Source organism: Dermochelys coriacea, chromosome 3 (assembly GCF_009764565.3).
Source record: "Dermochelys coriacea isolate rDerCor1 chromosome 3, rDerCor1.pri.v4, whole genome shotgun sequence".
NCBI lineage: Eukaryota > Metazoa > Chordata > Testudines > Dermochelyidae > Dermochelys > Dermochelys coriacea.
This window is the reverse complement of record NC_050070.1, coordinates 127,350,870-128,504,302: the sequence shown is the minus strand read 5'-3', so window position 1 is coordinate 128,504,302 and position 1,153,433 is coordinate 127,350,870. Positions and strand designations below refer to the sequence as shown.

General features: G+C 42.3%; 10 protein-coding genes, 4 long non-coding RNA genes and 1 pseudogene across 49 annotated transcripts in view; 8 read left to right on the top strand and 7 right to left on the bottom strand.

The window, feature by feature from the left end:
- Positions 1 to 155,701: 155,701 nt before the first annotated feature.
- LOC119852546 lies at positions 155,702 to 161,274 on the bottom strand. 2 transcript variants are annotated; one of them, XR_005291717.2, is made up of 3 exons: positions 159,867 to 161,274; positions 157,060 to 157,284; positions 155,702 to 156,759 (listed from the first exon to the last, which is right to left on the bottom strand). It is a non-coding gene; the product is annotated as an uncharacterized LOC119852546 (long non-coding RNA). The 2 variants fall into 2 exon arrangements; XR_006280061.1 differs by lacking the exon at positions 157,060 to 157,284.
- LOC122459400 lies at positions 157,085 to 174,968 on the top strand. Its single transcript, XR_006280062.1, has 2 exons — positions 157,085 to 157,164; positions 174,677 to 174,968. It is a non-coding gene; the product is annotated as an uncharacterized LOC122459400 (long non-coding RNA).
- A 4,439-nt stretch (positions 174,969 to 179,407) lies between these two features.
- On the top strand, positions 179,408 to 216,209 carry UNC93A (unc-93 homolog A). 5 transcript variants are annotated; one of them, XM_038393808.2, is made up of 9 exons: positions 179,410 to 179,701; positions 185,222 to 185,427; positions 187,912 to 188,093; positions 188,808 to 189,037; positions 198,047 to 198,178; positions 201,878 to 202,095; positions 207,154 to 207,289; positions 209,153 to 209,284; positions 215,701 to 216,209. In XM_038393808.2, the coding sequence occupies exons 2-9, from the start codon at positions 185,341 to 185,343 to the stop codon at positions 215,964 to 215,966; spliced, it is 1,383 nt and encodes a 460-aa protein (XP_038249736.1). In that variant the 5' UTR covers positions 179,410 to 179,701; positions 185,222 to 185,340; the 3' UTR covers positions 215,967 to 216,209. The 5 variants fall into 5 exon arrangements, with proteins under 5 accessions (XP_038249740.1, XP_038249736.1, XP_038249735.1 ...); XM_038393807.2 differs by having other exon boundaries at positions 179,410 to 180,066; XM_043511303.1 differs by having other exon boundaries at positions 179,410 to 180,066; positions 184,988 to 185,427.
- On the top strand, positions 209,258 to 227,457 carry TTLL2 (tubulin tyrosine ligase like 2). Of its 7 annotated transcripts, none has more exons than XM_043511300.1 (3): positions 209,258 to 209,284; positions 220,100 to 220,195; positions 225,534 to 227,457. In XM_043511300.1, the coding sequence occupies exon 3, from the start codon at positions 225,551 to 225,553 to the stop codon at positions 227,198 to 227,200; it is 1,650 nt and encodes a 549-aa protein (XP_043367235.1). In that variant the 5' UTR covers positions 209,258 to 209,284; positions 220,100 to 220,195; positions 225,534 to 225,550; the 3' UTR covers positions 227,201 to 227,457. The 7 variants fall into 7 exon arrangements, with proteins under 7 accessions (XP_043367235.1, XP_043367232.1, XP_043367236.1 ...); XM_043511301.1 differs by lacking the exon at positions 209,258 to 209,284 and adding an exon at positions 220,398 to 220,478 and having other exon boundaries at positions 220,187 to 220,216; positions 225,533 to 227,457; XM_043511302.1 differs by lacking the exons at positions 209,258 to 209,284; positions 220,100 to 220,195 and adding exons at positions 222,671 to 223,188; positions 224,410 to 224,576.
- Positions 227,458 to 230,895: 3,438 nt separating this feature from the next.
- Positions 230,896 to 297,550, bottom strand: LOC119853859 (centromere protein J-like). Of its 6 annotated transcripts, none has more exons than XM_043511292.1 (21): positions 297,018 to 297,550; positions 287,898 to 288,505; positions 284,224 to 284,311; positions 272,050 to 272,295; positions 270,911 to 271,006; positions 269,447 to 269,588; positions 265,567 to 265,666; positions 258,588 to 260,034; positions 255,746 to 255,872; positions 251,680 to 251,845; positions 246,222 to 246,437; positions 244,929 to 245,075; positions 241,217 to 241,375; positions 240,765 to 240,879; positions 240,359 to 240,465; positions 239,905 to 240,060; positions 237,587 to 237,691; positions 235,349 to 235,489; positions 234,513 to 234,597; positions 234,054 to 234,174; positions 230,896 to 232,438 (listed from the first exon to the last, which is right to left on the bottom strand). In XM_043511292.1, exons 2-21 carry the CDS (start codon positions 288,333 to 288,335, stop codon positions 232,249 to 232,251), a joined length of 4,392 nt encoding a protein of 1,463 aa, XP_043367227.1. In that variant the 5' UTR covers positions 288,336 to 288,505; positions 297,018 to 297,550; the 3' UTR covers positions 230,896 to 232,248. The 6 variants fall into 6 exon arrangements, with proteins under 6 accessions (XP_043367227.1, XP_043367226.1, XP_043367225.1 ...); XM_043511291.1 differs by lacking the exon at positions 297,018 to 297,550 and adding an exon at positions 296,599 to 296,766 and having other exon boundaries at positions 255,746 to 255,878; positions 258,585 to 260,034; XM_043511290.1 differs by lacking the exon at positions 297,018 to 297,550 and adding an exon at positions 296,557 to 296,748 and having other exon boundaries at positions 255,746 to 255,878; positions 258,585 to 260,034.
- On the top strand, positions 278,521 to 280,344 carry GPR31 (G protein-coupled receptor 31). Its single transcript, XM_038397393.2, has one exon. It carries the CDS (start codon positions 278,548 to 278,550, stop codon positions 279,514 to 279,516), a length of 969 nt encoding a protein of 322 aa, XP_038253321.1. The 5' UTR covers positions 278,521 to 278,547; the 3' UTR covers positions 279,517 to 280,344.
- Positions 297,551 to 319,222: 21,672 nt separating the features above from the next.
- LOC119853565 (monocarboxylate transporter 10-like) lies at positions 319,223 to 357,263 on the bottom strand. Of its 7 annotated transcripts, none has more exons than XM_038396778.1 (9): positions 357,131 to 357,263; positions 356,599 to 356,742; positions 346,325 to 346,587; positions 343,672 to 343,887; positions 340,387 to 340,596; positions 334,661 to 334,812; positions 333,227 to 333,389; positions 320,472 to 320,675; positions 319,223 to 319,419 (listed from the first exon to the last, which is right to left on the bottom strand). In XM_038396778.1, exons 3-9 carry the CDS (start codon positions 346,569 to 346,571, stop codon positions 319,364 to 319,366), a joined length of 1,248 nt encoding a protein of 415 aa, XP_038252706.1. In that variant the 5' UTR covers positions 346,572 to 346,587; positions 356,599 to 356,742; positions 357,131 to 357,263; the 3' UTR covers positions 319,223 to 319,363. The 7 variants fall into 7 exon arrangements, with proteins under 7 accessions (XP_038252706.1, XP_038252707.1, XP_038252699.1 ...); XM_038396779.1 differs by having other exon boundaries at positions 320,472 to 320,558; XM_038396771.2 differs by lacking the exon at positions 319,223 to 319,419 and adding an exon at positions 319,521 to 320,127.
- A 6,399-nt stretch (positions 357,264 to 363,662) lies between these two features.
- Positions 363,663 to 375,870, bottom strand: CCR6 (C-C motif chemokine receptor 6). 3 transcript variants are annotated; one of them, XM_038396444.2, is made up of 4 exons: positions 375,740 to 375,846; positions 371,525 to 371,620; positions 369,008 to 369,082; positions 363,663 to 367,848 (listed from the first exon to the last, which is right to left on the bottom strand). In XM_038396444.2, the coding sequence occupies exons 3-4, from the start codon at positions 369,014 to 369,016 to the stop codon at positions 366,763 to 366,765; spliced, it is 1,095 nt and encodes a 364-aa protein (XP_038252372.1). In that variant the 5' UTR covers positions 369,017 to 369,082; positions 371,525 to 371,620; positions 375,740 to 375,846; the 3' UTR covers positions 363,663 to 366,762. The 3 variants fall into 3 exon arrangements, with proteins under 3 accessions (XP_038252372.1, XP_043367224.1, XP_038252373.1); XM_043511289.1 differs by having other exon boundaries at positions 371,531 to 371,620; XM_038396445.2 differs by lacking the exon at positions 371,525 to 371,620 and having other exon boundaries at positions 375,740 to 375,870.
- Positions 375,871 to 412,128: 36,258 nt separating this feature from the next.
- On the bottom strand, positions 412,129 to 467,452 carry CEP43 (centrosomal protein 43). Of its 4 annotated transcripts, none has more exons than XR_005291807.2 (14): positions 466,941 to 467,251; positions 457,718 to 457,771; positions 454,348 to 454,402; positions 453,539 to 453,627; positions 450,589 to 450,723; positions 446,758 to 446,838; positions 430,520 to 430,579; positions 426,035 to 426,255; positions 419,472 to 419,584; positions 419,102 to 419,170; positions 415,871 to 415,910; positions 415,120 to 415,213; positions 413,774 to 414,199; positions 412,129 to 412,520 (listed from the first exon to the last, which is right to left on the bottom strand). XR_005291807.2 is itself a non-coding variant. In XM_043511286.1 (14 exons), the coding sequence occupies exons 2-14, from the start codon at positions 464,411 to 464,413 to the stop codon at positions 414,125 to 414,127; spliced, it is 1,092 nt and encodes a 363-aa protein (XP_043367221.1). In that variant the 5' UTR covers positions 464,414 to 464,503; positions 466,941 to 467,251; the 3' UTR covers positions 413,143 to 414,124. The 4 variants fall into 4 exon arrangements, 3 of the variants coding, with proteins under 3 accessions (XP_043367221.1, XP_038250311.1, XP_038250312.1); XM_043511286.1 differs by lacking the exon at positions 412,129 to 412,520 and adding an exon at positions 464,408 to 464,503 and having other exon boundaries at positions 413,143 to 414,199; XM_038394383.2 differs by lacking the exon at positions 412,129 to 412,520 and having other exon boundaries at positions 413,143 to 414,199.
- A 10,854-nt stretch (positions 467,453 to 478,306) lies between these two features.
- LOC119852982 lies at positions 478,307 to 481,367 on the bottom strand (annotated as a pseudogene).
- A 20,503-nt stretch (positions 481,368 to 501,870) lies between these two features.
- RNASET2 (ribonuclease T2) lies at positions 501,871 to 584,646 on the top strand. 3 transcript variants are annotated; one of them, XM_043511288.1, is made up of 10 exons: positions 501,871 to 502,036; positions 510,974 to 511,078; positions 513,707 to 513,773; positions 525,180 to 525,235; positions 527,722 to 527,779; positions 528,802 to 528,872; positions 535,103 to 535,216; positions 537,463 to 537,508; positions 537,698 to 537,797; positions 584,004 to 584,646. In XM_043511288.1, exons 2-10 carry the CDS (start codon positions 510,978 to 510,980, stop codon positions 584,075 to 584,077), a joined length of 687 nt encoding a protein of 228 aa, XP_043367223.1. In that variant the 5' UTR covers positions 501,871 to 502,036; positions 510,974 to 510,977; the 3' UTR covers positions 584,078 to 584,646. The 3 variants fall into 3 exon arrangements, with proteins under 3 accessions (XP_043367223.1, XP_038250315.1, XP_043367222.1); XM_038394387.2 differs by lacking the exon at positions 584,004 to 584,646 and adding an exon at positions 543,436 to 543,972 and having other exon boundaries at positions 501,872 to 502,036; positions 537,723 to 537,797; XM_043511287.1 differs by lacking the exons at positions 501,871 to 502,036; positions 584,004 to 584,646 and adding exons at positions 509,669 to 509,779; positions 543,436 to 543,972 and having other exon boundaries at positions 537,723 to 537,797.
- A 13,432-nt stretch (positions 584,647 to 598,078) lies between these two features.
- On the top strand, positions 598,079 to 1,081,085 carry RPS6KA2 (ribosomal protein S6 kinase A2). Of its 4 annotated transcripts, none has more exons than XM_038396537.2 (23): positions 598,079 to 598,141; positions 601,833 to 601,917; positions 609,529 to 609,573; positions 909,798 to 909,914; positions 916,040 to 916,121; positions 944,606 to 944,686; positions 946,590 to 946,669; positions 950,444 to 950,550; positions 964,133 to 964,170; positions 965,049 to 965,191; positions 978,520 to 978,590; positions 979,583 to 979,671; positions 1,011,631 to 1,011,695; positions 1,028,977 to 1,029,079; positions 1,036,365 to 1,036,495; positions 1,039,165 to 1,039,290; positions 1,057,078 to 1,057,167; positions 1,061,190 to 1,061,348; positions 1,062,620 to 1,062,781; positions 1,072,884 to 1,072,960; positions 1,075,240 to 1,075,357; positions 1,078,347 to 1,078,484; positions 1,078,879 to 1,081,085. In XM_038396537.2, exons 2-23 carry the CDS (start codon positions 601,855 to 601,857, stop codon positions 1,079,002 to 1,079,004), a joined length of 2,211 nt encoding a protein of 736 aa, XP_038252465.1. In that variant the 5' UTR covers positions 598,079 to 598,141; positions 601,833 to 601,854; the 3' UTR covers positions 1,079,005 to 1,081,085. The 4 variants fall into 4 exon arrangements, 3 of the variants coding, with proteins under 3 accessions (XP_038252465.1, XP_038252467.1, XP_038252470.1); XR_006280060.1 differs by lacking the exon at positions 598,079 to 598,141 and having other exon boundaries at positions 601,639 to 601,917; positions 1,078,879 to 1,079,583; positions 1,080,739 to 1,081,085; XM_038396539.2 differs by lacking the exons at positions 598,079 to 598,141; positions 601,833 to 601,917; positions 609,529 to 609,573 and adding an exon at positions 821,437 to 821,845.
- Positions 1,081,086 to 1,089,068: 7,983 nt separating this feature from the next.
- Positions 1,089,069 to 1,099,694, bottom strand: LOC119852774. 3 transcript variants are annotated; one of them, XR_005291818.2, is made up of 4 exons: positions 1,099,144 to 1,099,694; positions 1,096,987 to 1,097,297; positions 1,093,667 to 1,093,823; positions 1,089,069 to 1,089,230 (listed from the first exon to the last, which is right to left on the bottom strand). It is a non-coding gene; the product is annotated as an uncharacterized LOC119852774 (long non-coding RNA). The 3 variants fall into 3 exon arrangements; XR_005291817.2 differs by lacking the exon at positions 1,089,069 to 1,089,230 and having other exon boundaries at positions 1,092,721 to 1,093,823; positions 1,099,144 to 1,099,692; XR_005291819.2 differs by lacking the exons at positions 1,089,069 to 1,089,230; positions 1,099,144 to 1,099,694 and adding an exon at positions 1,097,593 to 1,099,134 and having other exon boundaries at positions 1,092,721 to 1,093,823.
- Positions 1,099,695 to 1,099,798: 104 nt separating this feature from the next.
- Positions 1,099,799 to 1,118,627, top strand: MPC1 (mitochondrial pyruvate carrier 1). Its single transcript, XM_038394477.2, has 5 exons — positions 1,099,799 to 1,100,021; positions 1,106,968 to 1,106,971; positions 1,110,553 to 1,110,649; positions 1,116,646 to 1,116,778; positions 1,117,287 to 1,118,627. The coding sequence occupies exons 1-5, from the start codon at positions 1,099,951 to 1,099,953 to the stop codon at positions 1,117,303 to 1,117,305; spliced, it is 324 nt and encodes a 107-aa protein (XP_038250405.1). The 5' UTR covers positions 1,099,799 to 1,099,950; the 3' UTR covers positions 1,117,306 to 1,118,627.
- Positions 1,118,628 to 1,139,668: 21,041 nt separating this feature from the next.
- The window catches only part of LOC122459399, a 13,840-nt gene continuing 75 nt past the window's right edge, over positions 1,139,669 to 1,153,433 (top strand). The window contains exons 1-3 of one of the 2 annotated variants that reach the window (XR_006280059.1): positions 1,139,669 to 1,140,091; positions 1,148,826 to 1,149,209; positions 1,149,715 to 1,150,450. This is a non-coding gene — a long non-coding RNA (uncharacterized LOC122459399). Of the gene's footprint in view, positions 1,140,092 to 1,148,825; positions 1,149,210 to 1,149,714; positions 1,150,451 to 1,153,433 lie in introns of those variants that run through there. The other variant, XR_006280058.1, reaches the window with a different exon arrangement.

The following is a 1,153,433-nucleotide window of genomic DNA, read 5'->3' as shown; positions in this document are numbered from 1 at the left end:
TGAGGAAGCGTTGTTCTAAGTCAGCCATAAAAATGTTGGCATACTGTGGGGCCATGCGGGTACCCATCGCAGTGCCGCTGATTTGAAGGTATACGTTGTCCCCAAATGTGAAATAGTTATGGGTGAGGACAAAGTCACAAAGTTCAGCCACCAGATTAGCCGTGACATTATCGGGGATACTGTTCCTGACGGCTTGTAGCCCACCTTTGTGTGGAATGTTGGTGTAGAGGGCTTCTACATCCATAGTGGCCAGGATGGTGTTTTTAGGAAGATCACCAATGGATTGTAGTTTCCTGAGGAAGTCAGTGGTGTCTCGAAGATAGCTGGGAGTGCTGGTAACGTAGGGCCTGAGGAGGGAGTCTACATAGCCAGACAATCCTGCTGTCAGGGTGCCAATGCCTGAGATGATGGGGCGCCCAGGATTTCCAGGTTTATGGATCTTGGGTAGCAGATAGAATACCCCTGGACCAGTCCACACAAGAGATCCACTTCCTGGACACTACGGTGCTAATAAGCGATGGTCACATAAACACCACCCTATATCGAAACCTACTGACCGCTATTCCTACCTACATGCCTCTAGCTTTCATCCAGATCATACCACTCGATCCATTGTCTACAGCCAAGCTCTACGATATAACCGCATTTGCTCCAACCCCTCAGACAGAGACAAACACCTACAAGATCTCTATCATGCATTCCTACAACTACAATACCCACCTGCTGAAGTGAAGAAACAGATTGACAGAGCCAGAAGAGTACCCAGAAGTCACCTACTACAGGACAGGCCCAACAAAGAAAAGAACAGAACGCCACTAGCCATCACCTTCAGCCCCCAACTAAAACCTCTCCAACGCATCATCAAGGATCTACAACCTATCCTGAAGGACAACCCATCACTCTCACAGATCTTGGGAGACAGGCCAGTCCTTGCTTACAGACAGCCCCCCAATCTGAAGCAAATACTCACCAGCAACCACACACCACACAACAGAACCACCAACCCAGGAACCTATCCTTGCAACAAAGCCCGTTGCCAACTCTGTCCACATATCTATTCAGGGGACACCATCATAGGGCCTAATCACATCAGCCACGCTATCAGAGGCTCGTTCACCTGCGCATCTACCAATGTGATATATGCTATCATGTGCCAGCAATGCCCCCTGCCATGTACATTGGTCAAACTGGACAGTCTCTACGTAAAAGAATGAATGGACACAAATCAGACGTCAAGAATTATAACATTCAAAAACCAGTTGGAGAACACTTCAATCTCTCTGGTCATTCGATTACAGACCTAAGAGTGGCTATCCTTCAACAAAAAAGCTTCAAAAACAGACTCCAAGGAGAGACTGCTGAATTGGAATTAATTTGCAAACTGGATACAATTAATTTAGGCTTGAATAGAGACTAGGAATGGATGAGTCATTACACAAAGTAAAACTATTTCCCCATGTTATTTCTCCCCCCCACCCTACCCCGCACTGTTCCTCATATATTCTTGTTAACTGCTGGAATTAGCCTACCTTGCTTGTCACCATGAAAGGTTTTCCTCCTTTCCCCCCCTGCTGCTGGTGATGGCTTATCTTAAGTGATCACTCTCCTTACAGGTTTCAGAGTAGCAGCCGTGTTAGTCTGTATTCGCAAAAAGAAAAGGAGTACTTGTGGCACCTTAGAGACTAACAAATTTATTAGAGCATAAGCTTTCGTGAGCTACAGCTCACTTCATCGGATGCATCCGATGAAGTGAGCTGTAGCTCACGAAAGCTTATGCTCTAATAAATTTGTTAGTCTCTAAGGTGCCACAAGTACTCCTACTCTCCTTACAGTGTGTATGATAAACCCATTGTTTCATGTTCTCTGTGGGTGTATATCAATCTCACCTCTGTTTTTTCCACCAAATGCATTCGATGAAGTGAGCTGTAGCTCATGAAAGCTTATGCTCTAATAAATTTGTTAGTCTCTAAGGTGCCACAAGTACTCCTTTTCTTTTGAGAAAAGATGGGTGAGCTGTGTATAAATTGACCCACATCCTCTGTAAGCTTTCCTCTGCGTAGCACTCTTTTCACATCACGTCTCTCTAGGGCTGCCACAGCCTTTTTATTCAGCTTCCCAAGTCTTTCCCCATTTCAGCTTGGATATTGACCTTTATCTTCTCTGGATTTCAAAGCTGCCCTTGACCTTCCAGACCTTCTGTCCAGCCTCCCAAGAATTTCCCCCACCCTCTCCCTCACTTCTGTCTTTTTCGCTATCTGTGGCTATGTTAAGAGTTACTGTCACTGACTCGCTAAAACAACTGGATGCAGTGTTTTTGCCGTGTCGGCCTCAGGATATTAGAGAAACAAGGTGGATGAGGTCATATCTTTTACTGGTGTTTTATTTTATTAATACCAGAAGTTAGTCCAATAAAATTTATTGCCTCACCTACCTTGTCCCACTAAAATAGTGACACTGAGCTTCAAGGAGCCAGAGAGCCAATTCAACATCAAATAGAGTCTCTGGTGAACCAGAAAATCATCATATTGAGACTAGAGTTGGGTGAAACATTCAGTTGTAACTTTTTTTTTTTTTTGCAAAAAATACAGTTAGAAACACATAAAAGTTTCATAAACTTGTGTGAGTTTTGCTGAATTGTTCATGTAAAAACGTTTGTTTTTGAAAATGTTCAGAAGTTTTCCTTTGACTTTTTTGAAATGTAACATTTTGATTTTTCAGTTCATAACAACTTTGTTTAGTAATTTCCTTCAATTTCCTTACAAAAACCCCAAACTCTAAACACTCAAAATCAAAATGAAACATTTTGTTCAACTCAAAACTTTTTTTTTTAAGCTTTTTGGTTCCCTGAAAATATAAAAATAAAAATAAAATTGGGATCGATCCCAAATTAGTTGTTTTTTTTAATTATTTTTCACAACTGCCAGTGTATCAAAAAAAGTTATTCACACAGCCCTGGTAGTGACATACTTCTGCCATGTTTGTCATGGTTGTGTAGTGATAATGCGTCATCTCAACCCCATGCTGTCAAATAGTAACCTAACATACTGATGATCAGCCCATCACATAAGGACACTGACTTCTGGCTCTGTCTCCATTTTACTCTCATCTTTTTTTTTTTTTTTCCAATTCTTCTTCCTGCCTGGGAAGCTGGGGAAGGATTCTGGTGATTCCAGCCAATTTCCTTACTGCCTCGCGGGTGTGGAAGAATGGGAGGGGTGCCTCTGGGCTCCGTATTTGGCTTGCTCAAGACTAGGACTAGCCTTTACGCCCTAATGCTGTCGACCTTGCTCAGGCAATACTCCTCACTGAAATCAAGCAGAGTGTTGCATGAGTACAGAGTGCAGGATCAGACTTTGAAGTATCTCTTTTTAATCTTGTCAATTACTTTGCGGCTGTGACATGTCTAAATGTGTTTTCTCGATTCCAAATTCTCCTCGCTCCTTGAATTTCCGTCAGGTTAAGACTGATTTGTGATGTATTCTTGCTTTCATGTATTGGAGTTTGGTTTAGACCAAGCAAGCTCTAACCTTTCATGTCGATATGTCCAAGTAATTTATTTCTGTATTGCCTTGACCCCACAATTCTCAAGGTATTTTATGTTCCCTTGTGGTGAAGGCTCCCTCCTTCCCGCTGTACTTCAAACAGTGTGAAAAAGAAATGGAATGGTACAAATGTATATCATGTTGGAAAAAGAGCACTAAGCAGAAGAAATGTTTTCTCCTTGCTCCTTAGAAAGCTTCAAATCCAAAACAGCTTTGGAAAAGATGACACAAAAGTGTCATTTAAAAATTAAATGTGTCTTTGAGCGGTCCTGCTTAGTTAAAAGGCTACAAAATAGGAAAAGGTAAGTGAAGATTAACACTTTGTGGCTTGATATTTAGAAGTGCTGAGCACCCACAAATCCCATTAACTTCAATGGAAGAAGCAGATAGTTAGCTCCTTTGAAAACATCAGGCCATTGGTATCCAGAGGCTCCAGATTGTAGGGGCAGAAGCCTCTGAAGCTGAGACTGCTGCAGTGATGGGCTGGTGATAAAGTATAGCCCAGCAGGGGCTGCACACTCCACAGAACACCCCTGGATTCAGAACTATGCAGAGGAGACACCCCCCCACACACACACACAGACTGGGGGCACTTTGACCAGGTGGTTCCTCCCCTCCAGGGGTATATCTACACTGCATTGTAAACCCAGGTCTGTGGTCTTGTGGACTCGGTGTTTCCAATCCAGTGTTTGAACATCTACACTGCATTGTAAATCTGGGTTTACAGTTGTTGTCCCAGATCTCACAGCCATTGTAATGTGTCCATACTGCACTACAGAGCCCTGACTCGGGTCTGCCACTTGAGCTGCATCCCCAAAGCAAAATGACAGAGCTTGGACCTGAGTCACAGTGGGAAACATAGCCCACCTCGCTAGGAGGGTCCTAGGAGCTGAGTCCTGAGAGGTTGCTGACCCAAGTCAGACTGATCTGTGTGTGGATGAAAGTGGGACTTGGGTTCAAACCTGAGTCAGAGCCCAGGCTTATTGTGCAGTGTAGGCATACCCTATATGGGAGAAAACTGCAGAGGAACCAGCCAGGAACTCCAGCTGGTAGGGACAGAAGCAGCCAAAAACAAAGACCTTTGGAGAAGTTTGTTGACTGGACTCTCTCTGCCTTGTGCTGACTGGATGTTTGCTCCAACCATCCCTACTCCCCACCCCCAGGGTTTTTTCTACATGGGGACACTCCAGAAAGTGAAATTGAATTAACTGCAGGGGTGAATTAAAAGTGAATTAGTTAAACTGCATTAAACCTGTGTGGATACTCTCATTCAGGATTACAGTGGCCTTAATTCAGGGTATCTTAATTCAAACTTTAGAAGTCTCTTCACCTCACATCTATCTGTCTTACCCTCTTCTCCCTGGCACTGTCCTCCTCACCCCCACTCTCTGTCCTGTACCTTTCCATTTAGCGGACCTCTCCTAAGTAAACCCAACTGCCTCCCCCACAAAATTGTGGAACTAACATGACATTTGCCACCATCATATTACTCACTCGGCTTGTGTATTACACCCCTTCCCCCACCCTATGTCTGTCTGGTCTATTTAAATTGTAAACTCATTGAGGCAGGGACTGTCAGATACTCTGTGTTTGTAGAGTGCTTAGCACAATAGGGCCCCATTCTTGATTGGTCTTTAGGCACAACTGTAAACAAACATGTTAAATAATATTACATTTAAAAAAGTAGTTGCTGGTTTAGTATTTATAAATTCAAGGTCAAAGATTGCTTTGGATGTGTGGATACAGCTTCCCCTGGGTCCAATGGGCTGACACTATGACCTTAACCCATAATGAGTAGTCCAGTTAAAATCAGTGCAGGGTCAGGCCCTTTGCAGTCACCTTTAATATGAGCTCAGTCCCCACAACATGAAGGGCCAGACTGTGGCTTTTTTCCTCTCTGGAAGGCTGGGGTGGAACCACAGTAACCAGTGGAGATGCTCAGAGGAAGTATTCTGTACATACAAGGCAGAGTGTTGTGGAGGAGCAGCTGCACAGAGTGTCTTCCTGATACAGGTTGATGAAATATATAATGTGTGCTCCTTGCAGTTTCTGCTGCCAAAAGCTAGCAGGTGTGCTAGAGCGTACCTGGCTCCCCTCCCCCTCCCCCCTCCCCCCACGTAATTACAACTGTATAGACCTTGGAGTACAGCCGAGAGTTTTAGCTTCTGCTTTCCATACTCAGACAGCACAGCTGTTAGCATCTGTGGGGGATGTAACTCCCTAAACCCACTTTCAGCATTGTGCACCCACAGGATTTAGTTCTAAATTTCAGAGAAGTCATGGATGGTTCACACTCGCAATCAAGATCAGTATCCAAGGGGCCAGATTCTGCTCTCGCTTGCATTGGCATAAATCAGGTATCGCTTCACGGAAGTGGCGTTGACATGGGTGCAAAATCAGCATGAGAAAAATCAGACCCAGAATTGAAGATTCATTATTTGCTCTAATTCAGTATCTCCCACTCCCTGCCTGCAATGGTCATTGAACAAACAATGACGTGTTGGGAACGAACCTGGCTCTTAAGAACACACATGGATTTCTAGGATTTTCTTTCAGACAGAACAGCAGGTTTCATTCTGTAGAGCCACAGACATGCTACTATAGTCGGCTTTGTGCAGTGCAGGGTTTTCAGCATTTTGTGGTTAACCACAAGTGACATTTAAGATTGAGAATCCTCTTTAAATTCCTGCATTGGTCTCTCTCTTTATGTCACTGTACCTGACAATTAAATATGCAAGGGCGAAAAAAGCTGAGTTCCTCCCCTTCCACTGTGGAGTAGGATTTTAGGCCAAATTCACCCCCACTGGGAAAGGGAGGTGCAAATCATAGCTCCCAGAGGCAGCCTCGTCCCTTTTGCCCTAGGAGGGAGTCAACCTTTGGGTGGAACAACAAGCAGCATTTTCACAGCCACCTTCTTTTCAAACAGAATGATTCAAACCATAGGACTATTTACAAGCCAACGGGGAAGTGGTGTAATTTAGCTGACCAGTATGATGCACCAGTCCCCCATTAATATTTGTGAGGAAGGGCCATCTTGTTACACACTGTAGCCAGATGGCTAGGCCAGGAGAAAGAAGAAAATACTTAGAAGATATTTTTTTAAAATCTGTTTAAATTTTTTAGGTTGTCTTAAGATTTCTGAGCATGACAGGATTGACTGGACCTTCCTGGTTTTGTCTCTTGTGACCTTGGGGGCCTTTAAAGCTTGACACCCTCCATTTGGTCCATCAGTTTCAGTTCCAATTCATTTCCAATACTTGCAGCAATGCCACTGAGTCCCATAACTGTATTTTTATAGCCATATAAGAATAGTTCTGTTTATAAGGAATGACATGGAGTTTCTCCAAGATATATCTTTGCTGATACCTTCAGATTTTCTGGCCCATTGCCCAGCATCTCATGCAGTCATTTCCTTTAGCACAAGGCAAGTATAAACACCACCACATCAGGATGATGGCATTTTTACACTCATTTTGCGTTGGTGTAAGAGACTGTCCAAGATACAGGGAAGTGGAGGATGAGGCTCCCAGTATGCTTGTCACTAGAGCACACATGGCTGCCAAAGCTTCCATGTGTCATGTGACCCTTACACTGCTTGAGACCTAGTTGTTTAACACTATCTCCAAAGAATCAAGAAAGACAAGCACACACTCCAAAAGAAATATTTGTTTTGGACATTTGATAAGAAGAGATCATGTATACTATGTCAAGTGCTGGTAGCAGCTGGTATTTCTGGTTGAGAATCATGTGTGGGCTCCATTCTGGTGCCTGCTGAATCTGCCACCCCAGCAGTTCCTGTCACCTAGGTACACTGCGCAGAAATTTTGTTTTGCTGTAGAATCAAACACAATTACCATACCCCTGCCTTTGCTGTTTTTGAACCAGTTAAGGAGTCGATCACAGTTCAAAGAACCAGAGCCCTGCTGCTGTGGGGAAAGAGATGAACTGCCCAAGCAGCAAAGGGCAGAGGCAGGAGGTCTGTCAGGGGCAGAGGAAGGCACAATGCTTTTATTGATGCTCAGTAACGGCTACTGACACAAGTGTGCCCTATGGTATATACACAGGGACCTGGGGTTTTCCTTCAGCTTTCTCTGCAGTACTGGACAAGAGTCAATTTCTTGCAATTGCAGGTAGGGACAGACACAGGTGGACCTTAGTCTTTTCTCCATATCAGACATTCCCTTTTCCAGTATTATTGGTATCTTCCCCCTACCCATTGCTATAGGTCCAGTAGTGGATTAATGCCCAATGGTGTGTCACTAAGATGAGAGTTCTGCCACTTTAGGGGCAACTAGATCATTTCCTGTTGAGAGCACATTGCACCTCTGGAACATGCACAAACACGGAGTAGCAGCGACAGGGGAAGGTCTCAGTGGCAGTAGAGGGATATGGAGAAGGAAGAGGAGGAAAACTATTCTACACCTGTGGGCAACTATGGGGCGGGAGGAGGGGTGTGTGTGGAATTCAAGAGCCTGCATTCCATATGACTGTCTCTTCTTCCGATAGCCATCTCCATTTCTGCCCTGCCCTGTGAGTGGTTACCTTTCAGATTAAGTCCTGGTGTCCAGCTCTCATCTAACATGGCAGAGTAAGAATGCTGTGCGAGAGAGCTCTGAGTTAGAGTTGGAGGAAAGAAGTAGAATTGGAGAGGAGAAGGCTAGAGATCTAGGAGGGTGGAGTAGTAGGTAGGAATAACTGGAAGGAGAGAAAAGTTTGTTCAGGAGACCCAGCCAAGAGGGACCCCAAAGTACTTGTGCCTCTGTGCCCCATTTAGACACCATTGCACAGAGACTTGAATAGAAAGGGAAGGGAGGCTTGTGACTGTAGCTACTACTAAGATCCCTACTTCCCCAGCTTTTGAGCCATCAACCAAAACCCAATAATAGAAACACAATGCTGACTTATTCCTGCTGCTAGCATATCCAGTCACCAGGGAACTATTCAGAAAAAGAACACATCTTGCACATGACGTACAGCATGGTATTAGTGGCAACCTGAGTCAGGTGCAGCTAATGTTGCTGTTTGATGAGTCAATGAGCAATGTGTGCTTTTTACTTTGGCTTTTGTTAATCTACATAATGAGACCTATTAAGTCATCAAGCCCTTCTCCCTCCAGAATGGTTCCCCAAACTATATCTGCTAGTTTTAAGAGTCCTATGCAATGTGTGTGTGGAAGGGTGTCTACCACAGCCCTTGGGAGCCGTTCCTCACTCTAATACATTATGCCTCACCATCAAGAAGCTTTGGGATGATAATCAGACCCAAGTGTTCCTTTTTCCTAAATTCAGCCCGTTATTCTTTATTCCACTTCATTGTCCCACCTTGCTTTTCCACTCTTCCACCAGCACACCTCACCACTTCTTGGGGCTCCTTTTCCCCACAGGATACAAGTAGAGTTCCATTGCCTTCCACAGGAGTTATTCATATCCTGAAATTTGAGAATCAGGCCTGTGGCAGAGCATGGGATCTCTTACTACACTGCCTTCCCCTTGCTTTTACACTCAATGTACAAACCAAACACAGTAGCTGTTAATTTCTTCCTCAGAGCTCATTGCCCTGGTTTCTGCGCTGCACATACATACATATGTCCTTTCCTCTGCTGAGAGGCACACAACTTCCTTTTAAGATGTTGAGCCTAATTATGCTCAGCTACACCTAATTAGCTCCCAGATAGTAGTGCCTGCCTGAGCTGACTCTGAACCTTGCCTGAGAAAGACTCCCCCGACCCACACCAAAAAAAAAAGAGTCGATGTGGCTCTACAGGACCTGATCTAAAGGGTATCACTTAAGTGGGGAAGGGTGCAGTGAGGCAGCAATGTCCCCACCAGGGGGCATGAAAGGATCTGTGTGCCCTGTCATTAGGCCTTTCGTGTTATACACCTTCCAATATGTTTTCTTTTATGTTCTCCCCACACCCCCCTCAATCTTCTTGCCAAATTAGAGAGATTTAGCTCTTCTAACCCTGTCCTCATAAACTTCCTCCCAGGCCCTGCTCAGTTTTATTGCTTTTCTCTGCATTTCCTTCAGTCTGTCAATCTCTTTCCGCTAATGGGATACCCAGAACTCATCTTGGTAGGGCAGTGTGTCCCTCTGCAGTGTCCCCACTCTTCATCAGCTGACAGCCGTATCCCCCCGAGAAGGTAGAAGTGTCACATTTCCATTCCATTGTTCATTTCAGAAAGCCAGCTGAACAGAACTGATGGCTACCTGCGCCTTTTGAAGGCTCCCCAAGGAGTTGGAAGATACATGCCACCCAAGGGATTGCAACTTCAGGCTTGCCTTCCCTGCCTCACTGGACCAACTTAAATAGCTGTATGTCAGGAAGGTAATGGAAGCGTGAAATTTCACATTTTTATGTAAGATGCCTCTTTTTCCAACTGCATGATATTGGCAAGCATAAGAACATTGCACATCAGCAGAAAAGAAAGTGGAATTCACTGGGGCACACGCCCATGACTGCAGACCAGAGTGTACTTCTTAATGAAAGTTTTAGTCCAGCTTTGCTGTTTCAAAGGGCCAAATCCTGCAGAACTTTCTCAATTCTTGGCTCTTGCTCAGGCAAAACTCCCAGTAAAGCCATCAGGGAATTTGCCTGAATAAAAATGGAGCTCTTCAAGATCTGGCCCAAAACAATTCAAAGGTTCATTCTGGAATTAAGCCTGGTTTCTTCATTTTAGTTAACATGCACAATAAAAAGAATTTGAAGCGAACGCTACTTGAGAATAAACTAACTTGAAATACTGCAAGCAGTCCCTTTGGAGCCTTCTGTAATATTTTTTTCTTTTCTATACATACAGTGCCTATGAAACAACCTGGAGGCTGAACTCCATTTAAGCAAAGTACAGTGATGATAACATTAAGTGAAGCCACTCTAGTCTTTCCGCTGCTCAGATTGCCTGGCTGATGTCCTGCAACCCTTACTTTGAGGACCCACCTCTGTGTGAGAAGGCAGCTCAATCCCTATGCCCATTCAGTTGGCTTCTCTGCCGTGGCTGCCAGCAAGGGTGTGATTTAGTGCTAATTTCAGTATTCATTAGCAGAACTGCTCTCCATTAGCCGCTGTACATTGCACGTTGCCTTCTCTGTATTTCTAATGCTTTCTAGGTGTCAGCTTGGAAACAACCAACTGCAACCAAAGGTTGCAGGATTGAGACCTGTGATACCAAGCAGCCACCGCAGAGGTGACAGTGCCAACATCTGATGGAATTGAGCTGGTGACCTAGAGGTAAAAGATGACCCCATCTGAGCCATTAATTCAGTTGACCTCACTCCTTATATCTAACTGGGCACATTACACATAGAACTTTGCTTATTTCAGTTCATTCAGTCCTTAAACATTTTGAGAGTGACCCTAGAAATATAAATTTGCTTTGTTGGGTGTGGTGCTATGATGTATTAAGAGGAATGTCATATGTAAGTCATGGGAGGTAATTGCCCCGTTCTACTCGGCACTGGTGAGGCCTCAGCTGGAATAGTGTGTCCAGTTCTGGGTGCCACACTTTAGGAAAGATGCGGACAAATTGGAGAGAGCCCAGAGGAAAGCAAGAAAAATTATAAAAGGTTTAGGATACCTGACGTATGAGGAAAGGTTAAAAAACTGAGCCTGTTTAGTCTTGAAAAAAGAAGACTGAAGGGAGACCTGATAAGAGTCTTTAAATATGTTAAAGGATGTTGTAAGAAAGATGGTGATCAGTTGTTCTCCATGTCCACTGAAGGCAATCTGCAGCAAGGGAGATTTAGGTTAGATATTAGGAAAAACTTTCAGAGTAGCAGCAGTGTTAGTCTGTATTCGCAAAAAGAAAAGGAGTACTTTTCTTTTTGCGAATCCGATGAAGTGAGCTATAGCTCACGAAAGCTTATGCTCAAATAAATTTGTTAGTCTCTAAGGTGCCACAAGTACTCCTTTTCTTTTTAGGAAAAACTTTCTAACTGTATGGGAAGTTAAAATCTGGAGTAGGCTTTCAAAGGAGATTGTGGAATCCCCATCACTGGAAGTTTTTAAGAACAGGTTGGACAAGCACCTGTCAGGGATGGTATAGGTTTACTTGGTCCTGCCACAGCACTGAGGGACTGGACTTGATGACTTCTCAAGGTCCTTCCAGTCATATGTTTCTATGACTCTATGTTTTTATAAATATCCTGGTTTGGACATTGTTTGGGTGGAATATCCTAAGAAATTAGTTAGCTACTTGTAATTATGACATGCTATATACATTTATAAATGTTGTTAATCTCATTAGCAAACTTTGAAGTATGCTCAAAATATATAGGAGCAGGATTAAAATGAGGCAGATGCAACTTCAAATGCTTCATTGCCATACTTAATAGCTGGAGTCCATTAAAAGTGTATTAGTAAAAATATTGGAGATCCATGAAAATATGCTTTACTCTGTTTTGTTGAAAAGCAAAGGACCAAAACGATTGTAAACTACATTTACTATACTTAGGTCTACCTGAATTTCTCAGTCTACTAAATAAACAAAGGGGCCAGATTCATCCTTGATGTAATGGAATGACACCAGGGTGAGTTTGACCTTAGGGGACTGAATTTTTAAATCTACAATTGAACGCAAATTTTCATCCATTCTATAGACTAGTTGCAAGTCTGCCTAATCTGCGCACTGGCCACTAAAGTGAGTGGCAAAAAATTCAGCATTAATCTAATTAGAGAGGCAATGACAATCTGTTTAGTTACATTGCTTTAGAGGGAAGTAAATTTCATGGCACATCCCCAGAAGATGCCATATATAAGTAACTAAAAACACCATTGGCTGGGTCTTCAGCTACACAACCAATTCTTTGATACCTTCTCCTTCCTTTTCCTTCACCCAGCCCCCCAAAATGCCGAAGTTAGAGATAGGCCCAAGCAAAACCCAAGTTTGGATCCCAGACATAGAATTGAATTTCATCAATGATCTATTTGTTTTTAGGATTTTGATTGGGCCTAATTCCATTTGAAATCTTTTACTTAACATGAAGCGTGTTGCATGTGATTTACCTTTCTTAAAGAATATGCATTTTCGTATCTAAACAGATTGAAATGAGTGTCCATCGAATGAATAGAGAACCCAGTGCATTAGCCTGAAAGCCTTTGCGCTGTGTAATCTTAGTTCTAAATATAAGCTAAAACCTCAAAAATGCAATGCTCCTGCATTGTCAGCAGAGAACGGAGTGGCAGCGCAGACGCTTCTCATTATACTCCTTTGGCTTGATTGTCCCCATGTGTATGCTAAAGTGTATATGTGTAAAACACATGAAGAAAGGTATACTTGAAAAGAGCCATGCACTGAGTGTGGTGTTGTACCTCAAAAATGTATAATAAAGGTGGTGAAATAATTATGCAATGCAGAATGTAGATTTGCAGGTAGACCATATATGGTCAACGGGCAGGCCCTAAAGCGGGCTGGACTACACACAGATAGAAGGAGATGTGGTAAACAAACAAAAGTGGGCCCAGTCTTACAACTCTTACTCTCATGAGAAATTATTATTAGAATCTTCCAGGTGAGTAAGGGCTATTCGGGTGTTTAAGAGTTGCAGGATCAGGCCATATGGCACCAAGCGGTCATGGCAGAGACAAGTAGCACCACACAGTGGTCAGCAGGGAGAAGTGGAAAAGCAGAACCTGAACCACAGCATGGAAAGTGAAAGCAAGGAAGGAGAAATAGCAATGCCAAATAACAGAAGGGAAATGTTTGTAAGCTTTGATGAATGCAACGAAGATGAGAGTCTAGCCAAAGTGCATCCTAGCTCCTTCATGGAATAGACTCTCTGTAATGGCCACTTTTAGACCTGACAACTCCTTCACCTCCACTGACAGGAGCAATGATGTCACTGCGTCTACCACACCTGTCCCAAGTAATGTTAGATAACATATAAAAATGCCTGTGACTGGTCTAAATTAGCGTTCCCAACCTTGCTACCTGTGGTGGAACTGCACTGCTGCTAATGCAAAGCTGAGAGAATTCTCCAGGACCTGCACCCATGATGTGAAAGTTTGCATTTTTTTATGTGAAGTCTTCAGAGCATAAAAAAATAATGTGTACGCTTGTAGATCTCCAGTTTAGCTGGGAAAAGGACTAGCACTGAAATTCCTCTATCAGTGCTTATGAGCACCGATTGACTGAATGCAAAGGGAATCCTGTGCATTTTCTCAGGAGACTACATCATTCAGTGCAATTAAAATACTCTCATTTCATATGTTTGTGACAGTGATGAAGATGGTTCTGTTGGCACAGGAGTCATTATTTTCAGTTCTCTCAGGTGATCTACATGGAAAATGACAAGCTCACTATACATATATCTGCTATATCCAGGTTAAGAATCTGTGGAACCATTTTTATACAAAGCCTAGATCAATGGTTCTCAAAGCTGGTCTGCCGCTTGTTCAGGGAAAGCCCCTCGCGGGCCGGACTGGTTTGTTTACCTGCCGTGTACGCAGGTTCAGCCAATCGCGTCTCCCACTGGCTGCGGTTCGCTACTCCAGGCCAATGGGGGCTGCGGGAAGCGGCGCGTGCAAAGCGGTGGACTGGCTTTGAGAACCACTGGCCTAGATGATCTCCTGCATCCACAATTTCTGGAAGTACTAATACCTCCATACTTTTGGTATGGAATTCACTTGGACTCCAGGCATGCTAGTTGTCTCAGTTCTCCCAAACCCCTTATTTCTTGATAGCACGCCTTCCTTGTTTTCCAGTATGAGTGCTGATGCACTGCTAATAGCAATGGTTTAAGTGCTAGCGTAGAGAGGGCTCAACTGTTTTTAACCACTGTATCATCAGAGTCTGATTTTCATTACATGTCAGTAAATATGTCTGAGCCTTCTCTACACTAGCACTCACATGGTACATCTGCACCTTTGCTGGAAATCGGGAATAACATATTCTTAGGTAGATAAGGCTTGTGTGTGCAGCTGCTGTGCACAGCGGGGAAGCTCACCCTATGTCCAAGACTGAGAGGCAACATGGGCACCTCTTTTGATCACTTTGCACAGCATGGCAAGTAAGCTGATGCTTTCTCTTCTTACTGTGAACTGCAGAGCACAGGGGATATGTTGCTTTCCACAGAAAGTGCTGGCTAATTCCATCCACACAGAGCTCTTTGTTTCAGAAGAAAGCAAGAGTATAAGGGTATGTTTACACTGGCAAGTTTCTGCACCACAAGTTATAGCACTTTTATTAAAAAGCTGGAATTAAACTGCTGTTGTGTGTCCACACTGTGCTCCTTGTGACACTGGAGCGCATTCATATTAGCAGCTCTTGCAACGGCAAAGACAGCAGTGCATTGTGGTAGCTATCCCACTGTGCAACTGGCCACAGGGTGCTTTGGGAAGGGTTTGCAGTGCCTCATGGGGCAGGTTTCCCAGTCCCATTGTTCCATGGGAATCCTACTACATTGCCAGCTGCTTTTCAACTGAAGTGAAGTGTGTGTGTGTATGGAGGGGGGGAGAGAGAGTGTGTCAGCATGCTGCCTTGTAAGTTCAGACAGTGGCAGGAAGCAACCAGTCCTGAGGTAGAGGGAGGGGAGAACCACGACATCAACCCCAACCTCCCTCCCTGGGCTCTCTGCACAGCAACCTCTCTCTCCCTCTCTCACACACACAGACACCTGCCTCTGCATTCAAAAACACAAGCATTCCACATTAATGGTTTGCTTTGTGTCCTGGAGCAGATCAGCACAGCACCCAAGGGCTGTCAGAAAGGGTGCTTTGAAAGAGGAGTGCATGTCCCCAGGGCAGCCGAGTTCAAAACAATGAGCAGAGAGGTCACTTGAGGCTTTATGGGGCAGCCCCAGAGGCCAATTACAGCGCAGAAAGCAATGAAGTGTCTACACTGGCAATAGAGCGCTCTAGCCTCTGCACAAATACCTTTACGACTCTTGTCGAGGTGGGGTTTTTTGCAGCGCTGCAACTAAGGAGTTTCTGCGCACAAAGTGAGTTGGCAGTGTGTACACGTCTGCAGTTTGAGCACAAAATGCTGCTTTACTGCGCAGAAACTTGCCACTGTAGACAAACCCTAGTCCATGTCCCTCACTACACCTAGTTCTGTCTGTTCAGTGAAGGCAGAAATGCCCTTTAACAGACAATACTTTGCAGTCTTCTATCTGACCCACTGCCTTCTTTACATATGCCCAATATTTGACCTGAAGATCATACCTCCCTGCAACTCAATTTGTGCATTTGTAAAATGGCTATAATATTAATACCAACCTACCTAGCAAGGGTGCTGGGGAGGCTTATTTAGTTACTTATTTAGTTACTTACTTATTTGTAAAGTAAACTGAGAGCCTCAGATGAAAGGTGCCAAATGTAAATATAAAGTATTATAATGATGGTGATTAGGCATCTAGAGCTGAAATTCCAACAGGGATGGCTGTAATTTTGAGGAGGAATTTTTAGGGGACCTTTATCTTCTGAAGCAAGGGGAAATTAGGCCTGACTCCTCCCACCCAGAAAGACCATTGTGAAGAAAAACATTTGTGCATGATTTGCAGGACCTCTGTGCTACTGTGCCAACACATGGCAGTTTTCTGTAACAAGGAATTTAGTCACAGAATACCTTTACAGGGATGCATCCGATGAAGTGAGCTGTAGCTCACGAAAGCTTATGCTCAAATAAATTTGTTAGTCTCTAAGGTGCCACAAGTACTCCTTTTCTTTTTTACAGGGAAGCAAACCTCCAGAGCACCAGCAAATGTGCTGTGTGGAGCATGGTTCTCCATAAATAACAGCTACAATGTAAGATGAAGGTCAAATGTGAGAGACTTCTCAGTGAAAATGTCAGCTCTGAGTAGGAGACACACATTGTTCTTTAGCCTGCCTCCCCCCACCCCATGCTGTGATCTGCTGAGGGAGGCGAGGGGGGACACTGAAAAATTAACAGTTTTTAACTAGATTGCTCAGCTGGCTGGTAATGGGCCATTGTGCCTTTCACCTCTTGTTTGCTGACTTGATTGCAGCTTAGAATGGTGGTGACCAAACGCTGTGGCCATCTGTTGTCTGTTAGGAGGCCTTGGTGAAAGGAGTCTGGTGCTGTCACCCTTTTTACCCGTGGACAAGCATCCACCTTGTGACAGGGAGGTCATAGGGTTCAGTAGCTAGAGCATGTGAATGGGGGACCAGGGAGCTGGGGTTGTAAGCCCAGCCCTCACGCTAACTGACTCTGTGATCTTGGACAAGTCACTTAGGTTTTCTGTGCTTGAATCTCCCAATCTGCTTCATGGGGCGAGTAATACTCATCGCATCTACCTCACAGGAGTTTAAACCAATAGGAGTGGATTGCAGCATTAAGCTCTAGCCCCTCTTTGGAGGAGGGGTGCAGCCATGCCAGTGGGAGGTCCAAGAATAATGCCTGCTAGAACTCAGGGGGACATCTGTGCCTGGATAGCTCTGATGCATCCAATGAAGTGAGCTGTAGCTCATGAAAGCTTATGCTCAAATGAATTTGTTAGTCTCTAAGGTGCCACAAGTACTCCTTTTCTTTTTGGATAGCTCTGTTGGCTGCTATGGAGGGTCAGTGGGGTCAGGGCCCCACCCCTTCATTCCTTCTTCTGATAGCCTTTTCAGAGGCTAGTGACAACAGCAGCACCATACCTAGATCAGTCCATCTGAAAAGGCGGGGAAGGGCTGGCAGCGTCTACTTGTAACTTTTCCTCCTTTCCCACCCACACAGGGACAGGTAAAATCTAGCCTTTACTGTTGCCCTGAAGCATTTGAGACCCTTTGATAGAAGGTGCTGTTCTTTTGGTAGCCTCAGCACAGAGACCAAGGACTGAAGCCTGAACTACCCTCTCATCACTAAAGAAAGTCACTTTAGTATAGGGTTTCAGAGTAGCAGCCGTGTTAGTCTGTATTCGCAAAATACAGCTCACTGTAGCTCACGAAAGCTTATGCTCTAATAAATTTGTTAGTCTCTAAGGTGCCACAAGTACTCCTTTTCTTTTTTAGTATAGGGTGTGAGGGTTATGACAGGAAGGCAGTGTGGGGAAGCTTGCATTACAAGCTGGGTAAGTGCACTTACTTCTGTGGTTAAATCACAGACTACACTCCCTGGAGCTGCCAATATGGAAATTTACATCAAAGTGAGTGAGTGTATGTATGTGTATATATATAACTAAATTAATGAAATAGGGGAATGAGAGATGGGCTACCATGGTCTGGAAAAGGTCAGGTGTTATTGTGAATGCCTGAGTTACAGTATCTTTGAATGATCATCTCATATGAGGCTGTTCCTATAACTACTGCTTAGGATAGTATTTCTAGAAATGACCAATTCAAATTCACAAATGGCTATAAATTCCCTTAAAGCAACATCTGTTTATACAGGGATTAATTTAATTTGACATTCTAACTTTAGCCAGGTCGAACTGGTCAAATTGCAAAACCATTTGCTTCATGTCTCTAACCCTCAAAATGTCTGTCACAAGTCTGCAAATACATTTGGTACAACAAAGAGAGAGCAGTAAATCTGTGGGCAGCCAGAATGACTAGGTAATTCAATGTATGCACTAAGAAAAGGAGTACTTGTGGCACCTTAGAGACTAACAAATTTATTTGAGCATAAGCTTTTGTGAGCTACAGCTCGATGAAATGAGCTGTAGCTCACGAAAGCTTATGCTCAAATAAATTTGTTAGTCTCTAAGGTGCCACAAGTACTCCTTTTTTTTTTTTGCGAATACAGACTAACACGGCTGCTACTCTGAAACCTGTTGTAATGTATGCACTGTAGTTGTAGCATGTCATGTAGCCACCAGAAGCTTGTTTCTCTCACCACCTGAAGTTAGTCTAATAAAAGATAGGAGTACTTGTGGCACCTTAAAGACTAACAAATTTATTAGAGATAAGCTTTTGTGGGCTACAGCCCACTTCATTGGATGCATAGAATGGAACATATAGTAAGAAGATATATATATACACATACAGAGAAGGTGGACGTTGCCATACAAACTGTAAGAGGCTAATTAATTAAGCTGAGCTATTATCAGCAGGAGAAAAAAACTTTTGTAGTGATAATCAAGATGGCCCATTTAGACAGTTGACAAGAAGGTGTGAGGATACTTAAGATAGGGAAATAGATTCAATATGTGTAATGATCCAGTCACTCCCAGTCTCTATTCAAACCCAAGTTAATGGTATCTAATTTGCATATTAATTCAAGCTCAGCAGTTTCTCTTTGGAGTCTGTTTTTGAAGCTTTTCTGTTGCAAAATGCTTAAATCTTTTACTGAGTGGCCAGAGAGGTTGAAGTGTTCTTCTACCGGTTTTTGAATGTTATGATTCCTGATGTCAGATTTGTATCCATTTATTCTTTTGCGTAGAGACTGTCTGGTTTGGCCAATGTACATGGCAGAGGGGCATTGCTGGCACATGATGGCATATATGGGCTCAACGGGTAGTGATCAATGGCTCTATGTCTAGTTGGCAGCCAGTATCAAGTGGAGTGCTCCAAGGGTTGATCCTCGGGCCGGTTTTGTTCGATATCTTCATAAATGAGCTGGAGGATGGTGTGGATTCCACCCTCAGCAAGTTTGCAGATGACACTAAACTGGGAGGAGAGGTAGATACGCTGGAGGGTAGGGATACAGAGGGACCTAGCAAATTAGAGGATTGGGCCAAGAAGGCCAATGACATTTTGGGATGTATAAGTAGGAGCATTGCCAGCAGATCGAGGGACGTGATCATTCCCCTCTATTGGACATTGGTGAGGCCTCATCTGGAGTACTGTGTCCAGTTTTAGGCCCCACACTACAACAAGGATGTAGAAAAATTGGAAAACGTCCAGCAGAGGGCAACAAAAATGATTAGGGGACTGGAACACATGACTTATGAGGAGAGGCTGAGGGAACTGGGATTGTTTAGTCTGCAGAAGAGAAGAATGAGTGGGGGATTTGATAGCTGCTTTCAACTACCTGAAAGGGGGTTCCAAAGAGGATGGAGCTAGACTGTTCTCAGTGGTAACAGATGACAGAACAAGGAGTAATGGTCTCAAGTTGCAGTGGGGGAGGTTTAGGTTGGATATTAGGAAAAACTTTTTCACTAGGAGGGTGGTGAAACACTGGAATGTGTTACCTAGGGAGGTGGTGGAATCTCCTTCCTTAGAAGTTTTTAAGGTCAGGCTTGACAAAGCCCTGGCTGGGATGATTTAGTTGGGGATTGGTCCTGCTTTGAGCAGGGGGTTGGACTAAATGACCTCCTGAGGTCCCTTCCAACCCTGATATTCTATGATATCACTTTGGTAGATGTGCAGGTGAACGAGCAGGTGAAGATACCATTAACTTGGGTTTGAATAGAGACTGGGAGTGGCTGGGTCATTACACATACTGAATCTATTTGCCTGTGTTAAGTATCCTCACACCTTCTTGTCAACTGTCTAAATGGGCCATCTTGATTATCACTACAAAAGTTTTTTTCCTCCTGCTGATAATAGCTCAGCTTAATCAATTAGCCTCTTACAGTTTGTATGGCAACTTCCACCTTCTCTGTATATATATATATATCTTCTTACTATATGTTCCATTCTATGCATCCGATGAAGTGGGCTGTATCCCACGAAAGCTTATGCTCAAATAAATTTGTTAGTCTCTAAGGTGCCACAAGTACTCCTGTTCTTTTTGCAGATACAGACTAACACGGTTGCTACTCTGAAACCTAATAAAAGATAGAAAGACAAGATGGGTGAGTTGCTAAGTAATTCAGTCTCAGTTAATCTATAGGGAATACAGTTGAGGAGCACCTGCTGTGGGTTTTCCCTTACTGGGCAATTGCATTCTGCCAACACTGTTTCAGGAGTTAATCTGAAAATTACATGATATTAATGAGCTCAGGTTGAGTAAATTTAATTAAATGACAAGAAGCACATGGAAGGGTGTGCCTTAGTTTCAGTCAAAGGTGGAACATTTTTAAGTACCATTTACATCAAGGGAAACACCCACTTTTGAAATCACTGATGCCAGTAACACATGCTTTGTATTTAACTCACTCAGTAAAATGGGAAGCCCGTCTATAGAACACAGAGTTTCTAATTTGCTTTCTGCCAGGGTGATGATTAATGCAGTTTCAACACACCCCATCAGCCAATTATGACAGACAGTAACCCATGTAATAGGAATCTCTGGCTACATCCTTGTTACTTGGATTTACTGTTCAGACCAGTTAGGCCATAAATTACTTTCTCCCTGGGAAAAGAATGAACATCTAAGGCTAATAAGTAGCGACTCAATCTTTTAATTTTCATATATGTCCAGCTAAATTACCAGGGCACTCTGTACCTTCTCTTAACCTTACACAGCCACTTGATCATCTGTGCAATTAAAAGTAACTGCTTTGACCTATAGGCCTCTCTTCTCTTGGAGAACTCTCAATTGTTGGGGGAAAATCTTAAAGTAGATATTCAAGCATACAGATAAAATCAGGGGAGATGCTTTGGACTCAATATCTACCCTTATAAAATAAAAAGTACTAGAACAATCTAGAGTAATGGCTCCAAAACACTACTGATAAAGTGTTTGGGCTATTAGTAGAGAACACAATAGTTGTGTATTTTTTTTATTAGACAAGATGAGACTTATTATTTTAGCTTCTGGTAAGACAATCAGTGGAAGATTATAATGAAGTAGTTGGGTTTTTTGTTTTGTTTTTAATACACCCCAGAAAACCGCTGAGGCGGTGGGACTCAGAGCCCAGGCTCTAGCCCAAACAGGAACATCTACACTGCTGTTTTTGTCCTATAGTGCAAGCCTGAGTGAGTTAACCCAGGCTCTGAGATTTGCTGCTACAGGGTTTTTTTCTCTCTCTCTCATTATAGAGGTACCCTTAGTGTCAGATGAACTGAGGGAATTCTAGGTACAGTAACTCCTCGTTTAACGTTGTAGTTATGTTCCTGAAAAATGCGACTTTAAGTGAAACAATGTTAAGCGAATCCAATTTCCCCATAAGAATTAATGTAAATGGGGGGTTAGGTTCCAGGGCAATTTTTTTTGCCAGACAAAAGACTATATATATATATATATATATATATATATATATACAGACACATACACACACACATATACACAGTATAAGTTTTAAACAAACAATTTAATTCTGTACACAGCAATGATGATTGTGAAGCTCGGTTGAGGTGGTGGAGTCAGAGGGTGGAAGGGGGTGGGATATTTCCCAAAGGATGCCTTACTGCTCAATGATGAACTAGCATGGGCTGAGCCCTCAAGGGTTAACACATTGCTGCTAATGTAGCCTCACACTCTACAAGGCAGCACAAATGGAGGGAGGGGAGACAGCATGGCAGACAGAGACACAGACACACACCCTGCGTGTGTGAGAGAGATGCGCATTGGCCCTTTAAGTAGGCTAACCCCGCTCTAAGTACACTGCCTTTTAAAGTAGATCAGCAAGTTGAGACAGCAGCTGCTGCCAGCAAGCTCCCTCCGTCCTGAACCCTGTTGTGTGTCCCCTGCCGCTCTATGGAGATGGGGTGAGCAGGGGACACCCTGACATTAGCGCCCCCTCACCCCCTGAACAGCAAGCAGGAGGCTCGGGGAGCAGCTCCAAGGCAGAGGGCAAGAGCAGCACATGGCAGTGGGGGGAGGGACAGCTGAAGTGCCAGCAATTGATAGCTTGCTGGGCGGCTGCCCCACAGGGAACTTAGGGGAGTGGGGAGCTGATAGGGGGGCTGCTGGTCCACCCTGGTTCCAAGCCGTCACCAGCTAGCTGCAATGGGCTGCTCTTTCTTAAAGCAGTGGACAAAGCAGGTGTCTGACAAACAATGTTATAAGGGAGCATTGCGCAACTTTAATGAGCATGTTCCCTAATTGATCAGCAACAAAACAACGTTAACCAGGACGACTTTAAGTGAGGAGTTACTGTACCCGTGAGAGCATGGACAGCTCAGAGAATCATCTTCATGTTTTCTCTACTTGCCCATTGCTGCTTAGGCTTTGGATCTAGATTAACACTTATGCTCATTGAAAAGACTAAAATGGACTTTTCCCTTTGGATCCAGTATATTTAGAGTTATGTGCTTCACAGACACATCTGAGTTATATGCTTACAAAGGATTGCCAGATTGGATCGGAATAATAGTCCATCTAATCCAAACTCCTTTCTCCCAGCTGCTTCAATGGGAAATGCAAGAATCTCTGCAGTTGGCATGTATGGAATAATTATTCCTACAAGTGGACAGTATGCAAAGATATTTAATGAAATCATTTTTCTTTGCAGCAAAGCATGGCTCTATGGCTTTTGCAGGATGGAGTCCCTTCCTGTTATACTGTACTGTTACAATCTCTTGAAATGGCAGAGTAAAAAATACGTTGTGTGCTCCCTAACTGCAGTAAAAAGAGTTTTAAAAAAGCCAGAAAAAACTGTGGCAGTTCCAAGGCTACACTCTTCATATAACAATCCCAGACAGGGTGAATTCCTAGATGAAGCGCTTAGTTGCCTGGTGGTAGTACCTGTCATTGTTTCCTTTGCCCTGGTGAACATCAAAGATGTCTGGTGCACATCAAAGGAAGTGACACCCATATGATACACTTGACAACCCATTAAAATGCCATGTAATTCCACATCAAAGAACTTTTATGGAAGTAGCGTTATCAGAAGCAAGAAGATCCATAAGGCACTGGAAAAAGGAAAGACTATATTATAAATAGGAAGGAATGTTTTTTCTTCCTGCATTCATCTTTTTTGCTACCTTAGAGAACATCCAGAGATATTTAAGAAGATATCAGACCCATACTTGACTTGAAATTTGATTAATATAACATCTAAATATTATATATGTTATAAACATTATAAATGTTATATATTTATTATAAATACTTATAGTTCCACAGAGGGTTTTTATTTGATTCACCTTTGTATCAATATTGTTTTATATTTATATGTACATGTCTTTGAGAAGGTACAGTTTCATATGCTAACAAATCAATATATATATATATTGTTGTCCAAACATCTAGTTGTGGCCCATGTTTACACAATTGGTGGGGGCTTAAAACATGCAATCACACATGTGAGAGCAGTGACATTTTTGAAAATAGTATGCACTTTGTAGGAATCTGTTCACCAGGTATGAAGAACCCCTTGTGTAGCTGCCTCATCCTCTTCTAAAGGACTTCCAAATAATTGTGAGCCCGGTCATCAGGTGTGGTGCTGAAGAGATTAGGTATGTAATTACCTGTTGAAGTTTAGCCTATTTATTTAAACAAGTTTCAAAAGCCTCTTGAACTTGAAAGAAGCGCAGTTTCATATTTTCTCCAGCAATAATGGCACTCAGGAGGAATGCTGATAAATTAATTTGCTTAAGAGGTAGCTAACTGTTTAAATAATGCCCCATAAAACTTGTTTGCTGCTCTATAAACTTCTTGAAAAAGAAAACCCAGCTTGATGTTTACCTTTGACCTTGACACAGTGAGCCCTTTGTAAGCAGTTTTTTAGCACAAAGCAAAGCCCAATCCATCTTCTGTCAGCAAAGGATACAGTGAAGAACTGACTCCTTCATTCCTTAAGCACCCCAAACTCCCGTTGATCGCGGTGGGAATATTCAGAATGCAGGATAGGGCCCTAAGCAAGCTTGTTTTACTTTCCTTCATTCACAGTCCAGACCCGTTTGTTCATTTCAACACAAACAGCAGGAAAATAGCAACAGATCTCCCTGTGTGGGTCAGCTTTAGTCAATCAAATAACAGCTCCTCAGCACACCTGTCACGTACACAGGGCATTTGTTATTCCAGTTAACCCCCAAAGTCCCACCAAACATGTTGTTTCATTGCATTTGTGGTAGGATGGATGGGACAGTCTAAAATTGATTCTGAAGTTCCTAGGCTCTGAATGGTCCCTAGCTATAAGGAAATGTATAATAATTACTACTATTGCATGGGTATGAATCATATTTGATACTCTAATTAGAGTCTGTGTAATGAAACCTGCCATCAGGCAAAATTCACCAAGCAGGTAACATACAAAAGCCAGTAGGAGAACACTTCAATCTCCCTGGACATTCAATAACAGATTTAAAAGTAGCCATCCTTCAACAAAAAAACTTCAAAAACAGACTTCAAAGAAAAACTGCAGAGCTACAATTCATTTGCAAATTTAATACCATCAATTTGGGCTTGTATAGGGACTGGGAGTGGCTGGCTCACTACAAAGGCAATTTCCTCTCTCTTGGTATTGACACCTCCTCATCAATTATTAGGAGTGGACAACATCCACCCTGACTGAATTGGCCTTCAACATTGGTTCTCCACTTGTAAGGTAACTCCCTTCTCTTCATGTACCAGTACATATTTATGCCTGTGTATCTGTAATTTTCATTCCATGCATCTGAAGAAGTGGGTTTTTTACCCACCTAAGCTTATGCCCGAATAAATCTGTTACTCTTTAAGGTGCCACCAGACTCGTCATTGTTTTTTAGTTTGGGTTTTGCAGTTTCTTTGGTCCTGGGACTGAAAGCTAGATTCATGGATTGTGAACTCACAAGAACTGAAACCTGGATTAAAATAACCCCATTGTTTGGTACATTTCTGAAACTGAACTCTTCATCTTGAGGGCATTAAAGAAATCAACATCTTGTTCTCCAGGAGCAAAAAATCCATAGAACTACCCCATCTACAACCCCAGATTTATCAGTCATTTCATATGTTAATAAAAAGACAATTTTAAAAATAAAGATTCAGAGCATTTTGTTTTTAAACATATTAGGCCTTCATCCTGAAGAGTTATGCATATTCACACTGTGAGTAGTTCCATTGATTTCAGTGGGGCTACTCATATAAAATACATACATAAGTCTTTGCAGGATCGGGGCCCTAGAGAGATGGGCAGCTCTGAAAGCAGGGTGACAAGGAGTGCTAAATCTTCTCAGAAAAGTGATATTGACAAAGTTTCTCCCCCAGCCCCAGGTATTAAACAGTAACTAACAAAAATAACTTTTCTATTTATGTGCTTGTGTGAAAGGGGTCGCCAACACAAAAAGTTTGAGAACCACTGGGCTAAAACAAATGTAATCTCAGCAATTTGGCAATTCTTGGATGTGATCCTTGGTACTCAGTGGAAAGTATTTTCCCACTAGCACAGGCTTGCCAGTTTTCATGTAAGGCATTGTCTCTTTGATCTCTAACTCCACCTGGGCTTAATTGGATCAAGAACATACAATTGCACACACTTTTAGGGGTCCTGTTGGACCCTAGGTTAAAATGGACTATTATTAAAGTGTTCTGGGATCCACCTGGGCTGTAGTCACATTGAGGCAGGTTAACTTATTGAAAACCTTTTCATGTCCTTCCCTTGTGTAGGAAGATAGCCATCGCTGCATCCAACTGACTTTAAATAAGTTGCAGCCATAGCAGCTGGATGTGGAATTTAGGAATGAGAAAGAGCAACCATGTGTGAAAGTCTGAGACAAGTGTTGAAAAAAAGCCCCCCCCCCCATGGAATAGGAGTGGTATAAGCTATAAAATAGCTTTTTTCGTGGCTTGGAAAATATTTCAAGTAGTATGTATTATTTTTTCTGGGGAAGCAGCATGGATCTAGACCCTTTGCATAAGCTCTGGACATTTTGTAGAGCAGATTTCCTAACACTCTCAAAACTGCAGTGCTGGACTATAACCCATTCTCACAGAACATGTTTCATTTGGTCACACTGCAGTTACATCAACCTCATTATCAGCCAGTACTTGTACCTCATCTTACATTCTTGCTGTACCTTACCAAGGGCCAAATCCTGAGATCCTTATGCAGACTAAACTCCCCCTGAAGTGAGATTAACTCCAGAAGCTCTGCAGATGAATATAATCATTGGCTCCAATTCAGCCTATGTTTAAGATGAATTCTGGTGGCATAAACTCAGTTGAAGGTCCCCAGTGGCAGAAAGACTGCTGCAGGGCATTTCTAGCCACTTTCCAACATTGCAACTTTCTTCCTAACCAGTATGGACACTGCAGGAGGACAGCACAGTATTTAAAGTCGGCAATGTTTGGCAGGAAACCTGTAGCCAAATTGTGAAGGAGACCAAAGCCCTGAGGTAAGTGGGAAAGCGGGATACCGGGAGGAAGCACAGGCAGGAATGTCTGTGAGGGGAGGGCTCCTGCCTCATACTGGGAATGAGGGGCGATCAACAGGTTATCTCAAGTGCTTATATACAAATGCACAAAGCCTTGGAAACAAGCAGGGAGAACTGGAGGTCCTGGTGATGTCAAGGAATTATGACGTGATTGGAATAACAGAGACTTGGTGGGATAACTCACATGACTGGAGTACAGTCATGGATGGTTATAAACTGTTCAGGAAGGACAGGCAGGGCAGAAAAGGTGGGGGAGTAGCACTGTATGTAAGGGAGCAGTATGACTGTTCAGAGCTCCGGTACGAAACTGTGGAAAAACCTGAGTGTCTCTGGATTAAGTTTAGAAGTGTGTGCAACAAGAGTGATGTCATGGTGGGAGTCTGCTATAGACCACCGGACCAGGGGGATGAGGTGGATGAGGCTTTCTTCCGGCAACTCACGGAAGCTACTAGATCGCATGCCCTGATTCTCATGGGTGACTTTAATTTTCCTGATATCTGCTGGGAGAGCAATACAGCGGTGCATAGACAATCCAGGAAGTTTTTGGAAAGCGTAGGGGACAATTTCCTGGTGCAAGTGCTAGGGGAGCCAACTAGGGGGAGCGCTTTTCTTGACCTGCTGCTCACAAACCGGGTAGAATTAGTGGGGGAAGCAAAAGTGGATGGGAATCTGGGAGGCAGTGACCATGAGTTGGTTGAGTTCAGGATCCTGACGCAGGGAAGAAAGGTAAGCAGCAGGATACGGACCCTGGACTTCAGGAAAGCAGACTTTGACTCCCTCAGGGAACAGATGGCCAGGATCCCCTGGGGGACTAACATGAAAGGGAAGGGAGTCCAGGAGAGCTGGCTGTATTTCAAGGAATCCCTGTTGAGGTTACAGGGACAAACCATCCCGATGAGTCGAAAGAATAGTAAATATGGCAGGCGACCAGCTTGGCTTAATGGTGAAATCCTAGCGGATCTTAAACATAAAAAAGAAGCTTACAAGAAGTGGAAGGTTGGACATATGACCAGGGAAGAGTATAAAAATATTGCTCGGGCATGTAGGAAAGATATCAGGAGGGCCAAATCGCACCTGGAGCTGCAGCTAGCAAGAGATGTCAAGAGTAACAAGAAGGGTTTCTTCAGGTATGTTGGCAACAAGAAGAAAGCCAAGGAAAGTGTGGGCCCCTTACTGAATGAGGGAGGCAAGCTAGTGACAGAGGATGTGGAAAAAGCTAATGTACTCAATGCTTTTTTTGCCTCTGTTTTCACTAACAAGGTCAGCTCCCAGACTGCTGTGCTGGGCATCACAAAATGGGGAAGAGATGGCCAGCCCTCTGTAGAGATAGAGGTGGTTAGGGACTATTTAGAAAAGCTGGACGTGCACAAGTCCATGGGGCCGGATGAATTGCATCCGAGAGTGCTGAAGGAATTGGCGGCTGTGATTGCAGAGCCCTTGGCCATTATCTTTGAAAACTCGTGGCGAACGGGGGAAGTCCCGGATGACTGGAAAAAGGCTAATGTAGTGCCCATCTTTAAAAAAGGGAAGAAGGAGGATCCTGGGAACTACAGGCCGGTCAGCCTCACCTCAGTCCCTGGAAAAATCATGGAGCAGGTCCTCAAAGAATCAATCCTGAAGCACTTAGAGGAGAGGAAAGTGATCAGGAACAGTCAGCATGGATTCACCAAGGGAAGGTCATGCCTGACTAATCTAATCGCCTTTTATGATGAGATTACTGGTTCTGTGGATGAAGGGAAAGCAGTGGATGTATTGTTTCTTGACTTTAGCAAAGCTTTTGACACGGTCTCCCACAGCATTCTTGTCAGCAAGTTAAGGAAGTATGGGCTGGATGAATGCACTATAAGGTGGGTAGAAAGCTGGCTAGATTGTCGGGCTCAACGGGTAGTGATCAATGGCTCCATGTCTAGTTGGCAGCCGGTGTCAAGTGGAGTGCCCCAGGGGTCGGTCCTGGGGCCCGTTTTGTTCAATATCTTCATAAATGATCTGGAGGATGGTGTGGATTGCACTCTCAGCAAATTTGCGGATGATACTAAACTGGGAGGAGTGGTAGATACGCTGGAGGGGAGGGATAGGATACAGAAGGACCTAGACAAATTGGAGGATTGGGCCAAAAGAAATCTAATGAGGTTCAATAAGGATAAGTGCAGGGTCCTGCACTTAGGATGGAAGAATCCAATGCACCGCTACAGACTAGGGACCGAATGGCTCGGCAGCAGTTCTGCGGAAAAGGACCTAGGGGTGACAGTGGACGAGAAGCTGGATATGAGTCAGCAGTGTGCCCTTGTTGCCAAGAAGGCCAATGGCATTTTGGGATGTATAAGTAGGGGCATAGCGAGCAGATCGAGGGACGTGATCGTTCCCCTCTATTCGACACTGGTGAGGCCTCATCTGGAGTACTGTGTCCAGTTTTGGGCCCCACACTACAGGAAGGATGTGGATAAATTGGAAAGAGTACAACGAAGGGCAACGAAAATGATTAGGGGTCTAGAGCACATGACTTATGAGGAGAGGCTGAGGGAGCTGGGATTGTTTAGTCTGCAGAAGAGAAGAATGAGGGGGGATTTGATAGCTGCTTTCAACTACCTGAAAGGGGGTTTCAAAGAGGATGGCTCTAGACTGTTCTCAATGGTAGCAGATGACAGAACGAGGAGTAATGGTCTCAAGTTGCAATGGGGGAGGTTTAGATTGGATATTAGGAAAAACTTTTTCACTAAGAGGGTGGTGAAACACTGGAATGCGTTACCTAGGGAGGTGGTAGAATCTCCTTCCTTAGAGGTTTTTAAGGTCAGGCTTGACAAAGCCCTGGCTGGGATGATTTAACTGGGACTTGGTCCTGCTTTGAGCAGGGGGTTGGACTAGATGACCTTCTGGGGTCCCTTCCAACCCTGATATTCTATGATTCTATGATTCTATGTGGTCTAGGCCTTACAACGAAGGACTGCAAGTCAGGATTCAAATTTAATTTCCCACTCTGCCACCAGCTCTCTCCATGGCCTTAACTTCTGTGAGCTTCAGTTTTAAATCTGTAAAATGGGGACATTAATATGGAGGGGGCTTATTTAATTAATGTTTGCAAAATACTCTACAATAACGGTCAGTGCAGACGTGCAAATTATTATATTTCTTATTGATATTTTGCATTTCAAAGGTTTCCAGTATTCTGAGCTATTGCCACATTTTAATCTTTACAACATTTTAAGTGTGAGGGAGATACACTATTTTAATTTTAAAAATCAGATCTATTGGTTGAATAAAATAAACCCTTCAGAGGAGGCCTGAGCTTGTGAGTGTAAGCGGGGGAACAGTCCCGCTATTGGGGGAACTTTCCTGGCTTCTGCACTACCCCAGTGAAATGGGCTAGCGAAAGAATCCAAGTCCTCACTCCCACTTCCTTTATCCAGTGGCCTCCCTGCCCTTGAGGGCTCCCCTTCCACTGTCTGTCAGAGTCCTTATAACCGCAACAAGGCTGGGCCCAGGATTCCAGGGGGACTTGACTCCCAACCCTGCTGTGGTCACCTAGGACAGGGGCTAGGGTGTCCCCACTCTGGGGTACTCTCTCTGCACTGGGCACTTCTCTGACCCATTGACCATTACATACAAGTTAAAGCAAATGCAAGTTATTTAATCAACAATTAATTTTAAAAAGAATAAGGGAAAATGGGAAAGGTTAAAGGAAACACATCAGCCTGCTCTGTGGCAGGGAACATCACAAGCAGTGTCTCTGGAATGTCAGGGCAGTTCACAGTCTGTTCCTTGTAAGCCCCTGACTGTGCTGCAGGGATGCTGTGGGTTGGACACTCGCTCTGGTGGTGGCCACACGCTCTCAGGCTCTAAGTGGTAGGACCCAGTGTCGCCCCCGCCCTGTTGGGGTTACGATCCAAGCCTGGCCTGCAGAAACTCTTAGCTGAGGCATCTCCCTGTGCTGGTCCTGCTGCCCAGAGTCCCTCTCGGTCTCCCCAGCTGCTCACCGCACCCAGCTCCAGACTGCTCCAGCCCCAGCTGCACCACTTTGTCTGCTGCTGCTCTGCCTCCAGCTCTCTGGGCTGCTTCTTTGGCCCCTCTGCCTGTGGTTGCTGCAGCTCTGCTCCCAGGACAGGACTGTTATGCAGGCTGCTTCTGTGACTCTGCTCCCAGCACTGACCTGCTTCGTGGGCTGCTTTTCTGGCACCTCTGGCTCTGGTTGCTGCAGCTCTGCTCCCAGGGCAAGTCTGCTCTCTCTGGGCTGTGCCTCTGGCTTTGGGGCTGCAGCTCTGCTCCCAGGACAGGGTCTGCTCTCTGGATCTGGCACAGCTCTGCTCCCCAGCTCAGCTTGCACCCCTGCTTTCTCCTTGGCTTGGCCCCACTCTGTCTGACCCAGGCAATTCCAGCTCACAGGGAGTACAGGACCTCCCTGGCCTCCTGACTCCCTAATTAGCCTGCCCGCCCTGTCATTCAGGCTGACCTGGAGCATTGGCCTCTCCCCATTGTTCCTGAGGACTGGCAGTCTCAGGGTCCTGATTCCCCATCAACCCTTCCCCTTTTAGTACTGGGAGTTAGCAACTAAAACACCCCCATGGAATGTTAGTAAGGGGGCAACTGTCCCCTTACATGAGCATGCAAAAATGACAGTGGGCATTTGAACTTGTCTCTCTATATTTGGGGATTTTTTTTCTTTTCTTTTTTAAATGGGATGAGAAAGCAAGGTTTAAGATTCCACCTCACGCATTTTCAGATTCTAGGGAGATTTTGCTCCAAACAGTAATTGTTTGGCTTGCTGCTACATGGGTCAGGTGTGAGGTGACCCTGTTAGTCTGGATTCCTGCTGTGCAAACTTTAAATCCCATTCGTAGGAATGTTTAGCTTGCTACAGAGCTGACTTGTATTTGAGTATAAATCGCTGTATGAAATGACAAAATAGAAGACACTAAAAAAACCAGCATGCTGCTATTTGCTAACTTGCTATTTTAATTTTATGTTGGGTGGGATTTTCTTCACTAGTCTTCTCCCGTTGTCTCCTTCTCTTCCTGCATTCCCCTTCTCATTCTGTTTAGGACTTTTTATCTCACATTCCTAATTTGATAAGATCCTTAGGCCTTATCTAATTCCCACTTATGTGAATGGAAAGACTCCCATGGAATCAGAGGAGTTCAGATCATGCTCTTTCTCCTCTCCTTCCCACTAATCACAACTACATGGGGTGTTGTTTCTCATTCCTTAACTATGCAATAGACATTGCAAAAAAGTCCTGGATTGTGAATGGAGGAACAAGTCACATGACAATGACCACTACTGAATAGAGAGGAACTTCTTTTCAAGTAAATGACCTCATCACAATTGAACAGAACAACAGAGCACTACTCCAGATGCAGGGGAAGGGTGTTGCCTGGTGATATGTAAAGCCCATTATAATAATCTACTGTGGCAAACATGTTTCAGAGCAGCAGCCGTGTTAGTCTGTATTTGCAAAAAGAAAAGGAGTACTTGTGGCACCTTTTGTTAGTCTCTAAGATGCCACAAGTACTCCTTTTCTTTTTGCGGCAAACATATAACACATACATTTTGTCTAAGGTGAAAATAAACTTTTAGAGATTGGAGCCCATTTAGATCCAGTTTCCATGGCAAGAAGAAGGAAGTTTCTTTAATAACTTGTTGGGTTTAATTAGGAAAATACTTTCTCATACAATATTCCCGCTGTGCAATACTTGAGTTTAGCTTGAGAAAGGATTGAGTAATACCTGAACCAAGGACTTCCCGATTTGGGGTCCAACTACCTCAGGACATCTACAAATGTAACAGGCACCTTCAAACCTAGGATGGGAAATGTTGCAGAGTATGATCCCAGAACATGCCACCCTGTGTTGTGACACTGCAGTCACCTTGCCCCAGTTCCCCTCTTGGTTCTCCAGTTAGCTCACACACAGCCAGGAGTTTTTGTAAACGTAACATTCTTCCTCTGAACATCTAATTGATCAGTTTCTCACAAAAGAAACATGCAGTTCCTTTGGCCCTTCCAGGCTCAGTCCCTTCCTTCCTCAGAGCTTCCTCTCTTGGCTTTTCAGTTCCTCTGAGCAGGGGAGCTCTGCCAGTCCAACTCCAGCCCTGGGCCTCTCTGGAGAGACTTTCCCCTAAATCTCTTCTTTGCCCCTGGTCCCTAGGCTCAAACTCACTCTGCCATTGGGGCAGGGTCTCCTCAACCCTCCTTCTTTAGGCTGTGATTGAATGCTGGCAGGCTTCTCCAATCCACCATCATTCTCCTCACATTCTGTCACACCAATTCAATTTACTCATGACATGCTGAGATTGAATTTGTACTACATTTACCTTCTTAACTCCCTCCTTTTATGTTGCTAGTTTAAGGACACGTGACTCAGGCACCTCCTTCGGCTCGGTCAAGCGATCCTTTCCTGAACTACCTGTTCTTAAAGGGCCATGCTTTGGACAGGGTTAGCTAGCTCTGAGCCCACTGCCCTTAAAAGGGAAGGGTCACCTCTTACAAGGAAATTCAGTAGGATGTAATTGAGCTGTTGTTTTTAAGAGGGAGAGTAAGATAAATAATGTCACTCTTTCTCCACACATCTAAGGCAATATCCAAACCCTGCTGCTTCTTCCTTCTCAACATTTCCAAGATCCATCATTTTCTTTCCATCTGCACTGCCAGATTTCTTGTTCCAGGTCCTCATTTTATCCCACCTTAATTACTGCAACATCATCCTCTCTGGTCCCCCAAACACACTCTGTCCAACTTCAATCCATATACAATGCAGCCACTAAACGCATCTTCCTTGCCAGCCTACGTTATCATGCAACTTTCCTCTCAAATCCTTCCACTGGCTCTTCATTCGATGTCACATTGAATTTAAGCTTCTTGTCACCATTACAGCTGGTCAACATTTCTCAAAGTTCACAATTTCGATGATACTTCCCTGGATGGAAAAAATGGTTGAAATTTTTGCAGAGGTTATGTCCCATTTTTCAACTGGCTGTAGTCACCCCTTTCAAAGCTCTTTGTAAATCTGCCAATCTCTACTTATCCTCCATTGGAAAGCATTGTGTTGCCCACCAGTGCTCCCATCTTTTTCTGCCCATTTGTCAATCTCTCACACAATCTCTTTCATGCCTACATCCAGATAGCGTCCTGTGTACAACCTCCTTGCGCTCACCTGCAAAGCTCCTACCCTGTCCACATTTAAGTCCCTCTTAGAGACTCCCTTCTGCCATGTCACAGTGAATCATGCTGACTTGTACAGAAGACAAACTGGTCCAGTCTGTATCCTGATTTATCCCCATTCAATCTTACTCAAGTCAAAAGCAGACCGTGGCACATGATAACAGGTATTATCGTTTATTAATGTCATTTATTCGCTGCATGCTGACATTGTCCTTAGCACTGCCTATAACAAGGAGGAAGACACCATCCCTGTTTCGAAAAGATCATCATTTACATAGGGTCTGATTTTCGGAGAACCCACAACTTTAGTTGAATTCAATGGGAGGTGCAGGTGCTCAGCACTTCTGAAAATCTGGCTTAGAAGGTACTGAGTTATATCTTGTGATATACATCACATATTATAATATGTAACATAGATGATATGTGGGGAACTCACAGGTCAGAAATGTAGAGAGAAAGCTGTGTGAGGGTATTTGTTCTTAGGTTGTTACCAGCCTCAGTGGCAAGGGCTAGGCGGGAGTTGATTGCCAGGAGACACATTTTCACTTGCACCCTTCTTTATTACAAATGAATAAATGCATTGAGGGTATCTGCTGCTGCATCACAGTAGGGCATGTATGTTTTGCTAATTAATACTTTCCTCCTGGGAGTGCAATAAGAAAATCCTGAAGTAGACTTTGGTTCCCACTATAAATGGCTTATGGAAACATCCCAGGCTCACTGGGTAGTAATACCAGGGCTACCACTTTGTCATAGGACATCCTGTGTTTGCAGCTGTTAAAATTACTAGTGGATAGATCAATTTCTCTTTCCTGGCACTGTTGTAGCTGATGGATGGGTAAGTGTTTTCAGGAGTCATGAGCTGGTGAAGGGTATGGTTCACTGACTGCCTAAGTCACTTTGAAGCTCTGGCACATCTCCAGATGTCACACACTTCAGTTACAATAATTGGATCACTGTGACAGTTCAGTGCAAGAGGTTGAATCTGTGCAGTCTGTCTCTGTTCTGAAAATTCATCCTTTTGAAAGCTGCTTCCTTCGGTAACACACTTCTTTGCCTCTCAGCATTGCTGCTGCTACTGCCTTTAGCTTACCTCCTGGGAAGGTGAGGCTGAGGAGGTCAAGTTTGTGCAGGGCCATTGCATTCAGGAAATGTCTCCGTTCTTCCACTGAGAAAATCTACATTTCTTTGAAGATAATGGAACTCTCTGAAGTGTTTTTTTTTTTTAACCTTGAGGAAAAGGGAGATGTATTTTTCATATTAATATCAATGAAATAATTAAAATGCACAAAACCATTAGGATTCCTATCCAGCTTTAGCTTGTGTCTTCATTACTCATCTGCTTGCAGATTTCCTTCTAGGCATCCAACAATTGCATAGCCCACATTATGAGTAAAAAGCCCTTTAAGACAAATCTAAGGCTTGTATTGCTTGTGTTCGGCAGAAACGTTGCACAAGCTTTCTTTTCAACTTTTTCAGCAGGAAGCATATCCATTGCTTAGCCAGTTCCACAGGGAAGAGGGCTAGTGAATAATTCATTAAACCACTCCTTTCCTTTCCACTGACACAATCATTCACAAGAGACAAAATCTTCCCTTACCTGACTGCAAGTTTCCTTTTGTCCTGCAAAGTTTAAATCAGCTCTGATCAGAAAGGTTTGTATCTAAGCTTATGGAAGAGACATTCAGGATTGACAGACATACTGATGACTGGCAAGCTTGTCTTTAACACCCGCAGTTGATGCGGCTGATGTGTGATCATTCTACTCAAATGTTAGGAAAACTGGCACTGTGCCCACTCACAGCTGGGTATGCTACCCCCTACCAGGACAAATGTTTAATAATAATGCAAGCACCATCTGTTCCATAGAAAGACCCTTGTCTGTGGCAGCATTCAGACACTGATGTTCTTAACATGTGATTACACATGTTGACATTTACACAAGAAAATAAATGGCATTGCCTATTGTAAACAGAGGGGGAGATGAAGAAAACTGGATTGCAAGTGCTCGCTGGGAAGAAATAGTGTTTAGAGCAGAGGACTAATGGTCAGGATTCCTGGATTCTGTTCCCCACTCTGCCAGTAACTTGCTGTGTAACCCTGGGCAAATCCTATGCCTCAGTTTACCAGTTAACCTCTCTGTGCATCAGTTTACTTATCTATAAAATATCACCTACCTACCTCACAGGTATTGTGGGAATTAACTTCTGCAAATCACTTTGAGATCCTGGGGTGAAAAGGTGCATGATAAGTATATTTTGCAATGGCAAACCTTTTAAGAAAATATGGAGTGACCACATGTATGTGGATAGATGTACAACCAGAATACACTTAAAACCACCTGTCCCACCACAGAGGGGTACCTGCACTAGGCCAAACACAATGGAGTCAAGGTGAGAGCATCCAAAAGTCAGCCTATTTACTTACCCTAAAAATGAGCAAACAGCTATCCTAGCTGACTTCTTTCCCCCACAATGCACTTGAAATTCTTCCAGGACCAGCACAGAAGAATTTGAGACTTCATCTGTTTTGGGCCTGAGCCTACTCCTATTGAAATGAATGCCAAAACTCCCATTGACTTCAATGGACACAAGTCCAGGTCCTTTGCTCGTTTCTGCATTTGGGAGTGTCCATTCGTTCATTGTCAACCATGATTTGACTGTGTGGGCTAGTATAGATAAGTAACAAAAAGAGAGAAAATGAGTCATGCTTGCTCATTACCATTGTCAGTGACTCGGTGGATAGATAGAACAATGAACATGTTCTAAGCATCATGGTTGAGATCCTGGGGACATCAAGTTGTTGCGTTCTTGGCATAATTTCAGTTCTACTCCGAGGAAGTCAACCAGGAAACCATAGTTCACAGATGGGTGTAGAAGGGTCTGGGCCTTCATGCTTTGTGATGCAATGAACTTCAGGCAAGGTAATTAGGGTTTCTGTAGGAAAACTGATTTGTATTTGCAGTTGAGCTGCAGAAGCCAACAGAAAATGGAAATTTTGCAGCTGGAGCCATATAATTCTGATTTATGGATTTATTACTCCAAGAAAAGCAGTGCAGTTACATCAAGGATTCATCTGGCCAATGGGCAAATTGTTCTTTCAGTTACACAAGTGCAACTCCAAGTGGGGTTCATAGGTGTAACAGAACAGAATTTGGTCCAGATTGACTTCACATGGATGTAAATGAGGCAGATTTTGGCTCAGTAGTGCCCTTATATTTCCTTCCCTGGGAATAAAACAGCAAAAGCCCCATGAAGATGGGCCATGAGGCCATGCAGAGGGAAAACGCTACACAGCTATGTGGAATATTCCTCTTCTCTAGATAGCTGCTAACTTTCCCTCTTACAGACATTCCATGCCACTTGGAAATAATTGGAGTGGCCAAGGAGCAATGGAAAGGAGTGAAGGAAAAGCTCTTTCTCCTTTGTGGGGATGCCTACAAAAAACTTGGCAATGGTTATGCAGCAGCTGTGTTGAGATCACTGCCTATCTTGTTGACCGGTATTGTCTCATTGTTCCCTTGTGCTTCGCTGTCTGTCTGTCTGTATCCCCTTGTGTCTCTTGTCTTTTACTTACATGGCAAGCTTTTTGGGCAGGGACCATCTTTATGTTCTGTTTGTACAGCACCTAGCGCGCAGTGAGGTCCTGGTTCATGACTGGGGCTTCTAAGCACTATGGTTATACAAATAAATATTGTGAACGAGATCAAATGGATGAGATATCTGTTAATGGACCAATTTCTCTTGGTGGAAGAGACAAGCTTTGGACCTGCACAAAGCTCTTCTGCAGGTCATCTCATCCACCTTGTCTTTCAAATATCCTGGGACCAACACAACTACAACTACACTGTAAACAATATTCTGAGCAGCGTTCTCCACACTGTATGGGGCCAAAGTTCTGTATAAAAATAGAGAATTAACTTGCTGCAATTCCATGCTCATACTTAAGAGCCTTGTACCTCTGGTCAATAGTTAACATAAGTCCTTGATAGCCAGAATATAGCCTAGGGACCAAATGTGGCTCATTTGATTCTACAGTGTGGCTTGTGGCTTGGTCAGGATAGAGCATTGCATGCTGAGACCTAACGTTTCTGTGGATCACATCTCTACAGCAAAGACTAAGTCAACTGCAATCTGCTCCATTTTATGCAAACCAGGTGCAACCCTGAGGGTCTTGGTGAGTTGCCAATGAGGCCCTTGGCTTGACAAAGTTTGGGCATCCCTGACTGAGTGTTAATTGACTGCTGTTTGTGACTGGCTTGCTGCCAGCGTCGGAATGACTGTGGCGTCTTTGAAGCTGAAATATTGTTTTTATAAAATAATCATCTCAATTCTTTCTAGTGCCTTGCAACAGTTACATCTGTGCTGCTCTGTCTGTAGCAACTGCACATGAAGATGACCTTCTACAAAACTTAATGCAGTATTATAAATACAGTATATGTGACATTCAGGCTGCCTGTTCCAATCTCGAGGTGGGAGGCAGTGCTAAATAGCAGCTATTTCAGCAGTAACACTAACTTATGGCTTAACCCACTCATTTTCATAGACATATGCATTAAGTTGCTCTTGCACTTCTGGAACAGGCTATATAAACCTGCACAGCCCTAAATGCTTCATTGTTGCATCTTGTGTAGATAATAATATTTCCATCCAAGGATGTTTACGAGCTTTGTAGATATTCAGTCTCGCCACAGTCCTGTAGGGCAGATGTGTTATTATGTCCATTTTACAGATGAGGAAATGGAAGCAGTAAGTGAGGCCAACATTTTCAATCCTTAGTGCCTCCAGCTAGGTATGGAAATCTGTACTCAAGTGACTAATCATAGGCACCTATGTTTAAAAATTTTGGCTTAAATGACTCTGTAACCCAAGGTCACACAGGAAGACTGGGGCACAGCTGGGCATAGAACTCAGAGCTACTGACACTAAGCCCTACGCCTTCACCCCAAGACCATCCTTCCATATTTGAGAATGGCTTCAGGGAGGAAGCATGTCTGGTAGCTAGAGCACAAGGCTTAGGGCTTGTCTGTATGGTGGTGTAGTGGGCGGCAAGCTGGGGTGTGAATTACAGAGCACTATGGAGCTTTTAGTCTGTGGTAGTAGGGTCCCTGCAGCCACTTAGTGTGCAGCAGACTAGAGTGCTGTTGATTTACACCCCAGCTGGCCATGCAATAAATCGCTGTGTAGAGTCAGGAGGTAGGAGCCCCCGATTCTCCTGCCACAAGATGCAAAGAACTAGCTTTGCCTTCGATGGGAGTTATTTGTGTAACCCTCCTGCCAAGTGTCATTAGCTAGGTTCAGATGATGTCTAGAGATTCTGTTTAAAATATATACAAAGATTGGCTAATGCCACTGCTTAAAACCTTAGCCATTCCCAGGTTTTAGAAACTTGAGATGTAACCGCACTCATCACTCTTCTAGGTGTCTCTTCCCCCTTCCCTACCACTCTGGCGTCCTTGGGAATAGAAAACCACAAACATTTTTTGTTGTTTGGGAAAGAACACAATCATATATTTCCTTAAAAATCATATTAGCAAAACCCAGACAATATATCAGGTGTATGACTGACTTCCTGGTCTTAGTTATTAATTGCCCATTTTTTGTCTTTAGCCCAGAATTGTTACACATGACGTAAATCCCATTCATCTCTTGCTCCTGAATTCATTAGACTCAGGAGTTGTCATCATAGTATCGGAGCACTGCATAATGTCCTTGTGAAGCAGGGAAGTACTTTTACTTGCATTTGAGGGATGGGGAATGGCGGAACCGGGGGCCTAATGACTTGACCAAGGACACATAGGAAATCTGTAGCAGAACAGTGAATTGAACCAGATCTGCAAATGCCTAGGCAACTGTCCTAACCACCCGAACATCCCAACCAACCCCAGCTGGGTCTGGGTTCAGGGAAATGAGCTCCAATAAAACTACCACTGCACAGTATGGGTCCTATCAAATCAGCTTCGCTGCTACCAGGCGGAGCAAATTCAACTCGCCCAGATCAGCTGCTACCAGGTCTTTTCCTGCAAAACCAGCTCTGCTGCTTCCAAATCCAGTCCTGTGAAATAAACTCCATGCAGAGTCCAGGATTTTTTTTGCTGGGAATTTGGAGCAAAACCCCTTGCAGAATTTCTGCTCACAGACAGAATCGCCTGATCATCTTGTTGAATTTTGGCTCACTACCCACTCAGAGTCCACTCTCAGGTCACCCTGAGATGACAATCTCCTTCGGGCTAGATCTTCATAATTTCTCCCCTTTTCATAAATATATTTCAAGGCACCAATTAATGCCAGTTCCATAAGCAAAACACAAACGCCAAACAGGACAACATAAAAGTACACTGGGACAAAATTACGAACGATGTAAATCAAGCCTGCCAAAGTTATTATTATTAGTGGTAAAGTGAGGTCCCGTTGCATTGGGTGCTACATAAACACAGAAAAGAGGCAATTCTTGCTCTGGAGTGCCAGCTTTCCTTCTTTTTTTCTGTAGGCAGCTGCTTTCTCAGTAAGACTCTATTTGGGTCAAAATGTTACCTAGTTGCTTAAATAATAAAATATAGCTATATCTGCTCCACTTCAGCTGATGACATTCCAGAACAAGGAAGGTCTTCTGGTAAAGACACTGGATTGGGACTTGAGAAATGTGAGTGCAATTCATGGTTTGATCATATGCTTCCTGTGTGACCTCTGGCAAATCATTTAACCTCTGTGCATTAGTTCATCTGTAAAATGCGGGAAACGACGCTTCCTTTTCTATTTTTTATCTATTAGATGGATCGGTTTTAGGGGCAGGAACGGTCTCTGACTATATGAATGTCAACTACGTAGCATAATGGGAAGTCCCAATTTTGGGAGGAGGGACTAGGTGTTACTGCACTGTAAATATTTACAAATAATACTTTGTAAAATAAAGGTGTTTTATCTTTTATTTCTTTGTATATTTAGAGAGCAACAATAAAACAGTACCAAGCTAAAACTATACCAACAATACAGTTGGTGCTTTTGCAAGAGCTACGGTTAAGGTTGCCCATGCTTTTTCATGATAATCATCCCCCCCCCCCCCCGCAATTGCTCATAACTTTGTGAACTTTTCACATTTCAAGCTGAAACTTTTCAAATCTAATCTTTGTCTACGTGTGAATATATTTTTGGAAATTTCCGCAAAATTAATTCAGCCATTTCTGAAAATGAGGAGAGTTTTACAAACAACTTACATTCCTTATTCTTACCACATATCAAAAACTACATACACCTCATAGGTCTACCTTAACAAAGGTCTGATGGGTGTTACGAAGACAAAATCATCATTCTAGGTTGGAGCAGTGGTTCATTAAAGCCATTATCCTGCTGCATGGATAATGCAGAAATGTTTCAGTGTACAGAACAAGAATCTTGACAGTAGTAATTTAAGAACACGGAGTGAACTTCCACAGCAATATAGTTAGCAATATCTCCCAACAGCTTCCATGGCTCTGCTAAATGCAATTTCATCCAAATGGCTCTACGATTCAGACATCACACCTTATACCAACATATATTGTTCTGTGGCTCATGCTGCCCTTAATGAGAACATATGCTACAATGCTTCAGAATGAGCCAGCAACCACTTAAAAGGGAGATTTATATCTTTTGCCTTGAAGGAGATTTAACACCTTGAGTGCTTGAGATAGGTTACTGCTCCTACATGCATCCGATGAAGTGAGCTGTAGCTCACGAAAGCTTATGCTCTAATAAATTTGTTAGTCTCTAAGGTGCCACAAGTACTCCTTTTCTTTTTGCTCCTACACTATTGCCCAAAATTACCAAGACACTCTGGTTTTCAGTGTCACTTAATGCAATTGTATAGTGTGTAAAGCCAGCCATCATTTATCAAAGGGTTTTTATATTTAATAATTGTCATAGTTTGCTGTATACAGCTGCAGTATGTGCAATATGGCTGTTTGGCAGCATTGTAGTGACTAGTGCAGGTTGGGGAGTTTTCAACAAAATGGTTCTTGACAGAAAATGGGATTTTTTGGGAGGTCAAGGATGGTTGTCAGGGAGAATGCACTAGGGTTGCCTTCTGGAGAGAGCTGGAATAGGCTGAAATCAGGAGACTGGACAGAGTTCTTTGGAGGATAAGAAGAGGTGATGGGGATTGGAGGAGAAGGAGGATGGAGCAGAAGATAGTGAGGAAGGGGTAGATAAAAATCAATGAAAATCTCATCCCCACTCCTAGATAATTTCAGTTTCTATGCAACTTTACTACATTTTAAGTTGGCCCTTATGGTTACATGAATATAAAGATCTGAACTAAATAATAGACACTTTTCAATTTATCCAAAGCATTAACACAGAAAGGCCAGAAATTAAATATAAAGGCCAGATATAAAACCAGTGGTGGTCTAGCTATTCATATGTTGCCTTTTCTTATCTGGACTTACATTCTGTCATGTTTAGTTTTTCCATGTCTTGTAATATTATGCACAATGCCTCTAAGGACCAATACCTAATAACTTAGGATGTGCTCCTCAGTATAATTATCTTTTTACCATGATCATAAAAATCTATAGTCTGATAAAACATTAGGCTAATAATTTGAAAAATTATGAAACATTATTAGGTTATAAAATGTAATAATTTTACTGTAAGGTAGTTGTAAGTCTATGTTACACTAAATTAAATGATAAAATATATGTAATATACATTCAAATCCTTTCTTTAAAATCACTTTTCCCACCAGGTTTGCCACCTCTTACCCTCTATTGCAACACTACTCACCTTTTCATAAATTCCACCTCACCCCTTCCACAAACATCTCACTAAAAAGCAACAGTGCAGCCAGCCTTCATATATCTCTCTCACTGCACCCCACAAGACAATGAGAACCTCATTTTTGGCTACTGTTTTACAGGTTTCAGAGTAGCAGCCGTGTTAGTCTGTATTCGCAAAAAGAAAAGGAGTACCCGTGGCACCTTAGAGACTAACAAATTTATTAGAGCATAAGCTTTCGTGAGCTACAGCTCACTTCTTTATTGGTTGTCCATTCACTATGACTTTGATCTACAATGATACTGTAAACTCTTCAACTTCGAGAGCTTGGGCTAAATTCTGCTGTCACACCTGTGCAATTCTACTAACTGGGATTGAGGTTGCAAAGGCATAACAGGGAGCAGAATTTCTCCTCTTATCCCCCTGCCACTCATACCTGTATGATAAAGGGCCAATCCTGTAAAATCCTGAATGCTTCCTAAGAGGTGCTGAGTGCCTTCAACTAACTTCAACAGGAGTTGCAGGGACTTGTCACTTCTCAGGAGGTGCTTAGTACCATCTAGCATCAAGCCTGTATAGATCAGAAGAACACAGCTGTGTCTCTTACTGAAAAACATACCCCAAAGAGATAGCATGAGGATTATTTTTGGGGCCTGGGATGTGAGACTTCAATTTAATTTGAGTGAGGGCCAAGATTATTTAGCAAGCTTGTCATATGTCTGAGCAAGATTAAGGCAGTCAGTCAGGGGTAGCTAATGTGTAGCAGTCATTTGACTTTTGTAAAAAGAAAAGGAGGACTTGTGGCACCTTAGAGACTAACAAATTTATTTGAGCATAAGCTTTCGTGAGCTACAGCTCACTTCATCGGATGCATTTGTAATGTCATTGCTTATGTTGCTCAGAGCTTGTGCAATTCTTTAGAACATACACGCAGAGAGACTAACTGCTGTCGAGCTTTTTGCTATATTTAGAAACCAAATGTTACAATTCTTCTCTTAAGAAGAAAAATTTGCCTGGATGGGTAAAATGCCATTATTATGCATTATTTAGAATACTGACAGTCTGGAGTCTCATGCAGAGAGAGCCTCCCCCAAAATAAACCAATACTGTCAAGGGAGTATTTGCAGATTGCCATTTCCCCTTGCGCTATCGCTTTGGATAGGAGCTGCCTGCAGCCTGGGGCTACTGGTTCTGTCTTCTGACTCAGTGTGCTGGGAATACCCTCTGCATCTGCCAGGCTTACTTGGCCTGCAGAACTCTCCGATCTGTCAAAAAGATAAGGCAAAGGAAACTGCTGTTTTCAATGGCTTATTTATTGTAACAACAGGAATGGCAGAGCCAACTACTGTTGGCTACAGCTGTGGAGGGAGATGAGAAAAAACACTGACGAGGCAGAGTTTATGGGGCAAAAGCACCAGAGGAGTCAGAACGAAGGGCCTACTTACACTGCAAGTATATAGTTGTGGCAGGGGACTTGGTTAAAATATTGCAGCCTAAGGACCAGTTATGACATGGCTCCATTCATGACCAAGGCGTTAGCAGTTAAGGTAGCATCAAAATAAAATTATGTTATGATGGGGTCATGAGTCAACAGTGTTGTAACTAGGTCCCCTGCTATGGTGATAAGTATTGTGTAGATGGGCATGGAGAGAGGCTGCTGTGAAGTCTGGGGGTGCATGGGATCCAGCATTCTGATTTGTGTCCATTTCTAAGCTAAACACCACAAAGTTAAACCCACCCATTTCCAATGTGATCCTCCTAGAGCTGGGTTTACAAAACATAAGTCAGGGACTAAACTAAGCCATAATTTAGTCTGAATTTAATAAGTATATGGCTTAATTTCTCATTTTAACTGTTTTTTAATCATTGTTTGCGCCATCATTACGTAAACATCACTAATCATTTACTGCTGCACTGGATCAGGTACAGGGATTTATTTTCTCAAAGTATACAAGTCCCACTTTAACGCCAACACAATTATTATCAAACCAGCTAAATAAGGGGATGTAAACCATTGCCTGTCCCATTGCACAGGCAGCAGGAACTGGGGGGGCAAAGATAAACAGTTACAATTTTTTACATTGCACAGAAATGTACTAAAGCAAGATAATATAAATAGTCTACCGGGTAGTGCTTGCATTGTGGAAATAAAGGGAGAAAAGCTCAGTGAAAAATGTATTTTGTTTTCATTCAAATTCATTAATTTTTTTTCTGGTTGCTGTTAAAAAAAAAACAAACAAACAAACAACCCAAATGTTCCCAAACCATTTTTATTGTTGTTTTCAGTAGTCAAAAGCTGAAAAAGTTTCAGTTTTCAATGTATACACAAAAATACCAAAAAAAAACCCAAACTTTTTTTCATAATCTCATTTTTCTTTGACAAATGTGACTAGCTCTAAACGTGAGGTGTGATCTCCATCCTATATGCCTTCCCCCTACATTTTCTTGAAAAAGGTGTGAGTACAGCGTACCTGAATACTCTACCAGCCCTGTCACCATCTGAATACTGCTCCCCAGCCTTCCCCTCTCAGAACTAGCCAGAGGCATTTCATGTTTTACTTTGCTGACTCCCCTTTCCAGAACATACTGGGCCACATCCTCAGCTGGTCTAAACTGGTCATTGACATCAGTGGAGATATGCCAATTTACACCAGTTGAAAATCTGGCCCACTGGATCTGATTTGGTGTCATTAGGAAAAGGATCAGTGCAAAACCCTGGATCCAAACACCCTCCAACTTTGTGGAAACTGAAAACTGGATCTGAACTTCACAGCTGGACCATCCCTCTTTTGTAACAGAATGAATGAAAACCCTGAATCCAGTTATCCTCGCCCTTCAAAAGTCAGGAATATCCGGATCTCCATCCAGATTTGTATCTGAACTATGTACCTCAGGCCTATTTCTAGTAAATATACACTGTATGACTCACAAGGAAGCAGGCTAGAGTACTGATGCAGACACATTCACCTACACAATAGTTTTATAAGAGACAGTTAGTTCACATCTTGTCCCCTAGCCAATAAGGCTGAGATCTGGAGGAAAAACAACTAAGTTTCTCAGCTTCTTATTTTATTTAAGATTTTTTTTTGGCGCATGGAATACTCAGTCATGATCAACTAACTCTGGCAACATCACAATAATAGTCCTTCCCAGTCTGCCTTTCCTCTGCCTTTTCCCCTTTTGGGGATATGAGTTTGCCATATATGGGATCTTTGTCAGGGTCAGTGTCTAATATCTAAGGGCCATGTCTTGCAAGATACTGAGTGCCCTCAATTCACGTTAAGTCTAAAACACTCCTCACTTTTCAGGGTCTTGTTATTAACTGTCCCATCCATGTTATGGTATCTTTGTATTAATTCTTTACTGGGATCAGCTGGATTCTGATGTTGTGGCCTCTTTGTCTCGTATTCTAAAAGCCCTGGGCATCTGTCACTTGCTGCCTTATACCGAATCAAAATTCTAAAGCCTTTCTTGTTTCTTGGGAATGTGATCAAACCTCTTTGCTGCCTGGATTTTCAAATGAATCTTCTTTCCATTTTCTCAAGTTGACCTGCCATGTTTTTACCTTGGCCTCATCAGCCAGCCTTGCAAATTTATCTAGTTGTGAATGCAGAGGTTCCAGCAGATCTAGGAGAGCTGACTCTTCTGCAGGGTTCATCTGAGGAAGGGTATGCTGGGTGCATGAAATGATGTCCTCTATGCCTCTTGTACTCCTGATGCTTGCAGCCCTGAAGTGCGATTTCTCTCTTTATTTTTGCTCTCACTGGGCATTTTAAGTCTCTTATCCCTTCAGGTTTCTGAAGCCCTTGAAGAGAAATTCACTACCTTTCTTTACTTTTAGAAGCATCCTGTTGTTTTTGATGCTGCACCAGCTCAGGAGCTTGCATCAGGCAGATAGGGCCATTGCTAACAACCTCTGATGCTCCCCAAAGCATGAACTATTTTTAAGGTATCACCTCTTTATGTTGCCTCACTGTTTTTTAACTCTGCTTTCCCCCCATAGAACATCTGTCGGAGCAGATCTCTCTGCCCACATTAAAGCTACTGTTCAGCTGTAAAAATATAATGGAGGTGATTCCATGTGGCTCCTTTTGGAGGCACAGGCCAGAACTCACAGCCCATAGGGAGGGAAGATAAAGGTGGCTTCCCACATTTCCCATGTCCAGGCTGCTGTAGGGCCTGAAATGCTGCACAGCACAACGTTAGATGCTCAGCAGTTCACAGGACCTGGCCCTTAATGATCTCTTTAGTTACACAACTGGGCACAAGCAATAGCAGAATGACATGTTATCTTTACCAGAATGACCTTATTTATTTGTTACGCTGCTTAATCTCTGATGCAGGAATCTCTTACTCTAACTAGGACAGCTAGGTTAACCAGGTTTCAGAGTAGCAGCTGTGTTAGTCTGTATCTGCAAAAAGAAAAGGAGTACTTGTGGCACCTTAGAGACTAACGAATTTATTTGAGCATAAGCTTTCATGAGCTACAGCTCACTTCATCGCATGCATTCGATGAAGTGTTAGTCTCTAAGGTGCCACAAGTACTCCTTTTCTTTCTAGGTTAACCAGGAATTCCCCTTTCTCTAACCAGGGCCTCCTTTTCCAAGGTGCAACTGTCCCCACCGTAGGTTTAAAAAAAAAATCATTGTCACTGAACAATTTAATAGCATTTGCATTTAAAAGTCTTTATTTAAAACTCATATTTAATTAAAAAGCGGCCAGTAACATTTTAAATAATATTGCCATTTTAGGTAGTAAAGGATCCTTGCCTCGAAGCCAGTATCACATTTACATTCCTAACTTCTGCTTGGTAGCTATACTGTAGCAGGATGATGCATTGCCCCTAGACTCAAACCAACATCCCTGATAAGTCGCTCTACACATGATCAGGGCACTTATCTGCACCACTGAGCTGTCTGGTCTTTCTTTCATCCTTCTCGTCAGTTGCTCTTTGGAATTATTTCTTATTCCAGAATCTTCTCTCCCTCCCTCTCGCTCTGCTTTCCTTTGCATACATATCCCTTTTCTGTTGCTTAACTCTGCCTGCTCCTTGTTACTCTCCACTTCCTGGGAATGTCAGTGCTCCCACTCCTCTTTCTTCCCTTGGCTCTTTTATCCCAGCAGCTTCAAGCAGAAGAACGGGACCGAACGAAGGTGATCGGAAGGAAAGGTGTGGTATACCAGGATCTATATGGGTGTGGAGAATAAGCTGACAGCACCAGGGGATAAGCAGTATGACAGAAAGGTGGAAGCTATGTTCCAAAAGCAGGAAAACCTGACATTTCTTTTCAACTCTGTGCCAGGTGGGGAAGATGTATAAATGTCACCCATGCAGCTCATCAGTGCCAAGAGTGTAGCAAACAGAACTTCCATTCCTCCCACTAAGCGTACAAGCAGCCTACAAATGTCATCACTGGCTGTCCGTTCTAGTTTATGGACAAGCGTCCTGTGGTCTGTTTTGAACCTGAATCTCCCTCCTGGTGTGTTGGGGAAGGAGGTTGCATGGTTCCCAGGCCAGTGACTGGACTTTCCCTTCTTGTGAGCAAGTAGTTGAGGAAGAGACCGTATTATTAGTGCAGATTAATAATTTGACAATTGAATGGAAATCTATTGAGCTGGCTAGTGTATGTGCATGCACGAGTGTGCAAATGGCCAGACCATTGCCTGCTGTGCATTGGAATCAGGACTGCAGATCCTGTCTCATAGGTCATACACTGGGCATAGCTAATGACTCAGCTCCGCTGGTCACCTATGCTTTAGCTCAAGTGGTAATATAAAGAAGATCTGAGTTCTGTCTTTTCTATCACTGGGAAATTCTGATAATAGGTGGCCATGGGCCTGTTATAGTATCTTAACCCAGCATATCACCATGAATTAAAACATATTCATAATGATGCCAATATGCCTGATGCAAGGAACCTGTCTGTCCTTGTGTTTCAGTAGCAGTCATTGAACTTTTCAAAGACCTTGGGTAAAAGAATTAATGATGAGGGAGGCAGAAATCTTTGAAATTAAGCATCAGTAATGGGGAGACAGAGAATGGGTAGCTTGGCAGCTAATGGCATGTCCTGGAGCAAGGGGGGAAGGAACTGGAGTTTAAAATCCCTATTCTCATTTAAAGCAAGAGGACTAGGAAAAAGTAGAAAACAGCTGAGAAAAAGTCAAAAGATTTTACAAGGATTGGGAGCTGTGACTTCTGGCCATGGAGTCCTATGTCCATAAGCCTGAAATATGAGAGATGCTTTTCCTTATTGTTGCCTTAGCTTGTATAGCTAAAATATATTATGGTAGCACCTCTGAATCCTAATCAAGGATCAGGGCTCCTTGGAGTTAGGGACAATTCTATTCTGTTCTGTATAGGTTTTTATACTGTGCTCATCACAGTAGTATCTGAGTGCATTCCAGTCATACATTAAATAACATGACTACACATCTGTCATGTACTGTTTGTTCTCTCCCCCTCTCCTCAAAGGGAGAAGCATGTGTAGCAAAGTATCTTGGTTTGGTAGGGTGTATCTTTTTTTTTTTTTAAATACAATACAAACATACTTATCAAATAACAAAGAAGAGAGTCCCTGAGCCAGAGAACTCACAATCTCAATAGCAGACAGTATGCAACAGGTGGATTAAAGAGACAAATAGGTGGGGGTTGGGAGACTGAAGTAACAATAAAGCGGAATTTATCAGAAAAGCAGAAGTCTCAGCTACCACTATTGTGGGTTGTGGCTGTTTAATTTGTTTTTCATTATCTCATAACTTCTGTGTGTCACAGTGAAGGAGATGTGTGAGCCTCTTGGATGAGATCATTCCTCCAAATGAATGAAACTCAGAACCCTATTGCATTGTTCACTGTGATGACAATCTCTGTTTGTTCCCTGAGATACGCAGTTTGCACTGGTGTTACTGAGAGCAAAATTTGGCCACTTTATATTACAGATACCACATAAGAGCATTTCCCTCTTCCCTTTTCTAGAAAATAGGATGACCCCTTTCCAGGTGATAGCTATGGCTGGAAACCGCAGTGAAAGGAATATCCAGGTGACAGTCATTGTATTGAGATTTTTTTTTCACTATTTCAGAGAGACTGTAGGTGTAATTAGAAATCTTTTTGCTATTTACTCTAAGGGTAGTATGGTTATATTTAATTAAAGTGCTGTTTCCATATTTGACTCCCATTATGAGCCATAACCATCCCCTGCAAAGGGATCAGAAGAAAGTCCAGTGAAGTGCATGAGAAAGTTTCTCCTAAGTGTCCTGTACAGCTGGGTAGTTAATAGGGAGACCGTGGTCCAAATCTGAACCGCCGGATGCTTTTGAACAGACCCCAAATTCTTTTTATTTAGTTATTATAATAATAATTTTCTTTTGTTATTATTTTCTCTGGAGTCTGGACCTTGGCTATACCTTGACCAAGAAATCTGTACCTTGACAAAATATAATTGATTATCCCTGATCTACAGGATGAAACACATCACAATGAAAGCAGGAACTTTTTTTTCCTCTGAGCTATGCTGGATGATACAGCCAACCTGAGCTTCACTTGAATCCCCTCCACCCTCCCACCCAAAAGATGTGTGCATGGAGGGAGCTGTGCAAGGAGCAGCTGTGGTCTAGTGGAGGGAGCATGGGGATGGCAACCAGGACACCTGCCTTCTATTCCTGACAGATTGAATGTGAGCAACTCATTTAACCTCTCTGTGCCTAAGTTAACACCTCTGTAAAATAGAGATAATACTTCCCTCATGTTTGGTGATAGTTTAGGATGCAAAATAGCTATATAACTTCAACGACTGGGCCCAGTCACACTCATAGACTCATAGACTTTAAGGTCAGAAGGAACCATCATGATCATCTAGTCTGACCTCCTGTACAACACAGGCCACAGAATCTCACCCACCCACTCCTGTAATAAACCCCAAACTTATGTCTGAGCTATTGAAGTCCTCAAATCATGGTTTAAAGACTTCAAGGTGCAGAGAATCCTCCAGCAAGTGACCTGTGCCCCATGCTGCAGAGGAAGGTGAAAAACCTTTGGGACTGGGAGTAACCTGAATATTGCTGTGGTCATTTTATGTGAGGGACCAGCAGTCTAAAAAGGCAGGCCTATCAGTGACAAGACAGATTGGGTACCCAAGGGGACTGTTTGTGACTCCGTGTCAAGGCTGTTAGTGTCTGAGGAGTTTACACTTGATAACTGGTTGGTGAAACCTAAGGATAGAGCTTACCATCAATTTGGGATTTTTGCCGTTTCCTACAGTTTGCCCTGAGGCCCTTGCCAGGGCCTCTGCCAATCTGCCCTGGAGGAAAATTCCTTCCCGACCCCAAATATGGTGATCAGGTAAACCCTGAGTATGTGGGCAAGACTCACTAGCTAGTCACCCACAAAAGAATTTTCTGTAGTAACTCAGATCCCACCCCATCTAACATCCCATCATAGGCCATTGGGCAAATTTACCACTAATAGTCAAAGATCAATTAATTGCCAAAATTTAGGCTATCCCATCGTACCATCCCCTCCATAAACTTATCACGCTTAGTCTTTCATCCAGATATGTCTTTTGCCCCCACTGCTCCCCTTGGAAGGCTGTTCCAGACTTCACTCCTCTGATGGTTAGAAACCTTTGTCTAATTTCAAATCTAAACTTCCTGATGGCCAGTTTATATCCATTTGTTCTTGTGTACTGAGCTTAAATAATTCCTCTCCCTCCCTGGTATTTATCCCTCTGATATATTTATAGAGAGCAATCATATCTCCCCTCAGCCTTCTTTTGGTTAGGCTAAACAAGCCAAGCTCTTTGAGTCTCCTTTCATAAAACAGGTTTTCCATTCCTTGGATCATCCTAGTAGCCCTTCTCCGTACCTCTTCCAGTTTGAATTCATCCTTCTTAAACATGGGAGACCAGAACTGCACACAGTATTCCAGACGAAGTCTCACCAGTGCCCTGTATAATGGTACTAACACCTCCTTATCTCTATTGGAAATACCTTGCCTGATGCATCCCAAGACTGCATTAGCTTTTTTCACGGCCATTTCACATTGGCGGCTCATACTCATCCTGTGTTCAACCAATACTCCTGGGGTCCTTCTCCTCCTCTGTTACTTCCAACTGATGAATCCCCATCTTATAACAAAAAATCTTGTTATTAATCCCTAAATGCATGACCTTGCACTTTTCACGATTAAATTTCATCCTATTACTATTACTCCAGTTTACAAGGTCATCCAGATCTTCCAGTATGATATCCCAGTCCTTCTCTGTATTGGCAATACCTCCCAGCTTTGTAAAAAGAAAAGGCATACTTGTGGCACCTTAGAGACTAACAAATTTATTTGAGCATAAGCTTTCGTGAGCTACAGCTTACTTCATCGGATGCATTCAGTGGAAAATACAGTGGGGAGATTTACATACACACACAGAGAACATGAAACAATGGGTATTACCAGCTTTGTGTCATCTGCAAACTTTATTAACACATTCCCACTTTTTGTGCCAAGGTCAGTAATGAAAAGATTAAATAAGATTGGTCCCCAAACCAATCCCTGGGGCACTCCGCTTGTAACCTCCCTCCATCCTGACAGTTCATCTTTCAGTATGACCCATTGTAGTCTCTCCTTTAACCAGTTCCTTATCCACCTTTCAATTTTCATATTGATCCCCATCTTTTCCAATTTAATTAATAATTCCCCATGTGGAACCGTATCAAATGCCTTACTGAAATCGAGGTAAATTAGATCCACTGTGTTTCCTTTGTCTAAAATATCTGTTACCTTCTCAAAGAAGGAGATCAGGTTGGTTTGACATGATCTATCTTTTGTAAAACCATGTTGTATTTTGTTCCAATTACTATTGACCTCAATGTCCTTAACTGCTTTCTCCTTCAAATTTTTTTCTAAGACCTTGCATACTACAGATGTCAAAACAACAGGCCTGTAGTTACTCGGATCACTTTTTTTCCCTTTCTTAAAGATAGGAACTATGTTAGCAATTCTCCAGTCATACGGTACAACCCCTGAGTTTCCAGATTCATTAAAAATTCTTGCTAATGGGCTTTCAATTTCATGTGCCAGTTTCTTTAATATTCTTGGATGAAGATTATCTGGGCCCCCCGATTTAGTCCAATTAAACTGTTCGAATTTGGCTTCTACCTTGGATGTGGTAATATCTACCTCCATATCGTCATTCCCATTTGTCATCCTGCCATTATCCCTAAGCTCCTCATTAAAGACTGAGGCAAAGTATTTTGTTTAGATATTGGGCCATGCCTAGATTATCCTTAACCTCCACTCCATCCTCAGTGTTTAGCGGTCTCACTTTTTTCTATGTTTTCTTCCTATTTATATGGCTACAGAACCTTTTACTATTGGTTTTAATTCCCTTTGCAAGGTCCAACTCTACATGACTTTTGGCCTTTCTCACTTTATCCCTACATGTTCTGACCTCAATAAGGTAGCTTTCCTTGCTGATCCCTCCTATCGTCCACTCCTTGTAGGCTTTCTGCTTTTTTTTAATCACCTCTCTGAAATGCTTGCTCATCCAGCTTGGTCTACAACTCCTGCCTATGATTTTTTTCCCCTTTTTTGGGATGCAGGCTTCTGATAATACCTGCAGCTTTGACTTGAAGTAATTCCAGGCCTCCTCTGCCTTTAGATCCACAAGTTCTTCAGTCCAATCCACTTCCTTAACTAATTTCCTTAATTTTTTAAAGGTAGCCTTTTTGAAATAAAAAACCCTAGTCACAGATATATTTTTGTTTATCCTTCCATTTAGTTTGAACTGAATTAGCTCATGATCACTTGAACCAAGGTTGTCCCCTACAACCATTTCTTTTATGGGGTCCTCACTACTCACCAAAACCAAATCTAAAATGGCATTCCCTCTTGTTGGTTCAGCAACTACTTGGTGAAGAGAAAAGGAGTACTTGTGGCACCTTAGAGACTAAGAGACTTAGAGATTAGTCTCTAAGGTGCCACAAGTACTCCTTTTCTTTTTGCGAATACAGACTAACACAATTGCTACTTTGATACTTGGTGAAGGAATCCATCAGCTATCGCATCCAGGAAAATCTGACCACTTGTCCTCCAGGCTATATCTGGGAAGTTACACACAAGTGCTGAGCACCCTTAGTTCCACTGCAATCAGTAGGACTTGAGAGTGCTCAGAGCTTGATCCTATTGCAATAGTGTAAGATGGCAGTCTATGAGAGTTGGAAAAGAAACTGCATTAGGTTCTCTTCCTTTGAAGCTGTGATCACTGCAGAAGGGAAGAGCTACTGGATGAGGTTGTCCAAGAGCTTGATATGGTATGGCAGCTTGTATGTAATTACATTGTTCTATTCAGCAGGATGCATTATTCTCTATTTATCACCTGTTGTTCACATTCTTTGAGGAAAACCAATAATTTAGTTAATTAATTTTAATTAAATTTTAATTTAAAACCAGTAATTTAGTTCTTTTGAGCAATTCTTATTCTGACTGGAGTTTCACACGATGGAATAATCAGTTACCATTTTAACATTTGGATATTTTGAATGTATGCATATCTACAGCTTCTTTCAATAGGGCAGAAAAAAAGACAGTATGTGTGTGTATACTATAATAGCAATATGTAATACCGGTGCTGCTATCCATAATTCCATCCCAATTTAACCTGGCAATAGAAACAATGGCTTTTTAGAGGAACACCGCTTCATGCTTATCACAAAGGGCTGTAATACCATATAGATGTTAACTGTGTGTGTGTTGCAATACCATATAGATGTTAACCGAGTGTGCTGCAATATCACATAGTTAAATTTGTGTGTGGGTGTATGCATGTGTGTGTGTGTGTGGGTGTATGCATGTGTGTGTGTGTGTGGGCGTGGGAGAGAGAGAGAGAGAGAGAAATGGGAGCCAGGCAGATCATATAGTATAATAGTAATACTTAGCATTTGTATAGCACTTTTCATCCATAGATCTCAAAGTGCTTTTCAGAGGTTGGTAAGTATTATTAGCCCAGTATGACAAAGCATAGATGTTAAAGCAAAATCTGTCTAGCAGACAGATAGTATAGCACAGTATAATATAGATGGTAAACCAATGACCCAGAATCTAGTCAACTAAAATCTTAATCCCCTTTAAATAGATTCACAGACATCTTTTCATCGCAAACATTTGATCCAGTGAGATGCTGTGTACTGTTGTGCTGTATTTATAGACCAACATGACAAAGGTTTGCAACGTTTTTGCTTAAATAATGCCATTTTCTCCTGTTAATTTGTCAACACATTGTGGTCTTTGAAAAAAAGAACATCAGATCTGTATCAAAACAGTCATATAATAAACAAAGGGCCATGTACAGAAAGTTCGAGTCAGCAGATACCCTGATTAGTAAGGGTACTTTCACTCTGAATAAGCCAGGAGTAATGATCATCCATAAAGAAGAGGTTTTTTTCTCCCCCATGTCCAAACCTTGGGGAGGTTATGGTAGGACAGCAATGAGAAGTCGAATGGTCTGTTCTGTGAGCTCTCTCTGGAGGGTTGTCTGTAGTTCTTTTTGCTCTTAACAAACTGGTCTGACCAGTGATTAATATTAAAGGCCTGATTTTTCAGAGGTGCTGTGCACCCACAGCTCCCATTATAATACTTCCTTGGGGAATGCAGGTGCTGAACATCTCTGAAAGTCAGGCCAAAAAGCCCTGGGGATCAGTGTGTTGGAGTTAGGATTGGGGATTTGCAGCCGCAAATGGTTGAAATAAACTACCTTTTTCATTCCAACAGGCAACTCTGTTGGCTGGCGTTAAGAAATTATAAATCATTTATATTAAGGAGCCTTGTCAATGTAGGAACTGAAACAGTGGCCACATCCATACTAGAAACACTTTACTGGTATGCTATATCGGCAAAGCTGCACTTTGTACCAGTACAGTAAAGTCTCCCCTTCCCCTGAGAGAAATAAGCTATACCTGTAAATGCGCAGTTTTGTCTGTATAGCTGCGTCTGCACTAGGGACTTCTGCTGGCACAGCTGTGTTGATCAGGGATGACATCTCTTCATATCCCTAACCAACACAGCTCTGTTGACCGAAGTCTGTAGTGTAGACCTGGCGTGTGACTGCTCAGCATTGATGTGCGTGATTATAGATGAGTGACCTGCTTTGTATTGGATGGGTTGTATTGAAGTACTGTGATGCTGAAGTAAGACTATGTTGGATAGCCCTCTGTGACGATGGCAAAAATCAGATGGGAATCTCATGAGACCACCCCACTGAACAAAATATAACAAACAAACGTACCTAGGAACTTCAATATTTCTCATAGCAAGGGTACTGTATGCAACACTGGATAGAGGCATGAGTTCAATTTTTACTGTAATACCACCTCAAATGTGATCGCAGAGTTCAGTTAAACTTGTTAACTATCTCTAGAGTCTCACTGATATACAAAGAGAACTTAATTTGTGTGAGGAAACATAAAACACACATTCTCAATGTCTGGGAGAAATATGAGCAAAAATAACACTGAAATAGGCCTATGGGAGATAGTGGACAGCAAATGAGACATGAGTGTACCATGCCATATAGCTGCAGAAAGGGTCATTTTAACCTACATAAGCAAAAGCCTCATTTTTGTGGAAAAGGAGGAAGCAGCCCCTCTCTCTACAGCTCTGGTGCAGCTGCCCCTGGAATATGTTGCATTCTGGGCACCATGTGGCAACTGGAGAAAGTTCAGACAAAAACAACAGACAGGCCAGGGACTAGAGTGGTTAACTGTGCCCTGATTCAGTCAGGTGCTTAAGTTTGTGCCTAATTTTAAGCATAGGAGTAGACCCTTTGATTTTAATTGGGCTATAGTTGCTCCAAGTCAGGCACTTGCTTAAGTGCCTTGCTGAATCAGTGACCTAATAAGGGAGAATAAAAGAGCTAAGTACATACACTAAGTGAGGGACATAAATATTTTAAGTATGAACACTGATTTAGAAGAGAGATTTAATGTGATACCTGAGGTTTAAGTTGGAGCAAAGAGAAGGAGAAAGAAAGGGAAAATGTAGGCAGTGTAGCAAGAACTCCCTGGCTTTTGATTCTTGGCCAAGAGTGAGCAGGGTCTTTAGCTGTCTCCATTTTCCGTTGCCCACAAAAAGCATCCGAAACGGGCATAATTTTCAGCCGGCAGGCAATGAACACTTTCTGAATATCAGGCTCTTTTAAGGTTGAACATCCAAGTTGTGATGGTGCCCCGCATAAGGCTTTATGGAAATATGCTTATGAATATATATGACATAATTGGAATATGTTCTATGCTACATATGCCATGTGACATATCTATGTAAAGGTTATGATCTACTGAATCTAGCAATCCTATTTGTATGCATGTATCATTTTTGTATTCGAAATTATGAATATTGGCCGTGTACTGGCTTGATTTCTTAATAACCATAGTAGGGCATTTGGTCAGTTCCTGGAGAAAGGAATTTGCAAAGTTAAGTGCCCAGTGAAGAAGCACTTAAGGAACAATGCATCTTGGAATGCTCCAATCCACATAAGAAGTCGTCCTGGAGACATTCAAGACACCATGTGGGCAATGACTTTTGCCTGTAAAAACTGTGAGTCATGCATGGACATGTGACTTGCCTAGGTGACTTCAGAACTCCATCTTGGAGCTGGACTTTGCATAGGAGAGAGGAGGGGGTCTCCACCCACAAGAGAAAGTCTATTTAAGCCTGTGGGAGATCCCTCCATTTTGTCTTCAGCTGGCTAAGGAGACAGCCTCTCCACCCCCAAGGATATCTGAAAGAAACTTGAACAAAAGACAGAAACTACAGGGGGTGCGACGGATTGCTGGACCAGGACTAGAAGGAGATTAGTCTGTAAAAGAAAGCTTACTGGAACTGGTGAGGTTTTGTCTGATTTCAGTTTTATTAGACATAGACTTGCGGGTTTTATTTTATTTTGCTTGGTAATTCACTTTGTTCTGTCTGTTACTACTTGGAACCACTTAAATCCTACTTTCTGTATTTAATAAAATAACTTTTTACTTATTAATTAACCCAGAGTATGTATTAATACTTGGAGGGGGGGGGAACAGCTGTGCATATCTATCAGTGTTATAGAGGGTGAAGAATTTATGAATTTACCGTGTATAAGCTTTATACAAAGTAAAAACGATTTATTCAGGGTTTGGACCCCATTGGGAGTTGGGCATCTGAATGTTAAAAACAAGCACACTTCTGTGAGCTGCTTTCAGTTAAGCCTACAGCTGTTAGGGGTCATGGTTCAGATACTGGGTCTTAGTTTGCAGCAGGCTAGCGGGTCTGGCTCAAACCAGGCAGGGTGCTGAAGTCCTAAGCTGACTGGGCAGGACAGCAGGGGCAGAAGTAGACTTGGCACATCAGGTGGCAGCTCCCAGGGGGTTTCTGTGATCCAACCCATCACACAAGTCACTAGTGACTTTTAGAAATCTTGGCCCTTAACTATGCATTGGTAATGTTGTATTAAGATACTATTTATGTGTTTATTTTCTATTTTTATAGATGATTTTATTTCTTTAGGAAAAAGGGGGACTATTGAAAAAAGAAAGTCCTCAGTTCTATCTGAAAGAGGCAATCAGTCAACAGAGGCCAACTGGTGGCCATCTTTGTCATTCGTAACTAACGCTTATAGACAGCTTAAAAGGGACCAAATCCTGTAGTTTTTGCACAGGAAGTATTCCCACTGAGTGAAATTCTGCCCCCACTGAAGTCAATGGGAGTTTTGCCTGAGAAAGGACTGCAGAATTTGGCCCAGGAGAAAGAATTTTCAACTTAAAGAAACTTCTCACTAAATGTTTAACTGAATTAGTCTATCTACAGCTTTTATTACTTATTAGTTGGCTTACTGCAATCAGTCAGTGGGGGAAATGGTGATCTCAACTTCGGAACCCAGCTGTCTGTGGCTGAACGGCTATTGGAACACGTGCAAATGAGAAAGGTGACTACCATGGAAGTTCTACAGTATCAGGAAAGTGTTACTTGCGTTTTACAAAACAAAACAAAACCAGAGCCCAATCCTCAAGAAATTGCGAGTATGCTCATATACAACCCCAATTCTCTTGTCACTGCTGCTGCTACACACACATTATATTTGGCAGGCCCTTACTGAGAGGCTTGAAAGATGCACTTCTGCCATCCTAGCAGTGATATGGGGACTGAAGGAAGGCATTTGGTCTGAGTGTGGGCTTACTAAGGAGTGACATTATCTTAAACACCAAGCACTATTTTTTTTTATTTTTTTAAAAAGCATACATCCCGGTTAGTCTCTGAAGGACACTTGGAGTACTTGCTGTCCTTCCCTGGCAGCCAGCCATTAGAAATAAACCAGGGAGACATTTAAGAGCAGCAGAATAGTACTTTTTGCACCCTCAAAGAATGTCGATAACCAGAGTGCGTGTAACAGAAGAGGTGCCTTGAAAATGTATTATTTAGCTTCAGAGTCAGGGATTAATGTGTCTCCAAAACACTGTCTGTTCCCTGCTTCCTTTCAAAACTCCCCTTCCCTTGATCTCCTGTGGGTTAGTCTCCTTTCGCCAATTGCAACATCCTCACTCTCCAACAATCAGAAAGAACTGCTGACATTCTGGCAAGCCGTGCACAAACTGTATTGTTTGCCCAACTCCTTTCATCCTATTCTCACTCTCCCATGTCACAGTCAGGGCCAGCCTCAGAAACCAGCCCGGGGCTTTTGGGTTATAGAATAAGTCCTCCAGGAAGTGTAGAGATGCCACACTTCCTGTACACTCTTCACTTAATCTTTGGTTTCCCTGGGACACTTCTGCTGGGGCAGAAATAAATGAGCTCAGGATAGGGCAGTTGTAGGCTGCAGCTATATAGAGTAGTAGGAAGTTTATCTCATTTCTGTACATAGTTCCTGTTCATAATAAAGGCTTTATCCTGATTCCACTCTGCTTGTCATTAAGCTCCTACGGTTGTGGCCTGGTGCTTTTGAGGTTCTGCCTCCGACTGGAGCAGCCAGACTAAAGGAGGAAAACATCTCACCTCCAAACATGACAGCAAAGTGAGAGGTGGAAGAGACTGGTGGTCACTATCAGTAGCTAATGTTTGTACTAGGGGTGAACCTATGAAGTTTTGCTAACTTCATGGCCTCTTCACAAAACTAGCTTGAGTCACAAACCTTTTTTCCTCTTTTAATGTAAACCCACATTGCTCCTGCTCCCATTGCCAAGGGGGCTAAGTCAATTAAAATATGCTTCTTGTTAAAAGGAAGACAGTGCCAGGTATTAGGGATAGAACATACCCCGTAGAGGCAGGCACATGCTACATATTTCATCTGATTTTTTTTTCCACCCATCTTTTTGGCTCCATTTTCCCAGTCCCCCTGTATTTATTTTTCTCACAGCTCCATTTTTCATGCAATTTCTTCATGGGATTTCTTCTCTTTTCTTGAAGTCTCACCTACGTGCAGTGTGTTCAGGTCTAATCTTTGAACTCAAAATGTTCAAGTGGGTTTGAACCTAGGCCAAGTGGGTTGCCGCTCTCTTTGGATATGTGAAGCCTTATATAAACACTAAGTATTTATTAGATTCCTCTCTGGGGGGAAGGGTTTCCCTGAAATGGTGCAACCCTAGTTGATTGTTTGACTGCCCGTAATCCTGCATGCCTCTGTTCTAGTCACGACTCCGCTGTGCTGTGTGTCCTCCTGTTTCTACTGAAGAATCACAAGTCTTTTCTTTGTGTTAGACTTGGAGCAGGAACACCCAAAGGAAGGACTGGATTTGGACCAAGTCCAAAGGGTCCCTATCATCTCAAAATTACCAGGGTAGTTTTTCAGTGAGTACCAGCTAAAACTAAACCACTTAAGCACCTAAGAACGAAGTTTGTGCTCAGAGGCAGCAGACCCATAGCTCCCACGGAGGCCAATGTCTCTTTGAGGTTAGATTGTGGCCCTCAAATTTATGTTAATTTTTTCCAATGCCTTTCTGGTTTTGGCTATGAGAGTATTTGTAAGGTACTTTAAGGAATTTGGAGCTTATTTAAAAGGTTAAAACCTAGCTGAAAAACATTTTATAGAGTTTTGAATTTCTGGATAGTGGAATTTACTGTACATGAGATTTGAAATAATGAATTGAGCATATTTAAGTGATGAATAATAAATAAATTTGGAATCCATGGTCAGATCCTCATCTGGTGTGAATCAGACATGCCAAACCCACGAAAAAACACACAAATTGGGCTTGTTTTGGGCTTAATTGGTGTGTGAGTTGCTTGTTGGCTAGTTTTTGGCTTGTAGCTTGGTTTTTCTTTTTTTTGATCAGCTCCTGGCAAGCAAGGGCCGGGGGGCAGGCAAGCGGCAAGATGGGGAGAGAGTCAGGAGGGGCCACCACAGACTGCACACTGGGGGGATCTAGTCACATAGAGTTTTGGGATTCTTAGGGATTGGCTTGTTTTGCAATGGGATTAGCTTGATTTTTGGCTTATTGTGAAAGTCGGGGGTGCTTATTTACCACGTGAAAGTTGGCAAACATGGTGTGAATCAGCGTAGCTCTAAGGGAATCAAGAAAGCTATGCCAAGTTACAACAGTCCTATAATGACAGGTTTCAGAGTAGCAGCCATGTTAGTCTGTATTCGCAAAAAGAAAAGGAGTACTTGTGGCACCTTAGAAACTAACAAATTAATCTGAGCATAAGCTTTCGTGAGCTACAGCTCACGCATCCGATGAAGTGAGCTGTAGCTCACAAAAGCTTATGCTCAAATAAATTTTTTAGTCTCTAAGGTGCCACAAGTCCTCCTTTTTTCTTTTTGCAAACAGTCCTATAGTTTTCTAACCCACGGGCGTGTCTAAAAGGACTTTTTTTTTTATACTCCATTTCAGCATGCAGGTTTAGAAGATTTATTTTTCACTTATCTCATCCCATCAGCCAAGGTTCATTTATAAATACAGCCCCAAGTCTGGTGAGCTGTTTAGATTAATTAATGTACCTGGCTGTTTGTTTGTATTTCAATGCTGATTTCCCGTAAAAAGAGCTCCAAGAAAAATGTGTTCAATTACATGAAGAAAAGCATGAAGAAAATGTGGTGTTTTTATTGGCTTATTTCATTAGATTCTGTACACTAGGGATATTTTATTCGGTTCTCCAATCACAGCACGTTTCCTGGCCTCACCATTCTACAAAAGAAATATATTTTACCTCAGCAGTTTTCTACATCTTGATCTGCCCCAACTCTCTCCATTTCTTGTTGGGATTTTGTAGTAGGCACAGATGGGCCTGATTCTTATTTACACCAAGGCCTCTTTACACTCTCAGAACAGTATAAAGGGGCCTTAGTGAAAATGAGAATCAGGCTTAAATGTGTGGCAAAGGGATAACTGAAGGTTCAGGGATTTAGAACAGAACAGTAACAGAGATTCGGGCTCCAGTGGCGTCAATGAAAGTTGTGTCACTGACTTCAGTGGGAGAATGACTGAGCCCAGAGCTTTTTACCTCTGAGGGTAGTCTACACTGGAGCTGGAAGGTGTGAGTACCAACCCCAGGAGACATCCCTGAACTAGTTCTGATTGAGCTAGATCACTACAAATAGAAATGTAGCTGTGGCAGCACAAGGGGCAAGAGGAGTTAGCTGCCCCAAGTACAATCCCTCTGAAACAGTAGGTGCATATTTGGGGTAGCTAGGCCCTCCCACTCCTGGCACTGCCACGGGTTTGAGCAGAACTAACGCAGGTATGTAATGCAATTACAACCTCCAGCTACAGTACAGACATACCCTAAATCACTGGTTTGAATCTGGCCTGGTTGGCAGTGGCCCAAAATTGTTACTAGATGACAACCCTTTGGGAATCTAGGTAAAATTGAGTTGGATGACTCTGGAGTTGGTCCAGTTTCTAGTGGACAGGGGTCACAGAATGATTATTACAATTGGCGACTGGTATTCTTGTTGGCATGAGCAGCAGAAATGCTAAGATCTCCACTGATGGGAAAGACCTCCAAGGATAAATAAATAAATGTATCTATAAGTAAGTAAATGAGACCAATGAAGTTGTATAGAAATTGAATAGGAATCTATAGCAATCAGTCTAAGAACCATTGTAGAATTTAATAGAGAATTATAATTTTTCTATAGGGGTTTGAACCATCCTATAGAAGAGAGAGGTCTCCATTAAATTCTATAGGATGGCTCAGAAACCAGAAAATAGCAAGTGTATAATTTTCTACTGAATTTTATAGGACTTTTCGAAAGGGGCTGAATGAACATGGAGACTGAAGTGCCCTCTAATTCCTGAGGGTGTCTGAGTTACAATGCCATGAGGAGGCTTTCACCACTGCTGTTGCAGTTGTACCTGTTCTGTGGATAAAAAAGAGAAGTTCTCTCTGGGCACCAGTTGCAAGTTTTACCTATACTCGGGAAATCTGTATGAAAAGCAGTTGCACATCTAGCCCATTAGTTCAGCAATAATACAGGCCTGGGGTTTGAGTCAGATGTTTAGTCCCTTGTTCCAAGCAGGTTTGGGAGTGTTATGCTCGCAGGCAGGTCTGGCTCCAGTCTAGCTCCTCTAAGTCTAAGAGCACCTCCTCTTCCAGGTCTGGCTCCACTTAACTTCTTGGAGAAAGCCTATTCAGTGCCTTTCCTCCCCACAGGAAATATGGCTCTTTTCTTAGAGAGCCTTTTACTAGAGCTGGGCAGGAAACTGTTTTCCCCTCCTGTAAGAATTTTTGAGATTTCAAAAATCTCCTCCTCCTTCATCAGGATGAAAAGTTGAAATCACAAAACATTTTCCAAATCAACCCCCCCAAAAAAAAATTAGCATTGGTTCAATCTAAATATTTCACTTTGGTAATTCTGAAATGACTTGTTTCAATTTTTTTTAACATAGTTTACTATCAATTAACTACAATTTCTAAACAAAGATATTTTAACCTGAAAAAATGCTACTTTTTGTTTTGAAAGTGTAAAAATGGGATGTTTTGATGTTTTTTTTCCCCAAAGACTTTTCGAAATGGAAATTGTCTGAAACTGACCCTTTCTTGGGTCAACTTTCTTGCACAGTTTCAATAATAAGAACATTTATAAATCACACACAGACAAACCTGGTTTTGTTGAGAAACAGAATATAGACAATTCTAAAGGAAGTGTGTCTGGCGCTCATCTCAGCAGCCCGTTAAGTTGTCTGGGGAGTGTGCAATAATGCTAATACTGACGTATCTGGTCAACACACAATCATAAATCACATGGCAACAAAGACAGTGCTAAGGACTTGAACATTTAAACAAAGTCAGGCAAAGGGGTTTAAAGCTTCTTATAAAACAAACAATCAAGCACGTGATTGCCATGCCACCCACTGAGAGAGTCATGTGACAGCCAAAGGTAGGGCTGTTTGCAGCCCTTCCATCAGATTAAGAAAACAGCTGAACTGGCTTGTGCTCTACCCTTTAAGATGAACTGCTCTGTCAGGCCTTGCTTACAGTTTTGCAAGACCTTGGGATACAGGCTGTTGGGACCATAGTGGTAATGTGCAGCAGGCAGCCTGGATTTACAAACACAGGTCTACCCCTTCTTTCCCATACAAACCGATGCGGGTTAACCAATGTGCACTTAGTACACTTGCACAGGGCTCCTATTGCAGGGGGCCCCCCGACCACCAGATCTGTGGGTGGTTTTGCAACAGGCCAAACCTGAGTAGCGCTGTGACCCCACACACTCCAGGTCACAGTGCCACTTGCTCACATTTGGCCTGCGTCGTGTGAGTACAGGACAGGTGATGGGAGCAAGTGGAGCGGTTGGGCAGCCAGGACCAGGAGGAGCCCTCCTAGCCCAGGATGGGAGTGGAGCACTGAGCCTGGCAGGGTGGAGGGTGGAGTGAGCAGGTTGCTGGTGAGAGGCCAGGAAGGTTCCTGGGGGCACTGGGTGAAGGACTGGGGGTGAGTGGGGTGCATTGGAGGGCTCCAGGATGAGGGGTTATTGGCGAGTGGGGGATTAGAGGGAGGTGGAGGGAGTTGTAGGGAGAATGGGAGATGTTGGAGGTGATGAGTTTGGGGGCGGGCCAGGATGTTGGGGGCTGTGGTGAGCGGAAGGTATGTCAGGACTCCTAGGATGCATGTGGGGGCTGATGGAGGGTTGTTGGAGTATATGTGGAGTGGGAGGACCATTCAGGGGAGGGGTCTGTGTGTGGGGTGGGCAGAGAGGGGCACTCAGGGCTCTATGGATGAGGTGGGAGTGCTTTGCTGAGCAGCCTCTGTCCATGCCATGCTGGGCTGGCAGCAGCTGGGGCAGAGCTAGAGCAGGTTTGCAGCGTGGCTCAGGTTTGGCCTGGCCGCCCCGCTATCATGTCGGGGGTGAGACTGGGTGGGTAAGGACAGCTGGACCAAATGTGCGTGACGGTGGTGGGGGCAATTTCCATAGTGCACAGGGCCCCAAAATTCTTTAACCCCACCCTGCATACAAAGTTTTTACAGTCCATTGACAGCTGTAGATTTGCTCTTGATTTACACCAGTGGGAGAGGAGAATCAAGCCCATATTCTCCAGAATGGAGCATTTGAAAGGGGGGGCTAATGCTAATCCCTGCTCTCTCGTTAGCTGGAATGTCAGTATGTTGAGTCTTATAACACAGAGCTCTGTTAAAGGGTAGGAGTGTTTGCAATTAAGGGATATTTCTTAGAAACAGTTTTGAGGGGTTTGCATGTAAGGATGATGGACGCCGTGGAGGGCTTGAAGATAAAACTTATGCAAGTTAAAACCAAACGGTTTGTGAGGACCGTCGGGTTCCCCACACTGCAGTGACTGACACACACGCAGTCTCAGGGTCACACAGTTGCTGAACAAAGAATGGACCCATTATGGCAAAGAAGCACATGAGCATTAGTCATTAATTACACCTCACAGGTGTTGCAGCAGCACAATCAAGCAGGGGAAGGGAGAGCATGTGATGGGGAGGGAGAAGAGGGATAGAGTCATTCCTGTTGCTCTGTTAGCACCAGCCTCAGAACCCCCTTAGTTTCCTTCTGCCACTCTCATCTTTGGCCCTAACGATCCCTTACCTTGCCCAATGTGTAGTTATTAACCCCTTGCGCAAACCGAGTGTAAAATGCTACTCTTCTTTTTTGGTAGCACACTCCATGGACAGGTTGCACAGGTGTATGCATCTGCACAAGGTACTCCACTCTTTGTGCTGCCTTTCACATTACCCCTGGTGCTTGGAATGAGCATGTAAACCACACTGCACCAGGCCCTCAGCCACATCTTACTCAAATCCCTCCTAAAGACTCACTTCTTCATAAGACCACCAAAACCTAGCCTACACCACTCCAATGTCCTCCCTACTCACAATATTACATAACTGAGGTAACTCACAAGATTACATAACTGGGGGTGGGATGATGGTGGGAGAAAGAAAATCACATTTCAAACCATCATTGTTATTTATTATTGTTAATTATTTGTGTTACCATAGCTCCTCGGAGTCTCAGTCCTGGACCAGGACCCCACACAGTGCTAGGTGCTGTACAAAACGGAACAAAAAGACTATCCCTGCCCAAAGCACATACAATCTAACATGAGGCTCTTATCATCTAGTGCATGTCATCTGGTCCTTTCTGGGTCTGCCTTTTACGTTGTCAGTTTCTTGTGCTGCAGACTGCCTTTTGGTATGTGTTGTACAGCATTAAACATGCTGTTGATGCGTAACAAAGAAATAATACAAATTAACAGTAAATACATTCAATTATTACATTTTAAAATAGTGCCAAAGTCTGGTAGGGACTAGTTGCCTAATGTGTTTTATGGTTGCCTCCCATAGCATAATCTCAAAAGACAATCCAAATAAATACAGATCAAACCTAAGGATGCACTGCTGCCTCCAGAAATGCAGGTATCATTCATACCGAAGTTCTGCAGTGATAGTGCATGGCTTTTTTTCAGCAAACTCTGCAAGAAGCCATCTTCCATACTGACATGCCAGGACTTCATGGAAAGGAAGGTGAATGAGGCTAACAATGGGGTTTTCTGACTATGTGAAGCTATTTATTTTGTACAGGTTCAGACGTTGACCTGAAGTATGAGATATTCTTGACCACTTTGGGTCACATTGTACCCTCTAGTTCTGTGGGAGGAGGTTACAGGGATCCAGCAGGTCCCAACTCAGGCTACAGGGGGCAGGGAAGGGAGATTACTACCTCTGCAACATTATTTTCTCCCTCTGGTAACCCCACAGAAGCCCCTCTGCACAGACTTGCGATCCATAAATGGGAGGAATGCAAGGAAGACTGAAGAGGGCTTTACTCTCTTGCCATGTCCTCCCTTTCCCCCAAACCCATGGATCTTTTATAGTTAAGTTAAATGAATACAGAGAGGATCAGCATTATCACCATTCCCCTTCCACAAACTAGACTTCACCCTGTTAGGGAGGATTCTTAGGTCAGTAGATGGTGAGGGTGACATGGATTCTAAGGGGAGCTGGTAGGGACCAGGACCAATGCAAAGGTACAAGGTGTCCATGCAGATTACTCTGTGTTCATGGCTACCACAAGATCTACTAGTTTATGGGCTAGGTTGGAACCCCTGGTCCATAGGGGGCAGGAGGGAATTGTATCCTACATTATCCAACAAAAGTATTCCAAATTCTCAGAGTTTCCTCAACCCTATGTGAGAGAGATCTACCATTTAGTAAAACTTCATCTTCCTCTTGAAATCCTTCGGCAATGAGTGCTACAAATCTGTTTTTTTAATTCAGTGGACAACATTATTAATAATAATTCATTCATCTCCAATGAATTTCAACCCAACCTCCATATTCTGTTCTTAGTTGAAAAAAAAAAATGACATATACTAGTGTCAGTCATGTTTTTTTTCAGATCAATTGTGTCTGACACCTGGAACAATCGCAGACATTGCCTCAATGTGAGAGCCTTTCAGATGAGACCTTAAATACTTTGGCATTGTTTATATGTACAGATATTAGTGCTCTTTTGGTTCTTGTACCTTTTGGCCAAAATCTCCTTTCTGTTGTGCAGCATGCTATGTATTTGCTGGTTGCTGTTCTTCACCCAAGAGCAGGCTGCATTTCACTGATACTGTCTAATGTGAAGTACTTAGGGATTTTTTTGGGATGAAAGGTACTATATAACTGTGTCATTAAACATAAACCTAGTATAAATGTTTTTGATTGCATGCTTCTTAGGGTAAGGACAATCACTTACTTACTATATATTTGTATAAATTTGTTACTCTCTAAGGTGCCACAAGTACTCCTTTTCTTTTTGCGAATACAGACTAACACGGCTGCTACTCTGAAACCTATATATTTGTATAGTGCCTAGCACAACGGGACCCTGATGTAGTCTGTGCCTCGAGGCATTACCATAAAACAAACAAATAAAATACTACTACAAAGACAGGCTTTATAATATTATTGTTGCTTTACACGACATTAGCTCTAAAACCTGTTACCACATATATTCACACAGGGCCTGAGCAATTAGGTTAGCCTCTGAAACCAGGCTATTGCACTGGAGGGGAGAAAACCTCACTTTAGCCCACTATACCATCTCTCCCTTAGCTTATGCAATGAAGCCTATAACGGCATTTAATCTGAGGATTGTTTGTGATTCAAGATACCTGTTCTTCTTCCAAACTGATCACCATACATTGATGAGCATCTTAGCACTTCTTTCTGAATGAAAGAAAAGGAGTACTTGTGGCACCTTAGAAACTAACAAATTTATTTGAGCATAAGCTTTCATGAGCTACAGCTCACTTCATCGGATGCATTCGGTGGAAAATACAGTGGGGAGATTTATATACAAACACAGAGAACAGGAAACAATGGGTTTTATCATACACACCATAAGGAGAGTGATCACTTAAGATGAGCTATTACCAGCAGTGCCAGGAATTACATCATAGCAGCAACCAGAGTAACACAGCTGTTATTTCTGGAACTTCTGGGCCCAATTCCCTACACTTTTATAGTGTACTTGAATTCTATGGAGTTACTTCTGATTTACACCACAGTCTGTACACGAGAACAAAATTAGGCTCACTGAGACTGGGGAGAGTTGTGAGGAGGGTGATTCTTCTAGGACCAACGAACAAACCCAATTTTGTGATGGCACTTCTTATTTTCTGTAAAAAGAAAAGGAGTACCCGTGGCACCTTAGAGACTAACAAATTTATTAGAGCATAAGCTTTCGTGAGCTACAGCTCACTTCATCGGATGAGCTGTAGCTCACGAAAGCTTATGCTCTAATAAATTTGTTAGTCTCTAAGGTGCCACGGGTACTCCTTTTCTTTTTGCGAATACAGACTAACACGGCTGCTACTCTGAAACCTTATTTTCTGTGGATTTTGGAAGCAGCATGAGTGTGTTGTGTATACCCAAACTACCTGTGTTTGCAGTTGGCACTGGGCTCATTCTGTCATTCCCCATCATGATAAAAGTTCCTCCCTGTTTAAATTATTTAATATTTTCATCAGCCCTTAATGAAACATTTTCTCCTTTCTCCAGAACATTAAGTGGGGCTCGGCTGTTAGAATCAGGCAGCTGTATTTTCTCCAACAGGCAGTGTTCTGGGAGGGAGGATGCGGGGAGAGAAAGCTAGGTTTGGGTGGACTACACTTGGTCCCCCTTTTCCCTTTAAATTTCAATATTTCTTTAGAAATTTGAAACAGGAGATGCTGGTGTTGTTCTGAGCCATGTTTAGAGTAAATGGCACAGAATTAATGTACATGGCCACACACTCTCAAAGAAACTGCGAAACCACCTGATCAGCATCCTCTACAGCAAACAGGGAAAGATTAAGAATAAGCTCTCAAAACTGGATACTCTCATAAAGAAACAACCTTCCACACAAACTTCCTCATGGCTGGACTTTACAAAAACTAGACGAGCCATTTACAACACACACTTTGCTTCTCTACAAAAGAAAAAGGATACTAAACTATCTAAACTACTATGTACTATGTAGTTTATCTACTACTACATGCCACAAGGGGCCACAACAGTGGTTCCCGTAACCCACCCAGCAATATTGTTAATCTATCCAACTATACTCTTAACCCAACAAAAGAATCTGTCCTATCTCGTGGCCTCTCCTTTTACCCCTCCACCCCCACGAACATGATACAGTTCTGTGGTGACCTAGAATCCTATTTTTGACGTCTCCGACTCAAGGAATATTTCCAACACACCTCTGACCAACATATTAACCCACAGAGACCTTCCTACCAACACTACAAAAAGAAGGATTCTGGGTGGACTCCTCCTGAAGGTCGAAACAGCAGACTGGACTTCTACATAGAGTGCTTCCGCCGACGTGCACGGGCTGAAATTGTGGAAAAGCAGCATCACTTGCCCCATAACCTCAGCCATGCAGAACACAATGCCATCCACAGCCTCAGAAACAACTCTGACATCATAATCAAAAAGGCTGACAAAGGAGGTGCTGTCGTCATCATGAATAGGTCGGAATATGAACAAGAGGCTACTAGGCAGCTCTAAAACAAGTCATTTCTACAAGCCATTACCCTCTGATCCCACTGAGGGTTACCAAAAGAAACTACAGCATTTGCTCAACAAACTCCCTGAAAAAGCACAAGAACAAATCCGCACAGACACACCCCTGGAACCCCGACCTGGGGTATTCTATCTGCTACCCAAGATCCATAAACCTGGAAATCCTGGACGCCCCATCATCTCAGGCATTGGCACCCTGACAGCAGGATTGTCTGGCCATGTAGACTCCCTCCTCAGGCCCTATGTTACCAGCACTCCAAGCTATCTTCGAGACACCACTGACTTCCTCAGGAAACTACAATCCGTCAGTGATCTTCCTAAAAACACCATCCTAGCTACTATGGATGTAGAAGCCCTCTACACCAACATTCCACACAAAGATGGACTACAAGCTATCAGGAACAGTATCCCCGATAATGTCATGGCAAATCTGGTGGCTGAACTTTGTGACTTTGTCCTCACCCATAACTATTTCACATTTGGGGACAATGTATACCTTCAAATCAGCGGCACTGCGATGGGCACCCCCATGCCCCACATGCCCCACAGTATGCCAACATTTTTATGGCTGACTTAGAACAATGCTTCCTCAGCTCTCGTCCCCTAATGCCCCTACTCTACTTGCGCTACATTGATGACATCTTCATTATCTGGACCCATGGAAAAGAAGCCCTTGAGGAATTCCACCATGATTTCAACAATTTCCATCCCATCATCAACCTCAGCCTGGACCAGTCCACACAAGAGATCCACTTCCTGGACATTACGGTTCTAATAAGCGATGGTCACATAAACACCACCCTATATCGGAAACCTACTGACCGCTATTCCTACCTACATGCCTCTAGCTTTCATCCAGATCACACCACACGATCCATTGTCTACAGTCAAGCTCTAAGATATAACCGCATTTGGTCCAACCCCTCAGACAGAGACAAACACCTACAAGATCTCTATCATGCATTCCTACAACTACAATACCCATCTGCTGAAGTGAAGAAACAGATTGACAGAGCCAGAAGAGTACCCAGAAGTCACCTACTACAGGACAGGCCCAGCAAAGAAAATAACAGAACGCCATTAGCCATCACCTTCAGCCCCCAACTAAAACCTCTCCAATGCATCATCAAGGATCTACAACCTATCCTGAAGGATGACCCATCACTCTCACAGATCTTGGGAGACAGGCCAGTCCTTGCTTACAGACAGCCCCCCAGCCTGAAGCAAATACTCACCAGCAACTACACACCACACAACAGAACCACTAACCCAGGAACCTATCCTTAAAAAAAAGCCCGTTGCCAACTCTGTCCACGTATCTATTCAGGGGACACCATCATAGGGCCTAATCACATCAGCCACACTATCAGAGGCTCGTTCACCTGCGCATCTACCAATGTGATATATGCCATCATGTGCCAGCAATGGCCCTCTGCCATGTACATTGGTCAAACTGGACAGTCTCTACGTAAAAGAATAAATGGACACAAATCAGACATCAAGAATTATAACATTCAAAAACCAGTTGGAGAACACTTCAGTCTCTCAGGTCACTCAATTACAGACCTGAGGGAGGCTATCCTTCAACAAAAAAACGTCCAAAATCAGCCTCCAGCGAGAGACTGATGAATTGGAATTAATTTGCAAACTGGATACAATTAACTTAGGCTCGAATAGAGACTGGGAGTGGATGAGTCATTACACAAAGTAAAACTATTTCCCCATGTTATTTATCCCCCCCACCCCGCACTGTTCCTCTGATATTCTTGTTAACTGCTGGAATTAGCCTACCTGCTTGTCACCATGAAAGGTTTTCCTCCTTCCCCCCCCTTCCCCGCTGATGATGGCTCATCTTAAGTGATCACTCTCCTTACAGTGTGTATGATAAAACCCATTGTTTCATGTTCTCTGTGTGTGTATATAAATCTCCCCACTGTATTTTCCACCGAATGCATCCGATGACGTGAGCTGTAGCTCACGAAAGCTTATGCTCAAATAAATTTGTTAGTCTCTAAGGTGCCACAAGTACTCCTTTTCTTTTTGCGAATACAGACTAACACAGCTGGTACTCTGAAACATGGCCTGTTACACTCTGAAACCGGAATGCTAAAACATCCTCAAAAGATGTTGTGGGAGAAAGCTGACATTTGAGCAAGTTACTGATCTTTTCGAAGGAAAGCTTCAAAGCTGTGGTGACTCTTTGAAAAAAAAAGAGAAGAGAAATGCTAGACTGTTACAAGTGACCCACTTAAAAAAATCTGACATAGATTTTCTGCATTTGCAAGATACACTTCCAGCCTTGTGCTGTTCACACAGGACCACAGAAACTAGTCACAACAGAGAACATCAGCCACAGCTGTTCAGATTGCTGCTTGAATACTGCCAAGCTTCAGCCGATTTGCCTGTAATTCTATTCAGATGTTCAGAACCTGCCTCACTGCTTTTCAAAGAAAGATTTTTTTAACCACATGCTGCCATGCACTGGGTTATCACTCATCACATCATATGAGCAATGACTGCACTGCATTAGAGAGTGATGGTGACAGACGTTAATGGGGGCATTAACAAGATCATTAATGCATGCTAGCTTTGACACTTCTTTCCCTTCCCCCACCCTGCACCTACACATCCAGTCAATAGCTTACAGTGACATGGCCAAAGTGAAATCACATGAGAAAGAGTAAACAGTCAGGGTGTCTCCCCATCATAGATAATGTTGCAAAATCTGTTGCTGTATTAATGACCGACATTATATCCTCTTTATATACTGGGGAGAGACGATATTCAATTACTCGCGTGTGGTAAACATTCTTTTAGTGTGTCAGTTCTTTCCTTATAAGGCAGTACCTGCATAATGCATGGAAGGATATGAGACAATATCATACAGTACTATTCTGTTACATAGGACTGTCATGTCTTCAGTACCAGAACACACACCCCTCAGTTTCTATACTGAGGAGGCCTAGCTTAAGGAATTTCCTTAAAGCCATTGGGCCAGTTTCATCCTTGGAGTAACTGTGTTGCACTCAATGGAGTTGTGCCAGGAGTGAATCTGGCCTGTTTTCTGAACAGGTTTCAGAGTAGCAGCCGTGTTAGTCTGTATCTGCAAAAAGAACAGGGGGACTTGTGGCACCTTAGGGACTAACCAATTTATCTGAGCATAAGCTTTCGTGGGCTATGCTCAAATAAATGTGTTAGTTTCTAAGATGCCACAAGTCCTCCTGTTCTTTTTGTTTTCTGCACAGTTACATTGTCATGGTGTACTCAGCAGGAGACTGGAGTTCAGTTTATTTTAATAGACACTGCATGACAGAACTTGCCATCCCATGTCTATAGTGATAAAATGCATAATATAATATCTCATAAGATAATTAATTTCCTTTATTGTATCTTTATGACAGTCCATAAGGCTCTACATCAACAGCGTACATAATGTAATGAAGCAACTAGCACAGTAGGTGGTCTGCTGCAGAACTAAAATACATTCAGAACTAGGCTGAGCAGAGGTACCCAGATTCTGCCAATGCTGGTAGGGATGGTCTGGGTCAGTGTGCCCGCAATTTTTGATCTAATATTCCGGTAGCAGTTTAAACCTGTACCTGGAGTGGAAGCGTTGGAGACACCTCTTACTCCCTCATTATAGTGAAAGCTGCCAGACATTCTCCTTGTTCTGCAACAGCAGTGAGCTGGCACATGTGGGATTTTAGCAGCACTGCTCACCGACTGCAACAAAACAAGGAGGCAAAGTCCACATTCTTTCTTCTTCAAACATTACTGTGCTGGTGCCAAAAGAGTTTCACCTATTTTAACAAAAATGGAGCCTAAATAAAAGGAAGGGGATAGCCAAATGAAAGAAACAACAACAACATTTCCCTTCCCAGAAAACTCTGCTGCCCATGGATAAAGGGCCAGAGAATTTTGAAATGGGCAAAATTGTCATTCAACATATCTGTGAAGATGTTTATCTCAACATTGCTTTGCTCTCCGATATTCCTTCCTTAGCTGATGAAATGCTAAATGTTATACCATGATGATATTTGTTGCATTAAAATAGTTATATCAGTCAATGTTTCAAAACAGGCAAGACTGGAAACTGGTGCAAGACTCTTTAATGAAGGGATTCTTAACTGCACGCGTGTCCTCTGATTTACTGATGAATGAGGGGTCTCCCTCTTCTTCCTCAGCTGACATACCAGAATAATGGTACAGTATGGTGCAACTGGAAGTCTCCACTCAGGAGAACTGCAGAATCAGATTGCCACCATGGAAGGTCAACATTTCAGTCCAGTGACACAGGTGCATGGGAGAAATAGACAAAAAAATTCCCCACAGCTGTGCTAAGTTAATAGATTTTAAGGCTAGGAAGGCCTGTTAGATCATTATGTCTAACCTCTGTTATAACACAGGCTATCAGATTTCACCCCATCACTCCTGTATTCAGCCCAATAACTCATGTTTGGCTAATGCATATCTTCCAGAAAGGCATCCAGTCTTGATGCGAAAACTTCCAGAGACCAAGAATCCATCCCTTTCCATGGTAGTTTATTCTAATGGTTAACCTCCCTCACTGTGCCTTATTTCTCATTTGAATTAGTCTGGCTTTTAATTTCCAGACATTGGTTCTTGTTGTGCTTTTCCCTGCTAAGTTAATGAGCCCTTTAGTACCCTATATTTTCTCCCTGTGAAGGTATTAAATGTTGTAATCAAGTCACCTCTCAGTCTTCTTTTTGATAAGCGGAAAACATTCAACTCCTGGAGTCTCTCACTGCAAGGCGTTTTCTCTAACCCCTGAACTATTTGTGTGGCTTTTTTCAGCACCCGCTCCAATTTTTCAACCCTTTTAAAAATGTGGATGCCAGAATTGGCCAGAGTATTCCAGTATTGATCTCACTGATGTTGTGTACAGAAATAAAATCACCTCCCTTCTCCAAATCCTATCTATACTTCCAAGTATCGCACAAGCCCTTTTTGCCACAGCAACACAGTGGGAGCTCATGTTCAGCCCATTGTCCACTAGGATTCCTAAATCCTTTGCAGAGTCACGGCAATGCAGGATACAATCTCCTGGCTCGATACAATTGCCTGGCTACAGCTTGGACACGTGATTCTTCTCCCTTCTGATCATCAGGATCTACAATATTAACATAAAATAGTGTAAAATACAAACCCCAGCCTGCTAGGTGCCATGTGCTAATTGTTCTGGGCCTCTCAAGAGAAGCCAGGTTGAATCTTATGTCAGGTTTCAGAGTAGCAGCCGTGTTTAGTCTGTATTCTCAAAAAGAAAAGGAGGACTTGTGGCACCTTAAAGACTAACAAATTTATTTGAGCATAAGCTTTCATGAGCTACATTCCACTGAATGCATCCGATGAAGTGAGCTGTAGCTCATGAAAGCTCACGCTCAAATAAATTTGTTAGCCTCTAAGGTGCCATGAATCTTATGTGTAGTTTCTCATCTTTGGGCTGGCACAGTCTAGGAGAGCTGAAGGGATCACATTAAGACCTCTAGGGATTAAATGGAAAAAATGCCTCATATGCTCCCTAATATTTTACCTATTTACCCATTAGAAAATGTAAAAAAGTGTGCTCTGTCTGCGGTGCCTTTCCGTAACTAATTTCCATGCTAACATGAAATTGGACCATGCCTCCCATTCCAAGAAATAAATTAACCACAGAACTAATAATAAATGAGGCCTCTCCAGAATAGTCAATCAACCCCTCCACTCCTTATCCCCCCAGCAACAAGTGTATGGGAAACTAACTGGGTTTTGCAGTGTACCTGATGGATGGGAAAACTGAGGCTAATTTGGACAAATGGGGAAAGCAATTTTCAAAGCAAAGGGTAAAATTAGATAAAATGATTATTTTGCCATTGAAAATATGTCAGAAAGTTAATTTCTTTTGAGTCAGATTCTGCTTTCTGATACACCAGAGTAACCTTGAACTAACTCCATTGGGGTCACTCCAGATTGACACTGGTGGAAACTAGAGCAGAATTTGGCCCTTTGACTTTTTGGAATTATTATTTGTATGACTGTAGAACCTAAGGCCTCACGAAGGATTGGAATCTCATTGTACTAGGCTCTCTTGTTGGTGCACATGTTAGCACCTAGAAGAATTACCCTCCTCACAACTCTCCCCAGTCTCAGTGAGCCTAATTCTGTTCTCATGTACAGACTGTGGTGTAAATCAGAAGTAACTCCATAGAATTCAAGTACACTATAAAGGTGTAGGGAATTGGGCCCAGAAGTTCCAGAAACAACAGCTGTGTTACTCTGGTTGCTGCTATGATGTAATTCCAGGCACTGCTGGTAATAGCTCATCTTAAGTGATCACTCTCCTTACAGTGTGTATGATAAAACCCATTGTTTCCTGTTCTCTGTGTTTGTATATAAATCTCCCCACTGTATTTTCCACCGAATGCATCCGATGAAGTGAGCTGTAGCTCATGAAAGCTTATGCTCAAATAAATTTGTTAGTCTCTAAGGTGCCACAAGTACTCCTTTTCTTTCATTCAGAAAGAAGTGCTAAGATGCTCATCAATGTATGGTGATCAGTTTGGAAGAGGAACAGGTATTTTGAATCACAAACAATCCTCAGACTAAATGCCGTTATAGGCTTCATTGCATAAGCTAAGGGAGAGATGGTACAGTGGGCTAAAGTGAGGTTTTCTCCCCTCCAGTGCAATAGCCTGGTTTCAGAGGCTAACCTAATTGCCCAGGCCCTATGTGAATATATGTGGTAACAGGTTTTAGAGCTAATGTCATGTAAAGCAACATTAATATTATAAAGCCTGTCTTTGTAGTATTATTTTATTTGTTTTGTTTTATGGTAATGCCTCGAGGCACAGACTACATCAGGGTCCCATGTGCTAGGCACTATACAAACATATAGTAAGTAAATCATTGTCCTTACCCTAAGAAGCATGCAATTGGCACCATCACTGCACGTGTTCCTAGAGGCCGTGCCCTTCTCAGGTCCAAGAAGCCCCCTTGTCTCCCCTGTGGTGGGTGCCGGGGTGGGGGGACGCTACCATCATGTGTGCACCTTCTCCCTCCTCCAGCAGCGGCTGCACTGCTGCCTCAGCCAGCTGCCAGCCCCATTCCCTTTTGAAGCCAGCAGCTGCCAGCGAGGGAGCACAGCGCAGAGTGGCAGGGCAGCCGCCCACCGCCCAGCATGCGGACAGGGACCCTCTGGGGGAGATGTGCAGGGTGGCAGGTGGGGCCGAAGGAGAGACCTGGCCCCGAACATTGGTGGAACTGGGCCCCCGGGCCCTAAATTTGCTGGAGCATGGGCATCACGGGCCCATATAACATGCTGCCTCTACATGATAGAACCCCCTGTTATTAAGGTTGCCTGAAATTTCCTATTTCAGACCCTGTTTTTCAGTTACTTATAAAACTTAGCCAATCTATAGGCATTTGGGCTATCATTTCCCATACTGGTGGTCTGTCTCAAGTTGCATTAATTACTATATTATTTTAATTTCAGTGAAAACAGTTCAGCTGTTTCCAAGAAAGAGACTAAGGAAAACAATCAAATATTACTTTTTCCACAGGAGCCCTGCCTCATTCAGTGCACAGCATCTAGGGTTGTATCAGAGTTGTATCGTAAAGGAGGCTTTACCCCTGCTTTCTATAGGACCCCCAACTCATCGGTTGCAGTAGTGGGAAGGTGTGTAGTGAATGCAGGACTGCAGGAAGAGACAGGATGGTCTTGTTGCTAAGGCGGTTGAAAGTTGCCCTAGAAATTGGATTCTATCCCTGCCTCTCCCACAGAGTTTGTCTGTGATGCTGGGCAAGTCACTTAAACCAAACTGGTCACTAGTTGCATGTTCCTTATTTTCTAGGTGCCTGTTTTGAGACCCTGGGATCTGATTTTTAGAAGTGCTGAGCACTCACAGCTGCAACTGAAGTCAATGAGAGCTGTGCTTTGAACATATAAAGTCCTATCTAATGTTAAGTACACTGAAAAATCAGGTCCTAAGCATCTCGGCCATCCAAAATTAGTGGTTCTTTTGACCTTAATCTCTTTGTGCCTCAGCTCCCCACCTGTAAAATGGGTATAATACTACCTCATCTCACAGGGGTACAGTGAAAAGCCCATGAGAAAATTAATAGTTATGTCATCTAGGCAGGGTTTGAATAGTGTGCAGTAAATAAGCTCTAGGGTCACACATTGAACAATGAGGAAAAAAGAAACTATTGAACAGCTGCTCAGTAAGTGAGTATCATCCATTCTGTGCACTGAATGAGGCCAGGGTCCTGTAGGAAAAAACAATATGTGACCATGTGTTTAAAGTCTGTATTATAATGCATAAGCAGAAGGGGGCTGAATTAAGGTTGCCTTAATTCTGACATTTCCTAATTTTGGAGTGCTTGACTTTGCAACCTTAAAAATGTTCTGTTCATGTAGTAGTTTTTGTGTGTAATATAAATATATAATAAGTGACAGTCTCTGCCTCAAAAAGATTAGAGTCAGGAGGGACGCATTGTCCCTAGGAAAGAGGTTATTCTCAAGCCAAAAAAATAAAGTGGCAAATTTGAGCTAATCAAATTAAATCAAATCAAATCCCCCTCTAATTTTCAGTCCTTTCCTCTTGTTGGAAATATTTTATACACCTCTACTTCTGATTGAACCGATATCAAAGCTAGTGCAAATTTCTTGGCACAGCCTGTTTTTGCAAGAATTTCAGACCAAAGTAATTTGGATACATTTTGGATAAGCAGCCAAATTTGGGTAGGTGCTTATTCAAACCAAATTGCTAATCTTTTAGAAATTCACTCATTCCCATTAATCCTGTATCCTGGTCATAGAATTTCTGGTAACTTTTGAGATAGCAGTGCCATATTTTGGTTATAAGTAGAAGACTAATTCTGCACGACCTGGAACTAACAGGTTAATTGAGGATTTTGAACATGTAATTCATGTGAAATATTTATTTCCTCTAACTCCTTGGTGTTTAATTACTTTACAAATACCTGATTTGTACAAAATGAATTACAGTAGAAGACCATCATTGACAAAAAATGTACTGATAGAAACTGAGGATTGTTGCTTATGCAGAATCAGGGCCACAGAGCAGGCCATCATAGGCCACAGTGACTACAGTTAGGAGACCAACCCTATTTTGGGAGATTGTAAAGGAGAATCTCAGCTTTTATTTGTTAAAACACTGAGGGCCAGATTTGCAGCTGGTGTTTATCAGAATAGCTCCATTGTCTTCAATGGAGTTATGGCAATTCACACCAGCTGAAGATCTGATCCTAAGTGTCTATATCTTTTTTCCTTTCAGAGATAGGCTTGAAAATGTAAATTCATGCCCATTGGTGCAAACTGATCCCTAGTTTGTCATTCTTCTCTGGACTCTCTCCAACTTATCAGCATCCTTCTTGAACTGTGGATACCAGAACTAGATACAGTATTTCAGCAGTGGTCACACCAGTGCCAAATACAGAGGTAAAAGTACCTCTTCACCCCTACTTGAGATTACCCTTGCATCCCAGGATCATATTGTATCTTTTGGTCACAGCATCACACTGGAAAGTCATGTTCAGTTAATTATCCACCATGACCCCCAAATGTTTTTCAGTCACTGCTTCTCAAAATAAAGTTCCCCATTCTGTAAGTACAGGCTACAATCTTTGTTCCAAGATGTAAACATTTACATTTAGCCATATTAAAACATATTATTTGCTTGTGCCTAGCCTACCAAGTGATCCAGATTGCTCTGAATCAGTGACGGATCCTCTTCAATATTTGCCACTCCCTCAATTTTTATGTAAACTGCAAGCTTTATCAGGGACAATTTTATATTCTCATTTATAAAAATGTTAAATACCGTGGGGCCAAGAACTGATTCCTCTGGGACCCCAATAGAAATACACCCTCTTGATGATGATTCCCCATTTACAATTACATTTTGAGACCTATCAGCTAGCCAGTTTTTAATCAATTTAGAGTGTGCAATGTTAATTTTGTATCTTTCTAGTTTTTTAATCAAAATGTTATGTGGTACCAACACTTTACAGAAGTGTAAGTATATTATGTCAACACTATTACCTTTATTAACCAAATTTATAATCTCATAAAAATATCAAGTTAGTTTGACAAAATGAAAGCTAATGTAATCAAATGCATTTATATATTGGCTTCCATACAAAGTTCAATCTCTAATATACTTTACAAAGAGATGGAGAGAGAGTGAGTACTGTAAGGTTGGGATGACAAAGCACTAACGTTCAGAAATTCACCATCAAGAGGGAAACGTGCCAGATGTCCTGCAGTATTTAGCGTTAACAGGGTGTCATATTAATTACACTTTAAGGCACCTTCTCATGCTTCGGTACTACAAAATGTGTTGTCTTTCCTCTTTAAGCTGCCTCTCCCTGAATTCATTGCTTTGGGTCTCAACCTGAAATCATTGTATAATAGCTTTGGGTGTGTGAATAGTTTGTGGACAGATTGAGTTTTTCAGTCTTTGCAGGCCCATGGAATTACAGATTCACTGCTGGTTCCTAGCAGAGATAAAGGGCAAGTTGTGCCTATACAGCTTCTAAATTGTCTCACTCCAAAGTTCTTCAAGGTATAGAAATTAATTACTAAGAATAGTGTTTTAATTACACGCTCATACTATTTGTAACAATTACAATGCGTGCCCAAAGAGGAAATAGCTATCTGCATGCATCTGTTCCTGATAGTTTAGGAAATGGTTCTTTGTACTAAAATAGATGTGTGAACTTAACAAGCTGATCAAGAGAATAGAAAACATACTATAATAGCAACAATAATCTTAGACCATATATATTGGTATGTTAAGTTCACACATCTCTCTCTCTCTCTCTCTATAGATATATATATTCTGTACCCCGCCACATACTAAATTTCTACTCCACTCAAAACATGGTATGTACAATGTTTCTGGTCTGTGCCAGAGTCAGGAGACTAGGAGTGTGTCTGGATTAGGACTAAGAGAACCCAGAGAAATTCAGGTGTGGATCTAAGTTCTGCTTTTGTCCAAAATTCTGCAAAATATCAGAATTTACAGAATCTGAACGTAAACATTTCAGAATTTGGTGAGAAAGTTAAGTGTTAAAAGTAACACAGCTAAAAATATACTACTACATCTTTGAGAAGCTACTGTTTATGTGAATTATTGATCAAGAGTGCTCAATAACTTTTAATGTAGGCCCTCTCTCCCCACAGAGCCACTCCTACCTCCCTTACATCTAGAGTGGAATTAACCATTTGGTTCCTAAACTGTGTTATACTGGGGAACCCTATTTTTCCAGGACATTTTTTTTCTCCTCTCTGTATCAGACATTGGTCAGGACCATACAACAATCTGACTGAAAACAAACAAAAGGGGGAGCCATGATTTGAAGATAAATGTCCAAGGAAGCAGAGAGAGAAAGTCAGAGACAGATTGTACCTGGGAGACCTTTAGGAGTGTAGAGAGAGGTTGACGAGGCATCCTTGGAGAAGGGTGCTAAAAAGAGATAGCCAAGGTAACAGCACATTGCTGAAGGATTTAACACTAGGGGATCAAGGCAGCAAAATTTACTGTTGTAAATCTAGGATTTGTTAAAACCCATATTCATCAATTTGTTGCCATGAGATGTACCATGATTGGATTTTAACACATTTGCATAACAGCCCAAATAGTTTCCCGGGATGATCAATATTTTTACAAAACTTTTAAAAGTTTAGTAGCACTTTTTTGGGGGTGGGGGGAAGATACTGTCCTAAAGTGACTTTAAATCTCTAAATTGATTTAGGTTCTTCCATTGCTACTTGAAAAGTCAGCTATACATCCTGCCAGCAGCAATTAGATTAGCACACCAGAAAAATCAATTGGAGAACTAAATTGAGAACCTAGCACAGCCTTGTCTAGAGTAAGGAGTGGATGAATAGACTAGTCTGTACCAGCTCACAGTCAAATGAGAAATAACCAGAGGCTTTTGCCAACCATTTTCTGTGAAGGATTTTTAGTCTCTGATTGCTGCAATGAATGAGGACACAGTATCTCCAACAATGACTGCACTAGTCACGAGAGACAACCACTTGTGTGCAAACATAGCCAGGCAAGGATTTGAACATCCTTTGCCACCTCCTGTCTATGCCAGAAATAGTTGTTTGTCAGTGATGGGGGGAAATGAATGGAGTGTGTGACAGAGAAGGTATTACAAGGAACCCAACAGGGCAGGAAGATGTTACAACAAAGAAAACATCTGGGGTGAAATCTGGTCCCACTGAAGTCAGTGACAAAACTCCTATTGACTTCTCTGGGCCAAGATTTTGCCCATGGAGAAGAATCCACAGGAATAGGATGGGAAATGCCTTAATGTGGAAGAGCTGGAGTGACTGTCTAAAGCTATGGGAGAATTTCAGATGGGTGTCTTAACTGCATGTAATTGATCGAAATGGATTGTTCAGTATGTTGTATTTTACTATTATAAGGGCACTGTGAAGGTATTTACCATAATTAAAAGAAGTCATCGTTATTTACCCATAGTGTTTTTATAATAACCCCTTGGAAACTTGAAATAAATTCTATTTCTTTTGTTGCAGTCTTCTATATTACTTTGTTATTGTAGGGCTGTGTGCATGTGATTTCAATAACTCATTTTAATTTTATGAATTATTTTAAATCAGTAGATTTAGAAATTCAGAATTCTGATTTTAGTGCAAAATCCTGTTCCCTGGGTGCAGCCTGAATGAGTAACTTCTATAGGAGGCTTGGTGGCTGGAATCCTCTTCCTCGAAGGCACAAAACAGCTGTGCAGCAGGTGCAGAGAGATTATTTTCTTCATCTAAACTAGCCAAATCAAAACAGATGGGGAGTTGAAGGGTGTCATGGTGATGAGGCTAGCTGCACCTCTGCCCTTTTTCTGGTCCCTGTGAATGCATCTGCCTCAAGGATTTGTCCTCTTGCTTATGTGGGGGTGGAATCTTGCTGACTAGGATCCAAATCCACTGCCCTATCTAAACCAAGCACTTAATGCCCTCCAGGTTCAGCTGGGTTTTGGAGCTCTCCCAAGAAGACCAGGCTACAGCCATTAAAGCCACCTGTTCTGGCATTGTCTCTTAACAATCCTTAAAGTGTAAGCTGTTTGGCAACTACTAGAAAGATCCTCCCACCCCCATCCCATGCCTGTGGCACATAACAGTCTAGTCTCCTGTGGGCTGTTGTACTTTGATCTAATTTTGATTGTTGGGTTTACTGTTTGGGTGCTGGGTGGCATTGGTGGCCTGTGATTTATCCCAGATTAGATGAACTGGTGTTCCCTCCAGGCCTGAAACTCTATGACTCTGTACGTCAGGGAATGATTCTACATTGGCATGTCATTTACTTTCAATGGGACTTGTGTTCACAAATCACTTAGGCAATTTTGAGAATCCCACCTATTATTCCTAGCAACCCCTTGCACTGTGCTAAACAATCCCTCTCTCTCTCTCTCTCTCTCTCTCTCTGGGGTGCTTGACTCTCCTCTCACTTATAGCAGTGTAAATCAGGAAGAAATTTACTTATGTCAGTGATGTTATACCAACACGAAAGGCAAATCAGGCCTATAAATTTCCATAGCTTATGTCCCTCCCAATTTTGCATAGTCGTTGATTAGCCCAGCCTTATCTGGGACTAAATTTTGCTGTAGGGTTACACAAATGCATCTCCCCGTTATTTCAACTGACAGCAGCATTTGGTCCATTTAGTTCTGATGACCCTGACAGAGGGTCTGACTATCATTAATAGTAAGCCACTTTCCACCTCTCTGGCACTGCAAAGACCCCTTAAAGTAGGAGTAAATTATATTTGTATCCACTTTAAAAATCCCTTTACATTTCTAGAATGGTGGAAAGTGGCCATAGTGTAAGTGACATTCAGGGTCAGTCCTTGTGTTATCTACTGGGCAAATATCTCTAGTTCAAGGAATTACAATTATTGAGTGAACCCAAAAAGAATTTGTTTGAGAAAGTTATGAGCAACTGAGAAAGGTCAGGTTATAATGGGAATGTAAGTTTATATTTAACTATCTGTGCTTAAATGTTACTATATGTAACACGTTAAAAATGTTTCTATATGACATAATACAAATGTGAAATGAGGTCCTACCTGGACCTACCAAGTTTTGATAATACCCCATCTCTCTATTGAGAGAACAGCTGAATTAAGGTGATAGGCATGATCAGTCACATATAAAATATCTACACATTTTCTTTAAAAATTTTACTGCAGCACTTTCCAGATTTTAACTAGTAATTCTGCAATTAAACCTGGATAATTCCTTTTAATAGGTTTCAGAGTAGCAGCCATGTTAGTCTGTATTCGCAAAAAGAAAAGGAGTACTTGTGGCACCTTAGAGACTAACAAATTTCTTAGAGCATAAGCTTTCGTGAGCTACAGCTCACTTCATCGGATGCATTTGTGAGCTGTAGCTCACGAAAGCTTATGCTCTAATAAATTTGTTAGTCTCTAAGGTGCCACAAGTACTCCTTTTCCTTTTTCCTTTTAATAGGTTATTTTGAATCCTTGCAGCATATATTCAGCTCTGGTGACCTGGTGACCACTGATTGAGCAACACATTTGTAAAATTAGATTGTATATAAATCTACTTTTCTGTACCTGAGGCTTTCCAGATGCTGTAAAAATCTTATTGCGTCCATAAAATGTATCCCAAAGGAACTGGTGCAAAGCCTGATGTGATAAAATGCATATATCTCAATATACGTATTCATTAGGTTGTTCAGAACATCACCCAGTATCAATCACTGGTGTGGACATGTTTAGTGGCTGTCTGAAATATTAACTTGGACCAGATAGTGATTTTACAAGCAAGTGAATATCAGGCAGCTTCATTGGACATTTAATTTACTGAACAATGCAGTGGATTGAAAAACTGAAAAGAGAGAGGGAGAGCAATTCCTGTAAGAAAACAATTATTGGAGCTTCAATAATTGCATGCAAAAGCTCAGTAAATACAGCTAGAAAGGAGCTTCTGAAGTTGAATCTTATGTTGCTCATTTGTTATTTTGTTTGCTAATTGATGTAAATAGAGATTGTGAAAAGAACATGCTTCCTGTAGGCCAGTGGCTCAACCTTTCCAGTCTACTGTACCCCTTCAGGAGTCTGATTTGTCTTGTGTACCCCAAGTTTCACCTCACTTAAAAACTACTTGCTTACAGAATCAGACATAAAAATACAAAGTGTTCCAGCACTCTATTACTGAAAAATTGCTGACTTTCTCATTTTTACTGTGTAATAATAAAATAAATAAATTGGAATATAAATATTGTACTTACATTTCAGTGTATAGTAAATAGAGCAGTATAAACAAGTCATTGTCTGTATGAAATTTTACTTTGTACTTACTTTGCTAGTGCTTTTTATGTAGCCTGTTGTAAAACTAGGCAAATATCTAGATGAGTTGATGTACCCCCTGCATGACCTCAGCATGCCCCCAGGGATAGCATACCCCGGTTGAGAACCACTGCTGTAGGGGGTTCTATGGTTCAAAACTAGTTTAGGAAAAATAAGAATGTACTCCATGCTTGTCAACCAGTTTCTAGAATCAACTCAAAAATCAGCCTTTGGTTTTTTGCTTCTGGTTTCTGGCTTGCCCAAGAAGGAGAAGTGCTGAAATACTGTGGGGAGAGGGGAAAGGGGAGGCTATACTTTTCAGGTATTCTTTCTATGACTGAATACTGAAGCATCAGAAATCTCAACCAGACATGCTGTCCTCAAAGATTTCCATTCCAATTTTAGGGTCTTCAAGAGGCCTAGTGAATATTCAGATTTGCAGTGCAGCTAAACTAAACCCAATGGCCAAGTGTTTTGCAATTCACCCATTGTTATTTAATGACAAGTTGTATCAGGGTTATTAGCTTGGGTGTCTGCTGCTACACCTGGCTGGTTCTAAGCAAAGCTGGTTTCAAGAATTAAGCACTGCTGTGAACTCCTTATGTGAGGTGTCCCCATATTGTTCAAAGTCCTAGGGAAGAGAATGGTGACAAAGTAAGTGTATTGAACTAAATTCATATGTGGCTACCCCCCATATCTGTGTCCAAGTGCCCTACAAAAGATGAAGGAATTTATCTTTCCAACACCCCATGAGGTCGGGATTATTATCCGCATTTTAGATGCAGGGAGCAGAGGCATGGACGAAGTTGCTTACCCAAGATTACATAGGAAACCTGTCGCGGACTCAGGAATTCAACACAGGTCTCCTGACTCCCAGTCCACTACCTCAACCACCAGTATTCCCCCACCCTAAGCAGAGAGGGAATTAAGCAAAAAAATTTGGTTTTGGATCACGATCCAAAGTTGTTTTCGGTGCGAGCATTCGGACCCAGGGTTTTGATATAGGCCCATTTCTAAATACAAAATTGTGTTCTGTTTTAGGCTGATTAAAAACAACACAAGTGATGAGAGCAGCGGAAACCTCAAGGGATGGAGAAAGGGGAGTGTTGAGGAGGAAGGTGACTGAAGACACCAGCATTTCTACGGCCTCCCCACCCCCTCACACACATACCTTCCAGGTTATTCTAAAAGTGTGAAAGAAAAGCAGGGGCTCTAGGAGAAAACACATAGACTAGTAGTAAACAACTTTTGATGCTGATGACCAGTTATCAATAAAAAAGGTGGTGTTTTTCATTAATCCTTTGAAAGATGCCCAAACAAATGTAGGAAAAAATATTACTCGCTTCCCACTGCATTCTGGGAAGGATTCAGATTTATTTTCCTGCTGTGATGGTGGCAATGGTGGGGAAATTAATTCTGTATCATCCCTTTGCTTTTTCAAAACAGAACAGGGATAGAAAATTGCTCCCCTTTTTTAAATTAAAAAACACAACAATAACAAGAGTAGGAGGCTGGAGTGAGCTAAGCATCCTTGGCTGACAAGGATTTAATTAGTTGCTGAGCTGAAACGAGGACCTCACACAGTCCGGCCCTTGGAAAGAATTCTGTGGGGGATGTCTATCCATTCCAGCTAAGTATGTGCAGTTCTAGTCTAGTCTGATGAGCCACGAGAGAAATCAGAAATTTCTCATCCCATCCACAGACTGAGGGTGTGCACAGGGCCATAGGGAGTAGCAGTACAGAGAGAAGGCCTTTGGAAACAGGATGAATTTAAAACTTCTTGGTTAATTTCTGCTCTGTGACATGAAGGCCTCTTCCAATTAATTTTCATTGAATTTGTCCCACCTTGCTTAAGTCAGAAATGTGATTATAAGATGATTGAACACCATGGTTGAGCAGATGCAGAGAGAAGGTCTCTCCTTTCCCAGCTTTTCTCCATTCACACATAAATATTCAGGCTGCAGAGAAATCCATTGTGTGGGCTGCAGAAATCAGTTGCAGCTGTTAATGGCCATTGTTTAAGGAGTATCTTGACACTTCTCTGGGGTTGAGAATTCCCTTTCAGGAGCCTTTCATGGTAGTTTTTCCTCTGTGTTTGTTGCAGTCCTGAGCCCCCTTTATAAACCATATACAAACATGAAATCTGACTATACAGATATTTGGAAGGTAGTTTGGACTATGGGGGGAAGCAGAGAATGTTGGGTTGGAATGGTTTTGATTTATTTCTTGTCTGTTACTTTCTCCCCCTTCCTTTGCAGAGCAAGAACTAGAGCAAGATAAACCTGAAGCTGAGAGGAATAGCTATCTAACTTGTTTATAAAGGAGCACATATGTGTGGAGGACAGCTCCTCTCCATGGGCTGGGGTTCACAGCACCTGACACAAAGGGGAAGAATCATCTATGAGGGCCACTCTCACAGAGTTTCTCCTGAAAGAGAAGAGGGTGTGTGTGGGGGGGAGAGGGGGGGAGGCGTTTACTTCCTCAACCTGTGCCATGGAATGAGCCTGGTCTTTAGGGCCCTGAAGCAGGCTAAGCCATCCGTTGGAGGCCTTGTGTCTCCATATTGGCTCTATGCTCCTGGCAGCTTCCACTAGCAGAAACTCCTCTGACCATGGCTGATTCCCAAGGCTTCTGTACAGAGGGATACGTATCTTGGAGGGGGCTCAATGAGATTGTGACAATGTACATTTCCACCCAGCCCAGGGCTACCCACCACTCATCCATCCCCCATCAGTTCAAGTCCTGTAGCCCTTCTTCTTACTCTTCACAGATTCCGACTCCATGGAGCACCCTCACAAAGTGACAGCACCACACACGTGGCTGACCCTGTCACCCACTGTCCCATTCCACTTGTGCATCTTTGCAGATGGGGAAATTATGCTTCCTCATATTTCTAGCTGCCTTCCTGTTCTGGCAAGGTAACTTCTCTTTTGTAGTTACCCTCAATATGTCTGTCAAGGACACATTTGTTCTGAAACTTTAAAAGGCAAGTGGCTTTTTGGTTCAGAGGGGTTTTTTTCCTTCTTTTTCTTTTCATGAATTAATCTCCAATACAGACAGACTTTCCCATTGTGTGTGTGTGTCCCAGTGCCATTGCAAATTATTGCTTTTTAGGCTATGTTTGTTTTTCAATTTGTGCTGCCACATATCAATCCTGACAGAAGAAGCTTTTGTACAAATAAATAACTTTTTTCCCCCAAAGCCCAGGATTAATTGTAAAATAATACACATTTGAGACATATGGTGTGTGGCGTGTAAAGCATCTCACATATAGAATAGAAAATGCCAAGTCCTTCAAACTGCTTCCCTTTCTAAAAGAGCTGAGGAAATTAGGGTGGTAATGAGCATAGGGTCTTGATTTTCCCTTCCACTGTGTCAGCCCTCTATCTTCCCACATAGAAACCTCACATGCATGCATTGTATAGTTACTCCCAGATATACCCAGTGATTATGAAGATCACTCCCTGGAATACACTGACACTGAAAGGACATATTTGGGCATTTCTTTCCCCTCTCTCCTTTCCTCCCTCTCTTCTGTCTAAAGAGGTCTCTCCTCCCACTCCCCAACAAAAGCATTAAAGAGTCATTCCTCATAGACTCCCTTTGACAGCAACCCTGGGTGGGCGTAAATTAAGTGATTACACTGCTAGAGAAGTCTCCTGAGGAGGGGATTAAGGCAGCTTTGAGATCCAGGCAAGGTCAGGAAAAGGTGGCCACGTGTGAACTAAAAACGCAAGCTGCCCTTTCAAATGCCTAGAATTATCAGTCAAGCAGCACCTACATTTCATGGCAGCATGCGCTTGTTCTCAGCCACTATTCAGGGAAAGGCAAGGACATTTTCCTCCTCTTTGTCCAATTTTACCCCTCTGAAGTCTGCAGTTCACGATATATCAATGACCAACAGGGTAAAATCACTACAATCCCATATATTATTACTGTATGCACCTACATGCAGCAGCATTAGAGATGAACCCCAGGTTTGAATGCTCATACAGGATCAAATCCATAGACTAATGGATAGGCCAGATCATTTGGATCTAAACTTTCCAACTTAGAGCTCTCTCTATAAGCAGCCTGAGCAAGACCCAGAATTCAAACAACCTCTTGGGGGAGCATTCAGATTTGGATCCAGTTTCACATCTGATTGTTACCATTCCCCTCCCTAATTAGTATCTTTGGCCCGGATCCACAAAGGCATTTAAGTCCCATTTTTAGGCTTTATTGTGATCCACAAAACTCTCACTTGGCAGCTGCCTAACCCTGTAGGTGCCTAAACTCACTTGACGCCTATGTTTTCAGTAAAAATTCCCTAAGTGCCTCTGTTTCTGATCCCTGCTAGGAGTCCGGATGCCTGTCTCTGACTTAACCCCCACTGCAATCCACACACTGGGAGAAGACGGGCATTCCTCCACCTAACCTGCTCATGGGGATTGATCTGGTCGGTTTTCTCAGGGGCCACCTAGATGTGCACAAAACAGCTGTGGTGGGAGGGGAGGAAAGGAGAAGGAAGGGAACGATGACTGTAGAGTCACTGGTGCTCTTTCTCTGGTCCAATTAATATTTAATTATTTAATTAAAGTGGAACAACTTCAATAGGGGAGATTGAGGGAATCCAACATGAGAATATCCTATAGTCCAGTGTACTCACCTGAGAGGTGGTAGATCTCTATTCTAAACCCTTCTCATCAGGCAGAAAGTAGACTTGAACCAGAGGTCTCCTGCATCCCAGATGAGTAGCTTAACCACTGGGCTAAAGGTTATAAGGGAGGTGCGCCTCCTTGGCTGTTTTATGTAGATCTAAACTGTCTCTGCACAAGCCTACCTGTTCAGGCCCCACAGAGTGCTCATCTTCCCCAGGATCTGTGGATTGCAAGCAAGATAGGTGTCTCTTTGCAGCCCAGATTTAGGCACTTATCTTCATAAGAGGGGTGATTATTTGGGTACATCCCTCTCATTGGCATCTCCCATTGGCTAGTGTAGGTAGCTCCTCCTTCCAGGGCTGGCTTTCTGGATCCCATTCTAAGGCATCTCTCTCTCTCCATTCCTTGCATAGGGAGCTTAACTCATAGACTTTAAGGCCAGAAGGGATCATCATGATCATCTAGTCTGACCTTCTGAACATTGCAGGCCACAGAACTCACCTACCCACTCTTGTAATAGACCCCTAACCTCTGGCTGAGTTACTGACATCCTCAAATTATGGTTTAAAGACTTCAAGTTACAGAGAATCCACCATTTATATTCATTTTAAACCTGCAAGTTATTCGTACTTCATGCTGCAGAAGAAGGCAAATCCCCGCCCCCGCCCCCCCCCCCACAGTCTCTGCCTCTCTGACCCGGGGAAAATTCCTTCCCAACCCCAAATATGGCAATCAGTTGGACTCTGAGCTTTCTGGCATGACCTGACAGCTAGACACCTGGGAAAGAATCCTCTGTAGTAACTCAGAGCTCTCCCCATATCATGTCCCATCACTGGCCATTGGGGATATCTGCTGCTAGCAGTTGCAGATTAGCTACATGCCATTGCAGGCAGTCCCATCATACCATTCCCTCCATAAACTTGTCAAGCTCAGTCTTGAAGCCAGTTAGGTTTTTTGCTTCCACTGGTCCCCTTGGAAGGACTGTTCCAGAACTTCACCCCTCTGATGGTTAGAAACCTTCCTCTAATTTCAAGCCTAAACTTGTTAATGGCCAGTTTATATCCATTTGTTCTTGTATCAACTTTAGCATTAACTTAAATAACTCCTCTCCCTCCCTGGTATTTATACCTCTGATGTATTTAGAGAGAACAATCTTATCTCCCCTCAGCCTTCATCTAGTTAGGCTAAACAAATCTTTGAGTCTCTTCTCATAAGTTAGGTGTTCCATTCCTCGGATCACCCTAGTAGCCCTTCTGTGCACCTGTGTGAGTTTGAATTCATCTTTCTTAAACATGGGAGACCAGAACTGCACACAGTATTCCAGATGAAGTCTCACCAGTGCCTTGGATAATAGTACTAACTCTAACTTGTCTCTACTGGAAATACCTCACCCGATGCATCCTAGCACTACATTAGCCTTTTTTACAGCCACATCACATTGACGATTCATAGTCATCCTGTGATCAACCAATACACCCAGGTCTTTCTCCTCTGTTGCTTCCAACTGGTAAGTCCCCAGCTTATAGCAAAAATTTGTGTTGCTAGTCCCTAAGTGCACGACTTTGCACTTTGCACTATTAAATTTCATCCCATTTCTATTACTCCAGATTTCAAGGTCATCCAGATCTTCTTGTAGGATATTCCAGTCATCTTCCATATTGGCAATACCTCCTAACTTTGTGTCATCCACAAATTTTATTAGCATACTCCCACTTTTTGTGTCAAGGTCATTAATAAAAACATTAAACAAGAATGGTCCAAGACTGATCCCTGAGGAACTCCACCAGTAACCTCCCTCCAGCCTGAGAGTTCACCTTTCCTCATGACCCATTTTAGTTTCTCCTGTAACCAGTTCCTTCTCCACCTTTCAGTTCTCATATTAATCCCCATCTTCTTCAATGTAACTAATAATTTCCCATGTGGAACTCTATCAAATGCCTTACTGACATCCAACTGCATTTCCTTTGTCTAAAAAAATCAGTTATCTTCTCAAAAAAGGCCAGATTGGTCTGGCAGAATCTATCTTTTGTAACATCATGTTGTATTTTATCCCAAATACAGTTTACCGCCATCTCCTTAACTACTTTCTCTTTCAAAGTTTGTTCCAAGACCTTGCATGCAATTGAGATCAAATTAACAGGCTTGTAGTTTCCCCAGTCCCATTTTCCCCCTTTCTTCAATTAGCTACTATTTTAGCAATTCTCCAGACACAGGGTACAACCTCCCCAAGTTTATAGATTCATTCGAAATTCTTGCTACTGGGATTTCAATTTCATATGCCAGTGCCTTTAATATTCTTGGATGGAGATTATCTGGGTCCTTTAATTTAGTCCCATGAAGCTGTTTGAGTTTGACTTCAACCTTGTTGATCATGTCATTGTTCCTGTCATTTTCTAGGTGATTTTCAGCGTCGTAACGCCTAAGTCCCCTTGTGGATGCTGTGCTTTCAATTTATTTCCCTCATGTTTCAGTACAGGGAGAAAGGTGACAGAGATCCTGGTAGCTTCAATGCATTCAAGTTTATTACAGATGCAATAAACATTCACCATATTTTGCAGAGGTGTCTTATAAAGTGCAGCTATTTGACACAGGCACATAAAGGAACATGGGTAATAGGGAAAGTAGGGATTCAGGCACTGTGAGTTTTATTCCTGGTCTGTTAATGACTTCTTGTGCATCTTGGACAAGTTACTTAACATCTCTGGGCTAATCCTGACTGCCTTGTACCTGGTGTAGTCACTTACATAGGCACTAGCGTTAAAAAAACCCACAACCATTCTGACTTGATACCATTTTACATCCACTTTGTGCTGGTGTAAGTGACAACACATTGGAAAATCAGGTCCAGCCATTCTGATTTAATGGTGTTTTGACCTCAATTCACACAAATGTAAATGGCTACACGAATTGCAATATATAGGTGTATAGAGCCTTCTGTGCTTCATTTTGAGGAAAGCACAGATCGAGGGAAGAGATTATTCCCCTCTATTTGGCACCGGTGAGGCCACATCTGGAGTACTGCATTCAATTTTGGGGCCCCCACTACAGAAAGGACAAATTGGAGAGGTCAGTGGAGGGCAACAAAAATGATCAGGGGGCTGGGGCACATGACTTACAAGGAGGGGCTGAGAGAACTGGGCTTATTTAGTCTGCAGAAGAGAAGAGTGAGGGGGGATTTGATAGCAGCCTTCAACTACCTGAAGGGGGGTTCCAAAGAGGATGGAACTAGGCTGTTCTTAGTGGTGGCAGATGACAGAATAAGGAGCAATGGTCTCAAGTTGCAGTGGGGGAGGTCTAGGTTGGATATTAGGAAACACTAGGAGGGTGGTGAGGAACTGGAATGGGGAGGTGGTGGAATCTCCATCCTTAGAGGTTTTTAAGGCTCGGCTTGACAAAGCCCTGGCTGGGATGATTTAGATAGTGTTGGTCCTGCCTTGAGCAGGGGGTTGGACAAGATCAGTGGTTCCCAAACTTAAAATCCCCTGAACCCCTTTCATTAAAATGTGAAATCTCATGAACCCCCTCCTAAAAATGAATATTTCTAGGGATTTAAGTTTAAGTCTCCTCAGTGTGATGCTAACAACCAACAAACTAGAAAATGAGAAGATTAACTCGCTTTTTTTTCACTGAAGCAAAACAGCATTCCAGAGAAAATGACTTAGTATCGAATTACTGAGGCACCTTAACGCTGCTACATTGACTACAACATGGTTCTGGCTGGTTTGGCATGCGAACACCTTTTCTTCTGCCACCAGGGCCAACCCTAGGGGGTGCCCTGTGAAGGAAAAATTAGCCTGGACCAACCCCCATGTACAGCGTGGCCCCCCGCTCACTCTGCCCCTTATGCCACTCAATTTCCTGTCTGCCAAGGACAGGGGTCCAAGCTGCCACCTGCGCACCTGAGGTCCCAGCTGCCTCCTTGCCAGCCCCTGCTGACTGCTGGGGCTTGGGCTGCCGGCCCCAACTGCCCGGCGCCACTCTCCATGGGGCTTGGGCTGCCAGCCCAACTGCCATGGGCTCAGGCTGCTGGCCCCTCCGCTGACTGGGGCTCAGCTGCACATTCCACGGGGCTCGGGCTGTGTACTCTGCAACCAGGGCCCACCTGCTGCCTCCCATGCCTGGGGTCCTCTGGCTGTCATTAAGGACATTTTTCTGGCAACCCCCCTGTAACATTGTGCGAACCCCTAGGGGTTCGCGGACCCCAGTTTGGGAACCACTGCACTAGATGACCTCCTGAGGTCTCTTCCAACCCTAATCTTCTATGATTCTAGGATTTTCCTCATTGGTTAAAAAGAAAGGAAATGCTACCTATCCTTATCTTCTTGTTTTACCAGGACATTATCAGTGTAGAAGTTAACCCTTTATGAACAGCATTTTCTTCCTACTCAAAATAGAATTAACTAGGATTATACTAGATTAATATATGAGCACTCAGATCCAACTGCACAACTCAAACGTACTTTGTACCCTTCTCCATGTTAATTAAAAAAAAAGAGAGAGAGAAGTTAATTTCATAAAAGAAAAGCATAGCTCCGGGAATTAGTAAGGGGTAGGCAATTGACTCTAAACAGAAAATAAAATTTGTAAAAAGGGGATGGGTGGGAAAGAGTTGTCTTATCTATGACATCTTGAATTGGTTCTGATCTTCTAGGTGAAAGACTTTTTTTTTAATTTAAAAAAACAGGTAATTCTGCTTATTCCAGTGAAGTGAAGATGTATTATTTTCACTTGTGGGTTATCACCTATCATTTTACAGCTGGTCTCAGGTGAAATTTGTAAGGCTCTTGTGCCAAAACAATTCACTCTCTCCTTGACCATAAATAGGAGTAATTTATGTCTTTAGCAGAAGTTGAAGCAGACCTAGTCTTTACTAAAAGAGAAAAGAAGTACTTGTGGCACCTTAGAGACTAACAAATTTATTTGAGCATAAGCTTTCGTGAGCTACAGCTCACTTCATTGGATGCTGTAGCTCACAAAAGCTTATGCTCAAATAAATTTTTCTAGGGTGCTACAAGTCCTTCTCTTTTTTTTGTGTGAATACAAATTAACATGGCTGCTACTCTGAAACTAGTCTTTACTGTCACTAAAGTGTCTGTAGAAAATCATATTCCCTATAGGGGAATTGTTTAAAAAAAACCCATCATACTGAAGCCCATAAAATTAACAGTGTAAATATAAATTCTGAAGAAAGATTTTTCTTCTACTACTCAACTGTATAGAAATTACATATGCAGTATAAACTAGGGATGTGTGTTAGACCCTGGGGCTTCAGCTGCCTAGGTCTGATCCATATTTAAATCTGAACAATCCAAAGTTCAGGGGTGTTTGAAACCGTATTTTGGTTTGAACCTAGCTCAAAATATTTTCCGCAGAATCTGGAATCACTCACATCATCTCTTATGCTGGAATGGTTAGCACAGGCCTCCTCAAATTTATCCACCTAAAGGTAGCATTTAGTTGCACCTTGTAGTCCATGTGTGCTTTCAGGATGTAGCTGAATTTTACTGCCTGCACCATCTGACACTTGGCGTCACATGTCCATCTTTCTAGGTGCTTCTAAGCTGCTTTTTATCCCTTCCAGAAAGGCTGCCTCTGTCTACCTTTCCTGTAGTAATACACTGGCTGTTTGTATATAAGCAAGCCATATTACCCTATAGTGCCTGGTCACAGAGAAGATCAGAGACTTACTACTAGTGTGTGCTTTACGATTTCTCCTTCAGTTTACCTGGTAGAGATCCACAGCTTTTTGGAGCTGAAGGCTCAGGGTTTCAGTTTCAGTCCCAGTTTCCTCTGTACATGTGTAATTTGCATAATAATTTCATCTGTCTGCATCACATGGTTATGCCATTGACTGTAACCATGTAGTCATGTTCCAAATATCTAGCATGACAACCTGGCCAAGCTAGGACAGGTGAAAAAAATAGCAACTCCTATTCATCTTTGTGAAACAGTGCCACACCTTTTGAATAACTTGTATGGCGACACTGTTTCTTTTGCCATCAGCAGATTACCTTCCATTGTGGGACATCAGTTTATTATCATAGTTCCAGATCTTCATGTGATGGGTTTGGGAGGTGCTATAGCTGCATGATCTCTTTCTATTGTTGCTACATTTAACAAAACGATAAGGCTGTATTTGCTCCTAAGCTAATTTAGGGGGGAAGTTATTGTCAGCTGTGATCTAGGGTACATTTAATGAGCGCAAGTCTCATGCATTATTCTGTGTAACTGGGGAGAAAAGCACCAAACAATGGTCAGTAGCCAAGGAGCTTTGAAAAAGTGCTGTTGTCTCTATGTCCTTGTAAGAGTGAGGGATTCGCCCCTGCAGCACCTCCTGCTGGTGTCCTGAGAATTAGCTCTACTTCCAGCCTTGGAGCGCCCCCTGCAGGCCAGTGTCCTGCTTATGCCGGGCCCCCATGTCCCTCCCGGATCCGGTGCCCCTTGTACACCGGGATGCTGCCCTCTGATAGTAACCCCTCACTTGCAGGGTCTCCCCACCCCCTATCCCCACCTCGCCTCAGTCTTTGGCTACTGCCCAGTTACTATCTAGCCCCCTTCACTGGGGCTGACTGCAGTATATAAGCCACTCATCACAGACAAGAGGGGTTTGGACCGGCTGCCTCTGCCTACCCGCAGGCTGCCCCCTGCAACCCCAGTACCTAACTGGCCTTTGACTAGGCCGCAGCCTAGGGGGTTTCTATGCCCGAGCTCCCCAGCTCCCTTGGCCTTCCCCCAGCCCTGCTCCACTCTAGGCACTTGGTTAGGCTCCCCAGCAGCCAGGCCCTTCTCTCTCTACAGGCAGAGAGAGTCTGTTTGGACTCCTGGCTCGCAGCCTCTTATAGGGGCCAGCTGGGCCTGACTGGGGTGTGGCCCCAGCTGTTGCTGCCTTCCCCAATCAGCCCAGGCTTCTTGTCCCCAGCCACAGCCCTCTCTGGGGCTGTTCTAAGCCCCTCAGAGCAGGAGCGGGTGTCTACCTTGCTACAGTCCCTTATACAGGTGATACAAGGATAAACCTTACAGGGAGATCGAGAAAATAAGGCTGAAATAGGTGACTTGCCCAAGGTCACAAATTTAGTCTGGGGCAGAGCTGACACTAGAATGCAGAGCCCCAATCCCTAGTGCCGTGGTCTGGATACACTGGGTCACATTCTGCTCTCAGTTACACCAGGGTAAATCTCGAATAACTTCACTGCCATCTGCTTTGCATTGTGTTGGCCTCCATGACCAACATAGATTTTTTAATGAGGTTTTCCACTAGTAGTAGGTTCCTGTAAGCTTCCTGGATGTACATGTACTGTCAGATATTGACTCTGGGACAAAAAAAACAAAACAAACAAACAAACAAAAAAAAAAAACTGTTGCAAGCCAAGCCCTCACTTACTACAGGCTGTTCCACCCAGGCAGGCCTAGGGTGTCATCTTTATTTTATGCCCTGGTAGTGGAGTATGTTGGTGCTGATTTTCAGATAGAGAGTTGAATCATTATGATGGGGAAGTGAGCTATTGAGTCTTTATTGGCAGTGTTAGAAGTATGCTATATAAAAAACTCACTGATAGCTTTGCCATTCGTGAGTAATGTAGCCATCCTTAACTCATGCTAAGAAAGCTATTGTACAACATCATCACCTAACGCATGTATAAAAATTCTAACAATGTCTGGATCTGTACTTCTCCAAAGTTCCAGGAAAGAGGCTGAATGTGGTACTCATATTGAGGCCCATCTCTGGTACATACAAATTATGCCCCCACAGCAATTCTTTCCTTCCTAACCCATTCCACCTGTGCAGTTCCATATCCTAATTCACTCCCACCAATATCTGCACCATTCATTTTACTGAGATTTCCCTCCCACGTGCACCTGCAAATCCCTTGGATCGCCTCTCCCAATTGTCTCCATGCCTTTCAATTGCTTTCTTTTACTTACCATGACTTTTAAAGAGCTTCCCGTCTAGCCTCACCATAGGCAGAGAATCCACCAGCAAGACTCTCCTGCTCTGTCAGCATTCTGTGAAGTAACAATTCAATTGACTCAGGGCCAGAAACCATTGTGAGCCCAGCCCTTGCTTGTGTGCTTCCACCCACACAGTCATTGCTGCTGTTTCATGCTTTGCTATGAGTTGCCTTAGTGTTGATCATCAAAAAATACACCAGGCCCTCATTTAATATCTATTCTTATCTGATCTAGATGACGTTGGACTGTGCAGATATAGGTCTCTTTTTGTCATCCCCTCGGAATTAGATTCTATTCATGCCAATGAAAAAGATGGTTAGCTACATGAGCCACTGACAACAGTGGGGATATGATTAGGATACACCTGGCTTTGACACCCCTTTTTCTTGGGCCCTCACAGTATGTGGATCCTCAGTCCACCACTAGGAGACTCTCTCCTCCTTTAGCAATCCATCAGGTAGCTCTCCTTCAGCCAACTCTCCTTCAGTGGCTCCTTTTTTCTGTGCAGTCTCCCCCAGACATGGGGGATGCAGCCCATTTGACTGTAAGCCGAGGTGCCACACTTTTAGCACACTACCAGCAGGACAGACTCAAAGTGGCAGTATCCATTCAAAGACAGTCAACCCTTTTGGTAGCAGAATTTCCTCCATTCTGTCCCAGCAGCACATTCTTCCTTCTTGTTCTTCCCTCCCATTTCCCATTCTCCATTGACAGGGGTTCCCATGAGTTCATGCATTTTCACAGGCTGCATTAGCTGGTTGAACATATGGCCAAGCAAGGTTGGGTGGACACCAATTGAATATATCCTCCTATGCCAAATAATTAATACAACCACCATCACCCTTTTTACAAGAAAGACTAATACACTAAACTGCTTTATTTTATGGGGAAGGAGAGAGGAACTTTGTTCCTCTTCCTTGTGGGAACTGAGGTACTGTAAGTTTAAATTCAGAAAAATGAATGCAGGCACAAATACCTTAGAAGTATTATTAATACATACTTATTATACAAATACATGGCAAGAGGACATGAGGAAGGACTTGGGTGTGTTTGCCGGCAACTCTATAAAAATAAAACAAAATTATCATTGTTTGACAATGTTCCTGTTAGTGACAGGTGAACTTATGAAGCAAAGGTTCGGATAAACATGAAAAGGTTTATCTCAAAAGTCTACAAAACTCTGATGGAAGATTCTTGATGTCTGACTTTCTTAACAAAATTTCAGGCACTTCTTGCTTCCAGCTGTGTTGCAAACAGGAAATACCATCACCACGTAAAGAAAGGAAAAAGCAATGAAACAAAACTTTTTTGAGACACTAGAGAAGCTTAAGAGTCTGGTTTTTGGATGAATGCTTAGACCAGTCTCCTGAAGTTGCCCATTCATATCTAGTTTCTATAGACATCACAATTACACAACACCATCAGCAAGTTCCAATACTCCCATAGCACAGCGTTAATTCTCTTTTTCATGGAGCACACAGTTATAAATCCCTTCCCTCTACTTAAACAAGCCTGTATATCTACCGAGTTGAGAATGGCCCTGTAGAATAGCTGAAGGACTCCTAACACACAGCACTCCCATGGGAAATAATTGTTCACATTTACACTTTCTAGATGCTTTACACAAAGATTAACTAGTTGATCTTTTCAACACTTTTGGAAAGCAAGTAGATATTATGAACCCTGTTTACAGATTTGAGGAAGAATCAAAGTTATTTACTCAAGACCGTCGAGCTAGGGTATGAATCCTGTAATCAGTCCACTAAGGTGCACCTTTCACATAGCCGCATGTTACTTTTCTCCCAACTACATATCATTTTGAAATATTCATCATTATGGACAAAAAAAAATTGTACTCCATACATCTGTGGTCCAAAATGACCAGAGCAGCTGTCAGGGCCCTCTGGACTCTGCATATCACCAATGCTTCATTACTGATCTGGACACTGAATGAAATCAGGTTTCAGAGTAGCAACCGTGTTAGTCTGTATTCGCAAAAAGAAAAGCAGTACTTGTGGCACCTTAGAGACTAACAAATTTATTAGAGCATAAGCTTTCGTGAGCTACAGCTCACTTCATCGGATGCATTAGTCTCTAAGGTGCCACAAGTACTGCTTTTCTTTTTGTGAATGAAATCAGTCATCCTAAGAAAGACACATTTTCAAACTGCATCTGTTTGCCTAGAAGGAAAAAAAACTATGAATTATTCTGTGTACTCATTCTTCTGAAAACACAGCTCCTGTCAGCTTATATTATATGTAAGTTACAAGCCAAACTTAGACCCACAGATTTTAAAAGAGAACAAAACCCCATGAAGTCTATAGAACGTTAGCAGAATGGAACCCAAAATACTAAGCAATCTAGCTAGGGGGAAAACAACGCTTGTCCTCAAGAGTTGCGTTCTACAGGAACAAGAAAGAAAATATAGATAACTTACAATGCTAAATGAAAGCAACACAATCCCCAATGCAGAAAGCAAAGAGCATATTAGAGTAAATCTCAAAGGAAAAATAGCAGATGTCAGTCAAGAAGTCACAGAAGTATGACAAGTATGACAACAATTAGCATTTTCCCCACTTGTCACCATTCTTCACATATACTTGGTTTCTTTTAGAGTAGCAGCCGTGTTAGTCTGTATTCGCAAAAAGAAAAGGAGTACTTGTGGCACCTTAGAGACTAACAAATTTATTTGAGCATAAGCTTTCGTGAGCTACAGCTCACTTCATCGGATGCATCGGTTTCTCTGATTGCATCTACGTTGAAAACGTTCGGCATTTCTAGCACCAGTGCAGCTCCACCACTAACAAAGGTAGGAGTGCTAGCACAGGAAAACCATACAACATAGCTCATCTAACCATGTTCAGAACAGATCTCGACAATGATAGTATAAAGTTGCCTGCAGCCAGTCTACACTAACAATCCCATTGTTGCTAGCACTGGTTTTAGGACAAATGCCTAATTTTCTGGGGACTGGACTCTCCAATCCATTCTGCCACTTTGAGCTGACCAGGTGGCACAGAATGGGTGGATTTTGGCTGTAGCTGGCCAGAGCAGAATTCCCTTTCATACAATCATAGAATATCAGGGTTGGAAGGGACCTCAGGAGGTCATCTAGTCCAACCCCCTGCTCAAAGCAGGACCAATCCCCAACTAAATCATCCCAGCCAGGGATTTGTCAATCCTGACCTTAAAAACCTTTCCAACATAGGAACTTTCCACTGGCATAACTGGTGCCGGGTCCTGTGCCAGCTGCCCCTCCTCCCCATATCATAGGGAGAAAGAGGGGCATATGGTTTAGCAGACTCCCCTACATCTATCCTTAACCTGTATAAGGTCCCGTAGAGGCCTTTCACCAGTGGCACAAGTTAGAGCAGCTAGGGGTGTGCTCTAAAGTTTTGCCAGGCTTGGTTGGCACAGGATCAAGGGCTGCAATCTCTCCTTGTGGCCACCACTCTCCTCTTTTCCTGAGCTCCCCTTGGATGCAGTTATCCTCACCACTGAGGCCTCACCACAGACAATGTCATTCTTGCCTAAAACCAAAGTATGTTGGGCATAAAGTTCTAAGCATCTTGAATGGTCACTAAAAGACTGGCTATTTTATTTCCACTCCTTTGCTTTGCTGGTTGGAATCAGACATACCCAGACCTTTGGGCCTTTGCCACCATTTAGTGGCTGACCTAGAAAGTAGATAAGCACCTTTATGCGACTCCCAACTAATGGGAACACATGTTAGCACAAAATGCAGAGACTTGTGGTTCTGGAGAGGAAGGGTCACAAGTTTTTTTTCACATGCTACAAGTAAGCAATTTAACTGGTGACCATGGCATCTGTGTTTGTTATACAACTAAATAAAATGTGAATTCCATGCGCACCGATGTCATTTGTGTCTTCAGATTGAACCACCATCACTGTTAGCTAAGGGAGTGAAATTGGGTTCTAATCAGGTTTAGATAAGTGCTCTTGAAAATTTTACCCTCTAACTGAATTTCAGTGGAACGTAGCTGGCTCTGTGCCGGTTGCTTTTGAAAATGGGACAAAGGTACTTTTGAACGTTTTACCAAGAATGATTTTCTTCAGCTTTGAAAAACAGACTCAGCAGCTCTACATGCAAGTTTTAAAAAAAGCAACAGTTGTTGTCTTTCTTCACTGAAGAACGATTTGAGTAGAAGGATTATGTAGCTGGGGCTACCTAGATTGAAAGGGCAGAGACTTTGTTTTCATACAAATCCCCAACATACAACATTTCCTTGTTTCCTCAGACTGGCATTTCAAAGGTTAACAGTCACGCTTAAACTCTTCGATGACCCAGTGTAGCCAACCACGGAGCTTGCTTCTCTTTCCCTTCTCCCACCCCATCTCAAAAGGAAAGGATGGATATTTACTTGTTTAATATTTGATGCAGCCTCTCTAAAGAAGTTTCAGCCCAATAGCAATACAAGCCTTAAGCACAGAACAACACTGCAATGTTTGGACTATTTCGCCTGACCAATTAATCTTATTTTGCAAGAGGTTGGGCAGTTTCGGCAGGGTGTTGAGCATCATCAAGTCCCACTGAAGCCCAGGGGAACAGAGGATATTCAGCACCTTGCAGGAAACGCTGAGCAGCTTTCAAGATTAGATCCTAACATAGTACAAAAAAAATGGATGATCGAAGGTAACTATTCTTGGTAATCAGTATCCCACGAAAGTGCTGAGAGTATCAAATCCAAGTGCTGCATTCACAGCAGTTGATCTATTTTACAAGAGTTCCCCCCTCCTCCCTCATTGTATTATGGACTTTTCTCTTTTAGGATAGAAGGCACCGTAGACATGTACAGTATTTTCCAGGGATGTCTGGAGTTGTTGATTCAGCATGGAAGGGATGGGTGGTAATGCGTCAGGAAGCTGTCTGGCAGACGCGTGTATAGACCTTTGTTTTGTAATTTAGACAAGCTGCCTGGTGGGTCTGCCATATGTAGCAGTCTCCCAGTCAGCCCAGAATGTGATGTGTTAATGTCAGACACTGACTTGTTCTTTGCTTTCACCAAAAGCAAGAATGCTCTGGACAGGCCAGAGCCCTTTCAAGGAAATTTTCCACTCCTCCAGTTCTTTTCTCAGCTGTGCTTTGGCCTACCATACAGCCGCTAGAAGCCTCAGAGGAGAATAGAACTGTTCTTTATCAAACTCAAGTCTTCTCTTCTCCCTAGATTTGTTAGAAATATTTGGAATATTACAGGCTTTTCCACATTCAAAGTACTGAAGGTTTTCTTTCTAGCACCAATGCTTCCATTGTAATAAACAAGCCAGCTGATGACATATATACACTCTGCTAAAGAATCAGAACCCACATGCCATTTGTATATGTTAAATTAATGTTTGATTTACTAGTAACCATTTGAAAAGAAATAGAACACACTATGACAGGTTTCAGAGTAGCAGCCATGTTAGTCTGTATTCGCAAAAAGAAAAGGAGTACTCGTGGCACCTTAGCTTATGCTCAGATAAATTTGTTAGTCTCTAAGGTGCCACAAGAATACACTATATATTTGCCTAAGCCAGCACATACATCTCATAACAGGTGCTGTAACCTTTATGCAGCATACACACAATACAGAACCTAGTTTATATTTCTTCATCTGTCTCACCCAGCATTGTACAACAGTTAACTTTCATGATGATTAAAATCTTTTTTCTCCCCAATAAAGCATTCCAGATTAAAATTGGCAGGGAAACCCCCTTTCTCCCAAACCTACAAATCAAAACAACCTCAGTGGTCTTAAATTTGTGCTGTTCTAAATTGATTAAGATCTCATGGGTTTGAATCAGTTTTTCAGGACTCGCGACACAGATCTGTGCTCCCTCAGATCTGTCTGCTATAAAATGTATCATTATTATTTGTATTGCAGCATCACCCCAGTCAAGGGTCAGGGCCTCAATTTGTTAGACACCGTACACACATAACAAAAAGACGTTCCCTGCCCCAGAGAACTTACAGCCTTTGCATACTGGAGGGTGAAATGGATCACCTCTGATCAATCTTTCAGAAAGGTCCCCAGAAAACAGACTTCATAGCTGTCTCAAACCCTGCCCGAATGGCAGATCTAGCCCATTTCTATAGAACAGGAGAAAGTACGTTGAGCAGAAGTGTGTGTGTATGTATGTGTGGGGATGGTTACACAAATTTCATAAGAGCAATTCTATGGCGGGTGAGATTTGATTTATTCTTTGGCCTTGTGTACAGTACAGGATACTAGTGTGTTTAAACATGCATGTGAACAACCAAGTTAGATGTTACAGTGTTGACTGCAAGTTAATGGTGAGGGTAGACCAGGCCAAATCATGTTCAGCATCATGTTAATTAATTGTAATCAAAGCCTATTGGAACCAAGGTTTATTCCTAATTGGCTGACCTGATGATGACTGTTATGGGGTCTACACTGACGATGTATGGCTTCCTACGTTACATGACCCTTCCCCAGAAGGAATGATTCACAAGAGGATGTATGGTAGGAGAATGGACTGGCCTTATTTACTCTTTGCAATTTCCACTCTCGGAAGTGGTTCTGTTGGCAGTGCGCTTTATCAGTGGAGATGCTGTCAGAGGCTGTGAGACTTTATTAAAATGCCAGAGTGATCATTATTTTTACTACTTCTTCAAAGACCTCTTTACAATAAAACCTTGTGAAGTTTTCCCCTTTTGAAGATCTTTCCTGTCAGGAGGTTCACATCCAATGTCCTCTCAAACCACAAAACCCTTTCCCCATGACACAACGTTAGGCTGCATAGATTCCATGTGACAAACATGTGGCATATTGCAGAACTATGAGTCAAATGGATGCATTGGAAGAGAGGAGAAATGCAGTGATGGGGGTAAGAGATCTACTTTTCTCTCATTTGTTTCTTGGGGGTGGAGGTGGGAACTCCCTGTAAACATTCGCAAAGCTACCTCATTATCCTCCTTCAAATCCCTCCTTAAAACTCTCCTTTGACATGCTGCCTAAAAAAAAACAACTTGACAATGGTTAGGCTGCTGGTGTGCCAACCATGCTGACCAAAATTATCTCATTATTCCCTCGCACGTCCCTGTCTATCTGTATCCATCTCTTGTCTCTTATCTTCTTCTTCAATTGTAAGCTCTTTGGGGGCAGGGACAATCTTTTGTTCTTTTTTTTGTACAGCACCTAGCACAATGGGTCCTGGTCCTCGACTGGGGCTCATAGGCCCTATGGTAATACAATTAATTAATACAGTACAATCCACAGATCAATCAGATGCTCCCAATTTGGTTTTAACTCATAGAATCATAGAAATGTAGGACTGGAAGGGACCTTGAGAGGTCATCTAGTCCTGTCTCTGCACTAAATCAGGACTAAGTATTATCTATACCATCCCTGACAGGTGTTTGTCTAACCTGTTCTTAAAAGCCTCCAGTGATGAAGATTCTACAGCATCCTTAAGTAATTTGTTCCAGTGCTTAACAACCCTGACAGTTAGGCAGTTTTTCCTAATGCCCAACCTAAACCTCCCTTGCTGCAATTTAAGCCCTTTTCTTCTTGTCCAGTCCTCAGTGATTAAGGAGAACAATTTATCACCCTCCTCTTTATAACATTTCTCCAGTTTGTCAAGAACATTTTGAATTCTAACCCTGAACTCCAAAGTGCTGGCAAACTGAGTATTGTCCACAAACTTTATAACCATACTATCCATGCCAATATCCAAATCATTTATGAAGATATTAAATAGAACTGGATCCATGACAGATTCCTGTGGGAATACACTTGATATGCCTTCCAGCTTGTGAACCATTAATAAATGCTCTTTGAATATTATTTTCCAATCAGATGTGCACTTGTCTAGGCTATTTTCCCTAGTTTGCTTATGAGAAGGTCATATGAGACACTATCGAAAGCCCTATTAGAGTTGAGATATTTCACCTCTACTACTTCTCCCCACCCACAACACTTGTTACCCTGTCATCAAGGATGTTAAATTGGATTGACATGATTTGTTCTTGACAAAGCCCTGTTCACTGTTACATCTCACCTTATTTTCTAGGCAGGTGCTTGCAAATTGATTATTTGCTCCGATATCTTTCCAGGTACTGAAGTTAAGCTTACTGGTCTATAGTTCCCTGGGTTATACTTATTTCCCTTTTAATAGATAGGTACTATATTTGCCCCTCTCCAGTCCTCTGGGATTTTTCCTGTCCTCCTCAAGTTCTCAAAGATAATCGGTAACGGCTCAGAGCTCTCTTCAACCAGTTCTCCTTAAGTACTCTAGGACGGATTATATCAGGCACTGTGCCTTGAAGATATCTAATTTGTCTAGTTGTCTAGAAGATATCCAACTTGTTTTTTCCCTGTTTAAGTCCAAGATCCTACCCCATTTACACTGATGTTCACTATATTAGTCATCCGATCACTGCTAACCTTTTTGGTGAAAACTGGGGGAAAAACAAACAAACAAACAAAACATTAACACTGGCCATTGCTGCGTTTTCTGTTATTGTCTTTTCCTCCTCATTGAGTAATGGGCCTACTCTGTCCTTGGTTTTTCTCTTGCTTATGTATTTGTAAAATATTTTCTTGTTACCCTTTATGTCCCTAATTAGTTTAATCTCATTTTGTATGTTGGCCTTTCTAATTTTGTCCCTACATGCTTGTGTTGGTTTTTTATATTCATCCTTCATAATCTGACAAGTTTCTATTTTTAAATGACTCTGTTTTGAGTTTCAGGTTGTTTAACATCTCCTGGCTAAGCTGGGGTGGCCTCTTACCATACTTCCTATCTTTCCTGCATATTGGGATAGTTTGCTCTTGTGCCCTTAATAATGTCTCTTTAAAAAACTGCCAACTCTCCTGGACTCTTTTTTTTCCTCTTAGGCTTGATTCCCATAGGATTCCACAGACCAATTCTCGGAGTTTGCTAAAGTCTGACTTCTTGAAGTCCATTGTCTTTATTCTTCTGTTTTCCCTCCTACCATTGTGTAGTCATGAATGCTATCATTTCATGATCACATGATCACCAAGTTGCTTCCCACCTTCAAATCTCAACCAGTTCCTCCCGGTTTGTCAGAATCAAATCTAGAATAGTCTCCCCCTTATCTGCTTTTCCATCTTCTGTAATAAAAAAAAGTTTTCTCCAATGCATTCCAAGAACTTGTTGGATAATCCGTGCCCTGCTGTAATTTTCCCAATAGATGTCTGGGTAGTTGAAATCCCCGCCCCGCCCCACCCCACCAAGTCTTGTGCTTTGGATGAGTTTGTTAGATGTTTCAAAAAAAGCCTGATCCAACTCTCCTTCCTGGTTTGGTGGTCTATAGTAAACCCCGCACCATGACATCACCTCTCCCCACCCCCCCTTTTATTCAACCCCTTTTATTCTTACCCAGAGACTTTGGTACTTGGAAGGATATTGGAGAAAATATTCAAAGTTAAGCTGACTGGTCTATAATTCCCTGGGTTGTACTTATTTCCCTTTTTATAGATAGGTACTATATTTGCCCTTTTCTAGTCCTCTGGACTGCCTCCCACTTCTACCTTGACTTCAGTACAAGTGTATATATTTTTGATATACCAGGTAACACCTCCTCCCTTTTTCCCTGCCTGTCCTTCCTGAACAAACCATACCCTTCTTTACCAATATTTGCAGTCATGTGAATTATCCCACCAATCAGTGATGCCAGTTATGTCATAATTCACTAGTATTTCTAGTTCTTCCTGTTTCTTCCCTATAGTTCTTGTATTAGTATACAGACATCTAAGATGTTCATTAGCCTTCCCTTCTATATTCCCCATTGTCTCTTCTTTGTCCTTGCTATGATTACACATGTTCCCCCCAGATTCTGACCCTTCACCCTGGTCTCCAGGTTCTGGACTTACCTCTGGGCTTTTGTCTCCTGTCCCTGTTGAACCTAGTTTAAAGCCCACCTCACTATTTTAGCAGTCTGAATCCAAAGATAGTGTTCCCCTTCCCTGATAGGTGGTCCCCATCTCTGCTCAACAGCATCCCATGGTCGAGGAAGCTAAAGCCCTTCTGGCAACACTTAGGATGCGCAGCCATGGAGTCACCTCCAGGATGGGTTTGTCTCTGCCTGGCCCCTTACCCTTCACTGGACGTGTAGACATTACAATTCACCATTGTATTACACCTTGTATAGTCACTTACATCAGTACAAAATGAATATAGAGTAGGCATAAAATGCTCCCTGCATTTTGTTGCCAGTAAAGATGGTTTAGCAACAAAACCTGATTCCAAACACCTCCAAAGTTCAAGAAAGATCAAATTCAGACTTCACAGTTGGCCCATATTTCAATAGTGAGACAAACAAATGTGCCAGCTCCATACAGCCCTGAAGTCTGAGGCATCTTGGATCCAGATCTGAGCCCAAATTCTGCTGCTTAGTGGGGTGTGTGTGTGTGTGTGTGTATCTGTAAGCCAATCGTTATGTTATTTTTATTGGGTGTTAGCTATAGATTTATGACGCTAACTATGCATTTTGGTTTCCAAATTTATCTGGAGTAGACATTTACAGTACATTTTATATGGCAACATTTAAAGATATATCCAACGCTATTCTGGGAAAAAGTCCTTAAGACTGACTCTAGCTGGCTGTGCTAGTGTGTAGAATGGTAAACAGAGAAGGAGAGAGAAAAGGGAACACCATCACTCAACAGACTCAGACTGCAAACTGAGATCAACAGCAAGGGCATGCAAGGTTGGTCAGATTTGCACACAGCAGGAGGTGCTGCTGCTGATGTCAGTAAGAATTAGGATAGGGACTTCAGCCAAGGGACAGAAAGATACCATAGATATTAAACACAAAATAGATAGTATAAACAAAGCCTCAAGGAAAACACTCAGAGAAGTAGATTTTTCAGTTACTCAGTGCAAAGGCAATGCACTGGGGCAGGGGTGGGAGGGGGGGAGAATGTGGGTCACATGCCAGATTTCTGTCTTCCCTTTAGTACAGAGTTTCTCAAAGTGTTTGAAAACCAACACCTCCTGCCAGAAGCCAGCTGATTGGAAGCTGGTGGGAGCCACCTGCCGCTCTCAGGCCCCTGGCTCTTCATGCTGTGGGAGCCAGGGTGCTGGCTGGCTGCCTGGCAGCCCTCCTTGCCAGGCTGCCTCTGCTCGGCCAGATGCTCTCCAGCTGGGTGGGCAGTACAGCTCTGAACTGCACCCCTGATGTGCTCTTGCTTCTCTACCCAAGAAGCCCAGCTGCCATGAGCTGCTCCCCGAGGCGCTTGCTCACCACTGCCCTGGCACTCCTGGCTCTGCTGCTGCTCCTCACGAAGGAAATGCATTTCAAGTTAAGAACTTTCAATTCTTGAGCTAAAATTAATTCTTTAAGCAAAAAATATTTGCAAGTGATTTATACTGTGGAAAGTTACAGTATTGAAACTGGAAAATCTATTTCACAGTGAAAAATAATTGTCTATTTAAACAGAAATAATTATTTCAGTGTTATAATGAAAGCCATAGATGCTTACAGTCATTAATATGTCTTGATCAAACATAAATGTCTTGATTTTTCAGCTCAAATGACCCGTGATGAGCTATTAATGTGAAGTTCTATAATGAGAATTGAGCTTCTCCTCAAGGTAATTGCTATTTCTTGTTTAATTGCTGAATGTAAGGTCATACAAGCCACCTCATAATCAGAAGTGGTCATGTGCCCCGTTCCCACATTTAAATTGTGCTCCCTCCCACTATCGAGAGTTAACCGTTGCCTCTGATTCAGTGTAAAGATGGAGGGACACCATTGACTTCAAACAAGTTACTCCAAATTTACACCAGTGTAGCTAAGAATAGAATTTGGCCCTTTGCTTCCACTCTCCCAGTTGATGCACTAGGATTTGGATTGACATTTCCTGTTAAGAGTAAAAGGAGCCACCCCAAAAAATTACCCTCATCTACACATCAGTAGGAGACTGAGAGCCCCTTGTCAACTAACAAAGTGTGCCATATACAAAATAAATGTAGCATGCTAATTATTCTACAATTGTCATTGACTTTTGTGTTGGTTTTGCACATTCCGTAACTAGGAAAGCTAATTTACTAATTTTTATAGTGTCAACAATGTTAAAGCCTAAAGTGGCTATTCAGATCTATGTCCAAATGACATATTTGTCAATTCTGCAGGCAGATTCTACAGCATTCAAAGCTGGTTGTAACCTGGATGCTGTTTATTTCAGGCAATGTACAAATTTGTCTCCATAAACTGTATCCAAAAGGGAGCTCTCTGGGTTACTGTAGGTGATAGAATTGTAAGCTTAGTGAATGATCATGGAAATCTGATGGGTTATTTATAAGGACCTCCAGTATAAATATTGATGAGCAACCTGCTCATCAAATTTGGCCAGCATAGACACACTGCACCTGTGAACCAGAAATGTAAGAAGCTTAGCCAACAATTAAGTTCTTTGTATAATGAAAGGCAGTCTTTGGGACCTGCAAAGTCTGAAGTCCTGGTTCCCTGATAAGTATAAGTGCCAAGGAGGGATGTAAAAGCTCAGCGTTCTCTCCTTTTGCTCATTTATAAGTTTATTTCCAGCCCGTTTCCTGACAAAAACAGTTTACATTTGCAAGGCTGATTGCTAGGCTTGATTCCCTCTGCCCCCCCAAATAAGTCATGGATTTTGGATGGTTTTCACCTACAGCCAGCTAGGGATGGTCTTTGGAGTCTAAAAACCACAGGTTTCAGAGTAGCAGCCGTGTTGTTCTGTGTTCGCAAAAAGAAAAGGAGTACTTGTGGCACCTTAGAGACTAACAAATTTATTTGAGCATAAGCTTTCGTGAGCTACAGCTCACTTCATCAGATAGCTATTTCACATTTGGGGACAATGTATTCCTTCGGGTCAGCGGCACTGCTGTGGGTGCTCGCATGGCGCCACGGTATGCCAGCATTTTTGTGGCTGGCTCGGAGCAGCGCTTCCTTGGCTCTCGTCCCCTGGTGCCCCTACTCTACTTGTGCTGCATTGATGACATCTTCATCCTCTGGACCCATGGGAGGGAAGCCCTTGAGGAATTCCACATCAGCCTCGGCCTGGACTGGTCCACACAGGAGATCCACTTCCTGGACACTGCGGTGCTAATGGGCGATGGTCATATGGACACCACCCTATACTGGAAACCTACTGACCGCTGTGCCTACCTACATGCCTCCAGCTCTCACCCAGACCACACCACATGATCCATTGTCTACAGCCAAGCTCTACGATATAACCGCATTTGCTCCAACCCCTCAGACAGAGACAAACACCTACAAGATCTCTATCATGCATTCCTACAACTACAATACCCACCTGCTGAAGTGAAGAAACAGATTGACAGAGCCAGAAGAGTACCCAGAAGTCACCTACTACAGGACAGGCCCAACAAAGCAAAGAACAGAACGCCACTAGCCATCACCTTCAGCCCCCAACTAAAACCTTTCCAACGCATCATCAAGGATCTACAACCTATCCTGAAGGACAACCCATCACTCTCACAGATCTTGGGAGACAGGCCAGTCCTTGCTTACAGACAGCCCCCCAATCTGAAGCAAATACTCACCAGCAACCACACACCACACAACAGAACCACCAACCCAGGAACCTATCTTTGCAACAAAGCCCGTTGCCAACTCTGTCCACATATCTATTCAGGGGACACCATCATAGGGCCTAATCACATCAGCCACACTATCAGAGGCTTGTTCACCTGCGCATCTACCAATGTGATATATGCCATCATGTGCCAGCAATGCCCCTCTGCCATGTACATTGGTCAAACTGGACAGTCTCTACGTAAAAGAATGAATGGACACAAATCAGACGTCAAGAATTATAACATTCAAAAACCAGTTGGAGAACACTTCAATCTCTCTGGTCACTCGATTACAGACATAAAAATGGCAATACTTCAACAAAAAACCTTCAAAAACAGACTCCAAGGAGAGACTGCTGAATTGGAATTAATTTGCAAACTGGATACAATTAACTGAGGCTTGAATAGAGACTGGGAATGGATGGTTCATTACACAAAGTAAAACTATTTCCCCATGTTTAGCCCCCTCTACCCCCCACTGTTTCTCAGACTTTTTGTCAACTGCTGGAAATGGCCCACCTTGATTATCACTACAAAAGGTCCTCCTTCCCCCCACCCCCCGCTCTCCTGCTGGTAATAGCTCACCTTAAGTGATCACTCTCCTTACAGTGTGTATGGTAACACCCATTGTTTCATGTTCTCTATGTATATAAATCTCCCCACTGTATTTTCCACTGAATGCATCCGATGAAGTGAGCTGTAGCTCACGAAAGCTTATACTCAAATAAATTTGTTAGTCTCTAAGGTGCCACAAGTACTCCTTTTCTTTTTGCCTCACAGGTAGGTGTTTGTAAAAACCATTCGTAGCTGCAGTTTGCTAGCACGAAATGAAGAACTCTGGAGCAAAATGTTGTGCATGCTTTTTATGTTTATACATGTAGTAATTATCTATATTCAGAAGGGACTGTAAATCCTAGATTTCGATGCCAGACCCAATCTTGCACTCCGTAATCCCATTGATGGAAATCAATGGAAGATTGTTCTGAGTAGGGCTTGCAGGATTTTAAGAAGAGAGTAGCTTTACATCCCCAAGAGCCTGATTCTATTCTCTGTTGTACCAAGTTCTACTAAAAGTAACTACAGTGAAGTTGATGGAATTACACTGATATTAGCAAGAGGTGAACAGCTTAATTGTGGAGGCCCAATTGTCTAGGAAGAAATACTGGTTTAAAATGTAATACTAGAGCTTGCTGGAAAAAATCCAATGAAAAAATATTTCATTGGTATTTGCCTGGTCATCAAAACTGAAATGTTCGGCAGAGACGGTTTGAGTTGCATGAAGTTCTGATGGAACCCAGGGCAGGGATTTGATAGAACTCTGCATATCAGGCAGGTTTGGAAATCTGCCTGGCTCCAGTCTGGTCCATTTGCTGGACTGCCTTAGAATCTGGGACGCCAGGGCTTCCAGAGACCAGAGCTCTGGGGGCAGCCAGCCAGATGGACTGCCCTGGAACTGGGGCTCCCTTCCCTTTTGCAGGGAATTTCAAAAATTTTGGAATCGGAACAAAACCAATTCTTGACATATCGAAATCCTTTTCAAAGCTGTTACCTCTCTCCACATGGCTCTATTTAATACACATTACAGACTCAGTTTTCATCTGTGTTGTATCCAGTGCAGTCATTTACCCCTGTGTAATGTGTGTATAAGGTGCTACCCGGTCAGGTGTCTCAAATTCCTTAGCTATAATTTCTCTCCCTAAAAGCGCTCAGTCAGGCTGGGTTTACGAGCCGAGGGATATAAAAATATCTACTGTCCTGGCTACATTTGTTTTAAAATTCAAAACTATTATTAAAATTATCCCCCCTCCTTCCTCACCATATCTGTGGCATGTAACTAAACAAACAGATATTGGGGGCTATGACTTCTTATTGGTATGAATTTGGGATTGTCTGCTTGATACTAATGTGGTTATCCCAAACACATGCCAATTAAACATCTGTCTTTCCCACACACAGACTATTTTTTCTTCCTCCTTTGCCCTCCTCATGTTCCCTCACCACAAGTTTATTCTCATACTTGGGCCCATAGTGCCCTACTTGTAAGCTGTACCTGTGTTTTCTCTATGGGGCACCTTTTTGTTACTGATTCAGCAGAGGATGTTGAGGATCTACCATTTACATTGTCTTTTTGGTAGGGCACAGAGGATTTCATATACCAGCTATGTGATAGTCCGCTGGAATGTTACCCATTGGAACAAGGTACCAAGGGTTGTGGTAGATTTTCCATCACTGGCCATTTTAAAATCAAGATTAGATGTTTTTCTGAGAGGCTCTAATTCAAACAGGAATTATTTCAGAGAAGTTCCAAGCCTGTGCTATGCAGGAGGCCATAGTAGATGATCACAGAGATGCCTTTTGGATTTAGATGCATAGATTTTATTCCTAATTGCATTACTTGAATAAACCTCTTTTGTAAAGCTTCACTAAGCTGTTATGTTCAGTTTTACTCAAAAACTTAGATATGGTCTACACTACAGAGGTAGACTGATGCAAGACAGCTTCTATCGATCTAACTACAGAAGTGTCTACACTTAAATTTTGCTCCCACCAATGTAACCGCCCTGCTTCACCAGTTTAAGAACCACCTCCACGAGTGGCAGGTTGACACAGTGTCAGTATAGGAACTATGTTGCTGACATTGACTGCTACTGACTTGCAGGAGCCATTCCATAATGCCTTACACCGACAGTACAATTGATTCAAGTGCTCCTGGTGAGGAAACGCGCTGCCGACACAAGGAGCAAAACAATGTAATTACTGCGGTGGCTGTATGCCGACATAAGTTAGGTCAACATAATTTTGTAGGGTAGACATGGCCTCATTCCCTGAAGTGAAGGCGTTGGCTTATCACAACAAAGACAACTCTTCTGGGTCTCATTGCATTAGACCTGCTAGCTAGAGCTAAGAACTAAAATCCCAAACAGTTTAATACGTTGAGGCTGGCATTGCCACATTCTGAAAGGCTAACCATTTTGTAACTTTATTACTGAGAGATTTTCTCTCTTCCTTACAACTTAATTCTGAGGACCTTTCCATAAAAACCTGACAGGTTTCAGAGTAGCAGCCGTGTTAGTCTGTATCCGCAAAAAGAAAAGGAGTACTTGTGGCACTTTAGAGACTAACAAATTTATTTGAGCATAAGCTTTCGTAGTGAGCTGTAGCTCACGAAAGCTTATGCTCAAATAAATTTGTTAGTCTCTAAGGTACCACAAGTACTCCTTTTCTTTTTATAAAAATCTGATTAAGTGTAGAGAGCAAGTGGCAGTGGTTTTAGCCCTAAAGATGAGACTGTCAAAAGACTTAATAGTGGTTTTAATCTTTTTTATCTGCCCTAGAAATCAAAGGAAGAAAGTCATTTACCAAAAAATACATGTGGAAGGCCTACAGTCTGTATATTTTAGATCAGCTTAGTCTCACTGATCCTTGTTTTTTTTTTTCTGATTATAAATTCAATTCTCCACTTGTTCTCCCTTGTCTGACATTTTCTATTGAGAAGTATAATATTTACCTTTATATGTCAGAGCAATCTCAGAAAAATATTTGTAAGACTCTATCCAAATAAACACAAGACCAGTGGGATCAAAACCTCAAACCTGAAGTACCAGCCAATACCATTACAACTAAAGTAATAAACTCCATTAGCTGTCAGTAAGTAGCAGACACTTATCTTTGCTAGGATTGGCCACTGGAGAGACCAAGACTTTGTCTTCACTGGAGAAAAAAAGAAGTGTATTTTTTTTTTAACCGTGGAATAATTAACATGCAGTAATTATCATGCTGTGAAATCCTAGTGGAGACAAAGCACCTATAGTTTTTACCATGAGATTGCTAATTGAGGTCAACGCTCAGTCCACTTCCACCCATGGTTGACCTCTCCCAGTTTACATTATGGTAATACTACAATCAGTTCCCTTTATGCACTAGGATTTTACCGTAGGATAGATAACAAGGGAGTTATCCTGCAGTGAAAACATAGGTCTTGTCGTCACTGACAAAAAGGTAAGTAAAAAAATGACAATAGCATAGAAAATTTGAGCTAAATTCTGCCTTATAACACTGATACCATCTCTCTGATTTCACCTCACAGACACGGATTGGTTTACATGGGTTGCAGACTCCAAGCAGAGTTTTGCCCATTATCTGTAGATTTTGTTCCAGTGCTGTACTCCCTTCTTTATTCACCCCATGTTTACCAACTGCCAGAGCAGAGTTCTCCTGGTACCCTAGATATATGCAGTAAAATTCTAGTTTCCCATGTCTAGGGCGTAGGATATTGTCCCATGGTTTCATGATGCTACTACATAAATGGCAAGGCAAAGGCAAACTGTTTATTTTCAAAAATAGTGTGGAAGACCTTTCAGAATCAGCAATCTGTTGCATGGATTTCATCCCTCTTATGCCAAATTTCAGAGTAGCCGTTGCATTCTGATTTGCTTGGGGAACAAAGCTAGTGTGTGCTTTAGCCAACCAAAGCCGAGAATTACTGGGTTTTTTAAATCCAGAATCTTGCATTATTATGAACAAACAGGTTTCTGAATGGCTGAGTTAGAAGCTGGTTTTAAATACATATACCACTTAATTTTACAAGTCAGCTAATAAAAAATAGCTGATTGTCTGGGACAGACTCCTGTTGCTATAATGCAGTACTTATTCAAGTGGTTACTTATGTAAGTGAGATTCAGTCAAACCCTAAGGGAGCAGCCTCTGTTTCCTTGCAACTCTGGCAGTGGAATCTCTCTACAGAGAAAGTTGCTTGTAAAGAGCAAAACAGCTTCCCTGCATACACTCCCCTCCCCAGTCTACTTTTTATTCCTTCTGCGGTCCCACTCTCCCTCCTCCCTCTGCACACACAGCTAACTCCCAGATCAGAAGCAGCTCTCCACTAAAGACAGGAAACAATTCATTTATCTTGAACCTCAACACCACACTAATCTGAAACATGCTGGAATCATTCTTCTTTGAAATAGTTTCTAGCCCATTAGCTGTAGTTATGGAGCATGGAGTCGTGCTACTTGTGTTACAACACAGGGATCCAGAGCTGGAAATGAGGATCATTGTCTCAAACCAACAGCAGAGAGGTAGGACAAAAGATTCTCTCAGTCAGCCTGCAACCGCCTGTCCTAGGGGGAGCATAGAAGTACAGAGTATACCTTCTTCTTGAAACCCTTACACATTTCAGCAGGCAGTTGGCTGGCTTTGAAATTCACAGCGGTGAAGGAATACCGAATCCCTTCCAATCTCCACCATGCCAGAAATTCCCCTGGAAGCTTAAGATTTCACGTCAGATGAGAAGTTTCACATCCAAAACATTTTTTTAAAATGGAATGATAAATACAAGGAACTCAGGTAGAGTGAGAGTGGGTTCAGTGCAACTCCTTTAGTGAAGTAGATTCGAAAGGTCCCGCATTTTTTCAGCATATTGTGATGCCAATGAGCCTATTCTTTAACTGAAAGGATTGTTTTGGTTTGTTTTTGTAAGGGAGAGAAATGAGTTCATAATCAAAGGGCATGATTATACATTGATATCAGTCTGGGCCATTCCAGTCCATCCTAATACTCTACATTTTGAAAGTAACTTTCTTTCTTCATGAGAGGTCATGGGTGAGAGAGAGAATAGTCACGTCTTGAAAATAAGAAGTAGAGAAAGTTAGTGACTTGTGTCTGACAGAAATTCCTTCCGCAACATGGAGAGACTCCTTAGAATTTTCCCATGACACACCACAAAAGATGGCCGGGGAAAACAAAGTGAGGTGCTGGAGCTCAGAATATTCCTTTGTCCTTGAGAATCCTGGCCTGGCTGAATCTCACAGGCTGGTGCATGCATAATTTGGGGCAGCTAATTAAATGTTCTTGCCAAAATAAAGGGGGTTGAAAGGGGTGGGGGAAAGATACAAAGTTGGCTTTAATTAAAACCATGTGATTGTCTTTAATATTTACATAACATGCTGTCATAATTGCCCCTGATTGGAGACTTAAGACTGGGAGGAGGAAATGGCATGCTGGAATTTCCCAGCTGTGAAAACCAAACACAAGCCCCTTCAACCAAACTGAACCAAAAAGCCACAGCAGAGGATATGCATTTGAGCAATTTTAAACCCAAGAGTTACGAGCTGGGCTCAGATCAGCATATTTGGTATCATGCATTAATAGGCTTTCAACAAACTGTAACACTCATGCAGGTGGTCATATGAGCACCATTATTCTGGTTTATGGCTGCACACTTCATTGGTGCAGACAGGTTGCACAATATCAGATGGCAGTGGGATGAGGGGGGCTGTTAAGTAAAGCGTGTCTTGTTTGGTGCTGGTTTCCTGCCTCTCAGATTTGAGAGTCAGCAACTTGTTATACCAATAAAATAAAAACCAGCAGGATCTTATTAAAGGGGAAAAGGCAAAATGCCACATTTATTGTGAATACAGAAAGAATCATAGTAAGCAGTTAGTTATAGCTATAACATTCCATTCAATTTCATATTTATTCACACATTCATTCACACACACACACACACACACACACACACAGGTTCTGCAAGGTTGTTATCATAGTTACCAGCCTTAGAGTTGCTCATGCCAAGCCACTGGCCAGGTGGCCTGGACATGAGGAGGGAGCAGGGCCTTGTCAGATGCTCATCTGGAAGTTGGTTTGCAGAATCAAACCCCAAAGTTCTCACTTTCTAGAGTCCATTTTTATAGGAATTTCTTCCTATGCCAGTCTATGGGAATTGCTTCATCATGCTGTTGATGAATCAATCAGCAGATGGCACATTCCTGATGGCTCCGTGCTGCCAGATGTTATCTTGTTCTTTGATTCTCCCATTCTTGAGGCTGTTGGGTGGATTCCAGTTGGCCCTCCGGGGTCCTCTGGTTATTTCCACTTGACGCCTTCTTCAGCCGATGGACGCTGGATTCTTAGGCTGGCACCTCCCTGATCATTCAGTTATTATCCACACCAAGCATCCATCCACATACATCCTCTATCTCTATTTTAATCACAATTGTTAACAAAGCGAGATGAATACAACAAAAGGGCGGGGAATCTCTGGGGGCTGTTTCTGTTGTTACAGAGTATTGCTTTGAGTCTTTCTCTGTGTGAGTAGTTGTTGTTACAAAGAATTGCTTTGAGAACAGACTCTGTCTTAGAAATGTACTAACACAATTAGCAGCCTGCAAGTTTCACACATAGAGGGAGAGAAACAGTACCAAAAACCAAGAGACCTCTTAATTAGTAATACCCTGGAATTTAAACTATGGGGAATCAAACTCATTTGTGATTTTAATACAGAACTTCTTTAATATGATCCAACAAACTAACTGCTAGAGAAGGAAGAGAGTCTGATAAGAGTCTACATAAAAGAAAGCGCAATACTTTCTTTTGGTCTTCATTGTACTAATGTAATGTTAATCATGATTAGCTTTTTAGATGCAGATTGAATGTATAATTTTGTAGGAATTTAATATGGCTGTAACTTAATACATAACAGGAAACAGATGGGCCCTGTACCTGAACCCTCTGAAAATTGACATCTAGATCCAAATATTGCAGTGCAGAACCATCTCTATAAAAGGCCTTAACCTAAACCCAAGCATGCTTGAACTTAATCACTTGTGGAGATAGCTATAAAACTGATGCCGTGTGTTTGTGTGTGTGTGTGGGGGGGTACTTTTAAATTTAAAGACAGAAACCATTTTGTTTCTCTCACTCAGAGAGCCTGTTATGGAGGAGAGACAATCACTGTATTCTCCCTCAGGGAAACTTTATTTTGTTATCTCATTGTTAACCTTGATCTACAAAAATGTATAAAGTTGCTCTTTGTGTATAACAGGTTTCAGAGTAGCAGCCGTGTTAGTCTGTATTCGCAAAAAGAAAAGGAGTACTTTTCTGCGAATAAAGACTAACACGGCTGCTACTCTGCAACCTGTCATTAAGCAAGGCACTGAATTTAGCCGTATAGAGTGGAAATCTGTCAACTTCATGAAATTTTTTTAATTTGTTAGTCTCTAAGGTGCCACAAGTACTCCTTTTCTCTTTGTGTATGGAAAGACCTGAGAATTGTGGTGATCTGGAACTATTAGAACAAAAATAAAATTTCCATGAGAGAACGCCCAGTGTGTGTTTGTGCAACCCACACTGTGTACGGCTGCAGCATCTCTGATGAAAATATGGCAACTGTCTCTACATGCATTCAAAGTTCTTGGAAATTTAAAGATGCAGTATTCAGAAAACAAAGGCATACTGTTTCATAGCTACTTACAACATGGGCTTATAGCTAATGAGAACCAAGTACAAAAAGAAACGCAATTGTATTGCTCTGTGAAACATTCTCTAGGCTCATATAATGAGAAATTGTTAAATTTCTATCCTTTTCCTTGCAAAGATAGCCTTAAAAATGCAAGCTAACGTACTACTAGGATTGAAAGTTTGGCAGTGATTTTTCCTAAAAGTCATGGAATAATTGCTAATTCTCACACTTACAATTCCTACAGCCCAGCTTTAAGGATCTTGAAAACCAAGGTCATAAGTCCTTTCTATTTTTTGAGAGGACCCCAGATCATTTCACAGCCATTGAGTGTAATTCCACACAACTTGCCATCAGTAGCACCAGGGCCACTGAATGTTCTCTCCTAGCCAGTTCCTTCCAAATGAGCTGGCTCTGCTTAGCAGCCAGCACAACCTCTGACCACAAGAAGATGCACCTGAGTAGTATGAGACACCACGTGGACTAGCCATGGAGTGAAAAGGGAACTCCTGGATTATAATTACAGCTCCACCTCCAGCTCTCTTTGTAACCTTATTCAAGACACTTAGGCAGTGATCATCAGGCATATCTATTAATTCAGGATCCATAGGGGTGCTGAACACCTACATTGACTTCAATTGGAATGATGGGTGCTCAGCATCTGTGAACATCAGGCCCAAAGGCTCAGATGGAAGTTAGGAGCCTAAATACTTCTGTGGTTCTCGGCATAATTGTCAGACCTTGAGCACTCAAAGACCAAAATTTATGGACACAGGAAACTGTTGCCCTTAACTTCACTGCCTTAGTTTTTCCTAATATAAAATGGAGATAATTGTAGTCTTCTTGATGGATGGGTGATTTGATTACTGGTTAATCTCTCAGACTGCATTTGTTCAAGATTCGGTCTTCCGAGGGCTACAGCACCACTTGCCCCCAGCACGTGGGCCAGGCAATACAATGGTACTTCCCTACCTCACAGGGATGCTACAGCCATTAGTGTGTGTAAAGTGCTAAGAGTCACTGGAACACTCACACAAAACCCTCCAGTGGCTGAGGGCTTAGTGGCCCTCACATTCTCTTATACATTGATGCCATTGCAAGCAGCTGGTCTCCATTTCTCCTGAACAGCTGAGAGGGACCAGAAGGTTTGTTGTTTTAGTGCTCCAGACATAATGCTAATTGCCTATATGTTATATCTAGCTTCACATGTTTTGTTAGTGAGCATACTGAGAGCAATGCTCTGTAACATAGGGGGCCAGGCAAGACGCTCTGCATGGTGGGTTGTCTGTCGGGAGCCCCTGGCAGAGTGGCCACAGAGTGGATGGCAATGGGGATGGACCAGAGTAGTGGTGTTACAAATTCTGCTGATCTCATGGCTCACATGCAATGGATGCAGAAGAGCTACAGCTTCTATTCTGACTCAGTGTTGGACTAGTGGCCACAATGGGGCAGTATGTACTGCAGCCCTACATCCTCTACGCCCATTTTATTGATTAATACCACTCAGCATCAAGGTTATGACTGTGAAATGCTGCTGTTCACTTGCCATCTTTGCACAAGCAAACTTCAGAACATTTCAGTGATGAACTTAGTTTCTGTCCCTTCCATCAGAGAGAAACTAGTGACCTGATGAATCTACAAATACATTTGGAAATGCAATTTGGTATTGTTGTGTCATTTGATCATTTCACAGCAACAACAACAAGAAGAAACTACTCTGCCACAGTCAGGTCCCAAATAACCACGTTTGCCAGCTGTACACAAATACAGTAGATTTAGTTGCATACGCATTGCTGCTCAGACTAGTTTCTGGCTGCTTCCAAAAGATAACCTGGTAGGGTGCTCACAATGTTCTAACAAACTCTTTAAAGGGATACTACCTCATTGCTATATACTACATACGCCTCTCCCCTTAATGTAAAAAGAACAAAGTCACAACTGCATTACTATCATTAAATATCAACATGCTACAAATTAAGTCTGAGAAGTAGTTTACAACCTCTCTCCGGATAACATTTCGTAAGCATCGCAACAACAGCTAGAACAGTGTTTGTACTTTTTGATATTGCTGTACCAGCAACATCTTCCTGCTCTATATTGGTAAGGTAATTTGTGGTATACTACTCTGTTCCTATTGGTACATCACAAGTGCCAAATATTCCGTTTTAGTACTCGAAAGAATCGACCTCAATGAGAGAAATCCATCTGTCTGACCTCACTCTCTTGGTTAAGGAAATCATCTGCACAAGAAACTACATTTCAGTGCCATCAGTGAGCTCACAACAGAAAAGTCAAGAAGCCTATATTCAATCCCATAAAAATCACTGAATAAAGAGGCATGACGTATGTCCAACCTTGGACATAGCTTAAACTCTGCTTCCAACTCATTGTTGAACCTTGGGCTCACAACATATGTGGCCTCTCAGACTCTGGGCTTGTCCATACAAACACTTAGTTCACAGCAAACTGGGGTGTAAATCTACCCTGCACTAGCCAACTGCACGCTAATCATCAATGTGGACCTTGCTGCTGTGCAGTGAAAGTTCCCTAGTGCACTTTGCTCTACTCCAGCACCACTGTAGCACACTGGGGAATTTACAGTACAAAGCAGCGGAATCCACACAGACAGCTAGAGTGGAGCAGGCTAATGCTGGGTAGATTTACCCTACAGCTTGCCATGAATAAGTGCTTGTATAGACAAGCCCTTACTTTACCCATTTACAAAATGGATATATTAGAATGAGAAAACAGAATGGATACACACTAGACTGAAAGTTATGAGACCTGGGTTCCCTTCCCATTCCTTCCATTGATTCCCTACTAAACTGCAAAGTCTCTTAACCTCTGTGCCTCAGTTTCCCCCTCCCCCAGACCTGTAAGAATGGGGAGAAACAATGCCTACTAACCTTTGTAAAGCATTTGGAGAAATACATAGGCAAGTCACTATCCAACTGCAAAGCTATTTCTTTTTTAATACTTAACAAAGGAATGTTCTAAGGGTTAATATTGGAAAGGGACTCCGTCATGGTAGGTGTAAATTATTATTTCTGTGAAGTTGATTTTTGTCAGAGTAAAGGCATCTGAATGTTTGTCTTTGACAGGAGAAAGCAAAAATGTGACCAGTTCAATAGCACTGTTGTGGAAAATTCAGACAACCTTCAGACAGGAGAGTGCTCCCCACAGCAATATCAATCTTATAGTTTACGGTTGTAAACAACTAGACAAAAAGCTATTTAGAATATAATAGGCTCTCAAACATATGTTTTGAATGTCATGCATTTCTAAACACAGCTTCAATACCTTGCTTTTCTGGACATTTCAGTCATGGACTAGGTGTTAAACGGGTCATAATGTATTGTAACTGCTCCAGATTAACAAATCATATTAGCAAATAGCTTGGGTAGCACAGAGCTAGAATATTTTCTGCATTCCTCCCATCCCCTTCATGCATTTCTACTAGGGTTACCCTTACTGGCCCGGTCAGTTTTTCTATGGATTTGCCAGTTACCATAAAAATAAATTAATTTGCTGGGGTTTCTTTTACATGGGTCTAAAGATTTGCATTATCACCACAATACACTGGGATATATAATGTTAAATGATTCTGGGCCAGCTAAAGATGCTGCAGTGTTCCCACTGCTGCAGTTTAAGCAATAACTAGGGCCCTACCAAATTCACAGCCATGAAAAACATGCCACGGACAATGAAATCTGGTTTCCACCCATGAAATCTGTATAGTATAAGGTAAAAGCATACAAAAGACCAGATTTCACGGGGGAGACCAGCGTTTCTCAAATTGGGGGTCCTGACCCAAATGGGCAATGCGGGGGGGTCACAAGGTTATTTTAGTGGGGGTTACCGTATTGCCATCCTTACTTCTGCCCTGCTGCTGGTGGGACACTGCCTTCAAAGCTGGGCGGCCAGAGAACGGCAGCTGTTGGCTGGGCACCCAACTCTGAAGGCAGTGCCTCGCCAGCAGCAGCGCAGAAGTAAGGCTGGCAATACCATACCAGGCCATCCTTACTTTTGCACTGCTGCTGGAGGTGGCTCTGCCTTCAGAGCTGGGCTCCCGGCCAGCAGCCGCCACTCTCCAGCTGCACAGCTCTGAAAGCAGCACTGCCACTGCAGCTGCACAGAAGTAAAGGTAGCAGTACTGCAACCCCCCCTACAATAACCTTGTGACCTCCCCACAACTCCTTTTTAGGTCAGGACCCCTACAATTACAACACCATGAAATTTCAGTTTTAAATAGCTGAAATCATGAAATTTACAATTTTTAAAATCCTATGGCCATGAAATTGACCAAGATGGACCATGAATGTGTGTGAGAGAGGGTTTGAGTCACATGAGAGTGAGCAGACATGCTATGTTATCAATCTTATCTATGTGTGTTATCTCTCTAGATCAGGGGTTGGCAACCTATGGCACGAGTGCCAAAGACGGCACGCAAGCCAATTTTTAATGGCACACTTCTGCCTGCCGGACCCTTGCAGACAGCAGCATGCTATTAAAAATCCTGCCTAACCCGCTCTTTTCTGCCCCCCACCCACTGCTCCCTCCTTGCGGGGCAGACAAGCTTCCCCCTCCCCCGGCCTTTTCCCCCAGCATGCTGGGTTCCTGCCCCTCCTTCTCTCCCTCCCTGCAGCCGATCAGCTGACAGCCATTGCTAGGGAGGGGGAGAGGGAAAAGCGGAGCCGCAGCATGCTCTGTGGTCCGTGGACCTTGGGGAAGGGGGTGGTATCAGGGCGTATCCCCTCCAGCCCCCTGCCCTGAGCCACTCCACCCCTGCACCCCCTCATGCACCTCCAGTCCCGTGCCCTGACCCCTGCACTCCCCACACACCCCAGCCCTGACTCCGACCACTGCACCCCCCCACACCCCACCCCTGACTCCGGCACCCCCCCACATACCCAGCCCTGACTCCGGCACCCCCCCCACATACCCAGCCCCCCCAAACCCCATGCCCTGACTCTTGCACCCCCCACCTCCCCACCCCACCCTGAGCACCAAACAGGAGCTCCTGCACACACACACACCCCCCCCACACACATTCCCACCTGCACCCCTCACACCAAATGGGAGCTGCCCAGGTAAGCACTCCATACCCAAACCTCCTGCCCCAACCCTGAGCCCCCTCCCTCATTCTAGCTCCTGGCCAGACCCTGCACCCCAACCCCCAGCCTGCTCCTTCACCTCCAGCCCTGTTCTCAGCACACTCCCACCACTCAATGCAGAGAGAGGAAGAGAATGGCTAGAACCAGGGAGAAGGTAGGTACCCACTCTATGTGGACAGGGCCGGGACCCCAGACTGGCAGTGGGCTGAGCGGGGCCGGCAGCCGGGACCCTGGCTGGCAGGAGCCAGTGGACAGAATCCCAGACTGGCAGCAGGCTGAGCGGACAGGTGGTGTAAGATCAGCATTTTAATTTAATTTTAAATGAAGCTTCTTAAACATTTTGAAAACCTTGTTTACATATGACAATAGTTTAGTTATATAATATATAGACTTATAGCGAGAGACCTTCTAAAAAACGTTAAAATGTATTACTGGCACGTGAAACCTTAAATTAAAGTGAATAAATGAAGACTCAGCACACCACTTCTAAAAGGTGTAGATAATGCTCTGGATAACTGTAAGTGGCTGTTGAAGCGGGGGGAGGAGGTTCAGAGTTGGCTTGTAGTTGGGGGATTGAGTTGAGGTGGGCTTGTGTGTGGCGGGCGTGCTGGTTTTTTGCATTTCAAAGGTGGTAACCCCCTAGTTTCTACAATGAGAGTAGAATAGAACCTCAAGTTACGAAAACTTCTGGAATGGAGGTTGTTCATAACTCTGAAATGTTTGTAACTCGGAATAAAACGTTATGGTTGTTTTCAAAAGCTTACAACTGAACATTGACTTAATACAGCTTTGTAACTATACTATACAGAAGAAAAATGCTGCTTTTAACCATCTTAACCAGCTACCCCAGGAAACTACATGAACCTTAAGAGCCCCCAAACAGTCATAGGCCAGAACTGCTCACACCTGGACTCTGTAGGCAAGAAATAGGTAGAATGCTTTCCTTCCCATTTTAACAAGCACACCTCCTCTCTTTAAAGGTCTAGTCATTGATCTTCCACTGGTGTAGTCATAGCTCCATTGACTTCAATGGATTTATGACAGTTTACAGCAGATGAGATTTGGCTTCCCATCTTTAATGAGGCCCAGCTGTCAGCCTCTTCCTCCAGGACTAACAAGCTGTACTAGTTTTTCAGGGTGTGGTAGGTACTTTCCTCCCTCTAAGGAATCTGATTACCCTCAACCTCCATTTGCTATGGCCAATGAGTATAGGCCCTCTAAGACATGCAGCAAAGACCATATTTTAGAGACTAATTAAGATTCTAAAATTGACAGGAGCCCTGTTCACAGACGTTATGTAACACGAGTCCCTTGCTCGCTCTGGGATGCCTGAAGTATGGAGCTGCATTCTGTTCTGTACTTGCACATTTTAATACCATCTCTTCTCCACCTGCATTCTCTAAAATGCCTCCAAAGATTCATTGTCTTATCCTCTCAGCTTTGAACTGGACATGGGCAACAAAGCCTACATTTTATTAAACTGATTTGCACAGGCATATAAAGTCAAGCTTAATCCCTGTGTTTTGTGTTACATAATGAAACCTATCACAGCAGGCTTTCAGTTATTAAGCTTTTTCGTGTTACTCAATTTTTTTGTTTATTGCTGAATTCCTCCCCAAGGAATTTTTGTTTTTGGTTATGTGGCAATAGTGAAACTCATTTTAATTCATTTGCTTTTGCATACCATGCCCCAGCACTTATGGATGTGAGTAGCTTTGCATATGAGAGTAGTCCCATTGACTTCTCAAATAAGTAAAGTTACTTGTGAATGAAAGTCTTTGCAGTACCAGGGCCCATGCTTTTAACAACCATTGTATACTGTTCTTAAATATTTTGGGTCTGCTCCTGGGTAATGCCACTGAAATCAATGGATTTACACCAATGTGAAGGTGGTGTCAGGATTAGAATCAAGTCTACTGACTGGAGTAAATAATTAACAAAGCTATTTCTCCAACTAGCCTAAGAAATATGACCCTTTGTAGGTTAGTAGTAGTATCTGTTTTTATTAGTTTTGAAAAGTAATGTCTAATATAGAAGTTCCCTCTTCCTGGTGATAAACAGCTTCAAGGCTTTCTCCTCCCCCCCTTTTCTCCCAATCCTTGCTGTCTCTAGTTATAATATATTTTTCACTTCTACAGTGTCTTTCATCTGAAGATCTCAAATTACTTTCCAAACCTTAATTCATTCATCTTCACATCATCCCTTTGACATAGGTGTTTATTAATATACCCATGTTATGGGTGGGCAAATTCAGACAGAGTGAAATTGAGCCGTTTGCCCAAAGTTACAAAGCAAGTCAGCAGAAGGATAAGAATGGATTCCTATGGGAAGCCATTGGAAACACTCCTGCTCAATGAGGATTCCCCATTTACAGTTAAATTTTGAGACCCATCAGCTAGCCAGTTTTCAATCCATTTAATATGTACCATGATAATTTTATATCATTCTAGTTTTTTAATCAAAATGTCATGCTCAGTACCTCTGAAGATCAGATCCAAATTGGCTGCTACCCATTTCTGCAGTAGCTTATCCACTCTAATGAGGCTCACAGTACTTTCATGGCTGCATCCATTCTTTTCCTTTTTACTGAATGCTGTTCTGAATTAAAATAATCTATCCCCCAATCCACCCACTCCAGCCCCCCTTTTTCTTATTTTCCTCCTAAATGCTACAGAAATTGCTTTCCTGGGACTCAAAAACTAATTTATGCAAATTGTTACAGTGCATTACCACTGCCGTGGTGCCACAACATTGGTGAGATGGTTAATTATCAGGATAATGCAATTTGTCTGCTCTCAATACCCTTGTGCTGCTCGTAAAAGGAAACAAACGAAGCAGCATCAGTGAGACCAAAAAAAAAAAAAAGATACTTCAGTATCTATTAATAACATCCATAAAGGAAATAAAAGATTAAAGGCCATTCCCAGTACAAATGGCATGCAGCTTTATGCAGCACAAAAGCTGAGGAGGGACTTGGACCTTAGTGGCACACCTGGCCTTGTCATTCATGAGGACATAAATCCAAAGGTCCTTTCTTAATTGTTATTTAATTACTTTTACCTCAGTAGGAATTTCAGAGAAGAAAGAACCGAGTAAAGCTGAGGACCTGTGATGAGAGATTGGACTTGGATTCAGAAGACATATTTTCTTCTCAGCTTTGCCACTGACCTGCTGTTTGACGTTGGTCAAGTCATATAAATTCTCTGTGCCTCAATTTCCCTATCCATAAAATGGGGATAACTATGATTATTCATGGTTGTGTTGGGAAAAGCGACAGTAAAATTGATATCAGCTTACTCAACCTTTATGCTCTGTGGGTGTCTTCAAGTTATATCTGCTTACCTTCATAACAGAAGCAAGAGTGTCTTCTGTTAGGGCCAATACAGCTATAGGAGAGCAAGCTGGGAACTGTTTTGGCTCTCACATGAACAGATTTGTCAGCTAAGTCCTGCCAGCAGTTCTTTACTACTGGTGATTCTGTAAGATGCAGAAAGAACCAGCTTGACTTTCAGATCCCAGGCTGCATCTGCAGAGCTGCAGCTCTGAAGAAAACAACTTTTGCTAACTGAATAAACTTGATGAGAAGCCCATGAGAGAATAATAATGAGGGGGGATAGCACACAGTGAGCCTGATCCCATACTCACAGGGACCGATCACGGAACTCCTCCTTATGCAGCGGGAGCAGGAACAGACCGGATACCATTTTCCAGTCACTTTCCTGACTGCATCTGAGGCTTAAACTGGATTAACTGCCCCTTATGCTTGTGCATCACTAACCAGATAATTGCCCTTGGCTGGCTGAACATTTTTAAGTGCTTGTTTTTCCGCTAGAAAAACCTCTCTCGCCCTTCAATCAAGCGCAGTTATCTCAACCTCCATTTCTAATTGTTGATTTTCCACGCATGCACATGTGCACAAAATTCCCTTGGGGGTTTTCTGCCACTATCAGTAGATACTTTATTAGCAGAATCCACTGAAGCTATTGGAGCTGGCAGCCATCTTTCATCTGTGGCTGGCAGGTATTAAACCACCGTGTATGGGGATGCCCTGAGTGGCTAGTGGCATGAAGGGGAGGAGGGAGAGAGAGACCTAGAAATACACATGTGAATAGCAGTTGTGTGTCTTGAATTAGAGCCGAAACCCCACAGATGCCCAGCTGGAAGAGCCCATATGGAGCCTCTGAGGCCAGGAGCAATGGAGACGCAATATATTTCCTAGACGTCTTCCCATTTTAATTGCTGAAGTAGTCTTTTTTCTTTATCTCAACAGGAGCTGCAATAGGAGAACAGAGATACATATCTTGGCTGCTCTTCTATTGTAAAACCATCCTGATAAGGGCAGTGGGAAATTAAAATCAGCTGCCAGACACTTTACACAACTCTCGGCTTCAGGCCAATCAAGAACAAACAAAAGAGGCAACAGGAACACATTCCCTATTCCCAGTTTTCAGAGTAGCAGCCGTGTTAGTATGTATTCGCAAAAAGAAAAGGAGTAATAGATTTCCACTCCGTACAGCTAAATTCAGTGCCTTGCATGTCTCTGAGTCAGACCAGTTCCAGGCATGTGCCATTACTGCAGACGGTACACTGAAAACAGTCCGGTGGGATGAATAGAGCCACTATAGATTTTAAAAGAAAATCTATTGTTGGGGTTGGTCTGTCCCCTCTGTTTAAGGGGCGAAGACATGTTGGCTTTGTAGAGCACTATAAGTGGGGCAGGGAGGGCAGCAGAGACCTCAAATGCAGGAGACAAGCTTTATACAGGATAAAAGAAAAAATACTTCTGTTCCATTACCCTTGAAAAATGATTTAGAACCTCCCTCCCCTAGCTTTTATTGAATCTAAATTATAGCAGGGTTTTCATCATCTGTGTCATCTCTGCCTTTTCTTTAGCAGGCTTGATTAAATAAATCATCATTGGACAGCTTTTTCCCCACTCAAAAAAAAAGGCAATTTGGACAGGTTTTTTCCTGTTTTTCTTTTGCAAAATGGTGCAAACGAGGCATTTGGGATGTAATTGTAGCATTTATCCTACCGCTTCTTCACTGGGTAATGCTGCAGGGATGTGTACATATATGAACAGGATGCTTTTCAAAACTTTTTTGGGATCTAACTATCGGAGAGTACAAATCTGTAACATATTTGTCCATCCACTTCTGGTGGCCATGATGGGACAGACGTAGCTCAGGACGGATTGGCAAAAATGGAATCACACCAGTTTTGCATCTGCAGGATTCTGGGGCTTCCAGGGACCGGTTCAGGGGGCTCCTCAAACACGTCTGAGGTGCAATGGTCTGTGAGAAACCATCAGTTAGGTCAGAACAGCTGCAGTGCAGAGCAGAGTAGAAAAATCCTCTTCTCCCCCAATACTCTCCCTGCTTTCCCCATCCTTACACCAAGTGTGGATTCTCTCTCCTGGGGGTAGATCAGCTGCTTGTCAGCCCACTCAAGCTGCAGAAGCAGCATAAGAGAGTCAGAACAAAACCCCAAACTGGGGCCTAGAAATCAGCCTCCTGTGATTTCAAGCACGTTTTCAAACCCTACACTTTGACCAAACCACAGGCCTCTGGTGACCTCTTTTCTTCTCTGTGACCTTGGCTTCCAGGTTTCTTCCTCCCAGTAACCCCCTTATCTCCCTGAAACTTCCATTTTCCTTCCACCCAGGACACTACTTGCAAGGACCCCCTATCTTTGATCCCATGGAGGCAGCTTTCTTCTCTGATACATCTGCTACTCTCTCAGTCAGGCCAGCTTCTCCTTCTTGCTTCCAAGTGATTTAAAGAAAATGGGCCTAACCAGGAGAATTTGGATATCAGTTCAAATTCTGAACCCTTCCCATGTTCTGGGGTTTTGGATCTGAGGAGTTGGTTCAGCTCATTATGGAGATAAGGCCAGACACTACATTTTGATCCAGACCTACATTCAGATTTTAAGCCCCACCCAAAATGCCAGGATATTCAGACTTACAGTTTTGGTTTGGGCCCATGTCTAATTTACATCTTGCAGCTCAAAAGCATTCCCTCACCTGAAGAGCTCCTAAGGAAGCTGAAATAGAGACTCCCAAATTCTTGTGCATGGAGCACTTGCTGGTGATCTACAGAATTTGCATTTACATAGTGATGGAGTTTGTTGTTTTTTCCCCCTGTACAGCTGCTTCTACAGGTGCCCAAGTTCCTCACTGCAAAAATGCTGTAAAAGCTGCTAGGGGCTGTTGCTACAAGAAGAGGAAGAGAAAAAACAGGAACTTCCTGGAAAGTCTGGAACCACCAGGTTCCGGGGGAGCAGGGAACAGTGCAGCTAGGCAGGATGTTCAGAGGAGTGAGAGGGGTCGGGAGAGGAGAAGAGATTCAGATGTCTGGCCGAAGGAAATCAAGTGGTAGGGATTTACAAGCAAGGAAAAAGAAGCATGTGCAGGGAGAGAGGAGGAGGAGATGGGAACCGGGCCTGACTAAGGGGGGGGAAAGAGGAAGGGTGGCGGGTACAGAGAAAATAGGGTGGGACAATGGGCCAATCCTCAGAGGTATTTAGGCACCAAACTCCCATTGAAATCAATGGGAATTAGGTGCCTAAATACTTTTGAGGATTTGAGATAATATGATTAACTTTCTGAAAGAAAAACACTTAGGCACCGATTTTAAGTGACGAATGATTTTGGTTGCCTCAATTTCTGGGCAACCGACTCGAGATACCTTAAAGAAACCAGATTTTCAAAAGTGCTGAGCACTTCCCTTCTGAAAATCCAGGTCCCTTTAAAGGTGTCTCAGGCTGGGCACTAAAAATGGAGGCACCCAGAATCGCTAGTCACTTTTGAAAGTCTGGGCCTCATTGTATTAAAAGAGTTATCATGCATAAATACTGCCCTCACTCCTTCTGCCTGGGAGCAACAGCTCATGTTGCCACTGAAAATGGGAAGGCAGGGGAGTCCACAAGACAGGCTCTCAAACCGGGGGCACTGTTATGAAAGAGCTTCATCACACCTGAAAAAAAGATCCTGTGTAATACCTGGGCAAGAGGCTGGTGCAGAGCTGTGAGCATTTCCAGAGATGGGCCTTCCCCAGTGGGATCAGCAAATGTAGGGAGGTGTCATGAGGCTTCTGGGATGGGAAGAAGGAAGACTGAAATCTCAGCTGTTTGTAAGAAGGGAGTATAGAACAAAGCCACAGACAAGGAAAGTGGCTGAAGAGTCATAGTGGGGGGCTATGAGCCAACACAGCCTGGACAAAAATCCAGATCCCAGGTTCTATGGCACCTCTGTAATATCCATAATTTTTCATGGATGATGTTAAGACACAGGACAATTCAAATATTTAAGCTTTCTAGCTGTAGCTCACGAAAGCTTATGCTCAAATCAATTTGTTAGTCTCTAAGGTGCCACAAGTCATCCTTTTCTTTTAGCTAGAGTAGTTTTCCCCTCATTTAATATGACTTCTTTTGCTACCCAAGTGCATATTTTATCTCTCTCCACCCCTGCCTGCCCGAGCTTCCAAGTGCTGATTTAAATGCAACTCTTCAGAATCGGCTCATTAATGTTAAACTCCATGTCTCCATTTCCCTTGGCAAAATAATCTAACTACTGGTATCCTTTGTTCTGCCACTGCAGAGATGATTCCTGCATCCTTGAAAGACAGGGAGAGAAAGCTAAAAGAAAAGTTAACAAGCAATCGGGAATGTAGGTTATTACAAACAAACAGAAACTGGAGGGCTGTAATGAGATACAAATTGAAAATGAGACAAAGCATTGCCATGCTATCCTTCTACACACAGAGACAACATCATTCACCTTGACTAATGAGTGCTGTGGAACAAAAATGGGCAAAGAGGGGGACTTGGCTGCACTGAATAATATTCTAATGCAAGTTGAACTAATAGGTAAATTTCATCTGGTGATGAATGAACATGTTTGGAGAAAGAGGACACAGGAGAAAGAGCCCGTGATTATGTCATGAGGGGGAAATGCATTTATTGAAGGGGATACAGGCAAGGTATGTAAAAAAAAAAATTTAATCATTTTTTCCACTCACTGTGTTTATAATGAATCACCTCTTGGAATCTTGAGACTGAAATCTGTTTTCCTAAGGAATCCCTGTAGCACCCCGGGGCAAGCACCCCGGTCTGGAAAGAAAGGGGTTAATACCAGCTCTGGGAAAGGACTGCCCCGAGGAGCCAATCAGGTGAAGGCAGGTAGCAGCCAGCCAGGCCTGGTAGGGCTGGTATAAAAAGGGCTGTGAGCTAGAAGGCAGGCAGTCTCACTCCAGCCTTGGGGTGGGAAGGACTGGGCTGCCTGGGAGCACAGGGTACCTTCATCGGGTCTGGGGCTGGGAGCTCAGGCCTGGTGACCTCCCAGGTTGAGGCCTGACAGGAAGGCGTAAAGAGGTCCTGGGGCTGCAGGGAAAGGCAACAGGTCCAACACTCTAGCCAATGATGAGTAGCCACTTCAGACTGCAGTTTGCCCCTGAGGGACGGGGCTAGATGAAGACCGGTAGCGGGTCACTGAGGCGAGGTGGGCTCAGTGGAGTGGGGTTCCCTGCGTGAGGGGCAGCACCCCAAGGTAAGGGACACTGGTCTGGGAGGGATGTGGGTCCTATACGTGGTGGAAGTAAAGGGACTGCAGAGGGGTAGGTAAGGGCAGGAAGAAACTGGCCAGAGGAGGGCGCGCCTGAGCTGAATAAGCTAATTCCCAGACTGACCAACAGGAGGTGCTGTGCCGGTGAGTCAGCATCTTGCTACAATCCCCTTCCCCCACTTTGTGTTGTATGACTGAACTCACATTGAAGATTTTAATGATGTATCAATATTTTGTAATTAGTACTAAAAGGGAATACTTTTTCCACACAAAATACAATTAGCTGGTGGAACTCATGGCCACTAGATATCACTGAGGCCAAGAGGTTTGGTCACTTCTGCATATTCCTCTGATTACTATTAATAGAATAGTAAATATTTTACAAGTAAACAAGAGTTTTGGAAGGAATATAAACCCTTATGCTTCAGAGTAGTAGTAGAGTTTCTTGTACTTTCTTTTGAAGCACCTAGTGCTGGTCACTGTTGGATACAGGATACTGGACTAGATGGACATTGGTCTCATGCCGTGTGATTATTCCTAGGTTCCTGCTTGTATACTACCAAGAGGTGCATCTAGAGCACCTAGAATTCCAGAATCTCAAAGTGCTCTACAGGCACTAAGGGTATGTCTACACTGCAATTAAAAACCTGCAGCTGGCTTGTGCCAACTGACTCACCTTGCAGGGTCCTAGAGCTTGGGCTCCAGCCCAGGGCTGTCTCTAGCCATTCTGGGGTCCTATGCAACACCCCCTCCTGTGGGGGGGGCCTGTGTGGGGCCCCAGTCCTCGGAGGGGAGGGGTGGGGCTGGCTTGGGGGGCAGGAGGGAACCACCCCCCAGCACTCACCAGCAGCATGGCTGGGGCCGGGTCACTGCACTTCCTGCCGCCGGTGAGTGCAGGCCTCAGGGGAAGGGGCAGAGCAGGGTGGGGGCTTTGGGGAAGGGGTGGAGCAGGGGCGGGGAGAGGGTAGAGCGGGGGTTGGAGCAGCACGCAGTTGCATAGGCACCAAATTTCCTGGTGCCCTACGCAGCTGCGTACTTTGCCTATGGGTAGGGATGGCCCTGCTCCAGCCCAATACGAACACCTACACTGCAATTAAACTGCCCCTTAAAGCCCCAGACACCAGAGCGATGCTAAGGAGTAGCCAAACTGGGGGGAAGCTCCCTGAGCTTAAGGTTCACTTGGACAGTTTGGAAGGACAAGGTGGAGGGAGGAGAATGGCTAGAAGACAGTAGGAATGATTTCAAGATCCAGAATGAATTCCTAACTACATTTAAACTAAAACAGGTTTCTCCTCATTTATACTGTCAGGCCATTAGTGGGCTTTAAGGCATGTTTATCAGTCTGAGGTAATGCGAAAAGAGGACCCTTTTAATTCTTCTGGCCCTCTCCATGAGGTACTGATGTTTCCTTCCCCCTCCTACTTCCATCTCTGTAGCCATCAGCACATTCCCTCAGACTAGAAGAGAAATGTCCCCAAACCCCACAGCTGCACTGTCTGGGATATGCTATAAGGATGCTCCTGGTGGCTTCAGGAAGTCCCTTGCTAAAATTCTCTCACCCCATTGAAGGCAAGGAGTTGAGGTGATTTCCCACAGCAGGATGGGCCCCTCTCAGGGAAATACCCACAGAAGTCAAACCTCAGGGAAGAGTTTGCTGGGATTGCTAAGAGTGGGGGCAGAGTTTTTGCTTCCCTGCAGAACAGGCAGCAGAAATTGCCAGAGGTTTACCACAAGCACCCAAGTAGGCCGAGTAGCACATGCACAATGCCTTGCAGCTGTTCCCTCCCATGGCCCATGCATGCACCTCTGGGGTCCCTGGATGTGTAGGACTCCAATAGCTTGCCATAATGAATGTTGCTCAGACTGGCTGGTAATTGTAAAGAATCCCTTTGTGGTTTTAGGGTTAAATACAATAATAATATTGACAAATCCAATGTCAAAACTAGGGTTATCATTGGTGGCGGCGGGGTGGTAGTAGGGGTGCAAGTGTCCCATACAGACATCTGCACTTTTATGTGGGCAGCCTCCTGAAAATGCTGTCCAGTCAGAAAAAAAAATTAAACTAATGGCTTTCTAACATCTAACTCACAGCCAGCTTGCAAGGAAAAGGTTTTCAAATGGCCATCAAACAAAGGAGCAGCCTGAGCCCTTTCTGCTGCCAAAGTCCCTCCACCTCATGTGGTATAGAAATCTTGTTTACAAAGTTGGAGTGTGACTAAAGCAGCATTCCAGCATGGTCATAGTCAGTGCCACTGATGATGCATACCAGCTCTTTACGCATTAGAAATGCGCCTTAATTGTAGTTTGTTAGCTCCTTGAAGTTACAAACTTCTACAGAAAGTCATTAACTTTGACATGAAACCTAGGTGAAAAACCCCACCCAGTTTTTATTCTGATAGTAGGATTTTACTATTACTTGATTTCACCTTTTAAGAAAAACACCTCAAATTAAACAAAATATAAAATCTGAAACTCAGGCTGGCCCACCTTTGTTCCATTTCATCTGAATCTGAAATGTTCTTTGGCAGCTCCTCTGCTAACTGGTATTCAAAAGCAAGATACAATAGTGTGACAAGTTCAGTTTTAATAACCTAAAATTCTACAGGCACATATTTCAGCCAGCCAGAGCCATACATAGTCACACCTTTGTGAGTGACAAGAGGTTAGAGGGAGGTCGATGTCGATTTTGTGCTCTGATAGCGCAATGTAATATAAATGACCAGCTAGGTAATATGTTGTCAGACATTTGCAGACCCTAACCACTTTGTAACTGCATGTGGGTTCATGTTGTGTACAGATACTGCAGTGATATCACCAAAATACAGGCCAGATTACCCGTTAGAGAATAGATTTCAATTGAAATCCCTGTTTACACACCACTGGGACACAGAACTACCTACAATGGAAATTTAGGTTTTCCTAAATACCACTATCTACTTGCACTCACCCAAGTGATGTAACTTGCACAGACTAGTCAGACTGATACCAGTGCTTCTGACTCTGGCCCTCTGACCCCTGTGCTATACTGCTCTTGTTTTGTTGAGCTTGAGCCAATGCCTAGTGAACTCAATGGGTCTTTCCATTGGGGGGTCTGGATTGGACCCAAAATACAGTGAATGCTCAAAGTACAAAACAATAGGATCACAAAAGAAAAAATATTTCTTGAAAAAAATATTTGAATGAGAAATACTACCCGGAATTCCCCTAACCCTATGACCATCATAGAATCAGAACAGTGTAGGGCTAGAAGGGACCTTGAGAAGTATAGGCACAGAGTTTCTAATATGCCTGGGGATGCTCCGCCCAGGCCCTGTCCCCACTCCACCCCTTCCCCAATGCCTCACCCGCCTCTTCCCTACCCAGTTCTGCCAAGCATGCTGCACCCTCCCTCCTCCCCCACCCCAATGCCTCCAGATGCCACAAAACAGCTGATCCACGGCAGGCAGTAGGTGCTGGGAGGGAGGGGGAGGCACTGATCAGCAGGCAGGATCCACTGGGGGGAGGGAGAGGCATTGATAAAGGGGCTGCCAGTGGGCAATAAGCACCCGCCATTTTTTACCCATGGGTGCTCCAGAGGTCATCAAGTCCAGTCCCTTGTGCTCTGGCAGGACCAAGTAAACCTAGACCAATCAGAGCAACAGAATCTGTCCATCACCAGAAAGCTTTGCAGTGTAATACCCTAGCATCTCCTGGTCTCAGTCTTGGGGCTGCTCCAGAATTTATTCTTACCCACATGATACTGGACAACTCAGTCAGGAACTTATTCAACAGTAGAGGAAAGCAGAGACTCACGTCTGACTGCATGCACCCTGTAGTACTAGTTTATATCATTTTTAGGTAGAAAGTGGCTCCTGCTTGTTTCATAGCCATTAACAAACAAACAAACAAACACATGGCTTGTGACTCTTGGGGAAAGAGCATCAAAAGAATAAATAGGATTCCATTTTCCAAGTACATTTTTCTCAGCCCAGCAAGAACAATAAAGGTCTATCTGCGTAACTTTCCTTGAAAGCTGTGAGCCATGGAATAAGGCCACTCCAGCGGGAGCACTCTTTCACTGCTCTGCTGTGTGACCTCGAGCAAAGCACTGCACCTCTCTCTACCTCTTTCCCCCTCCATCTGTTACATGAGGATACTTACCTGCCTTTGTAAAGCACTTTGAAAGCGAAGGATGAAAAGTGATATATAAAAAGTATAAATAAATACACTTAAAAAAAATCAACATGAACAGAAGAAAAAGAGCCAGTACAGAGTGTAGTCATGATGAATAAAGTTATACAATAAAAAGTAACCTGTACCAAAAAAAAAAAGTAGGATTACAACCTGCTATTGTTCCCAGAATGTAACTGGCTCTGTAACACTGTACAAAGTCCGCTACAATTTGTTATTTCCCTGTGCCTAGGTTCCAGAGGATAATGTAACAACCATTTCCTCTGCACAAATTCCTTAGCCGAAATAAACTCAGAACAAATACAAGTAAATAAACATTTGTCTGCTGGTCTCCTCTGTTACGATCACTATTTATTATTTGTATGGCTGTTTAACCTACAAAGTTCTAGGTGTTTTCCAAGCAGAGAGGAAGATAGTGCTCTTGCCAAAGAGATCAAAGTCTCAGGTCCTGCTGGCCCAATACCCATCAAAGCCAATGGGTAGGGCCTGATCCTTAAATAGACAAGGCAGAAAAACAATAGGGGCCTGATGCAAAGCCTCAATGAAGTCAATGGAAACACTCCCACTGATTACAAAAGGCTTTGACTTAGGCCCTGTATGAATAACAAAGCAACAAAGTGTAAAGGAGGTTGGTATGTATTGTGTTTGTTTTTTTCCTTTACAGGACCTACATCCCCAATCACTACACATCTGGCCATCAAGCCCCTCCCTCAGCCATATTCCTACTCTTTTCTTTCATCCAGATTACTCTCCCATGCCAAAGCACCAGCCTACCCATGACTCCCCTGTAATATTCCCCAAGACATTGAATCCCCCAGCCTTTCCCAAGCCTCCCTGTCAAGCAGTCCACAGAAATGAGGAGCCCCCAGAATGGCGAAAGGTGTACTCTCTCCCATTTCTTCCACACCACTGTAACTGCTCCAACCGCTGCCAGAAAATCTCTGGCCTCCACAGAGATGGATGATGAGATTTCCTGCCCCATGTAGGTGTCTCCTTTTAATTTTTTGTCCAAACATTGGGTTTGCAGCCCAGGTTTATGACAACTTGGTATTCAGCCATAGATCTGAAACATTTTACAAAGGTGGCTAAAACTTTATTGTCTCCATTTTACAGAAGGAGAAGAATTTAGATCTTTTAAATCCCAGGCCAGTTCCTTAACTGCAAGACCAGACCATCCTTCCTCTCTTCACAGCCCTTATTGGGTTAGAACCTGACTAACGCAGAAACTGCTCCACTCTTCATGATTCTCACCTATCACACAGCTACAGTGTTCAGGAATATAGGAGATTACTATGTTTAGGGAGAAACTCTAATGGCAGGGTGTTTTCTCACCTTCCCAGTTGCAGGACCATGGTAAGAGAGTTCCCTTCCAGCAGATCCCGGAAGATCCCAGATCCCACTATCTTTGGAAAATAATGTAGGTGCTCTCTCTCTCTCAAATTTCCAGAAGATGCCAAATAATAGCAATGAAAAGAAACCACAAATTCATCCTTGGTGCCTCATAAATTCAACAGGGAAAGTAGTCTGTCAGACTGATTGTTTTTTGCAACTTTGGTTGTGCTGGTTGGCCAGGAGAGGTCCATGTGCTAGATTAGATAAAATACATAGACTTTCAGGGCAAGGAGTGTCCATATTTTGGAGAAAGGATGGTTTTGTGTTTAAGGCACTTGACTACAACTCAAGATCTCTTTGTTTCAAATCCCAGCTCAGCCAGAGGCTTCCTGTATGACCTCAGCAACTCATTTAATTCCTGAATCTCTAAAATGGGTGTGATACGAGGGTATGGGGGAAGAGGGCAGTGTTAGGCTAAATCAATACATGCTCAAAAGGAGATTAGAATCCACACTGTTCCTATTGGGATCCAGGAAGTGGGCAGGCGGAAGCCCGCCCTCTGCTAAAGGGTCCCCTCCCAGCCTAAGGGGGGATCCACAGAACCTGGAAGCCAAGTGATTTCAGGGGAAAACTAATAAAACAACAGGAACAGGAGTGTGGTCAAAGGGTCAAACAAAGGGAACCCGATGGGGACACTGAGCAGAGAACCCCGGACAGTGCCCACTGCTCCTTGAAGGCATCAAGAGAGTCAGTGGGCGCTTCCCAGAGGAATTCTGCCCAGATGTGTTAACGGACAGAGGATTGGAAATAGGCCCCACAATCACAGGAGTCTCCATCAGCCAACCTCCTCTCCCTGGTTTTATAGATGGCCATTTTAGCCAGGGCCAGGAGGAGGTTGACCAGGAGGTCCCGTGGTTTTGTGGGGCCATGGATAGGGAGTGCATAGATAAGGAGGTGACGGGAAAAGTGTAGCCAGAAACTTAACAAAATATTTGTGAGAAGCCGAAATAGGGGATGCAACCTGGCGCACTCCAAGTAAATGTGTGCCAGGGTCTCCCTCACGCCACAGAAGGGGCAAGTGTCTGGGCTATATAAATAGACACATTGTGGGTTGGATCCTGGTCTCTCTTCTGGCAGTGCAAAGGGACCATGAAGTTGTCTGGGCAATTGGGAATTTCCCTGGTGTGGGGAAACTCCTAGATGGCATTAGTAAGGAGAAGGTGTCACCACCTCTTGGCCCTCTTGCACAGGGTACATGCCAGGGTGCCATGGGGCACGGCCACTGCATGCTACACTCCAGCCATCCTAAACAGCAGAATGGCCCCTGGGAGACTGATCCAAACGAGCAGGAAGCGAGACTGCTCAGTGTTATGATAGAAACCGAACTGACCACCTTTGCCCACCCCAACCTCAGGTTTACTGCACAGAAGTCTGGGATAGCTGAGGATCTGGCCCCCTGTACCTTAGTCAATGCTGAGCACCATGTTGCTGCTTAACAAATATAAAACAATAATAATAGACAAAGTATCTATCATAACTGTTCGCTGCTCCAATGTAAGAGTTGAGTGAAAGGAAACTTGTTCCAGAACAAACAATGTAATCTTTTATTTCAGGAATTACTGTTCTATGACTCATTATATGTCAGATCACACAGACTAGAGCCACTTGTATAGCCCAGTAAGTGTTATTGATACTCATGCTAATGTAATTAATGTACACTACCTGTATATCTCTTTTAAAAAAACAACAGCATAACTGTGTGTGTGTGTGTGTGTGTGTGTGTGTGTGTGTGTGTGTGTATATACACCTGCGCCAGGATTTCAAGGGATTATGTACCAGCTGCTTCAGCGTGTGACATATGATGCTGAGAAAATGATAACAAAACTAGTAACATGAAGGGCAGAACTTCTGACTGGGAGCTATCTCAAGGGACTGAAGAATCCAAGAAATTCCAGGTTTTTCTAAAGCACTTTGAACGCTTGGAGCTCTGTAAACAAAACGGTGGCTTGGAAAAGGCACTCCCTTTGTTAGCATAAAATTAGTGCAATCTTGATGGCAGGTGCCCGAATGACAGGCTTAAAGACCCAAGTCCTCTCTTTACACAGCAACACTGCAAACCTCAGTACAGTCCCTTGCCAAACTACTTGACCCTTGCCCTGAAGGAAATTATAGGTGTGAACTATCGTGCAGTCTCCAAGCCTGTTTGCTGGAGCATGAACAAAGCAGCTTTACTAGTTGTAATGTGGGTTTCTGTTAAATAAATAGGATTGTCCATTAGGAACTGTACTGAAACCCCCAACTCATTTCAGATATGGATCTAACGGTCTTTGATTTTTCTATAGCACGTATCAACTTGGCATCTGGATAACCACCATATCCTGCTATATCCTCTCTCAGCCTGGACACACTGGAACCTGTGACCTGGATCACATTTTGAACCAATGTGCAAAATGTTCCCTATCCTGCTAGTAATTTTCTTAGCCATCAGGAACGTTAATAACAAATTATTCTGTCATAGTCACATTTATTTACTGATCTCATTAAACCAACTAAAGCAGTGCAGATTAAATGTCGTTTCCAGGCACGTGGTGGGTAGGGTCCCAGAGCTGGGTTACAATGGCCTCCCACCAAATATAGTCACTAAAAACTGATAAAATAATCTTAATATACAAGTGAATTTCCTTAGCATAAACCTACATATTGTTCAATAACAGAATGGATTTCTTTTTTTAAAAAAAGTAAAACTTATTTTCTTTTTAGTATCACTGGGAATCCTGTTCATGTTCATTTGTTCTTTACTGGCAGATCTTCAGCTGATTTAAATCAGCATAGCTCCACTGAAGTCAGTCCATAGACCTATGCCAATGTACACAAGCTGAAGATACAGCCCTTATTTTCCATCACTTTTGGATGGTAGTGTATCAGAGGATATGAATCCACATTCAGAAAGATATTGCTAAAATATCTTTCCCAGAGCAAAACTTTAGCTATCTATACATGCTCTTCATAAAGTCACTTTGGCTCAAGGGGTAAATCCATCTGATTTTGGCCAAATGATTATGGTGATGTGAGGTGATAAAGAATGCCAAACAGCAAATCTAATTAAGTAGGGGTGTAATATGTATAATTTGTGCAAAGTTGTGGCTGAGCAGCTATAAATTATATCACCATATTCAATTACAGGAAACAATATTTCCTGTGCCAAACAACCTTTCAAGTCTGCAAAGAGATTTCCCCATTTCATATGTACATTTTTAATCACTGCTTCAATTTTTCACTTGAAAGAAAAGAATAGAATCAACACACAACAGGAAGGTCAAAAAGTTCTTACATTCTAGAATTCTAAAAGCATCTTAGTTTGAGAACTTTGGGTTCATAACAACAGATACACACACAGTATATAAACAAAAAGTCTTAAAGGGACAGATATCTGACACACGAGATCCTTCACACCTTCATTCTGTGGTGCATCTATAGCAGAAACTAATGGTATGAGATACAAACACACCACATGGAGGGGGCTGTGAGCAGGGATGGGGGAAGAGGTGTGCCAAATCCTGATCTGGGGTATCTAAGCATCCAGGGGCCAATTCTGGAGTGTCCAAGGGTCAATATATTGCATCAGGCTACCCAGTCACCTGGCACTGAGAGGACACTATTTGCTGACATGAAAGCCCCTATTATCTGCCTAGCTTTATTACATGGGATGACCCTGTTTGGAATCCACTTCCCTCAACTCAAACAAAGCTACAGTTCCCATTTTGTCTCTTTGCAGTTACTTGGCATCCAAGGTGGTAAAAGTGGTAAGAAGCCAATGGCCAAGGAGTTAGAGCAAAGAGCTTGAGAGCTTGGAAGTCCTGGTCCTGATTCTCCTCCGACTTGCACTGTGTTTGCAGCACTGTAGCCCCACTGAGTTAAATGGTGTTACTCTGAAACAGTGTAACAGCAGAGGGGAATTGGGACCTCTGAGTTTAAACTCCAGATGAGTCACTGACCGATTGGCATTGTCTTCACTAGATTTATTTTCCTAAAACTTCCCACCATTGCAGCTCCACCAGCAGTAGTGTAGAAAAGGCACTGACCTGCTGCTGGTGTTTTAACCACTGTTAAAGTAGCCTAGATGAAACAATAGTTAAAATGCTGGTGGCTGGTCTTCACTTGGGCTTCCATCACTGCTAATACTGGAGAAGTATTAAATCCACTGCTCTTGGATCACTGGGATTCCACTTCACACCTGCAAACACTGAAGAAAACTGCTGCTAATGCACCACCAAGGCTTAAAGAGAGTGTCCAGGGAATGAAAGGGGCAGCAGAGGCACAAGCGAACTAGCAAGGGAGTGAGCTACAGTGGTCAGCTTCATCATATTTTCATCAGAGTCAAAGCTGTAATAATGAACAGTCTGGAGATACAGCGAGACTGCGATAATCCACGCCCATAGATGTACCTACATGACTGGCTCTTTGAAGGAATGAAGTGTTGATCTTATAGCCTGGGCCAAAGGCACAGCTGATTTGCTAATCTGAAGATTTTCTATAAATCTGTACAGCTTGCCCTTTTCTACAAAGGAGTGAATTATGGAAAAATAAACTATGGAGCAGATTCTCTCTTGGCTGCACCCGATGTTCAGCACAGCTGAGGAGGGAGCCCCTTTATCCTGGGACTACTCTGTACTGGAAAGCTCTTCTAAATTGTGCCAGCTTCTCATGGCCCAAAGGGACTGTTATAGCTGTAGCAGGTTCACCAGAGCAGACAATGGTTCTTCTTTTTCAAGGTTGAGGTCAATTTTCCCCAGCAATCTGGGGAAGTTCACTCTACCAGTGCTTATTTGCTTTACTTCTTCAGTTTCTAGGGCTGTCAGTCTGGCACCCTTCATTAGCACCAACCTTATTCTCATACTCAAAGAAATTAAAAGAAAATAGTAGCAATAAATTTGTGTGTTATGTAAATAAAGCGGTCTTTAGTTAACAAAGCCAAATTTCAATTATTGTCAGTGACAGATTATAACCTGAAGTTTAACAGCAGGAAAATGATCACTTAGCAATTGTTACATATTCCTCTTGCCAGGTGTAGTTGGGAGCAGCAGGGACTGGGATCAAACAGCTATGGATTCCTCCTAAAATTCACAAATACCACTGGCTCAAACCCTGAGGTAGAATTTCTGGGATCACTAAATACCTTCTTTGGGCATTCTTACTAGGCAAAATTTCCTCACTTCCAAGTACTGAGTCTGTGTATGAAACAAGAAAAACTTCATTTTTCCAAATGTATATGAAGGATAGGTAAAATACTGTACCATAGTAACTTTTGCAGTAGGCTGCTAACCCAATTCCCCACTCACCAGTAGGAACACCAAATAGGCAAACATCCATTTACCACATCACTTCCCCCTTCTACATCTGGTAACCCTAACTCACAGTTTGGAGTCAGTGGGTAGCATAGTCCAAGAGTTTTGAAGTACATTCAGACAGGCCTCTGTCCAGTTCCTTGGAAAGCACTGCTGGGTCCTATCCTCAGGCCCCAATACCTAACTCAGCTACAGTAACTACAGCTTTATTTAGCAGCTGGTCAGGAAGAACCTCACTAGAACTCACTCAGTTCTATTACTGTAATTTGCAGCATCAGCAGATAGTCCTTCCCATAACACACAAGCCTCAGTACAGAAGAAGACAGTACCATATAACCTTCATCATAGTCCTTAATATATCATAGAAACCTTTTTCTTTGCTATTACTTCAGTTCCAGTACCCAACGAGTTCTGAGTTTGTGTACAGTTATGGTGACTGTGACTGTCATTGGAGGAATTCTGGGTAGAACACTTATGCAAATGAAGCTCTCTCTCTGTAGCAATAATTCTTCCCGTTAGCCAACAGATGGTGCCAGAAAGCTCCTTACCTTCTAAAGTTTCAGACCACAGGATTCACATTAGTTTAGCTAAAAGAAAAGGAGTACTTGTGGCACCTTAGAGACTAACAAATTTATTAGAGCATAAGCTTTCGTGAGCTACAGCTCACTTCATCAGATGCATCTGATGAAGTGAGCTGTAGCTCACGAAAGCTTATGCTCTAATAAATTTGTTAGTCTCTAAGGTGCCACAAGTACTCCTTTTCTTTTTGCGAATACAGACTAACACGGCTGCTACTATGAAACCTGTCATTAATTTAGCTGCAGCCTTTTATTAGGGTGCAGACTCCTTTTAGTCAAGTGACATAGGCCCAGATCCAGAAAGGTATTTAGATGCCTCAGCCCCAGATGTAGATACCTAAGTCCCAGTTTTATGAAGCACTGTGATCCAAGAAGACCCTGCTTGGTTGTCACCTAATCCCTAGTGCCTAAACTCACTTGGAATTTAAAATTCCCTTGTAAAAGTTCCCCAGCCACTTAAATTTCTGCTTGCAGGCATGCACATTGCTGCTTCCCTCTAGATGTCCAGACATCTTTCTGATGCCTAAGCCCCAGCAAGATCCAAGGGAGCTAAGCACTCGTGTGCCTTTCTTGTCCATTCCAGACGGGGTGGTGCCACTGCACCCCTTATAACTTGTTGCCTCATGGTCAGAACACTCACCCAGGCTGGGGGAGATGTGGGTGGGTTCAATTCCACCTGCTGCCTGAGGCGAGAAAGGATTTGAACAGGGATCTCCCATCAGGATGCCCTAACCATGGGGCTATGAGATATTCTGATGTGGGGCTCTCTCTCAATCTCTAAAGTTGAGGCTGTTTCACTATGTAAATACTTAGTCACTGGGCCAGAGAGAGAGAGAGAATCACTGTACCTCCTGACCCAGGGTCCAGTCTCCCTGCTCTAATGACTCTAATTATTTATCCAGAGTAGAATGCCTTCAACAGGAGAGAGTAAGGGAGACTGTGATGATTCCTAGGGGTACCCAGGACTGTGAGACACCTCACTACCACCTGCCCTTAGCATGAAGAAACCTTGACTGTGTCTGCTGGGGGTCAGCTCCCCAACTCCACCAGCATGGACAACACATGCACTCACCTCTGTACTTACACAGGCCCTGATGTCCCTCTACAGGTTGGCCATAGGCACACTCCAACCATTGAGCCCTCTAAGCATCTCCCTAGAGTGTCCAGCCCCTGATCCACTGGACACTCACAGTAGTCACAGATTTGCTGCTTCCAAAGGTACAGAACACCCTAGCTTATCAGTTTCACCCCAGATCACAGATCCGCTTAACATGCAGCACTTAGAGGTGTGTATAGTGAACTAAATGTTTATTTAACAAAGCGGGGAGATCTAAGTGACAGCAAGTTGAGGTATTGGAAACAAACAGTTACATATAAAATGAAATCCTAATATGATTCTAGAGCCTAGACTTAGTTAACTAGATACTCTCATGTCTCGTAGAGTAATGCTCACCCAAAATCCTTCCAGCCAGTGACCCTCCTTTCATAAGACAAACACGCTGTTAGCTTGTCTCCTTGGTGAAGGATACCATGTGGTTCTTTGTATTTTCTGATATACCTTTGGGTTTTATCATAAACAGGACATCCCCCTGTAGACTGCTGTTTCCTGTAGATTTTCTCTCTTGTAGATTTTGCAACCTTTCAACTGGTATCTGGCTCATTATGCACATAAGCATCCCAGACTTTAAGAACATATTTTTTACTTTAGATACATAATTCCTTAAATATTATCAATACATACATTTCACAATGATTATGATGACCAATTGGCTCATGGTTCTTGGTAGAGACCTCACATACTAGCCTTTGGAGAACTATTATGCATATATCTGACCCAGGGGATCCATGTAAATCCCTACACATCCCTTGTGTCTCTGCCAGTTGACACTGATAGGTCCCTGGGTCACAAACCCCACATCAGAATATCTCATAGCTCAGTGGTTAGGGTTCTCTCCTGATTGAGGAAGGCACTTAGCTCATGGTTGCAAGAAACAGTTTAGGCACCTAAGCTGTCTGACTCCCAGAGAGGGCTCCAGACTGGGGATCAGAAGCAGAGATAGGGGCCTTTCTCCAGCCCAGAGTTAGGTGCCTAAATCTGTGAAGGGGTGGGGCCTAGGACACACCCCTCTCACTGGCATCTCCCAGTAGCTAGTTTAGGCAGTTCCCTGCCTAGTTTGCTGGCGTTTGGGGCTCCCATTCGTAGGTGCCTTTCTCTCCCCATTCATTGTATAGGAAACCGAGGCACCTAATTCAATTTTGTGAATCCTGCTAATGTTCCAGTGATTTCCTAGGTTGCAATACATAAGTCCCTTTGTGGATCCAAGCCATTGTGCTTTAGAAGCACTGAGTAGGTATACTGACCTTTTGGAGTCATGGTGAAAAGCATGAGAGCAGAATCAGGCACTAATGATAAAATGTTCAAAGTTGAGTTCCAAATTAGAGACTTAATAAAACTGGCCTCTGGTGCTGAGCACCCACAGTCCCCTGGGAGTCAGTAGAAGCTGCCGGTGCTCCACAGACAACTAATTTGCAGGGACAGTGAATAGCGGAAGCTCCTACTGACTTTTCCATCTACCAGCATTTTTCAGGCATTTATGACTCTGGTGTCTGAGCACTCTGGGTCCCAATCTCACTCATCTTTCTTCCACACCATTTCAAGACTACATCTTTATTCTGCCCCTTCATCTAAACTCTCATTCAGGTTCTCAACATATCCCATCTTAACTACTATCACTTCTTTGCCACTGTACTCCCTGACATCCACACTGACCTCCTTGTGCATACAAAAAACAGCTGCTCAGATCTTCATCCTTGCCTGTTGTTTTGACCATTTCATCTCTTTCTCTGAAACCCTCAGCTGGTTCCCTCTTTCTCCACCAACCTTCTTGTCCTGGTCTTCAAAGTTCTGCAAGGCTTTCCCCCTCTCTACTTTACTTACCTCATTCCCCCCCTCCTCCAGCCCATCAAATGGTGTTGCTCTTGATATCCAGTTTGTTCACTTCTCCCATCATCATCTCCATGTTGTCTTTCACACTGCTTCCTAGGCATAGATATCCTTCCTTAGCTGTCTCTGAGGGACTTACTTCTGATGGTGTGTCTACAAGAAACTAGCCAACTAATAATGACTAGATAGAGGAACACTTCGGAATCCTATATAAAATGTCTGTATGTTTTATCTGTTCCCACACCTAACTCCATTTCTTTTCTTCATAGAACATAGGCTTTTGGACTGTGCATTTCCATGTCTGTCCAGCATTTAGCACACTGTGGATGTTGTAATTAATAATAACAGACATAGTTCTCTAATGTGAACACCTGTAGTAAATGTGTAGAAAGTAGTTGCCATGTTGATTTTTCAGTAACGATATATATTGTCGAGTTTGCCAAAGCGGTAAAGCTTTGGAGAACGGTATAATAATGGAAACCAGAATTGTGGCCAATGCACATACCTTAAGCCAGACATGTACATCCATAACTGAGCACTAATGTAAATAAGTGACCTGATTTTCAGAGGCGTCAGTGGGCATTTGTGGCTGCTCAGCAACTGTGAAAATAAACCAGGCCAATTTTATTTACGTTCCTAACACCCAAGTTTGAAAATGTCAGCCTATGATTCATGATTTAAAGAGAGAGAGAGAGAGAGAGAGATTAAACTGTGTGTGGTGGACTTGCAGGGAGTTTAGCACAAATTGGACTGTTTCCATGCCAGACAGTTGACCAATGTAGGATTTCATCATATCATACAATTGCTTTACAATGATTTTCTCTGTACAGAGCATTGGCACTGTCCTTTTCAGTCCATTTGGAGTGTGGAAGGTTAATGGGAGGTTTCCATAAGGTATCCAGATGGCTGAGGCTGGCTCTGAGATACACGGAGGGTTTAAAGAAACTTTTGACCAATAATGAAAAACAGAAGCCATGAGTGGTGTTGGTTTCCAAGTTACTCATTTTCCTGTGAAATCCTTGACTGACACTCAAGCTGTTTGGGGAGTTGGATTTGTAACAACCTGCTGCCATTAGCGCTACGCTGTTGCTCTAAGGCTGTGAGAAGTCAGGTGCGTCAGCCATTAGCTATAGATGTACATTACAAGGTTATATAGCAGTTGTCCTGAAAACTGGGACGAGCTCATTCTTGTGGGCGAGTTAAAGAACTGAGAGTTAACAAATCAAATACTCTTGAAGGCCAGCACTTGTCCCTGAGCATTACCTTTGTACTAGTAGCTAAGGATTCTCTTGTATTCATAGCCTGTCTAGCTTTTTTTTTTTCCAAACCCACATGCTAGTTTCTAACTCACGCTCTTTCCTTTGAACTTAGCTGTTCTTTATTTAAGGCTCCCCTCCCCTCCTGGGACTCAGTAAAGATTTTTACATCCACTAGGTTATTTTACAGCAGGTTTAACTCATTTTCCAAGTATGGCTTCAAGCACTTGGCCCAAAGAATTAACTCTAAGGGCCAGATCCTTAGCTGGCATAAAGCTCCATAAAGACCTTTAAAGGAAAAGGGTCCATAAAAAGGCTACAAAGTGAGAACTCTTCCGAAGGGGAGAGGAGAGTCCAGAGAGTGAAGTTCTGTGCAGCTACAGGACTCTTTTCCTGATGACTCTGCCATTTATCCTGTCAGAAACAGTCCCATGGCTCTGGCTGATGGAGTCAACTCTGAAATTAAGCCTCTTGCTGAACAAAGGAGTAATTGACAATAACTGATCTCTCAGGCTGTGAGCATGCACAGTGTTAGTTGGGGTTCTCCAGCCACAGTTCAGAAACTTCAAACCGTCCTCTCCCCATTTAGATTTCATTAGTCTTGTCTTCAAATGGCACTCTTGGAGTCAACCCTTGGGAAGCTGCAGGCATCCTTCTGAGCATTTGGCTGGTTGGCAGTCTGCAAAATGCCATCATACAATTTTAATTTCTGAGGGCCAATATATGTTAGCACCTAACAAGGCCTCTGAGTAATATGCTGGCTGGATAATGTGCAGCTTGCTGTACCTGTAGCGTTGGTGGTCACATGAAACCAAATTGTTCCCTCCCACAAATGGATGATACACAGAGATCATGAACCTGAGGATTACCTTCATATCTTGCCCTCCTGGGGATGGCTTGGGTGGCACCTTCTCTTAGAACCAGGGGAACTCATGGAAAGGAGACATGGAGGATTGGAATCCAGTACGATGTCACACAGAATGCAGCTACACTGCACCATCACAAAAAGCCAAACAAAGCCCAAAACAACCCTTTCCCCTCTCACCACCCTTCCAAAGTATGCTCAGGCATGGAGATTTATTTACACTCCTTCAGACTGCCCTAGTTCAGGTGGTGATACCCAGGGGGGATGGAGATGGGAATTCTGTGGACCATGGTTCCTTCATCTTTTCTCCCACCTCTGCCCCTCAAGCCGCACAGAGCCCCAACCCTGCAGAGATTCAGAGGAGAGGGTACCACGGGGTATGAGGTAGAATTTTGTTTACTGGCAGGTCTATCTTGGATATTCTGGCTATACTGAAGTGGGTAGGGGGCGGTGAGGGGGAGAGGGAGCAGAAGCCAGGGAGTGTGTACAAATTTCCAATGCCTCGCTACCTCTCTGAACTATGATAGGTAATTCTGGTGAGGGAGTCAAACCGTAAAATGAGTTGCTACCCTCTTTCCAAATAACAGGTACAGAGCCTACTTTGGGCTGAAGTGACAATGGATTTGCTGGAATAACTAGTGCAGTACAAAGAAAAGGAGTACTTGTGGTACCTTAGAGACTAACAAATTTATTAGAGCATAAGCTTTCGTGAGCTACAGCTCACTTCATCGGATGCCTACAGTGAAAAATATAGTGGGGAGATTTTATATACACAGGAGAACATGAAACAATGGGTGTTACCATACAGACTATAATAAGAGTGATCACTTAAGGTGAGCTATTACCAGCAGGAGCGTGGGGGTGAGGGTGGGGATGGATGACCTTTTGTAGTGATAATCAAGGTGGGCCATTTCCAGCAGTTGACAAGAACAGTAGGGGGGCAAATAAACAAGGGGAAATAGTTTTACTTTGTGTAATGACCATCCACTCCCAGTCCTTATTCAAGCGTAAGTTAATTATATCCAGTTTGCAAATTAATTCCAATTCAGCAGTCTCTCACTGGAGTCTGGTTTTGTAGCTTTTTTGTTGAAGAATTGCCACTTTTAGGTCTGTAATCAAGTGACCAAAGAGATTGAACTGTTCTCTGACTGGTTTTTGACCGTTATAATTCTTGATGTCTGATTTGCATCCATTTATTGTATACATTGGCCAAACTGGACACTCTCTATGTAAAAGAATAAATGGACACAAATCAGTTGTCAAGAATTGTAACATTCAAAAACCAGTTGGAGAACACTTCAATCTCTTTGGTCACTCGATTACAGACCTAAAAAGTGGCAATTCTTCAACAAAAAAACTTCAAAAACAGAGTCCAACGAGAGACTGCTGAATTGGAATTAATTTGCAAACTGGATACAATTAACTTAGGCTTGAATAAAGACTGGAAGTGGATGGGTCATTACACAAAGTAAAACTATTTCCCCTTGTTTATTTCCCCTCCTACTGTTCTTCAACTGCTGGAAATGGCCCACCTTGATTATCACCTCAAAAGATTCCAATCCTTCCTCGCCCCCCCCCCTTCTCCTGCTGGTAATAGCTCACCTTTCCTGAACACTCTTGTTACAGTCAGTATGGTAACACCCATTGGTTCATGTTCTCTGTGTATATAAATCTCCCCACTATATTTTCCACTGTATGCATCCAATGAAGTGAGCTGTAGCTCATGAAAGCTTATGTTCTAATAAATTTGTTAGTCTCTAAGGTGCCACAAGTACTCCTTTTCTTTATACTTTACTTTGGACACAAAAAGAGAGCTCAGGTTAGGAAAATCTGGTCCTAAAACTCTATCCCTTAAGGACTCCAGCAATAGACATATTTTCAAACCAACCTTTGCTACAGCATTAAATTAAAAAAACCCACACAACTAAAAAACTCCCCATGGGCTGCATTCTGATACCCTTATGCATATTGAGTATCACCTTACTCCTTGAGCAGTCCCATTGAAATCACACTATCTTACATCTAAGCAAATTCATGTATGCACCCTATGTGCTGTCACTGCACACATGCAGGAATTTGGAACACATAGCAAGCTGTGGGAGTGAGTTGAATTTTTTTATTAAACTCTGCAAAATAAATAATAATACTAATTTTAAAATGTTCACAGCTACAATCCTTAAGGTGAGTTCCATGATATGGGACATTTGTTGAGTCACATTGATTTGAAGCCCTACCACAACATTGACAGTGTTCCTCAGAATCCATTATAAATTCTCCTTATTACCCTTATTACAATGCTTATCTCAAAGAACAGCCCTATATGAAGGGAGTTCTATACCCTAAAAGTAATAGAGCTTTCTGGACATTTGCCCCTCCCAGTTCGATATTTGTGTTTAGTGCTGCCTGCAGTACACCCGACTGGGTGTTGAGAGGTATGCCAGAAAGCCTCTGAATATGTGAACATTATCAGCTGAGACAGCACCATGAAATGCTGCACAATAAGTGCCTGTATCTAGCTGTCCTGCTAAAGCTCTATCTCTCTTTCTGTTTCTGGCTGAGTCTCTCTCTCACTTGTTTGCAGTCATTTACCTTTCAAGCTGATTTTGCATATCCTCCGCACTGCCCCCCCGGATATTTTGGAATATACGGCTGATTACAGGCAGCTGTAATTGGTCATGAATGGCAATGTGCTCTGGAGAAGAGGAAATACAGTATCTGTCACTCATCTATACTCCAGGCAAATTCTCTGCTTCAAGAGAAAAGATCGCCTTTAAAAAACAGGGGGAAATAAAATTAAAGAGGAAGAGTCAGAAGACATTTTGAATGAAGTCAACTGGCTTTAAAAAACAGCAAACTTCTCACCTACAAGGAGATAACAGGCTGAGAAACTAGTTATTCCAGATGTACTGTATATCCCTGCGCACACATGAAATACCACACAGAAATGTACAGTGCACTTCAGTTCCTATCTGCCTGGGCCTGCTTCTGATAAACATACAATAAATAGCACCTTACTTCCCATCGACTTAGGTGGCTGCTTCCTGTGGAGGAAGGTGCCGCTCAAGGTGAGTAAAGGGTATCAGAATCTGGGAGAAGTCTTTTTGCATTCGACGCAACTGTTTCTCTGTGCTATGATTTCCATCTCCTCGTTTTCTGGTGTCCATCATGTTGATTCATTTAAATCTCACAATGTAGCTTTAAAAGGTTATGAGTTACATGCACAATCAATGGGCCAAGTCTCCATTCAGCTTCTATTGTTGCTCATGCCCATGGCTGTCAGTCCCCTATAGCAATGACTCCTATCACACTGCAGCTATGATTCAGACATATCATCCCTCATGCCTTTCAGTCTTCCGTATGATAGTTCAGATGACACACACCTCCCAGAATTCTATACAGAAGCAGGTCACACTCTCAACCTGTCACTATGTTGGATCGTATTAAAGAAGTTCTTTATTAAAATCACAAATGAGTTTGATTCCCCATAAAGAAAAGGAGTACTTGTGGCACCTAAGAGACTAACAAATTTATTTGAGCATAAGGTTTGTGAGCTACAGGTCACTTCATCGGATGCATTTGGTGGAAAATACAGTGGGGAGATTTATATACACACACAGAGAACATGAAACAATGGGTTTTATCATACACACTGTAAGGAGAGTGATCACTTAAGATGAGCCATCACCAGCAGCAGGGGGGGAAAGGAGGAAAACCTTTCATGGTGACAAGCAAGATAGGCTATTTCCAGCAGTTAACAAGATCAAGGATCTACAACCTATCCTGAAGGACGACCCATCACTCTCACAGATCTTGGGAGACAGGCCAGTCCTTGCTTACAGACAGCCCCCCAATCTGAAGCAAATACTCACCAGCAACCACACAACAGAACCACTAACCCAGGAACCTATCCTTGCAACAAAGCCCGTTGCCAACTCTGTCCACAAATTTATTCAGGGGACACCATCGTAGGGCCTAATCACATCAGCCACGCTATCAGAGGCTTGTTCACCTGCGCATCTACCAATGTGATATATGCCATCATGTGCCAGCAATGCCCCTCTGCCATGTTCATTGGTCAAACTGGACAGTCTCTACGTAAAAGAATAAATGGACACAAATCAGACATCAAGAATTATAACATTCAAAAACCAGTCGGAGAACACTTCAATCTCTCCGGTCACTCGATTACAGACCTGAGGGTGGCTATCCTTCAACAAAAAACCTTCAAAAACAGACTCCAACGAGAGACTGCTGAATTGGAATTAATTTGCAAACTGGATACAATTAACTTAGGCTTGAATAGAGACTGGGAATAGATGAGTCATTACACAAAGTAAAACTATTTCCCCATGTTATTTCTCCTCCCCACCTCACCCTGCACTGTTCCTCAGATGTTCTTGTTAACTGCCGGAAATAGCCTACCTTGCTTGTCACCATGAAAGGTTTTCCTCCTTTCCCCCCATGCTGCTGGTGATGCTCATCTTAAGTGATCACTCTCCTTACAGTGTGTATGATAAAACCCATTGTTTCATGTTCTCTGTGTGTGTATATAAATCTCCCCACTGTATTTTCCACCAAATGCATCCAATGAAGTGAGCTGTAGCTCACGAAAGCTTATGCTCAAATAAATTTGTTAGTCTCTAAGATGCTACAAGTACTCCTTTTCTTTTTGCGAATACAGACTAACAGGGCGGCTACTCTGATTCTCCATAGTTTAAATTCCAGGGTATTACTAATTAAGAGGTCTCTTGGTTTTTGGTACTGTTTCTCTCCCTCTATGTGTGAAACTTGCAAGCTGCTAATTGTTAGTACATTTCTAAGACAGAGTCTGTTCTCAAAGCAATTCTTTGTAACAACAACTACTCACACAGAGAGAGACTCAAAGTAATACTCTGTAACAACAGAAACAGCCCCCAGAGATTCCCCGCCCTTTTGTTGTATTCATCTCGCTTTGTTAACAATTGTGATTAAAATAGAGATAGAGGATGTATGTGGATGGATGCTTGGTGTGGATAATAACTGAATGATCAGGGAGGTGCCAGCCTAAGAATCCAGCGTCCATCGGCTGAAGAAGGCGTCAAGTGGAAAGAACCAGAGGACCCCCGGAGGGCAGACTGGAATCCACCCAACAGCCTCAAGAATGGGAGAACCAAAGAACAAGATAGAATCTGGCAGCACGAAGCCGTCAGGAATGTGCCATCAGCAACAGCATGATGAAGCAATTCCCATAGACTGGCATTGGAAGAAATTCCTATAAAAATGGACCCTAGAAAGTGAGAACTTTGGGGTCTGATTCTGGAAACCAACTTCCAGAAGCATCAGATGAGCATCTGACAAGGCCCTGCTTCCTCCTCATGTCCAGGCCACCTGACCAGTGGCTAGGCATGAGCAACTCTAAGGCTGGTAACTATAATAACAACCTTGCAGAATCCGTGTGTGTGTGTGTGTGTGTGTGAATAAATATGAAATTGAATGGAATGTTATAGCTATAACTCACTGCTTACTATGATTCTCTCTGTATTCACAATAAATGTGGCATTTTGCCTTTCCCCCTTTAATAAGATCCTGCTGCTTTTTATTTTATTGGTATAACAACTATGTTTATTTGTGCAGCATTTAGTATTGTTATTAATAAAGGGCAATTATGGTTAAATGCATCATTCTGCTCCCTCACCTAGGCTAGTGTAAAACTCAAATAAACCAAGGAATTATTCCAGATTTCCATTGATGTAACAAAAATCAAAATCTGGCCCAGAAGCTCTATGTTAGAAACAACACTTCCTCACTCAGCAGATTGTGTGTACACCAACTTTTCTGACAATAATATATTTTATTCCAATCCTGATAGCTTTATAGAGCCCAACAGAGAGAGACTGAACTGGATTTTTCTGATTCATGCACCTTACAATGCCTTCTATCAGCTTCTTCATAATTAACAGAATTGTTAAAATTTCTGCAACAGGAACTTAGCAACTAGTGGCATGAAAGCAAGAAAGACTCCACCTGGACTTTTAGATCCGAGGTGGAGTTTGTGGGGCTGGCAGTTAGAAATAGGCCATTTTTTTACTTGTAGCCAGAGCAAAATTGTTATTGAGCCACTAGCCATGGTAACCCACAATGCCATTTGTAAAGCCAGGTCATGAAATATAATTGCATTTTTATCATCATTCTTGTGTTCAGGACTTTACAGAACATAAGGGAAGATCTGGTCCCTGCTTCCAGAAGCTTGCACATCCTCAGAGAGACAATTCAGTTCAAACACACAGCACTTCAATCCTGATTAAATCCCCTTTGCATCACTCTAGCAACATGGAAGGAATTTAAAGCATCCACAGACATCCACAGTTCAGATATATTGTGATATGGGGAAGGAGGCAGAGCCAGTGAGTGTGTGATGCACTCCAGCAGCTCTGGGCCACCACTAGGGGACTATTGCAGTTGGCATAGTTTAGAGCAGCCCCACAGATGCTCTTACTTGCAACCAGTTTGGCTCCCAGGAAGGAAAGAGAAATGAAGGTGGCTGACCTTTGCCTTCCTCTTCGGCTGTGCTGACTGTAAATTTACAGATGATGGTCTAAACTCAAAGGAATGCAGATACTTTCTCTTTTAGATTCTGAATCCGTATTTCTGTGATTCATGTTGCAACAGGGGATGGTCTAATGCAGCTGCAGTTGTGGGTGGGCTGGTAGCGTTTCAATGGAAGATTGGCTCTGCAACATAAGCAGAACAGGTAGTTGCCCAGGGCAGCAAAACATTAGGAACAGCAAAGTGACAGTTTGTTGAGTGAGTAACTGCAGGTCCAGAAAGCCTGGATGTTTTCCAACAGAGCAGCAGACCTCAGTGCTGGCTGCTGTATCTCCATGCATCCCTGTTCAGACCAAAGGAACAATGCTGATCATTAGTGATCACAGAAGAGACAAGAACAATAAATATGGGGAAGGGTCTGATTCACTGTCCTTTATAATGTTTAAGGCAGTGCTAGGGTAACAGAAGCATCAACAACATAGAGAGCTAATCTTATTTTTTCAGCTGCTTAAAAATTAGATCACCCTTCTCCTCCAGCCCCATCATACTCCTTTCTTCCAAATAGCTGCACATATAAGCCTTGGGTGCTATTTAAATAAAGTTACTTTATTTCAGAGAGGTTTCCAAACCTCAAAGTTCAGACCTGGATTTGGATCCAAACTTCTCCTGAGTTCAGATGCAGTTCATTCCGCTCATTAGAGATAGAAGACAAGCAGGGGATTCTGATGTAAACTTTCCCAAAGTTCAGGTATGTTTAGAACTGGATTATTTTATTTAGGCCCATCTCCACTTTATAATGTTGCTGGTGGTTCAGTAGGTGGCACTCTTCCTTCTGAGTCACTGGTCCAGCATAGAGCTAGAGATTAGGCTACAGAAAGTGATGTCTTTGAGATGAGAAACAAAAATCAAGGACTGGACAATTAAGAAGGGGTGTTTTAAAGTCTAGGCGAAACTCCAATTTAGCTAACGTAGACGTCCTCTCTGCAGTTCCAAATGGACAGGGTAACCCTGACTTCGTCAAAGCAATTTTGTATTTTTTTGGGGGGAGTGGGCTGTATTAAAAAAATGCTTGTCAAAGCCTTATCCAGGGTCCATTGAAGTCAGTGAAAAGACTCCAATTGACTTCAAAGGGCATTGGATTAGGGCCAGACTCCTCTTCTCCTGGTAGGAGAGGAGAATCAGGCCCTGAGAGTTTACCTATCTGGCCCAAAAGCAGTGAGATATGTGTAATATTGTAGGGGCGCCTCCTCTGCAGTCCCAGACAGGTCTTTGTAACAAAGCAACTGCCTCCAGAGAATCCGCTGCAGAGCTCAATGCATGTTAAGAAATCATTTTAAGAGATTTTTTTTTCAAGTAACCATAAAATCTTCTTATCTGCACAGAGAGGTTTCCAAGACAGAGTGCATGCTCCTTGTTACAATCTACCACAGGAGTTAGTGGCGTAAGGGATGCTGTGTCCTTTGGTGCTACAATTTGGAGTGGCAACTGCTATCTGTATTTACAAAAAGAAAAGGAGTACTTGTGGCACCTTAGAGACTAACAAATTTATTAGAGCATAAGCTTTCGTGAGCTACAGCTCACTTCATCGGATGCATCCGATGAAGTGAGCTGTAGCTCACGAAAGCTTATGCTCTAATAAATTTGTTAGTCTCTAAGGTGCCACAAGTACTCCTTTTCTTTTTGCGAATACAGACTAACACGGCTGCTACTCTGATATCTGTATTTAGTGAGCCTCATTCTCCCCCACCATGCATCTTGTGTATTCATTTGCATTGGTGCAAAGTGGGTGTAAAATGCTGTCAGAGCAGAATAGTAGCATTTTACCCAACTTTGGACAGGGGTAAATAACTACACCAGGTGCAAGACTAGAGAATCAGGCCTCCAGTATTTATTCATGGAGATATATGAATAAATTGTCTGCAAAGTAAAATCCTTCAGAAAAAGAATATCAGTGTAATTGGCTTCTGAGTTTGATTTATGTACTGATGCCCTGTGAATTGCGATGGTACTCAAATCAATTGCTGATTTGAAAGGGGTTTTACTGATTATATAACAGTGGAGGAACAGACAACAAAGACTGGGCATGTTGCTCCCAAGGGCAGACATGCTGAATAGAATTCTGTTTATGGTAGAAAAGCTTTGTCAAATAAGGAAGATTGTGCATCATTTCCTAGAGGTGGTTAGACTCTGCATTTGTATAACCTCCTTGGAAATTCATTCTGCAGCTAGATCCCCTCAACTGGGAATACTTTGTCCCCAATTCCTCTGGCATTTGGCAATCCAACCAGCTCCATGCATTCTTAGAGGTGCCTCAAGCTGAGGTTTGGGGCACACTAATGGGAACAGAGTGGTTAATCAATTGCCATGATCCCTTACATATCTGTACCATGGATAAAGACTTTAAGTCTCAAAGGCTGACAAGGCTGCTTCTTTCCTAGCATCAGATTAACTAAGTAAAAACCAAACCAAGTAAATTTAGTGAAATCTGCTTTCTGAAGAGGTCAGCAATTCATATCCTCTTGGGGTACCCTACCAAAGTCTTTCTGTCACTCACCCGTCTAATTTTAGTTGCTTGGATTTTGTGGCTGCGCTAGTGATGCTTCCTGGCTCTGAATACTGCTTAGCCTGCCTCGGGTCTTAGATTTACACTGGAAAGAGACCAGCAAAAATAATTTGCAACTTGCTTCAGAGCCAATAAACACAGTTGGCAGTGTTTTGCTGTGCCACTCTGGTTTTAAAAACACAGATGGTCTTCCCTTTATTCCTTGGATTATTTTTTTATTATGATTATTTCAGAAATATCCAAGAATGTCAGCTAACTTCTCTCAAACTGATACTTCAATGACATCTGGTGGTCTGGTCAATAAATTGTTTTCAGATGCTCTGAACAATCATAGTGGGGAATTGTCTTTTCAAGGGTAGGGTGTATTTCCATTGCAAAAAACCTTTTATTGCTTGTAGGTGCTTTATTGATTGACGTTTTCATTAAACCCAACATAAAAAATGTGTTAGATTTTACTTTGAGCAGCAGCGTCATAAAGTATATGAGTCAGCACTTGGCTTCCCTCCACCACTATGGACATATGGGGAAACAGATGTCACCCCATAAAACTGCCAAAGTAATTCATCTCTGTCACCAAGGGGAGTAAGCGGGTTACTTGGGATAGTTGCTGAGTGGTTTCCCATTAGAATTACTGACTTGTTCTGCTGTACCAGGGCAGTCAAGGCTTTAAGGCTATTGTGGACAAAAATTCTGAGTAGTATTACTGAAGGACTCCCAAACTGGCTCTGATGTTGATATATCCTGGAGTAGAATCCAGATCAGCATTCTGATTGTTACTGGAGTGCAGACCTTTTCCCAATTTCTTCTAACATAAAATACAATAAATGTACAACTTTCCTGTTAATAATCTTAGCTACAATAATAATAATTTTAAAAAACAGTCTAACCTGCGTGTGTGTGCTTCAGACTCTGAGTTGTAAGCCTGGCCAGTGAACTGTTGCAGATACCAGCTCAAGAAAGAGAATCAAATGCTGATGAATATACATATTACATACATAAAAGTAATCAGGTTTAAAGCAAAAGCCCAGACTAGGTTAGGCATTAAAGAATAAAAACATTTCATATTTACTGTAAGTGGAAGAATAATGGTTACTGCTGGGAGAGAGAAATGAAATACATTGGAAAACATGTAGTAAGTGCTGAGTCACTTTCCAAAAACAAAGTTATGCATGAGTGAGATGCATCTGTTAACACGGTAAATGAAAATAAGGAATGCTACATTGGGCTTCTGCGTTCAGATAACTGTTGACATATAACTGGAGATACTGATAAAATATAATTAAGGAAGGTTCAGAACAGACACAGGAAAACAGACAAATGCAATTTCCAGAGGAAAATGTAATAAAAATAAAAAAGAATACACAAGCCACCTAGAGAAAAATAATAACTGTTACTGTCTTTACCAACTGTCCTTGCTCTCAAGGGGCAGTTCCTGTTAGCAGCTTTAAACCCATGCTGCAAAGTGTGGAGTATGAGACCAATGCAAAGGTTAATTTGTAAGGCCAGCCATTTTCAGGAGTTGCGAGAGAACAGTGTGCTGCCCTCAGCCAAAGAGTAGTTTTTCAGTGAAGTTGTCCTTATACGTTAGTTTGCATTTCACTGGTTGAGTTCACTTAATATCTTGCTGCCAGTGTTGTGAGGGTACTTTCTGGAATAAACCATCACTGGTGCAAGTGAGAGCAGAACCTAGCTGAAGGAGCAAGGCATTGGAAAACCTGTAGAGTTCTCTATTACTTGTTCTGCTTCATCCCTCCACTTTCCTGCCCAGTTTTGAGAGGTCAAGAGGTCCTTTGAAATGTTGTGTTTGACTAATTGACCACATAACTTTATGTTCAACTTCCTCAATTGTTTAGATATGGGCAGGAGGGGAGATTGACTCTGGTTAACTGGAACATGATGTCTTAAACAGGGAAGCTTCCCAAACGGCTACCTTTAGAGAGACAAGTAGCTTGGAAGTGTCAGACTGGGCTAGCAGCTCTTGAATAACATGGCTTTTGAGACAGAGCATTACAAGGAAAGGTCTGTATAGCACACACACACACACACACACACGTTTCTTTCATATCACCACAGGGTTGTTTTTCTGTTTTGGTTTGGTTTTTGGGGGGGAAAGTGTGTTTATTTTTTAAGCTGTAAAAAGCAGACAAACAATGATGGGGTGTCTTTTTTTCTAACTCCATGATATTTGGTGTTTTTTTTAAGGTTCCAGTTCCTGGAATCTCATGACTATGTGAGCAAAAGCTTTTGTGAGCTACAGCTCATTTCATCGGATGCATTCAGTGGAGAATACAGTGGGGAGATTTATATACACAGAGAATATGAAACAATCGGTGTTACCATACACACTGTAACCAGAGTGATCAGGCTAGGTGAGCTATTACCAGCAGGAAAGCGCAGGGCGGGGGGGGATGACAATCTTTTGTAGTGATAATCAAGGTGGGCCATTTCCAGCAGTTGACAAGAATGTCTGAGGAACAATGGGGGGGGGGTATAAAAATGGGGAAATAGTTTTACTTTGTGTAATGACTCATCCACTCCCAGTCTTTATTCAAGCCTAAGTCAATTGTATCCAGTATGCAAATTAATTCCAATTCAGCAGTCTCTCGTTGGAGTCTGTTTTTGAAGCTTTTTTGTTGAAGGATAGCCACTCTTAGGTCTGTAATCAAGTGACCGGAGAGATTGAAGTGTTCTCCGACTGGTTTTTGAATGTTATAATTCTTGACATCTGATTTGTGTCCATTCATTCTTTTACATAGAGACTGTCCAGTTTGGCCAATGTACATGGCAGAAGGGCATTGCTGGTACATTGATCGCTTAAACACCACCCTATACCGGAAATCTACTGACTGCCTACCTACATGCCTCCAGCTTTCACCCAGATCACACCACACGATCCATTGTCTACAGCCAAGCTCTATGATACAACTGCATTTGCTTCAACCCCTCAGACAGAGACAAACACCCACAAGATCTCTATCAAACATTCTTACAACTACAATAGCCACCTGCTGAGCTGAAGAAACAGATTGACAGAGCCAGAAGAGTACCCAGAAGTTACCTACTACAGGACAGGCCCAACAAAGAAATAACAGAACGCCACTAGCCATCACCTTCAGCCCCCAACTAAAACCTCTCCAACGCATCATCAAGGATCTACAACCTATCCTGAAGGACGACCCATCACTCTCACAGATCTTGGGAGACAGGCCAGTCCTTGCTTACAGACAGCCCCCCGATCTGAAGCAAATACTCACCAGTAACCACACACCACACAACAGAACCACTGACCCAGGAACCTATCCTTGCAACAAAGCCCATTGCCAACTCTGTCCACATATCTATTCAGGGGACACCATCATAGGGCCGAATCACATCAGCCACACTATCAGAGGCTCGTTCACCTGCACATCTACCAATGTGATATATGCCATCATGTGCCAGCAATGCCCCTCTGCCATGTACATTGGTCAAACTGGACACTCTCTACATAAAAGAATAAATGAACACAAATCAGACGTCAAGAATTATAACATTCAAAAACCAGTTGGAGAGTACTTCAATCTCTTTGGTCACTCGATTACAGACCTAAAAGTGGCAATTCTTCAACAAAAAACCTTCAAAAACAGACTCCAGCGAGAGACTGCTGAATTGGAATTAATTTGCAAACTGGATACAATTGACTTAGGCTTGAATAAAGACTGGGAGTGGATGGGTCATTACACGAAGTAAAACTATTTCCCCATGTTTATTCCCCCCCCCCATTGTTCCTCAGACGTTCTTGTCAACTGCTGGAAATGGTCTACCTTGATTATCACTACAAAAGGCCCCTCCACCCCCGCTCTCCTGCTGGTGATAGCTCACCTTTCCTGATCACTCTTGTTACAGTCTGTATGGTAACACCCATTGTTTCATGTTCTCTGTGTATATAAATCTCCCCACTGTATTTTCCACTGAATGCATCCGATGAAGTGAGCTGGAGCTCACGAAAGTTTATGCTCAAATAAATTTGTTAGTCTCTAAGGTGCCACAAATACTCCTTTTCTTTTTATGGCTACAGACTAACACGGCTGATACTCTGAAACATGACTATGTGAGAAACTCTGCTTTCATTGTAAAAAACAAAGTTTCTAGACCTCATAATTGTGAAGAAAAAGTGAACCACAAAGTTTCAAAAGACAGAAGGTAAATAAACCCCAGCAATTATTAATGTTAAAAAAAAAATCTCCTTGCTCTGACACAGACTTCTTGTGTGACCTTGGGCAAGTCTCTTAGCTTCTCTGTGCCTCAGTTTCCCATCTACCTCACAGGGGGGTTGTGACAATAAATATAGGGAGATTGTGAAGTGCTTTGAGATCTATGAATGAAAAATGCTATACAAGAGCTAGGTGTGACTATTATTATTTATTAAACCCAATCTCATTATTTTTGAATGTTTAGGATTGGTAATACTGTCCGTGTTTTCATGAAGGTGGGTCAAAGCAGCTAAAATGCTCGAAGATAGCTTTTGTCAGCCAGGGAATGAAACCGCACAAATCTTTGTTCATTCTGATCGATTGTTAGAATGGTGCCACCATCTCAGCCAATATTACCATGAACATCTCTGCACTAAACATCCATTAAACCCAAATGGTTTGATTTTTATTTGCATCCAAGGCAAGATAATTTATTATAAAGAATATATTTTTACATGGGCAGCTCAAATCCATTTCTGTGCAAGAAGAAAATAAGTCTACCAGAAAATTTAAAACCTTCAGGTGTGAGATAAACAGGACGGAGCTAAGATTCCTTAGGGAAAAAAACAACAAAGCAACCCAACAGTTAATTACCTTTTAGCGGGAGACTTCAATTTCAAGTAGGCAAAGAAAGCTGGAAATAAGAAGTTGTCTGCTTAAGATTTCTAAGTATCCAGCCTTATGAAAGTCAAGAACAAGTTCCATACACTATCTGGTGAAGATTATGCCTGACTAGGCACAGAGTGTGTAAACAAGAACAGCATTGGATTATATATAGTGCCTTTCAAACTCTGGGAGTCTTAAAAGCATTGTAGGTAGTATCACTTCCCAAATGAGCTGCATTTCGTGGATCAGACCTATCCTAAGAAAGGACATGAGTTGTGAGAGGTTCCAACTTGCACACACCCCAGCAGGATACATTAAGTATGTGGAGCCTACCTGACCTTTCCTATCATATTCCATTGTGAGAGTGGGCAAATCACAATCTCTTTTTGCCTCAGTTTAACGTGAATAAAATGGGGATAATATTTCTTTTCTCCTATCCTTTGTCTGCCTTGTATATTTAGATTGTAAATTCTTCAGAGCAGATAACATCTCTTACAATGTGTTTGTTCAGAGTTCAGAGTAGCAGCCGTGTTAGTTTGTATTCGCATCCGATGAAGTGAGCTGTAGCTCACGAAAGCTTATGCTCTAATAAATTTGTTAGTCTCTAAGGTGCCACAAGTACTCCTTTTCTTTTTGTTCAGAGTCTATCTCAACAGGACCTTGATCTTGGCTAGGGCACCTAACTGCTACCATAACACCCATAAGAAATAGTAATATAGGCTAAAAAGAATGCATATGTCAAAGGATTGTGGGCTCCACTGATGGCACCACAGGCTGAAACCCCATTAAGCAGGGCAATTGGGCATATGAACAGACTGGGGTTTGACATGAGGGGAATTGCACAGTTTCAATCCTTCCTCCAGGCTCAACTTGTTCAACCTATTTTAGTCAACCTTGCTCTGTGCCCTAGAGTCCATCCCAAAGAGGGGGCAGAGGAGACAGTGGTCCTCCTTTCTCCTTCCTCACAGACCTGCAGAGGTACATTGCAGGAAGCAGGCAGCACCATCCCAAAGGCTGTTGCTCACACATTCTCTCTGAGACACTATCCCTCCCAGAGCTTCCCCAGGGGCAGGGCAGCTCCCCAGTGCATGCAACGCAGGCCTGTGGTTAAATACCACAATCTATGCCTACATGAATTACTCCCTCCTTCACAGAACCTTACAGGAGAGTTTAATCTCCTGGACAGCTCCACCATGAGCAGTTAAGTCTCCTTTATCTTTAACTAACACACATACTGCAAGAGCGGGGGATCATTTACACTGTAAGTAATTCTGGATTGGCTATGACTGCAATTAATGGAAAGGGGGAAAGGCTCTGAAAAAAACAGTAACCCTTTGGACTTACAATTATGCAATCCCACTGACTACATTTGGCTTCTAGGAGATGTAAATCAGACAGAAAAATTGGAGTACCTATTAATATAGTATGGGCCTGATCCTCAGCTGGTGTCAATCAGCCTTGCCCCATTGACTTCATTGAAACTGTACTAATTGACACCTGGGGGGATCTGCCCTGTATAGGAAAATAATCCTGAACTTTCCCACTCACAACAGTAAACTTGCCACATCCGTTAAGACTCGCTCAGTCCAGCCAGCAATACAGCTTCTCCCCGATTACTATTAATGGGAGTTAGGAACATGCATCAAGTAGAAAATGCAACCTACTGTGTTCAGTGACCTTCATCTCATTTAATCAGAGTACTAACTCACTGGCTCTACCAGACACTGCCTTGCACAGTTTCCCTTGATGCTTGTGTGTGTTATAGGTAATTCATAACAACACATGACAGGGTGTGCATTGGAGTCTCAAGCACTAGAGATGTATTACACGACATAACGCAATGCGTGACCTGGAGTGCTTGAATGCATTTACTTGTGCAGTGAGGAGACAATTTGTATTCCAGTTCCCTGCAATCTAGCCTGAAACGTCTGCTTGATGGGAGATTTAGGTCAAGGAAAAAAATATATGGATTTATGTGTGTTTCAATTATTTCTAAAGCATTGCTGAAGTACTTTGAGTTACTAATAGATGTAATGGTGATGTAATGCATAATCTCCATTAGCACTGTGAACAATTAGGCAAGTAGGTGATGTTAGAGGATTCTGTTGCCTTGTCTTACATTTTTTTTTTTAAAAAAGGTATTTTCAGTGTTCCATGGTGACTTTCCCATTAAACAGACGGATTCAAATTCTGGCCAGACGCACACAAATACAATCTGCTTTTAGCTGACAGGGTTGCAGGGGGACTATTCTTGTCATAAATAAATGATTTCCTGCCTGCCTCACTGACAAACTAATGCTACCCAGGTAATTTCTGCACATCATTAGAGGAGGTAGAACAACAGTTCTGAATAATGGTCCCATTTCTCTAGCACAAGATCCCCCTTTTTTCCCAGACCTGAGTTATGCCCATGAAACTTGGAGTAATAATATTGTACCAATACATAGCACCTTTCATGTAATGTATCTACTTATAGCACCTCTGAAATGCAGCCACCTCTGGGTGGGAAACCAGCAGACAGTCAACTGTGGATTTGTGGGGAGGAATAGATGATTCTTTGGTCAAAGTCATGGAGTAAACGCCTGCTCTTGTCAAAAGTATCTCGGAATCTTTCATGTCCATAAAGGACTGACAGGTTTTTAAGGGTTCACCTGAAAGCCCTGGACACAGTAAGACGTGTGGTACTGACCAGAGCTCACTGAAAAAATCTGAATTTTGATTTTTTGATGAAAAAAGGGAAGATTTTTTTCACAATACATTTTCCCATTTTTTCCATTTGTTCTAGTATTGACTTTTATCATCTGACAGGCGTTAACACCATTGGATTCCTGACCCAGGTCAGATGACTGGAGCCAAGAAATAAACTCATTCTGTCTTTCCAGCACTCGTGTGTGTCAGAAGTATGTTATATCACCCTGTCAGGATCTGAGCCTGTTGTTCTAGGGAACCTAGGTATTCCAAATCTCCCTCTGATACTACAAAGTCAGGTTCTTCCAGTGGGCTGTCAACTCTCCTTTCCAGCACAGGGGATCATTTACCAAAAAAGAAATTGTTCCACACACATTTTCACCTTTATCTTTCTGACATACAGTTTTCCGCTTCCCATCTATATCCCGCTGTTGAAGAGACAAAAAGATTTTTAAAACTTCCAAAACTGTTATTCTCTGTTTTGTGCTTTCATCTGACAGCTCATTCCTCACCACTAAAATCTGTTCTTTGAAACTAGGCAAAGTGATATTTTGTGTGACTGAGTAAACAAATTCCAACCCTTGCTGCTGACCTCGCAATAGCCTAGTCAGTGGCCAATCAGATCACTGGATTTATATGGTCCATTTTATAAATGGAGTTGCTGTATTAAAGGATAAGCGTAAGAAGTGTTATTTTAGCTCCAAATATGGAACACTGAGACACAATAATCACCTGTTACCTTGAGCCATCTTTCGAAGTTTCATGGAACCATATGGATCATCATACTGTTTTTCAAAAAGAAAAGGAGTACTTGTGGCACCTTAGAGACTAACAAATTTATTAGAGCATAAGCTTTCGTGAGCTACAGCTCACTAAAGAAAAGGAGTACTTGTGGCACCTTAGAGACTAACAAATTTATTAGAGCATAAGCTTTCGTGAGCTACAGCTCACTTCATCCGATGACGTGAGCTGTAGCTCACGAAAGCTTATGCTCTAATAAATTTGTTAGTCTCTAAGGTGCCACAAGTACTCCTTTTCTTTTTGCGAATACAGACTAACACGGCTGCTACTCTGAAACCTGTCATACTGTTTTTGTAGCTCCTAAGTAACATCTGGCTTTCATTTTCCTTAGCCCTCTTCTGATGCCCTTCTAAATCTAAGGCTTCTGAGTCTTCGGAAGGCAGCTTTTACATTTTATATGCTTCATGACACTAAATAGATTTTCACAGAAAGTTTTTAGAGAAAAGGACAAGGTCATATGGGCCAGAGATCTCTTTGATAATTTGCCTTGCCTAGTTTTTACTTAAACTGACCCAGATGCTGAATGAACAGATTTCCAGGTTCCAGTTTGCTTCCATACTTTGCTGACAAGTTCACTAACCCTGCTATTTGTTATGTTCAGTTTCTATGTTTATCAGCTCTTCACTCAAAGTTTATGAAAAAGATGTTCTGATGAGGGGGATTAAAAAGAAGTAAAAATCCTGGGCCAGATTATCTATAGTATTATGCCAGTATTATGCTGGTGTGACTCCTCAAGAATCACCTGTGTAAAACTGATGGAACTTAGATGAGAATCTGGCTTTCAGAATAAGTAGGGAAGAGCTACTTCTGACAAAGGATAATTAATGGAATAAATTACCAGGGACATGATTGAAGCAAAGAGCCTAAATGAGTTCAAGAAATACCTAGATCTTTTCTGAAGGAAGGAATCTGTGAGGATAGAGAAAAAGACTTACAACTAAAAATGAATAAATAAATAATAATTAAAAAGGGCTACCATGCTAAATGGCATTTTGTATTCCTAAAATCCCTTTACGTTGGACCTTCTTGTAAATACATTAAAGTGACCCACTGGAAAATTACCCTTGCTCCAACTTTTTGTAATGCAAAGATTTTTTTGGGAAAAAATACTAGAAATGGGCCTGAATCAAACCCCAGATACTAATTTGACATCTGGATCTGAATCCAGAATTTGTCAAAGAATTGGATATTCAGATCGAGTGTTTAGATTCAGCCCATTAAATAAGTACAAGCTGTGAACTCAGATCTGAGGTCCAGATCAAGATTTGGGGTCATAATGAGGGTTTTAATATAAGTTCATCTCTAAAGCATACTCACTCAATTGTTTTTCAACATTTTCAAGCTGGATTTCGGAAAACAAGCACTAATCTCTCTATGATAACATCTCTTGCTTTGTAAAATGTCATATTGTGACAGAGTAGTCTATATATATTGTCACTTTACAAGCCTCTCCATGTCACACAGCCAGTCCATGATTGGAAACCTTGGTAGTCTATGCCCAGAAAAAAAATCACAATAATAGGGTCTCCTGGGTTAGGACTGAGGTTTGTTAGCAGAGCTGTATGGAGGACGCTTCCATAACGTCCACTATCATTTGGCTCAAACTAAGTGCTATCACTCCCTCAGATACATGAACATTATAATTCATTCCATTCTAAATAATACCATGCCCCTACCCATTTATCTTACATTTTTATAATAAACCAAGCCCTGTGCAATCTAAGTATTGCACAAAATTAAAGAGCACATATGCCCCCAATTTGATATATTTATTTACGCAGGGAACCACCTTCCTTCAAAAATAATCACATTGACTTGATTGCTACACTACATGAGCAAGAGTAGCAGAATCTGACCCAGGGTGTTTTCCTTTTTGTTCCTCTAGTGCAGAGAAGCATGAGTTAGTCCGCATAGGATATTTTAAGAGCATTGACAAATACGTTTACAAAACACTTTGAAACAAATGGAGGTTAGCAATAATGAATTATTTCTGTCCCACAGGGTTATTGTCTTTATTCTCAGGTCTGCAGCAAATATACAGATACTGCAGTTTGATTTTTCTTTACTTCCTCAAAGATCTACAGATTTTCAGTAGTCTCTAAATTGTTCGAGTCAATTTTACAGCCAGAAACCATTTTACGTATTGATTGTCATCTATCGAGTACAAGCAACTCCACATTGGACTTTCTGCAGGTGACATTCCAAGAGGAGACAATAATGACTCACATTTACAAGAAGGAAATGAGAGAAAGCTACAATCACAGTATTTCTAACCCATTAGGAATGTAGTCTCTAATACCCCCAGCTCTTAGATCAGATTTTCAGAAGAGCTCTGCTCCAATTTAAACACCAAAATCAGATAGATGTCTTTGTCCATTTTTAAACCATAAATTAAATGATCTTTTCCTATTGCAATCCATTGCCCCAAGTTGAAATCTGTTTCTCGGTCTTAGGATATATGTGTACTGCCAAAAAACTTATCTTAATAAAAGTCAATCTCCACAGGAATGTTGTACCTAAAATTTGAACTTTTAAAAAATGGAAAAGAATTGAAAACAAAAATAGTTAAAGCTCAGGATTAAGGCCCTGATTCAGCAAAGCACTTAAATATGTGTTTAACTTAAATACATGCTTAAATCCCATTGATTTCAATCCCAAACACGGGGTATTTCATACCCTCTGAGTTCAATCCTGAGCTCCATTCCAGGTTCTTTGTGCTGCTCCAACAGCAGTGCAAAGGGGCAAGAAAGTCAGTGGTTCTTCCCAAATGGGGATTCTCCTGGTGTGGGGGCATCCTTGGGTGGCACAGAGCTGGTATCTAGTCTACTCCTTTCCAGGTCCCAGCACCCATTGCAGAGGGACATTCTGAGTGTGTGGCCTGAGGATACTGCCCTCCAGCAATCCCCAGTTGGTAGAGCAATCCCTTTTTGCATCGCCAGATAGAAATTGTTTAAAGCAGCCTGAGTTGAGCTTTGAGACCCGGATTGGTGGATCTCCCCACACCTACCAGCTGGCCCTGGCATTTACAGAACATGTGGATTTAGGCTTCTGTATGCAAATGAGGAGACACTCAGCTGGTGAGTCTGCATGCATACTGAGCAGTTCCCTTTCAAATCCTCTTTTCAGTTAATGCTGTGGGTTTTTTCTCCTTCAGGTTCCATAGAAGATACGCTCTGTTCCGCTTATGATTAAATTATACATGCTTTTAAACAGAGGGAGGAAGAACTAAAATCCAAGCCACTTTAGGTTAACATAGCCATATAAAATAATTACATCAGATTTATATCACAAAGTTGTATCACAAATATCACATATATCAGTTACATTATCCCTAAACCAAAGCAAAACTTCTCTAGCAAGATTATATGTGATATCTAGCCACAGTGAGTGATGTACATTAGACCCCAGCTTCCACAATAATTCTTCTGCAGCTTGTCCATTTCATCATGTGGCCATCAAGTATAGAGCAATTGAATCCCTTGCCCCTTTATTTAAAATGTGGAGCCATTTTCCTCTCTAGTGACTGGTTCATATAAGAGATTAGCGAGCCTGCTACTAAGTGCTTTAGATCAAGCAGTTGAGGGTCATATTTTAGCATTGCAGGTTCTGGTTTCAACCCTCAGTGTTCAAACATTCTGGAAATTATCAGAACTATTGCTAGAGAAATTTTTAACTAATCTATTGAAATCACATCATGATTTTTCTTGCTGGGAAATATGACCACTTTAAATCTGAAGGGCGAAGAGAATCATGCTTGTATGAAGTGTAAACAATGCTAGTGACTGAAAGAAAGTGTCTCATGCCCACATGGGTTGGCCCACACCCTCTTTCCTCTAATATGTGGGCAGAATTCCTATTGAAGGCCTTGGTTTATAAGAAGCAGCATTGCAAAAGAATGGCCAAAAAAGAAAAATGTTACATACTTGTGGTCTCTGCTTTGGAGATCACTGCCACAAAGTTACTTGTGTTGAAATTATGGATGACTTCATCTACTGTATAGACTTAGCCTCCCAACATTTTGAACTGCTGCTGTTCTCATATCCATCCACTTAATGCTGAATAATGGCACAGAGCTATTTTGACAACTTCAGTACACATGTCAGAAGCTATGTTTATAAGCAAATTATATCATTTTTGAAAATTCATATCAAAATTTCTTCTTAAAGTAGCCACAACCAAATGTAGCTCTGCTCTGGCTCACTGACTTTAGAGAATCCAGTAAACACCTCTCTTTTACCAAATAGTGGCTGTCAAGGTTAATGAAAGTGGTTTAAGTGGGAACTGGCTGCTATTTCGTGGTTTCCCTCATGCTGCTGTGAGAGTCTTTCCTAGCTGGTTCATGGACTGTTCCCTCCAGAAGTGCTTGGAGGGTCTCTAAACATGTGTCTCTGACACTGCCCCACCACTCGTCCAATGGGGCCTTAATGCTGCTCCAACAATGTTTAGAGTACCATAGGCATTTGTCAGCGTAGCAGTCTACTCACTGCAAGATGAGAAAGGAGGCTCTGAGTCAGTTTAAATTCAGGCTATTTATCCAAGTCCTTTCGTTGTCTGTTAGTCTCTGAAGAACCCAGTTTGAACTATATTATATGCAAGCCTCTCCCATGGTACTTCTCCAGAGGTGTTACATCCTGAATGAATTTGCCTAATCATCCCCCACTGTTCTTAATTCCTGGAGGGCTGTGATTACCATGCTCCATGGAATTACATGCAATCCCAGGCCTACGATGACACATAACCTTAATACAGTAAATTCTCCCAAAGAGAGTGCATAAAATTGCCATATCTGTCACAGCCCAAGCTTCCAGAAACACGACACAGTGTTAAAACATGTATACATGGGGTGTTTCAGAGGTGTCATTGAATGAATGAGGGACTGGGAATGGAATGTAGAGTGTTTCATCTTTTAAAGGTTTCAGAGTAGCAGCCGTGTTAGTCTGTATTCCAAAGATGGACTACGAGCCGTCAGGAACAGTATCCCCGATACTGTCACGGCTAACCTGGTGGCTGAACTTTGTGACTTTGTCCTGACCCATAACTATTTCACATTTGGTGACAATGTATACCTTCAAATCAGCGGCACTGCGATGGGTACCCGCATGGCCCCACAGTATGCCAACATTTTTATGGCTGACTTAGAACAACGCTTCCTCAGCTCTCGTCCCCTAATGCCTCTACTCTACTTGCGCTACATTGATGACATCTTCATCATCTGGACCCATAGAAAAGAAGCTCTTGAGGAATTCCACCATGATTTCAACAATTTCCATCCCACCATCAACCTCAGCCTGGACCAGTCCACACAAGAGATCCACTTCCTGGACACTACGGTGCTAATAAGCGATGGTCACATAACCACCACCCTATATCGGAAACCTACTGACCGCTATTCCTACCTACATGCCTCTAGCTTTCATCCAGATCATACCACTCGATCCATTGTCTACAGCCAAGCGCTACGATATAACCGCATTTGCTCCAACCCCTCAGACAGAGACAAACACCTACAAGATCTCTATCATGCATTCCTACAACTACAATACCCACCTGCTGAAGTGAAGAAACAGATTGACAGAGCCAGAAGAGTACCCAGAAGTCACCTACTACAGGACAGGCCCAACAAAGAAAACAACAGAACGCCACTAGCCATCACCTTCAGCCCCCAACTAAAACCTCTCCAACGCATCATCAAGGATCTACAACCTATCCTGAAGGACGACCCATCACTCTCACAGATCTTGGGAGACAGGCCAGTCCTTGCTTACAGACAGCCCCCCAATCTGAAGCAAATACTCACCAGCAACCACACACCACACAACAGAACCACTAACCCAGGAACCTATCCTTGCAACAAAGCCCGTTGCTAACTCTGTCCACATATCTATTCAGGGGATACCATCATAGGGCCTAATCACATCAGCCACACTATCAGAGTCTCGTTCACCTTCGCATCTACCAATGTGATATATGCCATCATGTGCCAGCAATGCCCCTCTGCCATGTACATTGGCCACACTGGACAGTCTCTACGTAAAAGAATGAATGGACATAAATCAGACATCAAGAATTATAACATTCAAAAACCAGTTGGAGAACACTTCAATCTCTCTGGTCACTCGATCACAGATCTTAGAGTGGCTATACTTCAACAAAAAAGCTTCAAAAACAGACTCCAACGAGAGACTGCTGAATTGGAATTAATTTGCAAACTGGATACAATTAACTTAGGCTTGAATAGAGACTGGGAATGGATGAGTCATTACACAAAGTAAAACTATTTCCCCATGGTATTTCTCCCTCCCACCCCACCCCCCACTGTTCCTCTGATATTCTTGTTAACTGCTGGAATTAGCCTACCTTGCTTGTCACCATGAAAGGTTTTCCTCCTTCCCCCCCCCCCCCCCCCCCCCCCCCCGCTGCTGCTGGTGATGGCTTATCTTAAGTGATCACTCTCCTTACAGTGTGTATGATAAACCCATTGTTTCATGTTCTCTGTGTGTGTGTATATAAATCTCTCCTCTGTTTTTTCCACCAAATGCATCCGATGAAGTGAGCTGTAGCTCACGAAAGCTTATGCTCTAATAAATTTGTTAGTCTCTAAGGTGCCACCGGTACTCCTTTTCATCTTTTAAAAACTCAGTTTATTAGGCTGAGGGTTAGTGAAAATCATTACCATCCTGAAATTATTTGGTGATTTATGTGAGGTTTGTGGTAAGCCTTAGACCCTTTCTGACTAGACAAGTGACTATGTCACACATACACAAAAGACCACCACAATTGACATCAATTACTTACCACTATTTCCTGACATTGCAATGCAATGGTCTAGGTAAAGCGAGCTAAAGTCTTGCTTGGGTTTCCTACTGACAAACTCACCATTACAACTGGCAGACACCAACAGGCATGGAGAACTAATTACCCATTAACCCTCAAGTTGGGTTATCCAGGGTCAGTGCACATGCTCTTTTACCTGGGTATGAAAATTGGGATGTACTTGTATGTCCCCTGGGTCCATTACTTGAGTTTAAGCCCTTAGAATGCTTCCTAATCGCCAAATGTATACCACCTGGAAACAGTATTCTGAGAGCTGGAAATAAGACTGCAAAGGGTACGTGCCCAACGGCAGCAGGAAAGCTCAGCAGTTGAGAAACTGGTCTCCAGTCACCCAGTACTGTTTCCTGGAGGTGGGTAAACTGCATTGCAGTGTTTTGACCATTCATAAGAACTAGATATGCAAGAAAGAATCAATGTTAAAATTGATCTCAAGATTATGCTTTCTTTGGGAAATAAGGATTGCTATTATTTGTCATGATTAGCAAGGGATGAGGTTATGTGGGGGTGACTTCACAAATATTATTTTGTTTTACTAGCTCAGGGCATACACCAGGAACTGACATGACTACGGGAAGGTTTCAAACAGAGAAGGAACAGGAAACAGTTTTGCAATTCTAATAAGCACACTGGGACTGTTTGCTTTTAGATCTGGGTAAGATTAGAACTACACACTTGTGCTAAATCTGTCCCTGACAGAATCAAATGAGCTTTCCTTATTGAGCAGCTGAAGATTGTTGTGAAAATGCTGAAGGCACAAGCACAGAGTCAGAAATCTAAGTGAATCTCTTTGTATTGTCTGCCTAATAAATGAACATTCAACTTTAAAAACAAACAAACAAAAAACATGTTTGCCAGCCTCACAGCACAGGGCGGAAATCAGGACTGATTCAGATGAACAGGCTGTAAATTGCTGCCACTGCAGTGACAGACTCCAGTGACTGCTTTTGAGAGGTCCCTCATCAATATTGAAATTGCAATTCACAGCAAGCCTCCTGAAAGGTAATTCAATTAAACAAATGGCAAAGGGTTAAAGTCTGATTAGCTTGTGAACATAGCAGGTGTGTGTGTGGACCAGCAAGGAACTTCCTCCCATTATGCAGCATGTGTAAGGCCAGCCACCACTACAGTCCCTGCACTTAGGTGCTTTGCACCTTGCAGTTTTTTATGCCTTTGCAAGATGGGTATAATGATTTTGTTGAACTCTTCCATGGGGGAAAAAAAAGAAAAACAAAACTTTTTTTTGACCAGCTCTAATCATCACTCTTTTTTTCTGCAATGTACAATTTACCCTACAGGAGACCTTTCATTGCACCTCAGGCATACACCAAACTTTTTTTTTTTTTTTGCTGTTTTTGTTTCACCAGTTTGCATTCTAAGAGCCTTATTCTGCAACCCTCTCTCACATTCAGTAGTACCTGCTCCCACTGAACTCAGTGGGCCTGTTCACATGAGCAACTGCTACAGAGCATAAACTAGGCTTGTAGCCGGAGGGTCGGAATATTGATTGCCTCGCACTTTGCATAGTCATTTACACCCGTCAAAGCGGGTATGAAATGCTTCCCGAGTAGCACGCCCTTTGAACTGGTGTAAATGATCACACTAGGTACAAGGCAGTAGAGAATCAGAACCAAAAGCTCTTAACAGGTTTCAGAGTAGCAGCCGTGTTAGTTTGTATCCGCAAAAAGAAAAGGAGGACTTGTGGCACCTTGGAGACTAACAAATTTATTAGAGCATAAGCTTTCGTGGGCTACAGCTCACTTCATCAGATGCATAGAATGGAACATATAGTAAGATATATAGAGATAGATATATATATACATACAGATAAGTTGGAAGTTACCATACAAACTGTGAGAGGCTAATTAGTTAAGATGAGCTATTATCAGGAACTCATCACCAAGAACACTGGGAGACCAAGAGGTTTCTGCACTTTACAGTAGTGGTTGTTGGCCTTTTCCATCCCATGAGCCCAATACAAAATGTTTCAGGCTCCCCCCGCTCCTATATAGCTATAAAGACAGGTATGGGAAGAGTTGTGGCCTGTTTGTGGCTCTTCTGGGGATCACAAAATCCAGTTTGAAAACCTGTGTGTTATAGCATCTTTTGTAAAAAAGAAAAGGAGTACTTGTGGCACCTTAGAGACTAACAAATTTATTTGAGCATAAGCTTTCATGAGCTACAGCTCACTTCATTTGTGTTGTTTGGTAATGGGCATTGCTGACATGGGTATATGCCTGGCAAACTATCTATGGCATTTATGTGATCCCCCATCACTGTTGTGTCTGAGTGCCTCACAATTTTTAAACCTGTGAAGTAGAGACATTCCCATTTTACAGAGAGGGAACTCAGTCACAGATAGGCAAAGCAACTTGCCCTCAGGTGCACTGGAATTCTGTGATGTAGTAGTGAATTGAACTCAGAGGTACTAAGCTAGGACCTTAACGGCTGGACCATACTTCCTGTCCAACTGGAATCGGCAAGATGTTGCAAGTTTAGGGGCAGCATGGAAGGTGGCTTAGAGATGACTGCAGGAGGAGTAGTCGGGCTGGTTTCATTAGCACAGAGAGGGGAGGAGCGGTAAGAAATGATGGCAGAGATGTAGGCATGGTGTAGTCGTACATGGCCCTGCAGATAAGAGAAGAAAATTAAACTTCAAAGCGAAGATGACAGGATGCCACTAGAGGGATTGAAGAGGAGGTAAGTCATGAGTGCACCAAGAAAAGGAGTACTTGTGGCACCTTAGAGACTAACAAATTTATTAGAGCATAAGCTTTCGTGAGCTACAGCTCACTTCATGAGATGCATTTGGTGGAAAAAACAGAGGGGAGATTGATATACACACACAGAGAACATGAAACAATGGGTTTATCATACACACTGTAAGGAGAGTGATCACTTAAGATAAGCCATCACCAGCAGCAGGGGGAGAAAGGAGGAAAACCTTTCATGGTGACAAGCAAGATAGGCTATTTCCAGCAGTTAACAAGAATATCTGAGGAACAGTGGGGGGTGGGGTGGAGGGGAGAAATAACATGGGGAAATAGTTTTACTTTGTGTAATGACTCATCCATTCCCAGTCTCTATTCAAGCCTAAGTTAATTGTATCCAGTTTGCAAATTAATTCCAATTCAGCAGTCTCTCATTGGAGTCTGTTTTTGAAGCTTTTTTGTTGAAGGATAGCCACTCTTAGGTCTGTAATCAAGTGACCAGAGAGATTGAAGTGTTCTCCAACTGGTTTTTGAATGTTATAATTCTTGATGTCTGATTTGTGTCCATTCATTCTTTTACGTAGAGACTGTCCAGTTTGGCCAATGTACATGGCAGAGGGGCACATGATGGCATATATCACATTGGTAGATGCGCAGGTGAACGAGCCTCTGATAGTGTGGCTGATGTGTCACGATAATGTCACGGCTAACCTGGTGGCTGAACTTTGTGACTTTGTCCTGACCCATAACTATTTCACATTTGGGGACAATGTATACCTTCAAATCAGTGGCACTGCGATGGGTACCCGCATGGCCCCACAGTATGCCAACATTTTTATGGCTGACTTAGAACAACGCTTCCTCAGCTCTCGTCCCCTAATGCCCCTACTCTACTTGCGCTACATTGATGACATCTTCATCATCTGGACCTATGGAAAAGAAGCCCTTGAGGAATTCCACCAGGATTTCAACAATTTCCATCCCACCATCAACCTCAGCCTGGACCAGTCCACACAAGAGATCCACTTCCTGGACACTACGGTGCTAATAAGCGATGGTCACATAAACACCACCCTATATCAGAAACCTACTGACCGCTATTCCTACCTACATGCATCTAGCTTTCATCCAGATCATACCACACGATCCATTGTCTACAGCCAAGCTCTACGATATAACCGCATTTGCTCCAACCCCTCAGACAGAGACAAACACCTACAAGATCTCTATCATGCATTCCTACAACTACAATACCCACCTGCTGAAGTGAAGAAACAGATTGACAGAGCCAGAAGAGTACCCAGAAGTCACCTACTACAGGACAGGCCCAACAAAGAAATAACAGAACGCCACTAGCCATCACCTTCAGCCCCCAACTAAAACCTCTCCAACGCATCATCAAGGATCTACAACCTATCCTGAAGGACGACCCATCACTCTCACAGATCTTGGGAGACAGGCCAGTCCTTGCTTACAGACAGCCCCCCAATCTGAAGCAAATACTCACCAGCAACCACACAACAGAACCACTAACCCAGGAACCTATCCTTGCAACAAAGCCCATTGCCAACTCTGTCCACATATCTATTCAGGGGACACCATCAGAGGGCCTAATCACATCAGCCACGCTATCAGAGGCTCGTTCACCTGCGCATCTACCAATGTGATATATGCCATCATGTGCCAGCAATGCCCCTCTGCCATGTACATTGGCCAAACTGGACAGTCTCTACGTAAAAGAATGAATGGACACAAATCAGACGTCAAGAATTGTAACATTCAAAAACCAGTTGGAGAACACTTCAATCTCTCTGGTCACTCGATTACAGACCTAAGAGTGAAAAGAAAAGGAGTACTACTAGCTCACGATAGCTTATGCTCTAATAAATTTGTTAGTCTCTAAGGTGCCACAAATACTCCTTTTCTTTTTGCGAATACAGACTAACACGGCTGCTACTCTGAGACCTAAGAGTGGCTATCCTTCAACAAAAAAGCTTCAAAAACAGACTCCAATGAGAGACTGCTGAATTGGAATTAATTTGCAAACTGGATACAATTAACTTAGGCTTGAATAGAGACTGGGAATGGATGAGTCATTACACAAAGTAAAACTATTTCCCCATGTTATTTCTCCCCCCCACCCCACTCCCCACTGTTCCTCAGATATTCTTGTTAACTGCTGGAAATAGCCTACCTTGCTTGTCACCATGAAAGGTTTTCCTCTTTCCCTCCCCCACCCCCCGCTGCTAGTTATGGCTTATCTTAAGTGATCACTCTCCTTACAGTGTGTATGATAAACCCATTGTTTCATGTTCTCTGTGTGTGTATATCAATCTCCCCTCTGTTTTTTCCACCAAATGCATCTCATGAAGTGAGCTGTAGCTCACGAAAGCTTATGCTCTAATAAATTTGTTAGTCTCTAAGGTGCCACAAGTACTCTTTTTCTTTTTGTGAATACAGACTAACACGGCTGCTACTCTGAATGCTACTCTGCTACTCTGTCATGAGTGCACCAGTAATTTTGAGGCATGATCATAGGAGATGTTAACAAGCAGTTGAGTGAACTTCCTGAGCTGCCAACAAGTGGCGACCGAGTTTTGCAGAGCAGCCGTGTTACAAGCCTCTGTTGTTCACAGACAGAATCTGCCTGCCCCTTTCGTTAGAAAGGGTCCATATCACAACAGGGGCATGTGCTTTTTCTTAGCAGTGCTCAGTCCTGCTGAGTCAGAGTCACTTTGTATGCAGCCAAGCACAAGCCAGTAAAACGGACTTTAATCAAGTTGTTCTGAGCCATGCAAAAAAGCAGAGGTAAATGCAGATGTGAACTGCTTAGAGGCAGGATATTTTCAGAAGGTAAGACAAGGATGGGCTGAAGCAGAGGAGAGCTACTGCAGGTAGAGAAGTGAATGCAATACGCATACTAGAGAAACCAACGACTTTTTGTGTGGGGAGCTCCCAGCTGAGTTAATGTCCTACTGGATCTGTGACACAAAGCTTAAGTCTGGCACCCTGACTGAGCAAGCAGGAAATGCTTCTTTGTCCTGGCAATTTGGGATTCAGGGGAGGAGCCCCACTGTGCTGAGAGCACCTTGCCCCAAGCCAGTCGCAGCCTCTACTACAGGACCAGCACAGGTTACCTGAACAACTAGACTCAGCAGAGGTGGCAGCTGCTGTAAGTCTCCTGCAAGTAAGGACCACAGAGCCCCACAGGTGTGCAGGTAAGAAGCCACAACTGAGACTCCCATCTGCATTCACTCTGCTCTCTTTCTAGCTGGGCACCTCTCCCCACCCTAGCTGCAGAGAAGGGGAAGTTTCTCTTCTTCCCACCTTAGGGGATAGGTAAAGGGAGCAGAGGAGTGTGGACAGTGTGGGAGGGGAGGCGGAGGGGGACTGTGGCGAGGACAAGGCGGAACGTCAAGGAATGAAGAAAGAGGAGCGTGGCAGGATGTGCAAGGGGTTTGCAGGAGGGGATCCTGAGAGGGAGAAACTGGGTTGGGGACGTGGGGAAGAGGAGCTGGGGAGGAGAAAGCAGAGAGATGAAGGATGAAGACAAGGAGGGCTGGAGAGATGGGACTGGGGAGAAGCAGAGCAAGGAGGGATGATAGGATACATCAAGGGGTAAAGAAAAGCAAGCAGGTGTCACAGAAAGAAGGTAAAAAGAAAAGGAGTACTTGTGGCACCTTAGAGACTAACAAATTTATTAGAGCATAAGCTTTCGTGAGCTACAGCTCACTTCATCGGATGCATTCCGAAAGAAGGTAGAAAAGGGGACATCACAGGATAAGATTTAGACATACCTGGGGCAGAGGGATACTGGATGTGGCAAAGAGGCTGTAGACACCTTGGAAGAGTGAACAGAAGTAGGATATCTGTAGGTAGGCTGCGGAGAGGAGAATGGGTGGTGTTTGAAGGGACAGGATGTAGAGACTGGATTTGTGGGTAGACGAGAGAGGGATGGAAAGCTGGGTAGAGGCCAGGGAGATGTTTAGAGCTTTAGGTGGAGATAGGAGAGAACTAATACTGCTGGGAGCTTTGGGCACAGTGTGGCTCCTGGTTCTGTGAGTGTCTTTGTCCTCCCTTGACTTTGTTGACAGAATTACTCTACTGATTGGGAGCTGTCTGCTAGGCCTGATTGATTCCGAGGAGAAAACAGCCTTTGCTAGTTGGGTTATTCCACTTAGCCACCCCTCAGCATTTAATAGGTTGTATTCTCCATGGCCACCAGCAGTATGCAGCTGCCCACCTGCATGACAGGTCATCTTTAGTCCTGCTTATCAGTCACATCTGAGTGAGGAGGGAACTGACAGTTGAGGGAGGCTGGAGTCAGTACTAACCTGAACTCCTGCAAATTTGGGAAAGGAGAAGCTACATACCTGCTAGGAAATGGGCAGGTTCTACCTCCCCTACCTCCACCCACAGAGAAAGTGGAGACCCCCCAAAAAGCCCATTCCTTAAAACCAAGAAGCAGGTATGATCCTTCTTGGAGGTGGCCAGCTATTGCATGGGATTCCTGATACATTTCGCCACACTTGCTTGAGCTTAAAAAACAGTGAGGCACCACAGTATTCAGAGTAGCAGCCGTGTTAGTCTGTATTCGCAAAAAGAAAAGGAGTACTTGTGGCACCTTAGAGACTAACAAATGTATTACAGCATAAGCTTTCTAGCTCATTTCATCGGATGCATTTGGTGGAAAAAACAGAGGAGAGATTTATATACACACACAGAGAACATGAAACAATGGGTTTATCATACACACTGTAAGGAGAGTGATCACTTAAGATAAGCCATCACCAGCAGCAGGGGGGGGAAAGGAGGAAAACCTTTCATGGTGACAAGCAAGGTAGGCTAATTCCAGCAGTTAACAAGAATATCAGAGGAACAGTGGGGGGTGGGGTGGGGGGGAGAAATACCATGGGGAAATAGTTTTACTTTGTGTAATGACTCATCCATTCCCAGTCTCTATTCAAGCCTAGGTTAATTGTATCCAGTTTGCAAATTAATTCCAATTCAGCAGTCTCTCGTTGGAGTCTGTTTTTGAAGCTTTTTTGTTGAAGGATAGCCACTCTTAGTATGTGTGTGAGGCAGAACCATGCAACCAGGCTTTCACAGTGATAAAAGAACATATTTTTTAAACAGCCTGGGCTGAGCAGCCTGGATATTAACTGGACGCTTACTTTACTGAGCAGATTAATTGGATATTGAATTGGGGGCTGTATGATTCCAGAAATTTCAGGGTGAAGACCACAATATATTATACTGGAGATGTAGACACCTTCCCATTGGGGTGGGGACTGGGAAAGATATTTAAGGAGAGAGTGGTTGCTTTAAGACAGTACTTGGTTGGGAACCCTTTTATTTTGGTTACAGGCCATGCTGCCCTGTGCTGTTTACATACTCTGAAAGAGTCTAATCTCCAGATCATCCATTAGTACCTGAGGCTCCAGCCTAATGTTTTCCATGTACCACACCGACCTGGGAGGCAGCATGGGAAGGGTTAACTTCCTTTCTCAGGTCACTAATACTGGCGCAACCTTTAGAGAGTGAATCACATATGACATTTGGAGAGGATGAGTATGTGGGGGTGGTTCTGGCCTTTCACAGAGAAGAACCTTTTCTGGTCTGACAGCACCCTACCCCCAACTTAGTCGCTGGAAAGAAACCCCAGTATCCATGCCTCTAATATAATGAGGCCAGCATGGGTTATACAAGGGGAGTTTGTTAGACAAGTGGGCCTTGTTAACTTGCCAATATGGGGCATGTAACTTGCTGACTTTGCCTGTGAGGGAAGCCCACAAGAAAGGGCTCTAACCCAAGTAACTTGGAAGGGGGTCTCCTTACACAGTGAGCTATTTAAGGTTTTTTTTAAAAAAAAATTGCTGCTGTTAAAGACAATCCTGGGCCTGCATTCTAGTCCATCGGTGACACTCCAGCTGTGCAAAGGCTGCAAAAAATCCAGTGTCTCCAGATGGCATGAAAAGTTGGCATAGCTACCTTCTGTCACTCCACCCCCTGCTATAGCCTGATTCCAGGGTTGGGAACATTCTGGGGGGAAAGCGTGGCCAGATGACTTGTGATGCTCTGGCAACCCCCAGTAAGTGGTCAGCCCCTTGGGGGCCAGTAGCAGCCAAGGATAGTTTAGAGCAGCTCTTGGGCTGCTGTAACCTATGCTGGTGCCAGAAGCCAGGAGTGGATCACTCAATGACTGCCTGTTCTGCTCATTTCCTCTGAAGTGCCTGGTATTGGTCACTGTTGGAAAACAGGACAGATAGCTGGACCATTGGTCTGACCCAGTATGGCTGTTCTTATGTTCTTATGGCCCAGGATCTGGGAGCCACAAAATGGTACTCATCCCTCCTTCAGCTGCATCCATTGGCTAGTGGGCATAGCCAGAGATCAAAGCCAATAAAGTAACAGCCAGCCTGTGGCCTGAGATAGAGGGGTCTAGGGTGGGTCTTCTGTTTTTGTTGGGTTTGTTCAATGAAAGCCTAAAATGAACAGATACCCCAGTAAAAGATGGATGGCTAGAGGGAGGGGTGAACACTTGAAAAAAAAAAAAAAGTCAGCCAGAAGGTCTGTTGTGATTTAAGAGAAGCCAGGGCTCAGTTATAGTCACCTCAGAGAACAAATGTTCTTGACTGTGGGATGGAGTCATTAATTTAATTGGTCCATTCCATTTCCAGTTTCAGTGATCCCTCCATGTGAGAGCTTTTAGCTAGGAGTGTGTCGATCCCCTGCTTGAGACCTGAGATTGCACACATGTTCGGCTTAGATCTTGAGACTCACTTAATCTTAGGTAAGCTGACAGAAGGAATGAAAGGGGTGTCGGGTTGATACACAGCAGGCTCACTGGAGACAGTCACAGCTTGGTACAAAATGAAGAGCATCTCAACCTTATCAGATTTCGTTGGTAAAGAGTCTGCACATTCCTTTGGAGAGAGGAAAGCAGATAAGCCAAAGGTCTGGACAGGGACATACAGCAGGCCAAAATGTCTCTCAGATCAATCAAAAAAAACAAAAAGCCCAAAAACGCTTTCCAGGAACAGGTGTTGCTGGTGGGAAAGACTGTGTGTTGGCTGTCAACTGACAATCTATCCAACTGTGCCTTTAAAAAAAGAGTGTCATGTTAAAAACTATTTTGAAAAAGCTTCCCTTTCTAAATGACTACCAACACAGTGAAGTATGACAAAACAAAGGATTTTGAAAATGTAAAGTGCCTCTCACTGTTGCATGTGTGCACTGTTTATTCTTGCATCAGTGTGGGAAGTGAAGTGTTTCAATTTTGTTTAAAGTCAGTATCACTGTCATGTTCTTATGCATTAGTTCAGTTCAGCACTGGTTTGGGTTACAACCACTACAGGAGAAGGCTGGGTATGTATCAATATTTGCGCCTCCAAAACAAAGGCTGGGTTGAGGCTCAGCTGAAAATTAGACTCTATGTATGTGTGCCAAGTGTGATAGTCCTTAACATAAAGAGACAGTATTTTACTGTCTACTTAGAAAGTCTTGCATTTATTTATAAATATCCTATTCTCAAAGGGATATTAATAACTTCTTCACTCTCACTTGGGGTTGGAAGAATATTTTTCTTCTGCATTTACTTGAATTATAAAACAAGAACTAAAAATATCAGAAAATGGATGTTCCTCAAAAACAGGAGCTAGCGTTGACTTCTTGATATATTAAAATATATTCTGCCACAAGTCCTCCTTTTCTTTTTGCTAACTAACAAGACTGCTACTCTGAAACCAGCCTTTTTCTTGTTTTCTTTGTTTTGGTCTTGTTTGAATGTGTGTATGGGAAGCAACACTGTACCATCTAGTAGCTGGTAAACTGATTCCCAGCTGTGTATTCCCAAATTCCACTGGGTTTCGCTGGGGGTAGGGTATCTTCCATTAGACAAACAGATAATTCCCTTGCTTTTGTGTGCTGTATCTATGTCAAGATTGTGAAACCCTCTAAGTAACAGTCTCACATTACCCAGTCACATAAACAGTCTGGTTTGTTTGTCTGGTTTGCAACCTTAGTTAAGGAACAGACCTGATATAGATTTCCAAGCAACCTTTTCGTCTTTGCCCTTTAAGGTTTAGCGGTAATTGTATTCCAGCCATGCACTTAACTATCTGCATTCTTCTGTTCCAGGAACAGGAGGAAGCCACATACTATACAGATGAAATATGAAATTTTGCCTCATTCTTACAAGCGATTTGTGAACTTGAATATAAAGTACAGAGATCTAATGCACGCTGATAAGTCCTAATTATTATTGCTTCACAGCAACTGAATGAGTAACAGGTTCATAAGGAGTTTTCAGTATCAGAGAAAGTAAAGTTCACTGGCTGACACACAACTGGCTAACAATTCTTTCTACTATAGATGCAGTGAGAAGTTGATCCTTACCAACAAGCAGATCCTGTTTTTCCCTTCCTAAGGACCAGCTGGGCCACTTTGATCAACACCTTTAACTGTCAGGCCTTTATCTTCTTTGAACCAACATGGAAAGCAATCTTAAGAATGTCCTTGTCATTTCTTTTGGATTTTTACTTCTATTTACTGCTTATGGAGGGCTTCAGAGTCTGCAGGTAAATGTAACTAGTTTCATTAGTTGCTATGATATCCGTTCCTATAGTTGCATCAGTCCAGTCAAGGGGTGTGAAACATAATCTTTTCTTGGTATCTTTGAAGAAAAACATGATTTTCTAGTGTGGGCTGAGATATGGCCTGGCAAAAGATGATGTGTTTTACTCAAGTTCCAGAGCTTCTGTTAAGAATTTTATACCTGGAATGCAATGAAAGGGCTCAGAAATAGAGGGGATTTTTAGGAGTAGACATAGTTCTAGAAATGCCTAGATCTGTAAAAAAATGCCTAAGACGTAGGTTGGCCATGAAAAGGTGACGCAGTATCTTGTCTGCAGACTTGTGCAATGCCAAAAGCAGGATGCACCCTTCCTGCCATACGATCTTAAACTGTGATCTTTTCAGATCTCAATAAAATTTTGGAATAAAAGGCTGTCTCAAAAAACCTAGAATGCTGCAGCTAGGGATGTTGGTAATTCAGGAAATGGTTCTCTTCCTTCTGTGGCCCCCTCTTGATGAAGAAAAAAGGTGCATTTTTCAATCATGTAAACATAACATGATTGGAAAGTCCTGGTAAATATGCAGTCTAATACATCTGAAGCCTGGTTAACTGCTTGCATAGCACTAGCAGGAACCCTTAAAGAATTTCTTTTTAATCTCATGATGTTCAAACCGATCTCATGATTTTTTGTGTTCTTACTAATAATATTTAAATGCTTGGAGCTGGCAATACTTTAGATATGGATTTTTAAATAAGAATCCCCCTCTGATCTGCAAGCCAAATTTGCATGTCTATTGAACAATGAGTTCCTTACAGCTGCACAAAGGCAGCCATGGAAGGGAAGTGGCAGAAGCTAATATGGCTTCAGGCAGCATTACTCCCATTGGGATTTCCAAACAGCTCTCAGAGCCAACCAGGGATTATGGGCAGCTGGTCTTCAGCTCTACCTCTGCGGCCTGAACCCTGCAGAGCCAGTTCCCCATGGAACACTGGTGGAGAAGCTGCTGGAGGCTCAGGTGAAGGATGAGATGAGGCCATGGAGATGGTACCCTGCACCCAGTCCCCCAGATCTGAAAGATCTTAACTAGAGCCGATCAAAAAAATGGCAACACACTAGTTTTATGTCAAAATGCAATTTCCTCTAAATCAAAACTTTTTGCAGAAAAGCATTGATTTCAACAATGTTTTACAGTGGGAAAAAGCTGAAACCAATCATTTTGACTCTCATTTCAACTTTGTATTATAGTTTAATATTAAAAATATAAAAGTTAAAACAAATCCAAATGAGAAAGTAGAAACAACACATTTTTACCTTATTTGAAATGACACATTTCGATGCACCCAAATCAAACCTTTTAGGAATTTTTGTTGTGTGGGAAACTTCAAAATTTTGAATTTTCATTCAGATTGGGAACTTCTTTTGTGTAGGTGTGTGAAATGTCAGAATTTCCCATGAAATGGAAATTCCACTTGCTGACCAGCTCTAATTTTAACCCCTTGTGTTCATGGAAGTGGAGAGCATGATCTGACCCGAGGTTCTTATTTATTAAAATGACTATAGCACGTAGGAGCCCTCATCATGGACCAGGACCCCATTGGTTTAGGTGCTGTGTTTAGCTAGTAAACAGGAAGCACATTTTTGCACTCTACTAATTACTCTATATTCATCCAAGAACTGTAGCCAGCCACTGAAAAGCACCCATCGCTAGAGTGGAGGACAGCAGACAACCAAGTTACCCACCATGCAATGTGTCATAATAATGATGGGTAGGGAGGAATAATTTTGGCCGAGGACCCTGGTAACTGCATGCTCCTACAAAAAAAGTGCCCTGGGGCTTACATGGGCACACACAACTTCAATTTTTAAGGTATCTGTTGAAATAACCTTCCCACACAGGGTAAACTGCATGGAACTCAGATCTACCTAGGAAGGGCCAACTAGACCGTGCTGGAATTTGAACCTTTGGGTCTGAGATGTCTAAGAAGTTTTCAGACCTTGTGCTTAAAGTACTAAGGCATTGCCTCAGGCAAAAATCCCTTTGGGATTATGAATCAAGAGACTTTCTTTTCAAAGTAAACAAGAAAGAAAGAGAGAGAAGGAAAACAGATTTTCCTTAAGTCTCATTGGTCTAAAAACCAAACTGTGTTGGTTGCAAACCAAAATCCTGGATCTGAACCCCACTCTGCATCCCAAATGTTTAGATAATTCACAATCCAAACCTGAATCTGCATCAGAATTTTGAAAGTGGTCCCTATCTTTGATGGCTTAAACCAAAATCCTGGAACTTGGATGGGTAGGGGATGTTAAAATACAGAGCCAACTTCTGGCTTCATCCTATCTCTGGCCAAAGCCAGTTTTGAGTATCCCCTTCCCCACTCTCCCTTTTCCATCCTTACACTTGTGGTTTTGGAAGCACTGATATTTCAGCTACCATATGTTCCCTTCTCACATGGTAAATTCTGGGTCAACTTGTTTTTGTCTCCATAGAGCAGTCTCCACTCTGAAGAAGGTCTTGGCGTTGCCTCACTAAGTGTTATCTATGCAGCTCTTATCCTCTCTTCCATGTTTCTCCCTCCAATCCTCATTAAGAAGCTGGGCTGCAAGTGGACCATTGCAGGCTCCATGTGCTGCTACATCGCATACTCCTTGGGCAACTTCTATGCCAGCTGGTACTGATGGCCTTTTATACTGTTCTGCCAGAGTTGAACTAGTGAAACCCCATTCATTACCTCTGGGTTAGATATGTAGAGGGGCAATTTTTTCTCCTTGGAGGGTTATCAGTGTTTGGAATTTCCTGCCCCCAATGGTACTCCCAGATCCAAGCAAATGAACAACTACTTGGGCTGAGTCGTCCCTTTGATAGGGCAAATTGAGGCGACTGCCCTGTGCCTTGCACTTTGCGGGGCCCCGCACTTCGATAAAATTGTGAGGAAACAATCTTGTCCAATGCTTCTGGGTGCTGGGGTATTGTGGAACTGGGCAGCCCCTGCGAGACCCTTTTTCAAGCTGCAGTGTCCTTCATGCCAAAGCCAGTTCCACTCTTCATTGGGTAGGGGACGTGAGGCTAGAGGGGAAGGTTACTTGTTTTGTCCCCCTCCACCTCCCTTTACATCCATCCAGGGTAGGCACAGTCTAGTCCTTAGATTACAGAAGGAAAGGGTAGGAGTGGGGTCGAGGCCTCGAGCGGAAGAGGGAGGGCAAAGAGCTAGCCTCTCCAAATGGGGGTGCACAAACTGCCCATGGTTTGGGTGTATTGTGATGTCTGTTATGCATCTGAGACTCTGGAAATAATTTGGCTTATGTATTTTATTTATGGAATGCAGTGTTCAGTGATAGATGGACAAACGGATAAAATCTATGCTAAATAAAGTATTCTTTGGCAGGTATACGCTAATCCCTACCTCCATAATCCTGGGATTTGGGGGAGCTCCTCTCTGGTCTGCTAAATGCACCTATCTCACAATAGCTGGCAATTTGTATGCCCAAAAGGCAGGGAAAATTGGAAGAGATGTCATCAATCAGTATTTTGGGCTCTTCTTTCTCATATTCCAGTCTTCTGGAGTCTGGGGAAATCTTATTTCATCTTTGATATTTGGCCAAACTATCACCACAGGTAATATATTATATGTATATATATATGTATATTTAAAGATCTAAAGTATAATATTTCTTTCTTGCACCCTTCCATCATGCCATGTTTCTGAAATAAAAGATTTATTGCTTTAAAGTTTATTTTTTAAAAACTTGGTTAAAAAAATCAGGCAGAATAATGCAGAAGCAATTTCATGGATGTTTTGAAGTGAAAAGTCAAATGTGTTTTACATTTTTAAAAATTCAAGTTTAATCACTGATGATAATTGAACTGATTTTGAGGTTACTTAGATTTAGTGCTTAATCCAGTTGCCAGAGAGAGGCAGAACTCTCTACTGGCTAGAATATGGGATTGGAAGCCAGGACTCCTGTGTTCTAATCCACACTCTCTGATAGTGAATTGCCATATAGTTTGGACAAGTCAGTTAACTTCTCTGCCTCCGTTTCCCATTTATAAAATGGGGATAACAAGAGCTAACAAGGATGTTGTATTTGGTCAATGTCTTGAAGATGGGAAGTATTATAATGTATCATTATTACATTCATCTTGCTGCTTCATTCAAAGGTCAGGATATAATGGAAATGAGAGATTCTTGAGTGGAAAGAAGTTACAGACATCACTGGATCAAGCAGGAAAAACCTTTTAAAGGAGGTTTTTGTCTCCAGGAGTTCAGAGTTCAACTAGAAATTGGGTTTAACCTTATATATTCAGGAAGCTCACATCACGTTTTATTAACAGTGTAAGTCTAAAAATATTGTCCAATCTGTTGCACCCTGTTTTATGCCAGCGCAGCTTTTGAAGTCAGTGAAGTTATCCTGGGTCAGACTTGTATAACAGAGTGGAGAATTTGGTCCCCTGGGTAAGAATCTCTACTCCAGTCCTTTGCCCCTGAGCAAGGTGGATATAACACACCACCATATCAGAATAATGAGTGGAAGCATAAGGTGCAAGGCAATGGATAATCAGGTGCATTCTCGCTAGTATTGAACTGTATTGTGGCTCACAGAGATATAGCAGATCCACTTTGAGGAGGTTCCCTCACTCTTACATTTGGTTTCAGAGTAGCAGCCGTGTTAGTCTGTATTCGCAAAAAGAAAAGGAGTACTTGTGGCACCTTAGAGACTAACAAATTTATTAGAGCATAAGCTTTTAATGAAGTGAGCTGTAGCTCACGAAAGCTTATGCTCTAATAAATTTGTTAGTCTCTAAGGTGCCACAAGTACTCCTTTTCTTCTTACATTTGGGTTTACATGTCTCCCTTAAAATGCTGGGGCCATCTCTGTGGGCCTCTGCTTTTATTTCATTGATTGGTTCCTTTTGATTTTAGTGACTGCTGCACTTGTGAAAGGGGCTGACTTAGCAGCTCTCAAGTCTGAAGCTTTATTTATCTAAACAGTGACAACATGGGCAGAGCCAGTGTAAGCTTTCCCCCATTGCCTCACCACTGAGCCTCAGCCTTCATGTGGAGGGACCTTCTATGAAGGCAAGACTAAACTCCAGGCTCCAGCTCATTCAGTTCTTAGCCTCTCTTTGGACACCTCCAACAAGGGGCGTGCTCATGTATTTTTCAGCACCAACAATAGATTCATAGATTCATAGATACTAAGGTCAGAAGGGACCATTCTGATCATCTAGTCCGACCTCCTGCACAGCGCAGGCCACAGAATCTCATCCACCCACTCCTACAAAAAACGTCACCTATGTCTGAGCTATTGAAGTCCATAAATCATGGTTTAAAGACTTCAAGGAGCAGAGAAGCCTCCCTCAAGTCAACCATGCCCCATGCTACAGAGGAAAGCGAAAAACCTCCAGGGCCTCTCCAATCTGCCCTGGAGGAAAATTCCTTCCCGACCCCAAATATGGCGATCAGCTAAACCCTGAGCATATGGGCAAGATTCACCAGCCAGATACCCAGGAAAGAATTTTCTGTAGTAACTCAGATCCCATCCATCTAATATCCCATCTCAGGGGATTAGTCCTATTTACCCTGAATATTTAAAGATCAATTACTTACCAAAATCCCATTATCCCATCATACCATCTCCTCCATAAACTTATCGAGTAGAATCTTATCATCATATCTCCCCTCAACCTTCTTTTAGTTAGGCTAAACAAGCCAAGCTCCTTGAGTCTCCTTTCATAAGACAAGTTTTCCATTCCTCGGATCATCCTAGTAGCCCTTCTCTGTACCTGCTCCAGTTTGAATTCATCCTTTTTAAACATGGGAGACCAGAAGTGCACACAGTATTCTAGGTGAGGTCTCACCAGTGCCTTGTATAATGGTACTAAAACCTCCTTATCCCTACTGAAAATGCCTCTCCTGATGCATCCCAAAACCGCATTAGCTTTTTTTCACAGCCATATCACATTGGCAGCTCATAGTCATCCTATGATTAACCAATACTCCAAGGTCCTTCTCCTCTTCTGTTACTTCTAATTGATGCGTCCCCAACTTATAACTAAAATTCTTGTTATTAATCCCTAAATGAATAACCTTACATTTCTCACTATTAAATTTCATCCTATTACTATTACTCCAGTTTACAAGGTCATCTAGATCCTCCTGTATAATATTCCGATCCTTCTCTGAATTGGCAATACCTCACAGCTTTGTATCATCTGCAAACTTTATTAGCACACTCCCACTTTTTGTGCCAAGGTTAGTAATAAAAAGATTAAATAAGATTGGTCCCAAAACCGATCCCTGAAGAACTCCACTGGTAACCTCCCTCCAACCTGACAGTTCGCCTTTCAGTAGGACCCGTTGCAGTCTCCCCTTTAACCAATTCCTTATCCACCTTTTGATGTTCATATTGATCCCCATCTTCTCCAATTTAACTAATAATTCCCCATATGGCACGGTATCAAATGCCTTACTGAAATCTAGGTAAATTAGATCCACTGCATTTCCTTTATCTAAAAAATCTGTTACTTTTTCAAAAAAGGAGATTAGGTTGGTTTGGCACGATCTACCTTTTGTAAAACCATGTTGTATTTTGTCCCATTTACCATTGACTTCAATGTCCTTAACTAATTTCTCCTTCAAAATTTTTTCCAGGACCTTGCATACGACTGATGTCAAACTAACTGGCCTGTAGTTACCCGGATCACTTTTTTTCCTTTCTTAAAAATAGGAACTATATTAGCAATTCTCCAATCATTCGGTACTACTCCTGAGTTTACAGATTCATTAAAAATTCTTGCTAATGGGCTTGCAATTTCAGGTGCCAATTCCTTTAATATTCTTGGATGAAGATTATCTGGGCCCCCCGATTTAGTCCCATTAAGCTGTTTCAGTTTTGCTTCTACCTCAGATATGGTAATATCTACCTCCATATCCTCATTCCCATTTGTCATGCTACCATTATCCCTAAGATCCTCTTTAGCCTTATTAAAGACTGAGGCAAAGTATTTGTTTAGATATTGGGCCATGCCTAGATTATCTTTAACCTCCACTCCATCCTCAGTGTTTAGCGGCCCCACTTCTTCTTTCTTTGTTTTCTTCTTATTTATATGGCTATAGAATCTTTTACTATTGGTTTTAATTCCCTTTGCAAGGTCCAACTCTACTTGACTTTTAGCCTGTCTCACTTTATCCCTACATGTTCTGACCTCAATTAGGTAGCTTTCCTTGCTGATCTCTCCCATCTTCCACTCCCTGTATGCTTTCTGCTTCTTCTTAATCACCTCTCTAAGATGCTTGCTCATCCAGCTTGGTCTACAACTCCTGCCTAGGAATTTTTTCCCCTTTCTTGGGATACAAGCTTCTGATAGCTTCTGCAGCTTTGATTTAAAGTAATCCCAGGCCTCCTCTACCTTTAGATCCATAAGTTCTTCAGTCCAATCCCCTTCCCTAACTAATTTCCTTAATTTTTGAAAGTCAGCCCTTTTGAAATCAAAAACTCTAGTTGCAGATTTATTTTTGTTAATCCTTCCATTTAGTTTGAACTGAATTAGCTCATGATCACTTGAGCCAAGATTGTCCCCTACAACCATTTCTTCTATCAGGTCCTCGCTACTCACCAAAATTAAATCTAAAATGGCATCCACGCTAGTTGGTTCAGCAACTACTTGATGAAGGAATCCATCAGCTATCGCATCTAGGAAAATCTGAGCCCTATTATAATTACTAGCACTGGTCCTCCAGTCTATATCTGGGAAGTTAAAGTCTCCCATGATCACGCAGTTTCCATTAGTATTTACTTTATTAAAGACATTAAAAAGGGCTTTATCCATATCCAAATTAGATCCTGGAGGTCTATAGCACACCCCAAGCACTATCGTAGGAGAGGCTTTACTAGTTATCTTCCCCAATGTAATTTTTGCCCAGACGGACTCTGTCTTATCCATTGCATCGCTTCTTATTTCTTTACATTCTACCTCATCATTGATATACAATGCTACTCCACCACCTTTACCTTTGTTTCTGTCTTTCCTAAACAGCACATACCCTTCAATACCTCTAGTCCAGTCATGACTACTATTTCACCATGTTTCTGTTATCCCTATAATATCTGGTTTCACTTCCTGCACCAGAAGATCTAGTTCCTCCATTTTGTTACCTAGGCTCCTCGCACTGGTGTACAAACATCTTAATTTTTGCTGTTTGGCCTCGCTCACATTTTGTACCCTATTAGGCACAGTCATTCTACAGCCAGTATAACCTATTAGACTATTATCCACACTGCCCTCACTCCTTATATACATTCTCCTACCCACGGCTGTATCCTTTCTTACTTCGTCTTCTTCCCTCTCAATGCTAAAATCTAGCGTGGAGATTTCCTGGACATCTCCCAACCATCTCCCCCTAATTCCTAGTTTAAAGCTCTCTTTATCAGTTGTGCCAGCCTCAATCCTAGAAGTCTATTTCCTTCCCTACTCAGATGAAGTCCATCCCGAGAGAACTGTCCTCTGTCTGTGAATGTCTCCCAGTGGCCATACATCCCAAAGCCCTCCTTATAGCACCACTGCCTAAGCCATCTGTTGACAGTCATAATCTTGTCACACCTTTGTTGCCTTTCTCTAGGAACAGGAAGGATCCCACTAAAGATCACCTGAGCCTCAATTTCCTTAAGCATCTTCCCCAGCCTAGCATAGTCTCCCTTAATACTTTCCAGCGAGAATCTAGCCGTATTATTTGTTCCCACATGAAGGATAATTAGGGGATTCTTTCCCGCTCCCTTTAGGATCCTTTTCAACCTCAGGTCTACATCCCGTATCTTAGCACCCAGAAAACAGCACACCCTTCTATTCTCTGGATCAGCTCTAGTTACAGGCCTGTCTATTCTTCTCAATAAAGAGTCCCCTATCACATAGACCTGCCTTTTCCTGGTAACGGTGCTATTTTCCAGTCTCTCCCCTGTTCCCTCTGGCTGCAAGTTCTTTCCATTCCTATTTTCCCTTATAATCCTCTTCAACCCATCCTGTATCCTCCTGGGGCTCATATTTGGTGTAGTCTCCCTTGACTCTTCTGCTTTTCCTATAGGACTAGCCTCTCTTCTCTTCTTCCTTACCCTTCCACCTTCAACAAGTACCTGCTGAGCCCCTTCTTCATTTTCCAACTCTGCAAACCTGTTCCTAAGCTCTATTTCTCCTTCACTAGCCCGTCTTTTCCTCTGCCTGATTCTTTTAGTCACATGCTTCCACTGACCACTTTCCTCACCCAGTCTCCCCTCAAAATTCCCCAGCCCTGCTTCCATCTGTGAGTCTGAGCTTTTCCCTTCAGATACCTCATATCTTTGCTCCATCATCTGCTCATACCCCTTCCTAATCTCAACAAGACTTTCCACCTGCATCTCCAAACCTCGGATCTTTTCCTCCATCAGCTCTATCAGATGGCATTTCAATGTTCATTTTTGTTGTAGCAAGATGGAAAAAAAATAAAATATGCTCATTTGGAATAAAACCTTTACAAAATGCAGACCTGCTTCCCACACTCACACTTATAAACTCGGCCAAACCCAGCACAATAGCTAGCCATCCCCATGAAGGCAGGACGTCCCTGATTTTAATAGGAGACCTTGTAAGAATGAGATGCTCCCAAAATATCTAGGGGCTGGCATGACATACTGCTTGGCTGCATCACGAGGGAACAACACAGGAGATAAAGTTGTAAAGGCAATAGCCACATATAAAATGCAACATTCATTTTCCTCTCCCCTTCCTACTAGCACCACTTTGGGCTTGATTTTCAGAGGTGCTGAGCACCTATTGACCCCAGTTAGAGCTGTGGGTCCTCTGCATTGCTGGAAACCAGGCCTCGTACTACTTAAGTGCCCTGTGTCACCATCAGGATATTGCATGTGAGAAGAAAAAGCACCAGGTTTGCTTTACATAGTTGAAAACTTAATCAAGTTCTAGATTTATTTTTCACTCCCAAGCCTCAGGACGGCTCTACATTATACTTTGCTCCCCAGGGGCCTTTGCAGCAGCTGAGAATAGCCAGAGTGCAGTGTCAGGCCGTGATGTAAAACTGATGAAGCAGCTCTCTGTCATCTAGAGAATCCTTTTATACCAGGGTTATTCCCCAGGGGTCATTTACACTCTATTTAAGCTTCCAGTATGACACAAAGACTGGGACAAAATGAAGAGTTCACCCTTGTTTATTTAACACACTTCCAGAATAGGTTTCAGAGTAGCAGCCGTGTTAGTCTGTATTCACAAAAAGCAAAGGAGTACTTGTGGCACCTTAGAGACTAACAAATTTATTAGAGCATAAGCTTTCGTGAGCTGTAAAGTGAGAAATGAGCTGTAGCTCACGAAAGCTTATGCTCTAATAAATTTGTTAGTCTCTAAGGTGCCACAAGTATTCCTTTTCTTTTTACTTCCAGAATACAATCGCTTTCCTGAAGTTCCACTGGTCCAAAGCTATGCAAATGTGGCCACTGGCCACAGCAAGGCGATGACTTTATCCACCTTGTTAATTTTTACCTCAGGGCATGTCTACACTGCTGCCTAAGTCCATATAAATTACGACACCGAAGGATGTGAAAAAGCCCCCCCCACCCCGCGAGCAACACAAGTTTTGTACTCTCCACACCAGCGCTATGTTGGCCAGAGACGCTCTCCTGCTGACATAGCTTCTGCTTCTTGCATCGGTGCAGCTGCGCCAATGTAGCGCTGTAGTGTAGACTTGCCCTCACTGTAAACTTAAATTGTGTATGTGGTCAATAAACAGCTTGTGCACGTGGCTGTTGATTAGACTAAAAGCTGTGATGAAAACAAACCAACTGCAATTAATGTTTAAAATAACCATACAATACACCTAACTAAGTAAGGAATCAACCTTTATTCCCACTTATTCAAGAACTGACATGCTTTGCAATGAAAGCTGGTGAATTAGTTTTAAAGCTCTTTCTTTTACTCCTGGTAGGCCCTGGCCTATTCAGGTTCACAATTCTGATGACTATTTTGCATTCATACAATGAGTAACGAGTACAGGACGGAATTAGCATGGTGTGATCATGCTACAGAGGATATCTGTGTGTGTGTGGGGGGGGATATTGTTGTATGCTCTGCATAGGATTTAAGGATTAAACAAAGCAAAGCCATGTGGAGTTGCTTTAGTTTCAAATATATTCGCAAATAACAATGAAACCAGGAAGAACTGGTTCTTTGCAGGGATGGATTATGGCTAAATGTCACCTAGATCAATCAAAAATGAGTGTCTCAGAACTGTCCTCCCAGACAGAGTGCTACTGGAATGTGAAATTCCATTAGGGAGCAGAGCAAAGAAGGCTGCTGCTCAGAAAAACACAACAACCAGGGCCTGTGTTTCCTCTTCTGAAGTATTAGGAGCAAGCAGAAATGTTAGATCATTCTTTAATATTATTTTTTCAGTGTCATTCATCCAGTAGGATCCCAAAGTTTTTTTTGTTTTTTTTACAAACTAATTAATAAATACTTTGATCTTTTTCATCCATAGATGTCAAAGTACTCTATAATGAATGGTAAGCATCATTAGCTCCATTTTACCAATTGGAAAACTAAGAGAAGTGACTAAATCAAGGTTACATAGCTAGTGAGCTTCACTGGTGGGACCAGAACTCAAGTAGCCTGTGTTCTAGTTTGGTAACCTTGTCCACTGTCCTCCCTACTACAACAAACATGAATAGAAACTAACCCACAATGGATCCCAACTGAAGAATTCCGATCTAGATCTGGATTTTGTACACTCTCAAGTTAGGGATATTCCAAACAAGGGGTTTTGGTTTGACCTAGGAGAACAAATTAGGCCCATTTGAAAAATCTGAGATCCAGATACTTATTTGAACTTCAAACACTCACAAAGTGAGGATGAGCTCAGATCTGTGATTACTGATTTAGGACCATTTCTACAGATAACTACTTATTTAGTACGCTAACTGGAGCTCCTGTTGCACTGAAATGCACACTAGGAGGTGGGAGGACCAGTTTGGATAAACTAAGAACCTTACCTATCCAACCTATCACCCAGAACTTGCACTGATTTTTTGTTGTTGTTGTTGTTGTTGAGGTTCAGGAAAGCTCATTTAACTTGTATTTCATTTTCATGGATGTGCTAAAGTGCAATATCTCAAGGAAAGCCATTCCTGTGGTTTCTGTGACTCAGATGGAAATCTCCTAGGGAAGGGACTTCTTCAGATTTCCAGCCCAGTTTTGCAGACCCAAGTAATTCAAATGAGGCTTCAATCAAAAATAAAAAAAACCTTTTTGAGTGCTGAACTGAACCATCAACCTTTTTAAGTTTACTCAGGGTGACTTCAGGCCTTGGAAAGCATACCCCTCCCCCACAGGGCTTACTGATAAAGAGTGGTGTGAACCAAAGCCCCAGCTAAGAACAGTTCCAAACTTTGGAGCATCACAACTCAGGATTCAAACTCTGTAGCTGGTCCCTTCTTTATAAATGGCTAAACTAGAATACTGCTGAATTTTGGGGAAGTTTGGATCTATGATCAACCTTTGTTACTTGGATCCATTTCTACTTATTACCTTGAACTGTGCTTATCTGACCTCCCTCATGTTCTGCCTTTGTTTTCATTGTTACTGAAGTAGTGGAAGTCTCAGCAGAAGACCTGATGTGCTGTGGAGCATATAACTGCATGGCAAATGCTACAGCTAACACCACTACATCGAGTGGGCCAACCAAGACCTTAATCTATACCCTGTTGGGTATCTACACTGGTACGTGCTTTCAGCGGTCTCACCAAACATCACTTACAGGGAAATTAGATGCAAATGAAATCAAAGATGATCTTGTAGAGTATGTTTCCAGTGTCCTCCAATTTGAGCTGACAAAAAGGAAAGCCCTTTTCTCCTGAGCTGCAACCAGTTCCCTTCTGAGAAGCCCTAGCTGCTTTGTGCAACTCTGTATTTCTTTAGTCTTTAAAGGAGCAGGACACCCTTTATATTTACATTTCTACTTAGAATGAAAATTACAATTAAGGTAGAGTTTAGACATTTAGGCAGACACAATCCTCTCCTGCTTGAACCAGTCTTTACTTCAGCTAAGGAAAGCCCCATACAATATGGCTTTCTTCAACCAATGTCCAAAAGAAAGGTCTAAAATGTGGCTCACTTCAGACAACCCCCACAGAGGAATCTCCAGCCTCTTCCTAAAGATCCTGTCATAAACTGTGTAGTGGATGGTCTGGTATAGTGGCTGGAGCAGCAGCAGTCAAACCTAGTGATTGGGCTGGGGACAGGAGCAGAATCAAGAATAGGTTGAAACAAGGCTAAAGCAGAAACGGGACAAATACAGGCTGGGACTGGGACTGGGACTGGGACTGGGACTGTAACAGAACAAGAGCAAGCAGAGGCTGGTGCAGGAGCAGTCTGTAAGGGCCACCAAGCAGCAGGTGATACTCCTGGAGGGGTAGCAATGTTGAGCAGACTGAAGTAGCTGCTCTCAGTGGGACCCTGTATCCCTGGATTTGGGATCACCTGGTGAGACTTGCACCTGTGGATTGGCTGAGCCCTGGTTGAGTGACATGGAAGCTCTGAGAGTTCACTGGCCTGTCTTCTGCAGGAGGTCAGAGTACTTCAATAATACAAATAAATAATAGTAAATAATGGTTCCTTTTGGAAAATCTATTAAAACTCTAGTGTAGACAGGGCAAGTTGTATCTTTAACACATTTTAGCTGGTTGAAGTGAATCCTAGGAGAGGACCTATAAAATACACTTTGTCCTGTCTACGCTAGGGTTTTGAAATAGTTAAAACATGTTAACTAACACTTTAAATAAATCCTTTTAACATAGTCTAGATACACCTCAGCTGTGCTTAGAGGACATAATTCCTTATAGCTGGTCCAGCCCCACAATATTCAGGGATAGGCATAAATGATTCTTCCTCTAGGCAGAGAATTAACAGCTTCCATTCTACCCTCTGGAATAGACCCCACTGCAGCACCACTATGATACCAATATATTGGTACCGTATGTACGACCCCTCTTGCACTCCTGCACTGGATGGAGTATGTGAAAGCTGCTCATAGGTTCCTTCCACTGGCCACGCTAGTGGAGTAGAGTTGGGCCCAGAGCTAGTACAGTTGTCCAGTGACTATTTTATCTGTCTACATGTGGTCAAAAGCCCATTATAAGGAATAAAGAGTGTATTACAGTCTGCCCACCTTAGTGTGGCTGGGTTTTGCCAGTGCAGTGTTTTCCTAGATCTGAAGACAGGATCTAGCTGCTGACAAGGGGAAAAGGATAACGCAGCACAACATCCTCTGTTCTGAGGTAACACATGAACAGAGTTAGGTATCTCTTTTCACATCCTCTTTTCTCCTCAATGTGCACTTGTAAATTAGAACTAATGCAGCCAATGAAACAACTTTAATTGGAATCCAGTGCTCAAGACAAAGAACACTCATGTCACTCAGCGACATTTTACAGCAGTGAGTAAAGCTTATAATGCAGCTGACTGAAAACTGGGTAGATAAAATCTTCCCTTCTGGTTAAAGGGGAGAGGTTTTTGACAGCCACATATATCACCTTTCACCTTTTGACATGGTTTTATGTTTTCTACCGATATATGCAATCTCTGTGTGAAGATACAACACTAAATGTGTAATACACCAATGGAAGGGAGTGTGTCATCTGGCAAAACACCTCAAATCTGCCATGCTTAATTAATGGGAAAAAGGAGGAAGTAAAAATCCCCCTTGCACATCCTCCACCTCATCTGGAGTACATTGGAGCTGCTACCTTTCTGCAGAGTGTGGGTTTGGGTTGAGATGTGCTGCCCTAAGCTTTGCTCATACAAAATGAAAGTAACCCTGCCTTCCACTGACCTCACTCCAACAGTCTCAATTTCTTTTTCACTCCTAATAAGAGATGTTACTTTCCTATCTTGAGGGAAACCAAATATCTGAATATTTCATTCATAGACATTTTTTAAATGTCTCCTCAGTTTTGTGGATGACTATATACTTGGCAATTCTTGGCTGGAGAGGAGGATAAATAGCTAGGCTATCTTGTAAGTTTTTTGGGTTATTTTGAAAACCAGAGTGTGGACTTCTCTGTTTATATCTATAAGCCTCACAACTGTTAATCTCCTGTAATTATTCTCAGTTCACTATAGGAATTTGTAGACTATTCATCCTGCAAGCTTCCCTTCATTTTCCTTGCACTCCTCACTTCCCTGTAATAAGTCCATAACACTGCTATAAACCCTAACAGAATAAAAAATAACTCACATCACTAATGGCTACACTCCAGCAGTAACAGAACATGTGTAATCACTTTATGAGAACATTAATATTAACACTGTCTTAAGGAGACATACCTAAGAAGCAAGTTTAATGTTTTTGTGCAATTTATTGTAAGTCTGCCCCTGCATTGGGAGGCGATATGAAAAGCACAAAGCATCTGGCTCTGAGTTAATGGACAGGCAGATGCACACATACAACTACAGTGTCACAGTGATGAATGGATGTGCAACATGTAAAACATGCAGTGGGCCTGATTCTCCTCTCACTTTATAACTCCATTTACTTCAATTAAGTGATGCCTGATTTACACCAGTGTAGCAAAAAGATAATCAGGACCTGAGTTTTTAATTAAGGAAACGATCACCCGTTGCTGCTTCAGACCTCTTGGCCCAAAATTCTGTTCTAATTTATACTAATGCAGCCCTATTGACTTCAGTGGAATGACACTACAGTGACAGGAGAAGTTGATCCTATACATATATGATCATCTTTGCTGACTATCAGTGTGTGCCGTTATTTGTCATTTTTATATTAGGTATACAGCCACATAGTTGATCTATCAAGCTATACACAGTTGCCTCCTAGCATTTTTCACATCCCATACATTTATTACTGTTCTAGGCAAGTCAGCTACCAGCACTGTTTTGAGATGACAATCAAAAAGGAATCTGTAGTGGGATCCAGGAAAATAAAAGTTAAAATTCTATCTGTAGCCTGATATTTATTTTTTCAAGTATTTTGGGCAAGACTATTACTAACCATGAATATCTTGGCATTGAAGGTGGATGTTCCCTAGTTGAGCTAGGAACTGTTGATAGTTGCAAAGGGAACTCTTTCATGCCAGTCTCCCTACAACCTCTGACATGACTTGGAAGAGTGAGAGATTGTTCTGATGTAATGGTGCAGCTGACTTTGCGGCTGTCATAACATGTATGTCACACCTCAGCATAGGGAATTTTGTGAGGTGCACAGCGGCATACAGCAGTCTGGAACTTAGATCAGGCATTTTTAATTAGACATAATGGCCCCTAGGCTGTATTTAAACCAGTCTTTCAGCCACCAAAACATGTGACCCAGAACTAAGCACTAAATCTGAATAATAATAAACCAACTGTCTGTCATTCTCTTGGTTTCCCTCCTGGTTTCATGCATTTGTTTTGTTTTTGCAGGTAGTGGTGTGATAGCTGTGTTGCTGATTGCTCTATTTCTGGATCAAATCAAAGCCAACCAAGCAGAGAGCGAGACAGAAAAGATGCAGACACAGTCCTTTTGGTCCACATTCTTAGCAACTTTCCAGCATCTTAAAGATAAGCGACAGTGTCTCCTAATCCCTTTGACAATGTACAGTGGATTTGAACAGGCATTCCTTGCTGGTGACTATACAAAGGTCGGACTGTAATGTTCCTAGTTATGCCCGATCTTTCTATAATTTACCTCTGCTTAATACCATTTCCTCTACTAGATAATTACTCAGAGTAAAATGATGTATATTCAATGGCAGGGGACAGTCTTGGCAAGACTAAATTATTGCCTAATACTATTTGAATTAACTCCGACTGAGCTGTTTAAATACAAGAAGCTGGCAGTAACCAAATCAAAGCAAAAAAAATCTGGGAAGTTTGAGTTTGCAGCAAAAGGTTTTTTAAAAATTTCCTTAGAATTAGGTATAATATTTGTATTTGTTCGGTAATGAATCAAAATATTATTGATAATTAAAATGTCATTGACTTCTTTTTAAACATTGCATGGACATTTTGGTTCCATTTTTGTTTAAGACTATTAAACTATTAGTTGTATTAAGTTGTCTAAAATTATATCAAACATTTCTTTTCCATGTCTATAAATCAATGGCAGTTTTAAAAAGCAGAAGTCAGGAGGCAGCATAAGATTGGAACAAAAATTAGAAACTTCTAACATGAGATTTGCAAATACAGGACACTGAGCAATTGCTGATTAGCTCATCCTGAGTTCTGGAACAGGTCCAAAAATATCGCTAGTTCAAATACAAGTTTTTTCTTCTTTAACACTATGATGCCATCTTGTCATTCTTCAGGCTTCCTTTTTTCTTGGCACATGCTTTTCACATTTTTGTCATAGTCACTAGTTCAGTAAGTTTCAGACAACTCCAGACCTTCTCAGGATATACCATGCCACCCTTACTTCTAAGCTGCTGCTGGCATCAGCACTGCCTTCAGAGCTGGGTGCCCAGCCAGCAGCCACCGCTCTCCAGCCACTCAGCTCTAAAGGCAGAGTGGAGGCTGCTGGCCAGCCGCCCAGCTCTGAGGGCAGTGTTACCATCAGCAGCAGAGCAGAAGTAAGGGTGGCATGGGTTGGTATTTCCTATATACTTAAATGACTCTGTTTGAATCAATGCCTTACTGTTTTTAATATTTAGTGAGAGTTGCATGTTGATTTTTTTATCGGTACATGTACTTGTGTGGCAGGCGGGGGGCATAAACTGCTAGACACAAAGAAGGAGGGCATGAGCAAACACATTTGAGAACCACTGGTATAGGGAGCTTAAGTTAGGGCTGTGAAGTTAAGTTGAATCCTGTTGAATCCGACTGAGTGGCTTGATGGCTGATCTGTAAGCTGGCTGACTACAAAACATTATCTAGCTGCTTGCACATGTTCAAAACCAGACAGCCTGAAGTGATAAGGAAGAGTCAGAACCTCACATGCATTCTCAAAAAACAGCACAGAACAGACTTATGCCTCAGCTGTACATTCAGAAAGTCTTCAAGGAATCTGAAATAGGGAAGGAGCTGAAAATCTTCTTAGATTGCTCATTTGAAACTTTAGCTTTCAGGCACCATGCACAACCAGAGAGGGAGGATGCACCCATTACTAATCTTGAATGGATCAAGTGACATCCCATAACCATTTAGGAGAATGCTTTTATAGATAAGATCCATTCCCTTTCTGGGGGTACACCATGCTCTTTTATGGAGATTAGAGTTCAAATCCCAATCCCAGTCAAGGAAGGGTAGAGAGTTCTTTGTGCCACTATGTAGCAAGAAAGTCTAGTGACCTGATGATCTAGTGGTTAGCTCATGGCCTTACAGTTTCTACTGGTCTAGTCATCCTGGCTGTGGACTCTGCTATAGACCACCAGACCAGGAGGATGAGGTGGACGAGGCTTTCTTCTGACAACTAACAGAAGTTACTAGATCACAGGGCCTGGTTCTCATGAGGGACTTCAATCACCCTGATATCTGCTGGGAGAGCAATACAGCAGTGCACTTTTGGAAAGTGTATGGGAAAATTTCCTGGTGCAAGTGGTGGTGGAACCAACTAGGGGCAGAGTTTTTCTTGACCTGCTGCTCATAAACCGGGAAGAATTAGTAGGGGAAGTAAAAGTAGATGGGAACCTGGGAGGCAGTGACCATGAGATGGTTGAGTTCAGGATCCTGACACAAGGAAGACAGGAGAGCAGCAGAATATGAACCCTGGACTTCAGAAAAGCAGACTTTGACTCCCTCAGGGAACTGATGGGCAGGATCCCTGGGAGAATAACATGAGGGGGAAAGAAGTCCAGGAGAGCTGGCTGTATTTTAAAGAATCCTTATTGTGGTTGCAGGAACAAACCATCCCGATGTGTAGAAAGAATAGTAAATATGGCAGGCGACCAGCTTTGCTTAACAGTGAAATCCTTGCTGATCTTAAACACAAAAAAGCAGCTTACAAGAAATGGAAGATTGGACAAATGACAGGAAGGAGTATAAAAATATTGCTCAGGAATGCAGGAGTGAAATCAGGAAGGCCAAATCACACTTGGAGTTACTCTTAACATACTTTGCTAGCTGTAACAAGAAGGGTTTCTATCGGTATGTTAGCAACAGGAAGAAGATCAAGGAAAGTGTGGACCCCTTACTGAATGAGGGAGGCAACCTAGTGACAGACTATGTGGAAAAAACTAATGTACTCAATGCTTTTTTTTGCCTCTGTCTTCACGAACAAGATCAGCTCCCAGGCTACTGCACTGGGCAGCACAGAATGGGGAGGAGATGACCAGCCCGCTATGGAGATAGAAGTGGTTCAGGACTATTTAGAAAAGCTGGACATGCACAAGTCCATGGGGCCGGATGCACTGCATCCGAGGGTGCTAAAGGAGTTGGCTGATGTGATTGCAGAGCCATTGGCCATTATCTTTGAAAACTCATGGCGATCGGGGGAGATCTTGGATGACTGGAAAAAGGCTAATGTAGTGCCCATCTTTAAAAAAGGAAAGGAGGAGGATCCGCGGAACTACAGACCAGTCAGCCTGACCTCTGTCCCTGGAAAAATCATGGAGCAGGTCCTCAAGGAATCAATTCTGAAGCACTAATAGGAGAGGAAAGTGATGAGGAACAATCAGCATGGATTCACCAAGGGCAAGTCATGTCTGACTAACCTAAGTGCCTTTTATGATGAGATAACTGGCTCTGTGGATGAAGGGAAAACAGTGGACGTGTTACCTTGACTTTAGCAAAGCTGTTGATATGGTGTCCCACAGTATTCTTCCCAGCAAGTTAAAGAAGTAAGGGCTGGATGAATGGACTATAAGGTGGATAAAAAGCTGGCTAGATCATCGGGCTCAACGGGTAGTGATCAATGGCTCCATGTCTAGTTGGCAGCCGGTATCAAGCGGAGTGCATAAGGGTCGGTCCTGGGGCCGGTTTTGTTCAGTATCTTCATTAATGATCTGGAGGATGGCATGGACTGCACCCTCAGCAAGTTTGCAGATTACACTAAACAGGGAGGAGTGGTAGATACTCTGGAGGGTAGGGATAGGATACAGAGAGACCTCGACAAATTAGAGGATTGGGCCAAAAGAAATCTGATGAAGTTCAACAAGGACAAGTGCAGAGTCCTGCACTTAGGACGGAAGAATTCCATGCACCGCTACAGACTAGGGACCGAGTGGCTAGGCCACAGTTCTGCAGAAAAGGACCTAGGGGTTCCGGTGGATGAGAAGCTGGATATGAGTCAACAGTGTGCCCTTGTTGCCAAGAAGGCTAACGGAATTTTGGGCTGTATAAGTAGGAGCATTGCCAGCAGATCGAAGGACATCATCATTCCCCTCTATTTGGCATTGGTGAGGCCTCATCTGGAGTTCTGTGTCCAGTTTTGGGCCCCAAATTACAAGAAGGATGTGGAAAAATTGGAAAGAGTCCAGCAGAGGGCAACAAAAATGATTAGGGGGCTGGAGCACATGATTTATGAGGAGAGGCTGAGGGAACTGGAATTACTTAGTCTGCGGAAGAGAAGAATGAGGGGGGATTTGATAGCTGCTTTCAACTACCTGAAAGGGGGTTCCAAAGAGAATGGATCTAGACTGTTCTCAGTGGTGACAGATAACAGAACAAGGAATAATGGTCTCAAGTTGCAGTGTGGGAGGTTTAGGTTGGTATTAGAAAAATAATTTTCACTAGGAGAATGGTGAAGCACTGGAATGGTTTACCTTGGAAGGTGGTGGAATCTCCTTCCTTAGAAGTTTTTATGGTCAGTCTTGAGAAAGCTCTGGCTGGGATGATTTAGTTGGTGTTGGTCCTGCTTTGAGCAGGGGACCTCCTGAGGTCCCTTCTAACCCTGATATTCTGTGATTCTATGATTCAATCACCCCATCATGCTCCAATTGCTCCCCCCAAAACTCAGTCACTACAAAGGAGGGAGGGCAAGGTAGGGGGACCTGGGCCCACCCACTCCATCAGGTACTAACACAGAGCACTAGGGGTTCTCTCAAAGTTTCCAGCCCAATTACTGAGCTACTCCAAATTATGTTACCCCAGGTCACTTCCTACCAGTCTGGAGTTCCTCCATTTGGAACAGGGTCACTGGCTTAGCAGACTTTCCTCAGTCTCTCAGTGTCCTGTTCAGTCAGTCAATCTCTCACACTTGCGGCTTTTAACTCCCAAGGAGGGAGGGGGAGCCTAAGTCCCTGCTGCTAGCGCAGCCTTCACAAAGCTGTTGTCGTTCCTTGAACAGCTCTCAGTATCAATCTTGCTTACTGGTGCCAGCTCATTCCCCCCTTTCCCTGGGCTACCAGTGCCCTTTTAAACTGTTCCTCCCCTGGGAACATGCTTTGCAACTGTTGAGGGGCAGCACCAGTACTGTCTACTCCCTGCTATGGTTCAGCATGGGGCCTGTAGACTCCATCACACACTACCATGGGGGCTGATCTGAAGGGGAAATAGGGCTCCAAATGCAGCCCCTGTTCCTTTAAAAGAAATGCTGTGGCTGTGGTGCAGGTCTCACTGGGAACTGGGATGGGAATGTTGCTGGAGGCCAGGTACAGCAGCATTCCAGAGACTTAATAGTGGAGATGCAGAACTGTGCTTTATTGATCATGTCTTCACTGTATGAATATTCACCATCTCCGAGAATCAGACCCTCTGACTTTAGCCACAAAGACGAGTCGTAGTCTGTGAATAATAATGCCGTGTGTCTGTTCTCTTCTCTTTAGTCATATGTGACCTGTGCCCTGGGGATACATTTTATTGGTTATGTGATGATCTCCTTTTCAGCTACAAATTCGCTCTGCTCTCTGTTCTTTGGAAAGATTTCCCAGTTTACTGGCAGAAAAGCCCTATTTGCATTAGGTATGTAAAGACTGCTTGGAGGACCAATTATCTCATCTGGTAAGACAAATCCTGTGCTCCCTTTCCACAGCATGGCGCAGGGGGAATCATGCTATAGGTTACTAGTTAGGAGGAGATATACCTGGAGGCAAACTCTTCATTCATTAGAAGAGCTGGGGAAGAGAGAAATTGCAATTAAGCTACATATTCAAGTTTCTCCATTGTTGATAGGCTCAGCTCACCCTGGTTTTGGTGATACTATATACTCAGGCTGAGCTGTTAGTTCTTTGGAACTAATGTGACTGATGCCAGATTGTCTCTCATTATTGGGCCAAATCCTGATCCTGTTGAAGTCCATTGCAGTATTGCTATTCAACGAGATCTGAATTTACCAATAGCTCTGTCAGGACCAAACTCCTTGCCTACTTTTGCTTAAAATCCACAGTGAGTAATGAGCTAACATATTAGCTTGGTCCTTGGGGGAAATGTGAACTTGGGGCTACTGGCAGTCAGTCTAATAACTGCAGGATATGTTTTGAACTTTAGTCCTGTGTCCTAATTGCCACGTGTTTTGTAGGGCAGAAAAAATGAAAATAAAAGCAAGAGAGAGAACTATCTCAGTGCGCCAGTTTAGAATAAATGAAGTGCTGCATATGGACAAGAAGTGTGTAGGGTACTATGAGAAGAGACGAGACTTATGGGATGGATATATTTTAAGGGCTCCTTTCAGTGGACATTGAAAAAAGGCTGTCCCAATAAATAATTTACCAGGGCAGAAAAATATCAAGGAAAGTGTTTCATTTGCAGCTCAGTATCTGAAAATGAGATTTCTGTGCCATTTGAAGAAAGTTTATTACAATGAGTTGTCCTGAATTTCATAGCATGGTTCCCTTTATTAATAGAAACTGCATTGCTTGATTCCATGTGCATTGCCCTAGAAATTTTCCCGAAGCTAGCTTTAAAGCTAAAGACAAGAGATTCAGAGTTCTTAATCTTCTAGAAACTTTGCAGGTTCTAGTTGTTCAGTTTTCCCATACATATTTTTACTCTTTGTGTATTCCTCCCTCTTGATGACTCATTTTATCTTAATGAAAACAAAGAAATTACAGTCTTTATAAGGGTCTGATTCAAAGCCACTGTCCGTCCACCCACCCCTCTTTCCACTGTGCTTTGAATCAGGACCTTGGAGTGTGAGATCAAAATGCAGTGATTCACTAACATTCTCCATCTAAGCAGAAAGATAAAATGTCAGCCGCCGCTTCAACAGGCAACCTAGATGATCTTAATGGTCCCTTAAAAAACCAAAAATCTATCTCTAAAGGACAGTATATGGAAAACAGAATGAAACATCCTTTCAGTTATCTACCAGTAGACACCTACATCACATTAGGATTGAAAATCTTCTGGGGTCCCCTATGTCTACTCAGTGGTACATTGGCTTGGCTATTCCCGTTGGTAGGTCTTAACCTCTGGGTTAATATCTCCATTAGCTCAGAATTCCTCTCTATTTAGGACATGGCCTGGGATGACTATATAAAAACATAGTTTCGATGAAGTGAGCTGTAGCTCACGAAAGCTTATGCTCTAATAAATTTGTTAGTCTCTAAGGTGCCACAAGTACTCCTTTTCTTTATATAAAAACAGGCTCTTACCAATGTTTCATTGTACAGTATTAACTGATAACCAAGAGAGTATTGCAGTGTCTTTATGTTACTTTAAACTGATGAGTACAAATGATGGAACCTTCCTGGTTCACTGACGTTATTTAATTCAATAGCGTTTGAAGAAATCTTGCAGTAGACTCTGAAACACTGTATATCTAATATGAAATTTCCAGTTTATAACAGTAATTTTGTTTTCTCCTTCTCTCTCCTAAACATACAGCTGCAATTACAAACCTTGCCTGTATAATAGCGCTATTGCTGTGGAAACCTCACCCAAACCAACTTGCTGTCTTCTTCATATTCTCTGCTCTTTGGGGCCTAGCTGATGCCATCTGGCAGACAGAAACCAATGGTAAGTCCCAGCAACAGCTAACTGAACCTCACTGAGACATAGTATTCTGTATGTTTTTATTTATATGCAGTCTGTTTTACTCTACATGGGCATAAAACATGGTGATGGGTTTAAGATGGGCTTCAGGAAATATGCTTACCCTCCTTTCAGTCAGAAAAATGAGAACAAATGCTCAGGAAGAAGAAACTAATTTAAATGCTTATTAGCCTGGCTTTAGCCAAGGTGGAGGGAGGGGACATCCTTCAACAAGGTAATGGATGATCAAAATAAATCTTTGAAATGCTCACCAAATTCCAAAAGGAAAGTCAAAATTCAGAGGTAATTAACTTAATAACCAGGTTGAAATATAGAGCTGTCATTGTAGACATGGCCTGCATATATACTGACATCTGAGATAAACAGTTGATGCAAATGTTCTCAAAACTCTAAATATCAATATATTTCGATACTTCACTCTGCTGAGAATAAAGGAGGTTCTTCTTTTTAGAGATGGGGGGCACACACAATCTAAAGATTAAAAACAGGACAAATCAAGAAAGAGTCATGCACTCTGGTGGCCTGCGGGACTGCCTTTGAACATGTAAAGTCTGACAACCACCAACCTTAGCCTTCCTAACTGAATATCCCAACCTGTGCTGGTAAGATTTTCCATGGCCTGCCACAAGCAAGACACAGTTTAAGTGCTGTAACGAGGCACACCCCCTTTCATGAGCACCCCCTTGGCCGAGTGCATGTGCCAGTGCCTACACTCTCTCTCAGGGCTAGTCTACACTGCAGCAGCGCTTTAACATGGCTTGTGTAGTCGCGGCTTGTGTAACTTGGCTTGTGTAGTCAAGAGCTCTCCCAGCGCTCTACAAAACCCACCTCCACAAGGGGCATAGCAACTGGTGCTGGGAGCCTGGCTCCCAGTGCTGGGGGACTGTCTACACTGGCACTTTACTGCGGGGAAACTTGCTGTGCTTGGGGGATGGGAGTGTTTTTTCACACCCCTGAGCAAGAAAGTTGCAGCGCTGTAAAGTGCCAGTGTAGACAAGCCCTTAGTTTGTTCCTGCTCCAGGATAGTGCACCAGGGCTCCCTTCCTGGTGACAATGTCTTCGCCCTCTTCTTGGGCCTTCTGGCTGCAGCTGTCCAGCTGGGCCACTATAATTCAGTTGCCTCTCTAGGGTGCTGCAATGTCCAGGCTGCTTCCCCCCAGTGGCTAATGGAGGGGACCTGAGCCCACCTAATACTCCAGGTCACAGCCCAGGGACCCTGTAGATAACAGCCCATCTGCTGTATCCCTTTATCTATGTTGCAGGGCTTTTCTAATTCCTCTGGGCCACTTCCCTGAGCCCCCACCATCTTCACCCTTACCTCAGGGCCTTGTCCTAATGGAGTCCCAGCAACCAGCTCAGAGTTCCTTCTCTCGCTCCCTGGTTTCTATCCACACTGCCCTGTCCAGGGTTCTGTAGGTCAGTCAGTCCATCTGCCAGCCAGCCAGCCACACTCTTACAGCTCCAGCAAGGAATTGAACTTCCTCTGGCCCTGCAGGTCTTCTTATACTAGGCTGCTAGTCCTGATTGTTGGTGTCCCACACAGCTGCCCTAGGCAGCATGGAGGACCCTTTCCACTGCCCTTTTCTGGGGTGGGGTGGGGTGTGACAGGGCCTTAGAGGGTCTGGTATACCCCATCACAAGTGCTCTCCTATCTTATCATGTGTTTCTTTTGTCTCCATTTCTTAATTTTTTTCAACTGCAACTATAATTCAGATCTAGCTATTAACATAGTGTTACAGGTGCTGGCTGACCCTCCCAAGCGTGACATGGGGGAGTATGACATGGCTGGCCTACCAGGTTCTATGTCAGATTGTGTAGCTGGGCCTCCCTTCCCCTGTAGTACTTCAGCTTCCCTCTGGTTGGTTGGGTAGTTTGGATGAGTTGACTCTCTGGCGAAATAAATGCTTTACCCTTTCACGATTCCAAATAGGCCAAAGGAAACAAAACACAGTTCCTTTGCCCTACTCAGGCTATAATCCTCTTCCCAAGATCCAAAGTCTTCTTCTTAGATACAGGGGAGTGAAAGGTGGGGCTTCCTCTCACCCACTCTGGAACCCCCTCCCCCCCGGGGAGCCCTAAATAAGAGCAGGTGCACACAGCAGGCTACACGCCCACACCTCTTCTCTCATGCCAGGCCACATTTTTCTTCTGCATCCAACACAAGCCTAAATTACCACCTCTCATATCCAGGTTCACACCTGCTGAGTTAAGGTTGATATCAATAGTTATTTGCCCTCCCTGGTTTAAACAGTTCATTCATCTCCTGCCTTGAACAATATGTTGATCCATGGGGGTCCTGCCTCTAAAGCTCGCCTTTCCCAGGCTTCTTCCCCAGCTTTCTTAAGCAGGTCTTAAGCAGCATGCAGCAGGTCTTGTTTCATCCCCAAGCTCTCCTTTTACTGAGGAACAGGTCCTGTCTTTTATCCTGCTTCCCTCTTTCCCAGCAAGCCTTGCACGCCGCGACTTGCTCCTTCTGGATAGCAAGAAGGGTTGGGGGTTGGACTAGATGACCTTCTGGGGTCCCTTCCAACCCTGATATTCTATGATTCTATGATTCTATGATTCTATGATAGCACATCCTTCAGAATGCCTGGCCCTAAAGGGGCCATGACCCAACAACAGGAGGCTTGAGCTGCATCTCCCTTAAAAGTGGCTGCACGTCCTTACAGAAGAGAGAAAGAAATAAACAAGGAGGGAAGTGCCCACGGTCATAGAAGGAGGTTGAGGAAGGATGGCAGTTCCTAACCACAGAGTAGTCACTGACAACAGATGGTGCTTCATATTGGTGTAAAATGAGCGACTGTGGCTAATGAGCCTTGTAGTGCAGCAGCATGGTTCCCCACTGTTATGTACTGTCTCCTAGTACAGGTGCCACCTTCTTTCCTAACTTCCTGGAAGGTCATCAACCAAGTTCACATTTTGTGTTTCACCAGGAAGCACAATAAGTGTTCTTTATGCATGTACAAACTGCCTATATCTTTTCTTATTATTATCTTTAGCTATGCAGCAGGACAAAATAATATCACAACAGCACAATAATTTGCATCTTCACACGGTCACATGGCATCACTGATGATAACATTACCCCTTCATGGAGAGATGCAATGTTATTACATCATAATGCTGCGTCACACCATGGGATCTCCAGTATTATATGAATCTGTTCAGGAGTCCTATATTGGCCAGATTCTCCTCTCACCTACATCAGTTTTGCACAGGTGTAACACCACTGCCTTCACTAGAATGACTCCTGATTTACAGCAGTCTGAGTCGAGATTCATGCCTTTTACAATAATAGTTTAAAGGACAAATCTTGCATTTCTTACTCTGGCAAACCCGCATTGAAGTCCATTGGGATCTTAGATTAAAGGCTGAGTAAAAACTGAGTAAGACTACCAGGTTGTGCTGCACAATTAGGGCTTATGAGATCATCAGAGATTTACTTTGACCTTGTATGGATATGTACTCTAATACGGATCAAGGGTTCCCCCTATAGGATATTAATTAGAACTGAATGAATCCTTTCACCGATATCCTTATATATATATATATTTAATATTTTTGAGTGGCTGGGTGGTTATGTGTGTCCCTAGTTATTTTGAATGGAACCTGTTCCATTTTAGAGTGTGCAGTACCCTCTTATCTAAACTGAACACAGCTGCCACAGTCCTTCCTGCTAATAATTGCAGTTAAACAATTGTGTAGCACAGGATAACCAAGTAGAGGGTAGCAAAATAAAATTCTTTCCAGCCTCGCATGCCTCTTTAGAAATGATATGAATCAGTCTGGAACGCTGATAGAACTTGAGCTCACACTATTTTCAGCAGCCCCAGTTTGTGCCCATTCCTAGTTGTAAACAGGGGGAAAGGAGTTAAGGGAAATACTTGAAAAATGAAGTTGGGGCTTATGCTTCTAAAAGCAAGGGGCTGTTCCTGCCCGCTGGAATCAGGCATCGCACCAAGGAAGCACAGTGCTGCTGGGGCACCTCAGACCTGACCTGCCAATTTGTGCCAAACTGTGTGCAACAGTTTTATGCTATGGACAACCATTTGTTAGGGCCTGGGATGAGACACCAGACTCATGTTCCTGTGTGACTTGTGCCCAGCTCCTAGCACATGTTCAACTGAGAAGTTAGAGTTATAGGTCCAGATTTACAAAGGGACATAGTCCCAGACCCTCAGACCTATTCAGGCAGCTCACATCCATTAATCTCTCACAGTTAGGTGCCTAATTACCTTTAAGGATCTAGCCTTAGGCATTGTCATGCTGAGTGTTGCAACACTTAACTTTTAGGCACCTAGAAAATCATTGGAATCCATAAATTCTGGGTTAGGCATTGTCAAGATTCCTTCCCCACTCTGAACTCTAGGGTACAGATGTGGGGACCTGCATGAAAAACCCCCAAGCTTATTTTTACCAGCTTAGGTTAAAACTTCCCCAAGTTACCTTTTGCCCTTGGACTTTATTGCTGCCACCACCAAGCATCTAACAAATATATAACAGGGAAAGAGCCCGCTTGGAAACGTCTTTTCCCCCCAAATCCTCCCAAACCCTACAGCCCCTTTCCTGGGGAAGGCTTGATAAAAATCCTCACCAATTTGCATAGGTGATCACAGACCCAAACCCTTGGATCTTAAAAACAATGAAAAAGCAATCAGGTTCTTAAAAGAAGAATTTTAATTGAAGTAAAAGAATCACCTCTGTAAAATCAGGATGGTAAATACCTTACAGGGTAATCAGATTCAAAACATAGAGAATCCCTCTAGGCAAAACTTTAAGTTACAAAAAAAGACAAAAACAGGAATATACATTCCATTCAGCACAACTTATTTTATCAGCCATTTAAACAAAACAGAATCTAACGCATATCTAACCAGATTGCTTATTAACTCTTTACAGGAGTTCTGACCTGTATTCCTGCTCTGGTCCTGGCAAAAGCAACACACAGACAGACAGACAGACTCCTTTGTTTCCCCCTCCCTCCAGCTTTGAAAGTATCTTGTCTCCTCATTGGTCATTTTGGTCAGGTGCCAGCGAGGTTATCTTAGCTTCTTAACCCTTTACAGGTGAAAGGGTTTTTCCTCTGGCCAGGAGGGATTCAAAGGTGTTTACCCTTCCCTTTATATTTATGATAGGCATCTAGGCTCCCTATACAATGAAAAGGGAGAGATAGGTACCTGAGAATGGGATCCACAAAAGCCAGCATGCTAGGAGGGGCCTACACTAGCCAATGGAAGATGCCAATGAGAGGATTGTGTCCTAAATCCTGCCCCTCTGATGGAGTTAGGCACCTAGCTCTCTTGCAACAAAACTCACAAACCCCTCCTGAAAAACAAGAAAAAACCCTCCTAAAATCCAAACTTTTTATACTCAGAAATACTATTATATTAGCAAATATTGTTTATACTAATTCTCACTTCCTTAATTCAAGAATCTGATAATTTTTACCCCTTTTCAGAATTAATTACAAAGTATTGTAGCAAGGTCCCTTGTTACTAAAACATCATGACTTTTACAAAATGTAGTTCAGGGCATTTATTTGTATCCTATGAAGGACTATCAGATCATTAATACTAACCTACACTGATCCAGGTTAATGAACTATACATTTGGTGATGCACTAGTCTTGATTTCTTACCACCCTTGTTCGCTTACTCATTAATTTGTAAAATCCAGTAAGTGTCCCCTTGCAATTGGCATGAATTAGCAAGGTTCAACAGCCCAGATGATGAGATTATCCCCTTTGGGAAGTTAAACATCTCTCTCAGCTCACCCTGAATTTTTGAGAGCAACTTCAGCAGGAAGAGATTTTTGTGACTCTAACACAAGCCAGAAATGCAAATTTACACTGAATGTTCTAACACCCATCAAGACAAAACTGCCCTCTTTGTTGTATGAGACTCTATGGACTGGGCTCAGCCCACCTCATTGATCTTACACTGAAACACTATAGGCCATATAAGTACATAGATCAAGCTTCTCATTCTACTCCTCATCCTATCTCCTCACTGCATCTAGCACTGTCCTCCTCTCCCTTCTTATGTTCTCATCACTTTATGTAAGAGCCTTCTGCTTCATGGCTCTTGGTGTCTAGAATAAACTTCCTGCCACCTCATTTCAAACTTCAGCAGAAAATATCCTTTCTTCCTTTCCTATAGCTGTCTCCCCCAACCCTCTGCTACGATATATTCACCAAGTTACCTATATTATTTAACTTCTTATAACACTATGGGATACAGTTTGCATGACAGAGAAGACTAAATTACAAGCTTGTATTTTCCTGTGATTTGAACACAGGGAAGGAAATATAGCTCATGTTGTAGGAAATATAGAATGTGTTCAGACTTACCATCACAAAGATCATCTCTTTTTCTTTGCAGCACTCTATGGAGTTTTATTTGAGAAGCACAAAGAGGCAGCCTTTGCTAATTATCGACTCTGGGAGTCACTGGGATTTGTCATCGCCTTTGGATACAGCACCTTCTTACATGTTTACATCAAACTGTACATCGTAATGGCTGTGCTGGTCGTGGCCATAGCAATGTATGGGACAGCTGAATACCTAGAAGCAAAGGACTTGCCTGGAAAACCTACCACTGTGAAGGAGGAAATAACAGGATCTGTAGTCCAGCAAACACGTCTTTAAACCCAACAGGATCAGAGCAGTAGAAACAAAGAATTCTGGGCAGCTTAGCACAACTGATTTCTTTAAGGGAGATTCAAAGTGTTCAATCAGATTTTAGAAGAATATAAAGGAACTGTTTTCTTGGTCAGTCTAATATAAAGAAATAGGAATAAATCTCCTTTCATACCTCTGTTTTTTAAAAGGTTATCTGACTGTCATTTCACTCAAACTCTTACTAATAATGAACAATTATTTTTTTAAAAATTGTATTGGATTTTTTTTACAAATAACATTTTATTAAACATGATAAAAGACCTTTTATTAATGTAGGATAGTTTTTGTACCTAAGTATTAGATAGGATACAAAAGGTTATGATCCAGTGGTGCAAAATGAATGAGCTACACCCTTCAGTTCCCACTGACATCAATGGGCATAGAGCATGCTCAGCCTTTTTCAAGGGTCACTCATCACCTCATGCGTGTGGACCCCTATTTATAACTACCTCATCATAACAACATTGACTCCCATGAACACAAACCTAAATTATTGCAGTTCCTCCCCACCTAGTTTTAATGCAAGGCTGCTCCATTGCTTGTAGCTTGTGCAGAACGCAGCACTGTGTGCCTAAGAGTATCTGTGATCATATTATTCTCATCCTCTATTTGATTTTTTTTTTTTTTTTTTACACTTGCTGTGTGTAACCACAGAGAACTTGTAGTTGGCCTGGTTGGTCTTTAAAACCTTAATGGTGTAGGCCCTGGCTCTACAATATTTAAGAATTCTATCTGAGCTGTCTTCATGTATATTTGCATTCCGCAATATCTACTCCATTATGTCTTAGGACAGCAGACAATTGTGTCTGTGCCACTGTGGTTCTTGCATCCTGGTACTCATGCCTTCTTATTGTTCCTTTCTTCACTTCCTCCCTTGCCACTTTAAAACAACCCCCACTCAAAATGTTGGTCCTCAACATTTCTAAAAAAACATAATCACAGTCACCTTGTCCCTCCTGCTAAGTACCATGCAGGGTTTCCCCAACCCCATTTAATTTTTGTTTGGAATTTTATTACATTGTTGGGATTATTTTGTGCTATCATTAAATTATTGAACAGTGTCCCCAGCACCTTGGCAGGTGGGTACTGTCCAAAATCAATGATTATTATTAGTAGTGTAACAGCAGAAATAATCCTTTTTGTAAAGCAAACAAAATGTAAGAGAAGAAAAATTGAAGACAATGACTGCCAATCATCAGGATTAGCACCACACCTGGAAACAAATGCCATTATAAGATAAACTGTGTAATGCCATGAAAGCTAACATTTGAGATTAATAGGTTCAATTATTAACTGCACCATGAGAGTGAGGCATTAATGAAATAAAAACAAATGTGGATGTAACAGGAAGATAGAATGAAATAATCAGATTAATGTGGGAACTCCCCCTCCCCCCGAAGTATTCCTTTTTACAATTTTTTTCTCACACCACTTTCCTTCCTCAAATAGTATGTTCTAGTAACAGGATTCCTGTCCAGATTTCACCCATATTCTGTCTAGCGTTCCATATTATACCTTTATTTACCTTCTAGTTTATAATTAAGTATAATTCATTATGTCTAGCAAAAAACCAACAAACAAACAAACAAAAACAGGTGAGCTCCTTTACAGCTCTGCCTCCCTGATGGATCTGTCAATTCTGAAAAAAGGCTTGTAATTAATCGTTATATTTGTGACTAAACTATTATAGCAGTGGAATCCTCAGGAATGTTCACCATACATTCAGTGATTACAGATGGACTTTCAATAACATCTAGTTTACCTCCTGACTCCTTTACCGTTCTGTTGCATATTCTTAACACGTGTTGCTTCCCCAGAATACAGAATCTTTATTTCATCTTCAACTTGCCCTTTACGTATCAAACACACTCACTGCAAATACACAGGTGCTAACACATACCCCATTTTGCATGCACAGAGCTTGCATGCTGTCTTAGTGTCCTTCAGCCCAATGTCCATTTGTGTGCATGCAACTTTGCATCTGCTGATACAGCAGGTTTTTTCTATCACCATACTATCAAATACTTTCAGTTACCTCCTCTCCTTCCTTCCAAAACTATTTGGATATTTTTCATGCTGTGGACATGTCAAGCAATGACACCACAATGGCCTGCCACAGACACCATAGATTACAACTGAAGCTACAATGAATGAAGCAGTCAGTAAGCAACAGGATGCTGCTGGTACCAGGGAATCTCAGCACAGGCGAGGCAGAGTCAGAACTGGAAGGATGGTCTTGTGGGTCAGGCACTGGACTGGAGATTTGTGTTTAGTTAGTGGCTCTGTCACAGACTTCCAGTGTGACACAGGCAAGTCACATAATATCTCGGTGCCTCAGCTCCACCTCTGTAAAATGGGGATAATTACATCTCTCCCTCACAGGGGTATTGCGAGAATAAGTTCAGATAGTATGGAAATGGGAGCCATAAACATACCCAGCCTGACAGTTAATTTGAGAAGCCTTAGTCAGGGCAGAGTGAGGTGAAGCATACGATAGCTTCATATGCAAATAACACGGCTGAGCTGTCTGGCAGAGGCAACTATCAGACTTGATCTATGCAGCCTGAACTTTTCAATTAGGCCATAGATGAGCAAACCCCATAAGTGAGTTAGAACTGTGGTGATTTAATATAAAGTTAATAAACTGAGCCTGTGCTGTAGAATGACTCAAGACATCAAAATATTGGTAGGGGGCTGAGCCAGGGAGGCCTCTGTGCTCCAGCGGGAAAACAAAGTGACGGTTGGTGTCACTGTGGCATGAAGCTTCTGGCCTTCCAGAGGAACATTCCACAGCCTTGCTTTGGTTGACCGGGTAGTAAGCAGGCGAATCATGTTTGGATGGAATGAACTGAACCAGAGGCAGGACTCACTTGGAATCACCATCCCCTCTCAACTCACGCTTGGCTGATGGCCAATCTATTATAATGCCACCAGCAACAACTGTGTTCACCCCAGTAGGCTTCTATCACTGACTCCACCTGTATGAGGTTAATGAATGCCCATTCTGGTCGCATGCTAAGCAATCCCAATATGTACAAGCTGCAGGCTTGAAGGAACTGGAAAGATAACCACTAGTCACCTGGACAGCAAACCGTCTATAAGCAGACTGCCACTAAATGCTGTGCATGATAAATGTTTATACCAGACAAATATTATGCAGGGTCACAGCTTTGCAAGGTGTTGAGCATGCCCTGCAAGTTGCTGAGTGCCTCCAGACAGATGCTGAGTTCCCTCAGTTCCCAGGCTGTGGCTGAGGAGACACTGAAATGGGGAGCAAGGGAGCAGAACTGAATTAGTTGGAGGAGGGAAGCAGAGAATAGATGATGGGGACAAGGGAAGTTACCAGTTTTTCTCCCTCTGGGACCTGGTCTCACACTTTGTGATCCTGTTTTCCCAGTTCGGCATAGCTGAGACAGAAGTTTGATATGGAGTTGGGGCAGTGATGAGAGCCCTGGCCCAAGCAGCAGTCGTCACCGGGAGCTGGGGTTGGAGAGGGAGGAGAGGAGACAGAAGGTGGGGCATCCTACTTTACCAGCTGACTTTCTAAATTAAACTGAATATCATTAATATTAATCATTGTCTACATACATCCAGTGACTGCAGTGAGAGTCCTACACATAAAAACCAAAGCCCATCACAGCGCCGCATGAAACCACAGAGGAGAATGAATTAAAAGCAACATAAACTAAAGTTTGATATTACTAAGCCAAGGCTTTCATTGACTCCTGTGGAGTTTTGCCTGAGCAAGGCTGGCTGGCTGGCTTTGGGTCATGGAGATTAAAGAAGAGAAAGAGGAACCTATAGGCTGATGACAGAAGTTGAAAGGACTCAATAAAGCACTTTGCCTACTTCCATGATGCTGTCACTCTTTGCCTTTGTGTATAGGATTGCTACTTTGTGTTGCTAGGCAACAATACTTCAACCCTCTTGGCCGGCCCTTGGAGACATCCAGGCAAGAAAAACCAATCAGACAGCTGTAGCTGCTGAATCAGGCGGCCTGCAAATCCCACTTTGGCGTTTGCAAGCATAAAGAAGGGGTTTCCTTCTGTTCGTATTTGAAAATTCAAGTGCATGTTGATGTTTTCTGATTCTCTATCTAGAGCCTGGAGTGTCCCAGCCAGCATGCATCGTTGATTAGGACAATTACCATACAGAGAATGCACCTGTCCAGAAGTGTAGATGTACCAGCGGGAGAGGTATGTGAACATTTTGAATTGATGAGTACAGTCGTGTATGTGTTAAGCACTTTCTAGTCCTTGGCCTTTCTTGTGAAAGAGGGAATTTATCCTGGGGGTGGGGGAAATCCTGTGAAAAGGATTTCATTCCCAGCTGATGATGGAGGACATACAACAGGAGTTGAGAGCATAAGGATTAGAAGCCTTCTTTGTTTCATACCAGATTCATAGAGATGTCATGATTCGTAAGATGCGGAATTCAACTGCATTTCAACTGGCAGAGTAAGAAAAGGGAGGGGTTTTTTTTGTAAGTCTCTCTCTGCTATCATCCTTATGCCAATACATAAATATTTAGTATGCACCTGTCCAATACATCTTTTGTCCATTGTACAATGGCTTTTACAATATTAATTCCAACATAATGCAGCTATTGCTAGATTTGATGCCACAAAAACTCTTTTGTTCAAAAAAATCAGTTTTCTGAGCTAGCTTGGATGCATCTTTGGAAGATATGCTTTAGTCAAACACAAGTTATTGGGATCAATATGGGGTAACAGGGTCAAATTTGATAGCCTATGATATACAGGATGTCAGACTACTAGATGATCTGATGGTCCCTTATGGTCTTGAAATCTATTAGCCAGGAGAGCTGGGTGAATAATGGATTTTTTGATTCATTGGCAATTTCAAAAAGGGTTAAAAATTAATTTTGGGTCTCATCAAAATAAAAAAAATAATAAAAATATTGGACAAATTGAGAAGTAAAAAGAAAAAAAATTGTTTGGGTCAAATGAAACATTTCATTTTGACCAAACCAAAACATGTTATTTCAATTTTGACCATTTTAAAATGTTTTAGAATTTTAAAAATAAAATTAAAGAAATTTTTGAAACAAATCATTTGCATACAGCATACATTATTTGTTATGGCAACACTGCAGCACAAGTATTTTTTTATTTAAAATACAAGGAAATACATTAGCCTCTCAGATACAACTGTGTGAAAACTGTGGGCAGCTGTTAACTTTGAATGGAAACTACTACAAGTGCACTATGCAACAATGATTGCAAGTAGATGGAGCTTAAAATTATTATGTTTTCATAATTTGCAAAAGAAAATTGGGCAACTCAGGCAAATTCATCTGAATGAAAGGACATTTGTATAGTGATTCACACTTCCATAGGAAAAAAAGTAGTCAAATTTGTGTTCATGCATTTAGATGATCACTTGATGATAGTTCTCCTCCAGTTGTGCTTAAATTGTGTTCCTTATATCTGAAATCTTTTTATTGTTTTTGCACTCCATATACACTAGGTACTGAGTTTCCAAGGAATTTGGTGTTGATATTTAAGTTTAGGCTTGCAAAGCACTTGTCTTTCCAGTCAACTTCCCTCTGAGTGTAAATGGCAAGAAAGGTCTTCCATTGACACAACCTGACATGAGCAAGCCACTGTCAACAGCTTTATTGTTTAGGTAGTATTAGCAGCCAGTAATGAGTAATTTATAATGTGTTAGTTAAGACTCTATTGTGGCAGCATTTACTGTACTCAGTAGTCATATAATACAGTTCCTTTCAATGAAGGGTTGCTAGTAGCACGAATGATCAGTGCATAACACACACACACAACTTACTGCAACATTTAAACTATGACTCAGATGTCAAGCTTGGTCAATTTAGTTAAATGTTATTTGGAATTTAGTATTCCTTGTCAGGGGAGCTGAGTCAGAGCCTAGAAAATTTGCAGCACAAATGTTTCTTTCCAGGGCTTTTAAAATGGATGATTAATAGGTATCTACAAAGGCAATTTTATAAGAGAGAATGGAACTTTGGGGAAGAAGAGGGAGGCAAGGACATGTACTTACATCACTGGAGGCTGCCATGGCAATGTGTGTTCTGCCTCAGCAATGTCCACCACGCTCCTGGAACCTTAAAGAGAATAGAAAATAGTCATTGGTGGGCTGCTTTTCCACATACCCAAGTAAATCTACTTACATCACTAGGGTGCTTTAGTACCCACATGGTTCCCCTCAATCCCATCTCCCAAGAGCAGTACATCCCCTGAGGACTCTGCCTTATGTGTGGGAGAGAGATGGGGAGGAGGAATTCCTGAGTTACCTGAAGAGGCTCAGAGGGGTGTCCTCAATCCAAACCTGGACCTGGCTGACTTCCATCTCTGGCTCAAACACAAGAGAGAAGGAAGTTATAAGTTCAGCTGCAAAACAACAGAAAAATATTCATTTATTTATTAACTACTTTGTTTTACTATAAATAGTGTTGAGTAATGGATTAGAAATCATGAAATGAAGAAATTCAGCCCTAGTTCATGGGTCCTCAATAGTCTCTGCTCCCGCTGGACAGTGATTCTCCTTGTCCTCTTTCAACAGAGATCACACCATTCTTCACCTTCCTGCCACTTCCCCCAAGTCCCTCCCGCATATACACAGCCATTTCCCTACCACCTATAGGTGTTGCCATAGGAGAAACCTGGCCTTCCCTCTATGCAGGGTCCAGCCCTTGGGCCCTCCCATGATGCACCTGTCTGACTCAAAGCAGTGAAGTGCTACTTCACTGCTTTCCAGGGCCACTTCCTATGATGTCTGTCTCTTGCCAGGTCCTTCTTCTCAGCCTCTTGCCATCAATCCTCTGCTGAAACCCTCCTGGGTTTTGTTCCCAGTTCCCTGTCAGGGGCACCACCTCCAGTCTCGGTTCAGATGCCTGGTCACTGGATAGCACCACTGCTGTTCCCAGATCTCTCCCAGCCACTGCCCTGCCTGTCAGCTTTCTTCCTTGACTGAACACAATAATCTGCCTTTTAACCTGGCTCCTTCTTTCCGGCAGGCCTGGCTTCAGTCCCACAGTCTGGGCGGCAAGTCAAACCTAGATGGGAGCCGGTCCTGAGTTCTTCCTAAAGTCCTAACTTGTCCCGTGCACATGGCTCATGATTCATGCACCACTGCAGATAGTACCAGACCATTCATACCTGTTTCAAGTTGCAACAATGAAATTCTCTAAGGTAGACAAGGGTTAAAGCTCACTAAAGAAAGATACTTAGTGTGTTGAGCTGACAGTGCCAGTTGACAACAGCACAAGGCTCAGGTAACCAATACATATACATCAGACAAGAATGTCACTGAATGCTGGAGTAGGGTGGGAAATGGTTTTCCCATCCTGCAAGAATTTTTTGAGGTTTTGAAATTTTTTCCCATCCTGAATCAGGACAAAAAGTCAAAATCTTGAATATTTTGGTCAACTGAAAAATTTGAAAAAAATTTCAAATCAGGTCAATTGAAACATTTCATTTCAACCGTGCCTTTTCTTTTCAATTGAAAAAAATAGAACTTTTCAATTTAGATTTTTTTGTTCAAAAATATTTCAAAAAAGGAAATTTATCAAGCCAACCATTTTCGGTGAAAAGTTTCAGTTTTGACAAATTGCCATTTCCCCATAAATATTCTATCACAGGAAAGGAGGGGTGAGGGAATGCTGTGAGGTGTACACACATCCTATGTTTCTATGGAGATTTAGAATGTATGGCATTTACATTCTGGGGATTGTTTCAAAAGTTGGGAGTTTAAGCCTTAGGAGGAGAGATTCTTAACCTTAAAAAATATACCAAGATGTCAGTCTGAAAACAGGTTGAGCAAAGGATTGACCACTGTATCGCTGATGTGCATGTCTTGGGAAATATCAGACCAGTGCAGATACTAAGGCTTTGTCTACGTTGACAAGTGAACGATAAAACTTTTGTCATTCAGAGGTGTTAAAAAACCACACACACTGAAAGACAAAAGTTTTGTTGAAGAAAAGCGCCGGTGTGAACAGTACTTTGTTGGCAGGAGTGCTTTCCTGCCGACAAAGCTACCGCCACTCTTTGGGGGTGGAAGTTTTTTGTCGGTAGGAGAGAGCTCTCCTGCCAACAAACAGCGGCTACGCGGCGCACCTTTTAGTGGCACAGCTGTAGCGGCACGGCTATGTCGCTAAAAGCGGCATAGCGTAGACAAAGCCTAACAGCTGTGATTAGGAAAAATCCTTTCTTCTTTTATTTTATAGTGTTGTTACATTCCAAAGGTAAAATTTAATGTCCGTCCCTGGAGACCCCATCCTGGGGGATTTCAGAGTGTGGAGTGGTAAAATAGGTAAGTTCATGCTGATCTTCAGGGCATGGATTTTAATGGCAGAGATGATGCCTTGTGGAACTATTCTCCGCCTAACTGCAGTCTTGCCCCCTTTCTAGACATAGAGGAACTTCTGCAGCAGGTTTTGGGGAAGGGCAGAGCACTGACACAGAAGCAGCAATACCCCCTAAAGCAGATATCCACTGGGATTTTGTGTCCTCCACAGACAGCAGGGGCAACAGAGCCTTCAAGTTGTACCCCATTTCTTTAGATTTAGAATTAATTGGTATGTGTGAGTGTGGTGGGAGGGTGGGCAGGGGGTGTCTTATTTAAAAGTTAATAATTCTGTGTTAAAGCTGCTACTTTCCCCAGGAAAACTAGAAGAATTAAAATGCATTTCCAACTCAAAGGAGCTGACATGCACCATCTGCAGTACATATTCTGAAATGGTACATCATTTAGAGATTACATTAATTCCTATCAAAGATTATTTACAAACCCCAGGAAGCATTAACTCCTCTGCCAGAGGGAAATGGAGAGAAGGAATAGTGTATGGAGCTCTCCAGGAAGGAGGAAAAGTTTCACTGGTAACAGCAAAGTATTAGGTAGACCAGCCAGGTGATCTCAGCCAGGCTGAGATCCAAAGCCCACTGAAGCCAATGGAGTCTTTCCAGTGACTTCACTGGGCTTTGGATCAGGTCCTAAGATCTTGTTTACAGTGGGGTTTTTCTCAGACAAGGATTAGATAACATGGTGGTAAAATGTCTGATCCTTGTCTAAATGGCAACTGTTGGGAATTATGGATCATAAATTACTAGTGTAAACAAGGTCTAATAGGGGAAGTTATTATCATTGGACTGAACAAAGGCATTGTAAAATAATAGATATCTGTGAATTACAAAAGCATCAGACTACTGCACAAACCCAATACTGCTAAGATTAGCCAAGTTAAATTAAACTGCAAAGCAAAAGAAAATATATGGACATTCAATTTTATAGAGACAGCCATGTTTCATGCTGCCTTAAAGTTTTCTGAAACGAAAATCATTGTACATAAGGCTCATACAATTGCTCCTTCAGCAGTAAATAAAGCTCTGGACTCCATTTTTCATTTGCTCATTCATGGTAGAAAGAACCATGGGAAAGAGAGGCTTTGGGTGTGCCAAGATATCTATGATGCATTTCAGCTCAATTCATGACAACCCTTTATTTATTTATTTTCCTCCTGATCATTCTTTTTCAGAAAATAAGGCCCACTCAATGGCATATGACCATGATGCAGAAGACATCCTGAAGCCTCTGGTCTTCCGCCTCCATGAGAGCATTCCTGAAGCAGTCCGTGAGGTCTTACTGGAATGTGGTTGGAGTGAATTTGATGAACAAGAGCAAGATGAAGCAGACTGGAATCTGTGTTGGCAGAACTCCCCTTTCCGTATGACTGACCACCGTAGCATTAAACCATGGCAGAGGCTCAATCACTATCCAGAAACAGTCAGGATCACAAGGAAAGACTATCTGGCAAGGCATCTGAAACGCATGAAGGGAATTTATGGACCGTCTCTTTATGAGTTTAGTCCAATGGCATTCATCATGCCTAACGACTATGTCAAGTTTATAGCAGAATACACTAAGGAGAGACAGTCACAGGGCAGAAAGCCAAGCTACTGGATTTGCAAGCCTGTGGGTCTATCTCGTGGAAGGGGCATACTCATCTTCCAGGACATTAAAGACTTTGTATATGATTGCATGGTCATTGTGCAGAAGTACATTAGTAACCCTTTGCTTATTTCTGGGTACAAATGGGATCTCCGCCTCTATGTCTGTGTCACCAGTTTTTGCCCCCTTACCATTTACACTTATGAAGAAGGGCTAGTGAGGTTTGCCACTGAAAAGTTTGACCTTGGTTCTCTGGACAACATCTATGCCCATCTGACAAACACCAGCATCAATAAATCTGGCGCCTCATACAAAAAAAATAAAGAAGGGATCGGCCGTGGCTGCAAATGGACGTTCAGCAAATTCCGTTCTTACCTACGCAGCCATGAGGTGGACGACCTGCTTCTGTGGCGGAGAATACACAACATTGTAATGCTGACCCTGCTCGCTATAACCCCTTCTGTTCCACGGACGTCCAATTGCTTTGAGCTCTTCGGGTTCGACATTCTGATCGATGACACATTCAAACCATGGCTTTTAGAGATAAACTACAGCCCAGCCTTGCGCCTAGACTGTTCCATCGACAGAACAGTGAAAAAAAGACTTCTCCATGACATCATTGAATTGCTAAATTATAAGCAAACTGACGCCTTGAGAGAAAACAAAGGGGCTGGTACTAAAGCTTCCTATGCTGGTAGAACACACATCCCCTTGACGACACAGGGTGAAAATGCAACAGATGATGCTCTCGATTTCCTTGCTTCTAGGCAAGAAAGTGAATGCACTGCCACTTCTGCAGTGCAGTCTCTCTTGGAGGTTACAGGAGGTACGTTTAAGAAGGAGGCCATAGAGATGGGAAAAATGGCCAGAACACATCCAAGGAAAACACTAACCTCACAGCTCCGGGAAAGGATGAACAGGCCGAAAACATCTTCGGAATCAAAGGCAGTGTCTAAAAGTAAACAGTTGCCCGGAGCTAGACACTCTGTACATGCATCTGTCCAAGTCACCCATTGGTTGCCTACTACTGAGTTATGTAACTACACATTAACTATTCCTCCATATTTTCTCTCCTCTAAAGACAAAAGGCCCTTCCCTCGAGTAGGTGATTTTGTCCTTATATTTCCTTTCAATGATGCTGCGCTTGAAGCCTCCAGAAATGAAATAGATGTAAAAAGCATCATACAAGAAATACACAAGTTAATGAACAAACAGTTGCTCCCAGGACAGCAGAAAGTAAAGAAGATTATTTAACTTTCAGATAACTTAGTAGATGTTAGGATATAAGCTGCCACACAATGAAAGAGGAAGACAATAACCAGATATGAATGGTGCTGGGCTATTGACCCATCTTAGCTGGTGGTTTAGTTTGAAGATGGTGGGTATGTGCGGAAGTCATCTCAGAAATAGGGATCTTGTAAAACCACACACAATTTGAAAATGTCTCTTGTAATTTAACAATGACCCTGGGAAATTATTTTTTTAAATAAAAGACTGAATTGCATAATTAATTTATACAGTATTCTTCTGCCTCTGAAATAGTCTCAAAATGAAAATATAAAATTGCATATTCTTTCAAAAGCTTTAACAACGTCAATCTTTGCTTTTGTTTATGAGTCATTTATTAATTCCTACCCTTCATCGCCAAAAGCTTTTCTTTTCCTGCCTGGGAGGCTTTATAACTGTAAAATGCATCCGATGAAGTGAGCTGTAGCTCACGAAAGCTTATGCTCTAATAAATTTGTTAGTCTCTAAGGTGCCACAAGTACTCCTTTTCTTTTTGCGAATACAGACTAACACGGCTGCTACTCTGAAACCTGTAAAATGTTGGTTAGTTTACCCCTTGCAGCAGGCAACTTGGATATCCATGTCCCATGGTTTACAGTGTTATTAATGGTCATAAAACTATCAAGTCTCTTTAAGAATTCAGTACATGATCTCATACACTGAGCTTGTGGGCAGTCACTGCTGCAACCTGACGACATGCTGCGTGAAGAAATACAATCCAAATAGAATTACATTCATTTGATTGAAAACTGGGTTTCTGTAGAAATTCTTATGAAATGTAATTTCAAAAATATGCTAATGCATCCGATGAAGTGAGCTGTAGCTCACGAAAGTTTATGCTCTAATAAATTCGTTAGTCTCTAAGGTGCCACAAGTACTCCTTTTCTTTTTTCAAAAATATCCTACATGCTGTTCCAGACTGGTTTTCAAACCCACTTCTCAAACATTAAACAAAGAGTCCCCTACAGTCTTTGTGAGATAGAAAATATTATAATTATGTCTCCCACAGCAACAGAGGAATTTAATATTGGAACTGCGATGAGACCTCCAAGTGTTATTTTTGAATCACCAGATAAAATCTCTCCCACCGACACAATACATTATCTGCTTGCTGGGGCCTTACTAATGTTACTCAGTTACTCAGCTTATGTTATGCCATAATTATGGGGCCTTACATCAGACTGCTGGTGTAACACTTTTTGCACAATAAACTGAGTAGGGAGAAACCCCACCACCACCACTGAATTGAAATATTTGTTTGACTCCCTGTCCAAACCATCTGAGCTCCTCGTGCATCTCTACTGCCACCAACAGTCCGTCTGGCAGTAACTGCATCTGCTATGGTCTACATAAGTACATTCTCATTTTGTTCCAAATATGAGCAAAATTCTAATTGCCATGGGCTTAGTCTGATGCCAGAAAATCTGTGGGTAACAAAGAATTGAGGTGTTGCAACTGTATTCTATCTCCCTGCAAAGTCACCCCTTACAGCTTCTATAATAAGAAACACAGAGGGATGTTTTGGGGCTGGCATGGTCTATGTGTTTAGGGTGGGTAAGACTCTGATCCTGCAGAAAAGAGTATGCAGCCACTCATATATAGATTATCTGTGTTCTTAGAAGGAATCATCTGTGGCTGGGAAAGGCCATTGTCAGTCAGAATACACGGCAGAGGGGTTTTGCAGCATGAAGGATTAGAGAAGAGAGGGGTGTGAGGAAGAGGTAGGGAGCTGTCTTTTTGTATTAAGAATAACCAGATCAGGGATCATTTTTACTATGTTTTTATTTCCATTGAAGGTGTTCTGGTTACGGCATGAGCTACATAGCTCTTGTGATTTATGCCATCACCTTCTCCCTCTCTCTGAGAGCAAACTAGTCTTGTGCTATTTGTTTTGATGGTTCTTTTGCTTTTATACTATTCAGCATCTTCTGAGATTCGCTTTCTAGCATGCCAGGTCAGACAAGACAACAAAATTACCATTAAATACTCGTTACTAATATCACCCCAAATGGTTATACTATGGGCAAGTGCAGCTGCAAAGGGTTCTACTAGCTAGGCTCTGGTTTGCCACTACCCCAGGCAGTATGGTGCCAGGCTCCTGGGGGAGCTAGCAAAATGATTTGGGCTGTGGTATCATTAACATGCACAGGACATGCAGCTCGAAATCTCATTTTCATCAGAGCCAGATGGTGCAGTGTCCACTTTACTAGTGCCTAGCCAGGACAGAGACTTAGAGCGAGTTGCCTGAGACTCAATCTAGACGAGACATAGGTGATACTAGTGGGTTGGAACCTAGGGGATACAACAGAAATAGTTCCTGGCCCTGTGCCTGAAAGATATTTTGCTGATCTTTTCTCCAAGATGTTTGCAATTTGGGGGTGCTACTGGTGAAGCTGTTGGTCCAGAGAACCTTTTTTACCTGCATATGGTAAGTAGTCCTTAAATTATGGGGAAAAATAGGGAGTGGCTTTAATGTAAACAGTAGTGAGAAGTAAGGGGGGGTCATAAGACTGAAGTGAGGTAACCATTAAAAGTAGTATATGGGGACCTGCCCTTCCCTCCCCAGCCCTGCCATAATTCAAGCACAGCTGGTAAGACATTTGTGACATTTTACTTTGGATCAAGAGCCTGCCAAGGAAATCCATACTTTTGTGACTTTTAGTTGGGATTCCTGCAATGCATTTTGCATCTACATGAACCTATACATGAAGGCCATGTGGAAGTTTTAGTAGTGGACAAGGCAACTATATAACTATTAGATGGGTATTACTCACAGGAAATATTTTACACCAGTTCTTTGATGACTTTACTGTTCTCACTTTTACTTCTGGGTTCAATTCAAGCTCCCGACTTTGATCTGTAAAGCCCTACAGTACATAGTTTAAATTAGAGCCTGGTTACTTGAGAAGTTAGTTGCCTCTCCTCCTGTACCACAGTGTAAATGTATTTATTTCACTAACAGAGTGTACTATCACCCTAGGCACATTTAAATAAGAACAATCATATAAACAGTACAATGCCTCCAGCATCTAATAGTAGCCAACACAAACAATCCCAAACAACACCCTCAGAGAAAGCCTCGGTAAACAGACCTTACAATGTGCCCTGAAAGGCAACTGATTCAGGCTATCAGACCTCTCCACTGGGAATGCTCTGCAATGCTTCTTATTTGGGCCTGCCCAGCCCTGATTGGCTGCTCCTCGCAGCCCTTCTCTGATTGGCTGCCTCCTGCACAACCTCCCTAGGACTCTATTAACCCCTTAGAGCCCAGTGTGGGGCAGGCACCCCATCACAGGATTAAAATTAATGGTGTAAACAAGAAGATTTCTAGATACTTAATCATGATTTAAGAGTAAAAGCGACAAACAAAAACCACCAAACATTTCCTGAATACCTGTAAATGAGCACAAACCAGCTGCTTCATTGACGATCAGTAAACTTTTTTAAAAACAGGATGCCTAGGAATTAACTTGATGTTTCTCCTTGGCAGATGCAAACACGATGTCTATTTTTTCCTAACCTGACTGAATGCAGTTTTCAATGACAGCTTTGCTGCGATGGTTATTTGGGACAAACCATGTAGCCTTGTTTCAGCCTTTATGTAGCAGCAAGAAGTATTACCCTGTAACAAAGGACATGGAATAGAATGGTCTCTTTTAAAGATCTTTTTGGACTTCTTTAATAAACTGCCTTTCACAAACTATGCAGAAATAGATTAAAGATTACAATAGTGAAAAGCACACCATTTTAAATAGTTTATTTTATACATAGGGAGTAAAAGGAATAAAAATACAACTATGTTATCACACCTGAATTACATTAAAATGTATTCATCATCAAATGCTTAGAAAAGAGTAATTACATTTATACACACTGTAGTTTGTGATCAATATTAATGGGAAATAACTAGTTTCATACACTTTCTGTCTAGTCAGACTACATCTTCCAGACTGCAAAGTAATTTGCTTGTATTCTGAGCTGCAAGAAACAAAACAGAAAAATGAACAATTGCATAATCTTGCAATTATTTTATACTTGCATGTGAGGAAAGAATAAAGGTAGATTGCTAGGAGAGTCTGCAGGAGTTTACACATGTATTTGTAAAATTAAAGACATCGGTCCAGATCTTCATGGAGTGTAAATCAACATGTCTCTATTGAAGACTGAAGAGCTGGACCTGGTCTTTAGATTTTTACTTAATAAACTGCATTCTCGTTAATGATTTTGTTTAAGGCAGCATGTCTGAGTGGATCTATCATGCTGAATAATAAAAACAATATTTTTTATATTTATATGGTGTCTTTCCAAAGGATCTCAAAGTGCCCTACAGCTGTGGGGCATACATACAACACCACTGAAGTGCAGCCATTTCTGGGGTAGACAGAGGAGCCAACTAGCACCCGAGTAAGGGGAAGGGAAATTTTGGGCAAAGTCATTAGGCAAACACTTGGTGGGAAGGAAAGTACCATGGGTTGGTTAATATCTATTCAGGGCAGACATGAGTGCAGTTTTAGAAGCCTCGTTCAAGAAACACCCACCCAGAAAGCTGTAGTTTAACTAAAATTCAGTGAATGCAAGTAAAATTCAATCCTAGATATCTACTTGGAATGTGAACTTATGGTCCACGGGAATCTAGGCATATCATATCATATGCTTAGTCTCTAGTCCATCCCCTTCTTCCTTACACCTGGTGTGAAGAAATAAAATGTTCTCCACACAGCAATTTCTGTTTTTTCTTGAGATGCATGGCATTCATTTATGATTTTAGAAAACACAACTCATTATGAGCCTGATCCTTAATTGACTTTGAGAGAAGTTGTGGGTGCTCAGAGCCACACACAGTCAGGCCCTAATCCTTTCAAGGAACAGAAAGGCAGGCAAAGGGACTAGGAAGAAAACAAATCAGACTTGTGCACTTCCAGGGGATACATATCTACACTGTAAAATAATAACCAATCTCAACTAGAAACTGGCTTGAACGACCTACATACAACATTGCGTCTAGAGCAGATGAATCACTTCTTATTGAGGATGATGTTGCCCTCTTCGTCTTTGATTCGAACCCGGCCAGAGGAATACTTTGTTTCCTGTTGGCCACTGGAATACACAGTCTTTATAGTGCCATCGGGGTACTCCCTCCTCTTGAACTGTGATGTGTGAATTTCCTTCTGCCCATTACTGAACATCACCATTTTATCACCATTCCTGAAAAAAAAAAAGACAATTGATAAAGTATTCAGCCATGTACAAAAGCCCAGATTCCCAATGGGTGTATAGTATATCCTGACCAGGAGCGGTGGAAGCTCCCTAAAATTGGGGGGGCCACTGTCACCCAAACCGTGGCCCTGCCCCTCCGTGCCACCTCTCCTCCCCCGAGGCCCTTCCCCCATGCCACCCCTTCTCCCAGAGCCTCCATCCTCGCACCACCCCTTCCCCAAGACCCTGCTCCTGCACCGCCTCTTCCCACCAAGACACCCTCAACCACACTCGCTCCTCTCCACCCCCTCCCCCTGTCACTTGCTCTTACGGTTGGTAAAAAGTGATAGGGCCATGACCCCTTGGTCCCCCCGTTCTGGTGTCCCTGATCCTGACAGACTCCAGCAATGGAAAATACACCATGTGGAGACTGCTACAGTATAATAGATAGCTGCAGAAACCAATGCTGAGGGCCAGGGCTGCCTCCAAAGTGGCTAGCACTCGACAGGGAAGGGGCATGGATATATTCAATCAACTCACTCCAAGAGCTGCTTCTAACAGTGGGGCTTTGATGGAGTCCCAGCCATAACTTAAAACTGCTCCCTGCAGGTGAAAGCTACGAGGGAGGTGAAGCTGCAATTATGCTGCCTGAAATGAATCTTTCCTATGGTAGATGGGCCCAGGATGGTGCAAGGACACATAAATGACATCTCCTTGTGTCCACAGGGGTGAAAGTAGCCCTAATGTTATATACACTTCTGCAGGAGTTGGACAGGGTGCACAGAAATGCATCACTGAGATTAAATGTTCTCGTGAATATATCTGATTTGCAGCAGTGGGACTGGAATATAACACATCAGATGAAAGCTTTCCCCTCCAAGTTTCAGCACAGCTCTGATCTTCAACCACCCAAATGTAACAGCGTTTACAGAAAGACTGCAGTTCTCACAATGTGGTCTTCATCACAGAGATGCATCAGTACATAAAATTAACTCAAATAGTAATGAACTACATAATCTGCACTTACAGTGCACGCTTCATCCAAGGATCTTAAAGCACTTTACAAACAGTGGTTCTCACAATACCCCTGTGAAGTATGCGGTGATAAGTATTATTATTACTCATTTTTCGCTGAGGCACAGGGCTCAGTGACTTGCCCAAGGAGAGAGAGTCGGCAACAGAGGTAAGTATAGAAGCCAGGAGTCCAGATCTTCAGTTCCCTACTCTATGCACTAATCCAGTGCACCTGACCCTCTGGTGCCTTCCTCCTTGCGTAACAAGTCATTACAGCTGAACAAAATGAGTATAAAGTGCTACTAAATCAAATCACACCCACTGTATCCAGCTGCAAATGACTACACAAGATGCAAGGCAGTGAAGAATCATCCCCAATGCCTCATTCTGGTAAAAACTTTCCTCCAGTCATACTCCAAATCCTTTCTCTTTTCAATTCTTCTGAAACCTCCGAACAAACCAGTATGTACTGAAAACAAAACAACCCTCTCGTTTGTAAAAATGAGCCTTGTAAGACACAAACTAAAGCTTTAACCTTCTGCCCTCCCACCAGGAGAGCCGGTATAGATCTGCTCAGTGCCCCAGCCATGTCACCTCACAGGATACTTACTTTTCTACTTTTACTACTGTGCCATCTGGAAAAACCGTTTCCTCAAGCCCATCATCATAGAAGCGTTTCACTGCCTGATCTGGGAACACAATTTCTTTGGTGCCATCTGGATGGTGTTTTTCTGTAGAAAACAATATTTTTAAAGTCTATTTAGAAACTCCGTCATGTTGGTTTATATGAAACTACAGCATGTTCTTTCACAAGACATGGGGGTGAGGAACGGACTTTATAGATGATAACCTACTAAAAATTGTAAAGAATTAATAATAAGCATCTAAATAGTGCTTTTACACCTGTAGATCTCAAAGCAAATATCAATTATCCACATTTTATAAATGAGTAATCCAAGGGACAGAGAGATGAAGTGCAAAATCCCAGTCTCCCAGAGTTAGAGTCAGGCAATTTTTTATAAGAAGATACTCCTGCAAAAGTAGTTCAAAGTTATGAGCTACCACATACCTATCTGATTGTTAGGGAACTGCAGTAGCTCCAAGCCATTTGGATAAGTGGTATGGGTTGTCTGTGCATCTGCATAATAATAAATCTGCAAAGACAGTGAAGAGTTTGTATTTTGTTTCTAACATTTTAATAATGGGATACAGTTATAACATTGTTTTAAAAAAATCTCTCATAGAAAAATGATTTTGAATTAACTTAAGGTATTTGGATTACAAGTAATTATATTTATATTTCAACTCTCCTCTTTCCCTCACATATAGGATGTGTCCAGATTTTGCTGCTTTCTCCTCTATGACATACAAATAATCAATGCAGTTGCTAAAGTTATCTTCCTTGCCCACTGGATCCTTCCTCTTGCTCCCCCTTGCACACTTAATGAAGCGTAACATTCTCAACCTATCTTCAAGAACCTCCTCAACTCCACCCCAGCTGACATTACATTATTATTTCCTATTTGAAGGAAATAGTGCTACACCTAGAGGAAAGGACCCAATTGCATTGGCACCCTACAAATGTATAATAAAGAGACACTCCCTGCCCCAAGGAGCCATGTCTCACACTTTGCTTTGTGTCATGGTTTCCATTTCCACCTGCTCCACCAAAGATGCCAGCATCAGTGCTCCATTTGTTCCATCTTCTACTGCTATCTTGGCTTCTTTTCACTCTTCCACTTGTCTGTGGGGTAGACTCTCTAGCCCAGGTCACCAAGCCACCCTGCTTCTCTTTCAAACCTCTACTAAAGACTACAAGATGTAGGACCTTGTAGTACTAGTCAATCTGCATAAAATATTGACATGCTTTTTTTAAACAAAAAGAAAAGACAAGTGTTTACACACCACTCTCTGATCCGGCATGATCTTCTTTACATCTCCATTGAAAAAAGTAACCACTGTCATCCTTTTATCTGCACTGATCTCTTTCTTGGTACCATTGCGGAAAATAATGATTCGACGGCCATCAGTAAGCACCTCTTCTACCTTTAAACACACAAAATACACCTCACAAGAGAAACAAAAATGGGCCAAACACCCCTCTCAGCTACACCAGTGCATCCTCAGTGCAGTCAGTAATGTTGCAGTGGTGTAACTGAAATGAGAGTTTGCTGCTAAATATTTCATTAACACAGGAACTTCAGGCTATGCCACAGCCCTTCAAAGCTTATTTCTATAGCATGGGTAAGTAATGCCTTCATCACTTGTGTGCCAAGAGAGACCTAAATATTATTTACCTCTCCCCCTCGCCGCCAAATGCGGGTTTTGGCAGGCTAGCCAGATTGCTATTTCCTCTCATTCAGTCCAAGTTTCAGAGCGCTGGCAAGTACTGTATTTCAATGAAAGAAGACAATTCTGCAGCTACTCAGTTGGAGTGAGCTAAGGCTCCCGATTAAGACAATCTAGTTAGTCTGCATATATGTCCACACAAGTCAGAGCAAACTGAGTTCCCCACCCAAGAAACCTAGGATCTGGGTGGAGGGGACCAAAATGATCTGATTTGATAAGCTGGCATATGATGGTGACATATGCAGATGGCAATTTTACTTCCAGACAATGTGACCCCATTAGAAGCACTTAGCTCTATGGAAGATAAATTTGCTGCATGCAGAGAGCCCCTGGGATATCACCCAAGACCACTTGACAAGCAGGCAGTGAACACATCACCAGTGTACTCTTCTGCAGCTGATGCGTTTGTCAGATGAGACCTGCGGTCTAGCAGAACTCTAATTAACCCAAGCAGACTGTGCTGGAGTCACTAGGGCAGCTACTTCTGGTCATCAGGTTGCATTGATTTACATACCACAATCCATTTAGTGAAATCCCAGTGGAGGAGGCAGTCAGAAGAGTTGTGCCTTAACTCTACCATATGGTGCCAGTGTCATAAGCCATTCCTCATGGGAAAGGAAAGTCATGAACAGGAGAGAGGAGGAATACAACAAATTTTGCGGGGAGGAAGAGAGGAAAGTAGGGCTTCCCAAAACAGGCATTGTAATGGATACTTGGGACAATATTTTTATTTAAATGCAATTGTATTCAAAGATGCCTGGGTAATAACTGAAAATTGTTATGAAGAACACTTTAACAAGAAGTATTGTTATTAAAAGGTCCAAGTGCATTAGGGTGGGTGTTAATGTCTTGCTCCACCTTTAATGCTATAACATCTCTCTATCCCATTTCTCTAGCACTCCCCGCCCCCCACAAAAAACAAGCCCAGAACAACTCTTGATTTTATGAGCTGAAAGAAGTGGTGAAAATGCCTAATCTTTTAATGATTGTTTTCCTTTCCAAATGCAGAATTACAGGTCCTGCATTTGCTACTTCTGTGAGAAGGAACTGTGACAGGTATAGGCTGCCAGAGCCCATCTTAATAATAACTGTGAAGAGTTGGTGGTCTCTGGCCAGTCCCCACCAGCCAGGCAGTATCTACATCACAGAAACTCCCATTAAAATAACTGGCATTAATTGACACCCTCATTGGTAGCATTTGCAGAGAGGCCTAGGACTGAATGGACATGAGGAATGAACTAATGCCTTAAGCCCTGGTCTGTGCCAGAAAACTGACCCATAGCTGACAATGGGTCTCCCCTAAATTAGTGTTGAAAACAGTTTAATAGGACAAGACTGTTTGTAGCAATGTTACACAAGAGTTGGCGGGAGCCTAGCTGCAAGTCTCAACCACACTTCCTGTAATGGCATTGGAAAAAGGGCTGCCCAATCTATGCAAGCAGTTAAACACCACTTTAAAGGTAGCACTTTTTCATCAGTAGATGGTAGCTGTCATTATCTCCAGTTTACAAATGGGGTAACTGAAGCAGACAGGATAAGTGACTTGCCAAAGGTCACATGGTGAATCAGTGGTTGAGCTGGGAACAAAATCCAGGTGTCTGGATTTCGAGCCTGTTAGTTAATCAAATTTCCTATAACATATGGTGTGATCTTTACATTTTTGCTTTCCTGTGAAAAAGGAAAACTTCGCTTACAAAACATTCTCTAGAGCCTGTGTAATGGTAATTCATAGCCATATCAGGGATCCTATTTGTCACCTCTTTTCTACCCTTAAATCTGTGTAAGGTCCCTTACCTTACCATCTGCATACTCTATTTTTTCTTGTACCTCCTCATCACTCTTTTTGCTTTCTTCATATAGTGAAGATCTTCTGGATAATGTTGATTTTGGAGGAGAATTCTATGGGAACATTACAGTCCCTGTTATATTGTTACATGAACATAGAGTTTTGCTAATATTTTTGCTAATCTCAATCAACTCTGCCAAAACTATGGTAATCAGGAGAGCATTACTATGGGAGACAAGCATGGCACAGTAGGGTGAGACACAAGGCCCTGTTCCCATTTACATGGAGGCCCCTTCAGGCTGCTCTGGCAGCATAAAATGGCCTTAAGTTATATTTACACCCACGGTGTAAAGTGCCCTCAGTGTAAGTGAGAATCAGGCCCACAGTGTCCAGACCCATCCTGAACCAATATTAGCTACAGTCAGGAAGTGTGCATGCTTTTTTTTGGAGGCAGAAATCCAATGGAACAAAAAGTCTTTCTCCTGGCAGGGTAGTAACCCATTCAGGTGAGCAACACAAGAGGGAAACAGTCAACTGCAGACAGTTTAGAGAGTGAGCTAGCACCCAAAATCACCGAGCCTCTCAGTTCCAGCTGGCAAGGGGGGCACAAGAATATCCTGACCTGGTGTGTTCTGGTTCACCAAAGAATGTCACATGAGGTCTTAAATGAAAGCGAGGGTCACATTGGCCATTGATACTTCTGTGAAATGGATGTAGAGATACTACATAAGGAGTTACATATCTATGCTAAAAATATGTTCTTAGATTCTGTATTACAGCAGAGGTGGAGAAACAGGTTTCCTGTCAGAAAAAAAGATATTTATTCACCTGTTTCTCTGTTGCACGTAAATTAAGCATCATAAGCTAACACAATGGAGGCACATTTACATATGAAGTCAACAGGGAGACATGAAATCAACAGAAAAGAGCACACAGGAAAAGCAAGTGATGGGTTATCCCATCTCAGAGTATAGATAATGAACTTTGAGGATATAGGTAGAAGGCAAAAAGTAGCAACCTGTACCTAGGAAGTAAACAGGTAGTGTGTTTACATTCATGAAAACGGGACCTTAACGAGCCTTGGCTGAAGACGTTGAAAAAGGCTTTGGGTGAGATAAACTAGATAGGAGGTTAACCTAATAGTTAAGTTTAGTCTCTAGAAAGCATGTCATGATTTTGTTTTATATATCACCCTTTTGTTCCATTATCCTTACCCACTATCTCTTGAACCTTTGATAATAAACTTCTTGTTCTCACTATACATAAAACTCAGTGATGAGGTATTAAACAAGGTGCTGATTCTGAGTTGAATCATACAAGTTGGTGTGTACACTGTTCCCCTGGGGACTGCAGCCCTGATATTTTTGAGAGTGTTCAGTGGAGAAGGGGCTGGCTGCTACAGGGCAAATACTTGAAAGGGATTCAGGGACTGGGGTGCACCTACTGTTAAGCTGAAGGCAAGGAAGGGCTGGCACAACTCAGAGGAGAGGGCTTGGGTGACTAACAGGCTGGAGGTAACAGGTTGCTGATACCCAGTTAAGCACAGGGAAGTCTCCCTCTTACTGGAGGCGGGGTGAGGGGTAACAAGGTGACCCACAATCCTGGGGACCCCGAGAATTGTCAGAGCATTCCAGAAGCTGTGCACCTCTCTGCAGCTCCTTAGCATTGCCTCTGCCCTCCCTGCCAAGATAAGGGCCTCCCTCACCTTTTGTATTATTCATGCTTCCTCGGTGGCATTTTCACCAGTGGTTCCCCTTCTCTCTGAATTTAATTGTCTTCCATTCCCATTTCTTCCAAATCCAGATTTCCTAACTGTGGTCCAGAACACTTTGGGGTTTTCTCTGCTACCTGCCAATGTATGCCAAGATACCTTCAAAGGGCCAGAGTGTTGCTTTTGGAGCAAAGCCTTCTGCGGCACATTAGCAATGTCAGGCAATGACAGAAAACACGTACCCTGAGGAGCTCTGAAGATAGCTGTGGCAACAAAACCGTAGGTAAAAAATATTTAGTTTTGCTTAAGCTTTGCACTGCAGCTATGAGCAGTCCCAAGTCTTGCAGGGAGAACAATCCCACTTCCTACCCCCACAAGGTCATATGCATTTTCATCAGGCAACAGAAGGCAAGGCCTGAATTAATATTAACCCATGAAAGAAATGTTATATAGTCTAGTGATTAGGAAAGGAGATTGAAATGGAGAGTTCTGTTTTCCCAGGTGTATTTTATTTTGCTTGGATTGATGATACAACATTTCAGCACACGGTTGCATGGCTGGAGCTATGGGTGTCGAAGATCAGTATGTGAGCCAGTACCTATAATTAGCTCAAACCTTTGCTTCAGCATCCAGTAAAGCATAAAAACCTTCTGCTGATGTTTTGCTGCCACTTGGGATTATGCTGTTTCTCCTGGAGAGTGTCACAGAGGCTGTTTGATCCCAAGGTTTAAGTGATTTTTCAGTCCTTTTAAGGCACAGATTCTCTTTCTCCTGTGTCAAGATGAAAATATTAAATTGCAACATAAACCTCCTTAAGACAAATTGTTATAAAGGGCTATTTTCACAGAGGAACATACCATGGGATTTGTAAGATGTCACTGTATTGTTTTAAGTACAATGAGCACCAACAGATGGGAGGAAAAATGAAGCAGACTGAATATTTGGCCCCATGAAGACACTGTTAATTTTGCCAATGACTTAAATGGGACTAGGATTTAGCTCGGTGCCTGTGAAAGCTGATGTATAAATCTTGCTGGATGATTAAATATTTCTATATGTATAAATATACCTGTGTTTCCTCATTGTTACTGCAGGATGCAGAGCTACAAACATCATCGCTCTGGTTGCGAAAGAGGACTGTGTCCTCTGAACTACCTGAGGTGGATGAGAATCTGCCTACAGGGTGTGGAAAGAAAAACAGATTCAAAAGGTCAGTGCAGGCCTAGGAAAGTGCCAAGTCATACAACTGCCATGGTGTTGTTTCAGAGTCCATTTAAAATATACTAACTTTCAGATTCATGCAACACATTGCTTATTGCCACAATAATATCATTCTCGTTGACAGCAACCCTTGGTGCTGCCTCCTCCTGAAGCAAAAGAAAGAAGCTGTACACTCACCTGCAGACCATTGCTGACAGGTGGAAAGTTCCCACAAATCATAGCCATAAAAATGTAGGGCTTGCAGGAAATCTTACCTTTTATGTAAGAAGATGAGTTGGTTTCCTTAGACACAGTCAAGTGTGAGACGGGAAGTACAGGTGACTTCCTGCCATAGGTTCTTTGTTCATTATGAGATGATTGATGCATAACCTAAAACAAAATGAAGAGTTTTAGACAAATATACAGTCCTACCATCTCTGTAACTTGGCAATTCTCAGTGTATGAATGGTCATGTGTGAACTCCTGGGCTGTCAAGAAATGAAGCTTGTACCATAAATAACTGATATGGTATCTACAATTTGTTTCTATTCAACTGTCTACCTCTCCCCCAACATAAGCGTATTGCTTGTCATCTTAGACTGTAAACTCTTTGGGGCAGCACATGTCATAATAGATCCATGATCCCAACCAGCGCCTCTGAGCAATATCATAATATAAACAGTAAATAATCATAACAATCAGAATAGTTGCACTATTAACTAGTTACCTTCTCTGGCTCAAATGGTGTTAATCTTCCTTGATGGGATGTTCTCCTGCCAGTGGGTGTTGTACTTCTGCTATGAAAGTGATTAGATGGTGTCTTTTCTCTCGGTTCCCTGGTTACTGATTTCAAAGACTCAGTCCTTTGCACTGTACTCTTCATTGCCTGAAATGCATTCAATATTTTTGCATTAAATATACACTGTCATGTTAAAAAATCACACTGAAGTCATTCTGTAAAAGTTGCAAAAATAATTTGCTTATTTCAAAAATGTTAGGTTTCTTTTTTAGTTTACTTTTCACTATTTTTGCTGTTTGTTTACTTTTCACATTTCTCTCTCTGCTTGGAAAATGGAAGTGGACAAGCCACTTTCACTTTTGTTTCTAAGCAGTTTCATTTTCTGGTTCTTGTAAAGCTGGAACAATCCTGTGAAAGGTTGCAATCGCAACAGCAGGATGTTCACACATTAAGCACTTATAGATTCATAGGGTGAAATCTGGCCCTACTGAAGTTAATGGCAAAACTCTCATTGACATTACTGGGGCTAAGATTTAACTCACAGTTTTTAAGACCAGATGGAACCATAACAATTGCCTTGGGTAAAATTTTTCAAAAGCCCTTATGTGACTTTGGAGCCGAAGCCTCATTTTCAAAAATGGCATAGGCATCCAGGAGCTAAAGTCCCACTGACTTTCAGTGTGACTCAGAAGCAGTGCTAGCCCATTGGAGGCCCTAAGCAGGAATATTTTGCCCACCCCAACACATAATAAAAAGCGAATGGGGGCACTCTTGAGCTGCTCGGGCCCTAAACAATTGCTTAGTCTGCTTATGCCTAGCACCAGCTCTGATGTGACTTGGTCTCTTTTGAAAAGGGGATTTAGAATTCCAAGTCTCTTAGGTGCTTCTGAAAATTGAATCCCAAGTCTGACCCCATACGTAACAGAGACCATAGAATTTCACCCACTAATTCCTGCATCAGCTCATAGCTTCTAGTTGAATTAGAGCATATTGTTTAGAAAGACAACTAGTCTTGAGGACAAATATCCAATCTAGGCCACCCCGTTCAAAAGTGGGGAAATGACAAGCTGATAGTTCACACACAATATAAATGCTGCCCCTTTGTGTCTGTGCACATTACACAATACTGTTGTTATTCACCTGATCACATTTTACTTCACAAATAATATAATATACAATTTTAGTACTTGTGGCACCTTAGAGACTAACAAATTTATTAGAGCATAAGCTTTCGTGAGCTACAGCTCACTTCATCGGATGCATTTGGTGGAAAAAACAGAGGAGAGATTTATATACACACACACAGAGAACATGAAACAATGGGTTTATCATACACACTGTAAGGAGATTTCAGAGTAGCAGCCGTGTTAGTCTGTATTCGCAAAAAGAAAAGGAGTACTTGTGGCACCTTAGAGACTAACAAATTTATTAGAGCATAAGCTTTCGTGAGCTACAGCTCACTTCATCGGATGCATTTGGTGGAAAAAACAGAGGAGAGATTTATATACACACACACAGAGAACATGAAACAATGGGTTTATCATACACACTGTAAGGAGATTTCAGAGTAGCAGCCGTGTTAGTCTGTATTCGCAAAAAGAAAAGGAGTACTTGTGGCACCTTAGAGACTAACAAATTTATTAGAGCATAAGCTTTCGTGAGCTACAGCTCACTTCATCGGATGCATTTGGTGGAAAAAACAGAGGAGAGATTTATATACACACACACAGAGAACATGAAACAATGGGTTTATCATACACACTGTAAGGAGAGTGAGCACTTAAGATAAGCCATCACCAACAGCGGGGGGGAGGGGGGGGAGGAAAACCTTTCATGGTGACAAGCAGGTAGGCTAATTCCAGCAGTTAACAAGAATATCAGAGGAACAGTGGGGGGTGGGGTGGGGGGGGGAGAAATACCATGGGGAAATAGTTTTACTTTGTGTAATGACTCATCCATTCCCAGTCTCTATTCAAGCCTAAGTTAATTGTATCCAGTTTGCAAATTAATTCCAATTCAGCAGTCTCTCCTTGGAGTCTGTTTTTGAAGCTTTTTTGTTGAAGGATAGCCACTCTTAGGTCTGTGATCGAGTGACCGGAGAGATTGAAGTGTTCTCCAACTGGTTTTTGAATGTTATAATTCTTGACATCTGATTTGTGTCCATTCATTCTTTTACGTAGAGACTGTCCAGTTTGGCCAATGTACATGGCAGAGGGGCATTGCTGGCACATGACGGCATATATCACATTGGTAGATGCGCAGGTGAACGAGCCTCTGATAGTGTGGCTGATGTGATTAGGCCCTATGATGGTATCCCCTGAATAGATATGTGGACAGAGTTGGCAACGGGCTTTGTTGCAAGGATAGGTTCCTGGGTTAGTGGTTCTGTTGTGTGGTGTGTGGTTGCTGGTGAGTATTTGCTTCAGATTGGGGGGCTGTCTGTAAGCAAGGACTGGTCTATCTCCCAAGATCTGAGAGAGCGATGGCTCGTCCTTCAGGATAGGTTGTAGATCCTTGATGAGTGGCTATACTTCAACAAAAAAGCTTCAGAAACAGACTCCAACGAGAGACTGCTGAATTGGAATTAATTTGCAAACTGGATACAATTAACTTAGGCTTGAATAGAGACTGGGAATGGATGAGTCATTACACAAAGTATGGTATTTCTCCCCCCCACCCCACCCCCCACTGTTCCTCTGATATTCTTGTTAACTGCTGGAATTAGCCTACCTGCTTGTCACCGTGAAAGGTTTCCCTGGATGTTAGAACGTATTTGTGTCATGAGATCATTAACTGCAGAGACAGGAGGAATCTCAGTTCATCTGACTGACAAGGCACAGATTTAGACTAGGTATAAAAAAAAAAGGCAGGGGAAGGATTATTATTGGGATATTCAAATGGAGACAAAACAAAAAGTTACAACTTGAAGCCAGGAGGAGGAAAATTCTAACTAGATATTTAGGAAAAAGTTCTTAAAAGTGAGACGCGTCAGACAATGGTGTAATCCAGCCACAGAAGAGCAGTCAAAGGGCTATCGAGACCAGTGCTGCACTCGTTACGGTCAAATGGGAGTTTTGCCATTGATTTGACTGGAAGTAGGATTAAGTCTGATGTGCACTAAAGAGAAATTGGGTTTCACACTTGGGGCCAAATTCTGTGTGGTCTCTTTTGTAATTATGCAAGGCCTGAAACAGTGAAAATACTGGATTTCAGCTTTGCAGAGATAAGGCTGCAGAGAGCCCATGAAAGGAGACTTCACAGCCTCCCGTGTGCCGTGGTGCAATTCTCTAGTGTCTCTCTCTCGTCAGGGCCAAAGAGTCAGGGAGGGTTTGGGGAAGGGGAAGCTGGAAGAGTGGGTGGGGCAAGACTACTAGATCCTCACACTGTGCAAATTCAAGGGCCAAAACCATGCATTGGGGCAGGGGCACAGTACGCTGTGATAACTACAAATAGGCAATTCAGTTATGCTTAAAATAGGAGACAGATGATTGTCTCACACCAGTATGGAGTTAGGAAGAGTGCAAGGAAAAAACTTTACTACTGAGTCACAACACGGGGCTATGTAGAAAAGGTGACCCCACATATCTGGACACTTTGATTTACATACATTTTGGTTCCAGAAATCATTCTCTAAAATAAGTCTCATGTTAAACTGTGGAAATGTGCCTGTTTGCAATAAGGACCCGAGTTTTATCCATACTTTCATATTCACATCTCTGGGGGAGTGTTTCTCCACTGGCGTTTTCCTCCCCATCGGAGTGGTGCTGCGACTCTTATGGCTACCTTGCAATGGCCTTTCTTCTAGCTTAGCCAGAGATGATGTCCCTCTCAAAATAGCTTCTGAAACCTAATGGAGAATTTATAATAAACAAAGCATTGGTTTATCCGTCACATCTAACAGAACCAGTCACTTCATCTTGTATCTGGTGAAAAAACTGAAACCAAACCTTCACATTTTCTGAGGTAACAAGGCAATATGACATAAATACATAAGTAGCGACTATTCAGTCAGCTAGACCACAGGAGGGTGGGCAGGAGCAGGTGGCACCCGTTTCCCCCCAAGCAAAGAGATCAATACAGCATGGAAATCCCTCACTAGGTGCCTGGAGTTGGAAAACTTAATGGCTCTGATAGGAGATAAAACAGAATTACCCTAAGTTTATACACAAAGGACTAGATCCCCCATCTGGTCAAGTTATGCTCCTCTGAGCCTGGGGCTAGCCAGGGACAGGATGGTCCCCAGCATAAGTTACAACAGCCTCAGGGTCATGTCCCATATACAGTGCCCTTATGCCATCTGAGGATTCTCCAGCCCAGAGGGAATCTTCAGAGGCTGAAAGCCCAGGCTTTATGGCTCTTTTGCACCACCAGAGCAGGCCAACACAGATGGAGTGGGGGCCAGAATCTAGAGCAAAATGTCGAGTGTATTTTGCCTTCCCTAGCTTTTGTTTTGCTTGGGATTATTATACAGTTTTGTTCTGTACTGGTGTCCTTTATGATGCATACAGCACAGCTGGAATCATCTTTGTGTGTGACCTTCACTATGCATAAGAAGAAGGGTCATCAGAAGTAACAGGCAGATTTCAGTCAAGTTAAAAATCAAAATTAAATTTGAATATGGGATTACATTTTCTGAAGTAGCCTAAGGGAGTTAGGGGCTTAATTTTCATTAATGCTATATTAAAATTACATTAAAATGTATAAAGATTATTTACCATTTCCCTTACTTTATCAAGTGAAATTGGTGGTTCCAGGCACCTTGTAAAGAAGAATATAGTTACTGTCATTTACAAAGGGAAGGATAGCCCAGTGGTTAGAGTAGTAGCCTAGGACTGGTTATTTCCCTGAGAATAATTGGCTAAGAGGGAGAGAGAGTATGTACATGCACTCCTGAATCTGAAGAAATCTTAAAGCTTTGAATTGCTCTGACATTGGTATACCAGACACTTCCACTGCTCAGACAACCACCCACAGACAACAGATCCTTCAGTACCGGGGTTTGCGATTTTCTGCTTATGAAATCCACAGCTCCAGATTTCTTTTCTGCTTCCAGCCTCTGATGCTCTGAAACTCTGAGCTCATCTCGAAGCTCCAGGTTCTGTTTGGTCAGCATCTCAATCTGATTTTTTAGCTTCCCGTGGGTAGCATGCCAGCGGGACTCATTTCTCCTGAACTCCTCCTGGAGCCTTGCAATCTGCTGTTTTAACATCTGTTATTAGAGAAGGCATATAACATTAGTGCACTATTCCAGATGAGGAAAGCGCATCTCATGCATTTGGAAAGATGCATGAAATCTGTTGTTTTGCTTAAATCTTTATTGAAACTTTTCATTATGACATAAACACACACAAAACAAAATCACACAAGATCTACCAAAATACACAGCAATAAATAAAACAAACAACAACAAAAAATCCATGCTGCAGAAGAGCCAGAGAAAAGGAGCCTAAGAAAAAGGAGTAGCTATTAGCCCCTACAGTATTTAAGGTATACTGACAAGCATCTACAGCAGTGAGATATTCAGCCAACAAGGGGTGATTTTAGAAATGCTGAACACCCACTATAAATGAAGTCAGTTGAAGTTGAAGGTGATCAATACATTTCAAAATCAGGCCCTAACATTCCAACCATCAAGGAGCATCTCACTGTGTTTACATTAAAAAAAAAAAGATTTTCTTTAAGTGGCTTGGACTGATGGAACAATCTGACTGATTCAGGTTCTGACCCTAATGAGTCTAGAACATCCACAACTCTTGCTCACGTCAATGACAACTCAAGCCTGGATGTCTTTCTAAAATACGTGCTGAGCTCAAACAGAAGTTATGGGCTTGATGTAGAGATTAGTAGATGAGATGAGGTTCTTGGGCCTGTGTTATGCAGGAGGTCAGCCTAAATGATCATAATGGTCCCTCCTGATCTTAAAATAAAAATCTATGAATCTATGGATATTGACCAAGCCATTTTAGAAATACATTTAAGTGTATGTCTCCTTAGACACGCCCTGCCCCTTTATTAACCCTACACCTTTAAATGTAAAGGAGTGGATGAGCAAAGATCTCGAGCCTTTCCTTTGCTCAGGGAGAACTACACCTAAGGCTTAATTGTAATCTGTCATTCTGACAAATAGGGAGGAACTGGCTGAGAATTTGAAAGTGATCACGAAATGATAGAGTTCATGATTCTAAGGAATGGTAGGAGGGAGAACAGCAAAATAAAGATAACGGATTTCAAGAAGGCAGACTTTAGCAAAATCAGGGAGTTCATAGGTAAGATCCCAAGGGTAGCAAGTCTAAGGGGAAAAACAATAGAAGACAGTTGGCAGTTTTTCAAAGAGACATTATTAAGGGCACAAGAGAAAACTATCCCACTGAGTAGGAAAGATAGGAAGTACGGCAATAGATCACCCTGGCTTAACCAGGAGATCTTCAATGTTCTTAAAATAAATAAAGAGCCCTACAAAAATTGGAAACTAGGTCAAATTACAAATGATGAATATAAACAAATAACACAAGTATGTAGTGACAAAATTAGAAAGGCCAAAGCACAAAACAAGATCAAACTAGCTGGAGACATAACGGGTAATAAGAAAATATTCTACAAATACACTAGAAGGAAGAGGAAGACCAAGGACAGGGTAGGCCTGTTACTCAATTCGGGGTGGGGGGGGAATAACAACAGAAAATATGGAAATGGCAGAGGTGCTTAATGACTTATTTGTTTCGGTTTTCACCAAGAAGGTTGGTGGTAATTGGACGTCTAACATAGTGAATGCCAGTGAAAATGAGATAGGATCAGAAGAGGCTAAAATAGGGAAAGAACAAGTTAAAAATTACTTGGACAAATTAGATGTCCTCAAGTCACCAGGGCCTAATGAAATGCATCGTAAAATTCTCAAGGAGCTGACTGAGGAGATATCTGAGCCATTAGTGATTATTTTTGAAAAGTCATGGAAGACGGGAGAGATTCCAGAAGAATGGAAAAGGGCAAATATAGTGCCAATCTATAAAAAGGGAAATAAGAACAACCCAGGGACTTACAGACCAGTCATCTTAACTTCTGTACTCAGAAAGATAATGGAGAAAATAATTAAGCAATCAATTTGCAAACATCTAGAAGATAATAAGGTGGTAAGTAACGATCAGCATGGATCTGTAAAAAACAAATGATGCCAAACCAACCTGATATCTTTCTTTGACAGGGTAACAAGCCTTGTGGATGGGGAGAAGTGATAAACATGGTATATCTTGACTTTAGTAAAGCTTTTGATACTGTCTCGCATGACCCTCTCATAAACAAACTAGGGAAATGCAACTTAGATGGAGCTACTATAAGGTGGATGCAAAACTTGTTGGAAAACTGTTCCCAAAGAGTAGTTATCAGTGGCTCATAGTCATGCTGGAAGGGCATAATGAGTGGGGACCCACAGGGATCAGTTCTGGGTCCGGTTATGTTCAATATCTTCATCAATGATTTAGATAACCCCTCATTCTCCTCCTCCTACACCTGTCCCCCACCAGGGTAGCAGTGACAGCCCGGGGCTCCTGGGGCTATTTAAAGGGCCCGGGGCTCCTCTGCTTCTACTGCCCCTTCTTTTAATTAGCCGCTGGACCTCTGGGGAAGCAGCGGGGCTCCAGCGGCTATTTATAGGACCGGGGCGGCAGAGGCAGCTGGAGCCCCGGCCCTTTAAATAGCCCCTGGAGCCCCCGCTACCCCAGGGCTCTGGGGCTATTTAAAGGGCCTACAGCTCCCCTATTTCTACTGCCACGGTCCTTTAAATAGCCCCTGGAGCAGCGGTGGCAGGGCTCCGGTGGCTATTTAAAGGACCAGGGCGGTAGAAGCAGGGGAGCTCCGGGCCCTTTAAATAGCTGCCAGAGCTCCGCAGCCACTACCCCAGGGCTCCGGCAACGGGGCTCTGGAGGCAATTTAAAGGGCCTGGGGCTCCAGCCACCGCTGGGAGCCCCAGGCCCTTTAAATTGCTCCCTGGGGAAACCAGTATGGTGCACTGGCTCTTGTTGGTATGCTGTACCGGAGCGTTATAGTGGGGGGTTATAGTGGACCACTATAATCTGGGGGTTATAGTGGACCACAAACTAAACATGAGTCAACAGTGTAACACTGTTGCAAAAAAAGCAAACATCGTTCTGGGATGTATTAGCAGGAGTGTTGTAAGCAAGACAAGAGAAGTAATTCTTCCGCTCTACTCCATGCTGATTAGGCCTCAACTGGCGTATTGTGTCCAGTTCTGGGCGCCACATTTCAGGAAGGATGTGGACAAATTGGAGAGAATCCACAGAAGAGCAACAAAAATGATTAAAGGTCTAGAAAACATGACCTATGAGGGAAGATTGAAAAAAATGGGTTTGTTTAGTCTGGAAAAGAGAAGACTGAGAGGGGACATGATAACAGTTTTCAAGTATGTAAAAGGTTGTTACAAGGAGGAGGAAGAAAAATTGTTCTTCTTATCCCCTGAGGATAGGACAAGAAGCAATGGGCTTAAAGTGCACCAAGGGAGGTTTAAGCTGGACATTAGGAAAAACTTCCCAACTGTCAGGGTGCTTAAGAACTGGAATAAATTGCCTAGAGAGGTTGTGGAGTCTCCATCATTGGAGAGTTTTAAGAGCAAGTGAGACAAACACCTGTCAGGGATGGTCTAGATAATACTTAGCCCTGCCACGAGTGCAGAGGATTGGACTAGATGACCTCTCGAGGTCCCTTCCAGTTCTATGATCGTATGATTTTTGCTTGCACTAAGTGGTTTTGCATTCATTCTTTGTGTATTTCCAGACAAATTGAACTGTATATTTTAAATCCTTGACCCTTTAGAACAAAACCCTACAAACCCCAACCCCCAATACTAGCAAAGGCAATGAGGAAAAGCAGAAGTTTTCCCATCCTCCCTCTCCTGTCTCTTCATCCTCTGCCTCCTTTCTTCCTTCAAGCACATAATTCTTTCTTCTTCTGCAACTTCACCATGAATAGCGCATTGTTGGGTAGTGAAATTGTGATTTACCGCTTAATCTGCCAAATATGGGACACGTCTCCAAAGTGAGGTGGACATAAGAAAGCTATTTATTTATATATTTATGCACCAACCATTATGGCACTGGGGCTCTTGATATACATTAACAGGCTTGATCCTGCACAAGGGCAGGTGTGTATTGTTGCTTGTATAAAAGCAGAAGGTGAAAAGCGATGAGCAGGCAAAGACAGCAGGGGTACCTGATCTTGCAAGAATGAGTGATGTTGTGAGCCCGCTACATTACTAATGTAAGGCATTTGACTTAATCTTGCATGCAATGTTGTTGTGGCTGTGTTGGTCCCAGGATAGTGGCAAGATGAGATGGGTGAGGTAATATCTTTTATAGAGAAGTTGGACAATCTTGAGAAGTTGGTCCAATAAAAAATATTACCTCAACCACCTTGTGTCTTTTAATCCTGCATGACTTTGTATTTAAAAAGATAGCACTATATAAAATCAATGTAGCCCCTATTAAATGGATTAAAAACTGATTAATTGATAGATCTCAAAAATTAATTGTAAATGGGGAATCATCATCCAGTGAGGTGTTTGTAGTGAATTCCCAGTGGAATTTGTTCTTGGCCCAGTGCTATTCAATATTTTTACAAAAGCACTGCTGGTAAAATGTACAGATGACACCAAAATTGGTGGCGTGGTAAATAATTATAGGAACAGGTCAGTTATAGAGAGTGATTTTAGCAAGCTGAACTCATTTGAACAACATGTATTTTAACTGAGCCAAATGCAAAATCATGCGTTTAGGAACAAAGAATGTAGGTCATACTTCCAAGATAATAGACTGTATCCTGGAATGAACTGGCAAAGAAAAGGATTTGGTAGATAACCAATTAAACATTAGATCCCAGTGCAGTGCTGTAGTTAAAAGGGAAAACGTGATTCTTGAATGTATAAGCAGGGAAATATCAAGTAGGAATAGGCAGCTGGTATTACCTCTGTGTATGGGATTGATGAGACCATTACTGAAATGCTGTGTCATTTCTGGAGTCCACATTTCAAAAAGGATATTGAAAAATTGAAAAGGATTCAGAAAAGATCCCCAAGAATGATTTGAGGTCTGGAAATCATGTTTTATTGGGAGAGACTTAACTCAGTCTAGTTAGTATATCTAAGAGGAGTTTAAGAGGTGAATTGATTATGGTCTACAAATACTTACGTAGGGAAGTGATTTCTAAATCAAGCAGAAAAAGGCATAATGCTATCCAATAGCTGGAAACAGAAGCTAGACAAATTCAGACTGGAAATAAGTTGTAGATTTTTAACAGTGAGGGTAATTCACCAGTGGAACAATTTATCTCAAAGCATGGTGGATTCTCCATGACTTGAGCAGCAATTCTCATATCCATTCTAGGATGGACTACAAACTGATCTGTAAAATCACATTTTCTTTTTCCCTTCTTTATACACTGCTTACTTGTATTTCTTCTGATTTTACTTCCTCCCTAGTGACTCTAGTTGCTGTTGAGTACTTCTTAAATTCAACCTTTTCTTTCTGCGGTGTGTGAATGTGGTCTCTCTTATATTCTTCTAAGCGATTAAGTTCTTGAGCCTTGCTGGTCTCAAGCTGATCCATTCGTGTTCTGTTCAAAAGGTAAAGTGGGGATTATGAAGCTGATGTAAAGAATGTAAGTTGAATCCGATCTTTGGATGTGTATCCAGGATTCCCAGATTTAGGGCTTGATTTTCAGAGGTCTCGAGCATTCACAGCAGACACTGAAGTCAAGGGGAGCTATAGGTACTCAGCACCTCTGAAAAAATCAGGTCCTTAATCACTGAGAGTCTCAGGTGCGCACAGTTTCAGCTGTAGCCCTCTATGCAGCATGAGGTCACGCTGTGCAGAAGACATCAGACAGAATCATCCTACAGGTCAGATCTGGCCCATGGGCGACCAGTTGGACCATGTTTTTTAATTCTGGGCCATGCAATGCATGCGCTGCATACTTAGACGGCACACCATTGATTGCAACCTGGAGAAGTTGTGCTTGAGGAGAGAGAGGGCACAGGTGGCTTCTTCCTCACACATACCCATGCAGGGTGCACGGCTGGAGACTGAGCTTCCGGAAGCCCTAGCTGCCCCAGAGTGAGAATGGCCATAGACCTTATGTGCCAGTTAGTGGACAGGGAGCTGTTGGGAATGCTTGCTACAGGTATGGCAAGCTCAAGTGCCCAATGTACAATCTTAGCACCTAGGAGACATTTTGCTATTCCAATCCTGAAGCCTCTAGATGCTAGCACTGGGACAGGGCATGGTTTTCCCCCACTGGAGCTCCAGGCTGTAAGTCGTTAACTGAGCCCAGAATGTAGCATATTTGTATGAACTGAAATCAGTGTTTGGCCCAAATGCTGACCCCATTTTTGGAATATATTATTATATCATTTGTTAGCCTCATAGGCAGGCACATGAGGCAACAGTGATGTGGTTAAGAGCATTCACCTCTCTAGCTGGGCCTGTCACTGCAGAGTGTTCTCTAATGAACAAAATGGAAACTAACACTGACGTTAAGAGACGCACAGGCCCCCTCCTCCTGCTGCCCGAAGGAAGGTGCCACTGCAGGAGAGATCTTTACGGTTGAGTCATTTGGGTTTAGTTCATTGGTTCTTTTTTTAAAAAATGAGCCCTTACAGTATTCTGGGTTCATGAACATTAAAAGTAATACATCTCCTCTGTAACCAATTAACACCTCACCCCAACATCTAGTAGGAGTAATAAATACAACACCCCTGCTTATGCCCATCCTATCCCTGCCCCTTGTGAGAACAGAAGTGTTACCCAGAAAATCAACAAAGTTGGACCACAACAGGAAGCAGTTTCTAAAGTGGAGGGTTCTTTCACTGCAAATTGCCCTACTTTCTTGGCTAGACCAGGAAGCAATTAGTTCCAGCACCTCAACTGATTTCATCTGCTGCAGAATCATCCAAAGAGATCAGAGATGTTTCAGTTAAGGTTGACCTAACCAGTTAGAGGCCTTATACGATAGATTAAAACCAAAGCCTTGAATTGCACATGGAAATGAATTGGCAGCCAGTGCACATCACAGATGTAAAGTGCTCCCTGTAGAATACACTGCCTACAAAGCAGACCTCCATGTTTCATGCAAACTGAAGTTCTCACAAGGTCTTCAGCTGTAGCCCCATGTAAAGCACATTGCAATGAACCCATTGTGAACTGATAAAGACCCTGGTGTTGGAAGCAAAATCCTCAGCCAGGAGAAAACCTCCAAGCTAAACGGAGGGGAAAAGCACCCATGATTGCTGTTGCTACCTGGACATCCAGAAGCTGCTGTAGATCCAACAAGAACTGCAGGTTATATGTCACAAACGGCAGGCAAACTCCCCAGAAATAATCTTCACCAAATCTCCTTACGGCTTCCCACAGCCAACAGCAATTACCTCAGTTCTGTCTGGGTGGAGTCTCAGCCTACTAGCTCTCATCTCTGCCCCAGTCTCCGTTAGGCACTGTGTACATCTCAAATTCTAAACTCAGAGAATTTTCACCCTCCAGTCTGCACTTCTCATGCTTGCAGAGGCCTAAGGTAAAAAATGTGTTTGGAAACCAGAGAATGGACAGAAGCCTGGACAGGTCCAGGCATGCCAGCTGACTCTCTCAACAGGGCTCTTATTGCTTCCACCAGGCAAAAAAGTCAACATGGTATAACTGAAGAGCTATATCACTGTGGTTACCAGCCAGGGCTCCTGATGTGCTCACTAGTTTAAAAATACAGAGCCAGATCCTGAGCTAGTGTAAATCATTGTGAGATCATTGACATCAGTGGAGCTAAGCAAGTTTACCCCAGCTGAGGATCTGGCCCACAAACTGGGAAGAAGAAATGAAAAGGTCTACACTACACAGAATGCCATCTATGGATTTTTAGATAAACATCTTTGTGAAAATGGTAGAGGCAACTACAACTAACTCCACAAAAACGCTATCAACAACACTCTTTTTAGGGCCAACACTATTATTAGATGCCAAAGCACTATACTCAGTAAGACAAACCCACCTGAGGGCACTATCTATCTACCGAAGCAGAGTACAGTGCTGTCTGGGAAAGTATTGCATTAACTCTGCATGAGAAACATCACTTAGCAGCCGAAGTTAACACCAGTACATAACTTTGGAAAAACTGCAGCCTAATTTCTTTTACTGCTTTTTTAGATGTTAAACATAAACAGCCCAAATCCACAAGCTCTCACACACAGAACTCCTATTGCAGTCCATTGGAGATCAACCTGCAGGATGCTTTGGGGATCATACCCAGAAAAAGATCTTTAATGAAGCAATTTTTAATAAATGCAAAGTATTTTGAGCAAGGATAGCTAAGGAAAAATATAGCACACTGTAATTCTGAAAGGACCTGATCCTAAGCTTTGAAATCAATGGGAGTGAACATATAAAAGTGTAAACTTTTGGTTTGGTTTGGGGGCGCGTTCAGTTTGCAACATGTATTCAATTTTTTTTAAAGGAATACAAAAAAAAAACTACATCAAGAAATTACTCTTACTTTACATAAGAAAAAAAATATTCTCATACCGAGTAAGAAATAGAAAGAACACAGTAATATCAAAAAAAGGAGTTTGTATTACAATAGATATATGCAAAAAAAAAAAAGGAGTACTTGTGGCACCTTAGAGACTAACAAATTTATTTGAGCATAAGCTTTCATGAGCTACATCTCACTTTATTGAATGCATATAGATATACGGTAAGTGTAGGTTCTAACAGATTTCAGACTTCTTAAAAAAAATTCACACTGGGTTTGAATTTAACCATGCTACGATTTTATTACAGCCACGGCAATGGCTACAGGGTGCCTACAGTTGAGATGGTGCCCTTATTCCAAACCCCTGTTTTCAAACATAATTTTCTTCAAAATATTACATTTTGGACTGAAATTTTTCCTGCTTTATCTCAACCAAGTAGAAAATGGTTTGAATTATGCAAACAAACATTTTACAGCTAAGCAATTTTACAGCTGCTTTACTGAACTTTGATTATTTACAAATCAGCTCTTTTGAAACTTTAAGCTTGGCACATCCATAGTTACAAATACATCCTTTGCCTGGTTTGGATAACTACCACAATATAAAGGTGGGTAAATCTAAATGTGACATAGGGATGATAACTAGGTTGGGCCTGATCTTCTGAGATGGGGAGTGCCCCCAGCTCACAGTGACTTCACTGTGACTTCAGGATGCTCAGCAACTTGTACAGAGTATTCAGCATTTCACAAGATCCAAACCCTAAAACTCGTCATCTGGCCATAGGTTTCAAATCTGTGTGCCCTCTCGTTAGTCAGCTACATCCATATTGGGACACCCACATAAATGGCCTGATTTTCAGAGCACCCACAGATCCCACTGAAATGAGGCCACTTATGTAGGATTTAACAACCTAGCTTTCAGAATCCAAGGCTGAAAATATTGGCCGTAGTACATGGTGAGCTAGATTCGTTCTGCATGCCATGGGATGGTTTACTTACCTGAGCAAATGCCTTGCTTTCTCTTGTTCTTCTTTCATCCTCACTAGAAGAGAGGTTTCTCCATGATATACACTGACCTGCTTTTCCAATTCCTCTAACTTGTCAATAAGCCTTCTCTGAGCTGATTCTATGAAGACAATCATGTTAGTACATATAACTTACTGTGTGTTCATGAAAATAGTCCACGTATTTAACTAAGTAGAATTGCACAGACCAGGAAAATGTAAATTTCTCTGCTATATCCACCATTAGACATTAATATCTTGGGGCCCAATCCTGAAACTATTCACTATACAGCATAATGCTTACTAGTGCAAATCAAGCACTACACCTGGCAGTAAGTGTGATGGATTGGGGGCTCTCTCTGGGCCAAGGTATAAATTCTATTTTGGTTTTTGTTAATGTCACGCTGTATTTCAACCTCCATTTTGAATGTAACTTTTGAAGTGGCTTTGAGCATCCATTTTGAAGCAGGAACTTGGCAGCTAGTGAAGAGTCTGTGTCTGAGGAGGTGTGATAGAGCAATCAAGGGCCATCAACACTGAATGACTCTACTCCAGTGGAACAATTAATTTTTATTAATTATTTGTATTACTGTAGTTTCTCTACCAGCAGGATCACTGACATTGAACGATTCTCTGCCCAGACATTCCTTGTATAACAAATACTTTCACTAAGACTGTGTTTCTTTGTTTTCCTGCCATGTTGTCCCCGAAGTGTGTACCTAGAAAAACCACAGCTCCTATATCCAAGAATGGAACCAAGTGGGGGAATGTGTATAAGCAACAAGGAGCTCAGGCACTAGTTCCTGGGTCTAGGCAATCAGACTGTGAGGTCCCACTGCCAAAGAAGAGGGTTAGACATAGGATCTGCAACTGGGAATGTGCCTGAGCTATCCACTCCTCAAATCCAGATCCCGGGAGTGTATTAGTATGTGGGATTCAGTGATTGGCTCCAATCACAATGGACTAAAGTCCATCCAGAGAGTGGGACTGGACCAGGTTGTGATGGAAGGACCAGGCTCTTGGTTACTGTAAATCCAGTTGGAATTCACCCCAGGTAAGTAAAAGGTGCTGCACCAAAATTTTTCTAATTCAGAACAGAGGAGCCTCTCAGAACTTTCACCTGGACAGCAAACTGACCCAGAGGGGAAAGGAGACTGAACATGGCAGAAGCACAGTAATAAATAAACAGATAATTAACTTCCACTCAGAAAATAAATAACTAAATTGCATGGCCATGTGGTATTTTTATAATTTTAGGAATTGCAGCCCTCAGCTTCCAAGGGTCCAATGAACCAGAAACCACAGGGCAGGCTCTTTTTCTGCCACTGGAGTTCCAAGTATTGTCCTTATCGCTCAAATGGAAATAGAAAAATCCCTCCTGAAAACCCACTTCCTCTGCAAGACTCTCCCCACATTAAGAAGAAATGTAAGAGGATCAAATAAAATATAAGATTAAATCGAGTTTGTAAGGTAACTCTCCCCTCTGCTTCTTCCAGTGCATCCTGCTTTTTCTTGTGGGGTGAATGTCTCCTATAGTGTAAACTCTTCAGGGCAGAGGCTGTCTTAATGTCTGTGTCTTGCATAGTGCCAAACACATTTGCCTGTGCTTAATAGCAACACGAATTAATTACAAAATGAGAGATGCAATGTTGGCATCTGAGCACATGACCAGGAACCAGGATACAACAGGCCATAACTTCACTGATGATTCACCAGGGATGAATTTGACCCCCCCCCCGACCGCTTTAATCCCAGATCTCACACCATCGGCCATTCTGGCCTTGCATATGTCACTTAAACTCTCTCTCTCTCAGTTTCTCCATCCCTAAAATCGCAGCAACTCAACTTTGGTGCCAACTCTGAGTGCGGTGAGGATGAATTAACAATTTGTAAAGTGCTGTGAAGATGTGAAGTGTTATGCAGGCTAAGCAACCACACCTACCCACCCACACCGAAACAATATTAAATTATATTCAATTAATAGTGGGTGGGCTCAGTCCAGCTCCTAGTGCACAGTTGCTCTCGTCATGAAACCAGTTACAAATGGCACTGATAGACATCCTTGTTGGCAGTCTCTGCAAAGAGGCCAAGACTAGAATAGGCATATAGACTGAACCATCTCCTCAGCCCCAGTGAGAGCCTGTTTTTTCTAGGTCAGGGCTGAGGAATGTTGGCATGGTGGTTGGCATAGCATGGAATGGGACATGCACTAATAGAACATGTGGTGCAAGTACGGAGATAAGGTTTGGTACGCCGTACCTGTAAGATATTTATAGCCGGTACTCTGTACCGGAAAGACACAGGAGCAGAACATGGAACTGCTGGGTGGCCCGACACCCACAGCTCCTCCGGCGTGGCTGTACCACCTCCATCCTCACCCCCAGCCCTTCCACGCAGCTGAATCTCCTTTCTGGGGTCTGTACAGCAGCCCTGCCAGAGGACAGGGCTGGGGGCAGTACAGCCGTGCTGGAGGAGTTGCCAGGTGGCCCCACATTCTGCTCCTTTCACCTGTGGTTCTGGAGTTCAGAAGTCTCTGATGCAGCGGGAAGAGGACAGAGGCCCGCTCCCCAAGGTAATGTGGATTGGATCATGGGGAGGGGAGAGCGCCGGGAGAGCGCAGGGCCCTGGACTGGGGTGGGTCAGGGAGGAGTCACGTGGGGGGTCACGGGCCCCCCCTTTAGCTGGTGCGCCCCCTTTGTGTCCCTCCCATGAGTGCAGCGTACAGGTAAGAGATGAACTCTACTTGCACCCCTTGTGTAGAATCATTATAAACCAAGAAAAATTCAACTGCTACTGACATCGGGACAGAAGTTTTGCTTAGCCCTTACTTAGCGTACCCAGAACCGGTTTTCTTTGCGTCTTCTCCTCTGCAAAGGTGTCTTTAATTTTGAATGCAGGGAACAGGCTGGTCACCAGATCACATGTTGAGGGTGATGACTGCAGATCTACATTTTTAACATCCCCAATATTACTCTCACTCCTTGTCTCAGGCTCTCTTCCACCTCTCACAGATCTTGGGGGCCGAAAGGGAGACTTTCGAAGAGAAGAACAAGACTTGTTTCCTTTCAATCTGGCAACCCCGTTACCAGACTCACTGCTGCTTGTGCTGAGGGAGAGATCCTGCTTGCCTTTTATCTCTTGAGCACCCAGTTTCTTTGGAGGTGGCTTGGTGTGCTTTTTCAGGGCCAGCTCTTCTGCGTCACTGGGCTCATCACTAGCATAATCAGCATCAGAGAGATCCAAATTTTTGTCTGTGCGACCTACTTTCTGAGGCACTTGCGTTGTCGGAGTCCGAGAGCAGTAAGATTTGGGGTCATCCTCACTGTCAGTAGATGTGCAGCCTGACCCACTGGACAAAGGTTGAGCATTCCACTTGTTGGCAGCACTTCTACTGCTTTGCCACTCTTGCTGGTGGCTGACAGATGTGATGTTCTTTTTCCTGTCCATGCCTTGAGTTGATTTGTGGGTAACTTTCATTATTCTGTCATTAATCATCTTAAACCCAGTGGTGGGTCCTCTTTGGCTCTCTGCTCTTTTGCTCACAGTGTAATCTTCATTGTGGCAACTGCTAATTCCTTTCACACCTGGTGTGAATTTGAGACCTGTGCTCCAATCCATCTGCTTGGTTTTGCTTCCTTCAAAATTCTGAAGCTTAGAAGCTTCTTGAAGGATTTCCAATGGCTTTTTTGCTATCTGAGTTAGATTGCCCTTCACACGCTGACCCAAAATATCTAGGTCCTTTTGAACTGTAGACTCCATGGAACGTTTGTCTGCTTTGTCTGAATGTCCTAGAGAATCAGTACTTTGAGCTTTATTTTTCTCACCTATTTGTAGCTTCATTTCAGTAATTTGTTCCTGACACTGCTGCGGGAGTTCAGCCCAGTTCATCTGCTGTGGTACAACAGGATCCTCCTTTGCACACTCTTCTTCACCACCTCCTTCTCCTCTTTCGTCTTGGCATTGCTCAGGATCTCTTGCCTTACTGTCAACCTGAGCCTTTATTTCATTCATGGAGATAGTGCAATTTGTATTCTTTTCATTAGAGACCAACAACGTGGGGCTGCTGACCCATCGGTGTAAACTATTTAAATGTTTCCCCAGCTGTAAGTTTCCTGCATCCTGTTGGCGAGGCAAAGAGAAGAGATTCTGGCAATCAAAACTAACTCTTCTGGGATGTTTGGCTTGTTCTTTCACAAGGTTTTCTTTATTTTTTTCAAGCCTTGCAATGCCTTCTCCACATTTCAGGAAAGATTTCTGAGGGGTCATTTTAGCCTCACAGAAGTTCTGCAAATACCAAAAATTATGTTTAAATTATGAGACATTCTTCAAAAATGGAGAGAGAAATCAGATCCCATTAGGCAGAAGCCATAATAATAAGAACAGTTTCTTTGTTGTATGCCACATTTTTCTATTTTCCTTTATATCAAAACTTTTTAAAAACACACTATGTTAGTTTTCTAGCATTTATACTGCTCAAGTCACACAGCGCAAAATAAATTCTCACAAGGAGGAATATTATACTGAGATAATGTTCAGACAGTGTTATTTTAGTTAATCATGTTTTAGAAAATCTAAAAAAACCCTTCCAGAGTGTTTGGTTAACATAGGTTAAAACTCACTTCTGAAATGCCCAGATATTCTTTGTTAATTCAGTCCTTGTGCACAGCTATCTTAGAATTTTTATTTCCATGTGATCGAAGTGTTTTCCTATTTCTGCTTTCATAACAGTGAAATAGTTTCAATATCTCAGATGAAAAGTATAAAAAATGTTCAAAAGTCATTCAGTGACCACTTTGTGGCAAAGGCCCTGCATTTCTTTTCTTTTTTTTAAATAAAAATTACAGACAGATATATAAATTAATCTGCAAAAATCTGACTTCATGATTTTGTGCTCTCTGCAACAGGTTATGACATCAAAGCTAGCACAGAATCATGGCCTCTTTTTCTAAGATCAGGTATATGGACAAACTAACAAACTGCCAACAGAATCTGACCCACAGTCACTGCACTAAAGAGTTTAGTGATGACATCAGATATTGCCAATAACCTCAGATTCTGGCAAGCAAATTATTCTCACTGTTTCTCATAGTTTAACAACTGCAAGGAAATATATTTTTAGTCTGCGCTTAAATCTGAAACCTGCTCAGATTATTCACAAAAGCAGTCCATTGATTTAGTCCATGTTCTGTTAGGGCAACATGCATCCCTGTGCAGATGGACAGGACCTGGCCTTTCTGTATCACTTAAGTCCCACTAAAACCCTATTTTGAGGCCTCTGGTGGTGCTTAGGCCAAGTGATGGCCCTTTTGCACTGGGGGGAAGAGAACCTTAAACAGGATTTTGTGCTGTATTTTTTTAAAGCTTTATGGTTTACTTGTAAAGCACATATTGAATTACTATACTCTGGGGAAAACAGAAATACAGAGAGATAATGGGTGGAATTTTCAAAAGTGCCTAAATCACTTATGAGCACAGGTACCACTGAAGGTCAATGGGACTTGTGTTCCTAAGTAATTTTGGAACTTTTGAAAATCCCTCTCAACGTGCACAGAATTTAAAGACAGGAAACAAATAAAGGATGTGATAGAAGGCAGAATGATAGACAAATGTAATGAATATAACTGAGCATTGCATAGCAAATAATTCACTACTTCATTTTATTATTACATTTCCATGTAGAAAGAAATACTAAGATTTCCCAGAATTTCAGATTAAAGTGAACCACGGATGCCTGCTATTGTGCTGATGTGATCTGGCAAAAGCCTCCCAAAAATCCTGATCGGAGTTAGAACTCTCCTTTTTTTAATTTCAGGCCAGTGAAGTTTATTAACGTAAACACCTTTGATTTTATGTCACATGGACAGCACTACACGAAATAGTGAAAAGGTTTATGGTAATAAGTAATTTGAGTTCTGTAAATCCAGATAATCTTTAAAAAAAAAGTTTTCTTAAGTTACTTGTATTTTTATAGTAGTACCTGAATTGATTGCTGTATATTGTATCACCTTGAAGTTTCAAAATGTTATACATTCTATTCTGGTTTAGTGATATCGAGTACAATGTTCTGGTTTGTGGTGATAATTTTGTCAATTTTGCAGTGTTTACCGATAGATAGATTAATGGATAATATTTAAGAAGAGAAAATTGTTGTTTTAATAATCTGTTTATAAAGATAATTTTCCTTGAATTATATTAAAGTTGACCTTTTTCTGAAATCTCACACACCCAGGGATGAACTCCTGGCAAGTGGTCTCAGATTTTTTCTTCACTTGAGTTTTAATTGTATTTATTTGAACTGGAAAACCTAGCTGTAAACAATAGGTCAGCACTTGACAGTTTGCATAGTTGAAAGTTACCAGGCTCAGGAGCCTTCTGATTAGGTCAGGAATTTGGGGTGGGGAGGGATATTTGTTGAAACCAAAACTTTTTCACGGGAAGTGGTTGGATTCAATGCATTTTTCAATTAAAAAAATTTTTTTTTTAAAAAAAGATGTTTCTATTTTGAAAATAAAATATTTCTTGTTTTCTGGTTCAAAACAATTTTTGCATAGAAATTTATGCTAATTAAAGTAAAAAAATAAAAAATAAAATAAAAATGGTCAAAATCGAAATGACAGGTTTTGATTGACCCAAATAGAATTTGGGGTTTTTTTTGGATTTTCAATTCATAAACATTTTTGAGAGTCCAACTTTTTGTCCTGATTCAGACTTGGGAAAAAATGTTGTAATCTTGAAAACTGTCATGGGACAGAAGAATCATTTCCTGCCCAGCTCTTCTTCTGATGCTTAACCAACCTGTGAGAGATTTATAAGAACCTTCTAGATTCTGTGTTATGCTTATCACTAAACTAAGATAGTTTATTCTTTCTGTTTACCTCATGTCACATCTGTTCCAATGTGCATGTGTACCCCATTATTGTTCAGATATCTGAATTGAACAAGAACTACACGACACCATAAAAACTTTAAAACCCAAAACATGTCCTTTAATCTCTAAAAAGGCCAAATACCCTCCATGCCACAGAAGACCCAAAGCTTAACAGAAACAACACGTTATGATGGGAAGCAAAAAGCAGACAGCAGAAGCCTCCACATCCCTGTGTGCTGAGGAAGCAAGACTAGGGTTGTTTGTGGGTAGACAGCAGAATGGTGGCATGGACAATAGATCTTCAGACTGCACTGATCCACTGGACCACAAAACTGTGTGTGTACAGAGGGAAAGGGATGCTGTACAGTAAGCTTCAGCTGCTACTAGGGCCCATACATTGTACCAGCAGCTATGGCCTGGGTGCAAAGGTGACAGACCCATCTCCAGCTCAGAGGAGGGAGGAATTCATCCTCCTTTACCTGTGCTTTGCACCCCAAGAGAGACGTGCGAGGTCCAGCGGACTGAGTCTTGGATTAAGAGCCAGAAACTTCTGCGTTCTGGCTGTGATATTGATTCCCGCAGTGACCTTGGGCGGCCGCTTGCCTTCTCTATCCGATTGTCCTAATTTGTAAAACACTTAACTCACAAGAGTATTATAGGGATCAATTAATATTTTAAAAGTTATCTGGGGGTGGAAACTACCACACAAAAGCTAGAGAAACAAGGCAAGTGAAGTAATATTCTTTACTGGACCAACTTCTATTGGTGAGAGACACAAGCTTTTGAGCTACCTGAAAAAGAGCTCCATGTAGCCCAAAAGCTTGTCTCTTTCATCAACAGAAGTTGGTCCAATAAAAGATATTACCTCATCCACCTTGTCTCTCTAATACCCTGGGACTGACACGGCTACAACTACACTGCAAATGTAAAAGCTAAATATTTTTATTTTTAGGAATCCTCAGTGCCTGCAGGGAAGTCTATTCACGTCATTCCTATGAGTGGGCGTGTCATGTGGTTCCAGACAGGATATGGCCCTAAGCGTTCTATTATTCAGAAAGAGCACGTGGCTCCACCGAGTGCAAAGATTCACATACAGTAATATAAACAAAGGGTTCAATAAGAAACGTAACTGGGCCACCAGAAGCCTAGTCTACGGTACTGACTTTGGGTGACTGAGCAAATGAATCACAACTAGCCCCCAGAGAGGATATGAGAACTACCAGCAGCAGCTACAGGGCTGCTCCTTTAGCTCAAGTGGTAGAGGCCCATGGGTTCGGAGCTAAAAGAAAGGGGTCTGGTTCAGGCTCCATAGATCTGTGTGTTTTCTGTAACAAGTTTTTCCTATGTCCACACTTTTTAATCATATCATGGTAGGCCAACAGTCTCAAACTTGAATGCCTAAAGTTAAAGCAGTTAAATCCATAATGAGGCACCTGTGTTAGTAGTCTGATTTCAGTTGCTGAGACCTTGGGCTTCTGACTGACTTTGGATTTTTCAGCATCTCTGAAAATCAGCCACTAATTTAGGTGCCTATATATGGATTTAAGTGCCTAATTTTAGGCACCCAGGTTGGAAAATTTTGGCCCTAATTTCTACTACTATTTAACATTTTATTCAGGAGCACCTACATACTAGCTATCCCTTATGCAAATATAAGTACTAAATGACCCGCCACAACTTATTTCCTTCTGTGTTATCACTAGTGGTACTAAATATGATACTGGAAAAAAGAACATGAGATAAAGATGAGATAAGTTTGCCTGCAGCTAAGGCAAGTATGACTGTTTTGTGTAATATCATATAGAAAGGAAGATAATGTTTGAGTTTGTGCGTTTCTTTGTTGGTGGACAAAGAGGAAACAGGAATCTATTGCTCTGGGTTTCCAAATGTTTGATACTGAATTGTATGTCTTCCAGGTCAGTAAATATAGCAAGGTGGCAGCGCTGGTAGACAGGATTGAAGATAAAATACAGGTCTCAGACCCCCCAATTTCAAGTGAACAAAAGCCACTGCTACATTTGACACTAAGGGCCAGATTTTCAAGAGTGCTCAGCACCCAGTAGCTCCCATTGTGACACTCATCCAGTGTGCTGAGCGCTGTTGAAAATCTGTATCTGTCCACATTGTACCCTTGCTCTTAATCTCAGCAGAAAGGACTTAATGAGCCTTGGAAAATGATACATCCTCTCACCCCCATTCCCACATAGCCCATCCAGATCAGGTTTGGAGTACAACGTCAATAAGGCATGTTAGAAGTCTGGACCGTTAGTGTCCAAGATATACCTGTTCTGTGAATTATTTGAAGATCTGTCTTCAGGGCAGCCAGATCAGAACATATCACCAGGATTAAGGGTTTGATGCTGCCCAAGGTGCTGAGCACTCTGGCCCCAGTTCAGCAAAGCACTTAAGCACATGCTGATCTTTAAGCATGTGAGCAATCTCACTGAATAAGCAAGTGGGATTACTCATGTGCTTAATTTGCAGGATTGGGACCAGCATGCTCAACACCAGGCAGAATGAAGCACTAAATTCACATTAGAAAAGACAAAAAGAAGAGGGACTTGATTATCAAACACCGACAGTTTTAGGATAGGGAATGGTGACTAATGGAATAACAGAGTCATCCTGAGATGTAATTTAGTTTAAATAAACTGGAGGAAGCTAGAATATAGGCCATTAAGTACCTAGATGAGAAGGATACTGTGAACACTGAACAGTTCACAAAATGTCAGCAATATCATAGGCAAACAGCATTTCACAGTGCATTTATGGGGACACAGCTTTAATTTGTGGAAGCTAGTCTAGGCCTCTCTAGCATTATTAACAGTTGAGGGGAGAAATTCACCCTTGTGCAAAGAACCAGAACAAGTCCCATGTACCACTTAAACCCATAGGGACTTGTAGAAACAAGCTGAACAGTTTCATCAATACAGCCAATAATACAGTACCTGCTGGTGGTTGTCTGTTATTTGAGAATCTACTTTAAGTTGTTCTTCAACAAATTCTTCAAAAGTCTTCTGTCTTACACCAATTCCTGGTCTGATTGGTCTAGGCAAAGAATAAGATGGCATCAAATGTAATAACTTCCCAGCTATTTTCTTTATAATTATAGTACAGCTGACCTCTAGTTCCAATTTCAAAGGTAATCTGCATTTTTGAAAAAGGGGAAGTGGCCGAGCAATGAATCAAACATAACCTGGCACCTATTAGGGCCAAAACATAGGAACCCATGCTTAGTGCATGGAGCCAGGGCCAAAAGCCAGGATCCAGAGCCAAGGGTTAGATCTAGAATGAAGAAAGGGAGCAGGACAGGGCTGGAGTAAGGTCTGTCATAATAGTCAACCAGTGATCCACCTACTAGCAGAGACAGCTTCCTGGAACTCTTAAATAGTGATCCTCTTGGACCAAGCAGAGGTCACAGGGATACTGCTAATTGAGGCTTCCATGGATGGCACTTCCTGTGATGCATAGTCTCCCAGGTTTACAGTGCACTGATCATGGCTCTACCATAGCTGCCAGAGAGTGGCAGGGCAGCATTGGTCAACTGGAGCCCTACAGACCTGGGTTCTGGATCCTTACAGGCTCCACCTTTCACCTTGAAAATATCCTGTGTGAGCCTGAATATATGTTTTGCAGACAGACAGACAGCAATTTCTTCTAAAACACTGGGAAATAGAAAATGCCTAAAGGAAAAATAAATTTGAAAAGCTGGACTATTTTCCAACCCTGCACAGCCTGCTCATTCCAGGCTCTTGTCCCAGACCCACACCAGCTCCAGCAGAGAATAATGCAGTGAGAGGGAGAAGTCTGCAATATTTGGTGAAAAAAGCGACATATCACAGCATGCCCTTACTTTGGCAAAGGAGAGAAAGAATGTCTGTAATGCATTGGAAGGCCAAATGGAAGTCTCTGAATAATAGACCAGGGTAGTGAAGCAGAGGTAAACCTTTCAGAAGTTTATTGGGGATGTATCTACAAGCTTACTTAAAAGGTCTCTGAAGTCTCAAGGAAAGCAAATCTTGAAAACATCATAAGATGTGAAAATACAAGCGTGCTGAGGACACATATGGAAATGTTCTTAATTTGCTTTAGAAAAGCATCTCAGTATTTATCATTACTTCCTCCTTCCGGGTGGATGATCCTTGCTTGCTGATGACATTATTGCCTGATCTGGAGCTCTCTGAAGCTCAACAAAGAGTAAAATTATGGCTATAATTGTAGCTAATGCTCAAGAGACGTCTTGAGGCACCAGGTGATTTTTTTATGCCTGGGCTTAATCACTTGAGGAAACTAAGGGCTGCATTTTCAAAGGGCCTCAAACTAGCCTTCACTTGTTCGCAAGAAACTCTGCACTTGCAGACACCATTTCAAGCACTAATTCTCATGTGTGAAAGTTGATACATTCTAATGCAGGAATGGGTTTTGCACTTGTACGTGCTACCACCTGTGCGTGCAAATGCTCGAGAAGTGTGTGTGCAGGTGTTTATATATGCAAAAATGGAGGGTGCTTTTGCAAAAATTATCCCTAGTCTTCTTGTCCACAGGGGTCAGCCTTCTTCTTTCTTGTTTTCTGCTGCCCTGCTGCTTTTTAAACTATGCATAGTTGCTAATATTTAAAAGTTGTTTCTGGAATAATTAGGGTTGCCCCAGGGAAGGAGTGAGTGAGTGAAAGAAAGTGTGTGTGAGAAGTATGTATGTATGTAGTGTGCATCTCAGAGTTGCCAATATTAGTGTTTTTTCTTAAAGCTTCAGCTCCAGGAGTCCTCTGATTTTGTGAGAATCTCTGCTTTCATTTTAAAAAAACCCCAGTTTTCTAGCCCTCAAGGCTGCGGAGAAGAGCAGGAAGATTTGAATCTGAAATTCAGAAGGCAAATAAAAGAACCCCAAAATTATCATTTTAAAAGTCTCAATCTGGGGTGTGCGAGACTGACTCATTATTATTTTTAAACACTTGTGGTTGGCAATCCTGAATCTTGGGAAATTCTAGGTTATTTTAATAGGAATGTCTTCCTGTGACAAGGTGTAAGGGTGCTTTGACATGAAAGGGGTTATCTGGCTCCTCACTATCACATGGCTGATCTAGGCAAGATTATGCAAGAAAAGAAGAAGTTACTACAAAGGAGGCTGTTGTAGGGGGAAGGGTGCATCCTCTTCCCTTTCTCTTTAGTTAGATAAAATCTTATCTAGGCAAAACCCATGTGTAACTGTCTTTTAGATGGCATTAACTACGGTCTTAGCTGTCCTTTTTGGGGAGGAAAAGAGAAAAAGTTAGTTGAGATGATCTTGAGCAGTTATTGTAGTTGAAGTCTGGTCCAGTTTCCTTTAAGGCAAAACCAGGCAAACGCACATGAAAGGCGTGAGAAAGCAACAGTAAAGATAGGAAATGCAGCTTCTGCCTGTGAGGCTGATTTTCACTTACAATCTTGCTGCTAGAGGAAACACAGGTGCAGTGCAGTCTGATCAGCCACTCGAACACCCGGCAAACTTTTACCAGCATCAGGCTGTTTAAGGGATTGCTTTTAGCTGCCCTTCCAGTCACAGGATCACAGCAGTGTAGCAAAAGGTGGAGCTGTCCTGGCTGGCCAGTCTTATTAGGTAGAAGGCAAAAGGAGAGAGATAGGAAAGAGGAGAAATGGAGGTGGGGGGGGAGAAAGTAAGACATTTGGGAGGGGTTGACAGAAGGTTCACATCCCAAGTGTTGGTCAGGATGTAGCCAAAGCCAGTGGAAGTGGCAATGCCATCTGGTTCCCTCTCTTTAACTGGGGCTGGCAAGGATGCCTGTGCGGATGAGAATGACAAAGGCCCAGCAGTGTCGTGGTGGGCCCCGGGATCCCTAAACCTGACAGGGCGGCCACCCCGATGGTAGAGCTTGCTTCTTGCAGTCCATGCATCCCGTTGTTCCTTTCAGTGCTGCTCAGATGGGCAATATCAGACCATGGATGGCAATGAACATTAACCAATGAAAACACATGTTGGTGATTTCAACTGCAAACATTTCCTTCCATTTCTAGAATCATTCAGCTCAGTGATGCCAGCCAGTGATTTTAGCAGGAGCTTTAAAGACCCTTTATCCCAGTTCTTTTAATGTAAACAGTCCAGTTTGTACCAGTCTTGGTCTCCATCTTTTACTTTTACAATTTGTTGTATATAACATGCTGAACTGGACTTTGGTTACCTGGGCAACTTAGAATATAGAGCTCTGTACAACAGTCCTCTCCCCTCCCAGCTGCCTTAAACTGAAAAGGCCTGGGTGGGGGAAGGGGGGTATTAACCAGTAGTTTGAGCTGATCTATTCTGGTGTGTTTGGAAACCCATCTCTGGACTTCATTTTCTTTCTCTGGCTGGTTAGCCTGCATATCCACTTACACCGGTGTGCTCAGGGCATCTCGCCCCCTCCCACCATACCTCCTCCATTTGGCTTTTTTTCCTAGGACGTGATTGAATGTTGTCATCGGTGTTTCTGCTCTGGAGCTGGCAGTCCTATAAAGGAGCCATGGATCTGTCCCAACTTTGCCCATGCACACAAACTAATCTCATAATAGGGAAAGGAGCTTTGTCTGTGATACCCATTGATATGCTAGCATTTGCAATTTACTGTATGCAGAGGTACAGGAACAATTTTTATAGTGGGGGTGCTGAGAGCCATTGAACCAAACTGTAAACCCTGCATATAGAAACTACTTCAAGCCAGGGGGTGTGGCAGTATCCCCAGCACCCCTAGTTACAGCACCTAGGACTGTATGTGTATAAAAGTGAGGAAAAGTAGTGACTGTTCACCAACAGCTTTATTTGTATCATTGTGCATGACAAACTAAACCCTTTCCTCACCTGTCTTCCAGGTTTCTAGTCCTTGCATCCATCCTTATGCCAAAAGGGGAAAGGGGAATCTGTTCATCAGTTTGCTCTCCCTCTTCTTCCTTAATGGCAGGCAAAGTATTCGGACAAGCCTCTTCCTTTAGTGGGCTTTCATCTAAACAGCAGTAAGGAGGGACATAAGAAGGAAGCCTTGACATTTTTCAAGTTTTCTATAACTTCTAAGATTTTTTTAATGTTTGAAAATGCTTCCTGGAATATTTTAAACTTAACTAGATGGAAGAATGAGACTCACAAAAGACCATAAGAATAATCCCTAAATCTAATGATTACAAAGAAGAAAAGTGAAAATGAATTGATTTATGCCCGTTCAATGTACAAAACTGAAATTAACTGAAATTTGGTTAGTCAGTGTCTAGCAGTCTATCCAGCATTGTTATCTGCAGGTTAGAATTAAACCTGCTCAAGTGTGTGCATTTATGTCACCTCCTAGTGGCTAGCCTACTAAATGGACACAAGAAGAGCTGCATGTAGTTTTCATAATAGGAGGTTTTGTCACAAAAATGTGCCAGTCCCCCACACTCTCCAAACTGAACCAACCGGCAAGACTCCCTACAACTGGTAGGTTGTCACTTTGATAAAAACCTAATTCTAGTGTCAACCAATGGAGAATTACTTCTTTAGTTCAAATCACAGAATTCTGTGGTCTGGGAGCAGAAGAGCCTATGTTTGATCCTTCATGTTTCACACACATGACATGGCTGGCAACTCGTGTCCACTCTTTACAGCACAAATACAGCAAGTGCTACTGAAACCCTGTGGAGACATCTTGATTTTCTTCTCCAACAGACATCCCAACCCCCCAGGCCAAGCCAAGCTACTCCTGCTTTGTGCAGGGGAGAGTATTTTGCTCCTAGAGAAAAAGCATCTGCAAGTGTTTAATGGAGGTTAAGAACTAGTTTAATTTCGCTTGAATGACTTAATGTAGGTGATTTACCAAGAATGCAGGGAGATGTAAGTTACTCCTCCTTGTGATCAGCTGTAGTTTAGTTTATGGCTGGCTCTCCAGAGGAAGTAAATAGAGCAGTGCTAATATATGCCAGATGGAGATACAGCCCAAAGAGTTTAAGTGGCATGTTCAAGGTCCCACAGCAAGTTAAGTAGCAGAACTGGAACAAGAACCAAGCTCTCCTGGCTTCCAAGCCTGCGCCAAATGCACTGGGCCATGCGGTCTCCATTGCCTTACTACAGTGCCTGCCTAACTTTACAAACAGCGCCAAGATGAGTACTCTAATATAAGGGTTGCTCTATCTCTAGCTCTACAATTTTCAAAAGTAAGAGGAAAAACAATATGCATAATGCGCAGTGTACTAGAGAAAGAAAATACCCTTCATAAACCCTCCCAAAATACACTTAGCGTGTTTAGTCTTTCTCTTACAGCAATTCAATATATTGCTCAGATCTGTTCCTGTAATTCACCTTTGCTGGATGTGATTTCCTCTTCTTGATCAACCTGTCTGGAAAGTTTTTTTGTGGGGCTTCCATCACTTCGAGATAATGGCTTGATCTCTTTCCCTATAGTCAGAGAAACACCTTTTTTTTTTTTTTAGTTTATATACATTTTGATACTTTTTGTTAGTTTTCAACTCTAGGGCCTACCAAAACATACCCATCGTAATTTCCACTAGGCCCCAGTTCAGTGAAGTACTTAAACATATGCCTAATCAGTCGTGTTTAAAGTCAGGCACCGGCTTACATACCCTGCTGAATGGGTCCCTTGGTGTCTCCCACTGTAACAGGAAACCATACCATTGTGCTGTAGCTGGTCTTGATATAAAGTAAACTTAAAGGAAGCTAGGACAAAAATCTGATTTATATTTTCTTCCCTTGTCATTTAATTGCCTTCACCCTTTGCACTTTTTTCATCCCCTCCATAATAAATTCTCCCTGCTTTACCCTAGTTTCTCATTTCTTTTTCTTGCTATCACTTTCTTTGACCACTTTGGTTTTGCTTCCTTCTCATTCCTCAACATTTTCTCATAAAGCAGTTTGTCAACTACCAGTCTGTGGACTGGCACCAGTCACTGAGATTTCCCTGACACAGTTTAGGAAGGCTGCAAGCCAGTCCCTGTTATCAAAAGGTTGAGAAATACTGTTAGAGAGGATGAGTACAGTACAGTGTGATACTGAAAAAAAGCCAGACCAGAGCTTCCATCCCTGTCCTTTTAAGGCAGGACCATGTGCCTCTGTGAAGACAGAGATTGCTAACACAGAGACTTCCTCCTCGGCTAAGCAGACGCATCTATCGCCTTTGGAAGCCATATCACTCAGTTCCTTCTTACCATCTCTCTCCTGGAAACCACCATGTTCCCTACTCTGTAACTCAACTTTTTTATTTTAATCTAACATTTACTTTCTGTTCCCCCCACATCAACAAGCCTCTGATTACTTGTTTAGCACTTGAAATAGCATGGCCACCATCTCAAACTAGTGGGGAAATGAGTTTCAAACTTTATTTTAAAACAAAAAAATCCATCAAAAATCATATGGATTTTAGCTTTCATGATTTGCACAATGTCCTTGGGTGCAGATTTCCAGTGCCTTGGTTAATTCCCCACCTGGACTTGGAGGTTGCGGGCGCTCCCCTAAGGTTTCTGAGCAGCTACTGTTGGGTGAGGACACTGGGGAATGTTTCTGAAGGGAAGTCTGCGTTATTGATGGACTGGTTTGTAAATATCCGTTGTTCTGGACTGGTGAAGAGTTTTCCAAAGGGAGCTGGACAGGAAATAAAGTGGCAGGAAATCTTGGAAGTGTTGGCACCATGGCAACGAGCTGGGAAGGGGTGCCAGGATAGACTGAAAAGCCTGTGATAACAAACAAAGGAGAAAAGTCAGTCTGGACAGCAATCCAGTTCTGACCCAGAATACTCCTGCTAAACAGGCACTGTACTAAAATACTCATTTTTTCATGTTTACTGGTGTTTTCATGTTCAGCCAAAATGCTAAAATATTGAAACTTCTTATAAGATTTATTTTTAATGTTTAAACCAGGCCTACCACAACCAACAGTTACATGCCCATAATTATGAAACATAGATCAAAGCATAACTCAGCAGACACACTGTTATTTAAAGGGTCCTCACAAAGTACCCCCAAGCAAAGAAAATCAGGTGCCCTCCATCCCTTCTAGGCCAGCTCATCAAGCAAAAACATGACTAAACAGAAAAGCCTTGCGATGGCTCCCAAAGGGGAACTAAGGCATTCTCAGTGCAGTGCTGGAAGTGAGGGGGCCTTCCCAAAGAGCACCGAGACACCAGAAATACAGAGTAGGGACCGTCAGTACGAGCACTTCTAGTGTCAGGGTAGAACACCTGGAGAGAAGAGGTTTCTAGACCTTATAGATATAACTTTAATACTGCTCTGAAATATTTAATTTTGAAGGAACTATGCCTCCTAATGAGATACATCAAATAATAAATTAAATCTATTCCATACTGGCTAGCAGCTCCAACTAGATGACCAGGCCAATCTCATCTTTCCTCGCTGAATACTGGACTTGAACCCAAGGTTCTGAATTGTTAGGAGGTTTTACCTGCAATGCTGTCCTCTGTCACCAGGGAATATAGCTCTGACTACTAGACAGATTCCCCCTGCCAGGAACCTAGCTCCCTGTTCTTTGCCTCTCTGATTGCACAGCAGGGAAACAAAGGAGCAACAGCTGACAAGGGAGGCAGAGAAAGCAAGCAAGCAGAGGCACCGGGTCACACCTGACCTGTTTTGTAAATCTCTTGAAGATTTAAAATTCATGCCCAGTATGAAGACAGCATATGACAGGCCATCACTAGGGGGATGCGGGGCCCGGGCTGGAAGTGACGAATCCATCACTTCCAGGACCAACTGCGCCAGCCAATAGCTCTGGCCCGTGGGTCCCCCGCAAAGCATGAGGCCTGGGGCAGTCGCCCCGATTTGCTGTACCCATGGGATGGCTCTGACTGCAGAATTAGGGTTGCCAACCTTCTAACAGCACAAAACCAAAGACCCATACCCTGCCCCCTTCCCCACCCCTGCCCTGAGGCCCCGACTCTGCCCTGCCCCTTCTCTGAGGCCCCATCCTCACTTGCTCCATCCCCCCCTCTCTGTTGCTTGCTCTCCCCCACACTCATCACTTTCACCAGGCTGGGGCAGGGGGTTGGGGTGCGGGAGGGGGGTGCGGACTCCAGCTGGGGGAGCGGGCTCTGGTGTGGAGCCAGGGATGAGGGGTTTGGGGTATGGGAGAGGACTCCAGGATGGGGCAGGGGGTTGGGGGGTATGGGCTCTGGGCTGGGAGTGTGGACTCCAGGTGAGGCTAGAAATGAGGGGTTCAGGGTGTCAGAGATGGCTCCAGGCTGTGGCACAGGGTTGGGGTGCGGGAGGGGGTGAGGGGTTTGGGGTCCCAGCGGCGCTTACCACGGCTCCCAAGAAGCAGCTGCCAGGTCCCTGAAGTCCCTAGATGCATGGGTGGCCAGGGAGGCTCCATGCGCTGCCCTTGCATCTGCAACTGCTGCCCCCGCAGCTCCCGTTTGTCGCGGTTCCTGGCCAATGGGAACTCCTGAGCTGGCACTGGGGAAGGGAGCCTCACACAGAGCCCCCCTGGCCACCCATGAGTCTAGGAGCTGCAAGGACCTGGTGGCCACTTCTAGGACCCACGCGGAGCTAGGGCAGACAGGGCGCATGCCTTAGCCCTGGGCCTCCACTGCGCCACAGACTAGACTTTTAGTGGTCCAGTCAGCAATGTCAACTGGAGCCACCAGGGTCCCTTTTTGACCACGTTTTCTGGTCAAAAACCAGATGCCTTGGAAATCTATGCAGAATGTAGCTGGTCTATAGGGTAAAAGGCCTGTCGTGCTGTCCCAATTGTGTCATTTTATACTAACTCATCAATGGAATCATTCAGAAGATCAATAATTGGTCATGAAACTGAAAATAAAAATGTATTTTAGTATAGAGATAATATATAACATTATGTTAGCTAAGGAGAGGGGTTAAGGAGCTTCATCTTACAGGCAATGGCTAGAACTGCCTGTTACCCTCAGAGTCTGGTCCTGCCCCATCTGATTCAGCACACTAGTAATCCCCCTGGACTAAATTGCATTTCACATACAATATAAAACCAAGTTCCAACCACCCTGAGATTTTTGTCTCACATACACTGATTTCCATATGGAAAATGTTCTTAACAGATGGCTTTGCCTGGCCACATAGACAGTTGCATGCTCTTTGCTCATAGCGCGCTCTGAAAGTAATGACTTAGAATCATAGAAGATTAGGGTTGGAAGAGACCTCAGGAAGTCATCTAGTCTCCCCCCTGCTCAAAGCAGGACAAACACCAACTAAATCATCCCAGCCAGGGATTTGTCAAGCCTGACCTTAAAAACCTCTTATGGATGGAGATTCCACCACCTCCCTAGGTAACCCATTCCAGTGCTTCAACACCCTCTTAGCGAAATCGTGTTTCCTAATATCCAACCTAGACCTCGCCCACTGCAACTTGAGACCATTGTTCCTTGCTCTGCCATCTGCCACCAGTGAAAATAGCCTAGCTCCATCCTCTTTGGAACCCCCCTTCAGGTCGTTGAAGGCTGCTATCAAATCCCCCCTCACTCTTCTCTTCTGCAGACTAAACAAGCCCAGTTCCCTCAGCCTCTCCTCATAAATCATGTGCCCCAACCCCCTGATCATTTTTGTTGCCCTCCGCTGGACTCTCTCCAATTTGTCCACATCCTTTCTGTACTGGGGGACCCAAAACTGGGTGCAATACTCCAGGTCTGGCCTCACCAGTGCCAAATAGAAGGGAATAATCACTTCCCTCAATCTGCTGGCAATGCTCCTACTAATGCAGTCCAATATTCCGTTAGCCTTCTTGGCAACAAGGGCACACTGCTGACTCATATCCATCTTTTCATTCACTGTAATCCCCAGGTCCTTTTCTGCAGAACTGCTACTTAGCCCGTCGGTCCCCAGCCTGTAGCGGTGCATGGGATTCTTCTGTCCTAAGTGCAGGACTCTACACTTGTCCTTGTTGAAACTCATCAGATTTCTTTTCGCCCAATCCTCCAAGCTGAGCAATTCTAGGTCACTCTGGACTGTATCCCTACCCTCCAGTGTATCTACCTCTCCTCCCAGCTTAGTGTCATCCGCAAACTTGCTGAGGGTGCAATCTATCCCATTGTCCAGATCATTAATAAAGATGTTGAACGAAACCAGCCACTGGACTGATCCCTGGGGCACTCTGATGCTGGCTGCCAACTAGACATTGAGCCGTTGATTACTACCCATTGAGCCTGACAATCTAGCCAGCTTTCTGTCCACCTTATAGTCCATTCATCCAATCCATACTTCTTTAACTTGCTTGCAAGAATACTGAGGACTTGCCTTCCTCTTAGACAGATATAGTGCATCTTTCTCTAAACTGTAACTTTGCAGATTCATTCTCTCTTCTCTGTCAATACCGAAACCTCAGCTAGCTGCCTAACTGCAGCCACTGGCACTTAGAATCATAGAAGACTAGGGTTGGAAGAGACCTCAGGAGGTCATCTAGTCCAACCCTCTGCTCAAAGCAGGACCAGCCCCAACTAAATTCTTCCTCTCCTCACCCATCTGTCTCTTCTATCCTGTCAAGCACCCTCAAACCATCCCTGACAGCTCCACTTAATTCCTGTGCACACTCCCAGCTTGGAGCCTTCTTCTTCAACTCTTGGAGCAGACTCTCGGAAGAGGGACACTGCTCACCTACAGCACCTCAAGTGGGTATTGTGAGGCATGGAGACAGATTCTGCCCCACAAAGCAGCCCTTTTAACTGCAACAGCAACAGCATGAAAAGTCTGCAATACCCCTCTAAGAAGTTACCCCAGCACAGGGCCAAGAGCCCTTTACCCTCACACACAGTCTCTGGCGAAGGACATGGCTAGGAGCAGATAAGGAAGGGGGATGGCTAGAGGACATTGTGCTCCAATTACTCTAGACTGCAGCAAAGCCCACAGCCTAGGCCACTTTGGGGCTGCTCTAACTTGTACCTGGGGCTGCACCAGCCTCTGGAGCACCCCAGAATTAGGGAAGACACCTCAGCATCTCCCCACCTGTTCCACATTTTCCAGGAACTCACAGCTTTTCCCTTGGATTTCTGGGTGGCTCCTGGATTCCTAGATAGGAGCTCGCCAATCATAGACTCCTACTGCACACAGCAGGGGGAAAGAGAGCAGCTGGCATTTGGCTCATTCTCTCCCTCTGAAGCACCAATCAAGTGTGCTTCCCACTACTACCCTCTGAAGGGCTTGGAGAAAGCAGTCCGTCCTGTGGAGAAAGCTGAGCAATTCTAGGAGGAGAAGCATAGCTTTCAACTTTCCCTGGGGGTGCTCAACCCCCACTCAGTCCTAGGCCCCAACCTGACTCCACCCCTTCCCTCAAGCCTGCACTCCACCTCTTCCCACCCCAGGCCCTGCCCCCACCCCACCCTGTCCCCAACCTCCCAACCCCGTCCCATATCTTCCCACCCCTGCTCCGCCCCTGCCCTGCCTCTTCCCACCCAGTCCCACCCCTCTCCTGAGCAAGTCCCATTCCTGCTCCTCCCTATCCCTCCCAGCACCTCTTGCACGCCGCAGAACAGCTGATCCTCTGCGGGCAGGAGGCGCTGGGAGGGAAAGGGAGGAGTTTATTGGCGGGGCTGCTGGAGGGCAGGAGGCTCTGAGGGAGGGGAGGTTGGCCCTGGAGTTCCCACAGAGTCAGCGCCTATAAGGAGAAGGGTACTGAAGAAAAAAACAAAACAGATAGTAAAAAGAAAAGGAGTACTTGTGGCACCTTAGAGACTAACAAATTTATTTGAGCAAAAGCTTTTGTGAGCTTCATCGGATACATTCAGTGGAAAATACAGTGGGGAGATGATTTCTGGAAGAGTGGATTGATTTAAATCAAGTGGTAAATCATCTCCCCACTGTATTTTCCACTGAATGCATCCGATGAAGTTAGCTGTAGCTCACGAAAGCTTATGCTCAAATAAATTTGTTAGTCTCTAAGGTGCCACAAGTACTCCTTTTCTTTTTGTAAATAGAGACTAACACAGCTGCTACTCTGAAAACAGATAGTGTGTGTATACACACTGAGAAAGCAAAGGGTCAGAGAGAGAGAGAGAGAGAGAGAGGTGTCATTTGGGTTTTTTTTAAAAAAATGTTCAATGACTTTCAGTTCCAGAAACTGGAGTCATTTTAAGCACACTGGGGAAGAAATCATGGCACATTATGTTACTGCATTTCCAGTATATTCTCTGGGAACGGCAGTATAATTAGTGTCACTTAATCCAGTGACAATGACTCATTAGTAATGAGACTTGAAGTACTGTTGATCAGACACACAGAAATGTGCCATCCCCCTTTTTTTTTAGCTGCATAGAAGTGGTAGACATTAAAATGGAATTCTCTCTCTTATTGGGATACTGATTTTCTCAATAAGTCACCGTCTTTTCTTTTCCCTAAAAAGGATGGCAACATAATAGTGACATGTGTGTACCATGGCAGGCTAAATAACACAACATTTTTCTGGGGTTTTACATCTATAAAGCATAAATAGAGCCAGATCATTCAAGGGGCTGAGCATCCTCAACTCACATTGTTTCACTGGGAGTTGAGTGCTCAGTGCTTCACAGGAGGTGCAGGTTCAGGCCAAGATTTCATGTTCAGGAAACTATTCTATGTGTGGTTTCGTGTACACACATCTACGTGTATGTATAAATATACACACATACGTAGTACACAGTACATTTTACTGGTTTCGGAGTAGCAGCTGTGTTAGTCTGTATTCGTAAAAAGAAAAGGAGTACTTGTGGCACCTTAGAGACTAAAATTTATTTGAGCATAAGCTTTCGTGAGCTACAGCTCACTTCATCGGATGCATTTGGTGGAAAACATTTTACTGATGCTTAATAGTGGTTTGCTTTTGACCTCCTGATGTTGATGGTATACTTCCTTCTCTGAGAAATGCAGAAGTAATTACAGTATCAGGAGGAAAAGAAACCCTTTTTTTGGGAGGGGGGCGTGCTTTGAAGTGTATCATTATCCTTTTCAGTCCTTTTGAGAAGCCAGCAGAAAATGACACGTTCTAACTGCTCTGTTTACAATGAGTCTGTGGAAATAGCCATGAACATCCTACTAATTTTGGAATTTGGGCTGGGACTCACAAGCAATGCTATTGCTCTGTGGACATTCTACTTCCATTTGAAAATTTGGAAGCCGCATGCCGTCTACTTGCTCAACCTGGTTATTGCAGACATCTTGCTGAACATTTGCCTGCCGTTTCGACTATTGCTTGCTCTCAGGTTTAGCATTCTAGAGACATGGGATTATAGAGGGCTATTCTGCTCGGTAATACTCTTCATGCTGTCTCTTGCCCAAGCTGTCTCCATCGCATTCCTCACCGCTGTAGCTCTGGATCGCTATTTCCGGGTGGTCCACCCTAACAATAAAACCAGCTTTCTCACAGCCAGGAATGCTAGAGTCATTGCTTGCTTGGTATGGATTTTAGCAATCGGATTGACTGTTGAGATCCTGGTTGCTCCTCTACCCAAAACCTTCACTGAGTGCCGCAGTTTCAGCCTACAAGGAGAGACCAACTTCTACAGCATCTGGCATGTCATCGTATTCTTTTTGGAGTTTCTCGTTCCCTTTGGCCTCATTTTGTTTTGCACAGTTGGCATCATCAGGAAGCTGAAGAAGAGCCCCCGGGATTTGAGCAGTCAACCTAAGCTGCAGAAAGCCATGTTGTTAGTGATTGCAGTGGTGGTGGTGTTCGGAGTTTGCTTCCTGCCCAGTGTGTTGGGCAGAGTTCTTGTGTATATTCTCCAAAACTTTGAAAGCTGTGCAGCTTTTCATTTTGCTGTGAATGTATTTGATGTTACTATCTGCTGGACCTATCTCAACAGTGCTATGGACCCCATCGTGTACTGCATCTCAAGCCCGACTTTTCGAAGTTCCTATAGAAAGATCTTGAATTCTCTAAGGGTGAGAAGAAATGAAGTGGAACCCCAGAGCTTAGACATTTCCAAAGATTCTGAAAGTTGAAGCAATTGGAAAGATTCTGATAATCTCTAATGTATATGCCAGGTTGGAAAGGAAACTCCCACCCCCCCCATTACCATGTCTTATCCTGCAAATGAAGGGTCTGTCAGAACTCAGCCCTTCTAACCCCTTTCATTACATTGGGCTGGAATTCTAGTTAAACAAGTCAAAAACCTAGATGTAATGTTAGCTGATGTATATCAGTGTAGCTCCATTGACTTAAGTGGAGATATGCCAATTTATGCCAGCAGAGGATCTGACTATTTTTTTTTTTAGTAAAACTCCTGTTGACTCCAGTGGGAGTAGGGGATGCCATCTTAAATCAGTTTAAAATTATGATATATACAGAAGCCAAATAGATTCTCCAAGACTTAAAATTATTTTTTTATGCTTAGCTGTACCTAATGTAAAGATTAACATTTTAAAAATGAAGCTTTACAAGCAGTTGTTCCTTATATGTTGACTGAAACTTGAATTTAGATTATAAATAATTCTGTCCAAACTAGCCATGTTCTATTCCTTCATGTACATGTGAGGCACTATTGTTTTATTTTTATAGAGATAGAGCAAGGGTGGGCAAACAATGGCCCACGGGCCAGATCCAGCCCACAAGCCATTTTAAGCCAGCCCTCAAGCTGGGGAGCGGGGTCTGGGGCTTGCCCCACTCTGGTGGTCCAGCCAGGGCGCTGGGTCAGGGGCCGCACCATGTGGCTTAGCCAAGCTCCGGCGCTCCAGCTGGAGTGCAGGGTCGGGGGCCATACCACACGGCTCCTGGAAGCAGCCGCATGGCCCCGCTCCAGCTCCTACGTGCTCCAATTGGAGCTGCAGGGGCAGTGCCTGAGGATGGGGCAGCACGCCTATGCATAGGAGCTGGAGAAGGTACATGCCACTGCTTCCGGGAGCCACTTGAGGTAAGCGCCGCTCAGAGCCTGCACCCCGAACCTCTCCCCATGCCCAACCTCCTGCCCCAGCCCTGATTCCCCTCCTGCCCTCCGAACCCCTAGGTCCCAGCCCGGAGCATCCTCCTGCACTCCAACTCTTCATTTCCAGCCCCACCCCAGAGCCTGCAACCCCTCCCACACCCCAACTCCAATTTTGTGAACATTCATGGCCTGCCATACAATTTCTATTCCCCAATGTGGCCCACAAGCCAAAAAGTTTGCCCACCCCTTGGATAGAGGGACTTAATTGTCTTTTGTCAAGAATGTTTCCTATACATAGTACAGCAGGAGTGGGGGAAGTGAAACTACAAAAGATTTACACCTTTGATTGCAAAATGCTACCTCTGTGAACCCATGAAGCTTTGCAATTCACTCATTCTATCATCTGGTGGAACAAAATCTTGGGTCTAGTGAGAAATGCAGAGGTGTGGACAATATTATACCAAGAATCATTATGAATTGCATGTATTATTTCTTAACGGTCTAATTTTTAAATCAAGTTTTTATTTCTTTACCAATCATTATTTCTGCATTATAGAAATATAAAAAGATAGCAGCATGAAGGTCCATTTAACACCCAGTTCCCTACAATCACAGAAGATGGACCATGCAAGAGACACCCACAACATCCTTGAGGATCATCAATTGCTGCTGAATGTCCTAACCAAGACCTATGCAGTGTAGTTGTAGCTGTTTCAGTCCCAGGATATTTGAGAGACAAGGTGGGTGAGGTAATATCTTTTATTGGACCATTCAAGAGCTCTGCTGAGTCTATGATTTTTAGTGATTAGCAGAGTTATGACCCTGGATGTATGGGTTATTACAAGTCTATAATCCACTAACCCCCTTTTTGTCCTATGACTGCAAAGGTGTTAACAGGCCACTCTACCTTGAATGGTCTTTTAGAATATGAGCTAGCTACTTATGCTAACCACTCTGTTCCACTTGTATTGAGCTGTAACGCTCTCAGTATCTTTCCCAGAGCTGAAGAAGAGCTCTGTGTGGATTGAAAGCTTGTCTCTCTCACCAACAGAAGTTGGTCTGTAGCGAGGCAATGACTCACTGGCATGGCGCCTCCTGCTGGTCGGCCAGGGAATTAGCTCTTCACCAGCACTGGAGTGTCCTCTGCAGGCCGGTGTCTCACCTGCCACTGGTCCGGTGTCCTTCCCAGACCCCCGGTGCCTTTTTCCCTGGGGTTCTGCCCCAGCAGGACCCCCACTCTGGGTCTCCCCTCCCAGGGAACCCCCAACCCTCTAGACCCACCTTGCCTCAGTGGCTACTGCCAGTCATCAGCTAGCCCCCGTTCACTGGGGCAGACTGCAGTGTAATGGCCACTCATCATTGGCAAGGGGGTAGGACCTGCTGCCTTTGCCTATCCTCAGGCTGCCCCTCTGCAGCCCCAGTGCCTCTGGAGGCCTTCACCAAGGCCTGCAACCTGGGGATTTATCAGGCTGGAGCTCCTCAGCTCCCTTTGCCCTTCCCCAGCAGTACTCTGCTCAGGCACCCTGTTCCCAGGCAGCTAGCCCTCCCCACTCCAGGTCTAAAGTGGGACTTCTTTAGCGCCTGGCCCCCAGCCCTCTTATAGGGCCAGCTGGGCCCTGATTGAGCTGGCCTTAGCTGTGGTCAGCAACTCAGTCAGCTTCCCCCAGCTGTTCTTAATCCTTTTCCCTGCTGAAGTCCTCTCCAGGGCTGCTTTTAACCCCTTTTCTGCAGGAGTGGGGCACCCACCCCATTACATGGTCCAATAAAAGATATTCTCACCCTACCCAAGACCTGCCAGTCTGAGTCATGGCATGCAGCTTGTCCATTGGAATCCAGGTTTCCCTCCATCCCTTACACACACACACACACACACACACACACACACACAAATAGTGTGAAAAACCAGTTCTGAGCTATACAAGAGTTAAAAAGTATTAAATGTTGAGTTATATTTCCCCCCTCCATGCACAGAGAGTTTTACAAAACCCTTTTACAATCAAACTCTATCATCATAAGTATGGACTAGTATATTTATAACATTGCCCTGGACAGACAGCCAGAACTCAGGGATTTAAAGAGTCAAAACTTGCTTGTTCCAGCACTTCCCCACTACCAAAACCACCCTCCCACACCACATTGCAGTCTGAAGCTAGTCCCGTAATTTTACACCCTGACACCCCTACTCAAACACACATCATGGTAACCCACAAATGCAAGAAAAATTCTGTACTTCTTCATACTATACTATATATGAGGGACACAAATGGAACATGATTTTCTTTACAATGACTCCATGGCCTGTGTTTTTTGCGAAGAGAAGGAGGTAGGGGAAGATGGAAGGATAGGCATGCCTGGTGTTGGAAACAGTCTGTGTCACTAAAAGCATGGAGAAATCATTTAACAACCATTTAACCACATAAAATATGATCTTATTACCAAAATTAGTGAAATTTGCATTGTAAGTGCTCGTTGAACAGTTTAAACCTACTTGTGAGCTCTGCCATCCTAAGCATTTTGCCAGACCTATTCAGATTTTGTTTATGTAAAAGTACTGGACCAAATTCCAATCTCATTTGCACCAGTGTAATTCCAGTGTAACTCCACTGCTTCCAAAAGACTTCCTACTGTCACTGAGCTTGTCAGGCACTGAGGATGCTAAACTGAAACTGTAGAGAATTGTGATAGAAGACGTTTTCTAAGGGATGCAGGTGATCCATGATTACAACATTGCAGGAATCATGCTTCATGGGTTCTTGATGAACTAGAGTTTAGCCTAGCATATGTGATGGCATGTTCTGGAGCTGCAGACCACCAGCAGTAGAAGGTCTGTCCTCAAGGCATCTCAGCAGCACAAGATACTTGCAATTCCCAAATTGGGTAATGTAGCCCAGAAAGTGGAGAGGGGAGGCCAGGATGCCAGAGCAATGTGCAGATGTACATACCACAGGCAACATCTGCCAGTGGGGCACTGTGAAGCCCTGTCCAAAAGGAAAAAAACTGTTCCCCCTGGTGAAACACCTCCAGGAGGGCACCAATTCAAAGAGCCTCTGGCTTTTCCATGCCTCGTTCTCTACTTCCCCCTGCTTGCACTCATGCAGAGGGCCCCTGCAAAACCAGATTCTGTGCAGTGGGTGGAGATCCCAGCTGGTCCCTCACATTGCATTGTGCAACCACACCCATTCCAAAATTGGGGGCGGGGGGAGGGAAATCCCTGCAGAGGGTGGATTCTCCTTTTCTTATTTGCTATGCTGATTGCATTTTCTGGTACTGCTACCATTAATGGAGGAAGTTGTTCCGGAAGTTATATTGTGTTGTGGGGAAGAGAGTGAGTTACCAGCACGGAAAGTCTATTTCTAGAAGCCCTGTCTGCTGAATTCCTTCCCTTCCCCTTCTCATCTAGTTTTTATAAAGCAAGAAAGATGATATTTTAGGTTTTAGCAGTGCCTCCCACTACACTAAAATTTATTACAACACAAATGAATTTTAATCTAGACTTTAGTCGACACATGTACATGAATGTCTGTTAGTATTAAACAGAAATGCACTTTTACACATGAAATGTCTGTAGGAAATACTTAAGAGTCAAAGAAAAGTTTTCTGGAGTTATCATTTTTGTGGTGTGAATAAAATATTTTAGTACAACTCTCAGATGAAGAGCCTTCTACCTCCTCCAACCAACCCCACATCATAGCTTGAATTTATTTTGGGAACTACAGTATTTTATTGTAGGAATGTGAACAGCTGCCATTTACAGTACTGAGTTCTTAGGAGGAAATCCTGGTAGTACCTGGGTTATAGTAGGTGATGATTTTCTGTTGTTCAGTTACCAGCCTTTGCAGCTGCTCCATCTGTTCCATCATCACCTGCCCTGGGCTCTGTAAATAGTACCAACAAAATGAATTAAAATATACTCACCTCTCCCTTTTAACAGGAAGGAATCTTTCTTTTTGGAGTTTAGTTTTGAGGTTTGTTTGTTTTTAAAAGGTGATTCCATTGTTTTATTCCAATAAAAAAAGTGTATTTGTATTTAAACATTCTTTTGCAGAAATAACACTCAAAGAAAACAGCAGTGGGCTAAATTAGAGCCTTGCAGTGGGATTGGGATCCCATGGGTCCTGCAGGACCCGCCGCCGTAATAGTGGGAGCGGATAAACTGTACTTTATTGCAGGAGAGATTAGGTGGGCAAAAAAAAGCAACAACCAAAAAAAAAAAAAAGACTGCGGTAATTTGTAGGAAAACACTAAATCTCTCATCAGTTTGTCATAAATAAAATTTCAGCAATATAAAGCAAGTTTTCCTTTTTTTTAAATAAAGCTTTTAATTCTTAAATTTAAATGGGGGATAGAAAGAGATTTTATGTCCATTATTAGGAGTTAAAGTATTTTTACATGGTTTAAGTAAGACTTTTTTTATTCTTTGAATGGTAAAAATTTTGTCTGAATTCCGCATATATATATAAGTATAAATAGTGTGTGTATATATATATACTGACCATTTTATTTTTAGTGGCAAGGGGAAATCTGTCTTTCCTGCGGGATTTGTGGGATCTAAGGGTTTTGCGGGTGGGAGTGGGATAAAAATGCAAGAAACCATGCGGGATCCAGTGGGAGTTGGTATTGCGGGGCAGGACGGGAGCAGGATTTTCAAAATAGTCCAGTACAAGGCTCTATGCTAGGGCATGAGAATCAGGAAGTGAAACTGACAATTTTTTCACTGTCCAACTTGAGTGAAATTCTGAATGTAAATTAACCACATAAATGATGAAAAGTAGAGTTTTCAAATTCTTTCACATGCAATAGTCTATGATACTGTTAGTAACATATATGGAAAAAAATTAAACACAATTTTAATCCTGACAGTATTTCCACTCACTTTCCCAATCTTTGATGTCTTATGGCAGTTTTTACAGTCAAACCACACATACTTAAAAAAATATTCAAGAGTGAATTATTTCACAGTGTTATTCAGTATTATTGCTGGTAGGAAAATGCACACATTTTGGAAAAAAAAATGAAATTTTTCCTGAACAATTTTTCTTTGAAAATTTGAAAAATTTAGACCACTCTATAAGCCAGTCAAAAAACAGTAAAACATATCTGCAAAACAATTTCCTTGAAATTTCAAGTGTTTTAAACATTTCACCCAGCCCTATTAGAATAAGCTATATCAGTAGAGTGAAATACATTTGCTGGCAGATTTGTGAGCTGCTATGTTAATAATTCATGACCTGATTTGCAGAGGTGCTGAGCACATACAACTCTCACAAAAGCCAACAGGATTTGCAGGTGTCTCCATAAACGTGGGTTCTATTTTCGGCTCTGCCGCTGTCCTGCTGAGTGACACTGGCCAAGTCACTTCACTTCTCTGTCCCATTTGCCCTTCTGAGCTGGTCAGGGCAGAGACTGTCTCTTACTACATATATGCATAATGCTTTGCACAATTAGGCTGTGATTTCACTTAGGGCATCTAAGTGCCACTGAAATATAGATAAATAAATAAATAGCCATGTTCCACTCTTTCCACATGCTGAAAATGCCTTACCTGCTTGGCACTCTGTGAATTTGGGCTGGGTGGGGGTCATAGAAGAAGAGAGAGGATGGGTAGAAAGGAGAGATTTAAGAGTGCCCCTAAAATTTCAGGACTTACGGCACTCTACAGCTGTTAATGCCACAGTCATAGGCAACTCAAGCATTAAAGTATTATGGAATAGAACAGGTCAGGCACTATCCTTCTATCCCCAACTCAAGCGGGTTAGCTACCTACCTCCATAGAACTCCTGATCCAGAGAAACAGAGACCCAAATCTGCCCCAAATTAAAATGCTGCTACTAAACTTCCCACTGCTCCTTCTAGTCAGTCTATCCTTCTTTCTCTCTCCTTCACTCGTGCACTCCCCATTCACCTTATTTGTTTCCTTCCCATCTCTCCCCTTCTGCTTTTTGGCTGTTCCCCCCACTGGCCTGCTTCCTCTATCCTCTCTGTTGATCAAAACTTCCAGCCCCTAGCAGTGCAGGAATGAGTTAACCCTTGCGGGGCGGAGAGGGAATAGCTCATAACCTAGCAGAGAAAAAGCAACATTCTAGTCTTTGTGCATATCCTCCCTCCATTACTCCGCCCCTGCAATTTGTCTTCCTTGCCTTTCATCTTTGCTTAGGCTGCAAACTCTTTGGGGGTAGGGGCCATGTCTTCTTTATGTTCTGTGAAGGCCTATCTCATTCAGGAATTAAACAAACAGTAATAATGTGACTATATTATTTCTGCATCTTGTACTTCTCTAGCAGCCTCCCTGAGAGCATTATCTTCATTCTCCTGCTGCCCCTTCTGGTCTCACTGGGGAAGCACTATACACAGAAGCCACTTAAACATGTTCTTTCTCTGTAGGAGTCTCTAGCAAAAGCATTTCAAAAAGACAGAGGCAAGCTCCTAAAGGAAAATCTAGGATCTCCAAAATCTATGCCAGATTTTAACTGCCTGACAATAAACTGAAGATAAGTTTACACCTCACAGAAAATGTTGCAGACCCTCTACACGGCAACCTAATCTTAAATAACTAAGCCCCAGCAAACTCCATTCGCCTGCTAGACATGATCTTCAAGTAGGGCCTTGTCTACACTAGCACTTTTACCAACATTGGTCTATTACCAGGCATCTCCCTGGGGTAGCAGTAGTAAAATAAAGTCTGTGCCTCGTCAACACTACTGCTTCTGCCATTGCTATCTCTAGTGGCGCTGCACAACGATGGGAAAAGTGCTGAAGATTTCCAGTGTAGACGAACCCTACATTTCAGATAAGCTGTTGCCTATTATAGCTGTTGCCTATTATAGGTCCATAGTGCAGTTTTATTTGGTAGTTAGAAACCCAGTGCAGCAGGCTGCTTTGGTGCAGGAGACAGTACAGAGCTACTCTTGTCCAGCTGTCTGTCTGCCCCTAAAAGAAGAAAAAAGAGAAAAGGGACAGTCAAAAGGGAAGAGGAGGAGGAAAAGGACACAAAAGTTGAGAAAAGAAAAAGAAAAGGGAAAAGGCATAGGAAGAAGACAGACAATAGTGATCACAGAAAAAAAATCCCCAACTTTGGTTTCCCATGTCATTCTCACACACATGATGATGTGCTACCAAAGTCTGGCATTCTTCCTAAAGGAGGGAAATGGAGAGGAATAAACATCAAAACGACAGGAACAAGGGGTGAACAAACTGATTTGTTCTTGGAAAAAGGAATTTGTTACTACAAATTATCATAACAAGCAGCATTTTATTTCCTTGAGGGCTTTAAAACAGCTTAATCAGACACAGGGTCACACTCCACATCTTGGCATTGCCACTAAAGCCTCTCCGTTGCAGACACAAAAGTTAGCAGACCTGTTCCTTCTTAGGGCAATGCATTAGACGTTATTTGTGCAGTCTTCAAAAACCAGGCGTGCTCTTACTCCACTGAAATGCAATGAACGCTTAAAGCAAACTCACCTGTTCCATGTTTCTGTAGCGTAGGGGTTCCTGACTTATCTGAGGAGCAGGAGCAGCAGCAGAGAAAGGACTGAGTGTTTCCGAGTCATTACTTTTACTGGCCTGGACAATTCCAGTCTGAGTTACGCTGGATGCCAACAAATGAGGAAAAAGAGCAGAGTTGGCCAAATAATTGAATTGCTTTGCATCCTGAAAAGCTTGGCCATGAAACCTGTTATCTGATGAGCTGCCATTACTGCCCATCATACTGCTTTCTGCTGAGTAGCAGAAGGGTATAAACTGTTCATTGAATGAGCCATTTGTGCTGTTTATCTGGCCCAGGGGCAAAAAGGACATGGCCTTCCCGGCGATTTTGCTAGGAGATGGCACCAGTCTTGCTGGATCATTGGCAGTCCACTCAGCCATATGGTCTTCATCTTTGAGAGTATCTGCTTCCATATCCCGCTTTCTGAACTCCACCCTATAGACAGACAGTGAATGCAGTTGAAAATAAGCATGCAGTGCTAAAGCGATGGCCCGAGTGGATACTACCAAGTGCCTCCATTTTTTTTTTTAATCCCAGAGCTTTTTTTTCAGGCTGAAGGCAAAGGATCTTCCATCCATAATAACTGTCAAAAAATAATATTATGCAGTCAGGAAACACACAATAAAACAAGAAACAAAATCCCACATTTCTACCACTTGGGAGTGTCCTGCCTGCCAACTGCTCACTATTAAATTCCAAAGCGTCACACAGATGGGAAGCAGATATAAAAGTATGCTGCAAAAAATATACTTTTCAGCACCAAAAACATCCTTCAGAAGTGAGCTGACTTGTCCCTTAGCTTCACCGTAAGCCTTTAGGATCAGAGAAATCTGCTTTGTGGCCAACCACCACAGAAGAAACATGGAGAACAGAAGATGATTATGCAGAGAGTGCACTACTGAAAAACTGTCTGACAGGTTTAGGTAGCTCAGAAGAAAGCTTAGTTATAAAAGGAAGGGGAAAATACACTCATGACTTGCAGCCCATTCTCTTTGACTCAGGTGATTAAGAAGATTAGGGCATCTGAAAGCTGTGGGACAAAAAAAAGCACATTTCCCTGTTTTAAAATTTCTTAACCTCTCAGTCCTCCTCTCTGAGAGAATGGCTGGCTGCTCCATTTTCTACATAGGTGATTTTAAAAATTATTTAATCAGTTGAACTTAGTGGGGTCTTCCAGGTATATTTTAATTTGATTCATAGGCAGTTTCTCTTCCTTCTATGAAATGCAATATAGGCTCTTCAATAGATTAAGCTTTGAGATAATTAATGACTTTTTCTCCCCACTTCAATTTAAGTGGTTTGAATATGATATACAGACCCATTTTATCTTGATCATTTATTATTATTAGTTAACCACTGAAGATGTGCATGGTGCTGGTACAATACCTAAAATACAGTCTCTGTTTCTAACAGCTTGCAATTGGTGTCTCACTGCTGTTTGCATTACATGTGTAATTTTATTCATGTGAGTAGCCCCATTGAGTTCAATGGGACATGTAATTTGAGTAAAGTTGAGTAAAGTCTAAGTGCTTGCAGGTTAGAGAAGACTGGGAGAAGACAAGATGTCCTGGGAAATAAAAGGTGGGAATAATGAACAATTTGAAAAAAATTAAACTAAGATATTAATCAGTCAAAGTTTAACACCTTCTTCCTTGTTTGAAATGCAGGCTTCCAGTTTCAGAAGGTGTCTGGAATACAAAAATTTAAATTACAATAGAAACTCAAAAATCTTAGTCCCATAACATTTCATATATCAGTATGTTATGTGAACGTACAGGTGTATCACAGATAGTGCATACCATTTGCTAGTGCTAGCCTTTCATCTCCGGAGAGCTGGGTTCCAATCCTGGATAAGACCAGAAGTAAATGTGAGTTTGGTGATCTTATCTTAGTGCCTAGAGCACAAGCGTTTACACTGCATGACTGGCAATTTCTATTTAAATACAGCATGGCAGGGTGGCTTGTGCAGAGTCTGTCGGCACCTCCTCTGAGTGCACACACATAATTCCAGTTCATGTTTCTGAAAGTCAGTTGCTCTCCAAGGGAGGCAACTTCAGTTACTAGAGTCATTTAAAAATCAGGTTGAAAGGTTATGTTGGTTAAAAGATATGTATAGTGAATATCCGGCTAAGAATCCAGAAGCCAACACTGCATAATGAAGAGACAGGAGAAGAAGACAGCCAAGACAGAAATAAAACCTGATTATTAAAATTATCTGGCAGGCATGAAAGTGAAAACATTAGCATAGTAAATAATATTTTATCTTAATTTTCAAGCAAAGTAGACTTCTCTTTTTGAATAATTGCAAGAATATAATATACAGCATTCAACTACTAAATCTGCATATTGTATGTTAAAAGACTAGCACTAACAAACTTTATAAATTAGAATCCATTAAAATCTATTAGTTATGAGCCCAAGAGAAGGTACATTTTGTAGATTTCGTTGTACTACTTTTACTTTGAGTGTGGTTTTATCGTAAGGGTTTTCTTTTAATATCCCCTCCTGGCCTCCGTTAAGCTTTCCTTGTGAGCTAGTGCAGTTGACAAGCATGGAGTTGTAGTAATAAAATTACTGTACATGCCAAACACCAAACTATTCATCACTCTGATGTGATTAGTGATTTGGGCTGCTGAGAATGAAGCAAAATGAATATTTTCAGACACTTTGGACATGACATTACGTGCTGTTGCTTCCACTCAGTCTGCCAGATTTTATCATGCATAGCATGTGCTTAATTCTTTGAATGCCATATATTAATCTCATTCAAGGCCCCAGCCAATTCTATTGGCTGTAACTGATTAGCAATGGAAGAGCCTTGCATCAGCATTGACCTTCTCTCTTCTTCCTCTCCTGAGAGCCTCAGTGTTCGGAGAATTCATGATCGCTGATCCAGTGTTTCCAGATCCACTTATTATGATTAGCATCACTTGCCCTGCTCTGCGGTGATCCGGATGCCAAAGTCAGAGTGAGGATAAGAGTATCAGTTATAGTAGGCTTAGCAGAATTTTTTTTTTTTATAATTTTGACCAATAATATTGATTTTTATGGTTAAATATTTTATTCTATTTTTATCTATTTAAATAGTCACAGTTGCACAAAATTATGGGTTTTAAGCTAATTTTTATCTATTTAAATTTTCATTGTTGTGGGAAGTTATGGAGGAGTCAGAGGATATGGGAAGGTCAGACAATAATTTTTAATGAAGTAGATGTTGAGATTCAAAAACTTGCACTTTATAATGGTTAAACACTAATTGTCAACATCATGTGTGTAAATATACAAAGTAAATATCTTTACGTCAAACCCTAATAAGTTCTCAAGCAGCTTTTTTCTTATTTTTCCCATCTGTATTTTTGATTATTGCCAATGGAAATGTTTTTTCAACAGTGTGTGTGTATTATGAAATCGATGTTTACTGACATTTGCCCAATAAAAATCTAATCCTTCCAAGTCTAGTTATAAGACGGGGGTGAACTTGCCTGAAGATATGCAGGGCTGGTATACACTAAAAGTTAGTTTGACTCAGCTCAGGGATGTGAAAAATACACCCCCCTGAGCAACGTAGTTAAGCCGATCTAAACCCTGGAGTAGACAATGCTAGGTCAACGGAAAAATTCGTGCGGATGTAGATTAACTACAGCAATTGGAGAACCCCTCCTGGCCGCATAGGTAGTGTCTACACTGAAGTGCTACAGCAGCACAGCTGCAGCAGTCAACTACAAAACCCTCAGCTACAAACGCGCTGACTGGAGGAGATATCCACTATCAGCAGGCTCTTAATTAAAAAGCTTAAGTAACAACAAGAAGACTCACATTTGCCTCTTTAGAAATCCAAGACCAATAAGATAGATGTCTGTCAATGCGGGGGTTTTCTATAGTACCCATCACTGTATTATCTAGGTCAGGAGTAGGCAACCTATGGCATGTGTGCCAAAGGCGGCACGCAAGCTGATTTTCAGTGGCACTCTGCTGCCAGCCTGGGGTTCCATCTGCCAGCCCCCTGCCAGCCGGGGTCCCGGCCACCAGCCCCACTCAGCCCACTGCCGGCCTGGATGGACTGCATCCGGGACCCCGGCTGGCAGAGGCTGGCGGCCGGAACCCCAGACCGGCAGCAGGCTGTACCACTCAGCCCGCCGCCGGTCTGGGGTTCCAGCCGTTGGTCCCGCTCAACTCATTGCTGGTCTGGGGTTCATGCTGCCAGCCCCTTGCCAGCCGGGGTCCCAGCCGCCGGCCCTGCTTCACCCGCTGTTGGCCTGCGGACATTGGAAAACTCAGCAAGGAAAAGAAAAGGGCAAGGATCATACTAAACTGATATGATCTGCATTTTAATTTAAATGAAGCTTCTTAAACATTTTAAAAACCTTATTTACTTTACATTCAACAATAGTTTAGTTATATAATTTAGACTTATAGAGAGAGACCTTCTAAAAATGTTAAAATGTACTGGCACGTGAAACATTAAATTACAGCGAATAAATGAAGACTTGGCACACCACTTCTGAAAGGTTGCTGATCTCTGATCTAGGTGCTCCCCAGGTAAATTAAATGTGCCTGGTGAAATAATCTGCTCTTCTCCTTTCTCTCAAATAAAAAAGCATTGTTTGGGGAATGATATCGGTGGGGCTGGTAGCACCACCGGTTACTAAGTTAGCCTGATATTTCCATTATAAGCAACTGAAAACAGGTTCTTATAATGTTGCCAAACTTGAAATGTTTGGGTTGAAATGTCCCATGCTGGATGTCTGCTTCTGCTTGAATATTTTTGGAAATGCTCAGCCAAAACAGTTCAGTCATTTCTGAGAATGAGACTAGGAAATAATCTATTGTTTTCCCCATGTTAAAACATTTTTGACAACCTTTTCTTTGAAAAGCGTTGGTCTGTCCAAGCTTTGAAGTGGGGGCTTGAAATTTGGCAGGGAGGTGGCCTCTGTGTCAGAGATGCATCTTTTGCTATTCCTGTGAAAATCCACCCAAATTTGGCCAAGTTATAAGCCTTTGAAAACTCTCAGTTTGCACATGCTCAGTAGAGACTTCTTAGACTTAGAAGTTAAAATCTCCAACACGTCTGTAAGCAGTGAGCATGCTCTATCCCCTCACAGCTCGTAGTGCTGACCAGACCGTGCATGCACCATTCTCACAGGGCAACTGAGCATGTTCCAGCCCCTCACTGTTCTTATATTAGACCAGACTACACATGCACCATCCCCACAGAACGAGCATGCTCCCTCCATAGTAGGGATACAGGGACTAGTGTGCAACTGGGCACCAGAACAGAGAGCAAAAGCTTGTCTCTCCTGTGTTCCCAATTACCCCCCTGTTGGCATCCAGGAAGCCTACACGGGTACTTGAACACAGAGGGGACAAGAGCCAGAGTTTGGAATTTGGAGGAGGAGGCTGAGAGGAGAAGATTGGGGCAAGAAGCTGGTGAAGGCAGACACAGATTGGATGAGAAGCCTGGGGAGGGATACTGGGACCCAATGGGGAAAGGACACAGGAGAACTAGAGTAGCAGCCGTGTTAGTCTGTATTCGCAAAAAGAAAAGGAGTACCGGTGGCACCTTAGAGACTAACAAATTTATTAGAGCATAAGCTTTCGTGAAGTGAGCTGTAGCTCACAAAAGCTTATGCTCTAATAAATTTGTTAGTCTCTAAGGTGCCACCGGTACTCCTTTTCTTTTAGGAGAACTAGAGAGGATGACTGGAAACCAGGGGAAGAGAGAGACAGATTGGGGCATAGGGAAGAAACTGGGACTGGCTGAGCAAGGAAACTGGAGACAAGGAACCAGGAGTAGTGGTAGTGGGACTGGGAATGGCTGGGCAAGACGAGAAAAGTACCTGCTGGGAGACTGGGACTGAAAGGGGATAAAATATGGTCAGCACTAGGAGCTGTGAAGGGATAGAGCATGCTCACTGCTCACGGACGTGTTGGACAGTTTAACTTCTAAATCTAACCTCCCACCCAAATATGTCAATCTGGCACCTCCAGCACCCACATAGTTGCGGGTCCGCAAGTTTTTTCCTTTTTCTAGTCTTACGTCTCAGGACTATCAGTATCCCCTTTCAGTCTCAGAGCTAAAGGCCCTTCCCTTCAGTTGAGTGGGAGGGGGCCAGCGAACCTAGGCCACAAGTAACAGTGAGGGACAACAAATGAAAATGTAGCGGAGGATACTAAGAGTAGGATAAGCAATCTGAGGAGCAGAGACTGGAAATAGGACAAAGAGCCAGGGTGGGCAAGAGACAGGACTGAGGCAGGGATAGGGTGGAGGGCTTGAGATAGAAGGGGTCCAGTGTGGGCAATAATGGACAGAAGAATCTGTGTCCACTAGAGAACACACCCTTACAGAGCTTAGAATGGAACTGAAGATTTCTGAGTCTCACCATTCGTCTGTTGCCTGCCAGTATCTTGAAACACACTGGCAAAGTGATCCATTCTCCTCTAGTGCTGCTCTAACTAGAGGATGACAACATACTACTTCTACCAGTTACTCCATTACCTCAAGTGACAGAGGTCTGTGTGGTGGATCTCAAGGTTCCAGTGCTGCTGACCCATGTGGTGGTCAATATAATGCCAGATTAGGAATTTATGGTTTTTTCAGTTTGCTTTTTTAAAAAACTAAGAAATTATACCCCCCCTCAAATGTGAAAAAAACATTATTAAGTTGCAAAAACTAGTAAATGCCAGGTTCCTTGTGAAATCTTAATTTGGACCCCTTGTGTGTATGCGTTATAATACAGCCTTTATCCATCCAAGTGATCATCATATACTATTTTTCCGACAGGACCCCGTCTCATTCAGTACACAAGCTAGATGGTGCTCTGGAGGTGAATCAGTGTTGTGTAGTGGAGGAGGCTGTTGTCTGTAGAACATTGCTTCACTTGTTGCAGAAGTGGGAAGGTGTGTACCTAATATAGTTCTGGGAGATGGCGAGCCTAAACCCACTCAGCACTAAAGGCCCTCTCCTCAGTTGAGGGGGAGAGGGCCAGCAAACCTAGGCCACAAGTAACAGTGAAGGACAACAAATGAAAAACCAAGGGATGGGAGTGAAGGTCATAGGGTGAAAATCAGGTAACCAGAAGGGGACATGAAGCAAATAACCCCCGACAGCGCCCACTGCTCCTCAAAGGCATCTAAGGAGTCACTGGATACTGCCCAGAGGAACTCTACTCAGAGGCATGACCGAACAAAAGAACAGAAATAGGCCCTGCAGTTGCCTTGCACCACTCTCATCCAGCTTCCTCCTCTTGGTGTGATGGATGGCTACTGGTCTGGCTCAGACTACAACCCCCTCGCCTAGCACTTTGCCTAGAATGACTCTCAAAAATAATAATATAATTCTGCTTGGATACCAGTGGAGTAGAGAGATGATATACCCATGTGAGTACAGGTCCCTCTGTGTTCAGATACACCTGAAGTGTCAAGAACTTGGTAACAAATTTCTTTACAGTATTTTTTAAATAATTAAAACAACAGATTAAAACTGTAATCAGAATTTTAAATCAGTTTCTTGATTTCCAGTCCCAGGAAAAGCAATGCTCGTTAAAATGTAGGGCAATATGTTGCCTTCCCCCCCCCCCCGTAAGAAAACAACAAAATCTTTGCAGTCAAAAAAATTTTTTTCTTGCTTCTCTTCTAGGTTTACTGGGATATATATATTTTCAGAAAATAGTTACTTATGTAAACTAATTGAGAGAAAGTTCCTGATACACCATTTCTCTATGGACTAGTTATGCTTTGATATGAAAATTAGGGATTGCAGAGATGGGGGGCATTTATGCCCAATCCTACAATTAGCTCCATGTGGGTGGACACCTACTGAAGTAAATGGGACTCTGTACATACAAGGAGCCTACTACATGGACTTGATTGCAGGCTCGGGATTGTAGCAGATGCTTCCTTAACTGCCTTTATGGATTTTAAATTAGCAATTGTTTTCTGTACATTGTTTATTTATTTATTTCATCGAACTCCTGTTGTGCAGTATGTTTGTTTCAATGGTCCGCTGATTTTATAGGAATGAATATGTTTATTTCAGCAAAGGAATGTCTGACCAGGTAGTCTCATTAAATTGCCCATCACCAGCCTGGCTGCTCTGCCTGAGAGCTCCTATGCAGAGTTGGTGGAACTCACTGCTGTAAATTAATCTGAGAGCAAACATTCATGTACAAAAAATATTTCCAGCCCTGGGGCCCAATCCTGTAATCCCTTACTGATGGATATTATTGTTTACACTGGGAGCAGTCCCACTGAAGTCAATAGAGCTGACATCAGTGGACTTGGGCCCCTTCTTCTGTATGTTTTGAAATGGAGCAAACCCCTTTCCGCAAGTGGCAGCAAGGAAGGATTCCCCTGCAGCTCTGGCTCACCCCACCTCACCCATCGAGCTCTTGATGCTAATGAGAAGGGGTGATCCCAGCAGGTTGCATGCGTCCCCGGGGGAATTTAGGTGGGGGCATGACCCCCTCCCTCCCCGAAATGGGGCCGGGCAGCAGAGAATAGAGCTCCCCATTCAACGCACTTGGACTTTGCTCCTCTTCTTGTGTTCAGAGCAAAGCGTGGGGTGGGGGCCAGATGGGGTCATGTGCCCCCCTCATTTCTGCCAGGGTTAATATCCACGGGAGACACCTGCCTCACCCCAGAGTAGAGGCTGGGGGCGGGCTGCTGTATGAGACTCACCCCAACTTCTCCCCTCCTCACAGACCCCTGGGCTCAGCGAAACCGCGGCAGCGCTTCCCCTGGGCAGGCAGGGCACTTAGCCGTGGGGGGCCGGGCTCCCTCGCCAGGCGGCAGGGCTCGCACCTGCTCTGGGCAGCATCCACAGTGCCTCTCCCCCCCCCCCGCCCCCCACGCTGGCTCCTGCCCCCTCCCCCCGCACCAGCTGGCTCTAGTCCTCAGTGCCTAGCCCCGAGCCAGCCCAGCGGCCCCTCCCCCCGGGCCCCAGCGGGCTCTAAGCCTTCACTCCCAGCGTCTACAGCTCCTCCCCCGCCGGGGCTGGGCTCTCCACGTTGCGCACCAGCCCCTCCCGGCCTGCCCGCCCCCAGGGAGCCGCCCGGCAGCAGCCGCCGCTCGTCTCCCCCAGGCACTGCCTTCCTTACCTGCCCTGAGCAAGCCCGGGCCCTGGCTGCCGCAGCCTTCCCCTGGGGCCCTAAAGCCCGACGAGTCTCCTGCGGCCACGGCGGGAGCTTCCAAGCTTGCGGGCGCGGTGGGCTGTAAGCCTCAGCAGTGGCTCTTTGAGAGCAGCCTCCATCTGCTACTACACGGTGTCGTAAACCGGGCCCTCAGCAGCCGCTCCAGCACCCACACCTCCCGCGGCTCTGTCGGGAGGACGCTGCATTGGACAGCCAGCCCCGCGCCACTGAGCCCGTCCCGCTCCCTGCAGTCCCGGGTCCCCGCGGGGAGCGGCCAAGCCCTGCAGCAGCCCGGCGCCGTCGAGCTGCGGCGGTAGCTACAGCAACTGTAAACAGCAAGGGCGGCCCCAGGCAAGGGAAGCGGCGTCCCGTCTCTCTGTCCCTGCCTCCCGTGGCCCTTCAGTGAGAGCCCGCCCTGGGGCAGGAGCTCGCCCGCCGGGCGGGAGCGGAGGAGCTGCCCAGGGGAGCACCCCAGCAGCCGCCTCCAGTGACGAGAGGCGCCTCGCCCACCGGCCCCACGTGTCTCCAGAGGCGCTGCCCAGAGCCCCTGGGGGAGGCTGCACAGCGCAGGGCACCGCTCCCCGCTGGCGGCACCAGGCGAACACCGAGGCGGAGCATCTCGCTGCCCTTGGTAACAGCTCTTCAGCCCTGCAGCCTCCCCACCCGAGTGAGTGAGTGGAGTGGGCTGCGGGACAGGGGATGCTGCACGTGGGTACGCGGTGCTAGATGCAGTTTGACAGGCTAACCCCCGAAGGCCGGTCTGCTCAGGGCGCACATTGAAGATCCATGGAAATACTCCTAAGGGGCAGGGGGCCTGGTGTCAGCTACATTTTCCCTTCTTGTCGTGCACTGTGAGCTTTATGAACCACTTTGAACCAGAGTTCCTGATGATTAAGGATACCATTTCGTCATGGCCAGGCATGGACTCCCTGACTTTACCAGACCTCTGTGATGTTTTCAGCTTCAGCTGTCAGCCACTGGAGCCAGGTCCCACTCCCCACACTGCGGCCTGTTGCGCTGGCTTGTTAGAAGTCAGAGCACACAGAGAAGCACTTCTCTGGCATGCATGGGGCAGGGAGTGATGGAGGAGGGGCAGTGACAGGCGACTTATCTAGTCCCTTCCTGTGATCCACTGGGGGGTGGGGACTCACTCTTTGAGAATTACTACTCTATAGCATGTTTACCTAAAATAATGATGTCATTCGCAGTGTGCGTCTACTTACACACAAACACGGGTTGCCACCTCTCTGGCTTTTACCCGGACACTCTTCTTTTTGGCTTCTGTGTCAGGCACGTAGGGTTGCCAGGTGTCCCGTTTTTAACTGGAAAGTCTAGTTGAAAAGGGGACCTGGCAGTGTCCAGTACTGACCGGACTCCAAAAGCCAGGGGCCCAGGGAGGAAAAGTGAGGAACAACGGGAAAGGGAAGATCAACAAATGAGGAAAAATCATTATGAGACAAGTGGGGGTTGTGAATAGGGAACAGGGGTAAGTTGTACCCAGTTTTGTCCCTAAAATGAAGGGAATGCATATTTCTTTTGTAGTTTTCTGATCTTAGGCGGGCAGTTGATTTCTCCTGCATTGTTTCTAAAACACAAAGATACTAGAATCTTGTCTGTAAGCAAAAGGAGCCACTATTGTGATCGGAAAAAAATTCTCTCCTATGTGCACTCTCCCCACTATACTTATCTTTCTGTGTGCCTTGCTGCTTACCTGTCTCTTCCCCCTTGCCTACTGTCATTTCCTCATGTCCATTTGCATTACCTTGCTTATTACTCTTCCCATTTCATTTGTCTGAGATGCTGATCAGTCACATTGAAACAACTCAGCTTGAGGCAGCAGAAACTACACTGGAGGAGAAAATGCTATTTCATTTGGATTACACAAAGCTTCTCTCTAACAAAGAATGCTAAATTCAGTTTAGTAGACTCGAGAGGAGCAGGAAAAGAATGCAAAAGCAGATCACAGATAAGAACATCCTACTAAAAGCGAAACAGGGGTCCCGACCCACAAAGGTACTTGAACACCTAAACCCATGACTTAGGCACCACTGCACTCCACAAATCTGCTGAAACTTGTAGGTGCCTAAACTCATGCAGTGCCTACATTTTCAGTTTAAGAGTTCCCTCAGCACTTAAGTTTCTGCCTCTGGGCAGGAGAAACGGAATGTCAGTAAATGAAGATAAAGAGAAAAAGTCATCATGAGACAAGTGGGGTCTGTGAATGGGGAACAAATGAGGTGTACCCAATTCTGTCCCAAAAATGGAGAATATGTAGGGAATGCATATTTGTTTTATAGTTTTCCCATCTTAAGGCAGTAGATTTCTCCTGCATTATTCCTAAAACACTCTGATACTGGATTCTTGTAGATTCCACCACTGCAGGATCACTGCAGAGATAGGTGCACAAATTCAGGCTGTGGGAAGGCATCTATCTCTGCGAGGGCAGCAGGATTTAGGATACAGACCTCTCCTGGACATCTCCCATTGGCTAGTTTAGGCAGCTCCCGACCTCATAGTGGCTTTTTCAGATTGCATTCTAAGGCACCCTTCTCTCTGCAGTCATTGTATAGGGGGCCTAGGCACATAAAAAATGGTTACCTTTCTTTCTGTAATTTGTTCTTCAAGGTGTATTATATATGTCCATTCCACTGTAGATGCATGCACACCTCATGCAGTTGTTGAAGAACTCTTTCTCTCAGCAGTACCATCAGGGCCAGCTTGAGTGCCCTCTGTCGCCACATATCACTGCATGCCAGGTTAAGAGGGCAGAGGTACCCCTGACCCCTCTCAGTTCCTTCTTGCCCGATAGACTCCAATAGAGAAGATAAGGAGGGAGGGTCATGGAACTGACACATGCAAAAAACTCGAAGAACAACAATTACAGAAAGGTAGGTAACCGTTTTTTCTTCAAGTGATTGCACATGTCCATTCCACTGTAGTGATGCATAAACAGATTAATATGGAGGTGGGCTCGGAGTCCACCTGAACAGTGATTGAAGAAAAATCTGTTGAAAAGTGGCATAATTCCTGAACTGTTGGGAAATGGTATAATAAGCAGTAAAATTGTGAACTGATGATCAGGTTCCTGCCTTACAAATGTCTTGAAAAGGAGAACTTGTGCTCAGAAAGCCGCTGACGCCACTTGTGCTCTAGTCGAATGTGCCAGTACTGTTGGGAGTGGCATGACATTAGCTAATTGGTAGCAAAACCGAATGCAAGAGCAAATCTAGGAGGAAATCCTCTGCGTGAAAAACGGTTTGCCCTTCATTCTGTCTGCAGTTGTGGCAAATAACTGCACTGAGGATCAAAATAGTCTGGTGTGATCCAAATAGAAGGTCAATACCCGCCTCACATACAACAAATACAGCCTTTGATTATCTGTGTGCGTAAGTCTTTTGGAAGACCATTGGCAAATACATTGCTTGGGTCACATGGAAATTGGAAACCACCTTTGTCAAGAATTTTAGGTGAGGGCATAGGTAAACTTTAACCTTATGGAAAACCATGTAAGGAGGTTCTGAGACCAAGGCTCTCAGTTTGCCCAATCTCCTTGCTAAGGTTATTGCAATGATAAAGAAAATGGAATAAGGAGCAAATCACAAGAGGTTCAAAGGGAGCCCCCATTAACTTCATTAGCATGAGGCTGAGATTCCATGGGGGAACAGGTTGTTGAACCGGAGGGTATAATTGTTGCATCCCTTTTAGAAATCTGATTGTTTTTTTCCACCTTTATAACTATCTATTACATCCAATGGAGGGTGGATTGCTGACATAGCTGCCAAATGTACTTTACTTGAACTAACTGTTAGAACCTGCAGATCTGGAACCTTGGGAGTGCTAGGCCACTCACGCCTCACATCACCCCAGAAGTCTTAGGCTGGGCTCCCATGAGAGGACCCTGTGAAGCTGGGCTCAGCAGAAAGTAGCGCCCAGCAGGACCTGAGTGGTAGCCCCTCACAGCCCACTGATTGGCCAGTATCAGTATTTAAACCAGGAAGCCATGAAAGGGAGCTGTCTGAGCAACAACAACACAGACTGCCTGCCTGTCTTTGCTCCAGATCCTGCTTGTGATAGACTCTAGTTTGTCCTCAACTTCGCTATTTGATTGTTGTCTGTAACCTGATGCCTGACCCCAATCTCCTGGTAACCTGACACTGCATGCCTTCTGATTCCAGGTCTGTCCACTGGCCTGTTTTGGTCTGATCGCCTATGTCCCAGTCATGACACTGTCACGCCTTGATGTTTTAGGTGCAATAGATAAGATCTGCTGAGACCAGATATAAAAGTGTTACTATTTGGCAAGGTAAGTATACCTAGTTGAAGGCTTTCTGCTATTCAGAAGCAACTCCTGAATGTTTTTCAAGTAAGACATTTCAAGCTGAAGGCCGAGCCCCACCACGGGGGGGATGATGTCTGAGCCCTGCTGCCCGGGGATGAAGCATGTAACTTAGCTTTGCGGGGCCCCCCTATGGAGTGGGGCCCCAGGCTACTGCCCTATTTGCTACCCCCTAATGCTGGTCCTGCACTTGCAACCCCCCAAAACCCATCTTGTGACCCAGGTTGAGAAACACTGGTCTAGACTATGTCAATAGGGGGCATACTCCGATGCTAGCCATTCTTGAAGCCTCCTTAGGTGGAGCCTGGCATGTTCCACCACATAAGTATATGCTGCTATGTGTCACAGAAGTCTGAAGTAAGTGTACACTGTAGCAAGGGGATGTTGTTTTAGGAGCAATACTCGGACTTGCAGCGTTTGGAATTATGACTGGGACAGAAAAGCTTTGGCTTATGAAGATCCAGGAATACTCCAATAAACTCTGTTCTTTGCAAAGGTTTTAGAATTGATTTGTCTCAATTGAGTAATAACCTCAGTGCACTGCAGGTGGACTGAATGATGGCCACATTTGACAGAACTTGAGACTGAGACTGGCCCATTACTAGCCAGTCATCTAGATAGGGAAAGCGGGATTAAGCGGTATTTAATCTCCTTAAATACGCAGCTGCTGGTACCATGCATTTCATGAAAATGTGAGGGGGCTACTGACAGCCCAAATGGAAGTACTATGAATGGATAATATGTTCCATGCACTATGAATCTCAGGAATTTGCAGTGGTCTGGATGGATCGCTATATGGGAGTAAGTGTCCAGTAAGTCGAGGGCAGCATACCAGTTACCCTGTTCTGGGGAAGTAATGCTGGAAGCTAGAGTAACCATGCGGACCTTTATTTTTTTCAGATACTTGTTTAACTCTCTTAGATTTAAAATAGGTCTGAGATGGCCTTCTGCTTTGGGAATACGAAATAGTGGGAACTAAAATATTTCCCTCTGAGGAACAGAGGACCTTCTCCTATTGCTCCCACTAGGAGAGATTGGATCTCCTGCTGAGGAATGGTCTTGTGAGAGTGGTCCCCAAAGAGGGATGGGGAAGTGTTTAGAAAAGCTGGACATGCACAAGTCCATGGGTCTGGATTTAATGCATCCGAGGGTGCTGAGGGAGTTGCCTGATGTGACTGGGGCAGAGCTCTTCTTGACCTGCTGTTCACAAACTGGGAAGAATTAGTAGGGGAAGTAAAAGTGGATGGGAACCTGGGAGGCAGTGACCATGAGATGGTCAAGTTCAGGATCCTGACACAGGGAAGAAAGGAGAGCAACAGAATACGAACTCTGGACTTCAGAAAAGCAGACTTTGACTCCCTCAGGGAACTGATGGGCAGGATCCCCTGGGAGAATAACATGAGGGGGAAAGAAGTCCAGGAGAGCTGGCTGTATTTTAAAGAATCCTTATTGAGGTTACAGGAACAAAAACATCCTGATGTGTAGAAAGAATAGTAAATATGGCAGGCAACCAGCTTGGCTTAACAGTGAAATCCTTGCTGATTTTAAACAGAAAAAAGAAGCTTACAAGAAGTGGAAGATTGAACAAATGACCAGGGAGGAGTATAAAAATATTGTTCAGGCACGCAGGAGTGAAATCAGGAAGGCCAAATCACACCTGAAGCTGCAGCTAGCAAGAGATGTTAAGAGTATCAAGAAGGGTTTCTTCAGGTATGTTAGCAACAAGAAGAAAGTCAAGGAACATGTGGGTCCCTTACTGAATGAGGGAGGCAACCTAGTGACAGAGGATGTGAAAAAAGCTAATGTATTCAGTGCTTTTTTGGCCTCTGTCTTCACAAACAAGGTCAATTCCCAGACTACTGCACTGGGCAGCACAGCATGGGGAGGAGGTGACCAGCCCTCTGTGGAGAAAGTGGTTCGGGACTATTTAGAAAAGCTGGACGAGCATAAGTCCACGGGGCCGGATGCGCTGCATCTGAGACTGCTAAAGGAGGTGACGGATGAGATTGCAGAGCCATTGGCCATTATCTTTGAAAACTCATGGCAATTGGGGGAAGTCCCGGACGACTGGAAAAAGGCTAATGTAGTGCACATCTTTAAAAAAGGAAAGGAGGAGGATCCTGAGAACTACAAGCCAGTCAGCCTCACCTCAGCCCCTGGAAAAATCATGGAGTAGGTCCTCAAGGAATCAATTCTGAAGCACTTAGAGGAGAGGAAAGTGATCAGGAACAGTCAGCATGGATTCACCAAGGGCAAGTCATGCCTGACTAATCTAATTGCCTTCTATGACGAGATAACTGGCTCTGTGGATGAGGGGAAAGCAGTGGACATGTTGTTCCTTGACTTTAGCAAGCTTTTGACACAGTCTCCCACAGTATTCTTGCCAGCAAGTTAAAGAAGTATGGAGTGGATGAATGGACTATAAAGTGGATAGAAAGTTAGTTAGATTGTCGGGCTCAACGGGTAGTGATCAATGGCTCCATGTCTAGTTGGCAGACGGTATCAAGTGGGTCGGTCCTCGGGCCGGTTTTGTTCAATATCTTAATAAATGATCTGGAGGATGGTGTGGATTGCACCCTCAGCAAGTTTGCAGATGACACTAAACTGGGAGGACAGGTAGATAAGCTGGAGGGTAGCGATAGGATACAGAGGCACCTAGACAAATTAGAGGACTGGGCTAAAAGAAATCTGATGAGGTTCAACAAGGACAAGTGCAGAGTCCTGCACTTAGGACGGAAGAAGCCCATGCACCGCTACAGACTAGGGACCAAATGGCTAGGCAGCAGTTCTGCAGAAAAGGACCTAGGGGTTCCGGTGGATGAGAAGCTGGATATGAGTCAACAGTGTGCCGTTGTTGCCAAGAAGGCCAATGACATTTTGGACTGTATAAGTAGGGGCATTGCCAGCAGATTGAGGGACGTGATCGTTCCCCTATTTTCGACATTGGTGAGGCCTCACCTGGAGTACTGTGTTCAGTTTTGGGCCCCACACTACAACAAGGATGTGGAAAAATTGGAAAACATCCAGCGGAGGGCAACAAAAATGATTAGGGGACTGGAACACATGACTTATGAGGAGAGGCTGAGGGAACTGGGATTGTTTAGTCTGCGGAAGAGAAGAATGAGGGGAGCTCTAATAGCTGCTTTCAACTACCTGAAAGGGGGTTCCAAAGAGGATGGATCTAGACTGTTCTCAGTGGTAGCAGATGACAGAACAAGGACTAATGGTCTCAAGTTGCAGTAGGGGAGGTTTAGGTTGAATATTAGGAAAAACTTTTTCACTAGGAGGGTGGTGAAACACTGGTATGAGTTACTTAGGGAGGTGGTGGAATCTCCTTCCTTAGAAGTTTTTAAGGTCAGGCTTGACAAAGCCCTGGCTGGGATGATTTAGTTGGGGATTGGTCCTGCTTTGAGTAGGGGGTTGGACTAGATGACCTCCTGAGGTCCCTTCGAACCCTGATATTCTATGATTATGATTGCAGAGCCACTGGCCATTATCTTTGAAAACTCATGGCGATTGGGGGAGGTCCTGGATGACTGGAAAAAGGCAAATATAGTGTCCAGCTTTAAAAAAGGAAAGAAGGAACCTCACCTCAGACCCTGGAAAAATCATGGAGCAGGTCCCCAAGGAATCCATTTTTAAGCACTTGGAGGAGAGGAAGGTGATCAGGAACAGTCAACATGGATTCACCAAGGGCAAGTCATGCCTGACCAACCTGATTGCCTTCTATGATGAGATAACTAGCTCTGTGGATATGGGGAAAGCAGTGGATGTGATATGCCTTGACTTTAGCTAAGCTTTTAATACGGTCTCCCACAGTATTCTTGCCAGCAAGTTAAAAAAGTATAGAGTAGATGAATGGACTATAAGGTGGATAGAAAGCTGGCTAGATTGTCGGGCTCAACGGCTAGTGATCAATGGCTCCATGTCTAGTTGGCAACCAGTATGAAGCGGAGTGCCCCAGGGGTCTGTCCTGTGGCTGGTTTTGTTCAACATCTTCATTAATGATATGGATGATGGGATGGATTGCACCCTTAGCAAGTTTGTGGATGACACTAAGCTGGGAGGAAAGGCAGATACTCTGGAGGGTAGGGATAGGGTCCGGAGTGACCTAGACAAATTGGAGAATTGGGACAAAAGAAATCTGATGAGGTTCAACAAGGGCAAGTGCAGAGTCCTGCACTTAGGACAGAAGAATCCCATGCACTGCTACAGGCTGGAGACCGACTGGCTAAGTGGCAGTTCTGCAGAAAAGGACCTGGGATTACAGTGGACGAGAAGCTGGATATGATTCAACTGTGTTCCCTTGTTGCCAAGAAAGCTAACAGCATATTGAGCTGCATTAGTAGGAGCATTACCAGCAGATCGAGGGAAGTGATTATTCCCCTCTATTTGGCACTGGTGAGGCCACATCTGGAGTATTGCTTCCAGTTTTGGGGCCCCACTACAGAAAGGATGTGGACAAATTGGAGAGGGTCCACCGGAGGGCAATGAAAATGATTAGGGGCTAGGGCATATGACTTATGAGGAGAGGCTGAGGGAACTTCGTTAATTTAGTCTGCAGAAGAGAAGAGTCAAGGGGGATTTGATAGCAGCCTTCAACTATCTGAAGTGGGGGTCCAAAGAGGATGGAACTAGGCTGTTCTCACTGGTGGCAGATTACAGAACAAGGACCAATAGTCTCAAGTTGCAGTGCGAGAGGTTTAGGTTGGCTATTAGGATAAGCTATTTCACTAAGAGGGTGGTGAAACACTGGAATGGGTTACCTACGGAGGTGGTGGAATCTCCATCCTTAGAGGTTTTTAAGGCCTGGTTTGACAAAGCCTTGGCTGGGATGATTTAGTTGGTGTTGGTCCTGCTTTGAGCAGGGGAGTGGGCTAGATGATCTCCTGAGGTCTCTTCCAACCCTAATCGTGTGGTATGATCTGGATGAAACCTACTGACCGCTATTCCTACCTCCATGCCTCTAGCTTTCATCCAGATCATACCACACGATCCATTGTCTACAGCCAAGCTCTACAATATAACCGCATTTGCTCCAACCCCTCAGACAGAGACAAACACCTACAAGATCTCTATCATGCATTCCTACAACTACAATACCCACCTGCTGAAGTGAATAAACAGATTGACAGAGCCAGAAGAGTACCCAGAAGTCACCTACTACAGGACAGGCCCAACAAAGAAAACAGAACGCCACTAGCCATCACCTTCAGCCCCCAACTAAAACCTCTCCAACGCATCATCAAGGATCTACAACCTATCCTGAAGGACGACCCATCACTCTCACAGATCTTGGGAGACAGGCCAGTCCTTGATTACAGACAGCCCCCCAATCTGAAGCAAATACTCACCAGCAACCACACACCACACAACAGAACCACCAACCCAGGAACCTATCCTTGCAACAAAGCCCGTTGCCAACTCTGTCCACATATCTATTCAGGGGACACCATCATAGGGCCTAATCACATCAGCCACACTATCAGAGGCTCGTTCATCTGCGCATCTACCAATGTGATATATGCCATCATGTGCCAGCAATGCCCCTCTGCCATGTACATTGGCCAAACTGGACAGTCTCTACGTAAAAGAATGAATGGACACAAATCAGACGTCAAGAATTATAACATTCAAAAACCAGTTGGAGAACACTTCAATCTCTCTGGTCACTCGATTACAGACCTAAGAGTGGCTATCCTTCAACAAAAAAGCTTCAAAAACAGACTCCAACGAGAAACTGCTGAATTGGAATTAATTTGCAAACTGGATACAATTAATTTAGGCTTGAATAGAGACTGGGAATGGATGAGTCATTACACAAACTAAAACTATTTCCCCATGTTATTTCTCCCCCCCACCCCACTCCACCCCCCACTGTTCCTCAGATATTCTTGTTAACTGCTGGAATTAGCCTACCTTGCTTGTCACCATGAAAGGTTTTCCTCCTTTCCCCCCCCTGCTGCTGGTGATGGCTTATCTTAAGTGATCACTGTCCTTACAGTGTGTATGATAAACCCATTGTTTCATGTTCTCTGTGTGTGTATATCAATCTCCCCTCTGTTTTTTCCACCAAATGCATCCGATGAAGTGAGCTGTAGCTCACGAAAGCTTATGCTCTAATAAGTTTGTTAGTCTCTAAGGTGCCACAAGTACTCCTTTTCTTTTTATAAAGTTATAGTGACTTAGGAGGGCCATTTATATGGTGGTGGTAGACCCCATGGTTGTGCAGACCATTGCCCCTGGTAATGTGCCCACAGTTGGGACTGTTGAGACATCCATGGACTCCAGAGCTTACATGAAGGATAAGCTTCCCATCTGGTATGGGACACAAAAGACCCCTCTTCGGAATCTGATGATGAGACTGAGTTCTGTGACAACAGTGGAGTAAAACCTGTGTGGACAGGAGACAGATAAGCCAAACGTGGAGATTACGGTACCAGGGATATTAACGATGGCTTGCCCCTGGAATGTCCCAATCTCCTAGGCACCAGAAGTTGCATTGGTACCACATGCTCCTGCAGGTCTGATGTAGGAATTACAGTTGCCAGTACTGGCTGAAACCCTTCCTGCACCACCAGGGACACTGGTACAAAGAGGACAAGTAGATCTCTGGCAGCAGCGTAAGCTTCTGGCATTGTTGGTACTGGAACTGGTTCCTGGGTTTGACTAATAGAAACTTCAGGGGTTAGCATCAATGGACCTTGCACAGGTTCTAGAGTTAATGAACTCCCTTTTGTGGCAGAGGATCACTCTGGAGAACGCTTTCCCTCAGAGTCCCTTGCAGGGTCCTTATTTTAGCAGGCCTCGGTACCAAAGGTACGGTATTGTGTCTTTGACAAATTGTGTCTACTACAGTACCAGGAATACCAAAGCTGGAGTCAAAGACATTTTGAGAGGCACACTCTGCACTGATTGTGCCCCACTCAGAGTATGCTCTGAACCTGAAAGATCTGATGCAGTGCCATCTCCATAAGAAGACACTTAAGCCTTACTGCTCTCTTTTTTTTTTTTTAACATGGCTTGAACCCTCTACAAATGTGACATTTGTCACTGATGTGGGACTCTCCCAAACATTTTTGGAAGCTGGAGTCTGGATCACAGACCGTTAAAGATCTGGCACACAACTGGCAGGACCTGAACCCCAGAAAGCAAGGCACAGTTCTGATCCTCATCCCAAAAAGTCAAATTTGGTCCAAAATGGACCTAAAAACTAAAAACTTAACACTAAGTATATACTATATCTGACTAACTAAGTACTAAACAAGAAACAGATTATATATAAAGAGTGAGGAAAATAAACTTGCAATAGCAAGAGCAGAAGCACTCCAACAACTGTCATTGGTGGTAAGAAGGAACAGAGGGAAGTTGGGAGTGGCCTTGTCTTCTTATACTGGTATGCACTGATGCACAGTGACAGAGGGTGCTCAAGCCACCCTGAGGGATAATGCTGAGGGAAAACATTCTCTGACAACTATGCATGAAGCATGCACACCTCTATAATGGAATCATAGAATATCAGGGTTGGAAGGGACCTCAGGAGGTCATCTAGTCCAACCACCTGCAGAACCAATCCCCAATTTTTGCCCCAGATCCCTAAATGGCCCCCTGAAGGATTGAACTCACAACCCTGGGTTTAGCAGGCCAATGCTCAAACCACTGAGCTATCCCTCTCCCCCCGAGCTTTTCTTTCCTTCCTCCCCCTCCCCTTTCCCCCCGGAATGGACATGTGCAATCACTCAAAGAAGAATGCAGGCTTTGTGGATCACATTGATGTTCCTATTATTTTCTGGGCAACTAAAAGTTAGGTGCTGTGACACTGAGCATTGTGATGCCTCAGTGCCTTTGTGGATCTGGGCCAAGATCCTTTAAAAATAATAAAGATTCTGTTGGAAGTCTGAACATATCCTGTGATTTTTATGACAGGTTTCAGAGTAGCAGCCGTGTTAGTCTGTATTCGCAAAAAGAAAAGGAGTACTTGTGGCACCTTAGAGACTAACAAATTTATTAGAGCATAAGCTTTCGTGAAGTGAGCTGTAGCTCACGAAAGCTTATGCTCTAATAAATTTGTTAGTCTCTAAGGTGCCACAAGTACTCCTTTTCTTTTTGTGATTTTTATGAAGCTTTAATTTTATACATGCTACATTTCTCCTGCTGCTTCCTTCATACCTGATCTCCAAACTCCAAGTCTTCAGATCATTAATAGACCTTGCTTTTGGCTTATCTGATGGTTCTTGCATTCTCAACATCCATGAGTCTACTTAATGAGACTATTGGCAGCCCTCTCCTCCCTTGAAGTAGCTGTGATATTCAGGAAAAGGTCTCTGGCTACCAACCTCCCTCAATCAACTGCAGAAAATCTTTAGGTCACAGACAGCCTGCACAACCTTTTTACTTTGGATATGTTTTGTGAACTTATGTATGATTCCCTGCCTTGCTCCTATCTCCTGAAGCTGCTTCCTGAACAGAACTGGTGCCCCCATAAATTCTGGTGTCTAGATGTTGCATTGTGGCAGCTATGCCTCAGTTTCCCTCTTGGGTTTTTGGCCTATTACAGCTATAGGAATAACCTCCAACCAAGACACATTCAAGAATCTGACTCCTTCTGGAGTCACAGAGTCCTTTAACACATCCAACAAAAATATAAAGACAACTAAATCTTCAGCCCCAATAGGGCACACCTTGCCACCCCTCTTCCTCACAGGCAAGCTTCAGATATAATGCAATGTCCTCACACTTCTGTACCTCACTCCAGCCCAAAGGCTAGGGCTGGCACAGTTCTCTACCTTCTAGGATCTCAAGCAGGCCATCATCCTTCAACAGCTCCTGATCTGTCCTCATGCTACAGGCTCACCTGAGGAGACTGTCTGCTTCTCTCCCCTCCTAGCCTTCTATCACTCCCTTTCCCAGAAAGAGGACACTCACTACATTCTCTCCCTGGTCTCTGTCCCCAAAGGAGCTTTCCTGTAAGTCCTTTCCCTTCACGTGACCACACCCTCCCCAGATGCAATCAGTGAGGTTCCAAGTACTCTCAGGCACTTTATGGTGCCTATGCGGGATTTACACCCCATCGCAGTTCCCCATTAATTTTCATAAGCAACAGAGATGACAGCATTATCTAGAGGTTACAGGCCAAGGGTATGTCTTCGTTTTGAGCTGGGGGTGTGATTCGAAGTGTGGCTGTACCCTCAGAGACAGGACTCCTGGGTTTAAGTCCCATTCCTAATATGATCTCAGTTTGGTCTAGTCACAAACTGAGGTACAGAGAAGATATCTATCTGTAAAGCGAATAAAATCATATAATCTATCACTAGAGATATCATGAGATTTAGTAAACTGTTAGAAGAGTGTTTTCAGATCCTTGGATGAAAGACTATGGGCTAGATCCTTAGCTTGTATAAATTGATCCTTAGCTTCACATACTTCAGTCGAACACTTGTGGATCTGGCCCACTGTGTTAGTGAAAAGTATTATCATCTTCAAAAGAACAGCTAAGCAGTCCATCCATTCCCCCACACCAAAGGAGCTTATCAGAACTAAAATAAGTAATAAGTTGCTAACAAAATTAAATATATTTAGTGTTTGTTTAAAAACATGTAACATATTAAAAATGTTCTAATCCCACTACGGTTTATATTTTAAAATACTTAAATATTACAATTTTACATATAATATTAAACAAACTGATCTGAGATATGAATTATGAAACAGAAGTATAATTAAAACAAGAATGATCTAATAAATGTTAGTCAATTCTCCATCAACTTAGAATATAGCATAACAGAGTAAATTTTTACTGACATGTTGAATAGCTTTACCTAAATTTAAGACCCACTGTTTTCATGCCACTGATTTAACTACTGCTGGTGATACTTGGATCACTTTTGTTCATCATCATGTAGGTCTTCATCTTTGTGTTGCTCAGCATCTACGAAAGCCACATATGCTGCTTTTTTTTAACCTGAAGCATCACCTTCTTCAAAAGGTATTTCTTCTACCTTTGCTATGCCTTCATCATGTAAGTCCTCATCTTCACGATGTTCAACATCTACAAAAGTCACATGTGTTTCTTTTTTTGAACCTGAAGTCTCATCTTTTTCAAGGGTTACTTCTATCTTTGCTGTGCCTTCATCACATAGGTCTTCATCTTCATGATGTTCAACATCTACAAAAGTCACACGTGTTTCTTTTTTTGAACCTGAAGCCTCACCTTCCTCAAGGGGTATTTCTTCTACCTTTGCTGTGTCATCACTTAGGTCTTCATCTTCACGATGTTCAACATTTACAAAAGTCACATGTGTTTCTTTTTTTGTACCTGAAGTCTCCCCTTTTTCAAGAGGCACTACTTCTACCTTTGCTGTGCCTTCATCAAGTAGGTCTTTATCTTCATGTTGTTCAACATCTATGAAAACCACACATGCTGCTTTTTTGGAATCTGAAACCTCATCTTCTTCAAAAGGTACTTCTTCTACCTTCGTTGTGCCTTCATCATGTAGCTCTTCATCTTCACATTGTTCAACATCTACAAAAACCACGTATGCTTCTTTTTTTGAATCTGAAGCCTCACCTTCTTCAAGAAGCACTTGTTCTATCGTTGCTGTGCTTTCTATTGGAGATGCTACAGTAGTATTCTCAATTTTAGGTAAGTCTGCTCTGGAAGTCCAAACAGAACTGTACTTTGTATATGAATCATTTAGACTCTAAGAAAATACATTAAAAATGAAAACATAAATATGGGCATGATACATTTAAATATCTAAATTATATCAGAAGTTCTAACAAAATGGGATGTTCGTAGATCAAATAGGTTTTAAGACCAGAAGGGACTATTACGATCATCTAGTCTGACCTGTATAACACAGTCAAATAGACTTCTACCCAGTAATTCCTACACTGAGCCTATAACTTCTGATTAAACTAGAACATACATTTTAAAAGGACATCCAATTTTGATTTAAAGACTTCAAGGTGATGGAGAATTCATCATATCCCTTGGTAACTGTTTCCAATGGTTAATGGTGCTGTTAAAAATTTACATCTTATTTCTAGTTTGAATTTATCTAGCTTCATCTTCTAGCCACTGGATCTTGTTATGGCTCTCCCTGCCAAATTAATGAGCCTTCTGGTATGCAATATTTTGTCTCTGTGTAGATACTTATGGACTGTGGTCAAATAATCTTTTAACAGTCTCTTTTAATAAACTAAATAGAATAATCTTTATATCTCTCACTGTAAGGCAGGATTTCCAGGCCTCAACTCATTCTGGTAGCTACTTTCTCCAACCCTCTCCAATTCTTCAATAAAACCCTAAGTTGCAGGAACTATACATAGAAGCAACTAACTATACATTTTTAGAATATCTATTTCCACTTTATCTTGAACTGGGCTCTGATAAATGGCTCATCCAGATAAGGATAGAAATGGATCTCTTCCCACCATAGGGCTGCTACTAATACCACAAGGACTTTCATAAATAATCTAAGCCTGGACTTTTTCAGGAATCTGTTCAAGTGTTTCATATCAAGTATTGCTCACAGTTGTCCTGAACTTTTGAGATCAGAAACAGTACGGCGCATAGCCCTAGTGCTCTCTCTTAATGAGGGAGTACTTCCAGTGAATAAATTAGATCCCTACAGATTCCAAACTGGAGTATGTGGGCCCAACTCTCAAGTCTGTTCAAGCTACAGTCAGTGCAGGACTGTATGGGGGCAAAGGTTGCTTTATGCCACCTTTATGATCCTACAACTGTTGGATTTTCAGGGGGGCAATATGACTCCTAGCATACATTTAGGAAAGTTGCAGGGCTGCTCTAGTTTATGCTTGGCTGCAATGCTATCAAGAGGTCATTGCGGCAGCTAGAAATTAGCAGGGCTCCTACTACACATCCATCCTCCTGACTTGTCCCTGACACGTGCCTTATGCCAGAGGTTGTGACACAGGATAGCACAGGACAGACTATGCCAGAACCATGGAGCTCAAGGATTCCTCTTATGCTGGAAGAATTGTCTTCTGGCCACTTTTAAGTATGCCTTGCAATTCCAGAGCAGCACAAGGTAGACTTCAAGCTAGACTGTGGAACCTTCACGTATGTCAAGGAGCATTTACTTACACACAAAGTCCCATTAACTTCAGTGAGATTACTTGTGTGAGTAAAGCTCATTAGCATAAGGGCTAAACAAAATAAGCCTTGGCGGAGCCATGATCTGCCCTGTTATTCTTCTTTACCACTTATACTTATTTTCTGGCCAATTTACCATACATTTAACTACCATTTTATGTTTCTGTGTCACTTCTTAATTTGATCATATTATATCTTAACTTAAATATCTGCCTTCGAAACTCTCATTTTATACAGTAAATCAAAGGTTCTCCACCTTTTTTCTCTCATGAACACTTTTCTACCCTTCCATGCTGCTTGGAGGAACAAAAGACTCAAGAGATGAAAAAGAAATGTCTATGCAAGATGGTTCCCTTTTGTACATTTACTAGGGTATTGGCCTGTGTTGCTTTAGATGTGCAAAGTGATAGGAATTCTATCAACTGCATTGGAAGAGTGTTCTACAACATGGGCAGTGTATGACTCCAGTATTTGGGGAGACTGGGAGTGGGTGCCGGAAGCTCTCTACAAGTGTGTGTGGGAGGGGAGGGGAGGGGGGCACCAGTGCCCAGACCATGGCCCTGCCCCCTGCTTCATCCTGAGGCCCACCCCAGCTCAGCCTCTTTCCCCGCAAGGTCCCATCCATGCTCCACCCCACTCTGCCCCAGGCCCCATTGGGCCCCCTCCCCCGAGATCATCCCCCGCATCCGCTCCTCCCTGCCCTGACGCCCCCTGCCCGCTGTTCATGCCTCTTTACTTCCTCCTTCTGAGGACCACCTGCTCATCACTAGCGTCTCTCCATCCCCTCCCATGAGGACCCTCCCTCCTGTTGCTCCTTGGCGAGGGGGCCTCGGAGGACAGGACGGAGAGGTGCAAGCGGTGGGCAGGAGGGATCCTTGGAGGGGAAGAGGCAGAGCAGGGGTGGGAAGAAGAGTAGCATGGGTAGGGCCATGGAGTAAGAGGATGAGCAGGAGGGGGCCTTGGGGTGGAGCACAGGCAGGGCTCCAGCCTGGGCGCCCTTTCCGTTGCAGTGCTCCAAAGGCGGTGGACCAGCGTGCCTCCAGGAGAGGTGCGCCGCATCCTGTTTGGGGAGGCTTAGTCTCCCCTGGCCTCTTATACCTGCCGCCCATGTTCTACAACCTACTACATCTTCCTGTCAAAAGTTTCTTCTAACATTCGGCCTAAATTTTCCCTTCCAGTTTCATCCAATTGCTCCTAGCTAAAATACCTACTTTTATGTTGCTAAGATAAATAGCACCTCTCCCTTCTTAGCATTTATACCTTTCATAAGTTTACAGACTTTTATCATGTCTCATCTCCTTCCAGTTGTTGCTTAGTCAAGCAACATAGATGCAACTCTTTTAATCCTTTCTCGCAAGAAAATCCTCCCATGAATTCTGATACTCTTTTCTGATTTCACTCCATTTATCAATATCTTTCCGGTGCTAATTGCTCATTCAAAGGTTGGAGGGCTTAAGGAGCTTCTTCCCACTTACATCCTGCACAAAGGCCCAACAAAATTGCAGTTATTGGACTCCCTTGAGCTCAAGGACTGCTCTTGGCTAGCTGTGTTGTCTGTAAAAGGTAAACAGAAGGGAGGGAGAAGGCAGGGATATGAGTCCACTAGCTGTGCTTCCCACGAGCACTGACAGGATTGTGCCTGGTATAGGTATAATAGCTTCAGGAGCTCCTTCAGGTGGAGGGCAGCTTCATACCACCCCAAAGGTAGGGCACTACTTATACATCACGAAGAGATGGGAAGAGCATCTTCGGATGCAGGCTGGCTAACCTAGTGAGGAGGCCTGTAAACTAGGTTCACTGAGGGAAGGAGACCAAAGCCCTGAGGTAAGTGGGGAAGTTGGATACCGGGAGGAAGCACGAGCAGGAGAGCGCGAGATGGGAGGGCTCCTGCCTCATACTGAGAAAGCCGGATGATCAGCAAGTTATCTCAAGTGCCTATACACAAATTCAAGAAGCCTGGGAAACAAGCAGGGAGAACTGGAAGTCCTGGCACAGTCAAGGAATTATGATGTGATTGGAATAACAGAGACTTGGTGGGATAACTCACATGACTAGAGTACTGTCATGGATGGATATAAACTGTTCAGGAAGGAAAGGCAGGGCAGAAAGGTGGGGGTGTTGCATTGTATGTAAGAAAGCAGTATGACTGCTCAGAGCTCTGCAGAAAAACCTGCAGAAACTGCAGAAAAACCTGAGAGTCTCTGGATTAAGTTTAGAAGTGTGAGCAACAAGGTGATGTCGTGGTGGGACTCTGCTATAGACCACCGAACCAGGAGGATGAGGTGGACGGGGTTTTCTTCTGGCAACTAATGGAAGTTACTAGATCGCAGGCCCTGGTTCTCATGGGAGATTTCAATCACCCTGATATCTGCTGGGAGAGCAATACAGCGGTGCACAGACAATCCAGGAAGATTTTGGTAAGTGTAGGGGACAATTTACTGGTGCAAGTGCTGGAGGAACCAACTAGGGGCAGAGTTCTACTTGACCTGCTGCCCATAAACCGGGAAGAATTAGTAGGGGAAGTAAAAGTGGATGGGAACCTGGGAGGCAGTGACCATGAGATGGTTGACTTCAGGATCCTGACACAAGGAAGACAGGAGAGCAGCAGAACATGGACCCTGGACTTCAGAAAAGCAGACTTTGACTCCCTCAGGGAACTGATGGGCAGGATCCCCTGGGAGAATAACATGAGGGGGAAAGAAGTCCAGGAGAGCTGGCTGTATTTTAAAGAATCCTTATTGAGGTTACAGGAACAAACCATCCTGATGTGTAGAAAGAATAGTAAATATGGCAGGCAACCAGCTTGGCTGAACAGTGAAATCCTTGCTGATCTTAAACACAAAAAAGAAGCTTACAAGAATGGAAGATTGGACAAATGACAAGAAGGAATATAAAAATATTGCTCAGGCATGCAGGAGTGAAATCAGGAATCCCAAATCACACCTGGAGTTGCAGCTAGCAAGAGATGTTAGGAGTAACAAAAAGCGTTTCTTCAGGTATGTTAGCAACAAGAAAATTAAGGAAAGGGTGGGCGCCTTACTGAAGGAGGGAGGCAACCTAGTGACAGAGGATGTGGAAAAAGCTAATGTACTCAAAGCTTTTTTTACCTCTGTCTTCACAAACAAGATCAGCTCCCAGACTACTACACTGGGCAGCACAGCATGAGGAGGAGGTGAGCAGCCCTCTGTGGAGAAAGAAGTGGTTCGGGACTATTTAGAAAAGCTGGATGAGCACAAGTCCATGGGGCCGGATGCACTGCATCCGAGACTGCTAAAGAAGTTGGCGGATGTGATTGCAGAGCCATTGGCCATTATCTTTGAAAACTCATGGCAATTGGAGAGGTCCTGAATGACTGAAAAAAGGCTAATGTAGTGCCCATCTTTAAAAAAAGGGAAGGAGGAGGATCCGGGGAACTACAGGCCAGTCAGCCTGACCTGGAAAAATCATGGAGCAGGTCCTCAAGGAATCATCTCTGAAGCACTTTGAAGAGAGGAAAGTGATCAGGAACAGTCAACATGGATTCACCAAGGGCAAGTCATGCCTGACTAATCTAATTGCCTTCTATGACGAGATAACTGGCTCTGTGGATGAGGCAAAGCAGTGACGTCTTATTCCTTGACTTTAGCAAAGCTTTTGACACGGTCTCCCACAGTATTCTTGCCAACAAGTTAAAGAAGTATGCGCTGGATGAATGGACTAAAAAGTGGATAGAAAGCTTCTAGATCGTTGGGCTCAACGGATAGTGATCAATGGCTCCATGTCTAGTTGGCAGCTAGTATCAAGTGGAGTGCCCCAAGGGTCAGTCCTGGGGCTGGTTTTGTTCAATATCTTCATTAATGACCTGGAGAATGGCATGGATTGCACCCTCAGCAAGTTTGCAGATGACACTAAACTGGTAGGAGTGGTAGATACACTGGAGGGTAGGGATAGGATACAGAGGGACCTCGACAAATTAGAGGATTGGGCCAAAAAAAAAATCTGAGGAGGTTCAACAAGGACAAGTGCAAAGTCCTGCACTTAGGATGGAAGAATTCCATGCATCGCTACAGACCAGGGACCAAATGGCTAGGCAGCATTTCTGCAGAAAAGGACCTAGGGGTTACAGTGGATGAGAAGCTGGATATGAGTCATCAGTGTGCCGTTGTGGGGGGAGCACCCCATGGCTGGGCTCTGGGGGTAAAGGATGCAAGTGTCTGGGCTGGAAGGCACCCTGCAACTGGGCTCTGGGGGGGTATGGAGTGCAATTGTCTGGGTTGGGTGTCTGGCCCTCTGGCTGGACTCTGGGGGGTGGGTGTCTGGCCCTCTGGCTGGGCTCTGAGGGGGAGAGGAAGGGGACAGAGAAAAGGGATTGTCGTAGGAGTTTCTTTAACTGTCTACTCCTAGGGGAATTTGTTTGTGTCTGTATTGTTGCTGACAGGGATTTTGAAATAAATTACCAAAATAATTGAAACTGGCATGATTATATAATGTTATTTTGACAAACAAAATATGCACAATTTTAAAATGTTTGGTGCAGAATTCCCCCACGAGTAATATATAGCTGCTTTAGCGTCATGTAAAATTTAGAAATCCAGTTCCTACATGCTTAGAATAAAGAAGTTTTAGCATAGAAAGACCATTTTAGCATGGCTGCATTCAATCTTTTGTTTACCTGCATTGAATGAAGTGGTGACCCCCAAGGTATTATACTGTTTGTTACCTCACAAACAGAAGCATGAATAATGTTTTTCTTCTGTTGTACTGCTGTACTTTTAAGCCGTGGAATGAAAGCGAGAATACCTGCTGCTCCAACAGAGCAAAGTCCAGGCACTACAAATCCAATGTTGTAACTTCCTAAGAAGTCATATATCCAGCCTGTAACAAATAATATTCCAATTGCATGTAATCATATTCTCTCTGCATCAAAGCACAACTTTATCTCCACATTGTTCTTTATTATCCTATAATATTATGAGTGCCTTAGAAAACATAGAAAAGCCAATAAGCTAAATAAATTAAACTCCTTTTGAAACCCTTTATTTTATTCAATCCAATACCTTTAGACACATTATGTACTCAAGTGTGAGAGAGCATTTTCAATTTATGTAGTATATATGGAATCACCAAGCTTTATGGAGGAACAACCCACATCTCTTAGAAAGGTTCCATGGTGGGTCCAGTAGTCAGGTGATGCAGATCCTGGTGGACTGAAAGCCCATTACATCAAGATTTGTGTCTATGGCGCATGTGAGAAGTAGAATTGGGTGAATTTTTTTATTAATAGTGTATTTGCTGAAAAATGCAGTTTCAGGTCGACAAACTATTTGTGAACTCATGTTGAGTTTCGACTTAACTAAAAAAGTCAAAACGTTTTGGTGATGACAAATGAAACATTTTGTTTAGTCCTAAAAAATTTGTTTTGCTTTTCAGGCAGTTTGACAAAGAAAAAGACGCACAAAATAGCCAGAGGATGAGGTGCTGCCTCCTTTGTAAGCTTTAATGAACTGGTTAGAACACTCACCTAGGATGCTGGAGATCCAGATTCAATTCCCTACTCTACCTGATGTGGGGAAGGGATTTGAACTTTGGTCTCCTACATGTTTGGTCTCCCCTCCTGACCAGGAGGTTTAGGCTGCAGTTCCCCTACAATCCACTGTGATTGTCCCAAGCAGGTCTAACTAATATCTAGCTCTGCTTTTTACTTTCTCTCCAAGGACAACAACAGTGATTTACCAGGAATAAAACTGCTCTTTCAAAGCATAGTACATTTATTTAAGGACAAAAGCATACAGAGAAAACATATAAAACAATAAAAAGGTCTTAATCTAAACGCACACTAAAGGTATCAGAAGTCACCAATTTTTTGCATGGTGGACAGGTTCAGGTCTTCCAACTTCCCAGCAGGGTGGGATCCCCACTTGGACCAAAAGTCAGGTCTGTTTGTTGAATAAAAAAAAAAGACCCTGAGTCTATTTAAATTCAGTCTTTAAACCCTAAAACCTTAGGCTATGTCTGCACTACAGCCTATGTTGGCAAAATGTATGTCGCTCAGGGGTATGAACATTCTCCACGCCAAGTGACATAAGTTACACTGACATAAGCATTCGTATGCACAGGGCTATGTTGGTGGGAGAGCTTCTCCTGCTGACATTGCTTATGCCACTTGTGGAGGTGAGTTTTTTATGCTGACTGGAAAGCTCTCTCCTGTTGGCATAGAGCATCTTCACCAGACATGCAGCAGTGGCACAGCTGTATCGGTACAGCTGTGCCACTGCAGTGCTGTACATATAGTCATGCCCTTAGTCTCTCAGCCTCCTGAAAACAGGTAAAACATACTGTCTCTATCCCCGGGGGCCCAAGCCATAAAGAAGGGCATTTATATAACTGGCTTTGGGATTTTGCATTAATCACCCGATAGTGATTCCAGATTCCACAGTGAACATCCCCAGTCAGTTAAGAACAAACAAATACATAAAGCTTATTGATACAAAGATGTCTGAATATTCCAATGAACCCCTCTCGTCTCACTCGTCTCCATATCATGGTCTTTGGAGTTTTCAGGCTTTCAAGAGCTGGCTCATATATACAGGTAATATTCATAAAATTAAACATAATGGTCTCCAGATAGCTCTGTTTTTGTGTATCTGTCACAGTCACAACAGAAAAAAGAACAGAAAAATCATTCATCTTGAGAGAGGAAAAGTATGTATGGCAGCATCAGCTTGAAGGAGAGGAGGTTTAAAATTTCTCTTCCTACCATTCATTTCTCCAATTTCATCCCTTGGCCTATGGGGAGGAGGCTGTCTCAAGAACTATAGACAGTGAAAATCACTAAAAGGACACTTTAATATGGCTAGCAATGCTATTAATAGATATAGGGCTAAACATTGTTCTTCATATGGATAAAACATTTAAATACCAGCATATGCAAAGCATCATTATTTAGGAACACATTCAAATATAACTTTCTCTGTATTAGATAACTCACCTGCAAATGGTGGACCAAAACAACTAATTGTGTGGACAGCCATCATAAATCCCCAGGCCACAGGCATTTTCTCTGCTCCCATCAAGTCTAGAGTTAGAACAGGTAAAAGAACATAGTTTCCTGCATCAAAAAATCCCAACAGCGAGCCAAAAGCAACTAGGGAGGGGAAAGTTGTGCATAGAGGAATTGTCAAGTACAACAGCCCTGGAAAACAAAACAAAACAAAAACGTTACAGTGATTTTGGTAGGGCACTTGCTCAGACTTCTTATGGATGAAACACCTGTGTTGAATGGAACCAGATGAAGGCCATGTTTTCTATAAGTAGTTAGTTGTGTGGTCTATCTGACGTAATCGGATTATGGATTGACTTGGATTTCTTGCTAATATTAAATTCTCACATAGCAGCATATATAAGTAATATTTTTTTTACCATCTCCAGTTGGCTAGGAGACTCCATACCATCCTGGCAAATGCTGATCTAGCCTTGGTTATACATGCCTTAGTTACCGCTCTACTAGACAACAGTGCAATATACCTGGGCATGAAGTCATCAGTGCTTAGGAAATTTTTACAGCAAGGAATGTTGCACCATGTCTTCTCAGCAACACAGGCCATCACAAGCAGATCACACCTGTCCTTTAGTCTCTACATTGGCTTACCATAAAATATAAAATCAAGTTCAAGGTCTAGTCCTTACTTTACTTTCAAGGCACTCAATGGCCTGGGCCCAGAATATCTAAAAGATCACCCACAGCTTTGACACTGCTCCATACCTCTGGCCCAACAGAACTTTCCACCATAATGGTGAAGCTCATCTGTGCGGGGGAACTTTCTCGGGGGCTGGTCCAAGACTGTGGAATGAACTCCCACAGGAAGTAAGGCCTATCACAAACCTCACCATCTTCCCACTTCAAGTACAAGAGGTGCTTCTGTGATCTTGCCTTTTACAACATAAATACAGAACATGGACAAACACAAAAATAAACCCATACCACAACAAAACGCTCCACTATACACACAATTCTCCCCATGGCAAGAGAATGAAAGAAAGAACAAACCACATGTAGCAGATGTAAGTCATGTCACTCAATGCACTACTGGAAGAGGCTCATATACTATAGCGATGAAGGCAGTAAACAAACCTGTATAATTTAATGTTCAGATTGGTGGTGGTTGTAGTTGAGCAACCTCAACTATTATACAATGTAGGATTTTTTGTGTTAGAACATGAACCATATTTTGATATGTATGGTTTGCTTTATTTATTCAGTTGTGAGTTGTAATGTGGTGGTAAGTTTGTTTGCTCTTATTAAATAGCTTGAATAAACATATTTCTCTGTATCGCTATATACTATCTATAAGAAAAGTAGATTTGAACTAGTATAGCGCTTATATTACTTATTTGAACTTAAAAGCTTTGCTAGTCTTTCTTTAATGATCTATTTGATAACTGTGGCAAAGTTACTTGCTAGTCGGAGCATCCCCTTATGGCTAGATGTGACATTGAAGGAATTTTCTCCACCGTAGTTCTGCAGACCAGCCATCCAAGCCTGCTAGTGGTCCGATTTGCCTTGTGAGTTGGCCCTCTGGCCAAGTCATTCTTGAGACATGCCCCTTGCAAGGTAATTCAGAGTCCAGGTGATAAGACAGGAAAAACCTAAAGTCTAGTAGCCTCAATGCCAGGGCCTCAGCCCCCATGTGGGATGTGTAATTCCTGATCTCTTTCAATCTGGAAGCCTGCCCTTCTCCTCTTGATCTAGGGGAGAGATAGGGGAATACAGGCCTATCCTCTTCTCTGGGTGTCAGGAATCGGGGTCTGCAGTTGATCCTGAGACCAGCTAGCTGCCGCACAGCTGAACACCTTGATCGAACAAATCACCAGATTGACTGAGAAGCGTCACCAGACCTGCTCTGAAGCCCAGCAGCAGCACGAAGCGATTAGCTGCTCAATGCTTCTGCCGCAGCTGCAATCATTCCTGCGAAAGCCTTGTTCCCAAGCCTTGGTCCAGCCCAGCTTCTGCCTTGCTCCTGCTGCCCTGCTCCAGTCCATGCCAGCCTTCCTCCTGTGCTTGGTTCCTGACTCCAGCTCTGACCTTCAGCACTGTTCCTGGTCTCTGAGTCCAGCTCCAATCACTAGGCCTGACCACCGCAGCTCTGACTACTAGGCCTGATCAACCATGCTCTTGTCTGTGACACAGATTTCCAGCCCAAGAACTATGTTTAGGTGGCTAAGGATTGTTCCTTCAATTCCCCCTCTGCTTCCATGCTCTGTTTCTACCTTTCCCTGCTTGTCAGTGTCTTCCCCAGGCCTGTGAATGCTGCAATTCCCACCATGGAATTGTGGCTCCTTACCGCTTTTTTCCAGCTGGCTAAAGTGAGGGGCTTCTGCCCAACCTCTCCAGCAGTAACTGGGCTATATTCCAAAGAGTTTTGGTCCCCCTCCCCCAGTATTCCTCCTGGAGCTGGAACTGTGGTTCAGGCAGTCCCATGGTCACCCTTCTCGAGGCAGGAATTCTCCAGGTCTCCTTCGTGCAACTGGACTTCTGACTTGAGCCACCTATAGGACTCAGTTGACTGCTCTTTCAACTGGCTCCTTTCCCCCAATTAGTCCCCAGGTTCAGCAGAGTCAGTAAGCCAGTTTCTTCTTTTTCGTCTCCGCCTAGCAGCTAGTGGGGAGAAAACTGTCCACCTCCCAGGGTTCAGCCTTTCTGAACTTGGCTTCTTCATTTCAAAGTTCCTCCTCCATGACTGGCATGCCTCGCAGATGCAGCAGGATAGAGCTGCCTGAGGCCACAGCTGCTCCTTAACCTCTCCCTGCCTGGTATAGCGTTTGTACCCCATGTGACATACACAGATAAAGAGTATGTGGGGAATGGTCTGCCTTGCTTGAGCGCTTAATTTGTGATGGAGTAGAATTTAAACAGACCTAGGTGCTCTAAAAAAAAAAAAAAAGGTGGGCTGAACAATTAAACATGGTATACCGGTGATCTTTAAAGAACAAAGACAAATATTCCATAGTGCTAGAGAACTTTCATGTATTTGCACACTCATAATTCATATTAAAGATCTGACATTCTAGTCTTTTCTTTTCAATTTTAATACCAAAATTATTGATATAAATATTGGTAGTACTAGCATTGTTGATCATCCTTAATTTACTTTGACTTTCCAAAGTGGCCAGATTAAGCAAGTGCTCTTCTTATGAAGATTTCCTTCTAATAATTTTCTTTTATATAAAGAAATTGTATTTTTATATAAAAATTGTGTATTGTATTTTTATACAAAAAGTGCTTGAGGGACCTGACTTTGGAAACTGTTTAAAAAGATTATAATGAAGCTATTTTAATTCATCCACTTTATGCTCACTTTTCCCATGGCCAGATGACCAGTACTGCAAAAACCTGGAGAAATTACAGGCTCAAAACTGGAGTAGAATATTAGATTGCTTCAGACACAGGATTATATTTCCACAAATTTGTCATAAATGATCTCCCATAGAGGGCAATTGTGCACTACTCTGAGCGAGCAAAACAGGATGTATGAAAAAAGCAAACCAAAGTACCTTAGAAAAAAGGGTAACCAGGAAAATAGCCTCTCACTTAAGAAACTTAAGATCACAATGACTGAGTGGATCAAAAGCAGCTTTTATAATCTTATCTGGACTATATTGTCTCATGACAGATGAGGCTTTTAAATGTGAAGATTCAAACCAGACAGACAATTAGGGGCTGCAGACACACTGTCTAACCTAAAATTGACTTAGAGAGACAAGATGGGTGAAATATTGTCTTTTATTGGACCAGGTTCAGTTGGTGGGAGAGAAGGTTTCAAGCTACACAGAGCTTGTCTCTTTCATCAACAGAAGTTCATCCAATAAAAGATACTACCTCACCCACCTTGTCTCTCTAATATCCTGAGACCAACACGGCTATAACAACACTGCATAAAGCTGACTAAGGCACTTAGAAGCCTAAGTCTCATTGAAAAGCTACAGGACACAGAGTCCTAGGGTATGTCTACACTACAAAATTAGGTCGAATTTATAGAAGTCAGTTTTGTAGAAAGCATTTTTATACAGTCCCCACACAAATGCTCTAAGTACATGTAGTTGGCGGACTGTGTCCACAGTACCGAGACAACCGTCGACTTCTGGAGCTTTGCACTGTAGGTAGCTATCCCACAGTTCCCGCAGTCTCCACCCCCCATTTGAATTCTGGGTAGAAATCCCAGTGCCTGATGGGGCTAAAACATTGTTGCAGGTGGTTCTGGGTACATATCAGGCCCCCGTTCCCTCCCTCCCTCTATAAAAGCAAGGGCAATCGTTTTGCACCTTTTTTCTTGAGTTACCTGTGCAGACGCCATACCACGGCAAGCACGGAGGCCACTCAGCTAACAGTCACCGTATGTCCCCTGGGTGCTGGCGGACGTGGTACTGCATTGCTACGCAGCAGCAGTTTATTGCCTTTTGGCAGCAAACAGTGCAGTATGACTGGTAGCCGTTGTCGACATAGTCCTGGGTGCTCTTTTAACCGGGCACCCGAGCAAACATGGGAGTGACTCAGCCAGTTTCCCTTGTTTCGTCTCATCGCAATTGAGTCCTACCGGCAGTAGACTGTCTTTTAATCTGCAGCTAGCAGAAGATGATGGCCAGTAGTCATACTGCACTGTCTTCTGCCGAGCACCCAGGAGGTGACGATGGCTAGCGGTTGAATTGCACAGTCTGCTGCCAGCAAGATGTATAAAGATAGATGAAGTGGCTCAAAACAAGAAATAGACCAGATTTGTTTTGTATTCATTTTCTCCTCCCTCCGTGAAATCACCAGCCTGCTAAACCTAGTTTTGAGTTCTATCCTTGAGGCGGCCATTCAGTTTCTTGCAAAGCCACCCCTTTTGTTGATTTTAATTCCCTGTAAGCCAACCCTGTAAGCCATGTTGTCAGCCCGCCCCTCCCTCCATCAGGGCAACAGCAGACAATCGTTCCGCGCCTTTTTTCTGTGCAGACGCCATACTACGGCAAGCATGGAGCCCGCTCAGATCACTTTGGCAATTAGGAGCACATTAAACACCACACTCATTACCCAGCAATATATGCGGCACATGAACTTGGCAAAGCGAAAGCAGGTGAGTAGGCGACGTCAGCACGGTTACGAGAGTGATGAGGACATGGACACAGACTTCTCTCAAAGCACGTGCCCTGGCAATGTGGGCATCATGGTGCTAATGGGGCAGGCTCATGTGGTGGAACGCCAATTCTGGGCCCGGGAAACAAGCACCGACTGGTGGGACCACATAGTATTGCAGGTCTGGGACGATTCCCAGTGGCTGTGAAACTTTCGCATGCATAAGGGCACTTTCATGGAACGTTGTGACTTGCTTTCCCCTGCCCTGAGGCGCAATAATACCAAGATAAGAGCAGCCCTCACAGTTGAGAAGCGAGTAGCAATAGCCCTGTGGAAGCTTGCAATGCCAGACAACTACCGGTCAGTCGGGAATCAATTTGGAGTGGGCAAATCTACTGTGGGGGCTGCTGTGATGCAAGTAGCCAATGCAATCAAAGATCTGCTGATATTAAGGGTAGTGACCCTGGGAAATGTGCAGGTCATAGTGGATGGCTTTGCCGCAATGGGATTCCCTAACTGTGGTGGGGCCATAGACGGAACCCATATCCAGCACTGGAGCACCAAGCCAGCGAGTACATAAACCGCAAGGGGTACTTCTCAATAGTGCTGCAAGCACTGGAGGAGCACAAGGGACGTTTCACCAACATCAACGTGGGATGGCCGGGAAAGGTACATGACGCTTGCATCTTCAGGAATTCTGGTCTGTTTCAAAAGCTGCAGGAAGGGACTTTATTCCCAGACCAGAAAATAACCGTTGGGGATGTTGAAATGCCTATAGCTATCCTTGGGGACCCAGCCTACCCCTTATGAAGCCATACATAGGCAGCCTGGAGAGTAGTCAGGAGCTGTTCAACTACAGGCTGAGCAAGTGCAGAATGGTGCTAGAATGTGCATTTGGACATTTAAAAGCACGCTGGCGCAGTTTATTGACTCGGTTAGACCTCAGCGAAACCAACATTCCCACTGTTATTACTGCTTGCTGTGCACTCCACAATATCTGTGAGAGTAAGGGGGAGACATTTATGGCGGGGTGGAAGGTTGAGGCAAATGGCCTAGCTGCTAGTTACGCATAGCCAGACACCAGGGCGGTTAGAAGAGCACAGGAGGGTGCGGTGTGGATTAGAGAAGCTTTGAAAAACCAGTTCCACAACTGGCCAGGCTACAGGGTGAAAGTTCTGTTTGTTCCTCCTTGACAAAACCCCCCGCGCCTTGGTTCACTCTACTTCTCTGTAAGCTAACCACCCTCCTCCCCTCCCTTCAGTCACTGTTTGCAGAGGTAACGAAGTCATCGTTGCTTCACATTCATGCATTCTTTATTAACTCATCACACAAATAGGGAGATAATCATCAAGGTAGCCCAGGAGGAGGGGTGGAGGAGGGAAGGACAAGGCCACACAGCACTTTAAAACTTTAAAACTTATTGAATGCCAGCCTTCTGTTACTTGGGCAATCCTCTGGGGTGGAGTGGCTGGATGGCCAGAGGACCCCCCCACCGCGTTCTTAGGCGTCTAGGTGAGGCGGCTATGGAACTTGGGGAGGAGGGCGATTGGTAACATTGGGGCTGTAGCAGCGGTCCGTATTCCTACTGTCTTTCCTGCAGCTCAACCATACGTTGGAGCATATTAGTTTGATCCTCCAGCAGCCTCAGCATTGAATCCTCTCATCACGCTGCCACCACCTTTCAGCTTCAGCCCTCTCTTCAGCCCGCGACCTCTCCTCCCAGTCATTTTGTGCTTTCCTGCACTCTGACATTGTCTGCCTCCATGCATTCATCTGTGCTCTGTCAGTGTGGGAGGATAGCATGAGTTCAGAGAACATTTCATCACAAATGCAGTTTTTTCGCCTTCTAATCTTTGCTAACCTCGGGGAAGGAGAAGATCCTGTGATCCTTGAAACACATGCAGCTGGTGGAGAAAAAAAAAGGGACAGGGGTATTTGAAAAGACATTTTATAGAACAATGGGTACACTCTTTCACAGTAAACCTTGCTGTTAACATTACATACATAGCACATGTGCTTTCATTACAAGGTTGCATTTTGCCTCCCCCCACCACATGGCTAACAGCAGGGAACATTTCTGTTCAGCCATAGGCAAACAGCCCAGGAGGAACAGGCACCTCTGAATGTCCCCTTAAGAAAAGCACCCTATTTCAACCAGGTGACCATGAATATCACCACTCTCCTGAGGATAATACAGAGAGATAAAGAACGGATGTTGTTTAAACGCCAGCAAACATACACTGCAATGCTTTGTTCTATAACAATTCCCGAGTACGTGCTACTAGCCTGGAGTGGTAAAGTGTCCTACCACGGTGGACGGAATAAGGCTGCCCTCCCCAGAAACCTTTTGCAAAGGTTTTGGGAGTATATCCAGGAGAGCCACGAAAGCAAGGGCAAATTAAATCATTAAACATGCTGGCTTTTAAACCTTGTATGGTATTTTAAAAAGGTACACTAACCAGAGGTCCCTTCTCCGCCTGGTGGATCCAGGAGGCAGCCTTGGGTGGGTTCGGGGGGTACTGGCTCCAGGTCCAGGGTGAGAAACAGTTCCTAGCCGTCGGGAAAACCGGTTTCTCCGCTTGTTTGCTGTGAGCTCTCTACAACCTCCTCCTCATCCCCAAAACCTGCTTCCGTGTTGCCTCCATCTCCATTGAAGGAGTCAAACAACACGGCTGGGGTAGTGGTGGCTGAACCCCTAAAATGGCATGCAGCTCATCATAGAAGCGGCATGTTTGGGGCTCTGACCTGGAGCGGCTGTTGGCCTCTGGTTTTCTGTAGGCTTGCCTCAGCTCCTTAAGTTTCACGCAGCACTGCTTTGGGTCCCTGTTATGGCCTCTGTCCTTCATGCCCTGGGAGATTGTCACAAACGTTTTGGCATTTCGAAAACTGGAACGTAGTTCCGATAGCATGGATTCCTCTCCCATATAGCGATCAGATCCCATACTGCCCGTTTGATCTATGTTGGAGCTCTTTTGCGATTCTGGGATTCCATCATGGTCACCTCTGCTGATGAGCTGCATGGTCACCTGTAGCTTGCCACACTGGCCAAACAGGAAATTGAAATTCAAAAGTTCGTGGGCCTTTTCCTGTCTACTTGGTCAGTGCATCTGAATTGAGAGTGCTGTTCAGAGCGGTCACAATGGAGCACTCTGGGATAGCTCCTGGAGGCCAATACCATCTAATTGCGTCCACAGTACCCTAAATTCGACCCAGCAAAACCGATTTCAGCACTAATCCCCTTGTCGGGGGTGGAGTAAGGAAATCGATTTTAAGAGCCCTTTAAGTAAAAAAAAAAAAAAGGGCATCGTCATGTGGACGGGTGCAGGGTTACATCCATTTAACGCTGCTAAATTCGACCTCAAAGCCTAGTGTAGACCAGGGCCTAAATTACTTACTCAAATTACTTTTGAACATTTTACCCTGAATTCCTTTAGTGTGTAATCCCTCTGCATGGGTTTCCCATTCCAGACTGGATGCACCTGTGTCACTATGATTTGGACTGGAGGCATCTAGGAATCGATCTCTAAATAAAGATTGTGCCGGAATGCCACCAGGTCAGAGAGACTCTGAAGTTGTCTGTTATCTGAAGCAATGTGAGTCCCTGGGATGCTTGCTTTCACTGAGGTCATTGAAGTTGTCTCTTATGACCATATACCTGGCTACTTCTGAATATGTTTGCAGCCATCAGATTCAATGTTCACAGTATTGTCCTAGCTGTCACCTGTTGCCTTTTGCTTAATATTTCTGCTAATCCGGTGATGTCTTGGATACTGTCTGGGCAGGAATGCTTGAGCTGAGTCTAACAGGGCTTCTAGGTACTCCAATCATCTACTGGAGACAAGGTGGGACTTAATTTATCATAAACACTAGGGTATCCAATATCCCTGTTGTGTTGGCTTTTTGAATGCTCAGGAGTGTCCTTGATAACCTAATTGTCTAAGTGGGGCAACACAGGCACCCTCAGTTTGTGCAGATACGTTACAACTGTGATGGGTTCGGTCACAGAGATCCCCTTAGGACTGTCACCTGATGTGCTGAAATTACCTCTGAGCCCATTTCCCCTGCCAGCTTGGGACTTCCAGAATCCTGTCTTGTTGAGCCAGACATGCTAGCCTGCTGCAACATAGACCCAGGGTCTGGTCCATGCCCCCAAAGCTGCAGACTTAACTGAAAACAGCTCAGCAGGTTGTCTCCAGCACCCAGACACCGAGCTCCCAATGGGATCCAAACCCCAAATAAATCCGTTTTACTCTGTATAAAGCTAACAAGGTAAATGCATAAATTTGCCCCCTATATCACTGATAGGGAGATATGCACAGCTGTTTGCTCCCCCAGGTATTAATCACTTACTCTGGGGTTATTAATAAATAAAAGTGATTTTATTAAGTATAAAAACTAGGATTTAAGTGATTTCAAGTAACAACAGCCAGAACAAAGCAAGTCACAAAGCAAAATAAAATACATAAGTCTAAGCCTAATACATTAAGAAACTAATCACAGGTAATATCTCACTCTCAAAGATGATCCAGTAAGAGTCTTTCACAGACTAGACTCCTTCCTAGTCTGGGCCCAATCCTTTCCCTTGTACAGTCTTTATTAGATCCACCGGACATCTCAGGTGATAAGCAGGGGTTTTCTCATGACCGGCAGCCCCGTTTGTGCTGCTCCACCCCCTTTTATAGCTTTGGCACAAGGCGGGAATCTTTTGTCTGTGCTTGTCCCCACCCCATCAATGGAAAAGTACAAGGATTAAGAGGGATTCCAGAATCATGTGACATGGTCACATGTCACTGTAAAACCCCTAATCTCCATTCTTCCTGGGTTGGCATACACAGGAAAGTTTGCAGGTAAATAAACCATTTAAAACCTATTGTCCTAGTCAGTGGGAGCTATCAAGAGTCTAAACCACCATTAATGGCCCACACTTTGCATAAATTACAATAGGACCTCAGAGTTATACTTCATATGTTTAGCTTCAGATACAAGAATGATACATGCATACAAATAGGAGGAATATATTCAGTAGGTTATAACCTTTGTTATGATACCTTACAAGAGACCTTTTGCATAAAGCATATTCCAGTTACATCATATTCACGCTTATAAGCATATTTCCATAAAAAATATGGAGTGCAATGTCACAACAACTACTGCCAACATTTTGTGAAAATGTGGTGTCAGTGCTATTCCAAAAAGCTAAACATTAGTAACGCTTTTCCCCTACAACAAAAGAGACTTCAGGTGCTTGTAAGGTATCCCTATGTCCACATAAGTATTCATAATGTCCAGATCTCATGGCAAGTTGCCTCTCTCTAGAAATGATATAATTGTTCCTAAGATGACCGTGTTGCATTTTTCTTTTACCTAATACTGGTTTAGGTTCTGAAGAACCAGAGTGGGCTGGAGCTCTCATGCCTTTTTGACCATCAGAAAATTATCTGTTATCAAAACTCTTTCCTCTTTAGCACGTTGACATAGGCTTGATGGCTCTCTTTTGAAGAGGAAATGGATATCCTGGAGTATTTATTTCTTACAATAAGGTGCCCAAAAGCACTTACGAGGGTGGGAGTAAGGACAGGCAATCTAGAACAGGGTGGGCAAACGTTTTGGCCTAAGGCCCACATCTGCGTATGGAAATTGTATGGCGGGCCATGAATGCTCACAAAATTGGGGGTTGGGGTATGGGAGGGCTCCAGCTGGGGGTGTGGGCTCTGGGGTGGGACTAGGGATGAGGGGTTGGGGATGCAGGAGGGTGCTCCAGGCTGGGATGGAAGGTTCAGAGGGCAGGAGGGGGATCAGGGCTGGAACAGGGGTTTGGGGCATGGGAGGGAGTCAAGGTGGCAGGCTCCGAGTGGCGCTTACCTCAAGCAGCTCCCAGAAACAGCAGCACGCCCCCCCTCCAGCTCCTATGTGGAGACGCGGCCAGGCAGTTCTGCATGCTGCCTTGTCCGGAGGTGCCGCCCCTGCAGCTCCCTTTGGCTGCGGTTCCTGGCCAACGGGAGCTGCGGGGGGCAGTGCTTGGGGTGGGGGCAGCGTGCGGAGCCCACTGGCTGTCCCTATGCATAGGAGCCAGAGCGGGAACATGCCACTGCTTCTGGGAGCCGTGCGGAGTGTAACAAGACCCCGACCCCACTCCCTGGCTGGACTGCCAGAGCAGGGCAAGCTCCACACCCTACTTCCCAATGGGAGCTCAAGGGCCGGATTAAAACATCTGGAGGGCCGGATGTGGCCCCCAGGCCATAGTTTGCCGACCTCCCATCTAGAAGATTTTCTGAGAATCTGATTTTGTCACTTTACCAATCAATACTCAGCCTTTGGTTACCTCAAACAGTTATCAGGGATAGCTCACAGTCTGCCTCTAACAGGGAGGTCCTGGCAGGGATTGAAAATAATCAGTTGGCTATACGCTCTGGAATCTTTCAAAGAAAGCCTTTGGGTTTTAGAATTTGCTGAAAGGACCCATTGAACCCTCCCAGAATTCCTTTTAAAAGGCTGCTTACCTGGATATTATGCAGCGGTCAGGATTTGGCCCTTAACTTGCCTTTTTTTTTTTTTTTTTTTTAAAAGAAACATGACTGAGATGGCATAGAGTGCAGTTTTCTGTTATGTGCGTATGTGTGTAAAGCAGTTGTGAAGTAAACTGCATTAAATCAGTACTTGACAAACCATTTTAATGTCAAAATGTATTTTTCATAAAATCTGATCACATCAAAAGTATTTTAATTCTCTGCATTTCCAAGCAACCATTACCTGTTTGTCTTATCAGCGTCAACTTCAGCAGAAGAACAGAACCTGTTTTATTCTGCAAATAATATTGTCCTTCCATCTATGCTGTGAAGTAATACCAGACCTCAAAAGTCTTTAACCTATTTTTCCTGTTTTTTCAGACTCAGTTGTCCATTTACTGCATATGCTGGCTGCCACTGGCTGACAAAGGCAGAAGTGAAATAGTTCACCAGATATTCTCCCATAATGCAAACCACTGGAAGTCAGCAGAATTTTTCAGACAATAGAAATGTAATTCAACGTAGGATTACATCTACTTATTTGTTCTCTTTTGGGATTGCAGCATAATGCTGAACCAAACAAAATGTGAACTGAAAACATACCTATTTAGACCAGGATTCCGCTACTCTTACTCATGTTAAGTAGTAATTTACTACATTTCAATGAGACTATTTGCCAAATAAGTTAATTACTCAGTGTGAATAAGCGCAACAGAATCAGGGTCTAAAAACCTGAATTCTATAGAAACTAAAATTATTGGAAAATACATACAACAAAAACAATAAAAGGACAAACATACATGCAAAGACGAATAGCCTATTTGAAAAGTAAATAGATTTTGGAGAGCTACCATCACATTAGCTACTGAGCAGGAATGCAGTAATAGTGATAGAGAAGTATTATGTAACTCCATTCCATTAATTATAATTCTCCATTCCATTATATCAGCTTTATGCCAGTGCAACTCCATTTCAGGAGTTGTTTGTTACACCAGTTTCACATTAGTACAAGAGAATCAGGCTGTGCGCGTTTAAATACAGTGGAAGGATAAATGGTAGAGACATTCAAATACTCAAAGGCAGTTTTAAAAACATTTCTTATTTTTATTTGGAAAGGGTAAGACTTACCAACAAACAGTACAGATGCCTGGTTAACATAAAGGCGGTTGATATTTTCTAAATCACAGATCTTCCCAAATAGAAGACAACTAAGCAGGCTGCTCATTCCAATTCCTACCATAATATATGATGCATCATCCAAAGAAATACCCAAGTCACCTGCAAGTTTCATCTGTAAATAGAATATCAGTTAAATCCATCTATCTATCACAAATGATATAATGCACATTTGTTAGCTTGTGCAAGTATAGAGTTTGGCCATTATTCCAAACAATTTGAGTTAAAACTCTGCTTAGAAGGAGGTTGTCAAAATACTGCATGTTTCATAGTTTTTGAAATATTTTTTGTCGTTGTTTAAACCTCTTGGAAGCTTGAAATTTAAATTGTTCCCTTGCTAGCGGTTTTATTTTTTTATTCTGTGAGCACACAGGTAAGCATACCCATGACATAATGTTTGTTTTCACTCCAGTTTTGAGAGAGGACTGGCATAATATTTTACATTTATCTAGTGCATTTCATCCCAAATAATCCCTAAATGTTTCACATGCTATAATTTATGTTGAGCAGGGTAACAACCACCTGGTGTAGAGCAGTGGGAGAAGAGAGGTCTAGCTAATGACATCAGAGATTAACCCTTCCTCTTATGAAGAATGTGATGCTCTTATTTGCCCCACAATGTCCACCGCATAGTTTATTCCTAAAAAGGGGGAAGTGGAAAATCGCAACTGTTCCTTGACAACCTTCTGTCAAGGTGCAGCGTTTCCATCACTGCTCCACCTGGAAGAGTCTAGAAGTTCTACCTCCTAAACCAGCAGATCTCAGGTGATCTGCTTGAGATAAGAGGCTTCCATATGGAGGACCCAAGCCTCTGCAGTGCTGTTTAGCCCACCAAAGCAATTACAGGACATGCTGCTCAGTGCTCCCCAGCCATGGATGGATTTTTATGGCACTAAGAGGTAGAAGCTGCACGAGTTACTGTTGTGATCAATGAGGCCTTGATCTCAGTTGAGGCCTGTAGGTGCTACCCTAATACGAACAATAATAATAATAATAATAATGAGTCTAATATTTTCTTCTGAGGTGGAGAGGAAGGGCCTCTGTGAAAACTCTTTAAGACAAGACTCCAGACAAGAGGAAGCAGACCAGAGAACGCAACATTGGGGCTGTTTATATAGTGCTCCCTGTCCCTTAACTGACAAGTGACATACTGCTATTTTAGATGAAAATGCCATTAAACAGCAACTACTGAAGAAGTCTGTTTTACCAAAGTTAGGCTGACTGATACACATCTTTACTAAGTAATATTCAGTCTCTATTCTTTTGAAGACAAACAACTTGTTGCTTTTCTAAACTACAGGTAAATGGTAGAAATTTCAGAAATTTAAAAAAAAAAATCACAAATAGATATGTCCATTAATCAAAATACAAAAATTACATTCTTACCATATGCACAAAGGGTATGAAGAATCCAAATTTTGCTAATCCAAGAGCACAAACCCATAACTCAAAGATACTATCCTTCCATAAACTCAGATCTACAATAAAACCTCTTAATGGTGATGTCTGAAAGTTTTCAACAACACTTGGATGTCTTCCTTTAAGAAAAAAAAATAAATTAAAATAAAATTATATTTACCATTTACACACATTTTATATAATTTAGATATTTTAAGTAGAGCTCTCACTACTAGGTAGCTTGCTACAACTATGGATGTTTCTTTCAGACTTAAGTTTCTACTTGAATGTCTAATTTAATTTTTAAAATAAAAATGTATCCTGGTATTTTCAGGAGCCTAAGGGGCTTAGATGCCAAAATCCTACTGAATTTCAATGGAATTTAGGTACCTAACTCTATTAGGCTGCTTTGAAAAAAAAAATCTAAGTTTAAAATGTTAAAGAAAACCAACCACAAAAGGCATTGTCAAATGCAACATGAAATTTTGTTCAAAACAGCTTCCTACCACAGCAATCAAAGAAGAGACTGGACAGGGAAACTGGATTCTTCTTATTGGCAAAGAAATCAGGCAGAGTGATAGAAGCAAGTACTGTAGTTTTGACTCTCCTTTTAAAATAAACTACATTATAAGGTAGCTAGGAGCTTGGAAAGTAAGCAAATCACAAAAAAGTTTACTTAAAAAGGTCTTAAGTAAAAAAGGTAAGGGGGCCAGATTCACCAGTATGCACCAGCTACTCTATACCAGCCCATCATCACAAAACACTGTAAATCCAGTTTCACTGATTTACACCTGCTTTATGTTGCTAAAGTACAATAAATCATCCAGAGCCTACTGATGAATCTTACACAGTATATTTAAGTGAAGCACTTGTGTTTTTTTTAAACATAAAACCTGGTATTAATTTAAGGCCATTTAATAAATATTAATTTTATTAATAATTAAATGTAACATTGCTAAAGAATCCGATACTTCAGACCAGATTAAACTTTCTGAACTGAGAACATATTTTCTCATTTATGAACAAATGATAGACTAATGTGAAAGGCATTTACACTTAGGTCACAGAAAATCCAGGTATTTTGCAGACAAACCCCAGAAAATCTTCATGGGTCCACTTGTGAGATGGAGAACAAGAGCAAAAGACCATGATTTGAAAGCCTCTTTTTTAACCACCTGAACAGTCTGAAGAGTCAGTAAAAAATTCAAATATAATCCAAACAACATCCAACAATCAAGAAATCATAAAAGTTAAGCAAATTTTGACATTATGGATCCTAGAGAGAAAATACTTGTATTCGGATATAGATATTCAGGCCAGCCTGGAAAGGCCTATACTCTAAGAATTTAGGTGTATTCTTATCACTTGGTTAGTTATAGAGGTATAAAAGAAAGAATCAAAATCACTGTCTGCCGGTGTAAGGTCCTTCTCTTACTGTGACAGTCTGAGGCCCTGTGCTTAGGCTAAGATCTCTGGCTAAGCAGCAGACGCAGCCATAAGCTGGGAAGCGAATAGTCACTTCCTCACATTCCAAACTAGTCACATTGAAATAAGGTGCTATTGGGCTGTTAGGAATACAGTCCTGTCCTGATAATGCCTATCGCCTCCAGAGAAAGGGAAGTGCCTAGAAAATGTAAAAGGAAACTTAGTTTGATAGCATCCTGTCTGGCAAGAACTCATTTATCAATAGACACAGCTGGGAAACCCGTATGTCTTTATAGATGTAGTTGTGAAAACCTCATTTCTGTGTTGTTCTATCATTATAGTCCCCATTTCCCTATTTTTTGTCTGTATAATCTGTCTGGTTCTGTGATTGTTAGTCTGCTGTATAATTAATTTTGCTGGGTGTAAACTAATTAAGGTGGTGGGACATAATTGGTTACATAATCATAGGTTTCAGAGTAGCAGCCATGTTAGTCTATATTCGCAAAAAGAAAAGGAGTACTCGTGGCACCTTAGAGACTAACATTTATTTGAGCATAAGCTTTCGTGAGCTACTGCTCACTTCATTGGATGCATTCGGTGGAAAATACAGTGGGGAGATTTTTATATACACACACACACACACACACACACACACACACACCCCCCACATGAAACATTGGGTTTTATCATACACACTAAGGAGAGTGATCACTTAAGATGAGCTATTACCAGCAGGAAGTGGGGGGCGGGTGAAGAGGAGGAAAACCTTTTGTGATGATAATCAAGATGGGCCATTTCCAGCAATTAACAAGAACATCTGAGGAACAGTGGGGGGTGAAATAACATGGGGAAAAAGTTTTACTTTGTGTAATGACTCATCCATTCCCAGTCTCTATTCAAGCCTAAGTTAATTGTATCCAGTTTGCGAATTAATTCCAATTCAGTAATCTCTCATTGGAGTCTGCTTTTGAAGTTTTTTTTGTTGAAGGATAGCCACTCAGGTCTGTAATCGTGTGACCAGAGAGATTGAAGTGTTCTCCGACTGGTTTTTGAATGTTATAATTCTTGACGTCTGATTTATGTCCATTTATTCTTTTACGTCAAGACTGTCCAGTTTGACCAATGTACATGGCACAGGGGCATTGCTGGCACATGATGGCATATATCACATTGGTAGATGCGCAGGTGAACGAGCCTCTGATAGTGTGGCTGATGTGATTAGGCCCTATGATGGTATCCCCTGAATAGATATGTGGACAGAGTTGGCAACGGGTTTTGTTGCAAGGATAGGTTCCTGGGTTAGTGGTTCTGTTGTGTGGTGTGTGGTTGCTGGTGAGTATTTGCTTCAGGTTGGGGGGCTGTCTGTGAGCAAGGACTGGCCTGTCTCCCAAGATCTGTGAGAGGGATGGGTCATCCTTCAGGATAGGTTGTAGATCCTTGATGATGCGTTGGAGAGGTTTTAGTTGGGGGCTGAAGGTGATGGCTAGTGGCGTTCTGTTCTTTTCTTTGTTGGGCCTGTCCTGTAGTAGGTGACTTCTGGGTACTCTTCTGGCTCTGTCAGTCTGTTTCTTCACTTCAGCAGGTGGGTATTGTAGTTGTAGGAATGCACGATAGAGATCTTGTAGGTGTTTGTCTCTGTCTGAGGGGTTGGAGCAAATGCGGTTATATCATAGAGCTTGGCTGTAGACAATGGATTGTGTGGTGTGATCTGGATGAAAGCTGGAGGCATGTAGGTAGGAATAGCAGTCAGTAGGTTTCCGATACAGGGGTGGTGTTTATGTGACCATCGCTTATTAGCACCGTAGTGTCCAGGAAGTGGATCTCTTGTGTGGACTGGTCCAGGCTGAGGTTGATGGTGGGATGGAAATTGGTGAAATCCTGGTGGATTTCCTCAAGGGCTTCTTTTCCATGGGTCCAGATGATGAAGATGTCATCAATGTAGCGCAAGTAGAATAGGGGCATTAGGGGATGAGAGCTGAGGAAGCGTTGTTCTAAGTCAGCCATAAAAATGTTGGCATACTGTGGGGCCATGCGGGTACCCATCGCAGTGCCGCTGATTTGAAGGTATACATTTTCCCCAACTGTGAAATAGTTATGGGTGAGGACAAAGTCACAAAGGTCAGCCACCAGGTTTGCCGTGATATCATCAAGGATACTGTTCCTGATGGCTTGTAGTCCATCTTTGTGTGGAATGTTGGTGTAGAGGGCTTCTACATCCATAGTGGCAAGCATAGTGTTTTCAGGAAGATCACAGATGGGTTTAGTTTCCTCAGGAAGTCAGTGGTGTCTCAAAGATAGCTGGTAGCGTAGGGCCTGAGGAGGGAGTCTATATAGCCAGACAATCCTGCTGTCAGGGTGCCAATGCCCGAGATGATGGGCCGTCCAGGATTTCCAGGTTTATGGATCTTGGGTATCCCATCCTGAAGGGCGACCCATCACTCTCACAGATCTTGGGAGACAGGCCAGGCCTTGCTTACAGACAGCCCCCCAATCTGAAGCAAATACTCACCAGCAACCACACACCACACAACAGAACCATTAACCCAGGAACCTATCCTTGCAACAAAGCCCGTTGCCAACTCTGTCCACATATCTATTCAGGGGACACCATCATAGGGCCTAATCACATCAGCCACACTATCAGAGGCTCCTTCACCTGCGCATCTACCAATATGATATATGCCAGCACGTGCCAGCAATGCCCCTCTGCCATGTACATTGGTCAAACTGGACAGTCTCGACATAAAAGAATAAATGGACACAAATCAGATGTCAAGAATTATAACATTCAAAAACCAGTTGGAGAACACTTCAATCTCTCTGATCACACAATTACAGACCTGAGAGTGGCTATCCTTCAACCAAAAACAACTTCAAAAACAGACTCCAAACGAGAGACTGCTGAATTGGAATTAATTTGCAAACTGGATACAATTAAATTAGGCTTGAAGAGAGACTGGGAGTGGATGAGTCATTACATAAAGTAAAACTATTTCCTCATGTTATTTCTCCCCCCACGCCACTGTTCCTCAGACGTTCTTGTTAACTGCTGGAAATGGCCCACCTTGATCATCACCCTAAAAAGGTTTTCCCCCCCCCCTTCCTGCTGGTAATAGCTCTTCTTAAGTGATCACTCTCCTTACAGTGTGTATGATAAAACCCATTGTTTCATGTTCTCTGTGTGTGTGTATATAAATCTCCCCACTGTATTTTCCACCGAATGCATCCGATGAAGTGAGCTGGAGCTCACGAAAGCTTATGCTCAAATAAATGTGTTAGTCTCCAAGGTGCCACAAGTACTCCTTTTTTTTACATAATCATGTTAGGATTTGTTAGTTAAATTTCAGGAAAATGATTCGTTAAGGTATAGCTAAGCACAACTCAAGTTTTACTATATAGTCTGCAGTCAATCAGGAAGTAAGGGGGGAAATGGGAACAGGGAATGGGGTGGGGAATTGGAATCGTGTTTTGCTAAGGGGGGGGAGAATGGGAACAGGGACACAGGTAAGGCTTGGTGGTGTCAGAACTGGGAAGGGTGACACTAAGGAAGGAAATTGGAATCATGCTTGCTGGAAGTTCACCCCAATAAACATCGAATAGTTTGCACCTTTGGACTTCAGGTATTGTTGCTCTCTGTTCATGCGAGAAGGACCAGGGAAGTAAGTGGGTGAAGGAATAAGCCCCCTAACGTCTTGTATAAAGCAACCCAAACTGAAAGCATAACTGCCCTCATAGACTGCCGATTTCCAAAACGTAAGTTGTTGGCATCCTTTTGTCTGCAAGAGACGGCTGGAACTCCAGCCTATGCTGCAGATGGTTTGCAATGTCTCATGTGACTGAATCGGCCAATTCGAGATTTGCATGAGCTTTGGCAGTTATTGCAAATGCATGCATCTTGGTTGGGAGCTGCTTGCTTGAAGAGAAAACTAGAGGAATCTCACATTTCCTATGGTATCACAATTAAATGAAGAGACTTTCCATGAAAAAATGTGAAGCTCCAAAATATTTTTGTTCTGACCGTTGTATTGTTACTATCCAGTTTTTAAAATCTGGACACCAAAATTATGACTTCTGTTGGAGTCAACCTAAGTAGAGAGTGGGTGAAAAATGAGCAAGGATCTCAAGATTTGCCTCATGTTAGTACTTTTTTCTCTTTCACAAGATTATATCCAGAATTACCTTAGTTAGAAAGCATATCAGTCTATGAAGAATTTTGTGGTTTTATAACAAACACAGGAATAACAAAAACTAATCTAATTTTTAACAAAATATCAAAAAGAATGACATACGTTTTTCAAGTGGTCTGTATGCAAACCCAGCAAAAATACATATTGTTAGAATTCCACAATACACACGCAGACTAGTTCTCCATCCAAATGCATTGATTAGGTAGCGATGCACCTGATTCTGTACCAGAGTTCCTGCTGCCCCTCCAGCCATCACAATCCCAGTTGCAAATGAACGCTTTGTGGTAAAGTAAAGGCTCACCATTATCAAGCCTATCAAAAACAAATAAAAATGTGAAAAGTTGAAAAGAAAAAAAGTGTTTTGTATTAAAAAAAAAAAAGTTCAGCTATTCCCTATCCCCTTCACTCTCATCAAAGGCAACAGAAGCAACAATTCTTTCAGGAGGAGAGGGCAGGGTGGGATGGGGCACCTTGGCTGACACAGCGAGGGGGAACCTCACACAGAATGCTCTATTTCAAATCACAAGTTGGGATCAATACAGGAATTACTGGTTGAAGCATGTTACACAGAGATCAGACTAATTGATTGTATTGGTCCCTCTGGGCTTAAAATATGTGAATGGAAGAGGCCCAAGCGCAGTTTGTGGAGAGGGATACAATGACATCTGATGCAAGACTCCATATGCCCAGATAAGCATTAGAACTTTAGGATATTTCTCAGAACCAACATCAAACTCCAAACATTTGGCATTTTCTTACCATTGGTTTTGTACATACAGTGATTTAGCAGTTGTGATAATGGCTTTATGCACGCTCCTATGTTTTTGCAATGTAATGTCATTATGATGAAACATCAACATGTATTGTTACAACATCATAATACAATATATATGGTAGACAATGTGGGATTTAGTGGATTTTTTAGTTTAGTCCTCTAGGTCAGTGGTTCTCAACCAGGGTACATGTACCGCTGGAGGTACACAGAGGTTTTCCAAGGGGTACATCAATGCATCTAGATATTTGCTAGCTTTACAACAGGCTACATAAAAGGCCCTAGCTAAGTCAGTACAAACTAAAATTTCATAAAGACAAAATGAAAAAATCAGAAATTGTTCAATAATAGTATTCTGTGACACTTTCGTATTTCTAGGTCTGATTTTGTAAATAAGTAGTTTTTAAGTGAAATGTAACTTAGAGGTACACAAGACAAATCAGACTCCTGAAAGGGGTACAGTAGGGGTACTGGAAAGGTTGAGAACTACTGCTACCTAAAAATTCAACAAAATACATACAGAACACTCTACTACCTAGAGGGTTGGCAACCTCATTTTATACAGAGCATCATTAATTAGAATATGTTTTGCATGCTGGCAACTATATGCAACCTAATTAAGTCTAGAACAGGAAACAATATTGAAAATTCAACAGAAAGTATATTGGTTTCCTGAATAGATTTTTTTCCATTTAAAAATACTAATGCTCTTTGTGAAAAGTCCATGACATTTGTAATCTTTTTCCACTTGTAAAACAAAATTAGTTCTTATGCTTAGGTTTCAGAGTAGCAGCCGTGTTAGTCTGTATTCGCAAAAAGAAAAGGAGTACTTGTGGCACCTTAGAGACATCCGATGAAGTGAGCTGTAGCTCACGAAAGCTTATGCTCCAATAAATTTGTTAGTCTCTAAGGTGCCACAAGTACTCCTTTTCTTCTTATGCTTAATTAACATTACTAAGGAAATCCTCTATCCACAGAGCTGGTACACCAGGAATAATATTTTCACCATACTGCCCAATCAATATGCTTCAACCCTGCCTTTGATAGACCATCTCCATCGGTGAGTGGGGTCATTCAGCCTGTAATCCAGTTCCATTATTTGCCTCTCTGCTAAGACTACCAAAAAGCATGCCAATCAGTGGCAGTATTTGTGAAGTGGACACTTGGGATATATACTGTCAAGGCTAATTACACAATCTAGCACTTTGAGTGCAGAAGCCCACACGGATTCTAAAAATTAATACTGGCCACTTCAGGCTTGTATTAAACTCCTAAGGTTACAGCTTTTTTCTGGCTTTGGATTGGTAGATGCTGCCACCACTCAAGTGAAGAGCTCCTTTGAGCACCCAGGAAGGTGCACTTGGGAATTCCTTCCCGTGGGGTACCCTCAAGCCCTTTCACCTCCCCCTTCCCCTCCCCCCAGGAAGAGCAGAGAAAGAAAAAAAAAAAAGGAAATCAGCCGTTGCGACCAGCTAATTAAACAACGTGCACAAACCTCTTAAGACACAAAAATTCAGTTCTGTTCTTAAAAAAGTTAAATTTTATTTAAAAAAAAAATCTGGGAACTCAGGGTATTGCTAGATTTTAAAAGAGCAACTACAAGGATTAAGCACCAAAAATAGCTTTCTTGAGGTCCAGTTTAAAGGTTACAAGCAAAACAAAAGCACCTGGGGTTAGCACAGAGGACTCCCCAAGCCAAAGAAATAAAAGGGAAAACCTAATTCCATCTTCCTAGACATTTCCTGAACTACTTACATATCTGGGGTTTTAAATGAGTAGTTTCTACGTACGATACTGATGATTTTTTCATACCTGGCCCAAACTGCTTATAGCATAGCTGCTGCCCTGTCCACCTCTCTCAGGGAGAGCAACCAGACAGACAGACAGAAGGGGAGTTTTTTCTTAATTTTAATAAGTTCTAGCCTTCCCACAGGTTCTTTTGGCCAGGTGCCCACTCACTTCCTGTTACATATGCATAGCAGTGAGACTTTTTAACCCTTTACAGGTAGAGCAATTAGAGAACAGCTACTAAGAGGGATTTTATCGCTACTGGCTGGCTAGGTGTCCATAAAAAGGGAGCTACTCCCGCCCCCTTCATTTATCACACATACCCACTAGTAAATGGTCTGAGAATATCAATACATTGCACATAAGCCAGCACAAAACTGTAAAATGTTAATGGTTTTTATCAATACCAATATGGATCAAATTTGAAACAGCAAAATAGATAGGAAAGACTTTATATTTCATTATTAATCCCATAAATCATCTAGTTCCCAAGGCTTTTTTAAAAAAAAAATCTTTGGTTATCATCATTTCTCTTGCACACATTTAAATGATCATTATTCTTTTTTTCCATACTAAAATACTATCTTAAGAAGTGTACTGCCCATCACAAATGCAAGACGCATGCATCCAATTCATATTTTTGAATGAAGAATGTGTTTTCTTCATTAGGTCATACTACTTTATCCTCCACTTTTTATTTAAGCAATGGAAGGCGGAACTTAAAACAAAACACTGACAGTCGTTAATTTTTTAAAACTATTGTGTGTAGCTTGCTGCATTTTTGCCTAACATCCTGGTCTACTGGTAAATAAATAAAATCAAGTTACCTGGAGTAGAAGCAAAACTTGATCCTACACCTACTAGGATTCCATGGGTTAAAAATAGAACACGTATATCACCAGCATAAGATGAACAAACAACACCCAACATGACAACTAGAGCTCCAAATATTGCTACTTTGATGGCTCCATATTTCTGCAAAAGTTTTCCAGAAATGGGACCAAAAATCATAATGAAACCATAACTGACTGATCCAATCCAGGCTGAAAAAGAAAAAAATATATATATATATATATACACTTTTGCAATTAAATGTATTAAATAAAACCGTAACAATGACACCAGATTAAGTGCCAGATATTCCACCTGTCAACTGCCATAGTCAATGGATATATTCTGACATTTTTATCAGCTGAGGATGTACATACTTACTACTTTCAAGATATACTTGTACTTCTGTCATCAAATACTGGATACTGTGGGAGGTACTAAGTGCCCTCTACTTTCACTGCAGCCTCAGCACCTCACAAGGTTCTGTTTAAAATTTCTAATTATTATATCAGTGCATATTATTAACATTTAAAAGCAATTTCAGAAATAGTGGAAGTAGATCAAGGTGGCTTAAATCACACCTTTTAAAATCTTTCACAAAGGGAAAATGTATTAAATTACATTGTGTTAAACTCACTTTACAAATATAGCAAATTAATAATTCAGTATTTACTTTTCACTTCTAATAAAAAAAATCATACACATTACACCAAAAGCATGAAACTCATTCAATGCAGAGAAACAAATTCTACTTGCAGTTATAGGCACTAGAGGCCAGTATATAAATGTAGACTACATGCTACCTTCAATCCCACCACTGAGAAAATATGTTCCCTTTTCAGGTCACCACTACTTCTGCCCTTTTTCTTCCTTCCCCGTTTTCCTTTCTTCCCCTCTCCTCTGTGCATTTTTCGTGTTCTTCCCTCTGCATTTCCTTTCAGCAACTCCCAAATACCACTTGGTCTTTTGTGCACACCTCTTTTTGGGCTGAGTGACCCAAGGTGAGAAGTCGTAAATTATCAGGGACCCACAATATTAACAACTACTTAGCACTTATGTAAATGTAATAACAAAAAAACCCTGTATTTATAATGCAGTATATTGATCACAAATTTCTCTTTATTTCTGTAATAAGATCAAAATTTAATACCATAATGTGAATGTTATTAGACATTCAATCATTTAATTTTAAAGTCACCAAAAAGTTCTAAAGAAGTTATATCATTCATTTTTACACGAGTCCCACAAGTTAAACATTGGTTGGGGCTATATGGGTGCCACTGGATTGACTCCTCTATAGGTGTTTGACCCTGCCCCAGGGAAGTTAGTCAATGATAAAGCTCTCACTTTCAATGGGAGCAGGATCAAGCCCTACATGCTTTTTTTCTAGGAGCCTGCAGAGGTGAGGAGCAGGTAACACCTGCACTAGGTGTACCATTGTGTCTTGCCCCTGCATAGAGGGCATAAGGGTGAGGGGGCTGGCCTTCCTCGTGCCCTATTCCTCCCTTGTGCACTTGCCCAGGGCCAGGTACAATCTGGTCCCAGAGAGTAACAGACCCTTTAGAAATAAACAGTATGAGTTTATAACAGCCAGACAAACTTACAAATCTAATTGATTTTAATAAGATAGTAAAATTAGTGGACGAATAGAAACGAGAATATAGTATATTTGGATTTTAGGGTCTTCTGAAATCCTAACCAAAAATGTAACTTATACTAGCTCAGCTATGAGCACTGACACATAGCAACTGGATCTCTTCCCAAGTTCCAGGCACTTTATGCTACCCTTTATGATCAGAATCTAATCATAGCTGCCCAGCACAGAATTCTCCCTAGGCTACTCTAACTTGCATTGGGGCCACAGAAACTGACGCTTGAGAATAAAGAGCTGCGATCAGATCCTTAATGACTGCCCAATCATGTGATAAAACGATCTAAGCTTAAGACAGAATCTGGTTCATAGGCTGGTAATCGTCTGAAGCACTATGAACAGATCAAAAGGCAATATAGCAATGTATCCATTTAGGGAGGCAGATGTCTAGTTGGCTGCTGCCAGGGTTGACATTAGAGTCAGACTTAATTGATATCTTCATTAAGGATACAGAAGTGAGTGTAAATAACACCTTAACGAAATGTGTAGATGGTGCTACATTAGGAGGCTTTCCAAATACCAATGTGGACAGAGAAACAATACAGTGGGGGACCAAAAGTGGTTACCAAAGATTAACAGAAAATAGCAAAATAAAATTCAGCTTGCAAAATATAACACAATTTGGGAAAAATAATTTGAAACATACATATTCAATGAGAAGAAGAAAACTGGAAAGCAGTAAGTTCATAGGAGACCTAAAGTGGTTTTCAATGAAAAAAAAAAAAAGTCTTCATGTATCACTGTATTTAACTTTCCAGTCGTTCTCATTCTAAGCATAGTAATATATTAAATACAACAAATATCATGGTAAATTCAGAACACCACCACATGACAAAAGGTGATTTTTTTTAAAAAAGGTGACCACTTTAGTGGTAACAGCAGACAGTAAATTAGGTGAGTTTTCAACATGATATGGTATCAGAAAAGATTGATTTAGTTTTGAGCTACCTGCACAGAAACATCAAGCCTTGGTTTCACATTGTAAACGGATGACCTACCTGTTCGTGACCTACTTGACTGGAAAGTCTCAAGTAAGGAAATCATGTACACACCAAAAGCATTGTGGAATCCACTGACAAGCAAAGAATGAGTACATGCAGCCAGCACCACAACCCAGCCCCAACCCCCATCTGGGGGAGGATAGAAAAATGACGACTCTTTCTGGAGATTATCAGCTTTATCAGCTTTCTCCAATCTGTGTATGGCATGATGCAGCACAGTACGTATCCTCCTCCCTTTAATCATGACAGGAAATTACGACCTGTATACAAATACATTATTTTAGTCTTTAAAAGTGGTTTGATTAAAAATGTACAACATAAAAGAAAATTAAATATACTTATAATACTGTACAAAAATAAAATGTCTGTTACTATAGAAATGTTTTGTCATGATGAGACAATGAAAAATAGAAAAAATCTACCATCTAAAAATCACACTAAAATCTCTATCATAATATGATTTCATGACATCACTATAGAGCAGAGTCAAGGTTTGTTGGGTGCTCTCGTACATTTCCAGACATTAACCTAAGTTTAACCTTAAGTATGAATTTCCTGGGGTCATAAATATAAATGGAAGGGTAACCACCTTTCTGCATACAGTGCTATAAAATCCCTCCTGACCAGAGGCAACATCCCGTAACCTGTAAAGGGTTAAGAAGTTAAGGTAACCTGGCTGGCACCTGACCCAAAATGACCAAATGAGGGGACAAGATACTTTCAAATCTGGAGGGAGTGGGGTAAGGCTTTTGTCTGTCCATGTGATACTTTTGCCAGGAACAGATCAAGGATGCAAGCCCTCCAACTCCTGTAAAGTTAGTAAGTAATCTAGCTAGAAAATGTGTTAGGTTTTCTTTGTTTTGGCTTGTGAAATTCGCTGTGCTGGAGAAAATGTGTATTCCTGTTTTTGTGTCTTTTTGTAACTTAAGGTTTTGCCTAGAGGGATTATCAATGTTTAGAATCTGACTGCCTGCAAGATTATCTTCCATTCTGATTTTACAGAGTGTTCTCTTATTTTTTTTGTTTTTCTAAAAAAGTTCTGTTTAAGAATCCGATTGGGTTTTTTGGGGTCTTAAAAATCCAAGGCTGGTCTGTGCTCACCTAGTTTATTCTCAAGCCTCCCTAGGAAAGGGGGTGTAAGGGCTTGGGGAGACATTTTGGGGAAATAGGAACGCCAAGTGGTCCTTTCCCTGATTGTTAAAATCACTTGGTGGAGGCAGCATAGTGTTCAAGGACAAGGCGAAATTTGTGCCTTGGGAAAGTTGGTAAAAATAAGCTTAGGGGGTCTTTAATGAGGGTCCCCACATCTGTACCCTAGAGTTCAGAGTGGGGAAGGAACCCTGACACCTGGATTCATATAATTACAACTGCTGCAACTTCTGTAACACCTCCTCCTAAACTACAAGTGCTCTTGCTGAGTTAGTGTAAGACTAAACTCTGCTATTGCTGCATCAATCAAAAGGAACCAAATGGCACTTTGAAGCAGAGCAGGGAGTTTTTAGAGGCTAGATCCACAAAGGGACTGAGGCATTGCCCAATGCAATTCACAGCCCCAAGTGAGGCATGTTGGCTCTATATAATGCATGGGAAGAGTTAGGTGCCCATGTTAGACAGTGGGAAATGTTGAGGCCTAAACCCCCACCCCTCAAAGGTAGTTAGGTGCTTAACTTTAGAGTTTAGGTAGGTACCTCCCTCTGCTTAGGTTTCAAAGCCATGAACGCTCTCTGGGTGTTAGGCACCTAAGCCAGCTCAATTTTTCCCCACAAAAATTAAAAATAAAAATGAGAGCACCCCCACATTCCAGCCAATTGGTTAAGGCACTCCAATGGGATATAACAGAGCTATTTTCAAATCCCCATTCTGCTTGATTTGAAGCAAAAAGACTTTAACCAGAGTGATTCTCACTCTGTAGAGACATTCTCACTCTTTCTGGGGCCCAATGCTTAATTTATTTTACAAAAGTGATACAGCTCCAACAGGAGAGATTCATAGATACTAAGGTCAGAAGGGACCATTCTGATCATCTAGTCCGACCTCCTGCAAAATGCAGGCCACAAAATCTCACCCACCCATTCCTACGAAAAACCTCACCTATCTCTGAGCTACTGAAGTCCTCAAATTGTGGTTTAAAGACTTCAAAAAGAAAAGGAGTACTTGTGGCACCTTAGAGACTAACAAATTTATTAGAGCATAAGCTTTCGTGAGCTACAGCTCACTTCATCGGATGCATTTGGTGGAAAAAACAGAGGAGAGATTTATATACACACACACACAGAGAACATGAAACAATGTGTATATAAATCTCTCCTCTGTTTTTTCCACCAAATGCATCCGATGAAGTGAGCTGTAGCTCACGAAAGCTTATGCTCTAATAAATTTGTTAAGTCTCTAAGGTGCCACAAGTACTCCTTTTCTTTTTGCAAATACAGACTAACACGGCTGCTACTCTGAAACCTAAAGACTTCAAGGAGCAGAGAATCCTCCCTCAAGTGACCCGTGCCCCATGCTACAGAGGAAGGTAAAAAACCTCCAAGGCCTCTTTCAATCTGCCCTGGAGGAAAATTCCTTCCCGACCCCAAATATGGCGATCAGCTAAACCCTGAGCGTATGGGCAAGATTCACCAGCCAGATACTACAGAAAATTCTTTCCTGAGTAACTCAGATTCCATCCATCTAATATCCCATCTCAGGGGATTAGGCCTATTTACCCTGAATATTTAAAGATCAATTACTTACAAAAATCATATTATCCCATCATACCATCTCCTCCATAAACTTATCGAGTAGAATCTTAAAGGCAGATGATCTTTTGCCCCCACTGCTTCCCTTGGAAGGTTATTCCAAAAAGGCTATTCACTCCTCTGATGGTTAGAAACCTTCGTCTAATTTCAAGTCTGAACTTCCTGGTGGCCAGTTTATACCCATTTGTTCTTGTGTCCACATTGGTGCTGATCTTAAATAATTCCTCTCCCTCTCCTGTATTTATCCCTCTGATATATTTATAGAGAGCAATCGTATCTCCCCTCAACCTTCTTTTAGTTAGGCTAAACAAGCCAAGCTCCTTAAGTCTCCTTTCATAAGACAAGTTTTCCATTCCTCGGATCATCCTAGTAGCCCTTCTCTGTACCTGCTCCAGTTTGAATTCATCCTTTTTAAACATGGGAGACCAGAACTGCACACAGTATTCTAGGTGAGGTCTCACCAGTGCTCGTATAATGATACTAAAACCTCCTTATCCCTACTGGAAATACCTCTCCTGATGCATCCCAAAACCGCATTAGCTTTTTTCACAGCCATATCACATTGGCAGCTCATAGTCATCCTATGATCAACCAATACTCCAAGGTCCTTCTCTTCTTCCATTACTTCTAATTGATGCGTCCCCAATTTATAACTAAAATTCTTGTTATTAATCCCTAAATGCATAACCTTGCATTTCTCACTATTAAATTTCATCCTATTACTATTACTCCAGTTTACAAGGTCATCCAGATCCTCCTGTATAATATTTCGATCCTTCTTTGAATTGGCAAGACCTCCCAGCTTTGTATCATCTGCAAACTTTATTAGCACACTCCCACTTTTTGTGCCAAGGTCGGTAATAAAAAGATTAAATAAGATTGGTCCCAAAACTGATCCCTGAGGAACTCCACTGGTAACCTCCCTCCAGCCTGACAGTTCACCTTTCAGTAGGACCCATTGTAGTCTCCCCTTTAACCAATTCCTTATCCACCTTTTGATGTTCATATTGATCCCCATCTTTTCCAATTTAACTAATAATTCCCCATGTGGCACGGTATCAAACGCCTTACTGAAATCTAGGTAAATTAGATCCACTGCATTTCCTTTGTCTAAAAAATCTGTTACTTTCTCAAAGAAGGAGATCAGGTTGGTTTGGCATGATCTACCTTTTGTAAAACCATGTTGTATTTTGTCTTATTTACCATTGACTTCAATGTCCTTAACTAATTTCTCCTTCAAAATTTTTTCCAGGACCTTGCATACTGCAGATGTCAAACTAACTGGCCTGTAATTACCCAGATCACTTTTTTGCCCTTTCTTAAAAATAGGAACTATATTAGCAATTCTCCAATCATTTGGTACAACTCCTGAGTTTACAGATTCATTAAAAATTCTTGCTAATGGGCTTGCAATTTCAGGTGCCAATTCCTTTAATATTCTTGGATGAAGATTATCTGGGCCCCCCAATTTAGTCCCGTTAAGCTGTTCGAGTTTTGCTTCTACCTTAGATATGGTAATATCTACCTTCATATCCTCATTCCCATTTGTCATGCTACCATTATCCCTAAGATCCTCTTTAGCCTCATTAAAGACTGAGGCAAAGTATTTGTTTAGATATTGGGCCATGCCTAGATTATCTTTAACCTCCACTCCATCCTCAGTGTTAAGCGGCCCCACTTCTTCTTTCTTAGTTTTCTTCTTATTTATATGGCTATAGAACCTTTTACTATTGGTTTTAATTCCCTTTGAAAGGTCCAACTCTACTCGACTTTTAGCCTGTTTCACTTTATCCCTACACGTTCTGACCTCAATAAGGTAGTTTTCTTTGCTGATCCCTCCCATCTTCCACTCCCTGTATGCTTTCTGCTTCTTCTTAATCACCTCTCTAAGATGCTTGCTCATCCAGTTTGGTCTATAACTCCCACCCAGGAATTTTTTCTTGGGATACAGGCTTCTTTTTCTTTCTTGGGATACAGGCTTCTGATAGCTTCTGCAGCTTTGATTTAAAGTAATCCCAGGCCTCCTCTACCTTTAGATCCATAAATTCTTCAGTACAATCCACTTCCCTAACTAATTACCTTAGTTTTTGAAAGTCAGCCCTTTTGAAATCAAAAACCCTAGTTGCAGATTTATTTTTGTTAATCCTTCCGTTCAGTTTGAACTGAATTAGCTCATGATCACTTGAGCCAAGATTATCCCCTACAACCATTTCTCCTATGAGGTCCTCACTACTCACCAAAACCAAATCTAAAATGGCATCCCCCCAGTTGGTTCAGCAACTACTTGATGAAGGAATCCATCAGCTATCGCATCTAGGAAAATCTGAGCCCTATTATTACTACTAGCACTGGTCCTCCAGTCTATCTGGGAAGTTAAAGTCTCCCATGATCACGCAGTTTCCATTAGTATTTACTTTATTAAAAACATTAAAAAGGGCTCTATCCATATCAAAATTAGATCCCGGCAGTCTATAGCACACCCCAAGCACAATTGTTGGAGAGGCTCTACTAGTTATCTTCCCCAATGTAATTTTTGCCCAGACAGCCGCTGTCTTATCCATTGCATCGCTTATTTCTTTACATTCTACCTCATCATTGATATACAATGCTACTCCACACCTTTACCTTTATTTCTGTCTTTCCTAAACAGCACATACCCTTCAATACCTCTAGTCCAGTCATGACTACTATTCCACCATGTTTCTGCTATCTCTATAATATCTGGTTTCACTTCCTGCACCAGTAGCTCTAGTTCCTCCATTTTGTTACCTAGGCTCCTCGCACTGGTGTACAAACATCTTAATTTTTGCTGTTTGGCCTCGCTCACATTTTGTACCCTATTAGGCACAGTCATTCTACAGCCAGTATAACCTATTAGGCTAGTATCCACACCGCCCTCACTCCTTATATACATTCTCCTACCCACGGCTGTATCCTCTTACTTCATCTTCTTCCCTCTCAACGCTAAAATTTGGCATGGAGATTACCTGGACATCTCCCAACCATCTCCCCCTAATTCCTAGTTTAAAGCTCTCTTGATCAGTTGTGCCAGCCTCAATCCTAGAAGTCTATTTTCTTCCCTATTCAGATGAAGTCCATCCTGAGAGAACTGTCCTTTGTCCATGAATGCCTCCCAGTGGCCATACATCCCAAAGCCCTCCTTATAGCTCCACTGCCTAAGCCATCTGTTGACAGTCATAATCTTGTCACACCTTTGTTGCCCTTCTCTAGGAACAGGCAGAATCCTAATAAATATCACCCAAGCTTTGATTTCCTTAAGCGTCTTCCCCAGCCTAGCATAGTCTCCCTTAATACTTTCCAGCGAGAATCTAGCCGTATCATTTGTTCCCCCATGAAGGATAATTAGGGGATTCTTTCCCGCTCCCTTTAGGATCCTTTTCAACCTCAGGTCTACATCCCGTATCTTAGCACCCGGAAGACAGCACACCCTTCTATTCTCTGGATCAGCTCTAGTTACAGGCCTGTCTATTCTTCTCAATAAAGAGTCCCCGATTACATAGACCTGCCGTTTCCTGGTGACGGTGCTATTCTCCAGTCTCTCCCCTGTTCCCTCTGGCTGCAAGTTCTTTCCATTCCTATTTTCCCTTATAATCCTGTATTCAACCCATCCTGTATCCTCCTGGGGCTCATATTTGGTGTAGTCTCCCTTGACTCTTCCCCTTTTCCTATAGGACTAGCCACTCTTCTTTTCTTCCTTGCCCTTCCACCTTCAGCGACTACCTGCTGAGCCCCTTCTTCATTTTCCAACTCTGCAAACCTGTTCCTAAGCTCTATTTCTCCTTCACTAGCCCGTCTTTTCCTCTGCCTGGTTCTTTTAGTCACATGCTTCCACTGACCACTTTCCTCACCCAGTCTCCCCTCAAAATTCCCCAGCCCTGCTTCCATCTCTAAGTCTGAGCTTTTCCCTTCAGATACCTCATGTCTTTGCTCCATCATCTGCTCAAACCCCTTCCTAAACTCAACCAGACTTTACACCTGCATCTCCAAACCTCAGATCTTTTCCTCCATCAGCTCTATCAGATGGCATTTCATGCAGAAAAAACTCTTACCAGGTCCCCCCTCCAGGATCATGTACATACCGCAGCTTCCACATCCAGTCATCCTCATTGTGCCTTCTACTACACGAGTCACTCCCACAGCTGCCTCCGTATCTGTCATAGCCTTCCCACCTAAATCCTGTTAATCTGGGAAACACAAGCCACACCAAAAGACCACCCCCCACAGCAAAAACAAACCCCAAACAAGCACCACAATACAAACTCCCACTCAAACTCCCCTGTTTACAGCTCTATTTGCTAGCTCCTGTGCCACTGCCTGACTGGCTGGCTACCTTTATAGGACCCCTAGTCAGAGAAGCCCCGCCTCCTAATCAGGGCTCAGCTTCTCTCCCAGCACAAAGTGCTTACAAGCCTCTACACACACAAATACTAAAAATACAAAACCAAGTACAAATAGATTCATAGATACTAAGGTCAGAAGGGACCATTCTGATCATCTAGTCCGACCTCCTGCACAGCGCAGGCCACAGAATCTCACCCACCCACTCCTACGAAAAACCTCACCTATGTCTGAGCTATTGAAGCCCTCAAATCGTGGTTTAAAGACTTCAAGGAGCAGAGAAGCCTCCCTCAAGTGACCCGTGCCCCATGCTACAGAGGAAGGCGAAAAACCTCCAGGGCCTCTCCAATCTGCCCTGGAGGAAAATTCCTTCCCGACCCCAAATATGGCAATCAGCTAAACCCTGAGCGTATGGGCAAGATTCACCAGCCAGATACTACAGAAAATTCTTTCCTGAGTATCTCAGATCCCATCCGTCTAATATCCCATCTCAGGGGATTAGTCCTATTTACCCTGAATATTTAAAGATCAATTACTTACCAAAATCCCATCATACCATCTCCTCCATAAACTTATCGAGTAGAATCTTAAAACCAGATAGATCTTTTGCCCCCACTGCTTCCCTTGGACATCACCTAGACAAGGTCATCACGAACCCTCCAAGGGTACTTACCTCCCTTCTCCTCCAACAGAACTCCCACTCAAACTCTCGTTTACAGCTCTGTTTACTGGCTCCTGTGCCGCTGCCTGACTGGCTGGATTGAGAGACCCACTCAGGAATACCCATTAGGTTGGTGATTAAAGCACTCAGTTGGGAATGGAGGCCTCAGTTCAATTCCCTGCTCCAAATCAGGCAGAGTTTCTCACACTCCAGGTGAGTGTGGGCTACAGCACTCATACATCAGCTAGCCCCAAAAATTCCTGATCTGCTTGCCCCCAGCTGTCTCTTGCATAGGTTAGGCATGCTCAGAGCATCCTGATCAATTGGAAAGGGGGGGAACAGCCTAATTTGAGAAACTGCCAGAGTTTAGGTGTGAGCTAGGTGCTAAGCAGCTCAGCAGCATCAGGAATTAGGCAGTTTTGCACATTCCCACCAGCAGATAGTTAGGGAAACCTACGGAATTTAGGTGGCAGTTGAGCACTGGTTCTGAGGAGCTCAGTAGCACCTAAATGTTGAATTTAAGCATGTACAGTGGGAGTTAAACACCTCAGTCCTTTTGTGGATTTAACTCCAGGTGTCTTCTTTATTGCTCCTCTGACTAAACAATGTCATAAGGAATACAAAGGAGGCAGAAAGAAAAGGAGTACTTGTGGCACCTTACAAACTAACAAATTTATTTGAGCATAAGTTTTCGTGAGCTACAGCTCACTTCATCCGATGCATGAAGTGAGCTGTAGCTCATGAAAGCTTATGCTCAAATAAATTTGTTAGTCTCTAAGGTGCCACAAGTACTCCTTTTCTTTTTGCGAATACAGACTAACACGGCTGCTACTCTGAAAGGAGGCAGAAGAAACTCTAAGTGTGGTTCTATCCTGAAAATAACTGTAAAAACTCTCCTCTCTTATGGCCTAATCCTGAACCTCTCAAATCAATGGATGTAGCTTCAGGTCCTTACTTAACAGATCTGATCCTTGTGCATATTCAGTCACATCCATGTCTATTGTTGAAAAAAAATAATTTTTATTACTCTTTACCACTCTAAGCCTTGCAAACCCAACACAGCTCTAAGAGACTGAAGTGGATTCATGCATCAGAACTGCTAATTAGGCTCCATTTTCAAGGCTGCTTGTGCAATCCAAATGCCTTCAAATTATGTATTCAGTTTGAACTCCAGTTCAGTAGCTCCTAGGCTAGGGGAAGGGCCCATAGACATGGGCAGGCTTGCTCCCACCCACACCAGGATTCAATAGGTACACTTGGGCAACTAGGCTGTACATGTGTAAGTAAGAGCAGCATTTGGCCTGCCAGAATTTGTATTAATAGTGATGATTCAAAAAGCAGAAGGAATACAGCTTGATTTTCAGATCATGTGCCGAGTTTGCATAGTTGACAGAAAAAACTCAAATTGTAAACTGAGAAAATTTGATATGAAAATATTAATACAATATATGTGAAACCCCTTGATGCCATTTTTACAAAGTCACTTTTAAGAGTACAAACCACTTTTAGAACTGCAGCTGAAGAGGATGGAAATTAAAGCAAAGTCTCCAAAGACTTCTCTCTGCATCACTCCAGACTGGGGGAAGCCAAGAGAAGATACCCCAGCAGTTCCAGGGACTTCAGAGGTAACATTTTTGCTTCTTACCTAACCTGCAGGAAGTAGCAGTTAAAATGCAGTAATTGCTTATTAAACACCCAATTCTGATACAAGGTTGATTCAAATAGGATTCTTTCCATTCACTTCAGTGGAATTTGAATCAGGCCATATTAGGGGTATATTTTAAATATACAGTAGTAGCTAATTTTACAAGATATGCAGCAGGATATCACTGCAGTACAACAGTGTTTTTGTACCAAAGCTGGATGGGAAAACAAAGGAAAGAAAGAAAAATTAAAGAAGGGAAGGAAGGAAAAACAGAATAAGAGGATAAAGTGGGGACAGAAACAGAGAAAAAGAATCAGGCTGGTAGGGTAAGACCTGTTGAAATTAACCTACCCTTAAAATGTAGGAGGTCTTCCCATTTGAAAGACTGATGAGGTAGGTGAAAAAGCCCTGACTTCCACAGACAGATCTTGAGAACTAAGAAAATTGCAAACAAGTGCTCCTTGTGAAGTCTCTTGCAAGAGGAAGTACGTCCTTTAGATTCCCATAAATGTTTACCTTTATTTTCTCTATATTTGATATACTAATGGCTTAAGTCTCTTCAGTATTTTGCTTTTACTTTTATGAGATACTATCCACAAGTCATACTTTCATATTGTAGCTATCAGTAATATTCAAGATAAAAACCATAAACCTGAAACTAACTAAAGAAAGCTGCCTATTCAGGAAGCAGATTGAATTAATTTCATAACACATTTGAGTGGATGTGCCTTAGCAACTTTTTCTACCTTTCCCTCACCTTACTCCTTCCAGAGGCACATAGGTCACACCTCTGGGATACCTGGACCTCCAAGGGATTTGTAAAGCGATCTTTGCACCAGAACAGTCAGTAAATCAAGCTACCTACCTAATGTAACTTGCGCACAGAAAATTCATGCGTCTTTGGTTAATATGAGAACACTCTTCATTGGAAAAATATGGAGAACGTGGGACTCTTGCATACAATTTGTTCTTTTCTCCTGTTTGCGAAATGGTCGATTTGTTTCTTTTCCTAGGGAAGGAGTAGGTAGATTTCAGTCTGGATCAGGGGAGGGAAGCGTATTTTATTTCTCCTTACACTCTTCGCTCCAGATGCCCCTGAGCTATGTTAATTATTATGATTCCGCAGTGTAATTACTACTTTGTGTTACCTACACAACAGCGGCCTGGACCATCCCAAACCATGGAGGAAGAGGCAGCAACTGTGAAAGAAGAGTTTACGGTCAGCCTCCCGCTGGACCTGTCTGGAGGAACACTCCCTGCCTCCTTTCATCCCTTACGCCCCCCCCCCACCGCTCTCTCTTCCCCCCAAATCACGCATCACCCCTCCCCATAACCACGTCTCACCTATCACCCCTGCCCCGCCCCCACACATCACATCACCCCTCCCCCGTCCTTACCCAGAGTCCTGCCCCGCATCACCCCCTCCCCCCACACACCGCTCCCCTGGAGGAAATGGAGGTGATGCCGCCGCCGTTACTCCCCAGCGGGCCGGGGGCGGGGCCGAGGCAGGCGCGCGGGCGTGGCCGGGAGGGGGAGGGGTGGAACAAGCTGGGCGGAGGCCGGCACCGCCCACCCCTGAGGCGCCCGCGACCCGTGCTCCAAGGCGGGAGCGGGCAAGTGGGAAGCAGGCTGAGGGTGTGGCCGCGAGCTGATTCCCTGAGGGGCGGGGCCTGAGGGATGGGGGGCGGGGCCTGGCACGCGGACTGACCCCGGCCTACTTGTGCGCTGGACACGTGTCTGGGCCGGGGGTGCTGCTGCCCTGAGCAGCTGGCTAGATGTCACGTGCCCACAGGGGTCGCCCTTCCCAGGTGGGGGGGGAGTGGCTCGCCGCGGGGGGCCCACCAGGCCTGGATGGACTCCGCACAGTAACCTGGGCCGTGCTCAGGAGCTACCCCCGGGGCTCCCGCCCCAAATGAAATACCCAGTGGTGCAATCATTTCTTGCTGGTACTGCACTCGTGAGAGGGCTGCAACGGGGGGTGGGCACAGCCTCACATGACCTTCCATGTGACTCTTCCCTGCCCCACCCCAGCCCAGGGCCCCTATGCTCTCTTCCTGGCCCCTCTGATACCCTTCTTTGTCTATACCAACATCAACACGCTTAACTACTCACTTTCCACCCAAATATGTAGTATTCAGTCTGTTTATATGGAATCTGGAAGTTGGGTGAGGAGTCATTTCAGCATATGTATGACTAATTAAAAGGCAAATTAAGTAACATTGTTTTAGGGTATTGTACCCAAACATTGCATTTCAAGAGGGATTCAACTTTCTTTATAGGAACAGACTCCTGAAACCTTTACCAGCCCACAAAAGTGGTCCATATCCATGCAAATAGTTCCATTATCTTCAACGGAATTGATCAAATGATTAAGGATTTGTAGGATTAGGTTCTAAGTTTGTAAATTGTTCTGGATGAAACTGACAATGTCTGAGCTGTCAGATCAGAAGGCACTTCATTCGAATAAAGGTGGGCAAATGTGTGATAAGTCCATTGCTGAGATGAGGAACATATGTTCAGCAAAGTTCTTGGCAGATTCCATTATAATCTTCACTTATAGTTCTCTCACCCACAAAGCTGGAAAATGAGGCATTTGTTTTCTTTGTTTTGCTGCTCCAGTTCCAGTTAACAAAATGCATGTTAGACTAATTTGGCTGCAACGAGGAATTTTAGGTACACTGGGGACACCACCTGATTCCCATTAGGCTGCAGAACTGGGCTGACATCAGAATCCAAACATCCTCTGGTCAGTGCAGGCAGAGGAATTCCTCTAATGATTTGGACTTGATGTGATGCAGTATGGATGTCATGGATAATTCAGACCAATGGGAAGAAACAAAATTAAATACGCTGTTTAAATACTTCCGTCTGCCCCACTGTTCCCGTCTTGAGGACTCCTGACCAACTTAACAGCACAATACATATGCTAACAAATTTAAACAAAACCTTTGTTTAAGTTTGTTAGCATATGTATTGTCCTGTTAAAGCCATATAAAGAATGAATGTCCTCCCTAGCTGTGTTCTGCTCCGTTAAGGAGCAGAGTGCAGGCCCCCGAACCTCCCAGAGGCGGGGCTAGCCCCAAGTCTTTCCCATACCCGCTAAAAATCTTTTGCCGGTACCGCGTAATGGAGGATACCGGCCTATTTGCACCCCTGGAAATACCCCTCCCCCGCAGCGTATGGATATGGACTCCTCGCGGTGCAGGGAGTCGCTGCTTAGCACTCAGATACCTGACTGGGTGTTCTTGGATGCCTGGTGCTTGTTAGAGGTAGGGGACATGGTTACAGATGCTATAAAGGAGCCGATCCCTTTGCATAAAGACACTTTTTCCGGTGTTCAGTCCTAAGGCAACACTTCCAGAAGACAGACAATGTTGTCTGCTTTGTCAGCGGGCCTCACGTTTCTCTGCATGTCAGACATCGAGCAAGGAATTGCACCTTGGTAAGGAGGGCAAACTGTGAGTAAGAGTGTAAGGAGAACATGGAAAATGTCATTTTTGAGGTGCTATCAGCAGCCCAATTAAGCACAGCAGAAGGTGTTTTTTTGCACGGGACTTCTGCTTTAAGTGTGAGTAGTGTAGCAGGCGCTAGCAAGATTGCTAAGAAATCTCCAATTAATCTCACTTTCCATATATTTTGAGACAAAGGCCAACCTGGGATCCTAAAAGGCACATTTATAAACTTAAAAGCAGCTTGATTTTCAGTAATTTGAGTCATCCACTTCAATGGAAGTTATGACTCCTTTTTTTCCCCTGATGCCTAAATGATAGATTTGGGAGTTTAATTTAAGGCACCCAGGTTTGAAAATTTTGGCCAAAGTTCCACTTCTGCTTTTATTTAAACTCAGATTGGCTTCAAAGAGAGCAGAATTGGGTCCCGCAGGAATTTATCAAGTCACTGTGCTGATAGGGAGTGTTTCATTCACTTTTATTTCTTTATTATGGCTGAGTCAATAAAGTGATAAGTATAATGATTAAATCCTGGAATTTGTCATTTCTATGGCTTTTATTTTTCCTTTTGATTAATAGTGGTTTTTTTTTTAAAATACAAAAAATAACAGTACAGGAAATTATACAACAAAAAATTGTTAGCAAAGGAAAGCATGAATGATGTCTCACCAATCTATTAGAATTCTTTGAGGACAAGCAAGCATGCATGTGGACAAGCATGATTTAGTTGCTATAGTGTACTTGGACTTTCAGAAAGCCTTTGACAAGGTCCACACCAAAGGCTCTTAAGCAGAGTAAGCAGTCATGAGTAAGACTGCAAGTTTATCACGGAGGTCACAGAAGTCATGAATTCAGTGACTTTCCGGGACCTCCATGACTTCTGCAGAGGCCAGGGTGGCTGGCCCAGAGGCTGCCTGAGGAGTTCGGGCAGCTCCCAGGCCAGCCGCACTGGCCGCTGCTGGGGAAGTCTTGGGCCATTGCCCTCTTTGCCTCCCCATCCAGCAGCAGGATTTTGAGTGCATGTGAAAGGGCGCTCAGGGCTGGGAGTTGGGGTGCAGGTGGGAATGAGGGGGGCTCTGAGCAGCGCTTACCTTGGGAGGCTCCCTGGAAGCGGTGACATCCCTCTCCCTTAGCTCCTAGCAAATGGCTTCACGCGCTGCCTCTGCCTGCAGGCTCCGCCCCCGCAGCTCCCATTAGCTGTGATTCCCGGCCAGTGAGAGCTGCAGAGCCGGTGCTTGGGCAGGGCACAGAGCTAGGAGCTGAGGGAGGGACATGTTGCTGCTTCCGGAGAGCCATGAGGAACTGAGTAGGGACCCTCAAGCCCCACCAACCCCTTTGCCCCCCAGCATCACTGGCAGCCCCCCCCCACCACACACACACACTAGTGAGGTCCTGGGCCATCCACTCCTCGAGCACCCATGGCAGCCCTCGGGCTGCTGCCCTGCCCTCCCCAAGATTTAGTCAGGGGTATATAGTATAAGTCATGGACAGGTGGTCATGGGCTGTACATTTTTGTTTACTGCCCATGACCTGAACATGACTTTTACTAAAAACACCCATCACTAAAACTTAGCTTTCATCATGAGCTAAGCGGGAAGGACCTCTCTTGTATCTGGTTAAAAGGTAGGAAACAAAATATAGGAATAAATGGTCAATTTTCAGAATGGAAAGTGGGCAGTAGTGGAGTTCCCCCAGGATATGTACTAGAACTGGTGCTGTTCAATATATTCAAAAATGATCTGGAAAAGGGGTAAACAGTGAGGTGATGAAGTTTGCAGATGATACTAAATTACTCAACATAGTTAAGTCCAAAGCTGACTGAAGACGTACAAAGGCATCTCACAAAACTGGGTGACTGAGCAACAAAATGGCAGATGAAATTCAGTGTTGATAAGTGCAAAGTAATGCACATTGGAAAACAAAATCCTAACAATACATACAAAATGATGGGTTCTAAATTCGCTGTTACCATTCAAGAAAGAGACCTTGGAGTTATCATGGATAATTTTCTGGAAACATCTGCTCAATGTGCAGCAGGAGCCAAAAAAGCTAACAGAATGTTAGGAAACATTAAGAAAGGGATAGCTAATGAGACAGAAAATATCATAATGCCACTATATAAATCCATGGTATGGCCACACCTTGAATACTAAGTGCTGTTCTGGTTTTCCCATCTTAGAAATGATGTGTTAGAATTAGAAAAGGTACAGAGAAAGACGACAAATCTGATTAGGGGTGTTGGACTCGTGTTCCATACAAGGAGTGATTAAAAAGCCTGGGACTTAGGAAAGAGATAACTGAGAGGGGATAGGATAGAGGTCTATAAAATCATGAATGGTGTGGAAAAAGTAAGTAGGGAAGTGTTATTTACCCCTTTATATAACACAAGAATCGGGGGTCACCTCATGAAATTATTAGGCAGCAGGTTTAAAATAAACATAAGGCAACATTTTTTCACACAACACACAGTCTACCTTTCAGAGTAGAAGCTGTGTTAGTCTGTATCCGCAAAAAGAACAGGAGGACTTGTGGCACCTTAAAGACTAACACATTGATTAGAGCATAAGCTTTCGTGGGCTACAGCCTGCTTCATCGGATGCATAGAATGGAACATACAATTAGATAGATAGATAGATACACACACATACAGATAAGTTGGAAGTTACCATACAAACTGAGAGAGCCTAATTAGCTAAGATGAGCTATTATCAGCAAGAGAAAAAAAACTTTTGTAGCAATAATCAAGATGGCCCATTTAGACAGTTGACAAGAAGGTGTGAGGATACTTAACTTCAGGAAATAGATTCAATATGTGTAATGACCCAGTCACTCCCTGTCTCTATTCAAACCCAAGTTCATGGTATCTAGTTTGCATATTAATTCAAGCTCAGCAGTTTCTTGTTGGCGTCTGTTTTTGAAGCTTTTCTGTTGCAAAATTGCCACCCTTAAATCTTTTACTGAGTGGCCAGAGAGGTTGAAGTGTTCTACTACTGGTTTTTGAATGCTATGATTCCTGATGTGAGATTTGAGTTCATTTATGTCTACCTTTGGAACTCATTGCCATGTTGTGAAGGCCAAAAGTATAACTGGGTTCAAAAAAAGAATTAGATAAGTTCATGGAGGATAGGACCGTCAATGGCTGTTAGCCAAGATGGTCAGGGACACAACGCCATGCTCCAGGTGTCCCAAACCCTCTGACTGCCAGAAGCAGGGACTGGAGGACCGATGGATCACTCAACAATTTCCCAGTTCTGTTCATTCCCTCTGAAAGACAGGATAGTGGGCTAGAGGGACCACTGGTCTGACCCAGTATTGGCATTCTTATGTTTTTATAATGATGAAGATACATCCGTGATAATGGCACTGGGACTTCTGGGTGGTTTGCAGTTTGTATGCTGCTTATCAAGCACTCAAGTGTGTATTTTTGTTAATTCCCCTTGACCACTCTGTAAAGACTTCTTTGAAACAAACTATGATCCATTTATTTAGCTGTCTGGCAAGGAATATTGAGTTCTATAGATTTTGTGTACTCTGTTTAGTGATGCCTTCAGCTTCTAATATGCTAATCACTAGGCTCCAGATCATTCCCACAGGCAGGAAACCCAAAAAAGTTTCTTCAAATTTTTCTGTTAAGGGAGTAGAGTTTAAACTCACTCACACAGAATAAGCACACAAACCCTGCAGGATCCCTTGAGATCTGTGCAGATTTTGGTGATCCTGTGGAGCTCAGCTTCATCTGCATGGAGGTTCTGTCTCTACACACCTGCTCCAGGACCCTTCCCGTTCACTCAGACTCGCTGGCACCAAAGTTTCTCCTCTGTGGTTAGGGGACAGTGTCAAAGTTGTCCACCGCTCATTCCCATCCCACGTCACCTCCATACTGACTGGAGCAGATCCAAATATGGAGATTCTCGACTGCACATGGGTCACAGAGATAAAACGTGGTGCCAGGATTGTGAGTGCTTCCTCAGGTTCTCTACCATTTCAGAATCATCACTCACGTGCCACAATTTGATAACATGCAAACCATCATGGCATTTGTGTGAAGAAAAGCACACAAAATTCAATAAAGTGCTAAGTTCCCTCTAAGCTACTCAGCCGTACTGCAGGCTATCAAGGGCCGCACAGGCAGGAGAGGCACTTCTTCCTCAGCCCCGGAACTGCCGCGGCCAGGACAACACGCCTCTCCCCCAGCCCCGGAGCTGCTGCAGCAAGAGAGGGTTAGGAGGAGTCCTCTCCCCCCACTGCAGCCCCGGGGCAGCCTGCACCCCAAATCCCTCATCCCCGGCCCCACCCCAGAGCATTCATCCCCAGCCAGAGCCCTCATTTCCCCCCCACACACACCCCAACCCTCTGGCCCTGAGCCACCTTGTGCATCCCAAACTCCTCAGCCCCACCCCCACCACATATCACCTCCATATTGGTGCACATAACAAAATTCATTCCACAGGTGGATATAAAAAATTAGAGGGAACATTGATAAGGAGTTTATCTTTTTTAATATACATAGAATATAAACTATAATAAGCATATCTTATTTGTACAGGTTTTTCAAATGCTACCTAGGAAATGTGTTACAGTTGCAGGTTCATTTGAAAAAATCATAGAAGTAATATTATACACATTTTAAATGATATTTTCTACTATAAACAGCAAAATACAGTTCAAAATCTTGTATCTAATGATGGGGAAGGAGGAAACATTGAATAGGCTCTATAATAGAGGTTTTAAGATGAATAAGGAATTTTCAGTGTAATCAAGTGACACTGTTTCAGCTATTTAACATTAGGATAATGAAGACAGAACTGTATTATTTTTCTGCCAATCGGCTATCAAAGTTTTATTTGCTGGAATGTCTACTAGTAAGAATGCTTTGCTATATATAGGTAATTAATATATATGTATTTTTGTATCATGTTTGTATAATTTATAGTTAATTAACAATAAAAGCCATATCTAATTTCCAAATTTGAAGAGATAGTCAGAAAGATCAGACTGATGTCTATAGAATCATGACTGGTGTAGAGAAAGTAGATAAGGAAGTGTTGTTTACTACTTCTCATAACACAAGAACTAGGGGTCACCAAATGAAATTAATAGGCAGCAGGTTTAAAATAAATAAAAGGAAGTATTTTTTCCACACAATGCATGGTCAACCTGTGGAACTCCTTGCCAGAGGATGTTGTGAAGGCCAAGACATAACAGGGTTAAAAAAAAGAGCTAGGTAAGTTCATGGAGGATAGGTCCATCAAGGGCTATTAGCCAGGATGGGCAGGAATGGTGTCCCTACCCTCTGTTTGCCAGAAGCTGGGAATGAGCGACAGGGGATCACTTGATTACCTGTTCTGTTCATTCCCTCTGAGGCATCTGGCACTGGCCACTGTCAGAAGGCCCAATATGGCCGTTCTTTAGAAAAAAATAGATTTAACATTTATATCTGAAAATCTCAAACTACTTTACAAACGTTGATAAATTGCTCCAATGTGAACAGTCCCCATGTAGCATGTCCCATCTGTGTTCTCCCTCAGTACTCCATCAGCACCAGCAGTACAGCTCTTGGCCCTGTCATGCTGCCACTGGCAGGCACTCTGCTGGCTCCAGTCTGCTTCCCCCTTCTGCAGCCAGTTAAAATCATGCAAGGGTAGTTACTCTGCCAAAGCCAGAATTTATACTGATCTAAGAAGGGAACAGTCCACATGCAGAAACTATTCCCCAGACCACCTGTCAGGTCTCACTAGTCACTTCCCCACATTTCAGCTGTTCTGCAAAGCAAAGCAGCTGCTTTTGCTCCTTTCTACATTTTGCCCCCACCCTTCATTTCAGACTGAAATTGATTGCCTGCTACACTTCAGAACTAAAATCATTCCCTCCAAGATTCCAAGCTCCTGTCTAGAATATTCTCCTACCAATCCCATTTATGAAGGTGTGGGACTTCTTCTCTAATTCTCTTCTGACCTCTGTTACAATTTTATGAGCTCCCATAACAAACAGAACTTTTAATTAACTAAACAGAAGTATTAAAGAAACTGTAACAACCATTTTAAGTAGCTGTGTTATTTATGTATTTTCCTGAGTGTTGTGCATAACTTACAAAATCAGTTAAGTTTCATCCTGAATCTTTATTGCTGAAAACTTGTGTAAATATAAAATGTGAGATATAGCTAAATTGTATAAAAGATGTATCCCAGTTTTATGCTGGATCATGATTAGGTTGTACTGTATGTCTCCAGCACTGACTAATAATTCTTACAGTTTATTGTATAAGTATTCAAGGTTTATTCATAACGGGTCAAATACTGAAGTCCTTACTCAGTATTAACTCTGGCAGACTTTACATTGCAGTCAATGAACCAAATTCTGCTCTCAGTCATATCAGAGTAATTTCTGAAGTCTTTGGAGTTAGTCCAGATTTGCATCAGTTTAGCAGGTAGCACAATTGAGCCCAACAGGAATTTTAATGACTAATAAGTACTGAGAAACAACTTCAGGATTTTTCTCCAGGTCGTTTGTCCAATAAAATAAAATAAAATAAAATACTGAGTATCAAGTGAGTCAAATACTGCCCTGTTAGGCCATCTTCAATGAAAAACAAAAATCACTCATGTGAATTTAAAATTTCATTTAATAAAGCAAACAAAAATATTCAGAGTGGTGTTTTGGCCTTTTGCAAGGACAAATTTACAAAATGGTCAGTTTCGGAGGAGTCTAAAACCTGAAGTTCCACTGCCAAATCAGGAAAATCTCTCTTCTCAAATAAACCTTATTTTCTGTTCCACAGATGATAAAAACTGAGGAGATGTTCCAAAACCTTTCAGTGTGTAGTTTTAAAAAAAACCAAACTATTCCCTTCAGTAGCCATGCTAGTATTGGCTCTAGACACTTCAGTGCTGACATAAGAAGGCACAACTATATAGGGAGGCAGCAGTCAGTAGTTACGGTACTGCACTGCACAGGGACTCAGGAGACCATTCTACCACAGACTTGTTATGTGACCTTGAGCATGTCCCCTCCCATGCTCTGTCTTGGCTATTCAGAATGCAAGCTCGTTGGTGCGGGGACTGTCTCTTACTATGTGTATGTACAATGCTAGCACAAAGGGGTCCCAGTCTTAGTCAGGACCTCAAGACACTACTGCAATATAAATAATTAATAATAATACAAGTATAAATGGGGTTGGTGGTGAATTTGCCTCTCTGATTCTTTTAAAATTGTTGTTATGATATGAGATAGCTGAGTTGAGCCCTGTTTTAAAACCAAAATACCAAGGCAATGTTCAAAACAAACTTGCAATTTTTCATTAGAATCAAGGAAGTTGCTTGATAAATTTAGCTCTCTGGAGAATTTTAAGTGCCTGTATTTGAAAACAGCATAAACGTTAGCTAGACAGTGATTAATACGAGTTTTCCATAGTCGTGTAATTCTCCTGTTTATGTTAATTGTTTTGATGAAGGGAGCTGTAGAACATAGAAACTACTATTTAGGGTGTCAGAAAGTCAAAATCACTGGCTGTGACATGAATAATGAGATTGGTTTGGATTGTTGGATGAATATAATGAAAGCTCCTTTGTAATAATGTTATATTACATAGTAAAGGATGACACATTGTCACTCATAATTTCACTTGTCTGCCTTGAGTGATAGGTATCAGAACTTATCCTTGAACTCTTGGTCTTGTATTTCCTGTATCTCAGGCACCACAGATCCTTCATCATGTTCACAAAGTAACTTCTAAATTTCACCCCAATAAATGCGTAGAGCACTGGGTTCAAACAACAATGGAAGAAAGCCAGGGTTTCTGTAACGTACTTTGCAAAGGCTATTTGCTTTTCACTATCACACTGTTTATTTAATTTACCCATATTTATGGCATTCACAAGAAGAACCATGTTATATGGTACTTGACAAACCAGGAAAACTATCACAATTAATATAATCAGACATATTGCTTTGTTTCTTTTGGAATTCTGAGCTTTCACCAAGGTTTTGACAATGAATGCATAGCAAAATACCATAAACAGCAGAGGGATAAAAAATCCAAATACAAGTTGCATACCCAGCAGCAATAATTTCAGCACAGTGCCTTTGTTCTCTGTATTGGATCTGTGTTCACAAATCTCTTCTGTTTCATTGACTGAGTGGCTGTAGCTTTGATTGAACATGAAAGTGGAACTGGAAATTAAAATTGACGATACCCATACAACCAAAGAGATCAGTCTACTGTATGCTAGCGTTCTAGCCCGAAGTTTAAATGACTTTGTTGCCTGTACAATAGCAATGTATCGGTCCAGACTGATAAAAGCCAAGAGCAGCATACCACAATTGAAGTTGATTGCATAAATACCTCTGGTAATTTTGCATATGAAGTCACCAAAGATCCATTTTTCAGCAGCATAATTTACTGCCCAGAATGGAAGAGTGAGAACAAACAATATGTCTGCTATGGCCATGTTGAAGAGGTATATATCTGTCATAGACTTGGTTTTTTTATATAAAGCAAAGGTCATCACTACAAAGATGTTACCCACTAAGCCCAAGACACATATAATTGAGTATGCAATTGGCAAAAATACTTTTGTGAAGTTTCTGACTTCCCCCTTGTCACATGGTGGTGTAATTTTATCATAATCAAATGTATAGTCTGGATATTCTGTGTAGTTGAGTTCTACCTGCAAAAACAATACAGCCAGTTAGCGTAAACATTAGTGCTCATTTCTGCAAGTTCTCTCTATTGCGTAAACAATGGAGAATTGATGGTATGAGACAAAGGATCAAATTCTGCTTTTAGATACATCCCAGTGTCTCAATAAAAGTCATGGAAATAATTGGCCCCAACAGTTTTTGAAAGTTAAACATACAAATACTACTCCCGGTCACTTCTCTTTCAAATCCACCTTTTCCTCATCATCCTGACCACCAAAATTCTTGTGCTCTCCAGTGATATGCTGTCAAAACTCCAACAAAGGCTCCCTCAGAAATGTTCTCCTTCAGTTGGTGATTCACACAACGTTCTCTAAAGAAAATTTTCTCTCCCCCACTGCATACTTGCACTGAGCACAGCTCAGACAATCCAGATCTTTATTGTCTCCTCTAGCATTAGTTCTTTCCCACAACTGTTAAACTACACGATTTTAACAGAAGAAGAATTTTCTTAAAATGAGAGATGTGTTTGAAGGAGTCTGGAGAACAACTGAAAAATAACTCATAGACTTTAAGGTCAGAAGGGACCCTCGTGATCATCTAGTCTGACCACTTGCACATTGCAGGCCACAGAACCTCACCCACCCACTCCTGTAATAGACCCCAACTACTGGTTGAGTTACTGAAGTCCTCAAATAATGGTTTAAAGTTACAAAAGACTCCACCATTTACATAACACGGTCCCTAACCTTGAATGTTGTTTTCCCATATTTACAAATCTTTCTTCTAGCATAGTGTATTTGCTGTTTTTCTTGCGCTTTAGCAATATTACTGAGAGCCAATGAAATATCAGCATTCTTTCTAGCATTCAAATTAGTGCTGTGCTCCTTGGAGTATTGTTTGTTGAGTTTCTGGAAATAAGGTGGCTAATGAATGTAACCAAATTGTAAATGAACTGTAAGAGGTGGCAATAATCTTCTGGAATAGTGCACAGAACTCTATAAAAAAACTTCAGCAAGATATCCAGTGACAACACAGTCTATGAAATATCACATCATCACAAATAACACTCATTAGCAAATCACTCCCAAGGTCATGACAATTTGTCCAGCACTTCATAGAAAACTGCCACTTCCAAATCAATTGTTTCATTGGTATATTAATACATTTCACCAATACACTGCTTACCCCATTCATTTTGGTGATGTGCTTCCTCTGATGAGAAAAGAAATGGTGAGGACAGTTCTGGTGTCCTCAGAGTCCCTGTGCAGGAGGGAAGTGGATTGGATCAGGAGAGCAAAACAGGAAGTGTCAAGAGAGCAAAACAAGAAATGTGCAGCAACAGAGAAAACCAAGACTAACAAAATTCATCAAAATATATTGTTTTCACTGAGATGTTCCAGTTTTGATGAAGTCTTCATTGAAAAGGTAGGACATTTTTTGAGGCAGGGGAAAATGAGTCATATTCAGTATTCTAGAGAGTCTGGTGGTTAGGGCATTGGCCTGTGGTGTAGGAGACTTAGGTTCAAGTTCCTGCTCTGCCAGATTCAGAGTGATCTGGGATAAAAAAAAACAAACTCTGCTGTGAATCCGGAGGAGCAGAGACTCAAAGCTGGGCTCTCCCCCACCACAGGCCAGTGCCCTACCCATGCACTCTCCCTTGATGTTTGTGAAAATGTTTGAAAGGTTTTGCTTTCATGCCAATGCAGAACAAAAAATAATTTCAACTCCTCAGCAAGTTGCCACAAAACAGAATTGTTCTCTGGTCAACTGTAATTGAAGGTGATAGTACTGTTGAACTGAAATTGAGTGTGTTTGTGTTGGTGAGGAAGAGCGATAGTGGTAACACTTGGAGACTCGTATTAGTTGTGTGAATTCTGCCTTAACTTATGATTTCTTTGCTTTTCAGTATTTGCATTGTTGTGAGGAAACACACACAGTCAATCTTAACTCTAATTTAACAAACTTTTTTGTATAGGAATTATTTGGATTTAAAAATTTTGCAAATGGAGCTGTGGGGACTGTAGACACATTTGTGAAGGGGCTGGAGAGAGAGGCTAGTCTGTGTGTGGGACTGAGGAGATGGTCTTCTCTGTTTCAGACTTGGCACACCCATTAGAGAAAGCTTTAACCAGTGCTCCAACTTCCTTTGCCTGCTTCTCAAAGTTGTGAAGCTGCAGTAGCCTGGAAGCCTGAAGAGATTTGAGTCCCTGGTGGAGGAAGCTTGAATACCATTTAAAGCTCTCTCTTGGAAGTATAAAGTTTCAAACCAAGCAGATGTGATTGTTTAACAGGCTCCACTGTTTCCCCAACTCTGCTTCCTGGCCGGCTCCACTCTCAAGACCCTCAGACAGTCTCTATTTGCTCCTTTAAGTCTTGAGTAGGCACTTTCTGTCTCCATCCAGCCATTGTCATTTGTCCACTGTCCAATCTCCATTGTCCCAGCTGATTTTCTTGTTTTGTAAGCTATCAGCACTCACATGCAGGACAGCTGCTCCTTCCTTTATCAAGTAAGATGCAGGAGACAGGCTGAACCTAAGTCCTTGTTTATAGTTCAGCCAATGAAGTCTTGAATTAACTAGATGTAAGACAATACTATCTCTGTCAGTTTCTCCCTAGGTGATTTACCTTGCAATTATATATTAAAACCACAATAGTTGTTGTAAAATGCATTTAACAACAAATAAATTGAAAAATTGCATGCAATGTAAATAGAAATAATTATGGCTCAAAGTATTTACAGACCATAAACATCAATTTAAAAAAAAAAACCATGCCTTAGATTTTGGAATAATCTACAAGTGAGTCTGTTCTCAACTCTCAAACTCCAGGGACCCTAAAGATTAGGTTCAGGCCTCCTTCCCCAGCAAAAAATCAGAAGTGGTGATATAAAAAAGTTTATAACTCAAATGAATTAACAGATTTACTTGAAAAACTCTCAAATTATAAAAAGTAAATTCTGTAAGTTTGGTGAGGATACAGAATTTAAGCCCCATCTTAAATGGGGGTAAACAAGGACTGCAGTATTTAATCTTGAGTCCGAAGACTTGCCACACTTCATGCTGACTACAACAGGAGTTAATTCAGACCAAAAATTATTGTTACCAATAATAGTAATTGGTTAGTGTGGCTGCTTCTGGCTCTATTTTTCTATAATGTATTAAGTAATTATCAGGGGTACATTTTCATATTGATTCACTAAAAAACATAAGTTCTTTAATAGTGCTTATATATATATATATATATATATATATATATATATATATATATATATATTAAAAAAAACCACACACACACACACACACACACACACACACACACACACACTCTATACACTGTATGTAATACAAACCCAGCAACATGCATTTGTTGTGCCATTTTTCCAGTGCATGTATCTCAGTATATTTCATTTCACTGTCAACGAATACATGAGTTGTCAAAAGTACTAATGTGATGCAAAAGGTAAACAAGTGAATAACCTGAAATTATAACAATATAGACAGAAGAGTCTTATGGGGTGGATAAATAGATTTCTGAAAGATAAGAAGTTTTCAGATACTTCAATTAAATCAGTAAGTAACCTCCAAATATTGCTAAAAATCATCACAGCTCCACTTCTTACCCTTTGCAGATGTATGGATTAAACAGATTTGGTCAGACTACCTTTCAAATATTTGCACAGCCTTGTTTTATTTTATTACTCACCAATACAGAAAAATGCGTCAGACAAAGAGGAAGTAGGTATGCTGTTCTGATGTGCTCACCCTCAACTTCAGTAAAAATGCACTTGAATATTAGGAACTCGAGAAACAAGAAATAGCAGCATTATTATAAATTAGGGTAAAATTCAAATCATCACCAATTCCTCCTAACATGTAACAACAATAATCTGTTGTGCATGTAAGGGCAGAGATTCAACCGTAAGTGTATTGTAGATGACAGAACTGGATGTTACTCGTTCAGTCGTTAGACACTATTAAAATTTTGATAGTTTTGATTAAATGGTCCTATTAGCATTGGAACTATGGAGAATAGGTTTGTATCTAATTAAATGGTTTCATTGTGCTTGGAACGTATCATGAATTATGGCCTCTATCCTGCAAAAAATTAAGCAAATGCTTAACTTTATGTATCGGAGAGGCCAATTGAAGTCAATGGAGTTACTGGTAGTGGCTATAAAGTTAAACACATCGAAGTGTTTGTAGGATCAGAGCCCACCTTAGTTATTTAACTGAGCAGTAATTATGTTCTCAAGTACACAAGATCTTACTATATATTGGGTTCTGAATTTTCCAGATGATGTACCTGAATTGTACTCAAGCAAAATGTGCACTTGCAGAGACAAAACAGGAAAATCTTTGTCGCCTATTTTTGTGCACACTTTTGCTATTTATATATTCATAGCTCAGGAACAACATTAACATGTTGTTCTAATTAGCCTTGGAAGGGTTTGATTTTATGTTGTATGAATTCTGGATAATATCCGTGTTTATTTCCATGCATTTTATTATTCATTTATGTTCATTCAAATGTTTGCAGTAACAGGAAATTAAACAAATAAATCGCTCAAATATGAATGATTTACTCAATGTCCTGAGCGTAAAGTTGTCATAATTTGTAATATTATTGGATGTCACCAGATGACGCTGTTTCAGTGGGCCTTACAAATTTTGTTTAAATCAATAGGAGGCTCGATCTTGGAGAAATGCTAGATATTGGGTAAAAAGAAAAGGAGTACTCTCGGCACCTTAGAGACTAACTAATTTATTTGAGCATAAGCTTTCATGAGCTACAGCTCACTTCACAGTTCTTTTTGGAAGTTGAACATCCAGCAATAAAATTGGTCCCCTACCTGAGTTTCTTTGACTGGAATAATTTTATAGATGCCAGGCTGCTGTCTACAGGACATACCCACAGAATCAAACACATTGCATGGTGTCAAAACATTAAATAACTGATCAAACTATTATGTCAAAAGTCAATAATAATTTACAGTTACTATCTTAGATCAGTTTCTAAGGTCCCTTTCTCCATATATCAGCATCAAAGGCCCTGAATGGAATTATGTGATAGAATCCAATCCTTTGCTAACATTACTGACACAAGCACAAATACTCTCTTATTCGCCTTCAACTGAAATCGAGTTTTTCCCCTATATATGCACACACACATTTTCATTATTACTGATAAAAAATAGAGCTGTCAAGCACTTAAAACAATTAATCACGATTAATCATGCTGTTAAACAATCGAATACCATTTATTTTAAATATTTTTGGATGTTTACTACATTTTCAAATATATTAATTTCAGTTACAACACAGAATACAAAATATACAGTACTGACTTTTTTTTTTTCCACCAAATGCATCTGATGAAGTTAGCTGTAGCTCACGAAAGCTTATGCTCTAATAAATTTGTTAGTCTCTAAGGTGCCACAAATACTCCTTTTCTTTTTGCGAATACAGACTAACACGGCTGCTACTCTGAAACCTGTATGGAAGCGTGCTCCCACTATCCATGCCTTTGTCACTTCCAGCTTAGATTACTGCAGTGCGCTTCACATGAGACTACATCTTAAAACTGGTTTCAGAGTAGCAGCCGTGTTAGTCTGTATTCGCAAAAAGAAAGCTTGCTTATGCTCTAATAAATTTGTTAGTCTCTAAGGTGCCACAAGTACTCCTTTTCATCTTAAAACTGTTTGTAAGCTGGAACCTGGTGCAGAAGGTGGCTGTTTGGTTTGTAAGTACAGTGTCCTTCAGAAAGCACATAACGCCTGTGCAATGGTATCTGCACTGGTTACTTGGGAGCTTACAGATAGATTTAACAATGCTGGTTTTAAATGATATAGCCCTAAATGATCGAGAGCCAGTCTAGCTGAGTGACGGTCTCTCTTCCTATGAAACACTGCCACAATTGTGGTCGGTTGAGGTACTGATGCGACTTCACCCTTGATATAACAGAGAAGGTGGCTAACAGGCAAACAGAATTCAGAAGGGCTCCAAGGCTCTGAAATTGCCTGATTTAGTGACTTTCATGGCATGCGCCAGGGCTCATTTGTTTCATCTGGTTTTTGAAGAGGGGTGGATGGAGTGAGATACTGTACAGTGTCTGACAAGGAATAGTATTTAAGCACACGTTAATGGTGTGGTAGATAGAACTCATGAGCTGAGCATATTTCATTTTTGTTTTGTATGTTTAGATAACTGGCAGGGCGCCCAGAACTTGTGGATGGGTGCTTTCGACTTATTGCAAACAAAAATAAATCGTAGATACAATAATCTACTCTGTATAATGTATTTGTTTTATGATGTATAAAAATGCAATAATTAAAATCTCACAATCTTGTAAGTAAATTAGGTCCCCAAAAGCCTTTTTTAACAGCTGTTAAACTTGTTTTATTAAGAACAAATTAAATCTGCAATTATTACAATCAAAAAATTGTGCAGTTTGGTTAAAAAAAAGCTTTTCTTTAAGACCTTATTTGCCAATACTTTTTCTTTAAATTATTTATTCTGTTTTGCTGTCTAGTGAATACTTGCATTTCCAGAGGGTCTGATCCAAAACTCACTGAAGTCAATAGAAGTCTTTCAGTAATTTCAGTGGACTTTGGATCAGGCTTATAATGCGGTTTCTGGACTGTTCTGGAGGTATAAATACTAGTTTTATTTCAAATTATTTTGTTTCTGAAGTATCAAACTATAGCATATAACCTCCTCGCTCACTAACACTTTATATAAAAGGAGCATGTGCAAATGTTTTCATAATGCTGATAGAAATTATTTTCTTTCTAATAAATTATTATAAAATATTTTTAAAATCCTGGATAGGAAATTCTGTTGCCTGTTACAAGGCATTTGTAAACGGAGTTACAGACAGTTATTTATACCATGTCTTTATTATGGGTGATAGAATGTCTTCAAGGAACTTACTAAAAAGAAAAGCAGTTTCTCTTAATATCTAAAGCAAATCCCTTGATTCATAACAATTTTGCTTTCCACATTAAAATTAGGCCTTAGTCCTGCCATGAGCCACACCCGAGCAGACCCCTGGTTCACAGAGTGCATTGCAGGATCCGGGCCTTTAACATTTCTTTCTTGCCACTAGAAAACTTTTGACAGCTTTGGGAATGAAAAGGTGATTGTAATTCTTCCAGAGCCGACTTCATAACACAAAGACAACTCCAGCTCACCTCACTGGTGTGAGTAGTCTGATCAGCTTCAGTGGGATTACTCACATGAGTAAAGTAAGCAGGATATGGTAATGATTTATATTCTTCTAAACTGGATACATAACTCAATAAATGTGCTAGTTTTCAGTCCAAGTGCTCACTTCCAAATGAAGAATTCTGCTGCTAGTAATGGGCTTAATCGTCCTTATCAGGTGCTGGCCGACATTCTAATCATTTACAAAGCAATGATATAACTACCTCGAGAGGTAATTAAGTATCATCATCATCATCACTGTACTACAGACAGAAAAACAGACCCAGAGTAGTTCCATGACTTTCCCAAAGCCACACAAGGAATCGGTGACAGTTGTGGAGAAGAGAAGTCAGAAGAAGATAAGTTTCAGAGTAGCAGCCGTGTTTGTCGGTATTCGCAAAAAGAAAAGGAGTAGTTGTGGCACCTTAGAGACTAACAAATTTATTTGAGAAGATAATAGATTTACAATCTGAGCCCTAAACACATTTAGTTAAAATAAGAGGGATGGTTATTGTCCATTAAGTAGACTGATCAGATGTTCAGCTTGGACTAAGCAAAAGCATTGCTGATTCTTTTCTGTATTCTAATATTCCCTAATTAAAGTGTAGCTTTTACTTTTAGTCTGTAATAGACACAATTAGCAGCAATAAAAGCAGACTTTGAAAATGAAGAATTAACTCAATTTTAATTGGCTAAGGTAGCTAGTCTGACTTACCACCACCGCACATCTTCTTTTGACCCATTTATTAAGTCCAGACAGCCGTACGAGCAGACACCAGACTTCTTCAAAGTGTTGTAAGGAGAGGGGTTTTTCCTTCTTAAGACATCTTACTAAAAATCTGCATGTTATGCAAATGAAGCCCCCGCCCAATCCCCCCCCCCCATAGTCTTACATTTCAGCTCAAAAAGAAAATTACTCTCGTTTTGCTAATATGGTTATTGTGGTTTGTCAAATCTCACCACCGGTGAGCTGCCTGCCACCACGAGCTGAACAAAAAGAAAATAAAAGGTAAGAAAAATACTGTACATGTTATGCCGATGAAACCCACAGGCTTGATCTGGGATGATCCTGGGGTTTTCTTTTGCTACTCTAGGAAAACTTCAGCACGTGTCATCCACTTTGTACCAGCCCATGTTTTGAATTCATTTACATTTAGATTGACATATATTGATTTATAAAATAGATATACACAAAATGGCACCCATCACAGGCTCTGGGCTCCGTCATTCCTTAAGAGCACAGAATTTAAATAATACACAGTCATGTTTAGTTTATTATATGCAAGTTAACACGTTGTCACTGTACTTTCTCTCAGATATATTTTTACCTTTTTCCTCTGCCCATCTCCTTATTCTGTTTCCCTCTCAAACTTATTTTTCTATAGTGCATAGTTTTCCCATCTTTCTCTCTCCCTCCATCCCACTCCTTCCTCTTTCTGTTGTATTCTTTCAGTCTTTTCCCTCCCTTTTCTCCATCAGTCTCTCTCACATTTTTCTCATCACCCAAAATAGCTCTCCCATCACCTACTTGCTGCCTTTTATTCTCAGATTGCTCAATTTTTTATTTTACTCCCAACCTTGACTCACTCACTTGCTCGCTCTCTCTCACTGTCATACACACACATTCTGCTCTTGCCCTTCCCACATCCATCCGTGGCTCTCACAGACACATACTTCTGGAAGGGCTGGGGGTTTGTCAAGGTTCCTTCCCCACTCTGAACTCTCGGGTCCAGATGTGGGGACCTGCATAAAAGACCTCCTAAGCTTATTCTTACCAGCTTAGGTTAAAAACTTCCCCAAGGTACAAACTTTGCCTTGTCCTTGAGCCCTATGCTGCCACCACCAAGCGTGTTAAACAAAGAACAGGGAAGAGACCACTTGGAGACGTCTTCCCCCAAAATATCCCTCCCCCCACCTCCCAAGCCCTATACTCCCATTCCTGGGGAAGGCTTGATAATAATCTTCACCAATTGGTACAGGTGAACACAGACCCAAATCCTTGGATCTTAAGGGCAATGAAAAAGCAATCAGGTTCTTAAAAGAAGAATTTTAATTAAAGAAAAGGTAAAAGAATCACCTCTGTAAAATCAGGATGGTAAATACCTTACAGGGTAATCAGATTCAAAACATAGAGAATCCCTCTAGGCAAAATCTTAAGTTACAAAAAGACATTAAAACAGGAATACACATTCCCTCCAGCATAGCTTATTTTACAAGCCATTAAACAAAAGAATATCTAACGCATTTTCTAGCTAGATTACTTACTAACTTAACAGGAGTTGAAAGGCTGCATTCCTGATCTGTTCCCGGCAAAAGCATCGCACAGACTGCCAAAAACACTTTCTTCCCCCACCCCTTCAGATTTGAAAGTATCTTATCCCCTCATTGGTCATTTTGGGTCAGGTGCCAGCGAGGTTACCTTAGCTTCTTAACCCTTTACAGGTAAAAGAGTTTTGCCTCTGGCCAGGAGGGATTTTATAGCACTGTATACAGAAAGGTGGTTACCCTACCCTTTATTTTTATGACCGGGTTCTTCCTTCTTCAGGGTAGGATCAGCTAGCAAAGGATATTTCTAATTCCCATGCAAGTGAGAAGGACAGAGCTAGGTTTTCAATGTTGGGGGTTAGCTCAGATTTTAGCTCAATCTACTTGATCTAGTCTCAAGCCAGGCAAAGAAAGCTGAACCCTCATCAGCTATTTGGCAGGGGTTTTTCTGGGGATGGAGGAGAAAGGGATTTGCAGGTCTGAGATACAGGAGGTGGATGGGGGTGTGATTGCACATGGGGCAAAAGTGAGGCAGAGGGACTGCATGGTTGACCCCTGTGCTTAGCTCTTGTTCTTAGCTCATGAGATACTTGACATTTTACTCTAATTGTAAAATCCCATCACATTGTGGATAGTCTGTTACCAATGCATGCACCATTTACCATGGAAGGTAACAAATAAGGCAAAAGCAAACACAGTATGAGTGGGAAAATCGGAAGTGACCTGTGTGGCAATGATAAAGAATTACAGAAAGTCTCTCTTTCTTCTACATTGAACAAAGAAGTGTCAGAATGAGGAAAACATTATTATTTCTTAAGCTTTTCTCTTTCAATCTTCTTCACTATAGAACTTCTGTTTAGAACCTTCTCTAGCTCCCATGCTGCCTGGCTTCCCAAAACAGATTTAAAGAAACAATACATGTGTCCTCACACTTGTAGTTAACTTTTCAATAGAGTTGGTGAAAAAATGTTTTATTTTCCCACAAATATTTTTTAGGAAAAAAAAGTTTCATCTAACATGCCAACTGAAAATTTTGATTTTTCATCAGAAATTTGAATACCAAAACATTTCTGCAGAAAAGACAAACAACATGTTATGACAATGTATCAAAATAATTGTTATGGTCAGCACTAAAGAAAGGAAAATCTGCTGAATTGTCATCTTTAATTCACCTGAGAAGCCTAAATACAGGGGTAGCGATGTGTCCATTGAATGAGTCTCCATATCATAAATGCTGCAAACTTCAGGCACTAGAGGAGAGTTACATATGAAATAATAATAAATCATAATAATAATAATAATTTCCACATTTTTGATGGTTTAGTCAGAGCATGAACCTTGTGGTAATTTTTTCTTCTTCTCTGTCTGCTTTTCATGCCTCCTTGAAATAAGTACCCTGGTAGTTTCTCAAAGGTTCTCATCATTTATCTAAACCCCCAGATGGTGACATTTCTAGCCAAGCACATTGAATACACTGACCTGATTTCTGCTCAGAGTTATGCTTTCTTTGTATTACTCTGTTTCTACAAGAAATCTGGTTCTTGTAATGCCCCAATTGAGCAGAGGCAGCTAACAGGAAAGTTTTGGAGGGACTTTAGACCAGAAGTGTGAGGCTTTCCTTACAGGTACAGCTCTGCATGCAATTTCAATATGGCTAGTAATGGAACAGTTCTGGTGACTTGCAATGGATGTACCATACTTCTTTTCCTGCCTGAAGCCCGAAGGGACTTCCTGTGCATGAAGTGCAAATTGGTGGCTGCGCTGGAGGAAAAAGATTCTTGAACTGGAGGGACAAATAGAGATGCAATTGAGAATCAGAGATGCAGAGGTGGTCTCTAGACAGCAGGTTCAGGAAATATCATTACTCCAGTTTCAAGGGAAAAAGGAGCTGGCCACCAAGAAGATGGAGAGAGAGGAGCCCTAGAAGTCTGTAACCACCAGAAGCAAAAGTTCACTGTGGCTTTATACATGGCTGGAGACAGATAAGGATGGGCAGACTGTGGCTGCCAGAAAGAGGAGGACCAGGAGGAATTCCACAAAGCTACAAGTTTCAATACCAGGGCCTCAGCTTGAAAACTGTGGAAGGTACCTCTCAATATCCATCTAGACCAAGGGAACAAAGAGATGTATATACACATACGTGAATGGCAGCTTGGCACAACTAGTAAAAAAAAAATAATAATCAAGCTTCCCCACAAAGAGTTCTCCAATTGTCTAAGGAAGATAGATGATCCTTGTTAGTGATTCAATACTCAGAAGAAACAAGAGAACTGTCTGCAAGGGGTAGGCAGATAACAGGACAGTGTCTTGGCTCCTGGAAGTCACCACATGAGTTGTGTCTCTGAGATTGGATAGGCTTCTGAAGTCGATGAGCAAGGATCCTCTGGGTGATGGTTCATATGAGTACTGATGATAATGCATCACATGATATCTCCTACATAACAGATGACTTCAGGAAACTCAGAATCATGTTGAAGGAGAAGAATATGTAATCAATCTTCTTTGAGATCCTTCCTGTCCCACAAGTGAAGAGAAAGCAGATGAGCCTGGAAGTGAACAGCTGGCTAGGTAAGTGGTGGGAAGGGGTTGGTTTTGTGGAACATTGGTCCACCTTCTTTGGGAATAGGGGGCTCTATAGTTTGGATGGGTTCCACCTCAGTAGAAGGGGAACCTATCTCTGTGGGGACAAGCTGGCTAGAATAGTAAGGAGGGGGTTAAACTAACAACGAAAGAGGGAGGATATGAGCACTCATTTAACACAAAATTGAGAGGTTGACAACAAAATTAATCAAGGAATCAAAAGGATATGATGAGAAGAAGATCTCGAATTAACTACATACCAATGGTAGGAGCCTGCTGACAAACAAGAGGAAATGCTCATTCATGAGCATACATTTTATCTTGTTGGTATTACTGAAACCTGATGGGATTATTCACATTATTGGAGTGTTACAATCAATTGTTGTAATCTATTTAGGAAGGATGGAGTGGGGCAAAAGAGGAGGAAGACTGGCACTGTATGTAAAAAATGGCATTACCTGTTTTCAAATCACTGATAACTCAGTAGAAGATGATCTAGAATGCTTATGGATCAATGTCCTAACAGATAAAGCATAAAATGGAGTACAGGATATTCTTCTGTGTTTGCTACAGACGACCAAATCACTCTAGGAAACAGGAAGACCAGCTCCTTAAGCATCTATATATATTGCGTAGGACTTCAATTTGCCTGACACATGTTGGAGGTGTTATGCTGCCAGTACAAAAACATCCTTGGCATTTCTAAAATATTAGAGATGATAATTTCCTGTCTCAAAAAGTGTTGCAGCCAGCATGGCGAAATTCATATTAGACTTCTTTTGACAGATAAAGAGGAAATGATCATAGAATTAACAATTAATGGTAGCTTAAGTAAAAGTGATCATGACTTGATCACATTTATAATGTGCAAATAGAATACAGTCTAGGCCAGTTTATATATATTTGGTGCTTTAAAAGGGCCAATTTCACAAAGATAAAAACAATTATGAGCCAGATCAGATGGAAGAAGGAATTTAATTGGAAAAATGCACGAGATAATTGGGAATTGTTTAAGAACACTTTTCTAGATGCCTAAAAAGACCCAATCGACAAAGGCGGCCATACTGCTTAAAAATCTGATCTGAGTTAGCGGGAAAGTGAAGACAGCTATAAAAAATAATATTAGGGCTGTTAATTAATCGCAGTTAACTCATGCAATTAACTCAAAAAATGAATCGTATGTTAAACAGCATAGTAATTGAAATTTATTAAATATTTTTGATGTTTTTCTACATTTGCAAATATATTGATTTCTATTACTACACAGAATACAAAGTGTACAGTGCTCACTTTATATTATTTTTATTACATTTTTATTGTAAAAATGATAAACAAAAGAAATAGTATTTTTCAATTCACCTCAGACAAGTACTGTAGTGCAATCTCTTTATTGTGAAAGTGTAACTTACAAATGTAGATTTTTTGTTACATAATTGCACTCAAAAACAAAACAATGTAAAACTTCAGAGCCTACAAGTCCACTCCGTCCTACTTCTTGTTCAGCCAATCGCTAGGACAAACAAATTTGTTTACATTTATGGAATGTAGTGCTGCCTGCTTCTTATTTACAATGTCACCTGAAAGAGAGAACAGGCATTCGTATGACACTTTTGTAGCCAGCATTGCAAGATATTTATGTGCCAGATATGCTAAACGTTCATATGCCCTTTCATGCTTCGGCCACCATCCCAGAGGACTTGCTTCCCTGCTGATGATGCTTGTTAAAAAAAATAATGCGTTAATTAAATTTGTGACTGACTTCCTTAGGGGAGAACTATATGTCTCCTGTTCTGTTTTACCCGCATTCTGCCATATATTTCATGTTATAGCAGACTCGGATGATGATACAGCACATGGTCATTTTAAGAACACGTTCATAGCAGATTTGACAAAGACACAAAAAAGGTACCAATGAGAGATTTCTAAAAATGGCTACAGCTCTCAACCCAATGTGTAAGAATTTGAAGTGCCTTCCAAAATCTGAGAGGGACGAGGTGTGGAGCAATACTTTCAGAAGTCTTAAAAGAGCAACACTCCTATGCGGAAACTACAGAACCCGAACCACCAAAAAAGAAAATCAACCTTCCGCTCGTGGCATCTGATTCAGATGATGAAAATGAACATGTGTTGGTCCGCTTTTCTTTGGATCATTATCGAGCAGAACTCATCATCGGCATCGACGCATGTCCTCTGGAATAATAGTTGAAGCATGAAGGGACATATGAATCTTTAGTGCGTCTGGCATGTAAATATCTTGTGACACCGGCTACAACAATAGCATGAGAACGCCTGTTCTCACTTTCAGGTGGTGACATTATAAATAAGAAGCGGGCAGCATTATCTCCTGCAAATTGTAACCAAAGTTGTTTGACTAAGCGATTGGCTGCAGTAGGACTGAGTGGACTTGTAGGCTCTAAAGTTTTAGTTTTGTTTGTTTTATTTTTGAATGCAATTATTTTTCTGAACATAATTCTACATTTGTAAGTTTAACTTTCATGATAAAAGGGTTTGCACTACAATACATATATTAGGTGAATTGAAAAATACTCTTTTGTTTTTTACAGTGCAAATATTTGTAATTTGCACAGACTTTGTAGTCTGTGTTATCATTGAAATCAATATATTTGAAAATGTAGAAAACATCCAAAAAAACTAAATAAATGGTATTCTATTATTGTTTAACAGCATGATTAAGTTGGAGTATTGGTTGATCATAGGATGACTATGAGCTGCCAATGTGATATGGCTGTGAAAAAAGCTAATGCGGTTTTGGGATGCATCAGGAGAGGCATTTCCAGTAGGGATAAGGAGGTTTTAGTACCATTATACAAGGCACTGGTGAGACCTCACCTAGAATACTGTGTGCAGTTCTGGTCTCCCATGTTTAAAAAGGATGAATTCAAACTGGAGCAGGTACAGAGAAGGGCTACTAGGATGATCCGAGGAATGGAAAACTTGTCTTATGAAAGGAGACTTAAGGAGCTTGGCTTCTTTAGCCTAACTAAAAGAAGGTTGAGGGGAGATATGATTGCTCTCTATAAATATATCAGAGGGATAAATACAGGAGAGGGAGAGGAATTATTTAAGCTCAGCACCAATGTGGACACAAGAACAAATGGGTATAAACTGGCCACCAGGAAGTTTAGACTTGAAATTAGACGAAGGTTTCTAACCATCAGAGGAGTGAAGTTTTGGAATAGCCTTCCAAGGGAAGCAGTGGGGGCAAAAGATCTATCTGGTTTTAAGATTCTACTCGATAAGTTTATGGAGGAGATGGTATGATGGGATAATGGGATTTTGGTAAGTAATTGATCTTTAAATATTCAGGGTAAATAGGACTAATCCCCTGAGATGGGATATTAGATGGATGGGATCTGAGTTACTCAGGAAAGAATTTTCTGTAGTATCTGGCTGGTGAATCTTGCCCATACGCTCAGGGTTTAGCCGATTGCCATATTTGGGGTCGGGAAGGAATTTTCCTCCAGGGCAGATTGGAGAGGCCCTGGAGGTTTTTCGCCTTCCTCTGTAGCATGGGGCATGGGTGACTTGAGGGAGGCTTCTCTGCTCCTTGAAGTCTTTAAACCATGATTTAAGGACTTCAATAGCTCAGACATAGGTGAGGTTTTTTGTAGGAGTGGGTGGGTGAGATTCTGTGGCTTGCGCTGTGCAGGTGGTCGGACTAGATGATCAGAATGGTCCCTTCTGACATTAGTATCTATGAATCTATGATTAATTTTTTAAATCATTTGATAGCCCTAAATAATATACAACAAATGGAAGAAAGGGGAAGTTGATAGTAATGAATATAAATGAGAAGCAGGGAATTGTAGAAAATTGATAGGGGAACAAAGGGACAAGAAGAAATCTGTGCAGTGTTAAGGATGATAAGAAGGTATTGGTCCATTACTATATGGAAAGAATAGAATTAACAATAATAACACAGAAAAGTCAGAAGTGTTCAATAAATATTTCTGTTCTGTATTTGGGAACATAAGAACATAAGAATGGCCATACTGGGTCAGAACAAAGGTCCATCCAGCTCAGTATCCTGTCTACCGACAGCGGCCAAAGCCAGATGTCCCAGAGGGAGTGAACCGAACAGATAACGATCAGTGATGTCTCTCATGCCATTTATCTCCACCCTCTGACAAACGGAGTCTAGGGACATGATTCCTTATCCATCCTGGCTAATAGCCATTTATGGACTTAACCTCCATGAATTTATCAAGTTCTCTTTTAAACCCTGTTATAGTCCTAGCCTTCACACCCTCCTCAGGTAAGGAGTTCCACAGATTGACTGTGCGCTGTGTGAAGAAGAACTTTCTTTTATTTGTTTTAAACCTGCTGCCCATTAATTTCATTTGGTGGCCCCTAATTCTTATATTATGGGAAGAAATAACTAACTTTTCCTTATTCACTTTCTCCACACCACTCATGATTTTATATACCACTATCATATTCCCCCTTAGTCTCCTCTTTTCCAACCTGAAAAGTCCTGGCCTCTTTAATCTCTTCTCATATGGGACTCGCTCCAAACCCCTAATCATTTTAGTTGCCCTTTTCTGAACCTTATCTAATGCCAGTATATCTTTTTTGAGATGAGGGGACCACATCTGTACGCAGTATTCAGGATGTGGGCGTACCATGGATGTATATAAGGGCAATAAGATATTCTCCATCTTATTCTCTCTCTTTTTTAATGATTCCTAACATCCCGTTTGCTTTTTTGACCGCCGCTGCACACTGCATGGACGTCTTCAGAGAACTATCCATGATGACTCCAAGATCTTTCTCCTGATTAGTTGTAGCTAAATTAGTCCCCATCATATTGTATGTATAATTGGGGTTATTTTTTCCAATGTGCATTACTTTACATTTAGCCACGTTAAATTTCATTTGCCGTTTTGTTGCCCAATCACTTAGTTTTGTGAGATCTTTTTTTGAAGTTCTTCACAGTCTGCTTTGGTCTTAACTATCTTGAGCAGTTTAGTATCATCTGCAAACTTTGCCACCTCGCAGTTTATCCCTTTCTCCAAATAATTTATGAATAGGCTGAATAGGATTGGTGCTAGGACTGACCCGTGGGGAACACCACTACTTACCCCTCTCCATTCTGAAAATTTACCATTTATTCCTACCCTTTGTTCCCTGTCTTTTAACCAGTTCTCAATCCATGAAAGGACCTTCCTCTTATCCCATGACAACTTAATTTACGTAAAAGCCTTTGGTGAGGGACCTTGTCAAAGGCTTTCTGGAAATCTAAGTACACTATGTCCACTGAATTCCCCCTTGTCCACATGTTTGTTGACCCCTTCAAAAGAACTCTAATAGATTAGTAAGATACGATTTCCCTTTACAGAAACCATGTTGACTTTTGCCCAACAATTTACGTTCTTCTCTGTGTCTGACAATTTTATTCTTTACTATTGTTTGAACTAATTTGCCCAGTACTGATGTTAGACTTACCTGTCTGTAATTGCCAGGATCACCTCTCAAGCCCTTTTTAAATATTGGCATTACATTAGCTATCTTCCAGTCATTGGGTACAGAAGCTGATTTAAAGGACAGGTTACAAACCGTAGTTAACAGTTCTGCAATTTCACATTTGTGTTCTTTTAGAACTCTTGGGTGAATGCCATCTGGTCCCGGTGACTTGTTACTGTTAAGTTTCTTAATTAATTCCCAAACCTCCTCTAGTGACACTTCGATCTGTGACAATTCCTCAGATTTGTCACCTACAAAAGATGGCTCAGGTTTGGGTATCTCCCTAATAGCCTCAGCCATGAAGACTGAAGCAAAGAATTCATTTAGTTTCTCTGCTATGACTTTACCGTCTTTAAGTGCTCCTTTTGTATCTCGATCGTCCAGGGGCCCCACTGGTTGTTTAGCAGGCTTCCTGCTTCTGATGTAATTAAAAAACATTTTGTTATTATCTTTTGAGTTTTTAGCTAGCGGTTCTTCAAACTCCTTTTTGTTTTTTCTTATGATACTTTTACACTTAATTAGGCAGTGTTTATGCTCCTTTCTATTTACCTCACTAGGATTTGACTTCCACTTTTTAAAAAATTCCTTTTTATCTCTCACTCCTTCTTTTACATGGTTGTTAAGCCATGGTGGCTCTTTTTTAGTTCTTTTACTGTGTTTTTTAATTTGGGGTATACATTTAAGCTGAGCCTCCATTATGGTGTCTTTGAAAAGCGTCCATGCAGCTTGCAGGCATTTCACTCTAGTCACTGTACCTTTTAATTTCTCTTTAACTAACCTCCTCATTTTTGTATAGTTCCCCTTTCTGAAATTAAATGCCACAGCATTGGGCAGTTGAGGTGTTCTTCCCACCACAGGAATGTTAAATGTTATTATATTATGGTCACTATTTCCAAAAAACAGATGATGTAGTTAATATATGATAACATCCTTTGCATTCCAGTAGTATCTCAGGAAAATGTTAAACAGAAGCTACTGAAGTTAGACATTTTTAACTAAGGAGGTCTGGATAACTTGCATCCAAGAGTTTAAAAGAGCTGGCTGAGGCACTTGCTGAATCATTAATATTGATTTTCAATATGTTTGGAAACATTGGGGAAATTTCCAGAAGACAGAAACAAAATTAATGTTGTGGCAATATTTTAAAAGGGTAAATGGGATGACCCGCTAATTATAGCCCAATCAGTTGGACATAGATCCTGGGGAAGGTAATGGAGCAGCTGATATGGGACTCCATTAATAAAGACTTTAAGGAGGGTAAATGCAATTAATGACCATCAATGTGGGTTTATGGAAAATAGATCCTGTCAAACTAATTTGGTATTTTTTATGAGATTACAGGTTTGGTTAATAAAGTTAATAATGTTGCTGTGAGATTTCTGTAAGCTGTTTGACTTGGTACTGCACAACATTTTGATTACATGAATTATAAGATGGCTAACTGGAAAGTCTCAAAATGTAATTGTAAATGGGGAATCAAAGTGGGTATGTTTCTAAGGGCGTTTCGCAGGGGCTGGTTCTTGGCTAACATTTTTATCAATGACCTGAGAGGAAACACAAAACCAACACAGACAAAGTTTTCAGTTGACACAAAAATTGAGGAAATGGTAAATAATGAAGCCAGGTCACTGACATGCTTGGTAAGCTGGGCAAGCAAACAATATGCATTTTAATACAGGTAAATGTAAATGTATTCTTCTAGGAACAAAGAATATAGGCTGCACTTACAAGATGCTCTGAGAAGCAGTGACTCTGGAAAAGATTTGGGGTCGTGGTGGATAATCAACTGAGCAGTGTGACTCCATGGCCAAAAGGGCTAATGCAACCCTTGGCTGCATAAACAGGGGAAATCTTGAGTAGGAGTCCAAAGATTATTTTACTTCTGTATTTGGTACTGGTGTGACCACTGCTGGAATACTGTGTCCAGTTCTGGTATCCACAATTCAAGAAGGATGATAATAGATCAGAGAGGGTTCCAGAGAAGAGCCACAAGAATGATTAAAGGATTAGAAAACCTGCCTTATAGTGATAGACTCAAGGAGCTCAATCTAGTTAGTTTACCAAAGAGAAGGATAAGGAGTGACTTGATTACAGTCTATAATTACATACATGGAAAACAAATATTTGATAATGGGATCCTCTATCTTGCAGCGAAAGATACAAGACAATCCAATGTCTGGAAGTTGAAGGTAGACAAATTCTGATGGAAAAGACGTCAATTTTTAACAGTGAAGATAATTTCATCATGGTGGATTCTCCATCACTGGCCATTTTTAAATCAAGACTGGATGCATTTGTAAAAGATCTGCTCTAGAAATTATTTTGGAGAAGTTCTATGGCCTGTATTATACAGGAGTTTAGACTAGATTATTGCAATGGTCTCTTCTGGCCTTGGAACCTATAAATCTATTAATTTATTTCAACAGCAGTGGCTTTAATGGGCAGATTTGCCCAAGGAAGAACCAAAGAATTTAGGGCCAGTCATCAACTAACACATTTCTCTGAACTCAGATGTTGGCTGTTAAAATGCCTTTCATGTCACTTCTAAGAGTAGGCTGTTACTGATTTTGTCTGTTATCTTTTGATCTCTAGCCTTTAAAGCATGTAGTTTGTTACTGGAGATTAGCAGTTAAATTAATAACTGCTGTTTCCAGAGTTGGTTACAGTAACTCCAAAAAGATATATGAAAATAATGATTCAAAAAAGTAACGAGTTGCACATCATTCATCACTTTGTCTCAGGAGGAGTAGGTAGTGATTGTTTTAGATTAATTCTACATTGTACATGGAGTTGAGGGGCCTATTATAATGTAAAATAATCACTACTCCTGAGATGTACTGGCTTTGTTTCTTCCTGAATTGCTGGGACTTAACCTTGCCATAATGCTAACACAGGCACACATGAAGACGTGGGTGTGTGGGGAAGAGCTGTACAGCGAGACCGTGGCCACCATGACATCACTGCAGGGAATCAGGACAAGAGACAGGATTGCCAAGAAAAACAAACAAACATAGCCCAAGTGTTCAAGGAAAGAGATTGCTTTTTAGTATCATGTTTCTGAAAAAGGATCCTTTACTGAAGCCAGTTACTTAAAGTGATACTATTACATGAAGTTACTATAATTGGTTCCTTTACTTTATTTTTCTGTTTCAATATAAATAAAGACTTGGCTTTTTAGCAAATTCTCTAGGACAATTTTTATTGAATGATTTTTTAAAATGTTTATTATTTTGGTACTGCCCAAAGGTCGGAGTCAGGATCATTGTGCTAGCTGTACTGACACATAGGACAACAAGGTCGCTGACCTGGTGAGCTTACAATTGAAAGTGACAAAGACAGGAAAAGATTGGGCTAAAGAGGAGCAGCAGAGGAGGGAAACACGCTAGACGACAGCTCACACAAGTACGTGACACAGTGTAATGGGTTAGACTAAAGAGAAGTGAAACAAAGGTTATCTCCTGTTCAGAACAGCAGCTCAGCACTATCATCAGTTGCCCAGCACAGAGGTACCAGAGGTAATCAAAATGCTGAAGATTCACATTTTTTGCAGAGATTTGAGGCAACTGTCTATTAATCTGAGTAATTATGTGGCTCCCATCACCATGGCATTTAAGCACTTCACAAGTATTTAAAAATAGAAATAATAGGAACAATCTTTCCTTTTCTCTTTCTCAGCCTGGGGGATAAATCTTTCCCCCCACACCCCATTATTTGTGTGCCTCTATACCTTTCTGCCTGTACATGGAGAAAAGCCAAGTAGAAGAGATGAGTTTTGCATTTAATTGTGAATGGTTGAATATCTTGGGGGAAGGAATTCCATAGTTTAAGTCCAACTCCTGTGAAAGTTCTGTCTCCTCCTCCTACAATCCTTCTTCTTGGTTATCATTGCTCCAGGGGAACATAGCTCTCATGGAAGATCCTGAAGGGAGAGGCACTCTCTCAGATAGCTGGGTCCAATCCCATATTTCAGGACAGAAACCATGAATTGGAGATCCAGTGCAGAGAGCAGAACACCAGGTAAAGTGTTCATGACAATCTGTGTTGTTAAGCAGATGGACTTCTTTTTTGTACCAGTGGGAGCTCAGTCAAAGTATGTGGTTTTGTTTCTAGATATAAATTGCAGTAATCAAGCCTGGATGTCACACATTTGTGAATCACTGTGGGCCAGTCCGAGCCTCATATATTCCTATACAGAGTGATTCTGATTCGGGACTCATCACATACTTGGTGCACATTACTGAGCTTTTATTTCATGCTAACTCAGGTCATTGCTCTCCATCAGTGATTCTCAAACTTTTGTACCGGTGACCCCTTTCAAATAGCAAGCCTCTGAGTGTGACCCCCTCTTATAAATTAAAAGCAAGTTTTTATATATTTAACACCATTATAAATGCTGGATGTAAAGTGGGGTTTGAGGTGGAGGCTGACAGCTCGCAACCCCCCATATAATAACCTTGTGGCCCTCTGAGGGGTCCCGACCCCCAGTTTGAGAACGCTTGCTCTACATTCTCTTCTGAATCACATATCACACAACTTGAACCATATATATCACAAACTGGATTGAATACACAATAGATTGGTTAAATCTAAGCAACTAGTTAAATCTAAGCAACTAGCTACTGATTCAGATATGTAGGCGATCATTCTACAGTGCATCAGGCTGCAAAGGGATGGACAGGTCTAAGATAGATGTAGGACTGGGGCTCAATTGAGAGATGCAACCCAAAATTCAGATGCCTATCCAAAATGTATCTGAATCTCTTTGGTTTGCAAAACAGGCTTAAAATATCATGATTTCTCATGCATTTCAGATCCTGTTCTGGCTGAAAAAATACAGCCACAGAACAAAAAACTAACAAAAGAATGAAAAAATATTTTAATATAAACTTCAGTGCACTCCTAATATATAGTTTGGTTTGAAGTTTGGGGAGACTGGAGAGTGGTTGTCCTTATTGTATCTAAATCAAATAATTCAACATTAATACCCATCCAGCCCTTTAATGCTAAACCTTAAGTAATATCTTAAAGCACATAACAAATAACATTTACTGAATATACAAGAACTGAACTAATTATACTAGGTACTATATCTGATACATCAGCTATTAAGCCAGAGAGATCTGTTTAGAGAACACCATTCATGTTAACAGAGCAATATATCAATTGGGAGCTCACAGAAAGGGAAGAGGATTCAAGGGAGATAAAATCAGTTGTGTCTTGATGGAAAACAGTCTTCTGTACAAACATTGTATTAGCAAAGGTACAACTTCCTCTCCCACTTCTCCTTATTCTAAGCCACATTAGGCTCAAAGAAAATAGCAGTTTTATTACTTCACTATAATCCACAATGGAATGCTAAATCCCTTTTTGTATTTTAAAATTCTGTAGTGAATTTAATCAAGGAACTACACACTTTGGTCCTGATCCAGTAAAACACTTAACTTAAGCATGTGCTTAAAGCTAAGCTAAGCCTGTGAATATTAGCCTCACTGACTCCACTGGTGCTACTCACACGTTTAAAGTTAAGCAGATGCTTAAGTGCTTTTCTAGATCAAGGTTTTGATGCTTGTTAGAGGCTGGACTGACAGTCCTGAAGACTAAAATTCTCTATATATTAGCTTCTAGATTATGCAACACTTTCTTCCATCAGTGAACACATTTTCACACAAGCAGTCACTTTGAAACCAATGGGACTGCTCAGGGGAGTACGTGCTCACTAATGAGAGGAAAGATGGCACAAATAAAGCACGGGCAGGATTCCCCAGGCTGCTCCCATCAGTGTATCTCAGTCTTGATTTGGAGGAATAAATTCTCTCTGTAAGAGAAAAGGAGTACTTGTGGCACCTTAGAGACTAACAAATTTATTAGAGCATAAGCTTTCGTGAGCTACAGCTCACTTAGAGTAATGCATTCTGTATGCATATTCACTCCTTCTCTTTTCTGCTGAGACAGGTGCATGGATAACTGGGAAAGCTCATTCATCAAGAACTAATGTCTTCCTACCCTCAGCTGAACGAATGTTCTGTTCCTTTAAACATAAAGATTGATATTCATGGAGTCATTTTGTTTGGACAATTCTTGACCTCACTGGCCTATTAATCCAATTAAAAGTGAATTGTCACGATGGTCCTTTTGTCATGAAGGTCACAAATAGTGCATTGCTTCTGCTCTTTGTCTGGCTTACACCATGGTAACCAGGATGCATCCAGTAATTTATTGTTCATTTTCATTCTAATCTATCTGGGTACTTGAATGGCCCTCCTCATTTGACTCTCTGTTTTAAAGTTTTGATATTTTTTAAATGGGCAGTTTCTACAAATGAAATATGAAACTTAACTGAATTGCAGAGGCATGTCGTGATAAAATGTTGGATAAACTTAATCTAAATGTCAAATGTGACAAACTGGCATTCACCACGGTGTCCCAGTTAACTGTGTTGCAGAATTACTGTTACAGGAGTTCAGTTTCGTCTTTACTGTGACCCAAGTGCTGCACTCAGTTACCCAGCTGCAAAGCCAGTTAAACAGCACTGAAATCATAGGAATTACCCTGGACAGAGAGCTGTGTAACTATAGAACTTGCAGAATTTGTCTGAGTAATTAATGCAAGCTACTATATATTGCAGTATACTTTAGTATCAATAAGTAACATGTCATTTCAGTACTCCTACACTCTTTTCTGGATCAGCTGTATCATTTGTTTACCCAGATAAAATCCCTGATGCACCAGATTGTCCAAGTTCTTAGAATAAAGTGAATGAGAGAGAGTCTAGCTCCCCATTCTAATAATATTGTCTTGTGAGGAATCCATCTACAATGCACCATGCAGACAACTGAGAGACAACCCTCTTCGCCCTCCCCCCAAAAAATTAAATAAATAAAAATTGAAGATTCAGGGTCAGTTTGGATAAACATCAAAAAGTTTATGGACCAAATCCTCAGCAAGTGAGAATTGACATAGCTCCATTAATTTCAATATTAACCAAAACTTCTCCTTACCACTTGTGTCTGAAAAACTGCACTGAAAATCCCGTGGGACCAGATTCCTTCGTGTCATTTTGGTGCTTCCTATTCCTATATAAGCATGAATACGGAGGGTCAGGAGGGCTTTATAAAAATAAAGCATTGGTGGAAAACAGAGGGTAAGTCTGGCACTACAAGCTTCACGAAGCAGGTGTGGGAGAAAACTTGTTTCTCCTTTGTGTTCATGCAAGTTTTCTTATGACTTTTAAAAAATCTGTACTTTCATGTTAATATTCTGCCTGGGCTTTTTTCAGTCTTTGTCATTCTCAGAAGTGATGGAAAAAAATAATTAGTGTGCAGAAAGGTTATTTAAAAACCAAGTCAGGAGGCCTGTGGTTGACATTTTTTAAAATTTAAGATACTGTGAGCTACTGGTGTGAAAAGCGTCATGCTGCTGAAAACAGCTCAAGGTTTTATTCTCAAATGAAAAAACAACTCTGAGTTCTGTTCTATTTTCTATAAGTAATATGGTTTAAGTTCTTTGTTTTGTCTTTTTAAACAAGTTAGAATGTTTATTCATCTACCAACCTTCAATCTTGTATCTAATCAGTAGGAAATGCTAGAATGTTTTATACATAAATCCATGGCTGTATAGATAGCTCAGTCTTACAACAACCAAGCTTTGTGTCTGAAGTGGGCCTGCAGAGTAGTGGGAACTGAGGAGGGAGGATGAGAAGAGGCAATGAAGGACAGCAGAGAGGAGGTAACAGTGGCTGGAATCAGGTGCAGTGGGAGACGAAAAGAGGAAGAAGAGGCAACAAAGGAGAGGAAGGAACAAAAAAGGACATGGAAGCAGTAGCAGACCAGAGGCAAAGGGAAAGGTAAGGAACAACCAACCCAGGGATTTTTTAAGCCGCCAAATAGTAGCTACCAAATGGACACGTCACATTTGAGCCCCCTTACAAAGGACCTCAAAGGCTAGTGGCAAGAGGCATTCCTAAGAATACCACGGTCTATTCTACCCCTACCACCAGATGAATGGTCAGGAGGACGACAACCCCAAATCCCTTTCTAAATTCTCTGTACAATCCTGAATACAAATAAGACTCCATTCTACACTCTAACACCTCAAATCTTTGTTGGCCTCTCACCACTTCTCTGCTGGGAGGGATTACAGCATTAGTTAGTGACCGTTTATGCACCAAATATACAGGCAAGGATCTTCCACCCCTCTTGTCTCCCAGTCCTTTTTTTCCATTCTGCATATCAGCTCTGATCTACGCTCATAGCTGCACCATTTAACATAAGGCATGCTATTTATTTAGAGGTGCTTTTTGTTACCGGTTCAAGCTAAACTGCTATCAGCAGGATTTAAACTGATGTCAGTATCCACATACAAAGTTGCACCAGTTCAGCTAAATCAGTTTAACATCATGCCTTTAATTAACCTGGGACAATTGTGTATAGCTCAGGCATCTGGTGTTTTGTAGGCAATGGGTGACATGCTCACTTTTAGGACTTTCAAAGGCTGAGGATGCTTCAACTCTAAACTCCCTGGATTTCCATAAAGTCTTGGCAAATTTTCGATTGCTTTATTTTTTTAAAAAGACTTAATTTCAAGAACTGTACAGGTTTGTGATGCAGCATTAAATACTCCAAGGCAGTGCCCCATCCCAACTCAGTAGGTACATGGCGTATGCTCATCTCAGCTTCACAAATGAGCAACTCTCACAATGTCATATCATTGGCGCGGGTGTGGGGGGGGCAGGGCAGTGAAGGAGAAGTTCAAGTAAGTTTGAAACCATCGGGGCTGGTCTGCTCTACGCAGTTAGGTCTACATAGGGCAGCTGAAGTTGACCTAGTTGTGCACGTGTTTACACTTAAATCTGTCTCCCACCCCTGTAAGCTCCCAGTTACACCAACACTGTAATACCACCTCCCTGAGTGGCACAGAGCTATGCATGGTCTATGTACTTAGGTTGATGCAGTGCATATGTAGACTGTCCTACAGCAGCTGTCCCACAATGCACCACACTGATTGCTCTGGTCACCAATGTGAACTCATTACCCAGGGGTCATGGAGACCAGAAGCCCACCCACCCTTTAAAGTTCCACAAATTTTTGAAATTCTTTTTCCTGATTCCCTGACTTGCCAAGCACACTTAGCAGCTCTCCATTGTTGTGTGTAACTGCCCAGATGACCATGCGGCTACATACTCCATACACTGCTCCTCCCTAAAGTACACAGGAGATATTGGATCTCCTTGGCCTGAGGGGAGAAGAGGCTGTTCAAGCACAGCTCTGATCCAGCCATAGAAATTTCACCATCTATGAACAGATTGTTCAGTGAATGCAGGAGAAAGGGTATGACAGGGACCAGCAGCAGCAGCATGTGAAAACCAAGGAACTGCAGCAGGTATACCAAAAAAACAGGGAGGCCAACAATCAACCCAATGTCGAGCCGTAGACCTGCCTCTTTCACAAAGAGCTGCATGCTCTTGACAGAGACCCCACCACGACACTGGACAACCAAGAGTAGCGTTGCTATCTGCTTTTCATTCTCCTCTAGAGTTTGGTGGGGGGGAGAGGTGGATGCAGAGCAGTTTGTTTAGGTACACAGGGATTTGCCTTGAATCCTCCTGAGAGATCTCAAGGAAACTTCCAGGGAGGTATCTACAGTCCTTTCCCAAAGGTTTTTAGGGAGGGCTGCCTTTTTTCTGCTGCTGCAGTAAGACACTTACCCATGCCACTCAGCAATAACTCCAGCAGACACCACTGCAGTGCACAGGCTAGCAGCATTCAGTCCTGGGTGGCTTCTGGACTAAAGGAGCAGCTGTGCCCTCTCTCTGCCTTTGTTAGCCTCAGGAGTGAGATATCAGCTACAAATCACCATCACCTGTGGAAAATAGTAGGGCAATGGCACGGAATACTGGTACAAAACTAGAATCATTGAACCCCGACCCCCAGTGGGCCATACTTGCCGTGGCTGGTTCTGTGACTGGCACTGCGCACAAGCAATCCCAAGCAGAAGTGATAATGTAGTGCTGAAAACTTTAGAGGAGCAAGGGGAATGAGTTTGGCATCTTAAGTTTTGCTTTCGGTAGTGAATACGCTGACAACAGAAACTTCTGTGTGTTTTATCTTCAGCTGCTGCCATTGCAGCCTTCAGGGTCTCCCCTTCTGCACCCACAGAATGCCTGAGCCAGATAGTGAGGCCAAAGAAGAGGATTTGGGATGACATGTTGAGTGAGATGCTGCAAGCCAGCGCAGTATTGGATCGTGAGTACAGAGCCTGGAGGAAGAACATTGTGGATTGCCTGGAGAAGGAAAGAGTGCAGAGGAATAAGGCCCAGGAGACTCAGCAGGAAAAGGAGGGAGATGAACCAAGACATAATTGGGCTTGTGAGGCAGCAAACACAGGTGCTGCGGACCCTGGTGGACCTGCAGGTTCAACAATCCTGGGCTTGCCTCCCTCTGCAGCCCATTGAGCATTCAATATTGGGACCTCCCTACCCCACCCTCAACATTCCATGTGGCATCAGGAGTCACTGCACTCCCCCTTCCACTCCACCCAGAGGGGACATTAAAGAAAGCCACAGCTTTACATACACTGACCTGTGAAAGCTATTATGGGTGTATATGTCGCTTAAAAGGACTTGAATGTTCTTTCCCCTTCATAAGTTTGTTATCTTAATTTATTACATTTTTAATGTATGTTATAATATTACACCTTTTTTGCATTGATTTTGGTATAGAATAAAATTCTATTATTTGGAACATAATTCATCTTGATTACTTCACAACATATGCTGCTGAATGCTCAGGAGTCCTGAAAGCAACCAACTACCTGTTACTGCACAGTGTCACACAACTCATAGGATCATCACAGACAATATTAGTAGGTGCATTGATAATGTTATATTTCTACATGTAAAACAATCACCACAATTCCTACCGGGCCACAAAAAAGCAGGTCCAGGTGCAGCACACTACAACATCATGTGCTACTCTGGCACACTGTTAAAATAGTCTTTCCAAGCCCACTGAATGGCATAACCCTACAATGAGCTCTTCTAATAGCCCTTGTGTCTGGCTGTTCAAATTTAGCAGACAGCCGCTCCACCTCTGGCCTCCAACCTGGCAGAAACTTTTCTCACTTTGTTTCACAGCTATTATGTAGGACACAGCAGGCATCTACCAGAAAGCCAGTGGAATATTTTTTCATTGAAGTCCAATTTTGTGAGTAAACAACTCCAGTGTCCTTTCCAATGACCAAAAGCGCTTTCGATTGTCATTCTGCACCTTTTGAGCTGGTAGTTGAAATCTTTCCTTGGTGCTGTCAAGCGGACTGTGTACGGCTTCATGAGCAAGGGGTAGGCTAGGCCCACCCAGGATCAGTATTGACATTTCAACATTCCAAATGGTAATTCCTTGGTCAAGAAAGAAAGTCCCTGCTTGCAGCTTTCTGAAAAGTTATAGAATCTTAGAATATCAGGGTTGGAAGGGAATTCAGGAGGTCATCTAGTCCAACCCCCTGCTCAAAGCAGGACCAATCCCCAACTAAATCATCCCAGCCAGAGCTTTCTCAAGACTGACCTTAAAAACCTCTAAGGAAGGAGATTCCACCACCTCCCTAGGTAACCCATTACAGTGCTTCACCACCCTCCTAGTGAAATAGTGTTTCCTTATATCCAACCTAGACCTCCCTCATTGCAACTTAAGACCATTACTCCTTGTTCTGCCAGCTAGTACCACTGAGAACAGTCTAGATCCAGACTCTTTGGAACCCCTTTCAGGTAGTTGAAAGCAGCTATCAAATCCCCCACTCATTCTTCTCTTCTGCAGACTAAATCCTAGTTCCCTCAGCCTCTCCTCATAAATCGTGTGTTCCAGCCTCCTAATCATTTTTGTTTCCCTCCGCTGGACTCTTTCCAATTTTTCCACATCCTTCTTGTAGTGTAGGGCCCAAAACTGGACATAGTACTCCAGATGAGGCCTCACCAATGCCAAATAGAGGGGAATGATCACGTCCCTTGATTTGCTGGCAATGCTCCTACTTATACAGCCCAAAATGCCATTAGCCTTCTTGGCAACAAGGGCACACTGTTGACTCATAACCAGCTTCTCATCCACTGTAACCCCCAGGTCCTTTTCTGCAGAACTGCTGCCTAGCCACACAGTTAGTCTGTAGCAGTGCATGGGATTCTTCCATCCTAAGTGCAGGACTCTGCACTTGTGCTTGTTGAACCTCATCAGATTTCTTTTGGTCCAATCCTCTAATTTGTCTAGGTCCCTCTGTATCCTATCCCCACAGCGTATCTACCACTCCTCCCAGTTTAGTGTCATCTGCAAACTTGCTGAGGGTGCAATCCACACCATCCTCCAGATCATTAAAGAAGATATTGAACAAAACCAGCCCCAGGACCGACCCTTGGGGTACGCCGCTTGATACCGGCTGCCAACTAGACATGGAGCCATTGATCACTATCAGTTGAGGCCGACGATCTAGCCAGCTTTCTATCCACCTTATAATCCATTCATCCAGCTCATACTACTTTAACTTGCTGGCAAGAATACTGTGAGAGACCGTATCAAAAGCTTTGCTAAAGTCAAGGAAGAAGACGTCCACTGCTTCCCCCTCATCCACAGAGCCAGTTATCTCATCATAGCAGGCAATTAGGTTAGTCAGGCATGACTTGCCCTTGGTGAATCCATGCTGACTGTTCCTGATCACTTTCTTCTCCTCTAAGTGCTTCAAAATTGATTCCTTGAGGAGCTGCTCCATGATTTTTCCAGGTCAGGCTGACTGGCCTGCAGTTCACGGATCCTCCTCCTTCCCTTTTTAAAAGATGGGCACTACATTAGACTTTTTCCAGTCATCTGAGACCTCCCTCGATTGCCATGAGTTTTCAAAGATAATGGCCAATGGCTCTGCAATCATATCCGCCAACTCCTTTAGCACCCGCGGATGCAGTGAATCCAGCGCCATGGACTTGCTTGTCCAGCTTTTCTAAATAGTCTTGAACCACTTCTATCTCCACAGAGGGCTGGTCATCTCCTCCCCATTCTGTGCTGCCCAGTGCAGTAGCCTGGGAGCTGACTTTGTTCGTGAAGACAGAGGCAAAAAAAAGCATTGAGTACATTAGCTTTTTCCACATCCTCTGTCACTAGGTTGCCTCCCTCATTCAGTAAGGGGCCCACACTTTCCTTGACCTTGTTCTTCTTGCTAACATACCTATAGAAACCCTTCTTGTTACAGCTAGCAAAGTATGTTAAGAGTAACTCCAAGTGTGATTTGGCCTTCCTGATTTCACTCCTGCATTCCTGAGCAATATTTTTATACTCCTCCCTGGTCATTTGTTCAATCTTCCACTTCTTGTAAGCTTCTTTTCTGTGTTTAAGATCAGCAAGGATTTCACTGTTAAACCAAGCTGGTCGCCTGCCATATTTATTATTCTTTCTTAGTATTATATGTCCTTAAAGATGTGCGCATCATGCACCTTCCCTGACCAGCCCACATTGAGGTTGGTGAAGAGTCCAATAGTGACCATAACATAATAAAATTTAATGTCCCTCTGGTGGAGACAGGGAGAAAAACCACAGCAGCCCACCATGGTAGCATTTTATTTCAGAAAGGGGGACTACGCAAAAATGAAGTTAGTTAAACAGCAATTAAAAGGTACAGTGACAAAAGTGAAATCCCCGCAAGCTGTATGGAAACTTTTTAAAGACAGCATAATAGAGGCTCAATTTAAATGTTTACCCAAAATTAAAAAACATAGGAAGAGGACCCAAAAAGCGCTACCGTGGCTAAACAGAATAAAAAAGATGCAGTGAGAGGCAAAAAAGCGTCCTTTAAAAAGTGGAAGTTAAATCCTGTTGAGGAAAATACAAAGGAGCATAAACTCTGGCCAGTGAAGTGTAAAAATATAATTAGGAAGGTAAATGAAAAATGTGAAGAACAGCTAGCTAAAGACTCAGAAAGTAACAGCAAAAAAATGTTTTGAGTACATCAGAAGCAGGAAGCCTGGTAAACAAACAGTGGGGCCATTGGACGATTGAGATGTTATAGGAGCACTCAAGGAAGATAAGGCCATTGTGGAGAAACTAAATGAATTCTTTGCATTGGTCTTCATGGCTGAGGATGTGAGGGAGATTCCCAAACCTGAGCCATTCTTTTTAGGTGACAAATCTGAGGAACTGTCCCAAATTGAGGTGTCATTAGAGGCGGTTTTGAAACAAATTGATAAACAGCTGTAAGTCATCAGGACCAGATGGTATTCACCCAAGAGTTCTGAAGCAACTCAGATGTGAAATTGCAGAAGTATTAACTGTGGTTTATAACCTATCGTTTAAATCAGCTTATGTACAGGATGATTGGAGGATAGCTAATGAGAGGCCAAATTATTAAAAAAAAGTCTCCAGAGGTGATCCCAGCAATTACATCCCAGTAAGCCTAATTTTAGTACCAGGCAAATTGGTTGAAACTCTAGTAAAGAACAGAATTAGTAGACACATAGATGAACACTATTTGTTGGGGGAAGAATCAACATGGTTTTTGTAAAGGGAAAATCATGCCTCACCAATCTACTAGAATTCTTTCAGGGAGGTCAACAAACATGTTGACAAGGGTATTCCAGTGGATATAGTGTACTTAGATTTTCAGAAAGCCTTTGGTAAAGTCCCTCACCAAAGGCTCTTAAGCAAAGTAAGCTGTCATGGAATAAGAGGGAAGGTCCTCTCATAGATTGATAACTGGTTAAAAGATACGAAACAAAGGGTAGGAATAAATGGTCAGTTTTCAGAATGGGGAGAGGTAAATAGTGGTGTCCTCCAGGGCTAGGACCAGTACAGTTCAACATATTCATAAATGGTCTGGAAAAGGTGTAAACAGTGAGGTGGCAAAATCTGCAGATGATACAAAATTACTCTCACAAAATGGGGTGCCACAAAATGGCAACAAAATGGCAGATGAAATTCAGTGTTGATAAATGCAAAGTAACGCATGGAAAACAAAATCCCTACTACACGTATAAAATAATGGGATCTAAATTAGCTGTTACCACTCAAGAAAGAGATCTTGGAGTCATTGTGAATAGTTCTCTGGAAACATCCACTCAATGTGCAGCGCCAGTCAAAACAACTAATAGCATGTTGGGAATCATTAAGAAAGAGATTAGATAATAAGACAGAAAATATATTGCCTCTAACTAAATCCATGGTATGCCCACATCTTGAATACTACATGCAGATGTGGTCGCCTCATCTCAAAAAAGATATACTTTAGTGGGACGAGGTAGGTGAGGTAATATCTTTTATTGGACTAACTTCTGGTATGAATAAAACAAAACACCAGTAAAAGATATGACCTCACCCACCTTGTCTCTCTAATATCCTGAGGCCGACACGGCAACAACAACACTGCATCCAGTTATTTTAGCGAGTCAGTGACAGTAACTCTTAACATAGCCACAGATAGCGAAAGAGACAGAAGTAAGGGAGAAGGTGGGGGAAATTCTTGGGAGGCTGGACAGAAGGTCTGGAAGGTCAAGGGCAGCTCTGAAATCCAGAGAAGATAAAGGTGAATATCCAAGCTGAAACAGGGAAAGACTTGGGAAGCTGAATAAAAAGGCTGTGGCAGCCCTAGAGAGACATGATGTGAAAAGAGTGCTACGCAGAGGAAAGCTTACAGAGGATGTGGGTCAATTTATACACAGCTCACCCATCTTTTGTTAGTTTCTTTATCAATGGTCTTATGTGAGGGTCAATTTATATGTCAATGTATGTGGTAGTCACAGTGCATGATGCTGCACTTAAAAATAAGTTTTAGCTCTTCTGTGGCTGTGTGGTGTGGCTCATTACATACAGCAGTCCTCAAACACTGACACATTCATATCAGATTTATAGAAAGGTGCACAATGTTATAGGTAACATATTTTCTATGGTTAAAGCACTTTGCTCACATTCAGTGACCAACCTTGCCTTATACACTTGACTTTCCGGTGACTGTGTTGCCGGCGTAGCTTATAGGAGGGTCAGGAAACCAAACGTTCAGGTAACTTGTTAGCTACTAAAACAAAACTGGTTTACAAATGTGACTAGTGGTGAGAGGGGGGGAACCAGGAGACAGAACCCAGAATGCCTATTCCTAGCTCTGTGAGGCAGGTCACCTAACCTCTCTGTGACTCAGTTTCTCCAGTTGTTAGATGTGGCTGTTTAGTCCTCAATCAGCTAATCTTTTTAAATGTTTTGAGATCTTTGGCTGAAGACACAATGGAAGTACAGGGTATTATTAATTATTATCATTGTGCTATTTAATAAAAGAAAGAATAGATCAAAGGTATTGGTAGTAAGAACAGGAGTACTTGTGGCACCTTACGCTCAAATAAATGTGTTAGCCTCTAAGGTGCCACAAGTCCTCCTGTTCTTTTTGCGGATACAGACTAACACGGCTGCTACTCTGAAACCTGTCACTATGCAAGGTACTGGTAGTGAAACTGTTGAAATTACAGATGACCTGCACTTTAGAACAACATTTGAAGCCTACTGAGCAGGTTTGTGATACCAGCCTTATCATTTTTCATGTCTTTCCTTAGGTCCATTCCACTGCATTTAATGGGTTTTCAAAACACAACACAATTGCCCTTAAAATCCCTGTTCATCTGTCCAATTGAGTCTCTCTAGGATCAGATTAACTGCAAAGATAGAAAAGTGTCCATGTACCACTCTGTCTTTGGAATGACATTTAGAGAATCTGGACAGCTGCAGTGCTGCGGCTAGTGCCTCTGTAATGTTTTAAGTGTTCACACAGCCTGAGTGATAGAGAAGTTGTTCTCTGCCAGAGAGCTCTCACATTGATGTAATTAATCCACCCCCAATGAGTGGTGGTAGCTCTATCAGTAGAAGAAGCTCTCCCACCGACATAGCACTGTCCACACTGCCACTTAGGTTGGTATAACTTACATTGCTCAGTTGGTGGCTAATTCACACCCCTGAGCAACATAAGTTGTACCAATGTAAGTGGCAGTGTAGACATGGCCTTAGTGACAATAGAATGTCTGCTGGCTGTTTAGTATGGGAGGGTGTGACAAACTGGGAAATAGCTGTATTTTTTATTATTTTTTACAAATATGGTGCATGCCTCTGTGTTTGTTTATGGTGGATTACTGGCTATGGAGTTAGATCACAATGGGTTGTTCAAGGAACCAAGCTGGAAAGGCAACATCAAATGCCTTTCCTAGATAAAGAACATCCCAACAAGTGCTCCAACATGATGGCCAAGTTAACAGCCATGAAGAGATGACTCCTCGGGCCCCAACCCGGCTGACAAGAAAGATCAAAGGAAACGCTGAAAACTTAGAGGACCCTGGGCTTAGAAAAGGGTGGGGATTGAGTCAGTGACCAGAGACTGCCCAGGAAGTGACAGCAAGAGCTGACAGGCTGGTCTTGGGGCATGCAGAGCATGCTGCGAGCAGCAGAGTCTGTTTCGCCCAGCCAGAGATGCACGTTAGCTGGGTTGAGCAGAACCTACAAAACTGGCAAAGAAAGAGTAAGGTGTAGGTAAGACCCAGGCACACAGGTCTTTTATTGTTTTGTCTTTTGCTCCCTATGCTTTGCATCTTTGGTGGATGAATAATGCTTTGTTCGGAAGAAGCTGTTTTTGAGTCGCTTTAATCACCTCGCTGGTCACAGTCTCCAGAGTGAAAAGACTTACAAAGGCCAAACAGTTGTATTAATATGGTTGTAAAATAGAGGGGCTGGACACACTCGGAGATGCAATTCCAGGTGGTTGTGCCCCTGGGTGCTACTCAGAGGTGCAGGAAGCCAGGTCTGGCACCTGCTGGGTGTACTGAGGAGGAACTAAAGGAGTCCAAAGTGCAGTTCACCCTATACCGGGGACAGAAGGACTATAGGACTGGGGACTATAGGACTCTAGTTTGCATAGAACCAGCTCAGCTCCCACAGTCATCTCCAGCTCTGGGCTAGCTACAAGTAACGATGTTGTTACACAACTATATGAGTCAGGCTGCATCCTTTTTTTATTCAAAGACCACATGTAAGAAACCACAATGGGAGAGGACCAATGTGAAAGAAAAGCGTTCTGCAAGATTTCCTGTTCCATGATGCATGTGCAGTTGGCCTAGATTTGTGAACCCATTTTGCTTTCAGGTTTATTACTTAGAGTCCAAAGCTATGTTCCTTTGGCTCAAATATGTATCGCATCTTGCTCCTTGGGAAGAAGTGGGGATCGATCTGTGCTGGATAAAGAGCCAACATTCTGTTGAGCGATAAGAAAGGGTCAGGTTAGATACCTCCTCTCCTTATTCCCCCAAATGTAGCTTGCCTTATAAATATCACGCAGCCCTGAATCTGAATCAAGCACCACTCTGATCTGAATCACAGCACAACCATCCTACGCAGGCACAGTGAGGGGAGGGAGAGGAAACAAAGGGGCCATTCCCTCTCCAGTACACTTAAGAAAGAGGCAACTGTAATTTAGGAGCTTGTGCAGCCAAAGTCCAAAGGTAGGAGTTGGTTAGTGCTGCCTCTGTTGTCAAACAGTTGAAGGGGGCATCTCCATGGTTCGACCCCTACTAACCAAATGTTAGCCTTACAAGGCAGGGCTGGGGTTGGGTTGGAGAACAAGCTACACCAGTATAGTAATTGCTGCCGGAAACCATGCGACCCTTGAACCCTAGGCAACTGTGCCTTAGGCTATATCTAACTGCTAATGGAGGTGTGAAGCTAGCATACTAAAAATAGTATAGCTGCAGTGGCCCAGGCTAGCTACCAGGGTCCAAGCTTGCTTGGGACTATGGGTACGTACTCAGGTGATGAGCCTGGACTGCGGCAGCTTCACCTCTGCCTTCAGCAAACTAGCCCGTAAGAGCCTAAACGTAGCATCATAGAGAAACCCATAGACACACTAGCTATCTACGTTGGTGGGGCCTGGAACATGTGGTACCCCCTTAGGCCTCAGAGCCACAACTGGGTTACAGCATTTATAGCAACCAACCAACAAGAAGTGGAAATTGCCTAAATAGATGTTGGGTGGCGCTGCCAGTGCAGGATTATTCTTTATGTTTAGTGCTTTGTCCAGGCAACGGTTACATTTCCCAAATGTGGCTTTCAGCACTTCCCTTGCAAGCCTGTTCCACAGCCAAATATAAACCCCATGTCCTGGGCATTTTTCAGCCGACATTCTAAAAATTACATCTCATTATTCCTAGTTATTCCTACTGCTTTAAGTAATTGTCCATCCCTGCTGCTAACCGTGGGTTCACACTGTTATTTCACCCTCTTGGTCTTACTTCACTCATAAATAAATCCCTTCCTCCATCCTCCTGCTCATTTTTGTAGTTTTTCCTCTAAATTCCTTGCGATTTGTCTCTAATTGATTTTCCATTAATAATATCACACATAGAAGTGAACACAGTATTTATGTGCCCTTGTACAAGAGCAGCATAAACATGTTTTCTGCCCTGATATGCCTCTGTGTATACTAGACTGTGTTATGTTGTTGCATTAAAGTTCTGTGCAACTTGCTGCTCATATCACCCATAGCTTTGTCAGTTTCACTACTTTCCAAATGTCTCCCTTATGAATGGGTGTAGTTTGAAGTTTTCCCAGTTGTACAGTATTAATTTGCATTTTTCCAAACGTTTGCATGTTAGTTTCTGACCAAAGTTTCTAATTTCTCTATGCTCCATTGTATTTATTTCTGTGATCTATGGGGTGTTTGTAACTCCTCCCGATTTCATGACACCTGTGAATTTTGTCATTTAATTTCTTTTTTAGATCATTAAAAATTAAATAAGATTGGAACGGACAGATAGCTGCAGTGCCTTAGACTCCCTCAACTTGATACTTTAACACAACCTTGGATTGCTGATTTTCAATTCAGGTTCCTATTTTAATGGAGTGTAGGATTCTGAGACACTATCTGATCTCTTAATAAAACACTAAATATATTTGATAAACTAATTATGCAATCAGACATTTTTGGCAAGATCTGTTCTTTATAAACTCATGTGATTTATTCCTTGTAGAAAGAATTGTTATCCTCTAAAAGTTTTATGATTTTTTTCCCCTTTTCATATTTGTCCTATTTTACAAGGGGACAAAATTTCAATTTATGAAATGGTAGGTGCAAGAATCACTTCTCTTTTGAAGATCAGTACTTTGATTCTGACACTGTACTAATTTACCTGTGACTTTCCTAACTCACTGCTATTCGGATCATACCACTTCCCTTCTTACCTTTAACTGCACACTCTCTGGTGCACCTTGTTTGCAGAGATATACGTTTTCCCAAATATTTCCTCACTTGTTCTTTACCACAGTGTTTTTGAAAGCGCTTGTCTTTGGCTCATTAAGCAAAATAAAGGCAGCTTTGTCTCAGCACTATAGCCAGAAAATAATTTTATATCAGTTAAGTTGTGACCTCACTGTAAAAGAACAGATCCTGCCGCCCTTACGCAAACAAACTTCCATGAATTTCAGGAAATTTTGCCTGAAACAGGATAGCAAGACTGGCCCCGAGAGACTCTAAACCTATTCTCAATTGTTTCTAGGATTAATTTAAAATATTACTGATATTTAGCTATAAACCAACTTCAGACAACACTCACCCATGACAAAATCCAGCTGCAGGCCAACGTGATATCCTATCTCCCACTCCATACCTCCCCCCAAAACAAGCCACCTTCAATGAGTGCTTGTCCATATGTCTAGTGAATGTGAGGTCAGACGTGCACCTGGAATTGGAGAATTCTTCCTAGCAGAGTCTGGCTGGGCTGCGCATGTGCCCCTGCTCTCTTCATGCTCCACACTGAGGGTGTAAAAGGAGCTGCCAGATCACCGCCATTTCAGTTCCTTCCTACCAGTTATGGGCTGGGAAGGAGCCTGAGTGTTCACTGTGGCTCCACAGCCTTACCTGTAAATAGTGAGAAATAGTTTCTAGTTTAACTTGGTATATTTTGGGGTGCAGTGTCTCCTTGGGACCCCACTCAACCCCTTTCCCCAGTGCTATTCTCTGGGGGTAGGGAGCATATGCCAAAAAGAGCCCCAGCTTCAAGAGCTGAGTGGACTGCCAGAAGTCCTTCCTGGTAACCAACGCCTGTTTGCACTGCCTGGGGGAAGCCCATATTCCTTCCAGGTGCAGTAAGTTGTTTTACTGGAGAAAAAGACAGCCGACAGAGTTCCACCTCAACATGTTTCTCATGGATAAGTCCTTGAGGATGGATCCAAACTCTGGCCAGAGAGACTCCCCTGTACATCCACCTGAAAAAGATAGGAGTGTCCCCTTGGAACACAGCTTTGGCTGGTTCCATGGCCTCCCTGTTCCCCTTACTGGTTCTGAGAGACTCGGGTGAGCAGAGCCAGGGTAGAGCAGAGGAATGGAGACACAGGAACTCCACAAGGACAAGAAGGAAAGTTTCCTATCTAAGTTTTCCAAGAAGAAGCAGAATTCCCCATCCCATTCCAAGTCAGGCAAGACATTGCATTCTGGCACTACGAAGGATTGGCCCAGGGCATCAACTATGGGCAAAGCCCTGGTGCCCCACCAATGCCGAATCATTTCAGCACCTCAAGCAGTGCCTTCAGAGACAGGATAGTTCTGAATTCAATAGTGGTGCAGGGCTCTGGGCAACCACGATCTTGGGGAAAACACTGCTTCTGAATCACCTGAAGTGCGCTATGCAGAAACAAGCACTCGTGGAAGTGTTACTCATCTTGTAGTGCTTTGAGATGTGTTGTCCCTATGTGAGCACACTATGTCCCCTACCCCCATACCGCACTGCATCATATCCCATCTGAAATGGTGGTGGTCCAGCAGCCCTCTATATATCTTGGTGCAGAGCATGGGAAGAGCAGAGGCAGATGCATAGACCAAATGGACACGGCTAGGAAGAATTCTCTGGTCCTCGATACATGGAGCGCATGTGCAATCTGAAGTGCACTAGACCGAAGGATAACACATTCCTCAAAGCACTCCAGATACTATAAGATGAGTAATCTTTCCTTGCAGAATGCCCTGAAGCTCAAGTGTATTAATGCACTTGCCCATCAAGAGATACAATATGGAAACGTCAAACTGTGGTGGGAGTGTTTTTCTACTTAAAAGAGTGAAGGCTCTTAGGCAATTCTCGTGCACTATCAGAAGACGCGTGCTGCTCTTACAGGGGAGCTGTGCAGATGACCTGATTTTACTACCAATATTCGTTGTGGTTAGCCGATTGTTTTTCAGCTGTTCAGTAGTTTCATTGCTTTGCTTGAATTTTTCTACTAATACAATTAAAAAACTTTTGATGGTAAATGGTTATTTTTAAATATACAGACATATGGTTAAATGCCCAACTGCCAGCACCCAACAACGGTCTAATGTCAAGATTGTCAAAGATCAGAGGCTAGTTAGGTTTCTAAATGTGTACTTAAGACACCTGCCTGATTTTTATCAGTGCTGAGCATCTAGCAGTTCCCACTAAGGTCAAATTAGGCTGCTATTTTTGAAAATGTTGGCCCTAATCTGCAGGTAAAATTACAGCTACTGCATGCACAAATCATGAATGTAAATGATTAACTGAATCACAACTGGCTATTTCTGCATGCAATCAAGGTAACTAAATTAAGCATGCATGCACACACAACTAGATACACAGACTAATTCCAGGGTTTTTGGTAATTATCCTGCATTGAGAGTGTTTTCTTTCCATGCTTCTCTTCACAGGTTGTATAATGTATGTTCCTTTAATAAAAAGTTTAAAAAAAATAGGGACCAATTTTCACTAGTTTTTAATAAAACAGCTCCTCCCCCATCACTGCATCCTGCTACTCACCTACTTATGTCTGCTGTGACCTATATGGCATTTCAAAATGACTCTACGATGAGACAGTGTAGTCTTTCAGAAGTAAAAAGAGAACTCCTCTCCTCTTTCCATATTTAAAAGCTTTGTGTCATTTTTCTGGCCACCTTTCCAATGTGAGGATCCATATCCAACTCAATGCCCAGACACAGAACAAAACAGCTTGAAATGAAATTTATAAGGCTTGTGAGAAAAAAGGCTGCATTCATGCCACTTTTTTGTTCAGGTAGTTGTACAATTTATTTGCTTATACCTCTCTTCATCTCTTTGAAAAAAGCTCTAGTGCAGGAAGCTGAAAGTTGTGGCTGGTTTTAATATATTGTAAATATCAAAGAAAGTGATATAAAGTACTGCACGTATTCATAAGGCTTAAAATTTAAAATTCCTCACTTTCATTGAAAGTCTCAGCTGTTCCATGGCTTTTAGTATCTCAGCGCTTAAGACAATAGTGATAATAAAATGTCAGAGTGTGGTTTTAAAAAAGATATGGAGAATTCAGTGCTTTCCTTGGAATTCATTTGTTGAATCAAGGAACTGGCACTTTAAATGTTCACCAAATAATGACATACTCTAAGAGGATCTGATGTGGGGTTATGCATTGAGCCTGAATGGGCAGGTCCCTTTTTTTTTTTTTTTTGGAAAGGTAGCGATGGTGGTGATTCCCAACATTTTACAATGTTGGACTATTGCTTTTTAATGAATTTTGTCCCTGGATGTAGGAGACTGAGCTTGAGCTAAAGTCAAGTGAAGCTGCATCTTAAGAAACAAATAATTTTCCTTTCAGCTTCAAACTGACTAAAAAGGAAAGTGTCAAAACCAAAAAGGCACACGAAGACATTTACATAATCTATGGCTGGGACATCTGACTCAGGTAGCTACTGAAATCAATAGGGAATGCTTACAGATGATGCAGAAAGCTGATATTTAAGCCAGCTTCCACCTTTTGCTGAACAGAAATGCTTTTAATGAAATAACCGGAGATACTTCCTAAAATGCTCATTCCACGCCCCAAGGTGAAAAGTATTTAGTCAGTGCCAGTTAAGTATTTTAAACTATCTTCTTCCTATTTACCCCAAAATCAGTTTTAAACAGAATTTAAAAGTTCTGTTTAGTACTCAGTATCACTATTTAAGTGCATTTATGTTTACTGAGGTTTCACAGGATAAATCTTCAAAAGCACAAAGCTGAGAGTGGGTTTAGTATAGCTAGAAGAGAGTCGCTTTTGGAAAAGTGTTCAGTTTCTATATGTATGGCTGTTCTTTGGTTTCCCACTTTTCATTTAAATGATCAACACACACAAAACGAGTTAATTTTGAGAAGCAGGGACAGTCTTGTTGAAACAGAATTGCAACTGTTTTCAGTTTGATTAGACAGACTTGCGTGTTTTATTTTATTTGGTAATTCACTTTGTTCTGTCTGTTACTAGTTGGAACCACTTAAATCCTACTTTCTGTATTTAATAAAATCACTTTTTACTTATTAATTAACCCAGCCTATGTATTAATACCTGGCGGGGGGGGGAGGGGGAAAACAGCTGTGTATCTCTCTTGATCAGTGTTATGGGGGAGAACAATTTATGTGTTTACCCTGTATAAGCTTTATACAGGGTAAAATGGATTTATTTAGGGTTTGGACCCCATTGGGATTTGGGCATCTGAGTGTTAAAGACGGGAACACTGCTGTAAGCTGCTTTCACTTAAGCCTACAGCTGTTAGGGGACGTGGTTCACCTGGGTCTGGGTTTGCAGCAGGCTAGCGGGTCTGGTTCAAACCAGGCAGGGCACTGAAGTCCTAGCTGACAAGGCAGGAAAGCAGGAGCAGAAGTAGTCTTGGCACATCAGGTGGCAACTCCGAGGGGATTTCTGTGATCCAACCTGTCAGAGGTTTTGGAACAAATTGGTAAACTAAATAGTAATAAAAGTCACCAGGACCAGATGGTATTCATCCAAGAGTTCTGAAGGAACTAAAATGTGAAATTGCAGAACTACTAACTGTAGTTTGTAACCTATAATTTAAATCAGCTTCTATACCAAATGATTGGAGGATAACTAATGTGATGACAATTTAAAAAAAAAGGGTTCAACGGTGATCCCAGCCTTCAGTACTGAGCAAACTGGTTGAAACAATAGTAAAGAACAAAACTGTCAGACACACAGATGACATAATTTGTTGGGGAAGAGTCAACAAGGTTTTTATAAAGGGAAATCATGCCTCACTAATCTACTATATTTCTTTGAGGGGGTCAACAGGTATGTGGACAAGGGTGATCCAGTGGATATAATGTACTTAGATTTTCAGAAATCCTTTGACAAGGTCCCTCATCAAAGGCTCTTAAGCAAAGCAAGCTGCCATAGGATAAGAGGCAAGGTCCTCTCATGGATTGCTAACTGGTTAAACGATAGGAAACAAAAGGGAAGGAATAAATGACCAGTTTTCAGAATGGAGAGGCGTAAATAGTGGTGTCCTCCCAGAGTCTTTACTGGGACCAGTCCTATTCAACATATTCATAAATGATCTGGAAAAAGGGGTAACAATGAGGTGGCAGAATTGCCAATGATACAAAACTACTTAGATAGTTAAGTCCCAAGCAGACTGAACAGCTACAAAAAGGATCTCACAAAGATGGATGACTGGGCAACAAAATGGCAGATGAAATTCAATTTTAGTAAATGCAAAGTAATACACAGTGGAAAACATAATTCCAACTATATATATTTATATATATATAAAAATAAATAAAATGATGGGGTCTAAATTAGCTGTTACTACTCAAGAAAGATCTTGGAGCCATTGTGGATAGTTCTCTGAAAACATCCACTCAATGTGCAGCGGCAGTCAAAAAAAGCTAACAGCAAGTTGGGAATCATTAAGAGCGGGATAGATAATAAGACAGGCAATATGATATTTTCTCTATCTAAATCCATGGTACACCAACATCTTGAATACTGCATGCAGATGTATATGGGAATTAGAAAGGTTCAGAAATGGGCAATAAGAACTATTATGGGTATGGAATGGCTGCCATATGAAAAGAGATTAATAAAACTGGGACTTTTCAGCTTGGAAAAGAGATAACTAAGGGGGGATATGATAGAGGTTTATAAAATCATGACTGGTGTGGAGAAAGTAAATAAAGAAGTGTTATTTACTCCTTCTCATAACACAAGCAGTAGGGGTCACCAAATAAAGTTACAGTAAAAACTTTGTTATCCATCATGTTGGTTAAAATTCCTGTTAACTAGGAGTTATACTTACCAATGGCTTACCAATTTTCAAAGAATTAGAATACAATAAAATGAAATGAACAAACTTTTCTCGCCCTGTTCAAGACATGTACAAATCTCTATTTTCTGTTTTAATGTTAACAATTCTCTTACTCTTCTCTCCTTTGCTTTTTGCTGGTATTTTGGATGCCATAATGGTAGGGTTGCGTTGATATTTTACAATAAACACAGGACAATACACCAAGTAATAAACCGACCAATCACAATGGCAGATACAAACAGAAAGAACAGCATTTGGCTCTTCTTGGCTAACTCAATTGTTGTCTGACTGCTCTCAGAAATACTCGGGTCCTGAATAGCTTCAGCATCGGTCCCGGTTACTAGATTGAAGATTTGTACTGGAAAATATCAGAAATGCTGGTTTCTAGAGCTTTCCGGTTGGTAAAATGCCAGATAACACAGCTTTTACTGTAATAGGCAGCAGGTTTAAAACAAAACAAAAGGAAGCATTTTTTTCTCCACACAGTGCACAGTCACCTGTAGAACTCTTTGGCCTTCACAACAGCTTCTGGCAAGACTATAACAGGGTTCAAAAAAGAACTAGGTAAGTTCATGGAGGACAGGTCCATCAATAGCTATTAGCCAGGAGGGACAGGGATGGTGTCCCTAGCCTTTATTTGCCAGAAGCTGTGAATGGGCAACAGGGGATGGATCACTTGATGATCATCTGTTCTGTTCATTCCCTCTGGGGCACCAGGTATTGGCCACTGTTGGAAGACAGGATGCTGGGCTAGATGGACCTTTGGTCTGACACAGTATGGCTGTTCTTATGTTCCAAGTGCCTCCAGTGGAAGTTCTAGTGGAAGAATACACCTTCAGACATGCTGCTGCTTTCTTTTTTCCATGTCCTCCTTTACAGGGTAGTAATTCTAGGCACAAGGTCTCCCACATCTTAAAGAATCTCAGCCTCAGAAGTTATTGCTACAAGGTCTTTGCTGCTTCAAGGCTGTGGCATGTAGATTCTGGGATAGCCTCTCTTCTGTGCTCAAGACCGCTACATTATGGCACAAGGTAAGATGTTGACTCCATGGTTCATGTTCTGTTGCTTTATGCTGGCTATTTGGGGATAGATATAAATAAGTCACTTTTCCCCTCTGCCCTCAAATAATCTATCTACTGTATAAGTATAACCTTCCAATACAGCCCCACATCGGCTAGCTCAGTGTGTAAGAGCCTAAGTCAGACTCAAATAAAAATAAAGCAGCTCTGAAAGCTGTACCAGTGGATATGGTCTTGCATGCTACTGTTATTGAAATGGCTAGCTTACCTGAAATAAAATTACAAAGCCTGCAAAAAGGTGATTAATTTATCTTTATATTCACTGACATGTATTTTTCCAATGTATTTTTTTTAACAAGGCTCAAAAAGTACACATTTTGAAGGCTTGTTTCAGTATTACAAATGTCCATGACCTATATACTACAGCAGCACCATGCATGACAGTATAGTTAAGGAACTGTCAATGTTTCCATTACTGACCCTGTTTTTCAAGAGTTGATAATGGAAGTACAAAAATGTGCTCCTGGCTATAACTTAGTGTGTTCAATATCTTAGGCCTGGTATTTATTTTTAAATATTTGGGTTTAAATCTGTTCATCAGTCATTAGATTCTGATACACAGAGAAGTTTAATTGTTTTATAGTTTTTTGGTGCTCCTTTAAAAAAAGGAAACAAAAAAAAAAAAACATGGATTTTTAACAATGAAAGTGAGTCAATACAAATTAAGATCCCCCCAGTAACATGAACTCCACAAACCATTAAACAGCTCTTCTCAGAAATTTTGCTATTTTGTATATGATTTGTGGATCATAAGGGAATCTCACATTTTTATTGGGATTTTAACAGGTGTTAACATTAATGAAATTATCACACACAAAAAGTAGTTTAGAGTAACGTTAATGGTCTGACAAATACATTAAAACAAGAAAGTTCAGAGTTGACAGATACTTCAGCCAAGATTTTCAAAAGTGCCTACTGATTTTAGGTGCCTCAGTTTGGGCTGTTCAGCTGGAGACACCTTAAAGGGGACTGGTTCTCAGAAAATGCTAAAAACCAGGCCCCTTGCAGACCTCTAAAGTTTGGCTCCCAAAAATCACTAGTCACTTCTGAAAAATCTTGACCCCTTAAATTAGGCATGGATTGACTAGGTACTGAGGCAAATTTATTAGATATTATGTAAATTTCAGAGAGACTACTTTTACTCTCCTGCTGAAGTTTTTAGTAAGTTGAAACAGTAACTCTTAAGTTTTCTTGCTTAGCTAAAAATTAGAATGTTACCATAACAGTATAAATTCATTACAAAGACATACATCTGTGTAGAAGTTCTGCAGCTTTGCTGATTTCTTCAGCAATGTTCTCCTAAAGACCAAAAGTTGTGTGTATCCATCGCCAGCAATGGACATCCTGCTGGAAAAAAATTCAACTCGTGTGAAAGGTTTCGCTGAATCAGACGAAGAACAATTCCAATATTAGACTCAAGCTGGAATGAACTATTTCATTCAGTTCTTACTATGATTTAATAAGCGCTCTCCACACCTCCAGTCTTTCTGAAACACAAGGCACAAATAGGGAACAGACATTCCAGCAAAGAATGATTGTCTGAAAATAGCAGTCCACAAGAGTCCTCAATCCAGCACTTGAAACAGCTCTACTGTCCAGTTCTATGCCACATCCTCTAGATAATCTGCAACATCACTTAACTGAGAAATGGTAAGATCTTGCGTGAGGTCTTCAAGCTAGAAGAGTAAACAAAATCAACCAGACGATATCGATATATATTTATTTATTTAGATTTCTAAATCTATTGAACTATATACAGTCCTGCAAAAAGCATCTTGCTAGCTTACGGCCCTGTCTGAAAGGTATCAATTCCAACATATGAGATACCGTGTGCATTCAACTGCCCATTAAGTTAATGAGAAGTACCTTATAAATTGGGCTCCTAATGCCACTGCTTTACTTTTCCAACAAAATAAAGAGCAATTGGTTCAGATGAGAAAAAAAATATTTAAAATAAAGTAGATTTGGAGTCACTTGCCCTGTTTACAATTTTAAAAATGTACTAAAAATTTTTGGAAGGAGATCTAGGTAATAGGTTGTTAGCATGCTGTCACCAAAGAACAATTCAGCTGGTAGCAGTACCTATTAATTGTAATATCTCAGAGTTCAACAGAAGCCCGGCAAAGTGTTTAAAGTGTTCTGGTTTAGAAAGGGAATATACTCTAACAATGCAGACAGAGGTATGGAAATTTGATAGCCAGCGCTGAATAATGAAAATATGAGCACAACTGAGGCAATTAATAAAAACTCTTGCATAAGCTAAAAGATTACAAGAAAACCTCTCAATTGTTACTGCACAGTTAGACCAAATAACTTTTTTTTTTCCTTAAAAAAAGAGTCAGTATAGACTCTAACCCTAACGAAAATTTATGCTCAAATAAATTTGTTAGTCTCTAGGGTGCCACAAGTACTCCTTTTCTTTTTTAGTAAATGAATGGTTATAAATAGAAGGCAGTTTTAATGAATGGCATGACTATATCCACCTGTGCCCAAAGGGTTTATTACATGATGACAGTTGTCCAGAAAGGAGAACCCAACATCTAACCACAATATCAAAGACAAGATTAAAAGCATATCCACACAATAAAAGTCATACTTTATCACTGGCATTCAAGTCTTCTATTTCCACAGAAATTTCTTCTATTTCTTCACCAATACTGATGTCACTTTTTTCTGAGCGATGACTGGTACTAATGACAGAAAAAAGAATAAAAGGTGAAATTAATTAGTTTCTTTTTCTGCTGTACAAGAATTCCCTCCACACACACACACACACACACACACACACACACACACACACACACACCTCTATAGGGAAGAGTGTTTAGGTTAGATAGCGCCATTTTTACAGAACAGAAATTTAAATAAAAATATTTGAGAACACACCTGTAACTAAATTAAGCTGTGAGAAATAAGCTGTGACATGTAAATTGTAGGATCAAGGCCTTAAATGTTATTGCTCAATTGTCTGCCCTTCATGCTGCTGAGTTTTCTAGATGCAAGATCAAATTTGGACTCATATACAGACAGTTAGCTAAAAATACTAATTAAAATGTATAAAAAAGTAAACGATAAAAATGTATTGTTGAGAAGAGGCTTTTTAATTTGATTAAAAAAAACTCTAAAGCTTGTCAGGATCCCAAGGACAGGTTTTCAAGACACTCCTGTTTACAGAAAGTATAAGAAAGATGTATATTCACAGATGTATAACAGACAGATGGCAGCATTGTCAAACTTACCATGATAGGATGGAACCTACTACTGGTTCAATGTAACTAGAAAACTGAATGATGTTTACTATCCATTAAATATTACACTGTAGCAATACAAGTATTTTTCCCTCTTACCTGTTGAAATCATCAACATACTCATCTTCATCTCCAGTTCCTAAATAATGAAAAAAAAGTATTTTACTGAACAAAACAGATTCCCTCTGCAGGAAATATGAAGAGATCAAATTACATTTCTGTACTTGTAATGGGGGAACTGAAAAACACTTTTTTGTTACACATAGTGCATGTATTTGTAATCAAAAACAAATATAAAGTGAGCACTGTACATTTTGTATTCTGTATTACAATTAAAATCAATATATTTGAAAATGTCAGAAACTTTAAATATTTAAATAAATGGTATTCTATTATTAATAGCGTGATTAATTGCACAATTAATCACGATCAATTTTTTTAACTCACTTGACAGCCCTGTTAATAACAAGGGGAAGGAATGTATGACAAAATGGGGGGAAAAAAAAAAAAAAAGATTAAAGAAGCTTTAGGTGAGTTAAATGTATTCAAGTTGGCAGGGCCTGATGAAATTCGTCTTTAGGATATTAAAGAATGAAGTAAAGCAACCTCAGAACGGTTAGCAAATTATCTTCAAGCACTCATGGAAGATGGGTGAGGTCCCAGAGGAGTGGAAAAAGGCAAACATAGAACCTATTTTTAAAAAGGGGAACAAAGATGACCCAGGGAATTATAGACGAGTCAACCTAACTTTGATACCTGGAAAGATACTGAAACAAATTAAACTGTCAATGTATAAGCATGTAGGAAATATTTTAGGGAAGTTCTATGGCTTGTGTTATACAGGAGAGCAAACTAGGTGATCACAATGGTTCCTTCTGGCCTTGGAATCTAGGGTTATAAGGAATAGCCAGCATGGATTTGTCAAGAACAAATCATGTAAAACCAATGTAATTTCCTTCTTTGACAAGGTTACTGGCCTACTGGATGGGAGGAAGCAGTAGATGTGATATATCTTGATTTTATTAAAGCTTTTGACAAAGTCCAACCTGACATTCTCATAAGCAAACTAGGGAAATGTGATCTAGATTAAATTACTATAAGGTGTATGCACAACTGGCTGAAAGACTGTACTCAAAAAGTAGTTATCATAGAATACCAGGGTTGGAAGGGACTCAGGAGGTCATCTAGTCCAACCCCCTGCTCAAAACAGGACCAATCCCCAATTTTTGTCCCAGATCCCAAATGTCCCCCCTCAAGGACTGAACTCTCAAACCTGGGTTTAGTAGGCCAATGCTCAAACCACTGAGCTATCCCTCCTCCCCAATGATTTGCTGTCAAAGTGGAAGGTTGTATCAAATGGGGCTGCAGAGATCAGCTCTGGATCTGGTACTATTCAACATTTTCATTAATGACTTGGGTAATAGAGTGAAATGTATGCATGTAACATTTCCAGATGACACCCAGCTGGGAGGGGTAGCAAGCACTTTGAGAAGAGGATTACAATTCAAAATGACCTTGACAAACAGAACTGGTCTGAATTAAACAAGAGCTTCTATAAAGACAAGTGTAAAGTACTACACTTAGGAAGGAAAAAAATCAAATGCGCAGCTACAAAATGGGAAATAACTATTTAGGTGGTAGTACTGCTGAAAAGAATCGGGGTGGGGTGGGTAGAGTGGATCACAAACAGAGTATGAGTCAACACTGTGATGCAGTTGAAAAATGGCTAATATTCTAGGGTGTATTAACAGGAATGTTATATGTAAAGGCTTGTCTACACTACCTACTGCATCAATGGGCAGTGATCTATCCAGTGGGGGGTAAATTTATCGCATCTAGTCTAAATGCGATAAATCGACCAAGCGCTCTCCCGTCGAGTCTGGTACCCCACCAAGGCAAGAGTTGCAGGCAGAGTCGACAGGAGAGTGTCGGCCGTCAACTTACCACAGTGAAGACACTGCAGTAAGTAGATCTAAGTACGTCGACTTCAGCTACATTATTCAAGTAGCCGAAGTTGCGCAACCTAGATCGATTCCCCCCCCAGTGTAGATAAGGCCCAAGATACAGGAGGTAACTGTCCTGCTCTACTGAGCACTGGTGAGGTCTCAGCTGGAGTGCTGTATCCAATTATGGGTGCCACATTTTAAGAAAGATGTGGAAAAATTAGAGAGTCTAGAGGAGAGCAAATAAAATGATAAAATGTTTAGAAAACTTGACTTACGAGGAAAAGCTACAAAAATGAGGCATATTTAGTCTTGAGAAAAGAGGACTGATAACAGGTCTTCAAATAAGTTAAGGGCTGTTATAACAAACTGCGATCAATTATTCTCCATGTCCACTGAAGGTAGGATAAGAAGTAATGGGCTTAATCTACAGCAAGGGAGGTTTAGGTTAGATATTAGGAAAATCTTTCTAACCATAACAGTAGTTATGCTCAGGAACAGGCTTCTAGGGAGGCTATGGAATCTGTGTCATTGAAGGTTTTGAAGAATGGGTTGGACAAACACCTGTCAGGGATAGTCTAGGTGTACCTCAGTGCAAGGGGCTGGACATTTCTATGATTCTATTTTGATACTATAATTGGGAGAATTTCAAAGACACAAAAAGCAATTAGACACCTAAATCCCACTGAAAGCCAATGAGAGTTGCATGCCTAACTTCCACTTGTGCCTTTAAAAATCAGCTATGCTACCATTTTAAATAAAGATCTTAAGTGAACACTAATTCTGAGATGCATTTCCATGCTGGATAAATTTACTAGTCTTATATATTTTGCCATAGAATTGAAAACAATGGTAACTGGACACTGATGTCATCAAACATATATCCAGGAATATATTACAATTCCCGAAAAAGTAACTAAGTAACACTCATAGCAATATGGGGAAATACTTCATAAAAGCTAGTATCATATGGACTTAAGCTGCTTTACAAGACGTTTTATTTTTTCTTACAGTAGGTTTCCCTCTGGTGTTCTAGTCAACAATACCTTACTGACAAGCAGACCAACTACAAAATTATCACCAAAATGTATGCATGGGATGGCTTGAGTTCCTGTTGTGTGTGTAAAATAATTCTGGTAGAAACATACAAATAATTCCTGCCAGTTAGGAATTTTGTACACAGAATAATGAATCAAATCTTGTTTCTCTTTTACTTGAGTAAGACTCCCGCTGTCTCCAATGGAACTTTTACCAAACGAAGGCAGCAGGTTTTGGCCCAGTATCAGTATATTTCAGTGTCTCAGTTTCCTTGAGGAGCTGAAATGGAACTCAAATGTAGGCATATCAAAACTAGTACGTTTACGTTCCCTCATACTTAACCACTTGCCTAATTCAAGAGATCCAAATTTTGCATTCACCAAGCGTAGATCTTTCAAAACAGAGTTTCTATTTGCATCTGTAACCAAAAAAAATTTAAAAATCAGAAATATGTTTGGTTATTGTTGAAAGGAAAAGGAAAAGAAAGAAAGAAAGAAAGAAAAAGAAAAGCATACTTAAGTACATCCATCAACCAATTAAGTCTAGCATATTTTTCTATAGGCTAAAATTATATTCCAATTTTAAGAGCCAATCCTGCAAACACTTACAGATATATAATTATAAATGTAGGACTGGAAGGGATCTCGAGATCATCTAAGTCGATCCTCCTTCTCTCCTGCCCTACTCAAGATACAAAAGGATTTCAATATTATACTTACCGTCATGCTCTTTTAGTGAAGGTGCTCCAGCAAGGGAGCTTAACCCACTCCTTAGTGGGGGTGCATCAGAAAGAGATGCAAGGCTTCCTCCTTGTTTGTTGGACTCTGTTTTCCTAAAAAGGGAAATAATTTGTAACTAGATGTGTGACTCTCTCTTCTACCATCCATTAACTATGTATGCAACTAGAAACAATACTGTATGCAGCAAAAGATCAGGTGAAGGAACTATTTGCTCTACAATCTAAAAAAGGCCAAAAACTTTCTACTGGAAGTTGGTGGTAAAAAAGTGTCAAGCAAGACATGCAATAAGAAAGTTATTTTCTCACCTATTCACAGACTTCTGTCTGCCTTCTGTCACAAACAGATCTCTTGCATCTTTTTCAGTATCACTATTTTTATCAGAGGGCCTTTAGTTATCCCCACAAATACCACGTAGCCAAGAGGAAAAGATTCAGGCATAAATAAATATATCAACCAGTTCTTTTGAATTATGATCAGTTTTGTTCAACAAAACTAGTAACTGTCGTGTTGTAGAAAGCATGCCCCTTGAGATTGCAGCAAAATGGATTTCTTTCATTGCCACATGATAAACTGGTTTAACTGCTATTACATTTAGGAATGGAATATAAATTAACACATTATTTACAAATAAAAGATGCAACAAGCACATTGAAAGTCAAAGTTTAATCTTCTCCATTCCCAGAAAATATTCTCAGTGACCATGTGGTGACTGATTTCATGTAATGTATTTTACGCTCATCTAATGAGATGATGTATGAGCAGAATCTAATTTTGCATTAACTTTCTATGGTTTTGGTGAGTTTAATGTACATTTAAACAAGTTTATAAGGACATTATACATTTATAATGATTCCGCATTACACGTATATACACATGAAATTTGATCCACCATGGAGGAAGATTACAAACTATTATTTTACTACACATACAGTAAATCCCCAAAATCTGTAGAACCTTGCTAATTAGCATTTTGCTAATTCATTTACCACAATCTGCACACACAAAGATGCCTTACTATGAAATTGCAATCAATATCTGCATGCTACCTAAACCAAATTAAGATACACAAGTCTAAAAATGTATGTAAAATTGATATGGAAATAGATCGTGGGCATATTCCATGTAATTTGACAAACCTTGTTTCTTTTCTGCCAGGGAGATTTGTTCTGTATAAGGCAATTTAGTTTTGCTGCATAACTAAGGCTTTTTTTCTTGAACTCTTATATTTCAAGCATTTTCAGGTAGCAATTATAAATAAGTATTACCATTCAAGTCACTGGCCTTTTAATAATCAATGACCACTTATGTACTAATGTAATACTGTAGTAGTAAAATTCCTGAACAGTGGACATAGTGTACTTAAGATTTCCAGAAAGCCTTTGACAACGTCCCTCACCAAAGACTCTTACATAAATTAAGTTGTCGTGGGATAAGAGGGAAGGTCCTTTCATGGATTGAGAACTGGTTGACAGGGAACAAAGGGTAGGAATAAATGGTAAATTTTCAGAATGGAGAGGGGTAAGTAGTGGTGTTCCCCAAGGGTCAGTCCTAGCACCAATCCTATTCAACCTATTCATAAATGATCTGGAGAAAGGGATAAACAGCGAGGTGGCAAAGTTTGCAGATGATACTAAACTGCTCAAGATAGTTAAGACCAAAGCAGACTGTGAAGAACTTCAAAAAAAGATCTCACAAAACTAAGTGATTGGGCAACAAAACGGCAAATGAAATTTAACGTGGCTAAATGTAAAGTAATGCACATTGGAAAAAATAACCCCAATTATACATACAATATGATGGGGACTAATTTAGCTACAACTAATCAGGAGAAAGATCTTGGAGTCATCGTGGATAGTTCTCCGAAGACATCCACACAGTGTGCAGCGGCAGTCAAAAAAGCAAAACAGGATGTTAGGAATCATTAAAAAAGGGATAGACAATAAGATGGAGAATATCTTATTGCCCTTATATAAATCCATGGTATGCCCACATCTTGAATACTGAGTACAGATGTGGTCCCCTCATCTCAAAAAAAGATATACACCTCTACCCCGATATAACTCGACCTGATAGAACGCGGGTTCGCATACAAGGTGGTAAAGCTTTGACACGCTGCTCTGAGCGGTGTGTTAAGGGTGCCAGGCTGGGGCCGAGGGGTTGGATAAGGGGCAGAGGGTCTCGGGGGCTGTCAGGAGCACCCCCCCGCCAGGGTCTGGGAGACAGGAGCTGGGGGGGCACTTTTGGGGACCCCGCAGTCCCAGAGTGGCCCGGGGCATTAGCGGGGCCGGGAGCAGCCCGCTCCACTTCCCTTGCCCCGGCCACAGATGTGTCGCTTGGGGGAGGGGGCTTGGGGAAGGGAACCCCCTACACTCACTGGCAGTGGCGGAAGCTGAGCAGCCCAACCCAGCCCCAGCCCGCTCCACTCTGCCAGTTCCCACCCGCGGCTCCCCGCTTCCCGCCACAGGTGAGTGCGGGACCTTTCCCTCCCCCAGCAACACAGCTGGGGCCGAGGCAAGGAAAGCGGAGTGGGCTGGGGCCGCGTTGCTCCGCTTCCTGCTGCAGGCGAGTACGGGGGGCGTCCTTTCCCCAACCTCCCCGGCAGTGGGAAGCGGAGCAGCCTGGCCCCAGCCCGCTCTACTCTGCCAGCTCCCAGCTGCGGCGCTCCGCTTCCGCCGCAGGCGAGTACAGGAGGCGTCCTTTCCCCAACCCCTGCACTCACCAGCGGCAGGAAGCAGAGTGCTGCAGCTGAGAAGTGTCAGAGTGGAGTGGGCTGGGGCAGTGATGCTCCGCTTTTAAGTGCCTGTCAGGGGGCACGAGGTGTGGATAGGGGTACGAGCAGTCAGGGGACAGGGGGATTGGGTAGGGGCATGAGGTCCTGAGGGCGATTAGGGACGGGGGTGGCCAAAGCAAGTTCGATAGAATGCAGTCTCACCTATAATGTGGTGAGATTTTTCGTCTCCCGAGGACAGCGTTATATCGGGGTAGAGGTGTACTGGCATTAGAAAAGGGCAACTAAAATGATTAGGGGTTTGGAATGGGTCCCATATGAGAAGAGATTAAAGAGGCTAGGACTTTTCAGCTTGGAAAAGAGGAGAATGGGGGGGGGAGGATATGATAGATGTATATACAATCATGACTGGTGTGGAGAAAAAGTGAATAAGGAAAAGTTATTTACTTGTTCCCATAATATAAGAACTAGGGGCCACCAAATGAAATTAATGAGCAGCAGGTTTAAAACAAATAAACGGAAGGTCTTCTTCACTCAGCTCACAGTCAACCTTGGGAACTCCTTGCCTGAGGTGGCTGTGAAGGCTAACATTAGAACAGGATTTAAAAGAGAACTGGATAAATTCATGGAGACTAAGTCCATTAATGGCTATTAGCCAGGATGGGTAAGGAATGGTGTCCCTAGCCTCTGTTTGTCAGAGGATGGAGATGGATGGCAAGAGAGAGATCATTAGATCATTACCTGTTGGTTCACTCCCTCTGGGACACCCGGCATTGGCCAGTGTTGGTAGACAGGATACTGGGCTGGATGTTCCTTTCTTCTGACCCAGTACAGCCATTTTTAATGTCTTTTGTTTTGAATTATTCCATTACAAAACACTGGTCTATGAACTGTAGAATTTGCACTCATGATTGTTATATTTAGTTTTCAAGGACGGTAATTAACACAGATGCACTGCATGTGTAATTCTGACTTATGAATAAGGCTGCGATTTAGTCAGAGGTCACAGAATCCATGACTTCCAAAGACATCTGTGACTTCCGGCACAGCGGGCAGCAGGGGGGATCGCCAGTAGCTCCCGGCAGCTCCCCAGAGCTCTCAGCCGTGCCAGGGAGATCCCCAGAGCTTGGAGCCACCAGCAGAGGGGGATCCTGGAGCTCCCAGCCTCTACTCCCCCACCCCCCTGCAGCTGCCCATGCTACCCATTTTGTCATGGGTATTTTTAGTAACAGTCAAGGAGAAGTCGCGGACGTCCATGAATTCTTCATTATTGCCCATGACCTGTACTTGACTTTTACTAAAAATACTGGTGACAAAAATGTAGCCTTCCTTATGAACCATGATGTCAGTTAAAAGCCAAGGTAATCAGACAAGATAAAAATGCTGGAAACTGCAACAATCCTGGGAATCTATCTGCTTCGAGAGACAATATCACCATGTCAGATTCAATAATTGGAGGAACAAATTTCTTTGAAAGTTTCATTTTAATATTTTAAAGCCGCCAGTTTAAAGATCATGCACAATTATTAGATATCTCTGACACTGGTATTCCCACCTATTGATATACCCCAGTTTATGATCTCACAATCAGTTGGCTGTAGAAATTAACATGATGTTACAATCAATTAGTACACCTCTACCCCGATATAACGTGACCCGATATAACACGAATTCGGATATAACGCAGTAAAGCAGTGCTCTGGGGGCCGGGGCTGTGCACTCCCGCATCTGGCTCTGACATGCTGTTCGGAGTGGCATGTTAAGGGTGCCAGGCCGGGGCCGAGGGGTTGGATAAGGGGCAGAGGGTCTTGGGGGGCGGTCAGGGGACAAGGAGGGTTGGATGGCTCAGAGGTTCTGGGGGCGGGGTGGTCAGAGGATAGGGGCGTTGGATAGGGGGTGAGGTCCTAGGGGTGAGGGGGAGTTTGATGGGTCGGCTTAGGAGTCGGTCACGGGGAGGGAAGTGCCTATTAATAATGGAAATGCTCGAGGCCAAAGCAAGTTCAATACAACGTGGTTTCACCTATAATGCGATAAGATTTTTTGGCTCCCAAGGACCATGTTATATTGGGGTAAAAGTGTACTTAAGCTCCTAAATAAGCAGGAGCAAATCAAAATGTTATTTTAATTCTGCTATGGCTACTGATAAAAAAAGAAAAAAATTACCAAAAAAATAATAGAGTTCTTTGTAATGTATTTGTTCAATATTTTTCATAAGAAGTCAGCTGCTCTTTAAATATATTATAGGAGCATATCAATTTTCATTTCCCACTAGATAAAAGTCATAAGTAATCCCTTTCTGAAAGGAGTGTACCAGTTTATTAGAAATAGAGGGGAGAATGATCTTGTGTAGTTGCTTTGTGCCACACCAGGATCCTTCTAGTATAAGGGTGAGCATCTGATACAGTAGGGCCAACATAAGAGGGCTTAGACCTGTGGTTCTCAACTAGGGGTATGAGTAGCCCTGGGGGTATGCAGAGGTCTTTCAGGGAGTAGATCAAATCATCTAGACATTTGCCTAGTTTTATAAACGGGCTACATAAAAAGGACTAGTGAAGTCAGGACAAACTAAAATTTCATAAAATGACTGTTTATACTACTCCATATACACTGAAATGCAAGTACAATATTTATATTCCAATTGATTTATTTTATTATATGGTAAAAATGAGAAAATAAGCAATTTTTCAGTAATAGTGTGATGTGAGACTTTTACATTTTTAGATCTGATTTGTAAGCAAACAGTTTTTAAGTGAGCTGAAACTTGGGGTGGAGGGATACACAAAAGACAAAATCAGACTCCTGAAAGGCATACAGTAATCTGGAAAGGCTGAGAGCCACTGGATTAGACCACCTCGCTGTCTGTTGCCAACGTAAAAGGGAAAAAGAGTGGGCATGGATGGGGCAACGTCCTGCTACATCAATCCTCAGGTGCATTTTTGGCCCACCCAAAGTTAGAACAACTTTAAAGTTGTTCTAACACAGCACAGTGGAAATGGCTCTGCTCAGAGGTGTAGCAAGATCAAGGGACTGAGAATGAGGGCTTTAACATCTTTGCATCTTTCAGTCAGACTTGCACTTCAAAATATCATTTCACTCATCGTCAGACACTACAAAACTACAAAGTGCCCTAAAATGTTTGGGCCTGCAAAGCTGACATGTTCTAGAAGAACAATTAATCTACTGAAAACAAATCAGCTTGGACACACTGGGTAATAAACGTGAACACTGATTTGTATAAAGGGAACTTTTTCCAAGAGCAAAAGAGTCTTTCCTAATACTTGTATTGTATGAAGCTGGGGGGGGGGGGAAGGGGGAAAAAATGTGTGCGCGCGCTACCAATATTTTCTTACCTACTCCAGTACTGTGGGTTAGATTTTGCCAGTCTTTACGAAGTTATGCAGAGAAATAAAGGTTCTCCCCTCCCACTTGTGCAGCTTCTTTAAGGTTGGCCAGAGTTGCATCTCTAGGGCTCAAGGAGCATAGGGTTTGTACCTCAGATATTCACTCCTGGCATCAAATAGGTTGGAAAAAGCAGGGGTTAGCAGAGCCAAGGGCTCCACTGCCCTTCTCCAACGCTACCAGCCAGATCAGTTGTCTTAGTATCAGAAGGGAACAATGCAACATCCCCAAAAGGGTGAAAATTACTCACCAGTGCAACCAGGGAGCCCCAGAAAGTATTGTGCATTTCAAGCAGGATGTTTTACAGTGCACCTACATACCACTTTTTACTAGAGACTATGTGCCAATAGCACATCTAACTCAAACCTACTAAGCATAAAATAAATGGGTTAACTATGGAGCAGAGTTTACTTACCAGCCATAGTTTCTCTCTGGTTTGGGTATGGGATCATCAAAAAAAGAATCTCCCTCTAGGTCATCCTCATCTACAGCCGGATCACTTTTTTCTTTGGTATTTAAGTCTTTGTTGTGAGGTTGAGAAACTAGCTTTGTCTCATTGGGAAGAAAGTGAATGCTGCTTTTGCTTTTTGTTTCTCCTGACGAGATACTTGTATCACTTTGACTGGTTTCAGCAACCTTTAAAAAAAAAAAAAATAAAAATCAAATTTACAGCAGGGAAATGCCTTTCCTTGGGTGAAGTCATAGAAATAGTTTCTCATGACTGAACTGCAGTCCAATTATTAATAAAGGACCATCTGGGAACATACACTATGCAAGTCATCCACACACTCAATTTTTCAAATTAAATGATTTAAATATTTCTATTTTTGTACCCATACAATTGTATCAACTAAGAAAATAAATCCTATTTCAAAGCCATCTAAAGAGCTCTTTTTAGAAAAAATTCTATTCCATTCCCTCTGTAGGACTTTATAATATACGTTATATCTAGAAGCAAAGTCAAATGAACCAAAAATACTGTAGTGCAGAAAAATTTACTATAAAAATTAGTAAAAAGTTACTTTTTGTGTAGACAATTTAGTTGCTAACTAGGCATGTTTCAGTTTTCCACTTCTATCTAAATTAAGGTTGCCTGAGCAACCTTAATTCTGGTATTTCCTAATTTCTGAGTAATTGATTTTTTTAACCTTGCGAACATAATTAACAGATAGTGTTGGAATATCGAGATAGAGAGATCAAGTATGGGGGCTCTACAGCTGGATTATTTATGGGACAGAGCTAATAACTTATCTTCTAAACTTGGTTCCAAGACTAACTTGCACAACCATAATCAAAGTACTTAACCTTTCTCTCTCTATTTGCCAATCTACAGTATAAAAAAAGAGGTTATCAATATTTACCTACCATAGGGGTGTTGCAAAATAAATGTTTATGAAGATATTATATAAATGCATGAGACAAGGTGCGTAAGGCAGTATCTTTTATTATACCAATTTCTATTGGTGAAAGAGAAGCTTTTGAGCTCCACAGACCTGAAGAAGAGCTCTGTGGAGCTTGAAAGCTTGTCACTTTCACCAACAGAAATTGGTCCAACAAAAGATATTACTTCACCCACCTTGTGTGTCTCATATTCTGGGACCCACAAGGCAACAACACCACTGCAAACAAAATATCAGTGCAAAAGTACTCATATGCAGAACTATGTAAAGTGACTATGCTACCACAGCACTCCATGTTTCCCAATGACTTCCATGACCATATATGCTCATTTTTCCAAGTAAAATGCTGTTTATTCTAATTGTTACAGCACAAAGTCAATATAAACTGAGAATTATGTTCCTTCCTTCTTATGCAACACAAGTAGTTAAGCCAAACTGTGCTGTTAGTGACAACTGCACAAACCCACTGGCATCAAAGGGGTTTTGAAAGGTGTAGATGATTGGAACTTAAACAATTAGTTTGATGATGCACAAGAAAGGATGGAATACTGTTTACTCACTCTGAGTTGCAGTGGCTCTTACAAGTTGAACAGGAATAAAATACAATCAAAACTTATTAGTTAATATTCAGCAGCTATGACTCTGAATGCATACAAGCAACAGATCCATTGAGTAAGAAATTGCTATTTTTAGACAGTCACTTTTCAAAGTAGAATCGCACTTTAAAGGTAGTCAGTGAAGGTGGGAATTCAGAAGTAGAGCTTGGTGGAGAAAGACAATTCCATTTTGTGTAAGTTCCCCCCTCCCCTTTGGAACAAAAACCTCAAAATGTACACGTTCTCTGCTAAAGAGATTGGAGCCCCATCTCCAAGGCAAGTCTACGTTACGGACTGCCCCAGAGGGACAGACCTCAGAAACCCTAGGAGCCCAGGCTGCCAAGGAGCTGGGTGAGCAAGTTAGCAGACAGCCAGGCATGTTTCTTGCCTAGGTTTCAAAGGAATTTAATCAAAATGGAACCATCTCCATGAAACTTTTCCATTTCAATTAATCAGCAAATTCTGATGAAAAAGTGTTATACTGGAATTTTTCCAACTAGCTCTATTCAGAAGTATTTTGTTCTCAAACGACACTGCACAGAACACCAGTGATACTTTTCCAGGCAGTGTGCAGAATGAAATAATTTGAAACAGTTACTGGATGGCTGGTTATTAAGAGGGTGAGGTTATTCATGAGAAACTCTTACACAGTTAGAAAAACAATGAACTACTATCTTTACATGGTCTGACAGACCTAAGTAGCAGCCTCATAGGGAATTCTGACAATTTTAACGATCTAAGAAAAGAATGATTATATGCAGCCTTGATTCTGCAAAGCGTCACTAGATTTCTGCAAGATCTTTGGAATAAGGCACATCATTTTGAAAGTTAAACATAGCAAACAACATTATAGTAATTTCCCCACATCTGAATTATACCTAGTTTTCCAACTTCCTTTTCTCAGGAATAGTTTGGCCAATTCACTTCAAATTGGCCAGAAGAGTTACTGTTTGTCCATAGACAAGTCTGCATCGAGTCTGAAGAAGAAACATCTCTGAAGGAACTTAGAGCAGTAGTTCTCAACCTTTCCAGACTACTTTACCCCTGAAGCGAGAGCCCTGCCACGCAGCACTGTATCCTAAGCTCCTTCCGCCTGGGACTAAAGCATGTAACCTAGCTTTGTGTGGTCCCCTGTGGCATGGGGTCTCGGGCAACTGCCCTGCTTGCCACCCTCTAACGCTGGCCCTACACTTGCACACCCCTCAAACCCATCCTGTCCTGTAGACCCCGGGGTTACAACCCCCAGGTTGAGAAACCCTGATCTAGATGCTAGATGAGTTGACATACCCATTGGAAGACCTCTGTGTGCCCCCCAAAGGGTACACGTGCACCTGGATGTGAACCAATGACTTAGAGGAATGTTGAAAATTCATCTTATAATACAAATATTGTTGTAACTAACTATGGAGAGAGCTACTGCCATTCCATAATACCTTCTTTAATGACAAATTTTAATACGGAATTGAAAACTCATTCATTTTACAAGTACTTGAGAGGGAAGTCAACTAACAGACATGGGGTTTTAGCATTTATATCATTCTCTCCCACACACTCTTTTTCAAATTAAACATCCTAAAAAGTCAGACATTTTAAATGTGAAGTGGTAGAGTGTGGTATGTGCAGGGGAAGTTGGATCATTTGTGATTTACAGGTTATCTTCCAAAAGTGTTTATTAGTTAATCTCAAACCACGTTAAAAGGCAAAAAAGAGTGAGTTTTAAAAATTATTCGTTCAAGGAATATATTACAGTGGGAGAGCAAAACACCTCATGTTATATGGCAATACTGCTAAAACTGAAGTTTTATCAATATTTCCACTTTAAAGGGATTGTAAAAATTAGTAGAAATCTGATGCAGACAAACAAGGTTGCAAACCAAGAGCAATTTTTTCTAAATTAAAACTCAACCGGCTAATATTTTTATAAAAAGATGATTCTTAAAGGTTACTTGTTTAAGATCCTATTCACAAGCCTAGTAACTAATAAAGCACATTAAAATAAAATCAATTTTGACAATTAATCTATTCATATACTCTAATGCAAAACACAGAAAAGAGCAAAGATCGTAAACTCTGAAAGGTGGCTGTGAAATTTTTTTTCAGAAAGGTTAAATACACAGCAGTAACTATTAATTATAGTTCTGACTTATACCATCTTTATACAGCAAGAGCCCACTTCCCTTACCAAGACGGAGTGGTACCTTAACCTACAATCACTCCCAGTTTTAATGGGAGAATGCAAAGTAAAGTATTAAACATAAATCAGGGTAGCAGAATCTGGTCATCATTTAAAGACAAGAAACAAATGCAATACGCAACAAGAGGAAAGGGAGAGGATGAGTAAGCAGGACTGTAGTAAAAGCACATACATAATGGTTCCAAATAATTTTTAAAGGATTTATTTTACAATTAAATATAATTTATCCCTACTAGCTTTCTATCTACCCATTATCACCTGGTGATGTCTTCTAGACAACAAGGTAAAAATGGATTTTAAGGAGGGTTCTGAAGGAGAAGGTTAATGGCTTCACAGATTAGTTCTGGGAGGGTATGCCAAATTAATGCAACATTAAGAAAAAAACCCTAGAAATTCAAACCTGAAGACATTCTACACTTAAACTCATGTAGTTGTCATTCCCTCCACCCTTTAACAGCATTCGTTAACAATGAAGTGCCCAACAGAAAGCTTAATTTTTCATAATTTGTTAATATGATTTATGTAGTAAGCTTTTTATGTATACAATATTCTAAGTATGGTGCCTTAGAGTGCCATTTCTAAACCTTTATACTCTATTAATATCTAAATTATAATAAACTTTAGTTTGCATTGTCAATTTTATTTAGTATAATCTGTTTTTTCCTAAAAGAAGACAAAGCACCAGCGTCTTCTCCTCTCATGCATTTTACCTGCTCAACAGCCTTGTCCAAGCACTTTTTCTGTTTACGATGTCCTTTATACCTTGGTATCTAAGCATGAGAATAAAATAATAATAGCACAAAGAAATGAAAAAAAAAACCAAAACAAAAAACCATAAGTAGTTTAAACCACTCTAATCTGCATTTATATATAGAAAGTTTTTTTAAGCAGTAAAACACTGCAAATAAATTTTCCCATCTTCAAGGATGTTCTCTCTCTGGCTGTGTGGAAATTTTCATGAGCACATTAACAACCTATCCTCATCTGGAGGAGGTCTGGCAATTAAAATAATGGATACTGACTAACATCTGTCAGATACTAGTTTCTATATGAACAAGTTTCATGAGGAACTCCCCAGAGGAGTGTAATAGAAGAGTTTTTAAACCAAGGATTGGGGGAAAGCCAACAGGTGTGGAGAAGCACATGGTTTGGACAGATACATCCCTTAAAAGGATTTATTAAAGGGAAAACTCTTTATCCTAGTAAAAAGGAGAAGATAGAAGTTAATAAAGTGCATGTAGAAGCTGAAGAGAAACAATCAAACAAAAAAAGTCTCATTCAATTACATCATATGAAGGCAGATAACTAAAGATTCACAAATTATTTTATAAGTGCTTGTACACAAATGCAGAAGTTTAAATGCTAAGATGGGTGAACGAGAGTATCTGGTATTAAACAAAGATATTGGTGTAATAGGCATCCAAGAAACTTCGTGGAACAATGATAATTAATGGGACATAGTAATACCAGGGTACAAAATATATAGGAAAGACAGTGGGTAGTGCTGGTGGGGATGTGGAACTATATATGAAAGAAAGCATAGAGTTGAGTATAGTAACAATCTTAAAATGAATCAAACTGTACCATAGAATCTCTATGGACAGAAATTCCATGCTTGAATAATAAGAGAATAGCAGTAGGAATATACTATTGACAACTTGACCAGAATGGTTACTGTGACTGTGAAAAGTTCTGGGAGATTAGAAAGGCTACAAAAACAGACAACCCAATAATAATGGGGGATTTCAACTACTCCCATCTTGACTGGGTTCACGTCACCTCAGGATGGGATACAGAAATAAAATTTGTAGACATCATTAATGACTGCTTCTTGGAGCAGCTAGTCCTGGCACCCACAAAGGGAGAGGCAATTCTTGATTTAGTCCTAAGGGGTGCACTGGGGCTGGTCCAAGAGGTGACTATAGCTTAACTGCTCAGTAGGAATGACCATAATGTACTTAAATTTAACATCCCTGAAGGGGGGAAAAGTAACAAAGAAAGCCACCACAGGATCATGTAACATCAAAAAGGGGAACCACACACACACACACACACACACACACACACACAAAAGGTGGCTAGTTAAACAGAAGTTAAAAGGAACAATCACAATCCCTGCAAGCTGCATAGAAATTTTTTAAAAACATCACAAGTGAGGCTCAAACTATATCTTTACCCCAACTAATAATTAAAAACAAAAACAAAAACAGGAGGACCAAAAAAACAAAAAAATACCACCACCAAAGATGACACAGCCATCTTTTAAAAATTGGAAGTCAAGTCCTAGTGAGGAAAACAGGAAAGAGCATAAACTCTAGGAAGTCAAGTATATGTAGGCAGACAAAAACAGAATCTGAAGCGCAACTAGGAAAAGACAAAAACTAACAGCAATTTTTTTTTTTTTAAATAACATACCTCAGAAACAGGAAGATTACCAAACAATCAGTGGGGCCCCTGGATCATTGAGGTGCTAAAAGCAGCGCTCAAGGAAGACAAGGCCGTTGGGGAGAAGCTAAATTAGTTTTTGCATCCATCTTCACTACAGAGGATGTGGGGGAAGATTCCCACACCAGAGCCATTCTTTTTAGGTGATAAATATGAGGATCTGTCCCAGATTGAAGTGTCAATAGAGGATGTTTTGGAACAAACTAATATTATTCAATTTATTAAGTCATCAGGACAGATAGTATTCATTCAAGAGTTCTGACGGAACTCAAATATGAAATTGCAGAACTACTAACTCTGGTATGTAACTATCACATACATCAGCCTCCATACCAGATGACTGGAAAATAGCTAATATAATACCGAATTTTAAAAAAGGCTCCTGAGACGACCCTGGCAATTACAGGCCAGTCAGTCTAACTTCAGTACCAGACAAACTGGTTGAAACAGCAGAATTATCAGACACAGATTAACATGATATGCTGCGGAAGAGTCAGTGTGGCTTTTGTAAAGGGAAATCACGTCTTGCCCATCTATTAGAATTCTTTGAGGGGGTCAAAATGCATGTGGACTAGCGTGATCCAACTGATAAGGCACATCTGGACTTTCAAAAAGCCTTTCCCAAAGTCCCACACTAAAAGCTCTTAAACAAAATAAGCAATAATGGGATAAGAGGATAGGTCTGCCCATGGATCAGTAACTGGTTAAAAAATGGAAAACAAACAAAGGCTAGGAATTAATGGTCAGTATTCACAACGGAGAGAGGTAAATAGCGGTGACCCCCAGAGATCTGTACTGGGACCACTGTTGTTCAACATATTCCTAAACAATCTGGAAAAAGGAACAAATAGTGGCATGGCAAAGTTTGCCGAAGATACTAAATTACTTGAGATAGTTATGTCCATAGCTGACTGAAAAGTTACAAAGGGATCTAACAAAACTGGTGATTGGGCAACAAGATGGCAGATGAAATTCAATGGGGATTAATGCAAAGTGATGTACATTGGAAAACACAATCCCAACAATACATACAGAATTATGTTAGCTGATACCACTCAAGAAAGATATTGACATAACTGGGGATAGTTTTCTGAAAACATCTGCTCAATGAGCAACAGCAGTCAAAAAAGCTAACAATGTTAGGAATTATTGGGAAAGGAATAGATAATATCCTAATGCCACTATATAAATACATGGTACGGCCACACCTTGAATACTGCATGCCCCATCTCAAAAAAAGATATATTAGAATTGGAAAAAGTACAGAGAAGGGCAACAAAAACAATTAGGGGTATGGAACAACTTTAATATGAGGAAAGACTAGGACCATTCAGCTTAGAAAAGAGACGACTAAGGGGGGATAGGATAGAAGTCTATAAAAACCATAAATGGTATGTAGAAAGTAAATTGCAAATTGTTATTTACCCCATCACATAACACATTATTAAGGGTCACCCAATGAAATTAATAGATAGCATATTTAAAATAAACAAAAGAAAGTACTACTTCACACAACACAGTCAACCTGTGGAACTCATTGCCAGGGGATGTTGTGAAGGCCAAAAGTATAATTAGGTTAAAAAAGGAATTAGATAAGTTGATGGAGGTTAGGTACCAATGGCTGTTTGCCAAGATGGTCAGGGATGCAACCCCATGCTCTGGGTGTTCCTAAGCCTCTGACTGACAGAAGCTGGGACAGGACAACAAGGGATGGTTCACTTGATAAATTGCCCTGTTTTATTCACTCCCTCTGAAGCATCTGGCATCAGCAATTGTCAGAAGATAAGAAACATTAGAATGACCATACTGGTCAGACCAGTATCCTATGTAAAGACTGCTATCAAAGCAATCAATCACTTGATGTATACGAAACAAATTTTTCACAGAAGAGAGAAATACTGTACGTCTTTTCTATCAGATTTCTGATCATGCAAAATGATTCCCTACTGTCAATTTACTGCAGCTTTGTCCAGGAACACTTAAAATGGAACAAGAGAAGGCATTTCTACCACTTCGCTTTTGAAATTATTTCACATTGTAATAAACCTAAGGGTATGTCTACACTATGAAATTAGGTCGAATTTATAGAAGTCGGTTTTGTAGAAAGCGTTTTTATACAGTGGAGTGTGTGTGTCCCCATACAAATGCTCTAAGTGCATGTAGTCAGTGGACTGTGTCCATAGTACCGAGGCAACCGTCGACTTCCGGAGCTTTGCACTGTGGATAGCTATCCCACAGTTCCTGCAGTCTCCACCGCCCATTTGAATTCTGCGTAGAAATCCCAGTGCCTGATGGGGCTAGAACATTGTCGCAGGTGGTTCTGGGTACATATCAGGCCCCCGTTCCCTCCCTCCCTCCGTAAAAGCAAGGGCAGACAATCGTTTTGCACCTTTTTTCTGTTTTTCTGTTTTCTGTTTCTGTTTTTTCTGAGTTACCTGTGCAGACCCCATACCACAGCAAGCATGGAGCCCGCTCAGCTAACCGTCACTGTACGTCTCCTGGGTGCTGGCAGACGAGGTACTGCATTGCTACATAGCAGCAGTTTATTGCCTTTTGGCGGCAGACAGTGCAGTATGACTGGTAGCCGTTGTCGACGTAGTCCTGGGTGCTCTTTTAACCGGGCACCCGGGCAAACATGGGAGTGACTCAGCCAGGTCATTTCCCTTGTTTTGTTTCATGGCAATTGAGTCCCACCGGCAGTGCACTGTCCTTTAATCTGCAGCTAGCAGAAGATGATGGCCCGTAGTCATACTGCACTGTCTTCTGCCGAGCACCCAGGAGGTGACGATGGCTAGCGGTCGAATTGCACAGTCTGCTGCCAGCAAGATGTATAAAGATAGATGAAGTGGCTCAAAACAAGAAACAGACCAGATTTGTTTTGTATTCATTTTCTCCTCCCTCCGTGAAATCAACAGCCTGCTAAACCTAGTTTTGAGTTCTATCCTTGAGGCGGCCATTCAGTTTCTTGCAAAGCCACCCCTTTTGTTGATTTTAATTCCCTGTAAGCCAACCCTGTAAGCCATGTCGTCAGTCCGCCCCTCCCTCCATCAGGGCAACAGCAGACAATCGTTCCGCGCTTTTTTTCTGTGCAGACGCCATACTACGGCATGCATGGAGCCCGCTCAGATCTCTTTGGCAATTAGGAGCACATTAAACCCCACACGCATTATCCAGCAGTATATGCGGCACATGAACCTGGCAAAGCGAAACCGGGCGAGTAGGCGACGTCAGCGCGGTTACGAGAGCGATGAGGACATGGACACAGACTTCTCTCAAAGCACGTGCCCTGGCAATGTGGGCATCATGGTGCTAATGAGGCAGGTTCATGCGGTGGAATGCCGATTCTGGGCCCGGGAAACAAGCACCGACTGGTGGGACCACATAGTATTGCAGGTCTGGGACGATTCCCAGTGGCTGTGAAACTTTCGCATGCATAAGGGCACTTTCATGGAACGTTGTGACTTGCTTTCCCCTGCCCTGAGGCGCAATAATACCAAGATGAGAGCAGCCCTCACAGTTGAGAAGCGAGTGGCAATAGCCCTGTGGAAGAAGTTTGCAATGCCAGACAGCTACCCGTCAGTCGGGAATCAATTTGGAGTGGGCAAATCTACTGTGGGGGCTGCTGTGATGCAAGTAGCCAACACAATTAAAGATCTGCTGATATCAAGGGTATTGACCCTAGGAAATGTGCAGGTCATAGTGGATAGCTTTGCTGCAATGGGATTCCCTAACTGTGGCCATAGACGGAACCCATATCCCTATCTTGGCACCGGAGCACCAAGCCAGCGAGTACATAAACCACAAGGGGTACTTCTCAATAGTGCTGCAAGCACTGGTGGATCACAAGGGACGTTTCACCAACATCAATGTGGGATGGCCGGGAAAGGTACATGACCCTTGCATCTTCAGGAACTCTGGTCTGTTTCAAAAGCTGTTTGTTAATTCATCACACAAATAGGGGGATAATTATCAAGGTAGCCCAGGAGGGGTGGTGGAGGAGGGAAGGACAAGGCCACACAGCACTTTAAAACTTTAAAACTTATTGAATGCCAGCCTTCTGTTACTTGGGCAGTCCTCTGGGGTGGAGTGGCTGGATGGCCAGAGGCCCCCCCACCGCGTTCTTGGGTGTCTAGGTGAGGCGGCTATGGAACTTGGGGAGGAGGGCGATTGGTAACATTGGGGCTGTAGCAGCGGTCTGTGCTCCTGCTGCCTTTCCTGCAGCTCAACTATATGTTGGAGCATATTAGTTTGATCCTCCAGCAGCCTCAGCATTGAATCCTCTCATCACGCTGCCGCCACCTTTCAGCTTCAGCCCTCCCTTCAGTCCGCCACCTCTCCTCCCAGTCATTTTGTGCTTTCCTGCACTCTGACATTGTCTGCCTCCATGCATTCGTCTGTGCTCTGTCAGTGTGGGAGGATAGCATGAGTTCAGAGAACATTTCATCGTGAGTACATTTTTTTCGCCTTCTAATCTTCGCTAACCTCTGGGAAGGAGAAGATCCTGTGATCCTTGAAACACATGAAACTGGTGGAGAAAAAAAAAGGGACAGTGGTATTTAAAGAGACACATTTTATAGAACAATGGGTACACTCTTTCACGGTAAACCTTGCTGTTAACATTACATAATGAAAGCACATGTGCTATGTATAAGGTCGCATTCCCCCCCCCCCCCCCCACCGCATGGCTAACAGCGGGAAACGTTTCTGTTCAGCCATAGGCAAACAGCCCAGCAGGAACAGGCACCTCTGAATGTCCCCTTAAGAAAAGCACCCTATTTCAGCCAGGTGACCATGAATATCACCACTCTCCTGAGGATAACACAGAGAGATAAAGAACGGATATTGTTTGAACGCCAGCAAACATATACTGCAATGCTTTGTTCTACAATGATTCCTGAGTATGCGCTACTGGCCTGGAGTGGTAAAGTGTCCTACCATGGTGGATGGAATAAGGCTGCCCTCCCCAGAAACCTTTTGCAAAGGCTTTGGGAGTATATCCAGGAGAGCCACGAATGCCAGGGCAAATTAATCATTAAACATGCTGGCTTTTAAACCTTGTATAGCTTTTTAAAAAGGTACACTCACCAGAGGTCCCTTCTACGCCTGGCGGGTCCGGGAGGCAGCCTTGGGCGGGTTCGGGGGGTACTGGCTCCAGGTCCACGGTGAGAAACAGTTCCTGGCTGTTGGGAAAGCCAGTTTCTCCGCTTGATTGCTGTGAGCTCTCTACAACCTCATCATCATCGCCTTCCTCATCCCCAAAACCTGCTTTCGTGTTGCCTCCATCTCCATTGAAGGAGTCAAACAACACAGCTGGGGTAGTGGTGGCTGAACCCCCTAAAATGGCATGCAGCTCATCATAGAAGCGGCATGTTTGGGGCTCTGACCTGGAGCGGCCATTGGCCTCTGGTTTTCTGGTAGGCTTGCCTCAGCTCCTTAAGTTTCACATGGCACTGCTTCGGGTCCCTGTTATGGCCTCTGTCCGTCATGCCCTGGGAGATTTTCGTAAATGTTTTGGCATTTTGAAAACTGGAAGATAGTTCTGATAGCACAGATTCCTCTCCCCATACAGCGATCAGATCCCGTACCTCCCGTTCAGTCCATGCTGGAGCTCCTTTGCGATTCTGGGACTCCCTCATGGTCACCTCTGCTGATGAGCTCTGCATGGTCACCTGCAGCTTGCCACACTGCCCAAACAGGAAATTGAAATTCAAAAGTTCGCGGGCCTTTTCCTGTCTACCTGGTCATTGCATCCGAGTTGAGAGTGCTGTCTAGAGCGGTCACAATGGAGCAGTCTGGGATAGCTCCCGGAGGCCAGTACTGTCTAATTGCGTCCACAGTACCCCAAATTCGACATGGAGATGTTGATTTCAGCGCTAATCCCCTTGTCGGGGGTGGAGTAAGGAAATCGATTTTAAGAGCCCTTTAAGTCAGGGCAAAAAAGGGCTTTGTCACATGGACTGGTGCAGGGTTAAATCAATTTAATGCTGCTAAATTTGACCTCAAAGCCTAGTGTAGACCAGGGCTAATTGTAGAAGGTTTCTCTCAGAATGCTTACTTTTTCTTATCCTTATTGTGGTATACTTTCCTAAAAATTCTTATCCTTGATGCTTACAATTTTCAAATATTTGTGTACTATACTGTCCCCTTCGTAGCTGTCATTTCCCCCTCATATGTACATTAATAAACAAATTAAGTTCAATAAATACAGCTATATTGCCCCCTCACCTAGCTTGCTTAGATGAGGATTTGAAATTCCTCACAGTCTTCTCTGGACTTTACTAACCTAAATAAGAAATGGTTACTAACCTCTTCTGAAAGTGTTTCTTCAAGATGTGTTGCACATGTCTATTACATTTCAGGTATGTGTTCACCCAGTGCACAGTTACCAGAGGTGTTTACTTTAGTGATACCCATTGGGACAACAACATGTGCACTCTCTGCTGCTTCATGCCATTGCGTGAAGGTACAAAGGGCAGAGCCCTCTCTTTCCCACCCCAAACCAGTCTGCCAGATGGTTTTGAACACCCAGAGGACGAGAGGCCTTGAGATAGACACAGCTAGCGATACAAAACTCCCACAGCCATGTTACTTCCTGGCATAGCAGAATTGACTGGGGCCCTCCTGGCCTGTTCACATAGGACATGGCCACTGTGTTGTCTGAGAGTATGAACAGATTTCTTCCTCTGACATAGGGAAAGGAAATTTGACAAGCTACCTGGATGGCCCTGAATTCTTTGACATTTAAATGCAAAGTTAAATCCTGAGCCAACAATAAGCCTCGAGTCTCCAGGGATCCCAGGTAAGACCCCCAACCTAGGGCAGAAGCATCTGTAACTAGGGTCAAAGGTGGTTAAAGAGGAGCAAATAGAACCCCCCAACACACACATTTGAAAGGTCTGTCCACCAGTCTAGAGAGGCCAAGATTTGAGTGGGCACCCAAACCACCGTGTCTAAGGGATGGCAGATCAGAGAGTACACAGATGTCAGCCACTCTTGCAACTTCCAGAGACGGAGCCTGGCAAACTGAACTACATAAGTGCATGAGGTCATATTCCCCAGCAGAATGAGGCAAGTCTGTGCTGTCTGGTAGGATGGGCCTTCAGGTCTAAAGCTATGGCCAGCATTGTCTGGAATCTTATCTGTGGAAGGAAGGCCTTAGCTTCCATAGAGTTCAAGACGGCTCCTATCAACTCTAATTTTTTGTGAAAGAATTGACTTCAGTGTCAATGAGCAACTCTAGCACGTCAAATGTTGACTAGATGACAGACATGCTACGCAGCACCTGAGCCTTGCACCATCTTCTCAGCAAAACAGTCATTCAAGTAGGGAAATGAACTCCTGAATTCCTCAAGAATGCTGCCACAACTGCCATATACTTTGTGAACACCTGTGGATCTGCAGCCAGGACAAATGGTAGTACTGTGACTCCAGAGAGGGATTAATGGAAATCAGTGTGACCATGAAAATTCTAGTATGGGTCTGAGACCTAACTTTGCTTTCAGGATCAGGAAATAGTGGGAATTAAAAAAAACAAAACAAAACAAAACCCATCTTCCTTCTGTATAATTGAAGAATTTTCTCTATGGCCCCCATTAAAGAAGAGACTGCACCTCCAGAAAGAGGACCTCCTCCTCAGAGTGATCTCTGAAAAGGGATGGGAAAAGGGGGATAGAAAGAAGATGAAGGGTGTATCCCAACTCCACTATGCTTAACACCACTGATCTCTAGTGGGACTGAGACTTAGGAAGTGGGATAGCTGGTTGGCAAACAGTGGGACAGGAGAGGTTGGCACCCTGGAAACTGGTAGGCTGTCCTTGACAAACATCAAAATGTTTGCTTAGAACTCCTAATCTGTCTGGATGAACCAGGAGCTGTTGCTGAAGAAGGAGGGAATGGTCTTCTCCTATAACTTCAGCCTTTTTTCCTGGCTCGATCTTGGTGACAAGATGTGAAAATAGGGAGGCTGCTGAATAGAAGAATTGCTTCCTCTTTGGTGAAAGTCTATGCCCAAAGATTTGTATATCTCCCGTGAGTTCTTTAGACTATGCAGCTTGTCATCTGTCTGCTCAGATAAGAGCAACATGTCAAAAGGCAGATTCCCTATGGTCTGTCAGAAGACTTGGTGAAGACCTGATGACTAAAGTCATAAGCATCTGTGGTTTGTATTGGCCAATGCCACGGCTCTAATTGCAGAGTTCAGCAGTGTCCAACCACATCTGAAGGGAAGTTTTGGCCATTCATTAAACCTTATCCAACATGATGAGAAATCCCCTCTTTGCATCCTCTAGCAATTTGTCTTTAAAGTTTTAATATATTGTCTCAGAGGCTAAACTTTTACATCCCTGCAAAGCCTGCTGGTAAACAATCCTAAACTGCAGACCCACTGTCCAATAAAGTTTTCTGACAAGGAGATCCTGCTTCTGTGCATCCTTTCCTATTGGGGTAAATGCCTGCTGAACCTGGCGTTCTCTCTCATTGGCAGCTGAGATCACCAATGACCCAAGAGGGGGGTGGGAGTAAAAATACTCAACCCCTGAAAAGGGACAAAATATCTGCACTTAGTCCTTTTTGCTGCGGGTGCGGGAGGGAGAGAGAGACTCTGCCATAGCACCTTGCTGTGCTCCAAGATAACTTCATTAATTGAGACCACCACTCCAGATCAGTGGCTTGCAACCTTTCCAGACTTCTATACCCTTTTAGGAGTCTGATTGGTCTTGTGTACCCCCAAGTTTCACCTCACTTAAAAGCTACTAGCTTACAAAACCAGACAAAAAAATTTTTTTTTTTTAAAAAAAAAAAAAAGTGTCACAGCACACTATTACTGAAAAATTGCTTACTTTTTCCATTTTTACCATACAATTATAAAATAAAATCAATTGGAATATAAATACTGTACTTACATTTCAGTGTATAATATAGAGTGATATAAACAAGTCATTGTATGAAATTTTAGTTTGTACTGACTTTGCAAGTGCTTTTTATGTAGCCTCTTGTAAAACTAAGAAAATATCTAGATTAGTTGATATACTCCTTGGAAGACATCTGCGTACACCTGGTTGAAAACCACTGCTTTAGATAGTCTCACAGAAGCTAAGATGTCAACAAGCCTGTGAGACCTTTCTCCAATCCTTTCCATCTGGTATACAGCGCGGAAGCCACCCTCTTACACAGATCCTGATGAGCCCTGTAATCCTCAGTGGGATTCACAACAGCTTCACTGGGTGATGAAGAGGAGGAAGCCAAAGGCGGCGGCAGTGGGGCCTCCACTGATTGCGTTAAAGGGAGATCCACTTGAGCAACTTCTTCCCTCTTGGCACTGAGCTCAGCAACAGGAGTGGTCTCCCGCTGCAATTTGTATGGTAAATCTTGGTGCTCACTCCATGGAAAAAAAAGAGCAGGGAGGGCATAAAGCAATTCTCCCCAAAAGGCTACAGATAAGGCTCCAAAGCTCAATTTCCACCTGGCCCTGGGTCTTTTCTTGAAGGCCAAGACACAGACTCTGGGGATACCAAAGATGATAGGTGGTGGAAGTGGAAGGGAGTTGTTCCTGGTGTGGCTGTGACATAGAGACAACCTCAGAGTCCGAAGACAAATCAGCTTCTTCTGACTAAGGAGGGGGCTGTTCCCATTGGTGCTGGGGATTAATGCTGGGAACCCAGAGACAGCAGTAATGGTAAGATCATGGCCAGCTTCCCTTTGGACAGTAGAGGCATGCAAAGAGGCAGGGGGGAGACTAGAAGCATGGACGGTACCCACTGCTGGGATGATACAGTTACAGTAGGTGCTGGTACTGGGCAAGAAGACTCCTGGATTGTTAGCAAAGCTGACCCTGAGACACTCAGTAGGTCCCAGGCTGCACATAAGCTTCTGGAGAAGACAGTACTGGTATAGTCTCCTGTACCGTTGAACCAGACGAAGCCACCTCAGAGGTGCCAATGCTGACAGTCCCTGCTGAGCAGTTTACTGTCTCAGAGTGCACCTTGGCCACAAGTGCACTCTGTTTTCCTTGTAAAAATGCTTGCTAAAAACTTCAGTGCTGAGGACCTCGCTCTCCCAGATACTGAGCCCTTACATACCATCTTCTGGTCGTTCTTCCTCAATACTTGGGAGGGGGAGTACTTCTGAGTGAAACAGATGCACTCAGTACCTGCCCCGAGTGGGAACACTCTGAGGGTGGACACAGAGCTGCCTCCATGAGAAGAAACTCGAGTCTGACCTCCCTGTCAGTCTTGGATTAAAGTCCCTGCAAATTTGAAAACAGTCCCTGAATTGAGATTCCCCAAGACACTTCAGGCAATTGGACTGCAGGTCACTCGCTGGCATCAGTTTCTTGAAGGAAAGCAGGGCTTTAAACTCAGTGACCAAGGCAAAACCCAGCAACAGGAACCAAAATATTAAAGGAACTTTTCAAAAGAAAACTCATTTCTGTAAACAGTTTAAACTACTGAAATTACTTAAATGAGTAACCACCACATAAACATAGGAAAAAACCTACAACAACAGAACCACGCTTTTCAACAACCATCAAGGCCGTAAGAAGGAATTGAGGGAGAAAAGGGCGCATGTGCCACCCAAATGGGTACCACTGAGGGAAAAAATCTCCGAGAGCTGTGCGTGCGCACACACACACACACACACACATCCCCACCCCCATGAAGTGAAATTGACATGTACAATCACTCAAAGAACTGTGTCTTATCTAAATTTAGGTATCTCCCTGTTCACCCCTTTTCCAGATTATAAATGTATTAAAACATTAGATACGACATGTAACCTTGAGGCATCCTCCTGTCAACCTTTCGCTATGGGGAAAGTTTTCCTTTTATTTTTCCTCTTAGCCAGGTTATGATCCAAGCCAATACAATGCCTCTCATCCCATGATTTCATTTCTCATCTTGTCATAAGGACCTTTGAAAGTCTAAAAAAATTATGTCAACTTTATCCACTACTTTGACATGTTGCAAGAATTCTAGTAGATCAGTGAAATACTATTTTCCTGTGCAGACACCATGCTAGTTAGATCCTAACATAATACGATCTACCAGGTGTTTTATTAGTCTATTTTTAACCTATTTAGCAGGTACAGATAAACAGTTTACTGCTCTGTATTCCACAAATCATCCATTGAGCCTTAACATAGGCACATTTGCTATCCTCCAGTCCAGAAGCTGTTTTTAAATGAGAGATTGAAGTTTCAGTAGTGGCTCAAACACTTCATACTTAAGCTCCTTGGAACTACACCATGTGGGCCTGGTATCATAAAAAGCACAGTGGATAATTAGACAAAAGATTATTTCTAAATCAAGAACCAGCAGAAGTGTCCACTGCACACAAACTGCACAAAAGCTCTGTAAGAATGACGGATTTTCCAGATAATTTTGTCATTTATATGCCTATTTTCAGGGAACAACTCAACACTACATTCAGTATGTCAAAGTATTGCACAAATTTACTAAGATGGAGTTTGTAGACATTCAGAAAACAGGAAAGCCAATTATACTGTCAAGGCAATGCCAGCGCCAAAAGCAACTGATTATTTGCTTGTTTACTCTCTAAAAAGCAGTTACCCTGGATGGGCAAATGGCTTGATTTCATGATGCCCTGGCAATCAGTATGAGATTAGGGATCTTGTATGAATATTTGTACTCCCCTCAATTCCCTTTTAGAATGGCCAAAATGGATATATTTACTCAAATGCTTGGTAATGTCTTATGTAGATTCTAAAACTTCTGAGCAAGAATAAAAGGGGGGAGGGATAGCTCAGTGGTTTGAGCACTGGCCTGCTAAACTCAGGGTTGTGAGTTCAATCTTTGAGGGGGCCATTTAGGGATCTGGGGCAAAAATTGGGGATTGGTTCTGCTTTGAGCAGGGGGTTGGACTAGATGACCTCCTGAGGTCCCTTCCAAACCTGATATTCTATGATTGAACTGAAGACAAGATTCTGGCATCAGTAGGGTCTCACATCTGGTAAAAACTCCAACCTTATATAAATTGCATGTAGATAATTGTATAAAATGGGGATCACCTATGCCACAATATTGAGCAAATACTAACCCTAACAACAGTCCTTTGAATGTGAAGCTCTATACAAGTGCTTCAAATCAACCATCTCCCCTGCCTCTGTTTTTGTCCCCACTTTCTAACTATAACCTGTTTAAGTAAATGTAATCCCAAAGCAACTGAGGCACATACACTTGAAGTGTCAGAATGAAATCCTCCCTGTCCTAAGACATCTTAACACTTTTTCTTGTCCTTTTTAATAAGATTTTTAAAATATATTTTTAAAAGGTATTACACTTTACTGTATGAAAACACTTTGTACATTTTATTTGTAATGATCACTGTAATACTTCAAGTTTATTAAAAATGCCAATCTTTAATAAGTATGTTAGCTTTCAGAGTTAAAACTGTTATTTGCAATTATGAATATTATTTCTTCTACTGTCCTTTTCTGGGGGATTTGAACACCAAACGTTGAACAAAGGTTACTTAACGGACATGCATAAGTGCACAAATTCCTTAAAGAACAGGATTAAGAAACCGTATTTGCTAGCTAGTAAAAAGCAGTGATAAACTGAGATGGCATCGATCAGACTTTTTTTTTTTTTTTTAAACTAGGCTACAATACATTACATGACAAACTGACACTTCCAATAAGCACAGACTTTCCTAATGCTCTTCTATAATTTCCACTCTCTTAAACAAAAGAAATGAATGAAAAATGCCAAAGCAGCCACTCGTTACTAGTTTTCTTGATTCTTTTCTTGCTATGCACTCTGCCATTTCAAACGTGGTTGTTTTTCTTAAAAAAAAAATGTTGTAATATACCTTCAATTGTAATGTGCTTTATTCAGATTATATATATATATTTTATTTATTTATTTTTAAATTTGAATGGCAGCTGAAGCCACTTATATAAAAGATGTGAATAATTAGTAAGTCTACTTTAGTGGAACGAGTTCTGAAAACAAGTTTTCCCTATTAAACTGAATAAGTATATTGTTGCTTTAAAAGAATTTACTTGTTCAAAAGGTGCTTTGCTGGGATGACTTCTGGCCTAATACAGATACAGGTATTAATGAAAGTTAACACTTTTGCTCTGTTCCACATAGTGGCAGCCAGAAAACATTCAGTGACGTATAGTTTGTGCCAATTTTAATGTTTTGATAATTGAAATAAATTACCAATTTTAAAGTAAGATCTATGCAGTAAAAATATAGCTGGCATATAACCAAGCATCAGTTAAGTGATTCAAGTTGCAGAAACATATGGTGATAATCTTAAGTAATGTTTGAGGAAACTACTTAAATGAAACAGCCGTTAAATCAAGATTATGGGAATTCACCAGGGTGTTCCAATTAAACAGCTTCTACCATACGAGTTTCTGTCCCTTCCTCCATAACAAGCTGTACCATTCTTTCCTATTTTATATATAAATTATAGCAATTGGACTCCTCCTTCCTTCATCACAAGAATTTTCTTTTTAAAACTTAGTTTTATTTTTACATACAAAAAATTAATCATGTTTTTGTTGTTCTCTATTCTCAAGTATTTTTGGGAAGCAAGAGGGTAGTTAGAGACTAAGCTGTATGTTATATGTCATTCAGAACTGCTGGTACACGTATCAGAGGGAAAAAGGAAACAGTATGACTTTGAAACTACTGCTGGAATACAAAACTTCACATACTCCATATCCACATTCCAGTTCCCCAAAAGAGTAAAATGGGAAGCAACAAAACTAGTTTCAGTTTTTACGCATCTAAAATAAAAATTAAAAATAGGACAGCCATGTTATTGAGGAGGAACTGAAGTGGACTAACCTTGGATGAGCACAAGTGTCCAGAGTAGTCTTTTTTTGTTTTGAATAGGAATTGCACAGGGTCACTGTTAACACACAGTTGAACACATCAGAGTTTATCTCATGACGTGATATTATCACTTGTTGTAACAATTAGACCCTCACCTTGTGCTGAACACATTTAACACATGGCTATAACTTGCAATGACACCAAATTTTTGTAGTGCTTATCTAACAGCATGCAGCAACACATCCACTGACAATCTTCACATTTTACATTAAAACAACATGCAGAAAGTTGTTTAGACATTGCAACTAACTAAATACTTTCAGACTGTGCACCTTCAGATTAAGCATACAGCTTCATGTGTGAAGGATGGATGATTAGCACCGAGCAAAGACTATTTATTTAAGGGCTTGGTTATACATCTCCCATTTAAGGCAGTATTGATAAATTAAAGCAAATGACCGATATTTCAACTTCCCCTGTCACTACACAAGGATTTACACAGCTCTTCTACATTTCAAAAATGTTTGGATAGAAAAACCAGAGCCTCAAACAGCTGAGTATGAGGGCCAAAATATTCCTGATACATGAATCAGTCAGCATTTCTGCAATAACTATTTTTTACATTAAAATCCCTTTTTAATGCACTTTACCACAAATTGTTACATTTAGCATTTCCTTTTATTTAGCTCACTTACCTTACTTGGTACTGGATGTGTATTTGATCTTCCATCAGGTGATTTTGGAGAAGAACACATGTCAGACAGAACTGGAGCCACCTAAACCAAAGTTTCACAAAAAAACAACATACTTAAGATTCTATAAGACTGTCAGAACGCCTAATGTCGACGAAGGGTGTAAAACTCTTTGCCCTTCACTACATACAAATTCTGACAGCGTACAGCCACTTTAGCAATTTTAAGCTAGAACTATTTTCAAATTAAATTTTCTTCCGGCCAATTTATTTGCATATTCAAACACATTCTTGGTATAAGTGAAAGGGCTGAATGCACTACTTCTGAAAGTCTAGTAAACATTCTTTCATTTAAATGACTATCCTGACCAGGAATGATAATAAATGCCATCATCTGGATTTCATTCTCTCTGCTTACAGCGCAGACTACATTACATTTGGAGATATCTTCTAACTTCACTATATTCATCTCAGTGAATATTTTGTCATACAAATGCTTCAGTTTTCTTTTTAAAATACTTCTGATGAAAAATACAACAGGTTTAAGCAGAAAAACAGTATTTCAGATTAACAGATAGTATGGATTTTCATTACAATTAGGGATGTGCCAAAAATTTACTAAACATGAACCAGAGACACAAGGTGGGTGAAGTAATATCCTTTATACTGCACATATTACACTGCATAAACACTAACCAGTCACAAGTGTTGCTGACTTAAGTTAAATTAGAAACAAAGTAGTAAATATTGCATTCATCTACATCTCACACTGAATGTTTGTTGATTGCATCAGGATAAAAAATCAGAATTCATCATTGCAACCTCTTAACACATGTTGAATACTTTTCCTAGCATTTTAAACTGCTGTTATCATAACACTATGATGAAGCTCAGTAGATAGAAAACTTTGATTAAGCAGTTACTCAGAATCTCATTCCATTCCTAATCATAATGGAAAGCTATTCTAATTTTCTATAAGACATTCTAGTAATTAAATCTATTTTGAAAAAATAAAAAACAAAACAAAAAAAACCCCGAAGGCTATGTTTACACTGCGCACCTTACAGCAGCACAGCGGTGCCGCTGTAAGTTACGCAGTATAGCCGCTCCTTGTCAGCAGGAGACCTCTCCTTCCGTCAAAATAAAACCACCCCCAAAGAGGGACGGTAGCTTTGCCGGCAGGAGAGCATCTCCCACCGACAGAGCACTGTCCACATCGGCACTTTTCATCCATAAAACTTTCATCTGTTCGGGGGGGTTCACACCTTTGACCAAAATATCTTTAGTTTATGCTAGTGACAGGGTTAAGTTTACATATTCAGATTTTCCTATTTTAACAATAACCAGCTTGTATGCATGTTTTTTGACTTTAAAAATACAGGTTGCAAGAGATGAATTAAACAAGGAGTCTCTCCAGACAACAAGAACATAGAAACCCACAGCTTTTGGGATTGCTGAATTTGTTTCTGATTGAGCGATGATATTAGGAAGGCAGCAGATGTGAAGCTGAAGTGTCTCACATGAACCAACTGAAAGAAAGAAAGCAGCAACTGATGCCACAGGGAGCCTAGAGAAAGGAGCAGAGATTCCTATAGAACTTCCCATTTTTCCTATAACTTACACTTAGCTACCATCAGATCTAGCCCCGAAGGAGGAGGGAGAAGTTATAACTGGCAATGCTGTAGCTGTTTTGGAAAGTAAGCAGTATTTCTTAAATATATATTTAAATATAAATGCTTAATAAGTTATCTCAAAGCAGAACATAATTTAGACCAAATTAACTCAATTAAGATAGACCTAAAGTTGAAGTTTGGCAAGATAAGAGGACTTTGTTCTCTTGGTGGGAAGCCATGCAAAAGTTGCACTTTATAAGAATTTACCATATAGAACAGGGGTGGGCAAACTACAGCCTGCGGGCTGGATCCGGCCCATCAGGGCTTTGAATCTGGCTTGTGGGATTGCTACCCCTGTGGCGCCGCGGGCCCCGCACCCCTGCTGGAAGCGGCTGGTACCAAGGCCCTGTGGCCCCTGGAGGAGGGAGGGCAGAGGGCTCTGTGCACTGCCCTTGCCCAGGCACCGCCCCCTGCAGCTCCCATTGGCCGGGAACAGGGAACCACAGCCAATGTGAGCTTAGGGGGAGGTTCCCACAGGGGAGGGCAGTGCACAGAACCCTCTGCCCCTCCTCCCCCAGGGACATAGTGCCGGCTGCTTCTGGGAGCAGCGCAGCAGAGCCAGGACAGACAGGGAGCCTGTCTTAGCCCCGCTGCGCATCGCTGCCACCCCAGAGCCACTCCAGGTAAGTGGCGCCAGGCCAGAGCCCACACCCCGAACCCCTCCTACACTCCAACTCCTTGCCCTGAGCCCCCTGCCACACCCCTGCTGCACCCCCAACCCTGAGCCCCCTCTAACACCCTGTACCCCTCCCACACCCCAACCCTCTGCCCCAGCCCTACATTCATGACCCTCCATGCAATTTCCCCACCCAGATGTGGCCCTTGGGCCAAAAAGTTTCCCCACCCCGATACAGAAGGCAGGTTTTTGAAAATATTTAGTGTTTTATATTGTTCTTTTGGACTACTGCTTACAGTAAAATGGACATCTGTGCGTACATACAATCCAATACACCAGTGAGCATAGTATTTAAGTGCCATGTATAGTAGGTGTATATGCCATAAAAAAAACACATTGAGAATTTTAAGTTTGCACAATTAAGAACTCAAAGATCAGGAACAAAAGAGCTATAATTGCATATGCTACTGCCACAGCCTGCTTCCGATCCATCTCCACTGCAGACATCTGTAAAGTAGCAACATGATCTTCACCACATATTTACAAAGCATTGTTGCTTTGATACAACTTCCAGAATGGAATCGTGTTTCAGGCTCTCTCCGTTTCTTTGGAGAAGATTTCTCAAGCAAACTCTTGTACCCCTTTTTATTTCCACTCCCCTAAAAATATTAGTTTATTTTGGAACGTCCCTTATTGTCAGTTCACCGATTTTTTTTTTGTACAAAGTTTCTCACTAATTGCTGCCACCTGTTCTAGACTAAAATATTGTTTCTGTATTGGATGATTAAAAAGCCTCGTCATGGATTTGATCCTGCTCCTATTGAAGTCAATGGCAAAACTCGCACTGGGTTCAATGGAGCAGGATCAAGCCATATATTCATAGATTGGTAAAATAAAAATAAGAGAAAAATCCACACTGTTGACATTGGCCTTGCTGCTACTAATTGCAGCTTTATCCATTTTTCTTCTTCTTTTGGGATATCTCTCAAACTACTTATTCCCCAAGAGCGAGAACCCTGCGCAGATGGTACATTACTAAATAAAGAAAAATACTTACAAGTAATTTGTCTTCTCTGAAGATACGACCTTGTAGGGCTCTCACTCACTTCCACTCAGAAGTGAAGATTTTTATGGATGTGTCAATTTTTATAATTTGTTTTCATTTTTAATTAGAGGTATATTCTTGCTTGGGTGTTCAGTTTGTACTAGTTTATCATGGAAACTGCAACCAAAGGAACTGACTGGAACATTTAGATGGTGGTATTTATAGGTGTCAAGGAATGGCAAATGATTACCAGTAAGGTGCCTGCCCATGTTTATCTACCACTGCCCTCAAGGGTCAAAAGATCCTAAGAGGTAAGGAAAATCCCAGACTAGCACTTAAGAGCTAAGACCCAGGAATGAAAATCCTGAAGCTGGAAACTCTCTCTAAAAAGATACTATTTCCACACAAAGTATTCAAACAGTTCATTGCTGAGACAAGCAGTTTATAAACTACATAAAAATTTTAATTGTAAAAAGTATAATGCAATTTAACAATACTTACTTCTCCACTACTGGAACCCTTTTTCTGCTGACATCTTCTGACCACTTCCAACAATAAGGGGCCACCTACAGTACCTTCTGCTTCTATAATGCCTAAATCTCGGGCTAAATTCTCTCGCCCTTCGAGCCCATTTAGCTGGAAAAAAGTTAACATATAATCTTAATCTTAAATGCAAATGAAAGTGATAAACTTTTTAGGAGTTAGTGCAGCAGCAATTTGGCCAACCAATCAAGATTTCCCAGTTATAATCATGTACATATCAGGACTAGCTGACACTAAACAGCATCTTTATTATATTCCACATTACAGAACTTACAAAAACAAAACAAATAAATATTCCACGTCACTTAACACACAATTAAGATTAAAATAATTTTATATTCAAGTTATTTTAGTCTATTACCTTTTAAAACTGGGTCATACCATACACTTCAACCAATGATTCTGCAACAAGCTCAGCACAAATGACCACAGCTTCCATGCAGGGTTTCAGTGACTTCAATGGAACTGTGCAAGCACATGGCTTCACCTATGTGGAGCAGTATGCAGAATCAAAGCCTTAACTTCCAGCCTCTATGGGTCCAAAAAGTCTGATTTTAACCAACGACCCAGATGAAAATTTTTTCTATTCTTTTTTTCCAAATTCCTTTGTTCTCAACATCAGCAACAAGATTATAGAATAGTTTGTAAATCAGTTCAATAAAAAATGAACAAAGGTAGCTCTAAATTCAACTCTTACACACGTAGCTGAGACACAAAATGTGATGGTATGGTTTGTCCAAGTTTCACTGACGTGAGTATAGAATGGCTACAAATGGCATCCTTCCTCTTTTAAATTCTTAAGGTGACTTAATCGGAGCTGTAGCCCTCTTCAAAAATACAGGGAAATCAAACAAATTTTACTTGTGATCTAGATATCATCTCATTGAAAACAGACTAAAATTGTCAACATATTTCACATAGGCAACTTGATGAGCCATCACAACTATATAATCATTTAGTCCATAAAGGCCTGGCTTTACTTAAACCAAAAACCTTGAGCTGAAAACATCTATACAACCCTCTAATCCTTTAAATTACTCAATCCCAATAAATTAATGGTCTACTACTACAGAAATAATTGTAAGATTGCACAGTGAATGTATTACTTCACTCTAGGATTGCATAAGAGAGAGTGTGCTGTGAGGAAACAAAAATCAATAGCAAATACAGTAAATAAATTATGGAAAATTACTGAAAGATAATCAGATTTCAAAATAGATGATAATCTGAAAAATGACTGTAAATGTGCCATTGTGGGATTCTATAATTATTTTATTTTAGTACAGCTCCTTATCAAATATGCTCAGTTTACAAGGATTCCCACCTTTCCCACACCACAAAAATGCCAGCCCCACAATCTCAATTTGGATTTTCAGAGTCATTTTTCTTTTCATTAATCAACATCAAACTATGCTCTTCCTAAAGTTTGCATAGGTATAACTGACTGCATCTTAGTATTAAAATCTGTTGATAACAGACAAAGAGAACTCAGCCTGCAATCTCAGATATGTTGGTTCTGTAGGGCTAACAGAAGCAGTTTTGAACCAGCATTTTTGGCTACTGAATTCAGCAGATGTGACTCTGGAGACATCAAGGGAGAAATCTGTTAGTGAGGAAGTGCCATTTTCAGAACAGACTCTCATTTTATGTAATGAATAGGGAATACTTGAAATATTTCTCTAGTATACAAGCTCCTCTTAATGGGAGCTGATTCTGGAGACACATGGAGCCGAGGACGTTTGGCACAGCATGGAGTCTAGGTGGTTTTAGGATTAAGTAAATTGCAGAAGATTTTTCTGAATTTTCTTTTGTGAAAGAGGGCAAAAGTCCTTCCACTAGGATAGAATATGAAGCACCAGCTTGTATCTGTTTATCTAGATTGAATTAACAAATGCCTTATATGTAGCCACTATTTAAAATGGATATGAAATCAATATTTCATTCACGTGAAAAAAAATTAGTCCTTGCTCAAATTCAAGCTTAAATAACTAGCTTAGCAACACTTCTTACAAACTAAACTGAAAAGTGATCAATAAGAATAAAAAAAAATTTGCAAAGGAACAAATGTGCTTTTTTAAAACAGATAAAAATATTTTCAATTAGAAATGATCAATGTCATATATAAGCATTTGATAATTGAAAAAGTGTTTTGAAGACCTAGCAAAATATAGTACTACTTAAAAAAAAGTTTTCAGTCTCCTCCTCTTGTAACAGACTTTTAGGCCAACACCCCAAGCACGTTATCTTGTTGCTTAATGTGTTGTTTGGATCACTTGCATACAATCACTTGTTTTTCCTCCAGTTTCTCTTACTGTATAATGCCACAAAGTGGTTCTGCTGTGAGTTATTTTACTCTCAATTCAGTATTGCTGCATTGATAGAGACATGTAAAATTTGGCACACAGTCCAAAGGAATGTCACCATTTCATAGATTCAAAGATTCATAGATACTAAGGTCAGAAGGGACCATTCTGATCATCTAGTCCGACCTCCTGCACAGCGCAGGCCACAGAATCTCACCCACCCACTCCTACGAAAAACCTCACCTATTTGATTAATAGAATCCCTGACTATTATGAGCACAGATAGCTCCACAGACAAAACTAATTTATTTTAAGTGACAAAGGTAGAAAAGAATTGATGAAGCATGTATGCTTTTAGTCAACTTTAAAAACCCACCACCATGAATTATCAATTACATAAACATTCTTTTCTGTACTTGTGACAGTCTATGACTTGGGTTAGTGTACAGATGCAGGTATACATTACTAAGTTCCAGCTGATATTTAGTGCATAAATTTGAGTAACTGGTATAGACCAATACAAAATCCAATAAAGCTTCTGCATTTGTTCATTTCAGATTCTAACAGTCAAGTTAGCATATGATTAAAAACAGTATCTTCCTTACTGTGCTTGATTCAGGCTGAAAAACAGCCAATGTAAAGTCAAGATTGAAAAACTGAAGAAATTCTGCAACAAGACTAGCAACCAAGCAACCTAAAAAGAAAAAGGAAAAAAATAATTTGGTATAACAAACAGAATTAAAATTCTTATATTAAAGGACCTGATTTTTAAGAGATCCTCAATCCGGTCTCCTCTATCCCACCCATAATTCTGCAGGTCTGGTTTAGGTATTTAACTACCTAATCCTCAGTCCAAATCAGGAAGACATTTAAATTAAACCAAAACTGCTGGAACAAAACTCAAGGCTCCTTCTAAAATTCAGGTCCCATTTAACCTTAAAAAAAAAAAGTTTATCCCAAAGACACCTTAATCTTGGTGTGGGTCCCCCACACACTTTTAGTGCTGCACCTCTACAGTCTACTTTCATATTAGAGCTTCAGGTTGCTGTTTCTGCTGCTCTAAAAAGGCTCAGTTGAATTATTGTAAATCAACAAATGACAAAACAATGGAAAAAAATTTCCTCAGCAATTAATTCAAATACTACAGAAATCAGTCCTCTCCACTAAGACCATGGCAACAACAGAATATTAGTTTTAAAACTCTGGACTCAATCTTAACTTCAGTGTGCAATGGTAGTTTTGACATTTAGTTAATGGGAGAAGGACTGGCTTCTGTCTTTATAACAGATCTGTTTATGACCAACATCAGGATCATATTGCAAACACAAGAGCAAATGGATTTACCTTCACTTTTCTTCAAAATATTTGTCAATATCTGAGGAATGTACAAGTTAACAAACAGGGGAAAGCTTACCATCTTTTGTACTTAGAAACTTTTTCAAGCTTTCATTTACCAGGGGTGTTTTGTTCTGTTGAAAGATGAAAAATCAAGGACAATTAATAAGGATTTCCCTGTATTGCAAAGACATTTAACACCTCATCAAGCGTTTTGGGCATAGAGGCCTCACTAGTATAATAAACAGCTTAAACAATTGATTTTAACCAAATAAATGTACTTTTATACTAAGTGTACTAGTAGTAATTAGTAAAGCAGCACATTTAGATGGTCATAATTAAGGCTTAATATTTTGTTTCCAACCTCCAGGGGATTATAGTTTGGCTATAAAAACATTATAGATAGGAATACTATCAACTGGTTACAGATTTTTATGTTTTTCCATACAGTTAAACAAATTACAAGTTCAGCAGTTGAGCAAAACCACCACTGAAAAATAGAAGTTTGCCAATTTTATTTTGTAGGCTGTCGATTAGTCATAGTTAACTCACCCGATTAACTTAAAAAAAAAAAAAAAAGAAAGAAAAACTAATCACAATCAGTTTTAATCGCACTGTTAAACAATAGACTACCAACTGAAATGTATTAAATATTTTTGAATTTTTCCTACATTTCAAATATATTGAATTACAACACAGAATACACTGCTCACTTTATATTTTTCATTACAACTATTTGCACTGTAAAATGATAAACAAAAGATACAGTATTCTTCAATTCACCTCATACAAGCAATCTCTATCATGAAAGTGCAACTTACAAATGTAAGATTTTGTTACATAACTGCACTCAAAAACAATGCAAAACTTTAGCGCCTACAAATCCACCAAGTCCTACTTCTCATTCAGCTAATCGCTCAGACACAATGCTGCCCGCTTATTTACAACGTCAACAGAAAGTGAGAACAGGCATTCACATGGGACTTTTGTAGCCAGCATTGCAAGATATCTACGTGCCAGATATGCTAACCATTCGTATGCCCCTTCATGCTTCGGTCACCATTCTAGAGGACATGTTTCCATGCTGATGACGCTCATTATAATAATATGTTAATTAAATTTGTGACTGAACTCCTTGGGTGGAGAGTCAGACTCTATTTTACTCACATTCTGCCATATATTTCATATTATACTAGTCTTGGACGATTACCCAGCATGTTGTTCATTTTGAGAAAACTTTCACTGCAGATTTGACAAAATGCAAAGAAAGTACCAATGTGAGATTTCTAAAAACTCGACCCAAGATTTAAGAATCTGAAGAGCCTTCCAAAAGAAAAAAAAAAAAAAAAAATCTAAGGATGAGGTATAGAGCAAACTTTTAGAAGTCTTAAAAGAGGAACACCCCAATGTGGAAACTACAGAACCCGAACCACCAAAAAAGAAAACCAACCTTCAGCTAGTGGCATTTGACTCAGATGATGAAAATAAACATGCATCAGTCTGCACTGCTTTGGACAGTTATCAAGCAAAACGCGTCATGAGCATGGACGCAGCACTGTGAATAAAAAGTGGGCCACATTATCTCCTGTAAATGTAAACAAACTTGTTTGTCTGAGCAATTGGCTGAACAAGAAATAGGACTGAGTGGACTTGTATGCTCTAAAGTTTTGCATAGTTTTATTTTTGAATGCAGGGGTTTTTTTGTACACAATTCTACATTTGTATGTTCAACTTTCATGATAAAGAGATTGCACTACAATACATGTATTAGGTGAACTGAAAAATACTTTCTTTTGTATTTACAGCACAAATATTTGTAATAAAAATAAAATGAGCACTATACACTTTGTATTCTGTGTTGTAATGAAAATATATTTGAAAATGTGAACATCCACAAATTACTTAAATAAATGGTATTCTATTATTGTTTAACAGTGTTATTAATCGCACGATTAATTGTGCGATTCGTTTTCTAAATTGCCTGACAGCCCTACTATTTTGCACTCGCTCTATTTTTTAAAACAGAATTTGCAGATTCTTCAGGCAAAATATGGACTAAACTATTAGTTAACATGGGATTACTAAACTATAGTTTTATTTTCTATTTTTTGCAATAACTTCCTGCAAGTGTCTAAGTGTTAATTTCCCCTACTAGATCTGTTCTATTTAACTTACATTTTAAAAATCAAGGAGAAATTAACTTGCAGTTTTTGGTTTAAAAAAAAAAAAAAAAATCGCTATATAAATTTAGATTATGCCAAATTCTAAACCAAGATCACCATTATACCAAAATATCACTGGTCATGCATCAGTCTAATAATGATGTCTGTACATAGAACCATAGAATATCAGGGTTGGAAGGGACCTCAGGAGATCTAGTCCAACCCCCAGCTCAAAGCAGGGCCAATCCCCAATTAAACATCCATATCCCTAAATGGCCCCCTCAGGGAGTGAACTCACAACCCTGGGTTTAGCAGGCCAATACTCAAACCACTGAGCTACAGGGTTCCCCCCGTTGCCAAGAACAGCCTTTGTCTATGTTAACTATTGCTGCAGAGTCACCAGAAGCACAAAAAGCACAGAAATTTGCAAATGAGAAATATGTTTTTTTAAACTTTAGAATTCAGAGGATCTAATTTTAAATATAAGCTTATACATGAATAAACTGATAAAGTTCTTTTTGAAATTTTTTTTAAAAATGCAGAAGTACTCTTAGCAACTGCATGCGTTAATTATTTTTTTATAATGTGCTTTTTGAAAGTATTTCCATCTTTTACATTTCAGAAGTCTATTATGATCGGATAGGATATTGATCGGGTCAATAAGAAGCATTTTAAAAGAATTTATGAACACACTTAATGGACTGGAGTATCTTTTTTAGATGTTTGTAGTGTTGTTGCAGCCATGTCGGTCCCAGGATATGACAGAGATAAGGTGGGTGAGCTAGTATCTTTTATTGGACTAACTTCTGCTAGTAGAAAAGACAAGTTTTTGAGGGTCATAGAGCTCTTCTTCAGCGACCTGTGAAGCTCAAAAATGTGTCTCTTCCAGCAACGAAAGTTGGTCCAATAAAACATATTACCTCGTCCACCTTCTCTCTTTCCTATCCTCCTTAGAGTCATTCTGGACAACATGCTATTTGAAAACTAGCCAAGATCAATATTTACCCAAGAGAGCTTGTAAATGAGATGTTATGAATCTAACCAGATCTTGTAAAAAGGAAAAAACAGAAAACAGACAGTTTAATATTTTTCAGTGATATTTCTCGATATTTGTGTCATATTTAAAGCTTGACCCTGTTACCACTGATATCAGTGAGAATTTAAGGATAGCAACATACTTTTGGCAAAGTGACAAAAAACAACTTTTTATTTGTATTTTTGTACTTTTTATTGCATTAAACATTTACTGAAAGCTGAAGTAGAAATTACATTATTTTATCTCTTTACCTCTACTTTTTCTTGCTCTTCAAGTGCCAAAAATACAGCTGCTCGTAGTTCTGCCTATCAAATTAAAAAAGAAACCGTATTTTTGCAGTCACTATTTTCTCCCCACAATTCAAATACAACAAGCAACAAGTAGCCTGCCAGATATTTGTTTAAACTGACCCCAGCTTCTTCCTGAGGTACTTGTATTGAATTTAATACACCTAAATGCCTTCATTAAACTAAAGCTATATGCAATGTGGCTTGGGGCTGGGAAAGAAGAATTTTCAACCTGAAAAAAGGGAAGAAACAAGAATAGGAATGTGTACTATAGCAGAACTTCAGTTATGAACACCTTGGGAATGGAGGTTGTTCATGACTCTAAACAAAACATAGTTGTTCTTTCAAAAGTTTACAACTGAACGTTGACTCAATACAGCTCTGAAACTTGACTATGCAGAAGAAAAATGCTGTTGTTCTTAACTCTGAGGTTCCACTGTACATGGCCCATTAGGTCATTTCTACTGTCAGGGTGAGATTTTTTTTTTTTAAATACTTCCTAGGGGGACTGGACACCTAATTCCTATTAATTTTGAATACAAGTTGGACATTTAAGTCCCTTAGGTGTCTTTGAAACTCACACATTTAATATACAATTCTATAAGGAAACGTACACAAACAACATACTCAAAACTTAAGAAAATGTTAATAGTAAGGTACAGATATTTCTGCAGTGTCTGGTCAGGAGACATGCAACAGAATCTAAACTCAGGAATCTGAGCAGTATTAAAGGTATAAAACGATCTCTGTAAAGTGAGTATTTATTTTTTGGATTCATTATGCTCATGGATCTCATTTTCATTCATCGATTTTTCTTCTTGAACATTCAAAATGTTAGTCTTGCATGAATACTTCCTTATGTTTGAGTTTCCCTATGTCCCTTATACATTGTGGATAGTTATCTGAAAACATTCACTCAATGTGCAGCAGCAGGAAAAAAGCTAACAGCATCTTAGGAACCATTTGGAAAGGGATAAAGACAAAAATATCATAATACCACTATATAAAGTAGTGGAATGCCCACATCTTGAGTATCATGAGCAGTTCTGTTCATCCCATCTCAAAAACGATATATTAGGACTGGAAAAGGCCCAGAGAAGGGCAACAAGAATGGTTAGCGTTATGAAAGAGCTTTCATATGAGGAAGGATTAATAAGACCAGGACTTTTCAGCTTGGAAAAGAGACGACTAAAAGGGGATCTGATAGAGGTCTATAAAATCATGAATGGTGTGGAGAAAGTGAGTAAGAGTGTTATTTACTTCTTCACATAACACAAGAACCAGGGAGTCACCCAATGAAATTAATAGGCAGCAGCTTAAAAAACAAAACAAAAGGAAGTACTTCTTCACACAATGCACTATAAACCTGTGGAATTCATTGTCAGCGGATCTTGTGAAGGCCAAAAGCACAGGGTTCAAAAAAGAATTAGATAAGTTCGTGGAGGAGAGGTCCACCAATGGCTATTAGCCAAAATGTTGAGGAATGCAACCCCATGCTCTGTGTGTCCTAGCCTCTGAGTGCCAGAACCTGGAAATGAACAACAGAGGATGGATTACTCAACGATTGTCTGTTCTGTTTATTTCCTCTGAAGCACCTGGTTTTGGCCTGTCAGAAAACAGGATACTGGGCTAGATGGACCATTGGTTTGACCCAGTATGGCCATTATTGTTATGAAGTATCTGGCAGGAATATTTAAAGATAACAGTGGAGCAATAGCAAGAGCAGTTAAAGTTATGCCAGTGTTTTCACTTGAGCAAGGGTGATAATGTTTTCTAAGAATTGTGTTTTGATTTGTAGGATTAAATTAAAATAGTAATTCCAGTTTTTAGAGTGCTTGAATTTTCTAGAACACTTAAAGAAAGAGCTGATCTTAGTTATCACTGCTCCAAAATGAACTATTTGGAATTAACTGGATTCTGACCTTCTCTTCAAGTTCTCTTAAAAACCTCACAAAGCAGTACAAGATATGAATTTAATCTAATTCTTTAGTATATTTTGTTCATGTCCATGTTCATTAAAAGTTTCAATTTATACTGTTTCTATTTTTGAAGATAAAATATTAATATACTGACACTAAACAGTACTTTGTCAACTCATTAGCACTTCTATACACATTATAATTAGCATGAAGGTGTTAACATGACACATTGTTACTCAGTATGTTTTCTGAGCACAAGTTAAGAAGACAGAACATTACTGGGGTTTTTGTCCCTCACAGAAGTTGAAATGACAATATGTCAGGCACAGCAGTTTCTATAATAAAAGTTTTCTAGTAGAAGGTTTCTTGGGACACATTCACAGCAAAGATTTCCCTTCAGTGGGAATGTTCAATGTTTACAATTGCATTTGACAGTAATAGTTCATGAAGTGCTTGATTTTCTCAGGGAATGCTGCGTAACAGCCTTTGTGAATCTGTCAATTTTTTTTTTTTTAAAAGAAATCAACTATGTAATTATAATACTATTCTTACAAATTTAAAGAGTATGGTTAACTTCCCCACCTGCACCCAACATTTAAAGTTTACCTCATTTAGTTTCTTTACAAGCCACCTAACTTCCTGATTGGTTTCAAATGGATTTCTCTCTCACTCTACTAATGCCATAGAAGCCAGATGCGCTTACAGCAGGAAGGGAACAGCCAGGTTAAACAAAGCACTCCCTGATCAGACTGAACACTTGAAGTATTCTGTTAATTGTTTATGAATGGAAGACAGGAACTGGTGCATAAAAGGGTATGCGGTCTCTGCTCCTTAGGTAGGTTCTGAGTTTACCTCTTTGGTTCTCCATGATATAGAGAGAATTACTCATCCTGGACACCTTGGTACTCCTTCCAAACATCACTAAAAGAAGAGAGCCTGTAGTGACACCTCCTCCTGAGCCACATACAAAGTGATCCCACAGTCCTCTTAGAAGTCCACATTACATCAATACAAGTAAGCGTCCCTGCTAAGATTCTATCATAGTGATTTCGTTCACGTGCCAGAAGCAGATCTGGCTCTCATGTCATTAACAAAGTAGGAGATAGCCACTCTACAAATAAAAAGAAGGGGACCCTTGAAATTAGCTCAAACACAAGTTTTAAATTTAAAATATAAACAATTATTTCTTAAAAATACTCATTTACTTCAAAGAAGCTAAAAAAATGCTAAAAGTATAGTTATTTATAACGGTACCTAGACAGTCATTCCAGTTTAATGAACAAGCTGTCCTCCTGAAGCGAAGCTGCTTCTGTAACAATACATGCAAGAGGGAAGGGAATGCTGGAGATTACACCCTGTGAGACTAAATAGTACAAAGTGTGCTGAGTGTAACAGGCAATTAGTAATTAATAGACATTTTAAAATGTGCTTTATAATAAATGGATGGTATGACAGATATGATCTTTTCTGCAATATCCTGGGGAGAGCTTATTAAGTTTAAGCATGTTTGGAGTCCACTGTTTTAAATGGTCTGGGCCAGGATTGTACATAACCGATCTCCGAGAGGGGAGACAAGATGTGAATCTTGTGAAGTGTTATGAACTTTGAAGGACTACAGTGTACAATGTGCCAGAAAAGAATGAACTTCTGGGACAAACATTGTCAAGTGGTTTGCCTGGGGAAATCTCTAGCGGGAGGTGAATGCAAATTCCCCACCTCCAGTTATGTAAAAACCCAGCCTTTTGAAACTACAACCACAGTCTGCCGATTATCTGTTCCCGGAGTCTCAAGATCAAAAGCCTAAGCTCTATAAAGAAAAGACCAACTTTTTCATAGGTGTGCTAGCGCAAACTGTTACTAAACTATAACCACAGAAAAACCCCTTGGTTGAGTTTGAAGGACTGACTCCTACCAGAGTCCTTTTTGGGTTTGGCGGGGCGTGACCTCTGATAAGCTTGGTAGCATGGGTGTAGATTCTTCTATTGTTTTTAATGTATTTTCTCTGTAATGCTTCTGCCTTAAGAATAAGTGTGCTTCTTAGAAAGAGCTGTGTGGTAATTTGTGACTACTGGCAATCACAGCTATTTATAGACTTCAAAAAGAAATACAGGTGCAGATGCTGGCCTGTTGGGCAGTCTGGCTTGCTAGTGATACCACAGGAAACCGTGGCAGGAAACCATGCAGCCCTGAAAAAACCCCAGTCAAGAGGGAAGAGATGTGCAGGTCTCTACCCAAGAGACTTCAGGACTGATGAGCCTGGATCCTTGAGCGGGTGCCCTTCATGGACCATGGAGGGGAATATAGGTGCAAGTTGCCCTGAACTGTGACAGAAGGGGCTGTGGAAACTAATTAGTTCTTTAAAATAAAGAATCAATTTTATACCATCTTAACAATTAATATAAATTTTTATTCTTTTTTTAACCCTCTGTTATGGCAATCCTGATAGCTGCCCAACAGAAACAGTTTTTAGGCTGAACTAATAAAACTGACTTATCAAGGCTGCTGTTAGCTTTATGCTGTCAAGAAGAGTCTTGCTCTCTTATTGCTACAAGCAAGAGGTGTTGCAAGTGCTGCAAACCCCATGTCACGAGTGACTAGGGTGACCAGACATCCCGATAAAATCGGGACTGTCACGATTTTTAGGTCTTTGTCCCGAGTCCTGACCGATGCACGGTTGGGACACCATTTGTCCCAATATTGCAGCTTTGGCCACTCTGGCTCCCCCCCCCCTTCTTCCCCCATGTGTCCCTATATTTTCTCCGTTATATCTGGTCACCCTACTAGTGACATTTCACGCAACTAAAGGAGTATAAAATGATTTTGAACAAGTCATATCCAGCCAGAAAATAGTGGTCGTAATGCAGGATATGGGGGAGGGGAAAGGGAAAGAGTAGAGGCAGCCCGAGCACCTGCTCCCCCCCCCCCCCCCCCGTGGAGGATGGGGGCTGCGTGGCTGGAGGAGACAGGAGCTATGGGGAGCTGCTCTGGAGGGGCCCCCACAGGCCCAGAGGATTAGCAGGGGTCTGGGAACAAGAAGCGGAATGACCCGGCCCCAGCCCACTTTGCCTCCCCGCCCCACCCATTGGCAGCAGGGAGAAGGGATCCCTTCCCCCCCGCCACCAGCGATGGGAAGCTGAGCAACACAGCAGGGAGGCAGCAGAGTGCAGCAGGCTGGGGCGCTCCACTTCCTACCACTGCCCGTGAGTGCAGGAGTAGGCCTGACCCCTGCTGCCACCGCCAGGCCCCCCCGCTAATCCCCTGGGCTGCATCCGTCGCTGGGGGAGGGGGCTTGGGAGAAGGGGCGGGGTGGGGGCAGGAGGAGGTGGAGCAGAGGTGGAGGGAGTTGTCCCGGAACACACAGCGGGGGCCAGCTGGGGAAATGGGGCTGGCCGCTGGTGGCGCCGCCACCTATGAAGCACGCAGCTGCGTAGGGCACCATGAAATTTGGGGAAATCTGGTGCCCCAAATTTCATGGTGCCCTACGCAGCCGCGTATTCTGCGCATGCTTAAGGACAGCCCTGAGTAGAGGCCTTCCTTTTTCATATGAAGACTGTCTCCCTGAAATAAGAAGAAAAGAAAAAGCACAAGCTCTTCAGAACAGGGCCCAGGTCTTCTTTTGTGTTTGTATAGCACTCACCAAATTGTCATTCTTAGTGGAAACAATGTGAAGAACAGGCTTTTGTAGAAACATGTCACAAGAATACATGAAGTAACAGGAAGGAAAACACACACCTGGGTAGTTTCTGAATGTTAACTAGTCTCATGCTCATAGATTATGAACGCTATTATATATTTCAGTTTAAAAGCAAAAGAAGAAATGTGTATCAATTGCAAGAGGACAATATATCAAGTATACATGTTTGAGTAAAATCTTAATTTGTACACTGGCAAATACTTATTCTCTTGTGCTCAAAAACTAGTAAATAAAATATAACACTTCTAAAATAACTGCCCAGCATTACTCTAAACATTAGCGGTTTTAAAGGGTAATAGACATTTTGCATTGTCAAGTTAATTTACACAAAATGCCAACGTGCACAAGATATTAATACACAGAAAAAACAAAATCAAGCAAACTACCATTATTAATTATTATTATTATTATTATTATTACTACAACAACCTCATACAAACTACTGCAGGACAAAGGTCTCACTTTGGTTCCTTCACAAGTCTCTGTAGAAGGCCTAAAACTAACCAAATAGGTTTTGCATATTTTCCCCTGTTTCATCGCTGGTCTCCTTTACAATACGTCTTCTATTGATAATATTCTATGTTAACTAGAGTCCTTCCACATTTGTGTCTTATGACAAGTTCACATTCTCTTGACTTCATCTGCATCAGACTCGTATACACACCCTTCTTAAAGTTCGCTCTCATTTATGTCTTACTGATCTCCACATGATACTGAACACACATCCTTCTATGCCTTACTTTCTAGCTTTTACCCTCACCCATCCTTGGAAAGTAGACTGTTTAATTTTGGGGTATAAATCCTACATAAATATGCAATATCAGAGCATAGCCTGTTTTCCCTAACTTAAGTACTAACAGGTACACAATATTCAAGCAAGCAATACGTTGAGCATCCTTATATTTAAATGTACTATAAGAAAAACTCCTTATGCATGATATAAACCAACTTGAAGAGCAAATGCCTATCAAAATAGATTGGATCAATAGAAGTAGCGCAACTCTCATAAATTGCTACTACCTATCAAAAGGCTGTGCTTACCCCCATTCATACAGCTGCTACTACATAGCCATTTAGAATATTGTGTTTAAGATATGAAAACTGAATTTCAGGGAAGCATGTCATCAGTAGGAGCCACTGGCAAAAAAAAAAAAAAAAAGCTAATCAGCAGAAGCTACAGGAGCCATTTACAAGTCTCTGTAGGGCACACATAATCAGTGAGGAGCAGGAAGTAATGTATACTTCCAGGAGTCTCTTGCTACTTTTATCTCAACCAAGGCCAGCTTAATTTAACCACATCAGAGTGGTAGCCGTGATGGCCTGGATCAGCAAAAACAATGAGGAGTTCTTGTGGCACCTTAGAGGCCAACAAATGTATATAGGCATAAGCTTTCATAGGCTAAAACCCACTTCATCAGATGCATGGAGTGGAAAATACAGAGGCAGGTATAAATTCACAGCACATGAAAAGATAGGAGTTGCCTTACCGAGGGGGGGGGGGGTGAAGGGTCAGTCCTAATGAGCCAATTCAATTAAGGTGGAAGTGGGTTATTCTCAAAAATTAACAAGAAGGGGTGAATGGGGGGGGGAGAGGACATCACTTTTGTAGTGCTAATGAGGTCAATGTAATCAAGGTGGCTCATTTCAAATAGGTTTCAGAGTAGCAGCCGTATTAGTCTGTATTCGCAAAAGGAAAAGGAGTATTTGTGGCACCTTAGAGACTAACCAATTTATTTGAGCATAAGCTTTCTTGAGCTATAGGTCACGAAAGCTTATGCTCAAATAAATTGGTTAGTCTCTAAGGTGCCACAAGTACTCCTTTTCATTTCAAATAGTTGACAAGAATGTGTGAGTATCAGCAGGGGAAAAATAGTTTTTTTAGTGGCTCATCCACTCCCAGTCTTTATTTAGGCCTAATTTGATAAGTGTCTATTTTTGAAGTTTTTTTGTTGAAGAATTGCCACTTTTAAGACTGTTATTGAGTGTCCAGGGAGATTGAAGAATTCTACCGATTTCTGAATGTGAGAACTGTTGGTGTCTGATTTGTGTCCACTTATTCTTTTGTGTAAAGACTGTCCAGTTTGGCCAATGTAGATGGCAGACGGGCATTGCTGGCACACGATGGCATATATCACATTGGTAGATGTGCAGGTGAATGAGCTCCCAATGGTGTAGCTGATGTGGTTAGGTCCTATGATGGTGTCCCTTAAATAGATATGCGGACAAAGTTGGCAACAGGGTCCATTGCAGGGATTGATTCCTGGGTTAGTGTTTTTGTTGTGTGGTGTGTAGTTGCTAGTAAATATTTGCTTCAGGTTGGGGGGCTAAAAGTGGCAGAATTCAATTTTTTTCAAATGATTTTGACCCATAAATCCAATGTGCATTTTTAAAAACTTTATTTTCCAATGTTTTATCCATTTAATTTTCCACAGTTGCAGGAAATTATGGGTGATCAGAGAATGACAGTAAACATCAAGGTATAAAAACAAAGCTTTATTACCATTAAAACACAAACGGTCAATGTCACGTGTCAAAACATATAAAGTAAACATCCTAAAATTCAACTTTAAGAAGTTCTCAAGCAGCATTTCTTACTTTGCCTAATTGTTAATTTCAAGTATTGATGAAAATATTTCTTTGCTGTTTGTTTCTATTGGTGAAATCAATGTTTACTAACGTTTATTGATAAAAATCAAAGCCTTCCAAGCCCAATTATAACGTGCAGGACATTAGAATGGGAGGATTTAGGTAAGGATAGTTGTATATTATTACACACACACGCACACGGGGGGGGGGGGGCAATTTTACATAAGAAATTAAACTGAAATAGGGGCAAAGAGTCCTGTGGCACCTTAAAGACAAACAGACGTATTGGAGCATAAGCTTTCGTGGGTGAATACCCACTTCGTCGGATGCATGCACGAAAGCTCATGCTCCAATACGTCTGTTAGTCTATAAGGTGCCGCAGGACTCTTGGCCGCTTTTACAGATCCAGACTAACACGGCTACCCCTCTGATGAGCTGAAAGAGCAGATCCGCTCCAGCTGCTCCTTTGCTCTGCCTTTGCCAGAAGCGCCACGGGGCCCGGAGCTGTCACACTAGCCTGGGGAGCAAACTCGCCCCCAACGCAGGGCGCGCAGCGGCAGAGCGATCTTTGACCGGGCCGGCCAATCCCCCGCGCCACCAGGGACGTGTCACAAGCACTTTGCCCCCCGGGTGGGTCGGAGGCGGGGCCTGCGGCGCTTCCCGGGCGCGGAACATCCCACAGGGGCCTTCGCGCAGGGCAGAGGCTCGCCACGGCTCCTGCGTAACCCACGGGCCCCGGAGGCCAGACAGGTGCCACGATCGCGGCCCGGACTCCCGGGGGCGGCGCTGGGCCGAGCAGCTCCCAGCGTGGGTTGGGGGCGGCACAAGAGGAAGCGAACCGAGTCCCGGACCCCGCCTCCCCCTCATGGCGCGGGGCGGAGTGGCGGTTAGTACCGTTAGTGCAGCTGGCGCCACCTCGCGCTCGGTCCGCCCCCGCCGCACGCACGTGTCTCGCGCCCCAGGGGACAAACCCCTCCCCCGCCAATACCTTGATTTTATTGAGCACCCCGCTGCTCTCCAGCGTCTGCACAAGCAGGTCCCGCAGCTCCGTGTCCTCCTCCGCCGCCGCCATCTTGTTTCTCCCTGACAACCGCCCAAACTATATTAGCGGCGGGAGCGGCGGCGCAGATTCGCGGCGGGGAAGAGAAGAGGCGCTGACGCCAGGGCAGGCTCGGGGCGACGGCGGCAAGCGGCCGTGGCGACCGACTGGCCGCCCAAAGAGGCGGCGGGCCGGGACTGGAGCTGCCCAGGACCTGCCGCGGGCCCGGCGGGCGGAACGTGCGGCTGCCAACAGGCAGCGCCGCGATTGGCTGGCGGGCGCGGGAGGTTTAAAGGGAATGGGCGGGGCTAAGCCTGGGGCGGGGAGCGGCGCCCGGCGAAGGGGGACTCGCGGGGGGTCTCTAGAGCTGCTCAGGGGCGGGGTCTCCTGGGCGGGGCCCGTTTGTGAGGCCGCGGCCCGGATTGGCGGCTGCCTGGGGTCAGGGGCTCAACGTCGTCCCTAAAACGAGGTTTTAGTTGGGGGCTGAAGGTGATGGCTAATGGCGTTCTGTTATTTTTCTTTGTTGGGCCTGTCCTGTAGTAGGTGACTTCTGGGTACTCTTCTGGCTCTGTCAATCTGTTTCTTCACTTCAGCAGGTGGGTATTGTAGTTGTAGGAATGCATGATAGAGATCTTGTAGGTGTTTGTCTCTGTCTGAGGGGTTGGAGCAAATGCGGTTATATCGTAGAGCTTAACTGTAGACAATGGATCGAGTGGTGTGATCTGGGTGAAAGCTGGAGGCATGTAGGTAGGAATAGCGGTCAGTAGGTTTCCGATATAGGGTGGTGTTTATGTGACCATCGCTTATTAGCACCGTAGTGTCCAGGTAGTGGATCTCTTGTGTGGACTGGTTCAGGCTGAGGTTGATGGTGGGATGGAAATTGGTGAAATCCTGGTGGATTTCCTCAAGGGCTTCTTTTCCATGGGTCCAGATGATGAAGATGTCATCAATGTAGCGCAAGTAGAGTAGGGGCATTAGGAGACGAGAGCTGAGGAAGCGTTGTTCTAAGTCAGCCATAAAAATGTTGGCATACTGTGGGGTCATGTGGGTACCCATCGCAGTGCCGCTGACTTGAAGGTATACATTGTCCCCAAATGTGAAATAGTTATGGGTGAGGACAAAGTCACAAAGTTCAGCCACCAGGTTAGCCGTGACATTATCGGGGATACCGTTCCTGACGGCTTGTAGTCCATCTTTGTGTGGAATGTTGTTGTAGAGGGCTTCTACATCCATAGTGGCTAGGATGGTGTTTTTAGGAAGATCACCAATGGACTGTAGTTTCCTCAGGAAGTCAGTGGTGTCTCGAAGATAGCTGGGAGTGCTGGTAACGTAGCGCCTGAGGAGGGAGTCTATACAGCCAGACAATCCTGCTGTCAGGGTGCCAATGCTTGAGATGATGGGGTGTCCAGGATTTCCAGGTTTATGGATCTTGGGTAGCAGATAGAATACCCCAGGTTGGGGTTCTAGGGGTGTGTCTGTGCGGATTTGTTCTTGTGCTTTTTCAGGGAGTTTCTTGAGCAAATGCTGTAGTTTCTTTTGATAACTCTCAGTGGGATCAGAGGGTAATGGCTTGTAGAAAGTGGTGTCGGAGAGCTGCCTAGTAGCCTCTTGTTCATACTCCGACCTATTCATGATGACGACAGCACCTCCTTTGTCAGCCTTTTTGATTATGATGTCAGAGTTGTTTCTGAGGCTGTGGATGGCATTCAGTAGAATGTTTCATAGCGAAAGCAGCAGATCTTTAGGAAAAAAATTTTTTGTAATAATTTCCCTTTTCTGACTACTGGGGTGATCAGAGGACACCCTAAAACTGTAAACATGGGATTTGATGCAGATGAACAGCATGTTACCTACAGCAAAAATTGAGAATCGCTTTAAAAATGCTCTTGGGACCAAATCCTGCTCTGCTTAATTACTCAATTTATGGGACTATTTGTGTAAGTCAAACAGGAGCTGGCCTGATCCAACACTTGTTGATAAGCAAACATGCAACTAAGGGAGGAGCATGCAAATTAAATTCTATATGCAGAGTTACCACTGATTTAAAACAAAAAAGAGACTGAGGATTCTCTCAATGTTTTAACATTTGTTAATACTGTTGAAAAAATACTTTTTGACCAAAGAAAATGAGGGAGCAAGTGGTTTTGATGAAATTATGTTTGGAATATTGTTAAGATAAGTATTTTATAGATGACTATTTATTTACCTCAAAGAGATTTTGTGAAGATTAATTAATTAATTAATGGTTGTGCAGTGCCTTGAACATGTAAAGCATTACTAATGCTATATATTAAGACATGCAAATGCTTTACAGTATGTGATTCTTCTTTGCAGTATGTTTGTAAAGAAACCTTTGTATCTATTTGTAGTAAAATATAGAAATGAGGCGAAAGTTTTAGGAAGTTCAGGAGATGAAGAAACCCCAAATGAAATATATAAATTAGAAATTTTAAAAGATGAGTTAAGAAAATACAAAGTGGTTAACCATAAGATGCAGATACTGTTCACTAGTATACATGTATTGTTCATTGGTATATTGTTTCCAGAAACATACAATAGGTGGCACTAATAAGCTACATACTATTTTCCCTTGACACAATTCAACGTTAAGACTATTTTAAAAAGAAATCTGAGCAGTCCGATTTTAGCAACGCCATGGCCTGTTTCACCATGTTAATATTTCTCTGTTCTTCCTGCTGCATGTATTGCTGAGTGATTGAGCTCACACCTAGAGTGATGCAAAGAATGTAGTATTGCAGTCTAAAGTCCTGATCCTGAAAGCTGCTCTGCATGGGCAAACCGTTACCATAATGTGAAACCCCATTAAAATCAATGCTTAAACTTACCTTTTTGTTTCTTCTCCTTCAAAATTATAAAAAGTGTTTTTTAACCTAGTTTTGCAAAATATTGCCATAAGCAAAACACAGAATCCAAAAATGTAGCGCTGGAAGGGCCCCTGAGGCCTAGTCCATCCTCCTACATTGAGGCAGGATTAAGTAGATTTAGATCAGGGGGTTCTCAGACTTTTGTACTGGTGATCCCTTTCACATACCAAGCCTCCAAGTGCAACCCCCCTTATACGTTAAAACACTTTTTTATATATTTAACACAATTATAAATGTGGAAGGCAAAGCGGTGTGTGAGGTGGAGGTTGACAGCTCGCGGCCCCCCATGTAATAACCTTGTGACGCCCTGAGGGGTCCCAACCCCCAGTTTGAGAACCCCTGATCTAGAACATACCTGACAGATGTTTGTCTAATCTATTCTTAAAAACCTCCAAAGATGGGGGCTTCATATCCTTCCTAGGTAACTTGTTGCAGTATATAATTATACTTATAGTTAGAAAGATCATGTTTTCTAAACTTATTATTTTTGTTGCTCTCTTCTTGAGTCTCTCCAATTTGTTTACATCTGTCTTGAAGTGTTGTGCCCAAAAGTAGACACAGAACACCTGATGCCTCACCAGTCTCCTATGTCTTACATATGACATGTCTTTTTTCACAACAGCTTCACACTGTTGACTCGTATTCAATTTGTGATCCGCTTTTACCCCCAGATCCTTTTTTTCAGTTCTACTACCTTGTCAGTTACTCTCCATTTTGTATTTGTACATTTGATTTTTCTTTCCTAAGTGTAGTACTTCGCACGTCTTTATTGAATTTCATCTTACTGATTTCAGACCAATTCTCCAATTCATCAAGATCATTTTGAATTCTAATCCTGTCCTCCAAAGTGCTTGCAAACTCTCTCAGCTTGATGTCATCTGCAGATTTTATAAGCATACTATCCCCTCCACTCTCCAAGTCCTTACTGAAAATATTCAATATCACCAAACCCAGGGACAGACCTTTGTGGGAGCCCACTAGATACATCCTTCCAGTTTGGCAGTTAACCATTAATAACTACTTTTGAGAATGGTCTTTCAGCCAGTTATGCATTTACTTTTCTTTTTCCTTTATACCATTTTCCTGGTGAGGGTCGTGATGGCATCATGGAGAGTGGGGAGAACCAGACTTCCCTTTCTTCTGCAACAGGTTCCAGCTCCTCCTGAAAGCGGAAGAGTTATTCCCCAGCGTTCCCAGGCTAGCCAGGAGATATAACCCCTTCAGCGTGTCCTCGGTCAGACTTAGGGCCTCCTCCCAGTGAGCCGTGCCCGGTAGAGTTCCAAAGGAAGCTTTCCAGGGGGCATCCTTATCAGGTGCCCAAACCACGTCAGCTGGCTCCTCTTGATCCGGAGGTGTAGCAGCTCTAGTCTGAGGCTCTCCCAAATAGCTGAGCCCCTCATCCTGTCTCGGAGAGTAAGCCCAGCCATCCTGTGAAGAAACCTCATTTCTAAGGCTTTTACCTGCTATCTCATCCTTTCGGTCATTATCCAAAATTCATGACCATAAGTGAGGATGGGGACATAGATTGACCAGTAAACTGAGAGCTTCATCCGAGTACTCGGCTCCCGCTTCACCACCACAGATTGGTACAGCACCCTCATCACTGCCGCTGCCACACCAATCTGCAGGTCAATCTCACGCTCCTGCTTACCATCACTTGTGAACAAGACCCCTAGATACTTGAACTTGTCCACTAAGGGCAGCTGCTCCCCCTTCACCTAGAGAGAAGGGTCGATTTTGTATAAAATAAATAAAATTGTATATGACAGCCAAGACTGAAACATGATGATATAGCATCTTGTTTCAAGCCTACCACAATGCTTTTTTGCATTAAAGCTGTAATTGAATATTTTTGTTTTCCGTACCTCATTATTTCCTGAACAGCTCAAAGAGGAACTCCTTTTGAGTTCCCATATTTGTAATCAGGCCTTTCCTGGCTATTGTTTCTAAAACATCTGTGTTACTTTTGTCTTTTCAAGAACTAGAAGTTATTGCAGAATTTTACCAAAAGGGGTCCATGGCATTTTACAGACAAAGAAAAATGACACGTTTTTGCTGCAAGGAGTGTGCCATATAAACACAGCAACAAATGACTATAAACCAAGGGACGGTGCGAAGTGTATATGGGAGAACAAATTAGAACAGTGCAATATCCTCTGATATTCTTAATGTTACTGATGAATCCTTTTGTTTCCTCTCTATTGTTAGAAAATATTAGGGTTGGTAGATGGTGTTAGGAATGAAGGCTGTCTGAAATAGTGACAGAAGGACTGTGGTGTGGTAGAATTATTTTTAGGATAGTGTCATCTATAGTTTTTATGCTAAGATAGTAATGATCAAATCCCATGTTGACAGTTTTAGGATGTCAGCTGATCACCACAGTAGTCAGAAAAGGGAAATTATTAAAAAAAAAAAAAACTTTTAAGGTAGTCTTTACATATCCTAAAGAATCAGAAAGAGAGACAATCTTTTGCTTTGAAGTTCACTCTTATCACCTCAAAGTGAAGTGAAGTCAAATTATTTTTTCAACTTCAGCTCCTTTGTTGTGATAATTCACGAAGAGCTAAATCCTGCTTGCCTTTCTAACATAAAATACTTATCTTAACAATCAATGGTAACTCTGCATATAGAATTTAATTTGCATGCCCCTCCCTTAGTTGCATGTTTGCTTATCAACAGGTGTTGGATCAAGCCAGCCCCTGTTTAGCTTACTCACACAAATAGTCCCATAAACAGGGACGTGGGGCCGGCCGCTTCTGGGAGTGGTGTGAGGCCAGGGCAGGCAGGGAGCCTGCCTTAGGACCACTGTGCCACGGGGCTGGCAATCACGCGGGCCGGATTCAAAGCCCTGATGCGCCAGATGCAGCTCGTGGGCCATAGTTTGCCCTCCCCTGTGCTATAGTGTACTTGGTCTTTCAGAAGGCTTTTGACAAGGTCCAACACCAAAGGCTCTTAAGCAGAATAAGCAGTCATGGGTAAGGCTACAAGTTTGTCACGCAGGTCACGGAAGTCACAGAGCCACCTGAGGAGTTCGGGCAGCCCCTGGGCCAGCCACACCAGATGCTGCTGATGCAGTCTTGGGCCACTGGCCCCTTCGGCTCCCCCGTCCCAGCAGCAGGATTTTGAGTGCATGTAGAAGGGGGCTCAGGGCTGGGGGTTGGGGCACAGATGGGGATGAGGCAGGCTCTGGGTGGTGCTTACCTTGGGAGGCTCCCCGGAAGCGGTGACATCCCCCTCCCTCAGCTCCTAGCAGACTCCTGCCTCTGCCCACAGCAACTGCCCCGCAGCTCCCATTGGCCCTGGTTCCCGGCCAATGGGAGCTGCGGAGCCGGTGCTTGGGGTGGGAGCCAGCGCACAGAGCTAGGAGTTGAGGGAGGGACATGGTGCCACTTCCGGGGAGCCATGAGGAGCCGGGTAGGGAGCCTGTCCGCCCTGCCAATCCCTTTGCCCCCCAGCATCAGTGGCGGCCTCCCCCTACCCCCTGGTACTAGCGGGGTCCCAGGCCACCTCTGAGCACCCATGGTGCCCCCCGGCTGCTGCCCTCTCCCCCCACAAGATTTAGTCAGTGGTGTATAGTACAAGTCATGGACAGGTAGTCAAGGGCTGTACATTTTTGTTTAATCCCTGTGACCTGAACATGACTTTTACTAAAAATACCCATGACTAAAATGTAACCTTAATCATGATCTAGAAGGGAAGGACCTCTCATGCATCAGTATCTGGTTAAAAGGTAGGAAACAAAATATAGGAATAAATGGTCTGTTTTCAAAATGGAAAGTGCTCAGTAGTGGAGTTCCCCCAGGATATGTACTAGGACTCGTGCTATTCAACATATTCATAAATGATCTGGAAAAGGGGTAAACAGTGAGGTGATGAAGTTTGCAGATGATACTAAATTACTCAACATAGTTAAGTCCAAAGCTGACTGAAGACGTACAAAGGCATCTCACAAAACTGGGTGACTGAGCAACAAAATGGCAGATGAAATTCACTGTTGACAAGTGAAAAGTAATGCACGTTTGAAAACATAATCCTAACAATACATACAAAATGATGAGTTCTAAATTCACTGTTACCATTCAAGAAAGAGACCTTGGAGTCATCATGGATAATTTTCTGGAAACATCTGCTCAATGTGCAGCAGGAGTCAAAAAAGCTAACAGAATGTTAGGAACCATTAAGAAAGGGATAGCTAATGAGACAAAAAATATCATAATGCCACTATATAAATCCATGGTATGGCCACACCTTGAAGACTAAGTGCTGTTCTGGTTTCCCCATCTTAGAAATGATGCGTTAGAATTAGAAAAGGTACAGAGAAAAACGACAAATCTTGATTAGGGGTGTTGGACTCGTGTTCCATACAAGGAGTGATTAAAAAGCCTGGGACTTAGGAAAGAGATAACTGAGAGGGGATAGGATAGAGGTCTATAAAATCATGAATGGTGTGGAAAAAGTGAGTAGGGAAGTGTTACTTACCCCTTTATATAATACAAGAATTGGGGGTCACCTCATGAAATTATTAGGCAGCAGGTTTAAAATAAACATAAGGCAACATTTTTTCACACAACACACAGTCTATCTTTAGAACTCATTGCCAGAGGATGTTGTGAAGGCCAAAAGTATAACTGGGTTCAAAAAAAGAATTGGATAAGTTCATGGAGGATGGGACCATCAATGGCTATTAGCCAAGATGGTCAGGGACACAACCCCATGCTCCAGGTGTCCCAAACCCTCTGACTGCCAGAAGCAGGGACTGGAGGACCGATGGATCACTCAACAATTTCCCAGTTCTGTTCATTCCCTCTGAAAGACAGGATAGTGGGCTAGAGGGACCACTGCTCTGACTCAGTATTGGCATTCTTATGTTTTTATAATGATGAAGATACATACCTGATAATGGCACTGTGACTTCTGGGTGGCTTGCAGTTTGTATGCTGCTTATCAAGCACCTAAGTACGCATTTTTGTTACCTACCCATAACCACTGTGTAAAGACTTCTTTGAAACAAACTACGATCCATTTATTTAGCTGTCTGGCAAGGAATATTGAGTTCTATAGATTTTGTGTACTCTGTTTAGTGATGCCTTCAGCTTCTAATATGCTAATCACTAGGCTCCAGATCATTCCCACAGGCAGGAAACCCCAAAAAAGTTTCTTCCAAATGTTTCTGTTGAGGGGGTAGAGTTTAAACACATTCACACAGGATAAGCACATAAACCCTGCAGGATCCCTTGAGATCTGTGCAGATTTTGGTGATCCTGAGGAGCTCAGCTTCATCTGCATGGAGGTTCTGTGTCTACACACCTACTCCAGGACGCTCCCCATTCACTCAGACTCACTGGCGGCAAAGTTTCTCCTGCCAGCAACTGCCTTCAGAACTATTTTAAAAGGAAGGGAGAGGCTAGGGAAGGGATACTGTGTATCCACTCAGTCTTTGCACTCCTACTGCCTTGTTGCTTGCAGATCCCCAGTCCTGTTCTCTGTGGCCAGGGGACGGTGTCAAAGTCTGTCCACCCCTCATTCCCACCCCACCTCACCTCCATACTGACTGGAGCAGATCCAGATGTGGAGGGTCTCTACACATGGGTCACAGGGACAAAACGTGGTGGCAGGATTGTGAGTGCTTTCTCAGGTCCTCTACCATTTCAAAATCATCAATCACGCACCACAATTTAATAATATACAAACCATCGTGGGATTTGTGTGAAGAAAAGCACATAGTGTTCAGTAAGGAGCTAAGTTCCCTCTATCAAGGGCCGCGCAGGAGGGAGACGGACCTCTGCCCCAGCCCTGGAGCTGCCACGGCTAGCAAGAGGCGCCTCTGCCCCAGCCCTGAAGCTGCCACTGCTGGCAAGAGGCACCTCTCCCCCGGCCCCGGAGCTGCTGCGGCTGGTGAAAAGCGCTTTTCCTTCTCCCCTGGAGCTGCCGCGGCCAGCAAGAGGCACCTCTCCCCTGTCCCCTGGCTGCTGGGGGGAGTCCTCTCTTCCCACTGCAGCCCTGGAGCAGCCTGTACCGCAAACCACTCATCCCTGACCCCACTGCAGAGCCCACACCCCCAGCCAGAGCCCTCATCCCCCCTGCACCCCAATCCTCTGGCCCTGAGCCCCCTCCAGTAACCTAAACCCCTCGGCTCCACCCCCGCCACACATCACCTCCATATTGGTGCACATAACAAAATTCATTCCACAGGTAGATGTAAAAAATTAGAGGGAACATTGATAAAGAGTTTATCTTTTTTAATATATACAGAATATAAACTATAAGAAGTATATCTTATTTATATAGGTTTTTCAAACGCTATCTAGGAAATCTGTTCCAGTTTCAGGTTCATTTGAAAAAATCATAGAAGTAATATTATACACATTTTAAATGATATTTTCTACTATAAACAGCAAAACACACTTCGAAGTCTTGTATCTAATGATAAGGGAAGGAGAAAACATTGAATAGGCTCTATAATAGAGTTTTTAAGATGAATAAGGAATTTTCAATGTAATCAAATGATCCAGTTTCAGCTATTTAACGTTAGGATAATGAAGACAGAACTGTATTATTTTTCTGCCAATCAGTTATCAAAGTTTTATTTGCTGGAATGTCTACTAGTAAGAATGCTTTGCTATATATAGGTAATTAATATATATGTATTTTTGTATCATGTTTGTATAATTTATAGTTAATTAACAATAAAAGCCATATCTAATTTCCAAATTTGAAGAGATAGTCAGAAAGATCAGACTGATGTCTATAGAATCATGACTGGTGTAGAGAAAGTAGATAAGGAAGTGTTGTTTACTACTTCTCATAACACAAGAACTAGGGGTCACCAAATGAAATTAATAGGCAGCAGGTTTAAAACAAATAAAAGGAAGTATTTTTTCACACAATGCACGGTCAACCTGTGGAACTCCTTGCCAGAGGATGTTGTGAAGGCCAAGACATAACAGGGTTAAAAAAAAGAGCTAGGTAAGTTCATGGAGGATAGGTCCATCAAGGGCTATTAGCCAGGATGGGCAGGAATGGTGTCCCTACCCTCTGTTTGCCAGAAGCTGGGAATGAGCGACAGGGGATGGATCACTTGATTACCTGTTCTGTTCATTCCCTCTGAGGCATCTGGCACTGGCCACTGTCAGAAGGCCCAATATGGCCGTTCTTTAGAAAAAAATAGATTTAACATTTATATCTGAAAATCTCAAACTACTTTACAAACGTCGATAAATTGCTCCAATGTGAACAGTCCCCACGTAGCATGTCCCATCTGTGTTCTCCCTCAGTACTCCATCAGCACCAGCAGTACAGCTCTTGGCCCTGTCATGCTGCCACTGGCAGGCACTCTGCTGGCTCCAGTCTGCTTCCCCCTTCTGCAGCCAGTTAAAATCATGCAAGGGTAGTTACTCTGCCAAAGCCAGAATTTATACTGATCTGAGAAGGGAACAGTCCACATGCAGAAACTATTCCCCAGACACCTGTCAGGTCTCACTAGTCACTTCCCCACATTTCAGCTGTTCTGCAAAGGAGCTGTGCTTGTAGAGATTGAAGCAAAGCAGCTGCTTTTGCTCCTTTCTACATTTTGCCTCCCACCCTCCATTTCAGACTGAAATTGCTTGCTTGCTACACTTCAGAACTAAAATCATTCCCTCCAAGATTCCAAGCTCCTGTCTAGAATATTCTCCTACCAATCCCATTTATGAAGGTGTGGGACTTCTTCTCTAATTCTCTTCTGACCTCTGTTACAATTTTATGAGCTCCCATAACAAACAGAACTTTTAAATAACTAAACAGAAGTATTAAAGAAACTGTAACAACCATTTTAAGTAGGTTTCAGAGTAGCAGCCGTGTTAGTCTGTATTCGCAAAAAGAAAAGGAGTACCCGTGGCACCTTAGAGACTAACAAATGCATCCGATGAAGTGAGCTGTAGCTCACGAAAGCTTATGCTCTAATAAATTTGTTAGTCTCTAAGGTGCCAGGGGTACTCCTTTTCATTTTAAGTAGCTGTGTTATTTATGTATTTTCCTGAGTGTTGTGCATAACTTACAAAATCAGTTAAGTTTCATCCTGAATCTTTATTGCTGAAAACTTGTGTAAATATAAAATGTGAGATATAGCTAAATTGTATAAAAGATGTATCCCAGTTTTATGCTGGATCATGATTAGGTTGTACTGTATGTCTCCAGCACTGACTAATAATTCTTACAGTTTATTGTATAAGTATTCAAGGTTTATTCATAACGGGTCAAATACTGAAGTCCTTACTCAGTATTAACTCTGGCAGACTTTACATTGCAGTCAATGAACCAAATTCTGCTCTCAGTCATATCAGAGTAATTTCTGAAGTCTTTGGAGTTAGTCCAGATTTGCATCAGTTTAGCAGGTAGCACAATTGAGCCTAACAGGAATTTTAATGACTAATAAGTACTGAGAAACAACTTCAGGATTTTTCTCCAGGTCGTTTGTCCAATAAAATAAAATAAAATAAAATACTGAGTATCAAGTGAGTCAAATACTGCCCTGTTAGGCCATCTTCAATGAAAAACGGAAATTACTCATGTGAATTTAAAACTTCATTTAATAAAGCAAACAGAAAAATATTCAGAGTGGTGTTTTGGCCTTTCGCAAGGACAAATTTACAAAATGGTCAGTTTCGGAGGAGTCTAAAACCTAAAGTTCCACTGCCAAATCAGGAAAATCTCTCTTCTCAAATAAACCTTATTTTCTGTTCCACAGATGATAAAAACTGAGGAGATGTTCCAAAACCTTTCAGTGTGTAGTTTTTAAAAAAACCAAACTATTCCCTTCAGTAGCCATGCTAGTATTGGCTCTGGACACTTCAGTGCTGACATAAGAAGGCACAACTATATAGGGAGGCAGCAGTCAGTAGTTACGGCACTGCACTGCACAGGGACTCAGGAGACCATTCTACCACCGACTTGTTATGTGACCTTGAGCATGTCCCCTCCCATGCTCTGTCTTGGCTATTCAGAATGCAAGCTCGTTGGTGCGGGGACTGTCTCTTACTATGTGTATGTACAATGCTAGCACAAAGGGGTCCCAGTCTTAGTCAGGACCTCAAGACATTACTACAATATAAATAATTAATAATAATACAAGTATAAATGGGGTTGGTGGTGAATTTGCCTCTCTGATTCTTTTAAAATTGTTGTTATGATATGAGATAGCTGAGTTGAGCCCTGTTTTAAAACCAAAATACCAAGGCAATGTTCAAAACAAACTTGCAATTTTTCATTAGAATCAAGGAAGTTGCTTGATAAATTTAGCTCTCTGGAGAATTTTAAGTGCCTGTATTTGAAAACAGCATAAACATTAGCTAGACAGTGATTAATACGAGTTTTCCATATTCGTGTAATTCTCCTGTTTATGTTAATTGTTTTGATGAAGGGAGCTGTAGATCATAGAAACTACTATTTAGGTTATCGGAAAGTCAAAATCACTGGCTGTGACATGAATAATGAGATTGGTTTGGATTGTTGGATGAATATAATGAAATCTCCTTCGTAATAATGTTATATTACATAGTAAAGGATGACACATTGTCACTCATAATTTCACTTGTCTGCCTTGAGTGATAGGTATCAGAACTTATCCTTGAACTCTTGGTCTTGTATTTCCTGTATCTCAGGCACCACAGATCCTTCATCATATTCACAAAGTAACTCCTAAATTTCACCCCAATAAATGCGTAGAGCACTGGGTTCAAACAACAATGGAAGAAGGCCAGGGTTTCTGTAATGTACTTTGCAAAGGCTATTTGCTTTTCACTATCACACTGTTTATTTAATTTACCCATATTTATGGCAGTCACAAGAAGAACCATGTTATATGGTACTTGACAAACCAGGAAAACTATCACAATTAATATAATCAGACATATTGCTTTGCTTCTTTTGGAATTCTGAGCTTTCACCAAGGTTTTGACAATGAATGCATAGCAAAATACCATAAACAGCAGAGGGATAAAAAATCAAAATACAAGTTGCATACCCAGCAGCAATAATTTCAGCACAGTGCCTTTGTTCTCTGTATTGGATCTGTGTTCACAAATCTCTTCTGTTTCATTGACGGAGTGGCTGTAGCTTTGATTGAACATGAAAGTGGAACTGGAAATTAAAATTGACGATACCCATACAACCAAAGAGATCAGTCTACTGTATGCTAGCGTTCTAGCCCAAGACACATATAATTGAGTATACAATTGGCAAAAATACTTTTGTGACATTTCTGATTTCCTCCTTGTCACATGGTGGTATAATTTCATCATAATCAAATGTATAGTCTGGATATTGTGTAGTTGAGTTCTACCTGCAAAAACAATACAGCCACTTAGCGTAAACATTAGTGCTCATTTCTGCAAGTTCTCTCTATTGCGTAAACAATGGAGGATTGATGGTATGAGACAAAAGATCAAATTCTGCTTTTAGATACATCCCGGTGTCTCAATAAAAGTCATGGAAATAATTGGCCCCAACAGTTTTTGAAAGTTAAACATACAAATACTACTCCCGGTCACTTCTCTTTCAAATCCACCTTTTCCTCATCGTCCTGACCACCAAAATCCTTGTGCATTCCAGTGATATGCTGCCGAAACTCCAACAAAGGCTCCCTCAGAAATGTTCTCCTTCAGTTGGTGATTCACGCAATGTTCTCTAAAGAAAATTTTCTCTCCCCCACTGCATACTTGCACTGAGCACAGCTCAGACAATCCAGTTTTTTATTGTCTCTTCTAGCATTAGTTCTTTCCCACAACTGTGAAACTACATGATTTTAACAAAAGAAGAATTTTCTTAAAATGAGAGATGTGTTTGAAGGAGTCTGGAGAACAACTGAAAAATAACTCATAGACTTTAAGGTCAGAAGGGACCCTCGTGATCATCTAGTCTGACCTCCTACACGTTGCAGGCCACAGAACCCCACCCACCCCCTCCTGTAATAGACCCCTAACTGCTGGCTGAGTTACTGAAGTCCTCAAATAACGGTTTAAAGACTTCAAGTTACAAATATCCACCATTTACATAACACGGTCCCTAACCTTGAATGTTGTTTTACCATATTTACAAGTCTTTCTTCTAGCATAGTGTATTGTTGTTTTTCTTGCACTTTAGCAATATTACTGAGAGCCAACGAAATATCAGCATTCTTTCTAGCATTCAAATTAGTGCTGTAGTCCTTGTAATATTGTTCATTGAGTTCCTGGAAATATGGTGGCTAATGAGCTTAATAAAATTGTAACTGAACTATAAGAGGTGGCGATAATCTTCTTAAATAGTTTACAGAACTCAGTACAAAAACTTCAGCAGGATATCCAGGGGACAACACAGTCTATGAAACATCACATCATCACAAATAACACTCATTAGCCAATCACTCCCAAGGTCATGACAATTTGTCCAGCACTGCATAGAACTGCCACTTCCAAATCAATTGTTTCATTGGTATATTAATACACTTCACTAATACACTACTTACCACATTCATTTTCGTGATGCGCTTCCTCTGATGAGAAAAGAAATGGTGAGGACAGTTCTGGTGACCTCAGAGTCCCTGTGCAGGAGGGAAGTGGATTGGATCAGGAGATCAAAATAGGAAGTGTCAAGAGAGCAAAACAAGAAATATGCAGCAACAGAGAAAACCAAGACTAACAAAATTCATCAAAATATATTGTTTTCACTGAGATGTTCCAGTTTTGATGAAGTCTTCATTGAAAAGGTAGGAAGTTTTTTGAGATGGGGAAAATTAGTCTTATACAGTATTCTAGAGTCAGGTGGTTAGGGCATTTGCCTGTTGTGTAGGAGACGCAGGTTCAAGTTCCTGCTCTGCCAGATTCAAAGTGATCTGGGATAAAAAAAAACTCTGCTGTAAATCAGGGGGAGCAGAAACTAAAGCTGGGGTCTCCCCCACCACAGGCTAGTGCCCTGCCCATGAACTCTCCCTTGATGTTTGAAAGGTTTTGCTTTCATGCCAATGCAGAACAAAAAATAATTTCAACACCTCAGCAAGTTGCCACAAAACAGAATTGTTCTCTGGTCAACTGTAGTTGAAGGTGATAGTACTGTTGAACTGAAATTGAGTGTGTTTGTGTTGGTGAGGAAGAGCAGAAGTAGTAACACTTGGAGACTGGTATTAGTTGTGTGAATTCTGCCTTAACTTATGATTTCTTTGCTTTTCAGTATTTGCATTGTTGTGAGGAGAAACACACAGTCAGCCTTAACTCTAATTTAACAAACTTCTTTGTATAGGAATTATTTGGGTTTAAAAATTTTTGCATATGGAGCTGTGGGGACTGCAGACGCATTTGTGAAGGGGCTGGAGAGAGAGGCTAGTCTGTGTGTGGGACTGAGGAGATGGTCTTCTCTGTTTCAGACTTGGCACACCCATTAGAGAAAGCTTTAACCAGTGCTCCAACTTCCTTTGCCTGCTTCTCAAAGTTTTAGTTGTGAAGCTGCAGTAGCCTGGAAGCCTGAAGAGATTTGAGCACCTGGTGGAGGAAGCTTAAATACTATTTAAAGCTCTCTCTTGGAAGTATAAAGTTTCAAACCAAGCAGATGTGATTGTTTAAAAGGCTCCCACTGTTTTCCCAACTCTGCTTCCTGGCCAGCTCCACTCTCAAGATCCCCGGACAGTCTCTAAAGTCTTGAGTAGGCACTTCCTGTCTCCATCCAGCCATTGTCATTTGTCCACTGTCCAATCTCCATTGTCCCAGCTGATTTTCTTGTTTGTTGTAAGCTATCAGCACTCACATGCAGGACAGCTGCTCCTTCCTTTATCAAGTAAGATGCAGGAGACAGGCTGTACCTAAGTCCTTGTTTATAGTTCAGCCAATGAAGCCTTGAATTAAATAGCTGTAAAACAGTGCTATTTCTGTCAGTTTCTTCCTAGGTGATTTACCTTGCAATTATATATTAAAAACCACACACTCTGTCACAATTAATCAATGTGAAATCAATTATTTGCAACAATAGTTGTTGTAAAATGCATTTAACAACAAATAAATTGAAAAATTGCATGAGGTGTAAATAGAAATAGTTATGGCTCAAAGTATTTACAGACCATACACATCAATTTAAAAAAATAATCCATGCCTTAGATTTTGGAATAATCTACAAGTGAGTCTGTTCTCAATTCTCAAACTCCACGGACCCTAAAGATTAGGTTCAGACCCCGAGCCCCGTATCCCCCCAGGCAAAAAAAAATCAGAGGTGGCAATTGTCATGGAGTCACCAGGCAATGCTCTGGAACTATTCCATGTGAAGCCAGTCAGGACTCTGGGGGAGCATGCCTCCTTTCTCTGAGCATACTGTCTCCAGGGCAAGAAGTTTACACAGCTTCGACGTTCCTGGGTCTGACCTTGGAGCATTCAGTATCCCCTTTTCACACCGTGTGATTCCTGCAGCAAGTCCGCACAGGAGGGGCTCCTGGGGAAGCCAGAGGGCCCTGCACCCGAACTCCGCAGTCAGATGTGACTCTCAGCCAGCCGGTAAAACAGAAGGTGTTTTTTTGGTCGACAGGAACACATCATCGAACAGAGCTTGCTATTACAGACATCAGTGACTTTCAGCCAAGTCCAGACACCTTGGATTCCCCCTCTTCCAGTCCCCCCATGCAGACTGCCTACTTCCAGCTACCCGACCTCCAACACCCTCCTTGATGCTCCTCCTCCTCCTCTTTGTCTCGCTTCCCAGGCAAAAGGTGTCACCTGGTCGCATACCCACTCCTGGGTCTCAGGTTACATAAGTGCAAACAGCTGGGCAGTCTCATCTGCACTGAGGTCCTCAGCAAAAATCACACCCCCAATTCCCACCACCTATGTATTGGTGCAGTACACAGGGAAACTAAGGTACAGACGGTATTAGTATAGGATAGTAAGACTCACATGCAACATACCAAGATGAGTATAACCCCACTTTGTCACAGCGATATAAAAAAGTTTATAACTCAAATGAATTAACAGATTTACTTGAAAAACTCTCACAAATTATAAAAGGTAAATTCTGTCAGTTTGGTGAGGATACAGAATTTAATCCCCATTTTAAATGGGCTGAATAAGGACTGCAGTATTTAACCCTGAGTCCAAAGACTTGCCACACTTCATACTGACTGCAATAGGAGTTAATTCAGACCCTATATAAGCAAAAAATTGTTACCAATAATAGTTCTTTTTAGTGGCCTCTTAACAGGCGTTTGGTTAGTGTGCCTGCTTCTGGCTCTATTTTTCTATAATATATTAAGTAATTATCAGGGGTACATTTTGATATTGATCCACTAAAAACATAAGTTCTTTAATAGTGCTTATATATATATATATATATATATATATACACACACACACAGTCTATACTGGGGTGGGCAAACTTTTTGGCCCAAGGTCCACATTGGGGAATAGAAATTGTATGGCAGGCCATGAATGCTCACAAAATTGGGGTTGGCGGGAGGGAGTGCGGGCTCTGGAGTGGGGCTGGGGAAGAGGAGTTTGGGTTGTAGGAGGATGCTCCGGGCTGGGATCGAGGGGTTTGGCAAGTGGGAGGGGGATCAGGGCTGGGGCAGGGGGTTGGGGCGTGAAGAGAGGCTCAGGGGTGCAGGCTCCGAGTGATGCTTACCTCAAGCGTGGTGCGGCTCCCGACCTAGCTCCGCAGCTGGAGCGGGACCGAGCCGCGTGGTGCGGTCCTGACCCAGTGCCCTGGCTGGAGCAACGGAGCGGGGCTGAGCTGCGTGGTGAGGCCCCAACCCAGCGACCCGGCCAGAGTGGGGCCAAGCCGCGTGTAGCGTACGGCCCCCAACGCAGCGTCCCAGCCAGAGTGGGGCCGAGCTGCGTGGTACAGCCCCGACCCAGTGCCCCGGCTGGAGCACCAGAGTGGGGCTGAGCTACGTGGTGCGGCCCTGACCCAACTCCCCGGCTGGAGCGGGGCTGAACCGCATGAATGGCCCCCGACGCGGTGCCACAGCCAGACTGGGGCCGAGCCACGTGTATGGCCCCCGACCCAGCTCCCCGGCTGGAGCAGGGCCGAGGAGTATGGTGCGGCCCCGAACCAATGCCCCGGCTGGAGCACCGGTGGGGCTGAGCCGCGTGGTGTGGCCCTGACCCAGCACCCCAGCCGGAGCAGGGTCAAGCCATGTATACAGCCCCCGACCCAGTGCCTGGCCGGAGCAGGGCTGAGTCGAGAGTGCTGCAGCTCACGGGGCCAGCTTAAAACCCACCCCTGCTATAGAATATTCAGGGGATTCCCTCAGTCTTTCCTGTTGAAGCTGTTCCACTGAGTACAAATAATTAGTCATTGGAGAAGGAGACTAGCTCCTGGTCTCCCACTGCTCAGTGGGTGCCCAAACCACCAGGCTGTAAAGTCATTGTCCTCTTTGATCCAGTGGCTGTAATTCTTTAGCCAAAGTGGAACAACTTCAATAGAAGAGACTGAGGGTGGATCTCCCCCCCCCCCCCAATCAGACTAGTCTTTAGCTCAGTGGTAAGTGCACTCTTACAAGATCCCTGTTCAAATCCTACTTCTTTTCTCCCCATTCAGGTACAAGGGGGAATTGAACCTGGGTCTCCCATATCCCATGGGAGTGCGCTAACCACTGTGTTAAGAATGATAAGATGAGTAACACCTCCTCCGAAAGTCGTGTTGTGGGGAGTGATGCAAACACCCAAGTAATTCTCAAAAGAAACAACTTAGGCCCCTAAACAGCCTAGCAGGGATAGGCACCTCCCTGTAGCCCAAACTTAGGCACTGAATTTTGTGAGCACTGCTCTCTCTGTAACCTCTCTGTTGTTGAGTTCCCTCTCTGACCACCACGTGGTCTCTTTCCCAGAGCCCACCAGTCCCACTCAGGCCCTGTCCTCTCAGCCTTTTCTTGACTTCCAGTCCATCAGCATTGATTACTTCTCATGTGCTCTCAGCCCTTTCTTCTGTTGATATGGTTGTTGATTCTTTCCGTGTTTCATTCTCCTCTGCCTTTGATCCTTTTGCCCCTCTCTCCCATTGCACTGTCCACCCTGGGAACCCCCAGCCTTGGCTCACCCTCTACCTCTACTTGTTCCATTCCTGCTCTTACACTGCAGAGCATCTCTGCTGGAAATCCTGTGACCAGGCTGACTTCCTACACTATACATTTGTTTTCTCCTCCTTCAATTCTGCCATCTTCCTAACTAAATCATTTTACTACTCCAACTTAATTGAATCCCACACTGCAATCACAGCAGCCTTTTTGCCACCTTTGACACATTCCTCAAAACCTCCTCGCCCTTTTTTTCTTGTCTTCACTTCTCTCTCTGCACAGGATCTCACTGATTTCTTCCAAGAGAAAACTCACAAAAGATGTGACTGTCCTCTCCTCACATCTTGCCTTTCCTTCTCACTTCTTCTTCTATAGTGCTCTCCTTCTCCTCCTCCCCTGTCACAGTTGAGGAAGTTTCTCATCTTCTATCCTCCTCTAACCCCTCCACTTGTCTCAGTGACCTGCTTCCATCCCCTGATCTCCTCATGCCCACTCTCAACCCCTTCTTTACTCTTCTCCTTAACATCTTGCTCTCCTCTGGCTCTTTCCCCTCTCAAGTTACTTTCCTTTAATTCCATTCTAGAGCCTCTCCAGTCTGGCTTCCGCCCCTTGCATTCCACTGAAACTGCTCTTGCCAAAGTCTCTGGTGACTTCTTCTTAGCCAAATCTGAGAACCAGTACTCGATCCTCATCCTACTTGACCTGTCACCTACTTTTGATGCCATCCATCATGCTCTTCTTCTTGAAATATTGTTCTCCCTTGGTTTCTCCTTCTCAAGCTTTAGCAACCAGAAGATCCCCATTTTGATTTACAATTTTTCGTGGACCCCCAAACCAGCTTCTATTTTTCTTGAGGGTGCTCAACCCCCACTCAGCTCCAGACCCTGCCCCCATTCCACCCCTGCCCCAAGACCCCACCTCTTCCCACCCCTGCTCCACCCCACCCGTCCTCTTCCCCGCCTCTTTTTGCCCCCTCCCCCGAGTACACCCAGTCCCTGCTCTTCCTCCTCCCTCCCAGGGCCTCCTGCACGTTCTGACCAGCTGCTGACCAGCTGCTCTGTGGCATGCAGGAGGCCCTGGGAGGGAGGGGGAGGAGTTAATCAGCTGGGCCATCAGTCCCAGACATGACTTGCAGACCCCTGGAGTACTCTCAGACCCAGTTTGAGAATCGCTCCTCTACACCATATCTGTGGATAATCTTATCCACAGCACAAATTCAACTACAAGCTCTTTGGTGATAATACATTTACCTCTCTTTCCAGACCGGTTGTCTTCTATCTAAATTAAAATCTCAGGCTGTCTCTCTAACATCTCCTGTTTCTAACCGATCACCATATATGGAGTTGGGAAGGAATTTTCCCTTAAGTCTGATTGGCAGTGACCACTGGGGGTGTAATGCTGGCATACCAGATGCCAGCTTATGCCAGGGCCCAAGGCCTCACTGAACGCATAATGCAAATGCATAGCTGGAAACCAGTCTTGCTTACCTGTATGGTAGCATTATCAAAATAAATATGAGGTGTTAAGTTGATAAGAATGTGTTTAGTGTTTTATAAAATGCTTGTAGGATGCTGCATGTATTGCTCTCGCCCAACTATACCTCATGTTATAAAGTGATAGCAACCTTTTGCATTGTAAACCTCTGTGACTAAGTAAATCATCAAACAGGGAAAAATCCTTCTGTAATGCAAATGATGATCTGTAACAAGAAGATGTTAAATCCTGTTAATTAAACTCAAATGAGCCATTGTTCAAGAAGAAGAATCAGAGACTTTAAGTGCATTCCTCCTCTCTCCCCCTTCCCCTCCCCCTGCCATCCCATGAAGAAGGGACATGTGTGGGAAGAAGAAGCTATAAATGTAGACACAAGGAAAAAATCTTTGTCTCTGCACTGTTTGGATTTTAACAGGGCAGAATAACTGAGCAAGAAGATGGAGATCTCCAGAGTTACTCTGGGTAGCCCTAAAAGATTTTTGGGAACCTGGCAGATTACTACATTTCTGCTACATTTTGAAATTATAGACTGACACACCTGTACATACACTTTTACCTGCTTTAACCTCTCAATAACTCTCATTCCTTTTTCTTTACTAATAAACCTTTAATTAGTTTACCATAAAATTGGCTACCAGCATTGTCTTTAGTGTAAGATCAAGGATACAAATCTACCTGGGTGAGTGACTGGTCCCTTAGGACTGGGTGTAACCAGAATATTTTGTGATTTTTGGTGTTAGTGACCTTTTATCTCATAGTTCAGCTTGCCTGGGTGGCAAATTAGACTAGAGTGTCGAAGGGGACAGTCTGTAACTCCATTTTAAGACTGTTGTGGAAGTTCATGTTTGTTACTGGGTTGATGAAATCTAATTATAGAACATACCACCAGTTGGGGTGTCTGCCATGTTTTTTAACAGTCTGTCCTGAGGTTGGCATTCTCAGTCATGAGTGTGACAAGGGGTTTTCACCTTCCTCTGCAGCATGTGGTTGTAGATCACTTGCTAGGATTATCAGGGTATATGTCACTTAAACATTTCCCTGCCCATGTGGTGGGCCTTGGGCACTGGTGTACCTTGATCCCTCCTATTCTCTGTTTGTGGCATATAACAGTTAATCTCTTGTGGGCTGTAATACTTTGGTCTCATTTCAGTTGCTGGGTTTAGCATGTGGGTGCTGAGTGGGTGTAGGTGTCCTGTGCTATACAGGAGGTTAGATGATCTAGTGGTACCTGCTGACCTTAAACTCCATAACTCTATGTCTAGTCACCACCTCAATCTTAACATGGCTGAAACAGATCTCAATATTCTGCCACAAATCTTCCGCACTACCTCCTTTCTCAATCACAATGGACACCACCAATAACTTGCTTGTCACTCAAGTCCACAACCTGGTCATCATCTTTGACTCAGCCTGGGTATGATAACCTAGAGAGAGGTCCATGTCTAAATCTTGCAGATCTTTTCTATGCAAAATCGCTAAGATATGACCTTTTCTATCCATCTATGTAGCTAAAACTCTTATCTCATCATCTCGCACCTCCATTACTGTAACATCCTTTTCTCTGGCCTTGACACATTCAGCCTTGCCCCCACTGATACCCATTCAGAATGCTGCTGCAAAAACCATTTTCCTAGCCCATTGCTTTGATCATGTTGCTCTCTCTGTTTGCATTTCTGCACTGGCTCTTCCTTTTCTATTGCATCAAATGTAAGCTACTTGTCTTTACTTTCAATGCACTTCACAGACTATCCCCACAGCCACCTTACTTAACATCTTTTGTACTGTTGAGATGTTGACCCTCACCTTTGATCAGTCCATGATGCCAACCTCCATTGCCCAATTCAATGCTCAGACAAGCACTTCATGCTTTCTCCCATGCCGCTCCTTATTCTTGGGAATATCTCTTCGTAAATATCCGCAAAGCTACCTCATTATCTTCTAAACCTCCCGTAAAACTCTACTTCTCTATGATGCCTCCAAAAATCTTGATAATGGTTAGCCACTGCTGTGCTCAGACCACTGCTTATTATACTGTCCAGTATTGTCTCATTGTTTCCTTGTACTTCCCCACCTGTCTGCACTGTATCATATGTTGTCTCTGGTCTCATGCTTAGACTCCAAGTTCTCTGGGCCAGGGACTGACTTTTTGTTCTGTGTTTGTACAATGGGGCTAGGGACCAGAGGCACTATAATAATACAAATAATAAAAATCAGCTTCATTTAAAACAAGTGTGGAATTTCCCCTCGAACTACATTGTCTTGAGGTGGACGAGATTAAATCTCAGGCCAGTGATAGGTTTTCAATAGATAAAAATGTCAACAATTTCAAAGTCAAATATATCATGTGTTGCAGGACTAGAGAAGGGAACTTTATACTTCTGAGGGGGGTAAGATTCCTAGCTTCACTATTTACTGCCAGCCCTGAAATGGCTTGCACTACTGGACTTCAATAACCTTTTCAGGAATAGAAAAACTCTTGTAGGTTATTTTTAAAGGCTTTTATGATTCCTTCTGAGACCTGCACAGTTGGACTCGTGGTAAATAAGGCACCTGGGAGTACTGTCAGAGACATAAATTAAAAGACCAAATACATTTTTATAATCTCTCAAATATTTCTGCAATATGTTTTTTTGTAACGTATATGGCATATACAGAATACATTATGATGGTGTGGTGTGGTGTAAAGGTTTTGTTGGAACCTGTTTAGAATAGCCCTGAATCTGCATAATTTACTCACTTCACTATTTATGAGTAGAGTGCCCAACCCAAATTCATGGGGCTAAAACCCTTTTACTGCCCCAATTATTAAATATATAAAATAGAGTTCTAGCGTGCTTTCTTGGGTATAACTAATCACTGTAGTTTTCTCATAAAGATCGGATACTAAAGACTCACACAACAAAATAAAATGACTGAGAATCACAATAGAAAAGCAGAAATGAGAGAACTATTTTATCAATAAATGTGTATATAGAACCTGTTTTATAACAACCTCTACTATGTAGTCTATGAGAAAAAAATGCAAATATGAAGGAAATCAATATAATCAGGGTAATATTCCAAAAAATAAATTTAAGTTTAAGATATTTAATCAGAAAAATCTTGAAGTCTGCATTCTTACAAGCTATTTTTACAAATAAGTATGGCTTAAAGTTAGAGGAAATGAGAAGAGAAAAAAGAAGTGAAACATTAATTACAAATAAGGAAAATTGGAGAAATGAAAGATCTTCTAAAATATTTGTTTAACCAGTGTACCATACTGCACAGTCAGCCATTAATTCTGTATCATCTTGTACACATCTTTCAATCATAAAACTCTCTGTAAATAAGTGATACTGAACACACAGGTATCCAATAATATGGAGCTGACTTGGGTTCTGAATCTGCACTTGGTACTCTGACAAAGCTTTCATTGACTTTCAATGGACGTTTTACAAGATTAAGGAGCGCAAACCAGTGTTCCTTTCATTCTGAGACAAAAGTAATTACAGTAACTTCAGCAGATTTAGAATATAAATGAGTCAACTAAAAATGTGAGACTCATTTCTGTATGCTGGCACCCTGCTCCCAAATGCATCTATGATATTCGTACATCCAGTGCACACTTCTGTCTCCTACAAAAATGCCATAAATTTATGTAGCTAGACACCCCGCATCTTGAACATTCTAATAGTCTGGCACTAAATCTGGTAGTCAACATAGTGGTTCAGGTTGTCTATGATGTGCAAAATTTAAGGGCATTTTAATTTGAAATGCGTTAAAGACCCACATCTATCTTCACTGAAATCATGTTACATCATCAAAGGAGATGCAATAAATATTACATGGGCCAAATTATTTTTATACAGTTGCTTTATTATTTATGCAGTGACATAAACATGAACGACACTTTACAGTAATAAGAAGAAACAGTCCTTGCCCCAGAAACTTAAGTGTGGCTCTGCTCTGAAAAGTGACTGCAAAAATGGCACCTGATTACTCAATAGATCTGCTCACTAGGTAAAATTCACCCATGTGGAAAGTGTGGGCACAAATTCTGTGCACCAATTTGAGTCAAATTTAAGCCTTCAAAACAGTGCAATTATGCATTCCCATTGTCTTTCAATTGGACCCTTAGTGATATCTATACATCCTCATTGCCTTTAATGTTTAATTTACTGGAGATTTGTAAACAATTCCCTTAATGATTCATAAGAAGGAATAGAATCTGGCTAGCTGTGTTGGCTCTGCAGGCTTAAAAAAGCAATAAAGTTTTTTTGACGATGATGCAAAAGAAGGAAAGAACCCAACTTGCCTATGAGATTTCAGGCTGAACTTACAGGGCTAACAGCTAGAAAAAACGTACTCCTTACGAATATAAGAACGGCCATAGTGGGTCAGACCAAAGGTCCATCTAGCCCAGTATCCTGTCTTCTGACAGTGGCCAATCCCAGGTGCTTCAAAGGGAATGAACAGAACAGGTAATCATCAAATGATCCATCCCCTGTTGTCCACTCCCTGCTTCTAGCAAACACTCAGAGCATGGTGAATGAGGAGGAGAAAGTAAATCATCAACAGCAGTGCTGATTACGTTTAAGGGAGACACTCTAGCTGAGAAAGTAACACCAGTGTTTCAGATCTTTAGAATCAAACCATTTATTTCCCCTCCCTTCAGGTGTTATAAGTGCCAACAGTATGTTATGGGCATGTAGCAAATGTTTGTAAGGGGAAAATGAGATGTGGTAAATACAGGAGAGAGCATTCCTCTGGAAGTTGCACAGAAGGGGCAGATGTCAAGTATAGTAACTGGTGGTAATCACAGTCCGGCATATAGAGGGTGTAATCTGGCAAAATAAGATAAGTAGATACAAAAGGCAAAAATTGTTAATGGCAGATCTTATGTAGAAGCTGTAAGGAGACTCTCAAAACATCAGGCGGAGAAGGAAGAGAAAATCAGCACAGGAAAAGGGAAACTGCAAACACAGCCTCACTCTATACAAATATGATAAACATTGCGGAAGGATTAGGCGATGATATATTAGTATTGAAAAAAGAAAGGTTTATTGCCTTTATTATCGAAGTGATAAATTGCACATCACAAACAAAGAACAATCAGAAAAAATGAGCATTGCAAGGGCAGCAGAAAGATATATGTACGTTAGCAATCTGTCAATACACTATATGATTTTGGATTGGGCTAATGGTGAAATGACTAGTAGAGGGATCACAATCTTTTCTGGAATGCACACAATTTGATAGCACATGGTCAAGAACTAAAAGAAATATCCTAGAAATGAAAATTAAACCAGATATCATACGTATCCAGGAAACATGGTTGGTTAAAAAGCTTGCTTCTAAAATTCCATTATATTTTGCCTTTAAGCAAGACTATAAACTGGGAAGAGGAGACGGTGTTTGTACTTTCATGTGGGAAAGATTAAATTACATAGTAGTAGAGAACAAAGAAATAAGTTTTGAATATAATGCTGTTGAAATCTCAATGCAGAGGAGAAATCTTTCTTTAAGGAATTATAATATATATAGCCCATATAGGAAATTAGAAACCCTGGAGTTATAGGAAATAGTGAACAGTGCTAAAAGACCATAGAGTGACCTAAATACTCATAATAAATTGTGGGGCAGTAAGACAACTGATAACAATGGTACATTCTTAGAAAAGTTAATTGATGAAAACAGTTTAGTGGTTTTAAACTGTGGCACCCCAACTAGATTTAATGCAGCAGATGATAGTTTTCCTTGCTTAGACCTTGGAATTATAACAGCAGACATTGCAAGTGGATGCAGTTGAGAAATATATAAGGAAAAAAATATATAAGGAAAAATAAATCCCTATCCTTACTATTTTTCAAGGCTAAGGTAAGGTTGAAGGTAATAGAAAATTACCCACCTGGAATTTTAAGAAAGCTAACTAGACACTATTTACAAGTAACAGAGTAGCAGCCATGTTAGTCTGTATCCGAAAAAAGAAAAGGAGTACTTGTGGCACCTTAGAGACGAGCAAATGTGCCACAAGTACTCCTTTTCTATTCACAAGCAAGTGTACTGAATTTGTGAATGTTCATTGTGTATGATGACATAGAGAATTTCAATGGCAACATAATAAAGAGAGGTTTCAGAGTAGCAGCCGTGTTAGTCTGTATTTGCAAAAAGAAAAGGAGTACTTGTGGCACCTTAGAGACTAACAAATTTATTAGAGCATAAGCTTTCTCACGAAAGCTTATGCTCTAATAAATTTGTTAGTCTCTAAGGTGCCACAAGTACTCCTTTTCTTTTTATAATAAAGAGATTAATAGCAACAGCTACAGTAGCCATACCTAAGATATTGAAGTACCCCAAAACTCAAAACTCACTTCCATGGTGGAAAGAGGACTGCAAACTGGCAATTATAGAAAGGAATGGAGCCTATAAAAAGCAAAAAATACAATGAATAGTAAAAATCTAACAAAGTATAAAAGAAGTAAGGCAGTCGCACAAAGAATTATTAAAAAATCAAAAACAAAGAGAGTTAGAGGAAATACTGTGGGTGGATAAATAAAGATACCAAGACATCAGAAATGTACAGGCAAAATAGAAGAATGAATAAAATGTAAACTAAGCATAGTCACATCACAGGTCTTATCTGGACTGATAAAATAAGTTCTGATAATGAGAGAGCAGAAATTTTAGCACAAATTTTCCAAGGAGTTAATAATGATGAAAATCAAAGTGCAGTTTTTCACCAAATTAAAAGACAATTCATTGAAAAGAATCATAAGCTATTATCTAGGTGGGGTAAATATGAAGATACTGTACTGAATAAATGGTTTTGTATGCAGGAACTTGAGAAAGCTATTGATATCAGCAAGAATACATTTCCAGGTAAACATAATATATGCAACATAATATTTAAATATCGTTCTCAAACCAATTTGAGAATTCTCTTGGAATTATATAATATTATATGGGGAAAAGGAGCGATACCAGGAGGGTGGAACCATACAGTAGTAATTCCAGTACAAAAACCAGACTATCCACAAAAGTAGATGCTTATAGACCTATTGCCCTTATGTCCTGTTTGGGTAAAATTATGGAGAGAATGGTTAATGGAAAGTTTGGTGGCCTATTTGGAAAACAAGGGCATTATAGGCAAGGTGCAGAGTGGTTTTAGGAGAGAAGATGCACCATTGGTCACATTGTGACTCATATTTTTTATTGTTTCCTACTTTAACAAAGGTTTCATGATAGCTGACTTTCTAAATATTGCAAAAGCATATGGCATGCTATGGAGGGAAGGATTGTTGTACAAAGTAGGTGCACTATGGATAAGGGGAAGAATATATGAATGGATTAGAGACTTTCTGAGTAAAAGGACCGTGTAGGTCAGAGTTGGGAAAGTTTATGTCAACTATATATAGTATTAAAAATGGTACATTGCAGGGAATTGTTATCAGCCTGACCTTATTTAATATTATGATAAATGATCTCCCAAAACAAGTAAATGTTGAGGTAGGTGTTACTCTGTACACATATGGTTGTGCTCTGTGGGTTGGGAGCAGGAATACTGGCGTGGCAGAAAAGAGAATCAATAAAATGTTAGCAAAAAGAAAAGGAGTACTTGTGGCACCTTAGAGACTAACAAATTTATTAGAGCATAAGCTTTCGTGAGCTACAGCTCACTTCATCGGATGCATTTCCGATGAAGTGAGCTGTAGCTCACGAAAGCTTATGCTCTAATAAATTTGTTAGTCTCTAAGGTGCCACAAGTACTCCTTTTCTTTTTGCGAATACAGACTAACACGGCTGCTACTCTGAAACCTGAAATAAAATGTTAGGCGAGACCTCTGACTGGGGAAATGCATGGAGTTTCAAGTTTTCCATTGTCAAAATCAAAGGACTGATCTGTACAAAAAGGAAAATTACAAAGGAATGTAAACTGTATCTGTATGGAGGACAAATATATATAGTTAAAAGGTTTACATTTTCAGAGATAATATTTTATACTAAATTACTTTGGAAAGATCGTATGGACTATGTTAAAGATAAATGTACAGGAAGGATTAACCTTCTTAAAAGTCTTGCTGGGAATAATTGTGGGGCAGATAAGAAAACACTACTGATGGTATAGAGAGCCTGAATCAACTGATTATTGACGATGGCTGCCCAGCTTTTGGGTCAGCATCAAAACCAGAACTTGAAAAATTAGATTTAATACAAGCCCCGGCACTAAACATTGTGTGCAGGGCATTTGTTACAACATTAATGGATGCTACAGATAGCGTCTAGTGAAATGCCAGTTACATTATGAATGAAATAATTGGACTGAACTTTCTGATCCAAAGTTAATGGGTATTGTATTGAGGAAAGTACCTAACAAATGTATGAAGATTGTTGGGAATGTGATTGGCAAACTAGAGTACGTAATGTTAGAACTCCACATGCCATTCAAGTTCAAGTGTGAATGCAGAAGTTGGAAGATAAGGAAAAGCTAAATGGCATCAAAAGTTTTAGTCATGGGAAAGTTAGATAACCAAACATGGATTTAGATTTATTTTATAAACTTAAGGATAAAAAAGAGACAGTAGGTATTTAAAATGAAGTATACCAATATATAGATGAAAAGTGGAGTCAGTTTTGTCAAATATATACAGATGGGTCCGAAAAAGAAAAAGCAGAAAGAATAGGAGCAGCACATTGTATACCAAAATTTCAAATTAATATATCTAAAAGAGTGTCTGATTTTGTAGCTGTTATGACTGCCTAACTGGTAGCAATAATGCTAGCCCTACATTGGATTTGGGATGTACTCCCAACAGCAGCAGTCATTTTTTTGGATTCAGTCTCAGATCTCGCGGTGATTAAAAAAGCATCTCAGTAAGTAGAAGTGATTTAATCAGTGCAATTATATTTCTAATAACAGTGTTAGTATAGATTGGGATACATGAAGTATTAGCTTGGATCCCAGTGCATATTGGGATAACAGGGAATGAAATGGTGGACAAAGCAGCTAAAAACACTGTAAGGAATGGAAAGATTGACAAAGAATATCCTTGAATAAACACAAATTTCAAAGCCTAGACAGAAAAGTGTAAAAGAGGAACGGTAAAGAATTCCACTGAATACATCCGATGAAGTGAGCTGGAGCTCACAAAAGCTTATGCTCAAATAAATTTGTTAGTCTCTAAGGTGCCACAAGTACTCCTTTTCTTTTTGCGAATACAGACTAACACAGCTGCTACTCTGAAACCTAAAGAATTTGGATTAATGAAAAAAGAGGAAGAAGGTTTTTTGAATTGTGCCCTTGAGTTGAGAATAATGACATATGTCAAGGCCTGGCTGGGAAAAAATAAGTGATTTTGTTTTGAGCATGAATTGGCCATTGTGGCTTAAACAAAAACTGTTTTCAAATAAATAGACACAGAGATGGACTATGTATGCTCTGCAAAGTGAAAGAAACACTTGATCACCTTTTGTGGGTATGTAAGTGCTTTGATAAAGAAAGGGAAATGTCTTAAGATAACAAAAATTACATTATGTTGTTTAGTAAAAATATCAGGGAAATGGGGTAATATTAGGTGGTGTTATATTCCCTGAAGGACACAGGGCAGAGTGAGAGAATATAAGTATTCTTAAGTATCTAGGAATTATAGTTGGCGGCTATAGACTGTTCAGTCAAGCCTGCTTTGCCATTAAAGAAAGAAAAGAAAAAGAATTAGGAGAACTTGACATAATTAAGGTCTAGGAATAGCCCAAAAGACAGTGGGCATCTCAAACCTTAGTCCATACCATAAATAAACATTAACTTGGGCTGGGATTTCAATACTTTGCTGTCATACTGATGACTGATACTCTGGCCAAAAGATGGAAGGGAGTGGGGGAAAGTGACTATTATTATTTGTATTAGGTAGCACCTAGAATCCCACTTATGGACGAGGACCCGATTGTGCTAGCCACTGTAGAAACACAGAATAAAAAGACAGTCCCTACCCCAAAGAGCTTGCAGTCTAAGGCTAGCCTATACAATTAATAATTTGAGTTTCTTGAAAAGTCTGTAATGTGGGCATTGTGTGTTTGCATTTCAATTTGGCCTGATAATTAAAAAAAATAAAAATAAAGCCAGGTCTCAGACTAGGGGGAAAATTCATTTTGAGAGGACCACGCCGTGAAAAAGGTTAGAGGCGACAATGGATTCTAAAGGAAAACACCTTGTTATGAATTCATAACTAATATTTCTATAAGATTCCTAAGAGTTTGCATAATCTCTCCATAGATATTTTTGTCATGTAGCTGCTGTTTAAAACTCTTTAATTTCTTGTTATCCCAGGATGATTTTCCCTGTAATTACAAACCTCATTTTATACATATAGGACCAGATTATCTTACTCTTACTTGTGTTGAAGTCAATGGGGCTATTCATGGAGTAAGGCCCTACTCAAGCTGAATAAGGGTGGCAGAATCTGACCTCCAAGTGAACCTAAGTGTCATACACTGATATAACTGAGAATTAATAACTAGCTACCATTCTGCCTGGCATCTACGAGGTAAGCAAAATCAAGGAGAAGTGGAAACCTTTTTATTGATTTTGGTTATCTGGTACACAAAGTCCCATTCCATGGGTGTCCAACTGGAAATGTGGCAACGTAGACTATTTGCATTGGAATAATGATCACAAAATACAATGGTCATATCACACCAAGTCATAACATTTTGTTAGTGTTAATTAGCTAATATTTGTAAATCACTTAAAAATTATAAGTGAAATTCTTGCATTGTACAAATACATGGCTTTCAGTTGTCTTACACCGAGGATCAATTTGTCCCAACAAACATTATGTAAGTGCAAAGAAATTTTTATTCAGGAGCCAGAGAAACAAAGGAGTAAAAATCCTTCACACTGTTAATACAGCTGTGGGAGTCCAAGGGGAAAAACAAACCAGTAATCAAAGTACAACAGCATTTCATGCTAAAGAAAAGAAGAAGCATGCTAAATTCCAGAGCCTCTGAAAAGCATAGTGTGTTTAAAAACTAGAGTAGTAATAAATAATTTTGAATTAGGAAGAACCTTACATTTCAGGCAGCAAATGAAAAGGTTTCAATGCTAAACTGAGGTTATATCAATTTACATCAGAGATTGTTTTCCTGGATTTTCGGATATGCTTGCCTGTAAGCTCGCTCACCATTAATAAAAGGACAAACTTTTCATTTCAGAAATGATTACTTGAGCAAACTCAATCTTGTATTTAGCTTTTTATTTTTTAAGTTGGCTTCTACCACAAAAGCTGACATTATTGAATTAATGGACTTTAACAGCTGTATAGTTTCCTGCCTTAGTACATCATGTATTGCAACACATAGAAATAAAGTGCAACTTGTCTTTATTCCTCATTATAGAGCTCAGCATTTGCATCAGATGTGGTGATTGATTTAACCTCTGTTATTGATTTGAGACAATATGTACGAAGTTGGTTTCCTAAGAGGTACTTTGGCAGGCATTTTGAAGCTTCCTTGGGGAGAAAAACCCATTATCTACTGATTAGTCTGTGTCCGCAAAAAGAAAAGGAGTACTTGTGGCACCTTAGAGACTAACAAATTTCTTTCAACATAAGCTTTCGTGAGCTCCAGCTCACTTCATCAGATGCATGCAGTGGAAAATACAGTGGGGAGATCTTATATACACAGAGAACATGAAACAATGGGTGTTACCATACACACTGTAATGAGAATGATCAGGTAAGATGAGCTATTACCAGCAGGAGAGAAAAAACCTTTGGTAGTGATAATCAAGGTGGGCCATTTCCAGCAGTTGACAAGAATGTGTGAGGAACAGTGGGGCGGGGAGGGCGGAATAAACATGGGGATGTTTTACTTTGTGTAATGACACATCCACTCCCAGTCTTTATTCAAGCCTAATGTAATGGTGTCCAGTTTGCAAACTAATTCCAATTCAGCAGTCTCTCATTGGAGTCTGTTTTTGAAGATTTTTTGTTGAAGAATTGCTACTTTTAGGTCTGTAATCGAGTGACCAGAGAGATTGAAGTGTTCTCCGACTGGTTTTTTGGGGTCGGGAAGGAATTTTCTTCCAGGGCAGATTGGAAGAAGCCCTGGAAGTTTTTCGCCTTCCTCTGTAGCATGGGGCACGGATCACTTGCTGGAGGATTCTTTGCTCCTTGAAGTCTTTAAACCATGATTTGAGGACTTTAATAGCACAGACATAGGTGAGAGGTTTATCGCAGGAGCGGGTGGGTGAGAGTCTGTGGCCTACATTGTGCAGGAGGTCAGACTAGATGATCATAATGGTCCCTTCTGACCTTAATATCTACGAATCTCATCAATGTGCCTTAATGTTGACCTTGAGACATTATCCATGTCCATTCAGTCCTTCTGGGACAGTTGACAAGGATTTCAGTTCTTTGGAGGTGGCGTGATTTTTTTATGTGGATACTTGGTGATGCCACTAGTGGGATTTACAGAGCTCCCAGAGACTTCTGTTTTTACCACTGTTAAACTCTTTGAAATTTCCTGTACTGACCATTGGCAGGGGCAGAATACTAAACTAGATAGACCTCTGTTTGTATCCAGTATGACAATTCCTGTGTTCCTATACAAGGGTGAGGAGAAAACTACTTTTGCCTCCTCCCCTCTCCCATGGAGCAAATGCATAAACAGGAGCGTAACATCACCGGAAAATCTCACCCAGAGAATGAGAATGTAACCTTAAACAAGAACAAGTTTATTGAAAATAAGTCTGCCCACAATTTTGCACTTGTATTAACAGAGGATATTTGAAACTTGGCCTAGTGTATTCATAACCAGACAATAATAATTAATCATGCTTAGTACTCAGGCTGCATGTATCAAAGGGGAAACACATAACTGATTATTGGATATTTTTCTGATTTATTACAACAAATAGAAAGCTTCTAACCAAAGTGATGTGTGACAAATTTTGTGGTTCATTCCATTGGGTTCTTTCCTGCTGGTTTCTCAAAGCATGAATATGATCTTTTGCAACTTCCCTCATGACAGTGTAGAAGAAAGAAGTACAGCTCAAACCATACATAAACTCAGGTCTCAGCACTCATTTGTTCCTCTACTATGCTTACTGTACTCCGTAGCACATTATTTGCTATTTAAGTACTGTGTGTAGTTAATAAAATAATTTTTAAAGCACCCCCACTGCCTCACCAAAAAGCTCATTGTATTTCACAAATTATTAATATGTAGTCAAAATAATAAACAATAATGAAAATATAGAACACCCTAAATACTAAAAGAATGACAAAGCTGTATTACAAAAATGGAGTATGTGGGGGTGTCTTATGCAAGGATATTAAAAAAGGGGAGCAGTAGACCTGAAAACAGGAGCAAGTTACGTATACCCTAGAGGAGGGGTTCTCAACCTCTTTTTTTTTCTGAATCCCCTTCCAACATGCTATAAACACCCCCCCCCAGCCCACCCGTGCCACAACAACTCTTTTTTCTCCATATCCAGTAGATTGAAAGCCAGTGCTGGCATTAGGGGGTAGCAAGCCCTGCGGCTCCATGCCTCAGGGGATCCCATGAAGCTAAGTTGCCCAGGCTTTGGCTTCAGCCCCAGGCCTCAGTGAGTGTAATGCCAGCCCTGCTCTCTAGTTTATTTTGATGGTCCCCCAGAAACCTGCTCGTGGCCCCCCAGGAGCCCCCGGACCCCTGGTTAAGAATCACGGCCCTCGAGATCACAGCTACAATAAGGGCAGCTGATCTCAATAGTGGAACCCCAAAAAGTTGGGAGGTGAATAATGGAGATAACCTTGGGGCTCCAGAGGGTCATTTTGCATCATGGCCTGAGTCTGCAGAAGAGACCCTTAAGATTCGGGTAGGAAGAGGTCATCAGTAACTTTTGTGAAGGTAGTTTCAAGAGGAGTGGATTTTGTTGTGTGTTTGAGTGCTCAACTCCCTGCACCTCTTTACACTTTATTTTCATGCTTTGATTTATAACAGACACATCGGATGCCCCTCTGTTGCCTGGTGCACGGACACAAGCAGATATATGCATATATATGCACAGGGCTGTCATCTTGAATGAGGGAGGTAAGAGATGTGAATGCAATCTTCAAATGTCCCATCTAACCCACACCGCAACATCCTTCTCAGGAGAGCTTTTGAAAAGAATGCCATCGTAGCGCACAAAGAAGGTGTCTCCCTCCACACAAGTGAGCCTCAGCTGGCGGGTGCTAGTGGAAAGGTGGGGTGTGTGAAGTCGGGGAAGGGTGCATTAGGGTAAGACACACACATTGTGAAGCCCTAGCCTGGGCAGACTGCACCTAATTCTGCGAGACCCAGGAAGGTGCAGGCTGAGCTTTGTCCGGGAAGAAGCAGGACACCCAAACCCCACTGAATTTCAAGGGGAGCTGCTGGGTGCCTAACTCCCTTTGGGGACCCCAGCCTCTTGCTAACACGTTGCTTAACGCTCCCCGAGGTAGCCCCCGCCCAGGGGACGCGGCCTCGCGAGTCGGCGCCTCTCCCGCCCTGGCGGAAAGGGGGAAAGGGCAGCGGCGGGGCCGGGCCTCCGCCCTGTCGGGGAGCGGGGCGGGGTTTAACGCCGCCTGGGCGCGAAGCTGTTGACGGAAGCGGCCTCCGGCGCTGAAGCGAGGCCGCTGCTGCCTGAGCGAGACCCTGGCTCTGGCTGGGCGTTAGCAAAGGGCCAGGTAAGGGGTGCGCGTGGCTGGGTTCGCGCCTCTCCGCGGCGGGGCGGGAGCTGGGGCTGGATCCGGATCGGATCCGGATTCCTGGTGCTGCTTTTCCTGGGAGCCGCGCAGGTAGAGCGGCCCCGGCCAGCGTCACCCCGTCGCTCCCCAAATCAAAGCTGCGTTGGTGTGACGAGCCACACGCAGCTGCTGTCACAGCTGGCTGCAGCGTATCGAGCCGCTGCCTACTTTGCTGTCTGGGATCTAATCAATTTGCTAGTGTTGTCCCTCTCTGATTTGGTAGCAAGTTGCGGCACGATGCAAAATGTCCCATCCCTTTCCTTTCTCCTGGGATTATGCGGCTTTGATTCAGCTTTCAACGTGCCCCCCAAATTTAGCACGCACAAAAATATGGCTAATGGGCCAAGGACCAAAAAAAATCTCCTAATTCTTAATCCGCACAAAGAGTCTCCCTCCATTCGGTCCTTCCCCTCAGAGGTACCCTTGAAGAACAGATGTGATCTCTGGTTATAAATGTATTTAGTTAGTTAATAAAACCTGCCAAGGAAGGTGGGGAATTGTGTTCTCCTGGGTGTTATCATAGCAACCAGCACAGAGCAAGACAACACTCTCTGGATACTCTTTCAAATTAATTAAGTGTCCCTGAAGGTCAACAGATCCAGACTTGCGGGAGTCAATTCCAGAGCTAAGGACTAGGGCTCTCGATTCATTGCAGTTAACTCACGCAATTAACTCATAATATTCATCGAGATAAAAAAAATTAATTGCAGTTAATCGCAGTTTTAATCACACTGTTAAACAGTAGAATACCAGTTGAAACGTATTAAATATTTTGGATGTTTTTCTGTATTTTCATATATATTGTATTCCATGTTGTAATTGAAATCAAAATGTATATTTTTGGTTACAAATATTTGCACTGTAACCATGATAAAACAAATAGTATTTTTCAGTTCACCTCAGACAAGTACTGTAGTGCAATCTCTTTGTTGTGAAAGTGTAATTTACAAATGTAGGCTCTGAAGTTTTATGTTGTTTTGTTTTTAGTGCAGTTATGTAACAAAAAAAATTCTACAAGTCCATTCAGTCCTACTTCTTGTTCAGCTAATCACTAAGACAAACAAGTTTGTTTACATTTACAGGAGATAATGCTGCCCTTTCTTATTTACAATGTCACCAGAAAGTGAGAACAGGCATTCACATGGGACTTTTGTAGCCAGCATTGCAAGATATCTGCGTGTCAGATATGCTTACCATTTGTATGCCCCTTCATGCTTCGGCCACCATTCCAGAGGACATGCTTCCATGCTGATGATGCTAGTTTAAAAAAAAAAGAATTGTGTGTTAATTAAATTTGTGATTGAACTTCTTGGGTTAGAATTGTATGTCCCCTGCTCTGTTTTACCCGCATTCTGCCATATATTTCCTATTATAGCAGTCTCGGATGATGACCCAGCATGTTCATTTTAAGAACACTTTCACTGCAGATTTTACAAAATGCAAAGAAGGTACCAATGTGAGATTTCTAAGATAGCTACAGAACTCAACCCAAGGTTTAAGAATCTGAAGTGCCTTCCAACATTTGAGAGGGATGAGGTGTGGAGTGATGCTTTCAGAAGTCCTAAAAGAGCAACATTCTGATGCGGAAATTACAGAACCCGAACCACCAAAAAAGAAAATCAGCCTTCTCCTGGTGGCATCTGACTCAGATAATGAAAATGAACATGCATTGGTCTGCACTGCTTTGGATTGTTATCTAGCAGAACCCATCATCAGCATGGATACATGTCCCTGGGAATGGTAGTTGAAGCATGAAGGGACATATGAATCTTTAGCACATCTGGCATGTAAATACCTTGCGACGCTGGCTCCAACAGTGCAATTAGAATGTCTGTTCTCACTTTCAGGTGACGTAAACAAGAAGCGGGCAGCGTTATCTCCTGCAAATGTTAACGAACTTGATTGGCTGAACAAGAAGTAGGACTGAGTAGACTTGCAGGGTCTAAAGTTTTATTTTTATTTTAATGCAGTTTTTTTACATAATTCTAAATTTGTGCATCCAACTTTCATGATAAAGAGATTGCACTATAGTACTTGTATTAGGTGAACTGAAAAATACAATTTCTTTTGTTTTGTTTTTTACAGTGCAAATACTTGTAATAAAAAAATATAAAGTGAGTACTGTATATTTTGTATTCTGTGTTGTAATTGAAATCAATATATTTGAAAATGTAGAAAACATCCAAAAGTATTTAAATAATTGGTATTCTATTATTGTTTAACAATGTGATTAATCATTCAATTTTTTAAATCGTGATTAATCACAATTTTTTTAAATCACTTGATGGCCCTACCAAGAACCCTTACGTTGAAACTATCTCGCCCCAAGTTTCTACCTGTTTGAAACAGGAACTCGTATGCAGTTGTAGTGTGATGATTGAAATCGCTTCAGAGAAAGTAATCTCTCTGACCCCTGGATCCTGCAGTCATACATGGGCTTAACTTTACACATGTGAGTTGCCCCACTGGCTTCAGTAGGATAAGTTAGGTTTACCATGTGTAGTTTTGCAGGACTGGGGTGGCAGGTAACTAGGACTCCATAAAATACTTTTGTAGATCCAAACCTATACCTTATACTCCTCCTGAGAACAAATCAGAGGGCAGGGCAAGGTTAGGGAGCCCCAGTGTAATATGCTGTCTACCAGAAGTGCTGCATAATTCTTTTCTTCCTCTCTTTTTGATGAAAAGTGTTATGTCTGGTAGTCTGAAGGATTTTCAACAACTCCTTGGTAAATTAGACAGGAGTAAAAATCGAAAGATATTTTATATCTCCCTTCTGTCTCATTACATACACAGTCATACCTAAAAAGAAAAGGAGTACTGGTGGCACCTTAGAGACTAACAAATTTATTAGAGCATAAGCTTTCGTGAGCTACAGCTCACTCCGATGAAGTGAGCTGTAGCTCACGAAAGCTTATGCTCTAATAAATTTGTTAGTCTCTAAGGTGCCACAAGTACTCCTTTTCTTTTTGCGAATACAGACTAACACAGCTGCTACTCTGAAAACAGTCAGACCTGTTTGTGTCTCCATGGTGCTGTGTACTTTGCAATTTCAGTGTTATTTAATAAGATATTTATACATCGTCCCCATGGTATGAACACCTCACAAATACCAGTGAATTAAAGCTTGCAACACTCCGGGAGGGATGTAGTATTAATCCCTAGCTGAGGAAATGGAGGCACAGACCAGCCCAATGTCCCACTGGAAGTGAATGGTACAGATGGGAACAGAATGTAGATTGCCTCATTGACTGGCTTGTGCCCTAACTATAAAACCACCCTTCCTCCCTTTCACGCAGTCTGTATGGGAGATAGTCTGTCTGCCTTTTGTGTGTTTTACTGTGGTACAGTTGGCTGCTAGTGAGCAGGTTTTATTTAGGCCCCTGGAAGCAGTCTAGCCCATTGTAATGATCTGTTCTGCCCAATGAGTTGTATAATTTTTTTTCTAGTTATTTAAGTACTATTCAGACTTGGAAAGGGTTGTTTGCTCCTCTGTTGTGGAGACTTAATGTTGTTGAAACTAAAAAGCATTGTTATATCAGAATTTAATGTGTGTTGATCGGGTTTTTGGATGAGGCCCCCTACTGCTTTGCATTAGAGGAAGTGTGTGCTGTCTTGCTTGAGATGGCACCTGAAGCTTAGTGTCCATTTTTGCACATTCATGTGTAAGAGTGACTGCCATAGTTTTCCCCTTTGGCCATCATTGCAGGAGTTCATTTCCATGTATAGTATGTTGTGAGAAAAGTTATAAAACACACATTAGTTAATTAAATTATTTAAGCACTTACTGCTACTAGGTTTCTCAGCATTCTTTGGATCCGTGTTCCTTAACTGAAGTACAAACTGAAGAATTTATAAGTTTGAGTTTTATAAGCCAACCTCTCTTTTAAAGCAAATAAGAAATCACAGCAAACTAAACGTGGTTAAATGATAGTGTTTACAACATCAAAATTGAACTCAACATGGAATGTTATGCTTTTCATGAGATAATAAAGCAGATCAATTAATTCACAGTTTTAACATAATCTTGTTTCAAAGGCAGATTTCCCTAGTTTTACACTAGTCTGGGCAGGTGATTTTTGGTATCAATGTGGAACTATGGTTCTTTAAGCTTGATTTGAGATAAGGATCTATATTTATCTGCCAGTGGAGTTAAGGGACTATTGATGTCATTTCAACTAAACAATTCTAAGTGGAATTTAAAAAAAATTAGAGAAGCTTCTTAATTACCAGAGAATGTAATTTCAGTTTAGAATTATTTTATCCAGGTGACACTCATAGACAAGCTTTACCACAAACACACACACAAGATTATCAGATATTAAACCCAAATATAATATGCAGGTAATTACCTGGAAGCTTTTGTAATTTCTCTGGAATTTCACCAACACTGAAAGCTCTTGCCTTAGTTTTAAACAATAGTTGAAATAGTGGTAAAATCTTCAGCTTGCAAGCCAATTCAAAGCTTTTCCTCTTTTAAGAAGCTGTCAATTCTCTTGATCAGAAAATCTGTATGATTTTTAGAGTGAGCTCTCAGAAACGCTCTGGGTTTCTCATAGCTAATTTTTGCTGTAGGGAAGCATAGTTTCCTGTTCTAAATAGTATGAAGCTTGCTTAGTGTAATGAGTTTCTCCAGCATCAATGCTTTCTATTGAGTTAGTGATTCAGTATAACTAAACTAAACGTGTTCGTGAAATACAAGTGCACATTATACATTTTAGTCATTCAGAGGGTTTTAACTCAGGTTTATGCTTTCTGAGAAGCACATAGTCTACCATAACCAAGTCATCGTTGGGTAAACAATACGTTGTGTTTTTATAAAAGTCATTTTGCTGGTTTTCAGTTAGAACTGCAGTGAAGCTTGGTTCTCTAGCTCAGCTTCTCAGTTCTGTTTCTCTGGACTGATAAAGTTCATTCAGGTGATTCACTGTAGGAATTATGACAGCTATGGTCTTATTCTTTTTCCAGCTTTCACAGTGGTCTTCCTAGGATAGGACTTTAAAAGATAGAGTTAATAGAATGCTCAGGATAGACAGGATTTTAGCTGATGCAAAGCAAGGGGGCACTCTAGCTAGCCAATGACAGTCCAACTTACAGTCTCTCTCAGCCAGGTGTTTTGGCTTTGGGAAGCAGACCAGCAGATTGAACAAAATGGCATCTCCACTCCCCTGCCCCCTTACCCCCCACACTTTCTGCTGAGCAATAGTGCCTGGTTCTCTTCTTGGCAAAGACTTGAAATTTCCACCCAGGCTATGAGTTGTGTCCTTTCTGCTCATCCAGTGAGAGAAAGAGGCGTTACCTTTATGGCTTCTTGCAACTTTGTCTAAAAAAGTACAGTTTCGTTGTTCAAACCACCTTGCGCTATACCAATTTGTATAATAGGAATTTGATAATAGGGATGTACATGGAAGTAATTAGGTCATTATGGGATTACTTTAAATCAAAACTACAGAAGCTATCAGAAGCCTGTATCCCAAGAAAGGGGAAAAAATTCATAGGAAGGAGTTGTAGACCAAGCTGGATGAGCAAGCATCTTAGAGAGGTGATTAAGAAGAAGCAGAAAGCATACAGGGAGTGGAAGATGGGAGGGATCAGCAAGGAAAGCTACCTAATTGAGGTCAGAACATGTAGGGATAAAGTGAGACAGTCTAAAAGTCGAGTAGAGTTGGACCTTGCAAAGGGAATTAAAACCAATAGTAAAAGGTTCTATAGCCATATAAATAAGAAGAAAACTAAGAAAGAAGAAGTGGGGCCGCTTAACACTGAGGATGGAGTGGAGGTTAAAGATAATCTAGGCATGGCCCAATATCTAAACAAATACTTTGCCTCAGTCTTTAATAAGGCTAAAGAGGATCTTAGGGATAATGGTAGCATGACAAATGGGAATGAGGATATGGAGGTAGATATTACCATACCTGAGGTAGAAGCAAAACTGCAACAGCTAAATGGGACTAAATCGGGGGGCCCAGATAATCTTCATCCAAGAATATTAAAGGAATTGGCACCTGAAATTGCAAGCCCATTAGCAAGAATTTTTAATGAATCTGTAAACTCAGGAGTTGTACCGAATGATTGGAGAATTGCTAATATAGTTCCTATTTTTAAGAAAGGAAAAAAAAAGTGATCCAGGTAACTACAGGCCAGTTAATTTGACATCTGTCGTATGCAAGCTCCTGGAAAAAATTTTTTCCTTGGCACAAAAAGAGGGAGTGTGCTAATAAAGTTTGCAGATGATACAAAGCTGGGAGGTATTGCCGATTCGGAGAAGGATCGGGATATTATACAGGAGGATCTGGATGACCTTGTAAACTGGAGTAATAGTAATAGGATGAAATTGAATAGTGAGAAGTGTAAGGTTATGCATTTAGGGATTAATAACAAGAATTTTAGTTATAAGTTGGGGACGCATCAATTAGAAGTAACGGAAGAGGAGAAGGACCTTGGAGTATTGGTTGATCATAGGATGACTATGAGCTGCCAATGTGATATGGCTGTGAAAAAAGCTAATGCGGTTTTGGGATGCATCAGGAGAGGCATTTCCAGTAGGGATAAGGAGGTTTTAGTACCATTATACAAGGCACTGGTGAGACCTCACCTAGAATACTGTGTGCAGTTCTGGTCTCCCATGTTTAAAAAGGATGAATTCAAACTGAAGCAGGTACAGAGAAGGGCTACTAGGATGATCTGAGGAATGGAAAACTTGTCTTATGAAAGGAGACTTAAGGAGCTTGGCTTCTTTAGCCTAACTAAAAGAAGGTTGAGGGGAGATATGATTGCTCTCTATAAATATATCAGAGGGATAAATACAGGAGAGGGAGAGGAATTATTTAAGCTCAGCACCAATGTGGACACAAGAACAAATAGGTATAAACTGGCCACCAGGAAGTTTAGACTTGAAATCAGATGAAGGTTTTTAACCATCAGAGGAGTGAAGTTTTGGAATAACCTTCCAAGGGAAGCAGTGGGGGCAAAAGATCTATCTGGTTTTAAAATTCTACTTGATAAGTTTATGGAGGAGATGGTATGATGGGATAATGGGATTTTGGTAAGTAATTGATCTTTAAATATTCAGGGTAAATAGGCCAAATCCCCTGAGATGGGATATTAGATGGATGGGATCTGAGTTACCCAAGGAAGTATTTTCTGTAGTATCTGGCTGGTGAATCTTGCCCATAGGCTCAGGGTTTAGCTGATTGCCATATTTGGGGTCAGGAAGGAATTTTCCTCCAGGGCAGATTGGAGAGGCCCTGGAGGTTTTTCGCCTTCCTCTGTAGCATGGGGCATGGTTGACTTGAGGGAGGCTTCTCTGCTCCTTGAAGTCTTTGAACCATGATTTAAGGACTTCAATAGCTCAGACATGGTTGAGGTTTTTCATAGGAGTGGGTGGGTGAGATTCTGTGGCCTGCGCTGTGCAGGAGGTCGGACTAGATGATCAGAATGGTCCCTTCTGACCTTAGTATCTATGAATCTATGTTTTGCCTCCAATTTCTTTTTGTAATGGTTCTGACACTTCTCATCCCCAGTGAGGCTCATTTGTCTTGAATCACTTTTTTTTGCTCTCACTGGGTTGATCTGCAGCTGACGCAAGCAGTTTCCCCAAAACAGAATAGATTTTGCCAGTCAAGAATTTGGTTGTAGGGGAAGAAGCTGTAACCACTGGAGTTGCAGATTGGCCTCTGTCATGTGACATGATATTAAGCTTTGTATCACTGATTTAAGTCAGATGACTGTAACTAGGAAATGAAATTTGAGTCTCTCACCAGCACAGCGTGTTACAGTGCTGATGGGAAAACTACATCAAAATTATCTTTATTTTTTCAATTCAAAATTTTGATTGAAAACTTGTAGAAAAGTTGAATCTGGAAAAAAAATTGATTAGCACTAGGGTCACACTCTTTTCCAAGAAATCATGAAATATCTCTCTGTTCTCTAGCTCCAAACTTTCAGGACCAGATTTTCAAACTAGTTTTCCATTTTGGCAAGCACAATTTTCCACTTGCAATTAATTGTTCCCACAACTTTGTACCTGTAATTTATTCAAATCTTTTCTTGGCAATGCATTGTGGGTGCAAAAGGGAAAGTCTGCTTTAAAAATCAGGCCCTCCCTATGCCTTTGATCTTACTTGAACTGTGTGTGGAACTCTTTAAGTTCTAGTTATCTTGGGTGTTACTTTTTACAATCTCACTTTCAGATAGATATGAGTTCTAACTTGGTGGTATCCCCTTAATAAGCGCTCAAGGTGAAACTCCACCCTGTGCAAAGGGCCAGCACAAATATTATAAACCACTTCAATGCCACTTAAACCTTATTGTGAGGGCTGAAGTGTAACTTTTGTTAAGTAGAACATAGGCCTTCCGCTCGCCTTCTGCATAGATGGGAATTTCACCCATAGAAAATAAATGAAACTTTAGTCCCAATGAGTTTTCATGAAGGGTCAGCTTGGATGGGCCAAATAGAATATTAGTGTTAAATTTGAGGTTTCCTAAATTAATCACTTTGTGCATTTGAACTCAACAGTAATGTAAGTTTATGCAACATAAAGCTTATTTACATATAAATACTATGGTTCAGCTCTCAATATATGTCAGGGGCCAGCTTTCCAATGGTATAATGTGCTGTGCAAGTAAGAGATAAGCCAGTGGTTTCAGCCCGGATTCTAGTGATTTATGAAATTTAATACTTTTTAAACAAAAAAATCATGTACAACTTTCAAAAGATACTGTATATTCATGTGTTAAAATAAGTTCTGTTTTAAATTTCACATAGCATTGATAATAACTTCTGTTGTTTCTGTAATGTCTGCAGGTTGGTTAAGTTTTTATTTCTGACTAAACATCTGACTGGTAATTTTTACAGGTTTCTTTTTCTCTTTATAGATATATGGTGAATAAAATGAAGCCGGCAACAGCACATTATTTGATTCTGGGTTGTTTTTGTCTGGCTTTCTATTCTGGGTGTACTTCCTATAAATTCCTGGAAAGGTAAGTTATCAGTTGGAAAAGTTTCTAATATCTTACCAAGTTTGTTTATTTGTTTTTAAAGCAGAACTTAAACTTCTGGAATATGATTGGGCTTCTATCAATGTGAAATTTTTGTTTCATCTTGTGCTATTTATGATGCACTATATTTTTGTTTCTGTCTGCATAATGATACTGTATAAGTGAAGCTGTTTTTTTATGCCTAAGAAAAATTGAGGTTTACATTTATTAATATGGCAGAAGAAGGGAGGAAATTTGTTGCACTTAAAAACATTACAGTTTTGCTTCATAATTAATTTCAATCTAGTATTTGTTTTAGGCAGTGCCTATAAATAATAAATGGAAAACCTGCTCATTTTTTTTGTTAATTTAGCTAATGAAGCTGACAAGTTTTTAAGCATGGCCACTGTGACAAACTGAAGTGTGTAATGAAAATGTTTATTAGGCCTGAGAGAGACCCATTTTTTTTGCTGTGTTAGAGGTGGTGGTAGATGTCATCATTTCAGTTAGTAAAGGTCCAAGGTGCTTTTGACTCACTAGCTAAGGGTATATTTACATTTAAAATGCTACGGCAACGCAGGTACACCATTGTAGCACTTCAGTGAAGACACTACCTACACTGACGGGAGAGATTCTCCCATCAGCGTAGGTAATCCACCTCCCTGAGAGATAGTAGCTAGGTCCACGGAAGAATTCTTCCATTGACCTAGTCCTGGCTACACTGGGAAATAGGTCAGTAAAGCTACATTTCTTAATTGTGAATTTTTCACACCCTTGAGATATATAGCTTACCAATATCCATTCCAATGCAGACCAGGCCTAAGAGATGCATAGTTCAAAGGGGCAGGTTATGGCTCAGTTTTTCTGCAGTTTTTCTAGAATTATGTGTTATGTGAATAGGTCACATTCAGAGAGGGAAAGTATTATGTTATCAAGCCTAAATCCATTGCATGGTTTCTGATATTCTGGGAGAGCGACTCAAATTCATGACATTTTCTCTGAGAGGTAGGTTGATAGTTCTCCAGAATGGGAACTGTGCAGGTGCCAAGTGAGTTTAGTTACCTACAGGGTTAGGCGGCGGGGACGTTGTTGTGGTGCCTGGGCTTTAAGCACCTAAGCCCCTTTGTGGATCTCGCTCTAAGTTAATAAAGTTTTTGAGTGTGTGTATAGGGGATAATGTTTAGTTTTGGAATGATTAGTATAGTAGTGGAACTTCTGCAATTTTAAGTCCAGAAAAAGAGAGGGGTGTGTGTGTGTGTGTGTGTGTGTTTTCTTCTTCTAAAACAATCACTATGATCACACAGGAGTTGTGAAAATGACATGACTGTAAGGGCAATGCACTTACACAACAGATTCATATTGAGGAGTAACGCCAGGGCTTGAGGCAGTGAAAGCAAAACTCCTAGGTTAACAATTTTAGGACGCACATAGCACAAGGACATCTTTCAACTGTTGCAAAATATTAGAAGATCCAACAATAACTGTGTAATATATGGCCAGTTAGTGATCTCAGTAGGAAAAATGTTGATGGTTATTATTGTGGCTATGCCCGATTTGTTCCACAGCAGTTGAGTTTAATGAATTAAAAACCACACACAAATCTGACTGTCTGTTTAGTTGACTACATTTTAATCTCTTAATAGTGCAAAACCACAGATGGACAGATTCAGAATTGGGGATAACTTCATGACAACTTAAAACCATAAATATATTTTCCTGCTTCTCCTTGCTTGGGGAAAATTTACTTTCTCAAATAATTGCTTTATTTTCTTATTCTCTTTCACATTTGTTCTAACAAAGGGCATATGACAAATTAGGTGTTCGCAAGAGGTTAACAGTCATTTACTCTATCTGTTCTGCAGGTCATTCTCTTGGATTGAGCAAATGGAGGTTTTTGTAAGGTTTTAACATATACTTTATTTAATAACTGCTATTATACATGACAACCTTTTTTCCGCATTATTTCCACCCCGTTTCTCAAAGCATCTGCAGCTATCCAGTCTCCTTACTCCACTCTTTTCCTATCCCACTCCCACCCAAATTGTTAACCTAGGGGTTTTGCTTTCACTGCCTCAAGCCCTGGCGTTACTCCTCAATGTGAATCTGTTGTGTAAGTGCATTGCCCTTACAGTCATGTCATTTTCACAACTCCTGTGTGATCATAGTAATTATTTTAGAACACTTACAGTTTCAAGAATGCTGTCCACATCCTTTTCAAATAACACAGCCATGAAGAAAAATTAGGAGATTCCTGGCACCCTCTAAATGTGCTCTTATTGCCATAAGAAAAAGTCCAAGTAAGTGCTCTTCTAAATCTAATAACATTATTCTCGTTCTCTGTGTATTAAATAGAAAATCTGTAGGGAGATGAGCTGCCATCAGTGGAATTTGTTTAGCAATAAGTAATATATTAATAACAATCAAAACCCACTATTTCTTTGTGCACTGCCTTATATAGCAAGTCCCTACTTCTTGTATGGGGGTCCTTCGGTACAGCTGTAATAGAAAAAATAAATAACAGTTGATTAAAATCAGTGTGAGTTACACTACTTAGCAATGTGTCATTAGTTGGAGGAGTTTTGCTTTTTGAAATGCATGAGGAAAATAAATGTCTCGTCTCTTCTTCTCCAGTGAGCACCATCCTCACACTTGGAAAAAGCTGTTCCTTGTTCATCACTGGCCCGTGACTGTATGCAAGGTGAGCTTTGTTTTGTTTTTGTTTTTTTAAAATATATCATTGTAAATGTAACTGTGTAGATCATGCTGTATATTGCTGAAAATAAGATGAACCTTGTATTGCTTACATTTTGGTAGGTTTCAGAGTAGCAGCCGTGTTAGTCTGTATCCGCAAAAAGAAAAGGAGTACTTAGAATCATAGAATCATAGAATATCAGGGTTGGAAGGGACCCCAGAAGGTCATCTAGTCCAACCCCCTGCTCAAAGCAGGACCAAGTCCCAGTTAAATCATCCCAGCCAGGGCTTTGTCAAGCCTGACCTTAAAAACCTCTAAGGAAGGAGATTCTACCACCTCCCTAGGTAACGCATTCCAGTGTTTCACCACCCTCTTAGTGAAAAAGTTTTTCCTAATATCCAATCTAAACCTCCCCCATTGCAACTTGAGACCATTACTCCTCGTTCTGTCATCTGCTACCATTGAGAACAGTCTAGAGCCATCCTCTTTGAAACCCCCTTTCAGGTAGTTGAAAGCAGCTATCAAATCCCCCCTCATTCTTCTCTTCTGCAGACTAAACAATCCCAGCTCCCTCAGCCTCTCCTCATAAGTCATGTGCTCTAGACCCCTAATCATTTTTGTTGCCCTTCGTTGTACTCTTTCCAATTTATCCACATCCTTCCTGTAGTGTGGGGCCCAAAACTGGACACAGTACTCCAGATGAGGCCTCACCAGTGTCGAATAGAGGGGAACGATCACGTCCCTCGATCTGCTCGCTATGCCCCTACTTATACATCCCAAAATGCCATTGGCCTTCTTGGCAACAAGGGCACACTGCTGACTCATATCCAGCTTCTCGTCCACTGTCACCCCTAGGTCCTTTTCCGCAGAACTGCTGCCGAGCCATTCGGTCCCTAGTCTGTAGCGGTGCATTGGATTCTTCCATCCTAAGTGCAGGACCCTGCACTTATCCTTATTGAACCTCATTAGATTTCTTTTGGCCCAATCCTCCAATTTGTCTAGGTCCTTCTGTATCCTATCCCTCCCCTCCAGCGTATCTACCACTCCTCCCAGTTTAGTATCATCCGCAAATTTGCTGAGAGTGCAATCCACACCATCCTCCAGATCATTTATGAAGATATTGAACAAAACGGGCCCCAGGACCGACCCCTGGGGCACTCCACTTGACACCGGCTGCCAACTAGACATGGAGCCATTGATCACTACCCGTTGAGCCCGACAATCTAGCCAGCTTTCTACCCACCTTATAGTGCATTCATCCAGCCCATACTTCCTTAACTTGCTGACAAGAATGCTGTGGGAGACCGTGTCAAAAGCTTTGCTAAAGTCAAGAAACAATACATCCACTGCTTTCCCTTCATCCACAGAACCAGTAATCTCATCATAAAAGGCGATTAGATTAGTCAGGCATGACCTTCCCTTGGTGAATCCATGCTGACTGTTCCTGATCACTTTCCTCTCCTCTAAGTGCTTCAGGATTGATTCTTTGAGGACCTGCTCCATGATTTTTCCAGGGACTGAGGTGAGGCTGACCGGCCTGTAGTTCCCAGGATCCTCCTTCTTTCCTTTTTTAAAGATGGGCACTACATTAGCCTTTTTCCAGTCATCCGGGACTTCCCCCGTTCGCCACGAGTTTTCAAAGATAATGGCCAAGGGCTCTGCAATCACAGCCGCCAATTCCTTCAGCACTCTCGGATGCAATTCGTCCGGCCCCATGGACTTGTGCACGTCCAGCTTTTCTAAATAGTCCCTAACCACCTCTATCTCTACAGAGGGCTGGCCATCTCTTCCCCATTTTGTGTTGCCCAGCACAGCAGTCTGGGAGCTGACCTTGTTAGTGAAAACAGAGGCAAAAAAAGCATTGAGTACATTAGCTTTTTCCACATCCTCTGTCACTAGCTTGCCTCCCTCATTCAGTAAGGGGCCCACACTTTCCTTGGCTTTCTTCTTGTTGCCAACATACCTGAAGAAACCCTTCTTGTTACTCTTGACATCTCTTGCTAGCTGCAGCTCCAGGTGCGATTTGGCCCTCCTGATATCTTTCCTACATGCCCGAGCAATATTTTTATACTCTTCCCTGGTCATATGTCCAACCTTCCACTTCTTGTAAGCTTCTTTTTTATGTTTAAGATCCGCTAGGATTTCACCATTAAGCCAAGCTGGTCGCCTGCCATATTTACTATTCTTTCGACTCATCGGGATGGTTTGTCCCTGTAACCTCAACAGGGATTCCTTGAAATACAGCCAGCTCTCCTGGACTCCCTTCCCTTTCATGTTAGTCCCCCAGGGGATCCTGGCCATCTGTTCCCTGAGGGAGTCAAAGTCTGCTTTCCTGAAGTCCAGGGTCCGTATCCTGCTGCTTACCTTTCTTCCCTGCGTCAGGATCCTGAACTCAACCAACTCATGGTCACTGCCTCCCAGATTCCCATCCACTTTTGCTTCCCCCACTAATTCTACCCGGTTTGTGAGCAGCAGGTCAAGAAAAGCGCTCCCCCTAGTTGGCTCCCCTAGCACTTGCACCAGGAAATTGTCCCCTACGCTTTCCAAAAACTTCCTGGATTGTCTATGCACCGCTGTATTGCTCTCCCAGCAGATATCAGGAAAATTAAAGTCACTCATGAGAATCAGGGCATGCGATCTAGTAGCTTCCGTGAGTTGCCGGAAGAAAGCCTCATCCACCTCATCCCCCTGGTCCGGTGGTCTATAGCAGACTCCCACCATGACATCACTCTTGTTGCACACACTTCTAAACTTAATCCAGAGACACTCAGGTTTTTCCACAGTTTCGTACTGGAGCTCTGAACAGTCATACTGCTCCCTTACATACAGTGCTACTCCCCCACCTTTTCTGCCCTGCCTGTCCTTCCTGAACAGTTTATAACCATCCATGACTGTACTCCAGTCATGTGAGTTATCCCACCAAGTCTCTGTTATTCCAATCACGTCATAATTCCTTGACATCACCAGGACCTCCAGTTCTCCCTGCTTGTTTCCAAGGCTTTGTGCATTTGTATATAAGCACTTGAGATAACCTGTTGATCGCCCCTCATTCCCAGTATGAGGCAGGAGCCCTCCCCTCACAGACATTCCTGCCTGTGCTTCCTCCCGGTATCCCGCTTTCCCACTTACCTCAGGGCTTTGGTCTCCTTCCCCCGGTGAACCTAGTTTAAAGCCCTCCTCACTAGGTTAGCCAGCCTGCTGGCAAAGATGTTCTTCCCTCTCTTCGTAAGATGGAGCCCGTCTCTGCCCAGCACTCCTCCTTCATGGAACACCATCCCATGGTCAAAGAATCCAAAGCCTTCTCTCCGACACCACCTGCGTAGCCATTCGTTGACCTCCACGATTCGACGGTCCCTACCCAGGCCTTTTCCTTCCACGGGGAGGATGGACGAGAACACCACTTGCGCCTCCAACTCCTTTATCCTTCTTCCCAGAGCCACGTAGTCCGCAGTGATCCGCTCAAGGTCATTCTTGGCAGTATCATTGGTGCCCACGTGGAGAAGCAGGTGGCACCTTAGATACTAACAAATTTATTTGAGCATAAGCTTTTGTGAGCTACATCTCACTTCATCGGATGCATGCAGTTTTTTCCACTGCATGCATCCGATGAAGTGAGCTGTAGCTCACAAAAGCTTATGCTCAAATAAATTTGTTAGTCTCTAAGATGCCACAAGTACTCCTTTTCTTTTTACATTTTGGTACTCTCACTTCTCTGAGTATTGGTTAATAACCGTTTGTCACATCTTTCAGTGGCTCAAGAGCAACAGTAAAGAACAAGTGGCTGGTGCCATATCTGTAACAGTCTATAACCCTAAGAGGTAGCGCATAAGCCTTAATAGTAAAACATACAATGAGCAATGTCTCCTTACAGTCTTAGGCTCATATGGCTATGTGATCCTAGTTCAGTTTAGTGGGCAGTTACTCACATGAGTGGTTTCACTGAAGTCAATGGATTATTCGTAAGAATAGCTGTCTACCAATTTGATTAAGCTTCACAATATTGGCTCTATTGTTTTAGTGCTGTCATTAAATATGGATTAAACTGAAAAATTCAATATCTATCACTGATATGTCCTGGCAGGAATCCTAGAGCACAGAGTTTCCACATATGTTTGTAAAGTACTTAGCAAATAAATGTACTTTCCTTCAGTTCCAATGACATTAAATTCTGATTAGTGGTGTGGGTTTTTTTAGCGAGGTAGGAGACACAACAGAGATCTGCTTTTTTGCTGTTGACTTCAAATTTAAGTGTAAATTTTTGGGGGTTCTTAATCAGATTGGCTGAGGCAGGGCCATATCATCCTGTGATTAATAAAGAGAAACCTCAGCTAGGGCAAGTGTTGCTGGTACACATCTGGAACCGCAATTCTGAGAGAGACACGTTTATACCTCTAACTGTAGCATTCAGGGGCACACTCTCTTGTTTAAGGGCAGCTTTTTAGGCTTGTCAGTCCTGTTTCAGGAATCAAATTATGGAGAAAAGCAGCAACAGTAAAACATATACAGTGTTAAACTCGTCTGAAGGGAACAGGATTTGTGCTCTTCAGTATTCTAAATTGGGAGGCAATGATAGTGGAGAACTTAACAGACAATTTTTCAAACATGATAGCTGATTTCGGGTGTCCAATTTGAGATGTATTAGGTCTGATTTTCAGTGCTATTGGGTGCACACAGTTCACGGTTACTTCAGTTGGACTTCTGCTGGTGTGCACTTCTGAAAATCTGGCGACAAGTCAAGCATGTAAACCGGCAACCCAAAATCAAGGGCCTTGCAATCTGTGGTTAAATGAATGAGACATGCAGACTATCAAAGTAAAATATTTTACTACTATGCATCCACCCTGGCTACTGCTTTTAATTCTAGAACTCTGATGTTGGCTGAAATGTTATATAACTCTGCGAGCTAAAATGGAGAAGCTGCAAGCAGGATAACTGAAGACTTGGCAAGCTACCAAAAAGACAGGCTACCTTACAGTAATCCTTACAGTGTCTCATGTGGGGAGAGGAATCAAAATGGATACAAGTGTATCTAATGGACTAGAGTAACTCTGAAAGAATATAATCGTTGGGTGACGTTTTGCACCGTTTCACAGCCTTGAGAGCTTACAGAAATCTTAACTTCAGTTCCATCTCCTATGCTTTCAAAACTTACAGATTTCTTCCTGTTAATATAATATCATATATATATGGAAGTAGGGTTCCGGAATGCAACTGTAGTTGGTTTAAAAAATATAGTCTTTTAAGCTGCAAAACAATCTGTTAAGTGTCTTTCAAATGATTTACCTGATTAATTTCAGGAGGAAAATATCACTAGCATTGTGCCTTCTTTTTCAAAATGATTAATAAACTACTCTAATGACTTAAAAATGGCTGGATACAGGAGATTACAACACAGATTCCATCATTCATGTTTGTAAAGTGCTTTGATGATACAATAATCTATGCAAAGGCTTATTATTATTATTAGATTATATTTCCTGACGGGGTGGAGTGGGTGGGGGCATCTGTCAATCAGTCAGCCACTTTGCTTATATGCAAAGCTGTCTCCAGGAGGTTAAACTCTTGCTTGGCGTGCAGATGACGTTCGTCTTTATTCCTACCAGTTGTGGTTGTTTGTGTGTACAGAAAAGATACTCAGAAAACTGTAACTTTCTTTAGTAAATTAAAATGAAATCTGCTTCATGTTCACTTTGAAATCCCTTGAGTAGAGTAGACTTGGTTAGATTGGACATTGTATGTTTAGGTTTTGTGTTTAATAGATTAAGGCCAAAAGGAACCATTAGGGTCATCTAGTCTTACCTCCTGCATAACACAGGCTTTAGAATTTCAGCTAGTGATTCCTACAGTGGAGAAAATTATTCTTCCTGCTCGTAAGTGAACGTTATTGAGCCAAGTAACTTGTGGGTGAACTAGACCATCTTTTTTAGAAAGGCATCCAATCTTAATTTGATGACTCTGAGTGATGATTAATAAATTGTTCCAATGATTAATCAACCTCCCATAAAAGTAGTACTTTGTGCAATGAATTTTTTTCGAATGTCAACTTCCTATTACTTAGCCTTTGAGTCACTTGTGACACTTGACTGCTATTTCTAATACAGAGGTAATGTTATAAACTACTTAAAAGCCATATTAGAGAACTCTTTAAAGCAGGGGTGTGCTGTTACACTTGACTCATCGTCATGGCTTCAGTGGTGGTGAGCTTCTTTATGATTCTGTAGGAGTTAGAGACCTTTGGGGAGGGTAAGACTTGGACTGTTCAATCCTAGGGGATTGTGAACCCTGTTTAGATGGGAATGGGAACAGCTGAATAGGAAAAGTTGTCCGTCCTCTCCCCTTCCCCAGCTGGAGAACTTGGGCTAAGGAACTGGAGGAGGGAAGCTTTAATGACTGTGCCTTTCTTTCTTGGAATTGATTAAGGTAGAGAGACTGTTTTTAAGTGCTGCCTGTTCTGGAGATACTTATTTTCGCACACAGTAGCAGTAGCTGCCTTGCCATTCATTGGGAATTTGGAGGCCTGTGGAGAGGAGGAATCTGTTGTAAAAGTTTGGTCATTCAGTCTCTGTCTTGGTGAGCAAGGGGAGAACATGAAGAAAGATAAAGGCCAGATCCGCAGCTCTGCCTAAATCTGTTTTGCACCACACATAGCAATTGAACAAATGAGAGAGCCACCTAGGAGAAAGGAAACAGGGAGGACTGTTAAACAGAATGCATTGGTGATGCAGCAGTGCTGCAAGACCATGAGTACCAACTCCAGGGCAGACCACTAGAAACCAGGGCACAAACCCCCAATTGGCTGTGAATTTTAAACATAAATTTTACCAACTAACTGCACCAAGTGCCAACTCCTCAGGTACTTTAACAGCCTTAACATGGAGCCACAGACAGCCCCTTTGGGTACTCCATCTGTCTTGCCACCCAGGTGAGTCTATCTCTGTGATAGATGGTCCCTTACACTGAGAATCACAGGAATAATCAGGTTACTCCTAATCCCAATGGCTCAGTCACTTACCCCAGGTCAATTGTGCTTTAGATCTCACACCAAAGACAACACTTGTAAACTATATGAAATCCTATTAAATAGGGAAAGGAAACTAGAGAGTTATTTATGAGGATAAAGCAAGCAAATATAGGCTCTGTCTACATTGCAATTAGACACTCATGGCTGGTTCATGCCAGCTGACTCAGGCTCGTGGGACTGTTTAATTGTGGTGCAGATATTTGGGCTTGGGCTGGAGCCTGGGCTCTGGGACCCTCCCACCACAATTAATTAACACCACAGTTAAACAGCGCTGACTAAGGCTAAGTGGCTGTTTAATTGTGGTGTAAATTAATTAATTAATTAATTGTGGTAGGTTTTTAATTGCAGTGTAGACATATCCAGACACACACATGAGCTAGTCCTAGGTTTCAAAAGGTAATATAGACTTCTATAATCAGCAAGCTCTGTTTGTCCTTCAGGGCTAACCCAGGCTAAGCAGCTGGGGAATCTCTTGCTTAGACCTAGAAACACCATGCCCTGCAGAGTCCAAGCAGCATAGAGATCCTTAATTCCTTTGGTTTGGGGGTTTTATCCCCCTCCTGTCATGTGCTCTCAGCTGCAAACTCAGCTGATGGGAGGAGTCCACTTGTATGACTGATCTTCATGAGGAGGAGAGCAGAACAAGAAGAAGTATCTTTAGTCCTGTTGACTGTTGTTGACTCTTTCTCACTCCAGATGTAGGGAGTTTCCAGTTGTAAGATCCAACCCTAACTCACCTGGTATCAATAGGTCTCCTCTTTCAGGAGGGATGTAACAATTTTTGTAGAAGAGCATCTCTTCACATTAATTAATGTCCCTCTCCTGGATGCAGTCACAGAGGCTCACAATACAACTGCTCAAAGTATTGCATTACAATTTGGAACACAGATATTACAAATAAGATTAATGCATGCAGCAACTCCCAAGCATTTAATCATCTAAACACTTTTTCTTGTAATTCTAACAATTTCACTTTTTTCTATGTATTATCCTCCATATTTGTGTCACAATTATTCTATCAATTTTAACCCACAAGTAAGCCAGACAGATTCCAGCTATGTATTTATCAGTGTCCACTTGAGACATGGGGACCGTAGCATGAGCTGGCGCCTGGCCTGCCAGCATCACACATTTCATTTAAGAATGAAACCAGTTTTCAATAATAGATTCATTAACACTGATGTGACCAAAGACGTTCCTCACTACAGGGTTTTAGTTGTGACTGCATATTAAAGGTTACAAGGGAAAAGAGACACATCAAATAAAATAGAGTTCAGCAATCAAAGAGGTTATGGTGAACCACTGCTGTTTTGATCTGTTATTAGACCAAAAAGTCCTTGCTTATGGATACCAAATAAAGTTGTTCCTCTGTTAGTCATGTGAAAACGTTGCTATTTCTAAAAATGAGTTGGCTTGATGGCCTGCAATTTTGTCAGTTATGCCTGTCACATTTTCAAAATTATTGAACTGTACAGTTGCCTTTACAATATGTTCCTTCTCCGAACTGGATAGTCTCATATTTATACTGGTATTATCCAAGAGACGTGCCCCACTATAGATACAATATGTTAGTGCTCAGGGTAAAATGTATTCTTCTGAAGGAGCTTGTTTCAAAACCAGGTTACCTCAGAGCAATTGTGTTATAGTTCTGCACATTTATGAGTATTTCCAGCAAATGTTTGCTTGCAAGTGGCCTGTGCTACATATTTGTGAGAGTCTGGTACGTATTCTGAAGCAAGACAGCTCTTTTCCCATACGGTCCACATAAACAACCAGTTTATATTGTAACTACAGAAGCCAGGCTCTAGTTTCCATTTTCACTGTTGCTTTGGTGTTCATCCTGGATGAACTTATTTTTGTAGGATCTATATAAATGAAGCACATTTTCATTTAAACTAGATCTATTTATTGTAGGTACTTATATGGCCCCCATTACCATGGTCTCTGAGCACCTCACAGTCTTTTTAATATATATATCCTCACAACACCTTATTAAGTAGGGCAGTGCTATTATCCTCATTTTACAGATAAAGAGCTGATCCACAGAGATGACTTGCCTAGGATCACATAGGAAGTATGTGGCAGAAGTGGTAATGAACGCAGGTCTCCCAGGAATAGGGCTCTAACCAACACACCATCCTTCCTTTCATTATAAGAAGTGATAAATGGGCCCTCTGGTGGCTTGCATCTGCATTCTGGTTTTTCTAATACAATTTGAAAGGTGGCTTATCATACTAAATTGGACTGTGCTGTACAGTCTGATTGCCAAATGGTTGTCAAAATGTTCAAAACCAGATTACTCCTCTTCTTCCAAACCAACTACAATATCTCAAAGAACCACAAATCTGGAGGAGGAAGAACAGGAGTACTTGTGGCACCTTAGAGACTAACAAATTGGTTAGTCTCTCTAAGGTGCCACAAGTACTCCTGTTCTTTTTGTGGATACAGACTAACATGGCTGCTGCTCTGAAATCTGGAGGGTAATATAGAGAAAGTGAAATCTGTAAAAAGGTACTATGCCAGCCAGTTCAGTGTAGTGGGCCTGATTCTCTGGTACCTTGCACCTTGTCCATTTACGCCTGTACAAAGTTCGGTGTAAAATGCTACCAGATCAGAATTCATCACTCGCTTGCACTCAGCTAGCATAGGTTTCAAATGATTACATAAAGTGCAAGCCAACTGAATTTCATGCTTGGTGAGTTTAATCTATGTTCATACCAGTCTAAGACGGACTTCAGTTTGAAGGACTGTCAGCCTTTGATGTTTGACTTTCTAGGAATTTCAAAGCAAGGGTCTTGATCCAGCTTGCACTGAAGTTAATGGAAGTTTTGCCATTTAACTTTGATGGGAGCTGGAGCAGACCCAAGTGATTAGCAAATTTAGTGGTCCAAGCTATTTAGGTGCAAGACAGTGTTCCAGGGAAGATGTAACTTACTGGATAGTTGTTAATTGACTGTATTTCTGGTTTAGCTATCTGAAATGTTTTGATTTCACAAAGCCTGTCTCCTTTGAGGAGCAATGTTGTTTGTCTAATTTCCCTTCTGGAATAAAAGACACTGGGTTTAATTGCTGTCTAGTGACTGGACTGTGTAGGTGGCAAGATCAAAGAGGAAGGAAACTGACACACATGGAAAGCAAATGTGAAAAATTAAGCATGCTGTTTTATGCATGGCATAGGACTGTAGAAGCCTAGACAATTAGTGAGGTTACAGGTCTTATTCTGTCCTTTTGCAGTGTCAGAGCAGTAGCTCTGACAAAGTGAATCACACTAATTAGGTCAGAAAGGAACATGCAGAGATTAAAAGAGAAGCTAGTAGGTAGTTTTTGTTTTTTAATAAATATTTACATTAAACTATTTGGTGGTCACCAGGCAGAATACTGGGGAAAGTACAAAAACAAAAAACCAAATCTGATAGTCTGAGCATCAAGTTTAGTGACTGATCAGGAGCATATAACCCTACACTAAAAACAACATTTTATGCACAGAGTGCTCTGCTCTCTCTGTGTAATCAAGGGCTTTGCTTCCTTTCAGGCAGGAAACCCCAACCTTTATAGAACAGTAATAGTCGGTGCTCAAGCAAGTAGTTAAATTGAAATCAGCGGGATTAGTGTTTGCAAGACTGGGCCCCCATATTATATTTACTGAGCTCCTTGGAAGTTCCTGTATCTACTGTTCTGCCCTTTCTTTAGCAGTTAATGTTTTGATAGGTACTTATTTGGTCTGTGAATGCTGGTGTGGTTCTCTCCCTTAATCATTGTATGTCTACTTGGATTTTGCAGCCAATAGAGTTGTGCATACTGCAGCAATCTGTATTGTCTCATTTTCTTTATACCAGAAGTAGAATTGCTCATGGACGTGTACAAAAGTTGCTGGTGTCAGGGCCAGAGAACATTTTCTTGCCCCCAAGAGTGGCTTAGCTGGCTAACCAGTGAAGTGGGGAAAAAAATGGCACAGCGGAGTGGTGCTTCCCAGGAAGTTGGCACCTAGGGCAACCTCCCTGCTGGCCTGCCCCTAAAACTGGCCCTGGTTGATTTCACTAACCCACCATTGATGGCTTCTCACAGTGTTTAAAATCTCTTTGTTTTGGGAATTCTGAACTCAATGAAAAGGTTTGCTGATCTCTTAAATAGGAAACTGCTGGGAACTGCAGGCCAGATCCTCATTAGATCTAAATAAGATTTAGTGCCATCTAAGTGAATGCAGCTATGCTGATTTACACTAACTGAGAATCTGCCCTTGATCTTTCATATATTTGTGCTGCTCATTCAGCATGTTTGTGGTAAGTCCCTTAGCATGCTCTAATGCTTTTAAACCCAAAATGGATTAGGTGATCTCTGAATGAATATAAGCAATGTATTTAATAAATGTTATGGACTTTTGCTTTCTTTAGATGAGTGAGAATGACTGCAAAGATCCCCCCCAGTACTGGACAATTCATGGATTATGGTAAGAACTTAAAACAAATCCTTTTAATTTCAAATTGGAAAAGAATGCCATGTTGGTCTAAATTCAATGCTGGCATAAGCAGTACAGCCTCATTGACTTCAAGTGTAAGGGCCTGATTCTCCTCCTATTTACACCAGTGTAAATCAGAAGTGACTTCATTAGAGACAATGCTGTAAAATGAGCGTGAGGGAGAGAAGAATCAGACTCTTAGACTTGGGGTCAATGGATCTGTAACCACTTAAAGTAGCACTGAATCTGGTCTATATCCTTATAAAAAAGGACACCAGTTGTGCTTCTCTGCTAAGGAATTGTAAATCTGAAAGAGCCATGGGACAAAATTCTGACTCCATAGAATAGCAAAACTCCTATTGACTTCAGAGGAGCAGGGTTTCACCCATGGTGTGTGATTTGATCACAGGACTGGAAGCCAGTGTGGACTCTAATCCCATCTCTGGCATTGACTCTTTGGGTAAATAACTCAATGATTTTTTTTAATCTGTAGAATGGGGATGATAGTATTTAGGCATTACAGGGATTAGTTATTTGATTCTAGACAGGAGTTTGAAGAAGAAAATGTTCATATTATGTTTTATAAGGATTAATACACAGACTTTGAACAACCGTAAACAGCTCCAAGCTGTGGTCTGTAATCCAACTAAAAACATCACCAGCCTTGATACAGAATGTAACTTCTTTAAAATTAGTCTTATCAGTTTTATTTCTGCTTTCACTGCAAATTTACCCAGCTGTATGCATATTAAAATGACTAATTATAGTGTGTTTCTCCTTGAGTTGCTTCATCTTATAGTTTTACGTAGGCATTTTCAGTAGCATAGCTCATAGAGGTTTAATAGCATGACATATGACTTCTAATTTTGATAATAAAGTCACATCAATTTAAGATATGTTTTCCCCTTTTCCATTCCACCTATGGAAGGGAAATTAGGAGAAACTTTTGAAATGTATTTCTAATCTGAAAAATGACTTTGTAAACATGGGATTGAGGGTTACACGTTTGTTATGTCCAAACAATTCCCTTATTAAATGTGCTCATTTTACAAGTACAAATGTTGTTTTCTATCAGCCCTACAAATTCACTTGGATTCTGAAGACCCAATTGTCTACTCGTGTAAATCAGCTAAAGTCAATGGATTTACATGAGTGAAAAACTGGTGCAAGTTGAGAATCAGGCACTGAGAGTCGAGATCGGTTTTTTCCTTCTCCAATAATAAAAGTCCCACAGGTCCAGTTAAGCCCTCTGTATTCCCATCCCATTGTCTTCAAATTATGCTTTCATTGGTGCCTAAGCAACCAGTTACCATCAAAGGGATCTTTGCAGATGCAACTGCATTGCATTGTATTGGTATACAATACTGATGATGATGAATCCAAAAAAAGACTTCAGTTCATTCTCTCTTCTTTGTTCTGTTGGCTCTGCAGAATTAAAAAGAATAATAATAAAAAATATACTTTGTCTGCTGATCTGACTTTGAATACACACAAGGAGCAGATCTGAGGAGGGAGAAGTTATCATGTTTTCCACAGGCAGTTTTCAGAGCAAAATCCCATTTATCACTGAATCTGTGCCTTTGCAGGTTCAAGTCAGACCTCTAACTTACGAGATGTTTAGTTTTTGTGCTGGTGGATGCTCCACTGATTTGCTCTGTCTTAGGAATGTGTAGCGTATTGAAATATAAGAACCCTGCTCTAGCCAGAGACCAAAGTTGTATAGTTCAATACACTGCTGACATATGATCTCACATGCTTGGTGATCATGTGCAGGCACACAAATCAAATTGCAGAATAAGCTCTTTTTTAAAAGTCTATTTCCAAAGTTGCTAATGTAAAGGAGTATAGCTTCCTCTTTTTCTGAGTTCAGAGCACTTGTTAGTGTCTCATGACTGAATGTGGCCTCGGAAGTCTAAACATGTTACAAAAAACTCATAGAAACTTGTGAAAAACATGTCTGTCTCAAAGGAAACAACTGGCTGGAATCTCTGTGAAGATGTAGAGACTTTTCATTAAAAAAATAAGTGATTGGAAGGAAACATACAACAGATTGGTAGCCTATCCTCTGTAAAACTGTCAACAGCATTACAACTAGGTTCCAAGGCAGTTGGAATTTGTGTGGGTCTGGGGAATCATAAGTTGAGTGACTCAGTTAGGGTGGAATTGACTTCATTGGAGAGGACCCAGGCAAAGTCCTCCACACCACTCAGGAACTTAATGCATAGCTAAAGTGGTGTGAAGGGCACAACAGGGTCCTCTGCACTTAGAAGAGTTCAGCCACAATTAGCACGTAATGAATTTTAATGCGTTTGTGTTGGTTAAAATGCTGTAGAGATTGACTTGGGTGCCTTGGATTTTTAAACTCAAATTTCAAAGCTATAATCTTGTAACTTTGAAATGTAGCTCCGTGACATGACTTTTTCCACCCAGTACCTAATAGTGGGCATTCTGTTTTCATTTGTATATTTCTTCCCTAGGCCTGATAAAGTAGACGAATGTAATAGAACATGGCACTTCAATGTGACTGAAATTAAGGTAATTTAATTTATTTAAATTAAAATGTTAATTCTGAGCAGGATTGAACACAATTACGTTTTCAAATCCCAAATATATATAACTTCATAGCATATCACTTCTGATTTAATTTGTGATCTGAGATGGTTACGCTTTTAAAAATTCCCATTCCAACATTCATTAGGTGTTTTATTCCCTTATTCTAAGTCTCGATGAAGTTCAACGACTCCCTCAAATCACCATTGGTTTTGTATATACACATGGCTTGAGTTATTCCCTAGTCTTTTCAAGTAGAAACTCGCAGAACACTGGCTCTGGGCCACCTGGGGCAAAAAGTCTTTCTGGAGGGGAGGTTATGACTAGTGCACCCCTTGCAACTTCTGTACTGCTGGGCAGCCCAGCACCTGGGAGTCCAGTAGTAGGACTCCTGTTGAGTGTCATCTGTTGCTTAAAACTGTTCCTCTGAGGGAACTAATAAGGGAAGTGAAAGTGGTGGTGGCTGCAGCCTGTCTTTTCCCAGACGTGAGGTACATCTGCAAGCTGGGGTGCAGGGAATGCAAATTAAGGAGAGCTGAACTGTAAGCTCTATGATGAATTTGACTTCTTTCAAACCATAAAGAATGGAAAAGTCCATTTATCAGTCAAACATTGCTTTATAATACCGAGTGGGGGATTAAAGGCTGGAGATGAGTAAAACAGGAACTGTACAATTTAACAGGATTTCTGTAAGGTTGCAGAAATTAATCAGTTAATTAAACAGTTACAGAAACGTATCTTATTTCAAGAAAGGAAATATTTTTGTACAGTGTTTCAAAATCTAATTGTACATTTGCATCTGAAACAGCCATAAGGATACATTTTCACCATATCAGCGCATACAACCTCTTAATCTCCTAGCAATAATTTTTTTCACTTATATAATGGGTTTCAGCCAAGAATCTTCAAGTAGATGGGCAATCTTTTGAAATTGTATCCATTTATGTATGTTGAGTATGAAATCACTTTTCAGCTTCACAGGGTAGATACATATTTTTAATTTCTAGGATCTCTTGCCAGACATGAGACACTACTGGCCTGATATACTCCATTCATCTCCTAATCGCACCCAGTTCTGGTGAGTTCAAGCTACAATGGAAAATAATTTTGGATGTATCTTATAGTCTTTCTGAATGACTATCTGAAGGAGCCTTTGGTACCAGGCTTCAGATGCTTGCTGGAGTTGCATGGAAAACCTTGGAAAAACAACTTTAAAAATGATTCTGTCCTTTCCTTCTGTGTTTCTTATTCTTTGTCAATATTAATATTTACATGGGAGCAGGATCTCTGGCCTCAGTCTTCCAAAGGATTACCTGTGTAACTTACACCTTTATTGAGTCCCGGTGACTACCATGAGAGTCAGTGCAGTCATCTAGACCTGATAAGTGTCATATACAGAGCTCCTGTAGGTGTATCACACATTCCTATAGGACTGGCAAAATGGCACACATTTAGAGAGGGAAGGAGAGAGACATTTCTCATACAAGAAGTATATGAAGGTGCAGAGAGCAACCAATCAAGAACCTGTGAGTTCTTGTCAAACTTGATAGTGTTCTTTGAGATTACAAATTGGTTGACAAGGCAACCGTGTTGACATCCTACACATATACTTCTGTAAGGCATTTTGATGTAGCACCACACAATATCCTGAGGTTTCTTGGTGTGGTGTGGTGTTTTTGTAAAAGCACTATACAAAAATCAGTGCAGCCCATATTGGATTTATTTAAAAACTGGTTAACTGATAGATCTTAAAAAAAAACCCCAAAACCCTAAATGGGAGTCATTATCTAATGTTGGTGTTTCTAATGGTGTCCCACAGGGACTTGTTCTTTCCCCAGCTCTGTTCATTATCTTTATCAATAATCTGGAAATAAATATAAAATTAGTGCTGCTAATATTTACAGATGGCCCACAAATTGGTAAAGCAATAAATAATGATAAAGATAGGTTTGATCCATATTCCTCGATAGAACTTATAGTAAACTGTCGTCACTTAACAACATGCATTTTAGTACAGCTAAACACAAGGGCGTACTTCTGGGAATCAAGACTGTAGGTCACATTTATAGGATGGAGGACTGTGTCTTGGAAAGCAGGACTGCAGTTAGTAATATTAGTAACAGGATAAACATGATTCTTACTGTGTATGGTATTCTGCAAGGTCTTTGGCATTTGCAGTAGGCTAAGCTCGTTACTATGGTTTCCATGTCTCCTCTGTGTTCAGTCAAAGAAGGGAAGATAAAAACTGTTTTCTTTCTTTCTCCCATTGCAAATTGTGACGGGGCAAGGCCAGATGGCTATGGTAAAGTAATGGGAGTCAGATATATTAGTCACAGGCTAAAGAAATCCCTGTTACTGGAATAAGCAAATGGCAGCTGCTCCAGGTCAATTAAGACACCTGGGACCAATTAAGATCTTTCCAGAAGGCAGGGAGGACAACTAGGTTGATTGGGACGGCTGAAGCCAATCAGGGGCTGGCTGAAATTAGTTAAAAGCCTCCCAATTAGTCAGGTGGGCGTGCACGTCAGGAGCAATAGGAGGAAGTTGCGCTGTTGGAGAGACTGAGCAGTATACACCATATCAGGCACAAGGAAAGAGGCCCTGAGGTAAGGGTGAAGTGGATCTTGAGGAAGTGTGGGTTGCTGTGGGGAAGTAGCCCAGGGAATTGTACGTGTACTGTTTCTAAGAAGTCAGCTACCATAGCTGATACTATTAGGGTCCCTGGGCTGGAGCCCGGAGTAGAGGACAGGCTCCCCCTTTTGCCCTCTGATGAATCACTGAGACTGGGAGACAACATAGACTGTGCAAGAGAGGATAGCTTCTCCTCACCTCCCTCACTGGCTTATGATGAAAATGGCTCAGTAGGCTTGCCTCTAGAGAGAGAGGAGCTACGTGGAGGGTCACAGTGAGCCTCTGAGGCTAGCAAAATCCACCAGGAAATGCAGGACCCACGGAGACAAGGACAGAGCTTTGTCCCAAAATGTGTTAATTTTCCATATCTCCTTGATAAATGCTTGAAGTTGCTGGCTCACTAGAGACATTGTAAGTCTGTTTCACACTACGGGTTCCTTGTATAGATGTGAAAAGGAGATAGAGCATGCCTGTGAATGAAGAGCCTTTCCTGCCCAAAACTTCAACCCAAAAAGTTAATGGACTCATTCAGTATTTTATTAAATTCTCCCAGCTGCTGAGTTAAAATCCTTCACTGACTTAGTTTCTGAGGTGCTTTCCATTAGGATTGGGTAGTTTATCTCCACCTATCGGACTGAAAATTCTCCGGGAGAGTATCATAAAGCAGGCAGGGAGAGTGGCTGTCCTTTTGACCCTGCCCTCTCCCTACACAGAAAGCCCAATCCCCGCATAGTTCCAGGGCGAGAGAAATATGTCACAGAACTGGCACTTCCTGCACCCTGATCAACTGCTCTTTACTCCACTTTGCTCATTGAAACAGTTGGGAGCTTTTGGACTGAAGAGTGAATGTAGGAGTTTGTTTCTTTTTTCTGAGGGGGAAAGTTAAGATATGATATCATGGTAGTGTACAGTAGATCTTGATAAACATTAGTGAAATATTTTCAAACAAGTTTGTTGGTGAAAAACGGCTATTTGATCAAAATGGAAAAAAAAATCCTTGAAAACTTTGAATCCGCTCTAGTCCCATATATCATCATGGCTACCAATGCCATTTAGTATTTCTAACTCAAAAGCTAGCCAAAAGCAGTCTTGCCAGAAGCTGAAATAACCTGGGGATACCAGCAGTATAAAAGCAATATGGCAGTTGGTTTAGGTATGTTTTAATTCTTTTTCTGTGACCAGTATTATTTGACTGTGAGAAATCCTTTCCTTTAATACTGGGAGCTGTTTAATAAGATACAGTGTTGCCTTAAATATGGCTGTAATTATAGATTTTTATGAATCTACAAACTTTTAGCAAACCTAACATCGCTGAAATGCTTCCACATTTTTTACTTTAGTTAAAATAGTTCTAATGAAACAAATAAGCATTCCTTGTAAATATTCCTTTTTTAGAGTATAAAACACTGAAAATTCAGCATAAAGACCTAAAAGTGAAACGGACTAAATAGATTTTTTTTTTGAAAGCTAAATGAAAGAATTATATTAAAGAGCATAGAAAGTGACAAATAAATGGATTTTAAAAAATCCTTCCACTTAAGAATGTAAGATCTTAGTAAAATAGGAAAGAGAAATGTGTGTATTCTACAATTTATCATTTTTAAATTGAAAGTGTCCCTTGTGGAGTAATTGTTTAGGGGGAAATTCTTGAAAAGATTGTTCAGCCCAAACATATAAGGCTGTAGTCTCAACCCAAATGTGTACAGCACAGAAGAAAGAATCAACAGGCCTGGCAACTATCTGCATCTAATCCCCTTTGAGTACTGCAAGTTATGGACAGCTGTGTGTTGCAGCTCCTCAAGAGTCCTCTCTCAATATCTACATGCCACTGCATTTGTTTAGTTCTCAGACCCACCTGATATAACTCTAGCTTTGTCTACCATACACACTCAGGCTTCAGTGCTCCTGTAAAGAGGAGCAGAACTCTGCAGTGCTGTTTGGACACCCCGTCTTCCGTCTACAATGTTGAGCTCAACTATTTTTGCTGCATCGTAGGTATTCTGCAGCTCTGCGTAGTGCAGAGGCAGAATAACTGATGTCAGCACATGGTAAAAAGTGATGGAGCAGGGCAGGTTGCATAAGTGAGTCCTCTTGCATGCCCATTAGCAGAAGGAAATCAAAAGAGGGGACTGTCTCGCTGAATACTCCATTTGAATGCTGAGCATTTGAACTCGTGTCCTTAGACACACCTGTTGTGCAGTAATGCCTTGCCTCTTTTTTCCCCCCATGCTGCTGAGGGTCAGGGAGATCCACAATTGGTTTGTTGTTGGGTAGTTTTGTTTATTTACTCTTTTCTGCCCGTAGAGAGGACTGTCTTGCATCCATATTCGGCACAAGCATGAGCTGATGATCAAGTGTGGTGACCTTGCCTCTCTTGCAGCTTCTCTTTAAGAAGGGTTATCTTAATTTTTTTGTTACAAGCTGGGGCAAGCACCCTGTCCTGGACACTCACCATGCTGCAGTGAACCCAAACTTTGGGTCCCATGAGTTCTTGCTGTGCTAGGCAGAGCTCTTGGCAGTGGAGACACTACAGTCCGGTTGCCCAGGCCCTGAAACTGTCAACAGTTCTTCCAAGCAGCTGCTGCATGCTTCTAAAGTTCCACCAAAGTGCAGATCTTCTGGTTTGTAGTTTGGTATAGATACTTACAGATTTGTATTAACTCTAAAGAAACAATGCTATAGCAATGAGAGAAACATTTTCATTCTAAACTCCTAATTTCAGTACTTATACAGTCTTCCAGTTACACATAACCACTCCCCATCTCCAAATCTTGAACTCAGTCTTCATACTCACTCCCAGCTCAAAAGTAAATGTGTCATTTTTTCCAATTCCAAGTATTTAATAAGAGTTTTCATAATTTAAGTAAGTTCTTTAACTTTTATTGTAAACATATAAGCATCCTGCAAAAGAAAAAAAATTGGACTTGTGCCTCTTCTTTGTGATGTATAAAGGGGGCATCACAAGAGTCAAGGGATTGAAAGCAAGGCATCCCAAAAGTGAAGGGATTTCTTTAATCATTCATGACAGGATTTTTGTGTTTTGTGCTGACATCTATTTAACCCCAGTCACTAATGAAACATTTTGGGAAAAGGATGTCCGTGTTAAAAGATTCCACACCTGCATCTTTCACAGTAAATATGCCTTGAGATATAGCTGAATCTCCTGCTTTGTATGTGTTAGTCCACTGACAAAACAGAGTATGGCTTTTTTTTTCTTTTTTTTGCATTACATTCTGGGGTACTGATAGCCTTGACATTATAGTAAGAAACCAGGTTTTCGGACGTCTTCATTGTTTTTAAAATTCAATTTGACGCATGGCCTGCTACCGTAGTGTACAAGACCTCACTAAAGTTTATACTAAAAGAAATTTAGAAACGTTAGCGCTTTAGGCAAATTCTCACAGTTTAACTTTCTGAACGTGACTCATTTCTCATAATACATTTTTTTATCACACTAGTATGACTAAATTTTGTCAAGCCATGACTAACTTGGATATGTTCTGCTTACCTAAGTTAGCGCACAAAGCATATTTTTCAGATGGTTTTCTGTATCTGTGTAAGTTATTTATATGGCCCACCATCATCATAGTTCCCGGGCACATCACAATGTTCAATATGTTTATCCTTACAACACTCCTGCAAGGTAGGGAAGTATTACTTATTCCTAATTTACAGGTGGAAAAATGAGTCACAGAGATACTAATCTATTTGCCAGGGTCATACAGGATGTCTGTTGCAGGATAGGGAATTGAACACAGATATCGCAGTCCCAGACTAGTACCTTAACCAACGGACCATCCTCCTTTTCTCTCTTGTATAGTTTATAGGACAGTCTGAAACTCTCTCATGCAGTGTTACTGAAAAAAATGTTCCCAGTTCATCAGCCAGATAGAACTCGGTTTCTGTACTAAATAATAAAATCTCATGAAGGCAGGGCTTTTGTATTGTATGTTCTACTATATGTGGCACTAAATTGTTATCAGACTTGAAAAATATATCCTGTTACTGGATGGCTTCATAAGTCTTGTTACAATTCAGAATCCACAAAACCCTGAAGCCCAATGTGTAAAATGTAGCTGTTCTTAGCTCTGCCACTGACTGCAACATTTATGGTCTCAGTCAGTGGGCAAGTTAGTGTCTCTCTTCTTTTGATCAAACGATTGTCTCATCCTGATATTTCCTTAGCAATTTGCACTAATAGAACTGTGAAAATCTGCCTTCCTACAGAAATGTTTTCTCTTTGTGTTGTGTGCTCTACTACATGCTAGGGTTCTCTGCCTTATCACATCTAATCCAGTCTCAGTCTGAGATGCTGGCACCGGGAATGGGAGGCTTCTCATTTTTCACACCTGGCACCTATGGCAAAGTGAACAAGATGTATTTGTAGAAATCAGTATCTCTGCTGACTTGTATTGAGGTGCAGGGTGATACAGGGAGAGGATTTGGGGGGTTTGGAGTGGGATTTTTGCCTACGCTAGCTGATTGTATGTGCAGTTGGTTTGTAAGAGATGTGGTGATTTTCTCCTGTTTCAGTTATGAACATCTGTCACATGCTTGTTCTTATACTAATATTGGGATAAGAATGCTTTATCTTAAAGGGACGTTCTCTTAGCTCTCTGAGTATACCTGAGCAGATTCCATGCCTCCTAAAAACTGAATTTAGCTTTGTTCCCATAGGAAGCATGAGTGGGAGAAACATGGGACCTGTGCAGCCACAGTGGAGCCTCTTAATTCTCAAAAGAAATATTTTGGTAGAACATTGGATCTCTACCAGAAACTTGACCTCAACAGGTATGGAAATCTACCCCTTCTGTTGGTTTATTATTTTAGTGGTGCAAAAGGTTTTGATGTACACTTAACAACAAAGAAAAGAATCCTAAAAATGTCATTCTGCAGTGGAAAAATGACTGTTGATGCCAGCTCTTTAATAATGTACTCTAGAGCCACAGCAAGGTTTATTCTGCTACCATTTTAAGTTGTAGTACAGTCTCCTTTTCTCATCACACGATACTAGGCACCAATCCAACTTCCATTACAGTCAGTAAGTGTCTTCATTGTCTCTAATGAGTCCAATTTTGCCATCCTTTTCAGGTAAAACTCTTGGTGACTGCAATGAGAATGACAGGATTGGCCCTTGAGGTAGATTTATTTTTAGATACCATAGGCTGCCATTTGTTTACTGAAGCCCTGATCCTGCACACACTTACACATGTGCTCAACTTTACTTCTATGAGTAGCCCTTGTAATTTTTATGGGATTACTCACAGCAGTAGAGTTAAGTATATGCAAAGGCATTTTCAGGATCAGGGCCTGAGATGGTTGCATGGTGTTATAATAGACAGTCAAATTGGAAGTCAAGTTTTGGCTACTATACCTTTTAGAAGTGCTGTAATGTAACCAGAAACATTCTTGTAGATTTTTAAAAATCTATATACAACACTGTGCTTGAGAAACTAAATTTTACAATAGTAGGGCCAATAAAAAAAAATTGATAACATTTTAGAAAATAAAATGCATTCATCGTTTCTCTTAGTGGAAAAGGACAAGTCAAGGGCAAAACTCTTGTTCAGCTTCTGAGAGAGAGAATAATAGACTAGGATTTAGGGACTATAGAGGAAGGATCCAATAGAAACAGAGGACAGCCTGAAAGACCAATGTCAACCAGTGCCAAAGCCCCCACCATGCACTCATAAGCAATTAACAGTGTGTTATGTCTTCCTATTCCTATTGGATGATCCCGTCTCTCTGCTCTAGCACACTGGTGGCTACACAAAAAAAACTTTTAGATGGGATATAACAACTTGTCCTAGCTCCTTAGGTATACATTAATTAGGAGCATTTTTAAAAATGCCCCCTATGTAGTGACTAGCAGGCTGAACCACATCTGAATACCCCCTAGCTCAGTGGTTTGAGCACTCTGAGAGGTGGGAGACCCCTGTTTTGAATCCTTCCTCCCCCTTTGACGGAAAGGGGGGAATTGAACATGGGGTCTCCCACCTCTCAGGAGAGTGCTTAAGTCACGGGGCTAAAAGTTATAAGGTGGGTGGCAGCACCACCACCTCGTCCTTCTTTGGCAGAATTTTGAATGGGACCTTTTGAGCACACCTACTGGATTGGGCACTGCCTCTATTTAGGTGGGCTAAGGACTATCTTCCCTTGGTTCATGGATCACTCTGGGACGTAAGCAGGAGATAGATGTCAGAACACCTAGAGGAAGACCGCAGTGAACATGCACAGAGGCAGAAACATAGGTGCCTACAGAACTTTCACTATGGAAAAATGTAGGTGCTGAGTGAGCGTGGGTGCCTACAGGGTTCAGTGGGAGTATTGAGGATTGCAGTGGAGGCAAGAGGGTTTTAGGTTCCTAAAACAGGGGTCCACTAAAGTACTTTGGCTCATCCCACCTATCCTGCTTAGCTTTATTGAATGACTTATCATTTTAAAAATATGCTTTTAATATTAAATTAACTGGAAAACTTGTTTTGATTATTCTCAGCTGACAATGGTTCTGAATCCTGAGCCACACTCCAGCTGCTTTGTGCTCTTCCACTGGTATAAAGTGACCTTAAACTTGGCAAATCTCCCTGTGTACAGGGATTTCCAGTAGCACACAGTGACCATAACAACTCCTATTCCTCTCCCTCCCTCTCTCTGGTCAGTTGAGGGAAAAGAGATGTGACCTGCTGCTCTAACCTGTATCACATGACTGACACGCCATAGCCCATGGATTTGGGGAGTGCAGAGAATGCCGTGGGACCCTCTCCCAGCTACAACTGAGGATCTGGCTCTAATGGTTAAAGTTGATTCCAGCAGGAGAGTTCTCACTGCACCAGCCAAGGAGTAAGGAGAATGCTAGAAGCTCGGGAAAGGACGGGGAGTTGAGCTTCTCCCATTCCCCTTGCTTTAATCTGTCTGTCTGGCTCCCTCACTGGGATTTTCCATTTATCCATTGGTTAGCTGTAGCATATCTACATGCAGTGACTCCCATAAAATGTAAAATGTATTACTCCACAAAAGGCATTTTGTATTCATTTCAGTTGTCTCCTGAAAGTTGGGATAAAGCCAAGCAGTACCTATTACCAGGTAAGAAGCTGTCATACTTATAAAGTCATTTTAATGTATTGCTGCTAAAAGGCATGGGTAGCTTCAAACCTGCTGCAGATAAGCAATCTCTTCTAATTGTATAGCTGTTTACAGTTGTTTTTCATGCAAAAGGCTTTTTGTGATGGTACAAATATGGAATTTGTTGAAGTGATGCTATATGCCTTTTAGCTCTCTCTGGCTTTTAAATCTTCAGATGACAGCCATAAAAGAAGCCCTCACAAGTGTTTATGGAGTAACACCAAAGGTTCAGTGCCTTCCTCCAGAAGAGGTAAAAATTTCTTTTATTATTTCCTTTGATTGAAGTAGTAGACAAAAGTTAACCTTGATGAAACTAAATGTATTAACTTCTAATGATTTTTCCTCTCTCTTTGGCTTCTATGTTGGGACATTCCAAGTATCCCCTGAAATATAAGGAGTACTTGTGGCACCTTAGAAACTAACAAATTTATTTGAGCATAAGCTTTCGTGAGCTACAGCTCATTTCATCCGATGCATTCGGTGGAAAATACAATGGGGAGATTTATATACACACATAGAGAACATGAAACAATGGGTTTTATCATACACACTGTAAGGAGAGTGATCACTTAAGATGAGCTATTACCAGAGGGGGGGAAGGGGAGAAGGAAAACCTTTTATGGTGATAATCAAGGTGGGCTATTTCCAGCAGTTAACAAGAACGTCTGAGGAACAGTGGGGGGGTGGGGTGGGGGGGAGAAATAACGTGGGGAAATAGTTTTACTTTGTGTAATGACCCATCCACTCCCAGTCTCTATTCAAGCCTAAGTTAATTGTATCCAGTTTGCAAATTAATTCCAATTCAGCAGTCTCTCGTTGGAGTCTGTTTTTGAAGCTTTTTTGTTGAAGGATAGCCACTCTCAGGTCTGTAATCGAGTGACCACAGAGATTGAAGTGTTCTCTGACTGGTTTTTGAATGTTTTAATTCTTGACGTCTGATTTGTGTCCATTTATTCTTTTACATAGAGACTGTCCAGTTTGACCAATATACATGGCAGAGAGGCATTGCTGGCATATGATGGCATATATCACATTGGTAGATGCGCAGGTGAAAGAGCCTCTGATAGTGTGGCTGATGCGAGTAGGCCCCATGATTGTGTCCCCTGAATAGATATGTGGACAGAATTGGCAATGGGCTTTGTTGCAAGGATAGGTTCCTGGGTTGGTGGTTCTGTTGTGTGGTGTGTGGTTGCTGGTGAGTATTTGCTTCAGATTGGGGGGCTGTCTGTAAGCAAGGCCTGGCCTGTCTCCCAAGATCTGTGAGAGTGATGGGTCGTCCTTCAGGATAGGTTGTAGATCCTTGATGATGCGTTGGAGAGGTTTTAGTTGGGGGCTGAAGGTGATGGCTAGTGGCGTTCTGTTCTTTTCTTTGTTGGGCCTGTCCTGTAGTAGGTGACTTCTGGGTACTCTTCTGGCGCTGTCAGTCTGTTTCTTCACTTCAGCAGGTGGGTATTGTAGTTGTAGGAATGCATGATAGAGATCTTGTAGGTGTTTGTCTCTGTCTGAGGGGTTGGAGCAAATGCGGTTATATCGTAGAGCTTGGCTGTAGACAGTGGATCGTGTGGTGTGATCTGGATGAAAGCTAGAGGCATGTAGGTAGGAATAGCGGTCAGTAGGTTTCCAATATAGGGTGGTGTTTATGTGACCATCGCTTACTAGCACCGTAGTGTCCAGGAAGTGGATCTCTTGTGTGGACTGGTCCAGGCTGAGGTTGATGGTGGGATGGAAATTGTTGAAATCCTGGTGGAATTCCTCAAGGGCTTCTTTTCCGTGGGTCCAGATGATGAAGATGTCATCAATGTAGCGCAAGTAGAGTAGGGGCATTAGGGGACGAGAGCTGAGGAAGCGTTGTTCTAAGTCAGCCATAAAAAGGTTGGCATACTGTGGGGCCATGCAGGTGCCCATTGCAGTGCCGCTGATTTGAAAGTATACATTGTCCCCAAATGTGAAATAGTTATGGGTGAGGACAAAGTCACAAAGTTCAGCCACCAGGTTAGCCGTGACATTATCGGGGATACCGTTCCTGACGGCTTGTAGTCCATCTTTGTGTGGAATGTTGGTGTAAAGGGCTTCTACACCCATAGTGGCTAGGATGGTGTTTTTAGGAAGATCACCGATGGATTCTAGTTTCCTCAGGAAGTCAGTGGTGTCTCGAAGGTATCTGGGAGTGCTGGTAGTGTAGGGCCTGAGGAGGGAGTCCACATAGCCAGAGAATCCTGCTGTCAGGGTGCCAATGCCTGAGATGATGGGGCGTCCAGGATTTCCAGGTTTATGGATCTTGGGTAGCAGATAGAATACCCCAGGTTGGGGTTCCAGGGGTGTGTCTGTGGGGATTTGTTCTTGTGCTTTTTCAGGGAGTTTCTTGAGCAAATGCTATAGTTTCTTTAGGTAACCCTCAGTGGGATCAGAGGGTAATGGCTTGTAGAAAGTGGTGTTGTAGAGCTGCCTAGTAGCCTCTTGTTCATATTCCGACCTAGTCATGATGATGACAGCACCTCCTTTGTCATCCTTTTTGTGATGTCAGAGTTGTTCCTGAGGCTGTGGATGGCATTGTGTTTGCACGGCTGAGGTTATGGGGCAAGTGATGCTGCTTTTCCACAATTTCAGCCCATGCATGTTGGCGGAAGCACTCTATGTAGAAGTCCAATCTGTTGTTTCGACCTTCAGGAGGAGTCCACCCAGAATCCTTCTTTTTGTAGTGATAGTAGGAAGGTCTCTGTGGGTTAATATGTTGGTCAGAGGTGTGTTGGAAATCGGATGTTCTTGTTAACTGCTGGAAATGGTCCACCTTGATTATCACCATAAAAGGTTTTCCTCCTCCCCTTCCCCCCCTCTGGTAATAGCTCATCTTAAGTGATCACTCTCCTTACAGCGTGTATGATAAAACCCATTGTTTCATGTTCTCTATGTGTGTATATAAATCTTCCCACTGTATTTTCCACCAAATGCATCGGATGAAATGAGCTGTAGCTCACAAAAGCTTATGCTCAAATAAATTTGTTAGCCTCTAAGGTGCCACAAGTGTTCCTTTCCTTTTTGCAAATACAGACTAACACAGCTGCTACTCTGACCCCTGAAATATATTTACCGCAAAGCATACAGTACTCAACTGTTTCTGCTTAGGCCAAATCTTAGCTCTGTCCTACTAAAAATAAAAAGACTTTGCCTGATAGCACATGGGGATCAGGCAAATTCAGAGCCTTACCCAGTGTCCCGAAGGAATTCCTGTTTGGAGAAGTTTAAACCAAGTTTTATGGCTTTTCCTATGATTCGGAAAGACACAGCTAAATGGTCTGTCTTCTCCCGCCAAGGCTGCCTAAATATTTGGTTCCATTTTCCCTTTCTGTGCCAGCAACTGATCTATAAGTTAGCGTGCAGTAGAGAATTTAGTGTGCACAATCAGTACATTATGGCACAAATACAATTCTACCAAAGTAAAATAAACTATATATTTAAGCTACAAAACAATACACATGGCACTGAGTTTAGTTAGCTATGTAGGCTGTGATTTCCCCCTCCCTTTTAACTATCACTTTGAGTTTTTATCTTTCCTAAAAAGGTCACAGATCAGCTCTAACAATCACTAATTTCCCTTTATCACAGTTTAATAAAGCTGTTTTGCTGGAAAACATTTGGCGGAGTTATCCCACACGTGCAGAAAGCTATTTCATGAAAACCATTCCAAGTTAAAATTGCTTTTAGAGTTGAATATCTTTTTTTATGTTGTCAAGTTAATTTGCTTTAGCAATATTCTGAGTCTTTTTATGCTCAGCCTTTCCTTTTTCACATTTAAACCCACTAAATCATAGACTCTAAGGTCAGAAGGGACCATCATGATAGTCTAGTCAGACCTCCTGCACATTGCAGGCCACAGAACCACAGCCACCCACTCCTGTAATAGACCCATAACCTATGGCTGAGTTACTGAAGTCCTCAAATCATGATTTAAAGACTTCAAGTTACAAAGAATCCACCATTTGCACTAATTTAAACTTGCAAGTGACCCATGCCTCATGCTGCAGAGGAAGGCAAAAAAAACCCCAGGGTCTCTGCCAATCTGACCCAGAGGAACATTGCTTCCTGATACCAAATATGGCAATCAGTTAGACCCTGAGCATGTGGGCAAGACCCACCAACTATCAAAACCAGTTGCCGCCCTTTTAAGGGCTTTTTAAACAACAAATGAAAATTGGAGCTTTGCCATCAACTTCAGGGGGAACAGGAATTTGCTCCAGTGCTTTTAATCAAGAGGGGCTGTATGTGTGGAACAGGTTAAAGCCTGGTTATTTCTATTCTGGAAAGGAGGAATAGGGGAGGCAATGATAGTGGTGCAAACAGTGATTGCTGTCATGGAGACTGTTCAGGGGTGTATGCATTTACTTCGTTACAAAAAAATCCAATATATTTCTTCGTTTTGTAGGGTGTCCAAATACTACAGTGATGAGAAATCTCTTTATCAGTATAAATTAGAGCTTCCCTCTAGAATCTTAAAAAATGATAGCCAATATCTTAGGTATTGTGACAGGGTCGGGCCAGATGGCTACAGGAGAGTGATAGAAGGCAGATATATTAGCCCCAGATTAATTAGGTCCCTTTTCCCTGGGTAAAGTAACAGGGAAGGTTCCAGAACAATCAGGAACTTTCTGGAAACAATTAAGGCAGATGGGCTGATTAGAACACCTGCAGCCAGTCAAGAAGCTGCTAGAATCAATTAAGGCAGGCTAATCAGGGCACCTGGGTTTAAAAAGGAGCTCACTTCAGTTTGTGGTATGCGTGTGAGGAGCTGAGAGTGAGAAGGCGTACTGCTGGAGAACTGAAGAGTACAAGCATTATCACACACCAGGAGGAAGGTCCTATGGTGAGGATAAAGAAGGTGTTGGGAGGAGGCCATGGGGAAGTAGCCCAGGGAGTTGTAGCTGTCGCACAGCTGTTCCCGGAGGCACTCTAGACAGCTGCATTCCACACGGCCCTGGGCTGGAACCCGGAGTAGAGGGTGGGCCCGGGTTTCCCCCAAATCCTCCCAACTCCTGGTCAGACACAGGAAGAGTTGACCTGGACTGTGAGTTCACGAAAATGGCCAAACTGAGGGCTGCTGTGAATTTCCAAGGCGAGCAAATCCACCAATAAGCGCAAGACCCACCAAGGTAGAGGAGGAACTTTGTCACAGTATCCAATGGATTCACTGACCTGCACACTTTGTGAATTGCATAAAGGGAACAAGGTATCTGTACTATGAACTGTATGCAGTAGATACTTCTAGAAACATTATCCACCCGTACCTTTACAGTGACATGTCTTCAATATACCATAAGAACAAGCAAACTATATCTAGAGCAGGGATCTCAAACTCAAATCACCACAAGGGCCACATGAGGACTAGTACATTGGCCTGAGGGCCGCATTACTGACATCTTTTCATACAAAGATACAAAAGCCCCTTGCTCTGCCCCCGGCCCTGCCCCTACTCCACCCCTTCCATGAGGCCCCGCCTCCTGCCACTCATTCCTCACCCCCATTCCAGCCCCTTCCCCAAAGTCTCCGCCCCTTCCAGCCCCGAGTCCAACCCCTTCCCCAAATCCCAGCCCCGCCTCTTCTCCGTCTCCTCTCCTGAGCGTGTTGTATCTCTGCTCCTCCACCTTCCCTTCTGGGAAGTCCTAAGCATCACCAAACAGCTATTGGCGGGAAGCGCTGGGAGGACAGCTCAGGGAGGGATGGATGCGGAGAGGGAGCAGGGGGGTGAGGGGAGCTATGGTGGGCTGCAGGAAATAACTCCGCGGGCTGCCTGTTTGAAACCCCTGATCTTGAGGATTAGCTTATTTTCTCCTCTACAACAAGAAGCCTCTGTGAGTGCCTTCTAAAGCTGAGTATCTCATTTTTACTGTTTCTAGGGTGAAGAAGTGCAAACAATTGGTCAAATTGAATTCTGTTTTACCAAAGACTTGGAGCTGAGAAACTGTACACACTCAGAGGTTGAATCCTACGTAATGCCAAACAACTGGCATTTCGGACCTGAGGAGTTGTCTGTCTGTAATGATACCCTGACGTATTACCCTGCACAGGTTCAGTTTTATAACTGAAGCCTTCAGAACTTGAAATACTTGGTAACAGATACCTTTTTAAAATGAGATACTTTGCAAAGCAATGGGAAAAGCTGTTTTGAGTAAGTGATACTATGCTCGCCTACCTCACGGGAGCGTTGTGGGAATTAATGTTTGAAGTGCTATAAGTATAAGGTGATTCTTTTGTATTAAAGAGGCAATGGGCCAGATTCTAATGTCAGTTACATAGCTGGAAATCTATGGTAATTGCACTAATTTAACTAAGGTCGGAATCTGACTTTTTTTTTTACTATAGGAAATACCGTTTAAAAGATAAATGACTTCTCAAAGTTCAGAATTGCATTAAACTCTGATTCTTTATCTGGGCACTTTTTTTTTTTAATTATTATTTTTTGAAATTGCAAACAGAGCAGGAATTTGTCCCTCAGCCCACTATAAAAAGATTCTTATTTCTCAGAGTGAGATGAGTTTCTTGGGAGAGAGATTTATTCAGACATGATAACTAAGGGTCTTGTTCAGAGTTCCTTATGCAGGCAAAACACTGATTAGCTTCAATAAGAATTTTGCTGAGGAGTGCTGAATACAGGCCCGGTCCTATGTGGTGTTAAGCCCCTTTTACAGTCATTGAGCATTGTGTGTAACTGTTATCTCACAGGACTGGGCTTGTTATCTTTGTGTTGTCTTGTTTGGTGAATGAAAAGCTAAGATGCAAACTCCCAAATGTGGCCAGTGGCCACTGATGTTTTTGGTACCCCAGTTTTTGGCTGCCCTTTTCAAAATGCCGAGATTTCTCTCTCCTCCAGGTGCTGAACAGCTATAGTTCCTATATATCTGAGTTGTGAGTGCTCGGCTAGTCTGAAAATTACACCCAAGATGTGTGACTGGGCAGCCAAAAATTGAGGCACCCGTAATCAGTAGCTAGTTCTGAAACTGCTAGCCTGAATGACTCCATATTTTTCTGACATATCTGATATCACCAAGTCCAAATGTTTGAAAACCTACCAATAGAACTGACTTGGTAGGTCAGGAACATAAGAACAGCCATACTGGTCCATCTAGCCCAGTATCCTGTCTTCCAATAGTAGTCAATGCCAGGTGCTTCAGAGGGAATGAACTGAACAGGTAATCATCAAATGATCCATATATCCCATATGAGGAATCTTAAAGGGCCAGGACTTTTTGAATTGTTGCATCACTAAAGAATAAATCACATTATTTTGTAACACTTTAATATTGTAAAGCAGACCGACTTCAAAGGATGCTGGTATTATATGGTCTGGTACGTTTCAGTAATTCCTGTGTGGGATGGCTGAATGCACAATTGAATTTTACTAATAAACATGAAGAGACAAATTCTGTTCTTTGTTTTCAAAGTGAGGGCTCCAGCTGAGTTCTGTGGGAATTTTGCTTGTATATGAAAGAGCGCAGATTGGCTCAATGATCAGAAGTAATTCACTGCTTTTCAGTATTACTTTGGACTGAATCCAGAGAAAGTCAGTGAAACTTTCAAGGATGGTACTTTTTCTTCTGCTAATGCTGTGAGCATCCATAGTTCTTTCGTCAGGACTGATTTAGTAATGAACAACGTATGAAATCATCAGTAATAAGAGGAAATTTTTGTCTTGGGATCTTTTAAAATCTCAGTATGCATGTTTGTCCAGTAACACATCTGTTTGTAATGGCGAGTGCTAGTGCAGGATCCCTTAATGCAATGATTGTCAGTAGAACCGTGTTGGTATTGTTGAATAACTTCTCAATGCACAGTAAAGAGTTACAGGGACAAAGCCTGCTACTGGTAGGGCCCAAAGTTACATTTACATCAGGCTTTTGAAAATACATTTTCAAAAGCCTGATGAAAATGTTTGCATGAAACTAAATCATATTTTTGCTGACTAATTTCCTGTGAAGTTGTGAATCCAAACTACAGTACTGTGTGAAGTGCATGAAACTCAGAGTAAAACAAACCTTCATCCTAGAAGCTTGTACTACATGCAGAATGTTCATTAACATTCCATTTTAGGTCCTTAAGCTTTCCTCAGTTCATGTTAGAATTTTCCAAGCAATAGTAACTGTTGAGACTTACCTAAAACGCATGAAATAATGAGAACATACTTGCTTTCAACAGAGTCTTTCTGAAACCATTAATATGGCTTTTTTCTTCTAATTATGGAGAGCTATCTTTGACAGTAGGGAGACTGTCAGAAAATTAATCCCTGTTGGGTGAAATTCTGTTCTGTGTAGAAAACCAGCGCAAAGCCCTTGTGCTTCTTTAGTACCATTTCGACTCTCATAATAGGGCTTCAGTGGTACATAAGCTTTGTGCTGGTCCTTTACGCAGAGGTTGATTTCATCCCAGTATGAAGAATGGGTTGTGTTGCCAACCTCAGGGATTTAAAAAAACAAACTATGAATCAGTCAGCAGGGTTCTTTTTATTTGTTTTCTGGGGCTGGATCCATCAGGCTCGTTTTCCAGCTTTGCTACTCAACCATGAGGCTGGAAACATGTCTTCTTCAGTGAAAGCTGTGATTCTCACATAACATGAATCTAGGAGCCAGGGCTTAAATTCCACATATAGTGAGACTCATGGTAAAATCATAGGAGTTGGCAACCCTGATAAGCCCTCCCACTTTAGTTATAACTTGGCACTTGAAAGTCTAAAGCTACTGTTTATAAGTTAGTGTACACCTAAAAGGCTTCAGCAATAAGTACTCTAGGGTACTTTTTTAAACTGCTTTCATTTTATTCTGCTATTGGAAACTTATTGGCCCAATTTTGACATTTTGTGATATTGTCCATTATCAAAGCTACAATCAGCAGCTTTCATTCATAATTCAGGATATAATGATAGAGTTTAACTAGCCTTTTGGAAGGGTATGTCTACACTGGAAACTTCAAAGCGCTGCCGCAGGAATGCTTTCTCAGCAGCACTTTGAAGTGCGAGTGTGGTTGTGCACGAGCCCTGGGAGAGAGCTCTCCCAGTGCTCCTGGTAATCCACCTCCACGAGGGGATTTGTCCGAGTGCTGGGAGCATGGCTCCCAGTGCTCAGACTGTCTACACTAGCACTTTAAAGCTCTCGGACTTGCTGCACTCGGGGGTGGTTTTTCACACCCCTGAGCCAGCAAGTTAGAGCGCTATAAAATGTAAGTGTAGACAAGCCCAAAGTCTTTTTGAAAAACATGCAAGTTGTAGAATAAGGGCTTGATTACATTTGGAAGCTATTGTGAAGTAAACTAGGATGTGAATGTAAAGTGCAATAACTATTCCACACTAAATTCCCATTTGAACACTCTTATTCTGCACTAAGGGTGCCTTTTTGTGATTTAGCTTAATCCACTTTAGGTTAATCAAAATGCACAAAGGTATGCTTAGTGTGGAATAAGTGTGCCTACACAGGGAACTATTACGGAATAGCTATTCCAAACTATTTCCCAGTGTAGACGAGCCCTAAGAACTTTTGCTAGCTGTAGAAAATGCTTATTAACTGAGGAGTCGCTAAAAATGTATCTGATCTGTGTTCTTCATTGCCCCAAGAACTTTCAAGATACTACATCTTAGCATCACTGTTTTTATGGAGTGAAAACAATGACCTGCTTCAATAAGTGCAATCTCCCGAGAATCTTTCATGGAGCTCTGGTTTAACATTTTCTCTCACTTCTGAGTTTTATTAACAACTCAACTGTTGTTAACCCAATTAAAAGAAAATAGAATGCTCGAGACTTGACAATAAATATGACTTCCTTGGAGCTTACATTTTCTGCAGGCCTTTGTTTAGTGCTAACAAAAGTGGATACAACATGGGTGGTGGTGGGGAAATCACACCAGCAAATGCCGGATGCTGTTCTGTACAATTATCAATTGTTGTTTTGCTGAACTTCTGCAACTTGTTCTCAGTCATACTCATACCTGGCTGTCAGCAGCCAGGAAAGTTTCTTAAAATTGAGAGGTGGCAATAGAGTTGTTGGTTCATGTTGTATAGTTGTTTAGTGGACATTTAAATGAATAACAGCATTTAGCTTTTTTCTTTTCTTTCTGTATCAAAGGATGTTGCTAAAAATATCTTTATGAATAATGCCAAACAAAAGTTGAGGGGGGGGTGTAATGTTAATGTCTTTAGCAACTCTCTGCAAAAACTAGAAATCTCTAATACAAACCAGTTTTAATAAAATCTAGGCAAAACAACCGAGAGTGCAATTATGTACTTTAAATGCAGGGAAACAAGAAACCAATTGTCTAAATGTGACAAGCTAACAGACAACCTTGCCACAGTGAAATATGCAAAGATAAAGCCAACTCTTCCCAAATACAGAACCAGTGAAGATAAACAAGTATCATCTGGGAAGTACAAAGCACATTGCCAACCCAGAGAGGAATAATTGCAACTAATGTAACAGAGGAGAGATTGATTGATTGACAAGCACTTGCTTAGCTAGTGTACAAGCTTCCCAGTATTGTGAAAAATATATTCTATACTTTATCACAGATGTGAGACTTTTCATTTAAAAAACTATATAACTGAAGGAGAAAGATGGCAGAGACAGCATCGTGCTAAGTAGCAGCCTGCTATGGAATATAGAAAAATTAAAAATAAGGAGTCAACACAGGAAGTTAAACACCTAACACACGCTGAAGTCCTGTTCTGGGCACATGCATTTACCTTAGAGATCCCCTCCAAGATCTTGGGTTTCGTTACACTTTGGCCACACTTATGTATCTCATATTAAAAAATATATATTTTGAATTTGCTTTGCCACTAACAGTTTAACAAAACAGTACAGCTGTTAAGTATAGTGCCTTGGTTTTGGACTAAACTACCTGCTTAATGTCAAAGTCCTGCTGCAAGACACAGAGGTACAAGCAGGGCCGGCTCCAGGCACCTGTGTTCCAAGCAGGAGCTTGGGGCAGCAGTTCTGCAAGGGGCAGCAGTCCATGTGCCGTAAGGGCGTTTCCATGGCGTCAGCAATTCTGCGACAGCCCCTCTCTTTAACCGCCCGCGGTGGCAAATCGGCGGCAATTTCCATCTTCAGCCGCTGCTGGTAGCGGCAACTCGACGCGCTGCTTGGGGCAGCAAAAACAGTAGAGCCGGCCCTGGGTACGAGGATTCTTCTTACAAAAATTCTGATTTTTTTGTATTAGAAAGCATTAGGCAACCTTAATATTGAGGTCTTTGCTGATCACCCTATAATCCAAAACATTACAGAAATCCAGGTGAGTAGAGGATATTCTTAAGCCTGGGCTAACTTCTGACAAGCTCTCTCAGATTTATCCACGGATATCTTAATGCTAAGAACACAAGAATGGCCATACTGGGTCAGACCAATGGTCCATCAATCCCAGTATCCTGTCTTTTGACAGAGGCAGATGCTACATGCTTCAGAAGGAAAGAATAAATCGGGTAATTTACTGAGTGATCCATCCCTGATCATGTAGAGCCAGCTTCTACCAGTCAGAGGTTTTGGGACACCCAGAGCATGGAGTTGCATCCCTGACCTCCTTGGCTAATAGTCATTGATGGAAGTATCTATCCTTCATAAACCTATCTTACTCTTTTTTGAACCCTGTTATACTTTTGGCCTTCACAACATCTCCTGGCATGAGCTCCACTGGTTGAGTGTGTGTTGCGTGAAGTAGTATTTCCTTATGTTTGTTTTAAACATGCTGCCTATTAATTTCATTGGGTGAACCCCTGGTTCTTGTGTTTATATGAAGAGGTAAAGGACACTTTCTTCCACACCATTCACGATTTTATAGACCTCCATCATATCCCTCCTCAGTTGTCTCTTTTCCAAGCTGAATAGTCCCAGTCATTTTAATCTGTCCTACTATGGGAGCTGTTCCATACCCTCAATCATTTTTTGTTGCCCTTCTCTGTACTTTTTTCAATTCTAATTATCTTTTTTTGAGATGGGTTGACCAAAACGGCATGCAGTATTCAAGGTGTGCGTGTACCATTGGATTTATTTTGTGACATTGTGATATTTTCTGCCTTATTATCTATCCCTTTCCTCATGATTCCTAACATTCGATTAGCTTTTTTGACTTCAGCTGCACTTTAAGTAGATGTTTTCAGAAAACTAGCAAGAGTGACTCCAAGGTCTCTTCCTTTAGTGGTAACAGCTAATTTAGATCCCATCATGATGTATATAAAGTTTGAATTATGTTTGCCAGTGTGCATTACTTTGCACTTAATATTGAATTTCATCTGCCATTTTCTTGCCCAGTCTCCCAGTTTTGTGAGATCCCTTTGTAACCCTCTGCAGTCAACTTTGGACTTAACTAGTTTGAGGAGTTGTTTATTGTCTGCAAACTTTGCTTCTGTCAGCCAACAGGGATGAGGGCAGGCAAGCCTAGTGGCTGGAGCAGACAGCAGACCTAGTGGCTGGAGTCAGAGCCAGAATCAGTTGTTGGGAGACAAAGCCACAAGTAAAACTGGGAGGCAAAAACTGGGTGCCAGAGCCAAGGGTCGAGCTGGAGTCCATAGTCAGGAGCCAGAGCCAAGGGTCAAACCAGAGGGAAGGAACTGGAGCGAGCATGGTAGTGGGCAAGAAAGGGTTCAAGGCAGGGGCAGGACAGAGGCAAAGCTGGGTGCAAGGCAAGAGCAGCAGGAATAAGATGTGATATGCCAATGTGATATGGCTGTGAGCCAATGTGATATGGCTTGAAAAAAGCTAATGCGGTTTTGGGATGCATCAGGAGAGGCATTTCCAGTAGGGATAAGGAGGTTTTAGTACCATTATACAAGGCACTGGTGAGACCTCACCTAGAATACTGTGTGCAGTTCTGGTCTCCCATGTTTAAAAAGGATGAATTCAAACTGGAGCAGGTACAGAGAAGGGCTACTAGGATGATCCGAGGAATGGAAAACTTGTCTTATGAAAGGAGACTTAAGGAGCTTGGCTTGTTTAGCCTAACTAAAAGAAGGTTGAGGGGAGATACGATTGCTCTCTATAAATATATCAGAGGGATAAATATAGGAGAGGGAGAGGAATTATTTAAGCTCAGCACCAATGTGGACACAAGAACAAATGGGTATAAACTGGCCACCAGGAAGTTTAGACTTGAAATCAGACGAAGGTTTTTAACCATCAGAGGAGTGAAGTTTTGGAATAGCCTTCCAAGGGAAGCAGTGGGGGCAAAAGATCTATCTGGTTTTAAGATTCTACTCGATAAGTTTATGGAGGAGATGGTATGATGGGATAATGGGATTTTGGTAAGTAATTGATCTTTAAATATTCAGGGTAAATAGGCCAAATCCCCTGAGATGGGATATTAGATGGATGGGATCTGATTTACTATAGAAAATTCTTTCCTGGGTATCTGGCTGGTGAATCTTGCCCATATGCTCAGGGTTTAGCTGATTGCCATATTTGGGGTCGGGAAGGAATTTTCCTCCAGGGCAGATTGGAGAGGCCCTGGAGGTTTTTTTGCCTTCCTCTGTAGCATGGGGCATGGTTGACTGGAGGGAGGCTTCTCTGCTCCTTGAAGTTTTGAACCATGATTTAAGGACTTCAATAGCTCAGACATGGGAGAGGTTTTTCATAGGAGTGGGTGGGTGAGATTCTGTGGCCTGCGCTGTGCAGGAGGTCGGACTAGATGATCAGAATGGTCCCTTCTGACCTTAGTATCTATGAATCTATGAATCTAAGATAACACTGGAGCAGGCATAGTGGTGGGCATGAGTTGAGAAACCAGCAAGCTGCTGCTGGCTTAAGAGCTGGCCTGCTAGTCTCTGCAGCCAGTCAGGATGCATGGCTAATCAGGCAGCCTGCTGCAGACCAACTGCACTGATGAGGCTGCCTGGAGACTAGCTATACTGCAGGCCCTGCTTCCTGATAGCTACCTTTTTATTTACCCATTTTCCCAGATAATTTATGAATATGTTGAAGAGCACTGGTCCCAGTACAGCTCCCTGAGGGACCCTGCTATTTACCTCTCTCCATTGTGAAAACTGACCATTTAGTCCTATCCTTTATTTCCATTCGTTTAACCAGTTACTGATCCATGAGAGGTCCTTCCCTCTTATCCCATGACTGCTTACTTTGCTTAAGAGCCTTTAGTGAGTGACCTTGTCAAAGGCTTTCTGAAAGTCTAAGTACATTATATTGACTGGATCACCCTTGTCCACATGCTTGTTGACCACCTCAAAGAATTGATAGATTGGTCAGGCATGGTTTCCCTTTACAAAAACCATGCTGACTCTTCCCTGACACATAGTATTCATCTATGTGTCTGATGGTTCTATTCTTTACTGTAGTTGGTCAGTTTGCCTGGTACAGAAATTAGGCTCTACCAGCCTCTAATTGTCAAGATTGCCACTGGAGCCTTTATTTAAAAAAAAAAATCGGCATTGCAAGAGCTCTCTGCCAGTCATCTAGTACAGAGACCAATTTAAGTGATAGGTTATATACCACAGTTACTAATTCTGCAATTTGGTATTTGAGTTCCTTCAGACCTCTTGGGTAAATATCACCTGGTCCTGGTGACTTACTACTGTATAACATGTCAACATATCATAACATCTCAATCTGGGACAGTTCATCAGATCTATCACCTAAAAAGAATGGCTCAGGTGAGGGAATCTCCCTCTCATCCTCTGCAGTGAAGACTAATGCAAAGAATTCATGTAGCTTCTCCACAACAGCCTTCTCTACCTTAAGTACTCTTTTAGTACCTTGATTGTCTAGTGGCCCCACTGATTGTTTAGCAGGCTTCCTGTTTCGGATGTATGTAAAAAAATTTTTTGCAGTTACCTTTTGCTAGCTGCTCTTCAGATGCTTTTGTGGCCTTCCTAATTATACTTGACTTACCAGGGTTTATGCTCCTTTATAGTTTCTCTGGCAATTATCTTTCTAAAGAGAACACACCACCTCCGTCCTCAGTCATATCTGCATTCTTTAAAAGAAAAAAGAAAATCTACCATCAGCTTTGCAGAGCTAACACAGCTCCAGGAGAGTGAGCTTGATTCTTTTTTGGCTCATGCATCAAGAAAATCAACTAAATTCCAATAGCAAGACCACCTGTGCTACTTTATTGATTTAAAATTATATGCTTAGTTCCATCTGTGCCACTTCATTGAAGCTGGTGTGGAGAATTGTTATTACGAATAACGATACTATTGCCCATTCTGACACCAGTGGCCTGTTTGGACATCAGTAGCACCCCTCTGCTGAGCAGTAGATGTTCAGGGTCTTGCAGGTTAGTTTCCCGGTGGGGAAAAGATGAGTGATGCTGAGTCTGGTTTTATCTTGTGTAACTTGCGTAATTTCCATTGAAGCACCAGTCCAGAAATGAGATGGCCAAACAGCATGCAGGGCAAGCCCTTCGTCCAAGTATCTCAGCCCAGTACCAATGCCCAGGTCCTGTGGTGCAACTCTGCCTCAAGAATGGCTTTGGACACTGATTAGAGTTAGAAAGCAAACTCTCCTGCTGTTCGCACAGCTTCCTCTATCCCAAAGCCTTGTGTAATCCAAAGCTAACACCACAGCATGTTTTGTCAAAAGTTAAAACTTCCTCTCAAGCTAAAATAAAGAACCTGGAGGATTGTGTAATAGCACCACAATATCATTGCCACAGAAAGTTGTTCAGGCCAAGAATTTAACAAGACACTAACCCTGGTAAGAAGACTATCCAGAGTTGTTATAATTAATATCAAGTATTTTGGAAGGGATATTAAACCTCATGCTTCAAGGCTTAAACCAGGCTCTAACTAGTAGAGACTAGGATGAGACCTAATGTGTGGCATGCACAGATTTCCCTACATCTTGCCTGCTGCCGAGCTCTTGTATCTTCCTCTGAAACATCTGGTACTGGTCACTGTCACAGACAGGAGACCACAGGACTGATGGGGTGTGATAATTCCTATATAACTGGTGACATCAGCTTTAACAATACATTAAGCAGATAAAAACCCCACAGCTTTGACTGTCGGAAAAAGATTCCATTTGCAGGGCTGACAGTTAATTCCCCTTTTACCTGTAAACTGAGCAAATTTGATATGAAAATTGCTGAGAAGATATGTGAAATAATTCTGTGATGTTGTTTGTATAAAGTCACTTTTCAGAGTAGAACCACATTTTGTAGAAAACAGGTGGCTAGTTTCTGTAGTTCCCACAATTGTCCTTTGCAGCTAGAGCTTACGTAAATCAGACAAGATAGGCCAGAACAGAATCAGCAAGAGCTTAAAGCTCATCAGTTATACTGTAATGATTACAAACTTCTTAAACATGTCTGAGATATTCCAATAGGCAGGTTCTATCAGATCAGCTACCCTGTCAAATAATTATTAAAGTTGCCATCATCAGCTTCTGTACTGAGAGAAACTGTTACATATTTCCATCAGAGGCGTAAAACTTCCACTTGTTGACCTATGTGGCAGTATTATCTGGGTAAAGTCTCACTTTAACCCAAAGACACTTCCACAGGTTAAAGTGTTAAGGGTTCTTTCCCAAGTTGGGAGAGTTGCACAGGTTATAACCATCATAGGAGTTGTGTTTGTCCAGAAAGCTTTTGCTGTCAGTCCCCCAGGACTAGATTCTTGGAGGCTAGTGTTAGAGCAGTCTCAGTAGATGGACCCTGAAATCACTTTCTGTGGGATAATCAAAGCTAGAGTTTGACAACAGCCAAGTTGTGTTGCAAATCCTTTTATTTTAGATACTTAGTAGATGATGGAGGCATACAGTTTTGCAAGATTTGTTGGCTACCAGGTAGGTTGATTAATAGTGTGACTATTGTTTTGTTACCTAATGTGGGAAACAGCATTGTGGCCCTTAGGGTGCTCAGATACTTTAAAATTGTTAGGACAATAATAACAATTAAAAAAAAATACCACAGTTGCTGGACAATGGCTTCACTTTTATGTAAATAATGGTTCTTGCTGCTTTGCGTTTGTCCTTAGCCTTCTGAGAACTTCTCATAGATTTCATTCTCTAAGTTCTAGAGAAGTCAACACCTGGCTCAGTCATTATGAAACAAAATTCAGGATCTTGGGGACCCATTGACCCTGGATACAAACTACCCTGTAATTTTCAAATACAATAGAACCTCGGAGTTATCAACACCTCAGGAACGGAGGTTGTTCGTAACTGTGAAATGTTTGTAACTCTGAAGAAAATATTATGGTAGTTCTTTCAAAAGTTTATAGCTGAACATTGACTTAATGCAGCTTTGAAACTTTACTATGCAGAAGAAAAATGCTGCTTTCCCTTTATTTTTTCAGTAGTCTATGTTTAACACAGTACTGTTCTTGCTTTCTTTGGGGTGGGGGGGTCTCTGCTGCTGCCTGATTGTGTACTTCCAGTTCCAAATGATGTGTGTGGTTGACTGGTCAGTTCGTAATGCTGAGGTTCTACTGTATGTAGTTTTGTTTTCAATTAAACCCACTTCATTATCTACAATGACTTCAGAGAACCAAATTCTTCAATCAAGTTAAGTGCCAAAAAATTTCATACAATCTTTCAAACTAGTGCATGTTCCTTAGCAATGAAGTTCTGAGAGTGCCTGACAACTGGATCCCTTGAAATTCTGAGGAAGGTACAGTATGTGCGCCCATTAATGGCTCTTAATCCTTTTATTTGTGTTTCCCTCATGTTCTAAAGACTGCAGCTAAAGAATGCTGACTGATGGCATTGGTTTGTTGTGGGACATCTTACTGACTCACAAGCCCCCCGACAAGATCACAAGTATCGTCATCAGCATCTCCAAAAACTAATAGGAAAAATAATGGGAAAAGCAGATGGGAGGCGGGGACCATTCAAATGGTATTCCCACTGAGGGCATCCAAACTAAGCAATTACACCACCTATCTGCCTCTCTAGATGTTTACATACAAAATTTAGATCCTCAAAACTCCTACTCAGGTGCTGCCTAACCATGTAGGTACTTAAGTTTCCACTGGCAAAATCCTCTGGGTTCCAAAATGTCTGCTGGTGGGCATGCAAAAAGCCAGCTCTGTCCTGACATGCACCTTACATCTAAGCCCTAGCAGGATCCTCAAACTAGACATATTCCTGCTTATCTTGTCTGTGGGGCCTGATCTGGTCAGGGTTCTTGGAGCACTCCTACAAGAACAGGGCCAGCACAAAACAATGGTGGTGGTGCCACCACACCTCACACCCAATAGCCCAGTGGTTAGGGCATTCACCCAGGCTGCAGGAAACCCAGGTTAAAAACCTCATTCTGAGTTGAAGCAGGGACTTGAACTTAGGTCTCCTATGCCTACCTCCTACATAAGAACCCTAATCACTGGAAGAGTTCATGGGTGTGGCTCTCTCAATCTCTCCTGTTCCACTTTTTATAAAATCCCTGCCTTGTGAGGTGAGAGTGACTCTATAGGCCAGTGATCGGGGCACTCAGTTGGGAGACCCAGCTTCCAGGCCCTGCTCCAATAAATATTTCATACAAAGTGGAATAGTTTCAACAAGAGAAATTTTTCCCAGCTATCTTATATCCCAGTGGTTAGAGCAGTCATCTGGGAGATAGGATACCTGGGTTGTCAGTACCTGCTTCAACTCAGGTGGATATGAACCTGAGTCTTGCACAACTTGAGTGAGTGCTCTGGCTAGTGAGCATAAGGGAGACACTGCCACCTCCCTTTTTCCTCAGGAAAGGAGTGATATGGCTTAGGTGCTGAACTCCAGGGGATGTCTCACAGCTGAGGATCCTAAATGGAGGCAGGCACCTCCTATTAGGCACTTAGCTCCTTTTGAGGATCAGGGCTTAGGACCCACCCTTCTTCTTGGCATTTCCTATTGGCTAGCTTAGTTGGCTCCTTGCTCAGCATGCTGGCTTTTGTGAATCCTTCCCTTAGGGACCTGACTCTCCCCATCTATTTTATAGGGTGCCTGAGCACCTAACTCAGGGCTGTGGATTCCATCGGGGGGCAGAGCACCTGAAAGTTAGATACTGAGTCTAAGTCCCTTTTGTGGATCTAGTCCTTTGAGGCTGATGATCAGAATTCCTGAGCTCCTGCTTTCCAGTTGACTTCCACTGGAAACTGCCAGTGGATCTAGGGACAGAGGTAGGAAGTTTTCATGCATTGGCAGTTTGATATAATCCCTCATGTTACAGATGCAGCCAAATATACATATATTTGAAAATATAAATAACATACTTTTAATTCGGATTATACAATCCCTCCAGGTTTGCAAATCAGTAAAACAGTTAATAGTTTTTAGTCTGATACATTCTAATAACCCATTGTCACTTTGAACGTGAGATGGTGATTAAGCATTCAGTATACAAGATAATGGAGACTCATTACAGTCACTCAGAGTGAGAATGTACCTGTGCTTAAATTAGATATTTAGCATCATACAAAGATTATTGTACTAGATACTTGAAAAAAACCTATAGTTTCCTTATTATTCTGCAAAACTAATGCCTGCCTTACAATGGTTGCTCTAATCATTTCTCATTACAGTAAAAATCTGATTGAAATCAGACGTAGGATGCCAGAATGTATTATTGTAAAATAAGATACCTTCATCCGATAATAGTGAATACAGTTTCCTGCTGAAATACCAGCTTTAAAAAAAAATCAAAAAATAACACAAACCAGTTATTAGCTTTTGTGATGAATTGAATTAAAATTCTTCAAAGTGCATGTCTAGTCAGAAATGTGATGATAGAAAAAAGCAATTTCTTACCAAAGCAGATCTGTTCCTCCAGAGTTCTCCTTTCTGTTGACTTTTTGACTAAAACACATTTTTACTACTTTTTACTCCTGTGGACACCAAGGACTAATTCAGCATTGTGAGAGGGAGCTAGATTTTATTCTGACTCTGTCATAGAGGCCTGATCCAGCACCCACTGAAGTAAAGATCTTCACTAATGGGTGTTGGATCAGGTCTGTGGCCCTCACACGTGTTCTCAATGCATGCACATAGTCCTTCTGAGTTACAAGATGTGGTCAGCCACCATGGGCCAGTCAATCCTTGTAACTCTGCTAAAACTGCTGCTAATGCCATGCACAAGGACACCTGTGCACACTAGAACTGAATGGAGACCACTCTGGTTAAGGAACTAGCTTAGCACTTGGGGATCCTTTTAAGATTCTGATCCTTCAGTTGATAGCATGCAAAAGGATTGCTGTGCCCATATGGAAGTAATAGATCTTTGTGTTGGCTGTGGCGGTTTCCCAATGCACTACCAACTGTGGGATTAGAGCCAAAGATCTTCCATTGTAAAACTCTGTAACTGGGGAAACTTGATTTGCCTGAAAATTGTCATATTTCCTCTAAAGGCAAAGGAAAATGTTTTCAGAACGTTTGAAGAAAATTCAAATCGTCTGAGAGTTGCAGGTTATGTGTATAATTACCCTGACATGAAACCTCGACTTTCATCTAAAGTATTTTTGGGTCCCTTTAGCTCAAATTTGGCTTGTTAATTACCCTCCAAACTTTTTATATTAGTAAATCTCTCTCTCTGAAAATATCATGTCAACTCCATGTGAAGAAAATTAGTTGTAAGCAAAACTATGAACGATTTTTTTGTAGTTAGTTTTGGACCCAATCCTTATTCTCATTGAACTGAATGGGAGTTATGAGCCCAAGCCTACTCCAGCTGGGGCCAGTGGGAACTTTTGCCATTGCCTTTAGTAGGATTAGGTGAGCATGTTGCCCTATTGTGAATGATTACAGGTTAGAAAGAACAAAGGCATTTTCTATAGGCAACCATGATCTTCCTTTAGCACATGCAATAAAGGCCTGTAGGTTTGGAGCTGCTGGCCTAAGGTTACAGATGAGTGTGTTTTGTTGTGGAGACATATTTAAGGTCATTGACATGGTCCCCTTATAGACTTGACCACCCTTGTGACTCTAGGAGAGAAAGAAAGAAAGAAAAAATCTTATGTATTTAGCTTGTGTTTGATTAATGTGGAAAATTTTGAAAATCTTCCAGTATTAAAGGGCTCTGTGTCCCCAGTGAAATGAGGAATTCAAAGTACATTTAAATACAAACTGACATTCAATTTTTCTATGACTTCAGTTTTACTCTATTTTTTGTAAAATTTATACCGTATTTATCATCTTTTTAAATGTTTAGCTAAACTGCTAAAAAACTGCTATCAACCGACTATCAGCATCTGGGTAGTAATAATAAATTGCAGCCAAGGAACTGGGCTCAGATTAGCTAAGGCTTTCACAGTGAAATATTATATAATGAGAAAACAACCAATCTAGAAAGACAGGGATAGATTGGCGATGCTTTTCCTAACTTGTTTAGCATTTTTGTCTAACCTTTTATGGTGACAGAAACCCACTGCTATTGGTTCTAGTTCCAGGATTAGAGGGCTGGACTGCTTGAGGTCACAGTTTTGTTATTATTTGAGTGTCTCCAGTCAGACTCTACTAATCAATAATCTCTGCAGCAGAAATGGTTTACAGTAAAGCTCGAGCTCAGATTCCCTGTGTTCAGTAACAGCTCCCTCTTCCAAGTGATTTGGCATCATTCATATTTATGCTGATCGTCAGCCTCATTTTTCTCATTTGTTCTTTACAGAGACATTGTTCCTATTACCATTTCCCGAAATCTTCCCACAAGCCACTCAATTTGAGTGTCGTTAAGAGAAGTTATTATTCCAAGATACTTGGAAACCTTACTTGAGTAATATAGCAGAAAGCTTTGCAGGGTGAAGCATAGTTATGAGGTGTTATCGTCTTAGAGAAGTATTCAATTTCTTGATTCCTTGTTGCTGTTATCTCTATAATATCTGGTTTCACTTTCTGCAGCAGTAGTTCTAGTTCCTCCATTGTTACCCAGGCTCTTTGCGTTGATGTACAAACATCTTAGTTTTTTCTACTTGGCTTTGCCCAGATTCCTCACCCAACTGGGTACAGTCATTCTACTGCCAGTATTGCCTGACTGTTAGCTATACTGGTATCGGCACTCTTTCCTCTCAATGTCCATTCCTCTACCCACTGCTGTTTCTTTCACCATTGCTGTATCCTTCTTCCTTGATTTTCCTCCTGTTCAATGTTAGAATCAGGAATGGAGACTATATGAGCATCTCCCAGCCATCTTCCCTGAGTTCCTAGTTTAAAGCTCTTTTAATCAGTTGTGCCAACCTCCATCCTAGGAGTCTGTTTCTCTCCCTGCTCAAGGGGAATCTATCCCATGAAAACAGTGCTCTGTCCATGAATGCTTCTCAGTGGTTGAACATCCCAAAGCCCTCCTTGTAGCACCACGGCCTGTTGATCATCATAATCTTGTCTTGCCTTTGTTCTCCTTCTCTAGGGACTGAAGATCACCTGAGCCTCCATTTCTTTAAGCGTCTTCCCCAGCCTTGCATAGTCTCCGTTGATGTGTCCCAGCAAGAATCAAGCAGTATCATTTGACAATCAGTGGATTCTTTCCAACTCCCATTAGGATCCTCTTCAGCCTGGCCCACATCCCATACCTTAGCTCCTGGCAGACAGCACACCCTTCTGTTTTCCAGATCAGCTTTGGTGAGAGGCCTGTCTGTTCTTCTCAGTAGGGAGTCCCCAGTCATATAGACCTGCCTTTTTCTGGTGTTGGTGTGTTTCTCTGGCCTTTCTCCTGTCTTTTTTTCTGGCTGCAAGTCCTCTCTTCTGTTCTCCCTGGCAATTTTCTGAGAGCCAGCCTGTATCCTCCTGGGGCTCCAAACTCTGGCTCTCTTCTTATAGCCGCTTTTCTTTTGCCCTCCCACCTTCTGTTACTGCCTGTGGTGCCCCTTTTTCACTTTCCAACACAGCAAACTTGTTCCTAAGCAATATTTCTCCTTCACTAGCCAGTCTTTTCCTCTGCCTGGTTCTCATATCGCATGCTTCCACTGGCCACTTTCTTCACCCAACAATCTCCCCTCACAGTTCTCCAGTAAAGCTTGCATCTGTGAGTCTTGACTTTTTCCTCAGCCTCCTCTTGCCTTCCCCCCCTCATCTGCTTGAACCCCCTTCAAAAATCAACCATTGTTTCCACCTGCATTTCCAAACCTCAGATTCTCTTCCATCAGCTCTAACAGGTGGCACTTCATACAAATAAAGACTTTTTGGGTACCTACCCCAGGGTAATACACATCCTACGGTTTCCACATCCGGTTATTTTCATTGTCTTTTCCATTCCTGGGGTCACTACCACCCCTACCTCTGTATCTATCGTAGCCTTTTTGCCTAACTTCCTGTCAAGGAAAAGAAAGACCAAAAAAAAAAAACCAAACAAAAAACCAACCACCAAAAAGCAAAACAACCAAACACCACACATCCCAAAACTCCTTTTACTCTGACTCTCCTGTTTGCAGATCTGTTTGCTGGCTCCTGTTCAGTGTATTTTAATTAGTTTGTCTATTTTGTTGCATGGCATTTGGGAGGACTTGGCAGGAAGAGTCTGTGTGAGAGAGGGTTTTATGAATAAAGTTGTTTTGGGTGTATGGGAGTTGCTCGATAAATACAATTATTATTGCAGAAGAAATGCAGAACTCTGATCTTAAACAGTTGACAGCTTACTGTTGAAGTGCATTTATTTGTAATTTTAAGGCTAGTCACATATTCTATTAATTTCATGATGTACGTTTTTAAAGCATTTTTTAAAAAGCCTTTCAGTTCACCTATAGTGTTTTAACTCAAGGATTATACACTACATATATCAGTGTTCATTTGTGTTGTCCTTTAAATCTTGCATATTAGAGCCGGGGGAGTATTTTCAACTAAATGAAATTTCATAGAAATATGTGGTCTCAAAGTGTTTCCTGGAAATATGTCTGTTTTCAATGACGTTTTCATCAAGGTTTTTTGGTTCAGAAAGAGCTCTCATGCTCGATAGTCTGGTTGGTGGTGGGAGATGGTCACAGAGTGGTTGGACCCTTTTAGGGGAGTCAGGGGCAAGGCCAAGTCTACCTCTGATAGGCTTCTTTAAGAACAAGCCCATCTCAGCCCACCTGTAGTAATTAACAGCGTAGGTGGCCATTTGGCAACTAATTGACAAATGAGTACCTGGTCTTGTTAAAGGGCTTCAGAGCTCAGTGGGGTGCTCCTAGAGGATGTCTCTGTTTCTCCAAGCCTATGGGGAAAGAAGTAAGAAGGGAAAAAGAGGCTAGCTGGGTAGAAGCTGGATGAGGCCTACAGCTGGCCTCAGTTATCTCCCAGCTCTGGGAGGAGGGTTGGGGATTCCTGATTCCAGGAGACAGTGACTATTTGCCACTTAGTTCTGGGAGGAGGGCTGCTGGGAACTCCTGGTCCAAGGAAGAGAGTGATTGTTTACAACCCAGCCCCAGGAGGAGGGCTGTAGTATGCCTGAATTATCACACAGGCCCAGATGCAGGTTCTTGGGCTCCTGGATTTAGGAGAGGTCGGAGGCCTGTTTTGATTAACACCCAGGCTCCCAGAAGAAGGGTGGATTTGAGGACTGAAGAGTTTGTACCCTGTATTTCTCAAAAGATCAAATTTTGATTTAAGTACTCTGGTCCGATAGTAAATCATTGCAAGGTCACAAGCCAAAGAATCCAAGGTGGCACCAGGCCTGTGCTGTGGTACAAGGGAAGCGTGCTAGGCCACACCATAGAGACCCGTGTTCAAATCCCTGCTCTCCTTGATTGAGTGGTCTGGGGTTTAAACAAGCCCGTATTCTGGAGCAGGGAGTTGAATACTGGTCTACAACAAACCAGTGCCCCCACCCCTAGACCATACAGCATGACATACATGTCTGTCTGGCCTGCTCCCTCATGTGTTTAGTTTTGATTTAAAAAAAAAACAAAAAAACACTTCAACACAACTTCATTTTCATGAAAATGTTTGAAAGGGTTTGTCAAGGTTCCTTCCCCACTCTGAACTCTAGGGTACAGAGGTGGGGACCTACATGAAAGATCCCCCTAAGCTTATTCTTACCAACTTAGGTTAAAAACTTCCTCAAGGTATGAACTTTGCCTTGTCCGTGAATCCTATGCTGCTACCACCAAGCGTGTTAAACAAAGAACAGGGAAAGAGCCCACTTGGAGACATCTTTCCCACAAAATATTCCCCCCAAGCCCTACATCCCCTTTCCTGGGGAAGGCTTGATAAAAATCCTCACCAATTTGCATAGGTGAACACAGACCCAAATCCTTGGATCTTAAGAACAATGAAAAAGCAATCAGGATCTTAAGAAATATTTTAAAGAAAAAGTAAAAGAATCACTTCTGTAAAATCAGGATGGTAAATACCTTACAGGGTAATCAGACTCAAAACATAGAGAATCCCTCTAGGCAAAACCTTAAGTTACAAAAGAACACAAAACCAGAAATATACATTCCATTCAGCACAGCTTTTTTACTAGCCATTTAAACAAAAGGAAATCTAATGCATTTCTAGCTAGATTACTTACTAACAAGTTCTAATACTTCATTCCTGTTCTGTTCCCCGCAAAAGCAACAGACAGCCAGACTCTTTGTTCCCCCCCCCCCACACACTTTGAAAGTAACTTGTCTCCTCTTTGGTTATTTTGGTCAGGTGCCAGCAAGGTTATCTTAGCTTCTTAACCCTTTACAGGTGAAAGGGTTTTGCCTCTGGCCATGAGGGATTTTATAGTTCTGTATACAGAAAGGTGGTTACCCTTCCCTTTATATTCATGACAGGATTTGTTTTCGTTCCAATATGGAATGAGAACAAATTTGCAGTTGCTGAAAAGCAGAATTGTCATCCTCTGGTCAGCTTTATTGGAGATTTTTTGCTATTAATCTGAGAGCAAGTGGCCGGTACTGGGAATTCTTCTATCACCTCAGTGGTAATTTTACTTCGAATTCTAAGCCTTTACTACCCGGTTTCAAGAGCCTGTCTGTTAATGCAAAGCTCACCAATTAGAGGAAATCAGGAACTAAATGAGCTCTAAAAGAGCACAGCAGATATAGGCTTAATTCATGAAAGCTAATGAAGTAATAAGAGGATTACAAATAAGCTCAGTGATGGCTAGGCTGGGTATTTTATACCTCCAGGAGAATCTATCAATGTTGGAGTTTGTGCTCTTGATCAGAAAGTGTGTCCACTTTGGTTGTCATTAACTAGCGCAGGGATTAAGGGGAAAAGTTTATCTCTATCAAAAGCATCTCTCGTAGGATTAGTAATTGTATATGCACCTTAACTCAGTTCAACTCGCTTCTTCCTAGATGGCTTTTAGCTATGTAGTAACATTATTGCAGGATAATACAGTCATGGGGTGGTTTAAATTGCTTCAAATAAAATCTGGCTCAATCAAGTCACAGAAATCCTACAAGCAGAACTGCAGCCAAATTTATAAAACGTTCTGCAAACATAAGACTAACCCTGGGATGAGAAACCATATTTTGATAGTCCTTGTGACATTTATACTCACTGATTATTCTTCAATTTCTTTATCTTTGCCACCAAGATAGCCTTGTGGTTTAAGGCATTGTGCTGTAAGCTTGGAGACCAGGGCTCTTTTCCCAAGTCTGCCACAGACTTCTTGTATGCCAGTAGAGAGGTAATGGAATTTCCGTGCCTTCCTTTCACTTACTACACACTGGGGATAATAACACTTCGTTATTGCACAGGAGCATTGTAAGGGCTCATTTATTAACCGTTTGTAATAAGCTTGGAGATCTTTTGATGGAAAGTGTAATTAATCACTGGATAGAGCAGATACTGACTCTTTTCCTGGACCCGGTCTCTTGACCTGGCTCAGGCTTCAAAGATTAATCTGAGATTGAGTATCAGTTGATTTCAGTAGCTTCTCTTATAGAAAGCAATATGTAAGTACAATTGTTTCCTGGAAAAGTTTGTTAAACTGTCATTGAATTTGAGAAAGTTTTAAAGGGAAAAATCCAAAAGATAACTTTGCAAGCTAAAAAACCAAACATTTGAAAGCCAGAAAATTCCAAGGTAAGGCTGAACTTTAAAAACAAACCAATCCTGAAAGTATGCAAAATCACAATTAAGGTAACCTTAATAACCTTAACTCTGCCCTTCTTAGACCATATTCAGGTCAGGTTAAGGTGGCAAATTTTAGATGGAGGATAAACTAGAGATAGTTTATGGCCAAGTGTGTTTTAATTTTGCCTACAAGGTGGCTAAAAGCATGAATTTCAATATTCACTGTAGCACAATTTACAAGGCAGCATTTGCAAAATAACCTTTGCATAATAGTTTACTCCTGGTTAATTGTCAAAGGAAGGGGATGGGAAGAAAGGAAGCACACTGATACTGGTACACAGCACAAAATGTGTTCCAAATTTTTGGTGACTAAACAGAACTTTGAACTTCTGTTGGTTCCATTCCTTTGCCAAACTTCCATCCCCAGATGTTAAAAATAGTTTTCTCATTTCTAATTAAAAAACCTAACAGGAATATTTTCTGATGCATGTAGAGGGCATCTCTGAAAAACTGGTTGTGCCCTTCACTATGGGAGGGACTCGTGTCTCTCTGGAACATGTATGCTTATGTGGTGACCTCTGCACTTGGCTGGAAAAGGTTAATGCAGAGTGAGAAGGGGGCCAATTAACCCAACAAATCATAGCTGAGGGGAATCAGGTGGCCTGGTAATCCCCTGACTGAGTTGGGGGGCCCCGCTGAGGAGAAACCCGCTGGGCTGGGACTACAAAGACAGGAGTTTGGAAGCGGAAAGGATGGCTGGGAAAGTCTGCAGTCACCCCTTAGGAGAAGGGGTTTAGAGGCTATAGGGATAGGTAGCCCGCAGACCCTCTCTGGGAAGGGGGAATTAGGAGGCTGGCAAATCCCAGAGAAAGGGGAGTGCTAGATGGTAGGAGAGGGCTCAGGGAAAGGCAGTAAGCCTGAAAAGGGAACAGACCTTGACTGCTGGCTAGAGAATCCCTGAGCCACAACCTCGAGCAGAGGATGGGCCCGTGTTCCCCTGCCAGCCACTGAGGCAGTGGTACAGACACAGTAAATGGGAAGGCTGCTTAGGACTACTGAAGGAAGCCTTCCTTACCTCAGAAGGGAAAACAAATAGGCTGACTTGGATGGAGGATAAACTCACAAAGAGGAGGCTATGGCTCATGCAGCTAGAGAGGGGCTGCAGACCCAGAGAGAGAAGCGGAGGGGTGGCGTGCAACTGTAGGAATGAGTGTTCACCTCTGAAGCTACCCTCCAGAAAGACCAGGAGGGAATGCCATCCTAATGGTAAGTGGCGCACCCATCACAGCTCAGAAAAATAAAAGGCCCAAATTCTACTCTGTCATGTCTGTGCAGGGGGTAGCAGAGCAGAATTTATCCTGCAAACTTAAAATTGGATCAATGCCATTTGCAAAATGTTTCTGTTCCCTGCATAGTAGTCTCCCCCTTGCTATCCTGGTTATGGATTGAAACCTCTGTATGCAGGAAAAAACTAGTTGCTAAAGTAAAAAATGTAAGATGTATGTTGGTTTGTTTGGTTATCTGGGGAAATGTAAATCCCTTCAGTGCACTCTTTTTATTTGCAGAACAATTTATGTGTCATTAAATGTGCTCTCCCATTTTTAAATAATTAGCTAGAGCTCTCTCAAGTCAACCACAGCTAGCGAACTGTCAGGGGACATCACTTTTCAAAAACAAGAATTGACTGCAGGAACAGAGAACTGACCTGGAATTTCATCAGGGTAGAAAAAGCTCTGCTCATGTCTATAAAAACAACAGCTAATTGCCAGGACCCAGCAAATAAAATTGAGGGAGTCAATGTAATTTTCATACCCTTTCCAGCCTCCCTGAACCTTCCAAGCTTCCCCCAGTCTCTCCCCATCTGTTCAGGCCCCTGCTCCCTTTTCAGCCCCTAAAGCTCTGCTTTGTGCTTTCCCCACCTCTGTCTAGAGGATCTCTGGGTTCAGTTGCTTCTTTGGGACCCCAGTGATGCTGTGAATTCTACCAATTGTGTAGGCTCACTCAGAAGCTTCTTTTGGATCTTCTGTGGCTGAGGCACCTACTTTTGTGTCTGTCAACATCCTCAGGGGTCTCATAAGGCTAGGGGAGTTGTGGGGCCTGATGAGCATCATAAGGCTCATTGAGGGAGCTGGGGGGCCAGGAATCTGACCAAAAAAAAAACCTTTGTATAGGGTAGAGGAGGTGCTGATGGATGGCAGGAGTGAATTCCTGAAGCTGCGCAAGGGGTAGAAATTGGGAGTCTATAGGGGGGCTAAACAGGGAATGGCAGAGGTTGATCACTCCCTGTGCTGTGACTCCCTTCATGGGCGTTCAGAGCAGCAGGAAGGCCAGGGAGATGCTTTCCCCTTCAGTTCAGCTGAACCCCAAATCTTCTGCCAGACACTTTTTCCCCTTACTGCAGACCTTAGTGGAAAAGGCCAGTCCTTTGGACATTGGGAATTGGACAGGAAAATAGTCATGAGGGACACACCCATCTGCTTCCAAGATTCTGCAAGAGAAGTCCTGAACCTGTGAATTTCTGTAGAAAATTCAGAAGTGGGATGCTATTTTTGCAGACCTTCGGAAGTCTGTAGCTCCAGGACTTTCCCACACAAGATGGTGGGTGGCAACAGTGGTTAACTGAGAATCTGTAGCTGAAAGACTTAATGGTGTTCCCAGTTCTGTTATCAGTTATGAATTCTTCAAGCAAATGTAGGATGCTTTTTGGGTTTGTGTCCAAATGAATGTGAAACTTGGGAGGTTTTGTCTCAATTTTGCTTTCATCCTCACATTTGAATGCCCACAAGACCTCAACCTCAAAGCAAAATTCGAGGGCTGAGAATTCACACCCTGTAAAACTGAAGGTGGGATTCACACAAATCCCTATGCTGAAACTGCTGAGTAATAAACAATGACCAATACCATACTTTGCTACAATACTTGTGCTGGGGCTTAAAAACAGGAAGAGTAAGCTACTGATATCACTCCTGTCCTGAACTTTGGCATAGTGATGTACAAATGGTTAATAAGCCATGATTTGAGGACTTCAGTAGCTCAGACATAGGTTAGGGGTTTATTACAGGAGTGGGTGAGTGAGATTCTGTGGCCTGCAGGAGATCAGACTAGACTATCATAATGGTCCCTTCCGACCTTAAAGTGTATGACTAACATTTGTCGGTTTCTTTGTTTAACCAATTCTGTCCAGTGAATAAAATGTTATTAATTATTTCATGCTAAGAATGCACCTGGCCAGCTGGAGTGGTTTTGATTTTCCTCCCCTACTCTTACAGAATATAAGTGAATTGAGTATGAACTATCTTAAATGGGTCCAGACCATGTAAGCGACTTCTGTAGTTAAAATCACATTCATTAGCAGATTAGCCAGAAGGCTTGGAGCTAGTCTCAGCAAAGGTACCAGCCCATGGTATCTAAGCAGGAGCTCTTGGTGTCTTTTACCTCTAGAGCACCTGGCACAGACTATTGGACACAACAAAGGGGAAAGAATATAAAAATTGCTCTCATCATAGATTCATAGATACTAAGGTCAGAAGGGAACATTCTGATCATCTAGTCCGACCTCCTGCACAGCGCAGGCCACAGAATCTCACCCACCCACTCCTATGAAAAACCTCACCTATGTCTGAGCTATTGAAGTCCTTAAATCATGGTTTAAAGACTTCAAGGAGCAGAGAAGCCTCCCTCAAGTCAACCATGCCCCATGCTACAGAGGAAGGCGAAAAACCTCCAGGGCCTCTCCAGTCTGCCCTGGAGGAAAATTCCTTCCCGACCCCAAATATGGCAATCAGCTAAACCCTGAGCATATGGGCAAGATTCACCAGCCAGATACTACAGAAAATTCTTTCCTAGGTAACTCAGATCCCATCCATCTAATATCCCATCTCAGGGGATTAGTCCTATTTACCCTGAATATTTAAAGATCAATTACTTACCAAAATCCCATTATCCCATCATACCATCTCCTCCATAAACTTATCGAGTAGAATCTTAAAACCAGATAGATCTTTTGCCCCCACTGCTTCCCTTGGAAGGCTATTCCAAAACTTCACTCCTCTGATGGTTAGAAACCTTCGTCTAATTTCAAGTCTAAACTTCCTGGTGGCCAGTTTATACCCATTTGTTCTTGTGTCCACATTGGTGCTGAGCTTAAATAATTCCTCTCCCTCTCCTGTATTTATCCCTCTGATATATTTATAGAGAGCAATCATATCTCCCCTCAACCTTCTTTTAGTTAGGCTAAAGAAGCCAAGCTCCTTAAGTCTCCTTTCATAAGACAAGTTTTCCATTCCTCGGATCATCCTAGTAGCCCTTCTCTGTACCTGCTCCAGTTTGAATTCATCCTTTTTAAACATGGGAGACCAGAACTGCACACAGTATTCTAGGTGAGGTCTCACCAGTGCCTTGTATAATAGTACTAAAACCTCCTTATCCCTACTGGAAATGCCTCTCCTGATGCATCCCAAAACCGCATTAGCTTTTTTCACAGCCATATCACATTGGCAGCTCATAGTCATCCTATGATCAACCAATACTCCAAGGTCCTTCTCCTCTTCCGTTACTTCTAATTGATGCGTCCCCAACTTATAATTAAAATTCTTGTTATTAATCCCTAAATGCATAACCTTACACTTCTCACTATTCAATTTCATCCTATTACTATTACTCCAGTTTACAAGGTCATCCAGATCCTCCTGTATAATATCCCGATCCTTCTCTGAATCGGCAATACCTCCCAGCTTTGAATCATCTGCAAACTTTATTAGCACACTCCCACTTTTTGTGCCAAGATCAGTAATAAAAAGATTAAATAAGATTGGTCCCAAAACCGATCCCTGAGGAACTCCACTGGTAACCTCCCTCCAACCTGACAGTTCGCCTTTCAGTAGGACCCGTTGCAGTCTCCCCTTTAACCAATTCCTTATCCACCTTTTGATGTTCATATTGATCCCCATCTTCTCCAATTTAACTAATAATTCCCCATGTGGCACGGTATCAAATGCCTTACTGAAATCTAGGTAAATTAGATCCACTGCATTTTCTTTATCGAAAAAATCTGTTACTTTTTCAAAAAAGGAGATTAGGTTGGTTTGGCACGATCTACCTTTTGTAAAACCATGTTGTATTTTGTCCCATTTACCATGGACTTCAATGTCCTTAACTAATTTCTCCTTCAAAATTTTTTCCAGGACCTTGCATACTACAGATGTCAAACTAACTGGCCTGTAGTTACCCGGATCATTTTTTTTTCCTTTCTTAAAAATAGGAACTATATTAGCAATTCTCCAATCATTCAGTACTACTCCTGAGTTTACAGATTCATTAAAAATTCTTGCTAATGGGCTTGCAATTTCAGGTGCCAATTCCTTTAATATTCTTGGATGAAGATTATCTGGGCCTCCCGATTTAGTCCCATTAAGCTGTTTCAGTTTTGCTTCTACCTCAGATATGGTAATATCTACCTCCATATCCTCATTCCCATTTGTCATGCTACCATTATCCCTAAGATCCTCTTTAGCCTTATTAAAGACTGAGGCAAAGTATTTGTTTAGATATTGGGCCATGCCTAGATTATCTTTAACCTCCACTCCATCCTCAGTGTTAAGCGGCCCCACTTCTTCTTTCTTAGTTTTCTTCTTATTTATATGGCTATAGAACCTTTTACTATTGGTTTTAATTCCCTTTGCAAGGTCCAACTCTACTCGACTTTTAGCCTGTCTCACTTTATCCCTATATGTTCTGACCTCAATTAGGTAGCTTTCCTTGCTGATCCCTCCCATCTTCCACTCCCTGTATGCTTTCTGCTTCTTCTTAATCACCTCTCTAAGATGCTTGCTCATCCAGCTTGGTCTACAACTCCTTCCTATGAATTTTTTCCCCTTTCTTGGGATACAGGGTTCCGATAGCTTCTGCAGCTTTGATTTAAAGTAATCCCAGGCTTCCTCTACCTTTAGATCCATAAGTTCTTCAATCCAATCCACTTCCCTAACTAATTTCCTTAATTTTTGAAAGTCAGCCCTTTTGAAATCAAAAACCCTAGTTGCAGATTTATTTTTGTTAATCCTTCCATTTAGTTTGAACTGAATTAGCTCATGATCACTTGAGCCAAGATTGTCCTCTACAACCATTTCTTCTATGAGGTCCTCGCTACTCACCAAAATTAAATCTAAAATGGCATCCCCTCTAGTCGGTTCAGCAACTACTTGATGAAGGAATCCATCAGCTATTGCATCTAGGAAAATCTGAGCCCTATTATTATTACTAGCACTGGTCCTCCAGTCTATATCTGGGAAGTTAAAGTCTCCCATGATCACGCAGTTTCCATTAGTATTTACTTTATTAAAGACATTAAAAAGGGCTCTATCCATATCCAAATTAGATCCCAGAGGTCTATAGCACACCCCAAGCACTATCGTAGGAGAGGCTTTACTAGTTATCTTCCCCAATGTAATTTTTGCCCAGACGGACTCTGTCTTATCCATTGCATCGCTTCTTATTTCCTTACATTCTACCTCATCATTGATATACAATGCTACTCCACCCCCTTTACCTTTGTTTCTGTCTTTCCTAAACAGCACATACCCTTCAATACGTGTAGTCCAGTCATGACTACTATTCCACCATGTTTCTGTTATCCCTATAATATCTGGTTTCACTTCCTGCACCAGTAGCTCTAGTTCCTCCATTTTGTTACCTAGGCTCCTCGAATTGGTGTATAAACATTTTAATTTTTGCTGTTTGGCCTCGCTCACATTTTGTACCCTATTAGGCACAGTCATTCTACAGCCAGTATAACCTATTAGACTAGTATCCACACCACCCTCGCTCCTTATATACATTCTCCTATCCACGGCTGTATCCTTTCTTACTTCGTCTTCTTCCCTCTCAATGCTAAAATCTGGCGTGGAGATTTCCTGGACATCTCCCAACCATCTCCCCCTAATTCCTAGTTTAAAGCTCTCTTTATCAGTTGTGCCAGCCTCGATCCTAGAAGTCTATTTCCTTCCCTACTCAGATGAAGTCCATCCCGAGAGAACTGTCCTCTGTCTGTGAATGTCTCCCAGTGGCCATACATCCCAAAGCCCTCCTTATAGCACCACTGCCTAAGCCATCTGTTGACAGTCATAATCTTGTCACACCTTTGTTGCCCTTCTCTAGGAACAGGAAGGATCCCGCTAAAGATCACCTGAGCCTCAATTTCCTTAAGCGTCTTCCCCAGCCTAGCATAGTCTCCCTTAATACTTTCCAGTGAGAATCTAGCCGTATCATTTGTTCCCACATGAAGGATAATTAGGGGATTCTTTCCTGCTCCCTTTAGGATCCTTTTCAACCTCAGGTCTACATCCCGTATCTTAGCACCCGGAAGACAGCACACCCTTCTATTCTCTGGATCAGCTCTAGTTACAGGCCTGTCTATTCTTCTCAATAAAGAGTCCCCGATCACATAGACCTGCCTTTTCCTGGTGACGGTGCTATTCTCCAGTCTCTCCCCTGTTCCCTCTGGCTGCAAGTTCTTTCAATTCCTATTTTCCCTTATAATCCTCTTCAACCCATCCTGTATCCTCCTGGGGCTCATATTTGGTGTAGTCTCCCTTGACTCTTCCTCTTTTCCTATAGGACTAGCCTCTCTCCTCTTCTTCCTTACCCTTCCACCTTCAACAAGTACGTGCTGAGCCCCTTCTTCATTTTCCAACTCTGCAAACCTGTTCCTAAGCTCTATTTCTCCTTCACTAGCCCGTCTTTTCCTCTGCCTGGTTCTTTTAGTTACATGTTTCCACTGACCACTTTCCTCACCCAGTCTCCCCTCAAAATTCCCCAGCCCTGCTTCCATCCGTGAGGCTGAGCTTTTCCCTTCAGATACCTTATATCTTTGCTCCATCATCTGCTCAAACCCCTTCCTAAACTCAACGAGACTTTCCACCTGCATCTCCAAACCTCGGATCTTTTCCTCCATCAGCTCTATCAGACGGCATTTCATGCAGAAAAAACTCTTACCGGTTTCCCCCTCCAAGATCATGTACATACCACAGCTTCCACGTGCAGTCATCCTCAATGTGTCTTCCACTACAGGAGTCACTCCCACAACTGCCTCTGTATCTGTCATCGCCTTCCCACCTAAATCCTGTTAATCTGGGAAACACAAGCCACACCAAAAAGACCCCCCCCCCCCAGCAAAAGCAAACCCCAAACAAGCACCACAATACAAACTCCCCTTGCAAACTCCCACTCAAACTCCCCTGTTTAGAGCTCTGTTTGCTAGCTCCTGTGCCTTCAGGCTCAGATTCCCTCACTAATCTCCATAATTGGTGGAAAATTGTGATATTTTTACTTGGCTTCTTATGTTCCATGATCATTATGATAAATCGGAGGTTTTTCCAAATGCCTTAAAAGTAGGGTAAACACCTGAGCTGAGACTAAGCTATACTTTTCCTTTTAGACAAACTTAAAAGCTCTTTTTAATGTGACTTCAGACATACAGCACTTCTTACCTTAATGATGTGCCATTATTTCAGTCCATTATGGATGTGAGCTGCTGGAAATCACTCAGTATTTCTTGGCTAGCTTGAAATCATTAATCAGGGTTTCTGCCCTGATTGACTTTGCTGGGCTGCAGGGTGTATGTGTTCTGAGATCTATGGATCTCAGAACGTAAGTAGTGATTGGTACAGATGGGTTATATGAGCATGATGCACAGTTCACTGAAATTGATGGAAAGACTCCCATTGGCTTCAGTGGACTCAGGAGTTGTATATTAATAGGCCCTATAGCACATGTATGAGTCTGTTCTTCCCATATTTTAAGACTTTTATGGGGCACAGCAAAACAGTTACAATAGGCTCTATAGGAATGCTCTAAAATCCTTAAAAGTATATTATGTGGTGTTTTGGGCAATTGCTGTAGAATACGTTAGTATTATTTACACAAGTAGTAATTTTAAAGGTAATATTGGGAACTGCATCTGATGAAGTGAGCTGTAGCTCACGAAAGCTTATGCTCAAATAAATTTGTTAGTCTCTAAGGTGCCACAAGTACTCCTTTTCTTTTTGCGAATACAGACTAACACGGCTGCTACTCTGAAACCTGTCATTGGGGAACTCAGACTTCAGTGACTAGTGGGCTTTGGAGCAAGCCCATAACCATTTACTGGCTAGGATCTCCTTGCCGTATTTCTGGCTGACGTTGGAAGTGTCAAATTGTGTGAGAAAGGAACTCTTCCCACTGGCTTTCCAACAAGTCAAGGAGTTGTATACATTTGAAAAAGGCATCCAAACCTTTGGATACTTATTTGAGCCTATCTGAAGCTGACCTCCATATCTTGTGAGTTTCTGCCAACACTTTCTTCCTCAACTTTACCTTCTTGGTATTACTGTGAGGCTGCCTATTTGTTCTAACATGCTTTGACACCACGATCCAGCATGGTTTTGAAAGTCAATTATAAGGCCAGTATGGACGGCACCTAACTCTGCTTTGACTATAAAGGTATATACGGTGATATTTTGATTTGCTACCTGTTGACTGACCACAATAAAACAAAACCTGGATCCTGCAGGGCCCTGTGTTAAGCCTGAGAATCTTTAGGGCAGAGCAAAGAATGTGACAGATGAAAGATGGCGAAAACATTACCTGAATGCTGAGAGAAAATAAGGAGTCTAGCAATACGTAAAAAGCTTTTTTTTTTCCTCTTCTAGCTTTACCTTGGGGCCTGAAATTAATTTCTATGCAGTGTTTTGAATAAAGTTAGAATGCTTTCTGTATTAGCCCTTGAGTTCCTCTCCCAAAGGTATTCTCAGTCATATATTCCAATTAGGAAATAGAAACAAGTCCTGTGACTTAATTAATCAACTACAGTGCTCAAATAGCAAATTCTGAGTATTATCAAGTATTCAGTAGATTTTTTTAATGAGAAATTTGCAAAGAAATCCAGAATTCAAATATATTAAGCTATTCTTCAGAAATGTTGAATTATGAACAAATTATAAATACAGTGATCTGCTAATGGACATTTACAAACAAAGGGATTACGTTACTTGAACAAATTATTTGGGGTGGAAGAGAAGTGGAGTTATGTTAGAGATGACACATGGGGTAAAATCATGGCCCCACTGAAGTCCATGACAAAATTCCCCTGGACTTCAGCGGGGCCAGGATTTCACCCATGGTTTGGAAACTAAAGCACAGGACTAGTGGTGAGGAAATCTGGGATCTCTGCTCTGCTACAGGCTTGCTGTGTGGGTTTGAGAAATCACTTAAACAATTTGTCTGAGACCCCTCTCCCTATAAACTTTAATGAAATAAGCCTCAATACTCATTTTATTAAGTGCTTTGAGAAGATGCTATGGAAGTGAAAAATATTATTAATGAGGATGCTGTTGTGTTACATGCTTTTGTTGTCTTTTACCTCACCAGAGTGGGTATAGGCAAACCTTTGCAAATTTTTTAATATCAACTCAAACTCTGCAGTAAGGAGTGAATAATAATTGAATAAGGACTTTAGGGTTTGGCCTGTAGCCCATGTTTGAATTCCTATGCTGACAAGAACAGCAACAGAAGACTTATAAACATGGACTGAAGTTCCCCAAAGTGATTATATAGTACTTCTCCCTACAGCTGGCATCCCTCCTATAAACCCTGGTACCCTTCCTTCTTAACGTAAGAGTCTTCATGAGATATGGTGGCCTCACTCCATCCTGGTCATCACGTGGTAGTGATGCGACTGCTCCTATAGGTTCTGCAGAGTTGCCCAGTGTGGGCAACTGCCCCATAATCTCTATGGGGTCTTCTGGAGAAAAGGGTACAATGAGGAGACAAAACCACTGCTAAAGCAAGTAGGTACTCAATGAAAAGAGTAAATGGCTGAGATGCCACATAATTTCTAGCAAGGTTGCTGGGCAACTAAAGTGGGTTACTTAGCAACTGCTGCTTAATGATTATGGGGTGTCTCTTCACTTGAAATGTTTGTCTTTGTGAACTACCTAGAAGACCTCTTCATATCGCTGAACCATGCATTGAGGTGAGATGGCTAGGAATTAATAACCTAAATCTGGAAGTAGTTATAGCTCAAACTGAGCTATATTTTGCAATTCTCATATTATTGACTAAATGGTCTTTTGATGATTTTATCGTTTGTTTTTTTTCCAGCCTCATGCCATTTGCTTTTGTCTTTCTTTGTAACATTAGAGAGTAGGTAGCCCAGTAATGTGATCACCTTTTAATTATGCTGCTACTTATTGACGGAAAAGAACCAGAGCTAGATCCACTAAGTGAACTTAGACTCAGTTTTCTGGTACCTAACTTTAAGTGCCTTGCTGTCTAGTGGATGTACCGCCTAGAGTTAGGTGCCCAGGCCCCCTTTACACTGCCTGGGGAGAGTCAGGTGCTTAAGAATGGGATCCACAAAAGCCAACCTGCTGAGTAGGGAGCTGCCTATGCTAGTCAATGGGAAATCCAGAGGAGGGGGTGGTCCTAAGCCCTGCCCCCAAAGGGAGTTCAGTTCCTAAGTCTGGGCCACAGGAAAGCATCTCCCGCCACTTGGGATTCACAGCTGTGAACCCTCTCCTGGAGTTAGGCACCTAAGCCCTTTCTCACAGAAAACAAGGAGGTGGTGATGCCTCCTTCCTAACCTATAGCTCAATGGTTGGTACAGTCACTTAGGATGTGGGCAGACCCAGGTTCAAGTCTTTCCTTTGCCTGATGTGGAGTAGGAATCTTCTCCCACCCTGAAGTGGATGCTCTAACCACTGGGCTGTTGGCTATTCTGGGTTGTGCTGCTCTCAATCACTCCTTTTGAAGTTTTTCCACTTTGTACAAATAAACATGCATTGGTTCAGGGAAAGGGTAAGACTGACTCTTTAGCCTGGGGATTAGAGCACCCAGAGGTATGTGGGAGACAGCTTCCAGTCCCCCAGCTCCACCTGATGTTTAATTATTTATGCACAGTGGAACTGGTTCAACTGGAGATACTGAGACTGAGCCTACACCATAGCCCAGTAGTTAGGGCGCTCTCTTGGGTGGAGGGCCTGATCTATTAATTTGGGCCCAAATATTGCATCTAAAGAGTCAAAGACGTTAACATGACCCTGTCTCTGTCCAACTTGAAATAGTTTTTAATGAGATTCTGGGTTTGCTATACAGAGATCTCCACCTGCTCAGTACCATGTCAAACACCGTATTAATAAAAGGTTAACAACATTTTTAAAGATACAGAAAAGAAGGAAAAAAGGTAAAGCATCTGAAATGTAACATTTGATAAGGCTTTCATTGTAACATCCCTTGTTTCCCTGTCCCTTTAGCTGTAGAGAGCCTTTAGAATGACAACCCTCTCCCTTCTGACTGTCATTTAGGTGGTATAAAAGATGGTAATAACTGCTCTTTTTTGGGAAAAGAGGAGAAGTTAGTTGAAATGACCTGGAGCCGTTCTTGTTAAAGTCTGATCCCATTGCCTTAAAGGCAAAAGGAGACACTCACTCACTCACTCACACACACACTCTTTCTCTCTCTCTGTCTCTGGCATTGACTTTCACTGCTGAAAAACACAAGCACAGCACGCAGTCTTATCAGCCATCTGAGTCCTGGCAAACTTGTTTCCAGCATTGGCTTTTAGCTACCTTTCTGGCCACAGGCTCACAGCCATATTGCAAAAGAGGTCAGTTCTTGGCCAGCTAAGCCAGGCTCTTATTAGAAAGAAGAAAAAAGACAAATAGAACAGAGGAAAAAATAGGGTAGGAAGGAAAAGACACACTGGGGATGTGGAGAAGGAAGATGGAGCCTCACATCGAAGGTGGGTCTTTGGGATTTAGTTGGAGCCAGTGGAGGTGCTGGTATCATCTGGGTGGGTGGGTGTGTGTGTGTGTGTGTGTCTCTCTCTCTCTCTCTCTCTCTCTCTCGTCAGGACATTTCTCAGGATTAGAATGAAGGTCTAGGGTCCCAGAAAATGGTGGCGGTAGTAGCCATGATGGTGAAGCTTTCTCCTTCCCTGTCCTTCATTTTGCAGTCAGTCATCATTCACACCTGTCTGTATTTTCCCCCTAAAATTGTGGGTTTTTTAGGGACCCAAAAAGGGAGCAGTAGGCAGAATAATCTGTCTCCTCACTGTTCGCCAATTTGTCCTAATTTTCAACATGCCACTTTTGGTCACAGACTTCCAGTCCTGCACATTTTTTGTTTACTTGTCTGATCTTAATACAGTTCTTGAGTTATATCAGGGGGGCTTTTTGTTTGGACTTACCTCGTGGGTTTTTTGTCTCCCTTTCCCATCAACATTTGTTGTTGTAGGTTAGTGTGAAATTTTATGAACTTTCACTGACTTTTCACAGTTGTGCTCAGAATTAAGGAAAATAAGAAGGTCCAAATATTACATCAGCACTGAAGTTAAAATCCCTGCTTCATGTCATGTGGGGGTAGGGGGTGGGTGGGAAATTGAGCCCAGGTCTCCCATAGCCTGGGAAAGTGCTCTAACCACTGGGCTAAACATTATGGGGGAGTGGGGGGAGGGCACTTTCTCTTTCTTTTGTTTTGTGTGGAGCTTCATCCAATAGACCACATGTCAGAACACCCACCAGACTGGGGTAAAATAGGTAGGGGAACAGCTTGCTGGATCTTAGGCATGAGACAGGTGCCTAGACTGAGGTGAGCGTGCACATGTCCAGCAGCAGATTTTTAGGCACCTAGTTAAGTCCTACAGGAGGGGGAGATAACTGGGTTGAACTAACTAGAGCCTAGGGAAATGAGTTGGGGGGGGGGAAATATAGGAGTTTCCCTATATAACATATACATTGTGTTTACAGCTTATAAAACAACATGAAGTGAAATGCAGCTAGAGGCTTCTTAAACATTGATATCAATCTGAGTTAAATTAGAACTCCTGCAATCAAACCCAACCCAGAGAGGATGATTTGTGTTCAGAACTGAAACTCTATTGCCCTTTTCCTCTTAGTTGTTTTTCTGTGGCCTGTTATTGTGCCACTCCAAACAAATTTGCTAAACCCTGTGATTTGAATCACAGTAACAATGGCATTGATCCGGCAATGAGTGCAGTGTGGGTGGACTCCAGCCACTTGTAGAGCTCCAGTTAAATCAATGGAGCTCTGTGCTGGTATCTTCCAGTGTGACACTTGTTGCAGTTATATGTGAACCAAATCCTGCATCATTCATAGGTGTAGTCCAAGCTGTGAGCTTTGATTTTGCTTCTGCTTGCCAATCATTTTGAGAATCTTGCCTGAGGTCCTATAAAACTATATATTAAAACCTACTTTAAAAAGTAGGTTAGTAAGAGGTTTGTTTCCTTAAGCCTTTGGTGTCCCTAACTGACCTCTTGGTCTTCTGTGCTCACAGCCTTGAGTGTCTCTCAGAATATAGTTTTAAAATCCTACATTGCATTGATAGTAAACTCTGCTCTTCACAGGAGGCCTAACTTTATTTTCTTTCCTAATGTAAACAACCTCTTGTTGACAAGTACTTGTACAACACTTTAGTTATGCAACTGCTTTTGTCTTAACAGTACAAATCCTGCTTTTAAAAAAGGGGGGGGGGCAGAAGATTTGTTTAAGCTTATGAAACATTAAAATTATTCTAGACAGAAGGTCAGAGAAAGTATTTATTCTCATTCTAGAGATAGATATAGATATATTAGGTCTGTCGATTAATCACAATTAACTCGTGTGATTAACTCAAAGATTAATCGCACTGTTAAACAATAGAATACCAATTTAAAAATATTTAATGAATTTCATGTTTTTCGACATTTTTCAAATATATTCTGTTTCAACACAGAATACAAAGTGTACAGTGCTCATCTTATATTTTTATTACAAATTTGCACTGTAAAAATGATAAACAAAAGAAATAGTATTTTTCAATTCACCTCATACAAGTACTGCAGTACAATCTCTTTATCATGAAAGTGTAACTTACAAATGTAGAATTATGTACAAAAAATGACATAAAACTTTAGAGCCTACAACTCCACTCAGTCCTACATCAGCCAAATCGCTCAGACAAACAAGTTGAGTTGCAATTTGCAGAAAATAACACTGCCCACTTCTTGTTTACAATGTCACCTGAAAGTGAGAATAGGTGTTTGCATGGCACTGTTGTAGCTGGCGTTGCAAGGTATTTACATGCCAGATATGCTAAACATTCCTGTGCCTCTTCATGCTTCAGCCACCATTCCAGAGGACGTGCTTCCATGCTGATGATGCTTAAAAAAATAATGCGTTAATTAAATTTGTGACTGAACTGCTTGGGGGAAACTGTACGTCTCCTGTTCTGTTTTACCCGCATTCTGCCATATATTCATGTTAGATCAGTCTCAAATGATCACTCAGCACGTTTGTTTTAAGAACACTTTTTCACAGAAGATTTGACAAAACGCAAAGAAGGTACCGATGTGAGATTTCTCAAAATAGCTACAGCACTCGACCAAAGGTATAAGAACCTGAAGTGCTGTCCAAAATCTGAGAGGGACGAGGTGTGGAGTGATGCTTTCAGATGTCTTAAAAAAGCAACAGTCCGATGCGGAAACTACAGAACCCGAACCACCAAAAAAAGAGAATAAACCTTCTGCTGGTGGCATCTGACTCAGATGATGAAAATGAACATGCGTCGGTCTGCGCTGCTTTCGATCATTATCGAGCAGAACCCAACATCAGCATGTCCTATGAAGATGAAGGGATGTATAAATCTTCAGTGCATCTGGCATGTAAATATCTTGCAATGCCGACTACAACAGTGCCATGCAAACACCTATTCTCACTTTCAGGTGACGTAAACAAGAAGTGGGCAGCATTATTTTCGCAAATTGCAACCCAACTTGTTTGTCTGAGCGAGTTGGCTGACATAAGACTGAGTGGAGTTGTAGGCTCTAAAGTTTTACATTGTTTTGTTTTTGAATGCAGTTATCTTTTGTACATAATTCTACATTTGTAAGTTACGCTTTCATGATAAAGAGATTGTACTGCAGTACTTGTATGAGGTGAATTGAAAAATACTGTATCATTTTTACAGTGCAAATATTTGTAATAAATTGAGCACTATATACTTTGTATTCTGTGTTGTAATTGAAATCAATATATTTGAAAATGTAGTAAACATCCAAAAATATTTAAATAAATGGTGTTCTATTGTTTAACAGTGCGATTAATTGAGATTAATTTTTGAATTCCTTGGCAGCACCAATATGTATCTTAAAAGAAAATGGAAAAATTCTTAGCCATTTGCCTAAAGGAATAATTGGCTTGATTCCCTATTCTGCCTATGATCGAAAATAGAATATTTAAGACACAACACAAACAGAAATGATTGAACAGATGGATTAATTTATGGTTGCGCCAGGACTATTTAAATTTTATAAATAGATAAAAGTAAATGAAGAATTTCAGTTGTCCTATTATTTCACTGAACAGGATTTGTCAAAGGGAATAGGGAACCAGAGGCTATTGAATAACATTGATAACTAAATTAGCATCACTGTCAATTACCATTAAACAATATTCACACGTACACATTCCATAGTCTATATTAAATTGAAAGTAAATTAGTGTACATGCTCAGTAAACCTTCAATTCAAAATGCAACCTAGCTGACTCCCCCCCCCCTTCCGTAATCTTTCCTGGAAATCAAAGTTCAGTATGCAGTGTGTATGCAGTTTCTCCTGTGTGGCCCTTCAGGCATGTGAGGAGCTCTTTCCAAACTTTTTTTGAAGGAACTAGTTAATTTGCATTTCTTATTGCATTATTCTGTTGGTGGGATCAATTGGGACACAGCCAATGGAATAATGCAGACTCTCTTCAAACTTGACATATCATTCAGATTACATTAAATCTTGAGCATAGGTGATAATTACATTCTAAATTCTGCATTTAAGTTATTAACAATTATATAGATGAGTGGCTTTCAACTTGTGGTCCATAGACCCCTGGGGGCCTGTGTACTATGTCTAAGGGGGTCTGCAAAAGACTTATTCTGTTCAGCCAGGTTTCAGACTCCAACTATAGATTCATAGATATTAAGGTCAGAAGGGACCATTATGATCATCTAGTCTGACCTCCTGCACAATGCAGGCCACAGAATCTCACCCACCCACTCCTATGATAAACCTCTCACCTATGTCTGAGCTATTGAAGTCCTCAACTCATGGTTTAAAGACTTCAAGGTGCAGAGAATCCTTCAGCAAGTGACCTGTGCCCCATGCTACAGAGGAAGGCAAAAAACCCCCAGGGCCTCTTCCAATCTGCCCTGGAGGAAACTTCCTTCCCGACCCCAAATTTGGCGATCAGCTGAACCCTGAGCATATGGGCAAGATTCACCAGCCAGATACCCAAGAAAGAATCTCTATAGAATAGATGGACAATAGATTTCCAAAGGCATTTACATTTCCATTCAAAGCGGCCAAAGGGTCTGCACCTCTACTAGTAAATTTTTAGGGGGTTGCAAACAGGAAAGTTGAAAACCACTGATACAGACTCTAGAGAGGGTCAGGTCAACAGCTCAGGTAGCTTTAGTAGAGTCACTGAGACATCAGATGAAGTTCAATCAATGTACCACCATTTCTCTACAGCTAAAATACATGCAACTATTCTACTGGTTGTAACGAAAGTGGTATGATGGAAACAAGAAATGTGTCAGAATTCTCACTATTTGGCCCAACTGTTGCTCTTTAGACAAAAAGCGACAAAATAGAATTACACTTAAGAATACATATCACTGACTTAAGGGCAAAAATAATTATCCCCAAACCAAGCATTATAAACCAAAGGAATACAGTGGTAAGGTTCTAATTAAAAGAAATGCACAATTAAGGCACCCAAACAGCCATATTTCTATCTTATAGTGACACCATGAGGAGGGAGAGAGAGAGAGTGAATAAAATACAATGTGTTTTTAAAAACTAGTTTAATTTCATTGGGATCACAGATACTAAAATACCGTAATCATAAACATCTGTTTAGTGCATGACATCACTACAAGAAAGAGTTAAGGTTGTTTGGGTACCTCAGCTATATAGATCTTACCCTCACATCTTTTCTTATCCTACACTCGCAAGTTGGAGCGCATTATATCAGCCCCGGGCACCCTAACTCCTGAGGTGTCCACACTGGTAAGGAATATAGAGTGCCCAGACTCCGCAGATGGAGCGCCCCGGTAATTCATCTCCACAAGAAACTTAGAGGTTGTTGCACCCCGGCTGGAGTGCTGCGGTGCCAGTGTGGACACCCTGATCTATTAATACACTCTGACTGGCCTCCAGGAAGTGTCCCACGATGCCTGTTTTAGCCACTCTGGTCATCACTTTGAAGTTGACTGCCCTGCCCTCAGGTGACCAACTGTCAGACCCGCCCTTTAAATTCTCTGGGAATTTTGAAATTCCCCTTCCTGTTGGCTCAGCGAGGCATGGAGTGCTCTCAGCGAATCTTTCCAGGTGACCATGCCTCGATGTGCCAGGTGATCCCCACTATGGAGCAATGGCAAGATGCTGGACCTCATTAGTGTTTGGGGGGAGGAAGCTGTTCAGTCCCAGCTGTGCTCCAGCCGTAGGAATTACATTACCTATGGGCAGATATCAAGGGCCCTGATAGAAAGGGGCCATGACTGGGACGCAGTGCAGGGTTAAAGTGAAGGAGCTGCAGAATGCCTACGACAAAGTGCAAACAGTGGAGGCAAACATCCACTCTGGTGCTGCCCCCACGACCTGCCAGTTCCACAAAGCTGGACGAGATACTGGGGTCGACCCCACTTCCACTCCGAAGAGCACCATGGACACTTCAGAGGCCATGGCAGCCCAGAGTGCAACAAAGCAGGAGGAGGAAAGTGGGAGCAAGGGTGCTGAGGAAGATGGGGGCCCAGAGCCAGAGGATGTCCCGGCATCCCTAGATGCATGCAGCCAGGAGCTGTTTTCAAGCCAGGAGAAAGGTAGCCACTCACAGCAGATGGTGCTTGGGGAAGAACAAACCGCAGATGAGGTGCGGTAAGCAACTTTTATTTTGAGAAGGGAGTTGGGGCAAGGAGAGTTGCAGAAAGAAGGGTCGGGCTGCATGCATACCTAGATGCAGAATAGGGCATTGATGTGCTCTCTCACATTATGTTAATTGGCCTCAGCGATCTCATCAAAGGTCTCATGCAGAAGCTGGGCAATCTGCTTGCGCAGGTTCCTTCGCAGAGCTACTGTGCTCCTTGTCCCAGTCAGGCTAAAATGTCTATGCCACTGTGCTGTGAGGGGCAGGGTGGAAGCTGTATTGTTGCAGAAGACCCTCCCTAGCTTCCCAGGTCACCCTCAGCAGTGAGATATCTTTCAGGATGAACTCATTCTGTGGAAAATGTGGGGACAGTGTGGAGTGTAGGGACCCCTTGCAGCTGTTGGCTCTCCCCAAAGCACAGGACCCCAGAGGACAGTATACCCCTGGAACAATCGGTCTCCCTCCCTCCCCCCACCCCCCCGTGGTTACCATTTCAGGGCTCTTGTGTGTTATGTACACTCACCTTGGGACAGGCAGTTTCTGCTATTGTGTGCACTGTGCTTATCTATAAGTTCGGCCAAATCATTGCTCTGTCTAGTGTTAACAATGCTGCCTCTGTTAAATGTTGCATTTTGGCTTTACAGATGCAACCTTGAGATCCCAGCCATCCTTGTTATCAACGGCCGAAAGGCTGCAAAGACTCAGGAAGCAACTGTGAAGAAGCAAGGAAGACCTTCTGCATGGAGTTATGCAGGAATCCCTTACTGACAATAAAGTACAGGAGTGGCAGGAGACCAAAAGGAGGGTCCGCTAGGAGAATGCGGATTGCCAACAACAAACCATGGAGCAGCTCCTAAGCATTATAGAGCGCCAAGCAGACTTGATGTAGGCGCTCATAGCACTGCATAGGGAGCAGATCGTTGTCCCCAAACTCTTTCTCCTGCGCTCCCATGTTACCCCAACCCACTTTCCCGGACATCCAGTTTCTTATCGGCATGAGCTGCCTCCAACACCTTTAGCTTCACTGCCCAGCCCTGCAAACTATGACCCTTACCTACTGCACTCAGCCCCCATCACCATATATTTTAGCCAGCCTGAAGTGCAGCACTTACTGCACGGCACTCCAGACAAGAAGACTGAAAATGATAACAGGACATAGGCAAATCTGTGATTGTTCCTTTCCCCACCCTGTCCCTTTTCCTCCTCCCACACAGCACAGATGTGTCGTGCCATGTGTGTTTCTCCAACAGTTTTCTTTTCAATAAATGAATTTTTTGGTTTTGGAAACACTCTTTATTGCATTAAGTAAAAGATAGCATAGCCCAGGAAAGCAACAGGTCCTGCAAGTCAATGCGTCATACGTAGCAAACACAAATGCCTACGAGCATTGGAACCACTGCACTTCACTCCCGTGCAGGGCACCAAACCTTACTGGTAGCTTTCAGCATCAAATTGCTCCCTCAAGGCATCCCTAATCCTTACAGCCCCACGCTGGGCCCCTCTAATAGCCCTGGTCTCTGGCTGTTCAAATTCAGCTTCCAGGCATTCAACCTCAGTGGTCCATGCCTGAGTGAAGCTTTCACCCTTCCCTTCACAAATGTTATGGAGAGTACAGCATACGGTTATAACCGTAGGGATGTTGTCATCAGCCAGGTCCAGCTTCCCATACAGACAGCGCCAGCAGCCTTTTAAATGGCCAAAAGCACACTCAACAGTCATTCTGCACCAGCTCAGACTGTTGAAGCGCTCCTTGCTGCTGTCAAGTGCAAGAAGTGTATGGTTTCGTGAGCCATGGCGTTAAAAGGTAGGCGAGGTTTAAAGCCATGGCGTTAAAATGGGTATTTCGACTTCCCCTACAGTGATCTTCTGGTCCTGGCAGAAAGTCCCAACTTGCAGCTTCCTGAACGGACCTGTGTTCTGAAGGATGCGTGTGTCATTCACCTTTCCGGACCAGCCTGCGTTAATGTCCGTAAAATGCCCACAGTGATCCACAAGCGCCTGGAGAACCATTGAGAAATACCTCTTGTGATTAATGTACTCAGTGGCTAGGTGGTCTGGTGCCAGAATTGGAATATGCATGCCATCTATCACCCTCCGCAGTTAAGGAAACTTACTTGTGCAAAGCCAGCCACAATGTCAGGCACATTGCCCAGAGTCACAGTTCTTGTGCACAGGACACGATTAATGGCCTCAACATGATTCCAACGGTTGACTTTCCCACTCCGAATTGCTTAGTGACCAATCTGTATCTGTCTGGAGTAGCCAGCTTCCAGATTGCAATAGCCACCTGCTTCTCCAGTGACAGGGCTGTTCTCAGTCTCATGTCCTTGCACCGGCGGATGGGGGTGAACTCCGCACACAGTCCCATAAACATGGCTTTCCTCATCTGAAAGTTCTGCAGCTGCTGCTCATCATCCCAGACTTTCATGATGATGTGATCCCACCCCTTAGTGCTTGTTTCCCAATCCCAAAAGCAGCATTCCATGGTGTGAGCATGTCCATGAATGCCATAAGCAAACTCGTGTCCTTTGCATTATGCATGTCAACATCATTGTTGGACTCCTCACTATCACTTTGTAGCTTAAGGAGTAACTTGACTGCAATTTGTGACATGCTAGCAAGACCCATCAGCATATTCCTCAGCAGTTCGGGATCCATTCCCGCAGACCAAAAGGGAAGACAGAGCACGCAGTACAAAAACCATTGAAAGATGGGGCTAAATGTGGACAGAAACACAGGGATTCCTAGGATGCAAAGGAATGCATCGTGGGGCATTGGGACAGGACCCAAGATACCCCGTGCTCCCCTTCCTACAAGCCTCAGTGCCAGAATGGGAAGAGGTGCTCTGTAGGATAGCTGCCCATAATGCACCACTCCAAATGCCGCTGCAAGTGCCATAAATGTGGCCATGCCACTGCGCTTGCAGCTGACAGTGTGAACACACGGCAGCGCTTTCTCTGCTGCTGTCTCCAAGGGCTGGTTTAACTCTCGGCACCCTACATCTGTAAGTGTAGCTATAGTCTCAGACTGTTTCAATAGTTTCTACTGAACCTACGGACGCTCACTCGTGAGCTCATAACATGGTGTACAGCCCTTTTGAAAGCATCAGGCAAATATTCATGCCAGAAATGTCATATCCCTTCTATTCCAGTGAGAGAGATGGCAAGCTAGTTCTGTTTTAAAAAAAAACATTGCAAGAGTAGGCACAGGCCACCAGCGGTGGTATAGGAAGTACATCTGCTTTTTCCCATTAGCCTGTCTGGACTCAAATCACAGCTGCTTTTTTTTTTTTTTTAAATTGATCTCATCAGTTGGCATTACCCTGATCAGCAAATATAAAAGGCTGGTGGTAGTTCAGAAACAGCAGTCCCTTGTTGACTGAGATGCAGTTTATTAGCAGTTAAGTAGAGTTGAGGTTGGAGAAATCTCTCTTATAAGCAGTTTGTTCCCTATGAGGTATGTGATTGAGTGACTAACTACTAGGGCTCTTGAATGATTACAAACAATAATAGCGATTAATTGCGCTGTTGAACAATAACAGAATACCATTTATATAAATATTTTGGATGTTTTCCACATTTTCAAATATTGATTTCAATTACAACACAGAATACAAAATATACGGTATTCACTTTATATTTATTTTTTATTATAAATGCACTGTAAAAATAGTATTTTTCAGTTCACCTAATACAAGTACTATAGTGCAATCTCTTTATCATGAAAGTTGAACTTACAAATGTAGAATTATGTACAAAAATAACTGCATTCAAAAACAAAACAATGTAAAACTTTAGAGCCTACAAGTCCACTCAGTCCTATGTCAGCCAAATCGCACAAACAAGTTTGTTTATGTTTGCAGAAGATAATGTTGCCTGCTTTTTGTTTACAATGTCACCTGAAAGTGAGAAGTATTTGCATGGCACTGTTGTAGCCAGCGTCACAAGATATTTATTTGCCAGATGCGATAAAGTTTCACATGTCCCTTAATGCTTCAATCACCATTCCAGAGGACATGCTGATGGTGGGTTCTGCTCCATAAGGCTCCAAAGCAGTGCAGACCAACGCATGTTCATTTTCATCATTGGAGTCAGATGTCCCAGCAGAAATTTGGAGTCATTTTGAGCTAGGGGACCCAGTGATACAAGCCCTGGGGAGAAATAGTCATTTTAAAAAAAGCTTCTAGAGTTTTCCTTTGTGCCACCTCACCACCCCCATAGTTAGAAGTCAAACTATTGATAGACTCTTAGACTTTAAGGCTACAAGAGACCATCATGACAATCTAGTCTGACCTTCTGCACATTGCAGGCCACAGAACCTCACCCACCTACTCCTGTAATAGACCCCTAACCTCTGGCTGAGTTACTGAAGTCCTCAATTCATGTATCACCATTTATACTAGTTTAAACCTGCAAGTGACCTGTGCCCCATTCTGCAGAGGAAGGTGAAAAACCGCCAGTGTCCCTGCCAATCTGACCTGGGTGAAAATTCCTTCCCAACCCCAAATATGGTGATCAGCTAGATCCTGAGCATGTGGGCAAGATCCACCAGCCACATCAAGAATTTGATGTTGTAACTCAAAACCCTCTCCATCTAGTGTCCTATCTTCAGCTGTTGGAGATGTTTGCTGCTAGCAGTCATGGATGGCTACATGCCATTGTAGGCAGTTCCATCGTACCATACCTTCCATATACTATTGAGCTCAGTCTTGATGCCAGTTAGGTTTTTTGCCTCCATTGCTCCACTTGGAAGGCTGTTTCAGAACTTTGCCCTTCTGAGGGTTAGAAACCTTCATCTAATTTCAAGACTAAAGTTGTTGCTAGCCAGTTTATATCTATTTGTTCTTGTGTCCACATTAGCACTTAACTTAAATAATGCCTCTCCCTCCCTGGTATTTATCCCTCTGATGTATTTATAGAGAGCAATCATATCTCCCCTCAACCTTCTTTAGTTAGGCTAAACAAGCCAAGCTCTTTGAGTCCTCTTAGAAAGTATGTTTTCCATTCCTGAGATCATCCTAGTAGCCCTTCTCTGCGTCTGTTCATTTTAATTCATTTTTCTTAGCCATAGGAGACCCGAACTGCGCACAGTATTCCAGATGAGGTCTCACCGGTGCCTTGTATAATGGTAGTAATACTACCTGGTCTTTCTTGGGAATACTTTGCCTGATGCATCCTAGGGGTGCCTTAGCCTTTTTCACAGCTGCATCACATTGGCAGCTTGTAGCCATCCTGTGAAAAACCAATACACCCAGGTCTTTCTCCTGCTCTCTTGCTTCCAACTGATAAATTCTCAGCGTATAGCAAAAATTCTGGTTGTTAGTCCCTAAGTGCATGATTTTGCACTATTAAATTTAATCTCATTTCTATTACTCCAGTTTTCAAGGTCATCTGAATGATCTTGTAGGATATTCTGGTCCTTCTTCATATTGACAATACCTCCCAACTTTGTATCATCTGCTAATTTTATTAGCACACTCCCACTTTTTGTGCCAAGGTCAGTAATAAAAATGTTAAATAAGATTGGCCCCAACACTGATTCCCGAGGAATTCCACTAATAACCTCCCTCCAGCTTGACAGATCACCTTTCAGTATGACCGGTTTTAGTCTCCCTTTAACCAGTTTCTTGTCCATCTTTCAATTCTCATATTAATCCCCATCTTCAATTTAACTAATAATTTCCCATATGGAACTGTATCAAATGCCTTACTGAAATCCAGGTAGATTAGATATACTGCATTTCTTTTGTCTAAAAATCAATTATCTTATCAAAGAAAGAGATCAGGTTGGTCTGGCATGATCTAAGTTTTGTAAAACCATGTTGTATTTTATCCCAATTACCATTTACCACTATGTCCTTAAATACTTTCTCTTTCAAAATTTGTTCCAAGACCTTGCATGCAATTGAAGTCAAACTAAGAGGCCTGTAGTTTCCTGGAACACTTCCCCACCCCCTTCTCCCTGCCCCCTTCTTAAAAATGGTTTCAATCTGTCAAGTTTTACCCAAGGTAGTGGACGGCACTCACTAAATCCCAAATTGAGAACAGGAAACCCAAATTGAGAATAGTATTTAACAAAATGTATACTTTTTACACTGAGACAAGGTGTGTGAGGTAATATCTTTTATTGGACCAACTTCTCTCTCACCAACAGAAGTTGGTCCAATAAAAGATATTACTTCATACACCTTCTCTCTAATATCCTGGGACCAAGACGGCTCCATCAACTCTGCAAATAACACATTTTACACCGCACATTCACCAGTATGGAAGAATGGCTAGAGGGCTTCCAGTCCCACTATTTTATATGTGATTCTAAGTATTCTAATATGCGAACAATTACTCTGAGTGCTTGAAATTTGATGTGACTTATGCGGGTAAGGGGTAGCATTAGTCACATGACCCCAATTTGGATTACTGAAGGGTTCCTGATTTAAAGCCACCTCCCAAAAAACCCAGTTTCCTTCTGCTGCCTTATGCTGCTAAACTGAGAGGTACTAATAATGACTGGATGAGGCTGTGAACTCACCCTTCAATTAACATAACTAAAGATAAATTAATCATAAGCCACCACCTAAGAAAGACAAAAGGAGTTTTTAATTGAGAGGCTGGAGCTTGCTACAATGTGTGAGTCATGGGTGGAAATTTTTATGTTGGGAGAAATGTAATCAAAGTATTTGGGGGGGTGGGAATTAGACATGTGAATGCTTCCTGGGGGGAGAAGTATTAGGGGGCAGAAAAGTGGGGAATAGGGGGAGATGAGTTTGAGGCTGTAGGGAGGTTATAGAGATAGATGGTAGGGGAGGTGAGAACTTGGGGGCTCAGGTGAGGAGGCATGGCACCCACCAGCTCTGCCAGTGCACCCCAACATTCATGAAAACTATAAATAAAGTGTCAGAAGAACATTAATTGGGAAATTGGAGGTTTCATGGCTCCTGAGAAAATGTGTGCTGTATGGCACAGAAACACTACAAGCTCTGACACCTTACTGTTTCTCGGAGATGGGGTACAATCTATTGGACCAGGACCAGAGGATCTTTCTTTCCTACATTAAACTGTCGGTATTCTGGAACAGAAACCCTGTCAGTGATTTCTCTCACCAGTTGTGGCACAAAGGCCATGCTCCAACCATTGTGAAACACCATTAGGAACACTGTTTTCACTGTAACATAGTTGTCCTTCACTCCATGCACCGCACATGAGTTGGGTTATAGGAGGGGGGAAGTAATGGCAATGGAAATGGTTGTATATCAGGGAGTGAAAGCTTCAGGGAGATGCATTCCCTGCTTGCAGTGGAGAGGCCGGGATACAAAAATGGGGAGGGGTCGGGACATAGTTGGAGAGGTGGGCCAAAGCAGGACTGGTAGGGTATAGGTGGTGTGTGTATGGCTAGGGGACAGGGGAGCAACTGGCTCAGTATATTAATTATGGGACTGTGGCAGGGAAGGATTAAACCCCTTTAAGGCCCTGCCAAAATGCCAGCTGCAGCCTGCACTCTTGCCAGGAGACTAGGGCTAGAGACACAGGTATTCAGCAGGAAGTCCAGCTGCAAGCCCTAATGAGGGCTGGCTCAGAGGAACATGCTGAAATAAGTACTGACAGCTGGACTGAGGCATGAGAGGGCTATAAAAGCCCTGGGCACACCTCACTGGGGAGGCTGGCATCAGTGTCTCCTTACCAAAGAAGGAAGCCTTGAAAGCTGGGAGACTGTGGGGCACTAGCTGTTGGGGGATCTGGGAACTGCACGAACACTGTAAATAAAGACACTTGGGTGATCCAGCAACAGAAGGCATGGAAGATTCTTTATTATACGTGCCTAAACACAGGGTGCAGGTTCAAGAGGGAGGAAGCCTGCAGGGACCCTGTGACAGGAACATAACTACCTATATGACTACTAACTCTTACCCAAAACATATTTTTCCTGCTAAGTCTAGGAAATTCAATGGCAAGAACCAATGTTAACACAGAGTGAAGGTTGGTTAGTGGCATGTTGTCCTCTTGTGGAGCGCTTAGCTGAGTAAAACCCAAACTTCTGAAAACAGGAAATGCACACTTAAGGTTTCCCCTGCAACCTGAACTCTACTCTCTTTCAGCAACACCCGAGTACACCTCGCTATACACACACACCTTTTCTCTGCCAACCCCACAGTTTCTGAAATGTACAAGCTCTTCTTTTACTAGCTGTTCACGCTCACCCGCAGGATTCCATCTAATGCTGTGAAAGGACAAAAAGGAGGAAATGAGGGGGAGGAATAGCTGCCCATGCCACCTTCCCTCTGCTATGGAACTAGCATTAACCCATAAGAATTATTTGCATACATTCCAGGTGCAGTCAGTGTGTTAAGTGACTAAATAGTGGAAGCAGTAGTTATCACTGCTTTTACTACGTTACTATTGCTATTTTTTGTGTGCTAATTCAAGCATGGGTATGTTCATGCAAACTGGGAGAAGGAAGTTGTAAAAGGCTGTAAAGTTAAGTTCTTAAACTGTTTACATCTGTTACTCTTTCTGGGAAGTGGGCAAAGTGTGTGAGTGTACACTGGAACCTCCCGAGTCTTATAGTGCCAAGGGCTAGTGCAAGGACGTGTTATGTGCATACTGAGGCATTGATTGAAGAGGGCAGAGAGAAGAGGGTATGCTCAAATTTTTTTATGTAGAAATTCCCCCCCTCCTTTTGTTCTTTAATAGTGTTAGGTGGAATCCTCGGGATGAGAGTGAATGGGGTGTAAAGGGAGGTGATCAGCTTGTACATTTCAGCAACTGTGGAGTTGGCAGACTAAAGGTTTGTGTGTTACTGGGGCATTGCTGAAAGAGTAGATTTAAGGTTGCATGGGCAGTCTTGCCTGTGCATTTCCTGGTTTCCAGAAGCTTGAGTCTTGCTCAACTCAGTACTCTGCAAGGGAATGACATAGCACCAAGCAATCTTAACTCTGTGTTAATGTAGTTTTTTGCCATTGAATTGATTTTTTTCCCCCAGCGGTATTTTTATTTAGCAAATGTGCTAAATCAAATATCTGACCAGTAGAAAATTGGATCTTGTGTCCTTATTCTTATAAAATGGCTATTGTCTGCCTTTTCATTTTATTTTATTTTTGGAAATCAGCTTTCCTGTTATCACACTTGCTCGGTAAATGGCTCCACAGAATTCTGATTTGGTATGTATTCTTTTGCTGTGTTAATGTTACCATTATTGTTGATTGCATTCCAAAAGTGCTGCTTGGGGTCTCCTGATATTTCATTATGTTTTTATATTTGCAGCCTGTCCTTTAATAGAATTCTTTCTTGCTTTCTTCTAGTACATTTGCTCACTTTTTTCCTTCTGCAAAGTAAGTTTTAGACATGGCATTAATGGGTTTTTTGTATGCTATAATTCATTTTGAAGGTTTGAAAAAATAATCTCTTAATGCATTCTAGAAACAAAATACCTATTCTCAATATCTCCGCATTTCAATAGCTAATGTCAACAGAATAGCTCCATAGTAAAGATTTTAAAGGTAACTGAATCCTTGATTTGCTAAAGTATTAGGAAAAAACATCTGACAAAGCAAGTCAATGGACCTCTCCCACAGCCAATAGCTGTCTGTAAGTGGAAGTTAATTCATGTACATTTCATGGGGTTTTAGTCACCGCGCAGTTATATCAGTCTGATACCAGTGTAACTACATTGAATTATTCCTTGTGTACACCAGTATAAATGGGATAAACAAGCCCCATGAGACTTAAAGTGCAAAAAGCCAGGAAAGGGCACTCCCAAGAAAACAACTCATTCTGAAAGAATAAAGATTTAATTCTGAAAGAACCAGAATGGCTCCTTCAAGGTGCCAGGTGCTCTGAAATCTCACTGAAGTAAATATTCCCAATGGGAGTTCAGGGCACTCAGGACTTCACAGAATCTGGCCCTAACTTTGGTTTTGCCCCCAAATCTCTCTGGTACTGTAAGTGAACACTTATAAGATGTGACTCTCACTCTCAGTAGATGGATGATTTAAAATGCTTCTAGGACAGCTGTTCTCACCCTCTGGGTCAGGACCCCAGAGCAGGTCATGACCCCATTTTAATGGGGTCACCAGGGCTGGCTTAGACTTTTTGGGGCCCTGGGCCAAGGCCTAAACCTAAGGGCTTCAGCCCTGGGTGCCAGGGCTAAGGTTACAGGCCCCCTGCCTGGGGCTGAAGTCCTTGGGCTTTGGCTTTGCCCCCCTGGGTTGTGGAGCTTGGACAGGCTCAGGCTTCCATCCCCTTTCCTGGGGTCCTGTAGTATTTTTTCTTGTCAGAAGCGGGTTGTGGTACAATGAAGAATTCCTGTTCTAGGATTTCATCCTATTTAAGTGTTCTTTAAACATTTAAGGGCCTGATTCTTAGTTATACTAAGGCCACATACATCAGTCTACAATGTGAGGTCTCTTTACACTGCCAGATTAGTGCAATGGGGCCTTAGTGTAGCTGAGGATCATGCTCTTAAAGGAGTGGGGTGAGTGGGAGTATAGTCTGGGAATTGAGTAACTTGTTTTGGATTTAAGTTGTGCTACAGACTTGCTCTGTGACCTTAATTTCTCCATGTCTGTCTGTTTTTCCCCATCTTTAAAATTGAAATAACACTTACCTGTATGCTAAGGCGTCTACCTGCACACAAGGCCTGAGTAGGTTAAAAGGAGCCAATTAACCCAGTGACAGGCTGCATCTGGAAAGGAGTCAGGGCTGTTAAGGTCTAATTGATGATGAAGCCCAGCTGGACAGGCTAAGGTGGAGAGGAGGGAATTGGTAGAAGACAAGGAGGAGTAAACTCTAGGATCTCTGCCTGGGAATAAAGACTGTGACAAGAACCTGAGAGTGTGAACTAGCCATGGGAAGTAGAGGAAGCTCTAGTGATAACCTAGGGGTGGGTTAGAAGACAAAGGTAGGAAAGAGCCTAAGTCAGTGGTTCTCAAACTTTTGTACTGGTGACCCCTTTCACATAGCAAGTCTCTGAGTGTAACCCCCCACCTTATAAATGAAAAACACTTTAAAATATATTTAACACCGTTATAAGTGCTGGAGCAAAGTGGAGTTTGGGTTGGAGGCTGACAGCTTGAGACTCCCCATGTCATAACCTTGTGGCCCCCTGAGAGGTCCTGACCCCCAGTTTGAGAACCTCCGGCCTAGGGCAACAGCATCTGGGTCTGAGATTGCATAGACTGTGGTTGCTAGGCAAAGTGTCCATGGGCCTGAACCCAGAGCAGTGGGCAGGCCTGGATTCCCCTACCAACCAGCCACAGGAGAACTGGCACAGTCAGGGCAGTGGATCAGAAGACTACCTGAGAGAGTTTGTCCAGAGGGACTTTAATACCTGGAAGGGGAAAACTATAGTGACCTGGCAGGAGGAATAAGTCATGAAGAGGGAGTAACCTGAGCTGTGAGAGAGAGATTCCACAGAATGAGCAACCAAAGGAGTGGGGGCACCAGGCTAGTTCAGAGCTAATCCCCAGGTAAGCTGCAGGGAAGAGCTCTAACAGTGAGTAGTACACACTGTGATGCCCTGCCTCAGAAAGCTATGAAGGCATAATTCATTGATGTCAGGGTCTTTGATGAAAGGAATTTTTATAAATGCAGGTTTTATCTTCCACAAACATAAGCATTAATATAACACAGCAGGCTATTGATCCAGCTAAACCAGCATTTTACAGCTGGTAGTAGCCATTAATTAGTGCTCAGATGGGAAAACAAGATTAAAACCATTGTGCTAACTATAATGCTGTGTTATGAAGAGGGGCAAAGGAAATAATCTTATCGTGAAAGAAGGGGGGTTAAATAAAGCGCTTCAATTCTTGATCTAGTGGATTTTTAGTCTTTTTAAAATCCTGCTAAACTATTTAGCACCATAACTCCTTATGGCAGAAAATTCCATAGCTTCATTCTTGTAGCATTTCAGTGTTTCCTTATATTGGTTTTAAACTTGCTTTTCAATTATGTCAAATATATTTTTTTCTGAAATGAGCAAAAGGTGCAAACTTAAGACTGATCAAACAATTCATGTAAAAAAGAGATTTTAAGCACTTTGAGACACCCACAAATTTTCCTGTGTTTGTAAAGACTGTAGTAGAACCATGAATCACCAAGGCAATACAAAAACAGTCATTCTCACTAATGAGTAAGAGCTTAATTCTATAAGCCATTAGTCATGAGTGGTCCTGTTAAATTGACCAGAATTGCTCTTGTGAGTAAAGGTTGCAAAATCAGGCTCCAAGATCTTAATATGTGGAGGGGGAAAATGGATTTTCTTTGAAATGAAAATTTTTAATTGGATGTAAAGTGTTCCTTTCAAATAATCTGTGTGAAATGGTCAGGGATGCAACCCCATGATCTGGGTGTCCCTAAGCCTTTGACTGCCAGGTGCTGGCACTGGATGACAGGGGATGGATCACTGGATGATTGCCCTGTTCTGTTCATTCCCTTTGAAGCATCTGGCACTGGCCACTGTTGAAAGACAGGTTACTGGACTAGATGGACCATTGGTCAGCCCCCGTCTGGCCATCCTTATATTCTTGAAATACAGTTGGCAGGTTTTGATTAAAATATCCAAACATCTTAAATTTAAAGAAGTGACCTATTGTGCAGCCCTTATTCTCTAGAGTAATCTCATTGAATTCAATAGTGCTAATCACAAGAGTGATCCCTGCAATAACTCCAGCCATGTGCTGGTGGAAGGATAATGTCAAAGTATTCTTCATCTCTTTCCTCCTCTTTTTTTGTCTCTACTGCATATATGTTAAGGCTGGAGGCTAATGTCATAGTTCCTGAGGTAACCGCATCTCTGATCCCTTGGTGATGTCCCTCAGAGCACTCCACTCAGGTTTAGGGCCTTTAGCTGAGCCTGTCACCTTTGTCAAGGCAGGATCCCTCCAGACTGAGGACTTCAGGCTTCTGCAATTCACTGACGATCTCAGCAGATTTGAAGCCAGCTCTATACCTAAAAAGGTAGGTTGATCCAGTTACATGGTTCTGGGGTATGATACCAGGATATGGTTCACATACCATAGTGATGTAGTTAAGCCAACCTAACCCCTGGTGTAGACTGCACTAGGTGGATGGAAGAATTCTTCTGTCAACTGAGCTACTGCCGCTCCAGGAGATGGATTAACTACACAGATAGGAGGACCCCTCCCATTGCTGTAGTGAGTATCTATGCTGAAGTGCTACAGCAGTGCAGCTGCAGTGCTTCAGCTGTGCTTTTGTAATGTTGCAAGTTTAGACAAGCCCTGAGACTCTAGTTCAGCCCATGCAGCCCTGTTCTCTCAGGTGCAATGATAGGGTGAACCAGTGACAGCCAGTAACAAAAGCATTACAAAGAAAACCACTTATTTGCAGGTCTAGTTTACAAGATACCTACTGATCTTTCACATGGGGATCCTGGTCAGTTTCAAAGTATTGCAGGGCCTGTCTCTGCTGGTTGCAGTTTCATGTCCATTTTTGGATTGCATGTGAATGAGCCCATTCGGACCAGGGTTGTCTCTTTATACTGTTTACAGTTCTCTGATTGCCAGGACTCTTGAACCGGGTCAAACCAGTATATGCTATCTCCCCTAGGGGGTGAAACTTCCACAGCCCTATTATCTGCATTAGGGATTTGCATTAATTATCTCCCCAGTGATTTCAGTTCCTGCATTGATCCAGGAATATAATCACTAGCTAGCATATAAACACTTACAAAGTTGATGCAACAGACTTTGAATATTCAATGTGTCCATAGCATCTGTCACACTTAAAAAAAATCTGGATATTTTAATAATGACTTAATACTCCGATTTGCATATTTGGTTAATGTGCATTATAAATATGTAACAAGAGGCTTCAAAAAGGAGCTCATGGATACCTTGTATATCTGTGATGGTGGTGAAATATGCTTGACTTCTCATCCTGGGAGAGGTCAATGTGTGTGTTGACATGGCCACAGATGCAAAACCCCCAACACTCATCTCCTTACTTGCCTCCTTAGGACTTCCACACGTAATTTCTGGTCCAAACCATGCAGCTGGTCTCACCTTGGACATGGATTGATATCCAGGCAACAGTGGCTCATCTAGTCTCTGCCCCTGTTTTTTCTTGGTTGGGTGGAGGGCTTGGTTGGGTTGCAGGCCGCTGCTGCTTGTAGTGGGCTGGGAGGGCATCTTGTTACTTCCTGCCACTGGGGGAGATTGCTCTGGTCAATTTTCAGGCCCCTGGCTGAGTGCCTAACACTAGGTTGTTCCCTGCCTTTGCTCCTTGATTGAGAAGGTTTTGATGAGGGGGTGTATGGCTGTGGCTCCCTGGCTACTGCTTCTAGGCCTCTGGCCAGAAAATATCAGTAACGTAGCTCAGTTTTGCACTAGCCACAGTTCCAATTCTATGGGCATGAATGAGTTGAAGGGTTATGCTATAGGCTACATGTTTATGGTTACACTCATCCAGGCCAAGTCTTCTGCTTAGAGTTGCAGTGACTCTAACTCCCTAGTCCACCCTAAGGTGATCCTCACCATAGAGCTGCAGCAGGAGGGGCTAGTCACCCTGAGTACGTACCAATGGCTTGGGATGGGATTTACACATGGCTGCCTCAAGCTTCTATTTCTAGTGTGCTGCTCAGAGCGAGCAGGAGTCTGTCTCCTCAACTCCGCAACTTGCACAGCTCCAGCATGAGATGGTACCCAGAGACAGCTTCCTGAGCCAAACAGGAGACTTATCAAGTCGGTTCATATCAGAGTCATCCATGTACCATAGAGTTGGGACAGAGCTGCAGGCCAAGGAAAGCCCCAAACACTCCCAACTCTGAACAGGTATTTAAGTTTGTAAGCTAAAACTTGCATCTCTTTGTGTTTGCTTTCTGTGAATATTCTAGCCATTTAGTTCACTGGCAGAAAGGGTCACCACAAAAGCCAAATGATCAGGAAACAAGCTTCAGATTTGTGGGCATTTTTTGTAAAAGTATTAATGTTGCATGTTGTCAGGGAACAATAATATACCACATGGCCTATACGTTCATTCAGTGTATCTTGAATTTGGAATATCTCCAAGGAGCAGGAGATCAAGAACTATTTGCAAATTCTTAAGCAAATAACTTTTTGAACAAATTCAAGGAACTCGGGATCAGATTGGGCAATCTGCCTAGGTGAAGCGGCATAACTAGAATCAACTATTGTGAGTTCTCAGTTCTAGCAGGGATATCAGAAAGATTTCATTTGCTCCACTTCAAAATGAAAAGGCCAACCTCTATTAGAAATATTTGTGGACACACCTCTGCTTGTGGCTCTACAGTTGACTGACAATAGCCTGCTAAGGCTATTGTTGGAGCCTCTTTCTTCTAGAAACAATCTTCCTTTTGAGGCAGTTAGGGTTTCCTAAGACCTTTTTCTCCCCAAAGTAGTACAACAGCTACCATAGTGATGAACTTAAAGATTAAGGAAGAATGTTTAAAAAAACCCTAATTCACTGAGTCAGAACTGCTTTTTCAAATCTTACTATTGTTCATTAAAATTCATCATGCATTTGCACAGCCATGCAACAGAAATATAATATGGCTCTTTATTTGTTTACACACACACCTTACCATGTATGTTCACACATCTACTACTTGTTCTTAAGCAGCTATTTGAACAGCAATCTTGGGGGGGAAAACAGCTCATATAAAAGTTGACAGCCCAACATTTATACTAGGGGATGGCAACATATAGACTGGGGGTTCACATAGCACAGCTGTGTTCATAACTATGATTTCAAGAGGATGGGGACCATCCTTAAGACCATCAATAAACTGACCAGAAAAGGTCATCAGATTCAACTTGTCTGCTTTTTGTTTATCCTAAGGTATTGATTACAATCAATCATGTCTACAATGAGACCATCATTCGGTGGTGGAAGTATATTTACATACAGAAACTTCTGCCACAGTATAGTTACACGATCACTATTGTCATAGTGTGTGACTTCTGGACTCATAGCAGGTGGATGTGTACATTTTACTTTCACTCTGGCACTGAGTAGTCTTGTGATCATATGTCTTTACTAATTTACCTCAACCCCACTTTTCTGCTTTTTTTTAATTTTGTATTTCTTGTACTGCCATACCTAACTTTGGAATTATGTCAAAATTGAGCTCTGCTAGTTCAGGGGTTGGGGGGGACCTCCCTCATGATGTCAGAGTAAGCTAAATTAAAGTTGCCTCCTGCCCTCCCTCCTTTTTCCCCCCCATTAGATAAAATCCATACTACCGTCATTGCCCTCCTTGTTGGAAGAATGAGGGTATCATTGTCCCACAAGAGGCTCAGATGAAAATGTGGCTCTTTCAGTTATTGTAAAATAAACATTGTATACCCCATAGAAACATGAATGCTGTCCTCCTAGACGACTGACTGATAGTTTTGTTGCAGACTCTACGTAAGGGACTTGGGCAGGGTTTACAAGATGCAGGATTGTTCCCCCACAGAATATGTATATTTTAAAACTTAAACTCCAGGCATAGGATGCGAGGGCTCAGTATAAAGTCTGAGATAGATCCTCTTTGGGCAGTGCCATCTTCATTTGTTCTGCTCAGGATTCCAGAGAGGGTAGCTTCCCAGCAGAAAATACCATCCTGGAAATATAGCCTACACAAAGGCAGTATGTTGCATCCTATGAGGTGGAACTTGCCAATATGCCAAGCAAATGTCTGCAGGTCCAGTGGGAGGTGTAACCTTCAGGAGAAAATCAAAAGACATGGAAGGATGGAGTGATCTTTAGAAACATTCTTGTAGGAAGGAAATGCTGCTTCTTAAAAATACCCCTTCTTGGCTGAGAATTTCTCATGGACAGCTCTCCTACATATGCACTATTGCTGATCTCTTATTATTGTAGCTTATATATGCCAGTTTATTTACATGGGATGTGTTGGGAGTAACTCCTATTAGGGAGAGTCAACAGTACATTTTATCAGACAGGGGTATCAAGATCATATGTATTTACCCTTCCCCACACTACAAAAACCAGGGGGTCACCCATGAAGTTGGTAGGTACTAGGTTTAATTCAAACAAGAGGAAATACTTTTTCACATAAGACAAAATTAACCTCTGGAACTCATTACCATGGGATGGTGTGATGACCAGGAGTAAAACTGGGTTCAAAAAAGAACTAGATACATTCATAGAGGATAGGTCCATCATTGGCTATTAGCCAAGATTGGGATGTAACCCCACACATGGGGGACGGGGACTGTAAACCTCTGATTGCCAGAAGATGGGAGTGGATCTTTCAAAATTGCCATGTTTTGAATACTATCTGTGAAGCTCTGGTACTGGTCATTGTTGGAGACAGGAATCTGGGGTAGATGGACCATTGGTCTGATCCAGTATGGCAACTCTTATGTTCTTACATGTATACATATACTACCCATTGCTACCATACTGTATGGGGAAAATCCTGAAGCCTTTACTCAGGTTTTTATGTGGTCCTTACCTAGGTTTTGATCTGCAGGAGTTTGCTCACTGGCTTACCCATTGAGATCTGGGATTGTATTTTGGCTCGGAAATCCAATCACTCCTATCTTTCTCCCTAAATTGCTCTTACCTGCCAGGCGCTGTATTGCAGTCAGGGGGAGCTAAGTGCATTTAGAATCTGGCAGAAGTCAGCCCTAAGATTGCTTTTTAACTGGTGTAAAAAGAAAAACAAGAAGAGGCTGCATATACAACAGAACACCACTGCAGAGTAGGAGATGCAGGAGGGCCAAGGGGAGTTCACCTTTCTCTTCCCGGAACAGCAGCTCTCTTGGCAATCGGTCAGTGTTTTGATATTTTGTTGGTATTTCCTTACTTCACCGAGGTGGCTGACTCCCCTTGTCTGAGGACAGCTGCAAATCCTTCATGTAGCGCGACATTTGGCTATCACCTGGGGAGGCTTCCAGCCTGAACGAATTGTACCCCACTGGGAGCTCCTGCGGGTGTGGTCGATGCCAGAGCCAGCAGCTAGACCGGGAGGAGAGGCTCTGCCGCACCTCCCCTCCCTTGCTTGCTCTGCAGTTGCTATAGCAGCAACTGCAGCAGCATCCTCGCACTCAACTTGCACCCATCATTTAAAGAGCAAATTAAGGTGGTTGTTGTTTTTTTAAAAAGTGGGTGGTCGGAGGGGGGAGAAAGGTAGTTCAATTTACTGCTGCAAGAGAAGCATTTACTCTGACAAAGTCACTTTGCAAAAGCTAGAGCTGCAATTATATCCCTCCCTCCATCCTCCTCTTCCCCCCCATCTCCTCTTTCAAAGCCTGAGTGTGAAGCAGCAGCATAAGCAGCTTCTCTGTGTGTCTGTCTCTCTGAGGAGTGGGAACTGTTGGTGGTCACACAAGAAACCATACTACAGACCTGAGCCAGAGGCTCCAGCAAACCTCAGAGATTGCTGCATTCTGCTAAGTCCTCTGTGTCTGTTGGGCACTGCTCACTCGCTCACAGTTCTAGCTGTGTTTCTCATCCTCTTCCACTCACTCACACATTTTCTTCCTCCTTCAGCCTTTGAAAGAAAAACTCCAACATGCCAATTGCCCATTTACTGGAGCTATGGAAAAAGATAGAGGTGGAACCCATGGACACAGAGGTGAGCCTCAAACCAACCTTTAGTGATTTCCACAGGCATCGCAAGTCCATTGCAAATGGACAGTTTGAAGAGGTCATTTATATAAAATGTGTATTTATTTCTTTATATGGGTGCTTTGGGGAGTTCTCTCTCAGCATGGGACCCAACTGCTCTGTTTAGCAAAACTTTAGGATGTCTTTCTTTTTAGTGACTTGTATTGTTGTAAGGCAAACCCACTTGTTGATGGTGATGGAAGATGTATTCCCTGGGTAGGGGAGGGAGTAGCTTAATTAATTTAGCAATGGGTTAAATATTAGTAGAATGAGATAAGTCTAATGTTGTATTAATCCCTCCTTTGGAATGATTCTTAAAAAGGGAGATGACCAGGAAACTTGTCATGCCTGAGCTCAATGGCTGCTGATTTCTGAAGTGATGGGAAAAACTTCAAGTCCTTGCCCAGTGACAGTGTTGGATGCTTGCTTAGGCACCTACTTTGAGCAAAACAAAGTACTGGTCAATATAGGTTGCTTTACAGAGGTGCTCTTTTAGTGAAGGGGATCTCTTGAAGATATTCTGGGGCACTCCCAAGACTGGAGACTGCCTGTTGTACAGTTTCACTATATAGTTTACATATAGATTGGATTTCATTGACTTTTTTTTAAAGTGTAAATAGATGGAATTAGTCTAAAATGTTTGACTAGAATACTGTTGCTTCTCAAATGTAATTAGCTACATTGATTGAATTTGTGTTCTCTTGTTTCCTCGCTAAACCATTCCTCTTACTGCTAGATGTAGTCTTGCTAAATAAACCTGTATCCCTTGTATTTCAATAGCTACTAATTTTCTTCCACTACAAAATGCTTAAAGGAAGGGGCAGAGATGTTTTTTGTATTTCTTTTTCCCTGCACTTGATTCTGAGCTACCTTACATTGGTTTTACACCAGTGCAATTTAATTGACTTCAGTGGAGTTACTCCTGATTTTGCATCATTGTAGGTAAGATCAGAATATACCCACTGTCTTTATCACCTCTAAAAATCATTTTTCAAACACAGGACCATGCTGTAAGTACCTGCCAGAGAAGGTAATTGGTAACCAATTATAAAACTCTCTAAGAACTATATAATATCATTAGAGCATCTTGACTGCATTAGCCCTTTACGTCTGCAATACGTGTAGTTTTAGATTTTTGTCTTATACTTGGGCCAGGTATACAGTAAAAAGAGAGTCAACCCAGCTATGTTGCTGAAGGGTGTAGGGAAAAATAGTTATGCTGACCTAATCCCCAGTGCAGACAGTATAGGTCAACTGAAGAACCCCTGCTGTTGCTGCAGTGAAAGACTACACTGAAGTATTGCAGTGGTGCTGCTGCAGTTGTACTGCTGTAGTGGCTTAAGTGTAGACATAGCCTTAGTCTCTGCCCTGAAGAGCTTAAAACCCTCTTTGTGCTGGGTTTTCTGTAGCACGGAATACAATGGGGAGCTGGCCCAGGACTGGGGCTCTTAGGTTCTACCACAGTATAAATGATTGTGTTGGAAATGAACACAAGCCACAAAAACTAATGACCGAAACAATAGTTACATTACTAAATGAGAGCAAGCCTTTTTTTTAATGTAGACTTATGTTTAAATTTTAAAACCATGTGGCTTTTTCTAACCATAATCTTAGTTAAGTAACAGATTTCTGAACTGTAACTTAAATGACAAGACTGCAAGAAACCAAATCCTGTTTCTCAAACTGAGACGCTGAATTTGCAAAGATTTCAGATATGACTTGAAGTGAAATACATGAAAGATAAGGGAAAAGCATTAAAAATAGAATTACAATAAATAACTTGGTGTGGAAAAGACCCTACATTAGGAATGTATTTGCCTGGGGCTGGGGGAGGATGATCAAATGCTGTCTTGAACCATAGACTTCATCTCCTTTCTTGTGGCAGGTCACTTTCCCTCAGTTGATTTGTGGGAGAATCCCTTGTGTAGTCCAGAAAAATTGCTGTTTTAGGAAAATCTAAGTGTGCTATCAAAAATGGCACCTCTGGGTATAACATTGTTGCCCCCTTTGGCCCACACAGTTGGCCATCATTTGGGGCCTTGCTGGGCTGTTTCAGTTAGGTGAAATTGGTGATAGAGGTTGGGTGTTCCTTTGGTGGAATGCTATTTATTTACAAACAATGCACACACAGGCCTGTCTACCCTGAACACAGTAAACACAAATAGCAGCAGGCAGTAGCCTTGCTCAGAAATCCAAGTCTGCCTTTCCAGTGAGTACTGGATCCAAAAGAATCAATCTCTCTCTCTGCTTTCTCCAAGGGCCATGCTTGCCACTGCTTCTCTCGCTTTCTGCCTTTCTCACACAGCTGCAGCCAATCAGTCCCAACATGGAGTTAGTTTTGCCATGCAACCCTGTGCCTCCAGTGGTAGCCTCAGCTATCGCTATGCTAAAGAGTGTTTAATTGTTCATTCCATTTAGCTTCCCAGGGTATGTCTACACAGCAAAGACAAACCCACGGCTGGCCTATGCCAACTGACTCTGCTTCAGGCTGCAGGGCTGTCTCATTGATGAGTAGACTTTCTGGCTTGGGCAGGAGCCTGAGCTCTGGGACCCTTCCACCGCACAGAGTCCTTCAGCCCGAGTCCAGATGTCTACACTGCAGCGAAACCACCCTGTGCACCTGAGTTGGCTGGCATGGGCCAGCCATGGTTGTCTTGTTGCTCTGTAGACAGACCCAAAGAAGCGTGCTGAGCACACCCATCAGCTTTAACCAGATCTGTGGTTGTCTTTCCATCAAAGACCTGCTCTGATGGTCACTAACAATTCTTCTAGCACAGCAACTTCTTCTAAAATGTACTCAGACTTGTATTTTGTACCGAGATGCTATGGTACTAGGGCACTTACAAAAATACCATAGAGCTGGGCAAAATTTTGGACTTTTTTTTCAGCAAAAAAAAAAAAAAATAAAAATGCAGGTTTGGGACAACCAGAACATTTGGTGAATGTGTTCGTTTCACTGAACTGTTTAAGTCAAAACAGGAGACATTTTTGGAAATGTCCTAACAAACAATTGGACACTATCAAAACAAAACACTTCAGCTTTTTGGACTAGATTCACAACGGTATTTAGACACCATTCACAAACCAGGTAGTTGTGATGGTTTCCCCCCCTCTCTTTTCTTCCCCCTCCCCCCTTACACTCAACAGCCTGTTGGGCAGAGCCCTCTCTTGAGATGAGGGGGACATAGGTTCAAACCTTCACTCTGGAGCAGAGACTTGAACCCAGGTCTCCCCACTCCCAGGAGCATGCCCTCACCATGAGGCACTCTGTAGTGGGTGGTGTCTCGGTCTCTCCTGTTGGAGCTTTTCCACATTTTTATAAAATACTTGAGTAGTCCTTGGGGCTGGGAAATGGAGAGTGACTCCATAGCCCACTGATTAAGGCACTCACCTGGGAGGTGGAACCCCTGGGTTCCTGTCCTTGATCCAGAGTGGAGACTTCCGCCTGGCCTGGCCCAACCCAAATGAGTGTCCTAACAACTGGGCTATTGAGCATAAGGAGATCTCCTTCTCCATTCTTGTGAAACTAGCCCTTATTTTCCTTTTGCTTTTCTTACAATACACACAACAATCTCATTCCAACTTTTCAATTTGACAATTTCCATTCTTGTTCAACCCAAACCAAAAAACTGTTAGGTGTCCCACCAGCTCCCCTCCAGAACTGCCAGCAAAATGAAGTATTCTCTGTTGTGAAGTACTGAAGTGCTAAAATGCACGTCCATTACATACATGCACTACTAGTTGTCAGTCCCTGCCACTGGGTTGATGATGGGGACTATGTTTTTGTGTGTGAGATGAACCAAAAATAAGAAAAAAGAAAAGGAGTACTTGTGGCACCTTAGAGACTAACAAATTTATTAGAGCATAAGCTTTCGTGAGCTACAGCTCACTTCATCGGATGAAGTGAGCTGTAGCTCACGAAAGCTTATACTCTAATAAATTTGTTAGTCTCTAAGGTGCCACAAGTACTCCTTTTCTTTTTGCGAATACAGACTAACACGGCTGCTACTCTGAAACCAAAAATAAGAAGACTATATACTTTGTTCCTTATTTAAATTAGGACCCTAGATCAGTATTGTTGTTGAACTTATTTCCAGCTTAAAAAAAATAAGTTTGGTAATGGGTTACAGACTTGTTCGTTCTTTATATTAAGGTTTTGTTTTATGAATAGTTTTAACAAGGGTTAAATTTGTTAGTATCCAAAAGATCTCTGTCTTGCTCCATAATCATGGCTTATGTCTAATTCCTTCTACTGATTTTTGCTTATAACCATCTATAACACATTCTACTCATGTCTGTAACATCCTTATAAGCTATATAATTTATTAACCCTTTATAAACTATTTAGAAAAAACACTTTAATATAAAGTGTGACTGTTTAATTCTAGCCTGGGTGAGTTTGATAGCTGTTGAGTGGCCTTTATGATTGATTTTCAATGGAAACTAGAAGCCTAAATACCTTTTGTGAATCTGGGCTGTTCCCTCTCCAGCAAACAAGTGTCCACATTACAACAGCCACCACAATGATTTGAATGCAAAGAACATTCCTCTTTTACAAATTATTAAATTTAACTTTTACCTTGGCTACACTTTAAAGTCTGCCATGTGAAAACTTATGATTGGAATACTTTTAAGGAATTGGAGTGGTGTTCAAATCCATGCAGGGTAAAATGTCATTTTGGGGGCTAATCTGACATTTCTCCCCCACAAGATTTTCATGTTTTGTAAATATGCCATCTGCCAGGGAGGGAGACAAATGTCTTATTTCTTTTATATGTGCAAACCTTCCCCCCTTATGCCAAAAAACCTTTAAAAATGTATTTACCAGTATCTGAGCGTGACTCAGTGCAAACATTTAAATAAAGCACTTACGTTAAATCAATTTTATATCAATGGGGGTTCACTAAGGACATGTACTGCGTTGTGTAAAGTGAGTAAACAAGGAAGGATTAAGGGCTGAAACCTACTTTCTTTACCCATTGACTTTCAAGGGAACTACTTCTGTGAGTAAAGTAAATGGGATTTGGCCCTAAACCCTTTAAAGATGTTGAAATGAGAACATGTTTTTAGTTTTCAGAGTAGCAGCCGTGTTAGTCTGTATTCGCAAAAAGAAAAGGAGTACTTGTGGCACCTTAGAGACTAACAAATTTATTAGAGTATAAGCTTTCGTGAGCTACAGCTCACTTCATCTGATGCATTTGAAGTGAGCTGTAGCTCTCGAAAGCTTATGCTCTAATAAATTTGTTAGTCTCTAAGGTGCCACAAGTACTCCTTTTCTTTCCATGTTTTTAGTGTATCTGATCTTGCAGTCTGCTCAGGCAAAATTCCATTGATTTCAATTAGGTTTTTTTTTTTTTTTTTAAAGTGAACGACTTCCCCTGGGGATATTTTTCTGAGTAAGGACTTGGAGGATCAAGCACTCAGTTACCCTGTCTGCTTTAAAAAACAGGTTTTTTCCCAGTGGCCTCAGCACCCAACAGCTCCATCCCACATAGGTACCAAATAAGTGTCAGTACTGAACTCTTCTGAAAACTGTGGCCCTATGTGTTTATATGTTCTCTTTTTCTCCTTTGTGAAAGTTTGCTACCTTTCCAGATCTCCAGAACAGTCTGTTCATGAATAATCTTGCTTCATTTTTATTCAATCTTGACATGTTGATTGCACAAGTCTGTTTTTGATTATTCACCCATAATCTTGTATAATCGACATTGCACCCTTAGTCTTGTCTATTATAGTCTTTTTCCATACGTTCTCCAAACTTGATGCAACCTATATTCACTCCTTACTTAGTTAAATAACAGGTAAGTAAAATACACACTATTTAGTGTATATACACAATAGATTCAGTATAATTTTGTCATAGCATTACTGTATCTTTTAAAGAAAAAAATAGATAACTAGTTAGAATCCAGTTAAGTCTTTTAGTTATGGGGGTGGGGGGAGGTTAATTTAACCATTGTAAATCTGGAGCAACTGCCTTGACATAAATTGATTCGGATTTACACCAGTGTAACAGAACAGTCTGGTTCAGAATTGTGTTTTTCTGAGGCTTTTCATAATCCATCTTCACCAGTGATGAAAAATCTTAACAACCGGTTCCCTAAAAAAGTTCTGATTTAAGGGATGTGCCCCAGTATGTATTTTTTTTTTTACTAACAGGGTTACCATACGTCCGTATTTTCCCGGACGGCAATTTAAGAACCAAAAAGTCTGACTTGTCCGGGAAAATACGGATGTTTGTTAACCCTGCCTAAAGTTCTTTTTTAAAAAGATGGGCCTGAACTAGAGATGAGCTCCGTTTCACATGTGTGGGTCCCCACCACTCCCTGGGGGTGTGCTAGGGTGACCAGATGTCCCGATTTTATAGGGACAATCCCGATTTTGGGGTCTTTTTCTTATATAGGCTCCTATTACCCCCCAATCCCTGTCCTGATTTTTCACACTTGCTGTCTGGTCACCCTAGGGTGTGCACATGTGTGGGTCCTAGCTGCTTCCTGCCCCCCTCATTGAAGCAGGTGTGCGGGGTTACTGCCCTGGGAGCTGCAGGGCACCAGTGGTTGTGGGGCCAGCTGCAGACAGGGGCATGGGGCAGGGCTAGCTGGAGGCAGGGGGTGCAGGGCTGGCTGTGGGCAGGGCAGGGGGTGCGGAGCTGGCTGGAGACAGGAGGGTGCGGAGCTGGCTGGAGACAAGGGGGTGTGGGGCTGGCTGCGGCAGGGCGGGGGTGGCTGGAGACAGGGGCTGGCTGGAGGCAGGGCAGGGTGTGTGGGGGTGGCTGGAGACGGGCAGGCTGCGGGCAGGGCATGGGGTGCGTGCGGCAGGGGTTGGCTGGATACAGGGCCGGGGGTGCGGCAGGGGCTAGCTGCAGGCAGGGGGTGCAGGGTGGGCTGGAGACAGGACAGGGGGTGCGTGCGGCAGGGGCTGGCTGCGGGCAGGGCAGGGGGTGGCTGGAGACGGGCTGGCTGCGGGCAGGGCAGGGGGTGCGGGGGTGGCTGGAGACGGGCAGGGTGTGTGGCAGGGGCTGGTGCGGGCAGGGCGGGGGTGGCTGGAGACAGGGGCTGGCTGGAGGCAGGGCAGGGGGTGCGGGGGTGGCTGGAGACGGGCAGGGTGTGTGGCAGGGGCTGGTGCGGGCAGGGCGGGGGTGGCTGGAGACAGGGGCTGGCTGGAGGCAGGGCAGGGGGTGCGGGGGTGGCTGGAGGCAGGGGCTGGCTGCGGGCAGGGTGGTGGTTACTCACGGGAGAGCAGCAGGACGCAGCCCAGGCCCAGCAGAGCAGCCGGGGACTCACCAGGCAGCAGCGGGAGCCCCAGGGCCAGGGGAGCAGCAGCAGCACCAGGGCTCGTGCCCAGGGCCAGGCGGCAGCCCAATTGGCTCCCGCAGCGCAGCGCCCCCGGCGGCCGGAGGAGGAATTACACCACTTCCCGGCCGGAGCCCATCAAAGCCTCAGCGCCCCCTGCAGGGAAGCGGGTTAACAACCGGTTCTAAAACTGGTTCAAAATTTAACAACCAGTTCGCGCGAACCGGTGAGAACCGGCTCCAGCTCCCCACTGATCTTCACGAGACTTTTCTTCTTTTGATTACCAGCCTGCAGTGGAAGATGCCATCTTGGATGAAGAATTTACAAGTGAGGTAATTCTGTGCATGTTATAATTTCCTGGATATTTTCATGCTTGTCATATTTCTACCTTCATGAAAAAAATTCTAGTATTTCCCACCACCTCCAGGAAATACTGTGAGAATTAACTTTCACTCAAATGCTACTTTGAAAACTGAAAATATACTATTTGGGTTGGCTACTGGGGATCTTTCCTAGCAGTGAGGCTATTAAACTGTGAAGTAGCCTTTTAAGAAAAGCTATGGATGCCGCATTGCTTGTCATTTTTAAAACTGGGCTGGAGAAAACCATGGTGACTATAAAGAAGGGAACTATTCTGCCGTGGCCAGGGAATGGTCGAATTGCTCTAATAGTACTTTTCTTTCCGTAATTCCTGACACGTCAAGAATCGTTGCAGAACTATCAGTGGCCATTCTGTCCTAAGCGTGAAGATTCTATTATTTTAAGAGTGAGACAGCAAAACTGTGTTGTGAAAGAGGCAGTCTTGTAGCTTAAAATGAAGGAAGACAGATATGAGATGTTGAATGGAAGGAATAGGGGAGAAACTCAACAAAAAAGAGAAAAATGGGAGACTGGATTTTGGGGGTGTGTGTGCGAATATATGTATATAGATAAAAATATAAAAAAATAACACAATACACACACAAAGACCAAGGGAGACCTATGTATTGACTAGTAGAGAAGAAAAGAACTGGACTCAAAGTAAAGAAGTATGAAAGTAAAAGATGAGGATAGCTATGGCATACTGTCTCTTTACATTTTTATACAAGAGAGCATGTAATAGTGATCTGTTTCTCTTAAGGACCATTAAGCAGTACATTTGCACAAGTTACAGTGAACTGGACTCTACTGGTGAATTGATACTAAATGCCACCAAGCTTGTGGGTTTACTTCATTCGTCCATTAGACTGGCTCTTCATCCCAAATAGGTTGTATGCTCACTAGCTTAACAGTGAAGATAAATAAACACTACTACTGTCTTGTCTACACTACAAAAATACTGGCTTCTGATAGTGGTTTGACCTGTAAATGTAGACAAGGACAAGCCATATTCAGTGCCATGTCAGAAACTGGGATTAAAACCTGCTCAGCTGGGCTCCCCATATCACCCTTATGAGCCTCAGGCTCATTGAAACCCCTACCCCTGAAAACCAGAAGGCTCCTTAGAAGTCACCCCAGAAGACTTAGTAGAATTGTTAGGCCCCAATGAGACTTTTATATGATGGGGGCTAGAGACGCTGCCATAGCCTCTCAATTCTTGCATGGGGGTAGGAGCTTGGAAGAGCATCAAAAACTCTTTCAAAGCCAGGGGAGTTCTGAAAGCTCTTGAGGCTTGGAGGTGGAGTGGGGCCAATGAACCTCATAGACTTGTGGCTTGGAAACCCCTTAAGAGACAACTGAGGCTGATGTGGTGGTAAACTATGAATCTGCAGGGACCCACAAGTTGCCTAATCCCCACAAGATTTTGGACAGTGTGGAAGGGAAGTTGCCAAACTTCATAAGTAGAGCATTAGAAAATATTTTAAGAAGGTATATCTGTTTTACATGGCCATTTTGTGAACACAGACTTTCAGGGGAAAATGGCTGGTTTTCCAAGTCTTCTAACTTTTTTTTGCCAGTTTTTTTTTCATGATACTTTTTAATCACGAGGGTTACTACAGCTCTTGGCTTTCAGTAAACAAAATTTTGATTTTTTAAAAAAAATATAGTGAACCCTGTGGAAACAACTTCAACATTTAAATTTTTTCACAACTCTTTTTAAATTTCAACCCTCTCTGCTTTCTGGGTGCTGATGCACTTACGCAGATGGAGCCCCCTCCTGTAGACATGAGGAGGTGCATGAGGATTGGGCTCCTCTCTTAAGTGCAGTAGAACCTAAGAGTTATGAACGCCTCAGAAATGGAGGTTGTTTGTAACACTGAACAAAACATTATGGTGGTTCTTTCAAAAGTTTACAGCTGAACAGTGACTTAATACAGCTTTGAAGCTTTACTATGCAGAAGAAAAATACAATGTCTTGTTCTGCTCCCAAAGCAGATTTAACCCTCTTGCACCCTTGGATAGCAATGCAAAGTACAGAGGGAAACTGAGGCATATATAGGTGGCATAAAACTGTTACAGAAAATTCTCACATCACAGTTGCATTATATGGAGTTCTTTCTGTTTCTTGGCACCTTGGTCTTGGGTTTTCTCTCCTTTTTATGTGCTTTTGCCTTCTATCTATAAGTGTCCACACAGTGCTTACATGGTGGTATCATATCGTACTGTTTTCTGAACTTTCCCCAGCAAGTGGGATGCAAAGTGAGTAACCTAGAACAGGGTGTGGCTATGCCTGTCTAAATAGCCTGCCACAGTGTTTTTTATAAAAGGTGCGCATAGAATAAGGAGGCTAAGAAGGCAGAGTTAGAGGTGAAACATCATCAATTACCCCATGTAGGAGAGGGTCCTCTCTCCTCATCTAAAGTTTTCTCAAACACTCCTTTATTGCAGGGGCCCACAAACAAATTGTTTGTCTTTCCCATTCATATCCTTCTGGTTACCATGAGATTTGAGCTCTGATTGCAACTATCCAAGCCAGAGTCTAAACAGCACCAAGAACCCTTTCAGGTTTAACTTAGGCAAGTCTACCTATAAAACCACTACAGTGGTACAGCTGTGCTGCTGTAGCGCTTCAGTGTAGACGCTCCCCGGGCTGATGGGAGGGGTTCTCCTGTCAGTGTAGGTAATCCATCTCCGAAGAGGAGGGAGGTAGGTTGATGGAAGAATGCTTTCATTGACTTAGTGTTGTCTACATTGGAAGTTAGGTCTGCATAGCTACATCTTTGGGGGAGGGGGAGATGGATTTTTCACATTCCTGAGAAGTATAACTATGCCAATGTAAGTTCCCTAATAAATAGTACAGAGAAGGACCAGTTTCTTGAATGTTAGGTTCCCATCACCATGGATATATGGACTACTGGCTGAGTGACTAATAAGTTTGCCTAACATCCTGTAGCAATCTTCTAGATGATGGAAGTGCTGCACCCAAATCCAAAGCCAGTTTTATCAGGAAACCCTTCATCTATATTTTTAAAGGGTGGCCTGAAGGCATTTAATGCAGACAATAGATCGCATTCACTGCAGGGATGTGTTTAAACAAAATGCTTTGGGCTATATTCGCATCCTTCCCCACTGCTATGCACAGTCCACATAAATCAGATAAAATAGAAAAACCAATAAAAAAATTACATTGCCTATTGTCTGAGTTAGTGCTGTCTGATTTTGCTGTCACTGGGGACAAGTTCTTTGAATGTCCCAGAGGGCAAAAATGACTAAGAGAACATTAATAGACAATGATTTTCCCAGTACCAGCCAGCAGCAGGAGGAAATATTGGTGTTACCCATGCTGCTTCTGAGAATAATTGAACACAGATGGCTGGGGTGTTTTGATTGTAAAAGTAGGACTGCTCTCCAGGCAAATTTATTTATCTGTAGAAGAGCATTTCCCTCTGTCTGAAAGTTCTAAAAGTCTTAATGAAACTGATGATTTAATGACTTAGAAATAGATGTTTTGGCCAATGGAAGGCCTCACAACTCAATTGTTAAAGATCCCATGGTGATGTTAAGGAAGGGTGTTAATCCTAGACTGTGTTCTGACCAAATTCCTGTCTGTCTAGACCCTCCCTGTAGTTTCAGTTGCGGGCTGTATTCTTTATTTCACTTCCTAAGCTATTGAGAAGTTATGCTGTGAACACTGTAAAACAGTAGGTGCGTTCCTCAGAAATAGGTTCATTTTAGGTGGATTCAGCATTTTTTTTTTTTTTTTACACTTTCTACACTTCTGTTCCTTTATACCTTTTCCAGGAGTGTTGCCAGTCTTAACTTCAGTATTTTCAGATCTGCTACTGGAAACCTGCTGTTGAAGTTCAATGTATTATCAACAAAAATGACTTCTCTGTCAAAGCTGCCACCTATCCAGAAATAGAATTAGACAAAACCTCTCAATTTGTTTAATGAAAACTTCATGGCACAATTGAAAAATTTAGTATTTCAGAGCCACCCTTCACCCCTGTTCTGAAATTTTCAAATATTGCTGTTGCTTTGAAAAATGCATTTCCTCCAACAGTAAAATCAGTAGCTAGATGCAAGTTGAGGCAGAAATGGAATTCTTGTGGTAATGTTTGGAGAGAGCACAGAGTGACATATAAGCCATGCTCTTTGGTGTCTGGTAGTCCAACAGGCAGGAGAGAGGACACCAGCAGTACCCTCTGAAGCTACTGTATTATACACACAACTGTCAAGGGAAGGCAAAACAGGTGCCCTAAATACACTTATCCATAGTTATTCCACTTCTATTTTTATATAAATGCAGAAGTTGAAAAAAGACTAGACTGAGTACCGATATTAAAGGATAAACACAGCACTCTCATAGGAGCAAAAACGTGAGACTTGTTGCTCTTGTATTCCTGTCGTCAGGCCAACAATGTGTTCAGTCTGTGCTTATGTAACACTAAAGTGAGTTGACAACAACACAAACTTTCCATAACATTGTGGTGGTATTCAACTGCCAGCTATAGAAAACCTGGAAAACACATTTCCAGCCTATTTGTAAATAATGTAATGTCACTGAATTTACCTCTACAGCAATTTCAATGTAGCTTCAAAAAAAGAACTTGTGGCATCTTAGAGACTAACAAATTTATTAGAGATAAGCTTTCATGGGCTACAGCCCACTTCACTGGATGCATAGAATGGAACATATAGTAAGAAGATATATATATAAAATATACACATACATACATACAGAGAAGGTGGAAGTTGCCATACAAACTGTAAGAGGCTAATTAATTAAGATGAGCTATTATCAGCAGGAGAAAAAAACTTTTGTAGTGATAATCAAGATGGCCCATTTAGACAGTTGACAAGAAGGTGTGAGGATACTTAAGACTAGATTCAATATGTGTAATGACCCAGTCACTCCCAGTCTCTATTCAAACCCAAGTTAATGGTATCTAGTTTGCATATTAATTCAAGCTCAGCAGTTTCTCATTGGAGTCTGTTTTTGAAGCTTTTCTGTTGCAAAATTGCCACCCTTAAATCTTTTACTGAGTGGCCAGAGAGGTTGAAGTGTTCTCCTACCGGTTTTTGAATGTTATGATTCCTGATGTCAGATTTGTGTCCATTTATTCTTTTGCATAGAGACTATCCGGTTTGGCCAATGTACATGGCAGAGGGCATTGCTGGCACATGATGGCATATATATCACATTGGTAGATGTGCAGGTGAACGAGCCTCTGATGGAGTGGCTAATGTGATTAGGTCCTATGATGGTGTCACTTGAATAAATATGTGGACAGAGTTGGCATCGGGCTTTGTTGCAAGGATAGATTCCTGAGTTAGTGTTTTTGTTGTGTGGTGTGTGTTGCTGGAGAGCATTTGCTTCAGGTTGGGGGGCTGTCTGTAAGCGAGGACTGGTCTGTCTCCCAAGATCTGTGAGAATGAGGGATCATTTTTCAGGATAAGGTTGTAAATCTTTGATGATGCACTGGAGAGGTTTTAGTTGGGGGCTGAAGGTAATGGCTAGTGGCGTTCTGTTATTTTCTTTGTTGGGCCTGTCCTGTTAGGTGACTTCTGGGTTCTCTTCTGGCTCTGTCAATCTGTTTTTTCACTTCAGCAGGTGGGTATTGTAGTTTTAAGAATGCTTGATAGAGATCTTGTAGGTGTTTATCTTTGTCTGAGGGATTGGAGCAAATGCGGTTGTATCTTAGAGCTTGGCTGTAGACAATGGATCGTGTGGTTTGTCCTGGATGGAAGCTGGAGGCATGTAGGTAAGAATAGCAGTCAGTTGGTTTCCGGTATAGGGTGGTGGTTGTGACCCTCGCTTATTAGCACAGTAGTGTCCAGGAAATGGACCGCTTATGTGGATTGGTCTAGGCTGAGCTTGATGGTCGGATGGAAATTGTTGAAATCCTGGTGGAATTCCTCAAGGGCTAAGGAAGCGTTGTTCTAAGTCAGCCATAAAAATGTTGGCATACTGTGGGGCCATGCGGGTACCCATAGCAGTGCCATTGACTTGAAGGTATATATTGTCCCCAAATGTGAAATAGTTGTGGATGAGGACAAAGTCACAAAGGTCAGCCACCAGGTTTGCCGTGACATTATCGGGGATACTGTTCCTGATAGCTTGTAGTCCATCTTGTGTCGAATGTTGGTGTAGAGGGCTTCTACATCCATAGTGGCCAGTGTGGTGTTTTCTGGAAGATCACTGATGGGTTGTAGTTTCCTCAGGAAGTCAGTGGTGTCTCGAAGATAGCTGGGAGTGCTGGTAGTGTAGGGCCTGAGGAGAGAGTCCACATAGCCAGACAATCCTGCTGTTAGGGTGCCAATGCCTGAGATGATGAGGCGTCCAGGATTTCCAGGTTTTTTGATCTTGGGAGCAAATAGAATACCCCTGGTTGGGGTTCTAGGCATGTGTCTGCACAGATCTGTTCCTGTGCTTTTTCAGGGAGTTTCTTGAGCAGATGGTGTAGTTTCTTTTGGTAATCCTCAGTGGGATCAGAGGATAATGGCCTGTAGAATGTGGAGTTAGAGAGCTGCCTAGCAGCCTCTTGTTCATATTCCAATTTATTCATGATGACAGCATCTCCTTTGTCAGCCTTTTTGATTATGATATCAGAGTTGTTCCTGAGGCTGTTGATGGCGTTGTTCAGCACAGCTGATGTTATGGGGCAAGTGATGCTGCTTTTCCACAATTTCAGCCCATGCATGTCGATGGAAGCAATCTACGTAGAAGTCCAGTCTGTTTCGACCTTCAGGAGGAGTCCATGCAGAATCCTTCTTTTTGTAGTGTTGGTAGGAAGGATTCTGTGGGTTAGTATGTTGTTCAGAGGTGTGTTGGAAATATTCTTTGAGTCAGAGATGTCAAAATCATGATACAGTTCTGTGGTGACCTAGAATCCTGTTTGTGGGCTTGGAGGGACAAAAGGAGAGGCCCCGAGATAGGACAGACTCTTCTGCTGGGCTAAGAGTATAGCTGGAAAGATTAACAATATTGTTGGGTGGATTAAGGGAACTACTGTTGAGGGTCCTTGTGGCAGTTTGGACAGTTTAGTGTCTTTTTTCTTTTGTAGAGAAGCAAAGTTTGTGTTGTAAATAGCTTGTCTAGTTTTGTAAAATCTATCCATGAGGAAGTTTGTGTAGCTTCAGTATGCACAATGCCTTGCCTACCTGTCCTTCATCATTCAGTGGCTGGGTGGACGACTGATATAGGTCAGGCTAGTAATCTTCTAACCTACTGTCCCAAGAGCTGTTTTTATTACAATGTCAGATGAGCCATTACCTTAAAGTTTAGTAATGATATTTATGCTGATATGGTTTCCCTGTTAGGAAAGGTTCTATTAACTTGACATATGGGAATGGAACAGGGAGGTCTCTGCCTGGTTAAAGAGCTATCTAATCATAATCTGAATGATGGCTTCTAATATTGGACCTAAGGATGGGATCCTCAAAGGTACTTAAGTCCCTAACACTTGGGTTTAGGCTCCTAAATCCAAGTTTCGGCTTCACTGTAATCCACAAAACTCCCTAGTCCCACTGAACCCTGTAGTTACCTAAACTTCACTCAGTGGAGAAGTTTTCAGAGTAAAAGTTCCCTAGCCACCTATGTTCCAGCTTCTGAGCACATCCACTGTTGCCAGGCATCTGATGGAGATGGTAGTGCTGCTGCCACTCACCTTATCAATTTTAAACCAGTGGTTAGAGCACTCACCCGGGAAGTGGGAACCCCACATTCAATTCCCCTCTCAGGAGGCTGCTCTAACCACTGAGCTATGGGATATTCTGATGTGGTGTGCCCTCAAACACGCCTGTTGAAGCTACTCCACTCTGGATCAATAATGAGAGTGACTGGAGCAGCAGAATTGGCCCCAGAGTCTCCCACCTCCAAGGTAGGAGCCCTATCCATTGGACTGCAGTCATTCTCCTTCTCTCTTGCCCAATGACTGTTCCATTGTGGATAATTACTTAACTCACACATATCAGCATTGCAAGGACTAAGTCCGTTTGTGGACTGCAACCTAACTGCTTAGCTAAGGAGATATAAATGCATGTATGGGGAAACAAAGGTCAATGCCAATACATATGTGGGATATATGCAAAACTAACTGCTGTGAATTGATCTTTTTGCTGCCCAGAAGACTGACTTATCTGTTGTATTTTGTGTGTTGAAATAAACCTGAAACATGTAGTTTTACCCTGCGGCAGGAAGGATGGTAGATAAGAAGAATGTTTAAAAGGCTGTGTGCCTTAGAACGTCTTTTGATCCTAGGAATAGTTTGTTCTTTCCAGAAAAAGCAAATAGGTAGCTGATCATCAAATTTACAGTACAATGTGGGGAGGGAGAGAGGATGTATAATACAACATAAAAATCTTTTGTTTTAATAACTGGTTGAGGTTGCTAAGTGACAGCAGTGCATTTAGCCATCAAATTGTTTACAAAATCCAAGCTCTTGGAAATGAACAGATAAAGACATTATATACCTTCTTCTGCTGAAATAATGAACAAACACGTTCTTATCAAGTAATGCATTTTTATTCAACAAAATAAACTTACCTCTGACCCCAAATCCTAGTCTACTCAGTTATGAGGAATCTCAAAATAGAAACATAACCTCTTTGAAAAATAAACATGAAATTTAAAATTGACCTTAAATGCATGTCCACATATGTAATTTTTATCATAGGTTGGTATTGATACATGTTTCTAAGAAATTACTCTAATTTTTTTCTTGATAGTACTGCCAGTGTTACTTTGTGCTTTCTACTAGATAAGAATGTTGTATGTAGGCAGTGTAAGACTTATAATGTCCTTAGCTATATATTTATTTGTTTGTTTGATTTTAAAGATTTGGCAGGTAACAATAGTTTTGTAACTTAGCAACGTTAATAGGCTTTTGAAATGGACTTTTATGGGCTTTTTGGAATTTCCAAAGGGTCTCTTTTCTTTAAACATTTCTCATTATATTTTTTAAAAGAGCTATTTCTTCATTTACTTTCTAAAAAGAAAAAACAAGTGGAGTTGGTCAGGGCACCAAGTTAATACTGGCTCCTGAATTACACTGTCCAATTCAATGCACACGTGACAAATAAGCATGCTCCCTTGGTATCTAAGGCCCAGTCCTGTACACAGTCAATTGTAGAAGCACCTCTCCACCTGTGTTGAACCCACTTGAAGTCCATGGCGGAGGTGGGGGGGGCACATGTGGGAACAGGGATTTGTCCATGTGCTGTCAGCTGCAAATCTACATTAGCCATTCAAGTAGTCTAGTTTCATTCTGTATCATGGTAAGCAGTACTAAAGTCATAGCAGGTTAAGGGGCGAATTGTGGCTGGCTGTTACATGGGTGAATGGTCTGAGTGGATTGGGAAGAGAATAGGGGGACATGTGTAAGGAGTCTCCCTTCCCTGGTGCATTCAGATCCTGTTCTAAGGGCCCTGATCATATACCCCACCTCAAGGGAGACGTTGCTGTTTTTTATCTTAATTGGTTGTTTTCTTTCTTCCCTTACTAGCTGAACCAGGGACATCTGATGTATATTTAAATGAGTAGGAGGGGCTGTTACTGTATGTAGAAAAACAAAAATTCTGCTTTATGGGATTTTTTTTGTTCAACATCATATTCATTATTCATTCATTAAGGCTTAACAACAGCATGATGTGATAACAAAAAATCCCTTCCCAAGTACTGCATCCCTTCAGACAAAGGCAGTAACTTTACAGATATGGAGGTGTGTATCTACTAGTGGCATATGTGTAGGGGTCTACCAAATTTGCAGCTGTGAAAATCACATTATGGACTGTGAAATCTGGTTTCCGGCTGTCCAGCTCTGAAGAGACAGCAGAGCGCATAGGCTGCTGGCTGGGCACCCAATTCTGAAGGCAGTGCTATGGCCAGCAGAATTGGAGGACTGTGTGTGGCATGGTATGGTATTGCCACACATACTTCTGCGCTGCAATGACCAACCCATGAAAAATATGGGATTTCTCTGTAGTGTTTATCAAACCCAAAAGGGGGGTTGCAAGCCTATTGTGGGGGGCATCACAGTATTGCCACCCTTACTTCTGCGCTGCTGCTGGCAGCAGCACTGCCTTCTGAGCTGGGTGCCTGGCCAGCAGCTGCTGCTCTCAACTCTGCTTTCAGAGCTGGGCAGCTGGAGAGTGGCAACTGCTGGCCAAGCACCTAGCTCTGAAGGCAGTGCTGCTGCCAGCAGCAGCGCAGAAGTAAGGGTGGCAATACTGTGACCCTCTCTTCCACAATAGGCTTGCAACCCCCCTTTTGCATTGGGACCCCCCCCCAGTTTGATAAACACTGCGGAGAAATCCCACATTTTTCTTGGGTTGGTCACGGAAAAATAGCAAACTTCACAGATGTCTTAGACATCTACGAAATTTGCTGTTGAAGCTGTGACCAACCTCTGAAAAATGTGGGATTTAAGTAGACCCCCTGTTTGTGCTGAATATAGTGCAGCTAACATATCTTCTCTGCTTTGTGGCAAGATAGGAATATGAGCATAACAAATACTGGTTAAAGCAGAACAGTCTTACCATGAAAATGGCCTTTGCACTTACAGGCCATGTTAGACAAGTATGGAAAGGCCACATGATTTACAGGCCATTCTTTCATAACCAGCCATGCTTGCTTGATGGGTTTATATCCACTTGAGCCTGACACTTATTCTGCTAAAGGCAAAGAATAACCTATGGCTGAGAGGCAGAGAGAAGTGACTGTGAAGTACTATCACAACAGAATAAAATGCAACATTTCCATGAGATGTAATTACAGCCAAAAAGTGATGTTTAATGCAATGTTAAGATTATGTAATTAAAATAAAGCCAGGAATTGGGTATGTTTGGGTTCTCTTACGCTGCCTAGACTATATGGTGTGGTATCAGGCTTGAGTTGTGTTATTGGGCTTTAGCATGGGGCACATTACAAAGACATTTGCATTAAATGACTGCTTTCTTATAGCAATTCAGATACTACATCCACTGATCATGCTCCTTAAGTGCTCTAGCTTTTTATGTAGTCAACCCCAAAATGTTACTGACCTGCTCCTGGTAAATAGTGCAGCGTTCAGCTTATTTCTCTTCAGGACACAGAGTGGTGAACTGTACCTGATTCTCTTCCTCAAGAGCCTTTGCATATGGGGTCCCACAGGGATTCATCCTGACTGCTCCTACCTCAAAGTCTATATGAGACCATTTGATGAGATGGTAAGAAACCAGGCTGTGGGACATTTCTCCTTTGCTCAGATTCTTCACTTGACACCTCGTCCACCTATCTGTCAGTTAAGGCATCTTGACTGTGACCTTCAAAGCCTTCATTGGATCAGGATGCAGTTAAATGGATGACCACCTCTACATCCATGAGTTGCCCAGGGAGCTTTGCTCCTGTGTAGGGTGACCAGATAGCAACTGTGAAAAAACAGGACGGGGGTGGTGGGGTAATAGGTGCCTATATAAGAAAAAGTCCCCCAAAATGGGACTGTCCCTTTAAAAATGGGACATCTGGTCACCCTACTTCTGTAGGACAGTGAAATCCACGCAAAGCCCGGGATAAAGGGCATGAAAGCCAGCAAGCAAGAGGTTTCTCATTCCATAGCTATACCCCAACACCTGAAACTACACATGATTCCCTAAATTCTCTCCCAGTCAGTGAGGGCTAAACAAGGAGGAAACTCCATGAGGTCTGATAGTCTGAGGGACCTCTGATAGTCAGATTTAATAAACCAGGAGGCAATTGGTACCATGGTGATGGGGGCTATTTTAAAAAAGAACACCCTTGAAAGATTTTTGCAGTCTTGACTATAGCATTTGTTCATTAGCAACTGCTCTAATATCAAAGGAATAAGCAAGGAAAGACCTGAGAATTTTTCAGAAGGTACAAAACACTTAATAGAGTTAGACTGCTTGATTAGTGATAAATTAATAGCTCTATTTAGTTTTCCTCCCTGGGTAAATAGTCCACTGTGAGACCCCATCCTTTCACAGTGGCATTGGAAACTCATGGGAATATGTTGTTTATGAATTAATCATGTTGTCTGGAGAGAAGAGTCACTTGACACTCCCTAATGTCAAGAATAATTATTTCTGTGATGAGTACAGCACCTTGTATTTTGTTTTTCTAGCTTAAAACTGGAGAGAGCTAAAATTTTACAGATCCAGGGTTATAAGCTAGTCTTGCCATAAGCAGGCCAGTCTTTCTTTCCTTGTAACAAAGAGCTGGAAAGCCTATTTATTTTTCTTTTACTCATATTTAGAGTTTTATTCACTCTCACAGAACTAGTCAGACTACTTCCTACCACAGGCTCAAATAGGGACTCTTCTTACTTCCCCTCCCTGCCCCCAAATTTTTGGAACCTGCCTAACTCTAAAACTTAGAGAACTCTAGCTAACCAAAAAATAAAAGTGTAGATTAATGCATGAAACACTGCAACCCCTTCCTGACTACTGCGGGGAACTGAAGCAATCTCTTCCATTCTACTGCTCACTGTGACAGAAGAAGTTGGAAGAAGGAAAACTCCAGCATCAGTCACAGGAACTATACTCTCTCATGGGCAGGTTCATTTACAGAATTTCGACAAACCTATCCCACTGCTGTGAAGGTGGTGAAGAGATCTTACCTTTGGGCTGCAAACTTTGAATAGTAAATTGATGGCTAACCCAGACTACCTCCATTCTGTTCCTGAATGCAGCAACTTTCCTGTGGAGGATTACCTTATTTGCAGTGGATAACCTCCTTCCACCATGAGAACCAGCTGAGAGAGGGAGCCAGAACTATGAGACTCTTGTTACGAGAATTCATAACATTCACACAAGAAGTCTGCGGAAGCACTAATGGCAATCAGGGCTTCTACCTGGACCTCTGATCATTGCCCTTCCAGGAAGGCTAGAGAATAGAAAATCCCGGGCATCTTACTCACAGAGAACATCACCTTTTGAGAGGAATCTACCGTTCACCTTAAAATATGCATGGGTCTTACCAGTACTAAAGAAATCCTAGTTCAGAAAACCTTTGCCCAGGAGTCTAGCATGAAGATTTCCAAAACCATAAAAAGGTTTAGCCACACAAAATATGTAAGGTGTGTAGATAAGTCCCCTGTCCTGCTTTGCATATCTCTGTATAGGTGTCTTTGCCATATAGAAAAATGTAGGCCTATGATTGCAAATGAAAGTAAACTTAGCAGTGCCCTTCAACCTAGTAAATCTCAGGGGCAGGGGTGAGCGTACTCCCAAGTTTGGCAAGGCGTTCACATGACCTGACCTGGCAAGAGTAGTTACTCCCATCAGTGCAGCGAGCATGGGATGGCGGCTAGCTCCTCAGTTGTAGGGACAGGGGTCTGATATAAGCTCCAAACTGTTGGTGATGGTGGTGGAAGTATTATTTTTATCCTAGTAGCACCTAGGATCCTAAGTCCTGGACCAGCATCGCATTGTGCTAGGTGCTGTACAAAGCAGAACTTAACTTCTCAATAGTTTTGATTGCACCCTCTTGAGAAAGAATGTTAAGGATTAACACATTAATAGGAAAAAAACAATTAAAATGTACATGAACAGAAATAAAGGAGTAAACTAGAAAGGAGCAGTTATGGAGCTAGGGTGTGAGCCACAATAATACTTGGGTGCATAAGTCCCATTCCCAGGCACTGCTGTGATCCACAAACCTCCTGCCAGGCTGCCCCTGAACCTTGTACATGCCTATGCTCGCTCGGTGCCTCAGCTTTTTGCCTTTGGGCACTCAGACAGCAGCCTCGCTCTAGGTGCAACTGTCTCCTGCCTAAGCCACAGAGCAACTCACAAACTGGGAAAGAGAGGCAGGCGTGCCGCCATCTAAGTCATGTGTGGAAGCCTGTCCAGCAGGTGAGTAAGCATGCCTACTGGATGGGGCCCCTGGGGATAGTTCACACAAAACAGCTGGAGGTGGGGAGGACAGCCTCTCTTTTAACCTTTAGCCTGGTGGTTAGGGTACTCAGATGGGATGTGGGAGCTCCCTAGTTCCAGATCCCCACTTCTCCTGAAGGAGAGAAGGGATTTGAACAGGTCTCAGCCACCTCTCAGGTGAGTGCTCTAATGACTGAGCTATGGGATATTCTGATGTAAGTCTCCCTCAAACTGTCCTGCTGAAGTTGTTCCACTTGAATTCAGTCATTAAATATTAATTGGGCCAGTGAAAAAGTGACTCTATAGCCTGATAGTTAGGGTATTCCCCTCTCAGAAGGACTGGGGACTTGAACCAGGGGTCTGCCACTTCCCAGGTAAGTACTCTAGCCTAAAGGTTAGAATGGAGGGCCTCCTGCCCCCAGCTATTTTGTTTTGGGCCCCACACACAACTCAGGTGGCAAATGCCTATCTTCTCCTGGTGTGTGAATCACAAGCAGAGCCAGGAGCCTCCCTGCAGCTGGGACTTAGGTGCTGAACTTGGGGGGTGGGAGGCTCTTGGGACACACTCCTCAGTTTGTCATTGGCTAACTTAGATGGCTTCCTGCCTAGAGTGCGGGCATTGTGGATTGCAATCAAAGGCATCAATCTCTCCTCAGTTATTATACAGGAACCTAGGCACCTAAATGAGGCATTGTAGATCACAGTGTTCTCCCTATGATTTTTCTAGGCACAAACTTATAAACTTCCCAGGAGTAGAAAGAACACCAAGACCAAGACTCCAGCAATTATGACATCCACAGTGTTCCTTCCTATCCTCCCCAAGATAAGGTGTTTGGGGAGTTCCATGAGGATGGGGCCACCAGGAACAGCTCGGGGCCATGATGCTCAGCACAACATGTAAATCCTTTTGTGGATCCCACCCCAAATATTTTCAAATGTGGAAATTCTGCTCCTTTGTTACTCCTAAACTCCACAGGAGCAAATCTTAAGATCTGGTCCTGGTGGCCCCATCCTCATGGAACTCCACAAACACCCTATCTTGGGAAGGATAGGAAGGAACACTGTGGACCTCATAATTGCTAGAGTCTTGGTCTTGGTGTTCTTTCTACTCCTGGGAAGTTTATAAGTTTGGGAGGAATCAAGGAGTTTATAGATCTGTCTTTACAGTATTGGAGATGGAAAAGTTGTGGTCCAGATTGGAAATGTGGAAGAGGCGGTGGTCTAAGCTGGCTATAAAGGATTTGTTGGTGCACAGCTGAAGATGTGGGCATTAGTTCAGGGTTGAAGCTAATGCTGTCTATGGAAACTTAACTATGAATTCTCAGGCATTGAAAATTTTTGGTGTCCTTTTCAACTTCAATCTTAACTTAGAATTTCCTGTCTTTTTTATGGTGTGTGATTTTTTTTTTGTTTTGTTTTTTACACTAAGAAGATCTAATGAGGTTGTGTTTTGGACAGATTTACAAGTTTAATTCCAATTGAACAAATATTTTTCTCCGGTAATTAGAAAAGGACAATAAAAGTGCTGCTTATTAATAACCAAATTCTAACTTCATTTAGACTTGTGCAACCAGGGAAATGTAGATGATCTTTGCTCATTATTTTTGTCTCCATTCTGAAACTGTTTTCTTCCCTTATTTAAATGGTCTGTTTATGTGAAATGAGTAATTCGAAGACTGATTACTAGGTTCCTTCAGCTTGTCTGGCAACTTTCTTTATGTTACAGATTCTTGGAGGAAGATATAATATGCACAATGTGGCACAAGGTTTGCTTCGTATATTTTCAGTAATGTTGAGCATTATGTCTAATTTTCCAGAGTTTGAAACATGAGTGATTGATTAGACACTGAAATCTATGTTTAGGCACCTAAATCAATGACCTGATCTTCTGGTGTACTGAGCAACCACCACTCCCATTTGACGGCATCAGGAACCCCAAGGTGCTCCATACCTCTCAGAATCAAAACCACTTTGTAGGAGCCTGGTTTTTAGCACCTAAGTTTGAAAATGTTGGCTAATGCATAGAAAATGTGTTCAGATGTGTTATGTTTGTAATTCTAAAACATTTGTAGTGCATGTTATTATAGAAAGCATGCAGTATAACAGAAGGATGAGCAGTGTGCACATGTAAAAATGTTGACCTGATATCTAGTTACATGACTGTGATGTTTTAAGTGATTTTTACATTCAAATCCCTTTTCCGAATCTGGAGCACCCCTCTTAAGACACTTCTATTGGATTCACCAAAACTTTTATCAGGAAGTTTTCTCAGGTCAAGGATGGAATTTCTGATCCAAACCATAGAACAAGACCCACCACAAAATATTCTGTTATCTGCTGGTTAGGGCACTAGCCTAGGAGGTGAAAGACCTGGCTTAAAATTCTTGATTCAAATAAAGCAGAGTAGGGACTTTAACCTGGGTCTCCCATCTCCAGGTGAGTGCCCTAACCATCGGGCTATTGGCTGTTCTCTCTTGCTCTCTGTTTTTGGCAGAAAAAAATTCAAAAAGATCTTGGTTTCATTCTGCATCAGAATGGTCTCAAATGTCAAAACCTCAACTTTTCACACAACAGTATTCTTGTTTTCCGGCCAGCCCTGTTGAGAAGGAAATACAATATAGAAAGTCTAAAAAGAGGTGACACTGGTACAAGAAAAGGCAATTGGCCAGTCAAAACTCAGCACTACTATCAGATTAGTGTGCGGTGTTTACTTCTCTGCTGAATAAAATACTTCAATACCATCACTTGATGGCTACATGATTGTGATATATAACCCTTCCTTAGATTTTCCATCATTATGCTGAGAGTCTGCGTCTGTTTTTAGTTCAGTGGCAGTGTAGCAAATTGACCCCAGGCCTCCTGCTTCCCACTGTCCCATTAGATATAGTTTTCAGAGTAGCAGCCGTGTTAGTCTGTATTCGCAAAAAGAAAAGGAGTACTTGTGGCACCTTAGAGACTAACATTTATTAGAGCATAAGCTTTCGTGAGCTACAGCTCATCTTCTTAATTCGTTAGGGGTCAACACCAAACAGTACTCTGCACGAATCGTTTCCCCATGAGGGAGGAGTAAGTGAAGCAAAACAGGTAGAGGTTGATGTCTGACTAGGAAGTGATGGAAAAAAGAAGGGGTGGTGGAGAGAGTGTCCCCTAGCATATTTGGTGCCCTATTAAGATTTGTCTGTATTTGAATAAAACAAGTGCCATCATAGATGTCTTCACAGAATGCGTCCGATGAAGTGAGCTGTAGCTCACGAAAGCTTATGCTCAAATAAATTTGTTAGTCTCTAAGGTGCCACAAGTACTCCTTTTCTTTTTGTGAATACAGACTAACATGGCTGCTACTCTGAAACCTTCACAGAAACTGCATCCCTTGCTTCAGTTAAACAAAATCTGATTAAAAAATGTTCAGCTTGGAGGCATGTATCACAGTAAAAGAATGACACAACACCTGCATTTCTTTCCATGCTGTGGCTGTATTTCTGATCTTATCTTCCTCACCTTGGTTACCGGATAAAGTTTGTGATAAGAGTGAGCTCTTTCAGAAATGAGAGATGTATTTCCCTGTAATCTGAAAATGAATGCAAGTAAAGATGTTTCAGGTTCAGTGACATTCTGTGATGTTCAGGAGCATTTGTGAAACAGAGATGCCTAAGATCCCTTTCTCACCCAAAAAGGGGTGTTTATTTTGCAAATCACAGCAACAATGGCATTTAAATTGCACAGCTAAGGCAAGGTAACAGATTACAGTATTGCAGTGTAGCTAATTTCCCTTGTGGGTGCACTAGTTCTAGAGTCTGGAAGTCATCAGAGGACGGTGTAACAGGCACGTTAAACGCATCAAATGCTAAGTTATGTTTGGCCTCTTTTCCTGACAGTTTAGGCTATATATTATCTTAAGGTTTATCCGTGTTAAAGACCATGGGGTCAGGTTACCCATTTACAAGCTTGCAATTTGTAATATCGATGGGACCTAAATGTGTTCCAGAAATTGTCTGAAGCTTTGGACTTGTAACTTGATCAGAAGACAAACATTGTAATTGCATCTCCTAAAGCTTCTGTTGCTAGTGTACAAGGGAACTTGGTTACTGTTTCTCTGCTTCCCATTAGGAGAAGCGTTGTATTTGCAATTTAATATTTTGTTTCATAGCTTTTGCCTGGCAAGTCAATATGGAGTGTGTTATAACAGTGAAAACAAATAGTAGACAATGTAGTAACCACTTCACTTTGGTAAATGTAAGAAATACTAACTCCAGAGGATCAAGTGTTGGTGACACTTGGTGATTTTTCTGAAAAACTAGGCAGTTGCTATGTCATCACTTCCCCTAGGTATAGGTCTTTGGCCTGCTGTGACCCGCTTCCAGAGGTGGTTTTGTGAGAGAGGACATTGCAGTGAAGAAACGTTCTCTCTCAAATTTCTGCAGAAGTAACACCTGCAGATCTCTAGGAGCAGGCATTTCAGTTTTAATGTGTTTCTCTGAATTGGTTCAGTGATATAGCTTTCATGGTTCAGAAGCTCCTTAGCTCCTTGGGTTTTTGTGAGGCTTAATTAATGTGTGTGAAGCATTCGGAGACCCATTGAGTCATTTTGGCTGAAACACAAGTGTCAGACTCTAAATGTACATGGCTGGTAGACTGGCACAGTTCCACTGCCCTTTAGCCAGTTTTGAATAAAGAATTTGCATTTTAAAAAAATGGTCTCTGTATATTTTACCCACAACAGGGTCAGCCTTAAAGGATATTTAGATTCAGAAGAACAACTTTGTAAAAGTGGAATGGTGGGAATCTGCTCCTTCTGCAGGGGAACCCTTCTTTCCTCTGCAGCTGCTCAGTTTACAAGTGAAAAAAGATGTTTTAGTTTTCTGAGGACAACCCTACAAACTTACTGGGATTTGAAAGCCAAGTTGGGCTCAATCATCAAAAATAAAAAATCTGCACTTGGAACTTCACTAACAATCCTGTTGATAAACATGTTAGACAGAATCCAGCACCCATTCCCAGCCCTGCATAGTCTCTAACAGGGCTATTTTGAATAAAAGGTATTTGATTTTAGTCCTTCAAATCAACTGACAGGACTCTGAATCTACAGCGGGAGAAGAGGAGTTGAGAAACAAGATGGCAATTTAACATAGTCACTCTTCAGAACAGAACCTCACTTTAACTTTTAGTTTTCTGATTTTTTTCAGTTTGTGTAATAATCTTATTACTTACACATAATTTACAACAAAACAAAACTTTACTGAGTTCTAGTTATGACACAATATCAAGCTAGATAGAATATCTAAATAAGGGCAACATGTATTAAAACATCTGTTTAGCAGACATGCAGAAGAGGAATTGTTTGCGTCATTTTCAGTCTGCTAGTGATTCACTGTTGTGTCTGATTATATCTATCAGAAATTGCTGTTCTTTGCCTTTGTTTTCAGTTATCTGCTTCCTGTGGTTCCTCCTTTCACTGTAAAAAGTCTTAATTGTCACGTCAGCTTTGAGGGGAAATGCAGGTAATCCTTTGAAATTGTTGGAAAGTACTGAGATATACATTTTATGTATATATGGATTGGTATATTAAATAGGTCCTTGGTCATACACAATGTAGAGGTCATCTCTAAGTCTACCAGTAGCTTGGAGGATCACAAAGATTATATACTAGGTTTTGATCCTGGGTAAGAAATGGGTGGGCCAATGGAGGGACAGTGACACATTCTTTCTCCACCTCTTACTTTGTCTGTTTTATAAATTGTTCTTTTCCACAGAGCCTATTTCCAGGAGCAACTGTGGCCAGTAGTGTCTGCTGGGTAGCTACAATGGGAACTTGACCACAGAGGCTTGGGCATTTGCCAAATTTGGGGTTGGGACTGCAGCCATTTCTGTAGGGAGCAAATCTTGTGCCCTTTCTCCTAGATATGATGATACGAGGGGATGTCCACAAGGAGGATCCTCAGAAACCCTTCTTTCCCCTGCAGCTGGTGGCTTTACAGTGGGAGGTGATGGTCCTGCATTTTTCAGAACAGTTCTGAAGCACGTCTTACATAAAGCTGCGAGAAACATTTTGTCCTAAACTGTTTTACGAGAAGATTCGGGTTGACAGAAACATTTCATGAATTCACATCAATTTCAGTGAATTGTTTCGGTTGAAACAAAAATGAGAATTTTTGGAAATGTTTTGATTTTTCTCACTAGATTCATAGAGGGATTTCAATGCCATTCAAAGGGTGGTGGTGGTGTCTTCTATAGCCAATACCCTGGGGTTAGGGTACTCACTTGTGATGTGAGAAACCCAGGTTTGAATCCCTCCCTGCTATGGAACAGAGGTTTGAACCAAGAACTTCCCCTTTATGTGACTGCCCCAATTCCCAAGCTGTTGGCTATTCTGTGCTATGCTGCTCTCAATCTTTCTTGTTGCAGCTGTTCCACTTTGTATAAATAATTAAATGCACACTGGAGCAGAGTCTGGAGCATGGTGTTCCCTCTCCCAGGGGAGTACCTTAACCACTAAGCTATAGAGCCATTGTCTCTTACTAGCCCAATGACTACTCAAGTATTTATACAAATTGGACCAGTTTCCAGAATAGCCCACTGGCTGGGGTTAGGGCATGCACCTGGTAGGTAGGAGACCTGGCTTCAAGTCCATGTCCTAGGGTGGGGATTTGAATGTGCACCTCTTGCATCCCAGCCGTGCACCCTAGGCTCTAAGCTCTTGGGTATAAGGGGGAATGGTACTTCCTCTTCCTCCTTTAGTGAACCTAGCCCTTCCTTTCCTCTGCTTTTATTGGAACAAAAGTCAAAAATGCCCAAAATCTTAATTAAACATTCTATGTAGGTTGATCCAAAATGAAATTTTTCTGATGTATTTTTCAATTTGCTGAAAATGTAAAAAAAAATTTTAAAAAATCAGTTCTGGTTTGATCTGAACTAACTGACACAAACAAAAAAAAATCAGTTAATTAGCCAGCTCGTGTCATACATAGACTTTCACTCTCTCTCTCCCTCTCCCTCGGCACGAGCTAATAGTTGTTTGATTATATGATCCTTTTCTCAGATCATCCAACTGAATTCTTTTTCAGTGCTTATTTTCAAGACACTAAAACTTTCTCTTGATATTTTACATAGTAACACACTGTTCCTTAAAGGTGCACTGTAATACATTGTCTAAACTAGCGCTGCAAATTGAAAACAAGAGCATTAATCTCTGACAATTATACTGAATCAGATATTACCGAATATCAGTTTAAAAAACGCAAGTCTTCTTTCTATCTATTGTGCTTAAAACCCAAGTGATGGTGATGCCAGCCTCCTTTGCCTACTCGCTAAATTTTCAAACAAGCACCTCTGTGCTTTCTCACATGGTGGGAGAAGTTCCCCGTAAACAATCACAATGCTATCTCAATATCTACCTTCAAATCCCTCCTCAAAACTTTGTCATGATGCCTACCAAAAAACATAAGGGTGATGAGACCACGGCTTATCGTGCTGACCAACATTCTCACTGTTTCCTCGCACTCCCCTGTCTTTGTATTCATCTGTCGTCTCTTGTCTAAAACCTAGTTCCTGCTGCAAAGAGCCTACAATCTCTTTTTTTTTTCTGCATTTGTACAGTGCCTAGTACATACAGTTCTGGTCCATGACTAGAACTTCTAGGTGTTATGCTAATATTACTACTAATAATGTATTAATATAACAAGTGAATCTCTCTTTTTGTTGGCTAAGTTCATGTTACTTTTCCTTTTGAACTAAGATAGGTAGCCTATTGCCCAATAACTATCATCACTAGCCATTGGTCCTGCACTTAAAAACACCCTATGTCTTAAGCCGGGCAAGGAGAAATCATACATGGTTCTAGCCCTGAGATAATGTGGGTTGGAAAAAGACATGGTATGCATTTATATATTTATGTGAGGGGTTGAGTAACCACTGGAGATGTGCATTTTCCAGGGTGGGAATGTGCAGAGCAAATGTCTACAGCAGGTGTCAACATGTTAACTTGAGAGCCTGTCCTCAAGCAAGAGAGGCCTCGTTCTCATTTCACTTAGGCTGGCGCAAAATCAAATGTAACTTGGTTGAAGCCAATGGAACTATTACCAGTGTACATTGGTATGAGATCATAATTGGCCCTTGGGAGAGGAAAGGACCACTGGAGACCTCATTCATCCAGCCTGTAAGTTCCCCCAACTTCGCTTCTTCCCTGATGCTCCTAGACTAATGCAGAAATAGCTCTGTACGAATGGCTAGAAGAATGATTGGTAATTTTGACAGAATAAATCACAGAAGCAAAGCTGTTAACATAACCCTGTCACTGGGTAACACAAAACAGTTGCACATGATTTGGGTTTTAACTACAGTGACCTCTGCCTACTTAGTCCCATGGCAACAACCACCATTAAAAAGCTTTTTAATCTTTTCTTAAAGGTATAGAAAAGAAGGGTAAAAAAGGGTCAAAGCATTTTAAGTGCAAAGTATGAAGTTAGGCTTTCATTTTAACTATGTCCATTATTTCCTTTCCACGTAGAGAGTTTTTATAGGAGAAAATCCCCTGGTTGACTGCCGTTTAGCAGGTATTAAAGATGGTAATATCTGTTCTTTTGGGGGAAAAGAGAAAAAATTAGTAGAGATGGGCTGGAGCTGCTGTTATTAAAGTCCAGTCCTGCTTCCTTGAAGATGCAACACAAACCCCCCAAAAGGGGAGAGAAAAGACCAGCATAGGTTGAATATGCAGCTTCTGTCTCTGGTGCTGATTCTCACTTGCAACCTCGCTGCTGTAGAGAGATGGGCACAGCACATGGTCTCATCAGCCACTCCAAGACCTGGCAAACTTGTACTAGTGTTGTGCTGTTTTGGCCATTGCTTTTAGCAGCCTCTTGGGTCACAGGCTCACAGCAATGTTGCAACAGATGCAGTCTTGGTAGCTGAGCCAGACTCTTATTAAACAGAAGGCAAAAAAGGAGAGAGAGAGAGAAAAAAAATAAAAGTTGGGGAAGGAAAATGACAGCTGAGGAAGTGGATGACAGCAAGAACCCGAGGCTCACTCCCTAGGATGTAGCCAAAGCTGCTGGACCTGTCATTGGCAGTGTCATTTGGGTTCCTCTTTTTGTCCCCATCGGGTCAGGACACCTTTCAGGATCAGGATGATGAGGGCCCACTGTGGTAGGGTGAGTCCCAGGAGGCAGTAGGCGGGCTGGCAGCCATGATGGTGAATCTTGCTCCTTTCAGTCTATTTGTTTTCCAGCCTAGTATTTAGTGGAGAACTGAAAGTATTTTTAAGGCCTTCAAAAGGGGAGGGAGGCATGGGTTATTCTAGCTATTGCCTCATTACTTTGTCCACCAGTTAGGCCTAATTTCCAGCACACCAACGTAGGTCCATTAATTTCCGAATGCATTCTCCTTTTGTTTACCACATATGATCTTAACACAGACTGTGGGTGGTTGCAATAGATCTTTTTTATTTGGACTAAATGATACAAAATCCACGTCTCATCTTTATCTAACTTTTGCTGACTTTTCAGTAACAGGCAGAGCTGGACTCTTGTTACCTTGGTCAACTTAGAGCGCAGGCCTCCACACCACACAACCCTTTGATTGCATTAGGTGCAGCTCTTCTTTCTCCCCTGCAGGTGAGACTAGGGGAAGGGTGTAACTCTGCACTGCAAGCTGCAGTAACCTTTTACTCCAAAGGGCATTCTGTGCCAAAAAATTAAAAAGTGAGCCAAAAAATTAAAAATCCTGCACACGATATTTTAAAATGCTGCAAAATTTTGCAAGTTTTGTCAATAAATAAATGCAGAGGTTCCAGCATGGCAGTGGGGAGCACAGACCACTGCCTGCACAAATGTAGGACACGGACTTAGCGGTGAGGCTACACCCTACCCTGACACAGCACAAGGTCTAGGTCTGCCCCAGAAATATTGTGGGGCCCTGCCTCTCTGCACCAGGCACACCAGGAGTGGGGCGGGCAGGCAGGCTCAACCAAGCAGGATTCAAGTGCAGAGGGGCTCAGTGTGGAGGGATCCAGGTGTGGGGTGATAGGATTCTGTGTGGGACAACCTGGGTGCAGGCAACTCAATGGGATGACATCTAGATGTGGGGGGAGGGTCCAGAGGCAGGAGCAATGGGACTCTGCTGGAGCTTCTGGGTGAAGGTGTTTGGGGCTCAGCGGAGGGGTCTGGGTGTGGAGGTCTCAGTGGAAGGGGGCGGTCTGGGTGCTGGGAGAGTGGAGCTTGGTGGGGTGGGGGTCTGAGTGCAGTTAGTTGGAGGTCAGTGGCATGGGGGTTTGGATGTGGGGGCTCAGAGTGGTGCAGGGGGTGTGGGCATCAGGGTTTGAGTGCAGGGAGCTCAGTGGGGGGTGGTCTGAGAGCAGGGGTGAGGGTCCAGAAGCAGGGGCACTGGGTGCCGGGGGGCTCCAGATGCAGGGGTTGAGGTTCAGTGGGATGGGACTTGGGTATGGAGGACTAGGGGGTTTCTTGATGTACCAGGTGAGGCTTGGCAGGGGTGTTTGGATATGGGAGGTCTGGATGCACCAGGGTTGGATGGATGGGGGAGCAGCTACTTGTTCAGTGACTCCTCCCCCCACAGCTGTGGAGCAATGGGGGAGGAAGCAGGGGAGGATGCTGAGCTTCCTGCAGCTGGAGGAAGTTTCTGGGGGTGGGTCTGACACAGCCTCAGCCACTCCTTGCAGGGGAAAAGGAAGTCCTGTCCTCTCCTGCTTCCAGCCCAGCCCGAGGACTAGCAGCTGATCCCAGCTCAGGGTTGGAGCTACTGGCTGGGGTGTCCCCAGCCCTGTGATAATTTACCTCTCCACCAGCTGCTCTGGGTGCCTGAAACGATGTACCTGTGCAGTTAAGGAGTGGTGCATATCTGCTCTTGCAGCTTCCCTGTGAGAAAGTCATTTTTCTTCAGGGAAGCAAAGAAATCTGTAGGAGACATTAATTCTGCACACACGCATTGGCGCAGAATTCCCTCAGGAGTAAACCGTTACATGAGGGTGCTGCTGACTGCAGATGGAAACAGTGTAGAATTTCAATTTCCCTTTCCAGCTTCTTCTCAGTGTAAAGGGTTTGTGCCCTTGCTACAGAGGGAATCTAGCTAGGACTGGCTTGTTTCTTTCTGCACCAAGGGCCAAATTCTGGGAGATGGTGAGCATTCATTTCATTGCAATGAGAGTTGCAGGTACACAGCATCTCCCACAATTTGACTTTCAAAAATTTAGGAAATTAAGGAAATTAGTTAGGGAAGTGGATTGGACTGAAGAATTTATGGATCTAAAGGTAGAGGAGGCCTGGGATTACTTTAAATCAAAACTACAGAGGCTATCAGAAGCCTGTATCCCAAGAAAGGGGAAAAAATTCATAGGAAGGAGTTGTAGACCAAGCTGGATGAGCAAGCATCTTAGAGAGGTGATTAAGAAGAAGCAGAAAGCATACATGAAGTGGAAGATGGGAGGGATCAGCAAGGAAAGCTACCTAATTGAGGTCAGAACATGTAGGGATAAAGTGAGACAGGCTAAAAGTCGAGTAGAGTTGGACCTTGCAAAGGGAATTAAAACCAATAGTAAAAGGTTCTATAGCCATATAAATAAGAAGAAAACTAAGAAAGAAGAAGTGGGGCTGCTTAACACTGAGGATGGAGTGGAGGTTAAAGATAATCTAGGCATGGCCCAATATCTAAACAAATACTTTGCCTCAGTCTTTAATAAGGCTAAAGAGGATCTTGGGGATAATGGTAGCATGACAAATGGGAAGGAGGATATAGAGGTAGATATTACCATATCTGAGGTAGAAGCAAAACTGAAACAGCTTAATGGGACTAAATCGGGGGGCCCAGATAATCTTCATCCAAGAATATTAAAGGAATTGGCACCTGAAATTGCAAGCCCATTAGCAAGAATTTTTAATGAATCTGTAAACTCAGGAGTAGTTCCGAATGATTGGAGAATTGCTAATATAGTTCCTATTTTTAAGAAAGGAAAAAAAAGTGATCCGGGTAACTACAGGCCAGTTAGTTTGACATCTGTAGTATGCAAGGTCCTGGAAAAAATTTTGAAGGAGAAATTAGTTAAGGACATTGAAGTCAATGGTAAATGGGACAAAATACAACATGGTTTTACAAAAGGTAGATCATGCCAAACCAACCTAATCTCCTTTTTTGAAAAAGTAACAGATTTTTTAGATAAAGGAAATGCAGTGGATCTAATTTACCTAGATTTCAATAAGGCATTTGATACCGTGCCACATGGGGAATTATTAGTTAAATTGGAAAAGATGGGGATCAATATGAACATCAAAAGGTGGATAAGGAATTGGTTAAAGGGGAGACTGCAACGGGTCCTACTGAAAGGCGAACTGTCAGATTGGAGGGAGGTTACCAGTGGAGTTCCTCAGGGATCGGTTTTGGGACCAATCTTATTTAATCTTTTTATTACTGACCTTGGCACAAAAAGTGGGAGTGTGCTAATAAAGTTTGCAGATGATACAAAGCTGGGAGCTATTGCCAATTCAGAGAAGGATCGGGATATTATACAGGAGGATCTGGATGACCTTGTAAACTGGAGTAATAGTAATAGGATGAAATTGAATAGTGAGAAGTATAAGGTTATGCATTTAGGGATTAATAACAAGAATTCTAGTTGGGGACGCATCAATTAGAAGTAACAGAAGAGGAGAAGGACCTTGGAGTATTGGTTGATCATAGGTTGACTATGAGCTGCCAATGTGATATGGCTGTGAAAAAAGTTAATGCAGTTTTGGGATGCATCAGGAGAGGCATTTCCAGTAGGGATAAGGAGGTTTTAGTACCGTTATACAAGGCACTGGGGAGACCTCACCTAGAATACTGTGTGCAGTTCTGGTCTCCCATGTTTAAAAAGGATGAATTCAAACTGGAGCAGGTACAGAGAAGGGCTACTAGGATGATCCAAGGAATGGAAAACTTGTCTTATGAAAGGAGACGTAAGTAGCTTGGCTTGTTTAGCCTAACTAAAAGAAGGTTGAGGAGAGATATGATTGCTCTCTATAAATATATCAGAGGGATAAATACAGGAGAGGGAGAGGAATTATTTAAGCTCAGCACCAATGTGGACACAAGAACAAATGGGTATAAACTGGCCACCAGGAAGTTTAGACTTGAAATCAGACAAAGGTTTTTAACCATCAGAGGAGTGAAGTTTTGGAATAACCTTCCAAGGGAAGCAGTGGGGGCAAAAGATCTATCTGGTTTTAAGATTCTACTCGATAAGTTTATGGAGGAGATGGTATGATGGGATAATGGGATTTTGGTAAGTAATTGATCTTTAAATATTCAGGGTAAATAGGCCAAATCCCCTGAGATGGGATATTAGATGGATGGGATCTGAGTTACTATAGAAAATTCTTTCCTGGGTATCTGGCTGGTGAATCTTGCCCATATGCTCAGGGTTTAGCTGATTGCCATATTTGGGGTCGGGAAGGAATTTTCCTCCAGGACAGATTGGAGAGGCCCTGGAGGTTTTTCGCCTTCCTCTGTAGCATGGGGCATGGTTGACTTGAGGGAGGCTTCTCTGCTCCTTGAAGTCTTTGAACCATGATTTAAGGACTTCAATAGCTCAGACATGGTTGAGGTTTTTCATAGGAGTGAGTGGGTGAGATTCTGTGGCCTGCGCTGTGCAGGAGGTCGGACTAGATGATCAGAATGGTCCCTTCTGACCTTTGTATCTATGAATCTATGAAAAAAAAATTTGGCCAGGGGAAGCTGGCTGCGAAGGGCAGTTGACAAATAGGCGCAACCCTGATCAGTTTCTGTCTGCAACCTGCTCTGCAGAAAGAGCTTGCTGGTAGTCTGCAGCTGCAATCCCTGTACAATAGGGCTGTAAAGAGGAACTGAATAAAATGCTAGTCAGCTTGTGATTTGATGCGCTGAAAGTGCCATCGTGGTGCAGTCTGTGCCTATTGGAGGAGATGGTTCCTTTTTTAGGTTGTGTAAGGCTCCTGCCCCATATCATCCTTGGGGGCAAGACACTAGGGGGCATGGTGCCCTGTTATCCTGGGGCTCTCTGGCTCTCTCGCCCTGTTCCCTGCAGCTCCCATTGCAACTGCCTATCACATGCTGTCTAAATATATTTCTTTTATATAGTATTTGCAGTATACCCAGCCCCAATTGTTCAAAAAATCATGAGATTTAAAATAAACAACAACAAAAAAATCTGAAATTCTTATCAAATCACAGGTCTCCAAGGACTGGGCATCTAAGAAAAAATATATGATTTTAAGTAAAATCACAGGAGCTGGCAATGCTGTACAAAATTTGCTGTGGTTACTGACACCAGGTAGATAGAAGCCTGTGTCCCATGGAAAATGGAAACATGACTCCTATACCCTCAGTCTGTTCAGCAGCAAAACTCTCCTTATTTTTCAGACATGTGGACTATGGAAGTCTGCTGGGCCCCCACACAGCTGACTGCACAGGGCCCTGCAAATCCTCAGGTTGGCCTTTGCTCTGTAGGGCATTATGTATACTGTAAATGTAGTGGGTACATGTAGTGGGTACTGTTGTCCTCTGTGGAGGAATTCAGGCCTACTGGAGCATGTGCCACAACCCCTAATACAGCTAGAGCCAAAGGCAATTCTGCTTTAATGCAAGCGGCAAGGGCTTGTGCTTTGGGCAGGCAGAGGACCAGAAAAGCATAAGGCTTGGTCTACACTACAGACTTATATCAGTATAATTACATCATTCAGGAGACATTACCGCCTCTTGGGGAGGTGGAGTCCCTACACTGGCAGGAGAAGTCCTCCCATTGTCGTAGATAGTCTTCTCTAAGGGCTACCATGGCACAGCTGCAGTGCTATATGTGTAGACGAGCCCTCCGTTCTGTCCTCACTTGCAACCACCAATCTCTGAGCAGACACTGTGAGTGTGGTGTAGAGATTGATATCTTCATGGCATACAGACAGAGAAGCTAGATAAAAACGTAGGTACTCTTGCGGGAAGGTTGCAGCCTAACACTACTTTCTTTATGAGAATTCATAATGGTAACATACAAGAACCCACAAACAGAGACAAAGCAGGCTGCTCACTAAAAGACAGAGGCACAACTCACTCCACGTTGCTCCAGGCTGTCTTTCTGCAGACTGCCTGCTGCTACCAGTCTAGGCCCAGATCAGGCATTTCCCCCTAGATCCCCTTAGCCTGCAAGCAGAAGCAGGAAAACCCCCAGAAATTTAAAGTGGCAGCCTACAATTTTAAAAGTTTTCAACACTCCACAGAGATAAGCAAGAAGTCCATGACAGAAAGACTAGGGCCTATTACATGTTGATATTGAATGTAAACATTGAAAATGATTGCTTAAAAAATTCTGGCCTCTTTCAAACTGACCCAATTGTTATATAACTGTCTACTATATTTCTGGATAATGAACACTGAAACTATTTCTGTGAGATCATTCTCTCTCTCCCAGCAGACACAACTCTGTACGTCTTACAGTCTGTCACTAGGAGGGAAAAATAATTCTCCTTTTAAAATTCATGGATTATATTCAGATCTCTTTGAGATGTGCGTGCACTATAAACACAACAATTATGCTATCAAGTCACTCAGTTTCATCTCTGTAGTTGAGCGTCATTGTCAAGGTTCATGGATTCCATATTTAGGTATAGTAACAACAGTGTGTGTGTGTGTGTGTATGTGCGTGTGTGTTGTCTCCTCTTTCCTCCCCCCACCCAACTATATACCTGAATCTGGGAAATCTATTTCTTCCCACAAAATAGCAGGTGCAGCAGTATGTTCCAGTTTCTGTGACCTTACAATAACAATCTCAGCATCTTCGTGGGATACGTGTAAGGGGTTGGGCCACCTTTTTGCTTTGCTGCCCTTTTTTCAGTCTTGTGAATGGGATGGTTTCAAGAAAGAAAGAAATTAGAACAAAGGCCTGGTATATGCTAAAAAGTTAGATCAACCCAGCTATGTCGCTCAAGGGTGTGTAAAAAATCCACACACCCTGAGTGACGGAGCTGTGCCGACCTAAGCCTCAGTGCAGACAGTGCTAGGTCGATGGACGAATTCTTCTGTCAACCTATCTACAACCTTTTGGGAAGGTGGATTAACTATAGCAAAGGGCAAACCTCTACCATCAGAATAGGTAGTGTCCACACTGTAGACAACCCTTAGAACCTGTCTGCAAGAGAAACAGAGCAGGCTTTACTCTCACACCCTCTGGGACAATGTTACGCAAATCTAAACCACTGTCCTTAGCCTAGCACCAAAGCACTGAGCAGTGCTTAAAAATACCACCTTTAAACACAGCAGGCACTACTGACATCTAGTGGCATTCACTAAGATTGAACAAACAAGGAAGAAAGTCACAAGTATTTGAACGAATTGGGTTAGAAGAACTGGCATAAATTTGGGGGTTCACAAAACCTTTAGAACATTTGAAAGAGTTAGCAACCAAGATAGTACCAGTGTCTTAGCCACAGGATTCTGATTGGCTTAATTGTATAACTGATGTATAGGCTGATGATGCTCTTGCTATTACAGATGACATCAAAGAATTCTGAGTTACAACAGTGTAGCACAGGGGTGGGCAAACTATGGCCCACCAGCCGTTTTAATCCTGCCCTCGAGTTCCCACTGGAGGGTGGGGTCTGGGACTTTCCCTGCTTCAGTGCTTCAGCCAGGGAGCAGGGTTGGGGGTGCAGTAAGGCAGATCTGCATGCTGCTCCCACCCCAAGCGCCACTCCCACAGCTCCTGTTGCCGGGAACCGCAACCACTGAGAGCTGCGGGGTGGCACCTGTAGATGGGGCAGCATGCAGAGCCGCCTTGCTGCGCCTCTGTGTAGGAGCCAGAGAGGTAAGCACCACCCGGAGCTTGCACCCCAACCTTCTGCCCTAGCCCTGATCCCCCTCCCGTCCTCTGAACCCCTCAGCCCCAGCCTGGAGCAGCCTCCTACACCCCAAACCTCTCATTCCCAGCCCCACCCCTGTACCCCAATCCCTTGCCCCAGCCTGGAGCCCCCTCTCACACCCTGAACTCCTCATTTCTGGCTCCACCCCAGAGTCCACACCCCCCAGCCAGAGCCCTCACCCACCCTGCACCCCACCCTCCCTGCCCCAGCCCAGAGCCCCCTCCTGTACCCTGAACTCCTAATTTCTGGCCCCACCCCAGAGCCTGCACCCCCAGGCAGAGCCTTCACTCCATCCCACATCTTAACCCCAATTTCTTGAGCATTCATGGCCTGCCATACAATTTCCATACCCAGATGTGGCCCTCAGGCCAAAAAATTTGCCCACCTCCGATCTAGGGACTGACGGGGCTCTCATTATGGGAGTATCTGAGCACCTCACAAATATTCATGAAATGATAGTCACAACATCCCAGTGAGGTAGGGAAGTGTTCTCTCTGTTTTACATATGGGGAACTGAGGCACCAAGTGTCTTGTCCAAGCTCACAGAGGAATCAGTAGCAGGGCTGGAACCTGAACTCAGGTCTCCTGCATCTCAATCCCAGTAGCTTCACTGAAGGGCTATTGTGATAGAGTCTATCAGGCCTTCTTTTCCCCCTGCTGGAGGTGTTATCTCCCTGACACCCCTTTGCTTAGAGAAAACCCACGCAGGCTGGGCTACCATAAAGACTAAGGGCTGGTGTACACTGAAAAGTTGCGGCATTGGTACATCTGTCAGGGTTAAACCACACCCCCAAAAGACATAGCTATGCCGATTTAGCCCCTGGAGTAGACAGCTGTAGGTCAACAGAAGAATTCTTCCATTGATCTAGCTACTGCCTCTTAGGGAGCTAGATTAACTCTAGCTGGGATCGGCAACCTTTGGCACACAGCCCATCAGAGAAATCCGCTGGCGGGCCAGGATGGTTTGTTTACCTGCAGTGTCTGCAAGTTTGACCGATCGCAGCTCCCACTGGCCACTGTTCGCCGTTCCAGGCCAATGGGGGCTGCAGGAAGCGGTGGCCAGCACATCCCTCAGCCCACACCGCTTCCCGCAAACTGACATAGATCAATATGGCTTTTTTTACTTTGGGAAACTTACCTGGCTGGTGAAGGGCATAGGCAATTTTAGGGTTAAGAAGCAAGGGACACACATCTCTTGTCAGTTAAGAGTTTTGAGGTTTATGATCCAAATATTGTTACTTCCTCTAGCTGAATAAAGAGTTGTGTAAAGCACTGTCATGCTTTCTGGATGTTTAAGTAAAGTGTTTGTAACAGGTCAAGACTTCAGCACTCATTTAAAAAAATTGTAAACATTAGACATTTTTTATGTTTCGTAACAAAAGTGATCCATTTTTGGTAATGGTTTCTGTCTGTCTGCTTGTCTCATAGGAAAATGATGCATACTATTATATAAACGTAATACACTGCTGGGGATACACAGAGCCACTGTATTACCTCTCTGCCTCACCAAGAGTGAGTTTTGCTGGTGATTAGACTGAGGGTATCAGCTGCCTCCAATACCAGTCTTCCTCACTAGCAAACTCTGTCAAGTCTCTAGTGGCCCAAATCTTGCCTAGCAGGTAACAGTGAACTCCAGCCCCCGAGGCCCTCAGAGATGTTTCTCTGCAATGCACAGCCACTACCACTGTACATTCACAGAAGATATTAAGTTTGCTGCACTGGTAAAGAGTCAGTACACCACAGTTTATTAATTTAACTGGGGTAAATACACCCTTCCCTTCAAGCACAGCATTGAGTTTGTAGTAAAAGTAAAAAACAAGTTTATTAAAAAAAGAGCAGATTAAGTGATGGCAAATAAAAGAGATAAAGGTAGAAATGGTTACCAGCTAATCAAAGTGAAAATACATATCTAAAAGTCTAAAACTTAATCTAGCAAGTTACAGTTTTTGTTCAAAATGGTTTATTTTACCCACAATCACCTTTCCAGCTTTTTCCTGGCCAGCCTGGCCAGGACCCATCACAGAGATCAAATCACTTGGTTTCTTTGTCTGGTGAAGGATAAAGATGGTGTCTCTCTGTTCCTTATATCCCCAGTGGGATTGCCTTTATCTTACAAGTCAGGAAAGCTTCCTAGGGATTCAGTCTCCTGTGTCTCTCTGGGTTGCAGGAGCCATGTTAATTCTCTGTCATTCAGGACCAGAATAACCCCTGCTGGTTTAGCTCGATTGCCTTGTTTACTGCTAATATGTAAATTGAGGTAAACTTGTCTGTCCTAGACAAAGGAATACCTGTTTATCACCTTTACCTAGGCTAGGCTGTCTTGTCTAAAACATGTTCTAGTAGTCAAACAGAGGGAATTCATAATTTCACATATAAGGTTAACATTTGAATTTTGCAATGATATAAATAACCAGTGTATTATTAGCTTTCATATGATACTTTACAAGGCACATTGTGTACAAATGTCATTGCAGTAGTGGGTAGCATGTGAATATAGTGGTGCCTACGGTCACACTAAACCCCAGCATTTAACTTCTATGTTTATCAGGGAAAGCAAGAACTAATTTGGCATGGGAGAGGATCACATGAAACAGAGAAGGCAAGAGAAATAGGGCATTTATTGTCTACTTCCCTATGCTCATAGGTCAGTTAGTATAGATTCAGGGAAATGCTATGGGGTGTATCTCAATTCAGCATTCAGAGCCTTGGCCACATGGTTCTCAATAAATGCTAATAAATGAAGGGGAAGGATGGTCTTTTGGTTAAACCTACCAGGGAGTAAAGAGAAATAGGTGTGAATCCTAGCTCTGCTACAGATTTCTGTGAGAGCTCAGGCAAGTCTCTTAACTTTTTGTCTCAGTTTTCCTACCTGTAAAATTAGTGATACATCTTTCCTAGCTCATGGTTGTGGGTGAGTGTATGTGTTAGGATTAATTCAACAATATCTGTAAAGTGCATTGTTTTCTTTAAATGAAAGGTGCTAGAGTTGTGCCTATTTATTTATTTATTTATTAACAGAGTGGCTTAAGCTACCACATATACTGGATTGGGAATCATATAACTGGAAAGGCTAAATTATTTGTCATTCTGTGGTAATAAAAGTAAACAGGTTAAACCTGCAGTAACTTTATCTGCCAGTAGAGGTCTTTCTTGTATGAAAAAACAGAACAGAATTATCTTTTAAGTATGAAGCTAAACAAGAGCTGTATTAACTGTATGACTCAGGTGGCGAAGAGTCGTGTGTTCGTCTCTTAGAAAGGTAACTTTGCTGTTTGTTCTTGTCAGTAAGAGCTGCTGTATAAGTACCAGATAGAATTATTCAGTGAATAATATATGTCAAATATATCATTGATATCCCACCAGTTGCAGAGCTAGTTGACTAACATTACTTGCTGAATAATTTATTTGACCAAGAGCAGCAATAATTCATCAGCTGAGTAGGACTGTCAATATTTATTGAACTTCTATTTTATTTTCATTTGGCATCAGCGAACTATACATCCTAATGGTGAACCTGGCGAAATAAGCCCATTGAATTCTTGTGTTAATAGATAGATAGTGGGCAAACCTCCAATGATTCAGTTCAGGCCAGTCTAAATGCTCACCTGAAACCTTTTTATCTGGAAGTCGAGGCGTAAATCTCCTATGAAGAGCCTTTCTAATGGTACTTTAGTCTTTTAGCTTCCATTGTCTGACAAAACCAGGAAGCCCAGATGCACGAGGAAATGTGAACACAAAAACATAGTTTACAGAACATTTTCAAATATCAATAAATGGTTTGGGTTTAACTTGTGATTTGGGCAAAGGTTCTAGACAAATTAGAGGATTGGGCCAAAAGAAATCTCAAGAGGTTCAACAAGGACAAGTGCAGAGTCCTGCACTTAGGACGGAAGAATCCCATGCACTGCTACAGATTAGGGACCAAGCGGCTAGGCAGCAGTTCTGCAGAAAAGGACCTAGGGGTTACAGTGGACGAGAAGCTGGATATGAGTCAATAGTGTGCCCTTGTTGCCAAGAAGGCTAACAGAATTTTGGGCTGTATAAGTAGGAGCATTGCCAGCAGATCGAAGGACATCATCATTCCCCCTCTATTTGGCATTGGTGAGGCCCTATCTGGAGTACTGTGTCCAATTTTGGGCCCCACACTACAAGAAGGATGTGGAAACATTGGAAAGAGTCCAGCGGAGGGCAACAAAAATAATTAGGCAGCTGGAGCACATGATTTATGAGGAGAGGCTGAGGGAATTGGGATTATTTAGTCTGCAGAAGAGAAGAATGAGGGGGGATTTGATAGCTGCTTTCAACTACCTGAAAGAGGGTTCCAAAGAGGATGGATCTAAACTGTCCTCAGTGGTAGCAGATGACAGAACAAGGAGTAATGGTTTCAAGTTGTAGTGTGGGAGGTTTAGGTTGGATATTAGGAAGAACTTTTTCACTAGGAGGGTGGCGAAGCACTGGAATGGGTTACCTAGGGAGGTGGTTGAATCTACTTCCTTAGAGGCTTTTTAAAGTCAGTCTTGACAAAGCCCTAGCTGGGATGATTTAGTTGGGGATTGGTCCTGCTTTGAGCAGGGGGTTGGACTAGATGACCTCCTGAGGTCCCTTCCAACCCTGATATTCTATGATTCAGGCCAGTTCTTATTTATCCACTCCAGCTGATCTCCACCAAAATAGTTGTTTTAATAAGAAAAAAGATACTGATTCTGAATTACTTGTTTACTAAACAGTGGTGCATAATCTCAGTAGTACTTCATAATACTTTTAGTGGTGAAAGGCATGACAAGAACCAATGCGTGCAAGTTAAAGCCAAATTCAAATTAGAAATAAGGCCCAGATTTTTAACAGGGTGGGCAATGAACCATTGGAACAAACTACCAAGGGAGGTGCTGAATTCTCCATCTCTTGATGTCTTCAAGACTGGACGCCTTTCTGGAAGATATGCTTTAGTCAGACACTAGTGATTGGGCTCAGTGCAGTGCTAACTGGGTGAAATTTTATGGCCTGTGATACACAGGAAGTCAGACGAGGTGATTTAATGGCCCCCTTCTGGCCTTAAGCTCTATGAAACATACTTGTATTAACATTACGTACAGATACATTAAGACTTTGTGATGTGTTGAGCCTCAAGCTGAAGAAGAAACAGGTGAGGCCATGACTTTCTTCCATTCTGGAGCTGTTGCCAGAAAGGGGTTTTGGGGGCTGGCTGTGAGTTTTCTCCAGCTCTGATCTATCTGCTGGGCAGATGACTGAAGGAATTTGGGACAGTCTGGAAGGTGCTCACTCAGCTGAGGATCATAAGCTCCTCAAAAGCACAAGGCCCCAAGTGCTGGTGTGCATTGCTTGTGGCTGAGTCTGATCTTGTGAGCAGATTAAAGTCTGTTGAGCACAATATCCTTATTGCTTTAGGTAGAGACCTGAAGTGGTCAGGCACACCCACAGAACAGTCAGGTTAGCCAAACACACCTAGTTACTGCACAGTTGTCTTCCCTTAAGACAATGATGCTGCATCATGTTGAAGTATTGGAAGTTTGATCCTTGTTTCACTGCAGTCAGAGCACAGAGATACTGTACCATCTCAATTCTATCGTCATTCTTAGTAACTGTTCCACAGCAAAATACCTGCACCCTGGCTAACTCTACAATATGCAGATATCCACACTCTTGCTCTGTCCTCAGAACTCAACCTCTGTTGGTCTTCCACAAGCATGGCTGCCTTTAGTTTCCCGTTTCCTTCAGCTGACAAAAGATGAAGTGAAGACTGATATAAAAATAATATATATATTATTATATATATAAAACAAATGGAAGAAAAGGGAAGTTGATAGTAATGACTATAAATCAGAAGCTAGGAATTGTATAAAATTGATAATGGAAGCAAAGGGATACAAGGAGAAATCTATGGTCAGCAGAGTTAAGGACTAGAAAGAGGAGGTTTTTAAGTGTAGTTGGAACAAAAGGAATCCTAGCAATGGTATTGGTACATTTCTTGATGGAAATGGTAGAATTATCAATATTAATGTAGAAAAGGCAGAAGTGTTTAATAATACTTCTGTTAATGTATTTTGGGAAAAACAGACAGTATCGTCATATCATATGATGACACTCTTTCCATTCCACTAGTATTGCAGGAGGATGTTAAACAGCTGCTATGGAAGTTAGACATTTTTATATCAGCTGCTCCAGATAACTTGCATCCAAGAGTTTTCTAAAAGCTGGATGAGGAACTCTCTGGACTATTAATGTTGATTTTCCATAAGTCTTGGAAATCCTAGAAGAGTGGAGAAAAGTTAATGTTGTGCCAGTATTTTAAAAGGGTAAACTGGGTGACCTGGGTAGTAATAGGCCTATCAGTCTGACATCAATCCCAAACAAGATAATGGCTTATAGGGGAATCAATTAATAAAGAATCAAAGGAGAGTAATGCAACTAATGTCAGTTAACATGGATTTATGGAAAATCCTGTCAAACTAACTTGATATATTTTTTGATTAAATTACAAGTTTGGTTGATAAAGGTAACAGTGGTGAAGTAATATACTTAGACTTCTGTAAGGCATTTGACTTGGTACTGCATGACATTTTGATTAAAAAAACTAGAAAGATATAAAGTTAATAGCACACATTAAATAATTAAAAACTTGTTAACTGATAGGTTTTGTAGTCAACTATGTGTTTGTATTGGGGTCCTGAAGGGATCTGATCTTGGCCCTATGCTATGTAACATTTTTATTAATGACCTGGAAGAAAACAGAAAATCATCACTGATAAAGTTTGCTGATGGCAAAAAAATTGGGGGATGGTAAATAATGAAGAGGACAGGTCACTGATTCAGAGCGATCTGGATGGCATGGTAAGCTGGGTTCAAGCATACAAATATGCACTTTAATATGGCTAACTGTACATGTATACATCTAGGACCAAAAAATGTAGGCCATACTTACAGGATGTGGGGCTCTTTCTTGGGAAGCAGTGACTCTGAAAAAGATTTGGGGGTTCTGGTGGATAATCAACTGAACATGAGTTCCTTATGTGATGCTGAGGCTAAAAGAGCTAATGCAATCCTTGGGTACCTAATCAGGAGAATCTCGAGTAGGAATAGAGACGTTATCTTAGCTTTGCATTTGGCACTGGTGCAACCGCTGCTGGAATACTGTGCTCTATTCTGGTGTCCGCAATTCAAGAAGGATATAGATAAATTGGAGAGAGTTCAGAGAAGAGTCATGTGAATGATTAAAGGATTAAAAAATCTGCTTTATAATGATAGACTAAAAGAGCTCAATCTATTTAGCAGAACAAAGAGAAAGCTAAGAAGTGACTTGATTAGAGTCTGTAAGTACCTACATGGAAAACAAATATTTAATAAAGGGCTCTTTAATCTGGCATAGAAAGGCATAACACAATCCAACATTTGGGAGCTAAAGCTAGACAAATTCAGACTGGAATGAGGTTGAAATTTTTAACAACAGCGGTAATTAACCATTGGAACAATTTACCAAGGGTCGTGGTGTATTCTCCGTCACTGACAATTTTGACATCAAGATTGGATGTTTTCTATAAGATTTTCTCTAGGAATTATTTTGGGGAAGTTTGATGGCCTGTGTTATAGAGGAGTTCAGACAAGGTGATCACAATGGTCCCTTGTGGTCTTGGAAGCTATGAATCTTTTCTTAAAACCCTTTGTGTGTGGATCATCATCATGGCAAATCCCTTGAAGACTGAGTGCCACCTAGATATATCTCTGTCTAAAACCCAGGGTGTTACCATCAAGCAGCCTCCTGCTCCAATTTACAACCAGCTCATATTAACCTGTTGGACATCAAGCAGGTGGCAGCTGTCAAAGACATGGGAAGTATCATAGACATGCTGGAGAACATAAGAATGGCCATAATGGGTCAGAACAATGGTCTGTCTTCCGACAGGTTTCAGAGTAGCAGCCGTGTTAATCTGTATGCACAAAAAGAACAGGAGTACTTGTGGCACCTTAGAGACTAACAAATTTATTAGAGCATAAGCTTTCGTGGGCTACAGCCCATTTCATCAGATGCGTAGAATGGAACATATAACATATAATGGAACTGGCCAGAGAGGTTGAAGTGTTCTCCTATCAGTTTTTGAATGTTATGATTCCTGATGTCAGATTTGTGTCCATTTATTCTTTTGCATACAGACTGTCCGGTTTGGCCAATGTACATGGCAGAGGGGCATTGCTGGCACATGATGGCATATATCACATTAGTAGATGTGCAGGTGAACAAGCCCCTGATGGAGTGGCTAATGTGATTAGGTCCTATGATGGTGTCACTTGAATAAATATGTGGACAGAGTTGGCATCGGGCTTTGTTGCAAGGATAGGTTCCTGGGTTAATGTTTTTGTTGTGTGGTGTGTGGTTGCTGGAGAGTATTTGCTTCAGATTGGGGGACTGTCTGTAAGAGAGGACTGGTCTGTCTCCCAAGATCTGTGAGAGTGAGGGATCATTTTTCAGGATAGGTTGTAAATCTTTGATGATACGCTGGAGAGGTTTTAGTTGGGGACTGAAGGTGACAGCTAGTGGCGTTCTGTTATTTTCTTTGTTGGGCCTGTCCTGTAGTAAATGACTTCTGGGTACTCTTCTGGCTCTGTCAATCTGTTTTTTCACTTCAGCAGGTGGGTATTGTAGTTTTAAGAATGCTTGATAGAGATCTTGTAGGTGTTTGTCTCTGTCTGAGGAATTGGAGCAAATGTGGTTGTATCTTAGAGCTTGGCTGTAGACAATGGATTGTGTGGTGTGTCCTGAATGGTAGTTGGAGGCATGAAGGTAAGTATAGTGATCAGTAGGTTTCTGGTATAGGGCACTCAGTAAAAGATTTAAGGGTGGCAATTTTGCAACAGAAAAGCTTCAAAAAGAGACTCCAATGACAGGTTTCAGAGTAGCAGCCGTGTTAGTCTGTATTCGCAAAAAGAAAAGGAGTACTTGTGGCACCTTAGAGACTAACAAATTTATTAGAGCATAAGCTTTCGTGAGCTACAGCTCACTTCATCGGATGCATTGACTCCAATGAGAAACTGCTGAGTTTGAATTAATATGCAAACTAGATACCATTAACCTGGATTTGAATAGAGACTGGGAGTGACTGGGTCATTACACATATTGAATCTATTTCCCTGTGTTAAGTATCCTCACACCTTCTTGTCAACTGTCTAAATGGGCCATCGTGATTATCAAAAGTTTTTTTCTCTTGCTGATAATAGCTCATCTTAATTAATTAGCCTCTTACAGTTTGTATGGCAACTTCCACCTTCTCTGTATGTGTATATATCTATATCTATATATCTCTATATATATCTTCTTACTATATGTTCCATTCTATGCATCCGATGAAGCGAGCTGTAGCCCACGAAAGCTTATGCTCTAATAAATTTGTTAGTCTCTAAGCTGCCACAAGTACTCCTTTTCTTTTTGTCTTCCAGCAGTGGCCAGTGCCTGGTGCTTCAGAGTAAATGAACAGAACAGGGCAATTTCAAGTGATCCATCCCGTGTTGTCCAGTCCCAACTTCTGGCAGTTAGAGGTTTAGGGACATGCCGAGCTTGGGGTGCATATCTGTCCATCTTGGCTAGTAGCCATTGATGGATCTATCTTTCATGAATTTTCCTAATTCTTTTTGAACCCAGTTTTACTTTTGGCCTTCACAATATCCCATGGGAACAAGTTGCACTAGCTGACTATGCGTTGCGTGAAGAAGTACTTCTTTATGTTTGTTTTAAATCTGCTACTAATTAATTTCATTGTATGAAATGAAATTCTTGTGTTATGTGAAGGGGTAAATAAAAATTCCCTATTCATTTTTTCTGTACCCTTCATGATTTTATAGACCTCTATCAATCCCCCCATAGACATATATTTTCTAAGATGAACACTCCCAATCTTTTTAACCTCTCCTCATATAGAAGCTGTTCCATATGCCAGATTGAAGGTGCTGACTCTGTAGGTGCTCCAGGACTCAAGCGCCCACAGAAAAAAATAGGGGTGCTCAGCACTGACCAGCCACAGTGATTCTGGCCCTGGGGCTGGCTGGCAATCAGCTGTTCAATGGGCAAGTGGTGCTCAGGAGGGGGCAGAGTGGGGGTGGGAAGAACCGGAGTGAGAGCAGGTCCTCGGGAGAATGGGGGAGTCCGAGCAAGAGCAGGGCCTCAGGGGGGAGCCAGGGCGGAGCACCCATGGGGAAAACAAAAGTCAGCACCTCTGCCCTAATCATTTTTGTTGCCCCTCCTTGTACCTTTTTAATTCTAATATATCTTTTTTGAGATGGGGCTACCAGAACTGCACATAGTATTCACGGTGTGGATGTACCATGGATTTATATAATGGCATCATGATATTTTCTGTCTTACTATCTATCCCCTTTCTTAGGGTTCCCAACAGTCTGTTAGCTTTTTTGACTGCTGCTGCACACTGAGAAGATATTTTCAGAGAACTATCCACAATGACTCCAAGATCTCTTTCTTGAGTGGTAACAGATAATTTAGACTCCATCATTTTGTATGTATGGTTGGGATTATTTGCATTACTTTGCACCTATCAACATTTTGTCATCCAGTTACTCAGTTTTGTGATCTCTCTCTAACTCTTTGTAGTCTGCTTTGGACTTAACTATCTTGAGTAAGTTTGTATAGTCTGAATTTTTTGCCACTTCACTGTTCACCCCCTTTTCCAGATCTTTTATGACTATGTTGAACAGTGCAGGTCCCAGTACAGATCTGTGGGGGACCCTCCTATTTATCTCTCTCCATTGTGAAAACTGACCATTTATTCCTATCCTTTGTTTCCTATCTTTTAACCCGTTAGTGATCCATGAGAAGACTTTCCCTCTTATCCCACGACTGCTTACTTTTCTTAAGAGCCTTTGGTATGGGACCTTGTCAAAGGCTTTCTGAAAGTCCCAGTGTACTATATCAACTGGATCACCCTTTCCCACATGCTTGCTGACACCCTCAAGAATTCTAATAGATTGATGGATTATGATTTCCCTTTACAAAAGCCATGTTGGCTCTTCTCCAACATATTGTTTTTATCTGTGTCTTATAATTTTGTTCTTTACTATAGTTTCAACCAATTTGCCTGGCACTGAAGTTAGGCTCACCAGGGTTACTTCTTGAGCCTTCAGAATTCTTGGGTGAATACCATCTGGTCTTTGTGACTTATTACTATTCAATTTATCAATTTGTTCCAAAATCTCATCTATTGAAACTTCAGCGTGGGACAGTTCCTGAGATTTGTCACCTAAAAAAAATAACTCAGATGTGGGGATCTCCACCACATCTTCTATAGTGAAACCAATGCAAAAAATTCATTTAGTTTTTTCTCAGTGACCTTGTCTTCCTTGAGTGCTCCTTTAGCACCTTGATCATCCAGTGGCCCCACTGATTTTTCTATCAGGCTTCCTGCTTCTGATGTTCTTAAAAACTTTTGGTTGTTAGTTTTTGTGTCTTTAGCTAGTTGTTCTTCAAATTCTTTCTTGGTCTGCCTGTGACACTCTGTACCGCAAAGTAGCACCCTGGAACCCCCATATTCACCACTGTCATATAATTATGATATGTTTCGTACATAGTATACCTTGTGAGGTATCATTTTAAAAATCTTGATTTTTTGAACATTAATATCCTGTTGGATTGTATGTACTATCATTGTATGTGATGTTATGAAGTACTGCTATATGTGCTATTGAAATACATTGTGAGGTTGGGAGATGCCCAGAGCTAGACTTTCAGTAAGGACAAAGGAGAACCCATCACTGGCCAGACAGACATTGATGCCCCATTAAAAAAGAATCCACTATCCCAGAGGCTCCTTAGAGAAGGGGGTCCAGTCTGTGTATTGAGGAACTGTAAGCTGACTGTACCATCTGTTAGGGTGCAACACTGCTTGATTCAAATCTTGCTTAGTCTGTTTACGTTAGAATTTAGACTGTGAATTTATATTTATTTCTTAGGTAACCAACTTTGATCTCTATGCCTACTACTGACAATCACTTAAAATCTATCTTTCAGTAGTTAATAAATCTGTTTTATATTTTACCTAAAACAGCATGTTTTTGGTTGAAGTGCATGGGGAATCTCAGCTCTGATGTCCATTGAAGGGAAACTAAGTAATGAGTTTACACTGGTCAGGCTTCTGACCAGTGCACGACGGTACAGTTCTTGGGTGCAAGGCTGGGGAGCTGTGGGGAGGGGTGAGCGGGAATTGGCTGAAGCCTCTTAGTTGATGGTTCATGAGTGGCTGGAAGATCACTCATGTTACTCAACTGGGTGTGTCCCTCCCTGTGGATGGCTGTGGAAGTGCAGTGCCTGTCAGAGGCTTGTAGCTTGACATTAGCATCACACTGTGACAGGCAGCTCAGACTGGTGGGTTTGGAGGGCTCAGAGGTCCCACAGTCCAGGTTGTATCTTGGGGACCCCATCACACTCCTTATTCTGCTTTTAAACTTGACTTGCCAAAATTTATGCTCCTTTCTATTTCCTCAGTAGGATTTCACTTCCAATTTCTAGAGGATGCCTCGTTGCCTCTAACTGCCTCTTTCACTCTGCTGTTTAGTCATGGTGGCATTTTTTTGGTTCTTTTACTGAAGATGCTTAAAAAATGTGAACACTCATATAGCAGCTACTGTTGCCCTGTTTCAGCCCTTCAGCAGCTTCTGGGGATGTCATGATGTGAAATTCGTGACAAAGCTGCAGATCTGTAGAACCCTGGCTATACTAACTGTACTGGGGAGCTGTGACTTGTGGACATTGAGGAAGGTCAAAGAGCACAGGATTGATGGTTTTCATTCTTGTTGTCTTTGTTAGCTGCTCAATATTAAGTCGCAGAATCTGATCAGCAACGAGGATATTCGAAGTCAAACTCAGCAACACCTCCATCGGCACTGGTTCAGATTCAGTGTCTTTTCTGGTATGAACATATTAGGATGGAAGAGCAACAGATTCCAAAGTATATTTACCAAGTAATGCTGCTACACAGCTGGTAACCACATGGTGCTAAAAGCTCTGGTGCCACTATAAGATAGCCAGTGATGGACATAAATTGAATATCCAGCCAGACAACCTTGTATTTTGGATGAATATGAATAAGTATATGTGACGTGCACAGGTCTATAGGTATAGTACTATATATCGGTAGGAACATAGGCAAGTGATATGCCATTGTTCTACATTAAAAAAAAATAATTACTAGGTGCAGTATTGTTCTATGCTAATAGGTCTCCAAGCAGTCGATGTTGAGATTTAGTCAGAGTTAGGTATGTGGGTATGAGGATTAAAATGATATATTTAAATGAGATTGATATATTTTTAGATATGTCGTTTTTGCTGAAGGTTTTTGTTTGTTTGTTCTTTGCACAGAACAAATACAATATCACATCAGCTAATGTCCATAATATCTCAGACTGGTCCTGGATTTATCTAATCTAAACTGTGATCTGTTCTATATCACAACATCAGAATATTTTTCCTATGAACCAGTGTTGACAATGATTTTTTCCCCTGCTGCTATTTATAATAATCTGAATATATATATATTTCAATGTTATTGCTTAGGGGGTGGATTTTCTGCTAGAACATAATTAATGGGAGCTTTTACCAAAGTGTGTTGTGGTTTCCTGTAAGCTGGTTTCAGTAGAAATGTTTGGATCTCTGAACAGTCACAGAAAATAAGAAGGTGGGTGATTTACTTCTGTACAACCTCTTCAGCTGCGGTTGGAGGTGTTTGAGGTTCATTTGATGGTGGTTACTGTGGGTAAAAGAAGAATGAAACTTTTTCACAGCAGAATTCAATCCATGATGGATGATGGTATATACAATTTGAAAGATATCTGCCCAGGAGCTGATCTGGCACTAAAATTCTGGTTTCCCTCTGTCTTTAATATGCTGTAACGTAAGAGTTTCAACATCACTGCACAGAGTTACAGAAAATAATTTGTCTCTTAGAGCTACCTATTGTTCTTAGTCTTTGTAATGAGTTTTCAGACTCTGACATGGATTGCTGTATGTTGTCCCAGTGTGTTCTGGTGCAGAGATAATGTCCAATCATGCACTCATTTTAATGGGAAAGTTTCCTGAGGATGCAGGCCCAACAACTTGAGTGTATTTCCTGCTAACCTGGTTATATCATGGACTAATATAATTACCTGGGGCTTAGTTATTCGACCCAAGATATATATAGTTAATGCCTTATAAACAGGGATTTTCTAAGTTTTTGTCCGGTTGAATATTGTTTTCACGTAGTTAGTTAATTTTATTGAATATGTTTTTTGTAGATTATCATCCATTGCTTCAATGGCTGTAATTATGACAAACAATGTAATTACTTGATATGAGATAATGGGATAATTTTCAAAGCTGTGAGGATGGTTTTAGCTGTGCGACTGGCAAAAACCTTGCATGTAATTTAAAATGTTTTATCTCTGTATGTGCAACACAGTGTAATAATATCACAGAAATGCATAAAGATTTCTTTAATCAGGGGAGTAAATGAACTGAGCACTTGCAGAGTAAGGTTTTTAAAATTCAATAGCATGGCAGTTTCTTATTTTTCTTCTCCCTTCCTAGAATACTAACAGTTGCACAGGCACTGCCTTTTTGTTCCAACTCGTGTGTTGCTCTTGGTGTCTTTAGTGAATGCAGAATACTGATTTCACAATCCTTTTTAGAGCTGTGGGGCCTATAACAGGTCCTGCATGCATGAAGAATAGAATACAATATAATAACTGAAAATATAATACTGGCACTATGTAAATAAATTGTACTGTGTTCTGTTCACCTTATATCAGAAAGGAGTTAGCTGAGGAGAAACAGAAGGGATCCAAAGACAAGCAGTGAAAATGATGAGAGGTCTGGAGAGACTTCCATATGTGGAGACACTAAGAATGTTCAGCCTCTTTAGGGAAGAGAAGGTATGAGGGAGTGTATAAGATAATGAATGATCACTCAGGCACTCTTAGTCACCCTCTCTCATCATACAAAAACAAGATAGTACCTAATGAAATTAAAAGGCAATATTTACAAATGATAAATGGAACTTCTTATGTGTTGTGTAATCTGTAGAACTCACTGTCTCAAGATGTTATTGAGGCACAAAGCCCAGCTGGACTCGAAAGGGATACAAATTAAGGGGCATTAGCCAACCATTAATTGCCTGGGGATAGGAAAACTTTCCCTCTGGGTAAATTACATAGTTGTCTAATTGGGATTCTCTACACTTTCCTCTGAAGTATATGGTATGGGCCAATGATCTGAACTAGTATGGCAATTCCTATGTTTCTAAGGACGAGGCTGGCCTAAGCATTGTGAGTAAGGTTAGTGTGATGATTGTAATGTTACTAATTTATATATTTTGCATTTTGATTGTCTGTGGCCCTTCTAATACTTTGAGATTAAATAAGCAAAATTAAGACTGTCCAGAGAATAAAAGAACATTAATAAATTAGAGTACTGCAATGCAATTTTCAATTCTGCATGCTGGATATATGAAGCATTACATCTTTGACTGTGCAGCTTCCTGATTCACTGAATGCAATGAGAAATTACACCAACATGAATCCATCCTTGTGGCAATTATTGTAACAAGAACAGTGCCTGGTATATACCCTAATTCATTCTTATAACAATTTAAACAGCCAAATTCTACTCTTGGATTTATACTAACTACTGTGAAAATTGATCCAAATTATGAGTCTCATGATTTTAAATCGGCCTTTGACTCAAAATATGATCTTCCACTGGTGACTGAATGTATTCTCCTTAAAGTAATAATCTTTTACTAGAAAGACACAAAAATGTTCAAATTTAGACACATACAGTGAATGGATAATATACTATATATAGGTTAAAAACTAGCTGTTTGTAAGAAGCCTAAAAACACTGTAGAATTCCCATTCTCATCCAGATCTTCAAATCAAATAGAGTTTTTATGTGTAGTTTAGCATATTTGCAGCAAGTGTAGTGCACAAAGGCCCATAGAAATTGTTCTCTGAATAAGCTTTTTTTCTTCAAAAGTGCAGAATTTATCTCTCAGGCCCTCATTCTGCAAGCAGAAGTGCTAATGTCAATCTCCATGCCTGCCTGGAGTCCTGACTTCATTGGGCCACTGTGCAGGTACATGGGATTGACACTAATGTTTTTACTTGTAGGAGTACTGTTGTTCTGTGACCTTTCTCCAGGTGTCTTACCTCACTACTCCCTGGCAAGCATAAGAAATATTTTAACCTGAACCCCAGAAAACTGCTATGTGCTTTCATTTGACCCCCTCCTTTCACCATAGTTAATCAAATAATTTTGTGTAAATTGAAGCTTTTCCTTTTAATCAGTTTTCCTCCTTTGGCCAGTTCCTTCAATTATTTCATAATTCAATGTCTTGTTAATGTGTCAATTAGCTATGGTAGGCTGGAGGTTAGTGTAATTTCACAAAGCTTGGACTGCGGCATTATTAATGAATCGGGCGGCAAGAGGAGAATGGTTATAAAGGGGCAAAGCTCTATCTGTTAGACAGGACTCACAGCTGGGTGTGTGGGTGTGAGGGATGTGACAGCTGATATTTTGGTCAAATATATTGTGATGGGGCAAGGCCAGATGGCTATAGAAAAGTAGTGGGAGATAGATATATTAGCTCCAGGCTAAACAAATCCCTGGTACCAGGTTAAGTGAAATGGAAGCTGCTCCAGGTCAATTAAGACACCTGGGGCCAATTAAGAACTTTCCAGAAGGCACAGAGAATGCTAGGTTGATTGGGACACCTGCAGCCAATCAGGGACTGGCTGAAACTAGTTAAAAGCCTCCCAGTTAGTCAGGTGGGTGTGCATGTCAGGAGCTGTGGGAGGAAGTTGCGCTGTTGGAGAGGCTGAGTAGTACACACCATATCGGGTACAAGGAAGGAGGCCCTGAGGTAAGGGTGAAGTGGAGCTTGAGGAAGTGAGGGCTGCTGTGGGGGAAGTAGCCCAGGGAATTGTACATGTCATGTTTCTAAAAGGTCAGCTACCATAGCTGATACTATTAGGGTCCCTGGGCTGGAGCCCGGAGTAGAGGGTGGGGGATGGGCCCACCCCCCCTCACATCTTTGCCCCCTGATTAATCACTGAGACTGGGAGACAACAGAGACTGTGCAAGGAAGGATAACTTCTCCTCACCTCCCTTGCTGGCTTATGATGAAAATGGCTCAGTAGACTGTGACTCTTGTCTCTAGAGAAAGAAGGATTACATGGAGGGTCACAGTGAGCCTCTGAGGCTAGCGAAATCCGCCAGGAAACGCAGGGTCCACGGAGGCAAGGACAGAGCTTTGTCACAATTATATTTTTTTGCAATTTGCCTGAGAGTGGCAGGTACTCTTTAAAGCGACACTGCCAGCTTATTTTTAAATAAATATTTATATTAGAAACCTTAAACTGAAATCTGTTACCAAATATTAAGTATTAACTACGAACTATTTAATCAGATATGTCTGTCTCCTCTTTAGGGACATGTATTCACCAGTTCCTCAGCATCACAGTCTCCTCACACACACTCTGCTTTGCAAGTCTCACAATGTGTCCCAGTCTACACCCCTTTATCTCATACCTCCCCGTCACTTAAGTATGTCAGTAACCCTGTAAATCCCACTCAGCATCCCTTCTCCTGGTGTGTTACAATCAACACATTCCATACCTCCTCAGGGCCGGGGGGGATGTCCAAGGGTTTTCCCCACCAGCAAGAGGTGTTTTCTTAGGGAAGGGAGGGTCTATGCCTAGATAAATACCTAGAATTTACGGTTACCACAGGTTACCAGACCTAACAAGCATCAGAGAAAATAAATACCAAAAAATGTTACAGTGGAAGAAATAAAGTACTTGTGGCACCTTAGAGACTAACAAATTTGTTCGTCTCTAAGGTGCCACAAGTACTCCTTTTCTTTTTGCGAATACAGACTAACACGGCTGCTACTCTGAAACCTGTCATGGTGGAAGAAATGTAATCATTAAAAAGTATGGAAATAAGTGAAATTAAAGAATTACAGTTCAGATGTTTGCTAACAAAAATTGACGCCTATGAAAATTAACATTCAACATCCTTGACTTTGATCTCTTTTACTTTGTGAAGTACAGTTGCTCAGTAATGTGCTTAATAAACATGGCATGATCTAGAATGTCAGTTGTCTGAAGATGAATGATGCAAATGGTGTTTTAGCTATTATGTACTTAGCACAATAGATGTGATTCTGTAGGAGGCTATGTCTTAGTTACATAAGAATTGGATACAAGCCAGCGTTCCTTTATAATGTCTTCAGAATAAAATAAATAAAATGTTAGTATTCAGCAGTTAGATATGTGTTCAATAGACCTTGAAATGCATTACTTTATGTAGTTTGGTTCAAGACAATTAGAGTTATACCAGTTCTTTAGTCTTGAAATAAATGTCTACCTTTTTTATCTTTCTATAACTCAAACACTGAAGTGCTGTATTTCTTGGTACTCTAGCTCTGTCTTGGAGGTCACAGTTAAGATGATAGTTGGAATGTCAAATAGTAATTTTCATGTCTGTAGAATGTTTTTAGAAACAGTGTTATGGTTCAGGGTGACCTGTACCTTTGATCTGTCCTGTCTCTCTGTGAGCACCCATTTCAGGTGACCAGCACCTGCACTTCTTTCAGGGTGGCATGCTGTGATTCAACCCACTTTTAGTCTAGGTCTCCAGGTTACAGCACCCCTGTTTACCAATCACGTTTCCTTAGCAAGCTCAACTTGGTCTGGTGCCTACATGAGACTTCCCTTCAGGAGCTGTGATCAGTAGCAAAATTCAATGACACCAGACAGCTTTCTCAAAAGAAAATACTATTTTTTAATCTACAGGAGCATAGCAATGAGAGGGAAAAGGGTTAAAACAACAAAAGGTCTACATCTATATGGTCTTACCTAAAAACTTTTAATTTCCCTCAAGACTTAGGTAGGCCCTGTGTGTCCCAGGTACCCCTGCTCAATGGGCCTAGATTTCTGTCTTCCTTCCTGCAGACTCTGTCTCCATCCCTCTCTTCATCAGGGATCCTCTTTTAAGATTTCCCAAGATTTTTGTTTAAGGTTTCCCACTTAAGGGCCCCAACCTTGTCCCAGCTGGGGGTGGAAGCATGCCCAATTCAGAAAGAGACAAAACTTGAAAGGCCTTGACACTTGTATTGTCAGTTAAGCACCAGTGATGCTTAACTATCTGAAGTAATTGACTTTAATTCTTCCACATGGCCAAAACCACCTAAGACTATCTTAACTCCTAGATATCCTTTAGCAAGCAACACCATAACCCTCAAATCCACAGAAGTAAATATAATATTCATTACAATTATATTGCTTTCTCCCACATTTTTATGGGTCAGATGGTAGGAAATGTGGACCAGGGACCTTAGACTTGATTTTTTTGGAGGAGAAGAGTGGTAATCCAGAGTAGAAGGAATAGAGGACTCCTTCAAATCTTTCCTTCAAACAATTCTGCCATGATGCATACAAAACACTCACCAGTAGCTAGATAGAGGGTGTCCTGTGACTGTTGCTTAGTATAGAAAATAGGATAGTGTGATGGGGTGGACTAGGCCCAGAGGTTCCGTGATGGAGCTTTCAGTGTCCTCACACACCCATCCCAGGAAAGGAGCAGTAAAGGAGTCCCCCAAGCAGCCTAGAGTGGATGCAGGGGAAGCAACCAATCAGAGAGGCTGCAGGAGACAGCCAATCAGGGCCCAAGAGGAACATATAAAAGAAAATGCAGAGTCAGAGCCAGTCAGTTTCTTGCTGGAGCTAGAGGCGTGTAGGTGGTGCTTCTGGCTAGCCAAAGGGAATTGCAGCAATACAGACAACTCAGTGCTGGGAGGGACCGAGCAGCGAGGAAGAGCTCCTGGCTGGCAGCTGGACCTGAATTAAGGCTATGTCTACGCTACAGACATTACAGTGGCATAGCTGTACCACTACTCCTGTGTACCTACTCTCCTGCCGGCATAGTTAAACCACCCTCAATGAGTGGTGTTAGCTATGTCGGCATGAGAGCCTCTCCTGCCAACATAGTGCTGTCCACAGCACCACCTTTGCCTGTGAAATTTATGTCAGTAAGGGGTGTGTTTTTTTCACACCCCTGACCAACAAAAGTTTTACAGACAAAAGTGTTAGTGTAGACAGAGCCTTAGATGAGCCCTCAGGTAAAGGTGAAGCTTTGGTGAAGGCTGGAACTGTGGGGAAGTGTCTCAGGGAACAAAAAGCAGTTAGTTAAAAGGACATGGCGGTGTGTGGCTGCTATTCTTAGGGTCCCTAGGTTGGGACCCAGAGTAGTGGCCAGGCTCAGGCGCGCCCATAGGACACTGGGGAACTGACGTACAATCGGACAGCAGTAAACCCCCACAAGGGAAACTGAACTGTCAAGAGGCCCAGGTGGAGAGCTTGGGTCGGAAGGGACCAAGAGGACGAAACCATGCCTCCAGGGAGGAAGCCCGGGGGGGTACGGCCCAATACCAGGGCCGGGACTATTTAAAAACTGCAGACACATCCAGCCAGAAGGGGTGCTCATGAGAGGTGGGTTCCACACTGTTACAGATAGTTTCACTGTTACCTGTCTTCTTCCCTTCCCCTCTGTGATTATGCTGTCTGCACAAGACTTTTCTTGTCATATACTAAGATTGTGAGACTTCTCAGGCTGGAACATTCTCTATTATTGCATGTGTGTATAATGCTTATCAAAATGATCCTTGACTGGGATCCCTAGTCACTATTGAAATACAAATAATAGCTGATGATAATAATTAATAATAATGAATAAGGACATTTTTTGATCTAGACTCCAACAAGTCTATGGCCTGTGTTGTGCAGGAGATCAGACAAGATGATCGCAATGATCCCTTATGGTCTTGAAATCTGTGAATCCATGAAAGTCAATTCACTTAAAATTTTCCCTGCTCACAAGTGTTGGCATACAAAGCATTCCGTGTGAACAGGACTTGTATTTACTATTTTATTTCTGCTTTGATTACATAAATTGTACCTATTAGCATAGTTTTTTTCCACCAGCTACAGTGATAGTGGTTCATCTCTACTTTTTAAAAAATGCTGATTCTGGATATTATTTGTTTTTATTGTTTGACTACTGGCCTATCCACAAAGTTACATTGCAAAACTAATTACCAAGGGATTGCTAAATTACAGTCAGACTCTATATTCAATATATCTGGGGACATGAAGAAACATTTAGAAGCATGGTGATTTTCAAAAAGAGGTCCTTCTAAAAACTCTTCACCAGAAAAAGTATTTTCTCAACTTCCTTCAAATTTGCAGGAGAGAAAAACTTCTGCTTCACCTTGAGAGTTAACCTTATCATTGAAAACATGAGGTTCAATTTTTAGATTGGAAAGGTGATGCCTGACCTTAAAACGTAAGCTGGGTTACAACTTTAAATATTGCAAGAGTATATTTCTTCATAATAACAATATGCATCTCCGCATGATGGACCAGACTTCCAAAAACAGTGCATAGCCAGATTTTCATGTGCTCAGCACCCACAATCAGGGCCAGATTTTCATTCTCAAAAGAACTCCATTCCCATTTAGGCACCTAATTAAGGGCCACATTCTCACAAATACTCAGCACCTAGAAGCTCCCATTGGGACACTTATGGCCAGACTTTCAAAAGAGATCAGCGTCCAATGTACTGAGCTCTTCTGAAAACACAGCCACTTATTTTGGTGCCTAGATGATTGCTGGACCCTTTTCAAATCTGGCTCCAATTGTGAGTGCTCAGCTCTTTTTTTTTAAATCTGCCCTTGTGTTTGTGGGGCGATACTGTGTGACCTGCCTCCTAACTGTAAGAACAGTAGGACAATGGGTCTTAAATGAGACACATTGCAAACATTTGTTTAAAAAAAGCCATATTTAAATATCTTCTCAAAAGCCATCTTAAAATGGTCTTTGAACTTTTCTGGAAAACTTCTCCTAGCAACTGAGCGATCTGCTTCTTCTTTTGAGAATGTGAGTAGTTTGCATTGTGTAGCTAACATGTGGCTGAAAACTGGCCTTGAAAAGAAGCCCTGATTGCAACCTCAACCATGGAGAGGGTGAGGTTGCAACCAGGGCTTGATCTCCATCGTGCTACTTGACTTTGTCCCTTTAGTTTAATTGCTCTTGTGAACCTAAACTGCAAGCTGAAGGCAACTGGCCTACAACTGAATTTCCTATCCAGCTGGGTATTTGAAAGCCCAGCATAGTGTTTCATTTATAGGAATAAAGATGTGGAAATGTCTCTGACGTTTTTGCTTTTTGGGCTTCCTCCAAGGAGACTCTCCATCGGCGAGCAGTGATTGATCCAGCGGGGATTGATTTATCGCGTCTAGTCTAGATGCGATAAATCGACCCCTGACTGCTCTCGCATCGACTCCTGTACTCCACTGCTGTGAGAGGTGCAGGTGGAGTCGACGGGAGCGTCAGCAGTCGACTCACCACAGTGAAGACACCACAGGGAGTAGATCTAAGTACGTTGACTTCAGCTACGTTATTCACGTAGCTGAAGTTGTGTATCTTAGATTGATTTCCCTCCACCCCCCCAGTGTAGACCAGGGCAATATAATTTATTTTTAGTGGTGTGCATTTACAGTTGAGATATTGTATTAGATTCCTAGATGGGATTCATTTGGGCTCCTGCAGCATCGGTTTCAAAATTTACCAAAACAAGAAAGGATTGACTGACATTTGTGGGATAAAAAGACTTCAGTAAATTCTAGCACGAAACGCTCAGACCTCCTAAATGCAGTTACTTCCTTTCTACTGCCATCCAGTGATATTGACAATTTATGGCATAAAACAAGGTTACTGATTGCTTTATAATGAACTCTGAGCGGGAGTGGCTATGTTCGTAGCTGTGTGTGTCAGATACCTGGGAAAAATATAACTGGAGTTGTATAGGTCCCACATACCTCATCACCCCTCCCCCCTCCTATTACTCTGCCCACATGACTTTCCATTTCCCTCCCTCCTATCATGTGATTTTCATAGTCATATATTGGTGCACCCATCAAGCTGGTTGAAGGTTGCAGGATAGAGCCACAGAAGTATGTGTGAGAAGGGATTTGGCAGTGAGAGGAGGAGAGAGGAAAAGGTACCTACTTCTTCCACTCGCCAGCCCAACCAGCTATCCCTTTGGGTCTCCTTTGTTGTCTCCTTTCAGACTCACATTTAGACAATGACTACACTAGGAAAACAGATTGCACAGAGGTATTAACGAACAAGATTTTAAACAGAACTTTGCACCCAGCATAGATGGGGTAAGTAGACTCAAGTTCTTTTTGAAAGGATCATGAACTACAATGAAATGGTACTTGTGCTTGATCTGAGTTTTGGATTTTGAGAGAACACCATCAAACCAGAAGTGTTTTGCATTGTTGCAAATTTTAGTGTGAAATTATTTCTTTAAGAGACCTCTTGCTACTATGGCCTTTAATGCGAAACATTTGGGAACGGCTAAACTAAGTTTCTTTAATGAACTGTTGTACAGATGCTGTTTAAAAGGCCTGCAAATTGGAGATAATTTAGAAGACTTTAAAGAACTATGTTGTGCATATATTGTAAATTCAGAGCATGTGTGGTGATGGTGTGTTGAGCCTTGAAAAACTCCCTAGCAGAAAAGAGAAGAAAAATCTGCATCAAACTCTGACCCAAGTGTATGAATTCACAGTGCTACATGGAGCGAATTCCTTAACACTTGGTTGAAAGTTGATTCAACGTTGGTTTATAACAAGTTTCAAAAAGTTGGAGGCTTCTCCCCGTTAGAGTGCTGCTCTCCCCTCCCATGTGATGCTCCTAGATTTTAAACTTCTTCAGTAACAAATATGCAGCGTTGCTTTTTAAATTTTAGTGTCTCCATTTAATTTCTACATTGTATTTCTGTTTCAATGATCCTGCTCTCATATCATGGCTGAGGACAGTGGCATGAAGTTTGCCCCACTGATGCCTTGGGCAGGAGGGAAGCAGCTGCTGTGGACAGACAGGGTCCCAACTTCTGCCTACAGAGTTTAGAAAACCCAACTCTTTTGCTTGCCTCCTCCAAGGAGGGATCCCCAGAAGAGAGAGAGAGAGAGAGAGTGTGTGTTGCACACTTTGTATAGAGTGGGAGCTACCAGCTCAGCCATCATGCCTGCTAATTCAAGCAGAAGGGCAAGGATGACAAGGCAGATGCATGTGCTGCTTGTAGTAGTTGCTGAGGACATACTAAAACTCAACCCTTTGCTGCAAAGATCGCCCAGTTTGTGCTTTTGATCTGCAACTGAAGCCTGCAGCAGTGCTGGCAGGGAGTGGGCACCTTCCCCACCTCTTTCATACACTCCCCCAACCCTTCTCTACAGCTTCCTGAAGGAATGTCTGGAGATAGTGAGCAGTGGAGGTTCCAGCTTTAAAAAGTGGCTGCAAAAATGGCATCATGAACTTCTATGATTCTTGAATCTCAGAGATTCCAGATTGCATCTTACCAGTTTGCCAGTAGCTTGATGTTTTTTCTGTCAGTCCCACATACTTATCTTGGGATTAGAGAATTAAGTTGGTTTCTTTCCTTCTGGCAGATCACCAGTAATTTAGGATGTGGGGGGGGGGTGGGCACTTATGCCCTCATTACATCTGTGCAGTCCCTCTATCTCTAATGGATTTGCACATGTACAATTGACTGGGACTTAAGCAATTCCAATGCTCCACCAAAAGGAATAGAATCCATCTCACTCCCTCAGATGTGTTGGCTCCACAGGGCTAATGGGCTAATGGGAGGCAAAAAAGCAGGAAAAGCTTATTTTTATCATTACAGTATATAGCTAGGACTGTAAGTAACAGATCAGAGGAAGATGGTGAAATTTTTACATAGGCACTTTTTTCTGAGTAGAGTTGCACTTGATCCAGTGGTTCTTTCTTGGGGAAAATTCCCATCCACTTGGTTTTGCTTGTACCTGGAGCACAAAATCAGGCCCTAAATGAATTGCATTGTGTAGCTATCATGTGGCGTGTGACCCCTATATTCCGAGCAGGACTGCCCTTTGAAAGTAAGGGGTTGGGTTTTCACACTGAGAATTAAATATATAGTGTTATTGTTACCAGGCATTGGGTGTCCAAGTCTCCTCTGTGAAGATGAAATTAATCCCTTGGGCTGTCCAAGTTGATTTTAAAATGTCATATCAATGGATCCCCTTGTCACAGTTCCTGGGTTAACAGCACCTCTGTCTCTTTCAAGTCCTTCACAAAAGCACCCTTTTATGTGTTAGGCCTCCAGCAGCACTTTTCTCAGGATGGGAACCTGTGTTCCTCTCTGTTCAGACCAAGGCACAGTCCCCTTGCAACTCACTCTGTTTATCCCAGCAGCTCTGACTTTCGTTCAGCACCTGCAGTTTGGTGACAGAGTTAACAGCTTTCACAAAGCATGGTGCTTTTTTTTTTTTTTAGGACAAGAACATTACAGAGAAAACTTGTAATAAAACAGTTAATAGTTTACTGGTAGGTCCATACATAAGTGTTTTTTTTTTTAATCCTGTGAGTCTCTCTTGAGTCAGATCAGGCTGACCCTTATGCAGTTTTTGGGACCTTTGTCTCCCAGGGCTCCTGAATCAGGTAAAACCAGCCAATGCTATTTCCCGCAGGGAGCAAAGCTTCAAAGGGCTGGCTATCTGCATAACTGGCACTGGGAATCTGCATTAATTATCCTCTAGTGACTCCAGATTCCACAAGAAACCCAGCCAGCCAGGAACACAAAGGTAGAAACAACACTTACTGATGCCATAGTCTGTGACTATCCTATGTGCCCACAGTGTCTGGCACATCTCACTATAATAGACTTCGAAGTTTCCATGCTTCTGAGGTCTAATATCTGTGTTCAGCATCTCTAAGCAGAGGCAGATATTGATGGGCCCAATCAAATATAAAATATATATGGAGTCGCAGGTAGGCAGTTAGCCAAGTAAGAAACTGACTTGTACCAGGGGACTGTCCCAGCATTATCGGAGTCCCCAGTTTATGTCTGCTATCAGACTGCTCAGCCCAAGTGTTCCGGTAAGTGCAGAAATCAAAGTCTCAGACTCATTCACCTCAGGAAGGGAGAAGTCATGGGACTCCTGATTTTTGCATCCCACAGCTGTAGCCTGTAAGGTAACAGACTCTCTTTTTATTGTAAAAAGAAAAGGAGTACTTGTGGCACCTTAGAGACTAACAAATTTATTAGAGCATAAGCTTTCGTGAGCTACAGCTCACTTCATCGGATGCATTTGGTGGAAAAAGCAGAGGAGAGATTTATATACACACACACAGAGAACATGAAACAATGGGTTTATCATACACACTGTAAGGAGAGTGATCACTTAAGATGAGCCATCACCAGCAGCAGGGGGGGGAAGGAGGAAAACCTTTCATGGTGACAACTACAGTACCCACCTGCTGAAGTGAAGAAACAGATTGACAGAGCCAGAAGAGTACCCAGAAGTCACCTACTACAGGACAGGCCCAACAAAGAAAACAACAGAACGCCACTAGCCATCACCTTCAGCCCCCAACTAAAACCCCTCCAACGCATCATCAAGGATCTACAACCTATCCTGAAGGACGAGCCATCGCTCTCTCAGATCTTGGGAGACAGACCAGTCCTTGCTTACAGACAGCCCCCCAATCTGAAGCAAATACTCACCAGCAACCACACACCACACAACAGAACCACTAACCCAGGAACCTATCCTTGCAACAAAGCCCGTTGCCAACTCTGTCCACATATCTATTCAGGGGATACCATCATAGGGCCTAATCACATCAGCCACACCATCAGAGGCTCGTTCACCTGTGCATCTACCAATGTGATATATGCCATCATGTGCCAGCAATGCCCCTCTGCCATGTACATTGGCCAAACTGGACAGTCTCTACGTAAAAGAATGAATGGACACAAATCAGACGTCAAGAATTATAACATTCAAAAACCAGTTGGAGAACACTTCAATCTCTCTGGTCACTCGATCACAGACCTAAGAGTGGCTATACTTCAACAAAAAAGCTTCAAAAACAGACTCCAACGAGAGACTGCTGAATTGGAATTAATTTGCAAACTGGATACAATTAACTTAGGCTTGAATAGAGACTGGGAATGGATGAGTCATTACACAAAGTAAAACTATTTCCCCATGGTATTTCTCCCTCCCACCCCACCCCCCACTGTTCCTCTGATATTCTTGTTAACTGCTGGAATTAGCCTACCTGCTTGTCACCATGAAAGGTTTTCCTCCTTCCCCCCCCTGCTGCTGGTGATGGCTCATCTTAAGTGATCACTCTCCTTACAGTGTGTATGATAAACCCATTGTTTCATGTTCTCTGTGTGTGTGTATATAAATCTCTCCTCTGCTTTTTCCACCAAATGCATCCGATGAAGTGAGCTGTAGCTCACGAAAGCTTATGCTCTAATAAATTTGTTAGTCTCTAAGGTGCCACAAGTACTCCTTTTCTTTTTGCGAATACAGACTAACACGGCTGCTACTCTGAAACCTCTTTTTATTGTGTGTTTGCACAGTGCCTAACACAGTAGGGTCCTGGTGTGTGCCTAGGGCTCCAAGTCACTGCCTCATTACAAATAATACTAATACACCTCAGAAATATAGGGTAGATTGAATCAGTTCAGGGACTGTTTTTTGGCTAGATTTGGTCCATTGAGACTTAGTACCGATAGGGACAAAATGCAATACTAAGTTCAAAGTATTTTACCATTTGTTTACTGAGGAAGTATTAACAGGCTTACAGATTCTTGCCATGTAACTATCAGAAACACAAAAAGAATCATTACAACAATGAGCTTTTATGGAAAGAGACATTATACAGTAATATAGCCATTTAATAGGACACTACTATATTACAGAGTAAGCATCATTATCATACCTATGACATATTGTTTCTAGTGATTTTTTTTCTTAAATGGATTGACATCTCTGATTGCACATATTAACAGACCAGCCATGTAGATCAAGTAGTAATAGTTAAAAATACTGGACAGGTGTGCTGGGGGTTTTTTCAGGTGAATGTATTTTGTCTGAATAAATGGTAACCAAATATCTAAGTATCTATTTGTCCTTTATATTTTGCGGGATACATAAATGTGTGCTTCCCTCAAGTTCCCTCCCCAGCTCCTGCTCTCCCTTGAGTAAAGCAGGTGTTTTTTTTCCTTTTTAAGAATTATTTGATTTTACAATAACTAAAAGAGAAGAGAAAGAATACAGTCTGGAATAATATAATAAAATAATAATACCTAGCTCTCACGCAGCACTTTTCATTGGTAGAGCTCAACATGGTATAGTACATGATGATATTTATCTAAATATACTAGTTTTTTTTTATTTGATGTTAGCACATAAAGGTGCTGTACAAACACATTGGAATACACACTGCAAAACAAGAGAGGAAACTAAATATTGTATTAGTTTGCCAGAGAATATTACATCCATTCTTTAGTCAAAGGAGGTATAATTTTGCCTACTGTTGAATGATTTCTGTTGGTTACCAAGTCCCTTCATTTTCCCCAGGGGTTAATCATCTAGCAGGGTTGGGCCTACAAAGAACAGGACTCTTTTTTGATGAAATCTTTCTGCTATTTCATTTAATTGAGATGCTAAATTTCCTGCATTGGTAAGATTGGTAACATAAAGGAGTAAAATAAACATTCATCAGTGCATGAAACCCCTTCTTTCCTCTGCACAAAAAGGTACCTTTCAGTGCCATATATAGCACAAAACAACAGGCAGACTCTGACAAAAGGCATGTGGTGATGCTTGGATATAAAATGCATTAATTCTTTAAATGACACAATTGGCTGAAAGGATAATGAGTAAGATGAGATTGTATGTGTTATGTTTATTTACTGTGACATTTAACAACAACGAATTATCTACCATAGTAACCACAGCAGAGTTAGAACATATTCAGACACACACCTAAAATACCTAAAAATAATGTTAAAGGTATTTTAAACGATAAAGAGAGTGGGGAGGGGGTAGAGAAGCAGGAATTGAGAATTATAGCTTAGACTCTACCTTCAATCTTTCCCCTAAAGCTGTGGTTTTTCAGATGTCTTCAAAGACTGGGGATGCATTAGCAAGGAACAATGGAGCACTTAACATAACTTCCATTTCCATCTTAAACCCGAAATTGTTTAGTTTAAAACAGACCCTTCTTTGAAAAAGTGGGGGATCCCAGAGACCCACATCTGGGGTTTTTCCTCAAAGACACAACTCAGTCCTTTGTTAACGTTTTAAGTAATTTCCTCAAAATACTTCAATATAATTAATTGATTTATATTTATAGAAGTCTATATAGATGCCCATCCTACTTCTGGATGCCATTGCATAAATTAAAATACAGACAAGTGGTAATATAATATAATATAAAGGACTGCCGTCTCAATTTGACATCATGAGCACATATAATGAGGGTAAAATTTAAATCCCAAAGCTTCCAAATCTCAGCCCACTCCCTCCTCAAAATCCTTGTCAGGAAAAATAGGCTTTGCAGTGTCGCTAACAAATTCAGGCTCTGGCAGATCCAGTGGAAGTGTGTTCCACAGACAACCTCCTGTGTGTAGCTCCTTCCTAATTGTTTGTATCAAAGGAGTTCCAGTTTAAGTTCCTCTGCTAATCTCCGTTGTTGAAGCATAGCAAGGGGAGAGAGAAGTGACCTCTCAAGTAAGTAGGTCCTATCACATTTAGGCTTTTTAGTTTAATTCCAATATCTTGAATTCTCTCTGGAAACCTATTGTCAGCCAGTGCATATTCTGGAAAACTAGTATAATAACCTTATCTAATTACATTTTTTAAGGGCAACCACCCCCATCAATATACAGTATATTTCATGTACCGTGTGCATGATGATCCGTGTACTGGATAATAACATAAGAGAACACCATGTTTCTAAAACTAAACTGGTTCTTTATTAAGTAACCTATTTACACAGATGTTACAATTGCAGCTAGCATTCTAGCTATGTGAACACAGACTGACTTCTTGGTGCCTCTTCCAAACTGTTCCTCCTGCAATCTGTACTCTTCTCTCCCCATTGATATCTTGATTGATATCTTCCCTCCCCATTGATATCTATGTATCTGTGATTGATTAGATCCCTTGATATTTATGTCTCAATTTTACCTCTTTTTCACTCTATACTGCAGCGCTATCCATTTCTGGGTTTTCCAAGGGCAAATGAAATGTTTAAAAGGCCTGTAAATGCACTTTGTGTTTACTGTCAATGTTTTCATGAATCTTTTCCCTCCCTCCCCCAAAATAACATTTTTAGGCCCAAGTCATCTAAACACATACACAAGTGCTTACTTATAAGTATGGGACTAGTCTTACTGGTTTCCACAGTGGGCTGAAAGTTAAACATGTTCATAAGTGCTTGTATGATTAGAATCTTGCAGTGGATTGTGAGTGAGTATATGGCATGTCAGTTCCTAGGGTGCCAACCCTCCAGAATTGTCCTGGAGTCTCCAGGGATTAAAGATTCATCTTTAATTAAAGATTATCTTGTATGATGAAACCTCCAGGAATATGTCCAACCAAAACTGGCAACCCTAGAGGCAGTGGGGCAGTGAGAGGGGAGAATTAAAAGCAGCTGTTGCAGGGGGTAAAGGGGAATACAGAGAGAGAGAGAGTTGGGCTTCAGGTTTAACTGGTTTTGCAGCTGTAACTTGTTTGGAGAGAAATTCCTGCCACTTAAAAACAGAGAGGGATGCTTTAGGGTGGTGGTATTTATTTAAAAGTGTTTCCTTCCTGTTACATTTTTGCCCTCACCCATTGTATATAATGGGCATAAGGGCATATTTTTGTTTATGCCAATTCTGTGCTGTTGGGTGTTACCAGACAGCTCTGATATCAAAAAGGCTCAACGGGCCAATCAGAATGCAGCTTTGAACAATCATTTGCCCCCTCCCCGGACTCTTCTAAGCAGTGGGTTATGCCAACGTCTAATGGTGTAACTCAGAGTGGAAGGCCCTGGTGGTAGAAAGTGTGCTCTGCATCACAAGGCACCTACAACCTCTCCTCCACTGACGAGCTCACGAAGTGAGCAGCACTGGTCCAGGTAGCTGGGAATGTAGTAGTTTAGGCCTCAATTCAGCTAGATGCTTCTACAGATGCCTAATTTTAAACATCGGGGCTCTCTTATTGCCTTCATGGAAACTTCTCCTGTGCATAAAGCTAGGCACGTAATTAAGCACCATGCTGAATCAGCATCTCAGCTATCCTGGGCAGCTTCCACCCGCAGATCTCCCACCAACCCTTGCTCACAACTTAAATTGCACTTTCCTGGAAAAACTCTGAAGGCGGGGGGGCAGAGGGGAGGGACAGTGGTGCATAAAACTTGCAACTCCTCACAACAATGAATCAAGTCCAGTATTTGCAAATTATATAAATGTGTGTGTGTGTGTGTGTGTGTGTGTAATATCTTTGTGTAGTCTTCTCTTTTACTCATTGCAAGGAAAAAGTCTCCAATTCATTTCAGAAAAAAATGTAAATGACAAGCTCTTTTATTGTGCTTGGCTGAGTCACACAAAATGCACACAATTAACAGGTGTACTGTGGTGAATGGCACACAGCAGGCATAGCTGGATATCTTTCACAGTTCCAGGTACTGAACTAGTTTTTTCTGTGGCATGGGCTTTGAAGGATCAGCCAGATGTTGAGCTCTGGTACATTTTTGCTTTCCCTTACATTTCTTTTCCCTTACATTTTGCTTTCCCTTACATTTCTTTTCCCTGAGGATAAGAATCTATTGTAACTTTGCAATTATTTTAAAAAGATAGGTGCAGCCTGGAGGCTTGTTTCCTTTTTTCCTCCTCTGTGCTGACAAACAGAGCTAGGCTTCAGCTGAAGCCAGAGCTGCCGTCTCTATCCACCTGATTTGAGTCAAAGATTAGATCCAGTCTAGCCCTCACCTTTTAATCCGTTGCTGTGTTGGGGCTGCTGTCTGACGCGCTGAGCTAAGCTGGTTGCAACAAGATAACAGGGAAGATGAAAGGTGTCGAACCCCTGCAGAATGGTTCAAGTACTTGCAGAATCTGACCCACATCACGTTTTTGAATGCTGACAAAAATGATAAAGCTGTCTCACAAGAAATTACAAAAATTGTTCCTTAAAAAGGTAAGGTGCTTCTCTGCTTTGTTTTGTTTCGAACTGGACTGATGATAAAGCTTGCCAATTGCATTGTTCTGATGCGCTCACTCTTAGGAGGGCATAACTGCCTTCAGCCTGAGATGCGTTGCCCTTCTGTTTCACCAAGATAGTTCTTTTTCATTTGTGGTTTTAATGCTTTATATTGTGTCCCAAACTATACCTAATGTACAGTATGCTGCATAGTTTAAGTCAAGTATAGTCACTGTTTATAGGCTCTCTCATCCTCAGGTTGTCTTGTCTTTTTTTTCTACCCTTGTTGCACTGTCTCGGAAGCAGTATGCATTCCAACCTATCAAGTTAAATTCTAATGTTCTCTGGTAGTTTCAAAAAGTGCGGGGCATCTCATCCTAGTAAGTAAAAAAGGATGCACCCCACTGAGTACTACTCAGTTTAAAAAGAATATTAAAATGAAGAAGCTATTGTTAACTATGTTACCAAAAGCAGACATGCCCATATTTTAGAGTTATACCATAAACTCAAATATACCCATGCAATTAGTGCACTTCCACCGGGTGTAACTGAGAGAATTTGGCATATTACTTTCAGGGTTCAAATCAAACTCAGTCTGAGATTCTCTGGTGAATTTGCCTCAGTCAGAGTTGTGTGTCTAAGCACTGCCAAATGCAGCATTTAATAAAGTAGTTTGAAAAAAGTGTGTGTATGGGATGGGAATCTATCATAATCTGGGAATAGCAACTTTGGTAAAACAGTGTTTAAAGTAAAGGAGTAAAGTAAAGGCACAAGGTGCCACAAGTACTCCTTTTCTTTTTGTGAATACAGACTAACACGACTGCTACTCTGAAACCAGTGTTTAAAGTGTCTCTCTCAGCAACCCAACTCAATTTTTTATTTCTTCCCCAGCCCCAGTCTGTGACTCCTTGTGACCCACCCCACTTCAAGTATTGGTATTTAATATTTAGGTACTGTGGTACTGACATTCTTAAATGCCTAGTTAGACTGTGGTGATATCTGAAGGGACTCTTTTTTTCAAAGTTTTAACATTTATCCCATTATCCCATTTATAAATGAACAGTCACTGACTTTTCCCCACCTCTTCATATACTTGCAGTTAATTAGTGATATGTGAGATGAACAGTCTGTTAATTCAGCATGACTTGCAATTTTAGTATTTCAGTATTGTAATTTCACATTTTCCACAGTGTATTGTTTCACATTCACAGAATTTCACATTGATTTCCATAATATATGCTTTTGCTAAACAAAGCAGCCATTTTGATTATATTCTTTTTGGAACAAAAAGAAACAAAACACATTTTAAAAACATTGTGAATAAGGCACATTAATAGGCAATCTGATTTAACCTGTTTGATTGCTGAAGATGAGCATACTCTTCTCCTGAAGGAATTCTGCAGTTTTTAATGTTAGTATCATTCACCTCTATGTAACTGTCCTTTTGAGATTCTCTAAGCAAAGTGAACAGTATATTGGCCATCACCCCAAGAATATGTACTTTTAATAGTCATTAAGGTTGTATGTGTATCTGATTAGATGATTAGAAAATTGTTGATTTGTGTGTGTATAGTATTCCAAGTCCCAAGAGAATTATTAAGATTAAAGATACATGAGGAGAATTTCAAGAATGCATAATTCACCTTTCCTCCTCTAGTTTTGTACTTTCAGGAAATGCATCCTTATGTCAGGGTATGTCACTGCTGAGCTTCTATTTTCAACTGATAAAGTGAAGGTGGGTGCAACCCAGAAGGAACTGAGCTTAATTCATCCTGGAAAAAACAGTAGGTCATTGATAGCATTTGGTGTCCCTTAACAACCTGCTTTCCCATGAAAAGGTACATATACATGGTACCACACAATCAATACATAAGGTAGAATTGTCACCTGCCTATGTTTATGGTTAAGGCTAAGTTTTAGACAGGGGTATTTATACAGTAAAAGTCATGGATAGATCATGGGAAGTAAGCAAAAATTCATGACCCGTGACCTGTCCATGGCTTTTACTATATAAATACCCCCGCTTAAAACTTAGCAGTTCCTGGGGCCCAGGTGCTGCAGTCTGGGGGGCTCTAGGACACCGCTGCTTTGAGGGACCCCAAGGTCAACGGCTAGCCCCTGCACTGGCCATGGAGGCTGACTGCCCCCAGCCACTCCTGCTCTGAGGCCTTGGGGACTGCTGCTCGGCGCTCCCCAGGGCCACCCCTGGGACCGCTGCTCGGATGCTCTCCTTGGCCAACAGCCCCGAAACTGCTGCTTGGGTACTTCCCCTGGGCCAGCCACCGAGCAGCAGCTAGTGCAGCTGGCCCTGGGGCAGCCTCTGGGACCACTGCTCGGACACTTGCCTGGGGCCAGCTGCTCGGGCAACCCTGGGATCAGCTGCACTGACCATTGCAGCTGCAAAAGTCACGGAGGTTGCAGAAAGTCACAGAATCCATGACTTCCACAATCTCTGTGACAGCATTGCATCCTTATTTATGGTTCATGTTGTTTATCAGAGTTACTTGGACGGGGGGTAAAGAATGAACTTTTTTAAATAAAATACTTTTTATTTATAGTAATAAGCCTGAAAAACAATTTGTAAATGTCTCTGCAGCACCTCTAAAATTTGGAGGAGGATGAATCAGTATATAGACCTTTTGTGTAAGCGCTAGGAAAATGACTGCAAAACAAAAGATCAAATGCCCTTGGATGCACATACACGCCTCCAGTCGAAATCATTATACCTGCATATTTAGGTCATAATTTGGTTTGAAATGAGACAGATCTGCATTTTATGGTCTGATGGACAAATCACAGCATTAAGTGTCAGCAGATTGAGATCCCATTCCTGGCTATGCCATAGACTTGCTCTGTGGTACTAGAGCTGTTTGAAATTTGTGTGGAAACTTTTCATGAAAAATAGTAGATGTTTTTCAACTAGCTCTAATGACCAGGTCACCCTCTAGTGGCTAGTCTCTGAAAGGGATATAACCTCCAATACTATGACAGCTAATGCTACCTTTAAGTCAGGGGAGGGCAAAAACGGCCTGCGGGCTGCATCCAGCCCATCAGCCATTTTAATCCAGGCCTAAAGCTCCACTTGTTAAAATGTGGTTCTGCTCTGAATATGGACTGAAAATGGGATTGTAAGGTTCCATCTTTATCTCAATGGTCCTGTACCAAAGTGTTCCGTTTACAAGTGAAGTGATGGGCTTTTTTTCTAATTACCAGCTCCACAAGCTCAGACTAGTCAAATGTGGCCCCTGCCCATTGGTCTGTCATCACCATTAATAAAGGTTTTAGAGTAGCAGCCGTGTTAGTCTGTATTCGCAAAAAGAAAAGGAGTACTTGTGGCACCTTAGAGACTAACAAATTTATTAGAGCATAATAAATGCATCCGATGAAGTGAGCTGTAGCTCACGAAAGCTTATGCTCTAATAAATTTGTTAGTCTCTAAGGTGCCACAAGTACTCCTTTTCTTTTTGCGAATAAAGGTTTTGCACACCAAAGTCACCTCCATGACATCTGTGCAACCCCATGGTAATCAGTGGCATTCCATAGGTGTATCTGATTGGAAATTAGTAAACAATTCCCTTGATGAAGAACAATATTAAGAGAATCTGGCATCGCTCTCTCTTAGATGGCTCAGCTTTACAGGGCTAGCAGGAATAAAAAGAAGTACAAATTGTTTTTGTCACTAAATTCAGCAATTAAGATGTATGTGCAAAAGGAACAGATCTTTTAATTGGGTACTATTGTTACATAGTCACTTTTCAAAGAAGCAGCACACTTTAACAATGGACAGATAATTTAAGACATTTTGCAGTATAATGCTCTTCGCCTAATACTGTCATTCATGCAATTCAGTGTTTCTTCTGAGAGTGTTTTAATCTAAAAAAGCCTACAGAAATAGTTGTGAAAACTGCTTCTACAGGCTTTTCAACTAGAGGACTCTATGAAAGTTGGCATGAATAAAAAAAGCAACCTTACACAAGCTACTTAATATAACGTATGGGTATAAAAGTAATTGATTGTAGTAAACTGTAATTTAATAACTGATTCAGGAGGAAAATTAAAAGCTAGCAGAGCACATTTTAACTTTATGTGGGAGGATGTGGGATCTTAGGATGTGGGAGGAAAAATATACTCTACAGTACATTACCTATTTTTAAGAGACTATCACTGTTATTAACAGAGGATGCATCCTCTGTTAATAAGGAGAAGCACTTCAGCAAAAAACGTAAATGAAGACTTTAGTAACCATCACCCCTTCACATGAATGTGGTGCTGCCAATATTTATTGTATGAATTGTAAAATGCATATCATCTCAGCAGTGTTAGCAGGGAGGAACATGACTTTTTTTCCAGTAAAGAGAATGATGATTTGGTAATGATTACAATATTGGCAGAATATAGCTCTGTGATAGCTTGTAATAAATGTCTGTCTCCTCCTGATCACTACCACCAATGAAAGTTTCTGTGCTTAAAGAACATATGGTTGAGTCATTGATCCCAGGGAGAGAGGAATGAAAAGCAACATAAAGCCAAAGGAATCAGAGGGTGTAAAGATCCGCTAGATGTCTTTGGGTACATTCATGCATATGCGAGTCATATACATGGGCAAGGTATTTCTTTAATCTTTACAATGAGTCTCACTGTTCTTCAGGTATTATGTAAAAACAGAATTTTACCTGTTTCGTAACATAATGATTTTTCTTTGTGGCATATGCATGCTTGTTTTCTATTGCAAGGTTGCTTGTGAATTCTGAGCTGCTTATGCAGCATGTTGTGTGCTAGCTGATTTTCCCCCTCCACCCCAGAGCTGGCTGCATTTCAGTGATGTAGATATAGTTTGTGTTGGGGTTTGGAATCCATCAGGATGGAATGTCAGAGGCTGGTATGTGGATTTTTGGATGGTGCCATTTTTTTCACCTGCTTTTCCAATGCAACAAATTCCTATCTGCTGCGATGACACCACAGTGTTGGGCTGACAATTATGGGGAATGTTAGTGATATTGAACTGACTCATTTTATTGGATTAATATATCTTGGGGTTTTAAGGATGGGGGAATAGTCAGGTCCCCACCTGCTGCAGGATTTGCAGACACCCAACCTTTTTAAATGTAGTTGCCAAAAAATTGTCCAAATAAGCTGGGAGACTGAGGCTTCTAGGCATTGGGGTACTGCAGGATTTGTGTGCATTCTGGTAAATGTTAGCGTAGCCCATTGGTCAATGTGTGTGTTAAACATTCCCCCTCTGTGCCTGATCCACAGAGGATATGAGTCTGTTACCGTTCTCAGCTACAGAGCCTGGCTTTTTAGTTGCTGCTGTAGATACTCATGCTGCTAGCTCTGGAGATCTCTGGTTCAATTCCTGTTGGCCAAGATGGCAGCTGCCATAGAAGCATGTTTGGTACGCAGTGTCTACTAATGTTAACTGCCTGCCTTATCAGCCAGTAAAATATTCCTATCCTCGTCTGACAGTTGTGGAAAATAAGATGGAAAGGTTAGGAACTTGACTATCCCCTTAGGGAGATTAATATGTTGCCAGCCCATGTGGCAAGGAGCCAGTTAAGCTCCTGGTAGCCTACTGGGAAAGAGCATGTAGTAAACTTTTCTCATCCTCTGGAGCTTGGGCAACACTGCCTCTACAGCCAGGAACTGATCTGGGATCCTCCTCACTTGAGGGAATATTGGTAAACTTTCAAACAGAGGAGATTGTTTACATTTTCAAGAAAAGCAGCTGAAAAACGTATTAAAAATGAAATTTAGATTATCCCTGATGTTCCAAGATTCCAAAAAGTCAAGGATGGGTGAGAGTCAGGCATGTCCCTAGGGCCAGCTCTGTGCAAGACGCTGTATACAAATAAAATCCTAATAAATCAACATTTGAAAGTATTTCCTGGGGATAGGAGAAAGCACAATGAATTACATGGAATTGCAAACAGGGATTAACAAGTTAAAAGTTAGGCAATGTTGATACCTACCAAATTCAAGGTGTTCCCTTCTGCTCTTGCCAAAGACTTGTCTTCTGAAATTATACCAGTGACTGTGGTTCTGCTCATGTGTTCATCTACTGTGTGTGTGTGTGTGTGTGTGTGTGAGAGAGAGAGAGAGAGAGAGAGAGAGAGAGAGAGAGAGAGAAATCCTGCCTCCCACTGATTTCAATGGAACCAGGATTTCACTCCTTTGGTCTAAAATGTCTAGCTTGCCATGGACGCTTTGAGCTAAAGGTTTAAATGATTACTGTTACATTGTGTGCAGTACCAGATACAACCACTTATTTCATTAGTTGCCCATTTAATTAGATCACAGGTAAAATTTGCAAATGCTCCTAAGACTTAGGAGCCTACATTATATCGAACATTAATAGCACTTAGGCTCCTAAGTCAGGGACGCTTTCACATTTTTATCCTGTATTTTTATGTACTGCATTTATCAATTGGTCCTCTACTTTTTTTAAACATTAAAATTAAATGTTCCCCCACTCCACTCCCCAAAATAAAATAAATAAAATAAAGAAAAATCAAATAATCTTTGCTAGGGTTAAGATAAAGATTTTAAAAATAAGGAAATTAAGTTCTGATTTTAGCAACAACCATAACTCAGCTATATTACATATTTATCTTAAGACATACATTCAACTACATATATAATACTGGACAATAGATTCCATATTACATTAAAAGAACATTGAGTTTGGAAAGTCAAGTACTCAAATGTTCAGAAATGCAACATTAGTTCGGCCCCCTTGTGTGCATGCTTTATGACAGTCTTTAATTATGTGATCATGTACTATTTTTTCCACAGGACCACTTCCTCATTCAGTGCACAGGATGGATGATGCTCTGGCAACGAATCATGTTTTTTTAGTGAAGTTTGTAAGAATTTTTTTAACATGAGCAAAACATTATTTTTCCCTAACCTTGTTCTCAGAAACATCTTACCTCGTTTTAGCTGAAACTTTCCAGAAGAACTCAGTCCAAGACAGACCCCTGGCATGGAAAATTTCAGGCCAAATGGATTCAGTTTGGCAGAGTCTCAAGCACTTTAAAACTAGGTCTTAGGATGGGATGTGTGAGGCAACCTTAACAGTAGGTGACGCTACCTGCATTGCCTATAATGCCTAAAGGCTCCAAGAACTAATTGCTTTGGGAACCATGTTTGACATTTTTAACCCTTTCCCATAGTGCATGTGAACTACGTTGGGCCCCAGCCTGCTGTCCTTACTGATAAGAGCATCCCTCACTTGCATGCATGCTTTCATTTAAATCAATGGAACTATGTGTGCTAGTCAGGATTGCAGGATCAGGTTCAACCTTGCATGCATTAATATTAACAAATATTGAGCCCAGTCCTGCAAACTAATCATGGATTAATCCCATGAGCAATTGCTGATGGACTACACTTGTTACACACACACACACTAGGGCGCCTCACCTTTAACCTTCTGTGGACTCAATTTAGGCACCCCCACCCTTTCCCAATTCCTAGGGCTCAGGGCTTAATTTTCTGTGGGTTTGCGGGGCCTTTTACCAGTGAAAGAGCCTTACACAGTAATATTCTTAACCTCTATTTATTAACAGTTACCAAAACAGAATACACACACTAAGCATACAGTGCTCAGTACTGCCAATAAGGCAGATGAACTTTTTGTGCTGGCCAGTCAGGATCAGATCATCCGGGACTCCTCCAGCTTGTGCATGATATGGTTGGCAGGGTGTTGAGGTCTGGCAACTCTTATCTTGGCTGTGACCTGGAATTAGGTTCCAAAGAACTTTCTTTTGGACCCTAGTTTATATAGTTAAACTTGAATCCTGCTTAGGTATACTGTAACCAGTCATTTTAAACTAAAGTATTACAAAACAGTATTTTCCCCAATCCTTGCCCATTACTAAACAAGTCTTTACCCAATCAGACCCCACCACCTGAGTTGATTTACACCTTGCAAAGTTAGTTATGCAGCAAACAGAAACAATTAAAGAATCAGACAAAGACCATACAAATAAACAATAGAAAAGTGGGGACTTTTTAAAGGCAAAATAATAAAGAAGTAGAGATTTCATAGTCACAACTGTTATGACAGGGGTGGCCAACCTAAGCCTGAGAAGGAGCCAGAATTTACCAATGTATATTGCCAAAGAGCCACAGTAATACATCATCAGCCCCCCAATTATCTCCCCTGCCCTGCCCGCAGCGCCTCCCACTCGCTGGCACCCCCACTGATCAGCGCCTCCCCCTCCCTCCCGGTGCCTCCTGCCCACCACAATCACCTCTTTCACGGCGTGCAGGAGGTTCTGGTGGGGAAGGGGCAGGAGCCTTGGGGAAGGGGCGGAGTGGGGTCAGGACCTGGGGCAGAGCCAGTAGTTGAGCAGTGAGCATCCCTGGCACGTTGAAAAGTTGGCAGCTGTAGCTCCAGCCCCAGAGTCAGCACTTATGCAAGGAGCCGCATAGTAACTTCCGAAGAGCCGCATGTGGCTCCGGAGCCACAGGTTGGCCACCCCTGTGTTATGTGTTCCTTGCCAGAGAGAATGCTGTCAAACAAAGTTTTCTTTAAACGTCTTAAGCTCTGTTTCTTTATCTGGTGATGCTGGCTGCTACTAGGACCAGGAGTGCCACCTTAACAGCCTGATATTACATTGTTTTGCTATAATTTAGAGGCAATGTGGAGAATGTGACTTTCTGCTTTTTAGCTCATGGCTGCTGCTGTCCTAATGTGGCTGTGGGAAAAGGCCTCAGACTTTACACACTCTCTTTCCATTGCACTAACCATGCTAGAGCAACTACTGTGAGCTTTAGAAACCGCAAGGGTTCACAGTGCGCGAAAACCCTTCGATTTGTGTTTGACAGAAACAAGTTGCTTTCAATCTCCCAGGAGATCAGTAGTGCCCCTAATGAGACTTTTAAAATGAAACAGGGTGGCAGCAGCTCTATATAGCTGATTTATGTTTGACATGAAAACTCCTTGCATTTCCGGTGTAAATTCTGGAGATGAAATGGCTTGTTTGTCCTCCTCGGCCCAAACAACTGATTAGGTTGATTCTTTGTTCTTCCTGGGTTCCCTCCCCTTCCCTTTCTTTAAAAATAAAGATGAGAAAGACTGGCCAAAAATGATGCTTCAGCACCTATGAAATTGACAGCAAATTCCTGCATTTTAGCTGCTCCTCCTGATCTCTTACAAAATTGCTTATATTGAACCTAGCACTTGCTTAATGCTTCAATGGATGTTTGCCAACAAAGAGAACAAAACAACTTTTCTCATAGCCCTATGTCTTAGGTCTGTGTATTGAAAGAGAAAATACCCCAGGGATAGCTGCTACCAGGAAATCTCCATTTCCAGCCTGCTGTAACTGCGCCTTGTTTCTTTCTCTTAGTCCAACTTGGGCAGTGACATCTGTGGCAGTTGCCACGCTTTCTTTGTTTTGCAGTCCATGGGCTAACATATCTCCTGCAGCCCTGGCCCACTGGCATGTTCTTAGTAGCACTGAAAGGAATGCAGTAGAAAGCTGGACCTTGCTGTGTTTGGATATTGGCTTGCTTTCAGTGGACAGTGCTTTTTCCTCCCTGACTGAGGACGAAGGACCTCTTGAGCTGTCTCCTGAAACTTGCACATCTTCAGGGGTAGGTGACTTTTGACTTAGAGGATCTCTTTAGTGTTAGAATGAAAATTCTGTAGAATAGTGTTCAAACAGCGGATATTGCTTATTGCTTCAAGACATAAGGGATACTTAAAAAGATGCCAAATCTGCAATAGGGAACTTGAGTGATGGCAAGCAAAACAGCTGGGGATTTGATTTTGACTGATGTGAAATTGAATATAACTGACACATTAACCTAGTGTGTGTACTAACTGTATGTCTTAATTTATCATCTAAATTGCCTTTAAAGAACTTGAAAACATACAGAGATAAACTAGTTATCCTTTGCAGCATCAATGTAGATTTTGACAAAAAAGTTCATTTATTGATTACAAAAATAGCTTCCTTTTTAAATTAAAAATTATATATTTCCATTCTGCCCCCCACCCCCAGAGAGTTATTCCTACACAGAAGTACTAATAGCTTCTCTGGAGCGATGGGTAGTAATAGGCTTTTTGAAGATGAAGCAGCAGTGTTGCTATGGCAACAAAAGGCCAAGGCCATATGCTGAGTGTGCAAAAATGCAATGTTTTACTATTACGTCTGATTATTCTTGATTATGGCACACTTTGATATTGCACTGCTAGCTCTTGAAACTTGCAATGAAATGAAACAACAACATTTGTAAAGGAAAATAGGAAGAGAACTTCACCTTATGTTATTTTCACTTTTCCAGCCAGACTCCTTCACTTAGTAAGACATTGCTTGAAACTGCGCAGGGGTTCAGGATAATGCGTGACGACCCCCCTGCCTGCTTTATGTATTTACTAAGGACTTCACTCTCAAGCTTCTATCTTTGTCCAGCTGGGAACAGACTCTGATGCTTGGGCCTGCAGAATGCTGCCCCTGGCATTTAGCAAACTTCTCTAGTATTGAAAAATGTTGGTGTGCTTTGTGTATTTCATGCCTCTGGGAAATCCAGCCGTTTTCTTTTTTTTTTTAGACAAATAGTTCATTTTCATGCGCATGCTATGACATTATAAACCCCTTAATAATGATCCTCTTCAGGCTTTTAGATAGAAAAAACCTGAGAGGCTGATTCAAGGGCACATACCTATTGTCTGTTGCATGCCACAGAGGGCAGCAGCTGGTTGTAAGTTATGATCAAGGATTCCTAAAAAGCTACTGGATGTGTATGTGCTTTTTTGAACAAAACCAAACCTGTGCATGGCTTATTGCTATGGGTGTACTTTAAATCTCAAATGAGAAGAGCACAATAGAGCTGCAGGCATCTGGGAGCAGCCTGAGACAGGCTTACACTCAGGAGCATAGTGAGAGAGATTGTCCTCCTGTCCAATGATACCCTCACATTCAGTTTGTAATGGACTCCTTAAAAGTCAGTAACATGCACTCACAGCTTCTTGAAATACCCAGGTGCTGTGTGTGTGTGAGATGTCAGTCTGTAGCCCAGGGTTTGGGAGATGTCTACACAAGTATACTCTCTCGCTTCCCTTTACCTTCTATCATTGAATCTGTAGTCCTTCCTGAGATGGGCACATGTGAGTGCTTAATATGTCTGGCACCATGCACTTGCAATACATGATTGCACTGTAGAGGACATGTAATTGTCTGATGGGAAATACCTGACCTTTCTCTTATCAGATCTTTGCTTTTTCCATGCCATCTTCTGCAGGGGAAGGGCATGTGACTCTTATTTACAAAACCAAGAGGATAAAACTTTGTTGACTGTTGCCAGTGCTGGCCAGTACTGTTATTAGAAAACAATACAAGATCTATATGTAGTACTTGATCCTGGAGGCCTCACTTGGCACAGAATCACATTCTTGCAACATTGGGGTTGATATTTTAAATTAGCAATTCAGAGTTAAGACTCCCACAATCCCTGTAACATTGCCCCCTTTCACTTGTCACATGCACTATTTGTATTTTGTGTTACTGATCCCTATTAAATCTAATATCTTAGCCCTAGTCCTGCTCCCATTGAAGCCCAATAGGAATTTTGCTGTGGAGTCCAGTGACAGTAGAATTGGATTCTTGGGGCCCTGATTGCCTCTAGTTGCTTGCAGGATGCACAGTAGAGGGGGAGGGCCCCAAAAGTCCCATTCCACCTCTAGCTCACATATATGTCCATCAGCCTCCTTGGGGGAAATATAACCACTGTAGTAAAAAGGCCAAATAACTAGGTGTAGACTCCTCCTTCCCATTCTCCACACCCTATTTACCATATATTTGACATGGTTGTAGCCTGATGCCCTGCCCAAGTTGTGGCTTTATTGACTATGTTCTTATAGGAGCCCAGAAAAAAATATTATCTCTGAGGAAAGTTTCAATAAATATAATTTAAAATGCTTGAGGATTCTGCAGTCCCATAGGCAAGTGTTGAGTCTTTGAGGTACATACAGTGAAATCAACCACTTTAAAGGTTTCAGAGTAGCAGCCGTGTTAGTCTGTGTTCGCAAAAAGAAAAGGAGTACTTGTGGCACCTTAAAAACTAACAAGCTTTTGTGAGCTACAGCTCACTTCATCGGATGCACTTGGTGGAAAAAACAGAGGGGAGATTTATATACAGACACAGAGAACATGAAACAATGGGTTTATCATACACACTGTAAGGAGAGTGATCACTTAAGATAAGCCATCACCAGCAGCGGGGGGGGGGGGAGGGAGGAAAACCTTTCATGGTGACAAGCAAGGTAGGCTAATTCCAGCAGTTAACAAGAATATCTGACAGGTTTCAGAGTAGCAGCTGTGTTATATCTGAGGAACAGTGGGGGGTGGGGTGGGGGGAAGAAATAACATGGGGAAATAGTTTTACTTTGTGTCATGACTCATCCATTCCCAGTCTCTATTCAAGCCTAAGTTAATTGTATCCAGTTTGCAAATTAATTCCAATTCAGCAGTCTCTCGGAGTCTGTTTTTGAAGCTTTTTTGTTGAAGGATAGCCACTCTTAGGTCTGTAATCGAGTGACCAGAGAGATTGAAGTGTTCTCCAACTGGTTTTTGAATGTTATAATTCTTGACGTCTGATTTGTGTCCATTCATTCTTTTACGTAGAGACTGTCCAGTTTGGCCAATGTACATGGCAGAGGGGCATTGCTGGCACATGATGGCATATATTGCATTGGTAGATGCGCAGGTGAAGGAGCCTCTGATAGTGTGGCTGATGTGATTAGGCCCTATGATGGTGTCCCCTGAATAGATATGTGGACAGAGTTGGCAACGGGCTTTGTTGCAAGGATAGGTTCCTGGGTTAGTGGTTCTGTTGTGTGGTGTGTGGTTGCTGGTGAGTATTTGCTTCAGATTGGGGGGCTGTCTGTAAGCAAGGACTGGCCTGTCTCCCAAGATCTGTGAGAGTGATGGGTCGTCCTTCAGGATAGGTTGTAGATCCTTGATGATGCGTTGGAGAGGTTTTAGTTGGGGGCTGAAGGTGATGGCTAGTGGCGTTCTGTTCTTTTCTTTGTTGGGCCTGTCCTGTAGTAGGTGACTTCTGGGTACTCTTCTGGCTCTGTCAATCTGTTTCTTCACTTCAGCAGGTGGGTATTGTAGTTGTAGGAATGCATGATAGAGATCTTGTAGGTGTTTGTCTCTGTCTGAGGGGTTGGAGCAAATGCGGTTATATCGTAGCGCTTGGCTGTAGACAATGGATCGAGTGGTATGATCTGGATGAAAGCTAGAGGCATGTAGGTAGGAATAGCGGTCAGTAGGTTTCCGATATAGGGTGGTGTTTATGTGACCATCGCTTATTAGCACCGTAGTGTCCAGGAAGTGGATCTCTTGTGTGGACTGGTCCAGGCTGAGGTTGATGGTGGGATGGAAATTGGTGAAATCCTGGTGGATTTCCTCAAGGGCTTCTTTTCCATGGGTCCAGATGATGAAGATGTCATCAATGTAGCGCAAGTAGAGTAGGGGCATTAGGGGACGAGAGCTGAGGAAGCGTTGTTCTAAGTCAGCCATAAAAATGTTGGCTGGAATTAGCCTACCTTGCTTGTCACCATGAAAGGTTTTCCTCCTTTCCCCACCCTGCTGCTGGTGATGGCTTATCTTAAGTGATCACTCTCCTTACAGTGTGTATGATAAACCCATTGTTTCATGTTCTCTGTGTGTGTATATAAATCTCCCCTCTGTTTTTTCCACCAAATGCATCCGATGAAGTGAGCTGTAGCTCACGAAAGCTTATGCTCTAATAAATTTGTTAGTCTCTAAGGTGCCACAAGTACTCCTTTTCTTTTTGCGAATACAGACTAACACAGCTGCTACTCTGAAACCTGTCATTATGCAAGGCACTGAATTTAGCCGTATAGAGTGGAAATCTGTCAACTTCATGAAAAAACTTGTATAGATACAGACAGACATCATCTTCCTCTCCAAATGCAAACAGATGGACATCATACCGAAAGGACTGAAGGTAAAAAATCCATTACAATCCACATACCACACAGACTATGCTGACAGCTTGTGCCACACACTCTCAAAGAAACTGTGGAACCACCTGATCAACATCCTCTTCAGCAAACAGGGAAAGATTAAGAATGAGCTCTCAAAACTGGATACTCTCATAAAGAATCAACCTTCCACACAAACTTCCTCGTGGCTGGACTTTACAAAAACTAGACAAGTCATTTACAACACACACTTTGCTTCTCTACAAAAGAAAAAGGACACTAAGCTATCTAAACTACTACATGCCACAAGGGGCCACAACAATGGTTCCCGTAACCCACCCAGCAATATTGTTAATCTATCCAACTATACTCTTAGCCCAGCAGAAGAATCTGCCCTATCTCGGGGCCTCTCCTTTTGCCCCTCCACTCCCACGAACATGATACAGTTCTGTGGTGACCTAGAATCCTATTTTCGACGTCTCAGACTCAAGGAATATTTCCAACACACCTGTAACCAACATATTAACCCACATAGACCTTCCTACCAACACTACAAAAAGAAAGATTCTGGGTGGACTCCTCCTGAAGGTCGAAACAGCAGCCTGGACTTCTACATAGAATGCTTCCGCCGACGTGCACGAGCTGAAATTGTGGAAAAGCAGCATCGCTTACCCCATAACCTCAGCCATGCAGAACACAGTGCCATCCACAGCCTCAGAAACAACTCTGACATCATAATCAAAAAGGCTGACAAAGGATGTGCTGTCGTCATCATGAATAGGTCGGAGTATGAACAAGAGGCTACTAGGCAGCTCTCCAACACCACTTTCTACAAGCCATTACCCTCTGATCCCACTGAGAGTTACCAAAAGAAACTACAGCATTTGCTCAAGAAACTCCCTGAAAAAGCACAAGAACAAATCCGCACAGACACACCCCTGGAACCCTGACCTGGGGTATTCTATCTGCTACCCAAGATCCATAAACCTGGAAATCTTGGACGCCCCATCATCTCAGGCATTGGCACCCTGACAGCATGATTGTCTGGCTATGTAGACTCCCTCCTCAGGCGCTACGTTACCAGCACTCCCAGCTATCTTCGAGACACCACTGACTTCCTGAGGAATCTACAGTCCATTGGTGATCTTCCTAAAAACACCATACTAGCCACTATGGATGTAGAAGCCCTCTACACCAACATTCCACACAAAGATGGACTACAAGCCGTCAGGAACAGTATCCCCGATACTGTCACGGCTAACCTGGTAGCTGAACTTTGTGACTTTGTCCTCACCCATAACTATTTCACATTTGGGGACAATGTATACTTTCAAATCAGCGGCACTGCGATGGGTACCCGCATGGCCTCACAGTATGCCAACCTTTTTATGGCTGACTCAGAACAACGCTTCCTCAGCTCTCGTCCCCTAATGCCCCTACTCTACTTGCGCTACATTGATGACATCTTCATCATCTGGACCCATGGAAAAGAAGCCCTTGAGGAAATCCACCAGGATTTCACCAATTTCCATCCCATCATCAACCTCAGCCTGGACCAGTCCACACAAGAGATCCACTTCCTGGACACTACGGTGCTAATAAGCGATGGTCACATAAACACCACCCTATATCGGAAACCTACTGACCGCTATTCCTACCTACATGCCTCTAGCTTTCATCCAGATCATACCACTCGATCCATTGTCTACAGCCAAGCGCTACGATATAACCGCATTTGCTCCAACCCCTCAGACAGAGACAAACACCTACAAGATCTCTATCATGCATTCCTACAACTACAATACCCACCTGCTGAAGTGAAGAAACAGATTGACAGAGCCAGAAGAGTACCCAGAAGTCACCTACTACAGGACAGGCCCAACAAAGAAAAGAACAGAACGCCACTAGCCATCACCTTCAGCCCCCAACTAAAACCTCTCCAACGCATCATCAAGGATCTACAACCTATCCTGAAGGACGACCCATCACTCTCACAGATCTTGGGAGACAGGCCAGTCCTTGCTTACAGACAGCCCCCCAATCTGAAGCAAATACTCACCAGCAACCACACACCACACAACAGAACCGCTAACCCAGGAACCTATGCTTGCAACAAAGCCCGTTGCCAACTCTGTCCACATATCTTTTCAGGGGATACCATCATAGGGCCTAATCACATCAGCCACACTATCAGAGGCTCCTTCACCTGCGCATCTACCAATGCAATATATGCCATCATGTGCCAGCAATGCCCCTCTGCCATGTACATTGGCCAAACTGGACAGTCTCTACGTAAAAGAATGAATGGACACAAATCAGACCTCAAGAATTATAACATTCAAAAACCAGTTGGAGAACTTCAATCTCTCTGGTCACTCGATTACAGACCTAAGAGTAAAAAGAAAAGGAGTACTTGTGGCACCTTAGAGACTAACAAATTTATTAGAGCATAAGCTTTCGTGAGCTACAGCACACTTCATCAGATGCATTTGTTTTTTCCACCAAATGCATCCGATGAAGTGAGCTGTAGCTCACGAAAGCTTATGCTCTAATAAATTTGTTTGTCTCTAAGGTGCCACAAGTACTCCTTTTCTTTTTGCGAATACAGACTAACACGGCTGCTACTCTGAGACCTAAGAGTGGCTATCCTTCAACAAAAAAGCTTCAAAAACAGACTCCAACGAGAGACTGCTGAATTGGAATTAATTTGCAAACTGGATACAATTAACTTCGGCTTGAATAGAGACTGGGAATGGATGAGTCATTACACAAAGTAAAACTATTTCCCCATATTATTTCTTCCCCCCACCCCACCCCCCACTGTTCCTCAGATATTCTTGTTAACTGCTGGAATTAGCCTACCTTGCTTGTCACCATGAAAGGTTTTCCTCCTTTCCTCACCCTCCTGCTGGTGATGGCTTATCTTAAGTGATCATTCTCCTTACAGTGTGTATGCTAAACCCATTGTTTCATGTTCTCTGTGTGTGTATATAAATCTCTCCTCTGTTTTTTCCACCAAATGCATCCGATGAAGTGAGCTGTAGCTCACGAAAGCTTATGCTCTAATAAATTTGTTAGTCTCTAAGGTGCCACAAGTACTCCTTTTATTTTTGCGAACCACTTTAAAGTAACTTAAAGGTCCCCGTATGCGTCTTTCAACATAAAGACCTCCTCAGGTAGGTAGGCTAGTTTTCTAATCCCCTGTGTGGTTGCTTAAGACAGGATTCAATATAGTAATTCACATATTTTTAGAAAAATCAATTTCTCTCATAATTTGTGGCCTCGCTCTGTATTTCTGGTGTCTATTTCTCTCTCTCTCTCTCTCTCTCTCTCTCTCACACACACACACGTTAGACCTCTTGTTTAATACATTGTGACTGCACATATCTTACACTCTAAGCTTTTATCTTTGCAACATCTTGTTCCTTAAATCAGATAAGCAGGGAGTTCTTGGATATTAACTGAGAGTAACTACCGGCAACAAGTAGTTTACTGGCAACAAGTAATTTAATGCTGAGTGGTCCCAAACATGCCTAACACCCTCTGACTTGAGGTTCATGGTACTTTTCATGACTAGATCAAAACATACCACACTGAAAATTGTTCACCTCTATTAATGAATGAGAACTGTAACTGCTCCTCCCCCCATGATTTTATAATTTGGCTTGGTGATTTTTCCCTTTGCTGGGCTGCAACATTCTCACCAGCCATTCTGGGTGTATTTATTTTAGGGGGCTGTATCAGCCATAAACTGTGTAGTACCAGCCTTAGGAGTATTTTGTACTGGATTATGAGCTTTTTCCACAGGGTTTTTTTTTCCTTTGGAACCTGCAAGGGATACCAGTGATGGCTTTTAAGTACAATGCTATACTCCTGTCATTGCCTAGTCATTACTTCAATCAATTTGATTTGGGGTATATATTTCTTTTCTCTTCTTTTCTTCTCCCTTCGTCATCTCTAGCTAGTAGCCCTCCACTCCACAGCCATTTTATTATTATTATTATTATTATTTTATTATTTTATTATTTATTATTATGTATTATTGCCGCTGGAACTGGATGTACCACTGGCTTCTTGGTGCTATTTTACCTCAAAAATTTTGAGAGGGTGATAAACTTCTAATGTCTGACTTGCATTTTGGAGTGCATTGTAAAGTCAGGTTGAGACAATCAAATGCTTTCATAGGTTATTAATACTTAGTTTAGAGTGTTCGCTGTCAGTTGACTTTAAGTCTTTTCACTGCCTTTACCTCTTTCTCTACTAGTTCATTACCTAAGGCCTAGAAATATAATGTCTAGATTCCACTTGTAGGGTTCTATATCTTGGACAGTTCTTACAGTATGATGCATTAGTGCCACAATGCCTCAGTTTTAATTTGGCCACTAGAGAACAGCCATGGCTCTCCTCTGATACTCTTTTTTTTTTTTAATCTCCAAATGTCCTTCATGCATTAGCTGTGACATTTCACGTCTCACCAATGTGAGAATCACAACTCTCTGGCCTTTAACACTGCACCTGGGTTAACTGAGAGTTGATTGTGAAAATGAACATATGGCTTGCATAAACATTTCAGCTTTGCTTCTCTGTTCAGACTTGATGCCTCTTATTTATCCCTTTGGATATACCTGTTGTTTCCACTGTTGATATAAGTGCAGTCATTATCATTAGATTTCTACCTCCCTTTTTGTGGACACAGTCATAGGACCTCTTGGATGAGAGGAGAGGAGAGACTTCAACCCTGCTCGATATGCAGGGTATTTAAGCTGATTTTATGTTTATCTTTCTGTACTCCTGAAGATAAACAGAAATATTACTGGGTGTTTGCTAAATAAATTCTTAGAGTCAATTTCTTAAACTTTAAAAATACGTATAATTTAAAAATATATAATGTTACTGAATATTTCTAATCAGGGTGGAATGGAGTGGCCACTCCAAGTTTCACTTCAGACTTCACACTATTGTTTTGCCATTGTAATTGTGGGCATGTCTTATGTTTAAAACACTCCAGTGGCGCAGCTGTCCAGCTGTAGCACTTCAGTGAAGATGCTACCTATGCTGACAGGAGCGCTTCTCCCATTGGCATAGGTATGTCACCTCCCTGAGAGGTGGTAGCTATGTCGACAGGAGAATTCTCCTGTCAACCTAGCACTGTCTACACCAGGGGCTAGGTCAGTTTAACTGCTTTGCTCACAGGTGTGGATTTTTCACACTCCTGAGTGACATAGCTGGGTTGACCTAAGTTTTTAGTGTAGACCAGGCCGATGCCTGACTGCAGCAGACATTGGGACATCTTATTTAGAGCAGCCTGTATACTCAGAGCCTTTCTGCTGATCCAGGGATTTCCAGGTACAAAACAGTGACACAATTGGTGGTCTTGCTATAACAACCTGTCTAGTTCACCTCTTATTTCCTGTGACATTTTATGGGGATTGTGATACCTGATTGAGAGGCAACATGGTCCAGTGTTTAGGGCACTGGACTGGGACTCAGGAGACCTAAGTTCTACTCCCAGCTCTACCACTGATCTACAGTGTGATCTTGGGTGAGTCATTTCACCGTGGGCCAGTTTTCCTATCTGTTAAATGGGGATACTGATACTTACCTACCCTTCTAAAGTGATATCTATTGTTGAAAAGCTCTATTGAAGAGTCAAATTTTTTTAATATTGATTTGACTTCACCCCTCTTATCCTGCCCCAGCCTCAGTCCCTCACTTCTGGCTCAGTAAAGGATAGGAGTAAAGTGAAAGCAGCACACTCCGGAATGGGGAGGAAAGAGCATCTGCTGTCACTCTGGAACAACTGCATCCTACCCCTTCCCATCCCTCTGATGAATTTTTAAGGAGACATGGCTTGAATCATAACATCTGGACCTGAACCTTTTAATGGTCGAGGCTGTGTGGATCTGGATTTTTGATTCAGGCCTATCTCTGCATTTGGAGCTGCATTTAATTTTCTCTGGATGAAGCTGCTTTTGGCCTTCCTTTCTAGAAAGGTCACCTTCTAAAGGAGTTAGTACTGGGAGCAAAGGAAAAAGATATGGAACCCAGCGATGCATTCCAAAGATGTCTCCTGTTAAAATATCCTTGAGGCTGTCCAATACATTCTTTTTGCATGTGATCCCATTCCAAATCCTTTGCTTCTAAAAGGTGTCTCAGTGCAACAGTTCTGGCTGATGAATGGGTACGGATGTGTTAGGGTAATATATCAATTCCATTCCCCTCTGGAAACTTCTTCTGTTTTGTGCATTTTCATGGCCGCACCTTTTCAGGATTGGTCTGCACTCCTTCAGGGGAAAAACCTGTCATTTAGGGCAGCTCTTGCAACACCTGATATTTTTCATGGCTTATTTTCACAACAATATTTCTGACATGCTACAGCAGTGTATGGAATCTTCCATCATGTTCTGCTTCAGTTTTCCTTTAGACTGAGATTCTCTAAAAATACCTACCATCTAGCTCTTCAAAACAACTACTGTTGTACCACAAAGAACCACATTATGCCAAAAGTAGGTCAAAGGATACCCTCAAGAAAAGGAATGCTTGATTGAATAAGAGAGTACATTCCTTTGTGCCTCACTTCTTTACAGGTGTTTGGTTAAAAAGCAGAAGATAAGGCTAAGCAACTACATCATTTACCTTTGAAACACTTTACAAACAATCCTCACCTCAACTGTAAAAAAACTGAGGCACAAGGGTTAAAGATACTGGAAACTTGTGTGATCAAACATTTTGCATCTGTTACAAGTTTATGTAAACAGTCCATTCTGTAGCATGGTAGTACAAACTGAGGCAAATATACCCACCTGAATCTAACAATAAGGTTCAGAGTAGCAGCTGTGTTAGTCTGTATCCACAAAAAGAAAAGGAGTACTTGTGGCATCTTAGAGACTAACAAATTTATTTGAGCATAAGCTTTCGTGAGCTACAGCTCACTTCATCGGATGCATGCAGTGGAAAATACAGTGGGGAGATTTTATATACACAGAGAACATGAAACAATGGGTGTTACCATACACACTGTGATGAGAGTGATCAGGTAAGGTTAGCTATTACCAGCAGGAGAGGAAAAAAAACCTTTTGTAGTGATAATCAAGGTGGGTCATTTTCAGCAGTTGACAAGAACTTGTGAGGAACAGTAGTGGGTGGAATAAACATGGGGAAATAGTTTTACTTTGTGGAATGACACATCCACTGCTAGTCTTTATTCAAGCCCAATGTTATGGTATCCAGTTTGCAAATTAATTCCAATTCAGCAGTCTCTCGTTGGAGTCGGAGTCTGTTTTTGAAGTTTTTTTTTGAAGAATTGCAACTTTTAGGTCTATAATCGAGTGACCAGAGAGATTGAAGTGTTCTCCGACTGGTTTTTGAATGTTATAATTCCTGACGTCTGATTTGTGTCCATTTATTCTTTTACGTAGAGGCTGTCCGGTTTGGCCAATGTATATGGCAGAGGGGCATTGCTGGCTCATGATGGCATTGTATGGTAACACCCATTGTTTCATGTTCTCTGTGTATATAAAATCTCCCCACTGTATTTTCCATGCATGCATCCAATGAAGTGAGCTGTAGCTCTTGAAAGCTTATGCTCAAATAAATTTGTTAGTCTCTAAGATGCCACAAGTACTCCTTTTCTTTTTAATAAGGTTCAGGTTATCATAAATTTTATACCTAGGATAGACGGCCACTTCTCCTTGACTATTTTATTATACCAAACACTGCTTATGTAGTCTGAGACTTGCATGTACTTTTAACTCTTCACTTATTTGTCATTGGTATAGGTTTTATCTATATACTTCCTGGGCTCTGTTAATAGCTGAAGTAATAAAATCTGCAAATTTGTGTTCCAGTGTCCAAGTACCAAAAGTATTCACATCATAATTGCATTAGTTTAATTGGCTCTGAAAGGCTTTTTCTTTTTATTAAAGTTAAATCAATTTCTCCAAGTAAATGCCTCCTTACTCTTTGTAGATCACAGTTTACTCTCTGCTTTTTGAGTCAGGCTGCAGACCACATTTAAAGCAATGGCTCAAAAAGCACACATTGATGACTTTATTCTGTTGTCTCGGATTCCTTCTGAATGCAAGAGCAAAAAATACTTTGTATAGGTTATGCTCTTTTGTGGAACGTAGTAGGACTCAAGTTTTTCTACTCGCTGGAGAATAGTTACTGTTCTTGTGCACCAGGAGCACAAAGATTATAGCATGTGTCTCCAGGGTGCTTCATTTCTTGTGTGACTGATTACAGGGGTGTTTCATCAGCTCCTTTGGGGTTATACAGAATTAAAAACTGGCTTAACTTTTGTAATGTTAAGGCTGTGTCTTGTTAGCTACAGCTTTGTTTGGTAACGAATTCATTCTTTGTACCATGTTATGCTATGAAGGAGAACACAACATGTGCAGTCTAGACTAGGGGTTCCCAAACTTGGTTCACGGCTTGTTCAGGGTAAGCCCCTGGTGTGCCATGAAAAGCTTTGTTTACCTGAGCATCCGCAGGTACGGCCACTCGCAGCTCCCAGTGGCCCTGGTTCGCCATTCCCAGCCAATGGGAGCTGTGGGAAGTGGTGGCCCAGACCGTGCTGCTTCCTGCAGCTCCCATTGGCCGGGAATGGCAAACCGCTGCCATTGGGAGCTGCAAGTGGCCGTACCTGCGGATGCTCAGATAAACAAAAGGAAAAGGAGTACCGGTGGCACCTTAGAGACTAACAAATTTATTAGAGCATAAGCTTTCGTGAGCTACAGCTCACTTCATCGGATGCATTTGGTGGAAAAAACAGAGGAGAGATTTATATACACACACACACAGAGAACATGATTAGTCTCTAAGGTGCCACCGGTACTCCTTTTCTTTTTGCGAATACAGACTAACACGGCTGCTACTCTGAAACCTCAGATAAACAAAGCGTCTCATGGCATGCCAGGGGCTTACCCTGAACAAGCTATGAACCAAGTTTGGGAACCCCTGGTCTAGACAAACTATTTTCCAGGTCCACACCTCTCTCCTTAGGCCAACATTTTCAATAGTGAATACTGATCTTGGGAGAGAACCACCACTTTCTTTTCTGTTCCCTCCTTCCCCCCACAATTGAACCTTGATCAGACCCTTTTAAGATCTCAAATGGAGCCGAGCAAAATTTAGAGTTTCCATCTCCCAGAAAATTCTGATCTTTCTAAATTTGTTTCCCTTCTGAATCAGGACTAAAAGTCTGAATATCAATTTTTCACAGAAGAGAAAATTTCAATTCAGAAATGTCAAAACATTTCACTTTGACAGTTTGGATTGAACTGAAATGTTTTGACATACTTGAACTGAAAAGTTTCATTTTGGTATATTGAACCAAATTTACACATTTCACTTCATTTTGAATCAGTTAAACGTTAAAATGCATCTGCCTAAGGTGCTATGCTGCCACGTTCTTCCCTATGGGTTATCTGGACTGACTAAATCTTTCATAATGCATGGTGGATATGTGACTCCCATGATGCATCACATGCTCAGTCAGAGGGGTAGATCATGGTTCATCATGGGAGATGTAGTCTGATCAAGGAGCCCAGCCCATAGGAAAGAATGGGGACATGATACATCTGAACTACAACACCCAAGAGACTTGCACTTTACAGATGCAGTTTAAAGTCAGACTGACCTGAAACAAAATATTTTTTTCTTGACCGAAAAAAAATCTGTAAAATTAAAAAACTTTCCACTGATTGGCTACCCTTTGTGGAGTTCTAGTGTCCCCTAGAGCTCTGTTCTTCCAATCTGGTCTTCTGGTTTCACAGATCTTATTGGGAGGAAAAAATAGTGGTACACTCCGAAGCACCATCCATTTGTGGCATCAAAATTATTAGTATTTATTATTTGTATTCCCTTAGCACCTAGGCACCCCCATCATGGACCACCCTTTTGTGTGAAGCACAGTACAAACCCAGAACAACGAGAACAAAACTCTGTTGAAGCCAGTAGGATAATTTAGGATTTATACAAATGAACCTACAGCAGAACTTGATCCATCAACTGTAATTGTGTGTGCTGGCGTAGGTCCTTCTGGAAAATTTGTCTCTTGAGTTTCTATAGCCATCTTTAATTAAGCATTTTTTAGTCCACTGTTGGATGAAGGCCTTCTCCACAAAGCACCACTTTTTTTTGACCTTGTGCCATTTCCACCTAAGCAATTCCTACCTGCTTTGTCATTTCATCTTTCCATTAATTCATGAACAGTCTCTGCATGGTTTCCAATCCTGAGGACACCATCCTAAAACTTTCTCAGACTATCTTTCATTTGGCTGTCTCACAATGTGGACACAATGTGGGGGCTCCTAGGTGCTAAGGGAATACAAATAATAAATACTAATAATTTTGATGCCACAAATGGATGGTGCTTGGGAGTGTACCACTATTTTTTCCTCCCAATCAGATCTGTGAAACCAAAAGGCCAGACAGGAGGAACAGAGCCACTTCCTTTTCTTTGCATAAATTACATCTATCTTTGTTAGTTGCTAAATGCATGTGTTGGTTCTCCTGTCCTTCAGCATGATTGCCTGCTCCACTCTCTTTGGCATGTCTTCAAGCTCTTTTCTATTTTCTTAATCAGTGTTCAAGTTCCAGCACCATAGATGATGAGATGCATGTGCTGTACAACTTCAGACAAGTGACATCCATCCTGTAAGAAATGGTTTTGATCTGCTAAATGTCACTTAGACAAATTAGTTTGGGCTTTCTTTTTTCTCGTCTTGGTCACTGTCTTTGTGAAACATTTGACCCAGCGTGACAAAGTTCCTCCTCTACCTTGGTGGGTTTTGCGATTACTGGTAGATTTGCTCGCCTTGGAGCTTCACGGCAGCCCTCAGTTTGGCCGTTTTCGTGAACCCACAGTCCAGGTCAACTCCTCCCATGTCTGACCAGGAGTTGGGAGGTTTGGGGGGAACCCAGATCCGCCGTCTACTCCAAGCTCCAGCCCAGGGCCCTGTGGAATGCAGCTGTCTAGAGTGCCTCCTGGAACAGCTGTGCAACAGCTACAACTCCCTGGGCTACTTCCCCATGGCCTCCTCCCAACACCTTCTTTATCCTCACCATAGGACCTTCCTCCTGGTGTCTGATAATGCTTGTACTCCTCAGTCCTCCAACAGTATGCGTTCTCACTCTCAGCTCCTAGCGCCTCTTGCTCCCAGCTCCTTACACACGCACACCACAAACTGAAGTGAGCTCCTGTTTTAAAACCCAGGTGCCCTGATTAGCCTGCCTTAATTGATTCTAGCAGCTTCTTGATTGGCTGCAGGTGTTCTAATCAGCCTGTCTGTCTTAATTGTCTCCAGAAGGTTCCTGATTGTTCTGGAACCTTCCCTATTACTTTACCCAGGGAAAAGGGATTTACTTAACCTGGGACTAATATATCTGCCTTCTGTTACTCTCCTGTAGCCATCCGGCCCGACCCTGTCACACCAGATAAACAGTTTTCCACTTCAATTATATAACTTTGAATCTTGTCCAACAGGTACATTTGACATGACTTTTGTCATCTTGTGATTTGTGTTCAGATCGGTTTTCCTGCTTGTCTCACTGAGTCCACGTAGCATAGTAATAACATATTACACATGTAATAGTTTCACAGTTCGATACACCCCATCATTCCCCTAGTGCTAACGCTGGCCTTTGTTAATTCTAAAAGTGAATCATTTGCAAACATTTTCTCTTGAAACTCTTATGAATCCAAACTTATGAGTTTGGAGCAACTCTTTATCACCTATTTATAGTGCTGACATACAAGTCACACATTTAGAAGTACAAGTCCGATAAAGATGGAAGCTTGCAGTGTCCTTCTAAAAATCTTAGAGATAGTTAAGAGACTTAAAAGATAAATACACCAGAACAACAATGATACACATAGAAATTACTGAAAAACAGTAAATCCAGTTGGTCTTGAAAGCAGCATAAACCGTATCCTTTATGTTTCTCACTCAAGAAACCTCTCAGTTTGAATATAATTCTCAACTTATTGATTAGATGGTCTACATTGCAACTCCTCTTTCAGACTGGTCTTTTCATATAAATAGAACATTCCATGAAAAGCATCAGAAATAAATTTAGTAGGCAGTGCAGTTAAAGTTAAGAAAGTACTATAGAACTGTATAAACTGTATCCTCAAAATGAGTCCGAGCTGCTTTCAGCATCACCTCTCCAAAGACTAAGGATGACAAAGCATGGTGACAAAGGCCAGCAGTGGGAGGTCTGATACAAAGCTTGTTGACATCATTGGGTGTTTCTCTTGCCTGGGTGCAAAGAATAGATCTCTTTGGAGACGTGTGAAGGCAGGGGCATTTGCTTTGGGTGCTAAGATTTAAAGGTGGAACAGGAAGACAGGAATTAAAACTCTTTACTTACAGCACTTTATACAGTCTTGAATTCATTTGGGGAAAGACTAATTTGTAGGGAGGGTAGCTGTGTGTTTTATACGACAACTCAAGCATATCAGAGGATCCTGAAAGCTATAACCAGGCTGGGAGAGGTAAAGAGAAGGGGAAACCAAGAAGGATGTGTGTCAGACAGGTTGAGTGGATAAAAAAGTCAGGGCAGGGAGAAAGCGCTCTCTAGAAACGTAATGCTGTTACTTTACTACCACTAATCCAAGATACACCTTCTTAGCTTAATTTATTGTGATTGTAAGGCTAGATATGCTATGCAGGCTGTTTATTTTGTTTTAATCTGATTTTCTCTCTTCTTTAAACTTGCCTTTAATTAAAATATTTTAGTCTTAGGTTGGGCAGAAGTAAAACCATGGCATGGCATGCCAGTGAAGGGAAAACAGCCTTTGGATTAAAACTGGATAGAAAACGGAATTTCCATTCCAGGGGAAATTAGGATACTTTGAATTCTTTTGCAGAAAATTTCAGCTTTTTATTTGGCATGAAAACAAAAATTCTGAATTTTTGATTCAGGACAATCAAAACATTTTGTTTCAATAAGGTAAAGCCATTTAGTTTTGAATTTAATTTCAATTAATTTTGTTTTGACTTTTGTATTGCAAAATTAAAAATTAAATACAATATTTTAATACTATAAGTCAAGCAAAACAAATTGAAACAATAAACTCATAATGAAATAATTTTATGTTCTGGAAATGAGAAAGTTGAAATGATTATTTATTATTTATTTGTATTATCATAGACCTAGGAGCATCAGTCTTGGACCAGTGTTAGGTGCTTCACAAACACACAAGAAAAAGATAATCCCTGTCCCCAAAGAGCTTATAGTGGTTCACTTAAATTTTTGCCTGTCAAAGTCAACACCTTCCTATAAATCATTTAGATTTAGCCAAAACTGCATATTTTGATGAAAAACTGTCTTGTTGAAACATTTTTCTACCAGCTTTACTTCTGATCTCTTGTTAGAGGCAGCTGGGGAGAAAAGAGTACTTTTCCTGGAGCAACTCATTAAGTTTCACCAAGATACTGGCTGTGGCCCATATCTACTTTTTATCATTGTTGTGAAACAAACATCCAGAATGCTGAATAATTGCACATACCTTCAAAGGAAAGGGAGGGGGAGAAAAGGAAATGGGTTTCTTTGCAGACAAAGAGAAATTATTAGTAGATTGACATTATCTCTAACAGTTATTTTAAGATAAAAGCCACATTAAAATTTCCAGTTATAAAAACTGATATATTAATAGATCATTTGAAAATGGTCTCATTACAACAAGTATGGTGCAGGTCAGCAGCTTGAAATATATCTACTCCCACAAATTCTCGCCACACAATAGTCTTTCCTCTGATCAGAGCTAGATAGTGTTGTCCTAGATCTTGCTCCATCGTACTTAAAAAAAAAAAAAAAAAAAAGTAGCAGTAGCCAAGAGTAGACCAAGAGTCTTTTCTGTCCCTTTACAAAGAAAATAAAGCCAATGTTTGTTACTATGGTGTTGTGTTTTTTCTCATCTTATCCTTCAGAATTATCATTTGTTGCTGTCATTTTTGCCATAGCTTAATATTTTTTCATTACACTGTACATTTGTCGTGTCATGCAATCTATCATAGGAGTGCTACCAGTCTTTTACAGTGGTTAAGTTGTGTTTCTGAGACAATTTTTGTGGTTCTTCTCAAGCCATTTTTGACACCTTTAGAGAATGAACCTGGAGAAGCTAAATAATTGATTTAATTAAAATCACTTTGCAAGCTCTCTCTTTTCTTCATAGAATATTTTCTGTTCCAAAACACTTTGCTATGGATTTTTCAGATGCTTTCAGGATTTCAGTGTGGCAGATTTCACTAACCTTTCAAACCTCTGTTTTGCTTAACTTTTACAATTTATTTTAGAAATAGACAACCCATAGATATTGGATTTGAATCTGGATTTTGAATACCAAGAATTTGTGTGGCATGTTCTGATTTTGGCTTTGGCCCATTATTATTAGGGATTAACTGTAAATTTTAGATTTGTGTCAAGGTTCAGATTTTGAAATCCCCCCCCCACCAGATTCTAGGAGTGGTTGTTTGGAACCCAGGTTTTGGGTTGGGACCGTCTTACTAACTTCTAAATGAAGATAATAGGGTGATGATGCTTTGAAATAAAGAACCCACTATGGATTTGTAGCTCATCTACAAGATGTATGGTCTCTGTCTTCTTTTCAGTTTTGGAAAGAGATTTGTATACCATCTACCCAGTCTGGAGAGTAGGATAGACTGTGTTTTAAAATGTGACATGTTGATATGTCATGTGATGAGTCATATCTGCCTTTGTGCATCATGCCATGATTCAGTCAGATGTGACATGACAAGAAATATATCTCAAGAAGATACAGAGACCTAAACAACTCATTTCAGTCTTGTGAGGTTGGTGGTGCTGTACAACTTTTGGCCTGCAGAGTAATTTTCAAAACTCATTCTTGGAAAAATTGAGGTTTTCACGCCAAAATATTTAGGAAAGCAAAAGGAGTTCCCAATACCATCGATCATCCTGTGCTGTATGTAATGCACATGTGTTTTCTGAATAATTTAGAAGGTATCATTATTGACCTGAAACAAGGAGGGCCAGAGTCAAATGTCATCAATGGAAATATGCCAATTTACATCAGCTGAAAATCTGGGCTATCATTTTTATTGTTCTACATTTACCTATAACTTGACAGAAGTATAAGACTATTCCTTGCTAACTAGAATACCAGTGCAGACACATGGCCATCTTGTGCCATATTTGTGTGGCAGGCAGGTGGAGCAACAGTAGCCCTCTGTTCTTGATGGCACCCTCTGATAGGACTTGGCCTTTCTTTTTATTCTCCACTTTCCATTCTGCAGTGACTGGTACAAGAGCCTTTTCTGTCTCGGGCAAAAATCTATAGAAAAAAGGATCCAGAAAAAAGTTTCTAAAAAAAAGTATATTCTTGCTATTCCACCCTAATTTACTGCAACCAAAAAATGCTCAGACAAAGGCAGAATTTTCTGCTCAACCTACTTGCCCGTTACCATTTGCTCAGATGGAGGGGGGCTTGCAGGTCCAGATAATGAGAATGCATTTACCCATGAGGAAATGGCAGAGACAAATGCTTCAGACTCCTGCTTTTTGCCTAGATTTTTTCCTTAGATGGACTATGATTTTAAATTTCATAGTAAGCAGAACCTCTCTGGAGGCTCAGACAGAATTTGTTGCTCAGTTCTGAAAGTCAAGGAGACAATCTTGCAAGACACAGAAGCTCTCTCCTGTATCATCTTCGCTCCCCAAAGAATAACCAAATACCGAGGGAGAGCATTCACTGTGCTCCAGTTCTAAGTAGTTAGCAGGAGAGGGAGAAATAGTTGAATTTCTCTTAGATGAGGACACCTATCAGAAATTATCTTCCCAGCTAGAGAAATTGCCAATGTCTGTCTCTTATCAGAAAAAGGTACAGAAGAGTGGGCGGGTAGCAGGAAGACATTTCTAGCTCATGAAAACATTAAAAGAAACTATTTATCCAGACTCTTAAGATGTTTGGATTCTATGGCCTGATTCTTCACTGCCTTACACCTTGTATAGTCACATGTGCTAAGTGAGTGTAAAACATTAGTATTTGATTTAATAGCATTTTATACTCATTTTGCATGCACTTCTCTCAGGTGTAAATGAAAACACGAAGCAAAGAAGTGGAGAATTGGGCCCCAAGCATTGGTTTGCCAGAGTCACTTCCTTAATGATATAGAATTGCAAATATTAGCCTTAATATATTGCAGAGGAAAGGTAGCTACTCAAGTAGACCTGGAAGAGAGCAAGTAGTTACAAAAACAACCCTCCTCCACAAATAAACATCAACAAACCTGCAACTAAAACCGTCTTCTTTTTTCCCCCTGGAAATATCTTTCTAAAAGCTCTTGTAGTAAATGGACTTTGCATTTATCAAATTGTATGAAAGTTCTGTGAGACATCTGAGGATTGTAGGAAAGAGGAGAAATTTGAAAAAGAAAATGAATGGAAAGTCTATGAATATGTCTACACGCAATGTAAGTGTGGGCTCAGACTGAGGCTTAAGCCCAAACTCCTCTTTCGTCTACACCCAAATCTTGCAGACTTGGGCTTGGACCTACGGTCCTATTGCTTTTCAGTGTAGACACAACCCACCCCGACTCAGGTTCTGGTCGTTCTAAAGGTACCCCACAATCCCATGGGCCAACTTCCTTTGTCCTTTCTATCCCCAGAATCTCCAGTCAACTGCAGGGAAACAAAAGCACATTGTCCAAGGCAGGTGTTTTCTGTCAGTCCTCCCATGTGAAGGACTCCACAATTTTGCCAAATGCTAACAATTATTAGGATTAATTACTGCACCTCAAACTCTACTTGGTTCATCACAGGTTTCAGCCTTGAAAAGCTCAGAATCTAATTTCAGCTTTGTGGCAAAGAAAGGGATCACAGAACAGTAGGGAGGAGTAGGGGAAGGAAGAACACGATTACAGTAGTAGGATTATGCAGTTACTCAGCAAAGGCTGAACACTGGGGAGCAAGGATTTTTTTAATGATTGTTTTTACCATTTTGGTTTAAAATAGATGCAATATAAATGATCACTGTTGACCATTGTGAAACAGCAAAAGTGGTTACTGAGGAAGAAGTTGAATGAGAAACTAGCTCCCAAGGTGGGTGATGTCCATCTATACTAGTGAACCCAAAAGATCAATGGACATTGTTCATCTCCAGGTCACTAAAGCCATCATTCCTGTACTGGAAGAATTGAAAAGGGAGGGCATTATCTGTGCTTCATGTGGGTCTGGTCGAAAAATGATGAATGTTTTTTGTGAAAACATTTTTTTAAAGTTCACAAAAATATTCTGCAAAAATGTAACCAAAATCTTGATTAAATCAAAACTTCACTTATAGACACCATGACTAAAGTAATTGAAGCAGGGGAGCAAGGGAATTACTCAGTGTTCATAATAGAAAATGTGGTAGCAAGTTATCAGCATTTTCTTGGCTTTCCCAGAAGACATCAACAATTTTGATGCTTGCTTTTGCTACTGATACAGTGTATGCACAACGTCTTGGGTCTTTGCTGAAATCTTTTTAAGTGGTAGCACCATTCCTGAGCCATCAAATGAAACCTCTTATTTTCCCATCTACTGCTTATCCAGACTTGAATGTTCACCATTGTTAATCTTACCTTCTCAAAATCTGTCTTTTTACAGTTCTGCTGAGTATCTTATGGGGCAATATTAGTAGTCAGGAGAAAACGTAACAGTATATTTAATTTTCCTGTGAAAATGTCACTGTTGTGATCAATGGCTTTGGTATGAAAAACCCTGTTGGTTCTATCTTGTAGCATAGCAAAATCTTCAGGTGTTCCCTATACAGACCTGCCTCAGGAAGTGCTTAACTGTTGTGGTTTGCAATGATATTCATGGCATCATAATCCTAATTCATGTTGTTTCAAGTATTGTTTGCTAAACCTCACTGCTAATACTGAAGGGCACAATATGATGCCAGGACAGTCAGCCTCTCCTACTGTGTTTCTAACGCAAAGTAATATTTAAAATATGCCTTGAGAAAATGATTCATGCTGTAGCTCCCATCGTACTCCTTTTCTGTGTACACTCAAGAGCAGGCTTTATCAAAGTGTAGTCATTATTTTCCATTATCAGCTAGGACATAAGATGACAAAACTACTTAGCCTGCTCCCATGCTGAAATGAGAACCACTGAGAGCCAGTTTCCTGAGCTGAACCAAAGCGGCATGGAGAGTCTGTACTAATATATATCTGAACTGGTGAGTGTGTGTGTGTTTGTATATGAAAGGAACTTTTCAGTGCAATGAGCATCCTTAGAAGAAACACGGAAACAGAATAACAGATGTTCCTCTCAAGCAGCTGTTGAAACTGGCAGGGTTAGCTTTGCTTTGCAACCAGTTTAATGGACAGTTAGTGAAGGAAGCAAAATGCAAACAGTCTGATGAATAAAATATGTCTGAGCCCAAATCTTGGCTGTGGTTTCCATGGCAACAAGGAGCATAGTAGCTGAGCAAACTGGCTGCACACCAGGCCAACCAATCATGGTTCAGCCTTGTACACATGCAAAGGGGATGAGAGGGGCCCCCATCCAGTATCATCAGGCAGCAGGTGCTTCTTGTGGCGGGACAGAGAGCTCATGCAAATCACCTTATATCAGCAACACAAGAAGGAAGGAAAGTGGGGTGAGGAATCAAGAGAAGATCCCAAGGGGGTGGGGCAGAAGGAAGAGCTGCCAAAAGAAAGGTTGAGGAGTAGAAGTAGAGTAGAGGAGATGAGGACTCCAGTGATGGTTCCCCTCCAGAAATGATGTGTGAGAGGGAGGAAAAGATGAAGAGGAGGGGGCAGGGATTAATGGACCCTCGTAAGCAGGAGTTAGAGGGTGACAATGGGAGCCACCAGAAGAGGTATAGAGGGGTATAGAAGACTATTGAGGTGGGGGAGAGGGTGGTCTGGGTTAGAAAGGACATTTTACTGGGGTAAGTGAAAACAGGCATGGGAGCGAGCCCTTATAAATAGTGTAGGAGGGAAGAATCCCTTGGAATAGGTTTTTGGTGCCTATACATCCATCAATATGCCCTTGACATGGCATTACCCAGGATGATGCCCAAATACTGTGCATACAGAGTAGAAATAAAGTACATCGAACTCCATTTTCACTACTGTTTACTGTTCACTACTGCCAGCCTGTGTCATTCCGAAAGCTTATATAAATGAATATTTTAAGTAAGAAGTTTAGCCTAGAATCCTACAAGCTGTTCTGAGAACCAGCATTTACAGATGGGTGATTTTAAAATACCTTGTGATATGCTGTGATTGGGGGAAAAAGGCTCTCAGTATCTTGAAGCTCAAGATGGAAGTGAGGGATCATTATGGAAAAGGGATCATGTGAAAAAGTTTATTGCTATTGGTGGTGATGAAGTTGTCATAAATAGCAAAGTGGAAACACCCATGTGAGTTCTACACCAAGCTGTGTGCAGGAATAATAGCAAGTGTAATGTTCGATGTGATAAAATTATCGATTCTGTCCACTCCTTTTATTTGGAGTGTCTTTGTGGAATTGAACCTTCAATAATCAGTGCAAAACTGCTACTGGTCATGCTTTGCAGACAGTCAGAAACACAAACTGGAAATGACCCATAGCTAGACATAGTTACTGAAGGTCAGCAGAGTGATAATGTTTCACATTAACTGAATTGAACAGAGTGAAGTGCACAAAAACATATAAAATCCTTTAATTCTTTTTAAATCCAGACTAATCTCTATGATTGTGGATAATCCTTTGAAACTGCACCAAAATCAGCACATGGTGATTGTCAAAACCATGACATGGGGGGGGGAGGGAGAGAGGGATAGCTCAGTGGTTTGAGCATTGGCCTGCTAAACCCAGGGTTGTGAGTTCAATCCTTGAGGGGGCCATTTAGGGATCGGGGCAAAAATTGGGGATTGGTCCTGCTTTGAGCAGGGGGTTGGACTAGATGACCTCCTGAGGTCCCTTCCAACCCTGATATTCTATGATTTGGCCTTGAAACATTACTCTTACCCTGCTACCCCTTCCATGAACAATATGGCACCTCTGTTCCTCCCCTCGACCCAAACAGTGAAGTGCTTTATTTCGGCAGCTTCACGATCATCAGGCCTCCATTCTCTCTCCTCTCTCTCTCTCTCTCATGCCCCAATTTGCAACTGTAAAAATACCTAAAATCCCCTGCTTATTAACAGGGATATTTTAGAATGTTCACTGTTCCTTTTTTTAAGTGCTTAAAAGAAAAAAAAAAAAAAAGGGTGAAGGGTAATTGTGTGTAGCCCAGAAATTGAGACCGTAAGTTTCCCATGAGGAATTGTAACTCTGGCCACTTGTATAAATGCATTTCAGTAGGGGCTTTCGTTATCTGATAACATAAATGGAGTGAAGCGATCCATCTACCGCTCAAGAAGATTGCCCTTTGTACCTTTGAAAATTTCCCCCTTTAATTTTCTCCAATAAGAAGAAGACACTTCATATAAGTTTTAAAAAGGCCTTTGTAATACAATGACAACTTGTCCTCTGTCTTAAAGAGTATAACATAAAGGCTTGTATGCTAATATTTAGTAACTCATGAACACAATGGAAACAAGAAAATCTTCTGGCCTGCAATGGAAGATGAAATTATTTTTCACTTTCATGTATACCACATCCATGTAAACATTGTCCTGGGTTGATTACTTCATGCTATATTTCCTCTACCCCAATATGCAGGAAGGTCTAGATTAACAATGCTTCTATCTACTAAAAAGATCAGTTACTCTGGGTAAGGGCATGAGCGCTCCATTTAGAAATATTCCAAAACTCAAGAATGCAAACTAATATCTAGCTAGAGACAGCTTACTAGAAAGATGCTCCAAAGCCTCATGAACAAGAATGATTTTCAGGTCACATGGCCATGTTGTCCTTCCTTTATTGGTCTCCTCATTTAATATTAAGTAAGCGCCATTTTCAAAATCTGGATATGTATTTTGAAAAAGAACTGTAGTTTGTGGGGTGTTTGGATCTAGGATTATTGTTCAGGTCCATTTCTATTAAATATATGATTTACAAAGCAAAAAGAGTTACCTTTTAAACTAACCCTCAAATGCGTCATTAATTTTTATTTGTAATTGAAAAATTGGCTGTATTTACAGTTTAGTTTTCTAATCTTTATTTTAGTCTTTGCAGCTTTAATTTCTTTGCAAATAGCTCCTTCCAAGCATCAGCAGAATTATCCCTACAACGGGTGCAGGCAGGCAGGCAGGCAGATGGTGTACAGTTTAATCCGCCTCATTGCTTCATCAACAGTAGGGCCAGGCATGAATGGTGTAACCAGCTTCAAAAAAGCTGCCCTGATGCTATGATAAAGCGATATAGCATTTTCCCCATTTTTTACAACTGTCCTTATTCACTGGAAGGTGACAGAGGGAGCATCGGAAATCCTTACGTGAATTTTTCACAGGTAGATGATCCCTTGCTCCATTTGCACTGTGAGAGATTCACTAAATTCTGTACATCATTTATTAGATATCTTGAGTCAGGGTTGAGAATTATGTTGCATAAAAAGACATTGGCTGGATAGGAAGCACCTGATAGCGAATGATAATTGTTAATTTTGGGAACTTTAGGAAGGGCAATACAAGCAAGCATTAGTTTTTGTTTGTTTGTTTTTTAACATGAATGGCTCCATGCAGGCAACAGAATCACAGGCTCTTGGGTCTTGGTTTCTGGCAAGTATCTGTTAGAACAGAGCAGAAGCTGAAAGGGTTACCAGCTCTCTCTGTTCTTAATCTTGGCCACTTTCTGGTAGTTTCCTGAACCACTTATCAAAAGCTATTGGGAGATCTTATACCAAATTTTTAAAACTAGGGAAGAAAATAAGACTTAATCTACCCATTAGATTTCTACAAGGGGGACTTCCTTGATACTCCTCCTTCACTAGGAGTCATCAGCAGGGATAGAACCTGGGACATTCAGCACCAAAATGGAGAACTTGAGCTGAAAGAATAATAGCTCTGTAACTGTTGCTGTTAGACTGTTGTCTTCTGTGAGTCAATGCTACAGGCAGACCTGATAATTTTACCAGTGAGTTACACTGACATGTGACTTCTTATCCTTTTTCGTTAAACGGAATATTGATGTCCTATAGAACTTGGAGAGCATTTAGAGCTGTTCTACAGTCCGTAGTCAGGCAAAGCTCCCAGCAACATATATAAGGAACTGCAGAATTTAACACTGAGTCCAAATGAGCTGTCAAGGCCAAGATATAGGCTATTTCATAAACTGAGAATGAATGTGATTCTTCTCCTATCTAAATGGCACCCACTAGATTTCTTGCTGTAGTTGTTAGAACTATTGTATCAGTACTGTATTCTATTACATTTCATTTATGTTGTACAATCAGTTTTGCTGCCCCTTTCTTCTGCTCACAAGGCTTAGCATTTCTTGTTTTTATGAGCTAGATCAATGCTTCCCAAAAATAGTCCATGGAGCATTTGCTGCTGCTCCCTGGGGAGCTGGCTGATGCCCTGGAGCTAACTTTCCTTGTTTCCATTTGCTAAGTCTCATTGAGACAGCTAACAATGAATCAAATACGTTCCTAGTACTACTTTCACATGTTAGCAATTGCTGTAGTTGCCACAAGAATATTATGCAATCACAAAGGGTGGGCAGTGCCCCCTGCAATTGTGATGAGGCGTGGATATAGCCACAAAGGTAATCTCTCTAAAATTTGGTCCATGCTCTGAAAAAGTTTTTATCATTTTTTTAATTTGTAATTTTTCTTTCAAAACATCTGCTTCTTTTGAAAAATGTAGAAAAAATTCTGTTTGACTTTGACTTTTTGATTTTTTTTAAAAGTGAAAAAACATTTTTGGGAGGCTTTGAAAACAAAATTGGTTTTCCATCTAATGTTCCCCCATTTCCCCACTCCCCTACCACTTCTCTGTTTTACCCTACCTCCCTTTTTTCCCAATGGAAAATGGCAAAAGAAGAAAAGGAGGAAAAGAGAAATAGGGGCAAGTGGGGACAAAAATTGCAACCAAAAAACTTTCAGTATGTAAAACCTAAAATCTTTTGGTTTTTTCATTAAAATCAGAAAAAAAATCAAAATTTTTCATGAAAAACACTTAGCATTTTTGACCAGCACTTGAACTAGATAAAAGGACTGGATGATCAAAGAATAGTGATACATTTTCCAAGCATGAGTTTCCCTAAAATGATTTCTTCCTTTCTGTGTTACAACAAGAACTTGTTCCATTGCGATGATATGTACAGAGTGAGGAAAACAGTATATTGCCACCTTCTGCAGGGGCTTGCATCTTGTCTGTGACTTTAATCATGAGAGGAACCAAAGCCTTAATGTTGTTCTGTATGGGTCGAAGGGAATGCCTGTGGCGATCCTATAGTTCTAGACTCAAGAAACCAGAAGCTGAGATAAGTTATCCAACTGAATTTAGAGCAATAATTTGTATGTATTAGAGGCTGGTGAAGCATCAAAGTCATAGTAGGTCTCCAGACAGCGAGGGACAAACCCTCTTAATTCTGTTCTTAATATAAAAAAAAACCCCTCCCTTCCCTTTCACATCTCTATCTCACCTACCAAAGCCTTTAAAAGTAAAACTTACATAAAAAATCAGTTATGTATCAGATTCATGGATTTCAAGACCAGAAGGTACCAGCGTAATCATCCAGTTTGACCTCCTGTATAAAACAGGCCATAAAACTTCCCCAAAATAATTCCTAGAGTACATCCTTTAGATAAATGTCCAGTCTTGATTTAAAAATTGCCAATAATAGAGACGCTACCGGGACCTTGGTAAATTGTTGCATAGATTAATTACCTTCACTGTTAAAAATGTATGCCTTATTTCCGGTCTGAATTTGTCCAGCCATTGGATAGTGTTGTAACTTTCCTCTGCCATATTGAAGATCCCATTAAAAATATATATGTTCCCCATGTGTGTACTTCTAGACTGTGATCAAGTTAACCTTCTATTTTATTAAGACAAATAGGCTCAAGGAGCTCAATCTATCATTATAAGACGTTTTCTAATCCTATAATCATCCTCATGGTTCTTCTCTGAACCTTCTCCAGTTTATCAAAATCCTTCTTGAACTGTGGACACCAGAATTAATCACAGTATTCCAGTAACAGTCAATAATCCTTTGTTTGATGCAGATAAACAGTCTCTCAGTGGTTTTCCAAAACCCACTTCACTCTCTGTCATTCCTAAAAATAGTCACTCTTTTCATTATTGTAATATTTTATTTTTATCTCTTTATTGTATTATTAAAAATTCTTGAAAATAAACATAAAATCTCCCTGAGCATAGGTTTGTATTCTCCTGCAAATGACTGTGCTTTTGTGGTGTCAGTGATCAAGCTTGCCAAGAACATTACTGAACTGACGTGATAATGTAGTTGTTTCACCTGTTTGATGAAGCTAGTATTGTATTGTAGACTTCCAGGAATCAAATTAGCCATTCGATACAGTAGCATGTAAAATGAGTACAAAAAGGTAGTCTAAGCGTTTTGACTCTTGTTCTCCTTTTTGGTGGCCTTGAAAATTGGTCTTACAGAATTGTTGAGATATTAGTCTAAACATCGCTTGCCTCCATGCTTATAATGAGACATAGTAGAAGAGATTAGTCCCCTCCATTAGTTAAAAGTTCTAGCCATGTTGTTTCACAGAAACTCAAGAACAATGGTTTCTTACAGTCAAATCAAAGTTTGTGTCTGTGCATTTCCCCCCCCCCCAATTTTTAGAATGATTCCCTTCCAGCGTTATGTGCATTTTTCATACGGTTCAGGGACACCCCTTAGGGAAAGTCTCTAGGGTGCATGCATCAGCATTTTCTACACTCTTGAGAATGAAAAAAGCCATAGTACTTGATGGAACTCTGCCTCGGTCAATCATTCAATTATGGTTTCATCTCTGTGCTTTTGCACACTCAGACTTGCAGAACTCTCCCTTGTGGTCTTTGTGGAATGGAGTAGTCCCAGTGGTTTGAATGGGACTACTTGCGGTGCATTAAGTTAAGCACACAAATAAAAGTTTTTGTAGGATCAGACACTTGTTTTGTATATATCCATAGTGATGTTATTACTCCAAGTAAGTAAATACATATTTCAAATTAGGTAATGTACTTTTGGTAACCTAAGTTCCTCTTGTAGTTTCAATTCAGTATGGCATTGTTCAGCTACTGACCTATTGCATGGGATTGCCATGTGCTGTCAACCAGCTGCATCTTTCCACACAAAAATGACTGTGTTTCAGTAGTGAGTTAACTGCTTCCTGTATATATAACCCTCAGCTAGTTCAAGTCAATGGAGTTATGCTGATTCGTATTCACTAAAGATCGGAGCCAGAGTTTGTAGCATGCTGTGGGATTAATTTGAATGAAAGACTATAAAAATGTAATATTACTATCTAAATCTTGTATTTGGCTATGTTGGCTAGGTAAACTGAAATTTAATTGGAATTAATAGCCAGTCAACGGAAAGGCAACTTTTGAAAAAATTAACCATGTGCTCCAAATAGTAGTTACAGTAACTGGGAACATCATCTAGCTGCATGAAATAGGCCAATATTTATTCTGCATTCTCTTAGTGTGATGACATCTTTATTTACTAGGGCTATACACCACACTTTGACTATCACTACATGATAGCATGCAAATAATTCATCTATAAAGATGCAGCTCACTTGTTGATCTTTCATTAGAAATATGCTTTAAACCATGTGCCCACCACAAATCTCAGCCATAATTTATTTCCAGCAGCAAACTTGACAGCAGGATACATTTATAATGTCAAGCACTTGATAAACCGCATTAAGAGGTAATACTGACAACTGGACTCCAATGATTTCAAAACCTAAGGAAATCATCAGCTTGTCACTGAAAACATCTTACCATATTGTTGGTGTCTGTTTGAACTGGAGGCTATCATCTTGCAATATACAGAAAAAAAATTGTTATCTTAGTGAGATGTTCTTTTGTTATGGCTTTCAGCTCTGCATTTTTTGTATGTTGCTTATCTCTTCTTCTTCCAAGTCTCATGGATTTGATGGCAGTTAATATAGTGAGGCCATGGCGCTCAGTATGCAGTGCAAGCCTTTCACAGAAGCTATTACTTGTGCCAATGTAGTTTTATAAGACTGAGTACGGGAAAGAGGCTTGCACCTTGCATTGCTCGCTTTTTCCTATTCAGAAAGTGCCCTTCCCTCTAGAGAGTAAACTCTTATTTTCTGTTTCTGAGCTAAACTCTTCTGTGTAGCATCATGCCCCAATGCATTGGTTCACTGCTGCAGAGACGCTGACAGCCCTTGATGTCGGATTTGATATTTACATTCTACTTAATCTCATCTCCCAATGGGGCTTGCATTTTTGTCTTTGTTTATTTGGAATGCATCGAAAACAACTTGACAGCTCTTTTTTATGAGTTATTCTACAAAAAAAATGTATTCTTTCAAAGAAGTGTCTTTGAGAAAAGTTCCATGTGAGTGAAAACCTGGACAAACACTCCAATGAATACAAGAGTTGACTCATGTCAACAGTGTTGCCTTTGAGAAGGAAACAGCAAAACATACTTTGTAGTGAATTGATTTCAGATATTTGAAGTTGTAGCAGCACAATGGCTCTGGGGACAGAAGTGTGTGTAACCATCAGCTGAGTCTAGAAAACTACTTCTGGGCTGTCACATGTCCATTGGTCACCTGACTCAGATGCGAGCCTGGATGCCTTAATCCCTGAAAGTACCATCTCTTCCTGTGACACTTCCACATCCCTTGGTAAGCTATTTCAATGCTTAGTGACAGTAGCAGCATGTCCTGTATAGTCCATTAGGAAATAGGATGCAACATTGTGCAGTGGACAGGACCCTAGACTAGAGGTCAAGAGACTTGTGTTCTCCCCCCAACTCTTCCACTGACGTGGCTGTATGACCTTGGGTAAATCACTTCTCTGTGCCTCAGATTTCCTGTCTGCAAAAATGGGATTCCTATGAGAGCTGTACATGAAATGTTCTAAAAGCCCATTTATTATCCCTGCCAAGTCATTTATCTCTTTCTCTGTTTTCCTATCTGCAAAGTGGGGGTAATATTGACCTACATGTGGCTCTAGACATCATAATCCTGATTCTTACAGTAAGGGCCTTTTACAATGCCAGCGTAGTGCTACACTCTCATGCAGTGTTGCCCACTGTCGTGATTTTTTATTTTTTGCAATTGAATAGGAGTCTGCTGATGACATGCAAATTCCAGCCATGTCAGGGGAAGTGGGGAGAACCTCTCTGATTGTCATCCTGTCCCATTTGTCCATCTCCTGGGGTACAGCAGCCAGTTAGGGCTGCTGCAGGAAGCAGGCAGAGCTCTACCTCCCCCCAGCAACCCAACCATTAGCACAGGAGGAGGTGGGGGAAGAGGGAGCAGAAAGAGCCGAATGGCTGGGACTGCTCCACTTCCTCCTCCCCACTCCCATCTTATGAGCAAAGAGATGGGTCCTCTGCTCCTCCCCTCCCCTTTCCCTCCTTGCAACACCAGGCCTGGGAAGGGGAGAGGGGAGTGAAGAGCTCCTGGGGCTGCCCCCACAGCCTGGAAGTGGGAGAAGGGGGCTGTCACGGCCCCACAGGATTGGTGCTATGCCCCCAGCTTTGGAACGGTCCCTTGGATATGCAAGACCCCCAAGGGGTCTCATTCTTCCTCTGGTATAGATCATGCAGCCTCACCACCTCCTGAGACTGAACCTCTGCATGCCAGACCTCCTGCTTCCCACCATGAGCTCGGTTCAGCAAGTCCAACTCAGATAGACTCTTGGTAGAGACTTGTACACTCTTCAGGGACTAATGCACCTCACCAAGCATTTACAGTGACTCTTGGGCAGCATTCTCAAAACAGTAGAGTTTATTAGTCAGTTGGAACACAGATTAAGAAGTCCTTAGCTTAGCAGAGAGAAACAAAGGTTAAAGCATAGACCATTCTGGTCAGTCCAGAGCAATTCTTCAGCCAAGCTGTAGTGAAACTTTGTTTTTCAGGCTCCGGCTATGTCTTCACTAGAAACACTGCAGTGGCAGTGCTTCAGTGTAGACACTCACTAAAGTGATGAGTAGTGAGCAGTGGAAGAATTCTACAGTCTACCTAGCACTGTTTACACTGGGAGTTAGGTTGGTTTATCTCCATCGCTCATAGGCCATGCATTTTCACACTCCTGAGCGACGTAGATGGGTCGACCTAACTTTTTAGTGTAGACCTGGCCTAAGTCTGTCTCTCTGTCTGATCTTCTTAGTCTGCTCCCAGGTGAGAGAGCTCCAAGCTTCCATCAGGAGCCAACACTTCTTATCCCCACATCTCACACCTTCTATTCTGTTGTTCTTGAAGTGGGGTCTTTGCTCAGCTTTACTGCTGAGAGGCTGGGTCCTTGGTTGCTAGGTGACAACATCATGGATGGTTGGGTTTTCGGTTGTCTTCCACTGAAATGGGGTCGGCCTTGGCTAGTCCCTTTTCATGACACATTCAGGGCATGGCTACACTGGAAACTTCAAAGCGCTGTCACGGGAGCGCTCCCACGGCAGCACTTTGAAGTGCGAGTGTGGTTGTGCGCCAGCACTGGGAGAGAGCTCTCCCAGCGCTCCTGGTAATCCACCTCCACCAGGGGATTAGCTCGGAGTCTGTTTACACTAGCGCTTTAAAGCGCTCTGATTTGCTGCACTAGGGGAGTGATTGTTCACACCCCTGAGCCAGCAAGTTACAGCGCTATAAATATAAGTGTAGCCAAGCCCTCAGGCTCAGACAGCTAGTCGGCACCACCCATGTCCCTGAGCCTTCCCTGAGAGCTAATTTAGTTGTCATCCCCCTCACCCCGCTGGGTGGCCATGCAAAATATAGAGGAAACTGAGGCACACATACAATTTATAAAAATATTACAGAAAATTTCTACTTTGTCACAGGGACCCCACTGAAGCTGCCTCCCTGCAAGCCTGGGAGAGGGGCAAGGAACACTAGGAGGATTAGATGTGAGGCTGGGGTGAACAGAACTGATGTGGGGGCAAAACTGATTTGGGGACTGCAGGGACAGGATTGATCTGGAGGTTGTAAGTTCATAGTTAAGTGCTGGGCGGAGGGATGGGCAGATGTCGGGGTGAGATCTCCAGCAGCAGGGGCCACACTCTGCTGTCCCCAAAAATTTAGGAGAGTGGGCAATACTGTCTCTCACACACAGAGTGAGGATGGTCAAGGGAGTTCAAAAATCATGAGACTGGCCTAAAATTTGAAAAAGATTGTATTATATTTTTGGTCTATCTCATGATGTATGTGTGTGTGTATGTGATCTGACTCATGATTTTTGGGGTTGGCAGTACTGCATATCAATCAAGTTACTCCCATGCATAAATATATGCAGGATTGGATCCTACATCTCTGATTTAAAAAAAAGGTATCTCATAAATTCATATTTCTACTCCCAGGGAATGGCTGGCCTTGTGTCGTCAGTAAATTACAGTCAATTGAAGAAATGTTGTGGTAAATGATTAAGAAAAACACACTTGAATAGTTTGTAAGAGATCTCTCCTAAAATTATGTAAATCATTCCTAGTGTTTAGTTAGATCGTCATTCATACGTGAAATGCATAGGGATTATTCAGTGATTATTCATTGGTTTTGTAATCTTGAGTTACAGCAATTAGATTTATGTGGTAGATATTAATCTTCAGGTATCTTTCAACACATATTTGATGTATATTAAAGCAAATAGTTTTTGATGTTGCTTGTGAAACTTCATGGAACAGATTCTTTCTTTCTCATGGCCATCTGTTTAATCTAATCTGTTTTTATCTGGCACCCACCACTGTAATATCCCAGGGTCTCCAAAAAGTGATTGTCAGGAAAAATTCCAATAAATGGACTACATTTCTGCCTTCTCTCCAGAAGATTACTGATTTTTTAAAAAAAAAAATGTAAATGTGAATTTTCTCCTCTTACTCCTTTTCTCCTCTCTTTCTTATTTATTGTTGCTGCTTTTGTGGTAAGACCAGGCTAAAGAAGTGAGCTAAAAAGTAGAAATGAAGAGAAAGTGGGTAGGGAAACAGTTGTCTGACCATACATAACAGCACTCAACATTGCATAAGAGGTCTGTGTGGACATAGAGGGGAGAACAAACACCTTGTACCTTTTGGTTTTAAATTTACGTTTTATCCTATGTTAAGAAACCATTTAAAACAAATCCTGTTATCCTCTCTGTTTTAGTTTACCTAGCTGCAAAGTGGGGTAGCTGCATCTCAGTTTCCCCATCTCTAAAATGGGGATAATAATATTGACCTTTTTCGTAAAGTGCTTTAAGATCTACTGATGAAAAGCACTATATAAGAACTAGGTATTATTAGTTATTAACTAACAGAATTAGGCCCTGATCCTGCAATTGAATTCACTAGCGCCAACACTTATGTCCATCCAGAGTCCCATTGAAATCATTGTGGCTCCGTGCAGGCATTGGTGCATGCCCATATGAAGCTCACTTCAGGACTGGGGCCTTAGTTGGGTGAAGTGTAGAACCAGTCTGAAAATTTTTGAACCAAAAGTTTTGGCTTCAACAAATCTTATTAATTTTTTTTTCAAGAGGAACATTTAAACAAAATGTTTCCAAGCAACATTTCAAAACTAAACAAATTTCTATTTTGTTTTAGTTTTTTGAAGCTGAAAAATGTTGGTTGTCCATTTTGGGGGTTTGGATTTTTGGTTATTTCCCCTCCCTTTTTTTACCCCCTCCCTGTGCCTCCTCCCCAGTTTTCCATGGAAAAAGGCAGGTGGGGAGATGAAAAAGTACAAGACAGTGGGGAAACCTCCACTTTCTCACATTTTCCCACTGTTTTCCAACTGGAATGGTTTCTGGAAATCAGGAACAAGGTCTGAAAATTTTTTTCTCCACTTTCTCATATTTGTTTGCTTTTCTCCCTTTTAATGAAGGAAAGGTTGTGGATTTTTGTTTGTTTGTTTTTAAAAGAGGCAAGGGATAAATCCAAAATCTGAAAGTAGACAACTGAAATTTTTCAGTTGCAAGAAACCAAAACCGCACAACATTTTAAGAAAATAATGAAAATTTTCATTTTAAAATGTTGTTTTGAAACAAAACAAAATTTGCTTCAAAATTTTCTGTGGAAAACCAAAATTTTTCAACTGAAAAATTTCAAACATGCCTAATTCTCACAAAATTGTCTGCAGAAAAAATGTTGGTTTTCCATCCAGCTCTACTAAAGTGCTCTTGAGATTCTTGGATGAAAGGTACAGCTGCGCAGAAGTGCACTGAATTATTAAAAATAATTCTCTACCCTTTTGGCATTGTGTTATATTAATTGTATTGTATTATATTTACTATATTATATTACTATGGAATGAAACTTGAATGTGTGATGGCCACCATGGCTGGCACACACTGAGGACTTCCAGAGCTTAAAACACGAGTGTCTACAGCTCCAGCTAAAGAACCAGGCTCTGCATCCTCTGTAGATCAGGCACAGAATGGGACACCTCACACGCTGACTAGCGGGTTACACACGCGCATGAACTAATATAGGGAAACCTGGAATGTTTGGTACATAAATAGTACCGTCATTAAGAACTAGTTACTATTTTCTTTTCTTCCTCCTTTTACTCTTTCTGTTCCTTGGTTGTGATTTTAGCTGTTTGACCTTTCCATGTTCCTACCACTTTCACTGCAGCTAGTCTCCCCATTATGTAGGCATCTTAGAATTTTACTTGGGGAAATAAAAACTAAATGTCATGAGTAATGTTATTGATGAGAGCTGTTGCTTTTCTAGATTGAATCTCTCGTTGCTTAACAATTAAAATCTATACTGCTTTCAGGTTGGGTTAAGTGCATTCATTGATTTGTCTAGTTAGCTCTGGAAGGGGCCTTTTATGGTACTGATTGTGACTCACCTAGTGTCAACAGTGGAGATGTTTATTTATTGAGACTCTCTTGCTCTGAAATATTGGGGGAAACGAATGAGCCTCTTTCGTTTTGTGATATAGTTTTGATTGTTAGATTTGAAAGTAAAATGTAATAACATTTAGTGTTGTCTGTAACACCACCGTTTATCAATTTAAGGAACTTCTCAAAACCTAAGCAGCCACCTTATCTTCCTTCAAATCCTTCTTTATATGGCTCATTTCTGCCATGATCCCTACAAATCTGGCTTGATGGTCATGGCTACACACATGATAAGCAGTCACTGGTCTTCTCCCTCTTCTTTCCTTTTCCTACTCGTTCAGTTTTACTAACTTCCTGACTGTAGGTCTAACCCCAATCGAAAATTCAAAAAGAAAAAAACCCACTAACAACAAAACGTGTAACTAACAAAGCTGTGCCTTTTTTTCACCATATGAATCTACTTTTATGCTACATTCCTGCCCTTTGTCTTGTTTGTATCTTTTAGATTGAAAAAGTTTTGCCCAGCTCTACTTACAGTGAATAGTAAATTTGCTGAAAATGCCTTTTTAAGGGCACCAAAATGACCTTTGAATTTGGATGAATTTGATTAATAGTTTTGGCCACATTTTTTTTAAAAAAAAATTTGAAACAATTTGTTTCAGCCATCTCAAAATGAAACATTTCAACTTTTTTTTTCAAAATGTTTTATTTTGACTGTTACTAAATGTTTCAGTTTAACTGTTGTGAAACATCATTTGTGGGGTTTTTCACCCTTTTTAGCTAAATTTCTAAATGAAATGATTGTTTCAGAAATTTATCTAATTAAAAACAAAAATAAAAGAGGATGAAAACATCCCAACATTATCCAAAATGAAACCTCAGAAAAAATTATTTTAAGTTGAACAAACATGTTGTTTGACCTAAAATGAATTTTTTGTTTGTTTTTTTAATGAGAAAAAAATCAGTTTTAGTTCAAACAGAACCAAATTTATTTCCAGTTTTCAGGTTTGGCCCTACACTGAAAAATCAATTATTCACTTAGCTCTAATTGCAGCATGGATTGTCCCTTTGTCTATGTTTGTACAGAGACTGACATAATGGGACCACCCCAGTCCTGAACTAGGTTTTTGGCACTGCCATAAGATAAATATTTAATGATGACGTAAACAAGGGTATGATTTTAAGTAGCTAAATTTGTCCATTAGGCTTCTGTGAACCTTTAATTATAAACCTGAGCCTTAGCCAAGGACTGCTGAAAGGTTCCCTGAGGCTTGTGAACCTTTCAGAGCAAGCGTCACACATACTCCCTCGCTCCTCACAGATTCTGGGAAAAGATGCATGGTTTTGATCCAAAACCACAATATACATAACAGCCAGTGTTGCCAGCTTTCATGATTCTATTGTGAATCTTGTGATTTTTAGTATAATTCTGAAGCCCTGGCTGCTGAAATCATGCCAATTCATGAGAATCTCAACTTACTTTAAAAAAAATAAAGCTTCTAGCCCTCCCTGGTGCAGAGAAGAGCTCAAAAACATGAAGCAAGTGCAACCTAATGGCTGAAAAAACAGATCCTGAATAAAAAGAACCCAACAATTATTATTTTTTTTTAAAAAACCTCATGATTTTGTGGGGCCAGACTCATGATTTTTGAATGTTGGGGTTGGCAATACTGTTTGCATGATATTTTGGCTGGAACTTGAAAACTCAGAGCAAAACTCAGGAACGTATATACACATCCGATGAAGTGAGCTGTAGCTCACAAAAGCTTATGCTCAAATAATTTGTTAGTCTCTAAGGTGCCACAAGTACTCCTTTTCTTTTTGATGTTTTTGGCAGCTCCCTTTTCAATTGTGAAAGCATCTTTGAACATAAGTGAATTAATGGGTGCTTGACACTAGAGAATCATTTGAGAACATTTCAGTTTAGGGTAAACCATCCTTATTATTCTGGCCAGGTCAGAACCAGGCCATGGTAACTGTCACATTTGAGCCACATGGTGGCAGTGGTACTTAGTCTTGCTTGAGAAATGTTTTCAGGTCAGAGACTTTGATAGAAATCATGCAAGTTCTCTGACTTCCCAGGTGCCATTGGCTGTATATGCTGGTAGGGGCAAGTTGTCCAGCATGCTGCTGAATATATGTGCACCCAACATTTTTGAAATGTTGTATTTTAGAATTTCAATGGCAAAGGAGAGGTCTGAGTTTATTTGTGTCTCTTCACTTTTTACATCACAATCTGATCTTTCAGCTTTTGTCCTAAGAGGTGCTCTAGGAATTGTTATTATTAATATAGCATATTACCACAACACCAATTTAACCATAAATTCCTTTATTAAATCTAAAGGCTGAATGGTATTTCTACAGTTGCTCTAAATATTTCTAAAAAGTCTAATTTTTACTACATCCAAACAGTAACAAAATATTTATAACCATTTGATCAAGATACTTACTTACAAAAGGGCTAAACCTAGGGGTGATTAGACCTATATTGGTTGGCTCCAACTTGCTGAGGCAGGTATTAGCAAAGAACCCTTAACAAGATTACTTTTTTATACTCTTTAATAAACAAGTGATGTCAGTGCGATTCTCAGACCATAGCTAAAACCAGATGAAGCCTTTTTTATAATACACTAAACAAACTTATAAAGCCAATTATTTACTGCACCTGGTACCCAATTAACCATGTTTTATTTCTATTACCTCAGCACAAACCGTAAATAAGATAACACTGGTATTTTGAAGGGTCACTACAAGTTTAACACAACACTTCTTTCTCATGATCTCAGTCTTTTTGGTCCATGCTTTGGGACTATTGCTCATGCTAATATCCCAACTCAGTTTAAAACTATAGTTCATCCAAGTCTAATGTGGGCCTGTATTCCTACAAGTGCCTACAGGATGAATGTCTAGTGCCTATCCCAAAACCATGCTTAATGTATTCCAGTTTCATATAAATTGTATGGGAAAGCTAGGTACTGGGCCTTTCTGTGTACAGTCTAGTTTTTAGTTTATTTCTGGAATGTTAAATATGAAAAATAATTAAACAAAAACGCACTTTGGAAAACTGAGACCAATTTCCTCTATCCTCTTTTCCCCTAATCTCTTCATCATGGTCTTATCAGAGAAGACTAGGCTTCACAGCCTTCTTCCAAGAAGGCAATAAAAAACATCTTATATAGTATTTCATCATATCTCATGTAAAAGCAGGAGTGTGGCCTTCAAATTGAATCTGGAAATAATTGCAGTAAGGAGATATTTAGTTGGAGTATATTATTTAGCCACTAGATACGTCTGTGTACTGTACAATATAAGGTTCCATGGAACCTGGTTCCTGGTAAACAGTGGGGAAAAAAGCGAGGATTCAAGCTGTTTGTGTTTGTAGTTACAGCTGTGTAGTAAATGACTCCTGTTTAAAATGGGCAATGATTCTGTGTATCATGATGCTTGTCCAATCTTAATGACTCTATAACCTCTGAACATCTTAGATTTATGGCCAGCAGGGACAATAACTTATGTTTGACTAAAGCATACATTTCAGAAAGACATTCAGTCCTGATATGAAGACATCAAGAGATGGAGAATCAAACACTTCCCTTGATAGTTTGTTCCAATAGTTAATCTTCCTCGCTGTTAAAAATGTAGGCCTAATTTCTAATTTGATTTTGTCTGGCTTCAGTTTCCAGTCACTGGTTCTTGCTATGCCTTTTTCTGCTGAATTAAAGAGCCCTTTAGGGTCCTGTAGTTTCTCCCTGTGAAGGTACTTTTACACTATAATGATGTCACTTCTCAGTCTTCTTTTGATAAGCTAAACAGACTGAGCTCTCAAAGTCTCTCATTAGAAGGCAATTTTCCCAGCCCTTGAATAATTTTTGTGGCTCTTTTTTGTACCCTCTCCAGTTTTTCAATATTTTTTGAAATGTGGACACCAGAAATGAATGGAGCATTCCAGAATTGGGCTCATCAATGCTTTATACAGAGATGAAATCATCTCCCTGCTCTCCTCTTTAAAAATCCAAGGATCAGATTGGTCCTTTTTGCCATAGCATGATACTGGGAGCTCATGTTGAGTTGCTTGTTCAGTATGACCCCAACACCTTTCAGGGGACCCATCAAGCTCAACCAAGAATTAGTCCTGTACAAAAAACAAAAATGGAACTCAAAACTGAATGTGCTACATTCATAATTACAAAAAGAAAAGGAGTACTTGTGGCACCTTAGAGACTAACAAATTTATTAGAGCATAAGCTTTCGTGAGCTACAGCTCACTTCATCGGATGCATCTGATGAAGTGAGCTGTAGCTCACGAAAGCTTATGCTCTAATAAATTTGTTAGTCTCTAAGGTGCCACAAGTACTCCTTTTCTTTCTCCTGGTTCAGAGTGGCTGAATACAGCCTCCTCTGAAGCCTATCAATACTACTCTTGAAATTACCAGTGGAGTTGATGCCCAACCCAGAAGAGAGTTTGTCTTAACTGATCTATGCTCCTCTAGGCATTAGCACTAGCCTTTACATTCACTTAAGGCAAAGGTTTATAGAACTGAAAAGGGATGAAACCAATAAGTTTCTATGGAAACTAATTACTCTCAAACCTTTGAATTAGTAAAGAATGACGTCCATTCTATAGAATTTTTAACCCTTCCTCTAGAATTTAATGGAGGATCATCTGCCATGGCATTCTATAGGTTAGTCTAAAAATTCTATAGAAAAGTTTGCATTCTATAATAAATTGCATAGGACTTTCCCCTAAAGGAATCTGTTTGAATTGCAGTTTATTGACTTATTTGTTGGGACACATTGTCTAGGATGTTAATGTTACATTATTTAAATATAACTGCTGTGCCTCATTGTAGGATTTTTCACAATAAAATGGCTACAGTTTATGCTCCTGCATTAACTCTTCCCTACATGTATAACTGTTCACATGCTAAGGTTTAAGGCATCGGCCATAATAATAGTAATAAAGACTAACTGCTAGCCATTTCTAATATGTAAATCTATGCATACTTCTTCTGGACACATTTTTATAAATTATGCCAAATTCACACCCTGCTCAGTGTCAAGTTCTCATAGTCATTTAAGTGGAAAATATGTAAAAGTGATCCATTGTCATTCATGTGTATAATTGCACACAAGATTATGCAGCTGGTACACACAGTTATGACACTTAGGCTGGATTTTCTGTTGATACAATTCACTCAAGATTTTGATTTTTCAGTCCATCCAAGACTTGCAAAAGTTTTTAAATATAGATGCAGAAGTTGCCACATCTTGTCATCTGATGTGTGTTTGCAGAACTTACCCATAGAGTTGAGCCTCAAACACAAGTATCAATTTATCATCAAATAAACGAGCCATATTTCCCAGCAAAGAATCAACCTCATTGTTTTGCCTTCCACAGTAACAGCCAGATAAAAACTTTCTCACTTCCTCCGTCTGCAATAAAAGCTATTTTAGAACACTTTCAGATGAAAAGAGTTTGGTGTCACAAAGTTAGTCATTTTTAAAAATAAATCACCCAACCAAAAATTTACTAGTTGTGTGTATTATGGTGTTCCACAAAGGCCCCAGTCAGAGTTGACATACATTGTGTTAGGCACTGTACACATCATGTTTGGTGCAGTTGTAAAAAAGAGTCTGCAGGCAAATTTGAAAATATGACAACTATGTTTATTAAGGGCAAGAGATTCATTCAGACAACCTCAAATGATGTTGTACAAGCAGGTCAGAGAGCGTTCTTTGGCTCCGCTGAACTCCACCAAATCGCTCCCACAGATATCGAATTGATGCTGCAATGGGTGGACGAAAGCATTCACTTTTCGATGAAGTGAGCTGTAGCTCACGAAAGCTTATGCTCAAATAAATTTGATAGTCTCTAAGGTGCCACAAGTACTCCTTTTCTTTTTGCGAATACAGACTAACACGGCTGCTACTCTGAAACTTTGCAGGATGGTTCCCTTGAAGGATGAGAATTCTTATAGCATCTCAAAGTGATTTGCATCGTATTTTTGTCCCCATATTACAAAGGGAGAAACTTAGGCTCCGATTGCTAAATGACTTGTCCAAGATCGCACAAAGAGTCAGTGACTGAAAGGGGAACAGATCTCCTTGCTGCAAGTGCTAACCTCCTGAACATGTGTTCTCCAAATACATTTCACATTCTAGTGAGGTGCAGGAACAGCATAGCTCTGTTGCTACTCATACTGTTGTAATCATTCCCAGAAGTATGGTTTAATTTGAGGTAATAATAATTACTATAAGCGTCCTGAGATAACTGTTCAGTGATCCAGAGGGCCTTTCTTGCTATAATCTTTTCATACTAACATATTTTGGTGCCTCCATCAGTGGTATGGAGCTTTTGTGTTTAGAACATATAACTTCATATCTTTGACTCTCGGAATAATGTAATCTACCCCTGTAGAATATTACAATTTTATAAAAGATGCATCACATTTAGAAAACACTCCTACACAGGGTTTTGAAGAAGCAATATTTCTAAGAGTGAAAAAAAAAGAAAAAAAAATCAAAGCAATGAAGCCAATTTCTTAGCTTTTGAAAGGTGTTTTTTTAAAAGCAAAACATCTGTTAATGCCTGAATAATTTTTATATTTTCTCACAATTCAGTTTGAGATCTGAGGAAATTTAAGGGTCTGTATGTACTGTCAGCTGCCCTAATTCAGCCAAATGTAACCTCAAGGATACTTATGCTACCTGTGGCTGCAGAGCTGACAGCAGTTTGAACAATTTGGTAATTGCTTTCTTTTGGATGATTTATACAAGCAGCTGCTATTTATCTAGCAGTCAGTGCTCAGGAGACTTTGGATAAAATATGCTAGTAAAATTATTGCCAGAATAAGATTTATACAAAGTATTTAGTACACAATCTTGGATGAGTAATATCCCTGAACTAGAGATGTGTGGAGAAATGCTCCCTATGGCTATCATGATCCATTTAAAATTATTTACAGTTTTCTGATAATGAAATATATTTGCATACATTTTCAGTTTGCTTTTATGGAGCAAATGGTAGCAACTCAGACAATATTTAAGACTGTAACATGCTTTCCATTGCTGGCTTGATTCTGATTCTCTTTCTCTCTTTCTGTCTGCAATTTTCATAAAAAATTCTGTGGTTGCCAGCCAGGGAGTAAATGTTGAGTTTTTTGATAAGGTGTTTGTGATAGGAACCTAAAAAATAAGGTATTTCACTGGTTGTAAAGTTTCTAGCTTTGTTTAGAATATAACATTTCAAAAACGGCCAGTTCTCGAAATTCCACATTTCTTTATTTGTTCCGAATGAAAACTAGTATCTCTGAGTACTGTTTTGTGGCAGGTAGGGTGGTCAGTTTTGGAAACAGTCAATATGACTATTCAAATAATCTATTTTATGCTATCCCCATTGCCTTAACATCTGAGAGCCTCATAATCTTTAATGATTTGTCATTGCAACACCCCTATGAGGTAGGGAACTCCTATTACCACCTTTTTAGAGAGAACTGAGGCACAGAGAGACTGTGACTTGCCCAGACTTACACTGGGCATCTGTGGTGGAACAAGGAATTGAATCTTTTGAATCTCAACCCAGTGTCCTTACCTAAACACTGCCTTCCTCTCATGGTGGAGGTGAAGGTTCCCCAGTAGAGTTATAAACTCTGACAGTGCAAGAGAAACCAGTAGAATCCTGTGGCTCACATAAGCTCCAAAAGATCAGAGAAAACCACCACGGCTCAAACTTTCACTGGTTCTGGAGAGTTTATTAACTCCAGAAATGTCCTGGACCAGGTGACTTCCTTGTCCTACAGAGCTGGGCTTTTTTTTTTTAAACAGTCATAGGAGGGGCAGTTGGTTTATGCATTTACATATAACTTTTTTCCTTCATTCTGTTCTTAAGAATACAGTATTTTCAAGAAAACTACTACCTTAGAGGAAAAAGAGAGAAGACTTTGGAAAGTTTAAGGTTTGTCTTCAAACAGAGTTGGCACTAGTTTAATTTTAAAGTGTAATTTTAATCCCACTTAGTTAAACTGGTGCAAAAGTGTGTGTGGATACTCAATTTAAACTAAGATTATTGAAAACTTCAAAATCTGGAACTCAGGGGACCATGCTAGTGGATTCCAATGCAAGATCAGAGCCTTAATCTCTCTCCTAATAAAGTATAGGGCTTGTTCAGATGGCAAGTTAAAATGTGTCAAGATTGGTGTAAATCTACCATGCACTAGCATGCCATGCATCAGTTGTCAGTGTGGACCCTGCCCACCACACACTAGGGAACTTTTAGTGGGCAGCAGCATAGTCCATACGGACAGTTGTGCACAACCCACTGTGCACTGTAGATTTACTCGCCAGCTTGCTGTGTATTAAATCTCCATCTGGACAAGCTCCCAGATTCTGTTCTCCCTTACACTTCTATAAATCATAAATAAGTTCATTGGAGGCAGTAGAGTTACTACATATTGACATTTTTGCAACTGAGAACAGAATTTCACGCAATGATTTTGTTTAGGAATTAGACCTCTTTAGAACATTAAGATAATTGGAGTGTATATATACATTTTTTTTAAGAAGTGATTTTCCTATAATCATAGCAATATAGGACTGGAAGGAGCCTTGGTAGGTCATCTAGTCCCATCCTCTGCTCTGAGGCAGTATTATCTAGACCATTGCCGACAAGTGTTTATCTAACCTGTTTTTAAAAACCTCCAGTGACGGATATTCTACATCCTCCCTAGGTAATCTGTGCCAATGCTTAACTACTCTTACAATTAGGAAGTTATACCTACTTATGTCTAACAATACCTATGTCTATATCTATACTATACCTATGTCTAACCTAAATTTCTCTTGCTGCAATTTAAGTCTATTACTTCTTGTCCTGTCCTCAGTGGCTAAGGAGGACAATTTACCACCCTCTTCTTTATAACAACCTTTTACATACTTGAATGCTGTTATCATGTCCCCCCTCAGTCATATTTCTTTGCTATCACATTTTTTTTGCTAGCAGATTGTGGTTTTTTTCTTTTTCATTTATAATGTTTTAGTCAGCCCCAGCTGTCTCAAGCCAGCTTTCCCTTATCTCCTGCCACTGCTTATGCCATGGGACTTACGCTCAAGGCAGTGACTCAGACTTTTAGATTTTAGCTCAGTTCATGTTCATTCTGGCTGTCATTCCCTCCCCCTCCCCTTCTTTATGCCAGAGAATCCTTGGTGTGTTTAGCACCTTACTGGCCTCTCAAAATGATCACCTGTAGCCACTTTCTTTCAAGCTGGCACCGCACATGGCATATTCCCAGTGCTGTAATGAAACACAAAATTGCTTGGGTGCAAGGAACTAAATAAGACAACAGCTGTTCTGACCTACATAGAATATTTCTTCCCTTTTAATCAGTTCAAAACTCATAAACCTCTCTCAGTCAATGAGAGTCAAAATGTCTGTGACTGTGTGATTTGCCTTAACATAAGCTGGATTTTTGTGATTTTCCTGTGTTTAAATAAAGCCATTACCACTAAATTACTGAGAGAAATGAAAAGAGAATTCTTATTAAATTTTGCCATTAGCTCTAACAAAGGTTATTTCCTTTTCCTTTTTTTAAAAGGATATTTTTAAATCGTATTTCTTGGCACTTCTCTTGCTCTTTTCATTCAAGGATTTAAAGTACTTTACAAATATGAATTTATGCATTACTGCACCCTGAGGCACTCAGATACCAGGGTGAGGAGTTGTGGTATAACAATTTAGATAAGAAGGCAGCTAGGTCAAGTAGCACTAGCTTCGTTTTACAAAAGGAAGGTGAGCTCAGAGAGGTTAAGTAACTTGGTCAAGGTCACATCATGAGTCAGTGGCATTCATCATAAAATAGAGCATAAGAATCCTGAATCCTTTGCACTTCTATATAGCTCCTTTAATCCAAGAATCTAAAAGTGTTAACCAAATATTAATAAATTAGGCTTTACAATACTCTGGTTAGGTAGGACAAGGAAGGTAATATTACATCAATTTTTATAAATGGGTAAAAAGTTACTTACCTAAGCCATGCAGCAGAGCCAGGAATAGAACCCAGTAATCTTGACTTTCAGCTCCCTGGGCTAACCACAAGACACCATTCTTCTGCCTAGTGGTCAATCTAGCTATGCGATCCACTATAACAAGATATATCTGGAACACCCATTTCAGTAGTACATAAACACTAATCCCTGTAATATGTTTTTGGTCGTGCAAAATCAAAATGCTTTGAAGAATTTCAGAAAAATTACTTCTGCTGGACAATTTCCAGGGAAATCATTGCTTTCACGATCACTCAGATATATTTGGTATTGATGAGAGCACTACCTTCAGAATCATTGAAGATCCGTGAAGGAGGAGAGGGAAATCATAGAATCATAGAATCATAGAATATCAGGGTTGGAAGGGACCCCAGAAGGTCATCTAGTCCAACCCCCTGCTCAAAGCAGGACCAAGTCCCAGTTAAATCATCCCAGCTAGGGCTTTGTCAAGCCTGACCTTAAAAACCTCTAAGGAAGGAGATTCTACCACCTCCCTAGGTAACGCATTCCAGTGTTTCACCACCCTCTTAGTGAAAAAGTTTTTCCTAATATCCAATCTAAACCTCCCCCATTGCAACTTGAGACCATTACTCCTCGTTCTGTCATCTGCTACCATTGAGAACAGTCTAGAGCCATCCTCTTTGAAACCCCCTTTCAGGTAGTTGAAAGCAGCTATCAAATCCCCCCTCATTCTTCTCTTCTGCAGACTAAACAATCCCAGCTCCCTCAGCCTCTCCTCATAAGTCATGTGCTCTAGACCCCTAATCATTTTTGTTGCCCTTCGTTGTACTCTTTCCAATTTATCCACATCCTTCCTGTAGTGTGGGGCCCAAAACTGGACACAGTACTCCAGATGAGGCCTCACCAGTGTCGAATAGAGGGGAACGATCACGTCCCTCGATCTGCTCGCTATGCCCCTACTTATACAACCCAAAATGCCATTGGCCTTCTTGGCAACAAGGGCACACTGCTGACTCATATCCAGCTTCTCGTCCACTGTCACCCCTAGGTCCTTTTCCGCAGAACTGCTGCCGAGCCATTCGGTCCCTAGTCTGTAGCGGTGCATTGGATTCTTCCATCCTAAGTGCAGGACCCTGCATTTATCCTTATTGAACCTCATTAGATTTCTTTTGGCCCAATCCTCCAATTTGTCTAGGTCCTTCTGTATCCTATCCCTCCCCTCCAGCGTATCTACCACTCCTCCCAGTTTAGTATCATCCGCAAATTTGCTGAGAGTGCAATCCACACCATCCTCCAGATCATTTATGAAGATATTGAACAAAACGGGCCCCAGGACCGACCCCTGGGGCACTCCACTTGACACCGGCTGCCAACTAGACATGGAGCCATTGATCACTACCCGTTGAGCCCGACAATCTAGCCAGCTTTCTACCCACCTTATAGTGCATTCATCCAGCCCATACTTCCTTAACTTGCTGACAAGAATGCTGTGGGAGACCGTGTCAAAAGCTTTGCTAAAGTCAAGAAACAATACATCCACTGCTTTCCCTTCATCCACAGAACCAGTAATCTCATCATAAAAGGCGATTAGATTAGTCAGGCATGACCTTCCCTTGGTGAATCCATGCTGACTGTTCCTGATCACTTTCCTCTCCTCTAAGTGCTTCAGGATTGATTCTTTGAGGACCTGCTCCATGATTTTTCCAGGGACTGAGGTTAGGCTGACCGGCCTGTAGTTCCCAGGATCCTCCTTCTTCCCTTTTTTAAAGATGGGCACTACATTAGCCTTTTTCCAGTCATCCGGGACTTCCCCCGTTCGCCACGAGTTTTCAAAGATAATGGCCAAGGGCTCTGCAATCACAGCCGCCAATTCCTTCAGCACTCTCGGATGCAATTCGTCCGGCCCCATGGACTTGTGCACGTCCAGCTTTTCTAAATAGTCCCTAACCACCTCTATCTCTACAGAGGGCTGGCCATCTCTTCCCCATTTTGTGTTGCCCAGCACAGCAGTCTGGGAGCTGACCTTGTTAGTGAAAACAGAGGCAAAAAAAGCATTGAGTACATTAGCTTTTTCCACATCCTCTGTCACTAGCTTGCCTCCCTCATTCAGTAAGGGGCCCACACTTTCCTTGGCTTTCTTCTTGTTGCCAACATACCTGAAGAAACCCTTCTTGTTACTCTTGACATCTCTTGCTAGCTGCAGCTCCAGGTGCGATTTGGCCCTCCTGATATCTTTCCTACATGCCCGAGCAATATTTTTATACTCTTCCCTGGTCATATGTCCAAGCTTCCACTTCTTGTAAGCTTCTTTTTTATGTTTAAGATCCGCTAGGATTTCACCATTAAGCCAAGCTGGTCGCCTGCCATATTTACTATTCTTTCGACTCATCGGGATGGTTTGTCCCTGTAACCTCAACAGGGATTCCTTGAAATACAGCCAGCTCTCCTGGACTCCCTTCCCTTTCATGTTAGTCCCCCAGGGGATCCTGGCCATCTGTTCCCTGAGGGAGTCAAAGTCTGCTTTCCTGAAGTCCAGGGTCCGTATCCTGCTGCTTACCTTTCTTCCCTGCGTCAGGATCCTGAACTCAACCAACTCATGGTCACTGCCTCCCAGATTCCCATCCACTTTTGCTTCCCCCACTAATTCTACCCGGTTTGTGAGCAGCAGGTCAAGAAAAGCGCTCCCCCTAGTTGGCTCCCCTAGCACTTGCACCAGGAAATTGTCCCCTACGCTTTCCAAAAACTTCCTGGATTGTCTATGCACCGCTGTATTGCTCTCTCAGCAGATATCAGGAAAATTAAAGTCACCCATGAGAATCAGGGCATGCGATCTAGTAGCTTCCGTGAGTTGCCGGAAGAAAGCCTCATCCACCTCATCCCCCTGGTCCGGTGGTCTATAGCAGACTCCCACCATGACATCACTCTTGTTGCACACACTTCTAAACTTAATCCAGAGACACTCAGGTTTTTCCACAGTTTCGTACCGGAGCTCTGAGCAGTCATACTGCTCCCTTACATACAGTGCTACTCCCCCACCTTTTCTGCCCTGCCTGTCCTTCCTGAACAGTTTATAACCATCCATGACTGTACTCCAGTCATGTGAGTTATCCCACCAAGTCTCCGTTATTCCAATCACGTCATAATTCCTTGACATCACCAGGACCTCCAGTTCTCCCTGCTTGTTTCCAAGGCTTTGTGCATTTGTATATAAGCACTTGAGATAACCTGTTGATCGCCCCTCATTCCCAGTATGAGGCAGGAGCCCTCCCCTCACAGACCTTCCTGCCTGTGCTTCCTCCCGGTATCCCGCTTTCCCACTTACCTCAGGGCTTTGGTCTCCTTCCCCCGGTGAACCTAGTTTAAAGCCCTCCTCACTAGGTTAGCCAGCCTGCTGGCAAAGATGTTCTTCCCTCTCTTCGTAAGATGGAGCCCGTCTCTGCCCAGCACTCCTCCTTCATGGAACACCATCCCATGGTCAAAGAATCCAAAGCCTTCTCTCCGACACCACCTGCGTAGCCATTCGTTGACCTCCACGATTCGACGGTCCCTACCCAGGCCTTTTCCTTCCACGGGGAGGATGGACGAGAACACCACTTGCGCCTCCAACTCCTTTATCCTTCTTCCCAGAGCCACATAGTCCGCAGTGATCCGCTCAAGGTCATTCTTGGCAGTATCATTGGTGCCCACGTGGAGAAGCAGGAAGGGGTAGCGATCCGAGGGCTTGATGAGTCTCGGCAGTCTCTCCGTCACATCACGAATCTTAGCCCCTGGCAAGCAGCAGACTTCTCGGTTTTCCCGGTCAGGGCGGCAGATAGATGACTCAGTCCCCCGGAGGAGAGAGTCCCCGACCACCACCACCCGCCTTCTCCTCTTGGGAGTGGTGGTCGTGGAACCTCCAACCTCAGGACATCGCATCTCATGCCTCCCAACCAGCGGAGTCTCCTTCTGCTTTCTCCCCCCAGACATATCATCTGGTCCACTCTCCGCATTGGTACCTGTGGAGAGAACATGAAAGCGGTTAGTTACCTGTGTCTGTGTTACTGGAACCCGGACATTCCGCTTACCTCTTCTGGAGGTCACATGTTGCCAAGCTTCTTCACTGGCCTCTTGGCTCCTCTGTGCAACCTGCTCTATATCTTTAGAGCTTTGTGCCCCTAGAAGGCTATCCTGAGTTTGGTCCAGAAAATCCTCAGTCTCTCGTATACAACGCAGGGTCGTTACCTGTTGCTCCAGACCTTCAATCTTCTCTTCCAATATGGAGACCAGCTTGCACTTTGTACAGACAAAGTCGCTTCTGTCCTGTGGAAGAAAGACAAACATGGCACATCCAGTGCAGGTCACTTTCTTTCTTTTTTTTTTATTTCTTTTATTAGAAATAAATCAGTTCTAATAAAAAAATGTTTTTGTAATATGTTGTACTACTTTACTGTGAATGAATAAATGAATTACAAAATACTTGGGTAAATGAGAGAAAATATTTAATGCAAGCAGTGCGAGTGAAAGATGTAAAGCAAAGTCAGAAAGATGCTAATTCCCCAACAGCACTATTTTAGTTATCCTACCTTTCCCATCATTTGGTTTTCCATTAGCCTGGTTTTGAGGAAAAGTTTTTTCTAGTTTATGGGGTTCTGAGAGTTCAGGATTTCACAGGTGGTTATTTGTTTTTGGGTTTTAAATTTTTATACACTTTATATTAAGAATACATTTCTTAATGGTCTATAAATGATTAATAGATTTATAAGAATGTTGAGACATGACTATTATGTGTTATAGATGATTATAAGACATGGTTCTAAGCAACTTATTTACCTGTTGGACTTTATAACAATTGATTAATTACTAAGTATTTATTAAACAGCCATTAGCCCTTTTAAAAAAACTATTTATAAATATATCCTTAATATTAAGTGTGGCTTTATTTTTGAATGAAGATTCCACCAGCAGTCTAGCAGCATGTGAAAGAGATCAGAGATGCATTTTTAGGTGATCTAAGGAAGGCTAAATAAAGAGTATTGTCAGACCTGTAAAGTAATTTCCCAAGGGAGCGTGGTGTAGGTCATGCACTGTTTGATTCTTTTGGAAGCAATCACTAGAGTCTATAGTTCTATACTGCAGGAAGCAATCTATGATTTAGCTTACTTATTATTTGTTAAACACTGACTGTGCTTGGCAATGCAAGACACAGGATGAACATAGTACCTCCCTCAAAGAACTCATAATCCCAAGGGCTGATACAGAGAACAGGATCCACAGGACTTTTTATTTATTTATTGACCCATTGACTGACTTCATGAGGATAACTTGAAATTTATTTCCTTGAATGTCTTTGTTTAAATTTTTTAAGATACCCATTCTTGTTGGCTTCTAGGCACTTCTAAACATTTAAATGTACATTGATCAGTGAGTACTATGGGGGAGCAGTGATGACTTCTATACTTAGGTTGCCTAACACTAGCCATTATAAAAAAATCTTATAAAGTATAGCTTAACCTAGAAATCACTGAGTGACCCTATTTAGTGGGGGGAATCTTTCATTTTAAAGTAACCCATCTCTCTAGCCCCCTCTTACTCTGATAGCTGTAGAATAGACAAAAGTAAAAATGAAGGTGAAGTTATTTTGGCCAGAATGGTCTATTCACCTCATTAGCCATTGCAGGTTGTAAAACTATCGTCCATTAAATCTACCTCGATTTCTGTGAATGAGACAGAATAATTTTATAAGAATGAAAAAATATTAATGTAGTAGTTAGAGAAAGTGTTAAACCAGGCTGATTACTGCCCTCAGGGAAGACACACTAACGTCCGTCAACTCTCCAGCCCCAGCTTTCACGCACAGATCTGCCCAATATTGATGAACATTCTGCAACCTGGGTGATTGTTATGATCAAAAAAGTCTGACTGCAGAAGTTAATTTAGCAATTTTCCCCACTACACTAAGGGTATTTGGACAGGGAGAGCTGACTCCACAGAGGACTTTATGTGTATGACAGTTTAGTAAGTGTATTATCCATTAGACTAATCATTATTTTACTTCAAATGAAATTTTTGGGTGCCTCTTGATAACAACATATTACTGTGTTCCCCACTAACTTTTTGATGTGGAATTATTCTATACCACTCCTGGCATCCACTACTGAGGTTCAGTTGACGGGAGCTTTTCTACTCTGCACTTGCTTTCCTTGCTTTTTTATTACAACAATATTTGTCCTGGGAGACTGTGTAGCTCAATTAAATAGTGTACCTTTCCTCCTTAAGTCCCTGGTTTTCTGTAGCCCAATTCAGTAGAGACTGAATTATTATTATTGTATTGAAAAATTATTGTTGTATGACAACTGTATGATAAGTAACATAAGACAATATTGAAGACCTTCTTCTCGTGGTGGCTGTGTTTAATTTACTTATTTAACCCACATGCTTTGTACTAGAAGATCCCACCATGGCTGCCTCCTGAATATAACTGTTCAGTGGTTTATGTGATACTAGTTGGTGGTCTGAGTCCAGTTCTTATCTGATAAGTGTTCACATCACAAAAATTATCATCATAATTGTCCCTAAATAGCATCTTGATGAGTGGTTTTATCCTAGCCTTTTCTGATAAGTGGGCATGAAGACTGAACTACCCTCCAGGAGAGGATCAAAGTGCATTAGCAAAGGAGCATGGGGAAGTTTCCATTGTTGTTATACCTGTTCTGTGAATAATCAGAGTCCATCAGTTGCCAGAGATGTTCAGTCTGGAAAACTTGCAAATGTTCAGTTCCCTCTTAAAAATAAGAAAAAATAAAGCATTAAGGGGAGAGACACCCTTCTCTCTTGCAATTAATATCCGCCATAGCGGAGCTTGGTTCCCAGGAGGAAGAACCCACACAATTATGCCATCTCTGTCCCAAGGAGGGAGGGCAGTGTGGGCACATAAGGTATTCATGTGGCAATTATGGAAGCAGTTTAACACTTCTTCCCAGGAGAGCTGTGGCAATGCAGGTTGTCTGAGTGGTTGATTTATGTCCTGAAGCATCAAGGTTTGTATGCCTACTATGTTTTTGTGTATCATCTGGTGTAACTGTGGATGTTCTGATTTGTTTACATCTGCCTAGGTCTAGTGTGTCATTCTGCAGGCCTGCTTCCACAGAATCCCCTTTTCTTCTGTTTGAAGGTTCACATTAGGGGTACAGTGCATCACAGCAGGTCATAATCAAGTGATTAAATGGTATTACTGAAACCTACAAACAGGTGTTGAGTAAATATTAGAATTGATTAAATCAGGGCCCTGTCATCTCCTCCTTGGGTAAGAAGAGTGAGACTTGTGTAAGGCACTATCCATGAGTTCCTTGCATGCTTTTCCCAAGCACCGTGAAATTTGAGCCTGATATTTGTTGTGGTGATGAGTGCTACAGGAACGTCAACTGGACATCTGTGGCTTTCCTATTCTGAAAACTCAGGCCTTTTTAATGCCTTTGCCTCAGCAGCTACAGCCTTTGGGTGAAATTAGTGTCTTGATGAAGCCATTGGCTGGGAACTGCTCACCCCATTAGACCACACAGCCTCTCTGGCTGTGACTTTTTGTCTCCCCCTTGCTGTGATCACTCTGCTAGGGGAATGCCTTCAAATCCCATCTGTCTGCACAGGACGCAGCTGAGTCTGCCTATTCTTTTCAGTCACTTGGTTTTATCAGTACAGATACTCACTGCTGATTTAAAATGGATGAAAACAACGACAAAGGATTAAGGTTAGATTTCCTGTTGTATGCTCTGTTATTGAGCTTGTCTAATTAAATTACTGCTTTGAAAATCCTGAATCTAGGATGAAAAGAAGTGTGGAAGGAGCTGGGCTGATAAAGGATACACATTCCTTGGGCTTCTGTTGGTTGCCATTCTGACATATTTGAAGATACTGGCCTATCAGTCTGCATGGGTGTACCAAGTCACAGAAAAGTATTAACAAGTGAAAGACAATTTCTTTATACACAAGATTCTTTGTGGCCATTTGCAAAGTTGCACTCTACTGGTTTTATTTTCTGTTTTCCAGTTCCGCTGTATTTCCCTGGGATTCTGTAATGCAGAAGGCTCTGGATCTCTTTCAGTGAATAGACCTCTGGAGAAGAAATGTTCTGTCTTCACACCCGAAACCCAGTGCTTTGGAAAGGGAACCCACAAACCCTGTTTTCCCTTCTACTCCAAAGATGTTTTAAGGAATCCACTCTACCAAATATATATATATGAGAGTACATTTAGAAACATTGAAGTTTCAATTAAAATGTATTTGAAACCCAAATATGTGGTGGCAAGGCATCTCCTCCATTTCACTGTACTTAGCTCTTCCCTCTTTGGCAGCGGCAGGGCCTAGGGTAAATCAGTCCCACCTGGACAGTCTTTGTCTTCCCTTCTGTGTTCACTTGTTAGTATTTTCACGGTAGGCCTCAGGACAGGCCCAAGTGCGCTTCCACCAAACAAAAAGAAACAAATTTATGAAAACAAAGGGGGATATGTTTCCCTATCCCCTCACGGGGGGGGGGGGGGGATATTGTCCTGCTGTTGCCCCCTGGGTACAAATCCTTCCCCTAAACAGGCACTCTATTCCAGTTGTTTCCCCTAGGGGGAGGAGAACAGTCTCTCACTCTGGGGAAGACTATCTCCCTACTGCCATTAGCCCTGCAGCAGCTTCTCTCCCTTTCTCCCTGAGTAGGGAGTTTAAAAAGGTCTCAGGAAGCCCTTAATTGGACTGAGGTAACTCAATCAGGTGTCCCTAATTGGCCTGAGGTAGCCCCTTCTCAGCTTGTAGGAAAAAGAGCCTTTATCATTCCTTCTTCACACATCCAGCCTGGCTTTGTCACAAGATCTATAGGAGAAATTTTGTATGCATCTGTTTGTGCTAATAGATTTACAGCCTTTAAAAACATATTCAGCAGCAAAGGTATAGAAAACAGGGGTTCTTATCTGGAGCTGCAGATAGAAGTAACTATCTTGCAAGAGTTCTGAAGACACCATTATGAATGAGTGTAAATATTTATAGTACAGATGCCCAAAGTGTAATTTATCATAGTGTACTATTATATAGCCTCTATTTTTATTGCCAGTGTCAGAAAATATACAGGGGAATATGATACAGTATAGTCTTGTATGAATATAGCAAAAGATCATTTGGAAAACGGTATGACAGAAATTTCCAGGGGTGAAGCATAGAGAGCTCTAGATAAGAAAGTTTGAGAATTATTTGGGGTTGCCGTAATTAATTTTAAAAGTACAACAGGCGGCACAAAGTATGGCTGAAACGCAATGTAGCTCATTTCATACTGACACATGAGAAAGTCTGACAGAGACAGACCTGACTTTATACCAATCCGGTCTGGCTTTCATGGAAGTCTTAACAGTAGGCTAAGGGAAGACCTTGTGCTGATCTCCATGGTTTGATAAGCAGTTTTATTTAATCTGACCTTGGATGGGTAAGGCCATTGGCACTGACAGTAAAAGCAGCTGTTGGTTTGAGAATTATTCTTGCATATAGTTGTACAGGTGATGTCTCTTGTACCGTGCTTTTCATGACAGTCCGAGAGCTGTGTTTGGGTTTTGATTTATTATGAGGCTATTCCTGTATATAATAACACAACATTGTTATTAAAAGTGTCTTTTCCTGGCAACAGGAAGTTGAGAGAAAAATTAAAGGATCCTTACACCTGACCAAAAGCATATTTAGGGCATACTACTGCCAATTGCTCTGTGAATGGTACCCTATAGATTTAGTGGGACACTGGAGCTTGTAGGATCAGCCCCTCAGGGCTAGACTGTTAGTTGGACTGTACACCCACCTCAAGGAATAAGAGGGAGTAAGAGCTATCCCAACCAACCCATCCCCGACACACAAACAGCCTTACACAGGTCACCTGGACCTTGAGTCTGGGTACATAGGTGTAAGTGGGGCTACTTTCCTAAATATTCCTTCTAAAAGGAGGTGGGAGAGAATTAGGCAGGTAAGGGACCTCCTCCCGCTGTCTCATTTGCTAGAGTAGCTCAATCCATGTAGTCATTACAACAGTAAATTACTACCAACCCATCCTCTCCCCACTGGGAAGGAAAAGTAAGCAGGGGAGGAATTCAGCTGTCTTATTTGGACCTCTTCAGGGCAGGCACAATGGAGAGAGGTAAATAGCAGGGTCCCTCAAGGATCTGTACTGGGACCAGTGCAGTTCAACATATTCATAAATGATCTGGAAAGGAGGTGAACAGTGTGGTGGCAAAATTTGCAGATAATACAAAATTACTCAAGATAGTAAAATCCAAAGCTGAGTATGAAGAGTTATAAAGGGATCTCACAAACTGGGTGACTGAGCAACAAAATGGCAGATGAAATTCAATGTTGATAAATGCAGAGTAATGCACATTGGAAAACATAGTCCCAGCTATACATGCAAAATGATGGGGTCTAAATTAGCTGTTACCGCTCAAGAGACAGATCTTGGAGTCATCATGGATAGTTTTCTGAAAATATCAACTGAATGTGCAACAGCAATCAAAAAAGCTAACAGAATGTTAGGAACTATTAGGAGAGGGTTAGATAATGAGATAGAAAATATCATAATGCCAATATATAAAGCCATGGTACATCCACACCTTGAATACTGCATGCAGTTCTGTCATCCTGTCTCAAAAAAGATATATTAGAATTGGAAAAGGTACAGAGAAGGACAACTAAAATGGACAGCTTCCATATGAAGAGAGATTAAAAAAGAAGTGACTCTTCTCCTTAGACAAGAGACAACTAAGGGTGGGGGGATATGATCAAGGTCTGTAAAATCATGAATACTGTGGAGAAAGTGAATAGGGAAGTGTTATTTCTCTTTCACATAACACAAGAACCAGGGATCACCCAATGAAATTAATTATCAGCAGGTTTAAAACAAACATAAGGAAATACTTCTTCACGCAACACAGAGTCAACCTGTAGAGCTGCATTGCCAAGGAATGCTGTGAAGGCCAAGAGTGGAACTGGGTTTGAAAAAGAATTAGATAAATTTATGACGGATAGGTCTATCAATGGCTATTAGCCAAGATAATCAGGGATGCAGCCCCCTGCTCTGGGTGTCCCTAAACCTCTGACTGCCAGAAGCTGGGACTGATTGACAGGAGATGGATCACTTGATAATTGCCCTGTTCTGTTCATTCCCTTTGAAGCATATGGCACTGGCCATGGTCAGAAAACAGGATACTGGGCTATATGTCCCATTGGTCTGGTTCTTATGTTTTTATGCCATTTTACATTTTAGTAAAGTGCTCCACACACACTTATTCTGCTGTAAAAATATAGTTCTGTGGCTGGCTGCTTTCCCTCCATTCTATCCACAAACTCACGCTCCCTTCTCTGCTGCCCTTGCTCACAGGCTATTGTAACAGTAATTCGTTCTCAATACTACTACACAGATCAGGCAGTAAAGAGAAGACAGTGATGAGAACTAGTGCCTGGTTTTCCATCTTTTCTGAAAGTTCCAGTGCTTCCTCTCTCTATACTGTGTCTGTTCACCCTGCCAAGTCCATATCCTTCTCAAATATGAGTGCTATGGGTTGTGGCTGGGCTAGCAGCCTAATGAAGAGTGTGTAAACATATATATATATATATATACACACACACACACACACACGATTTTTCTGATATCAAATTTGCCAGTTATATAAGAGAGTCATCACTATTGCCATAAACTCAATGCTGAGTGAAGAAGCTGGTCAGGGTGTGCTTTTTCCATAGATAATTTTTATGTAACTGGTTGAAGTGCTCTTGAAAAAGATGCTTGAAACACAGGGGCTTTTCCCCTTAACCAAAAAATACTGAATACAAGCTTCCTTAATGAGTATAGACATAGTGTACTAGCTCTAATGTATCAGTGAGAAATTCAAAAGGGTATTTGTTGGGAAATATTGATATTTCATAGTGTATCTTTGAGTTTATTGCCATTTTTCAATATACTGAACAAGATAATGTTAATAAAGCAATTAACATATTTAACTAAATCTGCTTTAGAAAAACATGTACCCTCTGTATAGAAAAACTATAACTTTCAAAATGTTATGTTGCAATATGCAGACCAATTCAGGGGTGCTGGAACAATTTGTATAGTGGGGGTGGTAAGACCCATTGTACCAAACTGTAAACTCTGTATATGATGGAAGCCACTTCAAGTCGGGGGTGCGGCAGCACATCCAGCACCTGTACTTCCTGCATCTATGGACCAATGTATTTACAGATGCATATACAGAATGTTTCAGTGATAATTATTTTGATATTTATTTATCAAAACTTTTTTCCTGCATAGCTGAAACAAAAAGTGACCACTTGTATCAGAGAATAAGAATTTGTTGCTGGCATTTGGCACTACCCAGTGGTGTGCATTCTGTAAATAAATAAAATACATTATCTATGGAGTAATAGGCATGTTTAGTTTTGATGGAGAGATTTTACAATATTATATAACATTGGATTTATCGGTGTGATTTTACCAAAATTGGATTTTAATTCAATGGCATGGTACATTGGGAGCAGGACTTTAATTAAGTGATACATATTTGACTAACTGAGGCAGGAAAGGTTTTTCTACTTTTATAAGTGTTGAAGGTCCTATTTAGAAGAGAATATATAAATGTGTGTTACAAATCAAAGCTGCTTAATGTGCAAATAATAATGATTTATTGTTAATCTTTTATTTCAGTTTAGTTTAGCTTCCTCATTGCAATCTGTTCAGGTTCACAAACTAGGGTATAGGCAGCCTTTTTCTAACTTAATTTCTATATTTTCAGCAGGCTACAATGGATTGATGGCGTCTGCCAGTCCAGATGGCAAAAAATATAGAGCCTGGTTCTGATCTGACTTATCCCAGTGTAAATCAGGGATAACTCAGTTCAAATCAATGGATTTTACATCAGTGTAAAAGTGGTTTAAGTGAGACCAGAATCAAACCCCCGGTATTTTTCCCACTTCCCAGAAGGTGTTGCACAGTAGTCTGGGAATGCATTCAATTTTATTTTGAATTTCTGAGTAATCTGAACTCTTTAATGTTGTAATTAACATTCTGAGCCAAATCTTTCCCTGGAGTAACTCCACTGAAGTCAGTGGACTTGCACTATGGGTGAAATTGGCCCCTGGGTTTTAATTTGTTTTAAATCTTTCCAGTGCAGTGGAAAACAAATTTTCACAGACCTTTTGATATTTGTCATATGCATTTATATATTATTTGAGATGAATCAGAGCTGAAGTGGAATCTGGTCTGGATATTAAATGGGATGGTTTGTGTCCTCTTGTTTTTATTCTGTTCTTTTGTATTATTATTATTATTTATTATTTATTATAAAGCTGTGATGAGGTGTAACACAAGTGACAAAAGGATTAAAGTGGCCTGAGAGGCCAATGAACCTTCTGGGCTGCACTTGAAGAAGTGTTAGGCATAAGTGGTGATAAAACCAAGCTAGGGAGGACCTGGGTCTTCACAGAGGAAGGCACAAAGGGCTGCTGTAGGAGAGGATAAGAAAGAGACCCAAGTGAGAGGTAGCTAGGAGCTTTGTCTCTTGGGCTGAGGGAACACTAGGAGGCTGAGCCCTGTACTGGAATCCTGACTGGATACAGGAGGTGATCAGGGACTGCAATCTGCCTGATGGGGGTAGAAGGAAAGTGTGACCACCTCCTGGCAGTAGGAGTGAAACCCAGGAACTGGAGCCAGTGTTAGGATGGTTTGAAGTTAGGATTGCCAGGTGTCCGGTAGGAGACCTCGCAGCTTTGGTCAGCAATGCTGACTGGGCCATCAAAATTCCATTTGGCAGTGCAGCGGGGCAGGCAGACTCCTGCCCAGCTCCTGGGAACTGGCTGGCACATCCCTCCGGCTCTTAGGTGGAGGGGTGGCCACGGGGGCTCTGCATGCTGCCCCCACCCTGAGTGTCATCTCCACAGCTCCCATTAGCTGGGAACCATGGCCTATGGGAGCTGCGGGGGCAGCGCCTGTGGCAGGGGCAGCACACAGAACCCCCTGGCTGCCCCTCTGCCTAGGAGCCAGAGCAATATGCCAGCTGCTTTCCGGGAGCCACCTGAGGTAAGCACCACCCGGAGCCCTCACCCACTCTGCATTCCAACCCCCAGCCTGAAGCCCCCTCCTGCACCCTGAACCTTTCAATTCTGGCCCCACCCTGGAGCCTGCACCTCCAGCCCAGGGCCTGTACCCCCTCCCACACCCCAAACCCTGCCTCAGCCCAGAGCCCCCTCCCACACTGCAAACCCCTCATCACCTCCCCCAGGCCTGGAGTCCCCTCCTGCACCCCACACCCCTCATCCCTGGCCCTACCCCAGAGCCCTCACACCTCCAGCCAGAGCCCTCACTCCTATCCCCTCCTGCCTCCCAACTCCTTGGCCCCAGCCTGGAGCCCCCTCCCACACTCCAAACCCCTCAGCCTCAACCAGGAACCTTCTCCTGAAGCCCAAACCCCTCATCCTCAGCCCCACTTCTGAGTCTGCACCCCCAGCTGGAGCTCAACCTCCTGCCCTAGCCCAGAGCCCCAAAGCCCCCTCCCATACTCTGAACCCCTCGGCCCCAGCCTGGAGTACTCTCCAGCACCCCAAACCCCTCATCCCTGTCCCACCCCAGAGCCTGCACTCCAACCCCCTGCCCCAGCCCAGTGAAAATGAGTGAGCAAAGGTTGGGGAGAGTGAGTGATGGAGGAAGGAGTGATGGAGTGAGCCAGGGGCAGGGCCTCGGGGAAGGGGGTAGGGCAAGGGTGTTCAGTTTTCTGCTATTAGAAAGTTGGCAACCCTAAGTTGGGGCTAGTTTGCTATTTTCTGTTGGGCTTTAACTGAAGGACTTTGTGGCCCTGTGAAGGGTTGGACTCTGATACCTGGCTTGGTTGGAGGACCAGGTCACATCAATGGCTGAAATAGGCCAAAGAAGGTATAAGAGAAAATGAGGCAGAACTTTTGCAATGCTACATACAGCCAGCAGGGGTGTGGTGTAGTGGCAATCTTGTCTCAAATGCTTTGTGTTATTTGTAGACTCTCAATGAGCTTACCAATCATTAATTAAGCTTCAAGGCACCCTGATGAAGGAGGCAAGTATTTTATGCCTATTTCAGTGATGGGTAGAGATGGTCCAAAAATGGTGACAAACTTTCTTCAAATTTCAAAAACTGGAAAATTTCTGCCAGCTCTAGTGATGGGCTAAACAACAGAGTAGTTGATTGGGGCCCTATATAGAAGCAGAGGTCCCACCACCACATAAAATGCTTACAGGTGTGAGTTCCGTTACTACATTGCCATTAACATAAGTGTCTGCATGGTGAAGGCAGATAGGCATACTCTGTTTAGGTTGTCTGTAAATTTCACCAGTATTATGTAGGTTGGTGAGCAAGGATGTTCTTTTTTGAAATGTTGGTTAGAGTTTGGTGTATGAGGGGGAACCAGGAGTCCTTGTGATTTGGCGTTTCTAGTATTTCTTATGGGGTATGTATGTACTAAACTCTTCTGCTGCCGTCCATGTGAAGGAGGACAAACTATAGCTTGGGTATTTACTTCCTTGGAATGTGTAGTCAGGTTTCTTTTCCAAGTCAGTTTGTGGCAATTTGTGCTTAAATGTTGATACCGGCCTTTATGTGTTAGAAATTCCTTTTACAGTGGATTGGTAAAACTTGATGTTTTTTTCTGGCCTGTCACATTGTGCCTCATCCCATAAAGTTGCTACTGACTCTCCTCTATATCTGGTCTTTCTGACTCTCCTGTCCTTTTCTGAGTCTCTTTTGTTTTTTTAATTCTTCTTTGTAATTTTTTTTTCTGTACTCTATGTTGTGCTCTTATTTTTTTTAGAGTCCTCTGGGGTTGTTTTTTTGTTGTTTTCTAGATTTTGTTGTCGTGTGTGTGTGTGTGTGTGTGTGTATATATACATTTTTTATTTTTGCTCCTAGAGAATCCACCCCACTCGTCCCTTCTCACCAAATGGCTATATGATGTTCAAGATGTGTGAAATGTTTCAGTTGCTTGTTTTCCTAATTGAGAGGAATGCCATGGGAGAAGAAAAACTTAGCTATACCTGGAGCTGGATGCATAAGAGTCACTGCAAGGGGAGAGGGATGGTGACTGGTTTTCAAATTTCCCTCAAATGCTTTACCCACAAAGGAAGTGGAAAATGTCTCCCAGGTCATGCAATTATCGCTGCTCTCGTGCTCCCTCCTCTGTCGTTGGCCCTGTCTGGACTGGGCTGTTATCCCATGGTAGGAACACTGTGTTAGATGATCTTTTACCTTGAAAATATGCTGTGCCATATAAAATTTTTCTACTGATTTATGCAAAACTTAAATAATTTTCCTTATAATGAGGCGGAACTGGTAACAAGTTCACCAGTTCTTATGTCTGATAAATTTGGGCCTGATCCACATCAAGTGAGCTTCTGCTGTTGTGTTGAAGCCCAGATGGAGCTCCAGGAGCATTTTCTGCTCCCCTGCCCAGAAAGAGGCTAACTTCTGTTCTGAGAAGTACATAGTCCAGCTGCCACTGCCTCTTTTCTTTAGGTGGAGTTATTTGCACGTGGGCAGATGGCAGTCTAGCTCTTGTGTATATTGCCAAATGCTCAGTAAATCCACTCCCATCCTACTACAGAGAGGAGGTTCTTTTCTGGCTACTGGAATGAGGCAGAAAAAGGTGAGGATATTTGCTTAAGCTGTCATTCCACAGGGTGCTTTTGTCACTAGATTCCTGCTGTAGAGCTGTTTTATACCTTTCCCCCTGGTAGGTCTAGCTGCTGCCAGACCAATAGCCAGCTTACGTGGCTTGGCAAGTCCCAGATATGTAAGCATGGTCTAAACGAGCTCCCCCCTGACTTATTGTGCAGAATAAGACCTATAAATTGAAATGGAGAGTCAGCAGATTCATTTTGTGTGTCTCAAAATGACCTGGGACTTGGTAGGCAGCCTAAAAGCCATTTCTCCATAGAAATATCCTGTATTAATGCAAAATGAGTTGATATTAATTACCGAACATGCTAATCCACAAATATGTTCTCAGTTCCTTTTAAATTTGGCCTCTCATGATAATTTTTGTGGGGCTTTATCCAAGTTTAACCATTTTTGAAATTAAATTGTTGACTTAATTAAATATAGGAATAAAGCAGCAGTGAGCACTTTAAGATATGTTTACTCTGCAATAAAACACTGCAGGCTGGCCCCTGTCAGCTGATCTGGGCTCAGGCTGCAGGGGTATACAGTTGTAGTGTAGATTTTTCGGGCCCAAACCTGAACTGCTACACTGCAATTTTATAACCCTGCGAGCCCAAGTCAGCTGACGCAAGCCAGCTGCGGGTGTTTTTATTGCAGTGTAGACATACCCTTACTGACAACAAGAGTGCTGTGGTGATTTTTTAGACTTGCTCTGAGCAGGTTGAATTTACACAACATTAAAAATGCTGGTGTTTGCAGGGACCTTGTCTATGCTTGGGCTCCCAACATTGCTCACAACAGGGCAGTTAACGACCAGGCTCAGGAACTTGAGGATGTTCACTTTTGAGGAGCATCTCATAGAATCAGCCCCTATACTTGCAACATTTTCATAGTGGAATGCAGGTATTGCATAGATGAAATCATTTCAATTCAATTGTGAAAATGAAACTGAGCCTAGCAGCAATTTAAATTCTGTTTACATGCACAAACACTACATTAAAAGAACAATATTAAGGTTGCAAAATCAAGCACTCAGATGTTAGGAATTAAGGTTGTTTGTGCCAAAAGAAAAAGAAGAAAAATCAGCCTGAGGCAGACACCTGTCATGAAAAACTTTTGCCCAAATGGCCAAAGTTTGGCAAAGTTATAAGCAACTGAAACAGCATGTTATACTGGCAAATGTCAGGCAACCTTAATAGCTGGTGCTAATAGCCCCTAGCTATTGCTATTCTAACAAAATGTATTTCCTTTCATTTCATTCAGCTTTTTTCTAACCAATTTTCTCCCATGTATATTTTGTCTGGAAAGAAGCTTGACTAGCATAGAAACTGTATTTAAGAAAAAAAAAGTATTTTTAACAATGTGGGGGTATGAAAGAGAAATGACTCATTAATCATCTATGTCAACTTATGTAATAAGCAGCTGAGAGGTGGTATTTTGATTCCTGTTCACTAATGTATCTTTACAACATGAACCTGGTGAGTGGTCACAGTGATTTATTTTTTGTCTCATTGCTATTTAACTTTTATAATGAAGAGAAAGGATATACAGATTGGTTGGCTTTTCTGTGCTTTGAATTACCCATTGTATTTTGACTCTTCACCTGGAACTATTGCCTTGCTGCTTTTTATGCTGCTTCATCAAAAAAGAGCAGAGAAAAGAAATTGCAATTGTGAAAATATTTCTTAGTGACTGAGATCATGTTGACACTACATCTGTAACTGAATCAAGGAACCCAGTTACAACACTGATAAATGTTGTAGTGTAGACATGGATCCCCTTAACTGTGTTAAGGCCTTGGATTCACCTAGATTTCAGCCTGGTTATATGGACAAGGTTAAATTGATGGAGTCTAAGCAGAAATTGGCTACAGCTGTGACTTTTTTGGTGGCAATCTTGTCAAGTTTCCATAACTAAATAGGGTTGAACTTAAATAAAGTCCTCCAATGGGAATCCAGGGAATTACAGGATATAGTGTTGGTGAGTAAGATAGCACAGTGTTGCCCCATGTCCCGGGATAGCATTAGGCTATGCTGGAGGTGCAAGCTGTAAGATGTTTATGTTAAATGAAGGTCCTGGTCACTGATTCTCTGGCTCTCTATGCAAAAGTAGGAGGCATCTTATTGGTATCCTAGTAAAATTTTCTGTTGGTGAATATTGGAGCTGTGGATCTTCTCCTCCGAGATAGTACAAACCACCTGAATCTTTTCACTGGGGTTTGTATCTTCTGAGGTCTGCTTGTTAGTCTGGATGTGCAGGTGGAGGAAGAATGTTTCCCATCCATTTGTTACTGAACTGTGTGGGAGGCCCCCTGCCTGCTCTCCTGAGAGTGTGTCCTGGGGTGGAAGGAGATTTATATACCAGTCCTCTAAAGACTGAAGATGGGAGGGGGTAGAAGAGGTAACTGAGCTTGTTGGTGCAGCCAGTGGCTAGTCTGTCTTCCCCCAAAAGTGAGATTGAGAGAGGAATGTAGGCCATTGTGCCCCTCAGAATGCCAGTGAAAGGGTCCTAGAGCCTGTTAAGGCAAGGTTGGATTGTGTGGGAAGAGGGAGTGCCCTAATTCTGCATCAAATCTTGAACTTTTGAGCATGATGATGGGGGGGTGGGGAGTTGCACTGAAATTTAAAGCCAAGTGAGCTGTGTGAATCAATGGGAGGGGAAATGGGGTCAAGTGGAACGAGTTGAAATGGAATCAAAATGCTTCATTTTTATTTTTATTCAGAATAAATTGTACTGAAATTGACACATTCCCATGGAACTTGGTTTTGAATTCACATTTTGTGATGGAAAAATATTTGGTCTAAATATATCATAACTTTTATAAAATAATTGGAACTTCAGTAAATAGGGTCTGTCTTTTCTCTTGAGACACTGCTGCCTAAGAATGAACGACCTTTGTAGCAGCTGTTTCCTCAGTTAAAGCACCATGTTACTTTTATAGGCAAAAAATTTCAGTCTCTTTCAAGTATGCTGAAAGGTGGCTTTCCTGTATTACTGATTACCTCATTTTTTTCTTTTCCTTTGGGATTTTCTTTCTTGCTGTGGTGGGGGCCTTACCTGTTTAGCTGTGATCCTAAGGGAATGGGCTGGAAGAAGAGCTAGTTGCCTGCAGACAGCTGGACATGGCTCCCTCAAGGTTTGAGTGGGGGTTAAGTCATTAAAATGGCCTTTGGATCCAAATCACTCAATTGACCAAGCTGGTTACGGACAGAAACAAAGAATAAATCATGTAGAGGGCAGGGAGGAAAGACTGACTAAACTTGCATTACTAATCTCCCTTCACCATCCCCAAATTCCAATGATCCTATAATCCCTTTCCTTCATTCAGAAAACACTGCGTAGAAAAGTAGACAGTTTAAAGGAGGTTCCAGGCCAGGAATTGTGACTAGCCAATTTTCTTTTCAGTGAAGGGAGATATATTTATCCCCTGTTCTGTACTGTATCTGAGCAATGTGCAGCACAACGTGGGTTTGTTTTCTTTAATTTTCTGGTTGGGCTTTTTGCTACTTTACAACGTGTTGATTTATGGCTCATTTTGATGCCTTAACATTAGCCATTCTTGATTAATCCAAAGTTTTTTGTTTTTTTTTTAATGTTTCTTTAACACGAAGGGGCCTAGACCAACACTTCCTTTGCCCTCATTTTGAGACAGTTTGTAACTTGATGTGAACATCATGTTCAGTCACACCTCCAGGCTCTGATCCTGCCATCTGATCTGCCTGGCTGGACGTCCATGAGAAGCCCAATTAACTTCAGTGGGACTCTACGCAGGTATAAGGGTCTGCTAGTAGAGTCCTACTTAAGTTAATGGATCTTCACGTGGATGCATGTATCCCTGTTTGGTCTGAATGCCATGTTCAGGGTCTTACTTACTATACACCTGTCTGTGGGAGTTTGTCAGTAGATTACTGTTTTAGCTGACAAACTGTATCTGATCCCTTTTCATGCAGTGGCCCCACATTTAGCTACTCAGAACTAGCCCCCTTCAAAGGCATCCTAGAATCTTTTGCACTGGTGCCTGAAGTGAGGTTCCCTGGTCTTGTGGGATTTCAAAGGAGGTATCATGGGAATTAACACAAGAGTTCTTGGTATCAGAGAAGGAGCAGATGCAAGTGACTGAGCAAATCTGCCTCGGTGGAGGAGCAGAGGCAGGGGAACAAACTTGTGACTGCTTAGAGAACAGGTGGGGATCCCCTTTCTGGGGAGATGGGCTACTTATTACAAGTGTGAGAACAGCTCACTGCATGTCAGCTTGAACACTGTGTGAAACAGATGAATCTAGTAAAAGTTATAAAATACAAAATGAAAGTTAAATGGTTACTTACCAGACTTTTCTTACGTGGGAGCAAATATGGACACGGAAGAGACAGCAAAAAGTCAGTCAAACAATGAAAGCACAAACTACAAAGCAATTCAAAATAGAATTTTTCTTTGAAATGACACAAGGATGAGGGTTCCTGTTCAGTCCAAGTTTCCCATCTTGAATTAAGTGTCTGGTAATGCAGGATTGGGACATTTCATTAAATAGCCTGCTTAATGTAACAGTATGGGCATAAGATAACAAAGGGTGATGGCAAAGAATGAGCATAGTTTGTTAACAAAGGGTGATGGCAAAGAATGAGCATATTTTGTTAGAGTAGGGGGAAGGGGCAGAGTTTTGAAATGTGGAATGGGTAACCTTGGTGCTCAAACTTAGGTAAGTAATTTTTGACTCCCTGTTATGGCTATCAGATTGAGCAAGGCAATAAACCCTTCAAATGTCGCCTAGACTTAAAGCTCTCTGAAGTAGGGAGTGTCTTCTTATTTACTAGTCTTTTAAAGTGCCTAGTACTGATCAGCACGTCTAGGTGCAAATGTAAATAGTATTTTTTTCACTCATGATTTCTAATTTGAATGTTATTTTTATTCGGTTAATTTGTTGGGGGTGAAGGAGGATTTTTAATTTCATTTGAAGGGAAAAGAGTGAAAGACTGATAGACCAGGCTGTAACCAGACACAGTGCCAATGTTCATGAGCATCAATACCTCTTCCATTTATAGATCTCTCAGGAAAACACTTCTAAACATGCCATTGAGTGGCAGGTTTACAAAGAGAAGTCTTTGGTTTAGGCTTTGGTGTGTATTTAGTCTGTGTCCTAAACAAGACTGGTGCTCAGATACCCAGAAATAATAGGCCAGAAATGTTAGTCTATCTTTAATCTAAAGCTACAGTTACTTCCCCCTTTTAGCAATTTATGAAAGCTCTTTTGGGAAAATGGAATTTCTTCCTGCAGGAATTTCCAATATTTTTACTTTGTTTTTGTCCTGAAATGGAATAAAAAAATTGAAATATTAAAGATGTTCATGGAATGCAAAGGTGGGGGCTTTTTGTTTGTCATTTCCAAATCAAGATTTAAAAAAAATCAAAAATGTCAATATTTACAATCAAAATGACATGTTTTGTTTCAAAATGTTAAGAATTTCAACACTACAAAGTGCTGACACTTTGAAACAACGTTTTATTTTCAATCTTCCCATAAAAATTTTGAAAACATTTGTCAAAATTGAAATTGCCCTATATTATGCTGGGAATTTTTTGGTCAAAAATGCAGACCAGCTCTGGAAATTATCCATATTTGCCTCAGTTATTATATTCTGTCATACTGTAGTATTTTAAGCATACACATATGGAAAACTATGAACTATGAACAGAGAATTAGAGTCTGACTATTATTTTATTTACTGAATTTTATTTGAATTCTCAAAATTCTTTATTTCCAAATCCCTGTTTTAGAAGGAAGCATCTCCTTTTTTCTATTCTAATTCCTTTATCTTAATCTACTAATATAGCCTAAGAATCTCTAAATTCTTCAACTCTTAAAGCATCAAATATATACACACGGAACTTTGACTTCTGTTTTTCTTTTCACATTGTTGGACAAGTCCTGTGAGGTCTCTATTTCATAGTCTACTCTAAATTCAAATTGGAATAATATTAATGCTCAACTTCCCCTACAAAAGCGTATTGGAGAAGCATCCATATTGTCATTTTAGCATACAATTAAGTATTTTCATTTTTCCCAGATCATGTCTTACGAAGGAGCTTATTCTAGGGCTTGGAAGGTTTTGGGGCCGTTCTTTTATTTATATATATATATATATATATAGTTACTGTATTTCATTAATTTATGTACTTGTAAAATTGTAATATGCTTAGTTTGTGATAAGTGCAATAAACATAAATTGGCATCAAGAAAATTAGAAAGTACTTATACAATAAAATTACAACGTACTATACCTATTCTCTAACATAAATACATAGCACATGTATATTGTAAAAAACCAAAACAAGACACTCCACTACACGCACTCTTCCCTCTGAGGAGAGAATGGAAGAACAAACATCTCAGATATTAGTCATGTTGTTTAACACTTTCTACTGCAAGTAGATACTATGGGGATGAGTGTGCAAAAATCTATGTACAATAGAATCGATATAGAATGAGTTACCATAACAATATGAAGATATCAACTGATACATGTGTATGAACACATCATGGGAGTAGACATACTGTAGCATTTTCACATTTACATGTTTCATGTATGAACATAGTTGTAAACTGAAACACATTTGCATACTATGTTAATTTTTAAGTTATATCAAAGAAAATATTTGTGGTTTTGATCACCTTAGGTCTTCCAGTGAAGAGACACTGAAAGGCTGGAGGGTATTGGGGAGAGGGTGTGGGGAGAGTTGTCATTCTTTGGCATTTTCCCCATGAGATACCTTTTCTACCATACTGGTTATTGGGGAGTAGGCAGAATATCTTGTTTAGATATGAGAACAACGAGGAGTCTGGTGGCACCTTAAAGACTAACAGATTTATTTGGGGACACCTCCTCATCAGTTATTGGGAGTGGACCACATCCACCCTGACTAAATTGGCTTTCAGCACTGGTTCTCCACTTGAAAGGTAGCTCCCTTCTCTTCTTGTGCCAATATATATTTATGTCTGTATCTGTAATTTTCACTCCATGCATCTGAAGAAGTGGGTTTTTTACCCATGAAAGCTTATGCCCAAATAAATCTGTTAGTCTTTAAAGTGCCACCAGACAACTCGTGGTTCTTATGGATACAGACTAACATGGCTACCCCTCTGATACTTGTTTAGCTATGGAGAGCTGGAAGAACTGACAGTGAAAACCCCAACAGATAAGGTGATTTTGTGCTATTAAATTCCATTTTCTTTTAAATAGAAAATTTTATTTCTTCAGCATAAATTAACTAACCTACCAAATTCTCATTCTGTGACTGCTGTGCAAAAATTTAAATAAACTCTCATAACACGCTGTCTGCAGGTCAGCAACAAACTCATGTTTTTCTGCATAGTGTCTGGACTTAAGAAGGCTGCTGCCACCCACTAATACTCAAAGCAGGCTGTTACAACTAACTGTTCTTTCTAGAAAAAAGAAAAGGAGTACTTGTGGCACCTTAGAGACTAACAAATTTATTAGAGCATAAGCTTTCGTGAGCTACAGCTCACTTCATCGGATGCATCCGATGAAGTGAGCTGTAGCTCACGAAAGCTTACGCTCTAATAAATTTGTTAGTCTCTAAGGTGCCACAAGTACTCCTTTTCTTTTTGCGAATACAGACTAACACGGCTGCTACTCTGAAACCTATTCTTTCTAGGTAAAGCTACACAGAAAAACCGTGCAGAAGTGTAAGGAACTAACTACACAGTCATAGCAGTACAGTGCTACAAAACCACTTTTGTTTATTCTCGTAATTATCTCTTCCATCAGCTAAATATAGTTTCTGAACTAAAAATAGTGTCAGAATATAGTACTTCTTAAACATTCGTGTCTTTGAAAAGCAGAACACTTTCCATTTGTGGATACTGTAATAATCTACATCTAGAAAGGAGCATTCTCTAACAATGAATAGGGAACGTGGTGTCATATTGTTTCAGGTAACATCAGACTTGAGTAAAGTGACATGTATATTGTGCAGTGTCATGGGTGTAAAATTACATTTTCTGACTAAGTATCAGAGGGGTAGCTGTGTTAGTCTGGATCTGTAAAAGTGGCAAAGAGTCCTGTGGCATCTTATAGACTAACAGATGTATTGGAGCATAAGCTTTCGTGGGTGAATACCCACTTTGTTGGATGCATGTAGAGGAAATTTCCAGAGATAGGTATAAATATTTTCTTACTAAATGCTACAAGTTACAAGGTTGTTAGTATCAAAGAATATATTGTAGTGCATTCTTTTCTGTTTAGATTAATATTAATAAAGAGTTGACTAAGCACAGAGGGTGTTGGCACAGGGTAAAAATGAGATTTGGGCATGAGAATGTTTTATAAGGAATTTAATACCCAAATCTGTGAAGTCTTAAGAACTTTCTGCAAGTTTTGGAGTGTTCTCTACTAGCATTGAAATCAGTGGGAATGGAGGGTGCTGGGCACCTTACAAGAGGCACTCCAACACTTCTCAGGATTGAACTCTTAGGTAACAGCACTGCTAATCTTAAAACCAGTACATTTCTTCTCTTCAGGGCTGCATAGAGATATTTGGGGCCTTGGGACAAAAATTTGAAATTGAGGCCCCCTCGCCCTTCCAAAAACAATTACCACTGAGTGGGGGATTCGGGAAGGGGGCTGAGAAAACAAGCCCACACTACGCACCCTGCCACAGTGGGTCCTTTTTCACCAGGCTGGGCCTCGCTCTGGGTGTTGCACCTTGGTTCATGGTATCACAGCAGCATTCAGGCAAGTCATGACAGAGGGGCATCCAGGTCAAACCTGAGTTGTGCTGTGACCCTGGGCACCAGGTCATAAGGCAGCTTGATCTGAAGGTTCTTTCAAATGAAAGGCCAGGGGCAAACTCCCCCTTGTCTCTTCCCCCTCCCCACTCCAGTGGCTCTGCTTCTGTTCTGTGTGTTCTCTTAGAAATTCTCAAACTCAGTTCCTCTCTTTCCAAAAGAAAAACCCCTGTAAGGTCAAAAATAGATAATAGGAGCTTAAAGGTCAAAAACCTAATGAGAACCTAAGTTATAAAACAGCCATTAGAATCTTAGGAAATCCAGTGTTAAGGATCAACTTGGAAGAAACCCAAGAATGTTGCAGAATGGAAATTTTAAGAGCTAGATAGCCAAAATTAATAAGCCTCCAGGAATGATTTGACTCCTTCAGATGACTTGCTGGAATTATGGTTGTATGATAGTACTGTTAAATGAGAATGTAGGAATTCAGTAAGATGTTTAGATTTGCAATGAATTTGAGTCATGGTGCTGTTTGTGTTGAATTGTTTTCTTGAAGCTATGATACAGAATAGCGTTAGCTCTGCATTCATGTTAAGAGCAGTTGTAAGCCGTTAACAGTTGTTCCTGGTGTAAAGGAAAAATTACATATATAGGAAACATTGCAGTCTATGAACTCTTAACCATGTCAAGCTTCCATTTTGCACAATGGTTACCACAACTGGCATTAGCATTCTCAAGTTTCAGCAGAGAGGCCAAGGATTAATCAAATGGTCTTGAATACTGAGCTCTCCTCTCCAGAGGGTCTCTGCAGATCATGGTTGACTTGAGGTATCTTGGCAGGGTAATGTGGGATAACTTGTGCTGCTGCATGTCATGTCTGTACCAATTCTGTGGATAAACAGAGGACTTCTGTCTCCAAAAGAGAATTGTATCATTGAGAAAATGAAGCATTAATCTAACCTTCAAGATTTATAGCCAAGTACTGTGTGTAAGGAGATGACTTCACTATTAATCTTGCGGTTTTATAGCTCACCATTTCCACATTACTATAGTCTGCATCACATTTTGAAAAATAATTGTTTCATTAGAGACCAAAAGTTGCTCTAGAATTTATGAGCTGTGTCATTTGATAGAGTGTAGCTACTCATGGGAAACAGGGCTGCAGGATTTGGCCCTTTGATTTTTAATTGTTGAACCTGTCTCTAAAATTAGTGGCTGTTCAATAATATAGTTGGAGTAACTTCAGCTATTACTTTGCTCCACAATCTCTAGGAGACAACAAACATATTGAAATTAAATTACATTTCCATCATATATACAAAAGAGGCTCACTGTGTAGAATATTTAATCAAGAAATCAAGACTACTGGTGTCCTTAATTATTTCCTATGGCTCCACACAGCCTCTGTCATTTAATAAAAATTCCATTGTGTTGTCTGGTGCCTCTGAGTCATTCTAAAATGCATTTGTGTTTTTTTGCCCAAATAAGTCTTTGGTAACACGACAGATTTGAATAGTGCAGACAACTGAATTCAATAGAGAAACAGCAGATCTCTTTTGCTATGGCAGTCCAGGCTTATCCTCTCTGAAAGTGACTCCTTTTGGCATGAAGAGACAAACTGTTGAGGAAGCCTTGTTCAGTTTAACTACATTATTCTGATGCTCAATAATTGGAGATACCAAAGTGAAGCAAGTCCTTCTCCATTACCAGGGATAAAATGACATAACTGCTAAGTAAAATGATTCAGTTAGCTGGAATAAAAAATCTTGCAGTCATCCATCACATGTTGACACCTTCTCTGAGATGGGCTGGGTCTTCAGATGCTAATGATTTGTCTTATTAGAATAGAGCTGAGTGAAACTTGGAATTTTATTCCCATAAGAACTTATGACATTCATTTGTTTCTACTAGCGTTGTTAAATTGTCAGGATGAAAAATAAAAAATGTTCATTTTGGAAATATTGTTTTTAGTTTTGACACTTTCATAGACTCAGAATTCTCTGCAAGCAAAATTAAGCACTTCAGCTTTCCCGACATGAGAATAGATCACTTCCATTTATTGAAATGACTTGGAATGCTTCAACATTAAGCTACATTTTTTCTTGTTGTGGCATGCTGCCTGATGGGAGTTGTAGTTTGGGAGCCAGATGCCCCCATTCTCCTCTAGGAGCTAGGTTTCTTGGGTAGGCTACTTCACCCATGATACACCCAAAGTCATGAGATTCCTGTAAGGTACCACAGAGGGAAATCCCCATTGCTTTATAGTGCATGTAGTTCTTTAAGAGGGCTCAGCCCACAGGAGAGAATGGGGGCCTGAACTACTGCTCTCATAAGGAAATGCTGTGATAGGGAAATGCAGTTTCATGTTTTATTGAACTCCTTCAGAATGAAACATTTCAGGTCAGTTCAACAAAATGAAATATTTGAGTCAAACAGACCTGAAACTGAATATTTCATTTTGCTCTTCCTGATGGAAAAGCCAACATTTTTAGTAAAATCCATGATTTTTTTCGGTGAAACTACTTTTTTCCATCAAAAAATCATTCTAATAGAAAATTCTCAACCAGCTCAGTTTAAGATTATCTGTGTCCTCCCAGAGAGAAGCAAGTCATTTTCTGCATTTATTAGTGAAGGACTACCTTCAAAGAGAGAGATTGGTGGAGGGTTGTGGAATTTAAGGAGATGACTCTGTTGGAGGGGGGAAGTTTGGATTTAATTTGAAGGGGCAAAACTAATTTTACTAATGTGGCTAGGGTGGGATTTTTTTCTAACCCCTGAGGAATATTAAAAATACTTGAAAATTTAGCCTGAAATTTCAAACCTTGGATGTAAAAGGTTAACCATCTAAATAGACTCACCGATTTTATTTAAGTAAAAAAAAGAATCATTAGCCCAGAGCAACTTGTCGAACTTCTGTTAACCACAGGCCATTATTCCCTGTATTGAAGGCTCAACAACGTTTGACTGAACATATCTTCATAGGAAGGCATTAAGTCTCGATTTAAGATCTCAAGAGATGGACACTTCACCAATTCCTGTGGTAGAGTGCTCCCCAGTGGTACAATCTCCCAATAAAACAAATTATGCCCAATTTAATTTTCTTTATATTGGCCTTTTAAGCCACATATGCATATTACATGACTTTTCCCTCCAAACAGAGAAATCATGAAATTTGCGGTCACAGGCGTTACAAGACAATCCACTAGCAACCCCCATGAAGAATGTTCATAGAATATTTTTTTTTATTTCCCTTGAATATAAGTCTCATTTAAATTATTTTTGCAATCCTAGGAAAAATGAAGAAATGCATACTGTATTTTTTTCTGTCATTCATACAATTATTTCGTAAATGTTTTTTGCAAAAAAGAAATGTAATACGTTAGCTGCGTTACTGAATTCAGGTGGGAGTTGCTTGTTTTCATGACTGAGTCTGAACAGATACTTTGTAATGTTTCTCACTATATCTTTGCTTTTTGTTATAACTTGCTTCTGACCGCCCTATTTAATTGACTGTCTAGCTGCATTACAAAATTTTACAGAACATCTTCTATTTTTAACCTATTTTAGTTCATTTTTATGGACAATATAAGTACTTGGCTAACCTCTGTCCTAAGATGTGTGCTGCTGTATCATTTATTTCCATACATTATTAGCAAGTATCAGAGGGCAGAATTTAATCTATTGGCTTTCGGTGACAATTAGGTGGAGGAAAGACTTTCATAGCCCCACCCCCCTTTTTTTTTTTAAGGCTAGACTTGTCAATTATGATCTAGTTTGACCTCCTGCATAACGCAGGACATAGAATTTGACAGAATATTTCCTGCATCAAGACCATACCTTCTTGTTGAGTCAGACTAGCTTGTCATAGTTCATACTGCACCTGTGTTTCACCCTTCATAGTCCAGCAAGGGCACCCACTTGAGGCTCCCAGCTCCTCAGCTGTCATCTCTTGGGCAGAGATCCCATCTTTCTCCCTCCTGACTGGGATTTTTCTCGGCTGAACAGTTCCTTGCCTATGCAGTTATTCCCAGGGGGCCAGACTGCCTAACCAGGCCAGTGTCTGCACTTTTCTTACTCTTCAAATGTGATTAATCACATAATTGTCCACAGTTATAAGTTGCCACACAGTTCTTTCTAAGCGAGCATTACAGCAAAAACATACTAAAAGCAATGAAAACATCCACACAAACTAAAAAACTTAGCAGAGGCTAACCCAGTTTCACTCCTGAGCTCCGGCAGGTGTCAGTCCCTCTAACCCTTCCCTAAGGATTGCATCCATCCCCTATCTTGGACACATGGTCCTGTCTGTTTGCTGGATCAGAAAGAAGGCCCTGAATCAATTTAAACTCAGGCTATTTATCACAAAATCCTTTCTTTATCTGTTGATCTCTGTAGAATTCGGTTTGAATCAGCATATGCAAGTCTTTCCAGGTGGTGGTACCTCTTTTGGAGATGTTACAACCTGAGTAAATTTACCTAATCTTCCCCCACTGTTCTTAGCTTCTGGAGGGCTGTGGTCTCGCTCTCCAATGGAATTACATGCAAGTCCATCCAGTCCCACAATGATACATGAATGTAATGTAGTAAGATCTCCCAAAGCCATTGCCTGAAATTCCCATATCTGTCCTAGCTCTTTTAGAAAAGTGTCCAATCTTGATGTATAGACCCCAAATATTAGAGAGTCCACCCCATCCCATCCATCCAAAGGTTAACTACTGTCAGTTGAAATAAGGTGCAATTTTTTTTGGTCTGAATTTGCTTAGCTTCAACTTCCAGCTTTTATAAATTATTATACCCCTGAAATGCTGGAGGAATTTTAGCTAGGCAGCATGACTGTGTATTTACATTAGTCAATTTACCTCACCACAACTGTGAAGTGAGGTTTTTTAGTACTACCATTTTAGAGAGTGTCCTAGTGGGAACTATTTGCTAAAAATCTTAGGGGCGTGAATTTGAAAATGGCTTATGCTACAAAAATGAAGATTAGTCTGAGTCCTTAGGACAGGCTGTTTGCATTTCATTCATCACATGTCTCAAAAAATTAAGTGCTGGTTCTTCATTCAACCAATGATTTAAGGTGTTTAATATTCCATAAGGCAGCTGATTTTTCTCAGTGTGCTTATTCCTACAAAGTTTTCATTTCTCTGCAAAGGAATTGCAAGAACACATACTTATGCGTATGATCAAATTGAGGACCCATATTAAAAAGAAGCCCATGAGTGTAAAATAGAAATTTCTGTGGTTTTCTTAATTTTCACGTTGAACACCATAAATCCAGTGTCGCACTGTCATAGTGCTCTTGTAAAGAAGTCAGTATTTATTAGCTTTCTTGAAGGATTTTCAATAGGTGAAAAGCAGGAATCATAAAAATGACCGACCTGTATAATAGGCATATATGTTGTTATATGGTCTTTCATAAAATATCATTAGCTTTCTGGTAAAATTATTTTAGTGTCTAGGGGTCAGTAAAGGCTAAGAAATGGAATGGGTGACCTTCCTGTGATATGAACTTTGGTCAAAGCGAGTTCATGCCATTTTCTATCATTTTTTTTCACGTTTAAATTGTTAATGCAAATCTAGTGTTGTAGGAATGTTTATTTTTACAAATATCATGAGATAAAAAACCTCAACGAAAAGACCTGTCCAACCTATCCCCATATTTTCTTTTCAATATAAAATGAAGATAATGCACCAATCACATTCCCAGTTAAATCAAGGGAAAGATACTCACTTCAGTAGGAGGTTATGCTGGGTTCTTATCTGTAATAATAAACAAGAGTCATAAACTAATAATCATAAACCCCTGTAATTTCAGCCTGCAGCTCACCAGACCTCCACCTCTCCAAATGCCAGAGGTTAATATTGTAAATATGGAAGCTACCTATTTCTTTAAACAGAAAACTAAATATTTTGGCCCTCTTCCCCTTTCGCCCTATAGGTATGAGCATTGTCTACCCTAGGGAACATTTACAAAAGAGTGCCACCATTGCAGTACTGTTCACAACATTGGGAGCCCTGGTATAGAGGGCTTGTTGGTTCCAACAGTCATTTTCCACAACGTATCAACTAAACCAGCTCTGATCAAGTTTAATTGATGTGGTGTTGAAAACAGCTTCTGGAGAGAAAGAACCTATACTGTGGCGCCCAACACTGCTGATACTCATGCTGCTGAACTGGTGTTAGAAAAGGTGAGAATTTCCTAATACAGACATAGATTCATAGATATTAAGGTCAGAAGGGACCATTATGATCATCCAGTCTGACCTCCTGCACAATGCAGGCCACAGAATCTCACCTACCCATTCCTGCGATAAACCTCTCACCTATTTCTGAGCTATTGAAGTCCTCAAATCATGGTTTAAAGACTTCAAGGAGCAGAGAATCTTCCAGCAAGTGACCCATGCCCCATGCTACAGAGGAAGGCGAAAAACTCCCAGGGCCTCTTCCAATCTGCCCTGGAGGAAAATTCCTTCCTGACCCCAAATATGGTGATCAGCTGAACCCTGAGTATATGGGCAAGATTCACCAGCCAGATACCCAGGAAAGAATTCTCTTTAGTAACTCAGATCCACACCATCTAACATCCCATCACAGGCCATTGGGCCTATTTACCATGAATAGTTAAAGATCAATTAATTGCCAAAATCATGTTATCCCATCATACCATCTCCTCCATAAACTTATTGAGTTTAATCTTGAAGCCAGATAGGTCTTTTGCCCCCACTGCTTCCCTTGGAAGGCTATTCACTCCACTGATGGTTAGAAACCTTCATCTAATTTCAAGTCTAAACTTCCCGATGGCCAGTTTATATCCATTTGTTCTTGTGTCCACATTGGTAATGAGCTTAAATAATTCCTCTCCCTCTCCAGTATTTATCCCTCTGATATATTTATAGAGAGCAATCATATCTCCCCTCAACCTTCTTTTGGTTAGGCTAAACAAACCAAGCTCTTTTAGTCTCCCTTCATAAGACAGGTTTTTCATTCCTCAGATCATCCTAGTAGCACTTCTCTGTACCTGTTCCAGTTTGAATTCATCCTTCTTAAACATGGGAGACCAGAACTGCACACAGTATTCCAGGTGAGATCTCACCAATGCCTTGTATAATGGCACACAGTATTCCAGGTGAGGTCTCACCAATGCCTTGTATAACCTCCTTATCTCTACTGGAAATACCTCGCCTGATGCATCCGAAGACCACATTAGCTTTTTTCACGGCCATATCACACTGGGGGCTCAGTCATCCTATGGTCAACCAATACTCCAAGGTCCTTCTCCTCCTCCGTTACTTCTAATTGATGGGTCCCCAGCTTATAACTAAAATTCTTGTTATTAATCCCTAAATGCATGACCTTGCACTTTTAAATTTCATCATATTACTATTTCTCCAGTTTAGAAGGTCATCCAGATCCTCCTGTATGATATCCCGGTCCTTCTCTAAATTGGCAATACTTCCCATAGGAGGAGTTGTGGATGGATCCAAACAATTGCAAATATTCAGAATTCAGTAAAGACTGAAGACTTTAAACATAACCTCCAGTTTGCCTGAGAGCAAAATATGTGAAAACATGAAAAAATATTTGTATTGGCACTTTCTGCAAAGGCATTTGTTATTACAGAAATATACTGTACATTCAGACATCCTGTTAACAAATGAAACCGTGTCAAAGTTAGTCATGCTTGTATATCGTTTCTGGAAAACACATTTATATAGTGATGTTATGAGTAGTGCTGAGTTATTGAATTCAAGAACTAGACAGTAAAAATTCAGTGTTGTGGATTTTTAAGTCCATCCAAATTGCTCAGTTTTTAATATCTAATATATGAGGAAACTAATTACAACATAAGTGCTTTCTCTATGTTCTTAACATAGTGGCTAATGTTTCACCAATAGTTCACTTAATCTTACTGTTCACCTGTTCCACTAAAATATGTAACTACAGCTAGGTAAGGGGAAGAATGCTAAGGAAATGGTCATAGTAATTCAGTTGTCTAGGCTGTTTGAATACCCCTTCAAGTTCTTTAGAATGTCATCACAGCTGATTTGTGGTTCTTGCATTTCAAAAGTTGTCAGGCATCCAGACAAACTGAACCACCCAAGGGACTTGGAAGCTTCCTCCCTCTCTGTGAGTGAACAGTGTGCTGATCCAGCAAGCTTAGATTCTGTTTATGCATATAAAAGAAGTACTTAACTAGCTTTCTTTTTCTTACTATAAATGGAGATGTTCAGATCCAGTTTCAAAGTTTGGGACTGAGATTATCATAACTTTTGTATTGGCTCATTATAGAATGCCAGATGCCAAATTTGACTCTCTATAAAATCTATTGAATGCATTTATAATGTGCCCATGACCACAGTACAGTCTGACAGTTTTGCCTTAAAGGGATATGAGTATAGTATTTGCAATATTCCCTATACTTGCTGTAGGGTATGTTACATACACTAAGATAATGCGTACAAACCAACTGCCAAATTTTTAAGGATGACCATACTAAGTGTGGTCATTTCCAAAACTTGAGGGTTTATAGCTCTGAAGTTTTGATTAGAGCCCATCTCTTTTTTCTTTATTTCTTTTTCCACAGAGAATACCACTGCATAGCTACGCACACTAAAGCCTTGTGCCCACTGGGGATTTGTTCTGATTTCAGCCCTTAGTGGCTAATTGACTGTATGAGAACAAACCCTCTAAAGAAACAAGTAAATGGCTATAGGTCTGATTTACATCAGTGCAGCTTAAACAGTAGTTTTGTTCTGTGTTTATATACAGCACCTAGCACAATGGGATCCCAGTCTATGACTGGGGCTTGTAGGCACTACAAATACATAATAATAACCCAGTGTCAAGCAGGGATAAACTTCACCCATGAAAATAATAGCTTTGCCTGTTTACACAAGGAGTTTGCACCAATCCAGCTACACTGGTGGACACTTATGGTTGAAATCGGGACAAACCTCCAGTGTAGATAAGGTCTAGGCTACAAGTGATGGAATTGATCCATGATACTGACTCTAAGATTCAACTGTTAATTATCTGCAGTTGGAAGGAGGGTGGGTGGGTGGTTATTCCTTATAGTAGGAACTTAATGTGTGATTCTTATGCAGTTATCCCCTGGGGGAGAAAGATCTGCAGTTAACAATGCATCATCTTTAAAATCAATGTTAGGGCTTCAGAGACAGTCTGATGGTTAGCCACTTCCTCTTGAGAAGGAATAGTTTCAAATTAAACATGGTCAGGAAAGAGTCTTGTAATGAAAACCACTTCCGTGTGAGTGCCTGGTAATGTAACCACGGTTTCCTCTAAGCTGTGTGCATGTGTGTGTGTGTGCGCACACAGATCCTAAACCCTGCGCACACGGCGAAACACCATGTGCACAAAAATGTGCACAGAAGAAATTTTTTGCGCACACAGTCTGTCAAAAATTTCCACAGAAGAAATATTTTTCGCACATGGCCTGTCAAAAATTAGAGGGAACATTGAATGTAACTGGCAAAGCCAATGTGATTCATACCTGTTTTCTCTTATGCTATTGGGATCTTCCAGGATTAATTGGCAGTTAGAAGTTGGTAGGTTACATTCCAGAATTAAAGTACTGTGATTGTTTCATTTTTGTGCAATGGCCAAACTCTGGTTCAATATGTAAATAGCCTCCAAAATTATTGTACATTAATAGGCACGAGGAGTGTTAATTTTGTGTTTATTTTCTAGCTAGGCCCAGTCCCATGCAGAGCACACACACACACCCCCTGCACTGGTTATTCAGAGAGAGCCTGTGGGAATGTATGTAGATGCCATTATTAGGTCAGCTAGAGGCCAGGAAACAAAAATGTGTAGCTAGCGGCCCTTGCCCTAGATTGTCTCAGTGCTGTCAGTGGGAGTTAATGATATTCAGCACTTTGAAGCATGAGGCCCTACGAGAGGGTAGAAATAGAGAAGTGCACATAAACTGGTAGAATAGTCATGCTTGTGGCCAAAATAATATATATTGCAATATGCAGTGTAGATGTAGCAATGTTTGGTCCCTGGATATTGGAGAGACACGGTGGTTGAAGTTATATCTTTTATTGGAAAAAGAAAAGGAGTACTTGTGGCACCTTAGAGACTAACAAATTTATTTGAGCATAAGCTTTTGTGAGCTACAGCATCCGATGAAGTGATTTGTTAGTCTCTAAGGTGCCATAAGTACTCCTTTTCTTTTTGCGAATACAGACTAACATGGCTGCTACTCTGAAATCTTTTATTGGACAACTTCTGTTGATGAGAGAGATACACTTTCGAGCATACATGGCTCTTGTTCAGGTCTGGGAAACTAAAGCCAGGTCTACACTACAGACATATATCGGTATAACTACATTGCTCACGAGTGTAAAAAATCCACCACTCCCCCTCCCTCCCACCCCGAGTGATGTAGTTATATTGGCCTAACCCCCTATATAGACAGCACTATGTCAACAGGAGAAGTTCTCCTGTCAACGTAGCTACTGCCTCTCCGGGAGGTGGATTAACTCTGTTGACGGCATAAGAGTGTCTTCGTTAAAGTGCTATGTTCCTAGCAGATCCTTTATCCAGGAGCTTCCGGCTACCCATTTGCTTTGTTCAATGAAGAATTGCATTAATACAGCAACACGTGCATGGGTTTAAGCACACTTTAGACAATTTCGATCTCCACAATAATGTCCTTCACTACAACTTTACCCAAAACTTAAGGCATCACAATTGTGTGTAAACTTAGTCAGACAGAATCTAAAATATTTCCAGCAACATGCAGTGCTCAGTGTCTCACAATAGGACCAGGAGTATAATATTTGAAGAAGTACAGATTAGATGGAGAACCTCTGAAAAAAAGGGGTTGGGATGGAAAGCAAGGTTTGCTAGTCAAGGAAAGAGCAAAGTCAAGAAGTGGTGTGTTCTTCCCCCCCCCCCCCAACTCATTTATCTGGGTCTGACAATTTTTCCACAGCTCTGCAGTATTTAGTCAAGATATTAATACATACTGTACCTGCAGATGAAATTTCTGGCTAGTGGTACTTAATTAGTAGCACAACTGTCCAGGTTCTTTTTTCTAGGGACTGACAGCATCTGCCTTCTGAGTCTTAGTATGAGAAGAAATTCTCTGTATCCTGTTAATACGTTCCATATTACCACTAAAAATTCACTGTTACTGATAAAAGCTGCACAGGCTTGTAAACAGTTCTCATCTTTCAGAACAATTAATGCTATTACATTACAATTTGATTGCAGATAAGTGGTGGGGTTTAAAGTTATATCATGGTCTTTGGCCTCAAACCACAGTGGATCCTCTCACATTCATCTTACAGCATTGATTTCAGTGGAGTTACTCCTGGTTTGCATGTGTGTGACTGAGACCACAGTCATGCCTAATATATTTCTGTGATTGACATGGAAACTTCACAGTACCTGTTATTGGACAAATGCTTTTCCATTCTACTCCCACCCCACCACTGCTAGAAAAATAAATTTGCAACACTTTCTCTACATGGAAGCATGTCGCCTAGAATGGTAGCCAAAGCATGAAGGGGCATACAAATGTTTAGCATATCTGGCACATAAATACTTTGCAACGCTGGCCACAAAAGTGCCATGTGAATGCCTGTTATCACTTTCAGGTGACATTGTAAAGAAGAAGCGGGCAGCATTATCTCCCGTAAATTTAAACAAACTTTTGTCTGAGCAATTGGCTGAACAAGAAGTAGGACTGAGTGGACTAGTAGGGTCTAAAGTTTTACATTGTGACAAAAAATCTATATTTGTAAGTTGCACTTTCATGATAAAGAGATTGCACTACAGTGCTTGTATGAGGTGTATTGAAAAATACTATTTTTCCTATCTTTTTTACAGTGCAAATATTTGTAATAAAAATAATATAATGTGAGCACTGTACACTTTGTATTCTATGTTGTAATAGAAATCAATTTATTTGAAAATTTAGAAAAAGCAACCAAAATATTTATAATACATTTCAGTTGTTTTATTCTATTCTAGTTCTATTATTGTTTAACAGTATGATTAAAACTACAATTAATTTCTTTAATCGAGTTAATTTGTTTTGAATTAATCGCTTGAGTTAACCGCAATTAATTGACAGCCTTAGTTAAAAATAATACTGCAACTCATCTGACCAGTATTTAGATAGTTTTAGTTTTATCTCTTGTCTGTTTTCACCTTAGTTCAGAAATGTGTAAAATGGTGTCCCAAATGACTCCAGGAGACACCTGTCAGATTGTAAACTGTTAGCCCTTTTTCTTGTCCTGGGCTTAGACTAAAACCCCAGTTCCAAAGTCAGCACCACATAAAGGCAGGAAATAAAACACAAACCTCACACACTGACTGTAGGCTGCTAGGGCATTGGCAATGGATTGACTATACAGGCTGTGATAACCCAATAACTGGAAGACCACTCAGGTTTAAATACAAACAAGAACAAACTTTATTCCAGGGGCCTTACTGACACACCCTCTAGGTTTTTTTTCCCTCCTGACTCTCCTCTTGCTCATCCTAGTTTGTTAAAGAAGCCATGTCTTGTAAGCAGCCATGCCCAAATACTACACAGGCAAAACTTCAACTATATACAAGAAGATACTATTCAGAGTCTAGCTGGTTAGAGAGCATCCAGAAAGCCATTGACTGATATGTCAGAAATATTTGTTCTCTTTCATGCACCATCCAAACTAGCAAACTAGCAACAGCTGGTGTACTGGATTTCGCTGAACAGCTTAACCCACTGTAACTGTTGCCAACAGGAAATGGAAGCAGGGGCATGTCACCTAGGAAGTATACATGGGAATAGTGTGAGCATGTAGGGACAAAATCAGAAAAGCCAAGGCAAAGAATGACTTACGGCTGGCTAGGAATGTTAGAGACAACAAGAAGGGGTTCTTCAAATACGTCAGACAAAAAAGAAAGATCATAGAATCATAGAATCATAGAATATCAGGGTTGGAAGGGACCCCAGAAGGTCATCTAGTCCAACCCCCTGCTCAAAGCAGGACCAAGTCCCAGTTAAATCATCCCAGCCAGGGCTTTGTCAAGCCTGACCTTAAAACCTCTAAGGAAGGAGATTCTACCACCTCCCTAGGTAACGCATTCCAGTGTTTCACCACCCTCTTAGTGAAAAAGTTTTTCCTAATATCCAATCTAAACCTCCCCCATTGCAACTTGAGACCATTACTCCTCGTTCTGTCATCTGCTACCATTGAGAACAGTCTAGAGCCATCCTCTTTGAAACCCCCTTTCAGGTAGTTGAAAGCAGCTATCAAATCCCCCCTCATTCTTCTCTTCTGCAGACTAAACAATCCCAGCTCCCTCAGCCTCTCCTCATAAGTCATGTGCTCTAGACCCCTAATCATTTTCGTTGCCCTTCGTTGTACTCTTTCCAATTTATCCACATCCTTCCTGTAGTGTGGGGCCCAAAACTGGACACAGTACTCCAGATGAGGCCTCACCAGTGTCTCACCAGATCAGGCATGGTGCAGATCTGCTGCTCTGTGAAGAAGGTGAGCTGGTAATGGAAGATGATGGGAAGGCAGAACTGCTCAATGCCTACTTTGCTTCTGTGTTTTCACAAAAAAATAACGTGACCAGATGACTAGCAAAGTTACCATAGACAATAAAGAGGAAGGGATGCAGATCAGGACAAGTACAGAACATGTCAGAGATCTTCTGACCAATTTGAATGAATTCAGGTCAGCAGGGTCTAATGCTATTCACCCCAGGGTACTGAAGTAATTGCTGATGAAGTCTCAGAGCCACTGGCAATAATATTTGCAAACTCAGGGATGACACAAGAGGTCCTGGAAGACTGGAGAAGGAAGTTACTAGTGCAATGTATAAAACATTCAATTTGCGAATACTTGGAACAGGGCTGGCTCTAAGATTTTTGCCGCCCGAAGCAAAAAAAAGTTGGCCCCCCCACTATTTTTTCATGCCCCCTCGCCCCCAGCTCTGCCCCTTCCCAACCCCTTCCCCAAATCCCTGGCCCTGCCTCCTCCGCTGGGCGTGCCACATTCTCCCTCCCATTGTTTCCTGTGGCTCCCCCCCGCAACCCTCCGCTCTAGCTCACCTCCGCTCCGCCTGCTCCCCTCAACATGCTGCCACTCCGCTTCTCCCCCCACCCTCAGGCGAGGGACAGGCAGCGCGTTCAGGGGAGCAGGTGGAGTGGAGGTGAGCGAGGGTGGGGGGGAGCACAGGAAGTAATGAGGGCAGGGTAGAGGAACCCCACCACCACCTCCCCCGAGCACACTGCCGCTTGGCTTCTCCTCCCTCCTTTCCTCCCAGGCTTGCTGCATGAAACAGGTGTTTTGCGAGCAGCAAGCCTGGGAGGGAGGGGGGAGAAGCAGAGCAGCGGTGTGAGGGGAGCAGGTGGAGGCAGAGCGGAGGCAAGCTGGGACGGTGGGGGTATATTTCTAGGGGCAGCATGGCTGGCGCTGGAATGCCGCCCCTAGAAATATGCCGCCCCAAGCACCTGCTTGTTTTGCTGGTGCCTAGAGCCGGCCCTGACCTGGAAGATGAAGGGGTACTCACTAGCACCCAGCATGGATTTACTAAGAACAAATCATGCCAAAGCAGCTTGATTTCCTTCTTTGACAGGATAACTGGTTTGGTGGATAGGAGGAATGTTGTGGACATAATATACCTGTACTTTAGCATGGCTTTTAACACAGTCCCACATGATGTTCTGATAAGTAAGCTGGAGAAATGTGGGCTCGGGGAAACTCCCATTAAGTGGATAATTGTTTAACCAATCACAAACAAAGAGTAACTATTAATGGAATGTCAGATTGGAGGGAGGTCTCAAGTGGGGTCCACAGGATCTGTTCTGGGTCCTATGTTGTTTAACATCTTTATAAATGACCTGGATGCAGGAATAGAGAGGACACTGTTGGAGAACTGGGCTATAGACAACAAATTGAAATTCAACAAAGACAAATGTAAGGTGCTACACTTAGGGAAGGAAAACCAAATGCAGAAATACAGAATGGGAGATAACTGGCTTGGCACCAGCACTGCTGAAAAGGATCTGGGAGTTGTGGTGGATCATAACCTCAACATGAGTCAGCAATATGATGCAGTTGCAAAAAAAGAAAATGCAATTTTAGATTGCATTAACAGAGTCATATCATGCAATTCACAAGAGGTGATAATACTGCTCTACTTGGTGCTGATTAGGCATCAGCTGGAGTACTGTGACCAATTTTGGTCACCAGTGTATAGAAAGGATGTAGAAAAACTGGAAAGGATCCAGAGGCAAGTGACAAAGATGATCAAAGGGATGGAATGCAAGCCATATAAGCAAAGGCTGAAGGAACGGCTTATGTTCAATTTGGAAAAGAGGAGATTAAGGGGAGACATGATAGCAGTCTTCAGATACTTAAGGCTGCCATAAAAAAGATGAAGAAAAATTGTTCTCTCATGCCACAGAGGGCAGGACAAGAGGCAATGGGTTCAAACCACAGCATAGATTAAATCTCAGGAAAAAGTCTTACCTGTAAGAACAATAGGGCAATGGAACAGACTGCCTAGGGAGGGTGTGGAAGCTCCTTCACTGGAGCTTTTCAAAAGGAGGCTGGCTAGCCATCTATCTTGGATGGTTTAGACACAACAAATCCTGCATCTTGGCAGGGGTTTAGATTAGATGACCCTTGCAATCCCTATGGTTCTATGATTCTAACTCCCCTTTCTTGGGCCGTTGCCTTTTGGGACTTAAACATATTGTGAAAAATGCTCATAATGCCTTTGTTGCTCTTGAATCAGACAGATCTTTAGAGAGAGAAAAGGATTCTGCCTGCAATGATATCACCCTGACTGGATCCTGTCAGGTTTCCCAGGGTGCCTGTAAACAAGGTAAAGCTGAGAACTACTTGGTAAAAATGATGTAGGAAAACATAGATAAAGTAGAAAATGGTATTTGTGGTAATCCCTCCCTGAGGCTCTACTTAACCAATGAGCTGGCATGGTGCTAGAGAGCACTGTGCTGCTGGCTTTGCTATCTTTCATATGAAAAGTGAACTCTGCTCCTCACCACTTTTACAGAGAGTGAATGGTATTTTTCATAGCCAAAAGTAGAGTTGTGTTAACTTCATTGTTCTGGCCAAGTTTCAGCTTGGGAAATTGCTTTCTTGCCTACCTAAGTTGCCTACCTACTGCTTCCTATTTCAGTTGATGACATCATTCTGCAGGCAGTGTGTTATGTCCTTGTGCTGTCCTGTCATGTTCTGGTAAATCGTTGCTCTGTTTTACCTAAAAGTAGCTGCATTTCAGTTACATGTGGAGTGATCCTTGAAATAGTTGGTCTCTTGATGTGCATTTCTACAGTTACTACACAGGGGTGTTTGATGTACCAACATATTGTACATTACTTAGAATGGGAAACAATTGTGGTATATCAGATAATTCTATGTGGTGCCTGTGGGTAAATATTGACCTCTTAAAGGCAACCACCGTACTGTATGTTATCTTCTCTTTTCAAAGAGCCAGGTGCTTTCTTACCACAGCAATTAGTTCATGATTTAAGTATCATCATTTGGTACCGCTGAAAATTAATTATTGTCAAAAATGTTTGAGGTCATGATGATAAATTATTTTTCAGTGGGTATAAATTGCAGGAAGCAGGGAACCTGTCTCAGAATTGTAAGACATGAGTTTCAAAGGGTTCAGACAGTTCACTAAGGACCATGTTCTCCCCACCTTTATTAATGCTGATTAGTGCTTTACATCATGAATAGTCCCATCCAGCTCAGTAGGACTACTTGTGACTTAATAGTACTACCCAGCATGAGTATGGATCACACAGTCTGGCCGAAGAATTGCATAAGCATTATTAGTTTTGGATGCTTAAGTGAAACTGATCAACTTTTAGGTTCTTCCATTGCTAAAATATGTCTGTCTCTTTGTGAATGCCCATGCTTTTACTGGCTCAGGAGCATTCCAGTGCCAATTTCTTGTTCCATCTTGCTCAGATAGCTTTTCCTCTACCCAGATGTCTGCTTTGTTTGTTTTTTAAACATATCACTGTACCTGTGGAGTTGTTCTATGCACTGTGTCCTGTGAAATCAAAGACAATATCTAAAAGCATGCTTCGCAAGAAAAAGAGAACCTGGAATTGCTTTGTGCCACCTCTTGCTATAGTGCATTACATCAGTGTAGATGAGATGTGACAAAACATTACTCATTTGATGTAACTTGACTTGATGAAATAAAGCATGAAGTCTAGCTTTAAAAAAATCTATACATGGATTTTAAAAAATTTGCAGTATATACAGTATTTGTATGAACTTGGGCAGTTTTACCCAATATTCTTGTTTTATTTTTGTTTTCTTTATTCTGGAAAATTAGAACTACTAGAGTGTCAGAAATTACGAGTAAGAAAGACAGACATTATTTCTGTTCTCAAGGATAATCTTATAATCTATAAATACTGTATTGGCTGTAAGAGGCAAGCTGAAATGAACCCTCAGAATGTGTATTTTGGTTTTTTAAATAATCATATTGTGAAGTGGATGGCTCAAGAAATTACTATTGCCGCTCAGTGGCTTTTCTGTCATTCTATACTGCCAAACTCAGAAGAAAGAATCCAGAGAAAGGAAAGATGGAAATGGTCTATTAGTTCATTCAGTTTATCTCCTTACCAAAACAGAATTGTTCCCAGTTGTAAATGTACTAGTGCTTAAATGTCCCAAACAATCATAGTCTAGTCTTAAATGTCCTAAGCGAAAGGGCTTCGACCTTTCCCCTTGAGAATATTTAACCTGATAGAGCTCACTGTCAGAGAGTTTGTTCTAATAATCAGCCTACATGTTCTTTCTATTGCTCCTAGTTTTTATGTGCATGCTGCTACCCCTACTTATGCTCCCTTGTTACCATCCTAAGTCACTTCTCTCCATCCTTGGTGTTTACATCCTCCAAGTATTTGTAGATTATTATGTCTTCCTTAGTCATCTAGGAAATCATAAGAACAATCATACTGGGTCAGAGCAATGGTCTATGTAACCCAGTAACCTGTCTTATGACAGTGGCCAATGCCAGGTGCCTAAGGGAATGATCAAAACAGACGATTATTGAATGATACATTCCCTGTTATCCCATTTCTGCTTCTGGCCAATCAAAGTCAAATAGATTTGCCTTAATCTCTGATGATTCTATATGCCATTCACAACTCTTAAAATAACAGCACAGCACTACCCTCTTCTAAGTGGAGCATACATGTTGGTCTTCTTGCAGGTCTGGTGCCTCAGGCTGTACAACATACACTCCAGTAGAGGGGGTTGGCAGCAACAAGACTTTAAAAAGGGCACCTGCACTTCACTGAACACGCGATCAGCCATAGCAGGGGACTAAAGTTATTTCTGAAGATGGAGTTAATTAAGGAAGTTTACAGCATCTTGCCTAAAACTTTTTAATCTAGAGCAGCAGCTGCTGCAGATCTTGCTTCTGATGCTTCCTCAGACACTCAAGGGGAGATTGCGGCTTCTAATATTGTCTGATAATAGTGTCGCTATGTCTATAGAGCACGATCCAGAATCTCCTAAAGGATGTTTTGTTTGTATGTGGTGGTGGTGGTTTTTTAAACAAAAGAAGAGTGCTGCCCATTGGATCTTTGGCACACTGCCTGTTGCACGTAGGTGGTCTGAAGAGGCCTCCCATCCAAACAGCAACTTAGCCAAGCCCTGCTTAGCTTGTGAGCTCTGAAAGCGTGAAAGCACATGCAAGTATGGCTGCACAAAATTGAAAAGCTAAACATTTTCTGGTTTTAGACAATATTGTATTAAGAATTTTGCCAGCACAGGCATCAATAATTATAGTAGAGAGAGAGAGAAAAACACACTACAGACTAGGGTGACCAGATTGCAAGAGTAAAATATCAAGATACATTGGACAAGCGGGAAAGGAACGAAGAGAGCCACAGGTGCACAACCCTGACCGGAGCCATGAGAGGGGGCGCACAGCCCTAGGAAGCTGCAAGAGTGGTGTACGGCCACTGCTGCAGCATGCACCACAAGCCACAGGGCAAGGACTCAAAGACTCATGACCTCAGCTCCAGCCCCCAGGAGAAGCCACGGGGCCAGGGGCACAGGGCTCCAGCTCCAGTCCCCGGCTGAAGTCGCAGGACAGGGGCGCAGGATCCTGGTTGCAAAGTCAGACCCAGTGGCAGGGCAGGGGAGCGGAGGGTCCCAGTTCTAGCCCTGGCTCCAGCCCCAGCCGCAGTCACGGAGGGGAGGCCCACAGTCCTGTCTTGAGCCCCCGCTTCAGCGTTACACCTGAAAACAACCTGAAAACCCAAAATTGCCAGTAGATAACAGATCACAGTCAGGTTTAATTGGCATATTCCCAATCGACTAATTTTCTATTTCACTACCAAATTTAAAATGTTACCTGAATACCGGGACACATGGCGTCCCAATTGTACATCGCGCAGATGTCCACCGCCAGGTGCAATCCCTCCTTGCCAATGTGGGTAAGTGAGCTGGGCAGCAGCTTAGCAGTGCGCAGCCCCGGCCTGCCCTGGGGGGAATCAGCACATGCAGAGGCAAGTACCTCTTTTCCTTGGCTCTGCCATGAGCTAGGTGGACCGATCGGCACACACTTTGCTGCGGGGAGCCCAGGCCATACTGCTGGCTCAGCCCAGCTGACACTCACCTCGGGGACCTGCTGGCCGCTTCCCAGGAGTCGCTCCAGGGAAGCACTGCCGGGACCCACCTCTGCAGCCCCTACCTCCATCTTCAGTTGAGGAGGTGAGCAGCGGGAAGGGTGGGGCTGGCCAGGGGCAATGGAGTACACTGGTCTGCCTGGCCCTGTACTACCAGCATGCCCCTTCCTGTTGGGGGTGGGCCCATGCTGCGTCACACACAGCTCCCCTGCCCAGCACCCCCTGGATCCATTATACCCAGAGCCCTCCCAACCCCCCCCCCCACATTTCCACCACAGATGCACAGTGCTGTGCACACCACCACCCCTTCCTGGCGCCCCCCCCCCGCCCACAGCCCCACCACAGCTGCCCAGCACCCCACACACAATCCCCCACTTGCTAGTTTCCCAATACACACAGATTTCTCCTCCCTCCCTCCCAGCCCCCTTCCCCAGAGCCCCACTACCACAACTAAACAATGCCCCACACAGACCCCCAGTGCCCTGACACACACAGATCTCCCCCACTGCCCAGCACCCTTCAACAGGCCCCTACTTCCCAGTGCCCTCCATACCCTCAGAGCCCAACAATCCACACATACCTCCCAGACACTCACTCCATCACATCCTGCCCCCTTCCCTGGCCGCACTCACCAGCCCTGGTGGGAGAACTCTGGCTCCTAGGGTCAGAGCGGCGAGGGGAGTCTCCAGACTCTCCACATGCTACGCCAACCACAAGTGTGAGCTCTGTGGCTCCCATTGGCCAGGAAAAGCACCAACGGAGCTGCCGGCGCCATGGAGTGGGGCTTGCAGGCACCGGCAGCATGCAGAGAGCCCCCTGCCCCAATCCTAAGAGCCAGAGGGACTGCTGCCGGCGTCTGCAAGCCCCACCCCCGCAGCTCTGATTGGGCAGGAGGGAGTCAGTGCAGCATGCAGAGACCCCCCTCCGTCTCTGTGCCTAGGAGCCACCTGTATTGTAGGGTCCTGCCAGGAGGCGGGCACCAGGAGCTGCCCCAGGAAGCACTGCCTTTGGTGCGCACGGTGACTCATAGTGAGCGGTCCCCGATATTGGGACAAAGGGCATCCCGACTGATGTGTGGTCGGGATGCAGGACAAATGTCTTAAAATCAGTACTGTCCCGATAATATCGGGACATCTGGTCACCCTACTACAGACAAACCCAGTACCAAGCCTAAGCCATGTAAACTCTTATTTATATCCCTTGCCCCTGCCTCCATGTAAAAATATTTATTAGTCATTTTGCTTCTAATAATCTATGGAAACTAGTGGTCAGGAGATCTTCCATAAGGAAATTAACTAACCAAGACACAATTTAAACACAGTAGACTCAATATGTTTGATTTTTACCTGATGAATACATGCAAGCACACACATTTGTGTGACCAGTTGAGAGGGAATCCACCATTTCTTTTAAAGTAAATCACAACAATAAAATACTTTTGTCTTCAAAAAGCTGAAATCTGCTGCTGCTGCATGGTAGATGTGCCACAAGACACTGAGAAGCCGTCAGGTGCTGCTGCTAGAATTTCCAATCCCTCTTGGCTATTTCTAGGGCTTTGTAGCCTGAGTTTAATGAATGATTAATTAGAACTTTTTGTTTTTAGAACCTTAATTACAGTGTTCACCAACTTGGTGACCTCTAATTACTAACTTTGTTTGCTTTGAACAAATCTAATCAGGTCCAGGGTTTTAACACAGATTGCATGCCTTGGTGAAATGTAGGCAGTTTAGATCTACACCCCCATAATATACTTGCCACCATTTAGATTCTAAAATGCAGAGCAATTTTATTTGCTTCTCTCTCTCTCCCTTCCCGTTGGGATTCCGCCTTCATGTTTCTCTTGTTGTTTTATCACCGCTCTCTCTTCTCCCAAAGCCTTTCTCTCTCTCTCTCCCGGAGGTCCCAGTGGAGCTGGAGACTCCACAGACGAGGGGGACAGACTGGAGACAGGTTGGAAGGCAGATATGTTAGCTGTCTCTGCCATGTTCTGTGATCCTCAGCTTCTTCAATAGTGACTGAACTCCACCACTCTCAGTGAAGTGGAAGCATGGCAAGGGCCTGATGATGCCATTGCTGAGTGGAAGAAAGAGAAGAGGTGACTGATGGCCTGTGAAGACAGTACATGCTGTGGAGCAGGAGCAGAGTTGCTGGCAGATAGCACATGTAGGGTAAAGAGCCAGATTAACACTTGGCAGTTCAGGAACACATCTCAGGAGGTGCAAACAACAGATATTCAGTTCTACATTCTGGTTGCCCACTCTGTGGGGAAAATCAGCTTTAACATGGTATCAGGACAACCGGTTCAAAAGTGAGATTGTCTCTTGCTGTGTCTGTCCACATATCTATTCAGGGGACACCATCATAGGGCCTAATCACATCAGCCACACTATCAGAGGCTCGTTCACCTGCGCATCTACCAATGTGATATATGCCATCATGTGCCAGCAATGCCCCTCTGCCATGTTCATTGGCCAAACTGGACAGTCTCTACGTAAAAGAATGAATGGACACAAATCAGACGTCAAGAATTATAACATTCAAAAACCAGTTGGAGAACACTTCAATCTCTCTGGTCACTCGATCACAGACCTAAGAGTGGTTTGGCTATTCTTCAACAAAAAAGCTTCAAAAACAGACTCCAAGGAGAGACTGCTGAATTGGAATTAATTTGCAAACTGGATACAATTAACTTAGGCTTGAATAGAGACTGTGAATGGATGAGTCATTACACAAAGTAAAACTATTTCCCCATGGTATTTCTCCCTCCCACCCCACCCCCCACTGTTCCTCTGATATTCTTGTTAACTGCTGGAATTAGCCTACCTTGCTTGTCACCATGAAAGGTTTTCCTCCTTTCCCCTCCCCCGCTGCTGGTGATGGCTTATCTTAAGTGTTCACTCTCCTTACAGTGTGTATGATAAACCCATTGTTTCATGTTCTCTGTGTGTGTATATAAATCTCTCCTCTGTTTTTTCCACCAAATGCATCCGATGAAGTGAGCTGTAGCTCACGAAAGCTTATGCTCTAATAAATTTGTTAGTCTCTAAGGTGCCACAAGTATTCCTTTTCTTTTTGCGAATACAGACTAACACGGCTGCTACTCTGAAAACAGCAAGCACTGTTGCTGGCAGTCTCAGCAGAAATATGGATGGGAATGGGCACTGAATCACCATGTTATCTCAGAGGAGGTTTTCCTCCTGGACTGGGTTCAGGCACATTGATAAGGCTGTGCGGGGATGCTTGCCCTGGTCTTGCTCATGCTGCTCTATGGAAATGAAGACTGAAGTCCTCTAGTTCTCAGACCAGTGTCTTTCACAAGTATAAAAGTATTAAACTCCAGAGGAGATAATTTGTTTTTCCATCATGAAAAGATTAATGGGGGTGGAATTGATGGCAACAACACAAACTCAGTTTGATACAACTGATGTGATAATTTATTTTAAAATGTAAAATTATAAGTAAAATTAGCTGGAGCTTCCATAGATGAGGTACTAAGATCCCATTGTGAACATCTGCTAAGGAAAAAAGAATGTTTCTCAAATGCATCAAGCCAGTTCCTAAACAAGCCTTAGAGATGCACAGAAATGATTAAAGGATTAGAAAACATACCTTATAGTGATTGGAATCCTTGAATCTATCTATTTATCTTAATAAAGAGAAGGTCACAGTTTATAAGTACCATTTGGGGAAAAAATATTTGATAATGGACTCCTCAGTCTAGCAGACAAAAGTGTAACAACCCAATAGCTGCAAACTGTAACTAAACAAATTCAGATGGCAACAACAGAAGACGGTCCAATAAAAGATAGTACCTCTCCTTGTCTCTGGAAATTATCCATAATTTTTTTACAGGGTAATTAACCATTGGAGGAATTTGGCAAAGGTTGTGGTGGATTCTCCATAGCTGACAATTTTAAAATGAAGATGGGATGTGTATCTAAAATATATGCTCTAGGAATTACTTTGGGGAATTCTATGGCCTATGTTACATGCCAGACTATATTATCACACTGGTCCCTTCTGGCCTTGGAATCTATGAATTTAATGTCTGTTTTAATCTGCTAAATTGCGTTCAGTCAGCTACTTATGGATTTTATCCATTAGTGAATTTGACTTTTCAAAGGGTTCCATTAAAGGGAATTAACATTAAAAATGTACCAGAAAATTAACTCTAGGTGTGTGTAGTGTGGCCACATATTTGAATAGGAAATTAATCACAACAAAGCAAAATAACAATAAAGCTGCAGCAAGCTGCTGAGATTCAATTTCTGGCAAATAAGCTCCCGGAGATGCATTGTCATTACTTGTGAGGATTGGGATCCATTTCATTTGTTCCTTTGCACCAACTGGGTAAATCTGATTTGCATCAGCTGGATGAAACTGATTATATCATAGACTCCTTGGGTCTAAAGCTCTGTACTTGAAACAGTCAATTAAAATGATCAGAAAAGAGCAGCAGCTTGGAAGAAAATACTGAGATAAATTATTTAGTTTACATCCTTTTAAAGGACTACATTTCCAGAAACTCTCAAAGATAAATATTGGAAAGGGAGAATAATAGATAAACAGTGGGTGGGTTGGTTTGTTTTTTCTTTTTGGCAGGCAGTCATACATAAAAGCCATTTTAATGACTTCCAGAGAACCAGCAAACAAAGGGCCAAATTCTACCTAAATACATGCATGCACTTCCCACTTCCTTGAAGAGAGTTGTGCATGTGTGTGAAGGCAAAATTTGGCCTGGAGAGCTCCACTCTCATATCCATAAGGCCTCTATAGTTCCTCTGAATATTAATATGATTATGGGGCAGGAAAGCATCTTCAGCTGCATGTATCTAGCTGTTTTAGAAAAGGAATTTTAAAGGACTTTGGGTTTCCGTAGTCCACCCCTTGTGAGCTTATGCTACTGTTCCTCACATGGAGGAGGAAGGGGAAAGGTTCCCACTGAATCTGGTGAGAGAGACGTAGGCAGCCCTGAAGCTAGGGACATTGACAAGGGGCAGACTGCTTCACACGAAGGGCAGTTTTGCCTGCCTTCAGAAGTTCATGTACTTAGTGGAAAATGCAGACTCAGTCAGAAGCCTTTTTTCAAACTTTATTTTTATGAATTAGCCACGTATCCTATTTTTCTTATAAAAAGAAAAGGAGTACTTGTGGCACCTTAGAGACTAACAAATTTATTAGAGCATAAGCTTTCGTGAGCTACAGCTCACTTCATCGGATGCATCCGATGAAGTGAGCTGTAGCTCACGAAAGCTTATGCTCTAATAAATTTGTTAGTCTCTAAGGTGCCACAAGTACTCCTTTTCTTTTTGCGAATACAGACTAACACGGCTGCTACTCTGAAACCTATTTTTCTTATGTGATTGTTCAGTGTAACAAATATTCAAGTATTCCAAAAATTCAAAGATTCAGAAATATAGAAGTAGAAATTATAACATGAAAGTGCTATGTAACATTAAGACTGTTCATGAAAGTAAAGATGAAGTTGTCTTGGATAAGGGTATCTGAATTCTTTCACAAAGATATCTAGGTTCAGTTCTGAAGTCAAATTATTTTCATATCTTCATGCTCCAACTTAGCTACAGGGTTGGCCATATGGTTTATATAACCCACTCACCTTCTAGGTCTGGTATTCTGTCAGAGAGAGAGAGAGAGAGAGAATTTTTTCACACAATGCAGTCAACTGGTGGAACTCCTTGCTAGAGGATGTTGTGAAGGCCAAGACTATAACAGGGTTCAAAAAAGAACTAGATAACTTCACGGAGGATAGGTCCATTAATGGCTATTAGCCAGGACGGGCAGGGATGCTGCCATCTAGCCTCTGTTTGCCAGAAGCTGGGAATGGGTGACAGGGGATGGATCAGTTGATGATTACCTATTCTGTTCATTCCCTCTGGAGCACCTGGCATTGGCCACTGTCAGAAGACTGGATACTAGGCTAGATGGCCCTTTGGTCTGGCCCAGTATCGCCATTCTTATGTTATGTTTATGTTACCCCCAGACTACATATAGCATTTCCAGATGGGATTGAATTGAAGCTTCACATAAACAAGTATCTTAAAACTTACCTACTTTATTAATTACTACTAATTTTGTGTGTGTGTGTGTCAGTCAAAAGCAGGTGAAGTATTAGGCAAAAGGGAATTAGGCAAAAGCAGGTGAGTATTATGGAGTATTATGGAGATACTCTAAAAAGATGTTTGTTTGAATCAAATACAAATCTTGATACCAACAATGCAGTGCCTATTATGAAATGTATTTAGATTAAGAAGCATAATACATTCAGAAATTTTCTTTTAATATTTAAAGATTTGAAAATACTAATCAGTCTTCAGAATGGCAATATTATTCAAGCTCTTAATGTTTTTTGGTTTTCTAAAACTACATATTTAACGGTAAGTCTTAAATCTACCACAAAATCCTACTATCCCCTCAAATAACTTATTTTAGCATGTATCTCCTGTGTTTGCTCAGAATAGCTAGTTGTCAAGGTACAAGTGGTGCATATAATGCAAAACGCAACAACACAACACCGCACCCGCTGCCGCACCTCTCTCCTATTAGACTGTCCTAAAAACACACTACATGTTGCATCTACACTCTTTAGATTGTTTTTCAGCTCTAAGAAAAGGAGTACTTGTGGCACCTTAGAGACTAACAAATTTATTAGAGCATAAGCTTTCGTGAGCTACAGCTCACTTCATCGGATGAAGTGAGCTGTAGCTCACGAAAGCTTATGCTCTAATAAATTTGTTAGTCTCTAAGGTGCCACAAGTACTCCTTTTCTTTTTGCGAATACAGACTAACACGGCTGCTACTCTGAAACCATTTTTCAGCTGTGAAATTCAAATGTAGCGTATAGACTTGGTCATCGTAACTTTTCAGTCACCTCTATTTTTATCTGTGGCACCCATTTATGCTTGTTCTAGTGCACATTGTGCTCTCTATTGCTCATAACTACAGGTTGTGTGATTATGAACAACTGTGATGCTGAGATATAAAACTGTTCTTGCACTTCCACAAGTAGCAAATTTTAGTTGTGACTTTACTATATGGTAGCTGTCAGATGCCAAGAATCTGTACTGACTATTGACTGTGGTTCTAACTTATCACAGTCACTGCAAACAAATACACGGAGATGATCACTTCTAATATCATGTCCTATGCAAATTATGCACATTGCTCAAAACTCTTCAAAAGAGAAGATTTTTAAAACACCTTTTTAGGCACTTTTTTTGATAAATTAGATTTAGTTTGTCCAAACACATTTCAAGAGGGCTTAGAGGTCATTTTCACGTTTCATTTGTTTTTTACGAGGAATTAGATCGAGCCCTCAATGCAAATCTTACCGTTAGACATGATTTTATATACTCATACGAAAACAAAGGCAGCAGGTGGGCAATTCTAAAATTGAAACCTCACATCCAAACCTTTCTATGAATTTCATATCAGTTTGGATGGGACCCAAACACTGGAAATTGCCTATTTTCCAAATCTAGTTTGAATGTGGCTCAGGATGTCAAACTTTGCAAGATTAGCTGATGTCACACATCTTCCTCCATTTTGGTGCAAGAACAACTAGAAAGATTTTGGCACCATAATCTGGTTTTGCATTAAAGTCTTGCCTAAATCTAACACTGCTCCATTGACACTTCTCTAATTGATGGTATATAATTTTCTTTACTAATTAGAAACATAAGTGTGCTGTGTTAAACCTTGTCATCCAAGAACAATTTTCCCTTCACTTTTCATTTTTTTTTTTTTTAAAAAACACAACACCAAATGAAAATTTCAAAATTATTTTTGAAGCCCTATGTTGTGTATTTGGTTGTTGTGGTAATAGCACCTTGTTGTTGCTATGGCAACTGAGTTAGATTATTAGGGGATAGCCCAGCCAGTTTTGGCAGGTTTGATTAGTTCAGTGTGTGAAAATAAATGGCTGCTTTCATGGCTCACAGCTCTCTGTGCCTCAAGTGATTTCTTCCTAAAACTGCTGCCCCCAAGGATACAACAAAGTGGCAACAAGGATGGGATGCCTGTGCTGCCCCAGCAACAGAAGGAAGTAAAAGTCAAGGTAAAAGAAAAAAAAACTACCAAAATCTTTTAGCTGTTGGAAAGGGGTGAGAACTGGCTTGTTGGCACTGACTGTGAAACCTGAAACTAAAACCATGGCTACACTTACAGGGCCACTGGAACCTTTTGAGGAGATAGAGTGCAATGGCACATGTATACTGAGCTTTTTGAACTTTTTGTTATTGCAAATGACATTGCAGAAGAGAAGAAGGTGCCAATATTCTTAAGTGTTGTGGGGGCTAAAAACTACTCCCTGCTATGCAGCTTACTACACCCTTTTAAGCCTGAGACCAAATCTTACAATGACATTGTGGAAATCCTGGGGTCCCATTTTTCCCCAGAACCACTGGTTATTGCTGAAGGATATAGGTTCCACAAGAGAGACCAAAAAGAAGATGAAACAGTTGTACAATTTGTAGCAACTTTAAAAAGGCTAGCAGAAGACTGTGAATTTAAGGAGATGTTAAATGATGCCCTGCGTGACAGGTTAGTGTGTGGCCTGTACAGTGAAGCTATATGGAAGCGCCTATTGACAGAGGCTCAGCTTACCTTACAGAAGGCTGCTGATATTGCGGTCTCCAGGGAACTGGCTACAAAGGAGGTGCAATACATTGGTGCATCCCCTAGGGTGCATAAGGTGTCACAAGAACCTATCCACAAAACTGTGCAGAGTCAGGAATGTTTCCGCTGTGGTAAGCCGGGTCACCAGGCATCAGAATGCTGGTGTAAGGATCTCGTGTGTCGACACTGTGGCAAAAAGAGACACATTGAGTGTGCCTGTAAACAAAAGAAAAAGAGGCGTGCAGTCTGGCCGACCAAAAAGGAAAATCTGTATAGCCTAGAGCAGACCCAGGGTGGTCAAGGTGACACCTCGTCAGATGAAGCAGTGCCACTCCACGTTTCATCTTTGACAATGGGCTCACATGAATACTGGGTAACCCCGTTGTTGGATGGCAAACCCGTACGCATGGAGCTGGACCCTGGTGCAGCCGTCTCGCTGGTCTCCGAGACTGTGTATAAAGAAAAGCTACAGCATCTTCTGCTTAAGGGAACAAAAACTTTTCTGAAGACATATACGGGAGAAGCTGTGCCCATGTTGGGCACTACTGATGTTAAGGTGGAGCTCAATGGACAGGCTGCTAAATTGCCACTGTTTGTGATGAGAGGTAATTACCCAGCCTTAATAGGTAGATCTTGTCTTGGGAAGATTCAGCTGAACTGGGCAGAGGTGCACCGAATGACTAAAGAAGAAACTGGTCTGACCGCTATACTAAGGAAACATGCAGCTTTTTTTGGAGAGGATCTGGGAAATATGAAGGGAATCACTGTGACATTGAACATTTAAATCTGACAGTCAACCAAAATATCTGAAAGCCTGAACTGTGCCATATGCCATCAGGCTGAAAGTTGAAGCAGACCTGGAGCGCTTGGTCACCAATGGAGTCCTAATACCAGCTCCCATAGCCCACGGGCCACTCCTATCGTTCCAATAGTGAAGAAAGATGGCTCCCTCCGGATTTGTGGTGATTTTAAAGTCACTGTCAACCCAGTGTTGTGTGCAGAGCAATACCTGCTTCCCCGCATAGATGACCTCTTCACAGGCCTGGCTGGGGGACAAAAGTTCAGTAAGATTGATCTGAGTCAAGTGTATTTACAGATGCACATCAATGAAAAATCCCAAGAGCTGTTGACTATTGTGACTCATAAGGGGCTTTATCGATACTGTACTTACCCTTCAGAATAACATCTGCTCTCTCCCTGTTCCAGAGGGCTATGGACCAGATTTTGTGTGGCTTGCCAGGAGTTCAGTGCTATCTGGACGATATCCTGGTCACTGGAAGGAATGAAGAGGGTCACTTAAATAATTTAGAGGCTACCCTACAAAGACTGGAAGAGTATGGCTTACGAGTCTGCAAAGACAAGTGTGAATTCTTCCAGCCCTCTGTTGAATATTTGGGATACATCATTGATGCTGCCTGTCTTCATAAGGTCCCTGCAAAAGTTAAGGCTATTGCGGAGGCTCCCCTGCCTCGAAATCTTAGCCAGCTGTGCTCGTTTCTAGGACTATTGAACTATTATGGAAAGTTCATCTCACAGTTAGCCACACTGTTAAAACCAATTCACAAACTCCTGGGGCAGAACAAGGCCTGGAAGTGGACTGCAGCCTGTAATGTTACATTTAACAAAGCTAAGGATGCATTGCTAAATTCTGAAGTTCTAATGCACTTTGATCCATCTTTACCCCTACAATTGGCCCGTGATGCCTCCGCTTATGGAGTGGGAGCAGTCGGGTCGCACATTATGCCTTTGGGATAAGAGAGACCTATTGCTTTTGCTTCATGTACTCTTAGCTAAGCAGAAGCTAACTATGCCCAAATCGAACATGAGGCATTGGGAATCGTTTTTGGAATTCGGAAGTTTCATCAGTATCTGTTTGGGCGGAAGTTTACTCTTCTTACAGACCATCGACCTCTGACGTCAATTTTTGGACCCTACACAGGCATTCACCCATTAGCTGCTAGTCGTATGCAACGTTGGGAGTTGTTACTTTCAGCGCACACATATGAAATCAAATATCGGAAATCCACTCTGCACGGCAATGCAGATGGTCTCTCAAGGTTGCCTTTGCAAGTCAAACATCAAGATTCTGCCCAAAAGGAAATCTTCTACTTTGAACACATAGAGAATATACCCATCATTGCTACTCAGATAAAGAAGGCAACTCGTGTTGACCCAGTATTGTCCAAAGTTATGGACCTGGTGATGCATGGAAAATCTCGACAAATGTCTCTGGTCTCACCTGACCTTGTTATCTACATGTCCAGAAGGACGGAGTTATTGATCCACGGGGAAAATTTCTGGAGCACCCACAGGGAAAACTGGTGGGTGCAAAGCCCCCACCGGCAGCTCCCCACCCCGCGCCCGGCCCCAGCTCGCCTCCTCCTCCTCCCCTGAATGCACCGCCCCGCTCTGCTTCTCCGCTCCCCGCCCCCGGCTTCACGCGAATCAGCTGTTCGGCGGGAAGCCGGGGAGGGCTGAGAAACAGGCTGCGGCTTCACACTCAGGCCGAGGGTGGCGGAGGTGAGCTGGGGTGGGGAGCGGTTCCCCTGCGCTCCCCCCCTTCCCGGCTTACCTGCTGCGGCGCGGGCAGCCCTCCTTGCGCCCCCCCGCCCCAGCTCACCTCCGCCTCCCTGGGCCTGAGCGGGCCCGTGCGAACAGGTGATTTGCGGGAAGCCGGGGGAGGGTGGAGAAGCAGTGAGGGGCTGCGTGTTCAGGGGAGGAGGCGGAGCGGAGGTTAGGTGAGCTGGGGGTGGGGCGGGGAGCTGCCGGTGGGTGCTCTGCACTCACCAAATTTTCTCCTTGGGTGCTCCAGGGCTGGAGCACCCGTGGAGTCGGCGCCTAAGCCGCCACTTTTGGCTGATTAAATTTAGAAGCCCTTTTAGAACCGGTTGTCCCTCATGGAAAGGGGTTCTAAATTTAACAACCGGTTCTAGTGAACCGGTGCAAACCGGCTCCAGCTCACCACTGGGTCTGATGGTGCTCAGAAGTTTTCAGGACTCAGCCCTAAGTTGGTTTTCATTCTGAATTGGTCCAAAATGGTTTTAATCCCAGTCGCTTCTATTTTTTCTAGTTCAGCCACATGTTGTTTCAGGAAATAATGAGATTATTGCATTTACAAGGCCCAGTTCAGCAAACACACATATGAGTGATTTTACTCAGGTGCATAAGAGTTCTTAGGATCAGACATGTAGATATGAAAGAGCACAATGTGCATTTGTTTTTGTCAACAGTAAATTGCTGCAAGTTTTTTTAATCAAATTCTTAGTCACCAGTTCTAAGCCCTTTATTTATTAAAAAAGAAAGGACATTTTTTTGTGTTGTGACTTGTAGATATGTGTTCAGTTTTATTTTATATGATTTTTGTTTTGTTTAAAATGTCAGTTTTCACAAAAGAAAATTGAGATCAAAGCTTCATTAGGTTATACAACAGAAATCCGTGACATATATAGTTTAAACTGAATGTCCCTGATGCTATATGTCCTATTGATGGTTTTCTTCTGAGACATCCGAAGTGAAACAGAGCAGAATAAAATCAATAGAGAAGCCGTGATGTTTCATCAGTGATTAATATGAGGTTTACTGTCATGAATGCCTTTTTGATAGAAACTACAAATGGTGGAGCTGCACAGTAGTTTATGAGAACTGTGGCATAGGGAAGTGTTTATTACTAATTGACTTTCTGGGTGGGTGCTAATCCATGGTAGGATCTGTAGTCTAATCAAAATGAGACTGAGAACACTTGAGGCTGGTCGAAATAATTATATTACCTATTGATTAGAAGTACAGCAGTCACTAGAGACAAACTTATGGTACTTGTATTTTTCACATTCTAATCTGATTTAATAGAGAGAGAAATTAATGTACCACAATTAAACAGCTAGGCGTGTGCATGGAGATTTGCTGACCATATTGTTTTCAAGTGTAGTGAGGGCAGGGAAGGTTTATTGTGACATTGAATGCAAAAACCATTAATATAGCCTGCCTGCCTGGAGTCATTCATCTTCTATACTCTCTTTTATGTCTAGGTGGGAAGGCCCTTAAGTGAAGGCCACATCTTATAAAGAGCTGAGCTAGCTCTGTGAGATGCTAAGAGCTCTCTCGCCTCCCGTTGATTTAAGTGGATGGTGAGAGTGTTAACATCTCATACAATAGTGGCATTTGTGAGGGCTGAGCCTGATAGTTATCACATGCCAAGACATCAGTGGTTCCCCCAAAATACTGAAAACCATTTAAAATGGAAATTCCAACCCCAGATGGAGGGAATTTTTAAATGAGATTTAAATGTTGTTGTCCCTAAATTCCTCAGCAATGTTGCTTTAATTGAAAGCTTTGGATACACGGAGAACTTTTTTTTAGTGGGGTGGTAAGTCTGCTTTCAATGCAGTCATGCCAGCGCGAAGTAATGCACTGATAAATCAGGCCCAACAAAATATTACTGTTTGGTCCCATTGCTAGTACCCTCTCTTACTCACATCGAGTTGCACAGTACCACACTACACAAGCTGATTTTATTTCAGTTGGACTACTCATGGAGCAAGGCAGGGCTTCTCAATCTTTTCCCTTCTAACCCTCTCCTCCCGCAACATACTATAAAAACTCCACGGCCCAGCTGTGCTACAACAACTGGTTCTCTGCTTATAAAAACCAGGGCTGGCATTAGGGAGTAGCAAGCAGGGAAATTGCCTGGGGTCAGATGCCTCAGGAGGCCTCAAAAAGCTAAGTTGCTCAGGCTTCGGCTTCAGCCCCATGTGTTGAGGCTTGGGGCCCCACGCTTCAGCACTGTGCAGCGTGGCTTTGGCTTTCTGCCCTGAGCCCTGGTGAGTCTAACACCGTCCTGGCTTGGTGGACCTCTGAAACCTGCTCACGGTCCCCCGAGGGGCCCCGGGAGAACCGCTGAAGTAAGGTATCTATTTAGCATTGACCAAAGGGGGTGTAATGGGACCCATTGATAGCACAGTGCTATTAGTGCAGATTAGATCGCATCCGATTCTGCTCTCATATACACCAGTTTAATTCCATTGACTTCAGTGGAGTTTCTGCAGATTGATGCTAGTGAAAGGGAAAGAAGAATCAGTCACTCGGAATTGTGTTTTGAAGATACACTGACATACTAATCCTTAACAGTACCATGAAAATGGCCAAAGTGTAGCAGCTGTGAGAGTATGTTGGTACAATTAGTTCTTTTCAGACCCAGTAATAAAATGCCATGTTCATTTTAATGAGGATCCTACATCATGAGCATTTGATTTCAATTGTCAAGACTGAAACCAGACATTTTAACTTGTCTCTTTATTCTGGACTTGGCTTTCTTTCCCCCTGCCTCATTATTGTTTAGTCTGGGCATCTGCCTACTTTAGCTGATGCTGCTGGACAATCATATGAGTGTAAATTCTCACTGATCTCAGTGTCTGTCAGTGGACAAAGATTTCCGATAACTGAAGGATCTTTTACATCATACGTTCTTCACAAAAAGTAGGAATGAGCAAGGGGAGAGGCTTAATGTCAATGGGATTCTGGCTCGTAAGTGCCTAAATCCCTTTTGAAAATGAGATTTAACCTTTTAAATCAATTAGGTGTTGCAACACCAAGTACAGCAATGCTTAAATATCTTTAAAAATCTGGGCCCCAGTGACTCTTACATATTCCTAAGGTCCTTTTCTATTCAATCTTTTCTTAATAAAGAAAGCAAGACAACAATAGTCTAATTGACAGCATAACAACAACTTACCCTGATAACTGAGAAAATGGTGATGATTCTGCTGTTTATTAAGGCTCTCGTGTCCTTAGTATAAGAGCTTGAGAAAAGCTGAATAAATAATACTGCTATGCTGAGAGGTACTGAGGACTGCTTGGATCACAAATCTCTTTGACAGGTTTCAGAGTGGTAGCCATGTTAGTCTGTATCAGCAAAACAAACAAACAAACAAAAACCAAGGAGTGACATATCCCTTAATTAACATAACTTTGAGGATGAACTTGGAAGCCCGCTCTAAAGTAAAAGGGTGTTATGAACTTGCCCAGTGGGTTGGCCTGAGCGGGTGAAGGGGTTTGGGTTGAGTTTTGTTTTTAGTGGGGACTAGGTGTGAGGAAAGGCAAAACTGGGAGCACCTGAGAGACAAAGAGCTCCAGAGAGCAGCTGAAGGCACGATGTCAGAACCTGGGGAGAGGATTTTGAGTCAGGAGTGCAGGCTGAAATAGCGCTTTTGGTGCTATGAGTAAAATAAGCTGTATCCAGATATTTGGTTCCTTTGTTCAGAGGGACAGGACTTCGTATGTTCTTTGTAAATAAATAAAACTGCATCCAGGAAATATCCAAATCACCAATTTCTACTCCCAAGTGGAACATCCTCAGGGCCCCAAACTTTGACTAGCTGCTCAGGTCAAAAAGGAGCAACAATACTTTCAGATAAAAGGATTCTTGTTAGCTCATGCTTTCCTTAGCTACAGTCAAACTGCCATATACCCTCTTCAAGCCAATCTTTTCTTTTAAATATGGGACTCTGGTAAAACTCCCCAGATCAATGAACAAGGAAGAAATGCCTTTGAAAACACAATCAAGAACCATTTTGGTGAGTGAAGAAAGATTAGGCCACACAGTTATTTGTTTAATGTATTGTCAGACAGGTAATGAAGTCAGTTATATAAAATGCAAAAACTATAGGGCATGTTGTCGTTTAATAATCTTTCAGTTCTTCTCTGTATATAACAGAAACAAAGCTTCGGTTTTCTTTCTCCCTTCTCTGTAGTTTTCTGCTATGCCTTTCATAGGAGTCTTTCTCTAGGTTTGTTTTGGTTCCTCAGTTAAGATTCTATTTCATGTATTATTATTTATTTATTAAGCATTCGCTGTGTCTTCCGTGCTGTACCAGATATACAGAGAACATGGTTCTTCCAAAAGGGGTTTACTGTCTAAGGCCCTCATCTTGAAAACATTTTACCTAGGTTCGGAGCTTTACGCCCAGGAATACTCATATGAGTCTGAGGCTTTATCTACACTGCCAATTGAACAACAAAACTTTTGTCATTCACAGGTGCTTAAAAAACCCCCTCCCCCACCCCCCCAAAAAAGACAAAAGTTTTGTCTCTGCAAGTGGCAGTGTAAATGACTCGTTTTCAGCAGAAGTGCTCTCTGGTTGACAACATGAACCCCGCTCGTAGGGGGTGGAAGTATTTTGTTGGCAAAAGTGCCAACAACAGCGTTTATGCTGCCCGACTTTTAGCGACACAGCCATCTTGCTAAAAGCTGTGTAGTGTAGACAAAGCCTCAGGCCACCCATGTGCACTTCTTCCCCAAATAAGTTTAATGAGACTACTCATATGTTTAACATTGTGCAAATATGTGTTTGCAAGAGCGGGACCTAAATAAGAAGCTTATAGGCTAAATGTTTGTATTTGTTATCAGCTGTTTTCTCCTTGGCAGTTAATTTAGTTCTAGACATAAATCTGCAAATGATATACTTGTACTTACTCCAGCAGTATATGGGGAAAATCAGACAATTAGAACATTACGGCCTTTCTAGTAATTAATTATATTGTTGTTACTGCTTTTGGCCTGAGCAGTTAGCCAGTTTTCAGGTAGGTTGTTTCTGTTAGGAAAAGAAACTAATTGATGATGGAGTCAGGCATTTTTTTGATTCAGTCTTGTTTCTTTACAAAGAATGTACACAAAGTCCTGTTTCTCTGAACACACACCATCAAACAATACCTAGCCCCCTCCATTTGCATTCAGCACCCCAGCAAAACTCCTCCACCCATATAACTCAGCTTCTGATTGGCCTAGCATGTGGCCTGTGTTGGCTTCTATTGTTTAGGCTTTTTTACTCCAAAGAGGAGCTTATCTGCTTCTTACATTTATCCTAAACGAAGGGCAGCTGTGCTCGGCAGCTTCAACAAGGTTTCACCTAACCTCTGTCACAAAAATATAAAGCCGAGTAAAACTTTTTATTCCCAGATTACCAAAAGGAGTTCTAGGATTAGTTTATAGCATGAATAGTTGTATTTCCTGATGCTGGTAGCAAAAATGATCTTCTCATGGCTTATGTATGTCATTCTATAAATTACTCACATGGTGTAGAATGACTAAGGCCTCTTTGTGTGACGTTTCAGAACCCGCCAGTCCGGTTAGGAAATTTTAAATAGTTGAAGTTTGCCTAAACTCACGGTTTTAGAAACTGAGCACTATATTCTGAGCTGGTGTAAACTGGAGCATTTTTATTGACTTCAGTGGAGCAAAGCTGATTTACACCAACAATCTGGCTGTGAGTATAATGTATATGCAGTAGATGTTGTAGAGGGTTAAAAGCATCTAGCAAAATGGTATAAGAGTAGTGCCACTGCACACGTGCAGTCTAATGGGGTATTCATTAAACAGAGGTTGTTCATAAATAGGGCCCTTCATTTTCAGTTTTTATTTTATTTAATTTTTCCTGAAAATGTTTATTACTACAACAACAAAAGCAGGTGAAAATGGGTGCAAAAAATTATTTTTCTGGGTAAGTATCAGGGTTTGTTTTGGTAGCTGGAAGGACGGGGGACGGGGGGAAGTATTCAGTAGATTAATGTTTAGAGAAATGGAATTCAATGTGGCTTGTTACAGAACTAAAACAGAACTCAGAACACAGTGCCACCTCTGAGTTTAAGAAAACAATATATCTCTGATCCCCAAATAAAACTTTTAACTTGAATAAACAGTTTACTGTCATAGGCTTAGAACTATTAGCCTATAAATATTTACATTTAATAATTGGGCCACACGATTTGCAGTGCATACACTCAACTTCATCGTTTTCTCCTGTTTTTGTTTTTTTAAGACTTTCAAATACTTCCTTGTGTTCTGAAATGTATTTGGCTACATATTTTCTTTTTCTTCTCATTTTAGTATGTCAAATCCTTAAACCATTAGCTGCTAACAGCTTTAAACGTGTATTTAGTGGGTGTGAGATTCATCAGTACATTCAGATGCTCATGCATGCCTGTTTGTTGTGTTTATCTTCTAGACTAATATAGCCTTACTTCAATAGACAGCTTTGCATATACACACAGACTAATGTATATTATCATAATACATATATTTCATGCAATGTATTATATTTTCCTAATGAAACAAGTTTTTTTTAATATATTTGAATGATACAAACATAGAGTGAAAATAGGGGGGAAAATATAATAACTTTTTGTAAAATCCAAGATTTTTTCGATTAAAAATTGGTTTAAACTAAAAAAAAGGGGGCTTATTCATAAATAAGAAGCAGGAAGGATATTTGAAGGAGAGACATGGTCTGTTGATTGAGGACTGAGGGTATATCGCCACTGTAGTTGGGAAGTGTGATTCTCAGCATGGGTTGACAAATTAGTGCAAACTCAATTCGACTTAGGTTTCAGAGTAGCAGCCGTGTTAGTCTGTATTCGCAAAAAGAAAAGGAGTACTTGTGGCACCTTAGAGACTAACAAATTTATTAGAGCATAAGCTTTCGTGAGCTACAGCTCAAGTGAGCTGTAGCTCACGAAAGCTTATGCTCTAATAAATTTGTTAGTCTCTAAGGTGCCACAAGTACTCCTTTTCAATTCGACTTAGTGTGCTAAAAAGAGCAATGTAGATGCTGCAGCACTGGTGGTGGCTTGGGATAGCTGCCCAAGCTCAGACCCAGGGGCTGAGTAGACTAGTGTGGACGTATACTGGGAATCAGATACTCTGAGTTCTGTTCTTAGTTCTGCCATAAACTGCTGAGAGACCTTGAGCAAATTTCACCTTTCTTTGCCTATTTTCCCACAGAAAATGGCAATAACAACTCCCTCCTGTAGATCATTGTCATTAATGCTTTGAGTTCCTCTGCTGGAAGGCATTAAAAAAGTATGAAGTGTAGAGCTCTAAATCTGGAAGAAATACAAGGCAACTCTAATTTTTTTTTCTATGCTTCAATGTTTGCTACACTGGAGGCTTTAAAAAAGTAGCTTTCCTTTTAATTAAATGGAAGGTTTCATTACTCGTAAGCAGATAGGGGCTTAGTATGAAAATACCAGTACTATTCAGAACTACCAAATCAATTCCAAGCCATCTGTGCATCATCTCTAATTAATAAGGTTCTCTGTTACAAGGTTGTCTGAACAATAACAGGCTAGTCTTTGTATCTGTTTGAGCTGCAGTCTATTAGTTTTTCATCTCATGCATTTATTTTTTAATATTATGGAAAAGATGTTCATGATTTTTCCTTGCCAAAAGAACCCAAACAAGCAGAGTTGCTGTTGCAAGGAGAAGTTTTTAAAATCTGCTTCCAAAGTGTGGAAGTGCTTGTGTGCTGGGTCTCTGCTTGTAATCAATATACACAAAAGCTGCCATTGTGTTTCTGTGCATTCTGGAAGTGTGAACATAAGACCTAGTGGGATGTAAATTTCCAGCAGTGAGAGTACTGTCATAAAGTATAATGGTTTTCAGGGGAAAAAGGAGGGGAAATGAATAAGGACAAATCAGTTTTGTTTGTATTACAATCAAATGTTTGCAAGCTGCCTACGTATAGAATGGCTTCATTTCTTTTGTTCCTGGAAAATGATGAACTGAGGTTGATAGAGGAGATTAAGGAAGAAGAGGAAAAATTAATAAATATTTTTTCACACACAGAATTTGTAAGCTGTGAATCTGAGCTAATAATAGCAAGTTGTCAACTATCCAGTACATATTAACATTAACCAATTGTTTCAAAGATATTCAAAGCCTGTTGGAAGTGAATTAACCACAGTCAGGGTTTGACAGCTATAAAAATAATGCATTTTGTGCCTGTTGAGTTAGGGATTACAGAGGCAATGAAAACAATAGACGCGGAAGGGTATTGTGAGGATGAGGAATACATCCCGGTTGTGGCTAAACAAAAAGGGCCTGATCCAGCTAGATGGGGAGCGCTTTGTGTAAAACCTCAACTCCCAGTTAAGTTACTGGAAGATGAGGATGCTGTGCACCTGAAGTGACTCACTTGGCAAACTGCAGAATCACGCCGACATACTGTGTATGTGTGTTGCAATGATGCACATTAAGGTACATTTACCAGTCTTCTCATGTGCTGATGGGAACTTGGAGGATCCTCTAAGGGAGAAGAAGATTTGGGAGCCATGACTAGTTCGATGGAGGTGTCTGCCTAGTGTACAGCAGACGTTTAACAAGTAAATAGAATGCTTGAAGAAAGGGTATGAAATGAGAGAGAAATAATTATAACTATGATGTTACAGGGAAGAATAGTAAATCTTGATCTGAATTATATGGTTTCATATAGGCATCATCTTGAGATAGCTCTACAGTGGGAAATGAAAAAGTCCAGAGAAGAGTAATGAAAATGGTTAGCGGTATCGCAGCATTTACTTAAGAGACTGTAAAGCTGAGATTATTTAGCTTGGAAAGAGGAAGACGTAAAGGGACTTGAATGATCTCTTCAGAATTACAAGGGCACATAAAACCGTTCAGTCATGCCTTTATAACCTGTCTGATCATAGGAAATCAGAGATTCTCATGAAAATTAAAGGGCACTAAATTTGGATCTACTAAAAGGAAGTAATACCTTAATGTGGTTTTATAACCATGCTGTAGAATTCACTGTCACAGGAGGTCATTGAGAGACGTATTGTGGCTGGAATTAATATAGGGCAAAGTAATTTTATGACAAAACTCTTTTTAGTTATAGTTAGTTATATGCTAAAATAAGGATGAATAAAATATTATGCTTCAGGGTGTAAACTGATTGCATATGGGCTTCAGTGAGACATACAATACTGCCCCACCCAATGTATACCATGCAGTTGGCTAGGTTTACTGGGTTTTGGTGGTGGTGGTGGTGGGTTTTTGTTTGTTTTTGTTTGTTTGTTTTATTGCTTTCTTCTCACACAGTAGTTATTGGCCAGTGAAGGAGCTAGATACAGAATTGGAAGGAACAACAATATGATCTTTATGGCAAATCCAATGTAACCTTGAGGACTATGTTAATAGTGATGCAGGTGCAGATCCCACATTCTTATTGCTCATCATGAATCCATTAAAAAAAAAGGCTACCAACCATAATTTCCAGCTCAGGGCCAGCTGCAGAGTGGCTGTCTGTCTATGTTTCAGAGTAGCAGCCGTGTTAGTCTGTATTCGCAAAAAGAAAAGGAGTACTTGTGGCACCTTAGAGACTAACAAATTTATTAGAGCATAAGCTTTCGTGAGCTACAGCTCACTTCATCGGATGCATTGAGCTGTAGCTCACGAAAGCTTATGCTCTAATAAATTTGTTAGTCTCTAAGGTGCCACAAGTACTCCTTTTCTTTTTGTCTGTCTATGGTGACAATTACATATTGCTTCTGTGTGTTTGTAGACTTGCTGAATTACATTATATCCTGTGCAGCATATTTCAAAACCTGCTGAATAGTGAATATTGAGAAACATGGCAGAACTGGAGCACAATACAATACTTCTCAGACTATATTCAAAGAGTAGACATTGAGAAGTCAATAGAAAAGTTGGTAGTAGTAGTACTGTGTACTGCTAACGCCATCTAATGTACTATGGAACTAACACTCCAATGGCTTGATATTGAGGCTAGACAAATTCAGACTGGAAATAAGGTGTACATTTTTCCGCAGTGAGGGTAATTAGCTATTGGAACAATTTACCAAGGGTTGTGGTAGATTCTTCATCACTGGCAATTTTAAAATCAGGACGGGTGTCTTTCTAAGGCTACATCTACATTACATACCACTGGTGGCGGTATGCAATGCACATAGATTCATAGATACTAAGGTCAGAAGGGACCATTCTGATCATCTAGTCTGACCTCCTGCACAATGCAGGCCACAAAATCTCACCCACTCACTCCTAAGAAAAACCTCACCTATGTCTGAGCTATTGAAATCCTCAAATTGTGGTTTAAAGACTTCAAGGAGCAGAGAATCCTCCAGCAGTGACCCATGCCAAGTGACCCGTGACCCATGCTACAGAGGACAGTGGCGCAGCTTCATGGGTACAGCTGTGCCACTGTAAACTCTGTCGTGTAGACACAGTCTTAGAGATCTGATTCTATTCCTGGGCCTACCACAAACTTTTTGTATTATGCTGGTCAAGTTGCTAAGATCATGTCTACAGTACAAGCGCTATAGCAGCCTAGCTATGGCACTGTAGCTATAGCAGCGTAGTTATGGCACTGAGACTGTAACCCTGTAGTGTATACAGAGACTACAGTGATAGAAGGGGTTTTTCCATAGCTGTAAGAACTCCACCTCCCCTAGCAATAGCAGGTATGTCACTGGAAGCATTCTTCTATATCCTAGCTGTGTGTTATCCAGGGATTAGGTTGGCATAGCTACAGGACTCAGGACTAGGGATTTTTCACAACCCTGAGCATTGTAGCTATATCGACCTAAGTTTCAAGTGTAGACCAGACATTAGTTTGTACCTCAGTTCCCCATCTGTTAAATAAAAAAAAAAGGGGGGGGGGAATAATACCTCCCTATCTCCCAGTGATGTTATGAAGATAAAGCGTTATGGGTGGTGTACACATAAAAAAAGCCCATAAAAATAAGTTTCCATTGACATTTGTATGAATCTCATTGTATAAGAGTCCAAAATATACTCCTTACTGAGGATACCATTTGTAGCTACACACCCCTGGGAAAAGCAAGCTGCCTCCATTCTCTCATATCATTATTGTATGATGTCATCTCAGGGCAAAGCTAAGGTTGTTTGGGGGCCACAACTGCAGGAAGATGCCAGACTTCTGCCTTAAGTTCAGGATCTGAGACGGGAATTCAAATGTTTAGAAAAGGTAGGAGTTCCCATCTTCCCTCAGCAAAGGTATACGAGCTGGGAGACTATCTGGTGACCATCATGAAGTAGAGAAAGAGCTTCCTTACCAGCAGTAATCCTTGCTCTCTGAATGTATTGTCTCAGCAGAGCCACTCTGACCTTCACTGTACTTTGAAAAAAAACCCCAATCTTCTCCCCTTGCTCTAAGAGGGCTGAGAGGAAGGATGTTCCAGTGGTTAAGGCACTAGCCTCAGACTTGGAAGACCTCAGTTAAAGTCCCTGTTTTGCCACAGACTTCTTGCATGATCGTGGGCAAGATACCTAGACTCTCTGTCCCTCAGTTTCTCATCTGTAAAATGAAGATGATGATCCTTTCCTACTTCACGGATGTTTTGAGGATTTAATATGTAAAAGATTGTGAGGCACTCAGATCCTATAGTAATAGGAGCCATATAAGTCCCTAAGATAGATGGATGGAAATGACGTTATTTATACTTGAGGTCTATGGAATATTAGGCTCAAAGGTGTGTGTTCCAACTGTTGAGAATGTTCCATGGCTAGGTAGGTGACTCCTACAGTGACTCTCTATGTAACCAATACATTCGGAGAACAAGCGTTATTGCTGCTAAGTAACCCCTTTTTCTTACTATGTTTTCCATCTGGTAGAATAACAAACTCTATCATTGCCCTTCCTCTCCCCTGGTCTCCCCCATGTTTTAGGGTGTAGGATACTATTAGGGTATGTTTACAAAAGTGAGTTGAAAGAGAAGCATAGGAGACTTCCAATGTGTGGTGGTGCTGGTGGCTTTTTTTTTTTTAACCAATTCTTCTTTTGAAGTCTTGAATATCTGTCTCCATATTTTCTAACTACTGCTAAACATACTTACATACCTGTTGAGTGGTTTGCTCTGGAATGAGCATAAAAAAATCCTGTATGGCTCACACCATATAATTAAATCAACCTGAGAAATAAAACATCCCTTTGTCCTGAGGCATGAAAGAGATGAGGGCTAATTAATAGCATTAATGAAGTTTTAAAGCTGTGAAAGGCTTTGTGACCATGAGGTCTCCTCCCAGCATGAGTAAGTGAGGAATAGCAGGGAACCTTGGATCTAATGACCATTAGCAACATGAAATTAGCATAGTAAGGCCAGGTCTACACTAGAAAGTCAGGTCAACCCAGCTATGTCGCTCAGGGATGTGAAAAATCTATACCCCTGAGTAGCATAGTTAAGTCGATCTTACCCAGACGTGGGCAAACTATGGCCCGCGGGCCACTTCCAACCCGTGGGACCATCCTGCCCAGCCCCTGAACTCCCGGCTGGGGAGGCTAGCCCCCAGCCCCTCCCCTGCAGCGATGCTGCTTCATCACGCCACCAGTGCTCTGGTCCGCCGCTTCTGCCGGGCAGCGCGGATGGCGTGGCTGGCTGCGGCGGGGCTGCGTGCTCCTGCTGCTCTGAGCAGCATGGTAAGAGGGCGGGGAGCGGGGGGGTTGGAAAACGGGCAGGGAGTTCTGGGGGGCAGTCAGGGGACGGGGGCAGTTGGATGGGGCGGAGGTTCTGGGAGGAGCAGTCAGGGGACGGGGAGCAGGGGGGGTTGGATGGGGGTGGGGTCCTGGGGGGGGCCTGTCAGGGGGTGGGGTTGGGGATACGGATTGGGAGGCATTCGGGACAGGGAGGGGGGTTGGATAGGGGGCGGTTGGGGGGGTCTCAGGAGGGGGCAGTCAGGGAATAAGGAGCGGGGGGGGGGGGGTTTGGATGCGTCAGGGGTTCTGAGGGAGGGAGTGGAGGGGTGGGGGCCAGGCTGTTTGAGGAGGCACAGCCTTCCCTACCCGGCCCTCCATACAGTTTTGCACCCCAATGTGGCCCTCAGGCCAAAAAGTTTGCCCACCCCGATCTAACCCCTGGTGTAGATAGTGCTAGGTCAATTGAAGAATTCTCCCGTCCACCTAACTACAGCCTCTCAGGGGGGTGGATTTAGCACAGCAATAGGAGAATCACCCCCACTGCTGTAGCAAGTGTCTACCCTGAAGCGCTAGCTGTGGCTGTGCCTTGGTAGTGTTTCAAATGTAGACATAGCCTCAGTAATGAGCAAATATAGTTAACTGTAGTCTCAACCCTGTGTTCAAAAATTATATCAGATTCCAAAACTCATGAGACTGACTTTGAAATCATGAGTATTGTTTTTAAATAAAAGTGAGTGTGTATTATTTGCCTTCTGCTTTTTGAGTTAGAGTGCATTCTTCATGTTTTCAAGTTTTTTTTCCGTACAACCAAGAGGGCTAGAAACTTACTTTTTAAAAGAATTTAAGGTGAGATTCCCATGTAATCACGTACATCCAAAAGCTGGGGTGGGTGGGTCGGTCTCGATAGGTAGATCAGAGTTTTATGTGTATAAAAAAACTCTGACAAATGTTAAGAGAGAGAAATCACTAAGGTCCCAAGCCTGAAAGCACTTACCCACAATAATTTTTTTTTTTAAATTGAGATGTATCAGAATGCGGAATAACTTTACAAAGAAAGTGCTACAAGCTCCATTGCTTGGAACATGGAAAACGAGCCCAAACGCCATCAAATGTACTGCAGGGGAAAAAAATCATGTATTGGCATACAATTCTGTGATCCTCTCTACAAACTATGGGCCTGGTTCTGCAATGAACTCCTCATGAGTGGACTCCTGCACACATGGGAAGCCCAGCTGATTTCAGCACGACTCTCTGAAGACTCAAGGATCTATCTGTGTGGAGCTCATTGCTGTACTGGGGCCTGAGTCAATTACATGACCACATATTCTCTTGAGATCTTAAAATGCAGCTACATGAAACACCTTTTAAGGACTAAAAGAAAAGGAGTACTTGTGGCACCTTAGAGACTAACAAATTTATTAGAGCATAAGCTTTCGTGAGCTACAGCTCACTTCATCGGATGCATTTGGTGGAAAAAACAGAGGAAAGATTTATATACACACACACAGAGAACATGAAACAATGGGTTTATCATACACACTGTAAGGAGAGTGATCACTTAAGATAAGCCATCACCAGCAGCAGGGAGGGGAAAGGAGGAAAACCTTTCATGGTGACAAGCAAGGTAGGCTAATTCCAGCCGTTAACAAGAATATCAGAGGAACAGTGGGGGGTGGGGTGGGAGGGAGAAATACCATGGGGAAATAGTTTTACTTTGTGTAATGACTCATCCATTCCCAGTCTCTATTCAAGCCTAAGTTAATTGTATCCAGTTTGCAAATTAATTCCAATTCAGCAGTCTCTCGTTGGAGTCTGTTTTTGAAGCTTTTTTGTTGAAGGATAGCCACTCTTAGGTCTGTGATCGAGTGACCAGAGAGATTGAAGTGTTCTCCAACTGGTTTTTGAATGTTATAATTCTTGACGTCTGATTTGTGTCCATTCATTCTTTTACGTAGAGACTGTCCAGTTTGGCCAATGTACATGGCAGAGGGGCATTGCTGGCACATGATGGCATATATCACATTGGTAGATGCGAGGTGAACGAGCCTCTGATAGTGTGGCTGATGTGATTAGGCCCTATGATGGTATCCCCTGAATAGATATGTGGACAAGTTGGCAACGGGCTTTGTTGCAAGGATAGGTTCCTGGGTTAGTGGTTCTGTTGTGTGGTGTGTGGTTGCTGGTGAGTATTTGCTTCAGATTGGGGGGCTGTCTGTAAGCAAGGACTGGTCTGTCTCCCAAGATCTGTGAGAGTGATGGGTCGTCCTTCAGGATAGGTTGTAGATCCTTGATGATGCATTGGAGAGGTTTTAGTTGGGGGCTGAAGGTGATGGCTAGTGGCGTTCTGTTGTTTTCTTTGTTGGGCCTGTCCTGTAGTAGGTGACTTCTGGGTACTCTTCTGGCTCTGTCAATCTGTTTCTTCACTTCAGCAGGTGGGTATTGTAGTTGTAGGAATACATGATAGAGATCTTGTAGGTGTTTGTCTCTGTCTGAGGGGTTGGAGCAAATGCGGTTATATCGTAGCGCTTGGCTGTAGACAATGGATCGAGTGGTATGATCTGAATGAAAGCTAGAGGCATGTAGGTAGGAATAGTGGTCAGTAGGTTTCCGATATAGGGTGGTGTTTATGTGACCATCGCTTATTAGCACCGTAGTGTCCAGGAAGTGGATCTCTTGTGAGGACTGGTCCAGGCTGAGGTTGATGGTGGGATGGAAATTGTTGAAATCATGGTGGAATTCCTCAAGAGCTTTTAAGGACTGAATCCATAAAGTGTTTAACCTCATCTGACAGAAGTAATGATGTTTAACCTTTTTAATATTTTTTTTTACCTTGTTTACTTCGACTGTTTTTTATAAATAAGAAGAATAGAGATTAAGGCATTTTTTTTAAATGTATAGTCTAGATGTACCATACTAGAGTAAGTACAGTAAATATGGCCTTTTTTTTGTCAGACCCCTAGCAGGCCACAGTATTTTGTTAGAGAAACTGCCCTGCGTTAAATTTCACAACAGAACTTTTATAAGCAGGCAAATGCTGTTATAGCAACACACTTGTATTTGCCATAGAAATAGTTCTAATGTTTATCTCTGTGGGCGACTAATCAGTAAATTATGAGCCTAACACAGCTGTGTTTGGAGAGTGTTATTAATTTTGCTCTACATACTAATTCTAGCCTGAGATTAATCAATATAGTTAGAAGTTCTGTATTGGAAAAGTAAAACAGAGTTTTTCATCAATGCAGCAAATAGGATTGCTATTTGGTTATATTGATTAATCTGTATTTTTATATTGTAAGGCAAAGGTTTTCAGAGCAATGAACAGCAGCTTTTTGCTTGGCTATACATTTAATAACCTTATATCTGAAATATTATAGGGATTAGAACTGTATTTTAGATCTAATGTGAAAATGGCTTGGCAGCTGCTAAAGCATGTGGGCCAAATTCTGTTGTAAACTACAGCGGTGTGACTCCTTTGAAGTCAGTGGGGTTTCATTCAGGGTTGTAAATCCTTCCCCTGTCGTACCTGGGGACCCAACTTGGGGCTTGTTTACACTTAAAAGGCTACAGCGGCACAGCTCTCCCACTGGTGTAAGTAATCCACCTCCCTTAGAGGTGGTAACTAGATCAACATGGGGACTTTGGTTAGCTTCACAATGCTGCTCTGGGATGTGGATTTTTCACACCCCAGACCAATTTAGTTAAACCAACCTAATTTTCTAGTGTAGACCAGGCCTCAGTGTGGGAATATTTGATCCACTCTCATTCAATGCAAGCACGCTGGCAGCTCTGCTCCAGAGTTCCAGGAGGGACTGCTGCCTCTTGGTTCATACCTGTCCTCTCTCCACAAGGGGAAAGCCAGGTCAGTGCCTCTTCTGTCAGCTGCTGGCTCCTGCTTTCCTTCTTAACCCAGTGTAAACTGTCCTGCTGCTAGGCCCTGGTCTGCAATACAAAATTAGGGCGGTTTAACTATATTGGTAAAGGGTGTGAAAAGTCCACACTCCTGAGCAGCATAATTAGTTAACCTGTGTCCTCATGTAGACAATTCTAGGTTGATGGAAGAATTCTTCCTTTGACCTAGCTACCGCCTTTCGGGGAGGTGGATTATGTACGCCACTGGCAGAATCCCTCACGTCAGCACAGGAAGTGTCTATGCTGAAGTGCTACAGTGGCCCAGCTGCTCCGCTGCAGTGTTTTAAGTATAGAGGAGCCCTACGTAGCAGCAGCTGGAAGCAGAGGAGCCTGCTGCTTGGCCTGAAGTCTGCTACTTTGAATCAATGATTCCTCTCCCCACACCCCCTATACCCTTGTCTTAACCAGGGTGCTGGTGAAAGAGAGATTGGATCATGTGGTGGTGGGATGGAGAGACAGGAGACCAAGAAGAATGCAGGCAGAAAGGGAATCTGAGGGAAGACTGGCTCTTCTGGGGTCTTGGCAATAAGTGAAAGTCTCAGCTTTCATTTTTTTAAATACTATGAGCTACTCCTGCCCGATTAGCTGGGTTGCAGGAGGCTGGGAGAATGGGAATTGTAACCACGTTTTTGTGGTGTGTGGTGCTGCCTCTCACCAGCCATACTAGTAGCAGAAGCTACTGCATTAGGGCTTGGAGTGCCTGCTGTTTGTGAAGATGTACAGCTTCAACATATTTGCAGCTTCTGTGAATCAGATCCAAGCCATACTGCTATGACCCTATCAACACTGGGAAAGGAGCTATGTTTGAAAGCTACATTAAAGTATGGTTGCAGCGCAGCTCCCACGAATCATGTTCTGCATGATTTTGGCTGGCTCAGGCAGATGAGCTCAAACCGTGTCAGCTGTGTTCAAAAAGTACATTGGAACTCACCTAATATTTGAACAGGGCTGTACTGCAGCAGCTATCCAAACTGTGCTAACAAGCAGTTTGACAAGAATTGCATTGTAAGAGTCTTGTCAACAATGCTTTCCATGAAAGAATCCAATATTTCCAAATTTTTTTTGAAGCTGAGACCCTCTTCAAGAAATAGAACCCAACTGTACCTCCTGAAATGTCATCATGGGCTGTATAAGTTAAGATGTTTAAGCCATTAAACATCTTCTGCATCCTACTCCCCCTGCTAGTCCTTTCTATGTGCTGATGAGGCATGCCCTGCACATAGGGAAGGCTGGTGCAGATCTTCATCGTATATTTTCTCCCCTTCCTTCCATGCTTTGAGCGGTGACAGATTTAACAATTATGACATTTGAGGGTTTATAATTGGCATCTGATTTAGTACCCATAAAAAAGAATGGGGCAGTTCACACTTCAGAGAGATCATTTCAGACTCTACACTCTCCAGCAGACATTAGGTCATATTTTGAAGGTTGTCTTTGCAGTGTTACAGCTAGAAACTAACCTTAAAATGAAAGCTAAGATCCAGGAGAATTTCTTTGTTCCTTGATATGATTAATGGTCTATTAATTTATGTGACTGATTATGATTTGAATTTCTATAGGAATTTCCTTGTTACCAGAATTTTTTTTATACAAACCTTTCCTTGGGTTGAGTTGAAGTGACCACCATGAAGTAGGTTATGTCACTTGTCTTAAATCTCTGAGATATGGAATCAGTTCTTTTCTGTGGCATCTCTGTGGAAAAAAGCAATAGCAGTCCCCACCAACCTCCCAGTGAATAGATATTCCATTCTGTGCTATTCCACAAATAAACAATAAGATTGCATGTCAAACATCAAGGAAAAATATCGACTCAGAATACATGGAAGTATTCTTATACTAGAACAAAATGGTCACACTTCAGTGGTTGTATTTCGGCTCAGTTGTACGCTATTTGTAAAGTGCTTTCTGGTCTCAGGACACCTGTATTCTGAATGTAGCATGTATTCACTGCTCATGAAAAAGGTAGCTTCTATAGGATCTTGCCCTGGTTCGCTAGAAAAGATTTCAAAGTCAGGTTACTGACAGTGTAATGAATTAAAGATGTGTGTTACCATGTTGCGCTCTCTTAGATTAGGTGGTATTGCATTTAGGTCATATGGTTCTCTTTATAAAAAATCTTGTTCTACAACTTCATGATCAGGAGCATCCATTTTATATGTTGAGCTAAAAAAGCAGCAGAAGTCAAAATACTTAATTACGTCCTCCAACATATGCTTAGAAGTATTCAAAACATACATTAAACATTATAGGTTTAGAAGTTTACAGCAGAATTAATTGTATATTGTTATTGTTAGCTGACGATAAACAGACAACACAAAGCACTAATTTGGTATTGTACATGTGAGAAATGGAGTCTTGTTTCCTATACTTTTATGTTTGTGTTTAAAAAAAATGTAGTCAGTGTTACATTGCTAGATCTATTGATGCCACAAATGGAATTAATAGGTTACTTTGGAATTTGAAAGAATTTACTTAATTAAATGAAAAATGTCAAAGGCTATCAGTGACTTAATATGATGAGTTGTCAGTTCTTTGCCCGTTATGTAGGCATTAGATTAATCAGACATCTGGTTATTGTACTTTCTGCTCTAAGCTCCTTACAACCAATTTCACATACTTGTTGGATGATTGGGTAGACATACACCATATGTTGAAATCCCCCTAAGTATTTGTTGAAACATTATGTTTGCTCATCTCATAAGTGGACAGGAATAAGTCTGCAAATAGAAGGCTGTGTACAACCCCACAACCTGGTGGTTTAAATGAAATGAGTCATGCAACAATTCAGAGGAAAAGGCCATCTATACAGCTGGACTCATGTAAGGCTATGAGAAAGGATCATATAAAATTGTGAACTCACCAAAATTATAATGGGTTCAGGTTCTGTTAAGAGGAAACAGTCCTAAACTTGAATAGATGGTATTCACATAGCTTTGCCTTACGCTCTTGCCATTGTCCTTCCTGCCCTGGGGTCCACCCAACCTTAAATGGGTTTGGTTTTTTTGGAGCCCTAAAGCCTATCCCCATTCCTCCTACATTGTCCTCTAGGGGATGAGGGCCTCCATAGTTCCTCCCTGGGTCTTCTGTCTGTCTGTCAGATAAGGGCTACTACTCCCTAATCCATACAGTGCCACCTGTGCACATACCACTGCCTCCAGGGAGAGATCAGCACATAGTGTAACAATGGTGTTGTACATATAGCAAGGAGTTCTGATAATGTCATGGTAGCCATGAACACTAACACTGAACTGTTTATGTTGTTTACTGCTTCCTTTCCTGTTTCATTATGGTATTATGAAGTGCATAGATGCCTTTTTTTTAGTATTTACAAGTAAAATGAACTGAAAGTGATTTTAAAATTGGTTTTACTTCATCTGCCTTAAGATGGGGTCAGCTGTTTCAGGCAAAATAGGAACCACCATGAACCTTTTCCAGATCTTGAATGGGACCCACACAACTGTGTTTTGAGGTTTGAAATGTTTTTAGGTAACTGTTTTTTCCCCAGTGTATACTCTGTTTTCATAGCTCTTTCTGAAAGACAGAGGGTTTGTTATGATGTATCAAACCTATTTTTTTATTTTTTATTTTTGGGTCCATTTTTCTCTTCAGTGTCCCATTTCAGGAACAGAGAATGCTGGGTATTGTCTGGAATTGGTTAGTAGTATCACCGTAGCTTGAAGCAGGGCTTTCTTTGTGTAGCCCAAAAAGGGATGTGACAGATGCATTAATAAAAGAAATCAAGGCCCAAGTTTTCAGACGTTATTTTAGAATTTTTTAGTATCTCAGTTTCTGGGAGCCCAACTCAGTTCACCTTGGGCCTGATTCTCAGTAGGAGTTAGGTGCTTTTTAAAATCCTAATAGGTGCATATCTGCATTTTAGGTGCCTAAATATCTTTGAAAATCTGGCCCTGAATGCATTAATCTTTGAAGTAGTTTCCCTCATGACACCCCTGTGAAGTAGGGAAGTGTTGTTATCCCCAATTTACAGATGGGAAACTGAGGCACAGAGCGCCTAAGTGACTTGCCCAAAGTCACAGAGGAAGTCTGTGGTGCAGCAGGGTCTTGAAACCAAGTCTGCCAAGTCCCAGGCTAATGCCCTAATCAATGGGCTGTCCTTCCTACCTGTTTCCCACCCCCATCTTTTGATATTTTTTAAGGGGGTAGAAGTTCTCTTCAAACTTTTGCCTCCTCAACATAAAAATTGTCTGTGCCCATTCTTCATTGCCTTCTATTGATAGCTGAAGGAGTAATATTGATTCCACATCTCTTGAACCTGTCAAGAAAGCAAGTGTAATGGCTATTTGGTATTTGTCTTCCTGTATTACTAAAAATAAGGTTTTGGGTAAAGTGTTCCGAATCCATATACCAGTCACCCTGTTAGGTATAATTAAGGCTATGATTTAGTGACAGAGGTCACAGAAGTAACGGAATCTGTGACTTCCAGAGGTCTCAGTGACTTCAGCTTGTGGCAGTCAGGAGCTGCAGGGTCCCCTGCTACCTGCGGGGTCCTGGGACAGGGAGTTCCACCACCCGTGGCACCTCCCACAGGTCCCCGGCCACTGCGGAGGATCCCCAAAGCTGGGGTTGGCCGGGGTACCCCGGAGCTCCTAGCTGCTGCAGGTGGCAGGGGCCCCTGAAGCTCTCAGCCGTGGGCAGCGGAGGACCCTGAAGCTCAGACACCCAACCTACAGTGCGGGCCCCTGGAGCTCCCAGCCACCCTGCAGCTGCCCCGCTGTGGGTGGTGTGGGGACCCATAGATCCCTATTGTGTCAATGATTTTTACCCAAAAATATCTGTGACAGATCACAGCTTCTGTGAATTTTTCTTTAATGCCTGTGACCTGTCCAAGGAGTTCGGTGGCACCTTAAAGACTAACATATTTATTTGGGCATAAGATTTTGTGAGTAAAAAACCCCACTTCTTCAGATGCATGGAGTACTTTTAATCTTTAAGGTGCCACTGGACTCCTCGTTGTTTTTGTGGATAGAGACTAACACAGCTACCTGTCTGATATGTGACTGGTCTGTGACTTTTACTAAAAATATCCCTGACAAAATCTTAGCCTTAGGTATAATGCCTTCCTGTCAGGCATACCAAGAGGGATTTACATATTGCTGGTTCTCTAGTACATACGTTCCTTCATGGGATTGCCAGTTTCCTGGGTAGTTTTTGTGTTTGTAACCAAAGCTAGTAAATATGAAACAAGTACCCCCTACCTCTTGTACAGTAGCTGCTCAGAGTCAAACGGATATTCATGAACATCTCTGTACTCAGACTATTGGTGAGTCAGATGCCAAATAGCATCCTTGTCTGCGAAGTATAATTCCACCTCAGTATAAAAAGACAGTATCCATTGCTATTGATTTTCCAAAAACAAGCAAACAAAATTTGCTGAATCAACTTTCATGGAGTATGCTGGGGGAGAGGCTGAAGTGGGGTGGGGAAAAAATTCCTACTTGAGCCTATGGAAAATTCAAGTAGAAGCTGGGAAGCAATGTTAGCCACACAAGTGAAAGGACAAGTGACAAGAGTAAAAGCTTTAGCTGGCACGGTCCTCACTGGAGAGCTTTCAATACAGGCTGTTAGATTAGCTACCCTCCATGCTAAAAATAATCCCCAGCAAGCTGACATTGATATGAACAATGATGCTATCATTTACTCATGGGGTGTGTGACGGGGTGGACTAGGCCCAGATGCCTCCTGCTGGAAATCTCAGGGTCCTGCCACACTTGTCCTAGGAAAGGAGCAATGGAGCTAAGTCCTTCAAGTGGCCCTGAGAGACTGCACAAGAAGCAGCCAATCAGGGGGAAGCTGCAAGGGGTTGGCCAATCGGAGGGTTGCAAGCTAGTATAAAAAGCTGCAGTGCAGACCAGAGGCAGTTTCTTGTTGGAGCCAGAGGAGTGCAGATGTTGGTTGTGGCTGGCCAAAGGGAACTGCAGCACCATGGACAGCTCAATGCTGGTGGGGACTGGGGGAGCAAGAAAGAGCTCCTGGCTTGCTCCTGGGCCTGAACATATAAGAACCATGAGGTGAGAGTGAATATTTCTTGAAGGCTAGGGTCATGTGGGAAGTGGCCCAGGGAACTGAAAGCAGTTTATTAAATAGACATTGCAGCATGTGGCTGCTATTCTTAGAGTCCTTGGGCTGGGGCCTGAAATAGTGGGTGGGCATGGGTCCCCCCTGCCAGTAAGCCAATTGGACAGCAATAAACCCCAGAAGGGGATCTGAACTGCTTAGTGGCCCAGTAGGAAAGCTGGAGGGTGAAACCATTGCCCCCTGGGAGTATGGCCCAATACCAGGGCTGGGACTATTTAAAGACTGCAGACACCTCTGACCAGAAGGGGTCACTTGACAGGTTTGTGTCATGCCGTTACAGGGAGTCTGTGGATGAGAAAGCACATATGGTAGAAGGAGTAGTAGTAATAAATGCCACAGTCATTTCAGAATAGCACTCTCCAGACCTGAAGATCAAACACTTTTGAAAGAACTAAAATGTCTCATTACATATACAGACAAATCAAACTCCTTTGTTTTGTCCTAACACTACTGTTTATGCTTCCATACCAGTTCTCTCTGTACAGATAAGAACAACCTGTGTGGCTTCAAAGTGTTTTTGTATTAGTAAGTTCTCTGCAGGTAACACCCAAAACAACCCGATTTTAGGTCATTTTTCATGAGAGACATAATGCTTCATTCTAAATTGTAGGGGTTGAGAGAAATGGATATTCTAGGCATCACATAGCTAGAATAAGACCTCTTCACCACATCCATATCATTCAGCCATGAGCTCTATCTCTTTGGATGACGTATGTCTTGTATAACTACTGCTGTATTACAGCATATTGGAGACCATACTGAAAGAAAAGAGCAAGTCCCCTCTACTTTGCATCATGAAAGTTCAATAGCATGTACAAATCTATGCCATTTGCTTCAAACACTAGTGGTCTCAGTACAACCGAGCTAGTATACATCCTAGCTCCAAGCAAGGGCTTGTAAGGGGATTGGAAATGATAGGTTTGTTTGCACTGTATTTTCCAGAAGAAAGGTATTACTTCAGAATCAATCATCCAACCACACACAACTGCAAAGGAGCAGAAATGCTTGTGTTTGACTTTGCTGATAGCAGCGGGTGCTCAGCAACTCTGAAAATTAAGGTTTCAGAGTAGCAGCATGTTAGTCTGTATTTGCAAAAAGAAAAAGAGTACTTGTGGCACCTTAGAGACTAACAAATTTATTTGAGCATAAGCTTTCGTGAGCTACAGGTCACTTCATCGGATGCATTCAGTGGAAAATACAATGGGGAGATTTATATACATAGAAAACATGAAACAATGGATGTTACCATACACACTGTAAGGAGAGCGATCACTTAAGGTGAGCTATTACCAGCAGGAGAGTGGGGGGGCGGAGAAAACCTTTTCTAGTGATAATCAAGGTGGGCCATTTCCAGCAGGTGACAAGAATGTCTGAGGAACACTGGGGAGTGGGGGGGAAATAAACATGAGGAAATAGCTTTACTTTGTGTAATGACCCATCCACTCCCAGTCTCTGTTCAAGCCTAAGTTAATTGTATCCTGTTTGCAAATTAATTCCAATTCAGCAGTCTCTCGTTGGAGTCTGTTTTTCAAGTTTTTTTGTTGAAGAATAGCCACTCTCAGGTCTGTAATCGAGTGACCGGAGAGATTGAAGTGTTCTCCAACTGGTTTTTGAATGTAATAATTCTTGACGTCTAATTTGTGTCCATTTATTCTTTTATGTAGAGACTATCCAGTTTGGCCAATGTACATGGCAGAGGGGCATTGCTGGCACATGATGGCATATATCACATTGGTAGATGTGCAGGTGAACGAGCCTCTGATAGTGTGGCTGATGTGATTCGGCCCTATGATGTTGTCCCCTGAATAGATATGTGGACACAGTTGGCAACGGGCTTTGTTGCAAGGATAGGTTCCTGGTTCTGTTGTGTGGTGTTTGGTTGCTGGTGAGTATTTGCTTCAGTTTGGGGGGCTGTCTGTAGGTAAGGACTGGCCTGTCTCCCAAGATCTGTGAGAGTGATGGGTCATCCTTCAGGATAGGTTGTAGATCCTTGATGATGCGTTGGAGAGGTTTTAGTTGGGGGCTGAAGGTGATGGCTAGTGACGTTCTGTTCTTTTCTTTGTTGGGCCTGTCCTGTAGTAGGTGACTTCTGGGTACTCTTCTGGCTCTGTCTATCTGTTTCTTCACTTCAGCAGGTGGGTATTGTAGTTGTAAGAATGCATGATAGAGATCTTGTAAGTGTTTGTCTCTGTCTAAGGGGTTGGAGCAAATGTGGTTGTATCATAGAGCTTGGCTGTAGACAATGGATCATGTGGTGTGGTCTGGATGAAAGCTGGAGGCATGTAGGTAGGAATAGCGGTCAGTAGGTTTCCGGTATAGGGTGATGTTTATGTATATAAATCTCCCCACTGTATTTTCCACTGAATGCATCCGATGAAGTGAGCTGTAGTTCACGAAAGCTTATGCTCAAATAAATTTGTTAGTCTCTAAGGTGCCACAAGTACTCCTTTTCTTTTTGCAAATACAGACTAACACGGCTGCTACTCTGAAACCTATCATTATGCAAGGCACTGAATTTAGCCGTATGGAGTGGAAATCTATCAACTTCATGAGAAAACTCGTACAGATACAGACAGACATCGTCTTCCTTTCCAAATGCAAACAGATGGACATCATACCAAAAGGACTGAAGGTAAAAAATCCATTACAATCTACATACCACACAGATTATGCTGACAGCTTGTGCCACACACTCTCAAAGAAACTGCGGAACCACTTGATCTACATCCTCTACAGCAAACAGGGAAAGATTAAGCATGAGCTCTCAAAACTGGATAGTCTCACAAAAAAACCAACCTTCCACACAAACTTCCTCGTGGCTGGACTTTACAAAAACTAGACAAGCCATTTACAACACACACTTTGCTTCTCTACAAAAGAAAAAGTGCACTAAACTATCTAAACTACTACATGCCACAAGGGGCCACAACATTGGTTCCCTTAACCCACCCAGCAATATTATTAATCTATCCAGCTATACTCTTAGCCCAGCAGAAGAATCTGTCCTATCTCGGGGCCTCTCTTTCTGCCCCTCCACCCCCATGAACATGATACAGTTCTGTGGTGACCTAACATCCTATTTTCGACATCTCCAACTCAAGGAATATTTCCAACACACCTCTGACCAACATACTAACCCATAGAGACCTTCCTACCAAGACTACAAAAAGAAGGATTCTGGGTGGACTCCTCCTGAAGGTCAAAACAGCAGCCTGGACTTCTACATAGAGTGCTTCCACTGACGTGCATGGGCTGAAATTGTGGAAAAGCAGCAACACTTGCCCCATAACCTCAGCCGTGCAGAACACAGTGCCATCCACAGCCTCAGAAACAATTCTGACATCATAATCAAAAAAGCTGACAAAGGAGTTGTTGTCGTCATCATGAATAGGTCGGAATATGAACAAGAGACTACTAGGCAGCTCTCCAACACCACTTTCTACAAGCCATTACCTCTGATCCCACTGAGGGTTACCAAAAGAAACTACAGCATTTGCTCAAGAAACTCCCTAAAAAGCACAAGAACAAATCTGCACAGATACACTCCTGGAACCCTGACCTGTGGTATTCTATCTGCTACCCAAGATCCATAAACCTGGAAATCCTGGACACCCCCCATCATCTCAGGCATTGGCCTCCTGACAGCAGGATTGTCTGGCTATGTAGACTCCCTCCTCAGGCCCTACGCTACCAGCACGCCCAGCTATCTTCGAGACACCACTGACTTCCTGAGGAAACTACAATCCATCGGTGATCTTCCTGAAAACACCATCCTGGCCACTATGGATGTGGAAGCCCTTTACACCAACATTCCACACAAAGATGGTCTACAAGCCATCAGGAACAGTATCCTCGATAACGTCACGGCAAACCTGGTGGCTGAACTTTGTGACTTTGTCCTCACCCATAACTATTTCACATTTGGTGACAATGTATACCTTCAAATCAGCGGCACTGCTATGGGTACCCGCATGGCCCCACAGTATGCCAACATTTTTATGGCTGACTTAGACCAACGCTTCCTCAGCTCTCGTCCCCTAATGCCCCTACTCTACTTGCACTACATTGATGACATCTTCATCATCTGGACCCATGGAAAAGAAGCCCTTGAGGAATTCCACCATGATTTCACCAATTTCCATCCCACCATCAACCTCAGCCTGGACCAGTCCACACAAGAGATCCACTTCCTGGGCACTACGGTGCTAGTAAGCAATGGTCACATAAACACCACCCTATACCGGAAACCTACTGACCGCTATTCCTACCTACATGCCTCCAGCTTTCATCCAGACCACACCACACGATCCATTGTCTACAGCCAAGCTCTACGATACAATCGCATTTGCTCCAACCCCTCAGACAGAGACAAACACCTACAAGATCTCTATCATGCATTCTTACAACTACAATACCCACCTGCTGAAGTGAAGAAACAGATTGACAGAGCCAGAGTACCCAGAAGTCGCCTACTACAGCACAGGCCCAACAAAGAAAAGAACAGAACGCCACTAGCCATCACCTTCAGCCCCCAACTAAAACCTCTTCAATGCATCATCAAGGATCTACAACCTATCCTGAAGGATGACCCATCCCTCTCACAGATCTTGGGAGACAGGCCAGTCCTTGCTTACAGACAGCCCCCCAACCTGAAGCAAATACTCACCATCAACCACACACCATACAACAGAACTACAAACCCAGGAACCTATCCTCGCAACAAAGCCCGTTGCTAACTGTGTCCACATATCTATTCAGGGGACACCATCATAGGGCCTAATCACATCAGCCACACTATCAGAGGCTCGTTCACCTGCACATCTACCAATGTGATATATGCCATCATGTGCCAGCAATGCCCCTTTGCCGTGTACATTGGTCAAACTGGACAGTCTCTACATAAAAGAATAAATGGACACAAATCAGACGTCAAGAATTATAACATTCAAAAACCAGTTGGAGAACACTTCAATCTCTCTGGTCACTCAATTACAGACCTAAAAGTTGCAATTCTTCAACAAAAAAGCTTCAAAAACAGACTCCAACAAGAGACTGCTGAATTGGAATTAATTTGCAAACTGGATACAATTAACTTAGGCTTGAATAGAGATTGAGAGTGGAGGGGTCATTAAACAAAGTAAAGCTATTTCCCCACGTTCATTCCCCCCACCCACCCCCCACTGTTCCTCAGACGTTCTTGTCAACTGCTGGAAGTGGCCCACCTTGATTATCACTACAAAAGGTTTTCCCTGCCCCCCGCTCTTCTGCTGGTAATAGTTCCCCTTAAGTGATCACTCTGGTTACAGTGTGTATAGTAACACCCATTGTTTTATGTTCTCTATGTATATAAATCTCTCCTCTGTTTTTTCCACCAAATGCATCCGATGAAGTGAGCTGTAGCTCACGAAAGCTTATGCTCAAATAAATTCGTTAATCTCTAAGGTGCCACAAGTCCTCCTTTTCTTTCTGAAAATTAAGCCACTTGTTTAGATGCCAAACTTTAAGATCTGGCATTAGAAGATGTTGGACAGAGTCCATTGAAGAGGATATTGGTACTGAGTCTGAGGGCTTACTGTGCATATAGAGCAATACTAGTTCCTTCAAAGCAGAAAGTTCTCCACATCTTTGGTGTGGTCACATTTATACTGGTCACTTTTCAGAATTACCAGATGCCTTGCACAATGCCTTCAGTAGTGAAGGCCATGTCTATACTACAAACTTTTGCATATGCAAATTGCATTTGTGCATGAATACTTAGTGCCAACACAAGAGCTGTGTGCACTCACCAGGAGTGCTTGTGTCGATGCAAAGTGCAGTGCATTATGGGTAAGAGTCCCAAAGTTCAACCGTCCACTAGCTAGCACATTGTCTTTTGGGAAGTTTTGGCAATTCAGGGTGGTGCAGAAATGAGTCACAGGGACGACTAGCAGCAAGGGTCAACTTCCCATTATGCAACTGTCTCCATACCATACTGTCATCTAATGTCCCATAATTTTCACACTTTCCACCATCTCTCACAGAAGCACAGAGCCTGCACAGCTCTACACTCTTGTCATACGGATTGCAAGTACAGCACCTATGATCCTCTAGTATTTGCAGAGCTCCAAGAAGAACGGAATCAGTGGGGAAAATGATTTCATGGAGGACAGATTGCTGAGATAAATACTGAGAACCAATTCAAGGTGGTTGTTGGTGTTCACAGATAGCTGCAGACAGAGGTGTTCCACTTCTGGGTCCGAGAAATAAGCACTGACTGGGATGCAACATAATGCAGGTTTGGGATGATCAGCGGTGGCTGAAGAATTTCAGATGTGCATGGCCACATTCCTCAATCTGTGTTCCAAGCTCACTCCAGCACAGGGATACCAAAATGAGAGCTGGGCTAACAATGGAGGAGTGAGTGGGGATCGCACTGTGGAAATTTTCAATGCCAGATTGCTACCAGTCAATTGGAAATCATTTTTGAGTTGGAAAATTCACTGTGGGGGGTCATTGTGGTGCAAGTGTGCAGGGCCATTAATCCTCTCCTACTACACAGGATTGTGACCCTCCAGCAATGCGCAGGACATAGTAGATGGCTTTGCAGCAATGAGGCTCCTGAACTGTAGTGGAACAATAAATGGCCCTCACATTTCTATTTTGGCACCAGACCACATTGCCACAGTGTACATCAATAGGAAGGGCTGCATGGTGATACAAGCACCGGTTGATCACTGGGGATACTTCACTGACATCCGTGTTGGCTGGTCAGGGAAGGTGCATGACGCTCAGATCTTTAAGGACACAGGCCTGCTCAGAAAGCTAGAAGCAGGGACTTTTTTCTCAACCAGAAGATTAGAATTGATGATGTTGAAATGCCAGTACTGATCCTGGGGACCCAGCCTAGCCCTTGCTCCCCTGACTCATGAAGCCATATACCAGCCACCTTGACAGTAGCAAGGAAAGATTCAACTACTGTGTGAGCAGGTGCAGAATGACAGCTGAATGCGCTTTTGGTAGATTGAAGGGTCGCTAGAGTTGTTTACTCTCAAGATTGAATCTCAGTGAAAAAAAAATCCCAGTGGTTATAGCTGCCTGCTATGTCCAGCATAATATCTGTGAAGCAAAGAAGGTCCTGGTCCTGTTGTTTTGGGGCCTGTTAGGAATTATGTGGTGCTTGATAGTCTTGTATTTGTAGAAATACACCAATGCAGCTATTAATTTTGTGGTGCTTGCTGTACATTTGTGATTATCATATTTTGTCACTGATCCTACAGGTTGTGTCACAGTGTGCAATAACAAATAGGTGCTTTCAGTATTGCTAGGTATTCTGCAGCATATATTGTGAACTGATAAAGATGAATTATTTTCCAAAGAATAGAATATCATTAAGAACAAAATCAGCGCAAAAAAAATCTATGGAATTTAAAAGCACATTTCTTAAAAACGTAGTAAATTAATGGAACAGAACTTAACGTGAGGAAAGAATATGCATGTGCATTTTACCTATGTATACAGCAACTGTGGCTTTCGCAGGTCAGTGTATGTGAAGTTGTTGTGGTCCTTTAATGTTCCCCCCCGAGCGTGGAGTGGTAGGGGTAGGGATACAACCTGGAAGCCACATGGAGTGTTTGGAGTCAGTAATGTACACGGGGGTGCTGTAATAAAGTTCTTCATCTACTGCAAAGGGAGGCAAGCCTGTGATTGTTGAACCTGTGGGTCCACAAGGGTCGGCAGCATCTGTGTTTGCTGTCAGAGAAGCCCTATTATGGCCTAGTGCATCTGCCTCTCCTTTTCCTGCAGGGACTCCCAGGCCTTTCTGCAATATTCACCAGCTCCTAGGTGTGCTCGGTATGCTGAACAATCAGGCAAAGGAATTTCAAAAATTCACAGGGCTTTAAAGGGGAGGAAGGGCCTTCGGGTCTCTCAGAACCTGGGCAGTGGAGATAACAATTGTGACCAGAGCACTCCTGGGTCCTCATGTGTCTTAGCAGGGCCAAGTCCCTGATGTAGTCATTCACCTAGCAGACTATACACCCACCTGTTTCTGCAGTGATTGTTGGGGACACTAATGGCACAACTCGCTGTCAAAATAAATCACAAGGATTTTGGTCTCATTGACTGGCTCTGTACCCACTGCAACAGCATTTCAGTAGCCTGCTTGAGCCAACCTCTGAGTAATGCTTATGGTGCTTCCTCATCGCTTACTGTCCCACCATTATCAGGGCAAAAGCACTTAATGCCCCATTTTAAACATACAATTTTAAAGTAGTTTAAATAGGGAGAAAATCTGCTCCTATACCAGCTGACTGTGTTTGGGAATTGTGGGATAGCTGCTGGAGTACTGTTGGAGTTGACATAGGTAATGCACTGTCAACACTCACTATGCGTTAACTTCAGTACATTGACCAAGGCTTAACACTGCTCATTGCTCAAGGCTGTTACTGTGTCGCTGTAACAGGGTGCTTACATCGGTGGGGGACAAATTTAAGTGTCGACACATGCACAACTAAGTCAGTACAAGGAGGCTTATGTTGACCTAACTTTGTAGTGTAGACCAGGCCCAAGTAACTTAAGTCTTGATTGTCCCTTTGCCTGTGTGGTATTGGGGATTTTGCCCTTAGTGACTGAGCTTCCCAAACATAGACTCTGGGTGGTGTGCTGTGAAGCTCTTGTCACTATGAAGGTCCTATTGGAACCTGACACAGAATAAAGAGATCTTTTGAAAGCACCTTAATATGGGCACTGAGGAAGGCTGAAGACCACCAGATCAATGTTTTTGGTTCTTGTTGTCTTTGTCAGCTGCTCCATAATAAGTGGCAGGACAAGATAAGAAATGAGGATATCTGTAGCCAAACCCCCCACCACCATCACCTCCATCAGCACTGCTTCAGGTTAGGCAGCTTTTTTGGTACAGATATATTGTTAGGATAGAAGATCAATGCATTTCCAATGTGTGTGTAGCAAGGAAGGCTGCTATATGGTGGTTATCCCATGGCTGTGCCTGATCACAATGCTTTGTTGTCATGATTAGGGCCCTACCAAATTCACAGCTATGAAAAACGCATCATAGACTGTGAATTCTGATCTCCACCATGATCTCTGGCTATTGTAGGGGAGGGGCAGGGCTGGGGCAACCCCAGCTGGGGACTTCTACCTTGGGCCAGGCTCCAGTTGCTAGTCCTGGCCCAGGCTGTGGAGAGATGGGACTTTCTCTTCCCCCTATAGCAGTGGTTCTCAAACTTTTTTTTTCTGTGGACCACTTGAAAATTGCTGAAGGTCTCGGTGTACCACTTAATGATTTTTCCAAATGTTGTTTGTACCGTTAGCTAACTATTGTAAAGCTCTTTGGATGAAAGCGTTATATTAAAATACCCCTAATAATTAACGTTTTTTGTTCTACAAATAAATGCACACAACTCATATTTTAATATCCATAGTCTTACCTTTCTTATGCGATGGATGTGCCCTCTCTCCCCCGCCGTGGCAGCCCCCGAGCTGGGGCTGGGAAGGTGGTGGGGTCTTCCCCCATTGTGGTAGCCCCCGAGTTGGGACTGGGAAGGAGGGAGGTCTTTCCCACTCTCCCCCGCCACAGCAGCCACAGAGCTGAGGCTGGGAAGGAGGAGGGTCTCTCCCTGGCAGCTGCGGCCCTGGAGCTGGGGAAAGTCGCTTCTTTCTCTGGCCACCTCAGCCCTGCACATCCCAAATTCCCCCTACCCCCTCTTTTCATCCCACTGCCCCCTCCCTCCTACCCCCCCATTCCCCCCAAGGCCACCACCTCACCTTACATGTGTGTCTTCTCCAGGGTCAAGGCACCTAATTAGTGGAGCCACGCCTGTGCGGCTCCACTAATTAGGTGGGTGGCCCTTCATTCTCTCATGTGTGGCCGCCCACGTGCACACCTTAGAGGGAACTACCCGTGGACCACCTGAATGGAGCTTGCGGATCACTATTAGTCATTGGGCAAATTGGATATTCTATGTCTAACTGTAAGTTATGGGTCTTTCACTCTGAGACTTCATCTTATTCATTTGTTCTTCTGAAGCTAAGCTAAATTAACGGTGGCTCAGAAGCATAAAATGCACACATGATACTTATAGAATTTTTTTCTATTTTCTGTGCCTTCACTTCATATTATCTATGTAATTTGTGTGTTTCCTGTATTTGTACTTTTTTATGTTATTAGTCAAGCTATTATATTTGGAGCATTCCCTCCCCCACATCCTCTTGCCTTGTAAAGAATTTGACATGGTATCAGGTGGGAAAATATTAGTTAAATTTGAGTGGATGGGTATTAGTAAAAGAATTGTACAAGAATTGTAAAGTGAATAAGGAACTGGTTAAAGGGGATAAGACCATGGGTTGTTCTGAAAGGTGAAATATCAGACTGAGGGTAGGCTACTAGTGAAGTTCCTGAAGGATTGCCTTGGGATCACTCTTAATATTTTTATTAATGACCTTGACACAAAAAGTAGGAGTGTGCTAACGATGATACAACATTGGGAAGCATTGGAATATTATAGAGGAAGATCTGGATGACCCTGAAAACTGGAGTGACAGAAATGGGATAAAATTCAATTGTACAAGATGCAAGATCATGCACTTAAGGTCTGATCATAAGAATTTCTGCTACAAAAAGCTGGAGGTTCATCAGTTGGAAATGACAGAGGATGAGACAGACCTGGGTGTGGGGGAATCAATCACAGGATGACTATAAGCCACCAAAGTGATGCAGCTGTGAAAGAAGCAAATGCAATCCTAAGATATATTAGAAGAGGCATCTCCAGTAGTGAGTGGGGGGGGGGTGGTATTTGTGCCATTATACAAGGCACTGGGTAAGACCTCATTTGGAATACTGTGTACAGTTCTTATCACACATGTTCAAAAAAACTAAATTCAAACTGGAACGGGGCAGAGAAGAGCTACTAGGATGATCAGGGGAATGGAGGGCCTGTCTTATGAAAGAAGAATGGAAGAGCTTGGCTTGTTTAGCTTAGCTTGATAGGGGATATGACTGCTCTTTATAAATATACTTGTGGGTAAACACCATGGAGGGTGAAGAGCTATTTAAGCTAAAGGACAATGTTGGCACAAGAACAAATGGGTATAAACTGGCCATGAAGAAATTCAGGCTGGAAAACAGAAGAAGGTTTCTAACCATCAGAAGAGTGAGGTTTTGGAACAGCATCCCAATAGGAGTTGTGGGGCAAACAACTTACTTAGTTTTTTAAAACTGAGTTGGACAAATTTAAGTGTAGTTGTATTATGGGGCTGGTTGTGGTGGTGGGGGAAGGACTCAGCAGCCCTGGGGCTCTCTTCCAGTTTACAATTTATGTTCCTAAAGCTCATGCTTCAGGGTTTTACGTGCTGGCCACCTGTTCCAGAGGGGACTTAAATATACTTGCAGAGCTTGTTTCTGTGGGTCTAGGCATGAAAACAATGAGTAAGGCCTTTCAGGGATGTAAGGAACATTCTTACCATTTTGCAAGGGCCCGTAATCCAAGTCTCACTCTAAAACTCTCAGTATCAAAGGATAATTATTAAATCGGTGTTTGCAGTACATTTCCAAAACATCATTACGGCAGGAACATAGAAAAACAACATATTTCATTTTTATTGAGGGACCTAATTTTGAACAAAATAAGACAGGACAACTGGTACGTAACAAGTACGTGACAGTTTTGGATAATTTTTCTTTGGAGTTTATTGCAAAGGAGACTCATTTAATGGCCTTTAATGATGACTGCAAATTGCAGTATATTAGACTGTAAAAATCCCATTGCAACATGAAGGCAGTGACAGATCTTATAGTAAAAGCCATCAATAACTGTTTTTAACTCTGGGACACTCCACGTGTTTTAAATCTTTTTTTTTAATGATGGTGCAGCTCCTTGTGCCATAAGAGTTGGGAAGGGCTAATTGCATCCATGCAAGTAAGGGTAGCAGAATCTAGTTCTAATGTTGAAATATTTTATTTTTTTGGTGAACAACAAATATATTTTTTGAACTTTATAAACCCATTGTGGTTTTGAGTGATGGCATAATAGATGGGCTTTCCATATATATGATGGAAAAGATTTAAGAAAACTGAGCAATCCCATCTATTATGCCATCAACCGAGCTATCATTTAAAACCACAATGGTTAATACAATTCAAAAATACTTTCGTTAATCACCCCCCCAAAAATTACAATATTAGATCTAGATTTTGCTATCCTTATTCATGTGATGAAATAATGTACTTCTTGAATAGTCAAGAACAGTGGTTCTCAACCAGGAGTACACATACCCCAGGGGGTAGGCAGAGGTCTTCCAAGGGGTGCATCAACCCATCTCGATATTTGCCTAATTTTACAATAGGCTACATAAAAAGCACTGGCAAAGTCAGCACAAACTAAAATTTCATACAGACAAAATGAGAAAATAATCTGTTTTTCTGCAATAGTGTGCTGTGACACTTTTGTATTTTTATGTTTGATTTTGTAAGCAAATAGTTTTTAGTGAGGTGAAACTTGGGGTACGCAAGACAAATCAGACTCCTGAAAGGGATAAAGTAATTTGGAAAGATTGAGAAACACTGGTCTAGGACATGCCTTCTTCCAGGCACAGGGGGCTGGGTGGAAACAAGATAAGAGAAAGATATAAAAGGCATTATTAAGGTTTTGCAGCAGATATGGAGCAATGCAGTTAGGGAAAGAAAAAACAAGATCAAAAAGTTAGGCGGAAACCTAAGTTCACCAGGACCTTGAAAGCAAGGGTGCAGAGTTCACATTTGATGTAGAAGATGAGAAGAAGCCAATGACAGGATCTGGAGGAGGAGGAGGAGGACACAGTCAGAACAGCTGACAAGGTAGATGCTTTTCACAGCTACATAATTGATAGGAGTTGGGGAGGGGTGCAGGAAGATATGGGTGGGGAAGATAGGGCCTGTGTAAGCTAAGACCATAAACTCCGTGACATCTTAGGAAAATAGTCATGGTTGCTGTTGCAGTTATAGATAGGTTTGGTTGGTTGGTTTTTTACCCTTGCCACTAACCGATCAATAGAGCAGGCTGTGACAATCATGACATAGCCCCTGAAGGTGCCTGAAGAGACCCAGTAAGCAATTAACACAAAAAGTGTATTTCTCTTTAAGGCTGATCAGTTGTAGTGGTGTTGTCAGTCAGCCTCTGAGAACCTTCCCCAGTATTGTGGTGTCACTGTTGTCTAGGACCTTTTTTCAGTTGAGTCATTAATAAGTCCTTGGCGCAGTTCTCTTTCCATATAAGGACATAGGAGGAAAGGTATGTCTTGATGGTCTTTAGCAGTTGGAAAGGAAAGATAACTAAGGCCAAGTAGCCTAAGCTGTATGTGGCTGGCACAGAAACACTTTGGGTCTCGGAATCACATTGAGATGCAGTAGTTTTCTAAAGGAAATCTAAAAGATAGAGAGGGAAAGCTATAGGTCTGCATGCATCCAGTATAATGAGTAACTCAGAATTACTGATTTAGTGGGGGATTGGTCCTGCTTTGAGCAGGGGGGTGGACTAGATGACCTCCTAGTTGGAGATCCCTTCCAACCCTGATTTTCTATGATTCTATGCTGTACAAAAAGCAAGGTTCCTACTCTGTACGTATGTGTACATTTTTAACCCCTGCAGACAAGGATTGTAGCCTCCCATCACAATATAATAATAATCACAATACTTAACCTTTATATAGTGCTTTATATTTTCAAAGTGTTGTACAAACTACTATTTAAATGTAAAGCCTTTAGGTAATCTGTAATATCTGCGCTGTGTGCTGGAGTTTAATGTTGTTCAGGAAAAAATGTTTTAACTTCACACGGATAAAGGTAAAAAGTGTAGTCCACAGAATAAAATGAGCTTCAGATGCTACTATTTTAGCAGCGGGCTCATGGTGTCTTTCAATCTTCTCTTAGGAGAATGAATCTCTTTTACAATAGCTGGTTTCTTCTCAGATCTGGTCCATATTGTATATGGTAATTATAGCTCTATTGAAATTCCAAGCTAAAAACAGAAATGCAGCATGTGCTTATTTTCCCATACAGTTCTCAAGCCAAGAGATTGAAAAAGACTGACTGGGAGAACAGAAGTGCAAGCAATAGGCACATCTACTGTTTATTGCAAACCTGCTCTGCCTGGGAGTTGGGAGCTGTCATTTTCTGGTGCTTATTATGTATGCAGCAAAAGCTGAGTCTGATTGGATGTAGTAGGACCTAAGGCGAGGGAGCGAGGGAGTGGAAAGAGAGTTCGGCTTGCAGCACTGAAATGTAAACAGTGGAAAGAAAGACAGAGTAAAAAGCACTTATGCTCTGAGCAGCAAGCAGCACACTGGAAGATTTGATGGCTCTTATAATATACCTTCTGTGCATCTAGCTGTACACAACTTGATGAATTAGCAAAGATACTTCTGAGAATCTCTCTTCCGTGGATTTAATATAAGGGGCAATTGGGATGCACTAGCCTTCTTCGTCACTGCAGCTCCTCTCTGCTCTGCACTGTAATTCAAACGGGGCAATGGAAATGAATATGAAGAAGTTCACAGTGCGTAGGTTCTTTTCAGTATATCTCCGCAAGAAGTCTCGGTCGAAGAGCTCAAGTTTAAGTAGATTTGAGGTAAATTTGTATTAAGTTCTTTATATGTAGCAAATACTCTTATGTGCTTCTTATAGAGGTGGGGGATGGCTGCACTTGCTGATGTAATCAGCAGTTAAAGGTAATCTTCCTCTATAGGTGGTGGTGTTTGCAATGGTATTACTTCAATATCACTAAGATCTTTTTGTAATGCACTGTATATTGCAAAATATATTTGGCATGTTGCTGAGGCTTATTTTGCTGGCATAGCTCATGAGAAGGAAACCTGAATCAGGACATTATAAACTTGTTTGTTTGAAATAATTACAGATTCACCTAAATTAGCACAGACAGCACCAAAATCTATAGTAGCTGCCTGCTTTACTCTTCCTAACCCCACCCATAACTCGGTCTATTGCAATACTTGGTGTTCAATTATTTTTTCATGGTTTGCGAAAGTGACTCACAGTTCTTTTATCCAGGATAGTAATTGCCCTTGCGTTGTCTGTCTATAGGCTCCCATCCTTGTCATGTATTTGCATTCATCTTCTCTTCAGCCCATCCATCCTGGCATTTTTCTGTTACTGAAAAGGAGAAGTTGTTATTTGGGAAAATGTCAAAATAATCTATATAAAATGTGTTATCACCAAGTGAAATGCATTTTCAGTCAGAAGGAAGTATTAATGTATAAAAATGTTTGGATGGGGCAGGATTAAGATTTCTGTATTCCATCCATCACATCATTTTTTGACCCTGTATCTGGATTTGGGAACAGTCAGTTTTATATATATAATCTTTTTGTTCTCTTTGTCATTGCAGTTCATCTGCTACCTTCCCATTAAAACAAAGGTATACAGGGCCTGATCTCCCTTACTTGCATTTGTTTTTTCATAATTCCATTGACCTCAATGAAGTTACTCTCAGTTTGTGCCAGTGTTCTGAGAGGAGAATCGGGTTTATACTATGCAAATAAATTTAAAAAAATATTTCCTTCATGTCATATCTAAAACATCAGATAGCTATTTGATGATAATGGTCTTGATATGTCATTGCTTAAGCAGGATATGATAAAGACTGAGTTTAAATAGGTTTTTTTTTAACTATTTCCTGAAAAAATTGTATTGCTTGCCTAATTCTATTTCACCCATCAGATAGGAATACGTCACAATAAAAAAAAACTCCACCAACTAATGTTGGCACCAGTTGACATCCAGCCACGTTAATCCAAACCTCATTGGCAGGGAAAAGAAATTTCTCCTCCCTCAGCTTTGTGCCCAAATCATGGAAGTGCTAAATTAAAGAGATGTATCTTGCAACACTCCATGAAAGTAATCAAATCCATGCTCCACCAGAGCAGATGCAAAGCCAGGTGCAAAGGTGTGGCTCTTCCACGAAGAAGTTCTACTCAGGGACTAACAAGAGCATCGTGATTGATCATCAGTGCCTGGACAGAGCATAGCAGGAGATGTGACTTCTGAGGTATCAGAGTCCCACCAGACCACTCATGTTAACTATTTGTGTGACAATGCCGTTGGTTTGTTACATTGGGAAGGAGCAGTTTCCACCATGCTAATAAACTAATCTGTTGGATAGTCTGACTCTGACTAGCACAACTCCTCTACATTTACAATAATTCAAATTCCTATTTTGAAAGAAGTCTTTAAAATTCTTTTGGCCATAGTTATGAACAATAATTGCCTTTAAAACAAATTATTAGATTTTCTTTTAAATGTCTGTGGCATATGTTCTCTAAACTTGTTTTCTTGTACCAGGATTTGCTGACTTTTAAATGATCTTGTTCAAGAAGCAGCCCAATAGATCTATTGTAACCCATTTAAGTTACGAGCATCACATCCACTCCCCCCTTCCCTCCTTTATTTGGCAGTAATAACCCACTTTATGCAAAGTCACTTTGTATTATAATGCAAGAGGGAACAGGGGGTTTTCAACCAGGAAGGGGAAAAAATGATTTAAAAATCTGTTCTGCTCTTTAAGTGTGAAAATCATCAGAGAAGTTCCGACTTAGTGGAAAAACCAAACACAAACACCAAGCCCCCGTGTGAATCGCATCCCTTAGCACTTCTGTATATACACTCATAATTGCAAGCTAATGAGCATTCATCAGCAAAATATAAAGACCAAAGGAGGCTTGCTGGTAGTTTGGTCGTTCGGAATAGGAGTATTCTCCTTCCAAATAGATATACTTATAAAGAGACAAAATATTAAGTCAATACATAGAAATTTATCATGAACAAAAAATAAAATAAAGCAGGGAACTTGGCGAAAATACACATAGCAATGTTTTGCTTAGTGGTTTGTTGCTAATGCACCTGGCAGAAATCATGTGTTGGTAGATGTGATTTGAAATTTATAGGAGGATCATTGTTTGTCTCCCTTTTCCCCCCATTTTGCTTCAAGTAATTTATATCCTTAAATTACCACAGTTACCGTAATGTCTAAGGTATATCTACTAGGTAAGGTTTTGCTGGTCATTTTATCTCCCCCCCGCCCCCCATTCTTGTGCTGTTACTGCTTGGTTTAACCCTAGTTATACAAGATTCATAGCTCTGTAAATCAGAGGTATGGATGCAGAAGATGACTTTGCAAGTTGCAGACCAAAACTTGACCTTTGCTTAATGGCTGCAGTACACCAATATCACTTCTTTATCGGAGACATCCAAATCCATTGCCTCATTTACACTATTAGGTTTTTAACTTGTTCATGACTTAGGCTGTGCATGAGAAAGGTAGTGGAGACCAATACTATGGTAAATAAGGAACATGTTAGGGTTTGTGGAGTTTTTGTTTTTTTTGTTTTTCTTTTCCAAAATGTGCCCTTTATATTATTCTGGAGAAACTCAGCTCAAATTTATAATTATGTTGTTACATATTTAGTTTTTAAGTTTTATACTATTTTTCAATATTTCTTAACTTTCATTTATATTTTGTGATGTAATATTATTCAACATGCAGGGTCAATTTCTGCCCTTGTACATGTGCACACAATTCCCGTTGAAGTCCACTGAACACCCAGTGAAATCAAGGGGAATTGCAAATGTGGAACTGAAAGCAGAGTTTTGTTTATAGTTCTTACTGAGTGTCAATGAGCATAAATGTAAAACCACCAGGAGAAAGCGCACATGGCAGGATCTGCTAACGACTTTGAACCCCACTGGAATGTGTCTTATGTCAGAGATGAAGATTCCTTGACTTATAAATAAAAGTTAAATATGACATTCTAATAAAACAATACAGTAAAGAAGCAACAAGCAAAGAATTTAATTATGATATTTATTCCAATGATGCAAAAGCCTTTCCCACTCTTAAATGTTTCTGGAAAAATGAGAATCTAAAACATTTACCAGGAAAGAACAAATGCCGACGTTCTCCATTTTTGTTATCTTCAGTTATTTTTAACTTTGTGTTTAGTCATACTAATATCTGTGGTCCATATTCTAGCCCTATCTAGATCCTTGATATAACGTTGACCAAGGCTCCAAAGTGAGTCAGTACAACTCTTAGAGAAGACAGTCCTGGCTTATAGCTCTGTAGAGCTGTCATCTTGGGAAAGACCATGACCATCAGCAAAAAGATTTCCCCTGAATCTCCCTCCTCCATGGAAATCTGATTAACTTCTGCAGAGCCTGAGCAAGGGGATCATGATCTGTGGGGTAGGGCTCTTCATCTCTGCCATAAGACACCTTCCAGTGGGGCTCAAAGTCTTTAGCAAATCCATGCTGTGTGCTCTTGGGAGGCTGGGGACCCAATAAAAATGATGTCTCCAACCTCTGAGAAGCTCTATTGGTCCTAGCCACAATGTGCACATGGAGTCCTGAGTCCCTTTCTAAATTGGGCCTGACCACTTCCAAGGTTAGTTGTGTCACTCCAGATACAAGTAATGTGAATCTTAATGGCTAATAGACCCTCCCCCCAATAAACTCCTTCCACATTACAGAGCCAGGATTTGACCTAATATGAAGGCTGGGTGGGGGGTGAGTGCAACTTAATCACCCACCTTCATAGTCTTTCAGAGTAGCAGCCGTGTTAGTCTGTATTCGCAAAAAGAAAAGGAGTACTTGTGGCACCTTAGAGACTAACAAATTTATTTGAGCATAAGCTTTCGTGAGCTACAGCTTACTTCATCGGATGCATTTGGTGGAAAATACAGAGAGGAGATTTATATACACATACGGAGAACATGAAACAATGGGTTTTATCATACACACTGTAAGGAGAGTGATCACTTAAGATGAGCCATCACCAGCAGCGGGGGGGGGAAAGGAGGAAAACCTTTCATGGTGACAAGCAAGGTAGGCTATTTCCAGCAGTTAACAAGAACATCTGAGGAACAGTGGGGGGTGGGGTGGGGGGGGAGAAATAACATGGGGAAATAGTTTTACTTTGTGTAATGACTCAATCATTCCCAGTCTGTATTCAAGCCGAAGTTAATTGTATCCAGTTTGCAAATTAATTCCAATTCAGCAGTCTCTCGTTGGAGTCTGTTTTTGAAGTTTTTTTGTTGAAGGATAGCCACTCTTAGGTCTGTAATCGAGTGACTGGAGAGATTGAAGTGTTCTCCGATTGGTTTTTGAATGTTATAATTCTTGACGTCTGATTTGTGTCCATTCATTCTTTTACGTAGAGATTGTCCAGTTTGACCAATGTACATGGCAGAGCGGCATTGCTGGCACATGATGGCATATATCACATTAGTAGATGCGCAGGTGTCAGGTGTCATAGTCTCAGGTCATTAGTCCAAACTGTGGTTCCACTATCTTCATTCCTTTCTTTGATGAAGGACATTTCCTTTTCTGGTGATTGGAATATAATGAAGCCCTTGCGAGTTCTTCTCCAATTCCTATGTGCTGCTTTGCAAAGCCAGATTAGGACATCTTTGTGTCTTGGTATGTATATCCTTGGAGCTATTGGATGGCTTCACGCGAAGTATTGTAACATCTTTGGAGCTGTAAAGATAATACAATTATTGGGGGCATATAAGTACATAGATATAATTTCACATCTCACTAATGAACAGTAACACAAGGAGTTTGTAAGAAATAAAATTCCTTGCTGAGATCATTCAGCATGCAACAGGATTGTTTAAAATAGCAAATCAACAAATCACTTTTCTGAAAATGTTCCTGGATTAGACCTTTCAGTGTGTTCAGGGTCTCCATCTACACTTATTATTTTTATATTAATTTATTTTCAACATCCTCCTCCTTTTTCCTGACTGTAATATTGTTCTCATGGTAATTATAATACTTTTGTTGGAGGATTTTCAAATGTACAAATGGGGGGTGAGATCCCCAACTCCCATTGACTTTTTCAATGTTTAACTGTTTTGGGGGTTTTTAGAGAGAAGGTGGGTAAAGTAATATCTTTTATTATACCAATTTCTGTTGGTGGAAGAGACAAGCATTCAGGCTTACACAGAGCTCTTCTTCAAGTTTGGGAAAGGTACTCAGAGAAGTGTCACAGCTAAATAGAAGGTGGAACAAACTGTTTAGCATAAGGAGTTATGCTGTAAGAGGCCATTCAAGATGAAATGGACAGTTAACAGCTCTGCACTCATAGGACAAAAAGCTTTTGACAATCTCCCCCTTTGTGTTTGCTGTACAATTTTCCTTTTTAAAAAAAATCCATTTCCCATCCTTGAGCTCACTGTAGGGCACATTGTAGTTACTTTATATCATCCCAATCAGAGCTCAGGTGGAATATATGGAATATATGCATTCACTGGTTGTACGTTCACTGACTGGAATTTGATGTTGGAGAGGTACTGTAGAATTAAACAGGAATGAAACAATAGAAATTAACTAGGATTCTGTAGAAATTATTCTAAAAACTACATAATTAAAAACATTAAACCAGTACTTAGAATATAATCACGTCCCTTCACTTTTCATTTATATTGTTTAAAATTTTGTGGGAATTCTTCTGTGTTTACTACAAAAATTGAAAAACTTGGGTGAATATTGGTGAAAATTTTCTGAAGAAATGTTGGGGTTAATATTGGGGGATGGGAGGACAGGAAAAAAGGATCAAATAGATAAAAATAAGAGTATTAAAACTAAAAGCAGTTTTATGCTGTGATTTATTTCAAGAATTGTACATTGTCAGTAGATACACACACACACACACGTACATGCATATGTGTATGTTCAACTACATTGCCTTACTTTAATAGACAACCTCTCATTTACACTTAGACTAATTTATTATTAACATAACCTTGCCAACAGAATAAGTAGATGTGTTTTATCATTCTATATTAAACCATATAGGAGTCTGTAGGAATTTTTCCATAAAGGATAGCAAAATGCCTTTCTCTTCAAATTACATTATATTTGCAGTGTCTATAAATCAGTGGTTTTCAACCTTTTTTCATTTGCAGACCCCCTACAAAATTTTGAATTCAGGTGCGGATCCCTTTGGAAATCTTAGATATAGTCTATGGACCCATAGGGGTTGGTGGACCACAGGTTGAAAACCACTGCTCTAAATAAATTTGTATCTAATTCATGAAGAGAAAGAAAGTCAATTGATCCAAAACTGAGAAAAACAGCCAGTATCCCATTATATTGCAGTCTGCTTATAATATCCAAAGAAACACAGTAACCTTGATAAGACTGCTGCTTTCATAAATGATCTGGAGGATGGTGTGGATTGCACTCTCAGCAAATTTGCAGATGATACTAAACTGGGAGGAGTGGTAGATACGCTGGAGGGGAGGGATAGGATACAGAAGGACCTAGACAAATTGGAGGATTGGGCCAAAAGAAATCTAATGAGGTTCAATAAGGATAAATGCAGGGTCCTGCACTTAGGATGGAAGAATCCAATGCACCGCTACAGACTAGGGACCGAATGGCTCGGCAGCAGTTCTGCGGAAAAGGACCTAGGGGTGACAGTGGACGAGAAGCTGGATATGAGTCAGCAGTGTGCCCTTGTTGCCAAGAAGGCCAATGGCATTTTGGGTTGTATAAGTAGGGGCATAGCGAGCAGATCGAGGGACGTGATCGTTCCCCTCTATTCGACACTGGTGAGGCCTCATCTGGAGTACTGTGTCCAGTTTTGGGCCCCACACTACAGGAAGGATGTGGATAAATTGGAAAGAGTACAACGAAGGGCAACGAAAATGATTAGGGGTCTAGAGCACATGACTTATGAGGAGAGGCTGAGGGAGCTGGGATTGTTTAGTCTGCAGAAGAGAAGAATGAGGGGGGATTTGATAGCTGCTTTCAACTACCTGAAAGGGGGTTTCAAAGAGGATGGCTCTAGACTGTTCTCAATGGTAGCAGATGACAGAACGAGGAGTAATGGTCTCAAGTTGCAATGGGGGAGGTTTAGATTGGATATTAGGAAAAACTTTTTCACTAAGAGGGTGGTGAAACACTGGAATGCGTTACCTAGGGAGGTGGTAGAATCTCCTTCCTTAGAGGTTTTTAAGGTCAGGCTTGACAAAGCCCTAGCTGGGATGATTTAACTGGGACTTGGTCCTGCTTTGAGCAGGGGGTTGGACTAGATGACCTTCTGGGGTCCCTTCCAACCCTGATATTCTATGATTCTATGATTCTGTGCATCATCCATCAGACTAAAAGTTGATATTGCTGCAACAGATCAGCTGGTTTATTATCTATGATATCCAAAACATTAGTAAAAAGCTACAATAATCTCTTTAAAATAAATTATCCCAGTATATGAGACAAAAACACTTCAAAGACAGAACGTTTATGCAGATAAATAAGCTGATATGTTTGTTTCTCCACTTAGCAAGTTCAGATACACGTTTCTTACACAAGAGCCTAGTTTGCATCCTGACTTTCAGGTATAAAAAAAAATTAGTTCAATGAGATTGTTCCGTTCCTACAGTAGCTTCCTAGATGACTTTGTGTTCACACATCAAACATCCATATCAGATGCATTGTCTCTCCAGAGACACAGCACTCAGAGAGTTTGGTATCTCAAGAAACAGATGAAGTGATAGATGAGGAGAACCTGACATTCAATTAACTTGGCCTGCTTGTTGTATTAAAAGACCTCAACCTCCCCAGGGTCAGTCCTTCACCAGTTCAAAATTTGTTTACTTAGGTTTATTGAATGAAAATAAATAAGTATAAACACTCCTCAAATACAGCACTCCTGCTTCATAAACACATCAGGGTGCCTGCCACCTGCAATTTTATTGTCCTCCCCTTTCCCCCCACACATGGAAGATTTTTCCACTTTCGAGGAACTGATGAAACATTTATTATCTAAGCCTGAGTTAGACAACAGTTAGAGTTAAGCTAAGAGAGGTTGGGAGGGAGGAGGTGATGGTGGGAAGGGAGGTTTTCTGATCTGAAACTTCCAATTTCAGAAGTAATACTTACAGAATATACTGATGTCAGATCCAGCTGTAACACCATGCAAAATGCAACTTCCAACTGATAAGTACTTAGCACACAGTTTCCACGGGCTTGGCAAGGAGCAGGCTCGCTTTTTTCATATGGGAGGTTGCTGCTTGCACTTTGTGAGGATACTAGCTCTAGTCTCAGCAGTGGTAAAATACAGGACCCACAAAAGGCAAGTCCAGGGCCAGAAGAGGGAACTTAACACTGAAATGAACTAAACCAATTAGTTTTCAGGCTGCCAACTGGCAGATGCAAGAAAAGTCAAGGATAGATTAGTAATGCACTCTTTTATTAAATACAGTATTTCGGGGAAAAGAGACTATTGCTGTATTTAAAAGTTTCCAATTGCAAGTTGTGATATGTGAAACTTTATAAATTATAACAAAACTCCACACCAGGTAAAGCTTACCTGACTTCAGGTTTCATTATAAATGCAAAATAAAGTGCAGTTTGCATTTCTGGGGGGGAGGGAATGTTGTTTTTGTTTCTTTCTGGTTTTGACTTGCATAATCTTGCACCCTCTGAGTTTCACTGTGAGGTTCAAGTTAATACAATCCTGAAATCAAACAGAGATGTAAAGCTCATGGAACTTGGTAGTTTTGGACTGAGTTTTACACAGTTACCCTCCAAAATTGTAAATCAACACAAGTTGGCTTGAAATGTGATGTTTGCTGAGATTTTTTCAGACAACTTGGGTGGTCGATTTTGAAAGGAAACCATGCTCTACATGACTTCAGCCATTTGAAACTACAATAGACGAAAGTTGGCAGTTTCCGATGATTTTCGCTTTGAGCTGCTAGGTTCGTTGAAGCGCAAAACTCAAAGTGAAACACTGTGGGTAGAAACACAGAGCAAAAAAGGCAAAAAGTTGGTAGAGGAGGCAAAATTTACTGAGTTTCGCCTAGTTTTAGTGACTGTTAATGATTCTTTTCCAAGGTACTGTAGATTCCATAGGAACTGGGCTCATTTCCGCCACTGACTTACAGTGCTGTGAAAATGGTGCAGCATGGAGCCAGAATCCCAGAAAGAAGTTCCTGCTCATTTGAAACCTGAGCTGAGTCATGGGGGTGTAGGTCTGAGTCCTGATACAGCAGCAGTTGGGAGGTCAGGAATCTAGTGGGACCTGCAAGAGTTTCTGCTGCTCGAAAGAGTCAGGATTCAAGGGGAGGGAAGAGGTAGACCCACAAGGTGTTTGAACTGTGGGAAGATGAGAAAACAGACAGAGCCATCGGGGCTGGGGTGAATTGGGTATGGAAATCTTGTAGTGTGGGTTAGGATTTGGGGTGAGTAGCAGAATGGGCAGGGGGCACTCTAGAGATATGCGGTAAGGCCACATTTTGAATTTGCTTTGGAACCATCTGAATATTGTTACATCCCTGAACTGACTGTCTGCTATGAATCAACTGTTTGTGAAACAAACGTTCTGTTGTTTGGATGACACTTGAATTTTCTCCCAGCTATTGTCCTGGTCAAGTATACACATGGAGGCAGAATGCTAAAAGCAACAATGTACTATTCCCAGTGTCAGGGTCTACAAAGTAAACAGCGTTTAGTCAGATGAATGACATGGAAAAAACAAATCCTGATCTCTGAGGAGTGAAAATGTTCTCGGTGATGCATGAGTGCTTTGAGGAGAGAGTCCCCAAGAGCCTGATTTCTAAGAGGCTGAGCAGCCTCAGCTCCTGCTGACTTCCACAGGATTTATGGGTGCTCAGAACTTCTCAATCAGGCCACCAAGATTCTCCACATCAGGGTTCAGCAGGTTCAAATCCTTGAGCTTTATTTATGGGTGGGAAAGGAGCAAGGCGAGAGAAATTCATTGGCCCATGGTTGCAGATAGCCAACTTTTATTCTCCTTAGCCACTGGAAAATGCGGACTCGCTCTGCCTCCCAAAAGCAGGGATGCTGAATCCCAGACAGTGACAGTCCACTGATCATCGGGAAGATAAATGAGTGATGCCAGCTAGAGAGCTGAATTCCTGTGAATGTCACACTGCAGAAGGGTTACAAAAAGCAAGGACGAAAGGGCAAACTTCATTTCTTGCATATGGTGTGTACAGTGAGCCTTAGCTTTAGAGCTCTCCAGGATTATATCAGCCGTGGTTGTTCCAGTCAAGAATGGCAGGAAAGAGTGGATGAGCAGAAGTGAGAGGAACAGAGAAATAAAAGGGAATAGCTTATAAAAAGAGGGAAAGAAGCAAAGGAGTGGCCTGTTTCTCATAAACCAGGTTAGTCAAAATGTTCTATTTTAAAACCATCATAAATTTTGTACTTTAAAAAACAAATCATGCTTTTAATCTGTTCATTGTAGATGTATTATCAAGGGATAGAAATCTTAATCCACAACTTTATGCTTCCATAATTACTAAAGAGAAACACTATAAAAAGAGAGAAGTCCAGGAATTTTCCCTTCCAAGGGGATAGTCCATCACCTGTCTCTGTTTGCCATGAGATTTTTTAAAATGTTTTTGCCAACAATTACTCAAGTGAATTTCAACTCTCAGGTTGGCCATCTCTATCTCAGAATCCGTGATAAATGGGTGTCACATCTGAGGAATGTCTCTGTCTCTAGGCAGAGGGAAGGAAGGGCAGAGGATGAAATGTGAGTCATCACCATTTTCATGATTATCTTTCCACCAGTAATCAAAATGGTTAGATGTACCCTTGGTTTTTGAGAGAAGGAATACTGATATCCCTAGCTAAGTGATGTGCAAAGCATAAGCTGATACACAGCAGATGGCAATATTTTTAGAAGTTCAACACTGGCCAATATTTCTTCTGGGAAATCTGAGCACTTAAAGTAACTTTAGATCAGTATATCGTGTTTCAGAAATGATGGATCCTAAGAACACTTGACTGTGTTCTATCCAGGACTTCCCATTTGGGAAAGGTAAATTCACTTGCTAGATTTTCAAGTATCAGGCATTGTGAATGCTGCCTGAAATAAATTCAGTCCCACCAAACAATACAGGCCAAATCATGGTTGCTTCAGCAGAGGCAAGCTGAGAGGAAAGCAAGTTCAGGGAGTATTTCTCTATCTTGTACAGAAAGAAACTAGAGCTGTCTGCAGCAATAGCAGCCGGAGTTGAGAGGGGAGTGTCTGGATGGAGCCCTGTCTGCACTGGTGGGGAGGAGGGGGAGAGGGAAGGAAGAATTGTTTACACCTGTTGTACAGGTGTAGCAAGTTCCACTGTCTGGCGCTTTTCCCCCCAGTGCATCTGGAGATATTATCTGAGTAAAGTGGCATTTAGGTTTTTCACAGGTATCTAGAGAATGTGGGGAACAGCATTAGTTCAGTGTGAGGAAAAAATTTCAAAGTTTTGTAGGGTTACTTCAGTTCTACAGAAGTTTTGCAAATGCAGAGAGAAAAATGTTCTCTACAATAACTTTTTGGATGACTCAGCTCTCCAAAAGAGCCTTCTTTTGTAGTTGCTCTGTGTGCAGAATTGCCACTGACTTCACAAAACCAGAGCTTGTTTGGGGTTTAAAAAAATATGAAGTCACCACAGACACCTTTTCTCAGTCTTTGATCACAAGAAACAGTGATTCCTTTCTAGCTTTGGCAACAGTTAGTATGGTGCTTCCTTGCTTAGATCAATTTGCATTTAATATAATACTCAACCGACTGTCCTATTTTCAGCTGTGAGTTAATGTCTAAAAATTGTTAATCCTTATTACATTCAGGTGCTAAAGATGGAATCCGCCACCAAACCCTAAACTAGTGAAGAGAGACAATCTAAACTTACACTCAAAAATCAAATGTCAATGCAAAGTTATCCACTCACAGCTAGTTTCACCATGCCTCTGCTTTAGAAGGTTTTTTTTATACTTTGTCTACTTTTAAGTTTCCAAAACTGGTCTACAGACAGAAGAAGAGGTTTCCCTCTCAAAGCAGTGTTGTTATGCACAAACTGACAAGAAACAAAAAGCTACACAACTTTGAAACTCTTGAGACACAGAAAATTATAAGATTACACGTTTCTGTTTGGGCTCTCTATGTAGATTTTTATCACACTAATGACTGTAGTATCTAAATTTCCACCTACTTTTAATTAAGTCTTAAACAGTTAAGGACAAACACTGTTCAAAACAGTAGACTTTCCTTTATGAGGAGATTAAGGAAATTACATAATACAGAAATAAGAGCAAATTTACTAATGTATTTACAGTACATCACTTTATGCCTGTTTCACCAAATATCACACATGATATCTGAAGTCCCTTCTAGCCCTACATTTCTATGATTTTATTACTACAAAAGGTGCAAGAATCTGGTAAAAATGAAATAGGAGCATCTCCATCTGAGAGAGGTGTATTCCTTTGCACTAGACTTGTGCAAAATATTTGCAAGTGAACTGGAAAACTTCAAAGTTTGAGGAGGTTTTTGCATTTCAGTTACATGAAAATTAGTCATATTTTGAAAAAATCTTGTTTTTTAAACAGATGAAGCCACTTTTGAGTGAAAATAAGTGATTCCTTTTTCCAACAAATTATTTGATTCTTTTCAACATATGTTAAAAAAAAGTTTCACAACTTTTTGAAACAACATAGACAAAATTTCACATCTGGACATATGAAAAGTTAAAGTGTTGTGATGTGAAATAGCCTTGACTAAGTCATGAATATTTTTTCCATGAAAAATATTCATTTTTTTCAAATCATTAAAAAATTAGCAATGTTTTTTGGACAGAGCAATTACTGTGGAAGCTATTAAATCCCCAAGGCAGAGCATGAAAGATTTACATTTTTGATTTTAAAAGTGTTGTTCACTTGCTATCTCAGACATCTTCAGATCAAAGATTGTCTTGTACACATACCATGGGAAAGGAGGTGTGTCCAGTTGAGAGACTATGCGGAGTTGCATCCTACAGAATCACAAAACATGGCCTCTAGCCACATCTCTTTGTAACTAAAGGGTGGAGAACAAAGTTGATCAGTTGCAGGGTGTGTGGATATTATTTGGCTGGTGAACCAAAACAAAGTTCTACTTATCTGTCAAGGAAGTTAGCCATACAAGCAAATATTATGGAGGTGTTCATTTATATCTCCTAACAGTATTTTTGTCAGTTTGCATATAAATTATCTGAGGTTTGGGGCTCCTGGCAAATTGCCAGTTCAGCTCTCTGCTCTGCATCACAAAGTAGGACTCCTGGCTCTTTAAAAAGAAAAGAAGTACATGTGGCACCTTAGAGACTAACAAATTTATTTGAGCATAAGCTTTCGTGAGCTACAGCTCTCTAAGTTGTTAGTCTCTAAGGTGCCACAAGTACTCCTTTTCTTTTTGCGAATACAGACTAACACGGCTGCTACTCTGAATCCTGGCTCTTTGTTCTTTTAAAAAAAAAAAAGTTAGAAGTCCCAATCAGAGTACTGATTTTGGTGATTGTCAGGGTTGACAAATGCCAGGAGATTCGAGGGATCCATTGGTCTCTTTCTCTAATGTGCTACCACTATGAGAAGAACTCAAACCTTGAATGCGTTTAGTTTTAATGGAACATTTCAAGCCACCAGTGGTTGAATGAGTTCTAAATTCTCCAAAGTTGTCACCATCACTTAGTGCTTACATTACTCTACTATCTTCAAAACCGTACACCACAGTGTTGATTTTATGAATTGCTGGGTTATTTTCCAAAGGCAGGACAAAAGGTTGCTTTGTTTTTGTTTTTTAACTGGTGAGGAAAGAAATGGGGGTGAGAAGCAGCTTGAGTCAATTTGTAAATTTGGCAACTGAATTACTCTACCCTCTTGGCATTATCTCTCACATGTTCTAATGATGTCCATGGCTGGTTAATACCAATCTGAGACTTATGGAAGAGATTTACAGAATTTTTACTATAGAGTGATAACTTTTCTATACAATTTTTAAATCAGCCAATAGTATTCTGCAGCAAGGATGTCATTCTGTGCTATATTTAAGGCCCTCCATTTTTGGTTTCTACATATTTTTTTTTAACCTAAACATTCCCAGGTTCTACAAAAGCTAGTATTGGGTTTCTGCTGATATTCATCCAAAATCTGGACCATTCAAGTACATGCAAATACTGCTTATGTTCATAGATCCATAGATTCCAAGGCCAGAACGGACCCTTGTGATCATCTAATCCAGGGGTGGCCAACCTGAGCCTGAGAAGGAGCCAGAATTTACCAATGTACATTGCCAAAGAGCTACAGTAATATGTCAGCAGCTCCCACCACCCTCTCCCAGCGTCTCCCACCCACCAGTAGCCCCTCTAATCAGCGCCTCCTCCTCCCTCCCCTCATCTCCCGATCCGCTGTTTTCGTGGTGTGCAGGAGGCTCTGGGAGGGAGGGGGAGGAACAAGGGCACAGCAGGCTCAGGGGAGGGGGTGGGAAGGGGTGGAGTGGGGGCAGGGCCTGTGGCAGAGCCAGGGGTTGAGCAGTGAGCACCCTCCCGGGCACATTGGAAAGTTGGCACCTGTAGGTCCAGTCCTGGAGTCGGCGCCTATACAAGGAGCCACATATTAACTTCTGAAGAGCCGCATGTGGCTCCGGAGCCACAGGTTTGGCTACCCCGATCTAATCTAACCTCCTGTATAACACAGGTTACAGAATTTTCCCCAAAATAATTCCTAGAGCATATATATTAGAAAAACATCCAATCTTGATTTAAAAATTGTCAGTGATGGAGAATCCACCCTGACCACTGATGGGCTGTTTCACTGGTTAATTACACTCACTGTTAAATGTTTACACCTTACTTCCAGTCTAATTTGTCTTGCTTCAACTTCCAGTCATTGGATTGTTTTATACCTTTCTCTGCTAGACTGAAGATCCCATTATTAAATATTTGTTCCCCGGATAGGTACTTATAGAATGTAATCAAGTCACCTCTTAACCTTCTCTTTGCTAAACTAAATAGATTTGAGCTCCTTGAGTCTACCACTGTAAAGCAGGTTTTCTAATCATTCTTGTGGCTCTTCTCTGAACCCTCTCCAATTTATCAACATCCTTCTTGAATTGTGGACACTAGAACTGGACACCGTATTCCAGCAGCAGTTGCATCAATTCCAAATACAGATGTAAAATAACCTCTCCACTCCTACTCGAGATTCCTGTTTATGCATCCAAGGACCATTCTGAAAATCCAGTACATTATATTTTTTTAAACAATCCCACAGCTGTCAATAGTTGTTATTCCTGCTATAGAATTCTATCAGATAAATAGATAGTTAAATGTTATTTAGGAAAGATTATCATGGTACATTAAATTCTGTAGGCTTTAAGTAATTTCTATAGAACTGTAGAAGGGCAGCAATGTTTCCTTGAACCATTCCACCTTTGTAATCCTTTCCCAGCAAGATCAAGACATGCTATCACAGGCAGCAACTTTGTCATTTCCCGGGGAGTCTTGACCACTGCTCTGCCCCATGCCCCACCCCCACTCCACCCCTTCCTCCAAGGCCCCACCCCGCTCTTCCTCTTCCCACTCCGGCCCGCCTCTTCCCACCCCTGCTCCACCCCCTCTTCCCCCAGTGCCTCCTGCCCACTACTGAACAGCTCATCGCAGTGGGCAGGAGGTGCTAGGAGGGAGGAGGAGAAGCTGATCAGCAAGGCAACCAGTGGGTGCTCAGCACCCACTATTTTTTTCCTGTGGGTGCTCCAGCCCCAGAGCACCCACAGAGCCAGCACCTATGCTTGTTATGTGTGTTCTGCAGAGGCAAATTATTTGGTAATCTATCTGCAAATAAGGGAGGTGGGAGTGGCTCTCTAAAAAGAGAGGGTTAGGCCTGGTCTATACTACAGAGCGCGGTCAATGCAAGGCAGCTTACATTGAACTACCTATGTGAGTCTCTACCACTGAAATTTCGCTCCCACTGATGTAACTGCCCCGCTACACCGATTTAACTCCACCTCCACAGGAGAGGCATAGAGTCAATGTCAGTGTAGTTAAGTCGACACAGTGTCTGTATAGACACTGCATTGCTTACATCAACTATTACTGGCTTTCAGAAGCCATCCCACAATGCCCCAAAGTGACAGTGCAATCGGTACAAGCACTCCTGGTGAGGACGCTCACCACCAATATGAGGAACCAAGTGTAGACACACACAAGCAATGTAATTACTGCGACAGCTGTATGCTGACCTAAGTTACGTTGACTTAATTTTGTAGTAAAGGCAAGCTCCAAGTGTCAACTGAGCAATCTTGTAGGAGGAAACCTTGAAACAGCTGAGCTTTGGGAGAAGGTTTAAGCTTATTTATATATAATATTGCTGTTTTCTTTATTAATAAAGCCAACCCCTCAGGAAAGAGATGCTCCTGGACTTTACACACTTAACACACGTAGACTGTGTTTGCAGAGCAAGTGGAAAAGGTGCCTACTTACAAGAACCCTATTCAATTTCTAAAAATCCCTATTGTTTTTATCCATATTAAATGTACACAGGATTTCCCCATAAGTTTATTTTTGACAGTTATAGCATTATATTGTAGAAAGCAAATGAGAATTCTTGTAATGGCTTGAAGGGCTTATACAGAGCTTCTTAAGGTTCATAACTATTTATTGTAATCTGACCAATGATTTTTACTCTGCATTATCCTTGGAATAATGATTTTTAGTCACCTTCAGTCAGAAGCTTGCTGTAAGTGCTATGTTATTTACAAACTAATGCCAGAGATCAAATTCTTTAAATTAATGTTATAATGTAGAATTAGAACTGTATTGGTATTTTCCCCTCCTCCATACACTCTGCCTCAAAGTGCTATAGACAATAAATTAATACACAGAGGAGGGTGGGGTTTTATATGGGTACGTGTCACTAACGTTATGTACTAAGCAGTATTTCATGTGCTGTCTTGTCAGACAATCTGTTCTACTACTAACAAGAAAGAACACTAGTCAAAAATGTGTGGTGGTGTTTTTATTTTTTGCTTATTAGTTTGTGAACAGGATTCATAAGGAATGTGTTTCAACTACAGTTGCATTTTGTGTGCTGTAGGAGTTTAAGTCATGGACTAGGGCCCCATTGTGTTAGGCACTGTAGAAATGCAGGAGGAAAAAAAAACACAACAAAAACCTGTCCCTTCCCCAAAGAGTTGACAATTTAAACAAATTACGGCTTTTATCTTGTAATACTTTATGTATCATCTCACATCACAGCTTGGAAGCCATCTAGCTTTTACTTCTGTTGGATGCAAAGCAGCAGGTTGGCAGCCATATTTTTGCTGCTGCCCTTCCTTCTCATCTGAGAAACACTGCAAGAAATACTACAATAATTTAAACAGGGTAAAATATTAATCAAAATGGCACTTTAGTAATATAGTTAGTTAATAGTAATATTATTTCACTTTCAGCATTCTTCGCCCATTGTTCTCAAAGTACTTCACAAGGGGTGGGTAATTCTAAAACCTACTCTTTCCTTTCTGTTCCAGTGAACAAATCACTTTTCAATGCCATGATCATCTCCTATCTCCACTAGTCAGATTGTCTCCTTTTGGGTCTTTTTGACACTAACCTTTGACCCCTTTGTCTGTTTATGACCCTTACTTGTTGTGACATCTGAAATTAAGACTATGCTCTCTGGGGCAGGGACTGTCTTTGCATTTTGTTCTATGCACCACTGGCACATGTTTGACCTAGGGAATTGATAATAATCATAACCAGACACAGGTATGTTTTTAACCATATTCTATAATCTATTTTATTGATTAGTGACATTTTACAGTGCAAAATCAAAACTTGAATAGGAACTTGCCATTTGCATATCTTTTTTAAAAAACATATCAACTATGAACGACAAATAAAATTTTTCTCAAGGTCCTGAAAGTGTATCCCTCTGGTGTCACTCTCAGTTTATAGTATTAGCAGTGCTTTGAACTCAATGAGTGCTTTGAACTCAATGTTTGTTTCTCCATTGTTCGCATTGCCAGTTTATTTACTAATATTTCTAACATTAAAGACAAACAGAATTATTGACAGCATACAGAACATTTTCTTTACATTAGCAACAAGAGGCAGGGCATTGGTTATGCAAGATGATGATATTCAGCTGAGCTATGTGGCAGTGTAAGCTATGGGTTACAGTATGTTATAGACAGGCAGGACAGCCTAGTGGTTAGGACTTGCCTGGGACTGAAGACCTGGGTTCTATTCCCTGTTCTGCCATAGACTTCCTGTGGGACCGTGGGCAAGTCATTTCACTTCCCTCTACCTTAGTCCTTCATCTGTGATGTGGTGATGACAGCATTTCCCTACTTCACAGGAACTGCCCAGACTTATGGTAATGGAGGCCATATAAGTACCTAAGACAGATAGAAATGATTTGTTCTTAATCAGCTCATCTCACTTTCTCCATCCTTCCTCACACAGTTCAGTTTTGAACCACTATAGAAAGCTGCTTAATCAAGAGAATGGAAAAACCTTTATTTTCCAGTCACTTTATAATCAAAACTATTTTCTCAGCATGATTAAAATGGCAAAACCTTGTAAATAAATTCTGGACTTCTCTGTTAAATAAATCATGATTTTAAAATGTTTCTCCCTTTCAGCTTTCCATCCAGGGATGTCTAAATAGTTCTTATTTAAATGAGGACCCCTGCAGTCTCTAGGCCCCTAAACACCAGTGTTCTGTGTTTCATATGCAGTCCATGTATTTCCACTACCATTTTCAGGGGTTAATTAACATTTGCAAATTATTAAAGATGGAAATCAAGCTATGCTGTAAATGCTAAGTAATATAAATCAGCTCCCTGACTCCAAATCATCCTTCAAGGTTGGTTTTTTTTCTTCCTCACTACTTCCCATAGTCTTCCAGGGGTTGGGGGAGAGAGGAAGGGACTTTACTTGTAAAAATGGGATTGAGGCTACATTTTCAAGAGTGCTCTATATGCACAATTGGGGTTACATTTTCAGGCATGCTTGTTTTTCATTTAAGTGAAGTGACCAGATTTTCAGAAGTACTCAGTGTGCAGCATCTCCTGTTCTTATGGGGAGCTGAACTCTTTTGAAAGTCTAGCCCTAAAGCTTTTGCCTAAAGTATTTTCAGTATAACATTTTCCAAAACTACTAGTAAGTGGGACACTCGGAAAGAAGGACTGAAATAGAAGCAGGAGTAAGAGGAGCTGTGGAGGAATGGTGGTCATAGGAAGGGGAAGGAAGAAATTAGTGGACGTACATTAATGAAGGGGATGAAAATAGGGAAGGCAGAGAGAATAGAGAGTATAGGAGTAAAACCAAGAAAACTGAACTAAGTATAGACTTTAGAAAGAAAAAATAAAATGAAACCATGTTCACAGAAGATAGAAATATCTAGACCAGGGGTAGGCAACCTATGGCACACGTGCCAAAGGCGGCACGTGAGCTGATTTTCAGTGGCACTCTCACTGCCTGGGTCCTGGCCACCGGTCTGGGGGGCTCTGCATTTTAATTTAATTTTAAATGAAGCTTCTTAAACATTTAAAAAACCTTATTTACTTTACATACAATAATAGTTTAGTTATATATTATAGACTTATAGAAAGAGACCTTCTAAAACGTTAAAATGTATTACTGGCATGTGAAACCTTAAATTAGAGTGAATAAATGAAGACTCAGCACATCACTTCTGAAAGGTTGCCAACCCCTGATCTAGACATATGGCATAAGAGGTAGAGGAAGTCCGAAGAGAAAGAGAGAGAGAGAGAGAATCATGAGGGTCAACCACAAAGACAGAAAAATGAAGAGAAAAGGCTGAGGTGTAGCCGGACTGTAGGAAAGGGGAAGTATGCAGCAGAGCCGTAAGACTTTCCATTCCCTGTAGAAGTCATGGATAACTGTTTGAGCCCTTCCAAAGGACAGACACCAAAGTGTACTTGACACCTTGTGTCTCTTGTGAGATCCCCCTTTTGACTCCAACTTAGTCAGGAGAATAGTCCTGGAGTGTTGCAACAGCCACAACCTCACAAAAATCTGTTAAGGCAAAAAAAACCCACAAACCAACTTCCTGTTTATTCAGTAGGAAAGTAGAGGTGACTAAATGGAAATACTAACCTTGAGAGATGTCAGACATTCTCGCACCTTGATCTTTTACTAAGTTTAGTGTGGGTTTTTTTCCTCTACTGTACTGACAAAAGCACTGACTTCTCCAGTACAATCTAGAAGAGCCCAGTGCAGCATATCCTGGATTAAGGATGGGACAAACCCAAAATGTTTTATCTGCACCTCTCTCTCTTCCCCAAACTTACAAGGTTGGGGTAAAAGTTCTGGGTTGTCTCCCAAATGGTGTGTGGAGCCTTGTTTCTAGCATGGACCACAAACTCTGGCTGACCCATTTTTGGGGTTCTCATTCAGGTGGAGGCACAAATACTGAGTGAACTGTTTTTCTAGCAATATTTTCTTAATAGGATTCAAAGCTTTACTTTGACAGCTTTACTCCCCGGTGAAGAGGCTCAGCAGGCTCCCCTCCCTTCCATACCCATCCTACTTCTCCCATCCTCCCGTGTGGCTCCCCCCATGTGTGAGGGGAAGAAGGGTGAAGAGAGAGGCCTGTGGTTTCTTTAGAGCTCCATTCCTGTGCGGGGAAGTCCTGGAGAATTTTATGGGGATAAACTCAACTGGATTCTTTAGAAGTTACTGTAAAAAACAAATAAACAAAAAAGCTATAGAATCAATAGAAAATATTAAGCTTTATAAAACCATTCTGTAGATCTCTAGAGTGGGGGTATTAAATAGCCATTAAAGCCAATGTGGATGTTCCTTGAATTCTGTAGCAAGTTCAAATAATTGTAAAAGCTTTTTAATTACTGAATTCTACATGACATTTCCATAAGGGTTACACTCCCTAGAGGGTGACAGAAAGAGAATCCCTCCCCTCTCCTCCCCTATCTGGCTCAGCCTAGGCCCTCTCACACTGCACAGGGCGACAGAGAGGAAAAGATGCCCTGAAGCTTCCTGTCCTCACAACTACCACTATCCAAGATGAAGGGGTTAGAGAAATTTCCCTTCTTTCCAGCTATGTTCCCCTCTTCTCAATTCCCAAGGTAAGAAGTGTGGGTTTCAGAGCATCTCTTCACCAACACCCACCAAGCCCCAATCTCTTGCCTTTACAAACCTTAGCTAACCAGCAAACACACAAATATTCTGTGAGGCAGGCCAGGAAGCGTAACTTCAGCACCAGGCAAATTGGTTGAACCTATAGTAAAGAACAGAATTATCAGATACATTGAGGAACATGGTCTGCTAGGGAAGAGTCAACACAGCTTTAGTAAAGGGAAATCATGCTGCACCAATCTATAAGAATACTTTGAGGGCATTAACAAGCATGTGGACAAGGGTGAGCCTGTTGATATTGTATATTTGGACTTGCAGAAAGCCTGTGACAAAGTCCCACATCAAAAGCTCATAAGCAAAGTAAGCAGTCATGTGATAAAAGAGAAGGTCCCCTGATAGATCAGTAACTGGTTAAAAAATAGAAAACACCAGGTAGGAATGAATGGTCAGTTTTCACAATGGTAAGAGATAATACCAGGGTCCCCTAAGGGTCTGTACTGGGACTGGTGCTGTTCAACATAGTAATAAATGATTTGGTAAAGGGGGTGAGGATGTAAAGTTTGCAAATGATACTAAATTACTTAATGACAGTTTTCAGAGTAGCAGCCGTGTTAGTCTGTATTCGCAAAAAGAAAAGGAGTACTTGTGGCACCTTAGAGACTAAATTTAAAATTTATAAATTTGTTAGTCTCTAAGGTGCCACAAGTACTTCTTTTCTTTTTGTAAATTACTTAAGATAGCTAAGTCCAAAGCTGGTTGCAAAGAGTTACAAAGGGATCTCACAAAACTGGGTGACTGGACAACAAAATGGTAGATGAAATTCAGTGTTGATGAACACAAAGTAATGTAAATGGGGGAAAAATAATCCCAACTATAGATGCAAAACAATGGGCTCCACATTAGCTATTACCACTCAAGAAAGAGATCTTGGAATCATTGTGGATAGTCCTCTGAAAACATCTGCTCAATGTGCAGCGATAGTCAAAAAAGCCAACAGAATGTTAGGACCCATTAGGAAAAGGATAGGTGATAAAACAGAAAATGTCCTAATGCCACTATATAAATCAATGTTACACCCACACCTTGAATACTGCATTCAGTTCTAGTCACCTCATCTCAAAAAAAGATATATTAGAATTGGAAAGGTACAGAGAAGGGCAATGAAAATTATTAGGGTTATGAAACGGCTTCCATAGGACGGGAGATTAAAAAAAATGGGACTGTTCAGCTTAGAAAAGAGATGACAAAGGAGGAATAGGATCCAGATCTATAAAATCATGATTAATGTGCAGAAAGTGAATGGGGAAGTGTTATTTCCCCTTTGCATAATGCAGGGATCATCCAACCAAATTAATAGGCAGCAGATTTAAGACAAAGAAACAGTAGTACTACGTCCCACAATGCACAGTCAACCTGTGCAACTTGTTGCCAGAGGATGTTGCCAAGGCCAAAAGTATAACGGGAAAAAGATAAGTTCCTGGAGGATAGAGCCATCAATGGCTATCAGCCAACATGGTCAGGGATGCAACCCCATGCTCTGGGTGTCCCTAAATCTCTCACTCCCAGAAGCTGGGACTGGATGACAGGGGATGGATCTGTCACTAATTGCCTTGCTCTGTTCATTTCCTCTGAAGCATCCAACACTGGCCACTGTCAGAAGACAGGATCCTGGGCTAGGTGGACCATTGGTCTGATCCAGTATGTCCATTCTTGTGTTCTTATGTATTGCTATCTGCACTTTCCTGATGCTGTTCTCAGATCACTCCTTTTTGTCTCACTATGGATAACTGTGATGTGGTGCCCATCTGACACAGGAGTGGAAGGGGTTAATGGAGGCCTTGCAAGCCTATCATACCCTGTCCCAAAAGGGAGCAGTAGAGGTGAATCCTCCAAGTGGCATAGAAAGACTGCATGGGGCACAGCCAGTTACAGAAGAGCTGCAGGGAGCAGCCAATCGGGCCCCACAGGCTTATATAAGAGGAGCTGCAGAGCAGAGCACGATCAGTTGGTGCTGGGAGTTCAAGGGGTGAGGACTGTGTTCCTGGCAGGCTGAAGGAACTGTAGTACCTCGGACAGAGCAGCTGCTGGCAGGGACTGGGGGAGCAAGAGGGAGCTCCTAGCTGGCTGTTGGGACTTGGTAGCTGAAAGCCCTGAGCAAAGGGTGAAAAAGGTGCTGGGGTCACGGGGAAGTGACCCAGGGAATTGAAGCAGCATTGAGAAAAATTAGAGACGCAGCAGGAGACTATTATCTATAGGGTCCCTGAGTCAGGACCTGGAGCAGTGGGTGGGTCCAGGCCCACCCCTCACCCCCATTAGCCACTGGGGAAGTGGCTGGAATAATGGACTGAACCCCAGAAGGGGGAAATATGGACAGTGTTTCCTGGACTGAGACAGGTCTGTAGATGGAGAAGATGATGGGAGAGGCACCACAGGAGAGGGCAACCAGCTGGCGGAGCTAATCCCCAGAATGGCCAGCAGGAGGTGCTGCTCTGGTGAGTGGACTCCATCACAGCAACATATTCTTCTAACAGTCTAAGCAGACTGAATGCCTAGCTACTGATGAATTCTTTTCATAATTATAATTACTTTGGGCTTTTTTTATATTGCCAGGCATTCTGTTATATTGTTTTGCTTTCCACTCCATGCTCTTAGTCTGCAGTTGTTCATAGTTCTTGTTTAAAAACAAACTTGGAAAAATCTAGTGGTAGAAAATAGCTGAAACATATTGTATTCATCCCTATGTCTCTGTTAAAAGCAAAGGACTTGTGGCACCTTAGAGACTAACAAATTTATTTGAGCATAAGCTTTCGTGAGCTACAGCTTATTTCATCGGCTGCATTAATGTCTCTGTTAATGCCTTGGAGCGTGGTTCATCCACTCTTGTATACTTAAAGGGAGATATTTGTTCTTTTCAGGGAAATTCTTCTATTGTCCGAGAAAGTATGAAAAAATAGGGTCATATTAGAGAAGCTGAAAGTGACATAGATCCTGGAAATTACCCCAGGCAGTGAGATTCAAACCAGAACAGGTGATGGCAATTTAGGATTTGATGCTCTTCATCATTTCTTCTAATACGTGGGAATGCACCATTCGGTTATTAGTTAGTTAGTTAGTTATTTTATTTTAGTTTTATAAATGTGTTCAGAAGAAATATTCTTTTACCATTCATTTCCTGAGGGCATCCTCGTGAATGGGGCCAGACTGACAGCAACAGAGGAATTAAGTCCTCTGTTCATCCACACAAGAGGAGCCAGATCCTGCAAAAACTTATTGGCTCCAATGGGACTACTTGTGTATAAATCTTTGCAGGCATGGGACCAGGTACAGTATAGGTAACAGTAAGGCACGATTCCTCTGCACTGGTTTACCAGTGTGTCTTGATCCTGAATTTTTTTGCAAGGTGATTATCATGTTAATCTTTCTGTAACTCAGCAAGTTTTGAGTCCTGGAATTTTCTTGCAATGTCAAACATAACCAAACATTTTACTGCATGCAGAAGCACACAAAACAGGATGAAGTACTTCAGTGGAGGCCTGAATTTGAGAAAATCCTCTTTTGCATCTCAAACCATCTAAGCACCCAATGAAGTCAACAGAACCATGCACATGTTTAAAGTTAAGGATGTGCTTCAGTGCTGTCGTGGATCCAGGCCTTAAAGAATCGTAGCATTGTCTCCCAGTCCTGCAGTCAGATCTGTGGGGGAGCTGGGATGGGTGGTGCTCTGCTCAACAAAGGTGAACAGGTTCATTGTGTGGATTCACCAAGGGCAAGTCATGCCTGACCAACCTGATTGCCTTCTATGATGAGATAACTGGCACTGTGGATATGGGGAAAGCGGTGGACGTGACTTTTGCAAAGCTTTTGATACAGTCTCCCACAGTATTCTTTGTCAGCAAGTTAAAAAAGTATGGGTTGGATGAATGTACTATAAGGTGGATAGAAAGCTGGCTAGATCATCGGCCTCAATGAGTAGTGATCAATGGCTCGATGTCTAGCTGGCAGCCAGTTCAAGCAGAGTGCTCCAGGGGTCAATCCTGGGGCTGGTTTTGTTCAACATCTTCATTAATGAGCTGGATGATGGGATGGATTGCACCCTCAGCAAATTCGCGAATGACACTAAGCTGGGGGGAGAGGTAGATACCCTGGAGGATAGGGGTAGGGTTTAGAGTGACCTAGACAAATTGAAGGATTGGGCCAAAAGAAATCTGATGAGGTTCAACAGGACAAGTGCAGAGTCCTGCACATAGGGCAGAAAAATCCCATGCACTGCTACAGGCAGGGGATCGACTGGCTAAGCAGCAGTTCTGCAGAAAAGGATCTGGGGATTACAGTGAACAAGACACTGGATATGAGTCAGTGTGTCCTTGTTGCCAAGAAGGCTAATGGAATATTGGGCTGCATTAGTAGGAGCATTGCCAGCAGATCGAGGGAAGTGATTATTCCCCTCTGTTCGGCACTGGTGAGGCCGCATCTAGAGTACTGTGTCCAGTTTTGGCCCCCCCCACCTACAGAAAGGATGTGGACAAATTGGAGAAAGTCCAGCGGAGGGTAACGGAAATAAGTAGGGATTGGGGCACATGACTTATGAGGAGAGGCTGAGGGAACTTGGCTTATTTAGTCTGCAGAAGAGAAGAGTGAGGGGGGATTTGATAGCATCCTTCAACTACCTGAAGGGAGGTTCCGAAGAGGATGGAGTTTGGCTGTTCTCAGTGGTGGCAAATGACAGAACAAGGAGCAATGGTCTCAAGTTGCAGTGGGCGAGGTCTAGGTTGAATATTAGGAAAAAACATTTCACTAGGTGGGTGTTGAAGCACTGGAATGGGTTACCTAGGGAGGTGGTGGAATCTCCATCCGTAGCAGTTTTTAAGGTCTGTCTTGACAAAGCCCTGGCTAGGATGATTTAGTTGGGGTTGGTCCTGCTTTGAGCAGGAGGTTGGACTAGATGACTTTCTGAGGTCTCTTCCAACCCTAATCTTCTATAATTCTATGATCTGATTACGGGATTGGGACCTTGGTCTGTAAAGGATAATTCTTGCTTAGAATATTAATGTTTTCTTTTGCTTCATACCTGCCTAGTCTTTTAACACCACAATCAAAACTAGAGATCTCGCTGTCCTAATGTTGTTTTTTGTCAGTCAATCCAGAAATATTGGTTAGCACTGCAGTAGAGCCAGTAATTCTACATACATTTTCAGTAGAAAATGGGATTGTCAGTAATAATTTCCATTAGTTGTTCAATAATCATAGCAATTCTGCAGAGAGTGTCTCTCTGTTCAGCTCTGGCAAATCCAAGTGGGGAAGAGGTGGAGTGGGGAGGGTTGATTTGTCTAAAATTTCAAACTTTCTAGCTAGGAAGGTGTCTGTCTTGGTTGACTACACTAAAACTACAAGAAGAGGCAAATCTTGTCCCCTCTTCTGTAGTGTCAGAAAGGCCCCAGACAGCCGGACCAGCACAGGGAACAGGATTGGAGAATGTGCAGGCCTGCTGCAATATGAACTGAAGCTCTGTAGCTGGTCCTTGAGATATGAAGGATGTGGGGTGGGGCTGGGGGCCTGCTGCAGACTCCGAACTGTGTTGACCCTGCACCTGCTTCATGAACTGATTGGGGAAGGTGTCTTCTCTGGTACTTGGAAGAGGGGTGTTAGATGGATGCTAATGGGCACATTTCTGATTTAAAAACCTGTTGGGTGGTTCTTGTTCCTGGCATACGCTATATCCCTATATGTGCACACAGTGCTCAAGAAAATATAGCGTATATAGTTCCTGGGTTTTGCAGGTCCTGAAAATTTGTTGTACGTTGCAGATGGCTTCCTCTCTGATGCTCTTAATATCAGCTGTTATGAATTCTTACATGCTGCCTATATTCTTATGCTGTCTCTAATGCTACCCAACCTGTATCTACATTCTTCAGCCCTGGCATCCAGCTGCATTTCCACAGAATCAGTTACAAATGGGTTCTTTCTTGGGAAACCACCCATGCTAAGTCTATAGCCACAAAAGGCTTTAAATTAATCACAGCAGGAGGAGGGAGTCTCTGTTATAGGTAAAAAGAAAAGGAGTACTTGTGGCACCTTAGAGACTAACAAATTTATTAGAGCATAAGCTTTCGTGAGCTACAGCTCACTTCTCTAATAAATTTGTTAGTCTCTAAGGTGCCACAAGTACTCCTTTTCTTTTTGCGAATACAGACTAACACGGCTGCTACTATGAAATCTGTTATAGGTAAATCACTATCTGTAACTGCTACTGCTGTAGCAGTATAATCCCACTGGAGCTAAACTAACAGCTAGAATTGCTACGGCAAGCCTTCTCAGGAGACACAAGTACTGTGGCCACCATAGCTGGTATTCCAAAATAGAAGGTGGAATCCCTGTGAGTAAGGCACAGGTTTGCTGGTCTAAGGTTACTTGCAGGTCAGCAGAGCATTCCCTACCTTTGCTAACTTCAGTCTCTCTCAGTCAAAATCATTTTCAGTGTTTTGTGTCAAATGTGCCCCCTACCCTCCCTAAGACAATCCAGTTCACAAGAATATCACTTCTTATAAAGAGAGAAAGGATGGTCAAGTGGTCAGGGCACTAATATAGGATTTGGGAGAGCTGGGCCCATCCATCACCAACATCCTGTGTGATCTTGGGTGATTAAGTCACTACAGGTATATGGACATTGCATTTTAAAACTTGCAACAGTGCAGCTCAGAGCCCAGGTTGACAACTCTGGTTCATGCTACAGCACTAAAAACAGCTACCTAGGTGTTTGGGCTCAGGCTGGAGCAAGTTTGGGCTCTGAAGCCAGGACTCAGAGCCCGAGCTGCGTAGTCCACACAGCTGTTTTTAGCACCATAGCATAAATCCAAGTCTGTTGACCTGGGCTCTGAGCCTCACTGCCATGGGTGTTAAAATGCAGTGTAGGCATACCATTAGTCTCTCTGTGCCTCAGTTCCCCCTCTTTAAAATGAGAATAATAGCACTTTCCTCCTTCACAGGAGTGTTGTGAGGAAAAATGCACTAAAGATTGTAAGGCTCTGAGATACTATGGTGATATGGGCCCATACAAGTACCTCTGGTATTTTCTTCTGCTAGGTGTGTCACTAAGAGAAGTGCCCTCCATTCAGAAGCAGCAGCAGACTAGATACACAATTATGGTTCTAGAAAATGGAAATAAGATTTTGACTTGCGGGTCAAAATCAAACAGCTTCCACAACTGTGTGACTGAGAACATTCTAGATGAGTAGAATGGAAATAACTGTAAAAATCTCATTTACGCATTAACTCTCTCTGTGGCTTGTTTACTATTTGCTTTTCCCTTAGTGAAAATAGGCCAGTGATTGTCTCTTTTCCTTGTGGTCAGTCTTATTCCTTTTAAAATCCATTTCCACTGATTTTTTTCCTTTAAATAATATATAACAGCATTTTTATTGATGTTAGGTTTAATTAAGAGCTTATGCTTAATTTTAGATCTTAAATGGACCTGATTATGGACCAGTTCCTTAAAATGGACACAATTACTTACTGGGGCAAACTTTCATTGAACCCTGTAAGAGATTTGCTTGAGTGTAGAGAGTGTGAGATTCATACTTAAATAAATGACCACCAGAACCAAATTAAGGCATTACTACTATAGACCTATGCCTAGAGCCCTAGCTCTTTGTCATCTTATCTAAGCTTTGGTTTAAATGAAAGCTGCTTCTAGCCATTATGGATGCTAAGTAAACCTCAAAATTGTGACTCTTGTGTAACTGATACAGTGGTCTCTGCAGGTATCCTGAAACCATAACTCACTTGCCCCATGCATTACAATGGATTGTTAACTCTAAAACCTGGTGCTCTGCAGGAACCCTGCCAATACCACCCCAGCAGAAGACCCTCTGTGAAAGGTCCCTTGCTGCCACCAACCCATTGTCAGGAGCCTCCACACTCAGCTTTGCTCCAGTGTGGGAGGGGCCTGAATACTTCCTTCTCTGGGATGGATCTGCACCCACTGGTAGAGAGGGAGCAATAGTCTGCGGAGGCAAGGAACCACAGTCTGCCCAAAGAGGAGTACTAGTAGCCTCTTCACCAGTCCAACAGACTGTTATTGTGTGGTTTTCCTTAGCTACCACCATCCTAAGCAGAGTAATGCTTTGGCAAAGGGGTGGGGCTTCGTACAAGGGCAGAGATGCAGGAAACTGTTATTGGATCCCAGTCCGGCTCTTCTAGTGCATATGTATTCCATTTCAATGCAGGTCAAATGGACATTAGATTAGAAAGGACTCTCTATTGAGGAACATTTCAAAGCATCCGTCAGAATAGTGGACATCTGAGTCTGACTTTTAATGAAGGAATAGAAAACCGGCATCCTGGCTCACTAAATAATAAATAAATTACATGAGAAGGAAAAACTAGGTACATTCTTTTCTACAAACAATAAGGCATGTACAAAGAGAACCAGTTTATTTCAGAAATACAGATCACAGCTCTGTTTCCCATTGGGCTTTCCAAATATGCAAGTCAAAGTTGCATAAACACAGTGATATGTCTCTGTTTGCACTCATATGAAGGAAGTGCAGAAAGAGTATGTAGATTCTCTTGCACACATGCTTTTGAAAATTTGGGCCAATAACTGTGTTGCGGCTTACACACATTTCCTGATGCTTTCAGAAAACGGTAAAAACAACATAAAACAAAGCAACTGGGCATCCAGGGTTTTTTGTCTTATGTCTATTGAAACCCAGTGCCCAACAGAGCCAAAATTAGTTTCACATTATTTAGCTTAATAAAAAATCTCTTTGAGGCTAGAATTTAATTTCCCACTCATTTTATTAACAGGGGTTGTGAACAATTGAGGAAAGATGAAAATATGCTTCCCCTTGGAGGAGTACAATGGTTTGTTTTAAATTTTCATTACAATCTACATACAGCTTTATATTGAGTCTCTTGAAGCCAGAGGCTATGGACCTTCACTGTGCAGCAAGTAATGGAACAACATACTATGTAAAGAAGAAATAAGGCCATTTCTAGTTAACAGTGGCTGTAACTTTTAACTATTGTGAAGCAGTCATTTTAGCTTAGAAATGCATCAACTTGGTCTTGGTTTAGCTGCCAAGTATATAGAGAGGAAGAGATGCGTTTCCCTGGCAGATTCCACCCCTTAATGGAGGAGCAATTTTCTGAAAAGGATTCCGTTCTTTGCTCCTCACAAAAAATTATTTATGCCAATTTCAATTCTCATCATTATTTTAACTTTTGGCAAGCATGATAGGGGGTCCCAGCACCATGTCAGTGACTGTGAAAAGCTCTGATAATATTTATTGTCTGTCCTCCCCTTTTTGCTTTTTTCCCCCCTTTCCTATTCTCTTCTTTTGACTGGGAAGATGAAAAATATGGAGTTGCTGGGGCTGGCCACTCACTTGCTTCGATGAACTTCCGGACTGGCATAGTTAACTGAACTTCATTCTTTGAGCTGGCCAAAAGAGGCTTTGTAGCCTCCTACCTGCATGCTCTGTTCTGTCAGTGCAGTGTGAGTGAGCATGTTAAAGAGAGCGCGGTGGGTAACTGTTTGTTCTGTGGATATATGTGGGAGTAAGTGGAAAATGTTACTCAGATGACACCATATCTTCTGAAATGTTACATCACCATCCTTGGACTCCAGTAAATAAGTGGAATTTATATCCTGTACCTCTGTGAACCGTGCACAGAGAAGAGCTGAACCTATTTTTCCCCAAATATCATTGAGTTGGATTTCAGATTCCTTGATACATCAGGATGTAGCTCTGAAATTGTAATCTTTTTGGAGAGGGAACATGCTTTAATCTGAAAGGCAACATGTGAATTTATGGTGCTCTGTAAATGATAGGTTATACTATTAACAATCACATACTAGGCACAGAATGTGAATGGTACCCCAATGTATGTGTCATACCAATTGCAAACTACCATGAAGCAAGTCCAGGCAAAGATAACTATAAAATGTTTCTGTATAATACTATATACTGTGCGGAGACTAGTGCAACCAGCTCATTGCAGACTCTCTGGGCATTTCAGAAAACTGAAGTGCATTTCCTCCTCACTCAATACTCTCTATCTGAAAAACAGGACTGTTCATTAGTACTTACTGTAGCTCGTTTCCCGCTTGCAACCAAATCTCTCTCCAGCCATTCCCTCCCCATCTCTCTTGCCTTCTCTCAGCTGGTTCTTCTCTCTTCTTTCTCCCACCCTCATCATTTCCTTTCCAATCCTTCCGTCCCAATCCTTTTCACCATATTGAGTCCTCTCGTTCCATCAGGGCACAAAAGGCCTCCTGCATGGGCCAAGATTTGCCTACTGGGGAGTTCCCTGTCTGGAATGCAAGCTGCTTTTCATTGATAGTGTATGTTAGGAGACCAGTCAGGAGGAAGGGGACTGCTGCAGAGATACAGGTAGGTGCAGCACAGCGTCACCCCTTTTCCACCTACACCTGAACATTTTCCATTGGGTTGAGGTGAAGCAGCATGCTCACTTCTCCCTCCACACTCCATAAAGGCTGTCCTCAGCCCCAGCTATAAATGCACTGACCTCCCACCTTACAGCTGATTGCACCACCCGCCAGCAGCATTGTTATCAAGAAGAAATTTCCGGAGGCCCTCTGAAGTGGCATGGCGTAGTTTCTGGTGCACACAGATTCTGGCCTTAAACCACCCCCAATTCCTTTTGGGGCAAGATTGCAGAAATAATAACCTAATCTCTTTTATTCTCACTTTTTCACGAGACATGTAAGGCAAGGAAGTTTGGTGTGAACATTTTCCATATGCGTCTTGGACTACAATATTGTTTCTCTCATCTCTTTCTAATCACTCCTACAGCAAACATCACCATAGCATTTAAGCACTTGGCTGGTAAATTAGGTCTGTATGATGGAGTCCCTGCTAGACTCTCAATGGAGTCTTCCACTCTTCTCCCTTCGCTGATTACAGGAAGATTTTCTTGGAGCTGAGGATTTGGACCCCTCCACACAAAACCTCTTCTTGTAGTGGAAAAATTTCATAAAGAGCATACAGCATACCATATAGGTGGTCAGACTCGAGTAAGTCTGATCCCTTCTGGGAGCTCATTCTACAACTGCATCCTCTCAACCAGGAACACCTTACCTCTTTGCTTTGCCCTGGACTCCATTAGCTGCATTGTCTCAAGGGAGGACAACTGTCTTGGTGAGTCATGGGTGGAGATGCAGCCACTTAGATAGCTGGCATTTCATTCTGCTTTTTCCACTTCCCCAAACCCTGAAAAAACTTGTTTACTTTCAGCTTTAAAGGCAAATGTTGAAGTGCAAATAATAACTCTAGCTGACATAAGTACTTCTATCAAATAAAATTCTACTCCAATCCTATTGAAGAGTGCACAGTAGCTCTTCTGATAATATAGATCTGTAATATAGATCTAATTTCAGTTCTCTGAGCTAACCCCCGAAAACACATTTTTAGAGCCAAGACATTTCTGAAATATGTCAGACACTGAATGCAAGCAGGTATATTCTTCCACTCATTACCGGAAAAATACTTGCCTTTCTCTAGTAATTCTGTCTATAGATTAACAACCATAGTGACTGCTGGGATAATACTTATTTCAAATCTATCCATCAATAAGAGGGCCCATCTTTTCTGCTTCCTCACCCCCCAAGGAACTGAAAGCAAGAGCAAACATTTTTATCAAATTTTCTGGGTGACATGTCATGTCAAAATGCATCACAGCAGGTTCCATTAGGCATGTGAACAGCAGCACAATGTAAAATCACTGTGACAGAATGACACATTTAAATATATCACTAGGGAAATATGAAGGACAGACTTTCAAGGAGTTGCAATTTTCAAAGAAAGAGAAACCTTTCAGCAAAGATTTTTTTTTTATTGTCCTTTGGAAGGAGGGACAGACATTCATTGAGCTATTCAAATCTGTTAGAAGGTATCTGGCTGTTTTCCTGCTCCTGTTCTCTGCTCTCCACTTATGACTTACCTCCATAATGATTCCTTCTCCCGCTCCAGTCTTTATGATTTTTCTTCCATGCTTCCCCTTTATACTGGAAAAGTCCCATCATCTTCTCATTCAAATTCATTCTTAAAAAAAAATGTTCCACGAAGCCTCTCATAGTAAATCCACCAAAGAAGGAAGAGCATGCAAATCCCATCGATTGAGAGTGTCTTCACTAGACCCGCTAAATTGCTGCTGCTACGTTGACTGCAGCAACGCCGATTTAGCTCCGTAGTAAAGACAAGCCCTTAGAAACCAAAGTCTTTTTTTAAGTGAATAGAGGAGGGAACCTTCTCTTTGCCTCTCTGCCAATGTGCCTCAACCCCAGCCTAAAGGGACCACCTGTACCAATGAGAGGTTACTCCTGTTTCTGTGACCAATCATTCCTAGGCTTATGATTAAAATGCCAACAAAACAATAAGTGCAGTAGTAGTTTTGTCATATATACTCCTGTCAATGGGGAACTGGCCTGAGGCCACAAAACTCATTTCACATAAGCCACCAAATACCAGCCAGCTTCTGCTAACTATGACCTGGACTGGGCTGGATTTGAATTGGCGATTGATGTTATTATCCTATCACAAATGCTGTGAACTATGTGGGATTCTCTCTTGATTTTCCTTTAAATCCAGCCATTTTCCAACTGGGAGGAAAAAGCCAAGTGGGTTTGGTTTTGTATGTCAAAAGGCCACAACTGTAACAGAAGGACTACCATTGCAAAAGTAATACTGTTACTGTAGTTGTGGTTGATTTTTTTCCTCTGGTTGCTCACTTTCAGTCTTCCCTTCACCTGCTGTTCTGTTACTTTATACTTCACCATGGAACTGTTGAACAGCTGCTGATAAACTGTGTGAAAACTAAAAACAGAGCTCTTGAAGCTTTGACACAGCTGCTCATAAACTTGTGGGCTTTTTTCCCACCCTGAGAACTACAACACAGAGCAACTTTATTTCATTGGCTCCAGGATAACTGAACGTTAACAGTATTTCCTTCTAAATATGTGTCATATGGGGATTGTAGTCTCTTTAATTAGGATTTGGTTCTTTGTTGTGGCAGTAGGTATCAAAGCTGTCTGTGCTTGCAAGTGAAGCAAGAACTATGCAGGTTTATAGCATACTGCTAGTAGTACAACTAAGTTGGAGGTAACTGATCACAGGCACTGGGTAATGGCAGCCATGGTGCAGGATTCAAGTTTATTACTTATTGCTGGTTCCTTAATAAAATAGTAAGGGGGATTCCTACTGATGAATGGGATTGCTTTCTTCAACAGCAGGAACCACAGTAAAAAACATGCAGAAACACAGGTTTTACTTGGGTAGGAATGTACCTTTCTCAAATAGCTGAGTGACAATCACTGGACTGGCCTTTCAGAGAAACTGCACTGGAGAGAAAAAGGTCTTCAGTTTTCTCTCGCACCATTGGAGTTCTTTATCTGCTTGGTGGCACTGAATGTACTGGAAGGTCATGGAAGAGATCTATTAGCCACATTCTGCTTTGTTCCATGGGTTAACAATTAATAGGAGGTGCACCTTTGGAACTGAGAACAGAACTGGATTCACTTTATTTTTTAATATGTTTTCATAGTGGTTTTTATGAATGTACTTGGAAGTGTTTTGGCCAACAGGTGTTGCTTAACAATTGGAAGCCCTGAACAAGGGATTAGAGGTATTGAGCACCTGCATCTCACGCTGACCTCAGTGGGAGTTGTAGGTACTCAGCATTTTTGAAAATTGGACCTTTAGGATATACTAAATTAAGCATGCTGCTGAACTGGCAAAGCCAATACTGCTGTGTGAGTTTTAACATCATATTTTCCCTACGTTGTCAATTTAATGTTTTAAAATCCTGCTTACACTTCAAAGTTACATTTTTACTTCCGGAGGGGGTGGAGGGAAGAGATAATACACTCTGTCAGATATCACAATCTCTTCCATCCCTTCTTGGTGTGGTTTCCAGTTGATTGCCTTCTTCAACGAGGATAGGAAGTAGATCTGGACACAGATGAAATACAAAAGAGATGTGGCCTTCTTCTCTTCTCTCTTACACAGCTGTAACAATGTACTTCAGTGAAGTTATGCCTGCTGTACATAGAGAGAGAAGACAAGCAAGATCGTGTTCATGGAGGCAGGGACAGTCCCCACCAATAACCCAGCTAGTACTTTTTCCATTGACTTCAGTCAGGAGGGACCTGGGTCAAAGCACAGTGTTGTCCAAAGTTTACAGTTAATGTCATCTGGCCCTTCAAGATACTTTTGAGGTCTGTCCTGCCCAGAGTGTGCCGTTTACAGCACTTATGATCCGCTAGAGGAGAACATAAATCCCATAGCAAGTACATCTAACAGTTGCATGAAAAGTCTCAGTGACAGCATTTTTGAAGTTTCATTTCTCTCAAGGAGGCTCAGAAACACTAGTCTTTGACATGGATGTCAGGAAAAATATTTTGCAAGGGATACTCCATTTTAGTGGAGATAAGGGATGAAAAGCAATTCAGGTGAAGTGGCAGAAGTTACTGTTGACTAGATGTCTCATAAGATTTGAGATGTGCTTCAGTGAAACAGGGATGTTGATTTTACAAAGAAATGCTTTCTTGTTTGGGGGATGTTGGGGCACGAGACAAGGCATTTCAGTGAAATTTTGATTAAAATATTAAATTGGGTAGTGTTCATCTAATGCCCTGAAAAGGTGGTGTGCTCTTAGCGACTTACTTTAGCCATTTATTTTTCTTCCAAATTGTGGTGTGAAAACAGAAGTGGCTTAAGTGCTGGGAATTAGACCAAATTCTGCATACACTTACACAGGTGCAGTCACATGAGTAGTCATGCTTAAACTTAATCATGCATATAAATGTTTGCATGATGAGAGTTTTAGTTTCTAGATTTTAAGCAAGGTAAAACTGTTTTAAAAGGAACCTGTACTTGTTTCCTAGGTCATTTCACTTATCTTCACATCTGCAACATCTCACATTTTATCCTCAGAATTTAGAGGATCTTTTCCTCATGTCATCTTGAAAAATCCATTTTGGATGCAATAATGTACACAGGTCTGTCTTATCAGCCATTTTTGGCAATTGAGAGGAGGGCAATACAAAAAACCCAGACTGTTATATACATACATGCAGACAAAAAATGCAGATCCAGTAAATGTGAATATGTAATAAAATAAATTTTTATAGTTTCATAGATTATAAGGCGAGAGGAGACCACTGTGATAATCAAGTCTGACATCCTGCATAACACAAGCCATAGAACTTCTCTGAATTAATTCCTGTTTGAAGTAGAACATATCTTTTAGAAAAACCTCCAATCTTTATTTTAAAATTGCCAGTGGTAGACTTCATCAGGTCATATTTAAGGGGCATCTGACCACTAGGATAAGGGCACACACAATGAAGGCGTATGTTCTAATTTTAATTAAACATAAAGGACCTAAACCTGCATACACTTAAGCACATGAATAATTGTATGGATCTGAATTGTTCCAATAACTTCAGTGGGAAATCTTACAAATATTTGCACTAAAGAAATATAGGACACTATTTATAGTATAGCATTAAGACCTAGTATAAATTATGTGCAGTAACCTAACTTCAATAGTTTTGATCTAATATGGATGGGTAAACACATTTGAAATAGATTTTTGTGTAGATGGGCAAAAGCTTTAGAACAGATGCGCTTCTTTTTTCATTAAAGATAAAATTGTTGACCATACAAGATATTTTTATTCAAAAGTTTTAAAATAGATGGAGACAATATAAAAGATAAGGGAACACAGTAGATGAGAGACAGCAGAAATTGAGTTACAGTGAGTATACATATTTGGGATTTTTAAAAGAGGGCCTAAGGGAATTAGTTTTCTAACTCTTTTTTGAAAACCCCAGCCATTGTTCTGATACCAGCTATATGTATTTTTCTAGTTCATCCCATATGACTCATCTTTCCTAAAATAGTTCTCTTGATAATTCAATACAGACAGTACCCTGCATGCATTTTTTTCTACAGAACTGCAGGGCGATATTGATAATGTGAGATTAGACTGGGGGAAAAGAAATTAACGAGCAAATCTCTCCAGAGGATGGGAAAGATATGATACTAGCCATTATGATAAGCAGTACAAGTCCCGCCCCCAGCCCCCCATGCACATCCACATCACGGTAAGTTACAAGTAAGGCTAAGATGTTGTCACTGATATTTTTAGTAAAAGTCATGGACAGGTCATGGACAATAATGAAAAATTCACGGAAGCCTGTGACCTGTCCCTGACTTTTATTAAAAATATCCATGCAAAATGGGGAGCATGGGCAGCTATGGACGGGCTAGGAGCTCTAGGAGCCCCCATAACCCATGGGGGCTCGAAGCTCCAGGGTCCCCCTCTATTGGCAGCTTCCAGTGGCAGTGGTCCACCTTGCCGCCCGTGGCAGCTGGGAGCAGCGAAGGGCTCCCACAGCTCCCTGCCTCCACAGGCATCAGGGGACTCGGTAGTTCCCAGATGGCTCTGACTGAAGTCATGGAGGTCTTTGGAAGTCATGGAGTCCGTGACTTCCAGGACCTCCGTGACTAAATCGCAGCCTTATTTATAAGGCTTAATAAAACACACACACACACACACCCCTCTCTCTCCTTAATAACTGTGTTATTAAGCAATTGTAGTTGATAAAATAATAGTATGTGGTCAGTCATTTTGCTGTGAGAATATGTGTATATAAAAACGAATTTTTTTCCGTCATACCATTTAAATATCAATAGCACTATAGCAAATGAAACCATGAATTCACACTACTGTGTCTCTTCTGGATAATGTTGATTGCTGATTCGGCTCCTGAACCACTGAGGTCTGAGAATCACTGAGCTAGGCCGTGAAACTGGGGCCAGCTCTCCCAAGCCTCCCCAGTAGCCATTACAAACTTCCAGACTTCCATGAAAGCTGTGGACCCTCTGGTTTACTGTTCCTCTTTTCAGGGACCACATGATCATGTAAGCAAATAATGCACAGACTCTTTTAGGATTTGTTCAGTGTATTTTCAGGGAATCCAGGATTCTTCTGTACCCCCTACTCCCCCAGTATTATCTTCTGGTCTCTCTCTGCTCTCTAAAATAGCTGATGAGAGGGCCGCCCTTTTATAAGGTTCCAGTTCCCCCTGACATGTGAGTCTCTTCCTTGTCAGGTGATCCATTGCTTGATTTCAAACTTACCTGATAGATCTGATTCCTCAGGCAGAAGTGTTTACAAAATGGAGAATGATGGTTAATATAGATATGTAAGGCATACACTAATTCACTATGTACTGTAAGATCTCAGAAGGTGGAAGAGCTTTTAATCAAGAAAAAAGTACAAATTAACGTGTGCTTTGTAAAATCCAAGAATTTTACTCGTAGCGATGCAACAGTGAGGCAGATCCTGCAATGGCCATAAAGGTTAGGGAGATGATCTTGTATACAAGGGAAATATAGGCACATGAGCAAGTGGCAGCAATATTGGAACACTGCTCATTACCAGCTCTCTCTGGTGCATATCTACAGTTACTTCTGCATGTGTCCCACAGTAACTTAAACTAAAGTGGCTACAATATTCTGCCTTCAGGATCAGATTTAGTGACACTTGCAGCCATACCTACTCTCCTTTTACAACGTGACAGCTTTTCCCTAACACAACATGCTGCAAACTAGGAGGAGCTGAATGAGGCAAGTGCTTATATACGGTGCTGTAACTTGTAAAGCAGGGGTGGGCAAACTTTTTGGGCAGAGGGCCACATCTGGGTGAGGAAATTGTATGCAGGACTGGGGCAGGGGGTTGGTGTGCGGGAGGAAGTGCAGGGTGTGAGAGGGGGTGCGGTGTGCAGGAATGGGCTCAGAGCAAGCAATTGGGGCAGAGAAGGGGTGCAGGGTATATGAGGGGGCTCAGAGAAGGGGGTTGGGGTGCAAGAGCAGTCCAGAGTGCAGTAGGGGGCTCAGGGCAGTGGTGCAGACTGCGGGAGGGAGCTCAGGGCAGGGGATTGGGGTGCAGGCAGGGAGTTGGGGGGTAGGGTGCAGGAGGGGTATGGGGTGCAACGGGGGCTCAGGGCAGGGAGTTGGGGGGTCCAGGAGGGGTGCGAGGTGCAGGCAGGGGGCTTAGGGCAGGGAGTTGGGGGGCAGAGTGCAGGAGGGGTTCGAATCCGGCCTGGCGCTGCTTACTGAAAGTGACTCCGGGGCCAGGGCAGGCTCCCTGCCTGCCTGCCTGCCTCCCCTGGCACTGTGCCACACCATGCCACTTCGCTCCGGGAAGCGGACAGAACCACATCCCTGCGCAGCCCCCGGGGGAAGGGGGGGCACAGGGCTCCATGCGCTGCCCTTGCCATGCCTCCAGGTACCTCTCCCAATGCTCCCATTGGCCATGGTTCCCTGTTCCTGGCCAATGGGAGCTGCAGGGGGCGGTGCCTGGAGATAAGGCCAACGCATGAAGCACCCCCCATCCCCGCAGGGACGTGGTGCCGGCCACTTCTGAGAGCGGCGCAGGGCCTGCGGCACCATGGGGGGCAATCCTGTGGGCCAGATCCAAAGCCCTGACGGGCTGGATCCAGCCCGCGGGCTGTAGTTTGCCCACCCCTGTTGTAAAGGATGTGTATTGATACTTCAACACCTGCAGTGCCTTCTGCACATCTTGGGCCTAACCCCTTAAAGAACTACAGATGTCACTTTATTACTATGTTTAGTCCCATTGAAATCAATAGAACTGCTTACATGGGAAGCTGCTCTGCAGTAATTTATCAATATTGTAAGTTGACCTGGTTATTGGGATGTCTACTGTATGACTATATTTGGATATGGACTGTGTGACTAGGTTGGTTTAGTTTAATAGCAGGCTGTTAGAGAAACAAATAGAAAGGCAAAAGCAATGACTGTAGACAAGACAGCCCCAACAAACCTTTGGGATATTTACAAGGCAGTGGGACAGCAATTGGCCTGAGGAAACAAGGTTGACTTCCCACAGAGCGGGTTTTGGACAGCAGGGTCAAAATGCCAGAAATTGAGAGAAATAAAGATTTTAGGAAGCAGGCAGTAGGTGCCAGGGACAGTTGTGGCTAAGAACCGTTTCAGATTGACACACTGCTGCAGATGTTCAAAAAAGTTAGGCCTCCCTAGGCTTCCATCAGGGGTTGACAAGCCTTTAAGTCAGGTAGATGTATGTAGACTGTGTGTTGCTTTTAAAATCCTTTTTTTCTTACGTTATGCTTTATTTCTACTGTTAAGATAAAGCAGTGCTTTGGTTTAAGAAGGCTACTGGTCACAGTATTTATCACTGGCCACAGAGTCCTGAAGGGAAGAATGGCATGTGCTAAACCAGTTGGACTTTCTGGGTAACCAAGGTAGATAGACCAGGCCCTAGGTTACAGACCCCGTATAAGAGTGGGAGAATCAGGGGATTCCACCCAGGAGAGGTGAAGGCACAAGTCCTGACACTTGTGGGGTGCACTCAGAGAGACCAGAGTGGGGACAGAGGTGCAAAGCCATGCAAAAACTCGATAGGCTCGCATGTACCGCATGCTGATGTAGTTATGATTCAGTTATTGAAATCAGTGTGGAGGGAAACTTTTTATCAGCTCATTTGGAAAGAATTCTGGCAAAATTAATCTTTTTTTTTTAGTTTTAACAAGTACATCTTGTAGTATATGCATAAATCAAATATATGTTTTTGTTTTCTTGTTTTGCAGGACCTGACCTTAATTTGAAGCATTTACAGGAATGTTTCCAAAAATGTGCTGTTTATGGAAAAATAAAATCCATCTTAGAAATTAGTATCCGCTAAACCAGGACAGTTAAGAGGATGGCCAGTTGCTTCACAGAGCTTACAGAAACCTGTGTGCAAACTCTGCTTCTTCTTCTTTTTTTTTTTTTTTCAAGGGTCTTTAAGTTGAAAAGTTCCAACAGAGTTTAATTAAAGTTACCTACTGTTATTTAAAATAGGCCCATTCCTGCTTTGAAGCAGCTTTCAAAGACTACCTTTCCAATACTGAATTAAAGTCACTGCAGGCATGTTTTAAACTCTTAAACTATACCAAATCGTATCATTGCTATTTTTTCCTGCTCTCCCCCTCCAAGTTATAGAATCATCACATAACCTCTACTTTGAACTAAATATACAGTTATACTTAAAGTTATGGTTATAGGTTTCCTTATTACTTCTCTTAACCAATGAAGACTATTGGGTCTAAGTTTGTATTTCCCTTTGAAAATCATAAATGCTACTGAAGGTCTAAGTATTATTTATTTACTTTTGTTTTTACCATTTTCTTTTGGAGCTATGATTTCAGAAATACATTTAAAAATTATTATTTTTTCCTTTTTACATTCCCCCGTTGCAGATCCCCAGGGTTCACTCCCACCCTGTTTTGAAATGCAATGATTAATTCAGACACACATGAGGCCCACAAGAACATGCTATGTTAAAATAAGTTGCGACTGCTAAAAGCCATGAAATTCAAAGATAAGGCTTTAACTGTGCCCTTAATCTGCACTAGCTGATGTATCCATCGAAGGCATTATAAGAGGAAGTTCATATATCATCTGTACTGCAATAGTTAGACATGATTTGTCTCTCTCTTGGGAGCATTGTTGCTGCACTGCATAAATATATACATTTAGAAAATTTTAAAGAAGTGCATTAAAACTCAGTACATTGTAAGTATTCCAATCCAGTGAGAAGGCTGCTGTGGACTTCAGCGAGTATTGCATCAGGCCCTAAATTCCTACTTACCCACACCTTTAAAAATTTATTTTTGACACGAATAGGACTGCAGTGGCTCGATGTCTTTAATTATGAAATTATTTCATACTGACTTGGCCCCAAATACTGCATTGCACAACATATCTTCTAGCCCCTGCCACACTCCCGCAACAAAAGGCAAGGATGTTGGGTGGCACTGTAAATACTATATCACGTTTCTGTTTAAAATGGTTGCTGTGCAGGTGGGGCTGTTACTGTGCAAAGTTAAATATTTCTGACATTTGTTTTCAAAGTATTGGGCCACTTGATGGGCTAACTTGCTTGTTGCACATGTGTTTTGTTATTAAAGCTAGCTTAGCACCATGGCGCAAATGCTCCCCTTCGCTTCTGTGCACGTAGGCCAGTGCAGAGCAGTGAATCCATGCTGAGGAGAAGGGAGCTGGTAGCTCTGTACTGTGCTCTTACCTTCCCCTTGAGTCTACAGAAGTCTCTCTGTGGGTGCCATGCAGGCACTCAATTCCCTGGGTAATAAACAGGTGAAGGAAGGTGTTAGCTGACTACAGTTTCCCATGGCATTGTTTCCCATTGGAAAGCCCAGCACAAATTGACGCTAATTTGGACCATATTAAGTAATGTTGTTTCCAGTCATAATCTGGGGCGGGGGGAGGGAGGACATGGCAGCATGGTTCCTCAGGTTGTGCTGCAAATAGGCCCTAGACGAGGGACTGGGAAGCAGTGCCACATGGGTGAACTTGACCTCCAGGGTTCCCCTGAAATCTGAGAGTTTCTGTTTCTGAGCTCCTGATCACCTTCACAGCAAAGGATCCAGGTAAATTCTGAGTGGATCATCTTGGGTTTTCCATAGGAAATGGAAAGAGCACATCTGAGTTTAGATCTCTGTAGCTACTTTTAATTACTGCAGAATGTAGCAATTTACTTGCATTTTATTTGTTAAATGTATAGGGCCATATCCTGTAGCCCTTACTTAGGCAGAACTGAGGCAAGGATGAGGTAGAACTTTGCCCATGTCTAATTGGTGACAACTAAGGGGCTGATCTTGCTGTCCTTCAGCAGTAAAACTACCAAAACCTATGGTATGTGGGTGTCTGCTGGTCAATAATCTGACATTTGGAGTTGGGGATAATCACAAATTGTTTTTCTCTATCATAAAAGAGAGAACACAGACAATTTTCAGATCCAAATGTAGGATCAGCTCCTTAGCTTATTTTTTTTTTAACATGAACAAATTGCCTCGGGAGGTTGTGGAATCTCAGTCATTGGAGGATTTTAAGAACATGTTAGACAAATACTAGTCAGGGATGCTCTAGTTATTACTTCATCCTGCTTTGAGTGCAAGGGACTGAACTAGATGACCTATTGAGGTCCCTTCCAGTTTGACACTCTATGATTCTATGAAAATGCTTTGTATTACATTATTTAGCTCCTTATCATCCAGGACTGGAAAAAATATTGTCTCGTTACTTGATTAACTTCCTTGTGGATTTCAATGGAGAAATGTGAAATATTACTGTGCAACCATATTTACTTATATTTGTGGAGGTGGATTTAGAAACTGAGAGATACAATGTGCAGTCTTTATTCCCACACCCATGGCAGAGAGATGCTTTTGTTCAGATGAATTCCATACCTAGTTTCATAATAAGTATGTCAGCTAAAAGACTTTATGGCCAAAACAAACAAAAGTACAGAAAATAGGCAACTTTTTCTAGCCCTTTTCAGATGAAGAGCTCAGATTTTATGCCATTAATAGGAAGAGTAGAAGTAACTGAGGAGAAAGTCCTTTTCTCTAGTTAGCAAATGGACAGAAAATGTCATTTTCATATACTTATGGTACTGAAAGCTACTCTTATCTTCAAAGAAACGCAAAGCACTTCAAGCAGAGCTGAAAGAATCACCAATAAGGTGGAACGAGAGATGGGACCGTGACACTAAATTTAAATCTGAATTTTGAATACTCCCCTAAATTGGAAGGTTTTCTGTATCCGGGATTTTGATTTCACCTATTATAGTGATTGGGCCAGAAGCAATATTTTGATCTGGGCTTAGACCTACAAGTAGGGTTGTATTCTAACTTCCCTGTCTTCCCTCAACATTTGGGTTCTCTGAATCTGGACACATGGTTTGGTCCCATATTTTACTGGAATACAATTCTCTGGCAGATTTCTGGTGATGTATAAACTTCCACTTTTTGCCATGTATTTGAACAGGTTTTCCCCACAGGAATTAATTGCAGAGCAATGTTCACTAGTAAATACTGATATTTTGCTTTTAAAAAAGAAAAGATAGTTACTTTTTCTCTGGAAACTCTTCTGGAAACTTAACGTGATCAGAAACATTTCACGCTCTCTGTAAATTGTTTAAGTAGTATTTGAAATGAAAGGGCTGAATCTTGCTCTTAGACATGTACTTCTGTTGGAGCCATGTCATGCATCTATAGCAGTGCTACCATAGTACTTGGGGTGGGACTTGGAGGTAATGTCACATGAATGGTCCTGACCTCCAGGCGTCCTTCAAGATCTGTGTGTTCATCCATGCTTATGCTTCCAAGGACAGAATATGGCTCAAAGGCCAAAAATTTCAAATGTGGGTGCTTAAAGTTAGTCACCTACTAGTCAGGTTGCTGAAGAGTTTCTTTGCCAAGGTAGCTGTGGCAAAGGGGACTACATTTTTCAGTGCATTTATTTTTTTGTAGCTACCATAGCAAAGCAAATTAATTTAAGCCACCCTACTGGAAAATTCAAATGTAGGCACCTAAATAAGTGACCTGATTTTCAAATGTGCTGAACATACAATAGTTCCAATTAAATTCACCCTGGGATACAAAAAGGACAAAAAGAAATAGTTAAATGACATTAAAGGAAATTGCATTATCTTTCTGTGGAAAAACAAATGTATGATTTTATTTTTGGACCTGCAACATAAGAACATACATAAGAGGGGCCACACTAGGTCAGACCATGGTCCATCTTGCCGAGTGTCCTGTCTCTGACAGTGGCCTGTATCAGAGCTTCAGGGGGAGTGTACAGAACAGGGCGATTAAGGAATGGTCCACTTCTGGCTTCTGGTACTCAGAGGTTTAGAGTCACCCCAGTGCATGGGGTTGTTCCCCGAACGTATTGGCTGACAGGCATTGATTGACAGGTTTCAGAGTAGCAGCCGTGTTAGTCTGTATTTGCAAAAAGAAAAGGAGTACTTGTGGCACCTTAGAGACTAACAAATTTATTAGAGCATAAGCTTTCGTGAGCTACAGCTCAATGCATCCGATGAAGTGAGCTGTAGCTCACGAAAGCTTATGCTCTAATAAATTTGTTAGTCTCTAAGGTGCCACAAGTACTCCTTTTCTTTTGGCATTGATTGACTTATCCTCCATGAACTTTTCCAGTTCATTTTTAACCTAGATATGCTTTTGGCCACCACAACATCCCATGGCAATGAGTTCCACAGGTTAGATGTGCATTGTGTGAAAAAGTATTTCCTCTTGTTTCTATTAAACCTGCTGCCTAGTAATTTCATTGGGTGATTTTTGAATTGTGTGAAAGTGTAAATAACACTATTCACATCTTTATTTCAAAGATGACTTAAAACAAGCTAGATGGTATCAAATTAACTAAGCCTTTTAGAAACAGCTGATTTTGAGTATACAATAGTGGATCCTAGGATATCAGCTATCAGTTAATTTCTAACAGGCATCTGGAGTTCTTCTAAATATGATGTGCAGCAGCAGCACTTCATTATCCTTGACCAAGGCCTCATATTTCTTGCTATATGGCTATATGCAAAGCTGCAGTTCTGGTGACCTATACAACTTCAAGCACCCAGGATCTCATTTTTCCATTGATCATTTGTTTTTATACTGTATATCTATCTTGTAAATTCAATTATTGTTTGCAGTGTTGCTGTAGCAATGTTGGTCCCAGGATATGAGAGTGACAAGGTGAGTGAGGTAATATCTTTTATTGGACTAACTTCTGTTGGTGAAAGAAACAAGCTTTCAAGCTTACACAGAGCTTTTCTTCTGCCGACCTAAAGAAAAGTTCTGAGTAAGCTTGAAAGCTTGTCTCTTTCACAAACAAAAGTTGGTCCAGTGAAAGATATTACTTCACCTACCTTGTCTCTCTTTTGAATTCAAGGTATTAGCATCTGGAATCACTAGTTTGTTTCAATCATGTGACACTGTCACTCTGGAGACCCAGGGTTAGAAACTACTAACCTGGAGCCAGATTGTCCCCTCAGACAGGAATCTGTGCTGGAGGAGGAAATTTGCAAGGATCCTTTCACAGAGTTCCTCCCTGGTTGTTCCTATCTATAATGAACATCTTGTTAAAATGAAATTAAATATGTATATTAGTTAACGTTCATGCTCTGGGGCATGTAATTTAGAGAAATGCTGAAACGTTATTAAAGAAGTACATGCAATATCTAACAAAATAAATGCCTCTCTTGTGCTGTGTCACATAATGGGAGGGAATTGGTGATGCAATGATATTTAATTTGAAAAGGTGGACAGACTGATTCAATAAAACTGATCAGAGGGGCATTTCTCAAGCTATCACTCCATTGTGGTTCACAGGAACAATATCTGTACTGCTGTCCCTACTGGGGCAATATTCAGTTTGATTTACGTGAGAACCGCGCATAAGTGGCTCTGGGAATAGTTTGGTCCTGGGTGATGGGGATAGAAGATTCACATTCAGTTTTTATGAACCCTCGTAAGGCCGTTGTTCTCCAGTTTCTGATTGATTGCCTTTATGTAACAAGGGCAGCTCATATAGGCTTGTCAGAGCCACTGAAGAAGGTCAGCCGTGGCTGCTGCTGTTTTAAACAAGCTACAAAGGTTGCAGAATGGATTGGTTGTTTTCTACACAGTGAAGCAGCATGTTTTTACTAATGCTTGGGATGCTGCCTGTACTTGCTTACTCCCTCTAACTACTATTATGCTGCACAATGGGCCTTATTGCAATTTTGCTCATATTGAGAAATACTCCTAGAACATTGTCCCTCTGTCAACTTCCACTTGCTTGTGATAAGGTCATATTCTATATTTCAAAGTATTCTCAGATTTTGGGTGCCTCTGTTTTGGGGGGCTGGAGACACTTGATTTTCAGAGGTGCCAATCACTATAACTGGAACTGAAGTGAATTGGAACTGTTGGTGGTCAACACCTCTGAAAATCAGGCATCTATGACGATTATTTATCTATGTTTTGTATTGCAGTAGCACCTACGAGCCCCAGTCATGGAACAAGAACCCACTGTGCTAGGCGCTGTACAAACACAAAACAAAAAGATGATCCCTGCCCCAAAGAGCTTTCAATATAAATAAATATTGAGACATACAAAATCAGAGGCTACTTTAAAAAAAATTGTCATGACACCCTGTGCATAATGTAACTGTCCGGTCCTAGTGTATGGTTCAAGTCGACATGGAATCTGGGGATTTTGTTTGGGTTTGGGTACTTGGGTTTTCTGTTATAAGCTTCATTTATTAAGATTGTCTCTGGCTAAGTGTAGTTTGGGAATAGTTTGGCCCTGGGTGATGGGGATAGAAGATTCACATTCAGTTTTTATGAACCCTCGTAAGGCCGTTGTTCTCCAGTTTCTGATTGATTGCCTTTATGTAACAAGGGATTTTTACATAAAGCTATAATAGCTGCATGTATGCAAATCTCTCAGCATTTCTTTGGCAGTCTCACTCTGATTATCAAGCTTCAGGCAAAGGGACTGAAGATCATTCACGGATGCCTTGTCAGGGCAAGAGATTTCTATAAGTGCAGAATGAAAGATACCAAATTACTGATTAGTAAGGCTCCATGTTTGTCATGGATTCTATGATTTTCTGTGACCTCCATGACTTCTGCAGCAGCTGGTGCGCCTGGCCGGGGGGGCCACCTGCTGGGGCAGTATCGGCCCCCATCCCCCAAGCAGCAGGAGTTTGGGGGGAGGCCTCAGGACCAGGTATTGGGGTGTGGGGTGGTGCTTGCCTGGGGTGGGGGCTCCCCAGAAGGGCGACAGCAACTCCCCTCACTCAGCTCCTAGCTCTATGTGCTGCTTCCGCCCACAGGCACTGTCCCTGCAGTTCCCATTGGCCACTGTTCCCAGCCAATGGGAACTCCAGAAAAACGGGGGCTTGGGGTGATGCGGAGGCAGCATGTGGAGCTAGGAGCTGGGGTCCCTGCTTCCCAGGAGCTAAGTAGGGAGCCTGCCCCAATCCCTCTCCCCCCCAACCCCCACAACGCCCCCCAGGCTGCAAGCACCTGCGGCCCCCCCCCCCCAGTACCTGCAGCATCTTCCCCCAGCACCCGTGGCACAGGGCTACCCTCCTGAGCTGGCCTCCTCACCGCCCCAGTTTTAGTCAGGAGTATATAGTAAATGTCATGGACAGGTCATGGGCCGTGAATTTTTGTTTACTGCCTGTGACCTGTCCATAACTTTTACTAAAAATACCCATGACTAAACGTAGCCTTACTGATTAGAAATGTTGTATTGCCTCATTTTTGTAGCCTTGAGTGAACAGATTTTAATTCTGATTTGGTGCAAATGAGTATCCAAATAATTTGGGGAGTGCCTAATTTATTGCATTTACAAATATGTTAGCAGTGTTCACTTAATTTCCACACCCCATACTATTAAAATAATCCGCCGCTGTGTGACATTGGACTGAACATTTAACTGGTTAGAAATTTGGGTTCTGATGGCCAAATCATGCTACCAGTCTCCACACACGTGCAAAAAATTTTCCTTAACTGAAGCTTTTCTACATCCAGTATATTTCAGTATAAAGATGTCCACTAGTTACAGCTGATGTGTTGGACTTTTTTTTTTTTCTCCACTGCCTTGTGGGCACTGGTGAGTCCCTCAAAAGGTGGCACAGTCTGAGCCAACATGGGGGTGTTCTGAGGGACTCTCAATGTGCTGTATGATACCACCAGGATAGGGTGAATATTTTGAAGTAAAAAAAAAGTACCAGTTTAAAACAGATCTCATGCTGCTCACCATCCCTATAAGTGTATGGTCCCAAAATAAAAAACGTTGCTATCTAGCAGTTATGGTTGAGAAGTGCTAATCCACATGAGCAATTACAAACCTATTCTTTTAATGTTTGGTTTTAAAAAAATGAATAAAATTTAAATAATCTTAGGCTGTGAATTACTTAAAAACCTTCATTCCAAAGTAACAAAACATACAATATATAGGCCTCATCTGGCAAACTTTTACCTGTGAATGAAAGAGTCCACTACAGGGACAGAGTTAAGGTTTTCTTGCTGCACAGAGATTTGCAATCTATTGGCCTGGGGTAAGTTTGGTATCAAGGCATGTCTACATGAATACTTACTGTACAGCAAGCAGGGGTGTAAATCTACAGCAGTGTAATGTGCTGCACACTAACTGTCTGTGAGGGCCCTGCTACTGCTCGCTAAAAGTACCCTCGTGCACATTTGAAACAGTAGTACGTCCACACACGCTATGGAACATTTACTACTCAGCAACCACGTCCACATAGACAGTTAGTGCACAGCACGCTGGAGTGCTGTAGCTTTACACCTCAGGTTGCCACGCAGTAAGTGTTCGTGTAGATATTATCTCACAAGTGCATCCATCATCATAGGTGGTGATTTCTATGATTCGTTTTTATTGATTTTATTCTAAATAATGTGTGTAATTGTACAGGGTTAAAGTAGCACTTCTCAAAAGGTTTTTGTTTGGAGATTTCTTTGGTTTTTACACTAGGAATTAATGGGGCTGATTCCCATGAACACTAAAGTTCCTTCTCACCACTCCGGCAGTTTAAAGGAACTTTATAATGGGAGTAAATGCAATGCACACTCCCTTCAAGGTCCCTTTATGCTGCCAGAGTTATATGAAGGGCCCTCCGTGCAAACAAGATCCGGGCCCAATGTATATGAATGGTATTGAGAAAAAATTTGAATGGGTAGAGGGCATGAGGAGTTCAGAAAAAGGGAAACTGCAGGGCCAGAAAGAACAAGGTCAATATGCTACCCACTTCCCTCTTGCAAACAACACTCTCTTCTAATCTACTCCTTCCCCATCTACAGTTAGAGGTATGCCTGAATGGGAAGGGTGTCATTTAGTAGATATTCCACACCATGCAGTTTTTTGTTTATCTTTTCTCATTTTGCAAGTTGTTTTTCCTGCCTGGAGATGTAGTTGAGCATAAAACCTATACTGGATACATTTTAAAAATATATATCTAATACTGTAGAATTCTTATGTATTTTGCTATCTGTCATTTTTCTTCTATATGAGCTTCTGAAAAGAAATAAAAAGCATTTCTTTTTTTATGCTGCCAGCAATTTTAGTTCCTTTAAAGCTCATAATACTTGAGAAGTCACAAGGAACAACTAGATAAAGTGAGGTACATTAATCTCAGGAGAATCTAATACAGTGGTTCTCAAACTTTTGTACTGGTGACCCCTTTCACATAGCAAGCCTCTGAGTGCGACCCCCCCCATAAATTAAAAACACTTTTTAATATATTTAACACCATTATAAATGCTGGAGGCAAAGCGGGGTTTGGGGTGGAAGCTGACAGCTCGCAAGCCCCTATGCAATAATCTCTTGACCCTGTGAAGGGTCCCGACCCCCAGTTTGAGAACCCTGATCTAGTAGCTGTATTGTAAAAACAATTAGCTTTGTTTAAAGTTTTTTCTTCCATTTTCTTGAATCTCCTTGATTCATTATTGTTTGGTTCCTTGAACAATTTCTGGCGAGGGATTTGGGGTGTAAGCAAATATCTTTGTGTCTTCATCAAATCCTTGAATGTGCCACAATTTTACACAGGTTCAGGGGTTGCTGCAAATCTACGGCCACCTCTTCTGCCATAGCTCTGGAACTTAGTTATAGAGGCAAAGTTCCCTCTAATTTTTAACAGGCCGTGTGCCAAAAAAATGTCTTCTGTGCCGCCGTCGAAGCGCGCGCACACACACACACACACACAAAAGCCGCCGCCAAAGGCAGAGTGCACAGAGTGTTTCGCTGTGTGCGCGGGGTTTAAGATCTGTGTGTGTGCACACATGCACAGCTTAGAGGGAACAGTGATAGCAGGTATAGCCTGTAGCCATGCAGGGAGCTGAGATGATAATGAATATAAGCTCTTGGCAACTGGGTGTAATATGCTCCTGTCACCTGCTGGCTTGGCGAAAGCATTTACTTGCATAAGGCTGGGTAATCCCATCTACTGATACAGATGCCAACTCCTTAGAACAGTGATGTTTTTGAGCAGACGCTGAAACTCATTGGGAAATACATGAAAGCATTTCTGAGTAAGGGGAAACAGTATTCTCAAGTCTTGTCCTGAGCGTAAACATACTGCATCTTAGAACAGCATTTTGCTATTTGATGCTAATTTAACTGTCCCTAAACTATAGGGCCCCATTGGTATAAGTTTCAGAGTAGCAGCCGTGTTAGTCTGTATCCGCAAAAAGAAAAGGAGGACTTGTGGCACCTTAGAGACTAACAAATTTATTTGAGCATAAGCCTTCGAAGTGAGCTGTAGCTCATGAAAGCTTATGCTCAAATAAATTTGTTAGTCTCTAAGATGCCACAAGTCCTCCTTTTCTTTTTATAGGTATAAGTGTATACGTATGAGCATGAGCTTGCACGTGTGTATATATAAACACTCTAGTCTGTCTTTGGACATAGTTAAAAGCCTTAAAAGAAGCAGAGTTCTGGGTCAGACTTATTTAACACCTCTCATGTGATTTTTTTGTTTTTTTATTAGAATTCTATGAAATTCTAGAATCAAAGTGAAAGTGATCCCTCAATTACAAAATTTCAAAATTGCCCTAAAATTCCATTCCCTAATAGCTCTGCTCCTGCTGCGGTTGAAGTCAGTGTCAAATCTTCCCTTGACTTTAACAGGAGAAAGAGCAGAGAGGTTGGATATAGTCGATAAGTAAAATCATAAACCAGAGAAGCATTTTAAACAAAATATACTGTGCGGTTTATCAAAAGCTTGCATGCTTAGGTTTTTAAAATGTTTTTCTTTCCACACTGGGATTCTAATTAATCATCGTTAAGGTTTAGTCCCTATCCTCTCACAGGTTTCAGAGTAGCAGCCGTGTTAGTCTGTATTCGCAAAAAGAAAAGGAGTACTTGTGGCACCTTAGAGACTAACAAATTTATTAGAGCATAAGCTTTCGTGAGCTACAGCTCACTTCATCGGATGCATCCGATGAAGTGAGCTGTAGCTCACGAAAGCTTATGCTCTAATAAATTTGTTAGTCTCTAAGGTGCCACAAGTACTCCTTTTCTTTTTATCCTCTCACAGCATTTTGTATTTAGAGTCTCGGCTGCCTTTGAGACTGGGACCCTTTTTTCATTTCGGCAAGGCACTTGATATTCAGCCTCGCTAGCACATTTTTAGTGTATTATTATTACATTCTCTTGTTGTGTCAGAGCTTACATTGGAACAAAGGTATTACTCAGTAAATGTTTGCGGCAACAGTGGGCTGTAATTGCTAATTAGGAAAATGCATGGTAATTTAGTAAGTGAGATATTATAACCATCTTTGGTTCAATTATCTGGTGAATGGATTTGGAATGTACAGTGAGGGACCTGGAGGGAAAAACATATCACAGATTGGTCAAATTGCTTCATTAAACAGATTTTGCTTTTTTTCCTTGGGAAATGCATTTAATAAGCCTAGTTCCTTAAGTAGACCAGTTCCTTTAGGAATCCAGGCATAACTCAATGCCTGAAATCACGTCATTAATTATTCAAAGCAGGTCTCCAACATCACTGCACATTGGTCCCACTTCACTAGGGAAGGCTACCTTCTGTTAAAGCATTTGTAAGGCTAAAATGAGTGATGATTCTCTTGAGGGGCACTGGGAGAAATCGGTTTCCATAAACATATTATATTATTAGTTCTTCCTTCAGTGCATTGTCTGTGATGTATAGGGACTTTGCTTGAGTGATTGCTTTCTTTCCTTTGTCAAATATCTATTTGTGGTGTGTGCAAGGAGAGGGGAAAGGGGGAAAGGTGTCATGAGCCCTGACCCATGCTGTATTGTACCATTTAAATACAGTGGGCTGGGTACTCCAGTCCACAAAGTTCATCTTGCTCAGGGTAAGTGGTACAAAGTGAAATTATACCAAGTCGAGATTCCCACAGCAGAATTCCCTCTGTGTAGGAGAATCTTCACCATCATCACTGCTTCCTATGCCAGCTGTCCCTTTCCCACCCCCAGTGAAAGGAAGAAGAGGAGGGGAGTGCCTGGGAGGGGCACCCTGCTAGCATAAGCTCTGTTAGAGTAGGCTCCTCTGCTACTCTCACTTCTGCCAGCACTGGGTGTCCCAGGATGTGGGAGTCCGTCTCAGCTAGATCCTTGTGGCTACTGCTGTCCACTGTGTAAACATGTTGGTGCAGCAGGATCTGATGCAGACAGACTCCAGATCATTCAGAGGTTGAATAAGGCTTTTATATTAAAAGCCATTCAACACAAGTGTGTAATGGGGATCAGTGTGACACTTCTCAGGCTGTCACCACAAGTGGCAATTTATAGGCAAAAAAACCTTACTCCAGAACTTGCATTTTCATTGATATTATTTGCATGTAGATTAAACATAACTCACAGATTCAGTAGGAAAATGTATTGTATTCATGTTTTAAAAAATAGAGAGCGCCAAATTCTGACTGTATTGTGGTTGTACAGGTGTGAATAAGGGCAGCATTTGATCCTGTAAAGCTGTTAATGTACATGTCAATCAGTGGTGATCCGATGCACACCCATCGGCAGTGGCAGAGTTTTGTTGGCTATATCATGGTAAACGTCATGACGGTCAAAGATTGGCAGCCTTATTCAACCACTGAATGATCTGGAATCTGTCTGCATCAGATCCTGCTGCACCACCATGTTTACATTTGACTGGAGCACTTCTGCTGTCAGAAGTTGGTCCAATAAAACAGCATTTCTCAAACTGGGATTTGCATACCCCTGGGGGTCCACAAGAGTACTCCAGGAGATCCACAGGCCCTGCTGATCAACTCCTCCCCCTTCCTCCCTCAAATCCTTCTCTTCCCTCCCAGTGCCTCCTGCATACCGGAGCACAGTTGTTCAGTGGTGTGCAGGAGGCGGGGAGGGGAAGAAGCAGTGACAGGGTGCACTCAGGGGAGGGGGTGGAAAGAGGCAGGGAAGAGGAGGGGTGGGGTTTGGGGGAAGGGGTGGAGTGGGGGTTGGGCCTGTAGCTGAGGGGGGGGGCTTGGGAGTCTGCAAAAATCTTTTAAATCAAAATGGGGGTCCCCGGTTGCTACAGTTTGAGAACCGCTGCAATAAAAGATATTGCCTCACCCACTTTGTCTTAGGGTTGCATTTGTGAGGGATAGTGGCAAGGCATTCTTGCCAGTGGATCTGTGGATCTTGAAACTCTCTCACTCTCTTATAAGTCTGTGAGAGCCCTTGCCCACCCATCCTCTAGGGTGCATTGCAAGATGTTTCTGTCTGTCCTTGCACTTCTTCAGTGAATCTTAGTCAGTGAGCATTTCCTTGTCTTTGTGGCAGGTCAGGGGTGATGAGTGGGTTAGTTTATTACATTTATTATCCCTTTTTAGGTCTATCTTTTTTTTTCTTCCTTTTTGAAGGGCACCATTGTACTCAGGGAATGGGCACTGCACTATTCTAAACACAAACCCTAGAAATAAACTGCACTGCAAAAAAAAAAATTCATGAAATTGATTACCTCCCCCCCAACACACAGACACACACACACATGTATGCTTGTATGTCAGCATATATCCAGTGATGGGATAACTTGCCTCAAGAGAAAATTCCTCCCAAGCCTAAACAGTTAGATATACATAGTTTCTCATACTGGCCACTGTTGGTGACTGTCACAGGGGAGCTGATCCCTGTGAGTAGATCATAGAATCATAGAATATCAGGGTTGGAAGGGACCCCAGAAGGTCATCTAGTCCAACCCCCTGCTCAAAGCAGGACCAAGTCCCAGTTAAATCATCCCAGCCAGGGCTTTGTCAAGCCTGACCTTAAAAACCTCTAAGGAAGGAGATTCTACCACCTCCCTAGGTAACGCATTCCAGTGTTTCACCACCCTCTTAGTGAAAAAGTTTTTCCTAATATCCAATCTAAACCTCCCCCATTGCAACTTGAGACCATTACTCCTCGTTCTGTCATCTGCTACCATTGAGAACAGTCTAGAGCCATCCTCTTTGAAACCCCCTTTCAGGTAGTTGAAAGCAGCTATCAAATCCCCCCTCATTCTTCTCTTCTGCAGACTAAACAATCCCAGCTCCCTCAGCCTCTCCTCATAAGTCATGTGCTCTAGACCCCTAATCATTTTCGTTGCCCTTCGTTGTACTCTTTCCAATTTATCCACATCCTTCCTGTAGTGTGGGGCCCAAAACTGGACACAGTACTCCAGATGAGGCCTCACCAGTGTCGAATAGAGGGGAACGATCACGTCCCTCGATCTGCTCGCTATGCCCCTACTTATACATCCCAAAATGCCATTGGCCTTCTTGGCAACAAGGGCACACTGCTGACTCATATCCAGCTTCTCGTCCACTGTCACCCCTAGGTCCTTTTCCGCAGAACTGCTGCCGAGCCATTCGGTCCCTAGTCTGTAGCGGTGCATTGGATTCTTCCATCCTAAGTGCAGGACCCTGCACTTATCCTTATTGAACCTCATTAGATTTCTTTTGGCCCAATCCTCCAATTTGTCTAGGTCCTTCTGTATCCTATCCCTCCCCTCCAGCGTATCTACCACTCCTCCCAGTTTAGTATCATCCGCAAATTTGCTGAGAGTGCAATCCACACCATCCTCCAGATCATTTATGAAGATATTGAACAAAACGGGCCCCAGGACCGACCCCTGGGGCACTCCACTTGACACCGGCTGCCAACTAGACATGGAGCCATTGATCACTACCCGTTGAGCCCGACAATCTAGCCAGCTTTCTACCCACCTTATAGTGCATTCATCCAGCCCATACTTCCTTAACTTGCTGACAAGAATGCTGTGGGAGACCGTGTCAAAAGCTTTGCTAAAGTCAAGAAACAATACATCCACTGCTTTCCCTTCATCCACAGAACCAGTAATCTCATCATAAAAGGCGATTAGATTAGTCAGGCATGACCTTCCCTTGGTGAATCCATGCTGACTGTTCCTGATCACTTTCCTCTCCTCTAAGTGCTTCAGGATTGATTCTTTGAGGACCTGCTCCATGATTTTTCCAGGGACTGAGGTGAGGCTGACCGGCCTGTAGTTCCCAGGATCCTCCTTCTTCCCTTTTTTAAAGATGGGCACTACATTAGCCTTTTTCCAGTCATCCGGGACTTCCCCCGTTCGCCACGAGTTTTCAAAGATAATGGCCAAGGGCTCTGCAATCACAGCCGCCAATTCCTTCAGCACTCTCGGATGCAATTCGTCCGGCCCCATGGACTTGTGCACGTCCAGCTTTTCTAAATAGTCCCTAACCACCTCTATCTCTACAGAGGGCTGGCCATCTCTTCCCCATTTTGTGTTGCCCAGCACAGCAGTCTGGGAGCTGACCTTGTTAGTGAAAACAGAAGCAAAAAAAGCATTGAGTACATTAGCTTTTTCCACATCCTCTGTCACTAGCTTGCCTCCCTCATTCAGTAAGGGGCCCACACTTTCCTTGGCTTTCTTCTTGTTGCCAACATACCTGAAGAAACCCTTCTTGTTACTCTTGACATCTCTTGCTAGCTGCAGCTCCAGGTGCGATTTGGCCCTCCTGATATCTTTCCTACATGCCCGAGCAATATTTTTATACTCTTCCCTGGTCATATGTCCAACCTTCCACTTCTTGTAAGCTTCTTTTTTATGTTTAAGATCCGCTAGGATTTCACCATTAAGCCAAGCTGGTCGCCTGCCATATTTACTATTCTTTCGACTCATCGGGATGGTTTGTCCCTGTAACCTCAACAGGGATTCCTTGAAATACAGCCAGCACTCCTGGACTCCCTTCCCTTTCATGTTAGTCCCCCAGGGGATCCTGGCCATCTGTTCCCTGAGGGAGTCAAAGTCTGCTTTCCTGAAGTCCAGGGTCCGTATCCTGCTGCTTACCTTTCTTCCCTGCGTCAGGATCCTGAACTCAACCAACTCATGGTCACTGCCTCCCAGATTCCCATCCACTTTTGCTTCCCCCACTAATTCTACCCGGTTTGTGAGCAGCAGATCAAGAAAAGCGCTCCCCCTAGTTGGCTCCCCTAGCACTTGCACCAGGAAATTGTCCCCTACGCTTTCCAAAAACTTCCTGGATTGTCTATGCACCGCTGTATTGCTCTCCCAGCAGATATCAGGAAAATTAAAGTCACCCATGAGAATCAGGGCATGCGATCTAGTAGCTTCCGTGAGTTGCCGGAAGAAAGCCTCATCCACCTCATCCCCCTGGTCCGGTGGTCTATAGCAGACTCCCACCATGACATCACTCTTGTTGCACACACTTCTAAACTTAATCCAGAGACACTCAGGTTTTTCCACAGTTTCGTACCGGAGCTCTGAGCAGTCATACTGCTCCCTTACATACAGTGCTACTCCCCCACCTTTTCTGCCCTGCCTGTCCTTCCTGAACAGTTTATAACCATCCATGACTGTACTCCAGTCATGTGAGTTATCCCACCAAGTCTCTGTTATTCCAATCACGTCATAATTCCTTGACATCACCAGGACCTCCAGTTCTCCCTGCTTGTTTCCAAGGCTTTGTGCATTTGTATATAAGCACTTGAGATAACCTGTTGATCGCCCCTCATTCCCAGTATGAGGCAGGAGCCCTCCCCTCTCAGACATTCCTGCCTGTGCTTCCTCCCGGTATCCCGCTTTCCCACTTACCTCAGGGCTTTGGTCTCCTTCCCCCGGTGAACCTAGTTTAAAGCCCTCCTCACTAGGTTAGCCAGCCTGCTGGCAAAGATGTTCTTCCCTCTCTTCGTAAGATGGAGCCCGTCTCTGCCCAGCACTCCTCCTTCATGGAACACCATCCCATGGTCAAAGAATCCAAAGCCTTCTCTCCGACACCACCTGCGTAGCCATTCGTTGACCTCCACGATTCGACGGTCCCTACCCAGGCCTTTTCCTTCCACGGGGAGGATGGACGAGAACACCACTTGCGCCTCCAACTCCTTTATCCTTCTTCCCAGAGCCACGTAGTCCGCAGTGATCCGCTCAAGGTCATTCTTGGCAGTATCATTGGTGCCCACGTGGAGAAGCAGGAAGGGGTAGCGATCCGAGGGCTTGATGAGTCTCGGCAGTCTCTCCGTCACATCACGAATCTTAGCCCCTGGCAAGCAGCAGACTTCTCGGTTTTCCCGGTCAGGGCGGCAGATAGATGACTCAGTCCCCCGGAGGAGAGAGTCCCCGACCACCACCACCCGCCTTCTCCTCTTGGGAGTGGTGGTCGTGGAACCCCCAACCTCAGGACATCGCATCTCATGCCTCCCAACCAGCGGGGTCTCCTTCTGCTTTCTCCCCCCAGACGTATCATCTGGTCCACTCTCCGCAATGGTACCTGTGGAGAGAACATGAAAGCGGTTAGTTACCTGTGTCTGTGTTACTGGAACCCGGACATTCCGCTTACCTCTTCTGGAGGTCACATGTTGCCAAGCTTCTTCACTGGCCTCTTGGCTCCTCTGTGCAACCTGCTCTACATCTTTAGAGCTTTGTGCCCCTAGAAGGCTATCCTGAGTTTGGTCCAGAAAATCCTCAGTCTCTCGTATACAACGCAGGGTCGTTACCTGTTGCTCCAGACCTTCAATCTTCTCTTCCAATATGGAGACCAGCTTGCACTTTGTACAGACAAAGTCGCTTCTGTCCTGTGGAAGAAAGACAAACATGGCACATCCAGTGCAGGTCACAATAGCTGAACCCCCCCCTTCCATATCACCTACCTACTATGAGCTTCCTCAGAGACGTTGGCAAGATGTAAGCCTCACTGGGCTCACTCCAGGCGAACTCCCAGGCAAACTCCCGCTGTGAGCTGCTCTGCTGTCCCCGCTGCTCAGCTGGTTCGCGAGGCTCTGGCTATTTTCAAACAGCCAGGCTTCCCTGACGCAAACACACAGACACCCTAATGCCCGCCCCCTGCAGGCTAGCAGCCAATCAGACAATCACTCAGGCTCTCTCCCTGCCCTCCCAGCAAACACACGCTCGGATACTTCCTCAGCAAGCAAACACACACACTCGGATACTTACCAGTCCCAGGCAAACTCCTGCTGTGAGCTGCTCTGCTGTCCCCGCTGCTCCGCTGGTTCGCTGCCGCTCAGCTGGTTCGCGAGGCTCTGGCTATTTTCAAACAGCCAGGCTGTTTGAAACAGATGAGGCTGTGTCAGAACAAGTGGGCCCAATCCAGCCAATTAAAAGGGGTGGGGCTACACCTGGACCTATAAAGGGTTGTTAGATGCCAGGCAGAAGGGGAAAGAGATTGTGGTAGGTAATGTATGGGACAGGAAAACCATGGTGTAGTGGAGTTAACTCCGCTGGTGAGTCCCTAGAGCAAGGGGCCAGGTGGTCAGGGAGGCAGCCCTGGGGCTTAGTACTCCAGGAAGGGAGCAGAGCTGACAAGAAATAGGGAGACCCTGGAAGGGGTGACCCGGAAGCCGGAGAGCAAAGAGTAAGTTAAAAGACTGTTTGTTTACTCACTTGTGTTAAGAGAATAAAGCTGCTTGGCTGATTGCTGGGGGAAATGGGGAGGGCCAGAAGCCCCTGCTTGTACAATGACAAATCATATCAAAGATTGCCACTTAATCATGCACATTTTATAAAATCATAGTTTTGTGTAAGCCTGTAATTTTTGTCTCAAATACTGGCTTTTTTCTTACCCTATCAGAAAAAAAAACAAATACCTGATTTTATTTAAAATATTTTTCAGAATGTGCAATGGGGATCTTCAATGGTGAGTAATTCCTTTTTGAAGTGGAAATCAATGTAATGTGACGGACCCCATAATAACAGGCATAATATTGTAGATACCATATGTCCCAATCATTCTGCAGGGTTTTCAATAGCAATTTGGAGTTCTTGCTCAATAGATCCTTGAGATCAGGTGGAATCCAAATGCTGAGGTACTTCATGAGGTCTTAATAGCACTTGGAAACTCAAGCAGTATGCACATTAAGACCAATGGACAAAGCATGGACACATCAGATAGAAGCAAGAACATATATTTGTGAGGTACAATCTAGGGAGATTTTGAAACAAAAATTGATAGTTTTTGCCTAGCTCAGCGACATAGCCTGAGAGAGAGAGAAGGGAGAGATTATTTTCTTATACCTAGAAAGAAATTAAACTAGCTGATAGCTTTCATCTTCTTACACTGATGTTACTCAAGCATAGCTGGGATTAGCACACAATAGGAGCCAGTTTTCTTCAGAAGAGTAAGAAGAAAGTCTGGTTGCCCTTTAATAATGCTACTAGATATGAGTAATCTTTAGGGCTGTATTGAATTGATGAGCAATCATCTGAGCAATTGCAAAGAGCCTTTAAAATGCTGTAGATGTCCTTAGATCTGTTTTTAATCAAGCATTTTTAGTCTGAGGCTCAATTCTCTGTAAGAAAAAAACTAATATTAAATCGACGTTTGTTTTAAATGCTATCTTACTAAAAGTTGAATTCTGGAAGAAGCAAAAACATTCCCCCTATAAGTGATTTTAAAAAGTGATTTGATTTTTGTAAATAACCATCAGCGACTACTATATTCTGAACTGAATATTGTGATGCTACTAGACAACTGCTGAAAATAATCCTCAGACACACATTATTTATTGCTATCTACCGCTATATAAACAGCTTTCTATGTTGTACATTATTCATGGGGAAAGTCAAAAGGAATTTTTGTTCACACTCCAGGGGCACTACTGAATGTAAACTGATTTGGGGCTGAAGAGCATGTGGACCTGCCACTGTCCTAGAAGCTGCTGTTTCTTAGGCTACCACTTATTCAAATGTAGCCAGATTTCAGCTTTACATTCCTGCCCAAATTTGCCCCCTTCCTGAGGGCGTCTTCACCCTATGATTATGACTGGGCACTTGAGAATTAAATCAGAAAATGCTCTGAACATGCTTAGTGTGTCTTGACATCTTTGTGTGCCTGTGTTCTTTCTTGAAAGCAATTTAGGGAAGATTCTAAAAGTGGCAATGGTCCTGAAATTGAACTGTCCTGACTGTTAGCTCCAGCTCTGTGTAATGAAGCTATCCTCAGCTAGGGAGAGGAGATGGAAATTTTAGGGCTGAAAGTTGCTCTTCCACCTGCTAGCACCAATAGTGGTTGCAAAGAGTAGAACATATCCTCCAGTACAGAAGCCTTGTAGATCGAAAAAGCCCACCATCACCTCAGGTGACTGGGAGCACAAGTTCCCTGCAGTAGCCAGGGATCCACTCACCCGGCTTCCTGTGGGATGGGTGAGAACATTTAAACAAGGACAGGTAAAAAGCAGTATTTTTAAGGGTGGATAGAACTCCATGAAATTTGATATTTAGTGAATGTTTAGAACTTTTTTGGGGGGGGGGGACTTAGAAGATTTTTTGTGAGATTAAGTTTGAGCATATTACAGGAATATTAACTACACTGTAATTACATCTTTGATAAACCTGTGCATACCATAAAATCCTGTAGATTCGCTATAATGAGTGCAACTATTGTGAAGTATGTGAAATGCATATTGCAAGTTCAATAGAACACTTGTAGTTAATGTGAAGGATTCTGTAGTAAGCACAAGTATCACAAGGTATAACTGCAGTGTCTGAATGCCAAAAACACTGATTATGTAGACAAAAATTATTCTACTCCTATTTTGTTACCTACACCAGCTCTGTAATGGCCAGATCCAAAGTCTGTTGGAGTCTTTCCATTGACTAAGTTGGCTTCAGAGCAGGCCCTAATTTCCTTTGTTGTTGTTGCTGCCTTGTGCCCCAGGCCATGCCACTAATGACCAGTCTCTTGAATGCATCGGCCCAGTGCAGAAGCAGCATGTTTGGTGTTTATCTCCTATCAGTTTCAGGTTGAAACTCACCAAAATGATAAGAGAACCAGTGCTTTCACCCTATACTGCTGCTGGCTCATGTTTCTGTGGAAATACAAGTCCCAAATTTACAGCTGGGCCCTTTGTATGATATTACTGTGGCAGATATGGTAATTTCCTGCAATATCCTTGAAAGACCTTATTGTATTAAGTGTATGTATTATTGTGGGTCAGGATTGTGTATAAGCTCTCTAGGGAGGAAATATGACAGATGGAAGACCTGGGAGTCCAAAAAACTGTATTGAAAATGTGCCAGACAAGAATGGACTTTTGGGACAATGAGTGTTAAGTAGCTTTCCTGGGGAGTCCCTAGGGACAAGTTGATTAAAATTTCCCAACTCTTGTTATGAAAAAACCCAGCCTTTTGAAACTCCCCACTTAGGAAAGGGTCGTTGTCCTCTGATCACCTGTTACAAAAGGCCATGGTCAAAGGCCTGGGCTGTAAAAAGAAACTGCTGATGTGCCCAGCCTTGGTTCTGGATCTAAGACGGATGAACTTGTAACCACAAGGGTTTTAAAGGACTAAAACGCACTAGAGCCCTAAGCTGGAATTGGGGGTAAACTCTGGTAAGGTGTGTTTTTTGTTTTTGTTTTTTTTTCAGTATGATAGTAGGTTTGCATTGTGTGGTTTTTTGTTTTTGTCTTTTTAATGATTTCTCTGTAATGTTTTTCCTTTAAGAATTAATGTATTTGCATAGAAGGAGCTATGTGGTATCCTGTAATTGTAGGCAATACACAGGTTTATAGCTAAGGATACGATTCTGTCATGGATTTCGTAGCTTTCTGGGACCTTTTCTGGGGCAGGGCTGGACCTGTGGCCAGCCCCAGGGCCCCTGGATCAGCTGACCTGGGGCTGGCTGGGGCAGTGGCAGCGGTGAGGCTCAAGCTGGAGCAACTGCAAGCCCTGGCAGTTCTCTGTTTGTGTCTCCCTTCACCCCCTGGGTATTTTTAGTAAAAGTCAGTGACAGATTGTGGGCTTTCATGACTTTTTTTTGTTCATTGCCCGTGATCTGTACCTGACTTTTATCAAAAATACCCATGACAGAATCTGAACCTTACCTTCTGAGAGAAAGCAAAGTGTGGGCAATGACCCTTGCCTTGCTGGAGATTTCACAGTGTAAGCAGAGATGTATGCAGACTTAAAGTCCCTTGTCGGGGGAGCGTGATGTGGGTCTCCACTCAAGAGAAGTGATAGCTGGGGGCCAGAAGCCTAAAGTGGATGATGTTGGTGGACCATAGTGGGGGAAATACAAGTGCAGTTATTCTGAAACTGTGACAACTATGTAACCTTAAATTCTGATGCATAGCCCGTGGAAGTTGAAGCTGAGAGAGGGAATGCCTTTAGTGATAATACAAGAGTATTGTAACGCTAACTTATATAAGCTACTTATTTTCTTTGTCACTTACATTATCACTGTATGGTTTCCATTGCCCATGTTTGCTCTTTACAGCTTGCTTAGGTGGTATTTATAGACTGCAAGCCTTTTTTAGTAGTAAGACTCACTACTTCCCTGGAGGGACCCAGATGTTTTTGTAATAGCTCAAAAATGGATGGTCAGGCTAATCAAGGATGAGTTGGGAGCATTGTCCTGTATTCTCTCTGAGAATTGCCCTTTCAACTAAGATTTTTGTCATTGTGCAAATATTGCATCTGCTGTACATAGTCACTTTTAGTTTGAGGGAAGAAATCATCTTTCTGTAATATTTGACTCTCAATGACATGGGAACTTTCCCACAGAAGCAATTAAGAAGATCATTCAGGTTTATGAATTTAGTGAGCCTTATAAGAGATGTACTGTAGATTGAGCAGTAGTTTTTTATATATCTAAGAATATTGCCACATTTTTCCTGCAAATGGGTATTCATCTGCATCTTTAAGATGACGGCAAGTGAGGACCAATAGATGTCCTATGTCCCTTATTATTAATGTAAAGCACTTGCCTCCAGGAACCAATGATATTTTTCACCGGATGAAGGACATGGCTGCACAAAGCAGTCCCTTTTAAATCATATGTGGGGTTCAGGTGTGGCAGAGGAGTGAGAGATACAATGGAGCAGATAGACTTAAGAAAAGTCTGAGCCCAACCAAGGTATGCGGCGGGGAGGCTGTGGGCCAAGGCAACTGCCCTCTTTGCCCCAGTGCTGCCTAGAAAAATAGCTCTGGAACTGGCAATTAGGAAACATGGATTCTAGTCCTGACTCTCTCACTGACTGTGTGGCCTTGAGCATGGAACTTGGGTCAATGTATTTATAAGTGGTATGATTTTTGAGGGCCTCTGTTATGGATGCCCAACTTGACACAGAGTGGCTTCTTGGACTCGTCTCTAAGGAATGAATCCAAAAATAGTGACTTGTGTTCTTTAAGGGGCCTCAAAACACAGAATTCACTAATAAAAAGTCCCATCAACTTCTTTGATTGTAACTCAAATGTCGTCTTTAAGTATATTTCTCAAATGTAAAAAGAGAAGCCATTTGAAAGGAAAATATAAAGTGTGTGTATGTGAACTGATGAGCTGAAATTATTCAAGAAACGTTGGGTTCCTTAATATGCAGTGGCCCAAGTAATCTGAATAATTTGCTATTTATGGTAAATACTTATGAAAATACTTAAGCAAGTGCGTGACTTGGTAAATGTGAGTAGTCCCAAAAGTTAAGTACATGAATGTTTGCAAGATCAGGGTCTGACACCCCTTCTTCTATAGCTACAGGTACTATTCAACGAGTATATGTATCAGAATCTGTCCCTTAATAATCACTGTGGCCACTTTTTTTTTTCTTGTTTGCTCCCAGAAATATTGGCAGCAACGTTTCTGGAAACAAATAAACCTATTATAGTCTGGAACAACTAATGCTGCTTGTGACATGTAAGTGCCATCCTCGCAATAATACTTTCTACATCTAGGAATCACATTAAAGGATTTGTGGAGGTGGCTACTTTGTTAGTATCTGCAGGTAATGACTGTTTTCTATCTTGCTAGTCTCTTGTCTTTAATTAAACAGAGCAGATGCTGCCTCATCCAAGTAATCATTAGGGACTAGCAATTCTAGTGTTTGAAAGATCAATGCAACATGTAGGTCAGACACAAAAATATGTATGCTGTGGTATTGTAGCTGTGTCAGTCCCAGGATATCAGAGAAACAAGGTGGGTGAGGTAGTATCTTTTTTTACTGGACCAACATCTGCTGGTGAGAGAGACAAGCTTTTGAGTTTACACAGAGCTCTTCCTCAGGTCTGGGAAACCTACTCAGTGTCACTGCTAAATATAAGGTGGAACAGATTGTTTAGCATACGTAGTTAACACGTATTTCTATGGACCATTCAAGGTGAAGAGACCTGTTAACGCCCCTCCAGTCATAGCTGGGAAAGGGGAGAAGGCAGCTGGGGATGCGTGGGAGTATTAGTGGGTTACAGATTGGATTTATGGCTTATTACAACAGTGTCTCTACTAATTCCATAATTTTTAGTGCCTAGTAGAGCAATGAATTTAATCTTCCAGGCTCATCTTTTGAAAGTACTGCACAAGTTTCTTTTGGGAATGAGGACTGAGAAATCCCGCCTCCTCTCTTCTTCCCCTCCCCCCATGACTGGAGGGGTGTTAACATGCCATTTCACCTTGAGTCTCCCCTGAAATGTGTTAACTTCTTATGCTAAACAATCTGTTCCACCTTGTATTTAGCTGTGACACTGAATGTTTCCCAGACCTGAAGAAGAGCTCTGTGTAAGTTGGAAAGCTTGTGTCTCTCACCAACAGAAGTTGTCCAATAAAAGACACAAAGTAGTTGTTTTGTTTGAAGGTCTGGAGAGAGAGAGAGAGGTTCTGAGTCGGCAAGAGAGCTGCAGCTGGAATAAAGGCTGTGAAAATGTAAGTATGGAAGTTACATTTTTTCCATATGAGACCTTTTCTTGAATGTCATTGACACATACAATGTAAACAAAAAATAAAGGTTTTCAATGTGCTTGGTACAGAAAGCATTGCTTGGCTGTTTAAGCTGGGGACAGGCAGTCAGGAGATGGTGTACTAATCTAGCCTTCTTTGATGTTCTGATTTTTCAGCCATACTAAGCGCCTGCAGTGCCTGTTGATTTCAGCTGAAGTCCTGAGTGCTTAGCGTCAGTGAAAATCAAGACTTTAACCTATTTGTTCTCTAATACCCCATCTGTAAAATGGGAATGACACTTATCTAAAGTGTTTTGTGATCCTCCAATGAAAGGTACAACACAAATGTTATTGTCCCAGGTGCAATGCCAGGCCTCTGCCATTTGCTGCTCCAATATTTAAGCTGCTTTTTTGCCTGCAGACTTCCTGAAACAATTGCTCAGAGGTGTGGACTCTGTGCTACTCATCTCAATGAGGTATTAACTCTACATGTCCAATGGTGATCCTTTTAAATGATAGTTCTCATCAAAGCACATAAAGGAGGGGAAGGATCATATTATGAAGATCTACACAATCTGCTGTGAGTAACATCACAATGTGACACTGCCAGTTGGTAGCATCTGATAAATACCACTACTTGCTCCCCACCCCTCATCCCCCTCAAAAAGGAGCCAAGCCCAAGGAGCCTAGCGGAGGTCAGGTGGATGCCTGAGTCCATTACCAAAATAACAAGAAAATCACTCCTGGTGATAGTGTTAAACAAATGGACTATAACTGGTTTTAAAATAACACACATTTTAACTGGAAGAGAGATTTGAAACAGCTTGTAACTACATGCATGCAATTAGTTATTCTTCTGCCAGCTGAATAAGTTTAAGAAGTTGAGATGGCCCTATTTGATGTGGACACATGGATGGGGAGCTCTGAGTGACGGTAATTGAACACTTAACATTTCCATGCAGTTCTGATACAGTAACTCTACAGCATCCCTGTGCTTAAGCTGAGGCTATGGTTGCCAATTCTGGTCAGATGTATTCCTGGAGGTTTCATCACATCCTATGATCTCAAATGAAAGATTAATCTTTAATTTTTGGAGACTCCAGGACAATCATGAAAGGTTGGCAACCCTAGCTGAGACTATTCAATTTCAGTACAATAGAAAACAAATCTTAATATATTCCACACAGATGAGCATGAGGTAAAACATTAATATATCTAGTAATGAACTTTGGGATTTAGCAATATTACATGCATAGGCCTCCAAATTAAAACACAATGGTTAAATATGTGTGGTTTTGTGACTGGTAGTCAGGAAAGTAAGCTTTTATTCCTGGCTCAGCCAGACTCATTACATGAGCATGTGCAAGCAACTTAACCATACTGCACTTCGAGTGCCCTATCCAAGTTCATATTTACTTCCCTCACAGGGTCTTGTGAGGCTAAATGAATGTTTCTAAAACACTTTGACATATGATGGAAGATGCTGCAAACACATACAGAATTATTGTTAAGGAAGAATGGAATGTGGACTAATCTCTCCAATGTATTGTACCCCCCCAAAATGCAAAAAGTACAGCCCACACATGTATTTTAACATTCTAAAGAACAACCTCATAAGAATTCAATAATAGTTACAGCTAATCAAAGTAAATTTGTGTGACAGTTTAATACAATTTGTAACTTTTTTTTTTTTTAAGAAATGTGACTAATCCCTGGTTTCTGCTGACCCAAATTAGGTCAATTTAGCAGGCACTTAAATGATACAGTAACTGAGGCACTCTCCAATAGAAAACTGGTTGCAGTGTATTCCCTGGGATAAGCAATGAACAAAGCATCTGAAGAGACAAAGGGAAACAATCAATTTTTTCATTGTTTTATAGATGCAGTTGCAAATCACGAATAGTCTTTTTTCACAGCAAGTGGCTTTGGGGCTTCTCGGAATTAGTGGCCAGTAGAATAATTCTCTGGGTTTGATTGTTGAAGCATTTTCCAATGACAATGGAAACTTTGAAGAGACTTTAATTTTACATGGGGTAGGGGGGAAATGGAAGCTAAGTGCTGCACTATATAGGCTGATTCTCTGTCACCTTAGTCATGTGTTCACCTTGCATATCCAAATAGTATGTGCTTGATTCATGAGCTATATTAACTAGATTACTTGGAATTCTGATTAATAAAACCTGATGAGCTGTACAGCTCATCAACTTAACATTCACTTGTTTCAGAGTAGCAGCCGTGTTAGTCTGTATTCGCAAAAAGAAAAGGAGTACTTGTGGCACCTTAGAGACTAACAAATTTATTAGAGCATAAGCTTTCGTGAGCTACAGCTCACTTCATCGGATGCATTTGGTGGAAAAAACAGAGGAGAGATTTATATACACACACACAGAGAACATGAAACAATGGGTTTATCATACACACTGTAAGGAGAGTGATCACTTAAGATAAGCCATCACCAGCTTTCTCCCCCCTGCTGCTGGTGATGGCTTATCTTAAGTGATCACTCTCCTTACAGTGTGTATGATAAACCCATTGTTTCATGTTCTCTGTGTGTGTGTATATAAATCTCTCCTCTGTTTTTTCCACCAAATGCATCCGATGAAGTGAGCTGTAGCTCACGAAAGCTTATGCTCTAATAAATTTGTTAGTCTCTAAGGTGCCACAAGTACTCCTTTTCTTTTAACATTCACTTGAATTAGTTCTGAATGAGTGGAATTTGATAAAAGTTGCATGTTATGAAGCTGCAGCATCTGTCTGCATTCTATATAAGGAATTTTCAGTCAGGGTGCAAGGCGGGATACTTGTGGAAAAATCTCAATATAGGGACCATATTTTCTGTATATCCTCTCCATGTTCCTGATTACATGCCCTTGTAGTTCTAACTATCTAGGACATTTCTTAGGGATTCTATTTACAGCTCCTCTTTCAGTAATAGTGTGTCCTAGGACTGAACTCTTCTGGCACTGAAAATTGCTAAAGGATAAATGGGTAGCATATTGGAGTTTCCTGTATTCAGGATGCCATGCCAGGGAATTCAGAATTCCCCTCTTCAGATATTAATGTCAGGAATAAATGGCCAAGGCTTATTTTTGTGGAGTTAAAAAGAGTGGATGGCATTTCTCCTTGGAGGGAGGACGTTTGTATGCTGAAGGAAGGTGTTGGAATTGTGGTTTATTTTTAGTGCTCCCTTTTCAGGAAAGCTTGCAATAAAGCCATTTACCTGGTTCAACAGCATTGCCTGAGACTGGTGCAGTCGGCCATTAAGAGACCAAGGATCTGCTTCTTCAACTCTATAATCCTTTCTCACTGAATACAACTACCACACTGGGCAAGACCAAGTTACTGACCTATTGTGAGCTTAGTCGCCCCCACCCTGCCACACCAGTCAGAGTTGGAGGGAAGAGCTTAAAAAGGGAAAACACAGCACAGTTGGTGGCAGACTAGAGAGGGGAGTGGATTTCTGGTCTTCAGCTCCTGGCTAGCGGGCTGGCTGAAGTCTGGAACTTCTCAGACGATTGCTGCCCAATGCTGAATCCACTTTTGATGGGACTATTTTTTCTTAGTCGCCTGTGAGGCTAGTTGGGGCCACAGGTTAGCAGAAGTTGACTAAAGGAAGAAATCCTCATCCCACCTGGTGGGACAACTCATTTGTGTTCATTTCTTTTAATGTTTGTTGACAACCCTGGAAGGGGCATACTGTCCAGGGCTCAGCCATAAGACAGATCCCATTACTACTAGGCTGTCATAATGGAATATCTGGACATTGCAGAGCAGCGACCTGGGTGAGTGCAGGGGTGTGGCAAAAGTCCTAGGGGGCACCCTGCTGAAGGAGCCTACTGATACTCACATTACAGCCAGATCCACAAAGGGACTTGGGTGTCTAAAGCCCACTTTTAGGCCCAATTGCAGTTCCCAAAACTGCTGCTTGGCTGCCACCTAACCTTGTAGATGCCCGAACTCACTCAGCACTGAAGCTTTTGCCTCTGAACACACTTCTGCCTCAGGGAGATGCCCAGATGCCTATTTCACACCTAAGTCCCAGTACGATCTTCAAGACAGGGGAAGATAGGTATTTCCCCTCCTATCTTGTCTGTGGGGACCAATCCAGTAGGTGTACCCTGAGTATTTCTAACTTCACATCACACAGCCAGGGAGGGAGGAGGCAGCAGCCTTCCTTACAACCTTAAATCTGTTGGTTAGAGTACTCTCACTGGATGTAAAAGATTCCCCCCCCCCCCATTTCAACTCCCTCCTCTGCCTGATGAGAAGAGATTTGAACAGGGATTTCCCGCCTCCCAGGGGAGTACCCTACCCACTGGGCTACAGGTTTTAGAAAGGCAGTGGCCTCCTCCCATCCACCATCTCCCCTCCACCCCCCAAAATTTTTTTTGCATGGAGTTAGTTGGGTACCTAAGCTGTTCTCACAAAAAACAGCTTATTTAGGTGTCTAAACTGCCTGATTTCTTGAAGAGGGATTCCTAGCTGAGGATTGCAGAGACCAGCACCTTCCTACAGCCCTGGTTTGGGCACTGAACTCAGAGGAGCAGGGCTTATAACATACCTCTTATCAGGATCTCTCATTGGGTGGCTTCGGCAGCTCCCTGGTTTTTGTGGATCACAGTCTCAGATGCCCATCTCTCCCCATTCATTGTGTAGGGGTCCTACATGCCTAAGTCAGACATTGTGGGTCCCAGTGATTTTTTTTTTTTTCAAGGTGTGTAGAAGTTTGGCCTTGCAGCACTGGAGTCCCTTTGTGGATCCAGGCTTAGTGACCACTCCTATAAATTGGGACTCCTCTCCTTTGTTTGGGCTTCCAGAATTGGGCCCCAACTGTATCTACCCCATGAACTGCATGGTAGTTGAGCAGTTAGCAACCTAGGTAATTTTCAGTGGACTTGACACGCACATGGATCAGTATTTTATATATTTAGAGCCCGATCACAAACCCGTATAAGTCAATGAGTCTTTCCAGAGTTTTTGGATGAGGCCTTTAATTTGCTGACTGGATGTTTTTCTTTACTGCTTAATATTTAGCAAAAAAAATGTAGAAACTCCTCATATTTACAAAAGAGGCAACAGTGCTAGCTGACTAAAAAGGGCATAATTTGTTGCCCCACTTATCTCATTTTGTTGTTTAGCTGCAACAGATGCTGATGCCCAATTCTTTTCTTAATATAGTAAATTTGGCACATTTGATAACTCCTCCTCTTCTTGTACCATCTTCAACAGACCTTAATTAACTGGTACTGTGCCATAATGACAAACATGAGTTGTTTTCACTAATGGCACATCTTGCATTAGCCATCTGCATCCTTCTTTCGTGTTTCTTTTTGAAGGGCTTGAGCCTGCTAATTCTCACTCACACACAAGCAGTATTTTCTGACACCTCTACTCACACCGGAAGCAATGGGACTACAACTATAAATAAGGACTACTCATATGAATAAGGCTTTGTAGAACAGGGTCCCGTATTTACAATATTGATCCTGTGCAGAGCCAGGCAAGATTTTTTCCAAACAAATAGTTTTTTGTTGAAAAATGCAGTTTGGGTTGACCCAAAACTCTGTGTAATTGACATGATGAGAACAATAACTGCCTCTGAGTTTAAAGAAAGGTGAGTAGCCAGAACTTGAGCACTTGTGTTTGGAGAGAGGATTACTGAGTCCAAATTGGTTTCCACTCTTGTTTGCAAAACAGCTGTAGTTGATGAGTGATACATCTGCTCCCCCCTCAGAGCTTTGGCCCCAGCTCTGTTGTGGCTTTGACCGACACCTGGACCTGCTGGTGTCGGTGGTTTTGACTAAAGCCTTAATCACAAAGGAATTTATTGTTTTTAGGGCAGAATTAAAAGACAGGCTGATAGTAACAAAAAGCAGCTTTGTCTGGGGTGTCCTAAATACACTCTGTTTAGCTGGCGTTCTGAAAGTAGGGCTACATCCATATAAGCTGTATTGATGCTCTTTGCTCTTAATCCTTCTTTGTGCAATGTAGGAGCAGGAGCTATATTTAGAGTGTCAACAAAAAAACAGAACAGGAGGAAGACCTGGAGTCTCTGCCCACTCTTTTTTCTTTCTGCCTGAAAAATTAACCCAATCAAGAAGTCCAAAATGTGTTTTGTGACTGCTCAGCAACTAGGAGGATTGTGTATAGTCTGCTGTCTCACAGCTTTTAATTCCATTAACCATTCTGCAGTACAGTTTGTATCAACAATTCTATACCAAATAAAGTTTCACTGTGCAGTGTATGTTTATCTTCCTTAAGCCTCTGTCTTTTCACAGACACCCAGTTTTAAGAAGGTCTCTAATTGAATTAACCTATTACACTATGTTTTACTGTTCTTCTATTTCTCTCTTTCTGCCTGGTGCATCACCCTGTGGTTCAGCTGGCTGAGAGTAAAAGCAGGGTGGAACCTGCAGTCCTCCCTCCACAGGGTGCTGCTTGGGGGACTGGAGAGGCTACTTCATCCATTGGGGCTGCATTAACCTTGGTGGAGCAGCTCCATGACCAAAAGGAGGATTTGTCCTTCCTGCACATCTACCTAGGCTGGCAGGGCTACTTGGGTCAGGTGATGGGTCCTGTATTTGTCCTTTAATGCATAGGAACAACTATTAAGTTTCACCACAGATCTCGCGTGCGTGTGCTCTCTCTCTCTCTCTCTCTCTCTGCCATGTTTTTACCTTGAAGATGGCAGCTGTGTTCTCAGAAAAGCTTGTGCATTTAAACTTCTCGTTTGGTTCAGTAAAACCACTGGGAGTATTTTAATCTTTTATGAAACTTTCTAGGAGTTAGATACTGTGTAGATTTGCTGCAACAGGTGTAAGCTACAGTAGAAAAAAGTCAAATATTTTTAGGCTAATTAAAAATGCATGGCGCAGACATGTTGTTCTTGGTTTGACATTCTACAAGACTTGCAGGAGTGCAAGGAAATCCTTGTAGGGTGGAGTGCACTGTAGTGAAGTTGTTCTTAATCTGGAATGCTTGATGTTTTAAAGCACTAGAGGGTAGCATGCTATAACAGATGGAAGGAAAGGGATTCCCTTCCATTGACTTCATGGGCTTTGCTTTCAATGGCGGTTCCGTGCATTAAGTGACTGCAGAATGGAACCCACAGCACCTGGTTGTCATTTTCATTAAAGGTGGCAGTGTAAAAGGATTTTAGGGCTTCTGCTCACAGATGATTGCAAAAGCTACGATCAGGATCTCTGTTTTAAGCCCAGGTTTAGCATCTCTCTAAACAGAGCAAAATTGGTGGGCCTCTCAATCCGCAGGCTTACTCTAAAAGCCAAGCAGTATTTTATCTGGAAAGGTTCAAAAAACTACTTTTGAGTTACAAGTCATTAAAACATACCTAGATATGATATTTTGACTTGTCTAGTGCCACTTTGTGTCCTTCTAGCTCACAGTCAGCTCATTATCCCTACAAACTTGGAAAGAGCATCAGCGTGTTTGGAGAATGTACATCGGACCCTCGCTAGAACACCGGATTTGGGATCCATGCACGATACCACGTTAATGCGGGGACTGCGTTAAAATGAATTCCAATTAAAGTAATTTAAATTTGGGATTCATGGCCACGACTGCGTTGTATGTGAATTCACGCTATAGATGCATGTTCTAGCAAGGGTCCAGTGTATTACATCTTAATTTGTAAACATTGAGCCAAATTCTGACTGTGAGTCTGACAGCATACAGGAGAATTTCCCTCAGTGCAAGATGCTGCAGTATCGGGCATAGGGGCCTGTCAGAGCGGAAGGGGGAATGTCAGTAGTACATGTATTATGGCTATCATAGGCAGAAGTAAGAAGTTACTTTAAGTTAAAGCAGAGGGTGTTCTTGAACCATACAATATGATCCTACACACACTTATTGTGGGCCTAATCCAAAATCCAGTGAAGTCAATGGGACTCTTTGCATTGATTTCAAGCAGGGTTGCATTAGGCTCTATATAAACTTTTGGTGCATTTGAATATTTATGTACCTTCCTCTAATTGCTCTTTTGCACACTCAAATACAGAGGCAGGGTTTAGATTGTAATTTTTCTTGGTGTATATACATTAGTTATCAAAGATTTTTGTATATTAATATTTAGGAAATTGCCATTACTGTGTAATATAAATGGCATTTGAAACTTACAACAGTGAAACTAATAATAAATTAAACTCATCAAGCAGAGAGCTGTCAAATTGTTTTCCTGGTTCTTGTTTTTTCAATACAAAAACAAAGGTTGCTCACAGTACATGCTCTTCTACAAGGACTGCCAAGATTTATGCAAAAAAATCACCTTGTCTGAGATGAGACTAAAGTTCTCAACAATCTTAAAAGGGGTTTCTGAGCGTCTGGAGGGGTTTCCTGCATTTTGTTCTAGTTTCAAAATTTAAAAAAATCTTCTAATTGTATTCTTTGATGGATGATTCCTGGTAAGTGTGTGGCAATATACTTGGTAAATTAAAATATTTCTGCCTCTGCAGAAAAGAGGCTGTGTGGTTGAATATAACAAGCAAATTGCTCCCTCAGAGATGTACCATGTGAATCACTGAGTTATGTAAACTATGCTGAAGGGCTTCTTACTAATTCACAAAGCTGCAAAATGTAGAGGACCTTTGCTGGACCACATTTCCAACAGATTATTGTGCTAAAATCTGTTTATCTGTGCATTTGCACTTGCATGTGAAATTGGGTAACAGCATGCAATCCTTAAACTCTGTAGATAACTACTTGTACAAATAATAACCTGTATTTCTCATGCAGGTGCAGTAAATGTACACACATACAGGTCCAGACGTACATTAATTTTGTGTGCTAATCTTAGCATTCGTCAGCTGAACACTTCTCCTTGTAACTGGAACCTAGTTTAAAGAGGTGTTATCAGGTAGTTGTGTTTTGGTGTTTTTTTTTCCATCTCTTTAATTTTACCTTTTGAGGGCACAGTGTAAGACAACAAAATGAAATTAGTTCATCAGTAAATAGGCAACGCAGTGGTAAGCAGAGAACCCATTTGTATTTTGGCAATGTTGTCTAGCTCATGTTGATCAAGAAATATTATGAGTAATCACTGGAATGTTGACTACAAGCTAAATTGTCATACCCCTTACAGGGGAGCAAGGTCCTCGCCCTCTCTTATTTCCTTGCTTGACCTTGTTCAGATTTCAGGACTGAATACAGTGCAGGGCAGGAGAAGAGGCTGCATGCCTGGTACTCCCCCTTACTTCTGCTCCACAATCAAATGAGCAGAGAAGACCAGGGATTGGAAGGAGCCTTGGTTCTTGTGTGCACACTCTCTTGCTCACTGACAAAAATAGTTGACTATATGCACAGATAGTAAACTGCTGCAATAAAAAGGGTGTAAGTAATTTATTCCTTCCCTAGATCGAGCAGGGAGTGAGGCAGGAATTGTGGCTTTGGGCTGCTTCTGGGTCAATGCAGCTACACGCTGCCCCTCACTCAGGCAGATGGGTAAAATTACAGTCTAGCCTCCTGTGGTTAGGTGTAAGCCATATCTCCAACTGTGACATTTTCTTACTGATTCTGAACTGTAGTGAACAATTAATTTTCAGTAATGACAGGCAGGGATCTGAAACTGGACTAAATGGGTGGTTACAGCAAATGATACTGTCCTCTTGAGTATTCTCACTTTCTGTATTTATCCATGTCTATCCTTCTCTTGAATATATAGGCAAGACTGAATAAAGGCCAAATCCTGATCCTATTGAGCTCATTGGGAAACTTGCCATTAACTTTAGTGAGATCAGCACTTGGCCCCTAGAAGAGAGGACTCACCTCTGCAGGGATGGACTTCCCTATTGTGCTGTTTTATGGCTCTCTGAGTGTGCACGTGCACAGGATAGGGTAAAGTGCAATGATATTTTTCTAGTGATTGTTGTGATGTGATAAACCTCTTAAAATTTACATAGCACCTTTTCATCCTGTGTGGCTTTACCGATGTGTATATAAAATTTGTCCAGCACTAAATATTACCAGCTCTAGACTGACTGCCTGCCTCCCAGCAGATATCTCAGGCCTCTTCAGAAAAGAAATTTGGCCAAATACCACATGTAATTGAAATCACTGGGTGAGGAGAAAGTAAAACTCTGAGTTGGGGCCCGTTCACTTCCTCACTTAAGCAAAACCCCATGGGGAGAGGGTCAGAGAAGGCAAGTGAACTGAACCTCAAAATTTTTGAGGAAGCGTGCCCTCTTCCATGGTGCTGAGGAGGGGCTTTAGAGCAGGCAGTGCATGAGCTTCCAGCTCAGCAGAAGTAAAAGCCATTCTGCAGCAATGGTTGCATTTTCATGTGGCTCTCTGTGCTTTGTCTCCCCCTCCCTTCCCCTCCAGGTCTTCCCTCCTTGTTCCCCTCCCCAACATGGCATGACCTCTGTTGCAGTTGGCAGAGTTCTATGTGATTGCTCATTGACAACCATGGAGGGACTCTGCAGGCATTAATGCTGCTCTCTAAGATACGTGTGTGTGAACCTTGAGGTTAAACAGAGGCCATAACCACAGAACAGCTGGTCCCGTGTTCCACTTACTGCTGAGCCAACAAAGCACCAAAACAGAAGCATCTGTACAGACAGGGGCGGCAGGTTTTGTATAATTTTTGGTGGTGCCCAGAATGGGTCGAGTCCCCCCCCCCCACCCACCTGCCCTGTAATCCGATATATATTTTATTAAATGTAAAAATGGACCGGAAGCCGTAAGTGTTTAAGTTTCTTTTTATTGCACAATGTCATTATCGTAAGAAAAATATTTAACTAAGAATATCAATGTTATTAATACTCTATTGAATACAGAAACAACCAAGCACTCTTTGATCAAAAACTCTCAAAAGCAAATACTTTCTAAAATTAAAGCAAATACAGGGTTAGGGTTGTGGGGGGGGGCCGCACACTCACTCTGCATATGCTCCTAGGGCCCCACTCAGGTCCAGGAAGCCCCCTTGCCTCCCCTGGTGGGTACTGGGGGGGGCTGCCATCATGTGTGGCCTCCCATGCTGCTGCCCTGACCATAGCCTCACTGGGGGGTGAGGGATGGGGCTGCCCCTTGCCCAGTGTGGGGCAGGAGTGGTGGCTGCGGGGATGGTGGGGAGAGGGGCAGATCACAGGATCAAATACTCACCAAAGCCCCAGCAGCTGCTCAGGTGAGTGAGGTCCCCTCCTGGAACAGGGCTGCCAGGCACGTGGGTGCCTCCTCCCCTTCCCCTGGTGCAGCAGTCATCTGCCTGCCTCAAACTGCTGCCCATGTCTCCTGTTACCATAGGCAACAGCAGCCGGCAGTTGTAGAGGTGGGGAGGGGCGTGGGGCGCTCTGGGGCTGCAGGGGAGGGGGGGCGGCAGGTGGGGCCGGGGGAGAGACCCAGCTCCAAATATTGGTGGAGCAGGGCCGCAGGCTCTGAATATTCCTGGTGCCAGGGCTCCACGAGCCCATATATGTGTGCAGGGATGCTATTTAGGGAGGGCAGGGGGGGCTCTTGCCCCCTCTCCCCCAGTTTCATACCTGAGGTCTGCTCACAGAGCAGCCCTAGCCCCAGACTGAGCTTTTAACTGCAACATAGCTTGAGTGTGATGTGATTTCTGTGCTGCCCCAGCTTCCACCCTTGGGGCAGGGAGTTTGTTTATAAACAGGTTTCAGAGTAGCAGCCATGTTAGTCTGTATTCGCAAAAAGAAAAGGAGTACTTGTGGCACCTTAGAGACTAACAAATTTATTAGAGCATAAGCTTTCGTGAGCTACAGCTCACTTCACGAAAGCTTATGCTCAAATAAATTTATTAGTCTCTAAGGTGCCACAAGTACTCCTTTTGCTTTTTGTTTATAAACAGAGGCAGAGTGATTAAGATAATAGGCTTGTCATTAAATTAAATAAGGATCCTTAGATGATCCTGGAAGCATTGCCAGGTACTCTAGTTAAAAGATAGAAAACAAAGGGTAGGAATAAATGGTCAGTTTTCAGAATGGAGAGAAATAAATAGTGGTGTCCCCCAGGGGTCTGTACTGGGACCAGTTCTATTCAACATATTCCAAAATGATTTGGAAAAAGGGGTAAACAGCAAAGTGGCAAAATTTGTAAATGATACAAAACTACTCAAGGTAATTAAAGTCCCAAGCAGACTGCAAAGTGTTGCAAAGGACTCTCAGAAAACTGGGTGACTGGGCAACATAATGGCAGATAAAATTGTGTTGATAAATGCAAAGTAATGCACATGGCAAAATATAATCCCAACTATATATACAAAATAATGGGGTCTAAAGTACATGTTGCTCATCAAGAAAGAGATCTTGGCGTTATTGTGGATACTTCTCTGAAAACGTCCACTCAATGTGCAGTGGCAATGAAAAATCTAACAGAATACTGGGAATCATTAGGAAGGGGATAGCTAATACGACAGAAAATATCATATAAACCCATGGTATGCCCACATACTGAATATTGTGTATGGATCTGGTCACCGCATCTCAAAACAGATATATTGGATTTGGAAAAGATACAGAGAAGGGTAACAGAAATCCTTACGGGTATGGAAATGATATCCGTGTGAGGAGAGATTAAGACTGAGACTCTTCAGCACAAAAAAGAGATCACTAAGGGGGGATATGATTTGAGAGCTATAAAATAATGAATGGTGTGGAAAAATTGAATAAGCAAGTGTTCTTTATTCTTTCACATAACACAAGAACTAGGGGTTGCCCAATGAAATTAATAGGCAGCAGATTTAAAACAAAAAGTATTTCTCCCCAGGATGGGCAGGGATGCAACACCGTGCTCTGAGTGTCCATAGCCTCTGTTTGCCAGAAGCTGGGAGTGGGCAGCAGGGGACGAATCATTTGATTTCCTGTCATGTTCATTCCCTTTGAAGAACCTGGTATTGTCCACTGTTTGGAAAACAGGATGCCGGACCATTGGTCTTACCCAGTGATGAGCTGCCAAAATCTTAACAACCGGTTCCCTCCTCACCTCACGAGGGGGTCGTGGCCCCCCCGCCTTCCCTCCGGACCCCTGCCCCATCTACCCCTGTCCCCTGACTGCCCCCAGAACTGGGCAGGAGGGTCTCATGGGCCACCATAGTGGGTGCCCACTCAGCCCCTAAAATCCAGAGGGACCTGCCAGGGGGTGAGGCTGGAGCACCCACGGGGAAAATTTGATGGGTGCAGAGCACCCACCAGCAGCTCCCCGCCCAACGCCGCGCCCGGCCCCAGCTCACCTCCACTCTGCCTCCTCCCCTGAATGCGCTGCCCCACTCTGCTTCTCCACCCGCACCCCCCGCCCCGGCTTCCCGTGAATCAGCTGTTTGCGTGGGAAGCCTAGGAAGGCTGAGAAGCAGGTGGCGGCTTCGTGCTCAGGCCCAGGGAGGCGGAGGTGAGCTGGGGTGGGGAGCGGTTCCCCTGCGCACACCCTAGGTTACCTGCTGCGGCGCAGGTAGCTCTCCTCGCCCCACCCCAGCTCACCTCCACTCCCCCTCCCTGGGCCTGTGCGAAGCCACTGCCTGCTTCTCCGCCCTCCCAGGCTTTCCATGCAAACAGCTGATTCACGGGAAGCCGGGCGGGGGGAAGAGAAGCAGAGTGGGGCGGCGTGTTCAGGGGAGGAGGTGGAGTGGAGGTGAGCTGGGACAGGGCGGGGAGCTGTTGGTGGGTGCTCTGCACCCATCAAATTTTCCCCAGGGGTGCTCCAGCTCACCACTGGTCTTACAAGAACTTCAGAACAGTCACAGTGGGTATCAAACCTAGATACATCTGCCCCCACCTTGCCACTGTAACCCACTAGACCCCAATTCCCTCCCAGAGCTGAGATAGAACCCAAGAGCCCTGATGGGGCTCTCTCCAGAGTTAGTAATAAAATAAGAACATATATTAAAATTTTAAACCTAACCAGAGTGCTCCTTAAGTGACTTGCCCCAAGATGTCAGAACATGTTAGTATTCAAGCTGAGTGGGTCTAATATTTATTTAATTTTCTTTTATATGGGCATTAGATACAGTGCTCCTAGCTTAACAGTTAGCTGATATCTGTCAAACTAGAGTTTTCAGGTGCCTAAATGGCCCCTGGAATCACAATTAAAGTTGTCGCATTTGAAATAGTACAGATCCAGGGGCACCATCTATGGCTGCAAGGAGAAGGCAACTGCGGTCTCCCATTTCACAAAGTCAGACTGGGTTCCCTCTGCAAATTCTGCATTCCTTGTGCACCCAGAAGTCCTGCTCACTTCATTGGGAGTTTTGGGTGCATGATGGAATGCAGGATCAGGCCCTAAATCCCTGTCCTATGCAAGGCATATAAATCATAGAAATGTAGGGCTGGAAGGAACCTTGAGAGGTCATCAAGCCCATTTGCACCCCATCCCTCCCCAGAACTGACACAGTATCAAATATGCCTAGACCATCCATGACAGGTTTATCTAACCTCTTGTTATACAGACGCTCCCCGGGTTACGCAAGACCCGACTTACGCAAATCTGTACTTACGGGAAAAAGTTCTCTAAACTAGAAATAGGAGGTGGGGTTGGTGGGTGGTTTTTTTTTGTTTTGTTTTTGTTTTATTTTTTTTGCCTAATGGTCGGATATACATTTGCGACTTACAAAAGGCGTTCCAGAATGATTGCATAAGTTGGGGAGCTAGGGTGACCAGAAAGCAAATGTGAAAAATCAGGACAGGGGATGGGGGGTAATAGGAGCCTATATAAGAGAGAGACCCAAAAATCGGAACCGTCCCTATAAAACTGGGACATCTGGGCACCCTAAGGGAAGCGTCTGTAAACTTTCAATGATCGGGATTCCACAACTTCCCATAGTAACCTATTCCAATACTAAGCTATCCTTGTAGTTAGATTTTTCTGATAGCTAACCTAAATCTCCCTTTCTGCAAACTAAGCCAGTTACTTTTTGTCCTGGACTTAGAGAACATGTATTTGGTGAACTGTCTTCTTTATAACAACCTTTAACGTATTTGAAAACTGTTATGTCCCCCCTCATCCTTCTCTTCTCTAGCTTAAACATGTCCAATTTCAATCTTCTCTCATGGGTCACAGAAGCATTCTTTGTTACTTTATCAGGGTGCAGGCTCAACTCCCTCTCTGTGTTTTTTATTGTTCCATCACATGCTTTCCACAAACAGACAGGAACATCCATTTCACTTGAATAATCGAAGCTCTCTGGTACAAACACACACATTTACAGAAGATTTAACTCAATCAATGCAGGCATTCCCTTTAGTGTGCTGAAGGGACATGTCAGCAGGGAGTTAGAGGACTGGGTGCTGTACACATAACTGAATCATGACCATTTCATTTTTATATTCTCCCAACTGGACTGTTCAAACTCAGCATGAAGATTCTGCTCATGATCTTTTTCAGGTTAAAACCTCTAATGGGATCAGATCTGACTTCAAATATTGCTTTGCCTCATCCTCAAATTTGGATGTTGTAAATCTGGCTGAGGGAGGGGTAGATAATGCACATTTCATTTGCATCTGGTCAACATTCAGCCAATAACTCGTCCCATATGTGGGACACCATTGCATATGTTTTCTCAGTTCAGCGTGCATTCTTGTAGTCGTGAAACACAAAGGTTTTTGCAGCCTACCTGTGCACAGTGAGAACTATCTGAACTCTGAGCCACAATCTTGGAGCCACAGTTGTGTGAGTGGTAAAATGACACTCATGATGTTCAGCATGATTCTGCTAACTTTAATCACACTGATCTGCAAATGATCCCACTTCTTTTTGTGGGACTGGTACAGAGTGGAGCCTCTAGCCCTGGTGTAGCTGCACTGCTGCAAACCCCTACTGCAGCTATGCCACACCATTGTGAAATGTGGCTTGCACCTGTGTAACATATCGCAGGTGAACTACAGAGTGGGGACCCATGAAACTAAGCCTAAGGTGTTACTAAGTGTGGGGAAAAAGTCTGGGAGACTCTGACCCTAAAACTTGCACTCCTCCAATTTGGTGTTAACTGTATCCAAGAAAACAGATTTCTGTTTAGGGAGTGCTGTATATTGTGTCCCATCTTGGTTTAACAGTGGGAGCATTCAGCAGACATAAATAATATAAAATGTTGGAACCAATAACAAACAATATAACCATACAAAATGTTTTTTCTACCAGGAAAGAAACACAAATGTTGTTTCTATTGTTATACCTCCACCGCCCATGGCAGCTTGGAGCTCTGAATCAGCATGGGCAATGGGGGTACCCCGCCACTTTTAACTTTTAGGTGCCCTGCCGCATAGCCCCACCACCACAACTACCCAGCACCCTGTCTAGACCCCCCCCACTTCCCAGCACCCCAACACACACACACACACACCCTCACCCTTCCCCCATCCCGCTCACTGCCCAGAGCCTCTCCACAAACCACCCCAGAGACCCATTCTCCCACGCCCTGGCCCCAGCCGCAGTTACCAACCTCTCTGGGAGGTGGCTGTCAGCGCTGGGCTGAGCCAGCAGTGTGGCCAGGGCCAGTCGTGGATCACTCTGGGGCCCCTTGGGAGTGGTATGATCAGCTAGGCTGGAGCAGGAACGGGGCCTTCCAAGGCCAGGCTCCCTCAGGACCCACTTTCCCAACAGGGCCCCCTGCGTTGGACTGCTGAACTCTTCCCCTGCCCCAGGGGGCTGCTTTGCCTCCCCTGCTGGCAGGAGCACTCCAGGAGGGCTGCATGGGACTGTCTCCCCCTCAGCCACCCCCCCCCACACACACATACCAGGACCTGAGAGCGGCAAACTTTCCATTTTTAGGCATCCCTAGAATGCCAGTGCCCCTAGGCACATGCCTACTGTGACTAATTGGAAATCCAGCCCCGAGTCTGGGTGACTCTTGGATTCATGGAGTCCTAATCCTGAAACAAGGGTGGATTGCTTGATATTTCCCCTATCACCACCACCACCACCTTTGCAACTACTTTACATAAAATGTTTTCTTTATGTTCAATATCTGGCATGTCCTGCACCTATGGATTCTGGTTCTGTGGAGTGGAGTGTCTGTGCATATCTGTGTCAAACTAGTTGACGTTCTGTGACTGGAGAGTATGCTGGTTACGCCTAACCCTATTAGATGTTGAGGTTGATAGCATCACTAATAAAAGTGGTTAAATTATTTATTGTGGATAATTTTTGGCATTTTGAATTTTTTCCTTCAAATAAATGTGACTTTTTTTTATTATCATAAATGGGTAGTACAGTGCTACCCATTAACCTGAAAAATAAGAAAGATTTGTTACTGGGATTCTACAACTGCTGGAGCATTGCCCATGCTGACACCTGAAGGGATGATATGGGGAGATGAAGACTGTAGTCTACATTTTCCAAAACAAGTAGCAATTTTGGGTTCTTATCTTGACATCTGAAAGAAGTTTGATTTTTTGTTTTTTTTTTTCCAGTGGGTACACTCAGTATTTTTTGAAAATCCAACTGTTTTAACATGTCTCAAATTTGGCACCTCCACATTCACTAATCCCTTTTGAAAAGTTAGGCCAGCAGATTTACATACCTAATACAGCTCTATCCTGAACCTTACGTGTGTGGGGGTGGTGGTGGGGGGGAGGGGTGCTAGGGTAGATAGGTCAGGCCCAAGATGGGCCAGCCTTACTCTACTGGCACCTCCTTCCTTCAGTGCACTTCCCAATATTAATTTTCCTAGGCAAGACAAGACAAAAACAAAGACAACCTTAACCTTAACAGGCTATTTTAACAACTATCATCCAGATATTAACGACACTTACCGCTGAAGTGAGCTGTAGCTCACGAAAGCTTATGCTCAAATAAATTTGTTAGTCTCTAAGGTGCCACAAGTCCTCCTTTTCTTTTTGTGAAACTCCTGTGTTATATGTCTGAGAACAACACGTGTTGAATGCAACTGCTCAGCTCAAATAAACCACCAATAAACTAATTTTTTTTTCCAAATAATTTTCCTGCAGAAAACCTTTTGAAAACTTCCTGGTTAGTCATGCTTTGGAGTGATGAGCTGCATGCCCTGTGGTCTGCTTGTAGCATTACATTTTCCTGTCTGAATGCTAGCTATTCAGCAGAATTAAAACACTTCCTTTTACTGATATTTCTAATTACAAAAGAGATCATAGTTCATATTTTAAGTTGTATTTGAATACTCAGTGGGGCCCAGCTGATGGTACTTCTAATATTGTTTTATCCTTCATTCCGGTCTTTGTATCCATAAACTAATCTCTGGGCTGCTAATGCCCTGTGTATCCTGAGCACAAGTAACACTATGATCCTTGTGCTGGCCCTGGCTAGCCTGGTTGAACCATCTAGTGAGAGCTGTTATCTCCCCTTGAGTAAGAATTGTGCTGCCAAAGCAAATGTTTATGGGACTCCTTTCTGTGAGGTCCTAAACACCACCACCACCACCCCCATCTCCTACTGGTTTCAGCTAGAGCTGATGGCAGTCAGTGCCTCACAGGAACTGGCCCTATGACATTGTATAGATAGGACTTAGTGATTTTTATACCATGTTGAATTTAGACAACCTCATACACCAGTATTATTGAATCAGCTTATTTGTATTACTATAGCACCTATGGGCCCTAGTCATGGACTAAGACCCCGTTGTGCTAGGTGCTATACAAAGATGGTCCCTGCCTCAGGAATCTTATAGTCTAAGTAATACTCTTAGACTTTAAGGTCTATGATCATGATCTATGGCTCTACGCTGACCACCTGGAATATTGCAGGCCACAGAATCTCACCCACCCACTCCTGAAGTAGACCCCTAACCTGTGGCTATGTTACTGAAGTCCTCAAATCATGATGTAAAGACTTCAAGTTACAGAGAATCCACCATTTATTCTAGTTTAAACCTGCAAGAGACCCATCACTTTACAGAGGAAAGTGAAAACCCCCCAGGGTCTCTGCCAATCTGATCTGTGGGGGAAATTCCTTCTTGATGCCAAATATGGCATTGAGTTTCCACACACCTGGGAAAGAATTATCTGTAGTAACTCAGAGCCCTCTTTATATAGTGTCCCATCACCAGCTCTTGGAGATATTTGCTAGCAGTTGCAGATCAGCTGCATGCCATTGTATACAGTCTCATCATACCATATCAGCCATAATTTTATCAAGCTCAGCTTTGAAGGCCAGTTAGGTTTTTTGACCCCACTGCTCCCATTGGAAGGCTCTTCCAGAACTTCACTCCTCAGCTGGTTCTAAACCTTTGCCTAATTTGAAGCCTAAACTTGTTGATGGCCAGAGGGATTCTGTCAAAGTTCGCAGGCACGAGCAATCTATGTGATCTTTGCCCTTCACTTCAATGGGAGGAGGATTAAGCCCGTAAATTTCAGTGTTAATAAAATAACAAATACCATTTATGCAACAGAGAACCTACTGTAGTGCTGTTCTCCCATTCTGCATCCTTGCTCCTCTAGTCAGGAGACTGCTTATGGAAATTCACAAGCATCCTGTCTTTCCAGTGCTTCAGAGAACATTATGCTTGCTCCCAGGAACAGAGTAAGCAGACTTGAAGTAGCTTGGCATGCCTTTCAGCATTTGAAACCAAGCCAAATCAAAACAGGATAATCTTCATAGGAAGTGATCTAAACCTCATTGCCTGAGATATTATTTAACACTGCACTGGACAAGTCAAATGAGCTAATAGAACTTTTTCTATCTCTAAAAATCTATAACTCTCCCATTAAAAATTGGTAGGTCTAATTTTAGTTCTTGGGTGTCCTTTTTAACCATCTTTTTTTTAGCATTAAGTCTCTTTGTAGTTAGTTAACTTGCTGCTTTATTCAAAGTTATGAATTAATCAATTGCATTATGATATTCCCAGGAAATAATAGATTTTCTAATATTCTTTCAGCAAACAAAATTAGCAACACCTTAGCAATTTCAACATATCCATGTAACTAAATGTCTTGAACTCAAGAGGTTATGTTAAATTTAAAAGCATAATGTGAAATATGCTCCAGGTTGTAGGCACGTGATACTCATCAATATGAATGGATAGATAGAAAACTCGAGTATAATTTTAATTTGCTAAAGCAGCTTGAATGAATAGGAAACTGTGAGTGAAATCCTAGCCCCATAGACATTGGGAGTTTTGTCACCGACTTCCATGGAGCCAAGATTTCATCCAGAGTGTTTTGGGGACAGAGAAAGTTAGTGAAGAGAGGAGATACCAGTAGTTTTGGGGATGCCATTTTGATGTATATAAAACTAGGGTTAGTTTTTGTTTTAGCTTTGTTTTGAATTTATGCTTTGCCATAACAAAAACAAGATCCATTTAGATCTGGGTCCCATTTTTCCTATGTACCCAGAGTTCAGGAGTATGGGTAGATGGTTCTGGTTTTCACCCATTTCTATATGAAATAGGTTTTGCAAAACCTAAATCACCCATAGTTTTGCTAACCTAACTCTAGTTTAGAGCCAATGCTCAAGTTATTCAAACTGCAAAATTCAGGGGATAATAAAGGGTTCTGTTTAACCCATTTCTATTCTTTCTTAGTCTAGTAGTGATTTTTGTTAAAATATATTTTAATTTTATTTCTTCATTCCATATGGTGATAAAATACAAAAATGGGGAAGGAAACTACAAAATATGGATTACACACAGATGAGGCAGCCACCTAATATATGGTAATCTAGCCTCTGAGCAAATGCTGTGTGCAAAAGTATAGAATGGCTGCGTTGGAAGACACTAGTTTGTGTTGTAGTGATATCAGTAAGTTGACTCATATGGATGGTTAGTTGGATGAAATTCTTTTGGGATTCACACTAGATAAAAATGAATATGCTGTGCAAGTCAGAGTCAGGTAAATTTACTTGATACCATGACTTAGAGCAAATTTAGGGCCTATTCCTATGATCCTGTGCAGCTCACACAGGTCTGGTGAAGGGTTCTGTGCAGTCTCCCCTTCAGTAGACACAATGACAAACCTGTATTGTTACCCAGCATAAGACTGTTCTTCAGATATAGTGGAGGCACGACTGGCCAACTCAGGCTCCTGGTCTTGCAAATACTCAAACATTTAAGTTTGTTCTTAACTTTAAGCACAGATGTTTTCAGGATCAGGAGCCCTGTTCAGCATTCAGTGTCTTCAAATGATGCCCCTCTGTATTGACAATGCAAATATTCCTAAGGAGCCTAGAAAACATGAAGCGGTGGGGCTCATTCCTGGAGGTGGCAGGAGGAATGTGTCATCATCCTTCTGCTGCCCCACTAGCATGTGGGATTTGTGAATCTTTGTATATGGAAGGTTGCTAGTAGTAACCTTCCATTATTCCTTAAGTTGAACATGCAGAAGCACTATGAGCAAAGTCTTCTCTTTGTCGCCCGTTTATAGTCCGAGTCTCTCCTTCAAGATGATAGAAGTACAGGTTTTTAAATGACTGTAAATGAGTCTTTGGACCGAGTGGGGTGTATTTGGAAAGGACTGCACTAGTGGTACTGTAGCACATACACATAGATTACTGTAATAGACAAAAAGAAAAGGAGTACTTGTGGCACCTTAGAGACTAACAAATTTATTTGAGCATAAGCTTTCGTGAGCTACAGCTCACTTCCTACTCTATACGGCTAAATTCAGTGCCTTGCATAATGACAGGTTTCAGAGTAGCAGCCGTATTAGTCTGTATTCGCAAAAAGAAAAGGGATACTTGTGGCACCTTAGAGACTAACAAATTTATTAGAGCATAAGCTTTCGTCACGAATACAGACTAACACTGCTGCTACTCTGAAACCTGTAATAGACAAAGTCTGTGATGAACAGGCATCCTGATCCCAGTCGCTTCAATTATTTACTCCAATGTTTCAATTTACAGGTTCTGTTTTTATCTATTCACATCATCAAGTTTCATAGGCAGAAGCAGTGGGATGCTGACGTCTTACATTCAGACTCAATGTGCTGCACTGAAAATAATAAGTCCCGGTATATATACACACTTCATATTTGGCATAGCATATAGTTTGTATTCTCCAAAGTTTTGGTATTGGGGATTTAATTGTAGAAACAAGTGTGGTGGGATTTAAATAAATATTGTGTTTTCTTTCACTCATAGTAACAGCTGTGCTTTTTTTATTTTCTTTCACAGGAAGAAGGTATAGTAAAGGAAATAGACATCAGTCATCATGTAAAGGAAGGTTTTGAAAAGGCAGATTCTTCACAGTTTGAGTTGCTGAAAGTATTGGGACAAGGTTCCTACGGAAAGGTAATTTTCTACAGTATGTAATGGACCTAATTCTGCTTTAAACAGCACAAGTAGCATCCCATTGAAGTCAATTAAGTTGTATGGGCAGAAGAGCACATTTGCCATTTACTGGGGTCCTAGGTAAGACAGGTTAGGGGATAATATTTATGGGACTAGACCCTGAAACATGAATGAGTGTTATGTACTGGTTATGCAATCCACTCCTTGTTGCATTAACCTACCCCCCAGCTGTTCCAGAGGTGGTGATTGTGCTATAATTGTTAGTTGGGGACATTGGTTGGGATTTTCAGAGAGGCCTGTGGGAGTTAGGTATCCAATTCTCATTGACTTTCAATGAAATTTGGTCGCATAATTCCCTCAAGTCCCTTTGAAAATCCTCTGAAGCTCATGATCTGAGCTCTGGAAATCCCAGGTTTAGTGAGCAAGATAGCAACCATTAAAGTTAAAGCATGGGACTCGGAGTCAAATGTTTCAGCTGCAGCTCTGCCAGTGACACCACGTATGGTCTTGAGCTTTCACTTACCTTCTCTGTGCTTCAGTTTGCCCATCTATAAAATGAGGTTATTGATAGCTTCCTCAGAGTGGTACTGAGAGAACTTTATGGTGCTCCATATGAAAAGCACTGTGTAACTGCAAAGTATTATTATCTTTAAGAAAGATAAACTAGTTTTGCATTGTCACTTCCATTTTTATTGCCCACAAAAGCCATGTCTGTGCACACATTCCATTGCTGTGTGCATATTATACATATCTATTACAAAACAACGTACAAAGACTAGAAACCACAAACCATCACCTGAATGTCCTTTGGTTAAGCATCCACGTTTCTATGGTCTGAATGAATGAGATCTCTAAACCTTTGCAAGTGTGACCCTTGCTAGCAGCTGGTGAGCCTAATTTAAACCAGGTGCCAAAAATCTGTGTTTTAAGTTTATTTTTCTTGGTTTGTTTGAAAATATATTCCGCAGGCCTGAACCCTTGATCAATCTGCCTTACTCAAGAAACTGATGCACTCCTAAAATCAACTGAGTTACACCAGCATAAAATGGAGAAACAGTGTCAACCTGTCTAGAATGGCTCACAACTGTGAGTGCGGACCTCAGGGCAGACGCTCCAAACTAGTTGTATGTTCTAGAATTAGATTTCACCAACCCAGTAACAAGTGTGAACTCCTGAAGCAGTATAACTGTCTTACCATGAAGAAAAGGAGTACTTGTGGCACCTTAGAGACTAACAAATTTATTAGAGCATAAGCTTTCGTGAGCTACAGCTCACTTCATCGGATGCATTTGGTGGAAAAAACAGAGGAGAGATTTATATACACACACACAGAGAACATGAAACAATGGGTTTATCATACACACTGTAAGGAGAGTGATCACTTAAAATAAGCCATCACCAACAGCAGGGGGGGGAAGGAGGAAAACCTTTCATGGTGACAAGCAGGTAGGCTAATTCCAGCAGTTAACAAGAATATCAGAGGAACAGTGGGGGGTGGGGTGGGAGGGAGAAATACCATGGGGAAATAGTTTTACTTTGTGTAATGACTCATCCATTCCCAGTCTCTATTGAAGCCTAAGTTAATTGTATCCAGTTTGCAAATTAATTCCAATTCAGCAGTCTCTCGTTGGAGTCTGTTTTTAAAGCTTTTTTGTTGAAGTATAGCCACTCTTAGGTCTGTGATCGAGTGACCAGAGAGATTGAAGTGTTCTCCAACTGGTTTTTGAATGTTATAATTCTTGACGTCTGATTTGTGTCCATTCATTCTTTTACATAGAGACTGTCCAGTTTGGCCAATGTACATGGCAGAGGGGCATTGCTGGCACATGATGGCATATATCACATTGGTAGATGCGCAGGTGAACGAGCCTCTGATAGTGTGGCTGATGTGATTAGGCCCTATGATGGTATCCCCTGAATAGATATGTGGACAGAGTTGGCAACGGGCTTTGTTGCAAGGATAGGTTCCTGGGTTAGTGGTTCTGTTGTGTGGTGTGTGGTTGCTGGTGAGTATTTGCTTCAGATTGGGAGGCTGTCTGTAAAGTAAAACTATTTCCCCATGGTATTTCTCCCTCCCACCCCACCCCCCACTGTTCCTCTGATATTCTTGTTAACTGCTGGAATTAGCCTACCTGCTTGTCACCATGAAAGGTTTTCCTCCTTCCCCCCCCTGCTGTTGGTGATGGCTTATTTTAAGTGATCACTCTCCTTACAGTGTGTATGATAAACCCATTGTTTCATGTTCTCTGTGTGTGTGTATATAAATCTCTCCTCTGTTTTTTCCACCAAATGCATCCGATGAAGTGAGCTGTAGCTCACGAAAGCTTATGCTCTAATAAATTTGTTAGTCTCTAAGGTGCCACAAGTACTCCTTTTCTTTTTGCGAATACAGACTAACACGGCTGCTACTCTGAAACCTGTCTTACCATGGAGTCTCAGACAGTCCCCTTGGGCATGCCACTCTATCACATAGTCCAGCTGGGTGGAAAGATAGATTGTCACTTTACACCAAAAATCACAACAATACTCAGTTTACTCCCAGTCCCAAAGTACCAGTCAGTCACTTACCCCAGGCCGTTTGTATGCCGATCTCAAACCAAAGGCAACGCTGGTAGCTAATCCTGTAATAAACTAAAGATTTATTAACTAAGGAAAATGAGTTATTTATAAGGTTAAAACAGGAAACATACACACACAAATGAGTTAGTCTTAAATTTTAAAATGGTCATATAGGATTCTATAATAAGCAGCTCTATATGTCCTTTAGGGCTGACCAGGCCAAGCAGCATGGGGATTTCTTACTTATGCTCTCTGGACTCGAAGATTCCTCAACCGAAAGATCCTGGTTTCTTCTTGTCGGGGATTTTTATCCCTTGTTCCCCAGAATCCAAGCAGATGGGATGAGTTCATGCCAGATTTTTCACTTTGTGGAGGAAGTTAAGAATGCAGTCAACGAGGTCTCTGTCCTTTGATGCTACATAATGCTCATTTGCCTTCAGTGGGTCATCTTGTGTGCAGGACGAACACTTTACCTTAATTAATGCTACTTTTCCTGTTTGAGTTATACAATGACAGAGGTTTACAATGCAAACAGTATAACTTTAAACAATGGGATAACAAAAATTATAAGTAGAATTAATGCATGCAGCATCCTACTAACATTCCATGAAGTCTACACACTAAACACATTCTTATAACATTAATATCTGTTTGTTTGAACTATACTAACCCACAGGTAAAGCCAGACTGGTTTCCAGCTATGCATTTGTCAGTGTCCAATGAGGCCTGGGGCCTTGGCATAAACTGGCACCTGATCTGCCAGTGTCACACACTGATGAAGCAGACCCTACAATTTTATTCCTGAGACAAACTATATTCAGAGGGTTTTTTTTTTTTTAAAAGGTGGAGGTTGGTTGAGGGTTTGTTCTTTCAAGGTCAGCAATTGGCAGCTCTCCTTGTTTCAAATGCCCCAGTTCTTTTGCTCTGTTGTAGTTTCTCTCTATCAAACTTAATCCAAACTTTTCAGAATATGGGTATAATAAAAATTTCGGAAATGGTTCAATGGCCATCTTAGATTGTACTGCTGTATTTCGTTATTTGTCCTCTAAATTGGCTGTTTACAGTTAACATTTCACAGCTAAAATAGCTGGTCTCTGGTGCCACAGAAATACGTGCCAAAGGAAGACTTGGTCCTGTTGGCCAACGTCCATACACTTTAGTGAAGGATCAGTGTATAATGGGGTACAGATTCAACCTAGCTTGGGTTGTGGGTGATTGCTATTCACCATTCAGGGAGCTGTGTGAAATAAGTTAGTGCTCTTCATACCACAACAGGCACTATTTGGCAGCTTCAGCTGAGAGGCCTGGGACTGAATGCCCCTGGAAAGCTAACTGCCTCTTCGCTCCAGTAATGGTCCCTACAGGTTAGAATAGGGTGGGAAAGCTTGCACTAGGGTTGCTTAGGCTGTTCCGATCTAGGTTTTCATCACCACAATGTCTGAGATCCTTGTTTAACTTTATAGTGCGTTAGTCTCCAGGACTGTCAAGTCACCACTTTTCATGGCTACTAGCTGGAGCCAATGCTCCGCTGCAGGATGCTCAAAGAAACTTCCTTTGTCATCTAGGAAAGCTGCGGGTGCTCAACATCTCTGAAAATCTTATTTAGGTGCCTAAACAAGAGTTTAGGTGTCTAACTTTAGGTAACCACATAGGCTGAGGGGAATTTTGACAATTATATTTGCATTCCATTGTACCTTTAAGAATAAGACATCGTTTTGCAATACAATGCATTTTTGTTCCATTTCCCTTTTGGTTTGATGATGATTTTGATGTCCTCTAAAACGGCACACAATGTTCCTTGACTTGTTTTGGAGGGGAATGCAGACCAACTGCAATATCCCATGCTACACAACAGCTGACAAATTATTAATAATTTAAGTTGATGATTTTTCTTATTACAGCCATAGGGATATTACTGGCATTGCAAGATTATATAGCATATAGTGAGGGGTTTGGGTTTGGGGGGTTTTGTTTTGGTTTTGGTTTTTTGGGGTTTTTTTGCCCAGTCTTTGACCATTCCAGTTTAATATCCCTGAAGGTATAATGTGCTGTGCTGCTGAAAGTGGAATGCCACTTATGAAACATTATATCTAATACTGTCCACTTGATTGGGAGTTAGATACCATGCCAATGTTTAAAGGTGAATAACAATGCTGGAACTCTGGGGTTTAGCCAAACTTGCTTATGATTTTTTTTTTCCACTTCCTATCCTCATAATGCCAGACACTATTTCTGAGTAGAGCTGGGTGAAAAACCTACAAAAAAGGTTTCATGAAAAGTTGAACTTTTAAATGATTAGCTTTGGCAATGTCCACTCCTCTTTCTGTCTTTGATTGCCATGAATATTTGAGTAATTGAGCTTAATTTAGCAAGAACATTAATAGAAAACGTATTTTTAAAATTGTATCTGTAGAAGCCAGATTTTACACTTTGCACACACAATTATTGGTAGTAGTGTTGTTTGCACGTTTATCAGATCAGGAAACGAAGTACCAAATAACACATCTGTCCTATCCAAATATTTTTATATTCCACTTCACTTCTAGTATCTGTCCAGCAGCAGAAGTCCTGAAATACAATCTGAGAAGCTGTTCTCTAGGGTATTTCTGGCCCTTTTGGAACCAGTAAATACTGGAAATTGACTGAAAGACCCTGCTCTTCTGAGATTTCTTGCCTTATTGATAGATCAAGGAGGTATGAATAGTTTTGGAAAGCTTCAAATTAAGTTTTGGGAGGCTTATTGTGACAGAACTAAATTGTTTATTTCTCCCTTTCCCTTTTTGTCCCAAAAAATCATCTGGGACTAAATAAGAAGAAATTGCTACACATAATAAAACAAAAAAAATTTTTGTAAATTTGCAGAGTCAAAAGGTATAATAATAGGAACCTTTCACAGATGTACACTGGGCAAACTATCAGTATTGTAATGACCAATTCATTCATCAAATGTAGCCTTTTTTCTGTTCATGAAGTTTTCATAAACAGACTTCAATCTTTAAAATGTTATTTGCTTACAGTTTTACAGTACTTGTGCACACACATGTCCACTTCTGGATTGTTAATGAACTATTCACTTCAACTACATGCTTAGATTGTCAATCATGAATAATGAATCACATAGTATGGTTTCTTCTTCCTGAGTCAAATGATTACACCTTTTTAAATAGTCTGAACACATCTGGGCACAAATGGCAAATATCTTGTTTTCATGCAAATATAGCAAGTTACGCAAAGAGCAGCCATTCTCCAGACGTTCAGGTGAATACCTGTTTAGAAATCAAACAAATGCTTGCAAACACTATTATTATTCGACCACTTTAATTGGATGTGTAAAGAACAACTGATCATATTAAACATGTTACCTTTAGGAGAGGACAATAGGGTAGAAAATGAAGCTTACAAGGACCAGCTAAGCCAATTGTTTGTGAAGTAAAAACTAAACACTTTGAGCTATTAACTTTTCCTTAGAATTCTTGCCATCTCAGTATCCATTACTCCATCAAATTCAGCAAATGCTCTCCCCTCAAACCACTGTACTTGATTACATTGGTGTCTTACTTTTGTAGGTATTTCTGGTGAGGAAAATAAAAGGATCTGATGCTGGCCAGCTTTATGCCATGAAGGTACTTAAGAAAGCCACTCTGAAAGGTACGGATTAAGACACTGGGCTGAAAACGCGCTCTCATGTACTATAGAGTTTATTTTTCTTATGATGTGTAGGATCTGTTAGCATAGTTTTGTAGAATCTAAGAACACAAAAGCATGTTCTTATCAGCCTCCACCATTCTGTTTCCTCATTTTGGACTGAATTTACTAAAACTCCACACTTTCAGGGCAATATTGTGCCTTTAAATAATTGCACCCAAAATTTTGCACCTCCAAGGATCAAATAATAGATACGGAAATGTTATTTAACAGCACCTGAAAATCAGGCAATAGGTGCAGGTGTTCTCATTTGCACCTGCATAAATTGCAAGCAGTGTTATTTGTGGGTACCAAATTAGAGGGCAGTTCTGAAAATTGGTCCCTAAAATTTTTACATCAAAAAAGTTTTTCATGACTGTTTAGCCATTTTAAGAAAATGGTCAATATTGTTGTCACTATCACTAGAAAATGCAGTTATATTTTATGTTCATAATTAAAATGCTTAGGCAAGGAAACCTGTGACTGATTGTTACCAAAAAAAGTAAATAATGAGAGAGAGAAACTGTTGTTCCATCTGTAATAGGTACTATAGCTCAATCTGAGTAGCAAAGACAGACTTGGTTGCCATATGGAAAAATAAAATGTTGTTCTGCTTTCTCATTTTCTTCTAGTTATAGCTGTGGTTGAGAGAGAGTTCAGTGAGTCAATTCACTTGTGGGTTTTTTTTTCTTTGCTGGCCATACAGTATGGGAGCCAGAAATTATACAAGGAATTTGGTATTTCCTAATTCTGCATGACTTATTCACTATTTTAATAAGGATTATTTATAGTTCTTCTGGGGGTCACTTTTAATTTGTATCTGAGTGTTGGCATCTCTGTTGAAATACAGTTTATGTAAATGTATTTCAAAAGTGAAAAATAACTCACTATTTGTAAACAGTAACCCTATTGAATGATTGTTGTCATATATTTGAAAACTCACAGGCTCACACTTTCAGGAATGGCAAATTATTTCTGGGTGCCTAACATCTCTCAATTTGGATATCTACAATCAGCAGTAATTCTAGGTAATCTTGGTTATGACTAACAGCACAGTAGATCTCAAGAGGCTGATGACATGACACAGCAATTCTCTTGAGCACCAACCAAAACATGCAAATAGAAAACTAAGCACTCACGTAGCGCTATCTGACGTCAAAGCCCTTTACAAACATTAATTACAAATGCTGAAGCAGCTGCTGATCTTTCCCTTTAGAATTTATATAGAAGTTTGCACTCTGCTGTTTTCCTGGAATAAACATCCATCTAAATATTTCTGCTTCCAATGGATAAATATTTGTGTGTGTACATATAATATATACACACACACACACACGTGTATAATGGAGAAAATCCTCAAGTCTTTATTCGCAGTCAAATTCTGCAGTACCTCAACTATTCAAAACTGAATGTTCTCCACCTGTGAAAATTATTTCTGCTCTGTGAGAAATCTGAGGAAAGAACACCTAGCTTGTTACTATTTTTGTGAACCCCTGTAACCCTTCCCCAGTGGGAATTTTATTTTTTCACATCCCTGTATAGCTGCGTACAGTCTTTCCAGCAAGAATGACCTCTGGCTTTCTGTCTTGTGCAGCACCAAGTACACGCTCACCACTTAACAAATAATAGGCTATATTGTCTTCAATGTTGTAGCTGTGTTGGTCCCAAGATATTAGGCTGTGTCTACTCTGCCACTTTCAGCGCTAAAACTTTAGTTGTTCGGGGGGGTGAAAAAACACACACCCCTAAGCAACAAAAGTTTTAGCGCTGAAAAGCGCACTCCCGGCAATAAAGCTAATACCCCAGGGTGGTTATTTTTTATTGCCAGGGTAGAGCTCTTCCTCCGGCGATAAAGCATGACTACACTGACCACATCACAGTACTGCCATGGCCACGCTGTAATGTGGGCAGTGTAGACATACCCTTAGAGAGACAAAGTGGAACAGATTGCTTAGCATAAGTAGTTAACACACATTTCAAGGGGTCATTCAAGGTGAAGTAGCCATTAACATCTTTCCAGTCATGAAGCAGGGAGGGGGAAAACCACGGTGAGGTTGTTAGCAGGTTACAGATTGTTGTAATAAGCCATAAATCCAGTGTCTGTCTTCAGTCTTTGATTTTTAGTGTCTAACAAAAAAAATTAAGCTCACAGGCTTGTCTTTTGAAGGTGTTCAAGTTTATTTTAAGGATGAGGACTGGGAGGTCAGATGAGTGATCACTTTGTGAAAAGTTTCAGAGTAGCAGCCGTGTTAGTCAGTATTCGCAAAAAGAAAAGGAGTACTAAGGTGCCACAAGTACTCCTTTTCTTTTTGTGAAAAGTGTTGACCCACAGATGATACGGTGTTTTTGTCTCTTATGTTTCTGTGTGAGTTCCTTTGAGCATGTATTAATTGTCTGTCTGGTTTCACTCGTGTTGTTGTTGGGGCATTAGGGCACTGGATGTGTACACACATGGTGAGAGAGGCACATGTAAGACCCATGCATCTTGAAAGGTGTCTTGTGGAGGGGTGTTGACCGTCATAGCAGTGGAGAGATGTCTGCAGGTTTTGCATCTATTCTGACAGGGTCTGGTGCTGCTTTGAGTTGGCATCCTAGACACTGACTCCGTAGGTGCTCCGGGGCTGGAGCACCCATGGGGGAAAAATGCTCAGCACCCACCAGCAGCCCCCTTATCAGCGCCTCCCCCTCCCTCCCTGCGACTACCGCCCACTGCAAACAGCTGTTTCGCAGCGTGCAGGAGGGATGGGGGAGGAGCAAGGACACAATGCACTCAGGGGAGGGTGCGGGGTGGGGAGGGGGCAGAACTGGACGTGAAGAGGAAGGGTAGGGGCGGAGAAGGGCCGGGGCAGGGATGGGGCCTTAGGGGAAGGGGCGAGTGGGGACAGGGCTTAGGGCAGAGCCGGGGGTCGAGCACCCCCAGCACTTTGGAAAGTCTGTTCCTGTGGTTGCTGTGTCTTGGTCTGTGAGGAGCTTGCTTCTGATGATGAGCTTGGAGAGATAGGGAGGTAGTTTGAAGGCCAAAAGAAATTCTACAACCTCATCCCTCATGAACCCACCCCAGTGACCTTCTGCACGCTTCCCAAGATACACAAACAAGGGAACCTAGGGAGACCCATCATACCTGGTCCTGGCACTCTTACTGACAGAATATCAGGACTCAGAAACCATCCTCAAACCACTCACTGCACAAATGTCCAGCTTCCTCCAGGACACAACTAACTTACTCCACAACATTAACAAAATCTCTCAGAACACCATCCTTGCCACCATGGATGTCATCTCCCTATACACCAATATTCCTCACAATGACGGCATCACTGCCTGCCTCAAATATTTACAAAACAATGGACCACACTCGGATATCCATTCCAAACACATCACCAGACTCATCCACTTCATCCTCACCCATAACAATTTTACATTCAACAGATGCTTCTGGTTCCTCTCCCCCTGCATCTGCACAACATCACCATGCTTCCTAGAATACTCCGCAGCTGCTTTTCTGACATTTAGTGGTAACACCTGGAAGCTGTGACAGGAATGTGATCTCTGCCAGATCCCACCTGCTCCATTCAGATTGGTCACACTGTGGAGATCCCAGTCAGAGGGTATGTTTTCATGACTTTTGTGCCTCGAGCTACTTGACCCTAGGGATCAGCATAGGGTAAAGAACAAAAGTTTCTAGCCTAAATCAAAGGTGTGGGGAGGTCCACGTTAGCTTCTTACAGACATGTTATCTACCTCGGATTAACTGGCAATCAATTCACTTGAGTTACAAAAGTGAAGACAGCCCAGAAGCGTGGTGTAGGAAGGGAAATATTAAAAGAGCTTCAGTGAGAGCTGCTGTCAGTGAAGTTCCAAAGAATTTGGCACAGAGGATAATAGTTTTGACAGCTTAATTTGATCTTTAAGTGAGTTTTAAATTATTGCTGCCCACCCACACTGAGCAGGGCTGGAAATCCCTCCAATCTGAGATATTTATTACCATGTCAAATGATGGGCACAAATGCATGAGTGCTTGCTAGCTATAATTCAATAATTACTGGCAAAAGCATGGCTGCCCAGACTCCCCTCCCCCGCCCCACTACCCACCCTGCACTGAACAGCATAAAGCTGAATGTCACCTCCCCATGAGTAAGGCTAAGATTTTTGTCATGGATATTTTTTAGTAAAAGGCAGGGACAGGTCACGGGCAATAACTAAAAATTCATGGAAGCCCGTGACCTGTCCCTGATTTTTACTAAAAATATCCCTGACAAAATGGGGAGGGAGGAGGGTCCCACACCTATAGCTGAGAGGTCCAGGGGCTCCCGTGGACTGGCGGCTGGGCAGCTGCAGGAGGTCCCCCCCCACACACACACAGCTGAGATGTCTGGGGTGCCCTGCTGCTCATGGTGGCTGAGAGGTCCAGAACCCTCTCATGGACTGACAGCTAGGCAGCTGGGAGGAGGGCCCACTGGCCACAGCAGCCTGGTGCTCTGGGGGGGATTCCCCCTGGCCGCCTGCGACAGCCGAGAGCTGCCCCGGGGCTGAAGTGAAAATGTCAGACATATCTGGAAATCATGGATTCCGTGACATATCATAGCCTTACCCATGAGTAGACCTTGCAACCCCAAAAACCACATTGGTTGTTTTTCTGTATGAAGGTGCATTTACAACAACATAAGGGAAGTGGGGTGGGGGGAAATGACAGTTTAAAAAAAAAGGGGGGGAAGCAGAAAACCTTGCTGTTTGGATTAGTCTGAGGAGTTAGTTTGTGGGTAAAGAAGGTGCGGCATTTAATGCATGTTTTAACCAAGGGTTATCCACTTATGATGAAACTCTTATTCTTTGTCAGTAGATAATCTCTCCAGGCTAGTTACGCCTCATTAGTCAGCATGATCCCAGAGTTCAGTGACAGCAAAGGTTATTGTAAAAACAGTACAGAACCTTTCACCTTCAGCAGTCAATAGTTTCCAGCATTCACAGTTCACAATGAGCCAGTTCTGTACCAAGAGAACCCTGAAGTTCAAATATATCTGTGTATAGAGAAAGATAGTATTTAGAAATGGAAGAGATCTATTAGATAATGGAGTCCCTCCTCCTGCAAGGGCAAATGTATCCCCAGTTTTGGCTGTATTGTATATTAAGCTGATATTAGCTGTTAAATATTAAACAATCTTAGAAAGGAACAGTTGCAAGGATATGAGTAGTACACACAAATTCTTGTGACAATAAAAATAACCCTTACCAGTATTATAATAATACATGTATGAGTAGTCATATATTTATGGCATGGATACTTGATAGTGGAAAATTCTATAGTTGGGTATAGATCAAACCAAAATTAGTTACTTAATGACCCATTGCCTTCAGTGGTTGCTGCTGGGTGCTTAGTACGTCTGAAAATCAGACCATTTATTTAGGATCCTAGATAAAGATTTAGAAAACTAATTTTAGGCACTCACTTGAGGAAAAAACTTTGGTAATAATACTTAAAATTTAGAAAGATCTGTTTGGATGGATACGAATGGGGATAAAAGGCTGCAGTTAGGGATGTTTGCAGAACTTAAACTCTGAATTTTCTGACTTTCAAATGTTTCATGTTTCTTTTAAACTAAGATAGTGACATTAGGTTCTTTTTGTTTAATCTATATTTCCAAACTTAAAATTGTGTTAAAGTACTACTTGTCTGGGAATTTCTTTAAAGTTGTGAGGTGTTTTGAATAAGCCCTTTAAAATGTTTCCACTTCTTAACACTATAAAATTATTTTCTTGAAAGTATTTTTTTGGAAAACAGACAAGAAAATATAAAAGGAGTACTTGTGGCACCTTAGAGACTAACAAATTTATTAGAACATAAGCTTTCGTGAGCTACAGCTCACTTCATCGGATGCATTTGGTGGAAAAAACAGAGGAGAGATTTATATACACACACAGAGAACATGAAACAATGGGTTTATCATACACACTGTAAGGAGAGTGATCACTTAAGATAAGCCATCACCAGCGGGGGGGGGGGGGGAGGGAAGGAGGAAAACTTTTCATGGTGACAAGCAAGGTAGGCTAATTCCAGCAGTTAACAAGAATATCAGAGGAACAGTGGGGGGGTGGGGGGGGGGGAGAAATACCATGGGGAAATAGTTTTACTTTGTGTAATGACTCATCCATTCCCAGTCTCTATTCAAGCCTAAGTTAATTGTATCCAGTTTGCAAATTAATTCCAATTCATTCCTACAACTACAATACCCACCTGCTGAAGTGAAGAAACAGATTGACAGAGCCAGAAGAGTACCCAGAAGTCACCTACTACAGGACAGGCCCAACAAAGAAAATAACAGAACGCCACTAGCCATCACCTTCAGCCCCCAACTAAAACCTCTCCAACGCATCATCAAGGATCTACAACCTATCCTGAAGGATGACCCATCACTCTCACAGATCTTGGGAGACAGACCAGTCCTTGCTTACAGACAGCCCGCCAATCTGAAGCAAATACTCACCAGCAACCACACACCACACAACAGAACCACTAACCCAGGAACCTATCCTTGCAACAAAGCCCGTTGCCAACTCTGTCCACATATCTATTCAGAGGATACCATCATAGGGCCTAATCACATCAGCCACACTATCAGAGGCTCCTTCACCTGCGCATCTACCAATGTGATATATGCCATCATGTGCCATCAATGCCCCTCTGCCATGTACATTGGCCAAACTGGACAGTCTCTACGTAAAAGAATGAATGGACACAAATCAGACGTCAAGAATTATAACATTCAAAAACCAGTTGGAGAACACTTCAATCTCTCTGGTCACTCGATTACAGACCTAAGAGTGGCTATCCTTCAACAAAAAAGCTTCAAAAACAGACTCCAACGAGAGACTGCTGAATTGGAATTAATTTGCAAACTGGATACAATTAACTTAGGCTTGAATAGAGACTGGGAGTGGATGAGTCATTACACAAAGTAAAACTATTTCCCCATGGTATTTCTCCCCCCCACCTCACCCCCCACCGTTCCTCTGATATTCTTGTTAACTGCTGGAATTAGCCTACCTTGCTTGTCACCATGAAAGGTTTTCCTCCTTCCCCCCCCCCCTGCTGCTGGTGATGGCTTATCTTAAGTGATCACTCTCCTTACAGTGTGTATGATAAACCCATTGTTTCATGTTCTCTGTGTTTGTATATAAATCTCTCCTCTGTTTTTTCCACCAAATGCATCCGATGAAGTGAGCTGTAGCTCACGAAAGCTTATGCTCTAATAAATTTGTTCGTCTCTAAGGTGCCACAAGTACTCCTTTGCTTTTTGCGAATACAGACTAACACGGCTGCTACTCTGAAACAAGAAAATATGTTTAACAAAAAACTGGAGGAGTATTTCAGTGAAGCAGGGCTACCCTTCACTCTCACTGAAACCCAGAGAACAGAAGCAGTGGGGCTCCTCTGTACTCTGTAGGAAACATGGTACACAGGAAGGACAGATTTATTAACTTGATTCTCACATTGTTGCTCTTAAGGTGTTTACAGGCTCCATCAGCTCTGCCAGAGAAGATTCAAAGTTCCTTGAGCAGGAGCTGTTTTGAATCACACAAATTATAAACTCCACTAAACATATCCTGAAGAGTTTGTTATAGTGGAATACAAGGGCTAATGGTGGAGTTCAAGTATGAAGACACAGCCTTGTAAGACATGTTCTATAGTAATTGGCACTGATACTGTAGCCGCATATCCTTTCATCAGTGCTTTTGAACTTCATAATTATTATAGTGGTAAACATGGATCTTACAAGGTCTGCAAGATGGGCCTACGTATCTTGTCAGAAGTGGGATGCACCTGCTGATCTGATCAGCTGTACTGGCAATACCTGCAGATTTTGAAAACTTTGTAGTGGGAAGCTTCTAGGTTTCTTGAGGAACAGAAGCTATTTGGCTCCCAGAGCTTAGCGATTTCTGCCACACTGCAGTTTATGGAACTTACACCCAGCATGGTGGCATCTCCCAAGTTTCTAAATTCCTTGAATAAATGGCACAGTCTGAATCTGCAAAGTTTGTGATCTTCTTGAGCCAAAGCTAATTGATTTATGGTGGTTATAGCTGTGCTGACTATGCTGCAGAATTTACAGATTCTGAAAAGCCTAAAAATAATTTTATTAATTCCACAGAACTTGGAGTTCTCGGAGGTTAAGATATTCATAACAAATTTCAAATTAAACACACGCATATATACAAAAGCCCCAGGCTGTAGATGTCATTCAGGACACTGTTCATCAAAAAACTGGAGTTTCCAAACTGTAGCAGTGGCTTATGTGTTCAACCATCAGGTGCAGTAACTCCCTCAGTTTTCCTCCTCACTGTGCCTGCCTCAGTTTCCTGTTGGTGGTGGTGTAGTTTAGACCTGAGGCTAACCCCTAAAACCTCTCTGGTTCTGATGTAACAAGTCCAGTGAAACAACATGTATATGCAAAAAGAAAAGGAGTACTTGTGGCACCTTAGAGACTAACAAATTTATTTGAGCATAAGCTTTCGTGAGCTACAGCTCACTTCATCGGATGCATTTGGTGGAAAATACAGTGGGGAGATTTATATACACACACACACACACACAGAGAACATGAAACAATGGGTTTTATCATACACACTGTAAGGAGAGTGATCACTTAAGATGAGCCATCACCAGCAGCAGGGGGGGAAAGGAGGAAAACCTTTCATGGTGACAAGCAAGGTAGGCTATTTCCAGCAGTTAACAAGAACATCTGAGGAACAGTGGGGGGTGGGGGGGGGGAGAAATACCATGGGGAAATAGTTTTACTTTGTGTAATGACTCATCCATTCCCAGTCTCTATTCAAGCCTAAGTTAATTGTATCCAGTTTGCAAATTAATTCCAATTCAGCAGTCTCTCGTTGGAGTCTGTTTTTGAAGCTTTTTTATTGAAGGATAGCCACCCTCAGGTCTGTAATCGAGTGACCGGAGAGATTACATTCACCCCTTGGTGCAGAGTTTACAAATAACACATCCACCCAAATAAACAAACTTCACTCATTGGATCACTGGTACAGAGCCCTATACTATTGGGCTCTTCCACAGCCTTTGTTAAACCTTTGAACAGAACTACTCTCTCATACTCTAGCCCAAAACCTTGCCTCTTCTTAAGCCCTCCCTCATCCTTTTACTGTCCCTCAAGACCTCTTCCCAGCCTTTCCAAAACCCTTGACGGCCCTTTACCTGGAGAGACCCAACAGTATGTTCTGTTCCCTTCAGGTCAAGAGACCCACAATAGATTGTCCCTGGTCACCCACTGGTCTGAAGGAAGGACTACGGCTTATATTTCCGCAACAACCTGCACCACATCCATTGTTGCCTAACATACAGGTCCCCTACTCCTTGGGAGCTACAAGTCCCAGAATGTCATGGTTCTGAACCTGGAAAATGGACAGAGCTGGACCCTGATATGAAAAACAAAAGGTGGTTTATGCTCTTAATGGATCGCTTGAAAGATATTTTTGGGAAGAATGTAGCAATATGCCGTAAAGAAAAATAATTGCCATGGTTACACAAGCTCATTGTGTGAGAGAACATATATTCTGAGAATGTCACCTTGAACTGGATAAATTTAAGTACCGCTGCTAGTATTGATTGCAAAATGATTCTCAAAAAGCCAACACAAAGACTTCACAGATCAAAACAGTTACCAAAAAAATCATACAGCATCGTTGGAACTTTCTTTTTATTGGCTGCCTCTTTCCAAAGAGATTCTTTAAAGATTGACTCACTTACAAAAATTAAGATCTAGATGCATGTGTGTATTTATACTTCTTGCTGTTTCTTTAGTAATTCAGAGCACAGGTTCAGATTTGAATGAGAGGGCAACTTTTCTCTATAAAAATAAATTCTGAGCACACAGCATTTGCGAGTTATATTGTCTGTTTCTATTCAAGCCAGCTGCAAAGTCTCATTGTATAAGGTCCTGATCAAATTATAGCCTCATCCCAGTGATGCGCTTAGAATTGTTAAGATCCTGCACTAAGGGGAAAAAATCCCATTTCTAAGGACGTTAAGAAATTATATAGTCCTAGAGGCTTAAAATGCTATTGTCCATCAGCAATAGAATTACTTTTTAAATAGGAACTCAGTGTTACTCTCTAGAATTATACCTACAGGGCAGGAGGAATTATAAAACTGTGTGACTGTACTTTTTTAAATAACTTATTGACTGGTCTGCCTTTCTTTAAACAATTGATGGAACCCCACTGAAGATCCCATCAGATGTAGTTTTCAAAAGTTATCACGTTATATACGGACAAACAGAGAAATGCCATTGAGTTGAATGTAGAGCCTCATTTTGCTCAGCCAGAAATAATCAGTCTGGATACATGCACTCTACTAAACCCAAGGGAAAACAATCCGAAATGCATCAGATGATGGGGGGGTGGGGTAATGAATACTAATTTGAATGGCAGTAATCATAATTTTGCATGTTTAAAGCACTATATTGTTAACTGGTTAATTAATCACCATAACACAACCGTGAGGAAGGTAGCTGTTATGAGGAAGAACTCAAACCTGATTCAAAGGCTAGATTCTCCATTGCTCCCAAACAAAGGTTAACCTAAATTTGAAGTCATCTAAGCCACACCTTTTCTCTACATTTTATCGGTTTTGTATTTTGTATCCATTGATGATTCAATCCAGGGTCAAATATAATCCCCTTAAATGCTTGGGCTCTTGAAAAGGCTACATCTGTGCAACCAGCTGATGTCACATTGGCTGATGTCAACAACTTTGGATAATAGGAAGTCCTATGACTAGTCACAGCCCAAGCCGGAATCAAAAGAAAAGGACTCCTAGAGAAAGCTCCATTTCTGGTCTTTTAGCAGTGAGTAATTGGTGGTCTAGGTACTGTGAAGTAATGTACTACCCCTTTAAAGGATAGGCTGGAGCCTATGGCTGGGACAGCCTGGGGTGTAACAAGGAGGCCCTGCCCCACCCTAGGGCTGAGCTATATAAACAGGAAGAGAATGCTGAGCAAGAGAGGGAAGTATTAGTGCAATAGGACTCTACAGAGATTTTTATTATTATTATTTTAATCTAGAAAAAACTGCAAATGCATTTCAGGGGAAATACCCTGATTGCATAAACATACCTAGCAATTTCTTCCACAGAGAGAACAGATTTCTATTGCATTTGTTTTGACCAGTCTTCTCTTATCCTTTCACTCCTGTTCAAATTATCTAAAATTACTCTTGATACTTGTTGGGTTTTACCTGGCTGTCAATGAGATAGGGAAAGAATGTGGAGCCTTTTTCAAAATTTCTAAAAGAGCAACCGCCCTTGATCTGCAAAGTGCCTCTGAAGATATTTCCATAGAATGGACTGTCAAACTGTTGGAAACTGTTTGAAATCTCCAAGCAAATTGATTAGCATTCCTCCAAATGGTTGGGTTGACATGTGCAGGTTCACCTGTCTACATCTTGCATTTTGTTGTTTGTTTTATTTTTTTCCAGTACTGAGCAGCCTATGATACTCATTTCATTGGGGATATTAAAATTGCAATTTTCCAAATCCTTTTGTTACTTTTGATCCAATTTGCTATCTAGCTCTTTAAAGTTTCCATAAATTCCAATATGTAGAGCAGAATAAATTAGTGGCCTTGGAAACACAGCTTCAGCTCCTGTTTAAAAAAAATATTAAAAGTTGTCAGACCTAAATTTTTTATAAAAAGCTCAAGTAATAGACTTGATCGTAGTGCTTTTACCACTTCCCAACTTTCCCTTGGATTACAATTTTGTCATGTTTGTTGTTATTTTGTCTGATGGCAGCTATTTGCAATTGTAGAAAATCCAAAATCGGCTTCTATTCTGCAGAAAAGACCACATGCAGTATTTCATACTGTTGAGTATCAGTATCATCATTCTTTGCTTTTGTTGTAGATATAAAAGATTGAAGACCACCCAGATTGTTATAGTTATTATAAGTGGCCCTCTAGTCATGACTGATATCCAAAGCACGCGTTCCAATTTCAACCTGCCTAGCTACTCCATGTGGTCCCATACCAGCAGCAGCCATTCACTTCTGTAAAACAGGATTATTTTCAACACCAGCTTCACATTCATCCTTAACTGCAATTTCTGACATCTGAGGCTCTTGCAAAACATTTGCCTCAAAATTATCTTTCCATGTAGAGAATCTGTTTTGCCAATTGCTTCAGATTTTGCTGTGTGACCTTCAAAATGATGTGGTGATTATAATAATTGTTCTAGTCTGTATCCGGCACAGAACAGCAGGTGTTCTTCCTTTAACCCATCTTTGTCCTTTTTTTGTAATATTTTGTGAACTCTATTGGCTTATTTTCCAGGTCATCTGCATGCTGTGGATAAATTTCTAGTTCAGAAGGAAGAGCAGTGTCTTCTGCTTTCAGTGTGGATTGCTAGCTATTGTTCTAATTGAACATTAACTGCAATGATACAATGGGCATACCATCAAAATCTTGCCCATATGCTCAGGGTTCAGCTGATTTGCCATATTTGGGGTCGGGAAGGAATTTGTCTCCAGGGCAGATTGGAAGAGGCCCTGGGGGTTTTTCGCCTTCCTCTGTAGCAGGGGGCAAGGGTCACTTGCTGGAGGATTCTCTGCACCTTGAACTCTTTAAACCATGATTTGAGGACTTCAATAGCTCAGACATAGGTGGAAGATTTACTGCAGGAGTGGGTGGATGAATTCTGTGGCTTGCATTGTGCAGGAGGTCAGACTAGATGATCATAATGGTCCCTTCTGACCTTAATATCTAATAATAATAAATAATATCTAGGAAAATGTTAAATGTTTCTTGGGCTGAGTAGTCCAAAGAGGAAAAACTGTACTGCAGTTTTTCCAATATTGCCCTTTACATTGCTACGTTGAACATCACCAACCAATTCCTCAAAGGTTCTCCACTTGGGTTCCGCTTCATTGTCATATTTAGCTTTGTAATTAAGTACAGCATCAATGGATAGGATGCACTGTATATCCGTGTTGGCACATCAATGTTCCCATATGAATTTATTGTGCAGGTTAATCAAAAGATCATTTCTTGAGTTGTCACTGTCCTACTCTTGACTATCTCAATGGTGTTCTTTAGGTCCAATGGGAACTTAGAGCAGAACTCTTCATTACTGGTTTTCTTTCTTTTTCCCCCCTTATGCACCTAATTTTCCTATGCACTGATAACTGTTCCTCATCAGCACTGTCAAGCATTGGATGATCCTTCAAGCCATAAAACTTCCACAAGTATTGAAAATCTGTATGATACCAAAAGTTCTTAACATTGAAATATGGACAAATTAATGAAGAAATCAGCCCAATTTTGGAAGAACCATAAAACAATTAAAGGATTTTCCTTAAGTTTTGCATACCTTCCATTTATTGTATATTTCTTGGCATTGCTAACTAATCTGTTTTTGAATCTAGCAGTTGATATAGTTCAAACTAGTGCAGATAAACTGCTCTTAATGTTCAAGGTTGCAAAAACAGTATCTTGTCCAAGAGTTCAGTGCAGCATGTGCCAGTAGATGTTAGTACCTCTCAAAGATGAATTGTAGAACATTAGTTGTTTGGCAAGTATAAGCTCTGCTTTCAGTAATCTTTCCTTTAGCTCATTAATACCATTTAATTCATTCCTTCATGAGGCAGTGTTTCCTAGAGGATAGAGCATTAGACTTGAATTCAGGAAACTCTGAATCTGTGCTTTGCCACTGACTTACTAGGTGACCTGGGAAGTCATTTCACTTCTCTATGCATCAGTTTTTCCATCTGTAAAATATGGATAATGATGCCTATCTTATTCTGTAAATTATACTGAGACCTACTGATAAGCGCTATATCAGGCCTAGGTGGTATTATACATACGATTCCATGCTGAGATGTGTGGTCCGTCACATTGTGGAGTTCTGGGGGAAAAAAAATCAGATGTTTAGCAGATCTCCTATCTCTGTAATGTATGAAGTGTTGGAAATATTGGATGGATGGACAGTTAGCAGTTAGCTCTCAGTGAGTAAATCTGCAGCTCCACTGGGAAATAGCATTGTAAAGGTCATATCAGTCTACCCAGTCTTCTCTAGCCATAGGACAGACTCATTTTCTAAATGAGCAGGGTTTGTTCTGTTTGCTGAAGGAGTTGCACCAAGGGAGCATCCAACTGTAATCACCACTTACTCCTTTTCAGCTGCCTCTAATCATCGTACATTTTGTAGTTAGATTTGCATTTGGTCACCTACCATCTTTAGGGAGCTGCAACAAACTGTTTTAATTGATTTCTATTTCCCCCTAGAAAATATTACTACTTTCCAACTACAAAAGAGCATTTTTACCATTTTCCAATTAACATGGAAATCAACATGCCCATTTTCTATATTATCACACTAAAACCATTGAAGGCAGTGAGTTTAATGAATGCAGAAGCCACTTTGGTCTAGTGTTGACATCTTGTGGAAAGTTGATCACCTGTCTGCAATAACTAAACTGCTCTCTGTTAATTCTGTATACCAGTGTTACTGGGCAAACTCTGGCAATCTGCAGTACCCAAACTAGATTATGTAATTCAGGAGCCTGTGGTCTGGAATCCAAACAATTTTCAACAGAAAATATATTTATTGGATTTGTATATTTTCTACATCAATCACTAATGCTGTCAGTTGTGGCTTTTGTTCCCTGGGTTCCAGCCACCCAAATCCCTGAGAAAACCTGCTTCAATACAGAATTAAACCCCCTTCCTCTGACCTATATCCTCAAGTTGTCATCTCCCACCCCACACTGGAACCCATAAGAGTTATAATCAAACTACTATGACCCATGTTCTATGAGGACCCTATCCTGAAAGCTTTCCTGAAACCCCTCTTCTGGCCTTCACAACTGCCTCCTACCCCAGCCAATCTCTCCAAGCTCATTGTCAGAAGCAAGCTCCCCACAGATCAGGACACACCATCTCAAAGCAGCACCAGAAACAACAGATGCAAAACCTGCAGGCACATCTCCATGGCTACAATGACCAACAACCTTCCCCGCCACCCCCCACAACATCCCTTCTAAGATCTGTGCGTACTACATATGCGGCATACCTCATGCAATGCACTAAATGCCCCAATATCAATTATGTGGGTGAAACCACACAAACATCAGGCTCTTAAATGAACTTAGGAAAATGATAAAAGACCAACATTCTAGCACCTGTGGGTGAACCCTTTTCACAGAGCAATCACTCTGTAGCTGACTCTCAGTCCTCATCCTCAAAGGAAACCTCCATTATGCTTTCAAAAGACAAGCCTAAGAGCTTGAATTCATAACTTTGCGAGAGACTAAAAATCATGGTCTTAATAAAGAGACCAGATTTATGGCTTATTACAACAATCTGTAACCCACTAACGCCCCTTTTTCTCTTATGATTACAGGAGTATTAATGAGCCTCTTCAACTTGAATGATCCCTTAGAATAAGAATGATCTGTTCAATCTGGTATTTAGCTGTGACACTGAGTACCTTTCCCAGTTCCAAAGAAGAGCTCGGTGTAGCTCAAAAGCTTGTCTCTCACCAACAGAAGTTGGTCCAATAAAACATACTATCTCCCCAACCTCTCCCTAATATCCTGGGACCAGCACTGATACAACACTGCATACAAAGCCAATTTATTTTCATGTTTGGGCAAAGTTTCTATTTGTGCTGATACTTGCATGATGCCCTTGGCTATCTAGCAGACAGTCACATTGTAGCATAGTTTCCATAGCAAGGATAATTGCATTACACTCACTATTAGCTCAAAGCCACCTTTCACGCTCAGTAGGAGTTGCATGTTGACAGCATTCAGATTGCTGTTTGTCTTTGTAGATCCCAAGTTGTTTGTTTTTTGTGCATGATATAGGTAGTGAACTAAGTATCAGAAGGGTAGCCATCTTAGTCTGTGTCCACAAAAACAATGAGGAGTCCGGTGGCACCTTAAAGACTAACAGATTTATTTGGGCATAAGCTTTTGTGGGTAAAAAACCCACTTCAGCTGCTGGTAGATAGTTAGAGATGGCATAAGTAGACTTGGCAGAATGTGATTATTTTTTGATACTATCCATCAAAATTATGAATGTTCTGGGTTTTTCAGCTTTTTTTTTAATCTATTCACATTTTCAATTGCAGGAAATTATCGCACATCAGACAATAACTATTTAATGACCGTAGATTTTGAGATTTAAAAAGTTAGCTTTATAACTGCTAAACCATAAATTAGGGAGACAAGGTGAGTGAGGTGAAATCTTGAACTAATTTCTGTTGGTAAAAGAGACAAGCTTTCGAGCTTACATAGAGCTCCCCTACAGATCTGGGAAAGATACTTGAGTGTCACAGCTAAATACAAGGTGGAACAGATTGTGTTAAATCCTTATGATAAAGATACTGTAAGAAACCATTCCAGGTGAAGAGAGCAGTTAACACCTCTGCAGTCACAGAAGAAAAAAGGGAGGTTAGTGAGTTACAGATTGTCATAATAAATCATAAATCCTGTGTCTTTATTAAGTCCTTGATTTTTAGTGTCTAACAAAGTTATGAATTTAAATTCCCAGGCTCATCTTCTAAAGGTGTTTTGAGGATGAGGACTGAGGTCAGATATCGAATGATCACTTTGTGATAAGTGTTTGCCTATGGGTGATTATGTGTGACCACGCACCTCTTTGGTCACATCGAGGCTCAGCTTTTCTCCCTCTGGCATTAAGGGAGCCTAGGGTAAATCAGTCCCACTTGGGAGGTTTAATACTTCATGCCAGTTTATTTACAGTATTGTACAGGGTAGGTCCGAGGGCTTCTTTAAACAAAAACAAAAATATTACATTTCCTAATTCCCATTAGAGTTAGGAAAAAAACACAAGATTTCCCCTTATAGAGAAAAACAACTCTTTATCTTGGAGAAGCCTTTTGCCCTCACTGCACACAACCATTCTGCAGCTTGCTTCTCATACCTCCTTCCTTTTCTTGCTCACTGGATGAGGTTTTTAAAGGTCCTAAGCTGCCCTTAATTAGACTCAGGTGCCTCTTTCAGTTCATAGGAAAAAAGGCTTTAACCATTCCAAAACTGATACACCTGCCTTCAACCACCCTTACAGAATGGTCAGTTCTGACTTTGTCAAATATGTGAAATTGTCACCATCACATGTCAAAATATACAAAGTAAATATCCTTAAATCAACCTCTAAATTCTCAAGCAGCATTTTCTTACTTTGCCTAGCTGTAAATTTTGATTTATATTGATGGGGGGAAAATTTATTTGGTTTGTGTGTGTATGAACTTGACATTTACCAACATTTACAGACTAAAAATCTAATCCTTCCAAGCCTAGATTTAAGGCAACTAGATGTATTTTCAAAGCTGAGTATGGGGATTTAGACATAAAGGGTGAAATCCTGGCCCCATTGGAATTGATGGGAGTTTTGCTATTGACTTTAGAAAAGCCATGATTTCACTCCAGAAACTGTCTGCACCTTATCATGTCTTCCATCAGGCTCCCTATATACCAGTGGACACCATGCTAAAAAAAATAACTTGCAATGGATTAACCATTATGTTTTGCTGCTGAAGGGGGAGAATGCTATATAGCCTTTTCTGGTGTGTTCTTCCTGATCATGTGACCCAGGACTATCTATTGCAAACCCTTAGTCACTTTGTGTTGGCACCCATCCAAGTACTGGCCTTCATTTTCAATTAAATTTACGGAATAATCTTCTTCTGACTTCAGATGTTAAACCACTTGATGATTGGATTGAAGATTTCTTTAACTATTCTGACAAAAAAGCAATAGTTCCTTTAACTGGACAGACATAAACAATTGAGCCTCACTTCTAAGAATGTCTGCACAATGTGCAAGAGCTGGGGAAAGCTAAGTGTTCTCCTGCCTAAATATTACCCCAAAATGTAGTGTGTTTCTTGAAACAGTGGATTTCCAAATTTCCCTGGACTTGACATGTAAATACTTCCAGAGTCAAGGGTTGTAATATTCTGGGCCTGAAGAATTTATAAATATAAACTAATTTAGAGTGTCTTATGTCTCCTAAGTAAAGTGACAGTACTTGTTTTTCATATGATGTCCTAGGAACTTGTTTAGGGACAAATGAAATATATCAGTTTTTCATTTCACAAATCAAAACATTTGATTTATTTTTAAAACTACAAAATGTTTGCCCAAGGCATTTTGCTAGAGCAAGTAGAATTTGCTGTTTACCAGATGCAAACAGTCCAATGGAACAAGTGTTCAGTGTGCTGGACAGAATTTGGAGTGAAGAGAAAAGTCAATTCAATGTGGACATGAGCAAAACAGCAGCTTTGATCAAAATGAATATTGACAATGTTTGTTCAGTATTTCATTATCAATTCACTCACAACATAAAATCACTTGAAAAAATCTGCCATTATGTCACCACAAACTGTCCCGTTTTTAGACTTGTGAGGGGGGCCGGGGGTGTTTGTATTTTGAAAAATATGGTCACCTTACTCTTGGACACTGTTTTAGTTCAAAAAGTCGCTTTTCTCACCTTTGCCCTCACGAGCTGAAGCACAGCATCTGAGAGATCCAAAGACTGGCCAATGGTATTTTCAAGCGATAAAATAGCAAGCGATGGTCAATCTCTCATTGGCCATCATCAATGAAAGGTATCTTTTAATGAGCCTGAACTTCGAAAAGCTGCACTCACAACTGTGACTGGCAGCATGAGCAGAATCCTCAAACCTATCCACATGTTAGGAAAAGTGTCCTTATGCTCTGAATCATGAATGAATTGGAGAACTTGCAGTGGAGAGTGCTTCCCGTTTGGCAAAATGTGATGGATGTTGTCCAATTTGACAGAGGTGTTTATCATTGACGTTCGAACATTCACCATGTATCAGCATCCAGTGAAAGTCTGTATAAGTGTTCCAGAGTGTTTTCCTGTCCGCCAGCAGCTTACTAAGATCATACAAAAAACCCCAGGTCTTTTCATGGTGCTTCATTTGTCCAAATCTTTCTTCGATGGACACTTGAGTAGTATCAATGAGCAAACAAAAAACCTCTTCTTTTTTCTTCTGAGCTTACCATCACCTCGTCTCTACCCTTGTAACCAAACTGTCTCTTCTTGCAATGAATATGAGTTTCCTTGAAGACTCCTAAGTTTTCTGCCATTTCTTTGGCAGCAGTGATGGCACCTTCAAACCCATTGTCTCTGGAGGCCACAATGAAATCAAGGCAGCTTCTCATCAAAGTAGTAGTGGTCGCGACATCCATCGACCTGAGTGCTTACAACATTTACTTGGAGCAGAGATTGTGAGACCAGAAATATAAAGTCAGTGATCTGGTTTGCCAGGCTTTGCACCTTGTGTCAGATTCTGGCCTCATCTTTACTCAACTGCGCCAGTTCCATCAGGCATCATAAAACTCAGTCACTTGGTACCTCACTGGCCTTATGCTGTCAATGTGGCTCTTCCAGCGAGTGCCACTTAGCTGCTTCATAGTCAAATTTGTAACATTGTCCAGGAAGATCTTCCACCTGATAGCTGATGCTGAAAACAGGACATATATCCCTTGCAGTACTCTGAAGAGAGAGACTGAATCTAAAGAAGATGACGCTGTATCTGATGCAACCAAGTTGAGGGAATGGCAGCCACAAGGCATGAAGAAATCTCTTAGATCCAGCACAAGGATCCTTGCCTGGTAAACAGCACCAGTACCCCCCTAGCCTGGACCCCCAGGTAAGTTGCCTGGGTTGCCTGCCCCTAAATCCAGCCCTGTGCATTACAACATATTAATGGTGGTGATTTAAAAATTACTAAACTCTCTAATTTTAAAATAAAAATGTCAAAATAGAAATAATTTTTTCAAAACAATGTTTCAATTGAACCAATTTTTTTCAGAAATGTTATTGTGTAGAAAATTTCAACTCTTTGTTCCAATTAGAACAAAAAGTATTAGAAATGTTATAATTTGTCATAGAATGGAAATTCGGAGTTTTGACCAGTCTATGAACGTATAGTAATGTTACCAGTCCCTGTCCCTAACCTGAATAAAACTCAATTGATGGGACAGTTCAGAATCCCACTAGGCACAATCTCCATTGTGAGAGAGTATGTGACATTGTCCATTCCTCCCAAAGATTTATTCCCAGTTCCCACTTGATATTATTTAAACACTTTCGGTCATGACCCTAACAACCTATATGTATGAGGGTGAGAATCTGTGCTGCACCAAGGCACAGCACAAGCCTCATAGCACAGGAGGAGGTGGAGCTAAGTTGACTTTAAGCCACATTTGTGTGCCCTAGTTCTGAGTTGCTATGGGAACTGGAAAGGTTTGTCATACTTTAGGCAGCCCTAGCAGCCTGTTTAACTAAAGTCGGCCTCCCAGGACTATCCTATGTGTTGCAGCACTGCCTAGAATTTCAGTCCTAGCCCTGCCCCCAGCCTGTCCGCTGTGCAGGGTTTTGCAAATGGGTCTTCGGAAAGCAGCCTATGGCCATCCACCCCAGTGCCTGCACTGAGGCAATCTTCCTTTGGCCAGAACTGGGACTTCTTGAACCCCTTTATGTCACTCTGGCCCTCCTACCGTGTGTAAAGGGGACAGAGTAGGGGTGAGGATTTCACCACAGGTCTCTCTGGATGTTTATGGACAACCCAAGGGGGGCTCTTAACAGTTTTCAACCATAAAAACTGCATATTTCACTTCTGTGAAATATTGCAGAAAATATTTGCTGTAAAAGCCAAAACATTGCCATTTTCACACTTTATGGCAAAGTGAAGTGAGCCAAGCATTTTGCACCGCTGTGTCTGTACCACCCACCTGGCCTGAGCATCTTTTTAAGAACAAAGAAAATAAATGACAATTGATGACACCAAGTTGGATGTATGAAACTTGCCACCTTGAGAGATCCACCAGATCCTGGATGGCTGGCTCATCTCCATCTCAGACTGGAGAAGAGAGAAACAATTTGTTTCAGAGTAGCAGCCGTGTTAGTCTGTATCCGCAAAAAGAAAAGGAGTACTTGTGGCACCTTAGAGACTAACAAATTTATTTGAGCATAAGCTTTCGTGAGCTATAGCTCACCTCATCAGATGCATTGTTGTTCATGTTGACTTAGTGACATCACAGTAACAAACACAAGGCAGACCATCATTTAATTCAGGAACATCCAATAGATATGAAACATTTGAGCTATGGATAGGCGAGATATGGGTGCTTACCTTCCATGGTAGGTGAGCAGCCTTCTGGTGAACACCTCAACATAACCATAGCAATAAAGGGAACTAGAGGCTCAAAGGAGAAATGGTGGCACAAGAGCAGTGATGAGGGGAAGTTTAATCTCTGTGTCGATTGACTGATGGTCTTTGAAATAAATAATGTAATACCTGTAGGTTTTTTCCATGCCTAATTTCTATGAGTTGGTACTAAATGTTAAAAGGGAGAGCACCCATCTTGTTGAGGGAAAAGAGGCCATCCTACTGTGTAACTATTGTAAGTTTTTCGTTATTTACATACTCTATAAATTGTCAGCTAACTCCTCCCTTCATGATCATAACAATTTTCAGAACGACTACTGATCCCATTTATCTGGGGCCCCTGTAGCCCTAATGCCTGGTTTATTTGTTTCTTGTTTTAAAATTTTGTGTTTTCCACTGTGACATAACAGTGCCCTAGACATAACAGTGTTAACCCCCTGGTGAGTTTGTGTTATAAGTCCCCCTTTCCGCCAATTTACAAAGGAGATAAGCTGTTACAACCTCCAGCTACAGAAGGCTTGTCTCTTTAGGATAAACTGTAGTTGCTCGTGCTTTTAGTTCTGGACATCCCCACTTGAATCCCTGGTATTTCAGCCATGAAGCCACCACCAGAGTTGCTCCCCAGAAAAATTAAATTATGTTTTTGTGGTCCAAGTATCACATATTTAAGTATCTGACTGTTAAAGCAGGAGCCCGCAATTTTAGGTGACTTGACAACTCCCTTAAAGACAGACTCAGGTCACTTACTCTTTTTTCATTGAATCCCTTGTCACCAGCAGTCTGAAATGCTTGCTGCTTAGCACTAACACAAAATGTATAGGCTTGAACATTCTCTCTCAGATCTCTCAAACATGAGATCCTGGCATGGATTTTAGTGGTGGGGAGAATTCTTAACTCAGTTCAGATCTCCTTAACCCAGGAATACTGAGATGCCCATAACAAGCACCCCCTTCTTGACTCTTTCTCAACATACATTTTTAACTTCTTTATCTGAGGCATTGGAGGAGACAAGTAAGTGGAAAATTGTAGCATTCATGAGAGAACTCGTGTTAAATGGCCAAGTGCCACACTTACCCCAGCTGGCACAGGCAGGCGCACATCGTGATGCTTGCTCTACACTAGATGGGTTTCATCCCTTGTGGGATGGCAGGGCTTATTTCCTTCCCTTGGAGATTCCAGGGTTCCTTAAGAGCCCTTGCAGTATAGATTGCTGCAGGGACAGAGCAAATGTGCACATATCCCAGCTTCCTGGTGCACACCTCCTCTCTGGCTGGCACCACTCAGTTTGAAGACAGCAATGCCCAGCTAGTGGCTACCCACCGTGCATGTGAGCTTGTGGCCACCTTGCCACCCTGTTTTAAGTTGGCAGAAGCAAGCAAAGTAAAATTGAGCCCTGTAACTTAACTACTGAACCAAGTTTCTTCAAATGTGATTTTTCTCCCACAATAAGGACTACTGAACAAGTAAGCTTGATGTTTGTAGCTTCATCCTTTTTTTCTGAGTAACATAAACAGAAAATAAAATTGTGGTTTGGAACATATGAGCAACTTATGGCTTTTTTCCATGATTGTGTAACTCAAAAATAGTTCAGCTGGTTTTGTTCATTCCTTTCAAATAAATTCACCTTCAGGCTAGGGCCAAGCATGGGAAAAGTGTCAGCCCAAGAAGAACTGGTTTGACAAAGGTCTGAGCAACTAGGGAGGAGTTAAATGTTTTTGTTTGGAACACTGCATTACAGTAAAATATCAGTGTCACGAACTGACAAATCAACCACACACCTCATTTGGACCAGAAGTATGCAATCAGGCAGCTGCAGAGACCAAGGGGAAAAAACCAAATACAATATAAAATTTTATTAAACTATTTATAAAAAGAGGAAACACAGCATTTTTCTGCTGCATAGTAAAGTTTCAAAGTTGTATTAAATCAATGTTCAGTTGTAAACTTTTGAAAGAACAGCCATGACGTTTTGTTCAGAGTTACGAACATTTGAGTTATGAACAGGTTCTACTGTAATTATAGCTCCCACTATGAGCAGAAACTATAGTATCCATGACCTTCCCTCTCATCCTTCCCCCTCCCCCTCACACATGCTTTTTCTCTTGCAAAGCTATCCATTAAAGAAACAATGACAAGTTACAGTTTAGAACAAATACAATTTAATTTTATTAACCTTCCCTATATGTTAATATTACTTTGCAGATCATCTGCGCCCCAATTTGCTTAATTAAAGGTTCCCATTGAGTTAGCCCAACTTCCTGCTGAAGTGGTAGACATTCTGTGGCTTCTACATTAAGCAAGGCCCTTCTGATTTGACAGAGTCCATATTAACGATGTGACTTTGTTAGCGATGGCATGCATTTAGCCTAAGGCACATCTGTTGAAAATTAATATTTTTTCTTCTTTAACTCTTGACCAGATTTGATGTCAGCAAATCACTCAGCAAGAAGGGATGGGTATTTTTGGTTTAATTTTCTTAGGGGGGAAAAATGCAACTGATCGTCTCTAGAGTTGGAACTTCTTTTTACCAGTGCAATACACTTTGTATTAATCTTCTTTCTCTTCTCTTTCACTTCAGTCCCTTGTGGCTATGAAAACTATAGCAACCGTCTAGCTAAAAATCCACTTTTAAGAGAAAAAAAAATTTCTCCTCCCGTCCCAACCCTATCATATTAAATGGACTCATTCAAATGTGGATCACTTTTATTACAAGCTGGCATACACTTTCTCCATTGTTGTAGGATATGACAATGTAGTCACTTCTGTTTCACATCTCCCAGGCTCGTAGAAGTAATTTATAGATCATTTATTTATCCTAGATTGGACAAGTGAGTCAGTGGCACAGCCAGGATTAGCATTCAGGACTTCCTGAATCTCAGCCCTATACCTATTCCTTTGGGCCAGCAGTTTCCACACTTTCTTGGTTCACATGGCACCATGTTAAAAACTTGTTGTGAGGTGAACTGACAGAACGCCAAGATTACCTACCGTAGTTCGGGAAGCTCAGCTCTAGGTGTACTCTTTCCATCTCTGTTATGTAGCTTAAAGTTGAGAGGCAAAACACACATTTTGACCTAAATCCAATACTGGATATACAGGGCAAAAGCTTTCCTGTCACTAAGAGTTCAGCAACTGGGCACCATTTCCAGTGAACAAACTGTTTATGCAGATAAGTAAACAACATCTGTTAGTATGCATATCACCTGCCCAAACACTATACATTCCTGCTTCCTGTGCACACTGTAGATGATACAAATCCCAAAAGGGGCTGTTAGGCGCTGGAGATAGGGTTTGGCAGCTGAACAATCCCCTGCAAGTACCAAAAGAGGGGTAGGAATTGTGCAGCCTAGACAGCATAGCCCTCTCAAAGGCCTGGAGTAAGTGTTTGTTCAGCAGCAGACCCTTCTAGATAGCCAAGTGAGGGGACAACACTGAAGTGAACCACAGCACAGGATGCTAAGCCTTCTGGGATGACAGAGTAATGCAATCCATATGCATAGGTCCTCCTCATAAACAAGTTTGACTGAATTTAGGATGATGCAAGTTGTCTCCTATATCAGCTGATCCAGCAAAGGAAAGTATAAAGTTACGCACCCCGATGTAATGACGTAGACAATAGGAAGTATCCACAATAGTTCCAAATACACACATCAGTGCTTTTTTGGTTCACTGGGCCAGGTGTCTTCTTCCCTCACATCCAGCCACATATTCAGACCCTACTAATCTCTCCCTATAGGATCTGGAGAATAATCCCGGAGCGACCAGGACCCAGCAATCTGGAATGACTGAGCCAGAGTTGACTCACAGACAATCGATAAATGTCACCTATTTATGCTGGCTCCCTACATGCTACGATGCAGGCACTAAAAGTTTTGAGGCCAATCCTGGACACAAGCACAAAATTGTAGATTGCAGCGGGCAGAGCATTTTCATACGTAGGGCTCCACCTGGGGAAGATTTTGTTAGAGGAGCTCAAACTAAGCCAAAGCCTGACCCTGTTCAGGAGAGCCTTTCCACATCAACACCAGCCTCCACCTATATCAAAAATGTAGACGGGACAGGAAGAGCTTGAGCGTACGGAAAATGCCAGGATGAGAGAGAGAGAAAACCTGACCTTCCCCCACAAACAGAAAACCTGCCTAGGGTGGGGGCTGGCGGAGAGAGGGAGCGTCTCTTGATTTATGCTGCCCATAGCCTTGTATGGCATATAAATACTATGGTGATAGGGCCTTACAGATATTCAAAATGGAATAACAAACCATCAGCTGTCTCCATCCTGAAGAATGTTAATCCATAGAAGGAAACATAAATTTAAAAGCATGCACAGCCCAGAGGCACTAAAGCAAAAGAGAGGTGATATAGGAGGAGGAGAATAGAGATGGATCTGCTTTGCCATAGAACGTGAGAACGCATCTGAGCAATGGACTAAATGACAGATGCTATGACATCAGGATGCCAGAAGTGGGCCCACATAATTGCTGTCCCAAGGGCACCCATGCCAGGAAATATGTAATGCAAAGGGGCAGAGAGAGCATATCACCCACCTATTGGTCAAACTGTAACCACTGGAGTACCTGTGTGCCACAACAGTCTTTTTAGTTGCCCCTGGATAGGGAATGGGAGATTAGAAGGATATGTAAAAAGGGGTCATCAGGCCAAGACATCAGAGAAGCTGTGGTGCATGTTATATGGAGACATAACACTCTCCTCAATATCACATGGGCATGCTACAGCTTCTGTCTCCATGTGGGGAGGCAGATGGCATACCATCATGACAGGCTGATGAAGTCCCAAAATGTGTTACCACCACCTTGATGAATTAGATATAATTATGTGAGCCAGATAGGCCCAGTGGGGACTGTTAAATGTGGCTCAGAGATAATCACACAACATGTAACCGGGTTACGTCCAGTGTTGCCTGCCAAAGCCCGAAATCTGTTTTTAGAACAGACGTTTTCTTATGAAGAATAAAAAGGATTACAGATCCGCAGTCCCCAGAAATACTGACTAGTAAGGACTGTGGTGAAGGGGCAGATGACTGTGATGCTGAAATTCCTTATACACATTGCTCTTCAGACCCATTTCAATTGCCTCTTCACTAGCAAACAGTATCCCCCCACCACCACCACCACTTAATGCCACCATCCTATTATAATATCCCATTCCTCATATAGCACTATCCTGATACAGCACCTCCCTCTGTGCTCTCATCAGCCCAACAGGATCCTGGCGCTCACCTAAAACCACAACACCCTAACAAGGTGTCAGGAAAAATACCCAATGGGATGAGGGAGTCCTGCCATTGTTCGTGGCTATGGCCACGCGTATTTGATGCACATGTACACACATCACAAATATCACCTCTGCGACTACATTCGACTGCTCTCAACTAATGTCTAAAATAACTTAAAACCAAAGCTTTTTATAATGTGATGTAAAAAAATGTCAGCACAGCGCTATTGTCAAGCACCAAGCAGTATAGGGGTATGGTTGGTGTGGTGGGCATAGCTGGGTGGCCTTTCTTTGTCTATGATGGCGAGAGAGCTTTACAGCTGATTTATACTGTTACCCATGGTGGGTAACAAACCACTTCTGTTTCTGCCCACTTCTACCTCTCTACCCTGTCACTCGGGGCTGGTGCATGGCTTACGTGAATGTTTTGGGAGGTTGCCTGCATTTGGCAATAGCTAGACTTCAGGAAGCACTCCTCGTAGTATATCCATTTGATTGAAATAGTAAATATTTTATGCAGGAAGGGTGTAGCAGTCTCTACCCCAAGCATTCCTACATTGGGTACGTGACTGGCTACTTGTGGTGTATGGCATGTACAGCATGAGAAATGTATGCCCCTGCCTAGCTTTGCATTGCATGACTATATGATATGCCATCTTTGCACATGGTATGGAATTTGGGCCTTGGTGTGGTTGGATTTTACTACAAAATGGCTTGAATTGAGGAAGCAGTGTGAATGGCTGAGGATTACAAAATCATGCTTATATGGGTCCTGTCTTAAATAAAACATTAAAATAGCTAGAGACCCACATTTTTCCAACATTCAAGGGTTTTCATATCTGAGATTTTGGTTTGGACCAGTGTCTATAAACCAACAATTTTAAAAGAACAGTTGTACAGAAGAAGGTGTCATTGCACTCTAATATATGCATTACTTGGGTGTTGGAGGCACTCAGCTTTTGACCTCCTATTTATCAATACACCCAACACACGTACATGTGACAACAGAACCGCAGTGAGGTCTCATGCATTATTGACTAAAATAGACTCACAACCCAGTGGGTGGGTGCTGCAGCTGAGAGATGAATAAATAATGTGGTACAAGAAGGAACAATAAACCTAAACAACTTTATTAGAAAATCAGTAAAACTGTGATCAAGAATAAAATACATCTTTAGGATCAAGGGATGTTAATCTGAAATGTGGAACCCAGCTTCGTGTTGTGAAATTCTATTAAAAAAAGTTACTATGTGATCTTCGGTTTGAGTCTTGATTAGTCTGAACCCTATTCACATCTGTAATTATTTTTTCTCTTATTCTTCATTCATCTGATCCATAAAAAAATCATTACACTTGCTTCTGCCCTGCAATACTTGTCTCTGCAGATGAAGATAATAGTTGTCTCTTTTGCCTCAGCCACAGACTTTTCCTTTTTACTAATTGTATCTGATTGGGAGCTTAAAATATTTCATCTAAACCACATCCAGGTATTCAATGAGTCATCCTTATTGCTAATATCAGCACAGCACAAGTACGCTTAAATGCACGGAAGATTAACCTACCATAGTCTCTTGATTAACTTGCCATGGTCAGTTGCTGTTATATTCTATTTATTTTTAAATTAGATATTGAGTTTATATAGCTTTATTTTATATTAAAATTCTTTTTTGTATACCTTAATCTTCCTATTGTTTATATTGCCTTAGTGCCTCAGAGCTCAGCCAAGATTAGTACTAATCATTGTACAAATGTAGAGAAAGAGACAGTCTCTTACTATCTACAGGAGCTTACTATCTACAGAAACAAGACAGGCGGTAAGGGCAGGGAGAGAGGCAGGGAAGGTGAAGTGACTCGCTCAAGTCACACAGCAGGCCAGAGGCAGAGTCAGGACTAGAATCCAAATCTCCCGAGTCCCAATTCAATGCTCTCTCCAGTGCACCAGGCTGCCTCTTAACTGATTGCTCTTCTTATTGTTCTCTCTCTTATAGTTCGGGATCGGGTGCGATCGAAAATGGAGAGAGATATTTTGGCAGAAGTGAATCATCCCTTCATAGTCAAGCTTCATTATGGTAACTATAATAAAATGGAATTCGGATTCACTCATACGTGTGTTTTGGGATTGTAATTGGATCTGTGTCATTTCATAAGAATGCCACTTTGCTAAATACTACCCCATTTCCACTCAGTTATGGATGACTTCATTTTCCTTATATCACAGGAAAATTTCAGCATGAGGAGGAGAGCTCAAAACAAATTTGATACAAGGTGTAATGTAATGATGGTGTTACTAGGGGGATGTTGATGGGATAACAAAGATGTATAGGCCAGTTCTACCACCCCTCTTCAGCAAACAGTTTGATTATTAGATTCTCTTGTTTCCAAAGACTATTAATAATTGATAGCACTCACTAAATTTCTATAAACTATTTACTCCTGGGGGAATTCTGTGCCATTGCGCAATGCAGACTGTTGCAGAAATTAACGTCCGCACAGAATTTCCTTTCCCACACAGAAATGGGCTGCAGTGCTGCTGGCCGCAACTATGGGCTGATGGACCCAGCAGAGCCTAGCTCGCACATAGAAGACACTGCCGTGGGGAGTGGACAGAGCTAGAGGGTTCCTGGCAGCTACAGTTCCCCACACACCCTGACGGAAGAAGAATGCGCAAGGCTGGGACCGAGCATCAGGCTGTTTCTCCCTGTGGATCCCTGGGCTTTGCGGGGGAGGGGACCAGGTGTCTGGTCTGTGGGGAGAGGGTGTGGGTATCTAGGCAAGGAGGGGGCCCTGCAGCTGAGCTCTGTAGGGAGGGTGTGTGGATATCTGGGCAAGGGTGGGGGTCCTGCAGCTGGGCTCTAAGGCAAGGGGGTATCTGGGCAAAGGTGGGCCCCATGGCTCGGCTCAGGGTGGGACAGGGTGCGAGTATCTGGGGGGAGAGAGCCTGCAGCTGGGCTCTTGGGGGGGGAATCTGGGCGGGGGGCCATGACTGGGCTCTTGGGGAGAGGGGTTTAGGTGTATTGGCAGGAAAGCACTATGGCTGGACTCACGGGGGAGGGGTTGTGGGTGTCTGGCCCCTTGGCTGGGCTCTAGGGGGGAAGGGAGCAGAGAAACAGGACCTGAGTTGTTGTAGGGGTTTCTTTAACTCTACTCCTGGGGGAATTTTTGTGTGTGTCTGTATTGTTACACACATACTTGACAACAGGTATTTTGAAATAAATTACCAAAATAATTGAAATTGGCATGATTATGTTGTATTATTTTGACATATAAAATTTGCAGAATTTTAAAATATTGTATGCAGAATTTTTAATTTTTTGGCACAGAATTCCCCCAGGAGTAACTATTGCAATGCTGATTAACTATTGCAATGCTTTCAGTTACACAGAGCAGCTTCCCCCTAGATTTGCCTGTCTTAGCCCAGCAAGCTCCCTGAATTCTTGAAGAGTCCTATTGCTAGTGCAAAGGGGCTTCTGTAAGCATTTTGAACAGCTGTAGCTCTCTCCTTCCACAATTCTGGGAGCCTCACTGACTAGTTTTACTCTCTTTTCTTCTCTTCACCCTGTGCAATGGAAGGCAGCCTTAGCTTCATTAGGTATATCTACACAGTAATTAAAGCCCTGCAGCTAGCATAGATCAGCTGACTTGGACATGTGGGGCTCAGGCTACGGGGTTCTAAAATTGCTGGGTAGGCATTCGGGCTCAGACTGCAGCCCAAGCTCTGGGACTAGGTGCTAAGCATGGAAAAGAATTCGTTAGTAATAAATCTCCATCTCCCAGCTAACACAGGATTGTTCCCTGTAGTATGGTCTAGACTGCTTAGTCCAGCAGAGATCTTAAAAAATTCCATTCTAAAAGTGAAGTGTTAACATGGTAGGAGAGTTAGCGAACGATGCAGAATTAATCAATAATATTCATTCTTTGGAGACATTGTAATGATTTAAAACATCCAACATCTCCATTCTTTTTCTAATGCAGCATTTCAAACAGAGGGAAAGTTGTATCTAATACTAGATTTCCTACGGGGAGGGGACCTTTTCACAAGACTCTCCAAAGAGGTAAGCCCATTGATTTTTTGTGTGTGTAGAACACAAAATAATGTCTAGGATCATTTTCAGAATTTGTGTGTGTCCCTGGGTGTATTTTCATTCTATGTAACTGAATTGGAGCTGTAATTTGTTACAATTTCCCTAAACCTTTTTTAATACTTATATCTACATTGTGTGATAAGTGACATACCTGACAGAGCGTGAGCATCATGTTAATAGAAAATGTAATTACAGTTTACTCCCAACGGTTAGATCATTGCTAGTTCCTTCTCATGGTAGAATAACCCCAGACTCATTGCTAAAAAGAAACACATGCTAGCTGTGATGTGGAGAGAAAAGATATACCCAGATTCCCCACTCTATGCAGCCTATGCTCAAGGGACCACATGTAGCAGGAACACGTTCTGGGTGGCTAGAGAGTTCACAGGCAGCTCAGGTTGAAATGCCAAAATCCCTTCCAGGTTTTCCAGTTTTCTTCACCAGATATTTTATACTTTGCAGAAGTCTCTCTCTGCACTCCTTCAAATAAAGGCCAAAATTTAAAACAAACAATCCGGCAAGGTGACCCTTATGTTCCCCCAGAGTTCCCTGCCATGGCTTCTGGTGAGTAAAATTCCTGTCTCTCTCTTTCATGGAATAACTTAGTCCCTCCTTACTGTAACTGAGTTCATCTATCCCTGATTAGCTCCCAGATCGGAGAGACTCCCTGAGCTGACTCTGAACCCTTTGGAATTAGCACAAAAACACAAAGGGTGAAATCCTGGCCTAATTGTAGTCAATGGCAAAACTACCATTGATTTCACTGGGGCAAGATTTCACCCGAAGTTGTTAAGTGGCTCTGCAAGGTCTTTTCCTAGAAGCCTAGCTCTGGCAGGAAGCAGCAAGGTTGTGAGGGCCCCTCACAAGGTCATTGAAAGATCAAGGACACCTTGTTGTGCTAGGTTAGCCATGCTACTTTGTCTCTGCCCTTCTGTCCCAGTAATTGCATTACCCCAACCCTGGACAGAGATGGTGACTAATCCTTCAGTTCCAATGATCTTTCCTTAATTTAAAGAAGAGTGATCCAGGCTTCTCACTCTCTCTCCTCGTGTAACTTTTTATTTTTGTTAAACATACATTATTCATAATACAGCACCTTTTAGTCTGAATAGAACATTTCACAAGTCAAACATTATTCCACACTGCTTCCCAGAGTTAAATCCCCATAGATATATAGTTACATAATAAAAAATAGCAGAGGGGAGAAAACTGGCAGAGAGAATGAGAGAGAAATGAGGAAATAATTGTTTTCAGATTAAATTTGAAAAGAGGGGGAGAGTCAATGAGGAGGACAGACACAGGACAGCTGCTGATGGGGGCAGGGGCTGCCAGGGAGAAGGGTATTGCACCAGTCACGGGTGAGACAATTTAAAAAAAACACCTGGTATGACAAAGTGGAGGGTGCAAATGCAGGGGGAGAGAGAGAGAGAGAAGACGCATGTGAATAATGCAAGCCAAATTCTTAAAGCATTGCTCTCACCTGAAAATTGGCTTTTTAAATTCACGTAGAGCAATGACAGCAAATGTTTTTTTAAAAAATGTATTACACTATTTTAAATTCTAGATCAATTTGGTTCTACCTAGCACCTGGTAGAGACAGTGGCAGAGGATGTTATTCCAATGACACCATTGGCTGAGCTCATCGGAGATTACAAGTTTCTGACCGAACCTTTGTCTGGGACTATTGCCAGTGGCATTACAAATCCCAAGGAGTTTAACCTGGGGCACATGGTTGCATACTGGGTCTGGCTGCTGGAGAGAAGCAACAGCTAGCAGTGGAGGTGGGGATGGGCACAGCTGTGAGACAGAACCCAAGGCACAGGGTGTGGCAGCTGTGCAAGCTAATTGGGCAACAACAGATGTGATAGTACTGCAGAATGTGGACAGTACTGTCCCCTGCAGCAGGTGGTGGAAGTCTGAGTAGACCAAGAGACACCACCTTCCTTTGGTGCTAGCAGTTCTACTCTCACCTGTCTCAGCTGTGTTCCGGCTCCTCTCCCTGCTTCCTTGCTCCTGGAAAGGGCATCTCTCCTTGTCTCCATTCCCTTCCTTCCTCACAGGTTCCCACATGTTCCTCTCCATTCCCCTGCCCTCCTGGAGATGTGGTGAGAGCTGCTGCAGCCACCAAAGGAACAAATCTGACGGTGACCAGGACTTGAGCCACCAGCACCAGGAGGAAGACAACTCCTGCGTGGCTGCCAGGAAGGTCTCTAGAAGACAGCATTATCCCACCTCCCCAAGTGATGCTTCAGAAGCAGCCAGCTGGGTAAACTGCAGCTGCTGCTCAGCTCCCTGAGTTCTGCCTCACAGCCAGTACCTGCGGTTGCCATACCTTAGCAGTCAGGCTTCCCAGGGGTTTGCTCTTGCCCCAGGCTAGACTAGTGGGGGAGCCACGTCTGGTCCTGTAGGTGTTTTGCCTGTGCCTATGCCTTTCACTGTGTTCTATGTCTCATGTCACCAGGGTGAGGTCTGATAGCAAATGTATGTCTCAGCAGGTAAATTAAAGAGGAGCTTGTCATAACTAAGAGCCCAAGCCCACTGAAGTCAGTGGAAAAACTCCTATTGACTTCAGTGGGGTTTTTTTGTGATTGGGCCCTAAGTCTACACATGCTGCATATTCTGTTAATATTTTGGAACTAAATATAAATCATTTTATAAAACACAAAGCATTTCAGTTCACTTTTAGACAAAATAGGTCCATATCTGAGCTTGTGGGAATTTGGGAACCACATACCAACATTTTAGTAAACTAGGAGGTATGCCAGTACTAAGGGCCTGACTGTGCACTGTTGACTTTTTGCCATTGACGTCAATAGACTATGGCTCAGCCAGGAGTGAAAGTAAGTCTAGTGACTTACCGGTACGGGGCTGGGCTGGGGCCAGCGCTGGCCCCCGGAAGCAGCAGGGCCTCAGGCAGAAGGGGTGGGGCTGGGGGAGGTCAAAGCCAGCCCCGGCCCACCCTGTACCGGCAAGTGCCTCCTTCCCCCTCCCCGGGGTAACAGCGGCAGCTGGGGGGTCTGGCAGCGGTTTAAAGGGCCCTGGGCAGTAGCGGCGGCCGGAGCCCTGGGCCCTTTAAATTGTCCCCGGAGCCCCGCCGCTGCTTCCCCAGGGCTCTGGCAGCAGGGCTCCGGGGACGGGGCTCTGGCCGCCACTACTGCCCCAGGCCCTTTAAATCGCCCTCGGAGCCTGCCGGAGCCCTGGGGAAGCGGCGGCGGGGCTCCAGGGACAATTTAAAGGTCCCAGAGCTTGGCTGTCGCTACCGCCCAGGACCCTTTAAATCACTACCCCAGCCCTACCACCACTATCCCAGGGCTCTGGCAGCAATTTAAAGGGCCGGGGGCTCCAGCTGCTGCTGGGAGCCACAGGCCCTTTAAATTGCACCTGGGGAAGCCGATCCAGCCTGGTATGGCGCACCAGCTCTTGCCGGTACGCCATACCGGGGAGTATTGGCTTACTTTCACCTCTGGGCTCAAACCTGATTTATATTAGTATGTAATGTCAGCTGAACTGACCAAAAACAAGAATGAAAGCAGCATGATTTAAGGGAGAGGAAAATGTAGCTGAATGAACAGAATTTTGTCATATAACCAAGAGAACCTGATGAGGAGGGTTAATGTGAGTGCAGACAAATACTGACAAATTGAATCTGATATGATGGTCTTTCTTGCAATCCTGAGTCAGAGAATTCAAATCAATCTGTTATCATACAGTGATTAGACTTGTTCTTCTTTTCTTTCTGACTAGGTAATGTTTACAGAAGAGGATGTCAAGTTCTACTTAGCTGAGTTGGCCTTGGCTTTAGACCACCTCCATAGTCTTGGAATTATTTACAGGGATCTAAAACCAGAAAAGTAAGTTAAGGAGAATAAATTAACTGAAAACTTATATATGAACCTTTTAAATCACTTCCTTGTTATATTAGTAAGTCACAAAATGCCAAAGAAAGTCCTTAGGTATCTTTTTCCTTATCTTATCTGAGTATTTGTAGCGTCCTCATCGTCATATATCTGAGCATCTCACCATCATTACTAAATTTTATCCTCAACACCCCTGTACAGTAGGTATTTACACAATTTACAGATGGGGAACTGAGGCACAGTGTTGATCAAGTGACTAGCACAAGGTTATTCTAGAGGAGGACTGTGGTTGAGCCAGGAATTGCACTCTGGTCTCCTGAGTCTCAGCCCAGTGTCCTACCTACTCAACCAGCCTTCCTACCCTACCACTTCAGCATGATGTGACACAACATCTACTATAGTCCAACATTATATAGTCACAGAGTGGGTGCCCTATTGCTTTTAACTGGATAAATTATCTCCTTTCAAAACAAGATATGGAATAAGGTCCCAGATGAGGTAAATCTAGAATAATGCCATTACTCAGGATTTGTACTATTTTAATGCAGATCAGATTTTGACCCTAAAGTTCTTTTCTCGATTTAAACAAGTTTACTTCTATTTGTAGCAGCGAACCAGTATAAACTGGCCTTAATCCTGCTGGTTTACAAACTATTCAGTAATGTTAGCTAAATTTTGCCAAGAGTACTGGTAAATTTACTGTTTCTAAAATGCTAGTGTTCCCCCCCCCCCTTTTTTTTTTTTGCTTTTTAAAAATATTTATATTTACTACTGAAATAAACCAAATGACACCCATAGTGAGATGACTGCGAGTCAGTTGATATTTTTTGTTGTTGCTCTGTTCCAGTTGACTTGTGGTTAGCATACATTGTTCCATGCCAATTTTAATAAAACGTGCTTCAACCTTTAAAAGTTATGAACCTTTTTAATGAAATATTCAGGTTTGTTTAAAGGAGATTACAGTGTAGTGCAGAAACAGAGCCAGTCTGACTATCCTTTATGCTCCAAACTCTAAGAACATAACAATATTCTTTCCCTTCATGCCATGCAATTTAAATAAATGCAGTTATTTCTTCAGAGTGGTGTGTAATCAGTTTCATACTTCCAAAGGAAAGAAGAAGCCAAGAATATTGGAAGCTTGATTTTGTAAGGAGTTGTGGACAGGAAGGTTGTATCCACAAATACGATACAAATTACATAACTTTCAAATTCAGTTTCATGTATATATTGCAGTCATTTTGACAAACCAGTAGATAATGACATGACTAAAACTATATGTCATTTACTCAAAAGACCATTTCACAAATTACTAAAAGTTCCAGTCATTTTTGGTTAAATGAAAATAAGAACCAGAAATTTATCAAATGCAGAAAGTCATCCACTGAATTAAACATCTAAAGGAATAAATGTATCACTTTATTACCAAATATCAAATATAAAAGAACATCTGTCATCAGTAACAAGTGCCATATGTTTTTGTATCTCTATCTGCCAGCAACCCTTTTGATTTGACTTTGTTTTCGTGTTTAGTTGATTCATGTTTGCTAGGCAATCACATACTGCATTCATGAGCACCATAAAAAAGCAAATAAATAAATAAATAAAATAGTGTTTGTGATCTTTGATTCTGATTGCTCTAATTAAGAATCGTGCTAGTGTGCTCTACTTGATGATATTGTTTCTTTTGTTGGGGAATGGCACATTCTCCACTGCCTGTTGCTTTGGCCAACCTGTGAAGTACTGAATCACTGCTAGAAAATAATCCTAATACAAACCCATTTAAAAAACTGAGTTACGGTGTAGTTAAGTTTGTAGGCACATGGCTGTGAAGTTGTGTTTAACAAACAAAAAAGTGAGAAATATAACAAAAGTCAGAGTTAATGGTAAAGTGACCACAAAAATGAGAACAGGCTCATTAGGCCCCTTAAAAGCCAAAAACTAATAGGCCTCCAAAGATTATATAAACTGAACTGGTTTTAGCCGTGTTGGGAGCCATAATGTAGAGAGCCCACTAGCTGCTAATGCTATTATTCATTCTCATGTCACCTAATCCCGCTTATAGTAAACCTAGTAAACATGGTGCTCAAAAAACCAGTGTTGGTAGCCCATTTACACTAGGGCTCCCACTGGTGCAAACATCAGTGGAGCTGAACCAGTGTTAGATAGGCCTTCTGTTGTCTTTATAGTACTATCCAGTCAAATAGCTGAGATACAAATACATCTCAGAATTGCACCCTCAAAAGAGCGAAATTAAAGATCATTGGTAAGGTTGCAAAGTCAAGTACTCAAAAGTTAGGAAATGCCAGAATTAAGATTCCCTATGCAATCTTTATTCCACTCCCTTGCATGTCTACATTATGATACAGTTTTTAATTACATGATTACCTATTATTTTTCCATAGGACCCCTCCCTCATTCAGTGCAGTCATCCCACTCCATTTTTCTCTCCAGCTTCCAGTCTTCTTGCACAGCTAGTCCCAATTTCATTCCCTGGCTCCCAGTCTCCCCCCAGCTTCCTCCCCTCCTCCGAGGTTCCTTGTCATAATCTACTCCTCCCACAGGTCTGGCTCATATCTCCTCAGGTCACCTTTGCATTTGAATAAAGCAACTTCCTCCTCCCTGGTGCCTGGGCCCAGTCAGGGGGCTGGAGTATCATTGAGAGCATAGGAGCACTAGGCTCTCTTCTTTCCGCACAGGTGCCCAGACCCCGCACAACCCACAGCAGCCCATAATTTCAATTTTAGGGAAGGTCCTGATCAGTCCCAGAGCATGCTCAGTGCAGATGGAATCTTCTGGGAGTTTAGCTGTTAAAATTCTGAACATGTTCAAGTTGCAATTTTTTTCAAAGACATGTAACTTGGCCAGATTTTCATCGAGATGGCAAAATGAACATCCCTGACACAAAGGCTACCCCCGCCAAATTTCAAGTGCCTGCTCCAAAGCATGGGGATGCTAGAGCTTTTTACCCACAAAAGGTTGCTTTAATTTTTTAACATGAGCAAAACAACATATTTTTTCCTAGCTTCATTCTTGTAAATGGATGAACTGTTTTAGATGAAATTTTGTCCTCCCCCTTTCCCCCCAAAAATATTCAACCTGAGGCAGACACCCAGCATGGAAAATTTTAGCCCAAACACTAGAAGTTCAGCAAAGATTATAAATAACTGGAAACAGGGTCTTATAATGGGATATCAGCAACTTTAATAATAGGCAGTGCTACCAATTCAGTCTGTAATAAATGACTCTGAACACATAGTAAATAAAGCTATACAAGGGAATCCTTCTAATTACATTGGTGTAGATAAGAGCTTGTCTACACACAAATGTTCGTACTGCTTTAACTATACCAGTATAGTTAAAATGGTACAACCCCACATGTGTGGACACAGTTATACTGGTATAAAGGTGCTTTATAGTAATATACCTGTTCCCATATGGGAAGGGGAATAAACTAGCCTGTATCAGGCTTTGTCTACACCAGTACTTTTGTCATCAAAACTTCTGTCGGTCAGGGGTGTGAAAAAACACTCCCCTGACCAACATAAGTTTTGCCAACAAAAGCACTGGTGTGGACAGTGCTATGTCTGCCGATATAGCTAACCCCACTCATTGGGGGTGGTTTAATTATGCCGGCAGGAGAGCTCTCTCCCGCCAGCAAAGAGCAGTTACATAGGGGACCTTACAGCAGCACAGCTGTAGTGGTATAGAATAGCATAGAATCATAGAATATCAGGGTTGGAAGGGACCTCAGGAGGTCCTCTAGTCCAACCCCCTGCTCAAAGCAGGACCAATCCCCAACTAAATCATCCCAGCCAGGGCTTTGTCAAGCCTGACCTTAAAAACCTCTAAGGAAGGAGATTCCACCACCTCCCTAGGTAACCCATTCCAGTGCTTCACCACCCTTCTAGTGAAAAAGTTTTTCTAACATCCAACCTAAACCTCCCCCACTGCAACTTGAGACCATTACTCCTTGTTGTGTCATCTGCTACCACTAAGAACAGTCTAGATCCATCCTCTTTGGAACCCCCTTTCAGGTAGTTGAAAGCACCTATCAAATCCCCCTTCATTCTTCTCTTCTGCAGACTAAACAATCCCAGTTCCCTCAGCCTCTCCTCATAAGTCATGTGTTCCAGTCCCCTAATCATTTTTGTTGCCCTATTCTGGATGCTTTCCAATTTTTCCACATCCTTCTTATAGTGTGGGACTCAGTACTCCAGATGAGGCCTCACCAATGTCGAATAGAGGAGAACGATCACATCCCTCAATCTGCCGGCAATGCCCCTACTTATACAGCCCAAAATGCCGTTAGCCTTCTTGGCAACAAGGGCACACTGTTGACTCATATCCAGCTTCTCATCCACTGTAACCCCTAGGTCCTTTTCTGCAGAACTGGTGCCTAGGCGCTCGGTCCCTAGTCTCTAGTGATGCATGGGATTCTTCTGTGCTAAGTGCAGGACTCTGCCCTTGTCTTTGTTGAACTTCTTCAGATTTCTTTTGGCCCAATCCTCCAATTTGTTGAGGTCCCTCTGTATCCTATCCCTACCCTCCAGCATATTTACCACTCCTCCCAGTTTAGTGTCATCTGCAAACTTGCTGAGGGTGCAGTCCACACCATCTTCCAGCTCATTAATGAAGATATTGAACAAAACCGGCCCCAGTACCAACCCTTGGGGCACTCCGTTTGATACCGGCTGCCAACTAGACATGGAGCCATTGATCACTACCTGTTGAGCCCGACGATCTAGCCGGCTTTCTATCCACCTTATAGTCCATTCATCCAGCCCATATTTCTTTAACTTGCTAGCAAGAATACTGTGGGACATCGTATCAAAAGCTTTGCTAACGTCAAGGAATCTTTCCCTTCATCCACAGAGCCAGTTATCTCATCATAAAAGACAATTAGATTAGTCAGACATGACTTGCCCTTGGTGAATCCATGCTGACTGTTCCTGATCACTTTCCTCTCCTCTAAGTGCTTCAGAATTGATTCCTTGCCACTGTAGGGTCCGTAGTACAGACATAGCCTTATGTATCTTTATACCAATATAGCTATTGTGACAGGGTCGGGCCAGATGGCTACAGGAGAGTAATAGAAGGCAGATATATTAGCCCCAGGCTAAGTAGGTCCCTTTTCCCTAGGTAAGGTAATGGAAGGTTCCAGAACAATCAGGAACCTTCTAGAGACAATTAAGACAGGCTGATTAAAACACCTGCAGCCAATCAAGAAGCTGCTAGAATCAATTAAGGCAGGCTAATTGGGGCACCTGGGTTTTAAAAAGGAGCTCACTTCAGTTTGTGGTGTGCGTGTGAGGAGCTGGGAGCAAGAGGCACTAGGAGCTGAGAGTGAGAACGCGGACTGTTGGAGGACTGATGTGTACAAGCATTATCAGACACCAGGAGGAAGGTCCTATGGTGAGGATAAAGAAGGTGTTGGGAGGAGGCCATGGGGAAGTAGCCCAGGGAGTTGTAGCTGTCGCACAGCTGTTCCAGGAGGCACTCTAGACAGCTGCATTCCACAGGGCCCTGGGCTGGAACCCAGAGTAGAGGGCAGGCCCGGGTTCCCCCCAAATCCTCCCAACTCCTGGTCAGACACAGGAGGAGTCGACCTGGACTGTGGGTTCAGAAAAACGGCCAAGCTGAGGGCTGCCGTGAAGCTCCAAGGTGAGCAAATCCGCCAATAAGCGCAAGACCCACCAAGGTAGAGGAGGAACTTTGTCACACGATGTTCACATTAGGAGCTGTACTGGTATAAGTATATGGGTAAAAATTACTGGATACCATTTTTAGATAGGGATTTGTTAGGGTGGTCACTCTTTAAAACTTTCTGTTTTGCCTTAGATTACCAGATAATATTACCATAATATTAGCAGTGTTCCCTTTGCTTCTCTATGTTCCTCATACAAATATCTAGAGAAAATTACAAATATTGAGTTAGTGTTATTAACCACCTATTAATCACAATTGACAAGTTTTTAAGTGCAACCTCTGCACACCAGGAAGTGTTGTGATGCTGAGAACTAAAGGATCTAATCTAAATAGCCAAAAATTGGCTTTCTCAGTCCCGTTGAAACCAACGGAATTATTTGTGTAGTAAAGTATGATTCAATGTAAGAATGGCCGAATCGATCCCTTAAAGGCGGCCATTAAATGCCAGAAAAACATGCACAGTTCATGAAACCCGTACATGAAAATGTATGTTTGTATTGATGGTGTGGTTAAAGTAGTATGGAGGATTTGGGAGAGTAGCTCTACCTCCTACCAAGAAGTCATAGGTCATTTTCTTCCTTTTGTGGTGCAAAGGACCAAATTCATACTTGATGTAATTCTGTTGTAACTCTTCATTGTCTTCACTGAATATACTGGAGTTACATAACGAATGAATTTGGATGCACAATCTGCAGTGCTGCGGTTGGGTGACATGATGCAAATATTGTACCACAATAACCACTCAATACAATGTGATGACATCCTAAATTTGTGAATGTCTCCTGTTTTATGAAGATATTTTGATCTCTGGAGCTGTGAGGAACTTTCATAATAAAACCTGCACCCAAATGAAACTCAAATGGTGTTTCAGATTTTCTTAACAACCAGAATGTCTGGCCAAGTTTGCTGAAAAGCATAAAATCTAGGTTACATTTCATGAAAGCCTGACCTAAGTATGGAGCAAATCTGACCAAAATCATGAAAACTTCGAATAGCTCCTGTCAAGGTTCCTTCCCCCCTCTGAACTCTAGGGTACAGATATGGGGACCTGCATGAAAACCTCCTAAGCTTACTTTTACCAGCTTAGGTTAAAACTTCACCAAGGTACAAACTATTTTACCCTTTGCCCTTGTACTTCCACTGCCACCACCAAATGTTTGACTGAGTTTACTGGGAAAGCGTTGTTTGGAAACGTCTTTCCTCCCAAAATCCTCACCAAAACCTTGTACCCCCCTGCCTGGGGAAGACTTGATAAAAATCCTCACCAATTTGCATAGGTGACCACAGACCCAAACCTTTGGATCTTAAGAACAATGAAAAAAGCATTCAATTTCTTACAAGAAGAATTTTAATATAAGAAAAGGTAAAAAGAATCACCTCTGTAAAATCAGGATGGTAAATACCTTACTGGGTAATTAGATTCAAAACATAGAGAATCCCTCTAGGCAAAACTTTAAGTTACAAAAAAGACACAAAGACAGGAATATCCATTCTATTCAGCACAGCCTATTTCCTCAGCCATTTAAAGAAATCATAATCTAACGCATATCTAGCTAGATTACTTACTAAGTTCTAAGACTCCATTCCTGTTCTGTCCCCATCAAAAGCATCACACAGACAGACCCTTTGTTTCTCCCCCCCTCCAGCTTTGAAAGTATCTTGTCTCCTCATTGGTCATTGTGTTCAGGTGCCAGCGAGGTTATCCTAGCTTCTTAACCCTTTACAGATGAAAGGATTTTTCCTTTGGCCAGGAGGGATTTTAAAGGTGTTTACCCTTCCCTTTATATTTATGACAGCGCCACATGAGTTTGGCACCAGGCCAAATTTGGTAGTTTTGGCTGAGTTTCATTCGGTGTTCAGGCTTGTTTGAACCTAAAGCTCAAAGTGAAGCCTAGAAGACATGGATCAGAACTAAAAAACAGATACAGAAATTTCTAAGTGTCACAGACAGAATCATTTTAGTATTGATTTGAGATATACAGTAATGTCACTATCCAATTAGAAGGATTTTTTGTGTTTAAGATTCAGCTGTGGACTTCAGCTGTCGGTTGTAATCCCAGCTCTACCGCAAACATCCTGTGTGACCTTGGACATGTCACTCTACTGTCCCTGTCTTAGTTTCCCCATCTGTAAAATGGAGATTTATATTCTCCCCTGACTCAGGGCTTGATCCAATGAAGGGCAATAGGCATTGGTTCAGGCTGTCAACGATTTAATTCATTGTTTGTGTTTTAAGATCTTAAAATGGAAATTACTAGAGAAGTGCAAATTATTATTATTATTATTACTAATTGTGAAATATAGAATGTGAAGAGCCTCAATTTTACAGACACTTTCTAACCTTACATTGAAAAAATAATTATGCATAAGTAGAATATAGAGAAATTCCATCTTAGGGTTTTGTGATACCATTTGCGTCCTCAGTGGAATTATAACCTAGTATAACTTGCTTATCTGTTCTTCCTCTTCCATTGTTATAATTTCAAACCATTGAATTGGAAGAAAGATTATTTTTTCCATGCCTGAATCATATTAACAATGTCTGATTTCCTTCCCCCCTCCCCCCCCCCGAAAACAAAAGTAGTGTAGTTCAGGTTTGTGCATCTCATATGCAGTAGCTGAAATAATTGTGATTGTCACAATAGAGCTTTCTGTTAATGATAGAGTAGAGTAAAAAGGAACTGTAAAAAGAATAAAACATAAAGAGACAAGACAGGAAGAATGATCGAAGAAGAGGTATGTTTCCACAATTACTGGTGAAGTTTACTAAATGCCAGTTGTTTCAGTCAGGATAATTAGTCGTGGATACAGTGGCTGCTTCACTAATCTTAAATTGATTCATTGCAATAATGAGCATGTTTTTCCCTCCAATTAGTACTCATTTTCCTTTTTTCCCTCTAGTGCAATTTTTGGTTCATAAATATGGAGTTCTGTTTATTTTATACATTGTAAGGGGACAAATTACTCTGGGTGCATACATGCATCCATCCATACACTCCCTTCCCATTTTGTCCTTGGGCAAGTATAAGCTGCAAGTGTAAGTGACAGAAGTGTAAGCTTGCCTAAGGATAAAAATGTAGCACTCAGTGGAGTTTGTAGCCTGCTAAATACAAAAAAAATGGAGCGGGAATGCTGAACATGACTTATCCCCTCAGTGGAGGTATTAGTGGTCATGCAACAGGGACAGGAGCATAGTCGAATCAAATGCGTGGAGCCTGATGCAGGGAATCTCATCTCCTGCATTGCAAACAAAAATTCTTTCTAATCTCATCTGTCTAGACCCTCCTTGCGATAGGGTCTGAGTGTCTCCCAAAAGATTGCAACATTCTTTTTCTCTCTCTCCCACACTCTCTACAGTATATAGTGCTTTGGTGTGTTTGTTCATTTTTATTAATGAATCCATGAGAATAAGGGTCCTATTGTCAGAAAGCCCATTGCATGTTTTTAGGCCCCTTTCACTCTTGGCAATACAGCTAGCCTGATTACAAATTAGCTCCAGTCCATTGCTGTGAACTACTCAAGGAGGATGGGGATGTAGAATGCATGGTTCAGAAGTTAATGCTGCAAAAAGCAGCATTCCTTTCCAGTGGGAAATAAACTATTTATAGTATGGATGATTCACGGGAGAATTCAATGGATGCTTTCCAGCTCTGCTCTGTGCCTAGCTGGCAATACCCTGGAATTACTGCAGAACCGCAATCTTACATTGTTATCAGAAGCCTTCCCCTGGGTTTGGGAGTGAAGAAGAGTCATCACTGTGGGCCCTTCTACACTTCCAGGGTCAAAACTGCATGATTACCACATGTTTGCTCCTGTTGCCCCTTTTTGACCAGACTGGCTAGTCAAAGTTCAGGGCTCTGTGGATGTTCCAGGTGGGAGGAGAAATTGGTAAGAGCCAGGTATTTGTTTGATGCAATCTTGTTTATTTACAAGGAAAGTATAAAGTCCTGGGAGGAGTGGTAGATACGCTGGAGGGGAGGGATAGGATACAGAAGGACCTAGACAAATTGGAGGATTGGGCCAAAAGAAATCTAATGAGGTTCAATAAGGATAAGTGCAGGGTCCTGCACTTAGGATGGAAGAATCCAATGCACCGCTACAGACTAGGGACCGAATGGCTCGGCAGCAGTTCTGCGGAAAAGGACCTAGGGGTGACAGTGGACGAGAAGCTGGATATGAGTCAGCAGTGTGCCCTTGTTGCCAAGAAGGCCAATGGCATTTTGGGATGTATAAGTAGGGGCATAGCGAGCAGATCGAGGGACGTGATCGTTCCCCTCTATTCGACACTGGTGAGGCCTCATCTGGAGTACTGTGTCCAGTTTTGGGCCCCACACTACAGGAAGGATGTGGATAAATTGGAAAGAGTACAACGAAGGGCAACGAAAATGATTAGGGGTCTAGAGCACATGACTTATGAGGAGAGGCTGAGGGAGCTGGGATTGTTTAGTCTGCAGAAGAGAAGAATGAGGGGGGATTTGATAGCTGCTTTCAACTACCTGAAAGGGGGTTTCAAAGATGATGGCTCTAGACTGTTCTCAATGGTAGCAGATGACAGAACGAGGAGTAATGGTCTCAAGTTGCAATGGGGGAGGTTTAGATTGGATATTAGGAAAAACTTTTTCACTAAGAGGGTGGTGAAACTCTGGAATGCGTTACCTAGGGAGGTGGTAGAATCTCCTTCCTTAGAGGTTTTTAAGGTCAGGCTTGACAAAGCCCTGGCTGGGATGATTTAACTGGGACTTGGTCCTGCTTTGAGCAGGGGGTTGGACTAGATGACCTTCTGGGGTCCCTTCCAACCCTGATATTCTATGATTCTATGATTCTATGATTCCTGTGTCTCTGAATGCAGAAGGAATCAAGGCAAAAGAAGCAGTTCCTTAGCTTACCAGCCCCCCAAGCCTCTTTAGCCAACACCAGTGCCAAAAGCTCTTTCTATGGCTTTTTCCAGGGTCACACTATGCTCACTATGCATCCAATGAAGTGAGCTGTAGCTCACGAAAGCTTATGCTCAAATAAATTTGTTAGTCTCTAAGGTTCCACAAGTACTCCTTTTCTTTTTGTGGATACAGACTAACACGGCTGCTATTCTGAAACTGTCACTATGCTACAGGCTCTTGTTTGCCTTTTTCTTGTTTCCTTTCCCCTGCCTCTTTCTCTGTTCTGGTCCGTGACCTCAGCAGCTGTGTGTTCTCTCACACTCCCAGGAACACCTACCCAAAACAAATCTCAACAAACCCACTCCTGGGCAGGTTTACACATGCCTTTTGTGTGAGTTTACACCTATCAGCCTGGGAAGGGAGGTTTAGCCCAACCCAAAACAAGATTTCACACCCAGCTCCTGACACTGGCCTCCAAACCGCATGGGTCAGGGGAGCCTAAAATTTTATCTTCCTCAGTGTAATCCTCTTGTTGAGGGAAGAGTATCACTAGTGCATATTTAAACATGCCTGTTACATGGCTAGTGCGTAAAAATCACGCTTCCTCAGGAAGGTGGGAGAGGATAGAAAAGAAGAAGCTTTACTTATTGAACAATAATAGTGACTCACCTGTCAGCCTTTGATGTTGAATTATACTTGATAATAGTCTGTTCCCAACCTACAAATGGATTACGGATGATCATCTGTTTAATTATGTTTCAGTGCAAAGACAACATTTTCTGCAAGTATATGCAAATGTATCAGTTTTCCTTCTATTATGTTTTCTTTTAATTATATGTATTATGATGATCTGAATGTCTGAGAGGATGGGACTATAAAGAGAGACAATGCGATTGACTACTAACTTTCCATATTTAATCTTTTTGTTGATTAAAGGAGTGCTGACCACATTAGGGCGACAAAATTAATATCCTTAAAAGTTACCGAATCACAATATTGTCTCAACATTCTTTCTTGTTTCCACAAAAACTAAAGGTGATTTTTGCTGGCTGCCTTAATGTTTCATGTCAGAATGCTTCTGTGAAAACAGCAAATGTTAGCCTGGAGCAAATATATGAAAATATGAGGTTATAACTCCAAGATTGCTTTTTTAACATTTTTTACTAAAAAAAACCTGCTTATAATAGTGGGGAAAGTGAAAATGTCTCTCCATTATCAAAATCGCACTACATATCAGTAGAATCTCTAGTTTTTCCACAGAGATATTTTTGAATAGTGAAATATATCACAATCACATAACGAGAAATCACTTCACATCACTGAAAGAGAGCTGCCTTCAGTGTTGAAGATATATATTCAGCAGCGCACAGAAATACTACAGAATAGTTCAGGGCAAAAAGTAAAGAATTGTGTCAGATCCAATTGGTATGGTAAATAAATTTAGGTGGGTAAAATGCAATTACCCATGTTGGAATTTGAGCAGGTGACTAGGGATAACATCCCTGCTGTTCTGAAAAATGCAGTAGAATCTTTTTATGGACCACAAGCAATCAGGAGATAAGAGTTAGGTTTTCTTCAACATAAATCAGCAATTAGATTAAATACTCCATATTACTGTTTTCATATGGTAAAAATAATTTATAAAGTGAATACCTAAATAAATCCCTTGTGCAGCATGCTCCTTCAAGAGCGCAGCATTTATTTACTGAGTCTGGGACAGATAATTCATTTGGATTTGTAGATATCCACAGTCTCACTACCATGGTTTTACTATGTTCCCTAACCAGTGAGGTCGGTCTCCCATCACCTTTCAATCTGTTATGGTGCTGAGTTAAACTTAACTCAGAAAATAAAAATGTATTTACTTCTACTATTAAAAATGAAATACATCAAAATAAACAATATTCATGGGCTAATTTAAGCTGATATAAGCATGCAAGTTCAACATAATTACTCACGGCATGACCGGATCATGGCCTCTGGAGTTAAATTTCACTGGAAGGGACCTAGGGAGATGAGAACTGTGTAATCCTCCCTTGTGGCTATATTACCTTTTCAGCAGATTTCCCATTGGGTGTTGGAGGTGGAAAGGGGACAACACTCCCTCCCTCCAACGTCTCATTTCTGGGCCACCCCCTCATGCTTCTCCATTCACTGAATCCTGGATGTATAAGGGTGCTCCAACTGGTCCAAGGCAAGGTGGTGCCATGCAGTTGGTTCAACCTTCTGCATGCAGATCTGAGAGATATGACCTCATTCTTTTTTAACCTGTCACATTGTGCCTATTGATTCACAGGCCTACCTAATAGGTGGCTGACACTTAAAGTCTATGTGATAAAATTAACTTCTCTTCTGAGATTGCTGCAACACTGAGCCATCCCGGGGAGTCGTGAACAGAATGGCAGCCTTAAATCTAACTTGCATTATTTGTTTGTTTTTTATTTGACCCTGGATGATGATGATACACTGTAAAAATGTGTGTAGCCCACTCTCAGAGAAACCTCTGGTCTTCAAGAGTGGAAGAGTCCACTTATTTCTCCCTTTTAAGACTCTGTAGAGCACTTTGCAACCAAAGAGCCTTGGGTTCTCTGTGCACCTTTCTCTCCTTTCCTTCAAGAGCAGTGAAAGCTCTGTGACTCTTGTTGCTGAAAGCAGACACCCTGCAGTCAACTTCCTTCCTTCAAACACTGGGTCTCAGATCATGTGTCTGGGCAGTCCCAACCAAACATTCAAATTATGCAATTGGCTGCCTTGGCATGTCAGTCAGGCTGATTATCCAGCCTGCACAGGCTGTTCATGTCTCAGGCATATAGGTATATAGACCTTTGGGCTTTGGGGATCTTTCTCTTCTCTGGAGTCTCTAAGAAGGAGGCAGGCTACATGTATATTTAATTTGTATATATTTCTTCTCTTCCACCATTTTTTATTGTTTATTGTTAAATGTACTAGGTATCTTTATAATCCTTCTATGTTTTTTGCCTTTTCCCTTCCAGCATTCTCCTAGATGAAGAGGGTCACATTAAGATTACAGGTGTGTAAAGGACAGTATTTGATCACTGAAACTTAATCTCTATAAGCTTGCCAATGCACTGCATGCAGCTGTGATCTTGGGTCAGTAGCTGGAAGGAGGTTGCTAGAGAAAACCTAGGGGCTGCAGGAAGTGGGATTGATGATTCAGTAGCTGACATTATTCCTTCTGGTCATTGCTGAGCCATTGGCCTGATGTAGTGTAAGGGCCCTGTGCATGCAGGAAGTACCATTTTTCAGATAAAACTGGGCTCCTGACTGTGGCTTCCAGCTCCAGACTTCTAACCCAGGAGTCCTTGCAACCACACACCCTTCTGGTATGGCTTCTAGCTCCAGATTAGACTGAAACCAAAAGATGCCTAGAATGGACATCCCTGTGTTGCCTTGGAGCTGAGGTGTGGGCATCACTGCATGCTTGTCCACTTGTGATGATTAGAAATTCCATGGTACTTTTTGTAAGAATTGGGTGTTAACTCCAATGTCCTGTATAAATTCCAGCTGGTGTAACTATATTCTGCTTATCCAGATTACCTCTGCCATCTCAGGGACATATCTTCAGAAGTGTGTGGAAAAATACATGTGCCCAACTTCAGGGTACAAAACCCTACATGCAAGCAGGGAATTTTGTTCGCATATAGCCACATGCAAATGCAGCTTCCAACTTCTGAGTATGTTTTGGTGCTTATGTGCACATAAACTGCACATTACGTGAATGTGCACTTTTGTAAATATTCAATTTTTAGTTGGATTCAGTATGCTGCATCTCTGTGGTAAACTGTTGGGTTTCATTTGAATGAAAAATGCTGTTTAAATGTGAGATAATGTTTATAATCATAAACCAAGATCTGACAAGAGTTCTATCTATTTACCAAATATGCCTAGATTTTGGCCTGAGCAAGGAGGCCATTGACCATGACAAGAGAGCCTATTCATTCTGTGGGACAATAGAGTACATGGCCCCAGAAGTGGTCAACCGGCGAGGACACACTCAGAGTGCAGACTGGTGGTCCTTTGGTGTGCTAATGGTAAGGGTGTACTATGTTTCTTTTTTCATTCTTTTGGCAGCTGTTTGGATATTTCAGGCTAAGAAGGCTCACTTTCAGCAATTAATGGACTGGTAGTAAGGAGAACATAAATGGGTGATGATTGCTTTGATCGTTCACATGGCATTAGCAGTTGGAAAATAATTACTTCTGACATTATATGAGATGACATATGGCCACTAATTTCTCACTCCCTCATTCCAATTCTCTCATAAGCTGGCTGTTATAATTGATTGCCATGAGTCATGATAACCTTATTCCAAAGAGATAGACCGAACAAGTTTAGAAAAATACAATCACCCCAGGAATAAGCAGGATCACTGTTTTGTTATTTGAGTTCTTGATTCTTGAGTGGAAGCAATTCCCCATGTGGCATCTGTCTATAGGATGTCGCTGACCTCTTAGAGAAACCCAGGGAGGTTCTCCACCTCTGCAGCATTTAATATAAAGTGAAACCTCTTTGGGAAAGTCTGAGGAGAGATTCAGATTCACATGCTCTTGTGTTCAATGGCTAACAATATTTTCGGAGGCTGTTTCTTCATAAAGGCCTGAGATTAAGCTCCCAGTATGAGCAGATTTTGTTAAATTCACCTTCAGAGAACCAAATCTCCCCTAGCCAATACTGATTGACATTTAATGACACACATTATTTATTATTTTTTAATCATAGACAATCTGATCCGTTTAATATGAGACACAAACTCCATAGTCCCTCCCTTGAAGAGTCGCAGCTTGCTTAGACTGTAAACTCCATGGGGCAGGGACTGTCTTTTTGTTCTATGTTTATACAATGCCCAGCACAATGGGGTCCTGATCCATGAGTAGGGTTCTTAGGTGCTACAGTAGTATAAATAATAATAAGCAAGACAGGTACAGGTGTGAAGTAGGCCAAATTCATCAAGAAACCCAGAGGTGGACATAACTAGGAGTTGTATTTTAGCTAGTATTATTTACTCTTTAGAGTATTAATTTGGTTGCATCAGCCCCTATTTGAAGGAGATGGGGAGTAGGAAATGAATATAACAGTGGCGGTTAAATTCTATTTTCTGCACCTTTAGGAATACTTCTTTAGAACCAGTGGTAATGTCAACAATGTTTCTCATGACCATGGCTCTAGTGAGGACTGGAGGGTGGGCAAAGTAGGGGGACAGCTTCTTCTGTCCTGTCCACCTCCCCAGAGCGTGTGCTATTGTCTTTCCCTTGACTTCCTCCTGAAACCTTGTCAAACATCTGTGTTTTGTTTTTATATATAAAGAACTCATTTTTAGAGGGCATCTTGGCTGTTTCATTTCACCTCAATAGTTCATGAGCAGCTGTGCTTCCCCTTCAGTTGTCTTCTTGACATCAGTAAAACTCACCATTGTGCAAGGAACCATATCTCCTGGCCCAACTCTAGCACCACCTGACAGTGGATTTTCTGCATGATTTTTGCTAGTGGTCACTGGGATTCTCTTCAGACCCTTAATTTTCTGCCTCCTAAAAAGGCAAATAGAATTTTGAAACAGTTGTCATCTTTCTCTCTCTTGCTCTCCTGTCACTTGTCTGACTATGACCATGTTTGTATCTTTGCTTTGTGTGCTGAGTGTTTGCTGCAGGGCAAAGTATGTGGAACAGGGCATTTTAGGGCAAAGTATGTGGAACAGATTTTTAAAATAATTGCTCCTCACAGAGAAGAAGCCATTATAAATTAATCCCAGCTACTTTTATAGTATCAGTAACCTTTTGGCCTAGTCATGTCCTTTCAGAGAGCCCAGTCATTTATTAATTAAGGCATGTCTGTGCCACCTACCCTGGTGTATGATACCATTGTGTGGTATAAATTGGCACAGAGGAGGGGCACTGGTTCGCCCCAACTTCATTGACATCCATTTCTTAAAATTCATTGCTCTGGATCAATTGTGTGAGGATCACTTTTTCTCTCCATTACTGCTTAACTTTTAATAGTTATGGTCTTTATGCAAATTGGTTTTGGACCAATTTAAATAGGATCAACTATAAAAAAGCTACCTTTAAAGACATCTGCAGTTGACTCCAACTTATTTGAGCTACTGCAATTTTTGTAATTTAAGATCGTGTTCTTGTTCCTTTCCAGAATCATTCATTTTGTCATACAAAAAAATCTCAGACCAATTGCATAGAAGCACCAAGAACATTCCGGGACCACTTTTTCCTTCTGCTTCTACTTAGGTTTTTTCCCACTAACAAAACAGTGGAATCTGTTTATAATCAATTTGGATATAATGAAGTGGTGTCAAAAACCCCAAATTGGGTTGGTGCCTTTCTATGGACTTTTACGCTCTTTACACTGAAGTTTCACTTTCGTATAAGTAGGTCATTGTGGTGTGCCGACAGGAGGATGTTCTGAGGGATTGCCGCCTCTTCCTCTGCTCTTCTTTGGGGTGAAGCAGATAGGAGCAGAAAGGAAGCTGACACTACCCCTTGTGATGAGGGATAAGGAAAAATCACTAGCTACCACTGCTTCACACTTGGTGTGAAGCTATGGTCCTCCAGAGATCACCCTTTGCCCACAGAGACCCGGGTCACTACAGCGGGGGTGAAGCAGAGTGGATCTTTCCACAGAATGACCCTCTTCTCACAGAGTGAAACTCAGCTCATAGTGAAGTTGTTTTGTGGTGATGGACAATTTTTATTTTAACCTCCACTATATGTGAATCAGTTACACAGAACTGTCTGTGTCACCACATCATTGTACTGCTATCTCCTGCACTTTGTTTCAATTTTTTTATTATTATTGCATCAGTAGTTTACTAGCCACTTTACAAACGGATATGAAGACAACGTCCCTTTCCCGAAGAGTTTACAATCTAACTAGACAGGGTGTCACCAAAGAAAGAGGGAATGGGAGGCAACGAAAAATCAGTGTAAAATTTAATGTTTATTACCTGCACCACTGAACTAACTGGTTAATGCCAATTAATCCAAAATTAACTCTGGTGATTTATATCCTGAATTTCAGAGGTGCCGAATGGTCATCTTTCTACTGACTTGAGTGTAAGTTGTGGGTGCTTAGGACCTCTGAAAAAGAGGTCATTGATGATAATATCTAGATCAGTGAAATGAAGGCGTCTGTCTTACTAGTATATACTAAACCTTCCAAGGTATTTTATTACATACTTATTTTTGGAGCATACTTTTCATGAAATGCTTCCATTAAAGGAAAATTCATTTTTGATATATTTGCCACATATGATGTCACTCTTTCTTCCTTTTATTAATTTGTGTCTCCTTTGCATCATCATTATAGTGCTCAGTATTCTTAATCTTTTTTCTCCATTTCATTCTCTCCTACTCCCCTCCTCAGTGACTTAATATATTGGAAAAGATAATGGAATACAGATAGAGATAGTAAAATCATCTTAACTGTAAGCTGGTCCTTAAGCCTTTGAGTGCTGCCAGAGACACCTCAGAGAAAAGCTTTAATCACTTTAACCTTTTTTCCTTTTAATAATTAACTGATTGAAGCAGTAAAAAGGGATTTCTATATGCAAAAAAGTATGGGAGGATATCTGCTGCTAGCATTTTCCTCTTTTTGCATCTCCTTATGCAGTATTTTCCTTGAACTGTAACTAACATACTCTGGTGGAGACGCTGTTCTTAAGATAAGCTAAAGATCAGAAAGAATTAAGTGATATCCAGATATTGGTTAGAATTTACCGCAAAGCAATTTGCAATATGTTGTCAAATTCACATGAAAAATAGACTAGTTGGAGGCATATACGTACCTTGATGGAAAATGTATGTAAGTGTATTATTCGTATCCAAAATCTTGATCAATAGGGTAAGAAATATGTTCCCTGCAATAAGTTCTAAATTATAGTGATAAAATGGTATTTACCCTAGCAATGAGACCAGTCACCAAATAGTGATACTCCTTTGTCTCCTTTTATACCATTTGCTTCAATTCATAATATACAGCAACAGCATAAAGAGGAAAATAATTATAAGCCATTTTAAGGGCTTATTCACTTGAGCCACAATGCAAGATCCAAGCACATAAAATGTAGATCAAAGGATCTAAATGGATTGGGTAAAAAGAGATCAAAGACTTGGCTCCAAAATAGGGATCTCTGAGATGGGTCAGTAGTTGCCAAGGGAATATTGTAATTTTCTATCTAAACAAGCTGTTCAGACTCTAGTGTGTTGTTCCCACTTTATATAGTACTGTAAATGCACGTGAGCTTGTCTAGAGCAAAGCAGATCTTAGAATGTGAGGGATTAATCTTCTGAGGTGCTAAGTAACCACTAGGCAACCTAGGCAACCACTGACATCAATAGGTGAGGGTACTCAGCACCTCCCAGGAACTGGCCCTAAATTATCAAAGCAAATAAGCCCTGGGACAACAGAGCAAGTAAGGGAGAGCAATGGGATCGGTGACGTGAAAAATGGAAGGAAGGAATGCTGGAAGAGGTGGGATATAAAGGAGCAGAGAGAGAGTGGTTTGTTGAGGAGAACAACAGCCCATGACAAGTGTAAGTAGGGGCAGCAAGACTGAAGGTGCAAAGATTTGTTAAGAACTAATGAAATTCTGTCAGTGGGCATTAGCAGTGCCACCCTGTTAACATGGAAACAAACATTGGTTTTGGATCAATACCAATAGAAAGGCTTGTGGTCTGAGTTCAGGCTGGAGGCTAGTAATTCATGAGTTCTGATCTTGTTCTGGGTCCTTGGACACGTAAGAAGGAAGGTCTCTTCTTCAGATTTCACAGGTATAAAATGGAGAACAGGGACAGATTCTCCAGTCTGCTTTACATGACACAAACAGAACTTAGAGCATCCAGAGATTGTCTCATGTAAGAGGAGGCAGGGGGCCTGGTAACAAGGGGATGAGACATGAAGGACCTTATGCCCATGGCAGATGTTAATTTACACCAGGACCAGTTGGCTGAGACTGGAGATCAGCTCCCCATCAGCCTCTTCTCTTAAGCACAGAGGAGAATCAAGCTAAATAATATTTAGTCTCCCACCTCATGGAAGTGTTGTACGGTTTCATCTAAGTTTGTCAAGTGCTTTGAAACTGAAGTCCAGTGTAAAATATTATTATTATTGTCACGCTGTCTGGAGTGGCTCATGATCGAGAATGCTGAGTTGATCAGACTCAAGTGTAGGGGATGGGCACACAGTGAATCACATATCCAAAGTTACACAGCAAACCTCTTCCTTTATATACATTTACACATTACACTGGAAAAAAGAAAAGGAGGACTTGTGGCACCTTAAAGACTAACAAATTTATTTGAGCATAAGCTTTCGTGAGCTACAGCTGACTTCATCGGATGCGTGCACTGGTTTACTGTGCATTGCATCACACATTTGGGGATCGGCTTGGTTATTTTGTAGGAACCAATCCCTGAATACCACGCACTGTTCATGCACAACTTATTCTTTACCTTATCTTAGGTTCCAGGCTTATCTTATCCATTGTTATCTTGTCCATTGTAAATGGTTCCATGGATGTTCCCCCTTATCTTGGCTTGTACAGACATTCTCTTTACAGCCTGCTGATGCATTTACCTCCCAAATTCTGTCTCTCAAAAAATGAGGCCTCACCCATGTCCAATTACTCATGTCAAGCCAACCTTACACTCCACCACTTTTGTTTTTCTTTTTTATATTAGCATTGGTTTTATTTGCATTATATTCCTATCTTTCTGTGCATTTTTTCAAGTTTAGTACCCAGCAACACATCTTAAACACTACAGTAGTTATTTGAACTACTATTAATGCTAAGCTTAAAGTACAAACTGGAGGGCGCAAGCTTACCTGTGGCCGGGATTCTCAACCTTTTTCTTTGCGGCCTCCTCAGCATGCTTGTTTGGGTGGAATCAGGGCCCAGCAGGGCTCAGGCCATCTCTGCAAGGCAGGGGAAGGGAGTGCCACCTCCACCCCCTGACTCACTTCAGCAGGCCACCCAGCCCATCTGGGATGGGGAGTGGGAGGGGCTCAGCTCAAAAAGTTTGAAAACCACTGAGGGTGCAGGGAGATGGGGTAGCTAAGGGCTGCGTGCAGGCAGGAAGGTAGCTCGGTGTGCAGGCAGGGGGTAGCTAGGGGCTGTGTGTAGGTGTGGGTAGTTGAGGGTGCAGAGAAAGGAGTAGCTAAGGGCTGTGTGTGGCCTGGGGAGTAGCTCAGGGTGCAGGGAAGGAGTAGCTAGGGGTTGTATGCAATGAGGGATGTAGTTCAGGGTTCAGAGACGGATAGGTAGGGGCTTTGTGCAGGCAGGGGGAAGCTAGGGGCTGTGTGTGGGCAGGGGGGTAGTTCAGGGTGCAGAAAAAGAGGTAGCTAGGGGCTGTGTGCTGGGAGGGCACCCCCACTGTGGTTGCTGCTTCCCAAGGGCTCTGCCAGCCCTGGAGCCTGATCCCCCCCCACCCAAGCAGCTCTTACCGGCTGCACAAGCAGTCAAGAGGGGCCGGGAGCTGAGGAGCAGCCACAGTCTCAGGCACCAGCAGCAGGAGGAGGAGGCAGGGAAGCACTGCAGCTGACTGTTCCATGGCACCAGCCAAAGCAGGAGTCACCCTACCTTGCCCGTCTCCAGCTTCTGTCCTTCGACCTGGCCAAGGACCAGGACCTCAGGGGCAGGGGAAAAGGAGGGAGGGTGGGACTTCCCTGCTCTGGTTACATTATTAGGAGTTACAGCACTACAGTTGTGGGGGGGGACAGCTCTTCCCATCACACCCCAGCTCCACCCATGGGCTTGGGCTGCTGAGACTTGTGGACTCCATGAAACCAGCTCACACCGCCCCCCAGGGAGCCACAGACCTCTCAGTTGAGAACCACTAACCTATGGTATAGCTCACCAGCGGGTAAGTTTACATTATAAGCTTGCTTTGCCTTTAAAGCATTTTTTTGTCATTTCAACTTTGCTTTATTTTAATTGCATTATAAAAAACTTGTACAAAATATAAAAATATTTTTATGTATTACTATAGCAAATGTAGGTGTGAAACAGAATACAGACTAATTAAAATACCATTCCCTGGGTCCTGGTATGCTGAGACCACTGCTTGTGTCTTGCTGACTAGTATTGTCTTGTTGTTTTCTTGTACTCTCCTGTCTGTCTGTATCCATCTGTTGTCTCTTGTCTTATCCTTAGATTGTAAGCTCTTTGGGACCAGGACCATCTTTTTGTGCGGTGATTGTACAGTGCCTAGCATAATGGGGCTCTGGTCCAGTTCTGGAGCTCCTAGGTGCTGCAATAATACAAATAATAAATAATTATAATAAAATAATACATCTGTTTTATAAATGGGAAATCTGAGACACTGAGCAATTAAGTGACTTTGCCCGAGGCCACCTAGCAAGTGACTGGAAGAGATGAAAGTGAGAGTAGAGCCCAAGAGTCCTGACTGGATGTTCAACTCTCTGAAACCAAGTGATTTCAGGGTCCTAGTGCAACCTTGAACATCATCCCAGGCTTACAACATTTCAGCAGACCTGGAGTGAAGTAGTTTGGGCAACCTATCCTTTCCCCATACTCTGTTAAGGTTCGTCTGGCCATCACGCCCAGTTCTCAACTTAATTTTGTTAGCTCACTGGATCTCATTGAAGATAAACTTCTCCCCCTCACTCCCTCATTGAGTGTAGTTTCCCCATCTCCTGGTCTTCAGAGGACACTACGTGGCTGCTTCTGTTATCTTGCTGCTTTGTGGGATCGCCAGGTAAATGTTACTGCCTCTCCCAATCAAAAACGTATGATGAGGTGAAGTAGGAGAGAGGAAACACTTCCTTTTCTGCAGTAGCTGGCGGTATGATGAGGCAGGTGTGTATGGCATCCAATAATTTCTAACATGGTAGCTAAGGAGCCCTCAGGGATTCCCTAGCAACTTCTTATTAGAGAAGGGAAACCTCATGATCCATAGCATGCTCTTGCTAGTGTTTTTCCCTTCCCACTGCTCATTAGTAAGTGGTGTGACGTCAGGATTAGGGAAAAGCAATAGTCTTTCAAAGATACTGGATGGAATGGGCACACAGTGTGTCTGAATATGGGGGTTCATGATGGAGCAGGTGAGAGGGGAGGGAAGTGGTCAGGGACACAGCCACTGGGCCCTCTAGAAGACCAGCAGGGTAAGCAGCTGGTACACAAGGAACAAGCTATGAGATGGCTTATGTATTGGGAGAGGTGGAGCCTGAATCTCTCAGCAGAACTGCAGGGTTCTGCGATGGCTTTGGTGTCAGCTCACATCACCCTAATCTTGCAGTTTGGTTACTCCTAGGCCTGACACCCAGTTAATCTGCTGTGACCCTCAGGCAGCAGTGTATCTATGTGCAGGGGTGTCAGCTGTGAGGGCTAACTTCTTTGGTCAAGTCTCATGTTCCGTATTGAACAGAATTTTTAATTCTTTGATAATAAACAGGAAACCGGAGGTGTGCCGTGCAGTGGCATTAGCTGGTGATAACATAAGCTATTTCAATTTACAAGGATGTTTTTTCTGTTTACTTAATGCTTGCTAACCTTCTTCAACATTATGTTAAACACAATGGCATTGCGGATACAGAAACATCAGTGCTTTCTTCCAGACCCTGCCTTGATTCAGATCACTGAAGGAAAAAGCATTGATGCATACAATGTGCTGGAGCCACACTGCACTGATTTTTAAATATTGATATTAAGTGCATGTCTTTTGAATTTGATTTCATCTTTATATTAGAACCATGTAATTGTAGAAATGCGGTAACAAAGTACTAGTGATTGAGACATTGCGGTAAATGTTCTGTATGGTGCTCAAGGGAGTTACTTACACAACTCCCTAATGCCAGTCAACAAATGTCTCTCTTTTTTAAAGAACACTGTGCAGGCAGTGTGCTGTCTCCTGGGCTGGCAGAGCCCTCAGGGAGCAGCAAACGCTGTGGAAGGGTGCCCTCTGGGCACACAGCTCCTACCTACCCCTCTCCCTGCATCCTGAGCTACCCCTCCTGCCTACACACAGCACCTAGCTACTCTTCTCACCCTGCACCCTGAGCTACCTCCCTGCCTGCGCACAGCTCCAACTATCCCCTCTCCCTGCACCCTGAACTACTCCCCTGCCCACACACAGCCCCTAGATACCTCCTGCCTGCACCCTGAGTTACGCCCCCGCCTGCCCACAGCCCCTAGTAACACCTCTCCCTGCATTCTGAGCTACCCCCCTGCCTGCACATAGCCCCTAGCTACCCGCATCCCTGCTCCGTGAGCTACCACTTTGCTCTTACTTTCAGGCTGATTTGCCTTCTGTGCCCACACTGTAAATGCAGGTCTTTCTATGGACTCCCTTGTGAATGGAAGCTGCAGTCTTTTTCTTCCTACATGACCAATGGCCAGGCTGTCACTCATATTACTGACTCCTGCCTCAAATGTGTCAGGCTATGCCTTATACCAAAATGAAAAAAACTGCAGCCACTTTTAATTTTCTTAAATTAGGATTTTAAGAGCAAGAAGCTCACAAGAGAAGAAAGCATGAAAAACGTAATGTGTTAGATACCCAAACATCCATCCTTCTTGAAATATGGGGATAATTCAGTGTAATGCATATTATTTTTCTTACCACTTAATGGAAGGGTGCTTAAGTCTCATTTTTAAAAATGATTTTGGTGCTTTCAATGGGACATTGGCTCCTAAGTCACTTAGGCACTTCTGTGAATTTTACCCAAAATCTTATTACCCTCTAATAAAACAGCTACTTCTCTCTGACCCTCCAAGCCAACCACCCTTCCTCACTTTTCTGGCCCTTTGTTTTCTGAGTCTGGCTTATAATTGTCCACACATATTTGAAAGTCGTCTGTCTCCTTTCAAGTGCCTGTTTTCAGTAGCTTCAGGGAGCTTGTTGGTGACTAAAGTTAAACCTCAACCCTTCCTCTCATTCTGTCTCCTCCCCACAAAACTATTATAACTATATAATGGTTGTGTTTACTCTCTGGTCCAAGTTATTAAATCATCAGGTACTTTTCCTGGTGACTATGGTTGCTGAAGAAGGAATTTTAGGAGTCCTTATGATTCAAATAGCCTCCTGACATAGTTCTGATTGTGCCTAGGCCTTTATAAGTTCGGGCATGACATGGGCATGAAAGCTTTCCCTTTTAGTCACAGAACTTCCCTCTACTTAAAACAGGAAATGCAGTCGTTTTGGTATGGCGAATACTGTAGCATCTGTTGGTAAGTTTTTCACAGTGACCATTGCATTTTGTTGAATGATAGTGGGAACTGCAAAATACAGCTGACTGGTTAGAGAGTCCATGACCAGAATGCTAGAGGGGTAAAGAGGTAAAAGACACCATTTATTTGTTTATGTATTTATTTTATGGAGATGTATTAGTCTGTCACTCCTCTCCCCTTCAGACTGCTAGCACTGCTACTAAGGAAGAGGAACTGTTTCAGAACAGAATGGTACATGTTTTTGGACATTTTAAATGAAATTAGCCCCCAGTAACTTGGCAACTTGGTTTTGCAGGCTATGGTTTCATGAATTATTGCTATGCAGACACTGCCAAATGCATTGTGCTATGGGTCTCAGAGGTGAAATTAGGCTTGATTTCTATTTGCATTGGATAACTTAATGCTAGGGAAACCATGTCTGAACTGAAGATTTAATATGCATAATGTTTCAGTGTGGTTGATAAATTGTCACTTTTATGTGACCTGATTTAAATGTCTATACAGAATAGAAGACTTTAATTTCAAGCAATAATGTCTAAATAGCCCCAGCCTCTGTTAAGAGTTTAAAATGAGGTGCTGATGAAAGAAGACAAAGCCAGTTAGCATATATTTAATGAAATATGTACAAAAGTCAGAATATTTATTTGATAAAAATTGCAACTTCAGCTTTGAAGAGCAGATGTTAAGATACCACAGGAAGTAAATCTAGTACAATGGCACTTTGTATTGAGTTTCAATTTTAAGAAATGCCCTGATCTCATTGGAGTTTTACCTTGTCTGAATATTTCTGTTTCATCTCTCTTTCTCATAGGAAGTTTTCTTACCTGCCATATGCACTTTTCTCATAAAGGAAAAACATATTGTATCCGGCAAGAAACATTCTTGCCTCACATCTTGAAATTTGATTTAGAGTTTCAAATTCTGCCCTCCCTTCTGCTGGTGGAACTCTGTGCAGTGGTGTTGCCCCATTGAAGTCTATAGGGTTTAGCTTTTATTTTTCTAAATTTCAGGGAGAAAAAAACAGTAATTTTTTGAACTTCCTGTGGATTAGGTTTTTTTAATCATTGGGAGTTTTGTACAGATTTTAAAAAGACATTATCCTTTAAAACACAGGGCAGCCATTCCTTAGGGCTTTTATGTTTTCCCTTTTATGTCTTTTAAATTGCTGAAATGGATATGAGTATAATTCTAAACTAAATTTAGTATTTAATCATCATTTGTGTTAATCAAAGAAGAGTAGATTCATAGATATTAAGATCAGAAGGGACCATTATGATCATCTAGTCTAACCTCCTGCACAATGCAGGCCACAGAATCTCACCCATCCACTCCTGCAATAAACCCCTCACCTATGTCTGAGCTATTGAAGTCCTCAAATCATGGTTTAAAGACTTCAAGGTGCAGAGAATCCTCCAGCAAGTAACCTATGCCCCATGCTCCAGAGGAAGGTGAAAAACCCCTAGGGCCTCTTCCAATCTGCCCTGGAGGAAAATTCCTTCCTGACCCCAAATATAGTGATCAGCTGAACCCTGAGCATATGAGCAAGATTCACCAGCCAGATACCCAGGAAAGAATTCTCTGTAGTAACTCAGATCCCACCTCATCTAACATCCCATCACAGGCATTAGCACTGTCCTGATTACTCCTAAACTAATATTTACTAACTAGCACGAGGTAATTAAAAATATTATAGGTTGAAGAAAGGCAAACAGAACAAAGCATGATCTTCTAGCACTTAGGCCTCTGGATGGAGAGCCGTGAGACCTGGGTTCTGCTACAAGTTCTGACAATGGCTTGTTTTTTGACCTTGGGCAAATCATTCTGCCTTTCTGTGCCTCAGTTTCCCCAGTTGGGATAATGAGGCTTGCCCACTTTTATAATATGCTTTGAGAGAGAAAGGTTTGAAAAGTCATTGTGAGTGCTAAGTATTATTATGAAGTACTTAGGGGAATTATTGATCTATTTAATTTGAAAAGGGGGGAGTCCAGCTAAAGGTTGAATAGTACCTTAATGCACAAGTGGTCCCCCAGAAATCAAAGGAGCTACTCCTCTGGTAAGGTACATCTCAACAGAAGGGTGACAGAATCTGGCACTTGTAAATATGAGCTTAACTATAACCACAAATATTAAACAGTATGTGTTTATTTACTGTTAAAAGACCCAAGACCTTACTTGGCCCTGACATAAGCAGACAGAATACCTGTTGACCTCAGTGGAAGTTGTCCTCATTTATGGCAGAGCTGAATTATGTCCCTGATCCTTGTTTTCCAGTGCACAATACCCATCATTGCTTATCATGGGGAATCAGCTACTACTTGTACATGCAAACAGTGCGGTGACTAGCGCTGTGTGAAACTCTCAGAATTCAACTCCAACCAGGCAAGCTCCCTTGATTTGGGCTTTTGTTACAAATGTGACATTCCAGTCAGGTTTGCTGAAAGAATCACTGCATTTCAGAGAGAAAAGGAGCACTTGTGGCACCTTAGAGACTAACAAATTTATTAGAGCATAAGCTTTCGTAGTATAGCTGTAGCTCACAAAAGCTTATGCTCTAATAAATTTGTTAGTCTCTAAGGTGCCACAAGTGCTCCTTTTCTTTTTGCGAATACAGACTAACACGGCTGCTACTCTGAAACCTGCATTTCAGAGGAATATTGGATGATGGATGGTTTCAGATGGACGGCGGGCAAAAATTGATGACCACTCTGGGCCTTTGCTTTGACTTTGTGGGTTCATTTAAACCTGAAACTCAAAGCAAAAATCATGGGGGTATGAACCCAGGTGAGCCAATACAGGTGGGAAAAAAGTTCATGCAAACCCTTGAGCACCAGACTTTTGTGCATCTCAACTAGTGCATGATTCTCCACACTACTGATGTGAACAGTTCCTTAGGCAGCTTTTTGAACTGAAATATAGTGTTGGTCTCTGATGTTCAATACTGTAGAAATGGGCTTGCCATAATAAAATCTCTTTTTGTATAGCTACAGTTTTTTAGACCTTTTTTGGCATAAACAGTACATTTTTACGAAATACTCATTGGTGTTTGAAATTAATAGAAAACAAGATAATGGAAAGTATTACAGTATGGTGCACTGTCAGATGGAATCTTGTATATATACACTGTATGTGCTTATTTGATTTACCATTTTTATTGTTATTCTACAGTTTGAGATGCTGACAGGGTCATTACCATTCCAGGGAAAAGACAGAAAGGAGACAATGGCTCTCATTCTCAAGTAAGTAGTAATGTCTGTTTGGTTTATCTACTAAGTACTTGTTAGCTCTATTCCTTGGATGAGCCATTGATCCTAAGTACATTTAACTGCATAAAATATATAGAACAAGAATAAATATACATAGAGGCTGAGATTTTCAAAGCTGCACGTGGAGTTAGATGTAAATCTCCTACTAATGTCAGCGTTATTGTGTGCCTAAATCCCCTAGGTGATTCACCCAGAGTAAATAACCACAAACTGTATTGCTAGTCTATGAGCATTCCATTGAGGGGGTGGCCTTGCAGAAAAAATATATGTGGCCATATAATAAAAGATGATGATATATAAAAGGGTGCAGAGCTAAAGTTGTACACACAACCTGCACGTTGTCATTCCTGACTTTCGAGTCCTTTCCTGTGCAAACCTGACATTGATTTAATGCTGAGCATGTGCATAAATGTTTGCAAGATCGAAACCATAGTCCCTGCCAAATTTCTTATTTCTGCCGTCCACCACTGAAGCATCAGAGCTATTAAAAACCAAATACAATTTTTAATAATGCAAAATGTGTATTTTATTATCACTCTCTTCATTCTTGAAAATGTCTAGGCCATTTAAGATCAAACTTTCCAAAAAGTTTGCTCTTGGATTGAGAAAAAATCTGCCAAATTTAATCCAGAAAGGTAAAACTGAAAAAAGATTATAAATAGCTGAAAATGAGCCAGTAGTAGAATTAGTAACCCTTGAGCAACATTAACTATAACATGGTGTTATGTGCTTCCAGTCAGGAGTTGTTCCCAGTGACATCAATGGTAAAACTTCCTTTAACCTTGATGGGTGCAGGACTGGCCCCTCCATTTGTGGGCTGCCTAATCTGTCTAGGTATTATATCTTTGGTGACAAATGTGTATGGGTGTCTGCATGTCCCAATTAATTTCAGTTATAAAATGCAGGTGTGGATTTGAAATTTTTTGAAAAATATTTTTTTCTTTTCAAGTGTTCTGTTTTTTCAGAGCCAAGCTAGGAATGCCTCAGTTTTTGAGCATAGAAGCCCAAAGTTTGCTGAGAGCCCTCTTCAAAAGGAACCCATCCAACAGATTAGGTATGGATGCTCATTTGATTTCTGTACAATATGGTGGTGATAATTTTCCTCAATGCATTTTAACTGGTTGTTATCCTCTCCATTACATATACATTTATATTCATATTTATTCTGCAGCAAAACACAAGCATTACTAGAGAGAAGCAAGGAAGTCAAGCATAGCACTAGAATCCAAAGCATGAGATTAATTCATGATTTTTTTCTTCAGCGAAGACGGGAAGTAAATCACCAACCTTTATGAATTGCATAAGAAAACTCCTGTGGATAGTAATACAGGAAAATGAGAACCCAGTCAGGTATTTTAATGAGCTCTCTATATTTCTGCTCCACATCTTGGAGGGGGGTGAAGGAGAGAAGAAGAATTCTTGCAAAGCCACTCAGATTAAATTTCTGTGCAGTCTTGTTTGATTTAGTGGGAGCATTTTGAACAAAGGGCCTGCCCCTCTTTATCACCTTAAAATGATTGTCTGCTTTATCAAAGATTTTGTTTTACTCTACTTTCATTATTGCAACCAGTTATGTTTGAATAAGCATAGAGGATGTTTTTGATTTATTTATGTAAAGCCATCTCTGCCTATACTAAAGAGTTCCGTTAGGAAACTCACGGTATTTTGTGGGGGGTTATGTAGGAGACTTAGTTTTAGCAGGTGGTTCCTTTGCAAATTTGTTCCCTAGAGATTTTAGTGAAAAACAAGAGTAACCATAGCAAACTGAGGACATCAAAGTCATAGCATTATGTTATTATTTTAAAATGTTACCTCTGTCTGTAAAAATATTGTAGGTTCCTTCCAACTCTCTCGTCTCTTGCTCTGTTCTGGGTGAATAAGAGAATAACTTGCTTTCTAAAGTAGAGGGGTGCAAGGGGAAAAATGGTTGCAACAAGATGTGTTTCCTCCTCTACTCTCCCAGTTTCTCTGTTCTCTCCTGCCTCCTATTCTCTTACCAGCTTACACCTCCTATGTCCAATGTATCCATTTTTCTTCACTACTATCATCCTCTATTCATTCTCCTTTTGCCATCTTTAAAAGTCTTGAATGCCACTGTTATTACCAAATTTCCACTGGCACGTGATACCTCAGTATACAATTTGGTACAGTTCTCAGATGTGAGACTTAGTGAAGGAAAAAAAGAACAAAGAGAAATTTTGAAGCCTGTGATCCTAAAATTCCACCTGACGATGTCGCTAAGAAAAGGTTGAAATTATTTTCCAAATATTTGTGATTTTTTCCCCATTTCTGAAATATTAATTTATTGTCTCAATAAAGATGCAGTATTACACCTAGAAGGCCATAAAGCACTAATAAAATGCAGAGTGTACTGCACAGAACTTCAAAAAATAGCGTTAGTCAAACCTCTGAACATATTCAAAGTTTAGGTTCAACACAAGGGGAAATAATATATTCCTTTATAGCTTTTTTGTTGTAATTCTCCATCTCGATACTCTATTCAAGAACAAAAGCTATTTTACTCTAGAATAATTTCTCCTCTTTAGAAATAAGGGAAGTAAGGTTTTCACATATATTTATAACGTACTGTAAGATATCCTTCTCCACCAGTCAGCCACATCATCTAGCTCTTCTGTGTATTCTCTGTTGTATCAGTGGGAGTATATTGCTCTAGAAATTGTAGGTGGCTATAAAGAAAAGGCCTCAGGGAAAAGAAGAATAGTTGATCTTTGACTTCTGTAAGATCTGTCACAGGAAAGGAAATAACTAATTGGTCCTCATTAAATAGACAGTTGGCTGACATCAGCACCCAAGGGGTTTTGGCAGCTAATTAATTACTTTCCTTTTTGCAAGTAAGACGCATCATAGCGTAAATACTAAGAAACTTTTGAAAAGCAGGATGCTGTTATCTCCTGTAACTTTTATGCTGTTTAGATTTTTGCGGGATCGGGAATAGGGGTAGGAGAGCAAAGCTAAATTAAGCACATAACTTGTTCCGAGATGTGTAAAAAGCAAGTGGTGCAGGAGAGATTTTTTTCACCCCTGGCTTTCATACTTAGTTGTTCAATCACTTGAGGTGGTGTCATGGAGGGATCTACTACACAGAACATTTGATCCCACATGTAGCAGTCACAGCATTAGCATTCTGACTGACAGTTGTTAGCAAGATGTTTGGCAGCCCAATTACATCACCATCTGGCTCAGCTATGGTTCTTGAAATTTCTAATAATAACCTTGTGTGGAAAATGGAAGCTTCCCTCTTGCTATCTGTGTCCTTGTGCAGCTGAGTGACCTTTTAGTGCTTTGCTAACGTACAAAAATTAACATTCTTCAAGTATATGTCAGGGTAGAGCCACTGAAGGTGCTCATGCGCCTCACGTGCACGGGACTGGACAGTTTAAAGTAGCAGCGTCGGTCAGGGCTGCACATGTACCATGTGCCTTCTCATGCTCTTATGCAAAGGCGTAAAGAGTGAAGTGACTGCACCCTCCCACAGTTCCGTCGTCTTATTTATTGCAGTGAGACAGAATCTCCAGGTTTCTAACCCACTAGCTCTTAATTTTGGCTAAACATTCTGAATTTCTTCAGAACTCTTTTGATTAACTTAATATTTGACTGTTGTGCTCATATCAACCCATCTTATGAGTAACAACAACTAGATCCCCCTGTACACACCTTCATGCCCAGAGATCCTTAACTTGGTAGACCTAAACCTACCAGCTTCAAACCCTATCCGTCCTGCTATGGACTAATCCCCTTAAAAGATGGACATAGTAGGTGCCTCTTCTGTTTAAGGGGACATGGGGCCAAACTCCATCTTTTGGAACAATTCATGAGTGTCATCAGACCCTGAGATCTTGCGAGTGGACAAGCCACCATTATTCAGCATCTCTGTTGAAGACTGGTGCAGAAAAAATTGTGTCAAGAAAGAAACTTGTGCTGGCACTGACATTGACATTGCCACCTCTGGTCCCATTCTCTGTCCCCTCCCCAATGGACACTTATCACAGATGCTTCAGTGGGCTGGAATACCCAGATGAACCACCTACAGATTCAGGGCCATGATCTCAGGATGACCTGAGATGACACATGAATGTCCAGGAGCTGGGAGACAAGACTGGCCTTCAAAGCATTCCTGCCTGTTCTGTGGAATTCCGCAGTGCAAATCCTGCAACACATGTTGGTGATGCACTATGTAAACAAACAAGGAAGTGCCTGATCATCCCCTCTTCTGCCAAGAAACCATCAGGCTATAGAAGTGGTGACATCAACACAGGATAATCCCACTGGGTCTAAACCTCCTAGGGCTCAGTGAAGACCTGGCAGACTTCTTAAGCAGTCACCCAGTGACCAACCACAAGGGGTCACTGAAGGAGTTTATCATAGACCTCATATTCTACCCCCATAATAGACTTATTCACCACAGGGAACAATATCAAATGCATGAATTTCTGTTCCAGAAGAGGTGTGAGCCTGGGATTATTGCCAGATGCTTTTCTTTTGCAGTAATCTGGAGGATTCATATATGCCTTGCCACCAATTCTCCAGGATAATATCCAAGATCAGGAGGGACAAGGTTACAGACATCCTGGTAGACCCTTACTGGTCAAGATAGTTTTGGCTGTCAGACCTGCTACAGATGGCCCCATGACATCCCATTCACCTCCTGGCCTGCCTGGACATATCACAGAATCAAAGTCAGCAGCCAGACCTGCCATTGTTACACCTAATGGCTCAGATGTTGGCTGTTTGAACAGTACTGACAGAGACTGCTCCCTATAGGTTCAAAAGATTCCCATACAAAGCAGAAAATCCTCCATCAGGAAGACTTATGCCTCAAAGTGGAAAAGATTTTCTATATGGGCATCCCAACATGGTTTGGACCCAGTTGAGGCAGCAACACTGAAGATCCTAGACTATGCTGTTTCTGAAACAGGCAAAACTATCATTTAATTCTCCCAAAGTCCACTTGGCAGCATTATCTGTGTGTGACACTCTGGCACAGTCAAATCTTCACACTCAAAGATACTGAAATTCTTTAAGGGCCTTCTTCATATTAGCCCTCTATTTAAGGACTTGACTCCCTCATGAGACCGCATTGTTATTCTTCTGAAGTGTATGGACCCTCCCTTTTGAACCAGTGACAGAATACTCCGTGCACCCTTACCATCAAGAGGATTATTGTGGTGACTGTCACCTCAGCTTGGAGAGTCAGTGAACACTAGACTCTCATGGCTGGACTGCTGTCTTTCATATGAACAAGGTGGTACTCAGACTACACCCCAATTTTACCTCCAAGGTGGTCTGAGACTTTCACCAAAAAATCAATTACCTTGCCAGTCTTCTTCCCAAAGCCACACTCACCAGTGGTAGAGAAGAAACAGCACACTTTAGACATATCCACATATCCATATCCTCTGCTGTATTACCATAATGGAACCAAGCCAAAGTTTTATCTGACTCGCCACTTTGTGATCATTTCTGGTTCGTCCAAAGGCCAAGCCATCTCACCTCAATGAATTTCCAAGTGGATCATATAATGCATTTCCACCAGTTATCAGTTGGCTGGAGAGCCTTTCCATTTGAATATCCAGGCACATTCTACCAGAGCACAAGCGGCATCTGTCACCTGCTTCAGAAACTTTCCGATCTTATGCTCTTATAGATTCATAGATACTAAGGTCAGAAGGGACCACTCTGATCATCTAGTCCGACCTCCTGCACAGCGCAGGCCACAGAATGTCACCCACCACTCCTATGAAAAACCTCACCCATGTCTGAGCTATTGAAGTCCTCAAATCATGGTTCAAAACTTCAAGGAGCAGAGAAGCCTCCCTCCAGTCAACCATGCCCCATGCTACAGAGGAAGGCAAAAAAACCTCCAGGGCCTCTCCAATCTGCCCTGGAGGAAAACTCCCTCCCGACCCCAAACATGGCAATCAGCCAAACCCTGAGCACATGGGCAAGATTCACTAGCCAGATACCCAGGAAAGAATTTTCTATAGTAAATCAGATCCCATCCATCTAATATCCCATCTCAGGGGATTTGGCCTATTTACCCTGAATATTTAAAGATCAATTACTTACCAAAATCCCATTATCCCATCATACCATCTCCTCCATAAACTTATCGAGTAGAATCTTAAAGCCAGATAGATCTTTTGCCCCCACTGCTTCCCTTAGAAGGCTATTCCAAAACTTCACTCCTCTGATGGTTAAAAACCTTCGTCTGATTTCAAGTCTAAACTTCCTGGTGGCCAGTTTATACCCATTTGTTCTTGTGTCCACATTGGTGCTGAGCTTAAATAATCCCTCTGATATATTTAAAGAGAGCAATCATATCTCCCCTCAACCTTCTTTTAGTTAGGCTAAACAAGCCAAGCTCCTTGAGTCTCCTTTCATAAGACAAGTTTTCCATTCCTCGGATCATCCTAGTAGCCCTTCTCTGTACCTGCTCCAGTTTGAATTCATCCTTTTTAAACATGGGAGACCAGAACTGCACACAGTATTCTAGGTGAGGTCTCACCAGTGCCTTGTATAACGGTACTAAAACCTCCTTATCCCTACTGGAAATGCCTCTCCTGATGCATCCCAAAACCGCATTAGCTTTTTTCACAGCCATATCACATTGGCAGCTCATAGTCATCCTATGATCAACCAATACTCCAAGGTCCTTCTCCTCTTCCGTTACTTCTAATTGATGCGTCCCCAGCTTATAACTAAAATTCTTGTTATTAATCCCTAAATGCATAACCTTACACTTCTCACTATTAAATTTCATCCTATTACTATTACTCCAGTTTACAAGGTCATCCAGATCCTCCTGTATAATATCCCGATCCTTCTCCGAATTGGCAATACCTCCCAGCTTTGTATCATCTGCAAACTTTATTAGCACACTCCCACTTTTTGTGCCAAGGTCAGTAACAAAAAGATTAAATAAGATTGGTCCCAAAACCGATCCCTGAGGAACTCCACTGGTAACCTCCCTCCAACCTGACAGTTCGCCTTTCAGTAGGACCCGTTGCAGTCTCCCCTTTAACCAATTCCTTATCCACCTTCTGATGTTCATATTGATCCCCATCTTCTCCAATTTAACTAATAATTCCCCATGTGGCACGGTATCAAATGCCTTACTGAAATCTAGGTAAATTAGATCCACTGCATTTCCTTTATCTAAAAAATCTGTTACTTTTTCAAAAAAGGAGATTAGGTTGGTTTGGCACGATCTACCTTTTGTAAAACCATGTTGTATTTTGTCCCATTTACCATTGACTTCAATGTCCTTAACTACTTTCTCCTTCAAAATTTTTTCCAGAACCTTGCATACTACAGATGTCAAACTAACTGGCCTGTAGTTACCTGGATCACTTTTTTTTCCTTTCTTAAAAATAGGAACTATATTAGCAATTCTCCAATCATTCGGTACTATTCCTGAGTTTACAGATTCATTAAAAATTCTTGCTAATGGGCTTGCAATTTCAGGTGCCAATTCCTTTAATATTCTTGGATGAAGATTATCTGGGCCCCCCGATTTAGTCCCATTAAGCTGTTTCAGTTTCGCTTCTACCTCTGATATGGTAATATCTACCTCTATATCCTCCTTCCCATTTGTCATGCTACCATTATCCCCAAGATCCTCTTTAGCCTTATTAAAGACTGAGGCAAAGTATTTGTTTAGATATTGGGCCATGCCTAGATTATCTTTAACCTCCGCTCCATCCTCAGTGTTAAGCGGCCCCACTTCTTCCTTCTTAGTTTTCTTCTTATTTATATGGCTATAGAACCTTTTACTATTGGTTTTAATTCCCTTTGCAAGGTCCAACTCTACTCGACTTTTAGCCTCTCTGACTTTATCCCTACATCTTCTGACCTCAATTAGGTAGGTTTCCTTGCTGATCCCTCCCATCTTCCACTCCCTGTATGCTTTCTGCTTCTTCATAATCACCTCTCTAAGATGCTTGCTCATCCAGCTTGGTCTACAACTCCTTCCTATGAATTTTTTCCCCTTTCTTGGGATACAGGCTTCCGATAGCTTCTGCAGTTTTGATTTAAAGTAATCCCAGGCCTCAACTGCCTTTAGATCCATAAGTTCTTCAATCCAATCCACTTCCCTAACTAATTGCCTTAATTTTTGAAAGTCAGCCCTTTTGAAATCAAAAACCCTAGTTGCAGATTTATTTTTGTTAATCCTTCCATTTAGTTTGAACTGAATTAGCTCATGATCACTTGAGCCAAGATTGTCCCCTACAACCATTTCTTCTATGAGGTCCTCGCTACTCACCAAAATTAAATCTAAAATGGCATCCCCTCTATTCGGTTCAGCAGCTACTTGATGAAGGAATCCATCAGCTATCGCATCTAGGAAAATCTGAGCCCTATTATTATTACTAGCACTGGTCCTCCAGTCTATATCTGGGAAGTTAAAGTCTCCCATGATCATGCCGTTTCCATTAGTATTTACTTTATTAAAGACATTAAAAAGGGCTGTATCCATATCCAAATTAGATCCCGGAGGTCTATAGCACACCCCAAGCACTATCGTAGGAGAGGCTTTACTAGTTTTCTTCCCCAATGTAATTTTTGCCCAGACAGACTCTGTCTTATCCATTGCATCGCTTCTTATTTCTTTACATTCTACCTCATCATTGATATACAATGCTACTCCACCCCCTTTACCTTTGTTTCTGTCTTTCCTAAAGAGCACATACCCTTCAATACCTGTAGTCCAGTCATGACTACTATTCCACCATGTTTCTGTTATCCCTATAATATCTGGTTTCACTTCCTGCACCAGTAGCTCTAGTTCCTCCATTTTGTTACCTAGACTCCTCGCATTGGTGTACAAATATCTTAATTTTTGCTGTTTGGCCTCGCTCACATTTTGTACCCTATTAGGCACAGTCATTCTACATCCAGTATAACCTATTAGACTAGTATCCACACCGCCCTCACTCCTTATATACATTCTCCTACCCACGGCTGTATCCATTCTTACTTCATCTTCTTCCCTCTCAATGCTAAAATCTGGCGTGGAGATTTTCTGGACATCTCCCATCCATCTCCACCCAATTCCTAGTTTAAAGCTCTCTTTATCAGTTGTGCCAGCCTCGATCCTAGAAGTCTATTTCCTTCCCTACTGAGATGAAGTCCATCCCGAGAGAACTGACCTCTGTCCGTGAATGCCTCCCAGTGGTCATACATCCCAAAGCCCTCCTTATAGCACCACTGTCTAAGCCATCTGTTGACAGTCATAATCTTGTCAGACCTTTGTTGCTCTTCTCTAGGAACAGGAAGGATCCTGCTAAAGATCACCTGAGCCTCAATTTCCTTAAGCGTCTTCCCCAGCCTAGCATAGTATCCCTTAATACTTTCCAGCGAGAATCTAGCCGTATCATTTGTTCCCACATGAAGGATAATTAGGGGATTCTTTCCCGCTCCCTTTAGGATCCTTTTCAACCTCAGGTCTACATCCCGTATCTTAGCACCCGGAAGACAGCACACCCTTCTATTCTCAGGATCAGCTCTAGTTACAGGCCTGTCTATTCTTCTCAATAAAGAGTCCCCGATCACATAGACCTGCCTTTTCCTGGTGACAGTGCTATTCTCCAGTCTCTCCCCTGTTCTCTCTGGCTGCAAGTTCTTTCCATTCCTATTTTCCCTTACAATCTTCTTCAACCCATCCTGTATCCTCCTGGGGCTCATATTTGGTGTAGTCTCCGTTGACTCTTCCCCTTTTTCTATAGGGCTAGCCTCTCTTCTCTTCTTCCTTACCCTTCCACCTTCAACAAGTACCTGCTGAGCCCCTTCTTCATTTTCCAACTCTGAAAACCTGTTCCTAAGCTCTATTTCTCCTTCACTAGCCCGTCTTTTTCTCTGCCTGGTTCTTTGAGTCACATGTTTCCACTGACCACTTTCCTCATCCAGTCTCTCCTCAAAATTCCCCAGCCCTGCTTCCATCTGTGAGTCTGAGCTTTTCCCTTCAGATACCTCATATCTTTGCTCCATCATCTGCTCAAACCCCTTCCTAAACTCAACCAGACTTTCCACCTGCATCTCCAAACCTCGGATCTTTTCCTCCATCAGCTCTATCAGACGGCATTTCATGCAGAAAAAACTCTTACCGGTTCCCCCCTCCAGGATCATGTACACACCACAGCTTCCACATCCAGTCATCCTCAATGTGTCTTTCACTGCAGGAGTCACTCCCACAGCTGCCTCTGTATCTGTCATCTCTTTCCCACCTAAATCCTGTTAATCTGGGAAACACAAGCCACACCAAAAAGACCACAACCCCCTAGCAAAAGCAAACCCCAAACAAGCACCACAATCCAAACTCCCCTTGCAAACTCCCACTCAAACTCCCCTGTTTAGAGCTCTGTTTGCTAGCTCCTGTGCCGCTGCAGCTGTCTGTGCCACTGCCTGACTGGCTGGCTACCTTTATAGGGCCCCTAGTCAGAAGCCCCACCCCCTAGGCAGGGCTCAGCTGCTCTCTCAGCACAAAGCCCCACCCCCTAATCAGGCTCAGCTGCTCTCCCAGCACAAAACCCCTACACACACACAAATACAAATACTAAAAATACAATACCAAGTACAACTACCTTCTCCTCCAACAGAACTCCCACTCAAACTCCCCTGTTTAGAGCTCTGTTTGCTAGCTCCTGTGCCGCTGCAGCTGTCTGGCAGCTGATATGGCAGCCACCAAGTTCAGGAGAACAGTTCTCCAATCGCTGATGCAGCTGAAATTCTTCACTCCCACCATCCTAAGGGGAACTGATTGCTAGTCACCTACAGCAGGACCCATACTGACACATACTCAAAGAAGAAAGAATGGTCACTCTACAGAAACTGGTTCTTTGGAATGTTGTAGTCACTGTGGATCTCACAAATAGCCCGTCATCCTCACATTCAGAGTCCTTAAGTAACACAGGCTTCAAATGGCAAGAGAACTCAGAGTTTGGGACCACTCTCTCCTTTATGTCCTCACACAAGAGCATGAGAAGGCACAAGGGCGCATGCACAGGCCAAACAGACACTGCTTTTCAGCAATTTCCTATCTCACACACATGAGGCTCATGTAGTCCTACAGAGGGAGTCACTACAGGATCTCGAATAACCACAACTACTCTAGGGTAAGTAACTGTTCTTTCTATTGTATTACAAAGATGAAGGGAATAAAATCGATATTCTGATTTTTATAACCTACATGTTGCTTAACTACTGAGGTAATATTTGTTGAAGCAAACCTATTGGCTATTACTGGACCTAATCCAACCTCTATTGAAATCAATGGGAATCTTTCCAATGGCAGTTGAATCAGACCCTTTTTAAGAACTAACTCAATTTAAAAGTATATTCAATAGCTATGTTAAAAAGAAAGTTAAAGTTGCAAAGTCAAGCATTAAGAAGTTAGGATAAGCCAGAATTAGCCTTGCCAATCCCATCTTAATTTGTCTCCCTTGGCTTTAATGAGACATAGGCTCCAAAGCACCTAAAACCACTTTTGAAAATGGGACTTACACTCCTAAGTCACTTAGGCACTCCTGAAAATTTTACCTACAGTCTTTAATTATATGATCCCATACTATTTTTTCCACAGGATCCTGCCCTCATTCAGTGCACAGGATGGTCAGTGCTCACTGTAGGGGTAGTTATTCAATATTATTTTTATGCTTAACCACACACCATTCAAACCCTGCACTGAATACAGAATTATTAATTTCCTCATGGGCATTTCCCTGGTGTTCTCATTGTAATGTTTGAGTGCACTTCATAAACACCTAGTGACTTATGTTTACAGCACTTCTCTGAGGTGAGGGGTGGCATTAGACCCAATTTACAGTTGAGGAACTGAGGCACAGAGAGATTAAAGCCAAAAGTGTCGACTGATTTTTTGGTGCCCAATTTAACACACCTAAGACCTGATTTTTTTTCAGAAAACTTAGCATTTTTATGGCACTTTATATGTTCAAAGCACAGCTCCCATTGACTTCAGTTGCAGCTGAATCTGCAAATCTGGCCAAAGTCTCTCAAGTTGGGCAACCATAAAGTAAGGAACACACAGGTAGTGACCACCTGTGAAAAATGTGGGTTTAAGTGACTTGCCCAGCATCACATAAGCATTCTGTGGCACAGTCAGGAATAGACTCCAGTTCTCCAGTGTGGAATTCAGCTGCAATTCACCACAAGACCAAGTTCTGAAAATACTGGCTAGATTTTCTCCATTATGATGGGAAGTAGTTGAGGATCAAGGTTTTAAAGCTTGATGCTTACTGTGATAATAAAGAGATTGGGAAGGAGGGGGAGGTATTAATTATAGCAGAAGAACAGTGAATAAAAATTTAGTTTTTAAAGCCAAGGCAAAGCAAAATACTATAGAAAGGGAGTTATTGTCTTTCACTAATATAAATATTTGTTAATATTATTAAGCTTTCATTAATATGATTCATATCCATCAATATTAGTAATCTTATTAATAAATCAATAAATTAATATTATTAATGCTTTATTGATTTAGCGGTATTATTAATCTTGCGTTAATATTACATTAACATTACCAGGCATTTCTGGGGTACTGGTGAAGTGCTTGTTGTAAATATCTGTGTTGGGACTAATGACATGAAAATTAAAAGGCAGGATGATTACAATAATGTTGTTAGTAATGAGTGGAGGAGTATTTACATGAACTCGATAATTGATCTAAATATTTGACAGAAGGCAGAACTTAAAAGGAGTACTTTGGCTTTATAGATCTTAGCCCACATTGGGCTAGGTATAACAGTCTATAGTTAAACAAAGATAGGATCAGATATTCTGGCACAGAAAACCCATGGAAAATTAAATGAAGCATGGTAAAATAAAGAAAGGGCTATATTATGGATCAAACACTTGTTTTCAGTTGCTTGTTCAGAAGTTTAGTGATCCAGAAAGCATTTGTATTGTCCACCAACGTGTTTCTAACCCTGGTAAATTGCAAGACACTAGACTTCAAAAATCACTTTATTCTGATTATAATCTTGCTTTTCTTTCCACTTTACTTATGATATTTTAACAAACAGTATTTCATGAAACCACAAGAATACTTGTTTGAAGCTATAGCAATCCTTCAGGTAATGAATTCTAAAATAATGACAGAATTAAAATGAGGGTGAGAGGGAGGGGAAGAAAAGGAAGATAGTAATCCCAGTTATCTAAATTTTGACAGTCTGATATCTTACAGTCATAGAAATGTAGGGCTGAAAGGGACCTCCAGAGGTCATCTAGTCCATTTCTGCCCTTCCCACCACCTCACCTCATTGGGCCAGGAATAAGTATATCTAGACCATCACCGAAAGGGGATTGTCTAACCTGTCATTAAAATCCTCCAATGGCAGGGATTCCACAGCCTTCCTTAGTAACCTACTCCAGTACTTAGCTATCCTTATAGTTGAAAGATTTTTCTAATATCTAACCTAAATATCCCTTGCTGCAAACTAAGCCAAATACTTTTTTCTGACCTACAGTGGATATGGACAAAGGATTGAGCACCATCAGCTTTATGATGACCTCATACATATTTGAAGACTGTTCCCATGATCCATCTTGACCTTCCTTTCCTTCTACTAAACATTCCCATTTCTTTTGACCTGTCTTCAGATGTCATGTTTTCTATGCCTCTTATCATTTTTGTTGCTGTCCTCTGGACTCTGTCCACTGTATTAATATCTTTGTTAAAGTCTGGTGCCCAAAACTGGACGCTGTACTCCAGCTGAGGCCTCACCAGTGCTGAGTATAGAGCAGAACAATTACCTCCTGTATCTTACATATGATACTTCTGCATTCCAGAATGACATTTGCCTTTTCACAACAGCATCACATTGTTGACTTATGTTGAATTTGTGATCCACTTGTACAGTATTAGAGCTTAAAACAAATGTTTTATGGAATAAAGTATTTGTTTCATTGGTATCCCCTCATGATAAATACTGTCTACCACATTCTGACTCAGATATAGTATGATCTATGCCTTCTGCTGTAAACTTGATTTGAGGGCAATAACACTGCTTTTGTAGCATTGCTCCCTGATTGAACACAATGAGTGCCAGACTGAAGAGCGGTGTACTTTTCAGTCCCTGAAATGGATAAATGGAATATCCAGGCAAACAAACATTCTGGGAAAGAAAAGGACCAGTGGGGAATGTTAATGCATCAAAATGCCAGGAATTTTGGAAACAAGAGGGCCTGATTCTCAAGGCCCTTTCATACCAATCAGGCAGCATAAATGAGTCTTAAGATGATCTTAAGGCCCCTTTACACAGTAGAGCAATATAAAGGGGCCTTAGTGTAACTGGAAATTCAGGTCAAAACAGTATCAATTGAAAGTGTGTTTCAATAGAGCTCAGGTTACAGCCAAAAAGGCAATATCACACTTTCCTTAAAAAACCTTAAAGAAGATGGGTGCTGAATCGAGATATACAAAATCTATTGTTCTGTCATACAGCACTCTACCAAAATAACGGATCTGATCATTGTGATGGATTTCCCACTCTGTCGTAAGTTTTGGATGAACTACACATTGCAAGTGATTCCATTAAATTGATTTTGAGTTCCTGCTGAAAGTAAAGCTATTATCCTCAGAAACTGAAAATCTGGAAAGCCTTTCTTTTCATTCCAAATGGCTAAATTAGCAACTTTCAAATTTCCTCTAGACCCCTTTCCCTCCCAGCAAGTTATCAAGGCCCCCTTCATCCATAGGGATTCAACAATCAAAATTAAATACCAGGAAAATATTATAAATATAGTTATCATTTTCTGACATTTTAGGCAGCTGAATAACATAGCATTAAAGCAATCTTAGGTGGTTGTTTTCCCCCTTGTTAACATGAGCTGTTTTGATATAACCGTATGCTTCATTGAATATATTTAAACTGCCTGTTTAGTTTAAGTGAAAATAGTGCTCAGTGACTACTCGTCTTGTATCCTCTGAACAAATCTCACAGCAGCCCACCATTTGGAAATCAGTGGGTTAAAAGAATAAATGTAAGCTGCTTGAGGCCTAATTCTGTAAAGAGAGCTGCATGGGTCAACCTCTACAACCCAGCAGACTCCCATGGACTTTAATAGGAATACTTAAGAGCATGAAATTCTGGCTGTCGCAGATCCCTTTGCAGAATCCAGGCCTTAATGAAAAAAATGATGGTGAGTAAAAGAAACAAAGGGAGAAAAATGTTGCCGGTCGTTGTGCGTGTTACATGCTATCGTTATATACCCTATGGAATATTCATCTTTTAGTCAAACATCTGTCAATCCACATGAATTTAGATACACTGATTATCTTGGTCTCTTTGTGCTTCCCTTCATCAAAAAAAGTATTTTATAGCACTATAGGTGTACGTGGCATTAGATAGTAGTGGAAATCTGATGAGCAAATATGAGGTGCTGAATACAGAGCACTCACCTTCCCTTTGACTTCAGTGGCATGAGGAGTACTCATCTCTTGTTAAAATTAGGCAATTTTAAGGACACTAGCAATTAAGGCCATTAAGGCAATTAGGCCATTCTAAAACTCGGTATTGGAATACGCTCACTGGAGATAGGCTTTCAAACTACGAAGTTCATGACAACAGATTTTTAACTTGTCAGAGCTCTGGGATGTTCAGATCTGGGGACTGGTTTAAGTTCCAGAGTGGTAGCCGTGTTAGTCTGTATCAGCAAAAACAACAAGGAGTCCTTGTGGCACCTTAGAAACTAACAAATGTATTTGGGCATAAGCTAAACAAATTTCCATGTAAATGGCATGGTATGTTTCTTTGGTGTACCCAGCAATCCTCCTCTAACAGAAGTTGTTGCCTTATTGTCTTCATTTGTCTTCAATTCTACAATCTTATTGAAAAATAATAAAAACACTCAAAATGCTTCAATTCATGTTAAGTCATTTAAAGAAATGAGATTGTAGTATTCAAAAACACCACTGAAGAGGGAAAAGGTTGATGATAGACTTATCTTGATATCAGAATCCCTGTCAGAAGGATGAGTCGTTTCTTCCACACAATAGGGAAGTGTTCCTAAGGCAATAGCAGGGGCAATTGTAAAGGGGCAAGGGATGGAATTGCAGGAGCAAAGAACAGAGGCAGAGAAACATCTGTCATACCCATCGTAGGGAATGTTACCAGCTGGTCACAGACTAAGGGCCATAACTGGGTCCTTTGAAGCCATAGGATTTTTTCCATTCATTTCAGGGAGATCTGGATTTGGCTATCAAATTTCGACATTGTGTAATGAAGAAGCATTATTACACATTATGAAGTTATCACTTATCTTTGTACACAAAACACATTCTTCCCTGTTATTTCTTCTAAGCACATTTGCTGGTCCTGGTACTCTTCTGATGCTGGGTTTATATTAGTGTAACTCAGTTGTTTTCAGTGGAGTTTTCACTTAGCTATACTAGTGTCAGTGAAATCAGAAGCCGACCTGCCATATATGTTTAGTAGGCAATCTGGACTGTGCCTTGAATTTGGATGATTGAAAATTCCTAATAAGAAATCTATGGAACAAGATTTGTAGCTGTCCACATTTTTGTATTTACTGATTTCTGGCTGCAGCCTGTTCTACGTTCAGAATACCAGGGGGAACAAATCAAAACTGTAAACACACCTATTCGGTCAGCTTTCCCATGTACATGGCTGAAAGCCCTGCATGTAATATGCAAGCAATATTTGTTTTTAATACCTAGTCATGAGCCAATGTTTAAGCAGGCTGTCGAATGCAGTTCTTGATCAGTGCACTTTAGCAAACATAATAATGTCTTGTGTGCATCGAAAGCAGATGTCACATTTTACAAAAGCTTGAGTTGACAAGGCATTTTACAAAACGGCTTGTTAGGAAGTACAAGTATTGCAAATAAAAGGCTTAGTTCGCTGGGGTACTGAGCACCCACAGCAAGGTACTCAGTGTCCTCAGCTCCCACTACTGTCAGTAGGAACTGAGATGCTCAACACATCTGGAGATGCTCAGCATCTCACAGGAAATGGCTTCAAAATTGCAATGCAGAATCTTCATCTCCAGGTGTTACTTTCCCCCATGGGAGAATGAAAGATGCTATTAATAAAAACAAATCAACCAATCACATGGCACACTCAGTCAAATCTGAAGGTTGTTTAATTATTACTGAACACCTGCTAATTTCCCTCAACCCAGTAAACTAAATGTGCTGAAAGGAATAAACAAGAAAGATGTTAAATGAAGTCATAAATCAAAAGTAATGAAAGAATTAGACATGTGCCACCAAACCCCATGGAGTTTTGCTAAATAATCAATAGAATAAATAAGAAACATAAGAAAGTTGTTAGTGAACAAAAAGTATCTATGACATTGGTGTGTTTGGTGCCAATACAAATGAGAACCAGGTGTCTCAAAATGGGCACCCAAAGCTTTGAAGTACCCAAAATCAGCTGACTCTTTGTGTAAATTTGAGCCTAAACTATGTGCACCAGAGTTTCCTCATGTGTAAACTGGAGTTAATAAAACTTAACTCTCATATGGTGGCTACAAATGTATACGTGTAAGTGCTAGGTAGCAGTAATATCATTGACCCCATGTCAGGAAGCCCTTTGGACGCCTAGTCCTGCCTGGTTTTATTCTGTTCTCTCTCTCTCTATTTTATTCTATTCTCTTTCTTCTCTCTCTCTATTCAGGCTCTTAGATCACACTCATCTTTGTAGTATCTGAGCACTGGTCTACACTGGGGGTGGGGAAGATCGATCTAAGTTACGCAACTTCAGCTATGTGAATAATGTAGCTGAAGTCAAATTACTTACCGTGGTGTCTCCACCACGTGAGTCGAGTGCTGCCGTTTCCCCCATCGACTCTGCCTGCGCCTCTCATGGTGCTGGAGTACAGGAGTAGACTAGACGTGGTAAATCGATTCCCGCTGGATCGATGGCTGACCGCCAGTCTGGCAGGTAGTGAAGACATACCCTTAGTGCCTTCCAGTAGTGCATTAAGCAATGTGCTAACATCTGGCACATGTAGTTGGTTGATACAGGGTCTATTTCACTTCACTAAAAGGTATAATTGTGAGCAGATGCGTAACACAATTAATATTAACAACAAAGAGGAAGGAATACAAGCCAGAATAGGGACAGAAAAGGTTAAAGAATATTTAGGTATGTTAGCTATATTCAAGTTGGCAGGGCCTGATGATATTCACCCTAGGGTACTTAAGGAACTAGCTGAGGCAATATCAAAACAATTATCTTTGTGAGTTCATGGAGAATGGGTGAGGTCCAACAGAACTGGAGAAGGGCAAACAGAGTACCTATCTTTAAAAAAGGGAACAAAGAGGACCTGGGAAATTATAGAGCAGTTAGCCTAACTTCAATATGTGGAAAGATACTGGAACATATTAAACAATCAGTTTGTAAGCACCTAGAGGATAATAGGGTGATAAGTAATACCAGCATGGATTTGTCAAGAACAAATGCCAAACCAACCTAATTTCCTTGACAAGGTTGTACAGGCCTAGTGGATAGGAGGGAAACTGTTAGTCTCTAAGGTGCCACAAGTACTCCTTTTCTTTTTGCGAATACAGGCTAACTGTATTAGTCTTTATATCATATCATATTATATCATATATCATCTTTATATCATAAAGATGATATATCTTTATTTTTAGTAAGGCTTTTGACACAGTCCCACATGACAGTATCATAAGCAAACTAGGGAAATGTGGCTTACATAAAAGTACCATAAAGTGGGTGCACAACTGGTTGAAAAAACATGCTCAACAAGTAGTCATTGATGGTTTGCTGTCACACTGGGACGACATATCTACTGGGGTCCCACGGGGTTCAGTCCTTGGTCCAGTACTATTTAGTATTTTCATTAATGATTTGGATAATGATGTGGAAAGTATGCCTATAGCATTTGCAGATGACACTAAGCTGAGAGGCTTGGGAGCACTTTGGACGACAGGATTAAAATTCAAAATGACCTAGACAAATTAGAGAATTGGTCTGAAATCAGCACAATGAAATTCTGTAAAGGCAAGTATGAAGTACTATACTTAGGAAAATCAAATGAACAACTACAACATGGGGAATAACTGACCAGGCTGCAGTAATGTTGAAAAGGAGCTGGGGGTTATAGTGGAACACAAATGTAATGAGGCACAACAGTGTGATGCTGCTATGAAAAAGGCTATTATTCTGGGGTGTATTAACAGGAGTGTTGTATGTAAGACACAGGAAGCAACTGTTGTATTCTACTCCGCACTGGTGAGGCCTCAGCTGGAGTACTGGTCCCAGTTTTGGGTGCCACACTTTAAGAAAGATGTGGACAAAATAGAGAAAGTCCAGAACAGAGCAGCAAAAATGATAAAATGTTTAGAAAACCTGACCTATGAAGAAAAGCTGCAAAAAATAGGCATGTTTATGAGAAAAGATTTGGGGAGGGATCTGATAAGTCTTCAGATATGTTAAGGGATGTTATAAAAGATGGTGATCAGTTGTTCTCTATTTCCACTGAAGGTAGGAAAAGAAGTAATGGGCTCAATCTGCATCAAGGGAGATTTAGGTTAGATATTGGGGAAAGCTTTTTAACTATAAGGATAATTAAGTGTTGGAATAGTTTACCAAGGGAGGTTGTGGAATCCCCATCTGTGACACAATTGAGCCAGGATTTATACAGTTTGCTGGTTGACTGAGGTTCACGCTTCCAGCAATTGTAAAATAGTTTCAAGTGATTCTCGAGTAAAAAGGCTGGGTCCTGTTAAAGAAAGGCTAGAGTTTTATTGTTTTCTGTTGTTTGTTTTGGGTAAGGGACATAGAGCAAAGGAAGGTGTAAAGAAGAGTAAGCCGTAGAGAAGGCAGGAAGAGCAAAGAAACAGATGCTGAGCTCACCAAGAAGCAGTTAGAAGAGCTGTGTGCAGTGAGCTCTATCAGCGGCTGATCAGAAGAAATCGGAGCCGGGGGCCATGCCACACTCATATGCCATGAGGCAAGATGGGGCACTGCTCCAAAATGGGGAAGGGGTCCCTTTTTCTCCTACAGGGCATGCAAGAGATCAAGCAGATGGTTCCACAGATGATCCAGCAGAGGTGGCAGCAGTGGCAAGAGTATTAGAACTGTGGAGGCTGGAGTGGAAAAGGCTGCAAGTGGAGGAGAGACAGACAGAGTTGAAGGCCCGGTGTCAGAGAAAGGAGATAGCGCTGGAGCAACAGAAGCTTGCTGACCAGGACAAACGCAAGCAGCTCTAGCAAAAGAGGAGTGGCAAGTTATGCCCATGGGACCCAGGAGAAGGACATAATGGGGTGTGCCTGATAGAAGCTAGCAGATGTGGGTATGATGAATCCCACTACCCTGCCTGTAGCCTGAGTCATTATGAACACTAAAGGTTATTCCAGGATTCTGACTGTGGAAATGCGGGGAAGTGTGTGTTCTTGGTGTGTTGTTTTCTGTAATGAGGTAACAGGATTGAGGCCAAGGGCTCAGGTACAAATGTACTATAGCCAGACACAATGGTCAAGGCAGTAAACCCTCAATGGGGATACTGACTCAGTGCTTGGTAGATCTGGGGCAAAGCTGAAAGGGGCTAGGGTCCAGGATCTGCTCAGAGTGATGGGACTCCGGCACAACTAGGTCAATAGCTGTGGGCCTGTACTCTGCTGAGAGTGGTCAGCCTCTGGGAAACCTGTGGGCCAGCACCCCGCTGGGAGCAGGGCCGGCTCAGGATGGAAAGAGATCCGGTTTCACACCTTGGGTTGACAGAACTCTCTACTGGCCTGGGTGACCCAGACGGGTGTGAAGCAAGTACTGGGGTAGTAGGGATATTAAGAAGGGCAAAAGATGCCCCTTAGTTTATGGACTCAGGAGAACTTTGAACAGATGCCTGCAGGGGAGTCAGTAACTAATCCGACTGGTGGTTCACTACTGTGTGTCAGCAACTCTTGTCATGGCTGACATACTCACTACATCTAACACACTGTTGTCATGGTATATGCCCCAAAAGGTGTCATGTTAGATATCACTGGAAAACTTCACACTTCCAGCAATAGTAAAATAGTTTCAAGAGATTCTCGAATAAAGAGGCTAGGAAATGTTAAAGAAAGGCTATAGTTTTATTGTTTTCTGTTTATTTGTTTAAAGAAAAGGAGTAATTGTGGCATCTTAGAGACTAACAAATTTATTTGAGCATAAGCTTTCGTGAGCTACAGCTCACTTCATCAAATGCATTCAGTGGAAAATACAGTGGGGAGATTTATATACGCAGAGAACATGAAACAATGGGTGTTATCATACACATTGTAAGGAGAGTGATCACTTAAGATGAGCTATTACCAGCAATGGGGGGGGGGAGAAAACCTTTAGTAGTGATAATCAAGGTGGACCATTTCCAGCAGTTGACAAGAACGCCTAAATTAATTGTATCCAGTTTGCAAATTAATTCCAATTCAGCAGTCTCTCGTTGGAGTCTGTTTTTCAAGTTTTTTTGTTGAAGAATAGCCACTCTCAGGTCTGTAATCGAGTGACCGGAGAGATTGAAGTGTTCTCCAACTGGTTTTTGAATGTTATAATTCTTGACGTCTGATTTGTGTCCATTTATTCTTTTACGTAGAGACTGTCCAGTTTGACCAATGTACATGGCAGAGGGGCATTGCTGGCACATGATGGCATATATCACATTGGTAGATACGCAGGTGAACGAGCCTCTGATAGTGTGGCTGATGTGATTAGGCCCTATGATGGTGTCCCCTGAATGTGGACACAGTTGGCAACGGGCTTTGTTGCAAGGATAGGTTCCTGGGTTAAAAGAAAAGGAGTACTTGTGGCACCTTAGAGACTAACAAATTTATTAGAGCATAAGCTTTCGTGAGCTACAGCTCACTTCATCGGATGCATTTGGTGGAAAAAACAGAGGAGAGATTTATATACACACACACAGAGAACATGAAACAATGGGTTTATCATACACACTGTAAGGAGAGTGATCACTTAAGATAAGCCATCACCCACAGCAGGGGGGGGGAAGGAGGAAAACCTTCCATGGTGACAAGCAGGTAGGCTAATTCCAGCAGTTAACAAGAATATCAGAGGAACAGTGGGGGGTGGGGTGGGGGGGAGAAATACCATGGGGAAATAGTTTTACTTTGTGTAATGACTCATCCATTCCCAGTCTCTATTCAAGCCTAAGTTAATTGTATCCAGTTTGCAAATTAATTCCAATTCAGCAGTCTCTCGTTGGAGTCTGTTTTTGAAGCTTTTTTGTTGAAGTATAGCCACTCTTAGGTCTGTGATCGAGTGACCAGAGAGATTGAAGTGTTCTCCAACTGGTTTTTGAATGTTATAATTCTTGACGTCTGATTTGTGTCCATTCATTCTTTTATGTAGAGACTGTCCAGTTTGGCCAATGTACATGGCAGAGGGGCATTGCTGGCACATGATGGCATATATCACATTGGTAGATGCGCAGGTGAACGAGCCTCTGATAGTGTGGCTGATGTGATTAGGCCCTATGATGGTATCCCCTGAATAGATATGTGGACAGAGTTGGCAACGGGCTTTGTTGCAAGGATAGGTTCCTGGGTTAGTGGTTCTGTTGTGTGGTGTGTGGTTGCTGGTGAGTATTTGCTTCAGATTGGGGGGCTGTCTGTAAGCAAGGACTGGTCTATCTCCCAAGATCTGAGAGAGCGATGGCTCGTCCTTCAGGATAGGTTGTAGATCCTTGATGATGCGTTGGAGAGGTTTTAGTTGGGGGCTGAAGGTGATGGCTAGTGGCGTTCTGTTGTTTTCTTTGTTGGGCCTGTCCTGTAGTAGGTGACTTCTGGGTACTCTTCTGGCTCTGTCAATCTGTTTCTTCACTTCAGCAGGTGGGTATTGTAGTTGTAGGAATGCATGATAGAGATCTTGTAGGTGTTTGTCTCTGTCTGAGGGGTTGGAGCAAATGCGGTTATATCGTAGCGCTTGGCTGTAGACAATGGATCGAGTGGTATGATCTGGATGAAAGCTAGAGGCATGTAGGTAGGAATAGCGGTCAGTAGGTTTCCGATATAGGGTGGTGTTTATGTGACCATCGCTTATTAGCACCGTAGTGTCCAGGAAGTGGATCTCTTGTGTGGACTGGTCCAGGCTGAGGTTGATGGTGGGATGGAAATTGTTGAAATCATGGTGGAATTCCTCAAGGGTGATGAAGATGTCATCAATGTAGTGCAAGTAGAGTAGGAGCATTAGGGGACGAGAGCTGAGGAAGAGTTGTTCTAAGTCAGCCATAAAAATGTTGGCATACTGTGGGGCCATGCGGGTACCCATTGCAGTGCCACTAATTTGAAGCAACTGTCCCCAAATGTGAAATAGTTATGGGTCAGGACAAAGTCACAAAGTTCAGCCACCAGGTTAGCCGTGACATTATCGGGGATACTGTTCCTGACGGCTTGTAGTCCATCTTTGTGTGGAATGTTGGTGTAGAGGGCTTCTACATCCATAGTGGCCAGGATGGTGTTTTCAGGAAGATCACCGATGGATTGTAGTTTCCTCAGGAAGTCAGTGGTCTTGAAGATAGCTGGGAGTGCTGGTAGCATAAGGCCTGAGGAGGGAGTCTACATAGCCAGACAATCCTGCTGTCAGGGTGCCAATGCCTGAGATGATGGGGCGTCCAGGATTTCCAGGTTTATGGATCTTGGGTAGCAGACAGAATACCCCAGGTCGGGGTTCTAGGGGTGTGTCTGTGCGGATTTGTTCTTGTGCTTTTTCAGAGAGTTTCTTGAGCAAATGCTGTAGTTTCTTTTGGTAACTCTCAGTGGGATCAGAGGGTAATGGCTTGTAGAAAGTGGTGTTGGAGAGCTGCCTAGTAGCCTCTTGTTCATATTCCGACCTATTCATGATGACGACGGCACCTCCTTTGTCAGCCTTTTTTATTATGATGTCAGAGTTGTTTCTGAGGCAGTGGATGGCATTGTGCTCTGCATGGCTGAGGTTATGGGGCAAGTGATGTTGCTTTTCCACAATTTCAGCCCGTGCACGTCGGTGGAAGCACTCTATGTAGAAGTCCAGTCTGTTGTTTCAACCTTCAGGAGGAGTCCACTCAGAATCCTTCTTTTTGTAGTGTTAGTAGGAAGGTCTCTGTGGGTTAGTATGTTGTTCAGAGGTGTGTTGGAAATATTCCTTGAGTCGGAGACATCGAAAATAGGATTCTAGGTCACCATAGAACTGTATCATGTTTGTGGGGGTGGAGGGGCAGAAGGAGAGGGCCTGAGATAGGACAGATTCTTCCGCTGGGCTAAGAGTATAGTTGGATAGATTAACAATATTGCTGGGTGAGTTAACGGAACCAATGTTGTGGCCCCTTGTGGCATATAGTAGTTTAGATAGTTTAGTGTCCTTTTTCTTTTGTAGGCTGGCTGCAGAGGGAGGCGCGGGGGGGTGTGAAGGGCCCATGGATCTGGCCCCGGAAGTACTGGTTTGTGCTGACCCAGGACTCCCTGGATTACTACAGCGGCAACGAGGTGGGGGCCAGGCGTCTGGGCACCCTGGTGGTCACCAGCCTCTGCTCCGTGCTGTGGCCTGACAAGCAGACCTGAAACCAGTTTGTTTGTTTGTTTGTTTGTTTTGTTTTGGGTAAGAGGCATTGTCAAGGTTCCTTCCCCACTATGAACTCTAGGGTACAGATGTGGGGACCTGCATGAAAACCTCCTAAGCTTACTTTTACCAGCTTAGGTTAAAACTTCCCCAAGTACAAACTACTTTACCCTTTGCCCTTGGACTTCCACTGCCACCACCAAACGTCTGGGTTTATGTTTTGAGAAAGAGTTGTTTGGAAACGTCTTTCCCCTCAAAATCCTCACCAAAACCTTGCACTCCCCTGCCTGGGGAAGACTTGATAAAAATCCTCACCAATTTGCATAGGTAACCACAGACCCAAACCCTTAGATCTTAAGAACAATGAAAAAAGCATTCAATTTCTTACAAGAAGAATTTTAATATAAGAAAAGGTAAAAAGAATCACCTCTGTAAAATCAGGATGGTAAATACCTTACAGGGTAATTAGATTCAAAATACAGAAAATCCCTCTAGGCAAAACCTTAAGTTACGAGAAAGACACCAAGACAAGAATATTCATTCTATTCAACACAGTCTAATTTCTCAGCCATTTAAAGAAATCATAATCTAACACATATCTAGCTAGATTTACTTACTAAGTTCTAAGACTCCATTCCTGTTCTGTCCCCATCAAAAGCATCACACAGACAGACCCTTTGTTTCTCCCTCCCTCCAGCTTTGAAAGTATCTTCTCTCCTTATTGGTCATTGTGGTCAGATGCCAGCGAGGTTATCCTAGCTTCTTAACCCTTTACAGGTGAAAAGATTTTTCCTCTGGCCAGGAGGGATTTTAAAGGTGTTTACCCTTCCCTTTATACTTATGACACGCCCCCCAAATCACAGCTAGGGTGAAACACAGGCTGGGATTTCTTCCTGGAGCTCTAGGAAAAAACATATTTAATAAGACACATGCACCTCTAAATATACTACCAACTATATAAAGACTAACAATATTTTCCACATCTCAAGGACAATTTTAACCAGTTGATTCTGGGAAACTTTTATGGGAGAGTGCATCAGCCACTTTGTTAGAAGCTCCTGAGATATGTTGGATGTCAAAATCAAAATTTTGGAGAGCTAAACTTCACCGAATAAGTTTTTTGTTATTTCCCATGGCGGTATGAAGCCACTGCAGCGCAGCATGGTCGGTTTTCAGGTGGAAATGCTGTCCCAAACATATGGGCGTAGCTTTTCCAGAGCGCAGACAATGGCATAACATTCTTTTTCACTGACTGACCAGTTGTTTTCCCTCTCAGACAGTTTTTTGCTGAGAAATACTACAGGTTGGAATTCTTGATCCGGTCCTTCCTGCATTAAAACTGCTCCCACACCACACTCGGATGCATCTGTGGTTACAAGGAATGGTTTGTCAAAGTCTGGGGCCCTTAGTACAGGGTCAGACATGAGTGTCGCTTTAAGTTGGTTAAAGGCCGTCTGACACTCTTTGGTCCGCTGAACGGCATTTGGCTGTTTCCTTTTGGTTAGGTCTGTCAGTGGGGCGGCGATTTGGCTGTATTGCGGTACAAATCATCTGTAATAACCGACCAAGCCTAAGAAGGATTGAACCTGTTTCTTTGACTTTGGGACAGGCCACTTTTGGATAGCATCCACTTTGGCCTGTAGGGGGCTGATAGTTCCTTGACCCACCTGGTGTCCAAGGTAAGTCACTCTGTTTAGGCCTATTTGACACTTCTTAGCCTTAACAGTTAGTCCTGCCTCCCTTATGCACTCAAAGACTTTTTGTAGATGTTCCAGGTGTTCTGCCCAGGAATCCGAAAATATGGTCACATCGTCAAAGTAGGCGACTGCATATTCCCCTAATCCCGCTAGGAGACCATCTACAAGTCTTTGGAAGGTGGCGGGTACATTTCGCAGCCCTAAAGGGAGTACATTAAATTTATGCAGCCCGACATGTGTGGTGAAGACTGACCTTTCCTTGGCGGATTCATCTAGCGGTACCTGCCAGTACCACTTGGTTAAGTCCAAGGTAGAGATAAACTGGGCCCGTCCCAGTTTCTCTAATAGTTCATATGTGCGTGGCATTGGATAGTTGTCTGGGCGACTTTGGGACATTTACATCTTTAGAGAATTAATATGGTATACCTTAGGCTTTCGGTTGGAGGTGGGGAATATTATGAGGTAATTAACAACTCCCAGGCGCTCTTGGACCATGAATGGCCCTTCCCACGATGCTTCCATTTTATGGGCCTGGAGCGCCTTTAAGACCATAACCTGGTTTCCTACTTTGAAGGAACACTCTCTGGCATGTTTATCATACCAGGCTTTTTGCTCTTTTTGAGCATCCTGTAGGTTTTCTTTAGCAAGGGCTGGAGAGGTTCGGAGGGTGTTTTGTAGGTTGGTTACAAAGTCCAGAATGTTAGTTCCTGGAGAAGGTGTAAATCCCTCCCATTGCTGCTTCACCAACTGTAATGGCCCCTTAACCTCACGGCCATATACAAGTTCAAAAGGTGAAAACCCTAAACTGGGATGTGGTACAGCTCTGTAGGCAAAGAGCAACTGCTGCAACACTAGGTCCCAATCATTTGAGTGCTCATTTATGAATTTACATATCATGGCCCCCAAAGTTCCATTAAACTTCTCCACCATGCCATTTGTTTGATGGTGGTAAGGAGTGGCAACCAAGTGATTTACCCCATGAGCTTCCCAAAGGCTTTCCATAGTTCCTGCCAGGAAATTCGTTCCTGCATCTGTGAGGATGTCAGAGGGACAGCCTACCCTGACCAAAATGTCTGCTAGTGCCTGGCACACACTTTTAGCCTGGTGTTGCTTAGAGCTACTGTTTCCGCCCATTGGGTGGCAAAATCCATGAAAGTATGTACTTCTTTCCTCTGGGTGTCTTTTTCAGAAAGGGACCCAGAATATCCACAGCTACTCGCTGAAATGGAACTTCAATGATGGGGAGTGGCTGGAGAGGGGCTTTGACCTGGTCTTGGGGTTTTCCCACTTTTTGGCATACCTCACAAGACTGGATATAGGTAGAAACATCCTTGCCCATTCCCTCCCAGTGGAATGACCTCCCCAACCGGTCTTTGGTCCTGTTCACCCCAGCATGGCCACTAGGATGATCGTGGGCTAAGCTCAAGAGCTTGACCCGGTACTCAACTACCAACTGTCTCTGAGGATGCCTATCTTCCTGGTGTCCACCAGAAAGAGTTTCCTTGTATTAAAGTCCTCTTTCTACAACAAACCTGGATCGATTAGAAGAGCTGAGAGGCGGTGCGTTGCTCCGTGCTGCCGTCCAAGCTCTCTGGAGGCTTTCATCTACTTCCTGTTCAGCCTGGAACTGTTCCCTTGATGCTGGAGATATCAGTTCCTCATTGGATTGTGGACCTATGCTTGGTCCCTCTGGAAGCGATGTAGGGGATGGGGCTGTTTCCGTTGACTGTGAACTGCTCTCCGCTGGTGCATTATGTTGGGGTTCAGGCTCCGGCTGAGCCTCTTGTGTAGGGTTATTGGCTACTGCCGGTTCAGGTTCGGTGGGGCCCTCTGGGGTTGGGGTTGCAAGTACTGGATTCAGTGCTGGCAATGGGTCTGGTGCTGGTTGTTCCACCGGTTCCGGTTCTGGGACTGGCTCTGTCTGGGTCTCTGGGACTGGATCCACTACTGCTGTTGCAGACATTGGCCTGGGGTCCAGGTCCATCACCTCTGACCGGGTCCTGGTAGACGTTTCCAGAACAGCGCTAGGCGTGATGGCTGGTTTAGTCTGGCTGTGGGTGACCATTCCCACCCTCTTGGCTGACTTCACATGATTGGCCAAGTCTTCCCCCAACAGCATGGGGATGGGATAATCATCACAGACTGCAAAAGTCCGCATTCCTGACCAGCCCTTGTACTGGACAGGCAACTTGGCTGTAGACAAATTGAAAGAGTTGGACTTGAAGGGTTGAATCGTCACTTGGATCTCTGGGTTGATTAAATTGGGATCCACTAAGGCAGCATGGATAGCTGACACCTGTGCTCCAGTGTCCCTCCATGCAGTGACCTTCTTCCCGCCCACACTCACAGTTTCCCTCCGCTCCAAGGGTATTTGGGAGGTATCTGGGCCTGAGGACCTCTGGTGTGATTCCAGTGAAATGAACTGTAATCTGTTGGGGTTCTTGGGGCAGTTTGCCTTCACATGCCCCGGCTCATTACATTTAAAACATCGTCCAGCTGATGGGTCACTGGGACAAGGTGGGTTGCTGGAGAACAGTGTGGCAGGACAATAAGGTGGCTGGAGGGTTCCTGGGGGGGTAGATGCAGCCTTAGGTGGCCCCCGGTAGTAGGGTGTAGTCTGAGGCTGTCCCTTCTGGTATCCGCTCCAACTGCGACCAGTTTTTTCTTCTCTGCCACCTCCACCCATTTGGCTCCAATCTCCCCCGCCTCAATTACAATTTTGGGCTTCCCATCTAGGATATATCTTTCTATTTCCTCAGGAACACCCTCTAAGAATTGCTCCATTTGCATTAGGAAGTGCAAATCTGCTGGAGATTTAACACTTGCTCCTGATATCCAGGCATCCCAATGTTTCACAATGTGGTAGGCATGTCGGGTAAATGACACGTCTGGTTTCCACCTTAGGGCTCTGAACCGCCGATGGGAATGCTCGGGGCTTAATCCCATTCTGACTCTCACCTTGGTTTTAAACAGTTCATACTGGTTCATGCATTCTTTAGGCATTTCAGCTGCCACCTCAGCTAAGGGTCCACTGAAATGTGGCCTCAGCTCTACCATGTATTGGTCTGTAGAGATGCTGTACCCAAGGCAGATCCTTTTGAAGTTTTCTAAGCAGGCCTCGGTATCATCGCCTGCCTTGTAGGTGGGGAATTTTCTGGGATGGGAAGTGATACCTGGAGAAGGATTGCTAGGGTTTGTTGGTATATTCTGCTGAGCCTTTGCCTTCTCCATCTCCAGTGCATGCTTCCTCTCTTTTTCCTTCTCCTCCAGTTCTTTGTCCTTGGCCTCCATTTCTTTGTCCTTGGCCTCCATTGCTCTCCTGTAGGCAGCCGCTTGGTGGTGTTCTGCCTCTTTCGCCGCTTCCCTGTCTTTGTCCTTTGCCTCCATTTCTCTCCGCAGGAGTTCTATCTGTCTTTCATGTTCCTTTTGTTTTTCCTCAGCCTCAAATCTGGCTAATTCCAGCTTTTGTTGAACCATGAAATCTGTCATCCTAACCTCTCTGTTTTTAACTAACTTTACACCCGAGGGTTAAACAGAAAACCAAAACAAGAAAAAACCTTGGCTTGTAAAATTTTGTTGTGCTGAATATGATACCTATATTCTCTGATAGTGATTGTCAATCTACAGAGAAATCCTAAAAAAAAAAAAACCTAACACCTCTGGTTCCAGGCAAATAGGCAGAAAACCCCTCTAGTTGCTCTTAGGGAAAAACAAAACAAAACTTCAGGTCTGTGAAGACTGGTGAATTTCCCTGCAGGAGGTTAACTATCCTGCCTTTAGGTAGAGAAAACTCCAGCTCACAAAAGGCAATTCCCTTTTGTCTCTGCTCTGGTCCCAAAGCAGAGGAAAAAAAACTCTTAACTGTTTTCAGTTTAACCTGCTTTCCAGCAGCCCAAAGGAAAAAAAAAATTTCCTTTTCAAATCTGTGCTTCTGGTTCAAAAAAATCTCAAAATGATTTCAAGTTGATCCCACCGCTCTGCCACCATGTCAAGGTTCCTTCCCCACTCTGAACTCTAGGGTACAGATGTGGGGACCTGCATGAAAACCTCCTAAGCTTACTTTTACCAGCTTAGGTTAAAACTTCACCAAGGTACAAACTATTTTACCCTTCGCCCTTGGACTTCCACTGCCACCACCAAACGTCTGGGTTTATGTTTTGAGAAAGAGTTGTTTGGAAATGTCTTTCCTCTCAAAATCCTCACCAAAACCTTGCACCCCCCTGCCTGGGGAAGGCTTGATAAAAATCCTCACCAATTTGCATAGGTAACCATAGACCCAAACTCTTGGATCTTAAGAACAATGAAAAAAGCATTCAATTTCTTACAAGAAGAATTTTAATATAAGAAAAGGTAAAAAGAATCACCTCTGTAAGATCAGGATGGTAAATACCTTACAGGGTAATTAGATTCAAAACATAGAGAATCCCTCTAGTCAAAACCTTAAGTTACAAGAAAGACACCAAGACAAGAATATTCATTCTATTCAGCACAGTCTAATTTCTCAGCCATTTAAAGAAATCATAATCTAACGCATATCTAGCTAGATTACTTACTAAGTTCTAAGACTCCATTCCATCCCATCAAAAGCATTACACAGACAGATCCTTTGTTTCTCCCCCCCTCCAGCTTTGAAAGTATCTTGTCTCCTCATTGGTCATTGTGGTCAGGTGCCAGCGAGGTTATCCTAGCTTCTTAACCCTTTACAGGTGAAAGGATTTTTCTTCTGGCCAGGGGGGATTTTAAAGATGTTTACCCTTCCCTTTATATTTTTGGGAGGCAAAGAGCAAAGGAAGGTGTAAAGAGAAATAAGGAATAGGGAAGATCATTAATATTCTTACATATGTAGGTTTGGGTTGTGTATAAAGAGTGATGGACATGTGCTAGAAGTATGTTTGGGTTTATGCATTGCTTGCCAAACAGTCTGCTGTAGACAAAAGAATATGTGTTTGTCTGACCAGCCTGGTTGTCAGGTCAAGACAATGAAGGTGCATTTACATAAAATGTAAACAAAGCTATCAATTATCCAGAGAGTGGGGCCAGTAGCTTCTTTAGGGGGTCTGAACCTCAAATGATAAGTGTCAACTAATTGTATACAATATTACTATGTTATAAAGTGTATTGACTAACATCTTTTGTGAAAGTCAGTGACATGCTGGTAATTAATATCATTGTGAAATGTACATATTAACGCTGTATGAGGAATTATGGATATTCAATGATATTATGCTTTAAATTCTGTGACCAAACACAGGGAAAAACAGGTTTCCCCCAGACTGGAGGGAAGGCAGCATTTTGGAATCAAAACAATGAAAGCATCATTTACACACAAATTAGCACAAGAATGGGAAATCCACAGGAAGGAAAGAACAGCATGAGATCATCCTGCCTCTTAAAACAGAGTCAATGAACTCTGAGTGATTAAGGGGAAACAGAGAGCCATTTTGGCATTTGTCACCTAGGAAGACAAGGGAATCTGGCACCTTGTATGTTTGTGGACGGTTCTGACTGAGAGAAACTCAGCCATGGCTGGAAAAAAGAAAAATCAGTAAGAAATCTACCTTGAACAAAGAGAGTAGCTGATAAGTTAGGTCTTATGCGTTAGAAAGCATATTTTTACTTTTATTTGCTTGTAACCATTTTTGTTCTTATCCTTTGCACATGAATTCACTTAAAACCCATTTCTTTTTGTTAATAAACTTTTCTCTTTTAAACTAAATCAGCCGAGTGCTGTGTTTGAATTGAAGTGATTATTAGCTCCAGTTAAAGTAATAAGCTGTGCTTTTGTCTCTTCAAAGGAACGACAAACCTTATTATTTCTCTGAGTGTCCCAGGTGAGGGATGGACACTCCAAGGCAGGGGAAAATTCAGGACTGTAAGTGTATTGGGTTCACTCTTCAAGTAGTAACTAAGGCTGGTGGAGACCAGTGTCTGGCTGTTGTGTTGTAGGCAGGCTGCTAGGGTCAGAGTGCTGAACCAGGGCTGCACAGCACAGACACTCAGGTTTCTGGACTGAGCCACAGCAGCTGAGCATTGAAGGCACCCAGGGTTACAGGGAAGGCAGTGACACAACCTCTCATTGATCTGGGTTAAACTCCAAAGTATTACACCATCATTAGCAGTTTTTAAGAACAGGTTAGAGAAAGCATCTGTCAGGGATGGTCTAGACCAGCAGTTTTCAAACTTTTTGAGCTGAAAGCCTACCTTTGAGTTACAATTTTTGGTGGCGCCTCCCCAATCCAGACAAAAATAGAGAGGAAAGGAAAGGCAAGGGGTGGAGGTGGCACTCCCGCCCTGAACCCCGCTGCGTAGGGTTACCCCAAGCCACTTGCCATCACTGCCCCTGCCAAATATTCCTCTGCGCCCTTCTGGGGGAGATGCCCCACAGTTTGAAAACCTCTGGTGTAGGCATACTTGGTCCTATCTCAGTGTGGGAGGATGGATTAGATGACCTCTTGAGATCTCTTCCAGCTCTACATTTCAATTATTCAATTTTCTTATCTAATATGAAGCATGAGAGACTGGCCATGCAGACCTGACACAAGCATAAAATCAAAACTCACGTGTTCAAGGGTTTTTCTTTCCTGGGTGTGATATTTGCATTAACAAAATGTCCTTGTATATTTCTGTGATGGTTTAAACAATTTCTGACATCTCTAAATTTTTTCAAGGGGAAGGGAGGGATATGTTGGTGATGGTTTTAAAGAATACAGCGTGTTCCTCCTGGCTTGACTTTATTTTGACTCTTTCTTCTTGTTGTCTTGGCAGGTGCTGGCCTCGATGGAGTTGAGGAAATTAAACGGCACCTGTTCTTTGTTACTATAGACTGGAATGTAAGTAGAGCAATATTGTTGCTAATTGTAGTCTGCGATTAGGTAGATTTAGCAAAGGCCAGCTGGAAATTGAGTCTATCATGTAAAAACAAAACAAAACAAAACAAAAAAGCTTACTGGAGTGAGATCTACCATAGAGGGCCCATGAATTAAAGCCTTTTGATTCGCAACCACATTTCTACTTTTACATGAAAGAAAATAAAGATCCATTCAGCATCCGCAGCTTTTTCAAACTTTTTGTTTCTGTTTTATCTAATCAGCTGGCTCATTATGATGTAATTTGAATCACTTTCCAGAGGTTCAAAGAATAATTACCACATTACACTCTGAAGAATTTAATGTACTGATCCCAGGAGTTGGATTAGAATGTAATGGAGCAGCTCTAAATGAAGGAGTTCCTGTGACATTTCATACTAATTCAAAACAAAGCTTAAGGCTTTGGTTGGAAAAAGACACAGCAGGGAAAAGCTGTCTGTTCCTTTGGATTCTTCCATTGTTGTGCTCTTACATTTTAATAAATATAACAGCTGAGATAAGAAGTGTTTGACATGATTCATGGAATTGTAACCAATTATTTGCCTTTTTGCAGTCCGTTTCATCCCATAATGTAATTTACAGCAGAGCTCAGCTAAGCATTTGATTCAGACCTCACAGAGATTCAAAATAAGTCTCGGCACAAGTTTCAACTTATGAACCAGCACTAGTGTTCATACAAATTTTGTCCAGATCTACAAAGTTTGAGTTAAAGCTGGACGCACAAACTCTTTTTTGCTCTCTCTGAGTATCTGCCAGCATTCTGAGGCTTCTGCCTGGTAGAGCCTTTAAAATTCTCGAATCTAATTTTATCTGATGTAATTGGTTCCACAGAAATACCATAAATCACCCTAATATTAGAATTGTATTCAGTGGGGTATGTCACATGGATCAAGTCACATGGCCACTACTCCCACTTCTAGTTTTAGTGAACCTGTGTGAACGCAGCTAAACCAATCAAACCCATACCCTTGTGTGTGGCTTCACAAAAGAGCTAATACCTGGGAGAAACTGTGCTCATTTGAACCCAATTCATTTTCAAACTACCGGCACTGAGTGCGCATGAAAGATCGTTTTAATATTGTAAACATTCACACACCTGCTTTAAAGTGAACTTTGAAGAGCTGGCTCGGCTCTTGCTAGTACCTCAGGAGCCAACAAAATGAAAGAAAAGTAGAGGTTTAGGGTTTCATCTGCTGCCCAGCTGCCTTGCATCCCCATTTTCTTAAGTACCAATTTCATGGGTTCTCTTTTCCTTTCCACTACATAAGATTTTATATAGCACTTTCCATTTCACAGTATTTTTCGAACATTAAGGATTCGGTTGTGTCTGGCCTTGCGAGAGAGAGAGTTCTTAAAAGGCCATTCCTTACTGCATCCAGGTTTCTGCTTTTATACAAAAAACAAAATCAGTATGATTTGAGCCAACATGAGCCTTGAGATGAAACTGGGCCTTTATGTTTTATTATAATGATACAGCCAGCTGTTAACAAGCCCTTCATGGATGAAAACAGAGAGGGGTTGGAGAACAGGAATGGATCTAGCCCAGATGTTTCGTACTGATGGCTATTCATAGATTCATAGATTCATAGATACTAAGGTCAGAAGGGACCATTCTGATCATCTAGTCCGACCTCCTGCACAGCGCAGGCCACAGAATCTCACCCACCCACTCCTATGAAAAACCTCACCCATGTCTGAGCTATTGAAGTCCTTAAATCATGGTTCAAAGACTTCAAGGAGCAGAGAAGCCTCCCTCAAGTCAACCATGCCCCATGCTACAGAGGAAGGCGAAAAACCTCCAGGGCCTCTCCAATCTGCCCTGGAGGAAAATTCCTTCCCGACCCCAAATATGGCAATCAGCTAAACCCTGAGCATATGGGCAAGATTCACCAGCCAGATACCCAGGAAAGAATTTTCTATAGTAACTCAGATCCCATCCATCTAATATCCCATCTCAGGGGATTTGGCCTATTTACCCTGAATATTTAAAGATCAATTACTTACCAAAATCCTATTATCCCATCATACCATCTCCTCCATAAACTTATCGAGTAGAATCTTAAAGCCAGATAGATCTTTTGCCCCCACTGCTTCCCTTGGAAGGCTATTCCAAAACTTCACTCCTCTGATGGTTAAAAACCTTCGTCAGATTTCAAGTCTAAACTTCCTGGTGGCCAGTTTATACCCATTTGTTCTTGTGTCCACATTGGTGCTGAGCTTAAATAATTCCTCTCCCTCTCCTGTATTTATCCCTCTGATATATTTATAGAGAGCAATCATATCTCCCCTCAACCTTCTTTTAGTTAGGCTAAAGAAGCCAAGCTCCTTAAGTCTCCTTTCATAAGACAAGTTTTCCATTCCTCGGATCATCCTAGTAGCCCTTCTCTGTACCTGCTCCAGTTTGAATTCATCCTTTTTAAACATGGGAGACCAGAACTGCACACAGTATTCTCGGTGAGGTCTCACCAGTGCCTTGTATAACGGTACTAAAACCTCCTTATCCCTACTGGAAATGCCTCTCCTGATGCATCCCAAAACCGCATTAGCTTTTTTCACAGCCATATCACATTGGCAGCTCATAGTCATCCTATGATCAACCAATACTCCAAGGTCCTTCTCCTCTTCCGTTACTTCTAATTGATGCGTCCCCAACTTATAGCTAAAATTCTTGTTATTAATCCCTAAATGCATAACCTTACACTTCTCACTATTAAATTTCATCCTATTACTATTACTCCAGTTTACAAGGTCATCCAGATCCTCCTGTATAATATCCCGATCCTTCTCCGAATTGGCAATACCTCCCAGCTTTGTATCATCTGCAAACTTTATTAGCACACTCCCACTTTTTGTGCCAAGGTCAGTAATAAAAAGATTAAATAAGATTGGTCCCAAAACCGATCCCTGAGGAACTCCACTGGTAACCTCCCTCCAACCTGACAGTTCGCCTTTCAGTAGGACCCGTTGCAGTCTCCCCTTTAACCAATTCCTTATCCACCTTTTGATGTTCATATTGATCCCCATCTTCTCCAATTTAACTAATAATTCCCCATGTGGCACGGTATCAAATGCCTTACTGAAATCTAGGTAAATTAGATCCACTGCATTTCCTTTATCTAAAAAATCTGTTACTTTTTCAAAAAAGGAGATTAGGTTGGTTTGGCACGATCTACCTTTTGTAAAACCATGTTGTATTTTGTCCCATTTACCATTGACTTCAATGTCCTTAACTAATTTCTCCTTCAAAATTTTTTCCAGGACCTTGCATACTACAGATGTCAAACTAACTGGCCTGTAGTTACCCGGATCACTTTTTTTTCCTTTCTTAAAAATAGGAACTATATTAGCAATTCTCCAATCATTCGGTACTATTCCTGAGTTTACAGATTCATTAAAAATTCTTGCTAATGGGCTTGCAATTTCAGGTGCCAATTCCTTTAATATTTTGTTGCAGAAAAAGTCCATGATATGTTCATTTTGTTCTTCAACCAAATATATGGTACACTTTGCTTCAGCTTGCGGGCAGTCAGCAAACGTCAACAATAATAAGCCAAGACTTCAATACTGATAGATTTTACTGCTAGAATATTTGAAGTCCTCAGTGGGGAAGGGACAAGGTGTCTCAGAAATTGCCTATCCCCTTTAACCCATTATGGCAGCTGTGATTGACAGGGACACTGCAGCTGACAGTCTAGAAATATTCAGGGATCACAGGGAAAGCATTTTCCATCAAAAGTCCTCAGGATAAAATCGCCAAAGACCAGAATGAATGTGAGTCTTCTGAGGCTTAGCACAAGGCTGATTTTTTTGAAGCAGGCTTTTTCCCAGTACTGGAGTAGCATGGTGACCAGGCAAGCAACCACCACACTTAATCCCATTTGAAAAAGAGGCTCAAAATAGAAAGGAGAACTAGATTCTTGTCTCAGATATGGTGCCCAGATACCACAGTGATGTGTGCTTTAGAAATGCAGATAGACAAATTACTAGTTTAGATCTTCGCTTCACAACACTGTCTATTGAAGTCATTCACTTGGCTTTTGTTCTCAGTGGTTATTTCCTCAAGGACTGGAACAAATTTCTTCACACATTGGGGTAGTTGTGGCATGGTATACTGGTGTAAACCACCCCAATTCCATGTGAGGAAGCATTACATACTAACTTGTTGGGCAACAATGGGTTAAAGTGTGTAAGCATACTGTCTGAGGTGACCTATTGTTTTGCTTCTAGAAAAGCTTTTTGACACTCACATGACAAAACCCGCTTTTGACCAGACTGCAGTAAACAATTCATCAGATGCAGTAGAGTTGCTATGTTTGGTACAAATTGGCTATAGTCGTTGATAAATCCCAGAAATGATCTAAACTGTGACACATCCTTTGGCGGGGGAGCTTCCAGGACTGTTGCTTCTCTTGAGATTTATGTAGAGCTTGTACATCAATAACATGCCCGCAATAACCTATCATGTCTCTAAAAAATTAACATATTATGCAATTAGCTCATACCCTGTATTCTTCCAGATGTTTTAATACCCTTTTCAGGGTTTCCAGATGTTCTTCATCACTTCCACCAGTCACAATAATGTCAGCCAGAGAACACTGTGTACTCAGAATACCTTGCAAAACTTGGTCCATTGCCATATAGCAGGAGCTGAAGCAATACCAAACACTAGTCTATTGAACTGGTACAGACCCGTTTGTGTGTTGATTGTGAGGTTTGCCTTAGACTTTCCCTCAACTTCCATCCATAGGTAGGCCTGTGACAAATCAATTTTGCTGAATCGTTGTCCCCCTGCCAGCGGTGCAAAAATATCTTCAATTCAAGGCAGGGGGTATTTTTCAACTGTCAGTCCAGGGTTTATGGTGACCTTAAAAGCTCTATGCACCCTTACTGTACCACACTTTTTTACAATTGGAACAACAGCAGTTTCCCACTCAATCCCGGCCAGTATTGAAAGTATGCCCTCTCTTTCCAGATGTTCCAGTTCAGCATCTAACTTTGAGTAGATACCGTAAGGGACAGGTCGAGCTCTGTGAAACTTGGGCTGTGCCTTTTCATCTTGGATTGTTTTAGGCTTCATAGGTTTTCGATTGCCTGGGCCCTCCTTGACTACTTCCGATGCCTGACTTAGTATCCCTCCAGCTGTTATTCAACTGTTTTAGTGGAGTCTGCTGAGAGTGACTGCAGCATCTTTATAGATACCTAATCCAGTGTAATTTCTCAATTACATATAAGTCTAATAAACACTACTTATTGTTATACTCCACATTCCCTTGCATCACTCCAGTTGGCACTGTTTTTTCTCCCCTATAAGTTCTTAGTAACATCAGTGTCTCTTTGGTATTTTTAAACGTTTTCTCATATTCTGACTGTGAGATAATAGAAACTGCAGAGCCTGTGTCCAATTCCATTTTAAGCATTTTTCCCACCACCCTGGGTGCCAACCAGATTACTGACTGGTCATTTTTTCTCACACTATATATGTGCAGGCTGGCTACTCCACTCTCACAGTCTGTCACTACTGCCTCTGTCCACATAGTATATATTGATATTCATTTTTCTGTACTGATTTGGTCTCTTCCTTATTTTTCTTAGTGCAAGAAACTGCTTTTTATTTATTTTATTTATATGACCCTTTTTATTACAGCTTCTGCAATATGCATCTTTAAATCAGCAATCAGGAGCGTGGAAATCTTTTCCACACCAATAACATGTCTGTCTGCTGAGCGGACCAGCTCGGTGTCTGGAGTAAGGCCCTCAGTGGCACCTGTTCAGTACTCCTCATAGCCTAACAAGCCACTCAGGTTGCCTGATGGACCACCTTGCCTGAAGAAGCCAGCCAGGTGGTTCTTAAACCTTACAGTAGCAGTAGCTTGCTGGCTGCTCAACTCACAGGCCTACAGATTATCTGCCTTCCTGTGCTCATCTCTAAGTCCTGCTCCTGATCTGCTCCTCCACAGCACCAGCCCAGACATGGTCCTTCACCCAGCTTCAACCCTTGGCTCTGGCATTCAGACTCTGACCACTAGCTTGACGCTTGCTCTGACCACTAGACCTGGCTGCCTAGGACCCGGTCCACAGACACTCTTGCCGTGGGTTACAGATAGTTTAAGCATTCATATTTTTGTTTTAGTGCCAGTATGGAATTCTATTGCATCTCTTTCTGCAATTTCCATTGCTACTCCAATTTCTACTGTGCATTTAAAGGTATGAGCTTCTTCTGTGTGCTTTCATTCAGCAGTCCATATACAAATCTGTCCCTTATGGCCTCGCTAAGGCCATTCTTAAAAGCACAGTGTTCTGATAATCTTTTTAACGCTGTCGCAAAGAAGGAAATAGATTCACCTTCAAACCAATTCCGCTTATGAAACCTGAACCTTTCTGCTCTAAGCAGGAGCTTGGGTGACAATCTTGAACAATTTGCACTATCTTTTTAAAGGTTTTGCAGGCTGGCTTCTCTGGGACAATCAGACTACATAATAAACTGTAGGTTTTTCCTCCATTCACACTCAGTAATGCTGCTGCATGTTTTGCTTGGGGATTCTCATTTACTTCAAAATACTCCTCCAGCCTCTCTAGATATGTGGGCCAGTCCTCCACAGCATCATCAAAGGCCTCCATTTTTCCAATACCGCTTGCCATTTCACCTCACTGCTGTTACTTTAGCTGCTGTTAGCTCTTAGGGACTGCAAGCAAGGTCACAGATTGTCTTGCTACTTTAATGCATAGAAGGTTCTTGACATCCCACACTCGTTGCCCATTGTTGTGTATTGTGGATGCAGCACAAATCCCTGATTATAAACCCAGACACATCCATACAGGTGGAGCCAGGATGGCTGACTGACTCTGTACTGCAAAGAGGTAGAAGAAAAATATATAGTAACCACTATATAACAGCAAATTCAACATAAGCAACTGCTTAAGAAACTATAACTGCAAATTCACATGAAGAGATTCAACTCTCCGTTCAATACATTCAAATACATCACTAGCACCTTGGCAACTGTGCTAGGCAGAGTGAGGTCAGCTGCTTTCCTGTTACTGTCTAAGGAGAGCTATAGCACCAGGACCCCATCCTCATAGCGTGAGCAGTACGGGACAGCTGAATGCATTAGGAAGGCCAAGAAGAACAGTGTTCTCTGTATCTGTCCTCAGCCCAGGGGCGGAAAGAGGAGGGTAGGCTGGGCTGTGCATGTTTTGATATTTGCCAAGCTCCGCATCGGAACCCACACTGCAATTCGGTGAATTTGCCCATTCCTCGTTCTTAGGCTGAGTGCATTTGATGCCATATTTCAGCCTAGGCTGCATTTTCATGGCTGAGTTACATACCCTTCTGAAGACAGACTCTTAACCATAGTTGGGCAAGTGGGAACCAGTACAATAATATGAGAACTTAGCTATGAAGGCTTGATTCTCCTCTGAACCCGAGTTCTGCTGAGATGCAGTGGAGAAGGGGGGGCTCTTAGGGAGCTGGTCACAGCTCCTTGATTCTCAGCTGCTTTTCCCCAGTGTTAAGTGAAGCTGCAGAGGAGTGAAGCTTTAACATATCCCACTGATGTAGAGTCCTTCAGGGACCTTGTGCCAGTGGAGAATCAGGTGTAATGGAATCTAGATCTGCCATGCCTCCTCACCCGGACACCCACCCTCCCTCCATTTATGGCAAAAGGGAAGACTCTGGTGCTGGAGGCAGCAGAGCAGCCTTCACCAGCTTTATGCCAAAAGATATTCCCCCTATACAAGGGCAACTCTCTAGTGCAAATTCCCAGCCACTTTAGGTGCACTCTGCATTGTGTAAATAACAAAAAGTGAACTTGACAGACTGAAAAATCTGCTCCATAGTGTTTATCCCAAAGCCAAAATTGTAGCCCTGGCCAATCTTTGTAAAAACCTCCATACTACTGTTCCTGTCACTGCAATAACAGGGTCCTAAATCTGCACTTTCCAGGGTGACACAGACAAAGGCATTTCTTCTGCAAATCTCCGTCTCAGTGCTACAAGACATTCATCAGGCTACTGCAGCACAAATTCGGTAGATTCTCCTTTAAATAAATTGACATTCCTTCAGAGTAAAGGTCTGGGCTGAGATTTTAAGGAAGCTTGAAGGGGATAGGTACCCAACTCTCACAGCAATTCATGTGCCTACAATCTCTACAACGTTTAGGGCCCATTTGTTCCCCAAGACAAATGGACACCACTCCCATTGACTTCAGCTGATTTAAAAGCAGCAGTGTGTCTGAGGGCAGAATTTGGGTCCCAAATGCTTTTTCTTATTATTTTCTCCTTCCAGATTGTGCTTATAGAAGCTTTGGCTTTTCACTGGGTCTATGAAATCCCTTTGTACAGCTCTCAGTCAGAAAAGATGGGCATGAATGGCTGTTTTTTCATCAGATGATCTAGAAAAAAGTCTTGAGTTAGGACTCTATTCGTCACGGGTGGGATTGATATATAAAGTAGGAGTGAATTTCTCTCCTTTCATCAGATCTGGCTGATAGGGTGGGAGTTCTTTTTCTTCCCCACTCCCTGTGTTTCCTTTACCAGAACACACATTCACCATAAAGGTCAAACTAAATTCATAATATAAGTTAATTATAGATGTTATCAATAGCAAAAACTGATCCAGAGATGTGAATTCTGGTGCCCTTACTGTCATTTGCCATTAGTCTTGTTAAGGGCTAACATTTTAAAAGATATCTCGGCCTTTTGTCTGTTTATTGGATTTTTCTGTGACAGGTGTATGTATCAAGGAAGTTTATTCCTGTCCTGTAAGTGCGTCACTGCAGAGAGCAGCATCTTTCTATTTCTGGAAGGTGTCTAAGGAATAACTCAATTCTTCATCAAAGACACTCAGCTCAGTGCAGGAAATTACTAAATAGTTCTTAATTAAATTAAATCATTTTCTTTTTCTTGATATCTGCCAGATGCATGCATAGGGCATTTACATCTGTCTCTCTTTCATGTATCCATTTAAAAATGAATTATGATAAATAGTGTTCAGAATAATGAGGGACAGATGAGAGTCCAAAACACTTTATTGCTAGAGAAAGAAATGTCCAGTGACCACCCAAGTTTGCAACAGAGACTGAGGGCAAAGATATTAACAAAGCATAATAGCAACACATATTAAGTAGAACTGGTAGTAAAATCAGAATTTCCAGCCTGTGGGAAATCAAATGAAAATAATGGGACAAAAAATCGAGCTATCAAAATTTTTGGCAGAATGGAAAGTTCAGAAAAATTTGAATTCAAAACTTTTTGTTTCTACATTTCCATTAGAAACTAAAACTAAATGATTTGACAACTTCAAATCAAAATGTTTCATTTCAACTTGGTTCAGCCTTAACCTGAGCTGCCATGGTGACTCATGGGAGCTGAATTTGTGTGTCTCGTACCTCCATTTCCTGATGTGGGCCAGACTCCCTGGTCATACTACATCACCCATGATGCACAATGGTCACATGAGTTCCATGAGGCATGGTGTTGGTTCAACCAGAGGGGAGACCATGGTGTGACATAGAGGTGTAGTTTAGCCATGTAACCCACCCCATAGTGAAGAATGGGGGTATGAGGCATGCAGACTACAAATCCCATGAGGTGCTGTTGCAGCTGACTCATACCCGAAGTAAAGTCATACTGACCGAAAACAACCTGAAATGAAATATTTAGTTTAGATTTTCCTGATGGAAAATTGACACATTATTTTCAAAATAATTCCCGCTGAAAATTTTGATTTTGCAGAAACTGCATTTTCTATCAAAAAAATATTTCGACAGAAAATTCCTGACCAACTCTAATATTGAGCTCTGTACAAAAAGCATCTCTGTATAGCAGATATGTTCGAATGCAATAGGCCATCAATTACAGAATATATTTTTCACCAGTCAAACTAAGCAAAATCTTGACAGGCTTCCCAGCCTAGTGTCAAAAATATGAAATAGCTAATTGCAAAAAATGTCAGGATTAATTCTCCAAACAAACTGGAGCTCTAGAAGCCAAAAGTCCTTGAACTGTCAGAGGTCTCTGTGTGCATTCTGGTTAATTAGATATGAATTAATCTGACTATAATAATTGTCAGAGCCTCAAAAGGTTTGGGGATTTGATAAACATACAGAAGCTTGGATGCTTATCCAAACCTGTATGTCTGAGTTAGGGGGACCAGACAGCAAGTGCGAAAAATCAGGACGGGGGTGGGAAGTAATAGGAGCCTATATAAGAAAAAGACCCAAAAATCGGGATTGTCCTATAAAATTGGGACATCTGGTCATCCTAGCCTGAGTATGTCACTCTTTCTTCTTTGAGTGCTGGTCCCTGTGTGTATTCCACTGTGAGTATGCATGTGCTCCATGCACCTGAGACCTTGGGAATTCTTGAAAGTCTCTTATTCCATGCCAGCACCCCTGCCCTCCTTATGCTCCGCACCAAGAGCATAAGGGGCAGGGCAGACTAACTACCTCTCAAGTTCCTTCTTACTGCTCCATAGCCTGAGTTGGAATCCTCCAGTGTCCAGAGCTGACAGTTCTCGTCTCATGTAAATATTCAAATTATGCTGTTATCAGGGATTTTTAATTGCTAGTTAGTGTTTTCTAGCTCCCCAATTACCCAGTGTTAGAATCCCCACCCTCACCTGGCGGGGAGTCCTTAGATTTTGCCCAGGATATTGAACTTCGAAAACTATGTCTCCTGACTCCACTCCTGTTCAGTCAGCAACAATCACCAGGGTTCCCTCTGCAGCCTCAGAGATGTTCACCGCTCTGCTAAGTGCAGTACCTGCCACTCTTTTTCCAGCCAAACGTGGCAAGCATGGGAATTTCAGCTTTGGAAGTACCTTATACATTGGCCAGGGTCAGCAAGAAGCACGCTCTCTAGTACTATGTCTGACTCCAAAGTGGAGACAGGAGAGGGAAGGACCCTTTGATTGGGCCCCCTTATGAGAGTAAAGGGCACTCTCATAGACGTAAAAGCAGATCTACTTCTAGACTCTCAAAGAGGAGAGATCCCTCTCCAACTTTCCCCAAGTCAGGTGAGCCTTCACACTCAGTTCATAACATCTGAGGCCCTCCTAAAACTTAATGGCATCTTCAAAAGACTCATAGGAGCAAGATTTCTTCTGTATTGGCATCTGCATCAACTTGGACACTGACTGTGGTAGCACCTAAAATGAAGCACTGGGACAAGAAGGACAAGGAACCACCGGTACTGTCAAAAACTGCACCGACAGAGACTCAATCACCGGTGGTACCATCATGGCCACATAAGGAACCACCATTTATACCTACTAAGGTGGCACAGAGTGACAAGACACTGCCTCCAAAGGTGCAGGTGACTTTTACCACTCTGGACTGTATATTTGACTTCCCAGATCTACAATTTCCCTTATTATTGAGAGTGATCCTCACCACAGAGATACAAATGCCTGTTGGAATCCAGGACTCTGGGAGAAGTCTATCCCCCACCCAGTTCACTAGCCATGGTTTCCTATCCACAGATCTGCTGGCACTGCCACTTGACTCAGATCCAACCTTTGCATCTCTGGGAGAGTTGGATGTGCCAATGGAATCAGCTTCATTTACACTCAGGGAATTCAGCCCAGACAGGGGATTGAGAATCTCCTGGAGCCAACCTCAGATGCACAGACCAGAACTACTTCCTCGGGACCAGTGATATCTAATGCCTGGTGGACCACCACTTTCAACCTCTTTACAGGCCTTATTATGGCCCTTGGGACCCTGATACATATTACGCAGAATCTGTCTGTTCAGACAAGGAATCTTACTACCCCTCTATCCTCCAAAGGGAGCAGTCTGAATCCCTTGAGCCCACAGAAGAAGGGGAAGATGAGCCAGATCCACCAATACCGCCACTTCCAACAGGGGTATCATCCTCATCACCTGAAGAGGAAGTCACTCTGTCTCCCCTGGACAGTTGCAGACAGTTTCAGGAGCTGTTCCAGAGAATGGTGGAAGAGCCCAGATCTCCTTAGAAGAGGTTGAAAATCCTCAGCATAAACTCCAGGATATCTTCCCACTCCTGGGCTCCCGTCAGGTTGCACTGCAGTAAATGAAGTCATACCAGAACTGGCAAAGGCTCTATAGCACATGCCAGCTACCTGTGCCCCTGCCCCCAAGAGGGCAAAGAAGCAGCCCTTTGTCCCAGCCAAAGGACATCCTACCCCAAACTCCTTGGTGGTCCAGGCAGCCACTGAAAGATCTGGACAATACCACCGGAGGGCCACGTCTGCAGATAAGGACATTTGCATTTCAATCTTATGGGGAGGAAGATGCTTATGTACACCATACTGCCATTTCAAATCTCAAACTATCAGGCCTTTCACACCAAATGCAATTTCCTGAATTACTCTGAGTTTCTGGACTCTAGGGACAAGTTGCCTCAGGAGGATAAGGCTCAGTGTCAAGCCCTTATTGACAAGGGCAAACTAGTGGTAGAACCTCTTCACAAGCTGCAACTGATGTGGCTGGTACAGCATTAAGATCCATGGCAACTGCCACTGCGATGTGGTGAGAATCATGGCTACACTCTTTGGGGTTCCCAGGGAGATCCAAAAAACTGTTACGGACTTACCCTTTGATGAGACTAATCTTTTTAATGAGAAGATGGTCGAGTCTTTGCACTTGTTGAAAGACACTAGGTCAACCCTCCACTCCTTGGGTAGGTATCCACCTGGCCCAAAGGGAAAATATCATAACCAACCCTACAAAAGGAATCCCTTACCACATCGCCATCATGCCTACAAGCCACCTCACAAATGACAAAAAACACAGAGGCTAAGATACCCTGTGCCTTTTGCTTCAGCTGTAGCTTCCCAACCTCACCCGCCAACCAAGAGAGATTTTTGACATGATGCTAGACAGCTGAGAACCAATATCAATGCCATCTCCACCCAATTTTGAGATCCATTTTGGGGTCTGCCTAGCAAAATTTTCCCACAATTGGGTGGCGATAACAATAGACAAATGGGTACTGGGTATCATCCATTCCGATATACCATCAAGATTCTCTACCTACCTCCCCCAAAACCCCCTTCCATATCCCTTTTCAGGAACCCCTCTCATGAGTATAATCTGTTCTCTATTGGGGAGCAATACAGCAGGTACCCCCTCAACATTGGGGGAAAGGGTTCTATTCAAAATATTTCCTAGTCCCTAAGAAGAAAGGAGGCTAGAGACTCATTCTTGACTTGCATTGACTCAACGTTTTTATTCACAAGCTGAAATCTGTATGGTTACATTGTCATCGACAATACCATTCCTAGAAAAAGGCACATGGTACACAGCTCTCAATATGAAAAACACATACTTTTGTGTGGATATTCACCCTTCTCACAGACTCAAGTAATAAAAATATGGAGAATTCTAACCTGACGCATACCATAACATTTATAGGAGCATCCTTGGATTCAATCAGGGTGAAGGCCTGTCTGCTCATGGACAGATTTTGTGAAATGGGCACTCTGAAAGACCTAGTTACACACAGCCCTCAAACATCAGTTGGAATATGCCTTACTCTCCTGGGTCATGTGGCATCATATATTTGTGTGATGCCATTTGCCAGACTTCACTCCCATTGCCTGGAAGCTTGGCTTCAAAGGTGAAGGCCTCTCTTGCATGGTGGCAGGACACTGGACACATGTGCATGGGAGTTCCCTTTCTGTCTCCACATCCGATAAGATGATAATTAGACTGCTCACTGACAGGCTCGGAATCCCACATGGACAATCACACAGCACAAGACATGTAGACACAACTTAAAAGCCCAGAATGTATATAAATCTTCTGGAACTGGGAGCAATACAAAAATCTTGCAAAGCATTTCTGCCATTCACACAATTCCAGCACATCCTGATAATGTTGGATAACATAACTACTATTTTCTATATAAACAAGCAAGGAGGGGCATGCTCCATCCCCCTCTCTGTAGAAGCAGTCAACTTATGGAACTGGCATATACAGAAGCACAACACCCTATCAGCAGTCTACCTCCTGAGCATCCAGAACTCACTGGCGGACAGCCTCAGCAGAAATTTTGCCACCAACCATGAGTGGGAGTTACATGATTCAATATTAAATAGCATCTTCGCCCAGTGGAGAACCACCACTTGGGACAAGGCAAACAGGAAGTGCAACATATTCTGCTCCAGGAGAGCTCAAAGTCAGTACTCCAGGGATGATTCTCTCCTTCTGGGGGCTGGTTTTAAGGAAGCCGGACTTTTCCCATAGAAATGGCTGTCCGTTATTGCAATGTCATTCCCAACTCTCACCAAGCCCATTCTTCTTTTCCAAGACGTTGTCACTTCGCCATAAACATCTGCTCCATGCTGATGCAGACATCATGCTATATCAGGGATGGGCAAACTCTTTGGCCCAAGGGCCACATCGGGGTTCCAAAACTGTATGGAGGGCCGGGTAGGGAAGGCTGTGCCTCCCCAAGCAACCTGGCCCCCGCCCCCATCCACCCCCTCCCACTTCCTGCCCCCTGACTGCCCCTCTCAGAGCCCCTGACCCATCCAATCCCCCTGCTCCTTGTCCCCAGACCGCCCCCTCCCAGGATCCCCCACCCCTAACCGCCCCCCTGGGGCCCCACCTCCATCCAACCCCCCCAGCTCCCTGTCCCCTGACTGCCCCACCCCTATCCACACCTCCACCCCCTGACAGGCCCCCCTGGACTCCCATGGCTATCCAACCCCCCCTGTTCCCCAGTCCCTGACCTCCCCCTGATCCTCTGCCCCATCCAACCCCCCTTGTTCCCCATCCCCTGACCACCCCATCCCCAGAACCTCCGCCCTTCCAACCGCCCCCTGCTCCCTGTCCCCTAACTGCCCCCTGGGATTCCCTGCCCCTTATCCAACCCCCCTGCTCCCTGCCTCCTTACCATGCCCCTCAGAGCAGCAGGACTGGCAGCTGTGCCACTCAGCTGGAGCCTGCCGCGCTGCCCAGCAGGAGCTCGCAGCCTTGCCGCCCAGAGCGCTGGCGGCATGGTGAGCTGAGGCTGTGGGGGAGGGGAAACAGCAGGAGAGGGGCCGGGGGCTAGCCTCCCCTGCAAGGAGCTCAAGGGCAGGATGGTCCTGCAGGCCAGATGTGGCCTGCAGGCCGTAGTTTGCCCACCTCTGTGCTATATAATAGCTTGCCTCAGGGATGTTATTTAAGCAAACAGAACATTAAAATTTCAGATAGTAATGTAGCCTAAATGATAACACATGACATATATTAGAGTAATTCACCCATTACAGAAACCATACATTAAGGAGAATCTTCCTGCATGTAAAGAGTGGGAAAAGCATATGTTCAGCTCCATTAAATATTTTGAAAAATCAGCTAATTTATGAAGTTGTTTTATTTCTTAAGAGTTCACTTAAAATATTCTTTCCAAACGCTAATGAAGTTGAACTCTCAGCTCTTTTTGTGGCTTGAAGATTAATACAAACATTATATTTGTGCTTAAACATATTAATTATTGAGGGTGTTCTGTTTTAATCAGATCAGCCCTCTGAAGCCAGAAGACAGCAATGCTGATAGAAGAGCGAATATGGTCTAGTGATGAAAACAAAGGGCAAGGAGTCAAATCAAAGCTCTTTTCCAAGTTCTGGCATAAAGTACACTGTGTGATCTTGGTTAGCTCATAGAGGTCTGACCCAAAGCCCATTGAAATCAACAGGAGTCTTTCAGTTTGTCAGTGGGCTTTGGATCACACCCAAAAACTTTGTTCCTCAGTTTACTCATTTATCAGATGATATAATTACCTACTGCATGGGAGTATTGTGAGTCTTAAGTCATTAATGTTTGGAAAACATCTACGAGATATTTGGGTGGAAAGTGGTATGGGTTGCAAAGTACTATTATTACTGGTTACCAGTGTAGTCTTCCATATGTGCTCCCTCCCTCCCCAACACAAGCACACCTACCCAGGAATGCTTATCATCTGTACATGCCCTTCTCCAATCCCTAGTATTATCCCTTGTTTCTTATTTCACCTGCAAGTGCCTTACCCGGACTCCCCCACCCATCTGCAGAACCCTCTTGCTATCTCTCTTTGGCAAGTTCTTATCTTCCCTGCCATTTTCCCAGCCAGCTGCTACACCTGCCTTCTTTTCCAGTCATGACAAATGACAAGACACCAACTTGTCGTCTGTTTAGACTGTAAGCAGTTTGCGCCAGTGTCTCTATTTTGTGTCTTGTGTGGCATCAAGCACATTGTTGGTTCTTACCAAATAATAAATACTAATAACAAAGTGACCCTTTCCCTCAGCACCACCTAACAAAGGCCACAAATGCTTGGTTCCTACTGTCATCTGCAAATTCATAGACTAATAGAATTTAAGGTCAGAAAGGACCATCATGACAATCTAGTCTGACCTCCTGCACATCGCAGGCCATCGAACCTCACCCACCCACTCCTGTAGTAGATCTTAACCTTGGGCTGAGTTACTGAAGTCTTCAAATCATGGTTTAAAGATTTCAAGTTACAGAGAATCCACCATTTACTCTAGTTTAAACCAGCAAGTGACCCATGTCCCATATTGCAGAGGAAGGCAAAAAAACCCAGGGTTTCTGCTAATCTGACCCAGGAGAAAATTCCTTCCTGACCCCAAATATGGCAACCTGTTAGACCCTGAGCATGTGGGCAAGACCCACCAGGCAGATACCAGGGAAAGAATTCTCTGTGGTAACTCAGAGCAATGTTCCCTCTAATTTTTAACAGGCCATGTGCACAAAAAATTTCTTCTGTGCCACCGCCGAAGCGAAAATAAAGCCACCGCTGAAACCAGAGTGCGTGTTGTGTGTCGCCATGTGCATGGGGTTTAAGATCTGTGTGCGAGCGCACAGCTTAGAGGGAAGAGTGACTCAGAGCTCTCCCCATCTAATCTCCCATCACCAGCCACTTGAAACTGCCTGCACACCGACACACTGCCTCCCCAGAAAACATTCTGGCCCAGCCTTGAAGAGCAGCCAATTCCTAGGTGCACACCTAGCTTGAAATATTGTGCCATTCTGTAGCTAAAGGATGCATTTTGTTTCGACCCTGGGTCATAATAATTAAAAATAGCAAAGACTTACTAGGACATAGATCTAATCAGCAGAAGCAGCTGCTGCATCCTCAAGTATATCACTCCCTGCCAGCGTAGCACATAGTTCCCCTGACAGAGAACATGCTAAAGAAGTGTGTGATCCTGCACTTGGACCTGACTGCTGCTATGATATATTATATCACTGATTGTTCTCTATCTTTGTTCTTGTAGAAACTATATAGGAAAGAAATCAAGCCACCTTTTAAACCAGCAGTGGGACGGCCAGAAGACACGTTTCATTTTGACCCGGAGTTCACATCACGGACCCCTACAGGTTAGCATCAATCATGAGATGGAACAGACGTGATGGATATTTTCAGTTAATAGCTCCACCCCCGTTGAAGTCAATAGGCCTGATCTTTTGTGGCATCAGTGGGCTTTGTCAGGTGAAGCCAGCAGGAAGCTGTGAGTGCTCAGCATTTCTCAGGAACAAGCCCGTAGTTACTTCTCCAGCTTGTCATTGGATATGTCACCCAGCAAGGAAAGGTGCATGATATTACTGAAACGAAAGAAAAATTGCAGTTCTAGTTTGACTTTTTTTTAATTTATTTTATTTTATTTTTTGCTTAGGTTAAATAAGTTTAACAGTTTTAAATGACAACAATTTCAAAGGATTTGGCTGCTGTGCAAGTTAGTATGTAACTGTGTTACACCAATGTCTGATTTAATTGTGAAATGCCCTAGAATACTCTGACCAGTGGAACTTGATGAATGGTAACCCTGATGGAGAGTCAAATTCTCTGCTGGCAAATCTCTAGTGAAGCCAGTGGATTTATGCCTGCAGAGAATTTGGTCCATAACATCCAAGTTAAATGGTAACATCCAATAAATGCTCCAGATGGGACTGTTGCTCCTATTTTTATTTATAATTTCCACTTCAGACTAGCGATAACGTATGCCAGGCAGTATATTTTAGGGCAGCTGTTACCCTTATGGGTCAGTCTTCTGAGCAGACAACAGTGGTACCAGTAACCTCTTAAGCACTAATCCCAGCTGCAACACTGACTCTCTGTGACCTTGGACAAATCATTTAACCACTCTGCCACAGTTTCCCCATCTGCAAAATGGACACAATAATACTTAACTGTGTGCCCCACCGGGGTGAAGAGTTACTTTTTATTGTTTGTAAAGCCCTTTGAAGATGGTAAGTGCTATAGATAACATTAAGTATTATAATAAAATTGCAGCCTCTGGCTTCAAGCTTCAACCCCCAGTTTGTCCCAGAATTATAATGAGAGTTATAAGAAATGAGTGAATCAGTTCTGATAAGAATAAAACCACTAGAGATGGGTCATGGCACTTGGACCCAAAGCTGAACTTTCCCATCATTTTGGTTCAGGCTGATCGTGGTTTTGCCTATGGCCTCTCTTTTAAAACTAATTCAAACCTTCGCCTAAAGCTTGACTCAAAACTTCTTTCATGGTGTGAAAAACGCTTGTAACACTTTATTTTGATCATCCCTTTACACTTCCTAATTTTTTGCTACAGTCAGGCTCTTGAGGGCAGCTGCAGGCAGAGGGAGAGCTGCATGCCCTGTAGGGTACAAGACATTTTTACACCACTATTTGTACATTTAATTCAGATCTCTATGGAACCTGGAGGCACATCTGAAATGCTGGAAACTTCACAAGCTAGTCTGTTCTTGTGAGATTTGTGGTCTGGCAGCTAGTTTGAAGAAAGTGAGATACACCTTTGGACGTCTAAATGCTTTTGGGGTTCACACTCTGCCAGTTTTATTGGCATGAAAACCATTGTCTGCACAAGTGTGCTGATGAACAGAATTACATAGTTTATATTATATATGTTCACAGGTATTTTCTGATCATTAACTGTCAGATTCAATTTGATATTTTGTGCAAACAGATTTACATGGGGACTCTTTTTTAAATTCTTGGGCCTGAGCCCCATTTACATTAAGACCCACTTCCACTGCCAGGGCACAAGTGATTACTGCACAGGAACATCTACCTGCACTACAGGGGTGAAAGTAAGTCTAGTGACTTACTGGTACGGGGCTGGGCTGGGGCTAGCGCTGGCCCCCGGAAGCAGCGGGGCCTTGGGTGGAAGGGGGAGGTCAGAGCCAGTCCCAGCCCACCCTATACCAGCAAGTGCCTCCTTCCCCCTCCCTGGGGTAACAGCGGCAACCGGGGGCTCTGGCAGCGGTTTAAAGGGCCCTGGGCGGTAGCAGCGGCCAGAGCCCTGGGCCTTTTAAATTGTCCCCGGAGCCCCGCCACTGCTTCCCCAGGGCTCCGGCAGCAAGGCTCCAGGGACGGGACTCTGGCCGCCACTACCATCCCAAGCCCTTTAAATCGTTCCCGGAGCCTGCCGGAGCCCTCGGGAAGCAGCGGCGGGGCTCCGGAGATGATTTAAAGGGCCCAGAGCTCGGCCGCCACTACCGCCCAGGGCCCTTTAAATCGTCGCCCCAGCCCCGCCGCCACTACCCCAGCGCTCCGGCAGCAATTTAAAGGGCCGGGGGCTCCAGCTGCTGCCAGGAGCCACAGGCCCTTTAAATTGCGCCTGAGGAAGCCGATCCACCCTGGTACTGCGCACCGGCTCTTACTTTTACCTCTGCTGCACTAGCTTTAATCTAGCTACCGAAGGTAACAAGAATAGTGAAGATGTGGTGGCACAGGCTTCATCATGGGCTAGCAACCTGAGTATGTACCTGGGTTCCCTGGTGGGACTGTACTGGGGCAGCTAGCCCATGCTGAAGCCTGTGCCACCACATCTTCACTATTCTTGTTACCTTCGGTAGCTAGATTAAAGCTCAGGCAGGTATGCCTACACACGCTACAGTCACACCTTCATTTGCAGAGTAGCTGTATCCTTAGTCTAAATACGAATCGGGTCTAATTTTTTTTAATGGGTGTAAATGTGACCTGTTGCCACTTTAAGAACCCCTCACACTTCCAGAGAAGAGTAAAGGGGCCGCCATATAAATAAAAATCAGGCCCATCTACAGCAGTCCTTGTCCCAGTACCGTATCTTTGCCCACTGAAATAATTTATTTTGTTAAGTAAAAGAGAAGGAAACAGTGAACAAACCCATGGTTCCCGTACGTCCTTTGGGTCTTTTGAAACTATAAATGAATGAAGCTTTTCTGTTGTGGTCTATTATGTTTACTATGAAGCTTCTGTGTTGTGGGTCATTATGTCAGCCTTTTACTGTAATGTAATTTTAGCCTTCTAGTCACAATTACTCATCATAATAACTATATCTTAATTTAATGTGATTGATTATGTTCTAGCAGTAAGTGAAATTATATTATAGAAGCCTAGGATTTGTATCAGTTACTGTTCAAATTTTATAGTTTCTTCTCATTGATGTGTATCCATTAGGATCCAGGTTATTCCCTGCAGTAAAGTGGTGTCTACTTGATAACTTCCTGCAGCATAAATATATAATTTGTTCTAAATGTTTTGTGGACATCAAAAATGCCTGGACAAGTGTAATTCCGGGGTAATGTATTTTTGCTGGATAAGTGATTTGTGCAATATGAGGTTGCTTAGGATTAAAGAGTTTCAGATAAATATTTGTATATGTGAATTTAAAAAGTATAATACGCATTAGGTATGGTCTGCTTAAATGCAATAGGGTAGGCCAGGAGTAGTCAATAGGTGGATCGTGAGCTAAATCTGGACCACCAGATGCTTTTGAATGGACCCCAAAATATTTCTATTTACTTATTATCATTATTATTTTATTATTTTCTCTGAAGTCCGGACCTTGGCTATACCTTGACCAAGAAATCTGGACCTTGACAAAATATAATTAACTACCCCGGGGTGGGTTTTGAAGAGTGCCACTTTCTAAGAACCTATATAATAAAATTATATTACAGATTTCTTCGAGTGCTCCACTGTGTGAATTCATACGTCAATGATGAAATGAAAAAACCATGTAGTGAAGCTTGGACAGGGCCCACCTCCATTATACTTGTGTCCACCCAATGTTTAGATAAATTCTTTGGTTTTATGAACACTAATCCCCAGATTAATGTGAATGATCTACTGCAGCATACTGTGGTGTCTGATAAAGAACCAGCTGGCTGTGTACCTACTGCAGGTACTAGGATGGGCAAGCCTAGGCCCACTCAAAACTAAAGGCCCACTCCCTAAGCCACGGTGGAGGAACCACAAGGCCCAGATCACAACTGAGTTTGAGAGAGAAAAAAGGATAATGCAGGGAGGGAATCAAGATCATAGGGCCAAAATGAGGGATCCAGAGGGGGACATCAAGCAGAGAATAGCATCCACCACACCTCCAAGGAATACAAGGAGCCAGTGGACACCGCCCAGAGACATGAAGCAACAAGAGAATGGAAACAGGCCCCACAGTCTTAGAGAAGCCTCTCTACACCCCCACTCTGGTCAGGCTTCTTCCTCCTGCTCTGCTGGATGGCCCTTTGACCAGCACCAGGAGGAGGTTGACAAGGAGGTCTCATGATTTTGGTGGGCCACGGATGGGGTGTGCAAATACAAGGAGGTGTAGGAGAAAGTGCAGCCAGAACCTCTGGAGGAGGCAGAAAAGGGGCTGCAGCCTCACAAACTCTACATAAATGTGTGCCAGAGTCTCCCTCTTGCTGCTTGGCTGTGTAGATTTACACTTGAAGGAGTATATTATACAGAAACTGTCTTAATCATAGGAGCACATTGTATGTCTAATGGGGTCAAACAGGAGCTTGTTTTATTGTTTCCTTTCTGTCATGATTCAGACCTGAGAATCACCTGTCCTGTCACTAATGACAAACCCAAACAGACAGTGCTATAAAGATGGCCTTTATCCTGGTGATGATAATTCTGTTGCTGAGTTTTATTGAGGCTGCCAGAGAGAAATAAAAACAAAGTACAAGCATAATCTGATTTTACATGCTGTCAGTTCTTCCAGAATGAGTTCTCCGGTCTGGAAAATATTTGTCCCCAATAACTTACCAGTTGAATAATTTGCTACATCAGAAGTTGTTTTGTGTGGTCTAGGATAGAACAGACAACTAGGAGTCAGGATTCCTGGGTTCTGTTGTGAGCCAGATATCCTGTGTGACTTTGTCACTTCATCTCTGTGTCTGTTTCTCTGTCTGTAAAACAAGGATTACAATGCTTACCTCCCAAGGAGTATTGTGAAACCAAATTAATTGACGTCTGTAAAGTACTTTGAGATCTTCTTATGAAAGATGCTATAGACGTGCAAAATGATTTTTTTAATAGTTTGAGAGATCAATGTGCATTTGAGAGACTCAATGTGGGGAGATTAAAGTCACGTTTATAGACATACTAGCTAGTTGTGGTCAACTTTTGATGTTGCAAACAAAATAATTAGTGCAGTTGTTGATGAAGAAATTGGCTATGGATTATGCACAGTAGTTAGCTTTTAAGTAGAAAGGCATTGGGGTCATAGAGTTTGTAGCAGGAGCTGAGTTTTCCTGAAGTTCAAGTGTGTTCAGATTTGGTTTTGATTTGGGCCTGTCCCTCCTCTAAAATGTTCATTCCTACTTTTTTATTGACCAGGCTTGTAAAACTGATATGATGCATATGCCAGTGCAGCATCTGATTTTGCATGAGGCTTGGTGATTCAGTGTGAGCATTTGGAAAGAGAGAACTCTCCAATATGATGAGAGATGAACAGCCAGCTCAGATAATTTTAACAAACAAACATAATCTTTCTGACACTCTGGAGATAGGTCTGACTCAGTGTGTTTATGTCTAATTGATGTCAAAGCTAAGAATGATCCCTGATGAAGTACCTAGCAGCTGCAACCTGGGCTGCACTAACCTCTACAGCAGTGGGCAGATAATTTCCTCTTAACATGTTGGTTATATGCTGGCCTCCAAAGAACTGTTCAGAGCATCTCTTTCTCTGTTCATTATTCTTACTGCATTTTTAGGGAAAATGTTTTGGGAAATGTTTACCTTGCTTGGTAATTCCAGGGCACTAAGGACCATGAACAACTGTGCATGCCATGCCCATTGACATCAATTAACACTGCTACTGATGTCAACAGAGGTTGCACTCAAGAATCAAGAGTTGTATACCTGGCCTTAAGAGGATGTATGCTCTTTGCTCAGGTGAAACTGGATGTCCTACAAGTTTTCTACCAGGAGATACTTTAGTAAGGGAGGTTTAGCTGCTTAAGCTTTTCATAGAAAAATACTTGCTTTGTAACTGGAGGAAGTATCAGAAAAACAATGAAAGGGGAAAAAATAAGTAGGCTAAAATAGCATGGATTTTAGAATATTCATCTAGTTAAAATCCAGAGACAGTACCAGTAGGTATTACTGAGCCCTGTTGTTTGCTTTGTTAAAAATGTTCATAAGTGTTCATTTTAAAAATGATAATACAATATAACTCATTTTTCCTTGCTATAACAGATTAATTATTGGGCTGGCTACCAGAGAATGTTGTATGGGTGTCTGACTCAAATGGCAGAAGATTTAAACTTTTTAAGACCCAGATCATTCCCTTTCATGGGTTTTACAATGAGAGAGGGTCTTAAGGGAAAGAAATATCCCTGAAGATCCTTTCTGAGTAGTCAGCCCAGTTGGTCTATCCAAGAGCAACCCTACATGCTGTCTCTCCTGCCCCACATGGAATAGGTGACTGCTCCCACCTCTAAACCTGCTAGATTTCAACCAGACCAGGAACCAGCCGTACAGAGGCACCATAAATCTGCCATTGCTCCAGACCTGTGGTTTCCCCCTACTCCCCTGACCCAGACAACACATCTCCATTCATGCTACTCTACACTCCTTCTAGTTGTGGCAATTCCCAGGCCTCAGGAGCAGGGTTCTGGTGGCAGGGGGGAATAGTTCAGTAGAACCTCGATTTTATAAACACCTAGACAGTATAAACAGTAGAACATCTTACGAATGACCATCTTATATGAACCACTTTTCTCTGCCGGGAATAAAGAACCTCCGTAACAATAGTGATGTTGATGAAGAACACATTGACATCCCTTCACATTCCAATGGCTTCAGTGCCTTGGACTGAAGGACAAGAAGAAAGCCAAGCAGTCTGCCACCCCACCCCCAACGTATGCACCAAAGCTACTCTAATTTTAGATGTTCAATTTTATAAACTGTTCGATTTTCTGAATTCAGTTCCCAATTAGTTCATAAAGTAGGAGTTCTACTGTCCAGCCATAGGTTGTATTTTTTTCCCCTGGAGAATCTTCCCCAAGGCCAAAGGGAGAGCAGTGCCCCAATCTGCCCACTCCTTCTCACAGCCTGCCCAGCCCCTTTCCTCTCTGCATGGACCCCAGACTTGTGGAGTGCCCTCTGTTGTAATGGTGCTGTGGAAACGGCTGTGCAACAAGACTGCTGTGCAGGAGAGGGGAGATCTATGCATAGATGTTCCCCTCTGTGTTCAGATACAGGACAGGAGGAGGTGATCCATGCATATCAGAGTCTTGAGATGATGACGGAGACTATGAGTATGTGACGGCTAATTTAGTGGGGTTTACTGTTAGTGGTGACCTTCATTGCTGCAAATGTTGTACCATTATTCACTTTCTGATCAAGAGTTATCCAACTCTTGTAGTCATACCCTTGTCTCTTCTGCAGATTCCCCTGGTGTTCCTCCCAGTGCCAATGCTCATCATCTTTTTAGAGGATTCAGCTTCATTGCATCCAGCTTGGTGCAGGAGCCTTCACAGCCAGATTTGCACAAAATCACAGTTCATCCAATTGTGCAGGTACTGACACTTTGCATTATACTTCACATTTGATGAGCAGATATATAGCCGCATAGAACATTTTAAACTTCATCAGTCAATCAGCTTATCCATCCCATGTATATTTACATACAGCCCACAGTTTATCCACCCCTAGTCTATTTACATACAGCCCACAGTAGGTGCAAAAAGAGAGATATTCCAAAGACTTTTAGTTTTACATTCAACTTTCCTATTTACTGGCATAAAGAAAATGTGAATCATGCAATTTAATTACTGAAACAAAGTGCACTTCTAAATACCTGACTCTGAGCTGGCTCAAGGGCATACAGGGTCAGACCAGTGGTCTTTCTGGATCAGTATCATGTCTTCCAAAAGTGCCAGATGCTTCAGAGGAAATAAACAGAACAGGGAAATTTATCAAGTGATCCATCCCCTGTCATTGAATCCCAGCTTCTGACAATCAGAGGTTCAGTGATACCCACAGAATCTGGTGCACATCCCTGACTATCTTGGTTAATAGCCATTGATGGACTTATCCTCCATGAACTTATATAATTCTTTTTAACCGTGTTTTAGTTTTGGCCTTCACAATATCCCCTGGCAATGAGTTCCACAAGTTAACTGTGCATTCTGTGAAGACGTACTCTTCCTCATTTTTTTTAAACCTGCTGCCTATTAATTTCATTGGGTAACCCTTGGTTCCTGTGTTGTGTGATGGGGTAAATAACACTTCCTTATTCATTTTCTCCCCACCATTCATGATTTTATAGACCTTCATCATATCCTCCCCTTAGCTGTCTCTTTTCTACGATGAACAGTCCCAATCTTTTTAATCTCTCTTTGTATGAAAGTTGTTCCAGCCCCCTAATAATTTTTGTTGCCCTTCTCTGTACTTTGTCCAAGTCTAATATATCTTTTTTGAGATGCATCTACCAGAACGGCACACAGTATTCAAGATGTGGGCATACCATGGATTTATATAGTGGCATTATGATATTTTTTGTCCTATTATCTGTCTTATCTATCTATCCTCAACACAACACAAAGTCAACCTGTGGAACTCATTGCCAGGGGATATTGTGAAGGCCAAAACTATAATGGGATTCAAAAAAAAATTAGATAAGTTCATAGCGGATAGGTCCATCAATGGCTATTAGCCAAGTTGGTCAGGGATGCAACCCCATGCTCTGGGTGTCGTAGCCTCTGACTGCCAGAAGCTGGGAGTGGACAACAGAGGATGGGTCACTCAAAGATTGCCTTTTCTTTTCATTCCCTCTGAAGCACCTGGCGCTGGCCACTGTCAGAAGACAGGATACTGGGCTAGATGGATCATTGCTCTGACCCAGTATGGCCGTTCTTATCCTTTTCCTAATGGCATAATGGAGAGTAGGACCTGCCCTAGTGTGGGCTACACAGATCTTGGATTCAGGGGCACAGGAGTAAGTGAGAACTGTGTGCAGGGCTGGATTAACACATCACAGGGCCTGAGGCAAACATACATTTCTGGGTCCCTACCTTGTAACATGAATAAGAACAAACAGCCAATAATTGGAAAGAAGGGGGAAAAAACACTTCAGTGATGTTCCCTTCCATACATGCCACTACAGTAAATTCCCATCGCATCCGATGAAGTGAGCTGTAGCTCACGAAAGCTTATGCTCTAATAAATTTGTTAGTCTCTATGGTGCCACAAGTACTCCTTTTCTTTTTTCATCCCAGCCTGTTCGCTTATTGCTGTGGGGAAAGGAAGCGGTTTCTTTACCCAATACCTTTCTTTCTCCTTGGCTCTTTTGGGAATGGCAAAGTGAGTATCAGTTGCGTGTGAGGACTGTTTCTGCCCACTTACCCATCCGTGCAAATTTGCACGTAAACTAAAAGAACTTCACACATTTGAGTGAGTAGCACTGCGACCATGTGAGCATTGCAATTTGGCACACCAGATCTTTTCTGATGCACTTCCTGGGGAGTGCCCCTCCTTATGGGATCAGCTTTCATCCCGTTAATATTCTGTGTGATACAGTGCAGTATAATTTTTATATAGCTTGTTTTGTACAATAGTAGCACAAAACACTTCACACGTAATTACTGAGGCCAGCCAGAAAACAAGAATTCCTATTTGTGAAAAATTTTGAGGATTCAGCATTAGGCTTCCTTTCTTATTGTGCCAAAAATGAGACTTCAAAATTCTCTGTGAAAAACCAGACAGACAGCTAATATCCCAGTGGTTAGGGCACTCACCTGGCACAAGGGGGACCTAGATTCAAGTCTCTCTGCCCTAACTACCATCCTATTGAGTCAGTCTCTCAATCTCTCCTGTTGGAGCTATTCCACTTTGTATAAATACTTAAATATTCATTGGGCTAGAGAGAGAGTGCGATTAATTTCTAATGGGAATTGGATCTTCAAATCCCAAATATGGCTAAAAACATCTCAGCCATTGTTTCTAGACATACAATTGTAGTTTACTGAGGAAGGACACCAATAAGGAAGGAGACTCATTTATTTAGAAAGTGGCCACAACTTCACTGAACTGAACTTAAATAATTTCTAAGGACAGTGGATCCTTGGTAGATGTTTGGAGAAGGTGAGCTCAGCAGTCCCTTTATTGTCACTGGCCAGGATTTTTCTGTTTGTATGGTTCTATAATGCTTGTCTTTTGATTTCCCTTGTTTTGTCTTTCTCCACAGCAGTTACATGGGAACAATATTCATTTTACAGATGGATATGAGATCAAGGAGGACATAGGTGTTGGCTCCTATTCAGTATGCAAGAGGTGTGTGCATAAAGTAACAGAAGCAGAGTTTGCAGTGAAGGTAAGAAATCATCCTGGCAGATGCAAATATATGGTCAAGGCTGCTCCATTACATTTGGCATCAATCTGGCCACTGACTCATTTGTTTTTCAGAAGGATTAGATGTTGAGTTTTAAGGTTCATCCTTCTGATTTAGCCTCAGCAAATGAAATCGGGGAAGGAAAGGACCTTTCATTCTCATACAGAATATCAAATCAGTCAGATTTAGATTATTGTTTATCATTTCAGCCACTCTCCCTGCTACCTAGATAATAGATTTGAACAGGATCTAAATTGAAATAGCCCCAAATGAAGAAAAAAATGTTGTGAAGTATACTCCTTATAAATGCAAACCACCTTTGTTTCTCATTCTCTGTGGTGTATTAAACTATGACACTTCCTTAGTGTAATTCGAGATGTCTGGGAAAGAAATATGCTGCACTCTCATAGTCACCTATGATTAATCAGATTCCATGCCCCTTCTGTCTCATTGGCATTCAGACACACTACCAATGCACAAAGGAGACCAACGTAGAGATCCAACAGAGAATCAAAATACTAGTTAAATAGAATGCAGTTAGACATGAAAGAAGAAGAAAAGGACTTTAGACTTGGTTGCATAATCCTGTGAAAACTAAGTCACAAGGCACAGCTGCAGCAAAGAAAGCCAGCAAGGTGCAAGGGTGTATAAAAAGGGAATTATTTTCTAATAGGAAATAACGATCTCTCTGTATAATTCCTTGCTAAGATCACACCTGGAGTATTAAGTTGCAGCATCCGTTGCCTGTATTAATTAAAGGATATGCAGGTATTAGAAATAGCAGAAGATGAAACCCACAGGACTAGCTGATGGTCTGGAGGGTTTGTCTTTGGAGGAAAAGTTCCGAACATTAAACATGTTTAGCATCCAGAAGAAAAATAGATACTAACAAAAAAGCTCATGTATCAGAGAAGTAGACAATGACATGTTCTTTCAGCAAGAAAAGGGGATAATGCATGATCATGATTTGAAACTGAAATCAATGAGACTATTTCCAGAGAGATCTGAGTCCTCAATCTGACTTAAGGTAGTAGAATCAGGCCCAATGATCCTGTATTATCTAGTGGAAGCAGGTGCATAAATAAACATAAGGTAAAGGTGGATATTTACTTGAAATCAAATTGTGGTATGTAGTTGAGTATGTTTGCTGAACTTGCAGTATATGAGGAACTCTAGCAAATTACCTGTTTTCTGAATATTTTCCTTTTGTAAGTTTCAAAATGGATTTGAAACTTAGTTTTGTTACAAATTGTGCTTTTGCAGGTGAGATAGGGAGATGAGAGTATCATGATAATTGAGTTTGTTGAGGTCATTGTTGAGGTAGCAGTTGATTACACAACCACATGCTGAAAAGAAGCATGGGCCTGTGTGAACTTGTGAGGTTTTCCATTTAAAGGGAATGGAGAAGTTAAAATTTTCCAGTGTCCACTGTTCTTGTCAACAGATGATACTGGCTTGTAGTAGGAATAATTTTACTTTAAGGAAATTACATCTGTGCCTGCACAGAAACATGTTTTGAACCAAAAATGTATTTAATATTTTCTTTGTGTTAAATATTTTGATATATTTGGTAGTAAGCATGAAAACAAAGCTCAAAGGGCTAGATACCTTTAGGTACTACTAAGATCCTCAAAACCCCTGCTCAGCTGCCACTTAACTTCAGGTAGGCGCCTGAAGTCCCTTGGCAACTAAATTTCCGTTGTTTAAATCCCCTAGGGACCTAATTTCTGCCAGCGAACATACACACAACTACCTTTATCTAGGTGCTCGGATGTTTATCAGATGCTTAAATCCCAGTGGGTTCCTCAAATTAAGCGTTTCCCCCCACCTATGGGGCCCAAATCTGGAAAGTGTGCCCAGAGCACACCTAGCTCACACAAAAAAGGCCAGAGTAGATGATGGCAGTGTCCCCTTATAGTAGACTAGTGGTTAGTGTACTCATCCAAGACAGTGGAAAACTAGGTTCAGTTCCCCCCTCTGCCTGATGTGGAGCAGGGATTTGAAGAGAGTGCCTTGACCTGCAGGATGTTCCGGGGTAGGCCTCACTCCTGTTGAAGCAGTTCCATTTTGTATAAATAATTAAATGGTCCTTGGAGCTGGAGGACTGGAATCTCCAATGAGTGCCCCAACCACCAGCCTAGAGAGTCATTCTCACTCTTTCTCTGGCCCAGTGTTAGCACTGAAGAGAATATTCCCCCAAGGACAGTGATATCAGCAGCAAAGGAGCTAGGAACATGACTTTGGGGAATCACTGCAGGAAGATATGAATAATGTCACTGAGTGAATAATCTCTGCCAATTGCCCAGAGGACACAACACACCATGCAGCACAATCCCTGTTGGGCCTTATTTACTATTTCTGTGTAGGAAAATAGATTCTCCAAATATTGAGTCAGAGTACTGAAACAGAATAACTCAGAGCTGCAGCCAGAAAATACACTCAATAAAAGGAACCCCTCCCTAATCCAGAAACAGTACATGTTTGTTAAAATGGATGGCATTTCTCCCCTTTTTCCCACTATTGTTCATCTGCCTTCTCGGTTCACATCATGCAACTAGCTGGGGCCATATTTATAAAGGTATTTAGGCACCTAAAGATGCAAAGAGGAGCCTAGAGGAATTTTTAAAAGCACCTAAGCAGCTTAGGCACCTAATTCACACTGGCTTTACATAGGAGTTAGGCACCTAACTCACTTAGGTGAGCTGGGTTTGTCTATGCAGGGGGGTTGTTATGCACTAACTTTAGTTTGTGCATATTAAAATGACCTGCGTCTACATGACACAATTCTTTAAAGAGTATTAACTGAATTACAATTAGACATGGGTCTTGTCTGGCAAGCTGGGATGTGACTCTTCTGTGCGCTAGCTGTCCATGTGCACTCTGCTACTGTACACTAAGAATTCCCTAATGTGCAATCCACTCCCGTTTCAAAGCAATGTTGCTCAAAGCACACTAACAAACTCTTAGTGCATGTCAGCAAGGTCCACATGGGCATTGACTGTGTGGCAGGTTAGAGTAAGGTAGATTTACACCCCTGCTTGCCACAAACTAAATGTTCATGTAGGCAAGCCCAAAAGCTCACTTATAAAAATGAGAGTTAAGTGCTTTTGAAATTTTTCCCCTGGGTCTTTTTTCCACCTCACTTCCAAGTTACAAAGAATTAAACTAAAATGGTTGCTAGAGTTTATTGTTTGGTGTGCAGTTTTGCAATATAAATACAGGTAATATCACTCACTTCTCCGAGATCCCTGGGAAGGCATAGGCACAAGGAAGGGAATTGGAAAAATGATAATTTTACAGATCTCTGCTGGTTCAAAGCCTTTAAATATTGACGTGTTTGCAAAGGCAGGTATAGCAGATGTCTCGGGATTTTAAACAGCAGAGGTTTTGTCGAGCACGTTTGCAAGGATTATACTGGTGTCATTGTACCAGTGATGTCAAAGAGTAAATGAAAATCAGGTCAATCTATTTAAGTTATCTCAGTATTTAGAGAAAGTAAGTCACTAAAGTAAAAGGTTTCAGAGTAGCAGCCGTGTTAGTCTGTATTCGCAAAAAGAAAAGGAGTACTTGTGGCACCTTAGAGACTAACAACTTTATTTGAGCATAAGCTTTCGTGAGCTACAAGTGAGCTGTAGCTCACGAAAGCTTATGTTCAAATAAAGTTGTTAGTCTCTAAGGTGCCACAAGTACTCCTTTTCTTTTAAAGTAAAAGGAAAATGCTTCAGTGAGTGTGTGTGTCGGGGGGGGGGATATTGTACCAAAGAAAAGAACAATTGATATGAATCCCCAAAACAGATCGAGAGCTTTGTTTCAGAGAAGAAAGGCAACAGCTGCACAACCAGAAGGGAGTAGCAAATCAGACACTGGAAAACGTTCCAGAGACTTGATAGAAGTTGGCACTCTTAGAGAAAAGTTTTCTTTGTTTAAATACTGTTGCTGATTTTCAGCTTTGATCCCTATATGCAAATAGCAATGATGATATGGGGCTAGATTCTCAGATTTGTCCATTTTCCACTGGCCAGAGCTAAAGTGAGACTGCAGAAGAGCTGGCTACTTCTCTCTGATTCTAGGGAGTGCTCTAAATTACATGGGTTGGTCCTAGCCCACAGGGGTTGTTACTCTAGTAGAGAATGGCCAAAGCAGAGGAGTGCCCCAGCCATGATCCTTTCTGCCCCAACATGCCACCTTCACCAGAGGCTGCAGATGTGGATGTACAGGAGCCCGCTACATCAACTCCATGCCAGCTGTGGACTCTCCCATGCTGAAGGAATCTCTAGCTAGTAAAATCTGATAGCTTTCTGCCCTTTCTTACTACTGAAACCAATCAGAGTGACTGGATCATGGGAGAGAATCTGGCCAAAAAAGCATAAAGTACAGATGGGCACAAATGAACACCCAAGATCTGAACACTCCTACACCTTGAGGAAGTTGGATCTGGAAACTGCATCTGAACGTAATGACTTTATCCTATGTCTATAATGTGCCAAGCAAACACCCTGGCTTCAAATACTCCCCAACTCTGAGCAGAGTCAAATTTTTGATATAGGGACAAATTTTACAGCATGGGTCCCTCTCTAGGATAAAATTACATTTACTTTTAGCTTGTAACACCGAGAATTAGTAAGCATTCTGTAGATGCATCCACCCCGTACGTTTTGATATGGGCTGATTTGGGAGAAAGGTGCATTTTACTTAAGCTATACAGATACAATACAAATGGAGAGGCAATGTCTACAAGCCATCAGCAGAGAGAAGTTGATAACCCATCAGAGTGATGGGCTTTTATTGCAGGGCCTGTGTAATCAGTCCCCCAAAATACATGTATTTGTGTGGTAATAACACTGAGTGAGGTGGTCTAGCTAAGAGAGCCCAAGTGGTATATATCATAGTTAACCTTAAAAAGAGAAGGAGTATTTGTGGCACCTTAGAAACTAACAAATGTATTTGAGCATAAGCTTTTGTGAGCTACAGCTCACTTCATCAGATGCATCCGATGAAGTGAGCTGTAGCTCACGAAAGCTTATGCTCAAAGAAATTTGTTAGTCTCTAAGGTGCCACAAATACTCCTTTTCTTTTTGTGAATACAGACTAACACGGCTGCTACTCTGAAACCTATAGTTAACCTTACCTTCTCTTCTCCTTTCCATTAATGTTCATAGTTGTAATTTGCTAGTTTTCAGATGCTTAATCTAAGTAGACATGAAAGCATGTTAGTCTGAAGGCTAGAGAGTACTCAATAAAATGTAGCTCATTGCACAGTATTCTCCTCATAACCTGCAGCTATATCAGGAGTTTATTACTAAGCGCAGAAAGCACTGAATAACTACCAAGATAAATTTAGCCTTCCAACACTGTCTGGCAGGCTGATGCATTTGTTTGGTATTCTTTTTAAGGAAACAGGAATTTGTATGTCTTTATTTATTGAACCAGAAAAAGGAAAAAAAATTCTGCCCAGAGGTCCTCAAGTCTGACTGATTGTTGAGGTGTCTGTATTATTCGGACTGTTTTGCCTGGCTCGCTCACTTGCTCTCTCTGAAAATGGGAGTCATCTGTCTGAAATGAAACAGATTGTAAACTCTTCAGGGGAGAGACCATGTTTATGTGTATCTGTCCATGAGGCACCCACCACACTTGTGGGCATGGAACAAATAAATTTGCCCGCTAGGAAGTGTAATGAAAATTTCAATGGAAAATCTCAAGTTTGTCATATCCTTTGGCACCAGTCTTGCCAGTTCCTAGAAGCAAGTGCCCACATATAGCCCCCCTGATTTCAGCAGGGCTCTGGATGGGATCCAGGATCCATCTGTGTGCTTAGTTTGCAAGATCAGGGCAATTTTAAGAAATTTTTTTTAATTTAACAGTGAAACAGGTTTCACAGTAAATTGAACAAATCTAGCGTACAGTGTAACTGCATACTACCAAATGTGATATGTTCCTGGAGCTAAGCAGTAACAAAAATAATGCTCAGTGTTAAACCTGATTAGGTAACAAGGGAAGGGGACGGGATGGGCACGTATAGGCCAAATCCTGAGGTCCTATTCAGATTTTACTTAGTCCTTTGTCATGCAAATGCCATTGACTTTACGGGGTGAGGGGTGGAAATGAGGACCGAGTAAGGATCTTGGGATTTGGCTCTGTATTTCCATCCCAGGGGCACTGTAGTATAGGATCCAACGCTACTGGGGAGAGTTGGTATCAAGAACAAGTTTAGGTGCTGCCAGGGGTTCCCAAGAGCCCCATGGTTAAATTCTGCCACCCAGCTGGAGAGAAGGTTGGAATGATTTCCTTGTCTCCAATGTAATCTCCATGTCTCTGAGTGTTAACTGCACCCTTCCAGAGATTACTGACAAAAATACTTATGAAGAAGAAATCTTTTGCCTAAAATCTTTAGAATCTACCAGATCATATCAAATGACAGGCATGTGTCAGTATTTTCCCAGGAGAAGAAATTCCCCACTCTCCCCCAGGCTTTTACCCCAGCTCTCTCCAGCCCCCTTCATCAGACTATAATGCATTGAAAATGATCAGTGTATGCCAGATATTTCTCAGGAGGAAAGTATGAAGATTTGAACATTTACAGCAGAGAGCAACTTTGACATAAGTTTGTTGTCTCCATCCTTCATTATGATTATGAGAAAACACTTTTGTTTAAACGGGAGAACAGATTAATACATTTCCCATTCTCTCTCTCTCTCTCTCACACATACATACACACACACACACACTTCTGCAAGCAGATTCCGTTATAGTACTATAGTACATAGCGTTTATCACAGATCATTAACTAACTAATGAGGTATTAGCGCTGCTCTACATAGCCCCAGTGTGACCATATAGAATAATTTATAAAGTTCTAGTCCCCATATTTTAAAGAGGAATACAGACATGCCAAAGAAAATAATAAGAATGAACAATAGATATTATACAAGGAATGCAAGGCATGCTATATCAGGAGAGCTTGGGGAAGCTAGAATGTGCATAGTCTGGGAAAGACAAGAGTCCAGAGGGACAGATCAAAATCTATAAATATCTTCCAGGTGATAGAAATGATAGATGGCAAATACTTAGTCGCTGAGGAGGGCAGGACAAGAGCCAATGGCTTGAAGCTAAGAAAGAGTTTTGGGGAAATTTGGATGGTGAGAGCAGTTAGTCGGTAGCATGGACTCCTAAGGGACATGATCAAGACACCATCATCTTCAGACAAGAACAGGTTTGATTTATTGTTGATGAGCAAATGATGCAAAAAGTAGCCCAGTAAAATGAAGTAATCGGAGACATGGCCTTTTCTGACTCCAGAAAATAGGGGGGGAAATTTATACTTCCATTGTCATTCTTCTCAGAGACACTGAAAATCCTGTAAGCCTAACAGTTCAGTAAAAACTATTTATCATCAGTCAAAGGATGCTTAGGCTGGTAGCATGGCAACAGCATCAGTAGAATACATGATACCATTCAATAAACACAAGTTTCAGAACAGATTTGGACAAATTCCTTGAGTTTCTTGCCCCTGGTGGAAGATTATGGATTTGCACAGGGGGCCTACTTTGCAGGAAGCTGCTCATGTGGTATTCTGCAAAAGGGAAGGTGTGGAAATTCTTATTCGCTAAAATTGTGTGTGCAGAGCATGAGATGGGAGTACCTACATACAACAGTGACTGGTTCTTTACAAATATCATAGATAAAGCATTTATAGAGGTAAAAATGGCAGCAAGAACAAAGGGATGGAAATGGGACAGGAAGGGTTTATGCGGGTCTGTGTTCTGATCTGTGGGAATATTTTAAAAACTGTTTCCTAATTATCCTCTTCTAACAAGTCTTAAGCGCTGATACATACATATAGGCCCTGATTCAGCGAGGTGATTAAGGTTCATGCTGAATTGGGGCCATAATGAACAATTTTAGCACAATTTCATGTGGTAACATATACAATATAATATACATGCCGTCCTCGTTTTGTGAGATTTGTGTTCTACTCACAAGAAAACAGCTGCAAAAATTCATTCGTTCTCATTCTCCTAATTGTTTTAATTTGAGTACACACACAGATTTCTGCCAGTCACTGCAGGCTTGGAAATGAAGGGTGTCCTCTGAGGAGGCAAAAGTAAATTGAGGCAGAATCAATGGACCTGAGTAGAAAAGGGATCTGTGGAACAATACAGTTTGGATCCAAGGACTTGTGGGAGCACTGCCAGTGAGACCTGGAGTTCACCACGAGCACTTGGGAGCAGGAGACAGTATTGGCAGGGCAGGGAAACCGGAATGCCATGAGCAGTTTTGTAAGGGGGAGGTTTATTAGTTGCAGTGAGCCCTTTGGTTTGCTGGTGATCCTTTGGATGTATTGGCTCCAGGCCCCATTTAGTGTTAATGGATCACTGGAGGAGTGTGTGTGAATATCTGTGTGTTTCCCATGACTTCATTTGGTGGTGTTAGGGTTCTGTTTTGGTTATCAATTAAGAAGATATCAGATAATTCAGCGCAATCAGTTTATTAAACATGGAGAAATCAGCACAAACAGAGAGGTTCATACTTTACCAACTCAGGGACCAAGTGTGCAGTAATCACACCTTTCATCTGTGTCTGTCCAAAAGCACCAACTTCATTTGACTTATGTTGATAGTGCACTTGTTTATGACAGATAGAAAATGCACCTTAGTCTTTTTGCCTTATCTAGTTTTATACTTGTTTTTCAAGGCACAAAGACATCTGCACCAACCATACACAGTAACATTCCAAGGATTGCTAGACTGAAGAGTAGAAATTGCATTAGACTATAGAGACATTAACTATTTTGTAGTAATGGTGCCCAACACACAATTCATATATAAAACTCCTTAACAGAATATGCATATTATTTTTGACAGATTTTTCACATACAAAGAATAAATGTTAGGACCGTTTAATTATTAGTTGATTTCCACAATAAAGCTTAGCATGGGTACAAAGCTTTCTGGGAATCCAGTTACACAATTTAGCATAAATGCAAAGCATTCTGGATCATAGATGATATTGGCCAACAGTGTGCAGAGTGTGGAGAGGATAACATTTTCAATGTAAACTGGACCCTTTTTGAGAGAGGAAATATCAGATAGTAGTTTTCCTACAATTTAACAGCATCATCTCTCTTTTCCCAGTTGGCCTGCCAAGTACCTGAATATTTTGGATGGAATTTGGTCTTTAGCAGTTCTATTTTTCTTTGAGACCAGGAAGTTTTTTGTGTCATATGTTTAGATTCTATGCTACTTTAAGAATTTTCTCCTTGTATCAAAATCACATCAAAAGACTAATTTTCCTCTGAGATATCTTAAACGTAAAATTATACCATGTCCTTTTAAATAATGTTAGCACTTCTGAAGTGATTTTCATCCAGCCTGAGTAACTTGAGATCAAAAGGAACCAAACTGAAACAAATACTTGACATAAATAGGACTTACTTTTAGAAAGATGATTGAAATGGAAACCAGCAGCGAAGTTCTATCTTTGTGTCACTTCTCTTTGAATTGAATATTACATATGAACCAGCTAGTTTAAAATCTCTGCACACACTGTTACGCCTCTTTTCTTTAAAAGTGATGTTTATCCCATCTATAGTTAAAGGAACCATTTTATCAGGGTGACATGAATATTAAATGTGCCATAGATATGAGGTATAAATAGTGTGTTCAAACCCATGGAATTAATTTTTTTTTATTCCCCCATTTAAAGCACGTACAAATCATATAATATGGCACTGTGACATACAATTGTGTTAAATGTGATTAACCCATCCACCCCAAACAGGCTTCTTAAGAATACTTCAAAGCACATTATACAAGATAAAGCAGCTTTAAGCAGTGACAATGTGAATATTCTCCTTCTTCCCTATGCTTTCTCTGAACAGCTGGCATCTTTCATCTGAACCAGCTAATCAAAGGGAGGTATTTATGGTCCCTCCTTCCAAGCTCTAACCTTTAACCATTTCAGTGCTATATAATGCACCTGTAGTGCTCTCTGGGAATCTGGTACATCTCTGTGCAAGTGCCAGTTTTCCAAATGAATGTCTGCATTTGAAAGAGTCTTGCCATGGTAGTGGCACAGCTGGGGTTAAAATCACAGTGCCACCTCCAGAAATGTTTAGTTAGATTTCTCTCAAGAAGTAAGAGTGGCAGAACTGGCTACCATTTTTTTTATCTAGAATTTTTAGTTCTGATCTTGCAAGCCCTCCATGCACAGAACTTCTATCTGACAAGTATGGACTGACAAGCCCATGCAAGTTCTACATGCAGAAAACTTATAAGACTGGGGCACATTGTTAATTAGGATTAAGATAATGTTTGTTTCTTACTTGCCCTTGTTTCCTAACCTAGATAAGGTAGGAGGGTTCCGTATTATTTTTTTAGTTGGGACTTCCTCTGTTTTAAAATGTCATGCGGCTTGTGTCCTAAATTCCTCCTGGAAGGAAATATACCAGTCTGTCTTCAGCTAGTCAGTAAAATACATGAAGGTTGTAATAGTCAAAGAGTAAGAGACACCATATACCATCTGCACTGAACCCACTCTGCTCAGGAAATGCTTCGTCCAGAATTAAGACAGATGAGCTTTTCAGCAACCCCTGGGCATTTGGCACATAGAGAAAAATCTATTTAGAGTGGCTGTATGACCACTCTTAAATTTCTATGTACAATAGTTAACCCTTCTGGTTTTTTTTAGCTCTGCTTTCCAAAAGCACTGCAGAGCTTTTAGTATGTTCTCAGCTGAACTACTGATACATTGTGATGGCTTTCTGGGTTAGTGTTGTTCACCACAAAAAAAAACACAGAGAAATATCAATAGACGTACATTTTTGCATTATTCCAAACCTCAGCATTGGAAACAGACAATAGAAGTCTCTTACTTGAACACTGGTGTGTGTGCTTACTTGAGTTCAGTTCAAAATGAAAGTCATAATTAAGGCTTAGAGAAAACAGTTCATCCCTTGCACACAAAGAGTGGAAAGGGCTTGTGGGGCCTCTTATGGAGAGGGATGGAGAAAGATCAGACTGTCACTGTGCAGGAAATATTGTCTCAAAGGAAATGCAAAATTATCAGAGTGAGGGATGGTCTATGTTAGCAGAGGGAAAGTCTAAAGGCTTGTCTACACTGGACAGGGGCTTAAACTGGATTAAGTCAAATTAATCTGGTTTGAAAACACTTATGTACATGACACAAACACCACATTTATCATGAACTCGGAAGTCTTCTTTCAAAGTTCACTAACTTTGCTGCACAGCAAAGTAGTCTGGTCCATTGTTTGTATGCACACAGTGTTGCTGCTTACAGCTTTGGCAGTCCTTCAATGGCAGTCCCACACTGTTTTGCAGGTGACCGTTACTGACTGGTCTCTTTACCTGCATGCCCCCATTTGCTCCTGAAATCAAGGGTCACAAGAGCTGCAGTATTACTCCAGAAGCCCTGAAATCTGCCTCGAGCAGTTGCACTGAGACTTTGGATCTCATCGCCGTCTGAGAAGCATCAGTGCAGGAAGCAATTGTGGCTAGCTACCAGAATAAAGCTCTGTTCATGGATATCTGCTTAGCATGAGGGGTCACAACCAGAATGGTAACCAGTGCTGGATAAACAGCTCAGGAGGACCTATATTAATATGCTTCAGGCAATCAGTGCAGAACCCTAACTATTTCTCACTCCACTTTCACTGTGGCTGCAAGGGAGGTAAAGCAACATCTAAAACTGAGAAATTGCTCAGTTTTGGTCCAGACATTGTGGGGGAGAGCTACATGGTCATCCCCCCAGTATAGCTCAAAACTCCCTTCTACTCCTGTAGCACTTCTGGGGGAACCATCTTGGTGAATATGCCCGCAAGGGCTGGAGGGGAAGATACCAGCGAAAGGAGGACACTCAGGCCTAAGAATAATAAACTATGCTTTGTTGAAGGAAGGAAGGAAGAACTTATGCTCCAATCTGCGCAGGGAGCCCCTAGGACGCGCGGAGGGGCTGCAGGGGACTCTGGCCGTTCGGGACAGCTGACCAAGCAGGGGGGATTCTGCCGGGGGGAAGTCCTCTGTGGCGCTATATTCTCCGCGCTTATCTCGGGGTTACATTGTGTCAACAGCTGGCTACATTCTTATATGTACGATTTATGGTTATTACAGGCAAAAATATGCTGAGCTATGCTACAATGTCTTTTGCAGGGTCTGTCGGAAAAAGTTCATTGAAACTGCCTGCATCCTCCGCTTACATCCAGTCACATACTCAGTCCACCACTTAGCTCCTCGCCAATCTTCCGCAACCTTGCTCCTACAGTGAATAACTTCACTGCATATCTCACTGGGCTGCCCTTTGCCTTTCTGAATAAGGCCATTCTCTGCCTCTTGGTCACCTGCCTCAGTGTAACATCTTCAAGAATCAGGCCAGCCTAAAGGGGATGTAGAGGGGATTACTATCCAGCACGCCCACTGCTAACTTCTCCAACACCATATAGGCACACCAAAACTGCAAAGCCAGATCAGGAACATAATTTGCAACTCACCCAAGCCCCACCCTCCACGGCATAAAGACAAACAGCAAAGAAAAAATCCCAATGCAGCCGTCCTCACACACACACCACTTACCATCTCTGCGATTCTCCCGAGACTGGAAAGAATCTCAGAGGGGTAAAGTCAGAAATGCATATAAAAATGCCATCACAGCCTCTCTAGAATATGAACAATCACCGCTTCTGCAATTTTTATTACTCCTACAGGCACAGCACCTGCATCGGCCAGACCCTCAAGCACAGGGCTTCTATTGACAGTTGAGTAGCTGGACAACCTGAGTGGGAGAAAACTGAAAACCTAGAATGAAATGTTCACAGATATTTTTTACAGGGTCCCCAAAAGAGCAGAGATGTGAAGGCAGTGATTGAATGCAGAGGAGGAAATAGACTGGGAGCTTTCCAGAGAAAATGTGGGAGTGGCCAAGGACAGCATAGAAATTCCCAGGGACAGCATCAACAGCAGCGTCCCAAAGATAGGGACATGCAAACGCAACACAAACCCAAATGCTCTGGACCAGTATATGCTGCTGTTAGAACAGTGGGCTTTGCAGTGTTACACCAGTAATGCTCAGGTGACCAACATCCAGATGGCAATGGTGACTCACTTGTCCATGGGTTTGGCGCTCTTCCTGTTGGCATGCTGCTGCTGCAACTCCAGGGCTAATTCAGCACATATCTCCAAAAAGGTTGCCTTTCCCATCCTGAAATTTTCTCACCACTGCAGGTCATCCCAGGTCTGCAGAACAACCCTTTCCCACCAATCAGCACTGGTGTCCTGAGCCCAGAAATGGCACTGAATACTGTGAAGCTGCTCCAGGAACCAGTCCACTACTATCATCTGCTTGGTGTCCTCTAACTGGAATTTGTCAGGCTTCCTCTTTGCATGTCACAACAGGCAGGGTGAAAAATCCCAGAATGCACACTGCTCAGCAGCGAAGAAAGGACTATGGGATACCCTTCAAGAATGGCATGCCCTTAATATGCCGCAAGCTGCCACTGTGTGTATACGATGATGGGCACTGAAAGAGAGCACACCATCCCATGTACACGCTATTAGTGCAGCTTGCATAATGCATGCTGCAGACTAAACCCCTCATATAGACAAGCCCTCAGAAGGTTTGCAGATTGACTTGGGTGCCAGTCTGAAGCTTCAACAAATTTATTCACAGCTCAACAGTCTGGAACTCTACTGGAAATCAAACTACTTAACTACATAATAATAGTAGTAATACTTAGTGCTTTTCATCTTCCCAGAATTTAAGCTTTCTTTTTTTAGGAAAGAAATTCATAGCCCTCATGGAACCAGTGTAGCCAATGCAGGGTTCCTTGTTTGGAGCACGTAGCCCGAAATAATAGCTCTGCAAAGTGAGAGGTTCCCCCTCTCAAATAAATGGGGTGCTAATGTGGAAGATAGAAACACAGGAATTGCACACTGGCTCAAAGTCAGAACTGAGATCAGTCTGCTCCAGTATGCTGGCTCAACATTGGCCAGCACAGGATGATTCAGAGAGGTGTTAGACACGCTACATAGGCAGAGGGGAAACATTAGTTCTCATCATGATCTCTAATCATTAGATATTTATATTCAGATATAAACTCTGAAGCGTGAGTAAGAGGGAAAAAGCATTGACCCCAATGTGATGATGGAAGCCAGTTTCCAGCTTGTTAACTGTTTCACGGCTGATCAAAGCACATGAGAGGAGAATGTCAATCATATTAGAAAGGTATGCACAATCTACTTCAAATGGCATCTGAGCCTCACCAAGTCAGGCCCTCTAGGGCATCTACCCACCACTTAACCTGGGTAGCTCATCAGAATCTTGCTTGATTGCATTTGGAATATCTGCATAATCTACTGTGAGCAATGCCTCATTTTGGTATTTCAAGAGGGCACTTGAACAAGGCAAGATTTGTTCTCTGCACCCAACAGCTCACATGATGATACTTATGGCTAGATTTTCAAAAGAACTCAGCACCAAAAACTCAGAGCTTTTTTGAAAATCTGGTCCCAACTGTGAGTATTCAGCTCTTCTTCCAGCCATATTGTGAATCACTTTATCCATTGCTGAAATGCCTCCACCTCTGGGCTGGAACCTGGCTGCTGTTTAACAGTACATCACAACAATTTTGTAGTGGAAGTGATGAAGAAAGTTCAGGAGGAATTTAGGCAGGCAAAATTATAACTTTGCCCCTGTGACCACTGCAGCATAAGAATATAAACATTCCATATGGTGCAGTCAGTCTGAATTGGAGAAAGATTTCTGTCACCAGTGGTGCAGCTGTCTCTCTTGTTATTTTATCAGTCACAGTTCATCTGCAAGCCAGTGTGACAGTGTTGAAAAGAGGGATCATCACGGTGACAATCTGTTCTAGCATGTCCTAGTGGACTGCCCAGGGGCCTGGGAGTCAGGAATAGAGAAGTTCTGTTCCCGGCTCTGATGGTTTGTTGTGTGGCCTTGGACAAGTCATTTATTTAACCCACCTATCTCCGTTTGTGAGATAGTATTTATCACCCGTGGTTGTTATGAGGATTAATTGTGTGTGTAGAGCACTTTGCAGATAAGTATTATTCATGATGCTTTTAATTAAATGATTGGCAGAGTGGTTCATAGCTGAGTGTTAGTTGTCTGAGTATTTGATCAATGACTGAGATTTTTAAAGTGTATTTATGTTCTCTCGTCTCTTGAAATAAGAAATAGAATTTAAATAGACACTATATATTTTTTGTATTTCTGATTTAATCCTATGCACTATCTGAAGTTTTCTTTCATAGAAATGTGTGTGATAAAAACTAATTAAGAACATGTTACGGCATCTCTCATTCTACTGACTACATACCAGGGAACCAGATTTTTAGCTGATGTAAATTAGTGTAGCTCCACTGACTGCAAAGGAGCTAGGTTGATTTACACCAGCTGAGGACCTGCCCTTGGATACTTTTCTGTATGAAACAGTTACTGATTGATTGGGACATTTTAAGATTCTGGGGTCCTACATGTGAGTATTCATTCAATGAGGGTATTCACTATCTTTCTGAGCATTGTCTTGGTTCCCCTAAGCTAGGTGAATAACACTATTCTAAGGAGAAGTTGCTAGTAGGATTTTTTCCTGCCACCTATTTTTGGAAATTCTTTTTCTCCGCATTTACTCAAATGTGCACAACTGCTGGTCCATACTCTGACAATTGATATATATTTAAAATGTGTGAACCAACTGTTGACATGTAGTCAAATCACTGACCTACCCGCAAATGTGTACCCCCAACCGCTGATCTCCACAATAAATGCAAATGTGCCACAGTTGATGTGCACTAATAAGTATCATGTTAAGAAAGTCAGTGCTTTTAAGAAGTTTTTAGTTGTGGATGAAATTGTGTAAATCTATACCATTTTGGTAGTTCTCATAGAGAACTACACGTATCTGAAGTTTGAAGCCTTAAGAGTCAAAAGTCATTGAGTTACGAGTTTGTGAAAATGTCACAATTATTTTTTCAGAGCCCTATTATTCAAAAGTGTATCTGGTAATGCCCCCAGAACTTCCCAGGGGGTGGGAAAGGGGGAGAGAAAGTCTCATCTTTTGGGCTGAATTTCTCCTGACCAATAATTTTTTGGAAAATTGGGCTTATAGTGGAGTGGATGTTACAACTTTACTTGTGGAGTTACAGCTGAGACTCCATAGTAAGACTAGTTTCCTCTAGCTGTTTTGTAATTAATTTTGTTTCATATTTATCATTTACATATAAGATATGAAGAACCATTTAACATTCAGCACTGAAAGCAATGCACTCAGCTGGGCAAGTGACCAAGTTTCTTTGACTGACATCCCAATTGTAGCAGGTAGAAATGTTGATAAGAAACAAATGACATTCTAGCAGCAGGCTCTATTTGCAGGGGTGGCATTTAAGCAGCAGGTGTAATGTTTTCCGTAGACCTGCTGTCTACAGACTAGAATTTAGTCAAACTGTTTATGCCCCTGTACAGTGCAATAGATGTATGTATGGGTTGAATATAGAAAATGATGATGTACCAAGCAGTTGATGTTTTCTTCCTAGAATGGAGGTGACCACAGTTTGGCCTGAGGGCCAAGCTCAGCTTATGGTCACCCTCTAGTTCAGTATGGTAGTGTGGCCCACAGAGAATAATGAATACAACAGGCTGAAGCTCAAGTCTGTTATACCTCCTTTATGCCTGTGAATGTCTTTCATCAGTTAATCAGCAATGAAAAAATATATCTGACAAGCAATTCCTATTTATCTATCGAGGATAATGCAAATACAAGCCAGTGTTATGGCTGCCTGCATTTATTTATTATGTGACAACGCTCCTCCTCTACCTTGGTGGGGCTTGCGCTTATTGGCGGATTTGCTCACCTTGGAGCTTCACGGCAGCCCTCAGTTTGGCCGTTTTCGTGAACCCACAGTCCAGGTCAACTCCTCCTGTGTCTGACCAGGAGTTGGGAGGATTTGGGGGGAACCCGGGCCCGCCCTATACTCCGGGTTCCAGCCCAGGGCCTTGTGGAATGCAGCTGTCTAGAGTGCCTCCTGGAACAGCTTTGCGACAGCTACAACTCCCTGGGCTACTTCCCCATGGCCTCCTCCCACCACCTTCTTTATCCTCACCATAGGACCTTCCTCCTGGTGTCTGATGATGCTTGTACTCCTCAGTCCTTCAATAGTCCACATTCTCACTCTCAGCTCCTAGTGCCTCTTGCTTCCAGCTCCTCACATGCACACCACAAACTGAAGTGGCTCCTTTTTAAACCCAGGTGCCCTGATTAGCCTGCCTTAATTGATTCTAGCAGCTTCTTGATTGGCTGCAGGTGTTCTAATCAGCCTGTCTGTCTTAATTGTCTCCAGAAGGTTGCTGTTTGTTCTGGAACCTTCCCTGTTACCTTACCCAGGGAAAAGAGACCTACTTAACCTGGGGCTAATATATCTGCCTTCTATCACTCTCTTGTAGCCATCTGGCCCAACCCTGTCACAATTATGACACTATTCAAATAGCTAATGTTCAAATTACATCCCTTGTACTCACAATTGTGGTCACAAAATTGCAGGCATAAAAAGGAAGGCTGGGTGTTGTGCCATCTGTTTTCTGGCAGATTGCCATTGTGGTTCTTGGTCTCGCAGAACGTTGGCTGTCCTGTCCTAGAACAATGATTATCAGAAGAATATTAAATGTTAATATATTTAAATTAGATGTTGTGCTTGGTGATGGGTGCTGTCAGCCTATATATTATGGTCTGTGCTTCCTTTATTCCAGATAATTGATAAGAGCAAACGAGACCCCTCTGAAGAAATTGAGATTCTCTTGAGATATGGGCAGCATCCAAACATCATTACTCTGAAAGATGTGAGTAGTCTATGAGCACGTCTGCTTTAAACAGTTCTCCTTTTAATATCAAGCTTACCTGCTCTGTAACTGAGAAACTTGCCTGTTTTAATGTTCAGACATTTTAATTATAAAATGAGAGCTATTTGAATTCCAGAAAAAATGTTCATTGAAAAATTATTGGACACAGAAATGGCAAGATTATCAGATCATGCATTCAACAAATACTATTTGGCCAACTCTAGCTAAAAGCATACTTGAAATGACCTATAAGGCTAGATAGAATAGAAATTAATTTGATTTTAAAAGATTTTTCAAAACCAAAATCTTTCAATCTTCTTTTTGAAGTAGATTGTCGAACACTAATAAAGAGGGTTCCGTAGATAACTGGAATGGCTATTTCCTGGTCAGTAACTGTTGACATACAGCCTCAGGTATTTGTTTTATTGAGAGGAGGATTGTTAACTAGGCCAGTAGGGCTTCCCCTGTTTTTTCTTGAGTGCCAGGAAGCCTTTAACTTACATGTGAGCAAACAGAAAAGACCAGAAGAAGAGACCTTATTTTAATGTTTAATATGAAAGACATCACTAAGGCCTTGTCTATGCTACAGAACTTTAGCAAAAACTTCCCACCAGTGCTAACCCCTCACCTCAGCTACACCAAAGGCAGCACCTGCCAAAGCCATAGAGGTAAAATTATTTCTGGTGTTTTTATCCCCTTTCTCTGAGCAGCTTTAGTCAACATGGTGTAGAAATGTTGTAAGCTGCCAGAGTCTTGTCAACACTAGGAATCCAGCTGCTGGCAGCCCTATTGGAAAATGTTCTTGCTTAAATCCCCTCATATAGATGAGGCCTAACAGTGCTATCTGTCTCACAAATGGCAATAAAGGAAAAAGAGGAAGCTTGCTTCAGGGTTGTGGTATGCTCTTGGGTGGGAGACTACTGATTTTTGTTCACTCCCTTAAAGAAAACATACCTCTGTGAGCTCATTTGTGTTGGAGCTCCTGGAGTATTGTATTTACAAAGCTCAGAGCCCTTGATTCTAGTGGAAGATGGAAAGCTGTGGAAAAGTGATCATATGGACTTCCAAAAATTCAAATAATAAAATAAGACATTTTCTGGCTCCCCACTTCTTCCCCCATTCCAAGAATTGGGGAATGTTAAGGAAAAAAGACACAGCCTATTGCAGGGGTTCTCAAACTGGGGGCCGGGACCCCTCAGGGGGTTGCAAGGTTATTACATGGGGGGGTTGCGAGCTGTCAGACTCCACTCCAAACCCCGCTTTGCCTCTAGCATTTATAATGGTGATAAATATATAAAAAAGTATTTTTAATTTATAAGGAGGGGTCACACACAGAGGCTTGCTATGTGAAAGGGGTCACCAGTACAAAAGTTTGAGAACCACTGGCCTAGTGCGTATCTATCCAAGAGTTACAGGAATTGGGAATGATCTAATGTGAGATTCTAGGCACTCAGGGATTACAGTGATGAGCATGGTATAAGAACCTAAACAGAATACAATACAGCAGAATTCTATCCAAGCACAGAATGTTAATGCTTCTAGAATGCTGGCACTTTGCAGATGGGTATCCAACTGAATGTGTGTAGATGTTGTTTGGGTTTTCCTGATACCTCTTCCACTCATTCCCCAAGAATTCAGTCAACTCAAGTCTCATCATTCAGGTTCCTTTATTTGGCATACAGCAAAGCTACGCTGAGTTAATCAGACTGAAGCGTAGGGTGGTGCATGTAGGGTGTACCACACATCCAAAGTTACACAGCAAAACTTTACCTTATAACATTTTTAATAAAACATGCATTCTTACCCAAACATTGCATCATATGTTTTATGGTAGGATCGGTTATTTTTCAGGAACCAATCCCTGTACAGTATGCTCTGTCCATGTAGAAACTGATCTTTACATTCCAGGTTTATCTTGTCCATTGTCCCTAGCATCCAGGTGCTCCTGCTTATCTTAGCCAGCACAAACATTTGGACTCCAGCATACTGCTTGTTAAGCCCCTATTTACAACTTAACCTTCCATTCACCTTCCCAATGACGGTCCACTAAGAAATGAGGCAAGTTACGTATAACAAGCCAGGCTTACAGACATATCTGTATTTCATACTCACATTATAATTCCTAGTCAATTCATTTGGACAATAGTCTACCATTGCCAGCACTTAGAGCGTAGTGGTGTGTGTTGTACATGTGTTTGTTTCAATAGACAGAAATACAGGGACGTTATCCATAGTCTGTACACACAGGAACATAGGAATTGCCATACTGGATCAGACTTATCTTCATCTGGTCCAGTATCCTGTCTCCAACAGTGGCCAGCACCAGATGTTTTAGAGGAAAGTTCAAGAAACCCCTAGGCATATGTGGTCCCCATTAAGGTCTCATCCTAATCCCTAATAGTTAGAGATTGCCTTAAAACTGGCAGCATGAAGCTTTGTATCTCCTCCAAAAAGGTTTAGCATTGATTATTATAACACTGGATATTCTTGTTGTCCATATAAATGTCCAGTCTAGCAGAGGGGTATGAAATTAAAATTGCTATATTCTAGTTTGGACAAAAAGCTGATGCAAACAAGTTATTCACCAGAATAGCAAAGCACATGCTATATGGTATCATGGAAAGTAAGTCCTGACTAATCATAATGCAGTTTGTTTGGCTACTTATGAGACAAAAGGGAAATATTGATATTTAAAATGGCAAGTGCTACCCTGTAGAACTGGAAGAGAGCAGATAATTGTGAAGAAGTTTGGGCTAACGCCAGAAGAGATTTCAGGCTTCGTGGTGGTGCTGCTTCTGCAGCTTGGTTTGTTAATATTTTGCAGACTTGATAGCAAATTATGAAAACTAGGTTTCTGTGCAGTTTAAAGTAGGATGAATAGTTGCTGTAGAGATAAGAAGAAAGTACAGTAACTCCTCGCTTAACATTGTAGTTATGTTCTTGAAAAATGCAACTTTAAGCGAAACAATGTTAAGCGAATCCAATTTCCCCATAAGAATGAGTGTAAATAGAGGGAATTAGGTTCCAGGGAAAAAATTTTCCCAGACAAAAGACATTATATATATTTTAAACAAACAATGTAATACAAGTATAAGTTTTAAACAAAACCATTTAATATGGTACACAGTAATGATGATTGTGAAGCTTGGTTGAGGTGGTGGAGTCAGAGGGTGAAAGAGGGCGGATCATCAGGCTGGTCCTCTTGCTCTTCCTAACTGCCGGGAGGTGCTCAACCCCCAGCTGTGCCCCAGGCCCGCCCCCACTCCACCCTTCCCCCCCCCAAGGCCCAGGCCCTGCCCCCGCTCCAACCCCCCCACCTCTTCCCACCCTGCTCCACCGCAGAGTCCTCACTCCTCCCCTGCTAAAACTTCTTGCGTACCGCAAAACAGCTGATCATGGCAGGTGGGAGGTACGGGAAGGGAGGAGGAGGCACTGGGGGAAAGAGGAGGGAGGCTGCGCGCCACATCCTCGCTCCTCCCACCTCCCCCCCAGAGCCTCCTGAATGCTGCAAAACGGATGATTGTTGCGGGCTGGAGATATGGGGAGGCGCTCATCTGTGGGGCCTGCCGGCAGGAGGTGCTGGCACGGGTGGAGGGGAGCAGATAGGGGGCCGCTGGCCTGCCCTGGTTCCAAGCTCCCACCCACTAGCTCCAACGGGCTGCTCTTCCAGAGAATCCCACAAGTAATGGACAAAGTATTATACTAGTGGGCTGTGGCCAAACAATGTTATAAGTGAACACTGTGCAACTTTAAAATGAGTATGTTCTCTAATAGATCTACGACATAATAATGTTAACCAGGATGATGTTAAGTGAAGAGTTACTGTAACAATTAACCCCTTTTGTAAAAAGTTCACTTTTATGTTGTTGTTAAATACAAGGAGTATAAAATTTACTTCTCCTGTATTAGCTCTGTTTTCTCCTTGCAGCATCTTGCAATTACATGGCAAGATATTGCAGAGTGATCATTACTTGCTAGACTAATTGATCGATGATGTATGATTGCTTCCTCTGCTCTATTAGGTGTATGATGATGGGAAATATGTGTACCTGGTGATGGAGCTAATGCGAGGAGGAGAGCTCTTAGATCGAATCCTTCGACAGAAGTGTTTCTCAGAACGAGAGGCTAGCGCTGTCCTTTGCACCATTACCAAGACTGTGGACTATCTGCATTCCCAAGGAGTAAGTATGATTACCTCTGTTCTCCATGTCAACCTTAGTAAAAACGGACTCTTAGAAAAGTAGCTTTGATGTTGCTTCTCAGGAAATAAATATTAAATAGGGGGGGTTGTCCAAAATGAACATTCAAAGGTGCAAAGAAATTTGGAAAGGGTTAATTGTTTTAATATTTAATAATTACATTTAAAAATGAGTGTCCAGTTTGAAATGGGATCAAAGCCACTCGTGCCATTCTCCAGGCCAAATACCTTATATTTATGCAATGCCAAAGATTCTCATTTTCAAATCTGTTGTGGGCATTATTTATTCATATCACAATTGTCATTGTAATATCCAAGCACCATGTGAGCAAATATGAACTCTTCAATAAAATATCAAAATCCTAGCACTCGGACATTCTCATCAGCATATAGCTGCATAAACAAATTCCCATTTTTTAAGCTTATATGCTGATTTGAACATCTGATAGAGCAGGGTTTTGACAGCCTATTAATAGCACAAATTTTGAAATTCGAGCTCCCTACATATAGCAATTTGAAGTACTTTCCTTTTCCATTTGTCTGGGGCATGCAACATTTTGGATGGGCCTGTAAAGTACCTTTTCCATTATCATCGTGACCAGGATGAGTTCATTTTGTACCAAGGCTAATATATTTTCATGACAGTTTTGCATGGATAAAATTATATCATTTATTTGCCCACCACTGAAATTCAGCCACTTCTAGTGAAATACACACTGCACAAAGGATTTTTAGGAAGGGAAATGAAAATGTCTCCTTTCAGTTGAGAGCCACTCATGTTAAGAGCAGCCAGAGAAAGAGCCTCACACTCAAATGAGTCCACACTTTCCGCCTTTGGCAGTCTTCTCTCTTTTTTAATTGAAGGATTAAAACATTCAGATTCAAAGAGCTTCCTATACTTTTAGAGGGATGTATTTTATTTGTATAGTAATCCCTTCTGCTAACCCACAAAAGAGATGCCTTGCCGCTGGAACATCTGCCTCCCTCTTATATATCAGTCAGCAGAGGATGCAATTTGTATTATTATTTCTGATTTTAACCGAAGTACAATTCTGCATCCATGCCATCAGTTCACTCATTTTTAAAACAAAAAAAAGTGACATTCTTCAAAGGCCCACTCTTTCAAGGCAGGAACTGTTTTGCTCCCCCCCACACACTCTCCACCATCAGGAAAAATGTATAATGATGGTAACCAAGCCTGCAAGCTATGTAATCATGCCCATGTTATTTATTTTTGATTTGTTTCCCATTAAGGTTGTGCATCGAGATCTGAAGCCCAGTAACATTCTCTACATGGATGAGTCAGGAAACCCAGATTCCATCAGGATCTGTGACTTCGGATTTGCCAAACAGCTGAGAGCAGAGAATGGACTGCTCATGACACCTTGCTACACAGCCAACTTCGTAGCCCCTGAGGTAGGATTGTGTTTCACAAACTGTGGATACAGAATTTTATAACAAAAAGCATGTCTCTGTCCCTGTCCTTCCTTTCTCTCACTGCCTTTAAAAAAGGAACAAAGCAGGAGTTACAACAGAGACAAGTTTCATGTGCCCTGTTACTAGCTGTCCCTAGTCCTATAATTCCTTGTGGTTGGTTAGCTTTCCCCATGTCCCTACTGACTGTATCCATGTCTGGTTGGAACTTACTTAGCAAACCCACGAAAAAAATGCAGAAATTGGGCTCAATTGGCTTGTGCGTTGCTTGTTGGCTAACTTTTGGCTTGTAGCTTGTTGCTTCTTTTTTTTTTTTGATCAGCTCCAGGCAAGCAGGAGCAAAGTGGGGGCGGGTGCACAGTGGGCCCACCACAGTCCCAGACTGCACGCCAGGAGGGGATCTAGTTACATACAGTGTTAGGGTTTTTAGGGATTGGCTTGTTTTGGCCTTGTTTTGAAATGGGATTAGCTTGATTTTTGGCTTATTGTGAAAGTCAGGGTGCTTATTGACCGCGTGAAAGTTGGCAACTGTTACTTAGGTTTCAGAGTAGCAACCGTGTTAGTCTGTATTTGCAAAAAAGAAAAGGAGTACTTGTGGCACCTTAGAGCCTAACAAATTTCTTAGAGCATAAGCTTTCATGAGCTACAGCTCACTTCATCGGATGCATTCGATTATGGTTACTTAGGTGTCACTTTGGCTGATTAGTCCAGGCTAGGTATCTCTTTTTCCCCAGTTGCTTCACCTACGAGGTCAGAAAGTTGTTTCTCCTTCAATGTACCTCATCCAAACAAAGTTAGTCTCAGAATGATTACATTGAAACCAAGATTAATTAAGAATCAAGAGAGAAAAATTTTTGGAATGAAATCCTGGCCCCACTGAAGTCAATGGAAGTTTTGCTAATGGCTTCATTGGTTCCACAAATTTCAGGAGCTTAAACAAAAGAGCCTGCAAAACATGTCTGACCTCAAACTCCTCAAATGGTAATCAAGCCAGAGAGAATCTGTGGTTATAGTGAAGATGAAAAAGGCACTACAGGTTTAGTGAACTCTCCTCACCTAAGCTTAGCCCATCCTCCTCTTACTCTTTGTGTGGCAGCATGTCTGAATTCCTTCTTGGCATCACATCTCTGGGTTCATTTCCCATCTGAGACAGTTTCTCATACCATTATTCATGATGGATAGTACCTCACCCCATGAGCAGTCCCACTGAAGTCAATGGGACTACTCAGAGTAACATGCTGTTTAGTGTGAGGAAGGGTATCCGAATCTGGCCCTCTGTGTTTTCTCTTCTTTCTATCTGTGATACTTGTATGGCCCCCGTCACTGTAGTATCTGAGCATCTCCCAGTTTTTAATGTCTGGTGTCCTTACAACACCCCTGTGAGAATGAGAAGTGCTATTATCCTCAGCACTTACAGATGGGGAACTGAGGCAGAGAGAGGCCAAGTGACTTGAACAAGGTAACAGAAACTGGATCTAGGTTAGCACTAACCCAAGCTAGTGCTCTTCCTCTTTATTGCTCCTAGTCTTGTGGTAACCATGCCCATGTCTTTGGTTCCTTACCTGTTTGGACTATTTAGGCTGCCCACTATGGTTCAGCACTTGAAACTCTCATCTGTCCTTCTATGAAGCATTAACAAGTTTATCTCCGTGTTGATTGTTAGTTATTAGTTCCAATCAGGTTTCACTAGCTTATTCAAGTCCCTGAATATACAATTCTAATTGTTTGTCTGCCTCTGCTGGTTACTACCCAATAACAGAATACAAAATTACTACATATCACAAAATTATGCATCATTCCACTATCAAATACCATTTTTCCTTCAGACAGTATGCAATCCTCAACCTCCTTTGCCCCCTAATTTCCTTACCCTCCTGCCCAAAAAAGTAGCAACTTGGTATCTGTCTATAACTATGAAGTAAGTAATTGGCTCATCTTCCTACAGACAATACTTTTAGGAAGTTTTTTTAAAATTTGGGTCATATACCCCGAATTCTCAAAAAGTGACTTTTGTTTAATTGACGCCATCTCATCATCAGATGATGTGACTCAGTGTTAGACACAAAGTCATGTTCCATGACACATGCGACCGCCATGATCAATATTTAAATAAAATATTTGCATTTTTATCTCTTCCATTGCCAAGTTACATTCTGGTCAGTTATTTTGTAGCTGCTGGTCTAGTTATCCATTCTGGAAAGTGGAAATAGCTCTTCAAAATACATCAGAATAAATGAAAAAAAATGTACTGTGGTACCATGACAGTTTAATTTTTAAGATGAAAATTGACCACATGAGATACTAAATATTGTCATTTTCTGGAAGATGTAACATTCCTACAGTATCTGATTTCTCTTTTCATTATGGAATATCTTTTGTACACTGTCCTTAATCAGAAACACTGCCAGAGCAACACATTGTCAGATTAGACTTTAGTGAGCTGAATTCAGATCAGAAATCATACTCCTAACCATTCTCAATGAGCCAGGCAAGTCCTAATAATGCAGGAAACGTTAGAGATAAATTGAAACATTGCCATAACTGACAGTTCTCATGAAAGCCTTAAGTGCTGCTCCTGTGACATAATGCTGCCCGTCTTCTCAGATTTGTCTTTTACTGTCTAAGTTCAACCCCAACTGAAACCATTTCCTCCCATATGCATGTGAAATTAAATAGGAAGTTAGGAAGGTGATTGAGCATATAATACAAAAAGAAAAAGGAGGACTTATGGCACCTTAGAGACTAACAAATTTGAGCATAAGCTTTCGTGAGCTACAGCTCACTTCATTGGATGCATTTGGTGGAAAAAACAGAGGAGAGATTTATATACACACACACACAGAGAACATGAAACAATGGGTTTATCATACACACTGTAAGGGGAGTGATCACTTAAGATAAGCCATCACCAGCAGCGGGGGGGGGGGGAGGAAAAAAGGAGGAAAACCTTTCATGGTGACAAGCAAGGTAGGCTATTTCCATCAGTTAACAAGAATATCTGAGGAGCAGTGGGGGGTGGGGGGAGGAAATAACATGGGGAAATAGTTTTACTTTGTGTAATGACTCATCCACTCCCAGTCTCTATTCAAGCCTAAGTTAATTGTATCCAGTTTGCAAATTAATTCCAATTCAGCAGTCTCTCGTTGGAGTCTGTTTTTGAAGCTTTTTTGGTGAAGGATAGCCACTCTCAGGTCCGTAATCGAGTGACCAGAGAGATTGAAGTGTTCTCCAACTGGTTTTTGAATGTTATAATTCTTGACGTCTGATTTGTGTCCATTCATTCTTTTACGTAGAGACTGTCCAGTTTGACCAATGTACAAGGCAGAGGGGCATTGCTGGCACATGATGGCATATATCACATTGGTAGATGCGCAGGTGAACGAGCCTCTGATAGCGTGGCTGATGTGATTAGGCCCTATGATGGTGTCCCCTGAATAGATACGTGGGCAGAGTTGGCAACGGGCTTTGTTGCAAGGATAGGTTCCTGGGTTAGTGGTTCTGTTGTGTGGTGTGTGGTTGCTGGTGAGTATTTGCTTCAGATTGGGGGGCTGTCTGTAAGCAAGGATTGGCCTGTCTCCCAAGATCTGTGAGACTGATGGGTCGTCCTTCAGGATAGGTTGTAGATCCTTGATGCGTTGGAGAGGTTTTTGTTGGGGGCTGAAGGTGATGGCTAGTGGCGTTCTGTTCTTTTCTTCGTTGGGCCTGTCCTATAGTAGGTGACTTCTGGGTACTCTTCTGGCTCTGTCAATCTGTTTCTTCACTTCAGCAGGTGGGTGTTGTAGTTGTAGGAATGTATGAGAGAGATCTTGTAGGTGTTTGTCTCTGTCTGAGGGGTTGGAGCAAATGCGGTTATATTGTAGAGTTTGGCTGTACACAATGGATTGTGTGGTGTGATCTGGATGAAAGCTAGAGGCATGTAGGTAGGAATAGCAGTCAGTAGGTTCCGATATAGGGTGGTGTTTATGTGACCATCGCTTATTAGCACCATAGTGTCCAGGAAGTGGATCTCTTGTGTGGACTGGTCCAGGCTGAGGTTGATGGTGGGATGGAAATTGTTGAAATCATGGTGGAATTCCTCAAGGGCTTCTTTTCTATGGGTCCAGATGATGAAGATGTCATCAATTTAGCGCAAGTAGAGTAGGGGCATTAGGAGATGAGAGCTGAGGAAGTGTTGTTCTAAGTCAGCCATAAAAAGGTTGGCATACTGTGGGGCCATGCGGGTACCCATCGCAGTGCTGCTGATTTGAAGGGATACATTGTCCCCAAATGTGAAATAGTTATGGGTGAGGACAAAGTCACAAAGTTCAGCCACCAGGTTAGCCGTGACATTATCGGGGATACTGTTTCTGACAGCTTGTAGCCCATCTTTGTGTGGAATGTTGGTGTAGAGGGCTTCTACATCCATAGTGGCCAGGATGGTGTTTTTAGGAAGATCACCAATGGACTGTAGTTTCCTCAGGAAGTCAGTGGTGTCTCGAAGATAGCTGGGAGTGCTGGTAACGTAGGGCCTGAGGAGGGAGTCTACATAGCCAGACAATCCTGCTGTCAGGGTGCCAATGCCTGAGATGATGGGGGCGTCCAGGATTTCCAGGTTTATGGATCTTGGGTAGCAGATAGAATACCCCAGGTCAGGGTTTTAGGGGTGTGTCTGTGCGGATTTGTTCTTTTGCTTTTTCAAGGAGTTTCTTGAGCAAATCAGAGGTAATGGCTTGCAGAAAGTGGTGTTGGAGAGCTGCCTAGTAGCCTCTTGTTCATACTCGGACCTATTCATGATGATGACAGCACCTCCTTTGTCAGCCTTTTTGCTTATGATGTCCGATTTGTTTGAGGCAGTGGATGGCATTGTGTTCTGCACGGCTGAGGTTATGGGGCAAGTGATGCTGCTTTTCCACAATTTCAGCTCGTGGACGTCGGTGGAAGCACTCTATGTAGAAGTCCAGTCTGCTGTTTCGACCTTCAGGAGTAGTCCACCCCCTTTCCCAGGAACAGTATCCCCGATAATGTCACGGCTAACCTGGTGGCTGAACTTTGTGACTTTGTCCTCACCCGTAACTATTTCACATTTGGGGACAATGTATCCCTTCAAATCAGCGGCACTGCGATGGGTACCCGCATGGCCCCACAGTATGCCAACCTTTTTATGGCTGACTTAGAACAACGCTTCCTCAGCTCTCATCTCCTAATGCCCCTACTCTACTTGCGCTATATTGATGACATTTTCATCATCTGGACCCATAGAAAAGAAGCCCTTGAGGAATTCCACCATGATTTCAACAATTTCCATCCCAACATCAACCTCAGCCTGGACCAGTCCACACAAGAGATCCACTTCCTGGACACTACGGTGCTAATAAGCGATGGTCACATAAACACCACCCTATATCGGAACCTACTGACCGCTATTCCTACCTACATGCCTCTAGCTTTCATCCAGATCACACCACACAATCCATTGTGTACAGCCAAGCTCTACGATATAACCGCATTTGCTCCAACCCCTCAGACAGAGACAAACACCTACAAGATCTCTATCATGCATTCCTACAACTACAATACCCACCTGCTGAAGTGAAGAAACAGATTGACAGAGCCAGAAGAGTACCCAGAAGTCAGCTACTATAGGACAGGCCCAACAAAGAAAAGAACAGAACGCCACTAGCCATCACCTTCAGCCCCCAACAAAAACCTCTCCAACGCATCAAGGATCTACAACCTATCCTGAAGGACGACCCATCAGTCTCACAGATCTTGGGAGACAGGCCAGTCCTTGCTTACAGACAGCCCCCCAATCTGAAGCAAATACTCCCCAGCAACCACACAACAGAACCACTAACCCAGGAACCTATCCTTGCAACAAAGCCCCTTTGCCAACTCTGTCCACATATCTATTCAGGGGACACCATCATAGGGCCTAATCACATCAGCCACACTATCAGAGGCTCGTTCACCTGCACATCTACCAATGTGATATATGCCATCATGTGCCAGCAATGCCCCTCTGCCTTGTACATTGGTCAAACTGGACAGTCTCTACGTAAAAGAATGAATGGACACAAATCAGACGTCAAGAATTATAACATTCAAAAACCAGTTGGAGAACACTTCAATCTCTCCGGTCACTTGATCACAGACCTAAGAGTGGCTATCCTTCACCAAAAAAGCTTCAAAAACAGACTCCAACGAGAGACTGCTGAATTGGAATTAATTTGCAAACTGGATACAATTAACTTAGGCTTGAATAGAGACTGGGAGTGGATGAGTCATTACACAAAGTAAAACTATTTCCCCATGTTATTTCTCTCCCCCACCCCACCCCGCACTGTTCCTCAGATATTCTTGCTAACTGCTGGAAATAGCCTACCTTGCTTGTCACCATGAAAGGTTTTCCTCCTTTTTCCTTCCCCCCCTCCCCCCCGCTGCTGGTGATGGCTTATCTTAAGTGATCACTCTCCTTACAGTGTGTATGATAAAGCCCATTGTTTCATGTTCTCTGTGTGCGTATATCAATCTCCCCTCTGTATTTTCCACCAAATGCATCCGATGAAGTAAGCTGTAGCTCACGAAAGCTTATGCTCAAATAAATCTGTTAGTCTCTAAGGTGCCACAAGTCCTCCTGTTCTTTTTGCAAATACAGACTAACACGGCTGCTACTCTGAAACCTCTCATATAATAACAGAGGATAGCAGAGCTGTAATGGCAGGTCTGCATATATAAATCTTTATTTTGTAAAGCATTTAATTTTTGGTAATAGATGCTAATGGGGCTGTTGCAGGATAAAAATATCTTAGATGGTAAAAGATGCCTAAGAGGAAGAACCAGCATGCCACCTAGTGGGAGCAGTGCTCTCAGTAAAGAATAAATAGCATGGTTCAGTCAGGAAAAAAAACAAACCACAAGCACCCTGACAGAGTACAAGGGGATCATTTTGGGTAAAATAAGGAGCCTTCATTCTTCAAAATTCAAGCAAACTCTGGCCAGAATCTTTTTGGGCATGCAAAAATGTAAGCATTTTTTTTTATTATTATTTTTCCCTTCTTGTATGCTTCCTAGTTCCCCACTACAACTAGAAACCGAAAGGCTAAAGTACCAGAGAAAGCCTATTTTCACAATATTTCAGCCAGTAATGCAAAATCTAAAAGTTAGATGATTTTGGATACACATCTGGGTGTATGTTAGAAATCAGTGGAGCCATCTGAAGTTTGCCAATCCCTTCAAATGACCTACACTATGTTGACCTAAGAACCATATATATGTACATTGAAAACACATTCTGTCCCTTAGGAAATCTCGGCTCTTAAATACATGACAGGTTCTCTGACTTCCATGGGGACAGGATAACATCTTCTCTTGTAAAGCCCTTTTAACAAAAATACTTTTATGGAAGTTGTGAAAAAACTGGTATCTGATTTTAGTGCAGATGCTTATCGTTATTTATGTTAGTTGTGCCCAGAAGCCCCATTGTGCTAGTCACTGTACAACCATAGGCATGGTCTGTGCTTGACCTTTTTGCCAAAAATGTTCCACACTGCTCCCATCTGTTGAGTTTCACCTGTGGGAGCTGGAGCAGACAAGGTGCTGGTGGCTGCTAGTACTTAAATCACTGCGTTATTGTAGACCCAGAGAAGATGCTTAAAACATCAGTGGTGCCTGGTAGCTCTAACTAGTCCTCCCACCATTGTTATCACCAGTGGCAGCAACAATAGGGAATTTTTGGCAAACAGTCTCTTCTGAGTAATTGCACACCTACTGTTTCCAGATACCCTACAGCATAAGCTTGCACAAGGGTAGATTTTGCACCAAGAAGTGTGCAGATTTTCTGCCGAAACACCAGGTCTTTGGCCTCCAACATGGATACATTATTGGAGGTACTTTGGAACCTCTCCGTTTTATTTCATGCAGCTGTAAAAATCAGTGATATGGACTATTAAAGTTATTTAGGAAGCTAAAACACACTCCAACACCTGTTCTTATTTTACTAGCTGTTAAAATTGTCATGATGCAGTAGCCAGCCAGCACAGTCAATACTGAACACAGATATACTGTCCTTTTAAGCTTTTTAGAATTTGCCTACTCTATTTGCCCCCAAGTTATGATCGTCTTGTGTAAGGTAGCTTTTTCCAAGGTAGCAGATGCACACTCAGCACATCTGTCAGATAGAGAGTTTGTTTTGCCTTGTCATTGGTATTCCCTAAAGTTTACCTAGGCAGGATTTTCTGAAACCACTTTTTTCATCGATTCCAAGGACAGAAGGGACTATTATGATCATCCAAACTTACTTCTCGTCAAACCCAGACCATAACCCCACCCATTGCCAAAAAAAAAAAAAATTCCTAGAGCAGATCGTTTAGAAAAACATTCAATCTTGATTTTAAAATGATCGGTGTTGGAAAATCCACCACAACCCTTCAATGAAGTGAGATCACTAATCAGTGCTAGGGCTTCAGGACAGAAAAAAAAATGTTGCAGAATGTTCCTTCCTTTTATAGTGTTTTGCAGGGAGGTCACTGTATCTAGTGATCCCAGCATATGGGAAAAACTGATCTTCTATAACAACTGCCATCTCAAAATGTAAGCAGAATACTGACTCACTTTTAAAGCAGTAGGGAAGCAAATACAAAAATTAGTTATTCTTTCCCTCCTGAGGGTAAGAATGCTCTACGGCCCTTCTCAGAACATCAGGAATCCCCTATTCTTCCCCCACCCTGAGAGATTTACACCATTGTAAATCCACTGACTTGAATGGTGTTAGTCCTGATTTACACTACTGCAGATGACATCTGACTCAGGCCCCTTGTGTTGTGCTAGCTGTCCATGCGGCCAACAGGACTGAACATAGCTCCCACTCTGGTTCTACACCAGTATTAAGTCAGCTGGGCAGATCTCTTCAAAGCACCTTAGAGCTTGTCTACACGAGGAAAAATGGTCAAGTTTGGTTTTGTTAATGTAACCCCGACAGACCACAGTCAGTCATCGGTGGACAGGATCAAACCTTGGACCTCTGGAACTTAGTGCATGAGCCTCTACAGCATGAGGCAAAAGCCATATGGCTGTTAGCTAAGACTGTAGAGCAGACTCATTCATCTCTCTCTCTCTAAATGGTCTTGGTGCCACTAGATGGGACAGAACACCACACCCAGGTGTGGTTACATTACCATATGCTCATTAAATTCAGCCTAGACTTGACCACTTTTCTTAATGTAGATGCAGGGTAACTTCTTTAGCTCTAGTTTAGGAGGTAGAGTGTTACTCTTCATCTACACTAGAAGAAAAGAAAAAGGAAAAAGAAAAAGAAAAAAAAGGTTAAATAAACCTGACCTAAACACAATCTTTATCCTAGCCCAGACAAAGTGCTTTCTCTCCTCCCTCAAATCTGAGCTTTCTGAATCTGCAACATTCTTTGTTACTTCCAACCCAGGAGAATTTATCTATTTTCCTAGTCTAAGTTTAAAAATGCCTTAGCTAACACATTTTAACAAATATCAGAGGGGTAGCCGTGTTAGTCTGGATCTGTAAAAGCAGCAAAGAGTCCTGTGGCACCTTATAGACTAAACAGACGTATTGGAACATAAGCTTTCGTGGTGCATACATCCGACGAAGTGGGTATTCACCCACGAAAGCTTATGCTCCAATACATCTGTTAGTCTATAAGGTGCCACAGGACTCTTTGCCACTTTAACAAATATGTTATACACTGTAGCAGAAAAGATTTTACACCTTTAAAAATGCATTCGCTGGTTAGAATGTGTGAGAGAATAGTTGCTTGTATTCATTGCCTTTAAAATCCCCCCCCCCCGGACTTATTTGGCTTCTTTAGAGTTGTGTGTCTAGGACCAGCTAAATAGATTCTATTATCTTCAACTAAATGGTAAATGGACCCCCCTTCCATCCTATAGTTGCCCACGCAAACAATTACTGACTGACTGTTTTGCTGCCCTAGGCAACTCTCTGTTCCACCTGTATACTAGAACAAGCTCTGCAAAATGTTAACAAATCACTGCCGTAACATCCACATTTTCCTGAAATTCAAAAGTTTCAGAAATCAGGAGCATGAATTAATCTTGTCTCTTTTGATTTCCTTATGTAGGTCCTGAAACGACAAGGTTATGACGCAGCCTGTGACATCTGGAGTTTAGGGATCCTGTTGTACACCATGCTGGCAGGGTAAGTGAGAGATTTCTGGTGCAGGTAGTTCAAAAGTGATTAAAGACATAAACAAGTCATGAATAAATACAAATACAATTTATTCTGAGTGATTAAACTAATTGCAGCAGACAAAATAAAAAGCCTGGCACTTTCAGAACCGATTTAGGCACTTAGCCTACGTCCCATAGACTCTGAATGAGACTTAAGCTACTAAATGCATACATCACTTAGGATAAAATTTCCAAAAGTGCTTAAGTGTATAATGTAGGAATAGTCTATTAAAGAGCCAGATCCTGTTTACCTTATTCATCTGAGAAGTTTCATTAATATCAATTTTAAGGTGTGTTCTATTCAGGTTCCTGTACTGTGCTTATCACTGTGGTATCTGAGCACCTATGAAAAGGAGAAAAGTTGTGATTTCAGGTGCAATTTGAAAGATAGATGGAAGCTCCAAGATGCAGACAGAATAGAAATTTTGCTTCTGATGGCAAGAGTTACAAAGGAGAAGGCTCTCCAACCAGCAATAAGATTGTAGAAAGAGACAAACTAGCAAAAGGAGTGGGTGCTGGGGGAGCTGGGAACTAGAAAGGGAAAGGAGGTATAGATGTGGTGGCTAAGGTTAAAGACAGACATAAGATGGCTCAGAGGAAGAAAGTAGATTGAAAGGAGTAGAAAGGGCTGAGAATGAAGAGTTGGTTTGAATCTGAAAGTCAGTGTGAAAGTCATAGAGCACAAACCAGAAACAAAAATTGTCAAACTCCTTGCAAACTAAAAATGTCAAGTTTCGTACAGCTCTAGTAGAGGAATGGCTGGCTGGCTGGCCACAGCATAGAGTACATGCACATTTGTCATATCTAATCATTGGTTGAATCTTTGCAATGTCCTTTAAAACACAGACCAGATACTTGCTAGTTCAGCCGTGGAGAAGAACTTTAATTTCCTCCTCAGATTTGTATGGAAAACACATACTCTGAGTCCATCTCTGTCACTCACATTTTGCCTCATCCATTACAAAAAAGATGCCAGCACTTCCAATACTAGCTATTTAGTGGTGATCAGAATTGTTCAGAAACTGTGTTAGATATGTTAGACGCTTCAGGAATAACGTGTGGAGCCTGTCTGGCCTGCACTGCAAATTAAGTCAATTTCTGCTCTGAACTAAAGCAATGTCTTACAATTCCTTACTTCACTGTGGTCTCTGAAAAAGGCAGTCTCTGTTTAGCCAATACCACAGATTTACGGCATATATGGCAAGAGGAGATAAGGACTTCAAGGACTGACACATTATCTGTGATCAGTTTATTTTACCAGGTAGATTAATTACCTGATTTTTAAAAATGTAATAGTTAAAAGAAAATCTGAATTCCCATCAGAAAATCTCCTATGGCCCTGCCATTCGGCCAAGAGCTTGCCCTCGGAGCTGGGGAGGAGCAATAGCATGCAGTTCCCCCAGTTGAAAACCCCTCTCCCAGGAGCCTTTGTTATCGTTTTGAGCCTGAACTTGTTGGGCACGCAGGAGATTCTCCTTCATAAATTGTCCCACCTGTTCAAGATTTGTGCATTTGTAGGACCTGCTGTAACATGGTTTGAGACCATGACTACTGCTCTTCCCTGGCATCTTTTAAAGAGGTCCAGGATTCCTCAAGGCTGTTAGCCATATAAAAGTTCAAAAGGTGAGAAGCCCGTTGAGATCTGGGGCACCTCTTCTACTCCAAAGAGGAGATAGCCGAGGGGTGGGGAGACAGGCTTTTCCATAACCCTATCACAGGTGATTTGTTTCCACAATCTTTATTATGACAACTAAAGACGACCTGAAAGGTGGGCTTTTTAATGCTTTTTTTAAAAAAAGGTGCTTGTTTTCCTGCTTTCTTCATCTCAGACATATCAGAGCTTTTACATCCTGCTTCTTATGTCATAATTCCACTACTTTGCCAATCACCCTGGCTCTAAGGTAGACTAGACCTGAATTTTTAAAGGTTTAAAAAAAGGGGAGTGGGGAGAAAAATCCCATACACTTAAAAAAAAAATCAGAAAGAAACAGGAGGGAAACAAAAGTGCATTTCTTTTTTCTTTGCAGGACAATTTCAAGGGGATGGTACAGCATTTGTCCTTGAGAAATTCTCACCATAGCTGAATAAAAATTAAGGATTTATTTCTGCAGTCTTTACTTAGATTAAATGCCTAATGATTTCAATGGGAGCTAGGGCTGCAGAATCAGGCCCTAAAATCATACACCTAAAAATCTGCAGTACATAAAGATACATCTTTTTACAGTGAACGTGATGTTTGTTTCACAGATTCACCCCTTTTGCAAATGGACCAGATGACACCCCAGAAGAGATACTGGCCAGGATTGGCAGTGGGAAGTATGCACTTGCAGGAGGAAACTGGGATTCAGTGTCCGATGCTGCCAAGGTCAGCAGATGAGTCATGTTTTTATCCTGCTTTCAAAAAGGGGTCATTCTGCAAGACTAAGGTTCTTTTAAGCAAGAGGAGGTGAAAGCAGCAGCTGTATTAGTTCTCTCACCTCTATTTTAATGAGAACTATGTCAAAATGGTTCTGTGTGACTTATGAATTTCTGTCGCCTATTTCAGGAACGCAAGACATAATGCAGCATTATAACGCAAATAAATGAAATTTAATATCCAAGTCCAACAAAAATCCTTTTCAATTTGGTTGAACTTTTCAAAATATAGAGGGCCCAAAACTGCAAATGTCCGGCTTAATTGTGGATCACTGTGTGACCCTTGGCAGTAAGCCCTTTAAAAGGCAGCCCATAAATAAATATTTTTAACATGCACTTAGGTATGTTTGCTGTTATGGTTTTGTATTATTACTAATACTTTTCATTGAATATCTCAGTTGCCTTTACAGACATTAATTTCTCTTTCAATCTTGTGAGGAAGGTAAATATCCTTGAATCAATTTTACAAATGAGAAAAGTGCAGCACAAATTGATTATGCCAAAATTTTCCGAAATGGCCACTCATTTTGGGTACCCAAATTTGTGATACCTTGGGCTTGGTTTTCAGAGGTGCCGAGCACCCACAGCTCCTCTTGACTTCATCTGAAGTAGTGGGCACTCAGCCCCCAGCCCTTTTAAGAATCAGGCACAAGAGGTGTCTCAAATGGACACCCATACCTCCAAGTATTGGTCACTTCTATACATTTTGACCAAAGTGACTTGCCCAAAGTCACAAAAGAAGTCTGTGGAAGAGCTGGGATTAGGACAAACATCTCCTAAATTCTAACCACAAGACCACCTTCATTTCTCTTGTATTCTTTAGCGTTTAAGGCCAGAAGGGACCATTAGATCATCTAATCTGACTTCCTGTATATTACTGGCCAAAGAATTTCACCTAGTTACCTCTCTATTGAGCCAAATAACTTGTGCTTGACTGAAGCCTATCCTTCTAGCTTTGATTTGAAGATGTTAAGAGATGGAGAATCCACCACTTCCCTTGGTAGTTTGTTCCAATGGTTAATCACCCTTATTTAATCACCTAAGTTGTTAAAAACGTGTGCCTTATTTCCAATTTGAATTTTCTGGTTTATGTTTCTAGTCATTGGTGGTCCTTATGCCTTTCTCCACTAAACTGAAGAGTCTTTTAGTACCTAGTATTTTCTCTCCATGGAGGTACTTACTGTGACAAAGTTCCTCCTCTGCCTTGGTGGGTCCTGTGCTTATTGGTGGATTTGCTCGCCTCAGAGGTTCACAGCAGCCCTCAGTTTGGCCACTTTTGCTAGTAGCTCAAACCTGCCGTTCACTCAGCTAACCTCATCCCTGGCCAGCATGGGGAACTGGAAGGAGAACAATCCCTGTAGTCTCTGCTGATCCACCTAGTGGGTTGGGGGACAGACCAAGGACCTTCCCTCCCCCCACAATGTTCCACTCTCTTTTGTTTATCCCCTCTTCTCCCTCCCCCACAGTTGGCAGTTTTTGGAGGAAACTCTCTCCCGACCACCACCCACAGGCCAGTGTTTGGATCTTGTTCCTCCACTTCTTTTGCAGTGGGGTTGGGGAGGAGAAAGAGATCAGGCTGAAACAAGGACCAGTCTCTCAGGCAGCCCTTGAGAATCAGCTCTAAGGACTCAGTCCCACAGAGTGTATTATCCCCTCACAGGGTTTACCTTCTACCCCTCTTCCGGGTGCATATTGTTTACCATCAGTCAGGACAGCTATAGGATCAGTATGTCTTGCAGTTATCTCCTCCTTGACTGGATTTCTTGTTACCAGCCATCCCTGGGCAGAGCAACTTCTTCCTGTTTCCCCCCTTTAAGCTCCTCGCCCTCCAAACACAGCAAGCCTTGCAGGTGTGTCTCATTGGCATGGAACGGGCCCAGAGGAACTAGTTAGCCTCCTGCATACCAGGGTGAGAATATCCCTTCACACTGCACTCTCTTCATCATTCACCAATGCGTTTGTCGTCTGTTAATTTGATCAGTAGTGATTTTATATTTAATGCTAGATCATTGAAGGAAATGTTGAATAGTTCCAGACCTAGAACCAATATCTGCAGAACCCCACTAGAAATACTCCTGTTTCAATGGCTCCCCATTGACAACTCTGAGTTGTCAGACAGTTCTTGATCCACTTAACTCAGGTTTGAAGAAGAGCTCTGTGTAAGCTCGAAAGCTTGTCTCTCTCACCAACAGAAGCTGGTTCAATCAAAGATATTCACTCACTTGCGTTGTCTCTCTAGTATCCTGGGACCAACACAGCTACAACACAGCATACAAACCTTATTGTAACAATTAATTGGGATCAAACAGGTTAAACTGGACTCTAATAAATAATTAAACTAGAGGGTTTTTAATTAAAAAATGTGTTTCATGCTTGTCAGCAATGGGGGAATCATATAACTCAGTATAATAAAGGTGGCTGGGTGTAGTTCATGAACGTTCTCAAGCTGGTGACTTATGGTAACATTTTCAGAAGTGCCTCAGTGACCAATGAATCTTAACTTCCACTTTCAAAAATGACTTAGGAGCCTTTAATATCCCAGTTTTCCTGTAGGAAGCTATATTTTCCCCTAATTTCTTTGCTGATTTTGGTTAGTTTTGTTTTCTCATTGTTAGAGAAGTAACTAGTTCATCTCATCCGTGCAGGCCAATTGTCAAATGATGTTTTAACAGGGTATCCTGTTTAAGTTTCATATTAATGTATTCAGATGGGCTCTTAGGTGCTTAAATGTCAGTATGAAATTTGGTTTTACTTCTGAAAGTTACAAGGGACTATAAAGATTTGGATGCATTGCACCATCTATTTAAATACTGCTGATGAAGCTACCATGAGTAAGGGGAAAATCTAAGTAAAAATATTTCCAATCAGACTCTGAAAATCTCAATTGATGGTTTTTACATTTCTCCACCCACCCCCCTTTCCTTCTCGTTCAACCACAGGATATTGTGTCCAAGATGCTTCATGTAGATCCTCATCAGCGCCTAACAGCAGTCCAAGTGCTAAGACACCCCTGGATAGTGAACAGGGAATATCTATCTCAAAATCAACTCAGCAGACAGGATGTTCACCTGGTGAAGGTACATAGCATCTTTTTCCTGAGAACTGTAACTTCCTGAGTAACAGTGAAAAGTTAGGATTTGCATTAACAACTTGGAGATACAGGAAATGAGGGGGTTATTTTCAAATGAGCCCAAGATAAATATAGTATTACATTAAATGTAAAGCTTTTACACACATCATCATCTACTAGTTGTTATAACTTCCTTCTGCGTTGTAATGAACTAGCTCAAGTGTGTGTGTGTGTACACACATGTACCAATATCCCTTGTGGGGTGGAATTGGAACCACTCTGCGAGGGCCTATACTACTAACCACTACTGGAGATTCTCCTTTCGCTTGGTGGTAGGAACTAGGAAAGGGAGGGTAGTAATGAAAACTTATTTTGAGCCAAGAATCTCTCTTATTTTACAGGGTGCAATGGCAGCCACATACTTTGCTTTAAACAGAACACCTCAGGCACCAAGGCTGGAGCCTGTATTGTCCTCCAATCTGGCTCAGAGGAGGGGCATGAAAAGACTTACCTCAACAAGGTTATAGCAGACCCCAAAAATGCCTCACTGAAACCACAGTTTGTTATTCAAGAAGTTCATCTTTATTACTCAGTTAACAGAACTTTGGACAACTTGCACATGAAGTCACCAGAAGTCCAGCATAAGGCAAAGTTATCCTTTGCTATTTTACATTCAGGCCAGAATCCTGAAATCTGCAACTTCTCCAAGATGTGCCAATTGCCCTATTTCCTTATTGATTTAAAGCCAAATAAAATAGATTCCCTCCCAACCTCAAGAACTATTTTCAAATCCTTAAGATGTGCCGAGATCACTTTTTTAAAGCACTTTTCACAGTGAAAGCAAGCAGTTTGGTTTAAAAGTTTTCAACTATGCCAGCATCTGCATCATGGTGAATTGGCTCAACCAGTCAGCAGTATACATCTACTGATCATCAACTGCACTGAAGCCCATCTCAAAGGAATTGAAGGTTGGGGAGACATAGTGCCAAATACCAGACTTAGAAAAAATGCTGTACAAAGTGAAGGAGAAAGAGCTGTCGCTGATGAACACTTCCGATTCTGAGAAATCTTGTGAACTCTCCCACTCTCATCTGATGTTGAAAAAGGTATGGAACAGTGACAGCCTCTTTAAGAGCAGATGTCATGAGCCCTAATATATCAAGGTTTGGCAGAGAACTCTGGGAACTGCAGTCTCCAAAAGGGATTGTTAGGTCTTATGTGAATGAGGAGGTCAGATGTCTGGCCAAGACTATATGAGTAGGAGCCTGTGGCTCAGAGAGGAGGTATTCCCTAGGTTTGACTTCTCCATAGTAGCTGGCTTGACAAAACAAGCTGAGGATGGCTGGTGGAACAGAGCCAGGAAAAGACCTGGGACAGACCTACAGACAGCACACAGAAAGACCCCAAGGAGGGTTATTGACAGAATGAAGTCGCTTGGACAAGATAGTGGAGGGGGCTGTTAAAGTCAATTGAAACTCACAGTTAAGGTGGCCAGACTTGATCTTCCAGGAAGGGTGGCAGGATGTCCCCCTTTTTATAACTGTGCCAACCAGACTAGTGGATTGTTGAGCCCAGGAGGGGCTAAATGGACTGTCATTCTTGTTCCCCCAGGCTTTTTCCTGGGTCTATTCCACCAACCCTCCTCAGTTTGTTTGCACAGGACTGCTACTCTGGAGAGATCAACCCTATCTCCATCCACTTCCTGCCCTCTCCACTTCCCTCCTTATATAGTCTTGGCTTGTCACCTGACACACACTCCCATAGACACGTAACACTCAACACTACAACAGTACACTGGGAAATGTACTCTCCAGGTTCCCTGCTTTTAAAGGGCCAAACCTTCTATTATGCCTGGGCTGACAGTACTTTCCCCTAAAGGGGCCACCTGAGTCTTACAAGGTATTTAAATAATATTAATAATAATAATAAAGGATACTGTCCTATTGAGATAAAAATCAATCATACTTGCTATCTGGGTTTTCCAGGTGTGGGAAAAGAACTTCACGGGAAAAGTCTTAGTAAAACAAATAATCTTTTGCAATTCCTGATTTCAAAAGAAAATGGGCAAGGTTTGTAATGCTGGACTTAAGACTTTTTTTATTCTCTCTCTTTTCCATGTTGGCTCTTGATGGTCACAAGTTGGCTAGGGTTGTTATTTATAGTGCTTTTGTTAATTTGTTTTTCAAGTGAATTTCATCACCACACAGGCTTTGCAGAAGCAGACAATATACTATGTTGGCTTTTATTTTCTGTTGCAAAAGGTAAAAAGAAAAAAAATGTGAACATGGAGCTTTGTATCCTAGAAATGGTGTTTATTATGCTGTGCATCTTGATACTCAACTGGAATCAGCAGATTCAGACTCTTCGCAGCAGTATGTCCAGGGGAACAAGGAGTTGCATTAACTACAGCAATGCGCTTTCTAGGATTACATTTTCTAGTGTTGCTCTGAATTGTTTGTATTAGTCTATTTCAAAATTTATAATTAATCTTAATAATTTAAACCAATATTTAATGTTCTGTTTTATGTGCTGTGCACACAGGACTGCATCAAAGCAGCTCTCCTTTAAAATGTATTTTTTTTAAAGAATAAAACAATGCTGTGAATCACCAGAAGGTGAAAGAATTGGCTCAAATTTGTGTCCTTGTTCATGCATATGTTTATATAATACATATGGCTCCGATTCTCTGGTCTGGCCAAGCTCTGCTTGGGACAGGACTGGGCATATAGGTTTTATGCCACCTTTATGGTCCCCTTATGAGAAGTCAGAGCAGCCCCAACCACCCAGCTGTTAGCCTCAAGAGGCTAGTCCAGCAGATGGGGATCACTAGGCCATAAGGATGCCCTGGCCACATGCCCTTTTCTCTGGGAATGCCTCATTTTTCTTGGGGGGGGGGGGGTGTAGTCACTATAGCAGCCATACACCCCCCCAGGGATTTTGCATACATGTGGGAAATAAGAGGAACTGATCTGCTAGGTCTCCACCTGCTTGAGTAGATTCAAGAAGGCAGCCCTACATGTGTAAATGTATTGTGTATGAAGAGACTGAGTATATTGTGTACAGTTCGTCTCCCCTAATATTTCCTGTTGATCATGCAGTGGGGCAATTTTCCTTTCTATTCAGAGTAAATTGAAACAGTAGAGTTTTTAAAATCCCATCCCCTTTTGACATTAGGTTTTTTAAATCGTAACACTGCAGTGGGCCTTTCCTACTGCTTTATATGAGCCCTGCTTTGGGTACTGCTTAGGGGTGTGATTCTGATCTCAAAATACATGAGAATAGTTCTCTAATGCACAAATTACCCCAGGCTACATGTGCAAAGAATGTACCAAGTATGAAAGAATAAATGTTAGCTTGCACTAATTATTTTGCATTATAAACTTAAAAATTGTGTTTAATGATGTTTGCCTATTAGGGTTTTACAGTCAGTGTATCCAAAAATACATAAATCCCATTTTATCCATGCTAATACAGTCAGTGTTTGAAGTGATAGTAGAGGAGCTCTCTCATCAATATAATGAGCCTTTAAAGTACTCAGGTAAAGTGGCAGTTCCCACTATCACTAATAGAGCTACTTTTTTGCAAGTGTTTTCCTTACAAACTCCTAATTACAGAGATGTATAGCTTGGCTGTAGGCACTTGCTCTTTCTAGGAGGAAATTTAGCATACAATGGCTTAGCTTAATTTTTTTTTTCAACCCTCATGTAGGTTTATTAATTGGCATGTAAAAAACGATTATTTTAGTGGGTTTAGATGTTTTTTGCACTCCTATAAATCTAAAATCATTCAAATTTACATGATACTTGATCACAATGGTCCCTTCTGGCCTTGGAATCTATACCATACTACAAGTTGTTTGTCTGCACAGTGGCCTAGTGCCTTTGCATATTTAAGAATAGAGTTTTCAGAAATGGAATGAGGTAAATAGTGGTGTCCCCCAAGGGTCTGTACCAGGCCCAGTCCTATTTAACATATTCATAAATGATCTGGAAAAGGCTGTAAACAGTGAGGTGGCAAAATTTGCCGATGATACATAACTACTCAAGATAATTAAGTCCCAGGCAGACTGGGAAGAGCTACAAAAGGATCTCTCAAAATTGAGTGACTGGGCAACAAAATGGCAGATGAAATTCAATGTTGATAAATGCACAGTAATGCACATTGGAAAACATAATCCCAACAATATATATAAAATGATGGGGTCTAAATTAGCTGTTACCACTCAAGAAAGATCTTGGAGTCATTGTGGATAGTTCTCTGAAAACATCCACTCAATGTGCAGCAGCAATCAAAAAAGCAAACAATGTTGGGAATCATTAGGAAAGGGATAGACAGACATATATTGCCTTTATACAAATCCATGGTACAACCACATCTTGAATACTGTGTGAAGATGTGGTCACCCTATCTCAAAAAAGAGGTTTTGACTTGGAAAGTGTTCAGAAAAGGGCAACAAAAAATGATTAGGGTATGGAATGGCTGCCATATGAGGAGAGATTAATAAGACTAGGACTTTTCTGTTTGGAAAAGAGATTACTAAGGGGGAACATGATTGAGGTCTATAAAATCATGACTAGTGCGGAAGAAGTAAATAAGGAATTGTTATTTTACTCCTTTTCATAACACAAAAACTAGGGGCCAGCAAATGAAATTAATAGGCATCAGGTTTAAAACAAGCCAGTATTTTTTCCACACAATGCGCAGTCAACCTGTGGAACTCCTTGCCAGAGAATGTTGTGAAAAAAAACAAAACAAAACCCCACACTAGATAAATTCATCAATGGCCAGGATAGTCAGGGATGGTGTCCCGAGCCTCGGTTTGCCAAAAGCTGTGAATGGGTGAAAGGGGATGGATCACTTGATGATTACCTGTGTTCTTTCCCTCTGGAGCACCTGGCATTGGCTGCTCTAGCAAGACAGGATACTGGGCTAGATGGACCTTTGGTCTAACCCAATATGGCCGTTCTTAAATGCCTGAGCCATACAAGTGTATAAAGAAATTACAGAGCAATGTATACTTATGCACAGTACAATGTATCTGTTACAGGCCCAGTCTGTTACAGTGCTGAGCAACTTCAGCCATCATTCAGCTCAACACTTCCCTGGAATCTCAACACCTTGCAAGTTCGGGCCCAATCTAGAAAACTACTGCTTTACAACTGGTTAGAAATACATTTTTAAAAGTAAATTAAGCTAACATAAGGGGCCAAATTTACAAAACCTAGCCTCTGTTTACATGCAACTTGCCCACACAGTCACCTGCATAAATGTTTTTTTGAGCACTAAGGAGAACAAGTGCATGCACACGACTCATTTGCAAACACAGCAGAACCTTGATTTTACAAACACCAACCTTATGAATGACCAGTTGTACAAACCATTTTTCCTCATGGGGAAAAAAAAAAAAGTCACATCACAAAGGAAGTGATGATAAAGGACAAGTCAACATCGCTTCATGTTCCAATGCATTGGAAATCGCCTTGCGGTGATTTGAAGGACAAGAAGAAAGCCATGCAGTGCACCCTATTGCACAGCACCTGCTCTAATTTTGAGATGTTCAATTTTATGAACTTAATGATTTTTTTTTTTAAATAGAGGTCCTACTATAGAGCCCTGCTGCTCCAGAAAGCCTCTTAACCAGCTTGTGTAATAGCAACCCCAAGGTGGTATGCAGCTGGTAAAGTGGCTCTACGGCAACCAGTTTCAGACACCCCCCCCCAGCAGAGGCCCACAGTTCTCTAGCTATTGTAATGGTTTCTTGAGACTGGACAGCTGGGCTTATGTCTGAGCAACTCTGGACTGATTTTTGAAGGGATATTAAACCTTGTGCTTTGGCGCTTAAGCCAATCTCAAAGATCAGGGCAGGGCAGATCACCCCCATCTGTCTACTGCAGGGTTCTTACACCTTCTTATGAAACATCTTGTACTAGCCACTGTCAGAGACAGGATACTGGACTAGATGGAGCTTGGGGTCTGATCCAGTGTCAATTCCTATGCCTTAAGGTATTCCAGGGACTAGATCAGTCCCTAGCTAAACCCAGCAACCAATTCCAGGTGCCAAAGGAACATAGAGGGCTCCTATACTCCCCTTTTCCCTTTCTGAGCAAGGCAAAGCTCAGATACAGCACCATAAAGTCTATATTTTTTGTGCAGAAGCAATTGTGCATGCAAGGCTGTGTGCACAGAAATGGAGGACAGGTTGAGGCCTCTTTGAAAACGTGACCCTGAAGTTCTTACAACTCACAACAACAAGGAGGTGCAGATACAGGTAACAAGCCAAGAAAAAAAAAAAACTGGGGTTCTGCACATTTTGCCTCCACATAAGGTATAAAGGGGGCATGAACAATGGTTTGTTTTTAAATCAGGCCATTTTACGGGAGAAATTCAGGTTTTACACCGCTTTTGTGAAAGACTTTGGATTCCTGGCGTTCCAGTAGGATTAAGACAGAAACCATGGAAGTGAAACCTTTTTAACTTTGAGGAGAAGTGATTTTTATTCAGATTGTTTGAAACTTTGTTTTAAAGCCTCTGTAACTTAAATGGTAGGAAGAAAAGTTCTCTTGTTAAAAGTTTACATCCTACTCCTTTTTTTAAACAAGGACAGATCTTCCCAGTCACATGTTCAGGTCTTAAAAGAGAGTCAGCCAGTGCAGCTGAGAAGACAACTTTTGACATGTTAGGTTAAAAAAAGCAATCCTAAAAAAACTTGTTTTAGAAAGGTGACCTGAACTTTTGAAGACAAAAAATGCATACACCCCATATTTTTTCTTCTGAGATGATCTTTAACAGTCTAATCATTCCAGAACATTCCCCAGTATGTCTACAAGCATTATAGTACACATGTAACAGGCAACCATCTTTCAGCTCTACAAGAATTGTGGAAGTGGGTTGTTAAATGTGCAAAAAAATAAAATAAAATAAAATTAGTGCTAAGGCTTTTGTTGTGTTCTTAAGCAAGATTTCCAACAACTTTAAAATAAGAGTTTTTTGGTATGTCAACATTAAGAATATTTAGTAAAGTCAGTAATAGTGGAGCCAAATTTTCAGCCAGGTTGTGAAATTGTGTTAAGTTTTGTGAACACAAAAGCTACATTATGTGCTAATGACAACTCATGCAAATCAAGTAGCTAACTAGCCAATTTTCTGTGTAAAAATAGGCAGGCACATGTAAATATTTCATCTTCTAAACATATTCAGTGTTCTATTTTCAATTAGACAACCAATTATTTGTATCTAGCTATATCTTATTAGTCCATAAAATACATTGTTAGAAGTTCAATTTGTGCCGCATTATGTGTTCAAAATACATGGGATGTCCACTTTTTCCTGTAATGTCAGAAAGCTGGAAAGGTAGAAGAGGGTACTACATGCTCCTTTTGTTAAGGATGAATTTTGAAACAGAGAAAAAAAGTATTGTAAAAGATGTGAAATGGAAAATAAAATCAGTTGCTAAAGGCTAGCTTTTGATAATACCTCAGGGCCAAATCTTGCCACCCTTAGTACCCACAGTACCTTACTCTGCAAGCAGCTTTTATGAAATCAATGGGACAACTCACTCTACATCACAATGGCAGAATCTGGCCCTTAGGAAATAGCGTGGGTGAAGGGTTCTCTTTGTTAGTATTTGATAAATTAGTCTAGCACTTTATTTGAAGGCCCCATACCCATGTTTCCAAATGCTTTTCGTGTTTCCTGTTTGAAATGAGTAGCCAGTGCAGATTTATTATGCTTACCAGAGTTTCTGAATATTTAGATAAATGGTTTTATGAAGTGTAGTATTTTTATAGCACTATGATAATCTTTGAATTTCCTGCAGTGTTATATACAACTGTTTGCAGATAAGCTTCCTGCTCCCTTCCTTCTGTGCACTGTTCCAGCGTTGCTGTGAGTGCTGCTGCTACCACTGCTGGCCTCAGCAGCTGCCAAGTAACCCTACTGAGTTGATATTGTGAAACTGTCTGAACTACACTTCAAAGCAGCTGTGATTGTGCTGAAGGGCTGGCTGCATGCCAGGGGACAATGGCAGGAGAAAATGTTCAGCTGTATTGTGACAGAGCAAGAGTTTACTGTGACAGGCTCCTGAGGAGAAACCTCAGTACTTACCTTCATCTGTACGCTGCAATTTTGGCTTGTCATGCCCATTCTTTCTTTATAAAGAAATAAATTTAAAGAGACCCTATTTTGGTTTTGCATACCTGATTCCATGTCAGTAACTAAGCACTTGGTCATGTTTGGATGTGTAGATAGGGTCCTGATAAAACCATACAATACTCTTCTCAAACAATAGCTAGAGATTGTATCACTTTGTACCCTCAGTCCTCAAACCTGCAATTTGACCAACTGTTCACTACCTGGGAGGGGCCAACTGAGCCTTTAATCACTCAAAAAGAAAAAGGAGTGCTTGTGGCACCTTAGAGACTAACAAATTTATTAGAGCATAAGCTTTCGTGAGCTACAGCTCACTTCATCGGATGCATTTGGTGGAAAAAACAGAGGAGAGATTTATATATACACACACAGAGAACATGAAACAATGGGTTTATCATACACACTGTAAGGAGAGTGATCACTTAAGATGAGCCATCACCAGCAGCGGGGGGGGGGGGGGGGGGGGGGGGAGGGGAAGAGGAGGAAAACCTTTCATAGTGACAAGCAAGGTAGGCTATTTCCAGCAGTTAACAAGAATACCTGAGGAACAGTGCGGGGTGGGGTGGGGGGGAGAAATAACATGGGGAAATAGTTTTACTTTGTGTAATGACTCATCCATTCCCAGTCTCTATTCAAGCCCAAGTTAATTGTATCCAGTTTGCAAATTAATTCCAATTCAGCAGTCTCTCGTTGGAGTCTGTTTTTGAAGTTTTTTGTTGAAGGATAGCCATCCTCAGGTCTGTAATTGAGTGACCAGAGAGATTGAAGTGTTCTCCGACTGGTTTTTGGATGTTATAATTCTTGACGTCTGATTTGTGTCCATTTATTCTTTTACGTAGAGACTGTCCAGTTTGACCAATGTACATGGCAGAGGGGCATTGCTGGCACATGATGGCATATATCACATTGGTAGATGCGCAGGTGAACGAGCCTCTGATAGCGTGGCTGATGCGAGTAGGCCCTATGATTGCGTCCCCGGAATAGACATGTGGGCAGAGTTGGCAATGGGCTTTGTTGCAAGGATAGGTTCCTGGGTTAGTGGTTCTGTTGTATGGTTGCTGGGGAGTATTTGCTTCAGTTAGGGGGGGCTGTCTGTAAGCAAGGACTGGCCTGTCTCCCAAGATCTGTGAGACTGATGGGTCGTCCTTCAGGATAGGTTGTAGATCCTTGATGATACGTTGGAGAGGTTTTAGTTGGGGGCTGAAGGTGATGGCTAGTGGCGTTCTGTTCTTTTCTTTGTTGGGCCTGTGCTGTAGTAGGCGACTTCTGGCTCTGTCAATCTGTTTCTTCACTTCAGCAGGTGGGTATTGTAGTTGTAGGAATGTATGATAGAGATCTTGTAGGTGTTTGTCTCTGTCTGAGGGGTTGGAGCAAATGCGGTTATATCGTAGAGCTTGGCTGTAGACAATGGATCGTGTGGTATGATCTGGATGAAAGCTAGAGGCATGTAGGTAGGAATAGCGGTCAGTAGGTTCTGATATAGGGTGGTGTTTATGTGACCATCGCGTATTAGCACCATAGTGTCCAGGAAGTGGATCTCTTGTGTGGACTGGTCCAGGCTGAAGTTGATGGTGGGATGGAAATTGTTGAAATCATGGTGGAATTCCTCAAGGCTTCTTTTCCATGGGTCCAGATGATGAAGATGTCATCAATGTAGCGCAAGTAGAGTAGAGGCATTAGGAGACGAGAACTGAGGAAGTGTTGTTCTAAGTCAGCCATAAAAAAGTTGGCATACTGTGGGGCCATGCGGGTACTCATCGCAGTGCCGCTGATTTGAAGGGATACATTGTCCCCAAATGTGAAATAGTTATGGGTGAGGACAAAGTCAAAGTTCAGCCACCAGGTTAGCCATGACATTATTGGGGATACTGTTCCTGACAGCTTGTAGTCCATCTTTGTGTGGAATACTGGCGTTGAGGGCTTCTACACCCATAGTGGCTAGGATGGTGTTTTTAGGAAGATCACCGATGGATTGTAGTTTCCTCAGGAAGTCAGTGGTGTCTCGAAGATAGCTGGGAGTGCTGGTAACGTAGGGCCTGAGGAGGGAGTCTACATAGCCAGACAATCCTGCTGTCAGGGGCCCAATGCCTGAGATAATGGAGCGTCCAGGATTTCCAGGTTTATGGATCTTGGGTAGCAGATAGAATACCCCAGGTCGGGGTTCTAGGGGTGTGTCTGTGCAGATTTGTTCTTGTGCTTTTTCAGGGAGTTTCTTTTGGTAACTCAGTGGGATCAGAGGGTAATGGCTTGTAGAAAGTGGTTTTGGAGAGCTGCCTAGTAGCCTCTTGTTCATATTCTGACCTATTCATGATGACGACAGCACCTCCTTTGTCAGCCTTTTTGATTATGATGTCAGAGTTGTTTCTGAGGCTGTGGATGGCATTGTGTTCTGCACGGCTGAGGTTATGGGGCAAGTGATGCACAGGCTGAAATTGTGGAAAAGCAGCATGTTGGCGGAAGCACGCTGTGTAGAAGTCCAGTCTGCTGTTTCGACCTTCAGGAGGAGTCCACCCAGAATCCTTCTTTTTTGTAGTGTTGGTAGGAAGGTCTCTGTGGGTTAATATAACTACCAATGCAATCCACAGCCCTCTTCATAGCTCCAGGCCTGAGGGCAGATGAATAAAACAAGCAACAATGGAACAAGTCATGTTGGGAATGCAGGCTGGAAGAAGGAAAGGCAGAACCTACTCCATGCTTTGTGTGAGATTATGTAATGAAACAACATTTTACAGTACAAGATATAGAAGGGCAGAGACTGGATAGTGGGCCCCCTCCTGGTCATATGGGCAACTTGATCAGGCACTTACTTTTCTAAAAGTGGTAGTGGACCAAAATAAATGGAAAGCAATGTACATTTTTTTGTACAGAAAATGTAAGCCACAAAGTGTTGTGAGTTTTGGGGCAACAGAACTATACCAGTTTCATTCAGCTGACCACTTTGAGTCATATGTACCTCACAGACTGAAGGAGGCGGCACATCTTAATACTCTGCATGGGAGAGGACCCAGGTGGATGAAATCTGATATGGAAAGTGGAGTGCAAGAAAGAATCACCCATGCAGCAACAGGTTGCAAAGGAAAAAACCTGCAGTTCCTCCCCCAGTATTATACACCATTATTGTAAAAATGATCACTATCAGCTCATTTGTGCATTTTAATAACCCACAAACATTAAATGACAGACTATTTACTGGCCAGCCTGAATGTGCCATCTTTGTGAGCGAGGGAGGAGGTGGTCAGCTGACAGCACACAGATATACCACAATACACACTCCTATTAGGGAGTACAACTGGATTCTAATGATCTCACACATACCACCCCCATCCTACAGAAAGACCAATATGGAGGAGGGGGGAGGAGAAGGGAGGCTTCAGAAAGCTCCAGAGCTCAGACTCAGCAATTCTACTTATTCTTTTAGCAGGAGTTTGAGAGCCACTGGACAAGGCATGGTGGCAGAGCTGAGCACAGGGTCTAATTCCCCAGATGACTCAAAGGACCTGATTTTCCTAGCCTTGCCTGGTAAATAGGCATAAGGAATGCCTGGCCTATCTTTAAAGATCTGGGGGTTCAGATAATGGGACTCCCCCAGAGAACACAAATACCGCTGTGACCAACTACAGCCCTGTGTTCACATCCTACATACCACTGTAATCATCTTTGTACAAAATATGCCTTCTGAGGCATCGTTTGAAAACTCACAGGTCAATGTCATGGTGAAGTGTGTGTAGCAACATTATATGTAAAGTTATGAACATAAACTGAAATCATGACTGACGTGTTTTCCATACAAGTCTAGGGAGGGCATAAACCTGCTCCTCAAAGAAAGGACAAGCTGACACCTCTAGCCAGGTGTCAAAGTGGATTGGCAATTATCAATCAAGTGGCCATTCTTTGGCAATGGAGGGGGGCAGGATCAGAGAAATCTGTATTTTAACAAACATGGAATATCTTTCACCCCAAGACTCCATGTTTCTGTCCTCACAGCAGGAAGGAACTTAATCCAGGGGTAAGGAAAATGCATCTCCAAGAGTAACAACTATAACAGAGAAGGGCACAAACACCCCAGCTATTCCTTTTCTCTCGCTCACCAAGATGAGAAAGAAGCCAACCTTTGGGATTGGTTCAGACCTGAGAATTTGGTCAGACCTGTTGCTAGGAACAAGGGGTAAGGATTTTACCATGAACCAAGTCTATTTTAAATTTTAGTTAAAAACTTTTAATCTTTATTTCTCTTGTAACCATTTCCGATTTTAATGCGTTTACTCACACTCACTTAAAAATCTTAGTTACATAAAAATAAAACAACTTTATCAAAACTAATACAATGTGTTTAAACGGATTTGTTTGGCAATTCCAATTAAAGTAGCAAACTGTTGTTTATGGATCTCTTACAGGAAGAAGAGACCTCTAATTTCTGAACTGTCCAGAACAGGGCTGGACAGTGCAGCTCACAAATTTGGGGGGGAAATTCAGGATTAGAAGGGTGTTGGGGTCACCCTGCAGGTAATAACCACAGCTGATGGAAGCCAGAGTGTGGCTGGTGCATTGCTGACATGCTGCTGGGGTCAGAGTTACTGGACCAAGACAAAAAGCTATATACAGACATTTGATGTGACCTGCATACTGTTTGTGAGTGACCTGGGTTGGGAGCCACAACAGCAAAGCATTGTGAGGCACCCAAGATTGCAGGGCAGGTGGTGACAACCCCCTCACTGGTTCTGGATTCTGCCCCAGAAGGTGACAACTACACAAGCATCCAGCTGAGAAGACAGGAGAAAGAAGTGTACCTTTTAGGCCCTTTCTATGGCTCAGCCAGCATTTGAAGTACCCAACTGTTTGCAAAGGGGAAAGCTAGATAGAAACCTCACAAGCCAGGTTCCAGCCAGCCAGAGTGGCGCCTCTCACAACTACAGAGAAGGCACAACTAAGAGTTGGGGACTGTGCCTCTTCTATAATCTTGGGCACCAAACATTCAGTGCCAGGAGGATGGTTGTATACTCTCAAATAGCAGCATGGCTTTCAGGAATATTCTGGAAGCTTGTGGCACAAGGGGCTGCCTATTTCCAAAAGAGGAAATCTGCAGGAGCAACAGGCTTAAAGAACTACAGTTACTGATAAATGCAAGCACGGGAATAGTCCTGCTATTGTGGGGGAACTTTCCTGGCTTCTGCACTACCCCGGTGAAGTGGGCTAGCAAAAGGATCCGAGTCCTCGCTCCCACTTCCTTTATCCAGTGGCCTCCCTGCCCTTGAGGGCTCCCCTTCCACCGTCTGTCAGAGTCCTTGTAACCGCAACAAGGCTGGGCCCAGGATTCCTGGGGGACTTGACCCCCAACCCTGCTGTGGTCACCTAGGACAGGGGCTAGGGTGTCCCCACTCTGGGGTACTCTCTCTGCACTGGGCACTTCTCTGACCCATTGACCATTACATACAAGTTAAAGCAAATGCAAGTTATTTAATCAACAATTAATTTTAAAAAGAATAAGGGAAAATGGGAAAGGTTAAAGGAAACACATCAGCCTGCTCTGTGGCAGGGAACATCACAAGCAGTGTCTCTGGAATGTCAGGGCAGTTCACAGTCTGTTCTTTGCAAGTCCCTGGCTGTGCTGCAGGGATGCTGTGGGTTGGACACTTGCTCTGATGGTGGCCACACGCTCTCAGGCTCTACATGGCAGGGCACTTCTTCCCAGCATTGCCCCCACCCTGTCAGGGTTACCAATCCCCCTTTGAGTCTGGCCTGCAGAGCCTCCTGGCTGAAGCATCTCCCTGTGCTTGGCCCACTGCCCAGGGTCCGCCCCCTCACTCTCTCCAGCTGCTCATGACACCCAGCTCCGGACTGCTCCAGCCCCACCTCCACTCTGTCTTAGCTCCAGCCCCACTCTGCCTCAGCACAGCTGCTGCTCTGCCTCCAGCTCCCTAGGCTGCTTCTCTGGCTCTGGTTGCTACAGCTCTCCCAGAACAGGGTCTGCCCTCTCTGGGCTGTGCCTCTGGCTTAGGGGCTGGAGCTCTGCTCCCAGGACAGGGTCTGCTCTCTCTGGATCTGGCACATCTCTGCTCCCCAGCTCAGCTTTCACCCCTGCTTTCTCTTTAGCTCAGCCCCACTCTGTCTGATCCAGACAATTCCAGCTCACAGGGAGGACAGGACCTCCCTGGTCTCCTGACTCCCCGATTAGCCTGCCCGCCCTGTCATTCAGGCTGACCTGGAGCATTGGCCTCCCCCCATTGTTCCCGAGGACTGGCAGCCTCAGGGTCCTGATTCCCCATCAACCCTTCCCCTTTTAGTACTGGGAGCTAGCAACTAAAACACCCCCAACTGAATGTTAGTAAGGGGGCAACAGTCCCCTTACATAAAGTAACCACTCTCCCTTTCTTTCAAGCAGAGTAGAGTGCTTCTTTCAAAATGGGACCTTGTAATCCTGCTTTCCACTACACACTTATTTCTTTGTTACTTCATCCAGCCCTACCCAGTATTCCTCTTTTGTCCACTTGGCAGATCTTATCTGTCAAGTAGATTGTGAAGTGTCCTGGGCAGGGACTCATCTTTACTACGTATCTGTACAGTGCCTTGACAGTTCCTAGGCACTACCAATCAATAACAGCCACTCTCCTCTCTCTCAGGATCTTGGAAAACAAAGGACCTGCCTTTAAAAGCTGTGGGGAAGAATTAAAGAGGCAAGACTTCTATGTCTCTCACAAGGGGTTCAGGTTAGCAACAGATTATTTTGCACTACTGATTGCTACACTACTTGCTGGATACAAGTTGAAAGATACTCAGATTTTGTGGTGTTCTGTTTTTTAAGCACATAGATTCCTCTACACCAGTTGGACAGAGCTCACTTCCATTTAGGAAATAGAGTTAGAAACAGGCTGGTGAATCAGAGTCTGTGGCAATGCTCCACATTATTCTGACAAGAACAATTCTGCCCAATTCATTCATCCTGTGTTTGAGGTCTTACAACTATGGATAAAAGCAGCTAAGGTCATAAATCTTGACTCTTTTCTCACTGTAGGAAATGTCCTTTCATTTTATTGAGAATCTTACTGTTTAGAGTGTTAAATGCACTGGAAGTAGTTGCAGGTTTTTGTTTTTTTAAAATCAGGTCTTCCAATCCTCCATTTTCCACCTTAATGAGCTCCATACTGAGTAGTTATTCACTTCATTCATCCAGTCTACACATTTGAGTCTCAAATTGGAGAATCTGTGGGAAGATAAAAGGTCTTGTGTAAAAGATGGATGGCTGTATGCCAGCATGAATTTAAAAGCTGCAATAACCTGAGCTGGACAGACAGTGGGGCAGGTCATCAGCTGGTGTAAATTAGCATATCTCCATGGATAGTCAATGGAGCTACAGCAATTGAAACCTGTTGAGTATCTGGCTACACATCTTACAGGCAGGAATATCAATATAGCTCTCCCTCAAACCATCCTGCTCCTACAAACAGGACCTGAATTTAGCTTTTCACAGCTAAAAGAAGCTTTGAACTTTCAAACGTTAGTTATTACACCAAAATCGTGATCAAGAACTAAAAATATGCTGTAATTCAGCCTCCACTCCACTAGTGTGACAATAGTGGAGGATAAGTTTTTAAAAATTGACAATTGGTTGATTAATCTATTCTCTCAGTCATCCATCTGGACAAGTTTAAAAGTACCACCCACTGAAATCTGAACAGACCTTGTGTATGAGGCAGCACTGTGCTTTGTATTGGCATTCATATACTATACACCACGGGGGAGGGGCGGGGGGGACGGACCAAATGCACCAAATGCATCTGATGAAGTGAGCTGTAGCTCACGAAAGGTTATGCTCTAATAAATTTGTTAGTCTCTAAGGTGCCACAAGTACTGCTTTTCTTTTCACATTTAAATAGTGTCACTTGATTAACATTGGAGGGGTTCAGCTGTGCAGTGAGGATTTGCCTTTGTTTTTCCAGATTGTGCTGTGGTTCTCAGGTGGCATTTATCCCTGATCTTTTCTTAAAAATGTTATAATTGCCATTATCCAAAACCAGTTAGTAGAAGGTGAATGCACTGGACATGCAAGAGACAAATTTTATGGCCCATCTCGATAAAACAGCAGATGAAAGATCCCATGCAGCCTCAAAAATGGGAAAAACCAGACTGAACCATTATAAAAAGTTACCTGCGTTCTCTGGTCTTACTGACCCTTTGCTCTCCCCAGAAGCCTGGTTAGTGAAAGAGGTGAAACTGAACTGCTGTTCAGAGTGGTCTACAGTTTCAGTTTTTGGCATTCTCTTACATTGTTTGTGCTGTATTGACATTCTAGTGCAATTGTATTAATGCTGTTCCCATAACAAAAAGAGAGACTAAAACCATAATAATTAGTGAAGCATTAGAGGGCTTAAACCTGATAGTCAAACATGACTTTAAAAAGTTTCTAGTATAAACAGATGAGGAAGGCCCACCTCAAACAAGATGTCTAATTAAACTGTTTAAAAACCAAAGTGAACCAAGTTTGTCCCCCAGGCAGCTCCAATTACTTCATCAATTGGGGGGTGGGGGGCAAAATGAGGTTTTAATTAGCAGCTAGCCTTTTTCCATGCCAAATTCTTCTTGTACCTTTCTTGAGTAAAGGATTTCAGAAACAAGAAGCAACAGGATTTTTTCCTAAGTGATCGGATAGGTTGGGAAACAGGCTAAAGATTAAGCTTTTTGTGTTTTATTTAGAAGTCAAGAGCCAAATACAGTCTGATTTAAATTCAGGGGTAAAGGGCCCAATGATTTTGATAGGATTAGGATAGTATAATGTAAAAAATACTTCTAATTAGGTACACCATTCTCTTCTCACTTGAGAGAGTGAAAATCAGGAGTAATTCCACTGAAGTCAATTGAGTTATACTTGTGTAATTACAAAATTGAATAATGTCTGAACTTCTAAAGATGCTGAAGATCTGAAGCTCTCCTTGACCTGGATGAGATTTGTGGGTTCTCTGCACCTTTGAAAATTGGTCCATAAGCCTTAAAAACACATACAGTCTTAGGATGGAAATGTGAGGTATGGCTGCGATATTAGATCATGTCAGCACAGCTGTTGTGTCTTAATTATATAAGTGTGTTATACCAATAAGTCCCAATCTCATTTTCAACATTTCTGGAGAAATAAACCAAAGTATTTCTTGTCAATCCTTGAAAAGATGAGACAGTGGCACTGCCACCTGACATCAGGGTTTGAAATAACCAGTTACTAAGCACAAGACACTCATACTTCCTTAGAATGCTATGTTTCAAACTCAGGAAGGGGGAAGAAAGAAGAGTGATGTTGTAGAGCATGGAGCTAAATTATACCAACACAGCTGGGGGTATTCAGTTGCAAGGTTTTGATTTGAACCATTGGAGAGACTGAAATTCACAGCTTGTCCTAATTTGGATCACTGGTCAAACGCCAACCTCTGCTTCTCACCAATACCTAAATGTGTGACTGTATTTTTGTAAGAGTTGTCAAGAGCACCCAGAGTATTGGGTGGGCACTTTTTTGGTTACACTTCCTACAAGTCTAAAATAGGAACACTATGTTTATTCTCAAATGACCTTGCAGAAAATCTACCAGCCCTGCCTGTAATTCAGGCACCTGGCACTTCCACTTTGATCCCAGTAAATATAGAGAGGACTTTGGCACATTCACTACAAGTTAATCTAGAGATCTTAGACTTTGTTTATCCACTATATTTGGTTTGTTATCTTTTTGCCCTTGTTAGAAAATTAGGCCAAAAGTGATTTAATAAAAATTAGGCCAAAGGTAATAGAGTTAACCTATCTGGGTAGGCATCAACTGATATCAAAGGGAACCTCTGGCTTCCTCTAAAAAGTCAACACAGACTCCAACTACTTTGTTGGCCCAAGTCTTCAGATCATCAAGCCAAATATCAGCCCCAATATAACCAAGTTTAACTCCACTAAGGCTAGGGTTACCTTATTTGAACATTCAAAAAAAAAAAAAAAAACCAAAAAAACAAACACACACCACACCACTCCATGGGGGGGGGGGGAGGATTTACTCACACCCCCATTCCCCAAAGTCCCCACCCCAACTCCACCCCCTCCCTGTTCCATTTGACCCCTTCCCCAAATCCCCACCCCAGCCCTGCCTCCTCCCAGCCGCACAAAACAGCTGTTTCACAGCACAAGCCCTGGGAAGAAAAAGCGGGCACCCTCTTTCTTCAATGAAGAGCGCTTGTTTGTGGAAAAAATAATAATGGCAAACTCACAGACATTTTTAGATATTTAAAATTCCTCCTGAACAGCAATTTAAGAACCAAAAAGCCAGACATGTCCAGGAAAATATGGACATATGGTAACCCTAACTGAGGCTAGCATAATTAGGCCTACCTCAATTCCCTCACCTTATGGTGTTCTTTGAGCTTAGGTCAGAGTCCTCTACAGAGTCCAGGATCACCCCTCCTGTACATGGCTTCCTCTTGGAATCATAGGGTCTTTTTCCTCTCTTGAAGCCAGTTTCCTTCTTCCTGGGCTGACTGGTCAGCAGTTAAATAGGATTCCTCTGCTAGAAAAGCATGCTTCTCTATTTCACTCCCCAGCACACGAGTGTCTTGTGTCTCTAAGTCCCTTCCCACCAGCCCTCACCAAGTCTCCAAAGGTAAGTATACACCAGGGGAGAACCACACACACTGTGGCAGCGAGTCCCAGGGAAGGTCTACAAAGAGAAGGAAAAACCCCGTAACTAGCCAATTTAGACTCAGGCTGCAGGGGTGTTTCATTGTTTCCAGCCTTGAGCTGGAGACCAGGCTCTAGGACCCCACAGGATGGGTGGGTCCCACAGCTCAGGCACCAGCCCAAGCCCAGAAGTCTACATAGCAGTGACACAGTCCTATGGCTGAAGCCCCATGAATCCAAATTGGCTGGCATAGGCCAACTGCAGGTTAAAAACAAAAAACACCACAACTGTATAGAAATACCCTCAAACCCCAGATGCAAAGAGCTCCACTCACCATAGAAGAGCCTCCTTGTGCTCAGACCTGGGAACAAGCATTTGCCCAATACAGCACCCCATTGTTGGTTGCTCATAGTGCAGATCTTCTCTGTCTTCATAACCAGAAGTACTCCCCCTTTAACTCAGTCCCACAATCAGGTTACTATACAGTCCCCTCCCCCACTTTCCAGGGCATCAAAGTTCCACAGACAAACTGTCACCTTCCATTCTATCTCTAGGTCTCATACCACTTCCCAGTAGCTAATAGGAGAACCCAAGCCCAAACCCACCTTTAATTCCTGGTTCTAGCCCAGGAACCTTATGACTAGGCATCCTGGTCTGCTCAGTCTCTGTTGCTGTTCCCCTGCGCTCCTTCCTACCCTAATCTCTCTATTTCTGGCTTTACCATTAGAGCATCTTCTGGTCCCTACAACTACTTCACTACTCTGAGCCTCTTGCCAGTTTTCCTATTCCAGAAAATCCTATTCTCCCCCATACTTCTGCCTTGTTTTTGGCCAGTTCCCTTTCTCTGTTACTTCTCCCTACTTGCACTTGCTAGTTTTATAATCCTAATCCATCTTCTCCCCCAGATGGGCTTCATCTATAGTTAGGCTTTATCAGGCCTTGGCTCCCAGGTGCATTATATGAGGTTAATAGACCCCTTCTGGCCCCCACTAACCAGCTCAAGGCTTGTGTGGTGAATATCCCATTGCCTAGGTGAACTGACTTGGGCTCTAACTACAAGACTAAAAATAGAAGTATAGATGTTCCTATATTGGAAACCCGGGAACTGGAACTCAGGCTCTGAGACCCATTCCTCTGACTGGTTTCACAGCCCAGGCTTCAGCCTAAATGGGAATGTTGTAGTGCTAATTTTAGCCCTGTAGCGCAAGCCCTAGTCAGTTGACCTGAGCTCTGAGACTTGCTGCCATGGGTTTTATTTGCCATATAGACATTCCCTAAAGCTTTGTGTTTTAATCCCCAACACTAACAGCTGATTTCTTTGTTCTCTTTTCTACCTGTGAACCTTGTTGCCAGAGTATGTGGTGAAGGCCAAAAGTATAACTGAGTTCAAAAAAGAATTTGATAAATTCATGCAGGATTGGTCTATCAATGGCTATTAGCCAAGATGGTCAGGGATATAAATCCCATGCCCTGGGTGTCCCTAAACCCCTGACTGCCAAAAGCTGGGACTGGATGACTGAGGATGGATCACTTGATAAACTGTCCTGTTCTGTTCATTCCCTCTCCCTGTCCTGATGCCAGGAACAGCTGCTGAATGTGCCCTTGGGGAGGCACAGGGAGAGAAGGACAGAGCCACCGCCCTCTCCCTGCAGGTAACATGGCATGGGGAGAGCACGGTGGCCCCAGGCAGGACAGAGGGTGTCAGTGGGCAGAGGACACGAGGCGAGTATGTGTCCTTCCTTTTAGATTGTGCACCCCCAGCCCCAGTATGGGGAGGCACCAGTTGTTTAACCATTAGGATACACTCGCTTCACATTTTCTGACTCCTCTCCACAACCAGGAGGGCTAGAAAGTGACGTGTTTTAGTGAAAGCTGAGATTCTCACCTCTGCAGGAGCGGGAGTTTCGTTTTTCAACTCGAACTATCCCAAAGTTTAGGACAAAATCAAGAGAGTTCACAATACCGCCTTTCCTCTGCTGGGTTGTAAACTGCGGCTAGCAGGCTGTGTGTCTAAAGGCAACCAGACTTCACAATTTTCCACCATCAAGATAATTCCTGCGCAAAGGCTACGTTATCTGTGCAAAGGATTATGACTTTTCAGGCAGGATCAGGGATGACGAGGAAACAGGCTGGCAGGCAGACAGGCCCTGGGGGGGGGGGGGCAATCGCCCCTCTGCCTCTACCAGGCTGGACGGGCACCGTTATCTAGGGGGTGTCAGTAGGCCGGAGCTCGCTCTCCGCGCAGCCACAGCCCCGCTTATAGCAGCGGCCGCTACAAGGGCCCTAGACGCGGCAAGTCAGGAGGCGGGCAGAGGACCGGAGAAGCCAACAGCGACTCGGAAACTCGCCGTTTTCGTCTCCGCGGGCGACCTCAGCTTCTTAGCTTGCGTCTTTGAGCTTTTGCGACGTACCGTTCCCTCCTCCCGCCGCGCTACTTTACGCGGCCGCTCGCCGCCGCCGCCTCGGAGGCTGGGTAGGGGGCGGGGCGAGGCGAGCGGGGCCAATGAGCGGCCAGAGCGCCATGGCGACGGAGGCGCTGCCGTAAAGCGATAGCCGAGGGGCGTCGCACGGAGCCGGTTTGACCCAGGTGCTGGGGGCAGTTGTCATTGGAGCTGGGGACGCGGAGCGAGTGGGGTGGTCGGCGCGCTCCCTGCCTCCTTCCCCGCCCGGCGCCCGATACTCCCCTGCCGCCATGGCGGGGGTGCTGGCCCGCAAGGCCGCGGACTATGTGCGCAGCAAGGACTTCAGGGACTATCTGATGAGGTGAGAGCGGCGGCGGCCGGCTGGGCGCGGCTCTGCCCTGCAACCGTCCGCCCCGCCCCGCCTCCCTGCCGCGCGCGGGGGCTGTTGTGGGCCGTTTAACCGGCCCTTCGGCTGGCCCGTCTGGGTCCCCCCCGGGCTCGCCGCGCTCGGACTGTGGCTCTCACGAGCGGCTCGTCCTTGGGCGAGCCGGCTGGGCGGGGCAGGAGAGGAGAGGGGCCGGGCCGGGCCGCTGGCGCGCGACGACCTCGGGGCGGGGAGGCGGCGCGCGCAGCGACCGCCCTGAACGGCGCTAGGTTGGGTCAAGGAGGCGGTGTTCCCGCAGCCGCCGAGAAACCCCGTCGCTCCCCTACCCTCGGCCTGTGGCCCTGATTCGCTGCTGTCCACTGGCCAATCGCAGTGTGCGACTGGCCGCCTCATTTACATACCTTTGCAAAGCGCCGGGTGCATCGTGTCGCTAGCAAGAGGCAGCAGCCGCGCCTGCTCCGTTTTCGCCTGTGTGCGTCCGTGGTAACTTGAGCCATGCGACGCTCAAGGGAGCCCCGAGTATACTGCGAAAACGGGCTACAGAAACCTCGCAACGTTCTGTTTACCTTTTTTTGGTGGATGGGCAATTTAATTATTACTGTCATCGTCGCGGATAAGACGGGGTTTGTAGCATTCGTGCTAGGGCAGATAAACTGTCGTGTCAGGTTTTGCAAGGCGAAAATGGTATACGCGTGTACGTTATGATGCAGGCTCTAATTATACAAGCATAAAGGGGCCAAATAATTTTTACTGGCAATCTTAATCAAGGCATTTCTTGAATTTTGAGTGATTGACTTTGCAAAACTAATGTTTTTATAATACTGGTTTTTTGTATATAATTTCCTATCTTTAAAGAAGAAACCCTCTAACAGCTGGAAGCATATTTATCCCCAGCTTGGGTCGTCAACAGGGTTTGGATCTTTAGAGCCACATTCCATACATAGGGGCTGGAACAAGAGGTGCAGGGGGTGCTGCAGCTAGGAGTTGGGGCAGCTAGGAGTTGAGTGCTGCAGCACCCCCTGACTAGAAGCTGTTTCCATTATATACAGGATTTACAATTTGGTTCAGTGGCCTACAGCACCCCCACTATAAAAATTGTTCCAGCACCCCTGATTGCATACTCTATCAGCTCAAGTGTAGAAGTAACTGTTAGATGCTAAACAGCCTACTACACCTATATGGATCAACCACTAGAAGTGGTGAATTACATACTTTGCCTGGTTTCAGAGTAGCAGCTGTGTTAATCTGTATTCGCAAAAAGAAAAGGAGTACTTGTGGCACCTTAGAGACTAACACATTTATTTGAGCATAAGCTTTTGTGAGCTACAGCTCACTTCATTGCTCAGCTATTTGCTGACAGCAGAGGAATGTAGAGACTTTGGTTTCATAGGTTCAGTTTCAGGTTCTGCATGGGAATGTTACGGTTAGACTCTTGTGTGCCCAGCGTGTTCCTCTTGTAGCCGCTCAGCACTCAAATAGAGTGGCTTCCTTCTCTTCATTGCCTGTTGCCAGCTAAATTTACAGGAAGGAGTCTTCTTGAACTCAGTTCTTGTGTCTAGTGCCACAGGGGCCTACAGCAGCGGGGAGGAGCAATTTCCAGGAGGTCCTGCTCAGCCCCTGCAGTTCTGGGGTGGAGCCTGGCTAGTAAAAATGGAGTCTTCAGAGCATTTAACTCCCAGAATCTAACAAGTTTCTACTGAGCATATGTGAACTGTGGTTGAAGCTCATAACTTGGCCAAATTTGAGCGAATTTTCATGAGGACAGCATAGGGCATAGATCCCTTACATCAAGGCAACCCTGCCACTCCCTTCCAAATTTCAGATTCTTGTAAGAAAGCATGGAGGTGCTAGAGCTTATCAACAAAATGGTTGTAAGAATTTTTTTAACATTGGCAAAACAGTGGAATATTTTCCCTATTAATCTTATCTTCAGAAATACTGAACTATTTTGGCTTAAAATATTAAAAATAATAATAATCTTTTGTCCGCTTGAGGAACACAAAGACCAGAGGAAATTTCAGCCCAAATTATTTGTTTGGCAAAGTTATAAGTAAGTGAAAACAGTTGTATAATGGTAAGTGTCAGGCAATCTTAACTCAGGATCCAGGTCTGCTTATAATATTTTCTCAACACTAATGGTGCTTGGTGTTGAGCAAACACAAAAGACCACATAATTGTTGCTCAAAGGAACTTTGTCTAATATAGACACAAGCAAGCATAGTATGCAGGAGATGGTGCACGCCTTGGTGGAGAAGTCTTGTAGTAATCAAAATTTAGGCTTTGTGGGAGAAATCCGTTTGTCAGAAAAGGAGATTTGGCACCTACTGAAGCAAGTTCAGACAGAAAGGGTAGATGAAAAGTGTGAAGACATGAAGGATTCCAAGACAACAATAAGGAGAAGATTTGAGTCTAAGCAAAATAAGGAGAGTAGGAAAAATGGGAGCAGACATGTAGGTATGGCTAGATATAACTCAAGGACTCTAAAGGTTTTCAGGACAATATATTTCATTTAACACTATCCTGTGAAGTTGGAAGTGAAGCTGGAAGGAACTTGCTAAACAGGATACCATATTGTTCCAAATCTTAATTTCTTTAATGTTTCAAAGGGCTCTGGTTTCATGGTGTTGCTTTCTACGTACGTACTTATTCGATTCTATCTCTTACTGAATTAGTATCTGTTAGATTTTTACAGTTTTAATGTACTAGAAATCTTTTTTTAAGTTGATTATTTTGTCCAGTGTGTGTTTATAAGCTCCACTTTGTATGAACACAGTTTCTTGTCTTACTGGGAGCCTGTAACTGTGATCTTGATTCCAAAAATTGAAGAATTGCGAAGACTCAAAGGATACCAGCCAAAAATCTCCATTTTAGCCATTGCACAAGAAAAATACAAAAATCATACCTTCAAATTGTGTTGTCTTCCTAGGCTCCTTATTGTAGGCCTTTCCTTTCCCAAATTGGCTTTCCTGGAGAAGGTTACCTGTCTACCCTCCTCTTACAGGGATAGGAACATATCACGGGGCATTTAGATGAATTATGACTGAGACAACAACTTTTTAAGTCATCAGAGTGCATCCATGAATACATTTTAAATCAGGCTCTTTTAATGGGTAACATGTTTAAATTCATAGTGGGTTTTTTTGAATCCTAAACCCACAATTCACTTTTGATAGACAAACTTAGTGCCTCCTATGTCTCAAGATAGATGTTGATTCTAAATACTGTAATATAACAAATCATCCTATTAAACTGTGTTCTAAGTATGTAATCAGTTGATTCAACAGATGCTGTAACAACTCTTAAGTTCTGGTTTCTCTGAAATGATTATTAAATAGGGATCTAGATGCCCGTGTGTCCAACTATATGTATACAATTGGCCATCAGTTTTTTACTCTACTTTTTTTTTTCCAATATCATGGTTAACATCCCTCCTACGCCAAAGGCCAGCACAATGCTTAAGCTTCAATTAAGTTCCACTCAAGCCTTATTATTCCACTGAAGTGTGACGTACATGAAGCATAGGTCTTGACTGGGTTTCACCCATCAAATACTACCACTGAAGCCTTTATCTTGACCATCTTTCATGCCAGAACTGAAAGAGGACAGACTCACCGTTAGACCAGATGAGATCTGGTTATAACAAGAACCTTTTGTGTACATAGTAAGGTACTAATGAAGGGAATTTCATGCATGTAAATCAAATGCCAGAGTCTAAAAAACCCACAATGGACACCAATTATTATAATCCCTGTTGACCCTCTGAGGGGAGCCAGTTGAGAGCCACTTCCTGAACTGCACCTGAGCCTCATCTACAACTCAGGACAGCTCAGAGTGAGGCACCATTAAAAGCCAGCAGAGCACCATTGGTTGTAATACACTATTATTCATGATTGATAAAGTGGCCACTAAAATAATCTCTTTCCTGACTTTGCTCTCATGGGTCATCATGGCTCTCAGATGATCCACGACAGGAGGGGAGGAAATGACACATTTTCCATCTATGCTTGGCCAAGGCAATTGTGACAGTTGCTGGTGAATATGGATGCTTGTTGTAGTCATTTCATGCCTCTGTCACCTTGACTAGTTCACTGTAATATACTCGAAACCTTCAGGAAGCTTAAGCTAGTATAGAAAGTGCCTGACTGCTTGCCAGTCTTACAAAATGCACCCGTTGCCAGTGCTCTAAATTGCTCTGGCTACCATGTTGATTTTAATGTAGGGCTTGTCTACCTGAACAATTAGACCATGGCAAGCTGGAGTATGACTCTACCTTGCACTAGTGGCTCGTGATATTAACCGTCTTGCTGATGTGTGTTAATCGAGCGCTTTGAGATAGTCCCCTTTGAAATAGGACTAGCTGGGAGTATCTTAACAAACTGTTAATGCACATCAGCAGGACAGTTAAATCACCAATGACTAGTGCAAGGTAGATTCCCACCCCAGCTTGCCATGCTCTAATTGTTCAAGTAGACTAGCCCTTAGATTCCTAGCTGCTCCTTTTAGGGATTTCTGAGGGCTAGTCTACACTGGCAATGCTGCGCTTTAACTGTGGCTTGTATGGTTGCAGCAGAACGCTGGGAGAGAGCTCTCCCAGTGCTCTTAAAAAAACAAAAACAAAAAAACCACCTCCACAAGGGGCATAGCTACCAGCACTAGGAGCACGGCTCCCAGCATTGGTGCACAGTCTACACTGGTGCTTTACAGCGCTGAAACTCACTGCGCTCAGCAGGGTGTTTTTTCACACCCCTGAGCAAGAAAGTTGCAGTGCTGTAAAGCACCAATGTAGACAAGCCCTACGCCTGACATGTTATGACTAACCATATAGTTCTCTCTCAGGAGGAGAGGGGCTCTGCTTTTGAAGGGTTGCACTTACCTTTGTGGAGATGGCTAACTGAGGATAGAGCCATTATACTTCAGGAACAAACATATATTGCAGTCTAATTACATCTAAGAATGGAGAGATTACAACATCTGTTGGTGAAACTGATCTGTTCTTGGCTGCAAAACACTGGCACACACTAAATATGTGTTTGCTTTTGAAGGAAGAGATTGTGTAACCTTGGTTTTTCATATTCCTCCCACAGTGATAGCTGTCCCAAGGGCAGAAGAACAAAAAGGATTTGGTTGGGGGAAAAGAATCTTCCCCCATCTGGGCAGGTTGTGAGTTCTGCTGTTAAAATAACAACAGTATTTTAGACCCTGTTTCAGACTGGATTTAATTGGCATTAAACTTCCATTAGAATATGGACTTGAGTCTGAGAGTTCTTTTAACTGGCTTGACTAGCAGTGTTTCCACAAACATAGATCAACATACATTGTAACTATGTTTTCATGAAAATGGCACTTACTGCCATCACTGCAACCATCAAAAAATGGACTAGATTCATTCCTGATGTAACTGCTCTTTGGTGGAGTCAGGTGGAGACTGGCTCAATGACTATTGATTATGCAGACCAGTGGGGAAAACACATAAGTTACACAGTCATGAAGCTAACAAACTTATGTCACATGTACTCAAATGGAGCTTACTAAAAAAGTCTAAGGTATTAATGAAGCATTCTCTCATGTCATATTTTAAAAAACCTTGTATACTCAACAGCCCAATAATAAATTACTGTGGGGCATACCCAAAGAAGTCCACCTGCAGCATCACCCAGTGAGCATGGTTACAAAATGGAAGAAAACTAGAAATAATAGTGAAAACATGCCTTTGGTGGTTCTACTGAATATGCATTTAAAAATAGAGGCTGATAACTTAGATATGCAGGGGTACATGTTGGTCATGCACATACTCGTGGTAAGCTATTGCATCTAGACACAGTGTCTCAAACTAAAAGAAAAGGAGTACTTGTGGCACCTTAGAGACTAACAAATTTATTAGAGCATAAGCTTTCGTGAGCTACAGCTCACTTCATCGGATGCATTCCTCAAACTAATAAGAGTAATGTTCTCAGAAACTTCTTACCATACAGACTCTAATGTAAGAGTACAGAATTGTGGGATTGATTAGAGTAAAATGTGTGCATCTCAAGACAATGCATGGCAATTTCTAATGCATATTTGGTTTTGCCCTTTTATGTTCACCCTGTATCATGTAGCTGCAGACAGTCCCAAATATGTGCCTGCAACTAGCATTGACCCAACCATATCATACTCTAGTACCTGAGTGAAATAGACTTCAATTAAGTGTTTTGTGTGTCAAGCCATTGAAGAGTCTCAACATAGAGATAATGTACAATACAACTATGGTTTTATGGTTAGGTCTCCTAAGCATTGTAACAGTGAAATCCTCATTGGCAACTTTCCCTGAACTAGAGGGTCAATTTGATTCTTGGTTTCTTTATCAAAAGCAAATGCAACTTCTTTTGTGATTTACATTAATTACTACTTGTTTGAATTCACCAGGAATAAAACCCTACGCATCATTATATTTTTTTCTTAGTTTGTAGTTAGATGGAAGAGGCAGCCAGCCACATTGCTTTTAGAGCTCAGTTAGGCTTTTGACACCCTCTTGATCTTAAAAAAAACTAGAGGTGGAATTCTGGCCCCATTGAAGTCCATGGCAAAACTCCCACTTGTTACAGTGGGACCAGGATCTCACCCTAGTACATTAGATGAGAGGAAAGGCTATTTAGAGGGTAAAATTTGTATTATATCAAGACAAGTGTTTAAATATTTTTGGTTTTAGTATAATAACTTAATTGAGAAAGCGGCAGAGAGTCCTGTGGCACCTTAAAGACTTTGCCGCTTTTACAGATCCAGACTAACACGGCTACCCCTTTGATACTTACTTGAGAGAAATTGCTGCACCATAACTTATGTCTTCCACTCAAGATCAATAATTTGAAGGAAACTAACTCTTCTCTGCTCCTCTTTCATGCATCATCTGAATGGTGAACCATAATGAACACTGACAACATAGTACGGTAAGAAAAAGCTTTTTCTACTTTATTTCAGCCATTTGTAATCTTGCTGTACTAGCATTGTTATGAACTGACCTGACTCTGTCTAAGGAAGTGCATTGCTAACCTTCAGGATTGGTGAGTTAATAAAAGTTGTCCTCGCACATGGAGTAGAGAGGTATCAGGCTAACAATCCCCTCATCTAAGGAGGACTAAAGCAGCTAAGGAATCATTTCAGAAAGATATGGGTTTCCTTCACAGCTCCTCAGTCACTGTTTGCTAGGGGCATGGGATTGATTTAGATTTCATCTCTGACTACTACAGTCATGTGTTGTTGCTAGATGAATTGAATGTTTTATTTTTAACTGTGTTTACTTCAGACAGTAAACAGCACAGTCCTACAGCTTTCACTCTAGATTTTCTCTAATGGTCCAGTTATCTCCATTACTGAATCTGGAAATCATGGGTCACTGTATTGTGGGATTCAGTGTACTTAGTTAGTTCTGTAATATGGCTGACACAGAAGGCTATCCTCTATTTCCCATGTAGACTGAAAACAGCCTGTACATGTGAAGTTGTACTTTATTACATTTCTATTGAATCCTCTTACTTTCTAGATGAAAAACATAAAACTTCTGAGGGAGTAGGACTGAATGGCTGACGGGATTGGAAAGGGGATTATTGAGCCTTTTACCTCTTGGTCTCCATTTCAAATGTGATCCAGATCAGTAGTGATTGAAAGTTACTATTTGATGGCAGATTAGTGATTTATATGAAACAAGTTGAGTGAACTGACTTTTTTTTCTAATGAACACCCCCATATCACAATAATCATCGGACTTAATACCTTTTGTAGGCAGTCTAATAAGGAATCAGATGCTGAATGAACATGAACTACCCCCCAGAACAAGAAGCTAGCATTAAGTCTCCTAAGGCTAAAACTGTTTTGAGGGTAGATGGACAGCCACTTTCCAGTGCTATCATTGTGTCAGTTTTCAAGAACTAAATTCCACTATTTTAAATGAATCCAAAGAAAACTGTAGAGGTACTTAAAACGGTATTTGTGACAATGTATGTGCAATTGCGGTTACACTCAGAATTTGCCTAAAGTGATGCATTAGCAACAGAAACTTAGCCCTGGGCTACACCGGGGTGGGGGGGTTCGAACTAAGATACGCAACTTTAGCTACGCTATTCGCATAGCTGAAGTCGAAGTATCTTAGTTCGACTTACCTGGCCGCCCTCACGGCGGCGAGTCGACCACAACAGCTCCCCCGTCGACTCCGCTTACTCCTCGTGCTGAGGTGGAGTACAGGCGTTGATTCGGGGATCGATTTATCGTGTCTAGACGAGACACAATAAATCGATCCCTGATAGATCGCTACCTGCCGATCTGGCAGGTAGTGAAGATGTATCCTTAGTTAGGATGTGGGCTAGAATGTACCTGCAGTCACATTAAAAAAAACCTGTAGTTTTAAACAGAACATTGAAACTATTAAAATAACTTGGTTATATACAAGCCCCCCACCCCCATAACAGATCACTGTTACTGAATTTCTGCTGCTGTGATTCTAGCTATTACAGTATATATTAACTTACATTGGTGTCTGAGTAGTAGGTGTCCCTAAACCACATATGCCTTCACCTAGACATTGTCATTAATGTAAAATGAAATACCATAACTCAGAATGTTCTTGTTTTATGGGTTTGTGAGTAGTAATGGATTAGTTAGATTTTAATTAGTGAATCCTCATGCATTTTCTTTCCCTATCAACTTTCATGTTCTTCCACATTTTCAGTAGTAGAAATGGAAGTTTTTTTTAACTTCTCTAGTCTTGTACTGTCCTTCGCAAGTAAATTGTGTCACACTATTTAAACTTCTTAAACTAAACTGTTTGGATAAAATTTTCAGAAGCCTCCAAATCATTGTCAGGCACTTAAGTCATTTTTGGCAGTGTTATTTTGCGATGTTTAGTCTTGCGACCTTAAACACATGAGGTCACTTCTCACTGTTAGGTGAGGTAAAATTGCCAACCTTGCTGCAAAACAGCACTTAACTCAGCAAAACTGATCATGGGGGTTATTTTAGCTGTTTTTTATAAGCTTTCTACCTCTTTTCTCATACATGGGCATCCACTAGTCTGAACACTACTAATGAGTTAGATCTGCTTATTCCACCACAGTAGAGGCAGTTTAGATTCTATCTTCTTTCCTTTGAGTTGGGGGTGGAAGCAAAGCTGTCTCTGTTCTAGTGGAGTGCACACGTAAAATCCACAAGCTCCTGTCCAGACCATTGGATGGTCTTCTGCAAAAGAACTAAAATTACAGGTGAAGAAACCCATTTTCCCCCTGCTTCTCTCCCCCAATATGCTCCCTTGTTCTGAATCATTGGAATATGTGTAAGATTAATATTAAAATAGATGCAAAAGTGGTGTTAACTGGCTGCAAAGAATTCCAGCTTTTACTTGCAAATAGGTATCCTAATGGCCTCAGAAGTTAGCCAACTTGCTGGTCTTGTGCGTGGTTTTTGTTAGGAGAAGAAATTCCTGATAAGTATTTATTTGATGCAATCATTTCTATTTACATAGAATGTACATAAAATCCTGTTTTCCTGAACACAGGTCACAGTTCCTGTGCTCTTAGTTCCAAGCCTTTCAGCCAGCACTCTGCCCCAAAGCTTTCTCTCTCTTATTTCTCAAGATCATGCTCTAAGTTCTTATCTGGGTTTTTTGCTTCCATTTCTCTCTTTCTGTGGTGTTTCTTCTTTCTTTTCTCATGCACACGAACGGATACACAGTTGGAACTAAATGCAGGGATGTGGGTTTGACTTACCAGATCCCCAGGAAACTCCTTGAACTACATGGCTCAGACACAGCCGAGACTTGTATGCTGTCTAGTCTTTGGGCAGTGGTTTTCCATTGCTTCAGCTATCACTAAACAAAGAGCATTTAACTGTTCTCATTTACCTAAACGAAAAGTGGTTATTGCCCAACAGCTTCCACAATGCGGCATGATTGCCAGGAGCGCAGGCATGCTTGTTGGGAGCAATCTAGCCTCCAGCATAATGCTGGAATGCCCCCTTAAGTTATTCACTGAGATATTTTGCACTGAGGTTTTTTTTTTTTTTTCCTGCCTTCATATTGAATAGTGGTTTGGAGAATTACTTGTATGAACAAGATGCACTATTTGTTTGTATAAGTTGTCTGTAGACTCTAGCATAAACCTGAAGTTACAGTAGTGACCACAGAGTGGGTTCTGTTGCCACTTGACAGCCTGGGAAGAATGGCGTGTTCTGTCCTTGTCTTCCATGGGACAAACTATGCCAAATCCATCTGCATTGGCTTGGGAAAGTCGGGAGGATTTTTCCCTGCAGTGGAAAGGATGAGACCCTTATTCGACAAGAGGGTTTTTTTTCCCTCCACTTAAGTGTACTTGAAAGCTGTCTGTATCCTAACTTGAAAGGAAGCTATAACGCACTACTACTCTTCCAGAACTTCCTCTCTCTCAAAAAAAAAAACAAGAATAACATGTAGATGTTAGTAGAAAAAAATGAAATCTTTAAAAATTAGAGGATAAACTCTTTGCTTCCTCCACTTTATTTACAGCACTTTTGGGGACCGGTAGCCAACTGGGGACTCCCTATTGCTGCTATTAATGACATGAAGAAATCTCCAGAGATCATTAGTGGCCGAATGACATTTGGTAAGAAACAGGGTTGAAATTGGGACAGACTTAAAATGTCAAACTACTTAAAGTCCATAAAAAACTTTCCGAACGCTACACTTCAACCACTAATTTTAGTTTAACACATCTGTAAACTCTCTTGTTGCATCTAAAATACTGTGGATGTAAGTTTTAAAAAGTAACTAGTAACTTCTGGGTACTTTTTTTCTTTTTTTTTTTTGAGGTGCCCAACTTGAAACATCTTAAAGGGGGCAGATTTTTTTTCCAGAGGGTGGATACTCAGTAATTAGTGTAGATTTGGGGGGGAGGGAGGGGAGTTCTGAAAAGTGTGTCAAGTGTGGGCATTCAAAATCAGTAGTTGCTTAGAAAATTTAATCCTCTTTGTCTACTACTGTATAATGTTAGTTCCTGAACATTTTCCTAACTTATTTCCAGTGTTAACTTGTTACTGTCTCCCTCTTGTACCAGAGCTCTCACTGATGCTGCTTCTGTGTGGTATGGGATTTAAGTTTATAATACTTGCCAACTGGAGAACTTTGAAAGGGAATGTCTTCTGAAGCTGCCTGCACCTTAGTAACAGAATTAAATTGCCTTTGGAGAGTAACAACTGTCTATTAGGTTTTCTACAAATGCAAGGGAGTTACAATCACTCTTTAAAACTACTCCTTACCATTCATTCGCTCTGCGTTCTGTTCAGAAGCTTTGCTGCTTGGAAATGCAAGAGTGGTTTCATTTAAACACTTGTTTGTCCTGGAATATACTTTTCCTGGACACTTTGCCCTAGTGTCTGCTTTCCTTCTGGTATATTGGATTTTCTTTCTTTCTTGTATGATAAAAATAAAACCAAACAAAAATCCTTTAAGTTTAAGATACAGCTCTTACTTTCATAATGACATTTACATTAGCCAAAGTATAGTGCCTTCCACTTGATTTGTTCAATAGTCTTTTGAGCAGATTCCCACAAAGCAAAAACTTGTGCTTATTATAACAAAAAATCTGACTACCCATTTAATCTGATTGCTTCAAACAAGTATTATTGGATAATTGAATCACTGTCTATTGAACATTGCTCTCAAGATGGCCAGTATTGCTTACTGAGATGGAAGACCCCTCTGGGCATTGTTACTAACATAAACACTGCTTTGTTCTATGCAAGCTATGAAATGCGCTCCAGTGATCAACTGCTCAGCTCAACCAAAGTGAGGCACATCCAGACAGGAAAATACAGTATACCATTTTTTTCTTATATATATGGCATTCACATGCCACATCCAATGAAGTGAGCTGTAGCTCACGAAAGCTTATGCTCAAATAAATTTGTTAGTCTCTAAGGTGCCACAAGTACTCCTTTTCTTTTTGCGAATACAGACTAACACGGCTGCTACTCTGAAATCTGTCACATGCAATATAGTGAAATTTTCTGAAACCTTTTTCAAATTTCATCCAGAACAAAACTTTAAGATCTTCACTAGCAAGCCTATTTCTTGCACAGCAAAAATTCCCACTGTGTCAAGAGCATAAATCATCATTTGTACTTTTTGACAGTTAATTTTCTCTTCTGCTTGTGGATAATTGAGGTATTAAAATATAAACGGAGAAAATTACATACATAGGATGAAAAAGGTGACTTGCTTTTAAAAAAAAAAAACTGCACTGGCAGTGAGAATTTTTTTAACCTCTCTAGTTCCTCTTTTTCTAAGTGACTGGATTTGATATACAGAATTTATGTATATCTGTCAGCTGACTAGGCCATAAGACTCCTGTTGAAAATTAAAACCAACATTTTTGATTAGCCCTCTAAACATTGCAGAAAACTCAGTCTCCTTATACATAAGTGATCCAACTGAAGTCTGAGTACTTGAGTAAGATGAGCAGAACTTGCCCTTGATAAAGGAAATAATGTAGTGTAAATTCCAATAGGGGCTTGACTAGCAAGCCTCCTTTAAAATAACAAAATATGGAGCTACCTGCACAAAAGAACTTGGGTGTGGTGATGCTGAGCATTACCCTGATGAATGTTTAGGCACTTACAAAATCACTAGGATTCACAAAGCCTGAGTTCAGCACCTAGGCTCCCTATACAATGAATAGGGAAAGAGAGATGCCTTAAAAAGGGATTCACAAAAGCCAGCATGCTAGGTGACTTGTTGCCTAAGCTAGCCAATGGGAGATGCCAAACTGAGAGGTGTGTACTAAGCCCTGCCCCTCTGAGATAGATGCTTGAAGTCTGGGATAGGTGCTTCCCTCTGATTGGTATTCTCCACTGCAAACTCTCTCTCGGTGCTAGATGCCTGTTTAGCAAGAAGATGGGGGAGAAAAGAGGAGGAGAAGGACCTCTCTTATAACTTTTAGCCAGTGGTGTCATTTCAGAAAAATTTTGGGGAGGGGGAGACTGTTTAACATATAGAAGGTTGTGTGATTATATTGCATTCTGCGAGATCTCAGGGTTGGGAGGGAACTGCTCTCCTTGCTCCATCGCAAATTATGTCCCTTCTTTTAGTCCAATGGTTCAGGTACTCACCTGTGATGTGGGAGACGCCCTGCTTCAAATCCCCCCTACAAGTGAGGGGGAGAAGAGACTTGAACTGGGCTCTGACACTTCTTATGTGAGTGCCCTAACCACTGGGCTATGGGATATTCTGATATGGGACTCCCTAAGGCTTGGTCTATGCTTTGAGCTAGGGGGTGTGAGTCCCAGCTCCAGTGGACATACTTGTGTCAGCTCTCATCAAGCTAATGTGCTAAAGATAGTGTAGCCATGGTACCATGGACAGCAGCAAGTGTTGGCACAGGCTAGGTGCCCCAAGTACTTTTCCACAGGGTCTGACAGCTTTGTATTCAGGGCTGCTAGCCCATGTCGCTGCTTGCTGCTTTCCATGCTACCATGGCTACACTATCTTTAGCACATTAGCTTGATGAGAGCTGATACAAGTATTTTCACTGGAGCTGGGACTCTCACCCCTAGCTCAAATCATAGACGTAGCCTCAGGGAGTCCAATATCAGAATATCCCATAGCCCCGTGCTTAGGGCACTCACCTGAGAGGTCGCAAATCCCTGCTTAAATCACTTCTCCCCCTCAGGTGGAGCAGGGATTTTTGTAAGATCACCTAGAGGGGCTTAAGACATCATGCAAGCTCTGAATGCATCGGATTGGGCCCTGCAGGCAAGTTAGGCAGAGGAATGCCCATCTTCCTGCAGTTGGTGAATTGCTCTGGGGCTTAGGCAGCCAGATGCCTGGCATGGGTCTGCTGTGCTCATGCTCTGTGGCAAAAACATAGGTGCCTAGGAAATTTTTACTGCAAAAACTTAGGCGCTGAGCAAGTTTAGGTGCCTACAGCAACCAGGGGCAGCTGAGTGGGGGTTTTGTGAATCCCAGTGGGGCCTCTGTGTTTTTTAGATGCCTCACAAGAAGAGATTGCCACTTTTAATCTAGCCCATGCTGCAAAAATTGATAAATAAAACACATCACTTCCTTTCCATCTTCACAGTGGAACTGCTTTGTCTTATGCAACTAATGAAAAGGGATATTTTGAACTGTAACTTTGTTCAGCCTTTAGAGTTCCCTTACTATATAGCTCAAAGGTGGGCAAACTACGGCCCACAGGACCCTCCTGCCTGGATCCTGAGCTCCTGGCCTGGGAGGTTAGCCCCCGGCCCCTCCCCCGCTATTCTTCCACCCCCGCAGCCTCAGTTCACCGCACCATGGGCTCAATGCTCTGGGTGGCGGGGCTGCGAGCTACTGAGGCAGCACAGCTGCAGAGCCTGGCCTGACCCAGTGCTGCGTGGTGCATGGCTGGCTCCAGCTGGCCAGCGTGGCTGTAGCGCCACCAGGAAGCATGGTAAGGGGGCAGGGGGGTTGGATAGAGGGCAGGGGAGTTTGGGGTGGTCCGGGGGGGATGGAAAGGGGGAGGGGCTGTCAGAGGGCAGGGAACAGGGGGGTTGAATGGGGGCAGGGGTCCCGGGGGGGACAGTCAGAAAGGAGAGGGGGGTTGGATGGGGCGGTGGCAGGCAGTCAGGGGCAGGGGTTCCGGGGGCAGGGAGAAGGGGTCGTTGGATGCAGCAGGAGCCCCCAGGGGGCAGTTAGGAGTGAGAAGAGGGGTTGGATGGGACGGTGGGGGGCAGTCGGTGGGGGTTTCAGGGGCAGTAAGGGGACAGGGAGCGGGGGGGTTGGATGGGGCAGGGGTCGGGGGTGCCAGGGGGCAAGAAGCGGGGGCCGGGCCACACCATGCCTGGCTGTTTGGGGAGGCACAGCCTCCCCTAACTGCCCCTTCATACAATTTCCGAAATCCGATGCGGCTCTCGGCCAAAAAATTTGCCCGCCCCTGATATAGCTGATGCTGGGTGCTTAAAATTTTATTGCATTTACTGTACCTGTTTTGCAAGGTCTTCTTTTTGGTGAGTGTTGGACAGGTAAAATAAATGTTTCAGGCCAATGTTGACACTAACCATCTTCTCCATGTAGTGAAATAGTACATTGCAAATGGGAAAGCTTAAACATCCATTTTGGTTTTGGGAAGATTTTTAAATTGAAATTTTTAAAGTGAAATTGCACAACTCTTCAAAGATTTCGCCAAAGAACTTTGCTGCATCAAATATATGTACACTGCAACACAATGTTTAGTTAGCTAGTTCAGTTTCAACTTAATACTGTTTACAAGCAGAAGGTTATATGACTGTTAAGAAATAGTTTTATATACAATGTTTGGTGCTGCAGTCATCCTTCAGCAGTATTACAAAGGTTAGTAGGTGAGTATTTCTCTCCACAAAGCATTATTTTTGCTACAAATTTGAATGAGTTGCTTTCCTTTTGTACAAAATGTAAGTTCTTTCTTCCTTCTTCCAAATTTTCTGCTAGAAATACAAACAATTCTCATAAAATATAAGGCTTTCTCTTCTGAGACAAGGTCTGTTGTCCTGTTGCCACAGAGCTATTTCACTAGGGCTCACAAGATTTTCTTGCATCTGAATTTCCATCAAAAACTGAAAGCTTACACTACAGCAAAAATTTATTTTCCTTGGATTTAAATTTTCTACTCCTTTACCCTAAGAGCACTTAACTGCAGATTAAAATTAATCGTTTGTGTGCCTACCTTAAGTCAGACTTTCCCTTTTAAGTTGTCTATTTTGGAAAATGTATGGGTTTTTTGTTTTACTTTGTTTTTTTAACAAGGGGAGCGTTAGTTGCTTTTAAAAATACTGTTAGTCCTTTCCTAGCAAGAACTATATTTAAATATGGTAAGAATTATATTTTAAATAAGGTGCTTGCTAGGAATGTGCCAATAGATTCAACTTTGTGAGAAGGCCTTATTTATTTAGGGCCTGATCCAGCTGCTATTGGAATCAATATTGGCGGCAATGGGAGATGGATTTGGACCCTGAACTGAAGATGCTTTGGTAACTTGTGTGTGGTTATAGGAAGCCACTGAGGGATTCAGAGATCCACAGCTATTGCAACTCTGTGTTTGGATCCAAGCAAAACAGACAACTTATAGAATTGTTTGCCTCTCTTGAGGTGCTGCCATAGTAAAGGAGAAATGCAGTCAGTAGTTGCTAAATAGCCATAAAATTAGTGTTGATTGCATGAAATGGTGTCTTAACAAATAGAAGTTTAAAATATTAGGTGGTAAGTTTCTTAAACATAAGCCAGTGATGTTGGGTTTTTTGTGGGGTTTTTTTTGTTTGTTTGCTTGGTTGGTTCTTTGGTTTTGCCTTCCTCTGCACCATGTGGGTGCAGGTCACTTGCCAGGATTATCTGGGTTATCTCACTTAATTCTTTTCCTGCCACTGCAGAGGCCTTGGACATTGGTGCACTTTGGTCCCTTCTATTCTCTTCCTATGCCTTATAATAGTCTAGTCTCCAGTGGGCTGTAATACTTTGGTCTAAATTTAATTGTTGGGTTTAGTGTGTGGGTGATGGTTGTGGCCTGCAATATCCAGACTAGATTGTATGGTGATTTCTTCTGGCCTAAAACTTGGACTCTACCACTGACACTATGTTGACTCTGTTTTACAGCACTGTGTTGTTACTCTTTGACTTTTATGAGATTTGCCTACAAGGTACAGCCAAGAAACTGGCTTCTGTTTGCATGTCATTTCACTAATGAAATCGCACAGCTAATCCAAGGAGGACGACTGATGAAATACACGTGAGTGAATTTTAAAATGCGTGTGGGGAAGGGGTAACAAACTGACATTTGCTAGGGATGTTCTCTGTACATGAATTCAGATTAGAAGCGTTGCAGTTTTTCATCTTCTATAATCAGCAATGACTATTAGCTGCCAGTTATTGTTGGTGCCTTCTGCGGTAACATCCCATTGCTAGTTGTTAATCTCGGTCACAGAGAGCAGCTGCTGAGAAGAAGTCTTCCCAGGAAACAAACTGCAGAAAAGCAAAGCAAATGCTGAACATTTCATTGCCTCTCCACACGCTGACACAATAGTTTAGGAACTCCCATTTTTTGGGACACTTAAAACTAGACTGCACAAAACAGGAAAGTTTAGGGACCGGTTTTGTTGTGGTAAGATGATAATCCAGATAATTCAGTAAGTCTTTTTCATACCCAACCTTTGATTTTTACAAGATGTTCAAGCATTAGTCAATAATTGTAATTAAATACTAAGACCTTCACTGAATTCTCCTGTTTTTCTTGGTAGGATGGAAAAGAAGAACTAAATATCTTTATCTTGGAAAAACAGGGAATGTGCTCCTCATCGTGAATTACAACAAAAGAAAAACTCTACAGCTGCTGTGATGCAGACTTTTGCATTTTCTTCTCCATCATAAAAATTATGAATACCAAATCTTGCCAACATAAAACACATCATCCTTCCACTAAATTTTGTAGACTGCCTTTTTTGTAAAGTACTCTTCCGAATGTAAACAATTACATCTAACTCTTCACTGCCTGACAAGTACTGACTTTTCTATTAATGAAATTACTTTGCAAATCATGTGTTCAATAATTTTTTTTAAAAGATGAGAACTTCGTTTTTATTTAACCAGCTACATAACTGAATGGCACAGGATCATTTCATGCATCTTAAGCCTGCTAAATCAATATGAACGTAGAGGTCAGTAAGACACAATTGTAGGTGGTGTAATTGTTCTGCATATTTAAACATTTTAGAAACCATTTAACATAGTACTTGGGGAGCATCCATTCCTGATTGTTTCATCATTAAAATTTATAATATCAGACTTCAGCAATATCTTCCTGATCTAAAATATGTAGTTGCAGACTTGCCAGTTCCAAGTTGCCAGGTCACCCACTGCATGTCTGTTTTCAGTAAAGTGACAAATGGATTTTTACCTGAAAGAGTAGGTTATTTATTTGTTTACATAATTCCTGCTCCCTAGTCACCTTGAGAGAAGCAAGAATTTCTTGTAAACCAAAGGAGGGTAACAGTAGTTACAAATGTGTATTTAAGAAGCTTGACATGTTGTGGATTTTTATATTAAACATATTTGTTTTGTGCACTTGGACCTCTGAAGGTTGCTCCAGTTCTTATTCAGGAAAACAAACCCTTCCCTTTACTTCAGTGGGAGCCTTGTCAGGGTAAGATCTGAAGGATAAAACTCCGTTGTCTGGTTGCCTCCACATTGTGGCAGTCAAGTTTTTCTTTTTCTACTTAGTCCTTCATCACACTTGCTTGAAAGTAGCATCAACAACTGCAAATAATGCATACAACATAAAGAATGTATGCAACAGACATAATTTTATAAGTGAAATAATTTTTGGACAGTAAAATTTGTGTCCCAACCTTAGTATGTACCATCAAAAAGTTTTAATCAAAATAATGGCAATAAATAATTTTGATAAAACTCTGCAAGTAGTCTCTTCACAATAAAATTGAATATTCTTCTTATATTCCAGTATAAGATCTTAAAGGAAATCTCCTACCTATGGGAAGTCTGATGATATAGGGGCCATTTTCTGATGCAATGAGCTGAAGTTGAATTTAAATAATCTGGTGTATAAAAATACTGTTACTGTTTTTACTGACTTGTGGAATTATTGGCATACAGTTGACAGACTTCTTTATATAGAAAGAAACTTTGTTATCCTTTACATGAATGGGATTTGTTGGATCAGGAAGGAGATGAGGAAACATCTCTCTAGAATTCTTAATGTGACACAGTGTTAATTGTACCAGTGACAAATCAAATAAATCTCATTAGTTTTCACTTGAGGAAAATAAACAACCATCAAGATCAACGTGTTATCCCATTGATCAGAAAACACACAAATGGCCACTAATAAAGGGGTACATGGATGTGTCTTTCCGTTGGGGGAATTTTTCAGTTGACAGTACCACTTGTTCAACATGTTGTCTCAAGCAGATCATGTGCTGCTGGCTAGTTATGTAATAGTTAAACATTTTCTTCTCTGCCTATATGCCTTTGTTCCTATTTACTTCATGTCTGTAATCTCTTCAATCCTTCAACAGTGGCTATTACCAGATACTTCAGAGGAAGGAGTGAAATTATAATGCACATAGCTGCTCATGCAATATTGCAAATGGGTGAGGGGGAAAACAATGATCCCTTTGAGGAAGGGAATCATTAGTCTGACCATATTACAGATAAGGATAAGATGACACACATTTAAGCCAAGAACAAAAGGAGTACTTGTGGCACCTTAGAGACTAACAAATTTATTTGAGTATAAGCTTTTGTGAGCTACAGCTCACTTCATCAGTTGCATTCAGTGGAAAATATAGGGGGGAGATTTTCCACTGAATGCATCCGATGAAGTGAGCTGTAGCTCATGAAAGCTTATGCTCAAATAAATGTTAGACTTTAAGATGTCACAAGTCCTCCTTTTCTTTTTATGGATACAGACTAACACAGCTGCTACTCTGAAACCTGTAATTTAAGCCAAGATTTTCAGTTATGTCAATCTGAACTGTTGGGTGCTCAGCATTTTTGTCAATGGCTGGAATTAGGTGCCTAAATTTGAATTTAGGAACCAAATGTTAAGCACCCACATTTTTATATGTAGAAGGTCAAAAAGGAACTATGGGGCAGAGATGGAAAATAGAGTTTAGGTCTCCCAACTCCCACTCTTATGCTTTAACCACTATTAAGTATTCTTTCTTAAAGGGCTTTCCTTTCGCCCCATAGGGTTAAAAGTAGTTCATGCCTCTCCGTATTGTCACACAAAAATTGTCTAGTAAACTTCAGTTGCCTGATTCAACCGTGCTCCGCTTTGTTACAGTAACTTCTGATTTAAATGAAGTTGTAGTGGTGTGAAACTGCAGTAATGCAATGGTGAATTCGGAAACCAGGCCACATACCAACCCTAGCTCATAGGTTTTATTTCATAAGGCTTTGTCCAAGCACTTGCTTCATGTTGAATCTGTTTAGTGTGTGTTTGGAGTTCAAGTAAGCCTAAAAATATAAATCTAAACTGTTAAAATGAGCAGTTTAATTTTTTATGGGAAGGGGGGGAACCACCAAAAATGCAAATTTTAGATAGTTTTAACACAAAGCCCCCAGCAGCCTTAGATTCATTTGAAACCTTAATGAAAATTAGAGTTAAATTGGTCAGAATTTCAGGTTTCTAAAGGACTCAGAAACAATTTGGGACTTCTAAGTCTTTGCTCAAAATGAGGCAGAAGTCTAAATATTGTATAACTTCAGATAACTGCATGACTTCGCTAACATGTTAACTCCCTCAAAACCAGTATGTGGCCAGCTGTTCACTTCCTGAGTGTATAGTTACTTTAACAAAAGTGATGAAATAGTTCATATTAGAATTTACCTCAATTGCTGAGTTTCTAAAGTGTTTTATTTCTATAATGCCGTAGAAATTAAAACAGAAGCAAAAGTGGAAAAGCCTCAAGAGCATGTACTCACAGTGTTTCCTGATTAAAGAGGTTTCAGAGTAGCAGCCGTGTTAGTCTGTATTCGCAAAAAGAAAAGGAGTACTTGTGGCACCTTAGAGACTAACAAATTTATTAGAGCATAAGCTTTCGTGAGCTACAGCTCACTTCATCGGATGCATTTGGTGGACCAAACTTTCTGATTAAAGAGGTGTCGATAATCATCCCAAAGCTTCATGCTTATCTAAACTGGGCCTTCTTAAATGTAGTATTTAACATCAGAATGAGGAGAAAAGGTGGCCATTAACATGAGTGGGAGGTGTCACCATCTCAAAAAATGAGGCCACTTAGCTATCTAAATTAAAGAATCTAAATCATTTAGGCACCTACATTTGGAAAGTTTTGCTAAAATGTGTTTAGCCTACTCCCCCATTACTCATTGTCATTTCCTCCTGTAGGTTGATATCAGGTTGGGTAACCTTGCCATAGATTTTTCTGCATCAAAAGCTCTGTTTTAGGCAAGGAGTTGCCATATAACGGAATTTTTTGCAAAACAATGTTTAAGAAAGCAGGAAATATACACCCAATGTGGGGTTTTTCACTATTTACAAATTGTGTGGTCTGCAGCAATAGTTGGCTTAGAAGTTCAAAGAGGCAGCAACTATGCCCACTATATGCATAAGGTGTCTAGCACATCATGTAAGCTTTCAGAAATAAGAAGCAGACTTCAGGATTGCTACTCAAAGCAGTGGGTATTCTAGATGGCCCCACAAAATGAAAAACACAGAGACTGTTGCTTTATATTACTAAACAGTTTTCAGCATATCTGCTTCCCATCCTTAGCATTGCACAATATCTGCCATCAATAGGTAGTAGTGGATGGGCTATATACTGCTTGTGTCAAGAAGCTGGACCTGCAATGGAGTCAGTCTCCAGGCAACCTAAAGAGGCCAGCTGGCCTGTAGTAGGCGGCCTGTTTGGCTATTCTACCTGATTGATTGGAAGAGTCCTGTTGGGATCATGTTAAGCCCAGCAGCAGCAGTTCAGTGGCAACTCACAGCATTTACCTAGGCCTCTGCTCGCTCCTGCCTTATTCCCAGCCAGGCTCCTGACTTGCGTCAATCCAGGTAAGTGGGTCCTGACCTTTGGCTTTGATATCTGACTTTGGCTCTGGTACATGCCCTCTGACTCTAATTCAAACCCTGGGCTCCAATTCCTGATTTCTGACTCCTGCTCTAATCACTAGGCCTGCCTCCTGCTCTGACCTCAAAGCACAACCATCTATGGCCTGGACACTGGCAGTTTGGACGCCCAAACACAAATGGTAAGGGAAGTAAAGATGATACGGTGAGCATGGAGTCTATAAAAGCCAATGTTTCTGATGGCAGTAGCAGGAGTTCTGCACACCTTGCAAGCCCAGGTGCAGAATGCAAGCCTGCAAGATCAAACAGCATTGCTTTTGGCTCCAGCCCCTGCTGTCTGTGAGCCCAAGCTCCCTGTACCTGGCAAATTCAATAGCAATCGAAAAATTTTTTGTGGGCTCCTAATTCAGTGTCTGCCCTTATTTCTGCTATGCCCACCTCCATACCTGCCTTGGTCCAAGGTCCTTGCCCTTTGCCTTACCTCACTCCAGGGAACCTAGTCTTGACCCCCAGTTCTGATTTCTGACTTTGAGTCTGACCCTTGGCTCTGGCCTCTGACTCTGGTTCTGACCCTGGGCTCCAATTCCAGATGACTGACTCCTGCTCTAACCACTAGACATGACTGCCCACATCCCATCATCAACAGTTTGCAACTTCTCTAAAATAAAAGTTTGCATCAAATGCAGTCCTAGCTAGAGCTTTTACAGGGCATAGGGATGCTGGCAGATTCCTCCTTTGCTCCTTGAATGTTGCTGGCCAGAACAATATTTCATGGGGAAAACAAGCACATATTGCTGTTCTTCTCAAAAAGGAGCATGTATGACAGCTTGAGCTGCAAAACAGAGCATGTATGCTAGTTTATGAGTGGTTGGCTGTGCCTGCCAACTCATTGGGACTGAAGAATGGAACCAGAGTGGGAGTTGTACATTGTTCCTAATGCTCTCGTGAGACTGGAGCAAGATCTTGCCCTGCTCTTTTACTTTCGTGAGGTAGCTGGGAAGAGAAAAACTACCGTTCTCCAGTTTGTCATCCCTTAGCTCACCAGTATCATAGATGGTAGGATCTAGCCCTGATTATTCTGTAGACTTTTCATGTCGTTGCACCATATTATAACACAAATGTGTATGGCCTGGTTTTACATATGTGGGCAGGTCTAAATCACACTCTGATCTGTATATTACAGGTGTGGAAAGACCAGGTGCCTTTATAAACTTCTTGTGCATATGTGACCCAAGGTGCCTGGGGCAGCCCTCACTAGAAATACCAAGGTCAGGGCAGGCTGCAGAAGGGAGAGCAGATTCATGCAAGACTGGTGGGTAACACTGAAGTTAACTCCCCAACCAGTTACAAACTGTTTCTGATCCCCCACACTGATTATCAAGAAGCAAAAAAGAAATCACACAGCTCCCTTTATTGCATTCCAGTTTTCTGGCTCCCAGTCAACATCTAGGTTCAGTACAATGAGAAGTTATTTTAAAACTCTACTTTTGTATATAAAATGGTCTTCTGGCCCCAAAGGGTCAGCCATGTTTCCAGGTCAGTATAGGTTTGGATCTTACCCAAAATACCATGCTGCCAGCCAATCCTTTAGTGTTTAAAACTAAAGGTTTATTATAAAGAAAAAAGAAAGAACAAGATGAGAGATGTTAAATGGTAAAGCAATAACATACATACAAATATTTCAAAATCCATATATCAGCTTCCTAGCAGTATTGGTGAGTTTGCTGGCTTGAAAGTTCCTCTGGAATACATCCACCGCTTGGATGGGTCATTCAGTCCTTTGTTTAGAGCTTCAGTTTGTAGCAAAGTTCCTCCAGAGGTAAGAAGCAGGATTGAAGACAAAGTGGAGAAGATGCAGCTGCCTTTTATAGTCTTTTGCCCTGTGGCCTGTGCTTCCTTTGTTTCCAAGACAAGCTGCCCAGCACAGGGCTTGGAGGCCTTTTCTGTCCATAGGCATGCCCCAGCATGCCTTGTTAAGTCAGAAGGTGTATCCTCTGCCTTCTCTCATGGGTCAGTTATGTAGCTGATGGTCCTTAATGGACCGCTAAGCACTGCTGATGCCAAACTGTCTGGGGGTGTCACCCAGAACCATAACACAAGTTTTGTAATACAGACATACCTATAACTCATAATACAAACATATAAATGAGATTATCATATATGGCAGATTATAACATTTTTGCAGATATCTTACATGGCATATCTGGCACAACTCATTGCAATTTTACAATATTGGTAGTCATAATATCCTAACGTGTCCCCCAGATTCCATACAGCATCACAGCATAATAAATCCTTAAGGTGCTATGGTAGCCCATCGCTTTAAAATTAAATATATCTGACCAACTACCAAGTGGCATCCACTAGAAGATGGCTCAAGCTATAGGCACAAGGAGTCCTGTTCTAGAAGTGCCAGAGAAGCTCAACTGTTGTGGTCTAGCTCATAACGTGCTTATTGCTTCACTTACTCCACTGTGTACGTAGTATGATTCCTGCTGAGTACCAGTCATTGCAGCTTGTTTATAAATTGTAACCCTTCTTGGCACACCCAGCATCTGCAAGTACATGATAATCTTGCAGAGACAAGGAGGACACACTTTTATATCACACTCATTGCCCTCATAAGGCTACTCTGCACCATTTGAGTAAAGCAGGCATGTATTCTGGTGTCTTTTTTATTCTTTGGTTGGCCCTGTTACAAAAGGTGTTGGAAAGAGGGGAGAGTGCAGCTCCTTGCCTTTGACTTAGCCCCAAACTGACTGTTTCAACCATGTTAGTGGAGGAGGAGTATAATATTTACACTTGCTGTTCACAAGGAGATAATTTCACTGGTATCACAAAAGCGTGGTTGTTTCTCAACTGAGTGATGAAATGAATAAGTTAATGGAAAGCACACATTTGGATTTACAAATATGACTCAAATACTTATGGGCCATTCCAACTGGCCCCTCCACTTCTGCACGTGGAAGGTAATCCAGACTGGACAGATCTGGGTTTGGGATGTGGCAGCTGGGGAGTGAGTGCTGGCTCAATGGCCCTCCCACAGGTACACCAGAGATGAGACTGGCTTGGGAGGGGGTGAGATCAAGAGACTGGCTGTTCTCAGTGAAAGCATCCTCTCCGCAATGCAGTGTGGAGTCCCATGGTGGTCTTCACTGAGTGAAGAAGCCTTGCTGAGGTGACTTGGGGTTGGGGGAGGTGCGGCATTGGTCACTTATAGACCATAGCAACTAACTCCCTCAGGCGCCAGGCTGCTTAGTGGCCTACAGACACTTGTACATTTTTTTCTTTTTTATATTGTTGTGACAGGTTAAAACATGACTGGGTCCCATCTACACAGGCAAGATCAAATGAAAATGGGAACTAGGAGTGCAAACATTCTGGAGTGAGTTCATTTGGAATGATCCTGCAGGAATCTGGTGCAGCTTGTTCTATAGTACAATCAGTAATGAGACAGGGTGAATGTAACAATTGAATTGCTGACATTGGGTGACACCAGGTATTGTAGAGTAGGTTGTTGTTTTAGAGGGCAAAGAATGTGTTTGAGTGGGGTTTTGATGAGATTCCACTTGGACCCAACATGATTCTGAGGGGAGATTCTAGTTTTCATTTTACATCTAATATTTATACAGTCTGGAATAAATAGTGCTCCAGGCTACTGTCTGTCAGTTGTAATTGCCTGAAGCAATAATGCCCTTCAGTGCTCATTTGATGGGACTGTTATGAATATACTACCAACTACTCTTAGTTAAGAGACCTGCCCTGTAAGTTGCTGAACACTTGTAATGGTATTTGAGGGCGCTGAGCACTTAACAGGATGAGGGAATGTGATCTTTTGCCTGTTGCATGACCTGTCTTTTTCCTTTTGACATATAGTTTTTAGGGAAGGAGCACCATCATGTGGTCTGATGGCTTCTTTGATGTCTTTACTAGCCAGAGTGACGACCAACCATTTAGCCACTTATCATTCTCTCTCATTTGCCTAAACAAAAGTGCTTGAAAGAGGAGCTATTTGTAATGTTTCCCAATCTGGTTAGTAATAAATAATTGCATAGCTATCCTTCCCTCTGTCCCCTTGTACACAGCTCACCGAGATTCATAAATGTATTGGCATTTGGGGGGCTGTAGTCTATGGCAACCTGAAGACCAGATAAAAGTATTTTCAGTAAAAAATGTTGGCATGAATGGTATTCAATACATAAATTTCATTGGGCTTTTCAAAATCATTAAGGATTTATTAAGCTACAAGAGTAGAGATGTGCTGTCTTAAAGAATTAATACTGTTGGTTTCACTACACCGGGAATTATTGTGTATTAGCTGACTATCTGTGTCTTTTCTAGGCTATATAGGGTTTATATAATGGTGTTATTCCAGAATAGCTGTTGCACTTTAAAGTCACACCATAACTTAATTCAATTTAACTTTCAAGCGTAGACAAGCCCTGTGAGTAATAAAGCACTTATCACTGTTATAACCACATATACCTCATTGTATTCCCTGCTTCTCCTTTCCTCCATGGCCTCTCCTGTCCCTCTGTAGTGCGTGTTGGCAACTTCAGTTGCTCTCCTCTTTCATGTTTTCAGACAGGAAAGAATGTCCCACCTTTTTCAGTGAGTGTCACTTGACTGCTGCTAAGGAATGTTGCGCCTCTTGAGAATTCCAGTAGGAGGGAATTTACAAAACCATAGCCATTTGAGTTGGAAAAGACCTATTGGATCATCTAGTCGAGATGACTGAGAATTCATTAGTCTGTGATGATGCTAAAATAGCTCATAGAACTTATGTCCTTGCAAGATTAAAACATTGGTTCTGTGTATACCTGATTTTGGAAGCTTGCCATTTATGGTTTACACGTAGTGATCATTCAGCCAGCCACAAGAACAAATCACAGAAACAATCACAATAGGATAATGGGAGGGAAAGGGATGCACTTAAAGGGAAAGATTCCTTTAATGAAAATAATAAAGCAGCTCTCTAGAGGAATTTTGTTATAACCTGTCTCATATGACAAGTACTGTATATTCTCTTTTCATTCTGCTTCTTTTGCTCCCATTAAAGAAAAGAAGCCCTTGAGGAATTCCACCATGATTTCACAGAATCACAGAATATTTCAACAATTTCCATCCCACCATCAACCTCAGCCTGGACCAGTCCACACAAGAGATCCACTTCCTGGACACTATGGTGCTAATCAGCGACGGTCACATAAACATCACCCTATATCGGAAACCTACTGACCGCTATTCCTACCTACATGCCTCTAGCTTTCATCCAGATCACACCACACGATCCATTGTCGACAGCCAAGCTCTACAATATAACCGCATTTGCTCCAACCCCTCAGACAGAGACAAACACCTACAAGATCTCTATCATGCATTCTTACAACTACAATACCCACCTGCTGAAGTGAAGAAACAGATTGACAGAGCCAGAAGAGTACGCAGAAGTCACCTACTACAGGACAGGCCCAACAAAGAAAAGAACAGAACGCCACTAGCCATCACCTTCAGCCCCCAACTAAAACCTCTCCAACGCATCATCAAGGATCTACAACCTATCCTGAAGGACGACCCATCACTCTCACAGATCTTGGGAGACAGGCCAGTCCTTGCTTACAGACAGCCCCCCAATCTGAAGCAAATACTCACCAGCAACCACACACCACACAACAGAACCACTAACCCAGGAACCTATCCTTGCAACAAAGCCCGTTGCCAACTCTGTCCACAAATTTATTCAGGGGACACCATCATAGGGCCTAATCACATCAGCCACGCTATCAGAGGCTCGTTCACCTGCACATCTACCAATGTGATATATGCCATCATGTGCCAGCAATGCCCCTCTGCCATGTACATTGGTCAAACTGGACAGTCTCTACGTAAAAGAATAAATGGACACAAATCAGACGTCAAGAATTATAACATTCAAAAACCAGTCGGAGAACACTTCAGTCTCTCCGGTCACTCGATTACAAACCTGAGAGTGGCTATCCTTCAACAAAAAAACTTCAAAAACAGATTCCAATGAGAGACTGCTGAATTGGAATTAATTTGCAAACTGGATACAATTAACTTAGGCTTGAATAGAGACTGGGAGTGGATGGGTCATTACACAAAGTAAAACTATTTCCCCATGTTATTTCTCCCCCCCCCCACCCCACCCCCCACTGTTCCTCAGACGTTCTTTTTAACTGCTGGAAATGGCCCACCTTGATTGTCATCATGAAAGGTTTTCCTCCTCCCCGCCGCCCCCCCTGCTGCTGGTGATGGCTCATCTTAAGTGATCACTCTCCTTACAGTGTGTTTGATAAAACCCATTGTTTCATGTTCTCTGTGTGTGTATATAAATCTCCCCACTGTATTTTCCACTGAATGCATCCGATGAAGTGAGCTGTAGCTCACAAAAGCTTATGCTCAAATAAATTTGTTAGTCTCTAAGGTGCCACAAGTCCTCCTTTTCATTATGAATAATGAGGTTCTTCCCACTATGAGGCCAACCCGATGAAAATTCCCCTCAGCCTGATCACTGAAAATACAGCCTTCCAGCTCCTGTGGAGAACACACTATTAGTAAATTACATTTGTTGATGGCACAGTGAAGAGTGCTTTGTTCTCCATACAAAGCACAATGGTGATATCTGGGGCAGACAGGGTGGGAATGTGGAGGAGAGATAGAAATTGACAGAAAAGAGACCTAAGAGACGTTCCAGAATGAGAGACAGGCACCAGAAAAGGAAAATTAACCACCTTTTGGAGGCAGCTGAGATTAGATATAAAATAGATAATAAAAACTGCTGAGCAAGGTCAGAGTAGTGATACAGCTAGTCCAGTATCCTGTATAATTCCTCCCCTAGGGATGCTGAACTTAATTTTATTATGATCTTCATTACTTAGTGGCTTGACTATAGATTCTATTTGAATCAATTCCTGTGTGTTTCTTTCAATGAATGTATCTAAAATGTATGTCCTCTTAAACATCTATGTGGCTGCAGTCAGGAAAATGCCAGTGTTGTGTGCTAGTACAGAGAAAGGAAAAGGAGTAAAAAGGGTGGGTGGTGAAAAGTAGAATATAAACAAAATGCAGAAGAAAGTAAAAAAGGAAAAGTCCAAAGGAACAAGGAAGAAAAGTGAACAAAGAAGAAAAAAATACAGGATAAAAGAGGATAAAAAACATGAGAACAAAACCCGCATGAGAGTAAGGAGAGAATGCTTTTCTGCCATGAAAAGTAACTTTACAAATGGCAGGGTGGGATCCCACCATTGTGTCTGATTTCCATATCAAAGGCACTAAGGGGAAAAGAACACCTTTTTACTAACTGCTAGACCTGCAACCTCAGTCTGGGCTCTGGGAGCCAGGCTGGCTTGTTTCCTTTTTGCATACCATCATTAGTAAAAACAAGGAATGAAAAGCCCACTTGCCTTCCCCCCCATCTCCCTCAGTAAGTTGAGATATTGCCTAGTGAGTGAGCTGAAGAGCCATATAGGGTCCATCTGAGAGTTCTCTTTGCTGGAAGATACCTTCTGTCTCCCCACTCCTAGGCTGAGTGAGTTAAGGAGTGAATGCTATTGTAAACAGAAAGTTGCACAAATTTGTAAGGGTGGTGAGGAGAACACTGTAAATAAATTGCACAAGGGGTTTGATATGAAGAGGGTCTCCAAATTGTTTGTGGCTAGAAAAGAGACAGGAGTGGAATGATGTCCTGTCACACTTGGTAAAGTTGTCATTTGTGCCATTTTATACCCTACATAGCATACATTACGTTGAGTGGTTCATTAGCATTTAGGGCACGAAGAGACCATTATGATCATGCAGTTTAACCTCCTGCATAACACAGGTCACAGAACCTCACCAGTAATTTCTGCATCAACACCATAGCTTCTGTTTGAGCTATAGCATATCTTTTAGAAAGACACCCAGTCTTGATTTAAAGACTCTGGGAGATGGAGAATCCATAAGGTCTTTAGGTTGAAGCTGCTGCTGTCAGTAGACAAATGTTTTTTAAATGTCATTCCAGCATCTCTAATAGAACAGTGCCTAAAGAATAGGCAGGAAATCACTAAAAATATGGGTGGAGATGTCTTTCCTTTATGACCCTAAATAAAAGGTTAATGTATATACAGCAAATTGCAGTTGTGTGCTCACATAGCTACTGTTGCATCTGATGAAGTGAGCTGTAGCTCACGAAAGCTTATGCTCAAATAAATTTGTTAGTCTCTAAGGTGCCAGAAGTACTCCTTTTCTAATTGGAACTGTAGACCAGCAAACAAAAAACCCCATCTAAGGACTTGGAGTTACATTTGACAAGTTAGCAGCTGAGCTGAGGAGTTTTGGATTTTACCGGCAGCTGACTGCAACAGTTTGTTGGTGGAGAGACAAGGTAGATGAGGTAATATCTTTTATCGTTTGTTGGTGACATTTTCAGTAACGGCCTTAATAAAAAAGTGCTTTTGGTGTCCCTGTACCAGACTCCAGTGAGACTGTCAGTAGGAACAATAGAGGCATTCAAAATGTAAAGAACTGGACCCACACTTCACTGTTCAGTATGCAGCAGCAAACCGCAGAATAAATTGCAACAGTTGATATCAGCAACAGGGAAAGCAAACTGTTCTGCCAGATCCCCTCTTTGCCTAGGCCCTAAGGCATCAATAAGCCTGAGGTTGACCCTGCACAGAGGGCAAGGTTGCAAAATGGTAGGGGTAGGGGAAGTGGATTACAAATTACATTTTTATGTGGAGCAAAGCAGGGCATTCCATACAAAAGTGGATTGGATTGTATGGGGTTACAGACCCCCAACTTTCCACCAAAAAACAAATGTCTGGGGAGGGGCTGAAATGGTCAGTAGCTGGTTTAGGCACATTTGTTCTTGGTCAAGTCATCTGAGACAGTTTTATTACGAACCAATGGTAATCCCAGACCCAGCACTAGGAGACTAATATAAATTCATCCCTGGGATTTTCTTGTTTTGGTGGTTTTGTTTTTGTTTGGGAGAGGGGGTGTATTTTCTGACAGAATCCTGCCCTGAGGAGAACTTAAGGCAATTATGAATAGACCACTATCACTAAGCCACTAATCCTTCTCCACTACAACAGTTATATCAAAGAAGAAGCCACTGATATTAAGAGATAGAACCCTCCCACTCGCTCTTCCCAACACAGTCTCCTCTAAGTCCCCAGAATGCACTGTTTTCTTTGTCTGCCTTTTAGAATGTAAGGTCCTCCGGGCAGGGACTCTCCTCACCTTAGTGTATTGTATAGTGCTGTGCATACTGTCACCACTGAGCAAATTAATAACAGAACAATCCTTCCAAAATCCATCCTGATCCTTTGGTTTTTCCTCAAAAAATGTATATTGGATGAACCAAAGCCTCAGATCCAAACTCTTCTGTAGGGTTTACAATCAAGTTCTTGTATTTTATGGCTCAGATGCATCTCTAGTCACTAGCAGGCTGGGCTGGATACAAACTCGTAACCTATAGATTAAATGTTCCATGTCCTGTTACTAATCTCCTGAGCTGTCCACTCTGCAAATTCAAAATATAGTCACACCATCTATTATGGGATAGATGCCTCATTCCATTACATTTCTAGCCTCTGACACCTCTTTGTGCAATTTTTTCAAGAGTCTGAGATTAGCCTTCCAGCCCAGGTATCCAATTCAGTTTACATTTGGTCTGATCCAAAACCCATTCAAGTCAATGAGAATTTTCCACTGACTTCATGGGCTTTGGTTAACAATCATTTTTCATGTTATTGTGGTAGATTTCAGACATGATCAATTGCAGTATTATAATATGCAGTCTGAATATGACAGACAATAACCAACTATCTTTGGGGCCCCAAACTATACTTCTTGAGATATTCTGAAGGAAGGTGGGGCATCTAAAATCCTGTCTTGCATTTGGAGAACCGTGGTGGTAATTATTACCTTGTTTAAACACTATTGGAGCTAGTACAGTTCTGCTCCTGTTGTGAACAGGGACTCAAAGAGGTTTATTTTGATTGAACAAGAAGTAAGCCCCTGCAAAATCCGGTAGCTATGTACGGGGAGACTTTGGCAAACTAGTAAAGTACTTGAAACCACCATGGCTTATTGCTAAAAGCAGCCAAGTCAGCAGACTGTAAATTGGCCAAGTCAGCAGGCTTAGCTTAACCAAGGCAAGAGGGGAGAGGGGGTCTTTGAGTGCCACAGAAAGGGCAGCTTGACCCCTCGTCCTTCCTGATAAGAATTGTGTTAAAGTTGCTGATACATGCATTTTAGAAGAGCAGGATGTGTCCCAGGAATGCCTATTGGGGTCTCAAGGCTGCAAACTCTGCAAAAACCCACACCTGGTAATCAATAATCAGAAGGAGCCTCTTGCTTGACCATTGGAACTGCTTGCTTAACAAGTTTTCTTTAAGGGACATGTCATTCTATTACTAATGTATAAATAAGGGGGGAAAGTTTAAGGTAGTTGGACTCTTTTTGGATTCTCCCTCTAGATACATCTTGCAGTCCCCATCGGCTGATGGAAGATTTGTCCACCGGAAGCCTGTCACTGAAGAGCCACACTCAGCTTTGGTAATTATCAAGGGCTGGGGTGTTTTACTAACCGTTTGCGGATGTGTGTAAGTGCTTGGGACTAAGTAAAGTTTAGCTTTAAGAGAAAGCCCTCTTGTGTTGTCCTGTTTGTACCAGCCATCTATTGGTTGGACTCAGGGGAGACACGGCCGTCCAAGTCGGACGGCCGTGTCTCCGCTGATTCATTTCCTGACACTACCCCGCACAGAGTAAAAGTTACCAAGAGCTTTCGGTTGAAAGAACCCCGGGTAACAGCTGTGCTGAGTGAATAGTCCTTTTTACCTTCTAAAGTATTGCAGTTTGTCTTTATTCAGCACTGAACAACTGTTAAGAAGTCTCTCTCTCCCTTTGCTGGTGTAATAGCTGTCATTGCACCTTGTTTTGTCACTGTAGCTCTCTATAAGTAATGAATGCCAGTAAAAATCAGCACTGTAGCAAATAGACAATGGAAGTCATGGGACTCCATAATATGTGAGCAGAAATAGCTAACTTGCTTTTTGGAAAATGCACTAAGTCTTTATCATGTAGACCACATTTCTTGATAGCCACCCACACACTCCACATATCACGTTGCCAGACTCTTGTCATGATATTTCATTTTTCTTTACTGCCCCTAGTCTCAGCCTCTTCTTGCTGCAACTTTCAGTAACTATGGCAACAAGTCTAACAATTTTCAGCCAACTGGGTTCATTTTCAAATCCGGGTCATATCGTTCTCACTAAATGAAGCTATTGTACTATAAATGCTAAGCCAAACTCAGCCTTTGGTGTTAAGTAAATTAATTCCATCCGTTCGATGGTGCCACACCTGCTTGTATGACAGCTGAGTTTGGCCCACTGTTTCAAAACTTGTGATTGTACCGGGCCAAAGAGTTAAGGTTCGGGCAGAATTTAACCCCTGCCATGTCCTGGAGAAGAACCGTACTGTAAGTATGGTTAAAATTTATGGTTGCTGATTTTAAGTTCTGCTCAGTGTCGGGTTTACAATGGCTCCAGTGGCTTCATGGCGCTGTGCCTATGCTCAGAAGGGGCCCTGGCCTGCTCTGCTTGCACTGCACCCGGAGACCCTGCCAGCCCCCCACCGCTTGCTCCTCTTGGCCTGCCCACCAGCCAGCTGAGGGCTCCTCTTCACCCTCTGCCCCCACCTGCCAGCTTCTTGCCAGCAAGTTAAAGAAGTATGGATTGCATGAATAGACTATAAGGTGGAAAGAAAGCTGGCTAGATCATCGGGCTCAACGGGTAGTGATCAACAGCTCAATATCTAGTTGGCAGCCAGTATTAAGCATAGTGCTTCAGGGGTCGGTCCTGGGCAGTGTTCCCACTAATTTTTCCCACCCAGGTGCAGAATTAATTTTGTTATGTGCACCAATATGGAGGTGATATGTGAGGGTCCGGCTGCAGGGGTTTGAGGGCTCTGGCTGGGGGTGCGGGCTCTGGGGTGGGGTTGGGGATGAGGGGTTTGGGGTGCGGGAGGGGGGTCTGGGGCTATGGCGAGGAGAGAGGACTCCCCCCAGCTCTCCCCGCAGCAACACCTGGGCTGTGAAGGAGAGGCGCCTCTCCCTACCGCGGCAGCTCCAGAGTTGGGGCTGCAGGATAGGCTCCCCTTCCCTGGCCCCAGTAGGTCCAGGCTGGGGCTGGGTTTGGGCCAAGGGAGGGGCACTCCAGTTGCGCCTGGTTCTGGGCCGCACTGCCCGGGCCAGGACTGGGGCTGGGCTGCGCAGCTCTGGCCAAGGCTGGAGCTGGGCTGCGCCACACCCCCCTGGGTGCGCCTGGGTCTAGGCCGGGCCACTCCGGCCACGACTGGGTTCACACCTGACCACAGCTAGGACTGGGCAAGTCCACATTGCTTTGGCCACACCTGGGTCCGGACCAGGCCAGGCCACTCCAGCCGCACCTGGGTCAGTCCTGCCCTGGCCACACGTGGGGCTGGGCCGGGTTGGGCCGCTCTGTCCATGCTTGGGTCTGGGTTGAGCTGGGCCACTCCTGGGTCTGTGCCCCCTTCCCCCCCACCCCGAGCCACATCTGGGTCTGTGCCACCCCGTCCACATCTGGGTCTGGGCTGGGCCAGGCCTCTCTGTCTGTGCTTGGGTCTGGTCTGGACCAGGTCACTCCTGGTCTGCGCCACCCCGAGCCGCACCTGGGTCCGGGCTCAGCCGCTCCGGCCACACCTGTGCAGCGCTAAATAGACTGCTGTGTGGTCGCGCAGCTTACAGGGAACTTAGGTCCTGGGGTCAGTTTTGCTCAACATCTTCATTAATGATCTGGATGATGGGATAGATCGCACCCTCAGCCAGTTTGTGGATGATACTAAGCTGGGGGGAGAGGTAGATACGCTGGAGGGTAGGGATAGGGTCTAGAGTGACTTAGACAAATTGGAGGATTGGGCCAAAAGAAATCTGATGAGGCTTAACAAGGACAAGTGCGGAGTCTTGCACTTAGGAAGGAAGAATCCCATGCACCATTACAGGCTGGGACCGACTGACTAAGTGGCAGTTCTGCAGAAAAGGACCTGGGGATTATGTGGATGAGAAGCTCGATATGAGTCAGCAGTTTGCCCTTGTTGCCAAGAAGGGTAATGGCATATTTGGCTGCATTAATAGAAGCATTGCCAGCAGATCTAGGGAAGTGATTATTCCCCTCTATTCGACACTGGTGAGGCCACATCTGGAGTACTGTGTCCAGTTTTGGTCTCCTCACTACAGAAAGGATGTGGACAAATTGGAGAGAGTCCAGAGGAGTGCAACGAAAATGATCAGGGGGCTGGGGCACATGACTTACTAGGAGAGGTTGAGGGAACTGGGGTTATATAGTCTGCAGAAGAGAAGAGTGAGGGGGGATTTGATAGCAGCCTTCAACCACCTGAAAGGGGGATCCAAAGAGGATGGAGTTTGGCTGTTCTCTGTGGTGGCAAATGACGACAGAACAAGGAGCTATGGTTTCAGGTTGCAGTGCGGGAGGTCTAGGTTGGATATTAGGAAAAACTATTTCACTAGGAGGGTGGTGAAGCACTGGAATTGGTTACCTAGGGAGGTGGTGGAATCTCCTTCCTTTGAGGTTTTTAAAGCCTGTCTTGACAACGCCTTGGCTGGGATGATTTAGTTGGGGTTGGTCCTGCTTTGAGCAGGGGGTTAGACTAGGTGACCTCCTGAGGTCCCTTCCAACCCTGATATACTATGATTCTCTCTGCCCCCTGGCTCCAGGAAGTCTTCCCACGACCTGTGCAGCCCCACCTGTCTCCCTGAGCTGAGCCTCCCGGGACTGATGCAAAAGCCTGGCCAGTCTCAGCCAGTTGATGTGGGACAGTATAGGGGACTTGGCTGGGCCCCTCCAGCCAAGTAGGTCCTGAGGGAGGCTGGCTGGGGCACGCCCTGGTCTGGCTGATCCTGCCACTCCCTGGGGGCCGGAGTGATTCTCCATCCCGGGACCAGCCCTGGCTGCACTGGTAGTTCAGCCCAGCAGACACAGTCACCTCCCAGCAAGGCCGATGAGTGCGGCCAGGAGGCAGGGTGTGGGGGAGAGGGTCTCTGGGGGACCTGGGTGGTGCTCGGCTGTGAGGGGGTGAGGAAGATGTGTGTGTTGGGGCACTAGGGTGTGGGGGTTGTGTGGAGGGCAGTTGTGGTGGGGCTGTGGGCAGGAGGGCACTGGGCAGGTGTGGTAGTGTGCAGGGCACTGTGCGTTTGGGCAGGGTCTGGGGGTCAGGGCATAGCAGGTCTGAGGGGCCTCTGGCCATAGGGAATGGGGGTGTGTGTTCTGGTGTTGCGTGGGGGTGATGTCTGGCATGGCACGGCCCGCCCTGCGAAGGGAAGGGGTATGCTGGCAGCACAGCGCTGGGCGGGCCACTGTGTGTCTGGCAACTGCCAGTTTGTAAATATTGCCCTCACACTGGGCTGGGCAGAGCGGGGCCGCCCCTGCCATGCCATACCACTGGCTGGCCCCTCGCTCTGGTGGTCGGCCCCCCCACACCATGCTCCATTGCCCCAATGGGGGCCCACAAATATGTTTGGTGCCAGGCCCACAAAAGGTTAATCGGCCCTGGGTCTGCTTAGGAACAGTCTGACCATTTTGTAAAAGTTACTGCCATGGGGAAGCATCAGCTGAGAATCATAGAATATCAGGGTTGGAAGGGACCTCAGGAGGTCATCTAGTCCAACCCCCTGCTCAAAACAGGACCAATCCCCAATTTTTTCCCCATCCCAAATGGCCCCCTCAAGGATTGAATTCACAACCCTGGGGTTTAGTAGGCCAACGCTCAAACCACTGAACTATCCCTCCCCCCTGGGGCCTTATCAGAGTGGTGCTCAGTGATATGAGTGAGAATAGAAGCCTCTGGACACAGTGAATGTAGGCTACCATCAAATAAATCTGCAACCAGTTAAAACCTGTGGGGGCACCCAACTGGCCTTCTAGAAGTAATTCTGGAAAGGTGGAGGAACCATGAGAGATTAGTGGCATTCACAAGGAAAAGTAACTCTGAACTTAAATCTGCATCCATGTTTATCCCCCTACTTATTGCAGTTTCTGCACCAGTATGGCACATGGCTTGCATGGATGAGAGAGCTGAACTGGAACTGTACACACCTTTCCTACTCTAATCCAATCACAATGCAGGTGATTCAGCAACCCAACACTTCAAGGAAAAAAATGTTTGCTGAATCCTCATACGTTGACATTGAGAGGAGACTCCACCATCAGTGTGATTTGACAGCAGGAAACAAAGAGCAGAGCCAGTATGAAGTGATCAGCCACATCTCTGGACTATGAGCTAGTGCTTCATGGATCACAGGCAAGGAACCACTGGCAGAAGGAGGAGAATGAGGACCACCTCTCAGCCCACTTATTATCTAGTAGTAGGCAAATCTCAAAGTTTGGTTAAGTACCCAAAAGCTCAGAGACTTATCCAAACCTCTGTGATACTAAACCTGAGTCTGAGATGCCATATGAACACACTGTCTCACAAGATTTTTAGTACTTTTAGAGCTTTCACTGGGACCAAAAATACAAATCCCCCAACATTTCAGCTGATTCACACCCAGCTCTAGCTGAGAATGCAAGTGGGAGAGAGGAAAAGCTAACTACATGTATTTGAATTTCAAAGGTTCACATTCAGTTCACTTGAATTTTGGGTGAAGATCTAGGTTGGTCTTGCCTTTCTGCATCAGTTTGCCTCTCCCAATTAATATCCTGGGTTATTTCCCTGCATATGGGATGGGCTCTTCAGCAGAAGCCTTATTTCAGAGATAGATGGGATGAAGGAAAACCTTGGTTTGTAATCCTACAAACACTTCACCATAAAATTGGAAAGCAATCCTGACTGGGGTATTAATAATATACCTATTAAACAAAAGAAGAATGACTTTTTTTCAGTGTTTTTTTGTGCCAGGGTTAAGAAGAATTTATAGAGACTAAACAAAACACACCTTGTATACCTGTGTTAACCCAGAGAAAGTAGCAGAACAGGTTTCTGTTCCTTCCTAGCCTTTTGGTCCAACCAGTCAGCCATGGTAGAGAGAATCTTTTATTGTTCCCTTCTGTTGGACCTGTCTTAGGGACACAAAAGAGGGTAGAAACCTCATTACAGAGGGTAAAATTTTCAAAAGTACCTAGGTGACGTAAGCTCTTAAGTCTTCTTTTTAGAACCTGACTCGGGCATTTAAGAGCCTGTGTCGCATTGAAACTCCTTGAGATTTAGGTTTCTAAATGCCAAAGTCATTTAAAAAAAAAAAGAAGACTTAGGGTATGTCTACACTAAAAAATTATGTTGACCTAAGTTATGGCCACATAAAGCCACCGGGGTAATTAAATTGCTTTTGCATATCCACACTGCACTCCTTGTGTCTGCTATGTCAGGAGGGTTTGCACCAATTGAACTGTCAGTGTGGAGCATTGTGGGACAGCTTCAGAAAGCCAGTAAGAGGTGATGTAAGCAACATAGTGTCTACACTTGCACTGCATTGACCTAACTACATCGACTTAAGCACTATGCCTCTCGCAGAGGTGGAGTTATTAAGTTGGCGTAACAGTTACATCATAGAATCATAGAATATCAGGGTTGGAAGGGACCTCAGAAGGTCATCTAGTCCAACCCCCTGCTCAAAGCAGGACCAATCCCCAGTTTTTGCCCCCGATCCCTAAATGGCCCCTTCAAGGATTGAACTCACAACCCTGGGTTTAGCAGGCTAATGCTCAAACCACTGAGCATTCCCTTCCTCCCCAAAAGCCAGCTTTATAGCACCACTGCCTGAGCCATCTATTGATTATCATAATCTTGTTTTGCCTTCATTCTCCTCCTCCAGGGACAGGTAGAATCCCACTGAAGATCACCTGAGCCTCCATTTCCTTAAGCATCTTCTCTAGTCTGGGCATAGTCTTCCTGGATCTGTTCCAGTGAGAATCTAGCTGTGTCATTTGTTCCCATGTGAAGAACAATCAGTGGATTCTTTCCTGCTCCCATTAGGACCCTCTTCAGTTTCAGGTCCAGATTCTGTATCTTAGAGGGGTGAGCTATCTACCAGGAGCTGTTCTCTGGATCAGCTCTGGTGACAGACCTTTCAGTTTTTCTTAGTAGGGAGTCGCCAGTCATATAGACCTGCCTCTTCCTGGTGGTGATGAGATTCTCCAGCCTTCTTCCTGTCCGTTCAGGCTGCAAGTCCTCGTGTCTTTTGTTCTCACTTGCAATCTTCTGTGAGTCATCCTCTATCTGCCTGGGGCTCCAAAATCTGGCTATCTCCATTGACTCTTCCCCTCTTCTTGCAGAGCTAGCTGCTCTTCTCTTCCTCCTGGCCCTCCCACCTTCTGTTAGTGGCTGCTGTGCCCCTTCTTCATTTTCCAACTCAGCAAAACTGCTCCTGAGCTCTGTTTCTCTTTCACTTGCCCATCTTTTCCTCTGCCTGGTTCTTGTAGTCACGGGCTTCCAGTGGCCCCTTTCCTCACCCAGAAACATATGTACATATGTGTAAACATACAGCAAGCACCACATAATTCAGAGGTTAATTAAAAGACACAGTTACATTTCTAAAAGTACACCAAGCAGTACTCAATTCTTAACAGCCCACAAACCTTCAGGGCCAGATTGCAGTCGAGCACAGCACATTACTACGGCTGACGGTTAAAGTGCACTTTCAAAGCCTCCCCCATGCTGTGTTCTTGTAATGGCCCTTATGTCTAGCTTTTCAAACTCAGCAGACAGCTGATCCACCTCTGCCATGCACCCCAGTAGCAACTTTTTCTCCTTTGCCTCACAGAAATTCTGCAGCACACAACAGGCAGCTATAACGTTTGGGATATTTTTCTCATAGAGATCCAGTCTAGCGAGTAAGCATCTCCAGCGTCCCTTCAATCGACCAAAAGTACATTCAATTGTCATTCTGCACCTGCTGAGCCAGTAGGTGAATCCTTCCGTTTTGCTGTTATGGTGACTAGTGTACAGTTTCATGAGTCAGGGGAGCAAGGTGTAGGCAGGGTCCCCCAGAATACTACTGGCATTTCAATATCACCAATGATCATGGGAGCAACATTTTAGTGTAGACATTTACACAGTTAGGTCAACGTAAACTGCCTTGTGTTGACCTAACTCTGTAGTGTAGACCAGGGCTTAGCCTCCTAAATCACTTAAGCATGTTAGAAAAATATCACTACTGTCTTTCCACTTGCTCCAGAACTGACAAAGATCTACAATACAGCCAATCTATTGCATAACTGAACGCCATGAACAAAGTGTTTTTTATTGTTTATCTGAGCTGAATTAGAGATGAGGGAAATACTAACAGCAAAATTCAAAATGCTTGAAATTTGAGCATATGCCCCCTTTTGTTGCAAACTTAGTATTAGTCCAGGTTTTCTAAAGTTTCTACACTAATATAGAACCATTTCTGAGTGAAATTGTTTTCACTGCAAAAACGAGGAAAATTTCATGATTTTTCATGTTTACGCAGTATGACAGGGCAAGGCCAGATGGCTATGGAAGAGTAGTCTTATTGGGATCCGGGAAGTGGGCGGACAAAGCCCGTCCACCACTGGGGGATCCACAGGACCTAGATACCCAAAAAATTCCGGGGGACAACTAATGAAATAACAGGGACAGGAGTGTGGTCGAAGGGTCAAACGAAGGGAACCAGACGGGGACACCGATCAGAGAACCCCGGACAGCGCCCACTGCTCCTCAAAGGCATCAAGGGAGTCAGAGGACGCCGCCCAGAGGAACTCTGCCCGGATGCGTGAACGGACCGAGGATCGGAAATAGGCCCCACAATCACAGGAGACTCCATTGGCCAACCTCCTCTCTCTGGTTTTATAGATGGCCATTTTAGCTAGGGCTAGGAGGAGGTTGACCAGGAGATCCCATGACTTTGTGGGGCCACGGATAGGGAGTGCGTAAATAAGAAGGTGGGGGGAGAAGTGCAACCAAAAATGTAATAAAATATTGGTGAGGAGCCGGAATAGGGGCTGCAGCCTGGCACACTCCAAGTATATATGTGCCAGAGTATCCCTCACGCTGCAAAAGGGGCAGGTGTCTGGGATTGAGGTGAACTGCGCCAAGTACACGCCCGTGCTCACGGCTCCGTGAAGGAGCCGCCAACTAACATCCCCGGCGGGCCTTGGGACTAAGGTGGAATATAGGCTGGCCCACCAGGGCTCCTCACCCTCCAAAGGTGGCAGGAGGTCCCACCATTTTGTATCGGGGCGGGACACAAGGGTGAGGGCGTGAAGGGTGTGGAGCATGAGCGTGTATAGATGTTTTCTTGGCGTGGTTTGAAAGCAGACCGGCTGCATCTTGTGCAGCCGGCTTCTAGTGAAGGGGTGAGGGGTCGGTTGGGTCCACGGGGCAGGGGTCCAATTAAAAGGTCCGGCGGGCCTGGGGTAGCGGGTGGGCGGGGCGTGCCCTCGTGCAGGACCGATCGAGATAAACCCGAGCAGTGGGCGGCAAAGCGGCCTTCACCTCCTGAAGTATGCGCCGGGGAGTACAAGGTCTGGAAAGCCCCATGCACTGAGCGAGCGTCAGGGGATCCAGCCAGTCTCCCCGGTCATAGTCCAGGAGGTCTCTGACTCTTGTGACCTCTGCCAGGACCAACCTCTGGCGCACCGAGCGGGACTCCGCCACCTGCACACGAAGCTGGGGGTTGTGTAGCAGGGGCACCGCGAGGAGATCTGCCCCCTCGGTGGCTGCCACGGACCTAGTCGTTGAAAAGACTTTCCAGGTCCGGAGGAGGTCCTGGTAGAAGACTGGCAGCCCGGAGAGGTCTCGCGGAAGACCTCTCAGATGGAAATAAAGGAGCTGCCGGTCGTATCGGAGCCCTCGGAAGTGGCGCAGAAAGGCGTGCGCCAGTATGCTCCACGCCGGACTACCTGCACCATAAAGGAGCCTCTGCAGGGCCTGGAGGCGGAAGACATGGACCTGAGTAAGCAGGCATTTCAGGCCCTGCCCTCCCTCCTCCAGAGGTAGATGGAGAACTGCAGGGACCCAGTGCAGTCCTGACCAAAAGAACTCCAGAATCGATGTCCGGAGGTTGGCCAGGAAACCCGGGACCGGGACCAGGGTGTTGAGCTGGTACCAGAGCATGGACAGGACTAGTTGATTAAGCACCAGCATTCTTCCTCGAAGGGAGAGGCACCGGAGTAGTCCATTTCCGGAGCTGCTCTATCACCCCGCCCTCTAAATTCTGCCAGTTCTCCGGCGGAGAGGGATATGTGGCAGAAAGGTAAACGCTGAGATAGAGCAGCGGACCCATGCTCCACCGGATGGCCTGAAGCGCAGGTGGGAGGGAGCTCGCCTGCCGCCAGTCCCCTACCACCAAGCCAGAGCTCTTGACCCAGTTGACCCGTGTGGAGGAGGCTGCCGAATAGATGGCCTGGCAAGCCTCCACCCGCACCAAGTCACCCGGGTCCTGGACCACGAGGAGCATGTCATCAGCGTACGCCGACAGGACCAGCCGCAGCTCCGGCTCCCGCAGCACCAACCTTGTCAACCTCCTTCAGAGGAGACAGAGGAAGGGCTCGATCTCCAGAGCATACAGCTGGCCCGAGAGGGGGCACCCCAGCCGTATTCCTCACCCGAAGCTGACCGGTTCAGTCAGGGTCCAGTTGAGCCTGACCAGACACTCTGCGGAGGCGTACAGCACCCGAAGAAAACCCACAAACTGGGGTCCAAAGCCAAATGCCTGCGGAGTGCTCAGGAGATACCCGTGATCCACCCTGTCAAACGTCTTATCCTGATCTAAGGACAGGAGGGCGAACGACAGACCATCCCTACACCCGAGTTCCAAAAGGTCCCAGACCAGATATAGGTTGTCGAAGATGCTGCGGCCCGGGACGGTGTAGGTCTGGTCTGGGTGGACCACGTCCGCCAACACGGACCCTAGCTGCAGCGAGATTGCTTTTGCCACGACTTTGTAGTCCGTGCTGAGGAGCGAGACGGGATGCCAATTTCGTAAATTGCGGAGGTCCCCCTTCTTCGGCAATAAGGCCAGCACGGCTCGCCTGCACGAAAGAGGGAGGACCCCACTCTGCAAAGACTCGGCCCAGACGGTGACTAGGTCTGGGCCGAGGACGTCCCAGAACACACGGTAGAACTCCACGGTCAGCCCGGAGATTTATTGGTGGGCATGTGACGGAGGGCTTCCGAGAACTCGGCCAGAGTGAGAGGCAGCTCTATCCAGTCTCGGTCGCTCACGCTGACCATCAGGAGCTCCTCCCAGAGCACTCTGCAAGCATTAGAATTGGTCGGATACGGGGAGAAAAGGCTTGCGTAGAAGGCTCTCCCCCTCCCGCACATCTCCACCGGATACGTGAGGGGGGTGCCATCTTCTGCCAGTAGGCAGATGACATGTTTTTTAGCCCCCCTCTTTTTCTCCAGGGCGTAGAAGAAGTGGGAGCCGCGATCCATCTCCCGAAGGAGACGGAAGCGGGATCGAACAAAGGCACCCCGGGCCCGATGGTCCTCGAGGGTCCGGAGCTCCTCCCGCTTCTCCCGGCACGCTCCGCAGAGGGGTGGATCCTCGGGGCTGGCAGCCAGACGCCTCTCCAGCTCTAAGACCTCCCATTCCAACTGCTCTATCGCCGCATCCCTCCGTCGGCTGGCGCCCCGGATGTAGTCACGGCAGAAGAGCCGGGCGCGCATCTTCCCTAGGTCCCATCACCATTGCGCCGAGGGAAATGCACGCCGCTGTCCTCGCCAGGCCAGCCAGAACTCCCGGAAGGATGCCACGAAGCCCGCCTCCTCCAGCAAGCTGTTGTTAAAATGCCAATAGGCCGGCCCTGGCCTCTCCGCGCAGAGGGAGGCTGTCATGGTGGCTATATGATGGTCAGAAAATGGGGCCGGCCAGATGCTGGAGGAGTGGGCTCGTGAAAGATGAAAGCGTGATAAATAAATGCGGTCCAACCGGGAGTGGCGCGACCGATGGGCCTCCACCCGGACAAAGGTGAATGTGGAAGTGTCATCTGGGTGGTGGTCACGCCAGACATCCACCAGGGAGTGGTGTTCGACTATCTCCTGGAGGACGGCAATGGCGGCCGGGCTCTGCTCGGTCCCCGAGCGGTCCCGTTCCTCAAGGGTGATGTTAAAGTCCCCTCCCAGGACCAGGCACTCCTGAGGATCCAAGGTGCCGAGGAAGGCGGAAGCCTGCTGATAGAATTGCAGCCGCTCTGGGCTCGCTGCTGGGGCATAGATGTTGATGAGGTTGACTACGAGCCCCTCCATGTGGACCCGGAGGTGCAGCAGGCGGCCCGGCACAGCCTCGGCGGCCCCCAGCACTCAGGCCGTAGGTCGGGGGAGAACAGGTCGCCACTCCAGCCGTACGAACTGTGAGGTGGCTAAAGTAAACCCTGTCCCCCCAATCCAGCTGCCAGCTGTCTTCGGCAGTCGGATCCGTATGGGTCTCCTGCAGGAAAACCACAGAGTACCTCCCCTCCCAAAGGAAGGAGAGCATCTGGGACCTGCGGAGACCCATCCTACAGCCAGGGGTGTTCAATGTTGCGATGGTAAAGGGTGCCATAAGGAGGGCTGGGGGGGATCCTCGCCGGCAGGGATGCTCGTGGCTCCCGGCGGGCCGCGCAGCAGTCCGTGACCCACCCCGTAGGTGAGTAAGGAGTCACGGAAGAGGCAGACCCGCTGGTAGGCCATGGTGCCCTGCCTCCCGGTCCTTTTACCCTTCCCCATGAGGGCCCTTGCGGCCCGGAGGATTTGATTAAAGTCCCCCATCGCTGCAGGGCAAGCTGTACTTTGTTGCGGGAGCCACGGATGTCTTCTAGAAACTCCCGCAACTCCTCTCGCAGAGCATGGAGGATTGGGGTTACGGTCTGGTTACTCCCCAACGGGGCCCTTGGTACAGCCCCGTGGCCCACCGAGATGGGCAGACAGGGTGCGGACGGAGCTCCCGACGGGGCTCCTGATGGGTTGACCTGAATGCTGGGGCGATAGGGGGCGGCGGAAGGAGGATAGCAGCCCCTGGTGGGTCGGGATGGGTAAACACAAAGGCCGCTCCCTGGGAGTCATCTGTTGGAAAGGGGAAGGAGACAGTCCCAGGGGTGGCAATAACATCTTGGGAGGTGGACGGGATAAGGGCAGTGGCAGGGGTAGAGGTGAGAATCTGGGTGGGGAGAGGGCTCTCAGTGATGCCGGGCGCAAGCTCTATGGTGGATTTGGCAGCCACGGCATCAGGAGGTGGACTATCTTCTGTAGGGCCCTCTGCCGGGAAGGAGGTCGAATGCTCCTCACCAGCAAGGGATGCCCCTGGTGGCTCAGGTTCCAGCCGCGTGGCACTGGCCGTCGCCTCAACAGGCTCGGCGGCTCTCAGCGGGGTGCCCTTTGGAGCCGGATTGATGGAGGAGTCCAGGGGCTCCTCGGAGGTGGGAGCAGAAGCAACGGTTAGGGGGAGGGAACATGGGGAAAGGGGGGCTGGAGTGAGGTCGCCCAGATCAAGGCCCGCTGGCATAGGATCGTCCTCCCCCTGGGTGACTGGGGTCAGACCCAGGGCCTCGATCTCCTCATATATATATGGGAAATTGTTTTCCGCTACCCCGGGATTCTCCCTGCTGGCACCTGACGCGACAATTGCTTCGGGGTACACTGGGGTTTCAGATGGTGCCTCGGGGGTCTTGGAGGGGAGGGACTCCCGTGGAGGGGAGATACTGCCTTCCAGTGCTGCCACGTCTTCCCCAGCCGGCTCTGGTGGATGGAACACACCCGTGGGTAGAAGGGAAGGCTCGGCATCAGTGCCCCCATTCCTGGTCTTCGGGGAGCCTCCGCGTCAGATGGGAGGAGCGGAGCTCGAGCCTTCCGCTTGCCCCGCTTCCCCTGGACTAGGGCCCAGCCCTCCATGGCATCATCCGGGGGCTGGCTAGCAGGGCTTGTGTCAGGGGGCAGAGGCGATGGCTCAGGGACTCGAGGGGGTAATGGTGGGGCAGCACAAGGGAGGGAAGATTCCCCTTGGGGCGGGCCCCCTCCCATGCCCGGCGGTGTCCCTGCCACACCCTCCTCCACAGGCCCCGCCAGATTGCAAGCAGCGGGGGCGGGGCTCTTCCGCTCATCTGGGCATAGTTGGGGAGGTGCCCCTTGGGCTCTAGTGGGAGCAATGGTGGACTGGGAAGGAGGAGGGGCGGTTTCAGGTGCCGGGCAGCCAGGGGCGCCGGCAATGACGGGGCCGGTGTCCTGCCGAGGTTCGTGGGTCCCGGATGCCCCTCCTTGCCAGGCCAAGGGGCAGTCCCTCTGGACGTGCCCCATCGCCCGGCAGAGGTAGCACCGGGCCTCCCCCGTGGAATAATGCACCCTGTAATGGGTCCCCTGGTAGGGGACTAGGAAGGACCCCTCGAGTGCCTCTCCGTCGCTCGCCGCCGGTGGCAGTTGAAGCTGCACTTGCCGGCGGAAGGAGAGGACGTGACGGAGGGCAGGGTCTTTGCAGCCCAACGGGAGAGGGCTGATGACAGAGATGGGCTTTCCCAAGGTAGAAAGGGCGGGTAACAGGGCAGCATTGGGGAGAAAGGGAGGGACGGAGGTCAGGACCAGGCGGACGCCCAGGTCCTCTAGCGGCTCTAAGGGGACGAACACGCCCCCCACCGCCAGGCCCTTCTCCACCGCCTCCTGGGCAGCGGCCTCCGATGCTAAGAAGAAGACGACCTTGCCATACATTTTGGAGGCCGCCACAATGGCCGTAGGCCCCACCACCCTCGCCAACGCCCGCACATAGGTCTCCACGTGGGGTGAGGCGGGCACCAGGAGGCAACGGACGCCGTGCTTCCTGGTCATGGTGGGAAAGGGGCCCTGGCCGCTATAGATGGTAGCGGAGGCGGTGGGCTGGAGAAATGATGTAGCGGCAGGCGGGGGGGCTGCCGCCACCTGGGCGTATGCTCTGGGGGCCGGGGGAGGGACACCTGCAGAGCTGGTGGAGGGAACAGCGGGGAGGGGCGCCCCAGCTGGAGATGGGGCCGGGGCATTGGGGGCAGCCCCTGCCATGGAGGGCCTGGTCTTTTTAGCGGGGCCCTTCCCCTTCTTCTTCCTCTGGCCCTTCCCGCCGGCTGGGAGGACTCCCCCCAAATCTGAGGGGGTGATAGACGTGGCAGCAGTGGAGGTCACCCCGGTGCCCGTCGCTGCTGGTGCCCCAGCGGGGGCGATGGCAGATGGTTTGGCAGCGGAGGTAGAAGCTTGGGGGGGTGACAGAGGGGCAGGCGGGGGAGGGGGAGCTCGGGCTACTGGAGAGGTCTCACCCGTCTCATCCCCCGCCATCATGAGCAAGGAGGAAAGGGGGGACACCAAAAGGAGGAGGGGAGAGGGGAAGCAGGTCGACCACTCCTCCCCGCTAGGCTGCAGGCAGGGGAGGAGGGCGCCAAAAGGGGTGGGCTGGACGGGGGGCAATCAGGGGTTAGGGGTCAGTCACCGACACAAGGTGGAATTCCGGCTCCTCTTGGTGCACTAAGGGGGGGGGGGATTCAACAACATTGAAGGTGCAGTGAAGAGGGTTGCAACTGAAATGGGGAGTTGCACAAGCGCATGGGAGGGGGCATGGGCACACGGAGCGAGGGGCTAAGCGGTCTGGGGGTAGAACAGGGAAACCAAGGGGCTAGCTTCAGAGGCTGGGGCGGGGGAAACAAACAAAGGCTGCAGAAGGAAATGGGCGGGGCAGGCAAACAAACTGAAGCTAGTAAGGGGGGCTGGAGCAAAAGAGGAGGCAAAGCAAGTGGCAAATGGGGCAGGTAATAAAGGGCAAAGCTGGGGGGTAGGCAGTCCAGGGGGCACATGTGCCCATGTGCACTTGCACAAGTCTTTTTTAGCTTGCTGCTGCTTCTGGCCCAAAGGGTGGAAATAGGGCATGGCAAGCCAAGCAAGCAGCTGATTCCAGAGGCAGGAGCTGAGGCAGATGGTATACAGCCAGTGGCGGTGGTGGAGGGGGCAGCGGTGGTGGTAATAGTGGTGGGGGTTGGGGGGGACACACAGATGGATCGGGGGGCAGCTCCACGCCACACCCCCCGTGTCCCTACAAACACAGTCAAGACCCCCACCACAAGAGCACAGTTTGAAAATTACTCAGTCTTAGGGCCCCCTCCACGGTGGTCTGCAAAGTGTCTAGGTGCTGCCCCACTGGCAGATGATCCTCTTCTTCTCCTCCTCGGGCTTCAGCAGCTCCAGGCAGTGGCCTCTGCAGCAGCAGCAGCTCCAGGAACTCCAGGTGGTGATCCAGGCAGGCAGAGAGGACCCCTCTCAGGTGGTGGTGCTGGTGGTGGTATCCACAACAGCAGTGGCTGGGGTCCCTTACTTCTCCTCTCTGGGGAGTGGGCTAGCAGCCCCCCCCCCCCCGGGGCTGCAGTTGCAGCAGTAGCAGCACCGAAGAGTGGGGGGTCCAGCAGCCAAGTAGCAGAGAATGGGGGTTGTCTGGCCCAGCCAGGGGAGCAGCTGGAGCAGCAGGGAGAGCTTAGGGCCTAGTAGCAGCAGGAGTAGCAGCTTCCCACCTCCCTCCAAGCTAGAAGCCTATGGGAGAGCAGTGGGAGGGAGAGAGAGAGAAAGAGATTCGCTCCAGGCTAAACAAATCCCTGGTACCAGGATAAGTGAAATGGCAGCTGCTCCAGGTGAATTAAGACACCTGGGGCCAATTAAGAACTTTGCAGAAGGCAGGGAGAAGGCTAGGTTGATTGGGACACCTGAAGACAATCAGGGACTGGCTGAAACTAGTTAAAAGCCTCCCAGTTAGTCAGGTGGGAGTGGATGTCAAGAGCTGTGGGAAGAAGTTGCGCAGTTGGAGAGGCTGAGTAGTACACACCATATCAGGGACAAGGAAGGAGGCCCTGAGGTAAGGGTGAAGTGGAGCTTGAGGAAGTGAGGGCTGCTGTGGGGGAAGTAGCCCAGGGAATTGTACATGTCATGTTTCTAAAAGGTCAGCTACCATAGCTGATACTATCAGGGTCCCTGGGCTGGAGCCCAGAGTAGAGGGTGGCCCCGGCTCCCCCCCTCCCCTTTGCCCCCTGATTAATCACTGAGACTGGGAGACAACAGAGACTGTGCAAGGAAGGATAACTTCTTCTTACCTCCCTCGCTGGTTTATGATGAAAATGGCTCAGTAGACTGTGACCCTTGTCTCTGGAGAAAGAAGGGTTACGTGGAGGGTCACAGTGAGCCTCTGAGGCTAGCGAAAACCGCCAGGAAACGTGGGACCCACGGAGGCAAGGACAGAGCTTTGTCACAGCAGCTAAATTACAAAATGTGAAAATGTATAATGTCAGTGTCAGGAAAACTGGTGAAACTAAATTGTGGATAATTATCCAAAAATATTTCCTTACTATCATGCAGTGGTAATTAGATGATCGTTAGTTTTTAGTAATAGCTAGGTCTTATAACCTCTTTTTAGGCCAGGCATTAGAGGGCAACAGTCCATATGTAAAACAGTACATCCCACACTCCTCCCTATTCAAATAGGCCTACATTTTTATTATTCTATTTTCTTGAATAAAAAATGAGCAAGAGTATCATGTGTCCAACTCCATAATAACAGGTATATAATCTCAGCATGCTGTTTACCCCTGTGCTTACATGATCACAATTGAAAAGCCATTTGGGAATCTTATACAGGGTGAGTCAAATTTATCCCTAGTGTAATTAGACTGATGTCAATAAGAGTTACACAACATTGAATTTGGTTTTGCCTTTTGAATGGAAACTGGGTTTGTGTTTGGGCTTTGGTCCTATTTTCATATTTTGCTTTCAGAACACCCTTTGAAAATAAGTTTAATTTGTCAAAACCTATATCAGCAATATTTTAATGTTACCAATTGTTCCAGGTTTAGGGGAGCTGTTTAAGGCTTTGTTGTACATTGGCCAGTACTCTTAAGTTGCACAAGGCAGGAGCACAACCAGAATTTTCCTAGGGAAGGGGCCCAGGGAGAAGACCCCTCTCTAGCAGGGCAGCTGTCCCCGGGCAAAAAAGATGGTGGGGGGTGGGGCACAGGGCGCCTGGCAGGCCTGGCTTAGCTTGGCATATGGCTCAGAGAGGGCAGATCCAGACTCAGTTCCCCATCTATAAACTGGAAATAATAATACTGCCTTTCTCCCACCTTTTCTCTGTCTTGTCTATTTAGATTGTAAGCTGTTCGGGGCAGATACTGTCTCACGCTATGTATATGTACAGGACTAGCAGAATGGGGGGGGGCCTGATCTTTGGTAAGACCTTTAGGCTTGACTGTAATATTAATAATTCTTAAAACAGATTAACCAGCCATCATTAAGAAGAATAAGCACATTCATTAGTTTTATGAAAATCGAAACTATTGTAGTTTCACCTTGAATCTTTGCTGTTTGCCATGCAAACAAACTAAAGATACATCTTGCATGTAAACAATCTTGCATGTAAATTTTGTTATAAAAAACTGTATTTGGTTTTTGCTGCAGAAATTGGGGAAATTTCACCTCAGGGGCATATGCAGAAATTTCCAGTCAGAAAGAAATGAATGGCAGATTGTTGGCCCAAAACTGAATTAATAGATTCTAATTTTTGTATATCTAATATCTATCTGAGGTGTCTGTAATAAGTCTGGCTTTTTGGTACCAAATCTAAGCCCTACGAAAGTGCATAATTAGATTGTTTTATCTTTCTCCACATAAAGCTACTACTATGACTCCAACTCAAAGTCTAATACTGAACCACTGGGCAAGCAGGAAAACAATGACGTACAGGCTGGGGTTTTAAATGTTTTTTTTCCCTTTTAAACTAAAGGGGCCAAATTCATTTCTGATGTAACTTCACTGAATTAAATCAAGTTACCTTGGGGCCAAAGGTGGTCCAAAGTTTTTAATAGGCTGCCAATGATACCCTATATTGGATCTTCAAAAAAAAAAAAAAAGCTTCAAAAACAGACTCCAACGAGAGACTGCTGAATTGGAATTAATTTGCAAACTGGATACAATTAACTTAGGCTTGAATAGAGACTGGGAATGGATGAGTCATTACACAAAGTAAAACTATTTCCCCATGGTATTTCTCCCCCCCACCCCACCCCCCACTGTTCCTCTGATATTCTTGTTAACTGCTGGAATTAGCCTACCTGCTTGTCACCATGGAAGGTTTTCCTCCTTTCCCCCCCCTACTGTGGGTGATGGCTTATCTTAAGTGATCACTCTCCTTACAGTGTGTATGATAAACCCATTGTTTCATGTTCTCTGTGTGTGTGTATATAAATCTCTCCTCTGTTTTTTCCACCAAATGCATCCGATGAAGTGAGCTGTAGCTCACGAAAGCTTATGCTCTAATAAATTTGTTAGTCTCTAAGGTGCCACAAGTACTCCTTTTCTTTTTATATTGGATCAGATTATGCTATGTAACACACATGGAATTTTAATGCAATTGTGTGCTTGTCACTAAGAACAGAATTTGGCCATTATCTTATGACAGGCCTTATCACCAGGGGAATTATCCTGTAAATGCTTATTCATATATGTAGTCTTTAATCAGCATTGGGCATTACTGGATAGACTCATGTGAATAAAGATTTGCAGGATTTGAGACTCAAATATTTAAACCCAGTCTCAGAAGAGAAGAATGACCAGTTGAAAGGCAACAATAAGGAATATGCAGCTAGATGATTTGTGAGTTCTCCTGCAAATATTGTCTCTACCCAGATCAGATTTATCATGTGGGTGGCTATAGAAGCTAGCTGTCTATTATAGCTATAATTATATAATGAGTAGCAATGGACCAGCAGCTTCTCTGCTCACGTTTATGGTTTTATGGTAAGTATGAGTGAGGGTGGGCAAACCTGTGTGTTGTGCTGGAAAAGTTATGATTTGTGGGGGGGCTGTGTTGTGCTGACTGGGTTTTTTTCTTTTTTCTTTTTTTGCAGAGGATGAATGATGGGTCTGTGCTGTGTGAGGGCTATGTGTGTTTGGGGTTATCATGTGAGCTGGTTGTGTTGTGTGGGCGGTTGTGTTGATTTGAGTCTAGGGATGGGCTGTGCTGGAAGATTTGTATTGATTTATACCAGTGGCAGGTAGGCCAAATAATTCACCATCAGTCCAGTCTTCCTCATACAACCAATGAAACTGATGCATGCAAATTAGCCTCAGAGTAAGGATGGTGCTTAGTTGATTTACCTATGATATCACAATGGTTTAGGACTCTTGAAATGGCATAGATAGATACGTGCCTTGCTGTAGCTGTACACCATCCGGGTGTAATTTGTAAAGTCAGAAAGGCTGAGAAATCGGACAGTAACAGACCATGAAATTCAGTGATGGTTTAATCTGATGATATTCTGAACTAAAAGAGCTCTCAACCATGCTTGTAGCTGCTTCACTTTTTACACTGACTCAATAGGCACTGTAGGCTTCAGAGGAAACAAAGTGAATGATGTTCCTGGAATCTTATCATATAGAATATACACAAAACTGTGTAATGGGGCAACAAGACGGCACATGAAATTTGATGTTGATAAGTGTGAAGTAATGCACATTAGACAATATAATCCCAACTATGCATACAAAAGTATGGAGTCTAAATTAGCTGTTAGCACTCAATAAAGAGATTTTTGGGGTCATTGTGGATAGTTCTCAGAAAATATCTGCTCAATGTGCAGCAGCAGTCATAAAAACTCACAGAATGTTAGGAACCATTAAGAAAGGGATAGAGAATAAGACAGAAAAGAGAATAGTGACACTATATAAATCCATGGTATGCCAACACCTGAATACTACATGCAGTTCTGGTCACTCCATCTCAAAAAAGATATATTAGAACTGGAAAAAGTATGGAGAAGGGCAACAATGAGTAGGACTATGGCACAGCTTCCATTTGAGGAGAGGTTAAAAAGGTGGACTGTTCATCTTAGAAAAGAGATGACTAAAAGGGGATATGATAAGAAGTCTATAAACCACGGTGTGGAGAAAGTGACTGAAGGAGTAAATAACACTTCCTTACATAACACAAGAATCAGGGGTCACCACCATCATATACAGGGTCTACAGTTTGGTTCAATAGCTCTCAGGACCCCCATTATAAAAATTGTTCTAGCACCCTGAGGGGTCACCCAAGAAAATTAATAGACAGCAGGTTTAAAACAAACATAAGGAAGTACTTTTTCACATAACACACAGTCAACTGATGGAACTCATTACCAGGGAAGTTGTGAAGGCCAAATATATAACTGGATTCAAAACAGAATTAGATAAATTCCTGGAGAATAGGTCCATCAACGGCTATTAGCCAAGATGGTCAGGGACACAACCCCTTGCTCTGGGTGTCCCTAAACTTCTGACTGTCAGAAGCTGGGACTGGATGATGGGAAGGATCATTTGAGTAAGTGCCCTGTTCTGTTCATTTGCTCTGAAGTATCTGGCACAAGCCACTGTTGATTGACCAAATACTGGGCTAGATGGACCAATGGTGTGACCCAGCATGGCCATTCTTCTGTTCTTGTAGTTCATTTTCATTGAAGATGGATTTAGCTCATAAATGCAATCCTGTATAATCTGATGTGCTTTTGCCTTAATTTGATAGGAAATTGATTGTTGCATTGAATTGTAAGCAATGACAAGATGTATATATGTAGATTTACTTAATTAATTTACTTAATGTTTAAATATTACTGTAGGAAGTTTAGATTAATTCAGAGTATTTCTCTGCAGATACTTTAATATCAATATAGTAGTATTTTATAGGGAATTATTTATTCACACTTATTATTTATTTACAATTTAACTGAGAGGTTGCACTTAAGAAAATAACCACAGGAGGTGACATGAGCTGTTATTCCATTTATGACATCCTGGGGCATGCCTACATTTTTACAGAAATCCCTCTCTTTAG

What these genes read in the sequence shown, in the direction of transcription:
- UNC93A (XM_038393808.2), top strand. Translation starts at nt 185,341, where the DNA reads ATGGAAAGCAATCTTAAGAATGTCCTTGTCATTTCTTTTGGATTTTTA. An exon ending in CCTGTTGGGTATCTACACTG is followed by an intron (nt 198,179 to 201,877) that starts GTACGTGCTTTC and finishes TTGTTTTTGCAG; the next exon opens with GTAGTGGTGTGATAGCTGTG. An exon ending in TTGCTGGTGACTATACAAAG is followed by an intron (nt 202,096 to 207,153) that starts GTCGGACTGTAA and finishes TCTTCTCTTTAG; the next exon opens with TCATATGTGACCTGTGCCCT.
- TTLL2 (XM_038395747.2), top strand. Translation starts at nt 224,254, where the DNA reads ATGTCCGTCCCTGGAGACCCCATCCTGGGGGATTTCAGAGTGTGGAGT. An exon ending in AGTGTGGAGTGGTAAAATAG is followed by an intron (nt 224,312 to 225,533) that starts GTAAGTTCATGC and finishes ATTCTTTTTCAG; the next exon opens with AAAATAAGGCCCACTCAATG.
- GPR31 (XM_038397393.2), top strand. Translation starts at nt 278,548, where the DNA reads ATGACACGTTCTAACTGCTCTGTTTACAATGAGTCTGTGGAAATAGCC.
- LOC119853859 (XM_043511291.1), bottom strand. Translation starts at nt 288,335, where the DNA reads ATGGAAGCAGATACTCTCAAAGATGAAGACCATATGGCTGAGTGGACT. An exon ending in GCAGAAAATCGCAAACCCCG is followed by an intron (nt 245,076 to 246,221) that starts GTACTGAAGGAT and finishes ATTCTCCATTAG; the next exon opens with GTTTCAGAAGCTATTTTGAG. An exon ending in TCATGCCGGATCAGAGAGTG is followed by an intron (nt 234,598 to 235,348) that starts GTGTGTAAACAC and finishes CTGTCTTTGCAG; the next exon opens with ATTTATTATTATGCAGATGC.
- LOC119853565 (XM_038396771.2), bottom strand. Translation starts at nt 346,571, where the DNA reads ATGATTAAAGGGAGGAGGATACGTACTGTGCTGCATCATGCCATACAC. An exon ending in AAGTTTTGCTTCTACTCCAG is followed by an intron (nt 340,597 to 343,671) that starts GTAACTTGATTT and finishes TGTTTTTGATAG; the next exon opens with GCTTGATAATGGTGAGCCTT. An exon ending in TCATACCCTTTGTGCATATG is followed by an intron (nt 333,390 to 334,660) that starts GTAAGAATGTAA and finishes TTCTATTTACAG; the next exon opens with ATGAAACTTGCAGGTGACTT.
- CEP43 (XM_038394383.2), bottom strand. Translation starts at nt 467,024, where the DNA reads ATGGCGGCGGCGGAGGAGGACACGGAGCTGCGGGACCTGCTTGTGCAG. An exon ending in AAGAGCAAGAAAAAGTAGAG is followed by an intron (nt 454,403 to 457,717) that starts GTAAAGAGATAA and finishes ATCTTTCAACAG; the next exon opens with AACAAAACACCCCTGGTAAA. An exon ending in GTTTCTAAGTACAAAAGATG is followed by an intron (nt 453,628 to 454,347) that starts GTAAGCTTTCCC and finishes TTTTCTTTTTAG; the next exon opens with GTTGCTTGGTTGCTAGTCTT.
- RNASET2 (XM_038394387.2), top strand. Translation starts at nt 510,978, where the DNA reads ATGGTGAATAAAATGAAGCCGGCAACAGCACATTATTTGATTCTGGGT. An exon ending in CAGAAACTTGACCTCAACAG is followed by an intron (nt 535,217 to 537,462) that starts GTATGGAAATCT and finishes TATTCATTTCAG; the next exon opens with TTGTCTCCTGAAAGTTGGGA. An exon ending in AGTGCCTTCCTCCAGAAGAG is followed by an intron (nt 537,798 to 543,435) that starts GTAAAAATTTCT and finishes TACTGTTTCTAG; the next exon opens with GGTGAAGAAGTGCAAACAAT.
- RPS6KA2 (XM_038396537.2), top strand. Translation starts at nt 601,855, where the DNA reads ATGCCAATTGCCCATTTACTGGAGCTATGGAAAAAGATAGAGGTGGAA. An exon ending in TGGAACCCATGGACACAGAG is followed by an intron (nt 601,918 to 609,528) that starts GTGAGCCTCAAA and finishes TTTGATTACCAG; the next exon opens with CCTGCAGTGGAAGATGCCAT. An exon ending in TTGTTACTATAGACTGGAAT is followed by an intron (nt 1,011,696 to 1,028,976) that starts GTAAGTAGAGCA and finishes TTGTTCTTGTAG; the next exon opens with AAACTATATAGGAAAGAAAT.
- MPC1 (XM_038394477.2), top strand. Translation starts at nt 1,099,951, where the DNA reads ATGGCGGGGGTGCTGGCCCGCAAGGCCGCGGACTATGTGCGCAGCAAG. An exon ending in TAGTGGCCGAATGACATTTG is followed by an intron (nt 1,110,650 to 1,116,645) that starts GTAAGAAACAGG and finishes TCTGTTTTACAG; the next exon opens with CACTGTGTTGTTACTCTTTG.